At 48.6% G+C, this 1,044,907-nt stretch overlaps 33 protein-coding genes and 10 non-coding genes across 52 annotated transcripts; 24 read left to right on the plus strand and 19 right to left on the minus strand.

Annotated features, from left to right (window-relative positions):
* Positions 1-3,012: 3,012 nt before the first annotated feature.
* LOC136001905 (Krueppel-like factor 2) lies at positions 3,013-6,603 on the plus strand. 2 transcript variants are annotated; one of them, XM_065656637.1, is made up of 4 exons: positions 3,013-3,188; positions 3,452-4,415; positions 5,249-5,471; positions 6,427-6,603. In XM_065656637.1, exons 1-3 carry the CDS (start codon positions 3,096-3,098, stop codon positions 5,422-5,424), a joined length of 1,233 nt encoding a protein of 410 aa, XP_065512709.1. In that variant the 5' UTR covers positions 3,013-3,095; the 3' UTR covers positions 5,425-5,471; positions 6,427-6,603. The 2 variants fall into 2 exon arrangements, with proteins under 2 accessions (XP_065512709.1, XP_065512708.1); XM_065656636.1 differs by having other exon boundaries at positions 5,249-6,603.
* A 6,530-nt stretch (positions 6,604-13,133) lies between these two features.
* DMAP1 (DNA methyltransferase 1 associated protein 1) lies at positions 13,134-43,724 on the plus strand. Its single transcript, XM_065656097.1, has 10 exons — positions 13,134-13,193; positions 13,539-13,695; positions 16,421-16,512; positions 17,120-17,315; positions 21,641-21,799; positions 22,911-23,078; positions 24,057-24,242; positions 27,139-27,210; positions 38,320-38,392; positions 40,269-43,724. Exons 2-10 carry the CDS (start codon positions 13,594-13,596, stop codon positions 40,613-40,615), a joined length of 1,395 nt encoding a protein of 464 aa, XP_065512169.1. The 5' UTR covers positions 13,134-13,193; positions 13,539-13,593; the 3' UTR covers positions 40,616-43,724.
* A 2,134-nt stretch (positions 43,725-45,858) lies between these two features.
* Positions 45,859-177,709, minus strand: ERI3 (ERI1 exoribonuclease family member 3). The gene is made up of 8 exons (XM_065656150.1): positions 177,646-177,709; positions 167,889-168,163; positions 153,610-153,726; positions 147,480-147,539; positions 145,208-145,299; positions 124,553-124,625; positions 82,953-83,052; positions 45,859-47,478 (listed from the first exon to the last, which is right to left on the minus strand). Exons 2-8 carry the CDS (start codon positions 168,138-168,140, stop codon positions 47,396-47,398), a joined length of 777 nt encoding a protein of 258 aa, XP_065512222.1. The 5' UTR covers positions 168,141-168,163; positions 177,646-177,709; the 3' UTR covers positions 45,859-47,395.
* Positions 174,331-178,111, plus strand: LOC136002148 (basic proline-rich protein-like). The gene is made up of 2 exons (XM_065656981.1): positions 174,331-174,387; positions 177,170-178,111. Exons 1-2 carry the CDS (start codon positions 174,331-174,333, stop codon positions 178,109-178,111), a joined length of 999 nt encoding a protein of 332 aa, XP_065513053.1.
* Positions 178,112-201,045: 22,934 nt separating this feature from the next.
* On the plus strand, positions 201,046-424,729 carry RNF220 (ring finger protein 220). Of its 2 annotated transcripts, XM_065657825.1 has the most exons (15): positions 201,046-201,134; positions 205,768-206,508; positions 340,005-340,134; positions 354,667-354,712; positions 363,739-363,834; positions 367,511-367,553; positions 375,587-375,630; positions 376,739-376,871; positions 392,765-392,861; positions 393,884-393,970; positions 395,711-395,766; positions 397,490-397,568; positions 411,812-411,920; positions 413,047-413,121; positions 421,605-424,729. In XM_065657825.1, the coding sequence occupies exons 2-15, from the start codon at positions 205,884-205,886 to the stop codon at positions 421,674-421,676; spliced, it is 1,692 nt and encodes a 563-aa protein (XP_065513897.1). In that variant the 5' UTR covers positions 201,046-201,134; positions 205,768-205,883; the 3' UTR covers positions 421,677-424,729. The 2 variants fall into 2 exon arrangements, with proteins under 2 accessions (XP_065513897.1, XP_065513895.1); XM_065657823.1 differs by lacking the exons at positions 201,046-201,134; positions 205,768-206,508; positions 340,005-340,134; positions 354,667-354,712; positions 363,739-363,834 and adding an exon at positions 367,185-367,362 and having other exon boundaries at positions 375,587-375,708.
* A 5,516-nt stretch (positions 424,730-430,245) lies between these two features.
* Positions 430,246-434,084, minus strand: TMEM53 (transmembrane protein 53). Its single transcript, XM_065657190.1, has 3 exons — positions 434,023-434,084; positions 433,349-433,446; positions 430,246-432,017 (listed from the first exon to the last, which is right to left on the minus strand). Exons 1-3 carry the CDS (start codon positions 434,075-434,077, stop codon positions 431,355-431,357), a joined length of 816 nt encoding a protein of 271 aa, XP_065513262.1. The 5' UTR covers positions 434,078-434,084; the 3' UTR covers positions 430,246-431,354.
* A 3,590-nt stretch (positions 434,085-437,674) lies between these two features.
* Positions 437,675-450,652, plus strand: ARMH1 (armadillo like helical domain containing 1). Its single transcript, XM_065655813.1, has 11 exons — positions 437,675-437,880; positions 438,275-438,343; positions 438,864-439,030; positions 439,893-440,089; positions 440,241-440,325; positions 442,728-442,850; positions 443,388-443,460; positions 444,438-444,567; positions 445,440-445,517; positions 446,275-446,380; positions 450,427-450,652. Exons 1-11 carry the CDS (start codon positions 437,675-437,677, stop codon positions 450,438-450,440), a joined length of 1,248 nt encoding a protein of 415 aa, XP_065511885.1. The 3' UTR covers positions 450,441-450,652.
* On the plus strand, positions 440,724-440,838 carry LOC136002662 (U5 spliceosomal RNA). Its single transcript, XR_010607956.1, has one exon. It is a non-coding gene; the product is annotated as a U5 spliceosomal RNA (small nuclear RNA).
* On the plus strand, positions 441,832-441,946 carry LOC136002660 (U5 spliceosomal RNA). Its single transcript, XR_010607954.1, has one exon. It is a non-coding gene; the product is annotated as a U5 spliceosomal RNA (small nuclear RNA).
* LOC136002638 (U5 spliceosomal RNA) lies at positions 442,408-442,522 on the plus strand. The gene has a single exon (XR_010607934.1). It is a non-coding gene; the product is annotated as a U5 spliceosomal RNA (small nuclear RNA).
* Positions 447,606-466,043, minus strand: KIF2C (kinesin family member 2C). 2 transcript variants are annotated; one of them, XM_065655811.1, is made up of 22 exons: positions 465,980-466,043; positions 465,730-465,824; positions 463,861-463,965; positions 463,595-463,643; positions 461,853-461,900; positions 460,860-460,979; positions 460,038-460,142; positions 459,548-459,648; positions 459,186-459,281; positions 457,946-458,000; positions 457,697-457,859; positions 457,274-457,364; positions 455,554-455,617; positions 454,315-454,406; positions 453,932-454,074; positions 452,433-452,637; positions 451,855-451,965; positions 451,291-451,358; positions 449,720-449,822; positions 449,526-449,642; positions 449,033-449,159; positions 447,606-447,682 (listed from the first exon to the last, which is right to left on the minus strand). In XM_065655811.1, the coding sequence occupies exons 1-22, from the start codon at positions 466,041-466,043 to the stop codon at positions 447,606-447,608; spliced, it is 2,199 nt and encodes a 732-aa protein (XP_065511883.1). The 2 variants fall into 2 exon arrangements, with proteins under 2 accessions (XP_065511883.1, XP_065511884.1); XM_065655812.1 differs by lacking the exons at positions 460,038-460,142; positions 461,853-461,900.
* Positions 466,044-466,592: 549 nt separating this feature from the next.
* LOC136002661 (U5 spliceosomal RNA) lies at positions 466,593-466,707 on the minus strand. Its single transcript, XR_010607955.1, has one exon. It is a non-coding gene; the product is annotated as a U5 spliceosomal RNA (small nuclear RNA).
* Positions 466,708-467,487: 780 nt separating this feature from the next.
* Positions 467,488-467,602, minus strand: LOC136002649 (U5 spliceosomal RNA). The gene has a single exon (XR_010607944.1). It is a non-coding gene; the product is annotated as a U5 spliceosomal RNA (small nuclear RNA).
* A 613-nt stretch (positions 467,603-468,215) lies between these two features.
* RPS8 (ribosomal protein S8) lies at positions 468,216-473,289 on the plus strand. Its single transcript, XM_065656330.1, has 6 exons — positions 468,216-468,294; positions 469,146-469,252; positions 469,630-469,729; positions 471,107-471,282; positions 472,259-472,388; positions 473,126-473,289. The coding sequence occupies exons 1-6, from the start codon at positions 468,291-468,293 to the stop codon at positions 473,233-473,235; spliced, it is 627 nt and encodes a 208-aa protein (XP_065512402.1). The 5' UTR covers positions 468,216-468,290; the 3' UTR covers positions 473,236-473,289.
* Positions 468,995-469,079, plus strand: LOC136002645 (small nucleolar RNA SNORD55/SNORD39). Its single transcript, XR_010607940.1, has one exon. It is a non-coding gene; the product is annotated as a small nucleolar RNA SNORD55/SNORD39 (small nucleolar RNA).
* On the plus strand, positions 469,435-469,538 carry LOC136002648 (small nucleolar RNA SNORD46). Its single transcript, XR_010607943.1, has one exon. It is a non-coding gene; the product is annotated as a small nucleolar RNA SNORD46 (small nucleolar RNA).
* LOC136002646 (small nucleolar RNA SNORD38) lies at positions 471,548-471,620 on the plus strand. The gene has a single exon (XR_010607941.1). It is a non-coding gene; the product is annotated as a small nucleolar RNA SNORD38 (small nucleolar RNA).
* Positions 472,842-472,913, plus strand: LOC136002647 (small nucleolar RNA SNORD38). The gene has a single exon (XR_010607942.1). It is a non-coding gene; the product is annotated as a small nucleolar RNA SNORD38 (small nucleolar RNA).
* A 665-nt stretch (positions 473,290-473,954) lies between the features above and the next one.
* Positions 473,955-474,084, plus strand: LOC136002655 (small nucleolar RNA SNORA35). The gene has a single exon (XR_010607950.1). It is a non-coding gene; the product is annotated as a small nucleolar RNA SNORA35 (small nucleolar RNA).
* A 2,442-nt stretch (positions 474,085-476,526) lies between these two features.
* On the minus strand, positions 476,527-480,550 carry BEST4 (bestrophin 4). The gene is made up of 9 exons (XM_065657061.1): positions 480,399-480,550; positions 480,012-480,106; positions 479,262-479,495; positions 478,808-478,962; positions 478,639-478,716; positions 478,191-478,343; positions 477,835-477,915; positions 477,241-477,395; positions 476,527-476,944 (listed from the first exon to the last, which is right to left on the minus strand). Exons 1-9 carry the CDS (start codon positions 480,548-480,550, stop codon positions 476,527-476,529), a joined length of 1,521 nt encoding a protein of 506 aa, XP_065513133.1.
* Positions 480,551-482,243: 1,693 nt separating this feature from the next.
* Positions 482,244-484,556, minus strand: LOC136002308 (chondroadherin-like protein). Its single transcript, XM_065657223.1, has 2 exons — positions 484,498-484,556; positions 482,244-484,225 (listed from the first exon to the last, which is right to left on the minus strand). The coding sequence occupies exons 1-2, from the start codon at positions 484,514-484,516 to the stop codon at positions 483,009-483,011; spliced, it is 1,236 nt and encodes a 411-aa protein (XP_065513295.1). The 5' UTR covers positions 484,517-484,556; the 3' UTR covers positions 482,244-483,008.
* A 4,457-nt stretch (positions 484,557-489,013) lies between these two features.
* PLK3 (polo like kinase 3) lies at positions 489,014-496,350 on the plus strand. The gene is made up of 15 exons (XM_065656352.1): positions 489,014-489,228; positions 490,018-490,125; positions 490,213-490,329; positions 490,771-490,900; positions 490,988-491,075; positions 491,634-491,729; positions 492,438-492,633; positions 492,893-493,019; positions 493,446-493,555; positions 493,635-493,752; positions 493,862-493,945; positions 494,146-494,308; positions 494,437-494,566; positions 494,799-494,909; positions 495,295-496,350. The coding sequence occupies exons 1-15, from the start codon at positions 489,070-489,072 to the stop codon at positions 495,487-495,489; spliced, it is 1,932 nt and encodes a 643-aa protein (XP_065512424.1). The 5' UTR covers positions 489,014-489,069; the 3' UTR covers positions 495,490-496,350.
* An 858-nt stretch (positions 496,351-497,208) lies between these two features.
* DYNLT4 (dynein light chain Tctex-type 4) lies at positions 497,209-497,877 on the minus strand. Its single transcript, XM_065657538.1, has one exon. It carries the CDS (start codon positions 497,875-497,877, stop codon positions 497,209-497,211), a length of 669 nt encoding a protein of 222 aa, XP_065513610.1.
* A 1,904-nt stretch (positions 497,878-499,781) lies between these two features.
* Positions 499,782-512,560, plus strand: BTBD19 (BTB domain containing 19). Its single transcript, XM_065657079.1, has 8 exons — positions 499,782-499,972; positions 501,897-502,134; positions 502,545-502,598; positions 504,149-504,208; positions 510,620-510,688; positions 511,035-511,166; positions 511,393-511,518; positions 511,641-512,560. The coding sequence occupies exons 1-8, from the start codon at positions 499,782-499,784 to the stop codon at positions 511,773-511,775; spliced, it is 1,005 nt and encodes a 334-aa protein (XP_065513151.1). The 3' UTR covers positions 511,776-512,560.
* Positions 512,561-514,017: 1,457 nt separating this feature from the next.
* On the minus strand, positions 514,018-534,225 carry PTCH2 (patched 2). The gene is made up of 23 exons (XM_065656508.1): positions 534,154-534,225; positions 533,642-533,834; positions 523,468-523,657; positions 523,274-523,343; positions 522,949-523,040; positions 520,873-521,068; positions 520,647-520,768; positions 520,202-520,349; positions 519,842-519,973; positions 519,607-519,762; positions 519,383-519,475; positions 519,172-519,297; positions 518,974-519,092; positions 518,453-518,858; positions 518,058-518,370; positions 517,648-517,790; positions 517,377-517,557; positions 516,587-516,870; positions 515,877-516,014; positions 515,602-515,744; positions 515,231-515,330; positions 514,563-514,808; positions 514,018-514,422 (listed from the first exon to the last, which is right to left on the minus strand). The coding sequence occupies exons 1-23, from the start codon at positions 534,223-534,225 to the stop codon at positions 514,018-514,020; spliced, it is 4,068 nt and encodes a 1,355-aa protein (XP_065512580.1).
* Positions 534,226-547,680: 13,455 nt separating this feature from the next.
* Positions 547,681-646,206, minus strand: EIF2B3 (eukaryotic translation initiation factor 2B subunit gamma). Its single transcript, XM_065656805.1, has 12 exons — positions 646,145-646,206; positions 645,781-645,929; positions 643,011-643,150; positions 624,808-624,967; positions 619,127-619,238; positions 596,051-596,140; positions 578,391-578,521; positions 577,581-577,774; positions 573,359-573,436; positions 572,503-572,651; positions 559,414-559,517; positions 547,681-547,866 (listed from the first exon to the last, which is right to left on the minus strand). The coding sequence occupies exons 2-12, from the start codon at positions 645,926-645,928 to the stop codon at positions 547,814-547,816; spliced, it is 1,359 nt and encodes a 452-aa protein (XP_065512877.1). The 5' UTR covers position 645,929; positions 646,145-646,206; the 3' UTR covers positions 547,681-547,813.
* Positions 646,207-646,824: 618 nt separating this feature from the next.
* LOC136001780 (E3 ubiquitin-protein ligase HECTD3-like) lies at positions 646,825-656,570 on the minus strand. Its single transcript, XM_065656424.1, has 21 exons — positions 656,243-656,570; positions 655,990-656,150; positions 655,334-655,426; positions 654,770-654,905; positions 654,342-654,457; positions 653,413-653,526; positions 652,263-652,345; positions 651,197-651,362; positions 650,545-650,626; positions 650,088-650,270; positions 649,943-649,992; positions 649,758-649,822; positions 649,394-649,497; positions 649,009-649,128; positions 648,791-648,880; positions 648,492-648,698; positions 648,107-648,236; positions 647,583-647,657; positions 647,225-647,306; positions 647,082-647,153; positions 646,825-646,909 (listed from the first exon to the last, which is right to left on the minus strand). Exons 1-21 carry the CDS (start codon positions 656,564-656,566, stop codon positions 646,825-646,827), a joined length of 2,538 nt encoding a protein of 845 aa, XP_065512496.1. The 5' UTR covers positions 656,567-656,570.
* A 1,280-nt stretch (positions 656,571-657,850) lies between these two features.
* LOC136002590 (E3 ubiquitin-protein ligase HECTD3-like) lies at positions 657,851-670,414 on the minus strand. 2 transcript variants are annotated; one of them, XM_065657794.1, is made up of 21 exons: positions 670,013-670,413; positions 669,768-669,928; positions 669,276-669,368; positions 668,867-669,002; positions 668,294-668,409; positions 667,892-668,005; positions 667,462-667,544; positions 666,930-667,095; positions 666,368-666,449; positions 665,241-665,423; positions 664,505-664,557; positions 664,111-664,175; positions 663,571-663,674; positions 663,127-663,246; positions 662,689-662,778; positions 662,124-662,330; positions 661,607-661,736; positions 661,238-661,312; positions 660,924-661,005; positions 660,731-660,802; positions 657,852-660,477 (listed from the first exon to the last, which is right to left on the minus strand). In XM_065657794.1, the coding sequence occupies exons 1-21, from the start codon at positions 670,334-670,336 to the stop codon at positions 660,393-660,395; spliced, it is 2,541 nt and encodes an 846-aa protein (XP_065513866.1). In that variant the 5' UTR covers positions 670,337-670,413; the 3' UTR covers positions 657,852-660,392. The 2 variants fall into 2 exon arrangements, with proteins under 2 accessions (XP_065513865.1, XP_065513866.1); XM_065657793.1 differs by having other exon boundaries at positions 657,851-660,477; positions 669,768-670,414.
* A 165-nt stretch (positions 670,415-670,579) lies between these two features.
* UROD (uroporphyrinogen decarboxylase) lies at positions 670,580-673,991 on the plus strand. Its single transcript, XM_065657797.1, has 10 exons — positions 670,580-670,659; positions 671,452-671,564; positions 671,646-671,725; positions 671,919-671,981; positions 672,079-672,276; positions 672,518-672,679; positions 672,814-672,951; positions 673,096-673,196; positions 673,460-673,526; positions 673,713-673,991. Exons 1-10 carry the CDS (start codon positions 670,637-670,639, stop codon positions 673,875-673,877), a joined length of 1,110 nt encoding a protein of 369 aa, XP_065513869.1. The 5' UTR covers positions 670,580-670,636; the 3' UTR covers positions 673,878-673,991.
* Positions 673,992-676,168: 2,177 nt separating this feature from the next.
* On the minus strand, positions 676,169-773,612 carry ZSWIM5 (zinc finger SWIM-type containing 5). The gene is made up of 14 exons (XM_065656387.1): positions 772,910-773,612; positions 705,835-706,191; positions 697,015-697,163; positions 696,222-696,372; positions 690,785-690,964; positions 688,321-688,497; positions 685,814-685,960; positions 684,726-684,863; positions 683,931-684,191; positions 683,395-683,530; positions 680,600-680,757; positions 678,211-678,374; positions 677,840-677,921; positions 676,169-677,461 (listed from the first exon to the last, which is right to left on the minus strand). Exons 1-14 carry the CDS (start codon positions 773,586-773,588, stop codon positions 676,599-676,601), a joined length of 3,642 nt encoding a protein of 1,213 aa, XP_065512459.1. The 5' UTR covers positions 773,589-773,612; the 3' UTR covers positions 676,169-676,598.
* A 10,251-nt stretch (positions 773,613-783,863) lies between these two features.
* LOC136002348 (selenoprotein Pb-like) lies at positions 783,864-786,295 on the minus strand. The gene is made up of 4 exons (XM_065657279.1): positions 786,087-786,295; positions 785,768-785,980; positions 785,495-785,630; positions 783,864-784,848 (listed from the first exon to the last, which is right to left on the minus strand). Exons 1-4 carry the CDS (start codon positions 786,293-786,295, stop codon positions 784,609-784,611), a joined length of 798 nt encoding a protein of 265 aa, XP_065513351.1. The 3' UTR covers positions 783,864-784,608.
* A 2,374-nt stretch (positions 786,296-788,669) lies between these two features.
* HPDL (4-hydroxyphenylpyruvate dioxygenase like) lies at positions 788,670-791,420 on the plus strand. 3 transcript variants are annotated; one of them, XM_065656645.1, is made up of 2 exons: positions 788,670-788,734; positions 789,800-791,420. In XM_065656645.1, the coding sequence occupies exon 2, from the start codon at positions 789,811-789,813 to the stop codon at positions 790,993-790,995; it is 1,185 nt and encodes a 394-aa protein (XP_065512717.1). In that variant the 5' UTR covers positions 788,670-788,734; positions 789,800-789,810; the 3' UTR covers positions 790,996-791,420. The 3 variants fall into 3 exon arrangements, with proteins under 3 accessions (XP_065512717.1, XP_065512716.1, XP_065512718.1); XM_065656644.1 differs by lacking the exon at positions 788,670-788,734 and adding an exon at positions 788,852-789,632 and having other exon boundaries at positions 789,907-791,420; XM_065656646.1 differs by lacking the exon at positions 788,670-788,734 and adding an exon at positions 789,554-789,632.
* Positions 791,421-792,057: 637 nt separating this feature from the next.
* Positions 792,058-797,869, minus strand: MUTYH (mutY DNA glycosylase). Of its 2 annotated transcripts, XM_065657796.1 has the most exons (16): positions 797,721-797,869; positions 797,360-797,493; positions 796,582-796,621; positions 796,230-796,303; positions 796,053-796,094; positions 795,904-795,975; positions 795,587-795,700; positions 794,840-794,937; positions 794,410-794,554; positions 794,089-794,164; positions 793,831-794,016; positions 793,480-793,625; positions 793,117-793,269; positions 792,928-792,978; positions 792,517-792,663; positions 792,058-792,427 (listed from the first exon to the last, which is right to left on the minus strand). In XM_065657796.1, exons 1-15 carry the CDS (start codon positions 797,821-797,823, stop codon positions 792,559-792,561), a joined length of 1,539 nt encoding a protein of 512 aa, XP_065513868.1. In that variant the 5' UTR covers positions 797,824-797,869; the 3' UTR covers positions 792,058-792,427; positions 792,517-792,558. The 2 variants fall into 2 exon arrangements, with proteins under 2 accessions (XP_065513868.1, XP_065513867.1); XM_065657795.1 differs by lacking the exon at positions 796,230-796,303 and having other exon boundaries at positions 795,851-795,975; positions 796,053-796,196.
* A 461-nt stretch (positions 797,870-798,330) lies between these two features.
* Positions 798,331-803,634, plus strand: TOE1 (target of EGR1, exonuclease). Its single transcript, XM_065656717.1, has 7 exons — positions 798,331-798,440; positions 798,513-798,553; positions 798,720-798,816; positions 798,994-799,152; positions 799,465-799,724; positions 801,145-801,316; positions 802,249-803,634. The coding sequence occupies exons 1-7, from the start codon at positions 798,333-798,335 to the stop codon at positions 803,038-803,040; spliced, it is 1,629 nt and encodes a 542-aa protein (XP_065512789.1). The 5' UTR covers positions 798,331-798,332; the 3' UTR covers positions 803,041-803,634.
* Positions 803,635-804,510: 876 nt separating this feature from the next.
* TESK2 (testis associated actin remodelling kinase 2) lies at positions 804,511-884,244 on the minus strand. The gene is made up of 11 exons (XM_065657458.1): positions 884,060-884,244; positions 875,751-876,054; positions 857,612-857,733; positions 848,149-848,197; positions 829,145-829,291; positions 818,936-819,018; positions 817,245-817,320; positions 815,506-815,589; positions 814,301-814,387; positions 811,597-811,732; positions 804,511-809,375 (listed from the first exon to the last, which is right to left on the minus strand). The coding sequence occupies exons 2-11, from the start codon at positions 875,970-875,972 to the stop codon at positions 808,363-808,365; spliced, it is 2,019 nt and encodes a 672-aa protein (XP_065513530.1). The 5' UTR covers positions 875,973-876,054; positions 884,060-884,244; the 3' UTR covers positions 804,511-808,362.
* A 9,502-nt stretch (positions 884,245-893,746) lies between these two features.
* On the plus strand, positions 893,747-909,013 carry LOC136002580 (mucin-2-like). 3 transcript variants are annotated; one of them, XM_065657765.1, is made up of 5 exons: positions 893,747-893,830; positions 903,781-904,251; positions 905,331-905,660; positions 905,825-905,991; positions 906,130-909,013. In XM_065657765.1, the coding sequence occupies exons 1-5, from the start codon at positions 893,764-893,766 to the stop codon at positions 906,154-906,156; spliced, it is 1,062 nt and encodes a 353-aa protein (XP_065513837.1). In that variant the 5' UTR covers positions 893,747-893,763; the 3' UTR covers positions 906,157-909,013. The 3 variants fall into 3 exon arrangements, with proteins under 3 accessions (XP_065513837.1, XP_065513836.1, XP_065513838.1); XM_065657764.1 differs by having other exon boundaries at positions 906,815-909,013; XM_065657766.1 differs by lacking the exon at positions 893,747-893,830 and adding an exon at positions 895,345-895,421 and having other exon boundaries at positions 906,815-909,013.
* Positions 909,014-921,517: 12,504 nt separating this feature from the next.
* MMACHC (metabolism of cobalamin associated C) lies at positions 921,518-927,494 on the plus strand. The gene is made up of 4 exons (XM_065656694.1): positions 921,518-921,619; positions 923,862-924,056; positions 924,432-924,584; positions 925,135-927,494. Exons 1-4 carry the CDS (start codon positions 921,548-921,550, stop codon positions 925,444-925,446), a joined length of 732 nt encoding a protein of 243 aa, XP_065512766.1. The 5' UTR covers positions 921,518-921,547; the 3' UTR covers positions 925,447-927,494.
* An 8,726-nt stretch (positions 927,495-936,220) lies between these two features.
* PRDX1 (peroxiredoxin 1) lies at positions 936,221-944,003 on the minus strand. Its single transcript, XM_065656400.1, has 6 exons — positions 943,915-944,003; positions 940,697-940,813; positions 939,534-939,687; positions 939,129-939,251; positions 938,137-938,267; positions 936,221-936,591 (listed from the first exon to the last, which is right to left on the minus strand). The coding sequence occupies exons 2-6, from the start codon at positions 940,800-940,802 to the stop codon at positions 936,506-936,508; spliced, it is 600 nt and encodes a 199-aa protein (XP_065512472.1). The 5' UTR covers positions 940,803-940,813; positions 943,915-944,003; the 3' UTR covers positions 936,221-936,505.
* A 4,253-nt stretch (positions 944,004-948,256) lies between these two features.
* Positions 948,257-972,145, plus strand: AKR1A1 (aldo-keto reductase family 1 member A1). The gene is made up of 10 exons (XM_065655792.1): positions 948,257-948,295; positions 951,072-951,114; positions 952,417-952,512; positions 958,421-958,540; positions 960,206-960,357; positions 963,070-963,265; positions 963,857-964,056; positions 964,836-964,908; positions 966,398-966,484; positions 970,100-972,145. The coding sequence occupies exons 3-10, from the start codon at positions 952,423-952,425 to the stop codon at positions 970,163-970,165; spliced, it is 984 nt and encodes a 327-aa protein (XP_065511864.1). The 5' UTR covers positions 948,257-948,295; positions 951,072-951,114; positions 952,417-952,422; the 3' UTR covers positions 970,166-972,145.
* Positions 972,146-972,855: 710 nt separating this feature from the next.
* On the plus strand, positions 972,856-984,514 carry NASP (nuclear autoantigenic sperm protein). The gene is made up of 15 exons (XM_065656295.1): positions 972,856-972,974; positions 974,029-974,079; positions 974,888-974,998; positions 975,548-975,628; positions 975,824-975,921; positions 976,645-977,541; positions 979,359-979,441; positions 980,135-980,211; positions 980,343-980,416; positions 981,478-981,666; positions 981,928-982,094; positions 982,570-982,623; positions 982,713-982,784; positions 983,761-983,889; positions 984,376-984,514. The coding sequence occupies exons 1-15, from the start codon at positions 972,913-972,915 to the stop codon at positions 984,427-984,429; spliced, it is 2,199 nt and encodes a 732-aa protein (XP_065512367.1). The 5' UTR covers positions 972,856-972,912; the 3' UTR covers positions 984,430-984,514.
* A 5,098-nt stretch (positions 984,515-989,612) lies between these two features.
* On the minus strand, positions 989,613-1,022,333 carry GPBP1L1 (GC-rich promoter binding protein 1 like 1). Its single transcript, XM_065657350.1, has 12 exons — positions 1,022,245-1,022,333; positions 1,006,979-1,007,870; positions 1,005,989-1,006,103; positions 1,004,596-1,004,725; positions 1,003,952-1,004,235; positions 1,001,145-1,001,217; positions 999,355-999,548; positions 996,510-996,650; positions 993,035-993,193; positions 992,161-992,285; positions 991,184-991,286; positions 989,613-990,942 (listed from the first exon to the last, which is right to left on the minus strand). The coding sequence occupies exons 3-12, from the start codon at positions 1,006,046-1,006,048 to the stop codon at positions 990,796-990,798; spliced, it is 1,416 nt and encodes a 471-aa protein (XP_065513422.1). The 5' UTR covers positions 1,006,049-1,006,103; positions 1,006,979-1,007,870; positions 1,022,245-1,022,333; the 3' UTR covers positions 989,613-990,795.
* Positions 1,022,334-1,023,009: 676 nt separating this feature from the next.
* TMEM69 (transmembrane protein 69) lies at positions 1,023,010-1,026,517 on the plus strand. Its single transcript, XM_065656740.1, has 3 exons — positions 1,023,010-1,023,266; positions 1,023,634-1,023,696; positions 1,024,330-1,026,517. The coding sequence occupies exons 2-3, from the start codon at positions 1,023,652-1,023,654 to the stop codon at positions 1,025,056-1,025,058; spliced, it is 774 nt and encodes a 257-aa protein (XP_065512812.1). The 5' UTR covers positions 1,023,010-1,023,266; positions 1,023,634-1,023,651; the 3' UTR covers positions 1,025,059-1,026,517.
* Positions 1,026,518-1,027,178: 661 nt separating this feature from the next.
* Positions 1,027,179-1,034,816, minus strand: IPP (intracisternal A particle-promoted polypeptide). The gene is made up of 8 exons (XM_065656495.1): positions 1,034,497-1,034,816; positions 1,033,492-1,033,923; positions 1,033,024-1,033,179; positions 1,032,118-1,032,285; positions 1,031,178-1,031,315; positions 1,030,743-1,030,865; positions 1,029,847-1,030,067; positions 1,027,179-1,028,897 (listed from the first exon to the last, which is right to left on the minus strand). The coding sequence occupies exons 1-8, from the start codon at positions 1,034,783-1,034,785 to the stop codon at positions 1,028,673-1,028,675; spliced, it is 1,752 nt and encodes a 583-aa protein (XP_065512567.1). The 5' UTR covers positions 1,034,786-1,034,816; the 3' UTR covers positions 1,027,179-1,028,672.
* Positions 1,034,817-1,044,907: the final 10,091 nt, after the last annotated feature.

Raw genomic sequence — 1,044,907 nt, forward strand, 5'->3', positions numbered from 1 at the left:
GGTTCCTCTTTTCTTTTCAGGAGGTGAAGGGGGTTTGGGGATTTCAGGCAGGTCTGGGGGCTCCTGAACCCTTCTCCAGGCAGGCCAGCCGCATTTAGAGGGGAGGACAGAGAGCAAAACCCAGATAGATCTGCTTTCTGCTCTCAGGGATGTAACCCTGGAGCATCACAGCAGCCTAGTGTGTCCTGCTAGGTCCCCAAGGTACCTCCTCACAGTGCAGAGCTTTTGAGGCTTGGGTTTCGCGGTTCCCGTTGGATATGGGGCACTGGTGGTGCCCCAGAGAGGGGTCCTTGGGTTTGCTCCAGGCTCCTCACTCCAGCTGACAGACCATGGGAGGAAACACAGTGCAGATATTTTTCAGTCCCTGATGTGTTGTGGGGTAGCCCCTGGGTCTCCCAGGGGTTCTGCCAGGCAATCTGGGCACTGACACTGTCTCCAGCAGTGCTGCGGGGTATTGCACCCCTGCCTGTCCCATGGGTGCTGCAGCAGCAGGGAGGAGACCATGCTGGGGAGACCAGCCTGGGCATGGCAGGAGAGTGGGGATAACCATTAACCCTTTCCTCTTTGGCCATCGCCTGAGCGGGCAGCCCTTCCCACTCTCTGTTTACTCTCTTGCCGGGCTGCCGTTTGATCTCCTGGGATGACAGTGACTTTACAGCCTGCCGTAGTGGCACAGGAGATAATCCGTGTTTCCTAAATGGGCTTCTGTCAACAGCGGGCTATGCGCACACCGCCTTCTCCTCCTCACCTCCCCCTTGGCTTGGAGGAGGCTCCTGCTGGGGCAGGTCACCCGTGCTGTGGCCAAGGGGCTGGCAGGGACCCCCCCGTGCCCACCCTGTGGCTCTCAGTGGGTAAATCCTTCCCGTGCCTCCCTCTCCGGCTCCCTGTGCAGTCAATGCTGGCAGCGCTTGTGTTGGTGCAGCGCCTGGTGTGGTGCAGCACCCCTCCACGCCGGCCCTCCCACCACAGCATCAGTAATAAGAGTTTCCTGGGGAATATACCACGCTTGCAAGAAATATTGGCTGCAAAAATGAACCCGATCTTCTGGTGACGCCTCTCTTAAAATAAACTAGCATTGCATGGGTACAGATGCCAAAACTGTCTGGAAAAGGGGAAAACCAAGTGGAATTGGCGCTTGTCTCCTGTGGCATCTGCTCTCACTTATCTACAAAAGTTTGGGGCAGGAACTGCCATACTATTAATTATTATTTGGCCAAGAAACAAATAAAGGAATTAACCAGTGACTTAAATAAGCTACTCTGGGGGCCAGGCTAAAAGAGATCTCAGGTGATGCCCACATGCTTCTTGCCTTTGCCACTTTGGAGGTGACTTTTTCCAAGGAAGGACTTTGCAGCCTGTGTGTTTTGACCTATTGAGTGGAACTTATAAACATGCTCCCTCACCGGCAGCCGGGCACGCGGACCCCGGGCAGCGGCCCAGCATGTGCTCTGGAAACCAGGGCAGGGATTCTTGGTAAAAGAGGGAAGATTTGAATCGTTGTTGTTCCACTGGATTACTGAAATAATTTATTGCAGTGCTCCACCCTTATAATTAAAGTGCGGTGATGAAAGTAACTGGTAGAGTAGCTTTGGATCCAGAAGCAGCATGTGTGTGTGTATGTGTGTGTACTTCACCTTTGGTGTTTATATTTGGTTGTTGGTTTTTTTTTTTTAAATCGACTCCTCACTTCTGAATAGCACAGGCAGCAGCCGCGGTTCTTAGAAAGGTATCTGGGGATGGAAAGCCCCAGAAAGCAGGGAGACAGGCTCCAGGAGATAAGGGCCATTGCTTCTTGACAAGCGCAACAGTGGCAGGGCCATTCCTGGTACTGGCTGGACGGGGGCCAAGAGGAGAAGGTCTGTCTGCAAGCTGGACAGGGCAGCAGAGAGCCCCCAAGGAGGCCTGCCCAGTGCCCTGGGTCTCAGTGCCACGTCCCAACTTGCCAGCACGGAGCAGGGTACCTGGGTGTCTGTGGCAAGGTGGGACATGCCCGTCACTCTGTGTCCCCTGCCGTGGGAAGCCCTTGGGCAGATGCCACTGTCCCATGGGTTCTGTGGGGTGGGTAGAGTCAGCCAGCCAGCTGTGTCCCCCACAGCAGGACATTTGGGGGCTTGGCCACAATGCTGGCCCCCAGGCAGGGCAGACAAACGTCCCACAGGGTCTGTGGGGCAAGATGAGACGATGCGGGCAGGCTGCCAGCCCCCCAGCAGGGTCTGCCGGGCAGTTATCTCTGGCCCACACGCACCCTGCATGCGGCCAGATGGGAGCTGGTGTGCTCTGGGCTGCTGATTGCCTCTCCACCAGCACCGGCACAGGGGGACGCGGCCTCATGAGCGCCATTACGTGAAGTGAGCCATACGGGGGTACCAGGGCTGTCACCCCGGCCCAGTTCCCTGGCTCATGTGAACACCCATTTCGATGCCACTTTCTCACTGACATACTCCGTGTCCCCCATGGTGAGCGCTGCATCTGGCTGACACGCTCTCAGCTCTAACTCCACACCAGACCTCCCTGGCACGATCCCACTTGCATTCACGCATGCTGGTGTGCAACACGGCCACTGCCCCAGCCCCACTCGGGGCAGGGTGCTGGGGAACCCCCAGCTCTGCGATCTACAAGCCCTTGACTTGCTCGCCGTGTGGGCCAAGGTGTTGGGGCACCGCTGCCCACTCACGTTGTGGGAACAGGCAGGAGGGACCCTGGGCTTTGCGATCCACAGGCGCACACTTGCCCCTTCTCCCGCCGCGGGGCAGGGCCCGAGTGGATCTATGCAACCCACGGTCGCAGCGTGGGGCAGGACGCGGGACCCCAGCCACGATCCCTCGGCCGGAGCAACGTCGGCGCCGGGGCGGCCGCGGACACACGCCCGCCGGGGCAGCCCCACGAGAGGGGGCGTGGCTCGGGCGATGGCAGAGCCAATAGGAGGCGACGGCGGTGAATATCAATGTTAGCCGGGCCAATAGGGGCGCAGCCATGCTGTTAACAGCTTAGGGGTGCGGGGCGGCGCAGAGCAGCGCTGCCGCCGCCGCGGGGAGCGGAGCGGTGCCGGGCTCCGCGCTCCCCCAGCCCGCTCCGGTTCCCCCGCCCGGGCCGCCATGGCGGCGGCCGTGGACGAGAGCACCCTACCTTCCATCTCCACCTTCGCCAACCTGATGCCGCTGGAGGAGCGGCCCGCCGATATGCTCCATGTAAGCACCGGGCACGGGGGAGGGGGCGGCAAGGGGCTTACGGGGCAGAGCGTCCCGGGCTGGGGCTCAGCCTGACTGGTGAGGGCGGCCCCCCTCCCGCCGTCGGAAGGCGCTTCGGGGGCGGTGCAGCCCGAGCGGTGCCGACCCGTCGGACGGGTTGGGGGAAGCCGCCGCCCCGAGCGGGAGGCGCGGAGCGCGGTGCCCGAGCGGCGGGCGCCGCCGCAGCCGTCGTCCCGCCGGTCCTGACGCCCCTCTTCCCGCAGAGGATGCTGCAGCAGGACGGCGCCGCCGCCGTCAAGCGGGAGGAGGACGACTTGGGCAAGTTCGTGGACTTGGACTTCATCCTGGCGCACACCAGCAGCGGCGGGCAGGGGCCGCCCGGCCCCAACTACCCCCTGCCCGAGACCCCCGAGAGCTGCGGCACCACCTATGACAGCGACGGCTCCTACCCCACACCGGGCAAGTTCCCGGCGCCTTACCCCGAGGGCCAGGGCCACAGCTACGTGGCCGAGCTGCTCACCCCGGACCTGCCCGGCCACTGCGACCTGCAACGGAGGGAGTACACGGAGCTGAGGGTGCCCGGCGGCCCCCCGCCCCACCACCCACCCCTGCACCCGGCCCTGGCCCGGCCGCTGCCTCTGGACCCCGCGCAGCCCTTCGGGCACCGCATCAAGAAGGAGCAGCCAGAGGAGCGCGCCTGCATGCTGGGGCTGCCTGCCGCCGAGTACCTGGGGCCGGGCGGCAGCGAGCACAAGCCACGTGTGGCGCCGGGTCCCGGGCCGGGACCGATGCCGGGGCCACCGCTGCCCTACCCGGGTTTCGCCCATGGCCGCCTGGGGCCCCCCGAGGAGCCGCTGCCAGGCACCGACCCCCACCTCATGGCTGACCTGCCACCGCACTACGCCGTGGCCCCACACCGCTACGCGCCCCACTTCGCCCCCCCGCAGCCGCCGCCGCAGTTTCATGGACACTTCAGTGTTTTCAGGGAGCCCCTGAAGGGGCCGGGGCCGGGCCCGGCGGGGCTGCCTGGGCTGCTGGTCACGCCGCCCAACTCCCCGGTGCTGGAGTATTTCCCGGCCGGGGCCCCCCCCGAGGACTGCAAGCCAAAGCGGGGCCGCCGCTCGTGGGCGCGCAAGCGGACGGCCACGCACAACTGTGAATACCCGGGCTGCGGCAAGACCTACACCAAGAGCTCCCACCTCAAGGCGCACATGCGGACCCACACGGGTAAGGGCGCGCCACGGGGAGGTGGGCGGCCACGCTGGGGGGATGCGCAAAGGGTCCCCGGCAGGAGTGGGCTGGGGCACCCCGTGAGACCCACGAGCCCTCTCCGGTGTGGCTCATGGAGGTGTGGAGGGGCACCGGGAGCGCACGGAGAAGACCTCCGTGGTCAGTCTGGGGGTGCACGGAGGGTCTTTGCGAGTGGGCCACCCAGAGAGACCCTGGAGCCGGCACGGGGCTGGACGGAGGGGTCCTGCATGGGGCAGGGTGCAAGGGGGGGATATCTTTGGGAGCGCTCAAAAGGGCCCCCGTGGTGGGGTCAGGTGGTGGCACACGGGGGCCAAGGCACATAATGAGACCACCCCCTGGGCCCAGGGATGCCTCTAGAGGCAGGGTCTTGAGGGCACATGGAGAAGCCCCCCAGCTGGGGGCGGGGGGAGAAGCGGGAGGGGACAAATGGAGCATGGCGACAGACTGGAGGTGTGTGGTGAGACCTTGTGACGGAACTGGAATGGGGAACATCGTGTGGTCCCACAGCAAGGACAGGCAGGGGAGCACCCACAGTTTGAAGTGGGGCAGGTGTGTCCAGAGGACAGGCCCAATGCAGGGCACATGGGACAGCAGAGCACATGGGAAAGGGCAGGAAGATGGGGGACAAAAGGAAAGGTGAGTCAGGCAAAGGTGTGCAGGGGATGAGTACACAGTGGGGCCCCCTTCTAAGGGTGGCAGGCAGGGGTCCCCACATGAAAAGGTGGGAGTGCTGGGCAGGGGAGCACAGGACTGAAGGCATAGTGAGGATGGGGACCTACAAGCCCACTGACACCCCCTCTCCTCCGCAGGTGAGAAGCCCTACCACTGCACCTGGGAAGGCTGTGGCTGGAAATTTGCCCGCTCTGATGAGCTGACCCGCCACTACCGCAAGCACACAGGGCACCGGCCCTTCCAGTGCCACCTCTGCGAGCGGGCTTTCTCCCGTTCCGACCACCTTGCCCTCCACATGAAGCGGCACATGTGAGCGGCGGATCGTGGCCAGACTCAGTGTCCCTGGAGCCAGCTCATGATGTAAATAGCGTCAGGCTAAGGACGGCACTGGGGAGCAGCCCGGCCGCCCAGCCTTCTCTGCTTGTAGTTGATAACTAGTTTTCTCCTCCTGCCCCCGCTGTGAGAGCTGGGCTCAGCCAAGTGGTGAAGAAGGGCTGCTGTGGGGTGTAGATGGGGAGCAAAGCTGCAAGAAGTGTCTCCCAGGCACCACCGCTCAGCTCCCCATGCCCAGAGGGTCCCCCCCAGCCATGCAGCTGGCGGGGCGGGAAAGCTGGTACAGCAGGGGTCTGTCCCCAGAGCTCCTGGTTTGTATTTGGCATCAGCTTAAAAACCTCCCTCCCCATCATCTTGGCACCCCCATGGCTCCAGGGACTGTAGTGGCTGGCTTTGGCCAGTGACCTGCACCCACTGGGTGCGTGGGTCATGGTGTTGGGAAGTGGGTTGCTGGTCTTCTCAGTTGTGGCCATCAGAACAAACCTCCTGACCCAGAAGTCTAGACTGGATGGGGCAAGGGTGGGACCTGACTGTGTCTGGTGGCTATAAAGGTTTGCAGGGTTGGCAGCACAGTGTCACCTTGCACAGGGAGTGGGGATGTTCCCATCACCAGCTTATGACCTTGCTGGTCAGTCTTGTCCCAGCCAGTCCCACAGTTTTCTGCTCGGGAGCCTAAAATGGCTCTCCTGGCTCTCATCTGCTTTCATTTGTCCTGTTCTTTCCCTCAGGATGACACCAGGTACTGCTGCAGCTGCCTTCCCCATGCTGCTTTTTTAAATTTAGTGTGTAAAGGACAGTGAGTCCAGCTATGAATGCCCAGGTCTCTGCTATACTTGAAACTTTTGTGGAGGGGGGAAAAAAAAAAAGAGAAAACAAAAGAAAATGAGTCTTTTTATGTGCAGCTTCTGCAAAGCGAGTTGTAAATTAAACAAAGCAGTAATATATAATGTTTCTTTTTTTTTAATATATTTTTTTCTTCCAGCTGGGAACACAGATGAGTCTCGGCTTTGGGAAGTGCACTGTTCCCGTCTGTGTATATTGTTAATTAACATTTCTCTGCTTGGGCACGTTAGGTCTCTCGCACTCTGAAATGTTACTTTTCTTTATATGCAAACTGTTGAAATATTGTGATCTGCTGTATAATAAATAAACAAGATGTAAACATGAAAGAGCCAGGAGAGTTTACTTTAAAGCTTTCTTCTAAGAGGAGAGGGTGAGGCTGGGCTTGCTTGTCAGTAAATATTTACATCGATGTTCATTTCTGCTTAAGTTAGCTGCGGAGGATCGATGGGGAACGCCCAAGCCTCGGCATCTGAGCAGCATCTCCTGTGCAACAGCTCTTGAGTCACGCCACTTCCCTGTGCCTCAGTTTCCCTAATCTGCAGATGGGGCAATTGTGGCACTGGGATGGTGTGACTGGTCCTGTGGTGAGTCACTGTGGAGGTGAATGGCAGCCGAAACCGTACTGGGAGCCTCATTGCTCCCATCTTCTTCCAGAGTGGTCCCATTCTGCTATCCCCTGCAGTGGGAGCTCTTTGGCACCAGCCTTGTGGTCACAACTGGGAGGTTGGTGGCAGCCAGCTGGCCCTATGTGATGTCCCCGCTGCCTTCCTGGGGATGGCCCGGCAGCTTGGTGGGGTTCAGGTGCTGAGGTTTCCCTACGTTAATAGGTGGTGACTCAGCACAAGCGTGCTGGCAGGTCCTGAGCTCAGCAAGCAGGTCTGGCTCCATCCCTCCCTCCCACGGCTGATTACCTGTGATGCACGCATCCCTCTGAAGGCTGAGGCTTGTCCAGACCTGATGCTGTGCTGGCAGTGCAGGGAGCATGCTGTACGGGCTGTGCGCTGCCCTGACCCAGGGTGGTGGTGGCTTCCTCCTCCTGTGCTTGCTGCCGCAATCCCAGGCGGCTGGCCAGGGCTGGGGGATGCCCTGGGGTTCCTTGCCCCGCAAGCGGAAATGTAGCTGTGCTGTGAACACAGGCTGGGCAGGGCTGGTCCCACTCATTCCTGGTGTTCTGCTTGCAGCTGTGGAGTCAAGCTGGAAAAAGAGACAGGAATGGCAGAGTGGGACTGATGTATCGCCCAAGGGTGGCTGGTGTTTTGGGGCCAACACCTAACCTTGGGGTCTGCCTGAACAGGTACAAAATTGTGGGTGTCTCCAGGCAGGGTGACGGCAGCTTGGGATGTCACGTCTTGCCTGTGGGCTCAGGCATGGGACCATGGGACTGTATCCACAGGTGTCACAGATCCACCAGGCTCAATCACTTGTCCTTTCCACAGCCACCTCCACCCTCCGCTTGCCCCACTTTCTGAGAGGTGTCTGCGTGGGGGTGGCTGTGCTGGGACACAAGTGACCTGTGATGGGGGTACCAGGGGTGTCTTGGTCCTAGGGCCCTCAGTACCTGAAGGTGACGTTCTGATGCCAGGGGGGTGGCCAAAGCAAAACTGCTGCCTCTTCCCCAGAGACTTGTTCAAAACATCCCATGGAGGGAGAAGGAGAGGGAAAGGTGTGGGCTGTTTGAATTAGCGATGAGTCAGGCTGGCAAAGCCAGATGGGGAGAGAGTGCGTGCCTGCGTGTTTGTGTGCGTATAAGTAATCTTTGGCTTTGTGTTTTTATTATGATTATTATTTTTATTTCCAGGGGAACGATGAATTTCTCCAACCATCCTGTCCCACTGGAAAGGCTGGCTCTGCTGTCCTGTCCTCCCTAAGCATCCTGGGAGCCAGTTTGCCGGTCCGCGGCTGTTTTGAGGTTCAGCTCTGAGATCAGAGCATAAACCAGTTCTTCCTCACCTTTCATCATCGTTGCGCTGGGGCGGGAGCGAGGCCCAGCTCTGCTGCCGCTGCCTTACATGGAGGCGAGTGCAGAGAAAGGCACTTTGGCTCTTTCTCTGGGCAGAGCTGCTTCAGGTTCATGCCCCTGGGCCCAGGGCAAGGTGCTCCTTCAGGCATCTGATGGGGCATGGCGGTCTGAGGGACCGGCATGGCTGGGAACCTCGCCTGCGCGAGGAGTGGCTGTAGTGGAAACGGCAATTACAGTTAATTTGTTGTTAATAAAAGACACCCTCTTCCAATTGCCTGGGCCAAGATGCACTCTCTGTTGGAGAACACCATCCCGTCCCCAGCAAAACCTGCCCTGCAAAGTGATGAGGGCAGCAGGAAAACACCCTCGGCAGCACTGAGGAAGGCAGGGCTGGGGCACAATCCCTGCCTGGGGAATTGTGCCCACAGTCAGCTGGAAAGTACTTTGCCCTGGCCTGGCAGGGGAACACAGGGACCCAAAACACACCAGTCGACCACGTGGGATCCCCTTTTGCAGGAGAGGCATGCTCTAGAGGAGCCGGGCTGGTGCCTGAAGAGCTGATTTCAACCCCTGGGTCTGTGGCTGGCCCAGCCTGGGGCAGGTCCCCATGTCCTGGATCACATGCTGGGCTGCCGCAGGGATGGTGCGGAGGGAAAGCTGGCTAGCAGGACAATGCAGGTCCCACTCCAGGTCACAAAACTCCACCAGTCCGGCCTCCCTTTACCCCCTTGGTCACCTTCTGGCAAAAAGGCCCCTGGGAGCTGTGGTGGTGGGCGATGCAGAGGTTCCTAAGCCCCCTCTTCAAACCTTAATGTGCAGCCCCTTGTCTTTGGGGTGCAGCCAAACTGGCACAGCGGAGAGACAAGCGGGAAAGGGAAGCAGGGAGGCATGGAGAAACAGCTCCTGGCAGAGAGGTGAGTCATGGCCACAGCGTGGCCTCGCACCCTGCAGTCACCTGCCAGCAGGAGCAGGGCCCTGGAGGGTTTCATGGCTGGAGGGGGTGGCAAAGAGCAGCCCGGGTAGGTTTCTGTCCTATGGGGATGACCCAGCTCGTGGGGATCCCCCATGCTGCAGCCCACAGGTCCCACAGGGCTGGTGCAGGGTTGCAGGGCTGTAGGGAGAAGGGGAGGTTGCAGGTCTGGGAGGGCTCCTTGCCCAGGGTTGACCCTGGGGTTGCTGTGGTCCATGTGAACAGCACAGAGCTGGGGATGGGACGCAGGTACTGGAGGTGGGATGGAGGATTTAGGGGTGCTTGGAGGGGCTGACACAGAACTTTCCTTGCTGCAATGTGACCTGGGAGCTTGGCTCCCCAGGGCCAGTGTCCCTGCTGAAGGATGCTCTCAGGGCTGGTGTCCCCTCTCCTGGTGGGACAGTGGGAAGTGTCCCATCCCTGACATGTGGGGAAGGTCCAGCAGCCAGCCCCCACATCTGCACTACGTGGGGTGGGCCAGGCACCGTGATAACGGGGCTGTGGCTGTGGTTGTCACCGCACCCTTAGGAAACATTTGGCTTCAGGCACCTGAACCCATGGGGAAGCGATAACTCCCTGGCTTGTTCGCCCTGCCGGGACCCACACCTGGCGCTATCGTGCCTTAGTCACACACCGAGAGTTTTTCCACTGCCGGGCCCCAGATAACCTCCTCCCGTCCCACTGGCCGCAGTGTTTGCACTTGTCCTCCTCCGCTGGTGCCAGGCTGGGAGACACGCACACCTTGAGCCCTGGGCTGGAGGCACGCACACCTCTGACCTGGGGCCACCTTCGGCCATGCCTGACAGCCGGGGCACAGAGAAAGGGCACAGGTAGCATCCTTCCCCCAGGACTCCGGGGTGGGCGGGCTGCTGGCTGGGTGAGGGCCAGTGCTGCCCTCCTGCCAGGCTAAATGTGGGGGGACTTCCCTCCCCTAGCTGATGAGTGGCAGTGAGGTCAGCCAGGCTTGGTACCCTGTGCGCACAGGACAGCAGGAGGTGGGTGATGGGGTTGCAGCGGCAGGACAGTGATGCTGGCTGTGTTGCCGACCCCTGCCAAAGTCCTGGAGCACAGGAGCTCTGGGCCCTCCACCATTGCTGGCTTTTCCCAACCCACTGCATCCCCTGGGCTCCCTCTGTGCCCAGGAAGACAAGACCTCCATGCTCCAGGGAGGTGACAGACCTGGGCACTCCCAAGGATTCCCAAGGATAGACCAGGTGTGTGCAGGCTGACCAAAGTCTCCAGCTGTGTCTCTTTGCTCTTTGAAGGCTGTGCAAGCTTCAGGATGCAGGGGCTGCTGCCCAGAAACAATATCTCTTGGGTGCCTTTGAAGGCAGTGCTAATTGCTGTGCTGCTGATCAAGTTAGCAAAAGCACCCAGCTAATGTGTTTGGATTTCAGGTCCATACAGCTCCTGGTGGGACACGGCCCCACAGTGACTCCCATGCTCAGAGGTGTGGGGGAGGTGGGCTGTGAATAACGAAGCTCAGCTGTCCACAATCTCCACCTTTCATGAGGTTAAAAAGCTGCTAACCTGGAGAGAGGGACTCAAAACATTCCATGGGCTTGGTTTGTTGAAGAGGAGTTGATCACCCTGCACTGGAGCAGAGCTTGGGCTGAGTCCTGCTGGGAGTTGGGCTTGAGCAGGTTAGGCCTAAAAGCAGGGGATATCAAAACCCAAGGACACCAAATTGCCATCTATCTCTGGATTTTATTTCAAGAGTGGTTATGCTTTCTGTAAGTGCTGGTTATCAATGTGAACAGGCTGTGAATGACCTACCAGCGAGGAGCAAAGAGTGAGGTCCTCTTTCTCTGGTCTTCAAAGCTCTCCCTGGAGCAGCAGTGCCAGGCAGGCAAAGCGGAGATGACAATGTCAGCAAAGGCAGAAGAAAGCAGTGCTGGGAAAGCCCTGTCTCCCTCTACAGACCCACCTTGGGGAAGCATGGACAACACCTCTGGGCCAGCGTGGCAAGAGAGCAAGGAAAGATGCTACAAAATACGAGAACTGGCCATATGTGCTGATGGCGATAGGGCATGGGTGGACATGGCAGAGCTGATGGCAAACAGGCAGGACAGGAGAAACCTGAGGACTGGCTCTGTCCTTGTGGGAGGATGGTAAAAGCCATCCCTGGCAGTGTGGGAAGGGACAGAAAAAGGGTTACATGGTTCCTGGGAAAAACAGATGACACTCCAAGAGTGTTACCAGCCCCCATTGGGGCACACTGGCTCTGGCTGGGTCCTTCTGCAGAGGTGACATGCCGGTCCCTGTGGAATGGTGACAACTGGATCACAGCCTGGCTGGTGCTGAGGGGCTGTGTGCCAGAGCCACCCCCAGCACAGTGGGGTTCAGCTCATCTTGGGGCTGCTGCACAGAAGAGATCCCTTCAGGGGCACCCCCTCTCCTGGGCTATGCGAAGTGGCTGGCAGATCCCCACGGATCTCTGTGCTGAAACCTTCTGCTTCAGACAAACCTCCGCCAGGCAGCCTTGCTCCTGCTTCGATGCAGTGGGGAGGTGGTTTCTCCAGGTCCCTCCTGGCCCCACACTGCTGTTTTCCCTCCCTCCTCCATTCCCCCTTTCTCTTTGCTCCCCCAGGGAAGAGGAAACAGGGAAGTCCTATTATTAAACCTTTCACTCCTGGCCGCCTGTGGCCTCAGGTAAGCTCTGCGGCTGTGGAGTGCTTCAGCAGGCTTTCCTTGCCAAGCGTGAAGGCGAGAGGCGTATGCTTTGTAAAAACGAAGCCGGGACGGGCAGCCTGAATGTGCCCCATGGTGCGGCGCCCGCCTGGCCGGCGGCCAGCTGGCACGGCCCGCTCGCTGCCGGCGGGAGGGTGCGACAGCCGGAGCGAGCGCCTCGGCACCCAGCGAGGAGACGGGAAAACTCCTCGTGAGCTCTGCGAGGGTCTGGCCCCGAGACCGTGGGCAGAGCAGGGCACCGCCACTGAGCTGCCCTACGCTACCGTGCCGTGGGGTGGGGGCGGCCTGCCTGCCCCAGCCCTGCCCTGCAGCCCCGGTGTCCCCGGCTGAGCGCGGTGACCCACCACCAAGGCCCCGGTGAAGAGACGCTGCCAAATTAATGTATGCTGTGTTTAAGTTATAAAAGACATACCCATCATTAACCAAGTGACATGAGATAAATGCTTTCTGACCACCTGCAAAACGAGGGGGTGTTTTTCAAGTTTTAGGTTCTTCTGCATGACAAGCGGGAGACAGAAGATTGAGTAATACATTGTTTAGAAGCAGAGAGCTTAGTTCATATTTAACTAATAATTAATAGAGGTATTGTAAATAAGAAACGAAACAATTGTAACTAACATCATTATTTCTTAGTATAGATGTATGTAAAAATTTTCAAAAATTGTAATGCATATGCAATAATTATGTGAATATAAGCAACGCAAGAGCATCCGGTCTTTGGAGCACTTATGGAGGATGATCCCCAGTGTTCCCCAGCGCTGATAAAATAAAGAACGGCGCTTAACAGTATAATTGACTCTGCCGTTAAGTTTATTTCTCCATTTCACCAAGGGAATGGGAACGCCCAGCTCGTTGCTTCGGGTAACTGAGGGAGGCTGGGAGCACGCTGGGAGGCTGCGGGTGCCCTGCGGCTCTCCGCTCCCGCACACGACCCCCGGCTGAGCTGCGGGGGTGTCCCGGGCTGTGCTGCCACCTCCTGGTGCGGGAGCAAGTTCCGCCTGCAGCGGGCTCTCCGCCCGGCGTGGGGGAGGATGTACGGCGGCCTCGGGCGGGTCCGGGTGCCGCCGCGGGGGAGGTAACTCCGGCGGCGCCGGTCCCGGGACGGCCGCGACCTGCCGGGAGTGGGGCGCGAACCGCTGACCCTCCATCCGCACCCCCCTCATCCCGCGGTGTGTCCCCCAAAGGGCTCCGGGCGCTTCCGGGCGCCTCTCGGCGGGAGCGGAAGTGGCGCTGCCCGGGCCGCTGTGGTGGTCGCACCGTCCCGGTGGCTGCGGAGCCGGCGCGGGTGAGTGGGCGCGGGAGCGGCTGGACGCGGGGCTGCGGGGTCCCCGCGGCGGCACCTCGCCCTGCCCGTCCTCCCGCGGGCTTCCCGGGACCCCGCCGTGGGGATGCGGGCCGCGGGCTCCGTCTGCGTGGGCCCCGGGACCGGCCGGGTACAAGGCCCCGTTGTTGGGCCTGGGGGGGGGAGGAGGAGGAGGAGGTGTGGTGTGTGTATCCATGTCCATATACGTGTGTGTATCCGTGTATGTATGTCGATATACGCGTATGTATGTACACATGCGTGTTTGCGTGTGTACGGGGCAGCCCGCGCGGGACGTGCACGTTAACCCCGGCTCCCGTTTCCCCCCAGAGCTGGAGGGGACGGACGGGCCGGCTGCGGGCGAGGCCCTCGGGCAGGCGGAGAGATGGCGACGGGCGCGGACGTGCGGGACATCCTGGAGCTCGGCGGTGTGGAGTCGGAGAACACAGGCACCATCAACAAAAAGGATATCATCAACTCGGATAAGGTGAACTGCCATGCCCTAAGGGACCGCTGCTTGTTTTCTAAGCATTGACTGACCTTGCATGTGGTGTTAGGGCAGAATATTGGAAAAATGATGGAATAAAGCATGTTCATACATCGGTTTATTTTGGGACTTCCTGGAAGTACCTGGAAATGTCTGGAGAGCCCCACTCCTGAGCTCCTGATGTTCTTAGTTAGCTGTGCTGTGGCATTTGGGGCGGTGTTTAAGCTGCAGCTGTGTAAGTGGTGTCCTGGTAAACTGGGCCTGGCCCCAGGACATTTTCAGCTGTCTCCAAAAATTTCTGTTTTGTGGAGTAAGTGTGAAGTGTATTTATCATCTACCTCCCAAGCAGCTGGAGATAATGTAATATAGTCCTGGTTTAGAATAAAAAAAAGTTTTCTGACTTGTTTGAACAGTAGGATGTTTTCAATCCATGGGGAGTGAGTAGTGCCTGTGTGGGGAAGGTGTGTGCGTGGGCTTTGGGAGAACTGGGAACTGTTTCCTGTGGAATGTGGGCAAGTTAGTAAGCTATGTTAAGGACATATGCTATCACATGCTATGTTCATGCTACAGTATGTTGTTGGTTCTATATTTTAAATTTGGGCTATGTCTTGGCTCTCCCATGCTTTGCAAGATGTTAAGGTCAATTCACAAGTAGTTATGAGATGGGGAGGTGCTTGGAAATGAGGTGCGGGAGATGAAGTCCCCAGGAGCCTGCCAGTACAGAGATGGTCTGATTTGAAGTAAAACCTGTGTGTTGTTTTTTTTAAAAAAAGACCAATATACAACCACCCCATCCCTGAAAGTACTTCCTGAGTGTCTTGGCTTGCCTCCGCTGAGATGTTTGTCTCTGAAGAGAAATGCAGTGGTTTCATGACTGCCTTGCTGGAGATAGGACACACAGTGTAACTGGTGTAATGGAAAACTGATGTGCTTCAGTGATTCAAAGGTTGAAATGTTAAAATCGCAGTTTTTCAGCTGTGTTGCTGGGCAGTGTGGCCAGTGAGCAGCTTGTTGGCTGGATTCAGCCTGTGACTTTGTGCTGCTCAGTGTTTGGAGTTGCGAGTTCTTTGGTTTAGATGCAGAGACCTGAAGGAGAACTGGTGGCTGTCTGTTTCTCTTTTGCAGCAGAGAATAATATGGGTTTCTCCTCAAATTTACCTGTCTAATGGAAAGAGAGAAGAAGGGGTGGTGGAGTAAGAGGTTTAGGGAGGAGTGCAGGAGGTCGCTTGCAGCCATGAGTGAAACGTTCTGAATTTCTACAGAGTACAGAGATGAAATGAAACCAAAGGTATAAGCCGTTATTGCATGGAGAGAGCAAAATTGCTAATAACAGTACAGCACTTGCTCAGGAAATAGTTCTGTTCTCAATTAGAAAAGAAACAGATTGATGTCTTTAAATCACAAGAGAACCATGAAGTACTTTCCAGTCTATTAGTGACTGAGAATGTTAAAATAAAAATTACTAGGCATAAAAACATTTAATTCAGCAGGACCGAGTAATTTGTTCTCAACTCCTAAAAGAGCTGTATGAGGTGATCTCTGACCTGCTGATATTAACTTTTAATAAATCTGAGAACTTTGGGGGAATTCCAGAAGCGTGTGTTCAAACAGGGTGTGTGGTGACCCGGGGGTAACTGCCTTGCTTGGCCTTACGTTGCTTCTGGGCAAAGTGGCGGACACACCAGGAGAAAGGTGTTTGATTAGGAGTGGAAAAAGTGCTAATGTAATGATTGTCCGTCACAAAGTTTTATGGAAAGTAGTTGTAGTCCAAACTGATTTTTTTTTAATGGGATTTTGAATTTGCTTGCTAAAGTTGACTGTATAGATTTAGTACAATTTATGATACAGTGTTAGTTTTACTGCTGCAAAATATTAGGATTTAAAAGTTGGTAGTGATATGGTAAACAAGTACTTAAAAGTAGTGACATGGCTAGTAGTTACAAAAATGGTACAGTTAAACCAAATGCTCTGGACTACTCAGTAAACTTGGCCCACTTAAAGCTTACCTTGTTCATGTTGCTGTTCCTGTATTTACCTGAACCCAAAGCCGATTACTTTATAAACTTGTATATGTGATATGAGGTGGAACATGTCTTAGAAGATATCAGTTCTGACAAGGGTGTAGGGACTAGATTGCATTGTCTGCACTGAATTCCTACTATGAGGAAACTATGTAAAAAGAAATTATTTCATGTATAAATGGGAGAGCAGAGGCAGGAATGAGGGTTTGCTTCTGTACGTGATACTGGTGGTTTTGACATGAGGCTACTGCAAGGGCTTGATCACAACTGGTAAAAACTGAAGTTGCTGCAGAACAAAGTGACAAAAACTAAGAGAGGGTGGGAAGACATTTCTTACTATCTTCTCTAAAAGGTAGAGAGTCACTTAATTAAACACATTAGCATCTTCACTTGAGGACAGTGCTTACTTAGTAAAAAAGGGCCTAGTGGCCTTAGGCCCCTGAAAGCTACAGCCAGATGTTCGACTTGGAATTGAAGTGTGTGTTATCAGCAACAGCAAGTCTCTGAGTACTGGGGAGTGCTATCACTGAAAGTGGGCACGTTTTGTCTGTGCCTTCCACCAGGAACAGGCACTTTCCTGGAGAAATTCAAGGTGTCTAAAAACAGATAAAAGTGAAAACCACCACAGGGCGCCAGATTATGTAGTTTAATGTTCCCTCAGGGACTGCTGCTTCTGAATCTAAAATGCAATTCTTTTGTTTCAGAAAAAGTCCAAGAAATCTTCAGAGACGTTGACCTTTAAGAGACCAGAAGGAATGCACCGAGAAGTTTATGCGCTCCTCTACTCTGACAAAAAGTAAGAGCTTGTGGTCATCTGTGCAGGTTGCGGGGGAGCTTAGGCTTTTGGTGGCAGGGCAGCATCCTCTGGAAACCACAGGCAGTCTCTCTTCCCAGGTTGATTCCCCTTTGTGCTTGGCCCATGCTTGTGCCCTTCCCTCTTAGACACTCATGGACAGTGTCTGTCTTCTCTTCTTTCAAATTTGAGGGGTTTGCTCAGCGCAGGATATGAATTAGGTACAGGGACAACAGTCTAGTGCAGACAAGGCAGTGTTCTTACGCTTCTGTATGTAATTCTCTTTTAATCGCAATGGGGAATAGCACCTGCTTTTATTTCTGCTGCAGCCTGTATTTAGCTTGTTATGGACTGTACCCTTGCCCCAGAGGTCTCCTGCATAGTTTGCTTTCCAGGTGGTTGTATTCAAACCCATCCAAGCTGTGTATTCTGTCCTCTCATGTGGGAAGGATTGCACTCTGGGAAGTGCAAAACCTGCAATAAACCTTAAACTCAGGTTTTCCCACCCTAGACACTGCGGAGACAGATCCCTCTCTGAGTCTGAAATCTCTTTGGGTTTGTCCTGGGCTGCTTCTTGCTTCTTGTCAGCTGGTGCTTTTCTCTGCCTCAGGGATGCACCTCCGCTGCTGCCAAGTGATACAACTCAGGGTTATCGAACAGTCAAAGCAAAACTGGGGTCCAAGAAAGTCCGGCCTTGGAAGTGGATGCCCTTCACCAACCCAGCGAGAAAAGATGGAGCGATGTTCTACCACTGGAGGAGAGCAGCAGAGGAAGGGAAGGACTACCCTTTTGCCAGGTTCAATAAAGTAAGTGGGAGCACTTTCAAACAAAAGCGTATAAATTGCAGCTGGAAAATACCCTTTGGTCAGCTTCTCGAATGTCCAGACAGGAAGTCAATTCTTTCAACAAGTGAAAGCTGATTTAGGTTTGGCAATTGCATTTTAAATTGCAGTGTGGCCTGTAGCCATGTGACCACAGACTGTGATGCGTCCAAGTCATTTAGACTAAGTGGGCTCAGTTTGCAGTCAGAGCTTCCTAGAGCCCCCTGTGTTTCAGATCTGCAGTCACTGATTTTTTAAGGAGGCACTCTCCCATCTAATTCAGTTCCTAAACAACATCCTCCCCCTGATTACAGGCTCTGGGTAGTAAAAGATACTCTATTCTTGGTGAGGCATTAAAGTCATAAGTCTTGTTATTTTGCCCAACATGAAAGAAATTGCTTGAGCTTCGTGGCCAAAAAGCTGTCTTGCAGCCTCTTGGCCAGATTCCAGCACAGATGCTGAATTGCGTTATGTTCCCTCTGAAACTGCTTCTGTGGTATCAGTGTGTTGCAGTACCCTGTTCTTTGTGTCTTACATTGAATTGTCACAATGTGGTGTTGTAATCTCCTGTCTTTTGTCCCAGATGTGTCTGCTTTGAGTGGTTGGGACTTTCGTGTGTATGCACAAAGAAAACTACATCAGGATTTATATTTCGAAGTTAGGACCGCTAGAGTTAGGAAAGGAGCAGAGTGCCTCCATAATGTAATTTAACTTCCTTCATGATGCAAATCTGAACGGGAAAAAGACCTGTGTGTGCTAACATGATTCCACAAAAGCTCTGCTTGTGTGTAAGTGTATACATCTTAAGTTTGTAACCCACAGAGCATCAGCTCTAACAAAGCCTGGCTTCCTGCAGAATTAAGTGGTTGGCTAACCCTATATGTTAGAAGGCTCAGGCTCTGACTGATGCTTTTCCTCTTGCTGGGACATTGCTAAGAGCCTCCTGTGGTATCTCCTCTCTGATGTCTGGGGAGGAAGTCTGAAGCACCTACCTCACTGTCTGAGTGAACCTTTGGGAGTGTAATTGTCTCTAAGACTTTACTGCTGTTACAGTTTTTGGCTGAGTTCAACTGAGTTTATCAGAGGGGACCACACATGGGTTGTAATTATATGATTCTTCTTTCCTTAACTTTATCATGTACTGTGAATTGACAGAAGAGCCTTCAGCGAGACTGCAACCTTTAGATTAGTGGTACAGAGTGCTGCCATCTGCACATGTACAATGACGTAATATTAGGAGAAGGTTGTTACCCTTGTGGATCTGTGGTTGAGAGGATAGTTTTGCACTGATGAGGAGTTTTGCAGATATTTGCTATGTCAGAGGAATTTTATTTACTTTTCCAGACTCTTCTGAGGCTTCCTTCTCACATACTTGGTACCTCTACCTGAATCCCTTACTCCCCTTGGCACAAGAGCATTTTCATGTGGTTTGTCCTGCTGGTCACTGAAGCTCTTTAACCTGTCTCCCGCATCATTGCCCAGTTGCTTTGCCTTTTCCCTCTGCTCCTAGTCTCCCACACAAATCCCTCCTCTTTGTGAAATCCGAAATGTAAACTTTGATTTAACAGTGTACACTGAGCCTTGAGCCAGAGTGCGAAATAGGAATATAAAAGCAGCTTCACTGGTGTCAGAGCAAAAGTCTGTCTCAGCTGATGTTCTGTTTCTGGCTACCATTAGCAAAGGCTTAGAGAAAGAGCATCAGAATGGGGCAAATATAGATAATTTTTTCTTAGTTTCTGGTGGCCTTTGACTTAAGGATTTCTTAACTTGGAATTTGCATTTAATAATTCTTGCTGGGTACATTCAGGGCAGAAAGCTGTTTTGTGAATATCCCAGTGAGTTCTGCAGGTTCATTTTGTATGGTGTGCAAATGTGCTTTCTTCTGTTCATTGTCAACTGTTGCCTTGGTGTTTCATGTGGTGCCTCTGAGACCTTGTGTTACATGATGTAGTAAATCGTCCTTGCTATGTACTGTGTTTTCCATAACTTGACATACATCTGTCCTTCTGTGCCCTGTGTCACCCTTGTTCTCAAATATCCTTTATTTTGAAATGGGTGGTGGGTGGACTAGGGGTTTGTATTTCACTTATGGAGGTGTGGCAGGTTTGTACACTGGCTGTGTGTCTCTTTTTTTTTTTTCTCTTTTTTTTTTCCCCCTCCTGATCATTTTTAATCTTCAGTTTGTCTTTTCACCAGTGCTGGACATTGTATTGATATTTTCACAGAACTGTTTTATGTCTCCAGAATCTTTTCTGAACAGTTTCGTCTAATTTAATGCCCGTCACTATGTGAGTTTGTAGTATGAAATGTAGGACTGAAAGGGGTTTTCTGGGCCATTGAATCATTCTGTTGGCTCTTTCAGGTCCTGAAGCAGCCAGTCCCTTTCATAAACTGATCAAGTTGCTTTTGAAAAGCACTTAGATTTTCCTGCCCCTGTGCTTCCTTGGGAAGCTGTTCCAGACTGTCTCTGCTCCATTTCTCATTTCCAGGTTAAATTTTCCATGTTAAATTGGCATTTATTTGCAAGCCAATTTCTTTGTCCTTATTTCAGTTGTTCTTTTCTTCCTTTGGTTATTCCATTCATTCCATCTAGCATTCTTGAAGCTTGCAGTCAGATTCCCTTTCAGACTTCCTTTGCCAGGCTCCTTTTTCTTCCAATCTGCTGTGGAAAGACAAACTCCCCACCCCATTACTCATCCTCGTTGCTCTTCTCTGTACTTGTTCCCATTTCAGGTCATCTTTCCTGAACATGGGTCAGTAGAGTTATAGTTGGCATCCCCAACAAGATCTTGTGGTGCAGCTGAAACCCTGCCAATTTCTGCTGGAAATCCCTCTCTGGGCATCATATTTGCATTTTCTGGGCTGTGTTGTATTTGAACTTACAGTCATCCCATGGTGGCTCGAGCTTCCCATCTGATGAGTTCTCACTTCTCAGCAGTTCTCACCTGAGCAGCCATGAAAGCAGCTGAGGAAGTATTTTGGGGACTGCTCTTTGCTCTTGTCCCATTATGTTCTCTGACATGACATCTGCCACCTTCCCTTCCATCCTCTGCAGAGGGCCCTGTTGGCTCTTTTTATATATGTAAGCTCCTCTAGATTTTTTAAAAAATGTTTAATGACCTACATAGGGAATCCTTATGGTGCCTAATAGGATGGTGCTTCTGGTGGAAGTGGTACTTAAAGCTTGAGGTGCAGTATGTCCCCAGGAGATATGCTTCACCTTTATGCTTCTTTATCTCAGTGGTCGACAAAAGGCAGTAGACCTGAAGAGACTCTGGTTTGGAGGCTCAGAAATGCTCCTCTGGTCTGTGTGGAGTTCATGAGGATGACTTTTCTGGAGGACGTAGAGTTGCTGAAGCATGTGTGCTGCTCAGACACGCACCATTTTCCTGTGGGGGCAGGACCTCCTCGGGCTGAGCAAAGTTCAGCTGCAGGAGTAGTGGAAGGGTGTAAAGGAGAAAAGCATAGACTCGTTTGCACTTTTGCTTTATCATGCACTAGGACTTCCCCTAATACAGTAAGTATTCTTACTGCTCCTTTAGTATTCATGTGACACTCGCGTTCTGATTGGAGCCCTTGCAGAGCAGTTCTAAGCTGGGGACAGTGGTGTGGGTTTGGCCTTTTAGGCACCTGGGACAGTCTGAGAGTTGGACTGTCATGTGGGTCTGCGGCTCTGCTGGAGAAAGGGTGGATGAGGAAGGGAGGGACAAAGTTGTTTGCCAAGTTTATGACCCTCAGTTATACAGCAGCCAGCCTTTCAGATCTTCACAGCAGTGTCTGCAGCAAACATGAAAGAGCTGGGTTGTGTATCAAAGCAGGAGGTGTACTAAAGGCTTCTTGCCTCTCCTGTTCATCCCGTATAAGTGATCATGTCCCAATCAAAGTAAAGAGTTGACTGTCAGAGCAGTTTATGTCAACTTACAGGTGCTGCCATATGGGAAGAATGCAGGGAGGTTGTCAGAACCTTGGTTTCACTATCAAGTTAGCCTGATGATTTTGAAACCTATTGTCAGGATCTGGGTTATTGACCTCTGTGTCAGCCACCTGAAATAGGTTTCAGCCTCCCAGGCAGTAGTTCCTGGTAGGCTCCCCAGAACATCATGTCTGTGGCCCTGAGATCACGTTGCTCCTTATCAAGTCCTGTGCCTGCTCTGCTGTGTTTCTGCCGGGACCCATTGCTCACGGTCCTGGCAGCTGCCTCTTGTCAGTGCGCTGCTCTTGTTCTTGGCTCAAGTATCTCAGCCCCTACCGGCTGGCACTGAGAAGGACGATGCTGTAAGAGCTACTATGTTTTTCTTGTCTCTACATAGACAGTGCAGGTGCCTGTCTACTCGGAGCAGGAGTACCAGATGTATCTCCATGATGATGCGTGGACCAAAGCTGAGACAGACCACCTCTTTGACCTGGCTCGGCGTTTTGATCTGCGCTTTGTGGTGATTCATGACCGCTATGATCACCAGCAGTTCAAGGTGAGTCCCAGGGGCCAAGGTGCTGCTAGCAACCTGCTGCTATGGCATGTGCAGGGCTTGCTGCGCTGCAAAGACCTAATTACCCTTTATATCAACTTAATTAGGGGAAAATAATGAATTATTGGCAGCAAGGAATATTGAATTTCCAGCACAGGGCATTGCTGCTTGCTTTGTTTGTAATTAAATCCACTGTGACTTGTGCTTATTCCCTGTTGTGTTTTATTAGAAAGTTAGGTTTGTCCCTGCCAGGAGAATAACTCGTTCCTCGAAGATAAGGCAGCTGGGGAGTTTGTTTAGTTGAGCATGATGGGCCTTGGGAGAAGGATCTGTTAATGATCCCTGGGGATAGGGATTTTTCCCTAATGCTGCTTCTGACTTGTGGTCTGACCTGGTGCAGAGATGCTGTGAAGCAGGGACTATCAGTGGTCTGAAGATGCGACCCTCGTGTTGTGATCTTAAATCTCCTGGAACTGCTGGTTCCGTGCCTCCTGGTGACACGGGGGAGTGATGTGACTCCTACAGAACATCTCCAAATGCTGGAGGTTTTTGTTGCCCTCTGAAAGGCTCATGTGAAGAGCCTGTAGCAAAGTGGAATAACAAGAGTCTGCCCAGGTGGGCAGCCCAAACACCTTTGGTGCTTGGAGTGAGGGAACACAGCTCAGACTCTGTAACGACAGGCAGCGAATCATTGCAGTTGATACCTTCTTGGTTGTGGCTTGAATAGCCATTGTCTGGAGCAGCTCAGAGGATATCTCCAGTACGTTTGTCACAGTTTCCTGTTCACAGTTTTTTTTCCTCTCAAGACAACTCTCCCTGCATCCTTTTATCTGCGAGTGCTTCTCTGCTGTATTGTCTGTAACCCTTGCTGTAATGTTGGACCCTCTGGTGGGTGTGTTTAAAGCAGTAGCTATGAACTCATGGCAGTTAATTGACGCAGTTCACTGAGAGACTCCCCTTTCCCTTTGGTTCTACTGGGACTGGCAAGGCTCCCCGTAAGCACTGCGTCTTATACACAACCTGACATCCTTCAGCCAGTGTTCCTTAAATGGCTACTGCATGAGATTTTGCTTGATTCTTTCATAATGTTGTTCTCCTGTGATGTCTTCTGCAGAAAAGATCAGTGGAGGACCTGAAGGAACGATATTACCACATCTGTGCCAAGCTGGCTAACATTCGTGCAGCTCCGGGCACAGACCTGAAAATCCCAGTCTTTGATGCTGGCCATGAGAGGCGAAGGAAGGAACAACTGGAAAGGCTGTACAACAGGACACCAGAGCAGGTAACCTGGGGAAGAGAGCATCACTGCTCCAAAATATCTGTGATAAGCTGCATCAGTAGGTGGATGAAATAGGCCAGAGGGTGGGAAAGAGAAACACTGGATAAGAAAAGAGCAACACCTAAGCACTGCTTTTGTTGTTGAGTTAATGTCCTTTTAAGGGATACAGAAGGACAATAACTGAGAAATCTGGCTGTACAGGAGAGAGGGTGAGCTGAGCAGAGTTGTGGTCTCTGGTAACTGCCAACACCTTCTCTGTGACACTTACTGTACTAGTCCTCTGAATAAAAGCTAATTCTCAAAATCAGTCTCCTTATGGGTCCCTGAGTCCCACGGGAAGAGAATTATTTCCTTTACAGTAAAAATCTTGCCAGAAAACATGAAAGACTGTAATCTGTATGTTTAGTTCTCCTTCTCTTTGTTGAAGCTGTGTGATGGTCTCAGGGGTTAGTGGTTAAGGAACTGTGCTCCCCAAAGGCTGGGGGAGAGCATTCTTTTCTGTGAGTAGTTCCCTCTAATGACAAGTTCACACATGTAATGACTCTGCTTGTCCTTCCCACATGGACACATGTGCTGATACCAGGCATAGCCGCTCTAGGTTCTACATGCTGTGTCTGGGGAAGGGAGCCAGCTTTTCACAGCACTGTATTTGCAACTACAGTCTATTTGGCCTTTTTTACCTTTCTGTCTGTGCTCTTGGCTTCCTTGTCTGGAGGAGAGATTGATTACTTGTGGATGCTGCGGAAGGGTTGTTGTCACACAGTACTTGCCAGTTTGTAGACTGGCATTGCCATGGATGCAGGATAAGGCTGTGGAAGATGATGGACTCCACAAATCCAAGTGCTCTGCAGGATATTAGGCAGGGGAGCTTCCCGGCATTCCCAGGCTGGCCCAGGGCAGAGCTGATATCGGTAGATGGCCCCCTTGCCTTGCTAGGCTTCCACTAATGCTCTGATTGCTTTTCCGTGCTCTGGTCTGCAGGTGGCAGAAGAAGAATACCTCATCCAGGAGCTCCGCAAAATTGAAACCAGGAAGAAAGAGAGAGAAAAGAGAACCCAAGACCTGCAGAAACTCATCACAGCTGCTGACACCACTACTGAGCAGAGACGTGCGGAGCGCAAGGCTCCCAAGAAGAAACTGCCACAGAAAAAGGAGACAGAGAAGCCTGTAAAGATTTCCCTTTTTTACCCCCCACCCCGCTTTGTGCTCTGGCTCTGTGTTTCCTTCAACAATCCTAGTGGGATCAGGCCCTCAGTTTTTATGAGGGGAGTGGCTGCTGGCTGCCTTCTGGCAGATGCATTTTCGGTTAAGTCTTTGGGAAGGCAGAATGGTGTAAGACAGCCATTGTCAGAGGCCTCTGGTGTGCTCTCTGTCTCTCTCCCATTTGAAAAATACTGGTTTAAGTCCTGCTTCTCTTTCCCTTCCTGAGAAATGGGATGAAATGGTGCCAGCCATTCATGCCTCATGGCAGGGAGAAGCATCTGTCTCTCTGCTTCTCCCAAGTGTATTCTGCTACTGCTGTGCAGGGTTCTCCCACGAAACTGTTGTCTTTCAGCTGCCTTCTTTTTCTAGTCCAGATTTCCCTATCGTTCCCCACTCCTGGGTCTCAGGAGCATCTCCCCAGGCTCAGTAGATGCCCCTCTCCCAATGCTCAGCTGTGATCAGATCAGCCCTGCTGGGGAACTCCTGTGTTCTGGGACCTATTGCTTTGTATTTCTCCCTGCGTCAAGCTAAAGCTAAAGTCTGAGGAGCGCAGAACACAGGTTTCAATTCACATTTGACGTTACCTCAGTGTCCCTTTCTGGAAAGAAGGCAGCATGGACTGAACTAAATTCAGCACCTTCAGTAGGAAAAGGCTGTTACAAAATCTCAGATATTTCCAGTGAGTCCCTGGGAATTCCTGTACCTCCACCTTGTGAAAAGAGAGCACTTGTGTCATTTTCCTCCAAAAGGGTCTTTGCAGAGAGGGGAAGAGAAGCAGTGAATGCTAGACAATAATTGCTTGATGAAGTAGGGTACCTACTGGCCACCACTTCCTTAAAATGATTTTTTTTTTTAATTCTTATTCTCACCCCTAATGAATATAGTATCACTGGACACCATTCCCATGAGGGTTGATCTAGTAAAGCTCACCCGTGGCTGGCATACCTCCCTCTGAAGAAAGCAGCTTGGTGGTGGCGATGGTAGTGAAAAAAAGAGTGGTGATGGAGAATAGGGCTGGAAAAATGCTGAGGATGCCAAGGTGAGGGGGTCCAGCCCTGAATATTGCCCATGGGCTGGTGCCTGTCTGCAGGCACCTAGTGGATAGGCACGCCAGGGTGGGCAGAGAAGCAGTTTCTGTTGTTGGACTAGCATCGTTTCAACCATGACAGAGTCCATTAGGAGTCAATTACCAACTATAGCTGGGAAATGTTAAGAAAAAAATTGCATTTTAACTAAGAATTTGAATCGGGAGCTGCATCAGCATCATTTCAACAAAGGAAAATCATTTACCAAAGAGTCAATTGAGGTTGAAGCGTTTACAGCATGTACAGGCACGCCAGGCAAAAGAACCCATTTAATTGCTTATACGCTGAGTGCAGTCAGAGTTGTCTCGGCTAAGCCAACGATGCTGATTTACCCTCCCTGCTTGAGTCAGAGTGTTCAGCAACAGGCTGGGGGGCAGAGTTCGAGGAGTCTGAAAGCAGCCTTCATCCAGAGGAAGCAGAGAGGATTGTTTTTTGATTGCAGCCTTCTTTGTCTCTAATAATCCAAGCAGGGAGGCTACATCCTACCAAAGATCAAAGTGAGCCTTACAAGTTCATGAGCCCTGTTGTTAGTTAGAGAATACTTTTTCCACCATGGTCATGTTTAGAAATCTCTTTCTGGGGCCTGTTTATGGGACTGACCATAGATAACTGGAAAAAAAAAAAAAATTAATGCCTGGCCAGGCTGAGCGGTTTGCAAGGTGCCACCTCAAGACCAAGACATAGAGAGAGCTGATAGAGATGTGAGAGTCGTTGGCAGGGAACTTGAGGAATTGAGTCACTGTCCTTCAGCATCTCTTATGATCTTGGGGCTGCCCTGGTTGTCTCAGCCTTGTCTGGAACAAAGGGCAAGCTGCCGAGCCTCTCTGCAGAGAAATGAGGGAGCTGCAAGGCGAATGCTGTCTACAAAGAAATCGGGAGATTTGAAGTGACTCTTCCTTTTGGAAAAGTGTGACCGAGCCTATGTTTTGCAGAGATTGTGGCTATTCGTGGATTGAAACACGACTGTCGCTGACCCATTCAGAGGACCCCACACCATTCAGTGTATGGGGCCCTACACATAGGCTGGTTTAATCATTTAAAAGTATGCTCACCTTGTGCTTTGCTCAGCAGCAGAGATTTTTAAGGGATTTCATTTAGATTTTTCCATTTTGTTGAAATGCAACTAAATGCTCTATTATTTAGCAGCAGCATTAGAAGTCTGCCTTCTTGTATTACTATGCTTAAAATGTGAAGTGGGAAGACAGAAAACTGTCTAACAATTGGGGAAATGGCAAAACCTATATAAACAGCAGGTCTCCTTGGAGGGGCTCTGTCCTTACATGCTCATTAGTGGGCTCATATCTGTACAGATCAGAGGTTTCTCACTTCATTACTTAGAGGACTTGCAATCAAAAGCCAGGATTTGGGGAGGTCCTGGTCTGTTTTGATCAGTGAAATGGGCACAAGTTGCATAAGGATATTATTGTGCAAATATGCATATGTTAGTATAAGGAATACCATTTAGGATTAGGGTTTATGCTTGTGTGGATGGGTGTAAGACTCTGTGTAGAGCAGTACATTAAACCAACCAAGCAAAAATGCTTGAGCTCTCCAAAGATACCTTGAACTGCAATATTTTCCTCAGTGAATTGGTTGGGATTTTCCCACTGAATCCCATTGCTTGGGATTTTCCTCTTGCCTCAGCTCTGACATGTGGCTGTGGCAGGTGGTTTGCTGTCATAGGAAACAGTGTTTCCCCTTCAGATAGTCTCTATATGAAATCTTGTGTTCCTTGTGTTTCCTCCATCAACACATCCTGTTTCGATCTCTTTCAGGCTGTTCCTGAGACTGCCGGCATCAAGTTTCCTGATTTCAAGTCTGCAGGTGTCACGCTGCGAAGCCAGAGGGTAGGCTGTTGTCCTGGTCGCTTGGGACCTCTGTTAATGTCTCTCAGTCTGCCTGTCTGTCTCCTCCTCTGTTCTCCTTTTATAGCTAAAGAAAGTCAAGTTCTTGCCTCTAAAATAAGAAAGGAATTCCATAAATGTGAAGACTCAGAAACCTGGAATGCTGGTTCTGTGAAAGCCTTGCAGGGGCACCTGGACGTGCTGGTGTTTGTTAGTGGTGTGCCTACTCTGCTGTTAGACACACGTGATGGACCCAAATAGAGCTGTCTAGTCCAAACAGAGCATGCAGCTAAATGTAATGGGCCTCGTAGAGCATGTGTGTTAAGAGATGAGAGCTGCTTTTAAGAACTGGATGTTCAGGTTGTGACTTTGAAAAAAAGAGACACACATAAATGTGTGCAATTTTTAGCCTTCCTATTTCCATTATCTTCAGAAAATATTTTGGGGAAAGGCCTCTTTGATCATTCTGTTGCACAGATATCTCTGAGAAAAGAACTTTCTTGCTGTTTCATCAGCAAGACTTGATGCCTGTCTCTTAGTGACAGGTTTTGGGATACTGGATAAGTTAAACCTGCCTAGCAGACTGAATGTTTTCAGAAGGGTTTTGGTAGCAAAATCCTGTTTACCCAGTACAAGTGCTTTTATTTATTTTTTTTTTAAATTTACCTAGCCAAATAAAAGAATCCTTAGTTGCTTTATTGTAGTAAGGGTGAGGAAGTAGGTTTCTTGCCTTGCACTCTCACTTGGTATGGTAATTTTCTAGGTCACTTTTAAAGACTGTTTTATGGGATGTTCTTTTGATGTCGGAATAGTTTCACGTCTTGCTGGGAACACCCTGGGACTCTGAACAGAAATGTGTTTGGGATCATGGTGCTTCGCTGTACAGGTGCATGTGCACGTTAGGGGTGGTGTGCCTCAGCGAGGTCACTGCTGGGGGACCCCTTTAGTGTACAAGTGCCACCATCTGCAGGCTACCTGTGTGAGTGGGGGCTACAGCCCTGAGGAAGACAAAAATCCCAGCAAGTGACAGGCAAGACTGCAGTGCATGTGTTGAGATTTATGGAGACGTGGCAGATGTGTTCTCCAGCACCAAGATAAATAGAGTAATTTATGGAGATTGATTTGGATTTTGAAAACTAATAAGTGATGGTTGATCTTTTCTGTTTTTTTTTTTTTTATTTTTTTTACCCCCCGGAAAAGAAGCTGAGCAATAACCTGTCAGTGACAGAACCATCTGGCAAAGCCAGCAGCCTTTTTGTGTGCCACATAGCCAATTCAAATCACTGCCTTTGTGAAAATAGGTGCTACATGCTTCTCCCTGTTCTCTTTAATGCTCATAAAATGCAGTGATAAGCTAAGTCATGGCAGTCTGATTCAGCAACTTTCAGCCTGCAGTATCCATGCTCCTGGATGACCTAGAGCAACTTTCTATGCTCTGCTTGAAATTTTTAAGGACTTAATGCTGTTATTAGAAGTACTAATGCTTTGCAAATTGAAAAAGATTGCAAATCACTGATCTAGGTGAAAAAACAACACTCTGTTGCTTGGAAATGTGAAACTGCCTCCAATCCAGCAAAATTAATTCATTTGTGGCTTTTAGTCTGTCACCTGGCTTCCTTATTCAAGTCTTCCTTGTTTTAAAACTGGAGCTAAGAGATTCACTTGCTTCACATATGGATGATGGGGAGAATTAATTACATGAGGTCAGTACAGGCCTTTTGAACTGGTAAGAAATGCTGAAGTGCTAAATAGTATACAGTTGACAATCCATGCTAATCCAAATTATTCTACTTGTGGGATTTTTGTGGCAAACTCTCTACACGCCAGTGGTGTGGAATTGCTAAGGATGGGAGCTGGGACTCAGTGAGGAACTGGTATGCTGTACTCTGGCAACATCCAGTGTAAGATGCCCTGAGCAAATTGGAAAATGATTTCTAAGGGCTTGTGACATCTTGCAGCAAGTTCTTTTGCCTGAGGACCTAAAGGGTTCCTCACCTAGAGGCTTCTATTGTCCTCTTTTATTCTGTACTTTGCTACCGCACTTTATGCCTTCATAGTTAGGCGAAGTTGGATTTTGCACTGAGATCAGGGACTCAACCTCTGTCATGTGTGAAAAATGTACCATATCATCCCCAGGATAATAGCACTTACTCTTTGATTAGAGATATTTTTTTTCCTGAGGAATTACAATTAGTCCGAAAACTTGAGTTAAACTTAATTTGTAGAAATGAGTCCTTGAACAAAAAGTTAGTAATCTGTATTCAACTTAATTTGTTGCCAGTAGTTTTTTTGACAATAGCCCTGGCTTTTCAAATTCTCCCTTTCGCTAGAGCTTACAGAACCTTATGCCCAGGCTGAATTTGAAGACCTTTTTCCCCACCCTAGGATTAATGGTCACTTATGACCATTATTCTGCATAACTGAAAGTTTCTCCTTCAGCAGAGGCTGAAGAGTAATCTTCTCCAGCAAGTTCGACAAGCTGCCTTCTATCGCAATGGCTTCAGTCTCCCATTGTTCTCCATGGGGCTGTGGCCACAGGCAAAGAAGGCCACAGCCCCGGTGCCCTTGCTCTGCAGGGATTTCCCCTCTGCCTCCTGACAGCACAGGCTGCAAGTTTCTCTAAGGCAGGAGGAAGCTGAGCATTATGAAAAGCTTCGTCTTAATTCAAGGCAGTGTATTGCCTCAGTGCCACTGAGAACAGGTGGCAGATGTTTTGGAAAGGGGTAAGCCTTTCATGAGTTTCTTGAAAACGAATTTTAGACGTTTGCTGTTAGTTAAACAGTGTTATGAAAATAACACCAGAATGTATGATTAATCCTAAGTGTTACTTCTAGATGACCTCCTGTTATACCAGGTCTGCTCAGCTGGGAGGACAGACAGCCAAGGAGCCAGAGGAAATGAGAGATGAGTAGGGAATTTGTACAGGGAAAGGAGAGGAAGGGACTAAAGGGAAAGCAGGGAGCTATGAGGAAGGAAAGCTTTATTGAGGACCTGCCTGAAGGAAAGGAAAATAGGACCTGTTGAATTTGAATCTTTTCCAGGACTCAGACAAACCAACAATAACCACATGTTTGTGATCTAGGCATCATGTTGCTTCCGTAGAGCAGAGCTGAGTTTGTTTTGAATTCATTGCAGTGTTTCTGTACTGTGTCATGTTCAGCTTTTAATTTTAACCTTTGACTTTGTTGTGTTCAGAGCACTTTACTTGGGCATACCTTAACATCTCTTCAGTGTCTTTTAAGTTGCTCATCTACTCTCTCAGCCTTATCTGCAAATTTTAAGATATGACTTCGTTAAGAGCCGTTGATTTTCTGCAGCAGTGCCTTTAAGAAGGAAGGTGATGGATAGAAAAGGGTGGATGTTTGTCCCCACTCCTGCATGTTGAGGTATAAGTCTGTGTCCTTGCTCTATTGTCATGGGTTTGGAAACAAAGGAACTGGAAGAAAATCGAGTGATGTCTCATCTGGTAACAAAGCAAAACTTCAGGATGAAAAGGAGTTTGTAGAGGTCTCAGTCTGCAGAATGGACTGAGGGATGCTCCAGCTCAGTCTTTTGGAGCTGGCCGCCTCCCCTCAGAAAAGGCTTCCAGCCAGCAGCCTGACTCCATCTGCTAACTGGGATCTTATAGACAATTTGCCAGTCAGACCAATTAAAAAAGAAATAGAGGAAGGAAAATTACAAGTACAGCTTTACTACCCATTGATTCAAATATTCACACTCACCAGCTTTTAAATATTTACTAGCCTGCTGAGCATTTTTTTTAGCACTGATTAATGAGTAAGAATTTACTGTGGTTGTGGGGGGAATGTGTGTGTGTGAGTTCTCTTTTTTTTTTTTTCTTGGAGTAGAAACTGGGTGCTTTCTCCAGCTCAAGGGGAGTGATGCTTCTAGAGGAAGATGGGCTTGTATGTATCTGTTTAGACATATTTAGTCTCCATATTTGGTCTGACCCACAATTAAATGGCCAAGCATGCCACCTGTTTACTCTGCAACCGAGGCTGTTGGCTCCGTTCCTTCACTGTCATTAATGCAAACTCAGACCTCATTGGCTGCGAACATGTGAAACATCTGTCTGTCCTCCTGTGATCAATACTGTCCCTTCAGAGGTTCAGCTTTAGAAGGAGTTCCATAAAATATCAGTTATTTTTATTTGGATTTAATTAATTGCTTGAAGCAATTAATAATTTATTTGCTTTGTATTGATTGCACTTCAAAGCATCCTGACATAAATCTGATGGAGATCAGCACACTCTTATTAGGTAGGAAAGTTTGTGTTTCCAGATCTGAACATCCCCTGGATTAGTTAGCTGAGATGTGCTTGTTGCTACTGCTAGTAATTTTTCATTAGTGAAGTTGTATGTTTTGCATTGTACAAGAGAGTGGGCGAGAGTAATTTCCATGGGGAGCCTGATGGAGCTGTAGAAGGGAAGTAGTAGTCTCTGTGAATGAAAGTTATGAACAAATGATGCAGGCTGGATCAAATTCATGTTGCGGCATTGCCATCTATTTGTTGTTACGTGCCCTTTAATTAGGGAAGAGAGAGTGCTGGTGCTTTTCCTAACGCACGTGCTGCACTCCTGCTTGTAAAGAATGAAATAAGACAAAAATATTGGAGTAATTTTTTTAAAGGGAACAGTGAAGGATACAAAATCTTCAATGAACTAGAGAAGGTGAATCTAACACTTCTCCTGTTCTCATTCTTAGCTAAACTGACAAGCAGTTAATGTTAAATTGCTGAAAGAGGTGCATCTGTCACCTTTTTCATGGAGCTCTTTCATGTGGGAGAGCATCTGGACCAAAGCCTTAGCAGGCTCTTGGGTATAAAGAAGCACTCTGGGTACAGTAATGGGGTCTTTTAAAATGAGTTGTAGTTCTGGAAAGGACACTCCATATTGCTGTTTCTGTTGAATCGTCCGGTAGCAAATAGTGTCTGTGCAGTGTGAGGCTTTGGGGACCTTTGTCTACCAGTCCTGGACTGATTCAAGCGGCTTTTACTACCTGTGTCTGCTTGTAGTGACGGAGTTTTAGGTGTAGTTCATCAGGTAATCTGGTTGTGTGTAACTTGTGCAGAGCACCATATATATTACTTTTTTCTTTCATTAGCATAACCAATATAATCATCGGAGTGTAATTAGTCACTGTGGGGGTTTTTTGTATTTAAGCGTGGTTTCAGTTCAGTTTGAAAGGCAACATCAATTCAAGACTGTCTTCATGTTTTGCTGCAGTTTCTTGGGTTTCTGTCTGGTCTGGGAGTTTATATAAGTTTTTATACTATGTGTAACTGTCCTCAGAGTTCCCCTTCCCGTGGCCAATCTCAGGGCCCCCCTGTGACCATCACACGCTCTTTTGTGCTCTAAACTTGTTCCAGTCGGATGCAGCTCAGGGGCTGCAGCCGTCTCTGTTTCCTGCAGCTGCCACTACAGGTCTCAGCTTGGTTTCCACACCTGCAGCGAGAGGCAGGGGTAGGACTATCTGGGAATCTGCAGATCTCCTGAAGCAAGTTTCTGTAGTGTCATCCTGGTAATGTGTTTTTAACATAAAGCACCCTCCAGTAAAAATGTCCTGTGCAGTCCTTTCTTCCACACCCTGCATTTTACTCTTTTTCCGTACACAAACACTTCCTGTAGTCCTTTTGCATTTGTTTCATGGGCTTGCACTGTATTTTAAGCAAGATGGATTTAAGGGCATGGGAACTCAGGATTGGTAAGTGACAGATAATACTTTGCTTGCCAGAAGACGATCATCTTCTAAATTACTGGCGGTCTTGGCAAGGTGTGAATTCTTCTAGTCATCTCAAGTGTTTTGTTTCTTGTCACAAGCTGTATGTCAAACTGGTAGAAAGCCGGCTTTTTCCAAGGTATCAACCATTGTTTGTGTGGATTCTGAGTCCTTCTCATTTTAGGCCACTTGTGCGGGGTCAAAGCAATTTGTCCCCCTTTCCTAGGGGCAAAGGGTGGGAGAGTGGAAAAACATTAAAGACCTTGTTACCTGCACTGGTGGAAAGCCCATCATGCTGAGACATTGATGCTCCAGGACTTTGGTTTCCTTAGGAAGTATCTCTTAGCTTTACCCCTTGAATCAGCGCTGTAGATGCATAACGAGGCATTAATGTTTATAGGATCAGTGAACTGCTCCTTTGCCATACACCCAAGTGTGCTGTGCTTCTCCAGGATCTGTTGGCCTCCCTCGTCCTTGATAAAGCTCTCACTAGGTATATTCCTCTAACAAGTAAAACTGGTTTAATTTACTAGAAGGATTCAAGTAGAGAATTTATATTTTTGCACAATTGATATGGGAATTTGAGGGGTATGTCTAACTTCAGTAAAAAAAACCAAAACAAAACTGAAATAACCATTTACATAAGGTAATATAGAAATGTTTTATTCTTAAAATTGCTTTATTTAGCATTAAGCATCATTGATGGAGCAAGTTGATTGTCACCTGCCAGCCCAAAGGGATTACTGTGTGTTCAATGTATTACATGGTGTAGTAGGGTGGAATAGTAGAATGATGCTTTAGTTTCATCTGTCCTAAATCTTGGTCTGACAGACCAGCAGGCACTGGTGTAAGACATGGGGTCTATGGCTATAGCGATAAACATGTATGTTCATTGATGCAGAGGATACTTGTGCAATTTCAAACTTTTCTAACTTTTGCACATATTCATGCAATTACCCATCTACCTTTCGTTATAGCACTTTAGTTCTGAGCAGTTAAGCACTTCAAGTTTCCGGAAACGTGCATGTTCATATCTGAAACTGGATTTTTCTGCTGGGGTTTTTTCAGAGCTCTAAGGCTAAAGTACTTAATGTGGTTCTTTCCTTCCTTGAGTCTTAAAACTGTGCAGAAGTGGAAGCTCTCTGCTCCTGCAGAGCAGCGCCATACAGCTGGGGAAAGGTTGACCTTCTTATCCCATCTTAAGCCAGAAAATGCAAAAAACATTATTCATCCGAAATTTTAGCGCTCTTTCCCGGAAACCCACTAAGCAATTCAGTACTCTAAAGATTTCCGTGAAGAAAGTGCCTAATGAGAAAGTTTTCCTGCTGCTGAAGTCCACAAAGAGATGGTTTTCAATGTCACTGAGCTGTGTATTATAATGCTGAACAACAAAACCAATGCCAGTGTGTAAAACCACAGTTTATAGTTGTACAAACACAGGTCAGATGTTTGGAGTTTTTAGGATTAACTGTTTTGAGACAGTCATGTTGTTTAAGGTTGGGGGAGGGTGAGTTTAAGGAAAGGATTGTCTCAAAATCGAACTAAAATGAAGTGCAGCATCAGAGAGGGTACATGCGAAATATCCAGATAACCGTTGATTAATTAAAAAAACCTTGTATTTTGGTGAGAGACCAAACAAAAGGTTTCAGCATGAAAGTGGGAGGTTTTTTTAATGTTGTGAGCACCAGAAATGAAACATTTATAAGAAAGCAATACATTGAGAGCAGGACATTTATGATGACCACATAGATATAATCACATGTGGGACCTGGCTGAATCTGTCTTCGTGGATCCTTGAGACCTCTGCCATTCCCAGTGCAGATCCCCACGGCAATCCCTACCTGCCAGGTAGTGATGCTAATAACAGGGGACTATGTTCCAAGCTCTGCTATTACTTAGACTTCATTACTCCACCACAATATACTCAAATACATTTACAACTATGCTTAAAAGTATTAGCATAAATCATGAAAACAGAATGGCACACAAAAATAAATGAACCAACTCTGTTTGGGGAGGCTTTATCTTCAGTTATTATCATGTTTGTTCATTTAATGAATTTTGCCAATTAGCAATTAATTTGCAGTAGGTCTCCTAGTCATTAGTGTGAATTAGCAAGGTTTTGTTGGCAGAATGTCTTGAACCTTAAATACAAATCCTGTATCATTCTAAAACCTCAAGGGTCCTCCGCGGTGAGACTCTCTATAGAAATTGAACATCTCAGGGTCACCGCCAGTCTCTCAGCCCCTGCCCTGACACTGCGGTGGGTGCTCTCTTCATCTATCTAAGCTTCATGGCCCAATTCCTGAGCAATGCCCTCCTATTTGAGGGGAGAGCAGACCGGGTTGGTATTGGTGTACCCCATGCCCAGAGAGGCTGTGTGTCCCAGGATCGGGCAGGGCTCCTCTCTCCGTAGGTGGGCTCTGGCACCGTGGCTTCATGGTGTTGATTCACACAATTTCCTGTAGCTCTTTATTTATTTTTCTCTTGGTACACGCAGTTCGTGTGTTTAATGTAGGTTGTTTATAGCAAGGACAAAGGATTACAGTCCTTAAATCAAAAGCGACTTTGGTGTAATTATAAGCGCAGGCTGGTGTTGCGAAGAGGGCTGTAGGGAGAGGCTGTCAAAGGAGAAGAGCATCCAAAATATAGTAACCTCAAAAATCCCAGCTAATCAGTTTTCTGACTGGAGCAATCTGTTTCCCAGGTATTATTATTATATGGGGACTTTAAAGATAATAAATAACAATAATAGTCTAGTATAAGGAAGGAAAGAAAAGGGCAAATGCCATTCACCTCAGAAGCTGTGGTTGCTTACTGGAGTTCTCCGAGGAACATAATTTTCCTCAGCCCCCGCGGAGGACTCGATCCATGACAACACTGAGAACATCCCAGGAGCCATGGTGCAAGCAATGAGATTGCCTTGAGTGGTGTTTTCATTAATGCAGAGATACGACCTGCAGAAACCTCGTATCCCAGCACACACATCTTGAGCCAGAGATGTGCCGTAGGCTGAGACCTTTGGTCCCTGTGGACTGTGTTGTAGCTCAGGAATGAGGACAGGTGATATGCCACTTCCAGCACTCTGGTGTGTTTCTGGACATCTACTTAAAAAAGACCAAAACGAGGGCTTGCCGAAGTAAGCTTGAGCTTATCAGGGCTGTACAGGGCATGAAGGCTTCTCTCCTGCAACAAGACAGCCCAGCTAACGGACCCTGGCTAACAGATTATCAGCAGCATTTGAGTAATAGACTGCTCATTTAGTTTTAATACATTTTGCATAGAGAGCAATCAGCCTTCATCAGTCTTAGAGATGAATTGGCTTAGCCAGCTAAATTCTAAAGATATTAGTCTGACAGCAGCCACATAAATCATAACATTTTCTTAATGATGGTAAAATTAAAATATACTCTTGCTTTGAGAAACCAATGAAGCCTTCTTGTTTGCAGGCCAGATCCTCCTGCTTGAATTAAAAGGAAGCTTAATTGATGTGTTTTTAAACTAAACTCACAGCCCCACTCCTTCTGAGCATGTCTAGTGTTCTTTTCTTTGAAGTTAAATTAATTTGTCCTGCCTTTCCCTGCTCCATACTCTAATCTTCAGGAGCGTCAGTGAAGACCTTGGCTCGGTATTCATTGACCGGACTCCTGTGGGATGTGAGCAGGACACATACAATGTCACAGTCGAAGGCTTTGCCAGATTAATCATTCGTGTTGCCAATATTTCCTTGAGCTAGTGGAAGCCTCCCAGGAGAAAAGCTATCACTAGTGCTCTTTTTGAATCCCCTGGATCAGGTTGGTTTCTTGGAAATCCTCCCTGGTAGTCCTCTTGGTCCTTTGCTGGAGCCTTAATTGTGGTGGTAATATCTAGCAAAAGAACCAGGCGCTTCTTAGCGTATACTGTGAAAGGCCTGTTCCCCTGGTGTGCTCTGTGGCATCTGTGCTCTGGTTTCTTAGCTGAAACAGTGTGGTGGTGAAGGTGGGTTTTCCCAGCATGGGGGTTGTGGGGCTCCTGATGGGACACACGAAGCCATGGCTGAGTTAAGGGTGGTGCTTTCACCATTTGGGTATGTACGTGCAGTGCTTCTGCCTTCGAAGGAACGAAGACGTTCCAGGTGGTGTCTCTTGTCATTTTGGTGTTGGGGCAGTGAACACTGTGGAAAAGATGGGCGTAATTTGGGAGACTTATGTTGGGCTGTCTGTTTTGGGGAGCTTCAGCCTGTGGCTTATGGGAGGTAAGGTGACCGTGGGACCCTTTTGGTGAGCTCACCTCAGAGACCAGTTTTAAGGTGGAGTAAAGAGTGGCTTTTCCTTCAGGCGATTCCCAGCCCAGTGTTGCAGTCTCATGGTTGGTTGGGGCCACTGATCAGCTGGTGGGATGCAGGATGGCTGCAGGGTGCTCTGGCCTTTTGGCTATTCAGTGGTCTGCTTGGCAGCTTGGGCTGGTGATGGTGATCCCTGGCTGGAAGTGTGAGCTCACCTTCCCAGGGCTGGACACGGAGAGACAGCCGTAACTGTGTTTGACACTGCAGTTTTGAGAATTCTCTCTTTCCTGGTCTGTCTGCTGGCATTGCTGAGGAAGGAAAGCACTTTCATTTGTTCTTGGATATATCCGCAGGGCTCGGAAACCTGTTCTCCCTGCCATATTGTGCCAGCTGCGTTTGTGCTGCTTGTAATCTAATAAACGCTTGGTCTGAGCAGCTAGCACTCCTGCTAGAGCCCAAATGAATGCAGAGGAAGGACCCTGCTAAGTGTATGCATTCTTCCTCTCCTGGCCAGCCCCGATTCCCTTTCATAGCTCACATCTGATGCTTCCTCTCTCACCTAGCCCCTTAGCTCCGATGTAAATGTGTGTTCACACTTCCGCCAGTCAAGTAACTGTGCTCTCTCTGTCTCTCCCCTTTGTTATAAAGCCTGCTCTGTAAATGAATCCCACAGGTCTGGGGCTCAGCAGGTAAAAGGAGAAGTGAGTCTGTTAGCGCATGAGTCTAATCAGGCCAGCTAAAGCGAATAAAGTAGGGCAGCATTGCACATTAGCTGCTGTGTAAATGAGCCCTTTGATGGGCTGGGCACCGCAGGAGAGGGTTTGAAGCCAAGAAGAACTTTTGTTGTTAATTCAGTGACACATGGAAACTGTAAAACAGCGTGTCTTGCACACACACGAGAGAGAAAATAAAAGCCCTTGCGACCGGGCTTTTCAATACCTGCCCTCGGACCTAGTCTGAAAACTTTCAGCCCCTGTCTCCCTCTCTTACCACTTGATTTTCCTTTCTCTCCCTTTCTTTTTTTGTTCCCCCTGCACTATAAAAAGAAAAGCTCTCTTGCCTTTTGAACTAGACGGCTGTGAGTGAGGGCTATCTCTGAGCTGTGTGGCTCTGTTACCTTTGTGTTCCAGATGAAACTGCCAAGCTCGGTGGGACAGAAGAAGATTAAAGCCCTGGAGCAGATGCTGATGGAACTCGGAGTAGGTGAGTAAAGGGGGCACGCGAGAGAGAAAGAGACACACAGAGCTAGCCTTTGTTCTCGAGATGGGCTATTTTTTCCCCTAGTAATACAGCCAGTTTCTTGAATAACAGTATGTGAATGGTTTTTAAAATATTTTATGTGTTTTAAAAAAAAGAAAGAGAGAGGGTAAAAGCCAGAACAAGATGCACAGGGTTTTTTTTTTTTCTTTCCTCCCAGTAGAAAAATGTTTTAAAAGAACCTTTGTTTCTCTCTTGTTTGGGCCTTTTTAACCATCAAGAGAGGCAGCACAGTATTAGGAAGGCAAATCTCAGCCTTGCCGGGAGAGGTACTTCTAAGTGTGTTAGTGACCACGGCACGTGCATTGTTCAGGGCTGCCCTGTCTTGCTTTCAAGCTTCGTTTCCTCTTAATTTACTGCTCGTGGTGGCAAGTCCAAAATGCGTCTGGGACTATTCATCCCCCCTTTATAGGTTGCATGCTGTGTGAAAATCTGGAGCATCTCTGCTGAAAGGCAAGTAAACACACATCCCTCACTCTTGAACTCCAGTGTCTTAGCAGTGGAGAGAAGGGTTCACTTACCACATACAGTACCCGCTCATAGCTAGAGGGGAAGAAGTGCAGCCCGTGGCTAGCTGCTGCCCTCCATGCAGCGGGTACAATTTGCAGGTACTACAAGTCCCAGCGTGCAGTGCCCCTTGATTAGACACCTGATGGTCCCCCTTCCTCCCACTGTGGCTGAGGGGATGTAAAAAAAAAAAAAAAAAAAAAAAAAAAAGAAAAAAGAAAAGAAGAAAAAAATAGCCTTATTCCTGATTTACAAGAGATTACTGAGCCTGGTCCCAGCACTGGCTTCTGTTAACTCTTGTTAGTGTTTTGGGCTGACTGGTTTATGGCTTGATATGTTGTCTCAGAGGCTGTGTGCAGTTCTGAAAGCCTCCTGTGGCTAGTGAAAGCAGCTCAACCAGGGTGGTTTCGCCCTTCTGCTTAAAAACTAAGGGAGTTACCGTCTGTGCTTGCTAGGAACCCTTGAGGAAGGATGTGAGTGCTTCTTGGAGCTTACTTTTCATGAGAGTAAGGAGGGGTTCCTGACTCCCCACTCCTGCCTTACAAAATATCTCGAGGGCTTCATGGTGCTCCAACCCTGCTGTGCCTTGGAGTGCAGAAACACCCCAGGGCTTTGTGTGGGTGAACACAGTGCTAGCAGGAAGGAGTCATCTGGGCAGCCCTGTGGACAGGGGACTGCTGCTGTATATTGGGACAAATGTGCAGAGCTTCATCCTTTTCTTCTCCAGAACGTGCAGCTCTTCCTGGCCCTGTGTGCACGTGTGATGGGCTGCAGCAGAATGGGGAGGTGATCTGCCAGCCCCTGCTACAAGCAGTTCAGGTCTGCGTTAAAACATGTCTGTAACACTGCAGCAGAGTAATTCTCTGCCTCAGTCCTACCCTGGGAGGAGCAACAGGAGAGGCAAGGAAGCTCAGCCTGTCCACCTCTTGTTGGTGAAGGTGTAGGGGACAGCGGGACCTCTTATGTCCTCTGCAGCGGTGTGTGAGGACTTGTTCCCAAGGCTGAGCTCTCTTTTTTAGGACCTGGTGGGTAGCAAGGTCCAGTAGTCTGGTCTGATCTGCATCTTCCATCATCCTTCACTTGCCAAGTCCTGGACTTTGCAGGTTCACCCTTAGTCCTTGGCCAGAGCCAAAGGACAGCCTGGAAATTCAGGTCTCTGACCCTTAGGACGGTGGTTGCTAATGAACCATGTGATGGGAGTGAGGCTCCTGGTGTACCTTTGTGGGAGTGAACTGGGCAGCCAGGACCTTTCGAGGGATCTTCTGTTGTGGAGTTTCAGGTCTGGGTGTTTAACAGAACACCTTTTTCTCCCTAGATCTCAACCCTATGCCCACGGAGGAGATCGTGCAGATGTTCAATGAGCTGCGGAGTGACCTGGTGCTGCTGTATGAGCTGAAGCAAGCCTTTGCTAACTGCGAGTACGAGCTGCAGATGTTACGGCACCGCTACGAGGCCCTGGCCAAAGCTGGTAGTATTGGCCCTCTCAGTGCAGAAGGTGCCCATCCAGATGGCCAGGCAGGGCTCGGCATCGAGGAGAGCAAGGGAGATGCCAAGGACCAGATCATTGATGTAGTAGGAGCACCACTGACCCCCAACTCGGTGAGAAGGAAGGTTGTGGGGGCAGAACAGGGAGCGCTCAGGTCTCCGACGCAGATGCCCTGACAAGTGCTGGGGATGCTGCCCTGCTCTCCCTCCGGGTGTGCGCGTCCAAGGGAGCACAGCACGCCTGTTCCCCCCAGGACCCAGTGCTGCTCTCTGGGCTCGTCTCCTGTGCTGGACAGTGTTCTTGGTGCTATAGGTGGGGTCAGCAGGGCTTTCTATATTCTGCATGCAGGCAGACGGCTTGACATGGGGTGCCACCGTGGACCAAAGCAGCAAGGCTTTAGATGATGAGAGTTTGTACTAGGGCAGCAAGAGTGATGCCAGTACAGCTGCAGGCCTGCAGCATTTTCATTCTAGACAGAGCCCCGTAAGGGGTGCTCAGCAGAGGGAAGCAAGTGGGGAAAGCAGTCTTGAGATGATGAGCCATGAGCTGCCCAAGTCCCTGGAGTCAAGCAGTAGCCCTGCCTGGAGCAGGAGGCTTGGGAAGGAGAGAGGTGTTTGAAGAGCAAAGAGGTGTTCTTATTCCCTACTTCCAGTGCTGAGAAAGGAAAGCCAGACCTGGGATTCTCCTACTGCGAGCCCTGTGACAATGTCCTGTGCATGTACCTCTGGGATGCGAATCACCAGCCTCTCCTCCCTGCCTCTCTGAGGGCAGGCCGCCCAGCCCCTCGCCGCTGCCTCTGGGCCGAGGGTGTGCCTGGGGATCAGCTGAGGTTGCTTTCCCCTCTGCATCCCCTGGCACAGCTGAGCTGAACTGCCTGATAAAAGCTGCCCGTCTCCACATCGTGGCATCCCTGACGCCTCAGACATACTGTCCCCGGTAGCGGCACAGACCTTTACTTTCTAAAATGTATAATGTATTGCAGGATACTGGGAACACCTTGTTTGTCAACGACAGAGGCAATACGTTAATCTGGACTTGAGTAATGTCCTATTTGATTGTGACAATATGGAGTCGTAAGGAAGTGTTTTACTGAGACAGGCTCATGTTTGCAAAGGAGTCTTCTGATGGTGGGTTTTTTTTTTCCCCTACTGCATTCAATCTGAAATCTTCCCCCCTCCCTGCGGTCCAGATTGTCCTTGTTTGCCAACTTTTTGGGCTGACTCACAACACACTTGCTGTGCTTTGAGACTTTGCTTGTTGGGAAGGTGGGAGGGGTGGTGGTGGCCATGGCTGCTGGAGGAGGGAGCCCATGTGTGTGTGTTCCTGACCACGCTGTTCCTCAGTGCTGCCTCTTGGAATTGGAAACAAAGGGGTGGGCCCAGGCAGCACAGAAAGGGTTAAACTGACCTGGTCTCTGACATATTTGAAAGAAATATAATCAAGTTAATTCACTGCAAGGCAAATTCAGTACCTAAAGGGCCCCCATGTTAAATACAGCACTGACCTTTACCGGCTGATTACACAAAGACGACACAATTAGATTAGTCCAAGACAAAAGGTCAAGCACATTCACACTGTGGCCATTTTATGCTACCTTTCGAGGGGGGGAAATATGACATCCCCGCTGGAAGGGTATCTTGGAGAGGAGGGGAATGGAGCTGTTGTACCACGTTCTGCCTGGCTCAGGTACGTTTGGAGAGTTGGGCAGGGTCTGGCACTGTGCTTGCCCTGAACCATTCCTGCGGTCCTGGGCACCGTGGCGGTGGGAGAGACCAGCAGCCTGTGGCCCACAACCAGCTTTTTGGAGGCTGGGCTGCGCCGGGTGGAGGTTGTGTGCTGGTGATGCTCCCTGCCCTGCCCAGAGCTGGCAGGAGCAGCTCTGGTGCCTCTCACTCAGCCTCACAGTGAAAATTGGCTTCTGGAAGCTCAGCAGGCTGGGGTCAGCCCTGAGAAGGAAGGTGGCTGGGCCACCTGCTGGCTGTTTGCCCGCTGGGGTGCGTGCATGTGTCCGCACCCTGCACAGCGATAACCCTGAGATGTTCCAGGCCCCGGTGCCGTGGGGACAGCGTGGGAGGCAGTGGGCCCAGGACACGGTGCTGAGAAGGCAGCCTGCCTGTGCAAGCACAGCACTTTCCCCCCATGTAACGAATTTGGTAGTGCAAACAAGCAGCCCTCTGCAGACACAAGCACAGCGGTGCTGTGTAGTGGCCTTTCCTCCCTCTCCTCCTGCAACCCTGGCCATGGGGCATTTGACGGTGATACCTTGCCCTTCCCCTCACTTCAGTGGCTTAACCCTGCCACGCCAGCCTTGAACTCCCAACTTTGAGTGTGTGCTTTGCCACTGGGCTGCTGGGAGTCCTTGGGGGAATCATTTAATCTCCCTGCTTCAAATTCCTCTGAGTTGGAGAATCCCTTTGTGCTGTCTAGCACTGCCCATCCATGGCACTCCACGTGTTGGATTAGGCCTGGATTAGTTTAGCCTCCAAACCAGCTGCTCTCCTGAAGCCAGATCTGTTTCCCTGGAGGGAAGTGTCTTTCTCCAGATGTTGGAGGGAGCGAGCGGCAAAGCCAGGAATAAAACTTGGAGTCCTGACTCCTGAGCCCTGCCTGGCGTGCCTGGTTTCCTTTCCAGGGATTGGCATGAATGTGCAAAGGTGCACCAGGGTCCCGAGATACTGATTGTGGCAACAGCGGGCTGCCACTGGCCCCCGTGGCGAGCGCTGGGGCCAGGGTGTTGTAGCCAGGTTAGGAGAGATACCTGCTGGTCTGGGCAGCGGGAGGCCCAGCCCCATTCTGTTCCACTGTGTCCAGAGCATCCCTCCTGCCCCGGCTGCCTGTCCGTCCGCTCCCAGGGGCTGCGGTGCCCCTCGCTGACCACTAAAGCCAAGCTGGGATCCCCCTGGTGCTGTCTGCCGCTGACCCCGGTGGGGCCTTTACTCGGGGCCTTCGGGAGGTGAAAGGTGAGCCGAACTCGGAACAAATTAGTTCCAAGCAGAAGTTCAGCCAGTTACTCCAGATTGGATCCTTTGATTTCCGCAACTCAGACTCCACTCAGTGATCTGTAATGAGTGACTCTCAGAAATCCTCACATTGCAGCACTTTGTTCCTGAGCTCACAAGTCAGCCCATTAATGGGTAAAGGAAAGGACCTTGAGTCTAAGAAGTCTCGGGTTCAGAGTCAGAATTATTTGACTTTTAAGCTTCCTTTATCTGAACTCCTGCTGACTTCTTGTTTTCTGAGCCTGTTTGAAAGCTAGAAGTTACATTGTTAAGATCAAACATTCTCTCTTTCCAGATGGAGTTACAATATCTGTCTTTTATATATATTTTAATATATATAGTGTATATATACCAGGGTGTATATATATTCCTCTCTCTTTTTTTTTTTTAATCGTTCTTTCCATTAAAAGGAACTAGACTTGTAGGCTCTTGTAAATTATAATGTAAAACATTTTTTTTAACCAGACAGTTCCCAATTTTGCCCAAGGCAACTGGAATAGCTGCACCACAGAAGGCAATAGGAAGGTGATTAATATGAATTTGTGACATATTTGAAAGATGGGTCTTTTGCCATATAAAGATTATCAAACACATGTGCTCTTCCCCATTAATTCCGTAGCTCTCCCAGGAAAGCCACAAAGCCCAGCTCCTTTGTTTCCAGAGTGGGTTTTTGTTTTTTTAAATGTACCTTTCGGTCCCCTTGATTACCATGTATTTGATTTTTTATAGGGCATCTGTTCACGCTGCTGTGTGGGTTCTCTGGCCCTTTTATTTCCCCGTTAATCGGATCCCATGAAGGCAGCCGTGCCAGGGCCTCTGACAAAATCCGTGCGTGTGTTGTATTTAACTTTTAGCCATGCAAATTCCATGCTCTGTTTGCCATCCGCCTGGTGCCCGGGGGGACCAGGGGCCGCCTTCCTGCTGGGGGAGGCAGCGGGGAGTCCCACCGGGCACCCTGCCGTGGCAGCACAGCCTGGGCGGAGGAGCAGGGACGGGCAGGCCTGGCTCATTTCAGGACAGGGGACAGCTGCAGGGCTGGGCACGGCGGGGACCTGACTGCAGTCGCTGTGCCCGTGCAGCATGTGCTGCAGTGTCGGCCTCCGCCCCTGCCTGCGGCACCTTGTGCAAAGCTGAGCCCATCTCACCCTGTGCAGCAGGACACCAGGGCTTTTGCACCGCGTGTCCCAGTGGCACACTGGGTGGCTGGTGGCTCTGGTTGCCTGGGCCACCCTGCATGCAGAGCCTGGCTTTGGGTGCTGAACCGGCCATAGAGCCTGTGCAGTGCCTGGTATTGATGCTCACTGCAGTGCAGCGATACAGTGAAGGTCACGTTCCCCATTTGGTACAAATGGCATCATCTTTCCTATGGCTGGATTCAGCCCTGAAATCTTGTCTGTGAAGGGTGGAGTTCACCAAAGGTCTCCCATCTCAGGTGTGTCTGTGCTGGGGATGGCACCCTGGGTTCACACACCATCTACTGTGGGCACAGGTGGCCCTGGCTGTGTGTCCTGCTCTGGGCTGCTGCCCCCCTGCCCACCCCGTGTCCCCTCCGCGCTGCCCTTCAAGTGTAACCAGCAATCGATCCACCATGACGACGTCCTCCAAGTCACATTCTCGCCTGCAGGAGTAAAGGGCAAAGGCCAAGTTCTTAGTTTTCATAGAAAACTAATTAGACGACTCCATCGAAAATAGGTCAATAAAGCTGATCAGGGGCTGCACGGAGGGAACCATTAAAACCCCCGTGACCTTTGCTTGGAGCAAGTGGGCTGGGGCTGCCTCTTCCCTCCTGGAGCTGCCCACCCCATGGCAGTGGGACAGCTGTGTCCCTGTCACCCAGCAGCACCACAGTGCTGGGCAGGGTCCCTTGGGCACCTGGACATGGTGGCCCTTCCTGTATGGCTCAGTATGGCTCCTGTGCATCCCGGTGCTGCACCCGTGCTGGCTCTGCTGCCCGGGGCAGAGCCAGGCTGGTTCCAGCTCATGGTGGAGATGCTCTAAGTGCAGGTGCAGCGTGCCAGGCTGCAGGGCGGGGTGGCAGATGCCAGTGGGATGTGGTGGCTGTCACCCTGCACAGGGCTGAAGGCTGCACTGGGGCATACCTGTGCACGCAGCCCAGCTGGGACGAACTGGTGGCATCCTTGGGGCGTTGCTGTCCTGGGGCACAAGCAAACCTGAGGTGGTGACAAGACTGCTGAGCTCACCCACCGTGCCCATGGTGGAGAGCAGGGCAGTTCTCCCAGCAGCAGGGAACCCAGACAGGGCCAAAAAGCTTGCCTTTTTGGGGAGCACAGACATGCTGGGGTGCCATACCCCAGCAAGAGCAGCCCTGCTGGTGGGGCACCCTGCTTCCATGTGCCCAGGCAGCACACCCGCGCCTCTGCCCCTGTACACACTCGCACATGCATGGGCACAGCCCGGGCTCCTTTACCCCCAAACTTTATTCATGTGGCACATTTACAGCAAGGATTGGAATAACTAGACAATGAAAATGCTGGGTTTGCATTATCGGTTGGTTTAACTGGAACACCACACACCATGCAGTCATGTACCGCCAAGTTCAGTGCCTGTATTGCCCTTCTGGCTGCCGTCACCGGCTTCGCTCCAGGCCATGCACGCACGGGCCCGGGGCTGCAGCCTCCCTGCAGGTCAGCACCCGGACAAGGGCTCCATTCAGCAGGGCCCCAGGGCTGGGTGATACCTGGGGGATGTGTGCCCTCGGCCTGCCCCATGGCTGCCCCCCAACTGCCCTGTCTGGCTGGGAGCCCACCCAGCCGGAGGGGATGTGCTCGGCAACTTTCTCAGGCAACAAGCCAGCTGCTGCTGAGCGTCCACGGGGACCCGCGAGGGGCACGGCACGGCCTGCAGGGACCACGGGCACACAGGGGGGGCTGAGCCTCAGCTCGGGAACCGAGAGAGGCTGGATAGGGTGGGAGGGGAGCGGGGTCAAGGGCCTGGGGCAATTTGCAGCTCCCCTGCTCGGATACCTGTGGGCTGGGGGCCAGCGCACACTGGCACGTCCACCGCCGGCAATGGACGCGGTGCTGCGGCGGGACTGGCCCCGGTGGAGCTGGAATCGGTTGTTGGGGCCAGGGCAGGGCTGGGCATCCCACCCAGCCCCGCAAGAGGCACGAGCAGACGGGACGGGGATGGGAACGGGGCTCCGCACAGACACTGTCACCTCCCTCCTGCCGCCCGCCCGCCGGGCCCCTGCCCCACTGAAAGGAGCCCTCCGGGGCCCCGCAGCCCACGGTGGGGCTGCCAGGGGCTCTGCAGCGGAGAATACAGGCACTTCACCTTGAACATAAAGAGACGGAATCGCGTTTGTCACATACAGGAGTCAGAGAGGGGTTAGTGTTGACTCAAAAAGGGGAAAAGGCGCTCGGGGGAGAGGCGAGGGGGGCTGGCGGGGAGGGCGAGGGGCCGTCTCGACACTGCTGAGCCTCCGTCAGCGCAGCCCGGTGCGGGCACACGCCAGCCTCGCTGCAACAGCCGTAGAGGCCTGAAAACATAAAACCAGAGAAAAGAAAGAAGGGAAGGCGGGGATGGCCCATGCCAGGGAGGAGATGGGGGATGCTCTGGCTACAGGGCAGGAGAGGGAGGACGGGGTGGGATATGGAGGCAGGGACGGAAATCAGGAGCCAAAGAAAAAAGAACAAACTACGAGTCTAAAATGTGGTGCAAGCGCCCTACACGGCTGTCCGCTAGCATGGCATAATGTCCGGAGCAGCCCAGAGAGGGAGTCACATCAGGTCTACACAGATTTGCCTTCCCATATATACAACCTCTACTGGAGTTAACAGCTGAAATTGAGATTTTTTTTTCGTTTTTTTTTTTTTCTTTTTTTTTTGTGTCGGTTCCTCTGGCTTCGGTTGCCGTTTTATTTTAATGCTGGAGCCCGTCCTCCCCGCCTTGCCGGCGCTGGGCACATGCAGCCCTTGCCTGGCTTTGCCTTGGGGATCAAAAAGGTTTGGAGGTCTGCTTGAAGATGAAGCCTCTATGGGCCAGTGTCTTCATGATGTTGGCGATGTTCTTACAGTCGTCTGCAGAGAGAGCACAGAGGCGCTGGGTTAGAGCCGTGATCCAACTGGAACCTGCCAGATTAAGCCCCACGCTGGGGCTGTGCCCGGAGCTGCGCGGTCCCCCGCGTCCCCCCTTGGGGACGCGGGGGACCGCGCAGCTCCGGGCACAGCCCCTGTGACCCCACCAGTCCAGACACTCTGTCCCAAGTGCCTTGCAGCAGTGTGGGGTCCTCTGCCCCCCCAGCACTGGCCACCTGCATCCCAGTACGGCCCCGTGCAAGCGATGCCAGAGCTGCCCTCCAACAGCCAAACAACGTCCTCTCCTTCCCCTCCTCGGGCAGAGACTGTGTGGTACCTGGCTCTCTCTGCTTGCCACTCTGTTTTGGGGTTGTCCCCATCCTGCCAGAGCCAGCCCTTGGTGCCGCCCCACGCTCGCTGGCCCCAGGCTGACCAGTGGCTAGTGGCCGGGCCAGCAAATGCAGCCGTCGCCGGTGTGGGGCCACTTTCAAAGCAGGTGCCGGGGGCCGGCCAGTGGCTGCCACAGTGAGCAGTGGTGGGGCGGTGAGCCATGGAGGGGGACGGCTCCGGCTGCTGTTATTTACCTGGGACTAAACACAGGCACCGTTTGCTAAAATAGAAGCCGGGCTTAAATTGATTCCTGGTGTCTATATTTCATGTTGAAAATTGGCTTGTAAATCCATGTTTTGATCTATGAGGGCCGTCTCCTTAAGAAAAAGCAAGAGTAAATGTGTAATTTCTCCCTTGACAGCACACGGCGCAGAGGCGATCCTTCTTCCCGCTCCCCTCCGTTTCGGGACAGCTCCACTCGTTCCGATTACCACTCTTTCTTCCTCGCCCCACGCCTTGATGTCTCCATTTCATTACCGCCCGCCCATTTATCAAGCTGTTACCGTAAGGGTGACTTTGCCCACTTGCGTGTGGCAGCGGGGCCCGGCTGACACGGGGAGAGGGTGCCCCGGGAGGGGGGCGTGCAGGCAGGGCCCCCCTCTCCTCACCGCCGCTGGATGGATGTTGTGGTGGAGGGAAGGCTGCATCATTACTGATGTGTAAATGATAAAGAAGCCTCCACATCCATCTCCCAACTGTAAATCCAGGGAGTGCTTTATAATCAAGCTACAGCGATAATAATGTGAAATTAGGTCTCTCTATCAACGGGAGGAGGCCTTTTAATCACGGCTTAAAGGGTGCAAACGCTGTTTATCATAATTGAACTGTATCCGGGCTAATTGTGGCCATATTTCACTGTCTAGGAGACAGCAGGCTGCCTGCTGACAGTGCCGCGTGCCGGAATGAGGGCCCCGCGCGGACGGGCAGCGCTGCCCCGCTGCCAGCGCCTGCCCGCAGGGACCGGGTGCCAGGCTGCCCTGCTGCTCCCTGCCGGACCCGCTGACCAGCTGCCAAAGCTATTGCCTGTCCCCCAGCGTCAGGCTGGCGGTACAGGGGGCTTCCCCCGCACGCAGCTCCCCTGGGGACTGCCCTGAGCTGGCAGGGCCCCTCCTGGCTGATGGCCGGCAGTGGGAGAGGTAACATCCCCATCAGAGCCACGTGCCTCCTGAGTGTCCCCCCAGCTGCTCTCACGGCACCCCTTCTTGCTGGCCTGCCAGTCTGGGGAAGGGAGCTGGGCATGAGGACAGCCCGGTAAAGGAGAGGTGTCCCCAGCCCCACAAGCTGGCGTGGGGGCAAAGACACACCCGTCTCTGTGCCTCTGTCCCCTCTGCTGGCCCGGGTGGCACCGATGGCTCCGGAAGGGCCCTGAAGATGACTAGTGTCCTGCTCAACCAGGCCACAGTGCCAGCTCCTGCTGCCACTTGTTCCCCCTCAGGTGAGCCCCTCTCTGTCCTTAGGGCCCCCTGCCCTATCCGTGTCCCCTCCCATCCAGCTTCCAGCAGGACCTAATGGGGAAACAGCGGCTCAAAAGCTAGGAAAATCAAGGTGGGGGGAGCACAGCTGTTTGTGGCCAAAGCACCCCCACCCCACAGCCAACCCTGGCCTAGCCCCCCGAAAAAATAACAGCAAAGTAAATCCTGACCCCTGAGCTGCGTCAGGCAGGTGGGCAGCTTGGGTTTGCAAGTGTGTTGCAGGATGCAGCCCCGGCCGCTGCCCTTCGCTGCTCCCAGGCATCCCGCTGCCCACCTCCCTGCCCGCAGCATCGCAGCGCCAGCGTGGGCAGCCGGGCCTTGGCTATCACTCCATATTGCTGAAAGGAGGACTGCGCAGAGACCTGGGGAGCAGCCAAACTGGCAGCAAGACCCCACAGCACCTCCTGGGACCCCTGGGGAAACCCTCTGGGACCACTGGCTGCCTCCCAAACCCCACCAGCCGCCTCCCCAGGGCCCTGACGCGCTCTTGCACCGGGTGCCAGCGCTGGGAGCAGCCCTGGGCCCTGGCGTCGGTGCCGCCCACATGCCCGTGCTGGCATCACCGTCCTCGCTGTCCCAAACGATGCCACGGCCCCCTGGCAGCGGGAGCGCCAAGCTCGTTATAAGTCATTTAGTGAGACTTATTCCAAATCAACACTAAGGTAAACACGCTTATTATAATTATCCATGTAAAAAAAAATCAACAACAGCAGAACAACTTTCTAATATGCAATTACAGCCATCTATTGATTTTACAATGTAATCCGCTCCGATTGATTTAATAACACAATTATAGGCTGGCTCTCGGGATATTAGAGTGGGAGATTTTCATAAACTCCGAAGCAAAAAACTAAGCGGCTTTTAAAACAACACAGTCAGATGGCTGTTTGGGGAATTATTAGCAATATGAAATCCTCTAAATCTGGCCGTCGTTACCTTGTGAAAGGAATTTCTATTACAAAAATGGCAATTGACAGCCTAAGAGAGCACAAACGGGATTGCTTTGCTGCTCTTTCAGCGCTTAATCCATCGCAAAGGTGACCACGGGGCGGGGGATGAGGAGGGTCTGAGGCAGGTGGGGGGCACGGGCAGCCCTGCCCACCCTGCAGCCCCTGGCTCTCCCGGGGGGCACGTGGCTGTGGCAGGGCTGCCCCGGCACTCAGCCTGGCACCCCCCAGCCCTGTCCCATCAGGGTGACCCTGCTTGTGGCCGCGGAGGCTGGCAGCGTGCAGGGCCCCCCGTCACCCCTACCCCACTGTACCCGGCTTGCCCAAGCCCTGGACACCTCCAGGGGCTGCCGAGGTGTCCACCCATGTCCCCAAGCCCAGCAGGGGGACATGTGGCCGGGGTGAAGGTGGCTCCGCTGGTGCCGCACAGGCGCACGCACCCGCTCGCCTCGCGCTCGCTCCCTCAATGTATTCCCGACTTTATGGGCACATTTTTCTTGTCAAGCTGACAGGGTTGCTAAGTGGATTTCTCCCTGATATGCGGACGGATTATCACATTACTCCAATGTCCTACACAAACATATTACTTTATATTCAATAGCCCTAATGAATATAAACTGCTTTTTCTTTTTTGGGGATGGGGGGTAATCTATAGATTTTTAATGAGGGCACTATTAACTCCCTCCTCTTTAAAACAGACTTAGGTGCAGCCTCTGAGTAGAAAATCAATGGTGTTATTGTAGGAATATTGTATATTGATATTGTAATAATAAGATGCAATTGATTTAGGGGTGTTGTGCGGTGTGTGTGAAAGGGTCAGCCTGGGGTTATCCTGCCTCCTGCGCACGGAGCGGTGGCTCTGTCCTGCCTCCTGCCCCTCGCCTTGTCCCGCCACTTCCCAGCATCGCGGTGGCCCCAGGACGGCCGGAGTTGAGCTTGCCCTGAGGTGTTCGCCCCGGGGTGGCCGGAACGCTCCTTGGCCAGGCTGCCATTGCAGCAGGGGTGATGTGCCACCCCAACCTCCCCTCGCCCTGGCTTAGTCCTGCTGGGTTTTAACCCTTCCACCCGGTGTTTCAGCGCTACCCACTGCAACATCACGCTGCCTCGACACCCACATCCCGGTCCTCTCTGCATCTTGCCAAGCTCTCGGCCATGGTGACAGCCAGGGACCGCACATACACAGGGCAGGAGGACCTGTCTTTTCATTCAAGCAGGCCGTTCAGCATCCGTGGCTGCCCTTGTCCTTGGATGGGCACAGACAGTCCCCCACACTACTCTGCCAGGATGGAGGCAGAACCCCCCCAGCCCGTGGCACTGGGCTCACCGCCCAGCACATGGCCTCCCTCCGGCTGCTGTGAACGCAGGACGAACACAAGGATTTTTGGTGGCTATGCCACAGGAACAGGCTGCCAGGAGAAGCGATGCTCGCTCGGCGGGGAGCATCACCTCCACACCCCCTCAGGCACCGGGGAGAAAGGAAGGGGCTGTGTCCCCACACGTGACACCCTGTGGCATCTCTCCTGCTCCCCCATGGGACCAGCCCACCCGGTCGCCACCGCCACAGAGCTGGGAGGGCCGAGCGCGGCCACCACCGCTGTGTGCTGGGCCGAGACTCCTGCGGAATGAGGAGGGAGCTTCTCAATCCCAGCGGCTGCCTGGGCAGCCTGCGGGTGGCTGGGGGCGCGCAGGGCCCCCCTCAGTGTGGTCATTTGGCGGCAGCCCCGCCGCACCTGTGCTACGGCCGGGAAGACAGATCACCCCCAGCCCGAGCTGAGCAGGTCCATATTTAAACTGTCCCCATGCTTTATGGGCTGTACAAGAACTGATGCTCGGGCGACGAGGGGCCATTTGTCAATGTTCTAATGGCAGATTACTGTTAATGAATAATATCACTGCTGCCTTTGTATAACAGCTCCCTGCAAAGCAGAAACAGGGCCGCCCGGCCACCGCCGCCCTCCGTCTCCCCGCTGCTGACGCCAGGTGACAGCAGGTGGCCTTGTGACCAGCAGGAGCCGTATCGTCCCCCCACAGCCCAGCACTGCTCCTGGTGTCCCTGGCAATTGCAAATGGGAGCACTGGGTGCTGTGTCCTCCCCATCGGGCTGTACTGTGCTCCGTGAGCGGGCACATCCCCAGGAGAGGACAGCTATCGAGGACAGGGGTGGCAGTGCTGGCCTGGCATGTGGAACCAGGCTCTTGCAGCCCCTTGCCCTGTCCGTGCCGGAGTGGGGAGGGAGCTGTGGCTGGTCTGCGTCCATCCCTGCCATGACATGCTAGGCAAGGTGGGGACACCAGGATGCTCGGCCGCAGCGATGACAAGGACATGGTAGAGCCCTGAGCTCCAAGTCCAAAGGGTCCGTGGAGACACCAAGGACAGTTCCACCAGGCTGCTCAGAAATGAATGGCCTCATAATCCGGCACGGGGCGAGGGGCTCTGTGTGCCCCCACAGCCGGCAGGTATATTAGGTGGAGCTGACAGTGACGTGCAGAATATTAAGAATAACTTACCTCATTATCTGCAATTACGTTACTGCCACACACCTCATTTCTTCACGAAGAAAAGAAAATTAGTTTTATATTGACTTCATCCCAGTGCCTTCCCTGCCTGCCCCACCAGAGAGCACCCACATCGGCCCTGAAGAGGGTTTGAACACAATTAATACTTGTCCTTTGCAACCTGTTGCTGTCCCTGTCCCAGGGGGATGGGATGCTCGTCCCAACCCCCTGCACACCAGGGTCAGTGAGGCCTCCAAATCCAGCTCACCCTGGCAGGGACGCTGGAGCAGGGAGCGCCTGTCTGTGGTTCCCAGGCCTGCAGGGAGGTGACACTGCCAGGTGTCCCCGGGAAGCAGCCAGGCAGACGAGTGCAGCGGAGGGGACCCATCCCGGCATTCAACCTGATGCCCTGGGCACCTGCTTTGTCCCGCCCGGGCTGGCCACTGTCACCTCATGGGTGACAGATGCTTCCTCCCGCCCTCTGCGCTGGAGACCGCTCTTCCCATCACGCTCGCCACCTGTCCCCCTGCCAGGGCGGGCAGAGCTGAGCGGCTGGGGACACAGCCTCGCAGGACACCCAGCTGCTGAGACACCCGCCAGCCTCGCAGGCTGCCCGATGGGCTGGCACAGGCCATGTCATGCAGGGGGACCCCGAGACGCGGGGCATCCCGGCTGGAGGGGATGGCAGCTGTGGCTGAGGTCTCCTGCACCATCCCTGAGAGCTCCTGGAGCCCACGAGCCCGAAGGATGTGACATCACTTGGACCGAGGCTGGCACAGGGTATACAGACCCCTCAGTCTGTCCGCCAGCCCCCATGACTGTCCCCACACATCCAGCAGCCTCGCAGGCTGGCAGCATCCCTGGGCAAACAAAGCGAGGGCAGCCATCGCCCCGCTCCCAGCTGCGGCCGCTCGCTGGCTGGGAGGGGAGCGGCGTGCGTGGCAATACAGGGAAAAAAGCCAATTTCATCTTTATTAGAAGGAAATTTCTCTTTTAGTAATAAGCACACTTCAAATAATTAGCGTGTTTTACGTAATAATGAAATTATGGAAATGCAGGCCACTTATTCAAACAAGTCACCATTACCATATTTTTAAATATTAGACTTAATTAGAGTTTATCACTTCAGAGAAGTACGAGGAGTGGAGATTTTTTTTCCTTTACAAAAAAAATCCTCATAAAGTGTTTATTAAGAGCGGGTAAGAAGGGGATAATGATCTGTTTGGAAATTAAGGCAATCAAACATTTAATGCTCTGCACTCCTGTAGGCAAAAGCATTCAAATGAGTCAATTATACATCCATTATCCAGGCACGATTAAACAAGGCAGGATGGGGAATTTGTCCTCCGCATCATGCGATTGTCGCGAGGACTTATGTCCACTTAAAGGCAGCTAATAAAACACTAAACTTTGGGAAAAAGCGGAAGGCAGGACGGAGAAAAGGGAAACCGAGGGAAGAAGCGGCGGGTCAGTGGGGCCGCAGAGGGGCGAGGGTGGGAGGGGGCTAAGGATGGAGCTGTGTCTGCATTCCAGCCCTTCATAAATCAAAGTAATTAAGTTAACATGAAAATCAACTTCACCATCCCGTTAAATTACAGCATTTGCATATTAGGACTCAAATGAAGTAGGTAGCAGGCGAAGGGGGTGGGAAGGGAGGACAGAGTAGGGGGGGAGGTCAGGGGAGGAGAATGGAGGGGACCGTGCACCAAAAAGGGAACCATTTATTACGGTGAATAACTAATTTCAGAATTTATAGTGCTGGATTTTCGTTCCCGTGCCATTTATATTACAGAAGGAAATTAAGGGGCGGGCAGGAGGCTGGCTGGACATCTTTCTGCGTTATTGCTTGTCTGCCATTTGCAAATCATTATTAATTGTGGCCCGTGTCGCTGGTGCAGCAGGGCAGGGTGCCTGGACAGCCGGAGCAGACACACATATCTCTTCATCAGGACCCCAGCCGCTAGCCCTGGAGAGCCAATTACCCCTCCCTGATTGGTATCAGATAAGGAGGGAATTTTTACAAATTAGGGAATAAATAGAATTTCCACACGTGGAGCAGGGAGAGCTTGAGAGGCAGTAATGAAAAACGATACATCACCATCAGCCAGACAACCCTATTCATACGCCGATGCATTACGCTCACTACTCATAATCCCGCCGGGTGACAGACAGCCGCCGAGCCGGAGGGAGCTCATCCCGCTGGTCACCCACTCCCGAGCTCGGCCTCCCAACACCAGCACCCTCACCGCTGCCCGGGGAGCTCCGTCTGCCCTCGGCCAGCCCTGCGGAGCAGCCTCTGCCACACACCGCCCGCTCGGCATCGCTCCCATCCTGGGGGGACACACCTCCTGGCAGGGGTGACACCGCGCAGGAGCCGTCCCTGCTCTGCTGCCCGCAGGAGGAGCCCAGCAGGACGAGCTGCCAAACTCGGCCCTGAGTTTGGTGGTTAAAGTTGGCAGCCAGGCACCCATCTGCCTCTCGCCTGACTCTCGCATCCCTGTGGGTAAAGCACATCTTCCCCAAAATTATCCAGCCCAAACTGTGTCTGCAAGAAGACTCTCCCCTCCCTTGGTGGCTCATGGCAGTATCCTGCCATTACAAGATCTCCACTTAATTTCTGGCAAGGAGGATTTGCCTTTTTGTACTATTCAGCCCCCAAATCAGCCCTGTGGCTCTCTGCTCCGCTGCTTGGCTGGCCCTGGGCCGCCCGCACTAGCAGGGTCCCCATGTCACCATGCGAGCAGTGCAAGGGCTCGGGGACAGGGAAGGTGGTGCCGGCTCTGAGCAGCCGCAGGAGCGAAGGACGGTCTCCTGTACAGTTCTGCTCCATCGGGAAGCGGGGCACCCCTGTCCCCCCACGAGCTGGCTGCCAGGAAGCTCCAAACCAGCCCTCACCCAGGACAGATCCAAGAGCCGCCAGCTGGTGTGTCCCCCAAGCCCGAATATCCACTTTCAGCTCCCCATGGCAGCACTGTCCTTTGCCCCAGGCTGTGACAGAGATGGATGGCCCTGGGGACACAGCTGGCACCCAGCTCATGGTGGCCTGGCACGTGGCTGGCCTTGGAAAGAGCAAATCCTGGAAGCTCAGGGACCCCGCTGACATTCCGGGAGCGCAGTTTGCGCCGTACTCCCCAGCGTCGGAGCCACGCGCCTCCACACCCGTAATTAGCTCTCCCTTATGACAAGCACGTCACTAAACAAAATGCTCGGCAGGAGATCAATCTCGCCTGTAAGTCACGCAGCCTTTAATTTATTCAGCATACAATGTCGCTCCACCGCTGGCTTCCTGTAATTTATACCGTACACTGTCGTGTATTATTTAACTCGTCCGAGTGTTTTACAGCTCGCCTGAAAGTCGCTGTGCAAAATAAAGTCAGGGCTGGGGCACTGGCGAGGTGCAGGGAAGATACAGGGTGCCCCTTCACTCCAGGGCTGGTACGGGACCCCATGGCCTGGCTTGGGGACAAGGTGACAGTAACAAGTTCCTGCAGAACTTGCAGCATGTGGTGGGACGGCTCCTTCCTGGCCTCTCCAGCAGGACACGCACCAGCGGCAGCCAGGCCCTGAGAGCAGGAGAGAGGTCCTACCCCAAACCTGGGCTAAGGACTGGGGCTAGACTGGGCTGATAGCTGGTCCCACCGCTCCGAGCAGCTCACCTAGAGCTTGTCTTTGGCCGTGCGGCTGGATGGAAACAGTTGATGTAGAGCTGGATATCCTCCGCAGGGAAGGTTAAAACCTCTGTTCAGTGTAAAGTTGCCATATCTAAGCACTTATGATCATGATATTTATGGCTAGTTTATTCCAGGCTGTTAAAGGCAGCTGTAGTTATCCACAGATAAAGGGAATTCAGCTCCCCTGATGCCTTTTCTCCCTGTGGCGCAGCCATGCCTGGCCGGAGCCGGGTGCCCATGGTGTGTCACTCACCCGACGGTCCCTGTCAGAGCCAGCGCTGGGGCTGGGTACATGGATGCCCAGCATGGCAGGGACGATGGCCCCAGTTCTGCAGGGACAGACACAGGAGATGCTGCCTCCCTGCCCCTGACTGATGCCACTGGGGGCCAGGAGGTCCCCAGGCTGCAGGGAGCAATTTGTTCTGCCTTCCCCCTGGTCCCCAGCACCAGTGCAAGGTGTCCCTGCCTCCTGTACCCCCTCCGCATGCTGCCAGGCCTCTGCCATCCCCTGCCATGTTTCGGGCACAAGGCCAAACTGCCCTGGGGTTTTGCAGGGCATTTCGAGCGCCACAAGCCCCCGCCACCACATGGCTGTTGGCTCTGCTCCACGTCCAGCTCCTGACACCCAGTCCCACCACTGGGATTGGGACCCTCATTAGGGAGAAATTTCAAGGGAGAAATAAGAGTTTATAAAGCTGAGTTTCTCCTGCCTGTGAGTGACATGAGATGTCAGAGAAAGGAAATAAAAGGCAAGGATGCAATTCCAGTGCTGTCAAGAGTGTGTGGTGAGTCCTAATGGAAAGTTCTCCTGCTCTTTAAAGCTTGGTCAGATGGCCTAGTTATTGCTTTAAAAGGACCCAGAATCAAACCGTGGCGCCGCACTCGAAGCCTTCAAATAAAGCGAGCTGTGTTTCTGCGGGTCCAGCGAGGCAGAGGCAGGCGATTACACAGAGAAGGGCAGGTCTCTTTATCTTGGAGGGAGACCTACCTATTTTTAAACATTAGCTCCAAATCAGCAGCTCACCTCTTTGTCTCACACAAACCCTCTCTCGCCTTCTGGAGGAGAGATCAAAGGCCAGCCCTACTGCCATTGTTTCTCTCCCAGCGAGATGGATGCGGGACTGTAATCTTCCCACAAAGCCACACACTTCAAAGGCATCAAAAGTGCTTATTAAAAGTCCTTGGAAACTAATTTAATAACATCCCAAAGGGCTGCAAAAATCAGTGCCAGCAGCTCAAAATATAACCTGGTGAGGGAGACGGGCCCCTGTCCACGGGCAGCTGCACGTGGGGCCGCGGCGCTTTGGCATGGAGACCTGTGCGGGGACACAGCCGGGCGAGCAGGAGCATGAGGAACCCTGCCCCAATGGCACCATCAAGACTGTCCCCACCAAGCAGAAGGCACCCTTGCATGGTGGGGACAGAGTCTGTCTACCCTGGCTGCGTGGCTTGGTCTTACCGAGCCGGAGAGCCCTGCACCATCCCGGAGGCAGCTTTTCGCACTCTCCTCTGAAACGCGAAAAGCACCGGGTGGCCTTTGCCATCCATCTCGGTGGCTGCTGGAGGGGCGGCTTTGTGCAACGCTCACCCCGACTGCGGGGCTGGAGGGGCTGACATGAGGCAGACACATGCCAGGGCCCTGCATGGTGCGGACACGGATGTCAGCCAGACCACATCAGAGAGACCCATCCCACGCACCGTGTGTGACAGACCCGCACATCACCCGTGGGGACGGGCTGACACACGTGCCTTCCCGCTAACACGTACCTGCAGAAGGCACGTGCTCAGAGCCGGAGCAGCACGAGGGCTGCGCTCCCCTGCGTCCCCCACACGTGGTCCTTGCTCCCAGCCCACGTCGGGTGACACATGGGACCTCAGAGCTCATCCCGTGTGAACGGTGCAGGCTCCTGTGGAATGGGGCAGGGGATGGAAATTAACGCTCCAGCCTCCGTCTCATCCTGCCCATTAGCGGGGCTGTTTTACTCCGGATCATTAAATATGTATATCTTATTACACGCCTTGTTACAGTATTGAGCTCTATTGACTGATAATAAATTCCAAGCATCATCCTGGTCATAAATTTATCTGGAGATGATGAAGACTCAATAATCTAGTCATGCAGATAATATGATAGGGCCTTAAAAAAGATCATTACATTATATGTCAAAATTAAAAGTGAAATACACTTTATTAACACTGTTTCCACACTCGGGGCCATTACTTGTTATATCCCCTCCTGCCCTCCCACCGGCCTGCACACTGTCCCTTGGGTGAGCCATGGAAGGTGAGACGAGGCAGAGCTGCCACAGCTCTGCCCTGGCAGGAGCCTGGCAGAGGGACATGGCGGGGTGGCAGGTGGCACAGACGGTCCCACCAGCATGTTCCAGCTTGACCTCAAGGATGCAGGGCCCCACGTCGCACAGCGCCGCTGCCCTGCCCATGGGGCAATGGCCTCTGAACATCTCCAGGTGTCCCAAGAAGCTGTGGGCAGCCCTCAGCAGGCCCTGGCTGTGGCCATCAGGAGGAAGGGCAGTCTCGTCCCCAGCCTCCAGAAGGAAAAAGTGACAGCTTCAGGTCTCCTGAGAAAGCTGCCTACCTGTCGGGGTTAACCCAACAGCTCCCACCCAGCAGCACCTCTCCCTGAGGCTCTGGCACGCTGTGGAGCCAAGACTGGGGTCCCTGCTCGTGCCTGGACACTCTGTGGTGTGGCACAGACAGCTGGGGGGCAGAAATTGGGATGTGGGTGCCCTCTCTGAGAGAGAAGCCTCTCAGAGCTGCCCCTCGGCAGGGCGGTGAGGGCCAGGCAGCTCCTGGCCACTCTCCCTGGGGACCCAGGCTCAGCCCCCTCCTCCCGCCGGCCCTCCGAAGCCATTCCTGTCCTTTAACGAGAAGGTCACAGCCATTTAAACTTCTCTGATGAGGGCAGGCGCCTTGTGCCCACCTGCCTGGCAGGGCCAGCCTGGCCGCGCGCCTGCCTGTGAATCAATGGCACGTGGCAAGTTTGAAGTGTCCCCCCGGCCCCCCTTCCCTCTGCCACCTTCCTCTCCAGACACGCAAGGTAACGAGTGCCGGGTGGCCCGCGGATCGATGCCGCGACACGGATCGGCTGCCGGGAAAAACCAATCGCGGATCAGATGGAAACCGACTTCTTCTTGTATCTGCCCAGCTCTCGCCGGGATAGATTGGCTGGAGAAATCCGATGGCAAGAGGAGACAAAGGGGGAGGCAATGGGGAGAGAAGGAAAGGGCTGATAATGCTCCTGCCGCGGCCACTCTAATCTGTGACAGCCCGAGGATTTGCTGAAAACCATTATCACATTGCTCTCCCTTCTCTTGTCCCTGATAAAGCCCCGGTTAATCTGTTTGTTGCAGGTATTGAACGAATGCATTTAGCGAAACCAGGAGAGTGTTTGTGCCTCCCTGCCCACGGAGAATTTTTTTTTTCCCCTGCACCTCTAGCCTTGCTGGGAGGCAAAGGGGGAGCAGGGAGGGCAGGGATGGTTTTGGGTGCAGCCTTGCTGTGGGTGCCTATGCTGTAGGCAGACCTGCCATGCCTGGCATGGGGGAAACATCTCCGCCAACTGCTCTTTGCGAGTTTTGGGGAGCTTTTCTCTAGACACTGCATTTCATCTTCATAACGCAACACGCAGAAGGTGGCGAGCAAAGCCCTGGGGTCGCAGTGGCCTGGCACATCCCGGCCGGGAGCACCGCCACAGCCCAGCGCTCCCAGCCACGCTTCCCCAGCTGAGACGGGGGACACGGGGGTCTGTGCCACAGGAATGGCTCCTGGGAACCCCTGTCCATCAGAGCCTGGTTCACGCCTGCCTGTCCCAGTGCTGACCTCGACCCTCCCCGTGCAGGAGGTTCTTTCTCCCAGGAGGAGAGATAATTCAGTGGCTGTGAAAGCCCAGACCTGGGGCTCCCGCAGCCGCCTGTTACAAACAGTTCTAGTGGAACATTAATTATAGTAATTTAGCTGTGGAACACTAACTGCAGCCAGTGCAATAGCATTCAGTACATTAGTGGCTATAACCCACTCCTTAAAAAAGACATTTGGCTACTGACAGCTGATAAAATGAGTTGTGAAGCATAACCAAAGGGGAAAAAAAAAATCAGAAGCATGCTGGGAGCGAGCCGTGGGGTGGCTGGGAGGGGGGCAGCACCCCATGAGGGGGTCACAGGTTGGGGGGCAGGAGGTGGTGGGGGACCCCAGTGGGCTCCTCCCCATCACACCGCACACAGGCCGGTGGGCTCCCCGTGCCGCAGGCAGGGCTCGGCAAGGCGGGGGCCATGGGGCCGCGTCTCCGCAGTATGTCAAACAGAAGGACATTTCCTTCTATCTCCCAGTCGCTGCCCCAGGGCACAATCCACCTACATTCAATCTTTACTCCACTACACATGTTTCCTTTCCAGCCTCGGATTATTTTTTATCATCAAATTACCGTGGCGATAAGATGGAGTAGATGTGATAGCGAGCAGAGCACCCACCCACCCCTCTCCCCGCCTTGCCCAGCATCCCTCCTCCCTCCACCACCCACAGCCTCCCGGCTCTGAGCAGGCGGGGATTTATCCAAATGTCAGGGGCCGAGGAGAGACCCCCTGGCAGCTGGATTTGCTGGCTGGGACCAAACGGCGGCTGGCAGCAGCTGCCACACAGCCCGGGTGCCCACCAAGCTGGCCAGAAAACTTCTGGGGTGCCCTGACGTGGCGTGGCACCCCGCTGGCAGCCGTGCCGCGGCACAGCCGGAGCCCGGCACCCGCTCCCCACTGCAACACCCCGACTCCCCCACGGCACCCGATGCCCCAGCCCAGCACCAGAGGTGTGACACCCTGGTGACAGCGGCAAGGACACGGGGAGCCCTGGAACAGACGTGCGGTGACAAGCCTGAGCAGCGCCGCCAGGCCCCGCTGTGATGAATCCTCCCCATCTCCTTGTTTACTCCAGTCTGCAACAAATGAGCCCCTGCCTGTCCGGGGATAGCTCATCCAGAGGAATGCTCTTTCAGGCCTCTCCCTCTAATCCCTATTAATTTAAATAATGCTCGGCCACTCTTCTCAAACTATTTATTATTTATCAGGTTTGTTTATTTGTAGCTAACAGGTAGCGCTCAGCATGCGTCCCTGGCACAGGGACAGGGGCCGTTCATCACAGCGGCTCCCCCGCCATCCACTATCCGTCAATTACCCCTGCTTCCTTTAATTAGTAATGAGGACTAATATCTCTGCCTGGGATGGTGGCTGGAGCGGAACTTCCCTCCGGTGGCATTCGAGCAGCACAAGGGAGAGAATGAAAAATAAATTCCTGCACCAGGCTGCTGCTGCTCCCAAATGAGCGGGGGTGCCTGCCAGCCCCCAAGCACCCCTTCCCAGGGGGGTCTGCTCCCCAGCAGCTCCCCGAGAGTCCCTGTACACCAGAGGCTGCTACCGCACAGGGCAGGGGATGTGATTCCAGCCAGGCCCTGATCCATGGGTGCCCTTGCCCCCATAGCAGGGCCATCCCAAACCATGGGGGATTCCCCACCGAGCCCCGGCTGCTGAGCTCTGCACAGGTATTGGCAAGGGGAAGCCTAAATTAAATGCCCGTTAGAGCCTCCGGCCTCACCTGGCGCTCCTGGGGAGCTCTATATCAGAACATGCCATCCAGAGGCAGCCTAATAGTGAAGGCAGCACATGATATAAATGGAGCCCCTTTGATTTATTGACTGGGAGAAGTTTTTACACGATAGCCCATTAAGACGGACGGCTCTGTTTACAGCCAGGCCATCTAGCTATAGGGACCCTGAACTGGATGGTGTGTTTTGCTATTGCTCTTCAGGCAGACATCTCATTAAGGGGAACAGCATATGGAGCTCTCTGGATCTATACTTCACGAGTCCTGAGGGAGGCTTTTACCATTTTTAATAAGCGGGCAAGGTTAGCAAACCTGCAACGTGATGACCTCCCCTCCCTGTGCGATGGATCTCCCTGAAACACAGAGAGCTGGACTCACCGGGTGCACGCGGAACTCCATAAATCACCTCCCTGCTGTCAGCTGGGGAAACCGGCCAGAGAGGAGGCAAGGGGGGTCCAGACCAGGCAACGCCGCTTGGCGAAACAGGGCGGCAGCATGTGGGTGGCTCGGCCAGCAAAGGTTCTTTAAGGAGAGAGCGTTAACACGATAGCCGCAGTGCAGGAAACGAAACCCCCAGCTGGCTGTCGAGGGGGGATTATTCCATATTCAGTAACACGGGTGTTTAGGAGAACAAATAATCTCTGGCAAAGACCTTCGACTCTTCTCCCATCTGATAAAGGCTACAGGCAAGCTGGCCCCTGCGGGGGCTGCCAGAGCTGGATGCCGTGGGCTGGGGCTGCCGGGGCCAGACAGCACGAGGAGGACAGGGAGGCGGGCACGTGGCGTGATCCGCTGAGGGATGGGGTGGACGTGCTGCAAACAGCTCGCCCAGGACATCTTTCCAAAGCAAAAGGCTTGTGCCAGGCTTGGGTGCCCCTGCTGAGGCACCACTCACACCCTCTGGTACAGCAGCACAGACAGACGGCCTCAAGGCAGCGGATAACACAAGCTTACGTGCAGAGCTCCCACCATCTCCCCTCAGCCCAGGTACATGGCTGGGTACCCACTTGCTCCCCGACAATGGCAGTCTGGCTCTGACCCATCAGCCAGCCCTTAAATCCCTGTTTTTCACTCATGTTCTATCAGCTAAGCACTATAAGCATCACCAATCACTGGCATTTAACTTACACATCTAAAATTCGCACCATGTAAACACTTGCCAGAAAAGCAGGAGACTGAAAATGTGGTTGTTTCCTTTTAAGAAGCCTGCCAGGCTCTGGCTGGGAAAGAAGGAAGGAAGAGGAGGACGAACAGACAGACACGGTGGCATATTTGGATCTCTTTCCAGCAATTTTCTCACAAACAGTCTGAGCATCTTTGAAATGAAATTTTTTAGGCGATTAGCTCACAATGTGAACTTAATTGCTTTTGGTATTTAAAAAACCCCATTAAATTAAATGGCCGAGATATTGAGGTTTAAGCAATGGCTGCTTCCCATGCACAGTAACTACCAGCCTCATTACTGGGACGCCAATTCCAGCGGCGGAAGGCGCAGCAGACCCATGCGACGTGACCAGTGCGGCTCGAGCGCTCCCTCCCAGCTCACAGCCCGCGGGATCAGCAGCAGCAGCGAGAGGACGGCTCAGAGCAAGGCTGGCACGGAGCAGCAGCCCAACAGTGTTCTGAGCTCCTGTTTGCCCAAAGTGCCCTTGTTGGACCAGACAAACCAGACCTGGGCATCTGAAAGCCAAGGGAATATCGGCTTGATGAGAGGAGAGGCCGGCATGGGACAGTCTCACACTGCAGGACACCAGATCATGGGGGCGACCTCCACTGAGCCGCTTTGGTCCCAGGTCCTCGGGGATCCCACGGCACTCACACTGCCCACACTCGGAGAGCTCCCACAGGTGACTATGAAGTGATGCAAGCTCGGCTGGAACCACTTATCCCGGGGGACAACCTCAAAGCTGGCACCTTGCACCTCTTCATGTCAGCGATGTGCAGAGGAGCTCTCTTCACTACAGAGCTGGCAGCACTGCCCCGCTTTGCAGTTAGCAATGTAATACAATAGAGCAGCCAAAGGTAGTGCTTTCACCTTACTTTACTTGTTTGTTTAACTTATTTACACTCCTCAGATGCAAGATTGCTCTCCAAAAGGAGCATCCTTTTGGCTGCTGCAGCTTTAAAATGACTTGCATCCATCACTCAATCGCTTTCAGGTCAAACACACGCTCCCGACTTAATGACCACATTTCCGCAGCAACAAATCTGTCACTGCTGTTTGTTTAAAGCCAACAATCTGTAGGAGCACTGTGTGCAAGGATTGAATTAACTCAGCATCTGAATGACTGCAGTGCCAGATCATTCAAATTGCACCTTCCCTAAGATCTTCCAGCAATGTTAATTAATGTTCCTCGGGTGATGTGCAACATGCTGCAGTGCACAGGACTGCCGGGGAGAGCAAAACCTGATCCCCACAGGCCCAGGGCCACAGGAACCAGGTTCCCAGCTGCCTCTGACCCAGGAGCTCGGAAGGGGGGATGTGTGTTGGGGGAAAAAAAGGGGCTGGTGGGTCCCCTTTGCTCTGACACAACCTACCCTGATTTTCCCCAAAGTTTAGCAATTCAGCTGAGATATTCCATGCTGGATGTCTGACTCACGCTGAGCTTTTTTCCCAGAAAATTCCAGCCCGAACTGTTAATCTTGCCATCAACAAGAATGAAAAAAATGTCGCTATTTTCCTTGAATTCCAGCTACTTCTTGTTTGGGGATTTTTTTTTTTTTGTGCATGCCCAGATGTTTTGGAACAAAGCCTTGAAATCTGTTGGGAAGGTGATTTTGTGACCAGAAAGTGTTTTGGATTTCCCATCGGAATCTTGCCAACTTTGGGCAAAGCCAGCCCTGCCTGTGGCCCTGGGCGGCCACACGTGTGCTGACGCCAGCCCTGGGCCAGTCCCCGCTCCCAGCTGCTGCAACCCCCCAGCACCCGCTCCAGGCACCTGCGCGGGGAGCGGGGACCTGACTCTCTGGGCGGCCGATGACTTCCCCAGGAAGAGCGAGGGAGGAAACCGCTTCATTGGAACACCTGGGCCAACAACAGCTGGAGTCGGGGGGCAGGTGAAGCAGGAGGAAACAGTGACGGGGAATTGGTGGGGCTGTTGGTGAAGGGAGCTGAGATGACACCAGAGAAATGGGGGAAGGGACCGGGACAAGGAAATGAGGACAAAGAGCTGGGATGGGGATGGAAAGACTGAGCCTGGCCAGCAGTGCAGGGAAGGAAGGAGAGAATGGGATTAAACCCAACTCCCAAACCACCTAATTCTCCTACTGCCATCTGCAGCCTCCAGCTACTCCAGCCCTTGCCCATCAGCAACATCCTTGGCCCAATGTCCTCATCTCAGGCCCGCGGCCATGGTGCCTGTTTGCCTGGGCCAGCTGCAGCATTTGCATCTCCATGGAGCAGAACTGGGGTCTGCTGGGGGGTCCTAACCTGGAGAGCTGGAGCCCTCCCCCAGCCTCCCCTCAGCTCGTTTCAGTTAATTGGGGCTCCGCTCTAATCTCTACCTGCCATTGATTTCAATTCAGCTCCAATTTTCTTCTTTGACCTTCTCTCCTCCAGACTCTGCTTGCAGACAGAACACAAATCCTCAAATAGCCCCTTCGCTTTTCCCTGCAATATTCCAGAGTGCCCCAGTCCCAGGCTGGGGAAGGCGATGTCCAATGCCTGTTCGAGCTGATGCACAGAGACAGACACACAGACACACTGCTGCCCGCACAGACACCCTCCTGGGGCACACTGAGTCCAGCTCTGGCATGGAGAGGGAAGCAGTGATGCTCTGACACCATCCAAACCACCACAAGAGAAAAGCACAACAAAGGGATTTCCAGAGGGTTGCCTCCAGGACAGTTGCCTTTTTTCTAGGAGCCTCTGGGGCCAAGGGGGCATGCAGTGTGCTCCTGACTTTGCTCAGGTCTCAGCTGCTGGATCTGCATCCAGCGCCCATCATGCTGGAGGGATCTTCTTCTGCCCACCTGAAAACTGGTCCTTCTATGCTGAGCCCCAGCCCTGTGTGGGCTGGGATGCTCCAAAGGCAAGTAGAAGGAGATGAGGTGGCGATGAGCTAGGGGAAGATCTCTCCTCCTCTGTGTCCCTGGGCCATGCATCAGGCACAGAGACCAGGAGCACCTGCTCCCAGCTCCCTGATGCCCTTGGTGCTCTGTGCCGTGATCTGGAAGGCGAGCCAGCCACTCAGAAGCGGTTAAAATCAGGTTGCAGTGTGCTGGCGCAGACAAGCAGGGGAGGAGAGGGCCCTAGACAGTGCCTGGCATTTGTCCCCTGGGCAGAGACACTGTCAACACTGCAGGGAAGGGGGGAAGAGCTGTCAGGGAGGAATGGGACAGGAAAGTCATCGTCCCTTAATACCCATCCCTTCCTGGTACCCTGAAATGGGTGGGGAACCTCCACCAAGGCTCCTTTCTCAAGAAAGCCTGGGTGCCAGAATTTCAGCCTCCCAGGGCCCTTCTTTTCCTGGCAGCAATTCACTATGCAAAGAGGCTGGATATTTATAATTATGCTCAAAGTGGCCACTTTGAAAATCTATATGTCTCTAGGCTCCCTGTACATCATAATGTCAAGTCTGTGAATGGAGGCATCCATCAGAGGGCTCACATCACAGACCTCGGAGCTGTGATAAACACTCAGGAAATGCTCACTGAACCCTGTGTCCCACTGCTGCCTTCTGGGGAAGAGACTTGGTCTTTGCGGGGTGCCCCCATGGGGACTCCTCCGGGAGGGATGCTCGTGAGATCAGAGATGGGGATGGGAGCAGAGTCTGGGTTCCTCTGGCCAGAGCCTTCCCTGCTGACCTTTGCTGTCCCCCAGGAAGGGGGGGCTTTCCTCCAGGCGAGGCCATCCAAGCCATCACCCCGTTTCCATGCCCTGGGCCCACTGCCTGCAAAAAGGCAGCTTGCACCTCTTGGTATCTGGGAAAGCCCTAGGGTTGGGAGATTGGTGAGCTCCAGGGACAGGGTACACTCCTCAAAAGCCAGCTCCACTCTTGGCCATCAAATCCCCATCTCTTGGCCTCACCAGTCCCAGGATGTCCTGAGTCTGACTGAGAAAGACCAGGTTAGGGACAGAGTGGGGGTCTCAACCCCAATTCCCAGCAGGGAAACCAATGCAGGGGGGCTGAAGTCTCTTCTCTGGGACAGCAAACATCAGAGCTGACCCTGAAGCCATTTTCCAGTCTGCTGCCCCACCAAGCTTGCAGGGAGTTTCTACCACATCTCTCCCAATGTGGGGACACAAAGTCCCTCCCTTGCATCACCCCCTTGAGAAGTGAGGTGGGCGCCCTGCCAGTGAGATGCCCACGGGAGATGGGGAACGCCGCTCTCTGCCGGCAGCCTGGCAAGAGGACACACAGGCTTCGCTAAGGCTTTGCCCAGGCTGTTCTTAAAAATTTATTACTCTGTTGCAACATGAAAAATAAGACAGAGAAGTAATCATTAGTATAACTATAACTCCCCGTGCAATAGTCCCACTTGTAAATTGAGATTTATGATTGCAGCTGCCGATATTTTAGAGGCTGGTGCAGGCGGCGGTGGCACTACAGCCCAGATACGCGCTGCCCCGCCGCAGTTACAGTTTATCACAATCTGCAGAGATTATTGCAATGAATAATACACAACAGGCTGGCAGTGAAGAACTATTCCCGATCAAACGCTTCTGTAAACAACTGAATAAATAATATTGCTCAGCCCCTCTTTAGAGCCCTCGGAGGCCCAGGGAAATCTCTCATTGCTCAGCAGGAGCAGCAGCGGAGGGCTTGGAGATGCCACGAGGGAGGGATGCAGTGACTCTGGGCAGGTGCTGGACATCCCAGGCACTGGCATTTCCCATGCAGACAGCTCATCCTGCCATTTTTTGAGAGAAAAGGAGGCTGAGACACAGGAAAGACCTTCTCATGCTCCTGCAGCTCCATGTCCAGGGCTGCTACCGCTAGGAACAACCAGTTTGGACAGACAGACAGTATTGCTGTCCTCTCTTCTGCTTGGCAAGGCTTTTGCTTGCTCCTGATATTACCAGGGTGAATTGGCAGCAGGTAAAGAGCAGGTTAGGGGGCAGTCTGGCCCGCAGGCAGCCAGTTCCCATCCATGGCAAGGATGGGGCGGCTGGGGCTGAGCACACCGGGAGCAGGGTTGCTCCACACGCTCCCTGAAATGTCAGTAAATAATGCAACGTGACCAGGCTCGTGTGCCAGCAGCTGTAGAAATGGCATTTGTCACACAGCTTGGAAGGATAAAGTTCAGCTCCACCGTGCCCCAGGTTCCCCAGTTGCAGCGAGCTCCGGCTCGGCCGCCGCGCTGGGCTGCCATGGGATCAGGGCTGGAGAAACCCCTGCCGGGGGGTGAGCAGGGGGATTCACCCCTTTCCCAGCACCCACCATGCAGAGGTGCTTTATTTACTCTCCAAACACCTATGCTCAAAATACAGTGAAGGGAGAAGGGACCTGAAAGGAGCTAATGGAGGGTTATAACCCTCCTCGGGCTACAAACCAGCCCTGCAGCGGCTCTCTGGTGTTTCAGAGCCTTTGCAATGAGCTTTCCACGGGGTGGGTGCCCATGCACCACTGCCCAGATGCCCAAAAGCTGGGGCCATCCCCCTGCACCCGCGTCCTGCCTGCTCCAGGAGCAGCTCCCAGGGCTGTTCCCAGCTCTCTGCAGGCTCTACCCACAGCTGGGTGCCCGGGGAAGGACGAGAGAAGCAAAGCAGGAAAGTTTGCACCCCTGCGTTGGCTGCTCTACGGCGCCTGTATGTGTGCAGGAATCAGCTCCAATTAATCCCCCCTCAGCTCGGCCCGCCTGCTTCATTACCTCCCCTTGATGAGAACCATCAGTGGGGCCTGTATGATTTTGCTAATTAGCCTCACTTCGTTTATCATTTCCATTTTCTCCCAGAGACGCTCGGCTTGCTGGGCGACAGCTTCATCTCCCGCTGAAACAATGCGGCCCCTTCTGTGCCTGTCTCACTTAGCGCTGTCACCACAGCCATTATGAAATTGGGGTTTCATTTACACACTAATTAAACATTACAGCTTGTTCACAATTACAACATGGGGATGAGGAGGTAACTAATTACTTAAGAAATGAGCTAACATTTATCTCCGATTCCTCTCCCCCAGCCCGCTGCCCTCCTCTCCAATCAAGATTAGAAATTGTTGTTTGACGGCGCAGCCCAGCAGGCCCCTGCCCGCTGCCACACGTGCCACGTCCCCTTCGGGGGGCTGTACCAAGACCCTGGCCCAGGAACAATCCATCAACCCCTAATTGCAACCGGGATGACGGGGGACCGTGGCGGTGGTGTGTGGTGCTGTGCCAAACGGGCAGCACAGGGACGAGCCATGATTCCAGGGACACGTCTGTCCCCACTGATGCGGCGTCCCTTGGGCAGCCCAGCCATGGTGGCAGCAGGGACTGAGGTGCTCCCTGGGCACCACGGCCCCTGCACCTACCGGGCTCTGGCCTGTCGGGTAAACACCTGGTTCTGCCCAGGCTGGGGATGCCAGCACACCCTGCATGTCCCTGCTGATGGGCAACTCATCCTGAAAAGACATTTTCAGACTCACTGCAGTACGGGCAGCGCACGGAGGGTGAAGGCAGGCTGCAGCCAGAGCTACAGATGGGTTAGAGGACAGGGCAGTGGAGACGGGTGATAGCTACCAGGATTGTCTTGGGATGGATGAGAGGATGCATGGTCGCCTGCAAGGCAGCAAGCTGGCTGGCGGGGGAGAGAGGCTGAGAGGCCGGGGACGCTCCTGCGGTGCTGGGCACTGGTGTGGTGCCTGAACACTCCCGCCGGCTCTGGGAAAAGGCAGTGCCACCGCAGGGCTTTTGAAACACAAGAGACTCCCCCATAAACAGCCCTAAGCACTGGAAATGCTCTCAGAAAAAAATACCTAGTTCAGCACCAGGCAATTAAGGTTCTTTTGCAACTCTTAACCTGCGATTCTGAGACAAAGAATTTGGCCTTGGCATAATTTGAACTGCTAATTGCTTTCCTGATCCGGAGTCAGAGAACTGAGCCGAAGCGCAGGCACAAAAAAAATCACCTTCCTTGTCTGGGAGAAAATTCAGAGCCGCACTCCGGGGGGAAGGGGATGCTCTCTTCTTCTCTTCCAAGCAGCTTAAAAAATAATGATCAGGAAACAGTTAAGCAAAAGGGGGGTGAACTGATGGTTTAAAAAAAAAAACTCACAGCACTTTATAATAATAGTAACAACTCATTCCCATAGTTTTTATCCTTCCTGTCTTTAGCCCACAAAAAAAAAAAAAAAAAAAAAAAAGAAACCCTGAGCTAAACTACTGACACTGGCTGGGAGCTTAGAACTGCCGCATCAAACAGAGCCCTTGAATCTCCTGAACATAATTGTGCTGCCCTCTAACCTCAACCTTCAATCAGTGCAGTGTAACTATCTCATTTTAGCCTACAGGACACACCCCTCTGCTAACTAGCAGCCATATTCTTCTCATTAGGAGACTGCTCTGGATGGGAGCGCAGAGGCGAAGCCGTTGCCTCTCTTTTCTGCTCCCTCTCTGCCTCTCTTGGCTGTTATACATGTACTTCTGGAGGGGGAGAGCACTAAGCAGAGGGCTTTGTGGGTACTGGAGATGGCCCAGCTGCCAAGCTCCAAGTCCCCTGGGCATGCAAATAAAGCCAAATCGCTGGTTCTTGGTCAAAAACACACAGGCAGGACACACAGGGTACCCGTCGCTGGTACACTGTGCTCTGGGCGGCTGGCCCCAGGGAGCTGCAGCTGATGGCTGGAGTGGGCTTCGGAGCACGATGCTGCCGCTGTGTGCTCTGCAGAGCCAGGGGCCGGGTGCTGCCCGCCACGGGCTCACCCCACACACAGAGCCCCCAGGAAGGGTCCTGGGGCGGCAGTGCTGGGGCACGGGTCCCCTGCCCGCTGGGGCCAGGCTGAGAGGCGGTGGCAGGCAGGGGAACAACATTCAAGAAGCCATTGGACAATGCCCTCAGACACATGGTGTGAATTTTGGGGTTGTCCTTTGCAGGGACAGCAGTTGGACTCCATGATCCTTGTGAGTCCCTTCCAACTCAGAACATTCTATGACCCTATGACATGTGTGCCCGGGCCCCTTGCACATCACAGGTCTACATGTAATTAACAGCAAGGCTAACTACAGCAGCAAAACTTACCCAGGGCTGCTGGGTGTTCTTGATCATTGCGGGGTTTTGCATTGCGTCACCAGGTAGGAGTTTTTCCATGGTTAAAGACCAGCTCAGCACCACGGGGGAATGAGGCGGGATGCTTCTGCAGCCCACCCAGCACAACAGCCCAGGCCCATGATCATGCTGCATCTCTGGTCCACTACCTGGCCAAAAACAGATCTGAGCTCTCAAGCCCCTACTTCATGCCTTCCCCTCAGAGACCTCCGAGCACGTAGGGCAGACAAGTCAGACCACAGCACTGGACACAGCAGCTCAGTCCCAGATGCGTGGACCAGCAGGACCACCCTTGGCAGTGACCATGACCCTCTCCTCCTGCCTCCCCTCCAGGTACTGCACACGGGCAGCACCTAGTTCAGGGCCCAGGCTGCTCAGAGCTGCTCAGGCTCTCGCTGGGTTTGAAGAACCCAGCTTCCAAGCTGGAGCAGGATTGTTCAGGTCTCTTGGAGACAGAGGGAACACCGCTGTCCCAGTGCAGTGCCTGCCACAGGGCTCTGCCGCAGGACTGGGAACAAGACAGAGCTTGGGCGGATAATGGCACAGTCGAGATCAGCCCGTGCAGTGGCGGCTGCGGCTTTGGGAAGAACCTCATGCTATGGAGGATGAAGAGGAGAGCAGACCCCTCTGATCCCACTGCAGACCGACAAAGCGAGCGAGGCCACACTGGGAAAGGGCAGCAGTTTGGCTGGCGCAGCCCTCCCTTCCTGCCAGAGCCCCTTGTCCTGGGCTTTCAACACATTAGCAACTTGGGAGCCGGGGAATTACGCCGATCTGTGTAAGAACAGGGAAAAAAAGCACCGGACAGATTTTTGATGGTTCATTGCCCATCTTCCCCACCCAGCAGCATCTTCCCCATCCAGACCTCATTCCTGCATCCTCCGCTGAGTTACACCAGCTATTAACACACTCCAAGTTCATTATCTTAAACAGGCCACTCAGGACACAGGGCAGCGATCCTTAAACCAATTAACGCGATCCTTTGATTTCAGGGGAGAACACAGAGGGGACTGTCAGTGTGGCGAGGCGCAAGTCACGGGTCAGAGCCCCTCAGCACTGAGGTGCCCCTTAGCTCTGAACAAGAGGTGGGGGCCGGCGGGCGGCTGCCAGACCCGGCTTCTGTCGGAGCCCTTCCCTGCAGCCTCAGTTCTTCCTGGGCACCGGAGCGAGTGAAGGAAAGCAGCACCATGATGCTTAACGGGGCTCTGGATGTCGAAAGAACCTCTGTCACGCCGTGCCTGGGTCAGGGCTGTCAGGAGGAGGGTGGTACCATGTCGCAGGGCTCATCCCGGCACAAAGAGAGCTTCCCTCTGTCATGACGGGGATGGTCATGGCACTGGTGATGCTCGACCCGAGGCTCACGGACATCCTGGGGTGCCAAGGGCAGCATCACCCCATAGTCCAACACTTTCTTTCTTTCTTTGCTTGGCCGTTTTTTAAAGCAGAAGTTCTCTCTTAGCGAAGTCTTTCAGGGGAGGTGGAGAGAGAGTAGGAAGCCAAAGAGAATCGTCTTGCTAGTCAAAGCCTTTAACAACTATTTTTAATATCAGGCAGAGGAGCAGGATTTTGAAATGAAACAGCCGCTGCCTCTTTGATGGGCGAGCTACAGATCTTGAAACAAGGTCCATTCCCTCCTCCTTCACTAACTAACAGCCATATTTCTCTCATTAAAGACAATCTGGCCGTATTTTCAAACTTCTTAACAAGGCGATCACCGTAATTTGAGATTTCTATTATCCATGCTCCTATTACAGCAGTCTTTTAAGCAGCTAGCTTTTTTTTTTTTTTGCTTTCTTTCCCCGACTTTATCTCTCCCCTCAAACTGCCATCAGTGGTAATGACGTGCAGGAAACAAGAGCGCCAAGAACCATCTCTTTTTTTCCCCTTCTTTTTGGTACTAGGTTGTGTGGGGCCAGCAATAAGGAATAAAATAAAAAGAGAAATGAAGTTTGGTTATCTCTTATCTGGAGTTTGGTTTTTAACCCACCCAGAAGCGCAAATGAGGCCAATGCAGTACCATATCTCCCTTGCCGATCACGGATCCCCCTCCCCAAAGACCCCCATCTCTCTCCCCTTCCCAAAGGTGCCTGGCCACAGCCCCCTCCCTGCCCCATTAGGCCTTCACTGGGCTCTGCCAGATGGATGCAATTTGCATAATATCACCGGCGGAGGCTGGCAGATCAACCGGGGTCAGGCTCTGACATCTCCAGCACAGTCTATCTCCAAGTGCTAATTTGGACTGCATTGATCTCGCTTTCTGATTTCTTTGTCATTTACGTCTGCAACGGTTTGACAGGAGATACAGAGACAGACAAGGGGGGTAAAGAAAGAGGGGGGGGAAGAAGAGGAGAGAAGCAAAGATTGTAGTTACAGATGTCTTTAAGGGAAAAAACAGATTAATCCAAGGACTCCTCTGAGGGTCGCAGCTTTGAAACATCCTAATTATCCTATTCTTATGAATTCCTGTACAGACTTAGAGGGGGGTCTTGTCAGGGAACTCGGGGGAATGCAAACTTGTTAAATTGTGATGGAGTCTCTCCTGCTGGCTGCTACCCCTTCCCCTCCTGCACCTTGCCATCGCTTCTCATTAGGTGAAGCAGGGCAGCTGTAAACTCGGCGTCCCTCACTGACATGGCCTTCCCTCCATACCTCTGCCACCACTTTCGTTAAAGGCAGAGCTTCAGTAAAACTTCGGCAGAAGCCTCTCCTCCTTGCAGAGGGGGACCACGGTGCTCACAGCCACCAGCCCTGCACTGCCCAGGGAGGCCAGAGCTGGCACAACGTGGATGCCCGACCCCTGAGGACAAAGGCGAACCCGAGAGGGACAGCAGCATCCTTGCGGTCCCCAGGGATGCAGGTGCGGAAGGACAGGTTTGAGGACACATTGCTGTTGCAGGACAGCATGATGTTACAAGACACCTTCTACCGGAGTTCATTGTACAGCAAGGCAGGCAATCCATGCTCTTAATTGAGATGTTTATGTTCATTAACAGGAAACTCTTACCATCCTCACGGGTAAGGGAAGACGCATTACCATTTAGCCTTGTCTGGGACACATCGCAGAGACACCAAGGCACCAAAAGAATCCATGGGGAAATCAAAATGTCACCCAGTGTTTTACGTCGCTACTTTCTACAGAAAAAGCTCTCTAGAAAGTTAATGTTCTTCTAAGGCCTATCACATAACATGTCTCACTATGTTGGAGGATGCCTCACGGTGCATGGGAAGTGCTGCTTGTTAGAGGGGCTGGAGAGCAAGTGCTAGCAAAGATGTTTTACCTGCCCAGCACAACAGTGTGGGGGGGGAATATTTTGCAAGGCTCAGTGACAGGACAAATAGCCAATAGTGGGATGGGTCCAAGGCAGTGCAAGGGTCTCTATAGTACAGATCAGTTCACATCTGCATGATCCTGAGTTTGGGAATGGCAGATTGGTAAGATGGAGCACACATAACAGAATCGTTTATGTTGGAAAAGGCCTTTAAGATCATCGAGTCAAACTGTTAACCTAATACTGCCAACTCCACTACTAAATCATGTCCCCAGGAGCCACATCCACACGTCTTTTAAACACCTCCAGGGATGGTGACTCAAGCACTTCCCTGGGCAGCCTGTTCCAATGCCTGACAACACTTTCCGCAAAGGAATTTTTCCTAATATCCAACCTAAACCTTCCCTGGTGCAACTTGAAGCCATTTCCTCTTGTCTCATCACTTGTTACCTGGGAAAAGAGACTGACATCCACCTCACTACAACCTCTCTTCAGGTAGTTGTAGACAGTGATAGTCTCCCCTCAGGCTCCTTTTCTCCAGGCTAAACAGCCCCAGTTCCCTCAGCTGCTCCTCATCAGACTTGTACTCCAGATCCATCACCAGCTTCGTTGTCCTTCTCTGAACTCTCTCCAGCACCTCAATGTCTTTCCTGTAGTGAGTGGCCCAAAACTGAACACAGGATTCGAGGTGCAGCCTCACCAGCACCAAGTACAGGGGAATGATCATTTCCCTAGTCCTGCTGGCCACACTATTCCTGATACAAGCCAGGATGGTGGTGGCCTTTTTGGCCACCTGAGCACACGCTGGTTCATGTTCAGCTGCTGTTGACCAACACCCTCGGATCCTTTTCTGCCTGGCAGCTTTCCAGCCACTCTTCCCCGAGCCTGTAGTGTTGCATGGAGTTGTTGTGACCCAAGTGCAGGACTTGGCACTTGTCCTTGTTGAACCTCAAACAATTTGCCTTGGCCCATCGATCCAGCTGGTCCAGATCCCTCTGTATGGCCTTCCTACCCTCAAGGAGATCAACACTCCCACCCATCTTGGTGTCATCTGCAAACTTACTGAGGGTGCACTTGATCCCCGGTCCAGATCTGCTCTTCTCACCAAGGGAGACAGTCTAAAACCAGAAGCCAGAGGAAGGGTGCTATAGCAGCAGCCATGCTGAAGGCCAGCTCCAGGACAACGCCAGTGCTGTCCTTCTGGGGAACAGCCACGTCTGGTGCTTGAGATGCACCTACCCCAATCTGCAGCTGGGCCTCCCAGGCACCACAGCACTGCGAACAGCAGACAGTCCAAAAATCCCTCTTAAACCTTCAGCCTGACACCGGTGCTGCAAACACCCCAACCAAATGGGCACTGCCACTGCCTGCCCTGGGGCTGGGAGGAGCACAAGCAGCACCCTGACTTTTCTCAGCCAGCCAAAGCCCTGCAGCCCATCTCACCCTCCCCTCCAAAGGCCACTCTCTCCGGGGACCAGGAGCCCTCAGGCGAGGAGCAAGGTGTGAGGAACCCATCACACCCCCTGGCAGGGAGCGGGGTCGGGTGGTCGCATGTGTCCCCACCCCAGTGGGTGCACGACCGACTTTTGACTTTCGGCAGGGTAGGACGGAGGGGTGAGTGCAGTCAACACAAACACTCAATCATCCTTCCTTTCTTTCTTCTGTGCCTCTTTTGTTAACTGCAGGAAACAGCTGAAAGACCTTGAGTTTCCCATTGTAGCATGTATGGGAACAGAGCTGCAGTGATCAGAACATACCCCCTGCTGCTCCTGGGGAAAAAGGGAGAGCAGAATCCTTTCTAAAAAGGGTTTACGATTAGAAGAGTGTTCTGTCACTCTGGCGCGCAGTAATCCACTGCGCCACCAAGTCCCTTCAGAGGGATGTCGAAAACTTAAATGACTGAAAGCAAAAGAGCCCCGGCTCAGGTTCCCAGGCAGCCAGACATCCTAATTATCTTTAGATCCACTCCCACATGGAGGGGAGAGAGCATACAAGAGTGAAAAAAAAAAAAAAAAAAGGGAAAAGAAAAGAAAAAGAAAGAGAAAAAAAAAGACTGTCACATTGCTTTTTTCTTTTTTTAAAAGCTTGTCTCTGCTCACTGCTTTTCCAGCTGTGACACCTCTCACGGTAGTTAATTAGAATCATGTCACCACGTTAATGTGCTCTGACTGGACTCTGACAGATGCATGTCCTCTAACCGGCCGCCCCAGCCGGCCCTTCCTCCCCACCCCTCCTCAGGATGCATGGCCCATATTTGTGACAGGACCCGTTGTCCCCTGCCTGCTGCCCTGTCCCCGCGGTCCGGGGTGCCCAGAGTGGCTGTTCGGTCCCTGCACCCTCCTCCCCGGGTGCTGGGACACACTGCCTGGCCGCGACACCCGGCATGCAGCCGTTCCACCTGTTCTGGATCCGCCTGACCTTTACAAGCGCTAATTCAAAATGACACTGCTCATTTGATGACATTTCTGTTGATTTTTACTTAAGTCTCTTTTAATTATTTAACTTGGAGTCTTTCCCCTTCTGCCTTGGGCTGGGTCCGCTGTGTGTGGGGCAGCGGCCCCGAGGCAGCCCCGTGCTCCGCTGTTGCTCTCGGCATCCCTCGGCAAAGGGACGGTGCGGTGCAAACGGCACTGCCCCCGGGCACAGCACCAGCTGGGTGCCACCTCCGCTGAGAAATGAAGAGCCAAAGAAGAACGGGGTGTGCCAGCTCTGGGCGAGTGCGGGGTCCCTCTCCGAGGCTTCTCCCATTCCCTGGGAGGGATGGGGAGGGTGAGACTGGCTCTGCCAGCCAGGACCACTTGAGATCAGATAAAAAGTAGTCAGAAAAATGAAAGAGAGTTTCACAGAATGCTGTCACTGTCCCCTTGTTACCCCTTCCCCACTGCAAAGGAGGCAGGGGGATGCCAAGGGTGACCACGGATCACACAGATGCTGGGCGGCTGCAGGCTTCCCTGCACCCCTGGGAGAGCCAGGGAAACGAAAAAGGAGAAAGGGAAAACAGGGAATAATGAGAGGAGGCTGAAATAAAGCCAGCAAGCTGCCAGAACCACAGGCTTCCAGGACCACAAGTTCCCAGCGCCTTACAGGGCAAGGCAAAGCCTCACCAGCCCCCGCCGAGCTCCCGGCGGGAGAGCCGTGCTGACAGCCAAAGGCACCCGTGACGGCGGGTGGCCTGTCCCCTGCCACCACACTCAGCCCTCTCCTCAATGTCAGCGCGGAGAGCAGCCCGGGACGCGAGCAGGCAGAGCGGTGCGGGGAGGGGACGGCTCCGGCGGGCAGGAGTCACCCCCGGCAGGCGCTGGCCTGGCTCCCCACGGCGATGGCAGCTCGTGGTAGTTAATTAGAATCGTGTCACTAAGTAAATGCGCTCTGACTGGACTCTGACAGCCGCTCACCTATGACACTGGGGGCCAGGAGACAATCCACATCAAACTACTGCAGTGTGACCCTTTTAACACAAAGAGTAAACTCACTGCACATCGAGTTGAAGCTCATTAAAACTGTCTACTCTGCGAGCATCCCATTAACCTCGCTGTTAAAAAACACGCAATTCCTCTTCTTCTTTCCGAGGCCTAATTAATGCTCTGGATCAGGAACAATATCACACCGTAACCTTCCAAGATTTCCAATCAGTAAATGAAAAGAGGGAGATGGGGCTGGGAAGGCAGGGTGGCTTGCGGGGCTGCTCACCGCACGGGCTGCTGACCTGCCTGTAGGGCTTGTCCATGGGGGAGCACGGCACAGCCCCGGCCACGGACTGCAGGCACGGGGGTGACGGCGAACCCGCGTGCGGAGGCTCACGGGATTACACCAGCTGGGGTAAAACAGCCCAGCAAGGGCATCGTGTTGAGACAGGCGCTAATATGGGACCAGGTCTCCTGGTATGGGTGCTGCGGGTTCGTTAGCAAGAGGCACAGCAGCCTGGCTACCCTGTTCCCCCCAAAAAGAAACAAACAAACCAGGCATTGAGAACTAAATTGAAAAGCATAATAATCTGCATGCTGAAGTCTAAACTTTAAAGAATCAATTAAATTCAATTAGATAAAAAAAAAGACCAGTAGCAAGGCGTCACATCATGTTTTCAAGACAGTCAATGCACTGGAGGTGGAAGGAGAGATGACAAATCAGAAACTAACTTTCCCAGCAGCAGCTACTTCTGCAGATTTGGAAACTTTTTCCTTTTTTCAGTGTATTTTCAGTTCAATAACTGGCTCGTTCAGAGCTGAGAAACAAAAAAGGACTAAAAGCCAGAAGGTGTGCCTTTTATCTTTTCCCTAATCAGGGAAACAAACAAACCAACAAACTAACCTGGGAGAGCATGAGATGCGCTAATTCTAAAATCTTGAAAGGTGGTTTCAAGAAACACTCCTTCAACTCACCCATCACTTCTCGCTTTGGCTTCACGCGCCAGCTGTTTTTAACTAAAAAGTATTCTGAAATTTACTTTCCCTTCTGTATTGAGTATATGCAGGGGAAACAGGATTTTACTAATAAAAACAATTCAAATTACTGCTGAGGTAGTTTTAGCATGGCATTCCAATTTTCATCCAACAGCATCACAACTCAAATAATGAGTAATAATTTAATCACCACCTCCTTAATAACAAATAGTTATTCACCTTTTTTCTAATGTAACAAATATCTAAAAACTAAGACTAAAGGCATATCATATTACATAATCAATCAAAATAAATGTAGCAAATACAGGACATTCAGTGAATAAAAGAATAACCAGATTTAATAACTGGGCAGTGGTAGGGAAAGCTGCACTTAGTTAAATAGGTACTGATCAGTAAAACTTGACCTTTTTTAGGGAAACAGATGAAAACAAAACAAAACAAGAAATGCAAAAGATAGAAAAAAAATCAATTACTGAATCCAGGTGCCCTGCTGCCGCATTTAAATCACAACTACAGCCTGGGATTTCAATCCTTCTGATTTACATCAGTTTCTGAAACTCAGTGGAGAGACCCCAATGCAAGAACGTGGCTCTGCTGGCGTGGAGCCTGTGCACACTGGTCTTTGCGTGAGAGAGACAAGAGCCCCATTACAAGCTGCAGCTCTCTTTTGGCAAGCAGCACCTCAAACACGTGTTTTAAGAACTGCAACGAGCACAAGCCCGTTAGATGACTAACTTCTTGGCAAGACTCAACTTCGTTTTGTTGAGGGCCAAGAAAACACCACACAAAAAGAAGTTCCTCACCCCAAGATCCTACAGCCCATGCTAGAGCTGATGCACATTTAATCCATGTTTGAGAAGAGATGGAAGCTGCAGAAAAAAGTCCTCTCTGGTCCTCAGAGCCACATTCAGCCCAGAGAGAATCCTTAGAGCTGAAATACCAACCCAAGGAGAGAAAGAGAGAAAGAAAGAGAGAGAGAGAGAAAGAAGGAGAGAAAGAAAGAGAGAGAGAAAGAGAGAAAGAGAGAGGAAGGAAGGAAGGAAGGAAGGAAGGAAGGAAGGAAGGAAAGAAGGAAGGAAGGAAAGAAGGAAGGAAGGTAGGTACAACAAGTTTGTCTCCTCATCCCATCTTCCACAGATTTCCTGCATCCTCATTCTCTGGAACAGGACTTTCCTACCTCCTTATTCTGCCTGGCACTTCCCAGCAAGCTGAAATACTGACATTTCCCCCCTTCCTTTACCTTTCCCCTCCCAAGAAAACAACTGCACCAGACCTGCACCCGTCCCACCCCAAGGCAGCTGTATTTCAGTGTATGCAGACACTTTGGTGTATTTAATGATGCAAAACACTTTCCTAAGCCCTCGACAAGATGTTCAGCTCACTTGCTTGTGGGTAGAAACCAGATGAAAGCCAGAACGCGAGCCCTGTTCAGCAGCTTGCTGCTGGGTATGACCCGCTGTATGTCCCAGGGATGTGGTTTGAGACACCACTGTGCTCTGAGAAAGGTGAAGTTACCATCCAGAATCTGGCCTCGCCGTGCAGGGTGTCGAGTGCCCTGAACTCCCTGGATTTTGAACAAGACAAAGGAAAGGAGATGAAGCATGGAGCGGGACTGGTCCCAGAGCATGCCAAGTGCAGGGATTTGGAGCAGGTATCTGCTGAGCCAGTGAATCAGAGAGTGATTTGAAAACAAAGCAATACACAACCGATCAGGCGAGACAGCAAAATTCCTTGCAAATTGTTTGCATAAACAAGGGGCCATCCACTGCAATTTTTCTGTCAGGTTTGAAGGGAAATATCCATGTTGCACATCCCTGCATAAGCAAGCTGAGGCTTCACAGGACTGCCTGCATCCCCCCAGACGGCTCGCCACGCTGCTGGGATAGGGGCCGTGCGGAGGCTCTGCTGCACAGCACGGTGTTCGTGAAACCCCTGCGGCTGGTGAACGTGTTGCCTTCTGCTCCTCAGCCCTCTTTGGTTTGCAGACTTCTGGACATCAGCAACCCACGACTGCCATGAAAATCAGAGGTTGACCCTGGTTACACCGACCTCAGGCTCCTTTCAGCAGGGAGGGAACGGGAGGGCAGCACTGGGCAGGGAAAGGGATGGCTTCTCTCAGCCCTGGAGCAAGAGTAGTTGAGAGCATGAAGAAGGAGAGTGATGGGGACTGCTCAGGTCACAAGGTGACCATCAGCAATTGTCCCAGTCTCAGTGGCTGACCTGGGAGGGGACACGGCTGTAGAGAAACGACACTTGCTCCAGGATGAGGCAGCAAGGCTGGACCCAAGGACACCGGTCCAGCCTATCTCTGCAGTGAGAAGCCCCTCCTTGGCCCTTGGCCTGGGGACCTCTTGGGCTGTCGCTAGAGCCAACGCTTGATCCATGATTAGGACCTGAAAAGCCAGCAGGCTGGGAAATGAAGTTGCCAGAAGTCCATGAGGGTGGTGCCCTGACAAAATGCCAGGCAAGGCATGTTTCCAGACACCAGCATCGCCCTGGGCCTTCTCCCAGGAGGGAGAAATGGAGAAGCATTTGGCAGAAATGAAGTAGCTAAACTCTCCTAAAGGACTGGAGCGGGGAGGGACAGGAACAGCATCTCTCTGAACTCCATCAGGCAGAGACATCTGTGCAAGACAACAGCACTGACATAAACACGTGCAGAAACCAACAGCAGATAGATGATACTCCAAAGCTGGGGACGCTCTGTCAGAGTAAGAGATGACAGCAATAGAGAGCTCTTGCCGTAAAATGAGGGAAGACGAGGCAAAAACCAACCCTGCATCCCCCAGGAGACTCTAGAAAAGCCCCAAGCTCCCAGACAGGACACACACACACAGCTCCTGCAGTCCCCGCTCCCTCCCCGTGATCCTCTCAACACAACACACAAGCAAGGCAAATCTGCTCCCAGGCAAGGAAGCAAATTTTAATGCTACCTCTGTCAATAATGCAACCAGATCCATAGTTCAAAAGGAGCTTGCTAATTAAAAGCTGGTGAGCTTTAAATAATTCATCTCCTTAACTTGGATTGATTGGAGAGTTTAATGGTTAGAGTCTTGAAACGATATTAAACAGCTTCCTCAAGGCCCAGGTAGCCGGTGACTTTTCCAAGTAAATCTTACCTCCTTTCAAACTTTAATGCTCACAAGTCACCGTGGATGAAGGGCTGGGAGTCAGAGGGAACACCTGACTAGTGGTCTCCAAGAGATGATCCAACGCCCCACACGGACACATGACAGGCAAGAATGACGCAGCCCTGAGCTACAGCCATGCCTACAGCCCAGTAAATCTGAGCTCCTGCCCACACTGCAGCCTGCTGCTGCCCCAGCTCTGTGCCCCTGGCCTTAAGCATCAGGCAGATATATGGCCTCAGTGTCCCGGGCCAGGTCTCCCTCCTCGTATCACTTTGATCCCTGCTGTGGAGAAGCTAAGGGAAACACGGAGCTCTGCCACTGTGCATGGTAGTCTCAGGTGTTTATCTTAGGGCAGGCTGAGGGACCGTGAAACTCATCACACATGTGAAGCAAATGGGATGATGATCCAATTCTCCAGCTGGAGCCACGCGTCTTCACTCTGCAGTGTGTTTCCAGCCAGCGTCCGAGGCTGTGCTGCCTGGCAGAGCCTACTTTCCAAGGGCCAATGCAGCATCCAGAGCAGCTGGAGGCCTGGCCTGACAGGGAGAGCATCCCATCCAGCCCAGGGACCCCTGCCCTGCGCTCCAGGCACCGCACAAGCCCTGGTGCTGCCCATATCCACCCCCAGCTTGAGTGCTGCCAGAGTGACCAAGGGGAGGAGCAGTTCCGCAGCCAGAGGGATGGGCAGGTGTAGTTGGCAGACTGGGATGTGCCAAGAACAGAGAGCTCATCCTGAGTCCCCATCCTGCCCTGACACATCTTCGTCCCTTCCACCAGCCAGAGGCCCTGCAGCCCTTTGGCTGGCTCTTGGCTCCCCAGCCTGGACCAGCTCTTGGAACTGAGGCACGTCCCACCAGCCTGGAGCAGCAGCTGTGGGGACAGGAAAGGCGCAGGGCGGCATCACTCACCTATCCCGCTGTGAGGCCTTCCTATGTGCTGTAGGTTCAGTCCTTTGTTCATGTCTAAGAGCCCGTTCTTTGGCCAACTCCCCATGGCAAAGCTGTATGCCTGGAAGAGAGAAGCAGAGGGTCAGAGCAGTTGCACAGCCCACGCGCAGACACGTTTTTGTGGGAGAACCTCACTGCCAGCTGTGCTCGCCTAGGCCTGGCTGCTCCCAGGGCCGGCATGGGTCTGCGTTCAGCTGTGTTCAGTGTGGACGCGGGCATCGCCCTCACAGCAGTTCTCCTGGAGCCACCTGCACAAAGCACCCTCACCCTGGTCTGTCCCACCTGATGCTCCTCAGAGAAGAGGTGACAAGGGCCTGTCCCCAAGCCTCGTCCAGGTGACAACCCTCACGGGGTTTGCTGGGCACCGTGCCAGATTGGCATCACCTGAGGCCACCTTCGCCATGCTGGAGCAAGCTGGGGGCTGTGAGTTCATCCCACTTGTCCCGGGGTTGCCCCTTCCCGTCCAACAAGCACAGTTCTCCCAGCTTTCCCTCTCCTGTCCATCCAGTTGCCTCACGGCTCTCCATCACTGGGAGAAACCGCACTGGGAGCCAGCACTGCTCACCCCACCGCACAGAGCCCGCAGCCTGGCCGGAGGGAGCCTGCTCCATCCCTGCCACGTCCTCGGGCAGGGCTCCCAGCAAGAGCGAGGCAGCTGGGAACCCGAGTGGCATAAAACCCCACCAGACAACGCAAACGTGAAAGCAGCCAGGCCCCCATGTCACACGCACGGCTGTAATTACAGCCTGACAGCCACGTATCTTCTTCATCTTGAGGAATTAAGCTCAGCGCCGCATTGTGAGCAGTAAGAAGGGCGCGTGGGCTTAGCGTCGCTCATGCCGGCGCTATCTCTGCTGCCGTGAGGGCCATTGTCCCCAGATGAGATCAGGTCAATCCAGCAGCCCCTATCTCCCTCCTGCAGCGGGGATCATCGCTAACCGCAGCCACGGCGCGGCAGGGCACTGCCGACACCCTCCGCAGGCTGCAAACGCCGGGGGAGATGCTCTCTGCAGTGGGAAACGGTTGAACAGGGCGAGTGGAGCTTAGCGATCCCCCCCGCCAGCCCACCGCCCCCTGCCTGCCATGGGGACGTGCTGCCGGTCCCTCTGCCCCCACTACCTGCTGCTCTGCCCAGCGTGGGCAGGGTTGGCCCCCACCGCTGGCATCCCCCTGGGAGCAACGGGGCTTCAGGGAGTTAATTTATTACTGCCCTGCGTAACCATTCATGCTGCTTTGTTACTCCTGCCTTAGCAAAACAGAGGGCTCCGCAGATAATTAATAGACAGCATTGCTAATCCTGTTGGGAGATGATTAGCAATTAAAACTCCTAATTAAGTCTATGCATAATTCACTGAACTTACACTTTGTGTACACAATGGGGAGGTTTCCTTTGCGTTCAACAAACATGCTCTGGGATCTCTGTCACCATGGCTGGGATGCAGGCTGGCCAGCTGCGGGGCAGGGGGGAGCCGGGGAGTTGGGGTGCAGGATGGGACCCCCCCACCCACCTGCTGGGTGGCTCTGGGTGATGGCGGCAGCAGCTCCGCGTGTGGCTCCCTCTCCTGGGCTCCGTCCCAAAGAGCAAGCGCAGGTACACCACAGGAAGGTCCCCATGCTCAGCACCAGCAGATCCAGGCCTGGGGTCAATAGCAGCGGGGGCCATCCCTGGGGAAGGGGTGTCCCCACACACTTTGGGGGAGGATGCGAAGGACGGGGAGGGAGGCCGGGGCAAGGCAGGCTCTGAGCTACCACATCACAGGCTGCCTTCCCAGCCCAGACACATCCCTCGGATCCCAGCCAGGAGCAATGGAGGGAGCACAGTGGGAGGCTGGCAGGATCCCGGGAAAGCCCCGGGGACAGCTCTGGAAAGCTCCTGACGGCTGGGCACCAGTGCCAACCTCCGCCTGCCTCCCCTGGCCCCGCAGCAGCAGCCGCGGTCAGTGCGTGCCCCGGCTCCAGGATCAGCACTGGGCCCATCTCTACATCGCGTTTTGCTTTCCTAACCAAGGTCATTCAGTACAGCAGCAATACCTGAGCAAACTAGCTAAGCAGCCGGGGTGGAAGCTGGCCTGACCACTGAAGGTCAAGTGTGCACTTATGCATATTCAAAGCTGCCTGCTGGATCGATCAGGTTTTAATTGTTTTTCCTGGGGTTTTGGAAGGAAGTGCCAGGGGCATTGATCAGTCCCAGACGAGGCTGCTCACACTTGGGGGCTGGCAGGGACCGTCACTTTGCTGCATGCAGAGGGAAATGCAGGCAGAGGTGACGGCAGGGCAGGGGAGAGGCCAGGCAGCCCACACGGGAGGAGGAGCCATCACCGGGCTGCAATGGAAAACAAAGTTTTTCAATTAAAATTGGCAATTCTGAGCCGCCTGCCGGCAGCAGCCACACAATCAAGAGCGAGGAGCTTTGCCGTTTAATATTTAAAGACAACGTTTAATCTTTAAACAGGAAAGTTCTTCTTCTGACTGTTAAAACCAGGCGAGAAGTGGTGGAGGCTCCCTGGTGCGGGGCTCCCCAGCCCGCCGGGGTGGCTGTGGCCCCCGGATCGCCGCAGCCGCCGGGAAACTGGTGCCATCGCAGCCACCGGCAAACTGGTGCCATCGCAGCCGCTCTTCTGCTGGCTGCTCCATCACTCCAGCCCCGCACGGCTGCTGGCGGTGGCACAGATCCATGCCCCTTCAGTGCTTATCCCTACAGCAAACCGTGAGAAAGTCTGGGATGCCCCTGGTTTGCTTGCAAGCTGAAGGATTTTAAAAAATGCCATGAAACCCTCTTTACCAGGAATCATTTTGATTTGTCCCTCCCTCTGCTTCAGTCGCGGTGTTGCAGGGACTGGGTTGTTCCCTTCTAGGTCAGACACTGAAGCAGGGCCAGGACCCCTGGCATTTTATCTGCCTCTTAATTGATAAAAAACGCAGGCATCTTTTTTAAAAAGCTATTTTTAAATGGTTTTGGTCAAAATTCTGATTTAGAAACAAACTCAATGCCTCTGATCTGCTAAAAAAAACTCAAACGAAGTTTGCAGAATAATTTTCAAGCAGCTTGAACACAATTATTTCCATTCAAACCAGCTCTTAGAAAGGTCTCCCTTTCTCCTGATTTTGTTTGTAATTCTATGAAGGCTACATTTACCTCCCTGCCAATGCTGCTCTGAAGTCAGATGATTATTAATTATATTTATTTACTTACACAATCCCATAGGCATACACAGCAGTTCACAGACAAATACCACCCTGGGTCCCTGATGTAGGGATCTCAAATCAAAGGTAAGCAGAGACTCCTGTGATAAATGTGAGCTAATGGCAGCAGATTAGGAACATACTGTGTTTCCATGCACAGAGCCAGCACCACAGATAATCCACACTTTGTTAAAGGTGCCAGTATGGGGGGTCGGTCCTTAGGTAACCTGTACTTCACATAACCCACAGAAAATGCAAAAAACAGAAGTGGGGAGCTACTAGGGGATAAGACAGTGTCCAGCAGCCTGGGGCAGGGAGATGCTGTGTGTGCAGAATTACAGCATCTGGGGCTGGCTTTATAATACAGCAAAGAGTCTGAGATCATTCTCCTGCTGCACCAAGTCACAGATTTCCTGGTGGCCACGATGCATCTGCCTCAGTTTGTGAAGAGCCTGGAAACAAGAGCTCCATGGACCACTTTTAGGAGTGCTGGGGCTCAAAGTCAGTCCTCTCGGCTGAGACAGGAGCATACGGACGGCACACCAGCGAGGCTGGGAAGTGCCATGGTGCTGCGTGCAGGGAAAGAACATGGGTAGCACCGAGTTTGCCCTATCTGCCCTTGCTGCAATCCCAGTGCAAATCAGCCCCTGTCCCCAGCAACAGGGCCGGAGAGCTCGCAGCGCCAACACAGCCAGGTCCTGATGCTCTGCTCCCTGGAGCTCGTTTGGGCTACATACTGCGGTTTATCAGCAGCACAGCTGCAGAGAAGATGTTCCAGGGGGTCAGAAAAATTCCCAGAACTGGAACTTGTCAAGCTGATGTATTGATCTAAGTGGACTGAATAATGCTTCATCATTTATTTATGGGGAAGTGCCCGGCACACTTCACAAAAACTGGTGTTCGGCAGTCACATTAAGGCAAGATTTAATGTCCCCCATCATGTAAACAGAGCACCTGCACAGAGGCCAGGACACTCACTTCCACGGGGAGCCCCACAAATCCCTCCCACACGCACAGGGAGGGATGGGGCTGGTCCTCACGGAGCTGCTGGAGCTCTGCTAGGACAAGGTGACAACGACGACAGAGCCAGCTCCGTCATTCCCAAAGATGCCGATGCTGTGACCTGCTTGGCTGGTCCCCAGCCCCTCTGCCCTCTACCAAAGCTGCTGGCGCTGCACCACAAGTGGGACTCAGTGCTCTACAACAGCACACGCGTGTCCACAAACCATGGCAGCAAGAACTGCCAGGACCAGCACAGAGCCTCCTCCTGCTCTGCCCAGCCTGGCAACCCTGTAATTTTTCATGTCCCATCACGAGGTTTTAAATGTTTCACCCGCTAATTGTAATTTTAATATTAATATGGACACTTTCAGGCAGGGAGAAAATACTTCCTTTTGGAAAAAATCCTCCCAGGAGCAAAGGGGCTCAGTGGTTTGAGAAGATGCTGAAGAGTGGGTACTAAGGAATTTTTAAAAATGGTGTTTTTCTTCCTGAAAGTTTCCATTAAGAATTTAAAAAAACATGCCTGAGAAAAACTGACAGAAAGAGATCCAAGGGATGTCCCCACCTGCGCTCGGCTTCGGGAAGTGGCGGGCCCGGCTGTGCTCCCCCAAGCTCAGGCTGGGCACAGCAGCTGCCGATCGGAGTCAATCCCCCTGGCATTTTTGCAATGGAAAAATTACTGCGACATAAAGGCATCCTTCTCCTCCTGTCATATCAGCTGTGCACCATGTCCACCCAAAATAAGTGCTTCCCTCTAACTTCCCTCATTCCGCTGCTGCCATGATGGGGTGTCAAGGTTTTGTATTAGTTTGTATGGTGGGAAAAAAAAAGGGGTCATGCCTACGACCAAGTGGGCTTTTAAACACAGCTTAAAATGTTCTCAGTGCCACACTGTAAGGTTTTGGGGCTGTGGGTGTCTTTGAGGCCAGCCCCACATGGCACCCAGGACACCGGGGACTCCAGCGTGGTCCCTCAACATCCTATTTTAATTGCACATCACCTGAAGCCCACTTCAAGGATCGCATGTGGATGTTTCTTGCTGGGATTTCTCGCCATGCAGACTTTCTGGCACAACACAAGGCAAATCTAATGACAAGTAAGGCTCGAACCCACCACCAGATCATTTAGCAGCAAGGCTGCTGGATCAGGGCTGAATGCAATTAAAGAAGAGGCAGGTAATGAATAAGCAGCTTGCCAAGCCCTGGCTGGCAGCGGTGGAGCTCCTCTGCTGCAGGGGAGGGATGGAGGAGGAAAGCTGGTCCAGCAGGACGGAGACACAGAGCCCGGGACGGCTCAGCCCCGGCAGCGCTGGATCCTGCCACCTTTGCAGGCTGTCAGGAGGCAGGAGCTAAACCCAGGTGTAATGTGTTCCTTTTAAGCAGTTTAGTCAGAAGTGCTGCCGCATTCACGGCTTTTCAAGTATTTTTAAATCACTTACAAAAGCAGGATTAAACGATCAGGAATTCCATTTAATAGGACAAATAAAGAAATAACAATCTACTCCATCAGCCCTGTGAAAGGCAGGTTTGATTTAAGAAAAAAAAATTTAAAAATAAGTATAAAAGAGGGAGAGAGAAAAGGAAAGGAGTGGGAAAAAAAAGGGATAATGTGTGTTTACTCAAGCGAAGAAAAAAATATTTAAGTGATGTAGGGGAGAAGATTGCGGTAACTAGTGAAGAATAACATCGTCTGCTTTGCTGTCAAATCACACAAGAATTTCAGTAATAGATTCTCATTCTGACACTCAATTCAATTCGAAGGTGATCCTGCTTTATCCCAACACATCAAATATTAAACACTCGTATTAGCCAGGGTGCCGTCGCCTTTCCCGGCTTAGACGCGGCAGGAAGCTTTTCCCCCTACTTTCTCTCACTTGCCATAATATTCTCAATGTTATCTAAACATGCCTTCATACACTGGGGTTCCTTATCAATCCCATTTGGGGAGGGAGGGAGGTGTACTTAAAACGGTATTAGTTTGGGGGGCTTTTATTATTATTATTTCCAAAGCTTTTCAATTTTGTGTGGAAAAAGCTTAGAAAAAAAAAAGGCGGAGGGAGGGGAGGCAGTGAGAGAGGGAGAGGGAGCGCAGGAGCGAGAGAAAGTATAAGAAAGGGAAAAGCAGCCAGCAGCTCTTGTTTGACTGATGCCTTTCAACAAGGGCAGTCTAGCTTGTCAAAGCCCGGGCTCGAGATGAATTGGCATATCTATTCAGCCTGCCTCTGGATGTCATGCAATACAGTTTCATATTCCCAGATAAGGCATGATAAGCAATTGCTGCCCTGACACCAACTCCATCCATCCCTGCCTTTCTGTCCCCGCGTATTACAGATCTCTGCCGCGCTGCTAATAAGAAGCATTTAATTTTTACAAACACAGTGGCAAGAGGGGCCTCCAGACTGACCAGGTACAGCATTAACGCTGTTCACTTTTAATTACTTTTTCTCAGTGCGCTGAGCTCCCCAAACACTCATGAGTGGCACCGAGTGCACGAAAACAACTTCTGCCCAACGTGGCACCCACTGAAGCCTCAGATTAAACAATCTGTGCTATTAATTAAGGGGTGGAGGTGATGAGAGTAGAGGGTGTTTGTCGTCTGCCAAGCAAATCAGCAGTGCCACCAAGCAGGAGGTGGTTTGGCTGGGATTTGGACATGGGAGGATGCAGGAGAAGATGTGAGCGATGCCCTTTCCCAGAGAACGTCCCTCTCTGGAGCACAAATCCCACGAGAGCTGCTGGGGGAAGGAAAGGGGCTGGCACATCAAATGTGGGGACACCACAAATGGGTCTGGCCCCACTCAGGTGGAAAGAAGTGCTGCCCTTGGAAATTCCTGCCATTGCCAGCACCTTGAAGTGGGAGGACGGGATGTGGATGCAATCCTGCCACATTGTCAAAAAGGTGCTGAGACCCTGCCTGGTGCTCTGCCCTCTTCATGCAATGCCACGTGGAGGTTCTTCAGAGAACAGTGCCACAAAGCCACTTTCTCGCATGTCCTGGACAAGCAGGCAGCCCTTGGCACATGAGCCACCTTCCCAGCCCCACCTGGCTTTGCCGAGCTGCCTTTGGCAAGCCCAGCCGGTGTCCACCTCAGCCCATCTGCAAAGCTGGTTGTTAAAAAAAGCCACATCTTCATGCCTCATGTCAGGCAGTAAATTAAACACACAAAAATGTGAATGGTCTGGTTTTGGAAAGGTAAGATGTGGAGGACACAGCATAACTGTACGTGCTTTCTCCTTACTAAAAAAAGCAGCCCATGCCATCAGAGCTGTGTCCATAGGAGCACTGCAAAAGGGAAACTGAGGCACGCAATGATCTCCTGCCTGGCCCTTCTTCCCACCCAGACACACACCTGAGCAGCCCCAGCCTGCCCACGTCCTGGCAATAACCCCACTCAGCCATAGCCGTGCAAATGTGCTGTCAAAACTCCTCTTAACTTCAGGAGGGGCAGGATGGACCCTGCAGCCACCAACAGCCCTTCTCCGGGGTGCATTTGGACACTGTGACCCCGCTGGGCAGTGGGGAGGTGGCCCGGCCGCTGGGCAGGGTTCGCACGAGCCCTGGCTTAGGCTGCAATAGGAACACGCCAGTGTGTCTGGCTCTGGAGTGTCAAAGTGCCAAGCGGTTTAGGCTTCACATTTCCCTGTGTTTGAACAAGAACAGTCTCTGCCTTGCTCCCAGGCTAGGGATTATCCTGGATAAAATATTCTCGACTGCTGTGTGCTCTGCGGCTGGCGGCACACTGGGTTAATGCTGTGGAGACCTGGGTCCAAGCCCTGGGTTTGGTCACGAGCAGAACAAAGCTACAGGTTTGGGTCCCTGGAGGGCTGGGAAATAGAGCTGGAGCGTGCACAGGGCAGCGCTGGCCCAGGAGAGGGGACAAGCAGAGCCATAAACTGCCAAGAAAGCAGCTCCAGGATGGGGGCTGCTGGCAGGACTGGGGGGTCCGGGTTTGGGGTCAGGTGGATGAGCAGAGCACTGTAGGGGGGCTGCAGCAGAGACAAGAGCCTGGAGGACACATGCTCAGTGCCTTTCCCAGTCTGGGACAAGTGGCCCTGCCCTTGCCTCAGCTGCAGGTCACATCTGTTTGAACAGGGCTGCCTTCTCATGGTGTCCTGGCATTTCTGGCTGCACCACGGGGCAACCAAGACCCAGGCTGGGTTACGGTGATGTCGGCAATCGGCTCCCAACACGGAGATACACAAGCAGCTCCTGACTAGTGCCTCAAAGGCAGACACACACAATGACATGGCAGACAGCTACCAGGGAGTACCTACATGTGGCTGACTTACCCCTCCAGCCCTGGGAAGGATGGGCTTATGTCCTGCGGTGCTGTCCCCCAGGGACAGGCCCTGTGGGGACAACTGAAGCAGGACTTCCCCAGCACAGCACTGTGGCCAGCAGAGCGGGACAGTTGGGTATGACACCAAGGAAAACCCACAAACATACTTCACGGATGATTCACTGCAACCATGGTTGCCTCGCCACACAGACAAGAACGGACCAGTTCAATTTTGGCTGCTCCTGGGGAAACTGGAGGTTCAGGGGGAAGGGGAAGATGCCTCCAACGGTGCTGGAAAACAGGCAAATGTTGGCACCACCCCAAAATCAGACCTACCATCAGTGCTTGGATACATGAGGACAGAAAGCAGCACGATGGCCCAGCAGATGTGCTGCAGAGCTGAGTCACTGAGGTGGCAGCAAGGTGGGCGCATCTCCCCCTCCTTGGGCTTAGCTGGAGATTAACAGCCACCAAAGAGAGCTGTGTTTTTGCCGTGTTATGACAAACGGGTAACAGTATCCACCGATCACCACCTTCTTCTCTTTCCAGGGCCACGAACAACGGCTGCGATACCCAGATGTGTCCCACAGTCCCCTGAACACGCACTCCTTTAATCTAACCCCATGCCTTTCCCAAGCAAAAATCAGCGCTGGGCTCACTGTCAAAACCTTCAAGCCCTTCCGAAGGGGGTATTTTCCCCCCTCGATTTCTATTTTTACACATGCACACGTTTGCCTCTCCCTCGCTCGCTGTTTAATTTCCGTGTGAGAGGGAAGCAGGTGCCCGTGCTCCCGTGAGCTCTCCCTTCTCTAGGTTTTTTCTCCCTTCTTGGATCCTGCCCCATTAGTTTAGTGCCCAGCCATCTGCGACGTCTCCTGTAATGCTGTCCCCCTTGTGTACCAGGGAGCTTTTCCATTAGCGCCTTTAATATTCTGACACCTTAGCACAGGCTGCTATTACATTCAAACACTGATCGCCCTGTGAAATTACATCGCAGAGCTTGCTAAAATGGAATTGTGTATAATCAGGCTCCTCCATGCACTGTCAGTCCCATCACAAATACAACGTAAAGCAGGCTTATGGATGGGCTTAGCAGCTGCTACAAGTGTATTTTTTTTTAATAGATGAAGTATCCCTTATTTAAAGCATTTCCTTAAGAAAAAAAAAGCCAACGGTGAAAGACAAATCAACAGCTGCTGCACTATGTTAACCATACCACCGGTTTCTTAAAAACATGTTATTTACTAAGGTAGCTATCTGTTTATCTATAACTATATCAAACAGAGAAAGAGGATGAGATAAAGATAGTTAAACAGACAGCCGAGGAGATATCTGCCACTGGGAAATAATAGCTAAATAAAAAGTACCATTATTTACTCCAGAGAGGGGAGGAGGGAGAGCCGGCGCTTTGCTCCCCGTGCTGCACGGCCGGCAACACCCGGAGCTGCCGCGGGAGCCGCCGGTTCAGCGGGGCAGCCCCTGCCAGCCTGCCCGTGCTCCAGCTCCAGCCCACGGATAAATCTGGGGGAAAAAAACCAGCTCAGGACTCAAGTACCGCATCTCTGCAGGGAGGCTGCGAGGTGGGGAAAGCGAGAGAGGGCAGAGGAGCCACGCTGAGAGCGCCTAAAATTAAGGCGAAATTGGCCATAGCAGAGGGTCAGGGTGTGTTCCGCAGGGGAGGCTTGTTTCTGCGTGGCTGGCACACAAGGGACCAAATCCCCGGCTTTTTTTTTTTTTAATGCCAGCTAAGGAAGTGATGGATTAGGACAACGGTATTTCAGGGGGATGCAGGAAGCAGCAGGGATGCAGATGATGTGGCAGAGAAATGAGCTCCCGAGCTCCTGGGCTCAGAGTTCAAAACGCTGCCTCTTACCATGCCCTAAAGGTTATTCTGTCTGTCTGCTGTGAAATGCGACGGCACATCGCCTGAAGAGAGATTTCCAGAGGCGCTGTGACCCTTCCGCTATCTCCTCCGAGAAGCCTCTGCAGGAATGATGAGATTGTAGCTCATTTCCACACACCTTGAAAGAGCCGGGTGGATCAAACGTGCTGGAAGCAGCAGCAGCAAATCCCCGGGACTCATCCTCAACTCCTGTCAGGGAGCGTGCTCTCGCTGTAGCTGGCTGGAAAACCACATCCACTCCACCAAAAACATCATGCTCTGACATTGCCTTTCATCCTAAACCAGGACAGAAAAGCCAAAATATTGTCTTGTTTCACTGTGTGGGAGCAGTTCTGCTTGGGAACCACAAAGTAAAACCCAGCGACAGGGCTGCTGCCCTTTGGAAAGGAGCAATCTATTCCTGTGTGAAACACTGACGTGACATTTTGACTCCAGTTTTTCCAGTGCAAAACAAAGTCATTTGTCCAGAGCAGACACACCGTTCCTCTGCACCACACACGGCAGGTCTCAGCACACGGTGCTCTGGACATTTTTGGAATGGATAAGTCTGGTGACAGTTCGGCTGCTGTGCACAAACATACCAGAAAGGGGGAGGATGTGACCATGGAGGGCAGAAACCCACAGACAGGTTATCAAGAGAAAAGTGTAGGGAAGGTGCTGTACGACTGCATGCCTGTTCACACAGCAAGTGCAAGACAAGGCAATTCAACCCTCTGTTTTTCACTGCCTGGCATTGTCAAGGTTAGGAGCTTGCAGGGTGGCAGCAAGGGAGGGGTGCTGGGCGACCAGCAGGTTCACATCTCAGTTTCATAATCTGTTCCTAAAACCCAGGTCCTGGGGGATGGGAAAGAAATCAAAAGAGTGATCCTCCAGGACCTTCTCACCACTTCTATGCACTTGCCTGCACATCTTACCACATAGATCTCTCCTCTGCTCACATCATACAACTTCTTCCACACTGATGTCCACCATGCCTTCCTAGGACAGACACATGACCTTCTCCAAAACTCACCTCTGGCACGATGCAGAGAAACTGGCCCATATAGGACAGACCAGAGGGGTGTGGATACATATGGTCTGCTACCTCTTACCTCCTCCTCCCAGATAGCAGATTCTCAGGAGAAAAACTCAGTATTTCATATTTGGCAAAGCACCAACCCAACAGAGCTGTCAGGGCCTCTGAGTGTTACTGCTCTGCAAGAATCGAATGAAAGAGTTTCTCAGCACTCCCACAAGATGCAAAGCCGCTCAGAGGAGAGGCAGCTGGAAGAGCAAGAGAAAGGCAAGAGAATACAATGCACGAGGCATCAGGGAAAAGATCAGTAAAGATTACGAGGGCAGCAGCCATGTCCCTTGCTCGCGTCGGAGGCTCTCATGGCTGCAGTGAGGGAACACCAAGGAAAGTTAACAAGGAGCTGCTGCGCTGGTGCCTGGGGATGATACCTGTCTAATCAAAGGTAGAGTTTACACTGGATCATCTAAGCAGCAGATCTTCCTCATGATTGTTGACTCAGGTCAGGGTTAAGACTGAGGAGGTTAAAGCAGAGGCGCCTCTAAGAGCTCTGATGGATGCAAACACCAGGCAAGCAGGCGATGCACGTGGGCTAGCCAGCGCAGTGTACCAGGGCAGCAGGCAGCTAAATTGGGGCTCCCTAATTTCGATGGAAAAGCAAACAGAAGGAGATGGTCCAAGGGGCCAGGCAGCATGTCATGAAAGAATTGATCTGGAGAGAGGTCAGGAAAGCAGAGAATAAAGGGACCTGAGAGGAGGACATGGCAAGGTCCTGAGAAGAGGTCATTAAAGGAGGTGTGAGGGGATGACCTGCAGTAGCTATGGCCAGGCAGGAGCTGGGCACAGAACTGGCTACCTGGACTGGAAAGAGGGGACCAGCACTGTGTTATGTTGCTGAGATGGTCACAGGAGATCATGACATGGATGACAGAAAATTAAGGACCTCAACTCATGTTTCCCAGGGCAGTGAAAGGTACCTGCATGGCTCTTTGGTGCCACCAGGCTTACTGACCACCAGCCAGGCTGGGCTCCTGCAAGGACACAGGCAGCGACCACCCTCTCAGCCAGGGTGTCCTTACCGGGCAAGCTGGGACACTGTCTGGCTATAGCTTTTAGCTGTGCCTGCAGTTCTGCCTGTAGTAAGGTGCTGGGGAGGGCTGTGACACCTGGCCAGACAGGTGCCTTTGGGCCCCACTCCCTGTAGAAGGAGCTGTCATTGTCCCAGCTCTGGCTACAGCTGATGGAAACAAGAAAAGCAAGTGAGAAGAAAAGCCCCCCCTGGGGGGAGCTGGTCTGCAGCACACGGCTGAGATGTGACAAGGAGGTTCATGGGCTGTGTAGAAAGTGCTTGACCTTGGACTGCCTGGCTTTTCTGGCCACCGAGCTGTGCCAGGCAGCCCCCTGCCACCTCCTGCCAAAGTGCCAGCAAAGAGCGAGCGGCTGGTATGGAGCAAGGTGTCCCAACGAGCTCTCCACTGATCTAATTAGATCTCCACAGGGAGGACTGAAGCTGAAGAAACAACACAACTGCCTCGTTGACCAGACACTCAACCTTTCCTGCCTGCAGAATTTTATTTTTCAGATTTTTAACTTGCAGTACCTTTTTTGTCCGGCTGAGCAGAACCTGCCCTGCTTTGAGTCCCACTGCAGCTCCTCACCAGCAAAGAACAATTATGTCTGCACACAAACAGGCGTTCAGCAACCATGCACAGCATCCGAGCTCTCTGCTCCTGTGCTGGGGAACAGCTGCTGGGGTTGCAAATCAGAGGCGCAAGGAGAGAGACAAGGAGCACCAGGAGGCAGAGCTGATCGGGAGGACATGGCAGAGCGCACCAGGTCCCTCTCACTCCCCCGGCCGAGTGACAGCAAGCTGAGCGAGCGTGCCTGCCCCCCCGCTGCCGCCCCGCACCACCCCAGAGAGCTGGGAAACTGGCTTCAAACCCACCCGCTCCTTGTAATGGGAGTCAGTCAGCGTGTGTGTTACGCTTGAGTTGATGGCTGGTGTTAAATTCAATGCCTTGAGTATTGATTTCCTTGCACATCCCGGACTTTGTTAAAGGGTTAGCCGTGAACCGAGATCAAAAGGAGGTTAACTCGTTTCTCATAAGTGGCAAAGCAGACCTCTAGCAAAACCAGGCGCCGGGCCTCCTCCACAGAGGATGCTCCGTGCATGTTGTTAGCTACCCTAGTCACCTCGAAAGCCAGATAAAGCCACAAAGCTTCCTCAAAGCAGGGAGATAAAATGATCCCAACAACTTCCCACGGACCCCCAAGCTATTACGAGTGCACGCCGGGGATGGGCAGTGTGGGCCAGCGTGCTCCTCCTCCCGGACCTGTCCTGCACCATGGGGAGCTGCTCCCTTGCTCGGCCATGGGAAAAGGGGAGAAAGGAAGTCTTTGCCAGCTGCACCCCAAAGAGGCTGCCCCAAGGGGCTAGAGAGAGGAGAAGAGCCCTCCCCAGGAAGACCAGGGTGTCCTAGAGCTACGGGTGGGAGAGGAGGAAGGCACAGGGCCCTGAAGCACCATCCGGCAGGGACATGGCACCTCCTCGCCATGCCCAGGTGGAGAGGACACCTTCACTTGAGCCAACACCACAACATCAACCTGCGTGGCACCCACTTGCTCTGTTTTACTTTACTCCCTTCTTGGTCTTCCCTGCCCCACACAAGGTAATTTTGGCACCAAGATCAGCAGGTTTTGCCAAGGCGGTAAGAGTTAAGTGCAGAAATAACATGACACTAACAGTGTTTTAGCTTTACCTTTGTAATTTTTAAGGGATGGAGGCAGGGAAAGAGGTGTAGGAGACAACGTGGAATTGTTATCACTAGTATTAATGAATGCCCAGAGGCACCAAGCAGGAAACATCCATTTCAGATGAACATCTGTCAACAATAAGAGGTAAAATTTCAAAAGTAGCTAAGGTACTTCGGATCCTGGATTGCACCAACTTCCCGGGAGGCTTAAGCACTCAAGTAATTTCTAACAACAGGACACTTGGCCCCTAAGTCATCTTGTCACCAGTGCTATTTCTAAACTCCTCTCCTCTACCCCAGGAATTACTGACAGCACAGTCCAGCTTTCCATCAGCCACGTTGTTCTTCAACCAGATTCAGCTGGTTTCAATGGCACTGTGTTTTGTGCTGTGCGGTGACACCATGACCAGTCCCTACCTCTCAGGAGCCACGCAGCTTCAGCTGCAGAAAATGCAGCACGCTCTTCCCTCCCACCGCTAAAAAACCCCAACCCAAGGCAACCCAGCAATGCTGATGGTGTAATTCCCTGCATCCCACAGCATCTGTAGGAAATAAAGCCCCATCACGGACTTCCCGGGGGCAAAACCCTCACTGGGAGCTTTATTCCTGAGCACTTACAGTCACATCTGACTATGAGGTCCTCCCTAGGGTGCTAAACAGGGACCCCCCACTCCTTCTCCCCTCTCCCAAACTCCTGCCACCCAGCATTCCCCCAGCTGCCAATTTGTTTTTAAGTGAAAGGTTTATACCAAAGTGCTTGGGGAATATCTGCTCAGTGCCCAGCATACCAAGTGCTGAAGATTTCACTTAAACTCTCAGCATCTGTGTATCTCAACTAAATTAAGCTATTTGCTATAAAAGAGCACAATGACAGTAATGGAATAATAACAGCATTAATAAAACACAACAATCCTCGAATGAGAAAGCGGACGCATCAGCTAGCTTCAACCAAGAGAAGAAGGCTATTTTAAAATCACACACAAAAACCATCTGGGGGTGGAGAAAACCAACAAAAGCTCTGAAACTCAGAGGTCAGACTGAAATTATGTTTTTAACCTCAAAAGAAAGATGCTTGCCAGAGCCTTCCCAGCCAGAGCGCTCCCACACCAGCTGGAAATGAATTTCTACAGCTCCCAGCAAAACAAGGGTTTGTAAAGGGAGTGCCGAGGGCTCCATAGAAAGGGGGGTGGGAGCACTTCTAGGAGGGAGGACACGGAATCGAAATCCTGAAACAGAAATGGGCCCTCAAGCATCAGCCAGGTTTGCAACCCAGCTCCTGGGACAGACGCGTGGGAGCAGGCGGTGATGCCGTGCCGAATGTGCGAACGACAAGTGAGTGACACAGGGCCAGATGCTGGTGCGTCATTATGCAAACATCCAGATGTCTCCAGCTCACCACACTGCCATTCCCCTCTTCGCTGGAAAAGTTGCCTTCATTCCATCCACAAATTCTTCCTTCTTCCTTTGTTTTGGATGAGGCACCTTCAGTTTCAAAGTCACCTACACACCACCCCACGGGGATAAAATAACCCTGGGGACCTGCAGTAGCGTTGGGGACAGGTGTACCTGAGTCCTAATCACAGCTCTGGGAGGCCACATCCCCTTGCTGATCCTCCTTACAGGAGGAGCCTTAGCACTTGGTGACCATCAGAGCAATCAATGCACATTAAGCACATCATGCTGTATCTCTGAGGTCTTGCCACAGCCCCATCCTGCCCATGACAACACCCCAAACTATCACTTGACTTGGGGGGACCTGAGAGGGTGCGTGGCAGTTGTTTCCCTGGAAGGGGAAGAGGTGGGCGAAAAGGAGTTCTCTCTGTTCACCACCAGCTTCTGTTCACCACCACGATTGGAAAGACCAGGAGAAGGTTTACGCCAGCAGCAGCTGGGGACTCTGTATTTCCCTTGCTGGCACATTTTGATAGCTCAAGCCTTGCCCCATGGGCAGAGACAGCAGAGTCCCCTCCCTGGTCGGGCTTGGTTTAGTTGTCTGCCTCTGCAGAGGGTACACGAGCGCTGCTCCTCTCCTGCCCCAGCTGCCCAGAGCCCACGTATGGATCATTCCCAGGATAACCTGGCACAGACAGATGTCCCCTCTTCTGACTGACATGGAAGGGAACACAACCCGGGTCACAGTGCAGGCAAGCTCACCGCTGCCTCCCTGCCCACTGGGGCATGGCCAAACACAGGCAGCTGAGCAAGTCCTGACTCCAAAAATCAGGTGGGAGCAGCCGGCTGGCTTCCCCACAGCACAACAGGTACCATCTTGGGTCCATCTGCCTTTTAAAAAGGGGCCAAGAGGGGCTGGCAGGTCAGTAGTATAGCGTCCATAGTGCCCAGGCGCACGTTCTGCAAGATGGCTGGAAGTCTCCTGGGTACCGGTCCGTAACACAAGTCCTCCTGCTCGTCCCCCGAGCAGACAATTTCAACTTGGCTGAGCTGTCTCCTCCAGATGATCCACAAGACAGCACTCCCCACTTACACCTTTCTGAATTCCTACAGATAAAAAGTCAAAGCAGCAGTTGGCTCAGACTTAAACACACTGCAAGTTTCTTTGTTTTTGTTACAATTTCCAATTCTGATGACTTTTTTTTTTTTAGCCATTTCTGCTCTGTTTCCCAGAGGTGCTGCTGTGATTGAATGAAACACGACCCCAGGCTCCAATAAGTGTATTTCAATTACATCTGTCACCATGTAACAATGTAATGATATATCATGTGATATTAAATCCATGGTAATCATATCAGCGATTTTTTTAATAGTGCACTAATCACATTATTACATCTCAATAATTAACAACAGAAGGCCTAAAAAACCTGGAAACAAAGCAGAAAGCTCCGAGGGTCCCCAGCTCCTGCCCAGGAAAGGCCCAGAGGAGAGCAGGACAGTGAGGTGCTGCCAGGCAGCCAAGGCATGACAAGTAGCAAGGGCACAGAAGTTTTGCACAAGCAGTGCTGTGCAGATCAGTTGGGTAAGACCAGGTTCTTCCCCAGTCCCAGCCTAAAGGAGGAGTATTTTGGAGCTGGGAATAGACACTTGGTACACCCCATCTTGCCCAGCACTGCTCCCTTCTCCTCTGCTGCTCCTGCACTGCCACCATTCCTCCAGCAAACCAACCCCTCTGCTCTGGAAAGCCCCAGAAAAGCCCCACTGCACAGGGAAGGATGGTGTCTGCAGAAGGAAGGACAATCCTACCAACACATCCTTAGCAGGCTGCTGGAAGAATGACATCATTTTGCTTCTCCCCTTGCACCAGCTAGAGATGAAGCTAAGGGAGCAACCCACCTCATGGAGACACTGTGAGGCTTGAAGTCACTCTGATTTTTGCAGCGAAACCAATCTGTCAGGTTAAAACTGAAAACCAGTGGGAATCCTTCGAAGGGACAAGGGTCCTCTGGGCCACTGCCTCTGCCCCAAGCTCTCACCCGCATGCCTGGAGCAAACTGAGGCTGGACTCCAATGCACTGACATACACATCCACCTATGTGGAAGGGAGTCACCCACTTTTGTGCAAGCAGGCTGCTCCCCCCAGCTCCCAGCTGTATTTTACTCCTTGCGAGATGAGGATGAAGCCAGCGCAGGGGCCAGGAGCTGTGGGCAGCAGCGGCTGGTGCAGAGTGCTGGGGCGTGGGGAGTCCCATGCCGCTGCGTCCCCGGCTGTGACAGAGCTTTCTTCCAGTTGCAGCCTGGTCAATCTAGCAGTTTCCACATCACAAGCTGATCTGAAGAGAGCCTCATTACCTTGCCTTAAAGTTCCAGCCAAGCACTTAGCTCTTAAAGACAGGATTTAAGAAATATTTGACTGATCATTTCTCTCTTCATTTAGTTTGGCTGCTCTGAACCAGTTCAACCTGTGAAGCTGAAATAGTGAGAACGGGAGGAGATGTGTGTGCGGGCAGTCACACCACAGTCCGCACACATCGTCCCAGCTCCCCCACAGCTCTTCCCAAAGGGCCAGATCCTGGCTCAGTCTGGTCCACACAGCCTCTCCTGCACCAGGAGTGCCCATGGGCATTTCCCAACACCAAAGGGGAGCCATCTCCTCCTTCCCCCAGTGGGACACGCATTTGGGGTGATCAATAACTTCCTGGCATCCAGACAGCACCTTTATGTGCACTTGGAAGTGCCAAGTGCAGCATCCCAGACCTGGGAGCAAGGGATGGAGAGAGAGATGAGCCTGCCAGGACTGACAGCACCACCATCCTCATATCTTCAGCCAACCCAGGACAGGACATTCCTGTTTCCTTCATCTCCCTGCATGCCCTCCTCCTGTTCCGCTTTCCAGCTCTGCTGTCCCCAGAGCTGTGCCACAGCACGGCTGTGCTGCCTGCCCTCCTGCTCCTGCCCAGCACACGTGCTCCCCGACACGCTCTCACCTACCCACAGTGCCCCGTGACCACAGCCTGCAGATGGGCCATGAGGAGGCCTCAGGGAGACAAGGAGGCTTCCAGGGCCAAACAGGAGTTGCAGCAGCAAGCAAAGAGACTCTGCTATTCATTTCGGGGTGATCCTGCTGAGGGGCAGGCAGAACGGACAGACGGACGCCTCATTGGCCAAGACAGCGCAGTTGGACTTTCTCTCCTTCCCCCACCTCTTCCTTTTTTTTTTTTCTTTTAATTTTGTCTCAGAAGCCATGATCCTTTAAAGATGTGCACGTCTCATTAGCTCTACCTTGACAATCATTACCGTTCCTGCAAAGGCAGGAGGAGAGCTCAGCCCGAGCGTGGGGGAGTCCATTACCTTGTAGTTAAAGGGACACTGACAACTCCGGGCTGCCCGTGGTCTGACTCCCCCATCGAAGCAGGGTCCCTCCTGGACACCGCTGTTCTCCCTCCTGTGTGGAGCAACAATCCCCTGCTCAATGCGGATGAGATGCAAACCTTGTAGCGGCAGGTAGCCCAGACACCCGGTGCTCCCCTGGATGGGCTGCACGGCCAAGTCCATGACCATAGCCCCTGGGTGAGGAGCACTGAAGAACACAAATCTTCCCAACACGTTGCACATGGCCTTCAAGAAACCACATCTCACTTCAGCAAATGCATGTTCCCAGGCTGGACCACAAGACCCAAGCCTAGCCGTGATAGCAAGCGGCAAGCCCAAAATGTCCACAGCAGAAGCTATAGCACAGGCTGGAGTAAGCACCACCATGAGGGCCCCGGGACAAGGGTGCAGCCTCCATGTGCGAATGCCCAGTGGCACAACAGGGCAGTGAGCTCACGAAACCAGCTCCAAAGTGCTACAACTACAGGTTCACCTCTAGCTTTCCTGGCTCTGTAGGGTACAGTATAAACCACCACACACCCAAAGGATGAGGAAGGGTTCAAGTGGGTGAGCGTGCAGTGGGGCGACTCCAGGAAGGGACCCTACTTGCTACCGGTGCTGGTCCAGACGGCCCTGCTCTGCCCCATAGCTGGGAACTGTTGCTCCTGCCTGGCTGTCCCTAGACCCTGCTTTGCCCCTTCAAGCTTGATAACAGGGGACCTGACTCATGTTAAATAAGGGCAGGAGATTTCAGGGCAAAGACCCTAAAGTGACTTTCAACAAAACACCCCCTGCCTTTTTCCAGGCCCAGGGGGCTTTGGAGCCCAGTGCAATCCTCAGGAGGCAAATGCAGCAGGGTGCAGCCCTACAGAGATGATCCTGCTTCTTTGTGCCTTCCAGGACGGGATCCCTGCCGCAGCCACGCTAACTCCCCGCTGCTCTCTGCAAAGCCACAGCAGGAGACAATAACGCATGGCCGCGGCTCCGAGGAAGGATCCTACCTCCACACAAGGCTGTCCAAGAACTTGACAGGACTCTGTTTGAAAAAGATGTTGAAAGAAATGATCTCTTTAAGTGCAATGGGAGATATTTGTCTCTGATTTACCCTTGGCTTTTTGCTCTGGTTCAGGTAGGAGCGGTGTGGGATGGCTGGCAGATCTGAGAGCATGGCACGCCCCAGCGGGCAGAGCGAGCAGTGCGGAGGAAGGCGCCAGTCAGTTTGGAGTGCTCCCCATTTATCAAACTCACGCAGCCCGCCAGCAGAGCGAGTCTTTCTATCATTACAGCTCTCAAAATCCGATTCATACCACTAATCCTGCCTTCATTCTCCCAGATTAATAACATCTCTTTCAACCTTCACAGTGTGATAAATAGACAAAGAGAGAACAAAAGGAGAAACAGAAGTGAGAGAAAGAGCCAGAGCAACTCCACATAATAAAGAGAACCAAGAAAGGGGAAAGGAAAAAAAAAAGGGAACAGAAAAGGGAAAGAAAGGAGCCGGCACACTTGACTCTGCCATTTACTTTAGCAGATTCTCCCCAAGAGCTCCCTGCGATCTTTAAAGAATGTAAAACATTGCTCAAAGGAAAGGCTCGTTAGCAACCCTGACCAGCCCAGGTTTGCTGGAAATCTTTTCACTTCCAGCCTCTGCTCAGGTCAGCGCTGAAAATGAGTTTGTTGGTTTCTCGTCCTGCTCCTCCCCAGACTCCTGCAGAGGCAAAGCCTCCAGCACACGCTGGCTCTCTCCTTTACTCGCACCAGCTTCTCAGAGGGGCATGGGGGATCTCGGCCAGTGTCTGCTCCAGGGATGCCCCAGCAGCTCAGCAAGCCCCAGACACGCTGCCAGAGCAGCAGCACCCTCGGGCTGGCACAGCAAGGGCTGTCCCAGAAGCCAGGATCAGGCATTGAGCTTGAGATGGGGATGAAGACCAAAACCATGACAGCAGCAGAGCAGATGTGGGGCCCCACGCCATTGGCCTGGCTGGAGGGCACCCAGGGCGCCGAGGGAAAGGGGAAGCCTGCATGGACACAGCTGTACTGTAATGGGGGCGTCATAAGCCCTGGCTCCCTGGGCTGCACCTCTGTCCACTGTCTTGTCCCCTGGCAGGGAGCTCCCATCCTTTCCCATGCCGCACAGCCTGGACCCACATTTGGGCCACCCAAGTCCTGCTGGCGATCATGGAGGCTGGAGCTCCCCTGTAAGCTTGTGGAGCTCAGCCATGCCTGCTCCAAGCAAGGGGGTGGCAGCCACAGGCACCCCCTCCCAAGCGCTCCTCTGTTTTGGTTTGTTTGGGAATAACTGAGCCCTAGAGGAAGCCGAGACCCCAGAAATCCAGCCCCGTGAGCTCTGGCGCACGTGGATGGAGACATTTAGCCATTTCCCACCCTCAGCCTTCACAGGAGCTGCGCTGTTCAGCTTTCTCACGCTGCCACACTGTATTGAACACTCCATGCAATCTTCGAGTTATTTTAATAATTAAATGTTTATTGGCACATTTTTCCATACTGCTTCCAGACTTGCCTGATTTTCTTTCCAGTGAGTGACTTCCCTTGGTTCAGTCCTTCCCTAGGATGCACACCTAGCAAACATGCAACACCATGCAAAACGTCTCCTCTGCTCTCCCCACAACTAGCATCCCCCCACAGCCCATCCCCGTGGACTCCCGGCAGGTGCTGGGCACACGGAATAACCCCATGCCAAACCCAGACGAACGGCTGGGGCAGAGCGCTGCATTTCTAGCCAGGATGATGCTTTATTCTGGCTCTGCATTCACAGCCCCTGTGCAGAGGCTGGGCTAGGTTGGGGGTTTTTTTCTCTCTTCTTTTACACTGTTCCATATTACTCCAGGCTTTGAAGTACAGAGAAAAGCAACACTCAATGTGGTGTTTTCTTTTTTTTTTTTTTAAAGCTACCTTTATCATAGCAAATCTTTTCCTTCTCCACTGTGTCGCTGGAGATAGATATCAACCAAAAAGAAAGTCTCTTCTTCTAACAATGGATTTCCCTTCCCTTCTGAACTTCAAATAGAAAACTCTTATCTACAGCCACAGTTGACCAGAAGAAGAAAAGAAAAGAAAACAGACATATGAACTGAACCCAGGCTATTTACTCAAAAAGGCTGTGCTGAGTTCTTCACGCAGAGATGCTCTGAACATGTTTATAGCACATATTTACTCACTTCACTCGCTATTCCCCCACCACAGAAACCCACACCCAGAACGACTCTCCTCTGTTCCACGTACCCTCTGCAATCTTTCCTTTGCTTGGCCAGCTCCATGCACCTGGGCCATCCAGCACAACAAAGCCTACACCTAGAGCTGGGGACAGCAAGAGCTCTTCAAACTCAGCTAAAAGTAACAGCAGCGATGCCCCCAGCTCACAGAAAGCATTGCTTCTGTATAATGCAAGTTCTTTAAGTGACGGGATGGATCACAGGTCAGATCTTGCTGGTTGTACTCACACGAGATGCCCTGAACAGCTCTGGGACCAGCTGCTTCAGCCACCCATGACCTCCCCACATGCACACCCAAGGCAGCACCCCTGTACCAGCCAGCTCCTCTGCATGTTCTAACAGCTCTCTGTGAACCATCTTCTGGCCTTTGATGGAGCCGCGTCACGGAGAAACACACAGAACCATGAAACTTCTTCTCTTGCCCACTTCAGTCCCTGGGTGCAGCCCTCTCCTGCTCTGGCTTTCCTCCCCTCCGGCTCTCCGATCTCTGGAGAGGCACCGACAAGTGCCAGCTGGGCTGAACACCCACCTCCTGGAACTTGATGAGGTCCAGCTGCTGCCAAACCACCCTCACTCCCTGTCCAGCTAACAGAAATTAAACTGTGAGCACTGCGCTTAGCAGGTTATGTGTCTCCGAGAGTTATAGTGCCAGGACCAACATGCACACAGCAAGATACCCAGGGAGGCAGGTGCTACCGCCTTCCCCACCTCCCAGTGCATCCTGCCGGGTGATGTGTGTTTCTTGAACCATTCTCGCTTTCAGCCATGACAGACGTAGTCACACAAGCCTTGGAGAACCTGGATTCATGACCATGGAGCACCTCCTGGCCACATTCCTCCTTATCCTCTCAAACCCACCTAGAGTTCAAGCACAAACGAGGCGGCTAGACAGACAAACCATCCTCCCCACCGCTTGCGACACCATAGGCTCTGCCACCAGAGATAGACACAGCTACCACCATGTGTTGTCCCCCAGCCTGCGAGGTGGACCCCAGCCAAAGCGACGCACTGCTGGAGCTGGAGCCAGAGTCCCAAATCAACCAGTGCAGAGAGGGCTGGAAACTTTCCAGATAATTTTCCATTAGAAATAAGAAGTCTCCTTAATCAAAAGCCAAATCTCATTCTCATTAGGAGAATTTGGAGTGCCAGCCCAAAGGGACGAGGAACTCCCACCTGAGATGTGGCCAGGAATCCTCTGCAGTCACATGTGGGGACAACGTGCAAGTCTGAGCTCCGCTCCATTCAGACTAGAGACAGTTTCGGTAACTCTACCTGGTTCCACAGCAGCCCCCAGCCAGGAGAGCCCAGCCTGCAGCCCCAGCTGGCCAGCAGGTTCTCCTGCAGTCCCCACAGATCCTTCCAAGGAGCAGCATCATTCCCTTCATGTTAAACCGCACAAAAGCCCCCAGTGCTCTTCCTCCGGGGCAGTCCCAGTGTTGCAGAAGGCTCCTCGCTGTTAAGCTACAATGGGAAGATCCATCAGACAAAGCACCCTCTCTTCAAGCTGTCTGATGACAGATGTTCGGCCAACAGAGCGGTGGGATTGGCGGAGCACCGCAGAAGCGCTTTATAATTCCTGCTCCTCTCCTCCTTTCTCAGCATCTCCCGGGAGAGACACGATGATGGACGGTGACATAACTGACTGTTCCCTATCAAGGTAATGTAAGTAATGACAGCTGACGTGATTCCTGGAACGTGCAGGCGCTGCTGGCCCGTGTGTTTTGCTGACCGCGGGCAGCACTGCCAGAGCTCGTGGAGGGAGAGGAGACCAGAGCATGGAGGCCTGGCTGGGGAACAGCAGAGAAAGAGCCCCAAGATGCAGAGGCTATTTTCCAAACTGGCTGCAAATAACTCATTACATCAGCCTGCAGACTGAGCAGGAGCCAAGGGGAGGTGGAGAGAACCTATCTCATGCAGCAAACCCCTCCTGGGCTGGGCACAAACCCTGCCCCAGACCTGGACACCACCGTATCTCTAGTGTCACCTTGGGCTGTAGTGCCCCCATTCCTTGGGAAGTGGCTTATTGGGGCCTCATCTGTGGCCCTTTGATTTTCAGCAAAGCTTTTACTGCTCTGGCCCTGCCCCTGCTCCCCCCCACCATCAGTGACTATCTGGAAATGGCAGCAATAAGTCAATAATCTCCCCGTGTGGCTGGCGCACAGGCAGCACCACATCATCTGAAGCCAAGGCAATGGGGTGCAGCCACCCCAGTTTGCACACATGGTTGTACAGAGGCTCATGGAAGGAAAATACCATGTAAGCTCATAGCTGCAGTCCTCTTTCAGAGCCTCGAAATTAGCAGGCAAATTTAACATGCAGAGAAGCGACCGATTAATAACCCAGCATTGACTTAAGAAGACATTGAATAATACATAGTGCTTGTACATGAAAGGGGAAAAAGTCAAGTCCTTCTGCTTGTCAAGTGTATCCGCCTTCCAAGCACCAATACTCGACGAGAAACCTCCCTGCCAGCCAGCCAGGGCTTTAAGCAGCTCTTCAAAAATGCCTTTTGCTAAGATGAATGGCAAAACTTCGTGCCAAGTTAGACAGGCGTTTGGAGAGGTCCAAGTATGGTGTTGTTTTAAATGTAATTAGCACTGCCTCTTAATAAAGTCCCCTTAAACCTGCCAAGCAGAAGAAGACGCCGAGCATTTTTAGCTCACAATGATGAGCCATGCAGAAGCCCCACGTTGGCTAAGCTGATGGGTGAGAGAGGGTCTCTCCATGAGGCTGTCCCAACCTCTCCTCCACCCTGTCTACATTGTGATCCTCCCAGCAGCTCGGGCACATCAAGGAAACATCAGACCCAAATAGAAAAAAGACTGGCAGAAGCTCAACTGCAGGTGCTGGGCTCCACTGCACGATGATGGCAGCAGATGAAGCTATGAACAGACTGCTCCCTTCCACAGCTTGATTTCGGCTTCTGTTGTTAATGCTGGCTTTGGTGTAAGACACTGAGCAGCGGTATCAGCATCCCTGCGTGGTGCTGTCTACTGTGCTAAACGATGACGGCAGAAGAAAAATTTGCTCCCTTTTGGGAACATTCCAAACCAGAACTAGCAGAAAAATGGTGTTTACCTTGACAACAGCCACTGGTTTTGTATGGGGGCTACATACACAATGCCCATTGTGAGAGGGGTGGAGTACTGCAGAGCACGAGGGATTTGTATATCATCAGTGAAATACTGTAAATCTCAAACGCTTTAATTTTTAAGATGGGGAAAAAACCTGAACAGCACCTCAGGCAGAGGCTCCCAACAGCCAGTCATTCTGACTCTCGCGGCTGAGTGACCCTCACAAAGATGCTGCGTGGATTTAATGCCTGAAAAGCAAATTGAAAATGAAAAGACCCACAAACAAGCCTTGTGGCTAAAGCCCAGGAACAGCAGACATGAGACCTAATTTCTATTCCGATCTCTGATATGGACTCATAGGAAAATCTTCTAACTCACCCATGCCTTAGTATCCCCAGAATAATATCTATTAGGCGTTATGAGCCTAGATTCATTCATGTCTTTAGAGAACTTTAGCATCTAGTGCCTGAAGACCAAAGGACCATCACTACATAAAGCATGAGCCATGTAAGACATAAGGTCAGAAGGCATTTAAAAAAGCAGCCAGCCAGTGCAAAACACAAGGGAAAACATTTGAGCAGGAAACAGGATTTGTTTTCCTCAGATGTTAACAAGTGCCAGCTAGCAGCAGAGCTCCAAAGACATAAATTTTAGAACCAAAAAGTGTTTCTACAAAGGGGATCAAGAAAAAAATGCGATAAACAGACATGATACTTAGAGTCTGATTTCCAGAGCAATAAGAGCAGAAACTGAACCCAAAGAAAAGATCCGTATTAGCAACCAAATCCAATCATTCCGATAACAAAGAGGAGACATACGGACTGGTGCAGAACTATTTCCAGAGAGAAGTTTGTCTCTCCCAACCCTTTCACATCCCACAGTGGCTCAATGGAAGAATACTTAAGAAGTTGCAAGTTTGGTCATAATGTGTAAAAAGCCCCTGAAATGCAACATCATTTACTCTTCTGTGGTATTGCTCAGCAGAGCTAATAAATCTTGCATGAGCAGAGCTGATTCTAATTTTCTAATATGAAAAGGCATTTGGATTGAGAGAGAGGGGAAGATAAAAGTGATTGAATCTCCAATAGCCCAGCGTCAGTGACAAGAAACATCCTGCTATGGACCCCAAGGAAGAATGGCTCCCCCTCCTCCCCGAACCACCGGCACACTCACCCGCTCGCATATCCAATTCTCCCTGCTTTCTGCTCGCCACGTCTCAGTCTCCCCTATTGACAGGACGTGGTTTTAAACACAGTTACACAAGTTATCATTTCTGCCTTTTGATCAATCTGAATTTTCAGGACAATTACCCTCTTAATCAATGATTGCTATCAGCAGCCCCTTGGATTCTTCACCAAGGCAGTCGTGCCGCCGGGGCAGACGGCGTGTGCATATGCAATGAAGCTGCAGGGAGGTGCAAGTCCATCTTCCCCTGACGTAGTCGTCGGCTGAAAGGGTGGAGAGCTGTGAAGGCCACTTCAAGGAACACCTGACGTAAAAAATAAGTGGAGGGAATTAAAAGGGACGTCGCGCGAGGTATCTGTGGCACAGATGGGCTGGGGGGACCAAGGATCTGCTGAAAATATCATGAAGCTAAAAAATAAACCAACTAAAACAACAGATTTACCACCCATCAAAACCATATATTTAAGGGCTATCTATTGCCAGCATTAATCGCTCCTAATGAAACTAATAAAGTCCATTTCCAATTAGCGAGTGAAACTATTAGAAGAAGGAAGGGCGGAAAGGCAGCTTTTAATGACCTCTAAAGATGTGGTGTTCGGATTTGGGGTTTTCTGTATTTTTTTTCCATCAGAAATTATTTAATATCACCAAAACGCCTCTAGCATTTACATACACAAAGCAAGCCTCCCGCTGCTCTTCCCTGCCAGGAGTATGTGTTTCAGTAATGGATGTTTGCACAGAACCTCAGCTCTTGGAGGACACGGCTCCTCCGAGGCATCTCTCACCACCACAGAAACAGGGCCCCAGATATTCAGACGTCATCAGAAACCCCAAAGCAGCCGAAGCCCAATTGCGGGGGCCACGGGTTGGCTGGGGAATGAGGCTTAGCATCAGTGCTCTTGCAAGACATGCAAAGCCACCTTATGGGCTTCCCCTGGGCACAGGACTCCTTGATACACCATTCTGTCCAAAAATATAGCTTGGCCAGACCCAGGCACCCTTGTGTCTTTCTGAACAGCTCCTGCAGGCAGAGGTGCCGTGTCTCCTCCCAGGACTGGAAAGCGCCCCGCACATCTCAGGTGCTCTGTCAGCAGGAGGGAGGCTTTGGGACCTGGATGGCAACAGGGAAATGCTGCTGGAAAGCAGTGTGTGGTGGCAGCGTGGTGGCTTCACCACCTTGACCACCAGATCGGGCTGGCTGGAAGCAGCAGAGGCAGCGCCAGGTGAGGCTGGTGGGCCAGCTGCCTCCGCAGGCTGCTGGCTGGAGGAGCTCTCCGAAAGGCACAGTATTTCACTAGCTATTTTACATGGAGAATTGCCGATCAAAGATATCCCCACTGTGTACTCCAGAGCAATAAAAATAAAAAAAACCCACAAGAAGAATTCTTTAGGCGGGTAATGGGCATTTTATTCCTTTTTATGACACTAAACATAGGCAGCTGGCATAATTACACCACAATAAAGGCATAATGTGCACCTAGCAGAACAAACTCATACTTTTTATAATTAGGCAGAGCAAACACAGTCTGGGATTCAGTCACACAGCTTCACTGTCTCCTGGATTTGCCAGAGCCCCTGTCACCGCAGCACACTGGCCCCACTCCCACAGCTGGATTCAGCTGGATCCATGGGGAAGGCTGAGCAAGCAGAGCATCTCCAGAGCTCTCCTGCACCAAAGGAATGGCCACGCAGCTCCACTGGTTAGAGCAGACCAAGAGCAGGGTACAAGGCAGGGAGGTGCAAAATGGGTCCATGTTCAGCTCCTGAGAGGCAGCCGGAGGATGTCAGTCACCTCCCTATCAGCACTGCCTGACCCCACAGGCAAAGCTGCAGCAGAACCAACTCCACATGGCCAAATCATACTTGGTATGGCACACATGGGGACACCCCTCCACAGCAAGGACCTTGGCCAAATGCAGTTGGTGGGACAATATCCACAGGGAAGTTGGTCTCTTTGCTAAGAGGCAAGGACAGAAGAGAATGTCCCAGGGAGGCTGAAAGACCCTCACCTACACAAAGGGCCAGCTTGGACCAGCTGGAGGCTAGCAATTAGCTCTTCGCAGGCTTTGTGCTCCCATTAGTCCTGGTGGTCCTGCTAACCTGCGGACTTGCCTCCTCCAAAACACACCAGCAGGCAGCAAGCGTGCTCCTCTGGCAGCTGCAGGCATCCACGTAGGACAGCTCTTGCCTGAGCGAGGAGCACAGCCAAGGCGGAGATCCTAAATGATCTCTAAAATATTAATAGCATCAATCAGAGCCAGGCTGACAGAGGTTACAACACTGGGAGAGTGCAGAGAGTAGGCTTTCCTGTAGCTGGCACAAGAGCATACACTAAGCATCCAGAGTTTGTTTAAAAAAATCATCTGCAGGATGCACGCAGGAGCAGCGCTGGCAGAACAGTGCAACTGAGGTTTCACTTCCAGGCCACTGAAACTTGCTGAGGATGCTGACCACTGCACACAGAAGAGAGAGCGACTCAGCTACACTCTGTCCTACACAGCTTAATGGAAGTTGCTAGCTTTAAGGTATATTGAGTGCAACACAGACAAGCATCCTGGCTCAAAGAACAGTGAGGGAGGTGGAGTTGATCCATCAGCTATGAATAAGACCTGCATATTCATCTGTGGATAGGATGCCCAAGAAAACATCAGACAACATCATTATGGGCTTTTTCAACACAAGATTCAACACAATGAAGGGAAGATGCATGTTGTCAGCAAATATAAGCATCTTGCCTACATACCTACTGACACCCAGAAGGGGACTGCTGAGAACTGGGTAGGTGCTGAGCAAGTTTGGGAGGGCTATGGTGCAGCAACCCAGACCAGGACTTCAGTCTGCTCAGCAGCTTTGATGGCCCATAGAGCTGGCACAACACTCATATCAGAGCATCCATGGAGAAGATGGTCCTGGTCTGCAGGAGACAGTGCCCAGGCAACTGGGAGAACCAGCCACTCTGAGAGAGGCCCTGGCTGGGTTCATATTTTGGAGTGATCAGAGCCTTCCTCCCCAGCAGGCCAAAGAACAGGAGGAGAAGTTTATGTCCAAATGAGGGCAAAAGATGGGCTATTTCCTAAACAAAAGCAGACTTTCCAGCCAGTTCTTAGCAAGCCACTGTGACAGATCCAATGCATGGACTGCAGGCAAAGACCTCAAGCAAGGTAATCTGCAGGTGGAGCGAGCAAGAGCCGGGATGGAGCCTGAAGTGGTGTGCCAGCACGTAGAAAGGGCGGCAGGAGACTTTTAATCCCAGCTCTGGAATCAACTTGCTTAGTAGCCCTGGGGTTCTGAGGGATTTAATTAATTAATTTATCGAGTGTGAAGCACTGTAAGTTATTAATATGCAAATTGCACTACAGTATCTCCCATCTCCCAGTTCTGCATCTCTTGCCGCTTTACAACGAGCCCATGAGAAGCAAAAGCCAAGCCATGGTACATCTCTGTGTAACGGGGCAGAGGCTGCACCCCCACACTTTACAGCCAAGAAAGCAGCAGCAAAGTCTCGTCCCTTTCAGCAGGATAGTGCAACACACTCAGTACAGGGCACCAGGAACACCTCATACAAGAAAAACTCTTTCCGCTTACTGGCAAGCCAGTTGCTACCATAAACCAGCCTGCTGCTGCTGGTGGAGGTGGCGGGCAATCACTCTCCCTCTCGTAGCCATGCTGGCTTGGTAGGACAATAAGGACTAAACCAGTTAATGTTTCAATCCCCAAGGCTAGAAAATCTGATTAACCTCTCACCCCTCCCCAGAGAACTCCACAGGTCCATTTTCATGCTCCTGTGTAGAGTTCCTGTCTTTTAAATGAAGCAGCTCCTTTCCCAGGAACCAGGCAGCTGTGCTGGTACCCACATAAAGCTCCAGCAGGAAGGCTGGGATGCGGGGATGCTCTGCCCCTCGGGACTCCAGGAAAGTGCATCTTTCACATGTTGCACCTTCGCCTCCCAGCTCCTCCTGGACTAGAATGCAGCACACGTTGCAGGATTATTGTAAAACACGCCCTGCCTCTAATCCCTTCTCCTCTTGCCCTGCTCTGGTATTGACTGCGGGGAGTTGTGTCAGGCCCGGGGTCAGACTTGCCTCTCGCAATACCAGGGCATGCAGAAGGCTCCAGACTCTGACTGATCACAGCACGTGTGAGACGGGAAAACACAGGCTGCCCCACACCTTCGCATAAGCAGCCACATGAGATCGGAGACTCCCCAGCTTCTGCCAACAGCACCAGTGTCCCACAGGCACAGCTGCAGTCCTGCATGGGCTGAAACGCCAGATCTGTGCCAGACAGACACCCACTTGCTGGGGGATCGAGGGCCTCATTCTGACCACCCTTACAGTTTCCCTGGTTTGCTCCTGGGCTGCCATGCCAAGCGCATATTACATGGCAACCCTGGATGCAAGTGTGTGGCACATAAGCCTTGCTGCAGTCATACTGTACACACCATTACCCCCAGCTACAGCAAAGACCCCGCTGACAGGTCCCCGTCACACCACGACCAGCCCTGCAGCAACTCCCTGCCTGTCCAGACCCCACCGTGGGGACCACCAGGCCACTTCAGCCTACATAACCTTGACATTGCAGAAAGATTTCTTATCAAAAGCACAAATTGCTTACATTCCATTGTGGGTTATGTTGCCTGCTTTCGAATGCTCTTTCTAAAACTTCGTCTTTGGCACCCACAGCCCATAAACAGGTGGGACCAGGTGGCTCCTTCCTCAGCCTGCAAGCAGCAACCAGACTCATGGTGTAAAGGTCTGAGCAGGATGTTTAACCTCGGCAGCAGCACACACACAGCCAGATGGGAGCCAGGAGGCTCCTTGGTGCTGGGGACAGATGTTCAAATCCCCCAGCAAGGGGGGTGTAGGCACAGTGAGGTGCAGCTGAGCAACATGGCACTCAGCAGGGAGAGCAGCAGGCAGGGGCTGAGCAGCTGCCTCTGCGCCTTTCACCTGCAGGCTACGGCAATGTGCATGTAGAAGAACCACGAATGCCAACCTGCCTCCAACCACTTGCACAGACAAGGATGCTTTCAGTAAAGAAACCATTGTAGTGCACCCAGCAAACCGCTGCTTACAATCTCATCTAGAAGACAAAGCTTCTGCACTAGTTGAAAATAGCACAAAAGCGACAAATTCTACTCTCTGCTTTGTCCAGTACCGGCAGGCTGTGTGGGGCCAAGTAAGATAATTGTGTTCCTCAGTTTCTCTTGAACCACCACCACCTTTTTGTCTTATTTCAGAGCACTCTGTACCACACGTGGCACCAGGAGTTGCTGGAGCCTGAAGGCACAGCCAAATAACAAAAGCTGCCCTGAGATTTCCCCGGTACAAACATCCTGATCTGGGCTGACAGAACCAGGAGAGGAGCAGAGACTGTATGTGGCACCCAAGGCAACCACCCCTTCTTTCCCTGCTCCAGTACTCTGAGTTTCAGCGGTGTGTCCCAGGGAAAGCAAGCCAGCCTGTGTCCAAGTGCAAGGCCACAGAAGTGTCACAGCAAACAGGGTATGACTAGAAAATCTGAAGAGCTAAAGGCCCCACATCCCTTCCTTCATCCACAGAGACTGTTTACTTATCTCCTTGCAGCAGGTAAGGACAAGACCAACAGCTGTCCACCACAACCACACAGAATAAACTTTTCCCTTTCTCTGAGCACTTTTATTCCTCCAAAAATGATTTCTGCTTAGTCTTGTCTAAGTTAACATCCCAGAACCCTCAGTCTTCCCCTGGAGGTCACATCTTCCCAGCTCTGACTCTTCTGTTCCCTTTTGGTCTTTTTCCACCTGTGCCAGGTTCTCCGCAAGTGCAACATGCAAAACTCTTTTTCTCCAAAGGCTAAAACAAGGCTCCAAAGCACCCTGTTTAGGAAAATAGCTGAGATTTTAACACACGCCTACTGCAATTATAATATGTATTAGCAAAAGAGAGTGTAAGAGAACCCCTGATGGTAAAGACGTTAATCTGTGTGTGAGATGCCATGAGATGAACACACGCTAAAACACATGCAGGATAGATACAAGAAGGAAGGACAGAAGGATAAAAGTTCCAGGAAGAGTTTGCTGTTAATAGAAACAAAATACTGATGGGTTGCCTTTGTACTGGAGTAGCTCTAAATGGTTTCCACATTATCAGAGTTGTCTTTACCCACCCAGCATGGTCTAAACAGCGGCAAGTGAGGAATGGGCTGCACGTGCCCAGCTCAGAGCTTTCTGCTTGGCTTGAGTTTGGCAGCGAGAAGGGTGCTCTTTCATACAGGTGTGGATTTCATGGCCAAAAGGAATTACTAAACTAATCTGATATTTTGCAAGCCATGAAACTTAGCTACTTTCTGGTGAAGGAAGAGCTTACATTAACCCTCTGGGGGTCACATCTTTCCTGTCTGCTCCCAGAACAGTTCATACAGACACATGCTCCACAGCAAATTGTTCCTGTGCTTTTAGGATGCAATGAAAAAAAAACACCAGTGAAAGACAAAGGAGAGGAAAACACACAAAACCATTTGATCTAGGTGAACATGGACGCTGCTCGTTTCTGCCCTCCTGGGACGGGCATGTGCTATCGCTCAAGTCATCCAAAACCAGTGAAGCCTCCAGGCTGCATCTAGAGCCCCTCTCAGCTGTAGCAAGACCAGCTCCTGAGACTGCAAGAAAAGGAAATGAAATGCAAGGCTGGGATCATTACTTTGAAACTATAAGCTCGTGCCACTGAGCCAAAGCCTGTTATATCGACATGGGTTTGTGTCTCCCCAGCAGCAGAGATCATTCTCCATCTCCGCTTGCTCAGCTCCCCTCCTCCCGGGACAGCTTGCAGCAGAGCGCTCCACAATGCTCTGCCCAGTCTAACTACAGAAAAACTCCCAACACTTTGCCCAGCAGGTTAAAGTTATAGGGCTGAGCTACTGGAGAGCAAAAAGTACCCTGCTGACTGCTCCACCACGCTTGGAAGTTGCCGGCAAAGCACAAAATGCCACTTGCAGAGGAGCAAATGGCAAAAAGCCCAAGTTTTCTTCCCTGGGGCAGGGAGCCCAGAGGGGGGTGTTGCTTCTTAAAGCCTCCAGTATTTAAAAGGCTTCCTTTGTTTTAAGAGAAAGTGGATGCCCAAACCAACCCCAATGGTTACTCTGCATTACATGAGCATCCTACCTTGGCACATATTGGAAATCTACTACATCAACAACCCCTTGGTCCATCTGGCTATAAGTTCTAGAGAAACTGAGGCAAAGAAGTCTGATGCATCAACCCATCCTCTATCACCTTCTGATGAGTCCAGGAAGAGGAAAGGGAAAAGACTGCCGAGAACTTGCAGAATCTCACCCTCCCTTCCCAGCACAATCCCCCTGTATGTCGGTTTTCCTTGTAAATGTGTTTTTACTCAGCATTCCTTGTTAGATAAGAAAGGGAGGACAGGTTCTTCTGCATCGGGACAGGGAGGGCTGCTCCTCTAAGGCCTCTCCTGGATGCCCTTTCCCTTTGAGATGACTATCCTCGACTGTCTCCTTGTCTTCCTCCCTTTGATTTAAGAGTTCCTCTCCTGGCCCTGACAGTAAGGTATTTCTGTCCCACAGATTATAACTCACTCTGGGCTATTATTCAACTCCCAAGCCCTGGCCCTGCTGCATTTAGTCCAAACATAATATCCTTCATGCATATATTATCTGTCTCCCTATTATCTGGAATCATTTCGGAATTAAATTTCAGTCCTGCAATATTGGCTTGAAGAGCGGCTCGCTTTATGGGCTAGTCAAAGGTTAGAATACCAATCAAAATAACACTGCCGATGCAGAGAGACATTTTAATATTCCAAAACCCGGTAATTGTAAAAGGACATAATATTTTTTCCCTGATTACCCCAAAGGCAACACATGTTAACAAGGCGAGGGAGAGAGTGAAAGAAATTTCAGAGTTCAGACAGCTGCACGACAGATTTAAAGGAGAAGTCGTGGACGGCTGCCGCGCTCCAGCCCCCGGAGCAGGAGGGCTCCCTGCCCGCACCAGCAGTGCCACACTCCCCGGGACCCCATCCCCTCCGTCCCCAGCCTCCCGGCGTTTGTGCCACCCGCGCTCCCCCAGGCCAGGAACCTTCGCGGGTGCTCTCACCGCAAGAGAACAGAGCAGCCAGAGCTATGCTGAGACGAAGAGCTGAAGATTATCACAGCAGAAGAAAGAAACCGCTGCGATCGGTTGGCCTGACCTGCACAGGCCATGAGGCTGCCCCAAATTAATTCCTGTTTGAAGCAGAGCTGATCTTTTTAGGAAAAAAAACCTTCCCTCCTGAGCTGGAGAATCCACCGTAGCCCTCGGTAAGTTGTTCTAATGGTTAATTACCCCCACTGTAAAAATCTGCACCTGAACTACCTTGCTTCGGCTTCCAGGCACTGGAACTGCTTATGCTTTTGCCTGCTAAGCTGAAAAAACCTCTTGCCACATTTTGGATCTCCCTTTAGGTACTTGAGGACTACATCCAAGCCTCCCTTACCCTTCTCTCTGGTACTCTAAGTGGCTTGCAGGCTCTTCACCGCATGGCAAGTGTTCCCATGGGTCCTGCAGTTCTCATCCAGCCTTTGTGTTTCCAGAATCCTTTCTGATGCAGAGATGGGATCCAGCATCCCATACCAGCCAAGCTAGTCCCAAGGAAAGAGATGATCCAGCCCCTCTGCTCCTACTCACCATCGCCAATTTACAAATCCACCTCCTGGATGCAGTATCAGCACAATTTATAAAAAATTATTTTTATGTTTTCTTTCAGGGCACTGATAAAAGTGTTAAATACAAGAGGTCTGAGAAATAGATCCCTGTGGGACCCCACTATGAAGACATGCACTCCATGATGATTATCCATTTACAATTAAATGCTAGGAGCTGTCAGTTTGCTCGTTCTTAATCAATGTAATGTGTGCCATGTTGATTTTGTATCACTCTTGTTTCTTAATCAAAATGTCATAAGGTACCAAGTCAAATGCCTTCCAGAAGTATATTACATTGACATGGTTACCTTTATCAACCAAACATGTAGTCTCATAAAAAAAATATCAAGTTAGTTTGAAAAAGATCTAGTTTCCATAAATCCACATTGATTGGCATTATATTACCCTCTTTTCATTCTTTATTAATCAACTATGATATCTGGCTTTTCATTACTTTGCCCAGAATTAATGTCAAGCTGATAGGGCTATAATTACTTCATCGGTCATCCCATTTGCCCTTCTAAATTACTGGTACAACATTAGCTTTCTTCCAGTCCTCTAGAACTTGCCCCATGTTCAAAGACTTGTTAACAGTCCAGGGCTTCACATCAGCTCTTTTAAAACTCCTGTAAACCAGCTATGCCAAATGCCAACCAAAACCCACCACTTAACTTTATCAGAAAATTGTGTTGTAACAGCAAACCTCTCCCTCAGCCATAGGGCATCCTCTGCCTTTCTGTAAACACAGAGCAAAGTATTTATTAAACACAGTCGATTTTGCTGTTATAAGCAATTCCTTCCAACTATGAATCGATGCCATTGCATAGACACTTTTGTTTGCTAATCCCCATGGAAAAGACACTCTTACTCCCGTTAACCCTGGAGTCGTGCTGCTCCCTGTGTTTCCTTTCACAGCCTCTCCCATTCCTGCCTTCTGAGAGAGACTTTCCAAAGCCAAGAGCTCCGCAGCCAGGGTGAGGAGCCCCAGAAAGCCCAGAAGGAAGGAGTGACAGGGTCTCAGAGCACCCACCCATGCTGCAAACCAGCAAAGCACTGAGCACCGTGGGTATATGAGCAGCTCTTCCCAGTTGAGTGCCAACATCTCTTCATGTGCTTGATGCTTTTGGCCATGAAGCAGTCTGCCTGAGCAGTCCTCCTCTGTCATTCCTAACCTTACCGGGCATTTTACATTCCTTATAGCCAGTAACTCAATAAACAGGCAATAGATAACAATCACAGTAAGTCCTCAAGAAGTAAGACCTCATGAAAGCAACTTCCAGGCATATGGGCCAAAAAATAAGCCATTTCTCAGTCGCACCACTTCAACGTTCTTCATCCTAAGCACCCAAGACACTTGAACACCAAGTGTCTGAGAAGCGCTCAGAGCTCCTCCTCCCACCCCAAAGGCAGAAGGAATTGCTAATGCAGAGGAAAGACAAAAAGCTGTTAGCAAATCTTTGTTTGTTTAAGATGTGTTTATTTCTAGTTGCCAAATATTAACAAAAACATCCTATTACATGCTTCCTCTGTCAGATTTCACAATGTGAGTAGGTGACCTTAAAACATTTGTGCATGTGTATTAACGGTTTTTTTCCAACTACCAGTATCTACAGATCAATAAAGGCTGGGCCTGGCAAAGTCCAGCTCTGCACTCAGCCACAGCACCCCCAGCATGGCCACACTGGGCTCCCCAAGGCTCTGTCAGCTCCAGCTCGTGATGCCCAGAGAAGGAAAGTTGCATTCCTCCACACACATCATTGAACCCTTGCCTTTCACAAAAACTCTCCTGGACTTCAGGTCGATGCCAAACTAGGACCAGTTTTCTGTCACTTCTAAAGCAAGCACTCTATCTAAAGACATCAAAAGAAATCAAAGATGGTCAATCATGCCAGGAGAGCTGTCCTGAGAAAGGGGCCGCTATGTGATGGGTATGAAGATAGCCTTTAAAAAAAAAATTGAAAAACAAGGAATAAAACGAACCCTTAGGGGATACATAAAACACTCATCTTTTAATTGCATAACATCCAGAGAAAAAATGGAAGATCAGGATAGTGTATACCGTATTAAAAATAGCTTCCACAACCCAATTCTAGAGCCACAAAGCCCACCAGTGCCTTTGTGCCAGCCCTTCGACAAGTTATGCTGTGCTGGAAGAGACACAATTAAGAGAGAGTATGACAGAGGCCTCAAGTCAAAAATAACACAAGGGAGAAGAGCTGGAAACACTTATTTGCACTTTCATGCAATGCAAGACCTAGTCCCAAGAAAATTATCCGATAGTAGCTTTAAAAAAAACAAAAGGACCTGCATCTTCACACAACATATGAGTAAACAGAGTATAATCAATGCATAATTAAATAGCAAAACTCATTGCCGTAGCATGCTGTAGAAACTGAAAGCATAAGCAGACTCAGAAAAGGATGTGCAAGTTTCTGGTAGAAATATGTGGTAAAAACAGTGGGTACTAGACGCAGCTGTCTGGAGGCAGCTGCCAGCTCTCAATCCTTCAAGGGACAATTGCTGGGAACCAGAAAAAGCTGACTCGAACCATGTCCTCCTTGTTACACCTGCAAGCATCAGCTACCAACCTCTGGCACTTGGGTGATCTGGGTTAGACCTTTGGTCTGGCTATTCTGACACCCTGATCATCCTTCTAATGTTTTTCTTGCCCAAGCTAATTGTAAGAAAATCTAGCATAACCCCCTTCTATCTCCTCCCTCCACCAAACCACTCTCCCTCCGTGACGTGCTCCCTGCTGCCCACCAGGTTTCCCATTCCCCGGCTCCCGGCCACCCTGCGATGGCAGGTACCGTGTCCTCAGCCTGACACAGCGCTGGCTCCATCCCCACGGGACCAACCATGCCACTAACTCACATGGGACCTGAAACAATAAACCACAGAGGTCCCTGAAAGAGCAAAAGGAGCTCAAACAAGAACTGATCCTTGTGTTAAAATAAGTGTTAATGCATTTATCCAGGCTACCTGAGGATACTCTTGGGGCAGCAGCTTGGCTGTAGCTTGTTAGCTGCAGCAGTTTCCCTTTTCACATAAATCTTGACCTACAGCCTTCTGCATGCTGCATGTATTACTCCACTGGTGCCCCTCTCTCTCCTGGCATGAAGCACTCTCTGCTATTTCCATCCTGTGCATCCAGCTCCAACGATGCAGCTCAGGTTCTGCACCTCAGTGCTAACCCGTGGGGCCTCTGCGGATTGACGTGACAGGTACACAAGGAGAACTGGCAGATGGGATGGTGGCTCGCTATTGAGATGGTTTAGGGGGATATCTGAAATGTTGCAGCATTCAAAGAAAGCCTCCTCTGCTTTCTGCTCCCCTCCCACAAGGCTGAGCTAATCAAAGTGAAGAACATGATAAACTCTCTGCCCCAAGTCAGCTCTATGCTGACAGTTCACTAGAGATACAAGATCGCTCAGTGACATTAAAAATGTCAGCAAACACCGATCAGGCTTGACGGAAGGGATGCATTAGCAGGCTGGAGAGGCATAGGGCAAGGTAAAACTTCAGCAAACGCGGTCAAGTGCACAGGCAGCTTTTCTCCTTTTGTCCTCCACAGAAGGCTTTTTCACAGATCCCAGAACCCTGTGGCCACCATCGCAGCAGTCAGGTGTGGAGCTCACCACCACCTGCACAGCCAGATCAATCCAGAAACATTCCCTGAGGCAACACAAGCCCGGCAGCTAGCATGGGGCTGATTTCGCCCTTCAGCTTGTCCGAGAGGCAAGTCTTGGATACTCTGAAAGAGGCCTGGAGGCACAGGGTGCTCACCTCAACTGCTGCTGCAGCACAGAAGTGACAAGGGAAGGCGTTTACCGGAGAAGGAACCCTGGGAAAGACCGTCTCACCACCTCAGGAAGAGGGACTGCTGAGCTTTGGAGCATCCTGCACCTTGGCAGAGGGAGCACTGACAAGGATTGCTTCTTCAGATGATCCAAAACAAAGAGGAGCTGAAGCCGTGTGTGCATGGGCAGACGGAATCTGGAAGATATTTTGCTGCTACTGCACTAACCACAAGTACACAAACACATCTGCTGCATTTACCCATCTTTCCGTATGTAACCTCGCCCCTGTATTTGCAGCAGCAGTTCCCTCACTCCGTAGGGTCCTCTCGGTATCACTGCTCACAAGCAGGGACCCAGGTGAGGGCCATCCTGGAGGAAACTGCTCTCAGTCACACGTGCCATTTAAACTCACATGAACTGTTTTCTCGACATCTGAAACATCCAAGTCTCTGCATTATCCATGACCAAGAAATTTAGTAGTTTCACACCACCACCCCCAACACCTTCACTTCATGGATGAGGTCAGAGGCAGATTCAGCCTAGGACATACTTTTAAGTCAGGAACGTGCCAGAGTGAGGGGAAAAGGGGCCATCTGGGCTATGCAGGGAAGAGCAGGGGGGCTAGACATTTGTCCATCCTGATTTGTCCCACACTGGGAGCTCACTCAAAAAAGACTGAGGTCTCACTGGGTCCAGCTGCTTGGCCAGAATTATTTAGGCTGCAAATCATCTCTCGTGAAAACACGCGGGCAGTTCCCACACAAGAACCACCAGAGAGTGAGGCAGTGAGTGGCATGGAAAGGTCTTCACCCTGGGGTAAGAGCAAGCCCCAGGGGAGGCAGCTCTGCAGCCACAGGACAGGAGAGGTCCCTGCTCTCCTCTTCAACCTGGGTCACTTCCCAGAGGGACACAGAGACCCTGTAGCCACCCTGCATGCCACAGGGCATCAGATATTAAAGAGTCAGAAAAACTGCAGATTTTTAAGGGATTAGAGGGGTTGGAAGAAGGTGAACATTTCTCCCACACATCCTCTCCCCATGTGATCTGAGGGAGATCAGAGCCTTACTTTCTGAGTAACACCTGTAGAAGAGGACAACCCCAACCCGTGTGCCCCCCTCCCACATGCTCAGACTCTGACTCCTTCAGAGAGCTGGGCAGGGGAACACTCCACTGCAACAGCTTCCCTCCTCCTCCTCCCGCCTTCAGCTCTGTGCTTGGTGCTCCACGGATTCTCACCAGCCCTCAACTTTGTATCACGGTATTTGCTGAAGCCCAATACACGAATGCCCACCTTGAAGAACGGCCACTTGCCTGGATGTCCAGGTTATGATGAATCCCAGCTCCTAACATGCTAATTTCAGGAGGCTCGAACTATGGGAAAAAGCCATAAGTCATTCATCCTGAGGACCAGAGGAGCACAGCTGGATCAACCTACTTCTTAGCAAACATCATGGAACACAGGGATTTTTTTTTTAAATATTATTATTCTGCAGCCATCAACCTGCTGGTTATGTAGCTGCTATCCATTCACCGGAAGTTTAGTGAACTTCAAACGGCGATCATTAATGGTCACTGAACTGCAGAATGCCCCAATGTGCTTTCAGATTTCATTTACCAAGGACCAGCAATCAGCCAAAAGATTTGCTCTGACAGCAGGGAAATACAAGACCCTTTGACAAGTTCAGCCGGGAATGTGCTGCCAGCATCCCTTGTTAAGTTCATGTTCTACCCTATTTGACGGAACGGATCATGCAAATTGTCCTTCTGCGGCTGCTCAGCCTGTCACTCATTCTTCCATTTAAAACAATAAATAAAAGAACAAAAGAAAAGCCCACAAGTACAACGAGCTGCTTACAAGCGAATTCCACTTACTGAGACCCCTAATTATCAGGAAAAGGTACAGAAATCCAAATACAACATTAAATTGGTTGGGGGAAGGGAATCTTACTCATCCAAAGGTTTAACCAGGAGGGCCACCCCAGTTTCTCATGTGCACAGACCCCAGTCTCGCCCCTCACCTTTCTACTGCTTGTAATCACACTTGTTCTTTTCTTCCCACTTTGATTTGTGGCTTATGGCATCACCACATTTTTCTGTGCCAGGAGACCCTGTGGATGCACAGCAGGGTCTGTAACCAGCCAGAGAAGCTGTGAAGCAACACCAGGTGCCAGATAGTCAAGTCCAAGACATTTTGTTCCGCAAAGTGACCACCGGTCTCTTAGGTGGACATGCTGTTGAGACATCTCCCCTTCCTCACAACACAAAGGGAAATGCTGATTTTTATACTGGAATATTTCCACATTTATCAACCAGAAATTGATCTGAAGGGAATCAAGCTCCTAGAAGCCTTACATGGCTGTAAAACAAAACAGAGTCAGCAACACTGGGGTCAACACAACCTTTGCTGAAGAGGGGCCTCACAGTGTCCCACTATCATGCAGAGACACTGCACTGTGCCTGCCACAATGGGATTCTCCCCAGCTGCAGAACACATCCCATCAAGTACAGTAAGACTCTATTAGAGGAGATACAATAGGGAGCAGGAGGACTCGCGCAGCCCAGCTTCTGAGAAAATAACTCATTTCAATGCAAAACAGCAGTAGTTATTAGACACCTCCTTAAAGAGGAAAGGAGAGGACAAGGGAGGGGTAAAGAGGGAGACGGGGACCATGGCAGTTTGCAGAAAAGTACCTTTTTCAGATTAATCCACTGTTTGAAGTAATCAGCAACCGGCAACCCTAAGTACTGGCATTGTCCTGGTAACCTGTAAGAGAGAAGAGAGAGCAGGTTTGATTCAATCAGTGTCCTGACAACACAAACTCTGTTTTCTTAAGTGCATTTCGTTCTGAGATGGAAGAGACCCTCAAGTCTGCTGTAACATGCTGCACATCAGAAAGACTGTAGCTCTTGGCAAAAAAAAAAAAAAATCTCAGAAGAGCAGAGCTTAGCTGAAGACTTATATACATCCAGCCACATTCAGGCTGCCAACCCCTTTCAGGCTGAACATTTGGAACAGGAGCTCTGTGTAAGTGCAGCACACAGCTCTTCTCCACAGTGCCTAACACACACAAATGTGATGGGAGCATCCAGGCTGTCCTTGGCTAAATGAACTCATCACAAACCCCTGCAAAACCATCCTGCTCAGCCAGCATCTTACAGGGCAGACAGAAGGACTGACAATTCACTTGTCATGCCCTGGTGCTTTTCCGCGTGGCCTTCATGGTTAAAACGCCAAGTGAGACATGAGGGAGGGAAGGAAGCACCGATGCACTAATTTTTGGGGGTTGTAGTGCTGCAGGACCAACGTTTGAGGGCTAAGAAAGGAGAGGCTGCTTTCCAAGCAGATGCTTGGAAGAAGAGAGCAGTCACAAATCTGAAGACGCAAGGTGCTGCACGCTGCCTCATCCTGGGTTTGAGCACAGGCAGCCAGAGCTGCGAGCAGGGTATTTAACCTCTCCCTGCCCACAGCGAGCCGCTGGAACAGGGTTCACAAAACAAAACCACACCAGGAAGGGAGGTGGATTGCATGAAGGGATAGCAGGACCCCAGCATTTGGAAAGCTGTTTCTCCCACGCTGTGCCGGCCCAGTGTCTTGGCAGGGGAGCTGCGATGTGCTCCTCTCTATCAGCAGAAGGGGAAGGCTGAGTCGCGAAGCCGTGTAGCTCCAGCCGAGCCTGCACAGGGAGGTGAGTTATGTGAGTTTTTCCCAGCCGGTTTGATCTGATCAAGAGTAATTGATGGATCTCGTTCATTCACGTCCTGCTGAGCACGCCTGGGGCACTGGTCACAGGATCTTTAACTGAAGCAAAGGAACATCCCAAATAAATATGTCAACTAAATAAATGACTAAATTAGAGCTATTTGTGCATGTTAAAAGCCACAACTCCAGAAATCGGCTTTTGCGAATGGAGGGGGGTGGCAAATCTCACAACTTCCTCAGGCCCTTGGGGGCTGTCGGGGGAAGTTGTAGGGGAGGAGGGAAGACCTGCGAGTGCCAGCATCAGCTGCTCAAACATCCCAACACAGACCATGTCCAGGGCAATGTCTTCTCCCACTCTCCATACAAGAAAGAGTGAATAATCCAGACTGGACTTCAGACTCAGGGCTGAAATTCAGGAATAAACTCTGGTCAGATGTGGATGCAAGCCAGGTACATTGTCTTGAGCTGGGGTGCGCTATCAGCACCCCATGCAGTAGTGGAGTGCTCAGCCCAGCTCCAAACCCTCTGGTGAACAGGGTAGCATCTCTTCAGACCTACAAGCAGATTTGTGAGCCCTGCTTAGGCTGAGAAAGGAAGAGACTCTCTGTGCCAAAACCAAATGCCTGGTCCTGAAAAGATTTAGGAACAATAATTTAAATCATACAAATACATTTGAATAAGGGGGTCCAGAGGAATCTCTTTGAAAGTAGGAAGCCTGTCAAAAGCACAAGCTTGCAAGCAGCAGGGCTGCGGCGATTTGCAGGGTAAGCAATGTGACTTGACAGCACGGTCTCATCTCTGGGCACGGCTCATCTGATGCGAGCGCCATCGCGCCAAAATGAAGCACCTGGAGTCACTCCTCGCAATTGCACAGCCGTCACATAAATAGCAGCCTAGTCCATGCATTTTACAGCCATTACACATATGTCCATGACATCCCGTAGTTAAACAGACCCCACCAACCCCAACCAGCATGCTAAGAAAGCTCTTTCTCCAGAAAAACTGCTTTCTGCTGGTGCCCGAATCAAAAAAGATCACAATAAAAGGAACCATCTAAACGAAATGATCAGTCTGATACAGACATGCAATCAGCTCAACCTCTCTTTGGCTGCTCACATTTGGCTAGAAAGGATGATGACAGCAGTTTGCAAAAGGCATGTTACTAAAAGCTGGGTTTCTTCTCCCAGCCCAAGAGGTTTTCATTAATACAGATCTCAGCCTCGCTCCAGTTAGAATAATTACCACCTCACCTAACATTTGGATAGGGCCCAGGAGAAGCGAATGCAACATCATTGTTGTTAGCCACGGGAATTGACAGCTAACCACCCAGTGCAATGAATGACATCTAAAGCATTTCCATCCCTGTGGGACCAAAAGGTCCAGCAAACTGGACAGTCTGGTTCTTCTTCCACTTCGAGACTGATAGCAGTGTGCCCTGGGCGCTGGACAGTGCATCTTTAATTGGGGAAAATAAATGCTCCAAATAAATATGTCAACTAAATAAATGACCCATTTTTGCACACAAGTAACAACCCCAGAAGCTGCCTGTGAAGCCGTGTGACCTAAGGACATTCCCCCTCCCCCTCTGTGCTTCTGCTCCCCTCATTTCATGTTAGCACCAGAGAGACTTCACCAAGTTCTTCAAACACTAGAAGACCTATGCTCATGCTGCAACGTGAATAGGCTGTCAGCAGCATGGACCAAAGCATCAGTCTGCTCCCGGAGCTGGAAGATGCATGTCTGGTGGCTCCAGGCCAGCAGGATACAGCCATCCAACATCCTTCCCTCTACTGAAGGACTGTCCTATGGGTCTGGTCCAGTCTGGGCTTGCAGCGCTCCCAGCACAGGGAACCAGGGGCTCTCACTGCACAGAAACCAGGTTCCCAGGTAGCTATGGGAAGGAAAACACCCCTAGCGTTGTCTTTTCCCCAGCTCCAAGCTTGTCACCTGCAGTGGTCCCCCACTCCTCAACCTGGTGACCAGGCAGGACTTCCTCCAGCACCTTCTCCAGGTTGGGGTGAACAAGGCACACCTGCAGCTTTCCTGGGGAACAGAAGTGCCAGAGCCTGTAAGGAAGCATCTCCATTTACCAGGGTCACCATTCATTTGAGCAGCTCATTTGGTAAACACATTCTTATGCTCAGTATGGCTCCCTTGCTCTCACAAAATTCAACCTTGAGCACTGGGGCAGCTTTGTTTGAGGAAAGAGCTTGGGATTCAGCCCTCCCTCAGGTGAGGGAGAAAAGAAATGATGGTGCATTTCACTGTATTCAACATCCCATGATCCTTCCAGCTTTTGAACAAGGTCTCGCTGCCTCCCCAAACACTGAAGCTCTCAATCCTTGCAGGCTGTCAAAACCACCTCCTCAGCCAAACACCACAGCTTCAGGTGTGACCACACTTGACAAACTTGAAAATGGCCGTGGGATCTTCCAGCCTCCAATGCAGCTCTGGTAAAGTCTGTCCTTCCAGCAGCAGGGATGTGAGCGCACAAACTCGACCCACTCCCAAAACACAGGTCCCCTTGGCACAGAAGAGCAAGTGATGGCAGGCAGCACACTCTCCTCTGACGGTCAAGCAAGTCCAGGTCCTCCTTGGACTGTGGTCAGCGGTGGCAGCTCTGCACCATTTTCAGAGAGCTTCATCACCCCAGGCTCTGATTTCCATCCGGCCCAGCTCCTCCACTCCGCAAGGTAAATGGGGCCTGGAGATGAAGGCGATGCAAATGGGAGATGAGGTGACATGGCTGCATTTCTCCCATTGAAGCAGTCTCTCTCCAAGGCGGCAAGAAGCGCACAGCTCGGCAGTGATAAACGGCCTTGCTTTAGTTATCACTTTCCTTAAGTTAAGGAGAGCAGCCTAGTGATGGATGGGCTGGAATTCGGTTATCAGGGAAGGCTGTCAGCCAGAGTTGCCTATCTCCACACGCATTTAGCAGGGCGTCATTATGCGATGGCATGGAGTTAAAATATGACCAAGGGTATTGAAAGAAAAAGAACAGGATTAAAAAAAAAAAAAGGCAAATTGAGCAACAATAAAAGAGCATGAGGCAAGAATGTTATCGTACTAGTGACACCTTTTATCTCAGTCTGGTTAGCTAGAGCAGGGCACAAATTGGTCCTTCCTCCACTATTGTATCCTCTTGTACAAACACAGGCAGATAAAATGTGTCACCAGTGCGATAGCATATCAATTTAACCCTAATTATCTAGGGGGTCAAACTAAGAAATAGGGGTTTCTCATTTCAACAGGTTCCTCCGTCTCTGCTCGGAGCCACCACATTAATATGGAAGGGGGAGGGGCAGCCGTAATTGATTTCTGTCACTCAGGTGGTCCTGGCATATAAAAAATTAATGCTTGATTCTCCCAACTAATCAAAGCTGGTTAATGTCCATCTGCTTCTGGGTTCAGGATGTCAGAAGACAAAGAAATTGGGCCACTTTCTACACACTGGGTGTATTGATATTGAGCCAGTTAAAAGAACAAGCCCCTCAATGGGAAAGATAAAGGGACATTAAATCTTGTTTTTTATAGACCTGGTCTCAGCCCTGGAGACCTTGAGTTGTAAGAGATGCAGAACGTTTTAATTGTGTCCTGGCCAACCCCACTGCACGAGGCTGCAAATGAGTGGGCAGGCAGGCTCCTGCCCTGGAAAGCCCTTGCTGGAGGAGGGCTGGAAAGCCTGAAGGAAGCTGCTTGGATGCTGCAGCACACAACAGCAACAAGGTGATAGCCAAAGAGAGGAGCTGTCAAACCACCTCAGCCTTGCACCCTAGTTCAAAGCAAGGCTGGTCAAGACGTGGCTCTGGATCATGTGGAGCAGAGCTGCTGCTCTGTTTTGATGTAGGGTGGGATGTCTGCCAGCCCAAGAGGAAAGCTCGGGTGCCCTTTCCTAACAGAGAAAACCCATGAGGGAATAACATCCTGTGCTAAGGCACCTGAAATATTTCAACAAAGAAGCAGCACCATGACAGCAAAGCCACATCTGTCTGCACCAAAACTCGCGTGAGCTGGAGCCAAGCTAGAAATTTAAAGCAGTTTAGGTAAACCCACACCCTCCCAAAGAGGCAGCCTTAGGTTGACCCAAACTTGGTTGAAACAGTATTTCTCAGTGGCTTGGGGACACGAAGGGGCAAGCCTCTGCTCCAAAGCGCTGAGGCTGCAGGAGCACCCCACGGAGGGGCAGAAAGCCTGGCTGGGCTCTACCAAAACCACTGCGCCAGGCCAGGAGGCTCTGGCACCCCACTCACACTTTCCTCAGCCCCACAGACCTGCCAGGGGGCCAGAGGAGCCCGCCTGCCCTTGCTTCCTACCAGATGAACCCTTGCTGGGGGACTGCATCCCACTCTCACCCAGCACACCCATGGTGCCGTTCCTCTCTGCTCCCCATCACTGCAGGCCAAATCATCCCAGCATGGCTGTCGTTAAAATTCACAAGTAATAGGTGTGGAAAGACAATACATTTGGAGAAGGTCTGAAAAGCCCTGGGCTCTCACAGAAGCCCTGAGACAGGTCCCATCTCCCTTCCTCTTTGCCTTCCTTCCACCCTCTCAGTTCTCTCAACCACCTCCAAACTTGTCACAGTGCAACAAGCCTACGAGCTGCACATCAGCTTTAAATATCAGCATGCGTGAAGCAGGGACATGAGAGCAGGGGAGAGGGAACAGACAGAGCAAACCTCCATCGGCTGTCAGGAAACACTAATGAATTTCAACACCAGCAGCCATTGCCTCAGACGGGCTGGCGAGAGGAGGAGATGGAGTTACAGCAAGGAGCCTTTGCAGGAACAGCCTGCCTTTTTTTCAAAGCCCCCTCTGCTAATAAATGTCACTGCTGAGCGGGCTGCAGCAGTCCTTGAGCCGGGATGGGGTGGGTTGGGGGAGAGACAGGCGACTGACAGCGCTCAGGATACCTGGGCAGCACAGCCTTTTCTTCCATTGCATCCCTAGGCAGAAGCCAGGAAAAGGAAGCAGGCAGGACATTGCTGTCAGCATGAAGCTGTCTTCCATAAAGGTCCCAGTACCCACATAAAAAACCTCCACAAGGAGCCACCAGTGCAACTCCAACACACCCAGTCCTGTTCACTGGGACGGATGGAGGCTCTACACGGAATGGTCTTTGGCATGGGCAGAGGGATGCAGAGACGTCCAGCCACGCTGCCCACGTTCCTGGCAGCAGCAAAGGCTTACAGAGCAGTCTGTCCCTTTGCTAACACAGATGCATTCCTGAGGCGGTGCAAGAAGAAGCATCCAACACAGGGCACCGCACGGCAACCGCACCGATGCACAACATGAAGGTCAATGCAAGTCTTCTTTACAAATGTCAACCTGTCATCTCTGGATATTAATGAGGGCTGACCAGCAGCTAAAATGCATCCATGCTCCATTAGTAATAAGAGAGACACGATGCAGGAGAAGAGCACACACCACAGTGGGTGTGCAGGGCCCGGGGAGGTGTGCTGATGCACGAGATAACCAGGGCCACTCCAGCTGCCCAGGAAGGAAAGCAGTTGCCACACAAACCCCTTCACTGGAGTGTGTGTTATCTTTTTCCATCAATCTTTAATTGGATTAGTGTAATGAGGCCAAAAAAACCCAGGCTAAGCAGCGAGGCTAATACCTGGCACTTTCAGACCTCCTTTTCTTTTTCTGTGATGCCCTTTCCAGACAATGCTGCTTTCTCTCTCCACCAGGCATATTCCTGCCTAGGAAGCTTAAAAGGCAAGATGCAAGGCTTAACGTTTGGGACTCACAGCAGCGCTGGCTGAAATGCATGAACACGCATCACATGTTAAAAGCCAGATCCCTCTTCTCTAAATTTTTGCTGGGTACTAAGAAATTTGGGAGAACCTCAACACTCATGCTTCCCAAGCAGCCAACCTGCAAACGGAAAAGGCTGTTACCCCAGACTACAACCAGATCAATGTGTACACTAGGAAAATAATTCTGCCACAAAAAGCACACAGGGCAAGAGGCTCGTCGTGATTTGCTCATCCTGCAAAGCCTCGTGTGCCTTCTACTGCCATCAACCTTAATGAAACATGAAGGCATTTAACACCATGCGAGATCTGGCCCTTTTATGGGTATATGTCTGTGCGTCAGCTAGATGCTGGCAGAGATGCTATCTCAACATTAAAAGCAAGGCTGTAACACAGCAGGTATTCAGCCTCCAACAGAAGATGTTCATCAGCAATTGCACACACATGATGCTACAATAAATCCATGTGCTACTGCTTAACAGCTTCTCTTAAAAAGATTCATAGCTCTATTTACTGAGCCTGATTCCGCTGCTATGCATGTGGGAGTAAATCTGGAGTAACTCTACCTGGAGTTAGTAATTAGCTAGTGAGAGCAGGATCAGAACTGAGCCTTTTGATTTTTAAATAACTAGTTAATTACCATGCAGGAAACCAGAGCTTGCTGGCTCCATGGTTCAGCTGAGGTTAGGAGTGCAGCAGGCAGAAGTTTTGCACTCATCCATACTGAGTCCTCCAGACCGGCAGAGGGGTAGAGCAAATGCTCTCTCTCACCAGCCCTTCCAGACAGGGAGGATGACTGGGAAGACCTCCCTTTGACATCAGAAGTGCATGACACTGCTCCCAAGGAAAGAGAAACTGGAAAGTCTCCAAGGCTGAGGTCTCCCCCCCAGCCTTGGGAACCTGGCACTGTAAAAAACCCCTTAAAACCAGATTTCTACAGACGAGATTGCTATGACAGTCCATCTGCTTACTAAATATGACATCATACAGCATCTTATGAATAGGAGTGTACAAAATTAGACACTGTGTACATCTACCATGCAGGCATGTTCTCAGTGAAAGTCACTCGTCATGACTACAGGCTGCGACTGGTGAACTTCTAATCTGTCATTAGGAAAATCTCTTCACTGTGCAGGTAATAAAGCACTGGAACACATTGCGGGGGGAATCTCCTTCCCTGGAGACATTCAGACTCATCTGGAGAAGACCCTGAGCAACCTGATCTAAGTTTGAAGTTAGTTCTGCTTTAAGCAGGGGGCTAGATTAGAGATTTCTATTTAAATTTTTCTGTGATTCATGCTGCAGCAGAGCTTGCTTATACAGAACGTGTCCTTTCTCCATCTATATGGTCTCTTATGAAGTTTTGCATACAGACACTAATTTTGTAATTGCCTGGTCCTCTGCATACTAGCTGTTTTAAGAGAAAGCATCCAGACTCCTGCCGCAGAATACTGTAACTACACACTGAGAGAGGGAATATACCTGATGCAATGGATGCACCCACAACGCTTCATGTCTAAGCCTCCTCAAAACGAAAACACATACAAAAACTAAGCTAAAATTAAACACGCTTCTCTTCCCACTGTACAATTCCCACTGCAGAAGTATCTCTCCCCAGAAGACCACAGCATGCAAGATCTAGAGCAAGGCACTGCTCTAGAGATAAGACATGTCGGTCCCAGTCCTTCCTTAGACCTGCTGTAAGACAGGCAGGAGGAAACCTTGGCTCTGCCGTGCCTTGCCTGTCCAGACCGTTTAGCATATAAACTCTTCAGGACAAGGGCTTCACTGCTATGAGTCATAAACTGCTTAGTGCCTAATGGTAAAGCCTGTAGACGTTTAACATAATACAATCAAGTCACTTAAAGGCCATTAGTCTCCAGTCTAAACAGCACTTTTCCAGTCACAAAGGGGACCTGCCAACTCAGGAAAGCAGGATAAGTAAGGGACGTGGGTGGCCAGTCGGGTCACTGGACTGGCAGACACCCAACGTGAAGCCCCAAGCAGGACAGAGCCCAGCAAAACAGCATGGGGAAAAGCCATGGCAGCTCTAGCAATCACACAGCTTTATCTTTTGGGCTTTATTGAACCACTAGAATTGGCTGAAAGCCCCTGCCTGCCAAGTGAAAAACCTCTCCACCTCCAGCCACAGCTGTGCCGCTTGCAAAGTGGAACAGGAGCCCCACACCCACACAGAGGGTCTCCAGCCTTCTGCATCACCTCTTTTCCCACCCACTGAAGCAGATCATTTATCTACAAGAAAATATACCGTTCTGTCTTGTGACACTGTTTGAATCCCTGTTCTTTCCTGGAACCATCTCTGCCCTCCTCTGGCACCACATCATCCAGGTCTACTTTGTCAACTGACTTCTGTGATTGCCTCTTCTTCCCTCTCCCCACTAAGGGGAAAAGAAGTCCTGTAAGGAGCCAGTGGGATGTGGTAAACCCCCTCCCCATCCCCTCTGATGATACACAACCCAAAATTACATGTACAACAGCTCCCTGGGCTCCCGGCACAGCCTCCAGGCTGGCAGCAGTGGGGAGCCTGGCACGCCTTGTAACAGAGTCTGAGCACAGATTTCTGTGTAGTTGCAAATTCCACCTGCACAAGGGGAAACAAGTTTGTCTTTTCCTTGGGGGGACGAGACCGCTCCCCGCCTCCAAGCACAAGCTGCCATTAGTATTTATTCGCCAGAGAGAAGGAGCAACGAATCCTCCAGAGCAAAGGACAAGTGCAGCAATTAGGATGCAGGGGCTGCGGGAGCTGTTTAACAGCACGACCCGGAGGTCAGTGCCGCCAACTCCCAGCCCTGCATAAATATTGTATGAGTTGGGGAGAGGGGCTGTTACAGCCACCCTCAGCACCAGCCCTTCCCCCTCTGTGGCCGCTCTGCGTCTAGCTAGATATGCCAGCAACATTATTTACGGATGTGACAGTCGGGAAAATCACTTGAGTAAGTAAGGGAATGGGAAAGAGGGCTGCTTGGTGGAGTGGGCACCTGGGAGTGGGCTCCCACCCGCATCCTCTGCTTCCCCTTGCAGGGCACCGCTCCGCTCAGGTCATTGCCAGACAGCACAGCCCGTGCTCAAACCGGAGGATGAAATACCACCACGAACAAGGAGGGGAGGCTGTGAGCTCCCCTCTCAAAGGTTGCCCAGGGGTTTGATTATCAATGCTGCTGAAGGACACTTGAGCCAGCAGCTGCTTGCCAGCTTCCTATCAGTACCTCTGCTAGACCCTCCCTTTGGAGGGAGCTTTATAGCAATATAATGAGAGGCTTTATAGAGAGCTTCCCCTCAGACTCTGCCTGTATAGCTCTGCAGAAGGGTCCCTACTCCAACACAGCCACAGTGGCCTCATCCCTTTGTTTGGTACCAACCACCTTCTTTACCCATGACCTGTCCACTGTTCTCTGAAGGATCATCTTCAGCTATAGCTTCAGTCACGCTGATCGGCACTGTCCCTACTGCATCCTGGAAGGGCCTCTTGTTCCTCTGCCCATTTTTTCGCTGGGGATGCCAGTCAACTGCACATTTACTCTACACAAATACAAACTTACTTTTGGGTTCACTGATACTGGGAGGCTCCTGAGGACAAGGACACAGGCCACTCTTCATCTGCGCCAGTAGCCCATGAATTCCTATGGGCACACAGCTAATAAACTTCACTGCCCAGGGCAGCACACAGGGCTGTAAGATAGGAAACACACTGTGGATGTGCTTCTGCCAACGCTACCCCTCCGGAAATCCCTCTGTTGCTCTGCAGCTGGTTGCTGAATCCAGGGAAGGCAGAAGCGTGGTCTTAACTATTCTCAGCTTTCCTGAACTCAGTGTGCAATTAATGGGCTTAATTATTGATGGCAAAGGCAGGGAAGGGAGGAAAGACAGAAAAATCCAACAAGAAGGGAATGATGTGGGGGTGGCAGGCGCCAAAGGTCTCCAAAGATCTTCCCGCAGCCTAGAAAAGAGAAAGAGCCCCTAGCCGCTCCGCCGCTCCCACGGCCCTGCTCTAATGCTCCCTGACATGCCTCTGAAGACAGCGAGCTGTTTGCAGTCACCACCGTGATTTGTTAGTAATTATTTTCACAGTGTCACATTGCTGTCACTCTCTTAACAAAGAGACAGGCAGCCTGAGGCTGCCTGCGAGAAAGAACCAGCAGAGAAAAGGAATTGTCAGGCATCCAGGGATCCTCTTTGCTTTCCAGGTTTCACAACCAGAGTCCTTACCAGCTTCTGAAGAAACTTATGAGGAGAAGTGGCAAGTCAGAATCATCTCCCATCCTGGTCACAGCAAGAGGAATTAATTACTTAGCCCCCTCCTACTTTTGCCTTACCTGTAAATCCAGTGCAAAACCCAGGTCCTTAGAGCCCCTTAAGCCAGTGATTTGCTTCAGGCCTGCAGCAAATGCAAAAAAAACTTTGGCAATTGATGACTTTTAGTGCTCTCCTTGCAAGCTCCAATTTCTTTTCACATGGTCTTGCCATTAGACTGCATTTCCCAAGCACGGCAATCCCGATGACAAAACCCTGCCTAAGCCTATCACCCCGGCACACATTAACCCTCCAGACGGGCCACATGTGCTCTCCCTGCGCCAGTCTCATTAATTCCAACACGCTCTTGTGCTTCACGTGGCAGTAACAGTTCACTTGGCATTTCGCGATGCCAGGGGACCTAGGCAGCTTCCTCACACCTGAAATACACAGCCTAATGGCTTAGTGTCTCTGTTTTCTACGCAGCATGGTGACTTGACAAGAACCTCCCCTTGAACCACCTCCCATCCATCCATCCATCCATCTCATACCTGCTGTGCAACCACAGCCATCCATACTTCAACTGAGTTGTCAGTCCAAGGTAATCACTCCTTTCCCAGTAAGCATGGAGCTTGCTTGAGCCCTCAAGGAATGGAAGCTATTTTGGCACCTGAAGTGTCACACAATATAAGGATATAGAGATGAAAGACTGAGACACCTGGCCAGCCAGCCCTTAAAGCACTCTTGATCTCTACACAGAAGGCAAGTGGACTTCCTCCAGAGCAATTCAAAGTTTGAATTACTCCCGGCAGAAGCCTTCCTTCCCTGCACGCTTACTGATGGCGCACAAGGGTCAGTCCTGCAGCCACGGGGAGACTTGGGTATGAATTGACCCTCTTAGCACAGAGAGAGTTTGGAAATATTAAGCCTCACAGTCTAAGAAAAAGCCGTCTGCAATTAACTGCATGGAAGAGCACTGACTCAGAGGGCAGCTCCTTTTCAGGGGTCCTTTTAATAACCAAGAAATGGCACATACATGCTGTGAAGAATTAGGATCACCACTGGGAAGCTAAATGGTCCATAAAATGCAACAGTTCCCTTCAGAGCTGGGAGCACAGCAAGCACAAGGAGAGGTCTTGGCAACCTCCCACCAGCCTCCTCCCTCCGCTCGGTTTGCAGGGGACAGGGGTGACTCCAGGCAGGGACACCGAGCTGAACTCGGCTGGTGCCCAGGCACCTCTGGCATGCTGGTCTGATGGTCAGATGTGAGACCTGGCTCAACATTCATTGCTAGATGGAAAAACTGAAGCAGGGAAATTCAAGATGATCCAGAGGCACCTATGGTAAAATGGTAAATGAAAGGTGTCCTAGAGGTGGGCAAAGGGAAGGAGCAAGCCCTGCTCAAATAGAGGCAGACAAAGCTGGTGGGACCAGATGTTTAACATCTTTGTTGGTGACATGGACAGTGGGACTGAGTGCAACATCAGCAAGTTTGCCAACGACACCAAGCTGTGTGGTGCAGTTAACATGCTGGAGAAAAGGGATGTCATCCAGTGGGACCTTGACAGGCTTGAGAGGTGGGCCCGTGCAGACCTCATGAAGTTCAACAAGGTCAAGCGCAAGGTCCTGCATGTGGGCCAGGGCAATCCCAAGCACAAATACAGGCTGGGTGGAGAATGGATTGAGAGCAGCCCTGAGGAGAAGGACTTGGGGGTGTCAGTTGCTGAGGAGCTCAACATGACGAGGCAATGTGCACTGGTGGCCCAGAAAGCCAACTGTGTCCTGGGCTGCACCAAAAGAAGTGTGACCAGCAGGTCAAGGGAGATGTTTCTCTCCCTTTACTCTGCTCTCGTGAGATCCCACCTGCAGTACTGCATCCAGCCCTGGGGCCTCCAACATTAGAAGGACGTGGACCCGTTGGAGAGGGTCCAGAGGAGGGCCAAGAAGATGATCAGAGGTCTGGAGCACCTCTCCTATGAATACAGGCTGAGAGAGTTAGGGGGTTGTTAAGCCTGGAGAAGACTCCAGGAAGACCTTATAACAGCCTTCCAGTACCTAAAAGGGATCTACAGGAAAGCTGGAGCAGGACTTTTTACAAGGGCATGTAGTAATAGGATAAAGGGTAATGGCTTTAAACTGAAAGAGGGTAGATTTAGATTAGATATAATGAACAAATTATTCACCACGAGGATGGTGAGGTGCTGGAACAGGCTGCCCGGAGAAGCTGTGGATGCCACACCCCTGGAAGTGTTCAAGGCCATGTTGGATGGAGCTCTAAGCAACCTGGTCTGGTGGAAGGTGTCCCTGTCCATGGCAGGGGCTTGGAACTAGATCATCTTTAAGGTCCCTTCCAAGCCAAACCGTTCTATGATTCTTTGACCAAGGCAGGACAAAGTTCTGGGTAGCATGACCTGCCTGCACACAGCTCTGCCAGCACAAAGCACTGCTTCCTCAGTCTTCTTCCCCCAAATCCTCTGTTCTGCTCTTTCTTCTAGTACCACCTCCATGTGCCTCACATCTTTCCTAACACCTTGTCCAGAGCAATCTCTGAGCACACAACACCATCTCTGTGGTGCCAGGCTGAGGGCAGCACCCTGACCAAACACACAGAGAAAGGTGACTCCAATGTGGAATGGATTCAGCTTGAAAAGTTAATCTGTAGCTGCAGCATCCTCCCGAGACACCCACACACACCCAGACATCCATTCCTCAGGATGAGGAGACTTGCTGGACAACGCACGTGAGAATATGCTGGAGGGAAAATACCAGGGATGACCTCAAGATGGCCCAGTAGGTCTTTGCCAGCCAGGAGCTTCAGAAGGAAAGGGACTGATCCCATCCAGGAAGATGGCTCCCAACAGAAAACAAACATGCAAACAAAATAAAATGCTTTCAAGTAAGCTACCGACTTACACAAGGCTTGAACAGAGCAAGTGAAAGGGGCAGGAGGCTGCTCCCAGGCTGGCAGTATTTTTCAAGCAGAGGTCTCTAAGCAGAGCAGCCACGAGAGCATCACTCCCAGCCAAGCCACTGGGAAGGAGCACTGGGACCAACACACAACTGCTTCACTTTGGCTGGGAAGTAAGAAGAGCCGAGATCCAAAATGAGACAGCTGACATTTTAGCCCCAGCATGGAAAACTATTGCTGTCTAACGCTAGAAAACTTAAGCTTTTTGCAGTAATAAAGAAAATTCACACTCTGTGAAGCTAATCCTATTTTTCACACGTGCTGCAGACAACAAAACTCAGATGGCAAATAGCCCTCTGGTGGTTTCTCCTTTGTAGTCCCCAAGCCACCCAGCTTCTCAGTTCCCCAGGGCACATGGTAACCACGATGCTGAGTTGCTATTAGGGGGCTCTCTCGCACAGGCAGAGGCCAGGGTGTGCTTTATACCAAATATCCGTTACAGAGCCACTGATTTTGAAACCTTTTTGCCTGAATTTGTTATCAAGGCTAGACACAGAATTCACCTTAGAAATCTCTACCGCAGAGGGGATTATGGTTCCTTACTGCATGAGCAGATGACACCAAGACCAACAGCTTGCATTCAGTTCAGTGTGACTGTTTCCAAATGCAGCTCGAGTTACGTTACCCAGGGATGGAAAAATCCATGTACTCCATTTATTATCCCATCCCAACAGTTCAGTGCTGGAAATAAAGTACTTGATGCAATGCCTGTCTCATTCTCCCCACACTGTAATTGTATTCCAAATTTCTCCACCATCTTTCATGCTGCTTCCAACTCCTTTGGCCCTAATTCCCAAGCAGCAGAGTCCATGGTCCCCAGAGTGCCTCAGGCATCACAGCTCAATAAATCTGTGGCCACTACAGCCTTCACTATGACAAATGTCTTTGCTATGACGTGCCAGGCAAGTAGCAGACCTGAAGGTGACTGTCCATTGCATGATGATCCCCATGGAAAGATTTCATGTCCAAAGCTTAACCCAAAGGCATTCCCAGAGTCACACATCTCGGACAACATAACGTGCAGGAGCTCATGCAACCAATGGATTTCAAACAAAGGCAAGAACAGAAGGATAGCAAAAGTCAAGTGTGCTACATTCATTTTAAATAAGCGTGTTCAGAAGGGAATCTTAAAAACCAAAATTTATTTTGCGTAAATGGCATCATTTCCTTTAAAAACAAAAAGCTGGACTGCAGGGTTGCAGAAGTGAATGGGGTCAGTGCTACTCCCTGTAAGTGCTAAAGAAAAGCATGCTCACAAGGCTGCCTTGCTTAGCTCCGGCAAAGCACTTTAGGATGTAATTACATGAACAACTCCATCAGCAAAGCTGACTCGAAAGGTTCCTGACCCTGGATACTCAGTCCTGTCCCTGCGCTGTAGTTCACACCACCCTCTTCCTTCAGCCAATGTAATCGTGAAGAGATACACCATAGGCTTGGTCAGCAAAATGCTCCCCACTAAAAGCAACAACAAGCTAATCCAAAGACCTTAGTTGGAAACGAATTGGTTTTTTGTTGTTGTTGGTTTGTTTAGGTGTTTTTTGTTTGTTTGTTTGTTATTTTATAACACAGATTACTATGTTATTTTTCTGTTACCAGCTCTTTCTTGTTACTCTCAAAGCCACCCTCTGAACACAACCTACCTCCTGCCACCCAATCATCCCAGCCTACGCCGTCTCCTGCTTCTCCCCACGGCTACCCGAGAGGTCCCACTCACTCTATTCAGTGGCTGTCTGCAATTTCTCCCCTAGGCAGAGACTACTAACCCCGTCCTGGTCCTGTGATAAAGAACAGCATGCACAAGGGACACTAACACCATCAATCCTTCTTCATTCATGACCTAAGGCTGATCTCAAGCCAAACCTCCAGGACAGAGGGCTGGAAAGACCAACCCATAGCCACACTTGGAGATGGTGTGAGAAAACAAGCATCCTCCCAGCCTGTGTAACTTGCAAAGAAAGAATTAAAACAGTAAGATAAAATTAAGCAATAGTATAATTTACTGCTCAGAATTTACTAATATGCAACCTAGGAAGAGCACCAAGGGCTATAAACACTTCAAGACACTTCACTGTGTTTTATCACTATATTAGAGAGTACTTGCCTTTTAACACTTATTTGAGAAAATAAAAAACTTCTGAGCAGTATTTTCCTGTAAAGACATAAATTAGCATGTTCTGATCAGCCACAGTAAGTGCAGTACAAGCATCTTCAGATGTGTCAGAGGTATACAGACCAAAGCCTACGTGCATTTTTACCTGTGTTCAATTCATCTGCAGAATGATTCAAAACTGGAAGGAGAAGGATTAACTGATGCTCTTGACACTAAGGTGCAGGTCTAAGAGATTCAGCACATGTGGCTTCAGCTCCTTTCCCTGCCTCTGCCTGCACCTGCATGGCCACAGGCACATCACTTAACCACACCGTATCTCAGCTCTGTAGCTATGAACACGCAGTAAAAATGCTTCTTCAGTTGCCACGTTTAATTCACATTGTGCTTAAGAGCAGGCAAACCGGTTCCACACATGGAGGGAGGCAATTTGACATTTCAGAGGAGATAAACTACACTAAAGAGCTCACATTACAGGGGCTCAACCCTGGCAGACACCGAGTACCCTCTTTTCCACCACAACTGCCTCCTGCCGTCAGCAGCTCCCGCAGCCCATCAGAGCACGTTCCCCTCACCACCCAATGCCACATCAATGCAATTTGCTTAATCACCAGTGACAGTTCCATCCTAGGTGCAAGACGAGGTCCAAGCGCTAAAGCAGACCACACCAGGTGTCTGAATTCGGCCCCAGAGCTGTTAAACTTGGAGGATAAGCTCCTTGCAACAGGCTAAAGGAATCCTCCCACTGAGCACTCGGCGGCCCGAGGACCGTGTACCTAACGAGGCTGTATCCCCACTCGTATTTTAGCTTGGCAGGTCTGGTGTTCCTTTCATCTTTTGCTTCAGGTAGCTCTCTTTAATTAATAACATTTCTGTGTCGACACAGGGAACTTTCCACCCAGAATGAATGGCCCTCTCTCATTAGAACCACAACTTGTCATGATGTATTCAAGAGCAGGAGTGTGATTCATTCCCTTGTCTGGGAACGAGGGGTGTTGCTGGGGGGTGGGGGGAGAGAAGAATCTCTGTAATGAGTGACTGATATTTGCTGAAGTTGTCGGCTTGAACTGCCTTGTCAGGACAAGCCTTCAGAAAGGTGATGTTCTTACTCAAGAGGTTTTCCTCATTAAAGAAATTGCATCTTAACAAGAGGGAAGGGGAGGGGTGGCAGGAGAGCTGCTGTCTCCCCGACTCCAGCCTGGTTCACACACACCGAGCACTGAAAGCCGGTTGATCCAAGCGCAGCCAGCAGAAAATCAGCGCTCCATTTCTGAGCCCTCTCGCACAATGGTCTCTCTTCGGCAGCAACCAAACCCTCCACAGGGACTCTACTGATGGTGCACCGCACCCATGACAAAGCCTTTGGTGGCATGGCCAAAGAGCTTGACTCATGCTGAACCTCCATAAGTCCTTGGCAGATGCTTGGTGTCCTCTTCTGGGTACCCAGCTCCTCGTGACTTGTGCTCCCTGTTGTCAGAGGAAAGCCAGACAAACAGCTCTGAGATCTTCTGAGGAAACTACAAAGTTCAAGCAAAATCAAGTCTGCAGCCACACAGTGCCTTGTTTCCTGAAGATTCCTGAGCCAAGCAGAGGCTTCACAGGTCCTTTAGCAGCTGAGCTTCCACCTTGAATCCTGCAGACCCAGGTAGTGCTAGACACCATCAACAGAGAGCAGTACCTTGACAACTGCTGGCCCTCTGGTGCTTTTCTCTGAGCTAGGAGTGCTACACACGTCGTACATCTTGGCTTTGACAGGGCTATTTGCTCATCTTGTCCCCACATACACCACCAACAGGCTTGTAGATTCCTTCTCTTTTTTCCAGCCACTACCCCCCATCCAGCTTGCTCACCCACTCTGCCTCCCAGTGCCCTGGTCATTACCAGTGGCACCTGCTGGAAATGCCCACAGTAGACAGGCCTGTCCAGAAGATACCACGCCTCACCTCTTCAACAGCACATACAGACAGAAGCCAAACCAAAAGCCCAGGCCAATGCTGGAGAAGCCAGAAACAAGGCTGCACGGTTTCCTATCAACAGCTGAGCTAAGGACAACGGAGGACAGGAACACCAAACCATGTGAGACACTGGGCAAGAGGACCACAGCTTGCTTTCACAAGCAGCTCTGCAAGCAGCTGTCGTTACTAAGGAAGCTGAGAAAAGGAGCAGCAGAGTTAGGAACAGACCTGCCCCAAAAGCACTGCACTTACCTCATTGTCCTGAATCTCTCTGGAACCCAGTGGGGTTTCTACCACGCAATGCTGCTACCAGCACACTCCTCCAAACCTGGGCAAGCAGGACCACCTCCCTTCACAGTGGCCCAGTGCCTTCCATTCCCAGTGTGTGGTCTCGACATGGTAGCAAAGGGCACCAACTACACCACAAGCCTTGTAGGGAAGCACAGGGTGATTCCCTGGAATACCTCCTAGATGTTCCACATCTCTGAGGCTCTGTCTCCCTGTCTGAGCAGCCCCGTTTCAGCTCTCTGCCTTCCCTCTTTAAAAAGAGATGCTCAGTTCTGCTTTGCTAAACCCTATTTGGCAATGTGTCTAAACACACGCAAACTTAATTAGTTCAGGAGGGAGACTCGGCATTTGTGGTGACGGATAAAAGTAATGGGAAATGAGACAAGTCAGAGCTGGCAGGGAGTCCTCACTCAAGCCTCATTCACTGGCATGGCGCTAATCAGATGTGACGCTACACGCTGCTGCACCCACTCGGCGACGGAGCGGCGTGATGCGCTACTCACCGAGTGGCTGCAGCCAGGCTCCCGCTATTTGTGTGGCTGGAAACACAACATGTATTTTCTGCTTTGCCCTGGAGATGCTTCAAGATTGAATTCTGAAGTTAATGGTTTAAAAAATTTTTTTAAAAGAAGAAGGAGAAATGAACCACTCACTGCAACCTCATGGCCAGGAGTGGAGTCTTCTTTTCCAGCTGACTAGTGAGGCACAATCCATGCGAGAGACCACTGCAAATGGCGAATTGAGTATCTCCGCTCCAGAACTGCTGCTGAGCTAGCTCACTTCACAACCCCTATGGCTCACCAAAAATGGAGCTCATCTTTATCTCTATTTGCCCACTGTAGAGCTCTGAAGCAAAAAAACCAAAACATCCAGAAGGCTATCCACTCCACACAGACACCAGGTTAGGATGTCATTATCTGGGAACCTTGTTATCTGCACAGATAACTCTGTTATCCGCACAGATAACTCTGTTCCTCACAACCATCACCAGAAGCAGTAAGCTGCACTCTCAGAACAGCCATACAGGAGTAAAAAACTAAGAGAACAGATGAGAAACAGAAGTTTAGCACATCCCTGCAGCTGTCTTTGTGCTGATCTCTAGTAAAAGTTTAAATGTGATATATAAAGAAAAAAAGCCTCACTCTTAATTTAAACCAGTAACATAGGAATTGGTAATATATACCAGCTCTGGACATAGCCCCAGCAGAGACCTAGATTTTGACTCAAAAGCTCGCATACTACACTCCTGTCTGGAGCATGGCAAATTTCTCATCTCCACTAGCACTTGTGCTCCCGCTTTGGTCCTCATTTCTGAATGTCTCACTAATCACACCAAGAAGAGGCAAGGAGCTGCCACTCTACAAAGACCACTCTGCAGGGAATAGCTGGTGCTGACTGCACACAGGCTGTGTGCAGTTTATTTAGGCTTCCGACTTGGGGAAACCAATGTCACATGGAAAACCAAGTAACACTACTAACGAGTTGCGGATGTCAGTTCAACATTGCATGTGTCAAGCCCATGCTTTACCGATGTGATAACAACAAGAGTCTTTACCCAGTGCTCTGAGGAAACTGAAAGCTGGAGCGATATTACAGGAATCAAAGTAAACTCAGCACAATATGACACGGATCTGCAAACAACTTATAGATTACACTAATCTAATTCTTAGACATTTAACTCAGTTTTTTTTAAGTAACATGTTTACATTGGTGGTCTAGCTATTTTCATAACAAAATACTCCCATACACTGACACTTGCAGATCCCAGTGCAGGTCCCCACCTGGTACTCTCCAAATACAGTCACCCAGCTGATGAAGACAACCTTAATGATAAGAACACTGAAGAAGCATGCCAGACTTGGCTTGTACTCTCTTTCAACGACTTCTCTGTGATTCACACCCAGTTACTTTGCCAAGATGACAAAGAGAAAGCCTTGCATGCAAAAGTCAGGTAAGGACCATTGCTTGATTTGAGTGTACAGAAACAAAGTTTCATGTATGCACTCAGAAATATCCATCCTCTTGGAAAGTATACTGGATAAAAGGGAAAACATCACAAAGCTCCAGTTTAAACCTCTCTTGGGGTTCTGAAAGGATTAATTTGCTACAGGGAATATCCTAGGCAGTGATCTTGTACTATGCACAGCACCTACCTGTGTTCTTAAACAACCCTCCACTCTCAATTATGCACAGCAAACAATTTCCCTAAGAAACAAAGACTAGGGACAGTCAGAGACTTGTAAGGACAAAGACATACACGCTACAGGCAAGCATGGAGCAATAAGGCCCAGAAAAATCTCCCTCCCCTTTCATACTCACATCACTTTCAAATCCCAGTCTCCGCAGGTCACAAAAATTGACTTGACGCTGGGATCTAAGAGGCCTTCCTTCGCCATCCACTCGTCAACCCTCTGAAAGGAAGGCAAGAAAAGGGGATGAGTTTTACAGAGACAGGCCGAGCCACAACAGTTAAACTCAGATAAGCTGCTTGCAATCAAGGGAGAAGAAAATTGTGATCTTATCCACCCTCTCCCTCTCTCTCTTCTCTCTTTGCTTGCCATCTCAACAACAGCACGTTTGGACCTTTGAAGATTTCTGATAGGAGACATCAGGCAACCAGAGCAGAGATGATCTTATCAGACACCGCAGCAGCTCTGCTTGTGGAGGGATGGAAGTTGTGCAGCGTTAGCGGGATGATACAACTGCGCTGTTACCTGGCATTCCTCCTCCGCTTTTCCTTTCCCTGTACCAAATGGACTCACAGTGAGTGTAACTTTCCTCACATGCTCCAGTTCACACAGCTCCAAGGGAACATGGCAGAGGGGGAGAAATGGAAGGGCTGGGCACACACGGGCACTGTGCAGCAGTAACAACCAAAGCCGCGTGTCCCCTTCCTCTCTATGCTGGGTCTCTTCGCTCCTCATAGCTCTGAGGAGGTGCGTGTTCCGGATACAGTGTGGATTTAAGCGAATCCACTGTTCCTGATCAACTTCCCAAAGGGACAGATGTTCTGGATCCAATTCAGAAATGGGACATGTTAACCTGAAGGATGCACATCCACCTCAGGGATTAACCAGAAGGAACTAACCTAGACTAAAACCCCTGTGTAGACACTTGTTCCAGCTAGAACAAGCAAATGACCTGCCCAAAATCTTCTGGTGGCAGATGACAGGCAATCAGCTGCTATTATGCAGCCTTACTAGCAACATTTCCAGTGCCTCAGTAAGAGAAATCTCTCCTCTTTTACCTTGCTCCACACCTTCCGCTTCTGAATACACTAGCATGCTCCAGAAGCTGCCTGACCTGAATCTCATTTTAACCTAGAAACATGCTGCTGTATGAACACCTTTTCAGTCCAGATTAAAAAAAGTCTACAGAAATGTTTCCACAATCTAAGAAGCTCCCACAGAAACAGAACGAACCATTTTCTGTAAAACTCCAGCAGCAATGCACGTTCACCCACCCAGGCAAGGCGGGTTCTCCCTCCTGGGGAAGCAGGCACAGGCATCTGTACGCTCACGGACACACACGGCGGCTACGCGCTCTTGGAGAGCACCAGGGCGAGCTGGGGGTTTGCACGGATGCAAGATGTCACCTTCACAGAGCGCTGTCTTCAGCCTCGTGTGACTGCCGCAGCCTGTCTGGCAGAGGACGGCACTTCTTTCTGCGACCGATTGTCCAACAGCCCTCTGGAGTAAAACTCCCCCCAAAGCAGCACTCAGCCCCTTGGTCGCACTTCGGCCTCCCCAGGGCTGCCCAGAGCTCCCAGACAGCCCCGCATGGGGCTCCCCTGAGCGAGGGACAGCAGTGGTATAACCTTTCTAAACCCCCTGATGCGCCCATGAAATGCTGTCTCCACGGAGGATTTTAAAGCCTCTAATTTGATTTCCTCAGATAAGCAATTGTTGCAATTATTCTGATTAGGAACAATTAGGTAACATAGCAGTGGAAATCCTGACAGAGGCAATGCATCGAACACCAACCTGCAGCCTGAGCAGGCTCTGCTTGAGGAGGTTTCCTTCACTATTTGACTACCAACAAAAGCTATTGATGGAGAAATACTTCCAAGCTAATTAAGCCCTAAATGCTGTAGGAATTCAACATTAAGCAGATGGCATTATTAGGGCTAAATCTGCATTTGCACATCCTCCAGATTAGATTTTAGAGGCATTTTCTTTCTATACTACATGTATTATTGAGCATTTAAATAGGTAGAAAAAATTAATTTAATAAAGTGCTGAGGCAGGGGAAAGAAAACGAAGGCAGAAGCTCCTGAAGCAGTGGTCTCGAGCAATGTCTTGGTGCTTTAAAACTGGTTCAAGCAAGAATCACCTCTTCTCCTATCTACTGGCAGGAGTCTGGATATCTTGTCAGCACCCTTGACATGAACAGCTGGAGATGACAGATCAATGGTTCAATACTCACAGCAGCGTGTCACCAACGTGACAGCAAATGTTATTCTAATGAAGCTGTAATCATAGTCAAATTACGCGGTTCGATTTTCAGCAAGGGGAGGGCGCAAGGAAAGAGATGAAGAGGTGACGATAGAATCAGAGGTCAGAGTTCGGGAACTAAAGGGTACTCTGCTTACCTCAAGCACTTGCTGGAGGCTCGGCTGCCCATCCACCATGCCTTGAATAATTCCAGTCAGCTGAAACGAGAGACAAACAGAAAGCAGGCATCAGAGCAGCACTCAAAAGATCATTAGAGAGGTCTCTTCTCCTGTCCATCTCACTGCGACCAAAACACGCTCCTGTGACCCACATGGACATTGCTGAGGAACCAACCACAGCAGAGCAACCCTGGCAGCTCCCCAGCCATGGGCTGGGGCTGGGGCACAGCTTCATCCCCAAGACAGAAATGCAGGGGGGCTCCTACCTCCACCGTAAAACAGCAAACTCTCAGCAGGGAAGGATCCACTTGGGGAGCAGCGGTGCCCTCTGCTTCATGTGCTGGCACGATGCCCAAAATGCTGCCCTTGCTCAACACGCACTTCACCAGTTTTGGTGTTGCCCTGACTTAAGCAGGCAGCAGTAACTGCTGGGGTCTCTGGTTGTTTCCCTGCTATCACAGTGACATCAAAACTGCACAGCATTACATGAAGAGAATAGACCACTATGGGTAAGTGAGACCCAGAGCAGAGCCAGTCACCCTTCCCTGCACTGGGCAGCCAGCATGCATGTTTGCCCATAGCCCACCGCAGCATCCCTCTGCATTTTGGAATTGTATTTAAAACACCTGAATGAAATCTGAAGAAAACCACTTTCTTCCAGAACCCTGGTCTACTCTGTTTTTCAGAAGGTTCCTTAGGAAGGAGTCCTGCCAACAGATAGTCCTACTGACTGTACTGACTGCTTGGGTGTTTAAAACTAGACACATGCATAAAAAGATGAGGTCTCATGGGCCTCTGCCTGTGTCTGCCCAGGATGGCTTGAGGCACATGGAAAATAGATAATTTTTCTGTCTGCCTTTCAACTGACAAAACTGCCTTTTAACATATTGAATATTGGAGGTCAGTAGCTTGCCATCAACGCACCCAAGTAATTAAAAAAATCATTATTAAAACAAGTGCACGCTACAGGATTTCACTTCATATGGCACTCCCCTGAAGCTACGCATCTCACATGTTTTCATAAAATAAAGGTCAAACACGGCCTAGGAGCAAGTCCTGCTGCCTGCACTGGCACCCAAGCCCCCAGAAGCCACAGTGTCCAGCCCCCACCACCCAGGAGTAACTCAGCCTCCTCATAAAACATAAGCCCTCTCACAAACCACAGGGCACTGCTTTATTAAGTGTGTGGCAACTGAAAGAAGCTCAATGGTTTCTACCTCTCTGTTTCTTTCGCTGCTTGGCTTATAGCACTGAACACGGAGGAAGGGAAAAAAAGAGATTAAACTCCAATTAAACTGTAATTACATTTAATGAATACCAAATACCTGACTCACTGAATAAGCTGTAAGTGGAAAGATTATTTTCTCATGATGACTTCCATGGAATGGTAATATATACCTTTTAGGGAAAGTATTTTAATTTTAAGAATGTAGAGTTCCTCTAGGTGGGTTTCTTAAGTTCATCAAGCTATTATGAGGTGGAATTTTAAGGAAGTGGAGGAACACAGACACTCTTTTATATTCCAGAAACTGTTTTTATATTAATCTGTATTTTAATTGGGTAACAGCTGCTACCTACAGACTTCCCATACTCTGACAGGCAAACAGATTTGAGAGATTAACACATGGCTCTTTAGAGCCCTTTTTAAAGTTCACAGTCCTGTTTTTTTGCTTTTCTTGCCATCTTTCTCTCCATGCATTCACCTGGCAGAGGTGGGCAGCTCACCTACTGCAAAGTGCTGGCTCTGCCTCTCCAGGGGCAGCTCAAATCAAACCTCTGCAAGTGGCTGACAGATGAGCTTTTGGGAAAGGATCATAGAATCATAGAATAGTTTGGGTTGGAAGGGACCTCCAAAGGTCATCCAGTCCAACCCTCTGCAATGAGCAGGGACATCTTCAACCAGATCAGGTTGCTCAGAGCCCCGTCCAGCCTGGCCTTGAATGTCTCCAGGGATGAAGCATCTCTCACCTCTCTGGGCAACCTGTGCCAGTGTTTCACCACCCTCACCACAAAAAAATTCTTCCTTATATTTAGTCTGAATCTCACCTCTTTTAGTTTAAAAACATTATCCCTCACTCTGTTGCAACAGGCCCTGCTGAAAATTCTTATAAGCCCCCTTTAGGTTTTGAAAGGCTGCAATAAAGTGTCCCCAGAGCCTTCAATTCTCCAGGCTGAACAACCCCAACCTCAGCCTGTCCTCATAGGAGAGGTGTTCCATCCCTCTGATCATATTGGTGGCCATGGGAGGACAGGATGAAATGGCCCCATCCAGACATTTCCCATCGGGAGGAGGGAGGGACAGGAAGGTGGACACAGAGGTCCCAAAGAATCACTGCTTGATATCACCCAAGAATCTTTCCCTCCTTCCCTGGCAGGTGAAGCAAAATTACCAACTTATCCGCGGATGAACACATCACCAAGCACACATGTGCACAAGATTGAAGCTGCAGAAATCACACACAGAAATATGAAAGGATATATCTGCTCCATGAGTATATTTCAATATAGGTCAGAGAGAGCTCAAAAAGGACTGGATTTCTACTCTCTCACCCTTTCTGTTATCAGTTACATCCATCTGTAACACCCAACCCAGTGCATTGGGTGTCTGCAGCATCATCTGGTCTTGCAGCTTTGATAAAGTATAAAAACATAAAACTGCACAATTGTAAAGTTTCACTGGCAATCCCAAGAAGTACATGGTACTTGGGAACATAAACAAGCTGTAAGGCATTTATCTTTTTGTATTTTTATTGTCTGTTCCTCCAGGGGAAAAAAAAAAAAAAAATCAATAAAAATAGAGCAAAGTACCATGAAAAAACCTGTATAAGCACCTTCTGTGTAACGGGAACTTTTCACTCAGGCTCCTGGCATGAACTTCCTTGGGCATCAGATAAACTACTCACATCTTCCAAAAGGGCGTGATGAGCGTGATATATCTAACAACTGCTTTTAACCACTTGCAAGCACTTTCCACCTTCTCTGTCTAAAAGTTCAGCACAGCCCTCATCATAACCAAGCCTCATGACCTGTTGCTTTACAGAAGCAGGTCAAGAGAAAGGGAACCAGATGAGGGTTACAGAGTGAGGCAGCAGTGGAAGATGCTCCTGGCCACTGGTGTGGGGAGTTGGAGGGGAGAGCACAGACATACCAAAAGCTAAGGGATGCCTTGAGGGTGACCGCGAGCTCTCTACCCTTGCAGACACCCTTCCCGTGTTGTGCTGTCTTCTTCAAGAAGAAAGGGGGATGCGAGAGACCTCAATAATCCTTTCACACACAGTCTGTACCAAACAGTCCTATTGCTTCTCAGCAAAGGCAGCAAGCGGAGGGGAAGAGGAAAAGCAACAGCACAGCAGCCAGGTCCCGTGTAATGTCAACACCACTGCCTTTCCTATAGAGTTTATCTGGGAAACCATCGTATTTCTACTCCAAGACAGTGTGCTGATTACCTAAGCACTTGTCTCTGGTGTACAATCTGATAATCAGGCCTGGTCTTTCTTTGTAGACAAAGAGGCCAATAAATCTCAGCCTTGGTAAGCAGAGCTGCCTAGAGAAAGCCCTTTACTGGCATTTAGCAAAATGGGTATTTTTCTGAAAACATAAACCAGCTGAAAGTCAATGGCAAATGCTGGAGCTGTGCAGGCTGTGGACACACAGCATGCCCAGGCTGCGGCCTTGGGGTCTCGGGGGAACCTACACCAGCGGCGTGGGGCTGACCCCCACACCGGCCCAGAAGGAGCCACCAACTCCACAGGTCTCTACGCAGCCACTACAGTCTCTGCAAAAAAACGGCTGCAAATAGGAAAGGATATTTTTGCAACTGTTTTGTAAGGTCCTCAGTATAACCAGCTCACCTGTGGCTCTTAGGGCTGGGTTTCAAAGTCAGCCTCAAATACGGGGCCCAGGTACAAGCCATTATCCCTCTAGCACGATCCCGCTCCCTGGACCTCACAGCAGCCCCAGCAACACGCAGGGGGGACCCCTGAGCCAGGAGGGACAGGGACACACTGTGCACCCAGCAGCACAGGTACAATGGGAGGCTGCCCAGGAGCTCGTGGCTTCCAGGCTACGAGTAAAACCAGCTCCCTGCTCCACACTGTTAATTACAGAGAACTTGCCATACCTGGTGAGTTGGACCATTTTGTGCCACTGATACACGCTGGTGGGGCTTCTGCAATCATTTTGCCTGCTGGCCTCAGCACTGCCCATTTTTATCCAACTCTGGACACAAGACACCAGACCAAAGTCAGCAGCGGAATCTGCAGCACAACACTGCAGCTGGGACACCCGTGCCTGTCCTGGGGGCTCCTGCAAATGCACGTCCAGCACACACACACGGCCTCGCTTGCTGCCAGGCTCCAGGCACAAGACATGGACCTGCAGGGACACAAACAGCTGCTCCAGGCTCCCGAGAGCAAGAGAAGGCAGAAAAACCAGCACCGTGGTGAGGGAGCATTAGATGGGCTGGATGTCTCTGTCACAAGCTTGGTGTCCAGAGAAGCTCTCAAGGTCCTCAGGCTGTGGCAGGCTGGAGGCTCCGTTCAGCTGGCACAGCCACACCAAGCAAGTCACACAAACTCTTGAGCAACAACAGAGCTGCAGCCTTTAGCAGCAGAGGGAAGGACACAACAGAGAAATTTCCAGAAAAAGGAATTCTGGTGGGAGTTAATAAGTGAGACTACTTCTCTCTAGCATTTAGATGACATGCAAAATGGACATTTTGGGCTCTATTCTAGAAGATGATGCTGCTGTTAGCAAAGATCAGGTACAAGCTGTGAGATTTATCACGTTTGTACAAGCATAGTCCCATGGGGATAAGGACAGCCAAAGTAGTTGTCCAGCCTTCTAGTATTAAGATTGCAAAACCATTTCCATTATAGCCCTCTGTTTTCACACATTTATAGCTTTCTGAAAGCCCCTCTCCTGGGAATAATGTTTTCTGTTCTTAGTCTTTTTTTTTTTCCTGAAGTTTAAATAAAATACCTTCAGCTGTTTTTTCGTTACAAGAGAATAAAAAAAAAAAGTATTTGTTTTTACAATGTGAAAATATAGAAGGGGCTGGTCGGTCCTGGAGGGGACTCCACCTAACACAGAGGAGTCATTTTTCATCACATCAGTACACACGGGACAAGCACTTTGAAGACCTAAACCCGTAGCGACAGAGGTCAGGGAAAACCCACCATGGTGCTGATGATCCCGGATGAAACCAGGACAGAATGAAGAACTTGGGTACCTTGATTCCCCATATTCAGTTACTTCAGCCACTGAGATGGGCAATACTAAAACAGTAGAATAACAGGAAAAAAGCCTAAAGCAAAAGGAGTTTAGAAACTTTGTTTTAATGGCTACAGCAGGGAGGAAGAATGCACTTGCAGAAACAGTTAACCTTGTGTTCAATGAAGAAAATATAATTTTAAAAAACAACCAAACAAACAACAAACACACACAACACAACAACAAAAAAACCCCACAACCTATGCCTCCCTATTTTGAACTATCAGGGATCACATTTACCACCTTCATCCTCTCACCTGTAGCTGAAGAAATGCAGCCACAGCTCGAGAGCAGCCGTCCTCAGCAATGAGAGTAACCAAGTAACAAGAGACCACTTCTCCAGCAATCATTTCAAGTGCCCCACAAGCACAACGTCAAAAAGAAAGCCTTAAAAATACGGATGTGAGTTACCCAACACTCTGAAGGACTCATTTAGAGCCTCTGAACCATGCAGCAGTACAACACTTTTTCCTTTGGACCACGGTCTCTCTGACCTTCCCCACCAAAGAGCACCACGGCAAAAATCACACAGAGAGGCTACAGGATTTTGAGCATCAGCTAACGTGAGTGCTTTTATTTTGTGGTCACCCAGGAAGACATTGGTTACTTGCAAATGCAACTGATCTTAGTTAGCAGATCATAGCTATTTATGAATCCAAACCGAGGTCTTTAAATGCTACTGCAGTGACAAAAAATGATGCCTCTTGTCCTTAACTCAAGGCTGGCAGGACATGCTGCCTTGCAGCTGCACTGTGAAGAGGTGAACCCAACCCCTGGTGCAATGGAAACCTGCTTCCCAGGGAGACTCTTGGAGCACCAGGGAACCTTTGCACTTTACCTCTGTACAGAAGGGCGTAAGCTGGGGATGCACCACAGGCTGAACATACATGTGAAAGGTGGATTCGATCTCCATCGTCCTGCCATTCAGCTTCAGGATAGGGAATTCGATGATTTCCTGAATAGGGCAAAAAGAAAAGCAGCTGTTCATTTAAAACAAAAAAATGAAGCTGGAAATGATCCCGCCTAGCAAACTGGCTGTAAAAAGAGCAGCCTAACAGTCCCAAACAAAAACAAGCCTGACATGAAGCTCTGCACTGCGAGGGAGAAAGCGGTATCGGAGCACAGAGCACATCGCAGTTGGGATGGGTTGCAGGGACGTCTCTGTGCTCAGTCCTGCAACCACACAACTTGCTGCCCAAGCCCAGCCTAAGGAGGATGGTCTGGCACCACCCACATTTGCCAACACCACCCAGGGAACACGGAGACACCCTTGCAACGGGCTCACCTCTGTTTTAGCAGGGACACCCCAGGGGCTGGGCCCTCCCCAAAACCAGTCCCACGGTCTCCAGCTTGCTGTCCTTTTGGACGACACCACCGGACACACAACAGGAGCTACTGCATGGAGCACCTCCTTCCCAGGAGAAGCTGAGGAGCACTGCTCTCCTCGAGTGAGCAGAGGAGCTGGAAGCCACCCCCCCAATCCATCCTTATGGGATATGGCACAGGAGAAAGCCCAGCTTAATTCTCCTCTTTGTAGCCAATTTATGCTGATAGGGAAATAAAAATGTTCCTTCATCAGAAGAATGTTCAATTATTTGAATAATCAGCAATCAAAAATTTACATGGACCTGTTAATAAAAAGTTTAAACAAATCCAGTTGCGATGGATTTCTCAATTATTAAAAAATATACATGAAATTAAAAAAGACGACCACTGAATAAAAGCGATAAAATCCTTTGTGTTCACCCCCTCCTTCTCCACTCCCTCCCCTCCTTCCAGTTTAATGTAAGAGGAGAAGTGACAATTTGTTTGGTGTCTTTAAAGAATAATTTGTCTATGTTATTTAATAGAGATGCATGGCACCAAGGTTCTGGAGTGCAAATGAGCCCGCTGAGTGATATCCATGCAACAAGCCTCTCAAATCACTTCTGGAGAGAAACAGAGAGAGGGAGAGAGAATAAAAAAAATATTGCTTTTTAATATTCAAAAACAGTTTGCAAAATTTAATCAAAGCAGAGCAAAAGCTAACATTTTTACCACTTTGACATTTTTATTAGCGCTTTCATAAATTTTTAAAACATGAATGGAATTAGTTTAACAACAAAAAAAAAAACTGCCTGAAAACATCTGGAAGAGACAAATAAGAAATAATAAAAAATAAAAAAAAAAAATCCAACTCCTGCGAGTAAAATTAGCATGTGGAAAATGCAGCCGTTGCAGAGGAACTAACACAGTTTTTGGACCCTGGCTGCAAACCCCATGACCTGCAGGCGGAAATTATCGTGAGGTCATACGTATGAGCTGATGACATCACCAGCCCAGCAGGCAGAGGGAGGGCAAGAAGCTGGGTGGGTAAATGGAAACAACAAATAATTTAAATAACCGGGACAAACACCCAATTTCCGTGGTGGACAGAGCCCGTGGCCACAGCAGAGCAGCTCCCCGAGCAGCAGGCACACAGCCCAGCCCCGGGCACGCGGGGAGCACGTGCGGCTGAGATGGAAAGTTAAAGGAAAAAAAAATTAAAAAAAAAAAAAAGTGTTAACAGTCCTGAAGGGCCCAGGTGCAAACACCGAGCAGTCAAGCTGCAGAGGACGCAGGGCTTAACCATTTCCCCACAATCGGCTGTGCCGCTCTCGGTTTGCGCTGTGCAGGCTGAGGCAGAGCCGAGGTTGGGCACATCCTTCCCCACTGCTGTGACATCCCACCGAGAGTCACCAGGTTTCCCCGGGAAAGAGATTAAACTCCACCCACGGGCTGGAAGGGGAGGAGGACAGTGGCAAAACACCTGAGCATCACCCGGATTGCTTGTTGTGCTAGAGCCAAACTCACCAGCCTCAGCCACCCAGGAGGACCCGTGGAAACGCAAGAAACTCAATCAGAGTAAGAAACACTGCACACAGCTGATCTTCCCTCAAAAGGGCTACCACAGACAGGCTCCAAATGCTGCAAGTTTCTGTTCAGAAGGAAAATGGACTGCAAAGTTTGAAGCCAATAGACAGGACATAATAACAGAGCCAGGCTTAATCCCTGGATAACACCACCCCATCCTTCAAATCAGAGTGGGGCAGCTCATTAGGACCTCTTAGGTCAGCAGCCCACCCAGGGGGGACCATGGAGGTGGGCAAGCCCACGGCGGGGCGAGACGAGTGTTCCCCTTCCTGGAGAGGGACACATACTGGCTGGATTTCACAGCAGGGCTGTGTTGAAACGCAGAGATGGGTCCTAAGGGACCACAAACATCCTCAGGGGCCATCAAGTGGCTGGATGCAAAGCAAGACCGAAAGACAGCCCTGCCGCTGATCTGATACACAAAGGCGTCCCTCGCCTTCCAGAACCAAAGGCAAAAAGCACTTCCAGGAGGGCTGGATTAGGGCAGACAGAGGAAATAAAAAGCTGTATTAAAAAACGTGGAAAATTTAACAATATCCAGAATTACTGCAGGTCTGTGGGAAGCATGCAGCCAGGAGCAGGGGTGGAACCCCCGGAGCGACTTGAGCATCTCGGGAGAAAGAGCAGATGCTCTTTTGGGCTTATTTGGTCAGTTTTTGAAGCAAGTGGTAAAGGGCCTTTCCTAAAAGGCTGTTTATCTGCACACTTCCTATAGCAGAGATTTTTCCAGTCTCTGGCAGTGTTTGCTCCACTGGTATCTAAGGCAACAGATACCAGCCCCATGAAATCAGCCCCACTCCTCACTAACAACGTTAGCCAGTCCTGCAATGAAATTTAACCTGTGACACTGCTGTACTTTTCATTTAAACTTTCATTTGGAGAGAAGCAGTGTTTGGAGACCCTGCAGTTTGTCCTGCTAATAAAGACAAGTGTTGGGACCTTTAAAGGTGCCATTCATCTTTTGCCTTTATTAAATTCAATTTTCTTAAGCCCATGATACATCATGAAATTAAGAGTTGACATTCCTGCAGAAATAAAAATATCTATCAAACATAAACAGAAGGGGGGGGGGTGGAAAAAAAAAAAGGCCTCTATTATGAAGAATTTATGGCTTAAAGTCGATCTGTTTCCACTTTTTTTTTTTTTACAAGCATATGGTTTGTTTTAGATATCCAAAATGTTATTACAGATCTAGAATTTCATTAGTAATTATTATGAAATGGTGAGCACTTAGACACACACACACGGCCCCCCAGCAGACGGTGACGCAGGAAGGCAGCCGGGCACTCTCTCACGTTTCACAGCAGCCTGGTGAGCTCCACACGCTCGGCTCCATCTCCACCAACAAGGACCTTCGCTGCTTCTTCCCAGGTGGGAAAGATGAAGGAGAGCAGCACAAAGGAATTAAAAGGGGAGGTTCACTGATATTTCCTTTCTTTTATCAGAGTCTGATCATCTGTAAGTACTACTTTGAGATCCTTGCACCCTTCCAGCCACGTTCTAACTTCAGCGGTGGCTTGCGCCAGCAACATTTGGGGCTTCTAAGTCTCTTCTTGGATTGTTTTTTGTTTTCTTCACCATCTCCCCTTCCCCCAGCTTTTCCTTATAACACAACCAGAAGTTATGGATGTGCTGAAATAATGCTGTGGGTATCCAGAGGCTGCAACTAGCCACAAGCCACCAGAAGAACAAATGTACCCATTTGAATTTTGCAAGCACTGCTATTAAGTATTTTATTCAGCACTGCAAAGTAACTTGAAATGAAATCCATGATTCGAACCATAAGCAAGTACCTTTTTATTTTCCTTTCATTGTCATGAAAAGTTGAACATGTTTTCTGTTGAGAAATTCTGCACGTGGCTCCCAATTACAGGCATTTGCATTTATATTGTTGGAACACAGAGCTTCTAAAATCAATATTAACACGCTTAAAGAAAAAGACATCGGCACCCTGTCCCTCCCCTCAGCTGCGCCCCCAAACACAGGAACAATAGGAACCTAGAGAGCCAGAGGCTTGTATATATCCATTACCAGGTCCACCCTCTTTACAACAATCTTGCATTTATGATTTCACAGTGTTTCAAGCAAATGTGTGTGACTGCTTGCTCAGATTTTTTTGCCTTAAAGAAAAGGTTCCCTCTCAAAAAAAAAAAAAAAAAAAAATCCCAGGTTCAAACCTCCCATGCGACCTGGCTGTCCCAAGCCGGTGCACTGACCAGTGGCAGGAGGCTGTGGGGTAACTACGGAATGGTTAGGGCCTTCCTTTTTAAGAGGGATTTGAAAAATTCATGAGGGCATGTGAAAGCAGTGCTATAAACCCAGCTTTTCCCTACTCAACCATCCTAAACAAAACTCCCCTTCCTTTAACTCCCAAGCAGGGATGCACAAATTCAGCTGTCTTGATCTTCTGGCTAATAAAAGAAATGAACAAGCACACAACTACAGTCACTAAATAATATCCTGTGACAGACAAATCTTCTGGAGTTCAAAGAAAGCATCTGAAATTACACTAATTCCCACAGAGGAATCTTTTTGCTTATCCTGTTGGATCTAGGGAGCACTAACATCATTAGACAAAAAGAACACAGTGCCCAGCAAGAACTTCCCAGCTCTCAAAACCTTTTAATCCAGAAGCCCACATACAAAGTGGACAGGGCACACTTCAGGACACTGATTTATGTATTTGAAGAAGACCATGCAGCCTTTTCAGTTCAAAAACTACCAGAGAATAATTTATCCCTTATGCCCACCCCCACGTGAAGAAGTTTAATAAACACAAGAATAAAAGATGCCCATAAAAATCAGAGCTGACTGTTCAAAACGCAATAAAAACAAGCAAAGGCCGTTGAGAGAAAGGGATTTTTTCTGATAAGGAAAAACATAAAACTTCCTACCAAAAGACTCCTTTGCACCTTCAAAAAAGGTGCAGACAGAAGAGGCAAGGGAGTGTCCATGGAGGGGACGCAGCCTCAGCACCAGCTCATTTTGTTCAGGGATGCTTTTTTCCCCTCTCTTTAAAGAAAAAAAAAAAAAGACATTTTATGCACAAGGAGCTTATTTCTTAAACAAACACTCGTGTTTTTGATTTACACCACAGGCTGCTCCTAAATAATTTATGGCGGGTTAAATTTATTGCACAGCCCTGGCCGGCTGCAAATTCGAATTGCCAAATAATTAGATTTTAGGGCAATGCTTATAAATTATCCGCCGATTTGTCCGGACTTGTTTGTCAGTTGCTTTGTGCTTCGGGTCATCTTTGGCATTTCGCTGTTTGTGTTTTAATTGCTGATTTACACTTTGACAGATGAGAGTTGATGCCTCCAAGACTGGGGAGGGGGCGGGGGGTTGAAGAGCAGGAAGAATCAGAGCTTTTAAAGCCTTGTGATTTTCCTTTTTTTCCAAGGCAATTAAAATTGAAAAGGGACATGGTAAGGACAGCACTAGCCTAACAGATCTGCCTCCCCAGCTTCCATCCTCAGCCTTAATTATTATTTTAACTAAAGCCATTTCCAAGTGAGCAGCCTTGCACTGGCTCTCGGGGCAGGGGGGAATGACCTCATAGGTCTTTTCCCCACTTCTTAATTTGTATTAAACTAACCAAACCAAGTACCATAAAGGCAACACCTCTGCAGTGGGGGATAGTAGGACTTGAGCTGAATCAGGGCTGTGCTGAGGTTCCAAGGGATGCCTACCTGCACACACGACCAGGAGTCTCTCAGTGCTTCTGTCCCAGGTAAGTTACTCTGTGTACTGATTAACTCTGTCAAAAGGTCTTTGGGGAAGCACCTGACCCCCAAATTTATTTTTCCATCACTACCTCATATGTAGTACATACCCAACAATTTAATGCATTTAAACAACTGTTATATCCCAGAAAAGTGTGAAGGGAAATACACATCAAAATCAAAACACGAGAGAAATGGCAGGAATATGGAAAGATCATGAAACACTGGCATAAGACGATGTAAAGATAAATTCTGCTGCCTGATCATTGAATATCCAAGGTTTCATCCTCCCACTGCTCCTAGGTGACCCTCACTGCCTACCCCCAGCACTCAGGCACTGGAGCCCAATGTCAAAGCCTGGATTTCCTCAAAGATTAATTCTGAGTTGCATTTCAGGTTCTACACTGGCATCAAACCTGGCTCCTATTTTCGGGTGCTTCCTTACAACTGCGAGGGTGAGGGACCATTTCTCTTTCTTTAATAGAAGCTGAAATTCCCATCTAATCACATGCCTCCAGGAGCCTGAGCTTTAAGAGAGACATCTAGTCCTTGCACCTGCCCGAGGGCAGCATCACCTCCCCCTAAATCATTTCTGACTTTGTCTAGGCTGTTTTTACAGACTCCAATAAGAGAGACTCACGCGCTCCCCAGGCACTCTATCCTCCCGTTTCATTAGTCTTATCATCGGAAAGTTTTTCCTAATGTCTAATCAGAATTTCCCTTGCTGTTATTTAAATTCATGACTGCCCACAGCAGACACAAGCCAGAACATTGCCTTTCTCAATTTTGTAACAGAAGACCTCATCATACATACCTTTCTCTTCACTGCAATGAACACAACTCCAATGCCATCCCACTTGCACTCACAGCTGCGTTTTGCAGACCCCTGGTTACACTCACTGTTTCTCTTTTGGATGCTCTTGAAATGCTCTCAGCTTTGGGGTTTTTTTTTTTTGAAGTATGGATTTTAAAGTGAAACACTTCCCCAGCTGAGGTCTCTTCTTACAGGGCCAAGAAAAGAAGGATCCACATGTCTCGCAAATGACATTTTCCCCCTAAACTTACCACTGTGGTCTTTCATACCTGTCATTGTACCTGAAATCTCAACAGCTGGCTCACAACCCTTGTCCCGCCATCCTGAACAAAACTTTTGGTGGTGTTTTGCTCTCAGGCTGGTTCCTGCCTCTCAACATCAGCATCAGCTCACCTACCAAAACCCACAAAGCTATTTTGATCTTTCCAGCAGCATCCAGACATCACGAATAAGGCAGAACCTCTCTCCTCTTTCCACACCTGGAATGAGAAATATAGACCAACAGACGTCAACATTTCCACTTGTTTCTTCAAGCACTACTAACACATATTTAAGCACCCAGAAAATCTCCACTGACACAGCCAACACCACCAATTTAAGCTAGACTCTTTGAGAAAGTTTAGTACTCACACCAGGTTAAAAACAGTACACATACATTCCCAAATATTACCTTTCTATTCCAAAATGACAGCTACACTATATCCTCTTCCACATCCACTCATTTGTACAGCAAGCAACCAGTCTGTACAGTCCCCATTACAGAATTAACAAATCATTTCAAGACCCAACCTCTTCACCTGATATTGAGCAGCACAAACGATCGATGTTCCCAGCAACACTAGAACATCTGGGCTGGGTAGAAAGGGCACCTTCGTGCATGTAAATGAACAGCCAGGGTTTTACAAACATCACAACTAGCTGCTGGTGACAGCGCATTTCTGCCTTGTAGAGAGGAACTAAACGTAACGAAGAGCTATTTTGCCAGCTAACAACTGCACAGACCAAGAAAGACAATAGAGGGACGGTTGTCCAGCCAGCTTGGCACAAAGAGGAAGAAAAGTATGAGACTTAAGCAAGTCCTGTGCCCTTCTCACCAAAAAAGCTGAGCTGCACTTTCTTTCATGAGGAATGTTTTGTTCAAAACTAAGAAAAGATCACCCTAATGCAGCAAAGACCATTTTCCAGGAACAACAGCAGCCTGAAAAGCAGTGTCCCTGTGCAGCACTAGATAGATGCCACACCATGGAAGAATACTGCTTGTTTTTAAACACATCGTGCTGGGAGGTTTTAAACACATCGTGCCACAGAGGTTGTGAAACAGCAGCCAGCATGGACTGATTGCCAGTGACCGCACAGGGCCACACACAGGGCAGGACAAGGGCAGAGAACGTATAAACCTGTGACACGTTCCCTTCGCTTCAGAAATGCACGTGGTGTGAACATTTCCAGCGGCACATGTTACCGTCATCAGTGGCTTTACGGAGAGGCAAAGAAACCTTTAAATACAATACAGCAGACTTGCACATTCCTGAGCCAGCCTGGATCTTTTCTTTTCAGGGTGACTGCCACTCAACTGCTTTCTGCTGTAACAACAAGTCTACTTAACTTTGCAACTTGTCACCTAAACGATGTGTAATGTTTGTACAGCTAAGGATACAGTGTTCAAACAGCACAGGTGGGGAATTGCACACCGGGATGCATAACTGATGTGGGGTCTCCGCGCGCTGCAAGGGAAAGGGCAACGTGACCGATTGCTTTAAAGTAGTCATCTCATCGGGCTGTCAATAACCAGCCGAAAGCTGAGCAGGTTGGGTCAGGTTAGGACTGCAGCAATTGGCCACCTGGGTGCCTTGGTATTTTAGGCTTGTTGCTATAATAATGCTGGGTTTATACCTTTAAATAAGAAATTGCTTCGAATCTTTTTGCATGTATCAGACAACTTGCCTGGTGGTCTTGTGGTTGTGCTCTCCAGGAGATTTGGGTTCAGTAACTGTTCATGTTCTCTAGCTCATCAGGTTTTAAACAAATACAGCTAATTCTGTTGCCTGAAGCTATAACCCGCCCTGTCAGATTCACATGGGTCACAGCAAGGTTGTCCCCGCTTACTGGGAGAACACGGGAGGTCTCCAAGGCAAAATGACTGCCAGGGAGAACACAGCTTTTGAGGGTTACCCTGCACCTGGTGTCTCAGACCCTGCAGAAGCCTCTCCGAAACACTGCTCTTCTCTCTACATCCTTTTTAAAATAAAGACACTATTCTCCGTATTGGTCAAAATAAGATTTCACAACAGTCCAACAGAATTGCAATGAAGCACGATACACAGAAAATACGATTAAAAAAGAACAGCATCTCTTTAATTTCAGATGCACCATGTGGAATGTTGGGCTATGGATATTCATGTGCTCTTTGCAAAATTTTTAACTGTTCAGAAGAACTAGCTACAAGGCCTCAAAAAGTTTTGGGTTTTCTTTTTTTTTTTTTTTTTAAAGATTGTTCAAAAACTTAACAAGAACGGAAAACCCCATCTGAAACAGCTTTTATATGAAATATTTCCTGCCAATCTGAGAATTCAAAGCATTCCAATAAAAGAATGGCATAACAACAGCCATAATTGGCAGAGATAATTTCTTTTTTTTTTTTTTAACTCATTTTAGTAAAAATTAATTTAAAATACTTTGTGTGACTGTGTTGTGTGCATTTTTAACAGCATTCCTCTAGAAACAACACTGGAAGAAGCTGAACTGAGAACTAGCTATTTAAAACTACACCCAAGCCTAAGCTGCATGAAGACAGGTAATTGCAGATTAATATTCCACTGTTATATTTTTGCACAAGAGCACAGAGTTAAAGTTGCCATGGGAAACAAGCCTGAATTTCTTCACTTTTCAGCAATACACAATCATCCTTAATAAAGGTTTTGGCAGGTGATTTCTAATGCACTGAGCTTAACAGCCACACAAAAACTGCAAGAAGAAAGCTGCTACACGGGGACGTCTGGATAGAATAGGTAGGCACGGGCACATGTCCATTATCCGCCTCTGGGTAGGATTGTGACAATCTCCGCTACTTCGTGAGCCACCTTGCTGCATTCGCAACCTGGCCTCCAGCTAGAATTGCCTTGATACAGGCTCCACTGCGCGCCGCTTGAAGAGCATTGAAGGCAGTCCGCTTGAAGGCAGCTGCTTCCCAGCAGACAGCGGTCCCTTCGTAACCTCCTCCCACAGCAGGCTTGTGATTTTTAGGGACATATTCCTCCTACCAAGTCCTCTGAGGCTGGGCTACAGCTCCCAAGGCGGCTTCCCTATCTCCTCTCTACTCACCCTGAGCAAAGAGCCCGGCATCTGTTGCGACAGCCTAAATTGGATGGAAATCAACATCCATTCCCATTACGAGGTCAGTCTATAAATCACAGTGGCTCAGGAGCATCATCATTCAGTTGTCCCTGACATGGGAACAAGACCACAGGTAGAGCAGCAGGGGCAGCGACAGGCAGCGATCACCGCAGCATCCAGCTGCACCTGTCCGCCGCCGCCAGCCACAACCGCAAGACGGATGTTCAGGGCAAAGCACCTTTAATGCTGTTTTACACCAGCACTCACAGAAACACAGCCTGAACCCAATTTAACCTTGTTGTGCATTTGTACTTCATGTTGTCTTACAGAAAGGCTGGCTCCAATTTGTGAATATGCTTTTGCCAATCAGGAAGTGTACTACGATCATCCAGATTTGTTTATACACTTAAAAATAAATTAGTAACTGAACATATGCTTATTCATAGTCCCAGTGTTTACGTTTTTATGTTGAAATGATGAGTGATGTTCTGTATTTATTATTATGTATGTATTACTATTTATTTGACATCAATTATAATCAAATATCCCCCTAAAATAACAACCAAAATTCACGCTAAACTAACTTGAAATATGTAGCATACACTAAAGAAAAATACCAAGATATTTTTGTATTTAAAATGTGCTGTTTAAGAGAACACAGAAAGTATTGTCCGTAAACATTTTATTCTTCTGCCTCTGGTCACAACTTCCGTCAGCAATTAGAAGATTTCATACCTTCCTCTTACAGAGAGTTTGGAAGAGGCAAATTTCTAATTACCAACTGATTTATCAAATTTGAGTGAATCTGAGACACTGAACTCAACTACCTGGAAAAAATGAAATGGAAAAAAAGCAGCTTCGCCATTACCAAAAGCTCATTTAGCAACTCAGCACCTCCTAGGTCCAGCTCCTTCTGCCAGGTCAGGGGTCCAATACTCTTTTATACTTTTAGGCAGCAAACACACAAAGTTTGAATTCTATTTCATCTTTGAACAGATCTGATTTCTACCTTCAGATTTTTTACATTAAATTAAAAAAATGATTGGTTTTCATCCACTCTGCTGAAGTTGAACACAAGATACTCAGCTTGTGGACCGAAAGAGGCATACCCACTCATTGCATTAATAAAATAAGGTTACAGGCGGCTGCAGATCTGAGCCTGGGGAGCTCCTTAACAGAGTCACTGAAAGAACTGACCACCATAAACACTGGTGTATACAAGGACAAAGGGACAAAAGAGCAAGACTCCCACTTATTAATGCATCTCCTCTTGTGTAGCTAAAGCACTATATATACCCGGATCTACAGGCTGATAGCGTATAAAAGCAGCAGGTACTTATAAACTCTTAGCAGACAGTAAAGGAAAAAAAGTCAGAGTTAGAGCTGAAAAATGAAGCACACCACCACCATCGTGGTCCAAGATCCACCGACCAAATGACAGCTCCCACCTGTCCCCAGCTGGGCTTTGGATCAAATCCCAAATGCACAAGGTAAGCTTTAAAGAGATGCTAGGGGACAGCCATAAACATCCCTTACTGCCAACCCCTACTGACCTTCGGCTGGCTAAAACACTGCACGACACAGACTGTGCCTCTGTTCTTTCAGGTTTTTCTATCTGTCCATCCAGAGCAATGCGGTTAAACCCCACAACTTCTTTTCTCTCTGGGATGGTCTCATTACTCATAAATATACCCACAAAAACCAGAGGCTAAGCTGCTTCTTTTTATGCATATAAACATGCACTTTGATTTAGGGGCATTTCTGTTGAAAGCCATCAGAAGTCAGGTCTGCGAGGATGCTGCTGTTTCTCTGTGAGTATAGGGCAGGGAACACAAAGCAGCCCCTGTGCCCGACACAAAAGTGGTAAAGCAAAGAGCAGTGGCCACATGGCACTTGGCCAGTGGTCCCGGCCACTGGAGCCACGATGCAGCCAGCTTCCCAGGGGGACACCACTGTCCTTGACACTCCTCGGTGCCCATTACAGAGGCCACATCACAAGACCTCAGAGGGAGATCAGGCAGTGTGAAAGAGAATGGAAATGCAGGAGTCTTCAGGGCTCCCAAATGAGAGTGAAGGACTTCCCCAGGGATCAAGCCAGCGACGATGCTGGCTGCAGAAGAGCACAAGTAAATACAGTGGGAGGGGGAGCAGATGTGGCAGTAACACACCTTAGTGTAGAAGACAGTTCTTTCATCAGTTCCTGGTGAGAAGCTGGAATATTTTGAAGAGCAGTTAGTGAGAAATGTGAAGTGTGCTGCACAGTGGCAAGTGCACTCTGCAAGACTTTTAGGCTGATCTGGCTAAATTTACAGCTGTGCCCGGATCACAGCTTAGCTCTGTATATGCAGTCTCCTCATCAAATGGCAATGCATTTGAAATTCATTGTATCTAGACTTCTATTTTGCAGGTACTAAAACAAAAGCAGATAAAAAGATTAGGATCACAGTGAAGATCATCACCTGACCATTCTTAGCTCCCAGGTCTGCCCTCAGACCAAGCCTCCAAATCCTGTCTGCCACTGCTCCAGTGAAAGATCCTGCCACTATAACCTTGCACAAAGCATTGCTGAAATACACAGCACAGTTTGCCCACCATGACATACAGCCCAGCAGTGAAGAGGACAAAAGCCATGCTGGTCAGCAAAAAGGTAAGATGTAGGCAGGGGCATCAACTAAAGTCTCATTTTATAAAGTTGCCTGATTCTGGCAGGCACCTTCAGCCTTTCCAGCTACATGACTCCCATGCAGCAAAAGCCATGCTTTTATTTGTCAAACTAATCTGTTTGTGGGGATGAAGGACTGACAGCCCTTTCCACACATTATATGATGCAGACAGGCACTGAACACAGCAGACTGGAAAAACAACACTGAAGAACATCTCCACCTTAAAGGTGCTATCTCACCGACAAAATATATAGCAGATCTGCATTGGCCCAGACCATTACTTTCCCTGGCAAGGACTTGGGGACAAAGCTCCTTAAAACAGTAGTAATCATATTCCACTCATGCTCCTTTTTACTGCCAGCTGTAAACTAGCTCCACATGCATCATGGTTTTGCATCAAAATGTGCACAGACCAAACCCATATCCAAAGGGACAAGGTAGATCCAATTTACAGCTTTGACAGGTCTGTGCACCCGAGGCGGAGCGTGCGAGAAATAGCCTGACATCTCACTTGGAAAGCGGTTAAGACCCTGCCAGCAGAACTGGATGCAGAGCCACAACCGCCTCCCACAAAGACCCAGCAAAAGGGCAGGGAATTTGCTGTTCATTTTTCAGGAAACATGAGACACAGGCGGCCCTCGCCAAGGCACTACCAGGGAAGAGTGGAGTCCAGTTTGACCCCAACCTGCAGCATCCCTTTGGCAGGACAAGCCCAAAGGAAACCACAGCTGCATTGGGAAATGAACACACTGTTATCGAGCCTCTTCAGTAATCAGGTACCACACTGAAAACTACTTAGCCTCTAGTATATTCCGAACAAAGCAAACAGAAGTTATTCTGACCCAATGTGTGTATTACTGGCAATACCAGTAAGAGGCCAATTCCTTGTTAGAGGAGGGTAAGAAGTCTGAGTTCAATATAGAGCCTCAGAAATTCTGTCTGTTCATTACCAACCCAATACCGGTCTCTTTCTTTTTAGCATGTTTTTTCTAATTTTAATGGAAAAACTAGGTCCATCCTGCTGACAAATGAAAATATATTTACTAATATCCTCTGTGCTACTATGGAAGAACTGTCTGCAGAAAAACCTCTGTATTTCATCTGGATCTCTGTATGTCTCAAGCAGTAGGCCACTGGAAAAATCTTCGAAGCTGAAATGCTCACATTTCATCACACTCCAGAGTGAATGCTCGGGCAAGATAACTTCAGCAAGATCAGATAGCCCCAAACTATTGTTCTTCCCTACTTAGAAACACCATTATGTTGCACATATTCATATAATTAAAACTATTATTTTCCTAAAGCTGTTTGCTACCAACAGTGTTTTTCCTCACAGAATCAAACAAGGCTGCCACGAGTACTCTACTAGTGCAGGTTCCCAGTCAAAAATTTTTAGACCCTCTCCAACTCAGGCAGATGACAAGCATAGATGACTTAAATACGTTTTCGGTAACATGTGACTTGTCACTTCCTTGGTGGAAATCAGGCTCCTTCCTTTCATTCCTACTGAACAATCCTGGCTTTGCTTCCAAGAGCAGGTGACTGGCAAGAGCACTGAAGGACCAGCAACAGAAAGGAGGTGGGACAAACCAGAGAAAATGAGTGAGCCAGTACTGTGTTTTTTTCCTTCCACCTCTCAGAACAGCAGCAGCACATTGCAAGTGAATAATTAACAGGATTGACTATTTACCTGGGGATGAATCTGTGGTTTATCACATGTAGCCTCAAAATCCAGCACTAAGAAGTAGTGATATCTCTGTGGAGGGAAGGATGACATTGCTGCCATGGAAGCTCCAAAGCCGTGGGACGCCAGTTTCCTGCTTACGATGGAGCTGTACCCTTTGAGAACACCAGGCGGGAGGAGGGAGCACACAGCTTGTCTTGCCCTTGGAAGTAAGTTTTGGGGAAACTTTGCTGCTCCAGTATGGAGGCGTGCTATCATTGAACATCCAGAAGCATCTGAAACTGAAGACAGACTCACGTTACTCATGCACACATACATCTCTGCTAGTATCTCCTCACTGTCCTCCTCTGACAGGGATTTTCTCTGCTTCCCGGTCGAAGTTCCAGCATTGCAAACCTGAAATAACACAGTAACCTGCTCTAAGCACGACAGATGACATTTGGACTGAGCTCAAAGTGTTCAGAATCACAGGCAACTGGAAAATAACCTCTGCAAATGGCTCTAAATTAAGAAATATGAGACACACAACAGTCACGGCTCCAGGCACCAGATCACATCGCCCTGCTGAACCTTATCAAAGCAGAACACAACACAAACCACTTAAAACGTAAAAAATCTGATCTGAACCCCATCGAAATTTCTGAGTAGGCTTTTTGTCAATTTGACTTCTGATACATGGTGGGAATTAAATACAGCAATACACATACCAACACTACAACCCAACCAAACAGCTTGGCCCTGAAACACCTGTTAGTCACACCGGAACTTCCCATTTCCATTACAAATGTACACGTCTGGTGGCTGGAAGGCTCCTTTCCAAGGAAATTCTCATTTGCTCTTGTGTACGAGGTTTCTCAGAGATGTGCCTCTAGTGCTACACTCAATTTCTTACTCCAGGTATTTCTCAGAAGAGGATATTGGTTCAACAAACCCACACATGAACTGCAGGGACTGCAAAATGCAAGCAGGGCTCTACAGGTTACAGTCTACCTCCCAAAGAAATACCTCAACCAGCTGTCACCTTCTGATACTTAATAAATTACATTATCCACGTGAGACTATCTGGATTTCCCCCCTACCCTTTTTCTTTTAGAACACTGCAAGAAAAACTTGACAGGACTGTCACTGTCCCAGGTGGGACAGCCTTCGAGCTGCTCACAGACACAAATTTCTTGGTTTGAGTTCAAGCCAAACTCATGGAGGTGTTACACAGCTGGGTACACTGACCGATGGCAGAAAACAGGCAAATCACAACAACCCGGTGTGATCATTACTCCCTGTAACTGTGTGTGCATGTATATATATATATATAAAAAAATATATACACACGCCTTGCTACATAGACATGGAGATTTAAATCCATTCCCACAGTTGGTCCCACTGCTTGTGGCTCTGGGCAAGAGCTCCATTGCACCACATGCCACCCACCCGCCTGGTTCCCGAGCCCGGTGCCCTGCGCCTGCGCTCGCTTTTCACTCCACCAGGAAGGACAGGGAGTACACGTCACAGGACATGGAGCCCAAACGCGCAAGACGTGGGGCTCGCCACCTGCAAACAAAGCTGCTGTTTGCAGTAAACACAGCGTTTGCTGTCCCCCATCCGTTAGTCTGGCAGGTAAATAATGCACGTGCCAAAACACATACTTAATGAGGTAAATAATATGCCTTGAATAACGGCTGAATCTGTATTTACCTGCGAGACCAGAGAAACTCGGAAGGACCAGATTAGGAGATAATTGCAGCTGAGCAGGTTGTGTGCTTCGGGTAAACACGCGTTTGGTAACCTTCCCTTCCCAAGGTTTTGAGTGAAAGGCAAAATCAAAGGAGTCGAGATATTTATGATGGAGCCAGTGCCCATGCTGCCAATTCTGTGGCATAAATGCATCCTCACTTCGTGGCTTTCAGGTTTTGGGGGGCTGCTCACTTTATTAAAGCAGTATGCCAGGCAGCAGGTACTCGGAAAACTGAAAACTCAAGTTACAAAACCATAACAAAGAGCTCAACATTGTGTTTATCCTAAAGGGGCTCAGTTCTACCTATTGCTTTTCCATCTATAGCTTTTACTGTCATTAAGGAATACATTACAGCCACATATAAGTTAGTTATATTCACTTCTAACCTGCCCCAGATAAGAGATATTTAAGGTATATATGCTTTAAATCTTCAAGCTACTGGCTATGAATCTAAAGGCCTGTCACAGCAAATATAATATCTCCAAATAAAGCAGCTTGTAAGTTAGTTGTGATAAAATCTGGTCTTTAGCCTACCGCATAAAGTAAAATACACAGTTGGAGTGGGGGAGGCAGGCAGGTTCCAACCCCTTATATCAAGCACAGGCAATAAAACATACATTATCCATCCACACACAGCAAGATCAGTACTTCTCTAATGTATCTTAACCAGCAAGACGAAGGCATCAGACATGAACCCCAGGAATCCTCAGGCTGGTCCGCACCACGCACAGCGGTGCTGAGGTCCCCGAGTCACCGAGCCCAGGCGGCAAAGTTAAAGCGTTCATCTCGGCAGGAGTCAGGCACGTCACCACACCAGAGCCCAGCAGGTCTGTGTCATGCAGATACCATGGGACATCAGCAGAGGGAAACGGCCAACATCTGGTGCCTGCTTACACTGACAGCTTCTGCAGGTGGTCCATGTCTAACAATAGGATCAGGCTCCCCATCCTGAACACAGCCTCCCTCCCCACCACAGTTAGAGAGGGAGCAGAGCTCTGAACAAAGGGGCATGCGTGGGGCATTACGTGCCAATTCCTCTACACAGACAGCATACAAATAAGAGCAACCCCACTGCAAACTCTGCACCTTCAGCCAAATTAAGTTTTAACTGCATGTTTACCCAGCCACTGCTCTAGGTGCCCTGGGAAGACCTCACATCATCTTCTTTGGCAAGGTCAGAGTGCCTCGGTGCACAAGATAGCTGGTGAGCAAACACACTTCATTAGAAGTCATGCAGAGCATTTATAACAGCTATGACAATGCAAAGCACCAGTAATTATCCCATATTTTTTTTCCAACAGACAACAATGCAAGCAACGCAGCTTCAAAAATTAGAAACCTGGCTCTATCCATATAAAACCACATGTTCAGTAATTCCATTTCCAAGTCTACATAAAACACCACATATATATTTCTTATGCACACAGGGTCAGATTATAATCTCAGACAGTGCAAGCTGTCACATCTGGCATTCAACCCTACTAGGTTAATATTTCATATCACACAGCTCCAATTCATTACACAGATACGTATGAAACGTAATGGGACCATGAACTGAAGCTGGACCTCAGGAATGATTTTGACAGATTGTACACAGACCTAGGAAAATGTGACAGCACTTTACCTTTGCAACACCCAATAACATGGGAAACAGCCACGTGTGGTGGGTTTCAGCTAGAAGGTAAAGTTCATGTTACATGCTGTATAACAGCACATACCCCACATGACATCAGCTATAATCAGCAACTTTTTAAAATAATTAATAAAAATCTCTGGATATCAGCTGCAGGGAGGAGGAGAAGTTCAGGCTGACCACAGCCCTTGCTTGTTAGTGGCCCCAGCGCACGATGCTAAAGCTCGACAGTTTGATCACGAGCAACCACAGAAAGGCAGGAGAAAGGCAAGTGCCAGCAGTAGCCATCAGCTTGCCAGGGGCTCCACCGAACATGGAGCAGAGGATCTGCACCAGTGGCTGCCGGCTCCAGGCTTCCCACTGGGAAACCCGCTTCGGGACAACCAGGAGCAGCAAAGAACAGGACAGGGAGCTCCTGCCCCATGAAGGACACCCATGAGAAAAGCCAGCAAGGCATTGCCAGTGCTCTCCCCCACCCGCAGGACAGCCCCGAAACCACATACAGAATGTGCACCATGCAAGGGGCAGAGAATTCAAATTCATCAGTGGAGAGACAAATTAGCCTATGAACTTGAGCTTAATGGGGTCTTTGCACATAACAATGTTTACTTTGTACAACCACATCTAATTAAAAATCACCTGGCAGCAAAAGAAGGCACAAATTTAGCAGCTTGCCTTTAACACAAAAATATTTGTCTTCACTGTCCAGCTTGATAAACTGATGCAGGAAAGAAGACAAACACCTACGTTCAGGTTGGAGGGGCAACCCAAGGAATTATATGCTTTATGAGGGCCTCCATTTACATGTTAAACTACTTTGTGTTCTGGAAGTATGGCCCTCCATCGTATTAAAAAATAAACAAACAAACCCCACTAAAGGACAAACTAAAATTAAAAAAATAAAAGCAAGCAAGCAAGCTTTGGGAGTCGTCTGCTTCAGCTTCTTCCCTGTGCAAAGCCTGGGTAGGGGCAGCTGTGACTCCTGGTCTCCAACAGACAACTGAACTCAAGGCTAGAGCAAGCAAAACCAGTCCAAAATGTAAGTCAGGTTTGTCTTATTTTATTAAATTATAGTGGCTTATTTTATTAAGTTATAAATATAAAGAGTAAAAAGATAGGGTAATAAAAATGCTTTCTGTAGAACAAAATTGCATACATTTAGCAACACCTGGAACAGAGTATAACAAAATGCAGGACTTCCACTTTGGTAGCTGTTCAAATACATACTCAGAGGTCAAATGTGAGCCCATATTTCAGTTGTGTGAAGATAACTGAAGAACAATAGAGATAACTCCATTTTTTTTTTAAATCAACCTTGACCTAAACCCAAATATTTCATTAGACAAACTACGATCCAAAAATGACAGCACCTGGCTAGATCACAAGGCAGGATACAAGAGACTATGAACAAAACCAGCTTATCAACTGGCACCATCCAAACTTACAAAAAAAAAATACATAAAGTAAAACAAACAACAAAACACAAAGCTTTTAGAACTGTTTTAATAATGTAACATGATTTTAGACAGGTAAACTTGGTTCTTTAATTTGTTAACCTCACAGTGTCATCCCTTGAACACGAATCCAGTGCACTGGCACGGCTGCACTCCATTCACTTTTGGCTGGGTTTCTCTGTGGCACTGCTAGACAACCAAGCCCATGTCTCAGAAAATTTGTAACGTAACTTTCCCAAAGTTTTGCCACAGGATGCCTATATGCTGTCCCATCACTACTTAGCCCAGATACAACTTGGCATCAATTATTTTGTTTTTACAGCACTCTGCAAATGTACCCAGCCTCTTCCCACTACAGACGAAGAGGACCCTGTTCTCGAGAACTTACAGTCTAAAATTAGGTACAATACAACAAGTGAGGGTAACAGCAGAGGAGAATGAGGGTTACACAAAGTCAGGCAACTGCTCATACGGGAGGTACCTGCATCTTGGTAGTTCAATTTAAAAAAATAATTCACTCTGTACAGGCATTATAGAAGAAATAAGTGAACATGGAAAGAGTCAACTAAAGGATGGAGGGCACTCAGGTTAAGGAAGGTCTCTCCCATTTCTTGAGCTCATTCTTCCTGCTGCATTCCTTGGCTGATATGTCAAAGGCACCAAATACGTCGGCTACGTGAAGAGCACCAGAATCTCTTCCATTGTGACATCACAGACATGACAGCTTGTGAGATCACAATGAGCGAGGCCGAAGGCACCGATTACTTAGTGAAGTACTTGCTGGGGCTATCGCACTCTACGATGCTGGAAACAAACACATCTCAGTTCACTTGACAACACAGTGAAACCCACATGAGACACCACAGCAGCAGGATGCAAACTCATCCAAACACACCACCCAGAAGCCATCCCAAAGATGCACAGTACAATTCCACTCCAATCTCATTAGGCCACCTCCACCACACAACCCACTTTCGTCAGCTCCTTGACTGGTCTCCTAAGACAGGCTTTGCTGTGTATTTTTAAACCTTCTCCAAGAGTAACTGTGGAGAGGCAAACGGGTCTAAGCTGGAGTCTGAGGAAGTTCCAGACAGTAAAGGGACTGGTCACTTAGAGGAAACGTAGAAGGAAATAAAAACAAAAAGGCAACAACAGATGTGCATATAGTAAGGGATTGGAAAGTCGCAGTGGAAGAGTGGATTTGGTATTAAGGAAAAGAATAGTTGCAGAGGATCAGACCAAGAACTCTCTAGGTCCAGTCTCCTGCCTCTGCGTGGGAGTCATAAGAAAATGCACCAGGATGAGGCCAAAAGGAGGCAGGTTTGTCCTTCCCTATTAGTTCTACTCTTCTGCTGATTACCTTACACCAATTCCTGAGCTTCTCTGGCTTCTTATACCAGTTCCTGAGCTTCTCTGTGAGCCAATTCAGCCACAGGAACCTACAAAAGGGCTAATGCAGCCAAAATAAAACCCAATTAAAACAAGATAGTTTCCTGCTGGTTTAGTGAGACTAATCAGCTCAGGGCCAGGCTGGAGGAGTGCCAAAGCTCAGAGGAGGGGATGGGCCCACAGGGGCAGGAGGGAGATGAGCCACTGGGAGCTGTTGGCTGGCTCAGCCACCACCAAACCATGAACTCCAAGCAGGGCACGCACACTTGGGATGGCACTTGGCAGGAAATGGAGAAGGTATCTTGGCTCTAGCAGCATAAACACATAAAACTTGACATCAGAAAGCCCATCAGACCATCCTGTCTGAACCTCATGTAATGCTGGCCATAAAGTTTCCACTCCATTACTCCTGAATTGAGCCCAAAGGCTTGAACATCTTTCAGAAGTTTCTGGCCTTGGATTGCAGCACCAAGTATGGAGGTTCCCCTCTGCCTTTAGACAGCTTGTTCCAATAGTCAATCTATTTGCTGTCAAAAAATAACACATCTTAGTTTTCATTCAAACTTCCCCAGCCTTGATCTTTGGAGCGAGTTCTGAAATATACAGCATTTCAGTGCCTTCAATCCACAGCAGAGCCCCTGGTGCCAGGACTAAGAGATTTGTAGCTACTACACTTCTAGTCAGTAAAAGCTACTACTGCATATTGGCCTAATTTAGTGGAAAGGAGACATAGCAGGCCACCCTTTGTTTAATGGAATCTAGCATGCATAATTACTCAATTTTCATACACATGAATGCCACAGTTGTTCAAACCACTTATACAGCCGCACACCTTCATTATCTGAAAAATGAAGTTGAAGGTTAACACCTGGGAGTTCCAAATGAATCTCAGTCTGGATTCAAGGAGACAACACTTGTATTGCTCAATACACTGTTCACTTTCGATCGTCACAAACGAACTCTAGAAGTGTTAAAAGAAAGGCAGTACTCTGCCAAAACTCTGTCTTGGTAGACAGGCAAATGCTCCAAGCAGGGTTGCAGCTACCATGGGCATGGTTTCCACACAACCCAGTCTCACTGAGACCAGAAAACCAGCCAGGGAAGATGTTGACCCTAACATTCAACCACAGAAAAAATAACAACTGTAACAAATACAGCTGAAATTTAAAAAAAAAAAAAAATTGTGAGTGAAGTATCTTTACCTGCATAATGTATCTGGAGAGAACACAACTACTCAGCTGGCATTTGGCCAGCACAGGTAACTTCTCTCAGGCGAGATAAAAGTTGCCAAACGGTATTTAGCAGCAACAGCCAGCACCTCTGCTTTAGGTTATGCTTCGAGAGCCACAGCTTGTCCTCTTCTCCCCTCCCTCCCCTGCTTGCCATTACACCATGCTGGTGTATTAGCCCAATACTACCAGAGCAAAACACCAAGAACCTCTGCAACAATAATCACCAGCATTAACACGTGGTTCAGATCCAAGGACAGACTTGTGACAAATGCATAGCTGCTTAATAGCCCTTCGGCGTTCTCCTGTGAGCTCAGCCACAGCGGCTGGTCCTACATCATTTACCTGAACTTCTCCAGAACCGCACTCTACAGTCTCATTGCCCTGTACTGGAGGTGGCTACAGGATCCAATACAGGGGCAGAGTCAAGTGCAAAAGCTTCACACATTTAAGTTTCTTCCAGAATTCCATTTCCAAAATTTAAGAGGAGGAAAAAAAAATTTTAAAAAAGTCAAGGCCTACCAAAGTTAACAGAGCCAAAACAAGATAAGCACCAAAACAACTGTAATTAGGCCTCCTAAAGGAATCAAACTTGAGTATCTCTCAACTGCAGAGCAGAAACTTTTGGTGATATCAGTGTATACTCAATCCAAGGACTTCTTTATTTAGCATCAAACACACAAGCTTTTTTTTTTTAATGCTTTAATGAGTTTCTTTTGGTAAGACTGAAATATCTCTGGCTATACCCACCAACTTTTTTAATAAAAACAAACACAAACCAATTCATGTAGAGCAACCCAAAGTTTTAGAGGAACAAGAACCACTCTTTGAAACAAGACAAGCATTTAGTCCACACTATGAATTAACATGAAAATTCAGCTGCAAAGGCCAGAATTCAGTACTTGAAAAAGGAAACAAAAATATCTTAAATTTCCCAAGTCCACACACTGAAGAGTAACCAACTGGACTTATAACATACTCCTTATTTTAAGATCATTCATTCTTGGAAATAAAAGTTCAAACACCAACTTTAACATCAAGTGATATGAGATGCTACAATGTTGCAGAGAGCAACTACAGCATAAAATAAATTCAAGTTACCATTAAAAAAAAATCAAGATCCTCAAACAACTGTCTAACAGGATCTGATGGGACACGTGCCTTTGAGATGTACCTGCCTGGAGCCCTGCGAACCTCATCTTTCCCACGGCACAGCGCAAGCATCAACCTATTAAAAACCTTGCTGGTCCCTTGCATCACAGGTGAAAGAGTATTAAGAGTTCAGTCTTAGCAACAGCTGTCAATCCACTCATTTCTGAAACCAAAAGCTCAATAAGGAAAAAAGATAAGTAAAGGAGAAAAACATATCTCAGACTTATTAGCAAACAGGCCAGCAATGACCATGTAAATCCACCAGACACAGGACTTGAAAGAGACAGAAGGTAAGCAGTAAATGACAACACCTTTCATACATCTCAGTTTAGAAGAAACACCTGTAACAGCACAGCAGCAAGAACACAACAGGAGAAGAAATTCCTACTGCCAGTCAGGAAACAAACAGATCCTGCAATTCTAAGCCTTCGCAAGTTTACTTCAGTCTCAAGATCTGACACAGGTGATCAGTTCGATCTCACAGAAAAAGAATAAATCAAACCTCCTACTCCCCCACCACCTCCGGCTGTGAACCTCCACATCCCAAAAGGAACATGAAAAATCCCTGTTGCTGTGGCTCCTTGCTCCCTGGTAGGTGCTTTTTCAAGCCTTTCCTCAAGCCTTAACAGCAACGGATCCCGCCCCGGCTGGGACCTGGGGAACCGCTGCCATCGCCACCCTCAAGATTTCCACCCTAGGCAGAGCCCGGGAGCGGAGGGCCCGGCGGCCCCGGGCTCCAGCGGAGAGGAGCCGGGTCTCGGCGTCGAGCGGACGAGGCGCCGCCAGCCTGCCCGCCGCCCCGCAGCCTCCCCTCGGGCCGGGGCCGCCCCCCGTCCCCAGCGGCCTCCCCACACCCCCGCCGCCGCCCCGGCCCGGCCCGCAGCCCGGCTCACGGCCCCACCGCCCCGGCGCAGACCCCGCCGCCGTGGGGGGGGGGCCAGGCCGCGGCCCCCGCTCCGGGCCTGGCATCCACCCCCCGCCCCGGGCCAGAGCGGCCCCACGCCTCCGCCAGGCCTGCCGGGCCCCCGCGCCGGCCGGGCCCCGCCGCGGCCGTGCCGCCGCCCGCTGCCCGGCAGCGCCGTGTCCCCCCCCGCGGCGGGGGCCGCCCCGGCCCGGCCCTGCCCCCCCGCCCCGCACACACTCCGCACCACGAGTCCCCAACACCGCCACTCACCTCCGCGCACTCTGACCCTCGACCCCGCTCTGAGCGGCAGCGCCGCCGGCCAACCACAGCGCCTTCTGCCGCCGCCGGAGGCGGGGCTTCCTCCCCGCCGCGCCCCCTCGCGCAGGCGCACGCCGCAGGCCGCGGCGCGGGGCACGCTGGGGCTTGTAGTTCGGCGCCGCCGCGCCGCCCCCTCGCCCGGCCCCGCCGCGTGGCCGCTCCTCGACGGCCCCGCCGGGTCCCCGGGCACCGGCCCGCGGTGGCCGCTGCCGCGCGTGCCCGGCGGCCACCCCCTCCCCTCCCCACCGGCTCACCTGGTCGTGTCCCCCAGGGCCACCTCTTACCCCCGTGTGTCCCCGGGGGCCGCCCCCTGGTGTCCCCCAGCGCCGCCTCCCCCCGTGTCCCGGGGCTGCCCCTCTCTGTGCTCAGCCCCGGCCCCGGCATCGCCGGCCTCCAGCAGACCCAGCGGCAGCTGTGACTGGGGTGTCGTGGAGCTGCCGTTGGCTGCAGTGACACTGACCGCGTCCCCTGCGCCAGAGCGGCGCTGCCCGTGGGCACGGGACTCACGGTGACCCTCCGCGGGGCCTGCCCTCGCCCCGCTGCTGCCCGCGGCCCCGCCGCACTGCGTCCTGGACCAGGCTAATGCTCCTGGCGCTGGTAACTCCGTGTTGGTCTGAGCGGTGCCTGGGCAGGGCTGCAGCAGTAACCAGAGCTGATGGGGCCCGCGTTTCCTCCCTCCATTCGGTTTGGATTGAGCCAAAGTCACGTCCCTCAGCAAGCCCGGGGCTGTCTCTCCTCCCCATCGCTTGGACATCAGTCATCAGTTGCCAGTTTTGTGTTCATGGAGCTCTCTGATTCTAAACCTGCGTCGGGACCTTGCACAGTCTTTGCTAGACACCCCGAAGCTGTGGCATCTCCTCCCCACGCAGGTGGCTGGCACCCTCAGCCAGGACACCCACATCTCACCTGAAATTATACTGAATTTTTACCCTACTGCCCCATCCATCACCTTTGGAAAGTGCAGCTGCAATGGCAAGCGTGCAAGCTGGGGCCGTTCCCCGCTTTGTTTCCTTCCTCGCCTCCACATTAACTCACGCCTCCACATTTCAAGCCAGTAGCTCGTTTGCACCATCCCTGACACTCCACGCATGCATGAAGAGCAAAGTCAGAGTCACCGACTTGCACAAATAGGACTGAGGGATCCCAGAGGGCACCTCGCAGGCAGGAGCAGTCCTACCTCTCTGTCACCTTGCTGTCCTCTTCAAATCCTCTCTTCAGCCTTTCTCTGGCTCCACGCTTTAAAATATTGGACTAAGGCAAGCACCAGAGTGCAGAGATCACTGACTGCTGCTCCATGCAAGGTGGGGTGCTTGCACTTTCCTGGCTGCCTGGACAGATCTGCCTGGTGCCCCTGCCTTTAATTGTGTTGCCAACTTCAGACTGAATTCACCTTTTTGCTATGTTTGTATGAAGCCTTGGTCTTGGAAGGCCTGAATCATGAAAGTAGCATGTCAGAACTATAAAAATACCAACAGCAAACCATTTAATAATAGAAAGACTTTCCTTAAGCCCTGTAAGATTTGGCATCTCTCAGCCTCCCACTCACATAAACAAGGATAATGTGAAGTTTTACTTCTAAGCTTAGCTGTATCGCTGTGATTTGTCAAGCCTCTGGTGACTGATGTGTGGTTTGCCAGGAGCCCAGGAGAGTGAATTGAGGGCGTTTGCACTGTGGCGTTCCTTGAGCAATCTCTCTGTGCCCCTCCCTATCAGGGATGGAAACTGGCTGAGACATGCTTGAAATTAAGCTACAACACAAAGCTTGAAATTTAGGGCTTGCATCCCGCCTGTGTTTCTAGGAGGATGAGAGGAGGCCTTTTCATTGCTGACCTTTGCATCTAGCAGTAAAAAGTAAAATTTTTCTCAGTCTAGACAAACAATGAATGGTTTATAGATGTGCATGTGTCCTATTTTCATCAGCCAAGCCTCTTGCTGTTTCCTAGGTTTGTCAGGCAGCACAGAAGGTAGAAGATTTCCTCCTGCCCATTTTTTCTAGGAGCGGAACCCCTTTCTCCAGCTGAGCACCTGCAATAACCAGAGGTCACATCCTGACTTCTGCCAGCCTCAGTGACCCTCGTGAGACCCGTACAAGTTGTCCTCCAAAGACTGGGACATCAATGCGAATGCCTTCAGCATCTGCGCTTTCAAAGAGGTCCTTTTTTTCTAGCACGGCTATCAGCTGCCAGAGAAGGCACCCAAACCATTTTGAGAAGAGCCATGTTTTATTAAATGCTGTCACTATTTCTGTAGCGTTCATACCTGAGCCTGTCTTATGTGAGTGTGTATGCCTCAAATGAACACTGCAGGTCACTGAAAATGTCACCTACGGATTAATCAGGCTCACTCCAGGGTTCTGGAAAAATGAATGAAGGTGATCAATAGTTATCCTGTAGCCTCCCCATCAATGCGCGTGGCCCCTTATGTAGCATCCTCGCTCGGAACAGGTCCCCTCCCCAAGGGACTCAGTCAGTGGCAGAGCTCGGAAATGCAAAGGTGGACAACTGCCATGGGGCCCTGGGCAAATGTCGTGGTTTAACCCCAGCTAGAAATGAAAACCACAATAGCCACTCGCTCACTCCCTCTCACCCCCTGTCCCCACCACAAAAGGGAAGAGAATCAAAAAGGAAAGGGAGAAACTTGCAGATTGAGATAAAAACAGTTTAATAAAATAACAAAACAATACTAATGTACTAATACTACTAATAATATATATGAAATGGAAATAGAATATGAAATAAAAGATACTGAATGCAATTTCTCACAAACTCTATCCATGCTGAGCAGCCAGTCCCAGGAAGAGAAAGAGCACCCTGGTCCCAAACAGCCGATCCCAGAGAGAGAGAGAAAAAAAGCCAGAATAGCAGAAAGGCCCAGAGGCCAACTGCAAAATGGCAGAACAACAAAAGGCTGAACTGAAATAAACTCCTAGACAGAACTCAGCCGAAATGGAGCAAACTGGAACAGGTCTCACCATTGGTTGAACCCACCTCTCCTTCAATACAAAGCATGATGCTCATGGCATAGAATATTCTCATTGATCAGCCTGGATGTCAGTCAAGGTCTGTCCCATCCATGCTCCCGCTCCTAGCTGCCTTGCACCTGCAGATAGAGAGCCCAGAAAGATCTTGATTTCCAGACAACAATTAAGATAACAGTAATTTCTTATATCCTCTTTGTTTCAGCTCAAAACCACTGGAAACTTACTTGGAGAAAAACATTAATTCTGTCCTGGGGTGTTATCTTCTTGTTCTCAAACTAAATCCAAACAACAGCCATGCTAGCTGCAAAAGAAGTTTCTAACTGCATGAAGAAAATTAACTCACTTTCAGTGAACCAGCACAGCAAGCAATGCTGAGAAACTGGGTCATGCATATGGGGAAAAGTGGGCAAAAGGACTGATAGTTGTTGATCAGAGTCACCTTATTTATTCCTGGTAGCACAGCCCATGCCAGTCCCACCAGCTCATTGCCTTAGGACCAACAGAATCAGCCTTCTGTCAGTCCAAGAGCAAGCGAGTGTGTTACAGGAGCAGCTTTGGTCTCTTTAATTGCTTGTCCTACTTTAGAGATTTTGGGATGGCTAGAAGCAGCCCAGAGGAAACAGGGTCCACGCTGAGGTGGTGTCTGGGCTGTCCTGGTTTACACAAAGGACTATCTCCGTACACGGGGTAGAAAGGGCAGCTTACAGCTTCCAGCTCTACCCCCCTCTCCTACAGCTCCATCCCCTGTACTGCTGCCAGCAGATGCAGCAGCCTGATCTACAGTTACCTGTAAGTTTTATTTGTTTTAAGACTCCAAAAGTTTCTTAACAAAGCATCATTTCATTCAGAACAGATGTGCAGCCACCTCTTGGCTGGCAGATGGACAGGGCTTTATGTGAAGGCAGCAAACCAATGGAGCAAGTTAAGACAGAAAATACAGAAGAACCGCCCCCCCCAACCCCGTGTGGCAGCTCCAGGGGATCCTCCGTGTGAATAAAGGGCTGAGCCCATCCTAGTCTGAGATGAAGTATCAGGTCGCTGCCTGCTGCTGGGTCAGCACAGAGGAGGAAGGTCCCACCGACTGCCTCCCCAGCCCTGCTCCCACTGCCTCCTTCCCAAGGGCCCACAGAGCACAGCTCCTTTGAAAGCAATGGGATTTAACGTGATTACGGCACAAAGAAACATCACCTAATTTTAAAGGCAACTCCTTTAGTTCCGTTCAGCTGCTTATGCCGAATGCAACTTTTAAATGTCTTATAATACACATGACAAGTAGTCTTGTATCACTGTTTTCTACTTAACAAGTTAATAACGTGCCAACCCAAATCCTTCAGTTACTAACGCCACCGATGGGACTCATTAACCAACGCGAACACATATTTAAGGGAATACTAATATTCACAATGTACGTTTTTATATTCATGTTGTCATTCTTGAAACCACAGCTCAGTTCATGTATTCTGCTGAAACATTTGTTTGCAGAGGATTTCTCTCTCCCTTTTCCTCTAAACACATATATTGTCACTGGGGTATCATTCTGGTGAATGATATTAATGACAGCTTGTCATCATGGAAAGCTATTCCTAGCTGTCAATTAAAGGGTATTTTGAAAGAAAGCAGCTCATTCAGCCCCAGTGGGAACAAGTGTGTCTCATTGTTTGACAGTGACCCCCTTGATGAATTTGGGAGCAGCAGCAACAGCAGCTCTGTGGGGCCAGGAGGTTTGCAGATGCAGCACAGGGCTCTTGGGTGACAACAACAGGAGATTTTAAAGGTGCTGATGTCCTTAGCAAAAGAAAGACAAAAGAGGATTTCAGATCCTAAAAGCAACCCACATGCAGCAGTACAGGCCAGGAAAGGGGTCCCAGGGGTACTGAGCTGTTCCCCTCCATCTCATAATATAATTTCAGGTCCAACATCCCAGTAAATTTACCAACCTGCACCTTCAAATATGTTTGTTTACTTGCCTATGCTAACCCAAGTAAAAGGCTTCTTCAGGTCTTCTCTGCCTAGGAGATGGGAAACTTCCTCTAATTCCCAGATAAAATGTAGTTATAGCTAGATTACACTAATTTACTCTGTCAAAATGATCATTTGCTTTAACTTGTGGGTTTTGTTTTCCTCCCCGGTGTATTTATAGGCAGCTCTCACACTCCAGTCATCTTTGTCATCTTTGTTTTGCTGGACTAAACAAACTATTTTATGCTTGCATCTCCTCACCATGTTGGCTTTCCATTTCCCACACCATCTTAGCAGACTTCCTCTGCACCTGCTCCAATTTCAATTAAATTTTCTTGAGCATGAGCATCCAGACTGGTATGTGGTATTCCTGAGCTAGGCTCCAAGGCATTGTACAATATTTGTCACTTGACCCTATAAATATCACTCATATAAACATTATTTCTATATTTCCCCCCTCAACAGGGTGGTCTACTTTCAGGGTTTTCTTGTTCCTTTTATTTTCCTAAGCACTCCTTGCACAGCAATAAAAATGTACAGGCTCAGTGGGGATCTGTTTTAACTTCAAATGTGCTGATTCAGTTCAAAAACCATTAATTCAGCCGGAATCAGGACCATGGGGTGGAAATCCTTTTCCAGTTAAAACAGAGGTGAGAGGGACAGCCTTTGGCAGGCTAGGAAATAAAGTGCATTAGAAAAACATAGCAGGACATCAGAAAGTGGCTATCAACTGGGCTATATTAACAGAGGGCCAGGCAGTCTTGGACATTGAAATGGATGGAACATTTCTGTAGAAAATCTGCTGGAGTCTGGATTTGGGCAAAGCTCTGGGGTTTGATTTATGGGAGCATTACATTTCTCTAGCCTGTGCTTTGCTGGTTTAGACACGATGGTCTCTGCTGGACCTCACATTGACTGAACATGCAAAGCACTGTACAAAGCTGGCCAGACAGGCTGGTCCTGCCTCCAAAAATGATCGCCAGTTATTCAAGGGCACAAGAGGATGCAATGAAATGCAAAGCAAACACAAGCAGAACTGTGTAGTTTGGGCTGCACGTCACCGCGGTTCCCCTCTGCATGGGGCTGCTGTGAGCGCCCCAGGCTCATGGTGCTTGGCACTGGATGTCAAACTACTGATGTACATCCTTCAGAAAGCAGGTGGGGAGGTGGCTTGGGTAAGGAAGGAGGGTGAAAAGTGCCCAGTGAATCCAGATTTTGCCCTTTACCCCCACTTTCTATGTGGGATGAGCAGAAAAACTGCCTCTGTCTGTCAGGAAGGCGTCAGCACCGAAGCACAAAATAAAATGACCCCACAGCCGAGCATTTCAACAAGATGTTTGAGCGGAGAAAACCGTAGGCTGAGCATCAGGAGGAATTTCCTGAGGCTATGATGCATTAAACTGCAGGATCACCTCCCGAGAGGAGCGGTGGGAACCATGAAACCAGCCACTTACAGCACCGTAAAACGTCCCGTTGGTGCTGAGCCGATTCTGGTTCAAGGCAGCCGTACTGAATCATCTACCACGCCTTTTCCAACTCTCACTCCTAAAAATCAGACCCAAGAAGTACAAAGAAAGAAGGACAAACAGTGATGTCAATTTGCTAAGGAAATACAACCTTTTTTTATATATTATTGTATGTCATAAAACCCTTGTGCTCGCACTGCATACTTCATCTTGATATTCCAATGCCATCCACAAAAATTTCAAGCTTAACCCTCACAGTTTATATTGTCACTATAAATGCTGGTAAAAAAATACTGTACAGTTGGGTGCAGTTTATTCTTTATATTTTAATGGCTATAGCAAAACTCCATTGCTAACTAGTAAAAAAAAAAAAAAAAAAAAAAAAAGTCAAATGTGTTTTATAGCTATGTCGTCATGGGAAAGCTGTATTTCAAAGTGAGGGCATCAACAGCAGTGAAATGGGACATTTTAAACATTTTTAATGGGACATTAATAAAAAACACTTCACCAAAATCTCTTTGCCAGTATTTTAGCTAATCGGGTTGCAGTGTATAAAGGAAGGGTTCTGACGCCTGCACAGGCCACCCAATACTGAGCCGCTGCTCAAGTGTCTTGAACTCTAAGTGTAAATGGAAAAAACATCTAAAATTAAACGTTTCTCCTGGAGGAACAAGTTGCTGATAAAGCAAATCTTCCCAGAGGACAAGCACACCTGCTGGAAGGTAGAGAGACATTTTTATGTGTGGGATTTTAACTTGAGATAAAATACTTTTCACGGGCAGTCATATGGAAGACAGCTGGCCAAAAATAATAATAAAGGAATTCAGGTCCCTTGGGAAATTCCGAGGTTTCAAAAAATACGATTTTTGACCTAAGCTGGGACAAAAAGTTTAGCTCTGTGATTCTTTTCATTTAATGACATATTCTCAAATAAAAATAGTATATTTCTTTTCACTTTACCACTTTGACATTTCTTTTATTATTACATAATTCTAGAAGTCCAAACCATCCATTACACCACGCTGTTACATTTCCTTATACCATACGTTACATCGACAGGGAAAATCTCCACCCTTAAGATTTCCTATTAAACCAGCTAAATTTCTTCATGAAACTGGATATCAGAAACAACAAGGATCCCTGGCCCAAGCCAGGGAGGGATGATGGGTTTAGACTACTATTTTTCAAATGGGCCTTTAAAAGACGGACATAAGGGACTAGAGCAGCCAGGAAGAAGAGAAGCGTCCAGCACAACCCAAACAAGCCCAGCGAACACGATTGTTGAAAAAACCTGAACGAGTTCTGAAGCTAAAAGCTGGCAGGAAAACAGTCTGCCACGAGCCCATTGTCACTGGTGGTTTGATTCTTGCTGTGGGCAGGGAAGCAAAACTTTGTAAAGGAAAAATATTGTACCCAGAGAGCACCTGGCTCCCCCTCAGCTCAGGAGACCCCATGTTTTTGGCCAAGCACTTGGGTATAAATGCGTAACACAGGAGTAAAACGACACTGTTAGAAGGAGATGAGGAAAAAAAACCCATGTGAACATTTTGGCTGATTTCTCAGCAAAAGCTTGGATGATGTTGGTACATCCTGGGAAGTGTTTCCAGTTACTCAAATCAGTGTTTTCTGGTAGAAAACTTGTCTGCTGGAAAAAAATTTAACTGCTCTACCATGGAATCTCTTATGTTCATTATTGAGTTGTACTCAACTGGGATGCTCAGCGCTGTGCAAAACTTCCTAGATCAAAAAATCCTCTCAACTGCCCTGTAGAAACTAAATAATTACCTGGCTAGCACTAGCCACTGCTGCTCCAAGTGTCCAGAGGCCAGGGGTTTAGACTATTTCCTAAATCCCCAACCAAAGCAGCTCTTTTCCCAAACTTAAGGTCTGTCCTCTCTCTCCAGAAACATACACCTCCAAAGGACAGCTAAATTCCCTGGAGGGTGGTGTGTAAGGGTTACTGCCTGGTGTGAGGGGCTGAGAGCCAGACCCATGCTCTCACATACCTTCTGTCTATACTGCTTCAATTTCCCCATCATCTCCTTTTCTGTTTATTCTATTTTCTGCATCTTTGTCTTTCCTCTCTAGTGTTTGGAGACCCTCTTTCCTTTTCCAGCCTCTCTCTTCCTCCCATCATTTCCTCCAGCTTGCTCCTTGCTTCCTTTCTTTCTTCTTTCCTTCCTTCTCAGCTCTCTCCCTGGAGTTTCTATTCTCTCTTCCCTCCTCCCTCTCTTCCACCAGGACTTCCCCTTCTGTCACCGGAGGCACCTCATCTGCCAGGAGCAGGGAGAAGAAGGACATGCCATGTCCAAACAAGCCCAAAACACAGACATTACACTTGCCTGGGTACCAGTTGCAGCTCCTGCATCTCCTGCTGCTTTCAGTCTGCAGGTCCCAGCTGTGTAGATTGCCATGTAGGGATGGGAGCACATAAGGGGTCCTAGGAGACAGTGCAGAGGGGTCCAAAGGCTGGAGACCTTGGCCTCTGTGCTTGCAAGTGTCCTTTAAACCCAAAAGAAAGCACCTGCAAGAGCGAGCAGTGCGTTCTCACCCAGATCTCCTCCTTTGTTGCAGCCCTGAAGCAGCTGAGCTTTGAAATATCAAAATTCCTTTTTCCCCCCAAGATTTTCTCACTTACGTTGGCTGCCATCAAAAAGAACAGCTGAGACCACCAAAATTCATCACACCTTTAGGCAGAGAGAGCTCCTCCAGCTGAAGAAGCTGATGTAGTAATGTGCTACCTTATCTCTAGTGCCACTGACTTCCGTCTATTTAATTTTCCCTTTGATTTTAATATAGATTTATTGAAAACAACAGTTATCAAAACAAACTGCGCTGGCAAATTGGTGTTCGTCTGTAGCTGTACAAGCACCTATAAAGCTGCCAGCGTACGAAATAAATGGTGCTATATGGGAGGTCAGTTATTGCAATAGGAGTTCCCCAAGGATTTGCACTGGGCAGTTTAATATTTTTCTTATTACCCTCTTTTCTTTTCTACTATTTATGCCTCTCTGTTTAAATTTAAAACATATAGCCATCTGCCAAGACAAGCATCTCTGATAAGATAATCTCTGGTAAACCTTTTCATGAGTGGGCTTCCCTTGGAGTACCGGCAAATACTGATGTGTCCTGTTCAAAGGGCAGGCAAATGGGGACAGGGAGGCCAAGTTTTCTTCCCAAAAGGCTTCACCACCTAGGCCAGCTCTTTTTTTTTTTTTTTCCCTGCTCCTGAAAGGGTTTGTCTTTACCTCATGGTCCTTGGAAAAAAAAAAAAAAAAAAGACTGATTAAAACCCTGCTTCTTGCCATGTTATTTAACCTCCATTCAAATTCTGTGGCAGTATCCCACCTTACACAAATTGTACGTGGTATCTGTGGGCTCCTCCCTACCCAAGGTGCTAAAAAAAATCAAATCCAATCATAGTCTAAACCTGTTCATCAGAAGAGATAAAAGGGTTTCTGTACCGATCTCCACATCAGGAGAACGCAAATCAAATAACATAACTGTCAAATGAGGAGACGAGGTGTTTAAATGCCTATAGAAATAGGAACTCTAATTACGGAAACATCTATAATGTAACTAATATTATTTACATTACAGCGATGCTAATCCAAACGAGGGTTAATGTCCCTGCTCCTAAAACATTACAGTTTAAATAGACAAGAGCCAGTGAGAGGCTGGAGGGGAGCATCAGCATTCTCGTGCCTGCTGGAAGATGAGGGATGGAGGGAAACTACTCACAATAGGAGAGAATGAAAGTGAGCCAAAATGTGCCATAATGAAGATGAGTTTAGATGCAGCCAGAGAGAGCAAGCGACTTGCTCAGCCTCACACAAGCTGCCTGGGGGGCTGCTGGAAAATGAATAGAAACCATGGATGGCTTATATGAGTCTCTTACTCACAAAAACATTACTCGGTAGCGGGGATAGTGCTTGGACCTCACTGAGTCATGGGCAGTCGTGCACTGCGCTCTGCAAACATCCACTTCACTGGGAATGGGCTCCTACTGCCACTTCTTAAAGCCAGGCTGGTTGTTTCTCAGACCTGTCTGCTCTGGGTGGACCTTTGTCTCCACGTGAGAGGCACCAGCCATCATTTGGGGGCTCCAGGGAACAAGGCATCTTGCTTTGGTTGACAGAGAAAGGGTTGAGCTGATGGAGACCAAGCAAAGCCCTCCATCCTCTGGGCCTTCAGACTAATACACTGCTGTTGTGGTTTAACCCCAGTCGGCAACTAGGAACGTGCAGCCTCTTGCTCACCCCCTCCCAAGTGGAATGGGGGAGAGAATCTAAAGGGGAGAAAGGAAAAAAGCTTGTGGGCTGAGATAAGAACAGTTTAACAGGACGGCAGAGGAAGAGAAAATACTAAAAATAAAAATAGAATATACAAAACAAGTGATGCACAATACAATTTCTCACTCCCAGCAACACCAATAGCCCATATTTGCCCCGCAGCCAACTCCAGTTTATATACTGAGCATGACACCATATGGTCAGGAATAGCCCTTCAGCCAGCTTGGGTCAGCTGTTCTGGCTTTGCTCCCTCTCAGCTTCTTGTGCACCTGCAGCCTTCTTGCTGAAAGTCCTTAACTTGCTATAAACATTGCTTGGCAACAACCAAAACATCAGAATATTATCAACATTCTTCTCATAATAAATCCAAAACACAGCACTATACCGGCTACTAGCAAGAAAATTAACTCTATCCCAGCCCAAACCAGGACAACTGCTCAGCTCATCAACATGCAGGCAACCCACCCCGTGCTTGGAATTGAACCTTCTGGCCTTAAAGTCTACTGGAGGACCTCACCAGCTTCCCCAGGTCAAAAGCCTCCTCCTCCTTCTATCTGTACAAACCGGGGGAAAACATTAATGCAAGTGCTTTGTCCTTTGTCCACTGTGCTCTTCAGCTCAGGCAGATCTTTCCCAACTTCTCAGAGTACTGGCGAGAGGACATCTCCTCCTTCTTCTCTGTCCTGCCCTTTCCACACTCTTCTCAGTGCAAAAACTCAACACTTGAAGCTACTGGCCCTTTAGAGACCATTTGAGGTCCTTCCTGTCTGGGAAAGCTACCTTAATGCAACCTGGGGTTGGATATGACCTGTTCAGATCAGATTCCATTCGATGTGAATTGCTGGAGACAGAAAGAGCAAGTATGATCTTCTACAGATAAAGCTACTGAAATATCAAATAGCTCTGATCTCTTCTAAAGGGGTCTCAAGAATTTCCCAGACCCTTCAGAATCTTGCTGTAAAGAATAACAGCCCCACACACCTAAAATGAGACTAAAATCTTCTGCATTTGAAGGGGAAGGATCTGCACAATTTGGCACTGGAACCAGCAGATTTTCCAAGGCTCCAGTAACAGTTCAGCACAAAAGGGAAAGCCAGCAGACGAGAAGTAGAGCATTAACAAGTCTGAATGACACGTGCAGCCAGATTGTCTGCTTCGCTGACAATTGATGCCATCCCCATTACTGGGAAAATATTGTAAGCGTGCTTTCATAGTGCTCTGCAGCTTATTGCTACAAATAGCCAGTGTTTCTTGTCATGGCTTATGGCTTTTGTGCGCTGGTGTAAAATGGCTTGCTGTTTCCATGCCTGAGTTTACTGGTGGAGACAGCCGATGCGCAGCCAGAGCGTGCCTCCCCAAGCATCTTGTGCGCTTTGGGATTCTGCAAAGTAGCAACCGTATTATAAATACAACTCTGGCACAGCTAAAGAGACAGTCTTCTCTAGAGAACCTCAGTGTGACGTCTTACTGTTGAGGATCAAATACGAAACAGTAGGGAGGGAGTCCCACAAACAAGATCTTCTGAACTTGTGCAAGGAGAGTGCAAAAATCACAGATGCTCCTGTAAATGGCACCATTGGAAAGCCCAAGGCTGAGGTATTTAAGTTATACAATTTATTCTCACTGTCTCAGCAGTGTTGGAAGAAGAGCAAGTGGTATGTAGGGCAAGGCCAGGGGCAGGAGCCCCTGGGCAGTGGGAAGGTGCAGGTGAGCACCCCACGGCAGCCTTGGGACAGGCAGCAGAGGGCTGAAGGGCTGGATTCCATCAGACAGGGACTGGTGGCAATTCTCTCAAGTAAGGATCTGCTACAAAAATGGTTGAGAAACAGAGTGCTAGAGTACTCCTTTTATTTTCTATTAATATTCCTTCTTCACTCTCACTCTCCGTTTCTTTTTCTTTCACTCCTGAAGCAACTCATAAGGAAAGACAAGCAGTTTGCCTCTCCTCACAGTGGAGATGTGACACAAGCCTGTGGTTTCACATCTTCACATCCCTCTTACATCCTCCACCTATGGTTAAAAGTACCCTGTAAGGAAAACATCTGTGGTGGGTAGGCAGAGCAGGGAATTGGGGGAGAGGAAGGAACAAGAAGAATTGGAGGCTGAGGCAGAGCATCACTGTGAATCATAGCAATTTCCTCTGATCCTGTTTTATCATTGGGGGTGGGAATGTAAAAGATGCAGAACCTGTGTGAACAAGGTCAAATTAAATCACATTTCCAAGCTGGGGAAATTACTTTTGCCTGCAGCAAGAGAGGTGCACAACACAAATGAAGGAGGGGAGGTTCATGCCACCAGGCAGGCTGTATCCAGCTAATACAAGACAGAGGGAATCCATAATTAGCCCACTGAAATATATCTCTGCAGGAATTGGGGGGGTCGGGGTGGGGGGTGTCACACCAATTGAACATGTAAGAGAAGGACCAACTGAGATCTGATTTCAAACCTTTTCCTCCTTATGGAAGACAGCTCATCCTTATCTCAATGGACATGTGTTTGTGTCTAATGAGATGTCATTACTCAATGGGCCCAACTACCCACGGACTCTGAAGACATGAGAGAGAGACCCTGAACATCTCCAGGACAATTCAAACCTGACTCACCTTCAAGAACATCAGTCGGATAAAGACACAGATGCTACTGAAGCTCAAGATTTTCTACAGAAGCACAGAAATTGTCAGGTCTATTTAACATCTCTTGACCAAATCCTATGACTGTTTCAGACTGACACAGGCTTAAGGGTGGGAGAACAATGTTGTGCGGAGGTGGCTTGATAGACCAATAGAAGGATGGATGGAAAGGAGTCTCCTGAAAACCAGTTGAAGAACACATGACAGAAAGAAGTGGCATTTCACATACTTCGCATACAACAGGGAGAAAATAATACAGGAATTAATCACTAGCTATGCATGATGCATGGCAGGCATGTGGGGATCAGTGTGTTTGCCTTATATCACTGTCTCAGTGCCAACAAAGGAAAGTGGGTGAGACAATGTGTGCAGGTGATGGCTCTCAACTCTGAAGTGCCTAATTTGGGGTGTTGTCATTGAGTTTTTGAACCCCAAGTATCCCTCATTCCCTTCGATTTTGACTAGAGTCAAAATCACAGGAGTCTGCTCACCTAATCCATGTCTTGTCCCTGCTGGTAGTGGCATTACCAGAAGGCACAGCAAACATGCAAGAAGCCTTGCAAGGGGAAACCACACCGACAGGACAAGCCATTCCCTGGGCTGGTCTCCTCTTCAAAACAGCTACTGGTCTACCCTGTAGTGAAAGGGTTTATGCCCCTTTCAAGATGTATAATTTTTATTTTCTGATAAAATTCGAGCTATTCTTGCTATCTGCAGAAGCACTCAATCATTTTGTGATTCTGCCTTATTGATCCCTTGTGGGGGTTGAGGTCTACAGGAAAACTGCCAATGTGATGAGATGCCCCTCCAACAACAGAGGCAGGCATCTGAAGGGTTGGGAGATGTGGGGCACTGGGACTGGGTGATGGGATATGGGGCATTGGGCCTGCATGGCAGAAAAAGCTAGCTAAAGATAAAACTGGGCCGAGATAAAAACACTTTGAGTGTATCAGTTTCTGAACAGGCTTGCATCTGACAGAAAGATAGCTTGTTGCACGTATTTGTCTGTTTTAAATAATTTACTGCTAGAGCAATGTAAGCTGCCTTAAAGGACAAGAGAGGAGCAAGAAAAAGGAATGGGAAATGCAGGTGAGAAACGACTCGTGAAAAAGACTGGTAGAAAGAAGATGTGTTTCTTGGAGGAAGATGGGTAATTTCCCAGGAGGGAAATGGTTAGAACCAGGCACAAAGTCCTGCAGTCTATTTTGGTATGAAACCAAAAATTACCCAAAGTTCTAAGAGGAGATTGCGAAAATGGTCTCTGAAACCAGGGTTTCTGACTAAGCTAAGGAAGAGCTGGAGCTCTGGAGCACATCACCCTCTTGGAAAGGGAAGGGAAAATCTTGAGGAGGAGTGAGGCTTGGATGGGTCGATAGTAGCACCCTCCCCAATGGGTACGTCGGAGTCCGAAGTCTCTGCTGGGGCAGCAGATGTGCTGGGGCTGAGCAGAAGGCAGGCCAGGTAGGCTGCTGGGCACAGCCTGGCAGCAGCAGGGACAGGCTCTCCTTGTGCCGCGACTCTGCTGGAGCCACGCCTCTATGGGACCAGGACAAGGGGCTTCAGCGTGGAAGTCCTTGGCCTGACCCAAATCCCCAGGTAGGGACCAATGAGGCAGAAATTCCTGCTCCCCTGCCCTGCTGCAGGAGGGGTTTGCTTCAGTGGAGGGGAGGTTTTGCACAGAGACTTCTGCAAAGGTCAGGGGGGATGGAGAAATGAAAGATGTTTCACTCTGCTCTCGTCCGAGCAGAGGCTGGTTTGTTATTGCAGCCTGGATTTCCCCCCCTTCAGGTTTAACCTCAAACTCCTATTAAACAGACAGATCAGTCTAAGGAAAGAAAGTATTTATTTATTTGGTTATTATTTTTTTTGTTGTTGGGAGGAATACCATCTAGTTGGCATGACAACGGTGCTATGGGCCACCATAAACACTGGATCATTAGCACCAGTGCGTTGGGCTATTACATAGGCCTGGCCATCAGCACGGCTAAGGTGTGTGGGTTTATGGTGCAATCCCATTCATATCGCAGCATGGGAATTATCACAGCAGTCACAGTAGTGAGCACTACAGCTGATGCCGAGGTCCAGCCTTACGCAGGACTAACTGCATTGACATAAAGCATTTTCCCTTGAAAGAAGGCGGGTACAAAGTATAGGCTTGTCTTAAGTCACCTATAGTGTGTGAACTGGCTAATATCTAAAGCAGTTCCTGGACTGGACCACATCACGATATTCAGCACTTTAAACTCCTCAACAGCATCCCTCTGTGTTATGTAGTATCATGAGAAAATGCACGTGCGTATAAGGCACCAGTATATTTTCTCATAAGAACAGCCAGTTCCTATTACTACAGATGTGCAGGGTGCTCAGCATGGCACTGAATTAGATCTGCAATCTGTACGCTCCTAGGAAAGAGCAACTTGTCTTTCTTTTTACTGTAAAGCCCCATTTCAGCTTATATATCTGTAGCAGATATTAATAACAATCATGCTGCACTTGGCTGCTGTAAACTCTGACTGATGAGAGCAGCCCTAACTCACACAAGTTTCCAATTGATTTTATCCCATGTTAGGCTCTAACTAATCACACCAGAGAGCTGCCTTAGAAGCTCACTAGATCTGTCCTGCTCGGGTTTGTTTGCCTGGCTAAAAGGTGGGGATTGTTTCCAGTTCCCCACTGAATTGGGGTTCCCCACTGAACTGGGACCCCCATGTCTCAGGTAGGTGCAGCCCCATGTCCCTCCAGGCTTTGCCCCTGCGCCAGGCTGTGCAGCCTGTTCAGGCCCCAAAAGCAAACCCAACATGTTCCTGCAGGTGCAGTCACAGCAAATACCAGGAAAGAAATAAGAAGAGCAAAGAGTTGCTCACCCTGTGCAATTTCCATGGGCCAAAGCAGGAGTCACCATTTGGAGCTGCTCTTGGACATGTCTCCAGTTTCGCCCAGCTTCCGAGGCACAGTTCAATAGCTTTGCTTTAGTTTTACTTGATCCCATTAATGACAAAAATGACAATCACATATGCTTTGCCTTTATAGCTATTTCACGCTTTGACATGATCCCAGGCAAGTTACCTATGCTGTCAGCGTGATGGATGGTGCACAGAAGGGGGATTGGACAGGTGTAGCTCTTGTCACAGGGAAATATTTTTCCACACCATTAGCCTGTGGAACTCATAGCAACAGGATATTGTTCAGAGAGGGATTCAAAAAAGCCCTGAAAAAAGAGTGGATGCTTGTACAGAAAATAAGTGTCCAGTGCTGTGACAGCAAATGTGAGAAATAGTCAATAGGAAAGGATGTTGCATGCTGCACATGCCTAAGCCACACAGCTGTGGCTACTGGAGTTTTGGAGATAACTTTTCTCAGGAGTATCCCACAAGTGCCTCATTTAGAATCATGTAGGTTGGAAAAGACCTTTAAGATCATCTAGTCCAATTTAGGGCTCTGGACATCTCATCCTAAGTATATGGGTCACGGCTCAGCTTTGGAAATTATAATACGGCTGATGTTCACTTGTGAGCAGTGTTCCTGAAATGGTTGATATAGCTACTTGCCAAGTGTCTGCCACCTGGTTTGCAACTTCTGTTTTGGAGAAGGAGTTTTCCAAGGGCAAGGTCATATAGGAAATAGTTCCACAGGACAATGGTTTATAAAGAACACACACTTGCAAAATCCTGGGCATGGTCTCCACTCTGCTGTATAAATTTGGTGATAAGCAAGATTTAAAAGTATAGTGGCATCTTGCAGCATGTCCTGAGATGCAGAACCAGGAGGTTCTGCTTGCTCTCCCATGCTACTCAGCAGACTTTGGAAGAGATCTATGTGCTGGTGATAATGAAAATGGGACACGTGTATGCGTTGGACATAGAAAATTTTTCTAGGCTGAAGGAAATGTTCTCACTACCAGTCCTATGAGTCAACAAGTCATTTAAAGGGCTCTTTTCTCATTCTGAGAGGACTAGTCACTGAGAGTATGCCAGCTCTAAATTTCAATCTTCTGGCAGATAGCATGATTTCACCCCTGCCTCTGCCAGATTCTTCCTCTGCGAGAGAAAGGGGACTGGCAGAGGGTGGTTACAGATGGCTCAGAAGATGAAGAGATCCATATTAGCTCTCCTGAGCTATGGGAAAATTGTTACACCAATCATTAGAGTAAAGCCCAGATCAGCTGCTAAGACCAGAATAATGCTCCCAAACGCATAGGTCAATCTTTAGCTCAGACGTCCTTCCTAACAGCATGAGAGAGTGAGACATGGCTGACTGTAGAGGCTTCAAGCTCCTGTCCTCCTGGAGTGTAGCCACCAGCCTATCAACACTTAAACCAGGGCCTTGGCTCTGATAAAACCGGGGGACAAAAACATTCGGACTGCAGGGACTCCTGTCGCTGGCAGCACTTCCGAGCATCTTCTCGTGGGAGGGGAGGAGTGGTCCCTCTCCCAGCTGTGAGGGCAGGTGCTGGTGGCACGGCGCTGGGACACGCTGGCTCTAGCCAGCAGAGGGCATGGAGATGACACAGGCCAGCCGCCACCCACCCCTCGCTGGAAGCGAGAGTTGCCTTGAAGCCTAATTGCGATTAAAAGTTCATTGTTAATTAATGAATGGATTAACCGTTCTCACCTCCTCCATTCGTATTGCAGATGAAAGGCTGCGAGGGATGGCCTGGGTCTAGCGAAGGTGATGGTACCAGTGTCTTCACGACGTGGTCCCATACCTGGCAGGGTTTTGTCACTTTCTCTGGGTGTCACTTTTCAGGGGACACACAGCGTCACAGCAGGGCAGTTCCCAACAAATGCAACCGCCGCCACAGCATCCCAGTGTGCTGCCAGTACGCATGTGATACCGTTTTGCCTCACGCTTTCTGTAGTTGCTGCTATAATTTGTCATATTTCTCAACCTTATTTTATAAAATAGCAGCTAGAGGACATAATGATGAGAGAGGGGTGTCTTGTTTTAAGAACTGTGCGCTGGTATTGGAAGAATCCAGCAGGCTGACAAAGGCACTGTTATTGGCAGAAATTACACGTACACTTGACTTTATGTATTAATGGTAATCCCATTGAAATCTGTATGCATAAAGTTAAGTGCATCTAATCAACTCTGTAGGTTCAGGATTGTATATATTAATTTAATTTAGACTTCGGTATTTAAAACAGTATTTGCAATGTGAAGGTACAGCACTGTGATAGCCCATAACAATCTCAAATTTTGTTTTAATAGTAAGAAGAAAAAAATAAAAAAAATGGAGGTGTGGAGGTGTCCCCTATAACTCTTAGAGATGAGCAATATATGCAATGCACACAAAGTTAAATCAGATGTGCACAGTTATTTTAGGGTCCAAATTATACACATAGGATATATTTTAGTGGAAATTTTTCCTATGGGCCTTTGTGCCTATCACAGCTCCGCAGTGGTACAGGAGTCCATGTTTATGGATCCATTTTCAGGATCAAAACCCTGATTAGTAATACAGATTAATGGTAATTACAAATATAAATAACTTGAGTGTATCTTCTCATTTTCCTCTGAAGACATTGCTCACAGAAGCTAGCTAAATGCCAGACTTGTTCCCTGAATCCAAACTGTATTAAGTTCTTGTGTAATGGTGCAGTAACATAAAGTTAAATAAAGCTGTGTAATTTTTTTTCAAGCCTCAAAAAACGGAGCTTGATTCTCAGCTAGTACAAATTGGACGCTGGTGCAGCATTCAGATCCTTTTTTTCCATATTAAGAACTGAAAAAGTAAAAAAAAAAAAAAAAAAAGTTTTTTTGGCTAAGAACAAAAGAAAGAAGTTTAAATTCGAGGGATCATTTTTCGTGCTGTTCTAAGTATTGAAAATATGGCTTTATAGTAAAAGCACCTTTTTTAAAACTAGAATTCTGTAATTTTGACTGTGAAGCTGTAGCACAAGCTGGGCTGTGACTGTTCACAAGCTGAATGTTTTCCTCAAGATCCCTGGGCAATGAGGTTTGGTTTTTAATGCAGCTTCCTGGAGTGTATCAAAACTCTGATGTTATTTAAAATCTGGCTCATCTCTACAAACCTACAGAATATTTACCTAAGTCCTCAACTGGTCGGTCCTGCCAGTGTGCAGCATGCTGCAGGTTGACTGCCTTGGAAATGTGTGTGGTGCCAATTAATCCAGTGTCCTCACACAAATCAGCAGGACTTGTGTGTTGAGGCACATCTCTATGTGCAGCCTGGGGGGCAGCTCGTTTCCAAAGAGGTCTTAGAAATTATCAACCCCTCCAAAACCCATAACTTCAGTTAATCAAGGGGCAACTGCAAGATGTTATTCAGGAGCAGAATATATGCACAGTAATGTTTGCTGACAATTGTGAGAGACTTTTACCCGGAATATCTAAACGCCAGTTTTTACACGAAACAGAAAAGGAGCTCAGGAATCTGAGCCCACATTTACCATCATGCTGCGGATGATCCACGGGAGAAGGCAGCGCTCGCTGTCTGCCCTGCCAGCCTCCTCGCTTGTGCGCACGGTGTGCAGCAGAGCGGCCGTGGAGCAGATGCTTTGAAGGAGAAGCATCTTTTTGTTGAGTATCATCAGCCTCCTCATGGCTGAGCCGCAGGTCAGAGCAGGGAACAGAGCTACTGATGGTTCTGTAAAGAAAGGACATGAAGTTCCTTCTCCCAGGTGCTTTCCTGAGCTCGGGATCTTGAAATACCACAATTTTTTATGTTGAAATTTAAGTGTGAAAATAAGAAAGCGTTTTGTTTTGTTTTGTTTTCTACATTTATTATCATTTCCAAAGAATTTGCTATTCACGAAGCATACAAGCACTCTGGCTGCATATAACCTGCTTCTTAAGTGTTGTAGAAAGGATGGGAGAGCTTCAGCCCTGCAGAGAAGCAAACTATTATGGTCTGCACAGTGCACCCAGTTAAGGCCTGGGGCCACGTTTCTTCCTATGGCTGTGGACATTTTTATAGGAGTTGGCACATTCAGCGATCCCGTGGAGTAACGAGCAACACCAGCCTATATACTTTAGTGATGAGTCACTGCTTACACAAAAGTTGTTGGATGACATAAGCATGCAATCCCTCTCTCTTACTCTCGCACACACATAGGAGATAGCCCAAGTGGTTGATGATGCTCATGGGGAGGACTTCTTTTACCGCGCTATGTTGTATAGCACAGTTATATTTTGAGAATGCCAGTACAGAGTTAGATAAGAACTAACAAATGCTTCCCAAATTCTAATTTTAAGAACACCCTGAAATTATTTAGCACTTGAAGAAAAAACTAAACAGTTCCCTCCTGGGTGGAATAAAGAATTCTCTTGGATCAGTCCCTGGTGTACTTCGCAAGAAACAATGAGAGAAGCGTTTCATTTGAGCCTCCATCTAATAATGGCTGTTCCAGTTCCTATGACTGGCAATTTGTACTTGGGACCATCCTGGGGCTGGCAGGGAATCACCTGCAGCCGGGGTGGAGCGCATGTGCAGGAAGGTTTGTGCAGAGCTGTGTCGTGAATCCAGTAAACATTAAAAAAGCAATGTGCGTGCTGTGTGTGCATGCTGCAGATGGAGAAACACTGGGAGTGCAAAGTCTTTACTTTTCTCCCTGGCTCTGTTGCAGATGTCCAAGGTGAATTTCAGGATGTCGTTAGATCTGTCCATCCCTGGGCACTCCTGAATGCCAAGACATGCAGTAGGGTGTGGGGTGGGAAGGCTACATGTCCCGAGGGGTGCTGGCTGCCCCGGGGGCGTTGTAGGGGTATGGGGCTGCTCCGGGGGGTCGCTGCCACTCGAGGGACACTGCAGCATCCCACTGCAATTTGGGAGAGACCTGTACGGTGGAAAATATGACTGGTGCCAGGAACTAACGGCGGGTGGGCGACGCCGGTGCGGAGGGGCTGGAGGGAAGCGACGCCCCTGGGAGGGGAGCAGCCCCCCGACGCCCCATTTGGGCAACTCCGGGGGCTGTGCCTGGCGACCGGCCGGCGGGTGGGCGCCCGGGCGCCCGGTCCTGGACTGCATTTCCCATACTGCCCGAGTGCCCTAATGTATGCAGTGCTCAGCCTGGCTCCGTGTGCGAGTGTGTGTGTCTGTGTGTGTGTGTGTGTGTGTACAGCCGGGAGTCCCTCGGAGAGTGGAGGCTCATTCACTGATGAGAGCCGGCACTGAGAGGCAGCACTGCTCCTTCCCTCGCACCCCCGGCGCCTCCCGCTCTGCTACATGCGAGCCGCGGCCGCGCAGCGGGGCCAGCACGCCCGGGACTCCCCCGCACGCCGCCAGCTCCGCGCAGCGCCCGCCGGCAGCCCCACCGTGAGTACCGGCCACCGGGGCCGCCCGGCCACACGCAAACTTTGCAGGGCAAGTTTCTCCCCCCGCAACACCTCCACCCCACCCCCCCCCCCCGCGCCCTTTCCCCTTTCCCTCGTCTCCCTCCCCAGCTCCGGGGAAGCCGGGCGGCTCGGCGGCGGCGGGGAGCCGCTCCGGCCGCGGGGAGGGCCGGGTGGGTGGGGATCGGCATGGTAATGCCGAGAGGAAAGGCAGATAAAAGGGCCCCCCCCCCGCCCCCTCGGCGTGCCCCGAGCTGCCCGGATCCTCCCCCCCGGTGGCTTTCCGGAGGGGACCGGTAGCCACCAGGGGGGATCAGGTGCCGGGGGCCGCCGCGGCAGCCCGGCGGGGGACGGCGCACGGCGGGGGGGACACGGCCGGACCCAGAGACCGGCACAGATCCCTCGCTCCGAAACAGCTATTATTTTTTTACACTTTTTTTTTTTCCCCCCCTTATTTTTTTGGTGGGGCAGCCCGGCTAGTTATTTCCTCGCTTCCCTCCGCTGCGCGCAGGTCCTCACTCTCTCTGCGGTCGCTCTGGGCAGCGACAATTTCATTTCCCAACGGCTGCAAAACAAAAACTTTTTTCAAAGGAAATAAGCAGATCTACGCACCTACCCACCCAGGGTTTGTTTGGTTTTTTTTTTCTCCTGTTTTTTTTCTTTTCGAATACACAAACTAAGCCTTTTTATTTTGCAATAAAAGTATCTGCAAAAAAAAAAAAACAAACGCCAGGGTTTCTGTGCGCTCAAGAAACACTGAACAGCCAGTAATTTTATTTACTCCGAAGCTTTCATTTTTGCAGTCGTGCAGTCCCCGTGTGAACTTTAGTTTTAAGCCGTAACAAAAATGCGCGATTCCCGCTCGAGGACCGAATTATTTTTTTAAACGCTCGTTGTTAAGTCGCCACTTAGCTTAATTTTGGATGAGGCTGAAGTTTGTCTAACATCCTCGCCCCTCCTCGGGTCGTTCATCCCTAAAAGATTGCCGCCCTTGCCCCCGACTGCTCTCAGGTAGGAACCAAACGCCCGGATCTCACATGCGTTGTTGTTCTGATTTTATTATTGCAGAAAAAGCAAAGGTAGAGAGGCGGTTTAAATTGTCAGCGTTATTCAACGAATGAGCCAAAATTATGCCACATGTGAACTGCGTAGCTCGGAAAGCCAGAAGAGGTGAAAGGAATTATCCCTGTTTTCGCTTTAGGTCCTTTAGAAAACTTTCTGGATCGTCCAGCGATGCGATCGGGAAATCGCAGGATTTTCTTTCTTTTAACCAACAACCCCAGCTCTAGACCAGGGAAGTCTGTAAATAGGTTGGAAGCATGGAAAATAATTCTTCACCTTCAGATCTAAATACATAAAAAACCATCTGGTTGACCACAATGAAATCATTAGGAACTGTCTACTCAAAGAGTTGTATTGAATGCTTATCCTTCCACACAGGAAATGTGTATGGTAAGTGATTGTTGCAATAAATCCAAACAACTCTGGTCATCCTCGCGTTTGATCATCTTTGTGACTTGGGGGTTTAAGGAGGAAGAAAAACTGGGGGAGAAAAGCCTCACTTAACGGGCTGTACGGACCGGACCGCCGGAGCCCCCGCCCGCCGCCGTCGCCGGGAGTGAATAATTCCCGCGGAGGCAGGAGCGGGGCAGCCCCGGCTGCGCCCCGATCGCCGCTTCCCGGCGGGGCGCGCGGGCCCGGGCGGGACCGCGGGGCCGGACCGAGCCGAGCCGGGCCCGCAGCCGCGACCCGCCGGGCCGCCAAACACCTGTTTAATTTGCCGGCGGGGAGAGCGGAGCGGCGAGGCTTGGCGGCGTCGGTAGGCTCCAGTCCGGGGCTCGCCCCCTTCTCATTTTATTTTATTTGGGTTTATTTAACACCCTCTGGGCGGTGGGGGAGAAACCAGGAGCCGGGAGGTAAAGGGGGTGGCCAGCGGGTACCAGCCCGGGTGGCTTCTTCCCGCTCCGAGGCGGGTGCTGCCGGAGCGGAACGGGGCCGGGGCCGGTGCCCGGGGCCGGGGCGCGCCCGCTGTCCCCTGGCGCGGGGCTTCTCCCCGGGCGGCGCCGCCGGCGATTTTCGCTCGGATTTCGCCAAGTTGGGAGCGGGGCCGGGGGGCGCAGGCCGGGGGCGAAGCGGCTAACAAACCCTTCGGTAGGTTGTGTTTTTTTTTTTTTTCTTCTTTCCTTTTTTTCTTTTGCCAAATCCCCGGCGCTTCCTCCCTCCGTGCAGCCAGCCGCGGGGAGCACCCTCTCCTCCCGGGGGCTTCCCTCCCCCCCCCCTTTTTTTTTTCCTCAAAACAAAAGAATTTTTTTTTTTTTTTTGGAAGAAGTTTGCAGCAAAACAAAAGCGGGGGCGCGGTGCGGGGCGAGGGGGCAGAAGCCGGGTTGCCCTGCCCGGCGGAGCCGCCTGGGACCGGGACCGGGGTCCGCCGCTCCGGCTGGCCCCGCCGCCGGCTCCTCCAGCTCCCCGCTCTCCTATTTCCTACTTTTTTTTTTTTTTTCTTTTTCCCTCAAACCGGTTTTCAGAGCAGCTGCCCGGGTGTGCGGCTGCAGTTGGCATATTTCACGCGTTGGAAAAAAAATTAACTGTTTTTCCTTTGTATCTTAATCCAGTGATGAGAGCTCTCCTTTGTTGGCTTTCGAGCTTGCATTTGTTTTATTTATTATAAGGAAATCCAGTTTGGTTCAAATGTATAATCCATTTGAGCACTTAAATCCCCAAACAGCTGGCATTATTTTGTTTTATAATCTTTGGCTTTTCTGCGCAGAGCATATTTCTAAATTCCTACTTGACATTTATGGGGAAAAAACTTTTTAATGTAAATGGATATTGTGATTTTTTTCTGGGTTTTTCCTAATTTACATGCACCATCAATTTTCCTGGGTTTCCTGTTGTTTTAAACTTTTTTTTTCCCCCCATAGCTTGTTAATTATTTTTTTTTCTCCAAGAAAACTTTGTTTCTGGAGAGAGAAAAATGTTAATTTGCCCCATTATTTTAATCTCTGGCATTTGGAAATGGTTGAGAGACCACAAAAATGCAACCTGTTGTAGAAACCAGAGTGGTGTGTTTTATATATTTTAATCGATAGCAGAGAGGTGATTTAGTAATAGGAACTCTGAGTAACATTTTAGTAAAAGATTTGCAGATCTGGTGGCCGCGTATGGGGTGCGCATGTACTTGCATACGTGTATGTTTCTTTGCAGGCTGGTTAGCAAGTGGGGTTTACACTTACAACCAGTGGTCACTGCTGTTTTCTACACTTGCTGAGTGTTTGTGATGCCTACTAAATCCAGCTCTGTTATGGCTTCTCCTACTTTTATCAGACTTTCCTCTTAACTAATTCAGCACACTGCTACAACCCTCGTAAGCAGAGGAACCAAAACTGAGGCAGAGATAACTGATTACAACTTGTTCCTTGGTGAGAGGTCTTTTTTTTTTTTTTTTTATGGTTCAGAGCTAAAGGCTGTTGATTCAATTTGTCTTGGTTGTGGCGTGTTTAGCCTTGCTGTTAGTAACATACACAGGTAATTTGTGTACACTAAACTAGGGTAGCTCTAAAAACTGGTATCTATGCATATAGGTAGCCATGAAAACAAAAATAATAAAAATAGACTTTGTTTTCAGTCTGTCCGTCTAACCTTTGTACTTGGTAGACAGTTTATGTAGCTTCATAGATTGATCTCCACCCCCCCTCCCTCTACTCCTTGTTTAGTTAATTCAACAAAGACTTTTTGCAATCTGTTTGGAGTTTGTCTGATGCTGTGGAAAAGTAGCTGCTGATTTATTTGGTTGCTTTTCGATTTCTGTCTCTAGCCCGTCTTTTCTCCTCCTTTCAGCGGGGATGTCAGCTGTTATTACTTCCTATTGATCCCTTTGCAAAGTGAGAAGTGAACTAAAATTAATGTCAATTCCACTGCTCGGATCAATAGCTGGAGTTATTTTAATCTGGATTTGCGCGAGGTGCTAAATTAAAAAAAATCAGCATAGAGGCAGAAAAGTAGCAGTTCCTCACTCTGCCTGTGCCCACTGCCTTCCCGGCACCCAAATGTTCCCTCCAGCTGATTACCCTGCAATCCATATTTTTTTAATTAAGAAGGTCAGTTAGTTTTCTTATTTTGGGGTTCTATATTTAAACCTATGACATTTTGACATTGGAAGTATATTAACGATAGATTTTCATAATGACTGGTCTGCTGCAGTCCAATCTGTCCGTGTTGCTGGGGGTGGGGAGGTGCTGGGCAAGAAGGGAGCAAGAGAGAACGAAAAAGGAAGTGGGAGCTGAAAAAAAATTAAATTTGGCTGGCTGAGATATTGTAATGTGTTGATTTATTCCCAGTGTAATGAAGTTTGCAAACGAATAAACGGCCGTAGTGATTCACAGTATCCTACAGGAGTGTCAAGTGTTGTGGCCAGATTACTAATTTATGAAAGACATTTAACGTAATGGGGTGATAGCACAAGTAAAAATAGAAAAGGAGGCAGAGGTGGTTGCCCTTTTTTTTTTTTTTTTTCCCTGGAAATCCATGTTTTCCCATGATTGCTCAGTTTCGCTCCCATGATTGCTCAGTTTCGCGTCCATCTTAATGATTGTTTGTTTCTGAGAATGGTGACTTGTTTGCATGCATCTCTTTAGATGCATAATCATACATATGTGTGTGTGTGTGTATATATGTATGTGTATATATATAAAAATATATTTACATGGTTGCATAAGCCCCAGCAACTCCAGATTTGCCAGTGGCTGCAGTTTCCTGACCTCCAGTTTCTGATCAGCCTCGCGTGCAGCTGCAGAGCGGGCGCACCCAGGACTGCAGCGGTGAGCAGGGTGCCCTTGGCATCCCTCCCTCTCCCCCTCACCCTCCGCAGTGAGAACTTGACGGGAAAGTTATTTAAAATTTGGAAGAGAGCAAATCTCTTAATGCGAGATACATAATCTGGTAATTTAGCAATGATGTCTGTAAGGATGGGTGCCAAATGAGGAAGCAGAGAGATGATGTCCACTCATCTTCACAATTAATAACAGTCAGTGGAGTGGCTGGGTACAGGATGGGAGGGAGGAAATGTTATCACTGAACTGCATTAAAGCCACAGACTGGATTTCATACACTTTGTTAACCTAGGCTCCCTCATTCATGGAGTACAAAAGGCACTCCATTAGGGAGACACTCTCACTAAGTTTTATTTGAGATGTTTGACCCTCTGGATTTAAGAGGCACAATTTGTAACAGCTTTTTATTATTATATGATTTTTCTGGCCCTTTGAGCTCCAGCGGCTAGTATATTGTTTCAAAGTTATAGTCCTTGTATTTTAAGCTGGGTTGTGGGGCCTGAATGGCAGGCGACGGAAGCTTAAAAGAAAAGACGTGAGATTGATTGGGGGAGAAAATAACAACAAAAAGCCGGAGCGAACTGGGGGAGATACAGAAAGGAGCATTTTCCCTCCTCTCACCCTGGGAGGGGGTTGTGGCTGGCTGGGTGGCTGCAGCCAACCTGGGAGGCTCAGCAAGATGCGAGGCAGAAATTTTGTTAACATTTTCCTCTAAATGTTAATGGCACATTCAGCGCAGTTTACAAATCTACTTAAGAGTGAGTGCATTAGGAACTAAAATTACTGATCCATTCTCTCTTGTCCCCGACCCGAAAGGCAGACGCTTGTGGAGATCAGATGGCAGAGGCACCCATTATGATTTTAAATATTGCCAGAGACGCCAGGCGTTTTCCTGGGGAAGTCTCTTCTCTTTTGGCTAACAGGGAGTGTGTGTGCACGCGTGGGTGCTTGTGTATTACAGACACGCACCCGTACACAGTCACATTCCTACATTCCTGCATTCCAATGGTGTGTGTGTATGTGTGTATATATATATATATATGATGGTATCAAGTACTGCGTCTGCAAGTACTACCCGTATATATGGAGAGTGAGAGAAAATACGTGTCTGTTATGCACGTCTTAGGCATAGTGTACAGCATAAGCATGAACTCTGGCTTATCTGGTAACTATGTGCAATGGATATTTTTATGCTGGTTCCACATGCATACACCCCCCTAGGCAAATTAGTGGTGTGTGTATGTGTGGGCATTCTTAAGTTTATTGCAATTATATGTACGTGCCTCTTTTGCCATATAAAATTCCAATTATAATTTGGAGCTGCTATCTTAATTTGAGACTGAACCTTGTTTATTAGTGGGTTATTAAATCTGCATGTTATTATGTTTGGTTTGCCTTTCATTCATCTGTACTGGATGATAACCCTTTAACCTGGAGGGCCAGAGCCGATTCCAGTAGTGTGTGAAGTTGTCTATTGATTTTCTTGAATGAGAACAGTGGCGCGTTGCCGGCCCGTGGGTTGTAACACATGTGGCCACCTTGATGCTTGAGCGTCCCAGGGAGAGGAGAGCAGAAACCTAACCAGTTGTGTCGTCTTTTCTTTTCTTTTCTGTTTCCTTGCAGTGTTCAGAGAGTGATGATGCTCCAGTGATTTTTCCTGCTCCATTCCCAGGCATCGCTTTGCTTTCCTTCCAGGGAAGATTGTTCTGCTTGTGATCCTGCTGAGGAAAGAGACTCCGATGGACTTACACCGGGCAGCGTTCAAGATGGAGAACTCACCCTACCTCCCCAACCCGCTGGCCTCCCCAGCACTGATGGTTCTCGCCTCCACAGCCGAAGCCAGCCGTGATGCTTCCATCCCCTGCCAGCAGCCAAGGCCGTTTGGGGTCCCTGTGTCAGCAGACAAGGACGTGCATATTCCCTTTACCAATGGCTCATATACTTTTGCCTCCATGTATCACCGGCAAGGTGGGGTGCCGGGAGCATTTGCAAACCGTGACTTTCCTCCCTCCTTGCTTCACCTCCACCCCCAGTTTGCACCCCCCAACCTGGACTGCACCCCAATCAGTATGTTGAACCACAGCGGCGTTGGGGCTTTCCGCCCGTTTGCGTCTACTGAAGACCGGGAGAGCTACCAGTCAGCCTTTACGCCGGCCAAGCGCCTGAAAAACTGCCATGACACTGACTCACCCCATCTGCGCTTCTCGGACGCTGATGGGAAGGAGTACGAGTTTGGCACGCAGCTCCCCTCCAGCTCCCCCGGCTCCCTCAAAGTTGACGACACGGGGAAGAAGATCTTTGCTGTTTCTGGCCTCATTTCTGACCGGGAGACGTCATCCAGTCCTGAAGACCGAAGTGACAGATGTAAGTACCTCCGTTGACTTGTTCTTTAGTTGCCCCTGGTTGAGATACTCAACAGGTGATTGTCCCACAGTGCTGCGGTTCTTGCTGAAGGCAGAGGAAAACCAGCCTTTCCTGCCTGCCCAGCTCAGCCACCCAGTGTTGCTTCGTCTCTTCTAAATGGACGCTGACAGATTTTGAGGTGATGTGCTCTTGAAGGCAGCTTGTCTTCCAGCACGCAGCTGGAGAGACAATGTTGACCATGCAGAGAGCTGTCTGTGCCCCTGTGCAAGGCCATAGATGCTGGCACATACATGTGTGTAGACAGGAGTGCAGCTGGAGTGTGTAGCCAGAAACTTTCCCAGAGCTTGCAGCAAACACGCACCCCCTGCTTCTTCAGGTATTTTTTTCTGACCTTTTCTTCATGCACACTGTTCTTACAGCAAATGCATCACTGTCAGGATTCATGCCTCAGGTTTTGACAGAAGAACCGTTTCCTCTGGTTAACTTATGAGCATTTCTGGCCACCGATCTCCCTCCTCAAGACATAAACCCGAATCTTTTCTTACAGTTCAGTAAGCTGTTGCACCATGTGCTTTCTCTGAGCGTTTCCCCCTTTTGGTACCTGTTGAAAGGTGATGTGCCCTTTCGCAGATCGGTGGTTGGACTGAAGGAAACCAGTCCACGTGCTCATGGCTGTAACTCCCTGCTCCTCCATCCCTGTGTCCCTTGTGGTGTTGCCCACAGAGAGGGGCAGAGCTGTCCTTTGGGAAGGGCAGGCTTCCAGGTTTGCTGGGCTGGGAGCTGACCCATGATGGGGTACCCTGAAGAAGGGCACTAACTTATGGTTAGAGTTTTCCTGTAAACCCAGACGTGTGGACCAAGGAGCGAGTGGTTTGCTTTTCACGTGAGCTCCTTTGTTCTGTTGAATTTTCTTCCTAGAAAATAATTTTGTTGTTGTTATTATTATTACTACTACATTTTTTTGCAATGAAAACCTGCTGCACCGCTCCTTCCTCTCCCTTTCAGACGTGATTTTTCTTCTCCCCTTTATGATGCTGAGGAGAGTAATAGAGACATTGTGGCTCTCTCTCCCCTGTCGGCACTGCTTCCTCAGGCTGTCTCCTTGAATTAGGCACTGTGCTAACTTACCGGCGCTAAAAGGCATCTGCCTAAACCCAGCGTACCTTTTCAATAAAAGTCATCATAAAATCAACCTGCCTGTAAATCCATCGCTCTTTGGTTTTGAAATATGCTGCAAGTGCGTCTTTTATGCTGGCATTCACCAGGGTAGGACGATTCCCACTGAAGGCAGAAGCCGTGTATTCCTTGCACTACAGACGCGATCTCTTATCTATCTCCCCCCTCTCCTTCTGATCCACCCCCGACCGTGCTACTTTTTGTGCCGCAAGCTCCTTTCATTGTTCAGCATCTCCTCTCCCTCCTTTTGGATTCGTAGGGGAAGCAGATTTAGGTGGGAGTACGTATGGATGTGTATGTGTGTAAGCTGGTAATATAATTATCCTGGGGGGGGGCAAGTGAGATGACAAGGCTGAGAGACATCTTTGTCGATGCTCTTTCTCTTATCGATATAACCTGGCTGTGGAAATGAAGCTTGCTCTAAAGAATATTCCAGGAGATAGCGGCGGAGGAGCGGGTCCGCTACCTAAATTAATTTAGAGCGTGTCAGCTGCCGTGGATCTCAGTAGCAAAATCCTGTCAGATACCCCATTCAAAGAAGTAAATCTGTTAAATGAATTAGACCACATGGAGCGCAGCTGCAGACAGACAGACACATCCACATCCACCGCCGTGCCTTGCCTTTGCCGCCAGCGTGTGCCGACCTGGGTCCTCTCCTTGGGAGCGATGGGGCTTTGCACAGCCCGTGAGAGAGGCAGGGACGGTGACACCCGGGGACACCTGGCTCCCGGTGCTGTGGCAGGGGCCTTGCTGGGGAAAGGAAGCAGGATAAAAACTTTGCAGGCAGCTTTGAAAACTTGGGCAGAAGTGGAAGGTGTTTTGTTGTTTTTCTTACCCATGTTGTTAATTTTTTTTAAGATGCTTTGCTGCATGGTAGAGCCGAGCAAATGCAACAGCCCTGATATTTCATCGACATGAAAATTCTTCTGTAACTACCAGGACAGTGTACACTAAATATGTGTGTTGGCTCTGTATCATATTCCCATCACATATAGATACTGCACCATGGAAACTTCGCTCCATTAACACGGCAAGTTTATTTGGTGTGTGCATACGCACGTATGGGTGTGTTTGCTGGAGGCCGAGAGAGCAAGCGCTGGAGCTTTTTAGAGGATCCTAATGATCTGTGGTGTTGACCATTAGAAAATAAAAACTTCCGCAATGAGGAATTTGAGATATCACAGTTTGCAGATATAATTGTGATCCTGTTTTGCACTGACATTTGCATACAAATTTTTGGAGTTTCTGTATAGATGCATACTTTGGGGGGGTGGTTGTCTCTGACAAGTTTTATGAATTCCTTGTGTAATTGTTATATATAACCCTTCGTAAAAACTGCCTACTTGTCCTCCTGATGGAGAATTTGTTGCAGGTAGGTGGCTGTAGCTTCTAGGCAAAGAGGTAATAAGGCTTTTCTACAACTGTGAACAAAAATGTTAACATTTTCTTAAATCAGCAATACCTTCACATGTCTAACAAGTGCTTTTCAGATTTGCAGAGCTCAACCCTTTAGCTGTATTTTGCAGATTCCTGAAAGGGTTTGTGTTACATGGAAGGTGAATTACTGTGATTTCTCTGTATATTCTTCTGTACCACTGCACATGAACCGTTTTTGAAGAGCTCATTAAAATGTTTGTTTTACCCGATATCTTAAATGGTGATTTTCTAGGATTTTTATTTTTTAGCGGTAATTCGATGCATTGAGTTTTAATATTCCTGAAAAAATTGGTTTATGCTTGAGACACTTTGCAGCAAAATGAGAATCTAGGAAGGCATTTTCGTTTCAGGGAGTGTTTGGAAGTTGCTCTATTTAGTCATGTGTGTCATGGGAGCAAAGTCTTATCCTCTTTTCACCGGTGCAGGATATTTGCAAAATTTAGTAAAATTATTTGGGATATGTGCTGGTTAGCACCTGGCTCTGTAAGACATGTATTTGTGCAGTAGAGATTTCTGTCTTTTGGATAAACCGTTCCTTAGTTATAAAGCAGGGTGCTGTTTTCCAGCAATACCTGTTCCTGTACATCCTGGGAAGGGAGAACATCACTTTTGGGGTGCATCTGGGTGGGATTCTGCTCCTTGTTACTCAGGAAATTGGGCTGAGATGTCTGCTTTTGGCCAAGTTGTCTCTTGCTGTAAAATGCAGGTCCTCAGGAGATCTGGAGTGATGGAGCATACAGGGAACAGGAAGAAGCAGACGTAATGTGTGCTGAATGGGCCCGTCCTCTTAGGTGCTTACTGAGAAAAATAATGCCATTTGTTAGAGTTTAGGGGCTTCTTGTAAAGCACGTGTTAAAGATGCTGGGAGACATATTTTATTGGTTTCCCTTAATAAGCATACAATAGCTGAGATTCCTAGAAGGAGTGGAAAAAAATGGCATGTTCCTTTCTGCAAAAGAGATCTATAGCCCTCTTTTAAGAAAAAAAAAAAAAAATCTCTGGTTTTGTTCTTTGCTTCTAATAAATTCTCTCCCAGTGGCCTTCTGTACCCAGTCACCATGGCATCGCTTTCCCACAAAGTGACATGCAGAGGTCTATGACAAAGCTGGGATCTCTTGGCAAAGAGCTCGTCCTTGGCAGAGTGGACACCTCTGCCGTCCCTGCAAGGCTGCCCGTGTCCCCAGCCTCCCTCGTCCACAGGAGATGGTTTCCTGTTGCTGCTTGGTCTTCATCATGTGTTTTCTGTGACTTCTCGTGGAGCACAGCTTGATGTGTCAAGGTGACTTTCTACATCCTGGCCACTGTATCTTCTGGCCTCAGTTTCCCTGTTACTGCTGGTGGCTCTCGCCCAGCTCCTGGTATGCCCTGGGGATGAGTGATTGAGTTGGTGAGCACGCTGCAATCCTCACTCATCTCTTGGGACTGGTGGGTACAGTGAAGGTGGTTTTATTTACACTATTTTGATTATTATTTTTTATAATAATATTTAACCTCGGTTATCTGGACGCAGTCAGTTTGTCCTGCAACCAGTTTCTCCCCTGCAAGAGAGTGTACACCGAGCTAGTGTGCTCTTTGTTCCACTTGAGGCTTTTAAAGAACGTCTCTAGCATGGGGTTAGTTTTCTTTTTGAAACAACTGGTTCATTATCGATCAAATGTAAATCGCACTTCAGGTGATGAACATCAGGGCTATCTTGACCACAGCCTGAATTCCTGAATAATGTAGAGCTTTGGAAATCAGACCAAGGACTGTCTCTGCAGACACCCTCTCCACCAGACGTGTGTGTTGGGCTTTGTGTTTACGAGCTGGGACCTATGTAGAGACCTTTGTGTGGGCACGTGTACTTGTGCTGGTGGGGAAGAAGGTTTTTCTTCTGATATTTTTGTGGCAGAACAATGGGTTGGAGGGAGAATGCACACGTACACACATGCACACGCCCATTGCTCATGACTTTTCCTGCTGGGGTGCACCACTTCGGAGGCCAGTAAAATTTGGGGTCTAACGTGAAGTGATGCATTGTTGCTAATAATAATCAGCTGTGACCATGGGAAATTGCAAACTTAACATTGCTTATGAAATAAATCAAGTGGAACATTTGCTTTCCGTTGTGCGGTACTCTGTGTGATGTAGGAGGAGTGAAGGAGCAACAATGGATTTTCTGAAGGGGTGGGCAGGCAGATGGGCAGTAGCAGAGATGGGGCACATCCATCCGTCCCTCTCACACCACTGAAAACACACCGTCCTTGTGGGGAGAGATGCACTGCATGGAGGGAGGTCTTGGAGTATGCAGCTATTGCCTCCTTTTTCTACTTTTCTGGCAACAACCTTCCTGCTCCCTCTGTAAACTGTTGCCGAGACTCCTTTCCGTGCTGTTCGGCTTAATTGTCTTGCCTGGATAAAGAAATGTTTGAACAGTTAAAGTGGGGAAGGGCTGGATGGGAGCAGCCCCTGCCGGCTGCGGGGCCATCTGGCCTGCCTTGGATCTGCCGGTCTCCAGTTTATATTTCTCTTTCTGTTATTTGGGGCTATCTGGCGCATTCGGAATACCTAATCACCATGGTGAGAGGAGGGATGGGGCTGCCTACCCCACCTCGCCACCCCCTCGGCCTCCCCTTCCCATCAATTGTCATGCAGAACCCGGCCGGGCGGCTGTTCTGCATTTGCTGTCCTCACCGGGCGCTGGCAGAAGGATGGCTTGTAATTGATCGTTTCGGGGGAGGGCTGGGGCTGTTTTCTCCTCCAAAATGTTCCCCCGTGCCGCCGCTGCCATCCGACCAGCTTTCACGTCATCTCAGCCATGCCAGCGATGCCGCATCCCCTTTATCGTCCTTTTTGGACTCCCTGGGAGCTGGTGTCGGGGCTCGTCCTCGGAGCAGCGACCATCACCTAAGTGTCCCATTTATCCGTCACCTGCTGGAGAGATAGGCACGGGCGCAGTAAATATTTATCACTCCTCTTTTACTCTGTGTGTCTGAACGCTGGCATGAGTGTATTTATTGTACAATTGCAGGGCAAACTCCCCATCTAGCTCAGTATTTCCCATCAAAACCACAGCCCCCAAAGCACTGGCCAAACCTTGCTTTTCGAGAAGGATTTAATCACATTAAATCTTCGGCCCCATCGATCAGACTCGACTGCTGTCACGAAATCGCGGCAGGAGAAGCGAAGGCAGACTTGGTGGCTGCTGTGCGGGGCTGGGGATTGGGAATCCTGACCTCGGGCACGGCTCGGAGCCACAATTTCCCGATCCCCAACGGGGGAACAGCGATACCTCCCTCACGGCGGCGTGTGCCGCTTTGATATCTTCTGACAGAAGACACTAGGCAAGGGCAAAGTATTAGTATTATTAATATAGTACAGTTAGTAGAATATTATGAACTATTATAAATCATTGCCGCTAAACTGCAGTTATTAAAGGAAATGACCAAAGTGCACTTTGTGAGCCAGGATCTCTGACAGTTAAAACATTGTTTTATTATTTTACTTGCTAACTTGCAAAATTCAAGAGCTAGCAACAGTTTCCTGGTTGATTGGTGGCGAGTGCGTAAGTAATTGGGAGAAGCAGGGGGAAATGGGTGTACATTTCAGGAGGGACAGAATAAGCATCAGTGCCTCTCTGATTTTTTTTTTTTCCTCTTTCTTTGATAATTTGAAGGTCTCAAAGGAAAGAGACATACTCAGGCATAGGCCTAATCCTGCTCTGTAGGACTGAAAGTGACCAAGGCAACAAGATACTAGAGTTTCTGGAATTCCCCCTTGGAAAAAATAAAAGTGAAGATATTCATGAATTGTTTCTCGTTGTTATTTGCTTGGTATCATTTAGACAAGTCCCATTAAATGCCAGCAGCAGATTCATTTTTCCCCTCTTTGTTTGCCTTCCAAGGAGCAGAAAACAGACATAATTATATTTTACATGAGACTGTAAGATTTCCTCTCATCTCTTTTTTTCTGGCTAATATCTGCAGCTATAAAATAAATTCCATTTGTGCATACATGGTGTTAGACTGAGGTAAATAACTGTCATCTAAAATCTGTCTAACCTTAATCTGCATCAGGAGCACTATAGAGAACTGTACCCATTTGTATAATATTAAGCTTTATTTTTATTATGGATTTCTAATGCAAATTCATAGTGGGGGCAAAGTTGTTTTCTTTTAATACCATATTCCAAGAAAAGCAGCCATTGAAAGTAAATTGTGATGATTTTTATCCTGCGGTTCATGTCACTGGTGGTCTTCGATCATGTCAGTTTGCTTGATAGCCTATGAATTTTTCACCTCTCTTCTTCAGGATGGAATTGTAGATTTGGGGACTTCCGAGGACACTTTTCAGCTATGCAAAGCAATTGAAATTCTTCAGGAATAATGGATTTATATTTTGGAAATTTAATGTGAGATTGGATTCCTATGCAGTGTCATCTGAAAAAGGCCATGCGTATTTTTTTGTAGACCTACACATGTAATCTGTGTATGTGTCTTTGTGCCCTTTTATGCAACCTCGCTGTTTTCCTGCATGGCTCTGCTGGCCTGAGTGATCTCTGTGTATATAAACTCTCAGGTTACAGATATTCAGGGCAAATTCATCATCCCGAATTCAGTTCTCTTAACATCTTAGTGCTGAAGTTATTTTCCTGTTGCTGCTAGAGCATTTGTTGGCCAGGTTGATCTTTCTCTGGGACCCAGCCCTCAAGTCAGTGAAGGTGCTGAATAAGTACTGTGGATTTCGGAACTATCTGTGTCTGTCTGTCTTTTTCTTTGCCTTGTCTTTTTAAAACATGCATGGTGGTTGCGATAAGCCAGGTGTTCTTTAGCCTTCACTTTCTCCTCTCCTTCGACCATTCGCTGGCATCTTGAATTGCAGCAGCACCCTGAGCAACAGAAAAGGGGGAAAAGCAATGTCAGGAAGGAGTGAGGCAAAGAGAGATTTATTGTCTTAAACTTGGGTAACATGGAGAGGGAGTCCTGGTGACAGTGAAACTTCCCTTTGAGTTCAGGTGTGGGACACTTCCATGGTATTTATTGTCACTTGGGACATTGTTTCTTATCAGTATTGTTTTAAAATCTTCCTTTTTTGGTAGCCTGAACCGAGATATTCTTTCTCACTAAATTGCAGAGCAAGAATGTGTTTTGTACTTTTTCTTGTGAATACCGGGCTGTCCTGCGATGGGAAAAGGAAGGCACTAAATGTCTCTGGATACCCCTAAAAGGAAAAGCTGGAAACTGTGTCCTTGCTTTCACCCAGCAGCACCGATTCCTGGTAACAGGCTCTCACCAGAGTAACAATGTCAAGTTTTAAATTTGGAAAGACACGAGAGCTTTTACGTGTGAGCTTTTTTGCTGGTTCAGTCCTGCAGCCTTGCAGGTGCTGCAGCCCTGAGCAGGGCGAGGGTGCAGGATGCGTCCCGCCGCAGGTGCTGGGCTCGCGGGCACCGCTGGTTTCCCGAGCGCGGGCTGGTTCCTCGGTTTCGTGGCTGGAAGGTGAAATGTTCTGCAACTGTGGTATGAAAACTAAACCAGAAAGCGCTGGGGTGTCAGTCTGCAGGTGAGCAGCGTGGCGCTGGGTGGAGACTTAACAAATGCAGGCCAGAATGAAAAGTGAAACCCAGGGGACTGCTCTGATGACTGATTTCTTTCTATTGGGATTTTTGATACTTTGTTTCAAATTAAGATAATGTTAATTAAACGTGACTCAGCCTTTTCATCTGATTTTGATATCATTTCACTGCACTTTAAGGAACAACTTGAAAAGCCATTTATTATGTGAAATTCTCTGTCCTGTAACATCCCTTGCTATAGGGAGGCATAGGATAATAATCCCTCATCGCAGAGAGCCTGCATTGGCTGTTGTGCCAGGGTAGGATAACACCTGGTACCAGATTACCGCTCTGCTTTCTCCTCCGTCCTTGCTTGCAATATTGAAGATTTCTTTAGGAGTTTTCTGTCCCAGTCCTCTTCGAGGGGAGACTCCACAAAATTCCCTCCTGGGAACCCCTGTCCGAGCCCCCACGCTGCACCAGAGGTGATGCGGGGGTGTTTGTGAGCAAGTGGGGAGGGGGGCTTGTGGGGACAAACAGCATCCAGGGTGCTGCACCTCAGGCTGGGTGAGCAAAAGCCTTATGGGGGTGTCCTGGCCATGCCACAGCAGAGCCACCCCACACCCAGGCCAAGCTTCAGCCCACGCAGGCTAGAGGGAACCTCGTCTCCTTGTTGCTGTTTGCGGCGTGGGTGATCCTTCAAGGTCCTGACAGCCGTGGATGTGTGGAAAGTGCCATCCTGGGTGCCAGGTGTCAGGGCAGGTCAGAGGGGGGATCCCTGCAAAACACTACAGCAGCCCGCTTCCTTCTCGTGTTTATTCTCCTCCTTGTGAACCAGTTTCACTTCTCATTGCCAGCGCTAGAGGTTGGAGGTGAGCCTCCAGCAAAGTCCTTAGCTAGGGTGACAGCTTTTTTCTCCTGAGCTCTTGTCTTCATCCTCCCCATGAAGGCAGTTCGACCACTGGCCTTTTTTTTTTTCACTGGGGCGATGAAGGAGCAATCAGTGACCGGAGTAACCCCGCCTGGAGCGTGAGCAGAGGAACTTAACGGTCACAATCAAAAAGTTGCCAGTGTAAGTGGGTTCATACATCAGGAGGTGCCCCTTAGACAGGAGAAGGGGAGAGCAAGCAGCTAAACTAAGCAGTTTCTTTTTCTTTGCCCTCAGTTGTGCCTTTTGCTCAGTGCACAGCCCTGGACAGGACCGCTGGCACTTGCCACCGTCTCTGCTGCTCCCTCCTTTCTGCATATTGGGGTTCATGCACAAAAATGTTGTTCTCGGAGTTTTCCTGGTTACAGAAGAGTCATGGTGATCGGCAGTCTGCCTTCGCTCAAGATTTGGGGCCAATGTGCTCAGGGAGGCTGTGGTGAAGGTGCCTGGAGATTCAACAGAGGGGGAAGCAGGGAGTCTGCAGACTAGAAATTAAATATCAGCAAGAAATCTTTGAGAGAGTGTGAAGTAGAAAAGTGCTACAAGTTATTTCTGTCTTAATTTGGCCGGTGTGTTGTGTCCAGTCCCATGTCGGGTCCAGGACTGAAATAAGTATGATGATATTTGGATCAGGACTGGGATATACTGGAAAAAGTAAGCCGTGAAAGTTTGTAGTTCTCTGTCTCCATTAGCCAGAAATAATGTTCCCACCATCTCATTATTTTCCCTCTTAAAATGAAAACAACACGTTGACTGTGGAAAAGGATTGTGCTAGAGCACGACAGAGCTGGGCAGAGGGAACTCGGATTGGCCTCGCTCGCACGTAACTCGGATACTGTGGATGTTATAGTCAGGGGAAGCTGTATTTGGTGTGGTCTGGATCAGGCCCCAAGTTTTATGGCCTTAAACTGAAAAAAAAAAAAAAAAAAGCTTCACTTTTGGTCATCTCTTCAGGAACACTGCAAGGACCCAAGTCTGCCCTCGGGCACGTGCATCTCCCACCTGGGCGCCCACCCCGTTAAGCGGGCATGCCCTGGCGAAGGCTGGGGAAGGTTACAATGTCAATGAGAAACATCTGGGTCTGTGTTCTCCCAGATGTTGCCAGTTGTGTCTGGGTTGTTAGCTGCACCTGGGCAAAGAAGAAAAGGAAATCCCCGGGTGGTGTGATGGATTTTGCAGACCCTGGAAGGAGAAGGCACTTAGACACCACTTGCTGATAGTCCCTCCGCTGTGTACTCAGGTGGCTCACTGACGTTCAGGTGATCCAGGACATACGTTTTTTGCACCTAAGGAAATGTGTCACGAACTTGTCACATACCGATTCTTTAATTGCTCATTTCTAGCTTGACTGGTGTGGAGGTATTGAAGATGAAGGGTATGTTTATTGGCAGAGCAGAGGGTGCCTCCTCCTTGCAGCCACGTGGAGCAGGAAGAGGAAAGGGCTGCCTGGGCAAAGCCCTGAGCGTAGGTTGTGCTTGTGCTGTGGGCTCTATTGAGCTTGGACAACCAGAGCCATTTCTCATTGCCTATCTTTAAAGCCGGGGTTACAATATTCTTGTAGCACGACTGTATGCTGAGGGTGGTTGTGTTCGTGGTTTGGAAGAGCTGGAGTCCTAGAGCAGTGTGGTTATAACCATGGTACCTGGATGGTTACACCAGGATTGAAAAAGTTGCGTGGGGGGAGGGATGGAGGCTTGTTTAATAAACATTATCATTGGGATTTATTCTGAAGAAACAGTTGCCAGATTTTTTGTTTTGTGAAACTTGGATGAACAGCTGAAAGCAATGGCTGGGAACTATACAGAAAGAAATGGGGGAAAAAAATTTGGAGTAAGGTAGATAAAAGTGAGAGATAAAAGAAATAATGCAGGGAAGGATGAGTAATCGACATTCTTGGAGTCATAGCGCAGGCTCTGGCTTCCTTCCTGAGCAGTAAAATAAAATTAAAAAAAAAAAAAAGTCTTTAGAACAACAAAACTCTGGACGCGCTGGTTTCCTTCCTGACAGGCCCAGCCTCGGTGGTGTTTCGATGAGTCCTCATTGGCAACCAGGGCTGATCTAAAGGCCAAAGGCAGAAAGACTGGGAGGTGGGGGAAGGGAGAGAGATTTAACTCTTCGAGCTCTGCTGGAAAACCAGAGATCTTCTGCTTTGTGTGGGTTACTTTGCCATCGCTGGAGCATGAACGATGTTCTTTGTGGCTCAGGGTCTGAGAGTTGATCGGTGCATCTGTCTATCTAGGTGCGTGGTCATAGTCAGGGTTAATGTTAAAAACCAAAAGCAAGTATTTTTAATCCTTGTGGATAAAATTCCTTGGACTTGGCATGGTATGGCATGAAGCAACACTGTGGATGAGCAACACGCTGGTGGACTGGCTGCTCTTAGTAGGAAGCCCTAACGCGCCGCTGTTGCTGTCTGAGAGATGCTCGTTTTACTTGTAGCATCCAGTTTATAGTACGGTGCTGCTCCAGTGTCTTTCGCCAGCTTGCGTCCCAGCTGGGAAGGAGCTGCTGGGTGCACGAGAGCCCATTGTGTCCCAGAAGAATCCGGGCAGCTTGCAAGGAGCCAGAAACACAGGACGGGAGGCTGCGTGTGTGCTAGACAGGTTGAATGGTTTGGGCAAAGCTTGTTTTGCAGCTAACTCTCTGAGGCTCGCCGCTCTCCACAGGGTTCCCCTCTCTGAAAGGTCGAAGCTACTTCTTAATTCTCAGCAGCTGACAAAATATTTATTTTCAGGTACTTAAAATATTATAATTTGAAGTGGAGTCCAGAGCCCTGGCTGGAGCTGAGCTTTTGTACTAACAGCTTCAGTGAAATGCCTTTTTCCTCCTACAACTTGCCAACAAATGCTTGGAAAATAATTGTGGGACAGTCATCTCTTTAGTGAGCAGATCAAGAAGATTTGAGACTTGCCAGAGACTTTCAAAGGACAGGCCAAAGGTTCAAGTTGTTGCCAGTTCTATTTGTCTTAGCCTTTACACTTACTTTTGTGTCATTAATTTCATCAAATGTCTGTGGGTAAAAGGCACCCAGCGGGCTGCTGCTTTTGCTGAGCTCTCAGGGTGTACTTGGACACTTCTTGGGAAATAAGCCCACCTTTTTGTCTAGGGAGAGAGATTAAACTTGCCACAGCTGTAGCAGAAAGAAGCTTAACCACCGGCAAGCTCGTGATAACCTGACATGGAGACAGCTGCCCCAGGGAGCAGTACCCGGGAGCTGCTGGTGTCCTTTCTGCAGCCCTTTTCAAGTGGGTTTTGCAGGGAGATACACATATGAATAATGCTCCCTCAGTGGTACGGTACCTACTGGACGTGTAGAGACCTACAGAAATAAGGTGCCGCGCTTGGATTTTGTGGAAGGCACTGAAATGAGGGCTCAGCAAGAAGGAGAAGTGAGAGCAGAAGCTGGACTGAGGGGACCCCAGCTCCCCGAGTTCTGTTCCTCGCCCTGCTGTTGGGTCCTCAGGATAATAATGTATTTTGGGGGATGCTGACAGGTTGTTCTATTGATTTTGGTAGGCAAGGCATCTCTGAGCTGTTTGCAAGGGCTGCCCTTGCTAGAGTAACAACTCTGTTGGCACTGTCCTCTCCTGGGGGTCATGCAGCAAAAAAAAGCAGGGAGGAGGCTGTTCTCGCAGCAGGACCCCTGCAGACAGAGATTCCCTGCCCTGTTCTTGTGCCGCAAACCTCTTTTCTTGGTGCTCCCATCGCTGCCTGCATCCTGACAGCTGCTTTCCTACCCTTTCTGCCCCAGTGCAGCCGGCCAAGCACATTAATTCTTCGGCAGAAGTGTTGTAATAATTAGGCAGCTCGTCGGAGGGTTTAGCAGTACTTAACCAGATGTGAAAAGACTCGTCCCGTGGTCCCCGCTCTCTCGCTGGGCTCCCGCCAGCTGCCTTTTCCCGCCTGCTCAGGTTGCCTAGAAAGGGCTGTAGGAGATCTCCCTGCTGCCCTGGCTCCTCTTGCCTCTCTTCTTATGCTAAACACTCATTTGTAAAGGAGAAGGAGGGGAGGGTGGAAATCCTTGGGCTGTTTGGGAGAAGAGCAGCAAAGAATTAAAAGCAGACACCTGCAGTGCTCTGGCTTGAGACCTTCACCATTAACTCTTCCCAGGGCAGCATCCCCTGGGCTTGTGGCCCGTCTTTTGGTGCCTGGCAGGGCTGCGTGGTGGGATGCGAGGGCTGGAGCGGGTGGTGGTGCTATCCAGGGCTCTTGATGGCTCTTTGTTATACATAATCTCCACCAAGTTACATATATATATATAAAATATGTTATTTATATCTCCATCTCCCCTGCCTCAGTTTCCCTGTCCACCGTGCTGTATAAGCATTTATACACAAGGCAGTGTTATTATCACTAACGTGGTTATAAAAAGAGGTTGTAGTAAACTGTATTGTCTGCCTAATCCATATTAATGGAAAAAACTATTGGAGACAGGATATTGGCCTGGATGGCCCTTGGACTGAGTCATTCTGACAATCCTTACATTTCTATGGTAAAGTTTTATAAATACACACTGGCGCCATATATTATGTTTAAAAAAAAAATCTTTATACAACCTATAGGTTTATGGTTATACAGAGAAAAGATGTATTAAATCAGCAAGACCAAGGGAGCAGACAAGATATAAAAATGATACTGTATTATGCTAGAAGTTATTGAAAATCCCAACGCATCTTTTTTGTGTAAATTGCAAATTCTTTTCTATGTTCTGAATTTGTTTCTTAATGTGTGTCACGTACCAGAACAGTAGCATGGACACAGTTGCAAATATGGAGTGTGTTTTATTGTGAGTATTATACTGCATAGCAGAGTAGGGATGTTGAATATTGCAGTCAGTTCTATACAGCTGTAAATGGGCGCTACCCGCTGTTCTGTATACAGTGAGCTGCATATTTATTAGTAAATACCAGTCTAGGTAAAATAAAAATAAAACGGGAGCTTGTATTAAAGACTTCAGTGTTTAAAACTAGTTTGTGCAAAGCTCCTGGGATCCCGCTGCAGGGGACAGTCCTGCATTTTCCAGCATTAAGTCTTTTCCATCTGATTTTTCTAGTTCTGTGAATTTGAAAAGCCTCTGTTGAACTCCCCGGCTCATCAGTTTGTGGATTAATTCATCCGTGTTTCCAAGCAGGGTAAAGATTGGGTTTGGGGCTGGAGAAATCCCAGGTCATCTTCCCTGGTGTAGCTCCAGCTGAATGTATCAGAGAAGCTCTGATGGGTGAAATACCGAGGATCTGCAGTTCAGGGGAACACGCGAGGGCACGTGCATCACACGCGTGTGCACAGAACACGTGGAGCTGCTGGCGCTCGGTGCCTGCAGCAGGAAGGCCGGGTTGCAGGCAGAAAGCAAACCCCGTGTTTTCAGGGGTGTTTGCAGGCTTTCCGGCTGACAGACACCTCTTCGGAGATAAAGGCATCAGGGCAGAGCGTGGACTCCAAAATGAGCAATTGCTTCTGAAATACCCGAGTGTTTAACCTAGAGGGAGCTCTCTTACATGAAGAATGAGCCTATTGGCACAGCTTGCCTGAACAGCTTCTAGCGTGTGTATCTTTAGCAAACTTCTGCTTCCTGCATCCTTGCACTTCTGGGTACCACATTGCCCTGGGCTGATGTACGGAGGGTTGGAGAAGTCCCACGGGTAACTTCTGCGCTCCCGGCTCTGCAGGAGCCACAGCAGGAGCCTCACTCAGTTTCCAGAGGTCGCTCCTTGTGGAGGTTGATGGAGATTTTTTTCCCCTGGTCCACAGACACATCTGGCTCTGACCTAGTGTGAGTCCTTCAAACCCCACGGGTCCTGCTCCTGGTGGGTGCGGGAGCTCACCCTGGGGCTGGAGCAGAGCCCTGGCTCCTGGGAACTCCAGGGCAGCCCGTCTCTGGATGCTGCAGTGCATCAGTGAGAGGTGCGAATGAGCTGACAGTGAAGCTCGTAGCCTTTTGTACCTCCTGCAGCAGGGCAGAGGGGATGTGGCTCTCCAGAGGCAGCAATGGTAGCTCTGCACCTTCAGGCCACCCACTGATTTAACAGGGTGAAAGAGAAACTTGCTGAAGTGTTGGGGCAGAGGTCTTAGAGACCTGGTGGTGGCTGAGATGTCATTTAAAAGGAGGACTGAATTAAAGGAGGACTGAGCAATTCTTTCCTGGGTCCAGAAAGCTCCTGTCTGGGAACAGTGGGCCCAAAGGAACAGCTTGATGGTGCTGGGGTCAAGCTGGAGGGATTGAGAGCAGTGATGCTGCCCTGTTATCCCATCCCATCCCATCCCATCCATCCCCTGGCAGTCCAGCTCCCCATGGCAGCTGTCTTTGCCCTGGCAAGTGGCAGGAGGGTGGCACTCTCTCTACAGGGGAGCCAGTGGTGTCTTAGCTGGGGGGCTTCTCTCTCCAGGGCAGCTTCCCTGCTGTTTGCACTCTGCTGGTCCTGGGTGAAAAAAGAACCATCCCAAAAAGCAGGAAGGGGGGGTTTGTCCAGCCTGGGCGTACCTGCGGGGAGCACGGCCGGGAGAAGCCGGGAGGTGAAATCCAGTCTGCCAGCCAGAGCAGGCTCTCCCAGTCACAGTCCAGTCTCCTCTTGGGGCCTTCCTAAACTGCTCGGCACAGCCCATGTCTGTCTGTCTGTCTATCTGTCTTCCTTCACATTCTAAGAGGCTTAACAATCTGGGGATGGAGGGGACTCCTCTCTCTTAAGCAGTGTATTTTACTAATCTGGGCAGAGGGCTGGGGGGGAGGAGGAGGGCAGGGGTCCTTTCTGCTTGCCGAGAGCCGTGGTGTCGTCCGTGGCTCGGCTTCTCGCGTGAGCATCCTGGTAGTGCAAGGGAGGTGCTGTGCAGGGCTGTCGCTGGCACCGGTGTCCCCCAGCCACTGCTCCTCGGACACTTCTCTGCTCTCTAGGCAAGGGCTGGATGTTGCTTAATTAACTTTTTGTCTCATTCGTGCCCCTGCTGACCTATCCTGCCCCTCCCCAGCTCTGTGGACCTACCGACTTAGCAGCCTGAAGGGAGGGCAGGGAAGCCTAGGAGCAGAAAACAGAAAGGCCAGAATTTCCACAGGGGAAAGCAGAGAGATGCTGGTGGAATCTCTCCAGAGAGTTTTTATAGTGAAGTTCACGGAGAGCTGAATTCAACCTTTCAAACATTTTGACCCTGGCACGCAGGGTTGGGGTGACCCTGCTGTAGCCCCGCTGTCTGGCAGTTGGGCTGCTTTAAAAGAGGGCTGCAGAGGGGCAAAGCTGGGAGAGAAATTAAGAACAGATGGAGTAGGACAGCGCATGTTTTCCTGTGGGTGCTTGTCTTTTTGTTGTTTTTTTTGTTGTTGAAAAGAAGGAGTTTAGGGAAGGAAAGGGCATGTGTGAGGGTAAGGAGCTGAATGGGGAAAGTGGTTAGAGGGAAGAAATGGAGAACTAAAGCACCTTTTTCAGTAATTTTTGAAGAAAGGCTTTGTGCTAACTTTTTGTGTCTTCAGTTTGTAGTGCGGTCTGTGTTTTTTCTGGAGATGGCAAGAAGAATTGTGAGCAGTGGAGGCAGGAGAAGTTACTTTAATTCAAGCTCTCAATTTGGTTTGAAAAATGTTTAGAGAAAAATAGGTGGGATTGGAATAAACACTTTTCCTGGGGACAGCTTCTCTTTGTGTTTCAGATGATGCCTGTTACGTCCCCTGTCTCACTGTCCTTGCTGTGCTACCTAGCAAATTGTACCTGAGCTTTCATGCTTCCCCTTTCCGAGTTGGCACAAGGTGATCCTGGGAAGCAGCTAATTGCAAGGATCTCTCCCCTGGACTTCTAACAAGGTTAGGGGATGCTGCGAGAGAGACAGCAGGATGAGTACACACACCCGGCTTTGGGGTTTCAACAAACGTTTCCGCACGTTAACAGTGCCCAGGACTCTCCCATCCCATTCCTGTCTTTGAGAGGAGGAAGCTGCACCGTTGAGTACAACCCTCATGAAACTCAACTCCGTGAGGGCTTGTCCAAGTGTGGTTAGAAAAAAATAGCCCATTACTCTAATGATTAGCTGTAAAGAAGTCTGTTAGCTCTAGGAAGCAATGAGAGGGCTCCAAGCACTGTCCTTCAGGGCTGCTTCCCAAATACTACAGTGGCGGACCAGTCCATGCAAATCCTGAAGTAGCGGCTATTAAGCGTAAACTCTTGCAGCAAGCGGTCTACCCAAGATGCCCAAATTGTGCATTTAAGAGCGATGCCAGCGTTGTTTTGATGCCTGTCCCGTGGCTGTGGATGCAGGCTGGGTTGTGGTTGTTGACTGAACTGCGTTATCTCGAGCTCAGTCATTCTGTGTGCTGGATGAAGATGTATCGCATGGGAGGAGCTGGTGCAAGGAGAGCCCTGCTTCCCCAGCTCTGCTGCAGCTCAGGCTGCTACTCGGTGAGGAGGATCCCAGCTCTGCCCTCCTCCGTGGCTCGAGCAGCCCAGGCCCTTCCAGTGAGCAGTGCAACCACCATCCAGATTGTCTCTGCTGGTCATGGAGGGACTGTAGTGCCATGGTGTTGCACACACAGGCAACTCGGTGAAGTGCCTGTGGTAGGGACTGTGGATGTCCCCATGCAGCAGAAATGCTGCATCTCCTCTTCCTCTCTCCCTTGTGCTCCTGAGTCCATGGCCCAGCAGATACCTGCTGTTTGAGGATCTGGCCACAGCAGCCTTTTTAAGTCTACATCCAGGTTTCTTGAGAGCACATTCCCTGTGAGTCTCTGCTCTTTGCCCAACACAAGCAGCCCTCCTTGTGTGTTTGACCTTATATAGCAAGTTAGTTTTCCTTTTACGAGCCCCCAGGGGAGGTGGGTGGCTCCCTGGGAGCAGAGCAGGTCCTGCATCCCATGCATGATGGTGTGGAGACAGCTTTAGGGAGCGCTGGTTTCTCATCAGTAATTCCCACCGGTCGTCAGCTGTTAGGAGTGAAATGCTTTGGCTCCTGAGGAATTCCTGGGAATCGGAAAGGGTTAAAAAATCCCTGGCACTTCTGAGTTGTACCTTGCATGATCTTCCCCTTCTCTTTACCCCTTCCCCTCATTCACCAGTCAAGAGAGAGCATTAGCCCAAGATGCTGCAGGTATACAAAACCAGGCTGATTTATGTTAAATGAATTCGCAGTGCTCCGTGTTGTCACCAGTGACTGTCTCACTGCTCATGACATCGGGATGAGAAACAAACTGCTCTTCTGTCCCATGAGACACAGCCTTTATACCTAAAGATATTAACAGCACAGAGAAAACCAGGAGCTGCAGCCTGCGGGGAAAATGGAAAGGACTTAATACCCGTAACTTGCAAAACAAGAGCAGCTCAGAACATCGGTGTCAGGTGCTGGAGCCTCAGAGGTGGAGGGAATGTCTGTAGGAAATGGGAGCAGGGATGAAAGGCCTGGGACTGGGGGGACATCACTGTTGCAGCTTGGTCAAACGAAGGTCAAACGAAGTATTCAGAGTCCTACACATATCTGCTGTGTGTCCCTAATAAAACTGTACTCCCCAAATGAGGCAGGTAGGGGTCGGTAAGCGTGTCCTGAATGCACCGAGAAAGACAATTACGAGAAGAAGAGCTGTCTTCTCCCGGTGGCCTGGCACAGGTGACGCTGTGGTCGCAGGTGCAGGCGAGGCTGCAGAGGGCTTGTCCCCAGGTGACGTGCCCAGGCTGTGGGGTGACACAGCGGCTGGTGTAAGCCTGTCTCAGGCCGTCCATCCATGGCTAATCTGACTTGGAGCAGCCCCTGGAGCTGGTGTCAGCTCTTTTCTCCAGGTGGGAGGGTCTGGCCTGGGCTGGTGGCTGATGGAGGTTTGCATTTCCCTGGCCGATGAGTGGAGGAGCTGCCAGCTGCTGCCCGCTGCCTGCAGACCCTTTTGGGACCCCCAGTAAGTCACAACCCACGCTTGGAGCAGTGCTGCTTTAGATCCAGGGTGGCTGGCGAGCACATGGGCCGTGAACCCCAGCCGGGCTGTGTCCAGCGGGGAGAGGAGGACCAGGGTTCAGGCATCCCCAGCAAATGGGCTTCAGAAAGGCCTCCTTTTCTTTACGTAGATGTGTTTTCAGCTCTCAACTCAACTGTGAATTTAAAAGGTGCTTGGCTGGTAAGTCAGGAGAGATGTGACTTTGGCTTGCAAACTTTGGGCTTGATTTAAAGGAGGGCAGCACTTCAAAAATAAATCCTCCTCCTCCTGCTTCCCTAAGATACATCCAGGTAGGGTGTGCTCAATGCTGGCTTAATGCTCCCGTTTAAAGAGATAATTTTGTCCAAAGCCAACCTTCTGTAGGAGCCTATAATTAGCAATTAAAGCATAAAAAATATTTCCATCAAGTGACTCCTAAATAAATGCTTGTCACTGCTGATCAGAGTTGGTTTATTTCCATGTGTGTTTTCCTTCCTTCTTTTTTTGTATAACTTACAGCCCTGTAAATGCTCAGCAGCTGTTAATATGATTCTGTCGATACGTTTACCATGGTGATTTGGCTATATTTGGCGAGCGTGTGAAGAAATCACTCACTGGTTAGGAGGAGGAAAGACAAGCTGTCGATATCAAGGGAGAAATGCTAATAACCCCAGTGACAAATCATTCCTGGGGATCTCAAAGGGTTAAAAAAAAGAAGCAGCAGCACTTCCCAGAGAGAGGGGCCTTGGCGAGTGAAGGTGACTCATCAGGAGCTGCAGACACCAGCTGTCATCTCCAGCTCCTCCTGTGCTTAATCACTTCACTTTTCTAAAGAAATATTTTGTTCTAATTCAAACAGACCTGGGCTTGTTTGTTTTTTATGAATTATTTACTGGTGAGGAGAACCTCTTGAGGTATCCATCTTCACTCAGAAATAAGTGGACTCGGAGCCTGCTGCAGCACTTTAAAGTGCACGGTCTCCTCTGTGATGAGCCTTTATTTTTTTTTAACACCAACTTAAATCCAGAATAAAGCCCAGAAAGTCAGCTCTGGCACTTGGATCCATGTTGGAGGGGATGCATGTAGACTTTGGCCTCATCTAGTTGCTCTTTGAAGGACATCCCTGCTTGTCAGTGCAGGGTGGAGATGCTCCAGCTGATCCTGTGACTGCCACTAATTTCCCAGCATGGAGGTGGAGATGTGTCCCCACCCCTGACATGCTCCTGGGTGTATTCCTGTAGCAAGCACACACTCATCATGCACAAAGCAAGTGCACGAAGGGGCCTGTGTGTGCCACTGACCCCTGCTCTGGGCATTGACACCCTCCAGCTCCGGGTGATGTTTCTGTTACTTCATAAACCCTTGGCCATACTCCACCTGGCAGTTCTTGGCTTCTGCTCTTTGTACATTTATAGTTCTTCCAGGGCCAACAGGAGCTCATACGATATTTTGCAGTCCCAAAAGGTCTGATCTAGCAGCCGTGAAAGTAAATAAATGGAAAAATTTGCACTGACTGGACTGGGCATCAGATTAGTCCCTAAATGTTAGTTGATCTGCTTTGGGGTTATGACAGACAAATATTGCCCCAAGATTACTGCTACAGGAATAATCGATCTAGCTGTCTTGGATATGTCTAGGCTGCCTATCATCACTGTAATATCTAAGTGAGTGTTACCTCCCAGGAAGACTGTGCCTGACCAAATAAGTTGCCTTTTCTTTGTGTGGTCTGGGACCAGAGAGTGCAGTTTTCAGCGTATTTAAGATCATTTCTATTTGGCACTTATCTGCTCCACAGGATATTGCTACTTGACTGCCATGTCCTTATTGCCTTCTACTTATATTTCATTTATATTTATTTTTTAATTTATTTTTAACTAAATAAATAACATGGTCCGTAAATAAATGCCTTGGTCCTCAAAACAATTTAGACAGACAAAAGTGCCTTGAGTGTGATTTAGCTTGAGTGGTGTAAGTCGTGCGCTTATACAAGCTTCAAAATGACAGGAAAGATAATCCCATCAGGCAGTCTGTAAAACAGAACAAGCCGTGAGAAGGGTTTTCTTGTATACAATTACACTTAGAGACACAGGATGAGGAAGAAGAGGATTCAGGACCTGAGGAGGCTAAAAGAGGCAGGTGGTTCCATCCTAGACACTTATTTGCACTAAGGTCCCTTCATGCAAGCCACCGCAGCTTGTGCAAGCTGGAAGGAGATGGGCACAGCCTCCTGGAAAGCAGCTCTGGTGCCCCATCAGCACAGGTTTGGCCAAAGGGCTTTGCACCGATGCCGGCTGCAGCCACTGGTGTGTTGCAGAGCTGCTGGGAATGGGACAGGAGCGAGCTGTGTCCTGCAGCCTTTCCTGCATCCCACGGGTTATGTGCCATATTTTAGGGGCATATTTTAGCCTCATCTCAGGGCTGCTCTTGCGTGAACCAGAAGCCCGCAGCCTGCCAGCTGCCCCTCAGCAAAAGAGACAAAGGTGCCTGAAAGTCTCCTTTGTGCCTCATTTCTGTTCGGAGAATGGGAACATCCCCTGGAAAATAGGACGCATGAAAGGGGTGCGTTTACCCAAGTCAGCAACATATTTGCTTTTAATTCCTCACTTTTAAATTTTTCCTTGGGAGAAGACCCTTTAAGCAACACTTCTTTTTAAGGGGCACTTTTGACACCCAAACCTCTTCTTCCTGCCTCCTCCCACCTCCTCCTCTTCTTTCCAGCCCACACAATGTGCCAGATGCCCTCACTGCTCCTCTCTTGGTGCAAAGATAAGACATTTGGGGTAAGAAGTCTGCAGTGTATTCATTAGAGATATGTAAGTTATCAAAATTGAGGACTTCTTCAGGATTTTTCCCACTTACTATGAACTCTGGGATTCCGCTGTTTGCAAAGCAGCGGCTGGTGTGGGGCACAAGATACAACAACTGAGGTTTGCTTCTGAGCCAGTTTCTTGCCTTTTTTCATGTGTGAAAAGTTCCTGACTCCATGTTGATTTTCTTGAGATCATGTTTATTTAAATCAGGATAATAATCTTCCAAATATACCCTAAAATTATATAGCCATATAAATCCTGTCATAATATATTCAGTAAAACTGTCAGGTGATCATTCTTAATGTAAAATGAGACCTTTTCATTTTCATCCAGTCAGTTAGCACTAAATTAACTCCTTGGAACAGGCTCAGAGTCATTCATTTGAGTAAATACCCCCGTTATTTATTGAATATACAGCATTGGTGTCTGTCTCGGGGCTGGGAGCGAGGTGGTCCTGTCGTTATCCCAGCTCCGACACCAGTCAGTCAGGATGCTTGAAAACTTCAGTAACACCCACACAAACATTCGCTTTGTTCTTAATCCTGGTGCAGCGATGAGCTGATTCCCAATGACAGGTTCAAGCCACGGGCCCAGTTGCAAGCAGGACTCCAGATCTGCTGCCCCGGCAGCAGCCCAGGAGCAGGAATTGTCCCACACTGGCTCGAGCACTTGGGGACATGGGCAGGAACCATGTCTTGGCATGCAGCTGAGGGTGCTCTGCAGGTGGGCTCCTTGGGGGAGAGCTCTGACCAGCTGGACTGGCTTTGTCCTCCTTGGTCATCTCACCTCAGAGCACCTTTTCTAATTTTTTTTTTTTTTTGGCTGAACCTTTTCGATTCTAAACCAGGACATGTCTTAGAATCATAGAATAGTTTGGGTTGGAAGGGACCTTCAAAGGTCATCTAGTCCAACTCCCCTGCAATGAGCAGAGTCTTCTAATCCTCCAGTCAGGAACACCAGTTCTGGGCACAGCAGGACCTCTGTCTCCTCCTCTGGGGATGGAAAGGTGTGGTGACAGCAGGTGTGGCAGAGGTTTGCTGTGGTGCTCACCATGCATGGCTGTTTGGAAGAAGCATTGAGACTGGAGTCCCAGAAGGGCTGTCACTGAGATAAAGACCCTCAAAGAGCTTCAGCCCTTCAGTAGGGTGATTTGGTGGAGTGCCTGGTCCGTTACAGCCTCCTCTCTATCCCCAGGGCCCCTCCTTTAGTCCTCTTCTTTCCTCCTCTGGCTGTCAGCCCAGCGGGGAGCGTGAATGTTCAGAAGATGACTGTCCCAGAGCCTGCCATAAAACATGATGGAAATTGAAACTGCCTGCAGGAGATTCCCTGGAGGACTCAGATATCAGCACGTGCTATTTAGATGGCCAGTCCCGTGATGGAGCAGGAGGAAGAGGTGAGCTGCTTCTCCTGCATCCCTGAGAAGACGGTGGAAGTGCCTCCAGAGATGCTCTGGCATCCAGCCCGCAGCCTGGGAAGCACAGATTCAGCCAGGGTCAGGAGAACATCTTCCTGCTCCTGGACCTAAAGACAGAGCCTTGCTTGCAGCCCCATATTCAGCTTGCCAAACACAAAAGCTAAATAAAAACGAATCAATGAATCAAATCCTGACTGTCCGGAACCGGGCTGCAAAGAGACACACTCATCCTGCTCTTCTGGGAGATCAAATTCACTACACAGATCAAAGAAGGAAGAGGAAAAGCTCTTCAAAAGTCAGGAAACAAAATTGCCTTGGCCTTCCTTTAAAGAAGGAAAGTTACTGGACCACAGCCTAAAAGAACCAGAAGAGAAAGCATCAAAGGGAAGCTCTTAGTCACATGTGGCTCTGTGAAAGGTGAGGTCTGCCAGGTACTAGATGTCCAGTTTGAACTGACAAACTTCAGCTCCCAAAGAGCCGTCTCTCATCACACCTACAGGAGCTCTGCATCCCCCTCCTCTAGAAAAAACGAGATTAAGAGAAAAAAGAAATAAAAAGGCTCACCAGGTTTATTCATAAATTCTTTATAGTCCTGTATAAAATGGAGGGCTGTTCCCTTTTTTATTTCTTTTTCTTGATGCCCATTTCAGCTGGGTGGTGGTGAGGATGGTCAGATCAGCCTCTCCTTAGGAGGGTGGAAAAGAAGTCCACCTTCGTTTGAGGATAACATGTTGAGTGCGCATTGCAGTTTGAGCAGGACGAAGACATAGCAACTGTAGGTAAGGCAAGAAGCTCGGACCTTAAACTGAAACCTTTCTGTTAGCTCTTGTTTTCTAGCATGGGAGTGACAAAGCAATGCAACAGGCTGTCTAGGGAGTGGGGAGCACTGATAGGTTGCAGGAGCAAATTAACCAGAATTATTTCAGGAATGTGTTAAATTTAGCTGTTTCTGCTTCTGGACAGAAAGAAGCAGATAACCTCTTGTTCACCCTTCCATTTCTGTGTGATTCTGTGATTCTCCAGGTATCAGGTTCCCACTGTTGTACAGACACAAGGTGTGGAGCATTGGGTGCTCGCCTAGAAATGCACTCCAGTTTCTGTGGAAGCTCAGTACTAAGGTCATCTGTTGGGTAGGGAGATGCTTTAATAAACAAGAGGCACAGCAGGTTAAAGTGCAAGATCAGCAGCTGACAGCAAAAATGGTTCCATATAAGTTTATCAGCACATGGTCAACTGGAAGAAGGGAGAGAGCAGTTCCCTCCATAGAAGAAAAGGAAAGAAGATGCAAAGGGGAAAGATGTGAACAAATTGTGTAGGGATGGAAAGCAGGCAGTGTAGCTGGAGAGATGGTCCTTAACTCTTTCAAGCCTAGGAGCTGCAGGAGTACAGTGACTCCAGCTGCCTAGTGGGGTCACCTGTCCAGAGGACTCACAAAACCAAAGCTGCGGTGTGGCTGCCCATGGAGGATCACCCGTCCATAGGTACCCAGGTCTCAGCAGAGAGGATGCCAGGGCTCGGTACAATGGAGTGCTGAAGCCTTTTATCTCTGTTTTCTTAGTCTGGCTGACCCAGGGCGATTTTGATGCCTAACTGGGATTTCATGTAGTTTGTTTTAGTTTAGTACGACATTGTTTAGTGTTTAAAGGTTACCTGGGTTACAAATTTTACTGTTGTATTGATTGACTGGTCTTTTCTGTCTTGTTGCCGAAGATGAGAAGGAACTGAGAAAAATGCTCTGAATTCCCCCACCAAACTGGACTACTCTTCCTCACAGATGGCTGGCAGTTTCTTTCCAGCGTCTTCGCCTGCTACCATCTTGCTGTGTGCAAACAGGCACACACGGCACAGGCTTCTTCCAGTATTGTATGATATGCTTGAAACTCACATTTGCCCATTGCTTTATATTTCTGTCGGTGCAAATTCTGCTTCTGGATATGTGCAGCAAGGTTTTAAAAAAGTGAGCAATAACCAGCGTGATTCTTTTGAGCAAGGTGTTTGTTGCAGGAAAGCAGGTCAAAGACCACAGGAGGATGCTCTGCTTTACTGTAGCCCAAGTATGGCCCTGCCAGCACCACTTCTGCTGCAGAGGGCAGAGCTGGGAGCAAATGTGTTAGTAAGTAAACGAGGTATGTTCATCCACTGAAAGATGGTGTGCTTTGGGGGACTGCTATACAGTGAATCTGTGACATCAGCTGCTGCAGATTTGGTTCTTTTATACTTCGAATGAGTGAAGGGTTCCTCGCTGCCCCACGTCCTTTCCACCAGCAGCGTGTGTGTGATCCTGCCAAGGAGGATGTGTTGGCCTCACAAAGGGTGGCTGGGATGCTGCTGTCATATCTCCACTGGCCCCTTTGCTGTGTTTATTGATATCCGCATTCTTTCATTTTAGTGTTTTAGCGATCGTGGTGATAAACAGCACCGTAACGGTGTCCCACGGGCACCTCTACCCCTGTGCTGTAAGGTGCTGCTCAAGTACCTGTGCTGCAGAGCATCTCCCGACGGGAGCTGGTCTGGGGGCTTGCAGGTGCCCCCTGGCATGCAGTACCTCCAGGGGTCCTGCTCCGAGGAGGCAGGTGGGCAGCAGGCATGAAGTTCTGCCTCTCGTCTTCCACTCTGTCCACAGAGCGCTGGAAAGCACAAATTCTTTTGAGACTTAAGTTATAATTTAGGGCTGTGAACATGTGCTCTGCTGGCGGCTATAAAGATTCAAATCATAAAGTTTTACAGTGGAACGGTTTCTGTAAAAGCATCGTTAGAAAGGGGGAATCGTGCCTTAAATTCTTACGACTTATGGGGCTGCCTGGTTTCTTCTGGTTTTGTTGGTGCTTGGTGTGACGCTGGGTGGGGTCCCAACCCCACCTTTCCATTTAAAGTCAGATATTTCTTCCGCAGGGCCCTGCTGTTCCAGTGCCTTGAGGGGGACTGGAGATGGTGCCGTTTTCTCTGCTCACGCCATCCACAGGCAGGTTTTGGGACCCCTGATGTGTGCAGAACTTTTGGCCTGTTGGGCTAGCAGGGAGAAAGATGATCTGGTGTGTGCAGCATAGTCATGGTGTGGAGTCTGGGGACATCAGGCTGAGATACAAGTATCCTGAGCATGTTGTTGAGCCCAGCCAAACCATCCATGTAGGGTTAGGGTTGGGTTAGTCAGCCTGAGGCCTGTTGAATATCCTTCCAAAGGATGGATTAGCTTCCTCATTCTTTCAGACTTTGAAACCAAGTTTGGCTTAGTCATGTTCTGTAACACCAGTTAGTGTCCAAAAGGAAGCACCACCATACGTTGCTTCAAGTTTTTGTACCATGCAGGGTGCTGTTCTCCATCTGTAATGTCTTTGCTCTAGTGGCACTGGAGTGGAGACCCAATTGCTTTCCACAAGCGAGGGCTCCCGGGTCTGGGCCTGGGAAGCAGTCTGACACAGATGGTGAAAATCTGCAGCTGCGGCGTGAAAGGCGAATGAATTAAAACATAATATGAATAATACAGTCAATACAGCAGCCATGAGTTGTTTATTTTTATGTTAAATTCAATGCATTTTTGTCGCCGTCATATTTTGAGTGATCAATAGGCCAAAGATTTTCATATTAACAATACTCAGCTGCATTGTAGAAGTGCAGGGAAGTGGGAGGTTTTGGCAGCTGGATAGACACGTAAGGTTTTTGTCACCTCTTTGGGACGCATGGAGAGCAGTTTGAGTTTATGAATAAGCATCATAGATACATATATTTGCTGAAAGATCAGCAGTGAAATTGTTAACAGTATTCCCATTTCAGTGGTTATCTCCAGCTCCCAGAATTAGCACCCCACTGGGGTGAGTGGAGTACATACAGCAAGACCTTGCCATGCAGATATAGCAAGATCTTTACGGGGGTGGAACATACCGCTGGTGTGATTACACTTGGTTCATCTTTCGGTTTTATTTCTAAATTAAAACAGAGGAATTTATTCTTAATTAAAATTAGGATCGGCAGTGCAGGTGGTGCATGTGCAATATTTAGGGCTGTGACCTGAGGTGGAGGGCTGTGTTCTGCTGAGCTCTGCAGCTGGGCCACCATTGTGGGGCTTGCCTGGGTGAAGCTGGGAGGGGAATTTAGCTCAGCTGTAAGTCGGCTGGGTTTGAAATGGGGGACTTTTATAGTCCCGAGTCTTGGGATTTTATGTGATTCTGGCAAAGAGTTCTAATAGGACATGGGGAGACAGGCACTTCCCAGGCTTCATCTGCAAAATGGAGGAGCAGACGGTTAGCTGGGGTGCTGCTGGTGTCTTACGGATGGAAAGAAGGCATTTAATCTGTTCCACTGGTGGTGGAAGTCACTTCCCAGCCTCGGCTGGCAGCTGGCAATATTACCTCTAAAGCTGAGTGTCACGGGATTAGATTGAGTCCTGTGGCATTATGGCCAAGTCTTGTTCTGCTTTTGAATCCTCCCTTTGCCGAGCCCATAGATCAGCCCGGCTCGGGCTGCGCGGCAGCAGTAACCCGGCATTATTGAACCTGTCCTCCTCGCTCTCCCGGGCAGTCACACGTGCGTCTGGCCAGATTTGCAGGACTCAGCAACAGACAGCCTGGGCCTCACTTACTCAGAGGAGCGGATCGATAACAGAGGCGGGTGATAGATGAGAAGAGTTAGGGATGGATAATCTGCTGAATTTACATGACCCAGGGTGGTCCAGGGAAGGCTGCGGCTTTGCTGCGAGACTTTCAATAGGAGACAGAAGTTGCCTTAGTTTCCAGCTGCTGACTGCATTTTAAAAAACATTGCAGGGTCTGTTTGGGTGGGTGGAGGAAGCTGCCAATTGTGAGCAGAAAATAAAAAGCGGCATGTCCGCTGCCTGCCTTCAGGGCTGCATCCCCCCGGCTGCGGGAGAGGGAATGTGCGGTGCCATCCACCCGTCTGCCTGCGCCGGCAGGTCCATGTCACGGTGGAGTCTCAGGGAAGAAGGAAATACTGGCAGGATGGGCAGGATATGCCTGGAGATATTATATAGATATGTGTTCGGTATAGATGTTAAATTGGCTGTGCTGGCTTACTTGGTAAGAGGCAGAGTGTTTCAGTCCACAAGCCTCTGCATTTCCAGGATCTCATTAGCAAACTCATAATAAAAACAAGCATCAGCAGGTAGAAAAGCAAAAAGAAGCACTTCTAAATAATAATAATAATAATAATAATAATAATCATCATCATCATCATCATCATCATCATCATCATCATCATCCTGCTTTCCAGTCCTGTTGATACTGGAGTGTGGAGTTCTAGGGTTTAATCCTATAAGATGTTGCTAAATGCCTTCTGCCATGAGAACAGAGCATATGCCAGCGGCCAGCTTTTGGGTAGGAAACTTCCCTTGAATTGAGGCTGCCCTGTAACTGTTTACAGTGGTGTCTTCCTTTTGTCTTCTTTCATTTGATCTTTCACAGAAGCATCTGGTCTGGCCTTTGCTGGAGACACCACACTGGGCTGGAAGGGACCACAGGTCACTTCTTCTGCCCACAAGTGACAGCTCTGGTGCCCATAAAACTGTAACCTTCCTGCTGGCCGGAGTGTGCTGCTGGCAGACCGGCACACTTTGATTTAAGTGGTTTAGCTTTTTCTATAAGGTGTCTATGTCATTTAGTCTCAAATTTAGGTTTTGGTAAGAAACAATGTTTACAAAACCTGAAAAGAAAAAAACCACAAACAGTAATTTGAAATAAATATGTACACCAGTCCTTTAAAAACCAACCTTCCTCCTTCCCTTTCATCCATTCATCTTGGAGCTCAGGCATTGCAGTATTCAGCTCAAAACTCTGAAAGATAAGGCACTACAGAGCGACTAGAAGCAAAAGTGAGGACAGAAAGCTGTTTTCAATATGCAGACTGATAAAAGTGCCCGAATTCCCAATAGTAGAAAGGAAAATAGATTTTCATGTTTCTCCCCAGTGCAACAATCACAGAAGTTTCTTAAAAATATATATAGAAATATTATTTTTTTAAATACATATGATTTTAATCAAAGTGTGTTTTCTTTATTATTTTACTGAATTAGACCCTGATCCTACAGTTAGATCCATTTTGGATGCAGCTGATTGAGAATCATTTTACTCCCTCTGGTTCGAGGAGTCCTTTGCTGTTTGTAGAGTCTTTTCCTCTGTACATCCAGCTGCAGTGCTGATGTCTTGGGATGAAATGGTCCTCTTCTGCTTGAAGATGCCTGTCCACAGCTAGAGCAAGTATTGTGGGGTCTGGGACCTTCTGGGGGGAGCAGTGCTGGAAAGAAAGCAGGACACTGAGAGCTGCCTTGTGCAGCAGTGCGTGGGGCTGACGTGGACAAAAAATCAGCCATCACCTTTGTTTCTGTTTGCTGTTTTGTGGAATATTGTAAGTAATCAGCGACAGACCGTGGCTAAGGAGGGGTGGATTTCGTGCCAAAGATCGTACGCTGCCAGGAGGGGCTCTGACAGGGCGGGCATCAGAGAGACTTCACACTGAGCAAAAATTGCTGTTCTAATGTAAAAAGACTAAAGGGACTGATTTTAAGGGCTTTTCCCCTTTCTTCCTTCCTCAGCCCACTATGGCTCAGGGCTCGTGCCGCAGCAAACCCATCTTGCATTGGTGCTGGGGCAGCTCTCCTCTAACAATCCAGTGGTGTCAAAGTTTATTGCAAGGTGACAATAAACCCTGCCGTTTTCTGGCATGGAGAGAGAAAGATGCAATGCACTCAAGTTGCTGCCTTAAAGAGGAATGTCCTCGGCAGGCAGGTGTGTAACAGTGAGGTCTGGTGGAAGGAGCCCAGAAGAAAGCTTTTGGGGAGATCAGCACGGAGCAGAGGTGCTTTTTGACCCCCATAAGGCAGAGGAGCACAGAGTTTGCTGGGACACAGGCTCAGCTTCAAGGAGGTTTTTCTACTGAACAACAAGCTGTTGAAAGCAAAGTAGTTCTGGAAAAGCAAAAACTATGTTTCAGACAATTCTGTGTAGCAGCGAAGGAGAGATGCTCTCACATATCTACTTGTTCTCTATGCGTGTAGTGTACATATACATCGGCATACCAGTATACAAGCACGGCATGTGTGTCTTCCATAAAAATCACAGGCATGCACATATCTAGACACATGTACATGCACCTAGGCTGGGGCCTTTGTACATTTGTGTTTATTGAATGGGCTTAATACAGGGCAAAGTTCCCTTTGCTTTCCACTTCCTGACATTTCAGGGAGAAAAATGTCCTGATGTAGCCTCAGGAAAATAACTGAGCAGATAACTTAAAGGAAAAAAACCAAACCAAAACAACCAACAACCCGAAAACCCAACCATCCAGGATTGCTCCAGTTAAGGAATTAGCCCGCCTAGCCACCGCAATAAAGCTCCTCTCCCTCTCTCGCTGTCAGTCCTGTGGCACCTCTCTGCGTTTTAATTCCAGTCTCTAATCTCAGGCGCTCCTGTGATAAATTAATTGTAATGATAGAGGCCCCAGTTACGAGGTCTGCACCGTTTGCTTGTAATCTGAGCGACAGGTTTAGGGCCTGCTTTATTTAAGATGCGAGGGTAATTACATGGGAGTTAGCATATGCAGGCAGGGAGATATGATTCATTCTCCCAGCGACGGCCATGACACAGCTGTTTGTCGGATAAAATAGAGGAACCGTGTTGTTACAAAATGTTCCCCTTATTATACCTCATTAAAAACAAGGCTGCGATAAGTCAGACCTGGCAATGAATAAAATGTATTGCCCCCTGTAAAAGCTGATAGGAGAGAAAGAGGGTCTTCCAAGCAGCCTCAGGTCATTTATTTATTTTTTGTTCTCTTTCACGCTCCCTCTTCTTTCTTTCCCTCTGGTTTTCTGCCTTGCACTGGCTGCTGGAGAGAAGAAAAGGGATGTTTTCTCTTCCTTTCTCTTCTTTCTTTTCTTCTTTCTGCCTTTCTTTGAACCTGCCTGCGCCCTCCCCTTGTGGGAGCAATCGCAGATAAGGCAGAGTCGGGCCAACGGCAATTAGCAAAGCCTTTTGCAGGGAACAAAAGAGGAGATTTGTTCCCATCGGCCAAACACGAGTTGTGGCTCTTCACCTTGCCTGAATGCAACAGGCTGAGAGAGATGGAAAGTTCCCCCTCCAGGCCTGGGGGCGGGGGCTTTCCTAGCCAGGTTATTAAAAAAATTTTTTTAAAAATGCAAAATAATATGAAAACGTTCCTTTCAGGAGAGAAAAAAATATTTTTTCTTTTTCTTTCTTTTTAAATAACCGGAGAAGCATAAGGTGATGCTCTCCTGTTTTTCATCTGTAGTAAAACAGAGAAAGTTTAAACAATAAAAGCCAAAAATTGGGGGGAGAAGGCCACAAATGGCTTCTGAGAGCCCCATCAGGGTGAGATGTATGGAAAGGGTCTCTCTGAACCGGCGTGCTGGAGCAGATGCATAAATCCGTCGCCTCTGAGAGTGCTTGGGTGCGGGAGTTCAAAGGATGGCTTTCACTCTCTCACCAGCGTTTTTCTCTTTGCTCACACTTTAAGCTGTCAGACTCTGTGGGCTGCAAGCATTCCTGCTTATTTATTTATTATTTTGGCACCATAAGGATACAATGTTGACTTTTTAAAAAAAATTTTATTATTCCGGAGGAGACAGAGTAGTTTTAAAGTAGTAGGAGCAGTAAGAGGTCTTGCCCACGTCGGAGGGCTGTCATTTGGGTGAGAGGCACCAACCAACTTGAGCAAAGCTCAAGGCAGACAGCTGTGGCCTTTTGGAGCTGTTTGTATGGGCTGCATTAAACCAAATGACGTGTGTCTTGGTTTTTCTAACTTTTTTTTTTTTTTTTAACTCTGATCAATACGTTCAGCTGCCTCTTCTCAGACCATTTGCTTCTCTCTTGCGTATGTTGCTCTTTTTTTCCCACAATAGCTGAGATGAATGAATAAGGCTGATTGATAGATTGGCTAGTTTATTTTTAACTTAAGCTATTGAGGGAGATTTATAAAAGCATCATAATTTCTCTCTGAATGGATATTTAAGTTATACACTGTTACATTTGACTAACAAGATATCGAGCTGCATTTGATTTAAAAATTAGATACAATATCTTAAAAATAACTTTTTGAAGTACGAGACACAGCAAATTAGTCACTTTTTAGGTTTGTTCCTTTGGGAATAGGTCCTGTAAATGTGCATATCTGGTTTGCATCCAAAACACCTGATGTTTGGAAGGGCAGGTCATTGCTCACCTGGGTTATTGGCCTCAGTGCTGTACCCAGGTCCTGTGCTGCCTCTTGGCTGGTGGTGGCTCTTAGCAGTGGGCTCAGGAGTGATGGTGACAGCAGAAGGCAGTGCAGCACCATGGGGTATCACCACGCTATTAAACCAATTAGAGACTTACCATGATAGAGCCAGTGTCCTGGGCAGAGAAGATCAGATCCCAGGGTGTAACCTGTGTTCATGTCCCACTGCTGCTGATGGCTCCTCCCGTGCCAGCCGGCAGAGGCACAGGTAATGCCAGGTCTTGCCTCTGTCTCGTGGTAGTATGTTAGTGGAAAAAGTGATTTCTGTGTTAGGGGCAGTATCAGCTCATGGCTGTTATGGTGGTACTTGGTGTCGTGGACCTGCCGGGCTTCACAAACTTGTTCTACCTGTGGGCTGATCAGTGCTGTGCACTTGTGAAGAGCCTGTGCACTTGTGAAGAGCTCACATCTCCTTGCTCCAAGGATACAGGGTGTCAGGATGAGGACAAAATGTCCCAGGCAGATGTGCCCTCAGGCAAGAGTTCACAGCATTGCCATGGATGGCAACCATACTGCAAGTGTCAGGGTGAGACTGCTGAAGGCTGCTGTTGGAAGGCTGGGGAGAAGTCAAGTGCAGCAAAGGCAGACCTTGGACAGTTTTTTCCGAATCTCTGGGTTAATCACACTTTCCCAGACTGGCTTGCTTGTCCCCTCACCTCCTCTTCCCACTTCTGTATTGATCCCCTCCACCAGTTCTCCTTTCTGAGTAGATCTTGTTTACACAGATGTAATGAAGTATCTTATTTCCAAATAAAATCCAAAACAAGCAGGAGTAATGGTTCGCAGATTCAACCACTCCCACACTGGTAATTTACTAAAATTAAAACTTAATTAAGCCAGGCTCACTTACAGGTTTTGCATAATTTAGTAGTCTGTCTTGGATAGCCACAGAGCTGTACAGGCAAGCAGCTGAGTCAGGAGCTGGGTCTGTCATCCAGCTCTAGAGTCAGGGCTATTACTTGGCACTTTGTACACCTACTTCTTTTCACTCGTAAGATCTCAGAGCAGTTTAGAGGACTGAGCTGGAATCACTGCCTCCCTCTTACTAAAGGGGAAGGTGAGGCCCAGAGAAAAGCATCGACTGTCCAGCCTGGTGCTGTGAGTAGAAGAGGGAAACTGATGTCTGCTCTTCTTCATCCCTGTCTATGCATCACGTCAGCCATTCTCAAGATTTTTAAAAATGGTTTATCACACGGGAGCGGCCATCTGGACTAGGATATGTCTCTGCTGAGGGATACAACTCGCATTTTAAGGTCGCATTTTGGGGGAGTATGTCACTTTTGAGCACAGGACCACTTAGCATCACTTAAGGATGACAGCTTGGGAGTATGTGCAGCCAGGTCACGGTGATGGTACCTGTGTGACTTGCTGCTAGGACTAGGGCTCCTTTGTGGGAGAGCATGGATCAGGGAGGGAAGACAGGCAGCAGGAGCTGTATCAAAGGGGGAATGGAAAGGCTCGAGGTGTCGCAATAGAGCAGCAGCAGAGGTGCTGGGGAGCATGTAGGAGCAAAGTCCAAATCGATGGGCTGCTGTCAGTGTGCGTTAGACGGTACCACCTCCCCTTCCTAAGAGATGCCCTGTGACAGCCTGCTGTTGGACTGGGAAGAAATCTTTGTACCCACAGTTACGTGGTCTCTTTTCTTTATTCCTTAAAGGGAAGGGACGGGTTTTATCACAGGATCCTCTGCTGCCTCTGAGAAAGCTTTGGAGAGACTTGGCAGTAGAAATTCCAAGCCCTCTTTCTGCTCCTGTCAAATGGCGCTGATAGAAGCACCACTGTGGGAGGTTACTCCGGAAAAGCTGGCGGCTAATGTCTAAAAACCACGTCTTAGTCAGTGCAGTTTTGCTCTTCTACTGGGTGCAGGTACCCAGCTGCATCAGACACAGTTAAGCAGCCCCGCAGAGGAGTTTGGGCATTAAAGCCTGTATCTAATCTGCCTCGATTGTCCCGCTGGCCGCATGGGGACAGCTGATGGGGGCTGCCCAGGCGGGTCAGCACCATGAGGCTTTGAAGCCCAACAGGGCTGTAGGAGCGTTGTTGCCTTTCTGAAACCTCTGAGACATGCTGCCTTAGCTGCAGGGGATGGATGAGTTAGTGGAGTTGGCTTCCTACGCAACCAGGCGTGAGCGGGGCTTACAGAGAAGACGTCTCTCTCTGTAAGGGGAATACAGAATTAGGGAGGGTGCTTGAGAGGGAAACAGCAACCATTTAGCTGAAGATGTGCAGAGGGGAGCTCACCTCCAAGGGAGGACCCTGAAATGTATCCCTCAAAGGGAAGGGAGCTGCAGGACTCCATGTGTGGACCATCAGCATTGAATGGGACACTGGTATGGAGGGGAGGGACATCAGCTAGTGGCGAGGCTAAGGATCACCCAGAAGATGCCGGCTCAGGAGAAGGGGGGATAGCAACAAAAGCGGGGGGGTGGGATGTAAAACCAAAGGCCGGCCCTCCCCTCCCCCTCACCCCATAGAAACCCACGGGGGGCTAGAGAGGCAGGTGAGTAAATCACGCCGCCCGGCTCCATCACTGCCGGGCTTGTCTTTGTGCACCGCACAAAGGCCGGGAGTGTTTTATTTTTGGTGCGTGCGGGTGTGTTTTGGCGCGCGGGGCCCCCGGCCGAGGGCGCGGAGCGGGGAGCAGGGCCCCCCCAGCACTGGGTGCCCCTTGTCGCTGGCCCGAACCCGCCCCGGCCAGACAATGCGGAGGGTGGGCTGGGGGAGGCTTTTGTCTCCCTGTTTTATACACTCTCTTTTCAAGGTGGGGAGGAGGGAGAGGGGCTGAAAAAGTTTTTGAATTTCAATCAGGTTTGGCTTTGAAAGCCTTTGGCTTTTGTTGCGGGGAGAGGAGGGGAGGTTTACATTTCAGCTGAGCCTGGTGGATGGGCGCTGGGGAGGCAAGGGGGGGCGGGCAGTCGCTTTAATGACATCAGTTTGGCTTTGGGGCTAGGCATCCGAAAAAAAAGTGTCATCGCAGAGCCTGCTTATTTGTCAGGCGCATGGAGAGGGTGTCGCGGAGGGACGATGGGACGGTGCGGCGGCCGCTTTCTCCGTAGCTGCAAGACAGGCATGTCCATGTGAAGTGCCGGGTGTGGAACACAAGGCTGCCTGAATGGCTTGTCCCCGTGAAGCACCGGCCACCCTCCGCCTAGCTTGTCCCCCCCGACCTCGGTGGCAGCTTTGACTTGCGTAAGCCGGTGAAGAATGGACCCACCCATGCCTAGAAATCCGCCTCCTCCCTCCCTTCCCACCCCTTCTCCCCTTTTCTGAGAGGTGTAATGGAGCAGATCTTACAGGGAGCAGCTGCCTCTGCCCCCATGCCTGCCTGCCCCCCGCTCTGCTTTATAACCTCAGGGTGAAAGGGGGCACAGGGTGCCTGGTGCCCCCCAAGATGCAGGACTCGATGAGATGCCATGCAATTTCCAGTCTCACAGCACTGTGACGGGGCGAGGGCAGCACGCTGAGACCTCCATGAGCCGATCAATCTCCCTTTGCACTCTGTTCACCCCTTTCCCGGTACAGAGGATCACCCTCTCTGCATGGCCAGCCTTGGCCCGGGAGAGGTCTGGGGGAGAGGAGTGTCACTCATTCCAGCTTGTCACCACCTGCAGCAATGTGTCATTCCTGCATGTGGTGATGCTGCGTGGCTCTTGTCCCCCATCTGCCCGGTGGTAGGGAGGACCTGTACCAGCTTCCATGGTTGTATCAGATGGTGCAGATGTCCCTCTTTTGTGTGTTTGACTCTCCCATTCAGCTGCAGAAGAGCTTATTTTCCTTTGTTTTGAGTAGACTTAAGAAAAACACAAACCTGCACTTCCAAGAGCCGATCTTAGCTCTCCTAATACGGGCCGTTCAGATGCACACCTCTGATGCTAAAAATCAAGCACTGCTCTCTTTTCCTGGTTGCTGCAGTTTTGTGTGGGACAAACGTGGAGTAAAAGATGTGGAAGAGCTCACGGAAAGAGAAGGAATATGGTTTCACATTATTATTTTCTATTTTTGAGACAAATCCTGAATTCTAGATCATAGGTCCAATTCTCAGGTCATAGAAAGAGTGGGACATTCCTGGTTTAAAGAAAATAAACCAAACAGCCTTTGGGTTTAGATCAGAAATATTTTATGTCCCAGAAGTGTGTGTGCTGCCAGACCAATATGCCCTTGGCAGTGAAATAAGTTCTTTCTCCTGTGCCTCCTTCAGAAGCAGCAGAGCAATGTGATGAGAGGGTGTTAGAAGCAGATCTTAGCTCTCATAGACAGAGATGTCTCCTATTCTAAAAATATTAAGAACCCATCTCTGCTCCTCAAAAATCAGAAGATCCAGAACCTCAGCTCTGCCCCAGGGGCAACACCTTTTCCCAAGCCTTATTTCAGTATAAGTTGGGAGGAATTTCCACAACAAAAAGAATGGTTCGAAATGGGTCTCATTGCATCCTGAATTTTTCTTTTAAAGCTGGTCTTTCAATAAACAAAGATGGGCAGCCAAATGAAACCCCAGCAGGCAAGATCCCAGGAGAGCTCATCAGCAGCATGCCAGCGGCTGTGCGAGGGTACAGTCGGCCTGGGTGAGGTGTCCTTCTATCTTTCCATATTGTATTTGTACATTTCTAAGAATACTTCCGCTTTGCCCCTGAACAGTTCCTACTAGGTAAAAACACACAATATAAGTCCTATTTCTTAGAGTAGTCTTGTCATATGCCCTTTCTACCTAGTGTGGAGTTTTCTTTGTCTTTAAAATAGTATCAAAATTTATATTGATTGCCTTGAGAGATATAAAGCAGCTTCTCAGAGGCACTGTGGTGCTTGGTGCAGAACGACATGATTGAATTTTTCATGCTTTCAGTCTCTGATGTAAGCCCAGCACCTTCAGCTGGTGCCTGGTACGGAGGTGTCCGTGTTCACTGTGTCCATACTGAGCTGTAAGGGTCTGGTTTAGAAATCAGTCAGAAGAAGAAAGTGTCGGTGGACAGGGAAGACTTGCCATCCCTTTCAGGAACTTTACTGAAACTCGAGGGCATGCCTTTGAAGAAAGCAGTCCACTTCTGCATTGGGCAGATGTTGGTGGCAGCTGCAGGTGCTTTGTATCCCTGACCATGAGGAACTTTGGAAACGACCCAAGGTTCTGGGGAAGATAGCGTACAGTGTCCTGCTTTCCATCCATGTATCCGTCACCACCTGTAGAACCAGGAGGTGGAGGGTAGGAGCTGCTGGACCACTGCAGAGCGAGTCAGTCCCCAGGGGTGTTGACGCAAGGTTGGTGTGGCTGTGTGGGGTGAAGGAGGTGCCTGCACTAGCCCAGGCTGCTGAGGGTAGGCAGGTTGGCATGGCCAAACCCACTCACACCCACAGCATGACCTAGTGTTGCTCGGAAAAAGGAGATTATCGAGAGAGGGAGGGGTGCAAAAGAGCAACAGGTTAGGGGAAAGCAGCTAGACCTTGAACACAGAGATGGCGAGATGTTTGTGTGTGAAGCAACTCACTAGACCTTGGAGGGGAGGTGCTGCTTCCTGGTGGAGCTGTGTGGACGCGGTGGTGAGAGGTGGAGGTCAAGGAGGATAAATTCCCGTTTTTGTACATTAACCTGAACCACGGACATAGGAGCTCCTGCCACAGCCCATATTTACGTTCATATTTGATTTTTGTCTGTTTACCTCTCCATTTGAGAGTGATGGGAGTGAATGTCTCCTCACAGAGGGCTCACCTCTGGCCATGCTTACACCCTGTGAGGCTGCAGAAGTTCCTGGCACCAGCAGCATTATTATGCCGGTATTTATGCCAGCACAGCAGAGGTCAGAAGCTGGCCCTGCCACCCTCCTTCTTCTTGTAGGAACCTTTTTGGTTTGTGGCTTGCCCGTAAGTCCCATGCAACTCCGTTTTGCTTTTCTCTTCTTTGAAAAAAAACACCCCACAATCTAATTTTTACTCTCTGATGGATTCCAGGACCTGAGGTGCCACTTCAAAATAAAAATGCATCTTCCCTTCCCCAGGTCCTCTGCCTCCTGCAGCGCAGGTTAAGCCAGTGCCAGCTCTGGTCTCAGGAGATTCCCTGCAACCCCCACTTGCCTCGCTCCGTCGCCGGCAGCTTTTTCATTATTTATTTAATGTCTTGTACCGTAAATAATGGTGACTTTATGGTTATTAGGAACGGGTTAAGGTACATGCGGGCAGCACCAGGCTGCCTTCAAAAGGAACAGGCCCGGCATAAAATGTTGCGATAATTGCTTTACTGCTGAGTGCTTGGTCTTTATTTTGTGTCCGATTTGTCTCTTAAGCCAGCGTAACATTCTCCCCGCTGCAGGAGAATGCAGAGAGCAAATTGAAGGTCTGAGCGTGAACAATGCAACATGGTGCACTGCTGGGTTTTTCTTTTCTTTCCTCTTTCTTCGTTCCTCTCTCGACCTCCCTCCAGTCATCTCTGCTCCCCCTCCCCCTCCAGCCTCCTCTCCCTCTTGGCCGCTCCGGCTCTTCCACCTCTTGGCACCCTGTTTATGGCAGGTGAGATGGGAGGCAGGAAGCCAGCAGGTCTTCTTCAGAAGCAAAGAAAAAAAATATATAATGGTGGAAAGTACCTTCTTATAGGAAGCCAGGCATGTCCTTCAGCCTGAAATCCCAAGCACGTGTCCCAACCAAAGAATAATGGTGACTTTTCTGTGGCACTAACGATACCTGTGCAGGCAGCGGCTGAGGATGCTTGTGGGTGCCCGCACCTGCCAACAGCTGCCCGCACCCTGCATGTGCCAAGGAGGAGAAGGAGGCAGCAGGGAGCAGGTCCTGGAGGCAGGTGTGCTTTTAAAACACAGCTCCCAAGGAGCCAGGGCCTGGGGAATGTTTGTCTCATCCCGCTGTACACGATAATTACCTTGTGAGGAGTAATTAAACATGGATTTGTGATCCTTCTAAGGTGGAGATTCCCTTTCCCTCCTCTTAATCATGAAAGGCAGCTGCGGTTGCATTGCAGACAATGGGAACATCCCAGAGCAGGGCAGCCGTGCTGGGTGCATCAGTCATCCCGGGGCCCTGGTAGCTGACCCGGCTCTTTTCCCACCTGTACACTCCTCCCCGGTGTGAAACCATCTGAATTGCTTGTTTCTGAGATTTATTTTTCAGCAGAGGAGGGGAAGCCGAGTGCCAGCCCAGCTCCCGCGTAGCACTGCAAGTCTGCGCTGGGCTGCTCCTGTGACCTGGACAAAGCTGTTTGGTTTTCCTCAACCTCAGTTATCTGGGCTGTGGAATGGCACCGTTGCCCCCAAATCTGCCTGATTATGAGTCTCCATTTAGTAACTACCCAGAAAATGCTATACCAGAGGGACAGAGATCTGCTATGGAGCCTCCTGTCTCCCCTCTGTCCAGAGGCAGTGGAAACAAAGGTTGTAGTTTCTCATCTAATCTCTGGTTGTAGAAAAATCATTGCTTATTGACATGGCTTTGTGGACTCCTCTGGAGTGCCCAGGCTTCCTTCATGTTGAAGAAACCTCATCTGGTTGTAAAGTCAGAAGTTTCCTGGTCGTGCAGCGTGTGCTGGTGTGATGGGATGGGGTGACTGGGATCTGGCCTGATGCAGAGCAGGTGAGCAGCCCTTTCTCCATGCCTTGCTAGCAGTACTGGGGCCAAGGCAATATGTGTTTTACTAGGAGGAAATGGAGAAAGGGGGTTTGATTGTAAAGGAGTCCACAGCCTTCTCATGGATGCCTGGCCAGAAGTCTTCTGAGATGTTCAGAATCTCTCTCATTTGAGATCAGACTTTTCTAGTTTGGCCTTTCTATATCTTATCTACCTGGTGTGGAAGATGCAACCAAAAGTATCCCCCAGACGCATGTTGTCATCTTTGAAAAAACTTTGGTTTGATTTTTCCTCAGGAGTTAAGATTTGGCTATTACCCCAAGTACAACAGCTACCTGCTGAGAAGTGGGTATGTGCAAAAATTCAGCTTTTTGCTTTGCCCCCTCTTCCCACCTTAGCTAGAGACACGATGCTTATCAGGAATTAAAAATGAGAGAGTTTTACCTTCCCTGGGCCTCTGCAAAATAGCTTGATTAGCAGAGCAAATTATTACACAAAAGAAGGTTTTATTTTTTTCTTTGCAAGGATCCAGTAGTTATTTCAATCAGAAAGTGCTAATCATCAATTTAAGCTTAAGAATCAATGAGTTGTAGCCGTGGCAAAAGCCAAATCAATGCTGAAAATCTGACCCATGCATAGGTTTGGTCCCCTTTCTCACACTCCCCACCTGCCTCCCTTCTCCCTCCCCTTGTCCCCTAGAGCAGTGACGGAGTAATTAATAAGGCATAAGGGAAAATATGAATGAATTGGGCTGAGTGAGAGAAGGACAAGCAGGAGGAAGGATTTGCTCTGTGTATCTGAACAGCTTTAATTAGCTGTTTCTTAGTCTCTTTGGTTTGGTTGCTTGTTAGGGTAATCCAGTTAAAGAGGCTGCCTTTCATCTCCCATAGACTTTTCTCAGCAGAGAGGGACGGGTGAGCCGCGCTGGAGCACGGGGTGGTGAGGGCGGGTGGGAGCCGAGGCCACCCCAAACCCCAGATGCGATTGTTCCTACAGGGCTGCCGCCTTGAAAAACAACTAAAACAACCCAACTCCGGTGCAGCCCTCTAGCTAGCCACGAAAGTCAGCGGTAAAATGGCCAATGTGCTTCTCTGGGCTTAATGTGTCCTGTTTTCTGACCCCGAAACGTTTTCTTTATGAAAGGATCAAGTTGGGAGCATTGTCCCAGCGCCTTGAAAAGAGCTGCACAGAATGCTCTTTTGTGTTAAGTTGCCTTTTTTTTTTTTTTTGAGCCACTGCCTGCTGTGTTTTTTTCCTCCCCCTCCCTTCTGCATGATGGGGGGAGAGGCTGGGACGGACAGTGATACAGACAGAGACTGTCTTGATGAACCATCTGTGCCACAGTGTAATCCAGTGGAGCTGAAAAATTAAACAGCATTTTCAATTAACTTTCTCTCTCTGGCTCTTTTTTCTTCTTCTTCGTCTTCTTGGGGACAAGTTTTATTTTAACCCGTTGGAAGCCACTGGGATGGGGAGGATATCAGATGCAGGGGCAGTGTGGGCAGGGCACATGTAAAAACACACACCTGCAATCAGGACAGTGTCCGTGAAGCCCACTGTCCTGTCTGGGGTAGGACATGCCGGCTGACTTGAGGGATGGTTCAGAAAGGCATGTAATTTTTGAATAAATGAGCCACAGGGGAACTTTTTCTTACTCAGTGGAAAGACTATGTACTCCTTTAAATAATGACAATGGCAGTTTTGTTTACTTGTTGGTATAACCTAGGATGTTTTCATTATACTGGTTAAGTGCTTTCTTTCCTCTCAGCGCTATCTTGTGGCAAGGAGTCCCAGGAGTTAACTGCATTATCTATAACTATTGCCTTTTTATCAATTATAAGGGTTTTTTTGCCATTCATCTTCACTTCTGCATTTAATTTCCTTCTTCCTCTACCCACGTAAAGGTGTAGTAGGTGTTATTTTATTAAAACTACTCCTGTTCTACTCCCTGTTTTGTATATGTCCTTTGTGACTGTTTTTATTTGTCCTACATGAAAGTTATTTTCATTCTCTTTGGGAAGAAAGTTGCTCCTGGCCGGGGATGGTGGCTGTGGTTCACATGGACACTCCTGTTTGCAGCAGAGGTCTGGGGGGCAGTTTGGGACACAGTGTCCCTGCTGCTGGTTACTGATGCACACATGTGTCTCCCTGGTTGTGGTCACTGCTTTTTGAGGGAGAAGCCTACCTTTTTCCCATTGATGACTCTAGCTGTCCCAGGTGTTCACTTTTGAGCTCCTTTGTCAGAGGCATTTTAGAAAGCCCAAAAAACTTGCTGTCCAGTTGTTGAGCTGAGACACTCGGACAATTCCCACAGAGAAGGGAGTGCTTGCCTTTGCAGGAGGCTCCCTGTGTGGGGTCTGTTAAATCATGGCCCTCTGAATGCAGTCTGGAATCCTGGAACAGTTTCCAGTGGTGTGCCTGATACTGAAGCAGGGCTTTGCTCACCTGTAATTCTCACAGCCATCTTACAGCCTCTTTGACAAACATTAGCAATGTTTTGCCCTCCAGCCCTGTGGCTTAGCATTAGCAATAATCCTCATCCTGTTTTGCTCTTACAAGGTACTTTCACAGCTATAGGACTCCCAGTACTTCACAGGGGAGATAAACCTCGTTAGTACTTTATTTTGAAGGAAAATCAAGCATGAGGAATCAAAGGCAGTCACTAAAGCTATCACCAGGTGACCAGCATCTTGGCTTAGTCTGGTCCCTGAGCTGCAAATCCAGGCTGCTCCCTGTTTCCAGTGGGGTCAAGCTGCTGGTGTTGAGGAGGACATCCAGCTCTGCCTTTCTCACATCCCCTTGTTTCTGTCTCCCCTGGGCCTGGGAACCTGAATTCTCTTAACCTGTGTCCTGTGTACACACACAGACAGAGGCACCCAGGCTCTTGCTCCTTCAACTCACCTCTCACCTCCCCTCTCAGGCAATTCGGCAACTTTCCTGAGCCCTCCCAGCTCTACACCTTCCTCCTCAGTAAGTTTTCTTATTCCACCCTTGCAGCACAGCAGCACCAACTTTTCCCCAGCAGTGACCTCAGGGAAAGACCCACAAGGATATCCCTCCCTGTGCTTGTTTCCCTCCCCGTGCTTGTACAGGGCATACAGAGCTGGTAGAGAGGTGGGTGCAGAGCCTGGGCCCAGTTTTTGTCCTTGGCTGTTGAATATTCCAGGTCACCATCCACAGCTGTGTAGGAGGAGTGAGGACCTTTGCTTCCCATCAGAGCAAATTCAGGTGGTCCCTGGACCCAGGCTGCTCTGTCCCACTCTCCAGAAGCTGGGACAAGGGGGCAGTGGGTGACAGCAAAGCCGTGGCTTCACTGCAGCCTTTGCATCTCTGCTTCTGACCCATTTCTCACAGCTGGGTAAGGCCAGGGAAAGCAAAAAAAATTACCCCCCTGAGCCAGTGTCTCCAGTCTGCTGACTTCTGCAGCCAGGATGGGAGGTCACTGGGGCGTGTGGGTCCCTCCAAGCCCCGCACTGCAGCTGGAGGGTGTCGTTCTTGGGATGTGCAAGCTAGCAGACAAGCAGAGACAGTTGCTGCTGGCAGCAGCACCCCGGTGCCCACTTACCCTGCGTTCACCGTGCGCCCTCCCCAGCCCACAGCTCCCCAGGGAGAGCAGCCCATGGGCCTCCCCCTCCACATGGGCAGCCTCCCAGTTACCAGGGGCTGCTGCTGGCATGACAGGGGGGAAGAATACTCAGCAAATTGCTTTGCTGCACATCTTAAAGCAGCCCTTGATTTGATTTAAACAAAAACAAAAGGGGGCTTGGTGGAAAGCGGGGCGATTGGCGGGCGCAGGCCCTCTCCTGTGTCTTGCACACACAGGCTCGCATAAGTGACAGCTCAGTGGGCTGCTGTTGAGCGCTTTCATTGCGCTGGCTCAGCCTTTTGCTGGGGAAAGCCAAAGTGTCTGTCACTGTGTCCCCCCCTGGCCTCCCCACGCCTTTCTTTTGCTATTCCTTTTCTTTCCCTCCCCCTGGCTGCAGAGGAATGGGCGAGACCTTTGCATTCAAAGGGAGGATGGTTCTGTGAGGTCTCGCTGAGGGTGGAAATCGCTTTAGCAGAGATGATGTTTCTTTGTTTAGGGGCAAATTGTGCCCCTTCTCTGGGGCTTCAGAGTTGCCAGATGCTGTAATCTGCAGGGGGTCCCCGGAGAGGGGTGCGGGAGCCACGAGGGGACTCTGTTTTGGGAGGAGAGCTGCTGGTTTTAGCACTTCTCAATGGGAGGGAGGGATACAAGGGGGAACAGAGAAAGGTTTGGAAGATTTGTAGTTGGTGTCTGGGGAACTGCATGTGAGCAAGGGCACAGGGAAGAAGTGCAGCGGGGCGGAAAGGACATGTGCTCCTTCCTCACATCTTGAGGCTGTGAGCTCCATGTAGTTGCTGAGCAGTGGCTCTCCCTGGATGCTTTGGTCAGAGTTTCTGCTGTTATTTGATACTGCATCAGATTCCCATGCTGCTTCCACCTCCAGCCTGGCCCAAAATGGAGCCCTAGGACTGAATTAACTGGCACCGAGGGAGATTGGGTATTGAATTTCAGTGTCTCCAGTTATTCATTTTATTGGAGCTGTTCTCACCATATCCAGCTCTCATAGCAAGCTGGAGTAGATCCATCCCTTGGCTTTCACATGAACCTTGCACAAAAAGTCAAGGTAGTGGGATCAAGAAAGAGCAGCAAAGAGCATCAAGGAAGACACAGGGTGCTTGAACATGTGGCGATGGGCACGATGGAGCAGAGCCTTTTGCTGCTGTGCCTGGAATTGGCAGCATTGCACTTTGTACCTGGGTCCTGAGTGTCCTGTGGACAACTGCAGGCACTGCACTCCCACTCCCAACATCCCAAGGAGAAACAGGACCTCAGAGCACCACCAGAGCTTTTGAGGACATGCCCAGTAGCCCTCTTCTGATGTCCACATACGTGGTCATGGCCAGCTGTGGCCAAATGTGAGTGTGTTTGTGATGAGACATTCTCCTGAGCCCCTGCTTCAGGGCTGTTCCTACTTTGACAAGAGAGCAGTTCCCTCAAGTGCCTGTCCCTCACCACCCTTCATGAGCTGGCACCCTCGCTGAGCTTGCTCGCAGATATATATTCATTTGTGGGTCTTGTGGGCTCTTGTTCATGAAGAGTCAGAGCATGGTCATCTCAGACCCCCACAGCTGCTCATCCTTCCTGGGCATGATCCTGCAGTCTCTGCCTTGACAGCAGGAGATGTCAGGTCCATGTGTGTCCAAGAACACTCTCATATCACTTCCAGGCTTGATGCCAGTTCTTTGGGTGAAGAGGGTGATTGGTATTTGGAAATGGGCAGCGTGGTTGCTTTAGCAGCAGATTTCTGTAACCCGTGGCATGAGGAACGTGATGCGTAACACAAATTTTGGCATATGTGCCACTCACAACAGTCATTCTCCATTTCTCTATTTGCAGTGGCAGGTTCAGGCTTACCACGGGTCTGCTTTGGCAGAGGGGAATGGAAGAAAATATCTCCCCAGTGAGGGATAAGCAGAGTGACTCGTTTGGGTGATCCCACAGAGTCCTGCCAGCTCTGGTTTCATATGCCTCAGCTGTGCTGAATACTTTCTCTGGGTCCTTTTGGCAACCTCACAGTTAAAAACTTTACCAGTTTCTTTCTCTCTCTTTTTCCCTTCCTTCCTTTTCAGAGTTGACAGGGGCAAAATAAAGGCTTTATTTTTTTTTAAACAATTTTGTTCCTTCTGGGAGTGATGGAGCGAGAGTGAGTGAAGATTATAGCTCTGTGTGCCGAAGACCTTCATAATGGGGGGAGAAGCAGTGACATAATGGGAACCTAATGGCAGTAATTGGCCCTGGTTTTGACAGGGCCTATATCACGGCTCAGGAAAAAAAGAGATGTTTAAAGTAAAAATTTACACAAAATTATACGGTTTGGGGGGTGAAAACGGCTGTTTGGTTTTTATCTCTCGTTTTTTCCCATTCCTCTGAGGACGCTGCTTTGCACTGTGTTTGTGTCTGTGTGTGTTTTCATGTCCATCACTTAATCAAAGTCAGAATGCGGATCCCTGAGCAAGAGACCCCTCTGTGCGATGCCCAGGTTTTTAAAGCTCTGGGTCAGATGCTGAAAGCCAGCGGTGCTGAAATTTCCTTCAGGAAAGATGGGATGTGGGGACCCCACTGAGATTTCTCCGAGGCTCAGCTGTGCCAAGGCTGGTGGCACAGAAAAGTGAGGAGCACGGCAGGGTGCAGAAGCCAGAGCAGCAGAGAGGGGCTGTGGACAGGGATATCTGTTTCTCCCTGCTGTCCACACCACCAAGTGAGATTCCTTCTGTCTTTCTCCATCTCCATTTGTTGGGGCTGTAAGAGCCTGTGCATGCAGAGGACAGTGAAGGGATGTACGTCCAGTGAGCCAGGGAAAGGGCAGCACAGTGTCTGCAGGCTGCCCTGCTGTCCCCTTAGCCCTCAGCACACAGTGTTTCCTTTAACATTAGCTCCAGAGGGCAGAAGTCCACAATATCTCACCCATCATTGAACTCTATGAACTTCCTTCTGTAAACGTAGCCACAGGTCCCTCGGCCTCACTCAGCTCCTTGGTCATTGCCCATCACCTTGTCCTGCTGCACTCCAGATCATCTCTGTGGTCCCAGAGGACAACTGTGACCTGTGTTGAAGAAACAACACAGCCATGTTGGCACCAGCCAGAGTAAAACACTAGTTTGAGCTCTGATTCCATGGCAGGCCTGGATCACACTGCACATTTTGTGTTGCCATATCACGGTGCAAACTGAGGGCCAGCTTGGTGTCTCCTACTGTCACCCAGGTCTTCCCTGCTGCTGCAGCTTCTCTTGCATGTTTTCTTGCTCAATACGTATCAAGTCAGCTTGTTTTCCCTTGGAATAGTGGTGTGTGCTAATGAAAGGACTCTAGGATTGCATTCTGAAGGCCCTTAGTCAGAAAGTGGCCACAGGCTTGGAGGTGTGACTGCACATAGGAGCTTGGAAGTGCAGCACCATGAACATACGTGTGTGTCTCTGTGATTTTATATGCACTGCTTGGGACAGGGTCTCAAACTTGTACAAGACCCTGCAGGATCCCTCAAAAGGTGTGTGCATACTGTGCTGTAAGCGTGCTTATCACACGTGTGGTTGTGACAGCTCAATGACAAATTGCATCACTGGAATTTGGATCAAAAAGCTATTCTAGAAGATACTTAGATGTTTCTAGTGTGCACTGAGTTACAAATTCCTCTGTCTTTAAGTTGGGTTTAGCACAAAGGGCTGATGGCCTTATAAATGAAATGCTGTTGAATTGGGATATATGTCTGGGTTTATTGGTAGAAAAGGTCCCTATTCTTTCACTCTCCTAACGCTAGGACCTTTTAGTGTGTCTAGTGAATAAGCTCAAGTCTCACTGTGCCCATCACCAGGTAGAAGCTGGGCAATACTCTTCAAGGACCAACCCCAATAGTGCAGCTTGGATGCACGGCTTGTACATTTATCTCATGAGAATGGCCAAAAGGGGCTTGGACAGATGTCTTGGTCCCATTCTGACCAAACCAAACCCAGTAGATTTGCAGTAGTACAGTTTGAAAGAGACTAGGAGCTTAAAGCGAAAGTGAAAATGCCTGAGGGCTGTTGTTACACCTCTGTGTTAAGGGATCAATAGTCATTTGGACCAGATTGAGTGGAGAAATGACTAATCTCAGAAAGCGTGTGTGTAGCTGCGTTGGAAGTGGTGTGCCGTGGTCTATGAGGGTAACCTGGGCTCACTGGGCACTGGGCAGTTTGCAGACCCAGGTGGCCCATCCTGGTGTCATGTTTCAGGAACAAATAAGCGCATCTCTCCTTTAAGCCACGAGCAGTTGTCTGTTCTTCTATCTAGGCAGTTGAGAGTCACGACATAGAAGCTTCGTGCTTGTCCACCAAGCCTGCACGGATCACCTGCTGCTGTAGTCTGCCTGGAGAAGGCCTTTCCTAGGTCTCTGCTTCTTCAGCTGTCTCACCTCCTCACATCTCCTGGGGTGACAGAGAATATGCTTAACTCCAGTTTAGAAAGGGGAATGCAAAGTCCTAACGCCTGTGTTGCTGGCTGGCTGTGGGGAAGGGAAATCCTTTTAACACTAAAGGCTGAGCATAGCCGTAACTCTTCCGTGCTTGCTTTGCTTTACTCTGGGGTACCTCTGGGCCCAGCCTGCTGTCAAGCTCATGTGTGTGTGTGTGAATGTGTGTGCTTGCGTGCACGCACCTGACTGACCTTAAACAAGTGTGCAAAACTCGTTTGCCTTCCCAGCTCAAAGGCAGCAGAGCTGCTGGGGACCTTGGGGGCAGGGGGAAGGCAACATCTGTTCAAAACCAAACAGTGCCTCCTGCTAAATGGCCTAGAAAGCTCCTGCGAGCAGGGTCCTGAGTGGCGACTCCAGTGCTGGGAATGTTTTGTCTGGAGGAGCTGGGATCAGAGGTGGGTGTCCGTGGGGGCTCCCGCATCCTGCGAATGAGCCACATCTGGAGAAGTCGTTTGGCTGGTGCTGATGATTCCCCAAGCGCTCTTGGCTTTAATGACTCGTGATGCCGCAAGAAGTGGCCCTGTAATGGCCATTCCATGCTTGGCCAAGGGGCGCGTGCTCTGCCCCCACACCAGCGTGTTTTCTCATTCCCACCAGGGACCAGCACCTTCCACCCTCCAGGCAGGGCCACCTGGAGACCCCAGCACCCTTGGGAAGGGTCTGGGGGATTTGCAGGTTGCAGTAAGGTGTGCTGCTAGTGGTTATCCAAGTGTTTGTGCTGGCTCTGCTGTACCCGTCACCAGTACTGGGCCAGTGTGAATTGTCTCAGCGTGAGGTGGATTCAGAGGTGCTGGCTAAGCTGGGCTGTGGATACAGACCCAGGAGCGTACATCAGAGCATGGCCCTGCTGCTTGTAATGGGAAGGAGAAGTGGAGCACTCTGACCCTGGAGCAACAGTCCTGTCTCTGTTGCTGCCTGGGAGCTGGGTTTTCAGTGAGGATGCTATGTTGCATTGCCCGTAGGAGGGGTGGCCAAGCCCCAGGATACCAGCACTGGGCTTGCCTGCTGTGACTCCTGTAGGACCAATTACCCCCAAGAGCACCCCCAAGCATGGCCCTGTGCTCACAACCCTTCTTACTGTGCAGCTGAGAGGCGGTGATGGCATTTGTCCCCCTTGTTCCTGTCAGACCAGCACAGATCTCCATGCAGAAAGGTCCCTGTTTTGGACCTTGCACCCATCACACAGCTTGTGAAGACCTGGGCCATCCTGTCAGCCCAGCATTTTCAGCTCCATTCAGAAAGGTGAATTGACATGGGACTTGTTCTGGGAAGCAAACTAGTGATCTGTTTAATCCAGCTCCTTCCCTGCAACAGTGAGTGGAGCTCAGTACTCCAGCAAGAGTTCAAGTACTCTGCAGTTGTCAGTGTGGGGTTAATTCCCTGCCAGCTCTTGTCCCACTCACTAATGGACTTTGGTTTAAGTTCCCTGGCTGCATGGCAAATCTAAGGCAAAGTTTCCTTGACTGAAACTTGCCGCCTGCTGACTTGTTGGTGTCAAGTAGCCATGGGGCTCCTGTGGCTTTTCTACAGTCCAAGTACCATCATTAATCCTCCATGGGAGGGTTTTGGTGAGCCTTAACCTAGTTTCTGGTGGCACGTGCACAGAGCGGCAGGGACTCTGCTCTCCCTGCTTTTGTCAGCCTTGGCACGGCAGCTGAAGCCTGTGAGAGGCGGAGGAGAATGAAGCTGGCACCATGCATAGTGTGCATCCTGGCTCTCCTGCAGCCTCTGAGACTGCTGCTGGCCCCACCATGGCCCCACATGGGCTCCCAGTGGGCTGACCCTGCCACACTGCTGCGGTCTCAACCCTAGAGAGCAAAGTGCCACAGCTGGGCACCTGCAAGTCACTTTGTGTGCAGACAGAATGTTCTCCAAGCTCCAGCTGCGGTGAAGGGTGACAGAGAGACAGGGTCATTGCCTGATGGCTCCTCCAGTGCCTCCATGGACTTTCTCCTTGGTTGCGCTGGTTTGGGGGTCTGCTGCAGCTTGCTCCCATCCTTGCTGTCTCAACAGCATCCAGATCTGACTGTTTCTGGACGACAGACTTGACAATGTTGACCATTCCTCTCTTTCTCCCCTCGTGCCCCTGCTGTAGGTCCTCTTCCTTTGGTGGATTCGCTTGGTGCTTTCCTGTTCCCCACCCAGGCCTTGGTGGAAGATTCATTTTCATGCCAGACCAAATGCAAAGCCCATGACAGCAACAGCAATGAGATTCACGTATGGATTCGGGCTGCTCGCAGGGTCCGATTCCTGCTCAGCTCCGGGTCGTGGCATCCGGTACCCCATCCCGGTGGGAGCAGGGAATTCCACCCCCCCATCTGCCCTGCCCTGCAAGCCCTCATAAAGCCGCAGGTGTGGGATGTTTGTTATTTAGTCTACAGCCTGGTATGTGACAGTTTCTTTTCTACTCCGAGTGGTTTCAGATAATTAGTACATTACGATTCCCCCACCTTGAGTGGGGGAGTGAGGAGGGGGCAGCCCACCCTCAGACTACTTGTAATTTCACATCCTGTGTTTTATGGACCCGAACTGTTCGGGGCGGGGAGTTGGATGGGGGGGGATGAGAGAGCAAACAGCGAGTCCTTCCCCCACCTTCACCACCAACCAAACCCTGGGGTTGTTAGGGCAGCCAAACGTTATTTTGCAGAGTTGCAACCAACTTAATTCAGAAATGTTTGTTTGAGCCTCCCCCCCTGCTTTTTTTTCGTTTTAAGGCTTGAATGCCTTAAAGAGGGAAGAATGAAAAACAAGATGCTCTTTCCCCCAGCCTGTCCATGCTCCCCTCTCTCCCTTTTTATTACACGCTTATCGCTTCTTTCCCTCCTGCTTTTGAAATTGATTTCCTTTCCTTTCTCCCCTATTCAGGGCCTAAACGCTGAATGTTCGATATTTCATTTGAGGCCGCTAATCGCATTACCACCCTTGACGTTTTACAGATATCATATTATGGGCGCAAATTTGGCAAATTATTAGCGTTGTAATGTATAGCTTGTCAAAGGTATTTAAGACACTAAGAGCCCTGGGCTTATCGGGGTTAGCAGAGAGCTCTCGTTGAGCTTTTGAAATGCAGAGAGCCGGTTATAAAACACACTGTGACTCTCTTTTCAGCTTGTAAAAAAGAGAGTGAGAGAGAGAGAAAGGAGGGGGAAAAATATCATCCGTCTATCAGGGGCTTCCAGGGCTGATAACAAGCAAAATTCTTCTCACTGGAAATGTGAGAAGCTTTTAAAACATTTCACAAGCTGTCTGGGAAAGAGGAAAAAATCTTTATTGAAAGGATGTAGCAATCTTTTTACTGAGGTCTATTTATCTCCCAGGAACAAGCTGTAAGTAGGAGTTCCCCTCCTGGTCACCAGGGGAGTTTGGGGAGGGAAAGCGGGGTCCTCCAGTGCTCCTGCACCATCCCCTGCAGTGACTTCTCCTGGCCCAAACTGGGATGCTGGCGGCTGGAAATGGGTCCCAGCAGCCCTCCTTCACCCCGCTCGGCTGGGATGCTTGTTGCCATGTCCCGTCAGGAGAGAAGCCCCTTCCCCACTGCCCCAGTGCAGCTCCGGGGCTGGCAGAGCAGGACAGAACCAGTGCTGGCATTTGCTCCGTGACCCTTTCCCAAGGGGAGGTGTTTCCTCTCCAATCAGTTTATTAAGATGGTTTTAAGTCCCTTTAAAGCCCTGGGGGGGATTTGTGCTTTTCCTCGATGTTGGGATGTGAGTGTGTGTGTTTCCCCCTCTCTTTTCAGACTGAGGGAGGAGGGGACATGGCAGCTCTGGGTCACATTTTGCTCCCAATATTGTGATGCTAACAAGCTGCGGAGTTTGTCAAGGCAAAGTGAGGCTCTGGCAGGACTGGGGAGGGGGTAGCGGGGTTGGCGTGATTCACTCCCCGCTGGCAGCAGAATGGATATCATGCGTCTTATTACGGAGTTAGACAGACAGAGCCCCACCACTGAGAGCTGTCAGTCCTGCCTCCGCTTGACAAAAACAAGCCATAAATAAGCAAATGCTTCACAGCAAGGGGGCTTGTGTGTGTGTGTGTGTGTGTGTGTGTGTGTGCAAAAAAGAGGGAGAATGGCTGTGTGTGAAATAGCCGTGGGGGGGCTGCATTTGTAACCCCAGCTTGTAAGAGGGAAAATTGATGGGATTTATGCTGCTAGGTCTCTACAGAAGAGAACGTGTGTCTTCCTAGTGCCTGGCTTAAGTGTTTGGAAACACAGCCTTGTGTTCACCAGGCAGTGCACATCTGGGTGCAAGCATGCCAGCACAGGGGGAGTATTCAAGCGCATTCACAGCAGTTTGTATTTGTGAGGCTGCATCAGCAGGAGAGGTAGCTGTAGGGGTTTGTCTTGCAGAGCTGTTTCACTGGGAGGACACAAGGCGATGCTGAGGCTGGTAGAAGCTTTGAAAGTACCTGTTGCGTGCGCATGTGGGCCTGGCTGCGATGCACGTGTGCTTGCTGGGAAGATGCAAAGTGGTAGGTTCAGGGAGGTGTCATGCTTTCCTGAGCACAGAGCATCTCTGAACAGAGCTGACCACACAGATGAGTTGTGCGCTGCCATGGCTGAAGTGACTGTCACACTAAGCAAGCTCTGCTAGCGCCTGTGAAGATAGAAGGACATGCAGCACTCAAGGGCAGGGAGCGTGTCTTGTTTAGGGCAGGAAGGGTCCATGGTTGTGTCACAGCTTTTCTGAGAGAACGTCAGTGAAGGAACCTGAGCCCATGCTCCTGCGTGTGCCCTGGGCAGGTTGTGGCATGGATATGTCGCCTGTTCCTCCTGGGCTGAAGGAGGGGTCGGCACACGGTGTCCTGTCTCTGCTGATGGGTGCAGGAGGGTTTCCTGGCAGCCTGGCAGCCCCATCCAGCCCCTTCCGCTGCGGGTGCTCTGCCTTCCACATCCTCCCAGCAGCTTTCAGCCTCTTCTCGTTTTGTGGAGCCCTGAGGGTTTTCCAGCAGAGGTGTAGAGCCCACATGCAGAGCAGTATTTGATCCTCAGTTTGCTTTTCTTGTTCAGCATTCCTGGATAGCTGAGAAGTAAACCATGGACCCTCAGGGGCCACAGACCATGGGCTGCAAATCATTGCACTCTCCTTACGTCTGTCAAAGAGTTTTGTAACTGCCTGTTGAAGGGCAGGGGATGGTGTGCAGTTAGAGCAGTGAACCACGTGGTTTTCATGATTGTCACTGCAATACAGAGCTGTCTGGCACCTCTGTGCCATGCAGCAAGTTTTGGGGCAGTGCTAAGGGCTGGAAGGGCTGTAACATCAGCCACAGCACAGGCAGCAGCACAGAGACCTGATTGATGCTGGGCACTGCAGTTTTTCAGTGCTTGCAGGCTCCCAGAGCAGTGGTGGGGAGGAGGAGGTGCAGCAGGATTTGAGGAAGAGCTCTGGGTTGGGTTTGGCCCTTCTGAGGAATATTCCTCATTGCGGGCAAACGTGCCAGGCAAGACCTTTCCATGTCAAATGGAGCTACTTTTCCCTCTTGTATGACTGGCCATGGTCCTTCTAACTCAGAAGAAGACACTAGAAAAAAGGCACTGCCCTGTCCTCGATTGGTTTCCACTGGGTTGAAGTCCATCCTTAGGGCTTTGGTCCCACTTCAGTAATGGGCAAAAGTTTGTTCAATTTGAGCGGGGACGCCCGAGCTCTCTTCCTCTCTCAGCCTCCTAAGGATGCAGCATTCACCCTCTCTCTCACATGAAATGGCGCATCGGTAAGTGCTACTTAAGAAAACACATGTTCTCCCCCTTGAAAGCAGCCCCCCCACTCCCCCCTCACACCAACACCTTTCTTTATTCGACCCAAACCTCACCAAGGGGAATTTGCAACAACTGCGGTGATAAATCCGCCCGCAGATAATTGGCAAGAAAACAACACTTGTGCAGTATATAACGTTTTATGGTTGTTTCATGTACTTTATTATAATACTAATGAGCAGTTATATATCAGGAGCTAACTGCACGCCGGATTAGCTTGTTAGCATGATATGAAACGGCAGAGCAAATAGTCCAGTCCCCCTCACCCGCACGCCCTCCCCCTACCTCTCGTTCCCATTTGCACTGAGTAATTAGTATGCAAATTAGACCCCGGGACCACACAAGTTCTAGTATATTACAAGGGCTTTATTATGCTCTTGTGAGTAGATGATGGAAGCGACCCATGACAGTGTTTATCTCACTACCTCTCTCTCTTTTTCTCTCTCACATACATTGGCAGAGAGTAAACACACACTGAGCTGGGCCCCGTACCATTATGACTCCCTAAAGATGCCACCAGCTTGCCTTTATCCCGACGACCGGAGTTAAGAGCCTCCTCTGGAAACACCATAACAATGATGTTAATAATAATAATAACCCTGATGATGATGGTGATGCTAAGAGCAGCCTTGGCTCTGGCAGTCATGGTGATGATTACAGAAGTAAGGAGAAGGCTCAGAGTGAGCCAGAATGAGCTCTTTGTCACCTGGGTTGAGCTGCAGAGGAATGGGGACTGGCCCTGGTTTCCAGCCCTGTAGGAATATTCTGCTTTCTTGTAGCACAGGATTATGGTGTGTTAACTGCTCTTGGTCTCTGATGCTCAGAGTGAAGCATCTTCAAAGTCTTTGATGATTTCCAAGGTACTGAGAGATAGCCGAAGTTTGCTTCTGGGTTCCTTTCCTCTTCTGTTTCCTGTGTATCATGATTTGTGTCCCACTTTCTCTTATTCACTTTATTTCTCACTGAGGTGGTCCCTGTCTTCCAACTGTGTATCCAATGGTGGACAGACATCCCTGAATATAGGCACTTTCCATTAAAATTAGACTGTAAGACACCAGCAGCATCCTCTATCTCTCCTGCCAGCAATACTCAAATGTGCACCGAGGTACTGACTGAAGTCAGTCTCCATGGTCCATTGGTTCACTGCTGGGATGGTGAACATCGTGCCATGGGGATGTACTCCTGCCCACAGCAGCTGAAGCCAGCAGCTTGGGTGCCCAGTACTCTCTTGAGCTATTAGTAATCATTTCTGGTTGTCATAACCAAGGCTAATGCCGATCTGGTCACCCGGGTGCGAATGCATAGAGTCTCACTCCCACCCCTGACCCAGGCTGCTCTCTTCTCTCCCGGTCTGCGATCTTCTCACTTAGTTGGCATTGCTCTTTGGGTTGAAGCAATGAGTACTGAAGAGCTGGTAGGACTGAAGGACTGAAAGGGATCTCAGTGAAACCTCATCCCCACTGCTTGGGCTCTTGTGGCATGCAGTCACTTCCACAAGCATGTTGAGCTCCATCTCAGAAACAAGCATTTTTTTGCCCAGAGGCTTTCCATTAGAAAGTCCTGTCTGTGGAACTCTTTGGCTTTGACCAAAATAAGATGTTCGGAGGGGATGGGGGCGGGGAGGGGAATGTTCTCTGTAGAAATTCAACCTTCTGCAGTTTCTGTAATGTTTCTGGTGGTGTCTGAGACTTTGTGAAGCTTTAGGGGAGCCAGCTGATGGGTCTGAGGTGGAGGCAGAGAGACCTGGATGGTGCCAGGCTGGGCGCAGGGCAAGTGTGGCAAGCATTGGGTGTTTGACCATCTCCAGGGAGCTGCCTTTTCCCAGTCTTCCTTGCCTTTGCTGCCAGTGTTCGCTTTGGTTTGTTCCCATTTGCATCTGGCTTTTTCTCACCCTGAGAGCTGCCCATCCTCAATGTTTGCTGCTCTGGAGGACAAAGAGAAAGGGAAAGCCAGAGGGATGGTTTGCTTTTCTGGGAGGCGTCTTCTCAGGGCTTAATCATGAAGAACTTTGTGCCAAAGGAGAGAGATCCTGAAATCCCAGAGCAAAAAAAAAAAAAAAAATTGGCTGCATTCGTCCTGAGCATAAGCGAGGGGCGGGGGGGGTGGAAATCTGTAGAGGCGGCAGTTTTTGTAAAGCGCTGAAGTGCCCTACACATCACGCCCTGACAGGCCCTGATGTTAGCTCCCGAAATGGATCACAGGAGACTCATTAGAAAAAACAAATATTATCACACGCTGAAATGATTTATGGAGAAAAATGAAAAATTTCTTGTTGTTGCGTCCTCGCTCTCCCGCTCTCCTCTGCTTTCGCTCAGGGAAGTTATTTATGGCAGCGGGCCCTTAACAAGAGAAAAGCGAAGCGCCGAGCCGCTCGCTCCTGCAAACTGCCTGCATTTGATTTTTATTAGCAAGTTAAAACTTCCTTCTTTTCACCTCCCCCCTTCCCCTCGCACGCCTTTATTATCCTGGACTAACTGAAATGCATTTTAATGCCTACTACTTGTGCTTTTAATAGTGATCCTATCGCCACCCCAGCAGCAAATAAAGTGACATTGACAGGAGGAGGAAGGCCTGACAGACAGCTGGGCAGACAGGAAGGAGTTACAGGCCCTCGTGTGCTCCCTCCTCGTCTGCTCGGCGCCGCTACCTTCCCAGTAACCCGAGAGGCGTTTTATTGTCAGAAGAGCAAATGCACACGAAACCCAGTTGCCGATGTATTTGCGGCCCCGATGCATTTGCAGCCCCGGCAGCGCCGCCTGTGAGGCCGAGAGCAGGCAGTGCCCCGGGCACGCGGGCTGGTGTCCCTGCGGAGGTTGAGGTGGAGCTTCCCCCAGGCTTCGCAAGCGTTCCTGGGCAGGAGGCTCCATACCCTCAGCTCCACTGCCCAGGGGGTGCACAACCCTACAGCTTCCCAAGCAAGGCTGCTCGCCATGGCCTGGGTGGGAGGGTGAAGCAGGGGCTGGTGCCTTTCCCCTCCAGGACACAGCCTGGCCGCCTCTGAGGAAATTTTTCCTCACCTCCACCTGGCTGCGCCCAGTGGAATAACCCTGGAGGGGCAGACCCAGGGAGTGCGCCCAGCCTGGGTGCTGGTGCAGGCACCGCTCTGGTGCCGCCGTCCCCTCCGCTCAGTTGCTAAGTGTCCCTGTGGCCGCAGCTATTGTGCCAGGCCTGGGGCCCCCTCGAATCTCTCTGGGTGGCTGGACAGTCCCGTGCTCCCCCCGGCCAAGCATCCTTGAAGCAGCACGATAAGCTTTCCGGAGCAATGGTTATCGGCTGGCCTCCCTTCGCTCCCTCTTTGTGCGGGGTTTTCCACAGGAGTCCGGACCCGGGGACCTCCCAGCCCTGGCCGGCTGCCTCCCCGGCCATTCCGGGGCTTTCAAGGGAGCGGGGAGCCCTGCACGGGTTAATGCCCGCTGACACCTGCAGCTCCGCGGCGGGGTGCTGCTGGCCGGAGGGGAGGCGTGGTGGGGGGGATCGTTGGTGGCGTTATTATGAAGAGCTCAGCAGGCCTGGGGCCTTCCATTGTCCGAGTGGCAAATAAATAAATAGAAGAAAGCAAGTCTTCCCTATGGCTCGGCAACGGGAGGTTAACAGCTGGACATGACATGACAAATTGGGCAGTTTTTTTTCCTGCGGGGGCGGTCCCAGCAGCTCAGTGTGAGGAGGAGGGATGGGGGAGAGGGCTGATGGCGGGGAGGGAGGGAGGGAGAAATCAGCCGGGCGAGGGTCCCATCGGCTTGCAGAGGGGCTTTGTCCCAGGCCGGCTGCCTCCCTCCCCACCAAGCTGGGTCCCCAGGATGAGCAGGTCTAGAAAACATATCGGGGGGGATTGTTCGCCAGGAGGTAATCCACAATGCTGAAACATTCGCCCTAACCCCACGCACCTGATTCCTGTGCCAGCAGGTCCCCACAGCCAGGCCTCATGTTGTGTCCCCCCCCGGCACAACTCCACTCCAAAATCAGGCAGCACGGTGCTTTTTAACGGCCAATAAAACCCGGAATTCTCCAGCAGGAAAAGCAAGGAAATTAATCAGATCGTGGATCTGCTGTGAATTATGCGCTCACCTCCCATCTGCCCGTTCAGCCGCCTCACCTTCCCCTCCCTGCCTGAAGCCCCTTTGGCTTGCTGCAGGAGGGAGCCTTTATGGCTATGCCTGGAGCTCTCACCATTTGTCGTGGGCTTAATAGAAAATGTGTTAAACATACAGGAAATGACCCAAATGTTACCAATGGGTCTAGTTTGCTTGATTTGTTTCTCTTTTTTTAGGGGGGTGGCAGGGGGTAGTTGGTTTCGTTTTGAAATTGTGGGATGTAATGGCAGTGAGCCTGATCCCCATAACAGTCCTTCATGCACACCTCTGCTCGGACGGTGCCCTTGGCTGAACATGCTGATGGTGGCAGTGATGCTGGTCACGCTGACCATCAGTCTCAACGCTTTTGTGAGCTGGGTTTTTTTCTAGGCTTCTCCTCAGGCCTTTCCACCAAACCTTGCCTCCCTCCATGCTGAATGGCTGCCCCATTGTACATCCCCTGCTGGGGTCCCTGGCCCCTTCCCTGCACTTTGCTGCCTGCTCCCTAACTCAGCATGTGGGTACCTTGAGCCTGGCCTGCCCCACAGCTTTTATTCCCAGCTTTGTGCCTCCCAGTACCTGCCAGGGTCTTGGTACACTGAGGAGGGACTGCTGCAGCTCTTTGGAGAGCCTCCATGTGCAAGCACTGTGCAGTCCAGAATTGCTCTGCAGCCCTTTCTGTACAGTCTCTCTTTGCAGTATATTGACTTGCTGAAGGCTTTGGGTGGGCTGGAGTTTGCTACGTACAGCCTGTGAAAGCCCAGTGTGGTTCAGGGACCTGATGCCGCTGAGATTCAGGTTTCGGAGTTCCTGTCATCACACAGATGTGGCTGGGGAAGAGCTGCTTGCTCTCTCCCACCTCACCTGATGCGCCTGGGACCAAAGGAAGGTTCTCTAAAGCAGCAAGCATGACTCAGACTACCCAGCAGATATGGCTAGGCTGTTTTTTTCTGTGTGGTGGACACCAGTGGAGCCATCACCATGACTATGGTGTGGACAGGCCCAAGGGAGTTGGAGCCATGGTGGGTGGTCAGGAGGGAGACTCTATAAACCCCATCAATCTCCTCCTCTGGCTCCCATACATCTGCTTGCAGAGGGAGGCGGAGGCAATAACCTGGCTATCCGCTCACGATGGACGCTTTGGGAGGTGGAAGGGGGAGGAAGGGGGGAAACGCCAGCTCCGATCCCTTGGCAACTGCGGGCTGAAATATTAACTGGAAGAATGTACCCAAGACTTGGCCCCCACACTGGCCTACTCCTGGGGGGGTGCAGGGAAGGGGCAGCCTGTTTGCACAGCCCAAGTGTCAACTAATTAATAGGAGTTTATAGCAACATTTCCAGGGCAGCTGGCCCAGGAGCGGAGGGGGAAGCACCCTATGTTTCCTGAATCCTAGCCGTGACCCAGCACTCTTCTCCACATCTTGGAGGGTCAGTAGCTGCTTTGATTTGCCCTGGGATCTGTGTGGGTGAAGCAGCCTCAGCTGGTCACTGCATCACTCCTGCCTGCGCTGCCACCATGTAAAGGGGTGCCCATGGGTTGTTCTGGCACCCTCTTCATTGTGTAGACACACTTCTCCTCCCAGCGTGTTGAAGTGCCTGTTGAATGACCCAGGTGGATGAACCTGACAATGTGTGTCCTGCGGCAGTTCCCTGAGTGCCCATGCTCAGTGGAGGAGCAGCAAATTTCACATCCTGCTCTCTGTCCTCCAAGGTGCAGGTGTGGATGGGTCAATTCCAGCCCATAATTTCTCATGTTATCTCAAATAACAAGAAAAGGTGCTTCTTGGGATGTGAATACGCTCCCAACAGTCTGCTGGATGGTCCCCTTGGAGCACGTGTGCTGCTTCCTCTTGTGTTGACATCAGCTGTGTAGACATCAGTGAGAGGTCTTGCTTATACATCTCTCCCGACACAGAGCATGTTCTTCGTGGTCAGCTCCCCTCCTGTGCTTCACCTGGTCGTGGTGGAGGGATCTTGCAGAGGCAGCCAGGATGGAGCTGTCCTGGGGCAGGGAATGGCACAAGCTGGGGTAGCACCCTGGGGTAGGGGACAGCCCAGCGGACCCCACCACAGAGAGCAGAGCCGGAGACCCCTGCTCCAAGCATCCCTGAATTCAGGGCATACCTGACTGTGATCTTTGAACAAACCAATAAACGAAGTGTAATAACCAAAACGGTGATTGTTTTCCTCACAGTAGCTGTGGAAATCTCTCCCAGAGGAGCACAGAGCTGCCAGCCTCGGGTGTTAGATCACAATCCCACTAACCTTCCTGTCCCCTGGGCAATAGTTTACTGCTGCTGCCCTCAGAGCTAGGCTCTATTTATTATATATACTGGCCTCTGTGTGCGGTGGTGTGTTCGTAAAGCCTGATTGAGCTGTAAGGAAAAGTGCACTCAGGAGGAAGGAGGAGACAAAATGCCTGATTTGGCCTGACCTAAATATGGGCTTATAACCTCTGTGGGTGCTGCCAGAGGTTTTGAGGTGATCCTCAGACGCAGCCGCAGCCCCAGCCACACAAAGGTGTTCCTTGATAGCCATCTTCTGCAGGGGACCGCAGTTGTCCTGCCCTTGTAACCACCCCTGAGGAGCCCAAAAGACTTCAGGAGTGCAGCAGGACCTGAGCAGCTCTCTGAGCTGGTGGCTTGCCCTTTGCCTGGATCTGCAAAGTCCAGCTTGAAGTCCATGCAGGTGCAGCTTGGAGCAGCCAGCAGATGGAACCTCAGCACAGCTGGGGATAGTGAGTCCAGAGCCTGCAAGGTGTTTTAGCCATCAGATGCTAACGAAGCATTTTGGGTTAGTTTGAGATGACACTTACATGTAGCCTGGACCAAAATCGTCTGCAGGTGTTTGCCTTCAGATGACAGATGGACAGTCAGGTCATGGTGGGGAGGACAGTGCTCTGATCTCCTGCTGGTGCAAGTTTTTGGCACTGGGCTTGAAAAATGCAGTCAGGGTGTCGGAGATTAGCCATGCTGTCCAACATCCCTTTCATGAGCTGGAGACCTTTACAGTTACTGTGCTGCAGGGAGAGGATCTGCATCTGTCTGCAGAGGGGGTTGACTGGTTGTGTATGGACAAAACCTTGGCTGAAGGAGGAAGAGCGGCTTCTGCTGAGGTGCTGTACTGGCTCTTGTGTGTATCTGTGCACAAGTATACACAAACCTGCCCAGCAGCGCTCAGTGGTGTATCATAAGTCTTGTATTGCTCAACACTGGGAGCAAATCTGTATTGGTGTCAGTGGCCATCTGGTACAGACGGCTATTGGTAATGGCACTGCTGCTGCTCAATGCAGTAAGTGGCCATGGGGCCCAGTAGAGCCTTGACTGGACATTCCCATTTCACTTCGCTCAGTTTAGTTGGTTTGATACAAGTGTGAACTGAGGCTGTGATAGAACAGGACAAGAGACAAGATAGATTGGGCCCCATCACCTCCTGGGGGATGGCACGGCCCAGGAAAGCCCCAAAGGACAAGCAGAACACCATCCTCTGCCCCCAAACCTCACTGTGAGTGGAACACTGGCTGTAAATACCTCCAGGCTCTGAAAGCAGCTGTCCTCAGATCAGGGCTTGGTGCTTCAGACCATCTTCAGACCTAAATCCCAAAGCCACCCTCCTGGTGTGGGCGGCAGCAGGGATGCACCCCGGCACATGATGCCCTGCACACAGCCCATCTGGCCGTAGTTTTTGCTGTGATGTCTGCGCTAGGTGAGAGCCCAGTACAGACTGATATGGGAGCTGGCAGACTGGGAATGACAAGGCTGCCCCAGCCACTCAAGAAAGGGCACAAGTGGTACAGCACACACATAATTACTCTTTGTTGGGGTAACGGAGGGCTATAAGATCTTTCATTTTCCAGGAATCTGCCCCCACCCCCTACTTTTAGCTTTCCTATATAATATTCCATGCTGTAGCCTATAAATGCTGCTCTGAGCCCACAGCCTGATTGAATTTGGAAGCCTTTGTTTACAGATGTCTGGCTGTACAGGGGTATTTATTGAATTTTCCATGAAATGTTGCTCCTCTAATGCTGTAAAGCACAAGCTGCCCACATCAGAGGAGCTGCGTGTTAACGGATCGGGTTACTCAAAGATGCATTGCTCTCCCTCGCCATTCTTTCCCCTGCCAGAGGAGGAAGGTGGGCGCTGGAGTTCACACACAGCCAGGCTTTCCAGCGGACTTTGCCCTGGAGAAGGGAAGGACTGATTGTCCTGCGCCCTGGGGCTGGAAGGCGTGTTTGGTCCTGCAAGGCAGCAGCTCCATCCACACACCATGCAGCCCAGCCACTGCTGGGGCCAGAGCACCTTCCTGTGGGTCACAGCAGCAGCCAGGTCTGCTGGTGGGACTGGAGCTGGGTCTGACTTTGGGCTGTTACAATACTGCACTGGCTATGGGTGACTCAGAAGAGACCTTGATGGCAGGTGGATGTCCTCAGGGCTTTTATTTGCCTTCCTTTGAGGCTTGCGATGTTGGGGTACTCTCTCAATAGTGGATAATTTCATGAGATGCACCTTTGGTCACTGTGTAACCAGGGTCCATCTTTTCTTGTTCATCTGGTCTGCTGGCACCCCACGAGCAGAAGAATGTTGTCAGCAAAAGAAACAGGATTTTCTTCCTGGGAGACCTTTATGGAGCCCCTTGGAGCATCCTCTGACCTCAGTGTGTCATTTTTAACCTCTGTCTTGAGAGGGAAATGAGGGAGAGCCTGGTCTTTGGAGGATGTATCCGGGACCTGCCGTTCTTGCAGTGGTAGCTGGAGGAATGTGTCTTCCTTCCTCATGGGGGAAAGTACAAAACCATCTTGCAAAACTCTGGGTCAGGAGCCCCAGGATCTCTGATGTAAAATAAATGATTCTCGGGAGAGAGCATATGTTCACCATGTTAGAAAAACAACTCCCCTGCAAACAGCACATACCAAACTCTGCCTGGAGGAAGGGACTTCAAGGGTGGACGGAGAGAGCAGTCTGAGCATCAGAGCACAGCCTGCCCCACTCTCCCAGGCTGGATCTTCACACTGGTCCGAGGAGGAGGCAGGAGGGATGGGGGCTTGTTTTCTCAGATTTGATTGGTTTATTTATCCTTGGTCCAGGCTCCCATCTGGTCCAACTTCAAACACGGGCTGCCACAAAGTGTGGAAGCCACCAAGAGAGATTCTGCAAACAACGGTTGTGCAAAGTATATAAACATTTCGGGACATAAAAATGACTGTGTCTGAGGAGGGATCGATTCGGGCTGGGATGGAGGGTTCCCTGTGCTGCTTGAGATAAGTCCTGGAGTGTGGCTGGGGCAAGTAGAAATATGTACTTATCTAGAGTTACACGTGCATGTGCAAGGGCAGAACCAAGCCTGCTGAGTGCTGCTACTGCCAGAGGCTGCAAGGCAAGGAGAGGACAATGGGAAAGTCTGTCTGTCTGCTCTTGGTTTAATAGCATGCAAATAGTTGATTTTGGGGGCCAGAATTGGATCTGGGGTTTGTAATTTATCATAAAATCCAGCATGGTCTGTCTTATAAGAGACCTCCAAAACATAGCAGCTGCATTTGAAAAGTTCGGTGCAACTGCTGGATGTGAACTTTTAATTGAAGATAGAGGGAAAATGCAGTTCTGTTAGCGATGGCCTTTTGTGCTGCTTGAACAACAAGTGCCTGGGCCAGGTTCCTCGTGCATCCCGAACTGGTGCAGCCAGTGGCTTCAGAACTGGCTGATGGATTGTAAATCAGATCAGCTCACAGATTACAGTTTGGATGGCATCCCTTCAGGGAAAAAGGCAGCAGCTGGCTTTATGCCTGGCCTAAGCCAGTGTCTGTGTTGGTGATGCTGAAGAGGACGTGAAGGCCATGTGGAGGAATTCGTAGTTGATGCTATAGTGGAGGGAACTGCAAATACCACTGAGGGCAAAGAAATAGTCATAGTAGAAGGACAGTGCATGCTTGGTGGGGGACACTCAGGTGGGGGAATAGCAGGTAGCATTCCCAGATGTGCTTCTCAGTATTCACGTAATGGTCTTTCCTTGTGCGAGGCAATGTGTAGCGCTGGCTGGTTGAGGAGAGGGACAAGGAGGACACAGCCACCTCTATGGGCTCATTGCTCTCTTTGGAAACATTTTGGGGTGCTGGGTCTTGTGGGTTCACCAGGAGTGTGCCAGCCCCAGACAAGCCCTGCTCTGTGCTGCAGCTCCCACAGGACTCAGCTGCCCATTGACCTCTGACCACAGGGGCTGGAGCCAAACCACATAGGAGAGATCCCACCAGGCTAGTTGTCAGATCAGGCAATGAAGAACCCAAAAGCAGGTATTTTTTGAGTTGGGTCCCATTTAGGCTTAAGCCCATGGGGACAGGGCAGTTCCAGATCAGTGGTTTTCAATCTGGGTGGTTTACATTTCCAGGATTCAGAGGTTTTAACTTCCAGCTTTGAGTATCTCTTAGCATCAGCACACCCAGATGTGCTGTAGGCAGCAGCATACATTTGTCCCTCTCTCAAAGGGAGCCGGGTACTCTTGGCAGTGTGTGGTAGGACCTGACTGCTAACCGTGAACAGAAGTGACCTCGTGGTTGAGTGCTCTCACTTCCTCTGCTATGAAGCTGCCTAGTTTGTGTCCCCAGCCTTGCTTCAAGAGGAACACAGCAGCCAGAGCCTGGTGGCGTGGATTCAGCCAAGGGAATAAAATCAGCTCTACCCGGGCTTGGTTTCTATTACAATGCATCAGGCAACAAAGTCGGCAGTAAGGCAAAGCCAGCAGACCCCTTAGGAGCAGAGGCAGGGTGCTGAGGTTCTCCCTTTGCCTCTTTCCCCTTTGGCAGGGACCAGGATCAGCCCCATGTGATCTCCAAAACCCACTGTCCTGCGGCAGAGGGCTGCCCCTCCAGCAGCTACAGCTCTCCTGCCTCGCAGGCACTGCCGGCTTCCCAGGCTGGGGCTCCCCAAAACTGGGTGCTGACTTGGAGGGCAAGGGGGAAGCCCTGGGGAAGTTCGCTAGGAAGATCTCAGGGTTGAACTCAGCAGTCTGGGACAGAGAGCATCTAAAAACTGTCCTGGCCACGCAAAGCTCAGCCTGAGCCCTGGCCCAACCTCCAGCAGCCGCTTTCTGCAGCAGCCCTCAGTTAAACCTGATCCCTTGCTTTAAGGGCCTGCCTGGCACTTAGTGAAGACTGTAAATAGCGATTTATAAACGATCTTCACGCCGGTTCCTCTGCCGTTGCTCAGACATCAAAGTCTATAATTCACGCCCTCCCGCGTCCTGAGCCTTGCAAAACCAGAGCCTTTGATGTGAGCCTCCCCCTTCGCTACCTGCCCGGCTGGGCTGCGGGCATGTGCGCTGCTTGCAGCAAGGCGCCAGGCCGCTCTGCGAGGCATTTTATAAGGTGTCTGCTGTCATTCAGCCTGTTCCTGAGCCTGTTATCCCCTTTGGCGGGGCCGTGTGGGACGGCTGCGAAACAATGGGAATGGACCGGGGGGAGCTTGCTGGGGGCAGCGTCCAGAAAGCACCTGGTCCCCACTTCCCCCCTTCCCCCCAGCACCTGCAAATTAATGGAAACTTCTCCTTCCAATAGTGCCGCCTGTGCTGTTTAACAAGTCCAACTGCGTGCTCTGAGGGCTAAAAACCAGCTTCGCTTCTCAGGGTGGAGACAGCTGTCAGGACCCTTGTACCAGCCCTGCTGCTTTTAGGGCAGGGGCAAATGCTGGTGCAAGAGCTTTGTGGTGCAAAGGGGCCATGATTATATCTCAGGTGAGGCTAAGAAGGAGTTCCTGGCTCTGCAAGCAGGGAGTCTCTGAAACAGTCTCCCAAGAGGGAATAAGGAGAAAGAAAATGCCCAGTTAGTTGTAAGATGAAGCTGAATCCATTGTAGGAGTTGGTGCTGGTGACAGCTCCTCAGGGGATCCTCCACATGCCTAAGCTCACCACAGGCTATTCTTGGCTTGCAGCTATCCTCGAGGTGCACTCGGCAGTCCCACTGGCCTCTTTAGACATTGTGCCACAGAGTTCAGCTTCATCCTTTTTGTGAGTGAAGGTTCACAAAGGCTCACATGTACTGAGCTGGATGTGTCTCATGGACACCAAAATTCCATGTGAGAGATAAAAGCTAGAGTTCTGCTGATGTCATTTTTTCACTGTTAAAACTTTGATATTGTCTGAAGATATGTATCTGTCCCATGATCAGTGTAAATTCTCTGATATTTTGAGTTTCTCTATATTATTCACTGCTTAAGTATAATTTGTATATAGAATCATCTGAGTAGAAAGTCGAAAGCTGGAGAGGGACTTTTTACAAAGACATGGAGAGATAGGATAAGGAGTAATGGCTTTAAACTGAAAGAAGGATTTAGATTAGATATAAGGAAGAAATTCTTCACCATCAGGGTGTTGAGGTACTGGAACAGGCAGCCCAGAGAAGCTGTAGATGCCCCATCCCTGGAAATGTTCAAAGATAGTTTGGATGGGGCTTTGAGCAACCTGGTATAGTGGAAGGTGTCCTGGTCTCCCTGCCCATGGCAGGGGGTTGGAACTAGAACATCTTTAAGGTCCCTTCCAACCCAAACCATTCTATGATTCTACGATTTTCTGTAAGACATACAGTTTTCTCTTCCTCATATATGTGAAACTGTAAAATGAAGGCTCCATGGTGTGATCGCTCTGAGGTCTGGGGGAGCTGCTCAGGACAGGTGTCCTCGCCAGCTTGGCGATCTCTTCCTCTTTCTTCTGCCTCTTTCTGCCTCTGTTTTTAGCCCCTAGGGCTATGGAGAGTACTTTCAAGACGTGAAACCAGTGCAGGCTCTGGGGAAGGCACACAGACTCTTGGTCACATCCGTCTTAAACCAAATGATCGCTCAAACACAACATGCTTGACTGTGGTGCCAAAGCACTGTGAGAAGGGAGATAGAGAGGGATCTGGGACTGTACCCTGTTCACCTTTGTCTCTGCCAGTTCAGCCTCTTGTTTCCCACACGATGGCCTGCAGGGTCAGGCGCCAGAGCTGGATGTAAGTTGCATGTAAAGCACAAATTAAGCTCTGTCCATAAAAAAGCTGTCTGGTGTGGTACGAAATACTGTGTCTTACAAGCCAGACGTTGCAAAGTTGATAGAGGCATTTGGGGTGTTGGGAGGATTTCGATGTATTTTGCAGCTGGAATGGTTGTGGATTTATGTATTTTATTTTATTTTAAGTCAATGTCTGTAGAAATGTATTGAGAGACTCTCGCATGTGCTACAGGCTGGGAAGTGAAAGAAAGGGCATGAATCATGTCACTGGGTTCTGTATTTAATCATGTCAAACTGGTTTGGTTCTCCAACAAGTCAACATATATTATCTGTGTAAAAAAGGCATTTTACAGGGCTGAGAGTCTAAATATCATTTATAAATATTTAATTCTACAAGTGATCTTTGCAAAAGAAGGATAGCTCTTCATTATCATACCTGTGTCTATTGAAATATCACCGTTATTTATCATCCACTGTTGGTGCAATGTCCTGCTTGGGACTGGAAGAGTTATTTTGGACTGGAGGCCACTGCAGGGGTGGTCCCATCTTTCTCCCCACTCAAGTCACTGTATGAAACAGGAGACATGGCCCTGGTGTGGCTTCCCCGGCCCAATCCCCAACCATGCCATCCTGGCAGCAGGAGGGTCACACCACAGAGCTGCTTGGGGACCTCTTGCCTAAGATCAAAGGAGCCTCATGCCACCAGTCTCCTTCTTAGCCTTAGCAACCAGAGCTGCCGAAATCCTGTCGGAGACCTTTTGTGGAGCCAGTCTTGCTGTGAAAGTGCGCTGCTCTGCCGTAATCCGGCTCCTCTTACGATTACTAAAGTGAACCATAAAAAGCAGTGGCTGTGCCACTGATCCTGTCCCCGTCCCCATCCCTGTGGCTTTCTGCCTGTTTAATCTCTCTGACATTCAGCCCAGCTTTGCCCTGCTCTGTTTTGACTCCTAACAAGCCTTTCAATTTGCTCTCCTCTCTGAAGAGCTGAGAAGCCATTGATAGCTCTCCCCCTGAACTATTGAACCTCGGCGTCAGGTTTCGGGCCCTGGGGAAGCAGCCCCACACGTGCAGGGCTCTGAGACCCACCATTGATCGGCAGGGCTTAGGTTCAGCCTGCTGCTGGCACATGCCCGTTCCCAGGTCCCCAGGCATCCGTGGCTCCCTGTGTGCATGGCTTCTTGCTCTGCCATGGGAGGAGAACCCCATCTTTTAGGGCCAGGGCTCAAGGGGCAGCATCCTGCCCCTGCAGTGTGCGTCCTGCACCATTGTCCTCCCTATATTTGACAGGGATGGGAGGAGCAGGAGCCGTGAGCCCCGTGTGTCTCACTGTCCCCTCCTGTAAAACTGAGGTAGCAGAGCTGTGCAAAGCACCAAGATCTTCTGTTGGAGCATAAGGCAGGGAAGGGGCAAAGAATTATTCTGCTTAGAGAGCGGTAACCTCTGACTTTGCTCTTCTTGGAGAAACAAACCTCCCTGGAGAAGACACAGTGACAGGGAGTATCTCACTTAAACCCTGCTGCCATCTTGCCCCAACTAGCGAGGGCTTTCCTCTTGTCACTGCTCCATGGGCTGATCGGAAAACAGATACCCATTCACACAACAAATACCCTTGGTGTTTTCATACGCTGTTGTGAATTGTTTTCCAAAGACCATAGCAATGTATGTTGACAGGCTACAGAAAACCAATAGCATTTTTCACCATGTTTTCAAGAGGAACATTTTTCATCCTCCTTTTTCGGTGTCACCCTTACAGCCATCACACTGTGAAAGCGAGCAAGTATCCCTCACACACCATCCTGTGTCACTGTGCGTGTCCCCTGGCACTCCTGGGCAGTGCTGATTACCCAGGAGATGAAAGATAATTTCTCCATCCCTCCGTTACTCACTTAGGGCATTTTTAGCCCCAGGCCACTCCGTGGTACTTCTCTCAGAGGCTGTCAGAACACAGGGGCATGGCAGGAGCCAGCCTGGGAGCCAGAGTGCAAATGCATTTCAGTAGTGGGGGGAAGAGGAAGGGCAAGTGTGGATTTTATTAAGTGATAACACATCTTCAAATCAGATTATGGGAAATTTTCAGGGGCACCACGTCATTGATTGGCTGGGCCAGAGTTGGCGAGGCTGTGTGAGAGCGTGTCAGAGCATGTGCAATCGGATCCCTGCCATTAGCCTGATCAATAGCCACCGCGTAGGGGGAGTGGACCAGAGTGTGGACAAAACTGTATAAATATATACACGAGAGCCAAGAAATCACATTACAGCCAAAGAATCCGAGCACAACACAGGTAACCCTTTCACCCCAGGACCCACAGCAGGGGGAGCATTAACCCCTTCAGGGCAGCCCTCTGGCTCTGGCACTGGATCAGGGATGACCGGGTTGTGGCTTGGCATAGCAGTAGGAAGAAGTGAGGCACCACCTCCTTGTGCCCAGCCTGCCGGAAGCCAGGTGTGTTTCTTTGGCTGCGAGGGATCCGATGGCACGTGCTCGCATGAGCATGAGATGTGGTCGGCCACTGGGAGCATAAGGAGCATATGCAGAGTGTCCCCTCCGGCAGTGTCCCCACCGCCCTTTGCAATGTGGTGCTTGTGGCACACCGTGTGGGTGGGCTAGCGTTGGACGTAGCACCTGTGTGATGCACAAGTAGAAGGAACTGGCAGAGGGCTGGAGAGCCACAGCAGAGCTGAGCCAAGCCCAGCCTGCAGGCCAGGCGTTCCTCCGTTGGATCTTCACCAGTTATTTGCTGTGCAGCCTCAGACTGGAAGCTGCAGACCTCTCTTGTGCACCATCACATCCAGCATCCCCAGGTGCTCGCAAGCAGGCAGAGCTGAGGGCACCCAGTTTGTGGCAGCCTGAGGCCAGTGTGGGAAATGCAGGAAGGGAGAATGAATGAATACTTCCAGTGGAACTGAGAGCAAAACTGGGTTGGGGGTTGTCTGAAACTGAGAGAGACAGAAAGCTAACATCAAAGAGAGAAATAACACATTTACAAAACCTTCTTTTCTGTTTCTTACAATCCTAAGAATTTGTAGGAATGCCGGACAAACCTTGTTGTCCTCTGAACCCATCTCCTTTACATCTCACATTTGGGATTTCTGGACCAAAAAAAATGCTAGAGAAGCTCAAATCCCACTGCAGGAGCCTTCCCACTCTCACCTGCCATGCAATCCAGAGCCCCCAGGATTTCTTGTCTCTCCACCAAGCCCCGCTTATCACATTTCCAGGCCCTCCCAGCTGTGCCTGCCTTACCAGTCCTGTTTTGACACTTCTAATTAGCAGACATTTAACACCTTGTTTTACTTGGACTCTGCCTTCAGCCAGACAACACATTGATGGCCTTTGACTTCTCCCCTGACCCTGGCTAACCTGGCAGCGCAGAGCTCTTGGCATCTCTCTGAACACATCCTGTCCAATTTCCTCCTGCTGCCCTCTGCCCCTCGCTCCCCACGGCCCTCCCCAGCCCTGCCGGGGCGAAGGCACGGCAAGATGCGGCACGCAGCCTTTCCCTTTGTAAGCGCTTTCCTGAGCGTGATTTAAAGCACTGAAGCAAGAAGAGAGGGGGAAAAAAAAAAAAAGACCTGTAATAAAGTCAGCACTCTGCTTATTAAGGGGAAAAGGCTGTGCTTTACTTATACTAACATTAATTAGATAGATATATAGGGAGCAAAGAGGCCTCTAGGAGATTTATGCAGAGGCCCTGAAGATGAATGCGAGGACTGACAGACAGACAGCAGCTCCCATAGAGCACCAGGAAGCAGGGATGGGGAAGCATAAGAGTCTTGGTGAATGCTTCAGTGCACCAAGTATGAAGGCAGATGGGGGTGTTGGGACCTGCCAAAAACACCTGGGGGTGCCGTAAAGCTGGAAGGAGATGCAGATGGGGAGTACAAGGGAGGTTTCTGAGAGCATCCTCCAAGAGGAGCATGTCTCCCTCTCCTGTTCCTCTCTGCGATACAATCAGGCAGGTGTAGTGGCAGCCAAGGTCTTTAACACAATAGTTTGTCTTTCATGCTCTGGAACCCTGTAGTCACCTGGATGCCATTTTCAAATTGAGGAGACACTCAAAGCTGTTTATTTTCACTATGAGACTTTTCTCCCTCTGTTCCCTTCCTTGCTGCATCAATCAAATATTTTCCTACTGCTCCCAGCACCAGACAGACAGCAGAGCAGAACACTCATCATGCTTTTTCATTATCCCACTACAGAAGGATACTTTGTTAGCATCTGATCAGAGCACGTCAACTCCTTTTCGATGCATCATGCCAAAGCAGGAGAGCAGTCCCTGCCCAGCTGCCCCAGCCCACAGCCACACACAGAGGGGCATAACATTGTGTATGCCACTAACACAACAGGACAGGTGACCATCTTCTTGGTCCTTCTGGGCCTGCCCTCGTGGCCATCTGGACCATACTTTCTTTTTTGTATTTCTGTTTGAGGAGGTGACCACAACCTGTGGAACCAGCGGGGATGGCTGAGCCCAGGCCTTGCACATGCTCCATGTCTTTCACCACCCTCCTTCCTTCCTCATCTGTCGCCCTGGGGAGACTCCTGACGGGTCCTTTGCCACCAGTGCTTTAGCAAGGACAAGTCTGGAAGTGCCCTGTGATACCTTTGCAACTGCTGAACTTTCTGCTTCACCAAGACAGTTGGTGTCCTTGGGCTTTCTTCTCTCTCCTCTAAGCACTTATTTTACCTTCAAGAGCAAGACCTGACTTAAGCAGGAAGGGAAGCTTGACTGTGTGTCCTTGCAGCCTCAGTGGAGGGACCTCGCTCATCCTTGCTCATCCAAGGACTGCCAGGCGCCCGCACGCCACTGAGAGGCTTCCCCAGCCTGGAGAGCTGGCTGTCTCGTTAAATCTCTGTTCTCGTCCGCTTCGCACAGGAGGAGCTTCCATGCAGGGAGGAGCCCAGGGCTGCTTGTGGGGGCTGCAACGGAGGTGGGAGTTCAGCTGAGGTCTCTTTGATCTGAAGTCTCGTGCTCTGCCACAAGCCCGCCCTGCTCTGGGGTTAGGGCTTGTAAAAGGGTTGTGGCTGCTGCTGACAAGTGGAGGCTGAAGGCTCTGGGGTTTTTATTTGCCGTTGCTCCAGCAGGCTCCTGCTAGTGTCCGTGGGTTATGTCAGGGCCACTTGTCACCCTGTCTTCACTTTCTGATTTTGACTTCTCCATCCTGCCCAGGCGGTGCCCCCTCCCCTCTTTCCTCCACCCTGGGTTAAATATAGCAGCTAACTTTGGTGGTGATTAGTAATAAAATTTTAACAAGCATCCATACGAACATCTTTCTGTCACTTTTATGAGGCCATTTACAGCAGGGAGATATAAGAGCACCTTAAATCTCCCCCTAACGGAAGGGGTCACGTCAGAAGGGTGTGAAGCAGAAGGTCCAGTGTCACCTGCCTGGTGGTGCTGTAGGTGCTCCCGGTCCCAACGATGGGACAAGTGACCCCGCTTTGTGCAGATGTTACTGGCTTGGCCAGTTGTTTTCTGGACCAGCGGGTCACAAAGCAGAGGGGATGCTGTGGGCGCCAGTGCCCGCAGGTGCTGCCCGTCTGCAGAGGAGCGTGGCACAGGGATGGGGTTGGAGCTGAGGCTGGACACGGTGGCAAGAGGTCAGCTCAGGTCCCACGGCAGGGCAGCTGCGTCAGTGCTAAGGCATTGCACTGAGACAAATATACTCTGTTAGGAAAAAGTGTTCACATCATCCATTTTCCATTCACCTCCCAAGCGTGCTAACTGCAAAACAGGGAATGGTTCCTGTTGCTTTTCCCAGGCCTAAATTTGGGGCCTGACTGTACCCTGACACCGTCTACCTTATTTAAGAAAGGCTTGTAAAAGCCGTACACCCTCCCTGTTTCCAACACATTTGGCTGCACACCAAGGGCAGGGTCTGCTCCTGCTTCCAGCGGTGCAGATCTCCCCTGTCCTCAGCCCTGCCATACCCGGCATAAGTGGGGACAGGATTGAGTCCCTGGTTGGCAATACGTATGTGTGAGCGGCCAAAGGGATCCTTTCCAGGAATACAGTAGAAGGAATAAGCCTTTGTCTTTCTTGTGTAGTTACATGTTCCAGCTCTGCTCCTGTCTGTCGGCTTAATTTGTCAGCAGTGATACTGGAAAACTTTCTGCCTCTGGTTTCGTTCAGCATGGGCGTTACATCAGGTGAGGACAAGTCTCAGGTCTGGCCAGGCTCTGTGCTGACCACCGTGGACAAGCACAGTTTCTGGAGCACTGATACAGCCAGCAAAGTCAGTATGTGAGACTGTACAGGATTTTGCCAGGTGGTGTTTCATGGTGCAAAGGTGAGAGCTCCTTCTGCCCCGGGTCAGAGGCAGCAGCAAACTCTGGCACCTACTGATGGTCCCGTGCACCCAGAGGAGGGATCAGGGACAGGGAGAGGTGCAGTCCCTTCCCCAGGGTCACACTTTGGGTTGATGGCAAAACCCAAAATAGAGCCCCTCTGTCCCGACAGCCGCCAAACCACACGGCTTCACAACTGCTCTGTGACACCCCTTTCGTGTGGGCGCTTGGCTTCCTGTGCCAGGAGCACGGATCGAACACAGTTTCACCACGTATTTTAATATTAAGAAAAACCCCAAGACTTGTGGTCTGAGTTTTGGGCAGGAGTTTAGATTCGTTCCTTTTTCTAGTTTTGTTTCTTCAAAAAAAGGAAACACACCTTTGAAAAGTGAAATCAGAAAATAAGGAAGAAAAATGTGTCCAAAATGAGGGCTTGTTCATCGTGAGCAGTGCCTGGTCCCTAGAAGAGAAACATGCAGCCTCTACATAGGCAGCACAAGCTTTGCAGAGCTACTTTTACATAACTGATGTACATTATAACTAATATAAAATAGTTATGTAAACATACATAACTAGTTGTCCAACCTCATATACACTACCCAAGCACTAACTGTGCAAGGCAGGTATAAATATCACCCATACGAAGGCAAGGGAGCAAATGTGGGGAGGAGCAGACACCTTGCTCTAGGTCTAGAGCTGGAATTGTAATCACTGTTGCAAACCTGCTCCTTTTGAGGAGGCAAGACAGAGCTGTCAGCATCCAGCAACCTGGCAGAGCAGGCAGCAGGGGTGCTCAAACTCCTTTCGGTAAAACTATCTAGTGTGGCCAATGATAAAAGAGGGAAAGATCGGTATAGATAATTTTGATTTTCTGGTGAGGAGAGCAGAAGTGGTTGGCTAAGTCAGGCTGGTTTTGCTCAGAAAAGGTGACTTTGAAAATTTAATTCTCAAGTCTTTTAGGATGTGCCGGCTCTCTGGTTTTGTCTAAGCAGGAAAGTGATTCTGCGCTGTTGCTGTTTCCTATGAAAAGCAAGGCTGTGTGAGTCAGTAGCCCCAGCAGACAGCGGCTCAAGGACTGCTCCCTGTGTCACTCTCAAGCTGTGGGATGAAGCAGGGCAGAGCCCAGGACAGCTGCTGACAGCTGTGGGTGACAGGAGGTGGTGGCTGCTGCCAGGCCAAGATGATGTTGGCATGGCCTCTGCTTGTTGGCAGCAGAGGGATCTTGCTCCCACGCCGCTCTGTTGAGTTTCACTTGGAGCCCAGGCTGCCCCTCAGCTGGTATTTGGGTGTTTTTCCTGCTGGTTTCCCTGGGTCAGATGAGACATCTGTATCCCTGGGAGCAGGAGGGACCCAATGCTCCCTCTGTGCATCACTTCATGTTACTGCTGAGGGAGCCTTGGTACCCCAGATGAGGTCAGTGAGCAGGGATGTCCCGCACATCCCTGGTGCTGTATATAACATTCTCCATCCTCCACACACATACTTGCTCCTGTTCCATGGCCACATGTTCACCGTGCATGTCAATGCAGTCATTGATAATGATTGGGATCCTGGGATCAGCAAAGTGACCTGTTTGCAGAGGCGACTTGCCTGACCTTGGCAGAAGAAGGCAACTGGAGGCTGCTGGAAGGACGGGATGCAGGGGATGGTGCTGAGGGAAGGCGAGCGGGGAGCAGAGGGCAGCTGCTGGCAGTCCCTGTGGCAGTGGGATGTAGGGGGAGCCCTGCTCTGTGGGGTTAGAGCCTGCTCCGGCAGGAGGTCAAAAAGGCAAAGTTTCTTGGGAGGTGAATTATCAGTGGGAGCAATATCGGCAGGTCAAGCACATCGGTGCTGGGGTAATACAGTTAAGGTGCAAAGCCTTGGAGGGAGCCCGGCCGAGGAGCACAGCATTAAAGCAATGAGCCCAGCTTAATCTGCCCCAAGTGAGGGCAGTGGGGTCTTTAATATTGTGTCAGGCTCGCAGGCCCTTGTTGGCGGGTTATTCTTCACGGCAGCTAATGCCACTGGGCTAACTGAATTAGCCCCTCCTTCCGCGGGGTGAGCGTGGGGTTGCCGGGAGGGCGATCGTGCCTTGCAGCTGCAGGGAGAGCAAGTGATGGCCTGAAAATTCAATCAGGTGAGGAGCTGCCGCCATCCCCAAAGGACAGGGAGCAGCCGGGTTGGGGAGGAGAGCCCGGGATGGGGATGCCGGTGACTGGCTCCGTGCTGTCCCTGGCCACGGTGCCCTCCGGGGACTGCTCCTTGCTCTGGATGGCACCAAGTGCTGCCCTGCAGCCTGCAGCTCTGCATCCATCAGTGCTCCGGGATTGCCTGCATGGAGAGCCCATCTGTACCTCCGTGCTCATTTCCAGCTTGCTCACCGCTGGGTGCGGTGTTCCCTCACACAGCCATAGGGAATCACAGCACAGGGACAAGCTGGGACATGCAATGTGTATCCAGCAGAGCTGGGTGTCATCAGGGTCCAGCCTCCAGCTCACTTGCAGCATTTCTGTTTGACTGGAGATTAGTTTTTGCCAGCAAGAGACAGCCTGGCCCAAGGAGTTGGCAAGTGGGTCTTTTTCCTGGCGTTGCTGTTGGGATGAGTTGCTCCCTTAACGAAGTCACCAAGTGATTGCATTGTCCCCTTTGTAAAGCCCTGAGGGATGAGCAGGCAAGGAAGGCAGCTAAGGGTCTGGGTACAGGAATGTCTCACCACTCCCAGGAGCTATTTTCTGACCTTTCAGTTAAGGAAAAACGAAAATCTGAGCCTTGCAGATGTTTGCTTGTTGTCCTCCAAACCTGCCACTGCTTTTTTTCTTTCCCAGCCTCAGCAATTGCTTTATCCTTCACATGGAATTAAAAGTACACTCCCAGTGAATGATGCAGCACATCCTGAGTGGACAACGGTGTCCATGCCCACCGCTGCCTGGGTGGTGCCAAATCCAGAAGGGCTCACCTGTGTGCCGGGGCCCAGGACAACCTGTACCTGGGCGGTGGCACTTTGTCAGCCCCACGAGCAGGAGCGGCTGCAGGGCCCACAGAGGATGCTCTGGTCTCTGGGGCCCAAGGGGGCAGACCCACAGCACAGGCTGCTCCCCTCTGTGGGGCACAGCCCGCCTTGCCCTGCCACACCAGCCCTTTCCCTGGCTGAAGCCACCGTCCCTTCGCTTCAAGGCTGATGCAGTTCCCTTTCCATTCCCAGGTGCCCCTTTGATCTTCAAACCTGTCCCATCTCCCCACCCCCACCCCCCCAGCTTCCCTCACATGTTATAAATGGAGGCTTTGGCTGCCTTTAAATAGTCATATCTATCAGACAAGCTCATGTCAGCCATAAATTCTACAGTAATGATGATTTTCTAAGTGGGTCGACTAGAGCTATTTCCGCTTCAGCCTCAAGTTACTGCACATGTCCCCCCTCCAGGGGCCGGCAGCCTCATTTGTTGTCCCCCTAATTGTCATTTCTCCCATGCACACTTGGGCAGAAGCTGGAAGGAAAACTGGCCCTGCCACTGGCCCCAGGCTGGGGCTCCTCTCTGCCCCCATGGGTCCTCCCTGGTCTTTCCACCTGGGAAGGGGCTTCACAGGAGGGGAGAGGGCTGGGGCGGGAGGAGACGGCACCAGCTGCCTGTAACGCAGGCAGGAGGAATAGCCGCAGAAGCCCACCATATGGATGCCCTTACTTCTCGCCGCTCTCCCTCCCTTCCCCAGCTGCACGAATTCGGCCCCGACGTGTGAAAGCTGTAATTGCAGGTAATCCCCCTGCACTGCGCGTGGTTTGAATTTGGCAGGGCAGGAATGTGGAAGGGAGAAAGGGAATTACTGCCCAGACGCGCTGCAGGGCAACATCTGCACGAGTCATCAGTGCACATCTGGCCACAGCAGCCTGTGTTTTTAGCCCTGCCAGTCACTTTTTAGCCCATTGGGTCTGCCTCACGCTCCCACTAAGGGCAGGGCATGGACATCCTGGGACTGAGAACCTTATGCTGAGAGAGAAATTACTCCCTTCACCTGATATTGCTGCTCATATTGGGGTGGTCACACAGACTTGCTGTGCCTTAGTTTTTCCATTTGTAAAATAGATTGGGGCTGTCAGGAGCACACTCTAAGGTACCTATCACTAGCTCCTCTGGAGAGGAGCGTGAGTGTGGCACCCTCTTCCAGGTTTACCTGAAGCTGACACTGCTTTGCAGCATCCTCCAGTGAGATGCTGGAGCAAAGGAGCTGATTTTTGCTTCCATGTGCAGTTGGGATCGGTGAGGTTGGTCCCTGCTTACTTTCTGTTTCACCAAGCATGGACCCAGAGCCACCAAACTCTGCAGATATCCTGCCTTGAGGTTCAGACCTGCAAGACTGAGCACTTCTCGGTACAGAGCCCCCAACGCGAAGCGAAGGATTTCAAATTTGCAGAATCAGGTCTTTGCGGAGAGAAGCAAGGCAGGATGGGCAAAGAGAAACTCGTGTGCTGTCAGCACCAGAGGGTCTTTGTTGCCTCCTGGTGCCATGAACCTCGGTCAATCTGCTTGCACTGGATAGGGATGGAAAGTCTCCATCGCACAGACAAGATGAACTCTCGGTAATTCCTTGCATTTCCCTGCTGTGGCTGGCAAGCCGGTCCTGCACCCTGGGGAGGCTTCTGAGACCCAAGAGGCAGAAGAAAGGGCTGGGGAGATGGGAGAGCTCAGATCATGGAGAGGGGCTGCAGTCTTGGTGAGGGGAGGCTGTTCCGTCCAACACATGTTTTCTGTGGCCAGGCTCGATCTGATCTGCCAGCAAGAGGGTGGGACAAGATTCAGGGATGTTAGACAGACAGGCAAGTGGCTGAAGATCCACCCGCTGCCAAGCTCTGGGATGAGGGCTGGCGCCAGGGCGCACTCTGGCAGCGCCTGGTCCCTGAGGCAGCCAACCCTCCTCTGTCCCCTTGATGGAAAAGACCTGCCGGACCTTCTCACCCTGACCCTTTGCCTCTGAGGTTTTTCGGGAATGTGCATGATCAGGGTGTAAATCCTTGCTGCCAGTGAACTGCCCTGTGCTGGGGAGGGGATGCTGGGGGGGCCTTAAGCAGCAGGCATGGGTGTTACGTCTCCTCCCAAATGTGGCTGAGCACACATGCCCTGTAAGAAGCCTGCTTGGGGCTGACCCAGGAGCAAAAGCATCTTCTGTTCAGTCCTTACACCCCTGCCTGCTCTCCCAGCCCCAGGAAAGCAGTCTGACCTTGCTCAGCAAGAAGGCAGACGCAATCTCCTCCCCAGGCTTCCCAGATAACCCCCCCGGCTTTCCGAGGGCAGTGCAGGTGTCAGAGACATTGTCTCTTTGGAAATTAATTTTCCTTTCGATTTCCTTATTTCTCTTAATTGATGAGGGGCAAGTCTTCGGCGCGTTGCCAGCGGCACCAGCCACAGCCTCCCGTAGGTATCGGCGGAGCCAAAAGCACTAGCACGGAGGGCTGGGGAGTGTAATGAACTCTCAGAGGGCTCGTTGCAGCTCAGCCCGTGCTCTAGATTAGCTGAGGAATCATCTGGCCCAGCTATTAACTGTCCCATTTAACATCATAAATTATTAACCTAATTTTGAGGAGGGTCGGTGACGGATCGCACTGATTTTGTCGGCCTTTCTGCAGCCTCTCGCACAGCCTGACGGTGCGGGGTGATCCGTGGGGAGAGCCTGAGGGTCAGTGCCTCCAGAGAAGGAGAGAGACGGGGCAGCACAGCCCATCTGCCAGCAAAAAGGAGCAAGCTCTGCCTCCTCTTCCAGCCCAGCGGAGAGCTCAGTGAGAGCCTGAGCAGGGGGGATCCTCCAGTGGAAATGGGGGATGTAGGAGCTGCCCCCGGGGAAGAGCGAAGCCACCCGCTCCCCAGCACATCTGCACGCATGTGGGGCACATCTGCACCCGTGTGCATGGGTGTCTGAAAGCTTCACTCCATGCTGGGTACCAGAGGTGCCTTTTAGCTTGTTTAAGCAGCTCTCAGGATGCTCTTTGGTTTGTACAGCAAAGGCCTGGCGTCAGGAGGTTTTTCTTCCTTACGCTTGTTGTAGACTAGAGCTTGTTCAAAAAGTTTCCTTTCTTGGAAAAAGTTTTAAATAAAATAGGAGGAGGAAGTGGATTCTTTGGTATAAAAGTTTTAAACCATTTGGAGGTTTTTTTCAGCTGACTGAAGTGTAATGAAAATTTAAGGGATACCATATTTTCTTTCCCCTTTATCTTTCTTTGAGAAGAGAGATGTGTGCAAGAAGGAGGGGCTCAGAATTGCACTCAAACCAGAATTTTTTTTAATTGAGTGGAAAAATTTTGAAGTCATTTGGTCTGTTGAAAAAAAGCAAACATGAAAACCTGAAGGAGGGCAAGTTCTGAAATCCTTGTAAAACGCCTCTTTCATTCTGGCATCACAAAAAGGACTTTTTGTTTCCCCACTAGCAGCTGTGCTGCTCGGTGCTGCCTGTCTGTGGTGTGCAAGCGCGTGGCCCTGGACGGTGTCCCACAAAGGGGTGGCATTTGGGAGCCAGTGTAGCCCCCAGACCCACTCCCTTTGGTGCATGAGTTTCGGGGGCTGTAGGACCAAGCCTTGCATTTCCCTGATGGAGGTGCTTGGGGTCAGGATCAGTAGGCTGGTAAAAAAAAAAACCAAACAAACCAAAACCCAGCACAAGCACAAAGAAGTGGGTTTGGTCACGGTGAGGCCATGAAAAGGTGTCAGAGTCTGCATTAAATTGGCAAGAGCCTGTACCACTAACTTGCTCATCCCTGAGTACCCACCTACCAACCAAAAGTGCTTGTAGCTTGTGGTGTGGTTACTGCCCCGCTTTCCCTTAGAGCAGGGGTGTCCAATGTAAATGTAACTACTCCTACATTTATAGAGTCTTAAAATTACATTTGGCCCTTTGAAGGCAATCGTGAGGCTGCTGTTGCCCCCGGTGAAAATGCGTTTGATCCCCCTGCCTTCGAGAGTGAAATCAGGAGTCCTGAATTTGCAGACCGACAGCATCACTGCTCTCGTACTCGCCTTGCATGATGCAAGGCTTCACACACGTGAGTAATAGAGACGGTGCGAGGAAATCGCCTTCTCCAGGGGCCTGAGCCTCGCCGTGCGCACGCAGCACAGACCCGCACAGGACGGATGCCCAGCACACAGATATAAAATACAGTGCCCTGCCATAAAACATGCACTGCTAGTCTATATATTTTGCAATCCCTTTAAAGAATTTTTTTTTCTTTAAACCCCTCACCCCAGCTCCCTCCCTGTTCTCCCCCCAAAAAATTATTATAAAGAATTATTGCCATTAGTACGTCTTTCCCAGTGAAAGGAGAAAATCGCCTCATTCATAATTTATACCCTCAATTACTATTAATAAAGAAATATTTCAGCAGAAAATCGCCTGGGAAAATTACACGTAACATTGCATTAACATTCTATTTGAACATTTTCATCACATTTGTTATAGAGTTAATAAGAGGGATATGCTCCCCTGACTTCTTCATGAAATTATGGGCTGCCTATGATAGTTTAATCTTTTAGACTTTATATAATATATTCACTTTACTAATTGAGCTATCCAAGGAGCAGTTAGGGATGTTCTTAAACGTGGAAGACAAAGTAATCAGGGCCGTGACTTCCTGACGAGAAGATCTTCTTCCGGAGATGAGGAGCTGCACGTGTGAGGAGCGCACATGTACGTGGTTGGGCACAGATGTGCCGCTCCATTAGCCCTTCCCTGAACGTCCTGCTGCACTTGGGAGTGAACCTGAATGAAGGCTGGAAGGGATTTTCAGACGGGCGAAATATTCCCCAAAAGCTCCATTTGTATTTCAGAGTGAAAAGGGGTCTGATGAACACGAGCAAGCTGTAATTTCAGGAATTAGAAACGCCTGGCACAGGGGGTTCTCAAGAGCAGTATTTTGTATTTTGAGCCCTTAGGCTCAAATTCACCCCCCACCCACAATCATGCACAGACCATCTCCAAAACTCTAGAGAGGGAGCTGGGCTGGGGTGGACAACCCCTCTTCTGCTCTCCCTGGAACTTCTGCTTCACCAGCTAGAACAATCAGGCAAGTGGTGCAGAAAGGCTTTCCCCTCAACAAGGTACAAACCAACCTGAAATCAGGCCAGAGGCTCGAAGTGTGGTAGGTGTGAGCAGTGAGGCATGAGGAGGCTTTTTGGAAGATGGGCACCGTTCTGGTGCACCATGGAGATGACACCATGGACATCACTCTGGACAGTTTGCTTGTCTCCAAAAAACTTGAGCAATGGGAAAGCCTTGGTAGCTCTCTGTCCTGCTCCTTCACCCACAGCCAGGGACCTCGCACAGCAACTGGAGCCTTGTTCCAAACTCAGATAGTCTTGGTTCCTTCCTTGTACAGAGGCAGTGCTGAACTCCTCATCAAGTCTGGGATCTGAACCCAGACCAGGGTCTATCTGTGAGATCCTCCTCTCCCCTCCATGTGTACACAAAATGTCCCTTACCACGGGATGTGATCCAGAGCTCTCGGTTTCAAGCAGGAGGCTTCTCGAGGTGACAGGCAGTGGTTTGGGCCAGGACCATGTGTAAGAGGGCTGCATCATCAGCGTGCCAGGAGGTTGCTCATTCATTAAGCCTAAGTATATGCAGCTGTGAGCAGGTGCAAAGAGGGATCCATCATGCTGAGCAATAGCCCTGCCACTGGAGATGATGGTGAACCTCTGTTAGCTGCTGCTGATGAGGGAGACTGAGGGAACGCAGGACCAGCTGCTTTGTTTGACATCCACAGGGTGCTGGTGTCCCCTCTGCAGCCACTGAGACTGGGCACGAGGTGGGACTCAGGCTCGTGGGTAAGGACCTGCAGGCACCCCTGAAACCACTTTTGTGATTGCCAGCCTCCGCAAACCGGTGGCCAATGCTGACAGCAAGCCAAAGGGTTAATGGAAAGCTTTCATGTGTTGGGATTCATTAGCTGGGACTCATTAAGCAGCAAATAAGAGCCCGGATGTTGCCAACTGAGTCCTGCTGGGGGCAGCTCCTGTGAGTGAGCCAGTCTGGGACCACAGGAGACCCTTGCGTTGTTGGGTGGTCAGGTGAGACCCCATGGCTCGCTGGGGAAACCACGGCTGGTGCATCCCACCAGAGATGGCACTCGGTGCAGGAAGAGCGCGAGGCGGGTGCTGGCAGTGAGCACCCCTCTGCCACATCCCCAGCCTTTTAAAGTATATTCACAACATCATTGGGCCTGGCCAGTCTCGACTGTTCAGAGCCCTGGTGTGACATCCAGTTGTGTCACTGGGCAGAGGAGGCTGAGCTCCTGACAGCTCTGTCCTCCCAGCCCCTGTGAACCCATCAGGGGGACAAGGGGAGGTGCGTGACAACCTGATCCCATGGCCCTCCGCTGCAGTGCGAGGTGCAGGAAGCAAAGCACCCACGTGTGGTTGCATGAGACGTGCAGCTCCTTTCGTGCCTTCATGGTGGAGTGTGGGTGTCCCTGGCTGGTTTCTCACAGAGTGCACTACACCCTCATGGCTGATGCTGTGTCCACCACTTCCAAGCCATGCTGAGCAAGCAGCAGCCCAGGCAAACCCACATCTCCCCATAGCCTCCCAGATGGGCAGGAGGCCACAAGCTGCCCTCGGTGTAAATACATGGGGAGTGCAAGGTGTTGGGCGTCTTTCCAGGGACTACATAGGTGGCCTGGACACAGCAGAGGCTGAGGAAGGTGAGGCACAGACTGTCCACCTTGGGGATGGCCACTGCCTCGTCCTGGGCAGGATGGACCACATTGTAAACAGGGCTCCAGCTGGGATAAATTTAGCTTGTTGGGGTTGCAGCCCCAGCGCGACGGGACACTGTGTCAGGGCATTGTCGGGAGGGACACAGAGAAAGAAGCTGAATAAACAAACACAGCTTGTCCTTTTTTTTTTTTTTTTTTTTTGTCCCAGCATTGTTATTTCAGCCGGACAATTGCCCTGCAGATTGAGGGAACAGGCTGGAGTTCAAGTGAATTTGGCTTCCAGCTTGGCCCTTTCTACATTGTGTTTTCACATGGGGATGTATCCTGGCATATAGGGGGTCATGTCCGTACCCATGGATGCTCCACACGCATCTCTGGGCTGGCCCAAAGGGATACAGCATGCTGTGAAGGCCAGGTGAGGCTGAGTAACTTGGCGCTGGCTGTCGTGTAGGACTTTGCTTTCTCCACATGCACAGCCTGGAATAACATGAGTTGGTGTCCAGGAGCACATGTGCAAGGTGATCTGTGCTCTGCATGCACCTGCCTCCATGGGCAGGCACAGCCCTGGAGGTGTCCCTCATGGCAGAGGGGACACTGTAGAGTTGAGTCTTTGCAGGACATTAGAAATGGGCATCAGGACTCCAATGCTATTTTTCCCTAGTTCTGTCATGGGGTTTGGACAAGTCCTAATCCCCTGACAAAATCATCCATGATCTTGGGAGCAAAGGGCATGGTTCATCTCTGTCAGTCCTGCTCTGCAAAGACCTAAGTCTTTCCTAAAGGCCATGTTTAGAAGCAGTCTAATTTTCATGTCTCAATTTTATTTTTCTCACATCTCCCTCTGACACACACATACACACACTTCTATTGGAAAAACGATTTTAATACCCATGGCACATTGTCCTGGTGTGATATAAAATCCAATGACATGTGACATTTGGAAAAGGTCACTTCCCCCATCAGGATTCATTATCCTACCTCAGCATGGGAAGCCACAGGGTTGCCCCCACCTCCACAGACCCTTTGCCCCCTCCCCAGCTGTGGTGGGCGAGCAGGGCAAGGGGATGAGGCGCTGGGTGGCTGTGTTGGGGACTTGGGCAGTGTCAGGGCAGTCCCTACAGTGAGGGCTCTTGTTTCTCACGTTGATGTCCCTGCCCTTCCCGGTGCCTTTATTTTCCCACCTGCTGTAGGGCAAGAGGAGTTCCAGGGACTCGGGCTGCAAAGCCAGCTCTGCTGGGTGCAGAGGGCTTGGGTGGTTTTCCCCCGCCTCATCCTGCTCCTGCTCCCTCTCTGTTCCCTTTCGAGCAGGAGCCGGCTCTCGTGGTGCCCTCGCTCTGACTGTTGCAGAAGGGAAACGCTCCCCTTCCCTGTTTCACTTGTTCAATTTTCTGGCTGGGTTGGTTGGGAAGTGCCCTTCTGTGTTAGTGCTCACCACCAGCTAGACAGAACTGAGAAGAGAAAGTGGAGAGGACGTGCAAAGCCCAGCTCCTTGCAAGCTTCCCCACCAGGCATGGGCACTCTGACTGCCCCACACTCGGTGCCCCCCAGCCCCTGGAGCAGACCAGCAGCTCCTAGAAGGCTGGGTGCAGAAGCACTGGTGGGGGCTGTGCCCTGTTTCTGCCCATGCAGGGCAGCATCCTGGGCTAGAAAGGGTGCATGTTGCAAGTGAGGGACAGCAGGTCAGGAGCAGGGGATGCTCACAGCAGGGCAGGAGTGACAAGCTGTCCTGGGGCACTTGCATGTTTTTTCCTTTCGTTGGACTTGTTTCTGCTCAGGCTTCCCCAGAACCATCTTTGTCCAAGTATGTCCACCTCCCCACGGTGTTTCCAGCCAAACATTGAGCTATTCTCTGGAAGGGCAGGAGGGCGCAGGAAGGACAAACCTGCTGTGAGGCTGCCCGGAGGTGCTCAGGGGACACAGTCCTTCATGGGGCAGAGCATGGGCTGTCCCCCACCAAGTTGTCCCATGGTCAGGGGACTGGGAGCCAGGACTGCTTGGCCACAAACTACCTTGGGGCACGTTGGGCAAGACGTAACCCTGTTCCCCACCCGCAGGGGAGCGGGGAGGCGAAGGTGGGTGCACGGGGCAGGCAGGGGACTCGGGGCTGTGGGAAGGGCAGGAGGTGTGGGGGGCAGGAGCAGAAGAGGAAGGGGGAAGAGGAGGATTATTTTTCAGCAGGGAGTGGGATTTGATGCCTACTGAAGATGACTTCCCAGAGTGCTGAGGGTGATGGTGAGTCTAGGCCCTTCCTACCATATAAACACCCATGAGTTATGGGTACCCCAGCCTCTAATTATGCAGTCAGCCCCAAATAGGCTGTGTCTAACGAGGCTGACAGACTAATATCTCAAGAGCCCTTAATGCGTTATCATCTCTTGCTGTATGACCTCATATTTATAACTGCTCTGGTGGGAGGTTGAGAAATGTCCTTCTTGTCCCCCAGCCCCCTCCCCAGCTTTCCCCCTCCCAGAGCAGCAGCTCTTCAGCCTCATCTGTTAGGATCAGGAGGAGAGAAGCGACTTCTCTCCATCCATCATGAGCGGAGTTCGCGCTATTAGATGATTAAAGACATTTTTTATAATATTTGGAAGAGGCTTTGAAATGTCTCTCAAACAGTGTGATTAATGCCTGCTTAACCCTCGCCTGGCCGGGATGGTGTGCGGGGGGAGGCGGGTGCATCCTGAGGCAGCATCTTGGTGGCGTCCCAGCCGTTGGGCACCCCGAGCCCTGACAAGGTGTGATTCATGAGCACGGGGCACCTGCAGGAAGCTCCGGCCTCCAGGCAGTTCCTAACGCACCGGGGACTCGGTGGTTTCTGAGGCTGCAACGGCCGGGGCAGGAGGAAGCGGTGCCCACCCCCTCCCCAGCGCTTACACAAGAGGCCCCAGGGCTGTGCCCCTCCGGGTCCGCAAGCCAGACCATCCCACGCCAGTGCTGTGGGTTTCAAGAGTGGGTAGGGAAAGGGGGTGAGCAGCCTATGCCCATTCCCAGCTGTCCTGAGCTGGTGAGGTGTTTGCTTTCCCCATTTCCCCTTCTTTTTCCTCTGCCTCTCCAGATGGTTCACTCTCAGAGGCAAGTCTCTCCAAAAAAAAAAAAAAAATCACAGGTATCTAGATGCTCTGGTAGGATCCACCTTTAGGATGTTGCATCCTTGCTCAGAGTTTGCCATAAAGACCCATGGGGCTGGTGCACATGTTCATGCTAAAAGTCATGCTGGTGTTACCTTGGCCAGTACCCACCAAAGGCCAAATAGCTGATGTTCGCTGCCGTTGGTTCTCGTGGGGGAGTGGAGATTTGGCCTCGGCTGGGGGAAGGATGCCCGCCTCCTTTGATCGCAGGCGCAATGTTTCATAATCTCAATTTCTTGTCAATTGATTGCCAGATAGAAGCGACAACCAAAGAGGGCCCCAGGCGTCTGCAACTGCCACTCATCGTATGATTTTAACTCTCCCCCTCTGTAAGTTTGCATTATTTTCTTCTTGTTGTTGTTGTTATCTAAAGAAACCTCCCCTCTCTTCCCTTTCAAAAAGCCTCCTAGAAATCCAAATGCCCTTGTCAATTTGGTAGTCAATGTACAAATAGCTGAGAGGGGTTAATGCATGATTAATAGGTGTTTTATTAAAATGGTTAATCTGTCATTACGGAGTCCAAAAGATCAATAGATTTCTTATAATCATAGCTTAAAATCATCTTTAGCGCCACTGCTTATGGGCTTAAGACCCTGGGCAAGATGCTTAGGGGACCTGGGAGTCTCCTGTTAACTCCTTCTAAGCCTTCTGCCATCTGAAGTGTGACCCAAGGTCTCCCACAGCCAGAGAAAATCCAGCGCAGGGCTGCACGTAGTGTTACGCTTGCCACCCGGCTTGTTATTTATGGGTATTAAAATTGTCACACCTGAACGACAGAAAAGGGAAATGGAAATGGAAATGGAAATGGAAATGGAAAGAGAGAGAAACCGGGAATGCAGCTGGAAAAATGCTCTTTGTTACGACCATAAGCAGTGCCCGAGCAGAGCGAGGCGGAGGCACGGCTGGGCTGTCTCCAAGCCATTGGTCTCATCACAAAGCAGCGAGCGTTGGCCAAGCATTGGAGCTGAAGCCATGTGCCTGGTGTGGGGCAGGGTGTCGGTGGCCAGGGAGGACCATCCCACGTCACCTGAGTCACATCCGTGTCCTCAACCCCAGAGGCTGCTTTCCTGGCAGCTGGCTGATGTTGGGTCTGGTTGACCCAACCCTTTGGGGTGCCTGGTCCAAGCTGCTTTTCGTTAACTCTGGCGGTACCGTGACAAATCACTGCCGACCCCCAGCACAAGGTCTCTACAGGAGGAGGTGCTGTTTAGACAGACTGACACAGGAGCGGCTGAGCCAGCACAGGCGAGGGGAGCGCAGCCCCTCTCTGCCCCAACCACCCTGCAGCATCCTCTCCTCCACAGATCCTGAGGTCATGAAGGGGTCTGGGGTAGAGCCTGGCACTGGTGAGTAATCCCTGAGTGAGTTCGGCTGTGGACATTGCTGGGCCATCCATGCGATGGAGACCCAGACCTGCTGCCTGGTGAGTGGAGCAGATGATGGTGTGCTGGAACCAGTCCTGGTCACCTGAAGCCCATCCCTGTGCCTTCATTTCTCCCTCCCAGAGACACGTGTGTGTGGGATGGGCAGACTTTTGTGCAGCCCCCAGCACCACAAGCCTACCCAAGGTTGGAGACACTTGCCTGGAGGCTGGCTAGAATAACTCCTGCCTGACAAGAAGTCCTAAGTCTGCCCCATCCAGGTGGCGGGTATGTGCCCTGTGTGGGGGTCCCAACCTGCCAGGAAGGTATCGCTGCCTCCACCTCCCACCCCCACCAGAGCTCAGCGTGGGGCTGGGAGGAGATTTTCCAGACTCCCTGGGTCCAGCTCTCTCCATCCTTGCCTCATTGCATATTTCTGGGCCATTATGTTCGACAGGGAGAATTTGTTTCTGTCCAGAGCAGATCCCCGGACAGTCTCAAGCCTCTAAGGATTTATCATCCTGAGCTTTTGTTTGTGGGTCTCCAGGACGCCCTGCCCCACAGCCGAACCCAGATGCTTCTCTGTCTCCTCCATGGAGCCTGCTGCCCCCCAGGAGCACAGACCCCTCTCTGCCTGCAATGGATGCTCAGCCGTGCAGACTTCTCGGTCACACACATGCCTGCAAAGGCCACTGCTGGGGAGGCAGGCTGCTGTGGTCACAGTGGCCGGGGACATGTCCTGCCTACTGGGAAGGTGATAACTGTGGCTCCTTCTGGCTTTGCTCCCCAGGGCTGCCCAGGGAGGTGGCTCAGTGCAGGGCATGCTGGGCTACCAGCACAGAAATCCCCTGGGATCCTTCGGTAACATTCAGTCTGTCCCAGAACTGGTGGCAGGGGAGCCTGGGCTTGTCCCCTTGCAGCCCCCAAATTGCATCCCTGCTTCCAGCCCTGCTCCCTGGCAGCTGAGCAGTTGGGAGTCAGGCAGAAACATGCTGTGAGCCCCTGGCTTGTCTTGAGGGTCAGCACTGATGTCCCCCTGTGACTAAATAAAGCTGAAACAGCAGTGGCTGCCTGTCCTGAGTGACAGCGGGGTGACATCAGAGACTGCACTCCATCTAAGCAGACGTTCAGCTGCCCTGTGATTGTGATGATGAGAATTTGGGGTCACTCTCAACAGGTTCAGGTCTATCAGGACAGAGCTCTTGGCTGGCACAGCAACTGGGGTTGCATTTCCAAATAGCCATTGCTGCTGCATCAGATGGGCATCCCACTTGCCACCAGCCCCCTGCTTGCTCTCCTCCTGTCCCAGAAGCCACTGTGTCGGTGACAAAAAGCTGCTCTGGAGGCCAGTGGCATGTGATGGAGAAGGAAAGGGGCGCAGGGCTGCTCCACCAAAGCGCCGCCCCCACAGCCCCGTCCCCTCCCTGGCCACCCACATTCCTCTGCAGCAGCGCCAGGAAGGGGGGACCAACCTTTGGCACGTTTATTGACACTCCCTGAGTTCATACTGCGACTCTACAATCTTTCCCTGAGATTATTAAGAATTAATTGATCACTTTTATATTCCCCCCGATACCCAGTGCTGCTTCGTGCCAGGCGGCAGGAGGACGGAAGGGAGACAGGAGGAGGGCGGGGTGTGTGTAAAAAACACACTGATAAATGTTAATTACTCTTTTACAGCCCTTGTCAAATTCCAAAGCAAGTCGTAAATTCATTAAACTCTAACGGATTAAGCACATGCAGCTTATTTAGTCACCATAAACAAGATCATTTGGATGTTGATTTTCCCCTTTTTATTGCTGCAGCAGAAGAAGGGAAAAAATCAGATGAGGGAAGCAGTTGACGGTTACTAGGGAGTCAGAAAAGTTTGAGTTTATTTCATATACTATTTTCTTGCTCCTTGGCAGCTCTCTGTAGTACATCAGTCCTCGGGTTGTGCCTGGGCAGCATCTTGCCAAGGAATGTGGCCTTCCCAAAAGCCATGTCCATGCCTCGGGTGGCTGAGTCTGCATGTACAGCCTGGGGATGGAGGGGCCATGCTGCACAAAAGGTCTCCATGCCCTTTCCTTGGCCCAAGGCTGCCTTCTTAGTGCTGAGGCTCTGAAAGACCCAAACAAGGTCTGGGCAAGCAGAGATGAGGTGCTCAAAGACCTTTCAGTGGTGGTTTTGGGCTGGGCTGACTGCACTCCATTATGCTGGGAGGTCTCCAAGGGTAGGTTGTTTCCAGCGAGGCTCAACCCAGCCCAGGGGATGCAGGGGTCTGCTCTCAGCCATGCTGCAAGGGGTTGTGTGGGCAGAGTTCACATAAAAGCAGCTCTGCTCATTGTGGGATGTTTCAGCCCACTTAAGTGCTGTCCTCGAGGTGCTGACTATGACCAAGAGAGTAGGACATGTCCCCAGCCAAGCTAGGCCACAAGGGAGAAGAGGCAGGGCAGGGATGCTGTGCTGGCAGGGAGGGACAGGGCACCTTCGGCTGCTCTGAACATGGTGACATGGCCCAGGGTCTGCCAACCCGCTCAGCAAGCCTGCCATCCGCTACTTGCATGTGTTAATAATGCAGACTGACCTCCCGAGCTGTGGGAGCAGGGGAAGGAGAATGAGAGGAGGGTCACAGAGATTAATTAATACTCAGGGCTCTAATTACGAGTTTCTTCAATGCTGGGCTTCTAATGAGGAACAGGCGCTGAGGCAGCCCTGAGTCTCGCTGCCCCTCAGCTGGCCCTGCTGAGACATCTCCTGCCTCCTTGCAGGGGTGGTTTTACTGGGAGAGGGATGGAAATTAGCCCCCAGCCACCAGCATCTCCCACTGCAGCTCTGGGGCTCTGAGCTGTGTGGCCAAGAAGTTTCCGTGCTGCCGTGTAACCCTGTCCGAGCCTTGGGCTGAGCACCAGAGACCTGCTGCCACCTCCAGCACATGCTTCGGTCCAGTACCTGAGCATGGGACAGGGACAGGAGGTGGCTTGGGGGACCAGAGGACCTTGATGGGTGTCACAGCTTGCCCCTATGCAGTGGAGCGTTCTCCCCAGGTCTGGTGTTGGCAGGAGCCCTGACACTGCGGATGCTGGTGAGACATCTCCAGCTGAGTGGTCCATGGCCAGCAATGCTGGCCCAGGGGTGCTGGCCCAGGGGTGCTGGCCCTGGGGCACGGCTGTGCCCCTCCAGCATCTCCAGCCTCTGATGAGGCTGTGCTCATCAGGAGCTGCAGGCAGCATGTGCTGCAGGCAGCAGAGGGAACTCTAAACACCTTACTGGAAGCTTGCTGCCTGGCTTCTGCCAGAAAAACGCAGGGCTTTTCCTTCAGAGTCCTCAGCAGCACTTCATCTAAAGGAGGTGGCCTGGGCGCTGGAGGGATGACTGCCCTCCTGCAGCCCCATCTGAGCCCATCTCTGAAATGGGCACAGCCCAGGAGAGGCTGAGCCGTGGGTGTGTATGTGTCACCCTGGCCCTGCTCCCTTCTGCCTTTGCCTCTTGGGGGGCAGAGGGAGAGGGAGGAGCTGCTGAAGGTCTCAAATAAGACAGCAATGGGGTGCCAGCCTCCAGAGCCCCATTCCCAACAAGTATTCCCCTCCTGAAAGCTTCACCGTTTTCCTTGTGGTGAGCACACAGTGCACAGGCAAGTGCCAGCAGAAGCATCCCTTCCCACCAGATCCCTCCGTGATTCCCGCTGTGTGGAGGTGCCCTCTGGAGATCTCCCCAGGCTTCTGATCACGGACAGGGCATCCAGGGGTTAACGGAAGGAGTGTGTCCATACTAAGCAGTAGCTAACAGCCACTAGCTAATAACTTTATGGCTTCAAAGCAGGGCATTTATCATGCTGAAGTTTGTTTATGCACTAGTTATATGGCGCATTATACCAGCGGTGTGTTTGGCTGATAAATTCTCCGTGACAAGCAAGGCTACCAATGGGGACTCATGGAGTCCAAAAGACCAGTAGCTTTTTCCTGAACTCTGCTTTCTGAGATAAGGATGTTTTTTCTCTCTTTTGTTTTGTAAGAAGGAAAGAAAAAAAAATGACAACCTGTAAACATTAAAAAAAAAAAAGAGGGAGATTTTTGTTCCGGGTAAGTTGCCTGAAGCCACAGTCCCCCACTGGGGGCAGAGGAGAAGGTCCTGGTGAGGACCAGGCGGGTTGTGTGTGAGCAGCTCTGTAGTGGCAAATGATGCATGTGAGCCTGTAATGGGAGACCTGTGCCTGTGCTGATTGGGCACTGACAGCTCACAGGGGCTCTGGGTGTCCTCAGGAACAACATAGCTCAGCCCCAACTGCCTTCAGGGAGGGTATTTTTTGGGTAGAAGTGTTAGAGGGCACTTTGACAACCCTGTAGTTCTGTCCAGCGTTTCTAAAATGAGCCATCATAGTAGCATTCCTTACTGTTTCGATGTTGCGTGTATGCATGATTTGTTCCTGAGTGCAGCGCAGCTGCTATGTTCACCTGTACCCTCTCACTGCTGGGTTAAATTGCTTTAATCCTGCTAATAATAATGACCTTCACATTTCTGGCTTGCTCTATCACAGCAGCCAAGCCCACTTCGCAAACATTAACAAGCTCAGCCTCCCGACTCCGTGCAAACACAATGGGTCAGGATTATTTTTCCTGCTGCAGTGGTGGGGAAACTGAGGCATAGAGCAAAAAGCTGGTTGGTCTGAGCCTATCCAGAGTGGCACTCTTCGCTTTAACCATTAGACCTCACCCTGTTCCAGTTTGGACCGGTGTAGGCTTTTTCAGGTCTCATTTGTGGAGCAAGACCTGGGGCTGCCTGGCTGATGGGATGCCTATAAGAAAGATGGGGGCACACTTTTTAGCAGGGCCTGTTACAATAGGACAAGGGGTAATGGTTTTAAACTAAAGGAGGGGAGATTCAGGCCAGACATGACAAAGAAATTTTTGCAATGAGGGTGGTAAAACACTGGCCCAGGTTGCCCAGAGAAGTGGTAGATGCCCCATCCCTGGAGACATCCCAGGCCAGGCTGGATGAGGCTCTGAGCAACCTGATCTGGTTGAAGATGTCCCTGCTCATTGCAGAGGGTTGGACTAGATGAGCTTTGGAGGTCCCTTCCAACCCAAACTATTCTATGATTCTAAGCAGCAGGACAGACGCTGATGCTGAGACCTGCCTCCTCAGTGTCCTCAAGGAGGTTCATGTGGGAGCAGCCTTTGCTCCTGCCAAAGATTGGTACCTGTGCTGCAGGATGCTGGTGGGGTGCTGCGATGTGCCAGCTCAGCCTGGTCCCTTCCCCGTGGGTCCATGTCCCTCTGTCCTGCTGCAATAAGCAGAAAGCCTCCATCTGTGGTTTGGTCCTCAACGGTGAATGCCCAGCCAGCGTGTGTGTGGGTGCATACGTCCCTTGCATGCAAACTTGTTGTGTTATGTGCATCCATGGGTGCTCCCCAGGGAGTGCATCTCAGTGCATTTACCTGCGCACACCCCAGTGTGCACATACGGGTGTGCACAAACACAGAATCGTTAGTGCGCTGTGTGCATCTCCATGTGCTGCGTTAGGATCCGTCCACAACTGCCCATCCGTGTGGGCATCCCCAGCTGCGTTGCAGTCCCAGCCTGCGCATCTCTGGCTGCGTACCTGTTGCATCCCCAGCTGCGTACCTGTGCCAGTGTGCACGGCCCTGGCTGCAGAGCCGCATCGGTGGCTGCGTGCAGTGGCCCCTGCAGGCTGTAAATACTGCCAGTGTGGCGGGGAGGTTGAGCGGTTTATGGCTCAAGGTCAGGCCCATGAATCATAAAAAGGTGTCGGAAGGAGCATTAACTCCTAGCCTTCGCTCGGTCTCTGTGTGGTTTCAGGCGGGGCCCCGGAGGCAGTGATTAAAGGGTGCACCTTCCCCTTTCAGTTTTACGGTAAAAGGAAAGCAGTAAATTAGAAGCCCACAGGCTGGGGCAGGCCAGGTCCCGCCAGCACAACAGCTACACAAGTACCTGCCGTGCACCCTGAGACCCCACTTGCCAGCTCTGCACCCTCTGCCCGTTCTGCACCCCCCACCGGCTCTGCACCCCCGCCAGCACGGCCCCTACACAGCCCCTTCCCACAGCAGCCCCTTCCCAAGGGACAGGGTCCAGCTGTGTGCCGGGCAGCGGCTGCACTCGTAGCGGGTACGTCCCTTCATCCTTGCCTGGCCCATGGTTTGGGACAGCCAGGGGTGCTCAGCCCCCCTTGCACCACGGAGCAGCAGCACCTCTTGCTTTGCATCTTTTTACAACTCCAGCTATAATTAACTCAAGTAATATAAATTTTTGATCCAAATATATATAATTAACATTTAATGCCCTTGTTTTCTTCCGAATTGTCAGGACTATTAAGAGCTGAGTATTGATTGAAGAGGTGAAGCAGATGTTTCTGCTGTCAAGGTTGGAGTGCTGGGGCAGAGGCAGAAAGCTCCAATAGGGATCTGGTGCCTGCCCCACATTTGGACCTAAGGACAGGGAGTTGGGGCTGGGGAGAGCTGGGGTGACGTCCAGCACTGCGGGGCTGACCCTGGCCCAGCTTGGCCATGGCAGGGAGGAGGAGATGAAGGCTGCTTACAGGATCCTGCTTTTTCCTACTGCTCAGCAGCCTCAGGGCAAGCACTCAGTTTGTGGGGCATTGCTGGAGGTTTCATCCCGCCAGTGTGTACTTCAAACCCACCACCTCCTGAAGAAGGACTTTTGGGGATGGAGGTGGGAATGTACCCACTCCTATATTCATCCTGGCTGCAGTGTCATCCTCCTGATCCTGACTCAGCCGGCAGCTGCCTTGGAATCCCTGGTTTGTCCCTGCTGCCGCCTGCCAGGCTGGCGACCAGGACATGGGACATATGCAATAAGGGTTTCCCCGAGCTGCTGCTGCTGCAGCCGGCCCTGATCAGGTGCTATGCAAAGCGCTGGGCGCATATGGCCATTGCCAGGCTGATTCCCCACCTGCTCACCCTCCGGACCTGCCTGCCGGACCTCGGGGCTGCAGGTCAGGCTGCCACCACCTGCCTGGTACCTGCAATAGCAGGAGCCCGGGGACAGGCCAGGAGCTGGAGCACATCTGCCCTGGGGACGCTGCACATCTGTCCAGGTGCCGCAGCCCTCCAGGCCCCTGGCAGGCAGCAGGGAGGCTGGGGCTGGGCTGAATGAAAAACCCAAGCGTATGCTGTGCCCCTGTCCCTGGGCTGGGTCTCTGAGAAGGGGAGGGAGGGAAACTATCAGCTTGCCAGGAGGGAAGATACTTCTCCTTGCCCTAAAAAAAAAGTGCTTTTTCCCCCTGGGAAATGGCATCGCAGAGCCCTGGAATTGACGGGACTGCCAGAGCTGATGGATGGTGCCGGAGGAGGGAGTGAAGCGGGTCAGCAGAGCAGAAACCAGCAGGCACAGAGAGCATCCCTGCTAACCAAGGCAGGCGGTGACACCCTGTGCCGGGGCTGAGCCCACAACAGCCCCCTCTCTGTTGGGCTGGAGAGTCGGCACAGCTGGGGTACCTGGGGTGCCATCCTGCGATGCCCCCGGGATCACTCCAACTGCATCCACCAACAAGAAGGTCCTTTCTTCATCTCTGCACAAGCCCTGATTGTTCGGATGCTTTCCCTGCCACTGCCTTGTGCTTCTGCTCTGTCCAGAGACAGTTCTGGGAGGAAAGGGAGGACTTGCAACATCTGCACGGCCAGAGCTGCTGGGTCTTTAAGGTTTCTGAAGGGACTGAGGCTCCTCGGGCATCTCCAGGCCAGGACATCTCAGTCCTCTCAGCAGCTCTGCCTGTGCCTCAGTTTCCCCACCAGTAGCTGAGGTCCTGCGCTGCCTTTGCAGGTGTGCTGCAAAGAGTGGGTTTGTGCATTTGAGCCAAGGCACCCCCGAGAATTTGGGAACTGCGGTGCCAGCTGCGCAGGGCAGCCTCAGTGCAGGCAGTTGTGCTGTGAGGTCCTCTGCCTTCCCTCCTGGGCACACAACATCCTGCTGGCCCTCCTGGAGCTGAGAGAGGGAAAACTGAAAGGGGGAAGCCTGGGCTAGTGTGGGTCTCTGAGGACTGCACCAAGCAGGGACCTGGCTGTGTTTTGAGACTGGTGGGAGGAACTGGGTATTTGTAAATGGTGGAGGTAGTGGCTGCAGGGAGAGACTGGGCAGCTGTGCAAAAACAGCCCTAACCTCACTGAAACTTGTGTGCAGACTCTGCTTCCTCATGAGAGACACCCAGACAACCTCCTGGCAGGAGAGGTGACAGCAGCTTGCAGTGACACCAGGGGGATGCTGGCTGTTGTGGTGTGACAGGGGCTCACAGACACCCACTCCAGCCTGGAAACCTCAGGCTCTGCCTGCGGGAAGTGTCTCCTTCCCAAGTCACTGTCCCCACCAGGCACATGTAGGAGGGCAGGAGCTGTCCCCATCAGCCATGGCTGGGAGGGCAGGATCGGTGGGGAAGTGGTTGGAGCAGAGGCAGGCTGTGCTGAGCTGTAGACAGTGACAGGTCTTTGGAGGCCTGGAGTAAAACAAGAGTGCAGTGACCACCAGATCCAGGACTGCAGGCTGCTCCCTGTCTCTCTTGTGGGATCAGTGGGACCTTCTCCTTTCTTCCCCAGAGCACAAGTAGGAGAACAAGCTCCTGCATTGGCCAGGAGGCCATAGCCCTTTGCCCAGGTGCCCCTGGATGGAGGTTCACCATGCCCTCCAGAGGTGCAGAGCTGCACTGACCCCCAGCAACCTGGGGACATGGAGCGTGTGGTAGGAAGGAGCCCAGGCGTCCTGTGCTCCATCTGCAGTGGGAGGATACTCCTGAAGCTGTTAGGCTGGAGGGATGTATCTCCAGAGGGATCTGAACCCCGAGCTGTCGTCCTTTGCTCTCCGACAAGCCCTGCTGCCGAGTCCCACTGCAGCGCTGGCTGCTGCTCCAGTAGCCGCGAGGAGAAGTGCAGGGAAGGGGCTCAGCTTCAGATCGATGCTGAGCACTGTGATAAGAATCTCTTATCACCCTTGTCATTGTAATGGCTGGGACTGACATGCTGGGCTGAGTAAAGGCCAGATTTCCACACAGCCGGAGGTGAGGAGGAGACAGGGCACACCAGGGAGGCAGCGGTGGCTCTGGGATGATGTCCCAGCACTTCCAGCACCTGCTTGCTCTCTCCAGTGATGATCAGAACCAGCTCTCCCTTCCCTTCCCAGCCTTGGGGCTGCTCCATCTCCTTCCCCAGCTCCTGACAAGGAAGAGGAGCTCCCGGAGGCAGGAGTGAAATGCAGTGAAGGAGTGGGTCCTGCAGACCCAGACCGTGCCTGGGGGTGATGGGCACACACAGAAGAGCATCCCAGGGGGCTGGGCATTGCCAAGAGGGTCCAGGAGTGAGAGGAAAAATTGGGAAGCTCCTGATCCCACCTCTGTAGATATCTTCAGCCGCTTCCCACCTCCCCCTGGGCCGGCTCAGTCGCAGCACTTTGCAGGGGTGCAGCACAGGGACAGGACAGGCACACGGGAGCTGACAGAGCAGATAGGGATCTGAGGGGGGGTCCAGGCCTTTGGGGATTCCCTCTGTTTCCATTACTGTCCAAAAGCAGCCTTTCCAATGGGTAAGAACAAGGGATCCAGTAAGCTTATGTGTTCTGGGCAGTATTAGTCTGGACAGTGGCAGCATTGAGTGCCCTCAGCTGTAACGGCTCCCCCAGAGCCCTGCAGCATCCTCTGCCTTTAACCCCTCATTCTTCTCCCCTATGTTTTATTAACAACTGTTGATTTGAATTCCAAGGTTGTCTGGCCGTGCAGAGACACAGATAAAATCTTAAGGTTGCTGCAGTCCCCTGCATCTCTGGACCCACCAATCTCTCTATCTACAATCTCTCTCCTGCTAAGCCTTCCTGTGGCAGACAAGCCCAAGAAGGTTAAACGGTGTCCTGTAGCAAGGCCACTGCTTCAATAACCATGTGGCTGGGGGATGTCTTAGCTTTCTGCCCTCTCCTCCATTCCCATTTGTTGCGGCTGTGTGGGATGTCCTGCTGTCCTATGGGGATGGCCAGGCAGGGACTGAAGCGCGGAGGAAGGCAGCACTGCTCCAAAACACTTGCTGGGGGTCTGCAGCTCCATGCGGGTGGTAAAAAAAACCCAAACAAACAACCACCCATGATCCCCCTGTGCATGGGTGCCAGGGTGAGGTGCCCTGGTGCACCGCAGAGCTGGGGTGTTGCACAGCGGGGGCTTTATCGGGCCAACAGTTGTTCTGCTGGAGAGGATGACTCTGAAGCTACAGGCTGGTTTTTCCCCATCATGGACCAGACCCAGGTTTCATGGCTACTTCCAGCTTGGTGGCCAGGGAGCCAGTGGGCAGGGGTACTGGTGCAGTGCCATGCAGCCCCCCGCTCCAGAGAGGCACCTTGGGACTCACCTGTTTAATTCCAGGAGCGGCAGTGTCAGGTTGAGTGAAATTGGCCCCGCTGGAGGATTTATTAATTTCTCCTTCCCTCTGCCTCCTGCCAAGGGCTGTGCTAAGATCCCACGCCACACAGTCATCTCACTAAAGCCGAGGGGGGCTTAGTGCTTAAATGGTTTTCACGCCGCTGTGGAGTTTAGTGCTTGTCAACAAGTCCGAGGTCTTGCCAAAGAGCCTTGAAAAACAGAGCAGCGGGCGTCAGTGCTGGGAAAGGGGGGAGCACATGAACCAGGTCTCCAAACAGCATCGCGCACATGGGAACATCTCATACCCGGTTCCGTGTATCCCTTACAGTACAGAGACAAATTTGGCTGTCCCACACTCCAGCAAGAGGTGTATTTGGCCAAGACCTAAGTTTAAACCTCATGGAAATACCTTCATTAAACCTCACTCATGTTTTTTAAGCTTTTGTAGGCTCTTGCACAAATAGATGTATGCTACGAATATATTTTGTGCTCCATATTCATCAGGCTGCTTTTACTGCTGGGTTGAGCCCGAAGCCAGTGGGGCTGAGTGCTGTTGCAGTAACATGCTGGCTCTGCAGATGGGGATAGCAGAGCTCAGAAACCAAACCCAGCTCCAGATGCCACTTCAAAAGCTTGCCCTACCTGGGGAGGTTGAGGAAGGCACCCTCACTTCCTCCTGCACCCCAGTCTGCCCCCATGAGACCTTAAAACTCCTCTTCTTTCCTTTTGAGGAGCTGAATTTGCCAGGGATTTAATTCACTGGAATAGTTCAGCTCAGGCTCTGGGACATAGATCTGGCATGGTGTGGAGCTGCAAGGCACGCTGCGAGGGTGAGCCTGCAGCACCGAGGTCTGGAGGCCACTCATGCTGTGGTCCCCCGAGAAGCCACCCCACGCCTTGGTGGCAGTGTGGGGAGGCTGGGGGCACACGTGGCGGGGGATGCTGCCCCCACCTTGGGCGTGCTGCAGCAATAGCAGCCCTCGAGACACCTGCTCCCATGGGATCTGCTGCTGCCGGTGGGTCACCCAAGTCAAGTGTTTGAGCAGAATTTTGAGGAGAGCTGGGTAATTTTATGGGCAGTAATAGTATTTACAGCCCTGCTGGCTGAGGCACTGATCCAGGGGGAAAGGAGCCCCCTCCCCAGCAAAAACTGAATTCCAACACTAGCCCGTATCCAGCTTTCCCAAGGGCAAGACTGGCCCCATCCTTTCTTTGAAGCATCCTTGGTTGAGCAATGCCCCTTGAAACCATGGGTCGGTCCCACTTGGCACAGCCAGCGTTCCTGTGCTGGTGATGTCCTCACCTGGTGTAAACTCACACTTCTCCTTGGATTAAACCCTTCATTTTCAAGAGAAGTGCCAGAAATTGTCTTTCTTCACCCTACTCCTTGGCTTTGTCCTGCCATCTGCACTAACTACCTTTCTTGGCAGCTCCTCTGCCCGACGGGCAGGGATGGCAGGCAGCCCTGCGCACACCCCACATTGTTTTCCCATCACCTGCCACAAGCCCCATATGCTTTCATTTAGTCAACATGGGGGAAAGCTGTAAAACATATGTCTGCTTCCCAAGGAGAGAGAAAAAAAATGACTCCAACAGCTTGGTCCAGTTAATGGCTTGAGCTCTTGACTCCACTGTTGGCTTCGCAGGGACTTTGTTCCATGTTCTGCGTTAGCTGGCCCCCTTCTCTAGCTGGACCAAGGTGTGCCTATGGGGGGAAGGATGCTTGGGGGCGAGGGAAGGATGCCCCCAGCAGCTTGGGGAGCATGGTGGGGCTGTGCTGCCCCCCAAGAGCAGGCAGGCAGGAGCACTTTCCACCCCATCCTCTACAGGCTCCTCCCAGCACAGCTCCCCATCCATCCCATACATTTACCTAACGCTAATGAGACGTATTGATTGGAATGATGGGATTTGTAAAGGTCGCAGGGTTAAAGTACATAAAACCAGCCTTTCTGGAGCTGCAATATCAGGGCCGATGGGTCTGGTGGGAGAGATTAAAGGCCTCGTGCTGCAAGAATGGAGAGGGCTGACAGCAATTACATTTCAGATGTGTGCATAGTTATAACCCTCACCTCCGCAAGACAGGCGACCACATCCCCACTACTGCAGAGCAGGTCTCCAACCCCCCTGCCTGCTTTTCAAAAGCAGGATTTAAATAGAGCAAATCAGGGAATGCAAGCATGAGAGAAAGGAGGAAAGAGAGAGGCTGGCGATCCCTTTGGAGAGGTGGTGCCAAGCCCCATCCCTGCAGCTGGGCTTGTGCCCCGGTTTTGGGATTCTCAGATGAGCTGTTATAGCATCACTGAGCTAAAATCACTGATGGAATCGAAACTCGAAAAACACTGTGGTATCTTTTGTTAGGGCAGGACTCCCACTACTGGTAATGAGCTGGCAGGTCATTAGAGCTCTGTCTGTCCCCTGGAAAGGACCTTCTTCCCCCGGCAGTTCACGCTTGAGGAGACCAGATCCCCAGAACCACAAATGCAGTTGGCTGGAGGTTTGGCCCAGGTCAGGGTTAACAGGTCTTGCCATAGGAGGGAAATGGATCTGAGCATCACTTTTTCTAGAGGCATTTCTCAGCCACATCTGGGGACAGCTGGGAGCTCAGTCCCCTGTGCTCCACTCTGGTGTTTGCTGGAGCTATCTCACTCCATCATCCCTCCTTGCAGTCACCTCTCTGCACTGTGGGTTTGTGTCTTGGTCCAAAACAGAGAAGAAAGAGCACAGCCAGGACAGTTGTACCATCTAAATGTTATGTAGTTTTAACATCATGTGCTCCTGCACCAGTTCTGAAGTGCAGGGGAATAAATGTGTGCCTTGGTGGCTTTCCTGTGTCTCCAGAGAGAACAAGTAGACAGAGACATCAGCTAGGCTGAGATGTACTCATTTTAAGAAAGTATTAGTGTCAACAGTATCACTACACACAGAAACAGCTAAATTAGCTTCATGACCAAGCCCCATTAGCCCAGGCTTAAAGCTCAGCTCCAGCCACAAGGAAGCCTGGCACAAGGGCTTTTTAGCCCCAGCTCATCTTGACTTCACATCACCCACTGTGGCAGGATTAACACCAGAGACACATGGGACTCAGGAAACTCAGCTCCATTCAGCATCACACAAAGCCAAGAGCATGAGCAGGGGCTGCCCTTCCCCAGGGATGAATCCCAGGGTGGAACCCAGCAGGGAGAAGCAGCTGTTTGCCAAGCAATGGAAGAGGCACATCGCTCACTGGTCTCAGGCTTAGAGCCTTTCTCTGGTAACAAGGCAGGGCTTGGCACACAGCATGAAGTACTGGCAATCTTAACAGCCTCTGCAGAGCAGTTGTGTGCAGGGACTTTCCCCTGCTACCCATCCACACATGCAGGAGCTTTAAATCCTCCCCAGAGCCCCACCAAAGGGGCTGCACTGGGAAACAGAAGCATCCCCAGCACTGCAGCTCAATCTCAAGCACCTACCCAGGCAGCTCAGTCTTTATTTATCCCTCCCATGCACTCCCTTTCCCTCTCTCAGATGGTAATGAGTGGTTTGCACTGGGAACTAAATGAAGTTGATTGCCCACTGGTGTCTGCCATTAGTGGTAATTAGTTAAAACATCAGAGTATAAACAGTAAATTGGCTCTAATAATTAATACTAGCACTCAAGCATATGAGAGACACAGAGACTGGGAGAGAAGCAGTGGTAAGCTTGTAAAATCAGCTGGGGCTGCTTTAATTAAAAAAGAAGGAATGTAAGTAACACAGTATTGGAAAAAGGACAAAAGCCATCAGGATCTTGCTTGTAAGGAGTGTGATCGTGTCTCCTGTGGAGCACAGCAGGGCCCAGGGCTTGCCTGGAGTCTCAGGTACCCACCACGGTGAGATGCAGAGGCTGCTGCATCCCTGAGGTGCTGGGACACCACTGATGTGATGAGTTTTAGCCTCGTTCCTAGTGCCCTAGGATGACAAGGAAGACTGTAACATGTGGATCTGCTGCTGCAGATGTGAGGTGAGATGGGCAGATGGGTGGGATAATCCCATGGGATTTCTCAGTGTCAATCTGCTCGGATGGAAGGGGCTGCCTCATTCGGCTGCTCTCTGCTTAATACAGGCACCGTCCTCTTCTCTCTTCTCCAGTGGCAAATTTGACCTGAGGTGTCCTTTGGAAAGAAGGAGCCAGAAAGTGGTGGGTGGGTCGTGCTGGGGAAGGGCGGGCTTACTCTTAGAAGAACAGGTTTTTCTGCAGGTTTTGCCAACCTGCATCCTTCCCCTTCTTCCAGCCACTTTCTTTCTCTTCGTGCACCTTCCCCTTCTCCCAGCCAGCAGCTGCAGGGTGTTCCCATAGCCCTGCCTCAGCAGAAAGCCCCCTGCCCACTGAGTGCCTTGCACACTTTGCCTTCAAAATAATAATAAAATACAGTGTAAAGCAGTGATACTGTTGGTGCTGGGGTGGCTCTGAGCAGCTGGGGCTCCCAGGGAGTGGATGCAGGATGTCTCTCTCCATAAAGGGACAGCCCTGGGCTCAGGCAGAGGTGGCAGAGAGGTGGCGTTGGGAAGGCGGGGGATGCTGCATGTATATCACTATTAATCATCCCTGCGTACGTTAACCATGCTAATGTCGTAAGTGACAATAGCCCATCTCAGCTCGTGATTTAGGGTCTGTGAACGGAAGCTGGGCTCCTGGGAGTAAATGCGTGAATCCTCCGCTGGTACTAAACCTTCTAATAAATCTAACGCACACCAAAAAGCCCTGGGCACTAAATCCCAGAATCCGGTAATTGAAACCCTTGCAGCTCTCAGAAAAAAGGTAACCAGTGAGTGGAAGTGAGTGTATGTTTTTACAGAATATATATCCTATCTGCACCTGATTATCTCCAGCGGAGACAAAGGAAACCTGGTGCCTCCTCGTAAAGCACCTCGTTCCACAGACTTTAAATAATACCTTTGCAAACAAGACCCAAGCAGCCCTGTGCTGTGGGGACTGATGCTGTGCTCTGCAGACCTGAGTGGACAGGGGCGAGGAGCCTCAGCCCCTGGCTGGATCCCACTGCTGCCCCAGCCGTGGGCAAATGCCACCAGGGCTGTGTTGGTCCATCCATCTGCTGCCGTGGGGGCTGGCAGGCTGGCACGCTTGGGTACCGGCCTGGCCTGGCTCATATGTGCCTTTGCAGCAGAGTATTAATCACAGCAGAGGAGCATCCCTGAGCTGTCCCTGCCCTATGAGTGGCTGGAGCAGGGGATGGGCAGGATGTTCCCATGGGGCTCAGCATCCCAGCTGATGTGGGGTGATGTAGGACAGGGGAAGGTGTTTCCCCACCAACCGGGTCTTCAGTGCAGGATGCAGCAGGACAAGCAGAAGCTTGTGTGTGGGGCTGGTCCCCACCTCCCAGGGCGGGCGTTTGCAGGAACAAGTTATGTTTGTGTTGTGGCAGTCATGGAGTCGGCGTCCTTCCCACAGCTTGTGTGCTTCTGGTAGCCAGTGCTGAGGCTGTTTATCTTATTGTTTACTTGCAAAAAGCTCACGTTGGTGTTTTATTCTGCTTTTAATCTCTGTTACAGACCACTCTGTAATGCCTTGGCAGGGGACTTAATAAATATAGTCATTTGGATAATGAATGGTGATGATACAGGCGAGCTTGAGGGAGGTTGCAGAGGAGAGATGCTGCGCAGGGCACCTGGCTGCTGTTGGGAGGCAGGAGGCTCATGTCCCGCCTGCAATCGCCCCTCCACAAGGTCCCACAGCCCTGGCTGGTGGCTGGGACACAAGGGCTGCCCAGCTCTTTCCCGGTTCAGCATCCTTTGTTGTGTTAAGAGGGCTGGGACAAGTCTCTGGTGGGGATCCAGGCAGACCCCCAGTGTCCTGGCCTGGTGGTGCGTGTCACCTGCCAGGACCAGGGTTTGCCCTGGGGACCTGGGAGTGTCCCAGGCATGCCGCAGCACTTCTGTGCGATGGCTTCCTGCAGGAGATTTCTCAGAAATGAAATTGGGATTTTTTATGCCTCCTTTCCCTACCTCTCCCTTTATGGCTGCCTGACTGTCCCTCTATATGACCACGGATCACCCTTGCAGTCCCTCTTGCCATTTTTCACCTCCCGGAGCCCTGCATCCCTACCACCGCACCATGTGTGTGCCAGCACACTGGCACAGCCACTTTCAGGTGATGCGGTGCCAGGCTGCAAGTGAGCAAGGATGGATGCCCAGCACAGCCACCGACCCGCATCTCCCATCCCATCCTGGAGCACTGGGACCATCCCCCTGGGGACAACTGTGGGATTTCCATCGCCTCTCCCCTTCCTCCCCCCCAAACCTGGGGAGAGCCTGAGCACCCTCATTTCTCAGGTCACCGCTTGGCTAATGGTCTATTAATTTGTTCAATTGTCCCCTGTGAGGCAAACTCAATTTCTGCCTGAGATTCCTCCCTGGCTGTCGACACAGTGATGGATAGGACGAGCGGCTGTCACCGCCGTCCCCAGCACCCGCTCGGCACACCGGGCACCCGTGCCGGGCCTCTGCCTGCACGTCAGCGCGGCTCCGGTGGGGCCAGTCCTCTGCCTCTTGCCCAAGGATCTGTCTCTGGCAATGAAAAATGACAGAAATATTTAAGGACAAATAAGGTTTACAAACCCAATTTAAAATTATTACGGGAGGCCCCGGCTGCAGATGGGCCCAAGCTGATTCGCGGCGGCAATCAAATCGAATTTCCTTATCGTTGTATTATTTTAGGGCGTTATCTGGCCCCATAATGCAGTTATAAATTCAATTTCATCTGCGAGCGTTCATTGTTTACTGTCGCCTGTTTGCTGGGGAAAATGTAAACACTTCACAGCCCTCGGCTGCAAAATTAATTTCTGGCAGAAAAAGGGAAAGGGGAAAAAAAGTGGAGGGTGCCAAAAAAAAAAAAAAAAAAAAAAGAGAAACCAAAGTGATGGCAGGAGCACTGCTGGGCTGGGCTGGCCAGGACAGTGGCACCAGCCATGCTGCTTGTTCTGGTCACCTGCCCAGGCTGGTGCTGTGCATGGGACAGCACTGGATGGAGACGTGTGGGGACAGGTGGGGATGGGTACCCGGGTGGCATCAGCAGCTCTTACCTTTCCTGCCCGCTGCCACGTTTCTCTCCCCGTGCAAAAGGAGAAAAAAAAAAAAGAAACCAAAACGCAGTGACCTGCTGGGGCTGCCAAGGGAAAGTTGAAGGTCTCCCATTAATTCCAGACTAAAAATGACAAATTCATCTTCTACGACAATTAAATGAAGTCAGTAATTGATGCTAATTGATCTTCAGCCGAGAGGGCTCTTACTGCTTTGCCATGCTCTCCCCGATGCTCCAGCATGTTCTCCCCTTTCCCGCTCCTCCTCCCCGCAGCCCCCCGGTCACAGGGACGTCACCACGGCCCCGATGTCCCCGAGCCTGCCCGGCCCTGCCAGCCCCACGGATCTTCTTGGAGTTTGCATTTCTCGTTTTTTTGGAGGCAGGTACCAGGCCTGGCTGTGTTAGTGACAAAGGATTTATAGCCTACAGCTGTGTAGGTTTCCACTTAATTTTTATAAGCCTAGCATAAGAGCCAGCAGGGGGTAAAGCACACTTGGATTTTCTCTACTTAAAATATTACAATGTTAGCACTTTTGCTTGAGCCCTGAAAAGGAGGCAGTGGGGGGGCTGGATGCGTGTATATGTTCGGAGGGGTTTTTTGGTGGTGTTTTTTTTTCTTTTTTCTTTTTTTTCTCTTTTTTTTTTTTTCCTTTTCTTTTTTATGAGAGCCCTTTAATCTCAAGCCAATATGTCAAAATCAAATTAAGCCTTGGAAGGGGAGCGGGCTCAGCGTGCCAAGCTCGCTCGCTGGGTAGTAAATGTACAATTGTTTCTGGGAGCTGTTATTAAAGTGAGGTGACTGCTGCCCATTAAGGGACCCTGACGTCACGTCCTCCCGCCGCGCTAGGGAAGCAGCACCAAGAAGAGGGGGACGCTGCTCAGCCACGGGGAGGGGACAGACCCAACAGTGTCCCCTGGGCCATAGTGGAGGGAGGGTGGCACCACCTCTGGTGTGGATGGGCTGCATGGTGGCCCCAACAAAGGAAGCCCTGGGGACTCTTGGGGATCCCTGAAGACTCTTAGGGACACGGCTTGTGTTTCTGTGCAGAAGGGCCGATTGAGACTCATCCAAGGAGCCATCCGAGGCAGTGGGTTTGGGGCTTGCAGTAGCGTTTGGGGTTTGAAGTTTGGAGAGGTTGCTCAGTCAGGACTTCCCCAGCCCTTCTGGAGAAGCAAAAGTGGGAAATAATGTTGGTTGTGGGTTTGTTGTTTGGGTTTTTTTTCAGTTTTCTGATGAAAAAGTCCATATTTGCTTTGGTTAAGAAGCCCATTTCTTGCCCAAGCAAAATCCTTTTAGCGGTGTGGTGGGGCCAGCTGAGAGGTGCCCTGCAGAGCCCCTGCAAGGTGGGGGACAGCATCGGTGACTTTGGGAAGCCAGTGCTCTTTTTCAGGCCACAGTTCATGGCAGAGGGGACAAGCCTTGTCCCTAGGGGTTGCTGAACCCCTCTCATGCAGAGGTAGGATTTGGGGTGCTCTGCTATGGGAGTATGCTCTGCAGGGACTCATGAGCTGTTTGCAAGGGTCTTACCGTGAAGAGATGCTGTCATCAGCACTGTGATGAGTATTTTAAATCCACATTGCTGCTGAGCTTCACTGCAAGCAAAGTAACAGCAATGACAACACTGTAAGGTATCACCGTTCCTTACTCAAGACAGTTTATATTCGTCTATAATTCTGATATCTAACATTATATTTAGACTGTGCAGGTCTTTAAGGTGGTCACTTACCACCTTTTGATTCATGCAGTGGAACTGAAATGGGCTGGAGAAGCATGGGGGACAGCAGGGAGCTGTGTTGGTATGCTGAGGTCTGCTCACTGACCTCTCCCATCCCACCCAACTTCAGCTCCTACAGATGCTGAGACAGGTGGTCCCTGCTGTGTATCCCTAAATCCCTGATTTCAGTGCATTGAGATGGGCAGCCAGCTGGGACCCATCCAGGACGGGACGTGGTGTTACCGTGAGTGCTGGGGAAGGACCCGGCATGAAGACAGCGAGGAGACCTCACGTCTCGTCCTCTTGGCCATGCCGCGCTGGGCAGAGAGAGACAAACTATCAGCTCGGGTAATTAGCCCCGGTGAGAAGCAGTGCTAATGAGACGGAGCATAGCACTGTGCTAACGGGGCTGTCATGCTTCCAGGACAGGAGACGCGAGCTCTGTGCAGCGCCGGGCTGTCCTGAGTGGACGTCCCACCTCATTTGGAGCGTGCTGAGAGACACCCAGCAGGATGCTGTGACGGGGTGTCAGACCTTAGGCTGGGCAGCCCCTGGGGTCCCCAGGGACGTAGGCAGCAGGTCTCAGTGTTGGCTGGGCAGTGCGGCGACGCAGCTCGCGTGCTCGTGGCAGGCTGCTTTCACCCATCTTGCTGGGTCACTGCTGGGAAGCAACAGCACGGTTAGTTCTGTTCTCTGGCCTTTATGGGTCCCACTAAATCCTGTGTAATATACTGTAAATAAAATTTATAGCTGAAATCGGTGGTTTGCAGGGGCAAACCGAAGTCCAGCTGCAGAGCTACAAACAAATGCACTGTATGCAAAGGGGAGATGGCACCGGTCCCTCCTGCCGAGCCCCAACCCATTTCTTGGGCATGTTTTGCTGGGTCTTAGGGAGAGCATAGTTTGCACCGGCTGGCTCTGGCTCTGGACTTGCTCATCACCTGCACATGATGCCTTGCTCCCAGCATCTCCTCCCTGTAAGCAATTGAGACTAAAAGTCAATTGCAAAGTGAAAATAAATTACTTTCCTCAAGTCACACAGGGAATCAGTGGTGAAGGCAGAGGTAGTTGTCACACATGGGGAAACTGAGGCAAGAGGCTATGTGCTTCAGCATCATGTAACGAGGCTCTGCCAGAGCCAGGAGGAAGACTGGGAGCCCTGTGTCACCTTCCTTGTGTCTGTGCTGTTGGTGCCTGACACGGCGTGCAGGGACTTGACCCTGTGCACAGAGCCATGGAAACCCCCATGTGTCAGAAGCCCCCAAAATACCCCCCTCACCCCTTTCCCCAGGGCTCCACAGCTGGAGCGGCCGGTGGGCAGAGCTGCGCCTGCAGGATTGCTCCGGGTTGCTCGGCGATTCCCATACGTGCTGCGCTCGCTGTTTTCCGGGAACCCAGTGGCCTGAGCAGAGATAAATAAGTGATACAGACATCTCTGCACTAAACACACATGACGCGCTCCCTCCCGCTCCCCCCCCACCTCGCCACACACACAGTTCTATTAGTCCTGACAAATTATGATGTACAGACGTGTAATGCAAACTGATTCATCATACATTCAAATCTGCTGTGCGGGAGCAGCGGGAGGACAGAGGCAGACAAGTGTATTACACGGATAATGTATTTGACGTATTAATAAAACCAGCTACATTGCTCAATCTGGAGAGGGGGGGGATGCCGATACATCATGACAGATCACATATTGATGGAATCCAGATGTTGGGAATCATAGTCTTGGGGCCTTTCTTGTATTGACTAAAGGTAAAAAATGCAGGCTGTCAGCACATTAAATCTCTGCTCCGCTCGCGGAGGCTGGGGGAGCGATTATTTATTTCTGGAGGATGAGGAAGCTGCTCCCAGGGTCCCCCATCCCATCAGCCCACCTGTGAGGGAGGGTCAGAGAAAGAGGTTTGAACCCTCCTGCTATTTGGTTGCCAATCAACTGCAATGATCAGCTGGAGCACACATTAATAGGGTCCCATCAGCTTGAAATCCTTGTCTCAGCCCCTCAGCTGATGTAAATCAGCATCAAAGTGATCCCCGTTGAACACCTGGCCTCTGTTTTTTAGCCAGTGAAGCAGTTAAAGCAATTCCTTTGGCTTTACCAGGGATGCTGCTGCTTTCCGTGTTTTGCTCCTTCTGGACAGTGATGCAGCTGAGCTCTGTCTCCCTTTTTATCGTGGTTCTGCACCAGTCGTCCGCGGTTTGTGTGAATGCTGCAGGTAAATGGGAACGTTACATATATACTTATATGAATATGTATCCATAACATGTTTTTAGTATTTTTCAGCAAAAGAGATTTGGTTACTCCTGCTTTCGTGGGTAAAGGCCAATAGCAACTTCAACTTTTATTTTACCTTACCAGGTCCTTTTAAAATGAAAGCCTCTTTTTTCTGGTCTGTTTGGATTGAAGGCTTTTTAAGGGCTGCTTGCATTCTTGAAGCCCAATTGACTTTGGCTTGTGTGTGACAAGGCATTTCGCACATGCTAACATTATTTCTTGGGCATGCAACGAGGGTACACAAATATATGAACATACTGGCTTGGCATTGTGCTACTCACCTGAATAGTGCCTTTCCCTTGAGCATCTTCTTGTTACAGTAGGTTTAACCTACTGCTTGGTGCACAGCGAGATGATGTGACACTGAGAAGATGATAGAGCTTTATGCTAACACCCTTTCCAGGGCTATTGCCATCCTGGAGTAGGTGCTGTGCTCTGTATTTTTGGGCCCTGCCCCTGCAGTCTTGCATTATCTGCCGAGGAGAGGGACCAGGAGGTGGTTGGGACACAAATGGTCATTGCCTGGGAGGCCAGGGCAGCTCAAAGGGGTGGTGTGGGATTCCCGCAGAGAGGAAGGAGTGTTTGAGCACTAGGAAGAGTTTAAATGATCAAGGCACAGTTTCCTTGGATTTGGACCACTGGGACTTATACATAGGAGCCTGCATAACTCCAGGCTCAGTGAGGGAGAAAAAAACCCTCTCTATAGGAACTATAGAACAATACACATACATATAACTCTATATAACATAGACGTAATATATTTTGTAGAACTAATATATAGGAGCCTATAGGACTATTTGTATGGCATTTTTTCCCTCTATCAGAACAGATCAAAAAGCAGGAATTTAGGGAAATACAAAAGCAGACGTTGACATCTTGGTGTTTCCCCAGAGGAGCCCCAGTGGGTGCGTGCCATGGGTCTGTGCCTGGCAGAGGGGGTTGCCAAGAGGTCTCTGGTGCATAGCCATGCAGATGCCTGGGGCCACCCTGGCATTCTGCATCCGCTGCAGAGCATTCCTGAAATCCTCTGCTCCTAGGGAGGGTAGCCCAAACTGGAACTATGCTGAGTGATTAGCCTCACTGAGCCTTCCAGAATACATCCTGAGCATCCCCGACCAGCTGGCAGAGGGGCAGGGATTAGCACACAGTGGGTTTGCCAAGTGGGAGCAATCCTGCCCTATGCTCTGGGGCCAGGGCAACATCGCCGGCCCTCTGCAGATCTGCAGTCTCACAAGAGAACTCATCTGATTGAACGGGGAACCAGCGCTGCCCGTTGATGGCAGCAGTCCTAGTCGCCATCCTGAGGGTGAGCGAGACCTGTCCGGCCCCGGCTTTGAGTATGCACAGCGGTGCTGCTGCCCTCGGGCATGGCCAGGGCACGGGGCTGGTGGCCGGGGGAAGACTCTGTCCCTTGCTCAGCCACCAGATCCCTCTCGAGCTGTGGGTGACCTGTGCCATGCGGGGCTTTCAAAAGTGAGGCCACAAGTTCCTCGGAGTCCCAAAGTGCTTTTAAAACTCCTTCTTTAACCTCTAGAAGCCTGTTCCTTGCATGTGAAATGGAGACAATAAACACCTGGGATGAAAGGGCAGCTTTTCTCTGCTAAGATAAAGGGGTTTGCTCTTTACCTGGGACTCGTTTGGTACAAGTGGACGGGTCTGGAGGCTGGACTGCTGGCAGGGAGAGTGCACCAGCCCTGGAAAGTAGCAAGGTCGTTTTTCAAGTTGGAGAAAAGCGGCTTAGAGGAAATATAAATTGCACTGAGTGAGCAGGACTTGAAAGCAGGGAGGGCTCCTCAGATGGGGAGCCAGAGAAAATGATGGAGGGAACGTAAGAATGACAAAGCATGTCGTTCCAGTGGAGTGCAAGACGATTTGCTTTAGCTCATTAAATACTGCAATAAAATATTAATAGTTATTGTCCCTCTATTTTTTGTAATTATCCTTGCAAAGAAGGATCTGCTGCAAGTCACTAATGTATTCCCAGCAGCGGGTTGCTTTTTAATATGGCGATGGCAGTCAGGGGTGAGGAGGGGGGGTGGAATGAAAGCGTTTATGTGTGGCCAGAAAATAGTTGTATGATCAGGGTCATTAAGGAACCAGCGCTGTCAACAGAGGGAGAGACATGAGGAGCAGTAGGGGAGTCTGTGGGGAGAGGAAGAGAGTGCAGGTCAACCCAGGAGTACTCCAGAAGATGTAAGGTTTGAGGACAGTCTGGTGTCTGCATCCCATCTAACTCCAAGGAAGAAATTCCTGCTGTGGCTGCCCAGGCCAATGTTCCTGGGTGTTTGCTGGTGAACATGGTGATTTCCCCGTCTGGTCATTCTCACGTGGCTATGAAGGGCCTTAGAAGTGCGAACATCCTGCTGCAGGTGCTCAGGTGCTCTGGAGATGATCTAGGCACATGGGAAGTGGACCTCAGTCCCATCTATTACAGCTCTCTGCACATTAGCTGTGCTGCTGCTTTCCAGTTCCCCCATTCCTGTGGTTGTCCCACCTGGCTTTCCTGTGGTCAGTGCCATAGCTTGTGCTGTCACCTCTAGGTTCCTCTGTGCAGCCTTTGAAGCTCTGGAAACTCTCCAGGGATTCTCTTTCTCCTCCTGCTGAGGTGCACCTGGATCCAAAGAGGCTGTCACTCTTCCCTTAGCATCACTGCTGTGCCCCTCTGCCGTGGCCTCTGTGCTGCAAAGGGTGGGTGAGAGGCTGCTATCAGTACCTGCTGCCGCAGTGCCGAGGCTCAGCAAGCCCGGTCCTCTCCACATGGCCAGAGGGGCTGGAGGTGTGATGGTGTGCCACCTTGCAGCCTTGTCCTCTCCATGCCATGCTCCTGTCAGCTCTTCTTGGACTTCAGCATCTCTCAAGTGGTCAAAGAATCCCTTGCCAGGAGTTTCACCTGAATGGGCACACTGTGAGGCAGTCCCCGGGGTGGCTGGGGACCCGGGTGATGACTGGTGGGCCAGACACCATCTTCCTGGCCAAGAGGGACCACACTAGGTTCAGAGATTTGTCCCAGGAGAAGCTGCAGGGAAGCATCAGTCTCTTCCCATCCCACTGCCACCTCAGGCTATTCCCTCCTCCCGGTGCATCCCCAACCCAGGAGCAGGGATGTGCCTGCCAGCTCCCCTCTGAAGCCAAACAGGGGGTCACTGGCACACAGCTGAGACATGGCACCACACCGGAGCAAGCAATGCTGATGCTGTGGCCACGACAGGCTCTGGCAGAAAGCTTAAAAAAGTGAGGTGCGATGTCTCCTGCCAGCAGCAAAGATCACGTCTAAGGCTTGAAGCTTTTGCAGCAGCACCAACATCCCACTCCCTGTGCTCAGGCCAGGCGAAACCTTACTCTGTTTCCTCCAGCTCTGTTTTCCTGCTGCTTCAGCAAAGTGGGATGCACAGAGGTATTTTGCTGAGCCTGGGCAAAGCTACCAGCTTAAACATGGCATTTGTGGGGGAGCCGGGGCTTTTGCAGCCTGGGGCAGCCCATGGTGGGTGAGCAAAAGTTGAGCCCCAGCAAAGCACTCCTGGCACTTGAGACCAACCTTGCGATCACCACGATGTGGCTTGAAAAGGCTTGGCCAGACAGGGCAGAAAACACTCTGCTGGCAGAGGAGGAGAGAGCAGGGATCCCACAGCGGCTCCTTCCCCACTCCCGGGAAGGAAAAGCCCAGGAGTGCAGGTGCCAGGTGGCAGCATGGGCAGCAGCAGCAGCAGGGCCGTGCCGTGAGCCCACCTCAGGCAGCAAAGCCTGTCCTGGTATCTGTCCGTCCGTCCAGGTGAGCCAAGGGCAGGGGCAGCCGTGTCTGTGATGCTGCCTGCCGTGGTGGTGCTGCTCGGGCTTCCCACGCTGGAGGGGGGACGGGGGCTCCGGCCCCGTTCAGATCCCATCAGCTGGCCCCTGGAAGAGAAACGGTGCTGACAGGTATCTAAGCGAGGCAGAATTAAGGGAAATGATAATAAATGTAGATGGTCAGGCGGAGGAATGAAATGATCCATCTTTTGCATGTTAGTCAAGGGGTGCTCACAGGCTTCCCCCCGCCCCGTTCCCATTCAATCAGGGCCTGTCAGACCTCCAGCAGGCTGGCATTTTTGTGAAGAATCTCTCGGCTAAAAATTGTTGTCATTCCTATTTCCTTGTTATCAGTCGGCGGCACCTCAGCGGAGCCCAGAGATTAACGCAGAATCGCCGGGCGAGCATCCATTCCCGAGGAGCCCTATCCATTACGCCGAGCTCGGCGGGTCCCTCCCGCCTCACCTCCCACATTCATCATCTTTAACGCTGACAGCCCGGCACAGGCCTTTCAAATTTATCTCGCCGCGTCCCGGGCAGGCTCTATCCGTCAAACTGCGTGAGAGGGAGCGAGCGGAGCACCGTCTCCTCTCTCCTGTTCGTCGGGGAGGGAGAGGGGGGGAACAACCTGCCCGTGTGAGGGACTCGGTAAAAGATTGGTCCGAGATACACAATTAATCATGGCTCGCATCAATTTGCTTGATTTACTCCCCGGAGGGAGAAGGGGCGTAAACACGGCGTGTGCAGAGGCAGTGTGGAAACATAATGTGTCTGTCTATAGGAAAAACATTAACACATCATCCCCGTTGTGGGTGATTGATGGGGGAACAGGAGAGGGACAGCCCGCAGCTGGCAGGGTGACAGAGAGCCAGGAGCTTGCCAGAGAGACGGACCCAATGGAGATGAACCTCAGGGGCTGCCAGTCAGGGCAGGTGGCACCGGGCACATCCGACCTTCTCTGCACTTCTCTCCCGGTGCTGTCCCCAAGGCGGCAGCCCAGTCCCGGCATCTTCCCTTGCACCGAGGCCCCCGGGGTGGGGAAGGAAGGTGGGAAGGGGAGCTGCCAGCTGTGCAAGGCGGGCGCTTCAGGGTATGGATGTATGAAATGTCCCGTCCTCAGGGTGATGCAGAATCCAAAGCAAAACAGCTTTTGCACATAAAAATTTCCAAGGCATATTTCATGTTTGCCAACTTGTCCGTCCTAAATGGTTGGCAGTGCAGCTTGCTCTGCCTTGCCTTCCCTCAGTTCCTCCTTAAATATCTTTTGCTGCCTGTCCCTGGAAGCGGGTGCGTTTCAGGATGAGATCCAAATGTGCGGAACGTGCTTGTGAAGCCCTTTGGTAGCCTTCGAGGAGGGAGATGCCGTAGCAATGAAAGATGCTGTTATTATTAGATCCCAAGCACTGGGTTGTGCCATCCCTTGATGGCTCTGGTGGAGAGAAGAGGCTGACTTTTATGGAGAAAGTTACTGCTGTATTTACAATCCAGACCTCCCCGTAACCAGCCACAGGATGGAGGAGGAAATGCGGAGAGTGTGTGTGATGATTTAATGTGTCCTTCTCGCGTGCCTTTCAGCTAAGGAGTCTCCCCCCTCCTTCAGCCCTCACTCGGCTGGGCTCTGGCTCGATGATCACACCCACATGGACAAGGGGAGCAGTAGGAGAGGTTTAACGTAGGTCAAAATGGGGGAGCAGGAACCTGGAGACCTGTATCCCAGACCTGCGTCTTCCTTGGTAAAGTCTCATGGAAATAAATGATCACTGGACCTCGCTGGGCCAAGCACAGGGTTTCCCACTAGCCTTCGGAGACGTGATGGTGTTTGGAAGGGGAGATGGGGGCTTGAGAGACCTCACTGCCACCAACAGGGACACCTGTACCTGATATTTGTAGGGAATAACCTAGCTGATAGGCGTAGCCCAGTGTGAGGGTTGTGTGGGATGGGCCAATTTCCCCATATATATTTCTTAACACATCCAAGACTGGGTTTAAAAGCTAGTCTACCAGCTTTTTCACTGCCTCCCTGCATGGGCTTTACTTTAGCTGCACCCCATCATTTCCACCTGGGAGGAAGGGATGCTAACACAGGGAGATCTGTCATCCGTGGAGCACTGGACAGTGCTTTGTAAGTCAGAAATGCACGAGACAGATGTAATCTGCCTTAAATGAAACCTGGAGTGGTGCGGGCTTGATTTGAGCATCCAGACAGACTGTCCGTTAGTTGCCCTCCTGTTCACAGGTCCTTGGGAGAAAAGCTACATCTTGTCCTCTGTCTGTCTGTCCAGCCAGCTAGCTAGTGTAGCGCTTCAGGCTGTTCTTCTTTCTAATTCGTAGAGCATGAATTAAACTTTTGAGAATTAGCACTCCGGCCGGGAGTTGCTCCCATCCCCAGGAAAACCGCTGACCCCTCTCTGTGCTGTGCAGCATCGCCGGCCCCCGCACGCCTGACACCCCCAGCCCTTCACTCTCCTCAGGGCAGATCCTGTCCCTCCAGCACCCGGGCTGGGCTCAGGCAGGTCCATGACCCACAATTTTGGGGTCACTTGTGGTTTAAATTTATCAGTTTAGTTTAGTTTTGTTCTCCCCTGATTTAGTTGTGTCTTAAAAGGGTTTTTTCTTTCATTTTATCTTGTGGAAATTACCCATAATTTTGTAGTGGCTGTTTAATATATATATATATGTATGTATATGCTGGGTTTTACAGCCCGTTTTTATCACCTTTTTATTATCTCGGGTCAAAAGCTTTACTGGGTTGCATTCAGGGAATTATGCAAACTAAGAGAAAATACCATAGCAAAACTATAGATTTTCTCATTAAACTCTGCTTGGACATGTAGTTATTGTAGTAAAACTCTAGTAACTATTACAGGCCCTAATATAAAATTATAGTTTGACACCTCAGCGTGATTGGCCTTGCACTGCGGTTAAATTAACCCTTTGTGTCCCTTGCCTGATCAGAATAAAGGCTTTTACTGGAAGCGGGCAAGCTAGGTTTAACAGGGGGCTTAGCCTGGGACTCTGCTGCAGTGCTCACGACCACTCTGTGGTGTGCAGCTTCATCTAAGATGTCAAAAAACTTCCCTCCAGCAAGCATTTAGAGAAGCAGTGACGCCCAAGCGAGGAAGGATCCTGCAGGTAAATAAAGCCCAGCAAGGAATTAGGAGTTTGCTGGAGTTTGCAGGCTCCTCCATCGCCCCAGAAATTGCTTCGTTCCCACCGTCCAAGGACTGTGCAATTCTCCCGGCTTTGTGTGGTGGATTTAAGGAGCCAGAAGCATATTCAGTGACTTAATTATCTCAGACCAGATTTTCTTCTCAATTACACTCACGTAAATCTGAAGCGATTCCATTCAAGTGGATGGTGTTAGTCCACCCTTGTAAAAAATAAAATCAGACAAAATATCATCCGTGCATTTTAGCAAATTTCCACATTTCTCCCAGTAACACTGCAGTGATTGAGGTTTTTGGGAACTGCTGGTGCAGTGACAGAAGCTATGTCTAAAACAACTTGGATGGTCCGACAGGGATGGAGACTATTTCCTTCTGATTGTCTGATTAACATTTAAAGCCATGTTGATAATAACCTGGGGTAGCGTGACAGTTCAGCAGCTTCATTCGAGGGAAACACTTAATCATATTTATTATGTAAACACAGCTTGCCATGCCCCCATTAAATTATTAATAGTACCATTAACATATTTACATATAAATCTTATAGCAATTGATGGAAATGGCTTCAAGAACCTTACGTTAGCTCCCTTTTTATAATGGATTCTGTCTTGCAAATACCCATTTATTAAAGAGACAAAATATTAATTTTTTGTTAAATGTTCATGTCAAAAATGTCACCTTTGCAGTTTTGCAAATTGCCATTTATGCAAAACCTACTGACTTGGTATTTTCCTGTCTTAAAAAATGGCCTGTTTAAAAATATTGCTTCAACAGGAGCAATTAAGGAGAATCAGAGTAAAGATATTTCAGTGATGTGGTTTTTTAAATTTTCATTAGTGATCAAGTTGGTAAGCACAAATACTTGAGGGGTTTTTCCATCACTTCACCCCTGAAGGAACCCTAAATTGTGCCCAATCCTGCTGCCTGGGGGTTAACCTCTGAAAACATGCAGTTTGCTGGGCACCAAGGGCCCGGTGACTCCCCTTTTTTTTTTTCTGTATTTTCCACAAAAAGAAGTGAGGTCTCCTTCAGAACAGGAGTGGGAAACTGGGGGGAAATATGTGGCATCATGGGAGGAGGGCAAAGGTAGGGAGTACGAAGGCAGGATTTACCAGACAGGATAAAGAAAACAGTATGGAGGGTAGGTTAGTTGGTCTTCTCCTGTTTCTCCTCCAAATTCTGTGTATTTTCTAACCAACTCAGCCCCGACTAATAATCCTAAATAGGCTGTATGCTGTAATTCCTTAATACCTTCCAGGTAGCAGTATCCCCGGGTGATTCAGTCTCAGAACTGCCAGTTTTCACAAGTTTATCATAAGACTCTCAGGATCTTTTTTTTTTTTCCTCCTTAAAGCTTCAGTCTCTGCAATCAAGTGGTGATACAAGAATCTCAGTTTTCTTTTAAATAACTAGCAAAGGCATGTTTCAGTCCCTGCGGTCAGGGCAGAATGCTTGAATATGTGCTGTGAGCAGGGTCCTTAAAGTCTAGAGACCAGAGACCAGAAGGCAGAGAAGATGATGATCACAGGGTTGTGGAGTTGCAGGATAATTTAGGTTGAAACGCAGGTCATCCTACACTTAATTTCTGATGCATCTTATACTTAAATGGCAGTTTTCATTAGAATTTTTAGTAATAAAATTAATAAAATGTAGCTCATAGTTTTGCGTGAGCTATATATGCTGTACATCTCCATATTGTGAAGGATAAATCTCTGCCGAAAGCCCGGCTGCCCCTTGCCCCTCCAGCACACCCAGCCGCGATGGCAGACGTCCCGCGCTGGCAGCTCTGAGCCAAGCAGAGGGGAGGAAAACCAGTTTGCTGGGAAGGAGCCGTAACTGCCTGAACTGGGATCCACTGGGAAGCCAGCACGGGGCTCCCGTTCCAGCTCCACTCGGAATGCAAAACCTCGGCAAGTTGTGTCTACCTTCCACACCTCCCTTCTTCCCACCCCGATATAGGGGTGAATGTGATACTTTAATTTCCAGAGAAGTATTTAAGAATTAGGCCTTGTTATGATAATGCAGAAGCTGGGGAAAGACAGAGGAGGCATTACACAGGATTTTTTTCCTTTCTCAATTGAATTAATGTTCTCCTAACCCGTTGTGCCCAGCCCTCATGTGTGCTGTTACAATTGTCTCTAAAAACTCTGTCTGATTTTTCAAGCAATTTCTCATGAAACAGGCACTTTCAGAAAAATCATAAGAAAGCAATCGTTTCAAATTGGTCATTTGGGACTCAAATTACTAATCTAATACATTTTTTATTGAGGGTTCCTGAAAGGTTCCATAAAACACAGTCTGTGAAGCTGCCCAAACTTGCCAGCCTCCCAGTTTGACAAATCGAACCCAACAATCCACTTTGCAGCTCAGGTTTAGGGCTTGCGAAGCCGCCACTGAAATAGCAGAATTTATATTTCTCCATCAATAGTGCCTATCTTGTCAGATTTCAAAATTCCCTGGGGTATTATGCTGACTTTTTTTGCCTGTGCTGGATTTTTGTGTCTGTGTCCAAGCTGCAACACTAATATTGGGGATATCTGGGGGGGGTTGACCTGGAATCTGTTGCTGATCATCAGCTCTGGCACTGCAGGGAGGAGCGAGTGGGAGGACAGAAGTTGGGTCAGGCAAGGAGATGATAGGGAGCCAGAGACTGAATTTTTTATTATTTATACTCTCTTTAGTATTTATATTATTATTTTGTTGTATTATTTATAATAGTATTTATGTTTTTCTTGAGGCTGTGCTTAGATGGGGCCCCTATAGTGGCAAAGCACTGTGCACAGTCCCAGTCCCATTGAGCTTGAGGGCTGAACAGGGAAGGGAGCCAAAATACAGGACAGACAAGGGATTTTGATCCTCTTGCTAGAAATGAGGGCTCAAAGCATGGGAAAGCGAGTGTGATCGAACAGGCAGTCTCTGGCCCAGAGTCCATGTGTCATGTCATGGCCACAAGACCATACTCGCCTCTTTGCAGCAGTTTTTTGGGAAATAGGGATAGTGCTGACCCACTTCCCAGCGCCCACTCATGGTTACAAAGCATCAGCCTGCCCACACACAAGGCATTAATCAAATACATGTTATTTATTATTTTGGCAGATGCTGAGGGCTGGCTGAGTGCCGCCTTGAGGTAGGACCAAAAAACCAGCGCCTTTCTGATCAGGTTTAATAAAATCCAAAATAAAACTCCATGGGTTGACAGCCAGCTCCTTCCTGATGCTGGAGAGGCAGCGCCCAGCAAGGAAAATCAAGCAGTGGGAGGCCAACGCTTGCCAGGAGCCCAACCAAAATTGCTTTTTCCCTTTAATATCTGGTGGCAATTTTTCTTTTGCGAGATCTGCTGGTCAGGAGCGAGGCAGAAATGTAGTTTTGGGGAGGATTTTTCTAACAGAGCTTGCTGCTTAGTCCAGCCAGCCCTAGAGGCTGGAGGGGAGAGGAAAGGAGTGGGGCAGCCTGAGAGAGAGGCATGAAAGTTTGGGAAGATGGGGGTACATCTGCCTGCAGCTCAGCACCCTCTATATGGCTCATAGAGCAGAGACGGGTCTGGTGCAGCACTGATGCTCTTGACTTGGACCCGGCGTCCCAGCGTCCTCTGGCTGTGCGGCTCCTTGGGGCTCAGACGGCGGGCTGTGTGCTGACACGTTCCCCTCTAACGCCTCTGATGGGGCCTGTTGCTATTTATTGGGTTAGCGTGTAGTTTTCTGCTGCTGTTACGGTTTTACTATGGGGATAATGCACAACATGTAGTCAAAAAGTAGAGCTGGAGTTGCTTTCAAGCCAAACACAGCCAGTTTGGACATCAGCTGGGGTTGCATTGCAGGGGGGAGCCGTTCTCAGCCAGTTCTGCCTGTGGTGGTCACCCAAGGGTGATGGGGATGGGCTGGAGGAGCTCTGGTCCGCAGCTCCCGGGGAGTTTCAGGCCCTCATGCAGGCAGGGAGGGTTGCACAGCTTCCTACCCATCCACAGTCCTACAAGCAGACTGGAGTTTATTATTGTGCTGTTTCTTTAAAAAAATATATCCAGGTATTAAAATTTATAAGCAATGTGACATTTCAGAGAAGAACTCTCTTCCCATTTCAAAGAAAACGTCCAAGACAAACTCCAGGCTGAATTAGATTCAAAGGGGATAGTTTATAAACGAAGCAAAAAGGAAGACGAAGCAAAAAGGAAGGCAAAGCAAAAGCTACCCTTTAATCTTGGCTGCGGCTGCACCATCAGCAGATCCTGCCTGTGCTGCCCAGGCTGGGGTGATGGTGCCAGTTCATCCCAGCTCCACCAGCACCATGTCTGGCATAGCTGCACCCCTTACAGGGGATACAGGTATTTTTATTCCAGATGGGAAACCTGTGTACGGGAATGAGCTCCCAGCTGTGTGTTTCTTTTTGCCCTGCTCAACCTTTTTTTAGGCACGTGCGAGCTGCTAGATGCCCACGTGTGTCCATCAGAGGGGCTGCATGACCCACGGGGATGCATTTCCCAATCTCAGTCCTGCCTTTTCTCTGTGCATCGGCACATTAGACTGCGCAGAGCAGGTCACCCCCGCCAAAAGCTGCAAGGGTCCAGCCTGTTCTGCCTCTGTCCCCGCCAGCTAGGAAAGCCACCAGCACTGGTCCCTCGCAGAGGGATGGAGAGGTGTCAGGCCACCGTTTCAGCACGAAGTCCCTGCACAGAGACACATGGGACCTGCAGCAGCTCGAGGACATCACTCCTCGCTCTGCTGAGCTGCAGGTGTAGCTCTGCCGAGCTGCATGTGTAGCTCTGCCAAGCCCCTGATCCTTCTGCCGCCCTTCCTTGAACTCCCTCCAGCCGCTCGATGGCTTCGTGGGGCGCGTGTGCTCTTTCTCCTCTTTGCTCTCATACACCCCTCCCTGGCTGGGGCCATTCCCCCTCCCTCAGCTGTGTGCCATGGCCACCTGCCACGGGACAGCCACCCCAGGACGGTGTCTGATGAGCTGTTTGCTTTAGCAGGAGGGAAGAGCAGCCACGGTGCGGAGCCGCGGGCGGCCGTGACGGCACGTCTCCCGGCCCGCCGTGCGACAGACTTGGATGCCGAGAGGCGCGGAGGTGCCAAGTGCTGATCTGGCTTTAGCGCCGTTGAAGTCCATGAAGTTTGGATTTACACCCGCGGAGGCGGGATGGGAACTCGGCCTGAGGTCTCAGTGCTGTTGTAAAAGCTGAAGGAGCCTTCGGACCCACCACCAGGCCTTTAATTGGTGTGGGGGATGTGGTAGAGGAGGGGAGGGGTGAGGCTTGGGGTAAGGGGAAGGCAGCCCTGGTCTTCTTGGCCTCCTGGGGAAGAAGTGATGGCTGCAGCAACTGTGGCCGTTGTGGGAGGGAACAGCGAGGGTCTGGGCAGGTCAGGACCCAGAAAGAGGGAGAAACCAGGACTTTCAATCCCTTCCCCACGCTCCTCTGCATCCCCTTCATGTAGCAAAGGTGCATTTCCTTGTGCATCAGCCGAGGCACCCTGGGGCATGGGGATGAAGGTGTCCCTGTCCCCAGCAGCTGTGCCTGTGCAGGTCAGGACCATGTGTGAAATGCCAGATCAGAGCAGCAGATGAATAGGCTGAAGCATCAGGATGTGTCCCCGCCTTGTGCTGAGCATCCCTCTCTGGGGAGGGGAGGCTCTCAGGGCAGATTTCACCTTGTGTGAAGGGGTCAGCGAAAGACTCGTGTGCCACTTAAATCCCACTTAAGCACTCTGCACTGGGGGGAAATTAACTCTCTCCACAGAATAAGCCATCAAGAAAAACTCATCTAAAAATCTACGCTGAGCCACAGCCGAGCCACACTTCTATTAGCAAGTAAAAAAATATTTCCCATCCTTAGAGTTAAATGAGCCAATAGTTCAATCACGGAGTGAAAAGTGGCAATAGAGACGGGGATGCTGAGTGCTCAGGTATTGGCAATCTATGCAAGGAATCACAATAAGCAGGACTCGCCTGTTTGACGTGTTTAGGAGCAGTGTTATTCAACAACCTATTTGCAAATGCCATCTTCCAAAGTCCTCCTTTCCCCCTCGTTAAAGTTGCAGTGATAATAGGGCGATTACAGTGCAATAAGCTAAATGCAATCCATTAGTGGGCATCACAGCCGTTTTTAGATCTGAAAAAAAAAAAAAATCAAAGCTGTTTAAGTTTACTTATTATGCACATTAAAGGCAGGCAGCAGGGTCTGATCAAAGACAGCACCACCTTGCCTGCCTCCTGTCCCTGCATCTTGTCCCCCCTCTATTCATTAGTGGTCACAGCTGTGCAGTTGGCCAATTACTTGGGAATAATAAGTACATTTTGCAGTAAATTAAATATTAATTAGACCTTGGCAGGTTGTTTTGGTTTTTTCTTTTCTATTTCTTACTTCTCTCCCTCCACCTGAAAATGGCAGAAGGGATGTGACACTGTCATCACCTGTGTTGGCACGTGGGTGACAGCGGGGAGGCTCTCCTCTGGCCCTGTGCTCCGTCTCCTCCACGGTGGCTTGCAGCGAGGTCTTGCCTGCTCTTCCTAGAGTGTTCGCTGCTGCGGGGACAGGATTTGTGAACCCATCTCCAGCTTTGACGTTACCACCTTCTTTACCCTTTTCTGGTTCATCAGTGGCAGACCCCAGGCAGGGTCCTCTGGCCAAGGACTCCAGGGACAGAGTGACCTGGTCTGGCTTTGCCTGGTCCTGTGGAAGTCACACCACCTTGAACAAGTGCAGACCCTGGGGAAAAACCCCTGCAGACTGTGTTCAGGTGAAGTCAAGACCAGATCCCAAGCGAGAATCAGCTGGGAAGTGCAGTTCCTCAAGTTAAGCGAGGTGGGCTAGTTTTGATGTTGCCAACATATTAGCATATATTAAGGTATAAATAATGAATGCAGTGGAAAGGAAAAGTGGATGAAAAGAGCAGCTAGCTCTGCATGAGAGGGATGAGAGCCTGACGTGGAGGGAAGACCTGTTCTTGCTCTGGAGCTCCCCAGGAGCACTGCAGAGCCTGGCACAGGAGCCCCTGGGAGCCCTCGGCAGTCAGGGCAGAAGGAGAAGATGCTCTGGTTGCTCACCTGTTCCCTGCCAGCTAATTCTGGTTGGAGCAGCTGTCCCCATCACCTGGGCTGTGCCTCCCTGGGGTGCAGCATCACCTTTGCTCCGTACAGCCAGGCACGAGTCTGGAAACAAGGAGATGGGAGTCTCAGCATCCCACCCACCACCCATCCTTCCTCCCTGGCACTGATGTTAGTGTGAGAGAGGAGGGAGCTTTCTGTGCTCTCTGTTCTTGCTAACCTGTTACCAAGAGTATCTAGTGCAGGAAAGAGCTACGTTAGGAAAGCCAGAGTAATCTGTGCCTGTCAGCAGATCCCAAGGTAAAAGGCTCAACTTGTCTAGGTCTTGGATTTATACTTCACTAACAGCTCTGTGGGCTGCCTTGTGATGCACCCTGCACCAGTTCGCCCCTGGGTGCTCCTGAGTGCAATTAAGTTGTTTTGATTTTTTTAAATGTAGTTTGACAGTATGCAGGTTAGGTTTGTATTTTATTTACAGCTTTTACTTAGGGACCAATAAAACCCCAGCTGGCTAATGTGAGATCTAAAACTTGTATCTCACTCTTTGCCTTGGATATCTTTTCTATGGTAAACTATTTATTTGCGTTTCATCTTGTACAAGCTCCTCTTTCCATGCTGAGAAGCTGAGAGCTCCAGGGGCTCTTTGAAGACTATTTGCTATAAGATAGCAACTGGAATTCTCTTTAAACATCCGCGCCTGCTTTGTCCTACAGCTGGCCTCTTGGTGTCAACACGCAGTTTTGTGCAAGTTTCCTGTGCAAAGCTAACATTTGCACGCTCCCCTGGCAATTGCGCTTCCAGATTCCTCTTGTTCAAGCATATCCCATCGTTTATTCTTGCAAGCATGAGCAGCAGTTACTCCATGTGCCAAATTAAATGCGGCATCAATGCCTCTTTAAAAAGGAAGATTTAACCGGGTTACGAATTACCACTGTGCTGCTCGGGTAGGAGGAACGTGCTATGTGACCTGGATGGCCGGTCAAAATGGTCCATGTTTGGATTGCAAGTACGTGGCCCCCCTATCTCTGAGCCTTCAGGTTCTCATCACACAGTTAAAATGCCACAAACTCTTCTTGGAAAGGGTTATTTGATGGCAGGATGAAGCACACACATGCAAAATCCCAGTGCATTTCAATGTCGTACAGTCAGACATCTGCACCTATGAGCATCCCTTGGATGCTGACCCTGGTGTGCCAGCGGAGCACATGTGAAGGGTGAGGTGGCATCAGGCTAGTGACACAAATCACGCTAAAAATGCCAAATAGCTGCGTTTACATGCATTCGCAACCCGAGGGTCGTGCTCTTGCCATAAAAAGGAAGATGAACCCCAGCGAGATGGGAGCAATGTTCCCGAGGATGCCTCTGGGAGGGAAAGATCAAGAAGTGATGTTTGTAATGGCCTTGGCTGCTAAAACAGTCAAAATAATAATGGAGTGGGGAGGATGCTGGAGGGGCCAGATGCAGCCCAGGGAGACACATGATGGGTGCCCGTCATGTGCCGGTGTGCCTGCGCGGTGACACGCTGATGTGCCCATTCTCCCTGGGATGCCACAGGCCGTCAGTGTGCATATCCAACCATCCAGCCCCTTCTGAAATCCCAGCAGAGACTTCTGTTCTGTGGGTGGAAACAGCCAGGACAAGCTCTAGGAAAACAGAGAAGGGAAAATATTTTCTTTCTCTCCGGTGTTATTTTTTCACTCTCTCTGTTTTCCATTCTGCCCTTCCTTCGCCATCTCATGGCTCTCTAAATTCATGGGAGCTCTTCCTCAAGGTGAAATGAAGGCTCCAGGCTGCGTTTGGTGGTGCTGGTGGGGGGGTGAGGGTCAGGGAGGGTTAAGCAGGGAGGGGGCAGTGCAACAAGGCGGCCTGATCTAGTGATTAAACAAAGGGATTCAGCCAACATGTGTAAAATTAAGTGATCAAGAGTTGATTACAGAGTGCATTGATTGTGTACTGATGGATTAAACAGAGTCGTGCTTGGGATGCGATTTTCTGAGCTGGGCACAGAGAGTGCAGGCAATCGACGTGTTGGCCATAAGGACCCGCTTCTCCCAAGCCCTGGCTTTTATACATTCTCCGGATAAATCTGCAGAGAGGCCCGTGGAATTATAATCGATTATCCATTTTTCAAAGTCACTTAAGGGCCCTGAGCTACAAGCTAAAGTGCCGGTGCTGCGAAGAGGCATTGGGTATGCGCCGGCATGTGCAGGTGCTGGCGCGAGGGGAAAATGTGGCAATGACCCTGCGTGCTGCAAGCTGATGAATCTATTTTCTTGTAGGAAATAGTTTTGACAGTTCAATATCTGTGTTTTCGATATGTGCCCCACACACCCCCAAGGGAGGAGAGCAGAGGAGCCGCAAAGTGGGGGGAGGGAGTGGGTGGGAGGCAGGGAAAGACTCTGCCCCATCACCCCTTCAAATTATAGGCGTATCAGTATATCACCAACTTAACAGGCTGCCCTCCAAGTCAAGGGCATGGAGCAGTGTGGCTGCCTGCGAGCAGCTGCTGTGGGGGCAGGATGGGGCTGGAGCCCCTCTCGGGGTGCCTCGCTGGGCTGACGGGGGACCCACAGCAAGACCCCAGCCTGCTGGCAGTGGGGTGGTCCCCAGGGTCTTGTTTCACTGCCACTGGTGAAGGCAGAGACCCATTTCCAGACTGATCGTGTCTCTCAGGATGCATCCAGATCCTTCACCAAGGAACCAGAGGAGCAGAAAGATGGGGCTCAGACCCCAAAAGTGCCTGGGACATCAGACCCCAGCTCTCTTATGAGCTCCCAGACAGACACAGGGATGTTACTGTGAAACTCTCACTTTTTCCAGTTCCCGCTGCCATTATTTTTTGGCAGCTAAAGAAGGTATTTTGCGCCAGGTCTTTCCATCCCAAGAGCTGATGCAGAGCATGGATAATCAAGGCACACTTTGGCAATGCAGCTGTACAGCACCTCCTCTCCACCCTCTCCCATCCGGCCAGCAGGAACCCCAGCTGGTGGGACGGGTTCAGCAAGGAACAAAACCTGACCCTTGTAACAGCAAATGGCCAGAGGCCTGTCAGTGAATTCACCCAGCTGCCACACCTGGGTGCATAGCCCCAGGCATGCTGGGTGGCCGAGGAAGAGGAGGGATGGTGATGAGGCAGAGCTGTTCCCTGCACTCAGTCCAGCCACGGCTACGCACACAGTGTCGGCAGCAAGAGAGCGCAGGAGCGTTTCTGCCGTGCTATGTTCACTGAAGCCAGGGACCCCAGTGATGCTTGGGAGACCCACCTGCTCGCCAGGACTTGTGTGTTTTGGAGATGAAGCGGTGGGTTGGAGGAGGCTCCAGTTTCACTGCCAGTGCAGAGGATGGATGGCAGCAGGAAGGTCCAGCTCTGTGGTCCTGAGCTTGCCCAGACTTACACCAGCACCCATCAGAGATGCAGGAGCAGAGAAGGGACCATCTGTCTCTGTCCGTGGTCCCCACTGTCCAGGTTTGGTCCATCTCCAGCGCAGTGCAGGTCACGGCCGGGCACTGATGTGCTACCCCAGGGGAAGCTGGCATGGGCAGCCTGCCAGGCCAGGAGCCACCAGGGAAGAGGGCAGGGACAGGGACGGAGGCAGCGCAGCCCCTTGGCTTGCTCCCGGCATTTCTCTGTTTTTCTCTTGTGAAGCCCAGGGAGGTGTTTCTGCTCCGCTCTGCAGAGCCACGTTGAGCCCAGGAGCAGTACTGTGGGGAGACGGGACTGCAGCCCGTCCCAGCCCTCCTCGTCCCCTCTCCCTTCCAGGTCCCTGTCACAGTCTCCTTTTCCAGCTCTCCTGCTGGCCCATGTCCCTCTCATCGAGGATTCATTGTCTTGTCAGCCTCTAGTTAGCCGGCATGCGTGCGAATCATAAATTACCCCGCCCGGGCCTCTGCTATGCTTCAGCACAGACAAAAAAATTGCACTCCATCACCGTGTCTCCCGGCTTTTAGTGGTATTGATCAATGCTGCTCCCTTCCCGCCCCCCCCCCTTTTCATTTTAACCGAGCCGGTTAAGTGCAGTATCTTATTTTGTGCCGGGACAAATGAAAAGAATATTAGCAAGGGCTGAAATATATCTCTTTTTTATCTCTCTGCTACTTTTTTATTGAATCTTTCTGAGTAGGTGGCTTTCCGCAGGATGACAGCCTCATGACAGGCTCCTCATTAGAGCCGAGACAGTAATTGTGATGCATTTCCCTGTGCGGCCTTTTCACTTCTCCCCCCCTCTCCTGCCTTTCCTCCTCTCTCCTTTTCCCCTGATTTGTAAAGTGATTGGATGTACAGACTCACTCAGTTTCTTAAATTATTGCCCAGCTCAATCTGTCTTCCTGTGCCCCACGCCGGGCAGCCATGCTCCCCACAGATGGAGAGCTGGGGCCAGGATTGCGAGCGGTGGGGTTGGATGCTTGGAGAGGCTGCTGGGCTGCCAGCTCCCATGAGGAATGTGGTGCCGGACCCAACGGGATGTGTGACAGCTTTTGAAGAGCGCAGGGTGCTGCTTGCACACGTATTTTTACTGAGCGACCCATTGGATCACCCCACCTGCCACTAGCTGCATGGCAGCAGCCCTGTGTCAGTTTACACCAGCTCTCTCCAGTATCCAGCTTGCCCAGAGAGGCAGCCACAAGAACAACTCTTTTCTTTGGAAAGAAATCAGTATTTTAGCAAGCTTTTCCACCTCGGATCCTGCCGTAGCTTTTAGCCTCAGGAGAAGCAGGTGTATTTGCTAAACTGCTTGGCAGCTGGGCACCCAACCAGGGAGCAGTGCTGGGGATCAGGCCCTTGGCAGGGATGTGGGGGGCTGAGTTTGGCTCTTTGCTGCACCCCAGTTTGGTCATGAGTTTGTAAAGGTCCCTTGGTCCATCTGTGCCTCTGTGTGTTTTATACACCTCAGTGGTATAAAACCAGCTGTCGCACATCCCTGTGCTCCTCTCTGTTGGGTTCAAGGCAGGAGTGGCCCCATGCTGTGTTCAGCACAATCTAAGTCCAGTTTTTGCTGATGCCTCACGACAGCTTTGTGCTGTGACGCAGGAGGGGAGAAGTGACTCAAAAGCCTTTTCCTACATGAAAAGCCCCTTTTCCAGAACTCCGCTCCCTCATTGCTTGCATAGACCTCCAAAACACATATGTTCCAGGGAAGGACAGGTCTGCTTGACACAAGGTGATTCCTCAGTGATCTGGATATGCTCGCTGCACTGTGGGGTGTTTGCAGAGTTAGGTTGTGCTGTGGATATTGTTTCGGCCAGATGTTGAACCCAGCCGGCATCTGACTCTCCATCACCCTGTGCAGGGCAGGTGCAGGAGGGGCCAGAATCCAGGGTGCCCAGCCCCAGACAGCAAGTTGAGGTCTGCATCCCACACAGCCAGGTCTGCATCCCACACAGCCAGGCAGGAGCCCAAGGGAGGGGAAGGGCCTGCTGGAAGGAGTGGGACATGCCCCGATCTCAAGACATGCACGTTTTTGGGGACCACATACCTTTTGGCCCCAGATAAAACCAGTGGGATCCAAGGCGGCGCCAGCAGGCAGGATGCAGCTCCATGGGGATGGCACTGGGAGCACCCCAGGAGATGGGAGAGCTATGAGCAATGTTATTCCTGTTCCGTCAGTTTATTACCAAATACTTTTTACCCCTGCTGTTATTCTGGGGTGCTCTGCACTGACACATGAACCATCTCTGCCTTCCTTTCCCCGCTGTTGTCATCCTCCCTCAGCATCCCCTTGCCTGCCACTTACTGTCAGGCTCTGCGAGCCTCATCGGCTGCGGCGCGGGCTCGCCGGGAAAAGAACGAGCATTTGGCTATTTCCAAGCTAATATGGGGCTTTCTTTGAATTATTGTTTTTTGAGCTGGAAGGAGCGGAGGCTTGTCACACGAGATATCTGCTATCAGTACACAAATAACAGCAAGCCCATCATTGAATGGAAAATAATCGCCGCGGAAACTGAGTTGCGGGGGAGCCGGGAGGGATTATTACAGGCGCTGGCACTGGCGATGCTGTCAAGGAGCCTGTGTCAGCACTTCCATTACCACCCACCTGGTTTCAGCGCAGCCCCCGAAGCGGCGCACGGGGCCGCGGGGCCCCAGCATGGGGTCATTTCTATTCAGAAGAGTTTCAGATCAACTGGCTTTGATAGGGTTTAAATGATGGAGTGTTTAAGAGGGAGAGAGAGGAAATAGGAGGGTGAGATGGAAGGAGGCATCTCAGAGGAGGGGGAGTTTGGTACTCAGACAAGTGGAAAATAGGAGATAGAAGAAATCAGGAGTTAGGAGAGAAGAGATGGTCTTCCTGTGGCAAGTTTCAGATGGCCACAAGAAAGGACAGCATGGAGAGAAGATGCCCCAAAACCCAGGCGGATGCCCTGGGGTCTGCCTGGTGAAGGGCTGTTAGGCAAGGGCGAGTGCAACCCCAGTGGGGAACATGTCTCCATCGGTGCTCCCTGCCCGCTGCCACCGCCTGTGCCACCTGTGGGAGGCACTTGGCTGTGCAATAAGCTATCAGCAGAGCTCAGCAATTGAATTATGAACAATTTATTCCATACATTTGGCAGCTTACTGAGCTCCTGGGCAGAGCAAGCCCTCACGCTTTGTAAACTGTGCTCTTTCAGAGTGACTTGGGAGCATCGTTTACTCTGTGCTGCGTAGTGACAAGGGGCTGTATACGTCATGGCTGCTGGCAGGTTAGGTCCCTTTTTTCCCACTTAAATTCTGTCCAAAACAGCATTTCACATTCTGCTTGTGAGGGGAAAACCCTCCCTTCCAAGTGACCCAGTCCTGGCCTGCAAACACCTCGCAGTGCTGTCAGCCCCCCGTGCCAGGGCACAGAGGCGGGGTGGGAGCGGGGACGGCTTCATCCCTTCACATCTGTTCAGTGCCACATTCGCATCCCCGGTACCTGAGCCCAGTGCCCAGCCCAGGGCGCAGCTCCCGTTAGCAGTTGCTTCTTGGTGAATTAGGCCTGAGTCAAAGAACTCAGGAGAACTATGTTGGATCCGTGTAACTGAGGGCAGGATCTGGCCCCTCAATCCCCAGCAGGACCAGGAGGTTTCGGTTTGGTCCCCGCCTGGGCTGGGATCTGTTTGCAAACACCCTCTGATGGAGCCCGTGGACACATTCCTCCACGCAGGAGTGTGTCTGCACATCGAGCCCTCTGCTTTCAGAGCAGGAAATATTCGGTTTCGACACTTGGAGTTAAACATTTCCACAGAGCCCAGGAGACCATGCAAACAGCGGGAGCACCGAGGCTCTGCCTTTTCATCTCTCTGGCACTGGCGAGCAGGGGGTCGGCAGCGGCGAAAGCACGGCAGAGCTGAGGAGGGTAAACACTGGAGCTGAGCCTACTGAGTAACCAGAGAGTGAAGGGGAGAGAGAGAGGCAAAGAAAACAAAAACACAGCTGCCAAAAAAACAAAAGCCTGAAAAGAGCCATTCAGGGTCTCCCAGGAGCAGGTTTGGCACAGGCCAGGGATGGAAGAGCAGGGAGCAGTTGCTGCTGGGGCAGGCACAGGTCCAGCCTGCTTGGGGTTTGGACCCTTTGTTCTACTCTGGGCAAATCAATGCCCTCTGCTCCCTCGAGCTGGGTAAGCACCTACACCCCAATGCAGTCCAGCTGCACCCCGCTGCAGTCCAGCCACACACACAGTGTGGCATCCTTTGCTTTTTCATGGGTACCAGGATGCCTCTGCTCCAGAGGGGAGAGGCGGGATGTATGAATCTCCCTGCACCTTTGCATTTACAACCAGAACCTGAGGACTTGTGATGCCCGTCCTCTACTTCCCTGTGACCCAGCATCCCACACCACGGAGCTGGGTACCACTGCCCAGCGTGAGACACCACAGCGTGGGTGTGTGCTGGGCTCCAGGGCACACTGCGGATGCTTCCACCTCTGATTTGGGAAGACATATCCCTCCAGCAGCCTCTGTGGCACTGCAGGCGTGCAGTGGGTTTCGCAGACCTGGGGAGGTTTGCGTAGGTGTCCTGCTGGCACAGGAGATGATCCCTCCCTTCTGCTTGTCACTCGTGCTTAGCCCTGCTCCTGCAAAAGCGCGGTTGTCACCCCCTTGGGCCAGGAGCCGGGGTTCCTTCTGTCTCCGGCTTTGCAATCTGTACACCGGGGACTTGGCTGCATATCTGGGTCCCTGTTCTCCTGCCCCTCTGGAAGCCCTTGCTTCGGTGTGAGCACCAACCTCCCACACTTACTGGAACAAGGGGATCTTCCCCTGCTGTCACAGGAATGCAGGGTGACAGCTGTCACATCCTTCCTTGGCATGACTTCACTGTTGGTGTAGCTGCTGGGTAAGGCCACTGCTGCTCATTTCTGCTGCTGGCCTGGGATGTGGTTGGGAGTGGCCATGGAAGGCTCCTTCCCACAGCACAAGATCCCTCCCAATTGCCCCAGCTGTTGAAATCCAAAGTCACCTCTGCTTAAGGACATGGACCCCATGGAATAACGCTGAAGAGCATGCAGGGAGCAAGGACCTGGGCATGCAGGAGCTTAAAAAACCACCAGCCGGGTGCAACAGAGCTGGTCCCCAGGAAGGACGGCAATTGCACCTCCTGGTCCGAGGCTGCTGTGGTCCAGCGTTCTCCATCACCTCCCCCTGCAAACAGACACCCCTGGCCTCCCTGGAGAGTATCGCCCCAGGGATGCTCAACCTCCAGTTCACCCTCCAGTGCTGCTGAGAGCATCCGTGTCCCACGAGCCCAAGCTGTGGGTGGCAGGCAGGGGGAACTGGCAGGCCCCACAGCGGTGGCCTGTGCTGGGAGCAGGGAAGCAGCGCGGTAGGGCGGAGAGCAGCCTGTTTACCCGTCCATCTGCACACCCCACAGCAGGGATCCAGCAGGATTTCCCGTCCACTCAAAGGCTGCCTGTTTATTTTGGGAGGGAGACGCAGACAGCTCCATTGTTTTGCTGCGAAGTTGGGGTTATAAATAGCAGGTGGTCGGGGACGCTCCTGGGCTATTTTGGGACCCCGCTACACAAAAGTGGAAAAGCTCCAAGAGGAAGGTGGAATTACTGAAATGCCGACCTTTCCCGCAAGGGTCAGTAGGAGCTGGTTGTTTGGGTTTGGGTTGGGTTCTGGGCATTATTTAAACATGAGGTAAGGAGGAGAAAGGAAGATGTTCCCAGTTGCATGAGCTTCTTGCTGTATTCTCCTCTCTGCCAGGAAAGACTGGGCAGCGGGGATGAGGAGCTGAGGTGCCCAGGGGGCTGTTGGGAGCAGCTCAAGTCCAGAGGACAGACTGGCTGGATTTTCCTTCTGGCTCTGCAAATGGAAGAGTTCCCAGTGGATGAAGAAGCTGGGGAGATAGATGCCCCATAGCACTGGCCTGCTCTGACTTGCCCCTCATGCCTCAGTTTCCCCCGTCTCCTATAGGGAGGCTGAAGAAAAAGGCAGACAGTGTCCTGGGGACAGCCCTGCTCCTGCCAGGCACATACACTGTGTCCTGCTGGAAGACAGCGATGAGCCAAGGTGACTGTCAAACTTATTTCAGACCTTTCCTCTCATTAAATGCCTGTGCCAGGTGTTTATACAGTGAACAGCAGGGACCCAGTAAAGCCACTCACACCGATGTTTGATGCTTTGAGAAGGTCTATTCCTTTAATGGGTATTCATTTAACTGGGCTCTGCCATCATTAGGAGTCATAAAATGGCACCTTTTAGCTCCCGATTGGAAGGCCACAGTGCACGCAGCCGCCTCGTATCCAGCACTGGCTGCTTTATTGTGCATTACTGCCTCCCACTCAAATTTAACCAATTTGATCCATGTCTAATACATAAATAAATAATCCAGCAGGACGGTTCATGTTAGATGACAACGGGCAGCTATAAAGCGTGTTTCTCCCCACCACAGCCATCTGAGCCGGGCTCCGCACGCCCTCTCATGAGCAGAGCTGCTAATACAGCTGGGAGAGGGGGGCCTGGAGACCCGTGCACTCCTCTGTTTTATTGAAACTTCATTGTTTGCTTTAGAGTTTTATTTTATGTTAAATAGATGCTGTATATTCCTTACAGAGGGGGCAATAAAGTTTCCAGGCTGGAGGAAATTGGCTTTGGAGCAGGGAGCAAACCAGGGAGATGTGGCTGGGCAGGGGAGCAGTGGGGAGGATTTGGGGTGAGGAGGGTGTGAGGCAGAGCCCCACTTCCAGGGTGGCCCCAGGGGCTCAGCCCAGCTGGGGATCGGGGTCCGCAGGCACCCCCAGATCTCACCCAGGGGTGATGCAGCCCCAGAGGACTCAGGGTGAGGACACATGTGGGGTCCGGAGCTGCTGGTGGTCTGGGGAGGGCAAGGGGCCCCATCCTAGCATGGGGACAGGGTGAGCCGTCCCCGGTCCCCAGCAGGGTGGCCCTGCCAAGCATCCAGAGCTGCTCCCTGCCCTCTTCAGCCTGGCACTGCGGTGTCTCCTCTCCTACCAACCACTGTGTGCCCATGGAGAATCACTCTGCCCTTTGGGGAGGGCCATCCTGACCCACCCAACTTCAGGAGCGCCAAGGAGGATGAAGAAGGCTCTTAATTTACTGGTTTTAGTTAACAGGAACAGGTAGTGTCATCCGTCTGCCCCAAGTCACAGCGCCAGCACTGCAAACTGGGGAAGCCAGAGTTGCACAGGGTCACTCCTCATGTGGCTGTTGCTGCTCTCCCTGTAAGACGGGAGGTCCGCTGGCCAGGGCTGGGATGCTGTCATGCCAGTTGCTGACCCACTGCAGAACAGAGCCAGTCCCTGCCCCAAGGAACATGAGATGGGGAGAGAAAAGGGTCTATACCAGGAGAAAATGCCCGGGTTTTAGACCTCAGCTAGGACAGGGAGCAGGGAAGAGTGCAGGAGATACTGGTGGCAGCTGATCAGAGCTAAAGCTTTCTCCCCTCTTTTCCTCCCACAGGCAAAAAGAAAGCGACTTTGTTTGACAGCCAGGCTCCGATCTGCCCCATCTGCCAGGTCCTCCTTCGCCCCGGGGAGTTGCAGGAGCACATGGAGCAGGAGCTGGAGAAGCTCACCCAGCTGAACATCAGGTAAGCAGCTCCCTGGGGTCCACCAGCATCCCCAGTTAGCCAGCCAAGGCACCTGCAGATGGCAGAGGAGATGCCGCTACCCGCAGCTACCAGGTATGAGAGATTTAGTACTAGTAAGCAAGGCAGAAACATTTCCCTGGAGATCACCACAGTAGTAAAGCCAGGCAGAGATGCCACCCGGCAGGCACACACGCTCCTTTCCCTGCGGACGTGTTTTGCTGAGCAACTCTCATATTGCTCATGTCCCATGATGGAGCAGCAATGGTGTGCACTGCCTTTCAGCTCCCTTCTGCTTTCCCCAGCACAGAAAAGTCACCTGTTTTAAAAAAATTAATAATAATTGCATTTTAACTGCTAGCAGTTATTTAGGAAATGGCTGCAGCCAAGAGTTGGCAGATCCCTGCCCCTGCCTTAATAAAACTCAGCAGCCTTGGAAAAGAGCGTGTTTATTTCAATTATTAATGAATTCCCCGGTCATTAAAAGGTGAGGAAAGGAATCACGCTGCCGACTAGAAGCAAAGTTACGTCACCAGGTGGTAGGAGAGGAGGGAGAGTGCGTGTGTCGGTGTGTGTGTATGTGTGCCAGGGCAAGGGGTGAACAGGGCTGTGCATAGTGCAGAGGATGCAGAATCCATCCCTGTACAGTGTGGATCTGCTTTGCAACTGAGCAGTAGCTGATGCAGATGAAGGGAGAGGGAGAGAGCTTTAACTAGAGAAATAGAGACCTCCCAGATGGGTCCCAATGGGCTGAGATCTCCCAAATTTGGCACCTGCAGCCTCAGGCTGAGACCCGCATCTCCCCCGCCTTGCAGAGGAAGATGGAGGAGGGGGAGCGGGCAGGGAACAGGCAGCCCATTTATCCCCTGCGACACCCAGTCCCCTCGCGAGCGTAATTTATGGTGTAATTTGGGCCGCATCCAACTTAATAAAGGGCCACTGCAAATTAGTGAACAGGTTTAAATGAACAGAAGCAATTAGTGCTCGGAGGAGCCCATCAAAGAAGTTGGGCCAATATCAGAGCGAAACTGAAACCGCAAGCCAGGAGCGGAGGCTGGCTGGCGCGAGGCGGTGATGGGAAGGTGGCGTTTAATGGGAAAGGAAAGGAAACCCTAAATCATAAAGTGTGACAAGGGCCATTGTGGGCCAGCTGACAAATGAAAAAGAATGGCATTATTCCTTTAAATAACAGCAGCAGTTAGAGAGGAGACAGCTCTCCCTGGGTTGCCCTCGCTTCCCCGGCCCGCTCTGCTCCACCACGCAGACGGCGAAGAAGAATCAGAGGTCTTTATTAATTATTAAATAACGACTCCCTCCGTAGCGTGATAGATAACGTTCAATCTAGTCGATGGATTCAGGCGATGGAGGCTAATCTGTAACACAGCAGCTCTGCATGGGGATGATCTCTCCCAGTCTTGGAGGGGAGCAATGCAGGGGCCAGCAGGCAGCAGCAGGCAGGGCAGGCAGCAAGAGCAGGCAGCAAGAGCAGGCAGCAAGAGCAGGCAGCGGGACGTGAGCGGGTTGAGCTCCTGTGCACTGCCCAGCTCCAGCAGGGTGGCTCGGTCTAGCGGGTGGCCCCTTCTCCCATTCCCCCACCTTTCCCGCCTGAAGGAGCCGGGAGCAAGAACACATCAACAAGAGGAGAGAGAAACTAATAATGATCTCAAATAACCCAATAAACATAAAAATAAAATGTAGGCCTATAAACATGACGGGCACCGGCAGCCCTGGCCGCTCCCTGCCAATACCGACTCGTTACCGAAATGGCTGAGCAGCTGTTACTTATCAGTCTGATGGGGAGAAGCGAAGCAGGGGGCTGCTTTCCAGGGGCCTTTTTTTTTTTAATTTAAAGAGGATGCAGCCAATCATGGCTTGTGTTGTTAAGTTTTAATAAACCTTAATGATTTGCAACAAAAGCATAAATTTCCAGCGCTTGGGGTTAGAAAGGCAGATCCCCTCCTGCCCACGGAGCCTGCAGCACCAGAGACTTGGTGGGCGCTGCATCTACACTGGGCTCCCCGTGTGCCGGGATCTCCCTCGCGGCACCACAGCTGCAGGGCTGCGTGGTGGGGCGAGCCTGCCCAGATGCTGCCGTAGGGTCAGATCCAGAGGAGGGGAGAGGCTGGTGGAGAAGCAAGGTGGAGGGGTTGCCCCGCACCATTGCCTCTGATGGGTGTTGAGTGCTCACATGGGCTTTTGGGCATCGCCGGAGCTTGGCAGTGCTTGGAAGGAGGGCAGGGGAAGGGAAGGAGGAGAACAGATTCCTCCAGGTGATCACAGGAGCTTTTTGAGGCTGAGATATGAGGGAGCTGTAGGCGCCAGCTGGATGCTACTGCCCATGTTCCCAGTTCTCCAGGAGCCTGGAGTTGAATCCCACCCACACCAATGCATCCCCTCACTCAGCTGATGTGGATGGGGTTTGCTGTCCTGCAGTGACAGCTCTTCTCCCCCATGGCCAGTGCCAGTGTGACCGTCCTGGCCTCAGGGCAAGGACATCTCAAGGTCTATCCAGCTGCAGCATCACAGAGCGAGGGCAGGAGGAGCCGTGCTGAGCTGCGGGGCAGCACCCACCCGTGCCAAGCGGCTGTGTGTGTCCAAGGGATGGACACCAGCCACTGGACTGGTGATGAACATCACTCAGGAGGATCCAACCCTAGTGCAGGGTCAAGCTTTCCCTTGAAAAAGCAGATCTGAGTGGGAATGAGGGACCTGAGTTTCTAGCTGTGCTGCCTTCTTGGTGCATCCAGTCTCCCAAAGCACAGGGAGGGACCAGCTTGTGTGCGTCCCATGGCTCCTCCACCCCGCACGGGTCCGGCTGAGCCCTGTGCACAGCTCTGCACGGCAGGACAAGGCTCTCTGAATGCAAATTTCATTTCTGAGCCACTGGCGCTGTTTCAAGAGCCGGCAGCCTCTGAGCCCTTCTCGGTGTTACATATGTAACAGCCTCATTGAACTTGACATGTCAAATTCAGGCCATTTGTGCAAAATCTCCCTTTAATAATACCGTTTCATTTCGCTCAAATGAGACTTGAATGCATGTAAAATGGAAAAGGATATTTAAGCGCTAACATTAGGCAGATGTCTTGCCAGAGGCCGATTGAATATATGAGATTTTGAAGTGCTTAACACGTTTTCGGTGCTCCCTTTTAGAATATGTCACCTGGCTTTCTTTTTTCTCCCTGTCCTTTCTTTTTTTTCCCCCACCTCTTTAAGTGAAGGGTATAAATTGAAAGAAAACAAAACTACAAGCCTTGGTTTTATGGGGTTTAACTCTTGCCAGGCAAGACTGTTGGTATTCCTCCTCCAAAGAGTAATTACCTAGGAGCTCCCCTTGGCAGAGCACAAGCACAAAGCAGCAGAGAGCAGGAGGCGGGCAAGCGGCAGCCCGGCAGCGCGGTACAGAGGGATGCTCTCCCTGTGCTGCATGTACAGCTCAGGGAGCAAAAGGTGCCGATCCCCAGCTGAGCAGCGAAGTGCCACCAAGGTAAAAATAAGAAATAATAACAGTGACCCTCTGTGTACACCGACGCCCTGTGCCCCTAGCCAGGCTGGTCCCTGCAGAATACATGAATATTCCTGGCTTGTGTGCATTAAGCTAATCCGTGCACTAGATGCAAGTCTCCTGTCATCACTCAATTTATATTCACCTGTTTTACACCTCATCCGTGTTAAACACTTGCAATAAAGCACATTGAAATGTGAGGCTCTTTCTGGAGTTATCAACGGCCCCAGCTCCAAGCTGCAGCTGGTGCTTCTGCTTCAGACACATTTCAGGGAGCGCACGCAGGCACAACATTCGACAGCAGCACCCATGGGTGTCCCTCAGGACAGGCGCACACACACACATGCCTGTGGGCATACAAGTGCATCGCTGCTTATGTCACTGCAGGTAGATACTATAAGCGGAGGTGGTGGTGCACCAGGGGGACCCTTAAACCCTGTCTACTGCTCCCCAGGCAGTGATCGAAGAGGACAACCTGCTGAAAGGGGATAATGGGGGAGGCTGGGTGGAGAAGGGGCGAGTTGGGGGCTATAGTTTCAGTTTGAGGTGGGAGGAAAGATGAATTTGGGGACAAAAGAGGAGGAAAGGAAGCAGTAGGAGCTGTGGAACACACCTCAGCTGATGGTCCCCCATGGTGCTTTCTGAGCCCTTGGCTCGTATTTGGGGAAGAGATATTTATTGGCCATTTAAAAAACCTTAGGAAGTCACATTACAAATATCACAGTTGCTGAGTCAAGCACTTGAAGGTTGGGAAATGTGCCTTTTAAGATGTTCTGTTCTTGAAAATGCAGTGCTCTTTGTGAAATATTTATTTGGCAGGGGGCGTTTTTATTTCCCTGTGTGACAGCTAGCAGATTCTTCCCTGCTTTACCAGCAGCAAACCTATGCTTCAGAGCTGTGATTTCACCTCCCCAAAAGGATGAGGTGTATCATTAGAGCTGGGGAATGGTCCAGAGGGTGGAGCAGTGAATTGGACCATAACCTTTTGCAGCTGAAGGACAGCATGAGCTCAGACAGGACTATCTCATCTCTTTCCCCTTATTTAAATGGGTTCCTAAGCTTAGCAGATGTAGCCAGCAGTATCCTCGTGCCATGTTGTGATACTGCCTGTGCCTGTGCTACAGGGCTGGGCACAGTGGTGCAACCGCTGCCTGGGGTGCTTGGCAGGTGGTCCGGGGGTGGATGTGTTCGGGTGGGTGGATGGGGGTAATGCTGCTCTCACAGTGCCCCATGGCTGTGCAAACTCTTCCTTTTTTGATTTTTCTTCATTTCTTTGCTCTGCATTGAATACTTGTGTCTTAAAGCCCGTGCCCACCTGTTGGCTGTTCCCAGCCTGGGATAGCAGGTCTCATTGCTCCTTAGCACCATGCCAGGAGCACAGGGAGCCATACCTGCACACCCAGCATCTCAGGAGCTCCTGATTCCCCCCAGTGACCTTTCTGGTGTGTCCGGGAATAATTTGTCTTCTGATTCTCTGATTACGAAGCATTTCCTGGAACACAAAGGGCACTGGGGTCTCTCACCTTGGTGCAAATGCAAAGTGCTGCAGGCTGTTTCCTGGTGACCTCAGAGATGCTGTCACAAAGAGGGAACCAAACAGTGTCAGGGCAGAGCAAGATGCAGTGGGAAGGCCTGTTTCAAAGCAGGTTAAATACCCAGACGAGGTATTTAGCCTGACTCTTGGAACTAGCTTAGTTTCATGTCAGAGGAAAGGAGCAAACCGTGGGACTGTAGCAGCTCTCAGTGCACCTCTGCCCAGGCTTAAATCTTCCTCTGGTGTCCCTCTGAAGCTTCCTCTGCCTCATTTGCATGTGTGCTCTTTTCCTCTCACTCTTTTTAATCCTCCCTCCCTTGGCAGCTGAGGTGGAAGCAGAAAGTGCTGCCTGAGTTCCTGGCACCACATTGAGCATCCTCACCCTGCTAGGGGGGCTTCAGCTCAAGGTTTCTTTATGCAGAGAGGCACGGTGGTAGCTCTCCTTGGGGGACAGAGGCAGCTCTGGGTCTGGTGGGATAAGAAATAAGGAGGAAGCTGGCAGAATAGCTAAAACATGAAGGTTGTGGGACCCTGGGAGATGACCTGGTCATTCCAGGCAGGGTCACTGTCCTTGAGAGAAGTCTCCAGGCATCTGGAGACACATTCTGGATTTCACGTCCTTTCCCATTGTTTTCCCTGTGTTTTGTGGTCTTTCTGATAAAGTCACCCCATGCTAACCCCTCGGAGTCTGCAACAGAGACTCCTGCTGATGGATGAGGAGAGAAGCCACCATCCTGTGGTCCCTGCACACCCAAATTATAGGGGCTTTCTGTGTTACTCCTGCTCAGGATAAGGACCCACAGCAAGTTATGAGACATGGCTCAGACCCCTCTCCTGCTCAGGGAACCCTGTGTTTAAATATGGCTGCTCCTTACACCACTCCAGGCAAGGGTTTGCTTCATTTTAGTGGAGTCTGCTGAGCATTGTGTTGTCCCAAAGGGCCCTTGGAGAAGACCTTCCCAGGGCCAGCACAGACAGCTGCTCTGGGAAGGGCAAGCAGCCACACTGCCAGGCCCAGCAGGATAAATAGAGTGTGTAAAACCCAAATTAGCTCTGTTGTCATGTGTCACATCAGGGTCACGGCTCTCACCTCAGGTCTCCTCGATTTACGCCTGAAGACTTTAACTTGATGGCCAGGTACTTCCCCAGACTTCTTGTGCAGCAAACACTGCAGGTCCCCCAGCCTCTGAATGGGTGAGATTAGAGACGTTTCTGAGCAAGAAGGTTTTTTTTTTTGTTCAAAGATCCATTGAAATACATGCTGATTCCCTTCCTTGCATGCAGTAGACATCTGAGAGCGCTCCAGAAAGGGCAAGGAGCACAGGCCAACAAGTGAGATTGCAGCTGGGGAAGAGCAGGCATTGCAACCTCCCACTCCTCAACTTCTCTCTTTTTTCTTCCTTCTTTTTCCTTCTTTTTCCACCTTCTTCTTTTCCTTTCTTCCCTTTCTCCCCCTCTTCTTCCCCCTCCCTCCCTCTCTCCCCACCCCCCGGTATCAAGGCGACATCTCCAAGCCAAGTACTTTTAATTTCGCCCGTGGCCCTTGCTGACACGGTGGATATGCACAGCAAGTTAAATTCCCGCCTGATCAATAAAGCAGAAGCAGTGTGTCCGACTGGTCGATATTTTTTTATCTGTCTTCAGCCCAGTCCTGCTGATGACAGCCCCCTGCGCTTCAGCAAAGGCACTCAAGGGCATCGGGCTTTGGCAACACAGCTCTTTTTTTATTTAAATTCAAAAAAACCCCAGATGCCTACAAAAAAAAAAAAAAAGTTCACGGAGTTTGGCCTTTGCTTAATAACATTTTATGATTTATCTTAATTTTTAATTGAAAAAAATTTGCGAATTAATTGATTTCTGGGACTTGCCAATTAACATTGTAATTGGGTGCATGATAAATTTCAAGGGAGCATCATTTTTCTCCCACTCCTCCTTGTCACTGAGAAGGGGAATCGTGAGGGCAGCTGCTTCCTACCCGTATGGCTCCCGCTCCTTCCCGAGGTGCCGCTGCCCTCCTCCCCCCTTGCCACTGTATCTTAAAGAAGGAACAAGAAAGCTAATAAAGTCGTGTTATTAGAGTCTTGCCAGAGGTGACCCCTCAAGGCATAAATCCAGGCTGGGGAGATGGTGGGGACAGGTAATCCTAAGTGCCTGATGGTGCTTTGCGAGGTGGGACTGGGTACGTGCCCTGCAGCACCGTCTCCCCAGGCCATGGGGAGGGCAGCTGACCCACTCAGAGTCCTGGGGGCTCTCCCGGAGGGTGCTGACACCCCTCAAGGTGTTCAACAGTGCAGTTCATTACCTGTGATGTCTCACCAGTGCTCTCCCTGGGTGCACATCCCGGCATGCGTGAGCCTCCAAGCCCAGATGCTCCAAGGGGAGACCTAACCTCAGCACTGAGGTCCTGATACCCGAACACCCAGGGTTTGCCCCACAGCCAATGTCCTCCAGCAAAACCAGGCTGCTGGGGCAGGGCTGGTGCCTGGGAGCTGCTGCTTTGCTCTGCGGGCTGGAGCACCGGGGGGGTCATTCACATCTTGCTCTGCTCCGCTCTACCTTGAGCCCCCTGGGCAGTGGGTCTTGCCCCACGGCAGCAGCAGGGCATCCTATGCCACCCCATGGCAGAGGGGTTCAGCATGGGACCTCAGCTCTGTGACCAGGGGGTTTCTGGATTCAAGGCACAGACGCATCTCCAGGTGTGTGGGAAGTGGCATCACCTGAAGCTTACTCCAGCAGTATGATTCCTGGCAGATTTAAATTAAACACACTCCATCACCAGAGAAATCCACCTGGAAGTATCAGCTTTTCAGTGACACCTGAGCAGGGCACAGGGCTACCTGCCACCCTGGGGCAGCTAACAGGGTCACATCCCTACGTGGGATGTGGAGAAGCAGGAGAGCTGGCTGCTGCCAAAATGAGGAGTGAGGAAATGACATTGTGCTGGGGCAGGGAGAAAAAACAAGCCACACCTGGGAGAACTGGGTTGGAAAGTAGAAATGCCAAGTAAATTAAAGAATGCCTGGTGTCTCTAGTGCTTCTCCCACCCAGTTCACATGCTTATGTGGGTCACCTCATGGCAGCCAGTTGAGGTGTCCCATGGACCATCTAAAGCCCATGAGCCTGGAGGGGCTTTGCTGTGCATTCTGCAGCCCCTGCTACACCTCAGTGTGTGCAGGGGATGAAGGATGCCAGCCCAGGAGAAGGGTCCCAGGCTTCTTCAGCAGACCTGTGGATGTCCCCACCGGCCAGGACACCAGAAAGGCCAGGAGCAGCCCAGCTCCATGTCTGCCAGTGGCAGGGAACCATGGGGGAACGGAGTGAAATTTATGAGGAGAGGAGTCTGTTTATTATCTAGCAAATGTGGTGCTGCTGATACCGTGGATTTATCCTCTTTCATCCCCCCTCTGATTTGTGTCCCTGCCCCTCGCTGTGGTAGATCAATCACGGACAGAAAGGGAAGGGAGACCCTCCAGCTTCCTCCCATGCACTCAGAGAGTGGCAATGGCAGCAGCCTGGACCCTTCATCCACGGCTTCTCCAGCAGAGAGAGCACCAGCCGTGCAGCTGCCTGTCCTGCTTAGAGATGCCCCGTTCCTCTCCTTGTGGCAGACCCCAGGGCAGGCAGAGCAGCTGGGTGCTGCCTGTGATCCGTGAGTGAGAGCACTTCTCGGGTCAGACTTCCAGGGTAGCACAGCGGGTGAGAAAAGTTGTGGGTCATGTATCCCCTCACTCGTGCAATGCCTTGAAAGTGCTGTGAATGCTCCTTGAAGTGCCTTTGCACCTGTGGTACCTGGCAGCCCATTCCTTGACTCCAGGGCTTGGGTTTGGGACCTCAGAGGGCAAAGCCCTCCTTTGCCACAACTGCGGGAGCCCTGGGAAGGGATGCATGGGAACCCAAGGGTGAGAAATAAATCTTCGGTCAGTTATTTGCCCTTAAGCAATGCATGCGTTCTGCAAAGCCTCTTCTGAACTGCCACGTGAGCTGGGAATAATTAAACAGTCATTACAGCCGCTGTAGCAAAGAGCCCCCCAGATCAATCTCATGCATGACCTTTCCCTCAGACTTTCCTCTTTATTTTTCCAGCCACCTCCTTTTCAAATAGTGAGAGAGAAATGAAACAACTCATCCACCCCAGCCTCCTGCTTCTCTCTGCACACGTGGACCATCGCATCCTCACCCAGAAATCTGTCACCTGCTCTGAGTGGGGCTCCTGGCAGGGACTTGGGGCACCGGGGTTATAAAGAAAAATCCATCGGGGAGAAAGAGCCAGGGGTGCACGTGGGACAGAGCAAATAGACTGTAGGTGCAGAGCATTTCTAGTCCTGATTCCAGCGTCTTTGTAAATTTTTACCACTGCTGGGCCTTTTTCCCCTTCATGGGATGCAGGAGGTCTTCTAAGCAGCACTTGGAGCAGGTGCTGGTAGTGTAACCACGGCAGGTTAAAAATCCCAAGGCGCATCCCCTGATGACATGGATCACGCCTGTCCACACTGGGGGCTGTCACCTCGGCTAGGTCGAGGATTTGGCTTCGTGTAGCTTAAAAAAAAAAAAAAAAAAGAACTCAAACTCCCATTTCCTTATTTAGGCTTTAAGTGACACTTCCACTTATTTAAACTGGCGTTCACAAAAATCCAATTCTCTCTACCCAGCAACTGTTTATTTACGGCTGGTGTTCCCATCTGCACAGCCCTGCAGGCAGCTTCTGCCAGGGCTCCCGTCCCAAGGCTGTGTGTTCGAGCCGCAAGTCCTGCAGCTAAAAATAAATTGTTTCTACTGGAATTTTTTTTTTTTTTTTTTAAGAAATACATCAGTTGGCCCCAACCTGTAGAAACCTTTTGGCTTTGTGGGATCTCATGCGGGAGCTGCGTGTGCTCTGGCTGGTGCCTGTTAAATCCAGAGAGCTGCTGAGAGTTGTTCTGTGGAGGAGTTGCTGAGCTGGAGGACAGCACAGCAATAGCCCTCTTACCACCTCCTTAAACCTCTTCTGACTGCAATGTTGTTAAGGGATGAGCACAAACAACTGTATCTGGAACTCAAGGAACTACTTCTCTTGCAGTTGTTATTAATTAGGTGAGGGGAGTGTGGCTGAGGCCAGCTGCCATGCTAGCTACTGAGCTCAGCCCTTCCTTGATGGATGCTCTTCATAAGCCCTGCCTTGCTCTGAGTGGGGGCTCTGTAGAAATCTGGTTTGAACATGCTTGGGGAGCCCAAGCAGCTGTGAGATCTGGTAGCTGTGGTGGGCTGAAGCACATCATTGGGGCTGTTTCTGGCCCTACTGTTGCTGCATTGAGGCTTCAGGTAAATCCCATGACTGCTCTGTGCCCAAATTTCCCCTCTGAGCGCATCTCTCTCCTTTGGTCTCTTCACACTGGCGAACACTCAAACTGTAGCTGCAGTTATTGCAGAGTTTTCTAAGCCTTGCTCCAGGGTGATGTGGTGATGCCCTGATGCTGGCGCGGTCAGTGCATGTGCCGTGGTAAACATGAAGCAGGAGGAGAATTCCTGCCCTGCTTCCCCCGGGCAGCTGCCCGGCACCAGGATTCTGCCCGGACCGGGGGGCGGCAAGAGCCCTGCCTGCTTCTGGTGGGCTCTGGGCAGGGCTTCTGCTTGACTTCGGCACCCAGAAAACTTTTCTTTTGGAGGAAAGCTGAGATTCCTGCAATGGCTTGCAAGAGCAAAGGCTTAAAGGAAAAGTACCACCTTGCTAGTGATAAAATGCAATCAGATCACTTGTCCCACATTTCATGTCTTGGGTTCTCCGTGTGGGAGGCAGCGGTTTCTGTCCATGAGGATGGTAAGAGACCATTCTCTGCATATTGCTTTTTTTTCCGTTGTATGACAAGAACACCCCAAAGGCAGGATCATAACAAAACAAACAAACAAAAAATCTGGAGGTTATTGTGTGTGACAGCAGCCATGGCAGAGGTAGAGAAACCCCAAGACTATGGGTAAGGAAGGCACATATTCCATGTGCTGAGCTGCCCTTTGGGATATCACAGCCGAAGTGATATCTGAAGTCTGAACAGCCCCTCGGGGCTCGCTCAGGGAGAACCAGAGGATTCCCTGTTGGATCTGGGGATGCTTCTAACCAAATCCCTGCCTAGCCTTAAAAGACATCTGCATGTCTGTGGTGTAGTCTGAGTCTTGCTTTCATTGTGGAGGGCCTGGCTCAGAGTAAATGTTCCTCATAAAGCTGATGTGCCCTCATACAGAGGAGTGCTGGGTCCCCAGCAAGCGCCCCGGGGTGTGTGGGGACCTGGCCATGCAGCTCCCGTTAGTGTTAACGGGTGACATGGCTGCAGAGCCCTCCAGCAGCACCAGGGCTGGGACCTTATTTTGTCCCTGCAGAGGTGCAGGGCACCCGAGCACGTGGGGATGCACGAATGCACAGCCAGAACTGGTGCCACAGCCCTGAGAAGGGGAACCAGCACGGAAGCAGCCTCGTATCGCTTGGAAATGCAAACCCATTGGGAGAGAGAGGAGGCGGCTGCCCAAATTGCTGGGTCTTTCCAGGGCGTTTCTTGCCTCATTTGGTACTTTTGGGGAGGTTGCCTAAAAGGGAAAGAAGTTATTTTGCTGTAATGAACTAGATAAACAATTCCCCAAATAGATTAAAACTAACTGTAACTTATAAAAGTGGGTAGTAATTATATTTTATTAGCTAGCAAAACACCATTTTTTTATTTCGTAGGATAATTCTGTGTAAATCACCTTAATTAGAAGTGTCAGACGAGCCCGTGAATATCGTACTTAGTAACTAATTTCCTATGTACGGGTTATAATTTAAAACACATGGATCACTCGCAGAGTGGAAATATGCTAGCCATGAAATAATGTGGGGAGTGTTGGGGTTATTACTATGTAAATGTGTAATCATTTCAGACCACTACAGCCTGGCTGGGTGATTAAAGAGAATCCCAAGGTCTCCAAAGATTGTGCTCTCTGCAAGGGCCTAGAGCGAAAAAACTTTAAAAGGCACCGAAAAGTGTTTGAACTTTAAAGGTCTTGATTTCCCTTTTACCATTTTTAATTTGCCTGCAGTGTTTATGGAGGGGAAGGTTTCTCTTTGCTGACGGCCTTTCAATTCTCAGCCTGCTTCCAGCATCCTTAAGAGCTGTGGGGGGCTGCAGCCACTGCAATTCGGGGGGTTGTTTAGTGGGGTGGAGGAAAGCACCCTTAAATGGCAGAGTCTTGGGACGCGGCAACCAGGGCTTGTGCCCATTCCTGATCCATCTCTGGAAATAAATAAAAACAAATTGCAAACTCTTTTTAGCAATAGATTGGGGTTAAATTGCAAGAAGGGGGGTGGTTCTTAATAATCCTGCAAATGAAGAATAAAACAACTTGGCAGAGTTTGTCTAAAGCAGTCCCCTTCCCCATCAGTCCCAATGGCAGAGGGCTTGGCCTTTTGGTTGACCGGAGACTCTCATCCTGAAAAACGTGGTTTCCTGGTGCTATCACCATTTTTGGGAAGAATCAATGAGATTCTTCCTCTTTCCCTCAAAAAGGAATAATTTTAAACACCTTTAACAAGAAAAGGGAGGAAATTTGTTTGTTTGATTGGTTTTTTTAACCTGATGTGTGGATTATAAAAGGGAAAAAAACCCCATTGTTTCACCCTTTGGGCAACCGAGAAATTCAAGATGGTGCTGGAGGTGGGGAGGGGGTGGAAATCCTTCCCATTGCATGTGTTCGGGCGCAGGCAGGAGCTGGTGCCAGGGCTGCATCTCTGGGGGAGCAGGGACTGACTCTGCTCCCCTCCACCTCCCGAGAGCAGGGGGTGCAGAGCCGCGGGATGGGGCATGTGGGCATCCTGCACCCCCAGGGAGGCACCCAGCAGTGCGTCCCCTTGGGGACAGGGGGCTGTGAGGGAGGCGATGCCACAGCCCCTTGATCCGTGGTCCCTGGGAACTGCAGCCACTTGCTCCAGAAGCAGAGCTGTGGCGTTTGGGGTGAAATGACGGCGATGGACATCTGCATGTTGGCCCCCATTTTGGGGTGGGAGGCAAGGGTGGTGGCACTAGAAGAGCAGGGAGGCCATAGCCCCGGGAGAAAACACCTTCCTCCATCCCTGCTCATTTCATAACACCCAGCCATCTGCCAAATCAAGGCAGATTAAAGCCAGCCAAATTCAATTTCTCCCCGCTGCCACTGCAGCTCGGCATCTGGGGCTAAAGTGTCCCCGACAAAGCGAACATGACAGGCACATTGCTTTTTTGTCACATCTAGTACTGTGTTGATCTTCTAAAAGTCTCATAAAAATTTATTGATGTCTCCCATATTGCTGTGATTGAGAAGAAAGGAGCGCGGGTGTGCGGAGCCGGGCGCGCGCGCGCGGGCGGGTGTGCGTGTGTATATTAATGTTTCTGAAGTAGATCTGATTTGATATGTCTTGTTCTATTGTCAGCATCTGTTTAGCGAGGCTTTTTAATACTTTCTGGCTGCCGATCACTCATCCTTAGCCTGGGATGCAGGCTTGCATACAAATTTTGTTATTAAACACAATTCCATTCCCCCCGCCCTTCCCCAACCTCCGCCTCCCCCCGCTAACCTCCCCCCTCCACCCACCCATCCATCATCTCCCCGGGGCGATGGGGAGCCGGGAGCCAGCCGCCCCACCGCCATGCACTTACAAGCACAGGCACTGGGCTTGGCAACATATTTCAAGAGCCTTTTGCCTGCTGCAGGTGCTTTGCATTGACAAATCGAATCATGGGGAAATAATTTATTTCCTAATGCTGTTTGCAGCATGTTAGCAGGAGAATTTACATGAGAGAGATTACTTTAATAACCAAAAAATTACAGTGCAGGCCTCCCCGCCATGTCGGCTTTGATATGTAATTGTTTCAAGTTTAACCTGTCTGGAGGGGGGAAGGTGTTATTAAATCTATAGCATCTCCCGCTGGCGAGGGCAGGCGAGGAGGAGCGCCATGGCAGGGACCTCTTTCCCTGCTAAATGGGGAACAAGCTGAATTAACAAATCACTCCAGCCTCCGGCAGAGCTGCTGCCTCCGCATCGCGGCTGGAGCCGAGGGGATCTTCTTTCCCTTGCTCTTACACCGATTTAATCTCCTTCTTTTTCCTTCCCTCCTTTTCTTTTTTTTATTGTGCCTGACCCTATGTAGGGCTCACCACCTCCACTCCCCTCTCCCTGGCTTTTTTATCCGTGCCTCTGCAGCCTTGGTCCCTGCTTTTCCCAGGGCTGGGAGCGGAGCTGTGCAAGCTCCTGAGTAGGGGGAGATTTGGGATTTGACTCTGCATCGCGTGTCTGGATTTGGGGGCTTCCACTCTTAAGACCATTCTATTCCAAGTGGAGAAACCGCTGACACTGCCCTCCTTTCTATGCCCCTGCAGTCAGGGCAAGGAGGTTCTCGTTGGTCGGGGAAGGGGGAGCCATGCACTTTGCGATTTGACCTCTGAGATCCCTCAAAGCACTCCTCCCCACTTGCCCACCATGGAGGTTTTGTGACTCTGACCCCATTCTCTTCTCTCTTGGCAGCAAGAGCTCCATCCTGAAGGATGCCATGGCAGCAGGCACCCCCAAGGTAAGTAGGCACAACTCTGCACACTATCCCCCTGCAAAAGGGATGCTACTTACACCCCCTCGCCTTCCCAGCCCACTCTCTGTCCTGCTACTCAGTGTCCCCCAGGAAGGTGATGGTGCTTTGGGCAAACTGCTGCGCCCATGCACCTGCGGAGCTGGAGTGGTCAAGTCCCCACACAGAGCTCTCTCCTTCCCTGTGCAGCCGAAGGATGGCGGAGCTGAAGGACCTGGCGGGCTCTGGGACTCCAGATTGTGTCTAATGACAGCTAATGCAGGCTGAGCTCAGTCTGGGAAATCAGGTGAGGGAGTTCCCGGAGCCAGAGCCATATGCCACTTTTGGAAGAGGGGAATGGAACTGTCTCAGGGGGAGTGAAGGAGGAGGACCCAAGGAGGAGCCCAAATCACTAAAAGACCCCACCTCAGTCACGTCTCCCTTCCCAGGACCCACCTCCCATCCCCTTGGCTCAGAATGCAAAAATACATCATGGCATCACTGCAAGGGCCATCATTTACCGATTAGTATTACCGTTAGCTGGACAGAAGGACCAGAGCTTGGGCATGTAAGTGGGTGGCAGGGAGCACCCAGCTGGGCATTGCATCTCTGAAATAAACCCCAAAATTTCCCAAACCCTCCAAGGGAAAATAAAGATCGCAGCGATACTCTGCGGTGCACCACACCTTTGGCATTCCCATCTCCTGTGTGACTATCTCTGTCTCCTGTGGCCTGTCCTGGGAGGAGAGGAGAGACCTGGCTACTTCTTCCATGAAAAACAAGCAGAGCAGAAAGCCATCTCCAAACCCACCCACCCACCATTGAAAATCCATGGCTGCCATGGTATATCTCGAAGGAGCTGGAAAGGGCACTCACAAAATGAAAGCAGCTGAACTCTGCAAGCTTCCTCTTCCCTCCTCATCAGGTCTGAGTGTAGATAACTCAACGGTCCCAAACACATCGCCTGTGAGGGAGAAGGATGGCTAGGAAGACAGATTAGCTCTTTGGAGGGAAACGCCGCAAAGTGACTGACAGAGACCAGATAAAGAAGAAGGTCCATCTCGCGGCAGGGCCGGGCTTTTGAAGTTTCCATTGACAAAGAATCCCATTTGCCTTGAGCGAGGGGATTAAACTGGGACTGGAGCGTCATTCTATGTAAAAGAGATCAATCGTCCCCTGTCACCACATGGATCTTTTCCCTTTGCCCGTCACATCTGGGGCTAAGAACATTAACTTCAAGAAGCCAGGAGAGCAGGGAGGGAGAGGGTGAAATCAGGAAATCTTTCATTCCCTTCTCAGAGAGCTTGAAAGCCTCTCAGCCCAGGAGGATTCGTTATTTCTAGGTGGCTTTTGCTGGGAGACAAGTCCTATGTGCCGTGGGAAGGCACAGCACTATCACCTTCACCTCAGCTTGGTATTAAAGGCCCCTTTGTAACCAGGTGGGACTGAGGAGGAGGGTGGTAGGGAGATGAAAGCTGCTTTTTCCCATTGCGTCCACCGAGTGTTTGCAACATGAGGTGGGAACAGCCCGTCAGGATGTGAAGTCCCTCTGAGAAAGTCCTGCTGGGGACAAGGCTGGGACTCTGGGCCACCCCTCACAGGAGTCCCAGCCAGAGGGATGGGTGACAGACCCCCGGGGTGGGCTTGCAGCCCAGGCACCCGGGCATCGCTGGAGGTCTGGCAGGAAAGAGCTGGAACCTGTGCCATGTCCCACTTCCCACCCTGGGCACTGGCGGAAAGGGTCACAAGGACTGTGGGGACTGCCACAGCGTTTCCTGGCTGGTCCTTCTCCTAGTGCCAACAAAAGGGCCAGCAGCTCAGCAGTGGGAGAAAGGGGCTGCACCTCCCCATCCTCTGGCAGCACGGGCAGTGGCTGGTTCCACCCAGAGACAGGGGAACTGTGGTGGTGTCCAGGCTGGACATGTTACTTTTGTGGTTACCAGTGGCTTTAATACAACTTTAGGACTCATTTAGGACCTTTGCATATAGTATCATTACCATTGCTGCTTCTCTGCTGGCCTGACGCTCTTCCTGGGGTGCAGGTGGGACAGGGGATTTAACCCACCCCATGCTCTGTCTCCTGGCTCTGCTCCCATCCCTTCCCCACTGTTGCCCTGGCAAACATCTCTCCTGGCAATAAAAGCGCAGAGGTAAAGGCATGTTCCTTGCTTGCTGCTTTCCTGCCTCTGAAGAGCTGTCACTCACTGCACTGGGTCAATTTTCATGGCAATATGTCAAAGAAAATCCAATCACTCAACATGGGATGTGATGAATGCAGGATTATTGTATCAGGTTCTTCTATTATTGGAGCCGATGGAGGCAACAATGGCCAAGCAAGGGCTGTGAGCTGGGGGGCTCGGGTCAACACGTCTCCTTGGTGCCTGGGGTCCCTCTCTCCAAAGGCAGCTTGGGGGGCAGCACTGAGCCCCAAACAGCCTTGCAGCATTCTGCATCCTCATCTGCTTTCCCTGAGAGACCAAGCCAAATCAATCCTGCCATGCCAGTGCTGACAAGCCACTTGGAAAAGCAGCTGACAAACCTGCATAGTGAGCCTCAGGATGAGGTTTCTATCCAACCCTGACTGACACTTAGGAAAGCTGGTGACAGCAAGCTGGGCTCAGGCAGCCCCTGGCTGTTCTGGCATCATTCCATGTTTCATGCTCTCCTCTTATGTTTCCCCTCTTGCCTTAACTGCCTCTTGCAAGGGGTTGTGCAGGAACAGAGCAAACGTTGAGTTGAACCCATGTTGGTGAGGTGTATGAGAGGTCTAAGTCTGACCGTGCTTGTTCTTCCTTAAGCAGCCAGCAGTAATTCTGAGAGATGGTGTCCCCAGGTCCTCCCAGCTACCTAAGAGCACTTCTTTGCCACGGCCTGTCTGGCCCGCGGCTCTCCTTCCATGGGCTATCATCTAGGTGGGATATCATCTCTGCCCAGAGAGATCTCAGCCCCTAAATTTCAGGATATTAGCTTCAGACTGTTACCTGTCACCTAATTGCATCTGCTGAATTTTCTTATATCCTTTCTGAAAGTGCTGGTACTGACCACTGAAGGGAAGAGGCTGGGCTCTACAGCATCCCAGCTCTTGCGCTGGGTTTGCCATCCCTTTTCCGCTGCTGCTTCCTAATACATGGCTGAAAATTGCCTTTCCCACTAACAATCCAGTGCACGCGCTGGCTCTTGCTGCAAACAAACCCTGAAGTGAACATCCAGGAACAAAATCCATCTATGACACCCAGCAGATGCTCGTGGCAGGTTTGTTTAGGGGTGCACCCAGCTCCTCGGAGGGTGCCCGCGGGCAGACGGCCAGCGCACTGCTCCAAGACCTCCGGTGGAGCTGGGAACTGAGCCACAGTGCCGGAGCCCTTCAATTCCCCCACCCACTCCCATGCTTTTACAGCTTCACCAAGCAGTTTAGGAGAGAATTACAGCACCTAGAGGGAAATTTGACCACTAAAGCCCTCCAAGGAAAAAGAGCTTTGAAGCAAGCAAGCTTTGGAGCCTTAAACCTTGACAAAATGTCTGTATTAAGCCCTTTCCAGCTGCCTGGCTCGAGATGAAATTTCTAGCGTGATCATTTAACTTCTGCATATCGTGCCTGGTGGTAGGAACAGGGGATGGGTGTTAGGGCCCTGGGGTTGTATCTCCTTCTCTTGTGTCGCTGACTCACTGCGGGGGTTGGAGAAGTCACTCACCATATCTGTGCCCACTCCCTCTGTAGCTCTGATTTACAAGGAAAGATTTAAAAAGCTAAATCTGAGCACTGTGGCAAAGCTGTAGCCGAGCTGGGGACATGAGAACAGCCCGCAGATATGTGAAGGAGGGGAAATCACCTAGGATGAGTATTGGCTGCCCATGTTCCCAACCACTTTGGAGTGATGAATACCAGAACCCCTCCAAAAAAAATCTCTGCCAGGTTTTATTCCATAAAATAAATTACCCCATGAACAAACGAAGCCCCTCACTCCCCTTGGGCCAAACAGCTGTGCCCTCCCATTAGTCCGGGGGAAACCGCTGTGTTCGGCAGGCGGAGCAGAGAGGGACGTGGTCCCGGAGGGGAGCCGGACAGGCTGGCAGAGCCCAGCAGACCTTGGCCAGACCTCTTTCCTCCTCCATCCCCAGTGTGCCGATGGGCAGTTCTGCTGGAAGGGGGCTCTTTCCCCATTGTGTAGCTGGTGTCTTGCCCAAGAGGACCCAGAGCTCGATTGCAATCCCAGGTGTAGCCGTAACATACACAGAAATAAATCACTAGCTCACATTTCTGTAAGCTTATTCTGCTTGCAGACCACTGGAATCTTTCAGCAAAGGCGAGAAGCTGCCGATACCATTATTTCTGTTCACCATTCATACCCTTCTCACATTTAAGCTTTTCATCCCCAGCTCCATCCCACCTTTATCTCTGCCAGCTAAAAGCCACCAGATAATTTTACCTCTAACTTTCCCAGGAGCAAATGTGGACCCACCAAAAGCTTCTAGGAAACTCAGCTCTAATAGTAGCATCTTTGTGTCAGGGATCCTCCATCAATAACATAAAAAATGGCTAGTAGAGTTAAGGGGGGAAATCACAGCAAGGCCTGGTATCACTCATTGCTTTCGGGTTACAGTTCCCAAGTGATAACAGCTATTAGCAACACTTTGACGGCTTCCCTACCGTGGAGGGGAGGGCAGGAGACAGAAAACATGTCAAGCCATCACCTCCATGTTAAGTGATAAGTACCTATTTAGATGGCAGAGTTAAAGCTGAATGCATCAAGCAGGGAACACTTTGTGCCAAGAAAAAAAAAAAAATTTAAAAAAATGCTATATAGATACATAAAAAGCAGGGTTAGGGTATTTGTTCTGCTGACAGCAGCTGTGATGGATTGTTTAAGAAAAATAGACTCCCTGTGTTTTGTCAGGGCTATCAGAAAGCAGGAGTCCAGCACTTTAATACTCTCAAATGACTGGCCTTGAGAGGCAGCAGCATGTCAGCAGCACGGGCTGGGCTCTCCCCACGCTGACACCTGCCCCGGCTGCCAGCAAGCGGCAGTGCTCGGGGCCAGGGGCAGCGTGTGCTGGCAATTTCCATCCATTTCCTCGGGCCAGCAGCTGCCCCCTGACACCCGTTCCTTCCACTCGCTCTGCCTTGGGTCCTGCTGGAGCGCCTGTGGGTCGGGAGCCAGCAATGTTTTAGCGTATGTGCCCTTGCGGCATTGCCTCAGAGCAGCCCATGGCTCCTCCGCCCAAGCAGGGAGGAGCAGGTCCAGAGTGCGATGGGTGGGGATGGCACGGGCTGCACGGTGAACATTTCATTCATGCCAAACCTGCCCATGTATTTATATATATAAACTATATGTTGTTCCTAATTGCAACAAGACTGCTGAAACATTTGCAGACGCTGCAACCCAGCACTGCAGAATTGCACAGTCCGTGGAGGGTGTTGGGAGCTCCCAAGGTGTGAACCTCGCAGCGTGAGCAAGGGTTGCGTGGCCTCTGCTTCCTCTGGTGCTGCATCCCCAGGGAGAGCTCAGATCCACAGACACATGAGGGAAAAGCCATACACCCAAACATGCCTTTTCCCCTGAGCTCTAAGGGGTGGGAAGGACACACCAAGCGGGGCCATGGCTGCCCGACACGGCAGGAGGGGCAGGAGGAAGGAGGGAGTACAGGGCTCGGGCAAGATTGATGGCTTCGTTGCCATTAAGAAAAAAATTAGCCGGTGGCGGCTATCATATTAAAGGGTGAAGAAGCCGTGAATTATTTTCTTAAAGATCTTATCACTTACAATGATAATTTTACCTTCCAAAAGGCCACTTTTAATGAGGCAAGCCAGGCAAAAAGTCATGATTTAATGCCAGATTTTTTTTTTCCAAACACATTTTACTGCTTTTTTGTCCATGTTTAAAAAGCGCCGGTGACCTTTTTTTATTTAGCCTGCCCCAGGTGTAATGCTCAGGCTGATCCTCTCAGGGTTTATAACCTCCGCAGAGAGTGCCTTTACCCAATGGAGAGATGATTTAAAGGGGAGGGAGAAATATGAGGCTGCATGGCCGCTCACACAAGGCTCTTGCTCTGTCTTTAATGCTGGGAGCTGTGGTTTGCCAGGGATGGGGGGACCAGGGAAGGAGGAGGGTACTTTTGGCCTGATAGCCCCAGTCAGGTGCTCCCTGAAAGGAAACTGGGCTGAACTGGCACCCAGGCAGGGATGAGCTGGCTGGTGGCCTTTCCCCAGGAGGAAAAGGGACATCTCAGCACCAAGGCTTGTTCCCACCATGCCAAAGCGGCTGGCTCCCAAGGTAGGGAGCATCTCCACACAGCCATACATCACACCTGTCTGCACACACGGAGCACCCAGTGCCATGTTTTTGGGGTGGGAAGCCAGAATTTGGGTCTGCCCTGCCGTGTGGGCATGCAGGAGGGCTGGGAGGGCATGTGTGAAGCTGCCTTTTCTCTGCGCAGCCATCTTCCCAGGTGAGAGAGGGATGTGGATCCCACTGCTGTCCCTTCCCCACTTGACGGGACCCGGGTGGGAGTGAGCAGTGTGAGTGCAGGGGGCAGCAGCTCCTCGGCTTGGCATGCCGTGGCCAGGCGTCCTCATCATTTAGCCATCAGGAAGCAACCCCAACACAATGATTTAAGAAAGAGAGGGCAAAATCAGGATGGCAGAGAGGCTGGCCTAATGCAGAAATGGAAGTCACCCTTATGGCAAGTGCTTTTCCTAATCCCTCAGCCCCTGAGCCTGCACCCCTGCCTGCCCCCACACCTCTCTGAACGGCAAACTGTGGCACAGCGCACGGAAATGAGAAAAACAAATGAAGTCAAGTTTCCTAAGAGTGAAGGGGAAGTGTGACTTGGCATCTCTAACGCTGTGTTTAACATGCCGGCAAGGTATTTAGAATTGAAGTGCTTGCACACAATTTAAAAATAGACAGTTTATTAATCTAAACTGCAAGTGTATGTAGAAGAGGCCTCGAGATTGACATCTTTGGGATTAGTTTAGCCCTGCGTTTTTCCAGAGGTCATCGCCATGGTGCTCAGGAGGTTTGTGGAATAAATGGGGCCGGCGTTCTTCCCGGGACCACACGCTAAAAACTAATACATAACATTTAATTTACTGTCTCCATAGCTAGCCCAACCATTTTTCACATAATAATATTGGATTAGAGCTACCAGAAGCTGAGGGGGGAGCTGGAGGCGGGGAGGGTTTGTCTGTCTGTCGCCAAGGAATGGGGAGATGGGTATTTTTTCCCCTTCTCTAGAATACATTGGAAGACAAAACGGATTTAACTCTCCCAGCTCCAAGGTGCTTGGCTCGTTAGAGGAGGGGAGGAGTATTATCAGCGCTGCAGTCAGGGCTGTTGTTCTGAGTCACACCGAAAGGCTTTGAGCCTCCGTCCCTATGTTTTACAGGACATGTGCAATCTTGCTTCTTCAAAAATGATCCTTGTTCTGTGTTTAAAAAATTAACTAAACAACAGCAGTCGCTCGGCCTGCACCGTGCTTCACCTTGTTATTAGAGGGCTTCCCTAGAAATAAATGAGCTGCTCAACAAAACCCATCACCAGTTGAGTTCAGCCAACACGTGAGGCAGGAGAGCCCCTATGGAAGCAGAGACCGGTTTCTTGGGGCAGCCCCTGCTGGGTACCCCAGCCCCACGGGCTCCCACCAGCCCACCCAGCATCCCCGTCGGGCTGAGCTGACGAGCCTGCCAGCCCCAAGGTGCGGCCAGCACAGCCCTCGGCACGGCAGAAGGGACCGTGCCTGGGGAGATAACAGAGCACCCTGGCAGGTCCTCCTTTCAGGACATCACATCTCTGCCTGGTCGATACAGCCGCGCTTAAGGTAGAGACCTGCAGTGCAGACAGGGATGTGGTTCTTGCCTTCACAGCAGGGCTGGCAGCTCATGCCCGTGGGGTTGAACCCAGCATCCCAAATCCTCCTCCCTCCATGCCCACACCCACCACGCTGCTGTGCTGCTTTCCCCGGGAGAGCCGTCCGAGCCCGGGGGATCACATCCTGCTGACTGACCCAATTTGTATGCTGAGTCATTTTTCCACTTGCTCATATCTTTCCAAAAAATGCACGTTTTTTTCACGTTTCATTTCAGCCCAGAGGCAAATGTTTCTGGAATACTTGCCTTTCTCCAAGGTATTACACTTTTTAATAATGTTGTCACCACACTTGACCTGTCCAATTCAGATGATATCTACACTTCCCTTCGCAAACATACACATCTCCAAGCACTCATTTATTGTCGAATCTTGCCAGCTGATTCTCAGAAACAAACATCTGGAGAGCTGCATTTCCAATGTACATTTTTTACAATGTATTGGGCTATTTTTAGCCTAGTTTAGCTAATTTATATTTTAAATTAGAATTTAAAATTGCATTTTTCCCTTAAACTCTTCTAATAATAAAGTTCAGTTTTAACTCAGTGTACATTTTTTTAGATGCTGTCAAACTCCCACGGTAATTTTCCTGCTAGAGTTCACTCTGTGTAGAATTTAGACTTACTTACTATTGACTTGAAGTTTATCAGTGATTTCTTAGGTCTCAAATATCACTGATCTTTTTAACCTTCTAAAAGGCCCTTTTTTTTCCCGTGCTGCTTATTAAAATAAATAGCATCATTACAGAAGGAAGAGGTAGTTGTGACACAAAGGTGCCAAGAGCTCCAGTGCAGCTTACAAAGCTATTGAGAGATTTAGTGGCACATAACGGGGTGGATGAGGACACGATAGCACTGCTGCACATCAGCACACCTTCGCTTCACGGTGCGAATTCCTGCTGTGATCCTCATGCATCATTTCCAGCAAGGACCGATTCTGTCCCCAGCCACCAGACCTGGGGACAAAATGACGATCCCTTTGTTGCCTGATGCATTCATTTGCACTTTGCTAGACCCTCCAGCCCAGTCCCCTTGTGGGGCAGGGTCCCATGGGAAGTGCAGAGCCAGCCCCACCACCCGGCAGACACTCTCTGTGGCTTTGAGCACAGCTGGACAAGGGGGCAGAGAGCTCGACAATGCTCACAGCATGAATTTCTCCTTTCTCTTGCAGTCAATTTTGTTGTCTGCCTCGATCAAGCGGGAAGGAGACTCTCCAACAGCATCACCCCACTCTTCAGATGACATCCATCACTCGGACAGGTATCAGGTAAGCAGGTGGATGCCATCGCTGGTCTCCGCCTCAGGCAGGCAGCCAGCTCACTCCGGTGCCCACAGCTCTCTGTGTGTGAGAGCCCAGCTCCGGGCTGTGCCCCGTGGCCCCAGCTCATCTTTTCGCAGCACGGGGACACGAGCGCTTGGTCCCTCACACAGCTACAAAGCTGTCTTTTTGTCTGCAGAGTCCTCCCAGCTCTGACTTTAAACAACAGCCGTGCAAAACTGATTTAAATCTTTGTAGAGGTTTCTGTTGCATTATATTCATAATCTCAGTCGTTGCCATAGTTATGTTTGTCATTACTTACCCCATGCCACCGGGAAACTTTCAGAGAAGAGATTTTTTTTAAAAAACAGTGAATGATGCCAGCCTGCAGCAGGCCAAAATTCTCAATTTCACTGGTGTGCCGCTGCCCAGCAAACTGACTTGTGACTCCCACCCAAAACAGAAATGGGTTTGAACCATCCACAGCCATGCCAGCATGTTTTATAAAACACCTTCTGGCTGCACCAGCTTGGCATGTGCCCATCACCCTGTATCCTGCAGCGCTCTGCAGCGATAGCCCGTGCCCAGGGTCAGGTCTGCATCAGCCACTTGTGTGTGTCAGGTCTGTGGTTGGGTCCACCAGCTCTGGGGTCTGACCAAGCAGCCTCAAATAAATCGTGTGTTAAAGAGAGGCCCAATTTGTAGCAGATTTGTGCGTTTGTTGCCCATTATTGTCCTTTTTGCCCTATTTATTGGTTATATTATCAAATATGGGCTGGATCCTCCGTTGTTTGCTACATATTCCCATGTAGCCTTCAGTTATAACTTGGTGTCACGTCACAGTCACTTTACTCTTGTATGAACGGTGAGACCTGGTGCAAAGTAAGAGAAGCAAAACCCTGCAGAAGATACAGAAATGCCTGATTCAGGTAATCCCGCCGTCTTTCCTGCCTATTTATTAAGGCTAATAAATAAATAAATCATGTTCTTTCTGAAAGGGAATGCAAGAGACTTCAGCCATGGCCCCCTTTGTTGGAGAACACCCCTCCCTTCCCACTCCTCCAGACTTCAGTCTTTGTGAAATTGGAGGTCCCTTGCAGTCCTCCTTTCTTATAAATTTTTATTATGTCATACTTGAGGACAAATATTCTCAGCAGAAGCCCCCTCTATGTGCTGAGTCCAGCTAGTCTCTAATGTGTTTTAAGTTTGTGAGTGTATTTTATGGAGGGTTGCAGCCCTTAATGCAAATGTGTAATGGGAGTTGTAAGACTGCACTGCAGGGAGAAAAGACCTCTGGGCCTGATTTTCATTTACGCTTGTGCTGGCTGCGTTATTCTGCTCTAGCAGCGTAAAGAGACCTCAGAGTGGGTGCCAGGGTTGTGTAAAGCCTCAGCGTATCCTTAATAAAGCCACAACATGAGGGAAAATTCAGTCTTCCTGGCTCACCAAGTGAAATGCTCAGGAAGCAGAGCAGAAACTCTCATGGTGGTGACTTTAAGGGCTGCAAAATTTGACTTTCCATACGCAGAGGTGTGCTGGAATTATGGATGTCCCTTGTGTTATTTGTGATCTAATCGTGAATATACACTGTGTTAGTAACATGCTAGAACGTGAGTTATTGGCGTATGGGGTTGCAGAATTCTGTGGCTTGGTTTTCTTAGTCCTCATGCTTATTTACCATGGGATCTTTAGGGAAGAAGGAGATTTATGAATCAGGGGGCTACAGCCTTGCAGAGCGCTGGGGCTGTTTGCATTGCTCCCCGCGCAGAGAGGGAGCCGCAGCAGAGGCGATGGGGTAGCTCCGCGACGTGGGGAGGGGGATCCCTTTGCCTCCCCTCTGCCAAACCCGGTTGATGGAGCTTGGTACGTGGACACTGATCAGACTGAGGTGGTGGTGTTAAGCGCCGTTCTTTATTTTATCAGTGCTGGGGAACACTGGGGATCATCCTCCATAAGTGCTCCAAAGACTGGATGCTCTTGCTTTGCTTATATTCACATAATTATTATATATGCATTACAATTTTTGAAAATTTTGACATACTATACATCTATACTAGGAAATAATTCATGATGTTAGTTATAATTGTTTAATTTCTTACAGTACATCTATTAATTATTAGTTAAATATAAGCTAACCACTCTGCTTCTAAACAATGTATTACTCAATCTTCTGTCTCCCGCTTGTCATGCAGAAGGACCTAAAACTTGAAAAATATCCCCTCGTTTTGCAGGTGGTCAGAAAGCATTTATCTCATGTCAGTGGCAGCTGGTGTAGTGCAGGACCTTGTGATCTGGCCAGTGGTGGGTGCTCCTCTTAGATACAGTGTGTTCTGTCAGCCGGGGCTTTTCCTGCGCCCTGAGTAAAAATAGAGCCCTTTCAGTTAGATTTAGATACAACCCTGAATCCCCAGCGGAAAAATGAACAGCAGATTATAAGTCGCTCACTGTACTGCAAAGATAACATTTCAGGCTTAGAGGGAGACCACCTCGTGTGGGTCAGAAGAGCCCACAGAATGTTTGCCACCAAAGAACATGTGGAGTCAGTACAAGCGAGAGCCTAAAATCCCGGTCCCGGGAAGGCTCACCTCCCTGCCCCGCGCTCAGCGGGGAGCAGGCCTCCTGGAGGGCAGCTTAATTAATTAGAAGGGTAAAGCCAACAATTGGCAGCTTTGATTTGGTAAGTCGGCACACGTATGAAAATACAGCTGCGTTTCAGTGCGAGCGCGCGGGTTTTTTGGAGCGCAGGAAGGAGAACGGGGGGAAGGGGCTGGTCAGGGGGGCTGGGGGCAGCTTGCGGGGCTGGGCAGGGACCAGGGGCCTCTGGGCTCCCATTGGACACGTGCCTTTGGGGCTGGGTGTCCTCGGGCCCTGATTGGCCAAGTGCCCTTGGGCCGTAAAGGCCCCCAGTACCTAATTGGGCAAGGAGAGCTGGGGAGCGGTTGCCCCCGATTCGTGATTGGCCCGCACCTCTGGGTTACAGTTGGGCCCAGGGCCCTGGTTGGCTGGTGCTGTTGGGCCTAAAGGATGCCAAATCCCTATTGGGCAGGGTAACTTGGATTCTAGCAGCTTCTGGGTAATGATTGGCCACCTGCCCCTGGTGTCCAGTTTCCCGTGGGCTGATTGGTCCTGTGCCGTCGGGTACCAGTTGTTCCTGGTTTCTAATTGGCGCGTCTGTTACCCCCACTCTCTGATTGGCCAGGTGGCTCAGGGTTCCAGCCGCGCCTGGGCTCTGATTGGCCGGGACTCGCTGGGAGCTGCTGCCGCCTGTCGGTTGCCATGGGAACTTCCTCCTCGCGCGCCTTTCCCCGCCGGTTTCCTGGTGAACTTTCACCCGCTCGGCGGCGGGTCACATGACCGGGGCCAACATGGCGGCGGCCGCTGGGGGCTGATCGGCGGCGCCTGCCGGGCCGCGCCGTATCCGCCCGCATCCCGGGCCGCGCGGGGGGGTCCGCCCCGGGACCCGCCGCCCCGCTGCCCCCGGCGCCCGCGGCTATGCAGAGCGGCAGGAGGGGGCCCGGCGGCGGGGGCCGGGAAGAGGTGGGTGCTGGGGGGGAGGCCGGTGCGTTGTCCCGGTGATGCGCGGGGCGGGCCGAGCCGGGCCTTGTTTACTGGGGAAGGGGGCGAGTTATTTACATCGGTCACCTGCAGGCCCTGACACTTCTCCGCTCTTGTCTCCCCTCTGCAGACCTTCCTGCGGGTGCGAGCGAACCGGCAGACCCGGCTGAACGGTGAGTGCGGCCTCGGGCAGCCCCGCCCCGCCGGGCCCCCCTTCCTGCGCCCGGGAAACTTCCCGGAGTTGGGCCGAGTTCTGTGAACCGCCCCCCCACACTCCCGCAGGCCGGGACCCGCGACCAGCCCCGCCAGGGCCCCGCCTTTAGTGTGGGGTGACCCCCCCGCGTTCCCCTCCCGCTGCCCGGGGGGGCGGTTCTCACCCCTGGGCTCCCCCCAGCTGGTTTGTAAGTAGGCCCCGAATCCCGTGTTTTAAATCTGGGGCCGGGCTGCTGTGCTTCCAAGGCTCACGTGGCAGAATCTTGCAGTAAACTTTTAAACCAGCAGTCTGAGCATTCGCGCATCTGACGTCATGCTTTGTTTTGGTTTGGTTTTTTTTCCTCTCAATCCCACAGATGCTGGTGTGTTGTTTTTATTCTTGTATTTCTGGGTGTTCCTAACAACAAACGAACAAGTATTTCTAGTGAAATGTGGCTTGGTATTTAAAAAGCAAATAAATCAGAGGTCACTTTATTTCAGAGAGAGAAAGTCCCATCTCTGTTTGTAAATCAGAAAAAAAGCTACAAGTATACTTTTTTTTTAGCTTGAGCTGAAGAGGTTGAAACTCTTTTCCCAAAGTTCAGAGAAGTCAGAACTTGCTATTTAAGTAGTAACAGTATTCTGTTACCTGATTTTGTATTGCTTATAGCTTGCCTAGTATGTGCCATTTAGTCAAAATTTAGTTGTTCAGGCTATCAGACTTGTTAATTTTGAGCTTCCTGCTATGGTAGTTCAAGATAACACCAGTGACATTGTGCTGATGCAATTTATTTAGAAGAAGATAAAGATACTATAACAAAATAGCAAAAGGCTTTAGAGTGTACTGATACCAAAATGGTTTTCTTGAAGTGCTACATGTTTAGCATAGCCTTAAGCAAATGGAAGTATTTTTAAGTTTCGGACCCAATAACTTTTTAAGTTGTACATAGCTGAATTCAGAGCTAGCTTGGAGATTTTTAAATATCAACCCCGAGGCCCAAAAACCTGTGACCTCTTGGAAGTCTGTTAAGTCACACAACAAAGAGATGAGTTGCTTCGCATCAGTTACAGGTAACTGCTGGCAGGTGTGCTCGTACTCACATCTGCGCTCCGATATGAGTGCAGGGAGCTGCCAGCGCTGGCAGATGAGCCCTTGTCCTGACACAGAGGCTTCAGGTGCCTGAAATGCTCTGAGGTGTTGCTCTGCAGTGACTTTTTTTGTGTGTGTGACAGAGGTCTCTGGAGTCAGGGATGTCAAACTGTTTCTTTATCATTTTGTAATAGCTGGGGCTAAGCTCCCACCTTCTGCCTCTTTTCAGGCCAACAATGTGCAGTTATGTTATTTAAAATAAATAATTTTTAAGAGGATTGAGCCAGGCTTGTGGGGTTCTTGGACTCCTTCAGTATGAATGAAAGTTCTGGATGACAGTGTGCTCTGCTGAACTGGCTCACTAGTGCTTTATGCATTTGACTTGAGCCCGAAGTGGGGCTGCAGCACAGTCTGTGTACGCTGTGATCTGGGAACTCCTCTTGGCCCCTGTTTTTGGATGTTTTTGTGAACCTGGGCTCATCATCTAAAGGGAGGCTGCTAGTTTTGTACAGTGTTTGCAGTTGGTTTTGCTGAACCTTTTACTCATTATGTATATACCTTTTGGGGTACAGTGTGCAAAACTAACAGCCATTCCACATGAGGATATTTGGTTAATTTATATAATGCCCTTATAATGCTGGTATTTTCTGTCCATTCTGCTATACACCCTAACAATACTAGGTCCAGACGTTGGGGAACTGGATGCAGAAATACCAGCTGAAATGCTTTGGCTTTGTGTGACAAAGAAGGTCAAACCATATCAGAACTGGTTCCTCCTGAGCTTAACTTTTTATGACTCTGATTCCTGCTGTTCCCAGAACAAACCTGTAGTGATGCCTGGTTCAGTCCTATGCTGTTAGATTAGTGTCCAGACGGGTGGTTGGGTAGGTTATATTACTCCTTTCTGTGCATGTGACTTCATATTTGTGACCACTGAACTCAACCTGCTTTCTTATTTCCTCTTCCACATTTGTTTGCAGTAAAATAACTTTGTGGTATTCATAAGCTTTGCCACATTATTATTAAACAGTTATTTAAGCAGTATTGTTCCAGATGGAGAACACTTGAATGCTTTGGGGAAAAAATGCTTATTTGTCTATATCTTTAGTTTTAATGAGCTTCTAATCAATCACACAACTTTATACTTTGCTCTGTGAGAATGGTTTCCTTATTGCCTTTAGTTTAAATTGGCAGAAATTATTATACGTAGGACTTGTCCAAAGTCATCTGGCTTTTTGCTTCATACTGTTATTCACACACTGAAGAAAATTAAGATGTAGAAAATGCAGTCTATCTGTCAAAGGAAAATCTATTTCATTTGTTTTTATTATGTTTTAAGTGTACTTCTCCATATTGTTGTAACCAGTTTATTTTGGTATCTCTGTCAAGCTTCTTACCAGCTGAGTTCCAGAATCACATCCGAAAACTCTCCCCTTAAAAAGGGGCCCACAGTGTTTGCACTTTTCCCTCACAGCCCCTGACTCAGATCTCAGCTGCCCAGCCTTTTTGTGCCTGAGTCCTGTCAGATCTCCTTGATGTGTTCCACCCTGTTGTGGTCACTTGGGAAGGTGCAACAAGAGCCAAGGAAAGAGAATGTAGAGAGGGAGATGTCTTCTGAGAGCTGCTGTTGGCCTGGCTGCAGCATGATTAAGTCCTGATAGTTACACAGTTCACGGATACCTGACGGTCCAGAATTTTAATTCTTTAAGTCAAACCTTTGACTTAAATTGAGCTGTAAGTAAGGTGAATGCATTTGCAAGCTCTGGAGCAGGAGATTCATGTTCTGCCTGTTAGACTCTCGGTTGGGTGTTTGTATCAGAACTTCACTGTCAGCCTCAGTGAGTTAATCCTGCACCTCTCACCTATGCTAAATCCACTTTGCGGAGGTTGTGTCCTTGTGAACCCCGGAGTACGAGGTGCTGATTCCTGTAGAATCCGTGTGATAAGGCGTTTCTTTCATTTGCCTTATTTTCAGTGTTGCCAAACTGGAAACTTTAAGCCACCCTCTAAATTGATGCTTATGGAGTTTAGCAGCGTGGAGCAGGTTAGGTAGTCATTCAAAATTAGAGGCACAAAGTTACAGGTTAGTGTATCAGAACATGGATTCAGCAGGTTAAGTATTTGCCAGCCTTGGAGAACAGTGTCAGATTGAAGGTTGCTGAAAATCATCTGTATGGAAGTTTGGCCATGCAAATGTGAAAGCCCCACTGAGACCCTTCTGTGAATTTGGCCCTTAATGTTCTCACTCAGGCAGATGAGCAGCAAATTGTACATAAGGTCTGAAACGGATTCATGCTTGACCATCTGTTTTCTTGCTTTATCTTGTTCTTGAGATGGCTGTTTGTGCTCTGCCATTCTTTGTTCCCTTGGATCAGATGCTCTTGGAAAAGTTGATCAGCCACAGAAGCTTTTTGTGGTAGGTCTAATAAAGCATAACCGCTCCTTGAGACTCCTCTAGTAGATTGACAGAGAGCAGGTGCTTACTCTTGTGCTTGAATATCTTTGATTCAAATTTAGAAGTATTTGCAAAGTTGGCATTCTCCATAGAGCTGTAAAACAGGTCCTTACAAAGCTCTTGTATACCTGCCTGAGAAGCTGATTCCTGTATCGCTGGTGACCATAAACCTCCTCTCTGGGCAGACCTCTGTAGAAGTGGTCACTGTGCAGTTTGTTGTTGAACCACCACCAGTATGTTGTGTGCTTTTGTAGCTGATGGGTGGGGGAGGAATAAAGCTAGATGAATTTCACTGGAAAGAAGACAAAAATGTTTCCACTTAATTTGATTGGCCTGCCATTGCAGGAGCTGCTAATGATGTCTGCATGGGACTCTGGGGACCACTCAAACTGGTGGAGGGAATCATAGGAGATATTGCTAGTAACTTAATCATCTCCTTTGGTGCTGCGGTAGAGGCTTGTGTAGTGTCCACTGCTAGATGCTATGTAAGAGCACTTCTGAGGTAATTAGTGCCCTGTCCTGAAGGTGAATTTTTGCTTGGGAGGGGGAGTACCAGTGAAAACTAAAACCCATTAGCTTTTCTCTCAGGAAGTTTTGCTGGGCTAGAGAATAACATGATCTTTAGGCATTAATGAGGTTTAGCCTTGATGGGAAGAGCCCTTTGTGAGAAAAAATGGTCGATCTCTTCTGCCCGTAAGGCAGCAGTGTCTGTGGACCGAGGTGGGCTGGCTCCTTCTCTCTGTGCCTGTGGGGAGGCAGGGGCCAGTGCACCCTCAGCAGCAGAGGCTTTGTCAAGTGCACTTTGGTTTCTCCTCTAGTGCAAGCAGCTTCTCACCTTGCATAGTCCCAAAAGACCCGATACTGGGAAAGCAAAGAGCAGTTCTCTTAGCCAGCATGGCTCCTAAGTTAAGTCAGAGACCATGACTGAGACCCCGGCCCTTGCAGAGGGTCCCAGTTCTTGCTCACGTCCACGTGCTGCTTTCTCGTTCATGTGCTGTGGCCACTGAAACTCTCGGGGTGCCTGATAGTTTACTGTAGCCTGAGGGAGAACATGCACATGTAGCAGGAACAGTGTAGGGTAATGTACATCTGTTAAAAGTGAGGCCTCAAAGGTGCTGGAAGCCCTCTGATGGCCTAATAGTAATTATTAATGCTAATAAAATTAGTGACCTCCTCACCTCCTGGCAGAAGGCTGGAATAATAACTACAGAGTCTTTGTTCAATCATATATAAGAATGGGTCAGTCTTGTGCAAAAACCTCCTTCCCCAAGCTTCATCCTCTTGCATCCAGTCCTCTGCTGGCTGCAGTTTTATTTTCCTGAATTACAAGAGGGAATGGCTTTTTTTCCCTCTCCCATGCTCCTGTGACAGGAGCAAGAGAGAGAGAGGGATTAGTGAGCTAATTAGAAATGATCGCATCTATCAACACTAATTAACAATCCTGTGGTCTCACTCGCCTGTTCTTTTGAGCTGCTCCCCTTCGGGACAGCTCCACAATCACCCCCTGCCTTTGGGGCCGCTCCGTCCCTTCCGCGCTGATTGGAAGTGATGGCCGGGCTGCATGTCCTGTCGTGTGGGGACAGCGCTGCTCGGGATGGGCTTTCCAGGCTGCAGCGTTCCCTTTCTGTTCCCGCTGTCACCAGGAGCATCCCAGGCCTCCGTGGGCACAACACTGCCACTGCTAATGACCACGGAATGAAAATGGCAGGGAGATTTGTTTTCAACACCTCTTTCCTCCAGTGGCTTTTTCACTTGTGGCACTGGAAATTAAAGGGCTGCGTCTCGGCGGAGCTGAGTGAGCCAAGATAAGGGCTGTCTGCGCTGAGTCTTGTGTGGAACTGGAGCAGAGCAAAGTTCTGTTCCCAGCTCTGCAATAACATTTCAACAGTAGAGCAGGTGCTTGTTCTGGCAAAAGAGTCCCAAGAATTTATCAGTGTAAGACCTAAAACAAGTTGTCTTCTTTTTATCCGTATTACAGTGCATGGACTGGAGGATGGCAGTAAAAAAGTTAAAAATACTAATAAACTTGCCAAGTTGACTGACTTAGCTGAATTGATTTGCCACAGGTAGTCCTGCCAGAATAATTAAACATCTCCTTCCCTACATTTCCCTGTTTAAAAACAGGATGAGGTGAGAGAAAGATGTGCCTGCAATCAAGATAGAGAGAGCTTTATTCCTGTGTTTTTCTCTGGTCAGATAAGTGTTTGCTGGAGAATGCTCAAGTCATGTCTGATTCCAGCCTTCCCCCATATTTTGTGCTGACTCTGCAGAGCTACTGAGCCACGGAAAGATCATCCTGAACTTATGCGAAAGAGCCATACTGAGGGATATAGATGTTCACTAAACCAGAACTTCAGAAGAATCTCATGCACTGATGTACAAACCAGAAAGAGCATGGCTTAACTCCTGACTGCTTCTGGTAACAGGGCCGGGTGATGTTGAAGGGGCAGGAGAGATAATGTTTGGGGTTCAGGAAGGGGAGAGAAAACACAGAAGACATGCTGGGGGTCACTGTTTTATTTAAAAGTAGAACATAATTAATCCGGGCACAATGGCATTAGCAATAACACTTCATGATGTTTGCTTCTGTGTTGACTGTAAGTCGAGTGGTTTACCTTCTGGAGTAGAAGCCTGAAGGATGAGTAAAATAACAGATTTAAGCAGACAAATTAGAAAGGAAACTATTAAAATAGGCCACCAGCAATACTGAAGTACCTGAAGTGTATGGAGAGGCAGGTGGGCTGTAGAGCTGTCAGTGTGGTGTACCCGACACAAGAGGTTGTGGAGCTTCAGCAAATGAAATTCTGACAAATGATGAAAGTGCTGTGTGTTTACTTGAGAGTCTCTGTTGCTCGAAGGGCCAGGTATCGAAAACACTCCTGTTTTAGTCTCAGATCGCTGTCTCTTGTTCTAGGAATGTCACATTTGCAGAATCCTTTTCATGATGTAGGAGCGAAGATTGATTTTGCAGGGAGTTTTCCCGCAAATCTGTCTCATTCAGTGAGGAAAAGCAATGCCCAGAGAATAATTTGAAGCCTTCTTAATCCTGGAGCATCAGATAGTGTAGGGGATGACAAATACCCCTAATTCTGGATTATGGGAACGTATATCTTAACCCAGAGAGTCCTGAGTCTGGAGAAGGCAACAAGAAAGCGGTCTTTCAGGTCTGTGTTGGTGTGTTTCAGTTTCAGCTGAAACTTTGTAATTCACTTGGTGATATGTCTGCACTAAATTGTGCACTGTAGAAAACAATTGACAGCAACTTTCCCGTACCCCGATCCTTCTTTTCGTGGCATTCCAGCAGCTTCCTCTGGCTCCTTGGCTGCAGGGAGCTCTTGATCCCGCAGGATTCAGGCACAGAGGCTTTCGGAGTGTGCTGCAGTGCTCACGATGTCAGTAACGATTTCTGGCTAACGCAGCTCTTTGGTGGTGTCATCTCTCATTATCACATAGGCTTTCCTTGGGCTCTTCCTTGTCTCTCATTCAGAATTTTGACCTTCCTTATTAATTAAACAGCAACTGTCCTGCAGCCAGTGATTAAGTTATTCAGTAATACCTGCCTAAAGCCATCATAATAAAGGACAGAAATTCTTTTTAATGCAAATGATTTGGTTCCAGATGTTTTGATCACATTAAACGATGGCTCAAATTAACTGGAGATTGGATTAAGCAACAGGCTACGTTGGCTGCTTTTTCTAATCATGATGATTCCCAACATGTTTGTTCCCTGGAGCGTGCCTTCAAGAACGCTGTGTACCCCCCAGTTTTCCTTACATGAAAATAGTGAAATAAAAATAACAGAGCAAGCCTCAAGCTCTCTAGCATAGGTGCTGCGTTTTTCACAGCAAAGATCTTTCCTCTCCACAAATATTACCTGCTACTCGGATGCTGCTCTGACTGGTTCATGATGTTCTGGGAAGGAATTATTCAGGGTGTACAGAAGACACTGTGGTCCTGGAAGTGACTGTTACATACCTTGTCCAAGGCTTTTCAGGTGCTACATCATCCTTCTACAGTCTAAGAAAGTTCCTGTAGAAGAAATAGATGTGTTAGTGAATAGGTCTTGGACTTAGAAGACAAAATCCAGAACTGGATTCAGTGGCTTTATCACTCAACTTTGACAACAATTTCAGGCTTCCAAGAGAAAGTATTTAACCATTTGAATAACTTGCCTGGGGATGTGCAGCAGATATTCCTTCCCCTAGTTATTAAATTGTGAGTAATTGCCTTTCTGAAATCAGGGTGTACTTAGCCACAGGTTACACATTTAATCTGCAAAGTGCGAAGTTACAGTCTCTGTACTGTTCACAGAGGTAAGAATAGGGACTTGTAACAGGATTTTCTGGTGTGAAATCTTACCGTTTTTGTCGAGAGTTTATTATCTGGAGCTGAGCAAATAGAGAAAAGAGTGGATCTACAAACTTGACGTGTCTTCTTTTTTTTTTTCTTTCCCCGCTTTCTCCATGCAGCTCGGATTGGAAAAATGAAACGGAGGAAGCAAGACGAAGGGCAGGTATGTCCCCTCTGCAGCCGACCTCTGTCAGGATCCGAGGAGGAGATGAGTAGGCATGTGGAACAATGCCTTGCAAAGGTAGAGGCGCAGCAGGATCACCAGCTGCCATTCCCTTCTCCCTATTCTCAGCTTTGTCTGCAGTTGACCTAACATGGGGCAAAAACTAATGTTGCTGAGCTTGTAGGCAATGCTAACTGTCTCCCTAAGATGTGTAGTCACTTCTCTTTGTCTTGGAAGATGGATTCCTCTGGGTTTTTCTCCTGTGTTGCATTAGTAACTTTTTTACTTCATGCACTCTTTTGCTGTTATTGAAGTCTAAGTTGCACGCTGTAAACATAGAGCTGTTGGAGATTAGGAAGCCTTTTGTAGAGCTTCATGCTTCCTGTGTAGCACAGCAAGAAGAATTCTTTCTGATCTCTGCCTTTGACGCTGGAGTTATTTTTGTTGGGTTCTTTTGTAACAGACTGGCATTTGTAAATGTTGCATGACCATCTTACTCCAGGAAGTGCATTTGAGCAGAACCATTCTCTTGCTGTTCATCCCAAAGACAGCAAAGAGGAAGGAGGAATAAGCCCTAGGGGAGGGAGCGAGTTGTGTCATAGGGCTTTCTGTGTTTGTTTCTCAGGAAAACCCCACAGTAGAGATGATGATAACAAATTAATTCTTGTTGCCTCAAGAAGTGCATGGTGTAAAGAGAGGTGTCTTTTGATCAGTGACCCTAAAAAATATTCTCTAGGAGAACATTCCTGCCGGAGGTACAAGGCATCTGTGGTTTACATGATAGGAGAATTGCACGTTGAAGTGCAGACTAGCATTGTTACAGGAACCAGAGCTTAGATTTCCGTGTGAAAAAAAAAAAAAAGTAGTAATGATGATAATAATGAGCCTTGCAACTTGTTTTGATCTCTAAGATTGTCAGGTTCTTCCAGCACCCATTTACTTCTACATTTAGATCCCTGGGAACAGGGAGAGTAGATGCTGCTGTCATCTCTGTACTTAGCTGTCCTGGGAACAGTTCAGCTTTTCCTCTCTATCCTCCCCTGAGTTATTAGCCTCAAAGAGCTATTTCATGCAACTCAACACTCTGCCCCTGCTTTACTCTGTGCAGAGAGAAGGTTCATGCATGACTGAGGATGACTCTGTGGACATCGAGAATGAGAACGGCAACCGCTTTGAAGAGTACGAATGGTGCGGGCAGAAGAGGATACGGGCTACTACTCTCCTGGAGGGAGGATTTCGAGGTGCGCCAGTGTTTTGGGGACCCTTGTAAATCATTCTGCAGTGGAAGTTGATCATAGTCTATCTTTAAAGAGAGGGACCTAGAGATTTGTCTTTCACAAAGGGTGGGATGGACCTTCAGCCTTTGCTAGAATGTAAAGTGATTTCAGATTTCTGCCTCTTGAATGATGAGAGTCAGAATTTGTGCAAATCTTGAACAAAAGTGTAGCGTTATTTCTCGCTCGAGAAATGTGGCTGAAGAGGGAATGAGTCGGAATGGGTAGAATGGGGAGATCATTTGGGGAAAATAGCTTCTTATACGTTACACATAGTAAGAAATACATGGAAATATGCGTAGAGAGGGAAATAGAAATGAAATTGTAAAAATTACCAGCCTGGAGTGACGAAAGCTGGTGTATCAGCCTCTGGTGATGTATTGAAGGTGACAGCCAAGTCGCTTTAGCACCTGCATAAAATATTAAAGGGTCGGTTGTGCATTTATCACTCCATCCCTCTTAAGGTTGATAAATGAGAATCCAGGAACCTGCTCTGCACCTCCAGTACTGCAAGCCCTTAGGGCTTCCAGACAAACACGTTTTATTTTTCCTCCTTCTTTTGCTCCTTCCTCAGTGACGGGGAAATCAGTTACCGAGGAGAGAGTGAGTTATGGCAAAATTTGACCTCTCGTGAGCTTTATTGGTGAATGTAATTTTAGCTAGAAAGCTGGCCCCTTTCTCACACTCAGCCCTTTGGCCTCAAAGAAGAGGATTTACTAAACTGTTCATTGGCATGAACCTCTGGCACTAAGGAGAGTCTCTCGCAAGCAATCCACGTAGCGCACGCCTAATCAGAGGAGGAATGCTGGCTCCCTCCGTTCAATAAAGAGGATGGGATGTGATCTCTTCCTATATCAGCTTGGATTTTAATTTAAAATATCTCAAGGGGAAAGGCTACTATGTAAGGGAGTTGGACTTAAAAGCCAGCCATGTGCTCACTGACAACCTGGCATTCCTGATCTGCTCTTACCTTCTTCTGAAATTAAATTGCAGCTGGGTTGTAGCAGAGCAGATGATCAGGAGCACAGAGGTGAAGGAACAGCTTCTTTGGGTTTTAAAGACCACTCAGTGAAGCTCACGCTGTTACCTTCTGTGTCTATAGCCTTACCTACCTTAACTTTTTTTGTGCCCACATGCAAATTGAGTCTGTACGTGATTCCAGGAAGAGGTCTGATGAGACCATGCAGGGCCTTAGGCTATGTTTATGTGGTGTAGTTACTACAATCCATAGTGGGGAAGCCTAGGATGTCTGTGTGCCTCTATCATTGTCACTGCTAGTCCTGATGAGAAAAAGCTGCTCAGTTGATTTCTGCCCTTTTTTTGTGCATGCATAGTTTCTGCCTTTGCCCCCACCAAACACCTGAGTTTGAGGACAGCACAACTTTCCGCTTCCTTTGGTGTGGACATTGTGCCGTCTCCACCTGGTTGACATTCCTGGGTTTTTTTGAGTTAACTCACTGAAGTGTGGTCTGAGCCGTTCATGCTGCTTTAGTCATGTGGAGACCGTATTTTCAATGAGGCTTCAGGGGGCAAAATGTGTGTAATTGATCTGATAAGGTTGTGTAAATGCAAAGTACTCCTTGTTGCATTTTTTTTCTTTATTTTAAGAAATTCTCAAATGTGTTAGTTTGCGTTATATAAATGAACTGCTTTCCTTCACCAGACGTTAGACAGGTTCTAGCAACAGTCAGGGCTGTAACATCTGGTAGATGGCTGCACAGGCATGGACAGTTACTTCTGTATTTCTTCTTTAGAAATAGCCTTGTTTCCATCAGGAATTACAGGGTCCTTCTTTCCTTTTTGAGACCTTCCTGACACCTTCAGGACTGTTCAGTTACATGAACAGATCCAGCAAAGGAACACAAGACTGGGAGAAGAGTAGAGCACAACCAGATGCAGTTTTAAAACTTTCCATAATTGCCCTGAAGGGAAGGCTTTTGGATTAGGCTCCTTCCCTGTGTGGTGCCGGATGAAAGGTGTCTGTAGATCAGCTCACAAGCACAGGAACCTCCCTATAGCATCTGTAGTGAGGAGCATTCTCCGTGCAGCTTTTGGTGGCAGAGCCGCTGCTGAGGTGACTCCACCTGAGTGGCTGACAGCTCCCTGGCACATGCGTTTCTCCCTGCCCTTCCACCTCTGGAGCACACATCTGCTGGCAGCTGGATTCAACAGCTACCATGCTCCTGTGGAGAGGTGTCCTCTTCCCTAAACAGATAAACTTTTTGCCACCAACTTTATACCTACTGTTTTGAGATGACCAGATAAATCTGCAGGGTACCTACCTGCTCTGCACAAGATGTTTCTGTGAAATTTGGGAAGCCCAAGCAAAGCTGGAATGATCTCCCATAGCTGGCTGATTGTATTTCTTTTTAAGCAAGTTACGCTTTTTCATGTTCCCTTTTGTGGTTCTTTTCTCTGGCTGCTGGCACTCGGAGGTCTCCATCAGTCAGACCTGCTTTGTGCACTCTCAGGTAACCTTACGGTGACTGTCTTTTCCCTTTTTCTGCCAGCATTGGCTCTTGCCTTGTATTAGGGACAGAATTCTTAATTTACAGCCCTGAAGCACAGCACAACGTTGTGGAGATGCTTTCTAATGCTTAAAATTGCTTTGTCTGGAGTTGGCAAGGCCCTCATTAACCCACGTCACCCGAGGCTTTGTGTTTGGCTCTGTTCCCTTTGCTGAGAAGTAGCAGCGATGTGGAAATCGAAGGCCTTTTATAATGCCAGACAGCCTTTGCCAGGCTACAGGGATGTCACCAGTGTCTAAAGAGATGACACGGGGAGATACATAAAACCGGAGGGGAAAATAGATGTCCGTGTGTCTCATTAATTTTGGTTTTAATGGTGTGTTGCTTTGAGGAGATGTCACAGGCGGGTGAAGGGGGAGCAGGACACTGTGGCCAGCGTGTATTGCATGAGTGCATCAGACCATTGGGCAGCATTACAGAAGTGGCTCAAACTTAGCACAGGTCCTGGCTGCTTCTTTTTATCATTTTGGGTTAGTGGATCAAGTTCATATCACTCTCAAGGTGAGGAAATTCTTTGCTAATTATATGAAAGCTCCTGCCAGGTTCTCAGGTGGGGGGAGGTTGGGAGATCTTGGGCTTTTTCTTCTTGAAAACAGAAAGGTCAGAGAAATGAACAGCCCTGCTCAGGTTTTCTGGAAGGTGGTCTAATACTCGGGAGCTGTCACAGGCTGAAACACTCACTTGTGTCGTTCCTAGGATGAAGCTTTCTTGCTTCCGAAGCGCTGCGGGAAAGACTTGCTCCTCTCACCTGAGGGGCTGTCTTAGAAAGTGGAAGTTCTTGTCTTTTGTGTTGATATTGCAGCTGCAAATCCCTATTCGGGTCTAGTGCGGCAGAGCCAAAACACACCTTCTTGGCTGCCACAATTTGGCATGCTTGAGGCAGCAGGTGGAAAGAGCAGGAGATGGCAGCAAGTAGGAATATGACATCACTGAGAAGTGCTGGCATCAGTATGTTGTCTCTTAAGCTGTTGGGTCTGGTGAAGGCATTCAGTTGGGAATTATTTGCTACTTCCAGGTGTCCTCATGGCTTCTTAAAGCATCATTTGCTATCTTGTAATTTGCTTATCCAAAACTGGAGGAATGCAGGGTGTAAATTAAGATTATTGGCAGTTATTAATATATAGGATTTGGAATAACTTTGTTTCAGCAGAGGTCCTGCTCAAAGTAGGGGTTTTTAGCAGGAGAGCTCTTGCTTTTCTTTGGGATGGGTGCAGAAGGTTACCAACATGAAATACCAAGCGCTGTTTAAATCAAGCTTGTGCTTCAAAGTGAAAAGCTGTACAGATGTAATAATCAAATATTTCCCTATCTCAGAACAGTGTCACAAGACTCAAATTTCTCTAGAAATACCTGAGCATTCAGTAACCCTCTATCCTCACATCTCTGGATCATCTCTTTCTGACGCTCTTTGTTGCAGGGGCTTATTTTGTGCTATCTTTGTCTAATGAGTTTCTGTGTTTAGGAAGCCAACAAGGCTTCGCAAGTGAGAGCATCAAGTGGCTCCCTGTCTGATGGTTTTGTTTTGTTTTTTTCACCACTCAGCGTATCTGTAGCAATTCTTCTGTTCCCTCTCCAGAATGGATGCACGTTACCCTTGGTGTTTACACTGTAAGGTTATCCCTTTAAAGAATTCCTGAGGGAAGTTCAAAAGGGTTTTTTTTCTTTGAAAGATTCAGTGACTCTTTTTGTGTGTGTGTCTCTTACTTGAAAGAAGGGAAAGGGAGGGGGAGAGTGGAAAAAAAGTGCTTTATCTGAAAAGAATCGCATCAGCTTCGCACTGATAGAAGCCGCTGTCATCTCTTAAACGGCTTAGCACAGTCAAAAGGCAAGAGGACTTAAAACAGTGTCTTACACAGGGATCGATGGGTGGAACACATAACTCGTAACTGCAAAAAAAAAAAGCAGCACAGGGGGAGAGATAACAGTAATGATTGCATTGAGGGAAGCTTGAGGGAGGCTTGTTCTTTGTAACACAGCTTCAAAGGTGTCTGGACCGGTGCCTAAGGAAACTGTCCTGTGAAGTCGCTGCCTCTGTAGGTCTAGGGAAGGTGGGGGGGGCCGCTCGCACCCTTCTGTTTCTTAGCAGATGGGACAAAGATTAGTAAATGCCAGGTTAGCGGCTCCCTTCTGCTGCCTCACATTTGAGGAGAGGCTTTTGTCACTTGGTCTCTCACCATCCGTTTGGGGAAGGTGGCTTGTCCAGGAGAGGGGAAGGGGGCGAGCAGCGGATGGGGCGGTTGGGGAGATGTGGTGGGGGGACGGGATGTCAGTTTATCGATCGCACCTCAGTCAGGAGAGCTGCAGGCGCAGTGCTCTGAGCACGAGCGGCAGCGTGCTTAATGTGATTGAAAGGCAGTTAAAATGGCGGTGACCTTTTCAGGGGGAATTAGATTGCCTGCCAAGAGTGGTTAGAGGGAGTGATAACGCCAGCTTGAGGAAGCTGTCCAGTCTGCTTCAAAGGGAGAGAGACAGAGACAGGGAAAGCAAGCTAGCAGCAAGTACCATTTAAAGCACGAACCACGCGATCTGATAGAACAGAGATTGCTGTCCTCTTTAGATATGAAAGAATTGAAGAATTGTAGCTAAGTTCTTCCACCCGCCCCGTCTTCTTCTCCCCTCTGGCTCCACCACCAAAAAGCCTTCCTCCAGGCACAGTAGCAAGCTGGTCACCACTGCTCTTCTGGGCTTCCTTTCCTTCAGCAGATCAGTTGCATCAAAAATAGCACAGAAGCGAGAAAGACTTTGAAAATGTTAAAATGGTAAGCAGGGCATTTTCAGGGAAGGATGCTTTCTGAGAAAGATCAACATGACAAGGATCTGTCTGATAGATTGCAATACTCTTGAAGAAGGAGAAGCACACGGGGATCACTTAACTCTGAAGTTTCTCTTTATTTCTCCATGCTGCTGTCCTCCCAGGCTAGCAAAGGGCCTGTATCCGTTCGTTAGTGTCTTATCAAGGGAAAAGAACAGTATGACTTAGCATGTGCATAGGGGGACTTGGTGTAAAGCCTTATGAGCCGTAACAAACTACAGTTATCCTTGGGTGCCCATTTGCATTGGATCTCATGTCATGTGCAATTAATGCAGCTGCCTGGAAAGCGAGACTATATTCAAATGTCTGAAAGTTTCCAGCAGCTGGCTGCAGTCCCACTGTCAGCTTTCTGTCTCTGCAGAATCAAGATATGCTTCAGTTGGAGCAGCAAATGTTGTAGGCCAGCCTTTGTCTACCATGGGTCAGTTGCCCAAGAAAGAGCATTGGGGCAATAGCTGTGTGCTCCTCCAATTTGTTCTGCTTCTCAATACATCTGACATTAGAAACATGCTGTCAAATGTGAAGTCCTGTCCTCAAAATCTGAGTAGATACTTTTCAGTTTTCCTGCCTCAGCAGCAGGTGTTTGTGTACCCGGTGACTTTGCTTGTGCCTGGTAACTGCCTGGCTGAAAGCTCCAAACAGAGGCGGAAAACTCAGTTGTGCTTCTCAGTGCAATTTTACAAACATCAAAGTCTACAACAAAACTCTGCAAAATCTGTGTTCGATATGTATATGGAAACTGAAGCATGGAGAAGCATCTTCTCTTATGTTACAAAGATGTTAGGAAAGCTGGCAACAGAGCTTAAAAGTCTTGCTCTAGAATCTCACCCAGAAGCCAGCTGTGGCCTCTCATTCAGATAAAATATAGTGAGGCATACAGGAAAGCTTCAGGAGGCAAGGAAACTTTCCATTTTTCCACGCCAGGATGTTCAGGCTGGGCTGCATTTAAGATCACACTAGTAGGAGGGTATAAACTGATCTACTCGAATCCAGCAGAAGAATTTGAGCTGAACAGTAAAAGTGTGACTTCTAAGAGACTGTGTGGGAAATAGAAGATGTTGCTGGCATATCCAGGCCTTTTGGAAGAATGGTCTAGTAACTAGAATCATCTTCCCCATTTCTGTGTATATGAGTCAGAATTCATTCATTTGTCTTACCCTGGCAGGCTAAAGCAAACTTCAACTTGGAAGCAAGAGCAGTCTGTGGTAAGAGTATAGGGAATCTTTCCCATAATGAAATTCTTAATCTTCCTCCCACTTAGCAAGAGCTCAGTTCATTGCCTTTCTCTGTCACATCCAGTGTCAGCGTCCCTCGTTGCCGAGTCTCTAGGGTGAATGCATCTATACCTCTGAGCATCCTTCCCAGCCTCTCCGTTGTGGTATTTTAGCCTTCCTGTATTTGGTTTGCTACCTTCAGCTGGTCACTTCTACCTGCTGTAAGCTTCCAAGTGGGCGAGATGTATACATCTCATGTTTCTCGAGTGCTTATTCTGTGCCTTATTCCCCCTTTAGAGGGCTGCTGAGTCCCAGAGCACTTGTATGCCTTACCTCAGCTCTTGTGTAAAACCATGGTAATCCTGGTAATCCCTCCGTTGCTGAAGAACGGCGCTTTGTACTGGTCTGGTGGAGCAGCCCAACCACTCCTTAATACTTGCACCTCCCTCCTTTGAGAGCAAGTCCTTGTCCATAAGGTAATACTTGACCTAAAAATGCCAGCAGATCTGTTTACATAGTGTTGTATACAATAATCAGATGGGCTGTACCTGACAGTTTCTCCATAGTTTGTGTCCACTTGTAGAGTTTGAGGGATTCTGTGACTAAAAAAAGGTCTCTTGGGTATTGTGCTGTATATTAATATCAGGATTCGATTTTAGCAAGCAGGAAAAGCAGATGAGAATAGTATGCGATTTAAAAAGAAAAAAATTAAGAATTCCTACCTTACGTACAAAAGCCAGCATGACCCACCATGTAATTGATACTCATTATCGTCTGTGTTTAAAGTTCATATAATGCTTCAAGGAACAGTGTTTTCTTCATTTTGGACCACAAAGTAGTCAATGGGACTCAGCAAAGTAAAAATCACTTTAACTGAAAAAAATAAATTGGTGCTTATAGCTGTTAAAAGTCATGATTGTTGATAGTACATTTTTGTTAACTTGAACACATGCAAAAATGTAAGAACCTAATTTTTGTGTTCAAACTGCCAGAACGCATTAGCTGAAAGGAGCACAATCAACTAAACCTTGCTGTTTGATTTACTTAATGTCGACAGCTACTCTAACCAGGAAAAGATTTTCTGTGGGAAGAAGGGGAATTCTCTCCGTTTGACAGTATTATGTATCGTACTTGGAGGAGGAGAAGGGATGTCTGTCACCCAGCAACAGAGGAAGGAGGAAAAAAATTAATTAAAAAGAAAACAGAAAAAGTAGTTGTAACACTGTGAAAATTGGCAGGGGGAGTACGGGAGCAGGTAGAGCACCTGAAACTACTCAATTTTTTAAAATTGACTGTGTTTCAAGTTGACAGCATCCCTTTAAACTTCAATTTTCCTAGATCTCAGACATGCAGCATAAGATCTTCCACTCCTGTCTGCTGCACTTGCTTAGCTACTCTCTCAATCTATTTTTCTAGTAGCCTGTCTGCTTTGGGTTTGAAAGTCCCACGCTTTAAGACAGTCATTTTAATTTTTTTTTTTTCTTCAAATATCTGCAGTTTTGCTAGAACTGCAACCTACTACTTGGACACTCAGGTCAAACTTCGACCTTAAGCACCCGATAGTTGATTGACGTGATTTTAATAGCATTTTAGAATACAGTTGTTAAGTCAGGGGCAGTGAGATTTTTCTAAAGGAAAAGGGAACATGGGTCTCAATGGCTCTAAACAGCTCCTGTCTCCGTGTGTCGTCTCTTACACTCGGCGGTGAAACGCGTTATCGAGTAGTGCCCGGAAAGTGGCTAACTGCGTTTGACACACGCCAACTCCCTGCCTCCACACTGGATAATTGCATTGTCAACTGTTCAGCAAAGTGGCAGGTGACACTGCAGCCGGATTGATTGTCCTCGTATGGAGGCTCCCAGGACTGTCAGCCACCCAATCGATAGAGTTTACACAAGACACCGTGACTGCATCTGTAACTAATTTCAGTTTGAACCTCGCAAGATGCGGCTGTCCCTGTTGCCTGGCCTCTCTTCTTCTTTGCTTGCATCTTCTCCCTGGACGAGGAAGTTGCTTTCCTGCTGAAAGCCCGGCTTTATTTCTTGTTTTGGAGCTGGAAGTGAAGAAATCAATGATGTGTTTTGTGGTTTCAGAGTTGAGGGCGTTACAGCACATGGCTAACTAGCAGCTCCAGTTTTTCAATCAATAGGCTGATCAATTGATTAAATTAGCACTGATTTTTCTTTCTTCTTTGCAGCCTAGAAAAGAATTCGTTTGGGGGGGAAGAACATATGTGTTTGGCCCATGAAATTTAGCCCTTGGTTTTTCCAGTCCTTGGCTCCTTTCTCTCACGAATACAATCTCTGTGTTCGTCATTATTTAAAGCAAACTGCACTGAACCCTGCTGCAGGCAGTGGCCGGCTGTACGCCGGGGTGTCACTCTCCGCTGTTCCCCAGCCTTGCTGCTTCATGCTCGGCTGCCTTAGAAAAGTCATCCTCCAAGCTCTGCTGTGCTGCTTTATTATTGGCGAAGTTGCGACATTCCTGTGATCCCTGTCAGTGGTGCTTATTGATCCAGTGATGTGAATCTGCTTAGTGATTCAAGATTACTTTAATTCTCCCTCTTCCTTTTTTTGTTTGTTTCCACCCTCTCCCCAGGGGAACAAAAGCTTTCAGATCCACCTTTCCCTGACACTGGAGAACGAGCCGTAGCTGCAAAGACCGTGGCTGTTGCTGCTGCTTTTGTACTTCAGCTCTGGGTTTTGAAGAGCAGCCTTTGAGACAGACATGAGACTGTTCTCCCCTTAGTGCATCACACTGGCATGAGGTTCTGGGAGGCCCACCATGTGCAAACAGCCACACCACATCAAACCTTTTGTCCAAGCGTGTTTTCTTTTTCCCTTTGCAGCCACAATCTGCACCTGATGGGCAACAGGGAGGCGTAAAAGAAATCTCTGGAATACTCTTCGTTGCCGCGAGGGGTGGGGAAGCATCTTCCCTGAGCCTTGCGGCAGCTGGCTCTTATCCTGTACAGCAGAGCTTGCCTGCCCTTTGTTCAGCACGCTGCTGTGAAATGATGTTAATGGTCGTAAAATTATATGACCCTTTCTTTAAAGGCAGCTGTTCCTCTGATCTGTTAGCAAAGATCGCAGTAAGCGTCCAAGACGCTGGTAAGCAGTCAGCTCTCTGGCAGCCCATTTGTGCCTCTGTGGGAGCTAATAGACAGCATCAGATGGATGCGTCTGCTATTTCAGGTGTGCGCTGTAATGACACAGTTGGGTGTCAGTTTTCCAGGTAAATAACTGTTTTTCTTGAAATGGATCTAGCTCCAGAGAAGTGAAACCCTCATCCTGCAAGCAGCTTCTCATGGCCTCTGAACATCATTTTTCCTGCAACAGGCTGGGAAAGTCACCAGAATAACTATTCTGTATCCGTTTGTGCTAGGAAAAAATGGAGACAATTCCACTATCCAAAAATATGGCTGTTACGAATCTGCAGCAAGACTGCTGTTCAGGATGGCTTCATCTCTGCCTTCCTCCCCTCCTGTTCTCAAGAATCTCTAATGGCTTTCTCTTTCTTTCCAACTGCCTTTTAAAATAAAATGGTATCTGTGCCATCTTGTCCCCTTAGTACTAGTTTGGGATACTTCAGCAGCTGATGAAATAAACCCAGTTTAGAGCCATTCTCGGGAAGTGTGTGTGAGGCCTGGCCGTGTGTCTGCATAAACTACTTTTATTGCCTTCATTGTTTTTACTCTCCAAAAAGCCAACGAGTGACATTTCGTTAAGAAAACAGAGTGAATGTGCTGGAAAGGGAGGTTGTGCAGAAGGAGGTTACTGCAAGGAGTGTAATTAGTGAAGGCTACAGTTTTTGAGATTTACAGGAGGCTTTTTTTCTGCTTTCCTGAACACGTGTAGATTACCTGCAAGCAGAATGAATGCCTCTTCCCAGCCAAAACAGGCCCCAGTAGAGCTGCATGCCCTGGAGATGGATTTGGATTTGGATTTAGACCCACTTACCGAGCTTACACAAAATTCTGGATTTCTGGAGTATTTCTGATATAAATTTGACATACCCCCACCTTCCGTGGGAGTCAAACAGCAGAAGCAGTAGTTATACAGATGAGTTTTATCCTCTGCATGAGCAGCATCTAGTAGCTGCATTCATAATAAGTATGCTAATAATACTGACATATAATAAATACATATAAATAAATAACACATAAAATGTAATTAACATATATGATCGTACTAACATCTTAGTTTTGTTCTTCAGTCTTACTTGGAGTGATAATTAAACATATACACAACAGCTGTCCCCTAAAACTGACTTACCTGCTTGGATGGCAGTTGAGGAGGAGAGATGGGGCACAGCAGGTCTGTGTCTTCCTGCGTGTGCTGGTGAGATTTGGCTGTGGTTGTTTGGGTCTGCACTGGTTTGCTCGTCTGACCTGTGTGTTCCTGAGACTGCTGGTCTCCGTGTGAGCAGGAGCCAGCACTGCTGCAGCACCTGAACCAGCATATGTTGTGACTTGGACCATCTGCCACTGAACGTGATGGAGAAAAGGAGGGACTTGAATGCGAGGCCCTTTTATCTGTTCTGTGAATCTGCATATGTATCATGTTAATGACTCTTGATCTTAGCTTGAGCCACTATTCACTTGAGAGGTGTTGAGATGACCGGTCATCGGGGATTGCACAAAGCAAGTGAGATTTAAGAAACAGCACAGAGGTCAGAGAGGATGCTTAGGCATAGGGGTCAGTTTAGGAGAAACCAAAGTTACAGAATGAGGGTGAAAAATGTTTCAGATTAAATTTATCTCCAGCCCTTATCAATAGGCACATGGAAGAAAGTGGGAGGTGTTTTCCAGTCTCCTTCAAGCTCAGCTGATTCCTGCAGCCTGGCAGCAGCCAAGAGGCATGTGATTTTTTTTCTGCTTTTCAGAGCTCTGCCTTGCTGTTTCAGAAACATTACTGTTTCTGTAGAGTACCTAAATTTTTCAGAAACTAGCTTGAATTGGTGCTCAGGCAGACTGCTCCGAGGCCAGCCCAAGGAAAGCTGTGTACAGAGTGCTGGAGGGTGGCGGGCGCTCTAGGTAAGTGATCTTGATAGGTACACTCTGATTGATGGGAGAGTTTGTCTCCCAAACTGTCACAGGGTTTATAGAGGTGCCACTCAATACCAGTGCTGGAATTGCTTGTCAGAGCACCTGGCTACAAGAGCAATGGGGATTGGAGACAGAGCTGTAACTTTGTTTTTTCTCTGCTTAATGGTCCCAGCTTCTGACCTGCCTGCTCACTCCTGTTTGTCTGGACCTTAAGGAGGCAGATGGGATTAAGACTGTCAGAGAATTGTTCTGCTTTAGCATTGGGAGGCTAATTGTATCGGGACTGGCAGCGTATGACAAGTAGTTGCCTTCTACCAAATGCACAGTGAAAGCAGAAAATTCTTCAACAACGAAAAGGAAAGACATGGAAGAGTCTGCGTTTTGGTTTGTTATTTTTTCGTCTGAAAGCAGCATTTTCAAATTCACATGTGGAATTATGTTCTTCAGGCCTTAGGTGACTCTGTTTGTAAGACTCACAGCTGCTCCTGTGAATAACAGTCTCAGGATTGTGTCTCTTGTGAATTCCTATGTCAAAGCCACAACTTAATGTTCACTTGTCAGATTTCACTTTATTAACACATTGGGATAAAGTTCTGGTCCTGAGCATTGACCTCCGGGTGTTGGCATTGGCGTAAGAGGTCCACTCTAGGCAGCGTTGCTGACGGCCGTGAATTACTGCGCGACCTTCAGAAGCCAAGCCGTGCTGGAGGAACCCTTCCCCATTCCCAGCGCGTGCTGTTGCATTGCAGATCACCCAAGTGTAGTGTAGGGGGTCTTCTGGAAGCTCACATTCTCCTCTAGCAGGTCCAAAGCAATGTCGATGCAAAGGCCATTTTATTCTGCTCGATGCCCTCTGCGCTCCATTTCATATTTTCTTTGCTCCTGGATGGCAGCATACGCTGTTGGCAGGAGCTGGAAGTTGTGAGCCCTCTTCACACTTGGGCTGAGTTAGTGAGAAGCAGGTGTGATCCTATCAGGCCTTTCTTGCATTTAGTAGTCCTCTTAATCCATTTATAACAGCACTTGTCCAGAAATCTGGTTTGAATGAGCCTGAGATGAATGAATAATGTCAAGCAGTTCAGACGTCAAATATTTGAACAGCTGCATGGGTGTTTTCACTGGCTTTGTGCACAGAAGCAACCCCAGGAAGTTAGACAAGGAAGGTCAGGTCGAAATTGTGGCACCAAACCGCAGCCTGCCGGAACTGGCCTCAAAATCCATCCCTGCTGCAGATGAAAGGGCGTTGGGATGCCAGTGGCAGGCCGTTGGCTGCACAGGTGATGCTGGACCGAGCTTTGTATCTTGGTCTTTTGTGTTCTCTTGCATGCAGTGGCAGTACAGTAGGATTTATAGACCTTTTGATTCACATCGGAAACATATTTTGTGGTTTTTGGGGTTTGTTTTTTTAAAGCAGCCTCTGAAGTCCTAAAGCTGATAGCACAGCTTATATTCAGAATCTTTTCTGGGTACACAGAGGTTACTTTAGCATAGAGTTTCTGAATTTTTTATTTTTTCCATTTTGCAGTGGATTGCACTTGGTCATGTTCCAAAAAAAAAAAAAAAAAAAAAGAACAAACTAAAATCCATATTTGGTGAAAATCTAAGAGTTGGAACACCTTATTACAATGTCCTTTAGGCCCTGGCCTGGGAGTCCTTGTTTGATCAGAAAATAAAATTTACCCTTCTCCTGCCCTTTGTTTTAACCTATGAACTTCTCTGCTGTGCCCTCCCCTCTGACTGAAATGCTGTATCAGATCATCCCAGTGTGTATCCATCATCCTAACACACAGTGTCCAAACCCTTCCTCTGTATCCTTCGTGTGTAGGGGGATAGTACTCTGTTGGGAATGCAGTGGTTCCTGTTATAGAGCTAGATTCAGCAAAACATCTGTGGAGTATTTTCCTTACAGACTTAAAAGGGATTTTCTTAATACAAAGGTTTTGAGAGCAAGGACAGCAGGATTCTGAAGTCAAGGTGACTTAATATTTGTAAATTGTCTCACAGTAAGCAGATCTTCTTTCTTTAAGCTCTAACCATAAACCTGGAAACAAAATTGATGGAAAGGTGCATGTTTGATATGTGCTTAGCATCCCTGCAGAGAGAGGGACACAGGGAGCAGTCCCACTTGCATTGACTCTTTCGGACACCTTTCAGCCCCCCCCCGGCACTTGCTCCCAGTATTCATTGTCTGGCTAACATTCACATCACCTCTGGGACTGCCCAAGTCACAGTTCCAGCTTTGCATGATTTGTGTTTCCCACAGCTACAAGAAAAATGAAGACCTGTGTGTCCAAAGTTTATGGCCTTTGAGGAGTGATGGGCTAAAGCAATGCCAGGTGCAGGGGATGGTGTTACTGCAGGTTAAATGCCAAACCTGTAAATTACGCCCCCCCCCCCGTTGCCTACTGTGGCTTCTAAGGCAGCTTTGAAAGACCATCCAGCTTCTTTGACAGGTCTCTCTTACTCCTCTAAATCTTCTCCCAAACATTGTGATGAACTGAAGGTTTCAAGATTTACTAGGTGAGCCATCATTGCAGCAAGAGAAGGCAGCTCGTGACACGTGTTGGCTGGCAGTGTGCAGCCAGTACGTGGGACACTTTTTAAGGGGTCTGCTGGAAGAGGGCTGCCCCAGTGACACCCCAGAGCCGACCCGTGAGCAAGGGTGGCTCCTGCAGTACCTGCCGCAGGCAGTGCACGCTGCACTGTCGATGCTGGTTTTGTTACCTCTGCTGAAAATTAAGGCTGGCAATAACTTTGAAGTAAAAGGTAGTTTATGCTTGTAGGGAAAGGTTAGTCTTAAAATCGTTGTCATGCTATGGTTATCACTCGTTAAGGACCTTCTTTATATTCAGGGAAGAGAAATATCAAATCCATATAAACAAATTTTATTGAGGGCTTAATGAATCAGCGAGACCATCAGTTTCTAGAGAGCGACAGTAAAGAACTGTGTCTGCTTGGTGTCCTTGGAAATGAGACCACCTTGCCCTGGTCTCTGCACAGATGCAGAGCATTAGAAATACAGCTCACTCCTCTGGTCTGGGAAAGTGCAAGTTTGCTGCTGACAGCACAGGCTTGTGCGAGCCCAGTGGGATGAGCAGACTGAGGCATCTGCAGCACTAAAGGGCTACCCTCATGCTTGGGAATGTCCTCATTCTCCAGACGTGCACCTCATATTCAGTGCTTCTACGTTAATTTTAACCCATCTTGTATGCATAGAACTGCGTTCACAGTGCAGAAATGTACCACTTTGGGGGCATTCATGCAAAGTCAGGACTACCTCTATCTGACTCGTTCAGTGTTTGCCAGTGGGACGCACTCCCTGGTGTGGCCACTTCAGTCACCAGCCACCTGGATGGGCCAGGTCCCTCAGGCTGCAGCAGCAGGTACCCTCTGTGAACCAGGTGTCCAGGTCTGCTGTCTGGAGAGTGGGATGATGCCAAGTGAAAACGCCTACCGGGGGCAGCCAGAGTGATTTGTATCTATGTGGCAGTAACACAGTCAACAAAATGCTTAAGAACCAAAATAAATGTATGTGTTATTAGAAAGTGTAACTGTTCATTCTCTCTTCCTGCTGGAATTGGGACTGGGCTTGTGCCTGATCCACCTTTGTTGGAAGCGCATGACTCTTGTTGGCTTGTACTGGAATTTGCTTAGAGAAGAAATGCTTGTCTGGGACTGTTAGTGACTGTGGAGCCTGATCGTTTCCTAGAAAGAGGTTTGCTTTTCTTGAACATTTTGTATTGTAAAAAGCTAAGCCATGACTAAATGCATTTAGAAAAAAAAAATATTTCTAATTGTATTTCAGTCTTGCCTGCCCTGTGTACCTGAAGTAAGGAGTAATTCAGAATGTCCCTGGGGCCTTCTCTTACCTGCTAGTAGTGTAGTTTAAGGGTGTTAACCACTTCTGTGAAAAATTAGTCCTCCCTCTTTTGCTTCAATTTTTTTTGCTGCCTTTGAGAGACACTTGTAGTGCTTTCAAGTTTCACATAACTGGTGTGGAGAGCAAAAGTTCAAGAATGTTTCATTTTTAGTGTTGAGGGGCATTTTAGAGCATAAAATCCAGCATCCATTTCTGTGAGTGTTTCCTGTGCAGTCTGCAGAAAATTGTCCTTGTGTAGTCTTTAGAGATTAGGTACCTTTTATGAGGCTGTTAAGAGTAAAGAGCAGCCTGTAGACTGGTGCTGTCCCACCATCCTTAAGAAACTCCACCACTTTGTCTCCTATTCAGACACTCATCCAAATGTTTTATTTTCTTCCAGGTTCTGGGTTTATCATGTGCAGCGGCAAGGAGAATCCAGACAGTGACGCTGACCTGGATGTGGATGGGGACGACACACTTGAATACGGGAAACCACAGTATCGTTTTTTGAAAGGCTGCGACTGAGAGGGAGCCTGGAGTTACATCTTTGGCCAGCTTTCTTACATCACTGTCCTGGGTGGTGGTGGATAATCTGTGTCCAGCCCTACTAGAAATGGCACCATTTCCCCAGTTCCCATGTTATATGAACTAGGAGGGATTTTCAGTTGCTGCCTTTGAGATCTTTCTGTTGATGCAGCACTACTTCAGACCCAACGGGTGAAGTCTGTAGGAGACATTGCAGGAGATCAAAGTTAGTGTTTCTTTGTTTCATAAGCAATCTCCTGTCTCCATCCAGGTTTCTTCCATATGGATGGCTTTTCCTGTTTCATGGGTAGGAATTGAGTTTATTTTCCGCAAGACACTCCTTTGTTTTCAGGCAGCAAACATTTCAAGCACTATCCACCTGCCACTCTGAGACTGAATTTTTTTCCTTTCATTAGACAGTTAATGGGCAGAACTATTGTTAAGGGCAGTTGTTGAGAACATCTCCGTCTGGGAGCCAGGCTCTTTGGACACAGCTGTGGCAGAGCTGTGGGCAGACTTCTGCCCTGCAGCAGCTGTGCAGCCATCAGGGAGGAATTCCTGCCAGGGTGTTAGGCAGACATTGACTTGGGTGCAATGAGGGGGAATGTTTAGCTATAGAGTTAGATTTTATTGAAATCTGTACCAGCCTTTAAGACTGAAAGCCTAGCCGTTAGCTGGAAAAAGATCTCTGTACCTCAAACCGAAACAGCAGAATTGTGCAAGTAAGGCTTGCGGAGGTTGAGGAACTGGTTTTCCCCTTCTAAGAGGCTGTGGCATCATGTTGCTGTCAAAAGACTTTTTTGTTTCTTTCCATCTAAACCAAAACTCAAGTCCAGGATTTAAAAGCGAGGCCCTCCATGGATACCAGCCTCTCTTTTGAGTTGTTTCCAGGTGGAATGAATTTGTTCTGTATCCCAGATAGTGTCCCAGCCATCTGAAAAGCCTTTCCACTGTCTGTAGCAAGGCTGTACGTTCCTTAACCCCCTGTGCTCAGGTACACAGAGGCAGACGTTATCCCTTGCACCGGGGAAGAGCCAGGTGAAGCCAAAGAGAGGGAGGCGCTCCGAGGTGCTGTTTTAAAGTAAGTACTGTGCCTTTCTAATTTGCTTTCATTACTTTCGGGGAATCTCACTTTGTGGAAAACAGCTGTTCACTTCAGCGCCAGGGTCACAATGAGAGAGACTTAGAAAGAAGTGGAGTGTGACGAGTGGGTCTCCATTTCTACCCCTACAGCCTCATAAAACCTCCCTGCACGCTCTCCTTCCCCTCACCACCCCACCGCCCAGCCAGTGCCGTCGTTTCCCTGAACAGCACTGGACAGAAGGTGAATTCTGTGGAAAGTGTGCTATACTAAGGCCTTATGCATCATCTTGCTTCACGATGAAATGTGGCCTCTTAATAGCAGTATAACATAGACACCATCCAAATCTTGCTCGGCACACTAGGATTCTGACACCTGCGATATGATTTCATTGCGTGCTGTTACATGTTGTGGGGTACACAAACTAATCCTTCTGCCTTTGGCTCTGGGGCTGGTGCAGGTCAGGGCAGGATGTGTGCTCTGCCCACGTGCATATGTGGAGAATGCAGGCAGACAGCGTTCAGGGCACTTGGGGAAGCATTTCAGGCAAATAAAATCAGTCTTAATAGGAAACTAGGATTGCTTTCTAAGCCCTCTGCCCTGCATAAAACAGGGCTTAAATTACCCCTCTGTCTCTTTCACTGGGTGATCCTGTGAGGTCAAGGTTGAAATGATTGATAGAGCAGTGAAATGAAGTTTTCTTACTGCTTAGCCTGTCACAAACACTAGTTCAAAATTAGGTTCCACTCCATAGAAAAGTGGCATTTGCCACACTGGATCCAAACCATTGGTGTGTTCAATGTTTTGCTAACCATGCTAGTCCATAGGCAAGGCCTCAAAGATGCTGAAGCTCCTTCATAGCCAGGAGAGCAGTGCTGTAACAGGAAGATATTGGGGTCTCCTTTATCAGTGGCTGTGGACACTTGGTGCTTGGTGAGACAACTGAGGGCCTGAGGCCAGGAGACCCAGTTCCTTCATGCGGCTGCACCTAACACATTGTTTTGCTTTTTGGGTGAGGTCCTTGCCTGTCTCCTGGACTTGTTTACCCATGTCTAAAACAGGAGAGGTGATGTTGCTTGTAAAAGCACTCTGAAATTCTGGCAAGTTTCTGTAGAAATGCAGTAGGGTAGCTGATGCTGTGAGCTTGTGTTACCTTTTCAGTGTAACTGTCTTAACACATAGAGCTAAAATGTTCTGCAGTCAGAGGTGTGCAGCCTGCTCAGAAGGTTCCTTTCTCTCACAGTCTCTGTTACTGGCTTGCAAGGGAATGGACAAGGTTTGGAGTTGTCCGTATTTCAATGCTGCTGTTCTTCAAATGGGAAGATGCAAAAGATGGGGCTTAGGAAGGTGAAAAGTTACTCTTAAAAGCAGAAGCTATTACAACAGAGAGGATTTCTATTCACCAGTAAAATTTCAGTCTTTGAAACTGTGTATTCCAAAATGAGCCTTAGATCACAGGTGCTGTTTGAATCCCAAGCCTTCGTTTCGTATCGCAACCGCCATGTGATCCAGCAGAGCTCACAGCTAGAAGAGCAGGTTGGCAGAACACTGGTGCAGATGTGGACTAGCTCAAAAACACCTCCTGCAGCAGGCCAACTGCTCACATTTGGTGCCTAGACTGATGTACAGAAGTATTGAGAAAGAGGTGGTGGGTGGATTGGTGGGAGGAAGAGCTAGCTGCTTCTGAGCAGCAAAACTTTCCACATTCAACCTTTAGTATTCTGCTTTCTTCTCTCCTAGTGGTGGCACACCCAGTACTCGAATAACACCGGAGTTTTCCAAATGGGCAAGCGATGGTGAGTGTCAAACATGTAAATTATTAATTTGTTTGTGACAGGAGGGCAGATAGATAATCCATATTTTCTAATTGCCAGTAATTAGACAAATGATTGTTACAAATGCTCTTGCACAGTACCAGCAGATACGCATGCACATAGTACCACACTGTCTTTTGAAACTTTACAGCACAGTTCACTGTAGTCAGTGGCATCTGGGGGAGTTTCCAAAAATGCAACCTTAACTGGTATGGTGAGAAGAGAGAGGGGTTGGATTGACTTGCTGTCATGCCACTAAAGACAAAGTGCTGTATCACAGAGGGAGCTGTCAGAGCTTGACTGTGCAATGGTGGGTTTCACCAGCTGGTGGTTTAAACTACCTGGGCACCTCTTGCCTTTGGTTTTTTTTTCCCCCAGCTGATATCATCTTCCCTTCTTTAAAAGGGTGTGCTAGAGACTTTTACCATGGTCTGCTGGGTAGGTCTTATCCTTGCTGGCCTCTGTATGGCAAGAAAAGCCTGCAGCTCTGAAACCTGCACCTTTTGAATGGGAACTCTAGGATCTGTCCCACTTCATGACCTGCAGCTGAGACTCCAGAGCAAACAAGTGAATGTAAAATCACACCTTTTCATGCATTATTTGAAAGCTCCTAGCAATAATGGGGGTGGGGGGCTGTTAAACCCATTCGACTGCTGTTGTTTTTATTTAATGCCAGCAGCACTGGAAGTGTAAGCAACAACCTCGTGGAAATATGAGAATAATAGAACCTGACGCTTTCCAGCTGTACATGCCAAATCCGTTTCCATAGCTGGACAGTGCTGCTGCAGCTCCCTTAGGAAGGGAACTGAAGCTCAGCGACCTGAAGAGACGTGTCCCAATGATTTTGTTCCCTGTTCTGTTACTGTAATGCTTTGGGCATTTGATTCCCAGCTTTGAAAGTACCTACAAGACATTACTGCCTGCCAGTGGGAAGGGGGGTGGGCAGAACCAGTTTTGCCAAGGGCATAATGATTAAATGGAGAACATAGGATATCTATCGTATGCATTTTCTTCTGTGGGATAGGCAATCGCATTTATTTTCTGTGATGTCGGAGCGCTCGCTTATAGGTATGTTCAGCTTCAGTACCTACAGCCACAGAGGGGACAAGGAAGCAGCCCTGGTGGCACTTGCTGTGAACTGTTTTATTCATACCTTTTACCTGAGCCATGATGCTGAACCTACAGCCCAGGAGTGGCCCTAGGACAGTTCATCTGGCTCATCTCTGACTGGTACCTCACATCCCCTCCAGTGCTGGGAGGAGCCGTGGGAGAGCTATGAGCAGACTGTTCTGTCGTACCTAGTTACTGCCTTATATTTTTCTCCCTGTCTGTGTCTGAAGGGTCTCAGAAAAAGGGAGAAACTGAGAGCAGGGTCTGGGCTGCGTGGATTTGCTCCAGATCCACCTTTCTAGAAGTACACTTTGGCAAGGCAGCTGCATCAAACCTTTCTGAATTAAACAATGGGAACATCTGCAAGGGTCAGTCAGTATCTTTAGCCCCAAATGACAGAAGCGTGCTGTACAGAGAGAGGGCCTCCCTGCCAGACAGGGACATGTATTAATAGCATTGATCCCTTTTCTCTCTTTCCGAGAAATGACATGAAAATGACTCATTGGGGTCCTCTGCTTCACTACCTGTAACTCGCTCAGGTGATTTCATTGCAGTGATCAAATGTTCTCTTACTGATTTGTTCTTCCCTCAACAGAAATGCCCTCAACAAGTAACGGTGAAAGCAGTAAACAGGAGACCATGCAGAAGACCTGCAAGAACAGTGACATTGAAAAGTGAGTGTTAAACGGATAGCTTTTGTTTTTCTTGTTTTTGGAACCGTAGTGTCCCATCTGGCCTTCCCAGAAGCAGTGCTAGTCTTAGGGTAGGCATATTTGAAGCTTTTACCACTAAGAAAGGAAGCTGTGCTCCAAAGTGAAGCCTGGGCTTGGACCTAATGGTGTCCTGACTTGTTGCCACTGTGTCCACAGAAGGCCTGTGGGGAGTTCTCCCCCAGATATCTGCATGGGCAGGTGCTCAGTGACAAGGAATTAAGAGCAGCTTCCAAGTGGCCTCTCCACTGCGAATTGCCTTATTTTAAAATACATAAATAGATATATCTATACTTTCCACCATATTCTAGGTTTTAAACAGATGGAATTTACATTTTGGGAATGAGGTCCATTGATAGTTTGGGATGGAGAAAAAATCTGGTGGTAGCGTTAAGCTGACTTTACAGAAAGTTATTTTTAGTTTAGTTTGTTCTCTTCCTGCCCCTGGTCCTGACCTGAGAGCTGGTGTCCCAGATACATTTTCAGATCTCCTGACAGATTAGATTGCTTGGCAAAGCGTATGTTTGCAGTCAGGGTTAACTGAGGAAACTCATGGCTGCAGAGGAAACTTTAACACTGATTTGCAGTCTCGGTACTTTCCTTTTTACAAGGCTTTTTATTGGCCCATCCCAAACATGGGCTGTCTGCTGTTCAGTGCTTCTCGGTGAGCAGAATTTGGCCAAGGACCACTGAGTTTGGGAGCTCACAGGGCAGTGCAGGAGCAGCTTTGTCCTTAGAGTGAGCCAACTGTTACATGCTGTCTTGGTAGCAAGGACTCATCCCTTCTGCCCTAATCTATCAGCCTCCATCTCAGCCACTGCTTGGTTTCCCTTTGGGCCTCCTGCCTGTCAGCCAAGCAGCCCTCGCCCTCCCAGATCCACTCCTATTGAAAATCTTTAACCTGCAGGAGCTGAAAGGATTTGACATTTTCCAGAACACTTGAGCTCAAGTGATAAAATTGACATAGCTTTTAATAATCTGATCAAAGAGGCTTTAGCTAGCACCTTTTGAAGGATCCCAGAATCCTTTCCAAACAACGCTCGTGCTAACGCCACTACGAGGTGGGGGAAGTGTGTGTGTGTGTGTGTGTGCGCGCATGCGTGCATATGCACACACACCTTGCTCTGCTGCACTTAAACTTCTGTTCTGCAAAAGGTGTGAAAAGTCAGCAAAACCTAATAGAAATTATGGGAAAAGCCTTAAGTGTCTTGCGGAGTCTTTCCAATAATGCCGATTTTTTGAAAGTAGCAGGGAGAGTTTTTTATTTCAGGTGCTTTATTTCACCAAGGTTCAGAAAGCAAGATGGTTTCAAGTGGAGAATTCCTTGCTGCTTTTTTTTTTCATCTCCTTTCGTTTGAGATTTGTGTGTGATAAATAGTTTCTGTCCTGCCATTTAAGGAGTCTGAATGCTCTGTGTGCTTGTCTGTGTAGAGGGATTCTGTTAAATTAATTGATAACAGGGATCAGAGCTAGAAGCCTACAGAAAAGGAGGGGGAAGGGTTTCACACTGTCTGGCTGCTTCCCACTCCGCTGCTGAGCCATGATATATAGCGACCCAGCCCAACAGGCTAAATTGATTCATCTCTAGTTCCTGTTTCTTAATCTGGAGCTAAATTGGTTTCATTTTTCTTGGTTTGGGCGGCGCTTATAGGAAGTTTTTGGCAGCATCACTTTACTCTATTGTTTGTAACTTTAATTTTTGCCTTTAAATCTGAGCGCTATTGATTGACATGTTAAACCCTGTGTAGCATCTGATTAGCATTTTTAAAAGTGTCCAGAAGCACATGGCTTACCACCTGTGTCAGCTGTGCTCTCCGTTTAGACCAGCGGCTAATAGAGTTAGCAGTGATCCGCGTATTGATCCTTCTCTCCTAAGAATGACGTTCCTTCACTCTCCCCTTGTCCAAAAATAAGCCTAGGCAAGGAGAGTGGTGTGGTTTTGTTTGTTTTTTAATCCGTTAATACAGTACAGCAAATGGTCCTCTTTTTGGCACACAGCTGAAGGTGTTTGCTTGAGCAGGTTAATTTAATCTAATGTAGGGTTTTGTGGAAGAGTCTCCTGCGTGTAGAATGACTAGGTGGGCTTTGGGGTGAGTCTGTGTTTGTCACCAGCTCCTTATGCTGTGTTGGAACTTCAGATGGGAGCCACAGGTAACGAGAGACATGGTGGTGGTCCCACCTCTCCTTCCCAGCACTGCGGGTGTCTCAGCCCTGCTGAGCTTGTCTCATCTCACCAACATGAGGTGTCTGGGAGATACCCTGGAGCACTGGAGGCTCATGAGGAGAAGTAAAGGAGCATCGCACTGGCTGAGCTCTGCCTGTCTGCTGAAGACCCCAGCCACCACGAAAGCAGAGCTCAGCCAGTGGCTGCTGCTTTACCTTGACTCCAGGTGCAGCTTTGCTTGGAGAGAGCAGCCGGTGTGTGATTGCCCAGGCATCTTCCCCAACTCCTCTGTCAACATCGCGCTCTCAGCCAAAGCACCGTCATACACAGAAAACTTCAGAAAGCACCTTCTTCGCAAAAAGTCTTCCTCCCCGCTCCCTCCCAAGATGCTGCCTGCCAGGGTCTGGTGCCATTTTGAAACTGAGGTTCCCCGGGGTTAAAAGCCAGCATCTTAATTCAGAGTGCCAATGTTCAATTTTGCTTTCTGCCACCAGACTAGATTGCAGGCCAGCGAGAGAGTCTGGGTTAGTGGCCCACTGGGTCACCTCCCATTTGTTTTCCTCAATTTTGTGTTGTCATAAATTCATTCCAGCCCGTTGTGGTTGATCAGTTTATCTCCGCCGGGGCAGGGAGCGCTGCGAGCATGATATATGGCACAGAGCATTGTAGCCAGCCTCTCCATGAATCACTCCAGCTGTTTGGTGTCAGACCCAAAGCAAACAGGACCCGGCCGCTGAGCGTTGACTACGATGAGCTCAGTATGGGAAGAGACATGACGTATGAATGTTTATTTAATAATTCTCTAATATTTCCAGCAGAGTGTGGCTGTGCCTTTTGGGGGGGCAAAAGGCGGGGGGAGGTTGAAGAGGGAAACTCTAATCTGTTGGGGTGGGTCATAAATCAGGCAGACAACATCATTAATCAGGGATGGGACAGAAGTGGAAGGAGGTGGGACCAGAGCTGCCATCCTCGGTGGGAAGGGGGCTGTGCTCTTTTTTTTCATAAAACAAATCTTGTTTCTGATTCCGCTTGGCCCCTGCCGCGCTGCCCACATAATAGCAAACCCGGACAAGTGAGTATGCTACCTCTGCTATAAACCTTGCGATACAAGCCTGCCAAGCATTAAATCCCTTTATAATTATCTTCTTTATATAACACTTCATGCTCATCATGCTTCATTGGACGAGACGCTTGTTGGCTTAAAAAGAGGGTTTTAGAGACAAAAAGCAATTGTATTTGTCTTATTTTCTCCTCTTTCCTCCCTTTCCCTCCCACCTCACCTCTTTCCAATCCAGTTGTTCCGAAAGCATCGGCTCCAGAGGGGCTCCGCTGCAGTAGCACAGGAGGGAGCATCAGTTAAAATTAAATGAAGTTTACATTGGGGTCCTTGTGCAGCGTCAAGCGTATGAGAGCAGTCGGGGAGGTCTCGGTGTCTGTCGCAGGGACCCTCCTCCTGGGCAGACAGGTTGAGACAGGAGCAGAGCGAGTGTGAAGCCAGAGGATTAGCAGAGGCCTGAAAGGGAAGGAGCCACGCTTAAGCTGTTATGTTGGAGGGAAGCAGAAGCTGTTGTGAATTCACACCAGAGAATAAGCGCTCCCCAGCCCTTCTCCATAGCGTCACATCATTAACAGGTGGAAGACAAGAATGTTGTATAGCAAAGACAGAATTAAAAAATTATCTTGAGTCATAAATGAACTAACCCTTTGTGCTCCGCTAAGGGAGTATGATGTTGCTGGTGGGTCCAGTCCTAGATCAGCCCGTGGAAACTTGAGAAGGAAGCTGAACTGAAATGTGGGATTGTCAAAGCCAGGCTGAGAAAGCGCTGCTGGGCTGAGTGCTGCTTGTGTCCAGATCTCTTGTCTTTATTAGGTTTTAGTCCTTCCTTTCAGTAATTCATTAGTATGTAATATGTGCTTGCAATGTATGTTGTTGTTCAGTGTTGGAAGGGTACATGGCTAGAGGCTCCGTTTCTTTATGATGTGAGACTTTGGCATTGCTTCATCCTCCGGGTTGTGGCGGTGCAGAGCAGCCTGCTGGGCTGCAGTTCCTTATTCTGCTTCCCCTTGTAACTGTACTGTAGAAATCGTGCGTGCCAGTGATGGTCTCAGACGTTATTGTCGCCGCGCCAGCTGAAATTGTGTCAGTGTCGTGGTTCATCCCAGGCTGGCAGTTAACGAAGCTCAGCAAGGCAGGCTGGCTGTACGGGCTCAGACCTGCGGGGAGGTGGAATCCCTGCAGCTGTGTCCAGAGGTTTGGTCTAATTCTCATGCCTTGGGGCAGTTTTCTATGGATATATATTTGACATCTTCATATGGGAAGGGACTCTCTTGTCTGTTGAACGTGTGATGTTTTAGAGCTGACGTGTCTGCAAACCCAGGGTGGCTGCCAGCTTCAGGGGCAGTAGCATCCCTGTCCCATAACTGGTGAAAACCTCAGGAAGGACTTTTATTCCTATGTTGGGGGCACAGTTTAGGCATCTTACCCTTCGTGTCTCTTTGCCTGCCCCTTCTTTTTTTTTTTTTTTTTTTTTTCTTAGTTTCAGAAATGCTGTTAACTTTAATTTGTAGAGTTGCTTCCTGGGAGTGAAAAATCGATGGGGGGCTATCGCAGTGTGAAATTCGACTGTCACTATTGAGCTATAGAGTTAGCAAGATGTCTTAGAAGGTAAAAAATAAATCGTGGCCCAGCAAGTGCTCAGCTGTGCTATTTCAAAGGGGATATGAGGCTGATGGTCCGTTAGAGGGTACTTCAGTTAGATGGATGATGATTCCCTGTGAAATATTGGAGTTATTCCATAGGTAAAAGAAACTTTAGCTTGTAAAACACCAATAGCTGCCTTCTAGCAGACGAATTCTGCCCTTAGATTTGTGAGCAGCTTGTCAGAGTGAGGGCTCGTCCTTGAAATTAGCCTGTTGTGTTTAACAATGTCTCTGATGGAGCATTGTAGATCCTGCTGTGTTCCTTCTGAAAATATTGTGAGGATGTGACTGTTTATTCACATCCCTTACCCATGCTGCAAGAATTAAGAGGCAGGGACTGATTTTTTTTTTTTTCTTGGTAAGAAATGTTTATATGGTGCCCGGATACTCTAAAGAGAAAAGTAACAATTATTTTTAGATAGGCTGTGTTCCCAGCTTGGATTGAAATGTGCCTTTGAAGAGCAGAAAAGGGCTCATGTTGTGCCCTATCGGCTGCCTGTTTGCTGTCGTGCGTCTGTGGAAGGGCAGCCCTGGCTGCTCACGCTGCCCGCACGCTGGTGGGAAGGGGGCTACTGCTTTCTTTGGCACTTGCTGACTTCTGTGGCAGGACTCGTCAAGTGTTTGTGCTGTGCCAGCTGCTCTATGACAACACAATTATTGTAATTACAGCTCTTGGTAGTTTATGTATTTCTTAGGCTGTAGTTAGTAAGTATAAATATGAAGTATTACCAAAAAAAAAAACCCCAGTTGGTATTACTTCTCACTAACCCTTATCTGGGACAACTGTAGAGTCTGTAATTATTTCTCTTACACTTGCATGCACAGTTGCAATACCGCTGAGGGGAGCTTACTGCTGCACAAAGGAGTTTTAAGCCTAAGTTTTGAGTTTAAGTTTTAAGTTTTAGTTGGAGCTTAGTAAAGATTTCCCAAAGAACTTAATGACAGAAGGATTTGTTGTGCTTTCATATCTGCTCTGCCTCTGTGACACAGAACCCAGTGCTGCCTTTATGGAAGTGCTGCAATAACAGGTAATGTAATTAATGTGGCTTAATATCCCTGTTGATTTTTTGCCTTCACTTCAGCGTCGATGCTAGTCCTACCTAGCCTTACTTGCTCTCCACCACTGCAAGCCCTTCATCCTATTTCTCCATTAACTGCTTCTTTCTTCCTTTTTGATGGTTCCCATCCCCAAAAAGCTGCTGTTCCCCACTCAGTTGCATAAGCATTCCCGCTTTTCCCTCGGATAGCCAGCTCGTGACCTGTCCTTCCTCGGCATTGCTGGTTTCCTCTTCCAGCTCTGGGACCACAGTTGGTTATGTGATACAAATGTGCCGTGGCCTCCTTTAATAGCCTCATGTTTCTTTTTGAAGGCATGATTACCTTAAATGATGCTAATTCTGATCCTTTCTTTCCCCGTAAAGGAAACAGCAACTCTGTAAAAGTTCTAGGGCACAGCAGCAGTTGTAGGAAGCTGTCTGGAGGATGTGTTATCCTGCTGCCCTTGGGTGCCTCCAATCAGCGGTCATGAATGGAAGATCTGGAAAGCAGATCACCTCCATGGTAAAGCCCTTAAAAGGCTGCAGATGAATCCAAATGCTGCTATAGTAACATAGATATTTCCTGTTTATTTCGGCTGTTTGGATGCAGGCCATGGGAGTAGAAGGCATTTCATTGTGCACAGAGGCTGGCTGCAAGACTTGGGTGCGTGTCCAACCTTCTGAACACCTTTCAGCGCTAGGAATTTGCTATTCCTTTTTCACTTTGGGGATATTTTATAATTTTGTGCCCTGATCATCCAGCCAAAGCTACCAATAATCCCAGAGCACCTCCAGGCCACAGTTAAGGTGATGCGTTACAGCTGCCATAAGTCTTCCAGTAGAAAAATATACCTGCCCAGCTATACGTGGAGCTTAGTCGTAATCCAAACGTGTTTACTTGTGGATGGAGGCACATTTTGGTAGGCTGGATCCTCTGAGCTGTGTGCCTCAGCAGAGAGAGAAGCTGCATTTTCCATTTACACTGCCTGCCTTTTGTGACCCTGGCTTGTATTAAGATAGAGACCATGATGCACCTTCACAGATCTGTTAGGAATACAATTGGGGTCACCACACATTTGAAAAGTGACCTGAGATATTAACACATTAGATGTGCAGTTATTTCTATTTAGGAACTTTGTTTAGACAATAATTTTCTAGCTCAGTGCTGCCTCAACAAAACCTTGCTGCAGCAAAACACTCTTCTGTAGCGTGGCTTTTTACTTTATCGCCAAAGCTGTTCCTCCAGTAAAGCAGTGGGATTGCATTTATTTTCTCTTTGGTACAGGGGACATCGTCTCTAAATCGAAATCAGAATGACCCATGCATTCTTTCTCCCAGCTTTCATGTCGAACCATAATTGCTCAAATGGCACATTTAGAATTTTGGCGCAAGCTCAGACATTCACTAGCCGCCTTTTTAAATCAGTCCCAGTGGCAAGCGGATGCTGCGTCGCCCTACAAATGCATCTAAACATGCTGACTTCGAGGCTCCTTCCATTCTGAATGATCAGCGGTGCCATCTGTCTCTGTTTTGATTGGGACTGGGCACATGTGTCCCAGCAAAACACGGGCCAAAAAAAAAGAGAGAGAGAAAGAGCCAGCACCTGCATTTACTTCCCGCTTCTGTAAAGACATTGTTGGGTTCTGTGTTATAGAGGCGGAGGAGATATGAAAGCATAATGAATTCTTCTGTCATTAAATTCTTCGGGGAATCTCTACCCAAGTCACTTCTAAATGCGGCTTAAAATGCCTTCTTGCAGTGCTAAGCTCCCCTCAGTGGTATTGCAACGGTGCATGCAAGTGTAAGAGAAATAATTCCTCTGTGGGCAAAAAAAAGAGACAACATTTTTGGTTTGCATCAAGATGAAATTAGTCAGAAGCAAACTCTGAATTTGGCAAGCAGATGCTGGTATTAACAAGTTGTGCAAGCAAGTATAAAATAGAGGCGCTCATGACTGAGAGAGCCTCGGCGTCGAGTGTGTGTGCCCTTGCATGCACCCCGCTCCAAATTCACAACTTAGAACACGGAAATTAGAATGGGGAACATTGCATTATTCATAACTTGGCAACCAGAAGCCAGGGCACTTTGCCAAAATAAACTATTCTCTATAATTACAGGTGAAGCAACATTCTTTAATATCTTGCAATACAAAAACATACATTAATCAAGGAAAGAGGGCTTTTTTTTTTCCTAGAGGACAATAAATTAGCATCCTTGCCAATTTCCTCAATACATGTGACAATGTTTTACAGGATTATAAGTCAGCCTTTTTAAAGGAGGTTAGTCTAAAAACAAATAAACCCAATAAATGAGATTTTTAGCTAAATAAAGGGGAAGCCAGATCCTAAAACATTGACGTCTGGCCAGAAGATTTGCTTTTAGCACTGGCGTTCTCACAGACCGAGGGTCTAAACATCACTTAGTGTGTTTTGACACGGCTCTGCTGCAGACAGCTTTGCTGGGCAGTTTTCTGCTGCTGGGGATCTGGCCCCTTCTGCCATAGGGAGCCCATCTAGCGAGATAAAATCGCCGTGCATCGTGCCAGGCCGGTACCTGGGTGTGCTGGGTGATTCGCGGTCAGTCTGACACCAGTGCCAGATTCTGGGCTTCTTTCAGAGACTTGGTGTATGGAAAATGCTGGAGCTGGGTCCATTTCCTTTTAAAGCCACCTGTGACTTTGTTTAAAAAACTTACTTACCAATTTAAGTGTTTTGCTTGTTAGTAGCAAGCTTTTTTCAGCTTTATGTTATATTCTTGCACTCCAGTAAGCACAAAAGGCCTTTGTGTCGATATATCTCCTACTAACTTCAGTGTCGCTCATCTGCCAAAATATTATTAGCTATAGCCCTTGGTGCAGGTGGTGCTTGGCTAAATTGAAAGAGGAGGCAGATTCTTTCACCGGGTTGAAAACAAGAGCAGTTCTTGTCCCAGAAGACTTAGAGTTGTTTTTAGTTAGTGTTTGAAACTCGAATAACAAGGGAGTTGTGTTGAAGACAACGAGAGCCGAGGCAGCGCTGTCATGTTCTGTCGTTCGCAGCGCTGCCGGTGTCACAGCAGCTACATGCAGCATGTTACGGGCTAATAAAACATGATCTCTGAAAAAGTTGCCCTCTCACCCAAACGTAAATTGGCTATGAGAGATGGCTTGCAATTAGATGATTGTGCGCTGATGTTGGGATCATTTTCTCAAGTCTTAAAGATTTGTGTCCGATAAAGCGAGGACTGCAGGAGGCTTTCTCTTTGGCAGCGTGGTAGTGGTTATGATAATTGTCGTCTGCGGCCATGGTTGGATATAGCCAGGAGCAATTTCTCTGCTCCTGGAATCTTACTTTAGCTTGACTCTGCCTTCAAAGCATCGACCAGTCTGTTCCTAATATTTATGATATGTAAGCTGCCAGTGACCTGACCTCTGCCCCGATGCAGAGAAATGGCATGTATTTTCTGCTGGGATCAGGTTCTCCGCCTCGGACAATGGAAGATAAAGGCTTTGTTTAAAAATAAAGACATCACTCTTGGGTTTGTCAGTGATACTGTACATTTTCCCCTTTGCCACTCTGTGTTTACAGGCATACAAAACTAAAAATAAATGTATGAGGAAGAGAGAAGGTCAGAATATCAAGTGTTAAAAGTAGCCCATGAAATTTTATTGGTGGTGCATTTAATCAGTGCTAAGCGTTTTTTACAAGGTACACACAAACAGTAGAATTGTAAAAATTTATGGAATGCTGTGTACAGTGTGGCCATTTATGAAGAAAGGAAAATTTATATCCAGTTGAAATAAAGGGAAATGTTTTATGGAGACTCCTCAACAGTGAGATCTGGGTAAAGGGGAAGGTTGGGCATTCACAGGGACTAACTGATCTTTGATGTGTTTTTCTGCTTCTTCAGCAGCTAACGGTTTGCATCTTTCTGTGGCTCTCAAACAGGCAGGATGCTGGATGCAGTGATGGTGTGGTGCTTTGTTTTTTTCTGTACAATGGGAAAGAAACACAAGTGAACAGCTGCTACTGGTATCTCTGGTATGAGGCTCTTGCTCTTGGGCTTGTTCTGTTCCAACAGTTTCTTGAGCAGCCCGTAATATCCAGCTGGGAAGGGTTAACTGAAGCCAATCGCTTTGACATCGGCGGGTTTTTTTTGTTTCCTTTTTGGTCCAGTATTTTGTTGATGATAAAGCACAGACATAGTCAATTGAGAGATTCCAGAGCTGCGGAATCAGAGATAATTTAATTAACAGAATTGCTTGTGATTGCCCACTGGGACAGCGGGTAGGAATTGCTCGATTTAATTTGGAGAAACAAAGATCACACGCATGCTAATGTTTGACAAATAACCAGGGTTTGGGTTAAAGTTTTTTTGCAAAGAGGGGGGCAGCCGATTCCCAGGGGAGATTTTCCAGGAGGTGATTGCAGACTAAGAGCTCAAAGCTACAGATAGGTCCTTTTTCCTCTTCCATGGTGTTTTTATGCCCTTCCTCTAGCCTTTTATCTGAACAAAGCAAGGATTTGCTCAGAGGAAGAAAGTTTGTTCTTATTTTCAATGCTCAGAGGAAAATGCTATGAACAGTAGAAGAGCGTGCATTAGGCACCAGGGCTGAAAACTGTCTGCCCGGTCTCATGGACCTGCTCCCTGGTACCAGCATCCTCAGCCGTGACTGCCAAGTTGTTGACGAGTTAACCACAAAGCCCAGAGAGAAGTGCAGGACCCAGCGTCCTCCGCGAGGAGCCCTCCCTTCATGGTTTTGCTCTTGTACAAGTGTTCTTGCTCAGGCTTCCCTGTTTGGGGTCGTGTAGGTCCAGAGTGAGCAGAGCATGGATGTGCCCTCTTGTTATGTCCTCAGCCAGGGAGGACAGTTCAGGTGTTGGTGAGGCTGCTCATACCCGTGTGGCCGGAGAAGCGCCAGCACTGGAGCTCAAGGCATTGCTCGTGGTGTGCTCAGCAGATCTCTCTGAAGGCTGATAAATGACATTATCCGGACATGTCAAACCCAAGTGCTGAGGTGCAAAAGTGCTAAAAGAGCCCCTCAATATCCAGCATAAGGTCAAGGCAAAGCAGAGCTATGGAAGCCAATTCCTTCTTCCCTGTAATCCCCTCTGCCTCCCTTGGCAGGGTAACCTTTCACAGCCTCACCCTGTCCGTGGAGTTCGGCATTCCGACCCCCACTCCACCCCAGCGTTACCCTGTAAAAACACTGCCCAGGCGGCTCCCAGCTGTGTCCGGGCAAGCGCACACGGGGTGTGCACGCAAGAGGGAAGCCTGAGGGAGTTCCCAAGATTGCTGCTGCAGGAAGAGTTGTTCCTAAGTGATGCTTATCTTTAGGATACAAGCAGTAGGTTGACGGTAAAATGTCACTAAATGGAATGGCATGTGTCCCAAGTGTGCTGGCCACCACGGGAGCCAGACACATGGGAAGTGACTCTCGTCTTTATTCCATCCCTGGAGGTAGTTCCAGCTTCCTTTATTTACTAATGTTCTCCCTATTTCCCTTGACTTCATTTCCTCCGGCTTTTCAGAAGCAACCATGCAATTATCGCTCACTTTGGGTTGACCCCTGGCCACCACGTCCCTGGTTGCTGGTGCTCCGGGAGGCTTTCCTGAGCTCTCAAGTGCAAAATACTCACTTGTGGCCAAAATTGCTCTCATGTGAGGTAGGAGCTGTGTCCTTGGCACTGTACTGTGTATCAGGATTTGTCCTGAGAGCATGTTTGGCAAGGAGAACATGGAATTTAAAGTCTGTCTCAGCTGATCTTTGATCAGCGCTGGGAGATACTGCAGTGGCTGAAGCTCCCTCTCTTACCAATGCACCCCAGTCTTGTTAATAAATGTATATTTAACAATGTCTGGAGCATATGAAGTGATAATAACTAAATCAATACCTCCCACATTGATTGTCCAGGATCCCTACAGCGTGACGCACGCAGCGGTGCGGTAATTTTCCAGCTAACTAGCACCCTGATCTACAGCCCTCCTATTGATTGGCCATTGTATCAGGCAGCCTCTGAGCGTTATTGCTTATACCTCTATTCAGCCTCCTTTTCTGATTCATTCGTTTATTACTGGATAGGTGCGATTATCTCAGAGACTTTCCGAAATTGGCCGATGGGGGTCAGCCATTTAGACTTCTATAAACAAGCCATTTTCTATCTCCTCTGGTTGTTGTAGTGCAAATTTTTCCTTCTCAAGCTTTGACTGTTATTGGGCTGGGACTGGGGATGAATTTGCTGTTGCTTGGGTCTACTCAAGGATTTCACTTTTCCCTTTCCTTGCTGAGTTGCTTGCCGTTCAGAGGAGGAGCGATAGCTCCGTGGATAGTAATGGAAGAATTTAACAAGGGTTGGGGTTCTGCTTGCCACTGGCTTTGGGCATGAGCCACACTCACTGCCTTTACACCTCCAGTGCCCTAATGTGTGCAGGAAGGAGAAACAGATTCCAGAAAGTCAAGGTCAACTGCAGCCTTCATCCAGCATCAGCTGCTTGATGGGCCAGACTGGAAGGGAAACAATTTTCTCATTCCATAATAATCTTCAAGCTATAAATAAATAATTCTGTTTCTTCCTTGGACAAAACTAACACCTTTCTAGACATTCTTTGAAAACAGTAACAACTTTTCCTTGAGGGTGAGAACCCAAGCTGGAATACAATAATAATTTATACCAGTGAATAGGAACAAGTGGGTGTTTCACAGTGGGGAGCACTGTCTCCTACTGAAGCTCTTTCATTTTGCTCCAAAGAATCTTCATTGATGCCACGTCTTGAATCCACAGTGTCCCTGTCCCCAGGCAGTCCTCACCCACTAAGCTAACATGGGACATGTGTATTTCTTTGCCTTTTTTTTCAGTTTTAAAGTTGTTACCACTTCCTAGTAACTCATTTGCAATGAATCCCCTCTGATGAAGGTCTCTCCGCGGTTAGCTCGTGCAGAGAGTGTCTGATCTGCACAAAGGTAGGAGTGAAGTTGGAAGAGCTTTATAACACTAGTACTTAACCATATGCACTCCTGCAGCTCCAGTTTCTTCTGAAGTGTCGTAATCACTCAAGATCTTTTTGACTAGCTCTGTTTCTGGAGCCTTGGGAAAAGGCAGCAGAATCACCTCATGGGAGATACCGCAGATCCCTCCCTGTGTGCTGGTGACAAGTGACTAATGAACAAAGGAGCGAGTGTGTGCATGCAGCGGGAGTGCTGAGATTGCAGCTCACTTTATGGCTTGTAGTATTTCCACCAGGCCCATGGTTTAGCCACCTGTTGATAAATCGTCCTCTAAAAAGGTAGAACACGTAGGTGCCACGGTGGGTTATGTTGTGATTGATGCAGCTTCTGGTGACGAGGTGCTCTTCAGGTTCTGAGCAGGAGTCTGCTTAGACAGGCCTGAAATTCACTGGCATACATGAAAATTGCTGGCTTGTTTGGGGTTTTTTTGCAAGAATGAAAGCCTTAATGCAATACTCTAAACCTTTTCTGGAGAATGCTTGAGGGCCCCTCCCTATGTCTGCACTGTGTAGAAATTGGATTTTGCAGCATGCTGGAGTGACACATCCTTGTCTGTAATGCTCCCTGCATCTCATTGGCAAAGCGTTGCCGTCTGCCCTTGCTTTTGGGTTGGCAAGTTGCTCGTTTCACGAGCCTCACAGAACCATGAAAATACACTTGCCTGCCCTCAGCACAGCGCCTCTGTGACAAAAGAGATAATGCTGCCCATCAAAAATGACCCTAGGAAATGGAAAAGCAGAGATTGTAAAGCTGCTTTTATAGCCACCCCCTTGGCACAGTGTCTGTTGCTTTTGGTTTCTCCTTGCATTCAGAATTAGAAGCCAACAAGCTAAGGATTTCTTTAATGTAAAAGCATTGTGTTGATCCTGTGTAATGAGCTGATTTTGTGTTTCACAAGGTTAATGGCCAGCAAAGGCCATTTTCCAAGGGGAAGAGCAGCTCCTATTGGCCACAGAAAGTTATCTCACCGGCTTTAGAACAACGTACAGAACTTTTTGCGAAGCAGTTGGTCCTAAGGATCCTCTTAAGGGAAATAAGAAAAGAGGGAGAAAACAAACAAATCTGTTACTTAAATGTCCGTGTCTTGCAGAAACTTCCTCTGTGTTAAGTTGGCAGCTCCAGCCCCATTGTGTTCTGTCGTGATGTGTTTAGTAGGATACTAAATGCTGGGCTTTTCAGGAACTCCTCTTCACCACAAGGTGGATGTATTAGTTCGAATGCTGCCATTTCCTGTGTGGCACCTGTTGCAGAATCGTTTTTTCCCTGAACTCTTAACAATCTTGTGTGCTCAGTGATGCTCACTCTCCATCATCTTTTGCAGAATTACAGAAGACTCTGCAGTGACAACATTCGAAGCATTAAAGGCTCGTGTCCGTGAGTTAGAAAGGCAGCTTTCCCGTGGGGACCGCTATAAATGTCTCATTTGCATGGTGAGTAGCATTCCACTTGTGGTAATGAATCAGAAATGCCTTGGTATCTTTGCTGAGGAGGGGAGAAGCTTTTCTTCTTTTTGGGCTGGAGTCAGGGAACTCTTCTTTGTCCCTGTACACCAATTAGCCTTCCAAAAACCTACTAGGATTTTTAGCAATTGAAATTTCTGTATGCATTACATCGTCGTACTGATATTTGTAGCTGTTCATCTGCACCAGGCAAGAAAGCCCCAGTTTTGGAAGACTTCCTGCCTTCGTATAGAATACTCCCAGATACCAGCATCCTCTTCTTGCATCTGTGGATTTATGAACATAGGAGGGAGCAGAATCTGTGATCTGAGACCCACTGTATGGTTGGGGAACAGGAATGTTGCCTGAGCATTTAAAAGTTGTGGATGTCCTGCTTGCTCAGTGGTGATGCTGTGGCCTCTGTAAAGAAGGGCAGGAGCTCCCTCTGATGGTGTGAGCCTGCAAAGTGTTGCATCTCCTGTTAGGTTTTTATTCTACTGATAGCGGGAGAAAATTCTGCTTGGCAGAGGCTCCTTCTGCAACTTCAGCTGGATGCACAGTGCTGTCATGACTTGGAGGTGTGGGAGTGCAGTCCCCATCTCTCATCTCACAGAAGGGCCGACAGCTTGCTGCTGATTTCCAGAGGTTTATTAACAATGACAGAAGATACTCAAGAGAAGGCATGTCTGCTGAAATAGCAGCAGCATTCTTGGTCTGTAGTTAAGCTGTTCCTGCAGAGCTAAGAGTTGTGATAAGGGTTAATCTTACCCTGTCACTGGTTTTAGTATGATGCGGTGACCTTTCTGATGAGAATAATGGCAGGTGGCCACAGCAACTTCAGATGCTCTTGCGATAACTGTGCTGAGCCAGGTCACCACTTGAGTGGATTATGGGCTTCTAACAGGAACCCCGGGAAGCCAGAAGAATGGACTGCAGGAGACTTTCTGCCTCTACTGTGCTAACGTTACAAAAATACAAACTTAAGTATTATACAAACTTATTTTTTGTAATACAAAATACAAGACAATGTTACAAAGAAAGGCATTGTGATGGGGTTGGGAGCAAAGAATCAGTAGATCCCTGCTGTGGAAATAACCTGTTTGCTTCTTCTCCTCAGGACTCCTACACAATGCCCCTGACTTCCATTCAGTGCTGGCACGTGCACTGTGAAGAATGCTGGCTGCGGACTCTGGTGAGGCTCTTGCCTACTCTCTTGTTGACTTAACAGACTTTTTCCTCTCTTCTGGGATACTTGATTTAAATCACCACGGGGAAAGTTGCTTTTTGCTTTATTTTAAACAATCTGAATGCTGTGCATGCAGACTTCCCAATCCTTGCTGTTTATCACCCTGCTGCAACATTGGCTTGAGTGAGTTTCATTTGAGTCGTCGTGACTCAAGTGCAGTCTTGTCCTTTGCTTGCTCCACTGCTACTGGGGGGACAGACGTTGCTTGTGTAGGAGCCAGGGACAACCTCGCCTGACAGGGACAATCTTGCCTTACAGTAATTTCCTGTGGGGCATCCATGCAGAGAGGTAAAGCTGTGAGAATGGAGGCCAAATCCCCTGAGTTTTCATGGAATGAGTGGCTTCTGAGAAACCTAATATTGCCCTGAAGCAAAGGGAATCATCTTCAGGATAGATGATATGGAAAGGAGCTTTTATGAATATGAATCTATATTTTTCAGATTATTGAAATAGCACTGAGCAGTTTTCAAGTGTATGCTGTTCTGTTAGGAAGATTGGGGACTACCTTGAATATTGAATAGGTGAACCCAGTGCAGTAGTGATTTATACATGTATTAAAGGACATCAGGTTAAAATTTAATGTGTTATTAAATGAACTGTTTTCCTTGCCTTTGTTAAAACTGTGGGCTTTATAATCAGCCTTTAATGTCCCCTGTGCAACTGATTTTCAAGCTTTCATTTTGCTCACTTTGGGGAGTAGAAAATAGTCAGTTGTGCTTTCTAGTTCTCCTGTTAGCAAGATGATACTGTGTTGGGTTGCAAAAAATGTAAGGGAATGCCACTCCTAAAAACTGTTCCTGTAAGGCATTACAAAATCTGCTTTATAGAACACGTTGTGTGCTTGGAATTACGATTAAGCCAATCGTGCTCCTTTAAATCCTGCCTTTTAAAAGTCTTGTCCAAGAAAAGTTACCAGGACGGTGAAGTGCCTGTGGGCTTGAGTACTAATAGCAACTCAATAACTTGGCTATCCCTTGGGCTGTATTTTATAGCTCTTCAGCTACACCCCGTCACTCTTTAGGTTATACAAGCTTTTGTAAACATTTTAGCAGTATGTTATAAAAGACACATATGTGGGTAGGTAGCTGTGAGGTGTTTGGATGAAAGTGTGCTCTGCCACCTTTGCTAAGTGAAGAGTAATTTTCTCCTTCAGCAGTGCTACAGGCGGAGGATGAAACACTAATTTCTTTTTCATTTTTTTTTACTCTGAAGTCTTTGTCCTTTCCTCTTCCCAGCAGCCTCAAGTTGTCTTGTAAACCTGTGGCATCGATTTCAGACTGTTCTTAGGCTCAGCAGCAACTTGGTTTGACTTCAGTCAGGCCCCTTTGTTTCACGTACAGCGGTCACGGCTGCTCATGAGAAGTGGGAAACCCCACTCCAGGTGCTCGGGGCTTGGCATTTACCCTTGCAGAGGGGGAGGCTTCTCCCCACTAAATATCCATGAGGAAGAGGGGATGGAGCTGGCCATGTGCTGTCACACGGCTCTTCTGCCCACCAGGCAGGCGGGGTGGGAATGGTCCAGCAAGACATCATGTTAGGACTTGGCACTTGCACAGGGGAAGCAATTAATAAATGGCTACTCATGTGTTCCCCAGTTCTAGCCTCTCCCTGCAGCCCCCAATTTATTAAACCAGGCCTTTTCACAAGGCATGCTTGCACTCCCTCTCCCGTCTCAAAAAAAATCTCCCAGCCTGTGTTCGCATGTTTCTAATGTAACCATTAAAATGTAGCCCGAAGACAGCAATAAAAACCCTGGAACGCCTTGGTGCTTTTGTGTCTTGATCAAAGTCAATGTGTGTAATCTCGTTAAGACTGCCCTCCTTCCCCCCTCCTTTTTTATGAATTTAATGGCATACAGCAGCTGGGCTTAGTGTTTAATGCTCACCAACCTGCATTGTTCTAATTAAGGTATCTCCTTTTATTTCGGGCACAAAAGAGACTCTTGTTTTTTTTTAACAAGCGAGGAGCTGTGGGATAGTGTGTGTAATAATCGCCGCCGTTACCTTTCCCCGGGTACGGAGCTGGCTCCCCGGCGGGGCGGGAGGAGGAAGCCTGCGCATGTAGCACACATGGAAAGACTTGGCTGGGGGAGAGGGGCAACATTTTTCTTCTGTTGTGCAATAAACAATTTGTTGGAGTTAATAGGAGTTGGGGCGGGTGGCTTGTGTCGGGCTTCCGGCCCCTTTTGAACGTTCTGGAGATCTGCCATCCCTGCTGGTGAAAAGTCCCCTTTCTCCTGAGTGCCTGTGGTTTATACGCTCAGCCGAGATCTAATATTGAATTAGAGTGTGAGTGTGTCTGTGAGAGAGAGAGGGAGGGAGGACCATGTATTGAGCAGGGCCCTGGAACTCGCGGCTCAGAGTGCCTGGGAGCACTTCTAAACCTCTGCAGGGTGTTGAAGACGGGGTGAAATTTGATGCTCACGTCTGTCTATGGACCAGAGGCGGCGAAGTATTTCTTAAAAGATTTAAGGTTTAGACATTTTCTAGGATATGCTACAATTATCTGAGCATGTCTAGTACCCTGTGACTTCGATGTTTTCTAGGGCACTGATCTTTAAAGTGCTTAGGCTTTCTGAAAATATAATTTTTGGACTTTTGGCTCTTAACGTCCAATTACAAACTATGACTGTTCTGTTGCTAAGAGAGAGGAGAAGACCAATTCTACAAATGCCTGCTGGACTCTCTAGCTTAGGTATTGCTGTACTAGAGCTCAGGGCATTGAACCAGCTCCAAGTTCTGGGGATGAAACATTCGCCAGAGCAGACTCCACCTCTGTCTCCTGTTGCTGTGTTGGACTAACGTGAAGGAAAGATTGGGGTCACAGAAAGGGACACCAGAGATGGGTTAAGAGAACCGAGATCATGGTGCTCACTGAGTTAGCCAGAGCTTCAGCTCCAACAGAAGCTGCTTGGTTAGGCGGTCCTTTACCATCCCTGGTGGTCCTTCACCATTCTTGGAGGTTTGTGAGAGCAGGTTTGATGGTTATCCATTAGCAGTAATTCAGATTGAGGTGATCTTGCCAGGGGAATGGGTCGATGAGTTCTTGACATCCCTCAGAGCTGTGGTGCTGTGATCTCCCAAACCTTGGTATCCATCCTTACAAAGTAAATGAAGTTAAAAGCCAAGTCAGGTGTTTGTTTGCCAGTGGATGGTGCTGTTGGCGGGTGCAGGAATGCAGGGGCTGAAACAGGGCAGGTTTATTTGGGCAAGTGCCGTTTGCTGAGTTTCCCCCATTGCCTGTACAGCCAGATCCAGCATTTCCTATGTGTATTTGCTGACCCCAGGCTTGTACTTGCCTGTCTTGGACTTATTTGAAAATGACAACTGCAAGAGCAGGGGGAAAAAAATTACTTTTAAAAAGCATTCTTCATCACAGAATATGCTTCAAAGGGATCCATCGATAGATATGCATGCTCTGCAGTTGACACATTTATATCTGTGGTGTCAGTTTTTCTAGGCTATAATACTGGATATCCCATGCAGACTGGAATAATTTTGTAAGAAACAGCGCAGATACAGAGCAATCCTTCTGGGTGCTTCCAGCAACATAGGAACCTCCCGAGTCAGCAGCTGCATGGAGGATGCTGAACTTTGTCCTTCGTAATATTCCAATCTGCCATGAGGTTGTCCAGTTATGTATTACCATGTTTCACTTTTGGCCTCCAACAACGTGTGGTGGTGAGCTCCACCCTTTGAGGAGGTTCTGTGAAAAAGGATGCTCTCCTGATTGCTTTAACCCCATTACCTGGAGGTTCCCCACAACAGCAGTGGTGAGCGGCTGCTTCTCTGGGAATCAGCATTGGCAGAGTTCTTCCGAGTTCTTCAGAGTTGCTGCTTTGTGTGCAGGCGTGGGGAAAAGAGACTCTCATCTTGTTTGAGAATTGGATCTTGGAGTTCGATTCCTGTCCTGGCAGAAGCTGGTTCTTGGTTTGGGTCCCTCCTGTCACCTCTCTGCCTTGGCTTTCCTTCCTATAAAACAGGGAAGGTTTGAGCCCAGGTTTCACAGTGTCTCTGTGTAGGCAAAGTTGTTCTGTGTGTGTGTCTCTTTATTCTCTGTGCCTGGTGGCATATTCTGCTTGAAAATTACCCATTTTTAGACCCACAGGACAGCAGGAAGTGCCTAAATCTTCCTTTTGAGTTTTCTTGCTTTAGCCAATTTATAGCAGACGTCACGCTATTTTTTTTTAAGAGGAAACTTTAAGACGAAATACTCCAATCCTTCCTGGCACCATGTGAGCCCTAACGACTTCTCAACATCTCAGCTCTTGTTAATGTATTTTTCAAACTACTACCCCAAGTGATTAGCCTGTATTGTGGATCAATCACTTGCCAAATTTTAATTAAGAAAGGAGGAGAAAAAATAAACTCCATCCTGGTTCCAGCCCCTTTTCTTTGCTTTCTAACAGCCCTGGAGCAAACTTCTTGCAGCAGAGTTTTATAAACCCCTCAAAACTGGGGTTTATAATGGAAAAGCTGAGGTGGCCTTTACTCTAGCACACGCAGCTATAACACATCAAGGCTTTTCCATGAAGCTATGATGAAAGGAGCAGGAGGACCTGGGAAAAAAAAAAAAAAAAAAGAAAGAAAGAAATGGCTGACAGGTGGGACTTATTATTCCACAGCATTTTTATTTCAAGGGAAAAGTTTAGTAACCCCAGCTGGCAGGTGAGCAGTGGGGGAGCAAATGCTTTTTCATTGTGCCTGTGCCAGCATGTGTGTGTGTACAAGCTTATGTGCCTCTCTACAAGAGAGGAGAGCTTAAATGCTAGTGCCAATAAATGTTGTACACCTACACCAAAAAGTCAGATGTAAGGAACAAGACTCTAGGGAATTTCAATCTAAGAAGAAAAAAATCAGGACTGTGGAAGATAACAGTTTTATTAAAAAATAAAAATAATTTTTTAAAAAGGCTTCCCCAAGGGTCCAAAGTCATTATTTTTGCTTGAACTGTTTAATACCAAAAATAAGTAATAGGGAGACCCAGAGACCTGGGCCCGGTGTGCCATGTGCCAGGATGCTGTTGTTCCCTCCCTGTACCCAGGCTGCAGAGCTCAAGATGAGCTGCCCTTCCCACCTGCAGGTGAAGCAACATCCACCACTGCCCTCAATCCATTTTTTTTGCACAAAATGGGTCAAGCTCCACGTGGTTGAGTTCTGCCTTCTGGTGTGGTTGAAAACTTGGCCCCAGCTGCCCACGTGCAGCTCTCAGCCTTAGGTGGGGAGAGTGATTCCCTCAAAAGCCACCATAGTGTGGTGCAGAAAGCAGATCTCTGGGACAGAGATCCTAGGGTCTGGCAGGTTAAATCCACCCATCTTCCCTTTCCCTGTGGTGTGAAGGAATTGCAAACCTGACCTTGCTTTGGCGCAGAAGAGGGGAGCAAAGCTGCAGAGGGTTTAATCAGGCTTGTTCTGCCGTCCTGTGGGCGGAGTGCAGGGGACTTGTGCTTACAGTGAGCACCTACACGGCCTTTGGAGAGAGCTGGGCAGAGTGGCTTTCCAGGAGTCTGTCCTTACAAAATTAACCACGTTAAGCTGCCTAGTCTTTGTTAGTGAAGTTGCCCTTGCTGAGGGTCACGCACATCTGCCCGCAGCTGTCTCAGTCCATCTCCAAATCCCAGAACGGAGCACGAGATGCAAGAGAGCAAGATAGCAGCAGCTGAGGTTTGCTTTTAGCAAAAATGGACTCGAGGGAGTTCAGTGCTCCTCCCCACTCACGTACAGCCAAATGTCTCCAACTTCAGCGGAGCTAAAGGGAAGTAACTGCTGAAATGCTGTTCAGCATCACACAGGAGCACTGAGGAACAGAAGGCCATGGGTTTAGGTGGCAGCAAGCGTTTTACTTCATCTTTCACCTCAGGATGAGGCGTATCTGGAATGCCTGAAGTCCCCAGGCACACTTCTGCTTGTCAGGGCGCACAGGAGAGCTCCAAGGGGCAGCTGCCAGCTGCTGCTCCTTTAACAACATACTGCGAATTAATTCCTCAGCATCTCCCTGCCGCTGCCCCTGGGACCCTCCAGCTACAAAGACGATGCCGAGAGGCCAACCAGATGCAACAGGTGCCTCTTAGGACTGTGGAGATGCAGGCCTGAGCAGGCGCTCAGCTGAAACAGGCTGTTCTGTGGCATTTGCATCCGGATTAGTGAGCCCCTCCTTGGCAGCACTGCTATGTAGCCCAGCCCACAATGGCTTTAAAGGTGGCAGAAAGGGCAGGTGTTTAGATTTTTCTCTCCTACGGGTTGTAGCTGCTGCAGGAAGCTTTTACTGGAACATATAGTGTTAGAGCTTGAGCTTTTCTAATACTGTAGACCCAAAGCTCTGGTCTTGAGCACCAGTGAAGAGGCATGTTTTATAAATAGGCTCTGCTAAAGTCCACTGCAGTTTTCAATTTCATCAGGGTTTTACGCATTTCTTTCTAGTTGTGGTTTGTGCTTGCTCTTCCCAGAATCCAGTATGCCAAGTCCACTCTGTGAAGATGGGTGGACGGGGCTGCCTGATGCAGTGCACAGGCACAGAGAGATGGTCCCTGCCCCAAAAAGCTGAAAATCTAAACAGGCACAGTAGTTAGCGTGAGGATAAAATAGGTCCCGGGCAGCTAGAAGGACGTGCCCACAGTCATCGGTACCAGAACTAGAGCCACCATCCAGACCACCAGTGGTCTGTCCCACTGCCAGTCTGTCACTCACCCTGAGAGTGATGTCCAAGGTGTCTTGGGTGTCTGTGATGTGTTTCGTTCAACTCTAGTTCAGCGGGACTTTGTGTGTGGCTGTTTTAGATCTCAGGTGCAAGTTCCCATGGTTCCTCAGCCACTCACAGCACAGGGTGTCAAATGGGAGCCTGGTTGCTCACAAGCCCAAAGCTCAGGGAACAGCAAACCTGCAGAGTCCATGTCTACCAGGAATAATGTGCACTGGGAGCAGGGAGGGGGCTGGTTTGAAGCTGATCTGCAGGGGTTTTCAGTAGTACCCAAGACTGCAGAGCAGACATGACTTGCACCTCTTTGGAGTGACATCCCTGTGAATTACTTGCACCCATGTACGTTTTCTGTACCTGAGACACTCTGCTCCAAATTCTCCTTAGTCCAGGGAGCCCCTGTCCTCTCTTCACAGGTGTTGTCACAGAACAGGAAGGACCTTTTCTAAGGACACTTGCCTTTTGTAAGCAGCAGTGCCAGCTCCTCTGCTAGAGATGTCCCCAAATGCAGGTAGCAGTGTGGCAGGTCACTGTCCTGCCCTGTCGCTCAGTCCACGTCCTGCCAGCTGAAACAAGCCCTGCGCAGGGAGGGCGGCAGCATCGCTGAACCGAGCGGCGTCAGTCCTGCCAGCCAGCCCCATGCAAGCCGGCAGGCTCTCACACGGCGCGTTGCATCTCCGTCAGCTCACTTGTCCTGCCGAGCGCCGGGCGTTAGCTGCTGGAAGGGCCTGTCTGACAGCAGCGAGCAAAACTCAGGGTGCTCAGACAGAGCCTGTGCTCAGTTCTGTGCAGCGGGAGGTCGTGTTGAGTCTGCGATCGGTGTTGAAAGCCAGGGCATCCCAATTTCCTACGCTGCTGCTGCTGTAGACAGGAGGCTGCCTCACAGCAGAGACATCTTTCTGTCATTTTTCCCATCAACTGACTGTCACATCTGCCAATCTAATGATGACCGGCTTAGGCTGACCCTGATTCTGAGGCTTATTAACACCCTCTTGCTGTCAGGCTTAGTGACAGATGGCACATCAGTGCTCGTTTTATTTCATGTTCTCTTCATGTCAGCCGCCCATTACCTCTCCCTAGTTCACAGTTTACCGGTTTCAGCTCACCTTGGCAGAACAGACTCAGCTCTGCGGCTGGGGGGGCTCAGGACGGGGGGTTCCTTCATGCCAGCAGCTCTGGGGCTTTCACAGGATGGCTGAGGCAGTCCCGCAGCCTGCTGCCCTGAAAGGGGTGGTCCAACCCCAACCATGAACCAGTTCAGTCAGCTGAAAACTGCACTGGTTCTGGTGGGGCTGGTTTTCTGCCTGCACGATGACCTGAGCTGGCTCGGGGCGGGCTGCAGTGAGCAGGGGGAGCAGAAAGGAGCTGATCTGCCGGCAGCCAGTGGTGACGGTGCGGTGGGATGGGGAGCTTGGGGAGCTGCAGAGACTCCTCTCTGTGGAGCTGCTGAGTTTGGTGACAAGTCTTGGCTCTGGGTTTCAGCCTCCCGCGGAGCTCCTGCCTGCCCAGCTGCCTCGTGCCGGGGACCAGAGTGGGTTGAGAGGCTTGTGGGGTGGGCAAGGAAGGTGTTGGGGCTCCCCCTTCCAACCACTTGTGCCCAACGTTGGAAGGGCTTGGCCCTGTCTGGAGAGGAAGGGGGGTGGCCTTGCTCCCCCTGAGGCCCCAGGCCCCCCCAGCGTTGTGTGGGTTGTCCTCCTTCGCTCTCTCACACTGTTCTTCTCATCTGCTGGTTGCAGGGTGCCAAGAAGCTCTGTCCTCAGTGTAACACCATCACATCTCCTGGAGACCTTCGGCGCATCTACTTATGAAGGACCCAGCAGGAGGGCGGGACCCAGATACTCGGCTCAGCTCATCACACCAAGGGGGAGAAGAACAACAGCAACAAAAAGCAAACAAACAAAAAAAGACGTTTTAAAATTTAAAGAAAAAGCAAACAAACAAACCAGAGACTCCAGATATGGACTCGAGGATACAGGAGCAGTGGGGAGCCTCGGCTCCCAGGTCCCGCGTGTTGAGACCTTGTTCAGCAGCTGCAGCGGGCAAAACCAAACCCTTTGTTGTGAAGCCCCCTTTTTTAAAACCAGTATTCCCCATCCACCCGTTCCCTGGAGCTGGCTTTGCATCGCGGATGGCTCATGAGCCCTCCTTTGGACTGTGGTGTTGACCACTCTGCTCCCAGGAGACTGGGGAAGGGACCCTTGACAGAAAGATGTTAAATAACCTGTAACTTGTGTTCTTTGTTCAGTTTTATGGTTTTGTTTTTATTTGTTTTGGTTTGGTTTTTGGTTTGGTTCTGTTTTGGTTTTTTGTGGTGTTCTAGTGAGGAAAAAAAAAAAGGTTTAAAGAAAAAAACCACACCCAGGCAGAAATGAAGCACATGTAATATAGATTATATATGTTTACAATGTTGTGTATAAATGGGATAGACTCAAACATTACATACTAATAAGTTTCCCTTTCATTTTTTTGGGTTGTATTTTTTTTAAAGAAGAAAAAAAAATGAGCAGAGAACATTAAACCCATATTTTTCTTGGTTCAGCAAAGTTTTGGCATTAAAGTCATTAGTTTAAAAAAAAGTATATATATACATATATATAATATAAATGGTTTAATGTTCTGTGGTGTATATTTCCTCATTCAGATATGAAGTTAACAGCTTTTAGTAATGGCTGTAGCATTGCCCATAACTTACAGAACTTATGGGGAGTAGAGGAGGTGGATTTTTGTCATTAGTTGTAGCTAATGGGGCTATTTATAATAGAATCGTTATCCCTGGAAAGACATGGCTTTTAGCTCCTCGCCAGGGGGACCAGGCAGGGCGGGGGGATCTGCCTCAGCCCCCTTTGCATTTCCCAGCCGGGGAAGGGGCAATCGGTGTGGAGCTGGAGGGCGGCAGCCGGCCAGAGTTGCTGTCACCCCTGCGCTGAGCCCCTCCTGCTTCCTCCAAAGCCACAGCCCCTGCCTTGCTTTGCTTTGCTTTGCTTTGCTTTGCTTTCCTCCCTCCAGGCAGCAGTTGCTGGCCAAGGATACCTGAGCTACTCCCGCTGCCGAGGCCGGACGGCGGGGAAGCAGCGGGCACAGGGAGCGATGGCAGGGGACGGTGTGTCCCTGCTCGTGGCTTTGCCCGGCTGGGCTCGGGTAGTTCCCTCGCAGAGCTGGCTGCAGCCGGCCCTGGCGCTGCCCGGCGGCGATGTGACAGCCCTGCCCTGCGCTGGCTTCCCCAGCTGCTGCTCTCCCGGAGCCTGCGCTTTGCAAAAGGGGTTTTGGCACTAGGGCAGAGCCAGTCAGCCCTGTCTCATCCCCACAGCCACCGCCAGGGCTTGCCCGCAGGCTGTGGTGAGTGGAGATGCTTCTATCCAGAGGTTCCCTACTGCCCCGGCTTCTTCCATGCAGTCCCTCATGCTTGTCTCTGTCTTCTGTATCCTCAGTCTTAACCAAAGCTGCCATCTGGCCTGGTTTTTTTTATTGTCTTTTTTATTTTCAGGACCCAAGAGACAGATGCTGATCCATTTCCCAAGGTGAACGCACACCCCATGTCCTGAGTTCTCCCAGCCCCAAACTGAGCAGCCCTGCCCCAGCTCCCCGAAACCAGAGAACAGGGAGATGGGGAAGCTCATCTCCTCCTGTTCCCACAGGGTCATTCCAAGCAGATCCCACCTCACAGCACAACATGACTGGGACATTTTAAGACAATCTGGAAACAGCAGTGGATGAGGGGTTTGGAGCTGGGACTCCAGCAACCCTGGGTTGCTGGGATGTTACTGGAGAGGGAAGGGCTGGGGCGGCAGGATGCCTCAGGAGTGACAGTCCCACCATCACTTCTCTGCCCTGAGCTTGATGCTGTTTTGCAGCAAGCAGCTGCTGCCCTTGGCATCTCAGGAGTGATTTCAGAAGGATCCCACTGCACCTAAAAAAAAAAAAAAAATTGAAGGAGCTGTATTTCGTAAACATGTTGGAAAAAGGCAGCAATTCTTAATTCTTAACCGCGAGTTTCCTGGGTCTCCAAGTTCTCAGCAGCATGGTGACCTCTGACAGGGGAGAGCTGCAGCCCTCCCTGCTCGGGGCACATCCCTGCAGAGCTCCTGGGGACCAGAGGAGGCTGAGGCACCCCAGGAGGGTCCTGTCTCCCCAGGGAGGGGACGCGGCTGCAGCAATGGGCTGTCACCGCTGGGTCTCCCTGCGGCCGGGCAGCACTGGGGCAGGGGAAGGGCAGGCACATAGAGCTTGGGGCTGGGTTTGGAAAGGGGGAAAAACTGGGAGGCGGGGTGGGGGAGACATGGCTGGGCTGTCTGGGTGTCAGCTCTGGGATCTCAGAGATGGATTTGGAGAGGGTCCAGTGGGTGGATTTCAGATGCAGCCAGGAGGGGAAGAGGGCAGGACCCCCCAAACCCCAGCCCTTCCTTGGAAATAGGCCCAGGAGGGAGCCAGGGTTTCTGGTGGGTGTTGTGGACCAGCCATGTGCTCTGTTTACCTGTGTGTAAAACCGTATGTAACTAGTCATTGGTTCTTTGTTTTGGGGTTTATTTTTTGTTTATTATAATTGTAAAGCCATCCCCTGTTTTGAAGATGGGGGCTGCAGGGGGAAGGCTGAGGAGAGAGACATCCCGGTTTGTAACACACATCTGCCACTTCCGCTCCTCTGTAACGAGTTTAAATGATTTAAAAAAAAAAAAAAAAAAAGAAAAAAAAGAAAAAAAAAAGAACTATTGAAGTTACCTGTCTTTGCCCAAAGAATCCCAGTTGCACAAAGCGATATTCCGGTGTGTCAATGATTGTGTGTCGGTGTATATTATACAAAGAGGTACTTGTCACTCCCGTTTGTAAACTACATTTGACATTAATTAAACAAGTATAAATCTTCTTGGGTGCTTCTTGCCTTTCTGTGTTTCCCTTCACAGGCGAGAGGCAGCAGAGGAGACACCCCCTCCCCCATAAGCCTCAGCCCCTGGATGTCGGTAATGTCCCAAAGGGGAGCCCTGGTCCTATTTGGGGTGCAGGGACAGATGCAGGGATGCAATAATGCATCTCTGCCCCACCACGGATGGGGTCCCCCAACTCGTCTCCCCCACTTAGAGCCAGAAGGGCAGGGCAAAGGGCACATCTCAGGCCACACCCCCCCCCAGTAATGAAGTCTCATCAGCTGCATTAGTTGGGGGCAGGAGGCGCCCAGCCCCAACAGATCTATATGTCCTGCATTAGGGACAACCAGCAAGGTATAGGGTTACCCCCAACAGCAGGGACTAGGAGGCTGCTGGGGCAGGGGGGGTGGAGGTCAGGTGCCCCCCGGCGTGGAGCTGGCGCCGACGCTTTTGGTTTACAAATATTTTGCAGATGAGTTGATGGGGTGTATTCAGACCCCTCCCCACAGCTGCATCCCCTGGGGATGGGGTGCTGGAGGCTCCCTGGGCTGATGGAGCCGGGGGGCACTGGGATGTCAGGGACCTCTTTCCATCTGTGCTGGTAAGGATGGGAAAAGGGGTGGATTTGGGCCTTTCTTTGGCTGGCAGGGAGCTGTAGGGCATCTCAGCCGCTTGCCGGTCCACTTTCAGCCCAAAGGAGGCCTGAGGCCAGGGTGAGGGGCAAGAGCCCTCCCGCTCTCCCCCTCCACCCGCTCTGCAGCAGGCTGCTAATATTTTATTTAAAATATCTTTAGGAAGCAGAGGGCTGTGATGTATCGGATGTATTGAGAAAATGCTAATGTGTAATAGCGTGTGTCAGGGGCCTCGTTCATCACCCCACGCCGCCTTCTGGGGGATCCATATCTAATTAACAGTAATGAATGAGGGAGCCCACCTAATGACAGCCCGCCAGTTTGTTATGGAAATGAGGCAATCCCATTAGGCAAAACACTTAATTAAACAAACTGCTCGGAGTGGAGGCTGCAGCAAGATGGGCCCAGGCCCTTTGGGGTACTAGGGCCCCTGATACCCATATGCCCACATGCCAGGTGGGGGGCACAGGGGCTGCTGCAGCCCCACAGAGCCAGGCACCCGTGGTCAACTCCAGCTGGGGGAGCCGAGAGGGACTCACTAGGGGGGTCTGTGCTGGGGAGGGGGCAGTGGAGCAGTTCTCATCCCCCTCTCGTCTCTCCAGCACATCGACGGGTGCAAGGCGGCAGAGGCCAAACACAGATTTCCAATCAAATGTGTGTACTTGGCTCCTGCTCTATTGACACTGAAGCAAGAAGGGCTCAAGGTTAATTCCTTATCAATACCCTATTGTCAGCTCATTCATCACCTGAGGAGGGCAAGGGCTGCCCAAGCTCTCCCCGCCCCAGCCCCCATGAATTTGGGAGGGTGACCGAAGGATGCCGTGCACCCCTCTGCCCGCCCCAGCCCTCTCCAGGCGGCCTTTCTCCAGCCAGGAGATGGGATGGGTGTGCAGCCATGTGAGGATGGGGACCTGAGTTCCAAGGGAAGGGGATGGTGGGATGCCGGGCAGGCAGAGTGAGCAGCTGCCCAGTGAGCCCCTGCCTCCCCATGTCCAGGGCTGGATGAAAGAGCGGTGCGTATGGTCTGTCAAGGGGTGCCTGAGGAAAGCGGGTACATTGGGGGGCCCAAATAGGATAGCACAGCCAGGGGTCACAGCCACTATTTCCTATCTGCCCCGCCAAGCCCCGGTCCTGTGTGCCAGGTGGTGCTCCCAGCCTTTCCAGAGAGCAGCAGTAAGTTCAGCTCCCTCCCCAGGGCTGGGGAGCTACAAAGGAACCCAAGGGAGCTCCACAGACCTAATTCACCAGGGTTTCCAGAAGTTTGACCGTGGTCTGTCTGTGGAGGACTACAGTGGGTCCGTGGATTCCCTGACGGAGGGCATGGGAACAGAGATCAGCCTTGAAGATATTAAGGCCTACCCATGAGAAAGATGGGAGTAAAGGAGTATCTGGAGATATTAAGGTGTACCCGTGAGAGAGAAGGGATGTACCTGTGAGAGAGAAGAGAGTAGAAGAGTAATATTAATGATAGCAAAATCAGCCAATGAGATGTTACTGCTGTAACTTGTAACCAATAGTGAAGAGACACGTGAATTGGTAAAACTGTATAAAAATGCACTTGTGGCAATAAATGGCATCTACTACTTTCATCCTGAAAGACCTTGGTCTATGTCATTTGTCCGTCTCTACCACAACATCTGTCCAACTACAACATTGCACAGATTCGCTTAAAAAATAGACAGCCCTCTCTGGGTGATGGAGGGGAAAGTGGTACGACCCGGCCTGCCAATGCAGGGCAGGCAGTAAAGCTGTTCCTGCCGTTAGATTTTCAGTTTTAGCATTCAGTCAAAGCTGAGAAATAGGATCTAGTACGACTTCTAGGGGCAGGCAGCTCTAAGGCTAGATGTTGTTCCATATTAACTCACCATTTCTTTTTCTTGGCCCTGGAGTTTCTTCTTGCCGGTCTTCTTCCTTGCCTCGAGAAGGGACTTTTTGCAGGAGATGCTCTCAGACATGCAGAAGCGCTGAGCTGCACTGTTGGGATCTCCTCCAGCATCTGCCGCTGCTGTCTCCTGCACTGGCCACTTCTCCACGCAGGAAAGCAGGGACCTGCTGCCATCTCGTGGAGTCCCGCTCCCTCCCGGGTCACAGCATCGCAGCCAGCCCGGCCACCGCTGCCCTCGAGGAGGCTGGCACAGCCGCCCTCTGCCCGTTCCATCCTCCACCACCTCCACGGGGCGGTGGATACCAGCCTTACACCTCCCTGCTTCTATTTCTAGGAAGCAGAACATGGGGTTGGGTTGCTTGTTTCCATTTCAAGCCATCCACACTTTTCCGTCAGTGGCAGAGCCTCACACGTATGCAACTTCCCACCATGCACAAAGACGCAACACTATTTGCTGTCCCAACACACAAATGGCAACCGCAGACTTGGTTTAAAACACCTTTACTAGGTGCAGACACAGTTCAAGCTTCACCCAGGTGCTTGGTTTCAGTTCCTCATGTTGCAAGATTCTCCCCCCTGCTCCAAAACATAATCCCTGGCTGGGCTGGATCGTGCCCTTGGGCTGCCCGGGTCCCCACCACGGTGTCTCCCAGTGCTGCAGGGCACTGTCCCACTGCCTGCCAGCAGCAGCCCAGCACCCAACCACCCTGACCAACAACTAAACCCTTCCTGCAACATCACTGCTGCCTTGGGAGAAGGCAGTACAGGGCAGCAAGTCAGCAGCCAGCCCCCCCCCGCAGGAAACACAAAGTTTTTGTTGCTGAGGGAGGGTTAATTTGTGCTTTTGCAAAATGCACCTAGCTGGGAAATGCGTAATGGCAGCAGCTGGTCCCTGGGCATCCTCCTCTCCCACGGCTGGTGGTGTTTCACCCACGCTGCTCCGAGGGCTGGACTGTAGGAAAACGAGCTCCGGGCTCCCCAGGCAGAGATTGCTGGTGCCACATCCCACTCCCTGCCCATGAGACGAGATGAGATGCTGCATTTTTCCTCTCAAAGACTGGATCTGGAATACCCCTCCTGTAGCCTGCCTCAGAGATTTACTTGGATTTGCCAAGATATCCCAACCTTTGGCTTTCAGTGTTTAGGCTGAAGCTCTTTAGGAACACACGTTGCACCAAACTGTGACAGTTTAGCAAGGATTAAGGGTTTGAGGCAGGGTTTTATTTTTTAAATCCAGTAGTGCTTGGATCAGTTCTTGGCTGTGTGCCTTCAGGCTCCAAGTTATTAACCTTCTGTTTCAAATAACAAGCAATAGAAATAAAGAGGGCAGAAAGGGGCAGGAGGGAGGGCAAGCATACATGCTGTATAGGAAAAAAGAGGGCAATATATCGCATGATATAATAATCATCATTAAAACTTGCTGTGACATGGAAAACAAAACTTACCCCGAAGATGGGTGCTGATGACTGTAAATCACTGGCTTTCTCAAGACCCTCGCCGCTCTTAGAGCAGCATGTACACGAACCAGCCCTCAATTTCAAGTCAGTTTTGCAGCAGTGGAAATGCCCATGAGCTGGTTCCTGCTTGCAAAGCTCGGGGCACCTCTGACTGTGGAGCCCCAGCAGGCAGCACTCGCTCCCTGCCCACTGCCCTGGGAAGCGGGGAGTGGAGCAGAGCTGGACTGAGCTGGGGCAGCTGCAATCCCGTGGTGGGGAGGTGAAGCTGGGGAGGTGGATGCGGATTGAGGGTGTAGCTGACACCTGTGAAGTTCTTCCCGGAGGAAGCTTCGCTGTCCCACTGCACAGGGACACCAGGTTTAGCTCCAGCTCCTGCCAGCAACACTTCACAACAGCCCAAGTCCTCAAACAGAAGTCCAGCACCCAGGGCAATAAACAGGAACAGCAGATTCCCAGCCTGGCACAACTGTATTAATTCAGAGGCAAGCATTATGGAGTGTTTAACTGTTCTGTAAATACCGAACCCGCAGAAACCAGCATGAAGGCAAGTGCTAGTTAAATAACCTTTATCACCTCTGCTGCCTACGAGTTTTTGCAGGGCCACAAACAGGCTGGATGCTCAGAAGACACAGCCCAGCTCCCCAGGAAGGTAGTCGAACAGATCGCAGGTCAGGAAATACGGCACTGACAGCACAAACCAGGAGCCTGCTTTAAAAAGCTGGCAGATCTCTGATGGGATTTCTGGGGATAGGGGACCATGCCTGGATTTCACAGGTTCAACCCCTAGGAACAAGAATTTCTCCATGAAAAGCAGCAGGCTGGAGGGTATCTTACCGCAGGGAACCCTCACAGCTCATCTGCACAGCAGAAGCTGAAACTAAGATCACACCTACAGAAGACTGGACGCCGAGCAATGAGGCCTCCTGTGCCTGGAACCAGTTTTCACTTGAAAAATGAAGACAAACAAGGCCACCAGCCCCTTTTCAGTTAATTCTCACCTATCCCATACACCTCAATCCATCCTTTAAAGCCACGCCCAATGCTGGGTTATTCTTTGCTTTAAATAAGCGTTGCCACACCAGCCTGCTAAAAACAGTTGTTCTGGCCACTGACCACAACTCACCTCGTGCTGCCATTTCTGGGGTGTTCTAGTTCTCATTTTAAATTCACGAATTATTGTAGTGCTTCCCAAGAGACCTCTCTCTCTGCATGTCAAATCAGAACAGCAAGTGCTTTGTAATTGTGGGTGACAGCACCCGAAGGGTGGGCGAGGCAAGCACAGCAGCCCACAGGCAGCAAACCAAACATCTGTAAAAATCTGCTTTTTGTGTTCCTACCTCTCAAAGGCAGCCCCATGTTCAAACAGGCCCACAGCTCTCCAGAGCCTGTTCCTGGGAATCTTTGACTGGGAATGTAGTTGGCTAATCCTATCCACCACATTATTAATTAGCTTGCAATGCTGTGGCATGGCATAAACATGTCATTAGCAGGCTCTCCTCTGTCTTTATCCTGACTTCTCCCCAAATAAACAAGACCAAACATGGTTGAAGTGCAGCACAACAAGCTACTTTTTCACTAGGTAGAGGGAATTAACTTCTTGTATTACTAGTACACGCCGCATGGACAGCAGAGACCAATCATCTGAAGAGAACGTTATGGGGAAAAATGTTGAATTTCATGGCCATTTGTGGGTTGGAAGTGATTTAAGAAACACCCACTATAAATCATAGCTCCAAGAGACAGTTTCATTTTTCTCTGCAGTTCCACCTTGCTATTGCTGAGGTCTTTTAGGTTACAGCTGTGCCAGTTTCCCTGCATTTCCAGAAGCACAGTATCGGCTGCTCAAAGACACACGATAATAAAAGAACAGTTCTCCAAGAAAACAAAACTACTCGGGAGAACACACAAAAGACTGGAAAGAAGGGAAACAAAACACAAGACACATTCAAAAAGGTTAACTTAAATCTTTTGGTTGAAGAGCACAGAAGTTTCTACAAACATTTGAGCTCCCATTAAGGATCACAGCTTTGACTGCTTAGTCTCAGCTCTTCAATGGAACCAGATGACAACCTGGTCATACTGCCTGGCACAAGCCTTTTCCAGGTCTTACATTCAGCTTCCGGGCCTGATCTCCAAACAAGGAGAATAACAAGAGCTGGCATGCACCGAAAGAAGATAGAAGTCCTGCAGAGCTGCTTCTGTTTGCTCACTGCAAGATAAAAGAAATGGCAGAGAGGAAAACAACAACGACATTGAAGAGCTGTATTGTAAAATCAGTACAAGGAAACAGAATGCACGCATTGGACATCAAGGACAAGGAGACAACATGAAAAACAGAGAACACCACATGAAGAAACAACACTCCAGGTGAAATTCTGGTCTGTGACACCTTAGTACAGCACATCATCAACTTCAACCACGCCACATTTCAAGTTCAGTACTTTAAATTAATAATTAATCCATATCTACTTTCTGCTATGACGTGGCTGGCCCAAAGGCCAGCCTGGAGGCTTTCGGACTTGCAGATGGTGAAATAAAAAAAAAAAAGGCGCTAAGAAGTCTCCACTTTTCCTCCTTTCAAAGACACAAAGGGGGTGACGTTTCCCATACGAGCCGAGCAAAGCAGAGGCAAACACTGGAAGTCATTACGCCGCTAATGAGGTGAGGCCCTGAGACAGTCAGAGAGGAAAGTTGTACAGAGGTTGCGGTAATAGATGGGATACGCCCGCATGTGGCTGACGTGAGCTGAATCCAAGAAGTCAACAGCTTTCACAGAGACACCGAGCTGCTGCCGTGTGTCAGCCATGTGCTTCACATCGCTGGCCTTGATGATGGCATCAGCTTGGGAATAGAGGTAAAGCTCGGGCCACCGCGAGGGCGCATTCAGCAGGGCATCGTAGTGGCCCTTGTGGATGAAGCTGGTCAACGGGTACAGTAGGATCCGCAGAACCACAGCTGTAGCAGCAAAAGCAAATAAGAGGAAATACTTGAGGAGCACATTTGTGGACACCAAGACAGTTGCCAAAGCACGAAGGGCTCCTATCAAGTTTCTTCTGCCAGGGGCACTATCAAAAATGGCACCCGCTACTTTGAGGTTCTTGAATGGCTTGTGAGTGTGGAGCATCTCAGTGATGTAACGGTACAGCATGAAACCACCATTGCTAAAAATGTGAAAAAGAACCGGTCTGTTTTCAATCTTGTAGTCAAAGACCAGCTCCAGGAGCTGCCTGGCTTGGGTCTGGAGGGATCTGATGCCAAAGGTCTCAGAGAAGAATATCATCCTCCAAGGCGCCGTGTAGCGGATGACGGTGCACCCCTAAGAACAGAAAGAGACCCCACAACCATTTAGGCTGTGCTGTAAATTACACAGAGTAGGCAAGTACACCCGAGCAACTGCCTTTACAGTTAAGGCCTTACATTTAGGTGTAAATTGGAAAACAGGATCTCAAATGAGATCTGCCTTCTAAATAGAGCAGATGGAACTATATTTATAAATGTTTTACATCTTTCCTGTCACCGAAACTCATTGACATTGTGCACCACCAATCACCAGGCAAAGGCATCAAGACAGCCCTTCCACTCAGAGCTCTCTGGAGCGTGGACTAGGAAGAAGAGAGGATATCAAGTTCTTAAATCAAACTATTTTACGCCATCTTGCCATGGCTGCAGCCACTTCCTCACTAGGGAGCTAGCAAACCCCTTTCTCTCCTTCCCCATTCCTATCATCTTTCTGATAGAAAAGTATTTTTCACAGAAGTTGGCATGCTGCCATGTAATGTGCTCCTCATCTGACCAGCAGCATCTCTTAGTCAAAACAGTCACTTAACAATTCTTCCCTAGAACAAGCCAATTCATGACTCTTGCACTGGATTACACATTAAGAATAGACTTGTTAACGTACAGACTTTGCTACCTATAGCTGAAACAGATTTGGATAAATACAAGATCCTGTATTCTGGCCCAAAAAAGTCTCATGTTTCACTGGGTCCCAATACCACAAGCTGGGGTCATTCCAGTAAAAACAACAGTACTAGAAAAGAAAATATCATAACTTAGGGAAGTAGGAATTGGACAGACCTTTCTAGTTCAAAGACAAGGAGTTGCTAATGAGGAGGTGTGACTATCATAGGATGCCTGTTCCACAGACAGAATAAAATGAATTTGGATTACAACATTTAGATGAGTTCTCTTCACAGGAGGCAAAAGCCAAAGGAGTGACAGATGCTGACACGCTCTGTCATTCCCAGCCTGGCCTTGCCAAGCCTGTGCTATGGCCTCTTAGAGAGCAGCAAACACATAATCTTTCCTCGCAGGTTTACCTGTCTGGCAACCTAATACAGATCATGTCATTGATGAATAATCTCACAGCTTTAAAAGCCTTAAAATATTCCAGAGATTCACACAATGGCAGATAGTTTGTTCGAGGAAGTATTTTTGTCTCAGCTGTACGCACAAAGATGCCATCAGCATCTGTTAGATAACGCTGCCAGGGCAAGGAGCTTTCAATGACAAGAGAACTCGCCACTCACTCCCAATGACTCCCTGGACCAAAAGAGGCTTTAGAATGATTTTACCAACATGCAGAAAAGAGGTAGAGTCTCAGAGCGCTGTATGACAGTGTCATTAAAATATAAAGAAGCTACTCACCTTCTGACTGTAGACTGCACTGTATTTGGCCAGGTATTTGTCCTTGCAGCCTGCCCAACCTAGAAGGATCACCACAGGCTCTCTCTCTGTACTGCTCTCTGAAACAAATCACAAGTTTTAAAAGAATTGTCCTCCAGTCTACCAGAATCAGAACGTAGGGCAACTTGCCTGGTTAATAAAGCTTAAGGGCAATGATGAGGCATGTATCAGCTTAATATCCCAGTCAGCTCTGAACATCGCCTGGTCCCACTTTCGCTATGTGGGCGTGCTCAGTAGGACAGCAGAGTTTCAGTTCCCACAGCTGCCCAGCTCTCCGCTGACGGGCAGCCAGCGGTGTGCGAATCACCCGGGGACACCGGCCCCTCCTCAACCCTCCCGGGCGCTGCGGAGGCATCAGGGATTCCTGCCCCCTTCCAGGGGGGAAAGGGAAGTGTCCTGCCCTGCCCTCCAGGAACTACCAGGCACCTGGTACGGCACAAGTGTCTGCACAGCTCCCTGCCCCCGGTCCCCACGCCAAGTCCCCTCTCGCCCAGCCTCCGGGGTCCCCCAGGCCCGGTCCCTCCCTCTCCACCCTCAGGGGTCCTCAGTCCCTCCTGTCACTGGGGTCCTGCAGATCCAGTTGCAGTTCCACCTCCCCACCACCCTCGGGCCCCCCAGGCCCGCTCGCCCCGCACCACAGGCATCGCCCGGCGCCAGCTCCACCGCCGCCTCCAGCCCCCGGGCCCCCATCGCCGCGCACTCCCGCCCCACACCCCACTGGCGCTTCCGCTCTCCCCACCGGAAGCTCCGCCCCGCCGCACCTCTCATAGCCAATGAGAAGGAAAAGCGCCCACCCGCCTCACTCTCCGTTACCTCCCCTCCCCGCCTCCCGCTTCCTTAGCAACGCGCCCCGAGCACCCGGGCCGAGCTGGTCGCCCCGCCCACTGGTGGTGGAAACTGGCCCATTGGGCCGGGGGTGTAAAGGCGGGCCGCGATTGGTTCTTCTGCGGTGTCACTCAGTCTGCGGGGTATCCGCCCCCTCGGGGAGAGGTGAGAGGGAGTGAGGGGCTGAGGCGGGCGCTGCTGTGGGGGACTGTAAGGCCTCGGGGGGTCGGAGTGGGGAGAATTGTAGGGCCTGGAGTGGGGGTCGCAGTCAGAGGGGCTGGGGGATAGGGTGGGCGTGGGGGCTGAGGGGGCTTGTTGGTCCCGAGGTGGGTGTTTGGGTCAGGGAGTGCAGATATGGGGGCTGGGAAGGGCACGGGGGTCGGGGACTGTGTGAAGGACTGTGCGGCCTGGGGTGGGTTTGGGGTGTGGGAGAGCACAGGGCCTGTGACTGGGCTGGATCAGGCCTGGTGGGTTCTTTGGGCCTTGGGCAGGGCATGTTGAGGCTGCAGTGGGTTGTGGGGAGTTAGGGGCTGGGGTGGATGTAGGGGTCAGTGCAGGGCCCAGGTGGGGGTGAGTGGGGCACAGGGGCTAGGTTTTGGGTTGTGGCTGAGGTTAACAGTGGTGCAGGGCTTGGGAGGTAGGACATGTTAGGTGAGAGAGGGGCCAGTGGGACTAGGGGTTGGTAGGGGCTGGGTAGAAGGCGTGAGGGTACACTGGGGTGTGAGGAGAGTTGTGGGAGACTTGGGATATGCCAAGAAAGGGTGAAACCTGCTGGGTAAGCAGAATCTCTTAGGTTTTCCCTGAGGCTGAGCATGGCCTTGTTGCTGCAAGATGCAAAGTTAACGCCAAATCACTGTCACACTGTCCTTCCATGAGTTCAAGGCCATCAGTCCCTGGCACCTCACATTTGAGCTGATGCTGCACCAGCCTGCCTTTTGGTCTCAATCTGATAACTTAGCAGCACTCTGGATGTAAAGGACCACTGAATTGCCAGAGCCAGTTCCTAAATTACTTGTGTTTTTCTTGGCAGGAAAAAAGCACTGCCGTGACCCAGTCTTGATTATTAGGTCCAGTGGACTGGCGTGGCAGCCCAGCACTGTTGAGGGCAGAGTTTGAAGCCAACAAACAGGAGTTATGTGCTGATGTTAGCAGTAACAAACGACTCAGGCAAGTAATTTAACTTCCCTGTGTCTGTATGTTCCCATATGTAAAATGGTCATAATAAAAATATTCATGTACATTTTCAGGGTACTTTGCAATGTCAGTTTAAAGACTACTATGTCAGCAGATGCTGTTATTATAGCAGCAGGGACAGACACCACTGTATCCTCAGAAGCCTCATGTGATCATTGTTTCAAAGCCTTCTCTCTTTTTTTGCCTTTGATTCATAGGCAAGCCCTTTGTATCACTAAAATCCTCACGTCCAGAGGCTGGCGCTAGTATTTCTGAACAGTGGAGTGTTACTGCAGCTTTATAATAAAAATAGATAGCATTACACCAGCAGCATCTCAAACATAAATATGGAAACGTTAATTTACAATCAATTTTGGGATGTTTCAGACTGTAAAGTTCTTTTAACTAGATCTCTGCTGAGGACAGGGGAGCACTTTATGGGACTGTAAATTTCATGCAAACAGTCTCTGTGAAATACAGATTCCCCCTACACACTAGCTGTTCTCTCGATATCAATCATATGCCTTGCAAGTAATGTTTCACAAATATTCTGTAAATCACAGGAAAATGCTCGCAATAATGTGAAATATGACTTTCACTTGACTGTTTCACCAGAGGCCCCTAACAGGCCATTCTCCTGTCAGCACTAACATTTGTTATGGTTAATAACATTTTCAATCACAACTATTTTGGGAAAATGGATTTATTTTAAACCTGCTTCCCTGCAAAGGAGATCCTGAAAACGCCCTGCCAAGGACACAGACTCCTTACAGAGCACAGGCTGTTAATTCCCAAACGAAATTTCATCTCAATTCTCAAACATTGTTTCTTAGCCAGCTTTTTGAAGACTTTGTTTGTTTTCAGGCACTGAGGTACACCTTTGCCTCTTGATCATTGTTTTCAGTCTAGTTCAGATAATAGCAACAGAAAGTTACTATTGAGCATATATCTTGGGGATATTCTGTAACTGATTTGGAAATTTGCTCCAGATTCTTGGAGAAAAGGCTTAAGAACTTTCTAGATAGGAAATCAGTAATTTTGGCTACTTGTATTGCATTGAAAGAAACTTCTTATTCTGAAATCCAAAGATTTTGTATCATTTAAACTTTTTTTTTCTCTTAAACCACACTTTAAATAAACCTCAAAATAGTGGTTTTCTTATGTAGGAAGTCCAAGAACCGTATTAGACAAGGCATGAATTCCTTTCTTATCCTCAGGCATGTTGATACAAGTTGAGGGAGGACAACGCAGCTGTGTTAATGCAGCTGCCTGTGACCTTGTCCCTGTTTCTGTGCCTGTCTATGTGCACCGACACTGATGTTTGACTGCCACGCTCCCCAAGATTGGTCAGTATCTTAAAAACAAACTCATACATGTCAGTGGAATTCTCATCTACCTGAATGAAGAGCTTAAGCCTCTGACATTTCATCCCCCTGCTAAGTGCACCTTCACATTTGTAAAGCTGGCATAGGGGATATCATACTGAGCTAAAAGTGTGCCAAAGAAATTTGGCAAAATATTGCTTTATTTAACACCTGTGTGAAGGGATGGGAGGAGATGCAGGCAGGGGATGTTTCTGGAGCTTCTGTCTTCTTGCCTACAGTTCCTATAATTTCAGGTTTTCTTAGATTGTTTAAAAACATGCCATAGAAATTACATAAGAAAAAAACAGAGCAAATGTCCATCATGCCAAAGGGTCCCAAAGCACTTTCCAACTGCCAAGGCCAAGCACATCGTCCTGGAGTGGATGTGGGCCCAGTCCAAATGACTGTCGCTCCATCACATGAGGCAGGGCAGGCTGCACTGCTGTGTTAACAAGCACTTACAGTCCCCTTGACCCTGTCACTCCCCATAAATCCATACCAATTTGTGCTCTCGTTTTACCCTATTTATTCTCTGGCAGGTCAGATATGAGATGCAGTGTTCATATCATGAGACTAGTGAGAAACCAAGGCTGGGGAAATGGGTAACATCAAAATGACTTTATTAACAGACCAGAGAAGAGAGTTCCTGTGGTGAAGCCACCTGCTCTGGAAAATAATATCAAGTCTGTTGCAGATTCATTATGCAGCTTCAGACATACCAGGAACTCTCCTTTTGCCTCAGTTTTCCTATCTATGAAATAAGTATAAAGGAAAATGACATTAAATGAATGGCTAGTAAGTGCTTTAATATTATTTGCCAAAGATTTAAAATGTGATTCTGGTGGTAATTCCTTAGTAAAAACTTCTTCTATCTTCAAAGCCCTTTTTAAACTTCTTTCTCACTTTTCTCTAGGCCGAAGAGACCATGACGTCTGTCAATGAGCAGGAAGCCATCAGGAAGCTCATGGTTTTCTTGCAGGAATGGGATAGTGCCCACAAAGTTGCTCGAAGCCAAATCCTGGACAACTTCATCAAAAGCAACGGCAAGAAGACAGAACCAGACCTGGAGCTGGAGTTCTCCCAGGGAGCCAGCTTGTTTCTGGCTCGCCTAACAGTGTGGCTCAGGATGACGTATCTGTTTCCTTGGACAGCTGGAGGTGGCCCATGGTAGTGGGATGGAGAGGAAGGGAAAGTTCTCTACCAAAAATTTTTTTAAAGAATAAGCTTCTGTATGGAAACATCTATATCCAGCTGTGTTCTTCAAGGTGTTGTTTTGTTGTTTGTTTTTTTTTTAATGGCTATCTAAAGATAGAACTGAAGGGAAAGTCATGTAACCTTTCTCTCAGGGACCCAGAATTAGTGTTTTTTCTCATATTGGGATGAGCGTGCTGTGTCTGCATGCCTGTGAGAGGAAGGTCCCTGCTCTCTCACAGAGCGAGTACGCACTTCAGACCACCACGTTGCCAAAGGCAGCCTGGGGGACATGACAGTGGTCTGTAAATCTCTCCTTAGCCTTGTCAAACAGCTACGTGTACAGCACATGCCTCAACAAGCTGCTCACGTCCATTGGCATCTTCCTATCTGCTGCAGGCGGGTGAGTATCCAATGTCACCGTGTGAGAGGTGCTGTGGGGAAGGCACATGAGGGTGAGGGGGTGAACAGATGAAGAAAATAGCAGGTCCTTGGCCATATTTTTGGGAGGGCTGTGTAAGCACTCTGGGCAAGGCAGGCCCCAGTGAGGCTTGTGACAGCAATTTCGAATGCTCTCAAAACCAAATCCACTGCTTGTGCATGTCTCCAGAACCACTGGGTCACTGGCACGATGTGGAAGGAGCGTGGTGAGAGCCTGAGTGCACAGACGGGGCTTTCTGTGCCTGTGGATCAATATCTGAAATGAGCACAGGAGCTGGTCACCTGCTGGCAGCAAATTGGGCTGCTGGTGGGCATCTGCCTCTGTGCCCCAGGCTGAGCTGCTTCATCTTCACTACCCAGGCTCCAGCCACCCACTGCCGCGAGGTAGGAGGTGACAGTTCCTGGGAGCATGGCTTGCCGACAAAGGAAGATGGGCTCCAAGGCAGGTGACACTTTTGGCTTTGTTCCCCCTATCCTTGCAGGCGCAGATACCTTATGGAATTTCTGCAGATGGGAGGTCTCTTGGTTCTCCTGGAAATACTAGGGCTGAACCACCCAAGTGAAGAGGACAAAAGAGAGTCTGTAAAGCTGCTGCAGCTCATAGCGGACACTGGCAGGATGTACAAGGAGTTCATTTGTGAAAACTACGGTAGGCAGCGTGTCCATCCATGCTTTTTCCTAATTCAGGTGAGGATGTTCTCCCTGACCTCTGGCCCCTGGGGCTCCTTGCCGCACTGAGCCACTCCCTTCCTTCCACTTGCTGGATGGCAGATTGCCACAGCGTTTGCCTGGATGGAAGGAGTTCAGAATCTCGGCTATTGTTGAGCGGTTGCATTTCATCTCCTCAGTTTTTAATGATCTCACTTTCTTTACAGTTATTTCTTTTGATGCAATATTGCTGTCCTGCTGGTTGCAACTGCTCCAGTTAAACCACAAAACAGTTTTCATTCTTCCCTGCAGCATTCACCTGCTGCAAACTTTCCCAGACTTCCCCTCTGGGAGTGGGAAGGTTTTGTGGCTTGTGCCTTTTTAAAGAGCATTACAACTTTTTTTTTCTTGTTTGTTGAGGTTTTTGGTTTGCTTGTTTTGTTTTGTTTTTTTCTCCTGTGCAGTGGAAGCCGAACCCTGTTGTTCTGTAGGTCAGGTTATGTTGTGAGAAGCTACAGGGTGACACCTGCCATCACAGCTCCTCCAAAGGAGACGAAGCGGCAGGATCAGCAGAGAGATCCTTAGCAGCACGATCAGCATCCCAATGCCAGATCCTCTGCTTGTGTAGATGCCCAGAGAAGGGCCTTGGCCACCTACTGCAGCTGAGAATTTTGCCGACTGCTTTTCCAGTTAGTCTTGTGGCTCCTGACAAGGACAAATAATGTTTTTCCTGACTTCTGTTCTTCAAACCATGCTTCAAGTGGTACATGGTGGTGGATTCTCTCGGGGTGTCAGTGAAACAGCTGAGATGGGTGACCCAGACTTATCCAGGTGAGTGACTTGGCGTCTCTTTCTCTGCACAGGGGTGCAATCCCTCGCCAAGTTCATGGCTACTTCCAACTCGGCAGAGGCTCAAAAAGATGTGCAGGTTCTGCTGGACTGTTTGGGGCACGAGAATCCCAAATACCAGAACCAAGTCTACAAAGGTCTCATTGCTGTGCTGCCATGTGCCTCCCCTGGAGCCCAGCAGCTGGCTCTGCAGACACTTGGGGACATGCAGGTGGGTAGTGGGCCTTGCCAGGGGTGAAGAACAGCTTCCATTTCTGTCCCTTCTGCAGGAGAGGGGACAGTCTCCTTGGTGTTGGGTGCCTGGAGAACAGCCTGGAGTACGGTGTGAAGGCTGTCCCCATCATTCTGCCCTTTTCCCCCAGGATGTGGTGGGAGAGGTGCCCTTAGGCCTCGTGGAGCCCGTGCTGGGAGTGCTACGCTCAGTGCACCCGGAGGTCCAGTGTGCAGGTAGGACCCAGCTTGCAACCCTGGGCAGTGGCTGAAGGGGTCCGCGGGCAGCGGTAGCGCGGGGTGGCCGCCGGCAAGCCTGGGCAAGTGTGGCAGGGGTGTGGGGAAGGGCCTTGGGGACTGAATGCTGGGGACGGGGAGCGTCGTTAGCATGAGGTCATTAGCATTCCTCTTATTTGCATACCCAGGGTGCACTGCGAACCGGCGGCCAGCCCTTCTGGCGGTGTCCGCCGCCGCAGCTCTCGCGGGGCCGGTCGGTTCGGCCGCGGCACCGTGCTCGAGTGCGCTGCTGGAGAAGCCGGTCCGGGGTGGCGGGTACGGGCGGGAGCGGCGGGGGTCGCCGTGCGCTAGGGGGGAGCAGCCAGGCGTGGGTATCTGTGCGGGGAGCAGCGTAAGTCATACTCTGGTTTCTCTTCAGATCGTATAAATCTTTCGCCTTTTACTAAAGATTTCCGTGGAGAGGAACAAGTACGAGTGTCGATAAATTTTTTGAGGCTTCACTTCGGTGAAGCTATCCTTTCATTGGTTAATAATAGAACTGAATGATCGCGAAGAGTTTCTGTACTTTGTTGCTGAAACAAGCACATGGAGCGTTAGGAGTGCTCCTTCGATGAGTCTAAGGAACCTGCTGATAAACCGTCCCCGACTCCGGTGTGCACGGCGGAGCGTGGGCCCGGCTCCTCTTTCCGCACAGCTGACCCGGTGCTCGGGCCTCCGCGGTCCGCCCTACCCCTGCTGGGGACGGCGGCTTCATTACCCTTGTCTGCTCAAAAGATCAGCGAGGGTTCGTACAGCCCCTTCCCCCGGCCCGGCCGATGCAGCGGGGCCGCTGCCTGCCCCGCCGGCGGTTCGGGCTCCGGAAGAAGCCGTTAGCTGGGGACCTGCCCCGGGCACGACAAGCCCGCCACCGCAGCGCTCCAGTCCCGCCCGGGCCGCCGCTCCGGTGCTGTTGTCGCCGCGGGGCTCATGGGCGGGCCCAGTCGTTACCGCGCAGAGCTCAGCGCCGTGCGCGGGGCCCGGCTGCCGCCCGCCTCCCCCCATTCGTAGCGGCGGTGGGGGCGTACGGCGGCCTCTCCCGGAGCCGGTCTTTTGCCTCTGCGCGGCGCTGGGATGACTGAACCTAAGCCGGGCACCGTGGGGTCCTTGCGCGCTGCCCCGGGCCGCCACCGCCGTCCCCGCCTCTGGCTGCGGCCCATGCAGCCCTGCCCGGCGCTACGTCCCCTCCCGCCGGGGGCGGGCCGGGCCGGGCTGTCTCCATAACACATCCCATCAGCAGGGCTCTGATCAGCATACCCAGGATGCAGTGCGGGGCAGCGGCGTGCTGGCCCCGGTAAACAGAGCCGCCCCGGCCGGCGTGGCGGTGGGCTCGGGCCGAACCGAACCGCGGGTGTTGGTAGCCGCGACAAGCCGGTGTCGGGCTGGGCCGGCAGGGGTCGGGCTGCAGGTCGCCGTGTCCGTTGAAGCAGCACCCGGGGGTGGGTATCTGTGCGGGGAGGGTGTTGGAGTATACTCTGGTTTCTCTTCAGATCGTATAAATCTTTCGCCTTTTACTAAAGATTTCCGTGGAGAGGAACAAGTACGAGTGTCGATTAATTTTTTGAGGCTCCATTTCGGTGGAGCTGTTCTTTGCTTGGTTAAAAAATAGATTCAAAAAACGAGTAACTGTCGCAGGTACGGGGCGTGTGGTCCCGAGCACGTTGTAATCTTGAAAGGGGAGAACGGCGAGCACTCGTGGTCCAGGTTGGGAGGAGATGCGATCTACTGCGGAACGGGGTCGGGGGTCGGCAGCTAAAGCGCTGGCCGGGTCGCCGGAGCCGCCGCCTCATTAGCATGTGTTCGTTGCCGTCCGGCTGTTTTGCATGCCCAGGGTGCACCGCGGCAGCACGGCACCGTCACGGCTCCGCTCTCCGCCGCCGCAACCGGAGGCGGGTCCGAGCTGTTGGGCTCTGTGGAGCTCGTTCCCCGCGGCGGGGCCGGGCCGGGCCGGGGGTGACTTGGCCGGGAGCGGGCGGGCTGGGGTCCGTCGCCGTGACTGTGAGGCGTGGGGCGGGCGGGCGGTGTGGCAGGAGTGAAGATAGGCATGTACTCTGGTTTCTCTTCAGACTGTATGTATCTTTCGCCTTTTACTAAAGATTTCCGTGGAGAGAAACAAGTACGAGTGTCGATTAATTTTTAGAGGCTCTATTTCGGTGGAGCTACTTTTTCATTTGTCAAAAACAGAATGGTGTTCAGATGACTGATAAACTCTGCTGCTTGCCTAGTGGTCGCAGTTCGGGGTGACTGCTGGCACCTCTTGCCTGCGGGGCTCTCGCGGTGACAGGCGTAGTTAAGTCTCTGCTTTTCTCCACAAACACATCCAAAATGTGAGCCCCGGTGCTGACAGCAGCTCTCCTCTCCTCCAGCCATCCAGCTGTTGAAGACCCTCATGGCCCACAAGGTCCGGACAGCCCTGCTAGAGGGCCTGGTTGCATTGCTGACGCCACCCAGGAAGGAAGCATTTGCCGGCTGCATTGACATTGCCAAAGGTAAGAGTTGACCAAGAATACACAGCAGGCCTGCAGGGGCAACCAGGGGGGTGTTTCTCCCAAGGTCCCTCATCTCCTGCAGGGCTCAGCCATCGTGCTGATTTGCAGGGGAGGAGGTGCAGGGGGCTGCCCTTTGAGGTGAGGGGCACAACAGCAAGGGCTGCCCGGGTCAAGGCAGTGCTTGCCTGCAGCACTAATGCTGGTGTGCACGTCTCCAGAGACCCGCTGAGATCTGCTGTCTGCTGTGTGAGGATGATGAACAGTCCCAGCCCCAGGTGTTTCCTCCCCGACTTAGCACAGCAGGCTGCAGTGGCCCATGCTCTGTGAGCTGTGCCTGTGCTGCTGTGAGCATCATTCACACAGATTGTTGCAGGGTACTATTTACGACACGTAGCCACAGGGTTTCCCTAAGGTGTATTTCCTGAAAAAACAACATCCTCCTTTCATGCTAACAGTGTAACTCCACCTCCGCTCCCTTCTTACATCTTAGAAGTGTTTCAAAGCATCATTCTCACTTTCCTCGTTTTCCTCATCCAGACCCAACCTCTCTTTGCCTGAGGAAGCCTGTGCTGGTGTATATTCAGCAGGCAGCTGCTGCAAAAGCCATTGGGTAAGAACCTCTGGAGCAAAACGCGCAGGAGCATAAAAGAGACCTTAGAGAGCAGCAGCTTCTTTTGGGTAGGAAAGGACTGGGATGTGTTCCTCCCAGCGACCGTTCACCCACTCACCTCTGGCACTGCTCTCTGGCTGAGCACTCCAGCTCGGGTGAGTCTCCAGTACTCGGGTGTGCAGAGATGTGATGTGTTCAGGAATGAGGCAGGGTCTCTGCCTTGCAGATCGCAGTGCTCAGACAACTGACACTGGAGCTGGCTTGAAGTTTTATTTACAGGGAGCTGTGGAATCCCATCTGCTCTGGCCCTGCGTACCGTCACAGTGTTCCCTTTATGGCTGGGCCTGGAAGCAATGTGTGTGTCCTGCCACAGTGCAGGGCTGAAGGGTGCTGTGTTGCTCAAGGCCATTGTGTTCTCCACACAAGGAGCCACAGCAAGCAGCGAAACACCCTTGTTTAACATAAGCTACCCAACAGAAGAGTCTAGTGCCTACGACTGACTGCAGAATCCTTAAGGAAATTCAGCCATTTGTGCTAGTTTGTTCGTTCAGTATGAATTTCCTGCAGTGTCCACAAGATAGTGCTATGAGAACACTTTTCCTGCAAAAGCACCTGACAGAAAGCCCTTGGTGGGTAAGGAGCAATACTGGAGTATCTTCCAGGGACATCCTCACAGAAGTAATGGTGGTGAAGTCCTGGGTTCTTTATGATCATACAAGAAACTCGCTAGACTTTAACACACACCAGGAAGCTCCTGCTAATCGTTAATCAATTGTTTATCAGCAAGCCCACTTGTTAAAGAATTGCTAATCCATGCACAACCAAACATTTATTGTTTAAGATTTTCCTGTCTGTTGGTGCCACTAGGGCAGGAACACATCATTTTCTACTGGGGTCACACCAAGAGGCCCATCCTCAGTTTGTTTTGAGCTTCTTCCCCCACGCAGAGTAGGGGCTGATTGTCTACCTCATTGCAGTGAATTAGCCAGGGAGTCAGCAGAAGTGGCTAATGAGCTGATCCAGCTGCGAGTGGTACATGGCCTGATGGTTGCTGCAGGGAACCTGGACCACATGGCCAGCCAGAGACATGCCAGCATCTCCCTGAAGGTGAGCATGGTGGTACATGGAGGTGGACATCATAGCACAGGGTCTGCTCCCAGAGCACCTGCGCAGAAAGGCACTGTGAGGTTTTTGCTAAACACAGCACACACAGGCTTATTCACAAGGGCAGGAGTGACACTTCCTTCTGGAAAGAGCTGCTTTTCCCCTCCTGTCTGCCTCCCTCCTGCCACCCACCACAAATACATTGCTGGGAAGCCAATGTTGGCCCTCACACCTCTGTTCTACCCCCAGACTTGCTGTGAGTAGCAAGCACGGACAGAGCTAAGGGGCTAACCAAGACAATTTGCATGGAGCAAGACACTAGCACAGAATTATAAACAGGCTATTTGTCCTGCTGGTGCTGGGTAAAGCGTTTTGGCCTGTGTCAGCACAGCTCTGCCTGTATAGCAGCCACAGGGAAGGACCATGCTGTCAGTAGATGGGAAGGGCTGAATGAGTGATGTCCAAGAACCAGGCTGCTCAGGGGCAAAAATGGTTTACAAATGTACCTAGTAATGCAGAGAGTCAGGGCACCCTTCCTGAGAGCAGGCACTAACCACAGAGCAGGTGAACTCTTTGGCAACTACTGCACTGCAGCCATTTCACTGAAACACCCTCCCTCCTCTTGTCAATGAAAGTGGGAACCGGTGCTGTGGGAGGGCAGGGGGGAACAAGGTAAGGCTGGAGCAGGGACCCACAAGTTCCTCTTGCTGTGTTCATGAAGTGCCATCAGTAGCACCCGTGTGAAAAGAGGTGGCCCAGTAACTTACTGGTGAGTGACACAGGTTATCTGGAGCCACACCATCCATGCAGCTCTACCCTATAGATGCACACTCACACCCCTTCTCCCTTCACACCAACTCTCTGTTCTGTTGCAGTATTTTGTCCACACATTTCCCTTTGTCGAGGAGTGTGTGAAGAAGGCACTAGGACACACACCGTTCCAGCAATTTATGGTAAACTTGCCTCCCTTATGGGGTTTAAGTGGCCCTAGGACCTTGGTCTGTTTTGCAGGGATGTAGGGACAGGATTTCTTTTCACAAGAAATCCAGTCTTGGATGAGAGCCCAGATACAAACCAAGCCACCCTTTGGGAAGTGTTCACCTTTGGTCGCAGTGTTCAGCAATATAATTGCTCTGAGTTGACCCTGAGACAGCACAAGGAGAGACCTCAGACTACTGCTACTTCTGAGACAGTGGGAACTTGCTGTCTGAAGTGTGACCTCAAGGGCCAGTGAGGCAAGAGGTGACCTGAGCTCCTCCAAACCTGGTCCCTCCTTACTCTAGCTCCTGGGGTGGACATACAGCATAGTAGGCAATGTTAAGTCCAGGAAGAGGAGGTAGAACAACCAAGGGGCAACATTTTATTCTTTGTACCCAGGCCCATCCTTACTCACACCAAGACACCATTGGGCAAGGCTGGATAACCCAAGTGGATCCCCATCTGAAGTGGAGCAGGAATGCCTTGCTTTAGTCCAAATTCAATAAAGCATAACAACCCTTTTATTTACATGTGGCATCTTAATGTGACAGAGGAAGAGCCCCGGTACAAGTCAGCTTTAACAGTTCAGAAGCCCTTAGAATGCTCAGCCCCACACTGCTTCCAGTACCTAAACTGCTGGAGGGGGAAGGATCCTGTCTGGGTTGAAGCATTCCTTTCCTAGCTGCTTGTCCACATCCCATTAAAATCCTAACTCCTTTATTGCCTTTTCAGGACAGTGCTGAGACCTGGTACACAAAAATAAACCCATTCCAGGCTAAGGAATTGGCCTGCAATACAGTAGACATCCCTGGAGACATGGCAAGGATGCAGCCTACAGGTAGGTGCAGTCACTTAAGTTACACCCTTTCATCCTTTACTTTCAGGGGTAAAAGGCAGTTCAGAAAGCAGGAGAGCAAGGCAGGGGGGTTGGGTAGGGAAAGAGGGAGTAATGATAGAAAGATCCCTTTGTAATCTGATGTTTGTATAGCTGCATCCTGTGCTGCTGGACCCAGAGCTTGCAGGGCTGTTTTGTCCTTTCAGAGATAAACCCCAGGGTAAGCTCAGGAAACAGAGGACAGCTCACATGCCTCCCATCTGTCCTTCCACACCCTGCCTCTTCCCAGGGGGCAGGTTGTATGGGGCTGGTTAGACCCAGGCTGCACACAACAGCCATGGCAGCACCTTGCTGCATCTAAGCCAGTGTCAGCTTTGCCTTTCTGCCCTCAAATATAGGTTTCAGTTGTCTCTGAACATGTGTATTTTATATGGCATGTTAGCTGTGGAAAAAGAAGCAAAGTAAGATCCTGGGGCTGTCTTCCCCAGTGGTACAAGGGAGTCTCACAGGGCCCTTCTCACTTAATTGATGTCATAAGAGCTGAGCCATTCACTACATGCTCAGCTGCAGGACAGGTACCTCCTAAACTAGCTTCTCCCTTGCTAGGGAAGTTCTACCCAGCAGGATCTCAAAATTAAGAGAAAATTTATTAAATTATTTTAATGTAAACATTACAATAAACTTCATCCAAGAAGCCAGCCTCTCTCTACAACACCAGTCAGTCTTCAGAGGCTGTTAAACTTCACCAAAAATCGACAAGAAATTTTATAAGATAGAAGATAATTAAATCCAGGAACATTTATTTATCAAGCAAACTTCTTAAAATACTGATTTTTTTCCAAGTACATATAGCCCATTTTCTTTCTGGAAAAGCCAGACTTGGAACAGTTTTGCAATACTTAAGCACATCTGGAAAAGTTATATATACACTAGAAAACTATACAAGTATCTAGTTCTAGTAGAAGAGACCATTGCCACTAGCAAAGGGCCAGATGCTAGACAGATCTGGCAGACTCTCTGCACCCTCCCTCCCCAAGCCTTGCAGGGGATGTTTCTAGCACTCTGCTGAGTTCCCTGGTACCAGGCCATGAAGAGAGGCAGGCTGCTGTGTTTACTCCCCTCAGACACACATGACACACTGACATACCACATTTAAAACAGAATTTACACAAACCAAACATGCAAGACATACAGAAGTCTGCTTGTGAACCAGGTTTTGCTGTATTTACTAAGGCCTCTGCCGGCTCATCTGCTTGCTGGCTTGCTCCTCCAGTTGCATGGCAGCCACCAGGGCATCAAACGTTTCTGTAAAGGAAGACAGGGGTGATGGGGACTGACTTGGAAACAGAATTCCCCAGCCCAGCTGTTCTCTCAGCAAGGGCCATAGACAGAAGTGAACTGGGCAAGAACTGCTCAGCCAACATCAAATTCTGCCTGATCCCACAAAGTTCTTCAGCTGTACCTGTTCATTTCTGCTTCACAGTTTCAAGCCTGCAGTTTGCAGTTCAAACTAGATGCCACTAATCCAAGCATCCCACAGGGCCAGGTTTCCCTAGCCTATAAGGCAGAGAGGGTACCAGGACATCTACTCTTGTTGCCTTCTCACCATTCCCCCATGGTGAATGGAGGGAAAAAGCTCTTGGGCTGCATTTGAGATAGGACAGTCAGGGGTGTTTAAAAACAAAAGTTTCACTACTTCTTCAGGTTAACAGTTCACTTTGATGCCACAATTTTCAGCCTCACTTTGAAAAAAACCACACCACAAAACACCAAACACAACACAAAACACAACACACCTCTCACAGCCCTGTTTTTGAGGGAAAAACCATGCTGGCTGTAATGGCTCAAGTGGCATTGAAGCCTAAGTTATTGCAGCAGTGCTGAAAGGTAGCAGTTACCAGTGTAACTTCACCTGCCCTAGTCAGGCAGTCTGTGTACCCACCACTCTGTTCCCATGTCTCAGCCAAGTTCATTTATCTGCCTTGCTGCCTCTCTACCACTGCTTCAACCAGCATGGCCCAAAGGTAGGCAGTGCTCAGGGAACAGGCAGCTGACATCCTCCTGCAAAGAGCTGGGAAGTCTCCAAACTGGGTCAGAACTGAACAGCTGGAGGGAATTTGTTGCATGTTTTGTAATGCCCTATGGTAAGGCAAAGGCACATCAAATGCAGGTGCTGGCAGACATGGCATCTCAGTATATGCCTGGCAGATGCTTGTTATAAAGTGGATGGGTATGGATATCCATGAAAACAGGAGTGGAAACGGCAGACATACCCCTATGAATCCCTACCACATGGCACTGGGACCTATTTCTCGAAGTCTGTTTTTTAGCCAAGGCAAAAGGTAAATGATATAACAAAGTAGCCAAACAGATTTCAGCTCATCTCTTCTCAGTGGATACTACATTCTGCTCAAGGGAAGGCAGTTTTTTTATAGCAGTGAAAAGCAAGTGGAAATTACTAGCCAAGATTTTACTTTGGAAAGTGCAGACAATAGGACATTTCAGATCTATCCCTATGATCACTTAGGAAAGTGATCTGAATTGTAAGCTATACAGAAAGCCTGGGTGCTCAAACCCCCACAGGTATGCTGGTATTACTGTCAGGTCTTGGAGAAAACATTAGTGACAGTGCTAGTCAGACAGGCACTAACCTACCTCTGGCACTGAGGAAGTTTCTTGAACCCTCCTCTAAAAAGTACTTAGTTCTGCTCACAAAAGTCTCAAGATCGTAGTCTGGTTGCTCCGTGATTCCCAAGAGGTAGTCGAGTTCAGTCACTGTTCTCTATATTTAGAAGGGTAACAGTCATGAGAAATTCCTTTCTGGAAAATAAATTTTTCTTCAAAGCTGTCACACCAATCAAGATAGCTGAGCTTTTACAGACCAGTACCAGCCAGTGCTCATTAGCAGCAAGTAGAGGTTGCTGGTTCAAGGGGAAGGGCGACCAGCTGGCCACAAGCACTTAAATGCCCCAGTTTAACCAGTTGGACTGGAACCACAGGAAGAAGTTAGCAGTGAGGAAGTAGTAACACTGCTGTAGAGCATCTTGCATTCCAGCCTACAGCCTACCCAGCAGCACTTGGCTCAGACAAGCAAGCTGCTGTCAACATGTAGAAGGCAGCTTGTGCTGGGCTTGCCTCTTCCACATACCTGTCGCATTTCTCTAAGCTGTTCCACAAGCTTCTCCTCCCGTTCACTAATTTGAGTCATAGCCTCACGATAGTTGAACAAGTGGGGAGAGATATCTTCCTCCTCATCCTTGGAGAGCTGCAAGAAATAGTCCAAGTAAGAAGAGCAGCTCGTTCCCAGCTTTGAGATCTGTTCAGCCCACTGCACACACATACATTGTATTGAAGACCTGAGCCTTCTCCACTCATCTCCGTTTCCTCAATCTCCATCTGATTCTGTGTTTCACCACCTCCGTTATGAGGGCTGAGCTCTTTCACTCTGCAACAAGAAGATTTGTTACTCAAACTCTTCTTCTAGCAGTTTCTGGACCATAGCATCACAAAGCAGCTACTGCAATCAGTGCTCAGCAAGAAACATTTGGCTGCACTTAAAGTTGCACATTATCACCCCAGAGGGCTGTGGGTAGGAAAGCTGAGAGATATTTGTCTCCATGCCCAATCTAGGACCTCTCCTGGAGAGGGAAGTTCAAGTAGACAATGCTAATCACCAGCAACACCTTTCACAGAAGATATCTTCCACATTTCAGCTTGGTCTGTCATGACCAACTTAGTATAGAAAGAAAAGGAATAAGGTTGATTTCCCCCGCCCTCCCAGAGACCCATTGTGCCAAAACAGGTCTATAATAAGGATAAAAGTCACAGCTGATGACATGGCACTAGAGTTAGATGTCAGACACCAGCTGGACATTTCATTCCTGTTACCAGTGTCAGCTTCGTATTTCCAGTGTTTCAGCCTAATACCCCCTTTCTTATAGCTTGAACTCGCATTGTGCACTGGCTAAGAACCCAGTGGGCCCAACTCAAGACTAGAATCTTACTGAAGCACACTAAGTTGGATGTTGTGCTTTGTCCTGTACTTTCAGGTGAGCAGGAGTGACCTTCCACCAGAACTAAAAAAATGCAACTTCAATCTAGAACGAAATCTGGGAATCTGTCAAGATTCAGTGTTCCTGAATGCTTATAACAAGAATTATCATACATCCTTTCAGAGAGTGGAGTGCTTTCCAGGAAGGAGCCAAGCAGCCTTTTGTGAGCTAAAAGAAGGAAAGCTACCAAGCCTGAAACATGCAAGTGTTATCTTGTTAACATATGACAAAACTGTTAATAATCTTTTTACTTGTCACCTCACTGCACTCTCAGAGGGGTTCCAGGGATCAGCAAGACACCAGGGAAACATGGGACTCAGTCCCTGCAAATCTACCTTGCCCTGCAGGTACCCAAGGTCAACCACAGGCCACTCAAAACACTTTCTGCTTAGTGGCATTTGCGTTCTCCAGGTCCTTCAGATTCCACCCAAAGCCTCCCAGGTGCCACACACTTTTAGTTCATATCAGAGTCCATCAAGAACAAGTGTTTTGTGCCATTGATACATTCTCAGCACACCACTTACAGATAGGACCCAAAGTACTACAAAAAGTAAAGGGCATGGAGGTAACAATTCAGGACAGGGTTAACAGCCTACAAAAAACCAGGGCAGTCTGAAGTCTGGCATGGGAGACTCCCCTGAGGAAGAGACATTAGTCATGCTTTAATACAAGCTCTATTATGTCTCACAGAACAGCTAGGTTAGTTTCATAAGACAGCTCTAAAATAATTTGCTCCTAGAAAAACCAACCTCCAGATTGCCATTACAGACAATGATGACAAGAGAACTTTTGGTCAGAATAAAAACAGCCAAAACACCACCTGCAACATGAGTAGAATGCCCAGGTGAGAAAGGCCATTACCTGTCAGCGTATCTCAGTGTGTTTAAGGTGTACTCACACGAACCCATGCCTGGAGAAATCATTGCTATCTGCAAACAGAACAGAAGACCTCAGTGACTCCCACATCTGACTTTTGCTCATGTTAATGGTCCTACAGATCTCACCAGGCAGCTAGGGCAGAGGGTCAGAGTTGAGACATTCTGTCAAGTCCATTTTTCTCTGTAGTTTCTGGTGGACAGCCCAGTGGCCATATATCCAGCCCTCCACTGGCTTTATGTACACCCACTGTGCTGCACCCTCCTCAGGAAGCAAAGTCCTTTGGGAGCACACCAGGGTCTACTGCAGGTTCACTGTATGAAAGTGACTTCTCCAGCCCTGCTTCTGCTGGGATTCAGCAAATATCACCAGGTTCTGACCTCTGTCACCAGGAGTGAGCAGAGGAGGAAAACTATGACCTTTTTTTTTTGCAGAGAACTGAAGCTTTCTGACTTCAAAGTCCCCTCACTCTAGAGGAGGAACATGCAGCTATTTAGTTAAATTGCAGAGCCCATAACCAGTGTGTGCTTGTGCCATGTGTATACTCACCATACAGGTTCTTGAGTTCGTTCCTATGAATGAGTCTCTTAACACCTGGGTCAGCTTGCTCTCCCGGAAAGGGGTATGAGATTTGTTCTGCCCTAAAGCTCGAATACATTCCTGAGGAAAGACAAGTCCCTTGAATGTAATATCTGTGTTTTATCCTCAAACAGCTCTGCAAGCCATCAACCACCAATTGCTGGTAACACAAGAGGCTAGATAATGGTAATCTCTATTGCTCTGCAAGAGCCTCATAGCCTTTTAAATATACTCCAGGTATTTGACTGTTACAGGACAGCTGCTATATCCATCATATGTAAAAAAACCCCACACCAACACAAAAACAAAAGACAACTTGAATGACACTTGAAATGGCTGTACCAGTGTCTGGCCTCACAAGACAGCACTGCTTTCCTGGAAACATTCTACGTGGAAATATACACAATTTGCAGGGTTGTTAGCATACTAAACTAGGATGTTTGGCTGTTCTTTTTCCTTATACTGGAAAGAAACAGAAGAGATAACCCTAAAGTTGAACAGAATCCATGTGTTGATGAACACTATTTGCTCCTGGAGCTATAGCTCACCTTCAAAGCTAGCAAACTCTTATTGATTTCTGCACCTTCCATTCGTGTCTGCCGATCATCACTAGATGTGTCTGCACCCCTCTCATTTCCTGCCAGATCCACCAAGGAAAATTTGCCAAGCAGTCTTCCTCTTCGGCGTAGTAGGATTTGGAAGCAGGCATGTGACCGTGAAGAACTAGCATTTGCAAAAGTCTGCCCAGATGTCCTACAGCAAAGAGTTACAACTGTGATCACAGAAGATGCAACAGGTACCAACAGTGCTAGACGAGACCTGCAGCCATTCAGTTAAGTTGTTTAACCTCCCAGGTTTTATCCCACACATCAGTACCTCAAGTCTGCATGAATTATAGAATTACCTCTGATATACAAGCACAGAAGGTCTGCTGTGAGAAACTGAACCTGGGACAACTGTGAGTTGTTGAGACTTCAGGCTATTTAAGCTGCCTAGCTCAACTCAGCCTATGCTGGAGCACCTTTCTGACAGCTAATGCCTTACATGTATATTTGGAGCTGGAAGACGCACCTTCAGCACTGCATCTCCCCACCTCATAGCAGGCCACATGTCATTCTCCTAATGAATCTGCCATTACACAGTAAGCTCAGCCAAGCTCCCACTAAACAGCAGTAGCTGTGCTATCACGTTACAATTGTAGTAAATCCTCTTCTCCAGCTAAGCTGGCTTGGCACTTTATCTCTGCTGTGCAACTGCACCTGCCCCATCACTGCAAGACAGATTGGAGTCTTGTAAAAATCTCCCTGTGACCTTCGCCATCATTCATTCCCTGAGAAAGCTGGCAAGTTCACTGTCCCACCTGTGTCCCTTCTCCTGAGTGAAAGGGATGGAAGTTGTCCTAAAGTGAGGCAGGAATCTGAAATGTAAAACAGTTTTTGGCTGAATTGTCAACCAAAAAGCATGCACAGCAGAGTGCTGAATGAGCTTTCAGGATGTGCATATACTGCATATGCAGTATAATACAGAAGCGAAGGAGTTCTCATTTGCCTACTAATGTTTTCACAGCAGTTGCAACTTAACTGAGACAGGTAAGACTTGGTAATACAGATTTTGGCCCCTAATTAAAGGCACCAGTACAATGGTGGAGTTGCCCTGATCACAGCCTTCCTGTTAGCATGATGAGCCAAGCCTACAGCTGTGCCTTGGCACAGCTAATCAGTTAATCAGCTAATCAGTTGAGCTGTGGCACCAGGGCAGCCATCTCTTCATGTGAATACTTGCCCTCTTCTCAAATTACATAAGGACACATGAACCATGAATCCTGACCTCCTCTATGGAAGGCAAGCTAAACCCATCCTCACCAGCCCTTTATTCTGTAACCACCTTCTTGTTTTCATGCAGAGGTTCTGCTCAGTGCCTGCCTATTACTGGAAACAAGCAGCTCCCATTTAAGTCTCAAAGCACCAGCTACAGACACTATATATTTTTTGTAGACAGAGAGGTACAACAGGACATGGTTCTTCATATTGGATTTAAGGCACCAAACCTGCAGGCACTGCCCATCTCAATCATTCTGATGACATCCTCAGCACAGCTGACTTGTTTCTCTTGGAGACCAACGACCTGGACCTGCTGCTTGCCATCCTCCAGGACTCGAAGCTTTGCCTTCTTATTCAAGAGGTCAAACACCTATAGTCAGGCAGCAAGATTGAGGTAAATCTGAACAAAATCTCCTTTATTTTGCACTGTCTTTATAGAAAGCTATACACAGAAACAGCACCTTTAACATACCCTTCCAATTCAATTGCAAACACACCAAAACCAAAAAGACCATATAGAACTACAGAAACCAGTAAGTTTTACACAGCTACTTGTGAAACATTCAGCCAAAGAAGCAAGGTCAACATTAAAAAAACCAAAAAGTCTTACCTTTCCATTGTATATTTCAAAGAAAGTCACATAGACTTCCAGGTTCTGACTCCTGTACCTGGGTTGGTTTAGAAGAAGGAAGACATCTTGTGCTGGTGAGGAAAGGCAGGAGTTCAGTTAACTAGTTTAAAACATGTTCTAGTTGCTGCTTGATCTACTTTCAAATATTGCTTAGCCATAAGGCAGCGTCTAGCAGCTGGATGACAGTCATCCTAAACAAATGCTAGTGGAACAATTAGTGCTGTGCTCCCATCTGGAAAACAGTTTCAGCAGCATTCTCATCCAGGGACTGAAAACATGGGGATTCAGAAGTTTCTACCACTGATGTCACCTGCAGACAGCAATCCCTACTGATCTGAGGGAACACTGGGATCTGCTGTTGTTTTGGACAGGCCTGAAAAATTCATAATTTGTGTTTCAAGCACTTCTTGCAGAAAGCCTATAAAACACACATCCCTGAGCATCTGCATTGCTGCTCTTTGGAGACCATATACCAGATCAGTTGACCCTTAGGCTGGATCCAGTGCAGCACCTCACAGTCTTCAGACACTGAAATTGAGCTAGAAAGCAAAGACTTTGCTTCAGGGCCAGTCATTACTAATTTTCAGAGACTAGCAGACGGTTGCTCTTGTTTCAACTGCTGTGCTACACAGGTTAGTTTCACAATATGCCTTTCTAAAGGGAAGGTAGAAGAGGCCAGGGTTCACAGGGCTTTGTGGGCATTATATCAATGAGGGGCATCTAAACATCTGTTTGCTGAAGTAATTTTGTATGTGCCAGGGTTTTTTGCATCTAATGCATACAGGAAGAAATAACATACATTCATATGCTTTCTGTATACAGGCTTTATATTAGAAATAGGTAGGGTCGTGTTGCATTCAAATCAGGTATTTCCAAGCACCATCCTTAGTTTGAGACAAAAGCAAAGCAGAAGAATCACAATTAAATGGTTCAGCCCAGCAAATGCCAAATTAGTAAATACATCATCTCTTTGCCTCAAAACCAAGTGAATTCTAGTGAGTTAAGTGTGGATCTAGAAATTTACAGGCTGGAAAGAAAATATTTTGTGAAACTGATTAAATAAAAATCATACCTCCTGCAAACACCAATATTTATTACTGAAAACACAAATACTTTAGGTATATTTTATTGGAAACATTTTAAATAACCATACAAAATCAGATCTATTTAAGAAACAGCACTACTTTGACTTTCATATCTAAAGAAGAATCAACTTACATGCAAAAGCATATATGCCTTTTGAGGCATTCTGTGCTCTCCCAGAGAAGTCTCCACCCATAGTCTGTGAAGAGAAAAGAGGTAAGGTGTGGTACAAACAAGTCAGGCTGCCTGATTTTAGTCCTAAGAACATACTAAGAAATTACTATGTGTATATATATGTGTGTGTATATATATATGCTCCAATGTCAGCAAGATGATTAGAACACAGTGCAATTTAGGATAAAATTAGGTTTTTTGCTTCCCTATTGGTTAAGAAAGAATATCTGGACTTTGCAAAGCAACAGCTGAATGCCTGCAAGGCTCTGCAGTGCAGAGTCAAAGCAGTTGTTCCTCCAAGGGGAAATGCACAGTCTTGACAGAGCAACCAAATAGCCCCTGGCCAGAAGAAAGAGACTTATTTTTTAGGACATTGGTTGAATAACACTTTCACTGCAACTTACAAAAGCTCATGTGTGATATCTAGAGATTTGATGCATTTTGGTAAGACAATACCTTTAACTCCTTTGACCAAAATGCCTTTAATACCAACAAAATTTTCAGTTGGTATTATTCTGGTGACTTGCTCTACCACTTTTATATGAAACAGAGCCAATTATTTAAAAAATAACTCAATCCCATGACACATTCTCAGTGTACCAGAGTTTAATACACAGCACTCCAGTCTCAGGGTACAGCTATTAGCCTTACACTAGTTCTGCACCCTAGGATCAGGGAGGGAAAATAACTTAATTGCCTATGATTTTAGTGCGTTGCAGTTGTGTTCCTGCCATGATGCTCAGATGAGCAGTTTGTCTGCCCATTCCAGTGCAGTGGACACAGCCTATGTCCAAGCTTCTGTGAAGTTCCAAATTTCCTTCTGGATTACTGGAGAGATCTACAGCTCACTATATAGCACTAATGATAGGAGATCCTAGCCTAAAACTTGCCTTTGACACTGAAGTTACAGCAACTGTCTGATTACTCAAACTGGCAGCCTAGCCTAGTCCAGTCTGGATCACTGTGGTTTGAGGAAAAGGCTTCTTGCAGAACGAGACAGCAGATTCAACTCCACTATCATGCCGTGAGAGAACAGAATTTCCCACTTTCTTTCCCTATAGTTTCCAGAAGTTAAAAAAAAACAGTTGTTGAAAATCTAGAGTGGATCACCTTTGGGGCAGAAAACAGTCTCTTCGCGTCTCTTGAAACTGTAACTAGTAGACTGTAAGGAGTGGTTAGAAAGTGAACACACTCATTTGCCCACTTCACAAACAATACCAGATCACTTAAATGTTTATGTGCAACAAGAGACTTATTCTTATATAATCTGAAGTCTTTGGAATGACTCCAAGCTCAAAACACAGCACAGACAATAGCCTTTGCCTCAGATGTAGGCTAACAGCCCCACTTTGCAGGCTGGAGTTTGGCAGCAACAGCCATTTGGGACAAGGAATAGCCCTGACTAACACTAACATGTCAGGGCATCACAAGTCTTTAAAAAGGCAGCTATGGGGTGGGTGTCTTAGTACAATTTTCTTCACAGCCCTCAAAATAGGTAAAACCACAGAAAAATAATAGGTAAAAACTATAGAAAAACAGGATTAACAACTGACGAAGTATTAGCTTTAAGACAGTAAAACCAAGATCCAAACTCCTTATACAATCCTACTCATTATCAACATCAAGGATCTTTAAATATTGTAAATAAAGCCAGAAAATTTGAAGCCTTGGAGAAACTTACATGTGTCTTGCCACTGCCCGTCTGGCCATATGCAAAGCATGTTGCCTTGCCACCCTCAAAGATGGTCTCTACAAGAGGTCTAGCAGTGAACCTGGATATTCAGAAGGTAAAAGACAGTTAAGGCAAGGATTTCACAGCCTGCTTCGTCAGTTTTTCTAAAATAAACAACCAACCCAGACACCACACATACAAAAAAAATAACAAAAACACACAAAAAAAGGGGGGGTGTGCAAATAAAAGCAAATCCTTCAAAAATCAGCAGCAAGGCTATACCAGAAATAAGCTTTAGACTTTTCAGTTCTTTTGTTTCCTTCAAAAAGGATTTTAATACTTATTTCAGGTAGCAGTTTCTTTAAGCCAGGATGCCATCTAGCTATAGATCCTTTATCTTGAAAGTCACTCCCAATGAGAAGAAAGCATTACCTGTATACCATCTCATTAGAAGAGAATTCATCAAATGAAAAGTCAAATCTAAATGCTTGAGTGTCAAGGTATTTTGTTAGGTCCACTTTCTGCTTTGGCTCATGCACCAGCAGTACACACTTGCTCGGAATAGTAATCACATCACATTCCTTTCTCAGAAGTTCTGTTGACAGAAAAGACCCTCAGTTTTAACAAGAATAAGCAAGGTCAAACTGCTCCAAGACAGACATGCTTTGTCAGTACACTCACCTTGTTTATTGAGAGGACGCTTCCTCACACAGACACAAATCCTATGTTCTTCTGTCTAAAAGAAAAATAACAAGTAATAATTGTTTCTCAATTACACCCACACCTACTTAGTATAACAAAGAAAGATCCAGTGCTCCCTCACATCTTCTTTTCTATATGCTGATCAGAGTTGCCTCTGATACTGATCAGACCCAACTCATGCAGGGATATAAGTCTTCATGTCCATTCAGTGCAAAATAAGTGCTACGAACAATCAACCTTTACAAAGTATGCTCCAACATATCAGGTGAAAATGCTGCTGTGCTGTAGGAAAAGTGTCCCAAATATTTTGTGCCAGAATTAGTGATAAAGTCCAGTCCTTGGCCAGGTTTCCAGCAAAATCTGTGATATCAGTTTTGCAGCTACGATCAGATCCAGGTAAATTATTATTTTAATTTATTCTATAGGTATTTTTGACCTAGAGTTCTTCACTGATGCAGCAAGTTTAGCTGTTTGTGCAGCACAGCTACACATTAGTTGAGTTTGGGAAAGTGCATATTCCATTGGTTGAGGCAGAAAGCAGATGACAATCTCTTCTTCTGTCATGCAGTGATACAGACAAAAATAGCTGGTCCTCACCTCCATAGGATGCAGGCACACAAACCACCTTGTGTTCTAACCTAGTTCCTAGTTTGAACTTAAATGCTGTCATTTTTAACTGACCATAACAAGGCTTTTGCTAGACAAGGACTGATTGTTCTCAGGTATTAAACAATGCTTCCTCCATAATTGCTGAAGTTCTCAACCAAGCCTGTTTATTCTACTTTTTGACATCTACATTTGGTCCTCCACTTTTTGACATAGTTTAAAATTACTTAATGCATGACTTACATAAAATAACACTTTCTGTCACAGGACAATATTCTGCTTTAACTTATACCTATACCTACAACAGGCTAAGCAGCTATGTAATAGGCTCTGCCATTCAGAACTCTGAAAAATAGATGTTGCCACACAAATCATTGCATGATAATTGTCAAAGCACAAGCTCTTTACTAGTGACACATGCAAAGTAATGCAAGGCATCTCAGCCCTAAATAGGGGAGGTAAATGACCTCAAATAACCAGGTGCCTCAAGACCACAATGTGCTCAGAGGATTTCCAAGGTGCAGTGATGCACTAAATTGCTCATATGCTAAAATCTTCAGTACAACAAAGATCTGTCTACAGGCTGCAGTTAGTAGCCTCTGTATTTACTTACTGGGTCAGTTATAGACATTGGCTGGTAGTTTAAAGTTTCTCTGAATTCCTTGATCATCCGTGCAAACTCCCAGTTAGGACAGCTGCTGTCAAATTCCTGCATGGAAAAACCATGGACATGAAGGTAATTTATATATTACAGCAAAAAAGCTCCAGAGCATACTAAACAAGCAGTTGTACACAATTACAAATAAATATTTCATTTGAAGGCTACAAGATCCAGAACTTTCTGAAACTAGACTCAACCCATCCTTATATACAGCTTTGTAAGAACAAAGCCTGTCCAAGATATTTTAGTTTCAACTATTGTGATGCACTGTCCTATAGAATTTCCCCTTACTGGTGTACTGCAGAGTACTCCACCTGTGCACGTTTTGTCCTGATTTCACTAATTTGAGCTCTCTTTTCTTCTCTCTTGTTTTTAATTTTCTCCATCTCTTTCACGGTGTTAGTTCTTCTTCGAACTAGATAAAATAAAAACGTTTCCTCTGATTAAATTTTCATACTGGGTTTTAAGCAAATACAAATATTTCAGCTTTTCCAGAATAACATATATGGGAAACAATCATCTTCAGAAGGATGGTCATTAATTTTGCAGTGCTTCTTTCCCAAACCAGATCTACCTAGCACAGAAACTACCTAGCAAGCTTCACTACCACTCTAAAGGCGGCATTTCTGAGGAGATAACTGCTATAACAGAATTATGCATTTGTAATAAAAAATACTCAAGATATTCAGTCTCACTGCCAAAGCCACCGTCTCAAAGCTTTTGTCTTGGAGTACACACAGCAGCAATCACGGAGTGATGCGTTGCTGACTGGTGAGTCAGTTCTTACCCACTGCTCCCAGGTACCTGGGCTCACGGTAGCAGCAGGCAGGTGATCCTCTGTATTTCCATTTACATTTGGCAGTGAGGCTTCTGGAGCACAGCTCAGCCTGTTAGTCTTGGTTCGGCCAGCTGCAGGAAGATGCCAGACCAAAACCAATAATTAGATCCCAAAGATCAAGAATAATTATGTAATTTGTAAAGCCCCACAGACCACATTCCTCAACTCTGATCAGGAGACAGAACTAGCTAAAAACTGTGGTAAGTGTGCAAACAGTTTTTTAAATTCTTTGCCAATCACTACATTTTATTCAAAGCTACGAATCAAGGCCACACCAACTAGACAAGAATTAAGTATCAAGCATCTGGTTCCAATGTCTTTGCAGAACTTAATACACCTGGCATGCCCTCAACTATTCATAGGGTAAGTCTGGTAAAGAAAAATAACTACCATTTTGTAATTCAAGTAGACTCAAGTTCTTGCTTTACTCAACCAGCATAGCTAAAACTACCACCAGTATAGTTACAGAGCACATTGTCAGCAGTATTAAGGCACTTCTCTTCCTACTCTAGCCCTGTGAATACCACTTTGTGCTTTTAAGCGGACACCACATCCACCCACAGAACCACAGCTCTCTGGTTAACAAAGCACATCGTTGTTCAACAACACTGTTTCCAGGGTCCTTTGAGAACCCTTCAGGTAAGAGCCCTCAATATGTACCTAGTGGCAGACCTCTAGGTGTCTCTTATTTTATATATGAAGGGATAGAGATTGCAGTTTAGCTAATTAAATGCATGCAAAGCATCTTGCTTCATAGCAAGAATTCACTGGGCTCTTTCTCAGCTCACCAGGAACTGATGAATTGTTTCTATTTTGTGTAGAAGTGCAGGGATCCACCCTCATCTCATTTTCCTGGAGGCCGCACTGTGATTCTGTGATAACACACATCCTGGTACGGCCACGCACAGCTTTGGAAACACAAATTCAAGGTCAGCATCATGCCTCAGACACTCATATTTGCAAGTAAATCAAGTGCTTACAAAATGCAGAACAGTGGGGAGCAAAGTGTGGTTAAAAGAACCATTTCCAGATCGCTAATGCATTAGCGAAGTGCAGGATAAAGCAACGCGGGTGGGTGAAAAGTGATCTTGAACTAAACCACTACAAAAAGAGCAAACAGTTCATTCCAGATTTGCAGTTCCAGTGCATTTCAAATACCACTAAGGATTCACTAATATGGCATTTCCAGAACATTAATACATAGGAAGGAGGAAGTTACAAGTCAGGGAACTGGGAGATCCTCTGAAGCTTCACACTTGCAGCACTGTGTGAATTACTATTTAATGGTGACAGTAGAACTGCAGTTGAGCAATTGGTCACATGCAGCGTCATGCCCACCATCACAGCACCTGTGCACAGTGTGTGTGGTGCACAGTGGGAGCTTGATAACACTAAATTCAGCTAAAAGTTTCTATGTAATCACAACAGTAAATCTTTGGAAAGGGGCCTTTTGTAGGCAGTCTCCATTGTCACATGCCAAGCTATTTGTTTCATTCATTGAGACCAAGTCCCTCACAAAACTGCCTGAGGAAGGGACTGAAACATACACCTCACTGGACTTGTAAAGAAAGCAAATCTGATATGAAAAAAAAAATAGAAGTCTGATTTGAAAGCTAGGACTGCCTTCACCTCTAGCATTCACAATAATTTATCCAGAATTAATCGCTATGATTTCAAAAGACACCAGATCTGTTTCAGACCAAGGACAAATTTCAACTCCCGATCAAATTCCTTAGAACCATACCCATGACATTCAGCAATCATGTCTGTTAGCTCTTTACCTGGAGTCTTGTGCTCAGGTGCAGAGACATTAGGTTTCACTGCTGCAACTTTAGGAATAAAAAGAGTCAGTTTAATTATACTTAGAGATAGCATTTTATTCCATTTGCTTTTGTCACACATGCCCAAACCTGATCTCATCACAAACTCAGCGGTGCTTGTTCTGTAAATGATAGTGCTCCTGGACATGAACACCAGCTGGAGAATTTGCTGCATCTAAATGGTTTTGATTCAAGTGATTCTTGTACATCAGAATATTCAGCATCCTCTAAAATTCTTACTGAGTCAGAGGATGGAGGCAATATCTGTTTCTTAATTCATTCTGAAAGAACTGCTGCTGCTTCTCTCACTTCCCTGAATGAGGTGGAGACAGACACCTCCTGATCTTCTTTAATTTGTTTAGTCTAAAAACAAAAACCTGAAGCCAACGTTACCCTCCTAATCAGTGCAGTGCGGAATCTGCAACAGGACAGATACTGACACTCATGGGGTTTAGCTAGCTAAACCCTATTTGGGGAATACTGAAAACACTGCTTCTCTCCTGTACTCTGAGCAGGTCTTCAGAGACAAGATTGTGCCAGTAGGAAAGGCAACAGATATTTCAGATTTGCAGTTAGATTCTATACTTCAGGAAAGCCATGACCTCTATGAGGACATTCTTCCATCAGTCAGTGACTGGATTAAAATAGCTTTATTTTTCCCACTGGCTCTCCAGGTCCATTAACTGACTTGTCTAGAGACAGTCATAACTTTATGCATAATTTTACTTGCCAGTTCACAAAATTTATGGAGAGTTCTCTGGATTTGAGGAAGACTGGGATGTTCTAGTACATAACAACTTTTGACATAATAAGCTTCTTTGACTGCTCCTGACTCTTTCACGCAAAGGGATTTGTACTGTTGTCTTCTGGTACCAGCTTCCCCATCTTGCATCACATACAGCAAGAGAGGTCAGACAAGCCCAGCTGTTTTATTTAGAGCCCAGTTGTATGGAAAAGCACAAGTTCTGGCTAACTATACACTTTAAGAGAATCGTTTAATTAGCAGCCTCAGCATCATGCAACTTATGGTGCCACTTGCAATTCTAAAAGCCAAAAGAATCAACTAAAACTAAAAGAAGGCAGAAAACATGGGAGTCTTCTAACTCCTGATACCTCAAGAAAAACAATTTCTTAGCAATCCTACACTGACATCTCTCTTCTCTTCTGGCTTTGTTCAAAACATCGTACTGACATACAGTCACTGAGCACGGCACTGGCTGGCACCTTGGCTGCCTGGTCTGAAATATCTCCAAGGACATATTGTCTACGGGGACTGTTTGAGGAGACATGCATTTGTCACCACTATTTCTTTCTTGCCCTTTCCACTCTCATTTTGACACTTTTAATAACTGCCACTTGCCTTTTGTTGTTTGTGGCATTTGCAAAACCCCATATGAAACTTTAAAATTCACTGCAACATTAACTGCCTAGTGACATTTAAAGCAGTATGAAAGAATAGCTACAGCAATGCTGCAGAAAAGGGCAACACATAACAAACCCCAGCTTGAAGGAAAAGGACAGCAATGTGTTATCAGAGTTTCTGCACTCAGGAGTCCAAAGTGTTGGTATGAATCAGTGTGGTCTTTATTGGCATTGCCTGAATAAGCACTCTTATGGTGCTTATTCAGCTAGAATATTATGGCTGCAACAGAGGACCACAACTGTTTCACAGGGATAAAGTAGAGAAAAGAACATTTTCTCACCTCCCCGTGGAGCAGGAATTTTTGAAAGGGTTGTTCTGCGCTTCTGTTTCTGAAAAAACAGTGAATGCTGTAAGTGATCAGGAATAAGCTGCAAACAGCACAGCACCTCAAGACAACATTGATACAACAAGGATTTCTGACCAAAGTCTAACTATGAGACTGAAAAGACAAGTTATAGACCTCAAACTTTAAGACTGGGTGTATTATTTATAATAAGATATATGCCGTCAACACTTTAGCACCTTAGGAAAGACTAAATCACTTACCTGAACAGTTACATTCTCCTGCAAAGGAAGGTTCTCTTTCACATCTGCAGCAGGTATTTCTTCTAATAATTCAGGATTTATTGCTATCACATCATCAATTGCAACCTACAAGAGCAAAAGGATTTTACAGAGTACAATATTGCTGCTACCACTTAATAGCTTTTTTTTTAACCTTGACTTTCAGTACAAGCAAACAAACCTCACCCACTGCCTGCCAAATGTTAAGTTAAAATCTCCTAGAAGGGCAAGACAGTAGTTTGTTTTCCATTTCAGTAGTCTCGTATGTCCAAATATGCTATAAGAAATGTGCCAGTTAAGCCATTTACCCTCATCTGCCAAACACTGCACAGCTCTGCAGATGCCATAGAGCACTTCTGAAGAGATGGGCAAAGTACATTTGGCATCAACTGCTTTAATCTCTGACCACTAATCTTAGTAAATCTCAGCTGCTCTGTGACTTCTGTGCTAGGAGAGCATTAAGCAGTTACCTTGTGATTGAGTTTACTGAAATAAACTTGAACCAGCTGCTTAGGCTTTGGGAAATGAACGATTCAGCATTTAATCCACAAGTCAATTCATCTGCATTTTCACTTGCTATTACAAGTTATTATATTTCACCCAGGGCCAGCTCCTGCCTGACCCTCCAGTGAAGTCATAATCATAATCCTGCCTTCCCCACATTCTGCAGGTCCTGGTGTAGGGGGAGTGATGGGGGACAGGCAGCCAAGGACAGACTTGAGCACAAAGCCGAGCAACTCTCTCAGTTCAGTTTTTCAAACCTAACCCTGCAGAAGAGTTTGAAAGCACACATGCTCAAAAACTCCAGTATCACAGCAGCTGTAATACACCCAACAAAGCAGCACAAGCACCACTCCAGGAAGTTCTCGAGTTCTCAGTTAACTTTTAAATTACTTAAATAAAAGTCCATAAAAAAAGGACAAAAACAAGTGAAGATGCCATTCTAACATATCTATAAAACTTGGTTTATATGGAATCTTTAAGTATCTAATCAGAAAGTGAAGTAGCTCAGAAACACACATGTGGACAATGTATACTAACAGCATGTAAGAAAATTTGCTGGCTTTTCAAATGTTTTCACAGAGAGTTTTAGTATAATGAGATATACGCACTGTTTAGCCAACAATTACACCTGACTCTGCAAATTTTGCATATTTGAATGCATCATGAATGCAAGAAGTGTAAGATCCAGTTTCAAAGTACTAGTCAATGGTAACTTTAACTAGATTATAGTGTATAGGTTTCCAGAGAAACAGACAGGCCAGCGTGTTCGCTCAGTTACCAAAGGAGATTTTGTTGAGTGTCAGGATTTTCAGCCACATCACCTGAAGTGCCCCAGGCTCCCTTTCCTTGCCCCTTCCCCCCAGATCTCACACCATATATATTTTATACCAGTGTAGAGAGTCCAGAAATCAAACTCAGCCCTCTTAACACGGCACCTTGTAAGCGGTACGTTAACTCTTCGGACAGCCTGAAGACCATGGCTAAAGACACGAAAAGCCGACAGACACCCCCCCATAGCTGAGAAAACTGGGACTTCGGGGCATTCGAATTCAGCAGCCAACAGCGTAAGCGAGATGCCCAACACGCCCTTGTTCACCCGCAGAGGTTACGAGCCCGGTTTCGGTGCCGCTGCAGCCCCGGCGTGCCCGGCGCTCACCCTGACCCCCCGCGCTGCGCCTGACACAGCGTTAAAGCCAAACACGCGTCGCTTTGTTTCCCGGAGGAAGCGCCGGCAGCGCGGCCGTGAACACGGTGGCCGCCAAAGCCCGGGAGGCGGCAGAAGGGGAGCGGGCCCGGGGGGCCCGGAGCGGGACACGGGGAAGGGGCCGCGGACGGGCCGGCACTCACCTCCTTGCCCTTGACGGCGCCGCCATCGCACCACTCCACGGACACGGAGGACCGGTCCACGTTCACCGTCTTCACCGTCGCCTTCTGGATCAAGCCTGGAAGAGGCCGGCATTGAACCCCGGCCCGGCCACCGGGTGTTGCCCCGCGGGGCCGGGACCCCCTCGGTACCGCCCCGCCGCTGCCGAGTGGCGCTCCGGGAGGCGGCAGCCGGGACCCCCGCAGGCGTTCCGCTCCCCACCCCACCCCTCACCGTTACTCCGCTGGATCTTAATGACGCTGCCGGGACATACGAGGCGGTAGACGCGGGAGTCCATGGCCCGGGCACCAGGAGCGCAGGCGGCTCCGCAGCGCCGGCCACACGACCCAGCCCAGCAGCGAACCACAGGCCCGGCCAACCGCCGCCGATTTAAACCCCGCGCGCCGGCGTGCCGCGGGGCCTACCGGGAAACACCGGCGGGGGGACTACACCTCCCAGCATGCTCTGCGCGCACGGACGCTTACAGCTCCCGGCGTGCCCTGGGGCGCGGACCAGGATTACGGCTCCCAGGAGGCGGGGAGGGCGCGCGGCGGCCCCGGGCATGCTGGGAGCTGTAGTTCGGCGCGAAGTGACGGTGGCTGGGGCGGGGCGGGGCGGGGCGGGGCAGGGCGGGGCGGGGCGGGGCGGGGCTGGCGCCGGCCCCGTCCCACGCGGAGGACGCAGCACACCCCGACCGCGATCCGGCCGAGGTACGGGAATGCCGAAATACCCCGCGCTGCCCTACGGCTGAGTTACGGGAGAACTGCCATAGGCACACAGCAGCAACAAAATGAGCTCATGTGTTCTCTCTGACTATTGCATTCTATTTTTTAACCAAAAAAAGGGTAGCTCCACCGAAATGGAGCCTCAAAAAATTAATCGACACTCGTACTTGTTCCTCTCCACGGAAATCTTTAGTAAAAGGCGAAAGATTTATGCGATCTGAAGAGAAACCAGAGTATGCTGTTGCTCCTCCGCCCGCCACACCGCCCGCCTGTCCCACGCCCCACAAGTCACGGCGACGGACCCCGGCCCGACGGACCCCGGCCCCACCGCTCCCGGCCCCGCCGCCCCCGGCCCGGCCCCGCCGCGGGGCACAAGCCGCGCAAATCCCAACAGCTCGGACCGGCGGCGGAGAGCGGAGCCGTGACGGTGCCGTGCTGCCGCGGTGCACCCTGGGTATGCAAAACAGCCGGACGGGAACGAACACATGTTAATGAGGCGGCGGCTCCGGCGGGCGGAGCGGGTCAGCGCTGCCGCCGGTCCCGGGGCCGGTCCCGCAGCGGATCGCCTCTCCCCCCAGCCCGAGCAGGGCTTGTGGCTCCCTGCCGGGGTTTAACCGCAACCGGCAACCGAGCACCACACGGCTGCTCCCTCATTGCCCACGCCCCGTGGGACGGGCGGAGAGTCGGGACCGCAAAAGCGAGAAACTCGTAGGTCGAGATATAAAGTGTTTAGTAATTGCAACGAAACAGTAACAATTTGCTACAAAATTGTAACGAAAAAAGATACAAAGGCGAAAAGAAAAGAGGACCTAAGGCAACGTGACACAAATGGAAACAATTGCTCAGCACCGACGGATGCCGAGCCAGCCCCCGAGCAGCTGCCCCCCCGGGTGTTGTTGCTGATTATGACATCACACGTCATGGGACAGCCCCGAGGCTCGCCGTCGGGCTGTTGTGCCTCGTACCTCGCCACCATTCTTATGTTTTTTAGATCTGTTTTTTAACCAAGAAAGAGATAGCTCCACAGAAGTGGAGCCTCAAAAAATTAATCGACACTCGTACTTGTTTCTCTCCACGGAAATCTTTAGTAAAAGGCGAAAGATTTATACGATCTGAAGAGAAACCAGAGTATAACAGACCGTTTCCCCGCGGACACGCCGCCCTCCTGTTGTCCCCACGCAGCACACGGCGACCCCCGTCGCCCCCGCCCATACAATCCTCTGCCCCCCCGGCCCCGCTCCCCGGCAGCGCACACGGGCACGACCCCTCACCCGGACCCAAGCTGCCCCGCCGGAGCGGCGGAAACCTCTACGGGGCCGCGCCGCCGGGCCGCGGTGCACCCTGGGTATGCAAATTAGCCCAAACACTACCAAGTCGCACGCTAATGCGGCTCCCGCGGCCCGCCCCGCCGAGCACGGGCCACCGTCCGGGGGACGCGGGGCCTGCGGCGACCGTCTGGCCCCGCGGCGGGATGCGGCCCCTGGGCACTGCCCGGAGGCGCTGGTGAGGAGAGCCCCGGGGCAGGAAGGACGGATCTGGGCCAGGTAACCCCCCGACAATGCTGCTCTCCCTCCGCGGGCTGGAGCCCAGGGCCGCCGGTGCCCCGGCAGAGCAGCCGCAGCGCTGACACATGCTAAGACTCGGCCCCGGCGGCCCCGACCGCCGCCATCGCCCCCCGCGTCCCCTCGCCGCCGCCGCGTCGCCAGGCAACGGCGCGCGCCCCGCGCTGGCGGCGCGGTGACGTCACTTCCTCGCGAGAGCTCGTCGCGCCAAACCGCCCCGTGAGCCTTGGCCCCGCCTCTTTGCGCCAGTGCCGCACCATGGGTGAGTGGGGCCGCCGCCGGGCCTGGCCGCTATCCGCCGCCATCCGCTCGCCGCGCTGCCGCTATCTGCTCTTGCCCCTTACCGGGTGGCAGCGGGGGATGCCGCCAGCCTACACCGCCCGCCATTGGGGGCAGCCGCGACGGCACCGAGCTGCCGGCTGGGGGAGGGTGTCCAGGCCCAACATGGCGACCGGGTTGGGGCGGGGGGGTGGGGAGGCGCTGGGGAGCGGACGACCTCGCCTTCCTGCAGGCTCCGAGCGCTGAGCTCGCTTTCGGCGTCTTGTGCAGGGACCCCTGCGGATGAGGTGGGATGCCTTTGTAGGGGACTCAGCGGGGGTGGGGAGTGGTATTGTGAAAGATTTGTCTGGTGATCAGGGGCCTGTAGGGGAGGTGGAATGTGCTGGGGAGGTGGTTCCTGTAGGGGACCCATCGGGCTGGGTAGAAGCAGGGTTTAGTTGGGGTGTCTCATAATGTTTCAGTGTGCAGGTGGGGTAGGAGTCCTTTCCCTAGAGGACCTACCAGACCCAGCTGATAGTGCGAGGTGTCTGCTATACCTGTGCCTGGCAGCTTAGGATGGGACAGTTCCTATAGGTTCCCCAGCACATGAGGTAGGTTGGGATGCTGCTCACAAAGAGGCAGCCATCAGACAGGGTGGAGGTGGCCTGTCTGCCTTTACAGTTCTGGAAGGGAGGAGGCGGATCTGAGTATCAATGATGAAGCTTCTCTGACTGCTGCATAAGGCTGAGTGCACTGTGCGGATACCAACCTTGGAGAGCTGAGGACTCAGAACCGTGATCTGTTATGGTCAGGTGGGCTCTCTGCCATCTTCTGACCACCCTGATCTCCATTCAGGTATCTCCAGGGACAACTGGCATAAGCGTCGCAAGACCGGGGGCAAGAGGAAGCCCTACCATAAGAAGAGGAAGTATGAGCTGGGGCGGCCTCCTGCCAACACTAAGGTGGGTGAATTGGGGAGGGTGGTCAGTGGTTGTGTTTTCAGACTTGTGTTGATGGTCATGTGCTGTCAGAGACTTAAATATATGCTGTGTTTTGTGAGTGGTTAAATATCTGTCACTACTTCAAAAGGTGATGTTTTCACCTATGCCTGTGGGAAGGAGTGATAATTTTTGCAATAAGAGGCAACTGGAATGATGAAACTTTTACCTTAGGTAGATGCAACAGACTGTTTTGGTCACTTACTGTATTTGCCAATGCTGGGGTTTGTCATAGTTACACTGACCATGTTGCCGTTGAGCTTAGGACTTGGCTGGGCTCCTGCATGTGCTGTGCAGAGTTCCAGCACCAACAGCACCCTGGTGTTTGTTTCTGACCGCAGATTGGCCCACGCCGAATTCATACAGTGAGGGTTCGTGGTGGAAACAAGAAGTACCGTGCTCTTCGCTTGGATGTTGGCAACTTCTCCTGGGGTTCGGAATGTAAGTACATTGTAAGCCTGAAGTGTTTGAAGGGAAAAGTATTTTATAGCTGGGCTGATCTCCGGTGCTACTACAGAGTAGAGGGGTGATGATGCAAGCTTAAATGAGTTAGAATTTGCAGTGCTGGGTCTGAAGGAGCACTCATAGTGATGATAACTTTGACCTTATGTGGTCTTAGGAGACTTGGATGTCTGCTAAGTTCACAGTGATTGGAGTGTCATAGTTACACTGAGTGACATGCTCACATTACCTTTTGACTGGGGTGGGGGAACTATAGAGGGGCAAAAAAACCCTAAATAGAGGTTGTTCTTCATAAAAGCAACCTTTTTTTGTTTATTGATGAAAACTTAACTAAAAGTTACATGATCCTGTACAACAGAGGAAGGTTTTGAGGATTTTTCTGAGAAGGCATGGCCCTAGGGCAGTGTGACACTAGCAAGTGCAGTTTACTTCCTGCTTTGCTAAGCAAAAGCGAGAAGCACAGAAGCAAGAGGAGAATCAGTTGTAAACCCTTGAGCAAGGTGGGGGTTTTTTGAATTACAAATTGAAAACCATGTAACTTGAGCCTAGGCCTGGTCAGTGTTAATCAGTACGATGGTAAAACTAGCGGTTAGTAAGGTGGTTCAGTGACCAGTGTGGTGTGAGGGAGAAAGGATTTGCTTCCTCCTTGGTCGTCGCAGAGCATTGTATGTACTGTGGTAAGCGCTGTCATTCATAAGCAGTGTTATAGAAGTTGAAAGGACTGTGCATACCTTGCAGAACAAGGATGAGGTATGTAAGCAAAGAGAAAAAACCCGTCTTGTGCCTGGCCTTTGCATATGTGGAGGGCTGGCACCTGCTAAACAGTCAAATCTAGTAGCTAATGCTGAATGCTTCAGGTGAGTCTTGAAGGCTGAAAACACCAGGTTCTCCTCTTGATTTAGCCATAAACTCTCATGCTATAAAAATGGTTTATAGTACGTGTTGCAGAGCTGTCCTGCTCAACACAGCTTTATTCAGTAACTCTGGGAAGTATGTAACAGGATTGAGCCCTGCATGCAGTATTAGTTGGCATCTGCCGAGGCGTCTTCAGTCAAAATTTATTTTTTAACATTACTCAGTCTGATCCGAGATTAGTTCCAGTCAGGCCAGAGATTCCAGTCTTTCGTCTGGGGTGAATAATTTTCCAGGTGAAGACTTCTGTCCTAGCAAGAGAAAGTTGGACTGATGAAAAACAGATGCATCTTTTAGTTAAATTTAAGTCAGTGCACGGAAGTTGGAGGATATTTGCTTGTGCGATAAGCGTGAGGTGATTTTGGTGTATGTGTGAGATACTCTGAACTGTATACTCAGTTGTCTGGTTGCTGTAGGTTTGAACTCATACTGTTCTTTTGAAAGGCTGCACTCGCAAGACCAGAATCATCGATGTTGTCTACAATGCTTCTAACAACGAACTGGTGAGGACAAAGACCCTGGTGAAGAATTGCATCGTTCTCGTTGACAGCACCCCGTACCGGCAGTGGTATGAAGCCCACTATGCCTTGCCCCTTGGACGCAAGAAGGGCGCCAAACTGGTATGTCTGGCGTTGTCATTGTCATTTTGATTCCTTGCAGAGAGTGGAGTCTGCCCTGCTAGAGGCAGTTAGCTGTCAGGAGTGGGCAGTGCCTGCCAGAATAGCACTGGGTACCCGTCAGTGATCACAGTGGTTGTCTGTGCTGCATTCCTGTCAGTTCCTGGGACAAGTCTGGCTCTGTTCATGGAGAGTTCAGTACCATGGAGCTCTCTCTGAGGCATTGCACCCATTTGTGCATAAGGACCTGTAGGTCAATCTCTTTGGTCTTCTAATGATGATACCTTTGTCCAGTTCTGCTACTGAAGGGAGAGCGATGACATTTTATGATGCTGAGGAAGACTTTGCCGGTCAGGTCCTTGTGCTGGGGAATGGTTGCTGAGAAGCTTGTGAATTGCTAACTAAATTTCAGCTTGCTTTTAAGTGTTTCTAAACTATCAAGACACATTGCCTTTAATTTTGCTCAAAATGCAAACCCCAGATTGCTAGAAGGTATTTAAACTCCTCTGTGTAGCATTTGGCTTAACATTGTCTCATTGCATTAAAAACAAAGCAGTTATAGCTGAGCACTGTGCAGGTCTGAAGCACAGGGAGAGCTTCTAACCTGGCTGCCAGGACGTGCGCCACACCCAAGTGCTTCATGATGTCTGGAGAGAGAAAGAGTATTCACTTTTTGGAGGAGAATTAATTCATCGAGGAAACCTTTGCAGTTTCATTTGCATTAAGAACGCCTTTCCCAAGGGCACCTTGCTTTGTTGTCAACAGTGACTCTAGTTAGCAACGTTGCATTTCTTGGCCTCAAAAGTAAAACGCAGCACCTGATTCTGTGTGGCTGAAGTATTTGTACCTTTGGAAGGTTTTACTTGGGAAACACAGTACAGTGCTGAGAATAAAAGTGTCTCATGATTAGTGGAGACCACCTGCTCTAGCAGAAGGTGGCCATATACTTAAGCTTGTCTTTGCTTGTGGTCTTTTTTAGACTCCTGAAGAGGAGGAAATTTTGAACAAGAAGCGTTCAAAGAAGATCCAGAAAAAATATGATGAACGGAAGAAGCATGCCAAGATCGCAAGTATCCTTGAGGAGCAGTTCCAGCAAGGAAAGTTACTTGGTGAGTCCTTGGCAGCGTTAATGTGGGTGGAGATAAGGAGTCAGGGCACAAATGAGGTGCCAGAGCAGATCTTATACTTGGTCTTGGGATCATTTAAAGTTCTACTTGCTGCGATAAAGCCAACTGCAGGATGCAAGCAGTGGGTTGTTCTGCATACCTGCAGGAGTATCTTCTGGGTCTTAAAGTAACTTGTTCTTTTATCTTCACTGGAGACACCCCACTTCTGACAGGAAGGGGAAACCTGTTTCTGGAGCTTTAATTGCTACATGTCCCAGCCAGGCTCCTGGACCTGGTCATTCTTGGTTGGCCTTTGAGAGGAATTATGGGGCTTGAGACTTGCAAAATGAGCAAAGGCCTGTGGGCCTCACTGTGTGTCAGAAAAACGTCCTGCAAACATGTAACAAACAGCTTTGACCAGTTTCAAGTTCTGAAATAGTTTGCGTTTTCTGAAGTCTTCTGATGATGAGACCTTTGTCCAGTTCTGCTTCTGAATCTGAGCGATGACAGTTTGGAGATCTGAAGAGGACTTCATCAGGGACTCAGTTCAGCAGAGCAGGTTCAAGAGCACAGTACCTGTGGGGGGAGGTACTGAAACCAGCAGTAAGCTGATGTATCTGTTTCTGATAACTTGCTCATCCAGGCTTTTGCAGGGAGGCTGCATGGAGTGTTTCTTTCACTTTGTGTACATACTGGGGTAGTGAATTATTAAACTTTAACTGGATGACTTCTCCTTGCAGCCTGCATTGCCTCCAGACCTGGACAGTGTGGCCGAGCTGATGGCTACGTGTTGGAAGGCAAGGAATTGGAGTTCTACTTGAGGAAGATCAAGGCCAGAAAAGGCAAATGAATAAAAACTGTTCTGCTGAGAGAACGAATAAAACCAAGATTCTACTACAGTAAAGGGGTTGTGTGCTTGTTTGTGTGTGTGAGGGGGATGCTCACATAGCTCCTCCTGCCTGTAAAGTGTGAGAGGAAAGATCTGTCCTGGAATCCCTGAGCAGTTTTGTGTCTTCAGGCAAGCTCTGACCCTGTGTGCTCTTGACTAAAACATCTCCCTGGGTTCTAGGAGAGTAACTTAATGCACTAAGTGGGGCTGGAAAAGAGTTGTCAGACTTGGCTCAAGCGGAAAATTTCCAGTATTGGAAGCCTGCTTGCTGGAGGAAGGTGGAAATGTCCGTGCCCCCTAGAACTCGTGACTTTCTGGGAGCTGCTGGGGTCTGGCTGGGCACATATCCCCATTTTCCTGTGGTGCGTTAGGTCAGCACACACTGCATTTGTGGTCTTTGGGGTGAGGTCAGTGATGAAGGGTGCCCTGCTGCCCCAGGAGAGGGCTGTCCAGGGAGCAGCTCTGCTTTTCCTAGACTGCGTTTGTGCTAAGTCTGGCTGAAAAAGCGTCTCCTACACCTCCAGCCTCTGCAGCCAGTATCTCCTGCCTCTTGATTTCTGGATCATGCATGCTCACACCCTCTGGTTCAGGCTGGCAGCCCCTTTTGCCATTGCTTGGTGTTTCCCACCTGGTTGTATGATTGTCTCCAGAGTCTGGTATCTTCTTTTAACCAAACTTGCCTGCACTGCTCAGTGACCAGCTGGTCTTCCCCTGGCCTCCTTGGTCTCGTAGCAGTGCAAGATAAATTCCTTCTAGCAGAAGGGCCAGGCTCTTGTCATGGTCTGTCCCTTTCGAAAGCTGGGTACAAGCTCCAGCTTTCTGCCCTGTCGCTTGTGGTGGGATTGGAAAGCTGTGGTGAACAAGAAGAACTTTTTCTGGATGTTTTGGTGCATGAGATGTCATTCCTTGGGGCTCCTGATTTTATAGAAGGCCAGCATGATGGATCTCAGCATCTATTAATAGCTGCCAGATGCTTTGTGCAGGTATTAGGGGGAAGTTAGGAGCCCACCTAAGGGCTGGTCCCAGGGCTGTGGGGCAGCCAGACTCACCCATTTCATGCTTGCCAAGTGGACACACTGCACACTTCACCCAATATATATTTTTTAAAAAGCCTCATTTATTCACGGGAATACTTGAGTGTGAGGCAGACTACCAACAGCCACAGCTTCACAATTTTAACTCTGAACTGAAGGAGATCGTTCCTCAACACTTCTTAAGTTTTTTCCTGTACCTTGGCTGCTGTGTGTGGTGGCAGGAGGTGCTGGCAGGCTCAGGTGCCCTGGGCAGTGCAGGTTCATCCTGCCTGGCTGGCAGGGAGCCGAGGATGGGTCTGTGCAATGGAAGGAGAGACACCAACCGCCTCAGAAATCAGTCCCTGTTACCCAGCTGGCCCCAGCAGGGCAGTTACAGTGCTGTGGTGGGTGTGCAGGGGGTCTATGGATGCTGCGGACAGAGCTGAGCCCAGGCGGGTGCACAGGCTGCACTTCCAGAGGCCCTAGCAGTGGGACCTGGGCTGGGTGGGATGTTTGCATAAGCACTTTCCTTCTCCATAGTGATCTGGGGTAAACCTTCCCTGCTCTCCAGCAACGCCTACTTTCCAGAGAGGTGAGGCAGACGCGATAAAGGACGCTTGGCAGGGTTACGTCACGGCTGCTTCCTCTGAGTGTTTCTTCCCCCTCGCCCTCTGCAGAGTGCAAACAGGATCCAGAGTGTTTCTGAGCAACTTAGTACAGATGGAGAAACTGAGACTTACGGAGCAAGTGCCAACTTGGTGTCAGAGCAGGAGCTATAAACCTGGCCCTTGATGAGCAGGCTTATGGCTAATTCATCAATGCATGCTGTTTATTAAGTTATTGCTCTAAAAACTGCAGCTGCCAAGGGCCACAGCCTGTGGGAATGAAAGCAGCACCTATTGCCCAGCAGAACTGCGCTGTAGGTGTGACATGGGAACGAGATGGTGGCAGCTGGCCAGGGCCGTGTGGCACCTGGCTCCCACGGGGACATGGCCTTGGGACCTTGTGCAGCTTGGCCATAGGATGTGTAGTGTCTGGTCTGGCCTCGGCGTAGCCCCGTGGATGTGTGTGGGGATTTACCTGCCTGGGTGTAGGCAAGCTTGCCATGCACTGAGCCAGAAAGAGATGGGCAGGGGCTGGGGTTAAGCACAGCTTTAGTCTGGGTAGATTTATGAGATGCCAAAGCCTGGTCTAAGGACCTTACCAGCTTCTGCAGGTATGTGCCAAGGGCTGAATTTTAAAAAAGCTACTTTTCATACGATGAATAGTTGGGAGTGTAACCCAGGTGAGGTCACTTGTCACCTGAGCGCTGCTCCTTGCTGTTGAGTGGCTTTCTCAGCTCCACACGGTATTAACTTTAAGGTATTTTCAGAGAACATGGTCCAACCCAGAAACTGACCTTGTGGTTACACTTTAATGGGTCCAGCAGTGGCCTGGAGCATAGTGGAGAAGGACCAGGGCTGGCTTGTTGGGGGGAGACAGGAACTTTAAAGGAAAAGTGGCTTTGGGAAAGGGCAGCTTGCAGGAAAGGGAATTTTTTAACAGCTCTGCTAATATTCTCAGGGGAAACACATGTCTGAGTGCAGCAGTCCTACAGGGCTTAAAGCATCTTTCTCTTTTGTTTGGTTCTTTTTCTGTCTGTATCACTTGGTCTAATACCCCACAACCGTCACTGATGTCAGTCCTTGGTGCTGTGCCCTTTTTCCCCCAGGAGAACATGCACACTCCTTGACAGAATCCAGATTCACTCACCTTTTGGATAAATGTGATGTCCCTGCTGGGGATGATTTGCATCAACAAGAAAGAACCTCAAAACTGAGGTTGGCAATAACTTTATTAATATTGAGGGGACATCTCCATCAAGGTGTCGGTTTTCTGCAAGACTAATGCCCTCGTCCTATCCCTTGCTTGGAGTCTGGGCTGCCCCCTGTCCCCTGCGCTGGGCCATGGGAGCAGGGAGTGAGCCCTCCCAGGTGCAAGTCAGTGGCATCATCGCACAGATGGGTTGGATCCTGCAGGTTTGGGGCTGGCAGCCAGTGTTGACGGCTATCTGCCCAATCCCAAACCAACCAGGATCTTCCCATCAGCCTGGGGACACATCTTGGCTTGGAGCTGATCCAGGTCTTGCTTATGGACAGGGGTCCAAGAGCCATTGTCCAGGGACAGGGAGCTTCATGGCTGGTGGTGGTGGTGCCTTGAGGTGAGGGCAACTATTCCCAACTATTATTTTGGGGCAGCCTCAGGGCTCCCAGGCCTCTGTTTGGTGAGCCCCGATGCTCTCACTGGATGGTGCCTTCACCTGGATCAGTGGCAGCTCCTTCCTCCATGTTTTGGAGGCCTCCAGTGGCTGGGTCCCCGCCAGGTGACAACCAGATGTAGTGGACTTGCTGGTCCGGCTCTCCTCATCCTCCATCTCCTCCTCCTCGATGCAGGCCTCTGACTCGGGGTTCTCGGAGCGGTTGGGGCAAGGGGAGGGGAAGCCGCCATCCACCCGGGGATGCCGCAGGTGGGAGTGGGCTCGGCTGCCTCGGCCGAGGTTTTTGATGCTGATGGCAGGGGATGCAGCAGCGAAGAAGCGGCTGAGCAAAGGTGTGTGGATGCGCGGCATGCTCGGTGAGGCCTCTGCCGGCTGGGTCTGCTCTGTGTCCTCGCACATGCTGGGGGAGCACAGTGGGGTGATGGGGATGGGCTGCCATCCTCCACATGCCCAGCACCACTCACTGCTGCCATCCCAATGCGTTTGCAAGCAGGGAGCAGCTCTGGGAGGCCACATCCCTGTCCCAGCAGCTCATCCATCGCCCCCTGAGCCACGCAGGGGCTGGGCAATGCGCTCCCGGGGGGTTTGCTGTTTGCTCGCTTTAATTGGGCCTGAGGGGGATGAGCCTGGTTGTGCTATTGCCACCCTGAAGCACGCACCCTCTTCTCCATCCCCAGGGCTGTGCTGTGCACTCACCGCATGTCGAAGGTGGAGCCCAGGAACGAGGGCTTCAAGGTCTCGGTGGCTGTGGCCGTGGTGTAGGGGGGCTGAGCTGTGGACTCGTTCCAGTATTTGTCCTTCACAGCGGGGGGCAGGTTCTGGTACATGTCATCCACGGAGAGCAGGGACACCTGGGCACGGCAAAGGCAGGGGACAAGGGGTGGCTTTGTGGGGACATGAGCAGGACCGGTGTTTGCAGATGCCGTTTCCAGTGCCAACCTGGCAGGGTTGGGCCTGGGCTCTGCAAGGGGCCAGGGAGGCTCTTGGCCCACCCCCTGGCTGCGTTTGGGGTTTTCCCCTTTTGGACACTTTTCTCAGAGGTGACAGGCTGAGCAGTGCTGCCAGGCTGCTGAGTGTCCCTTAGCAGGTGCTGACCCCGCGATGGGGGGCAAACACATGGAAGGACAGGGATGGAGGGACAAGGTGCAGCCCTGCTTCCTTGCTTGGGAATCTATTTTGGACAAGGACTTGTGTGGCCAGGAGCAGGGCTGGGAGCTGGCAGGGGATAGAGATGTCCCTGTGTTCCAACCGCAGCAGCCCCACACAGCATCAGTCTGGGTCAGGACCCACCTGCAGGTTCCTGTCTATCAGCTTGTTGGTCTCAAAGTCATCGTCATCTTCTCCGAAAGGGTTAATGATCTGCTCTGCAACCTGGAGAGGGAGGGGTCAAGTGAAACAGGACAGGAGCACCTTCCCATAGGGCTCTCCATCCCTAAGTCCACCCATGAGGCACACGAAACATGCAGACTTGGAGATTTATGGTGCCCTGGTGTGATGGCTGGGCCCAGAGGACATGTCCCCAAGGGCAGTTAGCAGTGTTATGGCTGATACCATGCCCTTGGCCAGCCACCCCCTGGCCCAGTGGGTGCTCAGGGCCGCCTGGCCAGCCCCAGCCCATAAAGGCCAGCTGCCCGGCCATGTCTCACCTTCAGCCAGCCGGCGTAGAAGAAGAACTGGAGGAGGGTCGGGAGAGGGATATACATGTCCAGGTCCCCCTCCTGCCCTGGCTCCAGCGGCTCCAGGAACTGCCGCCCGATGAGGCAGAAGGCAAAGAAGGAGTAGACAGCAATGGTGACCACCTGCCAGGAGGCAGCAAGGATGCAAGAGGCTTGGCCAGTCACTGATGCTCTCGTGGGCTTTAAGTTAAACCCCACTGCCCTGCCCAGGCTCCTGCACATCCCTGTGGGGCTGTCAACCAGCAGCTGTGCTGGATTCAGCACCAGATTCAATGAGGCACTAAAGTGTTTTTAGGAAGAGGGGTAAAGTGCTCCCCATCAGGGTGCAGGGAAGAGGCTGTGGAGCTTCTCTGCCATTGTGGGGTAGAAGGAACTGGGATCTGGGCTCGGGGGGCCCACGGGGTGCGTGGGTACCCACCTGCGTGTACACCAGGGGGATGCTGATCCAATCGTAATGGAACAACATGCTGCACTTGGCCCGGTAGAGGTTCAGCTCCTGGGCAGAGAGGACAGGGACGGGTGACCCCAGCTTTGCACAACGCCCCCCGCAGCGCCTGGCCTTCTCTGAGCACCCAGCGCCAACTCACGTCCATGAGCAGGCGAAGGGCCACGTCGTCGCGGATGCGGCCGTCCCGCCTGGCCTGGGCCGCCAGGTTGGTGAACCACACGCAGGGGATCCAGTACTTGTTGAAGTCGGAGTGGAGGCTCTCAAACTTCTTGCGCTCATCCTGCGTCATGAAGCCTGTGGTGGGGCAGAGGCTCAGCACCATGGCCCCCATGTCAGTGTTAGAGAGCCCTTTTGGGGACACGCAGGGTTTTCTATGTGACACTACAGCCCCAGGAGGTGGGCTGTGGGCAGAGGGGACATGGGGCTCTTGGGGGTGAACATCCATGCAAGGATGCTACCCTGTGTGCAGAGCAGTTTGGGGCAGGGACGCCTGGAAGGATCCCAGCACACCCTCCTGGTGACAGGAACACATCCATGACCCCCAGCTCTCACCCCACATTGCAAGCCATCACCCTCAGGGTTTAGCTCCTCACCTGCTTCCACCACATGATCCATGGTGGGGAAACGCTTGAGCACCCTGGTGCTGACGGAGCGCAGGATGAGGACCGCTGACAGGTTGGCGTAGCGGATGAGCGTGCGCCGCAGGATCCGACCCCTCTCGTCCTTGCCATGGACGTTGCTGGAGATGATGCACATGAGCTGGTCGGGCAGGGGGATGCTGGTGTACTGGGCCCACCACCGATTCACAATCAGGGTGACATAAAAACCTGCACCAAGAGAGAGCATGTGGGGGGCTCAGAGTGGCTGGGCAGTGGGTTGAGGCGAGAATGAGCCTATGCCAGGAGAGCTGTCACATTTCCAGAGGTGACAGATTTATCTATGGCCGGGAGATAAAGCACAAGTTGTCCTTCCCCTTGGGCTGCCCTCCCCAGGGATGGAGGTGGGGATGTCCCCAGTTCTTCCCTGCCCTGGGCGCAGCTGGCACAGGACAGCACAGCCACCTCTTGTAGATAAGGTGCCCCTTTCCAGGGCATGGGGAGGGTGCAGAGTGCACCAGGGGAAATCACAGCCTCCCACTGGCATCCCCACAGCCAGGAAGCTGCACTCAGCTGGTTTGGGAGCCAAGTGCCATCCCTGGGGTACCAGACCCCTCTGTCCCCCATTCCTCAGTGTCTGAGGGATGTTTCGGCATGGGGTCAGGATGGGCAGAGGGGCAATCTCAAGCAGCCAGTGCCTGGGGAGCAGAGGACTCAGACTCCAGGGTTCAGGGGAGGGACATGTACCTAGGACGAAGGACAAGGGGATGAGGTCTGTGGAGCGGTTGCAGTATTGAGCCACTTTGGTATAGAGACGCTTCTGCTCCTCGGTCAGCAGCCGCCTGCAGTGGACACGCAGTGGTGTCAGGGACATGCAGTGGGGTCAGGGATATGCAGCAGGGTCAGGAGCAAGCAGCAGCACTGGGGCACTGACTTGCACTTCCACAAAAAGCCATTTCTTGATTTCCCTTCTCCTTGCCCACCCCTGCCCACAGCCACCCTCTCTGGGGAAGTCCCCTGGGCTTCTCCTCTCCCTGCAGCAACCCCAGTCCACGACTGATGGGGCGCGTCCACATGTCCCAGAGGGTCAGCAGGGAGGGACACAAGTGGCAGTGACACGCTGACTCCACTCACCGGTAAACAAGGCTGAGCACAGCGTACAGTACCATGAAGACGATGAACTCCTTGTACAGCAGCTTGTAGATGCTGCCTTTCCAGCGGAAGAGCAGCTTGGAGAAACCCCCGAAACGGGAGTTGGCAACTTTCAGCGTGTAGGAGATCGTCATCGCGGCTCAGCCCCACACCTCAGCGGAAAAATCCTTCTCTCGCTGCCTGCTAGCTTAACTGGGGAGAACTGGGGTTCCTGCCACCGTCCAGGCTGCAGGACCTGGGAATACACACTCACTCCCACACCAAGCACTGTGGCCCATCAGCAGGATCGCCCACACCACCGCCCTGCCCTCCCCACACCTGCCGCAGCCAGTGCCTGCTCCCTGCCCGCACCCACCTGTCGCACCAGTGCCTCTTCCCCCTAAATACCACAGCGTGGGCCCATGTGGCCGAGCCCTCCCCGTGATGGATTGGGGCTGTCAGAGGCAGGGAACAGGGAACTACGGGTTGGTCACACCTCCTTGCCACTGGCCACAGCTGGAGATTTTGGGTGGGGGTTGAGGATGTCAAAGCTGGGGTTGGGCAGGACCCAGTGGGGTGGTTTGTGTCGTTCTCCTTTGCAGCCATGGTGGCTGAATTGAGGCTCTGTGAGAAGAAGGGGAAAGGATGGAGGATTGCATCCTTGCCAGCCCTGGGAACAGGACCCCAGGGTGTGCAGGCAGAGCTGGCACTCAGGGAGGGCTGCGGGATATTTCTGGAGCGTCGTTGAAAAACATTCCCATCGCTGCCTGTGTCCTCGCTGCCAGCAACAGGCAGCGCCTGCGGCCATGGGTCAGGCTGCAGCCCCTGGGGACGGCTGCTGACCCCTGCCTGTCCTGCCTCTGCACTGTGGCAGCTTCTGGTCCCTCCACATCCCTAGGGGAGACTTGGGGACAGTATGAGCTGGGGCACGCAGGGATGCCCTGGCTGCACGACCTGGCAGGGGGTGATGGAGGCCTATTAAAGGCTGGCACTGGGCCACTTTCCCAGGGCCCAGGAGGGAGCAGGAAAGGAAAAATTCCAGTGGGACATAAAGCAGTGGGAAACATCAGTGAGTGACAGTGAGACATGCAGGGAAACCATCTTGTCCTTTTTCCCGACCCATGCTGGGGCTGGGGCAGAGCACTGCTGGGGCCTGTAGCTCATCCCGCTGTGGGCTGCCGGAGCCCACGCCGTGCTCCGCAGGAAACGCTGCTTCCTTCGCCGGCCGGAGCGCCGCGTCCTGCCCTGCCCAGCTCCCTCCCTTCCTGCCCGGGCATAGCGCCCAGCCCAGGCCCAGCACAGCTCCAGTGCAGAGTGGGGTGGCTGCTGGGGTTTCCAGCCTGGGAAATGTCCCCCTGGGCAGGGGGGTCAGAACTCAAGGGCTCCTGCATTTTCCCATCCCTGGAGAAGGGCTGGAGCACCTATGGGTGAGATTCACCAGGGGAGTGCCTGTACAGGGGTGTGATTTACAGCACCCCAAACCTTTGTCTTGTTCCCAGGAGCCCCACAGGTCCCTGCCCTGGCTGGGAACCACAGCGTTTACAGCAGGCTGACATCTTCCCCAGGCAGGCTGTAAATCACGATGCAAGGAAGAGGCTCCATTCACCATCCACCAGTGCCCAGCTCTGCTCCGTCTGGCTGGTAAAGTGGTCCCAGGGCTGATGGATGAGACCCACACTGGGGCATCAGCCAGGGCACAGGAGGGCAGATGGGGTAGGAGTGAAGCCCCCCATACCTGCACTCCCTGCTCTCCCATCAGTCAGCTCCCCACCACCCCAAACCATGCAGACACAGGGGTGGAGCCGCACTACCAGGAGTAATATGATTTATTTTTTATTGAGAGCTGGATTCTACAGGGTTTTGCAGCACATTGGGCAGGGGAGGCTGCAAGGGGCGCCATCCAGTGCCTCCCCATGGGCTTCTGTGCCTTGCACACCTGCTCACACCCACCCGTGCACAGTCCCCACACATGTGTGCATGCACACTCATGTGTGCAGCAGCACACATGCACTTGCTCTTTCAATCCCCCATGCCATGTGGTGGGACATGTCGGGATGTGGGGTCGGGAGAAGGCAGGGCCACCTCAGCCTCCCCCTGTGAAGCCCAGGGCACCCCATCCACGTGCAACCCCCTGTAGACAACATAGCCAGAGCCAGCCCCGTTTAACATGCCCAGATCCTGTTCTCTGTGGGCTGGGGAGCAGCAGGTCTGTGCCAGATGCCATCTGACTCCAGCAAGAGAGGATGGAGGCCCTGGTCAGTGGGTCTGGCACACACAGTATAGTCACCTGGTCCCCAAAACCAGCTCCCACCTCCTCTCCACCTCCTTCCTCAGACACTGCCAACCCATGTGTCCCCAAATACCGCCAGGCTGCAGCAGGGTCCCTAGTACCCGAAGGACCCTCACATCCCTTGCCCAGCTGCAGCACATGGCAAGCGAGGGATGCATGTGGTAGCGCAGGGGAAAGTATGGGAATTTGGGGGTGCAGCTTTGCAAACAGCCACTGTAAGCCACAGCAGGACAGCTCGTGCCTCTCCTGCTCTGCCAGCTCTTGCTACCACTCGGCTTCTGCCATCCTCCTGGAGTGCCCCAGATACAGCCTGAGTCCTGGCATCAGTGCAGGTCGATGTTCTCATATTCCAGGTTATCTGAGTCCTCCAGCTCAATGCCGGGTACCAAGTTGTAATAGTTGGTTGACTGACTCATGTAGATCTTCTCCCGGTCAGCAGAGTCCTTCAGCACTTCGCTCACGCTGACAGTGTCCACCTCTGGCTCGCTGCCCCCCAGCTCCTCTGCCCTTAGTGTTGGGGTGTCCTGCTGCCTGCTCAGCCCTGTGCCCTGCTGCCTTTCATGTGCTGGCACCTGGGAACTGCTAGGGGATACCACTTGGATCTCCACCTCCTCGTAGAGGTCCCTGCTGCTCCCCAGCAGGTCCATGGAGGGCTGGAGCAGGACCTTCTTCTCGATCTCAGAGGGGGCAGCAGGCAGCTCATAGGGGACACAGTGGTGGGGCTCTGCAGGCACCGGTGCATTGCCCCTCTCTGCCATGGCTGGGTGGCTTTGGGACCTGCTCTGGATGCTGTAGTTGGTCTTTCTCTTCTGCCTGCAGAAGCACCAGGTGACGCTAGCAAGGATGAGGAGAGGGGGCAGGCAGATGAAGAGGGCAATGAGGCTGTGCGAGTGGCACAGCTCATCCCGGAGTATGCTCTGGAGATCCACACCATGATACTGCTCTGGTGTGTGGCAGATAACCTCAGTGGCCAGGCTGGGCCAACCCTCCAGGTTGCTGAGCAAAGCACAGCTACAGTCCCAGCTGTTGTTGGAGAGCTGGAGCTGGAGCAGAGATGGCTTCAGGAGGCTGGCGGGAAGAAAGGTTAGGGCATTGAAGCCCAGGTAGACCTCCTGGATCTGGGTCGATGCTTTCAGGAAGGACCTGGGCAGCTCCTGGAGCTGGTTGCTGTCCAGATAAAGGACCCTCAAACTAGGGGCATCTTCCAGAAAGCTTCCTGGGAGACTTTCCAGCAGGTTGTGACTTAAGTCCAAGATCTCCAAGGCAGGGGGGATTCCCTGTGCATTCCTGATGGTTGCGATGCTGCAGTGCGAGAGGTAAAGCTCCCGCAGCCCCTGCACCCCTACCAGTACTTCCCAGTCCAGGTGGGTAATATTGGAGCTGGTGAAGTTGAGGCAGCAGCTCTCGGGGAGTGGAGCCTCCCGAAAAGCCTGGAAGTCCATGGGCTCCGTGCAGTTGCAGCTTTGCGCTGCTGGGTCGAGGGCAAAGCTGGCAGCGAGCAGGAAGCTTCCCCAGATAGACACGGTCCCCAGCCCAGTGCCTGCAGAGAGCGCAGAAGGGACAGGTGACACCTCTGTGGGACCAGCTCTCCCCTTGCTCCAGCCCACCACGCGGAAGGATGAACTCCGCTTCACCCCCACCTCTGGAAGAGCCCCGGGTCCCCCCAGCCCCCCACTTCCAGGGCTACCGCCCCCGCCAGCCCGGGGCTGTCTCACACCGAACGTCCCGCCGCTACGGCCGGGTGGCCGCGGGCAGCGATCGAGCCCCGGGGCTGCACTCGTACCCTCCCCGGGGTGCCCTGCCCGGCCTCACCTGCCGCCGCCCGCCCCATCCTCCGGGGCCGCTCCGCGCCCCGCCGCGCTCCCCGTCGGGCGCGGCCGCCGGCTCCGCCTCGCTGCGGGGCGGCCCCGCCGCCGCCCGCCCCGGCCCCGGCCCGGGCCCGCCTCGCCCCTCGCCCGCTGCAGCCCCCGCGGGCCGTGGTCTCCCTTCAGCCCCCGGTGCCCCGTCCCCTCGCTGGGCTCCCGCCAGCCACGGACCCTCCAGCTGCACTGTGAGGCGACATCCCCTAAAATATGCTTGTCCCCAGCCCCTACATTACATCCACCCTCTGGTCCACCTTCCTCTGCACGCCGCCCTCCATAAACCATGAGCCCTACAGCCCCTCATCCCCTCCCCATTCCTTCCCTCTCCATCCCCCAGAAGCCACGTCTCTTCCCACCCTCGATCTCGACCTCCCTCTGGCCCCCCACAAGCCCTATGTCCCTCCAGCCCCCTCCATACTCGGGCATCAGCCCCTCAAGCCCCTGGAGAGGCACCAGGCTGGGCTGGGCTGAATTGCCCCCCAGCCTGGGATGGGGGGAGAGCTCTGGTCCCCACCTCCGTGCATGGTGTGACTCCCAGCCCCACTGGGCAGAGGATCCAGAGTGGACATACTTGCAAGATGCTTCTCTCTCTATCACTGTACCCCGTATGACTTGCTTCCATCCCGCACAAGTCCTGGGCTAGGAAGGAGGAGCAGAATCAGGAAGAAGCAGTACAGCCCACAGGAAAAACAGTACTGGAGAGGGGAGTTGTGTTTCTACCCCCTGAAAGTGCATGTGTGTTCACCATGGCGTGAAATGGGTAAACTGAGGCACGTGGCATGGTACCGACAGGACTTTGCCTTGGCACTGGTGGGAGGTGGGTGAGATGGGACCTGGTCTGAGTGCCAGTGTGGTTCTGCGGTGCTAGAGCCCGGTGGGATGACCGCAGCGGGGCACAGCTCTGGCGGCTGTTCTTCAGCCTGGTTTGGGATGCAGAGTGCCAGGACACCCTACCTGCTGCATATCTGGGGTGCCTCAGAGGCCTGGAAAGCTCAGCACACCAATAATAAAAGCCCCGGATTGTTTCAAGCTTCCTTGGGCAACCCATGCTATCCTGAGGGATGCAGCAGTGTTTGAGAAGGCTTCAAGTGTTTCTTCCTTTGATTTCACCCCTTGCTCATCGCGCAAAACTGGCACCTCGGCTACTGCTCTCACATCTCAGCTCAGGGATGCTCCAGCCCCAGTGGGAGATTAGCAGCTCCCCTTGCCACAGACCCATTGCTCACGTCCTGTGTGCCCTGCTTGGGTCTCTCCCAGACCCTCAAACCCTGGCAGAGGGTGGGTTTTTGCCCCGTCCTGCTGCGGCCATTGCCTTGTGAGCAGCGGGTTTGGGGTGCTGGCAGCTTGCACTGTGCAGCAAATGCTGCAGCAACAAACCTTGCACCAGGAATTTCTGCTGGGGCACAGAGATGGGATGAGATGGGAGGAAGACGGGAGGGCAGCAGGCCCCACCGAATCCCGGCTGCTGGGGTGGGATGCAGGAAATGGCTGTTCAGGCTCTTGCGGAAAGGGAGGTGCCGACAACGCACTGGCCTGGGAGGATGAGATTTGCCTCCCAGAGATGCCCTGGACGCAGTCACACAGCCCCAAGCTGACACCCAGGGCTTGAGCCTCCTAACACCCTGCTTAGGGTAAAGCCTCCCTCACTCTCCCCTCTCCATGGCAGCAGCTTAGCCCATCACAGGAGATTTCAGAGGGCTCCTTGAGCTTTTTGGGCTGGATCTGGCCTCCCAGTGGGGGATCTTCCAGCACTGGCATTTTATATGCCATTCCAGATCCAAGTGCTTCCTTGGCAGACCCTTAGGATCCAGGTCCTTTTATCTCTCCCTCTGGGCAGCTCTGCCCGGATTTGCAGCTTCCCCTCTGCACATCCCCAGACAGCCCCTGGAGTGGGTTGGCCTCTCTGGTGCTGAACCTAGTGCTGATGCTTCCTTCCCTGGCCCAGCTGAGGGACCAGCCACCTTTTCCCTCCTCCTTGGCAGCTGCACCCTTATGCTTTGCAGGATCTCACTGGGTGAGAGTGCCTAGGGAGGGGAAACTCTGCTCCCGAGGGGCTCAGGGCTGTCACTCCCATCCTGAGGAGCTGCCTTGCATCCCAGGCTGTGAGGGTGGGGCATCATTCTGGGGCCAGGCCAGGTCTGAGTATGATGAGGAATGGAGATCCCCCAGCCTCTCTGGGCTCGTGTAGTATTTTACCATGCTCACAGGGGAAAAAATGTTTCCTAGTATCTAGATGGAATTTCCCTCGATGTAACTTGCATCGGTCGCCTGTCCCCATTTCGCTGTACACCTCCCCAAAGCGCCTGGCTCACTTTTCCTGTAACTCCATCTAAATAGCTGTAGGCAGCTAGGAGATCACCCCAGAGCCACCCCTTCCCCAGGCTGAGCAGGTTGCTGATGTTAAACCACGCTTCCTCCAACTGCCTCAGCTCGATGGTGGGAAAACCCCCAGCTCCAATGCTTTGCATCACTGCAGACCCGAGCTGCAGGTGGAGCTGGGGTTGCTCCCAGGCTCCATCCCTCTTGGAAAAGTGTCCCAGCCCCGATGGGATGTTGGCTGTGGAGTCCGTCTGCACCTCCAAATGCATCCTGAGGGCTCACCTGGAGCCAGTGGGGAGCAGGAGCAGAGCCAGCAGCGCTTGACCCTTGCTGGTCCCTGCTGTGCCTCTGCAGAGGACCCTGGGGCAAGCCCCATGCAGATTGTCCTGCCACCCCCAGGCAGGTCCCCTGGGACCTCCCTGCACCCCTGGGTGCCTCCACCCACAGGCTACCTCCAGACGCTGACTCAGCTCTGCCTGGGGAGCTCCCGGAAGCCCCGAGCTGGGGCCTCTCAGAAAACCAGCATTGCCCGTGATGTCGCCCACGCCCCGGGGAGCCCTGGGGCCCTGGTGGAAACAGGCGGTTTTCCCCCAAGGGGCAGCAGCCTCCCGGCCTGCTACCAGAGCCTGTTTGCTGCTGGGTGGTGGGTTTGCACACATTTCCTCTGCCAAAGCTGGAAACCTGGGAAAAATGCAGACAAATCCGGTTGTTTCTTCTCTCCCTACAGGCAGGTTTGCTTTCCTGCAGAAGAAAAGGAGGTTAATTCCCCCCACAGGGGATGTGCTGTGAAGCTTGGGGCTGCTTGGCTGGGACTACTCATGCAAAAACTTCAGCATATTCAGGAGCAGATCGAGCATCAGAGTCTGAGCTGCCTTGGGGAAATGTAATGCAGAGTGGGGAAACTGAGGCACAGAGCACGGGACATGTACACAGTCACCCTGTGTGCAGTATGGAACAGGGGAAGGGCAGGAGGATCTGCTTTTGAGGGGCTCGTGCAATGCTGCTGCTCCAGGCTTGTGGGGGGCTATGGGTTTGTGGCCACCTCTGCCAGCTCCCATGCCTGTGGAGAGATGTCCCATGTTCTTCCATGACCTGTTTCGGGTGACACAAAGCCGTGTGCTCCTCCTGGCCATTAGAGAGCAGCACCATTGTGGCACACTGCCCAGACACTGCCACACGCCACAGCTGGCACAGCCACCGCCACCTTGAACTGCCAGAGCCCTCAGGGAGCCCAGGACTGTGTGCCCAGGTGCTGAGGGGCAAGGATGGACATCCCCAGTGGGACGGTCCTGCAGGTCCCCAGTCCTGGATTTGCCACCGTGGGCAGCCATAGGGGACTGATCTCTTGGGGCTGTTTGAGGGCCAGTGGGACACAGGGTTGGGCTGCAGCTGGGGCAAAGGGTGGCCAAGGGGCACCTACCCAGGGGAAAGCCCAGCCAGGGAGCCCACCTGCATCTTCCACTGTCCCCTGCATCCCAGCACTGCACCTGGGGTGGGCTGTGATCCCCCCGTTTCTGCACCCTGGCACAGAGCAAAGGAGCCCAGGGGGGTTACCTGCCCACATCCAGGTTTGGCATGGAGGGGCCAGCAGACACATGGGCTTTGAAATTCCATTCTGGTCACAGCCTTGCCGTGGGGTGTAGGTAAGCAGTACCTGATCCCCAGGGGGTCGTGTGACACAAGCTGGTCACCCCTGTGAGGGGAGGTGTCCTGTGAGTGGTTGTGGTGGGTGTGTATTTACAGATGTGTATGGGATGGGGGCTCCGTGTGTCCCGGGAGGGAGCTGAGGAGGGGTCTCTGCGTGTCTGTGGGATCTCAGTGTGTCTATAGGGGGGTTGTCTGTCTCATGGGGATCTCTGTGTCCAGGGGGGCACGCATCTCTTGTGGGTCCCTGTGTCCGGGGGAGACTGTGCAGGGGAGGCAGCAGGGCCATAGCTGGACCCTCGGGTCACCGCCGGCCAAGGGATGCCGGTAGATAAATAGGACCGCGCTTCCCACTCTCCCTTCACCGCGCGGCGGCCGCTTTAAGGGCAGCGCGGGGCCGCCCGGGGGCGGGGCTCCGCGGGTGACGTCAGCGCGCCCATTGATAAAGCCGGCGGGATTCCCGGGGCGGCAGGAGCAGCTGGCGCCGGCGGGGCCACGTGCGCGGGTCCGGCGGTGGCGGAGCAGCCCCGCGGAGCCGCCTCCTTCTCCCGCGCCCGCCATGGAGCCCGCCGGCCTCTTCCCCCCGTTCCCCGCCGCCTGCCTCCCCGCACAGCCCGCACCCGCCCCGCCGCCCCCGCCCCGCGCGGCCGAGACCACCCGCATCATCACCGACCCCATCTCCGGCCGCTCCTACTGCAAGGGACGCCTGCTGGGAAAGGTACGGGGGGAGCGGGGGGGCACCGGCCGGGACGCGCCGGGTTGAGCGGGGCTGGGAGCCGGGAGCCACGGCCCGGGTAGGGGCGGGGGGCTGCGCGCCTGCTCGATAGTCTCCCTTCGGGATGCCTGGGGCTGGATGCGGCCCCTCGGTTGCCGCACGCCGCCCCCACCTTCCCCGCCTCTCCCGGCGGGCCAGCAGCAGCGCTGGAAGCGGTGAATCACCCGGGCTGGCTGCATGCCTCGCCGGCTATCGGAGTCGCATCGGTTTCGGGGCGCCCCGCGGCGTGTGCGTGGGCCGGCGGGTGCCCTGGTTCCCAGGGGTGCCGGCCTGTGCCGGTTCGCTGCACGCAACTTTTCCTCCCGCTGCCAGCGGCGTGTGTAGGAGGCGGGTGCCGGTTCCCAGCCCGGCCCGGGCGGGCTCGGCGGCTGAGTGTGCAGGTTGGAAGCTGACATCATGGCAGGAAAAACCTGTCTCCATGGGGCTGCCTTTCCGTGGCCTTTGGTTGCTGGGTTCCCTGCCCTGTGCAGGACCTTCCAGGTTGATCTGTCATGTGGAAGGATGCAGAGCTTGGCCATGGTGGGAGGAAAAATGCTCTGGAGGTTTTACAGGAACTGGGTGAAGAAAATCCCTTGTTGAGAGCATCGTAGTTCAGATCTTAGTGGGCGACGCAGCAGGAGGGAGCGTGTGACGCTCACCAAGCTGTGCTGCAAGGGAATGGAGGAGGAGGCTTGTCAGCAGGCAGGGACAAAGAACTGCCTCACTCATCCATAACCACCTCTTTCCTTACAGGGTGGGTTCGCACGATGCTACGAAATGACAGATCTCTCCAGCAACAAAACCTATGCTGTGAAGGTCGTTCCTCACAGCCGGGTGGCTAAACCCCACCAGCGGGAGAAGGTGGGTGCTGTTGGGGCTGACAGGGTGCTGGGCTGGTAGAGTGCAGCAGGGGTCTTGTGCTCACTTGAGACAACTGTTCCCTTTCAGATCACCAACGAGATTGAGCTGCACCGCGACTTGCACCACAAGCACATCGTCAAGTTCTCCCACTACTTTGAGGACATGGAGAGCATCTACATCTTCCTGGAGCACTGTAGTAGGAAGGTGAGCACTGGTGTGGCCTCCCTGCCAAAGAATGCCCCAAACAGCTGTGGCTGGTTGGAGCCTGCCTTATCTGAGGTTCTTTGTTAGCATACTCTCCTAGGCTACCTTGCTACCTGCTGTGTCACACCCTCTGAGCTCAGCCATAACCCCTGTGGTTTCGCACGGCACTGCAGACACCGCTGGTGGCCTGTCCTACTCGGGCTGCCTGCTCATATTAGCTCCTGGTGGGGCCACCATAAATCCAGTGGTTCCCCTGCCTGTGGAGCAGCGTTGGCCTTGCATGGGGAGTCTGCTGAGGTCATGGCTGTGGAAGAAGGATTATTTGTGGATGTGTAACTTCTGGAAGAACTGGCTTTGACCCTGCCTGCCCCCCTGCCTACTCAGCAGGGTTGCCTGTTCTCCCTGCCTGCCGTCACCAAGCTGTCTTCTCGCCCTCTGCAGTCCCTGGCCCACATCTGGAAGGCCCGCCATACTCTGCTGGAACCAGAAGTACGCTATTACCTCAAACAGATCATCTCAGGATTGAAATACCTTCACCTCAAGGGCATCCTGCATAGAGACCTCAAGCTTGGTGAGTGCTGCAGTTGTGGCAGGGTGCTGCATGGGGAGCGATCTGCCCTGGAGGGACTTGTGGTGACACATCTCCCTTGACTTGCAGGCAACTTCTTCATCAATGAAAACATGGAGCTGAAAGTGGGAGACTTTGGGCTAGCTGCTTGCCAGGATGTCTCTGACCAGAAGAAAAAGTAAGTCTGAGGTTTCCTGATTCCAGAGCCCTCTGAGGTTTCACTCTTCCTTCTGTGGCTTCCTGGGTGGGTGGGTGGGAGGGATGAGTGGTCTCTCATGTCCTGGTGAGGCAAAGCCTTAGAGCATCTTCCTGGGGTAGGGGAGTGATTCTTGCCCCAGCTGCAGACAAGGAGAGGGGGCTGGGGGCTTTGTGGCTCCTTCAGGAGTGAATTCGCAGCCGTCGTCGGGGGAGAACAATGTGCTGACTATTGCTATTGTGCCTGCCCGGCTGCCCTGCCGGCTGCATGGGCTGGGATACAAAGGCTCTGTTCCCCCTCAGCTCTAGGACAAGCTCTTCCCAACAGCTCCCCAGGAGCAGCAGCTGCTCCTGATCTCTGGGAGGAGGTGGGGGTGGCGAGTCTGTATAGGGCTTCTTGTAGATCGAGGGGGCTTTAGGCTACAAAGAGCAAAACGGGAAGAGGGAGGACAGGCTGCAAGCTAAATCCCAGGGCTTGAATAGGGGAGGTTGTCTGCAAGGGGATGCAGAGCATGCAGTGACCTGGTGCTCTGCCCCACAGGACAATATGTGGGACCCCCAACTACTTGGCCCCAGAAGTGCTGCTGAGGCAGGGCCATGGGCCAGAATCGGATGTGTGGTCTCTGGGCTGTGTCATGTAAGTCTGTGCCACTGGGTGGGGAGGGGTCCGGGCAGCCCTGCCCATGTGGAGTGGGGGAGAGCAGCCCCAATGAGGAAGTCCTCTTGTGCTTTGCCTGGTGGCTTTGCAGTGGTTTACGAAAGGCTGGTGGAGGGGAGCAAGCGGCTGGATCCTGCCCAGCCCCGCTATGGACCGGGTGCTGCAGCCATCCTGGGGTGCTGCAGCCATCCTTGGATGCTGTTTGGGGGCTGCATGAGTGGGAACTGTGAAGGGCAGGCACTCTCATGCTGCGCTCAGCTCTGGTTCAAAGCAGGCTCGACTGCCCTGTGAACCTGATAAACAACGGAAAATCTCGGTGGCTGATGACAGCTGCTGCTCTCTTTGCACGGGGACCAATAGCTGTGCTGCTTCGGCACGTCCAGCCTCTCTCAGGGCTGCTGCCAGCAAGTTTCCTGTGCTGCTTTGTGCCCCAGCAGCTGTGCGGGGGGTGGGAGCGGTGGCAACAGGGTGACCTTCTCCTGCCAGCCCTTCCCCAGGGTTGCTTGCCTGTTGCTCTAAACAGTTGCTAGGAGGAAGCGTGGCCGGATGTGAGTGCGGCTGCCCGGGCTGCAAGTGGTGCTCCCAGCCAGGTGTGGTCGGCCAAATACCAATAACTTCCTTGCTTTAAGTGACGCTGAGTCACAAACCTGGTGGGCATGTGACAGTGGCATGCATGTCCTCTCCCAGGTACACCCTGCTGTGTGGGAACCCTCCCTTCGAGACCTCTGACCTCAAGGAGACCTACAGATGTATCAAGCAGGTGGAGTACACCCTCCCTGCCTTCCTCTCCTTGCCTGCCAAGCACCTCATTGCCGGCATCCTCAGACGCAACCCCCAGGATCGTCTCACCCTCGAGGAGATCTTGGACCATGAGTTCTTCAAGGTGAGTGGGTAGGAGTCTGGCCTTGACTTTACTGTGGGTGGGATGAGGCTTTTTGGGTTGTGCAGGGTCCTGTCCTTCAAAGGAAGGAGCTACTGTCCTGCTGTTTCCCATATTGATGCCAGTTGTGGGACCAAGGCTTGATGGAAACACAAGCTGGCTGTCAGGAGGGCTCTGAGTGACTGTGGTCATCCCAGGGCAGCTGTTCTGCCTGGAGCACGTGGGCTATGGATATCAAACCTCTGCCTTGACCTCTCTGCAGGGCTACACGCCTGAGAAGCTCCCTCCCAGCAGCTGTGTGATGGCTCCAGAGCTGAGTCCCCCCAACCCAGCAAAGAGTCTGTTTGCTAAAGTCACCAAGACACTCTTTGGGAAGAAGAAACCCAAGGGTGAGTCCATGCACTTGCCCAGGAGCCTCTAAGTGGCCCTTCCTCCAGGGAGAAATGGGTCTCATCTCCTGGAGATGCCTCCCAATGGGTCTCCATGAGTCCCCTACCCAAGGCCAGCACAAGCTGGGCTTGTATTTGTCCTTGTGGTGCTGATGGCCTGGCATGGGTGTGTGCCTGGAGAGCGGATGCCGTGCTGCAACCCAGAGGGGTAGTTCCTCCTGGAAGCCCTGTGTCACATGAGAACTGGGAAGTGAAAGTGAGAGGCAGCTGCCTGACACCATCCTCACGTGGGCAGGGCCTGGCTGCCTGCTCTGCTCACCAGGGCCATGGGAGCAGATGAGGGAGAGCTGAGCTACTGGGAGGGGTGGCCCAGATGTCTCCATCCCCTGTGGTCAGTGGTGTGTTCATTGCTTACTTTCTTCTCAGCCAAGAAGGGCTCTTTGGAGGACAAGGATGACATCTCCAAGCTGGTCACTGGGCTGATGAAGACCTCGATCTGCAGGCAGATGAGTTATAAAACCGTGGAAGGGAATGAGGTGAGAACACCCCTGAGCCCATGTGCACCCTGCTCTGGGGGAGCAGATGGGATGATGCTAAAGCCAGGTCTCTCTGCAGGCCACCCATGTATCATGCCGCAGCGCCAGCTCCAGCCCTGTGGAGACAGTGATGGAAGAGACATCTCACAAGTCTGTGTCCCCCTCCATCCGGGGGACGATGGCCAGCAGCTGTGAGGGTAAGCAATACCTGGCCAGGCCACCCCAGCCTGCCCCAAGCTTCCTGTCCTGCCCTGGCTGATAGTGAGGCCGCCTGACTCAGCCTGTCATCTTATCTTCTCTCCACAGCCTTTGAAGACTGCATCACCACCTCTGCCATCATCGAGTCGGCTGTCCGGCTCCTGCGGACCTGCCTCTCCTCCATGCCCCCAGGTAAACTGGTCAGACTGCTCTGGGATGGGACATAGTGCTGTGTACCGCACCCCCTTCCTAATGGGATGAAGGCACAGTTGCTATTTGGGGTACCTTAAATGCTGCCAGAGCCTGCTGCAAGGCGGGGTCTGCTCCCACTTGGGGCGGTGATGTGGGCAGGGTGGCTGCCTGCTCTGCTCACCCTCTCTCCTCTCCATCAGCGGAGAAAAACCCAGCTTCCCTGGCCCGTCATGAACACTTTGTTTGGGTGAGCAAGTGGGTGGATTACTCCAACAAATACGGCTTTGGCTACCAGCTCTCCAACCGCAGCATCGGGGTCCTCTTCAACAACGGCACACACATGACACTTTCCCCCAGCCACAGGTAAGCAGTGGGGAAGGGGCTGGTGTCCCTGGGGGTAGCCCCTTGGGTGGGAAGGGGTAAGGGGAGGCTGTACCAGGAGTGGATTTGGTGCTGGATGGCCCCAAAGATCATAGTCTGATTCCTCCCAGGACAGTGCATTACAACCCAACCAACAGCAAGCACCTTGTGTTCTCTGTGGCCGCCATCCCCGAGCAGTTGCAGGGACAGATGAGTGTCTTGCGCTACTTTGCGTCCTACATGGAGCAGCATCTCATGAAGGTGGGTGCTGTGGCCCTGGGGTGGGCTGGGATCGTGGGTAGGCTGGATGTTGGGTCACAGTTTGACCACACTGCTTGGGGTTGTGTGACTCCCTGCCCACAGGCTGTGGCCAGGTGGGCACCCAGAGAGTTGTCCTGGGAGTGGGGACCCCAGCAGGGATGTGTCCAGATCTGGCTGTGTGCATGCTGGTGGCAGTGCTTCCAAGTGGCTTACACAGACCTTTCTTTCCAAGGGAGGTGACTTGCCCAGCATAGATGACCTTGGACAGCCAGCCCTGCTCCTCCTGCAGTGGGTGAAGACTGACCAAGCTTTGCTCATGCTGTTCAGCAGTGGCACCCTCCAGGTATGTGAGGGGCACAACGGAGATGTCCAGACCCCTATGGGGAGGAGGCCAACTGGGGACTCCTGTGTTAGACCTTGTTTGCCACAACGCATATGCAAGGTCCAGCTGTAAAAACAGCTGTTGGTGCAGGATGCTGCTCCAGTGGCTGGAGCTGCTGGTCACAGTTTGTCCAGCCCATGGGGGGCCATGATGTTTCAGTCAGACACTTCCGTCAGCCCTGGTGCTGAGACTGGTGCTGGCACATTCCTGCCATGGGGGATGGAGCAGGGATGCTCCCAGGCAGGTCAGGGAAGAGGAACGGGTTGAGGCAGGAAGCATGGCTCCCTCCCAGCTCCTAACATGCTGCGGGAAGTGTGGGATAAACCAAGCCCAACCTGTCTCCTAGGTGAACTTCTACAATGACCATACCAAGGTGATCATTAGCAAGCCTGACCACTCCTGCCTTGTCACCTACATCAACCGGGAGCGCAACTCCTACACCTATAAGCTGTGCAGCATCCAGGAGCTGGGCTGCTCTCCTGAGCTCCACCACCGCCTCAAATACATCCTCAAGCTCCTCCACGAACGGGCTGAGGCCTAGTATGGGACCTCAGGGGGTCTTCTCTGGATGCAGAGGTCTCCCCCTGCCCTCCCACAGGATGGGAGGTATATTGTGGTGCTGGCTGCCCACCTGGGCACCCTTTATCCTGGTGCTCAGCTGGACTCTGGACTAAAACATGTGGATGGGGTTACAGCAGCAGGTCTGGATGTCTTTGCTGCTCCCTCGCTCTGGGCAATTGCTGTCTTCCCACTAGCAGCTCCTGCTCTGGTTGTGCTGGTCTTGGTGGGGTGAACTGGGAGGGCACAGGGAGGTGGTGGGTGAGTGCCCTGCAGCCAGGTTTGGGGCTGGCTGTGCCTCATTTGTGGCCAGGTGCTCCAGCCTGCCCTGGCTGGCAGCTGCCTGCAGCAAGGGTTCAGGTTGTCCTGACCAGGGTGATGCACTAGCAGCACAGACCCTCTCCATAGTTTGGTGAGGACCAGCACAGCCTCAACCTCAAGGTTTGGCTGCTGTGGGGTAGAAAAAAAAAACCCCTTGCCGGGGTGGACAGGGGTGAAGGGTACTGCCTGCCCTGCCAGGGGCTGTAGGGGCTGGTGTGTGCCCCTCTGCCATGGCTACACTAAGGAGGGGGCTGTGCTGGTCCCAGCTGTGACCCATCTGCTACAAAATTGTGAATTGTCTGGTACAACTTGAGGTTTGATAAATAGGGGGGTGGGTGGGAATGAGACCTGAGGGCTTGCCTGGAGAAGCCTGTGTCTCGCTGGGACCTGGGGAGGTTTCCTGTTTCTAGGCAATCTCTGCTGTGTGGGACTATTTATGTATCTTATTTATATGGAATTATTTATTTTCCTGTTGGTCTGTTCATGTGCTGCTCCCCTGTTCCTGACTCACCTCAATAAAAAAATGATTTGTGTAATGGCAAACTCTGTCCACCTTGCTTGGAACTGGGGCATTGGTCAGCTTCATCTTCATCCTTGCTCTGGGGCTGCTTGTGCCTGTCAGGTGAGACCCCTCTTAGCACTGACTGTTGCTGGGGGACAAGGTCAGGGAGGCAGGATGGGGTTGAGGAGCCCATGTGCTTCCTCCACTGCCCTTTCTGGGGCTGGCAGGAAGGGCAGAATTAGCTCTTACTGATGCCTATGAAGCCCTGGAGGTGTCTCAGCTTCTCATTACTGCTGCCAAACTCTGACTCAAGTGCCTCTGTACTTGGACCAAACCCAGCTGCTCTGCTTCTGCTGAGTGGGAAAAGGCAGAGGCTGTGGCCCATGGGCTGGGTGGTTTGCCTGGGTCCTTGCACTGTGACACCTGGTGTGATGGGATAGGGGCTGGGAATGAAGCCAGGAAAGAGGAGGGCCTTGATCTGCTCCCTGAGCTTGCTTTGAAGGTGATCTGTCATCTTCCTTGATGCTGGTGTAATCAATCTGCCTGGGAGCAGCTTGTGCTGTGGGAAATAGACTGGGCTGCTTCCCTGTAGCTTGGCCTTGGGCAGCTGCCTGCTCCAGGGTAAAGCAGCCTTTTGGGGTTGTATTTGCTGCAGACTGGGTCTCTTTGGAAACCATGGTAGTGGAAGCTCCAGTGTGGGTGTGAACCCAGGCTGGAGGCTGTAGTGAGCATCAGGGTACCAAGGTGCACCTGTGTCTTGCTCCTTGCACATACCATGGCCAAAAACTCCAGGTAGAAGCCACAGCTGGAGCAAACCTCTTTATTTCAGCTGCTCTCCCTCTGCAGCCCTACAAGGCTGGGTGGAAGGAGGTGCAGATGCTACTCAAAGTAGACCCCATGCACTGTGGCCACAGCGAAGAGGGAGGCATTGGAGAAGGTGGTGGAGGCAAAGCTGTCGCTCTTGGGGTCCCACAGTGCCCGGCTGGCCACCAGCAGGCTCTGCTGGCCCTGCTGGCCCAGCAGTACCTGGCAGACCAGCTTGTAGCGGGATGGCACCACCTCCTTCGCTCGGCCCCGCAGCAGCTCGGCCAGGCTCTGGGCTAGCAGGGCGCTGCCCTGGGGGCTGTAAACCGTGGTCCCCAGGGTGCTGGCCAGGACTGTATCCAGCACTTGCTGCACCTGCCCGGCATCAAACTTGCAGCCTTCATCTGGCTGCATCCTGTAAGTGTTTTCAAGGCGGGTCTTGAGGATGGGCTGGAAAAGGGGGAGCCCAGAGAAGCTCACACGGCTGTGGAGCATCCAGGGCCCAATGGAGGGGCGCCTGCCCCCCGGGGCTGCCCCCAGCGAGCTTCGGCGGCTGGCCAGGGGTGCCGGGAGAGTGCCGAGGATGGAGCTGCGGCGGGAAGACAGGAAAGGTGGTTTGCCTTCTTCAGTGCCTCGGGCTGGGACTGGGGGCTGGGACCCACGGCGAGTGGCCCAGAGCGGAGGGGCTTCAGCACCATCTGCAGCCATCACCTGGGCTGTCTCTGGGGACAGCTGCTCAGCCATAAGGGTGGCCTAGAAGGGAGATGTGGCTCTGAGGGTTGGGGAGGTGTGTTGTCTCCCTCTGCCTTTCTCTCCCCTGCAAATCCCATACCTCCTGGCATGTGCATCCCTGCAGGGCTGGATGCAAGAGGGGCTGTGGGGACTGTGGCAGCTGCCTTTGCCTCTCCCCAGCAGCCTTGGCCAGCTGGGGCTGAACCAGCACAGCCATGTGTGGTCCATCCAGCCTTTCCCCCCAAGCATGGATGAGCACCTCTTTCCCCTTCAGCCTCCCCAACCCTCCTGCCTGCATCTGGTCCCACACTTACCCCCAGCCTCACTCTTGCCTGGCTGGGTTAACCCAGGGGACTTGTCTCTGGCTGATGTGTCCAAGCTGCCCAGGATCAGCCTTGGTCCTGCAGGTCTCAGTGAGCAGAGCAAAGCCTGTTGTGCTCCTGGAATGTTGCTATGTGACACTGAAGCTCTTCAGAGCTGCTCTGGGGCACAGCTCCTGTAACTCCTTGTTTCCTGGTCCCTGAACAGCCCTGCTCTCCTTTCACCCCTGTTCTGTTCAGATTTCCAGCTGTGGCTGGGACTGCAGCCAGCATGGGAGCATGGGATTGTGCATGTGCCCCCCAAGCTCAGCCACTCCCTCTTGTCTGCCCCCAAAAAGGCACTCCTGAGTGCCAAATGAGCAAGGGGTAGAGAAAAGCCTGTGGGCTCCCCCTTTACACCCCAGCTCTGGACTGCAGTATAGCTGGGACCCCAAAGGGCTTGCTTTTACCCAAAGGTTTGCATCCTTTGGGTGCTTATTGCCCTGCACCACCTCTCTCAGGGCAAAGGGAGAGTGTGGGAGGCTGGGTATCCATCGAGCACAGCCCTGCTATGGGCTGGGGACCCTCCTGCCGCAGTGTTGTGACCCAAGCAGCTTTGCTGGGGATTCCCAGTCCCGAAAGGGGTTTCTCTCTGCTGGTGGAGCCCAGCCCAGCTGGTACGCCTTGGCCACCCTGTCAATGCCCCTTTGTCTGGCCTGGCTGCTGAGCTATTTGAGGAAAGTGGAGACGTCTTTTGTATTTCTATCTCCCGTCAGAGGTATTTATAGCCTGCTGTTGACTAGCGCTGCCAAGCCTGCCGGCAGCTGGACCCTGCTCCCTCGGGTGCTGCTGCAGGCTGCGGGTCCTGCTCCTCGCTCTCCCTCCCACCATTTGTAACAAGCTATGCTGGTTTTGTGTGGGTTAAATGATGACACAAGCAAAGGTGGGTCCCTCCATGGGCACCCTCCCTTTGGGCTGCCTGGGGCCAGCCAGGCTTGGGAGAAAGGGGAGAGGACATCTCCTGACACAGCGCTTGGTTTGGGCTTGGGAGAGGCTTGTTATGTTTTTTTTCTGCCTGCAATTGCTTGAGCCCTAAGCAGATATGAGAGCTGCAGGGCTCTGGCCTGGAGTACTGGCAGGAGAGATGGCTTTTGCCATTTCAGGGGACAGATCACCCTGCTGGGCTCGAGTTTGCTCCACTGCTGGGGCTGGGGACCAAGCCATGCCCAATGGCTTTCTATGGGGGCTGTGCATGCGGAGGTGGGGGTGATCTTTGTGCATTTAACCTGTGCATGTGCTGCCTTTTCTAAAATACTAGTTGTCTGCATCCCTTTACCCCCATCTGCCTCATCCATGAGCTCCTCTGTAGCAATGCCATGGGGTGAGGGGACACGTCCCCATGCCGGGGGTGTGCCATGAGCTGTGGCAGGGTGATGCCACTTGAACCAAGACGCAGGCCTGCCCCCCTGTTCGGCTCCCATCCGGCAGACGCCCAGAATGAGCCGTCTCGGCAGCAAGGGTGGGCTTCCCACCTCGCTGTCCCCGCTCTCCCTCCAGCTGCCTCCCCAGCGGCCCCTGGTCCCGGCGCTGCCTGCCAGGTTTCCCTAGCGATGAGCCATGTCGTACGGCGCGGCGGCCTCCTCCCCGCGGCCTCCCCACGCCGGCCAGCCTCCCGCCTGCCTGCGCCGCCTTCCTCCGCCGCCCTCCCCGAGGCAGCCCATGGCCGAACCCCGCTCGGCGCAGCTGCAGGGCGAAGCGGCCGCCTTCACCGCTGCGCTCCGCACCCTGGTCAACAACCCCCAGTTCAGGTGAGGGGCCGGGGGAGGGCTGCCATGCACCCCTGCCGTGCCAAAGCCCCCAGTATCCCCTCCCTGCTACGTTCCCATGGCCCCGAGCACTGCCAGGGGGGTTTAGGGACCATGGGCAACGCGGGGAGCTCCCGGCAGCTGCCAAGATGGGCAGGGTTAGTGCACACCCCAGGGCACCCCGCATGGCTTCTGCAACACTCCCCCCACATCCGCACCGCAGAGAGAGCCCAGGGCTACACGGGTGCATCCCCCTGGGATGGCCACCGCCTCTCTGGGGGAGGGAAGGGGTACCTTTGTGCACTTTGACCCCCTCTGTCCCAGGTGTGGTGCCTCTGGGGCAAGGTGGTGTCCTGGGCTAATCCTGTGCTGGGGCTCCTGCCCTTGCCAGGAGTGGGGGTGCTGCAGCTGCTGTGCTCCCCAGGGCAGCCAACTGTACTCAGCTCCTTTCCACCCCAGCTTCACCAGTGCTGGCTTTCAACATCTCCAACGTCCCTGCACGCTGGAGGGAAGGTGGCAGCCCAGCTGGCCCCCCTTGCTGCGCACAGAATCCCTGCCACCTCCTCCCTGAGCAAGGAGTGAAGATGGAGAGCTGCTGCCTCAGCTACCCCCTGCCTACACAGCACCTTCTGCCTGGCAGCTGGGTGGCTGTGTGGTCCTCTTCTTACACTTCATGCTGAGGCCTGGCACAAATGTCAGTGGTCTCTGAGGAAATCCCCATCCCTGCTGAAATTTTTGGTCACTCAGAAGAGAAATCCCAGTGAAAACTACCCAGTCACGGCTCCAGGCAGTAAGGAAGCGTCTGCCAGAGCCTGGCCATCCCCGGCCCACATCCTGCTGCTCGTATCATGTGTCCCATACCCTTTGTCCTGCATCCCACGACCCACATCAGGCAGCCTTCATTCTGCAACCTGAAATCTGCAGTCTGCATCCATCAACTTCATCTTGCATTCTTCCTCCTGCAGTCTTCATTCTATATCCTGCAATCTGCCTTCACATCTTGCACCCTTTGTTCTGCATCCCACATCCTGCAGCCTTCATCCTGCATCCATTCTGCATCCCGGCAGACTGCATCCCAGCCCTTGCATCCCATAACTGCAGCCTGCACCCTGCTTGCCCCACTTGGCCTGTGGACCATAGCTATGGAGCAGTTCATTTTATTCTTCCTTGTAGTACCAGTCATGGAGGATCTGTTGGACTCTGCTCACACTGCCCAGCACACCCCAGCTGTTTGTATCCTGATACACATGTGGGATGGCCCTGGTGCTTTTCCCTCTGGTGGTTACATCATCTGTGGGACACTGTGAGGGTTGGGTGGTAGGTTTGTGCACAGCTTTGTGGTAGCTAGAATTTGGGTGGCATGTCTTCTGCTCACTGACCTGCTGGGGTGGGGCAAGAGAGGAGGAGTGGATGAGGTGCTGGAGGGGCTATGGCTGCACAGCACACATGAGCTGGAGACTCCCTGCCCTTTGCCTGCTCCCTTTCCCCCAATTCTGCCTCACTTTCTCAGGGCCGTGGGGCTGAGGAACTGTGATGGGGTGGCTGTGGGAGACCAGTGCCCCAGTGTGCATTGCAGGCTGACCTGTTCCATAGATGCAGGGAGGATCAGTGCCAGCCTTGCAGGCAGTGATGCCAGATGCATCGTGTCCTTGAGCCTATGAGTCAGTGCCTGTGAGTCAAGGAGGCTGAACCCGGTCACAGCCATGCTTTCCCTAACTTTTCTGTACCAAAAGAGAAAGCCACTTTCTCCAGCTGTCGAAGGCCTTTCTCTGCCCTGCTCTGTGCCAGCATCAACGGCTGTTTGTGTCTTCCAGAGGACCCACCACTAGCACTGCTTTGCTGTGATAGACACCCAGACGGTCCCTGCCAGTGTGCCCTGTCCCAGCCCCAGGGCACACCATCCCTCACTGTCCTCTCTCCCCTGCAGTGACGTGACATTTGTGGTGGGCCAGGAGCAGCAGAAGGTGTTTGCGCACCGTTGTGTGCTGGCGTGCCGCTGCCAAGCTTTTCGGGGGATGCTCAGCCAGGGGCTGGCAGGCAGCAAGGACTCCAGCAGTAGCGTCCCACCCCAAGGCCCTTTCATCCTGGGCAACGTGCAGCCTGAGGTCTTCCTGGCCGTCATCGAGTTCCTCTACACCAACAGTATCACCCTTAACAGCCACATCGTGAGTGGGGATGGGATTGTGGGTATGGGAGGGACAAGGTGGGGATGCGGGTATAGGGGGTGCTTTGCAGCTCCTGGGGTGCCAAAGGTGGAGGGAATGCTCTGCAAGCTGTTTTCTGGCTGGCTAACAGTGCAATGAGTGTGTGGGGTCTCAGACCAGCACAGTCTAGAGCATGTTGTCCCACACACGTTTGCCCCAACCTGAGGACAGCTGGCTGTGCACACCATGGATGCTGGGAATGGGGACAGCAGAGCAGGATGCCTTCATATGCCCACGTGCAGCAGCCCCTTCCTCCCTCCACCCTGCAATGCCCCACCTGGGAGCTCCCACGGAGGCAGGAGGACACTTGCCCTTGGCACCCAGGCTGCCATGCTTGTCCACGATGCTCACAAGGACTCGTTTGCCTGCAGGTGCTGGAGGTGCTGACCTCATCAGTGGAGTATGGCCTGCAGGACCTGTGCAAGGTATGGCCCTGCTTAGACTGGGGGTGGTCACCAAGTGGCCCTGTGCTAAGGAGCACCCCAAGATGGTCTCTGCATGACTGGTGGTTGGAGGTGGCTCTGAGGACAGCAGCGTGGTGCATCACCCAGGTCCATCACAGGCTCAGCCCCGGTTTCTTGATTCCAGAGGGTCTCTCCAGTGGGATCCCCCTTGAGGGGGGTGCAGCACCATCCGAGAGCCCCACAGGGGCTGGGGAATCCCAGGGAAGGACATGGGGCCTCATGCCTCCTGCAGGCAAAGGGCAGCAGGAAAGCCCCAATGCCATCACCCACGAGTGTTCTCCGGTCACCTGGCAGGATGAGGCCTTAGGGAAAGCCCCAGTCCTGGGGAGCACTCAGCACCCCAGCTGTGTGCTGCCAAGGGGATGGATTTTGAGAAGGCAGCAGGGAGCAAAAAGGAGGGGTGAGGACTGGAGGAGAAGGGGGCAGGGAATTGGAGCAGCTCAGCATTCAGGAGGGTGGTTGGGCCACGTCATCAGAGTGATTCCTGAATTACAGCTGGGCTGATCGTGTGACCCGTCATCTCATGCCTGGACTTCCCCTCCCTCCTCACTGTGCCGGGGAAGGACCTCGCTGAGGAGCTGAGGAACCAGGAGCTGTTATGCAACAGGGTAGCAGGACAGGACCTGCCCTATCACCCCATTAGGACAAGTTCAGCCGAACCCCAGCTGTGTCACGGGGCTGTCAAACAGCTGTCTGGGCAGGGAAGGGACATAAGGAGTGTTGCATAAAGGAAACCCAGTGTCCTGGCCACACAAGTTCCACCCCACCATCCAGCAAATGCATCCTCGAGGGAAGACCTGCAGTGGGGAGAACCATAGAGGAGGGGTAGTGGGGGGAAAGGGACTGTCCAAGAACAGTGGGGGAATCCCGTGGCTCTGTCCACAGCTGCAGGGTGACCTCATGTCCCTCCTGCCAGTGACTCAGGGCCCTTCTGCTCCAGCGGACAGTTTCTCCCTGCATGTCACCTCCCCTTGGGCTTTCCCAGGGGCTGTGACCCTTTTGCATGGGAGGCAGCTAAGATGGGCAGAATAGAGGTCCTGCTCCACAACAGTTGTGCCTATTGGGCTGCATCCCACCTGCTTCTCTCATGTTTGGGCTGCAGCTGGAGATGTTGGTCCCCTAGCAGTCATAGGCAGAGAGCAGATGGCAGGCAGGGCTGGGCAAAACTGGGGTCCCCAGTGCACTGCAGCTGGCACCAGGGCTGACCCTATCACAGGACATGGCTGGTGACTGTGGCCAGAATTAGGTAAGCCCTCCTGGGGCTATGAGGTTGGCTGGGGTTTGGTCACATCACGCTTGTTCCCTGGCTGAATCAGTGCCCAGGCTCCCTGCCCACATGCCATGCTGCGAGCCCTCATCCCACAGCCTGTAACTGTCTTACAAAATTCTGGGGGGCTGGAGGTGTCTCCACCCCATGTTCTGGGGGTTCAGGGGATGCTGAGAGTCATGATGAAGGGGTACGGCAGGACTGGGTCCCTGCTCTGCTCACTCTCTCCCCATTTGCCTTCCAGCTCTGTGTCAAGTTCATCAAGGACACGCTGAGCGTGGAGCAGGTCTGCGAGGCCCTGCAGGTGAGTGTGACCCCAGTGTGGTCACAGAGGGTTAAAACCAACCCATCTGATTTTTGGACAGGAGCTTGCCTGACCCTCCTGCTCTTAGCTGGATGATGGGGCAGGATTTTCTACCCACATCTGGTCCACCCCTGCCGGCTCCTGGGCACATCTTACCAGGTCCGCAAGGGCCATCAGGGTCACTACAACCTGGCAGGGAAATGTCCCGGCGCTGCGCTGCCCCAAACAAGGCTGGCCAGAGCTCCCCAGTGCCAGGGCCTTGCCATCATTTGTTCGAAACTGGGAGGCACTGGGTTTCTAGGGGCTCTCATGGCTTTGAGGCCAGTCCCAAAACCACTGCTGAGAGTTGGGGCACCTGAAAATAGCTGGGTGGTTCGTGGTGTCTCAAGGGTCCTGACGCTGCCTGGTGGGACCAAGGATGCTCCCCAGAGAAGGAGGAGTTGTTCCATCTCCTACTGTCTGCAGTGATGCTCTCAGGTTGAGATGCCATCCCCGGAGCACAGAAGCTCTCACTGAACATGGTGCCAGACCACTGCAGTGTAAACAGAGCTAAAACTGGCCTGGAGGAAACAAACAGAAAACCCCAAAACCCCAGAACAAAAACAAGCCTGAAGAAAACATCTCACCTTCCCTCCCCGCTTGCGTCAAAGCTGGTCCCCTGCTGTGGTGGAGGGGGAGGTGATGCTCGCCCTGCCTGTGCTGGTCCTGAGCACCCTGCACCCAGGGGCTGCCAACGTGGGGGGACAGGGATGTGTCCTCCTGGTGCCCAGATGGGCAGTGCCAACCCTGAGGTGAGCATCACTGTGTAGGGCTGGGGGAGGATGGGAGCGCCCCAAATTCCTGCTGTAGTGGGAGGCTCTAAGCTGGCTCTGTGTCCAGGCAAGCAGCACTTGGGATGGGTGTCCCCATGTTCCCACAGTGTTGTCCCAAAACATGGTTCTTTACCCGGTATGCATACAAGTCAAATTTAGCACACAGAGACCAAATACCATTTTATTACAGAGCTGTGCAAGTCTGGATGCTGGAATAAAGCCAGCTTGCCAGCAAGAAAAGTAAAAGGCATTATATAAAAAAATCTTATCACTATGTTCACACCCTAAAGAGTCAATTGGTTACACATTTGCATATTGCATTGCGTAATCCTTTTAGCATATACTGAGCAACATTCAGCTAAAGGACACTTTATTGGCCAGTCTTAAGCTATGTGTTAAAGCAAGACTCAACTAATTGTTTGGGCTCCAGAGGATCTAAAGCTGCCAGGTCAGTAGTGACCATAGTTCGTGCTTAGGTGTTTTGCAAGCCACTCTTATCTTAGTTATATGAGCAGACTGAACTAAAACTGAGGTGCTTTACAATTAGTCACTACAGAATGAGATGCTCCTGTGCCTCTTAAAAAAATCTATAGTTTTATTTCCCAGCTTTATTGGAAGCAGGGATCTGCTGAGGATGCCTCTAAATACACCCCCAGTGTTCTTCATTCAGCATTTCAGCACTCTGGCAGCAGAACATCTGCTGCGGGGGGGAAGGTCCCCACCCCTTTGCCCCTTTAGCAGTGGGCTTTCCAATTTTTTTCTCTTTAATAAGAAAACAACTCTATTTTTAAAGGATCTTCACATGAGAGCTTCTCACTGCAGTTTAGATACAGGCAAGACCACGCGGATGGCATGATTGCTGGTACGGAGTGGGAGCTGAGTTTATGCTGCAGTCAAGGGATTTGTGCAGCACAACGCAGGCCTCAAGTTTAAGTTCAAGCTGCACAGCACGGGTTTCTTTTTTGGTATTTTCTTTCTTTTTTTTTCCTTTTTTCTTTTTTTTCCGTTTCATTCCTGCTGTTATACAGTTCATGTGCACTTCCAGTTAATTGGAATTAATTGGAGGGTGTTGGTCTCTTCTCTGAAGTAGACAAGAGGAAATGGTCTCAAGCTGCACCAGGGGAGGTTTAGATTGGATATTAGGAAAAAATTCTTCACAGAAAGGGTTGTCAGGCATTGGAATAGGCTGCCCAGGGAAGTGGTGGAGTCACCATCCCTGGAGGTGTTTAAAAGACATATAGAAAATGTTCTTAGGGACATGGTTTAGTACTAGAGTTAGGTTATGGTTGGACTCAATGATCCTGAGGGTTTCTTCCAACCAAAATGACTCTATGAATTGAACAATAGTCATTCCTTCAGCCTCATCTACTTTTTGCAATTTCTTATGGATGTCAACTAACAACATAATAAACATCAATCTATTATTTTCATTATCTGGATCCAAATCAGTTCATATTCTACAAGCTTTTAAATACCACCTCTTCCAATTTCACAACCATCACAGCATTTAGTTTGCTTTTTTGTATCTCCTGCTAGAGCATAAATTCCATGCAAATCAGAGTTTAACAATTTAGGTTTTGTTGGGGTTTTTTTAATCCCAAAATTATTGCATAACAATAAGAACAAATTAACATATAGTACTGTACTTCATCTCATTTTTCCGAACTTCCAACATTAATTGTAACATAGTACTATAACTCAGAATCCCATATTCAGACCTTTTTTCCTCATTATCCAGTTTATAGAAAAACCACGATTTGAGTATAATATCGTTTCAAACTTGCTTTCATCACACGATTTCCCTCCCTCCCCCCAATTTACTCTAATGTGTAAGGATGCCTCTTAAGGAGGAGCAAGATGGTATTTCAGTAGAACTGTTTCCCATTCCCCAAATGCATTTCTTTCAGTACTGAATACAAATATGCAAACAAATACCAAGACTGCCTACACTCAGCTCAAGTTTGTCAACTCCTTCACCTCTATGTGTAGCAGGTCTCTCCGAACGTGGTCCTCAATGGAGCCGATTTATCTGGAAACTTATTCCAAATACCAAGTGCATGCAACAAAATCCAAATATGCAAACCAAATACTGATCTCAGATATGCAAAGCAAATACCAAGTTCAAAAATGCCCAATACCAAGGTCAAATATGCAAACCGATTACAGTTACAGTTATTCAAGACAGTCTCTCAATTTTAGCATTGCACCTTTGAGCCGTTTACTGCTCAGCCGGGGTCTGGAGTCCCCGATAAACGGGTCGGGACACGTCGGGGTCCAGTCGGTTCCACTCCCGGCTGAGTCAGTGAGCTGGAACAACAAGGCTCTTACAAGCATCCCATCTGGTGTGCCACAACTGTTGTCCCAAGACATGGTTCTCTACCCAGTGTGCATACAAATGAGCCAAATTTAGCACACAGAGATGAGATACCATTTTATTACAGAGTTGCGCAAGTCTGGATACTGGAATAAAGCCAGCATGAAAGGCAGAAAAGTAAAAGGTGTTATATAAAAAATCTTATCACTCTGTTCACACCCTAAAGAGCCAATTGGTTACACATTTGCATATCGCATTACATCATCCTTTTAGTGTATAGTGAGCAACATTCAGCTAAAGGACACTTTATCGGTCAGTCTTAAGCTATGTGTTAAAGCAAGACTCAACTACTTGTTTGGGCTCCAGAGGATCTAAAGCTGCCAGGTCAGTAGTGACCATAGTTCATGCTTAGGTGTTTTGCAAGCCACTCTTATCTTAGTTCTATGAGCAGACCGAACTAAAACTGAAAGGGTTTCTATATCTTTAAGTTAGCAATTGCAGACAGGATTCATTCTTTCAAGTGATGACAACAATTCCCCCCCTTTCGAACTTACTTGTGTACATCTATACATCTGTTTTCTAAATGCTTTTAGAGGCTGCAACACAACACTTCATCACACATCGCAACATAACATACAAATACAAGAACCACTAATACAATAATTACAATCAAATTCTTAATCCACGTCCATCAATCAAGAATCCAGGACATTCATCATGTCCAAATTTCTTGAAATCTGTAAGAGGTATTGTTTTTCTGTACCTCACGTAAAGACTATAGTATATTTCCCAATCTCCTCCAACTCATTCATGATTCTTTGAGATTGATCAACATTCAAATGAAGTGTTTTCCCAAAAGTCATCCCAAGTTATATTATTGGGAAGGGGTATTCCTAATATAGGAACCTCTTTATTTGAATGTTCCAGGAAATGTCTGCGTACTCAGCAACTGGTCTTGTCAGCTACCTGCATGGTGTTCTGGATCATCATAAAATGTACATTTTGCATCCCTGGATTCTCCTGATTTAGTAGTCTGTGAACTTACTATCCCATATAACAGGTAAATACTTTGGTAACTGTAATACATGTTTAAAGAGATATCTACAAAGAAAACAGGCTAATATTCACGCTGCAGTCAATACTAATAAACCTCCTTGAGTACCATTGTATTCTGTATAAAATTCTAGTTCAGGGCAAGTGCAGCTCATTAAGTTTTCTTCAGTTCCCATGTTAAAGGAGTGATCTCTTCTGATTTCTACTCAGCCTCTGTACTTTAATCTGGTGCAGTGGATCCAGGAATTGACACCCTTACATTTCACAGCTGTGTTAGTTACCAGCAATACCTTACAGGGTCCTTTCCACCACTCTTTCAAAGGTTTGTCCTTCCGGGTCCAAAGAGAGACTTGATCTGCAGGTCAGAAGGGGGATACAGACGTACCCAATGCCATGGGTGCTTTCTCCTGGATATACCTGTGGAACGATGAGAATGTTTTTCCCAGAGACAACATCTACACAACAAGCATTTGGTCCCCCAAAATATGCATTTGATCAGCTTTCCTGTCTGGTTTACTGAATAGAGTGTCCCATGCAATATTTCAAAAGGGCTTATTTTTTCTCTTACTCTTGATGGAATGCAAATTCTCAGTAAAACAATTGGCAATGCATCTATCCATTTTACAGGAGTTTCCTGACACAATTTAGCTAATTACCTTTTTAGGGATTGGTTCATTCTTTCTATCTTTCCACTAGATTGAGGTCTCCATGGGATATGCAAATCCCATCTTACCCCCAGGAGAGTAGAAATGGCCTGTACTTCTGCTATAACATGTGGGCCTCAATCTGACGAGATCCTGTCTGGAATCCCAAATTTTGGTATGATTTCACTCAGTAATTTCTTTGCTACTTCCCAGCTTTCTTGGTCCAGCATGGGGAAGCTTCAGGCCATCCAGAAAAGATGCCTACTAATATAAAAAAATATTTATAATTATTACACTTTGGTAATTCAGAAAGATCAATTTGCCAATATTCTCCTGGAAAATTCCCTCTCTTTTCTTCTCCAGGTGGAGGCTTTAATTCTATCTTACAATTAGTTTTACAACACATCACACACTATTTGATGAGCACATCTTTGCATATCTTTCAACATTTGCTATCATAGCACCTGCTCTCATATGTGATACAAATACAGTGATCTGCTGTTCCAAAGTTAGTTTCCTTGCCTCCTGAATCAACAACATGGTCACAGATTCTTGCCAAGTTTCTAATTCTTTCACCAATATGTTACCAAAGTAGGACGGTTCTCAAATCCTTGTGGCAAAAAGGTCCAGCAAAGCTGTGTCTTTCTTCCAGTGGTAGGTCTTTGCCCTTCAAGGGTGAAAAGCTCTGGCTCTCTGAATCTGATGGTATAAAGAAAAAAGCATCTCGCAAGTCTAAATCAATAAAATAAACATTATTTCCTGCTAAATCAGTCAAAAGAGTGTATGGGTTTGGCACTTCCAGGTGCACATTCATCACACTGATTAATAGCTCTCAAATCTTGTACCAACTGGTATTCCATAGAATGTCCCTTCTTTACAGACAAAGTGGGAGTATTATGTTCTGATTGGCATTCGTGCAAAAGTCCATAGAACATAAACTTGTTTATCAAAGTCTTTAACCCCATTTCACTTCCATTTTCATTAGATGTTGTTTTTTCCTTACCAGCTCGAAGTTCTGTTTCAGTTCTGCCTTTATCAGCTTTCACAGGTACTTCAGCTGCCCATACTAGTGGAAATAGAGCATCCAAAATTTCCTTGGAAATTTCTTGCTCACTTCACCGTTCTGACTGCAGCAAGTAGATCTACACCTTCCAAGCATTTTCTTGTGGGAAAGGTGAAAAGCTTCTGGCTCTCCAAGGTTAGCAACCTCAGACAGGATTCATACTTTTAAGAGATAACAAAAGTGTGGCCTCGTGAGAGCAGCGCCAGGGCCCCTTGCCCACCTGAGCCTGGGTGATGTCCCCAAGCAGCAGTGGAAAATCCGGTGCTTCCTGCTGATGGTGGAGTTGGGTGGCCATTGTGGGCAGCAGAGCCACCAAACCTTTTGCCATGGGGCAGGCCAGGAAAGGAGAGGACCTTCGTGCCCCTTCCCCACAGCACTTGTACTGTGGCACTCACGCACCAGGATTGTCACCTCACCTGTGTCTCTGAGAGTCCCTTGGGTCTGTGTCCTGTGCCTCTGTAGGGCTCTGGGCAGGGGGGTCCTCCTGCCCCGAAGCCCCTTGCATGTGTCTGTGTTGTCCCACAGGCTGCAGTGACCTACGGGCTGGCAGACCTCCAGCAGCACTGCCTGGCCTTCATCGAGGGCTGCACCGCGGTATGGCTGTGGGGAGCGTGGCACAGGGACATGGGCAGCACTGGGGACATGTGGCACGGGGAGCACTGGGGGACACAGCATGGGGCAGGGGAGTGGGCTCCCTAAGAATGGGGAGGCTGGAGTCTGGGGCAGGAGAGAAAAGAGAGCAAATGTTTGGGGATAAGATGCTGGATGCCAGGTAAAGGCTGGCTGGGGGGTACTGGGGTGCCAGAGGATGGGGTTCCGAGTTGGGGGATGCTGGAAGGTCAGGCAGGGATGGTACCAGGATGGGTCTAATGGCCCATGGACGTGGGGGGCCAGTGTGGGGTGCTGGTACCAGCACCCTGGTGCTGCGGTGTGTTGGCAGGAGGTGGTGCGGACACGAGGCTTCCATGAGCTCTCCGACACGGTGCTGGCACAGGTGCTGCGCAGTGACCGCCTGGCTGTGGATGAGTTGGACCTGGTGCAGGCTGTGCGGGAGTGGGCGCACGTCAGCTCGGTGAGTGCAATATGGCAGTGACTGGGGGCGGGGGGGGTTGGTCCTGGCTGGCACCCCCAGGCAAAGCCACCCAGGGGTGCTCAGACGCCCCACCAGCCCAGGCAGGGAACCCAGGCACCCTGTCCCTGAGCCCAGGGCTGTGTGATGGGCACAGAGTCTGTGTTTCCCCCCCGCAAGCACCCTTGGTGCCCAGGGCATCATCAGCCCCATCTGCCACATCCCATAGGCCGTCTTGGAGCGCCCAGTGCCCGAGGTGGCTGCTCTGCCCGTGCAGGAGCTGCGCCTGCCCTTGCTGGCACCCAGCGAGCTGGCGACACTGGAGAGCCACAACCAGCGGGATCTGCTCATCCCGGTGAGCTGCTGTTGCCCCTCGGGATGCCCTGGCTTGCCTCCAGGGTTGGAGGATGCTGCAGGGCTAAGGGGGATCACGCTGTGGCCATGATGATGGCAACATGCCTCTCCCCATCCCCATAGGTGGAGAGCATTGCAGCAGCCTGGCGGTCCCACGCACTGAAGAAGGTCAGTGGAGTGCCCTCCCACCTCTACCGGCCTCGGTGTGGCACAAAGCCCCGTGACCACCACCGTCACCTGGACCCGCACACCAAGTAGGAGACAGGAGCTGATGTCCCCCCAGCCCGACCCGGGGGCTCCGGCAGCAGCAGAGTCCCTGGCTGAGTGCTCTGCAGTGGGGCAGGCTGCAGGGCTGGGCACTGCTGGAGGTGCCACCACGACCGAGAGCATCAGTAAATCCCTTTGCCCCATGACGCGGCTTTGGGGCCAAGGCGGGATGCCCAGGTCACCCCAAAAAGGGGTGCAGGGACTGGGGAGGGTTGGAGCTGGGCCACGGGGTGGTGGGATTGCAGGGGTCCCCTGTGTGATGGGGACACAAGGTGAGCTCTCCCTTTCCCAGCCCCAGTGCTGCCCCCCCGAGCCGGTCCTTGTGCTGGGGCCCTTCCCCAGGGCAGTGCTGCCCCCCCCAGGCAGCGGGGTTGTGCTGCAGCAAAAGCGGCGCTGGCACCAGCGGTGGGGAAGGGGCTGAGCGGGATGGGGAGCCTGGGACTTCGGGGGGGTGGAGGGCGCAAGTGGGAAGGGACGCCCCGGCATCTGTGGCACCCATCCAGCAGCACTGCACCAACGCAAACGACCCCCCAGCCCCTCGCCCCGTGCCACACACACTCTTACACCCCACTCCACAGCGTGCACCCCCCACTCCCTTCCCACACACCTCATTGCATGTGTGTACACAGCTGGGTCTGTCTCAAGCATCCCCTCCCTCAGCCGTGCCCCCCCAAGAAAAAGGGCCGGATACAGCAGATAATTTATATATAATATATATATTTACTCTTTAAAAATAAACCTTCGGTCCCCACTACCGCCTGTACAAACTACAAAAATAAACCTTTGCTCTCTTTGATATAAATAACTTAGATGGCGTGTTGGGAGGGGGCTGCCCACCATGCCCACGCCTGGCACGGGGACGGGGCCCCCGGGCCACCCCAACTCAGCGGCAGTGTCTGGGGGCCCAGGGGGTGGGAGCTGGGGCCACAGGCACAGCAAACACCGCTGGAGTTAAAGTGCTGGGTAGCGGCGCAGACGGTGCCTGGGATGGGGATGGGGATGGGGACAGGGGCTGGCTTCATGGACAACCCTGGTGCATGGGGACACGGAGAGAAATTTGCTGCCCCAGCAAGATGTGCCTGGTGGCACCACAGGTGCCCATGTCAGCGTGCCCTGTCCTGGGCATGCACCAGCATGTGCTGTCACCAGGGCAGAGCACAAACGTTGCACGAGGGGCCATGACCATGGGACAGCTCCAGAACTCAGCACAGCAAGGACCAACCCAAAGACCCCCTCCAAAACCCTGCCTGTGCGGTGGGAGCAACAGGCTCCCCGGCTCCATGGCGCATCCCCTACCTCCAGCCCCCCTGTGCTTGCCGGTGGGGAAACTGAGGCACGGAGTAGCGTGTCCAAGGAGGTGAGCTGCCCATGGTCACCCAACACCCCATGGAGCAGGGACATGAACCAGGTCTGTGACCGGGCCCCAGGCTCCCGCTGCCTCTGGTAGGCAGGTCTGCACCAGCAACGGATCTACCCCCTCACTGCCTGCACCCTGGGCAGCTGGGCGAGGCCATGGGCTGAGAAATAAATCTTTTAAAATAAGCTTAAAAATATATATATCTCTATAGATAGTTTCCCTTTGCAATAAATAAAGGTGGGGGGGGTGCCCACCCCAGGCCTTGCCCATGGCACCCCAGGACACGGCTGGCTTTGGGGCTGTCCCCTTATTGGGATGGGGGCACCAGGGCACCCTGTCGGGGAACCCCAGGTTGTGGTCTGGGTGGGGGGACCCAGGAGGAGGTGACAGGGAGCAGCCAGTGACCCCACGTCGGGGGGAGCTGGCAGGGCACTGAGTTCGTCTCGCCAGCAGCTCCAGAAACAGAGGGAGGGGAGTTAGTGCTTCCATTTCTGGGGGTGGAACAAGCCTGAGGCAGGGTAACCCCAAACCCTGGGAGGGGGGACATGGCACCATTGGCACAGCGTGGCCTGCACACAGCTTGCATAGAAGTGCCAGCCTGCCCTGCTGAGTCCCTTTATGGGGGGTACAGGGGGCCGGTCCTCCTCGGCCAAGACTGGGGGGCATCACCGCTCTGGCGATTAGCAGCACGATGCGGGCGACCCCGCTCTGCACCCTCCTGTGCCCGCTGGGCACTGGGGAGATGCTCTGCCCAGGAGCCAGCAATCTGCAAGGAGAGAGAATGGGGAGGTCAGCTGGGTCCCTCCAAATCCACCCTGTGCCCCCATGCCGGCATGCAGGAGCCCAAGGGTAGGATGCCCGTGTCCCCAAGCTCACCTAGCGCCGGGCACCTGCCCCATGGCGTCCCAGGCTCTGCATCTCGAAGGCATCAGGCATGGCAGTGCTGCCCGTGCTGGGCTCTTCCAGGCAATCCTGCTCACCGCTGCCAAAGCCCTCCGGGCCAAAGCTGGGGTAGGAGCCAGGCAGCGTGGGGTGCAGGGCCACTGTCACTGAAGCAGTGGCCGTGACAGTGGTGTAGCTGCCAGCCGGACCCTGCAGGTGGGTGCTGTAGGCGGGCAGGGCTGCAGGGGGGGCTGGCCGGGCAGGCGGCGGGCAGGGCTGTGGGTAGTCTTGGAGTGGTGCAGGGCATGGCTCCCCAAAGGGCAGAGGGGCTGAGGGCTGTGGGCCAGGAGCCTCTTTCTTCCCCTGGACCTCCAGGCTGTCCTTGTAGGGCTTCAGCACCTGGGGGGGAAATGGCATGTGAGGGGTCCCAGCCATGCTGAGCATCCCACCAGGGTCACAGGGGACCCACGAGCCCCCGTCCCCTGACTCTATCCACCAACCCTCTCTCAGAGGATGCCACAGCGGGCAGAGACACTCACGGTGATGTGGGGAAAGCTGGGGTCCTTGCCAGCCTCCAGCAGGATGTGTGCTGGGGTGGGGGGCACGATGAAGGGTCCCCGGGGGGTGCCTGGCCCCATGGCCTCTGCATAGCGCTCCGTGTCCGAGGGGTTGGGGAAGGTGGCAGGCCAGGCGGGGGTGCGCCGGATGTACAGCCCCCCAGGGCCCAGGCATGGCGGCACCGGCTCCGGAGCGGACAGACGGGGGCTATTATCCACCAGGGATGCCTGGAGAGAGAGGGGACAGTCAGAGGGACCAGGAACATGCACGGATGGAGAAGGGGGTGACAGGAAGTATGGGGTGATGTGAGGATGGGGCAAGGGCTGTGTGGGGTGATGGATACGAGATGAGGCAGAGATGGGGTCAAATGGGTCAGGGAGGGATGAAGGGAGGCCAGTGTGGAGTGAGGCAGGAGTGGCGTCATGCAGGTATGGGGCAAGCTGCATGTGAGGCAAAGAAAGGATGGGGTAAAGCAGGGGTGGTACAGGGTGAGGGATAGGCTGAGGTGGGTATGGGGAGATGTTGGCAATGGGCAAGGCGAGCATGGATATAGGGTGAAGTGGGACAGGGTGAGGGGCAGTGGAGGATGAAGAGAGGTGCGCACAGGGTAGCGGGGGGACAGAGACAGGCAGGATGGGGGCTCTCGTACCTCAGGGGGTGGCCCGATGACAGAGAGCAGGACGGGCAGCAGCACCAGCCCGTTCAGCAGCCCCAGCAATGTCAGGATTGTGAGCACCGCAAAGAAGTACCTGAGGTGGCCGCAGGCAGAGGGGGTGAGTGGGAATGACCCTCACGAATCCCGTCCCACCCCAAATATGGCCTGCCACACCACACACCCCAGCCCCGCCATGTCTCCCCAGCCTCCATGCAAGATGAGGTGGGTGTCCCCAGCAAGACGTGTCCTCGTCAGCTGCCCCACATCCCCACTGCCAGCCAGGGAGGCTGCCATGATCACCACCCCCCCACTGCCAAAGCTTTTGGGGGGCAGCAACCAGCTGGTTTACCCCCTCCAGCACTCACCTCATGATGAAGTCAAACTCAGAGCCGGCCAACATGAGGACACCCAGAAGGGTGGAGACAGCACCGTCCATCACAGGGGCGAAGGTGTGCTCCAGCGCTGCGGCCGAGCGCACGTTCCTGCTCCCCGCGGCCGTCAGGAAGCCCTGCATGGGGTGGGGTTGTCACGTGGGGATTGTTCCCATGTGCCACCCACCAGCCCATGGCCAAGGGGGTGAGGGTGCTAGGGAATGGGAACTGGGGTGCCCCACGGCTGGCAGGGGTCTGCCTGCACTCACCAGGGCCACGTGGACAGTGAACTCCACACCGATGCCCACCGAGGCGATGAGGATGACCACAGGGATGGCGCTCAGCTTGATGCCCATCAGCCCCATTATGCCAAACAGCTCCACTGCCATCATGGCCAGGATGGAGACCTGGGGGCAGTGTGATCAGTGAGGGGTGGCTCTGCCCGGCTGTCCCCTCTGCCTGGCATGCCCGAACCTACCCCTCCATATAGGGCAGCCTCACCCCATCGCCCCTTTTCCCCTCTATTTGGGGTGTCCCTCTGTTCTATCTACTGGGGGTGGCCCTCACCCTCCTTCCGCATGGATATCCCCAAATCCCTGCCCACTACATGTGTTCCCTTCATGAGGGGTGTCCCTGATCCTCCATCTGGGCTCTCCACTCACTGCCACCTCCACATGAGTGTTCCTCCCACCCTCTTCTGCCTGGATGTCCCCAAACCTCTGTCACCTCCATATGCTCCCTTCATAAGCAATGTCCCTGATCCCTCCATATGGGTGTCTCCCACCCGCTGCCACCTCCATATGGGTGTCCCTTCCATCCAGGGTGCCCCTAGCCACCCTATTGCCCTGACCCCATGAAGCAAGTATCTAGGACCACCCAGCATGATGGAAGCAGGGCTGGATGTCCTTGTCCCCACCCTTTGGGAAGGCAGCACGGTCTGACATTCCCCCCATATCCATTTGTCAGGGGGCCTACTCACGATGATGCCAGCTGTCCAGGGGTTGAGCAGCAGCAGGGCGCAGACAAGGAAGGTGCAGGCCAGCAGGATGCTGATGGCCAGCAGGAACCAGTGGCGCAGGCCGATGTACTGCTCCCAGAAGAGGAAGGGGTAGCCGCTGGGGTAGCTCAGCACCCCATGGCGCTGGGCAGCCTCTCGGCAGATGGCCCGTACGCTCTCGATCGCCTCCACGAAGTCGGCCGTGCGACGCAGCCCGCTCAGGTAGAAAGGGAACTGGGCGAACTCCAGCGGCTGGGCTGCTGGGACTGGGAGGGAGAGTACGGGTAGTATGGGGGTACGGGCAGCACAGGGACACCCCATCCCCACCAGTCTGAGCATAGCCCAGACAGCCCAATGCCTGTCTGGGTACCATGGGGCTGGGGAGTACACAAGGAGCAGACTGGGGGCAAGGAGGAGGGGACTTCTCTGCCAGCAGGATGCTTGTGGGGAGCAGGGGAGCTTGTGTGGCAGAAGGGGAACAGAGTGGAGATGCTCCTTTGCAGTGAAATGCTCATGGGCTGGAGCAGGGAGATGTTGCTGCAGCAGGAGGGTGAAGGGCAGGGGGAGGGCGCAGTGGGATGCTCATGGTGTGGGATGCAGGAAGACACAGGACAGTTTCTCTACCGGAGGATGCTGACGGGATGAGGGATGCAGGGGGTTTTCTCTTCAGGGGGATGCTTGTGGGGCAGGAAAGGAGCGTGGAACAGGGTCCTCTGCAGGAGGTTGCTGGGGGGCAGGCAGGGGCTGTGGGGAGCCCACTGTGCTCACTCACTTCGCAGGTTCTCGCCTGTGGTGTCGTACTTGTCATGTATCCACTCAGGCGGCGGGGGATAGAAGTTGGCCTGGGAGGCGGCAAAGCCCAGGGGGTCATTGCTGGCCCACACTGTCAGGCAGATGTAGAAGGTGTCAGGGGGGATGATGCCATTTTCATCCACCAGCCGCCGCGTGGTCAGCTATGGGGAGAAGAGCAGGAGCAATCATGAGCAGGGCAGCAGGCACAGCATCATCCCCAGCCCAGTCATCCCAGTCCCATCCTCTTGTACCTGGTTGAAGTTGAAAGGCTCCTTCTTGTTGCCAGTCTGGATGAGGAGCTTGTAGGCCAGTGCTCCATCCTCGGAGCCGTTGCGGTAGCTGTCGTGGGTGATGCGCCCCGCTTGCCAGTCCCTGTCGAAGGTGGCCTGGAGCCCTAGGGATACAGCGTGGGCAGTGAGCGTCCCTTGGGGCACACCACTCTGCATGGCACCCTGTGTGTCCCGGGGAGCATGGTGACAGCAGGATGGGCACGATGAAACCCCAGGGCTCAGCTTGGCATTGCTGGGCACCTTGGGAACAGCACCACTCTCCCCAGGGTGCCACACACAAGGGAAGGAATTCCCAAGCCAGCGGGGAGAGTGTGAGCTGGGGAGAAGCTCCTTGGGCAGGGGAAGTTGTGGAAAAGAGGGATGTCCCTCACCTCGTAGCCAGTCCTGGAAGTAGTGGAGCCACATCTTGGGCAGGTCACGGTTGCCCTCCCGCACCACGTACTTGACGGTGCTGAAGGCCTGGTGCAGGTTAAGCAGGGCGGCTTGGGCGCCCGGGTAGTGGAAGCCGCCCTTGGTGATGATGAACATGTTGTAGAAGGAGAAGTACTTGAACTGGGCTGAGATGAAGGCGTGTGCCTTGGTGTCCCGCGGCACGATGTCCGTCAGGTAGAGCCCGTCGTGCACCATGGTGGTGCCATAGAGGCTCAGCCCCAGCAGTGCCAGGAACAGCACTGCCACCACCGCCTGCGGGGAGAGTGGAGGTGAGGCAGGGTCCCGTGCCACCCACCCACTGTGAGTGGCACCACTGGGGCTGTCCCCACCTCACCTTGGTCCGGGTCCGCAGGAGCAGCGGGGCGTACTTCTCCCGGGCGAAGTCAGCAAGGCTCCAGCGGCAGAAGGGCAGGGGGACGCACTCCCGCCCGCCCTTGGTCTCGTCCAGCTGGGCCAGCAGGTCCCGGGTGGAGCTGGACGGGGCGAAGACCTGCGAGCCCAGGGGGTCGGTGGGGGGCAGGAGGACGGTGGGTGAGGTGCACACTTGGGAGGTGGGTGGCAGGACGGTGACGACGTGGTGGCCCGAGGGGTCGCAGCGGGTGAAGGCTTGCACCGTGGTGGTGATCTGGGTGCTGGTGGCCACGCCGGGGTGCCCATAAGGGGACGGGTGGCAGGCGTGGTTGTCGTTGGCGTCGGCAAGTTCCTGGGGTTGGATCTGGATGACCCGTGAGGAGCAAGGGCTTCAGGGAGAGAGGAAAGAAGGAGAAGATGTTGAAGGAGAGGAGCAGAGCCACCACATGCTTCTGGGGGGGACCCATGGGGTCAGCCCCACCCAGGACAGCCCAGTGCTGGTACCTGTAGAAGCAGCAGAGGATATCGAGCCGGCGTTTCTCCCGGCGGTGCAGGTCCAGGCTCAGGATGGCAGGGAAGACGAATAGCACCATGGCAAAGTTGAACACAACAACCACAGCAGCCTGTGGGCAGGGAGACATGTCAGAGTCACGTCTGGTCACCCCTTCTCACCGTCCCCTTGGAGAGGGTCCCCAGCCAAACCTGGAGGGAGAAGGCGCGCAGGGCAGGGATGGGCACGAGGGCTGCCATGAAGAAGGCAATCATGTTGCTGATGGAGGTCAGAGCCACGCTGGTCCCCGTGCGCTTCAGGCACTCGCCCGTCCGCTCCTGAGGGGACAGAGGAAGTGACGAGAGGGGTTGCAGGGAGGTGAGAGGGGGCTAGGGCAGCTCCTGGGCAGGGCTCAGTGCTCACCTTGAAGGGGATGTGCTGGCTGGTCTCGGTGAAAGCATGAGCCAACAGGAACATGTCATCTACACCGATGCCGAGGGCCAGGAAAGGCAGGACCTGACAGAGAGCAGCCAGTGTCAGTGGGGAGACACGGCCACTGCCCAGGAGGGGACCCAGCCACCTGGCCACCCTGCAGTCCCCAGGCTGCCATCAGCCCCACGGTACCCGGCTCTTTCCCCAGCACATACCTGGGTGGTGGCTGCATTGAAGGAGATGCCCAGCAGTGAGCAAAGCCCCAGGCCAGAGGCCACGGAGAGAGCCACAAGCAGGACCCCAGCCAGGCCCACGGCCCCTTGGGACTTGGAGCAGTCCCACCGCAGCATGGTGACGCAGGCGTAGGCCAGCTGGAAGAGTGCAGTGGGTTAGCAGGGACAGGGGGGCGAGAAAGAGATGGTGGGGGATGGAGGGAGGGGACGTACACACCATTAGGAGGTAGCCCCCGGCCACCCGGATGGCACTGACGTCAGAGAAAGACTTCATGATGTCGTTGAGTGTGGTGGTGGAGAAAGCGTGGACATTCTGCGTGGCATTGGGTGGGATGGAGTCCTGTGCCAGCTGACAGAGATGCACCCTGTTAGAGCAGTCAGGACCCTCCTGCTTCCCAGTACATCCTCCCCAGAGCCACCCAGGGTATCAGCATTGCCACTGAAGATCCCTGGGGACCCAAGACCACAAGGCAGTGGTACCAGGACCTGTGGCCACACAAAAACCTGGAGGCTGGGGGATGCCATGTGCAGGCTCAGCCCTGCCCAGCCACATGCAAGGGCTGTCCCCAGTGCCTACCTCCACAAATTTCCTCTGCCAGGCCTCCAGGATGGCAGCCGCCTTCTCCTCACTCCAGCTGATGTCGTGGATCTCGTAGTCATCTTTGAAGTGCTCAAAGAGCTGCCGAGGGCTCATGAGGAGGAACATGGTCTGCAGGGCCTCAGCACTGGGGAACAGGCACACACCTTGCTGGAACCAGCTGCAGTACCCTGGGATGTGGGAATGGGTCTGTCCCCCACCCTGGACTCCCAGGAGAGGGCCCATGCATCCTGCTCTGTCCCCCCGCTTGCTCCAAAGCACTGCCCGCTTGCCAGCACCATACACTCTTCCAAACAGCCCCGCAGCCCCTCTTGCAGCCAGGGAGGGTTCTCATGGGCACTGGATGAGGATGCAGGAACCCTGCCTCAAACCATCCTGGGGACAAGTGCCACAGCTGGGGATACCCACACTGCAGCGGACTCACCGTAACAGCTTCCCCTGGGAGTCTTTGGTTGTGCCGCCTAAAATCAGCTCCTCCTGCCAGCGCATGAACTTCCTGGAGAAGCCATGGCAGCCTCCTGAGAGCTCAGCTGGGATGTCGGGGCTCTGAGGGCAGAGGGGAGATGTCAGGGATGCAGGACCATGGGGCACGTAGGAGAGAGAACAGCAAGCCCCCACACCCCTCCTCGACCCCAAGGGCTGTGACCTACTTGCTGATTCTGCTTGTTGGGGGCACTGGGGGGACACTGGGGGTCTCGAGGGTCCAGGCAGGGCCGCTCCATGTAAGCCTGCCCCACTTCTGCCTTGTCCAGCAGCTCTTTGAAGCCTTCGAGGGACGTGAATTGCCCTAGCTCTTCCATCAGTTGCAGAGGGTCCAGGTTGCTCCACTGGATGTCCGGGCGGCCCCTGGGGAGAAAGCAGGACTGAGGTGACGTGGGATGCCGAAATCCACATGTGGTACCACCAACACCACTGCCGCCCCCTCCCATGGGTCTCAGGGGGTGCCCTGGAAGGCAGGGCATGAGGATGCAGAGCAGCAGCATCAGTCCCCAGCACATCCCCTACCCCTTCCCAGGGCTGCCTCCAGTATCCCTCGTGCCCTGCACAGCACAACGGGCCGTGCCCTGAGTCAAGTAGCGTGCCTGATCCTGTTAGGCTGGGACAAAGCGGGGGGAGCCTGCCTCACCGCCTGGCCCTGCTTTGTGTGAGCAGTCAGGCCGATTACTGCCCGCAGGCTAACATCTTGATAGAGGGGAGCAGGCAGGCAAGGGCACCTGGCAGCCCCTCCAGCCTTTCCTGCCATCTCCCCCCAAACTGGAGGTTTTGGGGCTCAGCAGAGGTCCTGGGGGCTCAGGACAATGCTGGGAGGTGGCCATGGATCAGGTCCTTGGAGGTCTAGTGGGACCCCATGGGACTTGGGTACCCAGGAAAAGGGGCTTTTCCATTGCCCATGGATGCTCTGTTCCCTTCATCCCAGCCTGGTGTGCCGTGAGGCCAGCTCCCAGCCTCGGCTTATTTTTTAAGACAGAAAGGACACACACAAAAAAGCCAATAACCCAGCCCAGTGCTCCAAAGAGGGGAAGAAAAAGCCTCAAGCGAGTGTGGGCTCTGGGGAGAAATGCAGCCTAATAATTCATGAAGGCTGGCTGGGCCGGAGCCGGCCGCTCCAGATTCCCACATACCAACCAGAGCTGCTGCTGCTTCCAAAGAGAGCCCCTTTTATCTGTTTTCGCTTGCTTCACTGAGCCAGGGCAAATCCTTTTGTCTTTCCATAGATTGCTGCTCTTTGTTCTCCCAACTCCCGCCCTGCTCACCCCTTGGAGTTAAAAAGGGGGACGAGTCCCCATGGGCTGGCCGGTGCTCAGCCGGGGTGCCCACCTGGGCAACCCCTCACCCGGCTGTAAGGAGAGATGGGTCCCACCACTGCTGTGGGTGCCATCCTGCCTGCCACCTACCCCAGCACCAGGATGCTGCCATCCCTGACGATGCCACCAGCATCCCACTCAGCACAGCCGCCCCAGCCCCGCTCACTCCTGCTCCCAGCTGCTCCCCAAGCTGGGATGGGGAGAACCTGAGGTCTTGGGGGGGCAAAGCCGGTCCCCCAGTCCTGGATGGGGATGCTGCGGCCCCTTCCCCCTCCTTCCGTCCGGCAGCAGCCTGAATAAGGCCACTCTTTCATCTGTTTGGCAAGGGGCAGCTTTCAGAGCAGCATTAGCATGAGAAAGCGCAGGGCTGCGTTTGCTGACAATGCACAAGCCGCCCCGGCTCTCCCGGACAAACACACGCGTAAACAGAAGGAATGCTGGGGGGTGGGGGGCTCCCCCAACCCAGCCCGGGGTCCTCAGCCCCACCATCATGGTGGCGGGGAGCTGGCTGGGAGTCACCCACCACACACCCTGGGGACTCTGCACCCTCTGTGTCCCTGAGCACAGCTCAGGAGTGTGGCTGCCTCCTCGCCATCCTGGCACCCACAAAGTGCTGAGGGGGAAAGCAGCCCCCAGGGACCTGCCTGCAGCATGGTCTCTGTTCCTGTGTCCCCATCCTTGTCTGGTGTCACTGAGGCCAGGTGGACAAAGACAGGGACCTGTCCCAGGGTGTTGATGCAACAGGACAAGCAATGGTGGTGGAACCATCCTGAGGCTGAGTAGAACAAGCAGTAGCACCGTGAACTTCGGGGCAGCAGCACCCGGCTACATGGGGAGGACAAGCACAGCCCCTTGGCAGCCCTTCCAGCCCCTGCTCCCACCCACAGCCTCCCGCACCCCAGGATGGCTCCCCGCACTCACGGGAGGTAGGCTGAGCCTCCCTGTAGCTTGGAGCCTTCCCAAAAGCAGTCCAGAGGCGTCAGGATCACACAGGGGAACAGCTTCTCTATCATCTGTGGGAGAAGGAGATGTCAGAGGTCAGCGGGGATGGGTGAGGCTCCCTCTGCTCCCCCCCACCCCCAGCCCTGCTGGGCTGCCCAAACCTGCACCCTCCCACATGGAGCTGGTGATGCCTTTGCAGCACCTGGGGCTGGTAACTCCATCCCCACCACAGCCCGTTTCTTGGGGGATGAATCCCCTGTGTGGGGGTTTCCCTGGGAGTCATGCCATGCCCGCCGCCACTCACCCTCTCAATCATGCCATTCTCGATGATGGGGACACCTGATTTGTAGCAGATCTTATTCAAATCCCACGATCTGGAAAGGCAGAAGGAGGAGTTGAGGATGGGCATCATCCCATGGGGGACAGAGCAAGGGATGTGGGGGACACACAGGACGCAGTGGGGGTCCCTGTCCCACCCTCGTGCAGAGCTGGACTCACTTTCCATACAGCGAGACTTGGACTTTGCTGGCGGCCAGGGCCGCCTCGAGGTGGAGCTGCAGGGCCTCCTGCGTCAGGATGTTCTCCCCATCCCGCTTCGGGGTCTGGATCAACATTTGGGAGGTGTAGACAGACTCCTCACCCAGCTTCTCCTTGGTGTAGCGCAGCTCCTGGCTCACCCGGCTGCCCGCTGCAGAGGGGACAGTAAAGTGCACTGTCAGCCCGAAGGTCAGCAGAGACCTCATCCTATGAACCCATTCTGCCCATCAGGATGCCCAGGGAAGGGGACAGGCAGGAGCAAGGTCCCACAGCACCAGATGGTGCCACATTAACCCCAGGGTGGCTTCTTGCCATAGGGTTCCCCAACTGCTGCATTCTCTGGGTGCTCACACTCAGAGGGCTCAAGCACAGAGCATCCCAGCCCACACCAGCCCAGGCATCCCTCTTCCCACCGACATGGATATTTCCAGCCCCAGACTTGGCTTTGCTTTCCCTGGAAAAACCCCACTGATGGAGAGCTGGTGAAGTGGATGGGACACATCCTGCCCATTCCCACCTTCAGCAGGTGCCACAGATGCCCAACACAACCAGACCCTGATGCAGCGATCAAAACTGGGGACACCCATCCCATTCCTGCCCAGCTGCTCCCTGGCACCCTGAGGCAGGCAGCATTTTGGTGAGGGGATGGACATAGAGATAGGTGTGCACCCCCAAACCCCTGCAGGTGCAGGCTGTCCCAGGAGAGCCTTGGGGACAGGGGAGGGACACAGTGCTGGGGAGATCCACAGAACCCCTTTCCTCCCACCAAGACTTGAGGATCTGTCCCCGCCAGCAGCAGGAGAGTTCTGAGCATGGCAGGACCAAGGTTTCTGGGAAGAAACTGCTGACTTTATTTGCAGACGCCTTGGTACAGAAGAGAAATCCAACCCCCACCAGTGCAGCTGGGGCTGAGCTCAAACCCTGCATGGCCTTTTGCGTGACAAGCACTGTCCCAGGGACAGGCACCCTCATCGAACAAGGGGCTCCCATCCCTCCCGACACAGCAAAGAGTGGAAAACACAGCATGCAAGAGGGTGGGAGGCTGAGCCTGAGACCCCTAAGCACAACACCCAGCTGCCATGCTGCCAGCTCCCTGCCCGGGGGTGGATGCTGCATGCAGCCCCCACCCCTGTGCCACCCACCAGAGATGCCCCAGGGTGCCCTGTGTCAGGGCACATCTCAAGGCAGCACTGCTGGTGCGGGGGAAGCCATCTCCTGTCCAGCTCTGGGTGCTGGAAGAAGGAGAGGGTCAGGATTCATCTGTGCCGGGACGCTCCCTCAGCAAAAGGCGGGGGCCCCGGCAGGCCTGGCCCCCCACCAGCACCAAGGAGGCCAGAGGGAGACCACAAATAAGGAGCAGAATCTTCCCTTTTAATGACTTATTATATGGTTTTGTGTTTTTTGGGTGTTTTTTTTCCTGCTTTTTGAGAATGGGGGGGGGAAGCGTCTGTATTGTTCCTGGCTGGGCTGGGGAACAGCTGGTGTCCATCAGATGCCAGTTGGGATGGGGGTTGTGCCAGGGAGGGGGGGGACATGGCCACAGCCTTAGTGTGTGTGTCAGAGGGGATGGTGGCGCCTGGGGCGAGGGGACAAGGACACAGGGAGGGTGGGTGCCACTGCAAGGGGGTAGGGACAGGACAACCCATCCCCTTTCCAGCAGGCTGGGAGGTCGGGCAGGAGGTGCACTGAGTTGCTCTGATCTCAGCTGCGCCACCCACGCTGAACCCAGGCGGGTGGTGGGACACAGCGATAGGGGGTGCCTAGCATCACTGCTGCTCCCAGGGGACACATCCTGCTGCGCCCCACGGGCATCTCCACCCAGCACAGCCACAGGAGCAGCTGCACATCTGCAAGCGTGGTGGAGTGGGGAGCCCCCCAAAAAATTAAAGAAAAAAAAAGATAAAATAAAAAGCCATCCCTTGTAATTAGTGTTAATTTGGAACAGGGCACTGCGAGCCGTCAGCAAGCTTCAAAGGCCATGAGGAAGCCTCAAATTCCAACACCCTAATTAACCAAAGAGCAACATGAAAAGACAAGGCAGCGCACACAGGGCTGCCAAGGACACTTCAAACGGGCGCGCGCCCGCCGGCCGGCCCGGGGATGGGAGCGGGGTGAGACGCCCCACGCCGCACGCAGCCCCCCAGCCCGCAGAGAGGGACGGGGGGGCACCCCGATACCAACAATGAACACATTAATGAGGAACTGTATGTAAATTTTTTTTTTTTTTTTTAATTCCAATTAACAAAGAGAGCCCTTGGCTTTTTCATGCAAAGGGCCCTCTGGTTCCAATCAGGCGTCCCAGTCCTGCTTATTAACAGCCTGCTCCACTCCCTAGCGGGGGGCTGCCTTTGCCCCCCATCTCTGATCCCCTCTCCAGGCTAAGAGACACCCCCCACCCCGTGCCCCCCCAAAACCTCACAGCAGGGACTGGAGTGAGGACAGTCCCCACAGGTATCCATGCCTTGCATGAGCATCCTCTCTAGGGAGGGGCACCACTTCTGGGTACCACTGGCTGAAGGTTTCATGCTTGCGGGTGTCATGGGGCACAGGCACATAGTGTGAGCTGGAGGGTGAATGGTACTCCATGTCCACCCACACCCCAAAAACTCAGGGTGCAGAGCAAGACCCCACCATGCCCAGGCAGGGAGTACATGGTTGTCAGGGAGGGGACAGGGTCCCTGACAGTGAGGGAGGGCGACTGTGTGTGCAGCTGCCTCCCATCCTCAGGCCACACCGGGGGAGCCCTCTCCATAATTATGGCATCCGCCGCAAAATTACAGAGCAGGGCAGGAGCCTCCCTGCCCCCTTCCTGGCCACCCTGCCTGAGCTGCCCTCCCCGGCCCCCCCCCAAACATCGCTCCCCAAACCCTCCTGGCACAGGACCCACAGCCACAGCCCCAGGGCTGCAGCCACTCACCCTCACCCAGTGGGACCAGCTTGTGCCCTCAGCTGCTGGGATCACAGCGCCCCATGCCTGGTGCCAGCCCCCCCCCACACCCTCCAGCCATGGGCAGCCTCAGGCTGGGGGGGATGGGGGGGCAAAGGTGTTGCTCCTGCTCCCAGCCAGCAGAGAGCCCCTGCATTGCCCTCCTGCCCAGGAAGGGGTCTCACACAAGGTCACCCTACAACCCCCCAAGGACTGTCAGTACCACCCAGTCTTGGCTCAGAGGGTCTGGGGGCAAAGGAGCCCATGTTGGGTCCTGCTGCCCTCCCGACACAGCTGCAAGCCCCACAGCACAGGGCTCACACCCCACAGCCACCCTGCCTGGCATGACAGCAAGGGACAACCCGCTGTGCCCATCCAGGGCAGGAGGTGGGCAAGCCCCATGGGGGTCCTGTCCCCATGTGCCCACGGGTGAGGGGCAACGTGCCCAGACAGCACTGGGAGGGCAGTTGGTCAGGGTAGGCTGCCAGCCCCACAGCGAGCCATCCCTGCCTGGCAAGGACAAAGGGGCTGGAGGCGAGGGGGGCCATGGGAGTTGCTGGGGGCCACAGAGAGGCACCAGTGTCCACCCAGGAGATGCAGGCTGCTGCAGGGACCACTCTGTGTGTCCCCAGAGCAGGTGGAAGCTATGGTCAACAGCAATGCCACCGCTCTGCAGGTGGGACCGCAGGTACCACCAGCAGCTGTCACCACTTGGGTGACCCAGGTGGGACCAAGTGTCAGGGAGGGAGCACACCTGGGTACGTCTCAGCTTGGCCTCCAAAAATCAGGCATTGTCCTCAAGCCTGGGATAATGGGATGTGGTGACAAACATGGTGAGTCCTAGATTCAGCTGGTGCACAGGGGATGCTGCAGCCCTGCCCCAGGGCCATGCCAACTCTGATCCCAGGTCCAGCTGTGCTCCCCAGCAAGGGAAGAGCCAGGAGCAGTAATGGGGGAGGTGTCTCGTGGGGATCAGCCCCCTTTCCACAGCACAACATCCCAATGCCAGGGCTAGAAACTCCTGCTCAAGTCCACATGCGGGAGGAGGGCAAGGTCGCGCCAAGACCTTTGAAAAGCCACCTGCAGGGGGGTGCCCCTCTGCAGCATCCCCCCCCACTGCAACAAGGTGCACCCATGGGGCCAAACACAAGACCTCCAAGCCACCCCACAGCACACATGGAGCAGATCACACTGGCAGATATGCCCACCTATGGGTGATTAAAGCCCTCAGGGGCATCCAAGAGATGCCAGCGCTGTCCCACATCCCATGCGCCATCCTGCATCCCAGCGGGAGGGGGTCTCGATGCGCTGCCCCAAGCATCCCTCACGGCCTGCCGCTTCCCCGTGCCGAGCGGCGTGCAAGCTGGAGGCCACCTTCAAAGTGTTGTGGGGCGGATTAGCTGGATTAGGGAGGCAGTGAAAGGACCCATGCTGCTCTGGAGGAAGTCTCGCCCAGGGCACACTGAAAGAGCCATTTTTACCTGTCCCGGCTGCTACCGCCGGCCTCGCCAAAAGCCCCACGGCCCCATCCTGTCAAAACACGTCCTCCCAGCCCCATTCACCCCACAGCACGGTGCCAGCCCCGAGGAAGCGGGAGGGGGGGGTAGGTGGGTGGCAGATGGGTGTCATCAGCAGCACCGAGAGATGAACAAGGGCTTGCCACTGCCCCAGCACCTCCAACCAAACCCCAGCCCCACTAAACGGGCTCCCATCGCTCAACTAAGTCAAGAGGGGCGGCAGAAGAGGGGGATGCCTTCAAAAAGCCAGCAGCAGAGGGGCTGAAAGCACCCGTTTGGGGCCGGCTCCCCAGCTGTCGGCCCCAGCCAAACCCTTTTGTTTAACAGCAAAGCTAAATTAATGTCTTTATTACCCCAAATCGTGGGGCAACGGTTCCCAGCACAGGGAGGGGGGGCAGCCAGGAGCTCACACCGCCCCAGCCAGCACTGAGGGGACAGTGCGACCCCCGAAAAAGAAGGGGGGGGAAAAAAAGGGGGGAGAGGGGATTCAGTTGGGAACTATTCACTGCTAAGACTCCTGTCAGCATTGACATAAATTTCCACTGGTGTTGGCATTTAGGCATTTGCCATTTCCATATGTATAGGGCTGCCTGTACTAATTATGCTAATCACCCCCTCTGTTGGCTGCTGTGAAAAATGGCCACATTAGGCACTCCACTGCTTGCTAATGTCACTTAATGTGTGGTTGAAACATACATTCATCCCCCTCTGAATGGTGAAATTTTTCCACATTGCTGGCTTCATTCAGGCAAGAAATGAATTTTTTGAACTCAGACCACTTTTCCAGGCCCGAGGGAGAGGCAGATAATAAAACCCTCTTCTTGGGCCCTGGCGCTGCCCCCTCCCAGCCACCAAATAACATCTAAAATGAAGAAAACAAAAAAAAAAGCCCCCTCCCTAAGTCCATGGATATGTCTAAGTTTAAAAAAACCTCACTTTCTAGGAATTCAAAAAATATGTATGAAGTTGAAAAGCAAAGCAAAATGGATAGGGGCAGATAAGCCACAGCCATCTGTAAAGAGTCCTTCAGTCTTTTTGGGTTAATTAGCAAAATTTTCCAGCCCGAAAAAGCTGACCGAGCTGTCAAGGAAGGGAAAAGGAAAAGCAAGAGGTTTCACGCTCGCCTCCCGAAGATAAATAAAGGCAAACTGCCTGTGCCCCATCTTTGGGCAGGCAGGGGGCTGCTGGGTGAGCCCCCCTGAGGAGAAAGGTCCTTTCAGAGCCAGCTGTGGCGAGGAGGGAGAAGGTGCTTTGGAGCAGAGGGCAGAGCCATGCAGGCAGGATTTTGGGATAACGGGGACCTCAGCACCCCCTGCAGCAATGTCTTGGCTGCCCCTCACTCCTCTAAGCCCCCAAGGATGGGGGCACAGGGTCCCCAAGGATGCCCAGACCCTGCAAACAGAGAGGACTGCAGAGTCCTGAAGGAAAAATCCCATCAGGCTGAGCATGAGGGTCCCCAGGACAGCACTGGGGACCCTGGGCAGCCCCGTCCCTCCCCATGCATCCCACAGCTGTGTCACTGCAACCCAAGAGGAGTGGGGACCCTGTTCCCCACAGGACACCCATCTGGGGACAGAGCGGGGACGTGGCAGCCTGGGAGCCGCCCCTTGGGCGCGAAGCCGGCTCAGGCCAGATCCTGGCAGGCGTCTTGCTGCTCTCACTGCATGGACGAGCTGCCACAGGAGACCCCACGCCGCCAGTGCCAGCCCCACGCAGACCCCCAGACCAGCTTCGCCTGCTCCTTTCTCAGCCCGCAGCACCGATGTCTTACCCCACAAAACCCACCCGCTGGCAGCAACAAGACCACCCACCTCTCCCTGTGCCCACCCAGGAATGGCCACGGGACCCTGCTCCCCCCACGGGTCCCACCGTGCACAGTGAGGACTTGAGCTGGGAAGAGGGGCCAGATGGACAGTCTCCCAAGAGCAGATGCAGGGTGGAGAGGGCATCGAATCTCCATCCTTGGGTTTTTGTTGTGGCTTTCCCATCCCTGATACTCCTCTCTCTGCAATGATGGAGCCAGACAGGGTCTCCTCTCTTGCTTGCACCTGCCATAGGAGGAGCCCCTGGGCTGCACCCCAGCCCTGGGTGCCAAGGAGAAGATGCCCCATACCAAGCCCTATTGCAGAGGTCAAGGAAGGACGAAAGCTATTGCCAAAAGTTATTGCCACAGGGGCTGAGGGTGTCCCTGCTTCATGTCCCAAATGGGGAACGAGGCAGCAAATTCTCCTTGCCCCCATACTACACACCTCATTTCATCCCACCAGCACATTCAGGGTGTTCCTGACCCCTCCAGGAAAGGGATGGGGTCTCCTCCGGGAAGATTCAGCAGCTCTTTGAGAGCATGACGGCTGCGCAGGGCACTCGGCTGTTCCGGTTAGGAATTAACCTGGCCTTCCTTTGAACCAGCCCTCGGTGCTATAAATCAGGCAGATCCATTCACCACCCAGGGCTCTGCCTGCCTGGAGCTCACCACCCCAGTCCCTTGGCCCTGCGAACACCCTGGGAGAGCCGGGAACAGCTGCCAGGTGTCTAGAGGTAACTCAACACTCACCACTAGCCAGAATTTCAAAGCCTCTCAGTGGCTAATTGCTTTGGAGGAGCCTAATTGAACATTTCCACAGTCGAGTCCAATTTATGGGGTGACACAGGCTCCTTCCATCTCTCAAAAAGGGATGAGGGTCAGGCATAATGCCCAGGGCACCACCAGCATCCCCCAGCCAGATCCCAGCCCACGCGACAGCCTCTGAAATGGAACAGGGAACCCTGCGCTTTCCCACGGTGGCCAGGGTCAGAGCTGTCTCAGGAGGACCTGCCGGGGGATCCAACATCAGCACAGCCCCATTGCTGACTCCAGCCATGGGGCCAAAGAAGTGCTGCCCGCCTGTTCCCTTGGTGGCAGATGGCAGCTTGGTGCCCACATGGGAAGCAGCTCTCTTCCCTTCCCTGCCCACCAGGCCCCCAGCTCCCAGAGGGCTGAGCTCAGCCTGCAGCAGGGACAGCCCAGCACGGTGTCACGCTCTGCTCCCATGGGGCAGAGACCTCACCTGGGTGAGGTGGTTTGGCTTGGAGCATCACCAAGCCACATCCCACAGCCTGGCTAGGCAGATGCAGGTGAGCAGATACAGACCAGCTTCAGCAGGGTTATCAGAGGCTTCCCAGGACCTGAGCTGGGGGACCAGCTGGGACAACAGAATCAGGCCCCACACACGTACCCTGTCCCTTAAACACCCCACAGTGCTGCCTCAGGGCTGGGATGGACCACACTCCTGCAAACATCTCCCCACACATAGAGAGGGAAGGAACCAAGGTCCTCCAGCATCCTGGGGACCCCAAAGCTTTGGGGCCAGGCTGATCAGGGCACCCAGATTTGCCAGCCTGGAAGCAAGGGCTGTGCTGTCTCGACCTGTCACAGCAGTACCAGCCCCCTGCCACACAGGGATGGGAGAAAGTAGTGGCCAAGAGAAACCAGAAACAGCTTAAAGTATTTAGGATGAAACCACACAGTCTGGGAAACCACATCCTGATCCCCAGTGGGAGCCCAGGCCCTTCTGCCCCCAGTAACACACATCTCCACACCAGAATGGGTGATCCCGAGATCAAGGAGGGCTGGGTACACCCGAGGACACCAAGGGGTGCTTTGATCTCACTAGAAAATGCAGAAGCAGAGGCCAGCTGAGAGGCAAGGATCCACGGATAATTATGGGGAAGGGAGGCAACCCCACAGCCGATACACAAGACCGAAAGAGCTGCTGCAAGGATCCACATCCTGACCCACACATACCTGTCAGGGACCCGCAGGACTAAAGCCACCCCAGCCACATTGTCCTTGATGGTCACAGGTAGTGCCAATGCCTGAGGACAGCCTCCTTGAGCACACTGCGGTCATGCCACCCAGGAGCAAGGCATGGAGGGGTCTGCCCCAAATGGGGAAGAGCCCTCCCAGGAAGGCCAATGGCCCCAAGCAGCATCCCACAGAGCACCCCCAGCATTGCACACCATCCCTGGGGTTGTGCGTACCCATTATCTGGGAAGGCACAGGACATCCCAGGTCAGTGGTGTTTCACTGTGGAGTTTAAAAAAATAAAATAAATAAATCCAGCTCTCAACACCAAAGAAGCTGTCCCAGTCATGAGAAAGAGCCAGTTCCTCAGAGAGGCCCCTGGCGCCCATGCTATAGCCACACCACAATGGGGGAGAATATCCCCCAACAGCAGTTGCAGTACCTCCTGGCCATACCCATGCAAGCAGGGAAGCACAGTGGGATGCAAAGCATGTGTGCAAGAAAAGCCAGGTGTTCGGGCACTTCCAGCTGTCCCCAGGTTTGGCCCCTTCCCCGTCTCATTCTCTACCCCGATGTGCCACAAGTCCTGTTCCCTCCTAACAGGAACAACCACAGCCACTTCCCTGGCTCTGGTTGCATGAAACGCCGACTCCTTGCAACCCCAAAAGCACAATAAAAATCCAGTACAGCCAAAGCCACGACCTGGAACAAGGAAGCCACCAAGGGAGCATGTCCCTCCTTTGGCAGCCACCACTCAGGCGCTAGCCAGAGCGGGAGGTATCGGTGGATTTCTGCTACATGGTGCAGAGGAAAGGAGTGATGCAGATGAGACCTGGGGAGGACAAACACCCCTCAGGAGTGAGGAGCAGGTGGGAGAGCTTGGCATTCCTGGGTAGGGGTGCGTGCATGCATCTGTGTGCGAGCAGCAAGGGAGCACAGGGCCTTTTTTTTTTCTAATTTAAAAAAAAAAAAAAAAAGGGGGTGGGAGAGCAAAGTTGCTTCTATTGTTGAACCAAATCCAAGAGTAGCTGAGGACCACACAGGGAGCGGGGCGTGGGGGAGGAGGCAACGCTCCCGCACAAAGATGGCTGACACCCCTCCGCTGAGCAACATCTGCCCCTGCACAGCACCCCGCCGGGGACCCCAGGCTGGGAGACCCCCCCCGGCCAGGGCCTGGCAGGGATGAGGGGCTGCAATGCGGGGTGCTGCCCCCTCGGGAGCCTCAAAGCAGGAGAGAGGTGCAGGGAAAGCAAATCCCAGCGCCAGGGAGTGAAGCCGCAGGGAGAGGAGAGAGAAAAATCCACGCTGGAGTTATTAATAACAAAGGAGGGGGATCAGCCGCTTCCACTCGGAAACGGGGATTTGCTTCTGCCTGACCCTGCCCGCTCCTCCGGACCCGCCGGGCAGGGGTCCTGAGCCGGGACCGGCAGCCCCGCGGCACCGGCCCTGCCCCGGTACACGGCTGCGACCGTCCCCGGGGGCTCTTCCCGCGGGAAGGGGCCCGGCGGCGGGGGAGCGGCACCGCGGGAAGGGGGTGCCCACGCGTGGGGCGCACTCAGCCGGCGGCAACCCCCGTTCCCGCCCGTGCAGGGACGCGACCGCACCTTCGCGCAGGGACCCGTCGGGGACACGCGTGGGAGTCCTTTAACGACTGAGCACTCCGCACCCGCGCAAGACGCCGCTCGAGCGACCACGCAGATAGGACCTCCACTCGCGGGCATTCACGGCCCCGTCCTCCGCGGCCCCGCACGCAGGAATCCCGGCGGCATCATCCTCCTCTCGCCCTGCTCCCGCGCTGTCACCTGCCCCGGGCCGGCCCCGCACCTCCGCTCCCCGCGGGAGGGACAAAGCCAGGCCCGGGAGCGGGACCGTTCCCACGGGCGGATGAGCCCGTGGAGTCGCGCTTACCTTCCACCCAGAGGTGCTCGATGTCGGTCTCGATGGAGGCCACCCGCAGCCCCACGGCCAGCGCCCCGAACACCAGCAGCCCCACGAAGAGGACCTTCCCGCAGTGCCGCTGGATCCGGCAGCCCAGGGCGAAGAGCAGCGCCTGAAAGCGGGCCCGCAGCCACAGCGGGGCCCGTTGGCTCACGGCCCTACCCTGGGGAGAGGACGAGGATCAGGCTGGGAGCGGATAAGGGGAGCCCCGGCCTGGGAGGGAGCCCGCAGCGGGCCAGGATGCCCGCGGCGGCGGCCACGCTCCTTGGGCTGCGGAGCGGGACCGGGACCCCTCCTGCACCCGCGATGCCGGGGGTCCTCGGCCGGGGAGAGAGCGGCTCTCCGAGCCGAGAGACACGGGGTACCCACTCCCGCCCCGCGCTTCCCCAGCCCACCCCGTGCTCCTCCGCCCTCCCTCCGCGCAGCCCGAGCCCCCCCTAGCCCGGAGGCCCCCGCGGGAGCGGGCGATGTTCGCCGCTTACCTCGGGCAGCGGCTTGCGGCGGGCGGCGCGGAGCGGCGGTGGCGGCGCGGAGCGGCGGGGCTCGGCCGGCATGGCGGGGCGGCTGGCGGAGCTGGGCACCCCCCGTTATGTGGGGCCGAGCGCGGCGGCCCCCATGCGCGCGGCGGGGCCGGTGGTGCCGGTGGCGGAGCAGCGCGGTGCCGGTGCGGAGGGCTGTGTGCCGCCGGCCGCCCGCCGCGCCTCTAAAGGGGAGGCGGGGGCGGGGGGCGCCGGGGCCGCGCCGCCGCCGCCGCTCCCATTGGCCGCCGCCGCCGCGGCAGCGCCCATCGCCGCTGCTAGGCAACGGCGCGCCCGCCGCCGGCGGCCACACACGGCGGCAACCCCCCCGCCCGCCCCCCCGCCCCGCACGGCCCGGCCCGGCCCCGCCGCGGGGGGGGAGCGCGGCGGCGGCACTGGGGGGCGGCCCGGTCCGGCCCGCCCGCGGGCAGCGGCACCCCCCGCGCCCGGGGCTATCGCCCCCCCGCCCCGGCCCGGGACAGGCAGCCCCACCACAGACACCCCCAGGGATGAGCAGAACACCCCCAGCCGCACCACAGGGGTCGGCACCCCACACTGTCACCCCTGCGGGCGGGCATCCCCCACAGCAAACCCCGAAGGATGGGGAACCCCCCATAGCAAACCCCACCGGCAGGGCACTCCCCCACAGCCACCCCCAAGGAGGATGGGTATCCCCCTGTAACCACCCCCCAAGAGTGGGCAGCCCCCCGCTAGCTGTCCCCTGAGGATGAGGACCCCAAAAGCAGGGCATCCTCCCACAGTAACCCCCAGCAATGAGCATCCTTCTCCCATACCTACCTCCTGGAGCTGCCCCAAAGGATGGCCATCCCTCCCGAAAGCACCCCAAAGGCAGAGTGTGTGCCCATAGCCTCTCCCCGAGGCTGGGCAATCCCACGTTGCTACCCTTCTTGATCCAGACATTCCCCCACAGCCCCCTAATGCCAGGTATCCCTTCCAGGGCCAGGCATCTCCCCAAACCATTTCCCAAGGGACAGGCAGCCCTCCCAAAGGCTGGATGTCCCCCTATGCCCACCCTGCAAGGGCTGGGCAGCTCCCCATAGCCACCCCAAGGGACAGGCAGCCCCTCCCAGAGTCTGCACATCTCCCCTGTAGCCACCCCAAGGGATGTACATCCTCCCTTTAGGGGCTAGGTGTCCTCTCCCAAAGGACAGGTATCCCCCGCGATGCCTTTTCCCAAGAACAAACCCCACAAGAGCAGGGTGTCCTCCCACCCCCACTGCCAGTTGCCCTCCCCAAGGGCCAGATATTCTCCCAGGGCCATGGTTTGAGGCAGGAAGACACCTCACTCTTTGCATGTGCCCACATGTGCCCTGGCATGGGGAGTCAAGCCCAACACCTCAGGGCTAGAGGCAGGGGGGCACAGAACCCCCACCCATGGGGCAGAGGGGTGCCAAAAGGACAAGGCATAAATGCCACCACTAATTCGCGGGGTGATTAGGATTATTTCTCTGATCACTTTTTAAACCATTCTCAGATCTTCATTGGGCAGACCTGCAGCTGCTCCCACTGGGAATCGTGCTCCAAGTAGCTGCTGAGGGCACCCAGGGGGGTCAGTAAACCCCCACGGAGCAGCACCCACACCACATGTATCCCCATCCCCGCTGCCCACCCCAGGCCCCTGGAGAAACGATGGTGGTGCTCATCCTGGTGTCTCCTTACTGGCCAAAAGATGGGGGAAACCCCCATAGATAAACTGGGTTCCTCGGGCAGCTCCTCTGCACCCCTCAGCTACATCCCCCGCCAGCCCGACCCGCTGCCGCTGAGCGATCCTGGGCCTTAGTAGCACGTAAAGGGTTTCTCCCTCGTCCGGCGATAGGCCTGTAGCATCTGGCATGTCCCCAAATACAGAAGGGAAACGGCTATTCAGCACTTCTGCTGCCTGATTGCTATTAACGGCTCCACCATTCCTCTTCCTCAGTCGATCCACACTACCACTGGGCAGCTGCTGCTTTTTACAAACTTAATTTTAAAAACCTAAGTTGTCTTCCTCTCCGGCACTGTTGGTTCCCCACATTCACCATCCACTTCCTATCTGTCACCATTGGTTTCCACCTGAGGTTCTTGCACTGGTACCCAGCAGACAGGGAAATGGCATCAATGTCAATGTCCTTGGAAAAGCCAATGGAGACCCCCTTGGTGTTTGTCGGGGCCTGGCGCTGAGCCGGATTTGCACCATCCTCAGGCACCGAGGGTTACCCTGGGACCCGAGCTCCCAGTGGCACAGGACCGGCTTCCCCAGCCCCATCCTGGCTGGCCTGCCTGGCTCTTGTGCCACATGAGCACCATGCAGGACTGGTCATGGCAGGATTATCCCTGGCACCCCCGCCTGCTCTGTGCCATGCACCCCTGTCCCACTGCCCACCCGCTGCCTCCGTGGCCCCCAGTGACCAGCTGCCCCTCCAGGACCCACACGGCCCCAGCAGCAGCTGGCACTGCCATGGCACCACAACGTGCACCCCAAGTGAGAGGGTGTGGGGCTCGGTGGGAGGGGGCCAGTTTGGGGATCCCAAACTCTGCAAGGGTGGGTGACAACCCCAGTGACAGGGTGGGATCCTGCCATGCCCATGGGGATCGAAAACCCAACTGCAAAACACCTGTGGGCAGGACAGGGCTCAGCCTGTCCTTGCCCTGACGCCACAGCAAAGAGCCCCAGACAGCTCTTGGTGCCGCAGCAGGTCTGCTCTGAGCTGGAGGCTTTGGGTCTCCCTGTAGGATCCTCGTTTCCCCCAGAGCCACCTGGGAGGGGACTTGGAGCCTCACAGGCCACCAGCCTTGGGGGAGCGGGATGGGGAGCAGGGGATCAGCTCATGCGCAGGGAAACTTTGCTTGCCGCTTCTTGCTGACCGGCTGTTTTATATCAAGGCGGGAGGGGGGATTTGCTGTTCTAGATGGTATTTTAATGGGCAGGCAGGCAGCTGGAGCCTGGGAGAAGCCTGCTTTACATTGTTTGGGGTTGTAACAAATAAATTCAATTAAAGGCAAATGGCTCCATGCAGCCCCCACCCTGTGCAGTGTCTCTGCGGCACCGGTGGCTGAGAGAGCTGTGGGTATGAGGCAGGGGGCTTTGCCCCCTCACCGGGGCCCACCCAGAGGTCCTGCCCACCCTCGTCCCCCGCCCCTGCCGCCGAGAGATGCTGGGGTGAGCCAGTGGGATGCAGTGGGAGCCAGGGAGGCTGGAGCACCGCACCCATCGAGTGCCTGGAGAGGGGATGGTGTGGCTGGGGAGCCCACCCTGTCCCCTGTCCCTGTACTGTACATCCCACCCCATCGAGTAAAGGGGATGGGAACATCCCCACGGGCAGGAGCCACGCCACAGCGGGCACTCCTCCGGGACAGGCAGCCTGGGACAAGGGCGTCAGCAGGCAGCGGCATCCTCTGGGCAAGCGGAGGCCGGGCAGGGGCTGGGGTGTGGAGCCAGGCTTTGCACGGCTGCAATGCAGCCCCAGAGCCCTGCGGCCAGCGGGGAAAGCAGAGGGGACTTGGCGGGGACATGCCAGAACCTCGGCACGCTGTAAACAGCCGCCGCCGCAGAAGCAACTCCTCTGCCGGGAGCCAGTACCGGGCGTTTGTTAGTTGGAAACCAGATGGTGCCTCTCCCAGGCGCCGGCACAGCCCGCCTGGCCGCAGCCCGAGCCAGGCACAGGCTCCCAGGGACCCCCGGGCTGTAGAGCACCCAGTGCTGGGACCCCAGAGGGGTGTCTGGAGAGATGGAGGTGCAGGGAGGGCCGCTGGATGGACGGGCGGTGTCAGGGTGCTCCCAGCCCCAGCCGTCACCGGGTGTGTCCCAAGGGATGCTGTGTCCTGAGAGATGATGTGTCCCAAGGAATGTGGAAAGGAGGCAGCATCCACCAGAGGGGATTACAGATGGTGTATTAACATCCCTTCAAACTCTTGCGTGTGCCACACTGTGTCTCAGTGTCCCTGCGCCTCCCCAGCAGCAGGAGGCTGAAAGTGAGGGGAGAGGCTGGTGCCCAAGTCAGAGGCCACCAGGTCCCCTGAAAAAGGGCTGAGATATCAGAGAAGGAATAAAGCCCTATCTCTGAGGACAGCAAAAGCCCCAGGGAGATAGCAGAAGCGTCCCTGCCACATCCTACCTGGGGTGATTCTCCATGGGACACGGCACAGGGGATGTGGCCAGTGAGCCCTCAGCCCAGAACTGCCAGCAGGACCTGGGGGTCTGGGCTCTTCCCCAGCCCCTGGCAGTCCTGGGGGCAGGTGCACCAAGGGGGCATGGATTGATCCATCCCAGCCCTGGGATTTTGGAGGGGCCGCAGCAAAGCAGACAAACAGACAGGGCTGGGGAGGGGCTGGGGGGGGAAGGACGGCATTCCTGGCAGCCGTGGGGGGGGGGTCCCGCGATGTTTACAGAGCTTAAAAACCGCCTAAGCCCCGCAAGGCCACGGCGCACAATAGCGTGTGGACGTGGTGACACCGGCCGTCCCCACACCACCTTGGAAGACAGAGGGCCCTGCCACCCACCGCCAGCACTGGGATTAATTATGATAATGTAGTTCTTTCCCCCTTTGTCACCCTAATGAATGGGCCCCTTTAGGATTTTAAGGCCTTTGTTTGGTGCCTCTTTACTGCAGTATTGTAGGATGGGGACTAGCAGGTGGCAGGTCCCCAAACAGCCCCTTTTGTCTCCTTTGGGGGCTGTTTTGTGGTGGGGTTGGGGAGAGGGGTTGCAAGGATGCAAGGAAGGGGGGGTCTGCAAGGGGGCTCCTGGGCAGAGCCACAGCACTCGCCCCATTGCTGCAGGGCCATGCCACCCCATGCCATGCATCATGGCATGGGGAGCCACTGTCCCCGGCCGTGCCCCAAGCCACCCACACCCTGGCCCACTCGGTGGGCAGATGCTGGGAGCCACTGTCTGAGCCTCTGCCTTGATCTTTTACTGCCTGGGCAAATCAATTACCCGGCAGAAAAGTCCTTAAATCCCACCATAAAACCCGTTTAGCAGCCGCTGTGGCGCTCACGGGGCCATGGGCAAACCTCGCCCGCTGCCAGCACGAAGCCAGGAGCAATTCGCTGCGGGGAGGGTGGGTAATCACTGCTGGGGACACTCAGGCTGCAGCCACAGCTGTGCAGCATCTCCCCACTCCCCAACCTCGGATGGGGGCTTCACGGGGGTCCTGGCTGTGCTCAGCCCCTCCAGAGATACCCATGAATCCCTACCACTCTGCACCAGCCCATCCCCATCCTCATCCCCTGGACATGGGAGCAGCTGGGATGTGCCAGCACTGGGGATGGCACTGGGGACCAGGCAGGGACAGATGAGGTGGCACAGAGGGGCAGCGAGCAGGGACGAGGCAGGACACAGAGGTACGTGGATGGCGATGTCCTGTGGCACATGGGTTTCTGTGCCCCATGGCAGAACCATTGGCCATGCTCAGAAACAAGCCCGGTGCCACCAGGGCGGTGATGAGGGAGCCTTGCTCCCTGCCATACAGCCACATAGGAGCACCTTTAATACCATGGGGACAATGCCAGCACAGGGACAACACCAGTGCAGGGCCAAGGGACCTGGAGATGGCCAACATCTCCCTGATTGCAGGTTGGGCTGGGAGATGCGTTCAGGATGCTCAGGAGCACCAGAGACACAGGATGGCTCTGCCTGGCGGCACCAGGGATCCCTCTGCCCCACGGTACCTTCCCCAGGGCACAGGAGACCCTGACAGCCCTGTCCTCCCAGGGTAGAGCAGCTGCACAGGGAGGGGGCAGATCCTGGCAGGGCAGTGCCGGGGGCTGCGAACCGGTGAGCAGTGGGGTGGTAAAACGGTGACAAGTAATTGGTGTCCCGGACAGTCCTTTCATGCCGACGCTGTTTTATGGGTGAGGAAATTGCTTGTGAGTCAGGAACACAGGAGACAAATTTAGGAAGTGCTCTCTGAATGTGCCGGGGTCAGGCGCCGAGGCCGAGCGCTTGAAACCTGGGTGGCCTCAGCGCTCGCCCTGCGCCCCCCCGGCTCCTCGGCATGGGAAAGCAGACCTTTTATCTTATCACTGCTCTTCCGCCGCCCCGGCCTCCCCTGCGCAGCCCCCTCCCGGCACAGCCGCTCGCGCCGCAGACACAATGCGTGGTGGCGGACAGCCCTGCACCCACCACCCTCCAGGAGCACCCGGCACGGGGGGCTGCTCCCACCCACCCACCTGCCAGGGGGCTCAGGGTCCCCCACATTGCCCCACATCCCCTCACCCCACCGTGCCTTGTTGTTCGGGCCCCCACCCAGGGACCAGCCCTGGCACAAGCTGCTGCGACCCCAAGGACGTGGCGATGGGGAAACACTGATCTGAAGGTGTCTGTAGGCTGTGGAGCGAGCCGTGCCCACAGCCGCTTCCCATCCCTGTCGGCGAAGGCGCCGGGGCAGGCAGACCCCTGTGCTGCAGCGTTGCACCCCACACCTCCCTCCCCACCCTGGCCTTCCCCATGTCCCTTCGCGCGACAGGGAGCAGGTTCTCCCTTTTGTTCGTTTGCTACGGTTTTAATTGAGAGGAAAGGCCACGGCCCCATTAAAGCGCGCCCGGATGCCGGCGATGGCTACCTTGAGCGCGCAGCCCCCTTCCCCGCCCGCCGCCGAGCGCGCCGCATCGGGCGGTTTGGATGTATTTTTCTTGATCGCTGGCCAAGCGCTCTCTCTCCTGCAAAGCAGCATGTTTCTCATTTTCTGTAGGTTTAACTCCAAATTAATTTGTAAGTGATCTAGGTTTCTCGTTCCCCCAAAGATACCTAATAGCGGGGGGGAGCTCCTGCCAACCGAAACGTCTCAGCGGGGTAAAGGAAAAGCAGGAAAAAGAAACCCAGGAACTGTGACCCCTGGTGGGTATTTAACAAGGTGTCAGGGCGAGGGATTTTCGGAGCCAGCTAAGTGGATGTGACACTGGCCCCGCGAGTCGGGACCAGCTGTGGGGATGTTCCTGCCATGGCGGTGGCTGCTGTTGCCGGGTCTCCTCCTGACCCAGCCCTTGGGGGGATCAGGGCTGGGGAGGGATGCTCAGCCCCTCGCTGCCTGCACTGGGGGGTGCTGTGAGCCCCGGGGTGCGAGGAAAGTGGGGCCAAGAGGAGATGCTTGGGGAGGGCGAGAGCCATCCCCAGCACAAGCCACCGGAGATGCCCTCGCTGGGCGACGGAGGGAGCGTATTCGTGCCTGGTGAGGGTCACCGAAGCACCGGCACCTGCAGGGAGGCAGGGGAGGCCCTGCGGGGTGGGGTCCCTGAGGCTGGTGTGTGGTGGGAGGGGGCCAGCGAGCCTGCCGGGCAGCCCTGCCGCATGGGCACAGTTTAATTGGGCAGGCGGCCGCTCGGCGGGGCCGGCTGCTGGCAGGCGGACACAAGCTCTTTTGTCTCCACTCTCGCTCCCGGCACCGGCTGGGGCTGGCAGGGCCCGGAGCGGTTCAGCCACCGAGGCCTGAGCTCGCCACCGGGGCAAGCAGCCAAACCACCCCGGCTCCTCGGGCTGTCACAGGCCCTCATTGCACGCGAGGAAGCACCCAGGTGGCTGGCAAGGATTCCCGGCTGATGAGGGGTTAGGAAAGTTGTGGCAATCCCCGGCAGAGAGCCCCGCAGCCCTCCCGGTGCCCCCTTCTTGCCAGTAGAGCCGGCGGGAGCAGGTGAGATCCCTGCCCTCCCCACTGGCTGGGGTTCCCGGGGACTGGCTGCACGGCTGGTGTCCCGCGGCAGCAGGGGTGTGAAAGCACCTGGGCTTTCGCTCTCCAAATCAAGATCTGCAAGGAGGGATCTGCGGCAAAAGCAGCTGCTGCTTTCGGGTCCCAGCTCTTCTTGCATCCCCCCATCCCTCAGCTCTGCTCGGATTCCCTCTGCAGAGCGGGTTCATCAGCCAGGGGGCTGCACATCTGCCCCCTTCCCTGGCACCCTCCGAGCATGGTGGCTCTCCAAGCCCTCGGAGGATGTCTGCGAGGGTGGACGTTGGCAGGTTTGGTGTCGGCTGGGGAAGCAGGGGCTGACTGACCCCCAGCACACGCATCCTCCCCCTGCCCAGTCTCCGGGGGGGGCGGCACAGTGAGGATCCCAGAAGCCTCTTCTCTCAGATCTCCCTCGCCACAAGCTGAACGGGGACTATGAAGATTGGAAAGGACGTCGTGGTGGGAGCAGGAGCCATTTCCAGGTGATGCAGGAGGTTGCCTGGCCACCACCCGGAGGGAACTGTCCTTCCCAGCAGAGCAGCCCCAGCTCCTCGCACGGGGAAAGCAGGGCTGGGACCATTGGGTGCACCGAAGCCAGCGGCGGATCAGCAGCAGCCACAAGCAGAGCGCGGCCAAATCCCTTCTTCCCAGCATCCAGCACCAACCACCCCCTTTGCAGAAAGGCCCAAGCAGGGGGAGACGCTGCTGTTGCTCAACGACCTCGCCAGGGCCCAGGTCTCAGTTCCTTCCCAGCGCTGGCTGCAAACGGTTGGGCAATGTAGCTGAGTGCTGCCAACCCAAAGAGCAGGCACTGTGACAGTGGCACAGCCTGGCCAGGTTTGGCTCCTGGAGTCTCCCAACCCATCATGGGGAATTCCCGATGTTCCTTGCCCAGGAGCATGGCTGGCTGCTTTGGGGAAATCCTGGTACTGGGGTGAAAGTCAGAGCGTAAAGGGGCTGTGGGACGTTTACTCATCGGCCATCTCAAACGTGCCCATCACGGCCACTGGTTGCTCCCCACCACCCCTTCCAGCTCTCCCAGTGCCAGCAGGCGGCTGCACCCTGGCCCCGGGCACAGGTGTCAGTACCAGGGACCAGGGTCCTGGGGGACAGCAGTTGGTCACCACCTTCCCTGCCTGGGGCAACCCGCCGCGGGGTTAAACTCCCCAGGGAAAGAAGGGAGGAAGATAGCAAAAACAATCACAAGAATTTGTTTTATGCTGCCTGGATCCTTCCCCGCACACAGCAGTGTTTTTGGACGGCCAATTTATAATCAGCAGTGTGGAATGTTGTAAATTAAATATTTTTAAACAACTTTGCTCTCTCTCTGGTTAAACATTTCAGAGATCGCTCTTTCTTGTCTGTCTCTTGCTGGGTGGTCCCTCCATTCGCCCGTACATCTTCCTCAAACACAATTAACCATTTAGATGTTGCACAAAGGAATAGCTTATGCATACAACACCAGTCGCTCGCTGCTCCGGCACTGGGGGAGGGAGGCAAATAAGAAGGCAGCTTCTTTTATTTTCTACTAAAAACAAAAACAAGAAAATCCCTTTTTCCTTCCCAAACTATCCCATTTTTCCTTGAATTGTAAAGGCACCAATCCAAGCTCATCAGCTGTCTTGGTGCTCAGTCCAACAATCCCCTCACGTCCCCCCTCTCCTGAAATTCAACATTAGCATTATAAAAGCCTTAAACATACAAGTTTATTTAGACTCAAGCTCTCCCAAGCTCTTGCTTTCCATATGTATATACACACACGTATTTTAACGTATATAAAATGTCTGTCTATAGGGCCTGGAAGGAAGTTCTCGTCTGCCGGCCCGTCTGGGAGGCACAGGCGCGGCTGTGGACCTTGGCTCCCGGGAGATGCAGTGAAAACCGACAGGATCCAGAAATCAGCTGCCCGGCTGAGAGCGAGCGAGCCTCTGTGGGATGGGCTGGCTGCTGCGAGGATGCTCGGGGGTTTGCTGAGTGCTGGACCCACGTCCATGGGGACACCTCCATGTCTCCAAATTAATCCTGTGGGTTGTCTGGTGAGAAAGGCCTTGTGCTCCCCTCGTGGCAGCAGGGGGCCTGGGATGGGGCACAGTGGACAACCTGTAATGCCAAAGGGCCCAGCCCCAGTTGCACACTGCAATCTTCAGTCCTTTAAAACAGGTGACCGAAGGCCACAGGAACGGCAGGAGGGTGGCAATGATGGCCACTGTGATGTCCTGGGACCTGTGGTAGCAGGGGAACAGGTGGCACCATGCACTATGCAATGTGCAGTTGTCCCACCATCGCTGCCAGTGCAGGCGATTCCTCTGCGACACCCACCTGGGGCTGGATCTGACACCACGGCAGGACCAGAGCAGCCACTGGCCTCACTGCAGATTTGGGGCAGTGTGGAGGCAGCAAAGCATCTCCTGAACACACCAGTGTTCCCCAGACCTGAAGGGTTTCATAAGGAAAATTCTGTTCTCTTGAGATGAGAAGGTCCCACCAGCAAAGTCCAAAGGATGGGCAGGGCATGGTGAAAACCACTCTTTCCAGGCAGTCAAAGGAAGGGAAGCAGGGTAGAGAAGCCAGCAAAGAAGTCAGTAAAAGCATCAGAGCTCTGCATGATAAACCTTGGAGACTGGAGGCAGTAAAAGACTGGTGAGTCCTCATGATGCCCAGCTCCAGGTGTTTGAGGAGAGGCCTGCTGCTAGGACTGCACACACTGCATCAGCTTGGTGGATGATCAGCCTGGCACTCCTCTCCCCTTCCTGCCCACAAGCCAGGAAACTGTCCCAAAAGCGAGATCAAAGCCTGGTGCAAAGAAGGTTTTGTGCTCCTTTGAACACCGCGGCGGTGGGAAGCCCACTGGCTGCTGCTCGCCTCCCCCTTGCGTGGCTCCACACCAAGGCTGCCAGGAAGATGGGAGCCATCCACTTCAGGTGGACTGCAGAAGGGACTAGATGAGCTGCTCCTCCCTGAAAGACCACAAGGGTCACCTACAAAAGCAAACACAACAGTTGAGGGAGGAGAGCTGCAGCTCTGGGTAACTGTAACTGCCCAACAAATGCATTTCCCAAATCTGTGTCTTCCAAATGAGCTTGGCTGCAAACATCTGGGGAAGCACCTCACCGTAGAGCTGCTGCAAGTGGTGCCCACCTCTCACAGAAGCCAGGGCAAGGGGGCAGAGCTTTGGGAGCCCCTGGAGTCTCAGGGCTCTTCAGGGCTCACTAACACACAAGGAAATAGCTAGAGCCTGTGCTCGACCGCTGCAGGCAGAGCAGCGGTGAAGGTGTCACTGTCACGGTGTCCTAGGGGTGCAGGGACCCATAGGAAGAAGCATGGGCCAGGTGTGTGCACACACGCTGCCGTTGGGCTCTGCACCCACCCAACCTGCTGCCCTGGTCACAGAAGAAGCCTTTTAGGAGCTGCTGGCGGGACACCGCTCAGTGCCACCCGGGGGTGCTTCTGGCTGGGGACCTCGCTGGGCACCATGGCAAGACTCGGCTCTACCGCGTGCAGGTGCAGCACGTGACGTGCCGCCGCAAGAACCTTCTTGCATCAACCCCAGCTGTGCATCTGCCAAGGAAGAGTTCAGGACAAGCCTGTCCAGGAAGCTGGGAAGCTCCATCTTTTCGGAGAAACGTTGCCTGTAAAGCACCGCCCTGGTGTGAACAGCACCATGACGGGCATGGGCTGTAACACTCAGCTGCCAGGGCGTGACAGCGCAGAGAAGTGGGGAGACTTACTTGCTGTCTGAGAAGTGACCTGTTCCTTAAAGCTGGTGAGCAGCCCGTACCTGTAACACCTTCCTGAAGGTCTGTACGACCTAGGGCCAAACAGTCACATCCAAAAGCACCTGGGAACAGAACTTCATTTCCTTGGTCGCCTCCCACGTTTTCTTGAAGACTGTAGTGTTTATCACTCGGTGTATGAAGTTGCCTGACTCAACCCATCATCTGCTCACCTGATGATGACAGTGGTGTGGAGACCAGGTGAGATGAGGAAGGGTTAACCTCTCAGTGCCCGCCTTGGGATTCCTGAAAGCCCTATTATCCCGAATTATTTTTCATAATTACTACCACACACGTAGACTACATCAAGAGTGAATCTTCACTTTGATAATTTGTGCTGTGGAATCTCACTTTGGGATCTACTTTTATCTCACACCAAACACCTGCAGGTCGTAAAAGGCAAAAAGGAAAAGAAAACGCCTCAAATCCCGGCCAGGTTTTCAAGTGTCAGAGAACACTAAATTAATGCTAAATTCTAACTGACACAGTAAAGAGCCCCCCACCTTCTTCTTAAATTAGCTAAACAAAAGAACTGAGACATTGACATATAATTAAGGAACAGAGAGGTAAAGTTGTAGCTGTTAAGTAAGGGGATGCAGACCTTTCAGAAGTTAAGATGTATCCTCAAAACAGAGATGGAGAAGGCTTTGTGTTTAAGCAAAAGGATCGGGAATCAAAGTCCCTGTGGACCTCTCAGCTTTGCCACAGCCTTCTGCTAAAATGCAAAGCCAGGTAATTATGCTCCATTCTGCTTCTGTTTCTCCACACCCAAAATGGATGCCTTGCTCCCTTGCCGCACACGGAGACAAGAACTCTCTTTAATTAACCTTTGTAAAGCCTCTGCGATCCTTGGATAAAAAAGGCTTCGTACCTTAGGAACATGTTTGCGCACATACGCGAGGAAAAACCTCCAGCACAAAGTGGGAGCTGAACTGCAGCGCGTTTCTTCTTCTGCAGCTTGTGAAGGGCCTTGAAGCCCATCCCTTACCTGTACTTTCCAATCTGGTCCTTTAGAGGAGGGATTTTGTTTATGAAATGCAGGGAATGTCTGGATTATAATCTCTCTCCTGGCAAATTAGCTAGGAAACAGTAATTTTTCCTCAGGTGCCCATGAAGCACACATTTAAAATTTATCACCTCAGTTAATGAAATATCATCCCAGCCAGTTGCTGTAAGCACCTCTGGATGTCACACTGCCAGGGGCTGATAAATGCCCCATTGAATCCTACTACATTCTAATAAACAGCTTTTAGGTAGGAACTTGTGTCCAATTTATAAACGTTAAAGAACAGCTTGTGTTTCAATCGCATCCAGGTGCTTTACAACCCTGGCACAACCCCTCACCACGAGGCTGTGTGTTTCACATTAGCGCACTCAACCCATCTCACAGATGTAGGTATCGTCATCCACAGGTCATCTAGATGTGGGGAGGGACCTCCTGTCTGGGATTAGGAACAGCAGCCTGACAAGTGAAAGAATCATCAAAATAAAGCAGAGAGTACCCACTGCTTACGCTCCACTCCCTCCACACCCGCTTCGTCCCTCCAGCCCTCTCACACACTTGCTCTTGGGCAGGATTTCAAAGTAATGGACCAAACTGGAAATGGGGACTAAACTCCTCAACTGCATTACAGAAGAGAAGGAGCGCAGCTTGAACGTTTCTGTGCTACGGGGCAGCACCACGAGAGAGACCGAGGAGGAGGCTGGCGAAGCTGCTGGGCTGCAGACAGCAGCCCACGTTACCGCTGTGTTTTGCTGCCCACCTGCTGCGATGGATGATGAGATGCACCAGCAGCATCCCAAGTGCTTTCTCCCAGGCTCGGGAATGGTGGCACAGGACTGCAGGGACGTGGTTTACATGGCAGGGAGGGCGGCTAAGTCATTCTTCGGAGTGGGCACAGTCTGTGTGGTCCCCGCTCTCCCTTCTGCTGGAAAAGTACAGTGCGTTCGTCGGGCGTGCAGGAACCGATATTACCCAGCACAAACCCGCGTGCATCCCAATGAGGGGGGAGGGGCTGACAGACACACCGCTCTGTAAATAATTCTTTATTAATACATAAATATAAAGCTGAACAGGAAAGGAGCAATCATGGGGTAAACCGTGCCAGTACTGTATGGATGATCTTGTGACGTTTGAACATCTGGTTCTGCTGCTGGCTTCCATAAACTCATCTTTAAAACCTACTTGGGTTATATCTCCATCAGCTGTTCAGTGCCCACAATGACTTCATTAACATGTTTGGCTGAAAAGAGAGAGGGAGGAAAAGAGGAGGAATTGAGTTTTGCAGCAGTGCTTCAGACCTTGCATTTTTCAAATCTGCAACTTTAAAACAAATGAGAAAAGCAGATTCTGGGGAACTCAAACACGCCTTTCTTTGGACTCCAGCGTCTCTCCGACAGCACGGCAAAAGCCTAAACAACTGACTAAACATTAGGAGGTTTCTCTAACGAGTTTTCACATGTATGTGTCACTACTAAACAAGAGAGGCCCGACGGAAGTCACAGCTGCTGCTGACAGGTGTACACCTAGGTCAGGCAAAGAACCACCGACATCCAACATGGAGATCTGGCATAAAATTAAAGATCAGTAATCCAACCCAGCCCTGAAGTGCTGGGTACCCTCAAACTGCACAGAGGTTGGGGAGGACAGGGGCTGTTCAGCATCTGGGGCCATCGCCAAGGCAGCATGAGATCCTCTCAGCAATCCCAACTCAACCCTGGAAGCTTAAAAAAGGGTGCTTTTTTTTTTTTTTTTTTTTTTTTAATTTAAACCTGACTTGTGCCTCCTGGATTGAGCTCTGGACAGAGCTTCTTCAAAAGTATCTACATAAAGTAAGGTCTCTGAGCACAGATATCATCTCTGAGGGTAACAGTGGACAGCTCTCCTTAGACTTCGATGGAGCAAATTTGTCGGAGGGACAACTTCTACAAGGTCACTCCTTTGACTGTTCCCAGGAGCTCTGCACAGGCCCAGTGGACACATTAACGGGCCAGTCCCTGCCCCAGCACGGTTAATGCACTGTACTGAAAGAGCCTTCCCTTTAAAATGCAAAAGCAGCTTGTCAGGGAAGGACTGCAAATAAAGGATCTAAAGCCAAAATAATAAAAACACGCAACTGAAAGCCCAGTGCCTAAAAACCCCAAGCATGTGGCCTCAGCGCGTGACAGGCCTTTGAGCGCTGGTGTGCTCAAAGTGGGTGTCCTCTGGGTAGCGCGGGGGGAGGCGGTGAATCTAAATTGCTCTCTGGGAGCTGGACACATATTCAGGTGGGGCTCAGGTGGTTTGAGCCATGCCCCGAGGCTTTCTGCACATCAGGAATAACAATGGGCTCTGGAGCCCGGGGATAAAGCGTGGAGGCCTGGGAGGTGCTGGGGGCTGATGGAAGCACCTCACACAGCAGCGGGGTGGATAGCCAAGGATGATGGAGATAATCAGTTATGTTTTATTTACCCACCTAAAACTCCTCCCCTCAGGGGAGGGGATTTTGCAAGACTGTGGCAAAACAAGACTGTGGCAAAACAACGAACATGCCACCTTTGGCTAACTGAAGAAATTCCTGGCAATCTCCAAACTGGCCAGGCTAACAGGATGCTTCTCTTGGTTTAAAATTCAAGACATTACCTTTGCACCATGCAAACCATTGATCCAGAAAAGGTTTGATCAAAAACTGCTCTATAAATGTCAAGGAGCTTTGGACTGCAGCAAGATAATTTCCCACTACAACCCCAACTCCGCAATCATATGGATCCTGCCGTCTCCTCAGTCTGGGTGACAGAGTTGGGTTACCTACACGACCGCCTTTCAGAGACCCTTTGTGAAAACAAAAATAAGGCGATCAAGGAGCTGCGTCTCACCTTCAGCATCAGTTCAAGCCATTTAGTTCTTTGCTCAGGGTATTTAGTGGCAACTGATAATTAATCCTGAAGCCTCATGCTAACATCTTTGAGCTTGGAATGTGAAGCCCAATCTCAAGCACTTTGGGCAGGATAAGCAGAGGTGGATGCAGTGCTCAGGAAAATGAGGGACCGACTGTACCAGTGCCAGGTGTAAGCATGATGTAGGTAGCACCACACAACCTCTCCAGCACAGCCCTGCCAATAGCCCCAAGTCCAGCCTTCAGCACCTCTCTCCTCCCGTCCTGGACCCCACACAGCTTTGCCAAGGTACCTCAAATCCAACCCGCAGCACTTCTTGCTATAACATTCCTCACCCCCAACAACTTTCCCAATATATCTCAAACAGGCCCTGTAGCAACTCCTGTGACTCCATTCCTGAACCTCCTCCAAGCAGACTACCTATCAGGTTGATTTCTGTGATGTGAATAAGACCCTGGCTACCATCCAGTGAGAGTAATTACGTTATGCCTCTGCAGATTAAACATGCCTTCATCTAGGCTTATAAAGAGCCATGTCAATTTATGGTTCTATATATAGGTTATCTGTAGCAATACTTTTTAATAGGGAACTTCTTGCTTCATTTCAGACAGCATCCTGCGCTGTCCTAAACATGCAGAGCTGGGATAGGTCCTGTCACATACTTTGTTGCAGAGGTGGTACCAACTATTTGTATTTTGCACCAACATGCTTGTAGCTGCCTTATGATATCTTGCATTTTACACCTGATGAGTTCAAAATGTTTTTTTGAGAGTGGGCAAGTAAGAGCATTTCCATTTTTCAACTGGGGAAACTGAGGCGGCAGTGAGTTCAGGGAGTTTAAGCAGCCAAAGCCACATGGGAAATCAGAGCATGCATCCTCTCATTTCCCATCCCTCTGCCTGTTTCGCCTCCTTCTTGATCCGTGTGGCCCAGATTCTCTGAAGCAGTCACACACAACCTGACCCATATGTCACAGCTACTTCAGAGACTCACATGAAATCACCAAACTCATTTCTCCGTGTACAGGCTAAAAGAAAACACATGAATGTGCCTGCCTCAAATCTGCGAGAAAGTTTTTAAGCGATAAAGGGAATGGTTTTGCTAGAAACAAAGCCCGATTCCGCACCCCGAGGGGATGCGATAGGCTGATAAGGATTCACCCCAGTTCCCTCTTCCCTTCCCAAAGCCCTCTTTGCGGAGGGAATTCAGACTCCACTGTGTGTGCCCGAGCGCCGAGCTGCGGATAGCGTCTCATTATCAGCCGTGGCTGCCAGTTGCCAGTGGCTCTGGCTGGTACCAGCAAGCTCAGTTCATGCAGAAACTCTGCCTGAAACTGGGTGAGGAAGAAGTACCTCACATGCTTAACTGTTCAGCTCCCTTCTCGTCCCCAGCTCCCCATTAGGGATTTCTTACCAGCCTGCCTTTTATCTGACACTGGCAGGGTTACAGATGCATTCAGCCCACAGAGAAAGAGGGATCAGAGAAAGGACTTTCAGAAAGTCTTAAGACTTGGACTCTGCAACCTTAAATCATGTTCAACTAGATCTTCTCAGATTGGGAGCATCTGGTGCTAAGCAAATCCAGAGCTGATCAACACATTCAAACCTCCTGATTAGCACTTTGCTTCAACTTGCTGACGCAGCCCAGCCTGAAGTCAGCCTGGGTGCTTGAACCGCGTGTCCACGGAGATTTTACTGAGTATAAATCAAAAACCTGTCACTTTTTATATATGCATTCCTGCTTTGGAAGACATTTGTTTACACATACTGTACACTAGCCCCTTAAAAACATACACACAAGGCAAGAAGAGCTAGAGAGCGAGCTGGGGAGCAGAGCAGCTTTTGGTGCTTGGCTAAAAACAAATTGTAATGCAAATAAACAGAGGGGAGGAAATGACTGGGCAGCCCAGCGCAAACCCCACCAGCAGCCGGGGACCCAGCGCTCCCCAGCCTTCCTGGCAGGTTCCTGCCAAGCTGCTCACAGAAAGGGGATGCCGGAGCATTCCTTTAAAAGCCATGTGAAAGCATCTCCTTGTTGTTTGCTCAATTAGCCCCAGACAGATTGCTGCTGCTGCTGCTGGTGGCAACGCTGGGTTGTAAAGGAGGAGGGGAAGGAGGGGAAAGGGAGGGGAAAAAAAAAAAAAAGAGAGGGAAAAAAAAAAGGTTAGGGCCTAGGCCCAGGACCACCACGAAGTTCCAGCCCTCAGGGGCTCCAGAAAACGTTCAGTTTACTCACTCAATTACATACACTGTTTTATAAACCCTTTAAAATAAAATAGAAAACAGTCCCTGGCACAGAATTACTGCTCTATTATACAGCAGTGATGAAAGCCACTGCTGTGTATTTGCTCTCTTTAAAGCAAGAGATAGTTTAACTTAAAAAACTAGGCAGGGGGGAGGGGTGGCTGCAGAAACGCATGCACGAAAACACGCTGTGGGTGGTTCCTACCACATTCACCCAGGACAGAAAGGATCAGAGAGAGGGAGAGAAGAGCAACTTGTCTCTGCAGTGATGGTTGGCCCTGGAAAAGCAGCTAGGTTGTGGGGGAGAGGAACTAAAGGGGCTTTAGGGGATGGGAAGCAGCTGAAGCCTGACTTTGGGAGGCTGGAGGGTGTTTTAAATTACATGTAGAGATAAGGGAAGCAGGTGATGTGGGCTGATTTGTTTGTGTTTACAGAGCAGTGGGGCTTTCCAGCCAAGGCCTGCTCTCTCCCCAGCCAGGCTTTACTTACTGGAGATCAGGGGTGACCACGCTGTGGCCCCAAAGGCCAGGCGCGTCTCACAGACTTGTCCCAAGCACCACATCGTCCCTGCTGTGCAGCCATCAGCTGAGCCCAAGGCTGTCCAGGAGCGATGGTCACCATGAGCAGGGTGCCCCTGCCCAGGGCTGGGATGTGCAGCTCACCCCAGGGGTGAACAGGGCTGATGATGGCTTCAGGCAGATCAGCTCCAGCCTGCACCTGGGGTCTCCAGCCCATGGAACAGGCGGGCAGCAGAGATCTCACTCCTGCCTCACACCCATTCCCAGCAACTGCCAGTACCCAGTGCTGGTGCTCAGCTGAGGCTCTTCTCATAGTTCAAACAGTATTAAACCCTTTGCCCTCAAACCTGCCTGGGGAATAGACACATTTTGGGAGAGTAAAGGTAAAGGCAACACTGAATTCAGTGCCTGAAGAGAGATGAATTTACTGTACTTTAGAGCAGATGGATGAGAGGAGTGAAGGAACTGGAAAGAAAGCTGTATGGGAAAGTGATCAGTCAGGGTCGTAGAAGAAACGTTAGTCAAGGGAAAAGGGGACAAAGAGCTAGGGATGTGCCCAAGATAGCAAGTTCCTTGGGGAGGAGGACACACCTGGAGCCCTGGTGTTGGGGCAGAGTCCCAGCAAAGTGTCTGAGAAAGGACTGGCTTGTACCAATCGATGTGCTCCCATGGGGTATCAACACCTCTCAGCAAATGCAAGCAGGGATCTCAGAAAAGTCAGTCTGAAAGACTCTGTCCACGTCTCCTGCTAAGATGGCAGAGATGCCCTATCTGCCTGGACAATGCTGCCCGCTGTGCTGGATGCAAGCAGAGGTACCTTTCCTTTCTCAGCATTCATTGGGGTGTTCTTCCTGGCTCTTTCATGTGGCTGAGCTCTAGCAGAGCACAAGTGGTTATTTTCTCTGCGTGGAGCATGTAAAAATATTTCCACAAGGTTACGAACTGCTGCCTTATGGGGCTGTCTTCACAATCCACACGCTGTGCGTGTGGCAGCTCATTTAACCCACTCATGCAGGAAGCCTGAACCTCCTCGGCCGGCAACGACTGTGAGCAAGTGTGACAGTCCCCAGCGGCAGAGGGGAGGACAAAGTGTCACTGGATAGATATTCAAGGGAAGTTTTATGCCATTGCTAAGGCAATAACTTATAAATCTTTTTTATACAACTTTGAAAAGAGGCTTACTAGGATCAGTTAGAAATGTAGTCACTGCATAGTCACTGAAACAAAAATGACAACTATTTAAGAGATGCCTGTTTTAACTGCCAACTAATATCTATGTCAGGGACACTCAGTAGTTAAAACTACTTCAGGGAACAAATCATATGGACCTCTCGGTTTTGCTATGAATTTACATCATTCCTACATCATCTCCAGCTCATCTTGCACCCCAGCGCACAATATACATGTGCACACTGTTTAGTCTGTGTCTGTTCTTCGTGAGCTTTCATAACTCCCATCTGCACCGCAGCATGCTTTCTGATCCCGACCTTGTGTCGTGCTAAGTGTTTTCAGTTCCTGAAGACTTCACCAGGAGGTACTCAGCATCTTGCAAGAGCAGATGCTCGCCCCTACTTGCATGCAGTGAGAGCATCAGAAAGTCCCTCAGTTCCTTCCTATCCCTATCCTGCTAAACCCTGGCTGGGGCAAAGTGTCCTCACAAGCAGTCACCCATTCATATGAGGTTTCATGAACTCTACCTGCCTTCAGAAGATGGCATTAGAGAAAAATGCACTCTTTGGCCCTCATTAAAATAAAACAATCTTACTCTGTTTCATTGAGAAGTCCTAGGACTCCAAGCTTGGAACAGGACTTGGAAAATGATCGGAAACGGGAGCCAGTCTTTACTGGATATGTGCCTTTTTCTGTTCTTGTGAGAAACCACATAGTTTTGGCTATGTGATAAGCCTCTGGAAAAAAAAAATCTTAGTTTGCACATGTTCTCAGGAGGGCAGCTACAAGCTCCAGAGACTCTGTCTGCAGTGAGCACTCCCGACCATGGCAGCGCAGGAGGAAGGCAGGGCTTCCCCCACACCCTATCAGCACAGAACGAGCCTGCCCAGGCACGAGAGCCGTGCAGAAAGAGATGCAGTCTGACTCAAAGCAGTCAGGGGGCAAGTGCCAGACAGGACATGGAGCATGGGACTGTTAGCCAAAAGGGCTGGAAATAGCAGCTACGGTCAGACCAGAAGAGGAGTCAGGTGGGTGTCTGGGAATAACCAAGGAAGAGAGAAAGACAAGAATCTCCATGGGAGAAAGATTAGAAGAAAAAGCAGAGAGAAGGCTAGGAATGGGATGAGTCTGGTCCTAGGACAAAGCCACAGCAGGAGCTGTGAAGCAGGAGTCAGGATCAGGTAGGACACAGGTGATGTAGTTGGGTCCCAATGGCTGCTGGTGGGAGCAGGAGCAGTAAAGCCGACAGTAACTACAGCCTTCTCCTCCCAGCACCAGGAGTGGATCTCAGGCTGCTGACACCCATGAGCATCCGTGAAACCTCCTGGCAAAGAGTTTCTCTTGCCTCATTGCAGATCCGGCTCCCCTTAAGGAAGATGACCCACTGCTATCAGTTCCCATCAGCTGAAGCAGCAGAAAGCTGTACAATGGAGTTCAAGTGTCTGACACTGCTAATGATCCATGCAAGGGCCAACATCATCCCACATAATAAAATCGGTGGTTTTGTTGTTGGTGGTGTGCTTTTGGTTTTTTTTTTTAGTTTTTTTTTTTAATTTTTTTTAGTGGACTGAACCTTCTCTCCCAAAATTTACAAAGAAAATGCTAAGGCTAACTTGTCAAGTCTGTAATAGCTATGAAATGCCACATGTAACATACAACTTCAGCACTTAAGCTGGCCAGTCCAAATGAATGGGCACACGATTGGAATCCCCTTGTCTCTCAGATCTCTGTAATACAGGAGGAAAAACCAACTACGTTCATACTGAGGAGGCAAAAATGAGGTTGTTAATGGTTGTGAAGCATTAAGATGACAAATGTTGCAGAAAAGCCATAGAAAGGAAGGATCTTGTCTCTTGTGTAGTGTACAGTAATTAAAGTTTCAGACACAAACTGAAAAAATACAGGAAAATGAGGAAAATGGAAAACCTCTGCATTCAGCAAGCACTACTTATTCTGGGTGTTGACTGTGTCAGGGCACCAAGGAAAATAAAAATCTATGGTGGCATAAAAACTGCACAGGAACAAGCACAGTGAAGTTTTAGTCTGCAGCCTGGTCACAGAGGTAATGCTGCTACTAAGCATGTACCAGGACACCAAGCTAAGATTACATCAGCATCATGAATGCTGGCATTTTTTCCTTTCCTGAACATGTTGCTTTATGGCAACAACACTGCTCGAATGCACTCTTTGGGTATGCAATGATTCAAGCTGTCCCCAACAACACTGGCTCCATAACTCCCAATGCACATAAAACATCTCTGCCCCAACGAGTTTTACATCAATTTTGCTAGTTTTCCTATGTGTGTCTTTACCATCTCTGTTCTCGGTGTTGCTCTGAAGAAAGGTTAGGCCACCTTACTGTATATGCCTCTTCCTAGCTAACCTATACCAGATGTAAAACGTACTCCCTGCTGAATCTGGGCTGGAGAGTCTTTTGGGAAATGCACTCACTGACTCTAGGGCTCATCTCACTCCTCAACTGGCCCATCACCAGCACGCCCTTTCCTGACTCCTACTTCAATGAGCGCATGCTGCTTTTGAGCTCCTCTTTAAGAACAGGTTCATCAAAAAGGCTGGAGCATGATCCTAATAACTGTCTTTGAAACAGTGACAGAATGCTCTGTGCAATTAAGTTCTTTCAGAACTGCTGCCTGCCATTTCCTATCCCCTTAATAATGGCACCAACATGTTTTTCAAACTACTACCTGTGTGAGGTAGCTTTCACAAAGCCCATCTGTTAATTCTCTGCTAGCAAATTCCTTAAATTAAAGTATCAAAGAGGAAGGAAAGTGGATGCTTCCTAAGCATGGTAATAAAAGCAGTAGGAAGAGAACAGTATGGCTCTCAGGAGGCATAGCTTGCAAATCCAGAAATTTAATAAAACTCCACACCTTGACTTTAACAGAGGCACTTAAAAGTTCCATCTCTGGCGGGTGTTGTGACAGTGCTGAAGTCAACATTGGACTGGGACGTCATTGCTGACAGTCACCTGTCCCCTCCTGTGCCTCTAACTTTCTTTTCAGTTTGAAACTACTAGGCTGCATCTGATCTACCCCAGTAACCAGTGTTGGAGTGTTCCCTCTATTTAGGTGTCCAGAGCTTTGCCAAACCCATTATTAAGCGATGAGGGCTCCTGCCGTGTCCCCAGGGAGATTATCCCACAGCCTACCAGACCACATTGTTAGGAAAACGTTCCAGATAGCCAACCTAAATTGTGTTTAATTCAATCCCATTACTCCCAGCTGTACCATTTGGACCACCCTAAATATGCCCATATTCTTCCACAGAAGGAAAAGGATGAGAGCTGGTTTGAGTTACGTGTGCCTGTCATTTGTGGTAGCTGTTCTGCTGCCATCCTCTTTGCATGGGACTGGAGTTCATTTTATGAAAGGAGGTCAGTGCACCACCAGCTCAAAGAGCTCTTGTACCCAGAACTGCTGGGGCAGCGTGGCCAGGACTCACCTGGCAGAGCAGGGAGCAACAGCCAGTTCTGCACCAAAGTCAACTGTGGGATTTCTGTGAGGCTGTGTAGGATGATGCAGGGATATTTCTACCTTTGATGAATCCTGGCTGATGCTTTGGAATAAGCGACTGCTGTATTTTTTTTTTACGTTTCTGGGAAGGTGTACGCAGCTTTGCTGAGGAGGTTTCTAACATGTAACTCGCAGACTAGGGTCAACAGCCAGCTGCTACCGCTTACGTCTGCTGAAGTGTGATCAGCTTGCAACAAAAGGTGGCTCCAACCCAAGAGAACTAGTTTTTTTTCTTTTTCTAACCTGGCCATGGAGGCTTGAGTTGGAAGAAGGAAAAGTAACCAAACAGAACAACACAGCCAAAGTCTTGATGAAAGGGGGAATATGGAAACAGACTTACAGGGCCACACCAAAAGCTTGGCACAAGATACAGGAAGTCTTGGGCAGGGGAAAGGAAGTCATGGCATGCTTTCACAGCGAGAAAGAGAGGGCCCAGTTTACTGTGGGACCAGCCAAGGTCAGAAGAGACATGCTGGGCTGGAAAGACTCTGCAGTTCAGGAAACAAGTCATGAACTTCACAGACAGATCCCAGACCACCGAGGAGAACCTGACCCCCAGCCCAAAGAAATTCCAGAATGGTTAGGAAACTGAGGCAGGGAAATGAACTGAGGCTTTATTATTTTTTCTTGCTCAGCATAATGGTGTATTCATAATCTACCTGAACGTGTCTCTGCTAACGTCAATCTTACGTTTCTGAACAGTTTAACGAGAGGGCCCATAGACTCATTAAGAAGTGGCTTTAAGCTTCAGAGAGGTGAGCAGTAGACTCTACAAGAACAGGCAAATGAACCACAGGTTACAGCTCCATTACTCTCCCTGCAAATACACAGACAGAGCCTGAAAAATATTCAGACACGGATGACAAGGACAATCAAGAAGAAAGGATAGTTTATATACTAGAATCAACCAGACTGGGATCCGCACCCTGGAAGAGACTATTGAAGCAGATGTGAGGTCAATGGATGATATTTCTGTTTGATATAATCTACTAAAGAAATCAAACAGATTCCTATTTCCTAAAATATTTGCTAAATCTACACCAAATCTCCCCATAGTTCATGCTGCAGGTTAACCACCAAATGTGACCTGATCCAGCTCTCCTAGTGATTCATAGAGACAAGTAGATGTGGCACTTAGGGACATGGTGGACTTGGCAGTGTTAGGTTTACAGTTGGACTTGATGATCTTAAAGGTCTTTTCTAACTTAAATGATTCTATGATTTTATGCTCAGGGGAGGACACAGATGGAACATCATGAATAGTGCAAATCTTCAGTGATAGGGGGACAATGAACCCCACAAGGGCTGCTGATTCAGACTGATGTGATGGGCAAAGCCATGACTAGGCAGACTCTGGTACTCAGGGACCAAGACCACAGTGCACAGAACACTCACTGGGTGTTTCCTACAGCATCTGAGACTTGAAACTGCAAGATCAATACTTTGTTTTGACAGGTCTTTTTTACTTTTAGTTTCAGTTTAAAGGAAAAGTTGTCAGGTGTGTAGCTGACAATAGCTTACGCTATACTATGGTAAATGCAAACCCTGCTCTGTGTCAGGACACTTACAATTTGGAATCCACCCATAACGACAAAGTGAGCAAACAAATCCTGATGTGATTAAATAACCTCACATGGAGCCTGCAAAGGAACTCACTTTTGTCCGCAGTCCACACCCTAGAGCAGGGATCTGCCAAAGCCCAACCATAAATATTCATTAAAAAGCCCTCTGCTTGGGGTGCAGTCACTGAAACAGCCGTTTCCTGCCCATTATCTCTTCGGGCAGGAAATCACCAGTTCCACTCAGGCGGTCACCCCTGAGCCCTCCCCACGCACCCTTGCACTGGATGGCTTTCCTCTGCCCAAATGAGAGCCATGTAGCTGTAACCTCTCTGAAGCCCCAAAATGTCATTTCATAGCAGTAAAGCAGATCTGAATGTAGCTGCCTCGGTATGTAGTACCAAGCACAGCAGCTCCCAGTATGATACTTCACCTCGAGCTTTTGCTGGGAGCGAGGTGAACGGGAGCACGCTGGCACTGCGCGTTGGTAGCATCTACAAAGACAAGGATGTCTGTCTGATCAATATTTGACTGCATCGCCCCTGACACTGACAAAGATTACTAGTCAAAATAACAGCTCCTTCTGCTGAGGACAACTTCAGGCTGATCTGATTGTGGTCTCTGGGAAGACTGTCTCAGCACCCAATCTTGTTCTTTATAACAACAATAACAACAGAGCTTTTCTGCCAACTTCAGAGGAGCAAGTCCCTGAACTAGTCTTATGCCAAGAAGCTGTACTTTCCATGAAAAACAGATCCTAATATTCTAGGATACCATGCTGTAGAACTGCTACTGTTTACAAGCACTTTATGAAGAAGCAGGAGTAAAATCTCAAGCAGGAAATTCTAAAAATGATTACAAACACACTGCAAATACAGCTCCTCTACTTACCTTTGGTTTCCAGCCTCTGATCGCTTCCAATCAAGCAGTCTTTGATATCTGCGCCTTTCTCTATCACGGCATTATGACAAATAACACTGCCCTGAAGACAGCACCTACAACATAAAGCAAGAAAATAATTTAAAATGACAGGTAGGAAACAAAGGTATCCACTGAAATATCTAATGAGCATGTGACATGATCCTGTAGGTAGGTTCAGTTCTGCTCTTTTCTCAAAAACTCCACTGTTCTTCTCCAGCTCCTCACAGCCTGTTGCTGGAAAAACTGAAATGCCAGCTGTCAGAATGGGTTCGCAAAAAGTTTTCCAGTTTTACCTCCGGTTAGAACAGCTTTCCTCTACATTTGCTTAACAGAATAAATACTACCAGAGGATTTCATTGACAGGACATTTGCCTGGGACCTGGATCAAGTCTCGTATTTTCCACAGACAGTCTGGGTAACTGCCGGGGTGGCTTCTCTGCTCAGCTCCCCGGTCAAAAAGAGGAGCAGCAGCCCAGTCCTTCCCTGCAAATTTTGCTGAGAAGTTTCACACATTCCAGCTTGCCAGGCACCAAGAAAGGGTGGCAAGAAGGGGCAGATCAATACCTCAGCTGGTTGGCTTTGTTCATGTTACGTTCAAGCACCCAAATATGATTATTCTGCAGTACTAAACCAATGAAACCCACACTGGATCTGCTCCACTTGCTTTGGATATCTTCACACTCACATAAATTTTGACACCACGAAGTCTAAAATGTTACACAGGATGGAATTTTTGCTAAAGTCACCTTCTTCCAAAATTTATTTGAATCTGCGATAACCAGCTTTCAAATCTGCTGATCTGATTGTCCAGAAAGGAAAGAAGTTGAGAGTCCAAGTTCCGGCTTCATAACTCCGTGCTGAGAGATGCCAAGTGAGTTACTGCATTGGTCTGAGCCCTTCCATGCAGTAAAATGGAAGTTATGGCTCTTTACTAATATCCTTGATGTATCCTGAAATGCTGTTGACTCAGCATCACGAGTAGTGTTAAATGGTATTAAATGTAATTTCTTTCAGAGAAAAAAAATAGCTACAATGCAAATTATTTGTTTCCTCACATTCACATGTGCAAACATAGGTATAAGTCATTGAAAGATAGAAAATTTGAAGGCACCCAGCTAAGAAGTGCCTAAAAATACTAAATCTAACACACATCAAAACCAGCTGATTTGGAAGAAGGTATAAGCAAAATGTATAACCTCAGAAAGACACAGGTAATCTGCTCCCCCATATTAATCCTCCTGTGAACCATGGTGTTTCATATCTTCTCCCCAGTACTTCTGCTAATATTATTTACACAAACTGTGGATATTCTTGCTGTCCTCAGCCAAACAGCTGACCTTTGTCTAAAGTTTTTGGCTTCAGTGACTTTCTGCATGGCAAGTTCCACAGTTTAATGACCTGCAGCCATTCCGCGCCTTGGTCACAGGCATCACCACTACTCATTGTGTTTCATCGCACCATCCAGGTGGCTTGTGGACAGAATTCTTACTCTGGAGTCTGAACTAACAGCATAGAGGAGTTTTGGTATCAGGTCAGAGCCCTGAGCCTAAATTCTGTATGGAATGGAGAGCTAGCCAGCTGTGGTCCTCGGGAGAAGGGAGAAACATCAATCCTAACTCCAGACTGCCGATCCTAAAATTAATTCCTAGTATTTTCCTGCTCACACATTGCTATTATCTAGTACACAGAATTTGCTATTAATCATATTATGGTTCTGTCGCTTGCGTGAGTGAGAGCAGAAACCATCTGCCCCACAAAACCGACATTAATTCTGCAGGAATAAAAGCAATAAAACCGGACCTCAGCTAGCAGTTACGACCCCCCTTGAACAGTCTATCCCTTCTGAACAATTATTCTTTTAACTTGCTTAAACTCCCCCTCGTCTGACCTATAAGGAGGCAATATGAGCAATTATGCTACAAGTAACCAGCTCAGGTTGCCTTGGCAAGGTTTTTACTAACATGTTAACAAGATAAAAAGCGGCAAAGATACACAGCAGACCCCCGCCTGCCTTTGCTCTCCCACTGTCACGATCTGCTTCCTTTCCAAAAGCTTCGTGTGCCCGTGCAGAGGCTCAGGCCATCGTCTTGCGCAACAGCGGTCACCGAGAGCGAGACCAACTCTGCATTGCAGCCGGGCCAGGGAAGGAATCGGTGGCGGGAGGACTGCACTCCGCTGCCATGCTGACTTGGTTTTCGGCAGGACTAGCAAAGGTGATGGGAGAGGTTGCTCATTTCCCACTGAAATGGCTCCCATCCAAAATACCTCCTCCTCCATCGCTTCGAGCCAGTCAGATGAGAGCTTTCCCCTACAAACTTTTAGGTTCCCACCATCTATCAATTCTGAGCACGAGAGCAGCCGTGAGCACACGACACCTCTTGGCGTTATCCTCACGCAGGAGGATATTCCCCAACAGAGAGGGGATTTAAGTTGGGCTGGAGTTTGGGCTGGAGAATACTGATGTGTGTTCAGAGCCTACTTGGGGATAGCTTTTCAACTCCTGGAGAAAGAATAGCATTGTAACCAAGAAACTGCTGATGACATTAACATCAAAGATGGGGGGGGTCCTGCCAAACCAACTGCTGGGAGGGACAAGACAGGGAACCAAGATGAACTTGTCTGTGCCAGGTGCTCACAAACCAACCAACCCTTCCCCAGTGCCAGCGTAAAATGAAACCCAAGAACGTCGCCACTCCAGGATTTTCTTAAAACTTATAAATCCAACCAACTGCAGAAGTTTAAAAACCATACTCAACGCTCAGATTACTCTAATCACACAAACCAGCAGCGAATCCGGCTTTTATTGCTCAAGTGGAACAAAACTTCAAGAGATAAAAACACAATTTGTGGGTGTTCCCTTCACCCGCTGACAGATGTAACACAGCCATTTTGAAACCACTTGTAAATGCCTTTTATTTTTTTAAAAAAAGTATGTTATAAAGCCTGCCAAGAGAAGTATTTTGTGTGTTTATTTAATTTTTACTATTTTTTTAAGTTGAAGAGTAAGGAATAAATTTTTATTCTCTTACAGGCTGAATATCACATCTCAAGGCACTCACGGCTCCTGCCTTGCTTAACAATTAGGAGCAATTAGTCCTCAAAGGTGCTCCAACAGCATTCAGCTTCATCGACACTGTTGTGTGTGCGCATACGAGAACATTTGATGTACTGCTTTATAATGCAAACCATATTTATTTTTTTTTCCCGAAAATGTAGTATATTTTTAAACTTTTCAGCACGGTGAAAACGGATATCTTCTGACCTTAAAATCCAAAGAGCATGTTCAAACCCACAAGAGGAACTAATTTGGGGCATTTGATTTATGGCTGAAATTTCAATTTGAATTTGTTTTAAGTGTGATCACAAACTGAAAGTCTGGCAGCTGGGTGTTTTTCAGAAAATAAATAAAAATATTCAGTGTGTGTCTGCATTCTAGAGAGAGCATTTTACAAGCCCAGTCCTGTAGCGGGAACAGATGTAGCGAAGACGTTAATTTGTTGTACAGGTACAATGTGCAAATGGAAGCATATGAAGGCGAGTGTGCTGGACGCCTGTGTATGCGTCCATGCGGGTCTGTTCCGCGCCTGCATCTGAGACACAGAGAGGCTGACTTTGGGGTGGGTTTTTTTGAAAGTGAGAGAACAAGAGCAAAAGGCGTAGTGGCCAAGGAGGCATGGGGGGATTACAAGGATTTAGGTCTTTAAACTGCAGACCACCTAACAAGATCACTCTGAAATGCCACTAATTTCAGTTAAGGCCACAGACCTCCCTTCCTCTGCCCTCCCTCTCTCCCCCATTGTAAACAACTAATCCCAGCAGAAAACAACAGAGAGCAAAATGTACACACATTCTGCAACATTCCAGGTCCTTCTTTATCTTTTATTTATTTTTCTAAAAGGTCAGCCTATGTATGGAGGGAGGGGAGAGGGGAAGAAAGCCAAAAAACCTCAAGTCCATCTCTTGTGTGGGCTTGAAGGAAGCTGGGAGAAAGCAAAGTCCAAGAGCATACAATATGGAGCTTTTATAGCACAGCAATTCCTGGACTCGGCTTACTTTCCCCTCCCTCTATTTGTGGCAAAGTCACATAGCTTTAAACCAGAGGACAGGGTGGTCGATTACATCTGAAAGAAATGTAAAGAATTGAGAAAGAATTCAATCTCCTGTCGAAATTATAAATAAGGAAGTATTAGTCCCAGAGACAGGCTGATTTACGCAGCCCTGGAACTGCTGACTTTCAGCCTGAGTATCAGTCTATAAATCAAACTCTTAAATCAAGTGTGTCAATCGTTGCAGCGCTGCGATACTTAGGAAAAGCAAGGCACCTACCACTGAAAGCAGGAAGATTGCCAGGGGACTGAGGTACCGTACCCTTCTTAATTTTCTCAAGTGTAAATCTGAGATCAAACATCCTTTGGGGGAACGGGAAATCAAAATACCCAGCGCTCAGCACACCAGGAGCAGGCTGCAGGAGTCCAAGACACAACCCCCTAATTACAGGCTACCCACTGATTATTTAGGACTCTGTGATTAAAGTGATGAACACTCCTGGGAGAAAGGGGCTTAAGTAACTGAGGTCAAGACCTCAACTGCAGCTCTCGCCCTAGTTGTGCAAGCTTAGGAAGGTATGAATGTCACAGGTTTGCCTTACAGCAAATCTCCTGAAATGCCAATGGAAGTTATCCAGGTCTGCTAGTTTAATCCAATTGTGCCAAAAACCCGACATAATCTCTGTTGGGCAGCAAAGCAAATGAGGTGTCTAAAATGCAACACTTAAAACTATACACTCACGAGGAAGAAAGAGCCCGGAGCACAAAGCTTGGGACAGCCTGTTGGTGCTGCTCCGCTATGCCATGAAGTTGGGTCTCTTGCTTCTTCAGATGAGCTACGAAATGGAGAGACTAATTCAGGAGTTAAAAGCAAAGGGTGACATGCCTCGGCAGCTACTTTGCTGACTGAGGGGTAACAGCTGTGGATTCCCCTGGGAGCAACATCCCATTCTGCCCTGACCAAGAAGATAACAGGCACAACAGGCACCTTAATAACGCTGAGAGGTGGCAAGGAGGCAAGTAGAGTTCTAAAACCTACCAGCAACCCCTCAAGGAATCCCCCGTTAGCTAGGGAGTTGGTGGCTGGGACATGCGATCACAGGAGCGAGGCACAAAGACCACAGGAAAACAGAGAAGAGCCAAAACCACCACTAGGCAACTGACGAACCTGAAATGCCTTCACCAGCATGCTTTACACACCAAAACATTTTTACACTGACACGCTTTTACACACTAACAAGCGAACTCAGGGCACTGTGAATCTCACATTATACACTCAAGTAAATACCAAAGACTACAATAGATGCCAGCAGTACGTGCTATAATTTATAGATACATTTCAAAGCAAGCATTCTTAAGTGAATTTGGGCTTTGATCTCCTGTTTTTCCCCTTGGGGGTAACAAAAACATTCTACCAACCCCCCTAAATTCTTCACCCGTCTCTGAGGGTGTTTTCGCTAAGAAACTTGTTTCATGTCTCTTTTCTAGCCAAGCTCATCACTGTGGTATGGCTCCTTTACACTTCTTCCCCACACCCTAAACATTTTGCATTACATATTATATATACTTGCCAGCACTCGTATTTTCCAGTGAAAGTTCAACTGACCTTAAAGGATTGCCTCAAACCTACCTTAATGTGTTTTATTAAGTGAAACTTAGGCTGTGGGGGGAGGTCGCCTGGAAGGTTGTGCCTCACCTCTGAAACTTCAGTTAAATCCATCTGATCTTGGAACAAACAAATTGGTGGCCTTTTATGTAGCTGTGAGCTTGGTTTTGCACACTTCAGCAAAAGTACGCTGCAAGGAGCTTTACACCAGGAAACCCCACACGCAGGAAAACTGAGCTCCCTCTGGATTCTCTTTTGCAGAATGGGAAGGCCACGTCCTGCACGATTTTACAGACACTCAGCTGATGCCTGGGAAAAGCTATAGATGTCTATGTGAAGGCAACAAAGCAGAAAAATTATATATTCGCTCTCATCTCTGGGTTTGCTTTACTTTCTCGCTAGCTGGCAGTCAGGCTGAGCAGGGTAACTGGCATACACAATAGAAAGACACTTTCTGTGGGGTTTTTCAAGGGCAATTCTGGGTCGAGAGCTGTAGCTCTCCATAGGACATTATTGGTTAAATCAGCTTCTGTATCATATGGGCTAGGCTGATGGAGAAAAAGGATTTTCTAAATGTCACCCTTACAAATAGAGCCTGCCATCTTAGAGCCAAGCTGAACTTGTTCAACCCCACAGTCCCCTTATGAACTTACACGCACGATTCTGGCACAATGTGATAAGCTCTTCCTTTTCCATACCCAGGTTGGGGAAGATTTTCAAGAGCATCAGAGATATTTACACCTGGATTCCCACAACAACCCAACAGCAACCAGTTGCTTGTGAAAAATCCCCATCCCCAATTAGACCCATGTGGCTAGCAGGAGGCAGAAGCTTATTTACAGTTCTGAAGTCTGACATAACCCCAGCCACCTGAAGAAGCAGACCAGAAGAATGAGAAGAGCTGTTTTAAAATGCCACTTTTCAGAGATGATCTGTGGTTTAAGTTCAACATTTGATGTACTAGACGATTGGAAAATTGTGAAGAGCTCCCTGCACTCTCAGGGAAACATCTGCATCTGAGATCAAAGAACAGGCGATTTATTTAAGACAGATCGATGTACCAGGAAGCTAGCCAGAAGAAAAATTTTTTTTGGAGGAGCTGCTAGTAATAATGGTCCAGACATTCACAAGATAATAGGTACTATATGAGAAATATCCTAAATACATTAGATACGGCAGAATTTGACTTCAGTTGAAAGTAACTGAAAGTAGCCCTGCAAGTAGCCCAACCGCTTCCTGCTCACTGCTTTCCTAGTTTGCCCTTTCTTCTTCAATTTGTCTTCCTGAAAGCAAATTCTGCCAGCCAGAGGTTGTCTCTATTCAGTATCTTATACAGAACATGCATTGAATTAAATAGTAGAATGAAAATGATGGTTCCTGAGCAAAAACATTTACAGTTTAAAAGCAAGAGGTGTGACAAAAAGGACAAAACATAATTAATACACAATCAAGAGAAATAATAGCTCTTTTTTACATGCAAGGACTATACCTAGCTTTCTTCATACATTCATGTTTATCGACATCCACAATATACTTTATCCATATATATATTTTATCCATATAGTTAAGCTAAACATGTGCCTTTTCTGAATCAAGTTCTCACTTTACATGTGCTTTCTGCAATATCTATTCTAAAGTAATTCTTATTTCTAGGGTGAGCATAGGGCAGGGGGGCAGCTCACACAGTGGTGTGAGACCAAGTGTCAAGAAGACCAGAGCCATCTTAAAAAATGGTTCAAGATACAAAATGTTTGGGAATCCCAGCGTAAGCAAATCTTTATTTCCAGCTTTGCAAGCTATGGTGCTGGAAACAATTTCATATCTTCATTCCTTCTCATGAGGGAATTTACTGTAAAATATATTTTACTATTTCAACAAATGTCGCCTTGGCAATAGGATCATTCCTTTGTACTGCCATTATCCAAGGGGAAAAAACCTACTTATGTGCTGAACCCCAATAAACTCTCAATTCCATCCTGGTTTTAATTAGAACTTTCTTCAAACTGCTGACTGTTTCTACATCAGGTGCTGATTTGGCGCTATTGAGGAAACAACCAATAAACTTCGCAATCAATCTGCAGTTAGTAGTCAATCCAGCTTGTCTTGCTTGTTGTTTTCTTCCTTTGCACATTTTCTCATAGAAAGTAGCAATAAATTGGAGACATGTGGTAAACCAGAGTAGCCTTTAACCAGTCACACGTGGTCTCTCTCTAGTCCCCTTACTGAGTAACATTACAGCATCTGTGCCATCTACTTTCACACAGGTAGCCAGAACACCTTTAAGAAAATCCAACACGTAACTTACTATCTTCACATGATTGAGCAAAGAGGACGTTCATTCTGGCTGACATAACATTTTTGGTGCCAGTCCTTCCTCCACAAATCTGGGTACTTTAGTCCTTCATTCAAATTTTTAATCCAGCCTTTTCTTTCCACCCAGCGAGTCAGAACTCCTCAAGGTTTACCACATCTCCTCCTGGGACTTGTCTCGCTTTCCCTCTGTCCTCAATATTCACGTCACCTCCCCGCAGCTTTCGTAACCCGCAGCGCTTGGTGTCACCTCCCTTGCATTCCGAGTTCCCTGATGCTGACAGGCTCTGCAGTTTGCTGGCATCATGTGCAGCCTGACCTGAAACAAATCTGCTTGTCTTTTTAACCCCTTCGCTTTCCAAAAGCTAACCTTAGCAGCGCGTCTTATGGGGAATTTCAGCAGTTCTTTTGGGGTAGTATGTTTTTATGTAGTTCCACCAACATACTGTAAACTTTACAAACACAACAAGGAGACAAGGTTATTGTTCAATAGCTCCTGCCCCTGCACACACACGAGAACCTCAGTCACATCTGCAATCCCAGTCTTACAGTTCCTGAACCAAGATTGACATGGCTTAACTAAGCGTGGCTTACTGTGGACTTGATACTTATCCAAGCTTCTCATACTTGCCTCCTCAACTAACCTCTAAGTAGTCCAAAGAAAAAGGTTTTTTTTCCCCACTGTAGTCCCATCTCTTGAATCTTTCCCACGAAAACATTCATTTTCCATGACCAAGGAAGAAGGATATACTGCACACATGACAAAATGGCCAATCTCCTTTCAGTAAGTGTATACACTGAGATAGTTTTACTAACAAACAAGAGATTTCGAAATCTTTATCTGCAGGGATGGAATAAAGGATTCGACATGCTTTTCCTGTTAATATTATTTGTAATGCTCAGAGCACTTCAGCACAAGGTCTGTACGACCAGAGCAATTAGATGTTCCTTCTGCCAGAAATTAAGAAACTAAGTAAAACTACAAGATGGGTAAAAATAAAGCAAATGTTTGGAAAAAACAAAGAAACAAACCCCACCACCAAACCCAACAAAATAATAATTAAAAAACCCAATCAAACAAAAAACCCGACAAACCACAAACCCCAAACAAACCCAACAACAACAAAAACCAACCAACCAACAACACAACCAAACCAACCACCAACTGCCATAACAAAAGCCAAAACAGGAACCTGGAAGTAAATTCATCCATCCCTATGTAGGTCTCATTTCAGGGAAGCTAAGCATTTCTATGTACCAAATGAAACACAGTTATGTCACTCAGGTCAGTATAATTCATTGCCAGACTGTGTGCAAGTCCCAACAGCAGTAATTTCTGTTCTATGAAGAGATCAGGGTGGAGTTAGAATCACAGAATCATTTGGGTTGGAAGTGACCTCCAAAGCTCATCTAGTCCAACCCCTTGCCATGAGCAGGGACATCTTCAACCAGATCAGGTTGCTGAGAGCCCCGTCCAGACTGGCCTTAAATGTCTCCAGGGATGGGGCATCCACCACCTCTCTGGGCAACCTGGGCCAGTGTTTCACCACCCTCATTGTAAGTAATTTCTTCCTTACATTTAGTCTAAATCTCCCCACTTTTAGTTTAAAACCATTGCCCCTTGTCCTATCACAACAGGCCCCCATCTTTCTTATAAGCCCCCTTTAAGTACTCAAAAGTCTGCAAAAAGTTCTCCCTGGAGGCCTCTGTTCTCCAGGCTCAACAACCTCAAGTGAAGACTGAGGCAAAAAAGTTGCCGAGCATCTCAGCCTTCTCTTTGTCTGTTGTCACCAGTTTTCCAGTCTTGCTCATCAGGGGGGATAAATCTATCAGAGACATCACTTCTCATTTGGAAATGGCACAATCACCCTTCAGAACAAGTTTTGGTCAGTGTGCCAGTGTTACAGCTTGTTCCAGGGGACTCCTGCACCAAAGCCACAGCAATGCAGGGACCCTGTTGTACGACACCACCTCCACCGCAAACAGAACAAACACAAGGGGCTGCCCCAAGCTACTACAGAGACTGAGGACACCTGCAGCTACTGCAGGAGCATTTGGATACACAAAGTTTTCAAGTGGCCTATAATTTCAGCTTGATTAGTAGATTTTCTCCAACTATGTAACTCAGTGTGGTCATTTGTCACTGAGCTCTGGGGAGCCATACAGAGGGAAACAGGAACTGATCATTGCTGCAGGCTGTCACCTGGGCAGGCAGCATCTCTCAGCACTTGTGCTGTTGTATAAATTACATCCCTCCCAGCTTGGTCAAGTATGTCCATCATTCAGTACACATGTAATCTTCGCTATTTTATTGCCTCATTGATGGAAGAATTAGCTGCGCAGTGGGAAACACATTAAGAAAGGACTACCAATTATTTTGCACACATTACTAACTTCTTTAATCCCCTGTAATCTCTTCTAAGGGAGGGATTCATATCTACTCAAATCACTTCACGGGAGACACATATAACGTAACAGAAGCCCTACGCACCAGGGAAAAGAAAAAACCCTGCTACTGGTCCTCCAGAGTACTAAATGCACCAGCCATTGCTGGAGAACAGATCGTAATTTGCAAACAGTATGTAATGGCTCTGCCCAAGCTAACCCTTGATCCATTCGGGTGGGAAGGTCGTCATCATCTAGGTCATAACCTCTTTTTCTCCAATAATGAGCCAACCACAGCCTAACAGGAACCTAGTTTTGTTCTAAGCACCTTGTGATGTTCCCATCTGCCCAGGAACAATCTATTTATCTGTTTCAGAAGCTGGTATCAAATGCGGTGAGGCTATTTGAAACCTTTTTATGTTTTGGAGATGTAATTTGTGGATCTTGAAGCCGCAGGAACTATGGCAGAGAATCATCAAATCACATTACAGGGAAACCATTGAGAGATAAAACAATTAAGATGTATATTCTTTAAGTGACACAGTTTTTATCCACTTCTCAGTGCAATTCCGGAACTTTATAACATGCAATACTTTAGACGGTGTTAAAATCGGCTTACTTGTTAGACATTTGCTATGCAACAAAAAATAAATTAGATCTGTCAAGGCACTTTATATGCTCACTTCGACTCATCAGCCAACATATACTGACTTTCCAATTAAAGTCCAAGATGTTTTCTGAAGTTGGTGATGAGATAAAGCCTGCGTTATTTTAGAGACACTTGGGAGAAGAGATGTTTGTGAAGATAAGTTGTCCATTGTGGGCAGTTTAAAGCAAAACCACATATAATTCATCCACCTGTTGCAAATGGATCCATCAACACGTATAAGAATCATTCACATTTTAACAAAAATCTATCAGATTTAATAAAAGTCAAAGAGGGTCAAAGTACATAGAATTCTTCACTAAGTTACAAGCAAGACTTCTTTCAACAAAACTCAGCAGCTAGGATATTTCTGTACCTTTCTACCTGTGTGTGCATGACTTCATACCCCTCTAAGCTTAAGATTTGTCATGATACAATAAGAAATACTTTATCAGCTCGGTATCTGTGCAGATCTACACAATACAAATTACAGTATGCTTTGAAATAAAACTCCATGGTCAAAAATTTTAATTCTGGTTGGAGAGGAATAATTACAAATTCAACTCCAGTGCCTCAGTGTGCAGTAACCACAGAGCAGCTAAAGGGGATAAACCCCCAGGGAATACGAGGTTTTTCACTCAATCTGGTTACATTGTTTTCACCAAGAGTGACTAGGGATGACATTGTTTTCCAGAAATTCACAAAAATGTTACCTCAAAAGTTAGTTCATCCCTCTTAAAAAATAATATATCACCATCTTTATGATGCTTGTGAAGTTTTGTGGAATTTGACTCTGGGCTTGATTTAGAAGTGAACAATACTATATACCAGTGCAGACAAACACAAGCTGATTTTGGACTCTTCATAAAAATAGCACTATTTATACACTTAGCTGCCTATGTGATTTAATGGTAGAGCCACTCACCTCATATGCAAAACCACACCATTACCACTGTGGCATCAATTCATTAATCAAAATGACAGAGGGTCTCATGATCAAATGAGAGAGGTTCCGGTACTTCTTGTGACAGCAGTGCTTGTGATACTGCCATACCGGATCCATTTGTGATTGAACTGGAAACCAGCTATTTTCTATGCTCAACAGAATTCTGATTTATGATGTGCTTGAAGTTACTGTGGATTTCTATTAAAGACAAACACTTGGCAGTAAGGTACCATACGTACCTGTAATTTAGTTATGTAACAGCAGTATCCTCCATAGACCCCACATCCTTTGGGGTTTTTTGTTTTTATGATATGCAACTTTCAGAGCCAACTTGGCATTTTTTAGGAGTTTGGCCTTTTTCCTGAGGCCCTAAGCAAACCTCAAGCCATGAAGGAGCAGGGAATTAATACAGGCCTGCACAGACTCAATCAGCAGTTTCCTCTCCACTGACATCCACAGGAAGCCAGCATGTATGGAAAGATGGGAGCATGCAGACAGCAACAACTACAGATAGGCCACTTTTCCCACATTTGGAAATGAACAGCTCAAGGCTACCTATTTAGTTAGTGTCTCTAATGCACGGGAAACCTCGACTAGCTGGCAGATTTCCTCTTTGAAAAGTTTATTCACTTATCCTATTACTCAACATACACAATGGTAAAGTAAAGCTGCAAGATGACAAAAAAGCGCCAAAGAAAATGACATTTTAGGTGAAGCTGTAATCTTCAAAGATGATAACATTTGTAGCTAGTAAGTGTACCACTTTAAAATATGCTTCGTGCCCCAAGTATTTTAGGTATATTCATAGACCCAGCCACTAAAATAAAGCTTGGATGACACACAAGCTCACACAGACTCAACTACTTACACATTCTGAATATGATATGATTTCCTCTAAAAAGACGACATTTATATTCCAAGACTGCAGCCACCTCATTAATTCAACTTGCTTGTGCATTTGTAGCATGTTTATAGAGACCTATTTCTGACTCGGTCACACACTCCCGGTATCAACTGTTCTGGCTGAGGATTGCTTACAGGACAAAAATTACTGACTCAGAATCTATCTAGAAAAAGAAACCGCAAGTTTAGGGGACCAAGATACAAAGAGGTGACATACCCTTCCTCAATTGTAACAGAATTCATGATGATGCAGTTTGTTATCTTAACTTTGTCTTTTATGGTACACATGCTGCCGATGATGGAGTGTTTAATGGATGTCTTCTCTCCCACTTGTGTGGATGACCCAATGATGCTGTCTGATCCAACCTAGGGAAGAAAAGAACAGAAACTGGCAAAAGTACCTGGATCTCTCTGATGTGTGTTCTCCATACCTGTGTTCCAAACAGCATATCTCAATCACTCTTCAGTAAAGTGTACCCTGCTCTACCCTTAGGGATCCTTGGCTGAGCAAAGACCTAAAAATCTGGGGCCCATCCTGTAGGCAGAGAGTTGCACAGTCTTCCTGAGGTCCATTAGCTTGGTAAAACTGCATCGGCTGGTCCATCGCTGTAGGCCTTATGCAGTAAGGTAACCACAGTAAGAATAGTCCTGCTGGTACTCACTGATTTCATGAGGGTTTGCCCAGTGAGACCTGAAAAGGAGGCTTGAAGCTGGTATTCAACCAAAATGCTTTAAGAAGCAGCAGAGCTAAAATACTGACCCTTTCTGAGTTTAGTGCCCTTTGGGAGGCAAACTGCTCACCTACCATGAACTGCCATTAGGGAACAAGAGACTGCGGTGTCTGGCTTGGGAATAAGATAGAATTTTTACCAAACATTTTTAAAAACAGAGACTGAAAGGCAGGAACCCATGAGTGAGCCTATGTGGAGACTCTGGGCTGTATCATTCACATTTTAATTCTGTACTTCAGAACTCAGTTTCACTTCCAACAGTGAGACTGAATTTTAGGAAGCAGTTCTTGAAGAAAAGGGCATGCAAACTGTATTGAAAGAGCAGAGAAAGGGAACACTTACCATGCCTCTGTCAGTGATCTGTGCAGACCCATGAACCAGTGGCTCTTCCAGACCCAGATGAAGCAATAACTTGGGAACCTGGAAGGAAAAACCCACATCACAAGTTAATGTGACAGTGCTGTACCCGCATGTTACATAAACAACTCAAAGATGGCTTTGGTTTCCATTGCAGCTATGAGTATATCATAAACATTTTAACTTCTAGGAAAATGTATGTTTCTGCATTTTGTATCTGCAACCAGATACATGTGTGATTTATCATCTTCCCCTTTGGTAAAGGAGACAGGTACACTTCCACTGCAGGGTACTGCGTGTCTCCTTTCATCTCGGCTTCCCACCTGTGGAGAAGCAGTGGATGCTCATCAGTGAGCACGCTGGCTCCAGCTGAACACTGGGACATCCCGCACATTACTACCATGTCCAGCATCTGCTATTGCAAGTGCAGTTCAACGTGTTTTACACTGTTCAGTAATGCAAGAGAGAGAAGCAAGTAATCTAAAATATAAACAAGTAAACTGGGATAAAAAGATAACTATGATCAGCCCTCTCGATAAAGTAGCAGGCAAGGTACAGGCAACGAGAAAGTATTTCAGATGTTTAAGGAAAAAGAAACTAAAGTTGATCAAGTGGCTATTCCAGATGGTAGAAAGCTGAAGAAGAAAAGGCACTCGACAGAGAGAAGGCAGGTGTTAGATAAGCAGACAAAGCAGCGATGGTAAGAGAGACATGGCCCATGAGGTAGCCAAGAATGAATCCATGGAGAGCAATTCTGAACCGGCTCCTGAAAAGAAAGAGGAGCCAGTGCTGTAAAAGGATGGGATATCACTCCATCATTCCTCCTTTTCTGGGTGAAAGAGCAGCCTGAGGCATTCTGCATCTCCTGGCGTCAGGCTGGGGCCAAGGTCACACACCACAGAAGAGGCGATGACAGCACAGATGGGGATTTCAGGGGAGGTGGGAGTCTCACTGCAACACACAGACATGGGGCTGTGCAGAGTTACTTGAGTGGTGATGCAATGTGTGATGCATTGTGGCAGGACAGAGAAGGCAGTCACAGAAACACAGGAGATAGAGAAGGCGACAAAGTGATGCAGGAGTGCTCAGAGGTCTGTGTCATGACAAATCGCATGCCTGGGTGAGAGGCAGTGTGTGCTAGGGCTGGTGTGGAGCTGCACACACGGTGTTGGCAGCCAGGACGTATGCACTGACTGTCCGTCTTGGAGGTCAACTGGAGCCTCAGCACAGCGATGGTGTAACTGGGTTTGCCCAAGAGGAGGAAGCGGCACTCATTAAGTCTCTCTTTTCTCTACCCAGGCACCTATTTTCACAAAACTCTTAAGAAGGTTTATCTTTGAGATCTCTATTGCTCTGTTAAATTTGGCTGAGAGTTGCCAGCAATTTCCAAAGCTGCTGTGAAAGAGTTGCCATACAGTATGATTGTGTAAAATGACTTCCTTAGAAAGCTGGGATAACAAGAGCTGATGGCTAGGGAGGAGTGAACCTCAAGAAGCAGATCCCACAGATCTGAAGAAGTTGGGATCAGATCAGAAAAATATATCTCAAGATCTCAAATGAGATGATACCTGCAGAAAGTTGTTTGGATATTCATAATATGACCAGCCCGTTTCCCTTCCAGCATACAAGGATGGATAAATAGTGCTGTTTTTCATATGATAAGAGTTTTCACAGTTGATGCTTCATTCAGGTGAGTGAGATGAGCTCAGATGAGCTCACACCTCTGAGCTATCATTTCAGGTTGCCTGTTATCCCCAGCAGACATTTCCACATCTGTAGCTCTTTACCTCTTGAAGATGGTCCTTCCCATCAGTGTTTTCTTTGTTTTTTAAAAAACAAGAGCAGGTACGATTCTTCAGTCCAAGGTGCGGGCATGACAGAAAACTACCCACTTACCAAAACACCACAAACGAAGCCAATCTGTCTGCATAATGCTGGTGAAGAGATGTTGTCCTCACTTAACACATAACTGGGCGGCCACAACAGATAGATCCAAGAGAGGAATACACACCAAAGGATACCTACAGCATAGGCTGGAAAGATTCCTACTGCCCAGTGTTGCTCTGTGGGAAGGGAAATAAATGAGGAAAGGCTCTTGCCCTCCTCAGTGGAAAGGTGGTGTGATGAAATAAATAAAGGATTTTGTTGGCCAGAGCAAAGCCCTTATTAGAATCAGTCCATGGTAGCGCAGCTTGAGGGTTGACCCAAGAACGCTACCAGCTCAAGCATTTTGCTCTGAAAAGGAAGGTTAGAGAGGGGGCAGGAGTCAGAGGGAGTGCCTGGGTCAAGGGAAGATTTAAGATGTGTTTGGATTTAATTCATCTTACAAAGAAACTATTTCCTGCTATTGAAGATAACTCTCTCCTGAACCCACCTGCCCACACACAGGCTGCAGGCATCCATAAACCCAGCTGGAAGTGAAATGATGTGAGTAAAGTGTTTCCTCACCAGAAGGGCAATGGGTTAGGATGCCATTCCTTCCCATGGCTACTGGACTGGACTGCTACTGCTCCATGAGCCTGTCCTCTTGGACAGCAAAGTTACATGTCCCAGCTTTGCAGCCAGGGAATCAGAATCTGGTCTGTGAAGACCAAGAAAAGAGGAAACAAGACACCAAAAGTCTTCCTTAGAGACCAACAAAACAAGTAAAAAAAAAAAAAAAGCAGATAAAATTAAATGTGTATCTTTTATGAGGATTAGCAAGAGAAACAAAATGCAGTGGCACTGCAAAAAGGAACTCCTTTCTCACAACCTCTCATTAAGTTCCATTTTATGTTTTACCTCCACATAGTTTCCTTAGAAATTTTACCATTCTGGAAAAGTTAAAAATTCAAAGAAAATCCTTTCCAGCGTTGAAGGCCCCAATGTGATTTCAAAACACTAATTCTGTGTACCACCCAGGAGCAAACACATTTCCTGAACTGACCAAAATGTAGAATATTTAGGTTAGAAAAAAAACAAAAAAAACCCCAACAAAAACAACGCAAGAAAACCCACATGGAGTCTGACTGGCTCAACTCAATAACGTTTTACTGAAGTGGCTGCTGCCAAATGTACACGCACACTTCCCCTAGCAAGCGGTGTTCTCCTTTAACCCTTTGGGCACACTTGTTCCTGATATTCTTGGGGGAAGTTTTTCCTTTCTGACACCAGTGCTGCCTCCCTCCTCTCTTCCTCATGCCCTAACTCCAAAACAAATCACTTTATTGCTGTGCTCCTCTACAAGCACCAAGGAAAAAGAGCTCCAGTGTGTGAACTCACTCTGCCATGCTGCAATTTTAATTTGCATAAATTCATCCATTCATTTTGGAAAAAGAAATCAACACAATCCGAGAGCAAAGGCAAGGCAGCAACCACTTCCAGGATTCCCAATACAACTATATCGTGCTCCCAACCCCACTTCCAGAAATATTGAGTCTTTCCCCCCTGCACTCCCTGTTAAGTCTTTCAAAATGAGAGGAATTTGTTCACTCCTGAAAGCAGGAAGTTTATCACCATCAGAGTGATGTGAGAACTTGTACATTGCATCAGCCAGTGCAGTTAAAAAAAAAAAATCATATTAAAAGCTTTTAATCATCAGCTCATTAGCTAGTACAGGAGTTCTCTAATCCTCCCCTGTGATCTTCTATTTTATGAATTCTCAGTAGCATGAAAGTGAAAGTTGCAACAGGGCAACATTTCACCTCTGTGTTTACCTGGAGTGCAACTGTAGTGAAACCTGTTCATAAAATAATTATTTCATAATGGAAAGCATTAGCCAATTTGAATGTTTGGGTAGTTTAAGTCTTCCTGCAAATCATTAATAACCTTAGTCATTATCACTTAAATAAACATCTGCTAGGAAGAGTCCAGTCAGAACTGATCTTGCCTTTAGGACACGGAGGACATTGATTAAATGAGCTATCAAAGCCACTTCCAGCCTTATTTTCCATACTTATTGGCTCTTTGGCTGCAAGTCTTGCCACCTCCAAAAAACAGAAGAGTGTGTGGGATGAGGGTTTTCTCAGCTAAAAGTAAATTAGCGACAGAACTGTTTCCTGGCCTCGTGTCCTTATCCAGCAACCAGCAGGATGATGTGCTTAGATAACATGGCACCGGTTCAGTTCCCACACACCCCTCAGCTGTATCGCAGGGACCCCTCCCGGAGGGTAAAGTATCCCGTAAACTACTGCTGTATTCCCACGTGACAGTTCTGTATTTTTCTCACCTGTCGGTTAGCTTCAATATACAACCCAAGAGTATTCACTCGGTAGCACAGGCCCTCTTTCATTATATGGACGTAACAGCGCACTTTTCCTTCGTGGAGAGTTTCATTCATATCTCCTCTGTGATCATTCCAACAAGAGTTATCTGGAGCAGGTTTCAGCAAGCTATTATCTTCCTTTATGAAACTATAAATGTCTGGAGAACACACACATGCATGAAGTTAGACAGGATTTAATGAAATACTTTCTGAAGAGGAATACTATTAAAATACTGTTGGTGAAGGGAAATCTTTGCCTCACATCATCTGAATGGCAGATTTTATCACATGTAGTGAGTAAGTGCTTGTTTTTATTCTGCAGGTGGGAATCAAGGGATCAGGACAGATGCAATGTTTTGCCCAAGGTCACACAAGGAGACAGCAGAAACGTTAAAAATAAATTCCAAGATCTGAGATCCTGTCCAGTTCCCCGTGCAGGGTGGTTAAGGCTTAGTCTGTTACCCTATGCAATTTCAGGAACTTCCTCCTAAAATTACATTTTCAAAAGTGCATTTACCTATACTGTATTCCAGAAGAGAAAATACACAAACCCTAGCTGACTTGCTTTTGATTTACAGCAAAATAAGCGAGGACAAAAATATTTATATAACACACAATACTATTTGAAAAATAAGTGTAAGAGAAAAACAACCAATCAACCAACAAACAAATCCCCAAACTAGTGCTCCAGGCTAATTCTGTACTCTACTGAATAACTCAGCTGTAGCATATGGGCTTTAAAAGCCTGATCAAATCTTTGATACTCGTACTGACCTAGGGATGCTTGTTCCTTTTTCTTTTGGTCCTCTTCTTTGTTGTCTACTCTTTGCTGCAATGATGTTGGAGAAGAGAACTGTTTCCTAACCAGATGTGGAATCAGTTCACTCCGGAGAGATGAGATTGTCCTGGGGAAGGAGATGTACACATGAAGTGCATGAATGCTAAAACTTACATGCCTTCGTTTTCTTTGCATACCATTATCAGACATTTTGCACATTTTTCATGAGGATGAATCAAAATACTGGGTACTCCAATACATCTGGCACTGAGACAATGTCCACTAGTCAAGTGCTTCCTTAATGCATTAAAATATAAAGGAAGATTCAAAACAAGGAAACAGCTTCATCTTCAGAACTAATTCCCCTATATTTTAACAGAGATGCCTATAGTTTCATATGGCATCAGCCTGCAATTCATGCTTGTGTGCAGATGGGATGCAAAAAGTACCAACATCGTAATGACAAAAACTGAAGTCCACTTTATGTAGCTTAAAAAATTGTATCAATTGACAGGAAAAGAGAAAATAAAGTGCCTACAGATGAAAAACCAAAGCAGCTCCTTTTCTTTGTGATACAAATGTGGAAATGCTCAAGGATATATGAAATATCACATCCTGAACTGAAAATATTTATGATACAGACATTGATGATATCCTCCTGCTCACATGAAACATCAAGAACATCTTAAAGGCTCAGTCCTTTAGCCAAGAAAAATCAGCACATTTTAAGAACTTTAGGTACCAAAAGTTTCACATTCTTTAGGTGCCCCAATGTAAAATGCATCAGTGAATAGAAAGCTGCCAAAGGCTTCAGCTGGCAATACACTTGTCTTCCCTGCGCGCAGATTTCAACTCTTTTTATATTCACTTTGACACCCCAATACTAGGAGGCAGAAAAATCACATCCGGGGTTTGTGATAAAGCAGGGACTTGAACCCAAGCGACCTATGCCTTAAACAAGGACCCTGATCACTAGATTATCTTTCCTCTGGCATTGATTTATACATTACAGCGAATAAAGAAAAAACCCTCCCCATAAGAAAAATATCAATGTAGAAAGTCTACTGTACAATGGGGTTATAATCCTAGTAATTTCATTTTGACTATTAGAAGATAATTTTATTTTTCAATAAAGTATTTGGGGAAAAAAACCCCAAATCAATCTTTTTTACAGTTGAAATGCATGAGATGCAGTCTTAAAATACCTTTCTTGTTGTTGTTTCATTATTTTAACAGTCTGCATTTAGTTACTGAATTGTGGATTATTTAAAGTAGTGCTTGGGAAAATCATGCGGAAAATGAACTCGAACTTGGCACATATAAGAGGAAGTGCTAAACTTCAGAGGAAGGATTGGGAGAACTAACACAGAGAGCTTGGCTAGAGGAACTCAACAAATGATAACCCACAAAGAAAGAGGAGTTATTTAGAATGGAAGACAGTAAAACTAGGAACTAACTATAGGTTAAATTAAAACAGGAAAGTACTAGAATGAGTCTCCTGAAAGCGATTTTAGTTGGCTAAATCTCTAGCAAAGGGGGATCTTAGACAGTTCAAACTTTAACAAACGTACAGTTCATAACCTGGTCAGGCTCCTGTTCAGGTCAATGATAATGAAACAGAAAAAGGACCAAACCAGTCTTTCCTCTCTCTAACTTTGATGGGAAGATTCAGATGTGATTGTCAGTTCAGCCCTATGACCAAATACAGTGTTTTCCTTCTTCTTGACAAACTTCTCTCTCAGTCCTCAGCTGTAGGTTGTGTCACATCCTCTGTCCTGCAGTGGGATGATCTAACTCACCCCACATCTGAAATTCTGCTTCTATTTTTTATTACAGACAAGGAAAAGATCAATTCTTCAGTCTCTCCTCCTCCTTGAAAATAAGATTGTAATCACCTTCAAATAGCTGTATTTCAGGAACTAATGGAGCTAAACACTTCATTCTTTAATCACTGAATTTCTTGTCCCCGCTAACCACTCGCAGGCGCGCGCTGCCGCGGCCCCGCGCTCCGGCACACGTGGGGCTGTGCAGATGGGCAGTTTACTGCCTCGCAGTGTTTGCCTGCAGCTGTGCCATTCAGCAATGATTTCCTGCTTGGGTTTTATACTCCATCCAAAACCGACAATCCTGTGTTTCCCTCAGAGGCTGGCCATGGCATTTATAAGATATATTACCTATAAAATATCCAAGTATTTGGCAGTCTTAAATAGTCTGATGCAGAGGACAACACAACACGGTAGGAAATGAAAGCGGTGGAAAGGGGGAAAGGCAAAGTTTTGCCTGGTTTTTGATGGTTTACTCTTTCTTGGCCAAACTCCTGAAGATTTCCTGCAATTCTCTGAAGTGCTAGTCACATTCCTTCAGCAAAGATGGGGTAAATCTCTGGGTCATCCATAAGATGTGGCTCAGAAACACACCCTTCTTATTGGAAAAGGAAAAATGGGAAGGTTTGCCTTTACTTGCTCTTTAAGCAGAATTCATATACAACATCAAAAGAATTTGCCTTTGGAAAGTATTAAAAAATAAGCAGTAAGGCACTCAGTGACAAAAATCTGGGAATTTTTTGTGACAGATCTTGCAAATGTGGATATACGAAGTGATAGCGTGAGAATATTATTTAACTGTCAACAGCAGGGGAAACCAAACATCTGGCTGGGACTAGGAAAGGAATTTAAATCAAATGAGAGATAGGACTGAAGACCCTTCATCAAGTGAGAAAACAACTAGCAGGCATTTGGAAGAACTAACTAGCCTGTAACCTAGATTCAGGAGAGAACAAACCAAAAAGGTTTCTGGTCCAGTGTGTTAAAAATTCTTACAATCAAACCCTGAACTACACATGCCTATATTAAGAAGAAATAAGTCTAAGACTGTGTACATTGAAGAAAGTAACCTATCTTATTATCTTCGTGTTTTAAAAGTTGGCATCACTCTGGTTTCTAAACTTGTTATTTTCACTAGCACAAAGAAGTAAGAATGAAATACTCACTGAAATCAACATAAGGAAAAAATCTAGTATGACCAGGAGAAAGAAAGTGGGAAGGTGGGCAGGAGAGGAGGGCACACAAAATTTTGGCAGAAGTCCAGTTCTAAGCCAAATCAGAGTAATCATGCTATGACACCTCACAGAAAAATCCAGACGGTAGAGAAGATAAATATGAACCTGCTTTTGAGAAACATTTGCCAAAATAAACATGCTTTCATAAATTCCAGCTCAAGCAATGAACCTTTTTCATGATCTTTCATTTCCCAAAATTTGATTTTCGAAGTGATATCTGTTTTTACCTCAACAGAAAGTAGAACATTTTCAATTAAACAGTCAAAGATTGAGAAGTGCTGTTAAATTGCTGTTTGTAAGGGAAGGGGAGACTAATCCCTGGAGCATCTTACGTGGCTTCAGTCCCATTAGAACAACGAGAGATAGCAGCAATTTTGAAAGGGGTCGATTCTGATTTTAAGCATACAAAAATTAGAGTTATATCTGGGATGGAATCCTTCATTCACACAGCAGGTCACAACGAAGGGGATGTGGGCAAGAGACAGCGCATATGTGGGGGACATGAAGACAACAGGGCAGTTGAAATTAATGATGCATGTGCAAGAAACAGCTGGGAATTCAAAAGAAGATAAAATGTTTAAAAACAAAGGAATTCCTTGGAAAAGCCTATGTTAAATGTACCTAATGTTTCAGAGCACACACCAAGCATTTGCAGTCAGCTCTGCAGATTGTAGACTCAGACCTAAGGAGTATAAACACCTAGGATATTCAAGGTTAATTTAAAACCTAAAACATTAAGATACAAAAATGGATACTTGGTCAAAGAACTGTAACTTCACCTAGTAATACCATATCAGAGAGAAACTAGTACCATGCCTTTAGAATCCCTTTATCCCCGGACCCAACGCCCTCCCAGTGTTCCTGGGATTTTTACATTACTGCAAGGGCACAAAGAAAGTTCATGCTAAATGAAAAAACTTTACTTGCGAAGAACATTAGGTGAAAATACCCTAGATCTTTAATTTTCATATTTAAACACAGCTATGCAGAAGTTTTCAGTGAGATTTAACCACAAATGGAATTAGAACAGTCTGTGATATGGTAGAATTAAGTTTGTATCTATGTATATTATATTCTAATGTATTAAATTACATTAGAGCCCACAGAGGGCCAACTTTCGCTTGTTGCTGAAATGCAACCGCCTCTGGGATGAAGGGAAGCTTACTGAAACTTTAATAAGAAATGAAGAACAACGGAGCCAACTGAAATACAAGAAGAGTTTTGGGGAAAAAACCAAATGTTGACCACCTAAGCTTAAAAAAATATACATATTTCACAATTATGCTTGAATGGGCTGTGATTTCTGCTCTTAGACATACATGTTCCTGGGGACTCTGTCTTTCATAAGACCTAGAAAATAATGGCTCTGACCAATGCTGGTGAAGAAAAAATGTAATGAAATATTTTACAATAACAGAAGAGTCTCTTTAAGTCTATGTTTAGGTGACCTTGCAAAAGTCTAGGTACCAGGAGGTGCTGTTTGGCTTGACCCACAGCAGGAATGGAGCATCCACAGCTTTTATTTCCTCCAGCTAGTTCTCACTAGCTTCAGACACCCTGAGCACAACTGTCAGTTCCATTTACCGGCTGTCATTCATTTTCATTTTCCATGTTTAATGTTAAACACCATAAAACAGTATTAATGAGTATTAGCATTTTAATATCCTCCCTGTTTTATTAATCTGTGATGAAGCATGAAATCTACCATTGCTGTCAGCACCCACCTGTGAAATCTGCTGTTACCCTCCATGGGCCAATTGCAGGGGGTCTCTCTTGCTATCATTATTAGCACAATCAGATACATCTACAGGTGCAGATAGTATTTGTGATTCCCCACTACAAATAAGCAGATTATTAGCCCTTCTATACCTACTTTTGCCTCCCTTTTTTTTCTTTAACAGGCTAATGTTAGTTCTTGTATGACCATGCAAGCACATGAGCTCTGATCTCAGCTCTGATCTTACCTCCATGGCTGTCAACAGAGACTCTATAGATCACATCAAAAGGAGAACATGAGGCTGTATTTCAGACTGGTGCTCGTAATTAACGTTCAAAATGTATACATAAATACAACTAAACAAATCCTAAGGCACTTATAGTTTGGGCCAAAAAGAAATTGCATGTTTATGCAGAACAATAAAGATGTGAGGAAAAGGGAGGGAGGAAAAAAAAAAAGGGTGTGTTGGAAGAAAGAGAAAAGTTAATTCTGAACCCTGTAGGTACATAGTTCATGGTTCTCATCGCTTAAAGGATAAAGCCAAATAACATTTAAAAATTCCATGTAAGCTGGGGGCTCTCTTGTTGAATCTCAACGTTATTTTCTCCTGATCCTTTGATGGAGATTAAAAATTTCCATGTGAATACAAAGAAAGAAACAACAGTTACTCTGAGATTTTTTCCCTGAGCATTTAATGCTCCAAACTAGAGCAGCCAGCCACCATTCCCATCTCCTCCCCCCTCCTTAAAGAAAAAAAAGTCAACTCACTTTGAAGAAAAGACAAAACAGGGTCAGGGCAAGGGGGATTAGGGAAATGATATTTATATCATGGACCAAATTAAAATGTCAATGCAAGAGGCAGGCAAACAGCCCTTGCCATATATATATACACCAGGCATGTTTCCTCAAGGAAACAGGAAAGAGATTTGAAAAGAGTTAATGCAGTCCTGAGTTAATACCACCTGCCTCAGACTCAATACCACTTAAAAGACAGTGTTTGGGTCCATTTCCCACAATGCGGTTTTAACAAGCACAATGGAAAAAGCAATTACAGGCCTTTTCCCCTTCTTCTCACTGATTCACTGCTAAAAATGCTGGAATTTCTGAGACATGCTAAGAATGCGGAGAAAGCAGACAAGGACTACGTACAAAAGGAAAAAGTATCAAATGATAAATTTATAGGGTGTGCCACATCCCTGTAGAAGGTTAATTCTGCCCTTATATCTTGCAATGATCTTTTTGCCTTTGTTTGGTGTACCCATGACTAATTATAATAAAGGAAAACTCCAAAGTAACCAGGCAAGCCAATAAACTACTAGGCAATTACTTGTGCCTAATTCAAGAACCCCCAACACCAATCATAACATCAAACAGATGTTATTTCTTGCTATGTTCTATTTGTCCTTTTCTACTCGCAACATTTCTATCACAAAAAGAGTAAATACATTTCTTGTTCCCCCCAATTTCATATTAATTAATTAATTTATCAGTGTGTCTTATTATTTTTGGAGCTAAAAGCCCACAGAGAATGCAAGGAAACTTTGAGGACCATTCTACAAAAAGGTAGTTCCACATGACTGCACTTGTGCTTCATTTGTCTTTCTGTACTATTTTCTAACCAAAACCTTCAAACCTGACAGCATCTTACTCCCACATTCGTAAGAACGTGCACGACAATATTTCAAAAGCCGCTGCAGAGCACGCCGGTATAACCACACAGCTCTGCTTTGCAGGCTCAAGTTTATGAATGACTTTGCAAAATTGTCAAATCACCACCAAAATCCCTGCGTTCTGGATGATGGAGGGAGAGCAGAAGACAACATGCAAATGACCGTCATAGGCACCATAATGCAGAGAGGATCCAGATCAAAGTATGGAAGGGATGGTATGGATGAAAACCACATAAAAAGCTGTTCTCATGTTCCACCACGTCTGGATGCACTTAAAGGAGCAGGGATCTAACTTCCACTTCTGCCAAAAACCCCTTTGGGAAACACGGCAGCTTTTTGAAAAATTGACCACAGAAATTAAAACTCCTCAATTACATACTCAAATCCTTTGAAAGCGTGCGCACACTCAGCTTGGGTCATCTAAGCAACCTTAACTCTGCCCACTCGCCAAACAGCCAGGAACGCCCCGCAGCTCCCGACTGATGCAGCTCTTGCATGGGAATGCCAGCAAGTTTAGACATTTTTAGAACTTCTCTCTGACCAAAAGTCTCCAAGGCTGTTGGAGGCCACCCAGGGTGTTTGGCAGGTTGTACACACTGCTGAGGAATGGATCTCATTCATTCCCAGACAGCATCCCATTCTTCTAAAACAAGCGCACCTGCACCAAATGTGATTCCTTGCCAGAACTCATCTTTCCCCATTCCCTCCAACCTCTGCCTTTGCAGCCATCTGTGGCTGAGTTGCCAACTCTTTTCTAAATGCCTTTGAAATTAGGCTCCTTTTCTGAAAAGTGCATCAAACAGAGGAATTCTGATAATGTGCCTAAACAAACACATGCATATGATGTACTTGATAAAGTTGACGTGTATCCATAAAACTGATGAACTATGTAAACCTTTGGTGCCCTATCATCATTAGTAGCATTTATTTTCCGTTTTATATACAGGAAGTTAAGTCTCCCATCACTGTAATTCAATAGGATAATTTAAGTCAGCAACAGTGCCATAGACATCTTTATTATTGTTCATGTTTCGTTTACCTGGCTAAGCAGGATGAAATTTGACATTGAACTAACACCTAGACTACAAAAACTATGAGAAGTGGAATAGTAGGGAAACAATCACTATTTTCTCTTATTCTCAAAAATTCAACTTGTGAGTAAAAGCAGAGTCTCAGCATTTCAGAAGGATCAGTCAGTGACTGCAGTGGTGTGGAAGAGAAGAGATTTAGAAGCAAACCACAGAAGGGAAGAAAGGAAAACATTATCTTGAAAATTGTTGAAAGTTTCACAATCTTGAGGAGAAATTCAGATCATCGGACCAGAACAGAAAATATAGGAGAATTAGGATTTGCACTGCAAGAGAATTAAGCCATGATATCACATATAAAGATTGCATTCTCACAGAGAAATGTCCAGCAAGGTAAGATATTAATTTCACCCCAAGTATTATCTTACATCCAAATAGTACTATGTGGAAGAAAACGTATGGCACTGATGAAAGAATGCTTAGAATGATACTGTCAAAGTGGCAATGATTTAAGGGAAAAAAAACCCCAACAAACATAGATGGATAAAAGAATCATCATTCCTCTTTGGTTCAAAATCCTCATCTCATATGAAGACAAAAGTCAGTTTGGCTGAAGGCTACCCAAGGAAACTGCAACTGCATGAAACAGTGGAAAAAATAGTTAACAATTTTTAATGTTTATTATCAGATCAGAGCAAGCCCAGCTGAGGCCACCAAGAGGGCCAGGAACACATGACACAGGAGGAGAAGCTGGGGGAGCTGGATTTGTTCATCCCAGAGAAGAGGAGGCTGCAGGGGAATCTGACTACAGTTTTCCACAACCAAAAGTAAAGTGATATAGAAGGCAGCCAGACTTTTCCAAGAGGTGCACAGTAAAAGGGCAAGAGGCAATGGACACAAGCTGCAACAAGGGAAATTCCAGTTGGGACATAAAGAAAACAACTTTTCAGTGAGTAGTACAGTCCTGGGACAAGGCCCAGCCTCCATCCTTTGAGATTTAAAAAACTCAACTGCAAAAAACACCCCTGAGCAACACAAAAGTTAGCCCTACTTTGAGCAGGAGATTAGACTACAGACTGCAAGAGGTTCCTTCCCAACCTAAATTTTTCCACAATTCTACAAGATTTGCATTGACATTTGTATGGCCTCTTTTATGTCCTCCCTACATTCATTTTTCATTGGGCATCCAAAGGGTCATTATCTGATGTTGCAAACCACAGTTAGAGAACAAAATTAACAAATTCTAACAGTTGCTTTACAAAAAATTGCACTAGGAGCAGCTTGCATGGACAGAATGTGCATGCACTGTGCTGTGACCAAGTGCCCTTCGAGCATCTCAGGCATGTGGCCACTATGGCATATCGTGGTCTCATAAAGAAAGATTTACAGTTATTCATGAAGTTAATCAGCTCCAATTCAGCACATCCAGAGACACATTGGCTCCCAGGTAGTCTGCTAACAGGAAAAGGAATTTTATTCATTACAGAATTGATTTGCTGAAAATCGTAATTTGTTTAAATCTAGTTTGGATCACTACATTTTTTTCTCCTGAGATTTTCAGGCTTGAGCTTGATTGGTACCATGGAAAGATGATAACAGTAATGATACTCTGGAGGAGGTGGACACCAACAAATTTCAAGTCTTGGCATTTCTAGTAAGGAGCAGAGAAAGCTCCAACAGCTGGATATGTTTGACAAGGAAAGGAAATAAGAAAGATAAATTGCCATTTCACATTCTACTAGATTAAATGCACTAAGGAGGAGCTTGGGTTGGTTGGGGTTGGATTTTTTTTTCTCCTTTTTCTTTTCCTTGTTTGGAAAGCTACAATTTATTTGCCCTGTCTTCACACAGTATACTTCCTGTAGGAGCTATTTGTTTATTTACCCATTTTAATCACAAGGAAAGCATTCATTATAAAATGTCTCTTTACAGCAAAGGAGAAACCTTCCAGCCACACGGCTGACACATGTTAACTCGCAGGTATTCACAGAGCAGGTTCTGTTTTAAGCCATCTTTCAGGCAGCCACACAAAGACCACCAAAGCTGGGTGTTCAGCTCTGCCAGACCTCCCCCAGCCAGCAGCCCTTGCCAGGAAACACAGGTGACAGCCTGAATGATAAAAAGGCATTTAGAGGGGAAAAAGAAAAAAATGTACTGGTTTAGTCTGGGTAGCACCTTAATATAAACCTGCAGGGGCCTTTGTGTACAGCATAGCACACAGCCATCCGAGCAGGAGCTTCGGAGCCAGTGACTCGCACCTCCAGTTTGCAAAGATCTCATACTGCCCCTGCCTTTTATCAGGAGGAGAAGTGTGGCTCCACTGCAGCTCTTCTCATGGCCACAGACCTCAGAATACAGAGCACCAAGACAGCAAATCTTCCTCTCCCCTCTGAGTGCTGGCCCAGCAGAGGTTTTCTGGACAGAGCGGGGGGAGCCAAGAAGAGAAGCTGCTCTGGGATTGCAGCTGAAGCAGTTTGGAAAGGCAGAGCACTATGACCTCACACGATTTGCTCTTATTTATTTCAGCCGTCCAGAAAAAAAAAAAAAAAAAAAACACCAACCTCAGTGTTTAACTTTGCAAACAAATCATACTGACTTTGGCTACAAAGCTTACTGCAAATTTGCTCAGTTCAGAGAAGAGTTTCTCTACTGGTGAATTTTGGCAGGCAGCTCTCCAGCCAGCGCTGGAAGAACTGCAGAAGAGCTGATTTGTGTCCTTAGCTCCAGCTCAGCCACTGGCAGGGAGCACCCCGAGAGGAGGGCTCCCCAGGGAAAGTGGATTTCCCCGGTGGCGAGCGAGACATTAGCACTCTGTTCCCAGGCACTGCAAATGCTTGCTCAGACCTTTCCAGGCGACCACAGCGCTGCTGTTTATCATTCTTGCCTCTCCAGTACCGCACACCATTCCTCCCGGCCACAAACAGAGCTGCCCAGCTCCCAGGTGACTGTTCAGCGGAAATGGTGGCTTTTTCTACACCAAACAATTTAGAAGTACTAGATTCAGGACAAAATGGTGATTTGCAAAACACATTACTAAACACAATAAAAATTATGCCTTGCCTTTAGGAGGAAGCAGGAGTGAAGGACACCACAAAAGCATGTAAAATGTTCTGATGTATAAGAGGAGGATGTTTGCTGTCAACTTTGTTTTAGAGATACAGACATAGCGTTTTGAAATGAAGTCCAAAGATCTCCTTGAGTTAGAAAATGCAATTGCCACTCTGGTGCGTCACAGAGAAGCCAGAACATCTGAGCAAACACACAGTGGCCTTCAGAAAAACCGAGATGAGTGGCTTTCAGAGGTGGTGCAACTGGGGTGCGTATAGATAAATTGCCCTGCGTTTCCTATTGCAAGTTTCTGTCTTCATCTGTTTGTAAACTTTGCCAAAGTTTAACTGTTTCGGCTGAAATTATCCATGCCAGGTGTTTGCCTCAAGCTGATTTTTTTGGATGGCTTCATTGAAAATGTCTCAGTTATTTCCAATAACAAAATTATGGAAAAATACTTTGTTTTGTCCATGTTAAAAATATTTCAGCTGCTCCGCTGAAAAGCTCTTGCACTTCCATGCTCGCAATTTGGCACAAGGTTGTCTTTTCGTCAGGGCATTACATTTGTAAACATAAAAAGTGCCCATACTACATCAAATAAAGCCTGAAAAAACACTGTTTGCACATGTTTGGAAGAGACTTGTTTTGCAACTAAATTTTTTGAGTCCTTCTACATTGGGCATGCTCCATTCTCTCTCTCTTTCTGCAAGGTAACTGGGCTGCTCATGCACTACTCCACAGAGTAACAGAGTACGCTCCAGGCCAAGGCTCAAAGAATATCCAGCTCAGTCTTTGTAAGTCTAGAGCATCTCATCTCCTTCTGGTGGCTGACCTGAAAGGTGATAAATCTATGTTGATAACAGCTACTCCATTGCAAAAGTCACAGTAGCCTCACTGATTAATTCTAAAAGTGCCACGCATATAAATACATACACACACACACTTAAAAGAATATCAGGGTAACAGTTTGGGTACTCAAACTAAGGAAAGCTAGAACTATATTGCATATACAACCTTAATTAAGACCTCGTGTGTACACATTAAGACACAGTCCTTAAAAACACACCTAACTTTTCCTCTCTCCCCAGTCTCAATCTCTCCTTCACCCAATGTAAAGATGGACTATGCCCTGGGGATGAATCAAGGTTGTGTAATGAGGCAGAAGAATGCCTGCTTCATTTGTTAGAACGTGTGTTAAATGTACAAGGCAGAGGGCTGCGAGAGGAGAAAAGAACTGCTAAAATTTAAGGCAAATGAATGATGCCTAAAGAATTGATTTTTTTTTTAATTCTCTGTCAGAAGAGTTTACAGATGTTGCTGAATGCAGAACACGAATCTGCTTTCTGCAGGTTGCCACTGATTGTGTGCCTTTGATTTGATCAGTGTCATCCTGTGACAGCTATCATCAATGGAAAAGATTCTTTCAACATTAAGAGCTCTCTGTATAACATTAAGGACTGAAAAATGGCATGATTAAGACAAAGATGCTTCAAACTTCAGCTCTTGTGTGCCTTAGTTTCTCCCTTTCAGAATGAGAAAGACGGCTACTTCACTAGTCAGGGTGCTGGAAAGACAGTTAATGAAGCGTGTGCAGAGCATTGTAATATCAGTAATGACACGGAGAATCCAAAAGGAAATTATTCATCTTATCTCCAGAATAGGGTTTAAATAGCAAGCAACAAGTAGGGCTGGTGGCCTTCACCTGAGCTACAGAAGTTACATACAATATTGAGCAGCACCTCCTCCAGTGAGCATCTCAGGCAATAAATGAAGCGACACCCACACTCTGTGAAAAAGACATACAGAGTCATGGAACTAAAGACTGTACCATAACATGTGGCACATACAGAAGGAAAAGGTTGCACAGGGAGTGTCAGCTGTGGCACTTCCTAACTGCCACGTGCTTAACTTTGCAAAGTTAGTATCTTCAAATGTAGCTTTTAATGTGCCCAACCTATAACTAAGGTTTGATTAGCATGTTCATGACAAGCTCTGCACTGATGAAATTTGACAAAAGTTATTTTTGGGAGGTAACTTAATAAGTAGGACCACATATTGCTTTGGTTTAAACAGCCTTGATCTGGCTTCACATTTTCTGGTCTACCTCAATGAGAGGTGAAAATGGAAGCCTGCACGTGGCTACAGCTTTCAGCTGTGAGCAGAGTGAAATCCTTACACATAAACATAAAGTCATCTAAACCTGCTCGACTGACTGTGGGCACAATTATATTCGTGCTTACATATATTATAAATGCATATTACATATGCTTTTAAGCATATACACAGGATATACAGAGAAATACACATCTTCAGCACTTAAATTTCCAAAGCAAGTTCGAATTTTCCATGTTAAAACTTTACTGGGGAAGCGGTTGCTTTATCTTTATCTCCCTCCTCGCCCTCCCCCAAACCAGGTATCTTATTTCACCAGGCTATAGCTTTAGAAAAATTCTGGAAAAACAGAACACAAACTACCATGCAATTTCACTTTGATCACATTTGTTTTGCTAGCAACTTTGCTGGGATTGTTAGCAAGTGAACTGTCAGCACTCAGTAAAGAAACGTCAGTGCATGGCTGAGCAACACACCAGGCTCATAAAGCACAGGCCTCGATCCTGCCCTCTGCTACAGACTAAGTTCGCAAGGGAAAAGGAATAAGGACTCTCTTCTTCCATCTGCCCTGAATGCAGCAGTGAGGCTGGATTCCAACCTAGCACTCAGGAGAGTGCCAAAAAAAGGGACTGGCTACTGTGCTGGCTGCCACCCCTGGGCCCCGGGGGTGTGAGGCCCGCCAGCTGTGGGGTGGAGCCATGCCCCCAGCCAGCTACAGCCTCTGCTTCTGTCTCAGCTGCTGGCTCCGCTTGCGGAAGGATCCTTTTAAGAAAAGCAGTATTGTGCAGTTCATCATGCGGTGCAGGTGTTCACCTTCAGCCATGCCTGCCCTGCACTGGCAGAGCAGTTCCTGCAACACGCACAGCCTGCGCTCACCTGCCTGCCCCACGCCACAAACCGCAGCACCTATAAGATCCTCAGGTTAGCTTTATTCTGAAAAAGGAAATGTTTAGGAAAGAAAAGCTCTTGCCTGAATACATAGAGATCAAATTTTTAACTGACCTTCCTCCCATGCAAATATGTGCTACAATTTGGCCAGTCGGTACCTCTGCCAAACCAAGACCAACCTCAGCAACTCTAAATTGATGCAGAGAGGAACTTGAGGAAGAACCAAAGGTCTCTGCAGAAAAAAAGTCCCGAAGACCAGTTATAATCCGCAGAAAATTCAGCCCAAACAAGGTGGTGCTTGTTCACATTGAGGTCACAGTCCCTGTTCAGACAGAATAAATCCAGTTGGTAGCATGGTATGGTCCATGACCTCTTGTGAATCTAGTGGGAGCAAACCCAGAAGTTGCCAGTGACGGCTACCCACTGGAGAAGCAGGGATGAAGATGTCCATCCATCCATCCATCCGTGCCAGAGCAGAGCTCCGAGTGCTCCTGCTGGCACCGCTGGCAGAGGCTGCCAGTGCACCAGAGCTAATTAAGGAGCACTCAGATAATCAACCTGCCGCAGTGATGCAGGAGCGTGGAGAGAAGGGAAGGAGTAAATTCCAGCCGCAGGGAATAACAAACTGCTAGGGGCAAGAACTTCTTCAGCTGTTCCCCAAGTCACTGGAACCAGGGGCACTTGACCTTGGTAAATTTGGACAGATTGGGACTGTCAAACCCTCGAAGACTCAATTTCACTAAGATGCAGTATTGAACTAGTGGATGAGAGACAGATTGAGATGGGGATTTTAACTGCCAAAATGTACTTTTTCCTCCTAGGAGAGCAAAGAGAACGCAGTTTCTTTCCCCCAAAAATAAATCCCTCAGGTTTAAACATTAGAGATGTGATGTTTGTGTCTGGATGTACATGTTTGAGAGGGTCCTAATAAACAGACAATTTACTCTAATTTTTATTCAAAGGCACTAGCGATCTCTGCTTTTTAAAACTCACAAATTTGTTTGGTTTGCTATAATGAAATAAAACTTCAGGCAGGAGAATCTACTATTCAGTCCTTTTAAAACAGTTCATAAAAATATATTAAAGGACTACAAGCTGCATTACAGACTACCAAACAGTATTTTGACCTCTCCTAACATCCCCCATAGTACAATCTCACTGCTGCCAAACAAACACTGATTATTCTCCGAACAATCCCACCCAAAAGAGGAAAAAAGTACACAGAAGAATTAAGGGACCTGTCTAGTACCACAAAGCAAGACGGTGGCCAAGCTGATGAAAAAACCTTCATATCACAACTCTATTCTGGAGCTAAACAAGAAATTCAGCCTTTTTCCAGAGGTGTCATATAACAAAGCTATCCCAAATCCTAGAGCAAGATTCATATACTTAGACAAAACAAAGGTTTGGCCATTTTATGTTCTTTTTTCCCTGTTTTCATATTAGTTGCCAGTGACTTTGGACTTTACATACGATGCATACATTAATCCGATCAAAGCAGAGGAGTGCCATTTACCCTTACAGGTGCAGCTGTACACAAACTACATTCACTTGTGGGGAGTTGTTTTTGCTACATCTTTGCAGCTAAGCTGTGACTACACTGGGCTTTTATTCCATTTGAAGCAACAGATCCCACATACATAACCACATTAGTTTTCATGTTTCTTTGACCTGGAAGTAATAATAATTTTCCTCTGCAAAAGAGTGAGCTATAGTCAGCTGCAGGATCTGAATTTTTTACTGCTGGGTAACATCTTTTCTGCTTTTGTATGTCAAAATAAAATTTGAAAAAAACGTAAATGCTTCCCTGAGCTACAAACAACAAAAAAAGGTGTTCTGCCTGCCATCAAACTGCACTGTTAAAATATTAACACAATGTAAATATTGTAATATTGAGGAAATACACTGTGTCAGTACTTCCTGGCACCGCACAAGAGCTTCACTGTTCACTTCAGTCCCTGCTGTTAGTTTTAAACACACACAACTTAAACAAGGCATCTGAGCTTCTCCAGTCCCAGTGCGGAATTGCAGAGAGGCAAAAATCTTACTGTAGGTTCTTCTCTGGACTAAAAAACAAAGTATTAAAAAGAATCCTTAAACCCAAACAATTGTGTAGATGTCAGTACTTTTGAGGCAAAAATATTCCACAGAGTCTTTAAAAAGTCCTGACATATTGCTGCCAAACATGGAAAGATCTTTGGCTATGCACTGTCCTCCCCTTCCTCAGAGAAGAAAAACAAGCTGCAAATGCCCACCAATGCCAGAAGCCTGAAAGCCCAAGCTATTCCTAATGGCAAAAGTCCCATTCCCCAGATTTTCCGGTTAAGCACATAACTTGTGAGTCTCTCTCTCAGTTGACTGAATAAGCAGCATGTGTGTAATAAAGAGAATGAAGCAGCTACCTGCCATTAGTAAGCCAGATGTTGGGATCAGGTCTCGCAAATGCTGTCTAGCTGCTGTAATTATGTATGTGTCGTGGAAGCGTCACAGAAGAAAAGCACAGCTTCATAAAATAGAGAAGACAATGACCTCTCTATAGAAAACGAAAAAACAACTGGTGATACTTACAAAAAGCCAGTAAATGTCTAGGGGGACCTGGGGGCAACTGGAAGAGTTCAGAGCAGGATTTCACTCTGCTTGCTTTGGTTAATACAAGGTAAAATCCCACCACTGACAAAGCCAAACATCTCACCGATTTCAACGGAAGTAGCATAAAGCCTTGAAATCTGAAGTTATCAGTATTTACACTTAAGAGGCCTCATTGTGTCAGGCACTGTGGCATGTCTGACAAAGCCTGTCCTTGTCCCACAGACCTAATGATCTAAATTCAAACCAGCATGAAATACCAGGGAAAAAAACCCAAATGTGTGAAAGGTCTAACACCAGCGAAACTGGATGGCTAATATTTCAAGAAACAAGTTCTACTTGTTGTATTATGACAAAAGAAAAGCATAAACACCACTTCATGCTACCACAGGAAATAGAAGAAGTCCAAACTGTCATCGAGTATCTAAAATACACTCAATAAATGGCTTATTCCAGATTTAAATCATCTGCTGCTCCTGAAGGTTTCTCACCTTTCCGACATGTTCCCATACACCAATAGGAGCTAAAATGACTTACAAAATTCCCCCACATGCCAGTCACAGCATTGGATAAGCTTTATTCTTATGCATGGCAAGAAATTGCCCTGGGGGTTAACACAGATTTTCCACTTTTTTAACTCACTTTTTTAACTCAAAAGCTTCAATCATGTATCCAACTGCATTGCCAGATTGTATATGGTCAAGGCGACCATAAATTCCCCCACCTCTCAAAGTTTTTTCACGTCAGTGAAAAGGAAAGCACTATGAACACAACACAGTCAGCCTCTTTATTTTTCATCTTACTTAAAAGGGTAGGAAGACTCTTGAGAACTCAGTGAGCATTCAATAAATGTAACAGGCATGAGAGCACTACAAAAAGTCTAGGAACAGGACATCATTCCAAAACCGAGCTACTTACTGTGAGGGGGGGTTGTTCATTTGTTTGTTTTTTAAAGATAAACAGTGGGTTTTCTTGGTCTGTTTCATGAAATATTATAGCTAAGATCCTTCTCTACTTCCATAAATGGATGTTTTTCTTACTCTCAGTGGGTGGTCTCAGAGTTTTGACAGGGGAGCATCACAAGCTAAAAACATAGGATGCTACAGAGATAGCCCACCTGCAGTGGTGGTGGATGTGAAGGGGGAGAGAAAAGGTGATTGCAAAGGCCAAAACAGACTGTGGTGGGGGAAATCAAAGGTCAGAAATGTATTCACAGCCCTAACAATGGGGGAGCCCTGGTGAAATGAGCAGCCAAAAAGCCCAGATACATTAGGGAAACATGGGATGCAGACAAGAGGCAAAAATTTTAGCTTTTACTTATGCTGCTATTAGATTTTTCTTTTTTAAAAAAATATCTGAATAAGAAGCTCAGAGATAATGCCTGGCATTCTTTTTAGTGTAGTTAAGGCACTTTGAAAACTCTTTTCTTTCATATTTCTATTTTATGCTAGCCCATTTAATGAAACAAATCTTCCTTTAAAAGCTTTGGTATGAACCACATGTCAATGCAAACACCTGCTACCAACTTGTGTACTGCTTGGTTTCTTACCTGTTTTCTACAAGGAAATCTACCACATATTTCTTCAGACAGTAGAGATGAGCATCCATCAGCCCTGTTCTGATGTGCATTCTGGGGTGCCTGGAAAAGACAAAAAAAGGAAAATCATAGAGTTTTGCATGGCCATTTACAAGAGCTTAACTTTGCAATTAAATCAGTGGACAGTGAAAAGTGTGCGAAGGCAGATCTGTTCCTTTCCATCTGCTCCTGGATTAACAGAGGAGAACAGTGCAGGCTGCCATGACTGGACTGCCTATAAACTTACACCTGCTGGCCCTGGGCTGATTTGCTGTGAAAGAAAACACCTTCTCCAAGGAGTCATTACTCCTGCTACATCTTCTTATGTAAGTGGAAATTGCACATTACTGGGCAGTATGCCAAAGTAATGGGCCCAGAGTGCTAAAAGTTACAGTGGGTAATGTCAGGGTACAATAATTCGAAGTTCCTGGCTAAGTGCCTGCCTTAATATGCAAGGTTGTGCATGTTCTACTCGTAAACACACCAGCATTACTGTAATTTTTCCAGCACTTCCTGGAGGAGAATAGGGAAAGGAGATGGGGTCTTCTCACTTTTCCTGCACTACACATTACAAATGACTGCCACAGCTCAATTACAAAGTGTTTGCCTATCCAGCCCAGTAAGGTGGAAAAGATCAGTAAAACTCCCTCTCATCATTAGCCAAACAATGGCAAACAGAAAAGTCTTCACTTTCAGACCAGTGGCAGGTTAATATTTCCAAGACTCAGAAATCTCCAATAGCTTCAATAGTTTAAGAACAAAGTTTTATATGAGAAAGACTCATCGATTGCTTCTATTACTTCTCTCAATGCATTCTGTGCTCTTAGAGAGTGGCAACTCTTTTTGGAACTTGTCTCAAAACAGCAAGATATTTTATGCCAATATTACTTTCCCTTCCACACACCTGTAGCCTCATTTAAAAGTGTTCTGGCTTTCTGAACACTCACCACGAGCTCTCAGGACGCAAGAGCCACAAGAATATTTAGCTTGCAAATTAAAAATGATAAAACACAAAAACAGTTGGGAATGACACTTGCTGTAACTGCACTCACACTGCAGAGGCTGTTGAGAGAAATTTCAATCCACATATGAAATTATCTGTTTTCATTTTGCTTCCTTTGATGCCTGGATTTCATAATGAAGTTTGACTGAACATATCTTACCAGTATATTCCATCCAACCTTTGTTTGCTTATTCCAGAACATGCTAAAGTCAGATGTTTGTGACCATGATCACTTTTATTATTTAGTTAGCTCAGCAGAGGGATCATTCACAACTTGGGCATGTGTATATACGTATACGTGTGTGTGTAGTAAACCAATACCAGCACACCAAATATTTAGTAACAACAAAGCTACCGAGAATATCAGGTGTTCTAATAAGCCTTTTTTCAGTGTATTTCTTAACTCATGCATTGAACTCCCAAAGTATCTAAGTGTTCGAGTTTTTTAATTTAGGTGGCATTTCCTAAGCATGCTATTCAATTCAAGTTAAGCATATTATTAACTATAACAAAATTATTTAATTCACACTTGTAAAGGAAAGCGCCTATCATAGTAGAACGACACTTTGCAGTAAAGTATGTGGCACTAAAAAATGATATATGCACTTTCAGTAGATTGCTTCATTAACAAAACATGAGCTCACCTAGCAGTGCTCCAGTACTGATGTTATCAGTGGCCCAGATGTTGCTGTGGAAGTCAGCCCAAACAGTAATGTTCCTTATGCAAAGAGGATAGGGAATCCACTAATTTTAATGAGGTCTTGCAGTTGGAAGTCGGCAGACTCCCTCCTGCTCTGCATCCTGAGGATGGTTTCCACATTTTGTGTATTTATGAGAGAATTTTCATATCTTCTCTGAGAAAAAGGGCTCCCTTGTATTTACATAATGAATATAATAGTTTATTGAAATGGGTGAAAGAGACAAATGGAAAGAAATGAAGCAATGAGGAAAGCTGGGAAAATGAACAAAACAATGGAACAAGGCAAGAAACATGTAAAAAAATTAGAAATGGATCCAAAATGGGAAGAAGAGGGAAAAATAGGAGGAAAAAATCCCAATTCTTAATTTGAAGATGACAAACAGAACAATTTCTTTAATACCAGAACGCCAGGTTCTTCTCTTCCTATTCAAGATCTGACACAACCTCCCTTAAACACAAGACAGGGGAAGGCTGCACGGGCTGAACATCAAGCATCAGAGTGTAAAATAGGAACTCAATAGATGCTGGTTCTGTTGCCAGTGTCTGTGTGGCTTTCATGCATCCAGTCTCCCCACCTGCAAACTGGAATAACACTGTTTAGCTCCACCGCAGGGTGCTGAGGATTTGTGGGCTGGTTTGTATCTGCATGCAAGTATTGTACCAAGTTTTTCTGTAGCTAAGCAACTTTGTTATAAAGTTATACAAAATCAGTGCAAGTGGACAGACAGTAGCACAGTGCTATCCTAGCTGCAGCTCCATCACACACAAAAAAACCCCCACAAAACCCAGCCAGACAACAAGATGTACTGAAACGCCACTCTGAGTTAGCTTCAATGTAGAATATACTAACAATAATGGAATATCATGCTGGACAAGAGGGAGGTCCCACAACGAAAATCCTCTGAAATACAGACCACCTAAGTGATTTGCAACAGAATAGTCCCATAGATTAATATTATAATCACAGCTTCAAAGGTCAAACAGGCAAGTTTGGGCACATGCATAAACAAAGCTGCGATTTCTGTAAACCAGGCTCAAGGAGAGAATAGCCACACTAAACCAGACTGATAAGAGCACTATCATAACAAGTCACTAAAGATGATGCTAATTTTCATTGACTAGTGCTTAAACCAGTTTATCTTCAGGTAAAAGCAAAGGAGCCAAATAATCTAACAGATAACAGCAAACTCCATCACCATTTCAAATGAGCATCTGGTTACTAATATTGAAAGCCACACTCCCTTCTCATGCCTCTGATCTCCCAGTCCATCAGCTAATCTTTACGACATATGAAAAATGAGCCCGTCGTGAAGAACAGCTGATACAGAGAGAATCGAATAACAAACAATGCAAGTACCGAGAGCTGATGCACCTAGGCTTATCACTCTGAGGGAGATAATACAGAAGGCTTTTAATTATATCATCAAAGCAAGGGAGAAGGTACTAGGAGGGGCTGGCTGCAGATGGTTAAGTGTTAATGAATGCCGGGTTGGGTGGTTTATCAAAAGAAAAAGACTGGATATATATCTGAGAGGGTCACCGTTAAGATGAAAGTTGTAACAGCCATTGCCGGAGCTTCTTAATGAGCGAGGAATGTCAAATGTGAACCCTCTAAGAATCATACCAATTACTAAATGAACTTTGGTTCAATCTAGCAAATGTAATCAAGCTCAAGTCATTAAAATACATGGTAAAATTCCCATTGGTGCTGCCACTATAGTGTCTATTATTGTCTGTGCTCCCATGCAAGGGAGGGGGCTGCTCCCAGTTGTAAGCTCTATGTGTTATGTTAAGTGATGGCAGATTTTAGCCCTAATGATGAGGCACCGAGGGCTCCCTGGCAGAAAGTCGACAATGAGGAGGCTCAGAGAGATCTGTGGAGAAGTCAGGGAAAGATCAGCAATTAAAAGAGCAATTTCAAAGAACGCAATTTAATGTGTAAAATTAGCTTTTATTAGCACATAATTCCACAAAATCCTGACTCGGGATGAGAGTGCATAAAGGTCTGCAAGAGTGCTTAGAAAGGTCTGTGCCCGTAATTCCTGACACGCCATTGTGAAATAATAAGCAGTACTAACAGGATTGATGCATGCTTCGTACGTGGCACTGCTTTGAAAGTGGAGCCCGGAGCTTTTCTCTCCCCGATAACCTCTCTCAGGACTTCCTCCCTCAGGGAAATCAACCACTGATAGAGCAAACTTCCCTTGTTTAAAGGCAAAAAGATGGACAATTGTTTAAACTGTAAACTAATTAAGAGAGATTACCACCAAGAGCTGGAGGTTCAAACCAGCCCTGCACTCCCACTGACAGTGTGATAATGCCAGGCTGGGGTCAAAATCATAAATCTGAAGGGAGCACACACAAAGCTTAAAGCCAAAAAGCCTCTCTACTAAGCATGGGATATTGCCACATTAACCTCACCACCTCACAAATAAACTAGCTGAGAAAGAGAAATCCCATGGCCTCTTTGCCTTTAACTTCATACAGCTGTTGACAGAAAATATGAAGGTCTTTAAATAAGCTCAAGGACCTGAGGCTGTCCGTACCCTAACACTACTCTGAGCAACGACACACCAAAAATCCAAACATACCTGCTATTAACCTGGCTCCTGAACTGATACCTGAATTACATCCACCACGGGCTTATGGGGTATTAGTTCATCTTCCTCTCCATCCCTCCAAAATAAGTAAATAAATAATAGCACGCTAAGTGCAAACTATGCATTACACACTCATTTATTTTCTATTTAATCACATACAACTCAGACAGTCCATGTAGCCAGTCTATCGCATTCTTCCTATCTCCCACACCATGTACTGTACTGTATTCTCGTGTGCAGAATCATGCCATCCAGTCCAAACACAGCGCTGACCCCGGACTGTCTGCATGGAGCTGGTGCTCTCATGTTGACACAAAGCCAGCATACAGATCAACATGAAGAGAAGTCTAACAGCAAAAAGCTGCCAGACCACCTTTAATGTCTCAAGCATTCCTACTTTTAAAGGAAAAAAACGTTTAAAAAAATTCCCTAAATCGCATCGCTCATTTACGGGACAGCTCTTGGCTGTAAACTCGCTAATAATAAAAGACCACTGTTACATTGGCTCTCTGAAAATCCCAGGCACCTTATGACCTTAATTTTTTACGCCGTGCTTTTGGCCAGAAAGCTCTCAGCCAAGTGAACATCCCCTACGCCGCATCCCCGGCTCCTCTGCCCACCGGTGAAATGCTGCCACCTCCGGGCTGAACCGCGGCGGCCGGGCCCCCGCCCCGGCTCCGGGGCCTCCCTTGGCCTCTACCCGGCGCCCCCGCCGGCGGGTTTGCGAGGTGGGGGCAGAGCTTAGTGCGAGGATGCTGCTTCTGGGGTGGAACGCCTGGTTCAGTTCTGGCTGCGAGGAGAGGAGAGGAGAGGAGAGCCTCGGTGGTGCGAGGGAGCTGGCACGGAGAGGAACGGGGCACAGAACAGCAATCGCCCGAAATTTCAAACAGTGAAGGCTGCTCCGAGGTGCGACCCTGGCCCCTGTTTCCCAGCTCAGAGGCACCCCCTCACTGGTTCCCTTCCTCCAGTTTTCTTAGACAGGAGGGTAAGACGTGCTTTGGTTCCTTGAGGAGCTGGCACAGGAGGACATCCCACATTCGCAGCTGCTCTGGTAACCACCCATGGATCCATCCTTGCGGCTTCTAAAGAGACACTGCACCAGGAATGGGAAGTGCTTTCCGAGCAAGAATGTTTTATTGATCTAATGACCTAAGTTGCTTGAAAGCCTTCCGAATAATAAATATTTTTCATTTAAAACCTTCACCGCTTGCCATTTTTCTTTGTTGCGTTGTATTATTAATATACCCATGAGACTATAATAAAAACTATGAACCTACTTCTGACAAAAACATGCTGAAAACTTTTTGGTAAAGGAACCAACTTTCATTGAAAGCCAAAGATTAAATCATTTTCTCTAGTATAAGGAGTACAGGTTAGCAGTCAGAACTTGGGATTAATATTAGTTCAAGGTCAGTAATGGTTTAAATAAGCCTGCGTAACCTCCCGTAAAAAAGTCATTATCTTGGCGACCACACAATGCTTTAACATTAACGTCTCTCTTGACTTCGACGCTGAACAGCGAGGGTGCTGATGGCTGCATGGCCAACTCATCCCATGACCTTATATAAAATGTTTTTCTCAGTCCTGCTTCAGTTTCCCCATACGAGCACCAGAACAACAGTAATTCCTCGTCCACCCCAAGCCCGAGGTGCTCTCCCCGGGGAGCACATGGGCACATCAATGGATGCAAGTGTGTCCCCTGGGAGCACACCAGCCACAGCTGCCGGGGAAAGCACTTCTCTAAACTTGGTTCTAAGGGTCTTCTCTGCCATAGCGAGTGCTAACAGCTTTAGGAAATAACACAGGGGCCAGGCTCCCCACAAGCCCCCTGCCCCTTTCTCTCTTTCCCTGTCCTCCACTGAAAGTACAGAGAAAATGCAAATATTTTATACTAGACACTTTTATGCTAGCCTCACGTCTGCTAGAATACTTCAATTGCTATGTGGAAACTCTGAAAGCAAAAGAGAGAGACCGAAGTGATAATAAGTCTGGAGTTCAGTGTGAACAGAAGAGAATACACTGCAATGGAGGGCGGGGACTGCCACAGACTTTATTAATAGGTTTTACCCTTGAGCTCTGGCAGCTACTTGTTCTATACACAGAGGAAAAGGATTAATCAAGCCTTGCACGTAAAGGTTCTTTCTATGGTGTGCCAAAATATTTAAAGCAGTATATACAAAGTGTAAGCCTTATTATTATACACATTCAATGTAATCATCTTATGCTACAGTTAAGGCCACGATGACAATAAAGTAGATTATTGTGCACTATAACCAATTCAATTCCAACACAACAGGACATGGCTTAGTCACTTGGTTCAGATCTGGTATTTGAGCTTATTTTTCTTATGCTGGGCTAAACTGTGATCTAAGAGATTTAATCAAGCTTTGGGAAATGCTTTCTTTACTAAAGGAGGAGAAAGAACTAAAAGTCTGCACCTGGCAACCCTAATCACTTCCAATTTTCGGCCCATTTCGCTTCTTGCTTTGTGGAAATTCACCTTAGTAAATAATTGTTCCCTAAAATCACTGGGGCTGAAAGGATGACAGAGCATAAGAGGAACAAGTTTTAAGCAAACAACTGAAGCTGGAGGATTGTACAGAGGCTACTGAAGAACAGCAGCTCCTGCTGATCCCTCCTACGCCAGTTCCCAAAGGGCTAAGCAGCAGACATATGATATATTTTTCTTAAATCAAATAATTACAGTAAATGCATGGGAAACAGTGAAACTGAATACTAGGTCAAAGCTGTAGGTCACTAGCAATATATAGCTTAAACACAGCAAGGCTGCCACAATTTCTTTATGTTACTGGCCTAGACTCAAAGGCAAACAAAACAGTGACCGGCTCATCACAGCTTTGCTCGATAAGGCTCCAAAGACCTTCTGTGCCTCTCGGGTGAGGTGAGTTTTACTAGTGGCTCGAACTTGAAACCTATGGGCTGCAAAATTTGGGGATTTAAGGTAACACCTTCAGACTACTAAACAACATGGGCAAAAAGTTCAAAAGACCTACACTATTTATTGGCTAATATTTTGACAGTATCAAATAAGAACTTCATTAAAACAAAGCCCTAAAATTAGAAGATGTAGTATTCTTTTTGCAGAGTGAAAGCAGAATTTAAAACCAAAGCAGAATTGAAGTCAGACTGAAGCCACTCGGAGACATCTCCCTATTTTTCAACTCAGAAGAACTTGATGATTAATTCCTTTAATAGCTAACTGGCATTTTACAAAACACCATTAGAAATACCATGAGATGATGAATGTAAGTATCGAGGGGGAAAAAAAGTCAAAAAGACAAGACACAGAAAAAAATCTTACTACCACAAGAAGAGCTTAACATCCAAAGACCAAATTTGCATTTTTTAAATAAGTAATTACAGTGGTTACAACCACACTGGATGAGTTTCTGGTTAGACCAGATTACTCATGATTAAAAATTTCCAGATTTGTTAATAGCTATAACAGAAGTTACTGCTTCATATTACTGTAAGGAACTGAGCTTAACACCTAAAATGGTTTCAGGAGGATGCTGAAGTTGGAGCACTATGGCATTAAGCCCAACTGAACAGAACCGTACACTGCACTGAGGGCACAGCTGGATTTCCAAAATTCTTTCTCATCTTTCACCCACTACTAGGACCTGCATAACAGCTTAAGGGTGGGCTGGAGGAATTTCACTCCTTTCGAACAGTGATAATGCAGCAACTAGAATATTGCAGAGGGCAGAAGAAAATGCTGGGGAATCGAACGCAGCAAGATGGTACTTTGAGTAGCAGGTTAACTTCCTTCCCTGGGATGGTCACTGCTGACTGAGGAACTTCACGCAAACAAGAGTGCACAGTCCTGCATGTGTCAACTCAATACCGTAGGTGAGAGCTGCCTTTATCATAAGTAGGAGACAGTCACTGTTCGTTTAAAAAAAAAAAAAAAAAAGATAACCACATTCTTGAAGGAAAAGCTGTCTGGAAAGCTAATAAGACAATACTTATCTGTGTATTTTCACAATTTAAATACTTTTTTTTTTTTACCTGCAGTTACAAAGTCCAGTTTTTGGTCAAAATTAGCAAGTATTTTATGGCTGTGATAAGGAAACATGAGCACACTACTTGTCTGCAGACAGTGTGGCTCCAGCAATGAAATAGGTAGGGGAGATGTCTTTTATCTAGAATGCACTGGTCCCCAATAGCAAAAGCAGTAGCAGAGAACCATTTTTGCCACTGATCACAAGCTGGTATTGAAAAGCGAGAGAGAGAAGACAGCAGCTAAAGCTTCTGTTGCTTTTTGGTGCAGCAAATTAAACCTCTGAGCCTAGAAGCAATAAACTGGCTATGGCAACTAACAGTTCAGATGCCTCCATAAGTTGCTCTTCTAACAGAATGGCAACAAATCCAATCCTTTTCCTTTGCAAGGCTAAACCCATGGTAGGACAATTTCATCTTGAAACACTTAGCCTAACAGAAATAAAAAAGAAAATGGGTAGTGGATGACCTGGAGATTATCATTTACAGTTTTATGGCAACCTCAAATACTGTTTAAACAAAATAACTTCTATTCCCTTCTTGCTTGGAAAAGACTGGGACTATTTCATCTGTGGTTGTGGACTGTTGCAGTATTATCCAATTGCATAAATGAAACTAGTGTCAAAATGAAGTTTTAAATGACTTGAGGTTTACAGGAATTAAAGAAGGAAAAATTAAATTTGAAACTCTGCTTGTTTACTAGCACTAATTAAATATGCCAGATTTCTGGGCAAGCTTCCTAGCCTGTGGCTACTACGTTACTGGCTTGTAAAACAGTCAGCAAGTACGTGAGTACAAAGCACAAATACAATAACAGAGATTTCGTGTACAGTCCTGCCCCTAGTTTATAAAGAAAAAATGTATTAGAAACAATCTGTAACTTTAAAAGACTTGTGCTAACCTTCTAGACTATATTAGTAATAAAAAAGGTCCAAGTCTACAATGGTTGCTTTTGCAGAGTACAAAAAAAAAAAAAAAAAAAAAAAAAAAAATCAGAGAGAGGTAAGAAGCAATAAGCACAACCAAAATGAACAGGAAGCCTTAAAAGACTAGTTTACTTCTAAAAATCCCATGCTTCTGGGCCCTGCTCTCTGAATAATTTGCTATTAAAAATTAAAGGGAGGTTTTGCACTTCAGCAGAATTGGGTCTCATTATTCACACCACAGAAGCTGCAGTCCCCACAAATAGTAGATTTTCTATATTATATTGGAATTCACTAGAAAATATTTTTTTCTGAAGAGCTGGAATTTCACATTTAATGGGAGCGAGGGCCATATCCATAATCGTACAGTCTATTTAGACTCTAAACTCTTAAGACAGGCACTATCTTTGCATTCTACATTGTAAAGGAACCAGTACAATGAGTTCGTAGTCTATGAGGAAGCTATAAACCAACTAAGAAAGAACAATCTCAGATAAATGGAGCCTCTGGAGACTGCTCATCTCAGCATACGGATGAAATTAAACAGAATAAATGGAATGGTGCCTGCATCATCTCCAGGTAGGTAGGGGCAGAAGGAGGGACAGTAAGATCCCATGGCCTAAATGCTGTTCTTTGCATATCCTTCTTTCAGGAAAAGCTCCCAATTTACTTTCCATGGCCGAAGCAGCCATTTCTACAAAAGCAGCAAATAACGGTTAATGAAGAAACCAGCCTTTCACCGTAACTCGGATTAATGTGTGTTCCCACCTTCCAGTAGCCTTGCTCAGCTTTAAGGAAACCAGGAATTATACTTCAATAAAAATTCAGCCATGCAAATATTCTTCTATAAAAAGAGGCATAAACATATAACTTTCCAACTTCCAGAATCACGTTCATGAGGCAAAGGGAAACGATATAAAAATAACTAGGTTTTTGTTTACATCTCAGATTTACAAGACCAATTCCAGAAACTAAGTTCTTCCATGCAGGCATTGATTTAATTAGCCTGCATAGCATGCTTTATTTGTATTTGGACTTTGACGTACATTGATAAAAAATAAACAAATGTACAACAGATACACACAAAATAATTTGCTAAGCTTTTTCTATGTCCAGGTGCAAGTAAGAATTCTCAAACACACTTTAATGGGCTTTTCCTTACATGCAAATGATCCTTTTTTAATCTATACAAGCTATACATGTTTTCAATTAAAAACATGACTGGATCAATTGGATCATATATTCTTGCACACTAGCCAAAAATCAAATACAAACTGAAGCCCTGAAGGAATTTCTGGAAGTACAAACCATACAGCACAATAGTTCTGGCAAGGAAGGACAATCACCTCTCCTTTTGAAAGGAGGGTATAAGCAACAACACTATGTAAAAATATGCTAATACAGCAATGAAATAACTACATTAATGAACAGTACTCAAAAATCATAAAACACATGTAACTGCTGAAAATATCAGCCAAGCAAGTAAGCACAAAATGATGAAGTAACAGCAGAGCACTTGCATCTTTTTGATAACTGTTAATCTCAGTTTTGGGTCTTACTATTCAACCAGCTAAGAAAATTAGTTCCTCAGAGATGTGAGCCTGAGATTCTCTTCAGGACACACACAGTGGCAGTGAGGGTGTCATTTTTGCTTAAGGTAACAAACAGGACTATTGAGAATGGGTTCTCACACACTTTTTTCACTGTATTTTGATCCACACTAGTACAGACTTTCTCTGGTTGTCCTTCCTCATGTTAGATTGAAAAGCTAAAGCATCTCATAATTTGGGGTATAAATATTTAACTGTGAGTGTAAATAAGAAGATATTATCCACTTGTGGAGATAACACAACACGCAAGTTCAAGACAGTGCTTACCTGCAAGGAATACTTCCAAAGCTCAGCAATATCTCCTCTCCCTATAACTTCACCTAATTCTCCATATCCATAGCTCTACTCAGCCTGCAGCAAGCAGGGATCAACAATTTAGACCAGTAAACTTACGTTTAAAATCAGATCAGCCTTTACAAAGATATGGCCCCAACATCTTTCACCTGCATGCACTGCAGTTGTCCTTGACTCTCCCCTCACCTGCAGAGCTCACATTTGGTTGTGGCCGAAAACCACTCCAGAGCAGCACAACACCTTCCGCTCATCCCCAACATGTCAACTGTCTGTACACTGAACAGCTGTTCAGCTTTCACTTCTTTACCACACAGTAACTTTTCAGGCACCAATCAATGATGAAAAACACTCATCAGGTACATGTCAGCATATCTAGAAACCTTAGGAAACAGCACCATCCTAAGATATCTAAGATACCTCCATTGAGACTTGAATTAACGCTTACAGCCAGTTTTGTTATTGTCATTGTAGGAAGAGCTGAAATCAGCAGTAGTGACACAGGCACGTGGCAGGTAAAAGACTGAAGCCTTCCAGAAGTCCTCAACAGAACCCGAGAGTCACCTCCACATGGAACTCAACATGTTCTCCCTTATGAAAATTAAGAAGTCAATGGACAGAAAGAGTGTCAAGCAAAACTAGCCTTTACATCATTGTGCTACAGTGTGCTGTGAGCTTTCTGTCACTTGAAAACTCATGCTCAGGCCTAAATGCTTCTTTCAGAGATGCACAAGTTCGCATCCTTGCATCCGCTGCCTTCAAGATGGAAAATCAATCAGTCATGACTTCAAAACACAGAAACTAAGGAAGAGATAAAGTGACAGATTTCTTTGCAGTAGATTACTCAGCTGTGCTTCAGCTCTCGTGTTTGGCATTTCTGCTGTTCGTGGCATACCTGAGTTACACGTTCATTCTATCTTCATTTATGCATGTGACCTCTATGAGGCCACTACTTAGCTGGGCAGTATCACCTTGGTTTATTACCAGAACACATCATTAACTCTTTCTCTTCATGCATAAAATTTTAATTAAAAAAGTGAAGAAGATGATCACACATAGCAGCCCAAATCAACTTTGATCTTTTAAAACAGATCACTCATAGGAAATCGTTGCCATGCTTTTAAAATATATGGGAGAAATGAAAGCAGTTAGTCCATGGAGTGATCACCTTCTAAAGGGAATTACTTTACTGTGAAAAGCTTGCTATTTGAAAAACTAAGAAAGATTAAGCCTGGTTTGATACTTGAATTTTGTTGGAACTAGAAACTGCTGATCAAAGCTGTACACATGGGTAACAAAACCACCGCTCTTATCTCAGAATTTAAAAGCTGCCATCAGGTGGCCAAACTGGCAGTGGAAAGCAGCAAACACACACAAGAATTAAGAAACATAAATATCACTTTTTTTCTCCCCTTACCCAAAGTCACATGGACCCCAGATAGTACTGTTTGTACACCAGACCTGGCTCGTAGCGAGTGCCCCTGGCAGGTCCCGGGGCCCCGCAGGGTTCCCTGGCCCGGAGCTGCTCCGCCAGCCCGGTGCTGGCAGCGGCTCAGCCGCCGCGTGTTAGCTCAGGTGCGCGGCTGAGCCGTGCCAGAGCCAAGCCAGCATTTGTAAAACCAGCTCCTGCGCACACAAGGAACCACCTATCCACAAATTTCATCGTGTACCCTTCAGGAGTTGTGCTCGTTAATGCAAAATAAAACATATTTCTTTTTTCGCTGTATGTCCAGTGCTTTTGTATGAAAAACTGGAGAAGGAGCACCTTGAAAGGAAATGAGAGATAGTGGAGTGATAAGAATAGCAGCGTATAACAACGTAACACACAATAAACCATACAATAATACATTTAAAAACTACTGACGTCTGACATGCAGAAATGCAAGTCCTGGAACTGAAAATCTCGGTATATCCATGATCTGTAGCTCATGCTCTACACAGTGTTTTATCAGCTGCTTCCTGCAGGATGTTCTAACAAGTACTATTCTGATTCTAAATGTAGGAAAGCCAACAGTTAACACCCTCTACTCAGAACAGCATTTTACATTTACAGTACTGACGTAAATATTAATGAGCTATGCTCCTATGAGACAGACAAGTAATATTGCATTCATTTTAAAAAGCAAAGAAAGTACGAGAGAGAAACATTAAGTGGACTTCTCAAGGCCATAAAGCCAACTAGAGAAGGGAGATCTCCTTGTATATTAATTACAAGACATTCTTAATGCAAACAGGTGATAGCGTATCAATTCACATAACTTTTACCCTTTCCAGCACCAGATGGAAAGTAAAACATAGGTCAGACAACTTTTCTGCAAACTCTTTAAGTCAACAGTTGTCCCGAACATGAGCAATAATTTTTTATGCCAGCCACGAGGTTAACCCTGTCACATATGAAAGCCTGCAATCTATATAACATCCCTAGTATCATAACTCCTCCTTTTCAGTCGACAAACATCAAGGGCATAGCAAAAAATGCCGAAGTCTACTGTTTTTCAGGTTGTTTACTTCATATAATAAGTCAGAAAACACCCAGAATCCTGCATTCTAGAGCTACCCTGTCATGGGGTACATCTAAACCAAACGAATGCAAGAGACGTATTCCTTAAATTTGAAAATCTACTATTTTCTCAAAGGTTAAGATATCGAAAAACATACCAGCAAGCACTAATTTGTCTCACTGAGCTATCCCCTCAATAGCCAGAAGCTACTTTCAACTACACTGACTTAACAAAGGAATCTAAATTGTATAAATCAACGTCTCAATTAACATTTTGTTTAGGAAGAGTTACAGAAGAGAAACAGAATGTAATCATTTGCTAGCACAGTGGCTCCAGAGGTCTGGGAGCAAGTGCAAGAAGAATGGAGTTGAATGTGGGAAGGGTCCATTATTCTTTCAATAGCGTCTGGTGCTGCAAAATATGTGCTTGCATACTTTCCTACTTGAAAAGCTTAAGTCTTCAGTAGCTCCTTGGTCTGGGAAAATGGCAGGCACCCAAATGCTAACCCAGGGATCTAGGAAGGAGATCTACCTGAAGAACAATATTTTTCAAGTGGCCTTAAAAGTGAAAAATGGCCATAGAGAGAAGTCTCATTCCCAAGGGATTTTATTCCTTGTGTCTGGCTGCTGTTCATCAGGTGCCGTTCCCCGCACACATCCCCAGCACATTCAAATGCAAGAATTGAGAGAGGGCCTCTCTGAAAATAATCACACTTGCTGAAAGACCTGCCCTGCATAAATACCTCTAACAATAGTACAAACAGAAATCAGCCTTCTTGCCCGATACTTTAGTTGAAATTTATGGCACCGCTGGCTGTGATTCTGTTATTACTATTCTACCTGGCTAAGGCTCAAAGTCGCAGAAGTGGGAATTTCAGAGGTATTTTCAAAAATGCTGTAGCTCATTGGGGGAAAAAAAACCCAACAAAACACACCAGTTCTAGAAATGCTGTAGCCACACATTAGTGAACAAAGCTATATATTACATGTATATGCATACATGTATAAACACATGTACCACAGAGATGGGACAGAGAAGTTAGGGACACATGGCCTCCGAAATGATATTTAATGCTACACCTTGGGAATAATAAAGCAAAGGGGAAATAATAAAATCAAAGGGAATGCTGAAAGACAGTCTCTTGTGTTCTTGTAAATATCACCAGCCGCTAGAAGATTTATACACAGAAAAACTAGAAGCTGAACTTGAATTTCGCTTGCTTTCTTAATGGTTTGCTTCCAACCTTTGGAGTTTTAATTAAAAGTCCATCAGTCAATTTTTTTCTGTCTGAAGGCCCTAAATTATTCCCTTTTTAAATCTCTCCGTATTGACTGACCCAGATTTTTCAAAATCTTGAGCTTCCACTAACCTGAATTATGAATACCACCTCCCACATATTTTTATAAAAGGTTAAAGGATTTCAAGATGATCATCCAACAGCTATTGCTGACCAATATGCAAGTATGTGCGTACATATAAGTTTTACTTAGAATGAGTAATTGTGCAAGATACAGCATTTTGCATTGCCAGTTCACATATCAAGGTCTCTGCTTAATTCCTAACAGAATATTTCATATTTGGTGACTCAGGAAGCAGAAAGTACTACAAGAAATCTCTAAGACAAGTGTATAAGAAGTTTTACTGTGTGTAAAAGGAATCTCTATCTAATCTTCTCTAGCTGGGGAAACAGTGCAACAAATTTGATGAAAAAGGCAGGACTTAAAGCCAGTGAAAATCTGGAATTCTCAAAGCAGAAATGTAGAGGACGTGCTGCCCTTAGGAACAGATCTCTGCTATTTACTCGATCTACTGGAAGAACTCCCGGGGAGCAAGTCTTAGCAAGAGAAAGGAAAGTTTGCTATGCTCTTCATTTCCTGTGTAATTCCAGAAACTGCCAGCACAATGCTGTTCGGGGAGAACCACACAACAGCTATTCAAGAGGGAATTCAGCATTGTATTCAGAATGAATGGAAACATTTTGAAAGATATATATTTGCTGTGAGTCAAGTAGGATGTGAACCCAATAAGGATCATGGGGCACACATATACCTTCAACCAGTATGTTCTGACCCTTTCTATTAATGACTTTCACAATATTCTTAGCAGTGCTAAACATCACAGTAAATCATTCAGGTTAGAGTTCACAGTAGCCATGAAGTAAGTGTAATAAATCAGCACTAAAAATATTATGCAACTACAGTCCAACTGATCCCAAGTGTAGCTAATTTTAATGGAGAGGCTATCACTTTTATGTATCCCTGCAAGTTAGTGATTTGGGGTCTCAATGACCAGGATGAAGGAAAGGCTCTTCAAAGTCCAGGTTTCTCGAATAAACCAGATGAATAGCTCCTTGCAAAAATCCCAAGGGTATTTCCCTCTACCCCACTGCAAAAATCTTCTGCTAAGCACGCCAATTTAAAAGAAGGAGGAAAAAAAAAAAAAAAAAAAAAAAAAATCAGTTTTGCAGAACAGTAAGGGAACCACAAGTTCTGGCTGGGCTCAGGAGCCAGGATCTCAGCCCCAAGCAGAATCAGACCTTTTAACTGAAGAGGAACAGTCATATGCCTCATTTCACCCTTACTTTGCTTTAAACTAGGCTGCTTCCTCCCCCTCCATATTCCACATTGGCTGATAAATTCCCCAACGGCGGGTGTTAACTAACTCCACATTCCAGTCTGCTCTGCGTCATGGAGTTCCACATCCCGCTGATGAGGAACACATGGTGGACATGTGGTAGGGGAGAGCCTGACAGTGCGCACACAGGCAGGGATAACTTCTCTGACCTTTGGCTTTTTTTTCTCTGTGCCATCCAAACCACACAATAAGGAGTCTGTGCCCCTCTGTCACATATTGGTCATTCTGGGATTGCTGGACACAAGCTGAAACCCTAAGGTTTCAACAGGCAGCTCTACTGAATACACACCATCGCTGAAAACTTATGTCAAAAGCAAATAATTGATCATTCTATGGCTTGTCCCTAACAGACTATTCAGAGGAACTTTTTGATCATACAGGTTACATCTGGATCAACTCAGGTAAATATATCACAAAAACAACTGGTGATGGCTGCATTTTCCATCAACTCTGCAGAATAAACTAACTCTCAGCTTTGCTAAAAACTACACAGTGGCAGCTGTATTAAAATATTAAGACATCTTTCTAAAATGAACAGATCATTTGTCATCTTTTCAAGACCTAAGCCTGGCTTAGAGTAACAATGAGAGAGATTCAACTTCAGCATTGTCCAACCTGATGACTCATGCAGAGCACTGCACTTACCAAGTCACATGGACTCGAGGGTGTCCAAGCCATACAGTCAGCTCTCCCTCCTTTGAAACCTCCGAAAAGCAAAACGGAACCACGGGCTGAGTGCTGGTCTGAGACCGCAGCAGACAGACAGACAGACAAATGACTAATGACAATCCATGCAACATACATTTACTGACAATTAGAAACCAAATGCTGAGCCTCACGCTCACTGCTTTTAGTCTTATGTGTACTGTAACACTGGCAAGAAACTTGCAGTAAAATTAAATTCGTTGCCAATAAGTCTTTCTATAGCTACAGTCAACAGAAGTTCTTGCTAATATTCCAGATTCTAAGATTCATGACCTCTTACCTGTACAAGCTGTCAAGACATGGCATGACCTTTCTTTTATAAACAGGACCTGGATATGTTGTACATTCCTTTCAACCCCCGCCCCCCGAGATGAATCAAATAACATGGCAGCAGCAAAACACAATAAAATCCTGTAGAAGCAACAGTATTAAAATCAGTAATAGCAGTATGTTCTTTAAAATATAAAGTCAATGTCTCATTAACTGCTTGGATAGTATGTTCATATTTCTGGTACAAACATAACATATAAAAGCACCAAATTAAAATGTTTTCCTTATATTTAGTTACATTCATTTTAGAAACAATATGTCACTTTAAAAAACAAACACACAAACAAAAAACCCAAAACCCAAAAAACAAACAAACCTCAATTTCTGAAGTTGAAGGCTACACTCATCCCAAACATGTTTACAGAAAAAGCAGAGCAAGTTGAGCAAAGTTTAAATGTATAATAAAAAGGGCAAACTTTCTGATAAAATTAGTGCCTTTCAGTTACAGCAACTACTCTTAGCAAACTGAGAAACTTCTAAACAGATATGTAAAATCTCCAAGGGCATCTTGAGATCATCTACTCCCAACTCATGGCTCAAACAACAATTCACAGGCCACTATCTTTTTCTGATATGTTCAGCAAAATCCTCTTTTGTAAAGAAATATGATTAAAGCTACACCAACATTTTTAAAGTGTGGTTATAGTCTGAGAAGTTAGTGTGTAAAAATCACACCCTCTTATTCAATAGACCTAGTTCCCCTGTTTTGATTCAAAGTCAGATCTGCTTGCTTTACTGGCTAAAATAACATTTTACAGCTTTCTAAATTCCTACTGCTACTGTGAAACCAATTCAGCTCTGGAAGGGGAAACAGATTCTCTTCTGGCTTGTGCATCTGCAAAAGGATTATTATCTAAATCAACACATACAATTTATATTTTTGTGATGGAGGAGCCAAAATGAACATGACTTATTTTCTGGATGCTAGTCAGAAAATTTAATTTTTATTTATGAAAAGAGCAGATCTGGACTAACATGAAAGCCATGAAGATCTACAGAGCACTCTTGAAAAGTCACACGTTGGAGAAAAAAGAAATATCCAACATCTTTCCATGACATTCCTCAAAATATCACTCAAATGAAAAGGAAACTTATTAACAAAAGTTTGCTAATAGTGAAAACTACCAATTTTCCCAACACAGGAACACCACCAAAGCCAATACATGTATATTCATCTTGTAAACATCTGAGCCCAGCAGAGAGTTTTTGCTCCTGGTCTGCCCTGAGTTGCTCCTCCAGATTTTCCTACTGAGTTATCGCATCCCTCCCTCCCCTACCAGTGGCACTGCTTGCAGAGAACACTCCCTAATGCACTAAGTAAAAAGAAACAAATTATAAAAGTCCTGCTGCTTAAAAAAGTAATGCAACTCATTTTGACACAGGTGGCTTATGAAGTATTCAGTCACATATCCAGCTAGGGGCAAGCTGGAGGTGGTAACCCCCCTCATCAGCACAGCTGGATCTGGAAGAGAACATCTGCCCATGATCTACTTTAGGATGCTTCACACAGTGGAGCATCTGCCTATACCTGTGTCATTCTCAGCCTTTCTCGTGGAAGTACATTTTAAAAGAAAAACAAATAAACAAAAACACCACCACAGGAGTGGCAGAGTATTTCAGAGATGCCAGTTTCCCAAGGAGGGCAGTTTCAGAGAACAGAAACACTAGGGAAGTTGCACTGTGTTTATATATGATTCACTCATTTAAAACAAATTATCAGCAGAAATTAAAAAAAAGGCAATATCCCTAGGCAACTGAAAGGAAATCAAGTGTATCAAAGCTATTCCTGAACTCCCATTACCTAGCCACTTGGCAATGCTGACTTTTAAAATTATACTACACCATTCATTTTTACTCTCATGATGCAAGGGGAAAAGGAAGAAAAAACTCCCTCATCTTACCCCCCTCTTTTTATTAAAATATCTTAAAACCAGATCTGTATTGTTACCTCAAGGTTACTAATGTTAGTTCTGTATATATTTATAGATGAGGTACTCCTTTCTGTCTGAAGCACATGAGGTAATAAGTAGCTGGAATTGTCATGGTGATTTATTTAACATATTCTGTAGGAGAAGCCCTGCACCTGTGTCTGTGCAGAGAGAACACCCACGAAGGCTGAACTCACCCTTACACAGCCCACAAGATCTTAAAAGGAAATGCTCCAAATTTAGACCTGCTCCAACAGGTGTCTTTTACTGTCTCACTTTGCATGACCATAAATATCAGAGGTGGAGCAAAAAGCTCCCCATCCATTGTAATTGTGCTTTGAAAACAAATACCTTTGCTCCGTCTGAAAGCAAAGGCAGCAGCTATGGAATTCTCATCATTTCCTCACTCCTTCATCCTGCCAAGACCCAAGTCAGAGAGATGTCACCGGCAAAATCAGGCTCCAGGGATGAGCACATAACTTTATTTTTTTCTCTTCAAAGGGCCCTAAGCTGGCTCCGAAACTTCCCCAAACTGTATTTCTTTCATTCTAGTATCTCATCTTGCAACTATTTGCCAAAGTGAATGACATGCACAGGCTGTTCATGGGTTTTTATAAGCTCTCATTACCCAAAGAGGGAATTGTTTCCCTGAAAATGCTTTCCCCAGCAGCATTAGTCTCTCTAGGCACCACCAATAAATTCTGTCTCCTGGCCCAGCCTGATGCACAGCAAAACGTGCCTGGATGGATGGATTTGATACTGTTTTGTGCTTGTTTACTGCAGGGAGGATGCTACCTGTGGGACTTGTCATCAGGGTGATTAAACACCACAGAAAAAAACCCAGTTTTAACAGCTGAATGGAAAGCTTTGCCAGGTTTGCTCTGGCAAGCAAAAGATCAAAATCCAGACTCCCTTCTGTGGTGTAACATAGAGAGGCATTCTCAAAACCAAAATAGCTGCCGACAACTCACAAACTCCCCCATACAAATCAAAACAACAAATCTGGAAGAGAAATCCCAACCAAACTGAGAAAGAGAGCAACAGGCTACACCATGAACTTAGAAATCCTATTAAAATGTTTCATTCTGTAACACTTTCATTATTACAAAATGCCTGAGTCAAGAGCAAATAAATATTTAATACTCAACAGGTACTCGGGAGAATGCGTGTTTTCCCCTGTCCCTCCCCACCAGCTGCTCTTTTACGGCAGGAAAGTGAAGAGCATGAAATCCAATGATAGGAAGAAGGCAAAGGTCAGGAAAAAGGTTTTTCTTCAGGGACTTAAATTAGCGTTCTACAGCTTTGGATGTTTTGTCAACACAACTTCCCTCCTATGAGGAGGGGAAGCCAAAGGTCCTTTGAACAATTTCTGTATGGGATCTAGATTTTACCAGTAACAAGATTCCTAGCTTTAAAGAAAAGTTCATCTTTGCTCTTCCCATTCCTTTCCCCACTCCCTCCTTCTACTCCCCTCCTTAAAAAGGGAGAGAAAAAAGAAAATCAAAAAAGAAAAGGATCTGAAGAGCAAAACAAGCACTGAAGGAGTTCTAGAGTTCATGTAACAAGACCACCATAGCCCTTCAAAGGGACCATTAAAAGCAAAACAAACAAAAGCAACGCCCTCAAGATGTCTATTGTATTTTACAGAGGAACAAATGAGTGTACTGGAAATTCTCCCATCTTGCCATAAAGTCTGTTATTTCATCAAAACAAAGTCCAGAGATCAAGAAACAGAACATGGTAGCTGAAAGTCAGTCACTTCAAGTGATCCATGAAGAAAAACGAGATTGGGCTTGCTCTTTTTTTTTTGTTTCCCCTCCTTGCTTTACTATGATGTATTTAAAAAAAAGACTTCAAAGATCATTTTAAGCGTCGCTTTTGTTTCTCACATAAGAAAATCAGGGCTTGAGCAGGTCTAGACAACACAGTGGTTAAAACATCATTAGCTGCCAACACTTTGTCCTCCTACAGCTCCCACAGTTGTTGCTACCCTGGAATTGCCTCATTTGAAAATATCTGACAATTTCCATATACTATTTTGCTTCCCTCAGAGCTTCTCCAAGGTGGGAGCTATAAAACAGAGAGAGCGCAGGAGCATCCACAGCAGGCAGTTTCAGACCTCAGAGGCTCACCCAGGTGGATACTGGCCTAATGCTTCTTTCTACCTGATGCTTCAAAGCTTTTTTTCCCCTCCTCCCTCCTTTTAAATACTTTGCAGATCTTCTCCTTCTGTGCTTCTGTGGGCTTTACTTGGAGGGTGGTTAACACTTTACATTAGCTTTGATGGTTGTATATCACCAACACTACATTTACCAAATCCCAAACAGTTATACCTAAGAAGATCTGCTGAAGACAATGTAACTGAACAGGTGTTCCTGAAAGCAACGTTTAGCCGGCAGGATAAAGCCTGATTAATTTAGCTATAGGATAACAGGAATGAGAATCCTCTGGTTAGACGAACCTGTAAAATCAGAGGTCAGCTAAGATCACACGTTACAGCAATTTCTTAGTTGTTGTATTATAGCCACCCACTAGTGTCAGGAGAAAGCCATAAAGACAAGCCCATGACTAACTGTAGATAAAATATTCCTCCCTAGCCCAAAACAGACCTGTTAGTCTTTGTTTGCACAAAAACACAGAATGCAACAGTGCTGAATTTCCTACACCATGCAGATCAGCTGCTGTGTACGTAGAGAAGGCTTGCCTGCAGCTTGGCCCCCACCACAGCCAAGAAAAACCCAGGAGAGAGCCAGTGGGAACACACTGGGACAGGCTCTTTCCATCACAACACTTAACAGGGCTCACTCACGACCACCCTCTGTCTAGGGTAATCCTAAAACTTGGGCAGAAGAGCCGTTGTCTTTCCCTGGGCACACAGCACCTCCCCTGTATTTGGTATTGGGATATTCAAGAGAAGGTTACACCTGGCTGCGGCCCACAGCACCACCAGAGGCATTTTCACAGAACAGGTTATCTGGGAGCAGACCTCAGATGTCCACATCCTTGACTTACAAGGTCCACACAGATGAATTTCCCAGCTCAGGTGGCTGCCCCACAGGTGTCTAATCGCACAGAGGTGAAAGTCAAACTGTCAGCCTGGGACAGATGACAAAGGGTGGCCTTTCAAGAAGCCAGCAGAGCTTTACACAGAACATGTCAGACAAGGTGTGCGAGAAAACACCAAAAAAAAAATCACTGTACGGAAGAGCATAAGGAGCAACAAGCCATCTTTCCTTCTTTGACTAATGGACACAAATTATGCGGTGCAGGAAGCTCAGCTAGGCTGGTGTATTTAATAAATTCATCCAAGTCCCCAGTGCAGTTTAATGGTGAATAAAACATGGATTCTCCAATCAATCTTTTTGGGCCTGGAAAGCTGAGGTTTTGTGCCTTATATGCATAAGAGTGTCATGAAAACCTGAGAGCCCCTCTCAGATGCTCTGTAAATCCATTTTGACTCAGCCAATGAGACTAGCATTTCATTGCTGGACATAGATCTACCGCTTCAGAATCTAACCTGTATCTGAACTATAGCGATACTGGCTTCATTTCAAGGAGGGTTACCTTTTCACCCATTCATTTTCCTTCCCTGGAATTTTTCACAATAAAGGTATCAGACGAGCCTATCAACTGGTTGTAATGATGTAATGGATAATAAAATATGACTCCCTGAATATTGCAAAAGCTGCTTTTCTTCTTCCCTTCTTATCCTACTTTATCTTTAACCATCACTCCTAGTCCACTGTTATTTACCCCACTACAAGTTCAGTATCTATTACAAGGACTCATACATAAGCTTACTTCTGAAGGATGGATCTTTTAATGACAAGTTCTTCATCCAAGTCAGCTTCATTAGCCATGAAGAGCAATCTTTTTCCTGTGTCATCCACTCCAATGAAGTCGCGCTGCTCCACTGAAGTAGAAAATCAAACACAATCATTATACAACCCTGTCTTAATGCAGGCTGGAAAGAGAAATGGGACCACCAACCACCCCCAAAGTATGAAGTACTAGGTTTCAGATTAACCCAGCAAATCAACGAATTTGCAAAATTTATCCACAATATTTATTAACTTCTCTTCAGTCAGAGTAGCTGATATATATCTTGAGATTCAAAACACTGGCCCTGCAAGCTTTCTGCCTCCTTTTTATGAAGATGACGACTACAGGTCCTGACATGCAACGCTCCATCTTGAGCTATGCTTTCCTTCTCTCTCTCTTCATTTAAAAAACAAAAAACCAAAGCTGCTACCTGAATTTACACAACAAACCCAAGGCAAGCAGAGAGTTCTCAAAAATCCAGCTGCTTCTTCCTCATCATAAATCACTCCACATTAGAATTTGGAGGTCTGGAGAGGATTATAGTTTCAGTTAAGGCGTAACTACCTCACAACTGATCTCCTGTTATATTTCAAATAAATACTCATAGCAATAGAAAACCTAAATCATATACACAAACACACATAAAAGTATAGATTCTAAGACTCCTACCATTGATGTTTCTGGGTGGCTTAACTTGGCTTAAATATCTATTTATAAAACTGCCAACCAAAAGAATACCTAGTAGTCACACTATTATTGTGGCAATTCCCATCTCCTGCAATCAGCGACTGTGCATTAACAGTGACTTTGGTGTACTGAAATGTAAAGCATTTATTTCTGAGCAGTTTTCCACAACATCTGGATACAGTGGTGGCAGCTTATTCTAACTTGCACTTTGTAGTATGAGCCATCACTCTGGTGGCAACCGTACACTGATCTTTACAGGAACACAGGCTGTACAAGAATGCCATGGTACAGTTCTAGCAAAAACCTCTTTTTTCCCACTAAATAGTATTATTTTGAGCCAAACTGGAAAATATTCAATCTCCTAAGTTCTAAGCCTTTAACCACACTGGAGTAACAACATGCTCTGTAAGCAGTTAATTCTCTACGATCTTTTCTCAGCCAAACTGTTTTTAACCCTGTTTTCCCCAGTTCAGCCCCATCCCTTATTTTTCTTTTACCTGTTCCTTCAGAGTTACCATAGCCATAACCACTATCAAAATACAGTCAAATCTAGACAGCTGTTGAAAGTTCTGCTACTGGCAGCCTTTGATCCAAGTGATCAACATACCCTCTTCAGAAATCCCCTTTTCCCTTCTCAGAAATTAATCATACAGCAAAGAAGTTCAAAAATAGGCTTGAATGTGTAACATTATGACAAATTAAGTATAATACCATTAGGATAAAGCTCACTTGCTGAAAAACTCAGAAATAAGTCTTAAAAGCAGCGCTGATCCTCATGCTAAGGGAAGCGGCCACCTCACTGAGGTCTCCTGACTAGCTAGAAACACAACAGTGACCCATTTTCTACCGTCAAGGTATTAACACTTCTGTCAAAGCTCAGGTCATGGCTCCCCATCTCCTGCCTGTTCCTACACATAACATATTACACTGCTATAGCAAACCTCTATGCAATAAGAAAAAGGGAAAAAGAAAACTCGATGAAAACAGGACCAGGTACATGATTGCCACCAAGCTGGTTTCTCTTGCTTGTGTGGATGAAGGTAAGAAACAGACAGTGAAACCATGTGAGAGCGCTATATTTTTCTTGGTGGATACTAGCTCAGGTTTTTCCCTGCACACTGGCAATAAGTAGTGTTACTTTTGTAATTCAGAGAAGATAAAATTTATTACTAAAATCAATTAGCCAGAGCTACAAGCATGCTGTTTCAAATCACACTGGCATTACTTAGTGAGAAAAAAAATAAATGGAAGAACAAATACATAACTAGTTTACAAAATCCCTGCAAGGAAAGTATGAGAAAAATGTTAAAGCTGCAGTGATGGTAACTAAAAAGTTGTTTAAATTATAAAAATTTAATTCAGGACGTGTTTTGCCTCCTCACAATAGATAAATAAGGATTTGACACAGCTATTGCAATTTATTACCTTAGAAGTTAGGACCCCATCAATTTTGAGAGCTTTAATGACCTAAAGAAATCATGACATAAGAGAATGGAAGTCGAGCAATTCAGCGATGAGAAGAAATAGTTTTCAGTCAGATTTTCTAAAATGCTTTCCAATCAAACATAATTAATTGACATTTGGGAAAAAGACACCTTTGTTAAAGATTCAGTATCCCCACCCTTTCAATTAAAGGGAGAAAATTCACACGATGCAGCGTGCAAGACCACCAAGACGTCTTCTGGCAAATACAGGGAATACCAGTGATGACATGCCTGCTGCTTTCAAGACAAGAAAAACAAGCAGGAAAGAGTCACCATCCCCATCTTCTCTGCCTTTCTTTATACACAGAAATGTTCAGACGCGCTTTTCCATCTAATCCCTTGCAGGTCATCTTTAAGCACATGGTTCCATTCTGGGTGTTTGAATTCCTGACACACTCTGTTTATTTGGGTTACTACCAGTCACTAACACACTGCTTTTTTTTATTGCCATGCCTCAATTAAAAAAGCCAATGAGCTTATTGTCATCCATATTTGATTGCCCAAGTATAAAAGCTAATGAACTTCACCCTATAAGTTGCAGCTGAGTTATATTAAGCATTTCAGGAAACCATCAGTATGAATTTATAGCTGCATAACACTGCAATTCATGCTAATTTTAAAAAATGTTCCTTATATCACAGTTCTTGAATGTTTAATAATAACCCCAAAAGCAAAGACTTTGTATTGGATTCCATGGCACATGCAAGATAAAAGTCTTGTTGCTCCTTCTCCAAAAATTATTGAATTCGTAGGACCAGTGAAACAATAAGTAAAGCTGCAAGTATTTCTAGTGGCTTGTCAGGGCTAAGGATCCATTTCCTAATACTAACACTTGAAGAGTACAGTACAAGTATACAGAAACATGGAACTGTCATGATTTAGAGGAGTTGATAGTGCCACACGCTACGGAATCTGCCTGACACATTCCTTGTTATCTTCCCTTCAGTTGCCTACAAGCTTCATCAAATTTTAACTGTTTGGGATGAAATTTCCAATGGTGTCTGCCTTAAGAGGAACATTTGGAAAACTTCAGCAAAAACAGTTGTGCTTCTTCTAAGGCTAAAGAAATTTTTTAAAAGTGGTTATCCTCAGCTGAAACAGTTAGGTGGCCCTTCCCTTTAAAAGCTCTGGTATTCCAATTCTTCAGAGAAGCAGCATGACAGTCAGTAAGCGCTGCCAACCTGCGTATCAGGAGTGTACTTTTTACCATCTGACTCCAATATAAATCTTTGAAAAACTGCAATTTCATGTGGTCTTTCAATACTTCTATTTCTGCTGCAAAAATGTCTGCATATTTTATTCTTAAGGAAAGGTTGTTTCAATTCCTCAGCTCCTAGAACTTATCAAATAGTAGGTGCCAGCTAAGGTCTTCTGTACCATCAGGTGGTATGAGCAAAGCACACAAGCCATGAGGCTCCACAGCCATGCTGTGATGACTGCTCCAGGGGAAAGAGCTTCTTGTGGTTTTGCAACATGTTTTTTAAAAGGAAATAAAACTTAGAAGCTACAAGGGTGAGGGGGAAGAACAGGATAACAACAAGGACTCTGCAAAACAAACTGGAAGGGAGAGAAAATAGTGCTTGAAAACTGGTAGAAATTGGGACTGTGCATGAAAGAACACTGGACAGGAATCAGGAGAGAAGAAAACAGGTGACTACGGGCAGATAAATTAAGCAGGTCAAGATGAGAAGTCAGAAGTAGAACAGGGGATGGGATTGGTATAAAAGAAAAGAGGAATAGATGAAAAAGAGAAGCTGGACTCTTGACAAGGCTACTTGAAGGAGGAGACTAAGCAAAGAGAATGAGAATGAAGGCTGGTGGTGGCAAGAAGTAAGCATGGAAAAAGAGACAGGGATGACTTGACAGCAACAGTGTGCATTCAGTCAAGTAAGGAAAAAAGGCAGGAGGGTGCGTGCTCCCTCAAATGTAGTGCCCCCCTCCAGCACCTGGAGAAGAACCCAAAATGCCTCATACTTGGCACTACCCTGCTTTTAGTAAATGACTGAAAAAGGTCTGGTAGGGTCCACGTCTTACCCCAGGCAGTTCATAGAAAACAACTTGCTAGTGCTGCCCATGACAGCTCAATAGCCTCCAGTGAGAGGCCTGAGCACCCAGCTCCACAGAAAAACACTGTGGGTGTCAAAACACTTTCACGTCATGGAATTTTAATGTTTTTGAGTTCAATCTTTTACAGATCTGAGAAATCATACACAAATTCTAACATGTAGGAAGATTGCTACAAAGTCAAGCACACAAACATTAAAAACCAAGCAAATTAAGAATGCATGTGCAACCTAATGTGTTTACACTTGCCAAGAGTCTTCATATGATCTTGTTTATCCTCATAAACCTCCTTGCCCCCCACCGTGTGCTCAGAGCTCACATACTGGGCAGCTCTATGATGTTTAACCATAGACGCATTAGTTTATAACTCCTGAATGCTCAACTCCATGGCTGTAGTTGTGCTCCTGACAAAGTTTTATGTGCCATTATCACTTAAATTGCCTTTCCAAAAACAGGGGGTTTTAGAGCTGTTTGAGAGCCCAAGTCCTAAATGCTTTCAGCCCTACAACTGTTACTTTGCTCCAGAAAAATCTTTTCATGCAGAGCCTAAGCAGCTTGCTTTTAAAAAACACATTTCCTCCGCTTTCAGACACACACATAGTCCAACTGTTGGCTTGTATTTCACTCCACTCTCAAACAGTTTGAAGCTGTGCTTTCGTATTCGTTTTACTGTAATGCCTCTGAGCTTTAATCATGGACCCACTGTGCTGGCAATAATCAAGCCTCAGCAATTTAACAGGTATCATTAAAAGAAAAAGAGAGGTATGGTATGGGAACAACTATATGGTACTTAGTACTTTTAGCATATGAGTAAAATGGGGATCACAGCCCTGCCCTGCCTTACAGCAGTGTTGTGAGAACAGATACATTAAAGATTACAAGGCACTAACTAAGATTTTATGGTAAGAGGGACAAGATAAGCATCTAACCAAGTCCTTGAAATCAATGGGAGTTTCGCCCAGCAAAAACACTCCTGGATGTGATCTCAGAGCAGTAATCCAGTACATGAGAGGGGAGAATTTCTAGAAGTATTTGTTACCCATCTAGTGCTGGTCCTCAGTCAGTGGTAAAATTCCCAGCTATAATCTGGCTGATGCTTAGCGCTCTTGAAAAATCTAACGGTTTTAATGTTCATATGCAACAAAAATTTAGGGCTTGATCCAAAACTCACTGAAGTCACCTGGAGCTTTTCCCTTAACTCTTGTGAGCTTTGGATCATAGCCTGCAAGATTACACGTGTCTAATACTTAATTCTGAGCTGGAAAAAAAACAAGTCACACCCCCACCAGGGAATCTGAGGAAAAATAGGTATCTGTACCTTTTTTTTTTCTTTCACTCTGGGACTGATAACTAAACATATCATACATACTAGTGGTTTCTCTATAATTTATTAACAAGTAAATATATGTATTCCTATCTACATACCTGGCTTTTTTTTCCCTTTCTGTCCTGGTACCCCTTCTGTGGGTTCATGAGTTCTCTTCATCAACATGGAGAGAGTAGCATCATGTGTCCGAAAGAGATCCACAACTTTATATAAATCAACATCTGTGATCAGATCGCAGCTCAACACCAAGACATCAGTCTGCCAAAGAAGAAAAAACAACCCAAACCCTTCAGAGATACAAATGACCACACATGCATTAGTATTTGATGAGATAACAACAGATACATCCGGGTTTTTTGTTGGTCTGCCATACTTTGCCAAAAATAGTTACTGGGTTTTACTAGTTCACTTTTCTTGCGTCGTGCTGTTACCAAATTAATTATTCGGTTAATGTTTATCCGGCTCTGGACCATAAAGAATACGTGACCATCTAAACTGCCATCATCTGCTCCTAAGGGAAGGAACCAGGACACAGAAGCCATGGCTTTCAAGACTGCCATGAAATTCTGTAGTATTCACAACAGCTACTTTTAGTTACATAATGATGTAGAACGGAAATCTTTCTGAAGAAATCTTTTTAGCTGACGTTGCATCTGGCTACAAACCACTGGAAAAGATATTTAAACTATGTTATTTTATCAGGGGAAAAAAAAGCAAAGACTATTTAGGATGTGATTTACTCAGTAATTGCACTGCGATGGTGGGCTCAGTTTAGAGATACATATCCTAAAACCAGCAATACCCCATATTAGGAAAAAAAAAAGAAAAAAAAAAGGAAAAAATAAAAGTTAGGTCCTATTTAATAACAGGCTTGTATTTAATTTTGATCTCAAAGGATTCCAAAGTGCCTTACAAAGTATTTAACAGTACTGCTGCATATATCACAGAAACATTGTCACATATTGAGTGAGACATAGCAGCTTCATTAACCACACACACTATCAATATACTCTGGCTAAAAACTCTCAATTAGAAACAATTTTCTGTATTTCACGTGGGTTGTGGAATATACTGCCAAAAATCTACCAGTTCAGCAATTATCTTCATTTAAACTAATCCTAACATAATATTTGCACAGCATGGCCTACAGAAAAGTAGCAAGTTTCCACTTTATTTTTTGTTAATGATCAACCTTCTAAACATGTCTCAAGAAGATAGTGTTTCTTTCTTGACATTTAACATTTTCACTTTCTGTGCTACCATTTACCATGGTAGGCCTCCCTGCAGAGCATGACTTGGCTTCCTAGTTTTGTCTTTTTAAAAAACATTATTTAATGAGAATGGCACTAGAAAACACTTGGTAAAATCTGAGTTGATTAACTCAAGGAGGATCAGTAATTCTACTTTTACTTTTGAAAACCACCTTGGTTCAAAGCGAACTAGTTCAGCACCAACCTTTTATTACAGGAAGGTTTATTATAGAAAGGTTTGATTTACAGACTTTATCTAATACGAGGAGATTCCACATTGTAGGTGAAACTAACTGAGGTCTGGTATTTACATTATTTGACAGGTTCTCCTACACATGCTGGGCAGTTTCATGTGTTTACCAATAAGTTGTTGGAATTCATCACCTCACAAACTCTTAGAGCTGCTAATTTGCCATGCTGTGCAAAAGGTCAAGCTCTTCAATTTTCATTCGATTTATTCCCCTTTTAACATATTTTCAAAATAAGTATTTTATATTACGGTTTTGCCCAGGAGAAGTGCTTTAAATATCACTTCTCTAAGACAAATGACATGCACACATTGGAAGGAAAAAAAAAAAAAAAAGAAAACAAACCCACTAAAGCAAGCTGCCCAGCACACTGTAGCAGTCCTGCTCCAACATTCCAGTGTGCACAAGGAAAGTAAGAAAAAAAATTCAACTTGGCATGGAAGTAAGTATCTCTCTTCATAGCTGTAAATAGTGAAGAAACACATATTAACTATCTTGGAAAATCCTGCAAAATTTTCAGATATTCTGGTTTTACAAGAGCACAAGTGAGTTACAATATTTGCAGAAAAGGCCAAAAGGTATCTAAGACCCATATACATAGACCTGTACTTTTCAAACTCAGTTTGAAGAAGGAAGAGATCTCCGGCTTCAAATCTCAACGCATTCACTCCAGTGGTCAAAATAAAAAATAATGAGAGAGACACACCAATGGACTTATCCTAAGGAACAATTATCTGGACTTGTAAAACACACCTTTTAATTATTTCACATTTTACTAAAAGTTTTAATCTGTCACTACAGCAAAAACCCAACAAGCATTTCATAGTTGCGAGCAGGCTCCTGGGTTTTTTTCTCCTCACTACAGGACAAGCTTTTTGCAAAAACTGAATGCAAGACCCCTGAGGAGCATACGGGAACAGAACCCCCAAATGTCTGGTTGCCATCTGTTCTACCCATTTACTCTCCCAATATGTAAATAAACGTCAGTGAGCGCAGGGACCAGTGAAACACACACTTGCTCTGTAAAACCCACATTTCTGTCTCTCCTCCTGATGAGCAGAGCAGTGGCCTCAGAAGCACGCTGAGAATACACCATGAAAGGCTCTTTTGGGACCTGACAGCCTCCCCTTTGAAACACCACCCCCCTCATAAATAAAGCCCTCACTGTCTAATGGATGCACTTTTTTCCAGTGTACAACTCCTGAACGAATAAACTAATGGCTGAATGAAAAAATAAACCATCCTAGAGACCTAGCAGAAGTGTGTGTTTTTCTTTACGTTTTTAGGGTGGGTGTAGAAGAAAGAAAATAAATGGTAGAGCTTGTGGGGGTTTTTTACATATATATTATACATGCCAAATAAATACAGTGCACCTTTCCCAATGAGCCACTGACACGAAGAAGAGAACTATGTACTTACTGCATACCCTTATGTGCTAACAAGGGGTATATGAACATACTTGACTTCATGAATTATGCAAACACCTAGGTACACACACATACACCTCTTAATGAAATACATGTAACAATGATTACATCAACCCCAAACTATTATACAAACAGGCGATAAGAATCAACATGAACTGATTAAAAAAAACCCCAGCAAGCACACACCCCAAGCAGAACCACTGCAAAGGAAGGCAAATGCACACACAAACGCACTCTCAACACCCATTACAACCACGGGAAGGACACGGCAAGGGCCTTAACTAAGGAAGGACCGTCTAATGGACGGAGCATGGAACAAATGCTTGGAATTTCTGGCATTTTCCTACTCTGCCAAACTTGGCATGTACCATTCTGTTTACCACTTTAAAGACACCGAGGAGCCCTTGTCACAGATCACGGCTCTACCACAGAAGCTGCTGCACAGACCAGGTGAAAATACCATCAAGCAGAACAAAAGTGAACAGCAAATGCCTTTGGGTAGAGGGACACAAGGAAACACCGCAGTGTTATGCAGGTGTAGGGAGAGCGGCCCCAGCTTGCTGGTAGAACACCTCACGTTTTTGTGAGCATCACAAGAGCAACAGAAAAGACAAGGAGAATAAGACACTCCTTGGAAGGGTCACCTGGGCCTCAGTAATTCCATTTAACCTCAGATTTGCAATTTATGCACTCTCAAGTTCAGAATTTAGGCTCAGCTGCCGATCAGTAGAGAAAAATGAGGTCCTGCAGAGATCATCCCACCTATGATCTGAGTTTCAAGATGTTTCTCTGTCCCTGCTGACCATGGATGGAGCCCTGGGCTTCCAGTCCAGCCATCGCTGAACACAGACTGGTCAGCCTAGTATGGAAACACAGCACTTGAGGCCACCGAATCTCTGCCCTCCCTTTCTAACCCTGGCTAACAGCGCTTCACCGTCAAATATTTCCAAACTGGGTATTATGAGATAACTTACATATTCAATCTGGATAAATACAACAGTGTAATACAAAACATCAAGAGATTTATATAAAATAGAGGGGAAAAAAAAACGTAAAGAAAAAAACCTCAAAACCAACATGTCAACAATTATATTAAACCCAGTACAATATGGAAAATCTACGCAAAAACAAGACCAAAAAGCAGAATGTTTCAAGAACTCAGTTCAAGACAACCAATTTAAAAATAGAAAACATGTTTTCAATGGAACTAATTCATGCCACAGATCAAAAGATGGATGCAATTATATGGTGTAATATACCAGCATAAATAAAAAGCCTTGGACTTTCTCACACCCTGCGTACAAAGGCAATGCTAAAAACTCTTTTATATTCAGCAATTATTGCTGGATCCCTTCTGTTCAAACAGGAGATATCAAGGTTACCACAAATAGCTGGCAGCAAATGATGATTTTTTTTAGTGGTATTCACTATGCTTTTTCTATCAAGTATAGACAAGGGCAGGACCTCGTAGCCTAAACTGCTGAGGGCCTCAAAACCTGCAGACTAGAAAATGAGAAAACATGTGTTGCAAGGAAATCTCTAATTTGAACAAAATCAGCCTCAAGAGAAAGAGGAAAACAAATGTCAGATTGCATTATAAACAGAAAAGAAGCAAAATATCCACCAGCAGTAGAACAAGGTCCTAGAACTGAAGACAGACAAAACACTGAAGTTAAATGCCAGAAGTTTCCAATGGCACAGTATTACAGATGAGACTTTGACAGGAAAAGAAAACAAAAAAAAAAAACCCAAAAAACAAGAGATTAGATAGACTCTGTTCCTACACTCAGCCTAAGTTAACACAAGCACAAACAGAGAACTTTGCATCACTTCCTGCAGTGTCACCATACAACAGAGGAGAGAGGAACAAGTTATAATTACTGCTGGAATTAAGACCAAGAGTTTTATACACAATAGCCTGGAACTTCACCCACATGTTGCATTAACAGTGGGGTTTGCGTGTAGTGGTTTTATTATTTTAAAGAGTGGAAAGAGAAAGAACAGTTTGGCTGTGGGCAAGCGTTTTGATTGCTTGTTAGCATGCTCCAGGCAAAGCCAAAGACACCTCCTAGCAATTGCATTACTCACCACTCTTCAGATTAGAAACTCACATCCAAGGCTTTAGAGAATCCCTTTTTATCTCCATCTCCATTAAGAGTCCTCCAATTTCCACACCTGTGACCTCTTTGAAGCTCTATAGCTGCTGTTGTAACTGGAGCAGGGAACCTCATTTATTTTTTGATGTTTGTAGGATCTTGTTAGCTACCAACTGAAATGGCTGCCTTTGGCTGGGAATTCTGCTTTTGTAATGTCCTTGATAGCAAGATTCAGAAGAAAATCATGATTTAATACTTTGTTAGCAGACATGAAGCATTTACCTACTGTGCCCTCACCCTGCAGCAGCAAGTTTGCTGCAGACCAGCACCTTCATAACTCTTCTAAGGACAGAGGGCAGTGGAGGCACAGGATCTCCCTCAATCTGAAATCCAGCAGCAACCCCTCCTCATTAAAAGACGGAATAAACTTTTTTTTTTTAAATTGAGACAGTAACATGAAAGAGGCTTCTTTTTTCTTAAAAAAAAAAAAAGAAAACAGAAAAGCCTAATGTGGGAGCCAAGGGAGTCTCTTCTAATTTCTTGGATGGCCCTGAATTCATCAGGTGAGGATATCTTAAGGCAATGTGAATGCCTTCACATACATAACCTGTCAGCATCACTGTTTATCTTCTCAAAGAAAGCTGGAAGAAAGATGCCAGAAGCTGGGGAGGAGACTTAACCTAAAATGGTGTTTTCATTGTATGATCCCATCTGATACAATGCATAGGATGAGCCATATGATGCTACTGGGGTTATCTTTGTATCTCAAGAGCTACCATCCAAAATCAATATTTTTTAATTTACATACATATAAGCTAGGAACAAGAAAGATATTCAGGCCTGGAAGGCATCCTGTCTCCTCCCAGGAGGAAGTCTCATTACCTGTTGCTCAAACTGACACATGGGGTGGAAAAGGGTAATTTACAGTTATCAGCAAAAAAAAGCAGAAGTTTAGAGATGAACACAAGTTCATAAGCTTATTAAGAATGTTTTCAAAGCAAGACTTTGATCTTATGACACTGAATAGTAAACTTTCTGGTCTGGAACATAAGCATTGCAAACCACATTCTCCTATGGTTTTGACTAATGCAATTTTGTCCTACTCACACAGTACTCCAAAGATCATTTTCCCAGCTTCCTCCTCCAACCACATCACCCTGCTTCACTGGTTCCATTTTCTGTCACATCAAGTACAAGTTGTTTACCCTCCCTTTAATAGCCTATCCCTTCAACTCACCCTTCACTTGCCAAGTCTACTTCTGCCTTACATCAATAAAGGATGCCAGCTCTATTACCTAGTTGTGTCTTCCAAAGGATGTAGTTTTAGGCTCTGCTGTTTTATTTAAAAAAAATAAAAATAAAAATCTGGTACCCTTATACTTACAGAAAACTGACAATTATCAGGCTATCAGTGTGCTGGGGCACCAGACTGATACACTGACACACATTATCCTGCCTTGTTAGGGTCTCTCATTTGTTTGAGGTCAGGCATCATCTCCTGTGTCTACATCCAGACCCTAGGCATGCCACAGAGGAGACTGCTTTATCCCCATCTAAAGGCATCCAGAAAGTGCGCACCACTCAAGAGAATCACGTGTGCAAGAGCTCAGGGGAGCACCCCATAACCCGAACCCTGAATTCACCAGTTCACGGAGGGTGAGCCTGGCAAGTTGAATTCTCCCCTGGCTCAACATGCTGCACAAACAGATCCCTTCTTCACAGGCAGAAGAACTCCAGAAGCAAATGGCACTCTCCTCGTCACTCCCATTCCTGGAAGGCAGGTTTCCAGGACTACCTGGATGGCAGCACCACCAGACCTGCTGTGCAGCTGATCTTGGACTCTGCTTCACATGAACAGAAAGGAGAATGCTACAGTCAGGCTCCAATCTCAACAGCAGCAGCACAGCAGGCTTGCTGCCAAAGCCCAGAGCTCAAGTCCAGGCTTAACACTTAATGTAAGCAGAGCCTTAGGCAGTCAGGTGCTGTAGTCATCCAAACAATAATAATAAAAAGTAGTCCTAATGGAGCTCAACCGGCTCAACTTATTGAAGAGAAAGAAGGCCTTTGCCCACAGCCTGCAATTACCTAAAGAGCAGAAGATCTCAGCAACACAACAAAAAGCAGGCATGACTCGATTCAGTGGCTACAAATCAGTGTTCAATGTAGAAATAAAAGGCAAAGTGTTTTAAGGAGAATAAATATGATCTGGAATAAAATACCAAAGGATATAAAAGACTCTTCACCTACTAGAACGTATGAATAAAGACTTGCTATCTTTCAGAAACACATTCACTAAGTCGTCCATAAGTTTTGGAGCTAACAGCCCTAATTACCAGGTGCAAATTCCCTTACAGCTTAGAGGATCATAATGGTTCCTTGCAGTCTCAAACCAGACTATAAATGAAAACCAAGACATACACAGCATGTGTCTTCAGGAATCAGTCTGCACTAGTATCAGCATGATCTTTAAAAGAAAAGAAAACAAACAAACAAACATGCAATTCTTTCCAAGGTCAAGCCAAGTCATTACACAAACCCCAGTTTCAACTCCGCTCCAACAGAAAACCCAAGCGCTAATCTGCTGTGCAGTCACTGCCAAACTCAGTTCAGTGGCACTGCCACCTCACACCAGCCTCACTGAACCAAGTGTCCACACACGTGAAACCTGATTAGCTTTGTTCTAGTGTTTTTTCCTGTAGAACATAACATGACAAAAATGCAAAATTAAATTCCAACATCCTACAAGTCCATTGATCTTCACCATGGCTTTCAACAATGCTGAGCAAAGGGACCAGCTCTGGGACATCCTGTGCTCTTCACAGTACCGCTTTCTATTACTAACGTTACACTACCGTACCAGGCTGCAAAGCCAGGGAAAAACTCTCTCTAGCACAGTAACTCCCCAGGCTGACGTTTGGCATCTGCTCCCTCCCACACTCCCCCATACCTGGATCTATGTACTTAGGCCAACACATACAATTACATTTGATCTAAACAATTCCATTTTCTGTTTCAAAGGATGAATACTCACAAAGGACTGTCACCTGTGACAGCGCAACCGTGACAGCTGTACAGCCCAAAATTTGCCTTGAAATGCCCCAGCTTCCAGTGAGGGAAGGGCTGCTAAGATCCAAACATGGAAAAAATAGAAAAGTTGAAATCATGCAGGCTAGAAACAAAGCAGAAAGGCTTCAGACAGCAGGGAATGAATGTTATTCCAAAAAAAAAGTGCAAATAATCAGTGAATGCCTCCTTGCAAGTCTCACCCTACACAAAGCCAGGGAGGCCTTGGGTCTCATGGGGAAAGGCCAAGGACATTGCCAATTACAAGCCCAAACTTATTAAAACATCAGACTAGATAGTGACTTAACATTTAAAACAAGAACATTATCCAGGAACACCAAAGAGATCCCTACCCAGCTCCTGCTCCATGGAGTCCAGGCTGACACTGACATCAGTGATGTCTTCACACCACCCTTCACACCCTCTGCCAGGCATGGGGACAGTTTTGTTTTTAAGGCTCACACACACCACAGGGCTTTGGCCTCTCCACTGACAACACCAAGGAAAGGCAGCAGCTGGAGGACACTGACTTTTTACCCCCCACACTCTTATTACTTTACTCTGTCTTTGGAAATAAGATGCACAAATTCATTTCACACAGACTTTGCACTTCTTTGAACATTCATCATAGAATGATTTTGAAAACTATAAACTCGAGATTGACTTATTAATGTAAAAGGTTACCTATGCCTGACAAAAGGCGATGATGATAATAATGGACATTTAACTCTTCTTTGCCTTCATGTGCCCATGAAAATGTTATTAAGGAAAAAATGCAAAATGTTTTTTGATATTACTTTCACTAAACTTGTAATTTTCCCTCAACACATAGCACAGCAAGTTATTTACACAAGACTGTATATACTTCAAACAGAGAAAATTAAAGATGATTTACAAAATAATTTCACTCGCAAAAAAATAAAATTAGTAGTAGCTAACGCAAAACAGGAAAAGATTTTTACCTGGTGTTTTTAAACAAACTACATCAACTACATACATGTGCAAAGAGCTTACTATGTCTGCAGCTAGAATAGGCTGAATTTGTGTAATTCATCAGAAACCACATAGGGTCTAAATGAAAACATATACTGTAATCCAGGAGAAATGCTGACAATCAACTATTACACCGAAACAAGAGGTATTGGTTAACATAATGAGCACAGGCCTCGAGCTGCCACCAGCATGAAAAGGATAAGGACACACAGTGGGAGATGCAACGGCTAAAATTGACCGGTATCTCAGGTCTGTCAACAACTCTTCTTGCAGAACACCTGAGGTCTTCATGTGGTTTTTTGCCTGCGTGTATAATGGAAGACATCCTCTTTAGCCAACAACTTGCAGAATAGCAAATGCTCTAATAACCACTCCTGATCCTACGCTCCAGAGCTAATTGCCTCATTCAAACTTCCGGTGTTTTAACCCTGATACATAGTAAAGCCTGGCAGCAAAATGATTAATTTAATTAGCTACATTCTTCTAAAGCTGACTAACTTAAAAAAAAAAATCAAAAACAAGCAGCCAACAACTGTTGAATTCTCTAACTCTTACCCTGCCAGGAAAAATAAAGATCAAAGTCCTGAACACATTCATCAAACACACAGTCAGGCAGCGCTGTATCTTTCCAGCAACATCACCAGCACCATCGCCTGCCAGCAGAGCTGCTGCCTACTCAGGCAATCAGCTGGGCCTTGCAAATGGACCTTGGGCATGCAATCCACAATTAATTTTGCCTAGTGTCTCAATGGTGGCAGCTTTCAATCAGAGGCAGAGAAGGAAACAATAAGTTACAGACCCTGTGAACTGCCATCCGATACACCTTTTTTTCCAATGCATCACTAACAACATGGTGAAAGGTGGAATTAAAAAAAAAAAAAAAGACAGCAGCTTTTATTTGCATTTTAAACACTCAAGTAAACAGTATTTTCCACCACGTCTGCTGAAAAAACCTGATGAAATTAATTTTATTGTTTTAAAAATAGATTAACAGAATATTTAATTAAGTCTTTCACGGAGAGAGACCTTGTCTCTTACAAATGAATTTCACTTGGTTTTTTTTAAATTTCCACTGACAGCACAAAAAATACAAAACTATATATTACAAGGACCGAAGTTTTTCTTTCCATGCTCACCAAACTCTACTGAGCTGTACCAAAAAGATTCAGATTCCACTTCCAGCCGTTACAGCAAGCTTACTTACATCATGTGTTTGGAGAGGAGATTTTTCAACAGAGGAAGCGAAGCGCTTAGCCATGCCGTCCAAGGCTCCACGGATCAGTGACCCTCAGCAGCACACAGACCACCACCGTGACATCACACTTTCCACAACATGGCTCCCAAAGATGCACATACCAAGAGAATCTGGAGTTTCAATCTTTGTTTATTTGTTCAAAGAAAGTTGGTTTTTCCTTCTTCTTTTTGGTAGCTTTTTAGGGTTTGTTTTGCTTTGCTTTTTAAGAGCTGTATTCCTTTCAAATCTTTCTTCTTAAAACTGAGAAAATGAGGTGGACCACCTGAGACGAAACATTTCATATGCAAGCACTCACCAGTGATAGCAGCAGAAGACATGCTGATTAAGTCACACCATATTAGTCAGGGCTTCCATTAACACAACTAAGGGCTCATCAAGGAAGGAAAATGTGAAATTGTTCCATTGCTGTTACTCTGCTGGAACATCACATTTTAATCATTGGCTGGAGTATAGCTGAGTGACACAAGGGAGAAAAATGCTTAACAGAAGATGAAAATAATATAGACTCGGTGAAGACAAATGCTTGATCCAGGCACCCACAATCTACCTCCTGTTTCAGCCTGAAACACAGATTCACGATTTAACCAGGTTTCTCAAAATGCTGCCTGGAGAGGACCCAGCCTGGGAGGCAGCACCAGCCAGCAGCTGTCTGGGTCTGGTAGAATTTGGCACAAACAACAAAACGGTCAAATATTAGAGATGCCTAAATTTCAGAGGAATTCATTTGTAAAATACAGTGACACTCCCCGCCTTCCCCCTCCCCGCCCCCGTCAATGATAATTTACAACCCACAAAAAGGTCTGCAGCAGTTTGATGAATGGTATGAGCAGCAGGTCACAAAAATACAGTTCTCAAAGAGGTTTCCCAATGCAGAATTTAGCCTCCTGCCATTCTAGGTATCACATTACTTAATTTATTTTTAAAAAAGCTCCGAACAAACCAACCAACAACAACAAAAGAAAACAAGCCACACAACAAAAGGAGCTTCTCACTCCAGTATGAAGTTAGGGGATTTTTGTCTTGATTACTCCTTCTGGAAGACTGTTTTGAAATCTTTTTCTGCTCTGATTAAAACCATTCTGCAAGTTTCAGCCTATGCTTTCCCAAAGCAAATTTAAACCAAATTATATTCTGCTCTGAACACCTTATTTCCTTGTCTAGTGTTTGTTCTGCATTTGATGCATTTGAGTTCCACATCTGTAGGAGTCGGTCCGAAGAACAGTATTTGCCTGAACATCGCCATCAGGGACTTGGAGAAAAGATGATTCCCAAATGAACATCACTGAGATCTCCCTACCAAAGGATCATGATGGAGACCCGGCAGGACGCTGCTTACGGGGCCTGAGACCACAGGGACGCCTTTGGGACTTGTTGGTGGTAGCCAACCCTCTTTCCCCCTTTTCTTTTTCTTTCCTTTTTCTCCACTTTCTCTATCGCGTGCCACTTTATGGGCAAAATAATAAAATAACACTGTTTGCTTGAATTATAACCCCTTGGCATTTTGGTTGCCTTAATTTTGCACTTCGAGATCAAGGTAAACGAACATCACGAGTCCATCACCAAATGGACCATGACAACACCTGTGCAGTGTTTCAAGCAAAAAGTCTTCCCATTACCTTAAGGAATAGACTTAATTTCTCATCTCTAAAATTAAAAAAAAAAAAAGACAAAAACCCAAACAACCAAACAAAAAACCCCAACAAAACACTTTACCTGATATAATACATACTAGTCTTGCATTTACCTTTCCCACCTCCATCACAGTGGCTGCTCACCAACACCCTATTTCAGCTGGTACATTCCAAGACGTTACTATTTACTCTTGGGCTTCTAGATCCTATCACAATTTCTTGCTACTAATCTCCAAAATCCTGAGTTCTGTGTTACCAACCAAAGCCTTGACACTATTACTGTTCTATAACACGGCAGGTCATGGCACATATATTTTGCATACTGGTCCTGTGAATAATCTACTAAACTACCAAGAGAAGGCCTTTAAGAATAGTAGCAGAAGTCAAACAAATGAAGACATAAATCTGGACTGAAGAAGTCACAGAGCAACATATTGGAGGGAATAACCCCACTAAAAAGCCCCAATGGACATGCCAGAAGACTTTACATTATGACTTGAAACAAATGTGTCCACTAACACCAGCTACAGAAGAAAAGCCTCCCTAAGTAAGCCGGGGATTTCCATAACATAAAATTTCAAAAGACGTTAAAATAAGTTAACTTTTAAGAAGGCAGGCTACTACCCACAATTCTAGGAAAAAAAAAAATCACCACTGAAAGATGAGCTGCCTATAAAATAAAACTACATCATCTCCTACCATGGCATGCAGCACACAGCACTCACATCTCTTCTCTTGCTATTATAGAAAGCAAATCAGATATCAGCACTGCAACTGTCAAGAGTCTTACTAATTTCCCTATTATTCAGATTGAACTCATCTGAATGCTCTAGCCAGTACTGCTTACCAACAAAAACCAGAAACAAGGACTAGTGATATAGGAGAAAGCCATTATACATGATTTTAAAAGAAGAAAAACCACACCTCTTACAGAGACCCTGTTCCACACCGCTCTGGGCAGTTAGGAAGCTTCAAATGCTAAATAAAAGTAAATAAAACCAGGAAGGTGGAAGTTATCAAATTATACCTTAGCACCTGCTGTCACACCTGTAACATGAGCCTTAGTTTACAGCAGCACACTGAACACACTGTTTTACTAAAAATGTCAAAGACTGCTCTCATTTTAAAACCCCTTAATCTTGCAGCACCATATGTGAGGAAAAAACAAAGACAAATCCAGAGGAAGTTTAGTTTTCCCATCATCTGTGGAAGAGGTATTCAGTTGTTCATGCTCAGGGCTAGATTAAGCCATGCTGACATCCAAATTGTTTGTTCATTTGTCCCTAATGAAAGTTTACCCTTTAGAGAATCTGACTCGTAAGAAAGCAAGTTATTTCTTTGCCCTTACAAATTCTACAGGCTCCTTAGTAAAGTGTGCAAAGGCTGTGTGCCTCCCATGCCTGTAATGGATGAAACATGACCAGTAACAGCCTAAGTGATTCATAAAGTAGGAAAGATATCTTAAAAGAGTAGAATTAGAAAGTAACAGAAGAAAAAAATGGATGCGGAATATGAGATTTCATGAAGGAGAGAGTTTGATTTACATTTCACACAAAAATAATTTTTTTACACCTATGCCAACTAATTTTTTTTTTATTTCAAGCACTGCCTGACAGGTCAGGAATATTCTTTAATATAAATAATAGATTAAGACAATAGCAATGTGGCTCCAGCCAAAGCAGGAGACTAAAACATATGCCCTTCAGAGACAAAAGCAAGCATAGACTGTGCCCTAAAGAGCTTACAGTCTGTGTTTACTGGTGTACATTGGATGAGGTGGAATTTACCTATTGGACTTAGAGAGTGCTGACTTTATTATTTAATCCATAAAAATAATTTTCTGAAGTTTCGAAGTAATTATTAACAATGATTCTTGAAAACAGACATGAGCATACAGCAATATTTTAAAAGTTCAACATAAAGATACTGGATTTAATAAATTGTGTGACAGTACTGTTTTATAGATTCGGAACCTAGAGATATAGCTGCTTGATTCATTGCTTGTTACAATCCATCAAAGTTGCTTGGTTTATCATAGCCCTTTGTTGTCTTCAAGAGGTTTAGTAAAAAGTTTTTTCCACCACTTTGCATGGCTTTTCAAACACTGACAGGCACTCAGCTGAAAAAATCCATGGTAGTGCCTCTTTTTGTGTCCTTTAAGTCTTGCTGGACTTGTCTTACTTCCATGCTGCAGGTAAGGCAATAACTCAAAAAGTACTGAAGTTTTCACTAAGTAAATCACTTGAGAATTACTCTATTATAATTGCATGTGGGAACAATCGAAAGAAAATTTAAGTCAGAAGGCATTTAAAATAAATAAATAAAATCTATGTTCCTGTAATGAGTTTCCTCAGCTGCAGACGCAGAGCACCATTTTCCAAAAGACCTTAAATTCCTCTTTATACCATGCTCTTGCCAAGGCCCCATCTGGAATAGGTGAGCTCTCTTCACTCTTGACGACCACAGAAGGTCATCAATCCAAACCTACAGGCATGGAAGGCTGGCTTGTTTCTCTGTTTAGGCTAAATCACAAAGTGACAGAGATCTGTCTCACCAGCACAGATCACGAGGTGACAGAAACCTGTAAACATCTCTATGGTAGTAGAGTTGCAGTGTCAACAAGAGCATTATTGTACCATCAACTCTGAGGCTACGAAGTCCATGTTCTACCATTTCTGATCCTATACATAAATGAGAAAAGAATTAAACCTTTGCAGCTTCACTTTTGTATTTTAAAAAGCCATTCATTACCAGTCCTGCAAAAGATGAGCAGAAAACCGGGAACTTAAAGAGCCAAAAGAACAAAACTGACAGCGATATTAAAAGTATATCAAGAAACGAAGACTGGACATTAAAATGATAGCCATGGAAACTGCCATAAGGCACACAGACTACAGCAGGATTCTGAAATCAACAGCATTCTAGGGAAATGCTGGGATTGTCCAGAGGAGACTAATTAAAAGATCTGATCAATAGTTGTCACATCCCTGTATGAAACAAAATATTGAAGAAATAAATGAGTAACTCCTATACCCACTTTTTGCTTTTTGACAACATAATTGCTGGACTTAGTGCAAAACATTGAAAAGTGTTATATTACCCAAACAAAAAATAATATGAACATGAAAAAAAAACCCCATCAATTTCTACTTCATATGCTGCAAAATGATTTTTCAGTTACTCACATTTAGACTGACACATACCCAAATTGAGGACCTTTTTAAAGTAGTAATCCAGCACACACTGAAAAAACTACAACAGTCATGATTCAGAAATTAGACTGCAGCTCTACTGACGTTTCTATTTCGGTAGTTTGCACTTAAAACAGCTTCAAATTGTGTTTAATTTCTCGTCCTGCTGGCTTTTTCAAGGTGAGGAAACAGAGTACGCGATATGCACACAGTATAGGAAGATGATCTTACGTACGAAGCCATGAGAGATTTGAGCCACATGTCTAGTTTCCAGGACTGTTATGAATCTCTTTAATGATCCTAGGTAAATTACTTCATCTCGTTAAGCCTCAGTTCTCAGTTGTAGAGTTGTGAAGACAAACCATTTAATGGTGTTAGCTATTCAGACCCCAGAATCGAATGTTTAAATAAAAACAAATCAAATAACCAACACACAAGTCAGTTAAAGCACTACTGGTAATGAACAGGCCAGACTGACACCCAGGCCTAGGAACCAAGAAAGTGGAAGTTAGGGGACCAAGTTGTCTGTTGTTCATTACTTCTCAAGCAGGTCCGTCTATGAATCAAGTTTAGCATAGTAACGTTACTGAGTGAAGGTTCCAAGAAAAAGATACATTCAGACTTGTAATGAACATAAAACCCTAAAGAAGCTGCTACCTTGTCAATCAGATGTAGGCTGACACAGCCAAAAATAACAAGAGTTCCAGTAGAGCAAAGAGCACGCACCTACTGTACCAACTCCTGAAGATGTCAAAAAAAATCCTCTGTGTATAGAGTGGGCGAACAGCAAACAAAAACTTGAACAGGTTTCCTTTTCTCTCATGTATTTCTGAACAACCAAGTAAGAGTAAGACTGGTAGAGTCAGTTGCTTGTGAACCAAGACAGTCAGTCTTACCTGCCCCAAAAAAGCCAGCACCAAAAAGCAATAAAACAACAACGCGAACTACCTTCCCTCAGTACTACAGGCTTTGCAGGTATGTATTCTCATGCTACTACTGCATGCAACTCTGTAACTCTGATATTGACAATAATATTTAAAGTATCGAGCTTCGTTAGCCAAGGTGCAACACAACAAAAAGGCACAGCAAGCAGCAATGCTGTGCTGGTGGAACTCCCTCCATCAAATGTCAGAGAAGGCAGCAAGTCATGAGATTTTATGCTTTAGACCGGTTCAATATTTATGAACATCCCAGAATTTGTGATCAGCAGTTCAACTAGACTTAGTTGTATTTCTTGCTGTGCATTTATAATCTTGGCTTTATTCCATGTTGCTTGCATTGCACACAGCCAAGGTGTCCATATTGTGCTACGTTACCTTGCTTTTATTGAGCGTACTTGGTCTTCTGTCTGTGGGCAACTAACTCGATTTGTGACAAACAGAAGTTTCAGCAACCAGTTTAAACTCCTCATCAGACTTTTGGCATGGGTTGCAAAAAGCCTGCCAGCAAATTATGGCCACAAACAGCAGCTGTTTTCACCAGAGAAACGCATTCTTCAGCGAGATCCCTCTCCTGCTACACCATAGACGTAGCCAATATACAGCAGCTTTTCAGCCACCTCTACAGGGTAGTTCCCTCACGGGAGAGGGCATACCCTGTAAGAGGTGTACCAGTGGTATGCATTTACTAGAGGAATGACTCCAAAATACACAGTGCGGCAATCTGCTCAAGAACTTGGTATAGGCTTATTTCAAATAAGAGACGACTTTGTCCTTTCTGGCCAGGCAAGCAAGACATGGAATAAAAAGGGCAGGAGCAATTGCTGCCGTTCATACACAGCAGCTGACCGAGGAGAAGTTGTGTGTTTTTCAACTTTTCTAAGCCTTTTTTTTTCTGAAAAATAAATGAAACATCTGCCTCTGAAGACACAGCCTATTTTCTTACCCCACATGCTCTACTGCTGTCTCTCAGGCCTCCCCCTAAGCAAACTTGCCTGGATTACCAAAGAGAGGGACAGCCAGACTGATTGCTCTGATCAGGAAATAAAACTGTTAAGGCTGGGGTCACAATTTGCAGAGCACAAATATTTCCTTACTTGCACGCACATATTTAAAAAATACTGCCAAACTGAGTTATGATTGATTGCGGTTCTCCACATGACAGGAACATTTAGTTGAGTTAACCTGATTTTGCTGATTTGCTTTTCCTCTTTATATCTTCTCTTTGCCCCCTAAATTATTCTAGTTTGTGCATTAATCCCATGCAGAATCTCTCTCATTGCGCCACCCAGACACCCATATTTGCCTGAAAGTTTCATCTTGCCTCAACTGGAGTCTTTCTCTTGGGAACACACAGTCTGTTATACTGCAGTTCATTACCTTCAAAAAGAGACAAAAAGACACCTCAGGACTTAAACAGTCCATTGATGTTCTGTTGTGACCTTTATTTAAACAGCCGATTTGGCTAAGATGGCCTAAACAGACAGGGAACAAACAAGAAAGATTCAGTGTATGACAATAACAAAACAAAAATTCCATCCCAGATCATGGTAAGAGCTCCAAGCAGCATTTCTGCTTTACATGGGAGTGTTTTAATTGTGCCGCTGGAAATTAAAATTCTATAAACTGGCATTTTTCTTAGAACAGCAGCCCCCTTTATCACATTTGGGCACTGTTTCTCGAAGAGCTTACCATATGACCAAGTCAGCAAAAGCATGGGAATAGCGTAAAACTGAAGCACAGAGCAAGTCACTTGCCTAGTGGCGCAGGTGAGCCTGTGGCAGGGCCAAGAACCAAACACAAGCTTCCTTAAGTATCAGTGCATTGCCTAAGCAAGGATGAGGATGAACATTTGTGCAGAACTACTTCCCCAAGCACTGTGTGGACAACGGCTATCGCACATTGTATCAAAAATTGTATGAACAAATACAACCTTGTAATTAACCTGCCAGAAAGCTAACACTGACTAACAAGCAGCCAGTGCCCAGCCTGGATCGGCTCCAGCCTTCCCAGCTGTCAATCCTAGCCATCTAGAGTCTTTGTTTGAGTTTCCCCATGAGGTAACCTTTCCAAAATTCAACTCTTCTGAAGATCAGGAAACTCAGCTACCCACAATATCATTACATGGGACAGGTCTTAAATTGCAATGAAAAAAAAAAAAATCATCAACAAATGTCTTCCAGTCAAGTTCAATAAAAGACAGTAATACCTTAATTTTCTGGTGAATATGCCTCAGTGAATCTGCTGTACCCATGTCCATGTTGTCACTGATGCACACAAAATCCAGCTTCATTTTTGTGTCCAAGTTTAACATCTTTTGGATTTCCTTCCTTGTAATCACAATGACCTCTAGGACAGAGGAAAGTGGGATGAAATCAAGCAAAAAAATATACCATCTTAATCACAAACAGAATACATTCACTTTTTATTTAGAAAGTCTGATAGAACTTTTAAAATCCTTGAGTAACATGACTTGGTTCTACAACAAAGAAAACCCTTTTGGCAACAGTGACTTTTGCAAAAGAGAAACTCCTCCTGAATGTGAAAATAATCTCTCTTTCTTTGTGTGGGTGGGGGGCTGTTATGAAAGGGACAAGTGCATGCTAGTGTCATGAGTCAGAAAGACAGAACAGAAATGTCATCTGTCTTCAGTGAGTGACCTAAACCAGACCAATGAGACCCTGCATTAATGTCACCAACACTTCAGAGTTTTGTCTTTTGCCCACTGATCCTGCATCATCCTCTGTGGACAACACCCCCAACTACAGTGGTTAAAATATTTCTCAGCACCAGTTTGGCAAGAGAGTGGAGCAACAAACTCATTCCATCTACAAAAGAAAAAAGGTAAATGTATATTTGCAGGATGTCATCAGTGGCATGAAAGCATATTTTCCAAAATTAACAATGTGAGAACAGAAGCTCTGCAAAGACAAGACTGAGAAAACAAAACAGCAAGAAACCTTTCGCCCTAGCCACAAGAACTGGAAGGAAAAGCAGGAGTCAAACCCTGAAATTAAAATATGTCACCCTGCAAAAAAACCCCAACACCATAACATTGCAACACCACGTGCAATTTTAACAGAGAAGTGTGGGAAATAACACAGCCCTCGGCCTAGGAAACTCCTGTGGTAGGATGAAAACATGCTAATAATAAATCTGTATCAATCAAAACTGAACTCATCCCAAATAAAGAGGAAGGAACTGTAAACATGAGAATCATGTGGCAGTTTGGTACCAAAGATACTGGAGGGCTCCCCTCCCACTCCCATACTGGATGCCAACTTGGATTCAAACCAAGCTAAAGAAACTAGAGAAAGAGATTGAAAGCACATCTTAAATTGGGGAAAGTGACCAATAGAGAAGGAATTGGTGTCAGGTGGAAGTCATAAGCCCACACTTCAGCATAAACCTGGTGAGCTGGCCAAACGTCTCCTAATATTTATTAGTAGAGATGAAGCATTTGCAGTTGGAACAGAAGGGACGCAGTGAATCAGACTGTGGAACACCTACTTACTAATATGAGTAAGTATAAGGAACTAAAGCCTCATGTAATACTTACAATTAGCATCCAAGGAGAGAATTCATGCCACCGAAGTATTAACACAGAAACATACAGATTGGTCAGGGGGCAGAAGCAAGAGAAGGGCAGGAAGGTGGCAGTTTCCTTACTGAAGTTGCATATACAACCCTGTACATCCAAATTTTCATAGGGGGTAGATGAGCTGAAGAGCTGCATGTGAGAAATTAGAAAGATCTGACCATAACACCATCTACTAGCAGTCAAGAGCATCAAGTGGAAATGGTTATTTCTGAATAGTTATAAAGAGTCAAACAATGCACAAGACTGGTTACAGACAAGCTTTTAGCTACCCCTATATCCACATCACAGAATAAAAGCATGATCCTAGCAAAAAAAAGACAGAAGAACAGTCAAAGAAAGTAGACATTCAGAAGGCAGACTTCAACTAACAACAGGCTAAAAGCAATTCCAAGGCAAAAAAAGTTCTTAAGGGTTTCTTCATTAAACAAAATAGAGGCAAAGTCTTGAGTTTGCTCTTTCTTTTGTTCCTTCACACTGAAACAGTATGAGGTTGACATGAATAACCATGAGCTGATCTTTACATCTCTACAGAAAAAATAAGTAGTCAGGAAAAAGGCCATATTCTTGAGATGGAGTATAGAATAATCACACAGTCACACAGGAGAAAGAAAAACAGAGAAGAAGGAAGACAGAGGACAAGTACAAACATGAAAAAACAGAGCCAAGTAAGATGCCAGAAAAAAGTTCTATAAGTAGTAGGTGGAACACCATGGAAAAGTTTGGTTCACCACTCAAAAGGTAAACAAAAACCTAATCCCAGAAAATAGTAAAGAACCTCACCATGTACTAAATACCACTTGAACCCTCCCATGAAACAAGACCCACGGGTGAGCAGGGTGAGCACTACAGGTCTGCCACTTCCCCCTGCAATGTTCTGTCCAAAACCCAGCACCTGGCTCCACGCTGCAATGACAAGTACTACATGCCTCAGACAAAGTAAGTAACGCCGAACTTCAGGCCGGCCTGAAACAACAAACCAATAGATGCCCCAAGAGACCCGACACACTTCTCACACTACTCTCATTAATGATTCAGAAAAACAAATGAATGAGGGACTCACAGTTAACAACATTGGGGAAGACACCAAAGTTGGGAAAAGCACAAAGACAGGAAAAGCACTGGTGAGGGGAGAAGAGGTCACTGGCACCGGAGCCGCAGCCTGGAGTTAAAGAAAGGATGTGACACAGGCCAACAGCACAGCTCCAGTGTAGAGATGTCCTGCTACGGCACCCACTCCTATCAACAGGGCACCTGCGACAAGGCATTAGAACAAGAAGGGGCGACAAACGGGAGTGGTGACGGTGACCACGGGAAGCCCGCAGAGGCCAGGATGAGCATGTCGTCCCCACTCCCGCCCCAGGACACCGCCGGGCCTCACCTTCGAAGCCGGCGCGCTCCAGGAGGTTCAGCGGGTACCAGAGCAGGGGCCGGTTACCCACCGGGAGCAGCGGCTTCGGGATGCTGGAGGTCAGGTCCGTCATACGGGAACCGCCTCCCGCTGCCATCACCACGGCCTGGAACTCCATGCTGCAGAGGGAGTACAGGGGCAAGGCCTCGCTCAACCACGGCAGAACCGGGCAGGCCCGGACCAGGCCAAGCCGAGCCGGGCTAAGACCGGCTCAGCTCAGCTTCGCCCAACTTCAGCTGCCAGCGCTTCTCAGAGGCGTGCCTCGGCTCCCCGCCTCCCCCGCGCCCCTCACAGCCCGTGGAGAGCCGCCGGGCCCCCCCCGCCTCGCCGTTACCTCCGCTCTGGCGGCCACCGGTTCCCAGCGCCTCACTGACAGGACAGCAATGGCGGCGCCGGCGCGCAGTACGCATGCGCGCGGAGAACCGAGCGGGTCGATCGCGGGGCAGAGCGCCGATAGGCTCGATTCCCCTCTTCGCCTCGCTGCGACCGGCTCCTACCGGCCAGTGCAGCGAGAGGAAAGCCGAAGGAAGGATCCTGGGCTGCGGAGCGCCGAGTCATGGATCTCTGCCCGGCCGCGGGAGGGGCTCGGCGGCACAGCGCCCCCAGGCGGCCGGAGGAGGCGCTGCAGGCAGGGGGCAGAGCAGGCTGTGGGGTGCATTGGGGGCAGCTTGCCGGGTACACGGCGGGGGGACAGCCTGTGGGGTGCATCGGGGGGCAGCTTGCAGCCATGTTCCCTATGCACACCATGCCCACGGAGGGCACAGCACCCACAGTCCCTGTGTGCACGCCCTGCTTGCCGCCCTGCAGCACCCCATGCTGGCGTGGCACCCAGCAGGTAGCTCCATGCTGGCCCACACGGCTGCAGCACTAGCCACATATGCTCCAGTCCCAGTCCTCGAGAAGCACAGACACAAACAGGACCTGGGCTAGGATGGCAGGATCCCGCCCTGCAGCTTTATTGAATCCAGGGTCCCTGGAGTGGGCAGCTCCCGTGGCACGAGGCACCTGGGGGCCTCATTCATCCCAAGGGTTCCTGTCGGTGTCGATGGTCACGCAGTTGTACACGGCGAACCGCAGCAGCTCCTCGCAGACTTTGGGCCTGATGAGGGGACACTGGGTCACAGGCGTGACGGGCACCGGGAGCTACACGCTTCCCTTCCCACGCCCACCTGGATGTCCCCTGGGGCAGGACCTGGGGAAACTGGGACGAGACCCCGAGGCCGGCCCCGGGGAAGGGGGAACGTCCCTGTCCCGTCCCCAGCTCAACTCACGAGGAATAGTTGGGCAAGAAGAAGGCACAGGAGCATGTGGAGGCGTGTGGCATCAGGTCCAATGCGTGCAAGCTTAGGACAAAGGAGAGAGAGTCAGACCCCGGCACCACACAGGGACCCCAGCCTGGGCAGGACAGACTCACTTTGTCCTTTCAGGGAAGACAGTGATCTGAACCGGGAGGCGGCTCTGGCCAGTGACAAACTTGAGGAAGCGGCTGAGATCCTCTGAGGGGAAGGACAAGGTTCAGGTCTCAGGGACAGGGACAAGACCACCCCAGTCACTGCTGTCATGGCAAGGTCTGCCCTTGCAGAAGGAGCCTGGGAGCACAGGGCAAAGCTAAGAGATGCTCTCAGTAGCCCAGGAAGGGTCAGGCAGGATGACCCCAGCCGAATCCCAGGGAAGCGCCAGTGAGCATCACCGGGGTGCAGGGCAGTGGGTACCCTGTCCCCTGGCCCACCCCACTGCACATGAAGAGTAGGGAAAGGCTTGGGGTCATTTACCACTGGTGAAGTTGTTGAGTGCCTCCAAGAAGGTCTGGACACGGGTGTCATCAGAGGGAAAGTCCTCAAACCTGACTGCAATGAGGAACACACAAAAGCTTAGAACTTCCCAGCAAAGCAAATTAACACAGGACACATCCCTCCTGCCCTTCTGTGAGAGCTCAGAGCTGAGGCAGGAGAGGAGACCCTCTACTCTCCATGAACCCCCAGAACCCCGAGAGGGGCCAGCACCCTGCACAAAGGTGGGTGGAGAAATGGGGGTCCTGGTTTGCAGGGTGCCCGCTCACCTCTGCCCACAGAGGCCAAGGACCAGGGAGACCAGAGTGGGGACCAGTGGGGTTTGCAACTGAACCTAAAGCATCCCTATCCAGGGTCCCTCTGGCTCACACACCCCCAGGCTCCTGGGCACCCCACAACCATGACTCAGTATGGGGCAGAATGCATGCACAGAATGAACATCATCAAGGGTGCCTCCTGCCCATGCAGAGGGCTGGGAGCAGCTTTGGGCTGGTCCTGGCACTTACTGAACTTCCGCAGTTCAGCCACTGTGATCTCGGGGTGCCCACAGATCTTCTTCTCCAGCTGCTGCCAGGTGAGCAGGTCTAGCACAGGCTGCGGCACCACTTGGAGCAGCCCAGCACGTATGGCTGCAATCTGGGGAGGAGACAGCAGGGGTCCCACATCACTGCGGTGGGTTTGAGCCCAGGGCAACCAGTCAGGGAACTTGGGACAGGGACTGTTGGACCCCAAAGGGGATCCCTGGGGCTCATGGACATCCTGAGCACAGGATGCATGGAGGAATGGCCTAGCTGGAGCTCGTATTTGGGACACGTTTTTGCAGCCACCAACCCACAGGTACTAGGAGGGCTTGCCACAGGAGCAGGGTCCCCTTGGAGGCAGTGCAGTTACCTGTTCCTTGCTCTCCTCCAGCCGAGCCCTCTGCACCAGGCGGATGAACTCCTTGCGGTCCTCGTAGCGCACCACGGTGCTGCTGCCATTGGGGATCAGCTCCACCGTGCGCTCGTCGCTCAGCACGGTTGTGTAGGTCAGTTCTCTGCCGAACATGAACTCAAAGGCTTCCCTGTCCGCTCCCTCCAGCACCTCCAGCAGCTTTACCTGCAACCCCAACAAGCAAACACCATCACGGCAGAGCCGGAGCAGCCATGGGAGAGCACGGCACAGCCCTGCCAGCCCCTGGCCACGCTCACCAGCTCCAAGTCCACAGAAGCGAAGTCCTTGCTCCAGGTGACCTCCTCCCCTGCCAGCTGCTTCCACACCAGCGCTGGCAGAGACAGCACCTGCCAGAGGGAGCAGAGATGCCTGTCCTCCCCGTGCCTCTCCTTCACCAGAGGGCAGCCTCTCTGCCCAAAACATGGTGGTTCCCACTGAGCCCCCTCACTGGCCAGGAAGGCTCTGTCAAGCTCACCAGAAGCTCCTTGCTCCTCAGGGCTGCTCCCATCAACTGCCCAATCCACTCGTATTTGGGGAAGTCCTTGCAGGAGGGGTTGGGGACGTACATGCCCCTGGTGTCACTGCTGCTGTTACCCTGCGGGACAGAGGCTTAGTACCCATGGCCACAGATGCAACCAGCCCAGCATGGTCACCCCCTGCAGCCTCCCTCTTCAACACCCTTCGGCCGGCCTCTCCTGTCCTTTACACCCCTCCAGAAGATCTTCACCACCCAGGTACAAGCACAGCCTTCCCAGCCAATAGCCCTGCAAGCGTTAAGAGAAAACTAACACCCAAAAAGCCCCTAGGCTCTGCTGTATGCCCCCCTAGAGCTGTGACAGGCACACAGTGGGGTGCCAAACCTGGTTGGATGTGCGCACGAAGAAGGGCAGGGGCAGAGGGACATTGTCCAAGCTGGGACACAGCTCCTCCGATATGTCTGACAGGCTGTCCCGAAAACCGCCGCCTGCAATGGTGGCAAAGGCTGGTTAATACCTGACATGTCTGGGACCAGATGCTGAGCTGCAGGATCCAGCCAAGTCACTCCCTCTCTGTGGGAGCACAGAAGAGATGCAGAGATCACCCCAAGTGTGCAGAGCGGGACTGCCTCCCACAGAGCAGCTGGGACAGCATCTGCACCCCACTGCAGCAGGCAGCCCACTGAGCTGCACCCCAACACAAGAAAGCCCAGGGGAGATGCCTGGGGCAGGAGGGGAGAGCTCTCACCATTGTCCATGATCCCCTCCGTGACAAAATTGCACGCCCACCACTGGTTGTAGCTCAGGGGCCACCTGAAAGGAAGCGATAGCCCCATGTACATCCCTCCTCCGAGAGAGCCAGCAGCACCTGGCATGCCCTGGCAGCCCACTCCAGGGAGGTGACACCCCACAAATGTGATGCTAAAGACCTACCTGTAGTCCAGGAGCTGATTGTTCTTGGGAGATCTGAGGCCTTCATACAGCTGGAGAGGAGCAGAGCAGAAAGGGGATAAGACGCAGCAGGGGCAAGCGATGCTGCCTTGGCAGGTACCCGGCATGGGGCGAAGTGTGGCCATACCTGGGTGAACACGGCGTTCCTGCAGCTGGGGTCCAGCGCAGGCTTGGCGCGGTGCTCCCGGGCCAGGTGCCGGTTGATGCACAGCCTCGGTGGGGCGTTAGGGGGGGTGGTCTCCGAGGACTGGAGACAATGGGCAATGAGGGCTGGGCTCTGCTTGGACAGCAGCAGGAACGGCTTCATGCTCTAGCAAGGGATGAGCAGGGATGATCAGAGGCCTGATCCTGCCACCATGTGCCCAGTTTCCCCTTCCCCAAGCACAGCCCCCAGTGTCACAGGGGATGCTCAGCTCCTCCAGCTCTCTGGTAATGCCCAGCATGGCAGCTCTCAGCAAGAGCCCTGGGCTGGTCTGTCCCCATCAGTTCAAAGGGGACATGCCACCGGCCCTGGGATAACCAGCCTGGCCTGTGACAAGATGCTCCTACTGACACCATCCCAGGGGATACCGGCAAACACTCACCCTGAATGCATTGAAGGTGCTGGTGCTATCCTCAGGGAAGGGGATCACGTAACACAGGACACTGTCCAGGAGCTGGACGAACCTGGAGAAAGGAGAGGAGCAGTGTGAGGATGCAAGTGGGTTGGTGGACATGCAGAACTCAATACATCCGTAGCATTTGACTGCAGACAGCCCCAGGCACACACTGAGCCTGGGCACCATGCTCCCTGCTCGTGGGTCTCCTCCAGGCCATGGAGAGACACCAGCACACCAAGGGGAGCATCCAACCAGCACCCTCTGACCAAGCTCTTTATTTTGTTCCCCCCAAGAAAAAGCTGCAAATAAGGGCAGCCCAGCCCATGCCGCAGCACTGCAGCTGAATTGCTGCACAGGGTCTCTCTGTGGAGCCAGTGCTGACCCCAGCCCAGGGCTGCAAGCAGTGGGGGACTCCGCATGATGCAGGTCACTCTTACCCCATGCTGCCACCATGCTCCCCAGACATTGGAAGCAGCCATGTTCGGATGGGGAGCAGCAAGCCCAAGTCCCTGCCGTGCACAGGAAAAGAGCTGGCAGACTTCAAGTAAGACACATGCAACCCCCTGCTAGAGGCCATGGCACGGTACTTCTCGGGGCCTGAGCTTGCCGCAAGGACAGTGCCATCCCCATGCTGTACCTCTGAATGACCACAGCCCGCCAGTACAACACGTCGGCATCCATCCCTTCCAGGAGAGGGTAGCGCACCAGCCGGGCTGGCTGGAACATGTCGGCATTGAGGATCAGGTCCCACTCCCAGAAGGACTTGATTTTAATCCCTTGCAGGCGGACGTTGCACCCTTGGTCTGCCAAGAAAGGACAGAGATGCTGCGTACACGGCAGCTGCTGTGCAGTTGGCACAGCTCAGATGCTGCAACTGGAGGACAAGGAGCCCCCAGTGCCTGCAGCATCCCAAATAGAATCACAGAATCATTTTGGTTGGAAGACACCCTCAAGATCATCAAGTCCAACCACTAAGCTAACTCTGGCACTAAACCACTTCCCTAAGAATCTCATCTATACATCTTTTAAACACCTCCAGGGACGGTGACTCAACTACTTCCCTGAGCAGCCCGTTCCAATGCCTGACAACCTTTTCTGGGAAAAAATTGTTCCTAATATCAAATTTAAACCTCCCCTGGCACAACGTGAGGCCAATTTCCTCTCGTCCTATTGCTTGTTGGGAGAAGAGACCAACACCCTCCATGCTACGACCTCCTTTCAGGTAGCTGTAGAGAGCAATAAGGTGTCCCCTCAGCCTCCTTTTCTCCAGGCTAAACAGCTCATGTTTAAATGAGGCTCATTTGACAGCTCTTCTTTCTCAGTGACAACCAACAGTAAGGCAAGGGGTAATGGGTTCAAGCTGGAACACAAGAGGTTCCACTTAAATTTGAGAAGAAACTTCTTCTCAGTGAGGGTGACGGAACACTGGAACAGGCTGCCCAGGGGGGTTGTGGAGTCTCCTTCTCTGGAGACATTCAAAACCCGCCTGGACGCCTTCCTGTGTAACCTCATCTGGGTGTTCCTGCTCCGGCAGGGGGATTGGACTAGATGATCTTTTGAGGTGCCTTCCAATCCCTAACATTCTGTGATTCTTCCAACAGACCCCAAAAAGCAGCCAGGGCAGCAGGAAAAGCCACAGGTGCTGGTAATGGCTGCAGCTTTAGGACTGAGCTGGCAGTCCCAGTCCCTCAGCACAGGCTCACCTTGGCACTCCAGGATGCGGATCTCCAGCACCGGGAGGTGAATATTCATGTCACGGAGGATGCAGACATCATCGAATCTGTTCCTGCACACAGCATGGAGGGAGACGGCAGAGCCGTGAAGCACAGACACCGGTGAGGTAGCCACCGAGGTGCAGGCCACTATGGCTCCCCAGCCATGACCTGTGGTGAAAGCCCCCCACCTCACCGGCACTATGGCAGGAGGGGACCGAGGAGAGAGGAGAGGCTGTCGGAGGCACAGAGACATCCTGAAACAGGGGGAAGCCGCATCCAAAGAGACAGAAAAGAGCGTAAATTCAAAGCAGAACAGAAAAGCAAGATTGGCAAGAGCACAGCACTGTTCCTGGTGGGTCCCGGCACACCTCGCACTGGCAGAACCATCTTTCAAGCCAAGCTGGCCACAGAAGGCTGATGTCTTTTGGAGGAAACAGGGATTTGTAGAGATAAACCATTTGGTAAGTGATTCACTTGTATTGCCAAAGCCTTTGGCAAGGTCCCACCAAAGACCTATGGAGAAAAACCACTGCGACTGCCCAGATGCAGAGAGGAGTTGGCTCCTCCCACCAGGAAAACGGCCCCAGCGGTCTTACAGGTGTTTCTTTAAAGACAAATCTCACTGCTCAGCCAAAATAAAAAAAGGCAAACAGGCAAGTGTTGGGGAAGGAGGAGGAAATATTTGCACCCCTCTGTAAACAGCTGCCTGTCTTGAGAGGGATGCTGCACAGACAGAGAGAAGATGGAGAGCTGAAGCACTCCAGGACTTCTCAGCTACAGCACAGCAGAGATGCTCAGAAAGGAGACAGCAGCAGCATGTGCTCCTAGAGGTGAGGAGGAGGAGGAGGAGAAGGATGAAAGACCCCAAAAGTCACCAGGCAGAAGGAAGTCCAGCTGCCGCAGCACAGGTAAGGAGCAGAAGTGAAGATGAAGGTGCCTGGCTGGCACGTGGAGGCAGGGGCCACCATACTTGCAGGGACAGACGTAACCTGCATCCAATGACCCGTGGGGAGCCACTGTCACCACTGGATCACTCAAGACTGACCCCAGGCCTTCCCTTAGCATCTGCTCAGGATGCAGAGAGAACTTGGCTGTTTGACCCAAGCCAGACCCAGGCTGGTCCTCACTCATTACTCACTCACTAATAAGGACAGTTCTCAGGTGCTCCAGCCTGTTTGGTGCCCCGCCATACACAGCCACCCGCCTGGGCATGTAGGAGATCAACTGCTCATTCAGCATCAGCCACAGCTTCCTGGGGATGAGAAGAGCAATAGGCAGCCTTTTTGTCCTGCTCTCAGCTGAGATAATTTTCTTTCTAGTAGCTGTGGTTTGGATTTATTGTGTGAAGAATGCTGATAATACACTGATGTTTTGGTGGTTGTTAGGTAGTTAAGGACTTTTCAGCTTCCCATGCTCTACCAGGTGCACAAGAAGCTGGGAGGCAGCAAAGCCAGGACAGCTGACCCAAGCTGGCCAAAGGGGTATCCCTTACCATATGACATCACGCTCAGTATATAAACTGGAATTGGCCAGGAGGCAAATACTGCTGCTCAGGAACAAATGGGCCACCAGTGTCATGAGCTGTGAGCAATTAATTGCATTGTGCATTGCTTGTTCTGCATATTCTGTACATTCTCTATATTCTGTTGTATATTCTGTATATTATTTCATTTTTTTTCTCTTCCTTTGCTGTCTATTAAACTGTTCTCATCTCAACCCGTAAGTGTTGGGTTTTTTTTTCCTTTCTAATTTTCTTCCCCATCCCACTTGGGCACAGGAGTGAGGAAGTGACTGCATGGTCCTAATTGCAAGCTGAGGTTAAACCAGACAGTTGCCTTCCCTTTCTGAGCTGCCTGGGCATGGAGATGCCCCTGGAGATGTCCTATGGCTGAGGACAAGGCTTCGCCCTCGTGGGGTGCATCTGGCAGCAGCTGTCTCCCACCTCGACCCCAAGCCCTCAGCTACCACCCAGAAAAAGCTGCTTTCAAGAGGAAGATGGTGCTTTGCCCCACACCCTGCCTGTCCTTGGCACAGCTGCCGATGGAAGGGGACACCCCAAGGTCTCACTTGATGATGGTGCCTTTCTTCATGTTGAGCCGCACCCAGTGCCGCCCTGAAAGGCCATTGCTCTCCCAGAAGGTCTCTGTCTGGTTGTCGGTCAGATGGGCTGCACCGAATTCCTCCTGCAAAAGTGCAGTGAGTGGAGGGAGGGAGCTGAGCATCCTTGGGCACGCCATGGCCACCTCTGGGATGGATCCCATAGGACCAGAGGAGGTCAGGACTGAGCCAGTCCCTCAGTTTGCTGGGCTGCAGGTGGATGGTGGCTCCCACAAAGAGCAAGCCAGGCGTGGCCCCAGGCCCCTGCTAGAGCAGTGAAATGCCATCACCATCCCCTGCCCCTCAGACAGCCACTGCTGGCTGCTCCTCCCTGCAGCTGCAATGATGCTCAAGTGTCTCACGCTGATTTTAAGCCATGGAGGATCCCCACTACGCACCACCTGTGAGGAGACCTCGACACTGATGAGGTGGTCCTTGATGCAATCCTCACACTGCAGCTTCTTCTCGCTGTGATCATACAGGAACCGCCCCAGCTCCATGTCGTGCTCATAGCTCCAGCCCGGGGGCACGGACCTGCAGGGGTTCTCCATGTAAACAGGACAGGGAGACCAAGCTGCACCCCAAACCTGCCCACCAGTACTGTGCAGATGCCCCAGCTCAGATCAGCTGCCACATCTCATGGTCACCACATTGGGATGGCACCAGGCAGCTGTCCCTGCTGCAGGCTGATGGTCCAGCTGTATCTCACCACCACCACAATGGGTGTTTATGGCCACCCCAGCCCAGTAGAAATAGCACCATGTGGTTGCTCCAGTGCTCCACAGAGCAAAGGCCACCTTTGCTTGAGCAGCGTCAAATGGTGTTAGTGTAAAAGGCACCTTATGGTACCCATTCTACCCACACCTGACCTTGAAGCCAGCCCTGACCACACAGGCAGGTCCAGGCCTTGTCCATCTGCCTCTCAGGGTGCTGCAGTACTGTTCTAGGAAATACACTCATACCGTAACTTCTGCATCGCAGCCTCATCCTGCTCTACAACTCTGTGCTTCTCTCCCAGGCGTACGGAGTATGTCAGGTCCACCACTTGTTCCCAGCTGGAGCAGCACCGGTGGAGGAGTCACATAATGAAAAATATGGGTCAGTGCTCAGCATGCCTAAGCATTACTCCCTTAGCCTGGAGTGGAGGCGGCAGCAGTAGGGGACCAACGATGGCACCCAGGAGCTGCAAAAACAGCTGCAGAAGGGATGAAACCATCCCTGCACCTGGGCGTAGGCTGGGGCAGAGCATGGGAATCCAGCCCTGCACACGGCCTTCCATCATGAAAATCAAATATGAGCTCTCTCATCACTGCATTACCTCTGTGACATCGCTCAGCCCAGACCCAATTGCATTAGAAATCCCCCAGCATCATCTTTACCCTATACAGATGTTGTCACAAGCAAGCAGGATTAGCCCACGAGGGGGCAGCCCCCTGCCTGCAGGTGGCTCGGCAGGGATGTGTCCCACCTGCACTGGAGGGAGTGAGGGGGGCGGTGCTGGATGTGCCCAAGGGATTTAGGATGGTTGGGTCACACATCTTCTGTAAGTTCCGAACACAGGCACCTCCAGTGCCCACAGCCCGGTCCCTATCTGGGGTGCAGCAGGCTGGGGCCTTACCTGACTGCAGGTTTATAATCAACCCCGAGCATTTGGTGCTGCCACTGGATCTTCTCCATGGACTCAACCGGGACCAACTTATCTCCACTCTCTCCAAACCTCTGTGCCAGGAGCCATCCCTCAGCCAGGTCATGGCAGCTCGGGTACTCCTCCAGCTGCTCCTGAAAAGCACATCTCGGCTTGCCACCGCCGTCAGGACCCGACATCCCCGCGCGGTTCCCGGCTGCAGGGAGGACGCACATCCCGCCGTTACCTTGCTGAGCTTGACCCAGAGCCCGGCGCCGTTGCAGTACTCCTCGCCGGTGGCGCGGAGGCAGCCGCCCTTCCGCACCTCGATGGTGGCCCGGGCCGCCCGCTTGCCGCCCCGCGCCGGCCCCGGGCTGTCCCACACGCTGAGCAGGCTGCGGGCGGCGGCGCTGGCGGCGGCGGGGTCCTTGCAGATCTTGTACTGCACCTCCCGCGGCACGTAGCAGAGCGCGGCGGGCAGCGCCTGGGCGCGGCGGAAGCACTCGCTGCACTGCAGCAGGAACCGCAGCCGGCCCAGCACCTGGTGCGGCGCCTCCCCGCCCGCACGCATCGCGCACCGGGCACCGGCTCCGCGCCGCCCCGGCAGTGCTGCTCCGCTGCGCCCCGGGCACTCCCGGCGCTGCGCTCCCGGTGCGCGCCCCCGGCGGTGCGCGCCCCGGTGTGCGCGCGGTGTCCGTTCGCCTCCAGCGGTGCCACCGCACCCGCACCCGCCTCCGGCCGCGCCCGGCCCGGCCCTCCGGGGCTGCCCCGCCGAGAGCTGCCCCAGCTCCCGGGCTGCCGCTTCCTCCTCGGGCAGGTATTGCTCTGCTCAGGTGCGCTGCTGCCATCGCCCTCCTTGGCCAAGGTGCAAATCTGTTACGCCCACCCTGGTCCCCATCAGTAGCTGACTCGGTTCACCTGCATCCCCTCACCCTGCAGCTTGGGATTCTGCTCCCTCCTGGCCCCAAATGTCCCTATCCCTGCCTGCAGAAAGAGAGGTCCCTGCGGAGGCTACAGGGCACAGGGCTACACCTCTGGCATGGATAGGGAGAAGAGGGGAGTGGGCATCCTGCTAGGGGGAAATCCAGCTCCTGGCTCACTGGGGGATGTACTTCTGCCCCAGGCAGGCTTGCAGTGGACGGGGAGGCTCTGAGCACCCACTGAGGAGTATGACAGGCTTCCCTGCCCAGGAGCAGCTTTATCCCAGCCAGCCATGGCATCCTGGCAGCTGGAGTGAGGCCATGACACCCCAGAATACCGGCAGTGTGTCACCCCACATCGTGTCACACACCATGGCAAGGCGGTGGCAGAGAGCAACTCAGCTCCACCCCACGCTACCTGAATTTCTCCAGGTTGGGCACTAACAGCTGTGTTTAAGGAAGCAGGAAAACAACCAGGCTGGCAGAGCTCAAAGGTCCTCACACCCCTCCTGGCGGGTCAGAGTCCAGCTCCATCCCTGCCTTTAAAGACACAGTGCAAAGTGAGGTCTGACAGCTGTCACCTCAGCAGCGTTATCTAACAGGTGTGCCTGTGCCTCACCACAGGGATGGGGCACCAGCCCCACCAGGAGCAAAGTGCCCCAAACCACAGTGTGAGAGAAATGCAAGTCACCCTATAAAAGTGATTGCAGAGCTGCTGCAAAGGGTTGAACCAGTTAATACTCTGAGCAACGTCCACGACAGTACTTTGTGTGCAAAGGGTACCACAGGACCAATTTCTGCTTCACCTCCAGTTCCCTCTCGTGACACCAGTCTCCCTCGCTGTTAACCAACAGAAGGATGCAGGAGCCACAGCCAGACCAGACAAAGCATCAGGAAGGCCAAGAGTAGTTAGTTCGGTCATTTTATTTCAGATCCTATCTGAGGTAGGGACAGACAGATCCTGTCAAACTATTTATAGCTTGCCATATTCCAGGGTATTAGTGGAATAACAAGAACAGCTACACTACACACACTTTATCAATCACTTGAAGCTATTCTATGACAATTCAGCAAGCTGAAGTCAGGAGAGAGTGAGTGGTTACACAGAACCATCACAGCATCAGTCACTCCCCCAGCTCTTCCCTACCCACCCTGTAAAGCTGCAGCTCTGGCACACACAGGTGCTTCCTCTCCTCAGCAGCACAGAGACAGCAGCACCTTCCCCAGAATGACACTGGCTTGAAAAATCAGCCTTAACTGACTTGAGACTGGTTGACAGGGTGGGGACATGCAGCCTCTGGTTCCCAGTGCCCAGCAGGGAGGAGAGCAGGAGTGCTGGGCAGGGTCACTGGGCTTGTGTCTTGTCAAACATAGTAGAAGACAGCTCCTACCCACAGCTTTAGAGATCAGAGGAGAAAGAACGTGACCCAGCACTGGAATAATACGTAATTTGTGCCTCTGAGATCGGCCAGAGCTGATTTGGACTGACGTTTTCCGCAATTCACTGGGCTGTCACAGCAGAAATTCAGTTTGCGATTGGCTTTAAAACATCACAGATGAGACAGAACACTGAGCAGAGAGATCCAGGCACGTTACCAGCTGTCTGTTCCCAGCTCACCTTTGCACAGCAAACTCAACAGCATGATCTGTGGGTTATCTTGGCGTTCCTTGCTCAGCAGCCACCTTTGTCCAGACCCTCTGCCCATGATCTCAGCTGAGACCTCACTGCAGCGATGGACTCTTCCTGCAACTGGAAGGGCTTTCGCAGGTCTCTGCACCCAGTATAACACTACGGCAGATCTCAATTCCGAGATAACTCTAGGATTTACAAAAAACCTCCTCCAGCAGATGGGACTTCACACCCACCAAGCTGAGCATGAAAGGCTTTGCTGCAGAAAAGGGCTGCCAGAAACAGCTTCCCTGCTCACCCTATACTCCTTCCACTCACCATGATGCTGGAGATGGCAGCAGATGCTCTCTCCTGGTCCTACATCCCTTTCAGTACAAACCCCCTCAGCAGGTCTGGGAATAGAGCAGTTTCAAAGGAAACTGGTGAAGGGAAGGACTTCATTTACAACTGGAGGCCATTTCTGGATGACAGACTCCTTCAACAGAGGAGAAAAAGGCATGAAGTGTTAAGAGAAGATAAATCTTAACTCGCAGCATTAGCTCCACTCCAGTGAAGCCCAATACAGGGGCTCTTAGCAGTGGTGGTCCAACAGACCACACGGGCTGAAGATGGAGCTGGGGGTGTACAAGCAGACCGACATCTGGTAGCTCACAGTCGTCAGCAATGACTGGTCCTGCCCAGGGCTGGGAAGATCAAGGAACAGTTCCAATGGTCTTGAAGTTGTAAAGCTTTCATTGCCCGCTCCTCACTCACACACTGTGTGTCCATCTGCTCAAGGAGCTTCAACCCTTGGCACTCACAGTCTCTCCACTGTCCTGAGGCAAAGGCTTTTCCTGCCTACCAGAGACCTCCACCTCCCTCCCCACAGCAATGGGGAGCAAAGCCTGGTGCTGCTGTGCCTGCTACTGCTCTAACCCCGCCCTGTCTGGGGGAAGAGCTTGGCCCTGTTTGTGCATCTCCATGAGAACTAGAACAGATTAGCTGTAATACTGGCTTTTAGGGGAAAAAAACAACGCTCAAAGAGCCTAGGAGAACAGCTGCTAGGCCACCAGCATGCCAGATGCAGAACTGGAAGGTTTCAGAACAGGAGGAAAGCAGACAGTTCCCACCTCCTGTGGGGGAGCAGCTCCCCCAGCAGTCCCTGCTGTGCCAGGGGTACAGGGAAATACGGGTGGTCACGGGAACTGTGATTTTGTGCGATGTAAAAGCATGAGAGCACTGTCCTGACAGCACCTGCAGTCCTGCTGTGCAGGTCTGTCGTGACACCTGGTGGCCAGAGGCACCCCTGCAGCACCTGCCACCAGTCTACCCCGCTTCTTCTTAAGGCTAAATTAATGATCTCATTTCCATGACCTCAGATGAGTGCAGAAACAAGGCAAGAGAATGGACACCCCAGCTAGGACACACAGAATCTCTGAGCATCCCTGTGGTTTCAGCAGCAGCTCACAGTTCTGTCCCATGCTGTAACCTGCCATGCAGCTTTGTAGCCCCATCACACTTCTGTTTGGATTAGAGCACAGCCTGGGAGAAGTGAGAGCGAGTTGTGGAGCTGCAACAGGGACACATGGAAAAGAAACTCATTACAGAAGCCTACCAGACCTTTCTGATATTTTCGGGGCTGAGCCAGGGTTTCATTATTGTAATCACATTTACACTCCAAGTTAGCTCCCACCCTCCTGAAGACCCAAACCTCCATGTCCAAAGAGGTGCAGGTGACCACTGCTGGGAGCCAGGCTTCACATCTGTATGTTTATTATATATACACATCCTGGGGGGGGACACAGGAGCTCCTCCCGCTGCACAGTTTTGTCAAATGATTGTCCATGCTGCTTGGTCAGGCTGCAACATCACTCTTCCCACGGGCTCATATCTGTGTCAATGGCCACGCAGTTATAGGCGGCATAGCGCAACTTCTCTTCACATATCTTGGCTCTGGGGATAGCAGGAGAAGGGGGAAAAAAAAAAGACAAGAAGTTGCCATTGCTGCATTTGCCAGCCGAGAGGACAAGATGCTTTCTGAGATGGATGTTATGCTTCAACAACTGCTCACAGAGAGGATCACAGCAGATACAAGGTACAGCTGGGGGCACGTACATGTGGCAAAACGATGGGGCCCTATGAGTCAGCACCAAGGTTAAGAAGAGACACAACAGTCCCCTAGATGCAAGGAAGCACCAAAACTTACGTGGCATAGTTGGGCAAGAAGAGGGTGCTGGAGCAGGTAGACGACTCTGGCAAAGCATCTGTTGTCTCAGAGCTTGGGGAGAAGGTGACAAAGTGGTCAGAACCAGTAGGCCAGCGAGGCAGGGGAGACCAGACCACACATTCCTTTGGTGTGCGATCTGTCTACCCTGCAGGCTGGAGAAGAATGGACTCACCCCATCTTATCTGGATAGATGTAGATTCGTGCTGGAAGGCGACTTCTGCCGGTGACAAATCTGAGAAAGCGGCTGCGATCCTCTGTGAAGGAAAAGCAAAGAAATCAGCAGGCCCTAGAGAGATGCAAGATGCAGTACAGACACCTCCAGGTATCCCCAGCACTAGTGAGCAGCTCCGTTGGCACATCTTCTTGCTTCTTCAGCTCCCATCTGTTCCCCAGGCAACAGTGAGGGGGGTTTCACCCTCCCAGTTCCCAGCCAGCACGCAGGGGCTGTCATGGCACAGAATAGCAGAGACGGAGCAAATCACTCACCATTTGTGAAGTTGTTGAGCGCTTCCCAGAAGTACTGAACACGGGTGTCCAATGGCTCAAAGTCCTCAAACCGGGCTGGCAGAAAGGACACAGAAAAGGAGTTTATATCCAGACCCACATCTCGGCTCCATAGAGGCTCAGGTACTGGCAGCCTAGGGATGCCCCTGCCTCTACTCTGAGGCCAGATACGGAGACAAGGGGCATCCCTGCCCAAATCAGCACCCAGCTAAAGGCAAGAAGTATACAGGTCCACATTCTCACTGTAATGAAGGCCAATATCTGCCTCCCACACCTCTCCTTGTCCCAGCATGGAGAGAAGACAGTCATCTTGTTTTTCAGGGAGAGTTTTCAGTAGAGCCCTTCACTTACTGAGCTTCTTCAGAGCATCAACTGTGACTTCAGGGTCTCCACAGACTTTTTTTTCCAGCTCCTGCCAGGTGAGGAGGTCAAGAACAGCTTGGGGCACCACCTTCAGCAGCCCAGCCTGCATGGCCATGATCTGAAAAGGAGACAGCGCACAGAAGTAGCATGTTGTGTCTGTTTCCTTGGGTCGCGGTTGAGCCTAGGGACTGGACACAAGCCATGTGGCTGCTCAACAAATGCTCCAAGGAACCTGAAGTGGGGAACAGGATCCCACAGCGATGCACCCCAGTTCATAGAGGAAGCCCACGTCAGAGCTGGGAATAAAATCCCATGCTCCCCATGTTGCTACAAGCCACTTTGCTTCTCAACAACTCCATGGGCTCCAGGACCTCATCAAAAAGGACTGCCTACTCCTGCAGTAATAAGCACGGGAACACTGACCACAATGCATTTTACCAGAAACACACTGGGGTGGTATGTCTCTGTGAACTCAGTGACCACTGATGCTACAGGACAGCATTACCTGCTCCTTGCTCTCCTCCAGCCGAGCCCTCTGCACCAGGCGGATGAACTCCTTGCGGTCCTCGTAGCGCACCACGGTGCTGCTGCCATTGGGAATCAGCTCCACCATGTGTTGGTCGCTCAGCACTGTCGTGTAGGTCAGCTCATTCCCAAATTTGAACTCAAATGTGTCTTTGTCCATGACTTCCATCATGTCCAGTAGCTTCACCTGCCCCAGGCCCCAGCTTGTTAGAGAGATACCCAGTGGGCAGTGGTGTGCCCAAGCCCCCACGTCTTCCCTTCCCAGACAAGGGCTGGAGTAACTGCAACAGCAGCACAACATGAGATATGCTGCCCTAAAGCTGTTTAGCAGACCTCAGGGCATTGCGTGCTTGAAGCACTAGTCAGCATGGCTGCATCTCTATATTAGCTACAGGATGCATTAAATGCTAAGAGTGCCCTTTTTGTGTGTGTTTCTTTGACACATCACAGGAGGAAGCAAGTACAAATGAGGACAGAGACACAAATCACCACCTTGCTGAGTGCCACAAGGAATAGGAGAGGCACAGCCTCCCAGTCCCTCTCACCAGCACGGAGTCCACAGCAGGGAAGTCTTTGCTCCAGCTGACCTCCTCCCCTGTTAATTGTTTCCATACGAAACCAGGAAGATCCAGGACCTGAAGGAGAACAGGGATTTTGCTGAGCCTGTGTGAAAGGAGACATCCCCAAAGATGAAGATAGGGCTCAAGAGTGCAAACACAAAGGAGCTTCCCTGCTCCCCCTGTCCACATGCAGCTCATCATAGCTGAGCAGAGACCAGACACCCTCTCCCAAGTTCCCAGCAGTATCTCTCAAAACCCAGGCTGTAAGCTCTCCTAACCACTCAGCCCCAAATCCTGCCAAACACATTTTTGCCAGTGTGTGATCACAGAGCCCTCCCATGCTCCTGTTGGACAGGCTGCAGAAGGGGCGTAACAACTCCCTTTGAGGCAAACCTCCATGCAGGGACGGGGTTGAAAGCTCACCAGAAACTCCTTGCCCCTCAGAGCTGCTCCCATGATCTGCCCAATCCACTCGTACTTCGGGAAGTCTCTACAGGAGGGGTTGGGGACGTACATGTCCCTGGCTTCTCCAGTACCATTACCCTGAGAGGCAAACTCCAAGTCATGATCTCAGCACAGCATGAAGCACCACAAACTCAGTTCCTGCAGTGCCTCTGGGCACTTCTCACAACAAAAGTGGGATAAACCCCCCACACTCCTTGGCAATATTCCTAGCAAGAGACACATTTTCAGGCATTTGTCAGCATATCCTAAAACGAGACGCCACAAAGCAATCTACCCAACCCTACATGAGGAAAAGCTTTGGACCAGTGAAAGTAGGGACATCCCCGGCATGCAGGGGGACAGGGATAGCACTGCACTGCAAGGCACAGCAAGATCTGCCTCGAACACCTCAACCCACAGCACCTGGTTCGACGTGCGCACAAAGAAGGGCAGAGGCACGGGGGTGTCTGCCGAGCTGGGACACAGCTCCTCTGACATGTCCGCCAGGCTGTCCCGAAAACCGCCACCTGCAACCCCAAAAGAAAGGCATGTTTAGGGATGTGAACTCCCTGTGTGCTGATCCTGAGAGTTATGAAGCAAAGATGGGGAATTCTGGCCAACGTGGCCCAGGGCTGAGCAGAAGGCTTCCCTCAGAGCCTTATGGCACCAGAGGAAATAAAGATGGGAGAAGTAACATCCCTGCCTGGCTTGCAGAGGACAGTCAGAGGGAGCATTTGCACTGTCAAAGCTGCCGTTAGCGACTCATGGAGGTCTGGTCCCCATCCCAGTAAGTAGTACTCCTTATCCAGGACATGGCCATGGGTAGTAGGACAAGGCAACCTGCCTTCCCTCTCTCCTCCACAGGCAGTAACACTGGGAGTAAACAAGAGCCCCTACAGCAACAGTCATCCCATCAACCCCCAGCTCTGCTCCAGAGCAGCCCTTGCCTCACACAGCCCCTACCTTGGTCGATGATGCCCTCTGCGATGAATTTGCACTCCCACCACTGGTCATAGCGCAATGGCCACCTGCAGAGAACCAGGCACTGCCTGAGGAACTGCTCAAAGCCAGCGAGATGCTGGGGAGGCAGTAGGCACAGCAGGGATACCAGGGGACCAGGGTGGACCAGCCTGGGCTTAGGAGGGGACAAGATCTCAATCTCCAGAGACAGCAGCATCCTCAGTAGGAAGGTGACACCTTGGGCAACAGGCCCTGGTCCCAAAGCTGAGCTGGCTCCTGCCCCAGTAAACCCTCTTCAGAGTACAGGACACACACAGGCTTCGCAAACACTCTGCTGTGACAGAGGACACAGCTCCCAGCGCTGCATTATTCCCTCCCTCCCCCAGACACTGCTTACCTATAATCTAGAGACTTTTCAAACTTTTCCGAGGGTTTCAGGCCTTCATACACCTGCAACAAGCAGAGAAGATCAAGGGTGGTTTTCCTTCCCCAGGGGAACTGGCGCCAGGTAAAGGCAGGAAAATGGAAGAAATCTGTTTTGCCTCAAACCTTTAAATACTGACTGAAGATGATCTCTAAATGGTCTTGGAGCCCTTAGTTTTTGGAAAGGGAACATAAATTACAGTGTTAGCCACTGTATGGAGCTTTCTGACCTCAAAGGTACACCGAACACATATTAAACCTCACAGCAGTCTAGGCTGTTTGTGCACACACAGAGCAAGAGATCTTTTGGAGATGGGGGGAGAATGACAATAAGAAGATCAGCATTGCTGTAAAACCACAATACAGGACTATATGCAGCTGCATTATGATTGTCACACAATAACTCTTCACTGCCCTTTTAGTGTAATGAGATTGTTATGCTCTGCATTAGCAACATGCCACAGAGAACATCCAGGATAGAGCGGAGACTTCAACTCAGAGATCCCAAATCCCTCCTAGATGTTATTCCTGGATACAGGATCATCAGCACATGTAATTGTAGAGCCTATGAGTCATGCAAAGAGGCCTTGAGGACTCAGGTATCTCCAGCTCCATGCTGTCCCTTCCACCCACCTCTATGTGGTTAATTTTGGTTTTGGGATACCCCACTCCCCCCAGAGCAGCAGGGACCCTTCCAGAAGGGACAGTACCTGGGTGAAGACAGCATTCTTGCAGCTGGGGTCCAGGGCAGGGTTGTCTCGGTGCTCCATAGCCAGGCGCCGGTTAATATAGAGTCGCGGGATGAAGTTGGGCTTGCTGGTCTCCGAGTCCTTCAGACACTGGGTAATGAGAGCTGTGCGCCTCTTGGACAGCAGCAAGAACTGCTTGATGTGCTGCCGACAGGTATGTTCAAAACATCAGAAGTGCCTAGTGTCCAAAACATGTCACCTACTTCCTACTGAAGCCACTGCACTGCCAGGTCTCCCTGCTTCCCAGGGCCAATGCCGTCCACACACAGCCACGTTCTCCTCAACAATATTCGCTCTGCCTGATCCACCGCCTCTGAAAGACTTCACTTTCTGGTTTAAGGGAGATACTGAGCCAAATGTGCTCTCCATCAGTCATCATCTGATGCGCACACTCCAGCGTTACTTGGACTCTCCTTCGCTCTCACCAGAGCACTGGTCTTACTATTCCTTCTATTTGTAATCAAACTAAGCTCTTCTAAGCAAACAAGAATCTTCAAACACTTTGGGTCTTATGCTGAGCTGGCACAGGAATTACGGTGCTGTTCAACACCAGGCCTGGAAACACAGAACAGGTCTAGCCCAGCAATGCCCAGCACGTGTATTTCAGGAGAGGATCTAAGGAAATCAAACTGGAAGAACGAGCTCGGTCTTATGAGAAAGATGAAAATCAGAAGCTTACTAAAGCCAGCAAGAAGTTACTGGTAAAAGCCTTGCTGTTTGGACACAGCCAGCTTCAAAACTGCTGGCAGCAAGTGCAGGAACAGAGTGTCCTGGGCTGAGAACTCAGAGGGGATGCGTGTCCAGCTCACATGCCCATGGCTGCTATGGTCCAAGTCCTTTTCAAGGTGAAGTGCTCTGGTGTGATTTTACTTGCTACCCCACAGCTACGTGTTTCCACATCAGTGTTTTAGCAGGAAACTAGTCTCCAAACAATATCACCTTTCACAGCTTTAAGGAATTGAGCTCAACCAGGTATTTCCCTTGAGCTGCTTTAAAGGTAACGAGCACCGACTGCCTCCTTTGCCACAGCCCAAGCACAATCGCTCTGTCAGACTGAGGCCCCACAAGAGACAGAGGGAATCGCTCACCTTGAGTTTGCTGAATGTGCCAACAGTGTGGTCCCAGGCTGGCACCAAGTGATGCAAGACACTGTCCAGGATCTTGATGAACCTAAATCCCAAAGGAGAAGGTATTGCAACACAGGAAGGACAGGGATCTGCACGAGCATATTCCAGACCAGACATCCCTGGACACAAGCAGAAAAGCAACAGCTGATCCAAACCCAACCCAGGGTGGTCTTTTACATTACAGGGTCTTTGGTACTGAATTCCCACTCCATGGGAGATAACTGTAGTTATCACCCACCCCTTGCAATGGACTCTGCATGCACCTGCCCCACACAGATGTGCTGCACTTGCAGCACACAAAACACTCTGAACTTGAGCTGGAAGATTCCTTTTAAAGTGTTAGGTAGCTACCCCAGAGAGCCCACTTTGTTCCCAAATGACTGCTATTTTCTCCAGGGTCTGGGATGCCTGTCCCAAGAGGACTCACATAGCTTTACAGCTTCCAGCCATACTCGTGCTGGAGATGACACCAATCCCTGCAGGCAATGCCACCCCACTGTCTGTCCCCACCTCCACACAGTACCTTTGAATGAGCACAGCCCGTCGGTACAGCAGGTCAGGGTCTGTCCCTTCTAGGCGAGGGTAGCGCACTAAATTGGGCAGCTGGAACATGTCAGCACTAAGCCCCAGGTCCCTCTGCCGGGAGGATTTGATTTTGATGCCTCGGAGGCGAACGTCAATCCCATCATCTGTCAAGGAAGACCAGAAATTATATGCTAGGACCATGAGAAATCATGCCTTCCAGCGTGCTAAGTCTATACGTAAAAGCATTAGGAATGTGACCAGCTCCACCAACTCTGAGGCTGGGCACTGAGAGCCTGAAATTCCACTGGGAAGAAGAAGCAGGAGATTTATATGAGGGGAAAGAAAAAAAAAGTTGAAGGTTGAAAAAAACGAGATGAAAGTAGAGACCTTGAAGACCTCCGGGTCACCCAGGAGGTTCCCATCTTGTCTGAAAACAGCCTGCAGGACCAAGTACAATCCATGGGAACAAAATCTGATTGTACAGTATCTTCCAGGTGCATTATGGATATGGCCGTAACACCCAGCCCTACCTCTGCATTCCACAATCCGGATCTCGATGACAGGCAGGTGTGTTGTCATGTCCTCAAGGACGCACACATCCCCAATGTAGCTCCTACAAAAACATGACAGACAAGGGCTGCAGAACTGTTCCCTTGCCCACCCTGACGAAAATCACTTGGCCACTTTTAAGGGAAGAGGGTTTGCATCGTTCAGAACTACAGCAAGAACCCAGACCCACTTGCCTAGAATGTGGCCCATGTTGAATGCCTGAACCTGCTGATGCCTCAGGTCTGGGCGACCTGCTCCTGATTGGTCCCCAAAGCACACCAGGAAAGCCCTGATGGTTGTGCTATCTGCTATCGTAGGCAGAGTGAACCCACAGCTCAGAGATGGAAAACGCCTGTCCCAAGGCCCTGGGCTCTTTAAGTCATACTGCCCTCCCCACCTCCATCCACTCACTCATCAATGCTGACATCGTTCAGTTTCTTCAGATTGTCCCCCTCACCCCCGTACACGGCGACCCGCTTGGGCATGAAGTTCTCATCGGTGGTATCCACTGTCAGCAGGAGCTTCCTGCAAAAGGAAGTATGAAATGAGGAGAAAGTAGCTCTGCATCTGAACATCCACTGCTGCTCGCCCTCGCAGCCTGGCCACGCTTGTATCAAGCATACGCAGACACTGCTGGGACCCCTGGGTACCTGTGATGACGCTGGCTAAGACCCCTTCAAGCCCAGAGCCTGAGCAAGGGCCGAGGGGTATGGAGGGCTGGGCAAATTTGGGCCATGATGGACTCATGCAGAAAGTGGGGGCTGCAGGGCCCACTGCACCCATGAACCAGTGCAGAGGGGAGAGGTGCCTCACTTGACAATGGTGCCTTTCTTCATGTTGAGCCGCACCCAGTGCTGGCCCTGGGACCCGTCACTCTCCCAGTATGTGTCGGCATGGCTGTCGGTCAAGCATGACACATTGAAGTCCTCCTGCAAGAGAGTACTGAATGAAATGAAAATCAGATAAGGGTAGGACTAACTTCCCCTTAGTGGCTACTCTCATAATGAATCTCAGAGCCAGAGGGCGTCAAACTGGCCTGTTCCCTTTGCTGGGCTGCAGGTAGACACAGGGAGTACAGATTGCACAGTACACTGGGGCTGACCCTTCGTGGTGCTCTGGGGTCATACACACTGTGCAGAATACCAAACCCTTCCTAAAATCAGCTTAGTAGCTAATATTAGCATTTGCTTCTCAGACCACAGCCGCTCCAGGGGCCACATTACACAATACACTGCATGATGCTCCCCTCTGAGACCAGATTTCTCTCCCACATCCTCAAACACAGCCCAGCCCAGAGCATCACACCAAGCATGACCCACACTCCCCAGCCCCATGGCACAGCAAGGCTGGCCCGGCCTTCTCCCTTTACCCCCCTGTAAGACTCACTGTGTAGGATGAGACATCGATGCTGTCCACGTACTGCTTGACGCTGCCTAAGTTCTCATCCTCCTTCCCAATGTGGTCATACAGGAAATGCACCAAGTCTTCATCACATTCATAAGTCCATGTTGGGGGCACAAACCTACCAAGGAAAAAGGGTTAACAGGTCTGGAGAGTCAGGGACAGCCAAGTTAAAAGGTCAGGGAAGGCAGGTCCATGTCCCGCTTGCCTTGGTCTTGCTCTGTTTCCTGCTTTCTGGAGGCTTATCTAGGACAAGTCTGCACTGAGCAGAGCTGATCCTCGCTGCCTGTCACCCCCCTCCTCCCCCCAGTCTGCAAGAGACGGCCGTCTGAGCAGCCCAGGAGAGGCAGTGGCTTGCACCCAACCACAGCAGAAGTTGGGGAACAGCACGTACCGAAGCTTCTCTACTGCGGCCTCATCCTGCTCCATGGGCTTGGGCTTTGCTCCGAGGCGCAGGGAGTATGTCAGATCCACCACCTGCTCCCATCTGAAACAACCCAGGGAAGCGGAGAGTGAGAAAATCACAGGAAAAGGAGATGGTGGTCAAGGAAGATTTGCGCTTAAAGCCCCACTATGCTCCATCCTCCATCACCTCCAGCATCATCCACCACCCTTTCCGTTCTGACCATCTCTGCTTCTTCCAGCCCACGCTCCACCGGGCAGGTGGTGAGCACAGTGACCAAGCGAAACTCAGCTAACCCCACATCTGGCGTCCCCATTGCCTCACTGACACGGAAGAAGCGGCCAAGCAGGCTGAGGGTCAGCGCAGCAAAAGCCCAGGCGGGGCCAAGGGCCGGGGTGAGTGGGCGTGGGAACCCCCTGCCCTCTGCCGTGCAAGGGGGAGCCGGGGAGGGCGGCCTGGGGGGAGCGAGCGGTGGCCCCGCACCTGATGACGGGTTTATAGTCCACCCCGAAGAGCTGCTGCTGCCGCTGGATCCGCTCCGTGGACTCCACCGGCACCAGCCGGTCCCCGCCGTCGGCGTGTTTGCAGACCAGCACCCAGCCCTCCTCCAGCTCGCAGCCGCTCCGGTACTCCTCCAGCTGCTCCTGCGGGGCAGCGGCTGCCGTCAGCGGGGCCCTGGCCGGGCAGCACAGGCCGCCGCGGCCTCCCGGCGCCCCCCGCGCCGTTACCTTGCTGAGCTTGACCCAGAGCCCGGCGCCGTTGCAGTACTCCTCGCCGGTGGCGCGGAGGCAGCCGCCCTTCCGCACCTCGATGGTGGCCCGGGCCGCCCGCTTGCCGCCCCGCGCCGGCCCCGGGCTGTCCCACACGCTGAGCAGGCTGCGGGCGGCGGCGCTGGCGGCGGCGGGGTCCTTGCAGATCTTGTACTGCACCTCCCGCGGCACGTAGCAGAGCGCGGCGGGCAGCGCCTGGGCGCGGCGGAAGCACTCGCTGCACTGCAGCAGGAACCGCAGCCGGCCCAGCACCTGGTGCGGCGCCTCCCCGCCCGCACGCATCGCGCACCGGGCACGGCGGGCAGCGGCCGAACCCCGACACCGGCGGGGTCGCTACTCGCGGGTTTACGGCAAACCCCGCCCGCTGACAAGGCAAGATGGCGGCGCCCAATGGGGCGGACGCAGGGCAAGATGGCGGCGTACGGAGCAGCGGGGAGCTGGGCGGGATGGTGCCGCACGGAGAGGGTGGGGCAAGATGGCGGCGTACGGAAAGGCGGGATTACGGCAAGATGGCAGCGCCGGTGGGCGGGCCGGGGCGGGGCGTCGGGAGGCAGCCGAGGGGCCGGGCAGCGGCGCGGGAGGATGGAGGACGGCGAGAAGCTCCTGTGAGTAACCGGGGCCGAGGTGATCCCAGAGCGGTGAGCGGGAATACGCACCGGGGCCTGCAGTGGGGACGCTGGTGTGGGCCTGGAGCCCTGCGCTGGCACTGGGATCCTGTGCGGGGGACGCTGGTGTGGCCCTGGCGATGCGGTTCTGGCACCAGGGTCGCCGGGGTGGCGCTGGGGGAGCCGGTCCCGCACTGGTGTGGCCCTGGGAGCAGTGACCGCTCACCGGGACGGACCAGCGGGGCCGCTGGTGCGGCAGGGCAGTCACTGCCGGCCCCGGGGACTTCGTCCCTGCGGCGCCGCAGCTGGACCGTGCCGTTCGTGCCCCGGCAGGCCGGGCTCCAGCAGCGCCTGGGCGGTGACACCGGGCGGGGAGGCTGGGGACATGTGGCTGCCGCCTCGGCGGGTGCCTGGGCCTCCGGGGGCTGCACGGCACCGATAGGGACCGGGGACGCCGGCGGAGGGGCTGCCCGCCCCCACGCCCCGCTGGCCCCAAATCTCTCCGGGCCGGAGCAACTGTTGCTCCTGATAACTTAATCTTGCAGGGCCCTGGGCCGGGCATCGCCTGTCCCCGGCGAGGGCTCTGCCGTCCTGTGCAGGAAAAGGCGCCCACCATGATGGGGATCTTTTGTCACGTTTGTCACAGCCGGACACAAGCCCTTTTCTGTGGTCACAGGCCATGGAGTGGGACGAGCCGCCAGCCCTGGCATCCCCCAGCCCCAGCTGCAGGGATCTGTCAGGGCACCCAGCCCCGCCATGAGTGACAACCCATCTCTGCTCTTCTGTCCGCAGCCCCAAGGGCTTCCCCAAGCTGAAGAACGACACGTTCCTGCGAGCAGCACGCGGGGAGGAGACGGAGCACACCCCGGTGTGGTGTATGCGGCAGGCGGGGCGCTACCTGCCCGGTGAGCAGGGGGACGTGTGTGGGGGGAACAGCGAGGGGGGCCCAGCACACACCCCATCACGCTCCCGCTGGTCCCTTGCAGAGTTTCGGGAGACCCGGGCAGCACAGGATTTCTTTGCCACTTGCCGGAGCCCCAAGTTGTGCTGTGAGCTGACGCTGCAGGCGAGTGTCCCCTGGAGGGGGTCTGTGTGTCTGTGCCCAGTTGGGGACTGGGAGAAAGGGTGGGTCTGGCCACCCTGGGTGGCCCCAGTAAGTTGTGCAGGCATTGGGGACCCCAGTGTGCCATGTGCTTTCCAAGCCCTCCATGGGGAGGAGGTCCAAGCCCCTCACTGACATTGCTGCTTCCCTTCCGCAGCCACTCAGACGATTCCCCCTGGATGCTGCCATTATCTTCTCTGACATCTTGGTGGTGCCCCAGGTGAGAGCCACAGCTGGCGATGGGGAGCAGCACCTGGGGATGGGGCTGGATCCAGGGCCACCCCATTCCTGCTTCTTCCATCTTCCCCCGTCCCCAGGCGCTGGGCATGGAAGTTGTCATGGTCCCTGGCAAAGGGCCCACATTCACAGAGCCCATAAAGGAGGTGGAAGATCTGCTGAAACTGCGACAGAAGGTGGATGTGGCTGCGGAGCTTGGTTATGTCTTCCAGGCCATCACGCTGACACGACACAGCCTGGAGGGCAGGGTGCCCCTCATCGGCTTCTCTGGCGCTCCTGTAAGTGATGTGACTTCCCAGCTGGGTGTCTCTGCTTCTTTCCTCTGGGGTGGCACGAACCATGATGCCCCCAGAGCTGTGGGTGCCATAGGAGTGCAGGGGTGGTGAACATTCAGTGCAGGAGCATTTGTGCTCCAGGCTCTTGGATGCTCACAGATCTTACCTTCAGCATTGTGACTGGCCCCTCACGTCCTTTCCCGTCTTCATCACCTTCCTCACTCCACTTCTCTACTTCGCACAGTGGACGCTCATGTCGTACATGATTGAAGGCGGTGGCTCCACTACAATGGCCAAGGCCAAGAGCTGGCTCTACCGTCACCCCGAGGCAAGCCATCGACTGCTGCGGCTGCTGGCTGATGTTGTCACTGACTACCTGGTGGGGCAGGTGGCTGCTGGAGCACAGGTGTGTCCTGGGACATAGGACAGGTCCAGGCAGGAGGGCAGGGATGGGGGACGGGGTGCAGAGGTGGTCTAGCTCCTGGGAGGAGAAGGAGGAGAGACCAAGGTGCAGCTCTCCCAGCCCTGTGTCCCTGGCAGGCGCTCCAGGTGTTTGAGTCCCACGCGGGACACCTGGGCCCAGAGCAGTTTGAGGACTTCGCCCTGCCGTACATCCATGACATCGCCCAGGCTGTCAAGAGCAAGCTGAAGGAGGAGGCGCTGCCCCTGGTGCCCATGGTGAGTTGGGACTGCCTGGGTTGACCCTGGCACGGGGGGGCTTCTGGAGACAGGTCCATCCCCTGGTATCTGCCTCCCCCAGTCTAGCCTGCAAAGAGGGGCCTGACCCAGAGCAGCATTACTGCCCATCTTTTCCCTCCCCAGATCATCTTTGCGAAGGACGCACACTATGCACTGCGTGACTTGGCCCACGCCGGCTACGAGGTGGTCGGTCTCGACTGGACCATCCGGCCGCAGGAAGCTCGGTAAGAGCCTGGCACAGCACTTGGGTGCCTGGGCAGCACCCCAGCGCAGGTACCCTGACCCCTTCCTCCACCCTGGGCCATCCCAGGCCTGGAGATTTCTGCTCCAGAGATGGGAACAGTTGGGCCCCCATGCTACGTGGAGCTCACAGCAACCAGGGGCTGCACTGAGGGGCCCATGTGCCCTGCAGTGCAACTGCAGGCACTTGGCTGTCCCCAGCCTCTGCACCACGTACAACTACTCACCTGCTTCCTCCCTGCTGCAGTGCACAGACAGGGAAAGATGTCACTCTGCAAGGGAACCTGGATCCCTGTGCTCTCTACGCACCCAAGGTGAGTCGTGGACATTGTCAGTAATGGGGACTAGTTCCAGCCGGCATTAAAGGCCTCTTGCCTCAGTTTCCCTACCTGCACTTCCAGTTTGTGTCCCAGCGGCCCCCCAGGCTGGCTGGGGAGTGGCGGGGATGGAGTACCCTGAGCGGGATGGGACTGACACATGGTTTTCTACTGTGCCTACAGGAGAAGATTGGTGAGCTGGTGAAGAAGATGTTGGAGGGTTTCGGGACCCAACGCTACATTGCCAACCTGGGCCATGGCCTCTACCCCGACATGAACCCTGAGCACGTGGGTGCTTTTGTGGAGGCTGTGCATGCTCATTCCCTCCACATCAACAAGCACAGCTGAGCCTGGGGGCTTGGGGACAGGACTCTGGTTTGGGCACAGTCACTCCAAGCAGCACATTATCACAGGGGCTTGCTCCTGGTTGGACTGCAGCATTAAACCTGCACCTTCTCCACAGCAGCCGTGTGGCTCTGGCTTTGGGGACAGGGAATTGGACAGCCCTGGAGGAGGTGGGCAGTGGTGGCAGCCTGGCAGTGGGACGTGTGAGGTCGGGGGAGCCCCTGAGCCTTGTCCTGCCGGTTAGGATGGGGAAATGGGGATGCCAGTGACATGGGGGGATGCCTGTTCCTGCCAGGCTGCAGAGTGTTGTGCCAAGGGCTTGTGAGAGGGGATGTGAGCCCAGAGCACAACACACATCTCCTGGTGCTACAGATGTGCTCAGCCCACCATGGGAGACATGCTGCCTGAGGCTGGCAGGGACACAGCCTGGGAGCTGGGGGCTCACAGCCCACCACTGCCACAGGCGCAGTGTCAGCCGTGCCACAGTCCTGCTCAGGTAGAAGCACACAGCATGACATCAATCCAGGGTATCCCCGTGTGCATGGGAGACCCAGCAGGAGGCACCTGGGGGTCAGTGGCAGTAGCCCTCCAGGCACTAGCACCAGCAGCACTCTGCCGCACTGGTTGGGATGGTGGCAGAGACAGCATGACCCTAGCAGCACCATCACCCTCCTCCAGCTCCTAGAGCCTCTTTTGAACCATCCCACTGGTCCTGGAGGTCTTCCCCCTCACACACACCTTCACCATCTCCTCCAATAGATCCTTGTGATCAAGTCTGCCTGAGGCACAGCAAACCCTGCAGAAAGCAACCCGAGGTACTGGCAGCGCCCAGGAACGCCGGGCTACGCCATTGTGCTACAGAATCCCACACCACGGGACACTCGCTGCAGTCCAGGCTGGCTGTAGGATGGATTATGACATGGACACCAACGCTGCTCCAGCCAGCACAGATGGGGCAGTGCCACCAGGGTGGGCTGGGACTTGCTTACGCTGAGCCTGGCAGAGAATCACACCCTGAAGCAGCCACTGTTCTGTCCCCCTTGCACAGCAGCTGGGTACCACGGGAGGCTGCGACGCCGGCTCCCCCCATGATGCTGGGCTGCCCGGCAAGCATGGTAACCCCTCTGTCCTAAAAGCAAGGCAGTAGAGATACAGGTAGTAACGTTCATCCCTTTTATTATTAAACATCAGATGAAGAGGTCGCACACACACATACACGCACGCACGCAAAAGGGGAAGAAAAAAAAAAGGAAGGAAAAAAAGAGAGAAACAGACTGGTTGAAGACCGCTATTTTGGTGGCGACAGAGACCGAGTACAATTGGTTTCCTGGCCGGAGCACGGACACAAGTCACTTTCCAAACAATTAAACCAGACAGCAGATAACTAGCCCACATTCTCTAACTACAAGTCATTGTCCAGCCCAGCTCCGGCTCCCCCAGCCCCCCTGGCCCACTGGCAAAGAAATGAACCAAAACCGCAGAGCCACTGGCCCCGCCACAGAGTCTGTCCCCAGCGCAGGGTGCAGCCGGGCAGGGCCGAGCGCTGGCCGCACCAGGAGCCAGGACAGACGGGTGCCGGGGGTCATGGGGCTGCACCTGCTCCTTCCCTCCCTCCCCAGAGCCAGCAGCCCCGGTGCCCCCGCCTGCCTGGGCACTCCACACCCCTGTGCCCGCTGGGCTCATGTCCTCCATCGCCAGCGTCCGTGTGTGTCTGAGCGAGTGTTGCCCCGAGTTCCTTCCTCCGTCATCCTCAAGCGCTGGGCTGCCGCTCCTCCCTCTGTCCATCCGTCCGTCCATCTGTCCATCCCAGGGCTGTGAGTCGAGTGGATGTTCGCCTCCCCCCACAACCTTCTCGCTGCCAACGATGCCATGGGAACCTGAGAAATGTTTGCGTGCCTCCTCCTCCTTTTGTCTGTGGTTTTGTTTTGTGTTTTTTAAATAATAGTTATAATAATAATAATAATAATAATAATAGCAATAATAAAAATAATCGCCCCAGCCCACAACAATTTCAAGTATCCCCCAAATAAAAGACAGAATTATAAATAATTATAACTTTACAATTTAATAATTGACACATATACTATAGTATTTACAGTATCATAAATGCTTTTTTTTGTGTTACTTTTAGTAAGCAATCCCTGAGAACAGTTACTTTAACTTGTTTTTATTGAAGTATCTTCACAAATAGAGGAGTTTGCATGTCTCGGGCGGGCGGGAGAAGCGCTCTGCAAAGCCATTGCTTTTGGTGACGCATGAGGTTCTAGTGTTGCGGGTTTCTTTGCTCGCTCTGCTTTTCTTTTTTTTTTTTTTTTTTTTTTTTAATTCCCCACATAATTTTAAAGATTTTTGCACTTTGCAACCTTCGGATCCCTCCAGTGACTGCTTCCTTCAGGAAAGAGGTATTAGATTTCCAGGTTAGGTTTTGGTATTGGCAAGGGAGGGCAGGGGGCTGAGCAAACCATCCTTTTTCCCTGTGGTTGCCTTTTGGTTTGTGCCCAAGGAATCTCTGGATCCTCTCAGCATATGAAACGGTTAAATCCAAGAAAGGAAAGGGAAAGAAAAAAAAAAAAAAAAAAAAAAACAAACGAACAAAAAAAGAAACAGAAGACCAGAACAGAGCAGCCTCTGCTGATGGGGGGAAGGTGATCTCTGCTTTCCTTCCTTCTTCTCTCCCAAGTCCCTGTGCCACGGCCGGGCCCTGCCAGTGAGCGTGGCCGGGGCTCACCCAAACCGTTCCCGCACCAGCAGCATCAGTTTTTTCTTGCCTTTGTAGATTTGTTTGAGATTGTCAATGAACTGGGCAAACTGTATGTGCCCGTCCTGCGCCAGGAGGAAGGTCTCCCTGGCCTTGCTGAGGAACTCGATGAACTCCCCGTAGTGCCGCGGGCTGATGTGGGTGAGCCGGGAGTGGGTGGTGTTGATGTAGGCGCTTATCGTCGCGTCCAGCAGCTGCCGCAGGGGGGCTTTGTCGGTGGACATCAGCTTCCCCGAGTTCCTGCGGCCGGGGATGCCGGCCAGCCCTGGGGCCGTCATGGTGCAGCGGCGAAGGATGTCCGAGAGCACCGTGGCACAGTGCACACTCTTCACCACCAGCGGGATGATGGCCGCCAGCTCGTTTTTGCCCAGAGAGTGGCTCAAGGCGCAGGCCCAGAGCACGTCGTTGATGGCCGGGTGTGTGTCCTGGTTGTAGGCCAAGTTGAGATGCGTCATGGCCAACGAGGCCAGTTTGAAGGCCCGCAGCGGGTAGCCCCGGTGCTCCATGTAGCGGGCGATGGTGAAGAGCTGTGTGTAGGTCATGCCGGTAGAGGCAGCGTCAATGACAATCTGGTAGGCGGTCTCGAAGGCGATGTGGTCCTTCTCGCAGAGGGTCAGGGCAGACAGGGCGCAGTTCTGCGGGTCCTTCATGGCGCACTGCAGGGCCAGGGTGCGGGCGCAGCTGGCCAGCTCTTCCCGCTGTGGGTAGTCCAGGCTTAGGCGCAGGATGGTGTTGTGGGACATCACCGTAGCTGCCACGATGCTGGTGGCTTCCGTGGGGGTGAACAGCGAGTACCAGCTCTGCAGGATGCTCACCAGGGCCCTCACCCCTGCAAGAACATACCACGGTCATAGCACAGCCCTGGAGCCCAGCTTGAACCATGAGGTTCCTCTGAGTCCCTGGTGCCTGGAGCCAGGGCAAAGGGGCACAGGCAGAGGCCACCCTGCTCGGCCATGCTGCAGGGCACAGCAAACACTGTTGGCCTGGCCTAGGGGTGCAGGGGACCCATCCCAGTCCCAAACCCAGCCAGCATTGTGGCCCCAGCCCTGCCAGCTGGCACTCTGTGGGTACATCCAGTTACCCAGGAAGAAATGGGAGACTCAGGAGAGCTCAGACGTCCAGGGCTATGAATGACTCTGGGATGTTTGTGCCCACGCCACTCCCACCAGATGGGGGCTGGATCCCCCCAGCACGATGAGGCACTCACCCACTTCGGTAGCGCACGTCACCAGCCACCTCACCATCTCCCGCCGCCGCCAGTTGAGGGTGGAAAGGGTCATGCGCATCACCTGCGAGGCAAACCTAGGGTGACCAGCCATCCCCCAGAGCTCCACTGATGCTACCCAACACCGTGGGGCTCCCCAAAAAGTCCCCTGACCCAGTTGGCTACTGGGTCCCCATGAGGCTCCCTGGCACTGCCTTGCCTCCATCCAAACATCAGCAAGCACAGAAGCCTCCCAAGGCTTAGCTTCCCTGCTCAGGGCCATCCTTCCACAAGGGACCACGTGCTTGGAAGACCATCATGCTGCAGCACGAGGGGCAGAAGGGCCACCGGCATCCCCCCACACCACCCTGTACCTGGAGACCCAGCTCCAGCGCCACGTTGAGCAGCGTTGTGTCTGAGTTGCTGTCGGCTGGTGTGGCAATCTTGAACGCGTCTTGGGCCAACTTGAAGATCAAGGAGGAGGAGTGGATATTCTTCTGGATGGCCTCCAGCACCGTGCGTAGGCGCAGCATGTCCCCTGGGTACAGGAAAGGACAGTCAGATGGTTTGTCCGACCCCCAGCTCGCCCCTGAGCCGCATCTCCTGCCTGCACTGCGTGGTGAACAGCCCCTTCAGCGTGGTCAGCCTCTCTGACATGCACATGGAGGGATGCACAGAGATGCTGGATCAGGCCCTGCAGACCAACAGAAAAATACAGTGTTCTCACCAGGAGGTGACAGATCCTACAGCGCCCATCCTTGTTCAAGGCCATCCTCTCAGGGAGAAAACAAACAAACCTGAGTGACCCCATACAAGTCCTAGAGTGTTAGCAAACATCTCCAGGCACCTGTATGTTCTACCCTGGGCTCAAGTTTGACAGCTGTAAAGCAGCCTCTTCCCGACAAAGAAGGGGTTTGGGAAGATGCTCAGTGCTCAACAACTCCAGAAAGCTCAGTCTTCATTTAGTAATGTCAAAAAGAAGAAGAAAAGCTGTTTGCTGCACACATACTGTCTTGCCCAGTAAGTCCCTTCCCACCATGAGGCTGGCAAAGGCCAGGCCAGGGTCACTGAGACTCACTGCAAAGGCTCAGTCCTGGATGCCCCAGGTCAGGCACACAGCTCTCATAACTCAGGCTGAGATATCCTCAAAGAAGGGGGTTCCTGCCACAGGAGGCCATGGGTGCTAGCAGGATGCTGTGATGGCATCGGGAGATGGGGCAGAATCTTGGAAGAGGGACCCATCAAAGGTCTTAAACATCATGATACTGCATCTGGCTTGGGAAATCCTCCTGTCAGCCCCTGTAGGACAGAGGGTGGGAGAGAGACCTTTGGCATGGGTGCAGATCAGAGATGCCAGTGTGCCCCATCAGGTCCCTCTGCCTTGATCCAAGCTGATGTTTCTACTCCCATAGTAGTAAACCAAGCACATGAACCTCACACAAAGAAAACCAAATAATGCACAGCAGTGTGAAAAGCCTAGCACTGCACCTGGGAACGCAGAGACATCTCGGGTGACTAATAGCTCAAGATACCTCCTGCCACCCACAGCAGATGCTGGCACCACCACCAAATCCAAGCCTCCCTAAAACAGCTCGTGGGGGCACAGGCAAGAAAGGCTGTGAGGACACAGGATCACATCAGGACATGCTGTGGTGGGGGAACACCCGGTGAAGGGGACAGTGGGAAAAACATACATAATCCAACAGCCCTGAACCCCCAGCATAAAAACCTCATCCCTATTAAAGGCTGGAAGGGAGAAGAAACTAAGGATAACCCAGGTACCAACTCTCCGGTCAGGGCACTGCAAGGCAGGGGCAGGAAACCATCAGTCCTGGAAACGTAGCCAAGAGGAGGGGAGCTGGAAGGAGAGAAGAGGCTGCCAAAGCAGCGAGGCTGGAGCTTTCCGGTGGCTCATTTACCTTCCACCTCACTGGGGAAGCGACACTGTCCCCGTCAGGCTGGCAGCACCGGGGGTGGAGGTGGGACAGCAGCAGCAGCACCCACTGCTCAGCTCACCGGCCCTCACAGGGCACAAGGCATCAGCTATCCTGGTGGGGCTGGTTTCTGGACAGAATGATGTCTAATGAAAAGCCCATGCTCGCCTTCATCATTGTGCCTGAGCAGGAAATGAAGAGGCCTGAGAGACCAGCGAGGAGTGTTTTACAAGCCCCGCTGTGGCTGGGACCCCAGTGCCCCACTCAGCACAGCTGTCCCCATCTCCAGCCCTGCCAAAAGCTACATGTGGTTTGGTACGCAGGGAGGTCTCCTCCCTCCTACAGCCTTTGTAAGATCATTACCACAGGGTAGGAAGAGACAAAGCAGAGGTAAAAGGACGAGCAGCTTCAAAGTAAACCATGGCATGAACCCACGACACGTCTGGCAGGGTGAGCTGAGCTGGCAGCTGACCATGCTGCAGGGCAGACATAGTCCAGGGGGCAGTACCCAGGATCCACAGCGCTGTGGTTGGCATCTCTGCAGGGCTGCTGGCACCTCCTGGAAGCCTCCTGTCCCACCCTGCTGAACCACAAGCCTTGGGGCCCTTTGGGACATGAACCCTGGAGATCCCAGACTCCAGTGGGCTGCTCCAAGGCCAGTTCACCGTGCCCTACCGGCAGCGGGCTGCCAGTGAGGCACGCAGCCGGTCTCTTCCAGCACTCAAGGGAGCAGAAGTAGGCACTCCCACTTTTCTTCAAGAAAATCCCTTTGATGCGCTCCTGCAGCATTGTTCCATCACCCTTGTCTCAGAGCTGCCCCCACACCAACCTTTGGCTGCTGTGAGCATGGTGGAGGCCAGCTCGCACTGCTGCGACTCCAGGTGCCCCAGGGTGAACCAGCGTGGGTATCTGCTGGGGACCACTGAGACCAGGTGGTGGGGGTGAGTCACATCGCCGGATGGTGCCGTGGTCTCCAGGACGGGCAACCTGAAGGGCAAACAGGAGGAGGCAACGTCAGACCCCAGTCCAGCCCCAGCTTTGTCCCCTCTCCCCAAGGCGCTGGCGAGGCAGGGGCTGCCAGCAGGCAGCAGCCCGCAGCAATGCCTTTGAAAGCATCCTGCTGCTGTGCACGTGTGGGGGCTCCTGAGACTGTGTGCTCAACACATGGGCAGGGAGATCAATCTCAGACTGACTTGAAAGGAAGAGAATGATCTGTGAAGTGATTTATAAACTTGTAAGGAAAAGCACAAGTCTCAGAAAAAAAAAAAAGCAAAATCCCTCCTCCCTCCCCACTCCCTTTCAAGTCAGAGCACCCAGCAGAACTCCTGGCTTTATCATCTGGTTCTTCTTAAAACGCCCGGTTATGATCAGAAGCAGAGGCACATTTCCCCCAGGTCCCCACAGCTGGGTTGGGTTACCTGCTTTTGTGGGGATATCTAAAAGCCTGGAAAACCTATGGGAGAAAGAAACCTAAGGAAAGGGAGCAGGATTCTCAGGTCACCAGCCATGGTGGCAAAACCATGCTGGCTCTTAAACCCCTGAGTTGGTGCTGGTGTCACTAACTTGAAGGCCAGCTGAGGTGTGCAGGAGCGAAGCTGTCTCCCTGGACATCCAACTGCCTCTGCTCTCCTCACTTGCAGGCTGGGGTACCCATGGTGCAGCAGAAGCCAAACCTTCTCAGCTCGGGTCTGAGACACCCCAGCACAGGGAGTCCCAGCTGGGAGCAGGAGACAGGCACTAACAGATGATGAGGGAGCAATGTGCAGCCTTAGGAAGCTCAGTCCTGTTCCTGTTCTATGACTGGAATTCTTAGGTCTGGTGAGGTGTGGTGTCTCCACACACTGTGAAGGCCCTTGGCTGCTCATTAAGTCTAGTTGTCCTCCTAAGCAGCTCTTCCCAAGATGAAGAGATTTCAAAATTTCCCCCAGCGTTGGGAAGAAATGGCCCATTTCACCAAGGAAATGCTGCAAGAAAGATGATGCTCTGGGCTGGGATTTTAATGGTGTTAGAGGGAGAGGGCACTGGGATGCTCTGGGGTTCATGGCCGAAATTCCAGCCTTTTCAAAGACCCATCCAGTCCCTGCCAAAAAACTGCAGTACACTGCAGATGTCTGAGGTGCGTCACGCACTGGGGACGGAGATGGGGCAGCTCTGGGCATCTGCTGTGTCCCCAGTCCCTGTGACAGAGCTGGGCTTTAATGGAGAACAGAGCATGACTGTGCTCTCCGCCTGGCTCTGCAACATCCTGAAGCCCAGAGCAAATCATCTGTCTGTCTGTTGCGGGATAACAGCCCTTCCCATGGGCAGGGAGGGCCGCAAGGTGCCCAAGGCCTGGCAGATGGAAGGCAGATGACAGCACCGTGCCTGCCTGGGACCTGCTCCGGCAGAGGACGCCTGTCACCAGGACAGGCAGGTAGCAGTTCAGTGGAGGACTGGACCAGCAGACATTATCAGACTCATGCAAATCACTTTGGAAGGGGCTTGTAAACCAGGAATCACCCAAACAAAGAGCAGGAGCCTCTCTGAGCTGGGACCAGTACTATTCAGTATATTCATCAACGACTTGGATGAGGGAATAGAGTGTACCATCAGCAAGTTTGCTGATGACACCAAGCTGGGAGGAGCGGCTGACACGCCAGAGGGCTGTGCTGCCATCCAGTGAGATCTGGACAGGCTGGAGAGTTGGGCGGGGAAAAATTTAATGAAATATAACAAGGGCAAGTATAGAGGCTTGCATCTGGGCAGGAACAACCCCAGGTTCCAGCATAATTTGGGGAATGACCTGTTAGAGAGCAGTGTAGGGGAAAGGGACCTGGGCGTCCTGGTGGACAGCAGGATGACCATGAGCCAGCACTGTGCCCTTGCGGCCAAGAAGGCCAATTAGAACGGGGGTGATCAGTAGGTCGATAGAGGTTCTCCTCCCTCTCTACTCTGTCCTGGTGAGACCGCATCTGGAATATTGTGTCCAGTTCTGGGCCCCTCAGTTCAAGAAGGACAGGGAACTGCTGGAAAGAGTCCAGCGCAGGGCCACAAAGATGATGAAGGGAGTGGAGCATCTCCCTTATGAGGAAAGGCTGAGGGAGCTGGGTCTCTTTAGCTTGGAGGAGACTGAGGGGTGATCTCATTAATGCTTATAAATATGTAAAGGGTGAGTGTCACGAGGATGAAGCCAGGCTCTTCTCGGTGACAACCAATGATAGGACAAGGGGCAATGGGTACAAACTGGAACACGGGAGGTTCCACTTAAATATGAGAAGAAATTTCTTCACAGTGAGGGTGACAGACACTGGAACAGGCTGCCCAGGGGGGTTGTGGAGTCTCCTTCTCTGGAGACATTCAAAACCTGCCTGGACACATTCCTGTGTAACCTCATCTAAATGTTCCTGCTCTGGCAGGGGGATTGGACTAGATGATCTTTCAAGGTCCATTCCAATCCATAACATTCTGTGAGCTGCTGCTGTGCCTGGGTGACCCTACACACCGCACATGATCTCAGGGATGGCAAACTCCAGGCCTGCCTCCGCTCCCATCCCTGCTTTTGGGTCACAAAGCACCCCAGCTTCCCAGCAGAGCACAGGAGAGCGGCAAAACGAGGGGCAGAGACAGAATAAAACATGCACCAACCTCATGGCCCGCAAAGCCAGCTTGTACGCCAGGTCTGCATCGTGGGGCAACAGCGCAGAGAACAAGTATTTGGCAAAGGTGTGCATGGGGACACTCTCACGGTGGATGACTTCTCCCAAACCGCTGAAGGGACCACCTAGGCGGAAGCAGAGCCTGTCAGCCATCATTAGCACAGCAGGACCTGTAGCTGGGGTATGCACCACCCCAAAGCTTTGAAGATCTGCAGCTCCCTAGTGTGTTACCCAAGTTGCATCCCGGGCAAAGGGCTTTTCTTTCATTTTCTAAAAACCTTTTCAGGTCAAAATCCCTCAAAAACTGAGGCCACATGCTTAGCACCCATCTCTGTAATGCCTCTGAGGTGGTCTTGCTGCAGGGATGTCAGCAAACCCTTGTTTTGCCAGAGGTTTGGGCAGAGCAGCCATCCTACAGACTCAGCACCACACCCCCAGAGAAAGCAGCCTTGGAAAGGGCACCCTGGAGATATCACCAACACACAGCTAAGACACAGAAGCCAGTTAGATGGACCAAGCCCCAACCTTCCAGCAGCAAGATGCACTGCTTCCGCAGGGTCTGCACCAGCACTGGGTCCAGCTCCAGGTCCTGCAGCCGGGCGATGATCTGCTCCTCATTGCGGCACACCTTGTCCTGGGCATAGAGACCTTCAGGCATCACTCTCTGCTGACCCATTCCCATCAGGGCCACCTCTAAGGCCAAGGACAGGTAGGACTCGCCATTGTCTTGGCTGCTGGTCGCGACGGGCACGTGTTGATATACTGGGGGTTTGGAGTCCCCGGTGTCTGGAAGAAGGAGAAGAGATGCAGAAGGGTTAGAAGAGCCTTCCTAGGTGGTAGAACCACAGCAGAGAGAAAAACCTCTCAACTCAAGAAGCAAGACCCACACTTCACTTGCTGCCTGCCTTCAGTCACCCAGAAATGTTGGATGAAAGCTCCCTGCAGGAGATGTGGGCTTCAACCTCCTTCTTGCTGTCACTAGGAGATGCCAGAGACCTGAAACTTGTACAACAGGGTGCACAGCAGATGCCAGACCATTTCTGCAGGCTGGCATCCCTCAGCCCAGCTCTGCTAAGTCACTCTCCTGAGCTGCTCTGGCTGCAAACCAGAAAAACTGGGTTGGGAAACCTCACTGGGAAAACTCAGGGCACTAAGTGCTCCCTCTCTGCACTGCAGCGCTGTCCTGGCTGCTCCTGCAAGTGTGGAGAGAGGGAAGATTCGGAGCCCAGGAGTCCCAAGCCCCAGACCTGCACCCATGGTTGTCCCGCCAGGCTCAGTTCAGCCGCAGCCACCAGGAAGGGAGCCAGAAGTGCTCGGTACCTGAAATTTCAAGGCAATTTTCCTCTTCTAATCTACAAGCTTCGGTCAGGGTGAGAAAGAGGCAGCCGATGGGGTTCAGAGGATGGCCTACCCAGCCCTCCAAGTTGGTGATGGTTGTTGCTCCTCGCTGCAGCAGCTCTGCAAAAATGGAACAGAAAAAACATAAAAGTGAGGAATTTAAAGACAGGTTCTGCACCCAGAGAGGTCTCTGAGACCAGAGGCCTTTTCTTACCCCTGTGGGCACGGGAACCTCCAGAGCCAGTTCCGGCATGGTAGCTCACGAGAACAAGGAGCAGCTCAGAGCAGCCACAGACATCAGAGTGAGCAGGCACCCAACAAAAAAAGGTGCCCCTCAGGCCACATAAGATGCAGCAGCTCATTCTCTGTTCCAGGAGGACACATGGGACTGCAGAGTCCCAAGACAGGGTCTATAAAGTCAGACCTGCAGCTTATGGACTCATTTGCAACGGCAGCCTGAATGTTTTGGAAACACAGACAGAAATCTCTCCAGAGATGACAGACTCCCAGCAAGCCTTAAAAGCTCCATCCTTTGAGGATCTCAAGCTGGCTGAGCTAGCAAGGTCCACAAGTCACCAACCACCAGCAGCGCTGCAGTAACTGACCCCGGCTCCCTGCCAACTGCACTTGCAAAAGCAGAGGCACTGGGCTTGCCTCTTGGTATAATTTACTCAGCAAATGCAAGGTGGAGGTAGCACACACAAGAAGTTACTGCAGCTCCGCAGGCACCCAGCTCCTCTTTAACGCAGGCATTGCTTGCCTGTGCGGTCCTGACAGGCAACCAGACACAGCGACAGTGGGAACAAGAACATCCCTGCTCTAACAGCCTGAACGCAGCACGTGGCACCGCTGTATTTAGCATGTCGGTACCAACACCATTTGGCTCAAACTATCGGATGCGTCAATTTGTCTTTCTAGGGTGTGAGTAACCCCATATGGTGCTGCCCACCATCAACCTCTGCTGCTCTGGATGGAGCGGCACTACTCTACAAGGTGGAGAAGGCTTCCTCAGCCAGCTGGGACACCCCAGCCAGCCTTGTGAGACTCTCCTCCCATAGCTCTACTCATACCTTTCTTCTGATGCTTATATATTTCCAGCTGCCTTTGCTGCTGCAGTCGCAGGGTGTTGATTATGGCAACAGTCAGTCGGAGAGCTTCTCTGGGGTAGCCGTGGGAGCGCAGGGCGTCCACCCGAGCGCAGGCTGTTGGGACGTGTTCTGCAAGGCAAGGACAAACGCGGGGGCATGGCTGAGCCAGAGGAGCACAGAAATTCACGGGATGGCACTGATGGGGGGAGAGAACCTGACAGCATCAAACTTTGCGACATTTTCTTCTACTGATCTTCCCCACACCCCAGCTGAACTCCTGCTCCCTGTCTTGAATTCACCCCTGTCTCCCTGCTGCAGGCAGGGATGCCTATCAGGAATACTGATGGGACTCCTACCACCTTCAACCCACAGCAGCCACGTCAGTACCTAAATCCCCACCTCTGCAAACCCTATCTAATGGGAGCATTTCCAACACATCATTGCTGCAATATGACAGCTCCGAACACAGGCTGTTACAACCCCGCCACTCATTTCTCCTCAAATCTGCACGGCTTATGGTGACTTCTCTCTCTCATTGCTGTGCACTCAAAGGCTTCTTAGCACCTCCTCCAACGACTCCCCCTGCTCTCATCACACCAGCAATGATACATGGGGGGAGACTGTGCATCCAGCGTCGTGCTGGGGGCACTGACAGATTGGGGGTGATGTTTTGAACTGCTTCCTTAATGTCTCTGTGGAGCGAGCTCTGCAGACACCCCATCTCTTCTGTAGCTCTCCTACCTGGTGATTATTATTAGGAACAGTTGCATGAACTCTCCTCTGCCCCCCCGCAAAACTCACAGTTGCTTAGGAATTCATCTGCTCCTGCTGCTCATTGCTCACCTGAAATCACAAGCAACTGTGGAGAGGATTATTACTGAGTGAGAAATTAGCAGGAGCAGATGACACGACATGCTGCATAACAAGCAGCGAAAATCCCATTTTCTTGCAAAATGTCCTACGCCATTGGGGGGCGGTGGGAAAGGCAACCACGGAAGATCTAAAATTATGGAAGAGGGCTAATTTCTATTCCTGGAAGAGCTCAGGAAGCTTTAGAAATGCAGACAACCACCTCCGCAAATGAGGTTTCCACGTCCCAAAGGTCACCCGCAAGGAATACACAAGGAAGAGGTTTCAGAACAAACACATCTGTAAAAAAGCTTCTTGTTGCTCCCTCTATTCATTTGCTAAATGGATGCAATATTCGGCTTCTCGCTGAATTCATCACTGGAAGTTGCTGACAAATCTCCCAGCACTGCATCCCTGAAGGGGTGCCAAGAAAGCGAAAGCGCAAAATCCAAAAATCACAGCAAATACATCAGAAAAATAAAGTGTACCAACCAGCTGGGCCAAAGGGCTCACCAGAACCCACATGATGCCAGGGACAGGGAAGCTGTGACCACCACATCCCTGCTAGATGAAGTCCATGGAAGCATTAACCCACCACTGCTGCCTATGGCTGTGTGGGCAAGAGACCTGCTGCCTGCAGCTAAACAAAACTCTTCCCAGAGTAGAAATGTCCTCTCCTGCTCCAGCTAAGCTAGCAGAGGTCTACCAGCAGTCTTCACATGGGCCCTTTTTAACTTATCTCCTGGCCTTAATAGCAACTTAGTGCCTGCTGCTCCACAAACCACATCTGCAGATGACTTTAAATATCCTCTTCCCATCTGGCTAGGTGACAGCAAACCCCAGCGCCTGGAGTGGATGACAGTGCAGTGGTGGGTTTTGATGTTTTCCGTGTCCATAGATTCACCTCTTAGGCTGTGAGGATAAGGTATCCCTCCTCGCGGTTGAGCGGAGGGCTTGTGCCTCCCATTTTGGGGACAACCTGAGGTCTGACAGCCACACCAGGCACCCCCAAGCCCTTCACCTCACTTGTTCTCATCCCAGACATGTAGTTGTCAAGGGTCTGCAGATCTGCCCAGGGTCATGACTTCTCAGCAGAGAAGTTGTATGCCTTGAGATACATGGACTACAGGTCTACAGAACAGCTACAGGGTACTGGGTTTGACTGGTCTAATACGTCTTATGCTCATACAAGGCTTAATTGTACTGTCTGCTAATTGCCTTTAAGGGTGAGAGCAGAGAAGAAAAAATCCAGAAGGTACAGCTGTGCTCCCCATCCAACTTTCAAGGGGCTTCAAGTGTCCACCTGTACTGGGAGCAGTGAGAGCCTGCACTGGGGACGGCCAAGCACTGGCAGGATGAAAGAAGACACGACAAGCCTGCTGCAAGCTGCCCAAGAGGAACGCAGACTGTAAAGATGTGGGACTTGCTCTAAGGACTGTTGCTGGGCTGTGGGAGGGCATCAAGTCCTTCTGCTCACTCTACTCCTCAGGCTAAGGGCCAGGGGTGCACTTTCAACCTAGGATGCAGAAGCTTGCAAGGACCCAGAGTAGCAAAGCTTCTTCAATGCCTTGGATGGCTCTTCTCCATCAGCAACCCCACCCACCAAGGCCGTGCATGGGGCTGCGGGTTTGGATGCTCACCTAGCCACAGTGGCTGACCCTGGGAGTTGAAGAGGAGGCTCTCGCCCTCCCGCTGGTAAGAGGGAGACATGTAGAAGTCACTGCTAATGATGCGCTGCAGGTGGCTGTCCTGCCAGTGGAGGTCACAGCCCTCGATCGCCCGGGTGAACACAGTTCGTCTGGGCCTGGCCAGTGAGTCTGCAAAGAGAAAAAACATCAGTGCCTTGGTGGGGCATGGGCAGCCTGTTCCTACCCCCACACATGACCTCCCTAGGCAGAGCAATGTCCTTACAATGAGAGCAAAGCCCCACCTGGTGCCACTCCAGCCGTTTCTGTTCTGAGCACAGGGGCTCTGGCTCCTGCGCTGCAGCAGATTTGCCTTCAGACACCTCTGCTGCCCGCCCCGTCTCTGATGAAGACTGCCTTCTCCTCCAATAGCACTGCTAAGGAACTTGCTAGAACACCTGCCTTGACCAGAGAGGTGAGAAAAGAGGCAGAGACCACCCTGCCTGTAGCTTTCTGGCAATAATCCACTGTAACACACGGTCTGATGCCTTGAAACATGGCAGTGCATTCCCAGCCCTGTGACAGCCAGCACACAGGCAGCTGCCAGGGGTCAGGACTGGGCTTCCTCAGCATTACAGCCCCACAAGCACCATGAGCTCTCCTTTTCCACCCCAAAGTAAAGCCCCGGCTTCACTGAACCACAGCTGCTTAAATCAGCAGCACCTGAAACCACTAAGGGAACCACACAAGCGTGTCTCATCTGCCTGTGGGTGATGGGGGGAACCATCGCCTTCCAGCAACCTCTGCAGGGTGTGTGAGATGGCTGGAAGGGAGGAGATGGCATCATCTGGAAGCCCTCTGCTGCTCTGAAGCAGATGTCTGTGCTCCTCTTCAGAGATGCTCTGTAACTTCACTGACATTTTTGAAGCTATTGAATGCCAGACAAGCATTTTGCTCTGCCCAGACAGATCAGACAAGTGGTTTGTTGGGAGAAGAAGGCCTGTCTGGAGCAATCCTGCCTCACTCCAGCCATGCCAGATCATGAGAGCCAAACGCAGCCAGTGGGCTGCAAAACGGGAAGCCCGAAATGGGATGCAACACTGAATGTTAGGTCCTGCAACGCACAAGACAGGCTGAGTTAAATGCATTCAAACGGGGAAAACAAAAGGCACTGCTCAAAGCTGATCCAGGGAGGCTGGATAAACACGCTCCAGAAACGATGGCAACAAGCAATTAGTCTGAATGCTGCAGGCACCCTGAGGTGGAGAGAAATTAAACAGGTGTTCATACGTACAGAACCAAGCCTGCTCACTTTACCAGGAAGGATTTCAGGAATCAGCTGTTCTCCTTTCAGTAATAAAAGGCTGGCAACTACCTGCAGCAGTATTTGCATATGCACAAACATTAACCCCGTGACACCTCCAGGATCTGAGTTGCTTTCAGTCCCCTGCTTGGAGAGGAAGGAACACGTGGACAAGGGAACATGCCCCATATGTCTAAAAAAAGTGACCTGCTCAGCCCTGGCAACCTGCCCTGAACACTGGAGTGAATCCTCAGTGGAGCTGGGAACACCAGGGGGGAGTCCCGGGCTGGCACAGGACACGGAGCAAGGCTGGTTTAAATTAAGTCACTCCGCAAGGATGCACATAGAGAGCTGGCTGGAGCACACGGTCCTGGCCGTGGCGGGCTGGCAGGACAGTTGCCCTCCCAAACCGTTGCGGGGGGACAAATCCCACCCAGAAGTGTGAAGTTTCCTTTGCAGCATGGCTTCTGCCCCCTCTCCTCTTCCCACTTTGGCTGCTTGTAATACACCAAAGAACAATTCCAGCACAGCAGATGGAGGCATGGTAAGAGCAGCAACTTTCAGCTTATATCTACTTCAGGCAAAAGGAAAGGGGGAAAAGCACTTAAGTTTAAAGGGATCAAATGCTTTGTCAGGGGTTAAGAAAATATTTTAGCACTAAGGAACAACCCCACAACTACGTTGCTCCATCTGTGCTCTGCACTTGAACTGCATTTAACACCCCTGGCTAATGACTTAGATAAGACCTGAAGACCAGAAGCAAGGCTCAAGGGCTGGGAGAGGCTCCAACTCCTCACTCCCACATCACAGCCCAGGGCTCCTGAAGTCAGCGATGCTCCCATCCAGGCAGTCCTGGTTTTCTGTAGAACTGCGTATCCAAACCTGCAGAGACCACATGGGTCCAAACTTCCCCATGGTCCAATTGCTTTAAAATAGCCTTTGAAAAGTCCTTTGATGCTTAAAATACTGGTGACTTCATCCAAGAAGAAGCAATGAGCCCAACGTTTCCAAGTGTATCTAAAGCCAAAGGCTGTAGAGAGAAACGTTTTGTATTCCCATGCATCCCCGAGACATCATCAGCAGGTGAACTGAGGTCTCTCAACTTTGAGGTGAGTTCTGATCCTGACTGAACCCCTGCGGCCAACAGCTGCATTTCCACCCCCTGCCCAGACTCACCTTGGCTGTGACTGGAGCTCTGAGTAAGCGCGTTGGTGATGTTGGGAAGCTCGTTACCGTAATTGCCATCTTCCAGGGGACACACGTCCATCTCGCCCCACTTGCGCAGCTGCCGGAGCCAGCAGGATTTCTCTTCCAGCTTGCAGTGTGGGTTTAACACCACGCACACCCACAGTGCCCCTAGACAAAGCCAAGAAATCAAGTAAGTGCCACCATCGTACTCACAGGGCAAAGCTCTTCTGCTGCCGTGCTTGTCGTGAGAGCCTGCAAGGTTTCATCGGCGTCCGTAAACTCATTTCAGCACAATGCACAGACCCATGAGGGGGATTTAAACAGCTTTTAAATAAAAGTAAAACTCCTCTGTAATGAAGCTAAATTATAATCTCATGAGATGGGGGACAGTGGGGAGGAGGGAAGGAGAGAGCGGCTGTGTATGAATTTGTGAGTGCTTCTGTCTGCCAGGACAAATCTAGTGTTTGAACTACACATCAAAGCATGCTTAAAAACATCCTGGCAAGCTGCAGAGTCTGTATCTCCAAAGACTAACCTGATTTTGATCCTACCCACGTTCCAAGTGCTTTAAAGCCCACTCCGAATGCTATTTCATCTGCCATTGTTCTTCAGGCCATTTGCATTCAGCTATTTAAAAAAGGAGATTTGGTGTATTTGCTTCCCTTTTTTTTCCTCCTTTTTTCTGCTTGAATCCCCAGTAGTCCCCAGACTGCGGAGGAACCAGCAGAGGAATATGAGCTTGGTTTCACATCTCACAGGCAAGAACCCTCCAAGACTTGAGCACTCCAGATCTCCCAAGCAGAGAAGGGAGACCAGTAGGATGAGAATGCTGACATCCTCCAAGTCAACCAGGGGACCTCACAGGCCTAATGATGCTGTCTGCTGCACAAGAGGCAGAACCAGGCCTAAGGACCTCTGTCATCATTAAGATCCAGCTCATCCTTTCCTAAGACAGGGCTGACAGTGCTGCTAACTGAACCTGGCTGACTCTCTTGGGTCAACCACTGCTCTGACAAGGGCCGCAGCCACCCAAGTAAGTGCAAAACCATGAACTCTCCTTTAGCTAATCGCATTTCTGTCCCAAATTTCCCTGCAAGGCTGCCAGGATACAACATGTCTCCTCCTTTGTGCCTGCCCCACGGGGTGGGATGGCTGCATGCTGGCACGGCTGTGAGCACAGCATCCCCGGGAATCCCCATGGGCTGAGCAACCCATGCTGCTCCTCTGTCTGCCTGTGTCGGATCCTGTCACACACCCAGGACAGCTCAGCCTCCTGCAGGAACATCCTCCCCTGCCTCTCCTCCATAGGCCCAGCAGAGACCTGGAGCATCTTCCCTCTCCCTGCTCAGCCAGCTGCTCTCCCCCATCACTCCTAGAGCCAAAGTTCTCATACTGAAGTGACAGCCAGCGGCAGGACAACATCACCCGTCACAGCTCTGCTGCGTGGTAAGGGGATTCCTCCAGGCACCCCAACCATCTCCCTTGCTCACTGAGTTTTATGTGGCGGCTCCCCAGCTGCACAGCCCCACGCCGCTGAGCCAGACGGCCCCGAGCGAGGCTGCGGCTTCGACACAGGCAGCCAGAGCAGCTGGTCCCTTTTCCAGGCAGCACAAAGCAAAACCAGGCTGAGCAGTGAGGTCCTGACTCTGCTCCAGTGTCTCCCCATTCCTCTGGGTTATAGCTGAGCTTTGGTGGTGCTTTTGGGGTGCATCTCCCAGCAACCATCCCCTGCCAGTTGGGACCTGCAGACATTAATAAGGTGCAGAGGCTGTGCACGTCCAGCTCCTTGGAGTGGCTTGGCAAGGGAGATGTCACAGTGTCACAACACAGACAGTGGCAGCAGCAACGCTTCCAGGAATGGGCATGGGAAAAGCAACCGCAGGCACTGAAGATCAGCAGATATTCAAAGCAGCCCTCGCCCGCTCCATCCGCATGTCAGCTCTGCTGCTCCCAGGAAACCCCACCGAACCCCCACTCCTTTCTGATGAACAGCAGCAGGGATAAGACCCTTCAGCAGCAATGTCAGCACTTAATGCATGTGCAAGAGAAGAGCTGACCCCTTAGGGGCTTTCAGGGTCCATCCCTCCCAAAGTGGGTCCATGCCACTCGCTCCCAGGCTCCACAGACACGACATCTTTGCCAAAATCAGGTCCCAGCTTCAGAAAATGAGTCTTCCTTAAGGCTCTGGTTACTTCCCCTCAGGTAAGCAGAGGGTGCCTGCCCATTTCAAGCCCGAGGGCATAAAACTTTCCCCCTCCTCAGGCAGGCATGAGCTAAATCCTGTACTCGGCTCCTGCTGTTGGGCATCTCAGGGCTCCGACTGGTTTTGGGCACCCTCTTCCCACCAGGACTCCCGCCTGTTGTTACTGCCCCTCTTTGCCCGCTCCAGGGCTTCTGGGGCAAAAAGCAGCATCCAGCAATTTTGGCTCACACCTCCGAGGGCAAGCAGGGTAGCTCAGCTAACAGGTGGTAACAAAGCTCGGTGCCCCACTGCCCCCAGGAACGGGATGCACCCGCTGGATTTTTGGCTCCCACAGCTTGGCTAAGATATGATCCCCAGAAGCTTCATGACTTTGCAGCCTATTTTTGGGAGCCCTACGAGGTGTCCTTTGCTTGTCAAAATGCTATGCCCCTAGGCTCTCCTGCAGACGGGAAGATGTGGCCAGGAGGTAGTGACAAGGAGGGAAGAGATATTTGCATCTGTCTGGGCTGCGATAGTTATCTAGGAAATGGAAAAGAGGGGTTTTTCTGTGCCCTTTGGTCAAGTGACATCAGCTGACAGCACAAGCGACTGCTATCCTGGGCTGAAATGCCGCACCAGGTCAGACTCTGTGTCTGCTCACATGCTGCAGAAACCTTCATCTGAACTTTCTGATAGCAGGAGGTTAAGTGGGGAACAAAGCAGCAGATCATGATTAAGCTAAGCCTCTAAACAAAAATGCTTTTTGATGACGGAGCTGGGTGCAGGGGACAGGGGGGGTTGGAGCCTTCCCAGCCCCAGAGAGGACAGGCGCTCCGATCCTGCACCCAAGTTTCCAAACCATCAAAGAAATTCTCCTGTTTCCCACAGGGTCGCTCCCCAGCTTAATCTGCTGAAATTCCCCACTGTAAACAAGTGGCCGAGATAAATAAACCCGTCTCCAGGCAGATTAAGGTCAGGCTGCACTTCAGCTGGTTTTTCGTCTATTTTTTGTAATTAGGCTTTAATCATAAGTACTAAAGCACCAGGGCAAATACTCCCACGCTGCAGAGCTCTCCATCCAGCAGGTCTTTCCTTTGGCTCCCCAGCAGACGGGGCAATAGATGTTCAGTTAGCAGCACATGCACAAGCTAACGATGCCCTTTTAATTTATTTATTTTATTTAACTCTTAAATCCTGCAAAATCCTTTACATTTTCCCCAGCATAAATCCACAATCTTCTTTAAGGCTGATCTTCTTCCAGTCCCACACAAGTCTGTGAAGCAGTGTTTTCTAAAATCAATGATTAATTATTAAACATGTGCCCAAAATAATTTCTGCCAGGTCTGTTTTTCTCTTCTGCATGGCCGGGGAACACTGCCTGTGCTGGGGCTTCCCACAGCAGCTGGCACCAGGTCCCTCATCCCTCCCTTTGGCAGCAGCAGTATTGCTGGGCAGCTTTGTCCAACCACCCGTGGGCTGCAGATGCCAATTTGTCTTCACCGCCCCACGCACCCTGGCTACCATTGCCTGCCCAGTGATGGTTTGGGACATCTCTCCACATTGCTGATGTTTGTTACTAGTGACTACCACCAGCTCACTGCAGCTCTGGTCCCTCCATGCCCCGGCCCAATCCAAAAGGCTTCTCTAAGATGGGGGGAATAATCCCTGCTCTGAGTACAGTCCATGCTCATCCTGCCCTGGACCTGCTTCTTGGACCACCACTGTATCCTCTGCAGAGGCTTCTCTTCATCATGGAGATGCCCAAATCCTCCCACGTGCGTTGGCTGGCACTGCATTTCACCTGCTGTCACCCTGATCCAGCCTTGGTAGGGCCCCGATGTTCCCAAATCACCTTGCCATCTGCTGACGGGGACATGCTGTCATCTCCTCCTGCTCTGCCAACCAAAACTACAGGCACTGCCCTGGTCCTTGTGTGGTTAAGCCAGGACTGAAATGCAACCACTCCTGCCTCATGTGTGCGGGAAGGGAGGGAGGGCTCTTGGCTTGGACAGCAGGTTTGAAGTCTGGCCAAATAATCTGTAATTCTGGGTAAACTTCCTCCTCCGCCCAGGCCTACCTAGACACACATCCATCCACGTTTCACCAATGTGTTTGCTTTCTTCCATACGGAAATTCTGGCTTGGTGGATTTGGCCACTTCTCTGGGATCTCTGCATATCCAACCACCCAGCTGCACATCCCAAAATCCTGGAAGTATCTTCTTGGCAAGCAAGCACAGATGAGCTGTTCAGATGGTTATTTCCATCTAGGAAACTTCACACAGAAGCGAGACGTCCCACTCCTGCCCAGCCCTTGTCTGTGCTGTTTGGCCAGGCTCTCCAGTCTCATGGCTATGTTTGCATTTGTTGGACACTAGGTACAAAAGCCTGTGACCCCAGCTGCAGTTTCAGGTACTCCAGACCCTGGACCACCCTCAGTGTTCTTCCAGCTCTACAGCATCCCTTTGGTCCTAGCCTGTGAGCCCTTGTCCTCACACAGCATCTCTCACCAGCAGGCTGCAGAGAAGCTCAAACTCACTCATCATGAAACTATGGTACAAGTCAAACTATCCATCCAAGATCCCAGATGTCCAGGAGAACCCGGAACTGCTGGGTTAACTCCACCACACAACCAACCTCCCTGGGACCACGTCATCTAAATGTTTTATTCTAATGATATTATGGTGTCAGCCAGCTGAGCTGGTGTCTAAGGTGCTTAGCTAGAATTACCCAGAACTGCATTTCCCTGAAAGCCAGGCTCTGTGCTGGCCATCCTGCCCCCCTCACCCTGGAAACGTGCACCAGAGCACGCAGAAATCTGTTAGACGGGATGAGACTCGAGAACCTGCTTTTCCCCCTCTGGATCGCGGTTCCTCCAGGAATGGCACTTCCACGTCTCCAGGCTGCAGCCAGCCCCTGGGGCTCACCAGCTGGCATCCTCCCTTGCAAAGGCTTCGGGGCAGCACACCAGACACCAGGCTGCTGCAAGTCTGGGACCAGCCACACTCTGCACACCCATCATCCTGGACTCCTTTGCAGCAGAGGGGCTGGTTTAAGGGGCTGAACTGCTGGGGCCTCATTCAGCTGAACCGCCAGCATTTCCCCAGCAGTGGATAGAGCAAGCTCCTGACATCTCTCAGGGCCTCAGCTCCCAAACAAGAGCCCCAAAAGCCTCTGAGACGATGTCTGCTGGCCTGGCCGCCCAGGCACCCTGCTGCTGCTCTCTGCAAGGTGGTAACCCTTACCCAGCTCATCCCAGAGCTGCCGGCACTTCTCGGTTATGCCCGTCCCCTGCTGCCTCCAGAGGGAGAGCCGAGGATCAGCCATGAACTGCTCCGTTATCAACGTCAGCATCCTGGCGCCATTGGAGTCCCTCATGCGCAGCATCTCCCGAACCTGGAAAGGGCAGAGAGAAGGCCCTTTGTGAGACAAACCACAGTCCCCTGGGAGTGTTTAATACTTGGTCACCTGGCTGGCAACCCATAGCTACCTCAGTCTGGGTGTCCAGACTATAAATATATACATTTTATATATTTTTTTTAATATATATAGTTCTCTATATATATAGTTATATAGCACTCATGCCACGGCTGTGACCTGGCTGGTTGGAGTCCAGCTGAGCAATGGCCACAGCCTGGCTGTGAAGAGGACCAAGCAATCAAGGACATGAAAACAAGGCCCTTCTGCAAAGAAAGTGAAGAGCCTCTATGCTGCTGCCACCTCTCCATGGCCTTGGTAGGCTCTGCAGGGTTGGCTTTACCCCCACCGTGCTGACAGGGAGATGGGGAAAAGCCCTCCCTTGCACAGGAATCACAGCAAGCCCATCGTGTGGGAGGAAGGGACCTGCCAGGAGAGCGGGTGAGACAACCCAGGCCTGACCCAGAGCCTGGATTACAACCGCCTGCTCCACAACCAGGCGAGAAGGCACTGGAGCAGAGATTCCCAGCCGTGACGGGCACCCTGCCAGGGCAGCCAGCGAGCTGCCGGCTACGTGACGCGCCGAGCAGAGAGGGGAGAGAGCAGCCGGCTCCTCCTCACCTTGGCAAACATGGAGTTGAGCTGCTTCCCCGAGCCGTAGTACCCTCCCTGAGATAGGAACAGCTTCACCTGCTCTCGGACCTGCTCCTCATCCAGGTGCCAGCAGTTCTCATCATCGATGCTGGCCCCAGCAGTGGGGTCAGGAGCACCTGGAGGGACAGGGAGGAGGAGAAAAGAAACAATTGTGTTTATAGCAGCAGGGTCAGCAGTCCCATCAGCAAGAAGCAGACCTACCTCTACTTTATATGGACCCACCTCTATTTTATCAGCTCAGGTGAGGGAAAACCAATCAGTTCCCAGGCAGTGAGCCCCAGCTGACAGCATCATGCTGTCCTTCCAGGGTGGTGGCAGCAGCCATCAGGAGGGATCCTGACCACAGGGCTACTGCCCAGCGCCTCTCCCTCTGTGTCCCACATGCAGAGAGGCTGAGGAAGAACAGGGACCTGCCTTGAAGCCTCAGCATTGCAGGCAGGGCAGCTGTGGAGGCCGGAGCACTCCCCGGCTCCTAGGATCTCCCAGGGTGCTCTTCCTCCTGCTCCATATTGTCGGACTGTTTAAGCATCAGTAAGTTCCAATTCCTTCAAGCCCTTCCCCACGTTAGGAACAGTCCAACAGAGGTACCACTGCACAGGGGCTCCAGGTTAAATGCCTGGTCCTGCCCCTCATTTGCTTTAGGACAGGGGAAAAGTGCCCGTGCATCAGTGTATCTGCCTGGGAGACCCTACACTGGAAAGAGCAAAGGATTAATAACCCATCTAAGAGCAAACTGCGACCAGAGCGGGGCCTTTGGCAGACACATATGTGTGTTCACAGGCTGTATTTCATCTTCCAGAGGAAAAAAACCAAACCAAACCAAACAACACAACAAAAAACCCCACACAAGTGCTTTAAAAAACAGCATGGATTCACCTCCCCTTGCCTTATCCTTTTGAATTCCCATTTTCCCCCTGAGCGCTGCCCCACCTCCCAGCAATGCCCCGGCCTCCCAAGCTCTCAAAGCAGGCAGCAGCGTGGCTCCAGCGAGCAGCCAGGAGTACAGAAGGGAACAGAAACTCAGCTTTTCAGCTCCCCGCTTTTGAGTCCTGCTCTGCAGAAACTCCTCAGGGGAAGCCAGATGCAAGGAGGGACTGGCGCAGCTGAAGGATGCTCCACTTTGGTCCTCTTCTCCCGTCCCGTCTCCCTCTGGAGCAAGGAAGGGTGTCAGTGTGGAGATGCTGCACAGATAGCTAAGGGATGCTGTAGTTGACGTTCCAAATTAAATCCTAAGTCTTTCCCACTTGGTTGGGATGTGGCTGGGGAGCAGATATCGCTTTCACACGGAGACAGCTCGGGATGCTGTGCATGCTCCAGCTCTGCATGTTGCTGAACCAGGAGCTCAAATGCAATTCATAAAAAAATCAGGCTCCAGGATGCCTGCTCAGCGGGGTGACTGTCTCTTCTTTGCTTGTAAGTGAGAGGACATCAACCCAAGGGGTTTTGCTCCTCTGGCAAAGGCTGAGAATGCTCTTGACCCGATAAGATACAGCTATTTGTATTTAATGTCCTTTACAAAATTCCTTTAATTTCTGCTAACAGTTGCTGCCCGAAAGCTGTTCCAGCAAGCTCTAGGCACAGCCTGCACCGTGCTGAAGGGAGAAGATGCTGCTGCTCCCTCTGCAGAATAATTTATAGTTGACAGAACCACATAATTGGGACAGAAGCTAAAGCAGCAGAAAGGAAATCACAGCCCCTGGATGAGCACGAGGGCTTTCGCCTACAGCCTCACGCGTGCCCTGATCCTGCTCGCCCGCCGCTGATGGCCAAGCCCTGCCATATGCCACAAGGGACCACCAGTCCAGGGACAGTCCTTCCTAGCCTTCTCAGCTTTTCCGTGCCTTTTCCTTCCCTCCCCCAGCCCCGTCCTTATCTCAGATAAAGAGCAGACAAGCCAGCGATTATCCCCTATCAGGAACCAATGACTAATCTGTCTACCACAAGCACTTATCCAGCCCCACCGCTGAGGTATCCCAGACACTAAACGCTCTTCATATTCTCCTCCCCACCATCCCAACCGCAGCTCTCCAGACCTGTCGGGTCATGTCAGCTGCTTCTATAGGGTCACCTGGCTGCATCTATAGGGACCAGGAGGGCACAGACACCTCGGGTGTCCCATCTCACCTAAGTTCAGCTCATCCTTGGTCCCTCACTGAGGCTGCTGTGACCAACAAAGGTGAAGGAGTCAGGAAGACACAAGAAGTGGCTGCATTTTTGTGGGGTTCCCAGGGCTACCCTCGGCACTCGCTGCTCACACACAACGTTAGCGACAGAAAGCCCAAGCAGTGAGGAAAGCAGCGTGCAGCTAAATAAAACCTCCTCCTCCCACGCAACACATTGAGCACTTCACACGTTGGGGTTCGGGCTGCAGCCAAATTAGCAACGCGCCTCCCGCGCCTCCAGATAAAACCCAAATTTGCTTGTAAACGTATTTCACTCTCTTATAAAAGATTCAGAGAGAGGGTTGTAATAGCAGATTCTTACAAGTGCAACACAACCCACCAGATAACAGGCTGCCCAATTACGCTGGGGAGCTGGATAAACATTTAAGAGCAAACAACGGGATTTGTGCTGGGTTTAAATATTAATGGCAGGATTTGTCCACTTCCCCTTGCCAAGATTCACACCGTGGGGGCTTCGGCAGCAGCACGCCGTGACGCAGCCCATGAGCAATTCCATGTCTCCACTCCAAAGGAGCAGAGAACGGCATGTAAAACAGCCCGGCGCCTGTGTAACATGTTTCTCAATGTAGCAGCATTTCTGCTCCAAAGAGCCCTGGTTTAGATGTGCTGGATCTTGGTCCTGCCAGATTCAGATGTAAGGAAACGTCACTGCACATCTTGAGTGGAAAAAGGGTTTCACTAGCCTGTTTACACTGGCTGTGGAAACAGAGATAAAAATGCAATCCATTGCACTGCAAGCAGGACCCCCCACTTCACTGCAGGCTTGGGGTTTAACTGTTTGACAGCCAGGTGAGACTTCTCCAGGCAGATACAAAGACTGAGAAATAAGGATTGGAAAAATCTACAAATCAGAAAGCAGAGTGAAACCAGGCATGGAAAATTCAATACCTTGCTCAGAAATGAGCTGCCTAACACAAAAACACCCCATAAGGGGCTCCTGAACTGGAAAGCAGCAGGTTTACAGGGCTGAAGAGGTTGTGGGACCTCATGGCTCATGCTGAGGCATCAGCACATCCCAGACCCAAGCTCATGAACCCAGGAAGGGGAGGTAAATCAGTCAAGCAGCATGGGAAGTACTCCTACAGTGTCTCACCAGGAGCATGAGTGGTGACACAAAGAAAAAGGGATAAATTATTATTTTTAACCAGTGCCCGGAGCTGATAAACTCATGGTAAAAGCAACCTAAGGATGCAGGTGGCCACCCCAGCAAGTACTTTGCAGTCATCCTGGCTGACTGTGCCCAGTCCCCGCTGGCAACCTGAGGTCTGGCCATGGTGGCCGTGGTGCCGGGGTCGGCTGTGCCAGGAGCAGGGCTGGCTGTGGTGGTGGCAGTTCACAAGGGCCATCTCATGACTGCACATGGTGGTGTGGCCGAACGCTTCCGGGCTGCCTTGCCAGCGTCCGGACAGAAAACAGACATGAAGGATCAGCTCAGGGGGGAGAACGTGGACAAGTAAACAAACAGCAGAAAACCTAGGAGAGAAAATAACCAGGCACCAGAAAGGAAATTAACTCTAACAAGGGATTAAAAATAGCAGCAAAGCAAGGAGACAGGCTCTGCCAAGGCTCCTGGTTCATTTTCAAGGGGAGGCAGGTTGCATGAAGCCTCCAGGCTTGAAGAATCAAACCCATCTGACAGTGATGGGGCAAGTCAAAGCGGATTGACTCCCAGCATGGTGGCCGGGAGCTCTCTGGTCCAGTGGGTACCAGCATCGGGTCCAGCTGTCTTTGGAAGCCCCTTGTCAAGCACCACACATGTGCTCTGGGGTCATTCAGCAACCCCAGCGGCTCTGCAAAACAAAGGGGAAGAGTCACTGGCAGGGACTTTCTTTCTAGCACTCAGGTGTGTTATTTTCCCTTAAATTCACATCAGCTCAGCAACCAGGAACATGAATCCCCTGGAGACCTGACCTTCTCCTTCTCCCCAGTGGGAAGGCAGAATTTCAAATAGATTTAGCAGTGCTGCTCTCCAGATGCTGTCATGGGATGGCCTCGAAGTTAAAGACTGCCTGAGGACCCCTCAAACATCAGCCCTGGCTCAGTGTGACAGGACGAGCAAGCAGGGACTTCTGCATAGTTGACGTGGCCACTGACTTGCTGTGCACAAGGAGCAAGATGGGCCAACAGGTGAAGGACAGTATTAGCCCAGGAAGTGAAGGAATTGCTTAAGGTGGTCATGAATACATCTGGGACAAAAGTGAGATGAGGCAGGGGTCTCCTTACAGTTTTGCATGAGCAGATCTGGTTTTCCCTTGCCAATGCCTGAGGCACCATTCCCACTAAGAGCTTTCTGAGTGTCCTCTCCTCCAAGGAAGCTCCTGAGACCTTGCAAGCCCCTTGGTGATTCTCCACAGGCTTGTCCTTGGAGGGAGCCACCCCTGCACTGTGAGACAGTGGAGGTTTTTGTGGCTTTTCCCCCTTCTAGTTGAGAAGAGCATCCCAACCCTTTCGATGGCATCAGCTGAACACCACACTGTCACCCACTGGCATTTCCCCAGGACAGACAGATCACTCTGACCACATCTCCTGGGCCAGAGGCAGCAGCTCTCCCTGCCGTGCCCCAAGCACCACTCGAGTGGGGTGAGTTACCTAGCTGCCGGCACCGGGCCTGCCAAAACCTCCTGCTCCTCACCCAAGGAAGTGGGAGACTTCACTGACAACACGTGAACAAGCCCCCTCTAAGCCCCAAGTCTTCAGAGCCCACAGGCACTCTCAGTCCTCAGAGCTGCGTCTCCTGTCTTTAAGCTTGTAATTTAAGATTTTAATGATGACTGTCTCTGGCCCTGCAGTGGTCTCCATCAGCTTCCCCTCCTTCCTTGGCCACAGACTTCTTTTGCCCTTAAGAAGAATCCAGCATTTGCCTCCAAAGTCCAGACATCCCAACCAGGCTCAAAGGACTTACCTAAAACAGCAGCTTCCCTCTTGTACCCCCCAAACTGATCCTGTGTTCCTCTTCAAATAAATTCAAATAATTCTCAACAAGCATGAACCAAAACACAAGAGGAGATGAATGCCCCCTCTGAAGTCTGCTGGCTGACTAGGACCCTGGGCACTCGCTGCTGCTGGATGTTGGATCCACGCTGTGAGAGCAGGAAACCCAGCGCTGCTGTCAGGACTCACTGGTGCCTCTGACTCCCACTCCTCTGTGCTGCTTGCTTTTGCCCCCAAAATCTCCCCCTCTGCCTACAATTTGCACTTCAATTCTTTTTCTCAGCCTTGCCCTCTCCAACACCTCCTGGGCCTCTCTGCAACACCTTACTGCACCAAACCAATCGCTCTCTGTTCCTCATTCACGTCTCAGAAGAGCATATTCTTCCCATGGTTCATGGTGGTAGAGCATGGATCCCCCCAATGGCAAAGCTGCACCTATGCTTGGCACGTCCCACCATGGCTGGTGGCCCTGAGCCACTTTCTCAGCTTGTACTTCTCCTAAGCCAGACTGGCCCCGCAGCAAACCAACGCGAGCCCTGTCTGTGAAGAACGGAGGGAGCAGGGTGACAAGGTGGCCACCACCAGATGCTCCTCACTCCGTCGGAGCGCTGGTTGTTAGATCCAAGCTCTCCAGCTGCAGGTCCTGGCTGCCCCCAGCAGTCACCCCACCAGGAAAGGCCAAGCAGCCGCCCGTCGCATTTGCTGGCGCAACAACCACCTTACAGCCCTGCTCCATGATGGACAGCCACACCGCTGACTCAGCCCCCAGGAAGCAGGAACACACTCGGGGAGGGGACACAGCAGCACTGAAACCCACACCAGTCTGCTCGTTCCAGCTGCCGCTTCAGATGCCGAGCGCGGAGGCGTCAGACACGTGAGACGCTCTCGCTGCCCTTTGCAGCCAGTGACCAGCACAGAAACGTGACCCGCCGGAGCAGGCAGAGGTCAAGCGCAGAGCAGAGCGGCAGGCACACCTCGGCGCTCTGCTCGGATTGAATCCTTCGAGAACGCGCCAGCGCCTTGGCTGCGCTCCGAGGCTCCATCATTACTGGAGAGTTTGCATTTCCTTCTAGGAAGGCAGCCGGGAAGATCGGCATGCGGTGCACAGCCCGCGGCTACAAACTCCTGCAAGTAACAAAGCTCCGAGCCCCGAGACAAGCACGCCAAACAATGGCCTGTAATTTTCTTTGCCATTCAGGCTCTGCAGGGGGGGAAGGAGCAGCCCTGAAAGCCTGATTTTACAAAACCAAATGATCCCTTCGCACAAGGGGCATTCCCAGAGCCCAGGTGCTCCCAAGGTGCAGAATCATCTCCATCCCATGCGCTCACCATCAACATAGAAAGAGCAGCCCTTCGGGTGACCAGAGGAAGGTAGGGAAGATCCAGTGCTGATCTGAAGCTCAACAGACCGCTCCTTGGAAGAAATGAAGGAAAACAAAGGATTTCTGCAGAAGCTCTTCTTGCTCCAAGGTGTAATCGCCTCAGGTGTCCAGCACACACACTGCATTACTGTTTGGGCTGCAAGGCTGGCCTGCCAAAAACCAGTTTGGCCTCAACCCAGAGGTGAACGAAGGTGTGGTGACCCCAAGGGCCTGAACTAGACACAGCCAAGAAATGCACACATAAGGCCGTAAAGCTCTATGTAAAGCAAATCCCAGGATCAAGGACCCTCTATCAATGTGTGAACCACAGCTGGGCAGGGCAAGATGGGGGGAAAATTTCAACCAGAGCTCCTGAGGAGCAGCCGGATTGCTGTCACATCGGCAGTCCCACATGCCTGCAGCCCTTTCTCGCGCTGGGCTCCTCGCTCAAGCAGCTCCACAATGAAGTTGCACTGTTGCTGAGCTTCACTGGCAGGACAGGGAAGGAAAGGCTTGCCGCACCATCCAGGATCGAGAGCTGAGGCCCTGGACAACATCACTCTGAACCTGAATGCGAGGATTTTTGAGCCTTCCTTTTCACAGGGTGCAAGATCTGACTTTTAGACCATTTAAAGATCATCTTAGATCATTTCAACATCCTACGGCTGATCTGCATCCTCCCCCAGGATGAGATGAAGCTCTTCTCCTGCTTGCAGAGGCATTTACTTGCTTGTCACCCTGGCTGGGCAGCCACATGGGTGTTGGAGAGGTGCCACCTTCTGCTGGGTAAGGCAATGCATCTCTGTTAGTTGAAAAATCACACGCTGGAGTGTGTGAATTCGCACGAGTCTGAATGGACAGAGAATTTTTGCTTTGTTTTTTAAAACCACTTGTAAAAACAAGAGGCAGATATTGAACTGGAGCCAACATCTGTATCTTTGTAAGACTCTCAATCACCAGCCTTTTGCTGACTCTAGAGCAATAAATATTCAGAGCCTTAAAAGCTTTTCTTCAATCTGCTTAGGAGAAAGCAGCCTCAAACAATAGCCAAGAAGGGGTCTTGCCCAACCTCAGCTTCAGTGGATCAGCTCAGGGAAGGAGCAGACCTCACCAGGTTCTTGCAGTACCACAGCTCCTCATTCTTTTCTAATGCCAAAAAATGAGGAAACCCGTCCCCAGCCAGTAATTTAGAGTACAACCACACATGCAGCAGATGTGGCCCAGTGGAGGAGACAAAAGCCTCTCCCAAGGTAGAAGCAGGAACGACCAGCAAGAGGGAGGGGAAGATGTCTAAGATCAGAGCTGCCATCACGGTGGAGATGGACCCCCAGCCTCACCTCTACATGTGGATTCAACCAGTTCAGATCCTATTTTAGGTTGCATATGGGGCTTCTCATCTTCAGAGCATTTAACAGGCATGTGTTAATCCCCGCAACGCCCTTCTGTGGCAGATAAATGTTTATTATCTCCGCTCTACAGCTGGTAGGACAGGCGCGGTGGAGAGCTGCTCGCTGTTGCAGACCCTGGGCAACCCCAGCTCCTGGGCTCCTTGCAAAGACACAGAGGGAGCACCTGGCTTGGGCTGATGACAGGAGCCTCAGTGCAACTCCCCAGGGAGCCTGGGCTACCTTCTGGGCCAGCGGGCAACTGGAGTGGGGCAGCGATAGGCACCGTCCATCAGCCCAGCTGGTGCCTTCCAGGGAAGGAAGTCAAAAGCATCTTCCAAACACAAAGCCCCAGGACACACCTCCGCTGCCTTTGTGCAGTAGGTCAGGACAGTGGCGCTCATTTATTATAGGCAAATTAACACCCATGGAGATTAAAGCTTTATCTCCCACCAGCTCAGCCGCATCTGACTTAGCAACGTGCAGGGCTGGGCTGACACCATGTCCCCACACACTACAGCAGCCACATGCCCACTGCATCTCCCGCTCCCCAGCGTCTCAGCACCACATCCTTCTGTGTTGGGGACTAAATGTGCTCCCTTCCTCCAACCTTGGCTTCTCCATCCCCCTCTGAGCTGTGGCTTATGCACAGCCAGCCCGTCTGCTCTGCCTTTTCTTGCCTGTTAAAGCCAGCATTTGACAGATAAACACCTAAAGAACAGAGGGCAGAACGGGGACACATAGCCAGCATCAATGCGGTCCCAACACCCATGCATTAACATCTATTCGACACTGCCACCTCTCTCTGTGCAGCAACAGACAAACATGGCAAAATGAAGGTCACCACCATCAATGTGAAATCACCAGTCCAACCTCAAACAGAAAGTGAATCAGTGCTGAGCCAGCCAGGGAGGAGGGAGGAATTACCATGCACTTGGTTGATCTCCGAGTTGGATGACAGGATCTCATCAGCCAACTTCTGGGCGGTGGGCAGCACCTCGGTGTGGTGTGCCGTGATCAAATACTGAACAAACTTCTGGAGCTGGTCCCTGTTCATCTGGAAAAGGGTCTCTGAGATGGGAAGACGGAGTTTGACCTGGTCCGGCTTGCGGATCCTGTACAGTGAAAGCGCCACAACATGGGCACAGTAAAAAATGTCCTTGTTCCCGCAGCCACATGTCACTGAGGTGATTTTGCAGCGGTCGAAGCTGATGGCAACCTTGTAGGTCATCTCTGGTTCTGTCGCAGTCGCTGGCTCCGTTACTGTCCCGCTGAGGTGGAAACCTGGAGAGGGAAAGGAGAGGAGGGAAAGGACACGTTAGTTTCCCTCTGACCATGACCACCATCGCTACATCAAGGAGCACGCCACCCAACGTGTGACATCCCGGAGGCTCACACTCAGCAACACCAAGCCCATGTACAAACACCCTCCTGCACCAACACACACGTACAGCCAGACTCTTCAATGAGTTTATTTGACAGCCAAACCCTCAGGGGACGAGCAAAGCCGCTTGGTTCCCACTTGTTTAAGAGTCTCTCAGACTGCTTCTCTCCTGGGAGTCATCTTCATCCACGCCTCCCTCTCACTGAATTTCCAACTCACGTGAGTAAGGGCTGGCAGAAAAAGGCCAGGTTTTCTTTTCTTTGATGAGGCAGGCAAAAAACCCCACAAATTAAATGCAACACAACTCCAACTTCATTCCCTCAAGGAGGCAGAGCACTCCAGGGCAGCTGTGAGCTCTGTCACGCAGCGGGAACAGGGAGCAGGGATGGGAGCAACGCGCAGCCTGAACCGCAGGCTGGGGGGGAAACTCTTCCTTGAGCTCCATGATATCTGCTGCTCCCCTGCAAGCTCTTGAGCTTTCCCTGAAACACCGTGGCCAAGACGCCGGCCGCTCATCGGCACGATCCGCGTGTCGAGCTGCAGGGACAGCCCAAATCGCTCACACAAACATTACAGTGCTCCTGACAGCCCCCGCCACACGCGGCAAGCAAAGGATAAAGTCAGAAAGAGAAGACTCGGTGCCCATCAACCTCAAGCTGAAAGTCCAGGGAGCCCTTCCCAGGAGCTGGCTGCCAAGGAGGTCCAACACCAACACTGCGCTTGCCCCGCCACCAGGAAAAGGGACATTTTCATTTCCCCCATCTGCCTGCCTCATTGCTTCAGGGAGAATGAGGCCCCACCAGGAGGTTAATTAATGTGCTCAGGACCACTCAGTGCCCCCAGGTCAGAGCCTGGCATGGTACCTGGGGTTTGGTGCCCTGTGCCACCCACCCCTGCCCTGTTCCCCGAAGAGGATGCTCACTTTTCTCTGCGCCACTGCAACCATATTAAGCCCATGTTTGTACCGAGGTCCCTGCGGAGCCTGCCATCCCCCCCGAGAAGGCAGCAGACAGCTGAGAGCCCTACAATTAGTGACAGAAAAGGAAAAGGGGTGGGGGGTGAAGATTAAAATACATTAACTACATCAAACCCTTGTGCATTTGCCAGCTCTCACAAAGGTTTTCCGAGACACATTCTACCAGAGGTTTTTAATAAATGGCATCAAAACCAGCTATTCACTGCCAGTCTCTTTAAAGCCACGCCAAAAACCACATTCAAATCTGATTAAGCGTCAAGGAGGTCTGCTTTCACTTTAGCGCAGGGGAGGGGGATGCGGACCTGTTTGCCCAAAACCCACCCCGCACAGCCAGTAGAGAGGGAGGGAAGGGATGGGCAGCCCCGCGCTGCCCTCTCGCTCGCACGCTGCCAGGAGTGGAAATGTGGCTGCCGAGGTGCCGGGCTTGGCACTGTGGGAGCAGCACGGCCAGGGGCTAACGAGCTTCCCCCTCCACGCAAGTCTGTCCACCAGCAGCCAAACTATATAAATCCTGAGGATAAACTCCAAAGTGTTTATGTTTTACCACTTCTCTGGTCTGTAATGCTTGGCAGGCGGCTTCGACTCATTGCCAGTTTCTCCCTAGTCTACTTTTTGAACAAGTTATAAGGATTGGAAAGCACGTTCCTGAGCAAGAATGTATGTATATACACATACATACACCCATAGGCACATACATAAATATACATAAAACCCTCTAAGACAAATTACTAGCCATAAACACTGCCTTGAAACACTTGTTTAGCACGATCATGGGCCAGATCCCAATTGGGGCTAACTGGTATAAGGCTGGCGGAATTTATTTAAATAAACGGCCTGTTTTGGACAGGTGTAAGTCTGAAAATACATCAATGGTGCTCTGAACTTGCCCCTCTGAGAGAGGAAACTTGCCCAGATACTTCCCAGGCTGCTCTCAGGCATCCTAAAAGCTGCGCTCCCCATCCGCTGCGAGAGCCAGTCCTTGCAACCCGCAGCCAGGGTCTGCAGGTCCAACATGACCATTCAGCATGCTGGCAGCTGCCAAGTTCATCTGGCACTCGGGGCCTAAGTCAAGCCTTGGTTCAGATTTTCACCCTGATGGTAGCAGGTCTGTTTAAGATAAACTAGCAACTCTATACAAAACATTTACCAAAAGCTTAGTCAGAAATTAAACATGGCGAGAGGAAGAGTGTGTGAAGCTGGTGGGAACTGCAGCATTATTTGGGACTATTTACTTTAACGGGAGGAGAGCCTGCAGCTACCACACTGCACCCTGCTCTGTGGCCAGGTCCGCACCCCAGCGCCCATGGGTGGGAGATGGAGATGGCTTCGCCAGCTCAGCAGCGATGGGTATCACTGTCCCAGAGAAGAGTGGTGGTTAAAAGGTACATTATGGTGTGGTTACTCCATCATCCGTTGAAGCACTCATGCCTGGTCCACACAAAACTCTGATGCTACAATTACGAAAAGGCTACAGGTCACTCTGAAGAAGGACAGGTGTCACTGTACCCTCCTCAGTGTTCACTTTATGTCCCAAGAAGCACGTGGGGCAGGCGATACCAGCACTCCAGCAGAGAGAAACACAGCCCTGGCTGCAGACTCAGGGTCTGGCTAGCACTGAGAGCAAAAATCAAACACTTTCCTCCAAGTTTCCCCTGCATATTTCGATTTAAGACATTCCTATAGCTAAGTGCTTATCTAGGATTTCATCTTCTGTTCCTTAACGTAAGCTAACTTGGTGTTTGATTTGCTGCCAGCAAAGTCACAGTGCCAGGGCTTGAAAACTACAGAAAATAATTAAATAACAACTTTGTAACTACAGACTCACTACATCCATCATGGCCCAGCTTTGTCCCAAGAACGACATTGCCTCCTCCCTGCCCCAGAACAGCCTCCCCTACTTTTACCAGGGATGCTTTCCAGTGGATGCCTCTGATCCACATTGCAAAAGGAGCCAAGTGCTCATACCTGCCCCAGAAAGAATACAGAAAGGTGCCACAAATATTCACAGGCACACATGGCATGACGAGCACATCTTCCTAATCCCACTTACTCATCAAACAGGGACAAAACACTGGAGGAAGGACCTTGCATTAGTGCAGCAGGATGGTGTGCCTCTGATTTAAATTAAAATAGACCCTAGAAATGTCTTCTGGGAGTTTGTGAGCTCCACACCAGTAGCACTTCTAAAGTCATTAGCTGGGCAACACTCTCCTCTTTGGAGCCAATAAACTCCGTGGGCTGAGAGGAGCACAGATCCACAAAACAGCCCTGGGCTCTGAAACGGTCACAAAGGATCAAGCCTTTAGCAGGAGCTTCAGCACAGGAGATTGTCCTATTAAGGCAAGACCACTAAAGCCTCAACAGAACTATCTTTAACCAAGATGGAGAATTCTCTGATCTCTAAACCTACTCAAGCAAAAGGAGCTTTGCAAACCCTTCCAGTTCTGTAAGAAAAAGCAGCTTGTCTTTCAGCTGGGCATTTTTAACCCAGGTGTCCACAAGCCACCTGTCAGGAGAGACTACCAGCCTGTCCTGCAGCTTCAACACACCACCAGGCCAGCTCTAGAGACCTCTAGTCTTGGGTCCTCCAGCAAATCGCAGAAGGTAAAGCCAATTTCCAAGCTGATTACATCAAAATACCTGAAGTTTGGAGACAGGCAGACCACAGGTGCAAATTTAAAGCCCAGAAACATGCAAAACCCAGGTGTAACCACTTCCCTTCTTCTAACTGTGTCATGAGGAGGCCTCCAACACCCATGAGAAGGAGGAGGGAGAGGAGTACCCCGTATCTACAACATTATCTGGCAACTGGAGAACTCAGCTCTGCTTTGTCTGGCAGTTGCTGCTCGCAGCTGTCCCTCACATTTCACACCGCAGCCCCGGCAGGAGTCACAGTTGTCATTCGCAAAGTTGTGCCATTTGGAAAAATTAGCTCGTTCTTCCCAGGCGCAGCACTCGCCTTTCATGGAGCGCTACAGCAATCCTGCCGGGGAGGCCGCCTTCACACCAGAGTGGCTCTCTCTAGATCCTAGCCCTGGACCAGCAGAGTTGAAGTTGCTGCACTGGTATTGCTGCACAAGAGGATGAGGACCAGTAACGCATGGGTAATGGAGGGAGTGTTCCTTCACGTCACTGTGGCTCCTCTGCCTCCTGCGTAGGCTTTTCACAGTCTTTGTGGAAACCTCAAAGCGGGGCAAGGAACGGCTCTGCAGAAGGAAACACACAACTGCGTCCACCCCCTGGGCAAGGACCACTGGTGGGATGCAGCCTGAGGCTGTACATGGAGAACTCACCCCCACATCTGCCTGCCAAAACCTCAAGCAACCTCCTAGTAACTGAGGCTGGTATTTTGGGCAGGCTCTGTTAGGAGCAACGTGACGGAAAGCCCATCCACACAGGTTCCCAAAGGCACCAGCTGCATTCCCCTGCATCCCACCTGGAGACGGGTGGCTGCGGGAGACAGCAACGCAGCTCCTCACTGCTCTTGTGCCCCATGCTCAGCTCCCAAGGCCCCATCTCTAGTCACACCAACCCCATTTCCAATCCGTGTTTGGGCAGCTCTGCCCTCCTGTGGGCAGGAGCTCTGCAAAACCGAATGGGAACAAATACATGGATATTTCTGGGGCTCAGCAGATGCAGCCGAGGTAAACTTGAATCCTCAGCTCAAGTCGTATACACTAGGTTAACATGACCCAAATATATATATATATATATATACACACACACACATATATATATATATATATTTAATTTCCAAACCACAGTGGAAAGGTATTTTAAACTAAAGCAATTCCAAGCTCTTTAGTGATTAAACGAACTGCAGCTCCAGCTCCTAGTGGAAAAACCATTTGTTTTTCCACTGTGTGAAAGCCATAACTAGCAATGAATAATAATTGCTGCATCAAGTGTTATTTATAAGCCATTCTCGGTCACATTTCCATGCCTCAAAACAGCAGCTTTCCAAACGTGAACTTAAAATCGGTCAATATTTGTAACATAGACAACACCCGTGGGAGGAAGGTGTCGGTGTGCTCACGCAGTGGGAAGTGGAGGTTAGTAAAATCTCCCAAAGCTTTCCAGCCTCTAGATCAATTCCTCCAGCCGGCTGATGCTGACAATTGCTCAGTCCCTGACCTTGCAGTTGGAAAGGAGATGGGCTCATGAACTCATTTGCACATGACAATGCTCCAGCAAAGTGAATCATCTGCCTCCGATAGTAACGGAGAGTACGGCGCGCCCCAGCCCTCCCGGGCTCCATTCAACCAGCGCAGAGCTGGCCTTTTGTGCTGCCAGTGCAAGAAAGACTCCGCTGAAGATGTGTGCAATTAAACCCACTTTTCTTGTTGCTCTTTTGATTCAGCGCGGCTCAATGAGAGGCACCCTAGGCAGGTGTTGTCACACATAGATAAAATGTGCCTTTTCAGAGCACTGGCAGACAAAAAGAAAGAGGGTAATGCTGAATCAATTGCCATTTCTCCCTTGCAAAATAGAGAATCCAGGCTTCCAGGGAGTCAATGAGCAGAGCTGGTATGAGTTTACATCCTCCCTCCTCCCCAAAGCAGTTTCTTTTTGTGACCGCAGGCAAAGGTGTTGCCTTTGAGCGAGACCTTGGCGGGGACAGAGGAGGCAGGCGGTGGCCAGCCGGGAGGATGCTGCCCCGGTACAAGGCAGCCGCTCTTTCTCAGCTGTACATTTTCCCCGCCTCAGCCCTCCTCCCCTGTCCCCACCATGCTCCTGTCCTTTCCCAGTCATTACCACCCTGGAAAAGCACCTCTGGCCTTTGCAGAGCTAACAAAGGCCATTAGAAACCGCCGGGAAGGAGCCGTGCCCGCGGCTGAGCTGATGCTGGAGGAGCTGTAACAAAGGGATACGGCCGAGTTAGAGAGGATGCGCCGTGCCAGCAAGTGTCCCCGCACACGCCTACGGCCTCGCACACCAACGACCACAGGTTTAGGAGAAATACTGTCCCTCAGGGTAGGCCAGGGAAAAAGCAGGAGCTGCAGCTGTAAGCAGAGGAGATGCAAGCAGCGCTGTTTGTGCTGGAGGGAGCCGTAAGCTCCTCTGAGCAGCTGAGTAAGCTGGAGGGACGCTCTCTCTGCCATCTGCTCTGATCCCACAACACCCCCTGCAAATGAAGAGTCAATCCACTGGTTTCTATCCCTGTTAACCTCTAATCAGCCACGAGGACCGGCCTCTGCCTTGCTCTTTATCCGAGCCAGCTAATGCGTGAAGCACTCCGCGCTTCCCATCTGCTCCAGCATTAGTAGAGTTAAAGGACAAAGCCGTTTCCCTGTCCCGAGCATTCACTTACACAGATGCCCTTGTATTAACTCAATTTCCCAGTGATTTCCATTATTACCCTTATGAGATTTCTGGTGTTTGTTTATCTAGAAGACTGAAATGGAGTATTTTTTCCTCCCCCTAGCCAGCTCAGGGGGTGGCTGCACCAACCCTGTGCTCCAGATGACTGGTCCCGATCTGTGACATTCCCCAAAAACATTCAAAACTGTTCCCCCATTTTCTCTCCAACGCAGAGTGCTTTGTTGCCCATCCAAACCTGAAGACCCAGGGTTTTTTGGTCTTTGTTACCAGCCCCAAAGCCAAGACCACCCCTCCCCACATCACCTTCCACATCCTTCCGCCGCCTGCCAGCAAATGGGTTTTTAATCTACCCAGATGCACAACCCTTGCTCCAAAGACATATGGTTTGGGGGAAGAAGGAAAAAATACAACCAGTTTTAAAGCTCGGACTGATTTCCTCTGCTAAGGTGAAGCCCTGCAAGTTGAATTCTTCCACTAGCAGTTCAGATTTAACACAAACCAACCCAAATGCCATTTTTTCAGCAGCATAAGCAATAGAAAGGGCTTTGACGAGGAAAGGTTCACCACATCTTTGCTAACATGTGCTGCCCACATAACAACTGGTGGCAAAATGCTGTCAAGTCTCTGCTCTTTACTGCTACAGTATCTCTCATGGTAAGCATGAATACAAAGAGCTTTCTTAAAGCCATGAGAAATCAGTAGGATGAGAATGTGCAGTACGTTTTTTGGCAGAAGCAGTAAATGCACCATCTCTACATCACGGAAGAAAAAGCAACATGCCTCTGTGACCATCCCAAAAGCAACCCTGTTCTCTGCGTTCAAGAGCAGCTGTGTCTGAACAAGGAGCAATGCAGTTCTTTGTTACAGATCAGGTGTTTTCTTAAAAGATGCAGGGTTGTTTTCAAGCATGAAAGAAAATATCCACAGGGAGGAAATTCACTTTTGCTGGAGTTTCCGGGCTCGTGCATCCCATCAGCCGAGGCTGCCGCAGAGCAGACCCAGCCCCGTGCCGTCAGCACCCCGGCTGCCTCAAGGAAACCAATGGGAGATGCCAAAACTCACACGCGAGGCTGAGCTGGGGTCATCTCCCAGCTTCAAAGGAGCCATCCAGATTTCCAACAGCTGAGAAGCTGGCTTCTAGTACATAAAAGGGCTTTAATTGGGAAATGCCTCTTATCCCTCCATGCAAGCGTCACTATGATGGGATCACTGATCTTCAATGCAGTCGAAAGCAAGCAGAGCAGCCCTCTTCCCTCCATCCTCTTTTTTATGTGGCAATTCACATAACTCTTAGCCTCACAAAAACATAATCCTGACCCCTAAAAGCAAAGTGCCTCCCATGCCAGAGCCCTTAAGCCATTGCTCCTGAGTTAAGGGCTCATCCCTGCGTACTCTCTGGTTGGGGAAGAAGTTGCTCCAGAGCCATGGACATCCTTTTCTCCCTACATATCTGCTCCCCTTGCTGACTTGCTTTTCTGAGATGCGGCCTCCCTTCTGCATTGGCAGCTTTTCCAGGTCTTACCCTCAGGCTGAGGAGCAGCCTCCAAATACGCAAAGATAAATTGCATTCAAGGCACATTTTGCCGCTTAAAGCTGCCTCCGGAGTGGGCCACCTCCAAACCAAAATCCAAACTCAGCCCACCAATATGGAAAATCAAAAGCAAAACCAAGCCTTGGAGCATTCTGACTTATTTTCTTCCCACGTTTTGGTTTTGGATGGGGCAGGACCAGCAGCCAGCTTAACAAGGAGCAGAATCAAAGCAGGGCATCACACAGCAACAGAGGGAAGCAGGACAGCACCCTGCTCCGCCCTGAGACACCAGACCTTAAAATAGCAGCTCTACAATTTATAGGGAAGTTATTAGTGACAATTTTCCTGGCTCTCAGAAGCCTTCTGAGGGAATGAGGCAGCCTAGATTCAGTATGAAAATCTGCTCCAAATTCTTCCCAAAAAAGACATTTTTTTCCACTAAGAATAGCTCTATTTTTTTTTTAAGGGAGGATATAAAGTCTGACTTTCTAAATTATTGGCAATGTTGTTAAATGAACATTATATTTACAAAACATTTCAGTAGCATTTGTGGTAATGGCCTCGGTAACAGATTTGCTGAAAAGGTCAATTAACTTCCTTCCGAAAAACCTCGCTTTTAAGCACAGAAAAGGGCTCTGCATTGAAACTACTCCCCTAAAGAGGAAAAATCTCTGAGATGACACCTTTTGCTATTTCTGTTCTCCATCCTCCACTTGGGAGCTGGGCACAGACCCCCGGAGTAGGCACCACGACGACACCGCTCTCCTGCCAACTTTTACAGCTCCCATTTATAATAAACCCACCTTTTTTTTTTGCCATTGAATTTCAGTAAGGAGATCACAGCCAAACAATTTCTATATTGTAGAAATATTACTACACTTAAACGGTTTAGCTCACTTCAGTAGCTTCACAAAGACTTAGTGGTTTCCTTCCATCTCTACCCCCAAATCAGTAAAGCTTGAATTTTGGAGCTTATTAGGGCTCCTCCATATAGGGAAATTAACTACTCATTGCAGAATAAATTATTCAGCAATTGCTATTCCAGCTCAGCCTCCTCTGTGGACATTTTATTCCAGAATCATTTTGGGAAACTTCGTGAGTGTATTAATTATTCCTGAAGGAAGGGACTTTAATTCCAAGACAGGGAGTCATTCAAATAAATGCTGCACACCAGTGGCTGGGCTGGCCACCAGCCCTTGGTGACAACCCTGACCAGAGCAATCCCAGAAGAGGAGGTGAGGGGTGGTGTCAAGCTTGGGGAGGTTGATGCTGAATTTCCATGTCCGGCAAAAATTGAAGTGAAGGAGGAAGGGTACACACCTTGATTTTATGTGGAAAAAATGTTTTTCTCAGCTTGCTTTCAACCCATAAGTTACAAAGTGAGAGGAAACGTCTAGTGAGAGGTTGGAGGACTTTGCATCCTGAGGTGTAACATCTGCCCCACGTCACTGAGGAAAGCAAATGATTCCTGTCCCTGGGATCTCTGCACAGAGCTGGGAAAGGATAAGCTACATGGGGACATTCAGCAGGACCACACTTTGGAGGGGGAAACGCTTGCTGTCGTGTTGTGCTTCCAATATCTCCATCTTGGCTCTGCACTCTTCCTGCAGTAGTCCTGCCTGCACATCAGGGTCCCCCATCCTCTGTTGGTCCCTCACAGGAGGGATGCCAGTGGTTATGCACATCCCTGGGGTGCTGCAAGGCTTTCATCCATCACACGTATGAAGTCTGTTGAGGGTATCTAAGAAGCACCAGCTCTGACAGTGGAGAGACCTGCAAAGCATCCAAGTGTGTTGTCGCAGCTCCCAAGCGCAACTCAACCTGCGAGTGGATGAGTTTTCCACCTCTTCAACAAGGACCAGGTTTTGTTGGATATCCTCCAGTCCTGCCAAACTATACATCACACCCAAACTTACTCAGACAATTCCATGGAGCCCAGAGGCTGTGCCAGAGCAGATGGACTCCTTGCCATGGCCATTTCGCCAAGCCCCACAAACGGTATCACAAAAGGGATCCCTGATACACTGTCCACTGTCGCCACCCACGAAGATCAACACCCTTCAGAGTGCAACATCAAGGCATCTATAAGGAAAATCAAAGAGGGGCAAGACAAACCCAAGCGAGGCAACCACATGCAAGTTCTCAGTGGCCAGTATCTCCTCTGTGGTAAGACCCCTCAGCGGAGTTTGGGGTCACAGCTGACAAGCAGTGAAATCGCCCAATTCTGCATGACAAAAACCCTCTGCAGAACATTCATCATGGTTTAAATAACACTTAAAACCCCTTTTGATCACATTAGTTTTCACATGACCCCTCTGAGAAGTCAGGAAGGCAGCGGGAGGTCTGTGGAGCAGAGACATCCCCAGCAGCTCTCCTCGCTTGAAAGGAAGGCAGTTGGGAGACAGATGCCTGACAAAGATGCTTCACTCCCCTGCATCAGCAGTTTTCACCAATTTTAGCACGTGGGCATTTCACGAGAAGCAGATTCCCACGTGGTGATTTTAAGCCCCTCAGCACCTCCCACCCTAGCTCCTTCTGGCCATGTGTTGTCCCCAGCATCTCCCAGCTGCACGTCACAAACCTCTGCTTGAGTGAAGAGCCTGCAACTGGAAAGCTGTCCTGAAGGATCCACCACACACGGGAAAACACGAGCCCTCCTGCTTCTCAAGTTCAAGACGACACCATGGCTTCACGGGCTTCAGAAACACAAAGGCCCACAAAAGCTGATACCCAGGGAGATGCAAGCCGTCGCTTCACTGGGTCGGGAGCGGTGTACGGGCTGCCTCCGCAAAACTCATGTTTCTGATTAAAAACTCCACAGATTTTTTTTTTTTTTTCTGGAAAAACATTGTTATTCAATCCACAGCCTATACTGCAGGCTCTTCCATTTGCTTTTGGTGCAGTGCAAACATCTAAAATGACACCACGTAATGACAAGATCTGTCATCGGGATGGCTGGGGCTACAGTAGAAAGAAAAACAAGGGAGCGATCCATTCCTTCTCCCTGGAATTCATCACAGTTAAAACAAAAGGAAACCTATATTGTGCAGTTAACACTAAATACACAGGACCAAAGGGGAAAAGCTTAACGTGAGACATTTAGTGGTGGTTTTCTCCCATTATGGAGCATGAGGTCCTACTTGGCGGTGGATGGAGAGTCTCCAGCTCCTCTAACCACAGATCTATTTGAGTAATTAAGTCCCTTGGGGAAGGAAGGGGAAAAGAAAGGAAGGGGAAAAGAAAGGAAGGGGAAAAGAAAGGAAGGGGAAAAGAAAGGAAGGGGAAAAGAAAGGAAAAGGGCTGCAATATCCCAGCCAACTATCTACTGGCTGGCTGAAATACAACCTGAAAGCCCCACCAGAGTAAAACCCCACCCCGGCAGCCTCCCACAGCTCCTGGTTTGCCCCGATGCTCCGCGGTGTGAGCCAGGCAGGGCTCCCTGGCAGCAGACACCGTGTGCGCCAGGGGGTTATCAGCAGATTTATCTCAATTTGGAATTGGAAGCACCAAAAACACAACGAGCTTAGCATAACTGGACAGAAACTAAGTAAAAAGCAAAACCAGATGAGCGACTAGGGAGTTGACTCCTCTCTTCCCTTTGAAAAGCAAAGCTGGTAATTTGAGAGAAGGCAGTTTTACCCACAGTCTCAGCAAAGGGTTTTAGGAATCGCCCTAATCAGCACATAACCCAAGTGTTAGATGGTATTAGACTGGGAAGCAGCAGAGGAAATCTTCCCCTGACCCTTGAAAGACGGTCCACAGACACCCCCAGAAAAGGGGGAGCATCCTCACACCATGGGTGGCACATCCTGGCTTGGGGGTCTCTCACCCATCCAGCAGGCAGAGCGCACTCAGGGAGCTGCACCTGTTGGGGATCTCCCCACCACCTTCCCCACCCCGTGCTGAGCCAGGAGCAGGGAAACTGAGGCAGCAGGGTCCGGCAGCAAAGGCGAGTGCCAAGGGACAGCCAGCTGCGAAGCACAGAGCGAGGGATGCAAGGAGCCCACGCGCCACCGCTGCCTCCCTGAGAAGGAAACCTCAGCCCTGCCTTCCCCCCAGGTGACATCCTTTGGCTCAACCTGGAATATTTGCAAGGTTTTGGGTAAAATCACAAAGCCCAGGAACCACAGCCGCCAGGCTGAGCACGGCGCATAACTGCAAACTAAATTGCTGCAATGAGAGGGGTCAAGGCCAATGCTGGGAAAGTCGCCCTCACCGAGATGACACCGGAAAATGGATCCACGCGGGTGGATTCCATCCTGCCACTGCGACGAGGATAACACACATGCCAAACTAAAATGATCACAGCTTTCAGCAGCCTCTCTCACTCTAAGGAGCAATTGCCATTACTTATTAATTTTCTTCCTCAAGAAATTAAAATCTGAAATAGGGACAGCACAGGGTAGAGGGACAGGAGGTTGCCGCTAGTCTTTAAAAAATAAATACTTCTATATGCTGGATCACACTTTCCACTTGCTGTTTCCCTTAGGAGCCAATTTCCACACTATGTGATTCCTCCACAGGAGATGGAAACCCCACAGGCTTCTACAGCAGCTGGAGGGCTCAGCCGCCTTCAGGAGAATGCACCAAATCTTGGACCTGGCAGGTGAAATGTAAATAAAAACAGAAATTTTGAAATAAAAGCTAAGTGCATCTTGCTGATAAACAGATCTGAAAACGTGGTCTACAGCCTGCTCTCGTGGATCATGACCTTGACATCTTACAGAAGAGGTGTATTCTTCTAAAAATCAATTCGGTTCTTTGTTTAGAGAAACCACTCTGTTAAACCTAGAGATGAACCCATCATGGATGGAAAGACAAACTTCTCAGGAGAGCTGAAAGCAGTCTGGCTCCATCCAGCCAACAAGCAAGTGATGCTTGCAGATACAAGACACATCAGCAGTTTCTTGCATCCTCTACACTGAGGAGAAATGGCTAGAGAAGGACAAGGAGGAGCAGAGATCCCATCATGCTCATGATGTACACTTGCAAAGGCAAAATATAATCTCTGGATCTTCCACCCATGCAACAGCCACTCCAACAGCCTTGCTTTCACATACACCCCTCCTTGTTTCTCCAAACAATGGGAAAGGAGTAAAAATGGCTGTCACCTGCACAACGCGAGTTATCAATCGTATCGGCACACCGGGCCAAAGTAGAAGCAAATTACATTCCCAGTATACTCAGAATCTGTGCAGGCAGGAGCGAGTGGGAGGTAAGAGGGAAAGAAAACATGGAGCAGATAATCAGGACACCCAAAATACAAGCAGCAACTTTGCAGTCCTGGCTGCCTTCAGTCCTGTTGGTTTACTAGAAATCAACCCGATTTTTAAGTGAGCAACAGCATTGAGGAGCCTCTGGGGCAGTCGCAAGCACTCTACCCCACGGGACCTCCAGGATGCCACAAAGCCCTTATCCCTCAGCCTTCAGGCAGGTGTGAAAACTCATGTTACTGTCCTCACCATCTCCAATCACGTAAGTGGTAAGGAGTTCAACCTCAAGAGCTCTGTGCCACCAAGAGAAGCTGCTGGATTTAGGCAATGGGTACAAAGTGTGCTGGGGGAAGACAACACCAGACCTGTAGGTCTAAGTAAACTAAATAAAAAAAGAAATGAAACCCAGATTCATTGCTACATCAATCCCATCGCAGGCTCTGTTAAGCTCAGTCAGCCTTATCCGTTGTCCCCTTCTCTTACCGTCCCCTGGACTGCACCAGCCCCAGGGGTTGCCACAGACACACCCAGGCCAAACACTTGGAAAATGCTATCCTAGCTCAACAGCCCTGGAAGATGCACCAGTTGCCATTTCCAGGCTGTCAACAGCCGAAACAGTGCGGCTGAGGCTGGTACGAGTGGCAAAGCCGAGACTGGGTGGCCCAGCCTCTTGCCACGCTACACCTTCCAGTCCACTGTTCACCCAACCTGCGTTCTGCTCCTTTTCACCCACGGTGGGCTGTGGACGTCACCCAGCCTCCAAGGCAGAGGCTGCTGAACCCAGCTACTGCCATTGAAGATGTCAATTAAACCCACCTTGAAATTTTCAGCCACCTGCATCTGTACCAACTGGATATTTAATCTGACATTTTTGCACATTCACTTTGTCTGAAGCCAACAGATCCATCTGCCTCAAATACAGTAGATGTCTTTTTAACACTCCAAAGCTAATGTAAAAAAATCCCTCTGGTGGAAGGACAACACTGGATCAGAGAAATTTTATTAGCCCTTAACCATGCAAAGTTGGAAGCTCATCCCCTCTTTAATTCTAATACTCCGACTCTGTTAAACATTAACTGTATAAATAACCAAATACTTCACATGACAGAGCCATACTTCCAATCTGGGGCCAATAACACAGAGGATAATGAAGGGTGTAGTCTTCTGGGCTGAAGGATTTCCAGTGCTCTCCAAAGAGCAGAACAAAGACAAACCCTTCCCCCTCCACTGCCTTCAAAGCAAAAGCTTTGATTCGCTCGGCGAGACCACATCAAGCCGGAGCACAGGCATGTGAGCAGTATGTATCTCATCACCCCCCTCCCCACCCCAGAGACACAGGCGAAACCACCAGCCATTGTGTGGTCTCAGCTCTGTGAAACAACCCAGGTCCCCACTTCAAACACCCACCTCTCCCCAGCTGGCAGCCTCCGAGCATCCTTCGCTCTGCACCGCTGGGGAGGTGACGTGGCAGCAACCCAGCCCGTGTCACTCCCAGACACCATCCCTTCCACCAAACCCCTGGTGCTTCTCCAAGACGAGCGTTTTCCTGGTGAATGAATGGTTCTCGGGTGAGACAGGAGCTCCGGCGCTCTGAACACCTGTGGTCTTCTGCCTGGCTCACAGGGGCTGGAGACCCAACGCTGCTGAGAACAACCATGGTTTCCGTTGCTTGTAATGAGGATCACAACTGTCTTGGACCTCTGAAATTAAACTCTCACCCTCTTTGGGCTTTGGTTTCCCTGACTGCAAAGCTAGGATAATGTCCCTTCTGGGCCTCACAGAGGTATTTTAAGGAGCAGGCTGAAGTTATTTGGCTCGTTAGAAAACAACCAGTGCATTCGCAAAATGCTGCAGAAAGAAAGCTCTATAAAGGAAAAAAGCCCATTTGAAAGAAGTTAAAAATGAAAAGGTGCATTAAAAATACATAAATCTGATGCTGGCTGTCCCCCTCTTCCAAGGTCAAGTTAAGGTAATTTTTTTGAATATGTAATCATCTGACATCCAGCACTTCCTCGGTTTAGACTGATGCTCTCACTTTAATGCTGACTGAAAATCTCCAAGTCATGTTCTACAATCAAAGTAACAGGAGCCAAATGGAGAAATGTTCAACCTGCAGACCTGCCTAAAACTGCACCTTCAGTACTTCTGACCAGATTTCAGAAAATTAGTATTGGCTTTGCCAGAACCCAGGAGAGCAATTCTGCATTAATTATCACTCTCATTCTACAGATAGACATACAAAAAATAAAGACAATTGCAAGGCACGTTCAGAACTGAAGATCAAGCACTCCTTCAGATGTTATTCAACCATCCAGCTTCTGAAAAAGGCTTCTGACTGTACCTATGCTGCACGGTAAGGCACGGACTCACCGCAACCCGTATGATTTCTGTCCATTTCTGTTCAGCTTCAGCACACAGCACCTGAGCTGTGCAAAAGATGACCCAAGGTCAAGCAGGGGATGTGTTGCCCAGACTATAGTGAGCATGAAGCCCTCCTGGAAGAGGCATGAAATCTTCTGGGACATTTGCTGGCACACCAGCCCCAACCCATCTTCTGCACCACCTCTGCTCCTGCAGACAGTCCATACAGCCATGAGGGCAAGTGGATCAGACCAAAGGGTGGGCTTGCCTCCCAAGCAGGGCAGCCATACCAAGACTTGCATCTTCAAAGGAATTAGCAGGACTCCCCGCTAAGAGCTGCAAGGGAAGAAAAGACTCATCTCCATCACTGCGCACTGCAGACCCAGTTGCGTGGCTTAGTGGTGCTGCGTATGGTCCATTGTGCCACCTGTGTATCATAAATTACACCAAAGCAGTGCAGTCTGGAGTTGTACCGTGCTGGTACAGGAACCTGTTTCAGCAGCAAGTTTCCCCACTTACCCCAGCAGGACCCCAGTTTATGTCCTTTTCCTGCTTAATGGAGAGAGTGCGGTTGGGATGTACAGGCACAGAGAAGGGCTCTTGGTTTCTAGTGCATCAGCCATGGGGTGGGGGAACCCACATATTGCATCCCAGGGCAATGTTTTTTCTGGTCAGCCCATCACTTCCAGTTTGCTTCTCTCAGCACCCTCATGAAGCACATACAGCATGTATGAGAGCACAAGACACCCCTTCGGGGGTCCCCAGCCCACCAGCACTGACTGGAGTAGCTCAGGCTTACGCCCAGCTCATTGCCCACACATGCACAAATAGCTTGAGGGCGTACAGAGCAATTGCGAACAGGAGAACGGTCCCAGATCCTTAGGACTTGGTCCCTTCAGCAAGCCACACTGGAAAGGGCTTAGCATCACTTTACAGCGTCTGCAAGCAGGTTATAGCAAGTAATTCAAATGTCACTCAAGTTACTGGTGCGGCACCAAGGGAACAACCCTACGTGAGCGTTGGACACGAGTTTGAGTCCCTCCTGGCTCCCCCACCCACGCTGACACGCTTCACAGGCAAACTGCCCACGTCAACAACAAGCAAACGTGCTCCAGGGCCGATTCCCACCGCATCTCCCACTCTGATTTAAAACAGGAGGTAGCTGGTTCCCCTGCCGAATGTAGCGCAACGCCACCCGCACTGAACAGGCTTCGTCTAAAACACAACCTGCTGCCTTTCCAAGCCAAGGGGGAGGTGTCCTCCCAGTCTGCAAAGAGTAATTTCAGAAACCTCTAATGTAAAACTCTTACTCTTCCTTCCCCTGATGTAGCAAAGACAGAGAAAGCACCGCAGCTTCCCAAGAGCTGCTTTTTCTGCCAGCTCGTTTAGTGAAACGGAGCTGCTTACAGCTCTCTTCCATCTGCACAGCAAAGTCTTCTAGCCAAGTCACACCAGACAGGGACATGGACATGTCAGGGACATTTCCAAAGGACAGTGGCCATTGATAAAAGTCACTGTTGAACAGATTTCCAATTGGAAAGGTTAAATCTGTTTTAATTGATCATCATTCCCCTACACACTTATCCACAAAGGGAAAGATTGGTTTGAAGGTCAATCAGAAGCAGCAAATTCACCCAACCAACCATGTCCCAGCCTTTGGTGCCAAGACTGCCAAACCCAACAGAGCAGCACAGTCCCCCAGCCGCTGCCTGTCACATCGCTCTCATTTCCTGCGGTAAATGTGTAGAGGAAGAACCCAGGGCACGATGGAAGACAGACAGTGGTCCTTCTGAAGAGGAACAAGCCCTGCCTCGTGGAGCTGATGGAAAAGCCTTGCCAGGAGTATGTCTAACAGCAAGAGAGCTCACACCAAGCGCTCTGGGGAAGCATCTGCGCAGGCCCTCCTCGCAGGTACGCTTCTCTGGACACCTGCCATCGCTCACCTTGGATGCACGACACTCAGCTACCTGCCCAGCAGGTCACAGGCCAGGTGGAAGGCACAAGCAGCCCCAAAGCAGGGCAGAGCCAGCAGCATCGCACTGCACACCTCGACATGCAGGAACCGGGGCTGGAGGCACGGCAGAGAGCTGGGATGCTGCGGTGGAGCTGCTGCCGCCGACATCCTCCTACACCACCCACCGCCGCGCCAGTACCACTGGCAACAGAAGGCCAGACCTGCGAGGTGAAGCCAAGAACTGCAGCAGGAGAAGGGTGGATGCAGAGACAGGAGAGCCAAGGGCTCTTCACCGCCCGCGCAGTGATGGAACCACAGCCAGAGAGCCCCTTTTTGACTTGTGGTTCCTCATGCTGACAAAATTCGAAGCTGATTTTTACTCCTGACTTGCAGATCCCGAGGAGGAGGAAAAGAAGAAAAAAAGAAAATAAAATTTAAAAAAATAAAACAAAAAAAAAAAGGCCAGGCCATCTGCTCAAGGTCCCCGCAGCAGAGGAAAGGGCTTCCCATGGTGATTCCCCAGGCAGAGCCCCAGTACGACTTTCAGGTTGACTTGGCCATTTGATTTCTTTAGAGCAATTTTGGACCCAGATGTTTTATAACACATACTATCGAGTGTGTACATGCGAGGAAACTAACTCTGATTTGAATATCCCTGAGAGCTCATTGCTCTTATTAAACACACTCTGCAGAGCTATTGCTCCATGCGGCATTAGACAGTACAAGATGTTCTGGTAGGCTACAAAAATTGGCCCATAAAAAATAAACACTTCTGCCTCACTAAGGGCATCTGGAAATGACCCAGAGAGATTGTCTATTTTCATTGGTAGCATTTTTGTACAACAGAAGAAAGAATTTGATTGTGAATTTAGAGCAAATGTTCATCAAGTACTTACAAGGAAACCTTCTTGAAAACACCGAGAAGCACGCCAGCCACCCAGCTCCCCACAGCCCCATTTCAGTCAGGCTCTCCCCCACAAACTCTCCTTCCTGCTGCCTCTCAGTAAATCACATCCTCGACGAAAGAAACACATCCCAAACACAGGATCCACTCGCTCCCACTTCCCCAAGCATCCAAACCCTCATATGTATGTAGTAGACAGGCCAAAGGAGCACAGAGGCAGCCTTTTACCGTGATGCTCCTTTGATAGCAAGAGGAAAGGAAAAACCACTAACACCTTTTAAAGTTGATCCATTGCTACCTTTGCCCTCCCCATAGCTATAAATTTCTGCTCTGGCAGCTGGACGCATCAATTCAAATCCAAAAAGCAAGTTCCTCCTTGGCATTTAGGGGTGCAGATGTGAAACCTCTCTTCATGTGCTGGAGTGACCACGTCACTTCTGGACCTTCAGCACATTTGCAATGGTGTCTTCCCACATCACGCCATGTCCTGCCATGCTGCCGTCGCGGGACATCAGCGAGTCAGGAAGCAGAAGGTCCAAGAGAGCTCGACTGACTCACTCACTCTGCTGCAAACGTGAACCAGGAGTACTCGCATCCATCAGTGATGAGGTCCCAGATGACCAGACAGGAATAAACAACGAAGAGACGGCATCTTCTTCAACAGCCTCTTGTCCAGAGACACGTTGCTCGTGACTGCTTTCTCAAGGCTCTCCAAATTCCTGTTCCAAGTCCAGCAGAGCAGAAACAGGAATGGTGGAGTCCCCCATCCCAGATCCTACTCAGGGACTGCTCTGCTGGCTGCTTCCTTCTCAGCAAAACACTCCAAAAATGAATGAAAACAAACTCTAGCATCATGACACCTTCCACAAGGCAGATTCCAGCCTCTCCAGCCAGGCCCGACTGCAGACACTACAGAAGTGTATTTGTTTTACAGTCACTATTTGAGCTGGAGCTTGCAAGAGAACAATCCGTTTTTTTAAAGTGCTTGCGGTTATCATAAAAACTGATTTTAGCAACAGTTACACATTTCATGCTCTCTTTAGAGAATCCATCTGCTGATCTCCCAAACGTGGCGCAAGCATCTCTGCAGACCCCTGCAAGGGCCACGCACTGGAGACACGGCACCCGGCGGAGGGCCGTTACTCAAGCTGCACAATTAGGAAATATCAGAACGAGACAAACTGACCTGGTGTGCCCTTGTTGCACAATGCCACCCCATGCTTCTCCCCGGCCCTGGACGTTCTCCCTCTTCAGGTCTCTATCCCAACCCCTTCCCATTTTCTGCCCTTGCCTAGAGCATCTCTATTTTCCTGTGTTCCCTGCCAGCCCCCGTCACAACTGCCTGCCCAGCTGGGATTAGGGACAAGCTCCCCGCTCTGTGTCTGCTCCCCTCTCACAGATATTAGAGGAAAATCCCGCTCCGGTGCAGCAAGCCCCAGGGAGTCACTGGCTGCGGATGGCCGGCGTCCAGCCCTACCGCCCCAGGGAGCCCTGTGGGAAGGAGCCCTGTCCATTGTGAAGGGACTCGGGTAATTACCAGCCCCTGGAATCAAAGCAGTCTCTGCTCAGTGCATGCAAATTCCAACTTTTCATCGGTTTGGCCACGTTTGCAGAGGGATGGCAAAGACGTCTCGCAAAATGGGCATCTCCTCCCCCTTCCTCTTGCACTGAGCTTCACAGCAAGCTCCAAGAAAAGCTCCTTGACTTCTTCAGCAGGACAAAACCAACATTTTTCTCCAAGCTGGCTCTCCAAAATGGCAGGACCATTTTACACTCCTCTTTTTTTTTTTTTTTTCTCCTGAAATCAAACATTTTGAGGTTGATATCCAGCACGGAAATTGAAAGCGTGGATGGTTAAAACCCTGGTAAAATTACAAGCAAAACTGAAAACAGGGTCTTATCTCATGAACTGCTGGGCGAATCTTAATAAAGGCTGGTGCCACCAACCCTGCCTCCAGTAATCCCCATCCTCAGGCAAAGTGCTTCCAGACACCCGCTCGGCAGCACGACAGAGCCCATCTCAACTCGCTCCTCGCCTCTGCTGACACTGAAATTGAAGCAGACTGACAGCAGGATAATTTAGGGGAAAATTATATTTTCTATATAACTTTCATACGTGACTATATTTAGCAGATGGAGAAACGAAGTCAGTGTATGCAGTAAATATATATTTTTATAGCCATAAAAATATAAATACATATGTACGTTCCAAGAAGATCTTAAGTCTATTTTAAGATGCTCTTCACATGCAGATCATTAAAGCCTACAATATAGTTCCTTTGCCATATTATAATAAATGTGGAAAGCAAACACACACTTCTCAACTCTTGTAGGTCACGAGAGACCTAAAGATGATCTCGTTTCTCTTCTGGTCGTCCTCCTTAGTCCTGTTTCAAAGGGAAATTGGTTTCATATGTGGGCTGGCTGCACCTCGCAGCATCGTTTTGCCTGCAAACCTAATTTAGTGAGCTGCCAAACTGCTGTAATGTAGGCAAGCCATCAATTCCAGCCCTCCAAAATCCATAGGGTCAGTGTTGGAAACTAATTCCTTGCCTGACAGACTGCTGGCCTTGCAAGAGCAACAAACCCAGCGTCTTTCCACCTCTTGCATTCAGGAGGCATTAATCACACTTATATCGCTCCAGCTATCGGAATTTCTGATCTGGGCTGATTAATTTCCTCCCCATGCCCATTTCAAGCTGCTCACGAGGTCTGGGATGTGCCTTTGGAGAGGGATGCCGAGCTCCTCTTCCTGCTCCCTGCACAGCCAAAGCCAGGAAACAGGACAACTTTCTCCACCTTATTTCCTCAAGACTTCTGTCCCTGGGGAGTCAACAAGGTTTTAATCAGCACCTGGCACCGTATCTATCAGGTATGCTAATAAGGTACCTTACCTTAACAAACACCCTCAAGAGCAGACTCATCTATCTTAATTGGTAAACGCTTCATTAATAATGCAGCTGAGGAGTCTCAGAGCTAGAAATATAAATAGCAAGTTCTGATGCAAGGGGGTTTTTTTGTTCTAGCAGTAAAGATTCAGAAGATCTCTCGCTATGCCCTGCTGCAGACAGAGGAGCCCTTTGCAGTCTGCACAAAAAGCCCCTTTTCTGTCTTTGGAGGGTTCAAGTTCAGAGCATCGCCTCCGAAAGGAGAAAGGCATTCCTGGGCTGGGAGGCACCCGGGAAGATGGGAATCCATCAAGCGCCATCACAGAGGTCAACATGACAACGCTACCGAGACAGTGGCTTCCAGCCTGCTGATCAATGACAGGAAAAGCATTAAAACGCCTCTTCGGTTAAGTCACAAATTCCAGTCCTATGATTAACGCTGCTCTTAGCCAGGGAGCAAAGCAAAGGCCCAAACATCGCAACCAGAAGGGACGTCTGAAGAAAAAGATCTTGTGTGTCTGAGACTATATATTCTGCAACGAGATGACCCCAGGCCTACCATGTTAATCTCCAGTTTTCCATTTTAAGGACTTAGCCAAAACAAGGCAGGGGAGTATCTGAAACCCAGCTCTACTAATGAATTCCAGGGGTGTTGAAATAGTAGGCTCAGGTTCTTCTTTTTCTTATAAATTCATTCTGCAGACAAAAAGCCAGACAATTAAGGATTTTAAGCATACTCAGTCCAGTCAGAGACTTGATCTTCCTGATCTTAATCAAGCTCCTTGGAGCGATGGCCATTGTTTTTCACAAGACCATTTTTATTGCCCTTTTTTGTAAAGCTCTGCTTATCACTCCCTACAAAGTCTGAATGGGTCGGACTAGGGGGTTAAATCTAAACATAGAAAAATAAATGACTGGGGATTCCTGGAGCTTGGATGCAAGAATTGTTGGTAAATATCTTCTTCCTAATGGCATTTGCAGGATTGAAATAAAAAGGAAGTGTTAGATCAAATCCCAGATAAACAGTTTTTGGCAAAAACTTGGTATTGCAAGCAAGGAGGTTTCAGCCGCTTTTCTTGGGGAAAACTTGCCAAACCAATTTTGTTCCAGATTCAACTATCATGTACACATCTTAATTTTATCTAAGCAACCCTTCTCTGACCCTGTCTCTGACAACTTCCAAGTCTGTTTCTGCATTATTTATGGTGTCTTTCTACAGCAAATGACTCTTCCAACCAGTCAGAGGATTCTTTCTGAAGTTTTGGAAGAGGTTCTAGCACCGGGCTTGGAGAATAAGGCTGCTGTACAAGTCTAAATCACAAACAAGCAGTGTGATTTCAGGTCTTGTGTTTAAATCTCCTTTAGAAATGGCTCCTGGGCATATGTGAAATCTCCTGACCAGAACAAAAAGGCAGGCCAGAGATCATATTTCCAAGAAATGACAAACAGTCGCACCTGGAAATGCTGCTTTTTTCCCCAAACCCTCTTCCAAAACCCATTTAGTGCTCGTGGGACAGTAAGAGCAAAAAACTTTTAACAGGGCACTTGTATAAAAAGAGCAGCTCAGCAACACCTCCCGGGACAAGGAGCAGCAAGATGGGATTTTTGCAAAGGGGTCTGCATGGACACGACAGCCTTGTACCCCTCTGCTGACCACAGGCAGAGGGGTTCAGCGTTCCCCACCCCACCCAGAGCCTCTGGCTGGAAGCGTCTCGTCCGAGACAAACCCGTCATTGTGCAGGACGCTCTGCAGCGCCAGCCCGGCAGGACATCAAGGACATTGGAAACTGATTTCTCCGGCCAGCCTGAGCTCCTGCCTCCCATCCCACTGATTAATAGTTCTCCGCAACAGTGGCTAATAGGATCCTCTTTGAAATCCAAATAAACAGCATTAGTGACCTCAGAGCTCTGTCTGCTAACTGGACATACTCCCTGCCTTTAACTCTCTCTGTCTTCTGTAGCATCTTCCTCTACCAAAGCTCCCTTTCCTTCTGTTTTCTTTTCGAACCCCTACACCCCTGTTCTGCTGGCTGTTCCTCGCCTGCTGCCCCAGCTATGCCCCTACGTGCAGACATATGGCAGCATCGCCCCAACCCAGCACATCCCCCCCTCAGCCCCCCCTGCCTGGGCAAGGGTTCAGGTCAGCTGCTGAAGCCCCACAATGTTCATACCCACACAAACTCCAGGACAAGGAGTTAAAACAAATGCTTCCCCTGACATGGGGAATTGCAATTGAGTGTATCCCTGGGCTGATTCTCAGCAGCCAGCAATTTAAAGCTAAAATTCACCAGGCTCCCCCATCGCTCCCACACCTAGCTCGGCATAAGCCTGTCTGTAAGGGACTAACATTTAGGCAACCAGCTTTGACTACAGTAAATCTCCTTCTTTCCTCTTTTTTTTTTTTTTAATCCATAACCACCAGCTTTAAAGCTTTAAATCAATATCCCCTCTTGCGATCTGCATTCAGTGAGGAATTATTCACATTGAGAGCTTTAAAAATTAAGCTAAACCCTGCAGGGCCCAGGCCAAACTTAAATCACAGCAAAGCTTTAAACACTGGATCAGGGACACAGCGTGAGCCGTGTCCTGGTCTTAGATGCAAACTAAATGTAGAAAACAAAGCAGCCGTCGCTGTGTTAAAAGAAAAAGCCATAAACGGTCCATGCTGTGGCTTCTCCCAGGGACACAAGGGACAGGGCTCTCCTTCCATGACGAGAGGTCAGCACATTCCAACCAAACTTCTCACAAAGGAAAGAAACTAATTGTCCCCGCAAAGGAAGGAGACTTATTGTCACCGTTTGAAGGAGAAAACGGCATCTGATCCATCCACCCGCTTGGGACGCCGGCCAGAGGCAGCTTTTTCAGAGGGGCAATGCATGGGCAATAAGGGCAGTGCCACGTGTCCCCTCTGCGGTGGCACCCACATCCACAGGAACAGCAGGTCCTCAGCATCACTGGCCCACTGCTGCTCACTGCCAGCGACAGCCAGCCCCGGGCTGGCCAGAGAGTGTCACATGCTGAGCCGAGAGTCCACAGTATCCCTGGAGGTGCCAATTTTAAGAAGCAATTGAAGAGGAGGCGGGAGAAGAAAAACCCACAACCTAAATGAGCTCCTGCTTGTGTCCTAGAGAAGCACTAAGGCAGGAGCAGATGGATGCAAGAGCAAGGACTCATGGTCTCACTGGTAAGAGGAGCTCCCACCTTTGAGATGGGATCTAACCTGCTCAGTGACAGGGACAGATAGAGGGAAGACCACCTGTTGCCCCATCTCTCTTCCCACCACCGGGACATGGGGCTGCAAGCATCTGCCTCCATACAAAGACACCTCAATCCCACCCTGTCACCCACCTGATGCTGTGATGGTGGCAGAGGGTTGGGTATAATCAGTCCAGGAAACACCAGCTGCATTTCCACCACCCTCATAGAAGTATCTAAGAGAACTGTGAAATCTTTCCCTCTTCCCTGCTTGAGGGATGGCATGAAGAAGTTCATCATGACTGTGCAAAGAGCATCTCTGACCTCACAGCCACCAGCCCAACGTAAAACCAAACACGGACTGTGCAGCAAGCATCCTTGATCCCACAGCCACCAGCCTAACCCAACGAGGACTGTAAAGGGCAAAGGGGCTGGAACAAGGCTAAGAAATGGGCACAAAGCAACGCAAATCAGGAGGGTCTCCTGGCCTCAAATGCCCCTGTCGTCCTGCCACACCTTGGACTCTTATAGGTGTGAACAGCACAGGGACCTCTAGGCTCGAAACCACCCCAGCACAGAGGTTACACCTCATGTTCAACCTTCAGATGCCCACACGCTGCCACTTCTCTGGCTTTCAGTCACAGGGGTGACTGCCCAGGCCTTCGTATTTGTAAAGTCCTTAGGAAATCCTTGGAAGAGAAGAGCAGAGTATTAGTATGAAATAATGGCGTTTGATTCTGCTCCATCTGAAAGCAGCAGTTCTTTGTTCGGCTCTGCACCATCTAAGCCAAGGGTTAAAATTTGACTGTCTGGGATGTAAGAAGGGCATCCCCCGCGGTGGGGGAGAGGTGGAATTCTGAGGATCTGAAGAACAAGATGTCTTTCTAACCTGTTTGGACTCCAATAACCAGCTTTAGATCTAACAATAGGGGGCTGAAAACCCAAATGCCCCAAAGCCTGGAGGCAATCAGGACTGTTTAAGCTTCCACAACTGACATTTCTAACACCACCTGAAATGTGTATTTTCCTTTCTGTTTCAAAGCCTTATTTTCCAATAAGATTACGTGCAGGATAAATATCCTTATACAGTGACAGCAGGCACTGCACAAGAAAATTGGGGATAATGGTAAATGCAAAGATTTACAGATACTTATCTCAGCATCTGCAAGAAGTATTAGCTTTGAATGCCGTGTTCAAACACAATGTCAATCACCAGAACCCAGAGAAACTGCAAACTTGCTTTGCTGAACTCGGCCCTAAAATAAATTAAATAAAATCAAATAAATAAAACAGAACTATTTTTTTTTTAGAAATTCTCTCTCAAATGGGAAGTAATAGCTGTATGCACAAAATGCCCAGCTGGTCCAGGCTGAGAAAGCACAAGAACAAATGAGTGACCAAGAGGAATGATTTGGTGCATTGGGAGAGCTTTTGTCCGGGGCAAGGGGCACCCAACCGTGAGGGACCCCACCATCGGACAGGCGACTCAACCACCCCCTGCAGATACAGCGGGCATGGACACACCATGGCTGCCATGGAGTACGTTTGCGCTGGTCAGCCAGGTTGGCAGAGATGGCCACACAAGCACCCCAACATCACTGCAGTCACAAAGCAGCACCCACATGCTTAAAACATTAGCAGACTGTAACCCCCTGTTTCAAGGACCATGAAGCTTCAATGGTTTCTGCTGTCACCATTCCCTCCATACCCCCAGCCAAGGAAGAGGACCCCAAGCCCGGGCTGTTGCGAGCAATCGCTGACCAACACCACCCAGGGCAACACACCTATGTGCAAATTTGCCAGCTGGCAGCTGTCAAACGCACACAGAGGTCCTACACATTCCCACATAAATAATCCATATAGCAAGGAGGTCCCTGCAACACATTTGCCCTGACACTGACTTAGGCGGAAAGGATGTGCAATCAGGTCCTTAAACTTTAATGAATCACCTTGGAAAAGAATACAACAGTCACCAGCTTAAAAATACTCTACCATTAGCAATTTCAATGGAGAGTAGATGGAAAAGAAGGATGCCTCTTCAGCAGTCCAGATCTTCTTACCTCTCAGAGTCCAACATGTACTGGCATCTCTGAAGACATAGCTGGACCTCCTTCAGCTGGCCAGCTGTGCCATGGAAGCACAGGATCCACTCCGATCATCAGCTCCTTCGCCTGCACTTGATTTCAGCACTGAACGTCTTTCACACCCCCAAAGTCAGCAGGGCACACAACTGATCCTCCAGATCAACAGCCCAACATCTGACAGTGAGACTCGGGCTACAGCCATAGATCATCAACAGAAAAAGCTAAGCTGCGATCTGAAATCTTATCTGGTCACTGCAGAAATGCAGCAGAGAAGGTCAAGTTTCCATCATTCAGCACAGACTCAGCGCCAGCGTATAAAGAAACACTAAAAAATATCACTGTTGAGTTAAGACAACTTTGGGGTTTATGTTTTGCAGCCAAATATCACTCGGCGGCCATTAAACAGATTTTTTAGCCATCAGTGGAACATTAGAAATTCCATGAATTTGAAGTTTATTATTTCCACGATACAGTTTATACTTTTTTCAGGATTTATACTCCTTGGCTTCACTCTTTCAGCTATAAATAAAACCATTTGCTAAGTTGGCTGATACACCGCAGCCCATGACTGGCACATTTATGCAAGTTGGCTGAAAAACAAGACGGTTCAAGGAATCGCCAGAAACACTAAATCCAGTTATTTCAAATCCATTTTGAAACATCTAATAAATCTGCAGGGATCACTTGATATACAGAACTGGCTAAACTCAAGTAGCTATGCTTCTGCACAGCATCTCTGAGGTTTATGGAGTGGTTGATCTGCATTTTACAGCTTTCAATCTCATGTCCTTCGCAGTCCATCACAAAATATTAATGTCTTCAGATAGTCTTCAGAAAGGCAACCAGAGAAAGAAATGGCAAAAGAGATCCAGCAGAACGTTCCTGTAGTATTCCCCATGCCTTCCTACAAGAATCTGGAAATGGAAAGGAGACTCACAGCCATGGCTTCCCATCTTGGTGGGACACCAAGATGGTGCACACAGAGGTCTTTGCACCCAAACAAGAGGATGTCCCGTGTATCACTCAAGAGACTGGTCTCCACTCCCTCAGAACTCCTGGAAGATACTTTCCTTGATAGAGAAGATACAGCAGCTTCTTAAGAGAGCGCCCTTTCCTCAGCTTTACACCTACAAAGAATCTATTTCACAGAGCTGCGTTGCCCCTAGGGCTTGTTCACACTGTCTCTTTTGTACACTCAAGACACGTTCTCATCACATGTTACAGCGTCAATGAGTGGTGGGACGTGCTAGGAGGGGAAAAGCATCAAGTGGACCAGAGTGCTGTGACTTTGATGTTGCCTGAGGTCAGTGTATCCACAGACTCATCACAAGCAAAAAGCAGATCTGGAAGCTGGTCTGGTCCACCAACAAGCCCCGGCAAGATGGTGAGCCCATATAGCTACTCCCCAGGTCAAAGGCAGCTGGAGAGCTTTAAGCCTAATGATGCTGGGCCAATGGTAAATGATGCATTGGACTACATTTATGCAGCTTTTAGGGTCGATGGAAATTCTGAAATCCACCCAACTCAGAGCTCCCTGGTTAGCGAGAAGCAAATGATGAAAGACCTGATCACAGGAGATAATAAATAAAGATATCCGACTCAATGCTTTTATCATAGCATTTGTAATCTGTGCCCTGGGAACTACTCGGAAACAGAAAGTAACTGTAGCCTCAGGATACATCAACAGATCTTACCCCAGCACACAGGGGACTGACAGCTTTGCTTCTCCAGTAAGATGAGTAAGGCAAAGGAGAAGGCACGAGTCATCGCACTGTGAAAGGGCTATGCAGGAAACCCTGAGATAGAGGCTGGGGCTGAATATTCAACAGGAGCTTTTGCGCGCTTACTTTCTGAGCAAAACAAAAACCTTGGAAAGCTGCTCAGACAGGTGACAATCAGCATCGCAAAAGCAATGCAGGCCCTCCAGGAACAAACTCCAGGTGTGGTGCTCCCAGAGAGCAACTTGAGCCCCGGGGAACTGCAAAACTTTGAGCCTTGATTAGGCCAAGAGAGATGTGAGAGAATAAATCAGAGCACTAATAGACGAGAGCCATGGTCCAGGGCTTCCCCTCCTGCCTCCCCTGCTCCAGAAGGTCCTGTGTCCAGGTAGGAGCTGATTTTCCCCTAGCCACCAGACAAAGCCATACTTCTGAGTTTTGGTTTGGGGCTCTCTGACCTCCAAGACCAACAGCTTGGGTATGTCCCCTGCTAGCTGCGTGTTGGGGTTTCCTTACCTGAAAGCATAATTATTGCTTGGAAGTCCCTCCTCTCCCTTTGTATCTCCCAAGCAGAAGCAATAGATAGCTTCCAGCAGCCATATTTCACCCATGGAAATGCCAGCCACTTAGGAGTATACAACACTTGATAAAAACCAGTGGAACGTTTTTATCGCTCTGCCCTGTCTGGTTAACTGCTGATGAGATTACAGCCCCCAACAGCACATCGCTGTGTAATTCCCCTCCCTGTTGTCCCCAAACCTTCCAGGATAACGCTGCTGACCACCATGACAACGTGCTGCACCCAATGCACAAGCCAACACTGGATACTTCCCTGCCTCTACTTGTGCCGCTGGGAGCTAAAAAAAAAACCAACCAAAAAAACACCCCACAAAATGATTCCCTGCTCCTCCCTGGTGCAACTGCTCAGGAATTGCTGAGTTCAACCTTACTTATCGCTGGATGTATCACAGTTTTGTTTTCTAATCCCCTACATCTGCATTTTGTACAAGCCCTTTTCTAAGGCTCTTCAGATTTTCTTTACAGTTTATGGCCCTGTTCGAGCAAGATGACGCATCTTTAAACTTTCCACTCAAAGCGCCGAGGGATAAAACCATTCAAAACCCAAGGAGCTGCCTTGGAAAACTGTCCCCACAGAAAATGGCCAGCAGGAGTTTTTTAAAGTCATTAACTTAATGAGATAAGTGATTATCTTTACTGTTGGAAAGACTCCTCATTCCTGGTATCATGACAAAACATTGAACCATTTGAGAACTTTTCTTCTTAGCTTTGCTCAAAAGCCAGAATGATGACAAACAAGTACTGAGCTCAGAGTAAAAAAAGACCATTTCTGTTTTCTTACACGGAGAGCAGAAAACTGTTTACCAGCACAGACCTAATGCACAGCCCCTTCTCCTGTACCCCAACTCAAGAAATCCTTGTACATCTCCAGTTTAGATGATCTGAGAGCAACTGAGATCCTTCAGGTTCAGGCTGAAGCTTCCTCACTGATACATCCTGACAGTCAGAAAGGTTTATCATAGCCTCTAGAAGCTCTAAGACACTTCAGGTTTAATGTCCCTGGATTCAAATGAGAAGAAAACCAGCCCAGCCAGGCTGGCAAAGTTATTTTTGGTTGAAAAGCCCAAGCGGAGCCAGGAAACACACACACCAAAGAGAACAAGATCTAAGAGAGGAGATGCTGCTGCTGCCTGGCTGCCTATGGGGTTGGCCTTTACATCCTTCCCCCTCACAAGAACCTCAGCTTCATAGCCACCATGGGTCCCTGGAGATCCCCACCACACCGGAAAGTGTTGTCTCCAGTTCTCCTGGGCTTTGGGGTCTGCAGGGTCTGGACAGCACACGTACACCAATCCAAGAAGTGAGGACACCAGACAGGGAACCATTTCACCCCATGCCTTAAAGACATCAGCCGGCTCCTCCTCTTTGCCCTCGACGCCACAGGGAGCCTCTGATCCCAACCAGCTCCCTGATCACCACCCCCAGTGCCTCACAGCAGGGCTCTCCACGGGGATTTGGGCTGCATTTCAAAGACAAAACATCGCCAGAACAGGAAAACCCTGGAAAGACAAAACAAAACAAACAGCTCTACTGCTCTACACCAGGCCTGCAGGAAGCTGAGGATGCCACCAAACACCCAACTGATGGGGCCCCTCAACAAGGGTGCTAAGCCAGGAACCACATGGCCCTACAACCCCCAAGGAGCACATGCTGCCTCCCACATCAGAGCTTTGAAGAATTATTTGCATACAAGGCTGTGTTGAATTAAGGCAGCCAGAGAGAGCGTTGCATCTCCGATGAGGAGCGTGCACATGGCTTCTCCTCATGGTGGAGATGACCTGACCAGTGCTTCCATTAGCAGCACCAGGCTGGGGAAGAGCCACTGCACTGGCTGGGCATTATCTTCAATAGGAAGGTTTGGGCAGAACAGGGGAAAACCAAGTCTTACTTGGCCCAACAGGAGGCAGAAGGACCTGAGATGATGTCCCGGTCCAACATACAACCACTGCTGGGAGCGGAACCCAAAACCTTGTCTACTAGGGCTGGTCTTATAGAGCCAATGCTACCAGACCAAACCCCTGCAGCCTCAGCTGAGCTCTGGGAAAATGTTGGGAATATCTGTCAGGCCTTGGGGCTTGGTTTATCATCTGGAGAAGGCAGGACCCTCCACAGCGCAGGCAGATGCTACAGTCACTCCAATTCCAGAAGGAAACTTCTGCCACTACACGTGCAACCGTTTTTCTGCATTCTGCCTCAGTGCTGTTCCCACATTCATGAGACAAAAACACCACCACCACACATAGAAAACATTCCGTTTGGTTAGGTTAAGTTAGCTGTTTTTACTGTAAGATTCAAGCTAGACTCTGACTACCTGTGTAACCATAAAAGCTCATTATTGGCATGACTGGCTTCCTGGGATCTTAATTCATCTTTTTTAGATCTAAAGAGAAAACAATAAAATGGGAGCTCTAAAAACAAAAAAAATGCTTTTAGTCCCCACCAGGTGATTTCTTGCTCTCACCTGGGTTTGGACACGGATGCAGAGCATCACCAGCACCCGGGCTGTGGAGAACTTGCTCCCACCAGCAGCAGAAAAATAGTCCCAAGCCCCCCCGGCCATTGCTTCTCCTTCCCTGGGCAACCCCAGCACAGCACCACCATTTATTACAGATGGCTTCACCAACGATAACCAAACACGACACCCAGTCACCCTGATTTCGCTTACAGTCCAGCTGTCCTGTAGAAGGGACAAGCCATTCCACCGCCAGGCTAAGACGCAATCAAATATTTAAATGAATGTTTCTTCCCTACGTCAGCTTTGCCTTCCTCCTGCCGGCGGCTACCAAGTGGCAGAGCAATCTCCTCGCATTACCCTGACAACCCAAGGATGGGTTACAGCCATCGCCAGGCTGCTGAATGGCCGAGTTTGGGCACTTGACATGCTACAATAGGATACGTTTGCCTTTTTTTGGAAATGAGAGGCCGATATTGTGAAGCAGTTAAAGCCAGACATCCAAGCGAGGCCATCACCACACACGGGCTCAAAAGGCTTTGTCTGCCCTTCTAAGAGAAATTTCATAATATGCGAGGGTGAGCAGTCAGCAAAAGGCTTGGATCTCTCGACTTATAATCATCCCCGGTTTCCTCACAACGGCCCTGAATACATCTTTGATTGGTTATGTATGAGAGGAACCGTCCCCAGCGTGGTGCCAGACATGTGCAACACAGACCTGCGTTGGACTCTCGAGCAGGAAGAAGACTTCAATTCAGCAGCCAGGCTCGAAAAAAAATAAAAATAATAATAACAACATAAAAATGTGCCAATTATTTCATCCTGAATGGTTTTGAGCTATTACTGGTTCCATAAGGGCTTGCCTGGAAATTAAAGGCTAGAGCACTTGTGGTCCCCCGCCCCGACCCAGATGAAGCAAAGAGCCATTTCCCAGGCTATGACTCTTATCCCCCAGAAAGGCATTTCCACCCAGTCCCTCATTTCTCACCCCAAAGCCAAGGGCCACGCTGCCCTTGGGGGGAGCCCATCGCCCAGAGCACCCAGCAGCCTCCAGCACCCGCCAGGACCTCAGCCCCCCCAGGGGAGAGGAGGGAAGGGGGACGCGGATCCGGTGCTCATCCACCGCGCGAGCGGCTTTCCCGTTGTTCTAGGCGAACAAAAGACGAGCAGCACAGTGGGCCCCGAGAAGGGTGCCTTCCCTTTAATGAACGTGATTTCAATCCCAGTGAATATTCATAAAATTGCCCCGGCTCTAATTTGTATAAAATGACAGCCTGCAAACCAAGGATGATTGAAGAGGACCAAAATCATTTTGTTTGATTACAATCTCCCCTCCCTCCTCCCCCCCTCCATTATCTTTTATGTCTATTTAAACTCTGGACACTGCATATTTATCTCGATTCTCTCTCCATCTCTCCTTCTGTTTGTGGGCTGCTGCTGCTTTTTTTCCCCCTCCCGTCTCTCCTCCTTTCATTGTAATTTTATTCTTGCTTCTGTTGTGCATTCAGGGATTTGAGGAGGTTTTCTGGGGGGTGGACTTCAATTTTATATTAAAAAAAAAAAATAGTGTGTTGTCTGGATAGAAAATTACATTTGCATGCTCAAGGGGCCTGAGGGCTTCTCTGTGGGCTTGGCAAAGATCCTACCTTGGGGGGGAGGGAGGTGGAAGATGCTGATTTGATTTCCTCCTCTTCCCACCCCTTCCCCCTTTCCTTTCCATATTATAAATGTCTGCCTGATTTTTCTTTTCTTTTTCTGCATGTGCAAACCACTTGAAGAACAATGGCACAGATTAGAGGCCTTCCTTAGGGCTGTTTGTGAATGCAGTTGTGGAGTTCAGCAAAGCAGAAACATTACATACAGTAATTGGACATTTAATTACTAATGAAGCTAGCAACCAAGTATTTTTTTTCCAAGGGTCTGAAGCAATGTGACAGACCCTCCAACTGCAGGTTTAATTATAGTTGGAGACGGGCTTAATACTCCATCTTGCACTCTATTAGCCTCTTGAAAGTCCTTCTGCCTTTTATTTGTAATTTTTATGCCCCTGCCCCCTCCAAGGAGAGAAACATCCCAGTGCCCAAGCCACTGGATGGGATGATGCTTCTGCTGCTGCTCTCGATTGAAGTGAAGCTGAAGCCAGCCTTGGACAGGTTTTCTACGGAGCCAGCTCTCCTAGGAGCATGGAGGAAAGAGACCTGTTTTGGTGGCTGAGAACATCCAGAACCAATCCCTCCTTGCATGACCATGTCCCAGTTCTGGTTTCTGACATCACAGCAGGTTTCAGTCCCTCTTTTTAAGAAGCCAAATACTCATGTCATTTATCCCCACTTGGAGAGATTTCTTTTCCTCCTACTATCTAGCTTAAGTTTTCTTTTCCTTCCTCCCTTTCACCAAGTCACTGCCTTCTCCAAAGCCCATGGGGTGACCAGGAATGAAGGCCTTTGTGGAAGTCCCCATGCTGCACAGGAGCCAGAGCAAGTTTCGGGCAGCATGAAAGCAGTTTTGTTCCCCCAAAATTTTGCTCCTCTAGGTTTATAATCAGGCTTCTGCAAAACACTGGGCTGGTTTTAAGAGAGAGAGGTGATGGGTCTGGGAGGGAAATTAGGCTACGTTCACTTACATACCTGAGGTCTCAATCCTATCACTGGCAGCACATCTAAGAGGACCCCAAACCGACAAGCCAGTCTGCACCGGACCACAGTTTTCACCTCTGTCTGGTCTCTGATACAGGCTGGCAACTCCTAGGAAGACAGTGAGAGCTTCTCCCCTGCTTCTGGCAAGCAGCAGCTTCAGGACTTCCTGAGCTGGAAGCTGCATATAGATTAATAATGCCAAAATTGGGGCTGGAATAGGGCTAACAAGCAAATTTGGAGCTTTTTGATCTTGTTCTGCCTCACCGAGTTTCATTCATTGTTGCTCCAATTTCCTTCTTCAGGGGAAAGGAGACTAAGTGCCAGGCAATCCCACCTCCTCATGCAGAGTGCTAAGCTCCAGGGAACAGAACTTCCAGCTTCTGTTGATCAGAAAACCTTCTAATTGATTACAGATGAATGGCATGCAGCGAAACTGTTGGATTTTAAGAGCACAGAGAGCACTTTTGTAAAATGTCATATGCATATTGGGATTTTTCTTTCCTGGTTTTAATGACAAAGTGCAAATTTGGGGGGAAAACAGCAAAGTGACAGATGTGAAGACAAGAAAAATGTTCCTGATGAATAAGTCACCTATTCCTTCCTCCAGATTTTCCAGCACATCTTCTTACCCTTGTAAAATTGTATGCTCTCGAGGTTTGTTCACGCTAATGCTCACGTGTGTTACAGAGTATACGACCAACACTCAAACTGGGGCCATAGATCCAACCCGCCTGCACAGTCCTTATGTGGCAGGGCCATCTCCTCCAGCCTCAGGGTGCCAAGCCAGCAGGAAGGACTCATGTCTATGAGAATGTTGTGCCAATTTAGCTACATCCACTGCAAAACAGAGCAGTCGGTTTCCCACTCGCGTGGCTAATGACGGGATTCATCTCCTACCCACTAAGCCAGCAGACAAGGCTCCTCTACCATCAACTGCAAGAAAATCACCTACATACCCCAAAGGATAAGGTCAGTATCTCCTCCAGGCAGCACCGGTCTCTCCAGTGACTAACAGATCTTGGAGGACTATACCGAAAAAGACACAAAACTTTTAAATGGCAGACAGCAGGCAAGACCAATCCCTCTCAAACTGCATTTGCTTGGGTAATATATGTAACTTCCCCCAAGGATTTACCTTCCAAATGTGGGATTCGGCCAGTAAGCATATCAAAAGTTCACTGGCACCGGTGAGAGGCCCTGCTGTTCTGTCTCTGACTTGGATCCCAGACAATTCGCCCCTGGCTGTTTTCAGAAGCAGATACCATGCTCCTTGGACCAGGAACAAGAGTCTACAGTGAACCTTTTCCTAAACTTTGCCTAGTTCCTCAGCTTTGACTGAACTCAAGACTTTTTTTTGTTGCATGGACACTGGAGGGCAGAGGGTTTCAGGGGATGCAGCAGCCTGGCCCTTGTTCACCTTCTTTGCACATGGAAGCAGTCAAACAAGAACTACTTCCATGTCCCTTGAGATGACTTTCAGCCTGTTCTTCACACAGAGATGCAGCTGATGGACTTGGTCACTGCTTTACTGAGTCCTTTTAGATCCCTTTTCAAATCAAGCTAAACAGTGGGGGACCACCGCAAAGTGGGGCAGTGCAGGACATGGTGGGACACCTTTGAGAAGGGACAAACAGCCCATACAAGCCTACATGGACAGACGGCACCTCTGGCCAGATCCTGCTATCAGAAACTGGGTGCAGTCAAGCACAGAGATCTTCTGGCCTGTGCTCTGCCCTCACCTCCTGCCAGCTACCTCAGCATGTGGCAGCCACCTCGTGTTTCAAAGGAATGCCAAATTTCATCCAGGGCCACCTCCATGAACACCTCAAGCACCAGCTCACCGGCAGCAGTCCTGCCCTCTGGGACCTGACCATTGCCAGTTCAGCGCTACAAAAATGCTGGTGACCAGACCCATCTGCTTTCCTGCATGCCAGAAGAACATGACCCATTGACTAACCTCAGCATTTCCACCTTCTCAGAGACCTCATGGCACCAAGAACACCTCCTCACAGTTGCCTGGACTCAAAAGCTCCAATCACACCCATCTGCTTCTACCAACGTCCAGCTGTATTTCAAGTTACTTTAAAGCAATAGCAGTGAATGCAAAATACAACCTAAATACAGATTGATTATATGACAGAATGTAGCCCTGATATGAGCTACCTTTGACCAGCACAGCTCCATGCACCTTCCACCATAAGAAATCATACTTTGCCCAAGTGATTTGCAACTGCTGCTGTCCATCTGACAGCCCTTAAATGGGGTTTGCTTTAAAGAAAAGGCTGTACACCCTCCTGCTGAAATCTGGGCCTCTTCAAGATGCCTCAAGTCAGATATCCAACATATAATTGCTTTTGAAGACCAAAGAGCCCCCCTCCATTCTCCTCCCATGTGTTTATCTTCTGCAGAAGTCAGCTGCTGAGTTTGCAGGAGAAAGATCAAATAACAACAAAAAGAAGTTTAAAGTTGCACACCCACTGCCATTAATCATTTTTGCAACATCCTCCTTCCCTTGCTGCCTTAAAAATGCCGATTTACAGACCTCAGCCAGCCTGTTTCCTACAAACACAGGTACAGTGCCCAAAGAAACAGCTTCTGTGGAGAAAACATACCAAGAGGTACAAGAAACTAGTCCCCTATTCAACACATCCACCAATGCTGGACTAAGGTGCCAGCACAAAAACAGGGCATGGAGGGTCAGTCCTGTCCAAAGTATCTCCGAGGATGGAAGGGAAAGGAGAACAAGAGCCTCCTCCAGCCCTTGGGCCATGGAAGGTGCTGGTGGTGGGAGACAGCTGGCTCCTCCAGCAGTGCCAGCACCCACTTACAGTCTGGGTGCTGGAGCCTGAGCTCACCCTGCAAAAACTCGCAGAGGTTTTAGGACCATTCACATCCAGAGACAGGAGGCAGTTGCATTTTAAGTTTCCCTCTTTGAAGGCCAACAGACCCTTCAAGCCACTTCAAAGACGACGCATCTGCCCAACAGTTGTCTTATTTTCTAGCTCTCCTGTGGTCCAAGAAATCCGTCACCTTCCTATGCGTTGCCAGATGCCCCAAACACCCTCCAAATGCTGCTGGCAGACAAGACCAATGTTTCAAACCCTGTTCAGACCAGAGCTGAGACCAGAAGGAAGCCCAGTGTCCCCCACCACATCCAAACTGGCCTCCAAGTCCCCACTTGCTCCCATGGATTTTCAAGCTGAAACTCATCTTTGTTCCCAGTTCAGGGGGTTTGCAGTCAGAGGCACGGCTGGGATGGCAATGAGTTCAACCCAGGGCTCACATGCAGTGGAGGACAGGGGAAAAGCTGAGCTCAGAAACCCACGGCAAGAAGATCAAGTCTCCAGCAAGGCCAGAAACATCAAGCCAGCACCATGGCATTGCTCAACACGAGCTGCATGGAGGCAGTGGGGCCCTGCCTGTTACTCACCACGGGGCCTGGAGCCAGGATGGGAGTAAACACCCCAGGAGGTCCAAGGATCCTGGCTCCTCATGGGGAACACAGTGCTCGCCCGCCCATCCCAAACTGCTCCTGCTTTGAACCCCAGCTAAACCCAGTCGGAGACATCCAATGCTCGCTGAGAGCCCATGGTCGTGACGGAGAAGCACATCCCTCTCAAGCTGGACTCTGTTTCAACATCTAACTCGCTACAGCTGTTCACTTCAACTGCTAATAGCGTAAGCTGATTTTTGCAAAGAGCCTGTCTATGTAAACTGCGCCATTCCTCCAACATAAATAGTACGATCATGGCTTATAATTTCAGCAACTTGATGTTTTCTTGGCCAAGAGCGAGCCCCAGGAACTGGAGATGGAAACAGCTTCAGAAAGCGTGGCCAACCGTACAACACGGTCTGAAAAGGTCCCAAAGGGGCCAGTGCTCACAGCATGTGCCTAAACTAGCATGCCTTCACTGCAGCTCACAACCACACGTCCCACGGACAGCAGGCAGGCGACTGCTTCGCACTGGGACTCCCGCTGTACCCTCCAACATGCTTCTACATGCCCAGGGTTACTGAGGGAGATGTACTGCAAAGCTGGCAGAGAGACAAAGCAAGTGCAAAAACTACTTAAGAGTCACTAACATCCAAATCTAACCCTGCTTCTGGTAAAACCAGGTCCCTAAGTCTGCATTTATTTGAACAAAACATATTTCTTCCTGCTATAACACCTGGGAAAGACAGATGAGGAGCACACGTTGGTGCGGAGTGTCCACTGCCACCATCCTAGTGCCTCTTCATTTTGTCTCAGTCCCAAGCAGCCAAGACAGCTTGGTGACTGCCACTGGTGTCCTGACCTCATCTGGATGAAGGACAAGAAGCCGCGCACTCCATTTACATAGAACCCATATCACAGACAGCATCTCCTGAAGGACACACTGATCTTCACACTCTCAGAACCCAGCAGCAAGGCTCCCCTGTGCTGCTCGCACACTGTATGTAAAGTAGCCTTTAAATCCATCCAGTGTCCTACTAAAGGAATGCTGCTGCTTGGTTCACCAGTGCAGAAAGCATCCTTTGAGCTAGCTAGATTTCAAAGCTCTCCACTCCTCACTGCAACCAGAGATAAATACATCAGGATGCAAGGCATTAATAACTTAAGACAACAATTTTGAGTTTAATAGAAAATGTTCCTCCCACCCTTCTCTCTGAAGAGGAGGATGGCTGTTAAACCTGTGCAAAACTTGCGTTAATTCATCAACTGTTTCCATGGCAGAAACGGGTGATGCAGTGAACTCAGTGACTTCATTTCCTGAAGACACCAGAGCTTGTTCTCTATGAAAAATGCAGTTTAGGTCCACAAAGACATGCTGGGTTTTAAGCTTCCACGGATATCTCTGGGAAGACACGCACCTAAGCGGGAATCAGGAGAGCAAATCCTTTGATGGACCTGCCGGTTAGTCCTTCACCCTGGCATCAGTACCTGGCATGATTTGCTGCTCGGATACAGCAATACAGAAGTAGCTTGTCAGGAAAACCACCTCCTTGCTCCCTTCACTGCCCTTTAGAAAAATATGATGCCCACATTGGCTGCTCGTGCTTTGACATCAAAAGCAAGGAGATGTTAACACAGCTCAGAGAGGAGATGGCCAGAAGTCTCAGGAGATTAATCTGCCACACATGCAAAATGACCATCAGCAAGAGGCCAAGGAGACGACACAGACATTAAACACAAGTGAGAAATCCGCAGCTTTCTTTCCAGGGCAGACAGCGGCGAGATGGAGTAGCCATTTTACACACCTGAGCTATCTTCAGCAGCCTGCTGACACTCACTTATCTCCTCTCCCTACTGTGCAATTTGTTTTCACAGTTAATTACAAAGACAGATCAACATAAACCTGCAGAAATCAGGCAGCACCTTAACTATTTTTGGAATAAAAAGCACAGGACAGAAAGTGATCTCCTTTGATGCGTAGAGAAGATAGCCAAAATAAATGATCTTATGCTTCTCCATAATTTCTTTCCCTTTTGTTTTCATTTAACATCTTTCATCATTTTAAAACAAGACCCACTCTCATGAATTCTCTCCTAATTAGGTGTTCTAATTAAAATGAACCACACTCCATAAATTCACTTTAGTTTTGAAGCTGGGTTTTAATCTGGAGGGCAAATAACTCTGATCTTAAAGTTGAAAGAAAATAAACAAAACACGCCACATTTGACTGATTCAACCAAGTTTAAAAAAACAAATCCACCCCAAGACCTGGAGGGTAAATAGGAACATTCGTCTCCACTTACATTGCCAGGATGACACTGGCAGGCAACATCACCTCTTCTCAAGTCCATACATCAGCTGGTATAATGGCAGGGTCTGTCCTAATACAAATATTTACTCTGATTTCTAGCTATGTAAATATCTGGAAGGCAAGGTGATGTTTATGGTTCACTACCATCCATTTAACCGGTGTCCTGCTTGCCGTACCTAGCACTTCCATGGTACTGTACTGTAAATCCTCGTATGCCCATATAATTTGGGTATCAAGTTGAAGATCAAGCAAAGGGCACAATAAAGCAAAATTCTTCTTTATTAAATTTGTAGTTGCACAGACTTCTGCCTTGAGGTTAGAGGCATAGGCTCCAACAAGAATAAAGCCCCTGCAGCCACCAGACACAGGTGTGCCTCTTATTGGGATAAAATGCCCCATCTCCTTCCCAAGAGACTGGAAGGCTGAGTTTAGCGCTGTGTACTTTTCCCACTGATCATTAACCAGGAGCCTTACACAGCCATGCGGTATGATAGGCAGGCGCCAAGTGTCAAACATGCAAACTCAAGACCACGTCTATTGTACACATGAAATGCTCAATAAGAATTCAAAGAGAACCCACAACAAACTTTGGCCTCGACCTCACCTCCCAGTAAAGCCCCTAAAGCAGACTGGTGCCACCTCCTTTCTGCAAAGGCAAAAGGCCTCCGAGGTATAAAGGAGACTTCACAGCAACAATTTTGTTGCTGACGCTATGAGGACACGGTGCCGTCCACCTTCATGCTGCACAGCTCCACTGGCCCTGCACCCGTGGGCCAGCCCCTGATGGCTCTGAAACATCCTGAAACATGTCCCTGCACATCTCCAGTGATGTCAGCAGACGCTGGGTGGCCAGAGGTCAGCACCTTACCAAAAGGCATCGCTTGGAAGACAAACTGCAAAAACACATTTCCCTCGCTCACAGTTAAGACAGGCACTTTCGTTTAGTTCCCTGGAAAGAAGAAGGATCAAACAGGCCAATTTCTGACATATGAGCAGAGCTGTGCATGACTGACAATATCCCAACAGCACAAAATGGTGTGGACTCGCTCCTCTACCCACAAGTGTGATCCTTCCCTATTTGCCGATACACCTCTACAAGTTTTGTGGAAATTTAGCATCACACACAAGCGAAGCTTCTCCTTCCAGTGTTTTTTAATTCCAGCATCCAATTGGTTTGAGGACTTGTCCTCACAGGGACCTAATCATTAGGAAAGAAGATGTTAGCTGAGTATTATAACACACAATCTATATCTTTGTAGGAGAAGGGTACATTTTCTCATAGCTCAAAAAAAATGATTTTGTTTGGATAGGCTTTAGAAGGGGAAAAAAAAAAAGCTGCAACCAAGCCTTATTTTCACCCCAAACAGTGTTTCTGTTACCCTAACCCCAGAACATTATAGTCATGTAACCTAAACATTACCAAGGGCACTGATGGCGAGGTAGGTACTTGGTGGCAAACAAGCACTAGTTCTGCTTCCAATACAAAAGTTGTTATGAATCTTGCATCAATTCAACGCTTCACCACAGCTTCACCAGCAGATTAAAATGGCCTTTGAGGGAAAAAAGCCTTACTTTAATCACAGATTTTCAAGATGACAGCTACACGGCAAAAATGAAACACATTCATGAAGCCCCACAGGAAGGATCAATGGTTTTAGGTTTCAGAGAGATTAGACTGTATATTTTTAAGTTCTGCAATATGAACTTGGTTTAGACAAAAAGAAGTGAGAGAAGCGTAATCTAGAACACTTGTTCTTTCTGAGTTTAAAAGCCATTTATTATTTTGGAGATGCTTCTGCAGCACAATTCCCAAGTGACCAAGAATGTAATTTTTACAGCAGAATTAACCATTATGAGCAGAAAGCCAAGCTCCTGGCATCCTGGGGAGAACTGGAACAATCTGATACTGGCACGCTTGGAAAGGAGGAGCTGGTATCTTCCACTTCATTCCCACAACGGGCTTTGCCGCCAGCAGTAACGGCCACCATGAGCTCTAACCTGACTCACAGAGGCTCTCCACAAACAACCCTGGAGAACTCGGCTCCTTACAGCATGTAGCCCTTGGGCTCTGCTACAGGCCTGGAGAGGCCACGTCCCACTGGCACAGATCACTTCTCGTCATCATGGGGTGAAATCAGGTGCCATAGCCCACCAGCTAAAACAAGGCTGAGGTTCCCCTGTAGCCCTGAGATCTTACATGCAGACATCCCCTAAAACTGGAGACTTTGTCATCTTCTGAGCTTCTCCAATCTGAAGAATATATTGGCCCTTGGAGTCACTATTTACTTAAAGCACGATGATTTCAGAAACAAACACCTCGCTGCACTTCACATGTGCTGCATGCCTTCATCCTCTGTCCTCCTGGCTACACTGCCCGTGACCTTCCAATGTTGCAACAGAGCTTTTCTTCACACTACCCAGCTTGATCCGACACCATAGGAAGCTAAAGAGACAAGTGCACAACACCTTCAGTGCTTTTCTGTTTGCAGATCTCTATGCATCTTCCCGGTGGAAATGCAACCCCACAGTATGAACATCAGCTTCCTGAAAACATGCTGGGTTTTCTTAGCCTGACTACTTCTGCAGACCCTTTGGGGTAATCCTCTAATCTCCAGGTCCTCAGAGCTACTGGGACAGAAGAGACACAAAAGACGGAGAAGGTGGAAAAGGAAGGTGCAAGGAAAACAAATAAGAATTTGGAAGATGAACACAACTACAAACATGCAAATGAAGAAGGAAGGATTATAAGTCTCTGCCACATGAGCATCAGCAAAACATGTTTGCATTCCTCTGATACCTCCTGCCACTCAACAGCCGACAGGCCAAGCTTAAAAGGTACTGCAGAAGGTTGATGCTGGAGGTATTTGCAACTTCTTGCTTTATAATATTCCTGCCAGGTGCAGGTTTTGTTTCCGTCAATGCGCCGCAGCAGGGATGCACAATTATAGGCAAGTTCTCAAAAATACCAGGAGACGAGTTTTTCCACTTAGCAATTGTACAGGCTCCATTTCTTTGTCCAATGGCACAGAATGTAACTCCAGGGTGAAATCCATCAATTAAGGATTGTGGGGAATGGGCTGTCTCTCCCATCGTATTTACTGACCTGATGGGGAAAGAACGAGCTCGGACACAGACACGGAGACAATGCTCTGTCGGTGCGAAGAAATTAGTCCCACCAGCACAGACATCCCCAAACCAATCCATTCCCTCAACTCTTTGGTGGTTGCAATTAATAATACACATCTGAACATCAAATGAGCATTAAATCAGAAAGGAGCTCGGTTTCTACAGCACCCCAAGCCCTGATGGCCCCCATGCATTTCAGCAGGGCACCCTCCCAGAGCGGCAGGGCACAGAGCTGCACCAATTCCACCAATTTATCCTTCATCATGCTGCTTGCAGGAGGTTCACAGGAGCAAACAGGCAAGTGCTAAGGAAAGCATATGGCCAGGTTCTCCCATCCCTGAGTTCCCTGAGATGCCAGGCAAGCAAGGAAATCAAAACAGATCATCTTGCAACACAGGGTCATGATGGCAAGAGCAAGGCCCAGCAGGGAACCCAAAGACCAATACCAAAAGGCAGACAGATAGAAGGACAAACACTAATAGCCCATTCCCAAACAGAGTTATTTAAGGAAATCCAGGAGGAGCTTTTTAACAAAAGAGACAAAGAGAAGCCTTAGGAAATGTGGTCAGGAAAGGCAAAGGAGGACAGTTCTCTGAAGACCGAGTGTTCCTCTCCTTCTAAAGCCTTCAGTGGGGCAGAGCATCTTCCCTCTGCCTGCATGCTGTAGCAGCAAGAAAAGGAGCACAGATCTGCATCAGTCACCCCACAGCCAGCTCTCCCAGGGAAGCAAGCTCCAGGACACCCTCCCCAGCATGGCAGGGACCTGTCCTGATGGACAAAAATTACTTATTTTAGCTGCTGTGAAATGTCTGGATGCCAAAGCTGTTTGGAGAAGGGATGTGTCTCAGCTCAGCAAGGGTGAAACATCAGCTCTGCTTGGCCTCTTATCAGGTTTGCTGCCCAGGCATCATCTAATTGTCACTCCAGTTTAGGAGCTGAAGATCTGCGTTAAGATAAGACTGGATGAATTTTCAGCAGCATGTCCAGAGCAGACAGGAGGCCGAGACCTGAAGAAAACTAATTCAATCACCTTCCCTGTCTCAAGTGCCCTCCTGCCCACTGGCAGCAGCAGGTCTAGAGGAAGGGGATAGAGGCCAAGGATCGTTAGGGATCCCAGTGAGTGATTCAACCCCAAAGATCACAAAAGCCAGATCACTTTGGAATAAATGTACTTGTTTAAAGTGCCAGGCTGGCTTTACAAGCTGATCTCCTTCCAAAGCAATCAAGGCTACTTGAGCATACTGTTCATCCGACCCTGGAGCAAACACCATGGTGAATGGTGTTTCCTTCCCACAGCAAGCGGACTTCTTACCCTACCTAGAAACATCCCTCCCACCCTCTAAATCACTAACTCCTTCTGAGGGATCACAAAATGGAGTTGAGATGGGTCCCTGAACCCTCGTGGGTCATTCAGATAGAAAAAGTCTTCAAGATCAACCACCTTGAGCCACTTTGGTTGGGATCCATCTTGTCTTACTCCAGACTGAAGTAAAGCCCTCTGTCCCAGCTGCTCATCCACCCTCCCCCTCCAGTCAGAGCACCCCCAAAGTGCCCATGTCCTTCCTCAGCAAAGGAAACCAAGACAGAGACAGTCTCCAGCCAGGTCTCACCTGGGACACACCATGAACTCACCATGGACATCCTCATGCACCTCCCACCCATTCCCACCACACTGCCAACCTGCTCCACACTGGCACATTGTGGGGCTCCCCAGCTCATGGCCACCCCACAAACCAGCAAGGGGGCATGACCTACAGCTCCTTTCCCCAAGAAAACACTCTGAACTGTTGCACCAGGTAAGGTCACAACCAAGAGAAGCATCTGCTATCACTGCATTTGGAAACGACAAAGCCATCAGAGTTCAAATTTAGAAATCAAGCAAATCAGACTACTGCATATCTAGTTTTGCTCAAATTAGACTTAAAAAAAAAAAACCCACCACACACACACAAACCTGTGACTGTACAGTGCCCTAGCACCCCCACTCCATCCCAAACTTAGCAGGCATTTTTCTACGCTACAATTTCCAAAGGCAGCTAATTAACCAAGACTCAGCAAACTCAGGTTAAAAAAAGCAGCCGATCCAGCTCCGTCAGAGAGGCAGATGGCAACGGCGCGTTTCAGACGCTGCAGGCTGCATCAGCAGTTTCTCCAGCCGATGGTGTCTGAACAGGGGAGGGCTGCAGATTGGAGGCAGCACGGCAGTCCGCCTGCCAACGGGCCACGAACAGGTGACTCATCACTGTGAAGAATTCTTCCCCGGCTCATGCCACACAGCCTGGAAAGGCATCAGGTTCATTTATTAACTTGTTAGAAGTTTTCACCCACCATGGGTTGGCCCTCACACAGCGGTCCCAGCCTCACAGGGACACAAGCTCATTACAGCCACAGTCTGGTGTTTCTTGGGGTGTCCAGAGCCCAGCATTTCACCACCCAGATCTGCTTCCCACCTCGCTCACTGGGATGCAGGAAAAAGCCCTGTGGCTGCCACCAAGGATGAGATTCCCATGTGTCATGGGAAAAACTGTGCTGGATATGAGAAGCGGTGAGATTGGTGCCTAGGCAGCCCAGCTGACTCTTCAAAATATACCAAAACTCCTTATGCCAGCAGGAACCCAGCCAGGTAGGCGCAATTTAATTAAAATGACATCAGCTCACAATGCAGGAGTTGGAGGTCCCTCTGGACATGGTGCCCAGTGGCTCAGATGTTGAGCAGAGACCAGCGGAGGTCAAACTTGTTTGGCCTCCATCCACCCATGCTCCTGCTTTTCTTTCCTCTTGCCGTTAAGCAGGTCTTCACTCCAGACACCCTCGCACGTGCTCTTCCCAGTGCCCTGAGCTCTCACCAACACCATAAGCCACCAGGCTACATCAGGAGCAGCATACGCTATTTGCAGTGTCCCTCTCAATCCTGTCCCACTCCTTCAGGACCTTGAGGCATGTCCCAGATGAGAAGGAACAGCTGCAAGGAACCATAGTGCGTTGCTCTCCGTGCTGCAGAGCATGTTTTACGCACGCAGGGAATCCCAGCAAAAGCTCTCTTGGACCAGCCGTGGAAGTAAAAGCCACGTTGTGGAGAGGGGACTCTGCATTTGCAAAAGAGCACTCAGCCTTTGTACCTGAGCAAACCAGAGTCTACAAGACACACTTTGGTTTTTCAGACTGTCAATTAAAAATTTGCAGGTTCTCCCACTGTCCACAGATACCGTTCCTAAAACCCAAACCATCCGCAGGCTTGTTGCCTGGCTCCACGTCAGTTGTAGATCAGGGGCTGCACAGAGACATCCATCTGGAGAACCCGTGTCACATTCCCAAAGCATCTATCTGGAGCAATGAGGAGCAGGTGATCAGTTTCAGCTGGAGCAAAACCACAGAAGTCCAAGCTCTCCAGATGCCACCACAGCCCAGATCCACTGCAGCAAATGCTCTCCCCACAGTTCTTCCGTCCACTTTGCAATAGGAATGCAGGCAAAGAATTGCGACCCAGGGAATTTGGGTGGCTGAGGGTGGGGTCCCATCCCCTTGACCGGGATGCAGGATGTATCTGCTGACATATCCCCAGCCCTGTGCAAGGTGAGGACACTCTGAGCAGTGGGCTAATCCACCCGTTGTGCTTCCCAGCGCAGGCAGAGAGGACAACTTCCAGCTGAGAGGGCAAGGGCACCCGTGCCCAGCACATCTGACCAAGTCCTGACTTCGCAGGCTGACAGGCTCTGGCCTCCTTATCTATGAGCTTCAAAAAGGTCCAAAAGATAACAAAGGACCAGCCGCCCTCTAAGCAGTAGTAAAGCCTCTTCAAAACATCCGGCTGGTGCTGAGGGACTGATGGATGGCAATCGATTCCTGCCCATCAGCAGGATTTTGCAAGTGCCTGGTGCTCTCCTGAATGGGGCCATTAGCACCTACAATCTGAAACCAATAGCCTGCAATGAAGGGATTTTACCTATGTTAATAGCAGGGTGGATGATAAACTGCAATTTTACTATCAATGTCCACCATGGTGAGGGAACCTTCATCTTGCCACTGCAGAGGAGAGAAAAGACAGGCAGAGATGATGCTGGTACCCTGGGAGGTTGGTGATTTAGAAGGATAGGGAAGGAGCAGGCGCTGGGGTAGCACGGTTCCCCAGGAACGGCTTCCTTACACAGCCCTTTGATGTCCACAAAATTTGAGCAACAACAGGAGTCTCCCCCGATTGCACCATCTCCCTCCCTAGCAGATATTCTGGTGCCCAGTAGAAGGGTTGCGTTCACAATGACGCTGCCTTCCCCAGGAGACCTACCAGGGATGGGCTTCTCTCCCCTCCCGAGGCCACGCGCACAGCAAGAGTTAATGTCACGGCTGGTTCCAGCTCCCGCTTCGTGGGTTTAATACGCCTAGAGCTGTCGCAAGGGTGTTAAACTCCCACTCTTTCAGTTCAAAGGCAGCTTTGTAGAGCTGAGCAGTCTTAAAATGCACAGCTTTTCAGAAGTGTGACCTTTTCACAAGGTTTCCAATCCAGTAAAGATTTGTTTCCTCCCTCTTCAAGCACGTAACTAATGGTAGTCATGAAACACCTCCTCCAACGGCAGCAGGCAGGCAGGCCAGGCTCCCCACCAGCCTGGAAATGTCATGACCGGTTCCCTTTGGTTATCGCGACGGTGTTTCTGCAAAGGCTCAAGGGCACAGAAAGTCATCGTACCATCATCAGGCATCCAAGCCCTTGCACACCTGGTCTTGCAGGCAGCTGCCCACCACCTGCACCCTCTTGCCCTCTCCCCAGCATGGGGACCACTTTCCACACACCCTTGCCAAAACTGAAGCTGTCCCAAAGCTTTGTTGGCGCTACATTACAACCAAGGACCCCATTTCAAGTTGCACCCTTCTTCCAGGATGCCCAAGACATGACTAAAACAACGAACCCCATGACAGGAGGGAGGTGGTCTGTAGAGACATCCACACAGTCCCTACAGCTCAGGAGATTTATGTTACCTTAAAATACCTGGGATTAGTAATTTAAGGCGGCAGGTCACACGCTCCTTAGGGCGGTAGTTAAGTGTCGTAGGAACTGGCCTCAAATCCATGACCAGAGTAGAAGTCCAGCACAATTATGCTGCTGAGAGTCACCAGCACTGACATGCCCAGTATTTCTGAGCTAACCAACAGGACATACCACCATCCCCAAAATGCACAAACTTCTAATCCAACAATACAGCTGACGTCTGCAAGGAACCCATTATTTTTGTGCTGACAAAGTTTCTCCAAAAACAGAGCACAACATCACACACACCAAGTTTTAAGTTTAGGTTAGGAGCCTCCCAGAAAAAATTTGGGCCAACCAAGGGGGAACTCCAGCCTTTCACCAGACCCATAAACCTGCCACGCAGCTCCAAAGCAAGCCTTGGCTAACCTGTATTTAGGCATTTTCCCTACCCATTGCATATTTACCACATGAGTTTGTTTGGATTTGTTTTGCTCACGACTTGCTCTTTGGAGCAACTCCAAATCTGCCTCCCTCTTAAGTTGTGCTACAATATAGTCATTCAAACTGATTGCAAACATCAGAAGCGAGGGTTGATTTCTGTATGTGCACTAATTCTAGACTAGGTCACCAAACTATTTTCATAGTTATGTCAGCACTGTCTAGACAAACCATTAAAAACAGGATGCAATGATCATCAGAAACGCAACAGCAAGTTCGTGCCCAGAGATACTGTGGGAGCCACAGGGAAAGAAGCAGCAGCCAAATCTGCCCCGTTCACATAAGTTGGCCAGGGCTGGCTCAGTTGTCCCTTTTTTCTTTAAGTGGAACTTTACCAAAGCTCACCAGAAAAATGTATATTTAACTGCAATTTAAAATAAATAAGCTGACATCAACAAACGTGGAGAACAGCAGGATCTTTTGAAGGACTCTCAATGCAGTCACAAACCCATCCAAATCTGGCTCCTCTGTGCTACCACACACCCACACCTCACCACCAGCACCAGACCCTTGCCAGGAGGCAAACCACCAGATCACCACCTTCACACCACCATGCAGAGCACCCGGTGACACCAATCCCAGCACGTACACGTGGACGCGGCCCCGGGCACTCACCCTCGCCAACCTCCGCAGCCTCCCATCCTCACCACCAAAACCACAGCCTCTGCACCCGCGGAGAGCTTCTGCCCAGCATCGCGCACCAGAGAGGCGGTTTCCCGTTCCTTGCCACTTCTTGGCAGGGAACTCTTCCAAACTCCAAGAACACAAACCGTAATCTTGGCAGAAAGGGATGCGCGTATAAAAATCACCACTCTGTCAAAACAGAAAAATAATGCAGGAGCCGATCTGTTCACATTAATCCACTGCAGTCAATGAGGAGACAATTTCCCTGGAGAAAGTCATACATTAAAAGGAAAGAGGGAAAAAAAAAAAAAAGAAAAAATAACAAGGGAAGAAAAAAGATTAATGTGACTTTGAAATATCACAAGCACTGTTTATCTTCCTCCTGCCACTATGGGTTTCTTGTCTTTTTTTTCCTCTCTCTTTTTTTTTTTTTTTCAAATACAAAGAGCCTTAAAATTCATTGTGAATACAGTCCTGCCTCGGATGTGCGAACATAGGTGCATTACATTAGAGCAAAAACATAAATATGGTACCGCCTGCTCTCAGTATACAACCTTAACATTTTCAATTAATTCCATTAAAAAATCCTGCAATTGCTTTTCACTGGCATAACCCTCTAATTACACTCAGAGTAGATGCATGCTTCTTGGAGCTCCCACTTAGGCTAGTAATTGAGTGACACAAAGTTCAGTCCTTGGTACTTCTGTGCCTGCATTAAAGCTGAATTCAAAATATTCCTCCCTGACAGAGATTTAGGAAGAGATACAGAGCTCAGGCTGTGTAAGGGTCATGACCAGAAATGCAAGTACACATTCCTTTTCCATGGCAGGGCTAAAAGATTTTGCCAGTTAAAAAATAAAAATAAATAAGGTTCAATCTATGTAACATGAAGAAGACAGACACACTTAAAACTGAGGTGAATTGTGTGAACTCAGCCTTTTGCAATCCTGAAACAAATGAGCTCACCATACCGTTTATATTCTCATTTTCCTTTTACACATACCCCATAGATCATAAATATACATTAATAACTGTAACAGTCAAAGTTTACATTCAGCTGTAACATTTAGGATCAATACTCTTCAAATGACCTTTAATAGTAATGAGCTGCCATAACACTGTCTTGAGGACATTAAATTTTTATTAGAAATACTTTATTACAAATGTTCAAACCTGTCTCCGTGCACTTGTGCACCCATACAAATATTCTCCTGCTATTATATTTTTGCTTGACAGAAAAAAAGCAGGTCTTCCAAGGTTGTTGAAAAAATGTGCTTTAGATATTTCACATTTTCAGATGTGGGAGTTTTTTTTTTTTTTCTTCTTGTTTTTTAATCAGAACCCACGAGCCAGGGGCTGGAAAACCATCCACTTTTCAAAGTGATAAATAGGAATTGTTCCCACGTGGCTTGAACAGGACAGAACCGAGCTCCCAATTACCATAAGCCCTCGATTCGAGGGGGCGGAGGAGGTGGGAGAAGCTGATGCCCTGCGGAGGGGTGACCCAGGGCAGCATCGCCTCCTGGCCCTGCAGACCACCCCGGCTCCCCGAGCAGCCCCAGAGGCTCAGCTCCACTCCTGCCCCATCAGAACAGCTCCTGCTCATACAGCTCCGACCACCGAAAAGTGAAAAATGGGGGAAAAAACAAGAACAACAAAAAAACGAAAATCATCAAGTCAAGATTCAGGCTCTCATTATTGCTTTTTTTTTTTAATGACTAGTCAAGTTCAAAGTCAGATCATGTCCATGTCTCACTGCCTATTTTAATAATTAAAAATAATTCACAGGGTGGGGGGCTTGTAGCAATTAATTTCTTCAGTTGCAGGTCCTGGACTCCCAACTATAGAGAAATCTGATTTTAGCAGAACAACAAAACTGAGCAGATGGAGGTGAAGTCAAACAAAGGAAACACAAGGGGGAAAAAAAGAGAAATATTTCTCTGCCTTGTTATTAAATGCCACCTCTAAGAGTCGCAAATTAAACACATTCAAGGCAGCACCGTATATTGCAGTGAATGTCCTTTGAAGAACCTGCCTTGGCTCAACACAGACACCAGGTTGCTACAAGGAGCCCAAGCCTGACTGGGAGGGCAGCACAAGCACATTCCCGCATTTCAGTCTGAGCTTCTTGGAATATTTCTTAAGAGGCAAGATTCCCAGTTTTGCCTCTCTTGTTCATTCTGATCTAGAGCTTAGTTTCTAAAACAGGATTTTGCGATTTCCAAATTTTCATCACAGCACTGATCAAATTGGAGGGGGAACCCCTGTGAAAGCACCGGGAAAAAAAAGCAGAAAACCTGATCAATCAATATTTGCACTCCTTAACCCCATGATTTTCAGGGAGATGGTCTGAAATCACAACAAAGATCTTTCCAGATCCTTTGGAGAGTATCCTCCGTTCCGGTGGCACCACCGGGAGTGCAGGCAGCGCTCTCCTCCCCCCTCAGCAGAAGGCAAACTGCATCCCCCCACCCTCCCAAACCCCGTATCTGGGTCAGGGCCATGGCAGCCCCCTCGCCACAACCCCCATTTCTCCGTCAGCTCTTGCAGCAGCTCATTAGAAAGGCTCCGGTGCATCATCTCTGCGGGCTTGTGGAGGGCTGATGCGCAACGGGTAATTCCCAGTGCTTAATGACCTGAGACCAGCCGAGGCGGAGGCAAACGGAGAGGGAATCTTCTCATTTGTTACCCATCCCCACATCCCGATAAAAAGAATGATTACACTTTTAAGTTCAAACAATTCCCTGCAGTTGTAGCCATGTCATATCTAGATTGTCTAATTTACATGCATATTCATAATCTCTGTGTATTTAATTAAATTCTTCAATCCCTGGAGTGTCTTTCCTAAACAATAGTAATTTATCTTGCACAGATAAGGGTGCCCTCGATTTATTCCACTCTGTAGCTAACAGCATTTCCTTCTGATCAAGGCTAGGAAGCAAACTCGAACAGAGGGAATCTTAAATATATTTAAATTGCAAGATTAGGCAGCTTCGCTTTCTTTCTCTCTCACCCCAAGTTACCCTTTTAAATAATAAACACTTTCTCCTGAGGTCCAAGGAAAACCTTTCACCCAACCTCCTGATAACAAGTGCATGCTCCAAATACAAAAACGCTGCCCAAAATGCACGTCACAAAGAGATCTCGCAGACTTCGGTGTCATGAGCTACCAAGCAGCAGAGGTTTTACCCAGCGTGGTCCATGGGGCATCATGTTTCACCACTGCCTATGAACTCCTCCATTGCAGCCCACAGCAACAGTAAAGTGGTAAAAAGTCATAGCCAGGAGGACAAAGAGCCCTTCGTATTTCCAGCAAATATCCCTACACTAAGGGCTATTCCTCAACAGATAACTTCAGGCATGTCAGAGAGGGACAGAAAACACACCAGACCACCCTGAGACGAGACAGCCCTTCAGAGAGATGCCTCCTCCAGACCACTAACCCTGTTCAAATATTAGCAATGGGAATTTAACTCTACCCACAATTAGAAAAGTGTTAAAATATTTAGCGAAGTCAAACTGCCTAGAAGATCACAATGGGGAAAAAGGGAAAGAGAAGAGATTGGTGCTACATCCCACTTTTTGATTACATAGTTCTCCCACCCCATTAAATCTACAGCTCTTAACATCTTTGGTCCCCTCTCCCAAACCTCAGTCTGCAGCTCAAGGATGGCATCGAAGTGGGGTGGAGAAGTGCTGGTCTCTCCAAAAGTCTCCTCGGTCCCACCAGCCCTGTGTCACTGCTGCCTCCCAGAGTGGTGCTGGCGGTCCCTGCCAGGGGACAGCCACCCCACCACCTGCCCAGCAGGGATGGTACACCCCGAGGGGACTCAGGGATAACCCCGGTGCTGCAGGGTATGTGAGGCCAGGGCTGCCCTCACAAGCCATCTCCTGCATCCACATCGCAGCCAAGGGCCAGTACAGCCCTTTGGCTGGAAGAAGCTGCTCACGACCTGGGAAGCATCCCTCTGCTCCAGCCTCATTTCTTAATCTCCTCCCCTAGCGTCTGCTGCTGACCAGACACGAGGGAACCCTGACACTCTGTTCCAAACCAGCCCCTCCAAGTTTTTAGAGATGCTGTTACTATTTATGAAAATAGGGTCAGGATCCTGCTGTCAGCTCCTTCCTGAGCTGCAGCGTCAGCTATAGGAAAGCCCTCGGGAATGGGACTGCTGCAACTCAGTGATGGACAGGCTCCAAGCCACAGCAACTAACCCTGCCCTGGAGTAAAAACAACCTCCTCCCACCTGGGTATCCTGGCACGCACCTCCCCAGGCAACCCCACCTCCCAGTTTCATATACAGCCGCAGCCATCACGTCCTCCTCCAGACCACCCCCATGGCCACCAGACCCCTGCTTTGCAACGCCACCATGTCGCAGCCATGGCTTAACAACTGCAGCCCTCCACAGCTGTGTCCAGCTGACATCATGAAGAGTCCCTGCCCTTTACAGTTGCTTCTTCCCTTGCTCAACAACATTAGAAGCAGTGGACAAGGAGGGTGGTGGTCTCATTCAGCGCTGGCGCCAGACCCAGCACTGCCCTGAAAGGGAAGATGCTGGTGCAGCCACACTGCACCCGCACAGCCCGTGGGACAGCGAGGTGCCGTCTCCACTGGTAACGTGGAGCCTGCCCGCCAATACAGTCTGCCATTGCCAAATCCTCTTCCCCAGGAATTCGTAGCTGGATTCAGACATTCCCAGTCTGTGACTTATTTCAATGCTTTCAGCTCTCTGCAGTACAGGGACATCCTGTCTTAAACCTGTCGAGCCCCATGCCAAGAGGACATCTGCTGGGAAAGCGGCCCCTCCGGCTGACCCGGCCCTGGAGGGCTGCCTTCCCGTCTCTGCAAGATCCCAAACATGCTCTGGCACCCACAAAGCAAAGCCAGTTCACAGCAGAGCCAGGAGCAAGAAAAGCCACTCAGGCAAACCACAGCTCCCATTCCCACTTCAGAAGCTTTGCGAGATTTTTAGGCCTCGGAAACATTTTCTTCCTACTCAAGGCATTTTTAGGTTAATGGTTCATCAAACCTCACAGTCCAGGAAACCTTAGTGCGGCTGACCAGTGCGTGGGTATGGGGACGGGTGGGGGAAAATAAAAAACAAACTTCTTGGGCATCAGTCCTTCCCACAGCGCTTGAACCGCAGGCTCTGGGCTGAGCTAGGAGCCACCAGAAACAAGCCAAAAACCAGACAGGCAGGCAGGGGACAATCTCACCACTGCCTTGTGCCTCTTTCAGACGCGGGGAATGCAGAGAGCGAACGACCGCTCATGGAAAGCGCCAATCTACCATTCAGGATGCTCTCCCAAACGGTGTCCCCACGTGAGGAGCAGCCGTGCCTGCTAAGCCCCTCTGCAAATCCCCAGAGGTGCTGGTGGCACCAGCAGTGCTGGGTGACAATGCTGTCAGCAGAGGGAACACACGATGTCCAAACTCTGTCTGCCCAGGAGCAGGTCTCCAGCATCACACAGCTCTGATTCCCTGTGCTGACTTCCTTTGGCTTGGTCCTTTTTGCCCAAGCCCTATTTCACATGCACTACTCAAGTGCAAAAGAAGAAAGCATCAGTGTTTTTAGGAAGAGCCCTTGGTATCCAGAAGCTCATTCTTCTTGAAGAACTAGTGCTTTCAAGCAAAAACCCCAAATTTGGACAATTCCCATTAAGTCATTCCCCACATGACCTACCCTCTTTTCTATAGTGAAAGTTGAGGAGCTGAGCCATGGCAAGGAACATCTAATCATTCATCTTTACCCTGCCCAGTTTTTGCGAGTTTTTGTGATTTTTCCAGGGCCTAGATAACGGCAAATTTTTATCACAACACACACAGAAAAGCGACAGAGCAAAATTTCCTTCTGCCCCCTCTCCCAGCAAGCACAACACCAGTTAGAACACCCTTCCAGTTCCCCTCCTGCCCCTCAGGTACCCCTCAGGGAGGGCAGCCCACCACGCATTACTGACAAATAACCTCCAGCTTAAGCAAGGCAATCTTTCAAACCATGTCACTGTGCTGAATCCTAGAGATAAAGGATGTTTGCACTGTGTGCTGCTGTGATTCAAGTGGACAGTGATGCACTTGAAGATACCCATTCTTTCGACAGACCCCCAGCAATGTGGTCGGGAGGTCACCAGAAACCATGTTTTCCCAAATAACCAGTAACTTCCAAACTGGGAAGCAAACATTTGCTCCCAGTACATCGCTCGTGCATGTGAACAGCCTGACCTTACCAATCACCTCCTCATCCTCCTCAGCCCTAAAGCAGCAGAAAGCAAGGGCACATGCTGCTCTCCACCATCATCTGGTGAGCTGGTTTCAGCAGCTGTTGTTCTTGCACCACAGAGGGCTGCGGGCAGGTTTTAGCAGCGAGGTGCCATGTCCTGGCTCTGAAAGCAGCAACCTCACACACTCTTGAACCTCAAAAAAGTGGCTGCCAGCAAGCACACCTGATGGGGGGGTTAGCCAAATAACCTGAGTTTTATGTCATGCAATGGGGTCCGCGAAGCTAAAGCAGACTTGAGTCAAACTCGAGACAAGTAAGAGGTGGAGAGAGCTCTAACAAAGGGAGGCAACACACACTTCCATGCCACCTAGGAGGCTCTGGAAAAGAGACAAAGGACTAAGCTCCACTCTCCACCATTTCAGAAGGCATAGCTTAAAAGCACTCCAAAATACACTGCACATTCTTGGTCATCCTCGCAAGCACCTGCTTTGCACCTGTTGGTGAGTAATATTTTCCACAGTGCAAAGCAATAGAAGCAGCACACCAGAAGCCACCGAGCTCACCATCACACTCCGTCATATGTTGGTCACAGTTCCTCTCCATCAAAACCTGCAGGAGCTTTTAGGGTCCAATCTCATCACGAGCCAAAGGGGCAGAAGAGTCACGCTTTATCATCCCACTCACCACCTTTCAAAGCAGAAGGTGTCTCCTCACTCTTTCCAGAATCTACCTCCTAACGCAACAGGTTGAGCAACGCAGCAGGAACCACCACAAGGGGAGGTGGCTGGGGACCACAGAGCTCTCTGTGTGCACTAGAAGCATCTGTCGACAATGCCAACTGACCCCAGAGATGGCCAACCTGCTGAGACCCCCCAGTCTCTCTGCCCAAGGTCTTTGCAGAGCTCAGTCAACCTCAAAACTTCCCAACGCACCCTAACAACACTGATGAACTAGAGTTTACAGACTGAGTGTTCAACTTCCAGGCCAGATGCCCCTTATTTTGGCAAGTACACCAAATATGGCTAATCCATAGCTTATGGATCAAAAAATGAAGGCTTAATGAGGACTCAAGAGGGAAAAGAGACTTCCCAATAGAAAAAAAAAAGACAACATAAGATTTATCTCGAACTGTAAATGACCCAAGGAACAAATTAAAAGAGGATAACATAAAATGCTCACTCACCTCCTTTTTTAATTCTTACACCTGCTATTTTACAGTAAAGTTTCACCTACTTTGTATAATTAGATATGTGTATACACACAGATTCATTTGAAAGTTATCTGTACAGTTTTTAACCCCAAATAAAGTATTAACTGAAAAAAGCTGCACAAAGAGCAACTACAGGAGAAGGAACAGCATCACCTCAGGCATAAAGATCTCAGAGATGCTGCAATGTAAACAGGCTCATTCAGGACCACACCACACTACAGCGAGCTCAAGGCAAAGCCCAGCAAGTTTCCCCGAACAACCCCACCCGCATCCTGGACTGATCCCTCCTGCAAAACACAAACCAGCCTTTTTGTCATTTGCTAGGAAAAGATGAAGCTTGCTTAGGGTTTCTTGATCCATAAAAGGGTTATTTCCCTAGAGATGGGAAACAGACAGATAGAAGGCCACTGATTACAGTGCTAAAAATCCCAAAGTCCAGATATAAGTACATACCTTAAGAAGCTCCAAGAGCAGCAGGTCCAGGACATGAACATGACCCAGATACCCAAGAGCCAGCAGACAACATGAGTGGGAGAAGGGGGAGGGGAGACCAGCACATGTGCAAAGGGAATAATACCCTCAATTTGCAATCACAGCCCCATAACTAATAGCTTTGGCATAAAGGAGATACCAAACTCATTTAGGTCACAGTGCACCTCCTGAAACCCTAGAATCCATCCACCAAATGCCATCACACTTTGTAATGAGGCACTTAACACGTGCACAAGGAGGGAAGGAAATTGGCTTCATTTATATGGGAAGGACCAAACACCCCATGCTTTACTAGGGCAGAGGAGAGAGCATCGCCACAGCACATCCCCCATAGGACCCATGCAGATCTGCCAGTGTCTCCACCAACCACTGGGACAATCAAGGCGATGAGCAATGCTAGACGTCCACCGGTCGAGCTAAAAGGATGAAGCATTTTTCTGGAAACAATCGGGTTGTCTAATAACAGGGCTGCAGCGGCTGCGTGAAAGGCAGGGAGGAGGAGCGGGCGGGGAGAAAGGGACTAGCTGGATATTTATCCCATCCTCATCTTTGTGTTATCAGTACCCCGGTATCAGCATTGTTCAAAATGGCTGCTTAGATGGTTGCCAGCAGCAACAACAGAATCGGTCCATCTGCTGGCATTCTCCCTAATCCATCTCAAACACTCATCATCTTTTTAAATGCACACAGGGGAAAGAAGGCGGGGGGGGCGGGGGGGGGGGGGAAGTCCGCCTTGTACAAAGAAACAGAATCCTCCTATAACAGAGCCTTTTAACTAGATTTTATGCCACCCCTGTTTCCAGGACGCACAGACAAAAGTTAATTTTATGATAAAAGAACCAGTGTAAGGTGCTTTTTTGTTATGAGATCAGAAAGCAAATGGAATTTGAATTGTCTGCAGTGGCATGTATCTGACAAAGATTAATTTAAACAGATATTGTCTCTGAAACCAAAGTCCATTGAACGGCTTCACAGCCTATCAACCATGCGAAAGCAGCTCCTTCAGCAGCACTGCTGACTCCACCACTTTCTTTAAAAATGGCTTAACCTATTTCTTGTAAGATAAAAGGTCATATATAGTTCTATTTTACAAACCCATAATAGCCAAAGCCACACCAAGAGAGAACAATCGGGAGAAAATAATAACGGGGGGGGATTTCCTCCCCCTTCACAGACAGATGCTCGACACTTGCTGGGTATTTTTCAAAGTGCGCCGGTAGCGAGCGGCTCCAGCGCCGCCAAAACATTTCAACATCCTTAGAATAGAATAAAAACCCCGAGGCCTCTGCAGGTCGCCGGTGCGGGATGGAGGAGCCCAACCCAGGACAGAGATGCTGCAGGAGGGCAGCTCCCCGCAAACGGCATGGGGATGTGTGGGATGCTCCATCCGCAGGGAGATAAAGCCGTAAGGATGCGGGAGGAGCAGCCAGGACCCTGGGCCAAGCAGGCAGGGGCAGGCAGGGCAGGCAGGAGGGGAGAAGCGCTGCTCCCCAGACACTCGCTTGGCCCCCCTCGCCATCCCGGCCCCCCTCCAAACACTGGGGTATTATTTCTCCCTTTAATCACAAGAAACAGATCTGTGCATGCCACCGGCGGGCTGTGCGGATGGAGACAGCTGCTCAGACTTCAATGGGGGACACACACACACAAGAGCGAGGAGGAAAAAAAAAAAGAAAAAAAAAAAAAGCAGAAATCCAAATCCTGCAATTTCTTCCCTTTTTATTTCCAGTTTATACAGAACACCGCAGGGAAAATGCTACCAGACAGTTTCAGAGCATTTGATACAGCAACGACCCAGCTTGGGGAAAAGAAAGAAGGAGAAGCAAAATAAAAGATGACAGCCAAAAGCACTTTTAATATAGTTTCAGTACTTTCAAGAGAAAGCTTCTGTACACAAAGCAGCCAATGAACTGTTACCAAAATAAACACAACTGGCTTGAAAAAAATTAAAAAATTTTCTGATGATAAAGAAAATCAAGAGAGATGAGAACTAGCGAGTAAGACAGAAAATACATTTATTTTTCATCCTCCAGACACACTTCTTTTAATTTGGCATCTAAAGCCACTGTGGTTCATTAATGCAAATTTTATTTATCTCAGGCTCCCATTTGTTGCTCTGCCACCCCCCTGACAGGGCACTCGTCTTCATCAAGGCAGCCGCACACCCGCAGCCAGGGCACAGCACGTGGCGCCTCCTGCCATCACCGCCTTTAAAAAAAACCCCACATAACACCAATAACGAGTAATGGCTATTATTGGCATCCTGACCAGTCACCCACATGCCGGCATCAGCTGAAGGATGGGGGCCAGGGCTACTGGACGGCATCCGGAGCGGAGGCACAGCCTGTCCTGACCTTGCCGACGTCCCAGACACCAAGTCCCCGGCGTTCCCACGGGGAATCCCTCCCCGTCGGCAGCTGCGGGACACGGGCACCGTCTCCAGGTGCAAAGACAGCAGCCAGGCAGATACCACGCTGCATCCCGCTGAGCGAACCTCAATGACAATTAGCGGCCCTCGGTCAAACGAGCTGGGTGGTGGAGGTGCAGACAGCTCATTATGGGCATCCGGCGATACGCGGGGTGTCGCAAAGGGGATGCAGACCCCTCCTCTCCCATCTGAACCCAGGGGCAATGGCAGCAGGACACCAGCAGATGACAAGCTGGACCAACATAACCGCATGCAACCATTCTGAGCTGGCATCCCAGCAGATCTGCCTCCTAAGCACATTTGTGGCTTTGTTTTTAAACGATGTGAGAAACACACATACACACACACAAAAAAGATAATAAAAATCCCTGGCAATGTGCACCTAGAATGTGACAAGTAAAAAGCACAGGATTTTATTAATTTGTGCATTACTTCAAATGCACCATTTTACAAGGACTAACCCCAATCCTGCACAATCCTAAGCAGTAAGCTTGAGACAAAAAAGCAAATGCTCTTAAAACGCGGTGCTAGAAAATCCATTTGGAGAGAAATGTGGTGGTGTTATGCACAGGCGAGTCCCCAGTATTAAATAAAACACACCCACCACACCAACCAAGTGGAATCTATTCACGTTTAAACATCTGGATTAAAAGCCTTTGAAAAAATTGAATTTTTGCGCCTGGGACATTTCATTGTAAAACCATGAAGACGCTTTCCCCCAACATCCCCCAAGAAGTGGTTTTGCAGGACCCCCGTCTCTCTGTGAGATATTACCATGCCCTTTCCCAAGTCCTGTTGCACAAGCACAAGAAGTCAGGGGCCAAGTCTGTACATCAGCCCCTACCCTTGTGAAAGCCAGGTCGGAAATTAAGCGGGTCTCAGTCCTGCTCTTCCAAGGGTGCAGGAGAGCATCTTCAGGGCTTCGGTAGCTTTGCCAAGGGACAGGGAGAGCTCCCCACCACCACTGCATGTCCTGGCTCCAAAACTGGCTCCATCTAAAAGGTAGACTTGTCTCACAGCAGTTATTAACATAGCCAAGGTCTGGAGTCTTTGGGTTTTTGTTTTCATTGGAAAACAGATCGATTTCTATTGATGCTGATGCCGGAGAAAGTCAAGACTCAGCAGATGCAGGAACCAGTTATTCAGAGGAGCTGCTTTCCTCCCCTCCTCTCATCCCCAGAAGACCAGGAATATGACAACCCCACGACACAACCTCCTCAAGACAGCATCAAGTGTAAGGTAAGACATACTAGAAGTTCATTTTAATACCCTGAAGACAGCTATTTCATGCCTCCAGCTCCTTCTGAAATGAAGTTGAAATAAAGCCAAAATAAAATCCTGCTAAACAAAGACAGGATAGGACCCCAGCACCATCCTTCCCAGGTCCCCAGCAAACCTTAGCCACAGCCCAACCAGAAAAAGTAAGCAGTGTGAAGAGATGGGGGAGCAAGCAAAGGCTCCTTCGCCACCACCTCGCCCAGGACCTTATGCAAGATCTGCTCCTCAGAGCACGGCCAGAGGAACAGAAACCAAAGCCTTGCCCCCCTAGAAGAAACACCTCCAGAAGAATATTCTCCCACTTTAAGCACAAAGCATTGTCATGCAGCAACAAGCCTTGGTCTCTCACTGAAAATCCCAGAGCTCAGCTGCCTTGAGAAGGCAAAGAGCTGCTGTTTTTCCCAAAATTCCCGCATAGCTCCTCACCTGCGCAACCTACTCCAGCCTCAAGGGAAAACTCACATCGCTACTAAACACAAACCGTCTGTGCCACCTAAATGCAAAACCCCTAAAAATCAAGCATGAGCGCAATGTTGGCCATGCTGTTCGCCCACCCTGCACTAACCCCAGACAGGAGCAGGTCTCCTGCTGGGAAAGGGGAGCAGGACGTAACCCCAAAACTACCAAAGACTCACCGCCTGCCCCATGGTCCATCTCCAAGGCCAGGCTCACGCATACACCAAGGAAATACACAAACCCATGAACTCTCTCCTCCAGCCTCATGCTGCCAAGAATATTTTTTTAAGATACATATATATATTTCCAAATAAAATTAAAAGCTGACACACTACAAGAGATGATTGACAGCTGAATGTGACTTTACAGAGCTATTGGATAGACGAGCTCATTTAAGTTTTCCAAAAGTCCTATCTGAGGTTAGAGAGACTAATCATAAAGCATCTAACATCAAAGCGAGCATCAAGTAACAGCAAAGCACATTCCCTCGCACAAAGCTTCAGAAACAAAGCACGCAGACACATGTGGTTTATGTTACTGCAGTTTTAGCACAGTTAAATATTTCCTAAAGATTCCCTCTAGATGTGAGCAAAATTAAAATCTGCTGTAAATGACTCAGGTTGGAAGCAGAGAACGCCAGTGTCTCACCTGGGCTAAGCTTCCTAAAAGCACAAGCAAGCTGAGAACAAACTCCCAGTGCCTGCTCAAGCCAGAACCCAAGACTTGTCACACTTTCTGAAAGACACTTCAAACCTATTTATTCTTGAAGCCAAAACTCAATATTTAATCTCTTATGCTTTATTCTTCAGGTCTCTAGCCTCTTTAAGCTAGCATCCTTTTGCCTCAAGTAATTAGCCACCCAGTTAAAAAGACATCCCAGCTTCAGAAGGTCTGTTTATACTCTTTAAAAAAAAGACTCAAAGGCTAATAAATAAATCTGCTAAAAAAAAGAAAAGTTAAAATTCCAGCTGTCAAAGTTTTCTTAGCTCTCCCTGCATGACCAGCAAGAAACTCTGGTGGTTTCCATCATCTCTAATTCTAGTTTCTGTAATACAGTCCAGAACATGCTCAAGAAATATCTCACCTATGAGAGTGCAGCAATAAACAGATCATAAGTTTTAATGCCTAATAATCCTTCCTTTTAACTATACACATTCAGAAAAAAATAATTAGAAATGTAAAGGGCTTAATGTATATTTAAAATGTTCAACAGTTTCCATCATGATAGGGCTAATGAACCTCTGCCAGCCCCATTTATGTGGTTTAAAGTATTTTAATATTCATGGCAGGATAAAGTATGTACCCTTAAAGAAAAATAGAATGAAAATTAATTAGCAAATTGGAAACATGTTGTACTACAACAACCCCACCCAAAAACTAAGAAGATACAGGAAATTTAAGCTCCTTTTGCAGCACCCCGACATGGGACACCAGGTTTCAACATGAAAAAAAACATGTTTCATGACCTATGGTGCTCCTTCCAAACCTGCTCCCACTGGATACAGCCTTAAACTCAGACCCAGGAGGTGACTGATCTTTACACAAAACAAAAGCAACCACAACCAGCCCTAGAGAGGCCCATCAAAGTGTTTTCCCCAAAATAAACAGCTCTATAATGCAGCACACCATCTAGAGTTTTAAAAACAACTGAATGCAAATTTAGACTCTGCCCCGTACCACGTCACAGGGGAGGGAAACCAAATGCTCACCTAAAAGTGAGCACTTTTCTAAAATTAAAAAAAAAATAAAACCCGAAAAGTAGTTTTAGAAAAAAAAAAAAATAGTTTCTACCACATTACAGAGCACAGGAACCCATCAGTATTTTTACCTCTGAAGCTGCATTTCAACAGGCATCATAACAAATACACATCAACAGGAGCTGAAACACATAGCGTAACAAAAAGCTTCCAAATCAGAACTCCCCCAATTAAAATGCCAAAGGCATTTACAGGTATTATTTACAGGTATCAGGTCTAGCTTAACCTCTGCCCAGGCCGAAGGCTGCTGAAGCAGGGTCAGAAAATACCCCGCCCCTGGACATCCAGCTTAACCGTAGGACAGTACCCAGGACTGACCTGCGAAGCATCAGATAAAATATTCCAGATTAATCTCAGGTTTGAAAAAAACAGGCTCCCTCCAAGTGTTTACAAAGCCAGTGCGTTTTAAATCCCTTCTTCATTGTTACTCTAACAGCAAAAGTAAATTCTGCCTATGTACTTATGGCTGGACCGCATACCTCCCCATCAGGGCAGAAAGGCTTATCTGTGGGTAAGGAGCCATAGGCTGCACACACCATATAGGTTCCTAAGTGGTTGGTTACAACACAAAGAACAACACAAAGCTCGATGCTTCAGGGGAAAAAAAGGAGAATTCCCACCTAAAATTGCCATGGACACTCGCCCACCCATCGACAGCCGCGACGACTCAAGGGCAAACCATATTATACAGCGCTGGGGAGCAAAGGCGAGAAACATGGATTTGTTCTGCCGGATCACAGCCTACTGTCAAAATCCACCAAAGGTCTTTTCTCTCTCCAAAAACCCAAGAGATAATGGTGTAAAAACTTCTGTTCATAAATATTTATGCGAGTGAACTTGTTAAAAATTAACCGCCGTCGTTAAAGGTTTTGTATCCTTTAGGATTCCCAGCATGCAGTGCAGTTGCATGCTTTATATTAAGCCTGGCATTTCTGCATTCCTTTCCTGCATGCTTTTGTCATTTGTCTAAAAATTAAAAGAAAAAAAACCCACACACCACACACACACAAAGACAGGATCTGTACACATAATAATAAAGCAGTTTTTAAGAAGACAAAGATGCCTGTGTTCAACATCCAAGATCGTTCTTTGAGCAGAAAAAAAAAAAAAAATCAATTTAATCACTCCAGTGAGATCAGGGTTTAAGCCTCATTTAAGTTTTACTAAGCATGAAGGAATTATTGGTTGATAATGTGGCATATATGGGGTTTTTTGGACCTGATGGCTGTATAAAAAGCTGAGGAGCTCAGGAGCTGGAGCCCAAAGCACTTTGTCCCCAAGAGCACAACCCTCCTCCTTCCACACCACCTTCTAGCTCCAGAAGGCCATTCCTCTTGGATTTTGGCTTTCAGTTTTTCAAAGAGATTTTTCCAACCACAGGGAGAAGGAATTTTACATCTGTACAATTCTTATTTTTTCGCAGGTCTGACTCAGAGACGCAACTGCACAAACATCTGATCTCTGTTAACAGCAAATCTCAACTGTGCAAACTTCAGGTCACAACGCCGGGAGCTGGCCGTGTCCTCTTTAAAGAGATCTTTAGAGGGGAACAGCAGATTAGATTTAGCGCTGGTGAGCATCAACTAAGCCAGGGTTGGGGTTTTAGTTTTTTCCATAGTTCTCACATAAGCCAACAACAAAGTTCCCATCTTAACTGCAAACACACACACGCAGCCACAAAGTGTTGGTGTCTCCGGTGGCTGGAGCTGTTCCACCTCACCTTCCAGCAGCATCCGCAGGATGGATGTGGAAAGTTGGCGAAGGACATCTCAGCTATGCCTCCCGTCCGCCCCGGATAAACACGCAGCCCTTCACAGCCTTTTGTTTGATGTAAATCTTCCTCCTCTGGCTCAGGGCTGCGAGGGGCTGCTGTGATAGGGCTGCTCCAGGGACAGACACAGAGGTGTCTGACCCCACATCACCCACCCGCTGCCACCCGAAGAGGAGCCACACTACAGCCAAGACCCAAACCCCTCGCCCCAAAGGCAAACTCCCACGGCGAGCACCCCGCACACCCCTTCTGAGCTGCAGAAACGTGATAAATCACCCGCCGACTTTGCGGCGAGCGCTTCCAGAACATGCTGCTTCATCTAAAAAGCTGACGGTTCGGAGGACAATGGGCGTGAGCTCCGATTTCAAAGCTGGGGAGATGGTTTAGACTTGTCAGGGGATGTGAAACGCAAGAGCTGCGACCATCCTCCCTGTCCTCTGGCTCGCCCAAAGCAGCAGCGGGAAGCGCAGGGAGCCCCAGAACGTGTGATGCTGGATGACAGCGCCGGACGTCGCTTTGGGATGGGACCGCTCTGCGCATCCCGCACACCCCTGACCCCAGCGCTCACCCAGATCCTCCACAGCACTGGCTAAAACCTCATCAGAGCCACATCTCAAAGATAAATAAATTAACAAAACTCATTAAAAAATAAAATTCCTTTGTACAGAACCAGCCCTGGTTTTTGGCAACCGTTACCTCCGTCTCCCACTCCCACAGCAGCTGCCCACTGCACCCACACCTCGGTGGGCAGGTCAGTAAAGCATTGCCCACAGTAAGCTATTATTTCCCCCCTCCTCCTAATTTCAGAGGTCCTGCAGAGGTACTCCTCTCCTAAAAAAATTATCTGGTTTCGAGTTTCGAAGTATTTTAAACAGACTTAGAATAACTAATCATCTTAACGCAGCCCTTAGAAAATATTAATTCAACCCAAAAAAAGGGTATAATCATACACTCAGAAAAAAAAAAACCTTTTGTGCTTCAGGAATTTTCACTGCGTATCCTCAGAGGTGGAAGGAATTCTTCTGCTGTCTCCTATTTTCATGTCTCAAATGGAAAATGTTTTGATAATGCTCTTCTGAATGTAAACTGTACCAAATGGGATTTTTTTTAAAGCTGCTTCTTCCCCAAAAGGAAGGAGGGCTCTTTAAATAAACACAGCTGAACTCACCCTTTCTTACAACAAAAACCACCCTCCCTTCACTCATTCACGCCATACCCTGGCACAAAATGAATTTACATTTTGCATTTGCAAAACAAATTCTAGCCTAATGTCATTTTAATGGCAATGCGCATTTCAATCACTTCCAATAACAACCAGGAGCGGATTATTTTATGTAAAACACCACAAATTGTGTCTCTTTAAATATATACAGATATAAGGTGGATTTTAGATGGAGACAAGTACTGGAAGGACAGGGGAAGAGGAACAACGTTTCCTCTCCGCCAGTGCACACAAAAGCCACCTGTCCATGGAGAGAAAACACGATGCCATTATTCCCACCATCATTCCCACGGCCCCTTCATCACCTAACAGGAGGGAGAAGGCCGCGCATCCGTCCCCAAAAAGCACATCGCACCGGGCTGCCGGTGGGACCCGCCAGCCCACCCAACTTGTCACCCCAAACCTTCATTTTCCACCTGCCAGTCCCACCAAGGGAGCCCACGCAGGGGGCTGGGAAGGGAAAAGCAGGGAGTAGATGCCCCGCTACAGCTTTCCCAAGTGGGAAAGAGACCCTGATGGAGAAGACAAAGGCAAACGCTCAGAGCTGCTGGAGAGATGCATTATGTTTATAAACCCATCTCCCGGTGGAAGGGCCAGGACACCCGTGGGAGCGCGGGTGTGGGTGCTCAGGGGTGAGATGGACTCACACTGCGGGGCGGGGAGGCGAAGTGGGGGAGGCCGGCAGGGCTGCGTGCTCTCCATACAAATCCCCGACGGGCGCTTTAGGGGCGGGCTGGCTCGATTTTTCCACTCGGGCTGGAGGGACGGCGTCCACGCTGCGGGCTGCTGCCGGTGACAACCGGGCACACACACCTCACCGAAGGGAGGGCACCCTCAGCCCTCCCACTCCCCAAACCCAAAATCTTCCCAGAGGGACGCAAGGCGATCCTTGCCCCCGGGGCAGGATTTTCCTGTCAAACCACAACCGCGCCAGACAAAAGCCTGAAGTGTTTGGAGGGGACGGCGGGGGGGCAGACGACGACACAGGAGCCCACGGGGCCCCGTCGCGGCACTCACCGACTTGCAGCACGTTGTCCACCGCGCCGGTCTCCAGCAGGCGGATGCCGCGGCGGAAGGGCAGCCCCTCGCCCTGCGGCGCGGCGGGGGCGGCGGCGGGGGCGGCGGGCTGCGGCGGGCCGGCGGCGGGGCTCTCCTCGCCGGCTGGGGCGGGGGCAGCGGCGGCGGGGCCCCCCGCGGCGGCGCTGGCGGGGGATGCGGCGGCGGCGCGACCGGGCTGGAAGCTGGAGTACATGCAGATCTGCCGCTCGCTGCGGGGGAAGCTCCAGTAGACGATGCGGCGCTGGACGGGCTCGGGGATGCGCTGGAAGCGGCCCTCCACCCGCTCGAACGCCCAGCTCCCCGCCACCCGCTTGGCCGCCGCGTCCAGCAGCGACTCGGGCTGCAGCAGGCTGCCCGCCCCGCCGCCGCCGCCGCCGCCGCCACCCGGCCCCGCCGCCGCCGGCCCCGCCGCCCCCGCCGTCCCTGCCGCCGCCGCGGGGCAGCAGCCGGGCAGCGCCGCAGGGGCCCCGCTGGCTCCCGCGCCCGGCCCCGCGCCGGCCCCCGCGGCGCCGGAACGGGGGTGAGCGGCCCCGGTGCCCCCGGCCGGGCAGGCCCGGGAGCACAAGCGCTTGGGGCCCGGGGCGCCGGCGGGCAGCGGCGGGCGGAGCAGCTCCTCTCCTTCTCCTCCCTCCGCCATGGCTGCGACCGACTGAGCCGGGCGAGGGGAGGAGAGGCGGGGAGGAGGAGAGGCGGCGGCGGGGGGGGGGCCGGGGGTGGAGACTGGAGGGGGTGGTCCCGCCGGCCGGGAGCCGGCCCCCGCCGGGGCGGGACGCTCCGCTGCCCCCTGCCCGCCCCGGGCGGCCGCCGGACCCGCGCTCTGACCGGCACCTGCCGGGGCGCCGGGGGCCGGCTCCGTGGGGCGGGGAGGGATTTGGCCCCGGGTCACCGCCCCGCTGCCCTCCGGCCTGTGTCCCCAGGCGAGGGTGGCGGACGCGGGGGACGCCGCGTTCCCGTGCCCGGAGGACGCGGAGGGGGAAAGCTCCGCGGCTGCCGGTCCCCACGGCGCTGGGAGGAGAGAGGGTGCCGGGGCAGCCGAGCGCAAGGAGCTTGTGCTGAGAGGCAGCAAAGGGGCACGGCAGGGCTGGGCACGGCAGGGCTGGGCACGGCAGGGCTGGGCACGGCAGGGCTGGGCACGGCACCGCTGCCCCGGAGACGGCCCGCGGGAACCCGGGACCTGCTGCAAGTCTGGGACCTGCGGCACCCGGCCTCAACGCCCAGTCTAACGCACAAATCACCTTCGGATTTACGCCAGGTAGCACAGCCCTCAGTGGGCATCAGGGTTTGCTTTTGCTTTTAAAGCTCTGTAGTAAAGAGGCTCATCCCACATGTCACTGCAGCAGCCTTGGGAGCAGAGAGAATACCTAGTCCGTTGTCACACTTGGCCTTTGGCAGAGGAGAAATGCAGGCAGTGCTGACTGCCAGAGAGCTCTGCTCTGCTCTTAGCCGGGGTTCCATTAAAATGAGGTCTTTGAGCACATACTGCCTGAGTTGGCGCCCCAAAATCCAGGGAGCTGACTCCTCACCAGCCTCTGCTTCAGTGAAGGGCGACGGCAGCACCCCTGGGAGCAGCACAGCGCCGGGCTGATGGAGCAAGCACTGCTGCCCTGCCAGGACTGGTCACTTTGCTGCCCTATCCGGCAGGACACTGTCCCAGGGTTTTCCCCAGAAATACATTCCCATTCTTTTGTCCTGCCTCATTTCGAGTGACAAACCTCTGAGGAAGAGCAGAGCTCACTGATCTCAGAGTTCAGATTTCTTACTCTGTTTTTCTCGGTGCTTTGAGAATTTAAACCCAATTCCTTTCTATCTGCAGTTCAGTCACATCTAGAGCACTACTGGTCACTCCCTTGTTGCAGAGATCTCCTATTTACTCTTACTGACAGAGTAGGAGTACATTTCCTGGAGTAACAGGGTGATGCAATTAGGGAACAGGAAATAATTATGCACCTTTGCTATGCCATGAGGTACCTCCAAGCCTAAGGTCTCCTTCGCAGGACTCAAAGGGAAGGAATCAGATCTCAGGCAGGTCATGAGAGCAGGCAGAGCTACTGCAATGATAGATCTCCATTTTAGAGCATAAGCCACATGCTAATCAAGGAAGGTCAGGAAGAGGTTTTCCTTGAACGCTGAGGTGTTCCTTGCTGCTGCTGGTCTTGTTCAAGATAATCAGTACTAACTGGTGGCAGGACCTGGCCACCATGTCACCGCAGCACCTACACACAGATTTGTTTATGTTTTCCCCAGCAATCACATTCCCGTTTCTTTAACCCTGAAGGATATTTTGCTCTCCGTGAGGGATGGTTGCAACAGGGAGCACTTGCAAGCACAGCATTTTGCCCATCACCCCTGCTTGCTGTGGCAGGACCTGGCAGGATGACAAGGGCTTTGTCCAGCCCTGGCCCTCCCTGTGCACAGAGGGACCTCAATGGTCCATCCCAATGCACCCTCCTGCCCCAAGGTAGAGCACATCTTCCTGGCAGAGGCCAGTCCAGCAGGATCTTGAGCTCTGATGATGACGGAGGCTGCAGGGTCCTGTGTTACGGCAGCCCAACTGCTCAGGGGTTTCTGCAGGCACCTGTGTCTCCCTGCAGCCACCGCCTCTGCGCAACCAGGGGTGAGCTGGGACGCAGCACCTCAGCTTGTCTGGTCCCTCTGTCACCAGTCTCTGCAGAGCTCACCTAGTGACAACCTTGAGTGTCCTTACTTACATCGTCCCCAGATGGTGCCAATAAAGGGGATTTTAGACTTCAGCTTGAGCAGAGATGTTATTCATTCCCAACAAGCTGACTTTTCATTGCATAAAACATATAATCCAGACTCAAATCAAAGCAAGGTCGGTGTAGTGGCTGGCCAGCCTGTCTCTGGGGGTTTAGCATGTTATTTCAAAGACAAATCAATCTATTTTTCTTCTCCCTCTTCATCTGAACATTTGTTGCTCCCCATCTCTCCCTGTCCCTTTCATTACTGCCCTGGATTTCGCAAGGGGGGAGCACTCCTCCTCCCAGAGAACACGGACAGATCTCTTCTCCCCGGGGAAGAATGTGAAATGTCAGCCTCCCGCCCAGCCCCTGATGCTGCTCATTCAGAGCCTGGAACCAGGTACATCAATAATTCACTTCACGCTTTCCTGAGCCCAGCCATTTGCTGAGATTCTACCACTGGCAGCCCCAGTTCCCCTCCTGGCTTTGAGGCTGTTTGGTTGGGATCTGTCCGTGCTCGGACCCACTGACTCCAGCCATTCTGGTCTGAGCGCTGGCGTTATTCACAAAGGGCTGATTATTCATGCTGGCCCCAGAAAGCATTTTCTTTCGAGTCCCTGACTAGAAAATCTACTGACCAAAAGGACTGGAGCCCCCACGGCTCTACACTGCAGATAGGCAGCAGTGCGGTACAATATTGTGGGAAATTCTTTGGGTGGCAGCTCAGTCAGCAGTCCAGCTTTAATTTGCAGGTGCTGTAGGGGAAGAAATCTGCTTTCCTCTTGCTAGAAACTAAATTCAAGAGCTCAAACAAAGAGAGAGGAAAAGGATGTTGCTGAGATGTTCTCTGCAGGTTTCCTGGCACCTGTGCTTTGTTTTGTGGTAGACAAGGTAAGTGCCAGTAGGTGCTATGTCTCAGCCCAAGGGGATGCCACCTTCTTGGCTGCTCCCACCTGCACACCTTTGTGTAGCTGCTCTCCTCTCCCCACCATGCCCAAACTCCACACCCAGCAGAAAGACTGCCTGTCCCTGGGCATCTTCCCCTCCCTTGGACGCTCTCATGCCTCTGACATTGCTTTGACCCTGAACAGCCCTTGTTGTGCCCTCACTAACACAGGTAATGCTGGCTGAGCCTTGCAGAAATGACAGCAGAGCTTTGCAAGACCCAGTGAGCGCCAAGGAAGACTTCTGATGACAGAGGAAGATACACAAGAGCAGCAGAAGCTTTATGGCCGATTAACAATGGGAAAGGCGGTAAACAGCAAAGTATCGGTGACCACCAAGCTCCTGCTCAGGCCACCCAGAGGATTTGCTGCTCCAAAGCAGCCAAAGCCATGTTTATCGGAGCCAAGCTCCCTGCTACAGCCACCAGCCCCAGGCACTCATATCGGAAGTGTGGTAGTTTCTGCCTTTCCCTTGCTGCTGGTGCTGTTCAGAGCAGAGGCAGAAGGGAAAGGACACAGGGAGTACAGCAGCCTGCAGCTCCCCTGCCTTAATGCACTCAGAAGCAGAGGGATCCATTGCCCGGGATATTTATTCCTGTGGATCTGACATCCAGGAAGAGACAGAGAGCATTGCTTTATGAAATATTTGGCCTTGCAAGCAAGGGGAGACATACACTGGCTTGGCTGACTGTGGAGTTGAGCCCCATTTTCAGATTCTCCAGCGCATAGTAAGATCTCCAACAGTGTATAAGCTTGAGCTGGAGCTTTTTGCCATCAAGCTATTCAAATCCCCCATGTATTCTCCACTGACTCATTAATGCTGAGTTATTGCTGTGCTCCTCTTTCAGCAGGGACTCTAAGAAAGTTGCTTTTCACTAGCCAGCCAGTTTTTTTATGAAACTTTCCCAAACTAACGATCTCAGAGACCTCCTTCAGGTGTAACTGCAATTGCCTGTGTACTCAAAAGAGAAAAGCAGGGACAGAAGGTACCATCTCCCCTCTCCAAGCACAGGCTGAATTCAAAGATCAGGCGCAGGATGGCTGCTCTCACCCTCACTTTGACACAGGAACAGCTCTGCTTGCCTGTATGTCCCTGTATCTGCTCAGGGATGCGCAAGTTTAAAGCAGTGGATGCTCAGGCTGCTGCAGCTTCTCTGCCCTTTGTCTGCTGCCGGGGGGAACAGCAATCCCTGAGAAAAACCACAGGTCATGTTTGATCCAGGATGCCTGCACCCAGCACCATGCCATGCCGTCCCCAGGGCACCCCCTGACACAACACCTGCCGTGCACCACAGGTGCGGGAGTTTGGACCTGGCAGGGCTGGGGGTCCTGGAGAACCCCGGCAGGAGGCTGGGGGGGTGTGAGTGGGGGGAGCCGGCAAGCCCTGCTGTGGGAATGGGGTCTGTGGGAAGTTGGGAAGCTCCTTCATCCAGCTGGAGAGGGGACACCCAGCAGCAGAGGAGCAGGAGGAACAAGGAGATGGTGTGGGGCAGCAGCAAGGAACTGCTTAAAATGGGGTGAGGCGCTTGGGTACCAGGTGTCAGGATGGCATCGGGCAGACCCAGACTCCCCTTCGCACCCAACCAGAGAGTTACAGATGTCAGGAGCTGCTGTTCCCTCTCTCCCACACACACCATCACATCTCTGGCTTGCCAGGGCTGCCTTCCCACAACCCCTGTAACATTAGCAAAGTGCTGAGCCTCTGCCTTGCCGCAGGGATTTCTGCACCCTTCCAGCAAACACATTCGCTGTGCAGGCCAGCAATTAAGCGTGGAGGAGCTATGGGGAGAAGACCTTCGGCTTCCAGGAGAAACAGTTGTCTCTTCCCTCCCCAGCGCAGACTCTAAAAGCACAGAGTGCTCCAGAAAGTTGCTCAGCTCCACGCCACAGAGAGGCATCCATCCCGGCCAGGCTGGCTGCCACGGCGCTGAGCTCAGCAGAATGATTGCCCCCCTCTTAGCTGCTGAACCTCTGTCCTCTTAATTAGAGATGCTAAAATAACTGGGGAATCATTTTGCAGGCTACAAGAGCATGAATAAATGATGGCAAAGTGAGGCGTAAACAACACATGCCTGTTAGCCTTTTGCATCAGGTCTGCCCCGGCTTTGGAGATGCAAGCGGGTTACAGGTCCGGGCGGTTGGGAAGCTGGAGTCAGGCCGGGGCTGGGGCTCGTCCCTCATCCCTCTGTCACCCAAGACCCTGCTCCTCTTTCACGGGCAGAGAACCGATGGTAGGTTACATGATAACCCCTTTGCGTCCTTCCAGCCTTATACCCTCTGCATTTAACACACTTTGCAAATGGTAATTAAAATGTAGATGTCTGGGTGAGGAATGGTCTTCTAGGGGAGGAGGGAGAAATTAAACCAGTGGGAAACAACACACTGAGCTAACTTCAAGTTTTCAGGAAAAAGAAGAAGAATATCCATAGTGGGGAGAAGATAACATACAGATTCTGCAAGCTAAGAAACAACACAGGAGAGGCTGAAAGCTGGACAAATCTGGACTCAACAAAGAGCTACAAAATCTTAGCGATGGAGCATAATTAATGCTGGAACAAGAGAGCAGTGGAGCTCATGAAACCTGGGAACCAGCTCCCGCAGGGTGGGCAGCCCTGCCTGTCCCCACCACTGGCAATGGGTGCACAAGGCACAGCTGATTGGCTGGGAGGTTACAATGCCGCATGGCTGATTGGCTGGGAGATTACAATGCCGCATGGCTGATTGGCTGGGAGGTTACAATGCCGCATGGCTGATTGGCTGGGAGGTTACAATGCCACATGGCTACTTGGCTGGGAAACTGCAGTGCCACAGGGCTGATTGGCTGGTTGGCCACATCACTGGATGCTAATTGGCTGTGTCACTTTATTGCTGCATGCTGATTGACTGGGTGGCTAGGGGAAAAAGGGAAAAAACTAATAATGATAAGCGTATAGTATTTCTCCTCATGCCTGGTGCTGCTGGTCTTTACAGCCACCCGCACCGTTGTGCCAGCCCCACCGAGCAGCCGTCCCTCAGGTGCCACGGAGACCGTCACTGTCATCACTGCCACATCCCAGGCCAGGCCATGCTCAGCAGCAGGTGTCTGGAGCTGGAGTTCAGAACATGGAGCATCTGGTCCGGGTCATTCCTCACCATCCGTTTCAATTCCAAAGCCAGTTCCACAGGCTGATCAGGGGGGAGGGGGGAGAGGAAAACAAACCACAAGGCTCCAGCCTGGGACCTCTTCCATAGTAAAAACCAACAAACATCATTAACTCAGCTTGTCTTTTATGGCCTTAACAGGGCTCTTACAGGGGGGAGCTGCCCACCCCAGCTCAGGATCAGTGTCCTTTCGGTAGGCGTTAACAGTGCTCTCTCAGAGGCTGCTCTGTGGGTTTGTCCTCTTCCTTCAGCTGCCTCACCAGGAGGTCAGGAATACCCCCCATGATGGATGCTTATGTACCTCAGCTCTCAGCAGTGTGGAGATCCCATATGGGGACCCACTCGTGAGGTCGGATCCTGGTGCTGCCTCCCGGTGTGAAACGGTTGGGGTGCAGTGGGATGAGGAGAAGGTTGCACCACACCGACCTTCCCTTTAACAGCCCACTCATCCTGGCTCTCCTCCACAACAGAGTGTCCTCACACATTGTCCACACATACGAGCCAGTAGCAGCTTTGGTAGAGGCACCAGCAGTCCCGGCACAAGTCTGTGCTTCTTGAAGCCACCCAATGCAAGAGCAGGACATGGTGGCTCGGGTCTGTGCTGTGATGCCTTGGGCATCTGCTCCATGCTGCAAATATATGTGTGTTGGGCTGGCGAGATGTGTCCCTCCTGGGGTACTGATTGGGCTTTGTCTGTTCACACTGGGCTCCTTTCAACCCCCAGATCAAAACCGTAAATAACAGAAGCAAACTGTTCCCTCTGTGCCATCATCCATTGATGGTGAGCAAAGGCAGGGGCTGGAAACAAGCAGCACAGAGAAATGGCCATTTTGTTCTTGCATGGCGGTGGCTGGACCATGTTGTGGGGACAGAGAGAAGAGGTGAAGCCAAGCAAAGCTGTGCCACAGCGGCACTGAGAGCACCTGTGCTGGGGTGAGAGCCTTGATGTCCCATGGGGCTGCAGCTCTGGATCTGCCTCCCCCTCTGGACCCACCATGAAGGAGGGAAGGACCTGGGATGGGTCTGCTGCGGGGCAGCAAATGCCTGGGAGAGACTTTGAGGCCTTTGGAGGGAGAAGTTACGGGGGAAGCAACAGGAGAGGCGAATCTGTTGAATGCACCTTTGCCCAAAAGCCAGAGAGGTGCCTCCAGCCTCTGCCCCTGGGGACTGCTTTGGGGTGACTCTGCTCTCTCTCTGCCAGCAGACCAAAGACAGGGCATGCCAAGCAATGGGACTTTGAAAACCCAGGGACGGGGCTCTGTCCTGCTGGTGGCCCCGTGCCCAGCCAGGACTGGTGATGTGATGCTGGGAGGGAGATGGGGATGAATGAGGCCAATGTCTAACGCACCTCCACAGTCCCATCTTCACCAGTCTCCAGCACTGGTGGCCACGCAAGGTACACGAGTCACTGGGGCTGGCTCATTTCTGTGGCTGTTTGGCTGCTCTGTCTCACCTCCTTGAGCGATGGTATATCAAGGTGAATCTGGACCTACTCACCAGGGACATCAGCAAGTTGGCCAAAACTGGGGACAAGCTCTGCAGCCCTCGTTCCCCAGCTCCTAACACATGATGGAGACATGTGACTCCTGTCCCCAGGCAGCAGCATTCATCCTCATTCCATAGAAGCAAGAGGGGCCCGGCTGGGCTGGACTCAGGGGTCAGAAATGCAGCCGCCTGCATGTATTTTGCCTAACAACAGTGATCTCTCTGTATATTTTCATTCTGTTTTCCTAGGCTCAGCTGCCTCCTCAATGAAATGTTTCCAAAGCAGCCTGGCTTGGCGGCACGCCAGCCCCGGCTGCCAGATGAATGGGCGGAGGAGGAGGGACCCATTCCTCTTCTTGACACAGCATCGCTGCACAAGAGGCCTCTGTTGACGTTAGGACTGGCTGTTCCCCATCTCCTGAAAGGTTCTGCCTGGCCCCTGGCTGGAGCAGCACACAGGACTAAGGCAGCAGGCTGCATGTGATGTGGGACGGGGGTCTGTCCTCCTCTGGGGTGGTGGCAGAGCCACAGACACCAGGGTACCACAGTGCAGCACTGCCAGGACCTGATGTCAGCCCCGGTTTCTTGCCCTGGACCCTCCCCTGCTGACCACCCCACCAACAGCTGAGCATTCCTTGGGGCTCTCTGACTCCTGCTAACAGCATCACTCCCCACAACATCAGCAATGCAAAGAGCCTATTAATTCCCCCAAAACACCTCTCTTCCACCCCACGTAGGGCGAAGCTCCCTCAGCACTGCTGGAGTGCAGACACCGACATGGGTTTTGAAGAGCGCCAGGTTTCCAGCACCTTTCAGGAGCAAGGGATGCCATGGAGACCCCAAACACAGCACTCCCAAGCCCTTCAGGCCTTTGGACACTGATACATGGAGCAGCATCAGCTTGACCCTGAACCCTGGCCATTACTCAGACATGCAGGATTTCACCCAAACAGTGTCACAGCTCTTTCACATGCCTCAGTTTCTCTACCCAAAGCAAAATCCAAACCCAAGCGTGTAGGGCTGGAAATTCATCTGCTGGGAGGCAGCAGTGCAGCACAGGGCCACCAGGCTACCCACCCAGCACCAGACCTGATCCCTCTACCTGCCACTGCTAATTGTAGATCTGGTTGTCAGCAAGGGAATGCAAATCGGTGTATGCCCCACTCATCACAATGTCACCTACTTGCCAGGGACACCTTTAGAAGCTGTGCAAGGAAAGGATGTAGAATTTAATGAAAGGGCTGAGGAAGCATCAGAAGGCAAAAGAAAGTGATAAAAGTCATCAGCATCCTTCTTGTCTGCACCTCTCACCCCTGGCATCTGCTGGTGGCCAGCTGCGGCAAGCTGAGGACAACGGCTGGGTCAGAGCAGCACCCAGGAGCACGCCTCAGGGACACAAACTGGTGCCAGCAGCTATGGTGGGGAGAGGGCTCTGCCTGGATCTGGTGGAAAAGAGGCCAACCGCACATCGATAAGATGAATTAGTTGTCTCAGCAGCACCAGTAAAACGAGCGAGAGGAGTGTAGCCCGTGAGGCCCGGCCTGCTTTGTTTCAATTACAGCAGCTGCCAGAAGAAAAAGATAACCTCAATATTGATGGCAGGAGCAGCAGACAGAGGTGCCCTTGTGGGCTGCTGGGAGCAGGTAGAGGAGGAGGGAGGAAGCAAGAGAGATGGAGTAGGGGGAGGAGAGTCTCAACCAGCATCCCATGGGAGAGCCTGGCTGGGTCCCCTGGGCTGGTAAGAAAGACCCACCTGATCCTGTTGCCCTTATCCTCACGAGGAACAGCTGTTCTTCATCCTTGCTGTTACCCCAGTTACTGGCCACAGCATCATCTCACAGAGACAGGGAGGAGGAGTGCATCTTCCCAGGACTTGGGACACGAATTCAACTCAGAGCATCATCAGCAGGACATGTACCACAGCATGGCATCACATAACACTGAGCAGAAAAACCACCTCTTGCTCCCCACTCAGGCTGTAGGGCCCAGAGAGAAGCTGGAGAATTCAGGGCATGTGTGGGATGATGGATGGAGCTGGAATGAAGGGCTACAGGGCTGAGACAGGCATGGGGGTGAGCCGGGGTGCAGACAGGCATGACTGCCTGCCAGGGATGCAGAACCCAGCTGCTTGAGGGCTGGGTGGCCCCAACACTGCACGCAATGGGGACCAGGCTGGGCAGTGAGGACAAGATGCCCAAGATGATCTTGGACTGCATGTGGGAACTTCAGCCCCACTACAGCAGCTCAGGGCAGGAACCCCAACATTACACCAACAGCCTGGAGATCGGGGCGCTGAGCCAAACTTCCTCCTGGCAGCACATGGTTAATGTCCTGCACTGGGAGGGGACTAAGCCCTGGGTTCACATCTGGCAGGATGTAACCAGAAGGTAGGAAGACATGAGGGTCTCTTTGGTCTTCAACCCATTCACCTCCAAGATCTCTGCACCAGGGAATGCAAATCACCACCAGCACTTGCTTTGTGGGGTCCATAGGCAGCCCCGAGTCCCTCCCTGTGTACAGAGAACAGTCCAGGGCCAGCCCAGCTCTGTGTGAGCCCCCCGCCCCCTCTGGGAAAGAGGCGCCAGAGACCAGGCTGAGCAGGGTTCGCTTCACAGAGGTTTTATTCGTACTCTGGACGTCCGCATCACCCTCCCATCTTGCTTCTCTCCCAGGAGAGAGCCCAGGATCCTCACCCTTGTCCTCCCAGGGCTGTGGGCCTTGGGTACAGCCCCCAGGTCTCCAAAAGGGGACAAGGCCACCATCTTGCGGCCACCCATCAGCACTGCACATACCCGTGTGCAAGGCCTGCAGGGTCCCCAGGGTGCGACAGCTGTGGGGGCGCAGGGTTTGGACCATGGGGTGCTGCGACCTCCTACCACTCCCAATGCCCCCATCCCCTGGGATCACGTCCTGCTGGGCACACGCCGTTCCTCCCCTCGCTCCCCGGCGAGGACGCCCAGGGGTGCCAGGACGCCCAGGGGTGCCAGGACGGGCAGAGCATGCTGGCAGTGCTGCTCCTGCCCCGGTTCTGGCCCCTCCACCCCTGCACTGCCGCTCCGTGCAGCATCAGCCAGCAGTGACCGGGGACCTCCCGGTTTGCACAGCGGGCTTCATTGAGCGTGGAAAGGCAGGAGGCAGCAGAGGAAGGGTCAGAACCGAGCCCTGGGACTGAAAAGGCAGCACCTCGCGGGAGGTCTGAGGGGGATTTTCTTCCCTGGTCACAGCGTGGGAGTACAACCCGCATGGGTGATGCTGGAGGGGGTTGTTATGCCAACGCTGCTGGTGACCAGCAGCCCAAAGCAAGTCCTTTTGTGCCTCTGGGAAGCGAGTTGGCATGGTCTGCACACTACAGGGTTCTTCTGCAAGGCTGCCCAGCCTGGCTTAGTGCTCATTTCCCTCCTTCTGCTTCTATCCCTTGGGGATGTGGCTGGCTGTGGCCTCCGTGGTGGCGACGAGCATGGGCGGCAGGTTCATGGTCCTCACTCGGCTCTCTGGCTCTCTCGCTGCTGACTTTGTGGTAGTGGTGAGGATGGAGGGGGTTGTGCTGGTGGATGGGGGTCTCTGATTCCTTCCCCCCTTGTTTAGGAAGTGGGCGCAGGGTTACAGGGACCTCCATGGTAGTGTTAGCCTGGGGAAAGCAACACAAGGGCTGCTGCAGTATGTGAACATACAGAGCCCCACAGCAAGCCTGTGAGCACGTCTCTGAGCTGGGATGAAAGCAGAAAAGCATCCATCTACAGAAAGCTGTGTGGGTCAGAGCAAAGGCTCTCCAGCCCCAACTCAGGGAGGACAGGAGAGGCTGGAGCACATAGAGCACAAGCCTCTGTACATACTTCCCTTGGCTCAAGCTGTCTGTGGTCCAGGGAGGGACTTTGCATTTAATATTTTGGATTTAATTTTATGGATTTAATATTATGGATTTTTCTCTTAGGACGTGACTAATCACCTGCTGAGACCAGAGCTTTGTCCTTGTCTTTGCTCTGAGCTTGCCACCTCTGGGTTCATTGCCTGTCCCTTTCTTATACCAGAACAGCGAGCAACCCTAGTTAGCTTATCCAGACCTGGGCTCTGACCCCTTTAGTCCCCTCCTTCTCAACCTGAAAGCTCTGACCTATTTAACTGCTCTTCTTCCAAACCTTTCATCACCTTCCCTCTCAGCTGTGGCTGCCAGCCCAGAGCTCATCCCCAATGTGAAGATAAGGTTGTTTTTCCCTGATGGGCAATTCCAGAGGAGACAAGGGATGCCGGCTCTGTAGAGCATCCCTGCTCCTTACCTCCTGGGTGGTATTGGGGTAGAGGGAGCAGTTGCCACAGAAGTCCTTGCTGTGGGTGAAGCGGACGGCCGACTCCACGTAGGGGAAGTGGAGGAAGCTGTAGGGCAGCTGGATGTGGAAAGCCAGGCGGCCGCACCTGCAGGGAGAAGCCATGTCCCGGCTCTAGGCAGGAGGTCTGGGGTCACCCAGCCCAGCCATGGGGGGGCTTTGGGAAGCCCACCAGACACTCCATAACCCCACAGAAAAGCCTCAGCTGAGATGTGGCATGCTCACCGGTCATAGACAAGGAAGTCATCCTGGTAACCCCCCAGGACCTTCCAGACGTCGGGCTCCTCCGGCTCTGGCTGGAAGACGGGGACCCCCGGGGGGGCCTGGCGCTCCAGCTCCCCGAACATGACACGGGAGAGTGGTGCCTTCTCATTGACGATCATGTAGCGGACGTCAGCCATGCCCTGCCGGGCCAGCCTCTCCCGCAGGCCCCCGAGGCTGTGGGGAAGGAGGGGCTGGGAGGGGGGTGCCCGGGTCGGGGGGACCGCCTTGCTGTCCCCTAGCATGGCAGAGCTGGAGCTGGGGCAGGGGGCGCAGGGCTCACCTGTGGGCCTGCTGTAGGCAGAAGTGTCAGCTGGCCTTCAGCAGGGCCACCACCGTCACCTGCCCCACCGCCCCCACCATGGGGCTCGAGCCGTTGACGCTCCAGGCTGGCGCCTCTTGGCAGAGCCGGCTGCTGTTGGCCACCCCCTCGGAGGCCAATGCCAGCCCCAGCCCCAGCCAGGTGGCCAGGGCCAGCACCCCCAGCCCCATCCCGGACCCCTGGCCCTGGCAGGAGGAAACGTGGCATTAGTCTCCGCTCTACCCCAGAGCTCAACCCAACAAGATACTCCTAGCCCCGCTGCAACCCCAAATCACCTCCCCGCACCCCCCTCCGGGGCAGACAAAGGCTGGTGGGCAGTATCATACTGGTACCAGCACAGCACTGGGAGCTGGGACACCCATGCCAGGCGGGGTGAGGAAAGGGGGATGAGGTGGGGGGATGAGATGCACCCTCGTCACTGGCTTTTGCAGGCACCTGCTGCCACTGCCGGGTGCCCCAGTCTCCCCCAGCGGCAGGTCACACACTCATGCGTTGTAGGGGAAGGTCCCACTCCCCCTGTGGGAATTATCCACCTCCCCAACCCCAAAAGCCAGACCCAGCCATGGTCTGGGGTCTGTCTTTGCCCCACGGGTGGGCAGGGATGCAACCCACATCATCCTGGCCAAGGGCAGGGAGTCAGTGGGACAAGGATGGCTTCACCTTCAAGTCACCTTGAGAGTCCTTCATGCCCACAAAGCAATTGAGGGGTGCACAGAGCCTTTAACTCCCCCTGCCCCTAATATCTGCCAGAAGCCCCTTCTCCCACAGCCCCCTAACCCTGCCCACCCCAAGATATACCCTGTCCCTTCAGGATGCAGCACATTCAATGGGCAGGGGGAGGACATGGGGCTGGGGTGATGATCCAGGGAGCTGGGAAGGGAGCAGGGAGCTGCAAGGTCTGGTCAGGATGGATGTACCCCCAATCCCCCAGCCCGCTCCCCCACGAGAATGAGCCCTCAATACCGCACTTCTCCTCACTGCTGTCCTCTGGCCAGACCTCGCTCCCAGCCCCAGCAGCTCTTGGCAATGCCCAGCTGGCCCTGGTCTCCCTTTTATCTCCTGTCCACTCTCTCCGCCCCAGGGGGAGGAGAAGAACCCAGCTGGAGCAGCGGGGATTCCTCCCCAGCCACCACCGCCTGCCTTGGGGACGGCAACAAGGCAGGCACTGTCCCCCTTGGTGCCACGCAGCTTCAGGGTCCTGCTGCCGCAGCCCAGACCAAGCTGTGCTGGGGCAAAGCCGTGCCTGGTGCTGGGCTGGCACAGAGGGTGCCAGGCGCTGCCACGGGGGAGAGACGGGCATGTCTGCTCAAAACCGCCCCACAGGTAGAGGAGGGCTGGCAGCATTGCCAAGGGCACTGCTTTCACCAAAGGGTTGCAAGACTATGGAGTGACATTGAACAGTGCCACCCATGCACAAGGTCCAGGGGGAGCCACCAGTGCAGCCTCTGTCGCTCTGCAGACAAAAAAATGGGTGCCTGCCCCACACCCCTGGGGTGCCGGAGCTCCCTGCCCCACGGGATGCCACCCGAGAGGCCGTGCTGTCCTGCCACGCAGTGCCACGGTGCCTCTTGGGCTATGCTTGGCCCCACAGCAAGTCCCTGGTGTCCAGCCCTGTGCCTCCTGCCTGGCCCTACACCTGGCGGGGCTGTGGGGAATCAGTGCTCTCTTGGGAAATCACAGCAGTGGTGAATTCCTCCCCCCACCCTGACCAAACAAGAGGAATTCACCACTTCGGCCTCACACGGACATCTCCGCAAATATTTGAGCAGTTTATCATACCTGGGGTCTGTACAAAAACATGATAAGGCAGGGAAGGGCAGCAGACACAGACACAACGGGGGCAGCAACATAGTCCTGGATACATGAAGAGGGAGGATTCATCCAAAACCAGCCATGAGCAACAGGCAGAGAGAGGATCACTGTTGGGGAGCTGGAGGGGCTCAGGGATGTCAGCAAGGACATGGGGACACGGGCTGGGACCGGGTGCAGTTGCGCGGGGTCAGCCTGGAGCAGACGCATCCTGTGACCAACGTCGGACCCTCCACCGAGCTGTCCCCCTGCCATCCACACACTGCTCCACCCCGGGTCCCCATGGGTTCCCTGGGCGCCGTGAAGCACCCAGCACTGAGCAGGGACACGTGTCCCCTGGCTGCGCGCCCTACCCCGGCGGGATTTGGGCTGGTAGGAACAACCCAGTACAGACAGGAGCCAGTTCATCACCTGTCCCGGGGGACCCCCCGGCCACCAGCTGGCAGCCAGTTCATGTCCCCACTTTGCTCACCCCCGAGCCCGTGGTTATCAGCCTGGGCAGCTTCTTGTTGTGCAGACACAGCCCGGCACCCCCGGGGTCAACACAAACTTTCGGCCGCTGGCTTTGAACGTGCCGGAGCAGCCCCCGCCCCGCAGCGGCACGGCTCCGTGTGCCGGCCCCGGGACGGCACCCAGCGCTCCGCCCCGTGGCGGGGCCGATTGCCCTGCAGCCTCCCTGCCCCCGCCAGCCCCCTCCCTGCCCCGCTACGGCCTGTTGCGTGCCGGGGAGGAGCGAACTGCCCCGCCCGTCCAGGGCCGGCCCCCGCCCGGCATCCCCTTCGCCCGCAGCCTTGACCCCGGTGAGGCGCGGGCCGGGCCCGGCCCTGCGGGGGGTGGCCGGACCGGGGGTGCCGGGGGGCGCAGCTGGGAGAGGGGCGGCGGGAGCAGAGCGGGAGCTGTGCTGGCCACACGGGGTGCAGCTGGGGCAGGGAGGGCTGGGACGGAGGGAGCAGCGGGCCCTGCCCATGTGCTCGCCCGGGCAGCGGCCCCAGCAAGGACTCCCCATCCTTGGGCTGGTGTGGAGCAGCTGCGGGTCCCAACGGGGTGCCGCTGGGCCCCCTGCTCCCCCCCGGCAGGTGGGGTGCCCGGGGGCTGGGGCTGCCCCCCCAGCCTGGCAGAGCCCCGTGCCCGCGCGGGGAGCAATCGGTGCACAGCCCGTTTGGTGGGGGCAGGTGGAAGGGGATATTTAAGCAGGTCTCCCCCGCATCTCAGTGCATGTTCGTGTCGCATCTATTTCACCCTCCGTGCCTCTAGGGCAAGGTCACTGCCCCGAGCTCCACACTGTCCTTGCTGGGGAGGGGAAGGGCACATCAGTTCGCTGTGACCCCGCTGCTCCCCCCTGCCATTTGTGGGACACCGCTGACAGGCACTGGGGCTGCACAGAAGCCTTTTAGCTGTAACCAGCACATTGTTCTGTGTTTACCAGTCCAAACTCCATGTTCCTGGTTGCTGTACAGGACATACCCCCTACAACCCTTGTCCCCACACTCTTGCTTGCACACACAGCACACCTCCTTGGCGCAGGCTCCCCGCTAACCTCCCCATGGCACCCCCAAGGGACACATGGCTCCAGAGGGGACCCGCTGTGGCCAAGGCTCAGACCTTTCCTCTTCTGTGGCCCCAGGTGCAGGGCAGCGTAGCAAAGGGGTGGTGAGACACTCGACATCCTCAGGCAGCTCTTTGCAGCCAGTCCCAAAGGTGGGTGCCCCTGCAAAGAGCCTGTTGGCCTATGAGACCCGCTTATTTAAAATACACGCACTTAAGGCGTGCAAATTTACACGCCTGTGCGTGCGGGTGCACTCAGGCTCTGTGCAAGGTGGAGGAATGGCTCCTGAACCCCCTGACCCCGTGCATCCTCCCTGCAGCCTGCCCAGCCATGGCAGCCTCGCTGAGCCGCCCCTGCTTCATCTCCCTCCACCTGCCCTACAGGCAGCGCTGGGCCCAGGACCTGGCCAACACCTTTCGCTTCCAGCCGGTGGCCGTACGGGAGACGCCGCAGGTCCGGCAGCTGGCCTTGCGACGGGGATCCGCCGTCTTCCTCATCAACCAGCGCCTGGCTCCGGGGCCCACCGGCACCTCTTCCCACGATTTCCTCTACGACATCGACCCCCGGCCCACCTTGGGGACAGCCTCCAACGTCTGCTTCGAGGTGGATGATGTGCCAGGGCTTTGCAAGCATCTGCAGAGCCAGGGATGCTCCCTGCCAGTGCCCCCCACCGAGGTGAGGGATGATGGGGGCTCTGTCACCTACGGGGTGGCAAGCTCCATTGTGGGCAATGTCAGCCATACCCTTCTGGACCGATCCCGTTACCGGGGACCCTTCCTGCCCGGCTTCCAGCCCATCCAAGAAGCCCCCTTGGCTACAAGGGACGGCATTGAGATCACCCACTTTGACCACATCACATACGTCTGCCCGCGGGGCGGCGCCCGGGCCGCTCTGGACTGGTACCAGCGCTGCTTCGGCTTCCGCCGCTTCCTGCTGAACCCACAGGAGAGGCCGGCCGAGGGGTACGTGCTGGGCGGGCAGGGGGTCAGCATGCTGCTCCTGGCACTGCAGGGTACCCAGGACACCCCGGCACATGGCTGCAAGCTCGTCCTCGCCGAGTCCCTCTCGGAAGATGGTGCCAACCAAGTCGACACCTTCCTAGAGCAGCACGGTGGGGCGGGGATCCAGCACGTCGGCCTCCGCACCACCGATATCGTCACCACGACCAGGGCTTTGCAGCAGGGGGGCGCGCAGTTCTTCACACCCCCCAGCACCTATTACAGCCAGGGGGGCAAAGCAGAGGAGATCCGGGTGGCTGGGCAGGACCCCCAGACGCTGGCAGAGCTGGGCATCCTGCTGGACACCACGGCTCCTGGGGACGAGGGCCAGCCTGGCGCTCATGTCGCACAGACCCCCTCCCAGGAGTATTTGATGCAGATCTTCACCCACCCCATCTTCTCCGAGGAGACCTTCTTCCTGGAGCTCATTGACCGCCGGGGAGCACCAGGCTTTGGGGAAGGCAATATACGGGCACTGTGGAAAGCTGTGCAGGTGTACATGGACCAGCAGCAGTAGCAACAACAACGCAATCCTCCTCCTTCAGCTCCCCGTCCTCTCCGGCCCAACCCTGGAGCGATATGCTGCTGCAGAGATCCCAGCCAGTGCCTGCGGCGTGGCCCAGGTTGGCAGGGACCAAGGGAGGTCCCCGGGATGGAGGGTGATTTCTCCCCCTCCCTGGGTTCCCAGGGAGTTATCAGCCTCATGTGAAGAACTTTCTGCCCCAATTTCATCTTAATCTAATCAGACTTATGCCCGCAGCATGGCTGAGGACACTGCTGTCAGAGCAACACTCCCTGACGTAGGGGGAAGAGGGGCTGCCAGCAGGGAGGGATAACCGGGGGGCCACGGGCACCACAGCTCGTCAAGTTACCACCCAGAGCACGGGCAGCCCCTGTGCAGGGCAAGTGAGGGCCTCTCTCTCTTCTCAATTAAAGAATTAACCTGCAAGCACTGCTTCGATTTGCTTTTCTCCTATTTAAGACCTGCCAAGTGCCAGGTGAGGATGAAAGAGCCCTTTCCACCCCTCAAGGCAGGCTGTGCCCGGCCCTGCAGTCCCTAAACTGAGGCCACTTGCCCCCTTGCGCACCCCCCAGGACTGTCCCCTGTCCCTGCCAGCCCCTGGCACAGACACAAGACCGGGAAGGAGGAAAACCCTTGGCAGCCTCTGGGAAGAACCTCCTGCAAACCTTGCCTTTGCAAGGGTGTTACTGTGCATCACGGTCAGAGAAGCCACAGCACACACACAGTGGGAAACAGCATGATGGAAATGGTAAAAGAGGGGGGATAAAACCCTACAAAAAGCCCAAGGGATGATTGCTCGGCCCCATGGAGGAGCAGCCTGTGGGCAGGAGCTGTGCAGCCCCCGGGGGCTGACGCCTGCCCTCCCAGGAGAGGTGCTGTGGGTGCCTTATTCGGGGCCACCAGCAGTTAACGCTCAGCCAAGTGGCTCATGGGTGCATTAACCAAGAAATCCCTGCTGTCCTCAGCCCAGATGTGCACATCCTGACAGCCATCCTCGTCTTCAACCACAGGCTGCCCGCCCGCCCCAGCTTAGCACAGTGCAACAGAGAAATTCACTTTAAAAACCCACACACTTTAGGAGATTTATTATTAGAAAGCCTGTGGTTCAGGTTCAGTAAAAAGAAGTGTGTAAAAAGAAGTGTATAAAAAGGGCTGTTGGAGGCCAGGAGGGGTACAGCAGTATCCACAGCCACTGGCTGGTGGCTGAGGGACAAGCACAGGCCAGGGCATGTGGGACCGATGCAGCCACGGCCGCTGGAGAGAAACCCCTGCTGCCAGGTCTGCAGTGCCGGAGCGGTGATTACATCGGACCAAATCACCTCAGGAGGGCTCCAGCCGAGCAGGGAGGACAAGCCTGGCCCTAGGTCACGTCCAGGACCGCAGTGGCCACGTTAAGGCACAAGTCCCACGAGGGAGTCAGTGGACTCTTGCAAGGGGCAGGACACCGTTAGAGGGCTGTGGCTGGGCACGGAGCAGTACAGGGGACACCAGCGCCATGCCCCAGGCAGGACTCACCACAGCACGGGTCCCCGGTGGTCTCAGCTGTCGAAGGAGCTGTCACAGGGAGGCGGGTGCCTGGAGGAAGGCGCGGAGGGAGAGTTGTGTCCCAGGGCGGGTGCTGCTTGCTCCCTGTGGCTTTGCCCCCCGCTTCCGCTTGGAGCCCTGTGGGAGAGACACACTGGGGCCAAGCCAAACCTCAGAGACCCCCACGGCCTCCAGGGATCACCTTTGAGGCAAGGGGGACCCTGGTATTGGGGACATCCAAGGGCAAAGCCAGCCAGGCAAATCGCCCAGACACAGCCCTGCCCCAGGCTGGGGATGGTCCATGGCCTGACCCCAAAGCCCAGGGGGCTCCAGCACCGCACACCAGGGCCCACAGCAACATGGGGCAGCTCCTGGGGCTGTGCACCCTCCAGCGATGCCCACCTTGCCAGGGCTGCTGTCCTTCCCACGCTGCTTCTCACACGCTTTCAGCACCTGAAGGAAGCACAAGAGAGCCCAGAGCTGAACTGCAGCCGGGTCCTGGAGCCAGGACAGCCCGCAGAGTTTGGGGGGATGCCCGAGACTACAGGGAGGTGGAGGGAAGGGAGAAAAAGGCCCAGGTCCCCCCGGTACCTTCTTCATGGCTGTGGACACGGCTGAGGCGTGGAACTCCTCCTCTGTCACCCAGCGGGATGGGGACAAGGCAGGGTCCAGGGTCACATCCCCATCCAGGGGCAGGGAGTAGACCACATACGTCTGGTGGATGTGAGAGAAGACATGGATGACCTGCGGGGGGAAGGGAAGGCACAGAAATGGGCAGGCAGCAGGGGATGTTCTGCTTGCCCAGCTGCCTCACAAGTGCACCGAGTCTGCCAGGGCTCTGAGGAGCAGGGCAGGGCTTGGGAGGGGTGACAGCAGGAAAGGGGGACCCTCTTCCCCCCATGTTGTCCCCGAGCACAGGGGGCTCACACTGTGTGCCTCCAGCTCCAGGCTCACCTCTCCGATGAACTGCAGGTCTCCAGCCGCCACAGGCCACCCCATGCGGGTCTGGAGGTGATCTGCCAGCACTTCCCTCTGCTTCTCCTCCTGCAGACCCTGAGCCAGCAGGAGGCTGGGGAACTCCCAGAGCCCAGCCAGGAGACCTGCGGAGGGGGCACGATGGGGATGTGAGCTGGCAAGGGGCACATCTGGGGACACTGAGCCTCACCACAGCCCCTAGAGGCTCCTTTCCCCACCCCAGCAGCAAGCACATCGCCAGTGCGTCCTTCTCTCCGGCTGCTGTGTCCCTCGTGCAGGTGGGAAGGGGATGCGCGGTGCCTTCGCCCCCGTCCTGTCCAGCCCCATCACCTGAGCTGGGTCTCTGCACAATGAGGTACTCCAGGGCACCGTGGCAGCCTCTCCGCTCCAGCACACACGTGGCCGTTCGTGCCACCCGCGGCTGCTTCTTCACTGCTTTCCGGGGGAAGTTGGTCACCCCCAGACTGCTGTCCCACGGTTCTGTGGCTGGGGGGCACAGGGGACAGTTCCCAAAACCTGCAAACACCGATGTAAGTCACCATGGGGCCCAGACCCAGGGACACAAGAGGGATCTCCACAGGCACCTACCGCAATCCTCAACATCAGGCACTGGGGCAGGTTTTCCAAACAGCTTCTGGGAGGCAAAGGCCAGCTCCTTCTCCACCTGCAACAGGAGTGGGGACAGGTTCATCCACCAGCCCACCTTGTGCCCATGTACGGTGACCCCTCAGGGCTGGCACCCGGTGAGGATGAAGGATGTGACACCTTGCAGCACTGGTCTGGGACAGGGATGGCTTGTAAGAAGCTTCAAAGGGGACCTAGGGTGACCTTCTGCCACCCCACTGGGACAGCTGGCAGCCCCCAGCCACCTGCAGGCAGGGAGGAGACAGATTTTGGGGCTGTACTTACCCTGCGCCGTGCTCGGCAGTGCTGCTTCACGGGGCACTCCCCACACAGCGGGGCCTTGGGCATACACACCGTTGCCCCCAGCTCCATCAGGGCTTGGTTAAAATCCCCCGGGCGGCTCCTGTCTACCAGGGCATTGGCCATATCCCTGGGAAAAACAGCAGTGAGCAGCATGGGTCTCTGTGTGGAGAGGGCCCGACACCTCTGCCTGCCTCCTGCCTGCGTGGGGGATGCTCCCAGGCAGGCAGAGGCAGCACGGGTTCTTTTTCCACCACTCTCAGCAGCGCCAGCTTTCTAAACGCTCCTGCACCCCATGTCCCTCTCCCTTTGCAAGCTCAGCTCTCCACGGCTCCCAAGTGATCCTGCCCTCAGCCACCAGCTAACACACCTGTGGTCAAGGCAGCTCAGAGCAGGGATGGAGCGTTCTGCTTACCAGAGCCGGTCGATGACGGCCGGGCTGCTGGAGTCGGCACCGATGCACCGCAGGCGGCACAGGACCCGGATCACATTCCCATCCACGACACCGGTAGCCTGGGACCAGGAGCTGGAGTTACCACACCAGGAGGTGCCCGTGCCCCGAGCCAGGCAGGGAGCTGCAGTGCTCCCAGGACAGAGCAGGGACACACATGAGTCTGATCCACAGGCCAAGCTGGGCAGTGGGCAAGACACACCACAGGGAATCATAGAACAGTTTGAGTTGGAAGGGACCTTCAAAGCTCATCTAGTCCAACCCCCTGCAATGAGCAGGGACATCTTCACCCAGATCAGGTTGCTCAGAGCCCCATCCAGCCTGGCCTTGAATGTCCCCAGGAATGGGGCATCCACCACCTCTCTGGGCAACCTGTGCCAGTATTTTACCACCCTTATAATAAAAAAAAAAAAAAAATTTCTTTCTCATGTCTAGCCTGAATCTCCCCTCTTTTAGGTTAAAACCATCACTCCTTGTCCTGTTGTAACACACCCTGCTAAAAAGTCTGCCCCCATCTCTCTTATAGGCCTCTTTTAAGTACTGAAAGGCCACAATAAGGTCTCTCCAGAGCCTTCTCTACTCCAGGCTGAACAAGCACAGCCCTGGGGAGCCCCCGGCTTGTGACACCAGCAGCAGGACCCTGCCAGGAGTGGGGTGCAGTGACAGAGAGGGGAGACATGTCCCCACTGGCCACTGACACCCAGCTCTCACCTGCCCATATGAGATGGACGCGATGGCTCCCGCTGTGTATCTGCCCACTCCTGGCAGCAGCTTCTGCAGCTCCTCAGCTGTCCTGGGCATCTGGCCCCCCAGCTCAGTCACCACCTGGCAGAGACGGGGCTGAGATCAGGGGAGCAGCCGGGGTGCAGCGTGCAACCCGTTTTACCCATGCCGAGATGGGATCCCAGCCTCCGTAGCCTTGTGCCAGCAGCACACAGCCCCAGCGAGGCAGGGCAGACAGGGGCCAGCACCGACCCATGGGCCACAGAGGGATCCAGAAGTGCCCCCGCACCCCAGCGCCAGGACACCTTCCTCGCTGCCTCCTGCAGACGCTTTCCTCTCGAGTAGTAGCCAAGTCCTGCCCACAGCTCGTTCACCTCCTGCTCCAAGAGACAGGATGCTGTGTTAGATGGAGAGCCACGAGGGTGGAGAGAGTGCCCAGCCCAGCAACACTCACCTCCAGGGACGCCTGAGCCAGAGCCTGCAGCGTCGGCCACTTCTGCGGTACAGAGGGAAGGGGACAAGTCAGGGACAAGCAGAGCTGTGCCCTGCAGCTGGAGATCTGCCACAGTCAGGGGACAAGGTCTCTGAAAGGAGACGCCTGTGGACACAGGACTCTGTAAGGAATAGTCACCTGCATCCACCGGTTGTAGTAGTCGATCACCGTAGCCACCTGCGTCTGCTGGAGCATGATCTCGGACACCCACACTGCCGGGAGCAGGGCAGGGATCAGAGCAGGGGCACCAACACCACCCACACCTCATGCCGTGGCCACATTAGCTCTGGCTACAAGCACTGCAGCAGCATCCAGCCCATGCGACCCCTTCCCACCCCTCACCTTCCCCACATGCTGCCCCAAAGGAGCTTGTTCCAAGGGTGGCAACTGAAGCCAATGTTTCCTCACGTGGCCATATTGCACATCCGCATCATGGGTAACACGTAGTGGGGCACCCCCCACACGCCAGGGCACAGTCCCTGCTCCTCACCTGCGTACGCCCGTCTGTTGGCATCCGGCTCAGTTGCTGCCTGAAAAGGGAAGAAAATGGGGTGTGAGAAACAGGGTGACACAGGACCCCACTGCAGAGGGGACCTGCCTATAAAACAAGATTGCCTATAGTGTGTTTTAAACACTGTGTAGGAATCTGCATAAAAATATTTCCCCCAGGTTCAAAAAAATCCCACCAGAGGAGCTGCCCCAGACCTGAACCCCTCTGCATGGGAAGCAAACGCAGGTAGATTTAAATCCCACAGAGGGGCCGTGCAGTTCCCAGCACCACTCAGACAGATGTTATGGTAAAGCTGACACGCACCCCAGCACCCCCTAACCACCTGCTGCCAGGCCGAGCACAGAGCAGGTGGGAGCTCTGGTAAAAACGCTTGGTGGGCTTAAAGCAAATAGAGAGAAAACCTTCTCCATGGAGCACTCGCTGCAGGTTCCAAGGCAGGAACAAAACAGGCTTGAAATACAACTAGACCAAGTTTACCAGGGAAAAGTGCTCAGGCTTGGAGGCTGCATTTGAGAAGTGCAGTTTCACTCTGTGTCCCGGCTTTACTCTTTGTACTGAGGGACTGGCTACAGACCACACACCACGGAACTGCCAGGACCAGCTGGGCGCACGCTCCCATTTCCAACACCCTCTTCCACTTCTACGCATTTAAGGATGCATCGCGTAGGGAAGGACACAGCGGTGACCTCAGCAACGCTCCCTTGAGGCAGACGGTCCGATTCCCGGCTACGGCACCTCCCGCTGCACCCCTCCTTACCAGCGTCCTCCAGGGAAGGTCCCGCTTGCTCTTGTCGTACCAAGCCAGCAGGTTCCCGCGCAAGGCCTCGATCTCAGACGGGTCGCTGAAGAGGTGCTGGGCGGGCGGCGGAGCGGGCGCCGGAGCTGAGGTCCCTGCCAGGAGAGCGGCGCGGGGTCAGGGCACGGCCGGGGGTGCAGAAGGGCTGCAGAGCCCGACTGCAGCACCACCTGGCCAGAGGCGGAAGCCCGGCAGAGCCGCTGCCGTGTGGACAAGCACCGAGCGCCGCGCCTTACGAGGACGCAGCGACTGCCCGGGCTGGCGGCCCCGTACCCCGCAGAGAACGCCCCACGCTCCCCCCAGCCCTCCCGCTCCCGGGCACCTCCGCGGGGCGACGCGCCCTTCCTGCTCTGCCCCGCGGGCCGCGCCGCCCTCCCGCCGCTCCGCCGGAGCCCCCCGGCAGCCGCCGCCCGCAGGTGGCTCATGGCCGGGCCGCTCCCGGCGGCGCTGGGACCCGGGGGCGGCGGCACCACGTGAGACTTTCCCGGGAAAATGTTTCCCTCCCCGCCCCTGCGCGGGGACAAATCACAGCGGGAAGCCCCGCCCATCTTCTGCGCGTCAGCCAATCGGAGCGAGGTGCGGGCTCGCTTCCACCCGTCCTCAGGCCCCCGGGAAGAGGGCGGGACCTCCCGGCGCGCCGAAGCCAATCAGCGCTCTGGGGGAGAAAATGAAGCTGTCCCCGCCCCTTCTCCCGCCGCTCTCAGCGGCCGCGCCCAAAGGACCCTAATGGTTGCCTTCACTAAACGCCCGTTTACTTAAAAAATAAATTTCAGCTGAAAACAGGTTTTAGAAAAGAGAAAAAACCCCTATGGCGCTGACAAGAGCCGGGTATGCGCGCGCGGGCAGGCAGCGCGGGCGCGCGGGGGCGGGCGGGGCGCCCGGCGGCAGCGGGCAGGCGGCGGGCAGCCGCGGAGGTCCGTGAGCGGCGGCAGGCATGGCGCGGCGGGTGCCGGTGGTGGACGTGCAGAGCGACAACTTCACGGAGCTGTGGCCGTCCATGCTGCTGGCGCTGCGCTCCGCCACCTTCGTGGCCGTGGACACGGTGAGGCGGGGCGGGGGGCGGCGGCGGTGAGCGGCGGCGCGGCCGGAACCGCTAACGGGTGTCTCCCCGCAGGAGCTGAGCGGCCTCGGCGCCAGGAAGTCGCTGCTGAGCCCGTGAGTGCCCGGTCGGGTGGCGGGGGTTGGACTTACGGGCTGCGGCTGCTCCGCGGCGCGTCCCTCCGCTGCCGGTTCCCCGGTCCCCTTGGCCCTGCGGGGTGGCCGGCGGGCCGGGCCGGGGGTGCCGGGGCAGGGCCCGTCAGCTCGTTCTCCCGCCGCGCAGGTGCATCGAGGAGCGGTACAAAGCCGTGTGCAGCGCGGCTCGGACCCGCTCCGTGCTGTCCCTGGGCCTCGCGTGTTTCAAGCAGCTCCCGGACAAGGTACGTGCGAGGCCCAGAGCGGCTGTTTCCCCTTGTTCCCGCCTTCCGAGGAGGCAGCGGGGCTCTGCTGCGACACCAGGTGCAACCCACCCGTGCTCGGTGGGCTTGCCGACGGCTTTTTCGGCAGCTCCCTGTGACTGGTGTCCCTGTGTTGCTTTGCTCACTCCCCCTCCGCAGTCCGAGAACACGTATCTCTGCCAGATCTACAACCTGACGCTCCTGTGCATGGAGGATTACGTGGTGGAACCTCAATCGGTGCAGTTCCTGGTGCAGCACGGCTTCGACTTCAACAAGCAGTACTCCCGAGGGATTCCGTACCACAAGGGCAACGACAAGGTACAGAGCAACTCTCCTTCAGACACCACAGCGTGATCTGCTCCTGGGGAGGTTGCTGGTGTCTCCTTTGCACAGCTGCTGAGTGAAGATGGGCTCGCGCTGGGGTCTGGAGCGCAGCATTATCCTTTTCATCTCTGCGCTGGTTTAGATCCAGTCTGTCACTTGTTGCAGTTCCTTTTCCAACTATTTTACCCTCCGTTCAGAGCAAGTCACAGCTGTGTTACACTGCTATAGCAGGCTCTGAGGAATTCCTGGGGTGATGGCAAGTTAAGGCGCTACGTAAGGCTCATTGACTAATCCTTCCTCTTGCAGGGCAATGAGAACCAGAGCCAGAGTGTTCGGACTTTCTTTCTGGAGCTCATACGAGCAAAGAAGCCTCTTGTTCTCCATAACGGCCTGATCGATCTGGTCTTCCTGTACCAGTGCTTCTATGCTCACCTCCCAGACAGCCTCGGCACCTTCACTGCTGACCTCTCTGAAATGTTTCCAGCAGGAATATATGACACCAAATATGCTTCAGAATTTGAGACTCGCTTTGTAGCATCCTACCTGGAGTACGCTTACAAGAAGTGGTGAGCAGCGCTCTGGTAGTTAAAGCTTATAGGAGGAAAGGCAAAGGGAGTGTCAACGTTTTGTTTGTTTTTCTAGGCAAGGGGGTTGGGTCTTTGCATTATCCCTATGAGCAAAGAAAGGTGTTTTTCAGGTGAGTCTTTCCCATGGCTCTTCCCATTTCTAAGACAGCTGCTGGGTGCATTTTGTAATAAGCCATATCTGTTCGGTGGGCAGCTGCCAAAAGAGGATTTCAGTCTTCTGCTGGCAGCAGTTTTGACTACTCTGTAACCTGATCTAACTGAAAAATAATTGATTCGCTGCCTGGCCCTGGGCCAGCAGTGCCACAGGAGGAACACATGCAGAAAAGACCCTTAACACTCAGCTGGAGAGCAGGTGCAAACGCGCTGTGCCTGCAGGGTCTGCTTGTTGTAACTCTTTTGTAAGGGATGGGGCAGCTGCAGGGTGAGCGGTCTGGTCCCTGCACCTCCTGACACCAACCGGCTCTGTCACACGTCCCGCACGTGACACTTGCGTGCAACAGCTACCACTCCCATCACGTTCCTTCTAAGTGTCCTGTCTTGTCTCCTGCCCCAGCTCCTCATGGACATCTTCTAGGCAGACACATTAGAAGCGGAGTTGTCTGTCTGCTTCACGTGTCTAGTCTCGCCTGTCATTCTGCACTTCCCGCACAAATCCAAACAAGCCCCTGGCAGTGATACAGCCCATTGAATCTCCATTAAACTGAAGTCACGCTCTGTGCAGAGGAGAAATGGTATTTTTAGTGACTGTTTTGTATCAGGAAATGCCATTTTGACAGGTCCGAAAACATTCAGGATAGCTGTTCTCAAACATGAGAGTGCTTTGTTTTGACAGGATGAAAATACTTTTTAAAGCAACCTCTTACATTTTTTAACTCACGATTCTAGTTACGTAGAGCCTTCCCAAGGTTTTGAGCCTTTAGCTAGCTGTTGGGACAAAACAGTTCTTTTTTCATGAGATGGAAAGTGTTTCCTTTTTGTCTACATTGCCCAGGTTTGACCTGTTTGGGCGGTCGCTGCTGGATATTCTACACGATACTTCATTTTTGGGCATTTTTTCTTTGTCATTAACATTATGAGGCCTAGTACATGTCTTAGTGCCCTTAATATTTAAAACCAAGCTATGGGTCTCCTTCTCCCATAGCTTCACCAGACACCACTGTTCCTGCCTGTGCATTGGCATAAGAGAAACCAACCCTTAAATCCGCACAGGAGCAACTCCTTACCAAAACTGTTCTCCCGGGACTGAGTTTCTCTCCAGCAGGCTGTCGAGCTGCGTAGAGCGCAAAAGCAGGAAAACAGGTTGAGTCGAGACTTGGTGGAGAGCAGAATGTTTGCAGGAGCTCTGCACCGTGGTACCTTCTGTGCGTTAACCACAGTAACTGTGCATTGTTTATTCCAGCAAGCGGGAGAACTGCAAGCTGAAGGACTCCAGCGGCCAGCACCTCACCATTGAGTTCTGCAACTACCCTGCCAACATGTCCCATTACATCGACTATCGCCACTGCTCCCTGGAAGAAGAATGCCACAACGTGGGAGGGGGAAATAAAGTACCTGTCTGTGAGAAATTTTCAGTAAGTAACATGGATCCCAGCTTCCTTCCTGGCTCTGTGGGAAGAACCACATGTGACCAGAGCAGGAAGCGGCAGGAAAGGTTACGTTAGACACAGAGATTCAAAAAGAGATTTTCCGCCCCTAAATAGTGCGATAGTATGAGTTGCAGTACCCATTGCGGTCTTGGGAGGGCTGCAAGTTCTAAATTAGTTCGGCTTGTGCTCTGAGCAATAAATGCCACCTCTTCCTTCCCCCATATCTTGATGAGGTATGAAAATTATTACCTGTCTACAGTGTCTGGGACTGTAGTACAGTGTGATCCACAGCGTCTTGAGTCCTGATGCTGATACAGCAGTAAACAAAGAGCCCATCTGGTCAGATCGTAACTGGTTGCAGATGCTTCAGGGAGAAAAGGAGCTCTTCCAGATGTTGCACATTACTGTTGCAGAACAACATAGTCTGGGGAAAACTCTGGAAGTTTCTCATCTAACCACCATCTCAATGTTGCTCAGAGTGTTGTTCGGTGAATTTTGAAAACCTCTTAAGGACAAAGATTACAAAGCCCCTCTGAACACCTGTTCTGGTGCTTGACCAGTCATTGTGAAAAATGCTTTCCTATCTCTCTAATCAGAATTTCCCAACTGTTACCACTTCACCTTTCCCTGTACTCCCCTAAGAAGAGTTTAGCCAACAGCAACTAGATATCCTGATTCCCCTTCGCATTGTTTCCTCCAGGCAGATCAAGCCCACCTTCCTCGGCCTCTAATACATTGTCTGCTGCATCTTGTCAGCTCCCTGCTGCACTTGCTGCAGTTGGTCAATGCCTCTCTTGTGCGCTGTGGGGCTGTAACTGGACATGGTGCTCCTGAACAGCCCCACAAGCCCTCTGTAGAGGTGATAAGCTGTTCTAACCACAAGGCTGGTGGCAACAGACTTCTTTTTTTCTCCCTAGGCCTATGGCTGGTGTCCAAAAGGGGTGAAGTGTCCACAGTCTCATAACATTGACCTCATAATTGATGAGGATGACAAGCTTTGGGAGGAGAAGCGGAAGAAACGGAAGCACAGATGGAAGAAACGGAAGAACACAGGAGAGCCTGTAAAGGCATTTGAACAGGAAGGCTCAGGGAAGGAAATGGATCTGGCTCAGAATGGGGAAGAGGGACCCCCACGAAAACAGAGCTGCTATGAGCCTGCAGCTGCTACAGAGGTGGCACCCAACAGTGAGGACAGGCCCCCGGAGGAGAACTCCATGGACATGGAACCAGAGGCCAGCTCAGACACCAGCGTACAGCAGGAATTGGATCTGGGGAGCGCTGAAGGAACTGCTGCCCAGGCAGCAGCTGCTGTGAGCCCTCCTGCCCAGGGAAATGCCTCCAACAGTGACCAGGTGGAGGGGAAGTCAGAGGATCCTGCTGGGGTGGGCTCAGTCAATCATCCAGACACCCCCGAGACTGAAGCAGCGTGTGCTGCAAAAAAGGAAAAGGAAACCCCTGGTCCACCCTCACAGGGGGGCACACACCGAGCTGGCTTTGATGCGTTCATGACTGGCTACATCATGGCTTATGTCTGGATGCTCAAGAAAGAGAAAAACACAGACGCTGATGCAGGGCCATGGTTGCCGGACTGCCACAATAAACTGTACCTCAGTGGGAAATCGGTGCCGCTTCAAATAGTGAAGAGTTTGTTTTCTAAATCTTCTAAAGCTCACAGCCAGAAGATGAAGTTGGCCTGGGGCAGTGGATAGAGCCAGAGGACTCCTCACTGAACCAGACTTTTGTTCCCCCTTAAGTCTTGATATTCTTCCATCAAGAACTAATCAAAAGGGGAGCAAGTTCCTTACTCTGGTTTTTGTTTTAACTTCTGACAGATTAAATTGCTCTCAGTTGGAGTTCCCCCTGTTGTTCCTTAGCGGCATGCTAGGCTGGGAAGGCAGGGGTGAGGCTGGAGAAGAGGGAGGAAAAATGCACCTCTCCAGCTGCACCCAGGGCTGTAAGCTTCAGTCTAGTGCTCTGCACTCAGAGGGGGTTGTGAAAAAACAACCTAGAGTTGCCTTTCTGGAAAGAGCAGGTGCTAGCTGCTTTAGCACAGGTTTCACTTACTGCAGATGAAGAGTCTAATAACTTGGTAACAAGGAGACAGAGCATAGAGCTTCCCACTCCAACTTCTTGGTATGTTGGAGCTTCAGCCTCCTCCCAGACCTTGTCCTTATCACACCTACAGCCTTACCACACACTGCCACTGAACTACTGGTTTAGGCGGGGACAGACCTTTTCCAAGGGGGCATGTATGAAGGTCAAAGTCTACCTACAAAAATACACCTGAAAGCTCCAAGCTGTTGACCCATACAAACCAGCCTGACAGAAAATGCTGTCATCACTGGAGGAAGATGTGATGCTTCTGCCGGGCACCAGATGAGAAATCAGGCTAGCTCTGCAGGCAAAGCATACATTTTTATGAATGTTCAGTCAAGCATTACTGCTTTCAGTCACTGCTGGTATGGTAATCCCCTCTAATGTAATTATTTCCTGTCTTCCCAAGGAAATCAAGAAGGAAAAAAGTTGTTTTTTCTTGTTTGGTTGGTTTTTCGTGGGGGGAGGGGGGTTTAAAGAGACACCTGGGAGAGCTATCCCACTTCATATTTGTACTTAACTGTCATCTTGGTTACAGCAGACCTTTGCTCCTAGAAGGAGAGGGGAAGGAGAAAGCTGCTCTTCCCAAATGCACCAGCTGATTCCAGTGCAGGGTAACTGCACGCAGAACCAAGTCACAGCAGGTCTTCAGACTTCTCAGTAGGTAGAGATGCAGTGGGACTTAAAGCCAGGTGTGGTCCTGTTAAGCTGCACTGCTGCCTGTGCCGCTGCAGCTGTTCCATGGGGCTGGGACAGGGCAGCCACAGGGACAAGCTCCCCCAGGCCAAGTGCTGCCAAAGGATGTCTTGTCTCATAGGTCACAAGGTACTGCCTGCTCTGCAGAGCGCTGGGAGGCAGAGCAGAAAGAGTCCTTGAGTCTCATGGATTTTATAGCGTAACACTGCAGTAAGACGCAGGAGAGAAATAACTCTGAATAAGGATGACAGTTCTGTTTAAAATTCAGCACCAAGTAACAATGAATATGATCTCAAGCCAGGTATTAATGTCATCCGTAGCTTAAGTAAGCATTTGAGCAAGCTTTTTAACACAGAGTTGTCCTCTTAATCACAAGACTCAGGCCTTGATTTTATTTTTATTTTGAAAGCAAGTTGGGAAAGTTTACAAAACCTGACCAAGAAAAAATTATGAAAATATTTAACTGGATTCATCTTTGGTTACTTCTTATTGCAGTTCCAATAAAACATACACCATTTCTATAGTTCAAAAAAAGTCAGAAGGTCAATCAACATAAAAACAAGACGTGCTTTCTTTACATATTCATAAATATCCACAATATTAGAAAAGTTGTTTTGCAAAGATTTTTTTTCTGGCAGTGTTAACTTAACTATTATACACAGGCTACAAACTTCTTCCTAAGCCTTTAATTACAAGTTGAGCTATTTACAGACTGCAAAATATTAAGACATAAAACTCCTTCATAAATACGAAAATAGATCATCTCGCAAAGATCTTTATACTTAATCAAATATCTGGCTGCCCCTCCTCCCAAAAGAAAGGTTATTTGTTTTGCATAGAAATGTAGTGACATGCAATATAAACAATAGCATTAAGTGCAAACAGGAATTATTCAAGTGTCTTTAGTTGTACTGGCAAAAAATACCAACGTTCTGTTACACAAAATACATCAATGCCTCTCCATTAGGTATAAGTCTGCTATAGCCCCTTGTCTGCACTGCTTTTGAGGGGCAGCAATTCACATGCACTCTTAGTTGCATTTTATCAACCTGCAACCTCAACAAAAATAGCTTATAACAGACATTTAAATGAATTCAACATAGAAAGATTTAAAGTTAATTAAACATATCTTTGATCTCTTCAGGGAACCTAGCAATATGTAGAAAGTGTTTTAAAAGAGCAAGAACTGCTCCCATAAGAAAGTCAAAAATCATGATAAAATCCAATCACAATAAAACTTTGTCACATCACTATAAAACAAAGAGTTTGCTGACCACATGTTCATGTTCATCAGTAGCTATCAGAAAATGGCCCCCAGTAGAAAAGCACCCTCAGGTAGGCAGAAAACCTAGGAGTATTTACTAGGTACAACCTAGATTCAGCTTAACACAACCAAAGGGATGAGACCTAGCGAGTGCCAACTGCATCCAGACCCTTGGAAACGCTGGGTTTTAGCAAGCACTGAGCTATTTTGGAACGGCCTTTTGCCCCAGTTCCATACACGTGCCTCTCTTCCCATGCAGACCGTGAATCCAGATAAGGCCTGAGCCGCTATTCCTTGGCATTTCTCTTTCTGACATCTCCACCTCAGTACAAAGAGCTAGAAAAATTGATAGGTGTGCCCTATGCACATCAGCTGGCTGTGCTTAGAATGGACATTTAAGAAAATAAAATTTTAGTCATGCTGCTTTGTAGGAGAGCTATTCAGAGCAGGGAAACATTCTAAAAGACAGTGGTGTAAGAAAACAGCTGAGGTCACTGTAATGGGCGCCATAGAGGTACCCAAGCCCGACTGCACAGGCTTTGCAGTCAGAGAGGGCAACAGGCTTCACGACAAGGTGTCAGCGCTGGCAACCAGGGCTACCGCGAGCCCCCAGGCGGGCAGAGGCGCATGTGCCCCGCGCTGAGGCTGCAGGCAGCTGCAGGGTGCCAGACGGCTTCCTCACCGCTGGCGATCCACAAGTCAACTAGTCCTTATTATTGCTTGTTTGTCTGAAGTCACACACCTAAATGCATCTTGTGACAACAGAAGCTGGTGCTGATGGTTTCCCTCCTGAAGGATTACAATTGTGTAAAAGATAAAAAGAGAAAGAGCAAAGGGAGGCAGGGAAGCAGGCACTAGGCAGGCAACTGCTCACAATCGAGTTCACTGTTTCCCTGTCCTCAAAGGAAATCACGCACACAGCGCCAGCCACAGAAGCTGCTCTTGCACTCTGCAGACGGGATATATGAGGCAGACGACTCTAAAGATCAGCCCCTTCAAGTGGCAGAGGTGTGGGCCAAAAGGGGTGATCTTGGTGAGGATGGGCAATTTCTCTTACAAATGGCTAACAGCTGATTGAGCTGGCATGGACTGTGCTAAGTAACTCTGCAACACTAGGTTTCTCATTTAGTTCTTCACAGCCACTGCAAAGGGATAACTGCTGCTCAGGTTAACATATTTCACAAGAGGAAGTCATAACTATAACTTGCAGAATAGTTACCTACACCTCTGGAAAGATAGGCATCTCAGCCAAGAAAGGACTAGGGCTTTCTCCTTTATCCTTTCTTTGATAGGAAAAGAGTAGGAATAGTCTTGCTTCCGTCAGAAATGAGTTTACACTTTGCATCCTTACAAGAGAGCAGGAAGAGAGCGTAACAGGCTACTTGTGTGAAATTCTGGTCTCCCCTGCATCACCATCTGCTCAGCAGGCATGCAATGCATACCTCAGTTAGGAATGATAATATAGGTTAAAAAAAAAAAATCATGTTGTTGGGACAAGAGCAGAAAAGGGTGGGCTGGAGCACAAACATCATCATAGAATAAGCTTTCCCCATACATTACATCCCAGAGTGGCAAACTCTGATGCTGGTTTTAGCAAGCAGCATTAAAGCTCATGCAACTGCTTCTTTCATGTGTACCTGCTGACAGAGGGAAGGAGAGAAGGAAAAAAAAAAAAAAAAAAAAATCAGACTGTTCAGTGACAGTACAAGCCAATTAAGACAACGGCTTCCTTCTGTAGAAGAAAAAAGTTAATTTGGGACAAGCTAATTTTCTTCAGTTTGACAATGCAAAGCCCTTCCATGAGTCTGCTGTCTGTCCTCCACCAAGAGCACTTGTGTGGCTGCAACACTGCTGGCAGCTTCCCCTGAGCCGGGGATTCCTGTCCTCTGTCAAGCAGTCTGGTTTTAAATAAGGAGCCATCACTACTGCAGTGATACCAGTGAGATGGGATGTTGCACCAGAGAGGGAGGTGAATGTGACCTTTCTAGCTTAGTGGGAATAGTCAACTATGATCTAGATATGGTATTTAACTAACTCTTCTGCAGAAACAGATCATGATGTCCATTCAGCTCTTCAGAGATAAGATCCTACACCCCTGAAAGCTGGTACGTTCACTGGCAGTTCCTCCAGAAGCTCAGACATGACAATGCCTGGAATATGGTTCTCCTCTTGTGCCCTGGGCAAATCCTTCTCCATGTTGAGGTACATGAAAAGCTGTGCAAGAAGGGGAGCAGTGATTAACACATCCTGCTTTCCTGCACTAATGTATTACACATCATTACCAAATCCCAAGGGAAAACAAAACACCGGGGAACAGATTCGTCTTGTTAATTGCAAAGTATTTGTCATGTGATTCAGCCTGCAGATTGCAACCAGCATGAGGGGTTTTCTTTTTGCTGCTTTTGAAAGAAGAGCTTGTTTAATGCTGCCACAGCATTCACAGCAGCTCTGGGACCAGAGAACATTCCTATCTGCTCAGCATAGCTCTGAAAGATCTCTGTGCCCATTTCTAAAACAGAGGCTCTGACTTGGGTACTGCTGCAGAATATCAATGCAAAATCTGCAGTGGTTTAGAGCAGCTGGTCAGTCAGAGGAAGAGGGAAAACCTAAAGGTCACTCTTTCTACCCAACATGGAGCTTAAGGCCTTGAAATGCTTCATGTTGGAACCCTGGTCAAACTGTTTACACAGTGGCTGCTCTGCCTGCTGCCTCTTAGAAGGGCTGCAGGGCCCACATGGCCATTCTGGCTGGAGCAGTTCCCCCTCCTAATGCAAAACAGGAAAGGGAATAAACACAGTTTGAAATAAAGTTAAAATAATCAGTCTCTCCAGACACTGTCTGCAGCTATCTGTTTGACAGCCAGTTTCTATGACCTGCTGAGCCTCTTTCGAATGTGAAGCCCAGCACTATAGAAAAAGAGTTTAAGCAACTGAGAACAAGTGTTCCCTCATGGACACATTCAGTTTGAGCCCTCTCTTCATATGTCACAAGTTGACTGTGTGGTGCCACTTGCTGAGATGTTGGAGGACATCTGAGACAACAGGGCAGGACTGTCCCCATCCTGCTCCCTGAAGGGCCATGCCTCTGTCTTCAGCTCAGTGGAAGGACTAACACTGAACAGAGGCTTTGTAGACTCCAGTGGAGTATTTTTCAGGTGGTCGTCTTCCACCTCCATCTCTTCAGAAGGGAGACAACCCACAAACACTTGTGAGGAGCCATGTCCCTCAGAGTTCACTGAATTCTCAACTGGGAGCTTTTTGTAAGATAGCGGCTCAGGCTGGGCCAGCACTAATGGTTGATCACCAGCTGGATCTCTGCATGTGTTCTCAGCAGGGCAAAACCCATTTTCCTCCTGGGCCACTGGCCCATCTGAACAGTCCATATCCTCTTCTTGTCCTGGTACAGAAAGAAATTCCGACCTGTGAGGCTTGGCTTGAAAGGGGGGAATCTCTGACACACCGTATTTACTGCTACTCAAGAGTTTTTGCCGAACCTCTGTGCTTAGCTGGGTTGGGTCACACCTGCTGACAGTTGAAGACAGTCCCCCAAACAGGCCATACTCCTTGTGCAGCAATTCGGGGGAGAGCGGAAGCGATCTGCATCTCCTCCCAGGGAGAAGGGAAAATTCTTGCCAGTCTGTGCTGTACGCCTGCCGGAACTGGGACTGGCTGCCTTTCAGGCCTCCACCTGCCTCTGGAGAATGCAAATCAAACACAAGGGAGATCACAGACTTGCTTGGCATGTCAAAGAATTTGATTTTTCCGCCCTTGAGGTCCTCTCGGGCACTGAAGGGATTAACTTTCCGGCCTAACCCTTTATTTGGTGTATAGTAGGGGTCCTGCACATTTATCTTCCTGGAAGGCTTGCGGGAGAAGATATCCGACTGGCTGCGTGACAACCAGATATTCCGACGCGGACGAGGTGACTTGGGTGGGATCTTGTCATCCAGGGAACTCAAACGTTTTACTCCTGGTCCTTTTTCAATTGACCCTGAGTAGAAGAAAAGAAATACTCTTAGCTTAAAGGAGCTATGTGCCTGCATGTCTGCTCACTACAGTTGTCATGAAGGGTCTGTGAAAGAAAAAGCTGCATTTCTGATGCTCCAAAGTATCTTCCATAAGCATGTTTGCTCATTCCTTACAAGTTCCTGCAAAAACACAAGAACACCCTTCCCTCCTCCTCTGTGTATTATTGGTTTCAAATGTAGAGATTTGGCAGCCCTGTCCACAGGACCTTTTAATTGTAAGGCAGTCAACACTACATTCAAAATATCTGCTCTTTATTCATGTCTCAAGCTAATGAATAGTCATCTTGAAGACTTAAGGAAATGCAAATTCAGTTAATGCCATCTTACTTCCCTAGGCAGTGAAACTGGACTGCGTATCCCTTTATGATAAAATTTGCCACCCACATTATGGGGGATGCTAATTTGGCAAGACAGTATTGTCTTCAGAAAAAAAAAACACAAAACAAAACCAAAAACAAACAAAAAACAAAACCACAAAGGAAACTAGAAAAATTCAGTAGGAATGAAGAAATCTTTTCCTCCTCTATCCAAACCCTGTATTTTAGGGACCTTTCAAACATCTTGGCTGCCAGTACACTGACACACCAAAGATGGCACAGGGTGGTCTTAGAGCAGAACAATTTGCATGCTGCTAGAGTTATCATCCTGGCCTCCAGCAGAGGTTGCCCAAGATCTCTTGATAATACTGGCCATAAGGGAGAGTGAGTAAAAAACAGTTACCAAAGGAATTAGGACTTTTTCATCCTGGGGGAAAAGTCTAAAACCAAAATAAATGCCCCTCCTGATACCATGAAGAGTTTAAATCATTTCATCTCAGCCTTCATTCAGTACATTATCCAATGCAGAAACTAGGAGTATATAACAGTTTGACTCTAATGAACAAGAGTTTAAAAGCTGTACATATGCGTGTGCATATATTTATTTGTGCACATGCACACACACACACACACACACATATAAATAAAAGCTGTTTTGCTAGGACAGCGTGAGAAAATTGTAGTGTTTCAGGAAAAGATGCTAACTCCCTGAGTGTTTGGAACATGCATCTGCCATTGGCTCTCATGGTGCTTCTGAAGAGCTGTGGTAGAGTAACAGCAAACAGATAGAAAGAAGTGATATCTCCTTTTGATTACCATTTCCAGAATAAGCACATACACATTTCCATTTTTCCCTTTAAATATTGCTATAGTTTAGACTGTAGTCACTCCACCTACGAAAGGCTATGCAAGACAAAGAACAGCATGTAACACTTCTCCAAGAAGATGCAAATCTGACATGTACTCCAAAGGGAAAATGCTCGGAAAAGAAAAAAGAAAAAAACCCAACACCAACCACCACCACCACCCCCAACAACCAAAAACCTCCAAACAAAAAAACAAAAAATCTTCCTTTTTAACTTGCACCTCTTTCAAATGCTTTCCAGGTGTGGGAGAACTACCACATGCATGTACTTCATATGGTTTGCAATACAAAACTTATTTCAATCTATAATGCCATTACAGATATATATGTATATATATTGTGTATTTATGTATACACAATGAGAAAGTATTTTTACTGTACTCTAAGTTTCCAATGCCAGAAGTCTATAAAAGATACCCAAGTCAGAATATGCAGCAGCCTATGAGAACTGCGTGCAGTTTTGCTCCCCACACCAGGTGGCACTAGGTGGCTTTAAAGAAAGCCCTTCAAGGCTGGCATTCCCAAGCAGATCTGGGATTCATCTTTTCCAGTCTTTCAGAGTATTTTATAATACTCTTGCATCTTCTCTGGTCTTCCTCCTGAAGAAATTTAAGAAGCTTCTAAGTGTTACATGTAATATACACCAAAGAAATTATGTGTAAGCACTAAGTATGGCAGGGCCAAAGCAAAAGTTGATGGATTTTCATTTACTATTAGTAAGTCAAAAAAACATTCCTGAATGAACTCTAAATTTCCCCTCAAGATCTTGTGGGCAGAATCTTTTGAGGCACTTTAAGAAACAGTTAGCTATTCTTTCCCAGAGGACACTCTGCAGTGCAAAGTATACAGCATTGTTCCAGAATAATTTTCAGACTTTGAGTAGAATCATTCATAAGCTGTAAATAATACCATATATAGCTGAAATCCCAGTCCTTAAAATACAAAGCATTGCACCTTCCTGCTCTTAGCCTGCAGCAATGTTTGTACAATACAGACACTTACCTTTGGGTTTTCTTTCACTGTTGTCAAGATTTAAAAACTTTCTCTCTCTCTCCGAGTCCTCATTTCTCAGGCGGTTTAAAATCTCCTCCAGTGTTTTGACAATATCAGCAAACGAAGGACGCAACTTTGGATCCATCTGTGAATGCACACAAACCAAATAAGTTCATGTGGGTTTGCCCATGTTATTCTGCTTACACAGTGGACAGATAGAGGGACAATCTGAAGAATCTGAAGGAATTGAGGAAATTCAAGACAGTTTTAAGAAGTGCGTTGCTATGACAAAAAAAAAATAAGCAGAGGAAAACTAGCATTCTGTCCCAGTTTACCTCTAGTATACCTCTCACATTTAATTATCAAGTTGTAAACATTCTATGAGGAGACATTTAAAATTCAAAAGGTTTGAAGCTGTTACATTCAGGGCCTGAGAGAAGGTTTTGTTTGTTTGTGTAAACAGCTTTCAGAGTTCAAAGATTTCTTTCTGGTCTCCAATTATCAGTTAGAGATTATATATCAATGTAATTCCAAAGGCGCCTGAAGCAATAACTCTTTAAAAGTTTGCAATTCTTCCATCATCTCCTTGTGGCTTTAATTAAAACCCACCTAAATGGCATTGCCGATATTAAAGTTTAAAATGTTGTAATCCTTCCACCATCTGTTAATTAGCCTTACTGCTCACTGTACTGGTCTGTCTTGTAAGGAAGCAACATTGGTTATATAATTTGATAAAGTAATACAACAGAAAAAAAATTTCCATCTTTGCCTAAGTAAAATATCCACCCCCAGGCATCAGTATGTACTCAGTTTGTATTTATCAGTATGTATCTATTTATTCACCCTAGTAGAAATGGATCCCTAAACAAAGTCCAACACTAAAATTGTACTAGAGGGCAAGCAGCTTAATTTAAGCAGTAACTTAGAAGGCATTTAATCATTTTGAACATCGACCCTGTATATATGTTGCAGGTTTAACTACTGTAGGTAGTAGTGTCTAATTCAGCAGCTAAAGGTTAACATCATTACACTATTAAAAAAAGATTCCGCTTGACCTGATTCCTGTTTACAGCCCTCTAAAGGCTTTTTCAGAGCAGGCAAGTCCAGACAGATCTCACCTTTAATACAAAGGGAACAGTGGTGCTTTGTATACAACAAACCCCAAAGAACTCCCTGATACTGCCTTACAGGTCCTACGAGAGAGAGATTTCTGAAGAGAACTGGTATGATCAGCAATGCCAGAAGACCCTCTAGCAACACAGAGTGAAGAGCTAAAAATTCATACATACAGTAATTAAAAAAACCAAAAAACAAAAACAAAACAAAAAAGGTCACACTTGAAGAGATCAAGAGCAGCAAGAAAGTTATTCTAATGCAGCACCTGGATGCAGTACAATTTCTGGAGTCTACAGGTGGGAGCTGAGATTTCCAAAGTCAAATCCTACCTCTAGCCAAAACCTTTAGTGCTTACATAGTCAAAATACTCCATAAACATGAGTCGGTTGTACCACTGTCCTAAGGTGAAATCAGAGGAGTTAAACAGCTTGTCCAGAGCAAGTTCTACAAACATTTTTAGAATTAATTTACACTATGTTGTGTCAAGAGCAGCAGTCACCCCCACCTGCTTGCATCCTCACCCTTATACCGCTCTCCCCTTGAATGAACATGGGCATTTGTACTAATAAAAAGTAAAAAGAGAGCTTGAGGCAAAAATAAGCATCAAGAGCACGGAGAGATGAGACAGCTTCTTTCAGCAGCAGTGCCGACAAGACAACAAAGCCTGAAAAATCAGTAACAGACAGAAATAAAAAGCCTGTTCTGAGAATTTTCTTACACTCACTTGGACGCAGTGCTGGTATTGGCTTCAGCATGGCCTGGTTGTGGGGTCCGGGCAAAGTTTTGGGCAATAAAATTTTCAGAACTTGCCTCAGTCTAAGTTGTGCAAACTGGACATTGCCAACTTCGGTTGAATTTGGTGGAAGCTCAGGTTGTCTTGCATTGTATAAACCAGTTTACTATACCAAGGTACTAGCAACCTCTGTTATGGAATAACCCACAAAAGAGATCTGCTTCCCTGGGATTTTCACACTGAGGAGCCAGGCAGGTATCCAGCACTACCACAATTTTACTTGAATAACTGGTAGAAAATTTACTCTATACAGTGCACTGCCTATAGCCTTACTGATATTAAAACATCTGGGTCCAGGTTTGTGTTTTTGGAACACAGGCTAAGGATCTGGAGGTTTATCTTGCTTTCCAAAAGGCAGCATATAGAAACTTTAGAGTAGTTTAGTGCCTGCTCTTGATTTGCTTGTCCCCTCTGTTGGCGGGAACAACCCAGAATTCTTTCGTCACAGCTCAGTAGGTCTGTACACAATAACAGCTGGATTTTGTCAGCCGGAGGGCCAGCCAGAGTCAATAGCACACAACTGGTTATGATCAGCCTGAGCAGCCTACAAGAAGCTGTTTAGTGTGCCAGACCTGTTTGTTTGGTGTGACGGAATACAAAATTGCAAAAACACAAGATGGACCTTTTTGCAAAGGGAAGGATTATAAAAACCGCAAGTGGTTTTCTGGGTTATCAGAATGTATGCTACTTTTATAGGTAGGCTCTTCAAGTTTCTTTTGTAAATACTTTAAGCTCTGTCTCCAACAGCCACGAGGATTTAGAGGACTCCAGTTTAGGCCTCTCCCCTTCAAGAAAGATACTCACATTACAGCAGTTGAAGGCCAACTGGAGGAAGTCAGGGGGACAGTCTCCCACCATGTGCTGGAAGGCATCATAATCTAATCCAAAATTCTGTACAAACAAAAACACATCATAAAAATATAAATGAGGTCTGCTACCCGGCCAAAAGCTTCTTCTTTCCAGGGCATCCCTACATGGAGTTATCAGGAATAACCATGAACACCATCTCTCAGCAGCCACATCAGAATTTTGAGAAAACTTCACGCACACTCTGAACTGCAGAATTCCCAATGGGGATTACTTGATATAAGATACCTGTAAGAGAATGAGCTGACTTCAAAGCCCATCCTTCCTCCTGAGCTCAACTGCAACCCATTGCACTTGAAATGTTGCCTGTGTGGATCTGGAAGCAATATCCTATACTACGACGTTTCACCACAGTGACTTTCACAGTGAAAACTAACAGCCTGCTGTAAAACCAGAGGCTTCACTATGATGAAAATTTACTAATTAAAATGTTTAATTTTTCAGTGGATGGTAGACTGGTAATACAAATGATCCAGTTCCTTAAATGCACTTTTATAAAATCCAAAGGGCAGAGAAACAAAACAATCTCCTATTTACTGCAGTTCAAGACCTAACCAACTTTGCATTTTCAGAACTGTAGGGGAATGGGCAATTTGGAAGATTCCCCATAGAGGGCCAAAAGCTGCCCTGCAGATGGGACTCAACCAAAAGGCAACTGAAGAAAGAAGTACCTTGTTTGATTAGTCAGTTCTAGCTCAGATCCATGGTGCTTAGCACAGTCTATGCAGAAATAAGGGCGAGCTTATTTTAGCTGCTGCTAACGTAGCTCCTGGCCCATTCACAAGGAGGCGCTGCTTAGCGGATGCAGTGTGCCAAAAATGCTCTGTTCTGAAACTGGTGAGAAGTCTACCTGAGCTGTCACTCTACAAAAGGAAGGTCACTGCAATGCTCTCCACGTTCTGCCAGTCGGGGGCAAAAAGGATTCCCCATGAGGACTGCAGCTGCGTGAAAGTCTGTGTGAAAGTGTCTTCGATGGAGCTTCTTACAATAACAATACAGAAGAATGAAAGCCTTTTACAGGCTATTTTTAACATAACACCTATTCATCGTATCATTGGCAGCAGCACTAGAACTTCTAAAGGCCAGCCCTTATCATGGCAAACTTGCCTCCTCCCACCAATGTTATAAACATAACCACTTACCTCTGTGCGAGGAAGATAGTCTGGATCTGCCTGTATTCTTGCTATAATCTCACACAGAATTATACCATAGGAGAACACATCCGCCTGAGAGAGAAAAAAAAATGAATAGCCACATGGTTCAGCTATGAATACTCAGTTTCTTATCTGCCACCGAGTTTCTCCTTGCCCCAAATGGTTATCATGAAACTAGACCAACACCACAGCCTTACAACACTAAGCAACTGCATTATAGCTAACATTTTCCACATGAAGAAACACATGCTCACAGTAAAGCATTCTTGTTGCATAAATAATAACAACTTTAAAATTATTTCAAGGAAAAAAAGAAAAACACCCACCAAACCACTCTTAATTCAGTAGTGTAAAAAGAAAAAAAAAAAAAGAAAAAAAAAAGGCTCTCTTGCATAAAGAATGGTGAAGTTGTATTAGGTATCTTATAGATGGGAGTAATTGACAACATAGCCAAAAACATGACATGCCTATATATCACTGTGGTTAGAAAAATGCATTTAGAATACACATGATTACAGCTTATCTAGAACATTAATGCTGTTTTTAAGAAAAATTATATTTTTCTCTTCTCACAGTTGAGTACCTCTGGATAAAACAGTGTCTTTTCCAAAGCTTGACATATCTAGTAACACTGTATATCAGCATCAATTTCCACGACATTTAGTAATCACTTATCTGACTACCCCTGGAGCTGCAGTTCCTCAGATTTCCACCCACCTGACTTTATCACATAATAAAATTTAGGAAAACATGGAATATAAGTCCACAGAGCAGAAGCCAGCATCCCCTATCCCTTAGGTATCAGGCAGGCTTATATGTCACCTTTCATGCTGATGAGGTATGAGACCTGCTGCTTCTTCAGACTTCCATGCCCCAGGGTTAGTGAAGAATGTGGCAGCATAGATTTGGGTACTTTCTTATTAATTTGGGCCAATTGGAACTCTCAACAAAGCTTTGAAATGGTAATTATTACATTCATTACTGAGGTAGGTACTGCTTTCCTGAAAGTTAAAAATACTACCAATTAAACCATTGAATGCTAGCTGTAAAAAGGTACAGGATGTGGGCTTTAGCACAGAAAAGCTGCACTTGCAAGGCTGAAAGAAACTATGTTACACATGAGAGAGAAAACCCTGTGTAAACAAGAGCTTGACTGAAAACACCATTTCTAAAATCCAGCATGATCTGATCCGTCTCTGGAAAAAAAAAAAAATATTCCAATGCCACAAATAGGAAAACTTAGAAATACCTTTGGAGAACACTTCTACCCAAGTATCTTAACTTGAGAAATGTTGACTTTTTAAATTATTATTTTATTTACTTATTTTTTTTAATTAAAATACTTGTACAAGTTTACATACAGACCTTTTACTTCTACCCATATTTCGCTGATGTATGGTCAGGGAATAAACCTCACTATATTTCTCACAAGACTTGGTTAAATCGTGTTAGGTCAACAAGCCATTAACACATTTCTGCATGTGGGGTGTTTCAGAATGGAAATAGAATTAACAGTGAATTATGCTAAAGGTAATTCTATAAGAACCCACATCATGAATTTAAAATATTAATTATTCAGCTCACACTCTCCCTTAGTCTGAATGAACTAAGCACAGTAGCATCACAAATGAAAATAACAATTATTTTAATATTATGGAAGTTCTAAATCTTGAAGCTATTGAAGAGAAACATCTGGCAACTAAAGTCCATTTATATCATGTACCTACCTTTTCATTGTAAGGTTCATCTCTGAGAACTTCTGGTGCCATCCAGAAGGGTGAACCCACCACTGGTAACTTCTCACTATATAGATATGGGATAGATGGCAGGGAAGGGAGGGAAGAGAGAAGAACCATTAATTAAATACTCTGATTTAGGCATTGCTACTAACTTTCCAAAACTCCAACTATCTGCAGAAACTTTCACCAGAGAGAAGCTAATGCAAGTGGGTGCCATAACATACTGTGTTTTACACTGGTTTTCTACTGGAGTCACTGGAACATTCAATAGCTGGAGGGGAAGGTGAAAGAACAAGAAAGCTTCAAACAATTACCCATATTTTATTTCTTGTTTTTAAGTGCCTGGCCACTTTTTTTAAAAAAAAAATATTATTTTGCTTGAAGGTCACAGGTGTTCAATAGTTTTGGTTTCCAAACTCTTGGCAGAGCGGGCTCCTTCATCTCTACATAAAAAGGTTTGTGGACATCAGTTTGGGGCTACATGTCAAGTTCTCCATTCACGCAGCAAGACATGCAGGTATCCATCCCTACATGTATATTGATAAGCAGCTCTGCAAGTATTCAGCACAGCCTGCTTGCAAACTATTGAAATTTTAAAAAAAGTCAAGATTGACTAGATGAATCCTTTAATAGAGAAAAACTAAAAGTAATCAGAATAGAGCAGATTCGAAAAATGTGCTATGTTACCATATGGCTGAACACTGCAGCCTTAAGAAAGGTTCCAGCTTGCCTCAGGGCTAGCCTTGAAGGAGCACCTAGTAAAAATGAGGCCTCTGAAGGCCTCAAATCGCCCGGCTTGCCAGCCAGCTGGAAACAACAAAACTGCATCTGAAAATGGAGGTAAGACTAGACCAAACCAAAATGGTGGCTAATGGAACAATTTTATTACATTGTTTGTTTTAGTATCAAGCTACCTTAACTTTAGCTATGATTATACTCTCAGATTTCAAAGCATCGCACTGAAGAAAATCCGACAGCAAATTTCACAGTCAGAATACTCTGAAATACACAAGTCAATATACAGAGAGAACAATGAAATCCTTGTCCTTGATGTCCCTAACAGAGGGATGACAAAAGGACTATTTCCAATTGTGACAATAGCTTGTGACAGTCACCTATGCGTTCCTCAAATGAATTACGAACATAATTCACCCTAGGGAAAGCTAAACTGTGAGCTACTGTTAGACAGTAATTTTAGTATCTCTTTCTTATAAACCTGGATCTTAACAATGCAGACATTAAAGAGAATAGTACTGGAATACCACTGAATATTGTCTATGAAAGCAGAAAGAAGCTAATTGAAGTTGTTTAGAATCAACAGAGGACATTTATTATAAAATTATCCTAGTCCAGAATGCTGGACGGTATTTTTTGTGTTTGCCTTTTTTTTTTTTTTTTTAACCAAAATTCCCAAGCAGCTGCTTAGAAGATCAACTGAAAAGCTTGATTATATCCTCTACTGACTGGAGCATTTTTGAAGAAAAAAATATCACCAATAAATCTATCAAAATGGACAGTAAATAAGGCTACAACATTTGGTCAACCAGCCTGAAGACTGCAGATAATTTTTGCAACTTTTGTATCACAATGCAATAATGGCCTCAGGGATCAGGCTCACTAGAGCTTCTGACCTACAATCAACACTGCAGCTCTCACTGTATTTTGATTAGTTCACGTACCTGTGGTCAGGAATTTTCTCTGCTAAACCAAAGTCTCCCACTATTGCTGAGTATCCATTCTCATCATGTTTTATTAAGCAGTTCTGGGAAAAAAAAATGCAACAGAAGAGTTACTGTCTGGGCATGAAATCCATATACCAGTTGTTTTATTTATTTTTAATCTGGAACAAGACTACAAGATATTGTTTGGAAGATGTTCATTTATGAGAAGCTTTTGTCTGAAAGCAACCACACTTTTCCCCTACCCTCCCCCTGCACAATCATGTCTGTCAAACTTAAGATGCTGCAAACAGCCTTACACTTGGTTAATAATCCACTCTAAAAACTTGCTGAGAAAGCAGGCAGCCACAGGCTGCACATACCCAGCTACGTTCCAGCAAGAATTAAGGTGATTTAGCTCCCTTACTGCTCAAGTATGCAATACATGCTTTTCACTATGACGCCTCAAATTTTTTCTTTACAATTTTGCCTGTACCTGACTAGAATACAACATCAAAGCAGACTCTAAAATGTCTTTGTGTATTTTGTTACATTAACTACTGAAAAGGAACTCACTGCTTTGCAGTAGATTTTAATCAGAAAATACAAGATGTGACAAAGTTATATGTGCTTTTAAAGTTTCAAATAAAACTCTTTATTCTACAGTACATCATAAAACGTGATTTAAGGGAAAAGTCTAATAGGGAAAGGCTGTCAATCTTTTCCTTTCAGATGTACCCTCCAGTGTCAGGAGGGAGGGCAATTTAGGGACACACAGAGATAATTCTGATCTGGCAGCACCACATAACAGGGTATAATTGATTTTGTTGTTGTTGTTGTTGTTATTTATTTACAACTCTGAGAAACATGCTTCGACCATTTCAGTACCACAGCTCTTCCCTTGTCACTGAATGAATCGATAGGCGACTTCCCTTAGGTTTTTTTCTGTCTTGCAATAGGTGAAGCAAGACAAAGAATTCATTCCCTCCCCACATGCCTTGCTCCGTGTCCTTCAGCAGGCAGTACAATAGCAGTGACAGGCAGCAAACCCACTGCCGACTCCTGCAGAGTGGTACCCTGCATTAATTAGCTAACCAGCAGGAAGCACTTTCTAGCTTTATTGTGCTTGGATGTACAAAAGCCCCTTGCTGACCCCAGAGCATTAGCTTGTCTGTATAATGCAGCTACCAAGAAAAGTGAGTCCCTTGTCCGAAAGATCAAGTTCAGGTCATCACTGTTTACATTATTCAGCAATGATTGTGGCTCAGGCCATGAAGTGAGTTTTCTTCTTGCCAATTAAAAGGTTAAGCAAGGCACTCCTGCAAGCACGTAAAGAAAACGCAGGCCAGCCTCTTAAAACACATGATGGGCTCCTGAGATGCAAAGTTTTATTTATTTAGCATGCCTCAAGTATAATAAGTACAGTTAGTTTGGGGATTCATAAACATGTACCAAGTTAAATCAACCATGCTTGCCCAAAGAGCAGCAAAGCTTCTCAGTTACGGGCTTTGTTATCTTTTCTCAAAGAGCACATTCATTCAGCTTGCCTCTGTTTAAACATTTGGTCACTGTAAGTGGACTTAAAACTGAGAAGGATAAATCTTTTTGGAAAAGTCTTACTCAAATGATTCAGACAAGTGGAATTTCATTGTGTACCACACAGAAACAAGTCCATGAGGACACCAGAGATTTTTGCAGTGTGCAAGAATGCTGATACTATTTTAGGCAACAAAATATTAGGTTATTTTCTGCCATAGATTTCTCAGCAATTAAAGATGATTTGTAATTTGACATTAAAAAAACCCCCTGTGATTAATAAAAAATTAGTTTTAAAATCTAGATTTCCCTCTCGCATTAACTTCAGCTATATATATTTTGTTCATTTTGAGTAGCAAGGCTGCGGTAGTTCATTTTACTTTCTGGGTTTTGTGGATTAGGGTTATTCTCCAATAACCCCTGGTCTCTAAAATGTCAGCTCAACATTTAAATACAGACTAAGAACAATTTTCAGCCTAACTAAAAATCTGTAGAAGCACTTCTACTGACCTTAAGATCTGCAATAATTTACAGGACTGCTTTGATACCAAAAGGAGGCTTAAATGCAACATCATCCTGACAGCAAATTTTCCTTCAACTTCTCACCAGTATACAATCCCATCCCATTAGGCAGCAATACACCACCAACTGAAGATGAACACTCTTACCCCCTCAAGCCCCAGGCGGTTCCAGTTCTCAGGTGCAGCACTGAAATGTTATACAAGTAGATCATTCCTAGATAAATCATAAATTAAACCAATAGCGCATCCAATCTAGCTGCCAAGTAATGCTACCTGACAGCTCCAAGCTCCCTCCCGATGAGCAGGAGCTGCCTGCAGCAAAGCTGGGCTCCCTTTCAATCCAGGCCTTTTAAGAAACCGAGCAGACAAGCAGAGTGGACATCCCACCGCTGAGGAGTCCGGGGGTCCTGCAGTAGGGGCCAGCACGCCCGGACAAGGCAATGGGGAAAACCTTGGGCAACACTTGTACTGTACTATAAAGTACAGATCAATTGTTCTGCTGTGGTGGGCTGCACAATGTTAAATGACAGAAGGAAGCTAAACTATTCTCTCCCATTAGTGTAAGCTTGCCTTTTGTCTGCATACAAGAAGTGCTGAGTGTCAATTTAAATTCATTAGGATATGTATTCCAGTACAAGAGCAGCTTTTCTATTCACACTTAAATCAGCTATGGGCAGGTGACGTGCACTAGACAAAAAAAAAATGTCAGTATCACTACAAATGCTCACTGCTGTGAAACTAAACTGATTTAATTCTACTGGTGCAAATTTTTATGCAGCTAAGCACCAATTTCCTGGAACCCAGAAAAGATAGAAGCCTATTCCTACCAAAATCAGTAGTAAAACCTTTCTAAATATACTAGCCATTACACAACACTGTACCAAATCCACAGCATAGATAGTTTAGTTACCAGATTTTAGATGGAATTCATAAAAAGGTGACTTAATACAGCCCACAGTAACTGGTAGTTCATATGCTCTCAATGAAAAATATTTCTAAGCATTCACATTCTACTGCCAAGATAAATCAGGATCAAAAACCAGATAAGGCTTCATTAAAGACTAAAAGGTTGAAAAGAGCTTTTAAATTTAAGGTAGAGGTGATATCTTGGTAGAAAAAGTACAATAAAGCATACTGCACTGTTTCTTCTGACACAGTGATACTTCTCAGTTTCTACAAAAAAGAAAACATGTACATCAACTTGGTATGAAGAAGTTTCATTAATGGATTCTGGCACAGAGACACAAGAGTTCAAACCCCTCTCTAGTGCAAAGAGCCTCTCAAGAGCTGCCCATGAGATGAAATGCCAAGCTGCTTTACAGCATGGGCTTTAAGAAAATGCTTTTGACTTACTATTGCACTATTTGTACAAGCTGTAAGGCAATAAAACATGATGACCTTCCCAAGCTTTCTCTTTGGACCTCTACAGACAGGGATGTTCTTTCCTTTGGCAGCTCACATGCTCCAAGAGGGCAGTATTTGACTTCAGCTGGGTTTTTGAGGTTTTCTTTCCCCAAAACAGGGACCCCATCAGCCCCTTCCTGAGGCAGTCTCTTAACTGAAACAAGGAGCTCTGTATGTGAACCCTAAAGGGTTAACAGATCTGTTTATGCAGAGACAGATGTGAAAGAACATAAAGCCCCCTTTGTGTATTACAGGAGCTTAACATCTGCTTTGCACAGCATAATCCTACTAAGATGAATGCAATATTCCACTCTCCCTTTTACATAAACAAAAATGAAAATAGGCTCAAGTTTCAGAGTTAAAAATAAGTTGCTTAGATGAAGAAATCTCATAGTTTTATTTTACAATATGACATACAAGCTAAACTCCTCACAGATTTTATTGCACTCCAGAAAATACAGGAACGCTACTGCAGTGTCATTTGCAATCCTCTGATGACTGTTACCAAATTAAAATACTTAAAGGCCAATTGAGATGTATCAGCTATTTTTAAAGTGCTATCCCCTATGAGGAACACCACTGATGATTAAACGTACAAGAGAAAGTTTACAATACTAGATATACTTTTGAAACTAAACCAATCATGTTTAAGGGACAGGCTCCATATGGGTCCCAAAGTACCAGTAAAAGTTCAGTATCGCAACTAGCATTAGAAATAATCATCAGTAACAGCTAATTTTTTCACCGCAAGCTCTCCCCTGCAGCACAAAATATCCAGGCAAGAGCTTACTCTGGCACAAAGGGGACCTTACAACTGCAGCAGCAAGCATGAGACTCAGACAAAGGTTCTGTTCATTGCCTGGGTTTTATTTTGGTTTATTTTGTGTTAAACAAGCAAACAGCACACAAGGTAGGAAGTCAGAATGTGTCATTTTCAAGCCTAAAGGCAGTGAATTTATGTTGCATCAGATAACCCACAGCAATTGCTTACATGCCTGATTCTGTCCCATAGTAACTGAGACTACTCATCTCTCAGTGAAAGAAGATCGAGCCATTATGCATTCATTGTGAAGTGGAAGCAGATGTTGGCAGGAATACATACATGTATGCATGCATGTATATACATATATATGCACATATATATATACACATACCCAGAGATTAGAATTTCTTCATAGATTTTATCATCAGTGGAGCTCACAAGGTTCCCTAAAACTGCTCACAACTTACTACTGATTATAAGACCTTGTTTTCAATTGTACATAATTCTGCAAGACTTAAAGGCATTTGTTTCAGAGTTTGCCTGTTTGGTTTTAATCAAGAGTAATGGGTTTTTGGGGTGTGTGTGTGGGTGTTCAGTTTAGACAGCTCAAGCTGCTTGGGAGAACAAACTTAGAATATGTGTTGCTAGCAAATTTTGAAATAATGAAAATAAAAGAATCTGCAAAAATATTAGCCTATTGAAACATGATGAGACCTCTGTGTAATATGCACCTTTCCCACCCCTGCAAAAAGCAGACTGGGACAGGACATCTGCTGTGTGAAGAATTTGAAAGAGTGAATAAGTGACAAGACAGAGCAGCAGTCCAAGCTCAGGGCTGGCACGGACCAAGACCAGGCTCTTGAGAATGGTTCTTGAAACAGGGAAAAAAAACTTGAAGACTATTACAAGGACATAAGAACTACAGGAATAGCAAACAGGTGGTGGTGGTGGGGAAGCAGAGCTAACCTGGAAGAGCAGAACACGGGGAGAGTTAGAAATGGCTAAACATACTCAAGACCAGAAGGCAGAAATACAACTTGGATAAAGCATCAAGGTAACTGCAGGCAGCCAGACAAGGAGATTGAACAATAAGGTTGGGGAGGCAGAAACTGAGAGCAAAAAGAAGAGGAAAAGCCTTTGAACGAGGACAAAAAGCCTGACCAGAGGCTGGCATTGTAAGCTAGCAGAAAGGATCGAATAGTAGCAGAGTAGATACAATCAGTCCTGGAAAAACGGGCAGACTGCTAGATATTTGCTTCTCACTACCAAGGAGTCTCTCTTGTTTCTCTCTTTATTCCTGTTCCATAGCAAAAACACACAATGTATATTAGCAATACTAATTAACAGTAGCAATAAATACTAATTAAAAATATTTCATGTATTAGTTACTGTATAAACTAAAGCAACAGACACCTCTGCCATGAATCTCAAGCTTCTAACCCTGCAAATGAAGTTCATAATGGTTTTCTTTTTTTTTTTTTCCTTTTTTTTAATTGGTAGGAAGTCGCACACAACATACATTATGTCAAAAAAAAAATTGCACAGAAGATAGATGTAAAACTTCCTGTGAGAACTTTTACATTCTTTCCCTTATCCATATGCATCCTTAATTACATGATTACACAGGCAGTTTTCCACCTGGCACCCGTGTCTTTTAGTGCACTCAATGGATTCACACAGACAGTGATTTGGGGGGGCTGTAGATAAAACACTTGGGCCGCTATTTTCAGGACTCTTGGCACTCTTGTCACAGAAACAGTTGGGTGAAAGAAAGGCTGGGAAGAGAAAAAAAAGAAAACACAAACAAAACAAACAAAAAACCCACAAAAAACACCCCAAACCAAACAAAAACAAGCAAATAAAAAAACAAAACACACAAACCAACAACAACAACAACAAAAACACACACAAAAAACCCCCACCATGCTGGGCTGGAAATGAAGGTCTTCTGTCTTGTGGTTAAGGTCATTGCAATGTTACCCCAGGATCTGGATTCTGACTTTCCTCAGCATCACAGGAGGATTGTGTGACAAGCAAGCTAGTTTAACAAAATCTTTCAGAGATCGTTGCTTATCTTGTGCTTTCTCTGCCTCCAGGGGTCAAACCTGACTTTAAGTGCTGTAACAATTTCAGCTGCCTCTGAGGTCAGCGGGCATATTGCCTTGAACTTAAACGTGTAAAATGTCAAATACTTTAAACAAAATCTTTAAACACATACCAAATATTCACCAATATTCTTGCTTTTAATCTGTTCTGATAAGGCTGAGTTTATTTATCTCCTTCATCTCAGAGATACTGTAAGAATAGATTCACTGATATTAGGACGGTCATTGTAAGCTGCCAAGGAAATCCACAGTGCTCCCAGAGCAGGGTTTTGAATGCAATACGAATACAGTGTAAACAAGGTGTTGAAGAAACTCTCTGTGTAGTAGTAAGATATTTTGAGGGGTAAGGTACAAAAGGATTTTGCTATATTCTTTTTGCAGGCTGGACATTTCCTCCCTGTGCCTTCTTATCACTGTTATTTTAATGGTAGGTAATCACAGGCAGAACGTTGCAAAACCAAGTCATATTAAAAAAACTTTATCACAGTCTACTGGCTCCTACTGAAACACTTCCAATGTGTCACATTATGACTTCTGTTTTAATGACCGCATCTTCTATGACTGAGACTTGGAGTTAAAATTCATAACCAGACCTCCTTGAGAATGACTGAAAGAAAGAAAATCCTCATGATTCCACGATACAAATCTTCCTTGTGCACATTACAATGAACCCCAAATAAAAAATGATTCACAGGGCGTGCAGTGATATAGATAGGGCACAGGAATGAGCCAACGAGGCTGGTTGTCATAACCTATCTACAGCTTAATCTCTGCATAAATCTCTTTATGACAAGTCAAAAGTGAGGACACCAGTTATTGGATTATAAAATGTACAAGTCACCCTGCTCACAGACCTTCTACCTGCAGGGTGGGAACAGCCCATCTGACCATTCTTACCTCCTGACAGATTCACGTTAGGCTGTTGCTGCCTATCAGGGCAGAGCAGCCTGATCAGCTACAGCACCCAGGCCCAGAGTCACAGACCGAGCTGCTCACGACAGGGGTGAGTACCGGCTGTCTGGGCAGCACACGCTTCTAAGCAGCGCTGCCTCTCTCTTTGACAGGAGGGCAGCGGGAAGGGCAGCAGTGGGATGTCAGGGCTGCCACATCGACTGGAGTGACCTACATCTACTCTCTGCCTTATCCTCTGGCTTTCAGCAGTGTCCGCACTGTTCTGCTATTCTCCATGCAGTGCAATTAGAAAGAGATCACCCTGCTGTATACTAATTGTCAAAACCACTTATTTTTCAACCTTAGATTGGCAGGTGACAGGAACTATTCCTTAAGTTTTTATGTATCCAGTACATAGACACATATAATGCTACTGGCAAAGCAAGACACCTCTGCTGCCTTAACTGACAGAAAAAACTTAATGTATTCACACTACCTGCTCTAGGAAGCTGTAGGAATTAGAAATTTGCCAGAAACAGAAGAAGAAAGGCAGAAGTATGGCTCTAAATTAATCTCAAATAATTTTATAATAAAATTAATATTAGAGAGATAACGTGCAGTGGGCTATTGTGTTAAGTGTAGCAGGTAAAGCATGGAGACATTCTTGCACAGAAAGTCTCTGTTTTGTTCTGTTCATAATTCAGTCAGGGCCAGCAAGCTTCCTAGAAAAATACCTCACTCTCCCACCCTGCAAACTCAGTGTCTGTTCTGATTTTTGCAGATGTCTAAATCCTTGTCTTTGTTTTAATTTGATTAATAAAGCCATCATATCAATTACTGAAGTTTACCAAAGAAAGAAGGACAACATAGAACAGTATTGAATCTGCCTTTGTTCAATCCAGATCACAAGTTCTCTCCCAAGGAAAGAGCCCACCACATCTTCCTTCAGCTTGCTCACACAATGACTATGTGCTAGTGAGAAAGAAGATGACTCATCCCCCCCACCAGTACAAACCTGGTAAAATACAAGGTATCTCCTCAAGTAGTAGCCAAAAGCCACAGTCTGAGAGTTTAAAATTTTGGTAACAGGTTTTTGCTGTGGTGTTTTTTGTTTTGGTTTTGGGGTTTTTTTGCTTTGGAGCAAAGTGACTTCTTTAAAGCTTAGGTACCCAGTAGGGCAAACATTTTCCTAAAAGGAGATTCATTTGCCCAACAGATTTCATTTTAAAGTATATTTCATCAATACAATAACACGCTAATAAAATTCACAAGTACCTGGGCGTTTAAGGCCAGGTGTTTCACCTACTTCCCATCCCAAAAAACAAGCAAGTGCATACGTGACCTCAAAAAAATAACGAATTAAATTAAAAACAAAAAGACAACCCCAAAAGAAACAAGAAACTGGAAAATACAAAAGATAGCTGACGACTTAAACTTCTAACATGACAGCTTCCAATGTGACCCACACAGATACCATAACTTTAGTGCTAAGAACCATCCAAATATATCATAACTGCTAGTAAGTTCTTAGGGTTTGGTTTGTTGTTTGGTTAGTTTTAAATAACTCTTACTACTTCCTGTGGCCACCGATGAGTTTGCTGTTGCAGTGAAATCATGCTCTCCCCCCAGCCAGTGCATTTTCTAAACAATTGACATTCAACAATAGATGACATTGAAGCATTGGTAGGGCAGCTCCAGAGAATGACATACAATTATGTAAAGCCTGGAACAAAGGCATTCACAGAGGTCTCAGGAAATGAATTTTCATATGACTAGCCACTGTAGTACGAGCTTTCTGAGCCTATCATGTCAAAGCGACATGACTCCAAGTCTGGTCATTTTTCATAAATTTGATATTCTTCTTTGTAGAATTCAGCACTTGTCACTTGGAAGGACACTCAAGGAAGTGTTTCACTACTTCAATGAAATACTGCTTTTACCTACCAGCTGAACTATTTTTTCCCCCTTGGCTAAATGTACATTCTTTATCTGAAGCACTGAGGTAGCTTTGAAAAAACTAAAACTGGCTGTAGGACTAGTAATCACTTGAATTTGCAAACACAATGTGCTATGTTTTTATTTTTAAAAGCTGTTTCTAACCTTTAAAAATAGTTCCTCCTAGGCTAAGATAACATTCTTCTGGATGTGACATTATGACATCTTCCTAAGAACTATTTTGGAGTACTTTCACGTTGCAAGTTGCCAGTGAGCTTACACTAGCTCATTAGCTCCAGACAACAAGACAGACAGGACAGCAAAGCCCTCAGCACAGGCTGCAATGGATGGCAAGACCCATTGTGAACACCAGGGCAATTTTTTAACAGAGCTTAGTGCTCCTATATCAATATTTCTAGCTGAGCTTGAATTAGCTAGCTACTTCAGCCAATAAAATGCACACAAGTTGTCACCAAAGCAGTCAAAACAAAAACCCAAAACACCCACCTATGTCCACTGAAAACTCTGCCATTGAAATATCATTCTGGAGGCAACTTCAAAATCTCAAAATTTTAGGTTAAATGTTTTGCCCTTACTGACTTTAGAAATGAAAGAAATACATTGCAGGATTGTGGACAATACTTAATCCTGAGTTAGTAATGAAAAGTCAGTCTTCCTACTGAAGATTTGCAAAATACATGGGGAAACAAAACCGACCAGGAGATTTTAAAGTGCGTTTGTAATAATCTCCTCAATTTGGGTTCTTTATATGATTGACCTGTTCCAAATGTTAGATTGTTATGCTTAATTATCAACAGATTTTAATACTTTACAGAACCATAATTCAGAACTAAAAAACTCTGCAACTGCTTTCTGAGAAATCCTAATCTGAATTAATTTAAGGAATGACCTTCTTTCAGGACAGTTATTTCTCCAGTTCCCACACAAATTATCAAAGTTTTTTGAGGAAAGTTTCAATCCTATAAACTGTATTTCAATTTGTTTTTCAAAATGTCTTAGATTACACCTTATATAATAGCAGTTCCCTGCTGGGAGGAGAAGCAGCAACAAGTACCTTGGATGTAAGGTCTCGGTGGAAAATGCCTTTATAATGAAGATAACTGATCCCCATAGCAATGTCATACGCCAGTTTCACCCTCACTGTCCAGGGCAGATGCTGGTTACTGTCTAATAGCTGTTCCAGGTTACCACAGTTGATGTACTGAAAAGACAAAGCAACATTCATAATCAATTATTGAGCTTCATATGTTGTTAGGAAAGCAAAGTTCATCATTATACAAGTGTCCTCAGCTCAGTTACACATTAAAAACTTTTTTTTTTCTTAAGGGCTAGGCAGGCACAAAGTTTGCAGATCAAAATAGGTTAAAAATGTTTCCCTTCACCACCTGTACCAATGCATTTATTTATGTTAAAGATGCATGCAACAGCCATCACCTTATTAACTCTATGGTATTTAAGTACTGGTATTTAAACAGACCCTTCAGAAACACCTACAACACAATATCACCCTCTCGTTTCGGTGTGAGGAAAATAAGGGCAAAAAGGATGAAGAGCTGGCTCTCATACAGAGTAAGTCAACAAAGAGAGGGCTAAGTATCCAAGTGTACGTCACAGAGCCTGATCAAGTTCCCAGATATCAATTCCCTAACCTGAAGCAGCAAAGAAAAATATTACAACATTTTGCTGTAAGTTACGTTTTTTCACTGCTGTATCTACAAGTCCTAATCAGCAACCTGACTCCCACTGTGTTCAGTACTACATCAACCCCATCGACTGGTAGCCCTCATGAAAAGGAACCTGCACTAAAGATAAATGCTACAAGAGAGAGTGAAACAAAGCAGAACGCAAATGATGCTAAGTAATATAACCCAGGGTTAAGACATGGCAGCTCCACTGCTCAAATAATCATTACGGCAACACTGGGCTTACGCTTTACGTATAGACCCTTTATACCATAGCAGCAGCTACACCAGGTTTGAGTAGCTTCTTGTTTCACTCCTAGTCCATGCCCTCACCAGCAACAGAGCAAAAAGACTAGCTCACTCTGGAAGGAAAACCTGGCAGCAATGCAGTGAATTCTCTCAAGAAAATCCAAGCAAAGCAGACACAATAATTTGCTCCCAAGCCTGGTGCAAGCATGTAATGCTGCATCAGGCTGCACCCACTTTGCTCCCTCATGCCAGACAGCTCTCCAACACTCTCTCAAGAGGCTTTGCACTTCCCTGTGTCACTCACCCAGACAAAACATGTGCCATCGTTATACATTAAAATAAAAATCATAATTGCAGCTGTTATTTTAGAAACTTTGAACTTGCTTTTATTTTGTTAGGCTTTTTTGTATCTTGGAGTCTGAGGCACGAGGCAAACATGAACCACATACCATACAGTGTGGATGCAGCTGATCTGCTCAGACTACGCTGTAGCAAGGGAAGAGCACACATAAGCCAGACTCTACTAGTAAGTCCAGAGGTCATGGCTCCTCCTGAACAGTCTACCAAAAACCAGCTTCTTCCTTACAGTCCAGCCCTGTCGTCTTCTGAGCTCACCAGTTAATTCTGAAAACCTTTTTCAGCAGATAGTTTCACTACTAACTATTTAATGAGGTTACATTGTTGGGGCAGATGAAGCACACACCAACTTTAACTGTCATAAATCTTACCAGAAGGGAACATTCCAAAGCATGTGGGGCTCCACTGTTCCCTTTGGCTACACCGCACATCCCCCAGGAACCAGGTTCACCCCAGCCCACGCACAGCCACACATGTCCTGGCAGCCCAGAACGGGAATCCCCCCGCCTCCGCCCCCTCTCTCTCTCTCAGAAGTTCAGTCAACTGCTGGACGTGCCACACACGGACACTTGGGCACTAAGCAGCCTCACCCTCAGCATTTGCTTGTCTACTTTTAAACATGAACCTTTGGCCTGATCACAGTGCTGCACATCCACCTTTTGTCCTTGAGCAACAATTGAAGTAAAGGGTGAGTACAAGAGTTACTTCTTTGTACTGAGATGTTCTTCAAAGATGATTAATTAGCTCAAATCTGAGCCAGATTTTAGATAGCAACTAGCTTCTGATATCAAAGGAGGAAATCCCATAGAAGGTGCCTGGGTCTATGAAATGTTCCAATATTTAGCAATTTCATGTTCTTTTGACTACTTCAAGATGCTGTTTCATATCTTTTGCATTAAACTAACAGCAGGAGAAAGAGTACAATGATACACAGGAAAGAATTTTGAAATAAGATACAGAGAAAGAGTGCTTCCTTGTATTGACTATTTCTAGACCAAACAGGCAAAACGTATCTGTATTTTACAATTAGGCAAGGAAAGCTCTTTAACTCTAGAGAGGAATCTGACTAACCTTTTAAAATGCACTGTATTGTTATTAAATAGTAAATTTTTTTATCAAACTACTCTCTTTTATGCTGAAATTTAAAAAAAAAAAACCTCAGAAATTTGTGCTTAGTCCGTATCATTTTGCAAAACAAAATGCCTGCTGGCCCTTCTCCAAAACCAAGGCAAAAAAGACTTAACACACCAATGATAAAAATCAAATGTTTAGGACTTCTATAGCCCAGGCACTACAGCTGGGGGGAAGGGAGTTGATCAGATGACTTCACTGGAAACTAGAAATTGCAGGCTGGTACAAGCCAGAGATCCAAAACAACCTGGCTCTTCTGCTCAGAGTTCGTGTGACAGGAGAGTGGAGCAGCTCTGGAACAGGTCACTCAGAGGCTATGCCACCTCCACCCTTAGAGATTTTTCAAGGCCAACCAGGCAGAGCTGCAGCCAACCTGAATCAGTGTTGGAAACAATGCTGCTTTGAGCTTTTCCGGCTTTGATCTTTCTTTCTCGTTGCTTTTATTTGAACCCCTAAGAGAGCTAGATGACCTTCACTGAGCACTCAAGAAAAAAAAAAGCTCAATATAATTAGATTCTTTTTTTAAATCACAAGTTGCTAGCATGCTTAAGAAAAAAAATAGTTGATAAGATTTCTACATTAACTTCTTATACATTTCCAGCCTCCTTGGAACAGTGTGAGTAGCACTTCTCATCCAGTTATATTCAAATCAGAACAATATTTACTAGCCTGGAACAGAAGTCACTAATGCACCTAGCTCAATAACCTTATTATAATGTGATGCTTATTAAATATCTCAAACCATTTCACCTTTCTGACTGGGCAATAACAGACTGTGCATATAGCACTATCATACTTGAATTCCTTGGCAAGAGAATGCAAGTGGGAAGGGAATCACTGGCTTCTATTTGGGTTGGGATTAAACTGTGCCATACCATGACAGTAACTGCTCCAGAAAAAAACAAGCAACCCATAGGAGTATTGACATACCTATAGAATCATAGTATGTAGGTCAATACTCATTCAGTGATACATACTGAAATGTGACAATAGCTAGCTATTATTTTGAGCATGCTCATGCTTTCCTTTTCAATAAAGTAGCCTACTCATTTGATCCATTCTGGCCATGTTAGTTAAGCACAACTAATGTACCTATTCCCCCAGCGCCCTTCCAGTCAAATTGGCTTGCAGTGTCATTCACCCACCTTAACTGCAAGGACTGGATTCCAGCATGGACTGGGTGAAAACTGACACACACATAGGACACAGCCAGCATGAGCTGCAAAAGCCAGAATCAAACCTGACTCTGGCATATCCACAAAACCCACAAGGCCCCTTATCCCAAACCGCCACCTGGCAAGTGCTCAGACCACTTTTATTAGAGATGTGAGTTACGGCTTTGGCTCTAATTTCTAGTGTACTCCTATGAAACACAGCAGGTTAATAATCAAGTGAACAACTGAAATAAGATTTTCCTAGAGACATCTTTAAGACTCTAGTTGATCTCAGATTTTAGCTGGCCAGCAGGTAATATTTCCCTGCAGAGTCCTGAATTGTCCCTAAGGCAAGCACCACAGTTCAGGGCTCCCTCACTGTCACATAAGTAATCCAATTCTTCTCGTCATTCAGGCTGATAATGCAAACAGCCAGCCTGATGGCCTATTTTTTTCAGAGCCCTTCAACAATGCCTTTTCAAAACAGACAAAATTATAAACATTATTTCCTGACTGCCAGCACAACTGAAAGAAAAATACTTGTTCTCAATCTCCTACTAGCAAAAGCCAGCTCTGTGTGGTAAATGTATCTTAATGGATCGTGAGCGCACCTCTTCCAAGGAGAATACTGGATTTTAATTTGTCCCTGAAACATCTCAGTGCTGGTACAGTAAGGCTACAGCGCACACATCTCAAAGCATTATTCTCCGACAACAACGACAAAAGCCATTGCATAAGCATACAAGCAATTGGAGCAGACATCTGATCGGGCTACAACAATGAAGGCAAAGGACACTACATTTCATAGAGACCTCACAGCTAAATGGAGCAGTGTTCAGACCTTTTCAGACTGTGTATCATCAGGTTGCAGTGAAACAGCTACCCATTATTCTCACTGCTGGCTTTTTGTCATGTAACAGGACACCAACTGTCAGTTTATCTGGTTGCCAGCATCTGAAAGTAACTGCTTTAGGTTGTTTATTTTTGCATTTACTACAACTCAACACAGCAAACTGAACACTGGTTTAAAAGACCCTGGCATTTTAGCCCACAAAAGTATTCTAAAAAAATTATCCATGGCAAGAGCTCACACTTCTCTTGCTAGAACATAAGTTCAGCAAAACTGTATTTCTTATACCTCTCCCAAACCTTATGAGGAAAGACAGCAGTAGCTTCATTAAAGGACAAGTTACCCAGAAGTTCAGCCAAGCATATGTGTTTTATGGATCAAAGAGACTTAAAAAGGCTTCTGATGTTACAGCTTAGTGCTTTCAAGAGGCTAATACTGAACTTGAACTGTCAGATTTTAGCCTTCAAAATTATGTTATGAACACAGTAATATGAGAATTAAAAGCTTTTAAAGAAAAGGCGCATCATTCACACAATTTCACCTGTTTTTGCTCAAAAACAAAGACTTCAAATATTGTCAAGTCTGAGTGGGAAGACTGAAGGGAATTGCAAAGAGTTGTCAATGCTACTTTGAAAACAATTCTGTTTCAATATCTATGTCTAATATAAATAAGCCACCAGATACTGCACAGGAAAGTCAGAAGAAAGTTGGTCTGCTCTTTACTCAGCTTAAAATGTTACTGCCTGCCATTTAAAAAAGCAACAAATAACCACAAGACACGCCTCTTCAGTAGCCCAAATGTTACCGAAGGCAATGCATTAAGTGGTTAAGAAAAGCAAGTGTGGAGAGTGCATTTAAGATGATAGACAAATGAGGTAAGTAAAGAATAAGAGCTCCCAGGACCCAAAACACTGCAAGACAAACACCGAGATAGTAATGAATGAACACAATGGAGAAGCCCGCTGAAGAAAACAGGCAGAGAAGCAAGAGGAAAGAGAAACTAGAATCACAGCTGTAGCACCTGGAGTGTGGAAAAGTAAGAGATATGTCAGAGCAAAGGCCAAACTACAGCCTTGGACTCTAAAGGGAGACCTGAAAAGCAAAGTAACAATGCAGACATCTATGACAAATACATTGAAGCAGTGTCAAAAGAGATACAACTTGCATATTTGTATCATTTCTAATGCTGGAAGTAAGAAGGTAACTCTGGTGCCAAATAAAATAAAGTTGAGGTCTTTCCACCCGTTCAGTTTCTGCGAAGTTAAAAAAAAAAAAAAAACCACAAAAAACTACTCATTTCAAGGAGGACACAACCCAGTCTTCAGTTCTCGTGTAACAGTCATATGTTACACTCAGCACCCTCTAAGCAACTACTTTGAAGGCTTCTGGCTGCAAGACAACAAGGCAATATCACCCTTCTGCCACAACTGGCACAATTAGCTACAGTGGGAGGATTGGAAATTTCCTTGTTTCCCCCAGCCATTTTCATTAGCTTCAACTGTTCAGAACTGGAAAAGACAGTATCAGTATGTTCAAAACTACAATATGAGATACACTGACAACCAGATCAAATAGAATTGTTTTTGAAGTTAGTTCATAGGCCTCCACTTGGTAAAAAACACCCACAGTTAAAAAAAAAAAAAAATCTAAAAAACCAGCTCACCCAAGTACCTCTGAGCAGTAAACTTCCATTTCCATTAAATATCTAACACATTTATTGCACCAAACAAAATAAAACATTAAAACAGAGCAAGTTGGATGTTTAATGTGGGTTGTATGGGTATATTTTTGGACAGCAAGTGAACTAATGCTGCCAGGGAGAAAAACTCAAGTACTGAAAGAGTCAGAACACACAGGTGAAGCAAGCACATTTCAGAACAAAACTCAGACTGTTTCATGAGAGATCAGAAGGGCACAAGTGGCTCGGAAAAACAGCCTGATTGAAAGGACAGAAGAAAAGCCAAAAGCATTCCTCTTAAGGGCACTTTCCTGCTCCTCAGTTGCTGAAAACCAAGGGAAAAAAAGTCTGTAACCTAAAGTCCATTTCTCTTCCGCTTTTCAACCAATACAAACAATTCAGTTCTTTAATAAAAAATGATGTATTTTCTTTAAAGGTGTTAATCATTACAGGATTAAAATAGTCTTGCTCTAAAAAGTGTCAGCTGTTCATAGAGGAGAGGGCAAGCTTCCTTATGCAATTGTCATGGGCTGCTTGCTCATCAGAACTCAGATCCAAAAGCCAAGAAACACAACAGATCTACCTCCAGTTTTAATTCTTCTCTGTCAGCTGTGGCATTGATTGATTCACTGGCTCCTCCTTCTAAAAGGGCATGTACAGGCATGGCCTATTTTATAAGGGCAAACAAGAATTAACATGCACTAACTCAGGAAGGAGCTGTAACTAAAACCATTTGTTGCATTCCAAACGTGTAAGTGCTGGCATCAAAAAGAATATGGCAAGATTGGTTTTCCTTTAATTCTCTACATCCAACAGCTCTTACGGTCAGCATGAATTTACCCCTTTCCTGTCATTCTGTTCAATCAAAATCTAATGTTCACTTGCTTGCCTGCTGCTAGAAATGGATTACTGTGATTAAGGCTTCAACTGCAGGCACACAGCAACAATGCACTATTGCAACCCATATTTATGAAGTAAGGTTTATGGACACTCAGTCGTATTCAGGTTCGAAATCCTTCAGGAAATCAGCTTATTTTGTTGGAACCAGAAAACACTCCCAGTATATCTATACAAATTGACCTTGATAACCATTTTTCCTGTAATTATATTAGTAGAAAAAACAGAAAGCAAAGAAGGTCTAACAAAAAACTTACATTTATAATCTGAAGTCACAACCATTTGGATTCTAAGCAGAGCCTAGTTTCAGTGCAGATAAGAATCTGGGATATGGCAAGATAGCAATGGCATAAATTAGCACACAGGCACAGAAGAGAAAGCACCTTGTTGCTGACACAGGCAAGAGAAACAGCACCTCTACAGTAACACTTCTGTTAAGAGCAGAAGGCCCTATCTGTAATGACAGCATTCAAACACACCACACACTCAGTTCCGCCTAGACACAAGCTGTAGCCCCTGACAAGGAGCCTCCTCTTTAAGAAAAGGTCTTTCTCACCTTTCCCACAAAGATACCAGCAGCAACGGCCCACAGATTATATGTCTGCAAGGTTCCAGATAAATAACCTGTTTGCTTCATTTTTTGAAGTCTGTAAAACAGCTACAAGGATCTACTGAGTGCAAAAGCTATAGCACACAAACACCTCTCATGGTACAAACTTGTTGTGAGCTGTTTCAGAGTACTTTTCCAAGCCTGAACACTTCAGCTGTGTCAAAATGTCCATTTCTATCTGAGGGTGCTCAAACATTTTATTGGCAAACATAGAACGCACCAAGATCCCTTATTAATAGTGATGTGCAATAGCAAACATTAAAGGCTTCTGAATGGTTTGGATGGCTGGTAAGTAAAGCGAAATGAGGAAGTGAAACTACAAAACACTTGTTAATTCAAGATTATGTTCACTGGGGTCCAGGGCAAAGAGGCAGGGGGTGGGAAAGAAGAGAAAGCACTACTAACAAACTGAATTTACTGGAAAATATATAAGAAAAAAATCCCAGACAAAGTTAAAGGGCCAGCATCACAGTATCTATTTGGATTGCTTCTTTTCATACGCACAAGTAACAGGAAAATCTAGTCCTCAAGGCAGTATTCAGTTCTCCTCCCCTCTCTCTGCCTCATACCATAACAGTTGAGATGCAAGTTGCATCTTCTCATTCTTATTAACCTAGACATATTTTCATGATATCAGAAAGTAACAATAAAAGAATTGCAGGGGTTACAGTTCAAGAATGGTTTTACTTTTTGCTTCAGACAATGGCAAATGGTCCAATAGGCTCCCAATGAGTGTCAAAACACTGATACTAAAAATTCTCCCCCCCCATAACCCCACACAATACACATGCACCCCCACCCGCATGTGTGTGCCACACATGCAGAGAAGGGAGAGAAGTAATGAGACAATGGAGCTTGCTGTTTGCAGTTCAACATTTATCTGCCTCTTATCTTTCTTCTATCCTGCAGATATTCTAAGAAGGAAGAGGTTACCACCAGCAAGATATTTGGCAACCCTTCCTCAGAATGCAAGATATTTAGATGCAACTATCTCATATAAAATATAAATAAAAAAGGTTCTTGTGCACTATTACAGGCTCTAAAGTGATGAAACAAGTCAATCATCCTCCCACAAGAGGAGCAAAGAGGAATTAAATCCAACATATAGGCTGTGTAGCCAAGAAGCTTGCATGTCTAGAAGTTCTTCCTGAAATAACTGGTTGCTCATCACTTCTGATCTAGCATCTGCATGCATAAATATAGAATGCGCGCCTGAAATTTGGCTCACATTTTTGAAGTCTTGGCTTCTGTCTTTACATGAAGATTTCTTTAGTGTCTCTGATTATAGTACCTTTTACAGCTGAACTTTCTTCTCTGTGAGAACCCACCCTTCTCGCCTAACCACACATTGCAAATGCATCTAGCAGTTTCCCTGTGCACTCAGCACAGTGCAGTGCTTACACAACTTCCATTGCTTGTCTGCTTTTGGTAGAAGGAGACTCTTTCGCTGTGGAGTTGTCCCCGATGTGGTTAATTTACCTGGTCACCACAAACCCACTGTAGGTTTTCCTTTTAACTGATCTGCCAGCACTTCCCCCCTGTGAGGCCAGCTTGCATCCTCCGTAAGCCAAGATTTTTGGAAGTTTTCTGTTTCCCATAACTAAGCTTTTTACTGCAGATTTTGAGAATCAGTTCCACCTTTCTGTAAAGTAAGGACCTACTTGAACCTCTCTTATTATTCTAATTCTGCACATGTACATGATAGCAAATCAACCTCTTTAAAAAGATGCATTTTGGGGTAATTGGTCAAATTGTATCAGGTATACGGCCACAGAAAAACACACAAATTCAGTAATTAAAGCTTCCTCCTGTCCTCAGAACAAGTGTTGCAACCAGGTATGGCAGCATTTAACTACCTATCGAACTGAAGCTAAGTCTTAAAAAATCCTCTGTGGTTTACAGGTCTTTGAGTGCAATCAGACAAGACAGTTAGCTTTCATTTCTGAAAAAGTAAATAAACATCAGATGTAGGAAAAAAAAAATTGAAAGATTACCTCACTTAAATAAGGTCCTTTCCGTGCTTTCCAAGAACCTGACTTTTGATATTTAAGCACTCAAAATTGCAAAGCTACGAATCAGACAGACCTAGCTGAAACTCCTGTGGAGGTCTATATCGTTTCTGCTGGAGAAAGAACTAAAGGGTCAGGCACACCACATATGCCACAACATCAGGCTGCAAGAATATGAACTGGAGATGGAATTTCAGCCAGAACACTAAATTTCCTGCCTCCTGTCATTGAAAGCCAGGCCCCCCTTGTGTGATTTTAAATGGACTTCTTTGGTGTGTGCAACACATCAAGCTGTGTTTAGGACTGAAGTATTTTTTTCCTTTTAACTAATTCACAAAAATATTTGGTTCCCAAGGAGAATAATATAAACAAAGTAAAGAATATGTACTTTGTCTTAACTTCTGTGAAATAACTTCACTGTCTCAGACACACTGCTTTTTTGTGTCACCAACTAATTCACAAAACCTTAAAATTATTGGATAAAGTTTAAACAGTGTGATATTTTCCAAATACCAACACTACCCTCCCTTTTCTATAAGCTTTTTAAACTCTACTTACTTTGAACAGTCCAATTTACTCATTATATGTACCATGTCTAGAATTAATTCTGCATCTACTGCTGCATACAGATGAGTCAGGTTTACTTCTACCTTTAATCAGCCTAACTCAAATCTCACATACAAGGTACAGTGATTGGTACCAGAGTCTGCAGCTTTTCAGCTGTTGGAATAACCAATGATCTAGGCTCACTACAAGCACCTACAGCATTATTTCAACAAAAATGAGATGTCTTCAGCTGATAAAACAGCATGAAGGTGTTCAAATTGTTCTAATCCTCAGTCTTCCCAGAGTTAATAATCTAGACAACTGTTACTGGAAATAGGATTTTTTTTTTTCTTTTTTTTATGCACCCTTTCAGAAAAATTAAGTTGGAGCAGACACCCCTCCTGCCAAACCAATAGTTGGTCAGTCTAGTACTCTCCAGTGAATACTACATCAGGGCATGGTTGCTTCTGTAGATACCCTTGCTTCATGACACAGGGATGAGTCTCTTCAGTTCTGCAAACCAGAAAGTGTCAGATTAAGCCTTTCATATGTGGATCTCTCGAGTTGGAGAGCCATGCTATACTCCTCTAAAAAGCATGAATCCATGGGGAAAAAAAAAAAAAGGACACCACTTTGAAGAATAAACAATATGATGCCTTGTATCACGCAGAGATAGGATGAGGTAGAGCTGGTCATCTTGCATCAATCTATATTTGCTGAGAGCGCATTCGGCCACTTTTTATAAATTAAACTGAGAACCTAAGTGAACTGTTAGAGCAAAACTGAAACCTACAGTCCATATGCTTTGAAGAGTTCAAAAACTCAGACCAAATATGGCTCAATTGTTGGCAAGTATTTTTAAAATTCTATTATGAACAACCAAGAGATGAAGGGAAGTGTCTGCATTGAAACAAGTTTATAAAAAAAAAATTGTAAATGCATTTCAAAACTATCAAAGATGCACAAGGAATCATTTTGCAAGCTACACAGGAACAATAAAAAGCACTAGGTCTACCTCTGGTCCTGGACAAAGCTACTAAAAGAACTTTTTTCAGATACGTACACACATACAAGTACGTAATATTCAATGGTTTTTTTAATGTCACAATAATTTCACCAAAAGCTAAAAACGATACTTTGATATAAGAAATCTGGAGCATATCCCAAGACTTATCACTTTAAAGATTATGGGGTTTTGAAGTTTTAAAAACATATTGATAGAGACTTGGTTTGCCATGTTATAAACATTTATTTTGGAAAATAAACAGAAGCTTCCTAACTCTTCCAACTCTAAAGCTCTCTTTTCTAATTCAGAAGCTCTAAAAAAGTCCCATCACCTAAGTCTTGTTTCCTTTTGGCAAGACAGCTGCTGTATGCAACGACAAAGGTGATACTTTCAGTTCTTCCTAACTTAGCCCTGGTGTTCAAGCACGGTAAAGTAAAAAACACAGGCAACAGACTTGCCTTTTAGTACTTGCTCTTGAGCTGATATTCACATGTGCCAGTAAGCTGGCACACAGTAAAAGGGATTTTTGCATCTCGTAGGTCCACCTTAACTCTGTTGCCCAAAGTAAAAAGATGACACAGTTCTATGTGTTTTAAAAAACTACGATAGAATTAACTAAGTGTTCCAAAATATCTATTAGCTTGCAACAATTTTTCTGTGGTGAGATAATAAACGTTTTCTCAAAAACAGAAACATAAAGCACTATACAGATAGCAAACAGTCCTAACACACATCATGTGTGATGCATTCATTCTCTTTTAGCGCTGGAAAAAAAGAGTTGCAACGAAATGAAATTATTTCTTAGCTTTTACATTACAGACTAGCCTAGTCTTCCTAACATCTGAGCTATCTCCTGCTCTGTTTTAAGCCTTACTTCTGCTGCCATGGCCCTTATTCTGCTCCTCAGGTCCTACAGTGAACTTCTCACACAGTCCTCAGTCACTAAGGGGAGCGCAACTACTGCTGCAGACAACGTTACCATTACTGCTCTCTGGAGGTCAAATCCCTGGGGTCCAGATGAATGGTTCTCTCTTGACCCCAAAGCAAGTATATGCAAGGCCTGACTCCTAACGACTCCTGTAAGGGAAAAGCTAATGAACCCAAACAACCAAATTAACAGAGGAAATAACACAGACGTGCGCTGGCTGGACTTCCAGTCCTACAACGAAGGCAGCAAAAGGGGAAAGCAAATAATAGCAATCAGCACTCTAGTTTTATACCACATAACCATTCTTGTCATCAAAGCATATCTTCCTGGAATTAAATGTATTCAGTTCTAATACACAAGTCCATACCAGAAGGGGTACAAAGTGACACCTCTGACACACTTTTGGAAAGGCTAAGCTTGCACTTCTGGTACTTGGGCTTTATATCTGCAAAGGCCCAGATTGCCTCGGCATTTTTCAGCACCACTCTGATTATTCCTCTTCTTCCTGTTCCCAGGGAAGAATATAAAATGAAGCTGTAGCTCTAATGAATGCTACAAAAAATATCTGAACTAAGGACAAAAAGAATAAAGCATCCAAGTAGATATTTATTACAGTATTAATCCACAGATCATGCTATTCATTGGCTGAGAGATCATAAGGATCAATTTAATCTGCAGAATTTTACACATGCTTAGAGTTCTTACAAAGTTTAAACAGCAGTCCTTCTGCAGCATTTAAAAATGCCAGCTGCTGCTTCTGAAAGTCTTCTAAAAGATATCCTTTGTCATCATAGCATGCTCATCTTTTTTTGAAGTGACTTCAAGGTAAATTCCATCTTTTTTTTTACACTACTCCATATCAAGACTCATTTCCCTAAAATGAAGACATTTAGAATTAACAGGTATATTCTCAGAGCTGTCAGCAAAAACATCCAAGAGAAAGTTTGCACAGTTGCTTATTTATTCCTCCAGAAAGTCACAGCAGTTGCCAGTTCCTCAAGACCATAAAGTAAATAACTTGACATTCTGCCCATGACCTCTAATACACTCAAGTAAAATGCTTTATGTATGCAAATGAGACCAAATTGAACCAGAATTAGGGACCAAATCTGAGGAAAGACAAAGGACCAAAACATCTCTCGAGTTTTCCCACTCCTCTGCTTTTTTGTGGCTCCTTTTGAGTTTCTTTTTTCAATACTGCAATCAGAAAGACTACATAAAGTGCCTACGGGAAGATTTCAAGAAGCAAGGGTAGCTAATGAAAAGAACAGGATATTAAGGATACTGGGTGATCACCAAAGCGACTTAAATATTCGCAGTGCTACACAAGAAAAGTAGAGTTACTCAAACAATATGAATCACATGAGTGGAATAACAGTAGGAATTAGAAAATGTTACAGGAGATGGGGAAGGAAGGAGCAGGGAAGGAATCATATTCATGGGCTTTTTAAAACTCTCGAGAAGTGTGCAACTGGTATCTGGAAGGCAAGGCAGGCCTACAGTTTTTGCTGTAGCATAAAGGTTCAGAAGAGGAGACCTAAGTGATGTCCGCTTGGTTTTCTTCATTCCAGGGTCAAAGGCTCTTTGTAGAAAGGCACCTTAGAACTGAAGGAGGGGGGAAAAAGAAAGAAGTTAAATATTTTTAATGATAGATTCTACTTGTGAAAGCTGTATATCAGAAGGACCTTCTCGCCTGAAGAACTTACTTTCCCTTCCTTGTAAAAGGATAAATTCAGCACAATTGTAACAATTCTGAGAATTTAGAGCTTTAGCTATCTTTTCTTCCCAATCAGTGCTATCTCAAAAAAAAAAAAGGCCCAAAGGCCTGAAACTCCACTAATTGCATTTATAACTTATTTAAATCATTGCTCTTGGGAGGAAAAGCAGAGGTTTTTGGTTATCACAGAGAAACTTACTGGAAAAAAAACCCTCTCTCTTCAAAAGCCACAGGCTCTTTCATTAAGATGAGCTTTACAAGTACAAAAGGCATACACTGTGCAAGGAAGGAAAGTCTTTTCCAAACTGCTACATAACAGAATTCTTGTCTCAAAATAATGAATTGTGGTTGATGGTAAAAACAGCAGTGTCAAATTCAGTAAGCTATTATAGTGCAACATGTCAAAATTGTCCAACAGCAATTATCTTGCCCAAGATAAAAATTAACATGTCTGGAAGGATTTCCACAGTAATTCTTTTCCTGAGGTTTATGACACAGCTGTTAAAAAAAAAAATTGAACTGAAAATGTGCACAAGTTCAAATAATTCTGCAGATTCTCTTAAAAAAAGTAAAGGCAGCAGTGAAGATTTTTCTTACAGCACCTTTTGCCACATACACCTGCATTAAACTCTGCTGTCCCTACTGTACATTGCCAGTGTGCATTATTGCAGCTAACACCACTCTGAGCACACAGGAAACATTTTAGACTTCAAGGCACTTTCCTGCACCCCTGCACACAGCACCTGTCAGGTGCAGCATGTGAGGGAGCTGATAAGGAGATCCCACTGAACAGGATGCACTGGAGGAGTTGGGTGCACAGCAAGGCTGGCTCGTCCCTTCCAGTTCTCTCACCATTGTTCCAATGGCACAAATACAGCACCTTACAACCACAGCTGCCCAAATATTCTCTTACATCCATGAAACATCTAGCACCACATCATGGAGGGGATGGAATCAGAAGGACTGACTATGTAGTACAGCAGCAAGAAGAAAGACTGGAAGACTGCAGGAGACATGTCAGGCAGACAGCAGATCCAGCTGCTGGCTGAAACGATCCCATCCACCTCTCCGTCACACACCGCATGTTCTTGTCATACTGCCACGGCCCTTCTCCCTGCCCGAGAAAGCTCCAATGCATGGCAGAGCCTGCACTGAGCAAGTAAAGCTACAGCTTCAGATCGTGGCAGCAGAGCATTTGTATGCTTTTTTACTATCATCCAGTATGAACTGATTGCCATAAAACTTCTGTTGCAACAACTAGCTATTGTTTGTGAAGAACTGCAATCTCAAGATATCCCAATTAACACATCATAACCTTCCCTTCCTCATCTTCTATACATACAGCTGTCAGGGTTTTCATTTACTTCAAGAAGGAATTATCAAGCTGTATGACTCATTCTGTGCATATATATATATATATACACGTCTAATTATAACACGATTTTAGTCTGACCTCTGTTAGAAATCCAGATAAACCTGCTTAACAGAATTCAACAAATAATTTAAGATCTGCAAGAAAGTACTAAGTGGCTTTTACGTGCCAGACTGTATGCTATTTTACCTGCTTCAGTGTAAGAGAACCCGCAAACAAAGAAATAAATTCGTTTGCCTCCTGTCTAAAATGCAGGCTTGTTCATGCATCCATTCCATGGTAAATGTGTATGGGATAAGATCCTACGCTATTGCTATTAAGTCATTGCTGCTCCACACTAACCGGCTCCCAGCTTCACGTCCCCTGGAGTGCATGCTGTCTGCTAACGGCCTGGCAGCCACTCAGATCTGGTCTCTGAACACTCAGCAGCATCTCATGCTAACTGACACCAGAGCCTGTACTACTCTGCAAGCTCCTCCAAGCCTGAGGATGCTGTGTGCCAGGAAATTGAGAAATGGAAGCGAATAGAGACTTGTCAGGTCAGGAAGGTGGCTGGAAAGCAGAGAGAGGCTTGAAGGAGAGACTGAAATTAGGTTGGAGAGACATGTGAGTATAGCAGGAAGCCCCGCAGATTTTTGTAGCTACGGAAACAAACCACTAGCTACAGATTAGAGCTGAATACTGAGAAAGGAATACCCAGTTCCTGGTTTTACAGAAAATGAGCACAGCAGATCTGTGCCCGTCAGCTCCAAGTTAGTAAGGCAGTCTAACACCTGCCAACTCATCTGAGTGGTGCACCTATTAAATCATCTACTTCACTTTCCTTAAATGTTTCTTAACTACGTGCTTGCAGGGATAGAGGTCCCTGCCAACCTGAACCGTTTTGTGACTCTAAGGGTAGATACTGAACTACTTCAGAAGAGGCATATGCTGTAGCTTTGGCTTGAGTAGAACTTTGAAAGCAATATTGGATTTTCAAAACTGATAAGACTGTGGATTTAGAACAAAGCCAAAGTCCTAGTGTAGCCTGTAATTAAACAATTCCACTCTTATTTTGAAAAAAACAAACCAAACAGAAACTGCTGCTTGCCCAACAGTTTTAAAAACAAAAGCCACTTGAGAGAGGACAATTAAAACAATGTAAAATGCTGCCAAAAGGGAAAAACCCAAGGGTTACATACGATCAACACCTTTCTCAAGCAAAAAACCTCTTCTGCATGATCCACTGTGTTTATCCTCCCATATGTTCAAACATGCAAGAAAAGAAATCTGTAACACTCTGCCTTCCAATGACAAAGTGCTGTATATTACTAATGTAGCCCCTTAACAGGCTTATAAAATGCTCAAGGCTCCTCTAAGACCATCTGTGGTGGTTGTCCTGTCTGTTAATAGCCCAGGAGGCAATTAAGCACAAGTCAGCTAAATCCATTCACCGAACATTTGCCGCAAGTTCTCAACTTCTTCTGTCATAGAAACATATACATTCAAATAAGCATGATTTCCCATCATGCCCTCAGAGATAAGCTCTAAGCAATGCTGTATCTCTTTTATTTAGGCATATCATCAACTGTACTCTCAAAACACAAGAAGTGATAATTAAGCTCCTTACAGAACAGGTTCAGCATAGGCTAGTGCGAGAGGATTCTCCTTGTACTGACTCAGACACCTATTGAGCAACAGGCCTCCGAATCAATAGTTTCATCTCCAAAGAAGTGAAACCCTGGCAGAAGTTCTCTGAGTACTAGTAGTGTCAGTAGTGTCAATTACGTCGAGCATGGGAAGCTAAGAGACCACCTTTTTGGACCACAAGCTCAAAAAAGCCACAAGATAGTGGCTGGTTCGTTTATCCTTCTGGGCTATATTTGAACTGATGATTCACCATGTCTGTCTTACTAATAATTCCTTCTGCCAGCCATTTCAGCCCCCTTCTCTGACTTCCAGAAGTCTTCAGAACTCAACTATTATTCTAAACACACTTCAAGAGGAAAAATGCCACTACTGTTGCCTGAAACACGACTGATTTTACCACATGGAAGATACACAGCTCTTAACTTTTAAAAGCTCTGTAAAACCAAAGAATAACCACTGTATTGGACAAAATTGTGTGTGGATTCCCTACAGCATCAACTTATGATAGCCTTCAGCCATGTTTTTTCCTACTGAAGGAATTAAATGTCCACCTTGGTCCACATAAGAAAACCAGCAATCACCACATGTACTTTTGTGGTATGTCACTAAAGCTATTCTGTTTCTCAAAATTTTGCAGCAACCTTCTTCAGTCTAAAACTTTTCCTCTTTGGTCTCAAGATGTTTCAGGAATCTCTTCTGTTATTCTGAATTACAACTATAAAAAGTTAGTCTTTGAAGTCTTTCTTAGATTTATTTGCCTGCCAAGAACTCAAAAATAACTGAACAAAGCAAGCAGCTACAAAGTTAGCTCCCCATGAGGAACCATCTGTGCTGGTTTCATTTTCTTGGCTTTCTGGGTGGGGAGAGATGTTTAAATGGCAAGTAACTGGGATGAAGAAAAAAAAAAAAAGCACACACACTGAGGAAGATCTGACAAGATCTAGTAAAACAAAGTGTTATAAAGCCTCATTTCTTCTAGGACATGTTTAATGAGTGGAAGGGGCTGAAGTCTCCTTGTTTTAACTGTTCAAGGGTCCAAAAGAAACTGGCAATAATGCTAGGAAAGTCAGCCTGAAGGACTTCATCAGCTAGCTAATGCCACGTCTTAGAAATGGTTCCTCTACTGCTGTATCTTGAAATTTCTGAAAAAGTGTCCTTATCTTTGCTCTTACACTAGAAATACAGCCACTGTGAACTAGTGTGCATCCCTCTAACAGTAGCTAGAACTAAAATGGCAGAATTGTCACCCCAGAAGGTGAAGAAATTCTTTGCCCACATACGTGCTTCTTTGCCTCAGAGCTGCATATGAAAGTTACAGAAAGTGATGTCCACACGTATCCTGATAATTGGCATACAGCTATCCAACCTTCTCATCTACAGTCGTTCTCGGCAAGCATACCAGGAACCTCTTTTAATTGCTAATTAATAACATACTTGACTATGAGGGTTGGAAAGGGTTAATCTTTTGACTGAGCAGTTCCTACAAAATAGAAGTAAATAAGAAACATTAACTTTACAAAACATGAGTTTCCCCTCAATCTGTACTCAAACTAAAACAGCAGGAAAAATATTTTCTTGATTTTGACTCAAAACAGGCAACACCACTCCTAACAGAATATTCCCTTCTTGTTTTTCCTGAGTAGTTTACACAGGGATTAACCATACAACCCAGTAAAACTTGGTGGGAAGACTCACATGAACAGGAATTTCAGTTTCTCATTTGATACCTGGATCTTAGGGAGGGTATATGGGCAATGGAATAATTCCTTTTTATGGGACTCGGATTGAGCTGTAATCTTGATGTTATTCCAAACAAAAAAGTTGTCAGGTAAGAATACACTAATATCACCCAACCAAAACGCCCCTCATTCACCTGTGAAATGTACACACAACCAGAGTATAAATAAGAATTCATTGCAATGCAAGGTCACTGAAACAAGTGATGTTTAGGGGCAGCTCAATGGTAATCCACATCTCTCATTTAGAACATTATCAGTGACATTTTACGTTCCTACTGTGATTTTTTTTTCATCCCAATAAGCACTTCTGATGAGAAAAGACATTCAAGGGCTATGAGCAAAATACATTCTGAGGCCTGATCCTGCAGTCATCTACTGCATAGCAAATAGCATGTGATTAACTCACTGGTCACCATAAAATTATCATTCAAGGGGAACAGCAGTTGCAGAATCTGGCCCAAGAAATGTTTCATGTTGAGTATGTATATTATGAAATAGTCTTACCTCAGTAAGTGCATGCAGCTGTCCTTGATGCACACAGACACCCATAAACCTACAAAAAACAAGAAAAGAAAAGTGGTTTGGGCTTTCTTCCCCAACTCTTTTTTTTTATTTAAAGAAACTAAGATAATAAGTAGTACTGGATATGCCAAAAAGAAGGAAAAATAAAAAGAAAAAATTCAACATCATGGATACTGCATACCTCAAGGTTGACTATTTAAACATCTCAGCACAAAACAAAATAATGTGTTTACACTACAGTATTATTTGAATTAGCAGTTCCAAGAGGGCACAGGAGACAGCTCAAATTCAAGATAGAAAGTTACTAATTCAACTATAAGCAAAGGCCAGCATTTAACAATTTACGCAGAAAGGAACAGTCTCAGAGTTCTGTTTTAAGGAAGTTTAAACCGAGTAATCCACTGTTGGTCTGCATAAATAGAAAATTACTTCCCTTTGCATTTTGCTGTTTAAGCATAAAAATGTTTCTTCCGATCCCATTCTTAACCACTCAGGAACATGAGGGCACATACGTGCAGGACACTTCCCCTCCCCAACTCCCTATTTCCAACACTTGGATCAAGGCAAATTTCAGTAGTATCCAGTAAACACACATTCCACAAAAGTTACCTATGTTTCACAAGGCTCAGATTCCTACTGTTAATATAATGGCTGCTAACCTTGATTTTTCCAGAAAGCAATAGAGAATGCACCTTACATTTAACATACGAGGAAAAACTCAAAGCTCATTTTTACCACCATACAAGCTGAACTTAAAAGTGAAAAAATGCAAATTAACAGTAAACATCTCCCATAAGAAAGTTCAGTAAACCTTAGACTGTATGCACCTCAGAGCCCTCCCTGCACAGTTCAAGTATTAGTTCTTTTTAGATTAACTAATTTTTAGTTTTACTGTTTAGATTTTGGTCTCAACAAGCAAACACACACTGTCATTTCCACAGCTTTCAGAAATTTCCACTTTGCAAGCAAGGGGTAGAAATGCACGATTTCATTACATGTGACAGAGGAATCTTGTGGAGAACAATTTGAAGCAAAAGGACTTTTTATATCCTCAAATACTTCTGAACTTAAAACCAAAATGATGCAAGATGCATGTAGTACTAGTTCAGCTAAGCTGCTTTTGAAGAAATGAATGATCCTCACTGTTCTCTTGTCTAACAGCTGACTGGTAAATAACAAACAGCCGAAGAAAAATAATATAGGTAAGGACCTTTGCATAAGCTGAGCTGGGGAAATCTGTTTTATAACCAAAGAAGCAGCAGGACTTGTACTTGAACATCTGTTGTCAGCTCTCACCTCAAATAATACTCCCCAAACTAAATATGCAAATTTTAGTTCGAGAGACAGTGAAAATCCAATTCGTCTTGTTTAATTAAGAACAATAGAGCACAACCAGGTATTCAGAGGAAAGGGAAGAAGGATTTTTTAGATATACCATCTAGTCAAAACATTGCTGTTTCTGAGTTTCACTTCTAATAGCAATTGCATATGAACAATTTTGTAAACAAGTTGACAAATTAAGCTTCCTGAGACTAAGAAATTCAGACTCCTCCAGAGCAGAAATCTGTTTATTCCTTAATGCATTCTGAAAGTTTCCAGCACTATCGGGAGTGGTGTTAATAGCTTCATCCACAAGCAAAATGGGAAAAAAAAAAAAAGCCAAGATATCAGCTCCCCTAGTAGACAACTTCTGAAAGGAATGTTTTCTCTTTTATGAAACATGCTAATGACACAAGGTTAACCCAGTACTGCAGTACTTTCATTCAACAAATCTGAGGCTAAGTAATTAAAAATAGTAATGTTCTCATCCATATATCAACTCTTCCTTTGTAAAGGTGTATTGCATTAAAATTAGGAATTCATTGTATTTGACTTAATTCTAAAATATGAATGCAATTAAGAATTTATCAACATTTTAGCAAAATTAAATTTGTCTCATCTTTACCAAACAGGAAAAACATCACTGTCACCCAAAGACTGGCAGAACTTCATTTTTTCTGCCAACCTGTTCTGTTCAAGAGAAGTCTCAATGGAAACATGCTCATTACCTTCGTGAACTTACACTTAATGCAGAAAAGACACACTGGCTCAAGTTACCAAGAGTAAGACTTCAAAAATCCTTACACGTTTAGGGTTTCTATTGGGAAGCAGACCTACATTTCTAACTTTAAATCAGAAATTAAAAACAAAACTCAATATCATGATCTCATGGAAAAAAGCTGTACATAAAGATACATTCATAAATCCTACATATTTAGAAGTGGAAGAGAGAAACCAGATACACTGATAAAGACAGAATTAATGAGTTTACAAGCAACATACTGAAACCATTTAAACTTTGTGTTAAGAATCTCAATTTTCATACTCTGGAAAATAGATTGATAGAACAGATCTCTAGTGATCCAAATTCCTGGAAAACTTCTCCTTCGCTGCTGCATCAAGGAATAACAAGCCTCTTGGTTAAGCCAAGCGCCGCTACAAAACACTGTTGGAAAGCATTTTCACTGAAAGATAATACATGCAGCTGCTACCAGGAAATACAATTACCAAGCAAGGCTTAACGTAAGATTTCAATTTCTGAGATTGCCCCAGATGAGATTCCAAGTTGTATGGATAGGAAGCTGACATGCTGGCCCAGTACAGCTGCTATTATTCCTGTTGGCCAGACGCACTGTCTCCAGAGCCAAAATGTGCTTGTAGGTGAACTTCAGCAGAATGTCTTGTCAGCCAAAGGTTACACTTCCTATAAGCATTTCTAGTTGGAAGTGGCTTCAACGAGCCAGTCATCCACAAAACAGGAGACCATCTGCAGATATAAGGAAGTTTATTTTCAAGGCAGTGTATCTGGCCTTATCAGGAAAGCTGAAGCACTTCCGAAATCATAACTACTGGTTAGAAAAGTTTCCCCAGAAGCTGCAAATATGAAGGATGCTATTTGAGTCCACCCTACTGAATACAGCACAGCACATTTCCACCATAAAATGCTTTATAGTAACCGTCAGCAATGTTCAGATGTTGGAAGTCTCCTTCCATAAACCAGGTTATTCCTCAGTCTGGAATACCTCCCCTCCTACACAATAGCAAGAGAAGGTACTCTGGAAGCTTCTCAGTCCATTACAGCAGTTACTCAAACTGCTTTCAGTTCAGTCTGACTGTAAAGGAGAAAATTCTGGACAGAAAGGCAGAGACTAAGACCTGTAGCCTCAGTCTGCAATTTTTTCTTCCTCGATAAATCAAGCAAAACTGATATCCAAATTATATAGCCATGGTGGACACCCAGACATTGCACACATGCTTCCCATTAAAAGAACTTCACTGGGACATGTTCCTGTTCTGTGGATAAACCTGGGGCAGCTACAGTCCAACATAATAAATTGATGCCCTCTGAAATCTACCGCTTGTATGAGAAAATTCAGTCTTTCAATGATAACATTAAAAATAAGAAAAACTAAACACATCAATGCGAAATTCTCTCATACGAGCTCAGTAACACAAAGAGACACAAGACAGATGCTTATTTCATTGCACTGACTGTACTGGAGAAGGAAGAGTGTGAGTAAGAATATTAAGTCTGCATCAAGACCTTCCTTAATGTTTTAGGCACCATGCTAGATTAAAAATGTATTTTAAGTTTACTATACTTGCATTTTGATTCAAGACATAAAGGTAAGTAATTTCCTCTATCCTTTCTGTAATATATGATAAACAATGCATACAGCCTCTCTTCTGCTTTCTTGTGCACAGCATTTCTAAAATACTTATTTTCCATAACCACATTACACAGAGAGAAGTAGAAGTATTTTCCTTTTCTGTTAAAGCACTGTTCAATACAGGACAAAGGATGTTAAAGACAAAAGCCACCCTTCTGCTTATTGTAATAAAGTCAATGACAAGTAACTTCACAAAAAGAAAGGTTTGACAGCAGAAAACTGCACCAGAAACAAAACAGCCCTGGTAGTGTGTTCCCGGGGTGCTAGATTTGTCTGAAAGGAGATGAAATAAAATTCTCCTTGAAAGAAGTTCATGTAATATGCACACTGCTTATTTGTGTGTGTGCACGCACAGACAAGAAGGCGGATTTAATCAATGAATCAATCTGCCTGCACGCTCACTGCCAAACATGCAGTGATACTTCCAAGCACTCCCATGAGATCACTTGAGACATGAGCTAAGACTTTCTGTGTACAGAGTGTTTTAAATGAAGTCCCCAAGGTACAGATTAAATAAAGAAATCCTTTTTCAGGCAAACAGTAGTGATATCAAAGACTGACATTCTCTCTCAAAATGAAGATACACTAATATAAGAGACAGCTCAGAAGACGGAGAATCTGTGTTAGCATACCACTTCATTTGTGAAAATGAGAAAAACAGACCTGTAAGACATTACCGGAATGAAAAGGTATCAGGTCTCTCAGGCTGCAGCCCTACAACTCAGCCTAGGACACAAGGATGGACATTTCTTGAGTTCTTTCCAGCCCTATTTTCTTACTTTGATTTGGGTAAACACACATGACTGTGGCAGCATATCAGCATTTAGAGAAGCAGCAAAACAGCGGAAAACATTTACGAGCATACACCAGACCTTTCATAATCCTGATACCAGATCCAAACCAAGCCTTGAACAGCACTGAGCTTTAAATAGGACACAAGCTACTAAGAACTGAAGAAATGCTCCAAACCTCCGGATCCCCTAACCCCAGCAATTATAGTCTCACCATGTACCAGCCAACCTGTTTTAAAGTGGCTACAGTAAACATAGCAGGGTGCAAAACAGAATGCCAGCTCATTTTTCCACTCCTGCTCTGCCCATCTCTTTTGAGGGAAGATGTGACAAAGCCAGCACATCCCGCACCCAGGGCAAGGAGAAGTGTAGATCAGAGCAAAAAAGCAGTTTAGTCCTCCATGCTTAGCTTGCATGCAGGAGTGAGGTGGAGATAGAAGATGATAGGAGGTTGATGGTAGAAACAGAACAAAACACTCCATGAACACCACTAGGCTGCTTTTGCCCTGTCCACTCCTAAAATGTCCCTAAGCTGGTCCCTGGGGTAAAAAGTCAAAACAAGAAAAGACAGTGATTTCGTACATAGTTACTTAAGATCACCAGACAGTGCCTGAACAAAAAGCTGCTACATTACAGTTAACATCTACTCTGCATCTGGATTCATATCTGCTATTTGAAACAGGAAGCAAGAGGGAGGGAGACAAACAAAAAACCTCTAAATCCTCTTACTTTTTAACATCATGCCAATGTAGCTACAAGAGATGGAGTCTTCTATTCTAAAATATCCTCAACAGACTGATGAAGAGGTTCCATTTTTGCCAAAATAATCCCTCTAATAGAGGGCAGTTTCTCATTTTCCTGATGAAAAATACATTAGAAAATGTTAGATATACGTGTGTGTGTGTGTATTTGACCACTAGAATCTTTATGATGCCACCATGAGGATGGTACACTTACTGGGGACTTGGTAAGTGAAAACTAAGCTCTTCACTTAAACCAGTCTTCTGATCAAGACAGATCTATATAGCAGCCCAAGAGCAGAATTTGAGCACAGAAACACTGAAATGAGTGGGGATATTAAATTTAGCCTTTCACTCCGTACCCAGAAACACAAGTTACTTTTAAAGCCTGAATAACTGATTGATACTTCATCAAGTATTAGAAACAGGGAAACTGAAATAACTTGACGCAACTCTATCTCCTGAAGTAGTACAAAAGTGTCAGTAAAGTAAAAACACAGACCTGCCTTCTGGTAATCTCTACCGAGCTAAGGAATGGAGGAAAGTCAGCAAGTACTCTCACTCCAGAATAGTGATTGCAGGCTAGGATAAAAACCTCAAAAAGCACCTGTAACATTGAAAACAAGCTGATATGGACAGCACAGAAGCAAAACCAGTTTCAAACAGCAATATTTATTATTCACATCGGTGCGATCAATGGCAAAAATACAAGCATCTTTGCAATAACATCTTGACATTAACTGTGGGCACACTGGAACTAACAGCTTGTAAAAAGTTGCTATGTATTTTAGAGCTTTGGCAAAGGGACAGGTTTTTTAATCACCCAAAGGATACTAATGATCTTTGGATACAAAATATACTGCTAGAAAGAGGAATCTCTTCTCTTTTCAGTATCACTTAGTTCATATAAACTATGGAAGAGTTCTAGGGCAAAAACATTGACTCAATTAAAAATTTTAGGTAACAAAGCATCAGGATGTTCAAAAATATAACCATGCACCCAGATCAAGGAAGATTTTAATATACTAAAATAAATGCATCACTGCTGAATCTGACATTCACTTTCTAAAACATTAACTGACTGAGCTGCATATGTTGAAATAGGTTGAGAACATATTTTGGACGCCATAAGGCCAGTATCTATTCAGTTTCATAATTTTACAAGCCATTTGATATCTGAGCACCTCACAGCCCTCTACCTGCTACAGTTAACCACTGCATAACATGACCTCAACATTTCAGCCTAAGAATCCACTAATATCTTCACTGGCAAACAACAGACCAGCACCAAGGCAGGCAACTCCTTTACGGCATAAGTTATCAGTAGGTAGTTCTAGAGCTTCCAGAAAATGAAGAGGCTCAGATGTTTATATTACATAAAATCAGGGTATACCTTCAAGGCATGTGGAGGAGATTCAGGGACTAATCAATAAATAATTAAACTTGATGCTAGTAACAAATCAGCTTGATCAGTAATATAGAGGAAGAACTTCAAAGGGCAGAAGTGAAGAAAATAACATTTAACAGCAAACCAAAGCAGCTCATAGTCCCTGGAAAAGGGCAGTTATACATTAGAACTTATTGGAAGAGGATCATTCCCTTTAAATACTAATGCAAGCTTAAAACTTCCAAAAATAATCCCAGAAAATGTTTCAGCAGGAACATGCTGTTGTAGAACGTTTTCCTAGTGACTTTTCAGCAATACTACTCCATCTGCTCTTATTTGACGTCATGATGTGTTCACCTCTCACCACTTTACTATAAAAGCAAATTATTATCACATATTAATGTGCTTCTAAAGTGGAAAATGGGTCCTAAACTAATTTTTACAACACTAGTAGACTCAATGATTTATACATTTCTGAAACATAAATACAGATGTCTGCATGCATGTGTGTGTATATATACAGGTGTATATATACACACATAGGCAGGTAACATTTTAAAAGGGCAAAAATCTTCTCCCAAATATAAAGGGATTGGAAACACTGCAGTAAGTGATTTTAAACCAAATAAAATGACACATAGCTAAAACACAAAACAATGTTACCTGCTACAGAAAGAAAAACAGTAGTTTTTACTCTGTATTATTATTCCATAAAAGAATAAGCTAAAAGCAAATCAGTGTTCTCATTTGCATTTTCTGTAGGAATGTCCCTGCTGCCTGCAGAAAGGGTACTTACCCAATACATAAGAAAAAGGCAATTTTTTTTTTTTTGAGAGAGTACTCTTTGAAGAAGCCTCAGATCAAGCAATTCATAAAGCAAGTGTAGCTTGTTCTTCAGAACAAATTATGCAAAGATAAACTGTTTCTGTTTAAGTTATTTATTTCTTATGTATTTACTCCTAACTTCTTAGTTGAGCACACAGAAAAAAAAATATTTTTCTCTCAATCCTGTGTAATAACTGGGAGACCAAATGGAATTCCTTTTCTGCTTCATGCATAAATCAATACATTACTGTTACTTCTTCAGGACCATCTATGCAACACCACTCCAAATTATTCACGGGCTCCAAGGCCAGAGGGGACGAGCATATCATCAATATGATCTCTTAGACATCATAAGACACTCAAATTTCAGCAATTACACAGAACTGAGCACAATAACTTTTGTTCTCAGCAACACCTGTGCAACTCCATTCAAGGGGAAGCAGGGTAACATTAAGCTGCAGCTAAGCTAAACGCTTTTTGCCTGTCAAACTATCCCTTTCCTAATTTCCCTCTCCCCAGCTCAAATTAAATACTTTATTTTGAACAGAGTTGTAAAGCTAGATGTTTGTTAAAAGATTTACAAACCACACAAAGTTGATAAAGAAACAGATTAAGTGTACTGACTTCACGATTCTAACAATGCCAACCTTATGAAGTTATTTTTTTCCACAAACTCTACTGAAAAAAAAAAAAAAGCAGCTGTATCACTCCCTACGATCATCTGCTGCTTATCTAAGGATTCTGAGGGAAAGGAAGTGGTGTAAAGATATAAGAAACAATTAATGATCCTGAAAATTGCTGGGAACTCACCTCACCATGGAGTAGGGAAAACATACTAAGAATTCTAATTAGGGACAGATTAGTACAATATTTGAATAAACATGCTGTGATAAAACCAATACAGTTTACTGTGAGTAAAAATGTTTTAAATTCACAGGTTTTAGGGGGGGTTAAGAAAAAAATAATAGAAAATAGCATGAATTAATGGAATACTCCCTACAGATAGTCCAAATGCTTCTGAAATGTCTCCTCAAATACTGAAGGAAACAAACAAGATAGTATTGTTATGCAGCAGTTGATGAAGACTGAGCCAGGATTTCAAGCATCAGAAAAGCTGGTTATAAAGGATTTTAGGAATCAGTACTACGTTAGTACTATTTAAGAGTTCGGTGAAGAGGAAATGAAGTTAAAGACCACTGTCTCTCCAAAACTTTTCAGAAAGAGCTGTACTGCCTATCCCAGCTGTGAAACAGCAGTTTAGAAGAACTGGTTATTTGGTGCACTGTCATCACACCTTTAAACCTCTTAATATTATGGCTTCAGCTAATTATGTTAATTGCTTGTCACATCATTATACAAGAGCAATCAAGACTGAAAGGATTCAAGGAATAATAAGATACATATTGAAACATTTTAGATTTGTATCCAGTAATCTATTGCAAAACAAGAACTACCTTTTTTCTTTCAAGAGCCAATAAATCAGATTAGTTCAACTCTAGCTTCCTTTCTTCAGTCTCCCTTATCCCACCTTGCAATACTACTATGAGAAAATGCTAAAAACTAGGAAACAGACCTAAAAATATGAGGAAGCTATGGCGCTTCGCATTGTTAATCTGCAAGATTAGTAACCATAAATTATTTGAATGGTGTTAAATCTGCAATAATTTAAGTTCATGAAGACAAGCCAAATTTTAATCTTTATATCATTTTACTGATTCATCACAAATTTTTAATGCGAAAACTTCTTTTTCTCTGAAATAAGTTATTTATTACTAGTAGACTCTAGCTACCAAAAGTCATGTGGATTTTCAAATTGCTCAAGTCCTTTATTTCTCTTTTCTTCCTCCTCCCCTTCTTCCATTAAATTAGCAGCGGATTCTAACACATTCATAACAAATACAGCTATAATGAAATAATAATTTTTTAAAAAGAAATAAAAAGCTCTGATAAAGACAACCTATCTCTATATGATTCATAAAAAAAACAATATACCTTAAGATGTTTGGATGTGAGAGTCTATTCATAAGTTGAACTTCTTTCAGCATGTTTGCTCTGTTGCTGTTCAGTGTGTTCATCTTCAAAGCCATTACCTGGTCTGAAGTTCTGTGCCTTACCTATAAGATACATGCAAAAATGGTAAGGACGTGAAATGCAAGACTGAAAAAACAGTAATAATGTAGTACAACTCAGGGGTCCTTCATGACAAATTACTTGATCTGTACTCTGATTTCCGTAGCCTGTCACACAGATGACTTTCTATAAGCATACTATCCAAATGTGAAAAAGTATTCTGCTCTTCTCTTGTAACTGGTGATGACAGAAAGCTTGAGAAGTTGAAAAAAAAAAAAAATTATCAGCTTCTTAGTACAAGTCAAGGAAGCCACTCATTCATCCAGGGAGGGAAAGTTTCCAAGATCTATGGAACTCACCTTCATTCCACCCATATCCCTCTTCCCACTGCAGTGGCTGGTGTTATTGTTCTACAGAATGTGTTATGAGAGGACCTGCTGGTTACAGCTACAGGGCAGATTTCAGAGGTATTCAAGGTTTACTTCTGAACCAAGACCACAAATCAGATTATACATTCAGTGGACAAAGAGCGTTCATACCAACTCCTACGGCAAAGCAGAGAGATTACAGGACACAGTATCACTGAGTCTAGGGTGTTCAGTAGTGGCTGCAGAGCATCAGCATGACAAAGAGGATTTCTCTAGCAACTGTGTAGAACCAACACACCATTCAGTTACCTTCCTCAGTCAGAAATGCATGGTTGTCACCATTTCTGACTTGATACTCTCGAACTAGCCCATCTGTCATCAGCAAACAAACCAATATTAAACAGATGTGTGCTATTAAAAATTTGTCACAATAGTGTAAGGCTTGTCCATCCTTCAAGTTTCCTTGCATTTGGGCATTGCTATATGTATATTATTAGTATTCATGGAAATTGTGTTCCTATTATTTTCTTCCTACATCAGTACCTGCAGATCATAAACGGAAAATGTGTACTTCAAGGAACTGAACAGCAACCATAGCAAATTAATTCTTGTTTGTGGATATGAGTTTGGAAAAGTCTCTGATGCAAGAATTTAAGACTCTCATCAGCTTTCTAATTTAAAACAGAAATCTACATTATGATGTAGGTAGATATGGACTACCGACATCTCAAACAATAGCAGCCTGCACCCTTTTATTCAGGGAGACCTTGCTCATCCTTTGTGATAAAAGGCTTCTTTAGCTGTGGTAACACAAGTTACAGAAACCACAGCTCAACCCATGATAAGCAGATGCAAGAAGAAAGCTATTTATTGGAGGTGACATTCACTGGTAGGTCTGAGGCAGCAAGTGATATCCATTTTCAAATTTAATTTGCACACCATATCTGCAAGAACAAGTGGCATATTTCTGCTTAACATTCTCACCTAGACACAAAGCACTGTGAATTCAACACAGGGATGTACTGGGAGGACCGAGTGTCACATTTCAGATGTGTGTCCAGCTTAACGCTTCCAAGCTGCCTACTCCTGTCCTACTTTGAAGTATAGGGTAGCACTGGAAACATCGCAGTTAAGTCTGGTAAGCAACATCGAGGGACTGAGTGAGTAGAAAAATAGTCAAAGATGCTTTTCCTCCTGCTTCCTCCCCTGCACATGAGCTCCTCAGATGCCTCACCCACAGTCACCCAGTAATCCCAGCACAAGAAGGATCAGAGAAAGGAGGTGGAGAAGGATATAGAAACCAGCACTGAGAGCAGAAACCAACAGCAAGTTCATAAGCATGGGACTCCTCCTTTCAGTGGTAATACTGGCTTTAAAATAAAACTGGTTGAACTACAGCTTTAGTGTACTATAACAAGATAATCTAGAATCCTTCCACACACAACCTGTCTTGCCTGTTTGGCATGCTTATTGGTTTTAGGCAGGATGATTGCATGTTAAGTTGATGAGGTTTATTGTTACTTGCCAGGTTTCTTGTGTCTATTGTGTGCTTTCATTAATTTTTAATTTTATGCAGCTTTTGCGTATCCAGGCAATTTGAATGAACGAGCTAAGTTGGACAGGTCAATGTCTATATACATATTTTTAAAACATCTATTTTAGTTGTACATCAGTTTTATTGGCAATAATGCTTTGGCTGAGGAACAAAATTTTTTAAAATGTTTTCATAGACTTAAGAAAGGAAGATTTTTTCCCAACAATGCAAATTTAAATTAAGAAAAAAAGGACCACTTAAAAGCTTTGAATCTTTACACAGCAGCTAAATCAGCACACTTCTTCTGGGAGGAGGGTTAGGAATCCTGGGTGTTGTGGTGGAGTAATTTGGGGTTTGTAGGGAAAAGGAAAGAATTTGAAGGAACTTAACTCCTACAGGCAGTGAGATGGTCTCAATAGAACTTCCTCAGAAATCAGCTTTCCACTAAACACAGAACCTTTAAGGTCTGCCAACAGGGAATGAATAGAGGTACAAGGTGAGCAGGAACTCTGATGGAATTTGGTCTTCAACAGTATTTGCCTTCTCATTAACTCTGTTAGCTACCTCTTGATTTCCTGTCCATTTCTATAATTCACCCAGTTCCGTGCCAAAATTTCAAGTCCTTTTGCCTCAACTCTGAGACAAAGGAAGAACCTATCATAGGACCTTCCTCCTTGTTCTCTTTGCCATTTCCTTGTTCTGGCTGCTCTTGTTGAACAATAGAAGCCTCAGAAAAGAGGGTGGGTAAGTTTTGGGGGCATCGTGTGCAGCGTGCTTCCTGGATTTACAGGTCTGATACTCAAGAGGAAGTGGCTGCCAACTGCTTCTCCAAGGTCTGTCCACAGTACCAACTCCACATCCACAGAAAATTGAGACATTTTTACAAAGACAAAATTTTCCAACCTCTATTTCAGAAGGATATTCTGGAGTCTTTTCAGTCTTGATAGAGCAATGTTCTGTGGTGAGGTCTGGGGAGTTTTTGTTTGTTTTATAAAATCATTTTCCCCATGTTTGGTAACAGCTCGGATTTCCAGCATGTATAGCATATTCTGTCCATATAACTGGTCTCTAAACAGCACCCAACACTGTGCTAAGCTTTGTTTCACTTAAAGGGACACTGTAAGGTAAGGCCAGAGATTTCATTTGAACTTCTGTATATTATTCTGAGATTGGAGGATGTATTCCTGACAAATCTAGTAGAACAGCAAATTACCTAATCAAACCAAAGGAGAGGTGGGAAAAGAGGGACTCATCCTCTCTTGCTAGCGACCCTTTAAGCAAGGAGGAAGAAGCAGAACTGAAGGTGGGAAGGCACGTTCTCAAGACGACAATACCCAATATTATAAATAAAATCAAATACCAGTTTATATATTATGGAACACAATGCTAATTACTTGGAATATACATAGGGCTAATTGTGCTCCTCTGAACCACTGCTGGCAAACAGTATTTCCACGGAAAGAATGACTGCCAACAGAGAACAGGCAGGTCCTATCTTTAGGTCTCGGTCAAGCTCTGGATCATCTGCATAGAAAGAGCTGTCAGTTACACAACCCTCTGTGCCTACTTACCTGTCAGCCACACTCTAGACAAAACCTGGGTCTATTTTGGCATCCCTTGCCGAAACCCTGCCAAACCATTTTGTTTTAATCCTTCCTCTCCTTTCAGGCCATCTCTGTGCAATGAAAGCATAGAAGTGATGTTTCAACCACCTGACCACTCCAAAAGGAAAATTAGTAAGTATTTTGGAAATATTGATGGTCTGATTTAACATCGGTTTACAAGGCAGTTTGCCTCAGGCGTATGCCTGTATATTCAACATAAACAGGTATTCACTCGCACAATTCAAACCTTTCACTGATGCAACTAGCAGATTGCTGTAAAGCTTTTAAAGCTGTTGACATTATTATTAATTAGGGTTTCTTGCATATCAGAGCAAGTAAACTTTCACTGATGTTTGGATGATCATGTCTCTGCTTAGAAATAGTCTGACAATCCTACAGCTGCTCCCCCATGCTGCTTTGCACATATTTCTGACTTCTCGATCTGCTTACCTATGTGTATCCATGTTTGAGGTCACAGCAACCACACATTGCCTTCCTGTTTTATTGCTGACAAGCAGTTAAACTGTCCCTTTGCACTCTGACTCTTCCAGGATCAAAGTACTTTGACAATACTTTCACCCAGCTCTGGCTGGCTGCATGGCCTGCCTGCTCAGTGTGTTTCCAAACCATGTTCTGATCCTGGACCTTACCCCTTCCTTTAGAAGAAGGTGACAAGTAGAGGAAGTCATGGATCCAGGTACGGAATTAGTAATATATTTGAAGGAAATCTCATAACAATGACTGAGCAGGGCTCACATTCAAAAGAACAAGTCACTATATAAATGCTGTATAAAGTTCATATGAGGAGTATCCTGCAAAAATTGGTGGGTTTAATTTTCAAGCTTGCTGTTTAGCTACAAAATTCCTTATTATTAAAACCCCCTAAATATAAATAATTATTAAGTCATATAGATACGCCAGGGCTTTCTGAAAATCCAAACATTTATATTACTGCCACTTTTTATCCGGACTGAAAGGGAAGGAACATTTAAGCAATGGCTGAAATCTAGCCTGATTTCATCTTCCACAATGCCTTTTTGACCTTTTCTATTAACTATACCTTCCCAGGTGTCCTTGCAATGAGCATCTAAAGAACAATTTCCTAATATTGATGTTATAAATCTGCCAATACAACTTTCAGCTTTGCCCCAAGTTTTTCAGCTATATAATGATTATTTGGAAGTATTTTGTCACTGTTCTCTTCCGAAACAGCATTTAATTGCCTTCCAGTCTTTCCTTACCTTCCCCTCTTCTGGGATCCAGCCTTACAACTTAATTACATTTACAGATCTTATGCAGCCTAGCACATAAAATCATGTTGCCTCTCCAGCTCTAGCCACCAACCAACTCTTTCCTCATTCTTTTAGACACCTCAGTCTTCATCTGACCATTTCAGCTTCACCTTCCCTGCCATACGTCTGAAGTGACATTTTAAAAGCAGCCCTCTATAGTACAAATATGACCTTCCCTGAGTTTGCTTCCTATTTCTGAGCTCACTGTATTATCCACAAAAAGCCATCAAGCCATCACACTCATACGGACATATATTCATGCCTCAAGGATGAATGTATTAAAAGAATGCCTAAACTCTGTTTGAAAGAAAACTCCCTTTAATTGAGAAGACAAACCCTTTCTTCAGCTCATATCATACTGTTTCTAAAACTGGAATCTTAAATGTTTTTCTAAACATTAAAATGTACCCACAGTCAGATACATAGTCATGGTAATGATGCCTACATCAAGTCAAAGATCTCATGTCACTAGGAAAATTTGCAGTGACAAATAGAAGCTTCAAGAAATACAGCAGTCTGGATAATATTAAGCTGCTCTATGTTGATGCTAGGGAGTCAGACTGGGTTGTGGTTGTTTCCAGAGTAGTAGTATATAACGTCACTACACTCTAACTTCTTGCAGCAAGAGAGAAGTATGCCAAGTGTAACAAAACTTTGCCAAACAAAACTAGTCAGCATGTGTTACAAGCGCTTTAGCACAGGGTCAGAAGATGTACAGAAACTAGGCACAAAACAAAACCCAAAACCTTTTAAAAGCCTGACAGTAATTTTGACTCCACTATAATTTCTATTAGTAAAAACAGTTATGAGAAATACACAGAAAAAGTTGAAGCCTTTACCATTTTCCCTTTAGTATAAAGGCTTGATAATGGTCATTTAACAAAGATCCTACTTCAATAACTTCAGTAACTTCTAGCATCACCAATTCAGCAAAGTTACAGGCTTTATTACCTTTATTACTACAGTATATACCATACCTACAATCAAACGAGTTCTCCAATTTTTTTGCCAAACTAAAGTGAATTTATAATTAGTGAGACAGCAGTACTGTTGACACTTTGAAAATCCATTTGTGTGTGCCAAAAACCTCTCAATTTTTCGTCAGTATTTTGTTTTTCTTCATTGCCCACTGTAATGTAGAACCAGAGCCCAGAATACAGCATTCATTTATTTCAAACAAACCATTTATTGATACGAATCTGTGCATCTCTCTCAGCCATTAACTTGATCTCAATCAAATCATAAAGGCAAAAAGAGACTACAGTCTTATTTTGAGAGAAAGCACAAATTAATCAGAAGACTATTGTTCCACAGTTTGAGATAAGATATAAACAGGCACAGCCCAGGTGGGGAAGTTGGCTTATTTTGTAGCCAGTTCAGCAGAACATAACCATATAAATTTCCCTTTGCAATCCAGAAGAAGGAACATGGACCCACCTTTTAAGTACTAGGCAAGAAAATGCACAAGAGCCTTAAATTTTCTGTTATACCACAACCTGAGTATATAGGTCAAGTATGTACTTTACACCCAAGTCTAACATTACACTCAGGAAAGAAATAATGAATCTGAAGTACATAGCTGGGAGCTTATTCTTCATTTTTAATGTTAACTACTTCATCGGCTCATTGAACAGCCCTGGGCATGCTACATCAGTTAATTACTTTCATTCCCTCTTTAACTGTATCTACAAAATGGAGGTGATATTGCTGTCTACCTGCCAGGGAAACAGGAAGTTTGACGTCTGCAAATGACTATTGTAACATCCAAAGATAATACATAATCAGATACTGTATCTGTGTCCTTATTTTCCTATTTAATTTTTAATACTTATGGTTAAATATTTCCTGTGTTACTGTGGGTTTATCCTGTATGAAAGATAATCTGCAGATGCTTTTTAAGCAAAACCACTTCAGGTTGAGTCTTCCTGACATGTACTTGCACCTTCAGTCTTTTACAGTATATTAACAGTTTGGTACCGAGTACACAGACCCCACACTGTACCAATGATGTCATCATCACTATTCGAACATATTTGTTGGATTTGTTTTCAAAATCTGTATGGGAATCTTGAGAAAAAGTTTTATTTGGGGCAGAAATGATTTCTTTACATTTCCTTTATAAATTTTTCAAATAAATGTTACCATGCATGGGTAAGGAATTCAGTCTCACATTTCAGAAAAAACCCTGCTGGTATACAATTATTGCCAGTGTGATCACAGTTACAGCACTAGGACTTGACCGCAACCATAAAAAAAAAAAAAAAAGGGGCAGGGAGTAAAAAGGAGCTACATTTTGCTTACTCGAGGATACTTATGTTTTTATAAATTGCTACATTTAATAACTTTCAGGCTATAGCCAAAACCAAATATTCTAAATAGTTTCTTGTTACTTAAGCCTTCATGGAACTGCACTTCTTGAGAATTAAGTTCTCCTAGCAAAAAAAGTAGCTCATTAAATATACCATGCAATTTCTCATGTGCCTTCTCATTGTCAGTAAAGGCCAGGCAGCAAAAGAATTGGATTTGCAGGGTACAAACTGTCATGAGTGACTCAGCAGTTACACATAAAGTCAGCTACAGATTAGTTAACAAAGCAACGCATCTCAGTATCGATTCCTCCAGCGAATGTTTCATAGCTCTGTCCTCTCCTCAACCCCTAGTCCAACAAGGCCACCTAACAGAGGCCTCAGCACACAGAGCAGCACCTGCTACCCACACAAAGGCCTGTGCAGCCACCCCAAGGCGCTCTGGGGGTGGGACAGGCACAGCAAGATGAGTCAGCAGCCGTGGTGACCCCCATGTAGACGCAGCTCACGTGGACAGGAGACTGGAGGATCTATCATTTGAAGGGAGTCCCTATAGTTTGGATATGGCCTCAGCAGCTACTGGGAACAGGGTATTTTGGATGATTCACATACCGAACTCCCAACAGCTCGAGCAGTAAAGACTAACAGAAGCTGTATCATGCAGGTTTTGGAGTTTCTTTCTCTCATCATTACCAATGGCTGTTGGGAGGCTATGAGGAAGCATTCCCTATGGATGTGAGACTGTAAACAACATCTCTCTTCTGTTACTGCCACCAGTAATAATTTTCACTTTTCATTTTTACATTTCCTACTAGTCAGTAATATATGCATGTATATTACCATCACACATTCTCCAGACACAGGAAGCAAAATACATCACTGAAATACATTCAACTTGCCCCCCTCCCAATACCAGTAAATAAGTGTTGAAAGAGGTGTTTCACAATGATATAAGTGATGCACTCTTGTTCTCTAGGTGCAGTCGTGTTAATACTGGACATATGCCAGCACAGTTATTTGACGAACAGTAAATCAGCACCTGTCTCTCAGTATCAGCTATGAATGAGCTTACACAAATGTGCATGTTTGCCAGCTGGCAAAATGCAGAAAATCCCAGAGCTGCCAACCCAGCACATCTCCATCCAGAACAGAAAACTAAGCAGATCATTTAACTGTGCTTGAGAAATTATCATGGAAAACAAGACAAAAAGCCCACAAACACTTCTGTGCCAAGGGAATCTTGCCACCTGCTTTGCCCCTGGGAAACTGCACAATGATACTTGGATTGACACAACTTTTCTTCCAGAAGAAAATCAAATGTCCAAAGGACTCTGAACTACAGAAGTCACTGTACTAAATACTAAATCCAGCCAGGGGGTTCTCTCCTATTGCAAGGTCCCACTTGTTGCAGTAGAGTGCCTTTCTTATTGCTGACAGAATGTGTGAGCATTTTCTCTAGTTGTGAAGGCAAAGACTCACCTTGGACATTGAATAGATCAGGTGCTCAACGAGAGTTAGAAGAGGCTAAGTTTCCAAAGACGTGATAAGTACATTTCAAAATTGACAAGTTCATACTGATGTACATTCAGGCTTTTGACTATTTTTGAGTCAAGTTTGTTTCAGCTTTTTACTAAAGAAACAAATTCTTCACTTTCAAGGTACAATGATAGTTCAGCTACATCTTCCAAAGATTTCTTTCTTCAGCAGAGAAGCTGGCTGACCAAACCAGAGAAGGTAAAACGTAGTGTGAGCAAAACTCTCATTTGTTAATTTGCTTCACGCAGTACAGTTTTAGACCTTACTTGTAGAGATGCCAAGTAGGACTGTAGGAAAAAGTATTATGGAAATAGTGGTGTTGAAAAATTTTAAGAAAATGTTCAAAATCCTACAAAAGGCAAGGCTTTCATTAGATCTCCTACCTGGTGACAGCTTTTGAATCACTCCCAGTGTTTCCTCAGCTGATGTTATAAGATGATTATTACAGGCATATCTTAAGACTTCTAGCCAGAAAATAAATAAATAAAAATCAGGACTTATTTCAGATTAAAAACTAGCCTTCCATTCTACTTTGTATTTCAAATCATCCTCAGTTCTGCTAAACATAAGAATAACAGTGCCATGCAAGTCAGACAGGTAATTCTGAATTTTAATGACACTCTCACACGAGTGGGCATGAAGTGTGCATTAATATTTTGCCCTGATTGTGCAGTTCACAAAGAATAATAACACAGATGAGGTTTTCAATTCCTATACTAGTGATCTGTTGGACTAAGGCCTATTTATTACTACTTCTCCCCACAGCCTATGCCCTATAATAAAAGCATTGGCTAATTAAGTGACAATGACTAGGATGACATCAACTTGGCATCTCAATAACCAAAAAAATCATTAGCAAGAGGAAGACAACTGTCTGGTTTAGTGGTTACCATATAAATCATCTTAGCAGTTGGTAGAAAGGTTCCAAAAGGCTGATATTTCACACATCAGTGTGAGACAAATCAAGCTTACAAGACTTCTACTTCGACTAAGAAAGCACCAGCATCCTCAGGATTTATGCCTCATCTATGTTCCAGAATGGTATTAAAAGGTATCAACAGTCCCACAAATATCAAGGATACTGTGTGATCTCACCTCTAATGTTTTATAATTTTTGAAGAACACCTACCTTTGTTCGTGCTCCAATCAGGCTGCTAATTCCAGAGGCAATCAAAGAGGATCCTTTCCTAGGGCAAATCTTACGCTAAATGTTCAAAATGACACATTAGAAAATGAAATTATTTTGAAACTGAAGCAGTAAGGACAAATAAAAAGCGTGAGAGAGATTTGAGGTTTCCTGTGAAATTTCACATTATCAGCTGACTTCTTCAGTACTGCCTTCAGAATATTTTTAACCTGAATACAAGAAATACTTCTTTATGAGTTATGCAGAAAGATATTTTTGTTGTGCTTCAAATTTCTAAATAGACAGTGTTACTATTTTGTTCCTTAAGACAAAATGACAATCATTCTAAATAGAAAAGGTATGAGGAAAGCTTATAGAGATGATGGAAAGCAAATCTTCCAGATGCTTTCCCACTTCCTTGGTAGATTTTTTCACCATCTCTCTGCCAAGAGCTTCTGCTCTCCCAGCTCGACCAGATGAAGGGCTTTTCATGCACATCATCTTCACAGGAAGTCAGAGCAGCCCAATTTACTGCTGTTTTTTCAGTCCAGTGTGACTTATGATGCAACCTCTCTTGCTCAATAAAATTGATTCTTCAGAGATACCTGGGAGTTAGTATCTTCCATTGCAGTAGCCTCTACTATCAGCTTTAAAGAACAGGTTAAGGAGATGTCTATGAAGAGCAACAGATGAAGCTGCTTTTGCCCTGGGACAAAAGGATGAAGAGCAAGAAGACAGGAAGTCTTTTCCAACCCTATGCTTTTGACTCCACAAATCTATAAAACTCCCTGAGCCACTGGTTTCCAAACACCTTCTGCAGTAGGATTTTGCTGAGCATGGGTTGAAAAAAATCAAGCAGCTGCTCCCTCGCCTTGAATTCAGATTCTCTTGCTGTTTTTTCTGCACCTTTTCCATGTCCTTTTCACAGTCATCTTCTCTTTTTAGTCTGAATTGGCATTCCAATCTCTGCATGCTCATTTATAAAACTACTCAAATATCTCCTTCCACACATTCACAGACATTTTACTCTTGGAAGAAGGCCTCCATTGACATGATAAATGCCACAGGCAAACTGAACCCTCTGTCAGTAATGAGTTGCTAGTAGAGTCAATAAGCAAATAGACAGGACCAGCTGTAGAAACAATGCAAACTAGGAAGTTGTAGCTATAAAAGGATAGCTAAAGTAATAAAACATGGCCTGGATACACCAAAGGAGGTTCTAGAATCTTCTATAATGGAAGTTCAAAGGACAAGCCAAAAATAGCTGCCAAGAACAGATCACATATACTTGAGCCTGGCCCAGCAAGGATACTGTAGTAGTTCTCCTAACATCCCTTCCCAGCTCTACATTCTTTTTAAAATTAGGTGATAAGATTTATTAAGCTAATTGTGTAAATGTTTTACAATAGCAACATACATACATGAACACAGAGACTTCTGTAAGACATTTAACTTCATGCCACACCCCACTACATACAACTAGATTAAAGACTGGCTAATGACAGCTCAAGATACAGTTGTACATGACAAAGCAGCATGAGACAGGGAAGTCTTTCACTGAGCTTCCAGAGGAACTAAGCTAGGCCTGCTGTTACTCGATATTTTGCATTCACTTCCAGCACACTGATGGAAATAGCCACTCAGGAAAATTCCTAAACAAAAACTAGGGCACTCTGAGCTATGATGGCCATTTTAAAAGCTGAAAGATGTTGGAAAGACTTAAAGCTATATTGCAAGAACCAGGCCACTCCCAGAGTGCAGGTGGGACAGCAGACACAGATATTTGGACTACTTAATACACTTAAAGCATCAAAACCTAACTTGATTATGTACACCAAGTTTTACAGGGAAGAAAAGAGAGGTACTAAAAAGGTGCTGGCCCAGTCAAAACAATACAAAGAACAACTGGGTGAGCTAGCAGGTCCAGACAGTTCATGTTAGGTACAAATTTACAACAGTGAGATAAAACACTGACCACTGGAATCTATGATACGGTCTTTGCGGTCTTCAGTTAAGAGCCGAATTAAATAACCAACAACAGGGGGCAGGAGGAGAGATGGGAGCAAAAACCAGTGTTGTATGTGGTGCCAATAGATGCTGTAGAAAAAATACCAGTTACTGGTAAAATATAATGAACTTTGATTATGTGGCAGTGTGTGCATAGATGACCTAATAACTCTTCCAAGCCTTAATTGTTTGAGAAGTCCATAATGCCTTTATTTTTAAACATATAGTTTAACCATGAGACATAACAGGCAAAGCATAACATGAAAATAGATATTCATGTCAACCAAGACAGATTATTTTTTTTTTTTAATCAAGTGACCTGTCTATTCTCATAATCTTTGTGTCTGAAGTCCTATGAGTTAGTCCTTCCCTTACTCTATTGTACAGGTTTTACTCTGCACTGTTTCTTCTAGTTAGCAAGCGCTGTCAAACCCAGGTCAGAGTCCAAAAGAAGAAAGTGACTACTGTTTAACATCAAACATTCCTGCACTGGACTCTTCAAGGTGTGCAAAATTACACACACAGACACATACAGATGTTAATCAAGCAGAATGGACATCAAGTCATAAGGTACAAAAAAGATAGCTCTCCATGAGTCACCTTGGGAAAGCTAAATCAGTAGTATCTCTCAGATCTACCACAGTCAGATGTTCCAGAGATCAAGCCCACCAGCATGACAATGTGCCTGAGATACATAGTATCACAAATGATACAAAATATGATACCAGATAGTGAAAATTAGAGGCAACAGAACTACCAGTTTTATCCTAAATACATTCCAAGTATTTGATAAAAAATAATTATATGTAAGCCTTCCTCACACTACCCCTAAGCACAACACCACATTAGCCCTGTTTCTCCTTTCCCATTAAACAGATGGAGGCTGCTTATCTTTAAGACACCTTGAAGACACTAAATAAATATGAGAACCAGGATCTCAGCCTCAGGCACAATGTATGTATTTAAACAGGCGCACCTTCTCTGATCAGTTGGCACTTTTGAAACTTGGAGCACATAAGTTTGACCATACAAAATAAAGACCAACAACCAATTACTGCATTAAGGACCATCAATCCAGGGTATTCCAATAAGAGGCCTTAAAGCATAAACACATACAGCATGAATATCCTGAGGATACTGACCCATTTGCATCCAACACTCGTCTTGCTAAGCCACCCAAAACCACACTGGCCTCTCTTTGTATTCAGACTTGGCCTTGAACCTGGATAGTGCTGGTTTCACAGGCAATGGAATCCACACATCACAACACAGCACTGACATATTGCCAGCATTTGTTTCTCAAGAGTATCTGTATCTTGTTTTTCATATGGCTTCGATGCATCTTACAAGGCATCTTCATAAATAAGCCAGACACGTGATCTAGAAGGAACTATTATAAAGTAGCAATGTAAAACGATAATCAAAGGAGTAGCTAGTGGTTCACAGGTAAATTGGTAAGATTATCAAGTAGGACACTGGAGGAATCTGCCTGAAGTCAAACCAGGGAGTGAAGGAGGGCAAAGTACTTCTGAAACAGAATTAGAATTCAAAGTGATCTTGAAAAATTAAGAAATGCTTGAAGGGGGACAACACACAGGAGAAAAAAAAAGCAAGCATTTAACCCAGCAGGGATTAGTAGGTAAAATTTGCATCCCAAATAGAAAAACAGGAAAACTGTGTAGCCAGAAGTTCTGCAGAAAAGATCTCAAATTATAGGGGATCATAAACTGAACTCTTAACACTTGGTGCTTTCAGTAGTTATGCTGAAATGAGAGGGCTGATTTTCATCTCGAGAATTTTTTTTTTGGCAGCACTCATGCTCAGGTGCTTAGTATTTCAGCTCTAAAAGGTAGTTTACTTTGCATCATGTCTTACATGATACATCTTATATTCATAGACTTGTCTTTTCCCATCCACCACCAAACAAGTATTTAATTGACTGATTTTTTAAGTATTTCATTAAGTGATTTTTTAAGGTGTTATGCACCTTCTCCACTGCTCACATAAATAACCTTCCCAGACGTATGCTTAAGACACAAACCATACTGACATATTGCTTAGAATATTTAGTAAGATGAGGGGTTTTTTTCTCTGATGACTAATTTCAAATAGTGAATCTCTTGACTCCTACGGGGTTAAAGACACAGTTCAAGGTGGTCAAGGCTGTAGCCTTGTTGACTTGACTTCTGTCTTCAAATTTGATCTCTGCCTGTCCCAAAGATAATCTTTGGAAGGCTGCACTGGCTTTAGCAGTTTTGTCAGAGCATGTTCCCTGACAAACAGAAATTCTTTTTCTCCCTGTTATACATATGACAACCCTCTAGCTATTGGGGAGGGGGGAGCTTTCAACAGTTGTGTCCATCATTACAATTGCAGTGAGATGTTCCTGCACTGCAGAACTAATCAGTGACCCAAACATAAATTGTTCTCCTCCTCTTGAATTACCTTCCAACAGTACCACTAATCAGATGGCTAGGTGTATTTAAAACAGCACAAGAACTGTCTGCAGTCAAAGAACTATTTCAGCATCCAGAATTGCCCAAGACAAAACCATTAATTCTTCCCTGGGTATCCAAACACTTTACCATTCCTCAACAGTCAAAACCCTCAAATTCCCCATTGACTACACCTGTATAGCAACACAACCTTCCCAACACACACAGAGGACACTGAATTTGCACAACCCTATATTAGACCAACGATCCTTATTTTCATGTATACATGAATAATAAACCACAAAAAGTCCATTTTTAACATTCAGCTGAAGCACTGAGGTATTTCAGTCTCTCTCAAAAGTTCAGCCAGAGAATGCAGAGCCAACAAGAACACCTGAAGAAATTTTCTAGCAACTTGAATATTTAGTACTGACTTAGAATCTGAAGGTATATTTGAATAGAAAAAAAAAAATTGGATTTTAGCCTGACTGCTGTTCCAACACACGTTTTACAATGAATAGTATCTATTTCTTAATATGGTATTTAGTTACAGTATTATGCTTATCTCCCCTGCAATTACTTTTAGCTCCATCAGCCCTTACCGGTCTTCCCAGCTCAGAATTTAAAGGTTTGGGATCATGGCTGAGCACTGGTTATTCACGTGAACAGTCTTTGCCTAGCTCAATCTTAAAAGTAAACCTCAATGTTCTGCACTTGCCATTGAAAAATCAGAACAGGCACTAGTCAGGCAGATGCTTCAAACCACATTGCTAATAGCCTGACAAAGTTCATTTTTTCTAAACTATTTGCTATACTACTTAGTATTCAGGTGAACTTGAATTTGAATTGCTATAGTGATGGCTAACGAAAATAAAAATGCTAGTTTAATACTTTATGCTGAATAAGCCACAAGGTTTAATTTGTATATGAATAAAGGTGCACTAGAAATGCTAGAAGATCATTCATAGCACATGAGACCATTAATATATACCTCTGAGCTGTAATGTACTCCTATGCCCAAGTAAATAGAAGGCAACTCTTTTTTAAATATAGTCTATCACGGTGGATAGGAGCTTCCACAGAAAAGGATGGAGGGGAAGAAATCACTGAAAACAATTGTCAGTTACATAGGAAAAGAAAATGCCAAAGCATCAAAACAGCCCAAGTATTTTTTGTGAAATCACTTGAGTTGAACCCAATGTATGACACTCACAAAACAACAGACAAATATATAATTGAAAAATCTCTGACATGGAGGTTTTGGAGGCACCTTTGCCAATTTAAAGAGAAGTTACTTACGCAGCAAGTCTAGAACTATCCTGTATTTTTCTTGAGTTCAATTGTTTAGCTGGGAACCTGCGGATCAGGCTGAACTTTAACTGTGTCAAACCATGAGACTCTCCAGCCTGGAAGCACATCAAGGTTCTTGCATGAAATCTGATCATCGGCACAGTAGGATTAATGACTGAGGGGGTCATGCAGATAAACTAGCAGAACAGAAACCTTCTTAAATGAGCATGGAACTGCATCTAAGATAAGGTCCTAATGCATTCGCACCCTTTTGTGCCAAAACTGAAGCCAGACCTTGTTTGAAGCTGAGGTGAAAGAAAAGGCTTTATCGCTCATTGTCTCCCTGTAGGAGGTCGGTGGTTGTTTCTGGGAAGACAGACACTAGATACTCAGACTACTACCATGCTCTCCTAGAGTAATGGCACTATGGATTGCAGACTGACACCATGTGATGTCTAGCTTAGTTTACCAAAAAGGGGAATGGCAGGGGAATGTTTTTAAAGAGTTAGCAGAGTTAATGCACAGGAAGGTAAATCAAGTATCAAGGATTTCTCTCGATCAACGTAAATTCTGAAACAGACGTTTACCTCTGTATGCCACTACCTGGCTAAACCAAGTGCTCTCCTAAAATAAGATATTCTTAATAAATCAATCACTACGAGTGTTGGAAATTTACCTTTACTTTTAGCCACTTTTCCCCCCATCTACTTTTGTTTCACAATGATCTATAATGCTGAGTATATAAGCACTTTGCCTCAGGGCACTTCTCCATGATGTTCCTCACCAATACACGGTAGAATATCATAGCTATTTCATATAGTCAGTCTGTTTACAAAGCATGTAGCTATTCTACTACAAAACTTTCTGAAGTCCCAACATAAATATGATTGGCAACACCACTATAGGATAAATTCATAATCTAAGCACTGGAAAAATGCAAGTATGAAAGAGGGCAAGATCCTACCTAAATTTACAGAATAGGAAAAGACACAATATCTAACCAACAACACCAAGATAAATGTAAGACAAAACTACTCCAAAACATGAATTCTGAAATTCAAACCAACCAACCAAGGTCTGTTATTCCCGCTACTTAGAGATGACAAAAGTCTATTGGTACCCTTACACACTTCACAGCAGCTCTGCCATAAAAGCTATAAAGATGAGTTCCAGTGACACACAGGACTTAAAAATCAGTTCAATCCATGTTAAGAAATGTCTGGATATAAAGACAGGTGCTACAAAATGCATTACAGAAAGTTTTTCCAAACAGAAAAACAAGAAAAACAAACAAAAACCACCTTGTTTTCAATTTGTATAGAAACTGGCTTTAGAAAGAGCTGACCTGTACCAAGTCCACTACACACTTCAAATAAAATTTGCCATGTCTGCCCATTTGAAGGAATTAAAAACTTGTGTTAGTGAGAATTAAATTTCATATATCTAGCTAAACAGAAAAAATTCTGTGGTGTGACTTGCCTTTCCACAAGAAGAGAGGTATATATGGAGATCTGAATGCCTTTGAGTATTAAAGCAACATCAAAATAATCTGCATTTTCTAATTCACATTTCTATCTACAGCAATAAAGCTGAATAAGAGGGGTTTTTTGTTTAAATTCTTAAAGAAAACACCACACAAAGTGTCATGGAATGGACATAATATATTGTGAGATGAAGTTTTCTGGCATTTCACTTGAAATGGAAATAATTTGGGGAGTGACTTGGTTTAAAGTCAGGAACTAGGACAAGGAAACAAATTATTTTTGCAATGCCTGAAAGCCTGGAAGTCAACTCAATATCCTATTCCTCTAGGATAAACCTTACCAGAACAGCAGAAATATCACCAGTGCTATAAAACTGGGGTTGCCTGTAGGGTTTCACAAATTGCTTTACAAAGATCTTATCCATTTCCCAGATTCAGAGCAGCAAGTCACTGGCAACTTCAGATTTTCTCATTCATACTATTTACTTCGAACCAGTCTCTGATTATTTGAGTTAGAGGCACGGCATAACAAGCAGGAAAAGAAACAAAGAACACCTAATCACATTGTAGCTTCAGTGCAATAAATTTTGTGGTTTCAAATTCAGTAATCACATGTAGATCTCCTAACATGTGTATCTAGTGTTGGGAGGCAAACTACTAAAAAGTGAGTGCAATCCCACAAAACTAATCTAGCTAAATTAAAGGCATTCACACTTATATATGAGAAAACCAACAGCCATTAGTGTTTAATACACTCAATGCAAAAATACATGGCAGAGACCAAATGATAAACCAACCTGGGGTGGTTTTTTTTAGCTTTTCCTGTTTCTCCTAAATAGCCTCTGCAACTCCCCAAATAAATTACAAGTAAAAAAAAAAATAGCTTGAAGAGTGACAGAGGAAATATTTGAGACCTGCAAGTTCTTCCTCACTCACTCGTCCTGAGTAAATCAAATACAAGAACAGTTGACTTCTGTGAAAAGTACTTTTCTGAAAAGTACTTCTGCTTACACTCTCGTACGTTCTTAGCAGCAACTATGAAGCAATCAACATGAACAGAAGAAAAAACTAAACACACACCTTGAACACCTCAGAGAAGAAACCAGAGCCAATTTTCTCACACGTGAAGTCATCGAGACGGGTAAGTCTGGAAAAGGCACTTATCAGAGCTCTGTATGAAGAGGTACAAACTCTTCCTATTTGGGATGCAGTCCCGTCTCCTCCAGGGCCACCATCAAAGTCTTCAGCGCGCTCCAAGCGTGGTGGAAATCCTGCTATTGAATTCCGTTTACTTCGGTCCATTTTGAAAACGAGGTTTTATCTTGTTAAGGGAGGGCTTCTCACATCTCGGATAATTTGTTGTGTTCTCTACTCTTGTTGGATCCTAAAATACAAGAAATTGAGATTATCATTATTCTAAACATACCTAATAAGTTTGACAGGACTCCAACACAGCTTATACCAGTTTAAGGGAATACCAAAAAAAAAGGCACAAAAGATATCCAAGTAGAGGCACAAAAACAAACAAAAACAAACAGGAAAACAAACAAACGAAAAAAACCCACAAACACACACACCACACCCGATCACATAGTATCATAAATAAAGACAGACAACCTAACAATCTTTTCCTTTAGATTCATGGAAATTATCTATCCTCTGGCTATTCCAAGATGAATAGGTTTGGAACTCAAAATTTAACTAGTAAATATTTTCATTCCCTCCCCACCCCCTTTCTTTTTCACTCAAGTTCTGGTTGCTAAAGCCATCAACTAAGCAGGAGGAAACCCACAAAATGTAACGTTCTGTTCTACTTCAGTAGCAGTTGGTGACCAATCTACTGCTATTGCAAGAAATGACTTCACATTGGTGACTGAACAAAGGATCCCTAACTACAGAAAACAGTTCAACTTTCAGTTGACGTAAGGAAAATTATTAGCTGTCAATAACAGTAGCTGGAGGCTGGAGCACCTAAACCTTAGTTTTTAAAGCTTCCACCTACGAGTGTTCCAAGACCAGTTCCTTAACTGGTAGGAACACAGGTTTAAATCCACTAAAGATCTAGCCCCTAAATTTATAAACACCTCAACAATCCTGCCACAAAAACAAAGAATTCTTATAAGAAACTACCAGAACAGTTCTTCTCACCAACACACTTTTTAAAGCTATATTAATTTCAGTTTAACCAAACACAGGAAATAAGCTACATTTGCCAAGTAGGAGAGGAGGGAAAAAAAAAAAAAAGGAAAAAACCAACAGTAAGGTTGGGGGTTTTTTTTAATTTTTATTTTTAAGAGGATGATTAAGTAATCGGGATGACTCCGGAGCCCATCAAATTCAGCTTGGGCTGGCAAACCTGACAGGTGGCCTACTTTTATTTTTTTCTTTAAACCTTAGACTCAATAGGTTATTCATCTTTTCCACACTTAACTGTTCACTTAACTGTTCACTTACAGCAGTTGGGTGAGCGTCTACAAAACCTGAACAAAGTGAGCAGTCACAAAAAGGACAGATTTCTCTCTTTTTTCCCCACCCCGCTCTGAGAGCAAATGAAAAACTGGAGGGAAGGAAATTTTTTTTTTTTTTTTTTTTTTTTTTAAAAAAAAGGTAGACAAAATAATCACAGAGAACAGATCGGGCAATTATACTTCTATTTAAACCTGAACAATACACTAAATTTGAAAAGCATCTCAACAACAGAGGCACACCAGCTGTCCTCTGAATATACAGCAATGCTGCTATACCCATGTTTTGTATGCGGTGTATCTTCCAGAGATGCTCTGTGCCAACACATCAGAAAAACATACAGTCCTTCCCTGCCTTCAGAAGCCAGCTCTGTTGAACTGCGTGGAATTAATTTGAGGTCATCCTCTCAAAACAAACCAACCAAACAAACCAACAAACCTCATATTTTTCAAGGTGTTTATTTCAAACACCTTAACACTAACCCTGTGTAAATGGGAGTCAGGAGGAGGTGGGTATAAGAGAGTCTTACCAGTGCCTGGTTAAGAAAATTGGATCTCTATCAAATCCCATGTCATGTTATTCCTACAGAATTTTATATGCAGACTCTCACATGCATGAGCTTACTGCACTTTTCAGGTGATAGTACCATACAGTCTAACGTTATGGTGTGGCCAATTGCCACACAGAAGATCAGGATCCAATTTCTGACCTCATATTCTTGCCCAATGAGCCTTGAGGGTCTGGAAATGGTACAGAAGCACCATGGGAAGATACAGCCTGTTATATCTCCCTAGTTAAGAAAAATAGCCCAGAGAACCTCCCCAGCTATAGAGAAGATGCCCAGGAATTTCCAAGGCACATTTAAATAATTCTTTTTGATCTGAAAGGGACAAACTAACATTTGGTTACTTTCAAGGAGATAAAGAACTGTCTGTGGAAGGAAGGCAGACAGGAAACCATAGTGTTACCAATTCATTTTCTGGAACATGAGATGCAGGTAACTTTGAAGACTGACTAGAAAATCTGTTGTAATTGAAGAAACAATTTTTTAGAACTTATTTGCATCAGAGTAGTACCCACATGCACTAGACACTTTCCCAGGAAGGGCACAAGCATTTGCCCCAGAAACGCACAGTCTGACACTCCAGTATCACGGGAACACCAGATTAAGTGGACTCTGGAGCTTGTAAACACCCCTGCTACATCTAGTGAAACACCACATCCACACTGCAGCCCAGCAAACTAAAGCAACTTCTAAATCATGACTATAAGTTTAAAGTTCTCAGGCATAGCAATGTATATACAAAAAGAAAATAGAAATATTGCTGTTATATTAACTAGAGGAAGATACCAAGTTATGTAAGCAATCAAACAGGAGGAGAAGCCTAACTCTGTCTCAAGTACCCAGATACCATTAACAAAATATCAGCTCTCAACATAGTATCTCAATCTATTAAAAAATAATCAAAAAAAAAGAAACCCTCATACATACACATCCTTTTGATTGAAATCACATGGTGAACTTTGCAAAACTTTATATAAATCCCACAATGAAAGACGAGATTCAAAGTACTTCACACAACATAAACCCCAAAAGGTTTTGCCATCTGGATTCCCAAGTAATCCATTCCTTCATTTTTGCCTGCTGGAGTTTGCCTCATTTCCAGACAGCTACACGAAATCCTTGGAAGTTATTAGGATAGAGCTCCATTTGTCTCCTTTTCTGCCCAGGTTGCACACACAGAATTAGAGGAAAATTTCAAGTGGGCACAATTCCAAGTGGGCCTCCTGTCATTTTGGCCAATTACACTAATGATCACATTCTCAATGAAATCAACCAAGGTTTAATTGACTGTCAAGTCAGTCTGAGGTACTTTAATTTACTACCTTGTGTGGTTAATTAAAGTGCACTGAACAGAATCCAAGACTATCCTGCAAATTCTGCAAGCAGCTAAAAGGTTGTTGGGTAGGTTTTTTCATAACAAAGTTCAGCTTAAAAACTCTATAGCTGTGCTCAACAGACAGATAAAAAAAGGACACTAAACACTCTAAAAAACACGTCCCAATAAATTCTTTGCTTTCAGACCAATTTTTCTAACATCCTTATACAAGAAAAACACATCGCATTCTGCCAAGACAAAAATCATTCAGAAGTACACCTCTCAAAATGCATACCTGCCCTACTCATACATTTACTACATTACTGAAAAGCACAGTTACAGACTGTTTCATGCCCTACCACATTTTTTAGTGTAAAAAAACAAACTTCAAAGAAGAAAAAAATTACCCATGTTAATATTATTTTAGGATCAGTTTCTCCACTGCATGAATGCATGGATTTTTTTACTCATAGAAATTACTATAAATACAAATACTATCAGCATTTATTTGGTTAATTAGATGTTTGGCTTTCGAAACCAATACCTAAGCCTGCAAATATTTAAAGATGAAAACCCCACAATAGCGCATGAAGTTATACCCCACTCATCAATGTAGAACTAAGAGGTGAAATTTTAGACTTCATAGATATAAAACTGGGTAAAGCTTCACAGGGTATAAAAGATGATCCTTAAAAACAAACATACAAACCAACCGACCGACCCAAAACAAACATTTCAATTCATTACTAAGACTTTTTCTGGCCCCTGTATCTTTATAACATGCTTATTTGCACTTGAATGTCAACCTCGCAATTTCCTAAAAGATGGCCTTAACAACAACAACCTTTTTTAGACACAGAAGACTGTCGCTAGGCATGCAGCCTGGAAAGCAATAAATCTGGTGGATGCATGTTATTAATTTGAAAAGGTTTTCTGAAGAACAAGATGCCAAAGCTTTGACATAAGTAATTTGCCAAGAGTTAACTATTTAAACTCATAGTATGATGTAGCTTCAAAGCCCAGCACTAGAAAAACATGAAGGAATTATACTGGCAAGCGTCACTCAACAAAATAATAACTGAGGGGAGCGCAGGGAAGCATTCACTGTAGTAATGTGCAAATTTTAGAAAAGCTTCACAGGAATGTAAAGAGCAAAATATTCCAGAGACTGAATTGACTTTGAGGTCATTAGCCTGGAGGAGAAAAAGGAAAAAAAAAAAAAAAAAGAAAGAAAAAAGTTTGAGAGTAAAACACAAGAACTCAAACTAAACAGGTAAAGAGACCCAGGCATTCCACAACTTTGTTCTCAACTGCTGTCATCTATCATCTGCTTTCCTAACAGAGGAAAGTCCCTTGGTTTATCCACAACTTAGCTTCTTGTCTTTCATAGAAAGATAATATCAAATATTTACAGGCAAGGTGGTTACAAGTACCAGAACTTGCACTATGTTCAGCCCAGCTCATCCTGAAGCTGAAGTCTTTTTAACTACTTTTACAGCATTAAGTCTCAAGGTCCAGTTTAAATTCTTAATTACAACACTACATTTGAACGTCAAAATCTCAACATTTTCTATTTTCATTTAGGTAACATCTTGCTTTAATTTCATCTCCCCTGTAGGGGATAATTCCTAGCTCTGGCCAGTACTGTCATAACAAAAGCTTCCCACAAGGAGGGCTGACATTCCTCAGAAGAAACCTGCAATAGCCCTAATACACAACTCCAAAAACTGGAAGTCTGCTAAACTGCATTGTGGTTTTATAGTGCAAACAAACTTCCACGAGAGGCTAAGCTGAAACAAACAGTTCATTTATTTTGTGACTGTAGCCAAGTCTGAAACCAGCAAAAGAGACTAGCCATTAATTTACTGCAGAGCTCAGGATTCAGGGCCAAGGTTGTAGGTTTAAAAATATTTGCATCAAGCATAGGCATAAATTCTGGCACACACTTAGAAGGCAAATATCACTGGCGGGGGGGAAATCACACAAACAAACAGAAAATCACTTGATCCGTATGCCCATAGTATAATTGGCAACAGTTTCTAGGGTCCAACTATAATAGAAAACTAAACCTCTACAGAAGGACCTCGCAAAATCCATTTGTCTCCTAGCCTGGTTTTAGTCACTGCAATACACAGTGTAGACAGACTCTAGCCTAGTTACAGAGCATCGTTAGAGTTAAATAATCACTCAAGTAGACCATGTACACTACACAGCTGCTGCTTCAAATGGATAATTTTAATATGTTATGTTTGCCTAACAAAACAGAGCTCAGTAAAGACACTGAGAAGCAGCTCATGCCTTCCAGGTGTCAGCAGGCTGACATTTGCTTAGCTCTTGAGGAAAACAAAGGGAATCAAAGCCTTCCAATACCAACAGGTATTGTAACATCTCAATAATCAAGGAATTTCCCCTTCAGCGCCTCTGACAGGTTTATGGCTGAGGACTGACAGCTCTATTAACACTGGGAGGATTCACATGAGATGGGAAGCCACTTTCTGCTGTTTCAATGCAGCCAGTCAGACAATCAAGCACAGCAAAGGCAAGAAAAGAGAATCAGGATGCTCAAAAGAGGGATGAAAGTAAAGTGAGCAGCCTGACTTTCATACCTGACTGACCTCTCTTGAATACAATCTTACATTCATACATTATCACACAGGACAGACAGTATTTGTATTTTCCAGCTGAAAGTATCATCTCAACAAATACTTAAAACACATTTTGTAATCTAACCTTAAAACATAGCTGAAACACCAGTCCATGTTACTGGTTTCATGTTATGGTGAAACACCGAGTACCACATTTCCTTCAGGTACCAGCTGCACGAATGGAACAGTTACACAGTCTTGACTAATTTATTTATGAATTCTTGAAGTGAGAACAGGGCTTCCCAAATTTGTTGTCGTTAAGGAACTAGAGACATTGGAGTTTGCTGGTATTTACGTATCAATCTGAAGCACCCTGGGTACCATGGAGAAACATGTAACTCTTGTTTGTGAGCCACAGACCTGGAATGTACCAAGTCAGCCTTCAAAAGCAAAGTTACCTCAACTAACTCCACTCTGGGTTGCCAGAGCTATTACAGTTCTCCAGTGCAACCAGTAGGACAAACATATCCAAAAGTGGCTTAGCCACTATCAGAAATGTGTTCAACCTAGGAAAAAGTGACAGGGCCATGTGAAAAGAAGCTTACTATCCAAGTCAGAAGGAGGCCTTGGCAACAAACAACAGATGGAGCCAGTGTGATACAGTTGCTGATTATTAGATGTACTTACTGATAAACACACAACGTCAAGTGAATATGTTAGGGAATTAACAAGCAGGAAAAGGGCATAAAAAAAAAGTTATGAACATTGACCTTGTTTGATCTTGAGTAGAAGAGCACTTATTTTTTGTGCCAGGCTGCAAGGTACCATGCTGCAGGGATGTAATAAAAAGCTTTGCCATTGTGCAAATGCATGGTTCTCAGCTAGAGGAAGAATACAGAAAGGGAACCTATGATGCAAGTGAACCACAAGCTTCATTCTTTTCTGCAGCAGACACAGAAGCAACAGTCCCCTCCTTTAACCCTGCACTTCTTTCATGAATTTGTGAAATCACTTGCATAAATACTTATAATGGCAAAAGCAAACGTATAGAATTGTAGGGTATAACTAAGTTACAGGAGACCTATACTACCAGAATATCCCATTTAGACCAAACGTCTCCTTCCACACTCCCAAAAATACTAAGTACTGAAGCAAAGATTGCTGTTTCTATTTCCTGCTCTGCTCCCACTGACAGCTGTTCATCCTAATGAAACAGCATAAAAATTCCAAGTAGAAAAACCCCACACACTTGCCACCAGGTATGGGAAACACATCCCTTCACCTTCAGTTCAAGCTACTCATGTTTTGTATGCAACATGAAGACAAACCAAATTGGACAATGGAATTACACAGCCATGTCTACAGCTGTACAGTATACTTCTGCAAGAGTCAGAAAATGACACTTTTATTGGCCTATCAGGATATGGTATGCAACAATAATTTCCAAAGATGATGACTAAATGGGAAGGTTTATGGCTAGTCCACTGGGCATATCAGTTTCTCATAAAAAAAGTCTTATCTTAGGTTGTAAATTCCACTGCCTAATTAAGTCCATGGAACTGTAAGTCTGTTGATTTTGCAGACAATAAAATATACTAGAACTCTGATCTCTACTAGGAAAAAAAAAAAAAAGTCATTTCAGTTGAAGCATAAAGGCTTCTCATAAATTAGCCTAAACATTAGCTGCAAGTCTCCTTTGGGGGGACAGAGAGAATGGCATAAACTTAAATAAAATTCCACTCAGTACTCTCAAAATTTTAGCTTTCAGCTGTCAACTATCAACTTTCATACCTATCAAAATATATAAATGCAAAGTCCTCCATACTTCATGCAAATATGGTTCCCAACCTCAAAGGAATGCAACATTAAGAGCGATCATCTGCATTTATACAGCACCTTTCATCTGAAAGCCATAAAGCAAACATATATGCACATACACCTGAACAGTCGAGCCTGTCATTAAAACATGATTCATGTATTTTTACAGGGTAGCACTTGAAATAGCAAAGCCGGAGCCAAGCTTTCGCACCTCTTGGCGAAGTGACCATTTTCGAGGCAATCCTCATGCGGCTGGGCAGCGCTCCCAGCCGTGCTCAGGCAGACCCTTGCCCCCGGATCAGGGCACGGGTTTCTGCGCCCGGCTTTCCCCGCAGCGCTCAGGCGCCCTGCAGCCCCCGCTCCCCCTCACCCCCGGGGTGAACGCAGCCCCCCCCGCGCACCTGCTCACCGAAACGCATCGCTCACCTCACCGCGCTGCCGGGGGCGGGGAGCAGCGGGACCCCGCCAGCCGCCCCTTCCCCTCTGCTAACAGGCAGCCCTTCCCCGCCTCCCGCCCCGCCTCGGGGGCGCCCCCCGCCCGCACGGGCCTCCCCTCGCTGGCCGCCCCGGGGATGCGCGGGCTCCCCCCGCCCCGCGCTCCGCTCGCGCCCCGCTCAGCCCCTCGCGCGCCGGCCGTTACCTGAGCGGCGGCGCCAGCAGGGCCTGCGGGCGGCGCGGGCTCTCATGGCCGCATACCCCACCGGCAGCCAACCCCCGGCCCCTCAGCAGCGCGGCGAGGGTCTGCCCCGCCGCAGCGGCAAGCGAGGGGGCCCCATGTGAGGAGAGAGCCCAGCTGCGGGACCCGGGGCCGTGATCACCACGGCTCCTCCTCCTCCCGCGGCCCCCGCCTCCTCCTCACGCGTCCGCCCCCCCGCGGCGAGCGCAGCGCCGGGGCCGTCAGGTGCCGCCCCTCCCTAACAGCCAATCGGTGCGGGACGGGGCTGGATGGACGGCACCCCTCTGCCAATGGATTAAGGGACACCAAACGGAGGGACTCGCAGGTAGTCCACGAGAGTACTCCTTTTTAATTGGTCATGAGCCACTTGAGAGGCAGGCCGATCGACCAACCAAAAGAGCAACAACAACTCCCACGACAAGAGCGGGAGCCAGTGACAAGAAAGAGAGAAGGGCGTTGCTAGGGGCGCCTCGCTTTCACTGGTCAGCCTTTGACGACGGGTCATAAATAAGCGAGTTAGCCAATAAGACTGTGGTACACGTAGTGACGGACGGGCGGAACAGCCAATCCCCGTATGTTTATGGGCAGCGCTGGGCGTGAAGCTGTCAACGGGACGGGCACCGCAACGGGCCCGGCGGGCAGGGGTCCGCGCCGCGGCGGCGGCTCCCAGCGGCTCCCAGCGGCTCCCAGCGGGTCCCAGCGGGCCGTGCGCCCTGCCGTGGTGACGGCGGAGCCGCTGCGGCCCCGCACCGCAGTGATCCCCGTCCTCTCGTGCTGGGGGTCCCGCCGGCTCTTCGCCCTAAAACCGGAGCAGCGCCGCCGCCAGTGCCGACAGCAGCGCTCACCCCTCCGCTCGGGCAGCCGTTGACACCCGGCAGGGAACACCCGGCTTCAAAGCGACCGCACCCGGGCCCCGCGGCGGCGTCGCTGCTGTTCCCGCCTCTGGTCGCCGGCCCCCTGCTCAGTCTCCACAGGACTCACCCCTCGCTCTGGTCTCTTCCCCACTCCAGCTCTCACGACTTCAGCATTTAACTCAAACTCGTCCTTTATTTTCCAGCCGCCTGCAGCCCACTCGAGGTGTCGGTCACAGAGGAGGACACAGAACCCCCTGCTCAGCCCCCGCCTGCAGCCTGCTTAGTGCGACCCAAATATCCTGAGCTTTTGGCTGCCCGGCTGTAATGAGTCTGTGATTTTTCGCATACAAACTGCTATTTTTTTCAAATTATGACTTATCCACGTGTAGGCAGTTTGTAACAGGTATAGAAAAAGGATGCCTTCCTGCTAGGACACACTGCCAGACTTCAAATATCCATTCCAAAGCACGGCGGGACTAGAACATCTCATTAAATGGTTGTGAGTGGGATTGGGGTTTGTTTTACATTGGCAAGGGACCGATTATTTTTCCCTGACCTCATCCTTGGCAATGGCTGAGGTATTTTTACTGAAGCTCTTCAAGAAACAACGTTCATTTGCTGTAGATTCTTGGATAGAATAACTGAATCCCAGTTAAAACAGCCGAGTTATAACTAAAAAGGGTCTTGGACAGGAACACATTGCTCAATCGTGCCTTGCTGTATCAGTAATATGTTTTCTCACTATCCTTCGTCACTGTTTACATCTAATCTTTTCAGCTCAATTCAAAATGTGTTTGAGGGAATTTCATGTTGGAAACATCAACACCAGCTCTACAAATAATACTGAATGAAGATTTACAGTTGGATTAAAATCTCCAGTCTGCAGTATATTAATTGAATTTAGTCTCAGAATTTCACCCAATTCTACAGCGAAACTTTGTCTGTAAATTTAACTGAAAAGAAAAAAAAGTAGTAATTTCTGCACTGGTAATAGATTAAAAGTACTTTGCATGGGAAATAAGTTGTCTTGTTTTCTTATTTTTCCTTCTGGATTCCCTTCACGGGAAATTTTCCCACACTCCCAAATGTTAAATATCAACCATATGCAAACGTCTATTCTAATGACAGCGCAAACACAGGGTGCAGCAAAGCTTTTGTAATTAAGCCATTAAACATTATTGTAGCGGTCATATTTTAACCAGTGACAAAGCAGACAGAACTACTCCGATCTGTCAGTGTCCTGCTTTCTGACACTCAAGCAGAACTGAGCTTGGGGACTGAGCAGAACTGAGAATGGGGCTTTTCATCAAGATTTTTTTTTTTTAGAACTTATTTTTTGAAGTTAAATTTCAATGCTTTGCATTTTGCTGGGATTTATCCAAGCAAGTTGAAAAGACTTTACAAAGCCGACTCTGAAACATCTCCGTGGTCGTTCTCTGTGCCGGAGTGCAGTGATCCTTGCGGTCTTGTATCCCCTTGAAGACACTCCCAGTGCCTTCCCATTTCATCTCGCCATTTCCCCAGTATCCCCTGTCCCTGCTGGTTTGGCAGCCGTTAGTTGGCTTCGAGGTGACATCTGGTGGTAGCTTTTTATTATTTCTCTTTTTGGGAGCTAATCCCAGCACTAAAGCGACTGAATTCTCTTTCCCCAGTGCCCCCTCAGAAATTTCACCTCTTTTCCACTTCAAAACAAGATACACGTTGTCTCTGCTTTTAGCCTGCAAATAAATGTCTTAGTGGTAATATCCAAGAGTCAGTGTTTATCCCATGGGCTGGTGCAAAGTCATAGCATTAAAATATGCCAGTGTGGTTCGGTAAAGTTACATCTCGACTGGAAACACTTGAACAGTACTTCATATAACATTGCATAAGGTCCTGTGATGTATGTCACAGATGATCCTTTTTTTGAGAGGGAAAGAAGATAGTTTTATCATTCCTCCTATGGCTTTATCTCGAAGGCAAGGCCTTAATTTTGAAAGTGGCAAAAAAATGTGTTTTGCTGGTGACCACGTGTGCATGTGTGTCAAGAGCAGAACCTTTGTCTCGGAAAGTCCCCCATCGCTCCTCACAGCTGGCACAAGGACCCCCAGCAAATCTGTGGCCTTAAAACCTGCAGAAGATGAGTAGCTTTTGTAGTCTTCCTCTGTTTCCCAGAGAGAGGAAAATGAATGTTGTATTAGAAGACTGATCAAAGGGACTCATCAAAGGCAAAGTCTTGCAGATGTCACAGCATACTTAGTTCTGTCTCTGTCTTGCATCCCAGCAGGGTCACGCAGCCTGTAAATACCGCAGGCAGCTCTGCTCACGGCGGGTATTCCCCCTCCTGCAGCTGCTCCCGTGCTGCTGCCCCATGCAAAGATCAGACACTCCAAAAAACTCCTCTCTGCTCTCAGACTGACTCTCTTCCCCAGACAGATCATTTTGGCTTTTTAAACATAACCGGTTTGGCAAAAGAGCAGCCAAGGATTAACTCACAGGGTGGCAATAAAAATAGACATAAGGGAAGTTGGGTGAGAGCAGTCAGGAGGGGGAATTCTCTCCTCCAGGCTTTGGAAATGCCCTGGAGAAGGGAAGTTCAGGAGATTTCTCCTTCCCAAGGAGAAATACTGCAAAGTAGCCATGCAACTTCTGCCTCTGCTGTAGCAGAGCAGGTGTTTTCCCCAACAGAGAGGTTTTGTGAGCTCCGAAATTAGACTGTCTAATAGGGATGTCTAAATGGGGATGTCTTTCTGCCCTCCCAGGGGAGCAAGACAGTGGTTTGACTTCAGAGCACTGTGGTGAGATTGGGCATCTTAGTGATTTAACCCATGGAATACTTTATGTAATAAAACCCAACAAGGAAAAACATCTCTTTTAGATAGGACTGGTCAAATTCTGCTCTGATTCACACCAGTGGAGATCTAGAGTCTTGTCACAGGAGCTGGAGGAGAGGGTCCCAGTGGGACTGCCTGGAATTTACCCTTGTCTAATGACAATGCTGTCCCTTTTCTAGCTCCTGTCCTTGGTGGACATTTAACAGGACAGCCATGAAAAGTGATCCCTTTAGGCTTTTTAGTCACACACTAAACTGCTTAGATTTCAAAAAGCATCTTAACATGCTCCCCTGGAGGTGCATCCTCTCACCCGTGCCTCCCTCAGCCAGCCTTGCAAGTGGCCTTTGCAGCCCAGGGTGAGCTTTGCTCAGCGGTGAGAGGGCATTTCCCACCGCTCTGAGCAGAAGAAGGCACAGCTGGGGCTGCGCTTGGACCTCACGCTCCCTGTCATGTCATGACCACTCTCCTGGCAGCAGGGAGGCCTCTGTGGGGGCTGCCTGCACACTGTCCTCTGGACAAGGATTTACATGCATGATGATGAAGAACAGGATTAACAATTCTGTCTCACCACCGGTGTGGGCAAGGCAACCAGCGTGTCCTTGAGCACAAAGCCATGCTGTCACGTCAGCCCAAACCTGGCACCACATGTCTCTGTACGAGACCTGGCAACTGTGGGATTGTCTGAGCATCTTCCATGTTCCTCTTCCAGGAGGCTGGGCAGAGCCCGGGAGGAGGCTGGCAGCAGCACCAGGCACTCTGCCCAGGGAACCAGAGAGGGCTTGTGCTGGGGCAGATGGATATTCCCATTTAGGCAGCTGCCCTGCTGTGACCGGTGCTGTGGCCTTGTGCTCTCCTGCCTTCTCATCACAACCATCTGCTGTTCTGGCATCAGCTCAGAGCCTGTCCACGCTGACACAGTGCGTGGCACGGCTGGAGCCAAGCTCCTGGTGGTATCACAGAATCACAGAATGTTAGGGATTGGAAAGGACCTCAAAAGATCATCCAGTCCAATCCCCCTGCCAGAGCAGGAACACCCAGATGAGGTTACACAGGAAGGCGTCCAGGCGGGTTTTGAATGTCTCCAGAGAAGGAGACTCCACAACCTCCCTGGGCAGCCTGTTCCGGTGTTCCGTCACCCTCACTGAGAAGAAGTTTCTTCTCAAATTTAAGTGGAACCTCTTGTGTTCCAGCTTGAACCCATCACCCCTTGTCTTACTGTTGGTACCATGCGCATGGAGCAGCACAGAGCAGGCCAGCTTGCTCCAGCCTGCTCCACGATGCTCCTAGCCACGAGGCTGTGCAAGCACCAGGGTGATGAGCGAGGACTGACCCTGCGTCACTGCTCCTGGGTGGCTTCAGCCCCAGGGAGAGCCCATCAGACCATGCTCCAGCCATGCACTCTGAGGAGATGAAGAGCAAAGAGCGAGACCCCAGGGCAGGCCTGGGGCACATCTCCCTTCAGCAGTTTTTGGGTTGTCTGATGCCAAAGTACCAATTTTGTAGGGGAAAACCTTATATATCTGACAAAGATGTATTCCCAGTAACAGCCACCAGAGTGCAGAAATATTTGTACTAACTTGGACCATGGTGGATGCCCAAAGAGACCACACAGTCCTGTTAAGCATCCAGGCCACTAGCCCACGTGGACATCAGTCCCACCTCTCCTGCCCCATGCCAAGGCCCAAAAGGGTTCCTGCATTGCCTGGTGCACCATCCTCACTCTCAAGCTAAGCCAGCTCCTCTCTGGGATTAAAGCACAGCTTTTCACCTCCAGGGGCTGCGCAGCAGCCTCCTCTCCTCTTGTTACGCTCCTCACACTTGCTGCCCTTATCTCTGCAATTACAACAGTGCAGAGACCCATTCTGGCACTGTAAACAGAGACATCTGCCACAGCAGAGCTCTTCAGCTTGTTCCCCCAGCCACCGCGGGCTTGGGCACCCTCATCTCTGCCTCCGCTTCCTCCACCCTGGGCTTTATGCAGAGCTTCGAGCACCCAGCTGCTACGGGGTCCCTGCTCAGCTATGTAAGAGATCCTGATCCCAGTTCATTGTGACCCCAGATACATTCAGGTCTCCCAGCTCCTTCATTTCTTCCAGTCCCCCCAGCCAGCGAAGTCCCAGTGTTTATTATCCTTTTCCCAGAATAGTTCTCTATCTCCAATGCTTTGCTGTCTCATCTGCTTTTTTCCTTCAGTTTTGTTTTTCCTGTCGTCCCTCACTAGGCCACAAAGCTCTGAATGGCCCTTGGAAAGAAAGATGAGTCAGGACAGATATGCACGGGGAAGACAAGCTCCCAGCCTTGAAGTCAGGTTCACCGCCTGCGTCACTGTTATTAAAAATAGATGAATGGCACTTTGCGTTGGGAGAGCAACGGAGGAGATGTAATATCCTGGGCTGCTGAGCAAATGCTGCCTCTGTCTGCCTGCAAGTCACCCAGTAGCATCTTCTGCTCTTTGATAATTTTTTTTTCCTTGGCTCTGACTTGTGAGATTCAATTTGCCTTTCATAAAAAACTGTTTAAATGTTTCAACATTAGGGAGGAGGGGAATGACTCACTTTGGATTAGCACTTCTGCTCCTGTCAGTTGGCTACCAGCTCCCTTGCAAACTAAAAATCCCTTCAAGTGCTGAGTTGTCTTGCGTTGAGAGCAGCCCCTTGCCCCATCCCACAGTGGAGTGCTTCTGGAAGATGAGAGAGCAGCTGTCTGGGGATGATATATTGGTCTGTCTGCCCCAAGACCAACTCCAATCCTGCCCAGCCCTCCTGAAAAAGCAGGTTTGCAGGGTGGCACGGGGCAGGCTGGGATCTGCTGAGCTCTCTGCAAGGGCAGAGTGAGATGTGTGCCAGCGGTGCTCCCGACGCCCAGTGGCAAAGGGCAGAGGACAGAGAGGGTGAAGCACAGAAATGGGACAATTTATGTAAGCCCAGAGCCCAGGTGAAGTACCCACATGCCAGCAGTGCTGGCCACAGCTGCCATCCCTCTGCCCAGGGCTCCCGCTGCTGCGACCATTCACCTCTGGGCTGTGTGGAAGAGGTGATCGCTCTTCAGATCACACAGGGGCCGCGCTGGTGTGGCAGTGGCAGCGGGACCAACGCTGTGCTGCTGCTCTGCTGACTCAGGGGGACACTCAGCCTGTGTTGTAGCCCAGGCTGGAGGACGCAGCCAAGCACTGAGCTTCAGTGTCTCTCCCAGGGCCGACATCTCCCTCCCCCGCTACCTATGCCCTTACTTCCCCTCAGCCCTTTTGCTGCCACTATTTTCCACTCACTTGTTTTCTATTATCTGCTTCTTCCTATTAAATTAACATAAACCTTATCATCTCTGGTCTGCTCTGTGCCCTGGCTGCCAGCCAGAAATGAAAGGACAGGAGCTAAATAAAGCCACTGCAAGAGAGAGCGTGACACTGGCAGAGGTTAATGCCATGTTTTTCAAGCACAAAACTTTATTTCAGAAGTTATTCTAAGTCCTCAACTCCCATTGCTACCCAGACCTGTCTGGTCTACATGCTGTGTAGGTTTGCAAGGATGTTTTCAGTCCTCCTCACAAATAGCCCAGGGCAACTACTCCCTGAGCAAGTCAGAGCCTTTGTATAGCCCATACGGACATAGTGGGCTGCTGCCTGGTACCTGAGGGGAGTATTTTTGCTCACTCCATGAGAAAATAGCTGTGCACCAGTGGGATGTTAAAATGCCCCTTGTTTTTGCTCCCTTCTCCAGGGTAGGAAAGCGGCAGTGTCACCACAAAGACACCATCACACAAATGCAGTTTCTTTTCTTGCTCCCAACTGCCCCTTCCGTGCTATGGAGAGCCAAAAGCGCCTCATTAGTGTGTTAATCGTAATCCTAATGAGTGCGGAGTTCAGCTAAAGTAATAGCAGTGACCTGCAGGGTGGCTCATCTGCCCAGGTTTATCGTGCTGCTCACAAAGCCCTTGGGGAGCGCCAGCCCAATTCTCTCCCTGTCCCCCAGCTGTTGAAGATACCCCATGCCATGTCTATATGCTTAATTAAAGCAGAGGGACCAGGTAACCTTGGCAACGGAGAGCTGCTGTCTGTAAGCCAGCTGAGATGGATATCATTTCAGCATCTCCAGAGACCAAAGGACAGATGTGAGTCACAAGCTTGCAGGCATCAGAAACGCTCAAGAACCAAGGTCACAGCCAGAAGCACCGATGTCCCCTGGAGCCCATGTCCTCCCCAGAGGTGGGTACCGAGGGTGTCGAAATGCCCTGGTCTCTCGCTGGTGAGATTTGGCAGGCTCTGAGGTGCTGGGTCAGGTGGTGCACACTGTGGCACCAAGAGCCCAAGCCTGTCTGGCACAAAGGAGGCTCTGCCGGGCAGCCCAGTGGGATCTAGGGGGGAGCAGAAGACTCTTATAACTTAGAAAAAGTTGTAAATGTGTTTAAAATAATTCCCCTTTGAACTGGGAAATTTGTATAAGCCAAATTACTTCTGCCTTAACAGGATGCCAGAAATAGTACATCTGGGGGGGCGATAAGTGGCAAGCAGTTACAAACACATTTCCAACGGGAGGCTGAAATTTAATTATATTTATTTTAAAGAGATGGTAAAAGGCATGATCAGTTCTACATCAGATAGACTCTCTTTTCTTATACTTGCCTCTGAACTGAGGGCAGGATGTACCCAGGAGCCCAACATTGAAGACGAAAGGCAAGACCTCTTGGGGAACAAAAATATCCATTTCCATCTTCCTGCTCTGTCCTGTGGTGGTGCAGACACAGGTATCAGGTTGGAGAAGGGGACCCACAGCCCCACTTCTGCCAAAGCAGCCCGAGAGGGGGTCAGCAAGGACCACGCCATTATGTGAGACCCTCGGATGCCTCTGAGGTCCCATATTCTTTGCACCTTATAGGCAAAGGAGACTTTTCTAAATCAGAGAAGTCCCAAATCTTCCTGTTGTTTCTGTAAGATCTGATGGGGCAGGACAGGAGGGCTCACGCCCTCATACACCACATGAGGCTGCGGTCAGAGAGGAAATACCATGACGAGGAATTTGCAAGGAGGCTTTTTGGTCCTTCCAGAGAGCAGCCTTATTGCAGGGCACCTGGCTGGGCACCTGGCCAGCACCAGCTTCATAATGGGGTTTCTTCTTCAGAAATGCCAAGCAGAAGAGTGTGGCCAGACTTTCTGAAGGATGGCTGCTGGCTCAACCCTCACAATGCCTGGATGGGTCTCACCAGCCCCCAGGAGGCTGGATGGGATGTGGGGCCAGGAGGGTGCCCCACAGGCGGCAGAGTGCCCTGAAAAAACAGCTGTGGCATCTAGAGCACCTGGCTCAGCCCTGGCCATGGCAGCATCCAGGGCTGCTTGGAACAGCTCTGCACCCCACTGTGGCCACAGACCCTGGTACCATGAAACAGTGCTGGGGCCACAGAGTGATGCACCATGTTGGGCTTGTCCGCTGTTGCCATCCCTGTATGGGGCAGAAGTGGGGTGCCAGGCTGAGCTGGGGGTGCCAGGAGCTATGCGGGACCAGACGGAGGGATGGCGAGGGCCTGGACTGGGGTCACTTGGACCAGCATGGGGTGACAGGGTGGTGCAGGACTGGACCGGGGATGGCCGGCACAGGGAAGGACCGGACTGGGGGTGCCCTACACAAACCAGGAGTGGCCGGTTCGAGAACGCCGGGGCCAGTGCGGGACTGGACCAAGAGTGTCCTGCCCGAACCGGGGGCGCTGAGGACCAACAGGTGGTGCCGGGGGCGGTGCCGAACCAGAGCGAGAGTGCCGGGGACCAACCAGGACCGGACCGGGAGTGCTCTGCTCGAAAGGGAGGTGATGGGTACCGTACCGGGAGGGGCGTGGACGGTGCGGGGCTGGACGGGGACGCGGAGGGTGCTGGCGGCGGGGGGGCTGGCGGCGCTCCCCGCCCCGCGCCTCCGGGGCTGGGGCCGGACCACGTGCCGCCCGCCCCGCCCCGGCCGCCGTCCCGCCCCGGCGCCGCCCCGGTGCCGCCGGCGGAACCAGCGCGGATCGGCCCAGCATGGAGGGGACGCGGCGCACCCTGCTCCGCCTCGCTGCCGCCTGCTGCCTGCTCTGCGCCCTGCCAGGTACCGGGGGCGGTCGCCCGAGGGGCACCGGGAGGGGTGGGGACGGTCCGGGGGGTCCCCCAGTGGCGGGGAGCGCAGCACCGGGGGCAGCCGTCGGGGCAGCGCCGGGGCGCGGGCGCCTCTGCCCGCTGGTGGGGCTGGGGTAGGAGGGTCTGTGGAGCCCTCCCTGAGGACGGAAACCTCCAGGGAGCAGCGCCCCGGGCCGGACCCCGAAACTCGGGCGAAGTGCCCGCGGCCCCGGCGGGCGCGCAGGTATGGTCGCCCAGAGATGCTCGGGGGTACCCGGGCGAGCCCCGCGCTCAAGGCAGCGGCGGTGCCGCCCGCCCCGGCCTTGCCCATACAAGGCAGCTGCAGGCAGCGCGGGCTCTGCTCCCCCGCCAGTGGAGCCGGGCAGGGTTCACGTCCCCGGCCCAATGGGGAACCGGAGGGGATGCGCGGGGAGGGGAGCAGGGAGACCGGGGGCACTCGCCCTCCAGCATCCAGCCCTGCGAGACCCCTGTCTCCAGCCCTGCAGCTCTTGGGTGCCTACAAGCCGCTGCTGAGCTTCCCACCGAGGGAACCCCAGACAAAGCCCAAGCTCTGCCGCCTCCCTGCAGGCACAGGGCACCCATCCCGTCGTGCTGTGGGAGAGGAGGCGATGCCGGCGTGTGGGACAGAGCAGGAGCCAGACCCCGGCCCCAGGCAGGCTCTCCCACGCTGTATTTCAGCTCGGCTCCACACGCAACTTATCCCCACGTGGGCCAGCGCAGTTTGCAGCAGGGCGCTGACAGCCCTGTCCACCGAGACCCGCCGCATGGCTGGGACCGTGCCTCGAGTTGGGGGGCTGTCACCATCCCCCATGACCCTGGCAATGACAAAGTCTGAGCCGGCATTTAGGGGCTTGCCTGGGGCTCAGGAAGTAAACATGTTTCCTCTTTGTGGCTGAGAAAACCCCTTGGACACACTCCGGTCAGATCACAGCACAGTGACAGCAGCAGTAAGAGACAGAGGGGTGATGCAAAGAAACTGAGTTTGTAATAATTGGGGCTGGCAAAACCCCAGCATAGGTGCCCACAGGGCTGAGTACCCACAGCAAGAGCAGCGCTCAGGCTGAGGTTTTGGGTGTCAGATGCAGTTTGACTGGGTTTGAAGCTGAGCATGGGGACACAGTCCCACACCAGCCCCCTACTTGTGGGCAAAACCTTGGGTAATGCTGTGCTTCTCATGCGAGTGTGGCTGCGCTGTGATGGGGAGGTGACCCACCGCTGGCAGAGGAACAACTCAGGATTTCCATCACTGAGGGGAGGAGGAGCTCAGGACTGCCACTGGCTTTGCTGGCCCCATTTCCTGCCCCCAGCACGCTGGGGTTCCCTGGGGATGCCCCCTGCCCCAGCTGTCTCATAAGAGCCCTCACATTGCAAAGTCCAAGACTGAAACTGCTGGGACATGCCAGAATTAAAGCTGCACTGCATTTTTCCTTGCATGTTTCGTTCTTAGCATCCCAATCCCAAAGTCTTTTCACAGCCTCGGGAAATGGCACCTATGTAGCTGGCCTGGCCCTTGTCCTCATGGATTTTTGGTCCACTAGTTAACTCCAGCCACAGCTGAGAGAGTAAGTGTTTTGTGAATATAGATGGCATGGTAGAGATAAAAAACTGCCCCAGAGCAAGCACAACCCTTAATAAGACACCAGAGAATCCCAGCAGGACAGTGGTGGGGGAAGGAAAGGTTGACCTGGAGACTGGCCCTGAAGTCAGCAGTCCCCAAGCCTGTCCAAAACCATGCTTGTCCCAACACTGCAAGCTGGTCTCTGCCCTGCTCTCAGCACAGATTCTGTTTGCCCCCCCATCCGGCAGTGCCTGCTCCCACTCCCCAGCTGGGTTTGCTGCGGGGCCGCAGAGGGGCTCTGCCCACCCCAGCCTCTCAATGCAGCCTTTCTTCACTGCCTGCGGAAATCCACTTCCTCCAGCACTGTTAGTCTTACAAATAAAACCACGGAGTAATTTTGGTCTGGGCATTTTGCTGCCTTCCCCTCCTGTGCTGAGCTGCCTCACAAGCTATGGGGATGGTGCAGGACTGGGAGCAGCACGAGCGTATAAAGCCTCATCTGTCGGGACCCCGGACTGTGCACATAGGTGGGCAGCGTGTCCACTTGCAGAGCCCCACAGCTGATTTGCCATGACTTTTTTTCCCTTCTTTGCCCAGGGCGAGGGGCAGCGTGTGGCCCCAACCCCACCCTGGCTGGACAGCCCTAGGTCTGCTGCACCCAGAACTGAGCCACAGCTCGGTCCTCTCTTCAGGATGGTACCTCCAGCTGTGTGGGGTAACTACTGACCCTGCCCCACCTGCCCAGCCCCATCATGTCACGCCATCAGTTTTTGATGCCATTTCTGCACGCGCTCTTCCCCCAGCCCCAGGTGCCTGGTGGATCTTGGCTCCCTGCTGCCCTTCCAAGGCCTGACCCATTGGGCAGCACTCACCTCCTTCAGCTCCCTTGGCCACATCCCTCTGGGCAAAGGGGAGGGGGGACAATCCAAAGCATAGAGGCCCCTCTCGCTCCTTCCTTTCCACCGAGACCCTCTTGATGGGCAGATGCTGCTCTTGCTGCAGGGGTTTCCACCAGGCTGCCTTGCAGTGATGCTGGCTGCCTTCTTCCCTATCACACTCAGTGGGGCAGCTCTTATAAGTCTGAGCGCTGCTGGAGTCTGGGGCCATGTCCGGGCACACGCTCACCCTGTATGATCCAAACTGTGGCTTCTCAGGGCAGGATGCATCCCCAATGGCCCATTAAACCAGCAGCCACACAGCTGGAATGTCCTGGGGGCTGCTGGGTCCTGAGCAGATTTCCTCGTGTCCAGACTCTCCCCAGCTCATGCCACACCACACTGGAGACCAGGCTCCCTGCCGACATGGGGCTGCTATTAAGGCAATGGGCTAATTAATTTTCTCCTAATGATGTGTTTCCTCTACTGCAGCTGTGACTCCCAAGGTAAGCAGGGCCAGGGCTGGCTGATGCCAGAGCTCCCTGCTGTTGCTGTGTTATTTGGGTTGCGCAGCCCCAGAGAAGGGCAGGCTTCCCAGGCTTCAGGTGCCGTGCATGTCTCCAGCAGCCTCTGGGCAAAGGGATCTTCATCACGGCCCAAATCATCCACCGAGGAACAAAGCAAACAACGTGGGAGCCTCCTGGGCACCTTCTTGCCATGCAGGATTCTTTGTAGCTGCATGTGGCCAGTGGAAAATAACTGGCTGGTGTGACAGTGGTGGCCGAGCAAGGCAGCCTGCTCTCCCCTTTTATTCTGCCATGGGAATTTGGGATATGCCCCCCTTCCCTCTAAATGGGGGATCAGTGATGGGGCTTCATGCGAACCTGTGGGAAAGCACAGTTTTTTGCATCTCTCCCTGCCCTGGCTGGGTGGGGAAGGGCTCACGTGGCAGGGCCAGGCAGAGTGTGCCACCCTGGGGTGCTGCGTCCTGCGGGCAGGCGCTTGGGCTGGCGCTGCCCCCCTCCCCATCTCAGGCTCTGGCACCGCTGCCTGCTCTGGGCATGTCTGTGCTGCGTTTTGGCTTTTTCTAGTACCGAAGAACCTGTGCTCAGCATTTATGGTGCCGTTTCCAGGGCTGCTCATCTCTGCTGTCACAACTCTGGCTCTGCTAGGCCACCATCAGGTGGTTGCCCCCATCCCAAATGCAGTGCCACCAAACAAGGTGGTAGCTCTGGCACACTCCTGGCTCCTCTTTTTGCTCCCCAGGGGCTCAAGTTTGAGGCCAGGCATCTGCTGATGCCCCAGGGAAGCGTCCTCCTGCCTGCCCCCATAGGCTGGGTGCTGGGCTGTCACTCCCCAGCGCTGCGCTCACTCGGCACCCCATATCTAATCTGAGCCCCGTCTCGTGCTCCGCTCGTGGCCACCTGCCTATCGGGCTGGAAAGAGCTTCTTGGTCAAGAGACCTAGTTTCTATTCCTGTCCCTTACTGCAGCCCTTGCTCTGCAGTGTGCCTCGCCTGGCAGCTTTCCAGTGCCACGCTGGGCACCAAGCACCCCCAGTTCAGTTCTCCCCCCGAGTTATGCTGCCTGTGCAACAGGGCACAGCTCAGCTCACAGAAGGCATGTGGGGTGCAGTGAATTAGCTTGCTGCTGTGCAAGAGATTCGCTGTGGTCCCCAAACAGGCTGAGAGGTCCAATCCGTCCCTGCACCCCATGTCCAGACTCCTTGCGGCAGATGGAGTCTGTTCAGCCTCCCTCTGCCAGGATGGAGATGGGAACAGTCCGGACATCAGCCCTGGCAGGGAGAGCGCTGGAGTCTGCAGGAAATGCAGCCCAGTGGCATCCTGACTCCATTGAGGTCCTGCAAGGCATCAAACTGGAGCTGACCTTACAAAGCAGTTGCCCTTTGTACCGGATCTGCGTCCCTGTGCCTCGCTTCGTTGTGATGAGGGTGTTTGCGCTACAGCATCCCTGAGTGCATCTGGCACCCACCAGAAGGGCTCCAGAAATCTCCTCTGCCACTTGTATTTTTTTTAATTCCAAGCTCTGAGTTAAGAAGGTGTCAGGCTCGGCTGGTGTCTAATCAGCAGTGACTCCAGTTCCGCTTTTAAATGAAATTAGGAGCCTTGGTTTTAAATCCCACTTTATGGTTTTATTTACATTTATACTCAAGCTCTGTTTCCTTGAAGAGGTTGTCTAATTACCGTTGGTTGGTAACCATAAAAATGTAATAACTGGCAACAAAAGATAATTTCTACACTTAATGGAGTACTTTGCTAAGCAAGAGGATATAATTGTGTAAATACATAAGTTGCAGCTTATGCTGTTACTTTTTAAACATACTAATTTTGCATTTTACTAGGTTGTTTGTGACTTGAGCTGTTACATACGCTTAAATGAAAATCAAATTCAGTTGGTGCACAAAAATAGCATTTTAGAAGGGGATGGGTGCCTTTTCAATGAATCAGAGTGGTGGTTTGACATGCATTCTGTAGGAAGCTGATGTAAGTGAGGTGCTATCTGCAGACAGTGGCAGCCTGCACAGGAGGATACACCCGCACCAGGGAGTCCTGCTCCCACAGGCACTTCTGAAATCCTGGTGGATCCTTTCTCGTCTTTGTGCTCAGCTCTCACCTGGGTCTCTGTGCGCCTCCTCCAGGGGCGACTGCAGCCTGCACCCCGCTGCCCTGCTCTCCCTCAAGCCCCAGCAACCAGCCTGCCGCTGGCTTCCTTACCTTACACAGCTTTCCTACATCTCACCCTAAGAAGGATTTTAGAAATGATGGTAAAGCCCATGGATTGAGTTTGGGTTTGTGTTGGCCCTCGGGGAGCTCAGGCTGCTGTTTCTGGCTGAGACAGGAAGGAGGGTGCAGAGGATGCTGCTGAGACTGGGGCAGGAGGGTTGTGGCAAGAGCTCGTCCAGAGGTTGGTCCAGCTGAGGCCCTGTTCTATCTCACTGCCTTGTTTTATTCCAAGAAACAAATAGATGGTGGAGTGGCTGCTGTGGCACAGGATGGCAGAGATGTCCCCGCTCTGCGTGGCTGCCCTGACACAGCAGTGGTGCTCTGTGCTGGTTGTGCAAACCTTCCTCAGCCCCTCGCTTGGCCCCAGCCCTGAAACTTGGGCAGGGAGCACAAAGCAGGAACGGCCCCATCTCCTGCAGAGCTGGCTTCCTTCACGCCTCTCCGTTATGGCATATTTATACCACGTCTGCTCTGGAGCTGGTGGGAGCTCGGGCTGATGTGTGGAGGTCCCTCAGTGTCATCATGCAGTGCTGGAGAGGGGCCGAAGCCGTGGGCTGATGCTCAAAGCCCTCCCTTCCCTCGTGGAGCAGGGAGCATTTCCCACCCTTGTCTAAGGCAGGGGCTTCTCAGCTGGCTGCATCCCTCCTCCCTTGGGGCCGCTCTCTTCCTTTGCCCCTCTCGTTTCCCAGACAGAGGTCACTGCAGTCAGCACTGTCTGATGGGAGCTGCCGCTCCAAATCCACCAGCCCTGCCCTGATGTGGTCTGAGATCGCTGGTTCTCACCACACGCAGTCTGAGCCCGGGGGTTAGCACAGACGCGGGGCAGGAGCAGGGCCAGAGGACCGCCAGCCAGCTCTGCTTTAGCAGGCACTGCAGCATAACCGAAGCAAACCCACCCTTGGTTCCCCATCAGGAAAACAGAGATGCTGCTATTATCAGAGCTCTTGCTTCCAGCTGGTCCGGCTTCCAAACTTGCAGTACGTAGTTGCTTTATTATGGATCCAAAGGTGACTGCACCTTCACCAGCTGTCTTGAGGTGCTGCAACTGTCGGGCCTGGGAGGATCTCAAAAAAGGTGAAGCATCCACACTAACTCCTTCCCTTCCCACCCAAGACAAGAGGTGCCTGGTTCCCACCTGTCTCCAGGAGCCGATGAGGGTGATGCCGTAGGCAGTGCAGCTGCAGCCTCCCTGGCACATGGTGCAGGAAACAGAGCTCCTCTAGGAAGACGCCAGAGTAACGAGCTCTGACCTGTGTCTCTATAAGTAACTGATAAACAGCTAAAAACATCATCAGTCAGTGACGGGAGCACCAGCGACTGCGCTGGGGATTTTCCGACCTGCTGGGCAGTGAGGATCCAGAGCAAACCACAGCGGCAGGTCCACGTGGGGTTTGCTGGGTCTCATCCAGCACAGCCAGCGCAGCAGCTTCACAGCAGAGCTGGGCTCTCCTCAACGCTCTGCAGGGTTTGCACGGGAGCTGGGTGGGAACAGGTTGCCTGTTTAGGTGATAAGACTGTGGGAAACGAAGTTGAGGCATTGCTGAAACGGTGTAGCAAATGTTAATGCAAGACCCTGTGGGGAGTATTTTTATTTTAAAACAAAACTGAAGTAAAACTCCTTAGTGCTTGCACTCTTAACACCCACATGCTCGCAAGTACCAAGTTGCACCTGTCGGGTATGTCGCCAGGTGCTTTGCTCAGTGACTGTGTGCTGGCTTTGGATGTGCCCTCACCCCCTAGGAGATGACAGACGGTGATGGTGACCTTTTGTCTCTCTGTCCCCGAGTGATCAGGATTTACTCACTGTGCTTTGTTTCCTTGCCCATCTTAAGGCTCTTGCCTTGTTCTCTATCTTCCCACCATCATCTCTTAATGGCTTGAGTCTTTGTGTTAGCCTGGTTTAGGCTCTCCCGTTTTTCAGGCTCTCCTTTGTTTCCTGAGCTGGGAGTGCTGTGATGTGCTGGGCTGGATGACCTGCTAATCCAGGTGCCATCAACTCCTGCCGTGCTGAAAGGCCCCTGAGCAGGACCCTGCTGCCCCAGCGGTTCCCCTTCCTGCTCCATGCCTGCCCATTTTAACATCTCTTTTGCAGTTCTCTACAAACCAGGTTTTACACACCACAGCGCTGTGTTAGGCCAGACCCAGGCTGGCTGCTGCTACAGCACAAGCCTTTCTGCAGTGGTCCTGCCACCTTCCTGTGGGATGCAGGGCCAGAGCAACCCATCTGCCCTGGCGGTCACGGACACTGGGCAGTTCTGTGGGAAGGAGCCATGTGGCTACTTAGGGAGATAAGAGCTTAGGGAAATAACTACTCTGGCTAGCTCTCCCTCTTGCAGCCAGTGGGGAGCTGTGTGTGGAGCCGTCCTTATTTGCAGGGTGGGGGGAGCTGCTTATCCCCACAAACCCTCTTGTCTCACAGCACCTCCTGGCAGGGATGCCGGTTCCCGACACTGGTGAGGTGCCCTGGTGGGGACAGCCCAGACTTGCCCGCCTTCCCTTGGCTTTCTTTTCCTAGTCAGAAACTGGCACGACTTTTTCAGAGTTGCGCAGACCTTTGTGCAAGACAGCTCTCCCCAAATCTTTCCTCCGCGTGACCCCAGTCACGGTTTGCCACCCCATGGGAGGCTGTCCCAGCCACAGGCCAGCTATTCAAAGCAGCACGTAGCCCGGCATGCCGCTGGCCGGGCACCTGGCCACCACCTTTCCTGTTTACCCCATGGTGACAACGCAGCTCTGTGTGCGTCTCTTGCTGCGTAGGAGCAGGTAGTCGGGTGTTTACAGAGCGAGCATCTGCCAATTCCCAACCGGTCAAGAAACCAGTTTCTGGCATAGCACTATTTGTAGTTTTGCTTTCTCTGAGAGACTGCAAATAATAAGATGTAGACATCAACACCTCATGAATACATTTAACTTCCCATTTAGCTATAGCTTTATTCAGCATGACTGTAGATAAGGGCAGCAGCAAACAATCGTTGAAGCTTAAAGAACATTTTTTAAAAGTACCAAGGCCTCATATTTGTTCTGAAACTGTTTTAATTTCAGGGAACACAGGCTCTGGGGCTGCTGGGATCTCACCCAGCAGGCAGCGTGCTGAATAGCAATACTGGGTTTGGGGCTGGAAATTGTCACATGAAGAGCTGTGAGCTTTGGCACCTGATCCTGGGAAATGCAGTGCTCAGCTCTTTTCCTTGCAGGTGTTACTAGTGTAAGCATATCCTACACCTTAGCTGCATTTCAGAGAGCAGCTTGCCTTGTTTAAAGGCACATTCCAGCCAAAGACAGCTGGATCCAGGCGAGGCCAAAGGGAGCATCACTTATGCCATGGGTGTTCACGTTGAACACCCCAGCTGGGGCAACTCGAGAGCTTGTTCTCCGAATGTGCGGAGCGGGGCTGTGCCGCCTGCTTGTGCAACCCCCACAGGAGCCCTCCTGGGACAGGGGCCCAGGCCGGGGAAGCACAGCTCCGTCAGGCTGCTTCGAGGGTTGGAATTCTCCAGCTGGTCAGGGTACTGCAATGTTCTCCTGAGGGAGATGCTTTGTGTCTTTTTTTAGGGCTTGTTAAGTGCTGTGACTGGAGAAGAGCTCTGATAACTGTGTCTGTTCTGAAGAGCTTTTAAAAACTGCTGAGATTTCCCTAAGGCCTTCATATGAGAGTGGGCTGCTTTGTTGATGGATGAATGTTTCTTGGTTATGGCATCTGCCTCAGATGCTTCTCCACTGTGAAGAGAGTTAGCATGAAGATGGATTTTCTTCAGTACCTTTATCTTTTTCTGTAGTTGCCTCATCACACCTCTGTGGCTTGGGTCGAAACTTGAACAGAAATCATCAAAACACTGACCATGTGATGTTTTTAAATTGGCTGGAGAGTCCATCCTGATATGGCTACATTTTTCTGTTTTTTTCCTGTTTACCTCCAAAAAAACCCTCACAGGATCCTTGTTTATGAACAGGCAGTGTAAGAGCCTTGTGGTTTTCCTCCTCCCGCGTGCTGTCACACCGTCTAGTGGCTATGGATCCACAGGGGATCCTTCCTCCCTGCGGGTTCCCGCTAGAGAAGCTGGCCCTGTTTGCTGTAGTGGGAGGCTGAGTAGGTCCCCATTTCTATGACAACAGTTGCACTTTGTGGTGGTGATGTGTTCATAAATACCTTGTGAAGGCAGCTCCCAGAGTACACCACCAGCCCTGTGAGCTGTAGTGCTCTCTTGCTACTTATTTCACCTTTCCCTCTAGCAGCAAGCCCACACTACTACTAAGATGATTAGCAATATATGCTTTACCCTTGCCAGACACAGACATTTTAAATATCACTTTGCTATACTTAATCAGACCAGGGGATCTAGTTCCACTTTTTCCCCACTTGTACTTTTTCTGCACCATTTCTGACTCTTTCTCAATGAGCCAAGGAAGATTTATCTTCCAGTCTCAGGTGGTACTTTAAAAAAAAAAATCCTCTAAAAAACTTTGAGGTGCTCTAGTGTAGAGGGGTTATTGATACTGACCCCAGAGAACAGGAGCACAGGGTTTGAGAGGGAGGAGGGCAAAGACAGGCCTCCTAGAGCAGGTCCCTGCCTCAGAGAGACCAGGAGGACAGAGGAGCTATTTGAATCCCTTCCCCAAGTGTGAACCTGTGCTGGATTTGGAGTTAAGGGGATGGAGAGGTTCAGTTCCTGGCCTCCTCTTATGTTTCCCCTCTCAGTGTGGCATCTCTTAAAAACTCCTCAGCATTTCTTAACTCTATTTCGTAGGACACGGCCAGATGACAGCAGAGACCTTGGGGACACCATCACCTTTTCTTAGCACAGTACTAACCTCGCATCAGCCAAAGGAAGCCTCTGACTTCAGCCCAGTGACTACTGCCATTCCCAACACAAGCCTGGAAAAAAACTTGACTGCTGCAACGCTCAATGCCACTGGAGCCCACACGATGGAGATGGAGGATGCCTCCATCCCTACCACCCCCATAGTGGGCACCAAGGCTGAGGGACTGCAGGCTTCCAGCACTGCCAGCCCCGGGGATGTCACAGTTTCGCAGCATGAGCAGCACAACATGAGCTTGTCAGTCAACAGTAGCACTGAAATCCCCCCCACTACCCTGCCTGCCAGTACTCTGGAAGACAACCAGCCCAACCATGAAGTCACAGAGCCTTTCAGCACAACAGAAGAAATGGATGACGCCAGTAGTGCAACCCCCACGCTCCCTCTCAGCAGTGTGCCGGGTGAGGTTTTGCCTTTACTGCCTGCGCAGAAAGTCCTGCCCCAAGGATGCCCAACCTGGAAACTTCTGTGAACATTCATGGGAACTGGAGAGAGGGAGAAAAGTGGAATGAACCATTAAGCATGTCCAGTTCAGTGGGACTGACTTGCAGAGGTGCTGTTAGTTCAGCATCCTCTTTGTAAACCCCGTTAATTATGGTATTAATTGTGCTGGCTGCTTGCTGATGAGGACATTGATTGTGTGTAGGGAAGTCTTTAATATTCCTCATCTGAAACAACGTGCTTCAGCAGTGCTGCCCAACTGGGCTTTTCCTGCACCAGGGCTGGGAACTCAACAGGAGCCTTCCCTGCTGCCTGCAGAATGGGGCAGTGCACCCCCACTTAACACAAAGCATGGAGATGAGCAGGCACAAGCATCAGCCCATCCATCCCTGGGCAACCATGGGAACCCCTACTCCACCTTCAGATCCCTCTGGGCAGCGCGGTGACTGGGTATATGGGGTCTCTGATCCCAGTCTCACCCACCTTGGGGCCTGCCAGGCTGTCACACACCCCTGACGCAAGGCAGCTATTGATTGACCATCAATTTGCATGGTGTTCATGCACAACTGCATCCTGGCTTGTGTCATGGGGTCCTGCTGCTCTGTGATGCAGGGACACAGCCTCAGGGGATGCTGCTACCCAGTCCCTGGGCAGCCCCTTTGTGCTCCCAGTGAGGAGAGATGAGACCTTTCCTTCCTCTCCGTCTGGGATTATCTCCAATTCTGTGCAGAGCTGTTTGAGATTCTCTGCTTGTCCTTTGTCCCCAGACGACAGGACTTGTGGGCCCAGCTGAGGTTGGCTGACATTGCAGATTGGCACATATGAAAACCAAGAGGACTCTCTAAGCACTGTGGTTTATAGCATGGCTCAGATGTGGCTGGCTATAAGACCTGCTTGCTTTCCAAAAGGTTGTTGATAACCTGCTTTGCCTGTAGTCCCAGCAGTTTTCCTTACAGCCTTGCTTCCATCTCATCCAATCCCACAGAACTGTGCGCTTGCACTTTATCCTTTGAAATAACTGCTTGTTCCTATTTTGCAGCAACAACTAACAGCTCTCACCTGCGGCCTTTTGATGGGCAGACTGTGGGGCCCACAGCAGCAAGGTCTGAAACCAGGCCTGGAACGAGCCCTGTGGGTGCCACAGAGGAGAGCACCATGGAGCCCAGAACCTCGTCTGCTCCCATCTCCACTGTAGGGAGCACGTCCTCTGCTACCGCCTCCAGTACTGTGACAGTGAGACCCCTTCTGACCAGCTCCATGTCTACCAGCACAGCTGCCATCCCCACCAGCACATCTACACTGGAGCAGCCATTAGAGCCCATGCATGAGAAAGCTTCTGTGGTGGATGTTGGTGATGACGAAAATCCAGGTAAACGCTCTTATTTGGTCCCTGCTCTCACAAAACATGGCAAAGGGTTGGGGCTACCTCAAATTGCCTCTCAGTTATATTGAGCAGAAGCAGAAAAGACAAGGCTTTGCTACTCCAGCCCTTGAAGGCTCTCCTTTGGCCTCATTCCCTTGGTATCCTTGCAGAGCTACCCAGTTCTCCTTTGGCTGATACAACGAGGGCTGATCCCTTGGTAATCACCGTGATCTCCGTCTTCATTGTCATGGTGGGCATCCTAGGCCTGGTTGGCTTCTTGAGATACCGCCAGCACAACAGCCGCATGGAATTCCGGCGCCTGCAGGACCTGCCCATGGTGAGTAATGCCCTCAGCCCAGCCTGACATGGTCTGGCTTGCTACTGGCTGCTTTGCAGTTCCCCTTCTACTACATTAGCAATGCTTTGAGTATTTGCAGCAGCAAGAATGCTGATCACAACTCCTGTTCCCTCTTAGGTCCCTCTCCTTCCATCCAGGGTTTGAATCAAGACAGCAAGTCTCAAGGTTGGCCACTAAAGAAGCTCTCTGCCTTCCCCTCACTCTGCAGGGGAATGCTAAGAGGTTAAATAGAGAGAGGAAGGGAAGTTCCATCCAAACTTCCCCTGAAATGACACCTTCCTAGCCTCTCCTCCTGTATTCTGATATATTTGCTTTGTGACTATGACAAAGCAGATTCTGTGCTCTGTTCCCGGAGAGGTTGTCCTTCTGTCTGCATCTGACCCTTCGGGGATTTAAAAAGATATGAGGGTTTCAGAGGCTGGATTAGCTCTGGGGAAGCTGCACCTAACTCACTGTGCTTTTTGGGACAGAGGAGTACCAATTCCCTTCTGCAGCTACCAAGCAAGATGATGCTGTTTCAAGCTGAGTGGAGTTTTCCACAGCCAGGGTTTTCCACATTCCTGCAGCAGACAGGCTCTTCCTACATACACCTCTTCTTTCCAAAAGCTGGAGCATGAGGGGAGAGCGACAGTCCAGAGATCCAGGAATTGCACAGGGACAGCATTCAGGTGGATTGCTGGGCAGATGGCCACACAGTGACAGTGTGGATGAGAAGGCTGTGCTGCCTGCACAGCACTTCCAGACTGGCACTGGATGCCATCGTGCAGACATCTCATTAAAGCACGCTCTTCTCTGCTTCTAGGATGACATGATGGAGGACACCCCTCTCTCACTCTACAGCTACTAGGCAACCAGCCTGGCCGGCTGAACTTCCCAGAGGAGAAGGCCTTGAGGACTTGGTCCCAGATGATCTGCTGAGGAATGAGGGGCTGTGATTTGCACACAACTGAAAGATCCTTTTCAGATGGCTTTTGGTTTTAGACATTTTAAATAGTTCAGTGTTGAAGTTTTTATGCTGGGAATCACAGTCCAAGTCTGGCCCTTTTCTTCAGGCTCTCCTCAAAACAATGCCCCGAAGAGGTGCCCCCTCCTTTTAGTATGGTGACCAATTAGCCAAGACAACCTTTGCCTTCACGTTCTGCATGGATCTGTTCTGTCCATCTTGGGCGCTGCTGCTTTCAAAGGAGGTGGGCGAGTGATCCATACAAGAGATGTTAACGCTGGTGGTGTCAGCACAGTGCTAGCAAGGGGCACTGCTGTTTTCTGAGGGAGCCAAGGATGTGGAAATCAGTTGTCTTGGGCTCCCTCTTGTTCTGTATTTTTAAGGTTGGTTGGTTTGGTTTTCTTGCACTTTTTTTGTTCCTGTTTCAGCTTTAGTCCCAGGATTGGCACTGCCCATCCTAAAACACCTACCAAGAAGATGTCAGACTGCTCTGCTTCCTTCCTACATGCATATCTTTTCTCTTTAACGAGGGAAAACTGTTTTGTGGCCACTGGAGAAGTGCCCTTGCTACTCGATGTTGCTTTGAAGTTTCTGGGAGGAAAATGAGCATAATTTTAGCTTAACAAATCTTGATAGAACCTAGTCTGTTGCCAATTAGACACACTAATTTGGCCTCATTAAAATTAGGAAACTGTGTCTCACATACTTGATGCTTTCAGCATATGCATAAACTCCTTGCCCAGGCTCAGTAAATGTTTTGGGCCATTTCCCTGCCTGTATCGACACACGCCTTTCCTCAGGTACCTCCCATTTCGCTGCTAGCATCTGGTTGCTGAAAGTTGTTGTACAAAACCCGTACTGCACTCTTCCTCCTCTGCTATGCAAGGTCAAAGCTCCTTTTCCTTCTGATGTTGGTCTTTGAGCTAGTTGGTGTCTTGTCACAAGGACAGATCCTGGATGTAGGTGCCTTCCTCCCCTTCCCTTTCTAAGTGTTAGGCTGATTAGATTCTGCACTTTCGCCTCAAAATATCACTGCTGTAGACTACATCCAAGGCTCCTGAAGCCCCTCAAGGAATCCCACCAACCAGAGCCTCTGAGTGTGAGTCAGGATCTTTTGGTGCACTCGCCTCAGAAAGACCAGTGTGCGTGACACGGAAGTCTTTACGTAATTAACTCCTGCTCCTGTTTTCTAATTCACATTTGACTGCTGGTAAAGCGAAACACATGCCTTCTCTCAAGTGTTTGATTTTTGACTAAGCCTGTTGCTCCCTCAGGATGCATCAAGGGCTAGAGATTATCTACCACATTGCTCTTACAAGCCTCAGTCTCTCCTCTCCTTTCAGTAGCAACACTCACTGACCCCACAAAGGACAGTACCAGGTCTTACTAGCAAAAGTACCTTTTTTTCCCCAGTGTTGTTATTGCTTGTCTTAGCAGGGAAAGGGGAATTTGCCCATCAGCAGAGCTCAAATTATCTGCAAAGCCCAGAGATGGAGCAGAACTGGTCTGGGTCAAATAGATGAAGTGGATAATGCAGCAGTTCCTCCTTCCCGCGTTATCTTCCGAAATGGCTGACAAATAGCTGCAGCGCAGTTTGGGTTCAGCTGTTGGCTTTGGCCTTGCATCTCTTTACTGTAAGGATGCCCAGCAAAACAGGGAAGAAGGGTTGTTTCTCTCCTACTATTATTGCATGGAAACTAAAGGGCAATTGTCACAACTCCAGAGCTGTTGTATCAAGCATTGTCTGCACAGAGCAATCTCCCTAGCTACAGACTTGTTTTCCCAGCCGGAGGGCAGGGTGCTACTGGTTTTTGGCATAAAGGGAGGCAAGTTAGTGGTGGAAAATAGAACTCCATCCTGGCTGGAACTGGTGCAGGCTGGCATAGCTGGGAAGTGTCTCTGCACACAACTGAAAGGGCAGGGGCTGGTTGTTCTGGTTTCCCATGCGTCACTGTCCAGGGGAAAAGGGTGAGCAAGAAAACTCACCCAACACCAAAGTGCAACTTTCTTTGTAAAATATGTTAATAGTGGATTTTTTTTTTCTGCAATAAAGTTACAAATGCCAAAGGTGTCCTAGTCCTCGTATTTTCATTGGAAACGTCTAACTGAAAAGCTTTTGTAGATCACAATGAATCCTGTGATAGATAAACAGCAGCTGTTTGGGGTAGGAAGACTCACAGAGCTGACACCAGTGAAAATGCCAGACAGCTGTAAACCACAGCTCTAGGGGCTCAGAAGGACACCAGCCCCTGCTTGTGTTGCTTCTTGTCAGGGTCATTCCCTGTCTGGGTTGACTGAGATTAATTTCTGTACGGTCAAATCAGATTAAATCTGTTTTAGAGAACCACACTAGACCAAATAATCTAACATAGATCTTTAAGGACTCTCTTTCCTTTGCCTCTGATTGAAGATATCCTTATTGTCATCTGTTGTCAACTGTAACCTCAAACAGCCAGCCTCATCCAAACCTAAGTAGCATCATCTGTCATGCTTCTTTCTATAGTACAGAAGACAAAGCAAACTGAAAGGCACGTACTTCTTTTTGTTTAGCTTTACAGCTGTTTTGAACTCTTCCCTTTGGAGCTCAGACCCACAGGGAGGTAAGCGCTCCTGATTGGGTTCAAAAGCCCAGCTCTTGCTACAGAGCTGATGAGAGTCTCTCCTGAGCTAAGAGTCTCTCCTGAGCTAACAGTCTCTCCAGCTGTTACAGTACTTGGGCAAAATCATCCAGCTCATGTCATAGACAGTTTGTGTTACAAGACTTTCTACTGCAAAAGCAAAATATGGTGAGTAAAAATAATTAGTCATTGGGCTTATGCTGTTTTAGAAAGTGTTCCCACAAGGAATCTAGAAAAGCAAATCCCTAGAAGATCTAGAGCAAAGGGAGAACAAACAAAGACTTCTAAGCCTAGCAAAGTGCTTGCTGAGTAATCTGAAGACTTGGGGGTGAACTCTAAACCCTGCGGACATTTCAGTCCTGTCTCAACATACAACCATGCAAAACAGAAGAACTGAGTAACAACAAACATGCTTCAACTAAGCCAGTCTTCTCAGGTCTGAAGTCAGCACTATTCTGGTGGTTTATGTCGGAGTTTCCTCTGTTCTGCCTTTTTACCACCAACCCCACTTGGAGCTGATTCATTCTTTGCAGAACAAACTGCTGAGCTGCCTCCTTGGAGATGTACCACAGAGCAGATCTGTGCCCACTGGAGAGGCAGCAGCAGGACAGGCTTGTGCAGGCAGCCGCCCTCCGGAGGCACAAAACTGCCTCTGCCCAGCCAGGTGATGCAATCTCTGAGGTGGCCAGGTTTGGAGATGGACCATGGGCCAGTTGTGTGGGCTCCATCTTTCCTGAGCAGCAAAGCACACTGGCAGAACCAGAAAACAACCGCTGCCAATTTCGGCATGTCCCCTTGAACACAGCTCTTGCTTTTGATGAGGCTTAGTTTTAATGCCTCCTAGGCTAAGGCACAATTACATAATTAATTAGCAAGGGAACAAGAATCAAATTACTTATGTTTAAAGCTAAAAAAAGAGGGAAAGAAACACAGATAAAAGAAAAGCGGAGTTTAAGATCCACCTGCCTTCTCTGCCCTCCCCTCCTCCTCTCTCTGGACTCATGTTTTGAAGGGAAGGGGATTTGAGCAGCTGAAAAGTGAGTGTTAGGGCTGCTGCACCAAGGGCAGGGCTACCTGTGCTACGTGCCAATTCTCTGCCCACACAGTTGTCCTTCATGGCTCAGTGCCTGGAGTTTACCTTTAGACACTGTGTGTTTTCACCGTCATGTCACACTGCAAGTCTGTAAATAAGGCTACAGGCAGTGTTCAGAGACAGAGAAACTGCCATGAGGAGCACTGGAGTGGAGAAGGCAGTGTGCAGATCTTGTAAGACCAACAAGCCCATGAGGCTCTCCTGTGGATAACAGTCCCCTGCGCTTGCTATCGCTTAAAGCAGAACGGAAAATACATTGCACTGATCCAGGTGGCAGGAGCACAGAAGCAAGGCAGGGAGGCAGAGCAGTAAACTTTCAGTAGTGAAGGCTACGAAATTATGCATAACCTGGGAAGCTTTTAGCCAGTAGCCAAATGATGTTCTTCTCATACCCAGCGGAGAACAGAAAATGCCTCCTGTCATTTCCCAGACACCTTGGAAGGAAACAGGAGACCGCACACCTCCGCATTATTTATACTCAATTTTCTATGGAAACATTAAATTCAGTAGAAGTGTGGATTTGTCATGGGGGAAGGGGAAGAGTTTTTCCAAATGCACATCCTGAACCCCTGCCAGGGATGCTCCCATCTAATTGCTACCTCTGCTTTACTGCACAGCAGAAGTGGGAGAGAGATCTTCTCTCCAATCCTCCCTTCTGTCTCCCATAAAGAGAAAATAAACCATTCTCTTCCTGTACATAAAACAGTCAAATCTGTGGTCCTACTGATAAGTAGCTAAGCGATAAGCAAAGCTGGAAGACCATGACTGCTAATATAAAAGTCTCCATCAGTATTAGGCCACCGAAACCATTCATGTTTGGTTTGGTTTTTTGTTTTGGTTTGGCTTGGTTTTTGTTTTTAAATCCCCCAGAACTTTGTAAGATAATCAAGGTCTTCAAACTTCTACATCCAACTACATTTGAATGAAGACTCTTTCCCACTCGAATGTTGCAAGGCACATGTTTCCTCATGGATTTGGGAAAAATTGACCTTTACCAGAAGCACAACTTCAAAACAGTCTCAGAAGGTAAAGCACTTCAACCTGCCCAGAAGAGCACCTTCTAATTGTGGCTGGTGATACATAGCTTTCAAACTAGATTTCCCATCATAGCTGATTCTGCAATGTTAGTAAGCTTTTATAAGTAATCATTAACTATTACATGAAGGCAGCATATACAGGGTCCTAGACAGTGTCAAACTTGGTCAGTTGGTGCGTTTTAAAGACAAAGGGCTCGATGTATTCATCTGCTTGACAGCCTGCACAGCCTTCCTTGCGCTCGTTCCCACTTCCTGTCTAATAACCATACTTAAAAGACATACTCAACACAGATCTGCTTCACGTGCACCAGCAGTTTAACAATGGTTAGCCTCAGTTCCTCTGTAATAATTTTTCTTTTGAAAGACCCATCAGCCAAATAACTCCCTGAACCACAAAACCAGCGTGATCTTGATCAGATGGACAGTGGTCACAGCTGCAAGAAAATAAATATGTGTTTGTTCCTACTGTTCAGCTCCGTCTCTGTTTACAGGTAGACCCAAACCCCCACCCACAGTTCAAATAAAGAGCTAAGTTACCAAAGGTAACCTCCCAGTCATAAAACAAGTCTCCCTGTGATGAACTGCCCAGAATTAATATATCCCTGCAGCAGAAGCCTTTTGCTAGCACTCTTTGAACTATAATGGAACATCTGTTGACAATCTCCCGCAGGGGAACTTCTCCCCTCTCCTGTTTTAATCCTCTCTTCTTCAGAAGTAATCTTGCTCTGAAATTAGACACATCAGTTGCACAGGATGACTCTCACAAGCATTATAGTGTTTCCTTTCGCATTGGTCTTTCTTGGGAGCTGTAGGAAGAGGGATAAGCAGTCAGCCTTTTTCAGTATTTTCTTAAAAATTTGCTGTTATGTCCAAATCCCAAAAGCTTTCAATGCTAAATTACAGGTTCTGCTTAGAACAAGACAAGGCTCACAGGTTCTGGAACATGCCTTTCAGACAGATTTAGGCACTCATTTGATTCTGGCTGAGAAGGGTTTTACTGGGGGAAACTGCAAAATTAGCAAAGTTTTCCTTTGTGCTAATCCTGGCTATGCTTTTTGATCACACAGGTAGATCAACCCACTAACATAGCATTGCTTCAATTCTCCTACTGATAAGTGTTGGGGGCAGGAGAAAAATTTTCACTTTTTTAAAAGGATCTCAATATTTGTAGGTGGAAGGCAATGTTCCACAATACTCTTTGTGGCTGGCTAGCAGAAAGAGAACCTGTTTTCAAAAAAGGCTCAGAGAAGCACTGGGAAAACAGCTCCCGTCCTTACACAGAGTTTAACCTGGTGGCCCACACTGAGTGACAGAGAATTGGTCTCTTGCATCCTGTTCACTGTTTCTTGGATTCATCAAGTCACTTTCCAGCTCAGCCTCAGTCCGACACAAGCCACTCAAGTAGGCTTTTATATCTCAGCCATGATCTGCCAATCGCTATTCACACATTCAGATCCACTCTAAGCAGCAGAGTTAAACTCTGGGAAGCAGCTGTTCCCTGGAGAGGAAAAACTATTATAACTCATCTCAGACTGATCTTCAAAGCAAAAGCCTCAGTTCATGCAACTGAATGAGATGAAGGTCACAAGAGCAGCCCCTGTCCCTGTGTCTTGATTTGTGCTCAAGCTCCCACTTGGTGACTCCTACTGCTACTCTCAGCACCACCAGTCTCCTGCCTGCTTTTCAAACCGGTCCTAACCAAGCTCTGCTGGGCTCCCTGTACAGCATCTCTGACTCTGTGCCACGTCCCAAGGTCCTTTATATTGACTGAGAAGCAGGCAGCAAAGAGAACGCCACAGATCTATCTCCTGCACTATCCCATCTGCTAGACTACAAAGCCTTTATGATCAAATAGGCGTAGTCCTCTTTCCCCTTTCTGAACTGCTCAGTGTTGTTCATTCATCTCTTTTCCTTCAGCAGCTAGCAATTCTAAAATTAGGTTCTCCAGGGGAAAATGGAGTAAAAAAAAATTTAAACCACATTAGGAAATTTCACAAGGCCCTTTTTGCTACTACGGCACTTTATTCTCATAAACAAACACAGCAGCCTCTCCTTTATGGGAGTCATGGAAGCTTCTTTTCAAAAAAACACAGATTTCTTAGCCTGTTTTAAGCCACAGAAGAGGAAGCAATTTACCAACACTTGTCAAGCCAGCTACTCCCTATTGGGTCTTGTCAGGGTATTATCTATGGTCAGTCCATATCTGTTCTGTTCTTGTAATGTATAGAGTCTCCCTAGATGGCGCAACCTAAGCCCAGCTATATATCCCAGAGCTTAAGCTAGTCAACAGTTGTTTAAACAATATCCAACATAACCCAAAACTTGAAATATATTTGAGGAACAAACACTTGAAGGCATTAGTAGAGACAACACACAAAATTACCAATTTGTTCTGGTCCACCAAGTGAGAGCTCAGAAGCCAAGATCATACAGCTTATCCCACGGGAGAGGGCTGAAGCAAAGGGCTACAGCTCAGAATTCTCTGACCTCGGAAGAAACGCCCCGTTGCAGACAAGCACCACAGCATCTCTCCCTGTGCAAGCTGGCTGGTGACTGCAAAAGCTGATTGACACACCACAAATCAGGCCCTCCATCAGTGCCTGTCTCCTGGGCTGAAAGCAGAGAACACACAGCCCTGTGTTGTAAACAGATAAGGTGGAGGTCTAAGCAAGAAAGCATGAGATGACAGCCAACAGGCCTCAGGTAGAGTGTGGGACTGGGCAGGTCTGTGAATGATTTATCCAAATGGCTGTTTCCCTTCCTTGAGTCGCCTCCCTTGGGTCAGCCTCACACCTCATAGCTTCCAGTTCTGGTAAATCCAGGTAACAAACAAGTCAAGAAGAGCTTGCCTGCCTAGGGAAGCCAATATCCTTTCCATATTTTATTTGTTCCCTACAGTAAAGAGGGCATCTTTTAGTTAACATTAAAGGTCATGCGGCTTTAGTTTGGGCAGGCTGGCAGACAGGTCACTGCTGAGGTCATCCACTCCAGCTCTTTCTAGCCTCCAGCACTGCTCGCCTCCAGCTCAAAACACAGCGTGGAGGTATCTTTACAATCTCCACCAACAGAACAAGGAATTAACCTTCCCCATACTCCTTACTCCACATGTGAACCCTAAGAACAAACAATAGCCCCTCCAGCACTGCTGGTTCAGTGTGGACTGCAATCCGTGTCAAACTCTAATACAAAAACATCCTCCTCCATCTTCTGCTGAAACAGAGAAATACCAACAAGCATCCTCACAAGCTACATAAGCTCAAATAAAAATAGGTAGCCATATAAGTGAATCATGGTCCCAAGTGTCCTAGCAAGCTGCCAACACAGCCACTGGGTGCCCCTACTGCAGTATTGGCCAGAGTTTCTGATGCTACTACGGTATAAATATTTACTACTAATACTAAGCAACATGTAATTAGGTTCTTCTTATTAAATGAGGGGTACTTTGATCAGTAAAGCTCTATATAGGAGTCCCTACCTGGCTTGTGCCTCAGAATAAACGTTATAGAGAAAAACTTAACCCTTTGATGGGACATGAAGGCTCCTTAGGCATTGTCCTAACAGCAGCCTGACACGTTACGACTGCACCTACAAAGCAGTTAATTGTAGCAGGTTTGCTGGTAAAGTCTGAATCAGCAGGATTAGTAAATTGGAAAAACAGAACACAGGGCAGTTTAATATGCCTTACAGCCTCCATTCACAAGAATCTTAAGCATCTTACTAAAGTAGGGCATGAATTTTTTCTTTTAAAGGAACATTAGCCCTTTGTTCCTGATTTCCTTTAATGCTAAGTGTTAACGCAAACACAAGGGAGTTTTATATCCTAAAAGCAAGGCATAAATCCAAAAGGATAATGAGGCTGAGAGATGAACTTTCTTGAAGTGAGCAATTTTCACCTTCCTAATCTCACTGGCTGTGTGTCAGCACCAAAACAAAAATGGAGCCACATTAAAAAGTCATATCTTGGCGCTGTCAGAGGAAGTGATAAGTATCATAATTGCCCCTCACATGCAGCTTTCCATTACCCTGACACTAGACAGGGAGGGAGGATGAAAGAACAGACAGGTACACACATGTTACCTCTGTCCTGGCATAGTAATAGTGCACTCAAAGCAAAGTTTTAACTGTGGCCCAAGTGCTAGGCCACTATTCCAAATTGTACTGCCTTCCTGCCTTTAGGTGCCTACCAGCGAAACTGAGCACAGCAAATTATCAGTATGACCTCTGGAATGCCCTGAACAGCAGACATAAATAGGTTCTACAGACCTCTACCATCTGCATTACTGCGGAAAACCCAGCCAGATTCTTCAGATCCTGAGGGTGCAGGAACCAGCCACACTTACCTTCAGGCACCTTGATCTCTGCAGTGCTGGGAAGCTCATCAAAGCTGAAGCCCCTGAGGCTAAACTCTGAGGTGGAAACCTCACCCAAAGATGGACAAAACCACTCTGCTTCTCTCAGCAAGTTCTTTCTTCTCTCTAGAAGAAATGAAGCAGGCAGCAGGTTAGGTCAAAAGTTCAAGGATGAACTTGCTGAGCCTAAGACTCTACTATCTACCTTTGTGACACCTTTTATCACGTGGAGAAACGTGGTTTCTGACAATGTCACACCATAGAGCAGCAGAAGGCAGTTCTGCTGAGCAATTCAATTGCATTTTCAGCAGCTGAATGATCTGGTAGCAGAACCTCTGCCTCCCCACCTAGCCCTGTTCACATTGTTATCTCAGTTGTGCCAGCACAACTTTTTCCTGCAGCAGCACTGTGAAGCACACCGCTTTAGGAAAAAACAAAACAAAACACACAACACCACCAACAAAACAATGATGCTCTTGTTAGAACCAGCTCAGCTCCCTGATCAGATTTACAGCACACCATTGCAGTGGCAGAAATTCAGAAGGCAATGTGCTGTGAGGCCAGTGCAGGAAAAAGCACAGGGGTGGGCATATTTTAAGTTGATATTGACAGCACAGACACATCTCATGAAATCACAGCTTTACAATAGGTGGGAGAGTGACATGATAAGGGAAGGCCTTAGGCTTTTATAGAAATAAATAGGGAATCTGTATTTAATTATAGAAGAACTGCAATGAAGTTCCATTATTGAAAACATCTCGCCAAGTTGATACAATATTCTTTATGAAAGAAAACCTAATAATAGGGCTACGTTGACCTCCACACTCAGTGTTCACCAATACTTCTCCACTAATTAATATGCTTATGGTCAAGAGGGAGAAATATCAGAAAAACAGACAAGGAATTAAGATAACCTTCAACTCCATTTCGGTTACCAGATTGCCATTTGTGTGACTATCCCTCCCAGGTTCCTACCTAAATAGTTCTTTAACAGGGTCAGAAAAAGGTTTCAAGAGCTGTGGAAGGAAAACAGAAGGCAAGTCTTTTATGTTATAAGCAACAACATTGTGTCTTGGTGATACCTATTTACTGTCCTGGAGAACACAGAGAACGAAAGATCCTTTCTGTACGAATATTTATGATGATGACACCAAATCACACTGTAGCCCGGATGCCATCAGCATTAGCCTGAGGGAGATGAGTGGGAGTGTTGTGGTTTTCCTAATAACTTAAAAAACAAAACAAAACCAAACACAAACAAAAAAACACCCCACCCAAACCAAAAGCATACCGGGGACACAGCCACCCCACAGAGACATTGCTGTCTTCTCCTAGAAGAGGGATCCTTATTCTCTGGATGCTGTTTTACTTTAGTACAAAGCTGTATGGGGAAGCGAGCACTGGGAACAGTGACATGAATCCTCAGCTAAACCTGTGACAGTTCAGACATCTGGCGGTTGTCCAAGGGCAGCTGGGGTTAGACAGAGGTTACAACTAAACAGAGCCAGAAAGATCTAAGGATCCTCAACAAGGAAGCTCCGACGTCACCCATTTCTCTCCAGGGAGCAGGTCAGAGCCGCTGGGTAGGAGTGGGGGAAGAGAAGGGGCCAAGCTAGCAGAGATTTGAGGCACAAGCAAAGCTGGTTCCCACCGGCTGAGCATGGTGAGAAAGGAAAGTGAGGGCAGCTGGGAAAGAATTAGAGCTTAGGCAGTTCAAATGAGCACCTCTTCTTGGAGACACTGATTATTATTTCCAGTCATTTCAGCAAAATGCAAGTAAGGTACTGTCGAACTAACAATGAGGAGAGCAAGTGGAGCACACTATTGCCCTGACAGAGGGTTCGGGTAGATGACAGCAACACTCCTGATTAAACAAGGCAGATGAGATGGTTCAGAGAGGCCGTGAGCTAAGTCAGACCCTGCCAGCTCAGCTCCAAGGACAGCTGGGAAGGTAACAGCAGGTACCCATTCTCAACGCCCACAGGGAATAAGCTGAAGGTGCCGACTCTCAGGATACAAATGTCTCAGTAAGAGAGGCTGCCATTTCACCCCTTCACCAGCTGTCTCAGAAGGACTGAACAGCTTGCCCGCCTTTAGCCAGATGTTGTCTCCAGGACAGGGCAGACACTTAAGCCATACCTGTTTCAAGCTTTGCCAGTTCAGGGTTTAAACGCAAGACCTCACCTCAGAAAGCTGACAAATCTACTATCTCCAGCATCGGTAATGCCAGTACCATACGAGCCACAGAGATGAACTGTGCCCCACAAGACAAATACTCTATCTAGGCAGGTAAAAAGGACAGATGGCAAACAACAGCAAGATGGGAGATCAGTCCCCAGCATCTCTGAGCTTTCCAATGAAAGTGAGCTGCAACAGCAACAGCTGTCCTGTCAGAGCTCTGAACACCCACCAGCCAGCAGCACCCTCCTGTGACACGTTCCTGCAGCTCCCAGGCAGTTACTCCCCTTGAAACCCAAGAGCTGCACTTGTCCCTGCAGCAGCTCTCATATGGCATGGACAGACCTGGGCATCTCCCAAACTCCCTGCAGGTGTATCTCCTCTACCTGATGTGGCCACCTGATGTGGCTGGGTGCTCCACATTTCCATCCTGTGTTTGTCTTTGTCTGACTGTGCTTTGGGGCTGCACAGCAGATCCAGCACCTGAGAAAGACAGGACAATCACAACCAAGTATTTCCCAGAAGCAGCCTCTGTCCCACCACACCAGCATTAAACCCTGCACAAAAATCATGTCCAGATGAGGCCAGAGCAACTGAGAAAAAGTAGAGAGCTGGACATATAACACATCACCATCGGTGAACATATTTCCAGCACTAAACATAATGGTCTGTTTCTTTATATTCTTCTGGATCACAATGACACCCTACCTGGTATTATCTGTAATCTCTTCTTCATGCTAGCCCTCCTCAGCAGGAGTTAAAGTTTTGCTACAGGTAGAATAGCAGTGTTTCGGCCACAGAAGAAGAGGTGGAACTTGCCTTTCCTGAAATTCAGGGTCCTGACTTTACTCTTTGCCTGTCTCACATCCGTCAGGACTGAGAACTTCACAAGCGTGTTACCACTGCAGCCCAGGCTGCCTCCGGTCTTGGCGTCACCGATTAGCTCACTTGCATTGGTGACTATCAGGTCCAGTATTGCACCACCCCGGTAGGGCTGTCCATTACCTGGATTAGGAAATTATCCTCAATGCACTCCAGGAGTCTCCTGGATTGCGTACAGCTCGCTGTGCTACTTTTCCAGCAGAGGTTGGGGTGGTTGAACTCCCGCAGCAGGACACAGCCTGCAAGCCTGATGCCTCCTGTAGCTGGAGTAAGAAGGCTTCATCAACGGCCTCCCTGTTGTTCAAGTTGTTTTTCACTGTCCATTTTCTGTCTGGGGAAGCAAAGGTGCTCCTCAGGTTTTCAGATCACTAAAAGGCAAAGGAAGAAATGAAAAATTCAAAAAGCCCTTTCTGCCTTGTATCCCACACTTTGTCTGTGCTCACTTGTTTATCACAGAGATGGAGCTGCATTGTGCCAAGCTACATTCACAGCCTGTTGTTTCTTCAGCAGGACTTTAGCAACCTAGACAAGAAGTGATCCATGTAAGAGGCTCCTGTAACCATCAGTGCTCCAGTTCCAGCACCTTTATCTTCAGCACCTTCTAGCTTATTGATCTGCTCCTGCTGGAGCCCTTGCTTGTGCTCTAGTCAATTCACAGACTGAGTGAGCGATTCAATTATCTGAGTAGATGGGGAGAAACAGATTTTGTATGAGAACACCTTAGTCCAGGAAAGAACATAGTAGGCTGGTTCAACTTCAGAAGACGGAAATACAGGGAGACCTGCAGAGAACAAACCTTAATTCTAAGACTGATGGGATCCTTCTGCTCTCCTCCTACAGAGGGCACAGATACAACATGAAACAACTCTTGGGGTTCTAGAAGATATAAGGGAACTCCACAAAGAAAGAAATTTGTATATCTGAAGTACTTCTGTCCCCAAGAACTTACAGATCTGGTGTCCTGACACTTCATAAAACTCAGAACAAACGATTAGAAAACATTGCACAAGAACTGTAAAGATTATGTTAAGCTGCTACAAAGATCAGGGTAAGGAGATCCAAATCTGAGGCTTGGTCTGCAATGTGGCAAATGTCTTGGTAGGAAGTAGGGAAGCTGCTAAGAACACGTACTTTCAGATGGGGAAGGAGAAAGGATTATCAGCACAGAGGCCTTGCTAACTATTTTTGTGAGAAGCATCCACCCACGCAGGAAGGTGCGGCTTTCAAACAGCGTATGATGAAAGAAAACTATGCACAATACAGCCGTATAGGATGGATGGGCACTCGGTCAAACTATGCCAGGAAAACTTGCTCTTCACAGAGGGGCAATCTCAGCAGAGCCCTCAGATCACCTTTGCTTGGGACGGCTGCTGGCTGCCCTGTTCCTCACTGCAGTGAGGGACACACGCCGGTGTGACGTGGCAGCTGGGTGCCTGGCAGGCACTCCTCCATCGCGGCGTGCTCGGGGCACCGTCTGCCGAGCTGCAAACCCACTGCAGATCAAAAGCAACAGACGTGACCGGGGACTGCGAAGGAAGGAGCCCGCCTGGGCCGGCCTCATCGCTAAACTCGACTCAGCAAATGTAGCGTGGATGGTGTTGGTCTCTTCTCCCAAGGAGCAAGTGTCAGGGCAAGAGGAAATGGCGCCAAGTTGCACCAGGGGAGGTTCAGGTTTGAGTTAGGAAAAAAATCACGGAAAGGGTTGTCAGGCGTTGGAACAGGCTGCCCAGGGAAGTGGTGGAGTCACCATCCCTGGAGGGGTTTAAAGGGCATTTAGACGAGGCTCTTAGAGACATGGTTTGTGCCAGAGTTGGGTTACGGTTGGACTCGATGATCCTGAGGGTTTGTTCCAACCAAAATGACGCTATGATTCTAAATACCTAAGTCAGGAGCTTGGAAACCAGCAAAAGAAACCAAAATTCCTCCCTTTCCCACTCCCGCTCCACAACCACACGCAGCCACTACCAATCCCAGGCCTCTGCCGACATTATCAACCCAGCTCCCGATACGCCACGGGAGCAGCGCGCTACACGGGGACAGCAGGAGTTCAGCGGCACCTCCCGGGGAACGGGAGCGGAGCAACTCCCGCTCCACGGCGCCCGGCGGGAGGAGGAGCCGCCGCTTCCCCGCAGCCTCCCGGGGCGCCCGCCCAGGACAGCACCGGGGCCGCCGCACAAGCACCGAGCGGCGCGGGGCAGCGGCCGCTGGGACGTGGAGTGCCGGAGTCCCGGAGTGCCGGAGTCCCGGAGTCCCGGAGTCCCGGCCGGGCGGGCTCGGGCCGGGGGGCGAGGTGTGCGCACTGCACTTCCCAGGGTGCCCCGCGCGGCGCGCCGTCTCCTAGGAGACGCGGCGACGTGTCGGGGCGGCGTTTCCCGCCGCGCCCCGCGCGCCGGGCGGGCTGTCAAAACTGCGCTTCCCGTGGTGCCTCGCGCGGCATGGAGGGGCGCGTGGCGGAGCGGGTGCGCGGCGCCCTGGGCCCGCTCGGCTTCGAGGCGCACGCCTTCAAGGTACGGGCGTCACGGGGCGTCACCCGCAGTGGCGTCTGTCAGAGCGGCGTCACCAGCCCCGGGGTTGGCGGGGGCGTGGCGCGGTGCGGTTCCCGCAGCCCGGCGGGGACTCCTGCCGCCGCTGCGGGGAGCGGTGCGCGGCCCCGCGGCGGCTGTTCCCGGGGAGACCCGGCCCTTCGCTCCCCCACCAGCCCCCTGCGCTGCCGCCGGCTCCGGAGGCCGCTTGTCCGCCCGGCTCCAGCTCTGCCCGGGCCGGCCGCGCAGGCAGGACGAGCCCCGGTGCTAAGGCGCGGCCGGCGGCAGGCGGCACTGTCTCCCCGCCGCCCCGCTCGGGGGAAGCGGCGCCCCGCACGCAGCTTTCCCGAGGAGGGGGAAACGGGGCGGCCGTGGCCTCGGGGGAATTCGGCGCTGCCCTCGGCGGGCTGCGGCTGGAAATGCTCCTCAGGAGCCGTGTTGCGCTGCTGCCAGCCGGGGTTAACGAGCGAGTGTAAGGTCTGTTCAGTCCGCCCGGTACAGCAGATCAAGGTTATTGCTGTGCCCTGGCACCGGCCGAGCACCGGCTGGACTGGAGGTTTGCTCAGGTCCTTCACGTTGGTCCTAGTCCGTTAAGGTCAGGAGAGTTAACTAAAGACACATCTGGACCGACAGAGAGTAAAGTCCGCCAAGCAAGCTTAAATTTTAATCTAAAGGTAAAAACACCTGCATATTAAAGGGCAGACTACCTCATTGGTTTGTAAGTGGCCTGAACACACAGCTCATTCTGCCCACCGAAGGGGTCTGTCCCTTGCAACTGAGCCAGCCTTGTCCCCTGTCCCTTCTGTTGAACTGTCTACACTCCGTTTCCACCAAAACTTAGGGGTTCCTTCTTTGCCACTCCAGAGGCGATCTGCAGTAAATCAATCTACGATATCAAATACAAATCAATCTACAGTAATCTTGACTTTCCCCTCCTGGGGGGGTGTTGTATTTGTCACCTGAAATATTTGTATTTCCTGCTATATTCCTGATGTGACAGAAAGTAAAAGGGAATGAGGTGCTGAGAGAAGTGAAATCCCAGAATTTGGAGAAGAATTTAACTCTGCTTTCCCAAAACAACAGCAGAATTAGGGGCAGGACCCAGATCAAACAGGCTACAGCTACCAGAGGGAAAGCTTTTAGCGCTGTATCTCTTTCTAGATTTAATTCTTGTGCAGCTAGCTCTGGTGTACTGACAAATGTAAATTGGGAAATTAGCAAACCTTAGATTCACATCTCTGTAATTTCTTGTAACATCTCAATTCAGCATCTTAAACAAGAGCCACAAAACTGATTAAACTTTTACGGCTTACTTTTGATGTAAGAATGTAAACTTAGTTTTTATTCTATGTTTCCATATGGGCAGGTCTGGCTGCCACTGCCACCTGTGAAGTCACTTTCAGATTCATTTCAGTGATATTTAGAGGTGACCAGTGGTTTGCATTTTCAGACTAAACATTAGAGTTAAATTACTTGACATATTTCTGCATGTTAGTCCTGGTCTTTAGGGCATCATCCCAGGAGAGTGGGAGTTGTCGTAACTATAAAAACACTGATGTTACTGTGCAGTACAGGCATAGTGGAGCGTGGGGGAGTTCAGCCATTACCTCATCCCGCCTGGCAGTTGCTGGTCAGAGCCCTGTCCTCTGGTTGTGTCTTCCTGCTGCCCTGACATGATCATTTCTGGTCTGTGTTATAACACATCCAGCCCCCAAAACAAATATCAGAATGTTGCTGTGTCACAATCCATGTGCTACAGCTGATGGGGATTTTAGCACTGCTGGGAGCTTCACATCCTTCATTTTCACACTTAAATGTTTCCTGCTAAAGAAACAAACCATGCAACTTGTCACATGAGGAAAACACAACTACCAGTTTCTTTCTGGCCAAAGCTGAGAAAACAACCTGTAAAAGTTTTATCTGAGCCAAAACATCTGATTTGCATTGGCAAGGCTGGTTGCTCATACTTCCCTCTAGGGTTCCGAGCAGAGCTGAATACAGTAGCTGATTCTTATCTCTCACATGCAGCTCACAGTGCAGCTTCCAGAAACTGTAAATCCCAGTATGCAAAACAACCTGGTTTGAATGGAGGGCACTAGGCAGGTGGCATATCTGGGTTGCAAATGAAGGTGGCTACACTTCTTTCCACCTTTTAAAATTCCTGCATGCCCACTAGCAAAAGAGTGGCGTCCCTGTTTTAATGCAGATTTGTTTTTCTTTGCCACAGGTGGGATGGTACAATGCTGTTCTCCAGCCAGCCTTTCACCTCCCCTACCCAGATGACACACTGGCCTTTGTGGTCCTCAGCACGCCTTCAATGTTTGACAAAGCCCTTAAACCTTTTGTGAACAAAGAACAGTTAAAAATAATCAGGGATCCTGTGGATCAGTGTGTTTCTCATCATTTATCATGCGTGAAGGAGGTAAGAACCTGAAATACCAATTCTTTTTACTATTGCGGAATATAACCAGGCGGGTTGAGCAGCAGACAAAGCCTTCCAGGTTCCTGCCCTTGCTCTTTAGAAGAGTAAAGCATTATTCATGATGTGTAATTCTTACTAAGAGCATTAACAAGCTGTTGACTTGCTTTACTTGCCTATTCTGTCTTTTTGCCATTACAACCTGTAGCTATACAGTCATAGTTTGAAAACCCAAGGTCACAAGTGTGCTGATAAATTTCAGTAGCAGGATGTGGAAATCTGCAGGTTTCACATGTGCCTGATTTGCTGGCATCCAGCACGTCTCTAGTTGCAAATGTTCTTCCATGAGCCTGGGCTGGTATTTTTTAATTTTCCCAGAAATTCCCTGACCAGAAGATAGACGTCATCTTTGATTATGAGATCTTGCCAAGCCGAAAGCCCAAGTTCTTGGCGCAGACAGCTGCCCATGTTGCTGGAGCTGCGTATTACTACCAAAGGAAGGATGTGAAGCTTGATCCTTGGGGGAAAAAGGTGAGACAAAAACACAATCTGGGAAGAACCACCACACTGCCATCACTGAATTGTACAGCTGTTATTTACTCACTAGTTCTTCTTGCAGGAAAATACATAAAGTCCAGGTCACATATATATGCATAACATGTTTCAGACAGGAGTCAGAAGCTTCCAAGATTTTTTGGGGTGGTAGAGAGATGCATACACAGACAAGAATATCTTGATCTATTAAACCTACTCAGACAGAATAAATTTCAGTGTAAAAGACAACATGTTGCTTGGAGCATTATAAATAGGGGGAAAAATGCACTGTGGTTAATTTCTGTGTTAGATTTTCAAAAAGGGACCTCTCCCTATATTACAGGGTCATGTAGGGGGCACAGGAAAATGGGAATGAGATGCAGTGCTTCGAGCCACATGTCCAGGAAAGAGCTTTCCTTGCTTCTCTGTACAGCACTCCAACAGAGGGCTAGGAGTGTGAGAAGCTGGAGCAAAGCCTGATGCTTTGAACTCTGACCATTACTAGAGACAAAATGAGACATCCTAGATCCTTCTGTTTTCCTTCCAGAAGATCTACGGTGTATGTATCCATCCCAAGTATGGCGGTTGGTTTGCTATCCGGGGTCTCCTCCTGTTCCCAGATATTCAGGTACCATTCCTGGAACAGCCTGCCCCCGTTGACTGTGTGAGCACAGAGGAAAAAAGAATTGAGTTGCTGGAGCAATTCAATTTCCACTGGCAGGACGGCCGCTACAGGGACGTAATTGAAGTGAAGGAAAGGTATTCGGAGGAGCAGAAAGCCTACTTTGCCACTCCTCCAGCAGAGAGATTCAGACTGCTGGGGCTGACACGAGAAGCCCAGAGAGGCACGTTGCACTGACATGGCTCTGCCGAGGGGCAGAGGGCAAGAGAAGTGTAACTCAGCAGCACCTGCTTTTCCATGGTGCTGAGGACGGCGGCGTGCAGATACAGAGATGGCAAATCCAAGCAGCATGTGCAGCGTCTCAATCCAAACATCAGCTGCTCAGAGTAAGAGGGAGCACTACATCATAGCACCTGTGGTCTGGAGGAGGGTGGGAGCAGTCTGTTCTGAGCTGCTGCTGATTTGGTGTGTCTTTTAGGGAGTCTGGTAAGATGCCGGTTAGCCTTTGGTTGGGGAAAGTTCAGACACTGACAACTGGAAAACCTGTGCTGCTCATTAGAGAAGTCATTTTTGTTCTCAAGAATTTTCTTTCCAAGTGTTTTGGTTTTATTCTGGGTAAAATAAGTTAATTTTCAATCATTGTACTTCAAAATATTTTTTTTTTGATCTGAACTTAGGGCAGATAATTTTTTAGATGTATCCAGAATTTTATTACTCTGTGTCATAACTCTCCCTAGGGAATGAAGAGTTCAGTCTTTTCAGTCTTGCCTTCCTCAGAAAGAAAATTTGCCCCGTATTCTTTCACTTGCAGTGAAGCCGGCTTAATTTAATTTAAAAATCTTTTAGTGTCTCCTTAACACCCCAAAGAAAATTCTCCAGAGATTGTTTCACTGAATAGTGTGGTCCTGTACATGGAGTAGAAGTGAGGAAAACCGAGCCAACAGCAGCTGCCTCCTCCTCATTTCAAAAGGGAAAGGGACAGTACAAAGGTCACAGCTCAAGTCTGTGGTGTTTTCACTCAGGGTCAGCTTCTCAGAACAAGGTGACTTTTTAGGTCACTTTTAACCATTGTACAGAGCAGCTGACTAAAATCTTCAGAAAGATCCTGAATGCTGTCTACATGAGTGGAGTTTTTACTCAAGATAACTAACTAAAAAGACTATTCTTAGAAGCTTTTTCTAAGGCTGATGAGGTTTGTATTTAAAATATTTTTCAGTGCTGTGCCAGCACATGCCACTCACACCACAATTTTACTGCCATCATTTCCTGTTGTATTGTCTGCATGAGGGAAATCGTAAACCTGCACACACATAAAAACAATTGTATGAAGCATTGTCACATGCACAGGCAAACAAAAAGAAAAAAAGAAAATATTCATGACATTCATATTACTTATATTGCTGGATAAAACACCTCCAGACAGAAACATAACATTTTTTTTTTACGTGACTTTATGTTGGATTTGTTCAGAGGTTACAGTGGCACTAGGAATCAGGAATTAATTTATCTAAGAGCACTTTGAGGCTCAGGCCTCATTAAAATAATATATTATAATAAACAAGAATAATGTTTTGTGGGAGGTTTATTACTCAACTGCAGTGCAATGCTGCAAATCGCTAAGCACTTTTTCCATGATAACAACATCATGATGCAAAAATACTCATTTTGCAGAACCAAATGCTTTATTTTACGCTGTGATTCTTCATACCTTTTTGGAGATTCAAACACTAAGGTTGCCTTCAAAATAAGTCACTGCTTGATACCATTTTTCATAGGCTATATACTAAGCAAGCAAAATAAAAGTTTGGTGTAACAAGTTTGTTTTCCTGTGAACAGAGCAGTGAGCATGTGATTGCTGGGTTTGTTCAGTGTGTTCTCTGTTACAAAAAGTCTTTGTTGCTTTCCATGCTTTGTTCACCACATCTGATTAAGGCTGACACCTGACTTACTGTGTGATAGTGGTATCTTGATTTCTAATTTAAACAAAATAATGAAATTTGTTTAAATTCTGCTCTTTTGTTATAGAATTACTTCTGGCTGAAATGTTTGATTCTATGTTTCTATGTTCATTTACCTTCCAGAACTTTCCAACTGAGCTGTAATTTAACAGGGACTTGAGTTAATGGTTCATATTAGTAACATACACAAAATACTGATTCTCGTAGAAGGATAAATACAGGCCGGAATCAGGTTTATCTTTCTACATTACAATTTAAAGTAAAATATTTTGCTATTTTGGAGTTTATTTCTTACAAATATTTAATATTTTGTCTTAGTTAATTTATTAAACAGATTACCATAGCCATTTCATTTTTCGTAATTTATTTCTCTTCCCATGGTGTTTTGGTTAATAAAATATACAAAGTTTGTAAGTAACCCTCAGTATGGAGTATTTTTATTTAAACAATGTAATGATTAACTTGTAGAGAGCTAAAGGTGTTAAAGTGAGAATCAATTACTGTGTTTTTAACACAGTGAAAATAGTGACCTACTCAAGAGACACAAAATGCAGTATCTGAAAACAAAAGAAAAAGTTAGTTATGTTAGCAGGAGTTAGCAAACTATTATGGCAGGCTCATCTGGGACATCATAAAACATTATGAATAAGTCTAATAAATATTTATCTTTCCCAGGTCATTTCAGCAAGATCATTTAACAGCAAGCACATGACAATATACTTCCATTTTTGATTCTGTTCTTGCAGTTACAAAAGTTCAAGGTGTCCAGTGATACATAACTGATATTTGAGGGATTTTCCCTCAGTAACTTAAAAGTAATACCTGCAAGTACTGAAATTCTTATTTGTTAAAACTTATTAGTGAATAGTGAGTCACAGTAAGGCCAAATTTGTGTTCTTTGTGCTTCTGGCAATACAGTTACATCAGACAGAACTGAGCACAAATATTTAATTACATATCCATTCCTACTACAGTAATTTTGGAGTCAATTGGACTGGTTCTTCCTGGCTTTTGCTTACCCAGGTCATTGAGAACCACAGCTGCAGCTGGAATTTTCTTTCCTTGCTGGTTGGGGTATAATGGTCTCTGGCTTATAAAACTGAAGTTTGAGAACCTGTTTGACCTATCTCAGCTCTTGGGACAAGACTAGACATGGTGAGGAACAGATCACTCTTGGATCCTGAGACACCGTGAAGACATTCTTCTTTTTGGCACTTGAAACATCAAACAAGTAATTGCAAATACTTGGATAGATTTACTAGTTCAACTATCACATTGTACATTTTTAGACAAGTAAATTTTTCACTAAATCCTAATTTTTAAACATTTAATAAAGTATCTGTTTTTCTCAATACAACCAGTAGGGTGAGTATTCAAGAGCTGAACAGTAAAAAATTTGTAAAAAAATAAATTAAAAAATTGAATTCAGTTTTAGCAACAAGCTATTCAGTATATTTCAAGTTAATAAAATGTTCTATGGAGAATTTACAAATTTGTAAATGTTTTAATGCACATAACATCGTTCATTTTCATTAAAATTTCCTTTGACTTCATTAACCTTAAAATAACTGAGATTTTTATTATGATTAAAGCTGTGACAGAAAATACCAATTAAATGCAAAGCACGATCTGATCAGGATTATTGCTCAGAAAGCGAAAAGCACTTGAGAAAACACTGGTGTATGGTTTGGTTTTTTTGTTTGGTGGTCGTTATTGTTTTTACTAAAAAAAAGTCTGAGTCAAGATTTTCATATTTCTAAAGCCAAGAAGTGGCAGCTACTGATCAGCACCACTGTGGTTATCAGTGCTCCTTGTTCAGCCCCATGCAAAAAGCACATTTATAAAGCTGGTTTTGAATACTGATTTAAGTGGCAGCTGTTCCAAAGATCCTCCTCTTAGGGGAAACAGGTTTTGCCGTTCATACAGTGCAGAGCCAGCTGTACCTCTGCAACCACAACTTTCACAAATTCATCTACCAGAAGGGACAAATGTATTCATGACACTTTTTGGCTGTTAAGTTGGCTTCCTGTCGTATCGTATATCCTGTGGCCGATAATCCATCACGTTTCCTTCAGAAAGTGAACAGAGCACTTCCCTTCTAGGTTTTCAAGGAGGAAACAGAAAAAAAACCAAGGAACACGAACATGCTTTTCTCTCTGCAACTGAAAAAAATCAGATAGATGTTTACATTCCTTAGAAAAACATTACTTTAGATGAAAAAACGAGGTGTGTGGGGTTTTTTCCGGTAACAAACACAATAATGGGAAATATGGTGGAAAACTTACAAAAATGAAATAGTTTCTCATAGAATGAGCAATAAGATATTTTAGTGGAATGTTTAAAATCCCTTCAATAATATATCACAATCTGCAAAATGTGATTATATATGTATAAAAGTATTTGAAATGGCTACTTCCTGGAAAAAATAAATTATACAAGTATCATTCACTAATATTACATCTATAATGCATTTCTCATTTTATGGGGTTTTTTGCTGATGTTTGTACATAATTCAGTGAGCAAGCAATTTTCTTTTTAAAAACTACATATGTTTTATTGCCCCAAAACACTTCCAAAAGGAAATTTTGAAAGATAATGCAATTTTATTCTGTCTTCAAAGTTTCTGGAATTCATACACCTTTACATTCAGTTGCTCTGTTTTGTTGTTTTGTTTGTTTGTTTGGTTTTTTCTCATGTAAAACAAAGCATGCAATAGAATTCCTCTAAGTAAATTAAAGACAGGAAGAGGTGGGGGGATTTTCCAAGTTGAAAAAACCCTACAGAACCTTAAATTTATGCAGAATCATTAGTTTTTCTATGAATGCATAAAGCCTCTTGTTCCTTTTAAAGGAATTGGCTAGCTTTAGGTTTTAATTTCATGTCATAACCCTTTTTCCAGTATTGTTCTGACTAGTCTTCCTGAATCACTGTTGCTTTAATCTTTTTTAACGGGCTCTTCTTCCAAATTCTAAAAAAACCCAACAACATTACAGCAATAAAAATGAAAAAGAAATTCACCTTATTTTTATGAAAAGTGAATTTGATGAAATACATTAATTTTAAATTATATTAACTTCTATTAAGTGTAGATTGAAGACTTTTTTTCTCTCTTGACAAAGGATATTAATCTCATTTGCTGGTCCAAATGCTTCAAAAATATTTTGATGTAGAACATGGAACATAAACCTACTGGGTTCAAGTTTCAGAGGACAGTGCAATCTTAATGACTTCACACACATTCATAAATCTATGGTCAAATGCTATCTTGCACAAGAATATTCTGTTAAGACACGTGTCCAATCAGATGTAAAATGATTTAAGTTTCAGGTGAAAGAGCCAAGTTTCACATTAAAATCCAAACCTATCATCGCTAGGCGTGGTGAGAGGAGCTCACCGCAGACACATCTCTTGTTCAGGAGCTCGGCAAACACTTCACAGCAGGATGGCAACCTGTTCTCCCGCAGCCACGCGAGCGGGCGCAGCACAGATGAGCTGATCGCACAGATGAGCTGATGGCACAGATGAGCTGATTGCACAGAGTCACTCGATTTGCACAGGCTTTGGCCTGCAAAGCCACTCCGCAATATCGTGCTGAAATCATACCAACGTTACACTGCCTAGTTACCTGATACAAACACAGACGTGAGGACAGCCAAAGTAAAATCAGTTCCGACTGTACGCTGAAGGGAAATTAAATCTGGTTTTTTTCCTCTCTTCTACTATTAAAAATAGAAGGTAATATATTCATGACAAAAAAGACACCTGCTGTTTCTTTGATTCCCTAGTTCAGTGTTCTTTTTGCACGTGCCATTTATTTGTACCAAAAAAGACAGTGACAGCTTTAACACGCTTTCTGAACTGATATCCCAGTGTCCTGCATTCCTTCCAGTACACGCTGGGCAGAGATAACTATGGCTTCACGTCACTCCTCTGCACTAACCCGCGTTCTCCTTTTGCAAAGTAGAACCATGACATCTCTGTTTTAAGTCTCTATCTGTCTAGCAAGATACTTCAGAATATATAATTACACACTGTCATTTAATATGGAACATCAGACTGACTAAAAATGTCAGATAATATATTTCATATTTTTCACACTATTAATATGATAAATTCCATTATTTTAACATAATCCTTACATGACCATTGTTTTGATGTATAATATTACTAAAAGGTACAGTCATGGGGCTTTTGTAAACATACTTTCCTAAACAAAGTGCACCATTTTGCAATACCTGCAAGTTGTAAACTACTTGCTTTTGTTCTTTGAACTGTATTGATTTGTTGGACACTCCGATAAACTATTCAAAGGTTTGATAAAAAGGCTTGAGCACTCAAGAAAACAGCACTTTTAAAATTTGGTAGTTTTTTAGAGGATTTTTCAAAACCAGTGAGAAACTGATTTTGTAACAATGTGCTAATTTGTTAAACATTATAAGAAAAAGAATTGCTTGGTAAACATCTAAAAATAAACAATTGTTAATTTTGAAATGACATACTCATAAAAGATATACAAAACCTAGTAAAGGTTAGGTTCTGCATGTCACATCAAAAGTCACCTTCTCTGTATTTTATGATAAACATATAATGAATAGGCTAAGTCTCATGCACCGTTTTGTATTATACATACAAAAAATTCTTTTGATGCTCTTACACAAATGATGTTCTCTTTGAAAACTTAATTACAGATACCTATCGCAAAAATAAGGGAGTAAATATTGTTAATTTTAGATAATACATGAAGATCACAATGTGTAGGAGATAATTTCATTCCAGTTTTACTTAGTCTTCAATAAGATCAGACGTATCAGTACCTAAAGCCATTATCTGTAACACTGCAGTGAACAGGATCTTTGCCGTTAATTTTGAGGGAAGATCACAGCACCTGAGAGGTGATGTCAGGGCTACTTCACCACAGCTGTTCAAGTTCAGTTTCAAAGACTGACAAGAGTTTGCTTTCGTTGACTACTGTTCCATACAATTTTGAAGTAATATTTAATTACGTACAGTTTTAACAGTTTTGCAGGTCTCACCAACCAGATAAAATCCCATATATGTTTATATTATCACATGTACTACATCTGCTTACCAGTGTAAACACCTGGTGCTGTGGAGTTCAGCCCTCAAAAGCAAGAATATAAACACATTAAAAAATAGCCAATTTCATTATCATATTGTCAGTAGATAACTTCTCATACATTTGTTTCCATTGGCACTCTGCTTGTGAGAGGAATTCAGTATCATAAATTTCTGTAAAAAGATACCAACAGGTATTTAAACTGATCAAAATAATTGTTCAGGGATTAAGACTGAAACCTCATATGCTTGTAAAATGTTCTTTTGCAAAGCCAGTTACATAAACCCCCCAGTAATCGTAGCCATCAGCTACAAATACAGAGAGCCACAGCAAGATATACTTCAGTTTCCCTTCATCTGACTATTCTGAGTAAGATATTATAAAGAAATTAATGAATACGAGGTTATTTTTATAGTAAGTACTCAAACCAGAAAAAAAAAAAAAAAGATGTGCAATCACTCATACATAAAAAAAGAGGCAAACACCACATTCAAGATTCTGTCCTTTCTAAATAGCATCTGGTGTTTGCATCTTGAGGGAAAACCTCACTGAGCAGTACATGATACTGCAAGGGCTGTCAGTCTTCACCGCAGCTATGAACTGCTGATGTGTTTTTACCTCGCAGGGAAATCCGGCACCCACTGATCACGAAAGCAAAACCGGCTCATAACTTTAGTGAAAATACAATGTGCATCTTGGCACATGGAAAAAAACCCCCACAACATTTCTCAATAAATGAGGATTATAGCTATCTGAATGTCATAAAAATTACACCAGTCTAAGATGTCACGATACTAGGAGTGGGGTGTAAACCCCAGGAACACTTAATGGAAATTCCAAGCTACATCTGAATCAATACTGAGTTCAAGCAACGAAATAAACCCAGAGCCTTCTTAATTTGAAGTAGTTTCACGTGTTATCCATTTTGTGTGCTATACTTTTGGAAACAATAAAACAACAGCATGGCAAACGTTCCCACGAGCGCCTCGCGCGGATGAAGAATTAAAAAAACAAAAAAAAGTTTAATTGCATTATTTCCCACAGTCAATCATTCAGCGCAAACATGTAACGCAGTTCCTAACCCACAGGTATTTTGTTTCTTGGCTGTTTTGCATTTCCACATTGTCATCATTCGCCAGCGAGTCCATTTAAACACACACTGTTAGCAGTGCCTCGGTGCGCCCGCTCCACGTGGGCTGAAATGTTTTTTCTCAGTCACAGAATTTTTTCAAAATTAACAGCTACGTAAGTAGGTATCGAGATCAACCACTTTTCAAAACAGGAAAATTCACAGATGAACACAGCTACTATGACCGGGACATTTAAAAAGCGGGAGGCATTAAAAATGTTGTTGGGCAACATGAGATATTGCTCAAAGCAGAAGCAAACATAGTTGTGTCAGCAGCGAGGGTGAACCTCGTGAACTGATAAACCTCCCCGTCGGAACCTGCGTCTCTACATGACCAGTACGCAAAGGAAATTATGTATCAAACGTCGCATCGGAGGAGCCGGTTAAATAAATGAAGGCCATAGGTGTTTTTACAGGACATTCCCACCCCCGAACCCCCGCCGGGGCAGCTCTGCCCTCAGCGCCGCCGCCGCTGCCGCCGCGCCACCGGCGCCGCCCCCCCGCCGCAGCCAATCCCCGGCCTCCGCGCGCGCCGGCGGGGGCGCGAGCAGCGGCGGCCGTTGGGAAAGCGCGGGCGGCGCGCTGAGGGGCGGGCAGGAGGAACGGCCGCAGGCCCGCTCCTTCCCAGACAACCCCTGGTCTCCTACAAGCAGGCAAGAGAGTAGCTAGTAAGTCTGTTCGTTCCTCTTAAACGTTTATTTTGTTGCGTTTTTGTTTTCTTCTCATTGGAAGAGTGAATACACCTGAAGGATTTGAGGAAGGCCATGCATATAGTGGTGAGGGGCTAAGCTAGGTCATTGGCATAAGCCTCTTCTGTGCCCAGACTTAAGGGCCTTTATTTCCCATATTATCAGGAGTTTCCAGGACTTCATGTAGCATTATATGATGTAGTGGTCCAGTCAAAACTGGTGCAGTTTCACTTCTAAATAGAAGTCACCTTTATCACACCAGAATAAAGTTCCCCATTCCACAACACTAGACCACACTAATCCTGTACCTTCCAAAGAACTCCTGTAATCTGTTTTATAACATTTCAAGGCCAACATAGCTGGATAGAACTAAGGTTAGTTCTCACCAAGCTGGGAGGAGTGGCTGACACGCCAGAGGGCTGTGCTGCCATCCAGCGAGACCTGGACAGGCCGGAGAGTTGGGCGGGGAAAAATTTAATGAAATATAACAAGGGAAAATGTAGAGTCTTGCATCTGGGCAGGAACAACCCCAGGTTCCAGTACAGGTTGGGGAATGACCTATTAGAGAGCAGTGTAGGGGAAAGGGACCTGGGGGTCCTGGTGGACAGCAGGATGACCATGAGCCAGCACTGTGCTCTTGTGGCCAGGAAGGCCAATGGCATCCTGGGGTGTATTAGGAGGGGGGTGGTCAGTAGGTCAGAGAGGTTCTCCTTCCCCTCTACTCTGCCCTGGTGAGACCTCATCTGGAATATTGTGTCCAGTTCTGGGCCCCTCAGTTCAAGAAGGACAGGGAACTGCTGGAGAGAGTCCAGGGCAGAGCAACGAAGATGAAGGGAGTGGAGCATCTCCCTTATGAGGAAAGGCTGAGGGAGCTGGGTCTCTTTAGCTTGGAGGAGACTGAGGGGTGACCTCATCAATGTTTATAAATATATAAAGGGTGGGTGTCACGAGGATGGAGCCAGGCTCTTCTCGGTGACAACCAATGATAGGACAAGGGGTAATGGGTTCAAGCTGGAACACAAGAGGTTCCACTTAAATTTGAGAAGAAACTTCTTCTCAGCGAGGGTGACAGAACACCGGAACAGGCTGCCCAGGGAGGTTGTGGAGTCTCCTTCTCTGGAGACATTCAAAACCCGCCTGGACACCTTCCTGTGTAACCTCACCTAGGTGTTCCTGCCCTGGCAGGGGGATTGGACTGGATGATCTTTTGAGGTCCCTTCCAATCCCTAACATTCTGTGACTCATGTAAGTAGCCCTGGGCCTCAACTTTGTTATTGCTCACTTTAAGTGGGACTGAATTTGTTTACTACTTGAAGAGGTGAAGTTAGATACAAGGTCTTGGCCTTTAAGAGCCTAATCTTTACAAGTACATAAAGATCACAGGGTTCCAACTCTTATTGCTAGGCAATAACCCCTTACCCAAATCCTCAGCTCTGAAGTTCAGGACTTTATTATAAGCCATCTTTAACCATGAAGCTACACAGCAGCTACAGCTTTAGTATAACTTGAGGCTACAGTCATGTGCTTTCACTTTTACAGTATGCACATAATCACTTGAATACAAAGATTAAAGACAAGGCTAAGCACATCTGAATACCATATTTAGTAGTGCCACCCTTTTTTTGATCTTAACCACATGACTACAAACTAATGCATAACTGGCATATTCTCACTCCCATTCTTTGTAGTGGAATAGACTAGGGATGAACGGTATATATAAGGAAGTTTGCTTTCCAAAAAGCCCAGTCTTCCACTCCTGTACAGTGTTCAAACTGAATGTTGGATTCCCAAAAATTTAGCATAAACAGCCAGTTTTGACCAAATTGGATGCAAAAAATGAATAAGTCGACACAGTGCATGAAAATATACCCAGCCTTTGTCAGTCACATCTGTACTTCATGCTATGGGCACTACATTATTGCCTGATAGACTATTATCAAACCATGTTCCACAACCTAATAGCAAAGTAGTGAAGAGTATAAAGAGTACTTTACTACTACAACATGACAACTGTTGGTATCTCTGTTCTAATGGGATCTGTAAAAGGCCTTTAGAAATGTAGGTGTCTACAGACAGCTCAGTAGACAGAGCTTTCAGAAGCGCAGCCTGCATTGCTTTCAGGTCTCCTGATGACTACACATAAGAACAGTAGACAGTATGCTCTTTCCACAAGTTTAATAGAGTTACAAAAGGGTACCACTGCTCTATATGCAACACATACACTGCATTGTCACTAAGGTCAACAGGCCTTGTATACAGATATTGATCATTAGGATTTTCTATGAAGGTACTGTCAACAGGACAAACTTTCTTTCAAGTAAAAAAGTTACTGTTTATACCTATAACATGATCCCTTGACTCAGATGCAATGACTTGGTCAAAGTTCAGTAACTGATGCTTGCTCTTTATGTAAGGCATACTAGTATCCACTCAGACTGAAAGTTTACTTCTGCTTGGCAAAGTACTCTTTGCTTTTCTGAACATCGGGCTTGATTGTGTCACTGCCAGGCTTCCAGCCAGCTGGGCACACTGAAACAATAAGAATTTTAAGTCTTACCAGCTGCTCCTGCAGAACATTTTATACAACATTAAAGCAAGCTAGTGACTCAAAACACATATACATCTTTGCAACATACAGAAAGTACACTATTCAGTGTGGCATTATGTTCAGTCTGTTGTACTCATTTGTTCAGTAGGTAGTAGCACTCAAGGAACCAAGTGTTTGCCCATGAACAGTTGGCCCTTTACACATGCACCCCACCCCAACTCTGCTTAAAAGCTTCACAGTTTGACGGCAAGGTAACACCACCTCCAGCAGCCTGGGTCAGATGGCTTTACAAGTATTACAGTACACTTCTCTCCTTAAATCTGGTCAAGTCTATATTTTCCTTAATCAACCCTAGTTCCATTCTCCAGGGAAAGGAGGGGGAGTTAAACTGTCTCTAGTTCCCCTATATGGCTATCAAAAGGTCACCAAGATGCAGAGGTCGCATGGCCTCAAAATTGCCATGACCCAGAAGCTGCATTTTTTGGACAGTCTTCCTTGTCTACAGCCATGCAAGGCTTAATGCATGCTCCACACCAGACTGGAAATTTTAGCTATAGTATTAGTTTGAGTGTTGCTACACACTTCATTCTGGTCTATCCTGGTTTAGATGAGACTGTAGTCCTAGCTCTGAAAAAAAAAAAAAAGCTTTTGCCAGCTTTTGACTACTCCAGGGCACAGTAAACCCCAAAAGGCTTCATTTGCATGACATGTGACTGCTCCATCATCAACTATGAGGGATGTCTCCTCAGCTGACAGAGGATGGCATAGAAGTTCAGAAACATTGGCTCTCTTCAGGCTATAGCATAGCCACAATAGCAGCTTGTTTTAATAAAGTCTGCCACTGATTTACAAGTTCTGAAGCAAGTTAAGTAAGACCAGCAGCAACACCTGTAATTAATCACAGCTGAAGACTACTAATCTGGCAATTTCAGTTTCCATAACCTGGTTCAAACATTTCATTTGCTGTGCTTTTTTGGTAACTCTGCAGAAAAGCTACCAGCCTCAAGCACTTCATATCACTCTTGAACTATGGGCAAAGAGACTCTCATTTTCCCCTCACTACACATGGACACACAGCTCAACAGGCTTTCTAGGAATTTAAATGCTTAAAACAGAATATTAGTACTGATGGTCTCAGTCTACCAAGTCTGAGAGCAGAGTCTAAATTATGTTTGACCTTGCAGGATAAATTACTACATGTTCTTGATTCATCTCTAGTATTTTGTGTGACTAATTGAGAGAGACAAGTGTTATACGCTTGACAAGACATCCAGCACCAAATTGGTTTAACTGATATTTCAGCATTAACAAGTACTCAATGGACCATCAACTGGAATAAAATATAGTACTATGGTGTTCTTCAACGAGCAGCTTTACATGACCCACTGCATTCAAGAGACAGTTATTTGCTGTGCACAGATCTATACACATATTCAGTATCTTTCAGTAAACCTCAATTTAACTTGCCTGGTTAATACTGGTTCTCTAGAGAAACATGTAAGATCAGAAAGATGAAGAACTCTTACCTTCTCCATGTTTATCTGTAAACTGGAAAGCCTGGACAAGTCTGAGGGTTTCATCAACGGAACGGCCAACAGGAAGATCATTGATTGTTATCTGCCTCAAGATCCCCTTCTCATCAATTATGAACAGACCCCTTTAAAAAAAAGCAAACAGCCCTGAAGTTAAACACAGCTTTCAAAAGACAGTGAGTTTCAAAAACTCAAGTTCAGTATTTTATTAGAGCAGTAAGTCGTGTCATCTATTATTACTGACCTCCTCCCAAAACCAAATACCTTCAGTGTATGCACAACACTGAAATACTAGCAGTTGAAAACCTAACATTCAGCAGAAACTAGGAGGGATGGGGGAAAGTCAAAACACTAATGCAGAAAAGCAACACTTCCAGTTTGTTTTTCTACTACTATCTTCCTTAAATGAGAAGACAAACCTAAGGAAAAGGGGAATTGAAGGAGAGGCTACACACATTGTTCTCCAGAAAAAAAAACCCACACAAACAACCCTACACACAACCACAACCCAGCAATGGCTCAGTTAGTCCTCGAAACTCACATTAAGAAGTCACAGAAGTTCAGCTCCCTCAGCAGCTTTAACCCTGAACAGCTGACTAAAAGCTAAAGCTTGGGTTTTAATTCACATCTGTACTTTAATCACGAGATACCTGTAATCACTTTTATGACTCTGTACATCTTGCATTACCAATGTTTGCAGCAGCTCACCTGCATGTGACTCCTGCACTGTGCAGACACGTAATCAAAGGAAGCAGCAGGCATTTGTCTAGTTACCAAAACCATGAGAAGTCTAAACCCTAAAGAGAACCAAGTAGCATCTCCCCTTGTAGGAATGTTTGATAGCTTGAGGCAGTTTACATCTAGAATAGCTAATAGCTTCAGCTTGCTGCAGGTGTTCAAGTATATGCAAGCTCTGCATTCACCTGACATGCCTCAGGTATTGCAACATAAGACTTTAACAGCAAGTTTACCTTCTTGCTTATTACCTGTATGCAATACCTTCATCCTCTTTAAGTACTCCATATTCTCTGGCAATGGCACGTTTTGTGTCAGAAACCAATGGGATTTTCATAGTACCCAAACCACCTTGTTTCTTAGGAGTGTTGATCCTAAAAGTAGAAGTTTAAATGTTAAAAATATAGACAGTTCAGAGTACAGTATAAGATCAACATAAACTGATCCTTTCTGCAATATTGCACTCGGTCTGCCATGAGGCAACAAAAGAACTGAACACTATGCTCAGGTCTGTTCAGAAGCACCTGGCACTACCAATACGTCAAGTGCCTTTATTTGACACTTAAGTAATGAAGTTTGAATATACTCAGGATTCACTTCCTGCAATAACTGAAGGCAGGCGGAACATTTTATTAGGTTAAAAGGCTGATTCTTACCAGGCAAGGTGACAAAAGTGAGAGTCAACAGAAGCTCCAATTACTTCACAGTTAATTTTCTTGAATTCATCAGCTCTGTCACTGTATGCAATAATTTCAGTTGGACAGACAAAAGTGAAGTCCAAGGGGTAGAAGAAGAACACAACATATTTTCCTGGAAGAGCAGCATAACCAGTTACATCTCTTACCTTTATGAGGGCTGTCATATTCAACAACCACCATACAAATACTGATAGAGGAGAAAAGGCTTGATACAACAATACCTTTAAAAATTAAATGGCAAACTACAGATGCCTCTATTTTAAGACTTGCTATACAGATGGCAAGCCCATAAAGCACCTAAGGGATTTGCACTTCAGCCAAATACCATCTACACCACTCTTCAAGGCTACTCTGCAGCTAATAATGCAGAACCCCAACCAACTGAAGTCTCCAAGAACAGTCAAATTTGACAGGGAATGCCTGTCTCCTGGCTCTACTCCCATAGGCTGGCCCAGAGTTCATCTAGTGCCTACAACAGTAGTCAACCATAGAGTCTTCTAACAGAGTACAGAAATGCCCCAGGTCTGAAGGCTACAAGCCAATGAGACCTTTTTGAGGGTGACCAGTCTTTACCTACTCACTGCCCTCATGCAGGTTGAGCACAACAACTTCCAGTTAAAAATGTCTTTCTAAAGCCATCCACATCAGTACTTGAATACTTCAGGCTCTTTGACTTTAGTAAGCTTTTTTGGCTGAGCAAACATTCTGCCAGTACTCTAAAAAAAAAAAAAAAACCACAAACTTCATTGGTTAGGGGAAGGAATCTACTTTCCACTAACAGAAAACCTACAAGATATGATTTTGCTGTTCCACATAGTACTTTGGTTATGGTGCATCAGTCACATAGTATGACAAACAAGCCTGATCCAAAATTACAGTTTAGAGGAGTTTTATGCTAATTGCAAACAATTATCACAGCTAGGACATTCAGCCATGCTGCTAACAGCTTCCCAAGCATGTTCCGGCCTCCACCAAGAACCACTGCGCAAGATGTGTACTTCAGTCTACTGCCAAGTGGTCACTCTTACTTCAAAACTGAATCAAGAGTTATCCTTAGATGCCCTCCACTCCTGCATATGGCCAGATTATATCTGCGTAATTAAACAAGTGCATAAGCTTACCTTTATAGTCAGAGAGTTTGATGTCTTTGAATTGTCCATCTGGCATTACAGCTGTGGCAGTAAAATCAGGGGCTGGTTTTCCAATGAAAGCCTTTCCTGAAGACATCTTGATTTAATCTAGATACAGAGTTAATAAAAATACAGTTTATATAGTACATTTGCACCAGAAAGTAAGCATTTATTCAAAGCATCTTATCGATTTAGATTGAAAACCAAAGACAGTTTATCAGCACTTGATCTTGCAACACAAAGCTTAAGAGTGAAATCAGTTTTAGCTTTGTGACCTAGGTAGTCCAGTCAAAACACTACCATTTTTTCTCCTGAAGAAGCAACACAGTAAGATGCAGTTCAATAACCACAGCCTAGATATCCAGACCAAGCCACTAGATAAGACTGCTAGCACTTAAGATCTATGTCTTATCAGTCTCCTAATGATATAGTAATGGTTATTTTTGACCAGCATCAGCTCATCAGTCTGGAAAAGGGAGAGCTTTCTTGAGTTTTAGCAGTATGCAGTAAGTATTCCAGTTCCACTTGGTGGATGAGTTAGAAAGTATGGGATTTAGAACTTTTGATGAGGAGACCCTTGTTCAAGTTTGAGGGAATTTGAGACCTCAAAACTTTATCCTACTGTTGATTCTAGAAAAGACCTTTTGTTTATCTCTGGAGAACAGCCCTCTGGAGTAACTACACTTCAGCCTTTCAAACAACTAAACCTTGTTTTATTTGCAACTAGAAAGACTCATGGTATACATGAGAATAACATTCTATGTTAGCAATTAAAATTTCACCAAGTCTTAAACCTGTACAGCCAGGTTGTTTCCCCCCCAACAAGTCTACTGAAGAGGAGTAAGATGATACACAAGGACAGAACTCTACTTCTGACTGCCTGCACTAGAAGGCCAGTCATTTGTAATACACCCTGTATAGTAGTTTTGCTGTGTCTGGGAATGCAGTTTATTACTTTAGAATTCCACTTATTTCCAGAGTAATCTTTCAAATCAGTAACTTTATGAACCTTGTTTCTTCAACTCAAAGTCTTCTTAAAAGTGATTTCATTAAAGTCATTCTATACACTGCTACTAGCACTAGCTGCCTTGGAAAAAAAAAACAAACCAACAAACTCTGAAAGGTTAGTATGAGTCTCATGTTGCTAAGGAAAGCTGAGATTCAAGAATTCTTCCAAGTCCTGCCTGCAAGGACTAAGTACATTCTAAAAAAAGGTTGCGAGCACCTCATTTCTTGGCTCATTCCCCCCTGCCAGCCACTTTCTTCCTGGAGAACTAACCCAGAAGTCAAACATTTCCCTTCAATTTCTTCCGGGAGAGCTAGCCCAGAAGTCATAAACAATTATCCTTCAGTCCAAGTTTAAACTAATTGGTTTAGAGTCATTTCAGTAAGAGTTTTACTTTTGAAAGTTTACAGCAAGCAATCATCTGCCTCTCAGTTTCCATTTTAGAAGTGCCAACCTGTTCAGTGTTTCTAACTGCCTTTTGCAACAAAGCTCTTTATCCCCATGTTCATCCAAGGGTTTAGTCTTCAACTGCTGCAGACTGGGAAGGAGTCTTATGAGTGAAGCAGCCAGAACTTCAGGGTGTCCAGAGCATTGCAATGAAACAGTCTAGCAGGAAGAGTCAGTGATCACTCTGCCAAGCACCATGAACGCAGGTGCAATTCTGAAACTGCAGTTCTGTAAGAGGGATGGGGGGACAGCCATGGCACAATATTTAAGATGCCTTCAACTAGTGATTTTTCTCATAAGCAATAGCTGTTTCATCTGGAGTGCACGACCCCGCATTTTGTGACTGAATTGCATTCTTTTCTATTACTCAAGCTCAAGGTCACCCTTTTGCTCAGTAGTATGCCAGTCCTCCTATATTTGTGCCATCGGAAATCCCCTAGAGTATTTCACTAGGTATTCAATGTCAAATAAAAGCTGCCAGACTGTTCTTTGATACTTCCCCTTTTTGAACTACAAGTTATTGCCCCCTTTTTGGGTAACATGAAAATCTTCAGTGTTTGCAAGAGATTTAGTTGCCTTGTACTGCGAGAGAGCCATCTGCTTTCCTTGGAGCACCTACTGCGACCTGCCAACATTTTTGTTCTCAGTGCAGGGCTAGGATGTGTTATCACATGTTCTGCTTGGATTTTTAGCCACAGCATTTCCTAACCACAGAGGAACAGACCACAGACTCAGTATGTTATTTCTGTTCATTCTCAAGGAAAGGAGAATGGACACTGCAAATCAAGTACACTTGAATCAGGCCAGAGTATCTTTCTGTTGCTCCTAGCCGCACGCAGCCTCAATTATCTTCAAATTACAATTATAATAAGCCAGACCTGCACTCTTTAACTAGTAATTCATACCTTTAGGATATCTTGAACAAAAGTGAAAGGCCATTTCAAATCGCACCAGCCTTCCACTTCAGACTGTCACAAAAATGCGGTTAAGCTGCCGAGCTGCGGTCAGAAAAGCACAATATAGCCGCAGATCTCGTCGGTTCGCGTACACCACAGCCAGGTACACGCAGACCACGAAATTCGCTCTGCTGAAAAAACGCTCTGAAGCGAGATCAAAGCATTCGCCTGGGCAATTCCGCTGCTCTGCGACACGGGACACCTCCCCCTTGCGTGCGCCCACCAAGCTGAAACCAGCACGTCTTTTTTTTTTTTTCTTTTTAAGGACTTAGAAGCGAGAGGCCGACACGCCCGCTGGTCTCACAGCGCTGGGTCGAAGCCTCCAGCCCAGCAGGGCGGGAGGGGCGAGGCGGCTCGGCTCCCGGCGGGCGCTGCAGCCCGGCTGCGCGTCCCCCCTCCCCAGGGATCGCCCCGCGGCTCCTCCCCGGGCAGCGCAGCGGCCAGAGCTGATAAAGGCGGGTGCGTAGGCAAGAGGTATCTGCACCCTACCCCGCCAAAAAAACCCCAACCAATCAACCAAAAAACAAAGCCCTCCCCCAACTAAATGAAAAGAAAGCGGCAGCCCCCGCACAGAGCGCCTTAAGCGGCGCGATGCAGAGAGCAAGAGCTCGCTCTGCACGCTTCCTTTAAGAGCCCGTCCGCGCAGAGGGGAATACAAACAAACGAAAAAGGCAAAGCAAACAAAAAATAGCATTGTGCAAAAAAGCCCAGCTGAACACCGCCCCGGACACCTCGCAGCAAAGCGCACACCCGCGCAGCTACCGCGGCCCCCCAGGCGGCCATGGCCCCCCCAGACTTACACAAAGAGCCGACGAAGCACAGACCGCAACACTCGAACTCCCCGAACTGCGGCAGCCCCCGCCGCACCGCCCCCTTTATACCCGCCCGATCTCGCGAGGAGACGGGCCCGCCGCCCCTCCCTGCCCGCCCCGCCGCTGCAAGGGCAGCATGACTTGGCAGATTCGCCCCGCTGCCCCGCGGGGTGCTCGATAGCGGGCTTGCAGCGCCTTATCGGAACGGGGACACGGCCCCCGACTGTTGGAAGCAGCAAAAGAATTTGAATAAATGGAGCTAATTCTCCGGATGGTGTCCTGGGAGGTGCCGTGGAAATATCCAGTGTAATGGTTGTGAACAATTCGTGGGAAGATGATTCAGATGGCTTATTGCAAGAATAAATTACTTTTTAAATGCCTTAATATAAGAAAGCAATAATTATTTAAATCATCAAAGAGGCAGAGGTTGCACAGGATTTTGAGGGAATGTACGTGATGACTGGCCTGTCAGGGGAATGGGAGTTGGCCATTGACTTCAATATAAAAAAACAATCAGACCTTCAGACGTAAGCAAAATGCATTCACGGTATTACACAGGTGTGGGGTCAAATCTTTATCCTCTAGCCCTGCATCACCAGCTTCCTCCTCAACCCAATACTAATTCCCAAGGCTTTAACTGATTCTTTTCCATCAGTGGGAAGACTAATCCAAGTTACGCGAGTCAGCAAAAAAGCTGAAAAGTAAATTCAGACTAACTTGGAGCTTCAGGGGTGGGACGAAAGCTCTTTGAAGACAAAATCCTCAGTTCGGGGAGTTTTGCATCATTCTCAGAGCAAAGCTGCTCTGAGGGACATTTAGTCTCAGTGAATCCTTATAAGCACTGTGTTTGGATCCAAAATTCAATTTAAGTAGTTTTTGTACTTTCTGAGGACCAAGTCCTGAATTTAAATATAAAAGTTGTATTAAATAATGAGTATGAAAGACCATTAATGACATATCAATGACAAAACTGCTTGCTTTAATCAAAAGTGATAAATTCGCTTACCAACTGATTTTTATTCATCTGTTTGGCAGTTTACAGTTGTGTTTCTTACACCTATTAAAACTTGATTATAAATTGTAACCAGCAGAAAACTACAAAGGGTTAACAAACTTCAAATATTTATAATCTATATCCCTGTATAGTGTTGCTGGGTGACCATACCCATGTGATGATTCGCCCAAGAGATGACTGGTTTCAATACCAGATAAAATTACTCCTTAAATAATAAAAGCAAAGTAACATGTAAAAAAAACACCCACCTGCACTCATCTTAATGCAAATAATTTATCCACTGCTGTTTCTGTTGTTACAGCATGCTTCACCTTTTACAGAAAAAAAAAAAAGTTTGTTGTAACAATAATTGAGGTCAATGAATTGAGACATGTATATAGCAACCTATCAATTCAGGCCATGAACCTGTGAACAGATTAACCTCTGAAACGTAAGGCAGTGCTAATTAAAACCTCTAGAACAATGTAGTCTTACTGCAACTCTGGCATGCTTACCAATGGACAAAACAGTAATCACTTTCTCATGGTTTCAGATTCCTTTAGTGCTTGTTATGCCCATTTATCACACTTTCGGATGCATAATATGCTCATTTTGCAGAGCTACTACAGTTTGTTCTGGGTTTGTGTCTTAAGCATTGCATTTGCATTCATATGTCCATGGCCTCATTATTTTTGATTAGTTTCCAAGCTAGTCTTTTCCAAACATCAATTTCTGGAGGTTTTGGAGTGATAAATTGTCATGGCCACTCCTTGTTCAGTGAGCAGATGGATTTGTGCAGCCTTTTAAAAAAAATCTTTAGATCTAAGATGCTACCTAGATTAAAAAAAAAAAAAAATCTCCAAGAAAGAAGGGGCATGTCTACCCAAGCAGGTGCTGGAAGGACAGAGTTCTCTCCACACACTGTTCTTCACACAGGGAATTAGCTATAGTGTAGTCTTCTGCTAAAATAGCTGCCAGACAGGATCAGCTTGTACCTGATTAACATGGAGCATCAGAAGCCCCAGTGCAGGCCTCTCTGCACCCATCCGTACCGCTATGGCCACAACAAATGTTTTACATACCAACAAAGAGGAGCTGGCTGGCCCTGCAGTGCCAGAGCACTGAACTACCCAAAGATTTCCAAACTGGTACCTATGCCAGATTTTACGTTTATCATTTTGATCACAGTATCTCCCGTATGTCTTGGTTGGGAAGGGGTCCCTGATGTGAAAAACAAAAGCCCCACTGTATGTAAAAACAAAGGCAAAGAAATAGGTCTTACTTCAGAACACTGCCACACATTTGGGTTTCCATGCATTTTGTTGGAAGATAATTGAGGGGTTTATGTACATATCCAGGACTTCTAGTGCAAGATGAACCCAGTTGGGGCAGTAGTGTAAACTGGGCTTGGGCAACTGGATATGCTGGGGATGCTCCTTGAGCATATATACATGAGTTCTATGGCAGAGATGATCCATGCATGCCCCCTAAAGCCAGCACGTGAGGACACATTCTGTCAAGCTGATCACTGCACATGCAGAGAGCCCACTCAGTTCTGAACACACTGAACTTACTGTATACACATGGTACCATCAGGGGCACAGTAAGACTAAAATCCTGGCCACGTGGGGACATTTTAATATAAAATATGCAAAAAGTAAACTGAAAAGTCAACAACTGACATGTTCCCAAGCCTTGGGGCATTTATGCACAAGCAGCTGGTGCACAATAGTTTTAATGAAAGCAATTACATGTCATTAAATATACAATGCACACATTTGCTTTCCTTGTTTTCCTCAAGTGATGACTGTATTTCTAGGTCAAAATGTCTTGGGTTACCTCTTCCTTCTCTACATATCTTTTTTTTAATTAACAAACTTTATTACTGCATATTTGGATAATTACTGCCTTTTGATGACAAAATGTTTTAGTCTTCCTTACTTTTTTACTCCCTATTATGTTATTGGAGGATGAGGCTTGCTAAAGTTTTCATATGTGATATTAATATAATTCAAGCATCTTCTATTGCATTAAGATGGTGGATTTTCAAATGGATTTGTGATTGGCATGGTATCCATAAAAATAAATCAAACCCAGCAGTGTTTTCTCCCCCTTTAATATTTCCTCTTCTCAATTTTCTACTTCCTGTTACTTTTGTTTTGTCTTGTCTTTGTACTCTCTTTCCACTTTCCTGCATTTGTCAAAACAGGCTGCACAGCAGCAAAGTCTGGTCATGTGAATGCCCAAGAGATTAATTAACCTTTGTGCCTTTAAGCCTCCTGAGCAGTTAAAGTCAGAACAGCAAAGAATCTGCAGCAGAAATATCTTTCTGAAAATAAAGCACCTCTTCAAAGCCCTGCTGGATAGATATATTGCCTTGTTTCTGACCTAATCTTACTACTTTCAAATTCTGAATGTTTATGAGTTAAAATGGAAGCCTGGAGTAAAAGCAAAAATTGGTTTATGGTTTTTTAGTTGTGTTTTAGATCATGCGTACAGTCTTCTCTCGGTTATGGGCCAAACTCTGCTCCGGTTGAAGGTTGTATCTTTGACTACACAAGCAAGATAGTACACACACAGAAGGAAGCACTGTGCTGAATGGTTTGTTTTAATCTTGCTTTCAATCTTCTCGGGCAAATAAGGAAACGCATTCTTGTGCACCTGCAACAAAAAGAGCCTCAGTCCTCTCAGGAAGCGCCTCTTCTTTATGCACCTTTTAGCGCAAAAGCTGAAGCAAAATGAGCGTAACTGGTGGTGTGCTTTCCCTGGAGTCCAATTATTTAGGGCTGCAAATAAAACTGGGGAAATTCTGTCTTTCTACCAGTAAAAACAGCTTCAAGCGGCCAAAACAAATAGCACACAAGACTTTTACATAAACGGATACATTTCACGTCGTCTTTGTCTATTAGATAGTTTCCCTCTGTGGTGCAGTCCACCAGATTTATCACTGTGCGGCTGTAAATAGGAGAGTCCGGGCGACTTGTATTTCCTGATGGGAACCGAACCGAGAGCGAGAGACAAACAGAGCAAACGCGGTAATTCCCCGGGAGCGGGTCGGTGCTCAAACACCGTCCCAGCAGGAAAACCCGCGCCAGCCCTGCCGCGGCGGAGGCAGACACGAACCCTCATTACTGTATTTTTGATTTGTTTTCCCTCGGAAGGGTCCACCCCGCGCTGTGTAAGCTGGTCCCGGACCCTCGGCACGGCGGGAGCCCGCGCCCGCCCGCGGTGAACCGCGGTGAACCTCGGCCGAGCAGGGGCCGCTCCCGCCGGGGCCGCGCTGCCCGGTGGCCGCTGGCCGGCGGAAGCGGAAGCCGGGCCGGGCGGTACGAGCGGGCGGCGGCGCTGCCGGCAGCAGATCGTGCTTGGCGGCGGGTGAGTGCGGCGGCGGCGGCGCGGGCCCGGCCCGGCCCGGCTCGGCTCTCCCTGGGCCGCCTCGATAAGGGGCACGTTCAGCGCCTGCGGGGGAGCCAAACTCTGGAGGGTTGTCTCCACTCTGAAGGGCAAAACCGATCCCATAGCAGGGACTTCCGTATTTTCAACATGTCTATTTGCATATTTATGTATATTAATCTAAGAAGGACAGGGAGCTGCTTGAGAGAGTCCAGCGCAGGGCCACGAAGATGATTAATGGAGTGGAGCATCTCCCTTAGGAGGAAAGGCTGAGGGAGCTGGGGCTCTTTAGCTTGGAGGAGACTGAGGGGTGACCTCATCAATGTTTATAAAGGGTGAGCATCACAAGGATGGAGCTAGGCTCTTTGCCGTGACAACCAGTGATAGGACGAGGGGTAATGGGTATTAACTGGAACACAGGAGGTTCCATTTAAATTTGAGAAGAAACTTCTTCACAGTGAGGGTGATGGAGCACTGGAACTGGCTGCCCAGCGGGGTTGTGGAGTCTCCTCTGGAGACATTCAAAACCTGCCTGGACGCCTTCCTGTGTAACCTTGTCTGGGTGTTCCTGCTCTGATGAGTTTTTGAGGTCCCTTCCAATCCCTGACATTCTGTGATTCTGTGTAAGGCGTATTGATATGCGTTTTACTGATAGAAGGGTCCTTACTTTGGTTTAAAAATGAGTTGTAGGTGTGGGTTGATGCACAGGTGTAGTTTACACTTCTCTGGTTGTTAATGCGTCCTCCGGGCCAGGCTGCTCACACCACCTCTGAGTTACTCTGTGCTTTAACTCTTTTATGTGCATATAGCAATAGGTGGGTGGTGTTAAGTCAAAACCACATCTTGCTTGTCCAGAATGGGTTTGCTTCTATGTTTGTTTTTGTCTTTGCCTTTCTGAAAAGAGGCTTCTAGCTTTTTAATGAATCAAATAATGATGGCTATCAGACATTGTAGTTCTTTTACATCTTGTTAGGGGGAAGAATTTGAGTGGAAAGTATTAATTAGTGTATTTTTTTTCTAGTGTGTTTAATTCTCGCATGTTTCTCTTCGTTCAGAGGCTGTATTTCTTTCTCTGCGATGTTAATATCCAACACTTATGTGAAGCAAGATGGTTCTTAGAAAATGTGCTGATGCTAGTTATTGATTAAACGTGTACCTTGTCTTCTGGGCTAGAGTGATGCATTTAAGATGATTGTGTAACATGGTTGTGTAAAGCATAAGGTTTGTGTCTTACTTGTGTCACAGGCCAATGTGAATCAAAAAGCCTTAAGTCTTTAGTTGTATTGCATGATGTAAGAAGATTCCTTTATTTAGGCAACTAAATTCGGGTAAAAAGCACCCACTTGTGTGTAGCTGGCTACAAAATTGCTATGCAGACTCAGAAGAGACTTCCTACCCCAAAAAATGGGTGAACGCTTGCAGTTTGGTTCACCAATTGTCTTCAGCACCGGCACCTGGGCTTAATACATCTCAGTGCAAATCTAGAGCTATTTGTTTTAGTTTAACTGCTGTTCTGCACCAGGAGGTGCCGGTCAGTTACAATCCTGATAAGAAAGGCCCTCAGGCTCTGTGAAGTACCATCTCAAAGGCTGTTAGTTAGGGCTACCCTATGAAGGAGAGTAGTGCTGAAGTCTTGCATCGCTTCAGGTGCTGGGAACCCTGAGCTGTGTGGCATTCAACAGGCCTCCTCTGTGTGCAGACTCTGTCCATAGAAAGGGTTACTCTGTTTCAGTCACTCGAGCTATTAGGGATTCTTTTACAAGAAAACAGCTCTATTCATCGTTTCTGCTGTCAAACAAAAAGGATGCTTGCATGAGAACTTCCTGCTTTTTGAGATAAAGGCAAGGACGTGTAGGGGGTGTAATCACAGGTACCAAGTGGGAGCTGCCTGCAGACTCCTCTGTTACAGCGAGCCGTCCGAGCTCATCCTGCAGCCATGGGCTGTGTTTCCCCCAGCACAGGCCTGAAGGCCACGCTGTATGTGAAGTGCAGCCACGAGTCTGGACCTACTCCGGTTGACTGTTATTACATGGGTCACCAGCTCCGTGGTGAACAATGGCCTTCAGGTCAGGATCACTCTAACTAGTCTGTTAGGTCTCTATGAAACAAGGAGGGTGTTTGCTGTGGGCTGTAAATCTACAAAAACATGGCTTGAGAAGCTAAGCAAGAAATCGAAAATATAAACTTTCTGTGTGAGCACTTCCATCAGCTGGGACTTAATTATCTGAGGAAAATGATAACAATGTGGAGAAGGCAGAGCTATTTTGGGATAGTATGCTGTGGGAATGCTCTGCTTTGAAATCTGTGATTCTGTGATACATTCCTCCTACATAGTCAGCCATTCAACCAACATCGCGTGCTTGGTTTTCTTTGTTGTTTTTAAATAGCATTCATGAGTTTGCACACAGTTGAACTTGGGACCTGAGTTCCTCAGCTTCTGCTGAAATCAGCTATCTGGGTTTGGAGCTCATCCTGAGTGCAGTTTCTTTTTATAAGTTTGACCAGATAGATTGTGGGCATGTTGGGACACAAGGTAAAACCTTCCTTTTTGATAAAAAGCTTTGCCGCTGTGAGCAGATTGCTGTTCGCAACAGCTATAAGGCCAGCAGGAGGTAATGGAAGATCCTGCTGGACCTTTGTTCGTTTGAATTTCACAGGGAAAATCCTTAGATATTGCAGTGCTAAGCATTAGAGAGAAGCCCAGGCTCAAAGTGACAACTGACTTTACATAATATTTTTTTTTTAATTCTCCCTTTAGTAACAGAAGAACGCTACTCCTCTGTGAATTTGTCCTAAATCAGGTATGTGATGCTTTTTATAATAGCAATGCTAGTTATTGCATTCCGTTTGTACTTGAAATGCATCTTATGCAAGAGTTGAGCTCTTAATCTTGAATTTCCATCAGAGTCCACATGCAGAGTTTGGCAGTACGGGAGCAAGGAATCTTTGAGCTCTTCAAAAGATAAATGTCCCTTTCTGAATGAGCATGGAGACAGAAAAGAGCAGGAGACAAAGTTATTTTGGGATTCAAAACAGATAAATATGTAAGGACTTACTGCATTTTAGCTCACTTTGTACACAGCTATTTCTAGTTATATGTCAGAATGATTAAAAAATATATACACCAGTTTTATGTGGTCTGTGTACTGAGGTGTTATTTCCTAGTGTCCAGCTTTGAAAGTGCTTCCATTTTGTCCTCTCTGCTGGTCCTGACTTCACATCAGGGAGGGATTTTTTTAGTGTGTTTTTTTTTAAAGTAGTCTTCTCATTTGGTAGCATTTGCCTGTTGCAGGTGTTATAACAATTCATTAACAATTATGCTTGTTGCAAAGAAAGCAAAAATGTTTCTGGTTTTCTTCAAAATGCAAGACAGCCTTGGTAATGAGCTGTAGTTCCGCTCTGAGTTGGTGAAAATTTGGATTCAAGGATGACAAAACGCATATGTGACATAAAAAGATGGGACTGGTCCTCCAGCAGTGATGTTCTTCAGAACGTTTGTTTGTTTTTCTGGGTTATGCCTTCATAAATGCCTTTACCACTCACTCCTAATGAAAACCCTGCCTGTATCAGGTCTTCAAACCTTAACCTGCATCAGCTGTTTCTGACAAAATGTGTTTATCAGCAGCAGTAATTAGAGCTTGTTTCCTGAGCCAGCTGGTGGTAAACTGGTGGAAGAGAAAGACTTAATGCAGAGGTTCCATGGAATTACTGTACACTAAGGGCAGACAAACATCTCTTGCTCCCTTCTGCCTCATCAATGCTGAACTGCTGATTTAAAAAAAAAAGTTTTCACCTGAACTTCTCTATTAATTCTATGTTATTGCAGGATGCTTCTTTTTGTACTTCTCAACAGTGAGAAATCTTAAACCTGTGCATTGCAAAGGAGACAAGAGAATAAGGAGGAGGAGAAAAAGGCTTCCTTTTTTAGTCTCTCCAGCGTAGCTGTTCGTCTCCTTTATACCAGTAAAGACTGTAAATAACCTGCTTCATCTTTATTCTAGCATCAAAAGGACCTCTCTGACTTTTGGTTTTGCATAGAAAAGGTAGCTTGTTGCAACTTACTGAATTGTGGCAAAACTCAGTTTGTTCTTGTTCTTTTTTAGGCAAAAATGTCTGCAGCATGCAACTTCGTTGCACTCCACACTGGGCAGAAGATGCCTCTTATAGGACTGGGAACTTGGAAAAGTGACCGTGGCCAAGTAAGCAAACACCACAATATTGTGCTTTCAACTAGTATTTGTGTTTTGTGCCCCTCTTTTGAAGATTCTAGATCTGAGGCCTGGATCCTTCACTTGGATGGTTTTAATCTTGGGTCCACTGAAGTCAGTGGAATGTATGTATGGATTTGCATGACTTAAGGCACAAAAGCAGCATCGGCAGCAGATCCATTAAGGCTTGTTAACTCAGGCTTCAGGCAATAGTGCTCTGGGAGATGGATCCAGAAAGATGCTGGTGATTGCGATAAAAAGCCAAGACAGGAAAGGTGCTGTAGCTGTAATATGGTGCCTGACTCTTCTGGGAAATCCTCAGGCTGCCAGTCTGACCAGACATCCCTCTGGCTTGGGCTGACGACTCAGCTGAAAGTAGTATTTTGGGAGTCAAGAACTCTAGTTGTTCTTGTCCTAAGTCCTGTTTTAGTGGTCAGCCTACATTTAGCAGAAATATTAAGAACTTGCTTGGGTCATCCTGCTTTTAGACTAAGAAGGGTAACGTGTCATTAGACATTCACTCTGCTTCTAAATGCAATGAATTGGCAAACATTACACTTGGAAACACTTGTGTGTTGCTGCAAATTCTCTGTGGGGATGTTTGCATGCTATGGACTGTGCTTCCTGTTGTAATACTTCTCCCCTTTGTCTGTCTTTTCCTTTCTGTTTCGTTTGTTTAAAAGATAAATTCCTGCGGGCAGAGATTGCCTTTCACAGCAGGTATGTGCCGTGTCCAGCAGGAGTGTCTTCTTGCTTGGTGGAATTGTTAGTTGTTATTGTTGTTTTTAATCTTGTTTTAATGCCTTTTGTGTTAGCTTCATTATGGTTTTTTTGAGTATGTCAGGTGACACTCTGCTCCTGACTGAGAGGGAAAGTTAAAACCCTTCTCAAGATGACCCATTGTGCTTTTTGCTCATGCCAGCTAGAGGAAAAGGTGGGAAATGAGCTATAAAAATCGAATCTATTCAGAGCCATCTTTATTGTTGGGTTCCCTGTCTAAACAACTGTCAGGACGGTGGATCTGTTGGGAATAGAAGCTCTGCTAATGTGGATGCTGAGTTGGTGTGAGAGCTCAGTCAACCTCTTAAATGAGGACAGGGATGAATGTTCAGCTCTGTACTTAAAACATAAACTGACAGCTAAATTAAGATTATTAACATGCAGGAACTTAATGGATGAATTTCTGTGCAAAGCAGTTTAATGTGCATTGTGCTAAAACAGATGCCTGAAACTAAACAAAATGTGAATGCATTGTTTATTTTGTGCACTAACTGTTCTGAGGAAAGTGCAGTCTTATAAAACAACCTGGAAAGATCCTGCTTGTGCATAATTTAAACCTAGGTCAGATGGATTTTTGCCACAGTAAGCAGCACTTTTAGCAGCTGAACCCCACATGGGATCCAGAAAACTTCTCTGGGATCCCACAGAAGCCAATGGGAGTCACTTTTGTGGAATATTTACAATCTTACTAGGATTTAATCCTAGAACGTATTGGAGAAAATGACCAGAGTTACAAAAGTTGGTGCTATTCCTTTCCTGTGGAAGAAATAAATTAATATTTATCACTTTTCAAAACTGTTTGCATTTTTAAATGGAGTTTTGTCAAATTCAGATGCAGACCAGCAATTTGGCAGTGTGTCCAAATGATTTACCCTTAAAAGGACATAATGTAGTTCAGGGAGAATCAATGTGATTGTGAATTCAAGACTAAGGACCAAAAACCTACAGAGCAGAAGAATAATTATTGGTTGCATTTAATCTAGTTGTTTCCCAGTGAGAAGCTATTTATTGAAAGCTCTTTCATGCAAGGGCTGCATTAGAAGCAAGAGTGGAAGTAGATTGCTTTTAAATTATTTCAGGTAAACATTTTGCAGATTGTAATTATTTTCCTTGCCAAGCTGCTTTTCGGTCTTGACCTTGCCGTCGTGATTAATTTCCCTATTACTGCTGTTGCTGATCCTAAACAAGCCTTGTCCTTGTAGCTGGATCTTAGCTGTGCAGTACAATGGTCTCGTTGCAGCCCTAGTTTCCTAGATGGTAAGAACAGAGAGGGGAAACTATCGAATCTAAATCCAGGTTGGAAGACTAACTTAAAATAATACAATGTTTTCTGTTTTACATGATCAAATGCTAGAAGAGAAATTTGGTTCACATGTTACCATGGGAACATGATGGAGCGCTACTGAACAGAAGGAAACAAGTACAGAAGCTTATGAACTGGCAGCATGAATGAGTTCAAAGTAAAGTCCATTCAGACAGGAGCATCAAGAATATCAGTAGCTTTTTTTTTTTTTTAATATTGGAGCTTGATTATCTGTAGTCCTTTAATCCTTTGTTCTCTTCTCTCAAGTGGGCTGTGCTTTCAACCTGGAGGATTGATCTCCACCAGATGAACAGTTTAACCTGCAGTGACAGAGGCTGATTCTGTGGGGAGGAGAGATGTGAGGCTGAGGGAAGTTGTATTTTTCTGTGTGAAACTTCAGGAAAGCTGAAGAGGAAATGTCTGCCTCAGAAAACCAGTCAGGCTGGGTGACTTGTGACAGGATTGCAGCTATGGAGGAGACTGTTTAGTTCTTGAAAAGTTTGTTAGGCAATCTAGAGAATCCTTGTTAGATGCACAAAAATTCACTACTACTCGTATACATTAAGGAAGGAACTTGAATTCTATATCTAAAGTATAGGAGGAAAAACTGTTTCAGAGAATGTCAACTCTAAGTTGGCATTACTTCTGTGGTGGTCAGAGTTCCTTTTCAGCAAGTTTTAGTGCAGTGTGTACAAACTGTGATACTGCAGCACGTATGTTCTGGTGATACTGCACCTGGATATCATGTGGACTGTGATCTGCTTTTTCCCAATTTCCTGTCAGCAAAAATATTTGAACTGTTAAAATGTGACAGCGTTTCAGGCAGCAGGGCAGGCTGTCAGAGCCTTTTCTTTCCAAGTATTATTGACTGGAACTGTTTGGGTGAAAGCCTCGTCGGAATGGCTTGGGGCTGGTCACTTGAACTCTGTGTTGCTTGGAAGTGTAAAGATGGCTGGTTAGTTTTTTTTTACCTCGTGATGGGCAAATTGAAGAACTGGAAATCTAATAATGGATATTATAATGAATTGAGACTTATAGATTCTGTTTCTCAATCTGCCACTGATTTTTAGCAATATCATGTTTCTTCATTTTCAAAAACAAAAGGAGGGGTGGGAAGACCAGATTCCTTGCTAGGATGTGTAAATGGGAGTGTAGTTCCTAGCAGTTTGCTATACAGTGGAGGAGAGTAAGGCTTCAGCTGCAATACAGCGGCTGGTTTTGGGCAAACCACATCAAGAAAAGCAGGACCCAGCTGTCGAGCCAGCAGCAACAGTGATGCAAGGCTTAGGAAAGGTGAGTCGTAATGGAAGCACCTACAGTTACGTGGTCGAGAGAGGTTTGAGAGGAGTCGTGCTGACGCTTTCCAAACATGCAAAAATCCCTCACAAAGGGGAAGCGATGGATTTCATGTCTGTGAGAAACAGGGTGTGGTGTCAGGACCATCTTTGTTAGACATCTAAAAGGCTCTGAAGATAAAGATGTCTAAGTATTGGAATAGACCGTCAGTCACTAACAAGAAGGGTTTTGATGAATGTGTGTGGAAGTGGTTTAGACTTAGTTGGCCCTGCTGTGGGGCATGAGGATAAACTCAATGATGTCTCAAGGTTCTTTCAGACCTGCTTTCTGCAGTTATGTGGTGCTAGGTTGTGGGTCACACTTAAGCTGTGTGGCTCAACTTGCCTAATGCAAAACTCAGTAATTGCACCTTCTATAGCAGTATTGACAGGCTAAAGTAAAGAGCATAAGGAATGCTTGAATGATCCTTTGGCTGTTGTTACTTCACAACACCAGAGATCCAGAGGCATATGTATCTCCAACTGCTTTTCTTGTATTTTTTTTTTCTTCTTTTTTTTCTTTTTTCCTCTGCCCCCCAGGAAATGCATGTACCTGTCTGAACATAATCTCAAAAATACAAAACTTCTTGTTAAAACAAAGTACTTTTCTTAAATTTACATCTATCTGTTGTTAGTTTTTTTCTTCCCCTCCAGAAATGCTTTTTTTGCATGTTTTCTCTTGATCGTTTGCCTTTTGCATGGAACAGGAACTCTCTTCACATTGGAATGTCCTAGTAGGCTGAGAATAGCTTATACAAACACAGATTTTGCACAAATGCAAACCTTATTTAAGTGGTCAGTCTCAGTTTTTCAGTGCTAGAAATTCGTCAAAACTTGCTGATAACAGAAATACAGCCTCCTGTTTATTGCTTTGCAGAGCCACGTTTGGAATGTCTTATCCCTAGTTTTCTTCACATGGTGCCTACTTTCATTTTTGGCAAATTTTGTGCCTGTTTGGATTAAAAAAATTATTATCCTGACAGAGGAAATGGGAGATTAGTACAGACAAAGAACATTGCTATTTTTCTTTTCCACTTGAGCTCCACAACTCTCACCTTTTGGGAGGGTGGATATTGAGTCTGAAAAGCCTTTACTATGTTGGAAGTGATTTCAGAATTACCATGACCTTGACTTTGTAGTGACCTTCTGAGGAATGTCTTTATCGAAGTGAAATAAGGATTGTGAAAACCATCCTGCCAGGGAAAGGAAGAGCTTACTTCACTGCTGAAATAGGAGTGCTTTGTCATTCTGGCTAAGGGAAAGTGGTCTTTCAGTTTTCCAGTTTTCCTCTCAAAATGCCAAAGAATGCAGTCAGAATATCCTGTGTCTGCCTTTACTGCAGTTCTTGACAAGAAAAAGAAATGAAATCCACTAGTAGGAGAGAGATCTTTTTCACATTTGATTCCCCCTTCTCTTTCTGTAGCATCTGAAAGCAGGGCTGTACATGTCTTTAATTGGTGTTAATAATTTTGTCAGCTTTAAAATTGAAAATGCTGCTGCTTTGGTTAAGTTAGAAGAAATCAATCTCTCTCTAGCCTTTGTGGACAGGTTTTCTCTCTTGACAAGAGAGACATAATCTCTATAAATACACTAGGGCCCTATTGCATCAAGCCTTATACACAGAGTGTTTTACAATCCCCCACAGTCTCAAGAGACAAGTTGATAGGAGAGCTACTTTAACTGTAGCAATTCAGTTGGATAGATGTAAAAGAGAACACATGCTTACTGCCCACTGGAAGTTAAATGAAATAGATTTTACTTACTGCTCATCACCCAGAGATGATGATGACTGAATTATGTAATAATTCTTGATTCTTGCGAGGGGTGTGCTGCTGTTGGCAACACCTTCATTGTCAGCAATGTGGAAAGCAAAACACAAAGTTGTGAGCATGGTCAGGAGATCCCCTGCAAGCCAGAGGGTTAATATTCCACTGTTTTGCAATCAGTGAGAATGAGATGTGAAGGAAAAATGTGCCATAAAATAGCATTATCTTGGAAACTAAGTGTTAGCAATAAAACCAAACCCAAACTCTCGCAATTCTGGAGTTAGAAAACAGGCTCTTCCTTTACTGAGAGAGAGGAGATGCCTTCCAGGCTTGACTGACGTTGATTGATTGGTCTGTTAGTTCCAGAGATTTTCTTCCTAAGCCATGATTTATTTGAAAACTGCTTCTTAAAGCTCATTTTGTGTTTAAGACAAGTGAGACAACTATAATTAAGAAGAAATCCCAATTCTGTCTGGTGAGTTCCTGCGTGCTTGGCCTGTGTGCATGGTCTGTTTCTTGTTACTCCTGCAGTATCTGCTGGCGATTAGCTCTTCACTGCTAAAGCTATGCCACAGAGGACAGTATCCTACTCTGTTTCATGACCTTATGTAGATCTGTACTTTGGGTGTGTTCCTCACTAAGGCCCTAACTTTTTTTTTCCCCTTCCAGTCATGTGTCCCCTTTCACTGGTTGCATTGGATTGTTTCTGATTACAGGTGAAAGAGGCAGTGAAATATGCCCTAAGTGTGGGTTATCACCACATCGATTGCGCAGCAGCTTACAGCAATGAAGCGGAGATTGGTGAGGCTTTCCAGGAATGCCTTGGGCCCAACAAGGTAAAAACACAAGAACCACCATGCAGACTGTGTGTTATATCGAAATTCACAACTGTGACCTGAAAGTAGACTCTAAAGTGAACATTTGTAGCTTTTCTTCCTGGTGTATCCCAGCTGTTCTTTATTAATCAGGAGCAGGCATGAAAGAGCACTTTCTCTCCTCTATAACCATCCTGACTGTCAGGAAGAAAAAATATTGTCAGGAATATTTGCAGGGAAACTACAGAAAATGCCTCCAAAAAATGGGAGATTCCCAGAATCACTAGTTAAAATGGAAAATATTTGCCATGTTTTATATGAAAAGTTACTCTAGTTTGCCGGTCTAGAACAGCATGCAGTGGTGGGTAGCCACGGCAAGTTTGGCAACTGTTTTTTTGGTTATAGACCAAATGTGAGTAAATATGTACTTTTAAAAAAAAAAAAGTGGTTGCATTTGAAGGTTTGGTAGCTGTGACTCTGGGGCCTGCAGTGAGAGTCAATGACTTAAATAAAAAGTGATGTGACAGGCATTCTTGTGGATGACCTGAGGTGGAGTCTTGAATTCATCCCCTTGCTCTTGTTGGCCTGAGGGGCCTGAAGGATTACCTGTACAACCTCAGAGCTCCTGGAAAGAAAGTTCTTATGTTCCTCCTTTCCTGCTGCTCTTGCCTTGGCTTTAGGGCAATCTCTTTGTTCTGTGATTAGCTTGAAGGAGCCTGTTTTCAGCTTGTCCCAAGGATTCTTTCCTGCTAGATACGGTAACTAGTAAAAGGATGCATAGGACTCTTTTATTCAGTTTGTATTAGCTAGCTAACTTAAAACTAGAATTTTTAAAACGTCTTTCTCTTTGAATACAACAATCATATGTGAAACATACAAATAATTGAGTGCTTGGAGGAGAGGAACTAAGCAATTAATAATTCCAGCTTCTACAAGGTACAGACTTGAGTGAAGCTTGGTCCTATGTAAGTCAGTGAGAAGTGCCCTCTCATGGTGTTCTGTGCTTCAGCTTGCAAATATGATCTCCCCTTTGTCTTTTATACTTCCTAGTTAACCAGCTTTCCATTTGTTTCATTTCTACGTCTTACACTTCCCATACAGGGTACAGAGTGCTCAGTTCTTAGTGTGTTCCTCCCAGAACCTAGAAACTTCAGTGCAGAGTTCTGGGGAAACTTCTGTCTATTTTCCCACACTCTTTCCATGAGAAGCATTCTTGGTTTGTAACATGTGATGAGTATATTAAGTTAGCTGGTTGTGCCTAGAATATGTGAATTGTTTAATAGAAATGACAAAATTTACATCTGAATAAACTCAGCAGTCTTTCTTTTGGCCACATCACACTTAGTAGTGGCTTTAACGCTTGAAGTGGAAAGTTTGGAGAAGAGTATGTGTGGGGGGCAGGATTGTTTTGTTTTTCAAAACTTCTACTAAATTGCTAAGTATTTGGTATACTTTAGTACTTGTTAATGCAAGTGTGTATTTCTTTCTTGCCATCCAGTATATTTTTGAAAGGTTTAATTTGTAGGTTCCATGTGTTACCTTAGAAACAAAACAAAAACCAAACCAACTCCAACAAAAACCAAACCCCTTATATTGTTGTGTTGGTTTTAAAGCTAGTTGGGGAATTGCTGGAGTTCCCTTTCTGAACTTCATCCAGTAAATTATGATCTCCACCTTTTCTGAAAGGTTATTAAGAGGGAGGACCTGTTTGTAACATCAAAGCTCTGGAATACCAAGCACCACCCAGAAGATGTGGAGCCAGCGCTAAGGAAAACACTTGGAGACTTGAAACTGGATTACCTGGACCTGTACCTCATGCACTGGCCTCATGCCTTTGAGTAAGTTCTACCTGGAAAGGGCACAGAAAGCAGAAACCTCAGTTTTACGCAAGTGGCTGGTGTTATGTCCTGAGGAGCTTCTTTCTGGACGGTGCATTTCTTCCTTTTTACGCTGCCTGCAAGATGTTTTTCAGTGTGGCTAATGGCGCAGTCCTACAGACTGTCGTATAGACACTTCCTACCCATAACCTCTACACTTGAATTTGGTCCATTCATTCGCAGAAGCAGTTGCTTGAGTTCCATTCTTTGAATTTCAGTTGGGTGGGAATTTGTTAGCTGTTAGATTTGTATCACATCTGTAAACATACAGTGGAGAAGACAAAACTTTTGGGTTTGTGTAGAAGTATTGTAAATAGAAAAGGGATAATTATTCTCATTGTTTAGCAATGATGAGACTGGAAAAATGAGTATTAAGTCTTAATTTAAAATCTTTAAGCAATTACTTAATTTTTTTAAATTGTGAGAACAACTACATGATGAAATTAGGATCGCTAAACTCGAGACAATCTGGCATGGGTGCCGAAGTTAGGTAACTGAAAGTAGTCTAACTGGGAAAAAGTAATAAAGCTTCATGAGACAAGTTTCTATATTGAAGCTTGCCATCTCGTACTAGCTGAAAATTTGGCTTGCTATGAGGTAAATTCTGTGAGTTTAAAATATATGATAAGTTTAAAATAGTTTAGTGTCTTCATCTAGACATCAGGGAAGTGTGGCTGCTATTCTTGGTTCTGCCATTGACCTACATGGTAACCTTGGGGAAATATCGAAGCTGCTTTGTACTGTAGTTTTTCTTATCTGTAAAATGATAATTAAGTGCTTTGCAAAGAAGACAACTCTACTCACTAGTAGTTGTTAACTGTACTGGAGTAGCCAAGCACATGCAATATCGTGGTGTTGGTATGAGGAAGAAATGAAAATGACTTCTTATGACACTTTAATTGCAGTAATGATATGATTTGAGGAAATACAAGATGAGAGAGTTTTCCATTCAAGTGCTAAATGCACTTACCCTACAGCCCCATCAGAAGCAGAGTTCCTTGCTTTATTTTCTTGTAGGTGTGGAAGCAGTTCTTCCCCCTCTCACAATCAGTAAAAGGCTGGGGGGGAATAAACCTCCTGCCCAGATGTTTGCGTGGAGACTTCAGTCAACAGTGGAAACCCTGTCAGACTAAGGGGCTTCTGTCTGTTCTGCAAGTCTGAGGATGTGTTTTTCCCCTTTCTAGTCGTATGAACTGACTTTTACAAAGCACACAACACTAGTAGGAGGAAAGATGGTAAAAAAATAAATATGTTCCTCGTCATAACAGAATGAGGAAGTGTTTCCAACTAGAGCTGGTTTGGAGGAAGAACTGTTAAAAAATTCCCCCTGTTGTGAAACAGGTTTGATTTCCAGTTAACTGAGAGAGAGGAGGGGAAAAATAAACACCAAAAACCACACAAAACCCCAAAACAAACACCAAACCATTAAACATTGCTTTGATCATAACATGAATAATGGTGTATATTTAGATATTACTAATATTTAAGTTTGCTTGATGCTATGGAAACTGTTGACAAAGCTGACATCGTAATAAAGCAGTTTCATGTTTTCTCATTGGAAACTCTTCACTCTCCAGTTTTCCAGTAGCTCTACTCCAACTGTTTTAATGTGTGGTTATCTGTAATGCCTATTTTATTGTGAAGATGAGCAAACTAATGTTATTTACGCAGAAATTAAAATAGACTTCCGGATGAAAATCGCAGCGCCTCTAGGTCTTGAAAATTAATCTCACTTAATGTACTACTCTTGATATGTGAGACTGCTTTTCTGAGTTGCGAGCCTATAAGGTTTTTAGAGTTATTTTTGGTTCTAGATTTATCGATGACATGAACAAGAACCTTTTCCCCTTGTCCCCAGCTGATGCTATTTCTCACACTGTTCACTGCCTAATTAAAGCTGTGTAAAACAGTTTCTGAGACCTGAGATGGCAGAGTCCTGCAGTGGTTATGAAGCAGAGCTCTTCCACAGCCCTTTGGCAGTGTGGTGGTGTCACCTGGCAGAACCAGGTTATTTGTGTCTGTGTTTTTTGGTTTGTTTATGGAGGTTGTGGTGGTGTGGTAAAATTTTATTTTTTAAAGGGGTTGGTATGACTAACTGGAAACACATCCAGCCTACAATGAATATGTACATGTTAAGACCTCTGAGAATCTGCACTCGAATCAAATGCTGACACTGCTACAGAATCCAGAAGGAGTGGGAAACTAGCGTATTTTGAATACAGTCTCTTCTAGATAGCTCTTAAACCAAGATATCTTTGGTAGCAGCTAAACAGGCTATGAAGAATATCAGTCCTCCCTCAAGAACAAACTGAAAAACCTATGGCACCCTCTGGGCTGCTGCTCTGTAAATCAGCTGTTTTGCTAGGACCAAAATATGCAAAGAGCTGCTGCTGTGTATGCAGTGGCTTATCAGTTTTTGTGTAGTCACTGCTGTGCAGATAAGTAGTTCAAAGTACTGTATAACAAGTTTATATAGGAAAGACTCTATGTGAAATAATTTCTTATAGGTTAAGTCAGCATAATGGAATTCAACAGACAAATCAGCTCAATTTGTATTCTGTCCTCCAAACTATGTATAAGCTTTTGAGAATACTTTGAGGAAAGTTTCTTTTAGTGAAGGACCAACATAAGTAATATGGTATATGTACTTACACTTTGCCTTTGATGCTACAGACGAGGGGACAATCTCTTCCCAAAGAATCCTGATAACACAATGCGTTATGATTACATTGATTACAAGGATACCTGGAAGGCTATGGAGAAGCTGGTAGAAAAAGGTCTTGTGAAAGCCATTGGGCTGTCAAACTTCAACAGTCGTCAGATCGATGATGTACTAAGCGTGGCTACTGTCAAACCAGCTGTGCTCCAGGTAAGGTGAATAAAGGAGAGGACAAATACCTTTCCTATGTGTCCATAAGAGTGAAGGATTTGCAAAGCAATGCTATGTGTTTAGCACAAGGCATGAACCTCCTTAGTACAAGGAAGAATATAGCCACCTCTGCAGGAGCAGGGACACAGAGATGGTCTTCCCAGACAGATTAATTTGTTGGGGAGGAGGCCTGTGTCCATGTTGTATGGCTGTTTATATCTGCTTACTTGAACAGGTCTGTGGAAGAGTTCCTCTGCCCTTTGAGGAACAATTTTGTCTATAAGACAGACAGACTGTGGGGTAGTAACTTGAATCCATTCTGTAGAGAGCTTCCTTGCGTGTTGGATGTCGTGTTTGGTACGTGGGGAAAATCCAGCACTCTAAACTTAGATGACCAGTTCTGCTTTTCCAGTAAACTTAGCCTACCAGATGCTTTTTCGTTCTTTCATTAAAGCTTATCCTCGTAAGGTTTTGCAGAATCTGGAATGACCTGTGAAATGTCTGGTTCTGATGTGCTTTTGGCTTCCTGTTTGTTTAGAGATTTGTATTGATATCTGTTCTCTAGCCATTCATTGTGGGTTGTTTTAATAGGTGGAATGCCATCCTTACCTAGCTCAGAACGAGCTGATAGCTCACTGCCAGAAACGAGGACTGGTTGTCACTGCCTACAGTCCTCTTGGTTCTCCAGATCGCATGTGGAAAAACCCAGATGAGCCTGTGCTTCTAGAAGAACCTGGGATCAAAAAACTGGCAGAAAAATACAACAAATCGCCTGCACAGATCATCCTCAGGTACAGAACAATTGTAAGAGACAATGGAGTGGGACAACTTGGGCAGCAGTGTACCACATTTGAGTGCTACCTGCAGAATTTGGACTCAATCAGTTGCTTGAACCCTTAAGCTCTTGCTACTGCATTTACATGGGTTCCCAGGAAGAGAGGCTGAGGAAAGGACCTTCCTCCTTTGCACTGAAGAACTGTTTGCTGTTTTGTTTAATGTAGCAAACACCAGCTACTGGATACTGGGAAACAAGATGATTGAATGATTACAAGGTGCTGATCACATTCTGGATAAGTAAAATTGGATTTTTATCCTCATTTTTTGCCTGGCTTTGTATCTATTGATACCACTAGCACAGTCTCGGACAGCAGCAGGTTACTCTGCCAGCTGAACACGTTCAAGACTATGCTCAAACCACTAGACAGGCACTTTCGAGGTATCTGGGTTTTCTTCTAGTTTCTTGGTGGTTGTCATGTTAGAACTTGCATAAAATTCTTGAGTGCATTTTTCTGACTGTTTCTTGGGTTTCTAGCTTGAAGCACCTGAAACTTGCTTGTTTAAAGGCACGAACATCTTCCCCTCATTGATTAGTCCAGTGGCTTCTGTCTTGCTTGAGCTTGGACATAGTAGGTCCTAACACAAAACAGTGATACGTCAGCCCTCTTCTGGGTATTTTTATTGCACATAGAAACATAAGTGGCATCGCTGCTGCCAGAGATTGCTACACAACCAAAATAAATGTCGTGGTTCTTGGGCTACATGCATGGAAAAATCTCTCTTTTCTTAACAGATGGCAAGTGCAGCGTAAAGTGGTTGTCATTCCCAAGAGCGTCACTCCTGCTCGCATTCAGCAGAATCTCCAGGTGAGTTTAAATGGAGGAAAGGAGTTTTGGCAATGCCCTTTCATGTGAGTAACATATTGTCCTGCTCCTTGCAGAGCAACAAGCTGAGCCTCTTGGTTCATTTTTGTTCATCAATGTATGCACATGCTTAGAGAGGAAGGTAAAGATTTTTGGAAAACAAACTTGTTGTGTTTTAAGCAGCTGAGTGTGAGTGTGTGCATATGTGCACATGCACAGTCTTGCTATCAAAAGGTAAAGAGTGTCTTTGGTAGAAGTCTAAGTCAAAAATCTTTACTGAAATTTATCTGAGATACAAATTTATCGAACAAGGGAGTCTTCTAGTGATGTTTAATCATTCTTATTTATGAGTAACTGTTGTTCTGCCCCACAAGTGAGGGCTGATAACTATTTCTGCAGCAAACTGCCATTCTAATGATGATGAAGGAATAGAATTAATGTGATTCACTTCTGCTCTGAGGTAGTTCTCTTTAGAAATTCACAGTTCGCTTTAGAAATTATTGGAAAACTCTGACTTCCAATCATTTCAAGGGAAGTCTCTGAATCACTTCCTGTGATCTTCTTTCAGCCCTTAATCATACAGATTGGCTGGTTACATACTTGGTTTTAAGTTAAGACTTGTTTCTGTAATGGTTACTCCCATTAAAGCAATTTCTGCCATGTAGTTTGCTGCTAGAAATGTCAAGAAATTCCAGTAAACTCTGCAGTTATTCAGGGTTTAGATCTACATGGGAACAGAATAGTGACTGAATAGGTAGCACTTAGAGGAACAGCCCCACTGTATTTTATCTTTGTGGAAGAGTTCTGTGCAATGTCAGTGTAAGGTTTGAATTGGCAAGTGTACGAACACCTCAGGATTTAGTATTTATTATGAAACGGGTTTAATTGTAACTTAATATTTAGGAACAGAAGACAAACTAATACTGCCTGAAGCCAAGATTTGTACAGATACGTAAAATCCGTTGATCAGAGTTGCATGGAATTTCCCTCTATTTGAGGCATTTGAGTCTCAAAACTTACCCAAGTTGCAGCTTCTGAAAGTGTTTGAAATATTGGAAGTTGCATTATGTTTAGTTTACTTTCAGTTTTAACACTAGGATCCTGCAACTCTGATGTAGCATGTAGATTTTCTTTTTGAAAGTACAAAAGAAATATTATGTAACTACAGCTTAAATAAATTATTCCAGTCTTGTGTGTGTTTGTCTCAGTTACAACTATGTGTTGCACTATCACCTGAAATTAAACACTGAAACAGTCAGCAATATCTTGGGTTACTGCTGCTGTTCCATTCTGTCCTGGATAATTGGGAAGTGGAATGAACTTTTCTACCTTTATAGTCAGCTCTGTTGCTTGTGGATCTCTGGGGAAATTCGTGGCACAAGGAGATGGTTGTGACTTACAGAGGAAACAAAACCAAGAGGTAAAATTCAACATCAATTAAATAAGAAAAACCTATGGTTATTGAATAAAGCCTCTTGCCCTTTGTCCTCAGGTGTTTGATTTCAGCTTTACAGAAGAGGAGATGAGCCACATTGGAAGCCTGAATAAGAACTGGCGTTACATTGTGCCAATGATTACGGTAAATTTCTCATGTTTCTAATGGTTTTGATTATGTGCATGTGGCCACAACGTGGGGTTTCTGCAGTTTTCTTTCTTTTACTGTCCCTGTCAGAACTACTTATGAATAAGAGCATTAAGTCTTTTTAAGCTACCTAAAATGAAACATTTTTCAAAAGCTGGGTACAAAAAAGGTAGCTTTTTGAAAACTTTTCTCCTCTGTTTTGGCTACTGGCGGCTCTCTTGAGTTCTCATTACTGACCTGTCCATGGGCCTTTAGCCAGAGTCACATCTTCGAACCTCACCAAACTCCTGCTGATTTGTCCATCTCATGTACAAGCAGCCCAAGGTCCAGGCCATTCCTCCAGAAGTGCCTCTTGTTCCAACTGTCCCCATCTACTTCACACCACAAACCTCTTAAGATCAGTGAAGACCCAGGGTGCTATTAGTTCTCCACATCCATTGTGAAAGTCACATGAGGGAATTTGTCCCCTCCCCTCCACTGGATGTCCCTCCTTTCAGCATCTGTTGTAATGACCTTCCTTAGTTTGGCTTACGCTATGTTGTTTTTCTTCCCAGATCCATTAGCCACAGCATCTTTTTGCATCAGTAGTTTACTCTGTCACATGAAACCTTACCTCATGTGCTGTCAGGGGCCAGTCTGGTTTTAGAGAAACCCATGTTTTATAAGTGTTGAAGGCTTCTTGGTCTTTCTTATATTAAAAGACCTAACCGTGTCCCTTTTGCTGCACTACCAAAAAAAAAAAAAGTCGTTTCAATGCCTTGTCTCCTATCTTCATAGCGTTCTTCATTTCTTGTTGTCCTGCTTCTGATCATACAACAGAGCTGTTGCCGTTCCCTGGTGTGTCACTGACCAACACATGGCAACTGAGCTGTAATGAATCTGAACTGATTGATCCCTTCTCTATCATACAGTACGCTGCATAGATACAGCAGGTCTCTGCAAATTTGGAAGCTGTCTGCCTGTAAATTATTCTTCAGTAGTCAGTGGCTACTGGTTATAGGAATTATTTGGGGAAGGCTTTTCTCCAGGACTGACCATTGAGGTTTTTTGAGTACTTGAGAGCATGCGAGTGACTGGTCTGTGTTAGAAAAGAGAAGCTGTGAAAGTCTCATATCAAGGGTAGATAGCTTGTTATGGCCTTCACTTTGTCATGCTGGGGCTTGTGAGAGCTTCAAGGCTGTGTTGAACTGTAGGGCTGTTTCAGTACATGTGCATAAATATAAGCCTCCACATCCCTGCAACCAGAATTATCTTTGTGCTTATGGCTCGGGAGTCTGTACGCCAAACTGCAACTGTTGCTGCTTATCTGTGAACGTGGTAGTGACAAGCACACCTGGTGCTGGTAGTATGTTTCTTTCAAGTGTTTTGCTACTGCAAACAAAGTTGTTTTGTCAGTGAAACTGGAAAATACATTAGAATGTAGCCAGCTTGGAAAATTCATGTGCTTTTGTTACCTGGGAGACCCGATCAGGTCACACTGATTCATGAAGGAGAGATGAAATACAGTTCAAAGTGCCAGCCCATCCAGCTAGAAAAAGGGCTAATGTGATGCAGCTGGGCTTCAAAGATACTGCTGTATTGTCAGATAACAAGACAGGGAGAAGCAGGATGAGGAGAATTAAAATGTGACTCTATAGCTGTAAGATCTTTAGCGGAACCTTTTGTCTCCTACCCATCCCTTCTGGGCTTATCAGAAATAATTCTCATCATCTGTGAATTAAAATTCCTATCTAGCCTTTCATGCCTGTCTCCTCTATGAATCTAAGAGTGTCTGGATTTCAAAGTGTGATATGGCCGTGATATCAGAGCTCCTGTCATAACTGGTGAGACAGTTTGTCCTTGTTGATATGTAACCACAGGTTCTTATAGTTGTGCGGCTCTTCTCCACGTTGTGTTTTTGTTTAAAATCTGAGGAGAGGCTATTATGTTGCCAGTAAACAATTTAATGAGCTGTTAAAAGTATAAAAGCAACTTATTTGGATAGAGGTTGGAAATAATTTAGCCATACCTTGCACCAGCCTGAAGTCCAAATTTTTAGAAACACCTAATTGGCCAAGGAATATACTTAAGTGAAACTTGAATGACTAGCAAGCCAGGAGAGGAGTGATGGTGGTGTACATGATCTGTCTATTTTTGATAGTTAGCTACGGTTGACCTGCAATGTGTTCACTGCTGATTTCTTGCCGTCTGCCCCCCTTCTCTCGAATTCCTGGAGTAGGCTGGAATCAGCTCTGTGAAATATTGCTTCTGGCAGCTGCTGTCTTGGCATGCTGCTAACAAGAATGCTTACCTGAAGACCTGTTCAGTGTAGCAAAATATGTGGGGGCAAGAAACTGGGGGCAAAAATAAGGAATACAAATTCTAGGAACATGAGGAAGTTGTTGGCTCTCAAGACAATATGAGGAGACCTGGAGATACTGTGATGCTTTTGTCCACAGTTTTAAGGATTGCCCTGAGATGACAGCTTCATTGCAGCTTTATTTTATTTTAATCTGACCATCAGTCAAATGTTAAACCTTAACATCTTACTTTTCTGCTCTGTGGTGCCCCCAAGTGACTAATTTCACACTTCAGTAGTCTTCACGGTAAACAATTCATTACTAGGGATCCCAGTGGTTGCTTTGAAATGCAGGTTTATACTGAAAGCCAAAAGAGGGACCTGCGAGTGGATACTTGGTTTGAAAGTTCCTGTAACATTTTGAGTGATCTCTATCATCATATTAATACAGAAATCACATTTATATGAATAAAAAAACCCCAATGATTTCTCTAACATACCAAGTGACCAATGACTGAATAAAAGTTTTATAAGTTTTAGCTGAATGATGCTGGTCCGTCACCCAGGGAGGTGTGTATCTCTTTGCCAATGCTGCACCTAAGTTTCCTTAAACATTACAGGTTTTACCTCAGCTCCTCAGAAGTTGCAGGTGTTGCAGTGGACTTTATGCAACTACATATGCAACTTGGGCATCTGAGTGCTTAGAGGTGGGATGTAGGAACTGAGATTTCTGTGTGGCCATGTCTGCTTTTGGGCCAGCCTGAGCCTGTTTCATTATCTGTGAACATCCCATTTTATAGCTGGGGAAGCTGGTCTTCTGTGGAAATGTTCTTAAACAAAAGGTGCTATGTAGGAATTCATTGACACTATTAATACTTCAATGTATGACCCTGAACAAGCTATTCAATGTGTTTCTTCTTATCACTCTGTAAAATTGACAGCCCAGCAGCTCTATCATGGAAACATAAGCAAAAGCTCCAATTCCCATGAAGTGTTTTGAAGGGTGCATGTTGCAAGGCTTCTTCAATAATGGCTATAAGGCAAAAGGCTTTTAACTATTCTTAATCTAATTCTTCAAGCCTCAGCAGCTGAAGAAAAACTCTTGCTGTAGGCTACAGAAATATCTCTGTTTTTAATTAGTTTTCTTTAATTTTTCTTTCAAGAAGTGCTAAGAGGGCTCGGGGGTAGAGAAGCAGCTCTTGTTTAAGCTGAAAAAGATGCTCCCAGATATTTGGGATATGAAGATTTAGAAATCTAAACCATGCAGAATTTGAAACTGAGAGTAGGAATTGATTTTTAACTTTCTGACATGAGTCTGTCTGTTTACTTCACAGGTGAATGGAAAGCTAGTAGCAAGAGATGCTGGACACCCCCATTACCCCTTCAATGACCCCTATTAACTACTCAGAAATAAGATGTTAGAATAACATGCTTCTCTGCACCTTCTTCCACAAAGTAATTGTTGCCACAATTTGTCAAAAATCCTGTCCAAATAAGGCCTTCCTTCCTGAGTAGGTTTACTTACAATGTACTGCTTCTAATTGACCTTCTTTCTGGAGATCCTGTAGTTTCCATGTCAAACTTTGTGGATTGATTACAATGAGTGCAAGCTCGTTCCTGGAAGCATCAAATCTTTCATGGTTTAGATAAGAAGAGCAGAGGAGCCTAAGTCAAGTTCCAAACACATAATTATCAGGTTAGGGCAATACTTTGGCTTTACTGACTGTGAAACAGTTTTGAAATCTTCAGTTATTACCATGAGGAAAAACAAAAAAAAAAAAAAAGAGGGAAAGGCATGAAAGCATTTTAAGACTAAACAACTGCTCAGCCATTTACTTTGATATCAATATTTTTATACAGGGAATTAGCTGAAATGTGCTATAGTTGTGCTATGTCTGTAAGCCATTCATTAGAACCCAAGTAACCAGCCGTGCCCAGTGCTTTTTATCACCTTTAGGGTGCTTGTGGGACTTTAAAAGAAAATAGAGAAGAGAGATTTATAATTTGCCTGTAGATTTGAGGAGAATAAATGCATACCCTGGAGCAGGCCTTCAGGGCAATCATCTCTGCTTGTTGCATGGATAGGTTTCAGCTTTGGCAATAGCTCTGATTGTCCTATCACAAAAGCCTCAGGAACTTTTTAGGAAATCTTGTAGGAAAATGTCCTGCTTTAACTGTAGAGTTGCCCAGTGTCCCTCTACCAAAGATGTCCAGTTTGAGTTATGGAAGGTCTCAGAATTAGTTCCTGACTATGCAGTAAGAGCAAAGGGGTCAGATGACCCCTTCCATTCTAATGTTGCATTTTTGGCTGCTGCTTGGGAGAACTGGTCCTGTCTCTTGCTGACCTGCTGGTACCACTGGGCAAGGCAAGTCATTTGTGTTCCTGTGCCTGTGTCTTCCCATTTGCCACATCTCTGTGTTGCTCCCTGGCAGGAGCTAATTTACTGAGTGCTGAGCAACTACAGCTCCAGCGCTAACAACATTTTATTTTGTTTCAATCTCTTAATGAATTGTGGAGCCACCTGAGTACAAAGGGCATGAGGTGTTAGCACCTACCAGTGCTCTGAGGGTGATACCTTCTGTGGCCTTAGCAATGTTAACGCTTTATTTTGTGTTTTTTCTACCTGTAAAATAGGATTAATGCTCATTTGCCTTGAGGCAGACAGGGTAGCAAGGCAGAGTTTCTAAAGGCCTCTTGGATTTAAAACAAAGGAACTCCTTCAGATCTGTTGATGCCAAACACGGACAGTCATGGGCACGACTCCATTTGCTGATGGATAAAGAAAGCTTAACTGACTGTAAGTGAAATAAACAACACTTTTTAATCTCATAGCAATAACAAAGAAGAATAATCTTCTGTATTCAGATGGTTCAAAAATTAAGAACTGGATTATTTTAGTTTCGATAACCTCATTTATAGTAGACGTATAGTAAAACTGTGTATTCACCTTGAGCGTAATGGCTCCTCAAGTATTTCCTGCCCTGGGCCTCTCAGTGCACAGCTGAACTGGAGCAAACCTGTTTATCACTCTTTGTAATCCTTATGTAAAATCTGAAGAATTTCTGTTCCTCAGTAAAGTGTTTCCTAATTCCTGCTGAATTTACTGCAGTGGTGCAAGCCATTCCAGCGCAGTTAGGATTCTTTACTAGACTGAGTGTTTTCTTCTAAGGGAAATGAAATCCCTGTTGTTTTTTTTATTATTCTAATCAAACATGGGTGACTTTGAATACGGTTCTTACTGCCAGCAGTGGGGAAGCAATTTTACTTTGAATGCGCTATGTAGAATGTTAACAGCAGTCCTCCTGCCAGGAACGGTGGCTTTTGTTGCATGTAGTTCCACGTTTGCATGTCTTAAATAAATGCTGTATTCAGTGTGTGACTCTTGAGACGTTTCTTTTCCCCCTCTAATGTCAGGGCTTTAACTTTTGTAGTTATTTCTGTAATCAAGAGTAAGTGGGCAGAGAGAATTCCCAAGAAAAGCAGATCAGTTCTGCACCATTCCCAGCTCTTGCTGCTTGGACTAACACAGCGCGGTTGAAGCTGCCGAACTTTTATCTTGAGAACAGCACGGGGGGAATGAGCCTCCAGCAGCTTTGCTGCCGCCGCGCAAGTTTTGTGGAGGTCTCCGCTGTCACAGCGGCCGCAGCCATGTCTGCCTTTGCCGGGGGCTGCGTGTGCTGGGGGAGCAGCTGGGGCAAAACAGGCTGAGGTGCGATGCGGTGAGAGCGCTGGGCCGGAGCACCAGGGGCCTGGCTCGCCCTTCCTGCCCGTGGCCCCCGCCCCGCTGCCGTGCGGAGCCGGGACGGGCCCCGCGGCGCGGACTACGCTTCCCAGCATGCCGCGCGGCGGCTGCCCCCGCGGTCGCCGTGTCCCCGCGCTCCCGCCCCGCCTCCCCCAGCACTACACTTCCCAGCGCGGCCCCGCGGCGGCCTCTCCCTCCCGGAACTACACTTCCCAGCAGGCCCCGCGCGGCGGCGTCCCGAACGTCCCGCGGCGGGCGGGCGCGCGGCATGCCGGGAGCGGTAGTCCCCCCGCGGCGTGCGCGCGCCGCGAGGCGGGCCGGGGCGTGTCCTCGGGGGTATATAGGCAGCCGGAGGGGCAGGGGTCTGCACTCTGCCGCCGCCGCCCCTGTCTCCAGCAGCTTCTATGCAATCTTCGGCCGTCGCCGCTCCCCCCTGCGTTGAGCCCGCGCCGGCCTCCCCGACTAGGTAGGGCCGCGCGGGCTGGCCCCGGTCACGGTGTGTGCGTGTCGGGGAGGGGGGGACAGCAGGGGGGAGAAGGGGCGCTTTCGCTTCGTGGGGTGATTGGAGGAGGGGGGGCAGGGGGCGGCAGGCAGGCGTTCCGTTTCTGGGGGTGGGGGGGCAGGGCTGGGGGCGCTGATCGGGCTCGCGCGCCTGCCCCCCTTCCCCCCACATCCCCCCCCCGGCCGCGGTGGTACGTGCCGCCCCGCTCCCCCAGCGCCAGCTGGGCCCGCTCGGCTCGCGCGGAGCCACCACGTGACCCCTGCGCGGCTGCTGCCATCTTTGTTGGGGGCAGCCGACGCCGCGGAACCTGCCCCTGGGGCGGGCTGGGGGAGGGGGAGCGGCAGGGGGCGTGCGGGTGGGCCTGCGGCGTCACGTGACGCCGGGCCGCCAGCCCGTCAGGAGCCGCCGTCGGGGTTTGGCGCCAATGGCGGGGGGCGGGGCCGGGGGAAGGCGGGAAAGGCGCCCATTGTCTGCGAGGGGCAGGGGCGTTCGGCTGCCGCCCGCCCGGCTCGGCCTTTGTTCCGCCCGGGGAGCTCCGCCACGCCGCCCCCGGCCTCCCTGTGCCGGCCCGGGTGCTGTCAGCTGGCGGCCGGGGGCTGTGCGGCCCCTGCCCCGGAGCGGAGGGGCGGCCCGCGGGCTCCCCGAGCCGCGGCGACGGGCGCCTTGGGCGCATCCTCGGGTTTCTGACTGGAAACGCGGTGCAAAACACCCGATTTTGTGCTTCGCGGTTCGTTCCGTGCTGCAGGTCTGTGTGCTGCAGGTCTGAGCTGCGAGGTGCCGTGGGCCAGGGGCGGGTGATGCTGGTTTTCGGACAGCAGAGCCGTTGGCCGGGCTTGGTCAGACACAACCCGGGCTGACAGCACCTGCTTTCCTAACGGTTTTCCGTTCAAACGGAACAAAACTGAAACCGACGGGTTTCGCCAAGAGACAGCCAGACCTGGTCACGCCTCCCGGAGCTCAGCTCCTGTCCTGCAGTGGGTGGCCTGTCGTAAGTACTCACTCAATATTCTGTTTGCAGGATGGAAGAGGAATTGGCAGCTCCTTCCACATCCACAGACAAGACAGACAGGTGAGGCGGGAGTCAGAGTTGTCAGTTACTAAAGAACGTGAAACACGGGGGTTATGGAGAGAAACAAAAAGGGGTCGCCCTTCAAATAGGTTGTTAGGCTTGAACTGAACAGATGCAGATGTTGTAGGTGCTGAAAACTCGTGCTGACCAGTAGTCTGCACCAGCTTAGTGCAACAAAACTCTTTCAATGACTAATAAATGCACAAATACCAACTCTTTTTTTTTTTTTTTTTTTTTTAGGAAGTTCTTGATCTGTGAGTTGCTGAGTGCAGGGGAAGCGCTGGGGGGGTCAGCTGTGTGTCTGGCGGGCAACAGTTACTCCTGTAGGCTCCTCTGGTCCCAGCCCAGGTGCTGCACTGGGATGGATTGTCTGGAAGTGTCGCTGTGTGAGAGACACTGAGTTGAAACCAAAACTTGCATCTATCATTGTTCTCAGATGCATTGTGCTGTGCTATGAAAAGCCATAACTTTGGTTTGTTCTCGCTCTATCTGGCATCGGAGTCTGGCACAACACTGCGCAGTACTCAGTGTTGTATTGGTGTGTAACTCTTACTGTATGTTCCTTAGTGTCTGTTGTCATGTCGGAATCCAATACCCGCTTCTTGCAGCAGTTGGTTGAAATTAACCTGTTGGAACTAAAAGTTGGTCCAGATTTAAACAAAATAAACCAAACAATCCCCACATACAACCTGGTAGCTCCAGCCAGCGTTATGTACACAACTTACCCTTATATAAAGCCGACTAGGTTCTATGGAAACTAACAATCCTGTATTTAATTTTTTTTTTTTAATTCTCTTTCCTGCCCCAGTATGGATGTGGACGGAGAATCGAAGAAACTACTGGGTTTAGGACAGAAACACTTGGTAATGGGAAATATTCCAGCTGCTGTTAATGCCTTCCAGGAAGCTGCGAGCTTACTGTGAGTAGTGGAACATTTTGTGTATTTTGTGGGGCTTAGTTTTCAGCTTGACTATACTGATGTGACTTATAGAAGAAAGATTGAGTTTTTTACCTTATATATGCTGCTGTATTTATAATACCACCAAGGAGAGTACGATCTACATAAAATCAACTCAGGTGTTGGACAATACTGTAGTTGGTGTGCAATTTAGACAGCTTTTGTGATAGATGCCAGTGCAGTTCCCTAAATATGAAATGGGATTTCGTATTTTATTTTGCAGTGTGTGGTTCTGTTGTAGTCTGTTAATATGAAAATACTGGGATAGTATTACTTCCTGGTAACTTTGTTGCCAGCCTTGATCAGTCTGAGGGTGAGACCTCTTTGGGTTTTAGGTTAATTTGCTTTACTGAATGCTTATGAGAGCCACTTACAGCTGAGAGGGGCTCTCATTAGTTGTTTGAAACAATAGGAGACAAGCTAAGAAACTGGTTCTTCTTGTCCAGGAATTTTTACCTTTCAAATTCACTTATCGAAATCTAAAGTAGTAATTCCACATTTCTTTTGTAGGGGTAAAAAATATGGTGAGACAGCGGATGAGTGTGCAGAAGCTTTTTTTTACTATGGAAAATCTCTCCTGGAGTTGGCAAGGTACACAAACAGTTTCTGATTTGATTAAGAGTCTGCTTGGCGTCATAGGAATTCACTCTCATATAGACCGGGTTACACTAGAATTTCATATACACAGGGTTGCACCGGGTGGGATGGGCTGTGGCATTGCAGCTTGTGCAGTTAAAACAGCAATATTCTGAGAGCCAAGGGATAACAAACTTTTGTTCCCTTTAGAATGGAAAATGGTGTCCTGGGAAACGCCTTAGAAGGGGTGCAGGTTGAAGAGGAAGGAGAAAAAGCGGAAGGTGATTCTGCGTTACCAGCTGTTGATGGTATGTAAAGCTGCCATGTCGTAGAGGCACCGAGCTGCCTTTTCTTGTCTAAACGGCCCAAGTTCAGTCCATCAGTATCTTAGGTAGCCTGAATCATTCTGTTGAAACTTAGCAGCCTGAACGGACTTTTTATTTTTCTTTTAATCTTGCTTAGAAATTGAACAAAACCTCTAAAACTCCTGCAAGGAACTGGTCACTGAAAGCATGTGTAGAATCACCAGGTGTCTGTGTCCTGCAACACTGCATTCAAACCTGCTTTCTTAAGCTTCACAGTCAAGTTGAACTGCTTTGTAACCTTGTAGCAGCAGCACAGTGTGTGTAGTAGGACAGCTCAGAGTCTCTGTAAACAGCTCAAGAACAGTAACTGGTTTATACTACCGGCAGCTGGAGGTAACACAGGAATTCCTGTCAATCCAGACTATTAAAACGCTGGCACCTCTTGCTTAGCTGTGACTAAAAACACGAGCTTGCAAAACCTGCACGCTGCTTGAGCAGCCGCTTGCAATGCTGCAGCCTGGGGATGGGGAAGGGATGTGCTCAGTTCAAGTTACCATGTTGGTTGCATCCTAATTCCTTGTACTTTGGAAATGGAGCTTTTTAGGAAGGTTGTCTAACTTGGTGACAAACCAGCACACTGGAGGGTCTGAGGGTGGTATTGTCAGTGCCCATTAATGTCTTTATCACTAAACTCGAAGAAATGTTTATGCTTCCTCAATCATGTAGAAGAAGCAAGGGAGGAGTTGAGAGAACAGGTATATAACGCCATGGAGGAAAAAGAAGACGCCCAAAAGTCTATGGAAGAGTCTCCAGTGGTATCTGAGAAGGAAAAGAAAGAGGAGGATGTTGAAATGGAAGATATCACAGAACAGAAACCAACAGAAGAAGCAATTGCTGTCAAGGAGGCAAAGCCTGAAGAGGCTGAAGAGAAGACAGAGGCTTCTGTGGAGAAGGAAGTGACTTCAGAAGAGCAGAAGCAGCAGATTGCTGTGGGAAATGAGGCTATGAAAGAGGAGGCGGCTGTGGAAGAGATGGGAGTGGAAAAAGAGCAGAAGATGATTCCTGAAGACAAGGTAGCAGAGGCAACTGAGGAGGAGAGAACAACAGAAGTGTCAGGTGAGGAGGCAAAAGCAGCTGTGGAAGAGGCTGAAGCTGGAGAAGCGGCTGCAGAAGAGCAGGGAGAGGCGGGAGAACGGACGGCAGAAGCAGCAGAAAAAGCATCAGCGGTGGCACAAGGAGAGGCTGCAGAAGGGCAGGCAGAGGCAGCTGTGGAAGAGAAGGTGGTGGTACAAGAAGTGACAGCAGAAGGGCAGGCAGCAGCTGTGGAAGAGCAGGAAGGAGCTGTGGAAGGTGAGACTGAGGCAGCTGAACAGAAGAAAGTGGAGGAGAAACAAGAGCCAGTAGAGGCAGCTGTGGAAGAGAAGCCAGATGAATCTAAAGAGACAAAGTCCTCAAAGGATCCTATGCCCACCGAAGGCAAAGAGCCATCTAATGACATGGAAGAAAAGGCTGAAGTAGCTGCTAAGGTAGAGAAAGAGGAAAAGAATGATGACCTGATGGAAGAGGGTGAAGGTGCTAAGGTAGAAAAAGAAGAGAAAGATGACCTGATGGAAGAGGGAGAAGGTAACAGTGAGAGGAGAACAGTACTTGTGGGTGGATGACTTGATGGCTAACAACGGGTAAAAAGTGTTCCATTCAGAATTTTCTGTTTGCCTTAGAATAAGGAAAAGGCACAGTAAAGGGGCTCTTGAAGGATTTTTACATCCAAGTAAAATTTCAAGGAATAGTGAATAGTCTCAGTTTCTCTAGACTAACGCTTCACTAACTGCAAAGCAAATCTTACTTGAAAGCAAACTTACAGCCCTGTGAAATGTGTAAGTGATGGCCAGGCTGGTGGAGAATACTGAATGGATGTTCACTTGCATGCATCTGGGTTTATCGCACTAACCTTCAAATAACTCAAAACACAAGTCGCTTTTGGTTATAATCGTATTTTATTTTAAAACAGTGCAGCAGAAAAATAAGAACGGCTACATACACAACAAAACAGAACTCTCCATTTGGGTGTTTCTGGTGGTGACTACAAGTGAGAATTTGGTTGGCAAATGTAAATGTAATTTGCCCTGCAACCTGAAGGCTTATTGCTGCTCTCTAGCTACTCTGCCAGCTGCTGAGCTTTTGCTGCCATTCTGCTTCCTGCTTCATTGTAGCTGTTACAGGGTTATGTTAAAGTAACCTCATAAAACTTATCGGCTTTGCTGAAGTGGTACTTTTGTGGTCTTAGTAGGCCAGTGCTTTCTGTTGCACAAGTTAATTGATGAGCTGATAATTGCAACTTTGCTTGTCAGTAGCTCAGCTGCACAGGATGAGTCTTATTTTAGGAGTGGCAAATATTCAGACTCTAAAATAGTTCTGGGCACTGAAAGGATTTGTACTGCTGAGTACAATGACAGTTGGCAAAGCAGCTGCCTGACAAGGTGTCTGTCTGGACAGAGCATGACCGAACATAAACTAAGAGCAGTTACGCACTCACGCTGTGAAAGGCAGGCTGTGCACGTGTACCGCTTTCTTTTGTTCCAACTCTGCTGGTGTGAGGACACGCTTGAACGTGGTACCTGGTCATTCCAGACTCTTTCCACTACTTAAAGTTGACTTCAACTTCCTAATATCTCTTCTGTTTTACCTTTGATTGAGCTGTCCTCATACTTACAGGCTTGTCTCTCTCAGCAGTAGGTGTGTGCTTTTTGGGAGTTTAATGAGCTCATGAGTTCACCAGTCTCTGCCCCATCAAGCTCCTGTTACTACGGAATTAGTCAGTGTCCTTATGAAGTAATTAAGTGTGTGACTTCAGCAGGCAAGTCAGCCAGTGCTCTAAAGTAATCAGCCGTACTCCTTCACTGCACATTGTCCCAAAATATTTTCTACTGGTAGAACAGATCATGCAACACCCCTACGTGATATCAGAAGTCAAATTAGGGCTACACAGTAGTAGGTTCATTAATAACATTGCCACTTAAGTGTCTGACATGAGGAATGCAAACTCAGAAACAGTCTCATTTGTACACAGCTTAGCAGCTGCTATCTTGCTGAAAACGCTTGTTCTCTGTAGCATGAAGTCCAGCAACTGAGCAGTAAATACCTCCAGGGCTGCTTGGCATCCCGTGGCCTCTGTGGGAGCCCACAATGCGTTTGTGAGAACTGAGTTCTAGGTGAGTTAAGTTAAACTTAAAGGACTAAGCTAGCCTGGACCTACTTAAGTCTACAGTGCCTGATGCTTTCAGCATGATGGCTGCTGCTGCTAAATTAATCTGTCTGTGCTCTTCTTCCATCACACATCTAACCTGTCATTGGAAGGATAAGGGCTGAATATAATCTACCTGACTCCATGTGAAGCCAGCGTAGTAACAACAAGTGTTCTCATTCATCTACTTACCTTGTAGAAACAGAAGAATCTGAAGAGGAAGATAAAGAAAATGATAAAACTGAAGATGATAAGGAGAATGAACTGACAGTGGAAGACAAGGTGAGATTGCTGAGCTCTGATATCAGCACTCATGGAAAAGGGCAGTATTTGTCTAAATGTCATGTTAACACCTTTATAAAAGCTCAGTTGTATTTCATTTAGTCCTGTGTAGGAAATGACTTGAAAACCAGTGTTGCCCAAGGAAGGGGCAGCATTACACATAGCCTGCGTTGTAGTATCTTGCTGAGCTGTATAAACTTGGGCAGTCTACAGATCCGTAATGCAGGCTGGTAAATGCAGGGACAGGTTAGTTACTTGTAACAGTTTATTCTCCCTTTGTTTTGTTGTCTCACTACGCATGTTGAATGCACCCAGTCATGGTCAGGATAGAAATTTAGTAGGAAGTGTAGCACTGCTTAAATTGGAACATCAACTCCTTAACTTAGCTTTTGATTCATCTAAATAGCACCTTAAGCAAAATGTTATTCTTAGGATTGTACTGGTGCTTGGTGCCCTGTTATTTTGGGGAAAAAAATTAAGGCCACACCAACTAACATTGCAAGCTTTACTTCAGACAAAGTCTCGGTTGATGCAATAACCTCTTTTGCACATTCTTTTGTTTTTTCCTTCTTGCAGTAAACTTTATCTCATAAAGAAAATAATTCCTTGACAACACTGCTTAGGAACTTAGTGTTGTTTGATGTGATACGTAATCAAGTCACTTAATTTTTAATGCACTTCTGGTCTTTACAGGAAAGCGAGGAGGATGAAATTGGAAATCTTGAGCTGGCCTGGGACATGCTGGAGTTAGCAAAAGTCATCTACAAGAGGTAAAGGCTTAAGTCCTAATTTGGATATCTGCTAGAGGAACTCATTGGAAATTGGAGGGTGGCATAAGCAATTAGTGAATGTGGCATATTCTGATCAGAATTTGAAAACTACTTTTTTTCCCTGGATTTAGACAAGAAACAAAAGAAGCTCAGCTCCATGCAGCTCAGGCTCATCTAAAGTTAGGAGAAGTTAGCATTGAGTCTGGTGAGTAATACTAATTCTTATGTACAATTCCACTTCATGTCCTTCTCTTTCTTACTTTAAAATGAGCTGAGTTAAAGCTGTTAAGATGAAAAGAAAATACACTTGGTTTAATTATGATAGTGCGGCCATGTGAGAAGCTTTAGAATCAATGGATGAACAAGTCAGTGTCTTAACCAGGGTGGTCTGTGCTCTTCCAGAACAGTGAAAAAAAAGCTTTGAGTAAGAAGTGATGTGTTACCAGATCAAAACCAGCCTTGTGCTCTGCATTACAGGCGAGGTTTGGTTAGTGTCAGAAACTGAGGACTCCTTCCTTATTGATGCAGTGAGTCACTGAGCAAAATGGGAGGTGTTGGTACAAGGCCAGTTCCAGAACATAAAGACTGCAAATAAAACATGGTTGATTCTCTTAGACCTTCCAAAATACTGGGGTATGGACAGGAAAGAGCCTGATGTGTTTTGCATGAGAAAAAATTAATGTGAAGTGAGACTCAGGTTGGTGCCTTCTAATGTGTTTTATCTACCCTTCATTTAAAAACAGGTTTTAATCTTATTCAATCCAAGTAGGGTGTGATCTTTCTCTATGGCAAACATTGGCAACAACGTGGCAGGTTTCTGGACAAGGGCTACAAAGCGAGGGTTGTGGTTTGTGTCACTGGAACAGGCTGAGAGGAGCTTGGCTGGGCTGCAGGGGACTGTCGGCTCTGGGTTCACCTTGCGCCCGGTTTGTGGTGGGAGGTGAAACAGCAGGAGTTGTGCGCGCGGTTTTGTCTTGGCTGCGTAGTTTACTGTGTTGCTGTAAATGGAGAGAGCTGTCTTGAGAGAACTAGAGGAACTGGTTCTAAACAGTCTTTTTGGGGGGGGAGTTGGTGTTGGACTGTGAGTGGTGTCACTTGATAACCTGCAAGCAGCCTGTCGCTGACCTCCCCTGCTGCGTTGAACGGTCGTTTTATTTTCAGACCATATAAAATGCAATAAAACACGGAGTAAATGCATAAGGGCTTAGATCTTGCCTGTTCATTTACAAGTGTGGTTTGTGAAGACCGTGCGGCTTTCTCCTACAGAGAACTACACACAGGCTATCGAAGAGTTTCAGGCGTGCCTGGCCCTGCAGCAGAAGTACCTGGAGGCTCACGACCGGCTGCTGGCCGAGAGTCACTACCAGCTGGCGCTGGCCTATCACTACAACAGCCAGTTCGACGAGGCCGTTCTGCAGTTCGGTAAATCCATCGAAGTCATTGACAAGAGAATGGGTAAGTGGGTTTCTGAAACTGCCTAGCAAGTGCCAGAGCTTTCACAAGGCAAAGCAAACTTTGTTAAACTGCCCTAAAAGTAGTTAGATGTGCTTGTTACCTTGCCATGGAAATGTTTGCCAGTCTGAAACTGGTAACAGGCTATACTGGTAATCAGAATTGTTGAGACAGTGTGTGTTGGCAGACACTTGCCTCTGTGGATATTGATGACTGGGCAGCTACTGTGTCTTGAGGTGTTTTGCTGTTCCTGTTTCACCCCAGCAATGCTCACTGAGCGGATGCAGAAGACAGAAAATGGGTCCCCTGAAGATGAGAAGGAGATCGAAGAACTGAGGGGGCTGCTTCCCGAAATTAGAGAAAAGATAGAAGATTCAAAGGAGTCTCAGAAGAGTGCGAGAGTAGCTGAGCTGGCTCTGAAAGCAACTCTGGTTTGTGTCTTGCTGTTTCCTTTTGACCCAACCTCATTCCAGTGAGACTTGAAGTAAACCAGTAGTGGGAAGGGCTCAGACTGGTCGTGCAGATCAGGGGCTCGTGGTTGCTCACAAGTGATGCAGACTGTGATTGTGAGAAGGAAGCGGAGGCAGGTGACAGCTAAAGAGAGGATAGTTAGTAAATACAGTGACATTAATTGTTCCAAACTGAAATGGAATTTGTTTGCTTCTATAGCAATTAAATGTGTCAGGGCTGGAAACGATAGGTCAGCCAAATGTGAGGATGGACAGGGTGTCACATCACTGTGTGACATTTTCATCTCTGTGTCCTGGGTGTAAGTGTAGGAGCAGAACGCAGTGTTGGGACATGGAGAAGTTGTGTATTCTGTCCCTTTCTAAACCAGCATGTATGATTTTGTATGACTAGATAGCTGGAACTTGTTCCAATGTTTTTCTTCTGCTTTTTCTTAAGGCTGGAACTACATCTGGCTTTGCAAAAAGTGAAGACAGTGGTTCTGTTTCCACAGTAAGTTAAGATGGATGCTGAGAATTCCTGTCTGCTTCAAGGATTACCGTTTGCTGTTACTTATGTGACGATCTTATGTCTTGCAATAGATTCCAGTGAGAAAAGCAGCTGATGGTGCATCTCAGTGTGTCACAGACATCTCTCACCTTGTCAGGAAAAAGGTGAGTCCAAAAATGTCTAATTGAACAGTTAATTTGTTAAAGTACCACTGACTTGCTCTGTGCAATTTGATTAAAACTTTTTTTTTCTTAATTTTTTAATGGAAAAAAACCAAAACCCCCATTCTAAAAGTACAACCAGAAATAATGCATGAAACTCCTTTCCACTGGGAGCCTGTCTGGGAACCATCCAGCCCCCAGGAGAGCAGTTCCTGGGGGCTCAGGTCCTGCCTCACCCACAGGTGTAGCCTCGGCTGGGCTGTGTGGCCTCTGCAGGCTTCTCTCCTCTGCTGGGGACCTGTGAGACGAGCGGGGTGGCCTCCAGATCTTCAGAAAAGGGCACGCAGCCAGGCTGAGCTGGGTTCCCTTCTTTCCAAGTGGAAATGGAGAACTGGACTTGACAAATAGCAAAGCCAGTCTAAGGGCAGTGCTGATAAACTGCCTCCTAAAGAGATAATGTATTGAGCGCTGGGTTCCTTTAAAGGTATACATTTTTTTTCTAGAGGTCTTTGCAAATGTAATGAAAATTATCCTGTAATGGAATGTCCCATTTTATTTTGTGCTGCTGTGGCACAGCCTGGCCTGCGTTCTGTTGGCGTCTCTCAGTTCAGGTTTGCCTGGTGCAACCTTGATCTGCTTTACAGAGGTGATTGTAGATGTTATAGGTGCTCTAAATCTGCCCCCTTAACTGGTACCTGGCCCAGCGGTCGTGCGTTTCCTTGCCAAACTATAACTAAGGATAATTCAGCTCTGTAGATACTGGCACCTAAATAATGCCTTGCTGGAAATCCCTTGTGGTTGAGACCTCTGTACCGAAGCTTCAGAGCTTTGGTTAAATCTTAACACTTAAGTATCATTTTGAACCTGGCCAGTAGAGGTTGAATAGATCACGTGCAATGACATCTAGATGCTGACTTTCTAAAAAACATTTAAACTCTAATTTGTACATAGTGAAGACTATAAACAATTTTATCTTCAGAGGAAACCAGAGGAGGAGACTCACCAGGGAGACAATGAAGCTAAGAAATCTAAACCAGAGCCGGCTGTCAATGGTGGTGGTGGTGATGTCCCCAGTGGAAAGGAGGTTGCAGAAAAAATGGAAGAGGAGGTGGGCAGCTGAGTCAGGGGGTCGGTGCTGTGCTTGTCTTTCTTTCCCCACTATGTTCAGGCATGGGGTTTTTTGCCCGGTGGATGTGCTGGTTTTATTGCTGGCCAGTCCTCATGAGGCTTCCCAGATGAGGTGGGGAATATTCCCTGGTTGGCAGGGTGCATGTTGTACCCTGGTGTCTGACACCAGCTGTGGAGATCTGCAACGTGGGGTGGGACAGAAACACATTCAAGGTGTTTGTGTCGAGCTGAACTATAACACAAAGACTTACCCCAAAGTGATTTTAATACTCCTGGGTTTAAATACTTATTCACCTAGGCTACAATTGTTAATGTAAATATCTGAGAACAGTGTTTGGCTCTGAAGCCCAGCAAAGCACAAGTAATCAGTTGCCTTCAAATGACAGAAACCTTGAACTGCTGCATGAATTGGTGCTGTAAGTTGCTGTCTTGTTTTTAAAAAACAAAACCTTTTCTTTTCTTTTAGACAGAGAAAAGGCCACAAGCAGAATCAGGGGCTGCAGTTGAGAGCACAGTATGATAGTTCTTTAACCTTGGAAACTCCTCTCCTTACAAGGAAAATGGTTTTGTATATAGTGTATTTTTTCACTTTTTGGCAACTTTTGTATGACTTCAATAAAGATTGTAAGCAAATGTTCCTCATCTTGACCTTCTTGCTATTACAAGCTCTGACCTGAGCACCCTGGGCCCTGTCCCCTTCACACCAGCCACCGTTGGGGTGCAGTATCAGCTCTGTTCAACCTCAGCTTCCCTCCTTTACATCCCTGTGCGTGTGCACAAGGAGCTGGCAGAGATGCAGGGGGTGATGGTTCCTTGCACTGATACCTCCTGTATTTCTCCTGCCCTGAAATCGCCCCCCAGGGACAGGGTGTGCAGGGGGGCTACCCACAGCTGAGCAGGCTGGGACAAACTGGGGGAGAGTGTTTGTATACAAACAGAACACAAAGATGCAAAAAGCAACAAGCTGAATCTGTTTATTAAATGCCCAGTGTGGTCTTGAGCAGAGGGGGAGAATTCTGTCTGTGGGTGGTGTTGGTCCTGAAGATGAGCTGTGAACGCTCATGTCAGGCTGACCCTAGAAACAGCTTGTGGGGAGAATGTGCCCCATAGGGAAAGGGAAAAAAAACCCCAAGTAATTGTGCCCCTCTGTGCCCTCTGCTGCTCCCCAAACCACGCCAGTGAGCAGGATTAAAGAAATCCTCTGCATGTTGTCACTGTCCTGGGGTGAGGAGCAGCCTGAAATGGAGGTAGAGCTGTGGGGCTGGTGGGTACCGGCTTTGGGCTGTGCCTGGTGCTGCCCACCCCTTTCCTGCTGCTCTGGTTGCTGCAAAAATGCTCAGAAAGCTTCTGGCCCCAGTGACAATTACACAACTGGTCTCAAGCCCCCACACCTGCAGCTATAAGAAATTTCACCATCCCTTCACCCCACTTACAGTTAATAAAGCCCTGATTTCCTGCTCCAGCTTGATGAGGGGATGCCAGGGCAGTGCTGTTGGGGACAGGGCCCATTCCTGGCTTAAGTCTGGGGAGGTTTGTGCTGTGCCAGAGGCTCCTGAGCAGGAGGAGGGTCCTCCAGGGCCATGGACGGGGCAAGCAGGAGGCTGGGGAGGACACAGGGTCTACCAGGAGCTGTGGGTCCACCCGTCCCCAGTGCTGGCCTGTGGGACTCCTAGGAAAGGAGAAAAGTGGCATTAACAAAAAGGGGTCCCAGCCTTGTCCTGTGACAGACACTGTCAGGAGCTGCTCAGGCACCCAGTTAAACACAGCCTTGGGCACAGAGCAAATCTCACCTGTGGTGAGGAACCTCCTGCCCTGGTGGCCCTGGCTCCGTGGGGCACTTGCATCCCCAGCTGTGGCCAAGGCAGCAGTTCCTGAATCACCACCCCATGCCTGGACCTGCGCAACCATCCTGTCCTGGTCAGCAGCCCAACCCCAACTCCCCTCGCACCTTTAGACCTGGGAATAGCCCCAGGACAAGGCTCTTACCGTGAAAAGCTCTGGTGTGGCCATGGCTGGCAGGAGTGGGGGGGCCACGGGGGGTGGAAGGATGGCGGGGGGCAGCCGGGGCCCCGTCTGCTCCACGTGGCATCGCAGCATCCCAACCTCTGCCTGCAGCTGGGCCAGCTCCTCTGCGTGCCGCTGGGCCACCTGCAAGCCTGGGGAGAAGAGGCTCGTCACTTTGTGTCCCAAGGAGCCTTTTTCCCTGGCATCCCACCAGGCTGGTGTGTGGGGTCAATGAAGGGGTCCCAATCCTGCTGCAGTCACTCTCCCCACCTCGTTTCTTCCCAATGGCTAAGGGAACATCGTCCCCCCTCAGTGCTGTCACTGTGTAAGGTCCCTCCAAGTGCAGAGATTCCACCCCGGGCTGTACGGGTGCAGATTCCTCCCTTGCACATATTTGCATGAGCCCAAGGGCTCCAACCCCAGAGGCAATTGGGGCTGTGAGGTGCAGGTGGGGGCTGCCCCGTTCCCTGGGACCTGTCACCTACCAGCATCAGCTCTCCTCTTCCTCCTGACCTTCAGTGCCAGGAGCTCGTCTTCCAGCCGCTGGTTCTCCAGCTCCATGGCCAGCAGCGTTGCATCCAGGCCCTGTGTACCGGTGCCGGGGGGCTCTGCCAGCACAGCCGGGGGCACCTCAGTTGTTGGCTGTGGAGCCGGAGTCCCTGCTGGAGCCTGGGGCTGGGGCTTACCCACTTACCCATCCTCCTGCTCCCGCACAGCTCTGCGGTTCTTTTCTCCAGCGTTGTGGCCTCCACCTGGAGGCGGAGGAGCTGCTCCAGGACGGCTGGGTCACATCCTCCGGCACGCAGGTAGGACAGTCGCAGCGCCCTGCACAGCGCCGTGTCAGCCATGGCTGGGGCTCAGCAGGACGCTCAGCTCCACCGTCGCCCACACACCCTCACCTGGCCTCAGCAGCGAGCGGCCCAGCGGGCGGCAGGAGGGTGTCGAGGTGGACGGTGGCCCTGGGGAGGAAAGAGGTAAATGGAGGGGTGAGGGGCCAAAGGCCCCTGGATGGAGGGCACCCCCTCCCTGGGTGCTCCCCTGGAGGGCTGCAGAGCCCTGTCCTCTCACCTGCCGTGTGCCACATGCGGCCATCCAGCCTGGTCCCGGCTCAGCTCCGGTTCCCCCTGCTCGGGGTGGGGATCCACAGCCGCCCCAGCCCCCAGTGCTGCCAGCCGCCGGCACAGCTCTGTGGGACCGCGAGGGACCACGGGGGTTCAGCATGTCCCTCACAGCCCCAGGGGTTGCTGCGTCCCACAGGTGCCTCCTCATCACCCCAAAACCCCTGCCAGCACCTACCCTCTCGCTGCTGCTCCAGCTGCCGGGTCCTGGCCCGGATTTCAGCCACATGGCTCTCGTGGGTCCCAAGCAGCTCCTGCAGCTGCTGCTGGTGCCCCCGTGGTGGGGCTGGCCGGCGGGTGGGCTCTCCCCGCTGCACGGGGGTTGTGACAGGCAGGGGGGGCTGGACCCCAGCAGCCACAGGGCTGGGGGTGCAGGGAGCCGGCGGGGTGCCAGTGCCCACCCCAGGCTGCGGGGTTTCCGTACCTCCACTGTTGATCTCCTGGTGGAGGGGTCAGCCATGCGGAGCAGGACCCTCTCACGGGGGGTGAGCACATCCCCCAGCGGAGCCCCCCGTGCTCGCCCTGGTCCCCGCTGTCCCCGTGCAGCTGGTGAGAGCCCAGGAAGGATGAGGAGATGGTGTGGCTCAGCACAATCCCCATGCTGGGATACCCCGAACTCAGAGAGGCCAACGGGAAGGAAAGGGTGAAAAAATGCTAAATAACGGAAACTTTTCTGGCTTTGGCAAAACCAGCACTGAGGGCTGCCCACACAGCGCAGGGGGGCAGATGGAGGGTCCCCCCGGCTCCGGTCAGGCTGGATCCAGCTGTGGCGGCTGTGAACCCGTTTCCTCACCCACAGCACGTCCCAGCCCAGCACCCATCCCTGTCCCAGCCCCGCACACCCTGCACCAGACCCCGCTCCACACCACGCAGCTGTCCTGTGGCCTCCTCACCGTGCCCAGAGCCCCATCCACGGGCAGCGGGTCCCCCCTGGGGAGGCAGGAGCTGCTGCCCGCCGGGGTCCCAAGGCACAGCTTCTCCTGGTGCGCCCGCAGCAGTGGCCCGGAGCCGAAAGCCATGCAGCAGCGGGGGCAGGTGAAGCCCCCAGCACCTGCCATGGGGCACCCTGGGAAGCACAGCAGGGCAGGGGTCACTTAGGGGTGTCACCCTGCCAGGGAAGAGGGGTCCCCCCACCAGGGACAGCACCCCGGGACAGGCTGGGAGTCGCACAAACCTGCTCGGCAGCGGCCGTGGTGTTTGAAGCCACTGTTGCTATGCTGGATGGGCAGGGAGAGCGGCCGCTCCTCTGGCCCTGGCGATTCTCATTGTTCACCACGGGCACTGGAAAGGGGGAAAAAAAGTCGCTTGGCCACCCGAGCAATCTGCAGAGAACGAGAGAGGGAGGCCCCACCAACAGCAACAGGGAGCACGAGACCGCCCTGTCCCCCAGTGTTCCGGCCTTTGGGGTTACACAGCACTCGCCGCCGGTCATTCCCAGACCCAGGGGAGCCTGGGGGGTCCCTTTTCCTCCTTGCAGCTGCCCACAAGCGCACCCTGCAGCCTTTAAGCTGATGAGCAACCTCCAGACAGAGGTGTAACAGCTCCTTCTACCCCCTGCCCCCGTCTCATTGCCACAGGGTCCAAGGCCCTGCCCTTATCCCAAAACAAACCCCCCTCCTTCCACCCTTGTCCCCATCTCTGCTGGCTGAACACCCACTCGCTCTTCTCGGGGGGCTGTAGGTTACCTTCCCACTTTAGAAGAGCATCAACGTTCCAACCATGCACATCCCCTCAGGGGATGTGGGTGCAGAAGCTGAAGAGGAGTTTGGCCTGAAGCACAGAGCTCAGGACCCACCTTGTCCTTTGCTGTGCCCTGGCGGCAGGTTCCTCACTCAAGACAGGAATTGTTCAGTTTGCCCATTACGAGTGGCTGTCACCGTGCAGTTGACAGGAAGGACTTTTTTAAACTTACCCCATTTCTCGACAATGCAAATATATTCACATAATCTTTCATTTCAATGGCTGTAGGAAGTTAGATTTTTTAAAAAATGGATAAACTTTTCCAAACAAAAGCCATGTTTGATAGGACCAAAGCGGTAGGACCTTCAAAAGGAACTAGACGATCTGTGAAACATCCTACAGGAGCCCAAGCGCTTCCCCAAGCACTGCCAGGCACCCCCGGCTGCCAGACAGCACCGACCCAAACACCCGCAGCCGGGGTTACCTGCACAGCCAGCGGCCGGCGTCATGAAGGCAGCAGGAGCAGCTATGTCTGGTGTCCCCGAGTGTTCCTCTGAGTCCAGATGCAAAGATTCATGGCTAAATGTTCACATTTTATTACACATCTGTCCTCACTGCCTGGTCAGGAGTAGATTAAAAAAAACCCAAGCAAGACCTCGGGGGAAATCCCCCCAGGTCAGCGAGACCAGGATTTCGTAGTCCATGTGCAATTCCATCCAACCCACTTGCAAACAGTGCACAACCATGCAAATACTTTCCAATCCAAAACCTTTGTGTACGAGCTGAACTTAAAACAGACACTGAAATAGCTTAGGCCACAACCAAGTTGTTTGTAAAATCCTTTTTAATCTAATAGAAATGTTTTCATGAATTTTTAAAAAAGATTTCAATGAAAACAGCTTTGGATTCAGACATTCCCTTGCCACATTGTGAACATAAACAGCAGCATTGCACTAGGAACAAGTGACACCGACCAGTCGAGCTTCACGATTTTGTATGAAGCGGAAAAAAAAAGCAAACTGCTTTAGCAGAAGATAATTTCAATTATTTTCTTTTGTTTCTTTAAAAAAAAAAAAAACAAAACACCAACCAAAAACCAAACAGGGGCTATCTCACCATTGTTCTCCCTCTCCCTTCTTAAAGGAAGAGTTCAGCTCCTGCAGTCTGAGCGCTACAGCAATGTTTGCCAAGTGGAAAAATACAGCGGGAGAAGAAACTCTTTATCCCCAGTGTTATTAAATCCCCAAAGTTGCAGGTCCCTTTAGAGGAAAGCTTTTCTTACATAAGAAAGACAATTAGAATTGGCAAACTGATGCAAAATATTTATTCCAAGTTAGTTATTTTTGATGCAGTAGTTTTTCCCCCTCATACAGACTCAATGTGATAGTCACTTTTTAAAATCTGTAAATAATGTTATCAAAATAATCTTAATCTTTGAAATCTCACAAAAAATTTATATTTTACAATCCACCCTGAATATCAAGGCTGCAAGAAGAAGAACACAAACAATTCCTATATCCAAATATTTTACAGCTGTACCCAAAAAAAAGAAAACCACAAACGCCTGGTTAAGTGATGAAGCTCCCCGAGCCGCCAAAAAAAAAAAAAATAAAATAAAAAATTCATGTTATTAGCATTAATTTAACATAATTAGAACTTCAATAGCCATTTTGTCATTGACAATGATTGTTTTAGCACACCGGTACCGCACGCCACTCTGTAACGCGGGCGGCACTGTTAGAAGCTTGTTGTTGCAAAGATCAGTCAGCCACTTGTGTCCTGCTTACAAGACTGAACTTGTGCACTGCCCCACAAGGGATTTTTGTCAAAATTTGCTAGCTGCACAAACTTCTATTAAGCATTAGGGCAAAACCAAAAGAAAAAGCTAAATAAGCCAATTTCTCTCTTCTTTGGGATACAATTATTTCCCTTGTGCATGAAGTATCAACAACAAAAGAAAAAAACTGAACAGACTGGAGACAGAATAAACTCTGTTTAGTTTATGCAACCCCAAACACGTGTTGAACTATGAACTGAGTTTATTGGGTTGGTTTTATTTATTTTAAATTTTCTTGTGCCCACTTTCAGGCATCATCATCTGATGTTTCGCTGCTACTAGTTTCTGTGTCTGAGTCCTCAATCTTTGTCTTAAAAGTGCTTCTCCAGTGGAACAACAGGCTGGAGCTGCGGCCCTGAAGAAATCCGTTCTTCCCAAATCCGTTTCTTCTTCGCTGTAGGCATGAAAGCAAGTTTTAAAACAAGCAAAAGTGTGGAGAGTGTCAGTAGCCATCAGTGGACACAAATTACGTACTTAACATGCTCTGCACAAAGAATGCAGCCATGCATGCACTACAATCACACTCCAGTTCTTTGTCTTCTCCAACACCCTTAAGAATCACACCACAGAACACTTGTGCACGAGAAGGGAGAGGGAGAAGAGCAGTCGCAAGTGGCAAGGGCTGTAAAACATACCTGCTCTGATTTAATTTGGAACTCTTTGAGCTCATCCTCTGTGAGGGGAAGGTAGTTCTCATCATTTTCAGGATATTCCTGCCATCCCATTTCTTTCAATAACCTGATTTGTGAAGAAAATAAAAGGGGCATGGGAATGAATGCAAGGGAACAAAGGAGAGAACATTCTGTCCATGAAGCACAAGGTTTTGTATTAAATCATTGCCAATTCATCAGGGAATCTTCTATACTACAGACCACTTCAACAATGCTTCTTGTTTACCCAAGATTTTTCATACTCGAGGTCTTTTACAAATATTTAATCATCAGCAGTCCTGTACGATGGGTAAATAACTCATCTGGCAGAAGGAAAGCAAGGCAGAGTTTGAAATTCTACCCAAGGACACTGAAGGAGGAGTTGAGGCAATCAAACCAGCATCACAGCTCAGGATCTCCTAAAACTTACTATCTGCTTACACCAGATGCTCACACGCTGCTTACTCACCAAAGCAAGATACTAAGTAAATATTTTCTTAACTCTCCCCTGCTTTTACAGCATTTAAAGCAGCACAGGCGTACTCTAAGTGCAGACAGAAAGTAGTGTGTGCACTTGAGGGTCTATATTCAGCCTCCAGACCATTCCATTTAGGACACCAGCTTGTAAATTAACCAGAACTGCACTAGGTTTGTGCTCGCTCTCGGTGTGGGCAGGTAAATATATAGGCAGCATTAATACACAGGGATGTGGCACTAGAGCAGCACAGGAATTTAATTACAGACCCCAGCAAAGTCTTGGCTCACCTGGCCTCATTGTCTTGTTTTCAACAAGGCTCCACCCAGCGCAGCACTAGTCATGAAGCCCACACACCTCTAGCTCCAAACACACAAAACTACTGCTGCTTCCCAGACGGCTGGCTTTGAAACAGTCTCCGTCCCCTCACACAGTCCAAGGACTCACCCTCCTTTACTCCAGACACTTTGTTTTGCCATTTACTCACCTGTGTTCTGCTTCCAGTGAATGAGAGAGGTTTTCCCCCTCCTCCGGCAAAGGGAGAGAAAGGCCATTCTGATGGCAATTCTCTTCCCAGTTTTCCTTTGGTTCTGGTGTGCTGTTGCTTTCCATCTAAAGAAAAATAAAAGCAAAGTGTGCTTGCACAGACCATGCCAATAACACAGTTCCGAGTTCAAGCTTCTGCTTTTGGAAGCAAAGCCTTTCACCTTGAGTCAGTGTTTTTTACGGAGCCTGGACGGATAATGGCTGAAAGCAACTTCTACTCCGCTGTGACAAGACAACACAATAGGAATGGCATTCGGTGGATGGCACTTTTGTGTCAAGGTATAAGTGCTGCATTATAAAGCCATCATCGGTGGCTTCAGAGTGACAGTAAGAAAAACGATGAGAATGAAATACTCCTAAGGACGGCCCTTCCATACACATTAACCCACAGACTTATGCATTTAGAGGTCTGGTCTAAGCCTCCGAGGCTTAAGCCACTATCGTGCACCTTTCGCGAGCACTGAATTCAACCTCCTTGTGGATGTAGTTTGACAAAGAAGTTTGAAAGCAAATTAAGATGTTAAAACATAGTATTGTTCCAATCCTTAGAGAATCCTTCCAAAAAATCTAGATTACCTTCAAAATCTGTGACCTTCCACCTCATTTATTACTTCTCTATTTGCATTTCATTGTATTATGCATCTCCCTTCACCACAGTGCTGTGCACCACTTCCGCTGGCACGTGTGCCAGACCAAGGGAAGTAATTCCTTTCCTCCCCCAGAGCATGAATTACATACACTGCTCTGTTTTCTTCCCAGTACCCAACTCCTTAAGTACATAATGATAATATATACAGTAAGGACAACGAACTTACATCATCCAGCTTGTCACATTCTCTGTTCTCTGTTATCTCCCCATTCCTATCATCTTTCAGTGTCTTCAGGAATTCGCTCTTCTTATCAGTGGTACGGCGCATCAGCTTCGTCAAGCGTGAAGAGCAGATCTCGATGGGAGGGGTGGTGCTGGAAGGACTCTGGACAAGGGGAGTAGAATACAGAGACTTTCAAACTGCATTGCTGTGAAGATGGGTCTGTGCTTACACCTTTCAAAAAGCCATCAGTTCTTTGGCTGGCTCTTAACCTCTCAGAATAAATGTAATGTCAAATTCCCATCAAAATACTGACTGGTGCTGGACATTCACTTCTTCCTTTGCCAGCACACTGTTCTCCCACCTATCATTTTCAACTCTTAATTTTTTATTCTCCTAGTTGTCAATTCACTTGGCCATGAATATGTTTATTTTGTTCCTTCGCAACGTAAAGCTTAAGCAATGCTGGAGCCCACAATAGAATATTAAGGCAGAGAACTACACGCAGGACTCTTAGCCACAAACATTAAAAAATTAAGGCGATTAGGCCTAGTTCAAATTTGCATCAAGCCATCCTGACTCTCTACCCTGAAATTAAGTGATGGGGTGGTGATCTCCTTTCAGGGAGTGGTCACATCCTTAACTAACCACAGCTGGATGTGAAATAGGCAGCCACAGCCTCAGCGTCCTCCCCTGAAGGGCACACAGCCGATTCCTTGCTATGTACTCCCCAGCCCTGATGGGTCAGTGTGCGGCCAGACACAGGCAACTCTGGAGCTGGCATGAAATCTGATCAGCTCAATTCATGCACCCAAGGCACCTCCTGTGCTCTTACACAGCATTTAAGCTTTCTTAATTATCTTGAATGTGTGAACCAGGTATAAGGCACAAGAGTTTGCACATCCGCAGTACCCCAGTCACAACACTGCCATAAAAACATCACTAGCCAAGAGGAGCTTTCAAGTTTAATCTGTTCCATCATCTTGACTGGACACACAAAAGAAATATAAGAACATGCTACATGAAAGTTCCCAGTATCTTAACTTTCTGCTCATATATGGAGTTCACATCAGGCTACTCTATGACAATGAGGAATTTAGTCACTCATATGCATACCTGACACTAGAATCTTGCATGAAAAACTATTATTTCCTTCACTTGCTTGCTTTGATTTTTTTCCACAATATTAAAACAGACTAAAATTTCCTAAAGCCTGTAGTATTTCCACCCCCCAGTCCCTTTTTAAACTAGGGTGGGAAGGTTTCAAAATCAGGCTCTTCAAAACGAATCTCCTTTGCAAAGTCTTTTTATCATATAGCTCTCTGAGCAAAGATCTAGGGAGCTAAAATATTTAGGAAAACAAAAACAAGGCAGTAACTGCTGCTTATATTTCTAATGCCTGTTGCACATGAAGCAGTGGTGTGCAATAATGCCTTTCAGGGAAGTGCATGCTGAAAGTAATGTTTTACAGTAAACGTTTCTCAGGTGGCCTTTTCAGATTTTGCCTAATTCAATACAGTAAGAAACGAATCAGCCATTGCAACAGACATAACAAGTGATTGTGAATATTAGGATAAACAGGTAGCATAGTATTGAAATTAAAGCTCTCAACATAATAACTAGTTTGACTGCAGTAATAGAAGATAATCATGAACAAAAGAGACTAAAACTTGGATGTCTAACAGAGATGGCTACTCTAACAGAAGTCATCCTGTATAATTTTTAGAATTCAGACTGTATCTTGTTTTGGTCATCTCAGACTGGCTCGTGGGGACACGGTGCCAATGCTAGTTGGCACCCTTCTAGTTGTGAACACACTGTGGTCTCTTGGGAATAAAGGTATTATCTCCAACACTTCTGCAGGAGCAGCATCATCCCCGTTTCAGAAATAAAAAGGCAGAAATTACCTGTAGTAGGTGTGTGGAGCTAGGATTACAATAGTATTTTTGGCCATGGTTCTGTGTTTCCATACTGCATGACTCCAACAGATTCAAAGAAAAATGTATTACAAGTGCTCAATTTTAGATGAGAGGAATTTTTTAAGACCTTTTTGTTTAGCTGATTGATGCTGGTAATAAAAGTAGCATTAAAGGAAGTACTGCTTGTTCTGGGGAAAACCCAAGCTGCCTATTCCTGCTGCCAGATTAGTACCTGACATCTTTGCTGACTGAAGTTTCAGGCAAGACCTTCTTGGAGGGGTGAGGAAATAAAATAATGGAGACTACTTGCATTACTACTGTATGATATGAATTGAATGCCCCTCTCAATATCCACCTGGAGGTGAAAGCCTGTTTACATTTACATATTAATACTGCAAAGGTGTCCATACTGTGCTGTGCATTACACAAAAAGGAAGCCTGTCAGTAGCACAAAGGACTTGGCCTAAGGACAGACAAAAGCAAGGTAAGGGGAAGGAATACAGTGTAAGGTCTATTTGTCAAAGTGATAGCTGCATGCTTGTTAACTATTGCTTTTAATGGCTGCTTTTGCACTCAGCAGGGGCTAAAGACAAAAAGTACAGGCTGTTGCAAAGTAAAGCCTGCAAAGCAGAGAATCATAAAGATAACAAAGTCTTATTTTAGAAGTAAGAGCTGTAAAGGAAAAAGACAAATGCACAACTATAAAAAATAACATTGTTACACTTGAAACACAAATACACTAATTTCAGATTATGTGAATAGGTCACTTATCACAGTCTGTTTTATTTCTGTTCTTTTTATGTATGATCACAAACCTGTTGAATTTTGACTCCCAGAAGCAGAGGGGAAAAGTTACTCAGTGTCACTTTTCTATTAAGCCTTGTGGAATTTCAAGCTCCAAACCAGCATTTTGTATATGAGCTATAAAGTGATGCATAGAAATGTTGGCCAAAATGTGTTTTGTCACTGTTACTGCTGAAATGGCAACAAATTTATATTCCAAGGTTCTCTCTATACTTCAGACCAAAAGCAGAGGTCAGTCAGTTTCCACCTCACCTCCTTCCAACACCAAAAATAAAACTGTAACCACATTAAACCCTCCCAACCCTCTCAGAGCTCATTGCTCGTGTTGTTGCTCTCCTAGAAAAGGGAAACGAGGCAGATCACCCTCCTTCTCCTTCTTTTCCTATAATAAAGAACAGCATAGGAATCAATTTATCTATCTTTTCACCTCAGTTCTTGGTATCTGCACTCTGATAACATCAAGTGCACACATCTAGTTATGCAACACTATTTAAAGCATTAGTATCTTTTTTTTATATTGGAGGGAAATTCTAGTGCATTTGGACAAACAGCAACAGCTTTACATCCAGGTAAACAACATTTTTATTTCTTTTAGTGAATCAGAGATGTGGCAGAATGTGCTAAGAACCTACAAGTGAGTAATTCTTCAAGGGTGCAAAGATAGGTGTACCATGTACAGAGAGTACCTTATCATGTTTAAGTTATAGTAGGTGATAGTGATAAAAGTTCCCACCCTATCCCCAAACCCAACCTCTTACCTCTTTGGGAGAGGTGAGGACTGAGCCACTCGCCAGTACCGCTGGTTTGGTTACAGAGACTGGACTGGTAAAGGCAGAGTCGCGGCTGGAGGAAAGCGAGCCTGCTTTATGTTCACTTCTGTTTGCTTTCCATGGACTTGGCTGTGTTGAAGAGAACACAAAATACTGGACAGTAAACGGTAAGCCACAAGTAGTAAAACAGATAAGCATCATATTGGCTGTTGTAGGGACTTTTTCTCCTCCCTCTCCAAGAACAGTCTCAACAAGTTTACCTTGACGCCCATTATTTTTCCCCATAGCACACACAATTCTGCTTCATGGCCACCACCTTCCAGTAAAACACAATCAGAGCTCAAAGAGAAAATCCAGCATTACACTTCATTAACTGGAATCACCACTGAGTAATGCAATGCGTCTTACAGCTATCCACAGGTGGGAAGTAAAAAAATACCAATTAAATTCACATTTCACACAGGAACACTGTATGCTACAAAGACGGAGTTTGCATCTCTTGACATGAACTTCCCCTGTATGAGGAAGAAACACATCAATTAATATTTCTGTCCAGGCTGAGAATGCAAATTATTTATTTCCTAGGGCTGTGAAAGTGTCCATCATTGTACTGATTTACCAAAAACAACAACAACAACAAAAAAAAGAGAGTGAGAGAAAAGAGGAAAAAGCAACCAGTTCATTAAAGTGCACGAGCACTTGCTGTTTTGCTCTGGATGCTCTCGGTAGTATCCCTTCAAATACACTGGCAATTTGGCTGAAAAACAAAGACTTCAAGATAAGTTTTTGTTACTTGGAATGTTATTCTGGACCCTCTCTTATCAACCAAGGACAAACACTGTGAAGCAACTATCTTTACAAAAAGGATCCTAACAAGAAACTTGTATCAAATAGCACAACAGATACACTCGTCAGAGCATTCAGACATACTGGTTCCTTTGACCCATTAGACTTCTGCTGACAGCTTCAAGTGATTAGCAAAATAACTCATGCACAAGTGGGATTCAGTTAAATCTGAGATGCAGCAGATCTTGCATTCTGCAAGCAATGAGAGCAGAAGCCATTATTTCAGTATGTTCTCACTGTTCCACTGGGTTGTTTTATTCATTTTTAAGTAAATACATCAATAGGGGAGGCCATCAGCACTACTATTCCAGTCCAACTTAAAAACAAGAGCAGTCCACGTTACTGAATGGATTATTCTGCATTCACAGCACACATTCCTAACATCCCCTTCAAACACAGAAAACATCCCCGTCTGCAGAATGTTGCCTGGTACTAAAATTAGGGTATAGAATTACTGTGACAAAGGGTTTCGCTCCGCAGATCTGGTCAGGTTGCACCGCTTAGACCCTCAGCTCCTGGCTGCTGATTGCTGTTCTCTCAGCTTCCACAAAGAGGCAGCTTAGACAAATTCAAAGACAGACCCCTACTGCTTTCGTAGCAAGGCCACTGGAGTCAAGCACAGCAACTAGGGGTGAATATCAAAAGGAATCGTTTGCAGACTGTGACCTTCATGGATTGTTTGACTGTGCGCAATTAGCCATCTCTGTTAGCCAAGAAAGAATGTAATTGTTTCACTGCCATCGGTTTTCTTCCTTTCAATACTACTTGGTACAACTTAACAACAACACTTTTCATTCGGTTTGCCCTGATAGCTTCCCAATACTGCTGACTTTGTCAAAATTAATGTTTTGACTCCTCTACTACTTTATGTGCTGCAACTTCTGTACAACTTTCTAGAGTCCTCAGAATAATGCATCCTACCATAGCTGCTTTATATCTATACCTTTACATGTGTGCATCATGCACACAGTTTTTTCTGCCTAAGGATATAGTGATCTCCCACCTTTAGCTTTGCTAATGGTCACCGTTCATTAACAAAAGTGCTGTTGATGACACCAACAGGTAATTTTATAATCATTTTTACCATTAGGATTTTTCCTGCCGCTGGCAGATTAGGCTTGAATTAAGAGAGACGCACAAAAGAGCAAGAAGCTCTAAACTTGCTTTCTTACAAAAGAGTTATTATTCTTTCCCATTTTGTTTTTATCTTGGAAGTATGTAAGACTAGCCTACTCTAATCATAAGGAAGATTTCATTTGAATGTTGCAGCCAGCATTAGTAATTAATAAATTTTAGACACCTTTTTAAAGAACAACAGAGCTAATAATTTTATTTAGCTTCTTAAATACTTTCACTACTCTACAAAGTTTCTAAGGAATCTACACACGTAGATTCTCTGGAAAAATGGGCAAGATAAAGCCTAGAACTAAGAAACAAAATCTACGTGTTTTTCAACACTCCTATATTTCTTTCAGTAAAATAATTATAGCACAACACCCATTACTCTTCCAGGTTGTCTCTAAAGTTCCACTAAATTAGAGCTAAATTGCAGGATGTTACAATGTAATCTGATCTTAACCTCAACTGTTTTGAACACATCAAAGTATTGTAACCCAATAAAGATTTTTCAAGGCTGTCACGTGAACAATTCGAGCACATCACAGCACACATTCCACTTCTCCAGCATCGCCTGTTTTGTCTAACTAAGATAAGGATTTGTCTAATGCATGAGAGCACACCCTTTCGAACAGGCATCAGTGGAGTCAGGAGAGAGGTTAGTTCTTTGTATGGACAAGACAAAATGGCATTTTAATAGGGAACAACAACAATCTTGGTAGTAAACAGATCTCTACTGTAAAGGCCACTACCCCAGAAACTACTGGATTCCAACTCCTGCTACTTGTTAGGGGTTTGATTCCCCCCCATGTCAAGGGAGAGAGTTCTCCCTTGATCTGCAGTTCACTAATTTGGCTGGAAACCCCTGTACCTTGGAGGGAGGAGCTGCAGGTTTAGGAACCAGATTTTTGTAGACACTTGGGACAATGGTGGTGGCTTTGTTGCCATTTGCCAGATGAGAAACAGGTGATGTAAATGCAGCTGAGAAGGCGGCAGCAGGATCCTCTTTTGAAACCTTTTTGATGACCAGCATCTTGGTAGGTTGCTTGGCACTAGGGGGGTTTTCTGTAAAAAAACAAAACAAAGATTGTGAAATACAAATGTTCAGTTTCATAACAGCTTCAGTATACTGCTCCAGTTCCTCTCCCTCAATCTTAGACATTACACATCTGATTCTGAGACTACTATCAGTTTTTCTTTCATTTCAGCTTTGATCAAAGATACTGGATAAGGGTGTCAAAGTACATTCTTTCTTCATTTAACCACAACAGCTCCCTTGACGCTGAAGGGAAGAACTTACAGTGACATCAGCTAACAGCCTTCTATCATACTACAGGAATCAGAACAGATAGTAGCATTTTATTGAGCAGCCACAGATCAGCTTTGTTAATTCACCAACACAGCAGAAATACTTAGCATGACTTATCCCTCAAAAGACACAGTGTTTTTACAAACAAGGACAAGTAATATTTCTTAGGCCAAACCAACACATTTATAGGAGCAGAACAATTTAGAAACAGTAGTGGTATAAACAGCTAAAGGCCCCATAATCACTAATTGTCATTAATTTTTGAGCAGAATAATAGCTACCTGACAAACATGCAAAAAGAATACAATCTGGTACTATAGCAAGAAGTATTTTTGAGGGTTTTTTTTTTGTATTTGTACTGTTTACAGTATGTAACCCAATTAACCTAGCTACATTCTTGTCCTGGTTTTGGCTGAGATAGAGTTAGTTTTCTTCCTAGTAGCTGGTACAGTGCTGTGCTTTGGATTTAGAATGAGAATGTTGGTAATACACTGATGTTTTAGTCATCGCGAAGTAGTCAAGGATTTTTTTTGTAGTCAAGGACTTTTCAGCTTCTCATGCCGTGCCAGGTACACAAGAAGCTGGGAGGGGGCACAGCTGGGACAGCTGACCCAAGGGATATTCTACACAATGTGACATCATGCTCACTGTATATTTTGGGGAAGAAGAAGGAATCGGGGGACATTCGGAGTGATGGCGTTTGTCTTCTCACGTAACCATTATGTGTGATGGAGCCCCACCAGGGGAAGGAGAGCAAGTGGCCGCGTGGTGCTTACTTGCCACCTGGGGTTAAACCAGAACAATTCTAACTAGAGATTAACAAACCTGATATTAGTTGCTAGAACCGGTACCATGTTTTTTTTTTTTTTTTTCCAAAGGCCCAGATACACATACCACATTAGAATCAAAAGCAAGCCTGTTCAGAGCTTGGGAAAAAAAAAAAAAATCAAATAAATCCAAACCACAGAATTATGACAGTTTTGCTGTATTTCTAATATCAAGATCACAAGTCAGGAACTAATGTCTATTTCACTCAAATCTGCTCTGCCCTTCAAGTGATGTCTCTATGAAATTGTAAGTGCAGTAACCCAGGAAGCAAATGCAGAACAGTGACGCTACTGCCACCAGCAGCTTTTTACGACAAGACAAGCACAGTTTCAGGAAGACAAAAAGGCCAAGACATTAGTGAAGATTGTGGGAGGAACACAGAGGAGAGAAAGACAAAAATTGTCTGCTTCACTTAAGTCTTTAAACTATTTTTGAGTGAAAAAAACCATAACATTTAAACACTGGTTACAACTTTCTGCTTCAGCACCAGCATTCTGTACAGTGATGTAAATATCTTTACCTACCCCATACTCCAGAAGGTGTCCCTAAAGGTTTGTTCTGGTTGTTGTGTCTTCCAGCTTCTGGGTTCAAAGATGGCTGTAAAAAAAAAAAATGCATGAGTACATCATTATATCACATAACAAAAAATAAACTCAAAACCAAAATCAGTGTTAACATTATGCTTCTAGGAACAAAGAGTACAGGCAGATTTCTCTGAACAGCACCTGAACTAGAAAAGAGTGCTTTATCACAAGACATCTAAAAATCAACTTGGTATTCTCCTTGGCTTCTGCTGTATTTCCAACAGAACTATCAGCGGGTTCAGGATAGGTCCTTTAAGTCTTCTACTATATGATTAAGTAGATTCCGCCAACCAATATACACATTAAATATTTAGGTATTTAATCAGCAGCTCAAAATATAAAATAGAATTCACATATATGAAGAATCTAGTCTCATTTTCCAAATATTTTTAAACAATAATTATGCATTAATCAATTAAAACAAAACACAAAACAAAAGCAATACTAGGCTCTTAATGTAAAGGAATAATGAATATATATATACACATTTACTGACGAAAAAGCTACATGTAAATTCATGTTAAGCTTCAGAGTCCACTTTTCAGGACAACACTGTATGCAGACTCAGTGGTCTCTGCAGACTTACCTTTGATTCAGTATCAGAATTCAACTTAGTGGAACAACTAAGGACATGTCCAAGCTCAAAGCAGAGTACAGAAAAATCTAAGCATTCAACGACAAGTGTTCCCGACTAGCTATTCCTCTTCCCCCATCCCAAGTCACTTCAGTTCAAAATAAAGCCATCTTTTTCCTCTTTTTAATGAATTCTTCATATGTTAGTTACTATGGTGACAGCATAAGTTTCTAATAATGAGCTTCTGAAATAGTAGGCATTCCTGTTCTATAAGAGCTAGGAAAAAAATGTCACACCATAGCATAAATTCCTGCCTCAGACCCCAGAAATTCCTGTGTGTCAGTGCTTCATTTTTTAGTTACAGGTCAGTTTTATAGCAGGGGTGCTCATGCCACAGGAGAACTTAGACTAACAGCCAGTTTTGCTGACCTTTCAGGAAAAGTGTTGCCATCGTCAGCCACACAGGCCTAACAGCTATGTACTTAACCACAGCATACATTAGTTTCACCCCATGGCAAAGACAATATAGGAGTTATTTAGCAAAGCTTGCTGCTAGACACTGTATGGTATTATCACCTTAAAAAAATGGTGGAAGTAGTTACAGAAGAAACAGCCACATAGTTGGGGAAAGGCACTCGAGAATGAAGTAGTACATGCAAGAAAGATTTAGACCAAGATACACTTCAGCAGGGCACAGTTGCCATCATTACAGTAACTTTCTCAATTTCAACAGGCTTTTGATAGTCTAAAGAACAGGCTTATAGAAATCCTGAATTACAGTATTCTTGAGAAATCAGATTAAGAGAAATCCACATGCAAGCTTTATCACTGTTCTCCAGGTGTTAACCACTCTGTGATGCAGGCTGTCACTCCCAGCAGAAACAGGTGAACAAGAACCCGCAATCACTCCCCAGGCACTTCACCGAAAAAAACCCAGCAGCTTACATCAAACTGGCTCCTGTGGCAATTTAAGTGTAGACTCTAGATTTTGGGCTGAAGCAGCTGTGGACATTCATATATTTCATTCTAACTTCTCGAATAGAAGCAGCGCCATCAAACTGCCACAAGTATTTCAGCAGTAAACAGCCTTCCAGAGATAAATGCTGAATAAGAGCAAAAAGCTCAAGCTGATGACACACACAAGCATGCAGACTATCACCAGAAACTCTCATTACTGGAGGCTTTAGCACTGAAGATGAAGTCGAGGAATTGCATCAGGTGAAGAGACTGAGTTACCAGAACCTTACAGATGATATTGACCTCATTACACTGGTCAAGAAGAGCCTAGAGGCAGCAAGAAACAAGATGGAAAAAAGCAAAACATGTGGCCTGATAACAATAAAATCCTCTCCAGGGGACAGGAGAAAAGAAATTAAATTGGAAAGAGAAAGCAGAAAAAGTGCATGTATCTCAAAGTATTAGCATTAAGGAATATACATGGTAAGGATGAAAGCCATAAGTCCGACTAAAGATACTCCAAGTAAATATAAAGCCAGGAGGCAAGAGACCATCATACTGATAATACTACATGAGTTGGAACACTGGATAAGAAGAAAGCTGGTTAACAGGAGATACTGATGGAAGAAACGGCTCAAGAAACCCTGATCCAGAGATTAACAGAGAGACAGGAAAACACCTCTGATAACAGAACACTATTCCAGAAGATTGGGGACAGATGGTTGCAAAGGTCTAAGCATGTCATGAACAAGCTTGGGAAGGTTATCACAAATACCAACATGCACCAGAATGCAGGAGACAGGAACAGCAGGCAGACTGAAGATAAGCTGAATAGATGTACTTAGCAGCAAAAAAAAAGGCTTTGTAAGCACAGCCACAAAGTCAATAGAACTGCTCTTCCTGTGGCAGACTAAAGTGTCACCTTACGGGTTTTGCTCAAGATCTGGCTTGTGCATTAACAATGCTGTCTTCAGTTCACCATAACCATTTGGCAAAATATCTGTGCCAAACCCCATAATCCAGCAGGTCGCCAAGTCCTGAGGACTCTGGGTACCAATCAGCATCCTGTCAGCACTGGAATAATTTTATTAAAACTGTTGTGATCTCAAACATGGAATGGAATGCAACTCCTTGCCACCTGTCAACACTAATAAAAATGAGATCTGAAAAGCCACTTCTCACAACTGTCACTTCTAGTGAGAAGCTACACACTTACAAAGTCTTCTTCCTCAAATTGCAACTGCTCTTTATCGTCCTTCTTCTCTTCCCTGGATTCAACAGGCAGCTTTTCTTGAAAGGCGGAACTTTTCCGAGAATGGAAGTTGCCATTCCAGTGGCGATGAACTCCAGTTCCTCCTCCACCACGCTGGTTCCCACCATCATGGCCCCGTGAGGGACCATGCCAGCCAGGCTGGCTGCCAGAAAGCCCAACATGAGCTCCTTTAGAAACACCAGAATCTACAGAATCATGGCGGAGAAGGGACGGCTGATGCCAGCAGTCTAAACAAAAGGAGATAAGTATGCAAATAAATAAAGTCAACACAGCATGCAGAATACTGGAAACATCAGGCTGTTTTTCTTGTTGTTAAGTCAGTGTTCACTAAGTAACTACTAGGCCAAACTTATTAAGCTACCATGTGATTATATCAGAAAACAAACCAAGATACACAATGCACATAAAGCTACCATAAACCCCCACTAAGGCCTGAGCACATGGCATGGCAGAATAGCACGAGTTTCTTTAAGAATGTTTTGAAAAGGTTCAAGTTTGGGAAAACGTTGTTCATATTCTGCAGAATTCTCCATTCTGTAGAATATTCCAAAATGTTTGCTTGCGGGCTGCATTCTGATCCCTCTTACCTCCTGCAGTTCGGAGGGGCCCATTATTGAAAAATCCATCAGAAGAGTTGTGTCTCCTACGGCTCACTCCAAAGCGGCCCTCTCCACGGGGAAGATGCTCTCCATGTTTCTCAAAGGTGGCTGCAGGGGACTGCAGAAAGTAAAAAGTGATGTAATGATGCATTCGTTAGGGCACACCAAAGAGCCTATCAGTCCAATAGTGACATTTTGTTAATGAAAAAAAAGAAAAAAAAAAAAGAATCAACCCAAACCCCACAATCCTGTACCAGTTTTCAATCCAGCATCCATATCTGCTTTGCTTAGCCAATGTCAACAGTCAAGTGAGCCTGACTTGAACGGGACACAAACGTGTGGATCTTACACAGAACCAGAGAGAACCTAACATACTAATCTTACCACTGGTCTTTGCAAACACATGTTTTCTACAAAATTAATTTAAGAAATCCTATGATACACACGTGCTCATTCATTCACTCGCTCTAAAGACAGAAAAGCAGACAGCAAGGGAGGATCCAAACAGTTTGAGTAAAATTCAGAGATACCCAAGTAAGCTAAAGCATTTTTGGACTGAAACAACTATGCTGCTGTAGAAAACGTTAACGCTTCTAGCATTAAGATTCCAAAGAATCTTTTACTCTTCGCTTTCCCTTGTTTATAAAAATTCAGAGGTTTGTTTCAAATGGATCAAATATCCTGAAATTACTTTTGTGTCCTCATATTTAAGCATGAAGGTGAAAGCTGTATTCTTTCTTGTTCAATGTTGTCCATCATGATCTGGTTTGCTATTAAAAAATGTTTTTCTCCGCCACTATGCACAAGTAATGCAAATTGTTAAAATCCTAAACCAGACTTTCTGGTCAACCTAAGCTGCTTCTGGAATTAGTTTTAGAAAGAAGGTGACAAGCAAACTGCACTCATTTTAAGGTTGCAAAAAACTAATGAGTATTACCAGGTTTGGAGTTAGAGCCCAAGGGCTTATCACCAATCTACCTACGACTCAGCAAAGGTCAGATTATTTTCATAAATCAAACCCAAATTATATCCTGCACTGTAAATAAGTGGCAATAAGTGGCAAGTGTAAATAAGTCTTGACTCCCATAGACTTCGGGCCATTTCTGTCATTTGCTATTTGGGATCCCACTCAAGTCTCAATGCAAAGACGCTGAACTACTTCCATGTCTGAAGGCAAAGATTGTTCCTCCTCTGAAATAAAATACATTTGTTGAAACAAAGACAACAAAAATGATTTTCACCTTTGTAAGTTTCCAAAAGCCTTCCTTAAAAACCCAAAAGAAGTTAAATTAAAGATTTTAAATTCACCAAAACACTGGATCTTTTTTTTTTTTAATTATTGTCATAGCTGTAAGAAGGAGATGATCTGTATTCAGGTTACCTTGGTTGACTGTGGTGTTGAGAAGTTAAGCCAGGCAGGAACAAAGTCATGCTGCGCCATTTAGGTCCAGTGTCTCCCTTCAATAAAATGAGGCATCAAACCTCATGGCCAGGATCTGTAAATGAAAAGAACATTGCCTGAGTGTCATATTTTCCAAACTGAAATAATAATAATGTAATTTATTTCCCAAAGCTTGGCCTATACGAATAGGAGGGGAAAAGTGCTGTGGTTTTTCATATTACACTTAAGCATTTTTTTTCCTGCTGACTTTGGTCCTCTGACCAAAACAGGTAAGAACTTAAACATAGCCACGTTAATTCCTGTTTACAATTAACACACCCATTAAATTCATGATAGGATGGGCATGGAGGTAGGAAGAAAACAGAACAAACAGCATACAAAAGCCATACAATGCATAGATGTGTAAAATCAAGACACGACAGAATTTCAGGTACATTCCTTCTTTGCTCGTTATGTCTCATTTGACAAAGGGGTGATCACTGCATGTTTTATTCTAGAGGCTGTAAATCAAATGTGACCAAACTGGTGATGTTAGAGACATTAGAGAGCAGATCATAGACCTGAAAGACAACCATATGCCAGCTCCTGCATCCCCAAAGTAAAACTATAACCAGACTCATCAACTTCTATGCAGCACGGAATATTTTAGGCTGAAACTGCTTTCAGAGCTAAGAAACCAAATAGTTAGGAACAGAACACAAGCTGGTTGAAGGATCTTAATGGAAGTTAAACTGAAGACCAGCTGAGGCATCTCACAAAGTAATCTGAAACTGAATTTTCTTTCCAACATGTCACAGCAATTTCCACTGCTCAAAATGATGACAATTCCATTATTGCTCTGTATAACTGAATTCTGTCTTTTTGTAGAAGGTTCTCCAGTTTACCATTTTGATTATTTTTCAACTTTAATTTATGTATGAACAAGTCAACACTACATAAGCAAAGAAATAAGTCCATATGATCGCTTACCCTGAGTTTGGCCTCTGCAGTCCAATGTCCTCAGTTTCTGTGCTTCACTGACTCTTGGGTTTCTTCTTTCTCCAGTATGCTGTCAGGCCAGCTTTGAGGCAATAGCACGTCTCGAAGTGGAGCACGAGAGGCCGCACTTCGTGCCAACTGTGCCCTTCACCCCCTCAGCTGCTCATTTTAACCTCTCTTTGCACTCTCACTACAAAAAAAAAAAAACCAAACTAAAAGGATAATTTATATTGAAAAAAAAATCCACAACCACGTTCACCTCATTAAATTTCCTCTGGTCGTGGTAATACAGAAGTCAGCCTTTACATTACAAAAAGGTTTGTCAAGTCTGTGCGACAACATTCAGAGCAACACCATGGTTAATACTGAACAGACACACTCAAGTCTGCTGGATCATTCATGATTTGAAGCAGATCAACCTGAACGCTCTGGAAAAAGGATGACGTTACATAAAAATGTTTGCCCCAAATGCTGAGATCTAAACAAGAAGCATCTGCCCAAGTGCTCTTAAAATATAAACTTCATTTTTATCACATACATCTGCTAAAAAAAGGTATAGAATTTCAAAAAAAGAATGTTAGAATATACTCTAGTCTTCACGTAACTTGGTTAATGCTCCACAGAGCTAAGCTCTACTTGATATAAAGCTCAAAAGCAGGCACAAATATTGATCTCCCTGTTTTTCACCATTTACATGCTGGAACACAGGTCACATGAACAAAAAAATGCCAGGTCCAAAAATAATATCTTCTGCTCTATTTTTTGTAGACTGGGTGCTGCTTTTAAAAGGACACAATTATTCCACAAGAGCTTCTTGTTCTACAGTGGAGAGTTCACTTCTGGGTCCTCTTCCATGAAAGAGATGAGACAGGAACTGTAGTCACTATAAAAAGGAAACAAAATGCCATCAATACAAGCAGCATAAACATGACAAAGTGTGACTAGAGAGAACAGAAGGAGAAATTGAGCAACTAGTGCAAGTGCCAAAAGCTATGTGATCTCCGATCAAAACAAAATCTGAAATAATCTAATTTAAAAAAAAAGGTCCCTGAAAAGGGCATTTTTGCTTTTAAATGATCAATTCCCATATTTAGTTTCAAAAAGGGCAATACAAACAAGCTGAATCAGAATAAAGGGAAGAGTGGAGAAACTGCATGCAGCTGCTGCAAGGGGTTCCACACTTCATAGCAATTTTAAAACCTGCTGCTAAAATAACAAAGAGTCCAGGTTGCAGATAGGCTTGGCCATTCCATGGGCCTCATCTCCTTTATGTCCCCACATGAGGACAGATGAGGACATCTGCTCCAACACAGCCAGACCCAACTCTCAAGAGGCTCATGATAGTAATATATCCCATATTCCATTAACTCCTCCACAGAAAATACCAACAACAAAAAAAATCTTTTTCTGCTATGGCCTCTCTTTCCTTGAACCATCTTACCTAACCAGAAGCAAACAGATAAGTTTAATGCTCCTGAAACACCTGAAAAGTTTTATTACTGTTTGATGCCATCAGCTGTTTCTCAGGGTCCCTTTAGGCAGGTCTTCTTATGCCTTTGTATTTGACTTAGAGTTTGTTTTCCTTATTTGAATATGGTTCTGGTCTTTGATCAGGTTTGGTTTTCAATGTAGTTACTATACCATTTCTTTAAGCATGTGGATTTTAAAAAAAAGTTTTAAAGATTGTTTTGATAGAGGCCTAAAATAAACATACACAGGGAAAAGTAAAAGAATCACTGCCTTTTTGTCCTCTGGGTCATTCCTTTTAAAAAAACCCCTCTCATTTTCATTTTTTTTTTTTTCTTTCTGGAACTAGATGTTATTGTTGTGTAGGGGAGTTTGTAAAGAGGGAAACATTTTGCACTTAAACTGTGAGCCACAATCACATTTCTGGAGGTAGAATAACAAGAAGCAGCTTCACAACCACTACAAAATACCAGCCAAGATGACGCAAAACCAGAGTGGACATGGCCATATGCAATACTGACCTGGGAACTTCTGAGCATCCCACTCCATACCACAGGCTAATAAGTGTCACACACACTGCAAACAGCAAAAGTACCAACCTATCAAGACCCATTTTCATATTGAAGGGTAATTTTTCAGTGTACGGGGACACACTAAAACATCTGCTGCACACACGACAGTCTTTGCATCACACTAAACTCAGCACAGGTACAGAACTCCTCTAGTTGTGACCTTCTGAGGCTGCTACCAAACGTTTGAGCAGCACATAGAAGATAAAACAGGGACAAAGTCGATGCAGTTGACTATATTTAAACAAGATTCATTACCTTCTGAATAAATATGCTTTTCAGAACAAACTGAACAGCAATTACGCCATGTCAAACTATTGACAGAAGTAATATAATTTAAGATTTAATGAACTTTGAGAATGATTCACAACAATGTGAAAAATTGACCTAAACAGAGTCAAGCCCCCACAGAACCATCCTCTGGATTTAAGGGTCCCTAAATAAATGAACGCCACAGAATTAGAGTTTTTAAGTAGGAACTACGTCTGAGTATACAGCAAAAATAAAACCACCACAGAGGTACAATACCCAGTTCCACTTTAAAGTTTTCCCGTTTAAAGGTTCCACTTTAAAGGTTCCCAGTACTTTTGGAAACACAAATGGAAAAAGAAAGCACATCAACAGTTTGCAAGACTTGTGTTGCTGCAAGACACCTTTTTATATTTCAGGACAATCAAAACCAAAGCGAAACACTTTGCAAAACTCCAACCACTAATCTCGAAAAGATTTTGCAGAAGATTCAGGTCTCCTAACCTATTGTTTTGATATCACTGTTATTATCCATGACCAGGGCAGTTCTTTAAGGAGCAGCACCTAACATGCACGTAGACAGTCTAGCATGACAACTAGAGGTGACATTTAGGATGGATATCCAGGTCTTGCAAACATTGTGCTTGCAGAGTTAGCTTAAATTAGGCACTGCTGATAGAAAACTTTACACTTGCTAAAGGAATGAGGTCCACATCATCTCAAACCTTCTATCAAGTATTTTGATACTTCTGTAACCTTTATTCTGAAACAATTTCACTTGTGGGTGTCACAGTTACCAGGAGATTTTGCACCGAGGTTGCAGTACATCAAAGTAAGACGCTTAAAATAATCTCTACCCACTTCTCTTCAGGTAGTGTACAGAAGGCATACTCAGTAAATTCAAGGGCATGTCTTGAGCCCGTCCAAAGTCATGTTTCCTGGCATGAGCAAGGCACTGAAGGCTACGTGCCCATACGTTATATGCATATATGCTGCTCTTCGGCCATCGCCTTCCTGTGCACATACTAGCGCAAAAAGAATGAGGTATGTGATGATATTAGAATGCATTCATTTTCGCTAAAGCAAAAAACTTGCTGTTAGATGAAATGTTGTAAATTATATTACTACTGAAACCCTTCAGTCTCCAGGATTAGGCCATATATGAGGTGCTACAGCCTCCCCTCATGCACACAGAGTCCTGTCCAACATCGCACCTTCAACCACTTCCATAACCTACCATACTACTGACTACAGTAGTACCACAAAATCATAACGGGCAAGACCCAAAGCCTCTTAGTTACCTTCTCTGAGAGCAACCTACAACAAATCCTTAAGAAAAAAAAAGTGCAAGAAGAACAAATAGCACCAGGGCTCCCAGGATACTTTCTCAGACTTTTAAGCCAGAGTCTGCACTATAGTTTATTACTAGTCAGTACTTCCATGTAAATCTGTTTAATTGTTTTGTTTTTAGACACATTTATACATTTTTGCCTCCCAAATGAGAGGGGGCACAGTTTACTTGTGCTTTGTCTACAGGTGAATTTGTGGCTACAAAAATATCAGCCTCAATTCAACTGGATGTTTTCTTGGGCTACCAAAGTGCCCAACAACATTCCATTCAGCTTTTCATGATACTCATAATTTTATACATGATATAAGTCCTCATGCTGTCATCCCTCTTCCAAGCTAAGTCACACTATTTGTGGAAGCTTTCTAAACACCTCTAATCATCCCTACTGGCCTTTTCCACATCTTTTAGATGTAATGTCACCAAAACTGCGTAAAGCGTTCAAGATTTGGGAGCATGAACAATGTTTACAGTGGCAAAATTGTGCATTTTTTTAGCTTTTATTCCTAATATCTAACATTGTTTGGTTTTTTTGGTGTTTGTTTTTTTTTTTTTTTTTTAAATTTTATTACTACGAAGAAGTGAAATGACCTTTGCCAACCACTCAATAATGAATAAAGCAAAGAGATTCCTCAAAGTACAGGTGGTGTCTGCTTTTCTCTGGTCATGTGCATGAACACGTGTGCGGAACAAACACACACTCCCTGAAGGCAAAGTTTCCAATTCTTCCCATATTGCGATTATAGTTCAGTCAAACTGGTCTCTGCTTCACTATGGAAAACAGCAAGGACAAAGATCATTCCCAGTAGCCACTCCCAGTATCAGGAAAAAAAGCAAATGAAAGTGCTCATCAACGCAAATTTAATTAATTCTCTCTCTCCTTTTAAATTAGCTCAAGTTTGAATTATTTCTGAAAATACAAATCAGAAAAACATAAAATAATACCACTAAATGAGATGTTCTCTAAAGGCATACCTCCTTTCATAACTATGACATCTGTGTTGATGAGCTTTGGTGAACAACAACAACAAGAAAAGGCTGTAAACTACCCCAAAGTATTCTTTCACTGATCAAAATGAAGAAGCCTTTGGCAAGTACATTAAAAATTAAACTCTGCAATAGCATTTGGGTTCCACTTGTTAACAGTTCTAATTAACGTTTTGAAAAAATAATTTCCGTTATCAATTTTAAAATGTTTCATTCAAAACCTTTTAACTGTTATTTCACAGCAACCTCTTTTCATAAGTTTTTCCTGTTACAAACGTACTTTTTCCCCTTTGGTAAGTGCTTAAGTTTAATATCTAAATACCCTTCACTGTGTCATTTAACATTCAAGTGGAAGAAGCTATATTTATCACTAAGTCAAACAAGTTAAAATTGTCAGATGCTCTTTTATATCACCAGATTTCATTTTGTATTTGTCTAAACAAATATTTAGAAATTGACATGAAAATGGAAGGAACATACAAGCATATTCTATTTAAAGAAGAGGCACAGACTACAATAAGGAAACATACATAGTTCAGAACAAAATCCCCATCCTCCAATACGCCATTCATAGTGTTCTTGCTATGTTACCAATGAATATAGTTACCTAGTTGTTTTAATCCTTCTGTTAACTTTCATTTCTACTCCTAACATTGACTTGATCAGAGTTAATCTCTAAACCAGAAAGCTTCTAAAGCTTTGATTCTCAAGCTGAGCTTTCCAGATGTACCTGAGAGTAGGAGCAAAGAAGGTGTTCAATACATAAGGACCTGAACTGACCAGAACATAAGAGCAGAGAGAAAAGCTGAAGATAAATCAAAGCCGTTGGGCAATGAGATCACTCACTGGGAATGGATGAAGATGTTTCAAAAGTCCTAAGAAAGCACTGCTGACAATGCTAATCTACGCACATTTTTCCTATTAGTTCCTGTTCCACCTCCTGCCTTGGCCGACAAAACTGTAAAACTCTGATGAGAGGCAAAACCTGCTCCGAGCTCCAAGCTGGCCTGGCAGGCCGTGCCGTTCCGGCAGGAAACCTCTTCGGGAATATCGGGAATGGAACCCAGGCTTCCAGCCTGTGCCCACAGAACCTCCTGCAGTGCAAGTTTCTCAACTGGACACGTTTCACTGGACGCTTTTCCTGCTCCATCGTACCCTGCAAACCTCCTCAGATCCATTCAACCCTGCTGTCCACCTAGAATGCTATTAATTACAGCCCCTAGTTCAATTTCTTCTCTCCTGCAATAGCCAATCACAAAGATGTGGAGCCTCTAGTGGAAAACCAGCATAAAAGTAAACTTTTACCCTTCATTATATATTTATCAATCCAGCTAATAGCAGTCGTAAAAGGTCACAACATCTGTCTATCCCTGCCACAATTCCAGTTCACTGCATTTCTATGTATTACTCTAAATAGAACACGTTTACTCAAAAAAAGTAAAGATTTGTTTTTCTAACTGGCCAAGTCAATTGGGATTTCAGTAATATTCCTAAAGATCAGATGTCAGCTGGGCTGCAAAAGCATTCAGAAAAATTAGTGAACAATTTAACGGATGCATAAAGCAGAACAGAATTTACTTCCCTCATCAGTTTTCTGTGCAGCTCTTTTAAAGTTATTTAATCAAGCAGATATGCCTAAACATACACAACAGACCTTTCCACTTAGCTACACTTCACAGTAGAGCATCATTTAATATGTGTACATTAGTTTATGATAAAGAATTAATACCATATGCACTCACTAAAATAAGATCTCTTTCTATCAACTGTTGCTTCATGCAACACATTCACAGAAACAGGGAGCCACAGGCTGGAGCGGAACCTAAAGCATGCTGCTGATTTCCTTAAGGATATCAAAAAGCCACACGTGAAATTTCATTATCCTGCTTTCCAAAAAAGCAGAACATGGTTTAGTCTTACTATTATTAGAAACATTTTATTCAATAAGATAATGATATTTTGGCACATGGCCCTTTTAAAGTAATGTAATTATAAATCTTGCTTCAACCTCACATGCATTACTAGGCCTTACTATAAAAGACACAAGTGCAGCATTATTAGTTCAGGAGTTGTCATAACAACTGGTGAGCTACTTTTTTGCAGTTAATGGCATGTTCACCTATATAAAGTATCTAAAAAACAAACTTACTTTCGTTTTGCTTTCAGCTTCCATTAATACAATTGTCTAGACACATCTTCAGTCTGTCTACACTATGGAAACCCAGCTGCCTTCGGAGAGGACAAATGTAGATGTTCCAGAATGGCACGTACAACTGGTAGTACTCACACACCTGAGGTATTACGCACCAGAGTAACTAGAATAACAGATCTGCCATCATTACTTGTCTCTTTCCATTATATCACACAGCCAGACCCCCAAAACAGTTACTCAAATATAAAGGGCAGTCCTATTAATTAAAAATACTGTGGAAAACATTGTTTAAATTGTATCTGGCTGCTGAAAAAATCTATCATCTAAAGCAGCACTCAGATTTTCTAGAATTATGGAAACATGAGCCCATTAAAACCACTAAATGATGGATTAAAATGTTAATCATGTACCAAACCAAAATATTCCCAGATACAGATATTAAAAGTTCTTATGAAAACCAGCTATTACTGGAAGATTAACACCTTGTTTTTCAAGTTGAAAGCAAATGAATCTGTCTTGCAGAATCATCAAAACTGTTTTGTGTTCTAGAAACAACACTGCAAATCTATATATTCCAAGATGAAAACATGCCAGAAGCTTGTCCATACAAACGTTTTTCCAGAGTAACAGGCTGGGGGTGGGGAAAAATCATATTAACTGTTATGTATCTGACTACTTTTGCAAACCAGATGACCAACTTAAATGAACTGAAAATAGGTTAAGAAAGGTCCATATGGCCACATCTATATGCTAAAACCCTTTTTTCTTTTGACACTCCTCCCACCGGTGTCTCATACAGTAAACTCTCAAACAACCTGCCCATTTACCCACTTACTTTCCACTTAGAGCTCTAAGGTCACATTGACCGAATCCTACCTCCTTCCAAATTTCTGGAACAAATATATGCACCCACACAATCACACACCTCACAAAGCCTTTACAGTCTGGTCTACTGAATACATACCAAGATCTGGAATGCAGAGAATAAGGAGGTGATTTTTTTCCCCCCTTTCTTAACAGCAAAGACACGAGGGCTTGCAGGAATAACATAATCAAATCACAGGGAAAAATGACTTCTAGGACTATGGTGTAGGAAAGATTCTTCATTAAGAAAACACCATTGGCAAAAACGTCACCTTTAGGAATGATTGATTGATTGATGGATGTCTGCCTTTACAGCCCAAGCTGATCCAAGTTTTGGCCAGTGAGGCTACCACAACATCACTGCTGCGCCAACAGTATCAGGTGCATTGAGGAGACTCCAGAGCCAGCAAGCTTGTTTTTGCTCAGTAGCACACACCAGGATAATGTTCCCCATCATAAGGAAGGAATTGCAAACATGTAATTACTGGCTTAGCCCTACATACCTCCTGCCTACCTGTCTTCCAGAGATGTAGACAGAGTCTAAGCAGAAGTAGTTCTCCAGCACCTTAAAAAAAATGGGATAGATGTTTCCCAGTAAGGGTATTTTACAACCTGGTATTTTACCAGAGTTACTATTGCTACTATAGTATATTTAAATATATTCTGTTTGGAGCTGAGGAAAACATATTTCCTTTGGAAGAGAGCATCAAATGCAATCAGACTATTTATGCAATATTTGTGTCAAGGCGAAAGACACCATAAATCAAGTACAGGGAAGTACAGATCTGCACTCTAGATGAAGGATAAGAGAGTAGAAGACATGTCACTTGTAAAAACGAAAGGGAACTGAGAGTAAACAAATTAAACACAGAAGGGGATTCAGAAATAAGAAACTACTCTCCTAAACAATATTATAGTAATTCTTCCCCTTGATACCATGATCCCAGCCCTGGGAGGCAAGTGCCACAAACTGGGAAGGGCGGCACCTTCCAGTGGTAGGTACTTCCCGCCCAAGACAACAGGCCAAGACTGGGGGAGTAACCCTGTTCTCTCTGCCCCTCCCTCCACTCAGGTTATTTCCAAACCATTTCACCTCAAGAGCAGGAAAATATGAAGAAACTCCACATTTATTTGTCTGTGACTAGGACACGACAAAGACATGCTCACTCAGCACTTTTCAGCACGTGTACACCACCTGCATTACAGTTTGTAAACTCTACATTGTCTGCTATGTTTTTCATTCTACTAGCTTAAAATTTTCAGCACTTCCTCTAACTAAGAAAGTATTATCAAACATCAATGCAGAAAAGTCACTGAAGACAATTCAGTTTAAAACAAGTCCTACACACATAAATTGCACAAATAATAAATATTCCATTTGTTTGGTCTTGGCTTCAGGGAAAGAGAAAAAAAGAAAAAAAAGAGAGAGGAACAAGTGATCCCTGAACCTATGATCTGATGATTTGCTGGAGCTGGCAGATACATTTTTTCAGATGTTGAAAGTGTTCTGCTGGAGCTCTCTCTATGATTTAGTCTGTGAAACTCTTAAGAGATAAAACAAAGCAAGGAGTTATGGACAAGGTGTTGTCCAGCTGGTTTGAGCTTCATCTTTAAATCTTGCAGAGAATTATTGTGCTGTTATTCTACAGGATCACTGTGCAGGCTAAGGGTTAAACAATGTTATTCTTCTATCCTAGTGTTCTACAATAAACTAGGGAATACTAGGAAAACATCTGGGAAAAAAATAATAGTCAGAGGTTGCACAGTTCATAATTTAAAAGACTTTAGCTCTATCCTCTCCCATCAGATGTCTTTGAAAATAAACTAAGCAATGCCCATTTGTACAGTGATCTTCAGGCTGCAGAGGTCCAAAAATTAATCCTAAGATGTCTCAAAAAACATCAGAAAACAGAGTTTGCTATCAGCAGACAAATTCACTACACCTCCATCGCAGTATTTTATTGGGAGCTGTAAATCAAAAGAGATTAGCATACCAGCATTCTCCCGCGTATCTCTACAATCTGTTTTGGTTATTCTATGCCTGTCCCTGCACCTAATGTCTGACCTAAATATATTCTGCTGCAATTTCAACCCATAACTACTTGTTTTATTCATGATGGATATTGCAAAAAGAGATTAGTCAACATGCCAATGCCTTTTAAGACATCTTTTCTCCAGACCAGTACATCAGCATTCTCTGATTGAAAGGCAACCTTAGCAGGTGGTGGGGATTTTTGGGGGAGTCAGAGGGGAAGTCCCATAGACCACCCTGTATCCCAGCACTGTTTGGCAGCAGAAAAAGGATATCTCATATTCCAGGATCAAATATAGTAATGTTTTTAAAAAATAAACAACCCTCTCCCAACCACTCCAATTTTACTGTTGAAGTTACAAGCATTTAAGTTCAAAGCACTGATGATGAAAAAACTGATGTGACCCACCTACCAAGCATGACAGCCTGCAGGCAGTGACAGGATCTCAGAGCTGGCTCCCACTTATACCTGCAGGTTACTTTTTTTAAGCTGCTTTATAGATCACCTGCTGATGTCTGATGAAATACAGTTGTATAAAACCATTCTAAACAATCCAACACCCCCCACCTCCCAATTCTCACTCAAGGGTTCTCTCTTCTACAGACTTTATTATCTCCTTTACAGATCTTGTTACCCAGCCATAACTTTCCCACAGTATGATAGTATCACAAACTGAATGAGATACTTTCAGCTGCAGACCTACCACTCGCTCCTCAGCAGAATGGAAAAACTGCTTTATTACCTTCTTTACAATGCTCTTTTATATGTTCCAGTATGACAAGTGAATTTTCATGACAGTGATGCTGCTGACTCACAATTTAGGAACCACTACAACCCCTAGACACTCTCCCACAGAACTGCTGCCTGTTACTTGTCTGCATAAGGTAATATTCCTAAACACAGTAATTTGAACCCATCTATACCAAAATGGCTGAAATCAATGCTAGTGATTTCAGACCGTTGATTCAATTTGTCAAGATCATATCATCTGTGTGTTCAGCACAAACATCATTTCAACACAGAGAAGTGAAACACCAAATAGTATGTGACCCAGGACGGACACCCTGATGTGAACACTCTTCACTTGAACATAACCAGGACCTGCCTTTTTCTAGATTTTGTGAAGGGAAGAGCTCCTCAATGCTTTTCAGTATTCTGGAACTTTTCCCACCCCACAGGCTCTCAGCTGCCTAAATGCTGTAGGATATATTCCATAAGGCCAAGCCAACCTAAAGAGATTAAAGTCATTATTAACCTGTTTCTCTACTTTAACTAGAGTTCAAAGTAGAGGAAAGAAAGTTTTCCCAAACTAACAGTCAAGATCATAACATATTCAACATTTTCAGGGTGAGAGAGTTCCCCTGCTGAGTTTTTTAAGATTAGCATCAAAGGTCTTTTCAGACTACCTCACGTGAATCCTGATTAATCCCTTGATGATGGATGACGCATTGGAACACAATGGCAAAACACTCCTTTCTGCTGAAAGGCTGGAGACCTGTTGTAATCTTTACCATACATATTTACCAGCACCTTTGTGAATACCAATAATTTCTGTGCCCAGAATAATACCATATACCTCCACAGTAGACTCAGCCCTTTATTTACAAGTTAACTTTTCATCACAAACTAAAGATGACAAAATTCCAAGAGAATGACAATCATTGCCACATGCTCTGTATGTTGCAACTATGCTCAGAGGGTCACACAGATAGGAGGAAAGCAGTGCCTGCCGCACCAAACCTCCATCCTCACTGCCAGTCGTCCTTGGCCATACCACTATCCACCCTGACACTATCTTACCTGAACCTAGGAAAGATGCTGAAAATAAAACGTCTCCAAGGGAAATTAATTAAAAACTCTTCATTTCTTTCTGTATTGGAAAAAGGGGATTCCTAAAACCAAGGACATGCATTTAGACAACATTATACACGCACACTCCCCTTTGCTTATTAAGAGCCTCAAACATCACACCATGAAGCTATGATGCTCCTGCCAGGGTGGAGGATAAGACCGTGAACACACTGAACTGGAAGGGATCACAAGATTCAAGGAGAAAAACAAGAAAAAAAGACATTGGCATTTTTGCTAGAAATCCTAGAACTTCAGTAGCTCCTGCTGAACTCTCTAGTGTGCAACAGTCCCTGAGGCACAAGGTCATACACTGCAAAATATTTGTTTCTGAGCACCATTTATTGCAGAAAACCTCAGTTATGTTTGGACGCACTGGTTCAAAGGATTTTTGTTAAGCCAGACCTTGGGAGCGCAGCTATTTCAGATTAGTCACTTTATGGAACTGCATGCACCAACACTTTGCAAAGTGTTTTTGATGTTTAATTACAGAAAGGTCTAAGCAGCATAAAGTGTTAAAATTCTTATTCTGACACTTTTGAAGGTCAACTGGAGAAGGTAGGAACTGAAATAGTTATGAAAACTTTAATCTAGAAATTTCAGTTTGGAGTGATACAGCCTGATCGTTAATATGTATGATTAATTTAACCAACATGCTTCCCCCTCACTTACTGTCATGCTAATGGCCTCGTCTCACCTAGAGTTTTTAGGTCTGCACAATGTTTGCAGATACATATATGGGCCAGTGGATACTTAGCCACTATCAATCTCTACCTAAATCCACTCCCAAAAATGTAAATTTATCTTCTGACCATCCAGTAACTCATTAAAGTTTGGCACATTTTCACATGAACATATTAACTTACAGAACACAAGTTAAACAACATCCTGGCATTTATGAAGTATTCCAAGCAGGACCATGTTTCTGCCAACTTCACTGCTTTTCATCAAATCTGACAGGAGAACATGCACCTCCATTACTCTTACTGAAACGAAAACTACAAACGATTTAGTTGGTATCCTGGTCGCTACACAAGTGACAGTAAAATGTCTACTTACACTGCTGTGTTAGCAGAACGTAATCTAAACTGCTCCTGTCTCTACAAATAAATTAACATAAAGCTTAAAAATCCCAAACAAACTTCCTGGTATACACACCACATCACCAGCTGCAGAATTCAGTAACTATGACCTTTTCCTGTATAAGTTATAGCAACAGTCATCTCACAGTTGTTTTTTTTTTTTTTTTTTTTTTAACAACGCCATTAGATAAAGCTGTATCCATGCAAGAACAGCCAGCGCTTCAGTCAAGACAGGCACTTTGTTTTAGCTCAACTGAACATAGCCAGCCCTTTTCCAATCCGTTCACATAAATGAATAAAGCACACCCTGAAGTACACTTCACAACTAAGTTAATTCAGCAGCCACACAACTAAATTCAAACATCTTGTAACACTGAAATCAAATTTTAAGAAGCAAATTTTAACTCTTAAGCAAATAATTGTCATTCACTTAGTAAAGACAAGAACTACATTATCTGACACCCCGCACTCCTGAAGAAATTCACAGATCCGACCACAGTATTCTCCTGTATTAAAGCACCCTGCAGCTCTTGAAAGAGTTCTTAAATTTCATGAAAATGCTAGTGAAGATTATTTTTCTGCAGTGACAGAATTTAAAACAAAAATTTCAAGAGGCCATAAAATCATGTACAAAGCAGTCACATCTGTGAGACAAGGGGACCATACTTTGCAAAATGTTCTCAAAGTATCTTTCCCAACAATTCAGAATGTGTGCACTTCCACTTGGTTTATGTCACATCTGCATTCTACTCCTCTTATTTCTGAGACATCCTCAGAAAAAACAGGACTTCATTTTTTTTTTAAATGCCATCTGTTCCCTGTATATTTTCGCTTCAAGTCCTAGTATGATATCTGCAATGGAAACTTCTGTGTCATGTAGGATTAAGTCTACAAACCAGATGAATATAAAATGCAGAGGCTGCACTTCCTTACAAAGAGCTGTAAAAAAAAAAAAAACACACCACACAGGAAAAAAGGAAAGAAAAAAAAAAAAAAGAAGTATCACCTGAAGCTTTTCTGTTCTAAATACACAACTTCAAGAAGTTCTTTTTAAGGTACTTTTCTCTACAAACAGAAAGAATGCAAAAAGAAAAACTGCTCATCTTAAACTTTGTGATTTTATTTCTTCCTACCACTACTCTACACTTGTTTCCTTCCTGAGTCAGAGACTGGAAGTTTGAAATACCTGTCTCCAAATGGATGAGCACCGGGAACCTTTCACTGAAACACCAGCCATATTCATTCATGAAGTAACATAAGTTTTTTTCCATAAACACCTAACATTTTTATAGAAGCAATGTCAACTCCACAGTAAATTCAGCTTTGATGGCTCTTAAATTATCTCAGCTGTTTTCTCATCTCCATCTCTCCCTTTGCTGTTTCCATGCTTCACTCAGTCACTCACAAAGTTTCAGAGTATTTTCAACATTACTAACACTTGTGTCACGCAGACCTTGCGGGTGGGGAAAGAAAAGCTGACCTACCTGGTCATGTTAATATAAAAAGATTTTTACGCAATGTTCTTAGAAGATTCTAGTGTTACTTGCAGGGATTTAAATAGTGACTGTTCCTCTAAAGCTGTTTAAAAACTCGTAACTTGCGCAGACACCAACTAACTGCTCTAAAATCACTCCAGAACGGCTCATTACTAAACTGAATTCAACTCAAAGCCTTAAACGCATCTTTTGAAACGCTCGGTGTGAACACGGCTGCTCTGATCAAGTCCAGCTACAGCCGCTCAAGTTACACCACGCCAAGACCTTAAGCCAACGGGGCAGAAAACACACCGGGCACAGAGAAATAACTTTCCCGACGGAAAACCAGCCGCCTCCCGCTCCCGCCAGGCGCTGCGTGTGTGCGAGCAGGCACCGAGCGGCACCTGACGAGGTTCCCAGGCCCCATCTGCCCCGGGCCCGCACAGGCCGGGCTGCCCGAGCACACGTGTCACTGCGCGGCGCCGACCGCCCCCTCCCGCCGGGGCTGCCGGAAAGAGCGGCCATAACCCCCGCCGAGCCGAAGGGAGACGGCCCGACCCAGCGCGGCTCACCCGGTTTCGTTTCCAGCTCGCCAGCAAAACCGACGGCGGCCGAGTCGCCGCGGCCGCTCCGCCCGCCCCGCGCCCGCCCCCGCCCGGGGACTTCACCCCGGCGGAACGCGGCGCTCCGGCCCGTCCTTCCTTCCCCCCCCCCCGCCCCGCACCCGACCGGCCCCGCTCGATGACAGGACACGGCAAAACTCCGGGCGAGAGCCGGAGCGGCCGCGGCAGCGCCCGGGCAGCGTCAGGCGCTGGGAACTTCCCGGCGAAGCAGGAAACAATAAACGAGGCGCCTCGGCCCCAACCGCCCTCCCCCGGCCCGGCGGCCCTGCCCGCAAGGAGCCCCTCGCTGCCGCCTTCGGGAGCGGGTTCCCCGCGGGGGCGGAGGGACGGGGGTGGGCGCGCGGCGGGGCCGAGGGCGGAGGGGACCCCCCCGGTGGCCGCACCACCCCCCGCCGCCGCCGCCAGCGGGGTCCCGGCCTGGCGGGAGGCCGATCCCGGGCCGCTCCGAGGCCGCAGAGCCAGCAGGGGAAAGCGGCCCGAGTCCCGAAGCGGTGGACGACGGGGCCGCGCGGGAAGATGCGGCGAGACGCCGGGAGGAGGGGGGTGGGAGCCGCACTCACCGGCCAGGCCCCTCTCGCTGCCTCCTGCGGCCCCAGAACCATAACAAAGCTCTGCCCAAAATGGCTGCCCGGCCCTGCCCGGCCGGGGGCCGGAGGGGGCGGGGCCTGCGGGCGCGCGGGGCGGGGCCACAGAGGCGGAAGGGACACGCCCCCTCTCGCCCCCCCTGCGGCCACGCGGATCGATCCCCGCTCCCGCCCCGGACCCGGGAGAGAGCCGCGCGCGCGCCCCCCGCAGCCCCTCCAATCAGAGCGGTAGCACGGACCTCCCTCGTCGCCTGTCGGGAGCCACTGGAGACTACGCATCCCAGAAGGCTGTGCGCCCTGCCGCCACGCGGATCGGCCGGGCACCGCGCCGCGGGGCACGCTGGGATTTGTAGTCCGCTGCCGCTTGCCACCTGAGCGAGGCTCGCCTGCTGCGGAGACCCCGGAACCTGGAAAACGGGAGTGACTCCCGCACCCTGCACGGCAGCCCTGGGGGCAGCAGCGGCTCTTGTCGGCGCTCCGCCAACCCGACCGGAGCCTTCCGGCTGGAAGCGAGTGAGGCTGCCGCGGCGGCAGGGAAGCGAGCGTGCCTTCTCGGCTCTGCTCTCCGCGGTCTCAAGCACGCCGGGGAGCGGGACGTGCGGCTCTTGCGGGTGACCCGCACACCTGGACACTTCCCCCGCCCAGCGGAACGAGACTGGCCGCGCCTGTTCCCGCCCGGACTTGCACCGCTCAGGGCCCCGCCGAGCGCTTCCCGGGACACCGGAAGCCGCGCCAGCCGGGAGGCGGCGGGCTGGGGCGGCAGGAGCCGGCGGGCAGCGCCGCGGTCGGGCCTGGCGGCGGGCGCAGCGCGGCTCCTCCGTGCCAGCCCGAGGTGACCGCCCCGGCCCCGTGGGACCTGCGTCCCTCCCGGACACGCAGCTTCTCCTCGCCGCTTCCCGCCCGCGCCGCGGCTCTCGGTGCGCGGAGTCGCCCGCCTTCCCCAGAGCAGCAGGACCGGGAACCGAGGAGACAAGCCCGCCGGCCGCTTCCCTTTCCAGGTGAGTTTTGTCCCCCCTGCGGGTCACTTACCTGCAGCTGGGGGTGCGATGGAGTTTCCGCTGCTCAGTGGAGAAGGGTCGGGTTTTCCCCATGCGAGGAGCTGATGGTGTATCAGCTGCGGGCAGCCCTTCATCCGGGAAAAGGAGCTGATCCGGACCGGCAGAACAGCGCCTGCTTCCTGATGCTCGGTTCTTTAACTAGAAATCGTTTTTGTAACAGTTATTACAACTTCAGAACTTGGGTTCATAGAGCTCCCTGAAAAAGATATCCCGTAGTAGGCACGTAAGGATTGAGTACAGATCTCTCTTAAAATACACAGCTCCAGTTGTTTATCAGTTTCAAACCTTCTGAATTTCTCTGTTTCAGGGTCTCGATAAAGGAAACATGTTTCCTTTCCTACAACGATGCTGTTTCCACACATCTTTCAAAGTAAGTTTCTGAAGCCTTCTTTGCTGTTTTTCTCTGAAAGTAATAGTGCAACAGGTATAACTGGAGTATTGAAGAAAAAGTGACTTACACGTTACAGTAGCCACGTGTTTATCAGACAGCTTTTCTGAAATAATTCTTATTACTTACAGCAGCTTTTAGCCAAAGCTACAATATTTCTTTATATGATCAACTTTTAGTGTCTAAAGGAATTTTTTCTTGTTTGTTGTGTTTATTTTTTGTTTTTGTTGTTTTTAGAGTGGTGAGCAGGTAGTAGCTAGTTCCTGGGGTGACCTTGTCCTACTTCTGAAAACATTTCATACTCTACTCTGAAAAGGATTGATATACCTTAACTTAAAAATGCCTGAAAAATGCATGCATGGGTGGAAGGAGAATATACAAGCCTTTTGTAGTGACTAAGGTTTGCTTGTTTGCAATGAAGAGCCTAGTTGCTCTTCATCAGCAAGCAGTTAGCTTAATCAGTTAAGCTAAAGTCACCTGAAAATTAAGAGGAAGGGCAGCTGTGATGTGACCTGACCTGGAAAACTACTTGGTACAGTATTTCATAGGTAGTTCAGGTAACTAGAACTGTAAGCCTACATTGTATGGTGTTCAGAACAAGTTTTATAACTGCAGGTCCAGAAGTTACCAGGTCCCAGACTACTACTGTACGGAAAGAATAAGACAACTTGCTGTTCTCTCAGCTTTCGTCTGCAGACAGATGTGTGTCTTTTCTCAAGATCTCCAAGCCTCAACCCAGCATCAGTATATGCAACCAAGCTCCAGGCTTTTCACACCTCTCCCCCTTTCTTCAAGAAGAAAACCCCCAAGGAATCTGAGACCAAAGAGCCGGGCGTATTGGAACGAAGTGTGGAATCACTAAAGGATTCTCCAAAGCCAGCCCTTTACTTAAGCCTCGCAGGGCTAATTCCGTTTGTTTCTGTGCCACTGGCAATGGCCATCCAAGGGACCTACTACCCAGAGGCGGCGTTCGCTCAGGTTATGTATGGTGCTGTGACAGTCTCTTTCCTTGGAGGAATGAGGTGGGGGTTTGCTCTCCCAGAGAACAGCCCATCCAAGCCAGACTGGCTGAACCTGGCTAACAGTACAGTTCCTCTTCTACTTGCCTGGCAAGCTTTACTTTTTAAAGATGTCACTCACAGTGCAGTAATGCTAGTGCTGACCTTAGGGATAACACTACATTATGACGTTGCCCTTCTTCCTCCTTATCCTAGGTGGTTTAAAGTACTGAGGGTGGTGGGAACGGTGGTGATGGTGTTATCACTATTAGCTACTGCAGCATTGAAGACTATTTCAGAGGAGCAGCTAAGTAACAGCAAACATAAATGGCAGAACACAAAATAGTAAATCAACAGCAAAAAGCTGTTTATACGCCAATAAGATATTTGTACTGAGTTCCAGAGGAAATAAAGATTCACTTGTGCTTGTAAGTCATAAGATAGCAGTGATCAAGGTGCTTATTCTCAAAGCAAACTATTTAGCTAGTTTAGGAGGGAAGGATTGTAAATAGCAATGACTGTCAAGGCAGGCACAAGTCTGTCCTTATCAGTAGAATAAAGCATCACTCTTGAATGAGATGTCAAGTGTCATGAATTTGAAGTGGAGATTCAGATGACATGGGTATGAATTGCTCTATGCTGAATTATTAAAGTACCTGATTTAACTATGATGCATGATAATGTTCTGTGGTGGAGAGAACAACTGTGTAGTCAGAGTAAGAAGGTGAAAGCAGTTCTTCTAGGTTAAAGAAGCAGCAGGGAATTATGTGAAAATACATACATATGTGTTCAATTCCTGTGTTGTGGGACAAAACTCTTCTCTGTCTTATTTCAACCGAGAAAGTAATGACACTGCTGTGTGTCAGGTAAGAAAGGATAGGCAAGGTTTGTTTGCAGTGGCAAGCTAAGGTCAGCACTCAGCTAAAAGATGCCATCCAGCTGCTGTGATGGAGTAGGAAAAGCTTTGTATCCTTGACAAGGCACCATGAACATCAGCTTCCTACTCAGACTTAATTAAAAAAAGAAAAATACCTGGGCCATCTGCTCCTAGGTTTTGTTTGGACTCAGGGCTGCCTGGCCAAGGAAGCTGCATGCAACACATCCTCATACTCCAAAATTAAAACATTATCAACTGATAATATGACACAAGGGCTCAATTGTTGGCACTGAGGGATTGAAGGTAATTTGTGTCTCCTCCTTCCTCAAAGCTCATTTCATTTGAGCACTTGAGACAGGTACAAATGGATGTGTAGCTGCAAACCCTCCATGATGGGCCAATTACTGAAAACAGTGCAAGAGCATATGGTCTTTGTACTGAAGTCTTCCCAAGGGGAAGAAGATGCAGCCTAAGTCACAAAGATTTTCTTTTCTAGCCTCAGCTGTCTCAAGAAACCTATGAAACTGTATGTGGACATATTCATTGTGGGCTTTTAATCTCAAGTATTCTTTAAGTACAGTAGAAAACACAAGAAGCGAGCTGAAAAGTGACATCCACGCATGATCTTAGAACCAATTTAGATGATCCTCATAGTTCTCTCAAAGCACTATTCTTCATTGTTGTTCTATACAGAATAAAGCACATACTGTCACTTAAAATTTGTTACCTGTTCATTCTGCAAAGAACAGACATTCAGAAAACCTGCTTATCCTGAAGATAGAGCCATCTTCTCATATGGTGTTGCTGAAAGAATGCTATGTACATGAGCCTCTAACTTCTGTAACCTGTTAACCTTTACACATTAACAGCATCATACCTCCAAACCAGCGATATATTTCAGTGCTCTCTGAATATAAAGGAACTAAAATTGAGTTTGTGAATTAAACCAGTTCTTTTTCATACTTGGATGTGGCATTTTTTAAGATGGGTCCAGAGAATAGTACTGCCTTTGGCTTGATTCAGGGAAAGAGATGACAGAAGCGTCTACAAAAACTGGAGAAGGTAACTTCATACAGCAGCAGACTCCCTCCAGCTCCACTAAACCAGAAAGTTTAGGGGTGGTGATCAGAAGTGAACTCATAGTTCCCAAACTAGTAAAACAGAGCTAATGTATTCTTTCTCAAATGATGCATGAGGGATCCTGAAATGAAGAAAGCCTAAGAAATATTACCTATCATTTGATCTCAGAGTGGGTTGCACAGAGCTGGCAGGGCAGCCTGACTTCCAAGAAGTCTGAGTGATTTTACACTGAGAAAAGAAATACATGAGTATTTTACTACAGAAAAATGTTACTTGCATCTTTCAAATAGTCAACATTTATAACCAATCTTTTCCTAATGTCCTACTGAGAAATACAATTTCCAGTAAAAAAACCCAACCAACCAACGAAAACCCCTCTAAATGAAAGTGGCGGTGATACAACTCATTGTGATAGGAAAGTACCCTATTCAAGAGCATTCCACAGTCAGTTCTGAAAATGCATTTTATTATGAAAAAATGTTTAAAACAAGCTTAAATTTGGGGAAAAAAAGGCAAAATAAACATTAATTCACACACATAAGAAATCCTTTTGAAGTAAAAGCACACAAAATTATAGAACACTTAGAGAAACAAATGCTGCATTGTCTAGCATGTTTCAGCCTGGCAATCTCCCAATGCAATGTTAGAATGTAAAACCCAGAATCTTAAGGTACCTTCAACACTCACCTTCGAGGATTTTATCCATGTATTAATTTTTTATTTTTACACAAGGGATACTGACCTAGACAGCATGAATGCTCCTTTGTCTACACAGTGCAGGCTTCCTGTTTCGTGACATTCCAGTTGTGGTTTTGTGTTCTCGAATAACACTGTCGATCAAAGTTCGAGCAGCCTTATTTCAGACTCCATCCAAATCATCCACAGCTGTGCAGAAAATGCAATCATATTGTGCAAAAAGCAACTTCAAGTACATTAACTGAATCTAGAAATAACTCCTGGTAGTATCTAACGTATCCAAGCTAAATACAAACTCTGTAAGACAAAACACACGAATAGCATCACTTAAATGCTCAATGGAGATAGTTCTCTCACAAAAAGCTTCGTCCATTCAAATTTGGAAGAGGCAGGATACAAGATGTAGCAAAGATGAACGTGTGTACCTTGTAGAGTAGCCAATGCCAAGTCTCAGCATGTCTCACACAGGGTAAAAACACAATTAACTATGGGGGGCAAAAAGGCAAAATGTTTTCCCTGTATTTTTATACTAAGAGCAGTCCTAAACAGAACAGCTAATCCAATGAACAGCACTTCCATTTAAAATTCGTCAGAGCTTACACAAAAAGGAGTTCTACTGTCATCACTGATACCACCAAGAAGAAAAGCCTGTGCTGAACCGTGAGAATCATCTTCCAGAACAGGAAATTCTCAGCCACTCACCATCCAAGTTAGTGGAGTGGCCAGAAAGTAAATGTCTAATTATTATTTAACGTCCAGCAGCAGAAAAGAGGCTCAAATGCATCAACGTCATAAGCAGAGGTACCAAGTCTCCCCCGTCTGTCATCTTCTCTTCCTTTTCACCAGAAAAATACAAGTAATGCCAACCAAGCAGCCCATTTGCTCTTATCTACAGGTAACTGCCAGCTGTCTATAGTAACCTCCTTCCAGACAGTCAGGCCAGTTGAAGGTGCTGGCTTTGGTGCACCTTACAGAGTTAACAACCTGACTAATGTCTCTGATGTGCTGGAATGATTTCTTCAGATTTTTACAAGGCAAATTCACCATTTATTTCAGTGACCTTAATCCAGTCATAAGAGGCATTCCTACTCTTAACAGAATACTTCCTGAGACAGACACTGGATAAGCCAATTTAGTTTGAAGGGCAAAAGTTTTAATATTTCCTTCTGCTCAGGCAAAGCTCTCTGATCTAATTCTCCACTGCGTCTACTGAAACTCCTGTGTTAGAAGAGGTTTCTGGCCAGTGAAACTGGAAATCTGAGGAGACAGATTTACTCATTCCTTGAATGAGTTTTCTTCTTTGCGTTTTACAGCACAGCTACACCTCCTTCGCAGCGACTGGTGATCATGTTGGCAATTTCAGTCCAACTGTCCACATGCGGGTTATAAACTTCAACAGAGTCAGAGGTTACTGGAGCAGCAAAATCATGACTAGGAGCTCGGCCTCCTGAGGCATAAAGAAATCCATTCACAGCCACAACACAGACACCAGCTCTTGGTATCTTCATCGATGCAACTTCAACCCACTTTTCCTAATGAGAAGGTGAAAGAGTCAACAAGTAATTTTAGGGCAAGCCACAATTCTGATAGAAGTAACTTTTAAAGCTTAAAGACTGAGACATATATGAAGAACACTATGCATACACTTCCTAAGCTTAAATATGATATGCTTACAGTATCATGAAGATTATCAAGACTGGAATGACAACACTTGCACAAGCGGTTGAAATCACACTAGTCACTAAAGAGCAGACCACACACTGTCTGTACACAACAACCCTCCCCTCCTTCAGTCACTGCAAGATGCAGTCTGTCTCCAAAACAGACGATGGTACATAGTCTGAGCTGGGAAATAAGGAAAACTAGATTAGATTCCAAAAGCAAGACAAAATAGCACACTGGATGATGTTCTGCTTTTAACACTAGCTACTGTTCCAAAGAGTGTCACAGAAACATGAGCAATAATATTAAGGAATAATTTCTTATTCAAAAGCTTAAGTGTTCCAAGTGACTTTTCTAGTCACACTGAAACACCACTACATTTTGATACAAAAGGAAGATCCTCACCTTTTGCAACAAAGGGCAACTCTTACTTTTCCAGGGAGTTCTTCCTAGTCAGATTATTGACCATTCTATCGAAGAGGGGTAATCTACCTCCCACCTTAACTCTAACAGGTATTTACCAAACTACAGCATATCTATGTATCATGAGTATTGGTTAGCTTTCTGTTTCCCCAAAGCATGCATGCAATCTTTGTAAACGCTCCGCTAAGTCAGATAGCAAAATTCTACAGACTGGTTAGGACAGACAGACTCTGAGATCACCAAAGTTTTGTTTCACTCAGATCACCAGATAGCAGTGAAAAGGAAACAGAATTTCCAACTTTTTTCTTTTTAAAGAAAGGAAGCAGGCTACCTCTATAGCCTCTTTTACAAAGTTGATGCACTCCACATTTATGAAAGGAAGGGACTCTGTCATACCTCTTCAAAGGAGTATCTTTCTACAGTAGCAAGTGCATCCTGAGATTCATTCCAGCCTCCCACAGCGTAGATACAATCGTTGAGAGCAGCTACACCAAGGTACGCTCTTCCAGTGCCCATTGGAGCAAGCTCAGACCAGCGTTTAGATATTGGGTCATAGACTTCAACGGAGCGTAGCTCTACTCCTTCACTGCTGATACCACCAACAACATAAATCAAACCTGTAGAAACAGAGTTTCTCCTCTATTAGGTTTCATAATACAAAGGTTTGAAAGACAGAAAATGTTTGTCATATTACAAGTTTTAGCCTGACATTAAGGCTTATGAATGCCAGCTAAAAATCCTCCATTTGTCCACTAGTGGCATACATAAAGCTTTCAAATGAGTAACTTGAGGCTTAAGCACTAGAAGCTCTGATGAAAGCAATAATGAATCAAGTGCAGGGGGGAGAGTTCAGAAAGCTGCAGTGCTGACCAGGCCTGGATCAAGTTCTTAATAAGCACATTTATAGATCAAGTCTTTAGACACATCTGTTTTAAAATAACCTGGGGCAACTCTTCAGATTGTCACAACGAAATGCACACAAACCCAAATATGGAAAGTAAATAAACGCAATATCAGGAAAGACAATTAGCTGTTAGAAGACCAGCTGGATAACCATACTGGAAGCCACATAAAAACTGCTTTTGTGAGATAAAAGGCAGAAGACATAATTTTATAGTCTTTGAGTTCTGCAGAATTAAAAATATGGTACTAGAAGAACAAATAAGAGAGACACAAGCACACGCAACTGACAGCACAGTACAAGACGAAGGTAACAATCCATGACCGAAACATAAAGCTTCAAAATTCAGAGTCTTAGAATTGTTTATGGATACAAACTTAACACCACTCACCTTGCATTTCACAACACCCAAAGTAGTAACGGGGCACAGCCATGCTTCCCACCACATCCCAACTATTTTCTTCAGGATCAAATCTTTCAATTGTGTTGCCAATCTCTGCTCCAACCCAACCTCCTGCAAATAACAGTGAACACAGGATAGAATTTAATGGCATGAAGCTGTGTGTTAGCTGTGTTTTTAGATATAGGGTACGCTGTTTGAAGACAGACTAATTCTGAAACCAGCAAGAAATCTACAATGGACATAAGTTATAACCGAACAATAACTAATTCACAAAGATTTGGATACTAATGCTCACATAAACAGCTGTTTTCAAAACTTACATCTGCAACCTCAAGATGTAATATTTAAGATCAAATCAATTTACAAGTTCAATACATTTACACCTTATAAATTAACTTCATCTAGAAAAAACCCAAAACTTACCCAAAGCATAGATAGCACCATAGCACGTGCACACTCCCAGTCCACAACGGGGATGGTTCATGGAAGCCACAGTGGTCCACTGCTTAGTAACAGGATCATAACATTCAGTACAGTCAAAAATCATCGAGTCCTTCTCACCTGTGTAATAAGAGCAAGAACAGACAGGGAAAACACAATGTTTTGCACTGCAGATATAGAAGCATTCTTCAGTGACTTCCAGGACAGACAACATTTGAATACAAGATCTTTCTTCCAGCTAGCCAAACAGCCGAAGTAGCAAAAGCTTTGTTTATACCCAGAACTGAAGCACCACTAGCAACAGCTTCCATCACCAGTTCCCTGAAACATTATTGAAAACATCAGAGGGCTGAAGGACACACTGCTACACACTTTTTATTCTGCAGAACAACTGACAGGGTTTCAAAACTAAAGAACGTATTCTGCAGTGACAAAAACAGTACACATATGTATTCTTTAATGATGCGCTGGTAGAGCTACTCATCACATCCTTGTGCAAACACACATAACAAGCCTTACTAGTAGGAAGACCACAAGTGGCCTGTCCTGTACTACTGCCTTTTATGCCATGGGCTTCTGCTAGGCTACAAGTGAGAAAAGAAATGCTATTAGTGGTGGTACACAAAGTCCTCAGAACACCCAACACCTCTTAGTACATCTGCACATGCCCATATGCTTACCTATGTGCTGCTATGCCATGAAGGGAGAGAAGCTTAGTAAAAATGGCCAGTATAGGCATTCAAATGGGCATTCACAGAGCACTGATGGTACAGAACCAAGGAACTCTAATTCTATTGTTATTATATCTAAAAGTTGTCTTATCTACTGTTGAGTTCCTTCAAATCACTAACAGGAAGAAAAATTTACAAAATCTCTATCCGTGAGTACCCATGTAAGAAAGCAAGCATGTTTCAGCTGTTACCTCCAATGGCATAGACCATTCCCCCCACCACAGCCACACCCAGCCCGCTCCGGGCCTGGTGGAGAGAGGACACTGTGGTCCAGTAGTGGCTGAAGGTGTCAAATCGCTCCACGCAGCTGAGGGCTCTACTGTCACTCCAGCGTCCTCCTTGCAGTCGGGTGTACCCACCTAGAAAGTAAGTAGAAAGATCATGGCTGAGTAAGAGCTTCCTGCTCATCCCCATGCTCCTACATCTAAACCATCGAAAAAAAATTAAAGTAACAGCCATTAGTCACTTTTAGTAGGAACTGGACTTTTCCAAGTAGCATTGTTTCTCCAGCACGCAAGGAAGAACAGTTGCCTTAAGGGTCATGTAACTTGTACCTGAGCTGACCACCTCACCACAACGCTATAAATATTACCATTTGCGTTCTTGTTAAAACGCAGAGATCAGCCAACAGCCTTCGCTATCTTATGTCAGTGTTACTTCCCACAGGGTGAAACAAGAGGATTCCCTTCCAGTTGCTGGAAACTTGCAATTTCAAGGATCCCATCACATGAACCAAAGAATCCTGGACAGAGAAAACTTCAACATTCAGGAGAACAAGGAGTACAGTGAATTTGCAGACACCACTCAAGTAGTGAACCCCAGGCAAACCCTCTGCTGATCTGCAGCTTTGCACCCAAGGCAAATAACTTCTAAAAGGCAACTCTAGACTTTGAATGCCATGTCATAATGACAAGAAATGTGAATGCTGGACTTCTGTGCAATTCTAAGCAGAAAGCAGCTAGCGTGCTAACTCAGCCAGATGAAACATTTTGCCACATTTTTTGATTTAAAAAAAATTCCGGTGCCTCCTTCAGTACTGTAACATGAGATACTACTTCATCAATTGTTTTACAAGGTTCAAACAGCCACATTCTAACCTACTGCATAAAGGTACTTCCTGGCTTTCCTCCGGGGACGACCTTTAGAAGCTTGCAGAAAACTGCTGACCTTGTTCTCTTTGGGAGATTTACAGACTTCACAATATTCTTTCAACAGAGTTTGCAGGGCCACCCGAAGGCTGAAATCTGGAATACCTTGAGGAAATAAAGCAGAATAAAAAAGAGCCTGTGAAAAATTACAGACAAGAAGTAACACGGTTGTAGAAAAGTTAGTAGCTTCTCCAAAAGCAGCAGACAAATCAAGATTGCCTTCCTTTATGAAGCTTTTCAAAGGCATGTTTTTATAGTAAGCTGTATTTGTTAAGAAACAAAACTTGTTTGCTATAAATGTTTTCACACATCATGCTATCAATCTAAAAAAGTCCATCAAAGTCCAGTAACTCTGAACAACACACGGTCTGCTCAAATGCAAATATCTAATATTCCTTCTCTCCATCTTTCACTTACTTTCTATGTATTTTAATAACCTTTGTGCTGGTAGCAGAGGGAATCGAACAGGCTCCAGTACTTCCACGACATATTTCTTTCTTTTCCCCACATCCTTCAAAATCCACTGCATGGCCGCTATGAAAACCTGGTACTCGTCCTCAATGCTGAGGTCCTCGCTTCGCAGGATCTTGACCAGCTGCTCCTTGGTCAGCGCCAGGAACTCCTCCCCGCCCTGCACCTCCAGAAAGTGCCCGTGGATGTAGCTCTCCGTGAACTCCATCAGGTCATGACAGGCGATCTGCTCGGAGAACTGGAAGAGGCCGATGCAGTTCAGTGGGTCGATCTGGCCCTTGAGGAACTCGCAGCAGAGCTCCACCACCTCGGTGAGCTGCAGCATGTCGGCCGCGACGATCAGCTCCTGCACGTTGTGCTCGCCGATGCTCAGCACCCCTGCGGGAAGGTGAAGAGAAGCTGCTAAGTTCATGTATACTGTGATGAAGTTACAAAAGACGTACCCATCATTAACCAATTCACTTGATCAATGCTTTCTGACCACCTGCAAAACGAGGGGATATTTTTCAAGTTTTAGATCCTTCTGCATGAGAAGAGGGAGACAGAAGATCGCGCAATGCATGGTTTAGAAGCAGAGTGCTTAGTTTATATTTAACTAATAATTAATAGATGCATTGTAAGTAAGAAACTAAACAATTATAACTAACATCACCAATTGTTTCTTAGTATAGATGTATTGTATGTCAAAATTTTCAAAAATCGTAATGCATATGCAATAACTATGTGAACATAAGCAACGCAAGAGCACCCAGTCTTTGGAGCACCTCTGGAGGATGATCCCCAGAGCTCCCGAGCGCTGTCAGTAAGGAACGCTGCTTAACAGTACAATTGACTCTGCTGTTAAGTTTATTTCTTCGTTTCACGGGGACACGGCGGCGGGGACCCGCTCGAGGCTGCGCCCGTCGGACAACCGCCCCCCGCCGGGCAAGCGGCCCCGCCGCCCCCCGTTACCTGTGTAGATGAAGTCGAGGAGCGTGTGGAAGGTGTCCGCCTCGACCCCCGCGATCCGCACCACGTCCCGGCCGGACTCCTTCATGCCGCCCGCGAACAGCGCCGCGAAGTAGGGGCTGCTGGCCGCCAGCACCAGGCGGTGCACGGCGAACGCCTCCGGGCCCACCTCCAGCCGCACATCGCAGAAGCTCTGCCCGGCCCGCAGCCGGTTGATCTGGGCCAGGAGGAGGCGGGCGTGGCGGTCGGAGAAAGAGCTCCCACCGCCCTTGGCCGCCGCCGCACACGCCATGGCCACCCCCGAACCGCCCGCCCGCTTCCCCCGGCCCCGGGGCAGCGCATGCGCATGCGCAGCGGCGCCCGGCGGTGCCCGCCCGTGGCGCATGCGCGGAGGTGTCGGGCCGGCAGCGGGCGGGCGCGCGCGGTGAGGCGGTTTTCGCGAAAGAGGGTTTGCTGAGGTGTCCTGTGTGCTCGGTGCCCCGCTCCCTCAGCGGGGGTAAGAGGTGGACCTGGCCTGGTTGTGGTACGTCTATCTGATCCTTTGTCTATGTGCTTGCGGGGTCACTGGCCCTGTGGAGGCCGTTCACCCCACAGGTACCTCTGGCCGCGGCACCGTGAGCTCAGTGCCTGCTCTGTGAGGAGATTTCTTGTCTGTGGTTAAAGCTGGTCCCCTGTGAGGTTCACTCACGGCGCCTGGTGCCGAGATGACTGGTGAATGGCAGATGTGCCGTCACCTTGTTCACCATCTTCACAATCTCTGTCCCTCGGTCATGTTCCCTTCAGGGTGTCCTTTTGCAAACTGAGTTCCTGGCCACCTTCATCTGTCCTTGTGAGAGAGAGTCATGGCAGTGCTGGGGAGAGAGCACAGCTGCTGTCTGCCTGGGAGAACCCCGCAGCTGGGAGGTGAGGCTGTGGCACCAGCGCCAGCCACACATCCCCTTCTCCATGGGGGTCCTGCCATGTCTGGACCTTCCTCCTCCTCCTTCCAGCGCGGGTGTTTCAGCTCAGTGCCCCGCGGGTCAGTGTGATGCTGAGGCAGAGCACGCTTCTGTCTTTGTGTAACTCAGTGAGTCACTGCGTGCCTGAGCGCTGACCGAGGGATGAGCATTGCGTACTGAGCTACACGCACACCATCACAGGGTCTGGCCGAGCTGGCGCTGATTCTGAGAGAAAAGCGTCCCTCCTGAGTTTTCCACAGCCCGTCCAGCAACGTGACATGCAGCCAAAGCAAAAAGCGGTCAGAGAGGTTGTTGGAACCGTTCCGTATCTATTTACTGTGAGACTGGGAAAGAAAAACGTCTGCCTACAGTTACAATGGTCATGGCCCCTCAGGCTTTTCTCATGATTCTGTGTTTTGTTGTAATAACTTCTAAATGTGTTTCTAGAAGGAATCTGAATCATGATACTCTCTGGGGACTGTTGGTTTCTCCATCAGCATTACATTTGTGACAGTACAGTGGTAAAATTACCTTTCAAGCTGGTCTTAAAAAAATACTTACAGAAAATATAGATCACACAGTTGGATGCATTCTAATATAACGTGGTGTAAATTGTAAGCTAGGTTAATAAATGCATTGAGGTTTTTCTTTCGTTGATGAATCAGTAAAAGAGACCCCTCTTGCACTATTTTATTCATCGGAAGTGGCCTGTGAGTAAAAGGCTTAGAATACTCCTAAATACTAGTGGCTCAGTCGCTGGCTGATGTCAGCTATTAGACACTTGGCCAGTACTAGGATTTCACACCATAGCGCCAAATTTACAGACAGAAAATAGCGTTGCTGAGACTGCTAATTTTGCCGTGAAGGCGTGTCTTGTACTGTATTCATGTGGTTGAATAGTTCTGCCTCCAGAAGAGGGCACTGCTTCAGCGGTTTTCTTCTGTAACCACACGGAATCCGTAGAACGGGGAGCTAATGCTCCCATACACAATTGTGCATCTCCCAAAACAAGCTGTAGATTATCAGGAAGAAGTCTGAAAGTACGTTTGACAATGTGAAATTGCATTGTAATGAGGAGCCTTTTGATTAATTAGCACCAAGAATGACAAGTCATTGCAGTGAAAGAATTAAAAATGTCTTCAATTTTAATTTAATAGGCTCCTAACATATTTGCCAATAAGCCAGCTGAGTGCTGACCTATATATAGGACAGGTGACAAAAAAGCCATGCCCTGTACTCCTCGACATGTCCCACTGCTGATGCCTGCACAAAAGCGCTACCGTCACACTACTGAAACCCCGCAGTGAGAAGAATCTCACAAACAAGTTATTTGGGCTTTCTCTTGAAAAACCTCTGTGCTGTGCCAGAGCACCACGAAGCATTGCAGTCCTCCTTGTGTTATCCCACAGACTCCTGTGGCTACTCAGATATCCTAGGCTGAAGGCTTCTCAGGAAAACCTTTCCAGATGCCTGGAAGATGTTCTGCTGTGCTGAGTGAGGTGCCTGTACTCCCTCTCTCAAGTCCTGCAGATGGTACTGTTCCTACAGGATGATACATCTGAAAATGCAATGAAAATGGTGGCTAAAAGGTGTTGCGTGTATGGGTGTTGTAGTTCTCCTCTGTTACAGGAAGATACTTGTTGGATCTAAGGTGTTTTGTTTGTTTGTTTTCCTGAACTGCATAAAGATGGAGGGCTTTTAGTCTCAAAGAAACTAAAAGAAAAACAATTGATTCAAAAGTTCAGTTTTGCTTTTCTGCTTCTAGTCAAGATGCCTGTCCTTTATACTTGTAGCTTTGGGGATCATTTTGATTTAGTATTCAAGCATTACCCTTACCATGCTTGGGTGCTAAAATCCTCTCTTGCAGAGGTGTGAAACTCAGGCCTTGACTCTTTGTAGGTAAGATGAACCTTGTGGGATGTTTCCATGAAAGTCAAGCAGAATGTGTCAGGTCAAATTCTTCCAACAGTTTCAACGGATATGAAATCTTCACTTGCCGTTCCAAACTGCAGTGCATCTCTGCACTTTGTCCACTGTGCTGAGGCATCTGCTATAATCTTTCAGTGATACCGTCAGTTGCCATTTTATCTACCAATTACCCACTGTACTTGTATTTTAATGCACTTGACCTATCAGATGAGAGGTGTTGGACAGCCTCACCAAAATGGAAAGGAGCTTTGTGTTTTGGTGCCCAGGTCACAAAACCTTCATAGGATACAAGCGTTTTTGCTCCAGTTCTGTAAGTTTCATAAGGATTTGAATTTAAACTTCTCCCAGGGAAGCCAAAATCACAGGAGTACAGCGCCACCAAGAGTTCATGAGGACTAGAAATATCTGTAGTGCACTAAGTTACATCTTGCATACTTCCAAGACACCTTCTCTCTCTTAAGGCCTACATTTGCCCAGGTGTCCCATTTACCCTGGATGCCATCGCATGCCCAAGGCAATGATGCAGGTCAGCAGTCTCTTGATGCAGTTTTGTGGAGCAGTGATGCTGCATGATGAGTCTGCAGGCCCTGGTAGGGGTAAGATGAGCAAGGCTGCTGGAGTTCACACTCATGCAACATGGAGGAGAGCAGAGGCTCCCTGGGTACTTTCAAGGTGTTTCTCAAAGACGATGGTGGTTAACCCATTATCACCCCAGTGGGACTAGTTGTCATGTTGTCTACTCAGTCAAAAGCCTCTAATGAGCTAGATTCTAATTCTAATTCTAATTCTAATTCTAATTCTTGCATAAACCTGTTGTCAGCTTAGGTTTTTATGTGATACATAAACTGTAGTGGATGAAGAAACTTCCCTTTAGGATCTGAATGTTTCCCTTCTAAGTGGGTAAGAGCATTGTGCTTCACAGTGAGATAACATGTTTTCCAGACTCAAGCCAGGCATGAGAGCACTCTCTTGGCATGTTTGGGACAGGTCCAAGAGCTGTCACCTTCATTCCTGTGAGGGTTAATGAATCTTGACTATGTACGTGTCTGTGTACGGTGGAGGTCTGAACTGGAATTCACCCAAAAATTGAGAGCAAGACGGGTCCCCAAAGCTAGTCTTTCTGCACAGGCACTCCTAGAATATGGGGCTTGTGTGAAAACTTTTACATTTTCACACTACCAGCAAGGCGACGATGGCTCTGTCCGTGTCTCAGCTGAACTGCTAATGGCTGGGGAAACTGTAAAGCTCATTGAAGTGCCATGCAGAATGATTCTCCTTTCCATCTTTAGAAGCCTTTGTGACTTTTTTGTCTATTTTGGAATTTGTAATTAAGTATTTTTTTCACGTTCACTGTAATATAGCTTCAGGTAAGGGTGACGTTAAGGTAACTGCCTGATACCAGAGTTGTCAGTCCAGACAGGTTTAGCATTCCTGAACGGGGTGTTGAGAAACTCTCCCGAGTATCCACGTTGCAGCAAAGGAGCCGAGAAGCAGGCTGTGCTGGAGGCCAGCTGAGTGGGGTGATGCCCTCTGATGACCAGGCATACCCTGGGGAGCTATGTGGCAAGCAGCAAAAGTGGGGAGCACGTCTGAGCTGCAAGAGCCTCCAGAGGGAATGTGACATTCCGAGTGAGTAATGCACAGATAATGGCTTGTGATTTCAGGAGCACGGGCAATGTTTCACTGCTATGTGCTCCAGGCTTCGTCTTCACAATAGTGTTGGGTAGAAAGGTGATTGGGGTGTGATAAAAAGTAATAAAAAAAGGAAAAATACTTTTTCAGGCTTAAAGTATGCCTTAGCAATGAAAGGATTTTGTCATCTGACCTACCTATATGGAGAGGTGCGTGTTCTGGGTACACTTACCTAGCAGGAAGTTTGGAGGAATTCCAGTGAAACTGAGAATGTTGTGCAACATCTGTGGCCACAGTTCTCCACCAGTTAGAAGATTCTTGTGTTTAAGCCTTAGCTCTGGAGCAATTCCAGGCAATTTGATTTAAAGTAAACATCCTGGATGCAGCGTGTCAGATACTAGCACAATATTGTTTTAGTCTTTCTCATTTCTCCTATGGGAATAATCATTCCATGAAGAAGGAAAGTGATCTAATGAGAGAATTAACTCAAGAGCTTGAACATTGAATTAATTACAGCTGTCTGAGAGGGGAACCAAGGCAAACTCCACAGAGAGTTCACTGCATTTCCAAGGAAGGAGGCCAAAAGAATACTAAGACTTGGATAGCAGTTGGTGATCAAAACAGAGGCAGGAGAGACATGTTTTTAGTAGCTAAAGGGAAGCAAAACTGTGCAGCAGAGAGAGTTTCCCCCTTCATTTATCAGAGAAGTTAAATCTCAGTAGTAGGGGATTGCTGCAACTTTTTCTTGGAGATGTTGAAAGCTGCCAGATTGTTGGGGTCTGATTCTAACTGTGTCCTCTCACTTCTCTGAAGTAGATGATTGATTTCAATGTTTGGCTCTTTTTCAGTGTTGTCTAGAGTCGTCCTGCAGCTTCATGCTAAATTAGACCTGCTTACTAAGGTGACTTTATCAAAGGTGCAGGTCTTTTTTTGCCAAAAGGAAAAATGAGTTGTGCTCGAGAATGATCAGTCTTCAGGCACGTGGCACTTTTAGTCTTGCTATTAGTAAAGTTTGGAAATGTTTCAAATTGTAATCCAGATCCTAATGCTTTTTGGACTCCTTACTTGACTCTTCTTGTCTAAATCACCGTGTTCCCTTCGGTAATAAAGTAGAGCAAATATACAGCAGACCCATGAGCTGTCAAGAGCATGTGGCATTTTTTTAAATAACCCCGAATTATGCAAACCTTTTGAATAGAAAAAGAAGGAAGGAAAATAACCAGAAAATGTGCATAAATTCAACTAATTTTATACCCTTTATTTTATATAGTCATTAGATAAATACTAGAAGCATGTTTGCTCTTCTAGAAGGTACTTGCACTGTACTTGCACTGACAGAGCTTGTGAGCTGATTCCATTGAGAAGATGGATAGAGTTAAACTCTGCCTGATACCCACCACATTCCACAGTCTGTATGTGCAGTGGGGTCATTCCAGAAGCAGCGCCTCTGTGGAATGTGAGATACGTCACCAACTCTGTGAGTAACTGTTAGTAGGATGTCTGCAGGTTCTGAATCTGCTTGCTTTGTGAGTCAGGACATCCAGAACTCTGCACATAGTGAAGCCTTAAAAGATTGAAACTTCCACAGTGCAACATTTCAACTGTAAATGACATAGGTTGTTGCTACACATCCCAGCTCCTCGGCTTCTCTGCTGTTCCCTTGCCATGTCTTTCCCTGGATGATTTTTTTCCCTGACTTACCTTTCCTCAGTGCAAGCATTTTTCATCTTCATTTTCAGCATTTCACCTTTGGAGGCTTGGACTAGTTGTCTGGTTAGAAAGATTGTTTTTATTCTAATCGTGTCTTTAAAAGTGCTTGCAAAATCTCTACTTCATTGTCTGAATAAACAAAAGCGTTGACTAGAATCAGAACAGAGCCCTTGGATTTCTTAACAGACCTATCTGAGACTAATGACAATATACTCATAGTAATATTTTAATATATTTTTTAACCTGTTGTGCACCCATGCTATGGTGATTTTATTTGCACTTTGGTTTTCTCAGTTTGCTTATCAGAATGTTACATCGAATGTTATCAAAACCCTTAAAAAGCCATATTTCATCTACAGCTTTCCCTTTTTTTCTGTGGGCTGTTGTCTCTCAGCAAGGGAAATTAGCCTGTTTTGACATTTTTTGTCTTAAGTAATCTAACAGTTCTTATTTCTATAATTTCATTATCCTTCAAGGTGCATGCAAATGCATTGTTTAATAACTTCTTATATTTTTTGGATGCTGAGGTTCTTGTAATGTTTTATTTAATAAAATATCTTTTATAATTTTTGCATAATATCTCTTGTCCAAGGATCACATTACAAAGTGCAACTCCATTCACTGTATGAAACAAGGCTCTGAAGCAGAACTTGTCTATGCTAGTCCAAGTTCTGCAATACTTGCAATGATCAGATAAGTCTCTCACTGACTCTCTCCCGCTGACTCAGTTTGTTTCTCACTACTTATTTTCCTCTCAGGTGTATTTTGAAGATTATTGAGTGTTTATAAAATGCTGAGTGAAACCTGCACATGAAAAATGCAACAGAAGTTGAAAATGTCCTCAATACTGACACTTATTATTTTTTAAAAAGGAAGCTATATTGCAATCAATATCCATGGAGAATTATGAACTATAAAAATAGAGTGAGGACTCTAAAGGTACTACAAGAAATTGTGGCTGGCAGAACTAAACTGAAGGTGAAAACAGCTGAGTAACCTGATGGAGAAAGCCTTGCAATGGCACAGGATACAGTGGGCAAGTTTTGTTAATAATGCTTAGTACTGAAATATATGCAGGATAAAGTATTTGTATTACAGAAGGATGATGAAATCCTTTGTAGTCTGCAAGTAATTAAAGATGAGGTTCAGCATCATAACATCATAACATTAATGATTTTAAATGAGCAGGCTCAGATAATCTATACTAAAGAGCTCTAACAGAACTGTCAAGAGAGATCTCATTTGTAATAACTCCTGGCATTTCAGTGAAATTTCAGAAGACTCATAGTATTGTGCCAATGTTTAATGAAATAAATTAAATAAAGAGAGCAAGCAGGATGACCCAGCTAGCTGTGTTGTGGTTAACATGACACCAGTCCCAAGTGGCACAGTACAAAACCTGCTACTTAGGCAGGTAGTAAATAAGTCAATAATTGGGATTTTTTTTTCAATCAACATTGTCTTGTCGATAAATCCAGTTTAATTTGTTGATAAAGGTTGTAAGTCTGTTTCCTACAGGTTGGTGTAGGACAATATTTCACAACATATTTCACAAAGTGTTTGTTCTACCGTTGTGACATTTTGATAAAGATCTTAGTTGAGTCTAGTGTCACTAAGTGCAGAGACATTTAAGTTGTCTGGGCCGGTGTGAATCCAGAAGCAGGGCATGTGCTTTTGAGCTGTGATGCACAGCAGGCACCTACCATATCAGGTCAACATTAGCTGGAGATGTCTGCAATCATCAGTAACTTGGATCTTTCTTGTCCCTGATTCACCTTACAATGTATTGTTGTAATCTGATTTTTAGTAATTTGTGTTATCTTAAATTTTGCTTTACCTGAATTATCCTAGCCTTTTTTGTAAGTGTAAAATCACCACTGACATCATATCTGAGTGACACAGAGATTGTCTAAGAGGTAAATTAGTGTGAGTATAGAGCAGGTAGACAGAGCTTACAGAAGTTGCTTAGAAAGGTTGGTCTGTTCACATGGAAGTTTTGTAATACAACCAAGTTCAAAGCCTAAGAACTAAGATCACAGTTCACACCTCTGGGACCAGGGAGCTGTACAGTGGAAAAGAGTAATGCCAAGAAAAAATGAGGAATCATAACACGTGGGCACTGGAGGCATGCAGATAATCAGGACGATGCTCTTGTAGACACGGGCAGTGCAATTAGGGAGAAGTGTAGAGAGATGCAGGGACATGGTGCTCTCTCTCACCCTTAACACTGCTGTGGAGAATGGCTTTGATTTGTACAGTTTAGGGAGGACATTCTTGACTGGAGATCGTACAGAGAAGAACCGTAAGTGTGATTTAAGGAGAGTGAGCATGTCTTATAATGATTTATGTAAATTAAATAGAGCTAAGAAAGAGCTAAGAAGCAATTTGATCCAGTGTATGTGCTGCTGAGCAGAAAAGCAATGCTGAATACTGAAGAACTCTTCAATGCAACAGGCTTTAGCAAAACCCAATGGCTGAAAGCTAAAACAACGAATGTTAAATTAGAGACAATGTTTAACACTGAGGAAACACATTATCAAGTGCATTGGACAATTTGCCATTATTTGGAGTTTTAAATCAAGACTGAAAGTCTTTCCAAATGATAACTTGTGTTTGAATAAAACATACCTGGATCAATGAAAGAAGGATCAAGAAGCATGGGACAATTTCTATGCCAGGGACAAGTGAGTAGTTCTTGACTTTTTGTCTTAGAGAAGAGATGACCTAGAGGAAATACGGTAGCTCTGCAAAATTATTTGAGTCACAAAAGAGTTAAATAGTGTGCTTAGGGTACATCATGAGTCAGTGGGAAAGTTATGAATAGGATCTAATGGTCTTGGTCCCTTAGCTGCTGTAGGATTCAGTGCTGTTCAAGAGCATGCAATAACCAGTCTCAGGGGTCATCCTGAAACTAAGCATAGAAGAATTGTTTGTCGAGAGCGGTTTCAAGATTAATTCAGCCAGAGCAAAAATAATAAAGGGGAACGGGAAGAAAAAGAGCAGAGACACAGGCAGAAACAATTGTACCATACTTAACAAAGAACGTGAAGGAAATCTTTGGCCATGGTGACACAGAAAAAGTTGGTGTTACAGCGGTGAGAAGGGATAATTAATTCTTGAATTCTGAGCACAGCAAAATAAAAACCAGGAAAATCTCTGCTCTCATTCAGGTGCAATAAAAAAGGACAGGACAGAGTTAGTGAAATAGGGGAAAAAGGACCATCAGAACTTTAGAGAGGACTAAATTCTTGTTCTTTCTTTTCAAACAGTAGAACTGACAAATTGAGTTAGCACAAAATACAGATGTGGCAAAATATAATTCTAAAAACAATTCAGTGCTGGTAGGAATTAGTCCATTGTTAAATACACTGAGAAGCTGGTTTGAAGCAGAGCATGACCTAATGGGTTTAGCATTACCGTTGCAGCTATGTGAAACCATTCAAACAAATAAACAACCCAGTGAAGAAAGTGTGCTGGATTTTTAAGATTCTCCTGGTTTAACAGGATGTGCCAAGTCATTGTTTTAACTGTGGGCCAGAAACTTGAGTGCTGTAAGATGCCAAGCTCCATAGCAAGAACTGAGATGATGCTGATTTTCACAATTTGATAATCTGACCCTCCAAATTAAATCCTGCTGGTGGTTTCCCTGGTGATGCCACTATGAACGGCTGCACAGAATGGCACAGACCTGTCCACTCTACAGTGATGTCAGAGGGACTATGCATGCATAAGTAAAAGCAGGATTTAATTAATCCTTACCTGATCAGTGCTTCTGGGACTGGTGCAGATTTTGGTTTTACTTTGACCATAACAGCAATGCTGGGAAGCAGGATTACTGATGGGAGAAACTAACTGGGGTCCTCCCTGACACTTCCATTTGTCAGAGATCATTCTGTTTGGAATCATTCAGTGGGATTAGTTGCACTCAAAATTATTCTTCAAATTCATATTGTACTGCTGTTGTTTAAGGTAAAAGCCCAGTGCAACAGACCATGCATACTGTATACTGGCAATACATGGATTTCTCTAGTACACCACAATCCCTTGTTTTGCAGCTATGTTTTTGAGATACAACATAAATATATTTTCAGTGGTCAGTAGCCAGGCTTACTGACCTGTTTCTGCCTGCAATGTTTTTTCTTTATCTGAGCAGAGCTCAGACACAGGAGCTCGTGATCAGAGTGCTGTGTGCCTGTGCTAATGAC

The sequence above is a fragment of the Caloenas nicobarica genome, chromosome Z, assembly GCF_036013445.1.
Source record: "Caloenas nicobarica isolate bCalNic1 chromosome Z, bCalNic1.hap1, whole genome shotgun sequence".
NCBI lineage: Eukaryota > Metazoa > Chordata > Aves > Columbiformes > Columbidae > Caloenas > Caloenas nicobarica.

Bases quoted from the DNA above. Each gene is read 5' to 3' on its own strand.
- KIF2C (XM_065655811.1), bottom strand. From the start codon at position 466,043: ATGGACTCCCGCGTCTACCGCCTCGTATGTCCCGGCAGCGTCATTAAG. The intron at 463,644-463,860 runs GTAAGTGATTTA...CTGTTTTTTCAG, and splicing joins AGGAGAATGTAACTGTTCAG to AAACAGAAGCGCAGAACAAC. The intron at 454,075-454,314 runs GTAAGACTTTTT...GCCTGACTATAG, and splicing joins TTGAAATATACAATGGAAAG to GTGTTTGACCTCTTGAATAA.
- GPBP1L1 (XM_065657350.1), bottom strand. From the start codon at position 1,006,048: ATGGCGCAGCATGACTTTGTTCCTGCCTGGCTTAACTTCTCAACACCA. The intron at 1,004,726-1,005,988 runs GTAACCTGAATA...TACTTTCTGCAG, and splicing joins CAACACCACAGTCAACCAAG to TCCCCTGCAGCCACCTTTGA. The intron at 993,194-996,509 runs GTAAGAGGTTGG...CCCCTTGTCCAG, and splicing joins TCCTCACCTCTCCCAAAGAG to AGTCCTTCCAGCACCACCCC.
- RPS8 (XM_065656330.1), top strand. The intron at 469,730-471,106 runs GTAAGTACATTG...TTCTTTTGAAAG, and splicing joins CTTCTCCTGGGGTTCGGAAT to GCTGCACTCGCAAGACCAGA. The intron at 471,283-472,258 runs GTATGTCTGGCG...GGTCTTTTTTAG, and splicing joins GCAAGAAGGGCGCCAAACTG to ACTCCTGAAGAGGAGGAAAT.
- TMEM69 (XM_065656740.1), top strand. From the start codon at position 1,023,652: ATGTTTCCTTTCCTACAACGATGCTGTTTCCACACATCTTTCAAA. The intron at 1,023,697-1,024,329 runs GTAAGTTTCTGA...TTATAACTGCAG, and splicing joins GTTTCCACACATCTTTCAAA to GTCCAGAAGTTACCAGGTCC.
- ZSWIM5 (XM_065656387.1), bottom strand. From the start codon at position 773,588: ATGGCGGAGGGAGGAGAAGGAGAGGAGCTGCTCCGCCCGCCGCTGCCC. The intron at 688,498-690,784 runs GTGAGTCTGGGC...TTCTCTTTGCAG, and splicing joins GAGCTCCAGTCACAGCCAAG to ACTCACTGGCCAGGCCCAGA. The intron at 683,531-683,930 runs GTTGGGGCTTGG...GCTTCCGCCTAG, and splicing joins GTGCATCTTGCTGCTGGAAG to GTGGTCCCTTCAGCGGTTTG.
- LOC136002580 (XM_065657764.1), top strand. From the start codon at position 893,764: ATGGAGGGGACGCGGCGCACCCTGCTCCGCCTCGCTGCCGCCTGCTGC. The intron at 893,831-903,780 runs GTACCGGGGGCG...TCTATTTCGTAG, and splicing joins CCTGCTCTGCGCCCTGCCAG to GACACGGCCAGATGACAGCA. The intron at 905,661-905,824 runs GTAAACGCTCTT...GTATCCTTGCAG, and splicing joins TGGTGATGACGAAAATCCAG to AGCTACCCAGTTCTCCTTTG.
- BEST4 (XM_065657061.1), bottom strand. From the start codon at position 480,550: ATGACGATCTCCTACACGCTGAAAGTTGCCAACTCCCGTTTCGGGGGT. The intron at 478,717-478,807 runs GTGAGTTGGCGC...CTCTCTGCCCAG, and splicing joins CCCTTCGCCTGCTCATGGAC to GAGCTGAACCTCTACCGGGC. The intron at 478,344-478,638 runs GTGGGTACCCAC...GCCTCCTGGCAG, and splicing joins TCCCCCTGGTGTACACGCAG to GTGGTCACCATTGCTGTCTA.
- EIF2B3 (XM_065656805.1), bottom strand. From the start codon at position 645,928: ATGGAGTTCCAGGCCGTGGTGATGGCAGCGGGAGGCGGTTCCCGTATG. The intron at 619,239-624,807 runs GTATGTAGATAG...TTTCTACTTCAG, and splicing joins GAAAGGGAAAAAAAAGCCAG to TGGAGCAGCGCGACTTCATT. The intron at 596,141-619,126 runs GTAAGCTTATGT...TGTCTTTTCCAG, and splicing joins AAAAGATCCATCCTTCAGAA to GCACCCCAGAATGCACATCA.
- UROD (XM_065657797.1), top strand. From the start codon at position 670,637: ATGGAGGACGGCGAGAAGCTCCT. The intron at 670,660-671,451 runs GTGAGTAACCGG...TTCTGTCCGCAG, and splicing joins GAGGACGGCGAGAAGCTCCT to CCCCAAGGGCTTCCCCAAGC. The intron at 671,565-671,645 runs GTGAGCAGGGGG...GGTCCCTTGCAG, and splicing joins GGCGGGGCGCTACCTGCCCG to AGTTTCGGGAGACCCGGGCA.
- LOC136001905 (XM_065656636.1), top strand. From the start codon at position 3,096: ATGGCGGCGGCCGTGGACGAGAGCACCCTACCTTCCATCTCCACCTTC. The intron at 3,189-3,451 runs GTAAGCACCGGG...CTCTTCCCGCAG, and splicing joins GGCCCGCCGATATGCTCCAT to AGGATGCTGCAGCAGGACGG. The intron at 4,416-5,248 runs GTAAGGGCGCGC...TCTCCTCCGCAG, and splicing joins GCACATGCGGACCCACACGG to GTGAGAAGCCCTACCACTGC.
- LOC136002148 (XM_065656981.1), top strand. From the start codon at position 174,331: ATGAACTCCAAGCAGGGCACGCACACTTGGGATGGCACTTGGCAGGAA. The intron at 174,388-177,169 runs GTATCTTGGCTC...TTTCCACCCTAG, and splicing joins CTTGGCAGGAAATGGAGAAG to GCAGAGCCCGGGAGCGGAGG.
- PLK3 (XM_065656352.1), top strand. From the start codon at position 489,070: ATGGAGCCCGCCGGCCTCTTCCCCCCGTTCCCCGCCGCCTGCCTCCCC. The intron at 490,901-490,987 runs GTGAGTGCTGCA...CTTGACTTGCAG, and splicing joins GCATAGAGACCTCAAGCTTG to GCAACTTCTTCATCAATGAA. The intron at 494,567-494,798 runs GTGGGTGCTGTG...TTTCTTTCCAAG, and splicing joins TGGAGCAGCATCTCATGAAG to GGAGGTGACTTGCCCAGCAT.
- TESK2 (XM_065657458.1), bottom strand. From the start codon at position 875,972: ATGGACCGAAGTAAACGGAATTCAATAGCAGGATTTCCACCACGCTTG. The intron at 817,321-818,935 runs GTACGTGAACTA...ATATCTATATAG, and splicing joins GAGAAAATTCCTGACCACAG to TGAGAAGTTACCAGTGGTGG. The intron at 809,376-811,596 runs GTAAGTGTCTGT...TCTTCTACTCAG, and splicing joins CAGTGAAAGAAAACCCAAAG to GGTCAATTGAAAAAGGACCA.
- PTCH2 (XM_065656508.1), bottom strand. From the start codon at position 534,225: ATGCCGGCCGAGCCCCGCCGCTCCGCGCCGCCACCGCCGCTCCGCGCC. The intron at 520,350-520,646 runs GTGAGTCCGCTG...CCTGTTCCCCAG, and splicing joins TCCCAGGGGAAGCTGTTACG to TGCTGAGGCCCTGCAGACCA. The intron at 519,476-519,606 runs GTATGTGCTGGG...GCTCTCTGTCAG, and splicing joins TCAATGCAGCCACCACCCAG to GTCCTGCCTTTCCTGGCCCT.
- DMAP1 (XM_065656097.1), top strand. From the start codon at position 13,594: ATGGCGACGGGCGCGGACGTGCGGGACATCCTGGAGCTCGGCGGTGTG. The intron at 17,316-21,640 runs GTAAGTGGGAGC...GTCTCTACATAG, and splicing joins CTTTTGCCAGGTTCAATAAA to ACAGTGCAGGTGCCTGTCTA. The intron at 38,393-40,268 runs GTGAGTAAAGGG...TTTTCTCCCTAG, and splicing joins GCTGATGGAACTCGGAGTAG to ATCTCAACCCTATGCCCACG.
- NASP (XM_065656295.1), top strand. From the start codon at position 972,913: ATGCAATCTTCGGCCGTCGCCGCTCCCCCCTGCGTTGAGCCCGCGCCG. The intron at 974,999-975,547 runs GTGAGTAGTGGA...TTTCTTTTGTAG, and splicing joins CAGGAAGCTGCGAGCTTACT to GGGTAAAAAATATGGTGAGA. The intron at 980,417-981,477 runs GTGAGTAATACT...TTTCTCCTACAG, and splicing joins AGAAGTTAGCATTGAGTCTG to AGAACTACACACAGGCTATC.
- TOE1 (XM_065656717.1), top strand. From the start codon at position 798,333: ATGGCGCGGCGGGTGCCGGTGGTGGACGTGCAGAGCGACAACTTCACG. The intron at 798,554-798,719 runs GTGAGTGCCCGG...CCCGCCGCGCAG, and splicing joins AGGAAGTCGCTGCTGAGCCC to GTGCATCGAGGAGCGGTACA. The intron at 799,153-799,464 runs GTACAGAGCAAC...TTCCTCTTGCAG, and splicing joins ACCACAAGGGCAACGACAAG to GGCAATGAGAACCAGAGCCA.
- PRDX1 (XM_065656400.1), bottom strand. From the start codon at position 940,802: ATGTCTTCAGGAAAGGCTTTCATTGGAAAACCAGCCCCTGATTTTACT. The intron at 939,688-940,696 runs GTAAGCTTATGC...CTGCTCTTCCAG, and splicing joins CAAACTCTCTGACTATAAAG to GAAAATATGTTGTGTTCTTC. The intron at 938,268-939,128 runs GTAATAAGCAAG...TTTTTTTTAAAG, and splicing joins GATGAAGGTATTGCATACAG to GGGTCTGTTCATAATTGATG.
- TMEM53 (XM_065657190.1), bottom strand. From the start codon at position 434,077: ATGGGGGCCCGGGGGCTGGAGGCGGCGGTGGAGCTGGCGCCGGGCGAT. The intron at 433,447-434,022 runs GTGCGGGGCGAG...GATTTGTTTCAG, and splicing joins GGCGCCGGGCGATGCCTGTG to AGAGCAGTACAGAGAGAGAG. The intron at 432,018-433,348 runs GTGAGTAGCTTC...TTCTGTTCTTAG, and splicing joins GTGCAGTCTACAGTCAGAAG to GGGTGCACCGTCATCCGCTA.
- MUTYH (XM_065657795.1), bottom strand. From the start codon at position 797,823: ATGAGCCACCTGCGGGCGGCGGCTGCCGGGGGGCTCCGGCGGAGCGGC. The intron at 795,976-796,052 runs GTGAGTGTTGCT...CTCTTGGAGCAG, and splicing joins TGGCTCAGGCGTCCCTGGAG to GAGGTGAACGAGCTGTGGGC. The intron at 795,701-795,850 runs GTCGGTGCTGGC...CGTCTCTGCCAG, and splicing joins GATCCCTCTGTGGCCCATGG to GTGGTGACTGAGCTGGGGGG.
- ARMH1 (XM_065655813.1), top strand. From the start codon at position 437,675: ATGACGTCTGTCAATGAGCAGGAAGCCATCAGGAAGCTCATGGTTTTC. The intron at 438,344-438,863 runs GTGAGTATCCAA...CTATCCTTGCAG, and splicing joins TTCCTATCTGCTGCAGGCGG to GCGCAGATACCTTATGGAAT. The intron at 440,326-442,727 runs GTAGGACCCAGC...CCTCTCCTCCAG, and splicing joins CCCGGAGGTCCAGTGTGCAG to CCATCCAGCTGTTGAAGACC.
- RNF220 (XM_065657825.1), top strand. From the start codon at position 205,884: ATGGACTTACACCGGGCAGCGTTCAAGATGGAGAACTCACCCTACCTC. The intron at 206,509-340,004 runs GTAAGTACCTCC...TTCCTCCCACAG, and splicing joins TGAAGACCGAAGTGACAGAT to GCAAAAAGAAAGCGACTTTG. The intron at 392,862-393,883 runs GTATCGTTTTTT...CCCTGTGCTCAG, and splicing joins CTTGAATACGGGAAACCACA to GTACACAGAGGCAGACGTTA.
- IPP (XM_065656495.1), bottom strand. From the start codon at position 1,034,785: ATGGCGTGTGCGGCGGCGGCCAAGGGCGGTGGGAGCTCTTTCTCCGAC. The intron at 1,033,924-1,034,496 runs GTAACGGGGGGC...ACCTTCCCGCAG, and splicing joins CCTCGACTTCATCTACACAG to GGGTGCTGAGCATCGGCGAG. The intron at 1,030,068-1,030,742 runs GTGAGTGGTGTT...CTGTTTCTACAG, and splicing joins TGGGTGTTGTGAAATGCAAG to GTTTGATTTATGTTGTTGGT.
- AKR1A1 (XM_065655792.1), top strand. From the start codon at position 952,423: ATGTCTGCAGCATGCAACTTCGTTGCACTCCACACTGGGCAGAAGATG. The intron at 964,057-964,835 runs GTACAGAACAAT...TTTTCTTAACAG, and splicing joins CCTGCACAGATCATCCTCAG to ATGGCAAGTGCAGCGTAAAG. The intron at 966,485-970,099 runs GTAAATTTCTCA...TTTACTTCACAG, and splicing joins ACATTGTGCCAATGATTACG to GTGAATGGAAAGCTAGTAGC.
- LOC136001780 (XM_065656424.1), bottom strand. From the start codon at position 656,566: ATGCGTGCGGGCGGGGAGGCGCCGCACCAGGTGCTGGGCCGGCTGCGG. The intron at 649,823-649,942 runs GTAGGTCTTTAG...GCTTCCTTTCAG, and splicing joins AATCAGCTCCTGGACTACAG to GTGGCCCCTGAGCTACAACC. The intron at 647,307-647,582 runs GTAAATGACCCC...CCTTCCCCTCAG, and splicing joins ACTCAACAACTTCACCAGTG to AGGATCTCAGCCGCTTCCTC.
- BTBD19 (XM_065657079.1), top strand. From the start codon at position 499,782: ATGTCGTACGGCGCGGCGGCCTCCTCCCCGCGGCCTCCCCACGCCGGC. The intron at 504,209-510,619 runs GTGAGTGTGACC...GTTGTCCCACAG, and splicing joins AGGTCTGCGAGGCCCTGCAG to GCTGCAGTGACCTACGGGCT. The intron at 510,689-511,034 runs GTATGGCTGTGG...GTGTGTTGGCAG, and splicing joins TCATCGAGGGCTGCACCGCG to GAGGTGGTGCGGACACGAGG.
- DYNLT4 (XM_065657538.1), bottom strand. From the start codon at position 497,877: ATGGCTGAGCAGCTGTCCCCAGAGACAGCCCAGGTGATGGCTGCAGAT.
- HPDL (XM_065656644.1), top strand. From the start codon at position 789,498: ATGGCTCCAGAGGGGACCCGCTGTGGCCAAGGCTCAGACCTTTCCTCT. The intron at 789,633-789,906 runs GTGGGTGCCCCT...TTTCGCTTCCAG, and splicing joins CTTTGCAGCCAGTCCCAAAG to CCGGTGGCCGTACGGGAGAC.
- MMACHC (XM_065656694.1), top strand. From the start codon at position 921,548: ATGGAGGGGCGCGTGGCGGAGCGGGTGCGCGGCGCCCTGGGCCCGCTC. The intron at 924,057-924,431 runs GTAAGAACCTGA...TAATTTTCCCAG, and splicing joins ATTTATCATGCGTGAAGGAG to AAATTCCCTGACCAGAAGAT. The intron at 924,585-925,134 runs GTGAGACAAAAA...TTTTCCTTCCAG, and splicing joins TTGATCCTTGGGGGAAAAAG to AAGATCTACGGTGTATGTAT.
- LOC136002590 (XM_065657793.1), bottom strand. From the start codon at position 670,336: ATGCGTGCGGGCGGGGAGGCGCCGCACCAGGTGCTGGGCCGGCTGCGG. The intron at 669,003-669,275 runs GTACGTGCTGTT...TTTCCTTGGTAG, and splicing joins GCCGCAGTAGAGAAGCTTCG to GTTTGTGCCCCCAACATGGA. The intron at 666,450-666,929 runs GTACTGTGTGGA...TTTGGGATTTAG, and splicing joins CGGGCTGTGCTCATTCAAAG to GTTCATCAAGATCCTGGACA.
- ERI3 (XM_065656150.1), bottom strand. From the start codon at position 168,140: ATGATAGCACGCCTCCATACTGGAGCAGCAAAGTTTCCCCAAAACTTA. The intron at 153,727-167,888 runs GTAAATAGTCAA...TGCCCTATTCAG, and splicing joins AACCACAGATTCATCCCCAG to GAAATCATCGAATTCCCTAT. The intron at 147,540-153,609 runs GTAAAGTGCAAA...CTCTCGTTTCAG, and splicing joins TTACGCCCTTCTGTACAGAG to CTGACTGGAATTATTCAAGG.